We start from the raw sequence: 1071994 nt of genomic DNA, 5'->3' as shown, positions 1-1071994 counted from the left end.
TATCAAAGAATGACATTATCCACAGTCTAATTTTTGCTAGTGCATCAATCCCTGCTCTTTTCCTTGGACTGTAAATACAGCTTTTCATGCCAGAGACTCAGATTTATATGCAATAGGAACAACAGAGATGATCTCCCACTTTTTCTGAATAGACTTGTCTAGAAAAAGTGTATAATTTTTGTTTGTTTGTTCGTATGTTTTCAGTGCAAAATAACTAAAGCTTGGAGGGCATGGTGTGTGTGCATGCCCTCAGAAACAGACCATTTGTGTCTTTTCTCAAGCTCCTGTTTTTTATGGTTTGGTTTGGACCACCAAAATGATTTTATTGGCTTGGTTTGGTTTAGGCTGAAGCTATATGTATATTTTTTAAATCTTCTGTTCTCATTCTAAATTACTGGGTGTACAGTAAGAAGAACCATTATAATGTGAACCCAAAAAAAGATTTTAGAGTGGCCTGTGTGACCTCATTTCTTTGCAGAATCCAGAGAACTTGGCCTCTTGTACTGGGTGACTTTCCCTGGGAAGATGAAAGACCAAGACAGATGTTCAGATGCTGTAGACGCTGATGTCAGTCAGCAAGGTCAGCCAGCCGGCTTCATGGTTAGAGCTGCACTTGGGAGCTGACACTAATCAGAAGGTGAATTACTTCCAGCTGAACTCCAACCTTTTTCCACCACTGTAATTCCATCTCATAATCTGTTGTTTTTACTGGATGGCTTGTTCATTTGACAGTGATAACAATGTCACTGTTTTATTGTTCTAGTTTTTGCTGTGATCTCATTTTATGAAACCATGACATGCAAAGGGAACCAGTTTCTTTTGTAATGTTACTTTGGTCACAAACTCCAAGAGCACAGATAATGCCAGGTAACAAAAGTGCAATGCACAAAACCTTTCTCTCCCTTTCAAACTGCACAAGACTCTTTGGAAAGATTTTTGGCTTTGCAGTCGTGCTTAATGGAAGTTCCATGCTTTAATTAAGGAAGGTGTCATCATAATGCGTGCCTCTGGATGGTGACTTTTGGATGCTATGCATTTCTCCCTGTCTTTGACAGGGATTTTGTATTCCCTCATTGTTTTTGATAAATGCAACCACTTCATTTCCAAGGAGCAGCTGCTACAATTCATTACTACGTTGTGCTGGGGGCTGCTGGCAGGAGAGAGTTGTGGCTATTCTCTCCCCTTGGCTGTCAGTGAAGTGACCCGGCTGGGAGCCAGTGGAACAAAGCTTTCTGCTCCCATTGCTGCACCAGAAGAATTAATACTTTTGGCATGCTCATATAATCTGTGAATGCTAAACTCAGTTCCATATATGCTTTCACTCTGAAGTTTCACTCCATTTCTGTCTATTGCTTCTTCACCAGACATATGAGCATGTTTAGGGGTGGTAACCAGCACTACTGTCACTGCTAGGATTACCTTTATTCAAACTAAGAACATTGTGTTAAGATATGAGGCCCTTTAACATTTAATTCTCAGTCCAAAAAACTGATACCTTCTGCAGATATGTCATCGGTCACCCAAGTGCATTACTTATCTGGAGATTATTGCTATTTATAATTACAAACAACATGTTACAGCCCCTAAACATGAGAACTCAGTACATTTTGCTTCTCAATTGCCATTGTTCCTAGGCCATTTTCATTTCCATTATTAAATTGATCTGCATTAAATTTATCTGCATTTAGATAAATCTAAGATGCAGAAAATGACATTGCACCTCTCTACCTTTAACTCACACAAAATCCCACGGATGAGAAAATGAAGTCCATTTTTTTATTCATAAATTGTCAGAGCACAGGCAACTGCCCTGTAATCCTGAACACTCTACAAGTGTCTATCGTATCTTCCCTATCATTTCTCCAGGTAATTTATTTCATTTATGAAAAACTTTGCCTTCTAACCCTGATCTCTGAAGTACTCTAGCAGTCCCTCTCAGTATCTAAGTATCATGTCACCTGTGCTTTTAAGAACTATGTTATCTACTCCACAGTCCAGGATATTTCTAAATGTAGTGCATTCCAGATAAGAAACCACAAAACCCTGTTTGTTTTATTCCTCTGTTCTGTTAGAATATCACTCATATCACTGAAAAGTATTTTCTGGCTTCACATGCATGCTGCTGGGAGTTTATATTATGACTTTCTAGTCTGATAGAAAGAAAGAGCATCAAATTTTCCTAAAGTCAACATATGCTGCTTTTCACAAAATCTGCTACAGGGGTAGAAGGAAAAACAGTTTGGTTTAATACAACTTAGAAAATACCTTCTGGATATTAAGCACTTTTAAATAGATTTAAGAGTACTTGAGATTTAAGAGTGTATTTGCTTTAGTAGTATCTAGGGACTGAAGTTAAAGCAAAAGATCTAAATGTTAATATATCCTTATTTTTCTTGTTTAGCTTACACATTGTCATAAATTTACATATGGAACAGAATCTACTTTGCTACCAACTGCATACTTCTGAGTATAAGCATCCACATTCATACATACCCACATGTGCACTAAAAGCATTATCAAGCAAGGAAACATGCCTGTAAATATCTGAAAACCGATTGACAGATGAAGCTATGGATGGCCCCAGACATAATTTTTAAAAAATCTGGTACTTCTAAGGTCCTTCTGGCTTGCAGTATGCCCAAACGACAGTTCAGTCATGATCTAACTATATGTAACAAGTCTTAGGCTGCTAATTAAAGATAAATTCTTAGAGCCTGTAGTAGATTTCTTCTGTGTGGAGACAGCAACAAGGATAAAAGAGAGCTTGCTCCAGTGATAGACTTCACAGTGGTGAAAGACTGCAGGTAAAATAAGTCTGGGGTCTCATGATGCTGCACTTGAAATGCTTGCAAGCCTGTCCACCACATGTCTAGTGGCAAACGAAGTATGCAAAACACAGTGAACTGGTGAATTCCCTGCTGGGGCAATGCTTACATGACTAGCAAGAAGTTAGAAGAGAAGAGGGCAGGGCGCAGATGAGCACGTAGAGTATGATCGAAGTCTGCCTGCTTCAGCACTCTCTTAGAGCCATGAAACACAGCATCACTCGGGCTGGAAGCAACCCAGGAGGGCTCTACTCCAACCTCCTGCTCAGAGCAGGCCAGCTGTGAGACCAGGCCGGGTTGCTCAGGACTTTGTCTAGTCAGATCTCAAAAAAAACACAGGGATGGAGCCTGCTCAACCTCCCTGGCCAAACTATCCCAATGCTTGGTTACTCTCACCATGAAATTTTCTCCCCTTACATCTGCAGCCATGTAACCCATCAATTACGTTGTGGTTTCTTCTTGCATTGGGTCACAGGCTGTGTATTAATCTACCAGCACAGGCTTCAAAACCTGCTAATCTCTTGTTGGTTCAGAGACACCATATACCTGCTTACAAAGTTCAAAATGGCACAAACTTCCTAGGAAACTGCCCACTGCCAATTCCCATGTGATTGCTGGCATTAGAGATTTTCCAATATCCTTATGCCCGAGAGTATCCTTTTGGGATTAATTTTTCCTCATATTGTTGGTTTTAGGCCATTTTACTATACTTTTATGAATCTTCTTTAGTATTTCCTATTAACCACTGACATAAACCACAGAGGTATTGTTGGCCACATCTCTCGAGTTAGTGGAGATTTTAGATAAAGCTGAGCCTCAAAACAGTTTCCCTGATACACCACTGAATGTGCCCTGACCTATTTCTTTTCTGAGCTTATTGCTATGTGAGGTTAATCACGTCAAGTATTCTGACATCTACTTTAAGTTATGGGATGCCTGTCACAAAATCTGCCTTCCTTTTACAAGAACCCACTTAGTGCCAAGTGGAAAATCTTCCACGGGATGCTGCGGGGGCAACATATTACTGGAGTCCACGTGACAGCTTTTAGCCCCAGACGTGTCTGGCACTTGTTTTACTCAGCACTTGTAAATCAATAGATTATATGACATGAATGTTTAGAAGGAAGATGAAACACGGGACTTCGTCCACAGTGAGCATGTCGAAGATCCTGTAGCATCACACGACTTTTATTTATGAGGGACCAGTCATCCCAGTTTTAACCTCTGAACTTTTGGACATGCGGCCTTGCCTTGATCACCTGGTTACGTTAGCAAGCAAAGCCCAGTCGTTTACTTTGGAGATTGTGTCCAAGATCACAGGTTCCTCACATGTCTGTTGTGCAATTAATCCCAATTAATTCCCAAAAAAAGTTCACTGCACTTTAGCCTTCTGGGAAAATGCTAAGGATAGTAACATTACCCTTAGAAGTTAAGAGAACACATTGCCATGGGGAATTTGTAAGTCTTTGCCAATGGCAGCAAATCAGAGGATGTCTGAGCAGTGACATCAGGCACACTGTGCCTGGAGTCAAGAGGCAAGCCGGAGATAAAATCAGAAGGAGGCAGGCTTGGCAAACCGCGTCATGCAAAAGCCAGCTTGGTCCGGTGCACGCAGCAAGGTTTTGGCCTTGTGCTTGATAGGATGATGGACAGGAGCAGAACTAATGAAAGGGTGCTGAAAAGGGGACCTGGGGAAAGACCATCTGCAGGTTGGAATTTATGGTGCTATTTGTTTTGTGGTTTAATTGCTGCTTTCAGTCATTCCAATTTTATACACTCCAAAGGGGGATTTTTTTCCCCCTCACTTTCTGAAATAAATGACTGAAAGTTTTCTGGGCAGTGAGTTTACAATTTTGCTCCTGAAGAAATTAATCGCGTCCAGATTAAGGGAGATCTCTTAGTCCTCAGTTTGGATCAGGGTCAGAGTCAGTCCAGTTGTACCGTGGCAAAATCAGTTTTAGGATCCAGTCGTGGCAGACTGTGCTTGTAAACTTGTCATTCTCTTGAACGCTAGGTTTTCTTTGAGATCTTGGTCCCATCCAGATGCTGGGCTGAGATGACAGACCCCCACATAGTCTGTACCCTGTCTGAACCAGAAGATGAGTATGAATTTGTGTCAGCACAGAGGGAGGTCAGGTCAGTCAATTGGTGAGATTGGTCAGTTGAGTTGTCAGAGAAGAGCTGAAAAAAACTAGTGCTTTTGCATCAATTTTGCATCAATGCACCAATCTATTAATTTTTTAATATTTTTCTTTCAGTCTGTTTTAGTGGAATCCAACAGAAGAAGATGCAGAAAAAATACATCTCAGAAAGTGCTTTGACATCACAGCAGTTAAGCATGTTGTAGGTGGTAGGGCATTTTCCTAGATCCACAGAGTCAGAAGCCAGGTAGGTCATGTAGTCCTATCCCTGCAAGTGCAGCATTGGCCCATTTCAGCTCTGAATATTTCAAAACCTACTATTTCCAGCACTAAGTTTGTAAATTTTAATTGTTAATATCACTTCTACAGCACATTACCAGATCTTGTTTGTGATAATCAGGTTGACCTGCCTTGACCATCCCTCTCCTTCGCTGCGGTGTGCTGCTGACATCTGTGTTTTTCAAAGACGACCAAAATTGCACTTTCCACAGTGCAAGAGCTCTTGTCAGAGAGCTGTGACGTTATTAGCTGTGAATATCCTGCAGACTACACATATAAATCCTAAATACAAATGCTTGTTTTCACCCAGTGCTAAACATAACAGCGTATCAGATGTGGCACATTCCATGACTGCTTCCTTTGTACCATTCACTCTTTCCCATAGTCAGACTGGGCTCAGCACTTCTCTCTGGAAAGTATTTGCATGCCCCTTTTTGTGACTTTCCTGGGCAGCAAAGGCCCATCAGGATTTGCTGCACAGATACGTGTGGCACTGGGGAGAGGTGAGTGCAGAGAATCACCTCGGTACAGTGCAAACAAGAATGCAGAGAGGACCCCAGGAGAAAAGCAGTGGGACCGTGGCCTTTTATATCAGAGAATAGTGTCATGCATCAACCCTGCGTGCATTCTAGTTGCATTCATTGTGAATTTCCTGTGTTATGAAGACTGACAGGAGCTGTCTCCTTCTTCCTTGGGCAGAAGATCACAAATGCTGATCAACTCCTTACCAGGACAGAGTATAATCCTCTCTACCAGTAGCAGGATCGTTTGGTGTCAAAGCACACATCTTAAACTGAAGGAAAATTTGAAGCTCCACACTGACTTCAAACCATGCTGTACTATGGCATGCTTGTTCACTCCTGCACTGATCAAATCCACTTGCTATTTTTGCAGTGGATAATGAGAACATGTGCTGTAAGTACATTTAGCTGCAGAGTCATAAACATACCATTTCCCAAATAAAGTCACCACAGAATTGCTTCTCCTTTTAAATGAAACAGATGAATAATTAAGTGTTTTGACTCTGACCATAGCACATGGTGTCAATATAGCACAGAGAATTTTAATCACAGGAATCCATGCAATAGCTCTGTTAAAATACCTCCCTATATCCTGGGCTGTATCTTTATCAGTGAATAAGACAGTACCAGGGCATACCCTTAGGCTGATGATCATCCATACCATTTAACTGTTGGTGTGATCCCTGTTTCAGTTTTAGCTGATGCCAACTAACATTCTCCCAGCCATACCTTGGGATGTGGGATGAGGATGTAGTTACCTTGTTTTTTATAGAGAAAAAGGGATGAATGCCACGCTTGCTGTCCACACCATGACACTTGTCTTTTGAACCAAAGCACAAGTACAAACAAGCCTTTTGTTTACGAGAATGGACATAATTACCGATGAGATCATTTCTATTCTGTTCATGTATGGCATTCACACTAGTAGCTGTAGAGAACAAGACTACATGATGACAGCACTTATCGTGTTTGCAGAAGCACAGCCCCAGATAGGGGAAGGAAAAGGCCGTGCCAGTACAAACACACTAGGTAATCTGTTAAGTCCTTCCAGCCCTCTCCCACCAGTAAGCTTATACCTATATTAAAGAATATCATTAACATGATGTTTGTTCTCTCAGCCTGTGCCAAGAGGAAATGTGCAGCTTGCTATCTTCTTTGGAAACGGATTGCTCATTTTCTAGTTGCACACACAGTGCAAGTTAATACGTATTTATTTCCAGGTTTATATGATAAAGTATTTGTATCCGCCAAGTCCATTAACAGGGCTTGCCTGTGTAATACCAAATAATGTCTAATAATGTGCAATGCTGACCTGCGGTTACAGTTATGTACTGTGTTTATTCAGCTACTCCTAAGAACATTTTTACTTTCTTTTGGCAGGGCAGGCAAACTTTTTGCGGGCTGGTCCAGATGGTGGGCACACCAAGTGGCTTGGGCTGAGCAGATTGTGCTGAGTGGGTACCAAGCAGGGTTCTCAGATAAACTGATCAAGAAGAAGTTGAAGGACATCACGTGCCATGTTGGGGCCTTCTCTTTCCAGGGCTGACCTCTCTCTGCCCCTCTGTCTGTCCTCTTTCTGATTTGTTTCACTGGAGGACTGTAGAGAATAATTTGTTTTCTGTGACTATACCATTCTTTGACTCTTGCAGACCCACCTCCACGTCTTGGGGGGGCAGAGGAGGGCAGAAATGCTGCAACGTCATCCCTCAAAACTGTTTCAAGGAAACTGATGGCAGTTAAACAGTGAGCAACCAAGTCTCTCTTCTAACAGCCTGCTTTCCTGGATACACCAACAACTGTGTGGAACCTAGCGGTGACTTGTAGATCTTGCTGAGGTCTCACCAGCCCGTTGGCCAAACAACCTAAGACTCTGGGGAACCTGAAGATGGAGATTTCACAGTTTTGTGAAGATTTGCTCCTTTAAGCTCATGCACTTATTATTATTTGTTATTATTAAAGGCAGCTGTTCTGGGTACCTTTTATAAGTTTTCTACATTATTGTTTGAGTCTGGTAATACTTCAAATATATCTTTATCTCAAATACTGCTTTTTCACCTCTAGCAGCTACATCTCTTTCTCTACCTTTCCAAGGAAACTTCCCACATCTTCCCCTCTTTCTTTCTTCCTGTTCTTCTCAGGGAGCCATAAATCAGCCAATGCCAGTTAGGTTTTTTGTTATCTTGAGGGAGGTTTACTCATGTATTAATTAGGTTAGCAGTCTCTCATACAGAGTTTTCTCGTACAGAGACTGTCTCTCGAGGCAGAGAGTTTGGCAACTACTTGCACGTATCACTGGGTAATGGTTTAGCAATAGGAACACAGAAGCCACCAAAGTGGTAGCCATGCTTCTGTAACTAATAAATGTTACTATTTAGGTGTTCAACTGCTCATAAAAACAAAGGAAGAAAATCACAGAAATATTAATTTAAAAGGTCTTCTCTTTTCTGCTCATTTTTGCCAATTTAAAAGGAGCAGTAAAAATAAGATCACATAATTGGAAGAAATGTGTACATTTATTATACCTTTTATATGACAGCAGGTCTCTCAATAATCTGCAGAGAACTGCTGAAAGGATTTTCCAAGTAAAAGAAGTGGTTAGATCATCCCAAGCATCACAGGACTACAGAAATCATTGGTAATGTTTTCTACCCTGTGCAGTGTGGTACAGATGGAGACTTGCAATACATACCCATCAATGGGCACTATGTTTGCCGTCACAGAGCTTCCCATTCCTCATTTAGAGTGCTAATGTCCTGCTTATTGAAGACAACAAAATCTAGCAGGAAACAAACAAACAAACAAAAACAAACAGCCCTTCTCATGCTTATATTTATACTATTTAAATTTTGGCCAAAAACTTCATGGGGTGAATTTTCATCACATGGGGATACACACAGATATATGCACATACAGTTATGCACATATAAAACACGTTTTTTTTCTTATACAACACTTGCTTTCAAGTTCATACATGTTAAGCCTGTGGGATGAGATTAACTTCCCTTTGGAAAGTCTAGCACAAACTCAGCCTATAAGCCTTGTTAAAGCCCTCTTTTCAGAGCTTAAATAGTATTAAATGTTGCGGGAGCCTCATGCCACGTCTCTGCAAGGGGATCGGGCAGAGTTTGTTAACTGTGAAGTAATGTTTGTGTTAATAGTTACAGGTGGGGTGACTGGGAATCCATGCCTGGAAAGCCTGTGATCTTGCTGATTTCGGTGCCCTCTCTGGAATGCTGTGAAAAATCTCACATGACGGCTTTGAGGGTTGCTGGATCTCTCACCGGTCAGCTGCCCATTTTAGAAAATTATTCTTTGGATATTCCCTGGATGGCAGAAAAACCCATCCCAACAGCATTTAGAAGGGGAAGAGCAGAGGAACTGCAAAAGCAGACAAAGGTATGTATATAGTGCCTCCATTTCAGATAAACCCATCAAAAAACACTTTTAGGCTAGTAGATAAAAACAGTAAAACACTGGGGCATGGAGCTCTTCTTGAGCTGTTTCTTTATTTGTTTCTGGAATAGGTTTTGAAATCCAAATTGAACCCTTGCTGCAATGGGTAGTTAGCCAACAGTGCTTAGCATAATGAGCTTAAAGGTGTGTCTATAGGGCAGAAAAACCTCTCTCTCTCACATCCCGGTCCTTTGGGATCAATCAGTCACCAGTATATATATATATGTATATGTATATAAGTCTTTGTGCAAGAGACAAAACATTTACAAAAGGCATCGAAGTGTGAGGCTTAGGTAAAACGTGTGTAAACACAACCACAGAGCATCCTCTCATGCACTTCAAAGTTTGCAAGTAACCTCAGAAAATTCCTGCATCTTGGCAGGGCTGCATGTGTCCTAGCTTTCAGCATTCAGAAGATGCAATGTAATTCAGAAGACAAAGTAATGTCCCCAGGGAACGTGTTTTTTTAGAGGTACCCCTCAGACCACGCTGAATATAGAGTGTCAGTAGGCAGTCATGCGACAGCTTGAGCTTGGAGGAGCAAGGGATAGGCAGAGCAAGGAGCTTGCTGTCTTGATTTGAGACCATATCTGAGGCCGTATTTGAGGTAAGAGCAGTCTAGGTGTAGCACAAAGCTCTTCTGTGCCCTCAAGGCCCACTTCCCTAACCACTTGCACTGTTGAACTGCAGAGGAGCCTCCCACACTATTGTCCCTATGTCCCAAACTGTAATTTGAAGGTGCCTGGCCCAGTATAATGGTTGACTTCAAAATAATGCCAGAATATGATCAAGAAATTGCAGGAAGGGGAAGAAAAACAGAGCTGGGTGTGGCCTTGAAGGAGTGAGGTGACCTTGCTCAGAGCTGTCCCCAGGCCTCAGAGAGGGATCCACAGAATCCCGCCTGGATCATGTCCCGTAGACACAGTTCCCTGGCTGCACTCTCCTTCCCTGGGCAATTGAGCACCCGCCGTCATGTCCACATCAGCCCCAAGTGCTGTTACTGGTAGGCGTGGAGCCTGGACAGGCCTTTGTCACTTGTCAGGTAATTTTAATGATCAGTCCGGCACCTGCCCTTTCTTTCTTTTTTCCTTTCTAATGTATCTGGAAAAAGTTCTTTGCTGTGTGCTGAGTCTGAATAGGGTCAGAGGGCTTCCAGATGGCCCCTGCAATCGAGCTGTTTCTTAATCACAGTAAGGCATGTATAAAACTTTTTGCTTCTGTAGAGATCTGACAGAGCAGGGCTGGACTCCCACTGATGAAACCATCCTTCAAAAGTTCATTTTCCTTCTATTTTCTTCTGACTTCCAGAAGCAGAAAGCATGTGTTTCAGCTGAGACGAGATGTCCATGTCACACTGGAAGGTGGAAATGTGAGGTGATAATCCTTCAGCTTGCCTGCCTGTCTCAATGTCTGCCGGGGCCTCCTCCCACTTTCTTATGTATTTCTTAAATCACAGAATCACAGAATCATCTAGGTTGGAAGAGACCTCCAAGATCACCTAGTCCAACCTCTGATCTAACACTATCAGTCCTCCACTAAACCATATCACTAAGCTATATCACTGTTTTGCTTTAAGACATTCCTGTACAAAGTCTTGCTGAATTCAGGGAACTGAATGGACAAAAAGCTAGAGAAAAGTGTATATATATTTTTGTCTCTGTAGGTCAAGTTTTATGCCCCCTTTGTTTTCTGCATCAGCTTGCTGTGGGGTCACGGGAGCAGTGGGAGCAGTCTGACCTCTCACATGACAATAAATTCTGGTGCCAAAACTTAGTGATTCACAAATGTTGAACAAGACAGTTTTAGCTTTCGATAGTGCTAGGCACTTTAATTTCCCCATTCTCATCCATTAGCAAAATCTTTCTGTGCATAATGCCCCTTGTACTTTGGAAGAATATCTGCACATTAAAAGAACACCTAGTTTCCAGTTTAATGGAAACACATCTCACAGTAATTTCATTTATATCATAGTTGACAAAAAGAACCCCTCTCCCAGGAACAAAAGTCTGTCAGGATAACAGGAGGGTAGCATTTGCTTTTCCCTTGGTTGCAAAGCTCATTTTTTCCTGTAATTGGATGTTAGCACCTCTGACACTATGACAGATATCACAGACGATGTCCTGGCACCGTCCCAACTAATCCACAGTGCAGGCTACAGCAGTGCTGTAACTTGTGCTCCTAACTTCAGGTTTCAGTTTCCCAAGGAAGGACCATGCCAGAGTATTTCCTCTTTCCTCTGAGGTGTGGAGAGAAGAATCAGAGTGTTGGCCTGATGGTCTCAGGCTGAATCAGATGGCCTTTTGCATATTTCCCGGTGCCATGGGGATCCAGCTACAGACTTAGAGATCTACATCAGTTTGGGGCATCCTGAAGTGAGCTTGAATATTCAGCTGCATTCGAAAATCACTGCATGTTTTGGATGTATGACAATTGCTTTTCAAAGTTTGTGTTTGTTGGTTTGTTTTAAAGAAATGTGTGTCTGCATGTACATATGTATGTAGAGTCCATGTACACACTTATGAGTATACATATTTCAACCTAAACTTAACTTCTCTTAGACATATGTATAGAGAGAAAGTTTGACTGGGATATTGGGGCTATTCCAGGAGGGTGATACACCTTAAGTGCATTAGCACAATGAAGATTAACTCCAGTGTTTCAGGATCCTTCTGTACAGTAAAGTCAAAAGATTTTACAAAAAGCTGCTCAGGAAGGCAGTAATAATGGTAGATGTAAGCTTGTAAAGTGTTTCAACCTCTGACAGAAATAAACATTCCCATGTTCTTTTAAAATTAGAAGTAATCATATATGTGGAGTGCCCCCTAACAACACCTGTCCCCTAACAACACCTGCAGCTAGTAAACAGCTGCTTTCCAGGTTATACTGACCTGAATAAAGTATTTCTTACAACTAGATCACATCCACATCAGATCTCAAGGAGTTTGCTTCTGGAGATCAAGGTCAAACATAAGCTCTTAAGCACTTCCATCACTTCAGCATGCCATGTGTTATTTGATGCTTACAGCTACACATGCTCAAGTGATAAGCCACATCTATGACACCATGAACTTTACTAAATTAAAATTTGTGGTGCTGCACTAGTGAAATAAAACCATTGACTCAGTAGACCCAGTTTTTATAGTAACTTTTTTTTTTTTCTTTCTAGCAGGACTGTGTTTCCATTCTGACATGATTGGGTCCTATTACACTGGCCTGCTTTGAATCAGAAAGATTATGCCGCCTGTACAGTAAATTCTGGCATTCAATGGATTTATCACCTCTCTATTCTCCTTCCCTCTTTCTGAAGGGGGCGATGAAATTCCCATCCTGATGGGACATCTGCAACTGCATGGGACGAAAAGACACCCTGCCTGCCTTCCTGGCACAAAGAACCCTCTCATCACAGTGACACTTGTCCTAATGTTTTCTGGAGCAGGGGAAAAACACAGCAATAACTCAATGAATGTGCTCGGTACAGTTTCTATATGTTCATTTTTGGCTACCAGGTATCAGAAGTGAAACTGGAGCTTTTACCCTATCTAAGGGGGTGAGATGGCGTACCTGATTTTTACCTAAACAGCTGCCCAGAACTGGGGGTAGGTAGATACCCTGTGCTGCACCAGCACAAGCTCCTGTGCAGGTGGAGCCCAAGGGAGCCTGTAAAGCTTCCTTGAGGTAGCAGCTGCAGGTGTGAATTATTGTTGGGATTGCTATTATGGTATAATAGCATAATTGATATATATACATATATATATATATATATATATATTTTTTTTTACTGTCCAGTGCCTAAGAACAATAGCATATTGGTCTGTTATCTGCTTTTTGTTCAAAGATGATGCACTGTGAGTAGTTTGATCAAGTTTTGTTGGAGTGGTTTCAGCACCTAATATGTTGGTGGTCTCCAGTCCTTGTTTCACATCCAGACTGCTGTACACAGTGCCTTCTGAAAGTACTTGTGGGGACAGAAACGGAAAAAAAATAAAACCAGAGCCAAGTGGAGAGTATTCAGAGTACCACTTGTTACTGATAATACAAACCATGGAAAGATCACTATACTAAGTGCTTTACAGGCAAATGGATATGACTGAGTCAACAGTATACTAAAGTCAATAAGAGAAAGTAACTGAGTAGAAAGATAAAAATAAATAAAGCAATTGCTTAGGTATCAATTCATCAGGCTTGGAAGGGCCAGTCTCTCATCTGCTAAGGCCATGCTGCATTGTACAAGCAGCAAGTAGTGCACTCGGGCATCTCTTACATGTTTAAGTTAAATTTTGGCTGATTTTTGGTTGTGACTTTCCATACCAACTTCCTGCTCAGTGTAGGGAACTGATCACGGTGGCTGCACTCTCAAACTGCCCGACATAGGTGCTTGGGTTAGGTGTTGTGACTGCATCTCTCCATGGGTTGTATGAGAAGCCTTGGTCCAGCAGTCTGGCAGGAAAGGCAACTTGAATTATTTACTGCCCTGTTGAACTAAAAATGCAGTAATAACCATAATAACTAACAAGGCACTTGGTCTGAGGTCTAAATTCAGGTCTTTAAAGCAGGGAGAGGACAAGATTAGAAAATCTATTTATCTGAATGAAGTATTTTCTGGAGCAGAAATACACCAGTGGACTTTTGTAGCCAACAAGTGAGGGGGGATATTCTGGAAACACAGCAGGCTAATGGGGAGGATGAGGAAAATGGGTGAAGGAGAACACATCTCTATATCTCTATTGCTCCCTAATATGAATAACCTGGATCCAGGTACTCCTAAACCTGCTCGGAGAAGGGGTGCTTCAGCACTCCTGCAGAAGACAAATGAGGCCCTCAAAACCCAGGCTTCATTCCCAGTGCACGAATATCCCACTGATTTGATTTAAATGAGTCAGCTGCAGGACTCTTGGCAGGGCTGGAGCCTGCGTGCTGGCACAGGGCGGTAAATGGTTGTGGGAAATGGTAAGGGAGATGTGGTTGAAGCTGCACTGTTGGACATGGGAGGGTCTCAGGGTTCAGTTAGGACTAGGCCTGAGCTAATTAGGCCTTGAAAACTGCAGGCCAGAAAGATCTTGTCTGGCTTGGGTGATGGGCTCTGAGACCAGGGTCAGGAAAACTTGCTTATCCTGCTTCTGTGCTTTGGCAGCTGCTCAATGGCTGCTAAATTTGTGCTAGGCTACTCAAAACCCACCCAGGTATCTCCCTGTCCAACCCCAACTTGTCTGTGGAGGGATGTCAGAGAAAGGATTTTTGCTTTGCCGAAAGGCCTGGACTCCTGTCACTGTTTTTTCAGGGTAATAACCAGAGCAGGTTCTCCTGGCACATGCTGGGCACCCTTTGGTTTAACCCCATGTGATAAGCCAAGTTCAGCTCTGGAAGCAAGGCTGGGGCACGCGAGGGTCCTCATGTCATCCCTTCTGTCACCAGTGGGCACATAAACCTGGGCAGCTCCTGGCCCACTTCTGTGCTGCCTTTGATCAGTTCTGCTGAGCCCAAGTTGCAATGAAGTGACCTTTCTGGAGACAGGTGACACGAGACATTTAAATGCTTCCAATAAATTGGTAATAATTGGTACTCGTAATGAAAAAATTGAATACTGCATTGGTATTCAGAGACTGGAGAAATGGAACAAGCACAGAAACTTTCTTCTTAAATGGCCCGTCGGCCAAATGTTATAATCAGCATTACAGATAGCATAAAATACCTTATAATATATATAACAATATATCATATAAATAAGTATTATATATCACTATTATGTTTTATGATAAAAATATTGTTATTTCCCTCTTATATTTATCAGGTAGTTTCTGATTTTTCCCCTTCTGGCTGAGGCAGACTGTTGCTCTCATGCTATCTTTACGATTTCTAACTTGGCTTCTGCAAATGAAATCAAAAACCAGTCCTCACTTCACAAACATGTGGTCATGCTTCTTAAATGAAACAGTGTGATGCTCAGAGTATTAAGGCTGTAATTCAAGTTGCTGATCACAAAGTGCCCAAGTCATTTTTCTTTCAGGATATTGCCTTGCACTGAACTTGAAGATTGACTTACAATTTGTTGGGCCATCCAGGATATCTGTTACTGTTAGGAAGAGTGATTAGGAAACACTGGCAAGGCAACCTCCTAAGTAATATGTCACTACTGGTAATTTTAAATAAAAAGATATTACAAGCTACCAACTTAGCTGTATGCATGTTTTTTCTCTGCTGTTTATTAACTATTGCTTCATAGCAAATGAGAATTTTAATGTTCTGTTAGCTGTAATTTAAGACCAACAAATCAAAGAACCTGGTTCAAGGAGGTTTCTGAGCATTGAAGCAAATTTTCTCTATTCAGAGCAGTACAGGCAGATGTTAAATTAGAAGTGTGGAAGTAAACCTTTAAAACTCTGTGACTTAAGAAGTATGTTTGCAGAAACTGACCCCTTCAACAGAGGCTATTTTTATTTCATCAATCATTAAAGAAAAAATTGAAAGTGGTGTATTTCGAAAAGGGCTTTGTGCTGCTTTTGCTACTTCCAGTTGACTCTGGTAGCCTTACCAATTGCCATCCTGGTTGCAGGTAGCAGATGGCTGAAGAGAGCTGTGCTACAATGCTCAAAACAGTTGTGCCAGCATTGCTTTTCATTGCATTTTATCACCAAGAACTAAGGCAGTGACTATCTGGTCCCAAATTCTCCTGTCAGTAGAGCAGCAGGGAAACATTTTTCTGGGCAGATGACATAAACCAGAGATATGGAGAAGGGGTCTCAGTGGCCAGAGAATGCTCTTAGAGGAGCCATTTTTTTCTTTTACAAGTGTACTACAACAGATCCAACCTGTTACATGGTAGCCTTTAGAAAAGGGCACTTTGCAGTTTGGCGTTGAAGGGGAGGGCTTGAAATGATGGAATAACTTGAATGTGCCTAGGGGAATTGATGAGAGGGAGTAGAGGCAACCTAACCCTTATTAACTTCTATAACCTAACTAACTTCTTAAACCACGGAGAATGTCCTTTCTCATGTTCCCTGCACAGATGCTGGAGATAATTCTGAGTCTATAAAACTTTTCTGGATATAGTACTGTTTGCAGGGGCTCATTCCAAGTTGAGGAGTGAGCACATTCTTTTCCGGTCTTCAGAGTGCTGCAGTTTGGAAAAAAACACTACATGCCAAAGCAAAGTTTCCCTCCATGTTGTCCTTGGTCAGCATGAATGTCTGCAACAGTGGGTGACATAAACACTTCTTAGTTTAGAAATAGGTTACAGTTTTGAAACACAGAGGGAGATGAGACAAGAGTAGCATATCTGTTTACCAATATTATTTGTCCCATTTAAATGAACATTTTACATGTAATATTGCTAAGAAGCACAGTTTAGTGCAGAGGACACTCAACACTTACTGTCCACTGTGAAATTTGTTGGCTTATAAAGTGTTGGAATGACTTGCCCTGTAAGTTTGGGTCCGGCAAGGCACCCAGTGATGTGGTAAGGTGGTGAGTTATCCCAGCTCGTGATCAAACACATCTGCAGTTGCTGTCATTCAGCAGGGTGTTTGCATATATTTTCCAATTTAATCCTATTGCATTTAATGAGATTTGGAATACCCTTAATTATGGTGCTACACTTGAGTGATCTTCTGATGTAGAGCTTCATCCAGAGGGTGTATGACACCTTGCAAATCTGATCTGACCCTTGGACCCAGGTCCTACACCTGTAATCCATTTTTTATTGTGGACCCCAGTAAAATGAGGAATGAATCCCATTGGTGGTCCTGAAGGGCAGGTTAGACAAACCTCTGCCAGGAATGGTTTAGGTATGGTTGCTTCTGCCTTGGGCTGGAAGAGTGTCCTTCTACAGGCAGTTGCAGCCCAATTTTCTGTGGCTTCTAGGAAATTTTGCCATGTAATGGTTAGACTGTTACATGAATGATAAATACAGCTACTAGCTAGTAGTCATAATTAAAAACAATGACACTTATTATGCAGCTTTTTCTGTAGCTCTTCCAAAGTTTACCCAGGTATCTTCACAAAGAGAACACTGGAGGCAAGAGCATGCTTTCATGTTAGAAAGAAAATCCTTTTTAACTTAATGATTGAGAGAACATGCTTTCCACGCAATTTTACCTGTTATTTCCCCCAAGGGAGACAGAAGAAATGTCTAAATCACAAGTAGCCATTTAAGTCCCACTTGGGCAGCTAAATCCAAACCATACAACCTGTAAATTGTACTTCAAACCACCACTTGACTCCTGCAAAATCTACCCTGTAACTCACTTTCCATGTGTAAGCATGTCTCTGTCTCATCAGTTGCTGCCCATAGTTACAATTAATCAAATACAAATGCTTCTGTCCAAAAACATGGCCCAGCGGTTTTCCTAAAAAAAATGCTTTATTTCTTTTTTTCTTTTCTATTTCATGCTCGAAGACCTAAGTTTAAATCTAACCCTCTTCATGTCATTGCTGCTGCCACCTGGTTGAAGGCAGCTCACAGGGGATGCTCAAGCCTCTTCATACCAAGGGGGTTCAGTTACTACAGGACAGAGTGTGAAAAGCTGACTTAAAAATAACCAACATGAAAAATAAAAATAATCAATATGAAAGCTGGACCACTCTTTTGGGAGATACGGAAAGATGGTACAGAGGCAGCTGCACCCATAAATCTTCTAGCTGTGGGTAAAAAGGAATTTTCAGCGCCACAGCTCTCATGATCTTGTCTGTGACGTCTACTGCAGGTGGTTAGGCTACCTTCCCTAAAAATTACCTTAAATCTCTCTTAAATCATAGCTGTTTTTATGATTAGTGGACATTGGTTGACACAGTCAAGGGAGCCTGGAGGATGACTCAGATGCCCTACCAGCGCGGATGGTCGTCAGTTCTCCTAACATTGGCTCCTTGGTGCTATTTGATACTCCAGGGCTGATGAGACATCTGCACTGGGTGGCAGATATGATGCAAGGGCAAGGAAGCCCATGTTCTGTTTGGTGCAGCAACAGAATTCCAACCAGGGTAACTCCACGACACCTAAAAATAGCATCAGACATCTGCTTTTAGGCAACTGAATCATGGTTTTAGGAATGGTTCTTAGCTGAATTGGTTATGCAGAATGTATCTTCATGAGTCCATGAAGACTAGAGCGAAGCTAAACCCCCCCAGACTTAAGTGTTCTCAGCTGGAATTGAATCTTGTCCCTGGAAGAACTGAGTGGCCTAAACATGGTACCTGGTGTAAGGCTGCTGGGTGCCCCACCTGGGTGCCAGCCACTGCTGCAGGAGGCCGTGGGTCAGCATACTTTGTGTCAGGGCAGCCCAAATGTCTCCGGGATGGGAAGAGGGACTCTTGTCCTGTACTGAAGTACTGATTTTGTGCAGAAGTATTTTGTGATACCTGTCTCTCCATGATGATTTTGTGCTGTAAATACCACTTTCTGCCTTAAAAAGCATATTGATGCTGAAATTTCCATTTTCCATGGTATGGTTCCTTGTCCTAGTAATCCTGATAAGGTAGTGTTATCAACTGCAACAACAGGAACCCAGGATTTAACATTCATATTTAGCTGGAGAGAGATATCTCAGGTCTCCTTTTCAGTCAAACAGGTCAAACAGGAGAGATTTGTGTCTTTTACTTTGTGATATATTCAGTGTTTTGAGATTCTGTTTTGATATCAGCATAGACTTTACAGTCTTACATAGTCTTACATAGACTTTACAGACTTTACAGAGCAGCACCACATGCCCCGATAACTGAGTAACTCCAATACAATTTGTCATTCAAGAACTCGTCTCTTTCTGTTGGGCTTCTTGGGTGAGAGCAAACTTTGGCTCCTGTGCACAGCAGTAACAGGGCAGGGAGAGCAGGCAGTGAGAAGGATCCTGCCCTGTACTGGGGTGATACTAACCAACATAATGAAGATCCCCCTAGGAGAGGAGGGAGAGCATGAATGTCTTGCCATAGGTAATTTCTCCTTATGGCATCTTAGCCAACGTAATGATGAGATTTACTTGGCAAATACACAGTTATCTTTGCATGCAAGTGCTCTCATATACTCTTGCTTGTGAGTTTGTCTTTCCATTGTGAGAGACTAACTCACATAGCTCTGATCTCTTATTTTGTCTCACCGAGCAGGTGTGAGGATGACAAACTCACTTCCAGCAACCCCTTAATGCCGCGCTGCCATTTCATGTCAGGCAAGGAGTAGAGGGGATAAAAGCTGATCTCAGTGCTGAGATGATGAAAACTTTCCGTTGTCAGTTCCAAGCACAACCATGTGAGCAATACAGGGTTGTAAAGACAACAACTAAAGTCAGACTGGTTTGGGCAAACCTGTTATTTGAGACCCCTGAGCCCCATCCCAGCTGTTTCAAAAATGGAAGCTTTCAATTAACAGTTCACACCGTGACAGGCAGCAGACACGACAAGTATTTTCCTGCTTGCAGATAAAAGTGAACCTAGCTTTTGTATCATGAAAAATAATCATTTAAGTTAAAGGAATAAATTCCACCACCTTTCAATCGCAACACACCATATTTAAGCAAGGGGCTCTGTGACATCAAAATTCAGAAGCATCATTTAAAAAAAAAAAGAAAAAAAAAAAAAAAGCAGTTTTAGTGCAAACCAGGAGACTACAACCACAAAACCACCCTGCACATATACACGGTTTCTGTTTACAGCAGGTTGTTTTTCCCTTGTACTTGGTTCAGTTAAACCAAACCACAAGTTATCACTGGCACAGGGAATGAACAAGTAGCAACTCCTTTAGACAAAAATTCCTTAATTGGGTGTCTCAGAAATTTTTTGCAGCTATAGTGGGATTTTTTTAAAGGATCCCTCCCCCTTCAAGTCATAGAAAGAAGACTGACGGGTTTACACATGGCTCGCCTAGGGTGGGAGTGCTTCCCAAAGCTGGGCCATATTAATTACTGCTGTGAGCGCTTCCTTTACTCATAAAAAAAGCTGCTTATTCATTGTCGCTGCTCCTTTTTTTTCCATGTGGGCAACATCATGTTTTGGCCAGGCTTTGCTGAAGGTGGAGCTGCTGAAGGGCGACAACTGCCTGGAGTGGCTGAAATGTTCGATCCTGGGCGTGGGCTGAAGGAGACACATCATTATAGACAAGTCCAGCAATGCAAAGCTCAGTTCGTTTGTCTGCTTTTAAAGTCCTTGTAGTTGGCAATTGTTGCAGGGAAAAACTCAGCTGAGATGGTGCAACTGCTACTCAGTCTTCAGAAGAGATTAACTACAGAATAGGCGGCAATTAAAACCGACACAAAACTATCAGTCTTCCAATCAAACTTCATAACTTGTGTGTGGATTACTGCAGGGGAACTTTTTGGCTGTGCCAGGGCACAAAGGCAGGCAGTTCACATGCAGGGGCAAGCTCTGGGGCAGGGGCAGTGTGAGGATGGGACATAGGAGCACGTTGGTTTGCAGCACTGGGTGGCACCTCCTGGCATCGCTGTTGCTGTAGCCCTGGATAAGCCCATGCTCTATTCATAGAATCATTAAGGTTGGAAAAGACCTCCAAGACCATCTGGTCCAACCACCCCCCTACCACCAATGTCACCCACTAAACTATGTCCCTAAACACCACGTCCAACCTTTCCTTGAACACCCCCAGGGATGGTGACTCCACCACCTCCCTGGGCAACATGTTTCAATGCCTGACTGCTCTTTCTGAGAAGGAGTTTCTTCTAATTTCTAACCTAAACCTCCCCAGCACAACTTGAGGCCATTCCCTTGAGTCCTATTATCTGTGAGGAGAGGCTGGCCCCCAGCTCCCCACACCTTCCTTTCAGGTACCTACAGAGTAAGGTCTCCCCTGAGCCTCCTCTTCTCTGGACCAAACACCCCCAGCTCCCTCAGCTGCTCCTCACAGGACTTGTGCTCCAGGCCCTTTGCCAGCTTTGTAGCCCTTCTCTGGACACCTCTTGATGTCTTTCTTGTAGTGAGAGGCCCAAAACTGAACACAGTACTTGAGGTGAGGTCTCACCAAAGCTGAGTACAGGGGGACGATCACCTCACTGGCCCTGCTGGCTATGCTATTCCTGATACAAGCCAGGATGCTGCTGGCCTCCTTGGCCACCTGGGCACACTGCCAGCTCGTGTTCAGGCGAGCATCGACCAACACCCCTGGATCCTTTTCCTCTGCACAGATTTTGAGCAATGCTGTAGCCAGGTAACATCTGCTAACAACGTGTGTGGCACCTGGCAGCTCCTTACACAACATGACCATCCCTCCTCAGGCCTCTGCACTGAAACACTGCCATCATGCTCCACAAACAGCTTTTAAAAATGTCTGTTTTCCCCCCAGGTAGGCTCAAATACTAAGAGATCCTGATCTATTTTGGTTTTAAGTGGAATAGAGTCATTGAGTGGTTTGGGCTAGAAGGCTCTTTTTGGCGCTGCTGGTGAGGAGCAGTTTTAGACTTGCAGCAATAGTCATCCCAAAATATCTTTTCTGAATAACCTTGCAGAAGCTGCCAGGCAAATATTTCATAGCTTTAAGTATTACTGGTACTTTCCAGATAACGTAATTTGGCTTTCTCCACGCCATTCCTATCACGTTATGCACATGCAGCATTACTGCAGGAGCAGCAGACAACAAAAGGTTTGCCAAGCCCCAAAGCTGTGCTGCTGGGACGTCTCGCCTCGCACCTCCTCTGAACACACCAATGTGATGGGACAAGCTGAGGAAATGTGCCCAGATTCAAGGGTCCCTCTGATTAAAAAAATAATAAAAAAATCAACACGAAAAACCATGCCCAAACTCTCCCTTCCTTTCAAACAGCCAGACTTTGCTTTATGTCCACAAAAGGCAACAAAGCCCACATTGTGCTTCTGTAGAATGACACCTATTTTCTGAAGACTGTTTTGGAAGTCCTGAAGAAATCACAAGAGCCCTGGTGCCAGGAGCTCCCCCTTTAGCGAGGTAGGAAGGGCTTAGCTTTGAATTCTGATTGTTTTAGGAAGAAAGCTGATGGCTAAATATCCATGTTTTCATCCTTTTAGATTTTTATAGCGCAAAGTCAACACCTTATTTCTCCTTAGGAGACAATCAGCATGGGTTTTCCCATGAAGCAGGTGCACGTAGTAGGCCAGCCAGCACTGAATGCAGAGCCCATTTACATCTATGGACAGTGATTACAAAGATGCGATGACAGACGTGGGAGCTTAATGGGTTTGAAAAAAATAAATATTAACAGTCACTCAGGATTACATCCTGCAGTTCTTGGACAAGGCTGCTGAGCTTTAAAACATATTGCATACTGCAGTGCACAGATGTCGATCAAGTCCAAGTGAAGCTGAAGGCTTCAAGCTACCTCTTTTTTACCAAAATTCATTATATAAATGGAAAAAACAAACAAACAAACCACAAAACATCATACCAAATACACAAAAACCATCTTACAGCTATGCCCAAGGAAATCACAGAATCACAGAATCACAGAATTTTCTAGGTTGGAAGAGACCTCAAGGTCATCGAGTCCAACCTCCAACCTAACGCTAACAGCCCTCCACTAAAACATATCCCTAAGCTCTACATCTAAATGAAGTCTTCTAATTTGTCACGGTTCAAGGCAAAAATCCCACTGACTTCAATGACAGAAATTTATCTTATGGTCACATTCTGACGTTTTCTCTTCAGTTTCAGTATCATCACCAGGTTGGAGGACTAACTCAGGTATAGCCCTGCTTTGACTTGCATTTGATTTTTGATTTGCATGCACAATAGTTAGTGAATCAGACTTTCTATTGACCTTTAAATCTGTACAGTTGAGCCCATCGTAGCTAGGTTTATTAAAAAACATTGCATTCAGGTGGCTGCCAAGTCAACAGGAACTCTTCTGATTCTTTTTAATAAGGTCAAGTTACTCCCACTAATGGTCTGCGGAGAGCGTAATTTCTAAGTACTTAACTCCTGCTGCAAAACTAATTGCTTAATCGCAATTTTGCTTGAGCTACTCATTAGTTGTTTTCCTGAAACGACTTTAAATCCATTTTTGTCTTTCTTCTAAGGAAGCACAACACTTTTCACAAGTGGAAGGGAAGCAAGGAGACTCTTCAGCTGGGTCCTGTTACTCAGCCGTTCAATCATCTTTTACCACAACTAGACTCTCCCTGACTTCAGCAGCTTTACCTGAAGAACAAGGACTTGCCAAATTTAACCCCCAATTAATTTAATTTTAATGTTACAACATTAAGTCAGTTCCTCCTCTGCGTATATAGTAACCAGACCCAAAGAGATCGCATAAAGGCAGCCCTGCTGTAAAACTTCCCATTCGGTAAATTAAGACCATCACAATCCTTGCTCTATAAAAAGCTCCATGGAATTAGTTCAGGATCTCTTTCCTTGCCATAGGGAAAAAAATAGCAGATGGTACCGAATCCTCTTCTGAGCAACCAGCTGAGAAATAGCAGAGGGGGCTGGGGAGGTAAGAGAAAACCCCACAGCAGTGCTAAGAGCTCCTTGGTGAAGGGTTAAAATTCTTCCCAAGCTTTGAGGGAGTTCAGACCTGAACTGACAGTTCAGCTTCAACAACTCCATCCCCAGGGAGTGGGGATCTTCAGACAGGCGGGGCCAACAAGCAACGAGGAAGGGGGGCACCATGGCAGACCTGTGCTGAGAGCAGAGCACCTAGACAATGAGGGGCAGGGAAAGGACTGAGATCAACAAGGAGAAGCAAACTGAAATGATCACCTGCAGGCAAACAGCTCTGGGTTTTGAAAAGCTGAAAAGTGACTCTGCTGAGAGGAGCAGAAACAAGTGGCTGATTTTACACCAAACCTCACTAACCAACCCCCGAGCGCAACTGCACTGTACCTGCATGACCTGTAGCAGTTCACTTAATGGGCCTGTGCCACAACAGGAGAGACTTACAGAAGCTGGATGAAAACCTCCAGGATGAGGAAATTAGAGGAAAATCAAACTTTGGTACTTCTGGTACCACAGCACAATGATCCCCTGAGTGGGAGCGCAATTTTAAGTAATCGTCTGGCAAGGCTTGGCCTAGCTCGCTGCTTAAAGCCTCTCGTTGTATTTTATGTGGAAATAAGATTAACCCTGATGAAATTAGTGTGCAGCATTAAATCAGATACAGAAGAAGAAAAGACAACAACTTCCTGTCCTGTTGTTTTGGACAGCATTCCATATTTTATATCCACACAGACAATAGGAGGGATTTTTAAAACTATAAATATGAGCAGGTATTTTCTCTGGATCATAGATCCATCAGCCTGTGTTTGGTCATCCTATGAAGCAAACAAACAAACCACAAACACACCTCATATACAAACATTTTTTTTCCCCCCTGTGTATCCTGCTTTACATCTGCGACCAGTTCTGCCCTCCCAATAAAATCAGCACTTTTATTATGCAGTATGTAGACCGTATGATCATTTATGACCACTACCATGGGAAAAACTAGCCGGACCACAGAGGAACAAGTTCCCAAAGCAGTTTATTCTTGAGTGCTTTATTTAGATATACAGCACATCATGTGAGGCAAAAGGTGGCAGGGTTTGTAACAGTTTATACCCAGGTGAAGCATTCAGGCAAACATCTGAGATCACACTCTTCAGACCTCTGCTGTGCTCAAGAATCAAAACATGGAGAGCCTCTGGAGACCCCACATCCACCTCTCTCCATGGAGGAAGCCATCCACCTCAGATAGGTGAGTAAAAGGCAGCCTGTGCCAAGCTTAGAAGATGTCTTTCCTTTCAAAATAAAGGAAAGGCTGCATTTGGTTTGAGGACCCCTTCCTGCACTGCTCTGCTCTGCTGGCTGCTGTGGGTCGGGAAGGCCACTGCTACCTCTGGGTGCTGGTGACTTCGGGCCGGGGCTTTGTCCCTCGGCTTCAGGAGTGGGAGCAGCAGCCCACCAGAGATGCTAACCTGGAACCAACACCACCTTCCAGACGGCTGCCCTTCAGCAAACAGCACCGGCCCTGTCAGCACCACGCCGCAGACAGTTAGCTAGCTGCTGACAGCAGCTAAGAAGCCCCTGCCATTTGGAGAATGCAAACATGCCATCCACATCCAGAAAAGCTCAGCAGATGCCTACAGCAACAAAGGTGAGGAGAATCTGCCCTAGAGCTGGGGGCCCTTTGTTCCTTCAGTCATTCAGGTGGCCTCCAAGGCCCTCCAGCAAATCCTCAAAGTGAGGGAGACCCTGAATTCCTACAGGGGCATAAATATATATATATATATATATATATATATTTTTTTTTTTTTTTCCATCCTTATAAAATTCCAGCAGTCCCTTTACCTTTTTGATTACTGATATACTTTGGAAGGGTATTTTTATATAGCAGTCTCCAGTGCCACTAAGATCTCTTTTCTCAGTGACACCAAGTTTGAGCCTGTCCCTATGCATTATGTTGTACTTGTAGCACCACAGAAGGTGTATTGGTCACTCGGACAGCGATGTACCTGTGTTTTTCCTTCCAGTTCCTAGCTCAGGACTACTTGTTTCCATGGCTTGTCAAGTCAGGGGACTGCATGAGATGCTCGATGAACAGACACAGCAGTTAGATAGACTCAATACCTTACAGAGTTACAGTCTAATACAGTTAATGCTCAGTCTCAGGGATCAAAACAAAAATGTTTCAAATATTAGATTTCAGAGAAAAAGAACCAGAGAGCATTGGAGTGAGTATCGAAGTGTTTCACACACTTGGTGTGACTGCTGGAGACATCCAGTGGCTGAGGTGGGAAACGCACAGCCCCATGGAGGGAAAGGCTCATTCTGGGTCATTCCCGAGGAGAACTTTACCCAAATTTACCAGCTGTTCACACGAAGATGCAAATCCTTGCATACTGAGCTCAATTTGCTTTGCCACCCACCTCTCTTATTCCTGCTGCCCACCCTCAGTCGTTCATCCAGGGGCTGTCTTCCAGCCTTGCGAGTTCCACAGCTCCTCTCAAACTTTTTTACTCCAATTCCATTTCTTCCTAATAAATCTATTCCAAGAAGAGGGGAGGGCAGAAGTGCAGCGGAGTGGTAAATGCACATAACCCTCCCATTCTTGAAGCATATAAAGGAATACACATTTGGCTTACGCAGACCACACGGGAACACAGAGCCCTTGGCAGGAGCAGCCTTATGGCCCCGTGAACTTTTCTCTGCGCTTGGGCTACTGCCAAGCAGCCACTGCTACTACTGCGCTACTTTGCCCACGTTCAGCAGCTCACTTGGGTCAGGACTGCAGATCGTAACACCAACAAGAGCAGCAGGCTGAGGTTTCGTTCCTGAGGCTGGAAAGCTTCAGAGAGCAAAGTCCAGGAGCATTCACATTTCATGCTGCAACTGGAAAAGAGTTTAGCGTGAGGCAGTAGGTGTCTGGTAATGTTGCTGTAAATAGCCCACCATCTCCCCCCGCCTGCACAGGGCAATCCCTTCCAGGTGCGTGCCCCTATAAAAACCTCTGGAGCGGGCATCCTCCCACAGGAAACTTCGTCGCTCTCCATCGTAACAGGTAACCATGCCACTGGCCCACTAACCCTGTCTGCAGCATGTTTTTTTTTTTTTTTTTTTTTTTTTTTTTCTTTCTGCTGACTAACATGGGGAACAGGGCTCACCGTATTCCTCGACTGCAGAGAGCCAGGCCAGCCAATGCGCTTGGGCACACCCCGCTCCTGCAATTTCAGCAAGATGGATACTCAGTGCTGCTTTTCAGTATTTTGCATTTGCCTTGCGGGCTCACGTATGGTACAGGTTTATAGTGCTGATATTTATTTCCTAGCATTTATATATATATATACACACATACATAGCATTTTTATATATATATACAAACATATATATATACACACACTATATATGTTACATATACATGTATGTGTGAGATACCATATACATATGTTATATATATGTGTGTGACACTATATCTATATATGCTATATGTGTGTATATAGACATATATATTATTCAGTGCATGAGAACATGAGGATATTGCATGAAGGAAACCCAAAGAAACACTGATGTTTGTGCATAGCGTGCTAAGCCCTAACTCACAGAGAATGCAGTGCAACTGCATTTCCCATTTGAGCAGATGGAAGTGGCTTTTGCCAAATAATTCAGACTAAAACGGACAACGCTGTATAACTTCGTGAAAGAAATAAATGTTTCAGCCAAGCGGTGTTCACAGCTGAAGTGACACAGTATTACTCAGTAACCTATCTTTTCTTCCCTTTTTTTCCTCCATGTAGTCAGATTTAAAACTCTTTCCAAGCAATGAAGGTTAAGAGGCAGAAAGTTTGTGCTTATAGTGGGTAAACTATAACTGTAAGGTTTATATTCATTGTTCAATTCACCCTTAATTATTTTATTACCTTGTTAATTTCATGTAACATTGATAAATAGACATAATTTTTTCAATTGTTCTCTTCCTCACGTTCTGAAGAAACCAAATGTGATTTTGTAAGCCATTTTGTTCATGACAAAGTTCATTATGAAGTCAATACTAGTTTAAATACTTTGGAAACTACAAAGCTTAGATGATCTCCCTTCAGAATCACTTTACAAAGAAATTAGCTGTGAACAGAGAGCGCCAACAGTTTCTAAGGGAATAGATTTTGCTTGGCATATTATTATTATTATTTTTTTTTGTAAGATGCATCATTTTCAATGAAATATGGATCAGAATAGTAAGAATAGTAAGAAATGTCAGTTCTAGTCACACAGCAGCAACTTGACCATCTTACACAAAGGGTATGTAATAATGCAGACATCACCTATGTGCAATGAGCTTACTCAACACTGACTTTGTCTTCAGGTAGTTTGTCATTTAAAATAATAACACAAAGCTGTTCATCACTAAGCCCAAGACACTAATATACTTGAGTCCAGACTACACGTAGTTTGTAACTAAAAAGAAAACAACAAATTTTTCCTTCAGTTCATGAAATGTATCACTAATAGTTATGTCAGCGAGCTGTATAATAGAATAACTTTCTATTTGCAAAAGCTACACCTATGAAAAGATGTAAATGCTGTAACATCTAGAAGTTCAGCCAAAAACCAAAGCCCATTGTGATAAGTGATATATAAATGCAGAGTGAATAATCCTTTTCCTCCAGAACTGTTCTCTAGGAACTCAGGCTCCTTATGGACTTAAGGACCATTCCAGGCTCACCACAGTGTTAGCGTGAAATGTTCAGAAGACTGTCTTCAAGCTAGTTTTTCTCCCGGCCATGGCAGTCACCAGTTACTACAGATCCTTCTATTTTCATGTCATACTGTGCCAATTACATAAGCATTAATATATTTTCCCATAAATTTCCTATAACATTAATAACATGATCAGATTTTATTCTAGCTCCATATATATATATATGAAAAGGCATTACTGAGAACAGGCAGCATACTTTTGAAAAGTAAGGCTGCATAGAAACCACTGCTGTTTTCTAAGGAGACATGTTATCAAAAGTGAGAGGAAAAAAACCAAACACATTGATGCATGCACTCAAATGCCAGGGAATGCTGTAGCTGCAGCATTATCTTCAGTCTCCTATCTGCCTATCTCCAACATATCTTGAATTATATAAAAAAAGATGTGCAGCCAGAACTTGTTGCTAGCTAGATGGAAGCCCTCTGAGGGGAGAAAAAACAATAAACACACCAAAAAACATATCTGTAGAAGTCAAATTGCTTTAAAGCATTCTGTTTTTTAAACAGTACAGACTCACTGCCACGACTTTTGAGCAAATGCATTGCTACAGGACTCAGAACATAAATCCTGTCCTTGTGAATAAACAGAGTAGCAATAAGGAATATATCAGGTAACAGAAAAATTGCAATGGTGTCAAGTATCATGTGTGCAAATAAAGCACCCACACAAGTCAGCAGTCACTCTGCCCCTTAAAAAACTACCTGCAGGCACTGCTGAGCCTCCGAGACCTTGCCAAACCTCTCCCCCTTCTGGACAAGATATCCAGAGAAGCCTCCTGCGATGTGATGCAACCCAAATTACACAACCCTGTCTGCAGGACATGTGGTGGAGAAATCATGCAAGCATGCCTTCTCGAGAATGGGCAGAGGCCAGTCATGGATGAGAACTGAGCACGCTCCAACCATCACAATACATGGGAAGGGTGAATTTGTACAGCTTCTGGCCATAGGAAATCAAGATCCAGTTTCATTTATGTATGCGTGTGCATATCACTGATTAAAACTCACATTAAGCAAAAATTTTCTTTGGCAGTTTTGTTTCTCCCCAGGCAGATTTAGATCCACCCCCATTCCCACTCGCTAGCTGGTATCAAGCAGCTCCTTACGATGCTGGGTGCTGCCCACGTGCACTGGAGATGCAGAGCCACATCACACGTGCTGTTCTCCAAAGCAGCTCACTGTTCCGATCTTCTCACTGCAATTATTTCCTGACTGCAGTTCACTGCATCTCAATTAGCTGTTCACTGCAATTCAATTAGCTGTTCTGCAGGAGAAGGCAGAGGCGAAGGTAATGAGGAGGCAAAACCAAGAGCACTGGCTGCAGCAAATTAACCAGTTTTATCACAGGAATACTGAGTCCTGAGGCATAGGAAATGACACTGATAAAAAGTCGTAGACACTGAAAGGCAGTTCACCTTTTCCAGCTGTTGCTTCAGTTTGTCTGAACACCAAGGAGCTCAGTGTGCAAGGAGCTCACTATTCAGACTGATTAGCGGTATCAATTTAGCAATATTATGATAAATTGCTGTTGTTTGTATGATAAAATGAAAACTCTGACTTCGTTACCAGAAAGTGTTTACAGCATTCTCCTCCTGAATGGGGATGCTGCCTCTCATCATGGTTTCCTGCCCCCTCATCATGCCATAAAAACAAAACAGAACAACAAAAACAAAAAACAAAAAACAACAACCAAAAAAACCACAAACAAAAAAAAACCACCACACCTAAACTTCTCACTTTCTTCTCCTTCATATATTATATAGAGTGCCCTCAAGCTTTTCCCTCCCCTCTCTATTTCAGCTCTTATGCCATGATCTCTGCGCAGCAGCTACCGTTCCCAAACAAAATACAAAGAGTAATGGAGGAAGAAGCCTGTGAAGAGCAGTATGACTCTGAAAACTGCACTTGCAGCTCCACATGTGCATCATCAACAGAATCCAACTCAGGTTTAATCCACTTTAAATACTGCTACTGCATCTCACAGTTTCATTTTCCTTAGTCTTGAAATAGCAAATGTTACCGTCACTTTTCATTTTGAAGTCTATTTTTCCACTTCCCCCCATTATCACATTAAATCTAGAAAGAAGTACTCTTTCTCATAATTAAGAGAGATATTTTAAAAGGTCTCTGGATTTTATTTAGGTATCTGAGGATTATTTCTCAATTAACATCAGAGAGATGATTATAACGTGCATTAATTGGGTTGGCACTATTGAAGCTGTGGTATTGCAAAATTTCAACACTGGCTAAATTGCTTGAACATCTACCATGGATACCAGGCTGCCATTAATTAAAATCCATGCAAACCAAAGCAAACTTTTTCTCTGCAGTCGAAGTTATCATCTAAACACATCCTTGTATCATCTAAGCACATCCTGCTAATAGGCTTCCAACAGCAGCACAGTCATTGAGAATGGAGTGTCCTTGTTTTTGATGAGAGCAGGTGGAGTAGTTAAGCTGAGCTCTCCTAAAAATCCATTTTAAAAGCCTCCATGCTCTGATGAGACATGCTAGCACAACTGCAGTAGTGACATTTACTGAACAGCATCATATATTTCAATACATACTTAAAAAGTGTATCTCACAAGCCTCCTTTTGTTGACATGTGATTAAAAAACGATACCACTAAAAAATGCTGCAATTTCTTCAATGTACAGTGTAAAATCGAACTTGGAGATGTTTTATTTGTAAAAAGAAGCTTAGCATCCCAGATCTCTTGGTCATCCTCTTCCTATAGCAGGCCTATCTAGTTAACTGAGTATATTAGTATAAAAATACAGAAAGATGCAAAAATTTGGTGTTTGTATCTGCTGCATATAAACACATGCATATAAAATACAAATTTCATCTCTCTCTCACAGATTCACCAGTAATTCTTAAAATACTGCAGAACTGGGTTCCTAGAGTTTCCCACTACTTTGACAAAGAGCACTATACTTACGTAGGCCACCAGATCGTCATCCAGGAATCCATAGAGCACTTTGGAGCAGTGGTGTGGCCTGGGGTAAGTATTTGACACAGCATCCAGAAGGTTGATATGACAGAAAAGTCAGTCATGACAACGGCATACAAATCTTTAGAAGTTTCTTTAGATGACAGCAGAGGCTTCCTTGTGCAGAACCAAGCTGTTACATATACTGTATTATTATATATATAATTATATTATTATAATATATTATATTCATTAATGCAGAAAGCTCTGCATTATGGCTAATTTAATACAGTTTGGACCAAAACAACTGTGGCACATAAATGAACAAAACGGTAAATTGTTTAAAATGTGCACCTTTAAGTGGAAAGGAAAGAAAAAAAAAAAAAAAAAGAAAAACACCAACACACACACATCAATTTGTTAACTGGATGCAGATATTGAAAAAAAAATATTTGGAAAGAGATGGATAGAAGCATTCAAGCTTCTTCCATGTTTCCAGTCACTGCTGGGATGTAAACAATCATCATTACTGGAAGGAAAATAAAGAAGAAAATTGTGAGAGATTAAATAAAGGAGTTTAATGTGTTTCTTTTAAAGAACAGCCTGGAATAACTCCTTTGCAGTATAGAAAACCATACTTGCAAAGAGGTGTGCTCCGGTCTTTGCTCTCCCTGCTCGGAAAAAACAGAATTTTATGTAGACTCAGAAACGTGTCTTTAATTGGAACAGAGGGTCAACTGATGGAGACATGAAAATTAGGATTTCAGAATTTTCCAGATCAACATTTATTGAAAAAGCTCACAAAAAATGGTAGAGAATTTCAAAATAAAAAAGCAGCGTATGGTTAAGTGGAACAGTAGCTTATTTTGGTTATGTCAGAGCATCAATTCTCAAATTAATCAGGTGTCAGAATGCAGATGGTAAAACTTTCCAAGAAAACCAAGAGTGGCACAAAGTGGCCTGGTGATTCATTAGTTGTCAGCATTCCCAGAGCAGGTAGTCAGCGTTGTATTATGAAAAGCACAGTAGTTGAAACAGTAACATCACTCCAAAGAAGAGAAGCAAAAGGGCAAGTTAGTTTCTTTTGCATCTGTTTATATTATTTATGATTAGCAAATAAATTGGCAGTTTATTTTTTTTTGACACCTGTTCAGCAATACTTCTGTTCTCCTATGCAGCAGTAAATTGTCTTTGAAATTTACAGTATCATCAAGACAAGTGTTGAGTGGATAATTTTTTTAAAAAACAATTCCTTTGCAAAAAAAGTTCCAAAAATCTCTGGTGAAGCCCAAATCTATTTTATGATAATAAAGTGTAAGAGTATTATAAACCATAACATGACTTTGTGCATATTGTTAAACTTCTTTTGCTGTTCTGTGTACAGTTCACACCTGAACTCTACTTATCTTGAGCTGTGAGAAGAATCACAAAGTGTATAGATGTGTGCAGCAAATCACAAAACCTGCAACTGAAAAGGAACTGTTCAATTAGATTGATATAAAAGAACAGGACACAATGCTTCTTTCCATATTATCTTTATGTTACAGCCTTCAGTGTTTTCCACTGTATAAAAAACAGCATAAAAAAATCAAAGTAAATGTTGTGCAGCTTAACTGATATGTGATACTGATATTTTAGGCACTGGCTTTATCTCAATATCTGGAATCAAATCAAGAACGATTCAACCTCAAAGACAAGCAAGTTCTGGAAATTGGCGCTGGAACAGGCTTAGTTTCCATTGTGGCCTGCATCTTAGGTTAGTAAATTCCTATTTCCTTTGGATTTCTTATGAAATATAACCTAGATCTGCTCCTGTCGGTTTAATGCAATGAAGCAACACTTGAAATTAGGCCTGTTTGACACTTTTTTTTTTTTTTTTTTTTACAAATGAAAGTTATTGTCAAATACTGTTTTGTAAATAAAGTAACTACCCTAGTTAATGCTGAGGGAAGTAATACAGATAAAGTTATGTATCTGTATGTTCAACTATATACCTATGAATTAAAACAAATTAATATTTTCTTTAGGAGCTTATGTCACAGCAACTGATTTGCCTGAAGTTCTTGAAAATCTCTCATTTAATATTTCAAGTAATATACAAAATATGAATATCCACAAACCCGAAGTGCGAAAATTGGTATGGGGAGAAAGCCTCAGTGAAGACTTCCCTTCATCAACTTACCATTATGATTTCCTACTGGCAAGTGATGTTGTATACCACCATACAGCTCTGGATCCCCTGCTAGAAACAATGGTGTATTTTTGTCAGCCAGGGACAGTATTACTATGGGCAAATAAATTCAGATTCAGTACAGACTATGAATTTTTGGAAAAACTTAGCAGTATATTTGATACAACCATCCTAGCAGAATTTCCAGAATCAAATGTCAAGCTGATCAAAGCCACGGTAAGAGAGAACTGAAGAAAAAACAGTTACTGATTTTGATTTATTGTCAGCACCTTGCAGTTTGGAATGTGATACAGAATTATGGTGTACTCTGTGCATTTATGTCTGTAAAGCTCTAGTTGTATCTGAGTTTTGCATTATGAGTTACAAAAAAAACTTCCAAGAGAATGATACAGTCATTTGTTTTAGGTTCACACACAATTTTGTTCAAACAGACCAATTTCACTCCATTGAAAGAACAGCATTATTAGTAGTAAGTTAGTAGGAAGGCATTAGCAGAAAGCATTGATCTTCTCGGCTGCACTGAACTTCTGCAGTTTGTATGGTGAATTTCTATTTCAGCAAGTTTCATTTATCGGAGAAACCAATACAACGTTTAGCTTCATTATTTGTTTTTATTAATTATAAAATAATCTTTTAAAGTATCAGAGTGCACATGGTGTTTTTTGATCTTCAGTCTTGCACATTTATTCTGTTGTCTTACACTTTTAACATTATTAAACATATATGTATAGCTTTACAATACCTGATTAAGATTTAACTGTCTGGCACTTTTATACATGTATCAGCCTGTCCTGATACTCAGCTTCACATGGATTTTTGAGTTTGCCTGAAATCACTCCAAAATGAAAATTTACAAGAGCACCTATGAATCAGCAATTCTTAGTTACATGTCGTAACAGTTTGAGAGGTTGAATTTTTCTTAAAAAACAAACAAACAAAAAACCCACAAATGTAAACTCTTGCAAACAATACAGGTAATGATGTCCCATTACTTTAGTCTAATAAATAAGTTTTTAGCTACTCTTGAAGTAGCTTTAAGGCCTTCATACAATTGGAAATGAAATTAAGATCAAACGTTAAAATTCGTTTTACTGTAAAAAATACAGAGCTTTTACAGGTTTGCAGTTAAAATTAACAGTTAAGAACCTAACGTGCATGCAGTAAGCTTTTTCAGCCTAATTCCGAATTCCATATCCTTCGTGTTGGCAGTTCTGGCACATCCATTGCCAGCAATGGGATGCACAAAAAGGAAACTCCCTGATGACTGGAGTTAGGTTAACAGGTATTAAGCTGTACCCAGGTGCCTTTACTGATAAATACACACAATTTAATAATCAGCATTCAGCAATGAAAACATGCGTTCCAATAGAAAGTCAAACTTATCTTTTCATATCCTGCCCATATAGAATCGCTTTAGGTTTACATTTGTCACTTTTCTAGAATACACAATAATCAGGTGGATACATGACAGGAAGCCAGTTTTCAGTGAAAGTTGCACAATGAGTCCATCCAAGTAACTTCATTAGCTAAACAAAAACAAACATGAAGAAAAAGTGAGATGGATTTATTTAAACCCTTCCAACGAACACTCTCATTCACATCAACATCTTATTTATGAAGTCTACAATCAGAAAGGTAAGATTGGAGACCTGGATATCTTTGAATTACTTAATGCTGAAGGGGGAAAAGGAAAACCATTCCACATGATCTACAGTCTTTCAATTTAACGCACAAATATTTTGTAGGACAAAATTTTTAGGAGTTATTGTAATTCCTATTACTTCCTCACCTATATTCTACTAGCATTATTTGCAATTAATACTACTAACAATAGCAGTGGTTAAAAACCAACGTAATACGATTTAAATATACATACTTTTTTGCTGTTATCTCAATTTTTTTTTTTTTGTTTTTTATGTCCTACAGTAAGTTCCAGAAAGTAAGTCTGCTAAAAGTGGTAATTACTCACAAATGAGATATTCTAGAAGGAAAAAACAAAGGCCAAACCACAAAAACCCGAATGAAGCTAAAGTGTTAAAGTTTGGCGAGTTCTATAATTTAAAAGATAAAAGGGATTATACCTCTCTTATTAAGGGAGTATACCTCTCTTACTTTTAAACGTTTACTTATTATTAAGATGGCCCGTTATTTTACTAGATAGACCTTACCTGAATGCAGTTTTTCAAGTTGTCTTTCGTTGGCTTTTCTTCTGCAAGTTTTGTTGCAAACTTGAGACCTCTGCCATACATTTTGTTTACCAATGCATGCTTATAGGCAAAAGTTAAGACCTACAATGTGAAAACAAACACAATTTAGATATTTTAATATTTGAATCCTACATAGGCTTAGCAAAACATGGCAGATTTTGTTCAGGCAGCAGAAGTGACTTAAAGTAAAACATATGCACAAAATAGTTTGCATTTTTCTTTGCAGGAAAACAGATTATTCACAGTAGTAGTTATAAGCAAAAACTTCCTAGAGACTATTCTGACTTCCTGAACATGTCCAACTTTAGAATATAGTATACAATACAGACTTCAAATTTTTTATTCACCACATTTCTAGCTTCTTTGGACTTTCATTTGCTAGAGGCAACTGTACAGTATAAAATAGTTAAAAAAAATAAATTATCAAGAACCAGTCAGGTATATCTTTGACCCACAGAAACAAAGATCCAATTGAGAGTTTTGATTCCTAGGAAATGAACTTACTTCAGAAACAAGTATGAACATATATACTGAATGATATACGTATGTATATATGTATGAGTATATATGTGTGTATACATATATGTATACACATATATACATACACACACACACAGAGTTATAAACACATAGTTATAAACAAGCAATGAAGACAGGTAAGCATGAAAACAAGCCTCAGATTTTGGCCAACTCCTCAACATTGATACAGTATTAAGAACAGATTATAAGAAAGCTTCCTCTTGATAGCGCAAACTCCAAAGAGAGTTTACAATACCTGTCAATGGTATAACCAGCACATACAAATGAATGTGTCTACTTCAAAAGTTATGTAAAATCAGGTTCTGAACACTCAAACAGGGTGTTCAGGGTGTTGCCAGACAGTTCATAGTACTTCACCAGTTACAACACTAAGAATTAGTGCCAAATTAAGCAGAGTTTCATGTATTTCCTTTGGAACACTCATGGTAAGTAGGTTTTATTATTTTTTTTCCCCTCAAACAGTGACAGCACCGAAGCTGGAGAATATGGGATTATTAGTGTTGTTAGCGAAGTTCTTATGAAATCTGGTATTAAAGTTAACTATTATACTAAGAGAGGGGAAATGAATAGTATTCCCTTTCCTCTCTGACTCCTCCAATAAAGTCACATTTTTCCAACAATGTATAGTTAAAACATAGAATTGAGAAGCTAATAGAAACACTTAAAGGATGTTAAAAAATAAGTATTTTGTATTACAATACAAAAAAGTACATACTTTCCAGCAATAAGGACTCTGACATCCCTACCCTGTAAGGACTGAAGACCCTTCCTAATTTTAGCTACCACTTATACTGAATGTTAATTGCACACACAATCTTTGTGGAATCTACACTTAAAAGACTGAACTAGAAGAAATAACATGCTTAATTATCATGAAAGAAAAGGTGTGATTTTCAAGCTCTGAATTATATGCCAAGCACTTTTAACATAACACAAGTTGCTCGTTCTTCTATCTTCAAGTGTTTATTTTGTTCTGTTAAAGTATTCACTTAAGCTGCAACAGCTTTTGAATACAATACTTACTAGTTAAAGCACAGACATATATGCAACAATGAGCTTACAGCACCATTCACATACAGATTTTCCAAATATCACTATTGGAAAAGTATTTTGCATGCTGGATTCTCAATCCAATTATTTTGAATATTTTCCTAAAGCAAAACACAAACGCTTCTGAGTAACTGCTCAGTGGGTCCATTAGCAGACTCAATTGGTCTAAACAACAAAAAAACTCCCTTCTGGAAAGATGATAGAACCACAAAACAAAAACAGAAACAAATAAAGAAACCAAAATCAAGTGAAAGATGCATTGGAGCTCTCAGCAATTATAACATATTAGAGGCTAACCAAAAATAATGTCACTGCTCTATTAAGAAAGCTCTTACCTGACCCTGTAAGTTTTGAATGGCTACTGAACATCAGTGATAAAGGCAGGAGGAAAGCCACTTGACAGCATTTCTTTCGTAACAGGGCTTCCTAGAGTTTTTGTGGCAAGAAAACAAAGCATTTTACGAAACACCCTTGCTCTGGCCAAATAAAAGTTCGGGTATTTCTACATGAAAAACAAAAAAACTTCTGCTGGACCAAAAGTTTAAAACAATGCTCCAAGCCCTTTTGATAAAAGATGATAATTTCTGTCTTAGTGCTTGACAAAAAAAAAAAAAAAAAAAAAAAGTCAGCTGTAAGCAAGTTAAGCAAAACTATTAAAAGTTTGTTAGCACTTCAGAAGTTAAGAATAACGTAATAAATGCTTTAAAATCAGCATAGATTTACAAGCAAAAAAATATAGGTAAGAAATAATACTTTATAACTTGTGCATATATTGGTTAATGTAAACCTTATAATTAAAATATCACAAGCTTTATAGTATCACAGTAATGGAGGTTATGATTCCTTGATATGTGTAAGCAAAATGTAAACTGGAGTGCTATTAAGATATAACATACAGCTGCTATCAGAACATGTAACATCAGCAAATAAATTTATTATATACAAAAGCAGTTGCTATATGAACGAGTAGGAATGAACTCTCAGTATTTCATACTATTTCATAATTTCAATAAATATAAAGGCCAGCTTTCCTAGAACAAGTGACATGGACCAGAAATTGGCCAAGAACTATAGACAAAGGGTAATAAAAAAAAAAAAAAAAAACCCCACTGTGCACTTCTAGAATAATGGGTTTGGGGAAATCACTGTTAAATACTACGTTAGCCCCAAGCTAATGGCCTGTAATAAGCATACTAAATGCCTGACCTGCAAAAGTAGTTGGATACAGAGCTCCTCATTAATTGCCTAAATTGCTGATGGTTACATAGAGATAGATGTGTATTTTAGATTATAAAGTTCTGAAATGATCTCAAGACATCTGAAAGGCTGAAGCATTTTAAAGCCTGAAAATACTCTTTAGAAACCAGTATGTTTTAAATTCATCAATACTAAACTCCTTAATGAAACCATTTCCAATACATAGGAAAAGGAAAACAGACTTATATAATCAGTTACTTCATTATTTGAACTGTTCATTAAAACATACCTACACTTACAAATAATGACAATGCTAGGTTCCACAATATAACCTATAGATAATACACCCCAACCACTTGTAAGAATGCCGAAGTTGTCATGCTTATTACTAGCGACTGAGTTTTTTCAGGTTCATACACATCTATGGCAATAAACTAAAGTTTCTTGGCTACCTTTGCTGACTCTCTGCTCTATCAAATGGCTCATTACAAATAAAAACAATATTCATACAAAAATCTACTCATTTTCTAGAGAGGGAAGGGAGTTCATGGAATTGACTATACAGCAACGAGCTTTTGACAGTGACTGAATACGATCAGTTGGAAGAGACAGCTGCACCTGACAGTAATATGAAAAACACTCCAGGCTAAAGATGTTTAAAAGGCAGGATGGAAAGGTCTGGGTATTTTATTTGTTTACTTATTTTTAAACATGACTTTTTCCTTGTCCCCAAACAGCTAATTTAAAGGTTAACAGGCACTAAATTCTACAGATGAGTCAGTCCCAGTAACAAGCAGGCAAATCCTACTAGTCTTCTGTAACAGTTTTGTTTAAAACTGGGGATTTGGGCCAAAAATTTTTGAAATTATGTTCTGAGTAGAAGAAAAACTGCAGATTTTACATTCCAATGCTAAGAACACCTAAAGCACTATCACTAATGTGTTACCATAATCAAATACTGGCTGAATAGAACTGCTTCAAGTTGGGTGTGTTTGAAATGCTTTTGTGCACAGAATACTTAAGTATTTTCTTTCATGTGTCATTTAAAATTAAGCTTCAGAAACAAATCATCTAACTAGAATAGCTGAAAGTGTGAACAATATACTTACTATCAAGAGAGCACCAACTTCCCTGCATACTTGCTATAATGATGACAAGCATGACACTTCAATGGAAAAGAGGAAATTAAAGTAACTTAAGAATGCTCTGTGGTAACACATGCTTCAACAGCAGAAAAGAGGTGAAACCAGTAATAGCACTTGATTTACTAGATGGTGAGCAGAAACACACATCTGTGTGTGATGATATTCTCAGCTCACCTTTAGAAACAACACAGAAAAGATTTTCTTTCAGTTTTCAGAAATTCACTTAGCTTTGCAATTATTTTCATCTGGATGAACTTTGACTTAAGTGAAGCTTTGAAGTAGAAGCACCATGTTTCTCTCAATGCAATATTTCTATCTAAAGCCATACAAACACCCAAATCATTGCTGCAGTAACTCTAGTGCTTCTTTTCCATTTGTTCGCACCCAGTTGTTCTGTCTTCTGAGCATCAATGACCCAAAGCCATGTTCATGTACAGTAAAGAGCTTCATGTTTTCAGTTCCAACCTCATACATTAGAATAACTTGGCTGCCTTTTGAGGACTCCTTCATTTGAAGGACATTTATACGAGGCCTATACCTGATCCTAACTCATTACTTCAAACTTTATCTGTCCTTCTTCCAAACTTCTGTTCCTCAAAAGGCAAGGCAGTCATCCAAGGCTAGGCAATACAGCCAAGCCAAAAACACTTCATTTTATCACTCCTGCCTAAGTCTGCCCAGAGTATCGTTACAGAAAAACTATTAGTCATTTTCTTGGTTACTATTAAGATGAGTTTTGCCAAGCACGGGTCAGCTGGAGATCTTCATCAACAGAATGGATGCTTTTGCCCTTACTCGAGCAACAATACCTGGTTATGTATTCTAACAATCTTTGCATCTGTTTCGAGCTTTCAAAATTACTTTACAAAATTAAGTCCTCAACACTATTCTTAAACTCCCCTCCTCAAAGGATGCAAGCTACATGAACAGTAAGGTTCCTCTTGAATTTTCAAAACTTAAAATTTTCCTCTACCAATCTTCAAAATAAACTTATGCACTAAGCAGCTTAATTTGTTTTTAAAATAGCAAAATACTCCAGAAGTAAAGCAGAATATCGCATGCAACACTGAGCTGGAAGCTTACAGGACTGCTTCTTCTGTGTAGATAAAAAGTTACAAATGAGGAAGACCAAATGCCACTGAAGATATTTAAAGCATTCTATTGGCCTGTCTATAGGACAGAAGACACTTATATTTGTTCAAGCAGAAGGCTGAGAAAGTTTTAAGTACAACCCCACTTTTGAAACTTGTCAGTCATGATAAAAATAAATGAACACTGACAAGCCAGCTTGAACATCAGATGCAGTTTGGCAGAAGTGGGTAGAACGGAGGAACTATGAAGTGTTGAATTCGGTTTTTGAAGAAAAGCAACAACCCATGACACACGTATTGCTATTCTCAGAGTTTACAACGAAATATAAGAGGAATATAATTGCGTTTTTCCCCCTATGCTTTTTTGCATCAGGCCATACCATAATAAATTCTGTAGTCTTGGAGATTAATAGTGATCCTTAAAAAAGCATAATTGGATACTCATCATGTGTGGTCATTTCAAAAACATTAACATAAGTAACACTCCTTCACTGGCTGGAAACCACAGTGCTATCAGCTGAAACATCTGGTTTGAACTGTGTAACTGCTAACTACAGCTAGATCTCAAGAAAACTACCAGATGAACACGACACCTGTTAGAAATGGAAATGAAAGAATACGATCAGCAGCAAGCATAAAAATTCTTTAATAAAATAAAGAAAAAAAAAAAACAAACTTTTCTTTATAAAAATAACTCCCCTGACTCCAGCCTTGGTCCTTTTATCCCGATCTGTTAGTAGTGAAAATTATTACAGCGCACTACTATCTCCTTTTAAACCAAGGTTCTCAATCCCACTAAGACCGAAGTAATTTCACACTATTTTCACTACTCGTCCCTTTCAGTTTCCAGAAAGAGAAAATATAAAAGTAAAAACGTGAAGAATTAAGTCTCAGTTCCAATAATCGCATGAACAGTTTACTAAGTAGCAGCATATATTTCTTTCCCTTAAGACTTTTGCTTATTTTATTTGTAGCTACCACTCAGGTTAGAATTACGGAACATTATCATTGGAGAGATGAGAGGACATATCCATCATGAGGTCTTTTGAAAGACTGATAGCGAAACTATCACTGCATAATTACCGACCAACACACAGGCTTATAGATCACAGAAACGATGAAGAAAAGCACCGCAGAAACTAACAAGCTACGCAAACGTATTGGGTTTTCATAGCAAGGGCTTGGTAGCACGGGGCTGCAGGGCTGGTCAACCTAGAACAGGTTGCCCCAGATCATGTCCTATCAGGTTTTGAGTACTTCCAAGGACAGACTTCAACACCCACATGGGAAACTCATGCTAGCATTGGATCGCCTTCACAGTAGAAAGCTTTTTCTTATCCTTGAGTAGAAACTCACATGTCTTTGTTCCTGCCCACGGCCTCCCGTCCTGTCACTGAGATCACTGTGAAGAGCCTGGCTGCCCCAGCACCACGTGTCTATTCATGTTGAAAAGATCTACTTCAGGCTCCACTTCTCTAGGCTGAAGTCTCAACCTCTCCTCATACAACAGATGCTCCAGTCCCCTAATCATTTTGTGGCCCTCGTAATATTACTCACACTAGTAATCACAACTGATTACAGGGCAATTTGTTCAGCTGTGGGAGATCACAGAAGACAAACTGTATGTACATATGATAGAAGTAATTTATATATGAAATGCTACTACAAGGTTAAAAAAAAGTTGGCCATTTAGTTCTAATTTAACCATACAGAAGAATCCATTTTCAGAGCAAAACTTGAACATGCACTTAGACATGGATCCAAGAGAGGTTCAAATCCCTAATCTGTCCAATTCAAGCCAGAATTACTCACTCCAGACCAAAACACTTTTCTTGATCAGCTTCTGACAGGATGACTATACTGACAGTTTTCCACTGAAAATATTCCCATAATATTTACAACCAAAAGATGAAAGTAGGATAGGTTTCACTACACTGGAACACAATTCTGCATTTAAAGACAGGCAGCAGGAAAATCATGTCACACAAAACATGATTAAAGCATAAAATCTGCTACCATGGGATACTGTAATTGGTTAAAGATTAGAAGAAGATGAATGCTTAGAAGATGTATGTGTACGAGAATATATACACTGAGAGAAGTGAAGGTAGACACCATCAACCTTTATGTTCAGGCTGCCAGCTCAAGCACAAGTTCTTATCCAAGAAGAGTCTTTACTATCGAGGAAATTAATTTTTTTCTTTTGTGACTAGCTGAAGTGCTTTGGCAACTTAACTGAAGTATAAATAAATACATTGGTCACTTCATCTTCCACTAACACAGCCATATGTAGAGTTACACACAACAACTAATTAAATAATACAGAATAGCTCTACCATTAAACACACAAAATCAACTCAGTAAACTAAGAACTGTACAACTATAATGCCACTATAATGCCTCAAGGGATTTTTCTTCTGCAATAGCTGTCTTCAATGAAGCAGACAAACTTAAGTCTCAAGATTAGGAACCTTGAAATAACAGGGAATTTTGTGTTAATCAATTTAAGAGTAATCATTTCGAAGGGTTTCTTCTTTCACCTCCATAGACATTACTGACAGTAAAACACAAAACTTCTCTTGTCCATAGTGCGGAAGGCTACAGAATACAGGACTGAACAGAGTAGGGATGCTGCACACTTGCGTACAGCTAGAACAGCTCAGAGGTTAACCAAAAACACTGCCTGAAAGGTACAGAAAGAAGCAATTTGATAAAACAAGCACCTTTTTCACGGAAATCTGATACCGTTCTATGCCCCTCCTGTAACCTCTACATTAATATGCAGACAGCCATCTTTTACCACGGTTCTGATAGCCTTCACAAAACCCCTGTGGAAAAAGGTCATTAAAGAAGCACAACTTATGGGGACAGCATGAAAAAGTAAAAGAAGAATGTATGAGGCTCTGCTCACAAAGGTGGTGCATAATTCTGGGAGAGATCATCTAAATATAAAACATGCAAAAGAAAAAGTCTGCTCTGCTCTCTTACCTTGCTGTCAAAAAGATCAGTCCATTTTGTTGTTTCCCAGAACGTCTCTGTCAAGGCTTCTGAGCAGCTCTCGTGATCTTCGTCTTTGCCTTCAGCATCACTGGATGCAGCCCCATCTTGGGCCTGCAGATGAAGAAGCTGGTCAGCCAGTGCACTTCCTTTCCGACAAAGTGCGTCCACTAAAGTACTTTTCTGTTTTTCCATTTCACTAGAAAAAAACAGCAAGAAAAAAAATATTAAGGACTTTTCACAGATACATCATTACGAACGGAATCAGTACTGACTTTAGCTGTAATCAGCAGTTAGCATACACAAAATGAAAATAAGCACACAGACAATTTAAAAAATAAAGCTATTTACCAAAATAAAAATAATTTAAGAAAAGAGAGATACTCTGCATTACACAAGCTCAATTGTTCTCCCAACCCAACATCTTTGGTGTTTTAAGGCAAGGGTAACTTGGGATTTGAAAACTGAGTAAGGCAGAATCTAGAAATACAGCTTTACAGTTCTTGGCATTATAAACGGAGTCAAATCCAGCACTAACATAAGCAGATACAATTCTGCTGACTTCAAAGGAATTGCATGCATTTAAAGCACCACTGCATTTGGTGTTCAATTTCAGAAGTTAGATTCAACCACATGATCTAATGGGTCAACCTCCCAAGAAATGTTTAGAATGAAATGTATTATGGCATAACTTTGTTTTTATATCAGCAACTCCAGGATTATATGCAAATATTCAGGAAAGTTAGAACAGAGAGACTCATTTTACAACTGAAATCTGTATTTTATCTAAAATAACAAACAAATGTGCACCTCCTCTTTTAAGGGATTTATCTTCAAATCTGTTGCTTTTGTATTTGTGACTAAAACAACACCTCAACATGCACTACAAAATCCACCAGTTATTCTCCACACTACAGTGTCATGTTCCAATTACTGTCTTCCTAAGGATGTATACTGGTAATTCAGAGGAACATATCTAAAAACTAAACTAAAAATTCTCAAAAATATTCATAAGCACAAGTGTGGTCACCATGCCTTTCACAAATTAAATCTTTGGCAAGTGGTTATTTCTAAAACTGCTGTCAATTTTGCCCTCTAATACATAGCTGAAAGGTCGCCAGGTATTATGAAAAGGCAGGTAGCATTCCAAACACCCAGCTTCATAGCAAGGTCCTAGTGTTCCCTCTGATTTGAGATTTAGCTTTATACAAAATCAATACCCTGTTTTTTGGTCTTTACATCCTGAAAGCACCTTTGTTTATTTAACATTTCAAAGCAAAAATTTGCAGGCTTCAGTGTTCCTGCACTCCTGAAATATAATAAAGAATGAAAACTTCTTGCAAGCAAGCTTGAAACTACCTGTGCCTAAAAAAAACATCCCATAAGTCATTTAGTAATGTTACAGTCATTCCAATTCTTACTTAACAGCAGAGACAAGGTACACAGATTAGAAAAATAGGATGCAAGAAAATTATTTACTGGGTAGGTACTTTTTTATAGTAGTTGCATCAGGTCTGGGATCAGTCTTCATGGCAAAATAAACTGCTAATGCCGTCTGATCAATATGAGAGATGACAGTATTTGCAGCTTCAACAATTTCATCAAGTCTTTTCATACGTTCCTAAATGAAGAATAAAAAGGTATTTAGCAATATGAAATCACACCACTTGATTATTGATTTTACTACCACTAGGATAATTGCAAAGGCACACAGAATAACATGAAGTGATTCAATATGAACTTTTCTTCATTTTTTCCAACTTCTCATGCAGAAACACCCGATGAGAAGTCTGCATTATCAAGATTTCACACATATGTACTGCATTTGTTACTGAAAATAGATTGTAAAATACACAGTACATATATGCAAAATGCAGATTTTACAGGAAGAAAAACCCCTTCCAGTACAAATTAATCCTCTTAATAAATAATGGCAGCAGTTGTTCATTTCAGAAAGAAATGCAAAATCAGAATCAAATAAACAGAAATAAATCTGACTAAAAACTAGTGACATACAGATGAAGCCATTTATCTTCAAGATGAACAAAAAAACATATGTAGACTTCTGTTTAATAGTTCATGGTTCTCATTTTTGGCAACAATGGCATATGATGGACTTTAACGGTGTTATTTCAAAGGGTTACTGTCCCCAGTTGTCTGGGCAATTCTACAGGAAATTACCAATTCAGTGAAGGAGCACAATGGGAAGTGTGCTTGTCTCAGGTACCACTGTTCAGAACAATACTCTCGTAGCCTGAAGCAGTAAAGAAGCTGCTTTCTCATGTTTATATGTTTTTCATATGTTTAACTGAGTAAGGAGCAAATGATAAGCAAACATACTTTACGAAGGCTTTCATTCTACTGCAGGGTTAAGGAATTCACATTGGGGAGGTGGCTTACTATATTATTGCCAGTCTAATTAGAAATTTCTGCTTTATTATACTAAGTACAGCTACGGCAGTCACTTCAAGACCAAACGCGTGGGAATAAAGATTCAGTTGTTTAGGCACAACAGATGCAGTGAGACAAACAAAGTTTTGAAACGTTAAACAACCTTTTCAGAATCCAGCTGATGAAGTCTTGCAACATATAGTGGAAGATGATTAGGAAAGGCTTCTTTCAACTCATTGTACATGTCAGGGGTATCCAGCCTAGAAGAGAGAAGGACAGAGCATGAAAGTACAGATTCTGGAGTTTTTATCCTAGCATTAAGCGTGTAGTTTTTTTGTATAGCTGCTTCATGCTTGTGTAGTAATGACAGCAGACGTACTTGGTCATCCATTGTATTTTTAGATCTCGTAAAGCTTCAGCAAATTCTTCTTTTACATCTTTTTCTTTTTCCTGTTCTCTTTCTTTTTCTTTGCCACCATTTTTACTCTTTGATGGTGATGGTATCAGATGATAATGAACTGTAAGGACATCCTGGAGGTGGGAAAAGAGGCACATACTGAGAAGGATACAGTACACTTTCTGATGCGATAGAAAAGCTAAATCATAGCAAGCAACTACTCTGAGCTATACATATAGTGAGTAAGGATTCCGAGAGCAAGGGTATATGTCACTAAGAATTCAGAAACTTCTTTAACTTTAAAAAAAATATATATAAAGATGTAAGTATCAGAACAGCACACTTGGTATAAGACAAATAAAGCTTAAGACTGAACAAATCTGATATTTTTGTACTCAGATAATTTAACATATTATTAGTTAGGGAACTGGAAGTTTAATTTTTTGTTTTTAAAGAAAGCAAATAGTTTGGTTAAAAGGCAAAGGAGTCAAGAGATTCTACCGTACAAATGGGGTAATTAACAAACAAATGAAGGTGACTGAATTCTAAAAATACTGCAGTAACATGAACATGAATGACGCCATTGGATACATGAATTTATTCCTTTTGAGAGAGTATTTCTTCCCCGTTGTGCCTACTGAATAGCTGCTGCATCCACAGTTAACTTTCCCAGTTTGATGCTACAGACTTTCTTCCCAGTTTCACCTGTAGCTGTGCTCACATTAAGCAGACAACAGCAAGATTTTATTTTTGAAAACTGTATATGCTAGCAATGAAATATCACTATAGTTTGAGTTCATGCTACACTAGTCAGCAATTATCACATGATAATTGTGATATTATAGCTACAGCTATTAAAATGAAAATCCTAACAGACCTTAGCCACTGCTCTGAAGCTCACTTCCTGAGATAACTTATACATGTTTCCGAATAAGCCAGCATTAGACTTCAGTCATTGCTTAATTGCTTATAAGACATTACAGCTGGTGGGAGGATTTTTTTTTTCTTTTACAAACTCTGAGGGCACATGTCCAGATAGTCTATATACAGAATATTTCACAGAGAACCTTACTTAAGTTTAAATCCTCCAAATACCATTAGCCTGTTGATTATTATGCAAACTATTGTGTTGCCTGCTCAATTCTTGTGGCAATTTAGGTATTCAAACCAATTATTCCAAAACAGGCTTTATTGGAATACATTTCCCATAAATGAAGTCAGTGTTGCATAATGAAATAAAATCTTGTCACAATTTATTTTAATCACTTAATGAATATAAAGGTGACTATTACAAACTGTTATGCAGAACTTTGGAATAATGGACTTAAACACTACACTTCTGAAGCTATGAAAGAATACTGAGGCAGAGCAATTTTACCTGAATAACAGTCCAAACAGATCAGCAGCTTGCTAGGGTTTACTGAAAACTATACTGGTAAGACTAAGCGGCAGTACTCCCCCCAAGACAATCCTTCCAGTTACTTAAAATGTAATTACAGCACAACACTAACATTTACAGAATTTTTTAAACCTAGTTTAGATCACCAGTACACATTAAAGTGTAGTTTTCACAGGAACTACCCTGCACATGTGCACTTCAAGTATGATGTACATGACCAGGCATCTAACGAAGACCTCGACAGTACCTAGGCCAGAGCGTGATAAAACATATCACAAAGGCAAAAGAATGCAGCAGAGGGTACAGAAGTCAGGACCCAGTGGTACAGGGGCTAGCTAATCTCATTAGAAAGGTAAAAACTATGTACTCCATTAAAGCAAACCAAACATTTTAAAATGCCTACAAAGTTAGATCAGTCAGAAAATCTGAATCAGTAATTTACGTCTTTTTTAACATAGATCCTATGCTGAGACTAACATTTTCCTAAGAAAGAAACCTGCCTTCCTAGAAATCTCCTAGTATTTCAGGATTTCCTTCCTTTGACGGTACTTGGCAACGTGTTCAGGGTTATGTATCTAAACAGCCTGTCCATTCTCACACCTTGCCTATATGATAACTGTGCGGCCCCTGAGTTACCTGAACACCCCGGACACTGCCCTTGCCTTTACAGAAAGGCTTGTCAGAGCTTAAGGAGAAAGGCAACTCTTCACAAGAGCTACAGACAGAATGGCATTGAGCAACCATATTATACACTGGAAAGATTACTTGAAGGATTACTTGAAAGCAACTTTAAAACTAACAAGGAAGCTACCCTTTGTTTATCCTTAAAAAAAAAAAAAAAAAAAAAAAAAGCAACATTAAAAACTTTGGAAGCATGCATGATACTGCATACTTTGGGCAGAGTGCTCCGTGCACAAGTGCACAATTTGGTAAGCCTCAGAGGGTTTCCTTTTAACTAGAACTACAAACTGTATGCTTTGTATGTTTTATGTATCTACTTTAAGACACAAACAGTGTGCATAACACCACTTACTTTTAAGACAGTATTCTTGTTTAACTGAAAATTGATGAAGTTCCTTTAAGTCACCAGCCAGGTTGACACAAAATTTGATCAGAAACATTCACTTCATTGTATTTTTGAAGGCCTCCTGGTTAGACAGGAATAACCTCTAATGCTGAAATAAGTCATCCAACATATTTCTTCTTACGTTTGACTTCAGATACTTATTAGGCTTCTACTGCCATTTATCTATAACAGCATAGGAAAGGATGGCAAAGTGGGGAGAAATATGTACAAGCTGTCCTTTAACCAGCAGGGCAAGGGAGGACATTGTGCCTGCACTCCTGAGACCCCACCTGGAGTGCTGGGGGCCCCAGAGCTGGATGCAGGACAAGAAGGACCTGGAAGTATTAGAACAACTCCAGAGGAGGGCCATTAAGATGATCAAGAGGCTGGAGCACCTCTCCTATGAAGACAGACTAAGGGAGTTGGGGTTGTTCAAGTTGGAGATCACAGACTCCCTGGAGAAGTTGTGGATGCCCCAGGTGTTCAAGGCCAGGCTGGATAGGGCTTCAGGCAACCTGGTCTGGTGGGAGGCGTCCCTGCCCACAACAGGAGAGATGGAACTGGATGGGCTTCTGACCCAAATTATTTTGTGATCCTATGATATTGTTCAAAAGATGCATTATGTAAAGTAACAAAAAACTTGCTTCCTGCAGACCAGAAAAAGTCAATCATCTGTTTCCACTCTGACCACATTCAGGACAAAAACTGGAGAAAAGGAAGAGTCAGATTTTAACTGTATGGCAGAAGTTTGGTTGTGAAAGAAGTAAGGTACACAACCACTGCTTTTTCCCCCTATTGCTGTTTAGCATGTGCTGCTCCATTAGAAAACAAGTACTAATAGGGGTAAATCAGCTTCCCATGCCAAGACAGCGGGGTTCTCAGTGGGGACCAGTTCAAAGAAAAACATCTGTGAATCCTGAACTTTACACTTATCTAAAGTTCAGTTGTCAGAAAGGATTTTTTTTTTTTTAAATAAAAAAAGTTTTGCACTTTGTGAAGACAGAAAGATACTTTGCAAAAACCCATACCTCTATGATTCTACTGTTGTATTCAGACAAAATCGAGTCCTCAACGCAGAATATCAGGGACTAGGTGTACCATTCTGCAATTCGTGTCCAGTAAGACAAAAACTCTTGCTTATTACGTGAAAAGAACCCATTGATGTTTTTGTCTAGCATGAAAGAATAAATGCCTTTTTTGGAAAATCAGGGTAATATTTTCTGGCATAACCTCAGGCTGCTTTCATGCAAAACAGAAGCACTTTACAACTGCAAGAAATGCCCACCCTGGGTTTCTGGTAGTATCATGCACATAGGGGCAAGCTAACACCCCTCCACACCCCAAAAATCAAAACCATTTCTGCAGAATACTCATTGGTCATTGGAGCAGGACTATGCATAAAATAAAAATGAGATTTGTTAATAAACACTCCTAATCTTACAAAAGGGCCTGGACATATCTCTGCAAAATAAAATAAAAATCTAGATGTACCTTTTTGACTTGCCAGGCCACATAAGAAATATAGAAGCAAGTTTTTGAGCATGCAAAAAAAATCTGTGTTGCATGTACACTTAGACATGACAGGGTAAACATTCAAAACTTGTCAACTCGGAAGCCCAAAGACTTGTATTCTTGGATAAAAACCCTATTCATTAATGGAGCTCTCATGGATCAATGCACTGAAACACAGCGTGCTTTTATGTATTCACTGCCAGTATGCTGATGCCTCTTGCAAATAATAGGTGGAAGTATCCCGAAAAAGAACAGTTTTCATTTTGGTTTGGGTGGGTACACTACTCAGATCTGAACGTAAGTCTACTCTAGAAGCAAAAAATAAAACAGAACATGTAGCCTTCTGGATCTATTTAATACGTTTTGTTAAAGAAATTAAATTATGATTAGAGATTAACCACCTTTTTATGGATCCACTTAGTGAAGTTTTTATTTCCTATCCATTGGAAACCAGGCGTTCACATGGGTTTTTAAATCGCCTTTCCAAAATTCATCTTCATAATTTTTAGATGCATATTAAAATAAAATTGTAGCAGTGTACATCAATGTATGTTAAAATCCTTCTTGTAAAGCCTAATCACATTCCCTCACAGTTGTTACACTAATACCAGATTAGGTAAACAGGCTCAGTTTTCCAGCTCAGCATTAACACAAAAAAATACAACAACAAAAAATATGTTACTGCAATCAATTGTGGCATTTGTGGTTCTCACACCTTATTTTTAACAAGAATCCTGAACTCCACAAGATGGTACCACGAAAACAAAAGAATACAAATAGCTTCACAACTTCAGAACAAAACAAGAAAAAAAAAAAAAAACAACAAACAAATACTTAACCACTAGTTCTATAAAGGTGACTGTTAAAATAGATATTTATAGAAAAAAGACAAGCAGTCTTTTGTCTGCTGGGAATACATTGTACTATCTAATGTAAAAGTATGAGAAAGCACAAAACTAAACACTGCTGTGTTAATCACTTACTCCTCCCTCTACCTCCCTGAAATACATCTTACTCACATTTTCTTCCTGAATTCCACTACCTGCTACATCAGCGTACAAACTAACTTAAAACAAGTTACATTTCAATACATCTAAATCTTGAACTGAGAGACTTTTCAGTCAACTTCATCCCTCCTAAGAAAGATTGCTTATTGGAATATTTTTTTCTATGACTGTACCAAAGCCATTGTAAACAGCTGTTTTGGTATACAGTTAGGTATTCAGTTCTATGTGAAGTGTTACGTTTGTATTGAGTTCCCCACCTGCAGACACAATACAGCAGGCAGAAACACTTGCCAGTTGACTACAAATACTGAAGATTCCTGAGTATCTTACAAAAAGAATCATTTCAGACCACTAGTCATCACATGCATTTTTATGGCACTTATTGCAGAAGTATTCAGATGCTCACATGCCTCTCATTTAGCCTTGTATTACAGTAGTGTTTTGCCATTCTACCAGTAGATGTATTTAAGATGCTGAAGCAAATAACCCAGAACTAAGGAGGTAGATGAGGGAGAGAAATTAAAAAATCAATACTGGTAGACAAATTCTTTAAGTCATATGAAAAAAGACTTAAGTATATCTTTTTCAAAAACTAACATTCAGTACCTTTTTAAATTTTCCTTGTCGCTTTGCTGCAGACTGCCCCTGGGAGTTAGAATAACATACTGTAAGAAAACATGCACACACCACACAGGATGGAGACACCTTCTCTGTACAATTATAGTTACACTTTCAACCTACATATTTTTAAACTGTTAAGTCACATCTATGACCAAACATGCTCTTAAAGCATGCTTTCCTTTTAAAATTAACAATGCATTGTTTTGTATAGTCTGTTATTCCTGTAAAACAAGCAAGTGTTGTTAACCACTTAGCTTAAATTAATGAAGTTACAGAAATTCACTTCAAAAATACAAATTTCAGATTTTGACTGTTTAGTGGCATTGTTCTGTATTTCTTAATAAGTATACAGAAATTAGGTGTATTTTCCCTCAAATTGCACCCTACTTGCTAAAATAGAGAGAACATTGCTACCTATTCCTCTCTTTTTGTCTGCTGGCACACTACAGATTTATTAAAGGCAGTGGAAAGAATCTGATGTTACCTGGTATCATCCTTTTTCCAAAGAAATATGACCATAACAGTAAAGCCTCAGAGTATGATGCACAACAGGCCTCACCTAGAATTTCTCTCAATGTAAGCTCTTTCATACTCTTCATGAAGAAATTAAATTTGATAGGCAATACCTACTACCTCCTACTTCCCATCCCCAAAATCACCGTATAAAAACACTTTATCTAGTTTTAAAATATGATAGAAAAGAATTACAAACAACAGTTCAAGGAAGCACAGAATTCAAGTTAGGTAAACTATACTACACTCCTATAATGGATTTAACATGGTTTTTATTAGAAGTATACTTGCAGCTTTGCATGAATCACAAGAAATCTAAACCTAATTTCAAAGTACTTCACTGTATTTTTAACCCCTCATTCATTCATACTTAGCAGACATTATCTAACTTGCAGTTATACCTAAGATTAATACATGCAATTTTCCCCAAAAGTTCTACCTGCAACCAAATCAGACTGAATAACTAAACTTGTCTACTCAACAAAATCTAACAGCATGTGCCCACCTCCAAGTAGTGAAATATATGATGGATTACTTCTAAATACCAGCTCACCACCATTCAAGCTTATTTTCAGCTTTGCCAAGTATTTGAAAAATATTTTAAGAGCTAGGGGAATCTTCTAGATACCTTAGCACCAGATACACGCACGAGTGACCTGGTTATTATAATCATTGCTGCACTACAGATTCATTCAAGTTAGCAAACTGTTTTTTTGCAGGATGCTGCACTATAAGTCAAAAAAAAAAACCTATTGCTTTTTCCCACTGTGACATACAGAGATTTTATGTCATTATGTTGGAGCATAGTCATATTAGTGGTTGACAACATCGGTGTGCAGCAGTTAAGAAAATCTGCTTAAGCATTTGAGTCAGCAAAATGCCTCCTCCTTTGTAAAAGTAACATGTAGGTGTTAAGGAAGCACTTATATTTTCGCTGAAAACTGTATGCATGCAAGGAAGAGTATAGCTGTTTATTAGAGAACCAACATGCACAAAATACATGTACATTTTTCATTCAAAAATGATACTGATTAGGCAACTGAACAAAACCACTCTTAAAGACTGCCACACCAACAAAAAAGTTGCTTCTAGAAATATAGGGATTCAGAGTCAAGGAGTGAGAATTCAAAAATTAGAAGGTGCAATTAACTTGAATTGTAAGATGAAAACAAAACTAAGAAGTTATTCTGACCTCATAATGAAACAACTGCTTCTAAAATGTGTTATGTCACTAAAACTGTTGCTCTTTCAAGTACTAAAACCATAAAACAAAGTGCTTCCTTGGCATGCCATTTACCCACTTCAGAAGTTTCAGAAAGAGGCCATCATCCATTTAAAATACTCACAGCTTTCTTTCCAAGTTCTGTTTTAGACAATGTCAGAGCTCCTGCAAGATAACATCCTGGTCCTGCTCCTTTTGGTATTCTGTTCAAAGAAAGAAAACTCTGTGTTAAAAACTAGGTCCATTAACATGCCATTGAGGCTACAAATAAAGAATCCAATCAGTGAAAGAGCAAGACAAGAGGAATACCAAACCCAGACAGGCAGACACAGCATGATTTTAGTTAGGTGTAGAGGCAATCGGTTAGATGTAGACAAGAAAACAGGACCTCAGTTAACTTACTTGTCATCAGGCAGAGACGTAACAAAAAATGGCTGACTGTGTTTTGGTGGTAATGTCAAACTGTTGGATTTCTTCTTCCCTAAGAGAGCAAGGCTATGGTTTTCATAAATATCTAAGCTCAAGGTACTAGACAATCTGTGAGAAACAATAAATGGAAGGTCCTTGATGCGATCTAGTTCACTGTTCTGTTCATGACGAATTTGTAACCGAATAGTGTAGTCTCCTTTTTCCAGTTTCACAGAATACTGAAAGAAAGAAGTTACTGTAAATATCAAAATTAAATATTTCACTCACCATGCACACACAGAAACCCAGAAATAAAACTGTCATGTTTTTCTTGATCCAAATAGCTCGAACCATTTAAAACATGCTAAGTAGCTTAGTTTTGGAACCTCCTGAGAATAGAGCACTATCAAGACAAGAGCAGCTGAAGCATTTTGGATTAACTGAAAAAAAAAATTGTTTTCAGACCACAAAATAGGATTATATCATTCATTCCTACTATAATACTGTATTAACTGCTCAAATAGAAATCAGACAACTTGCTAAACTTTCAAGCTTTCAACTCAAAACCTCTTGCAGGTTTGCCTTGATACATTTTCAAGTTACTATGCAACTTCAGGTGTTGCGTGGTTGAGATCACAGTATATTTCCTACTATCTCTAATACTATGGGGCTTTGAGCAATCTGACACAGTAGGAGGTGTCCATGCTCATGGCAGGGGGGCTGGAACTAATTGATCTTTAAGTTCCCTATCGACCCAAACCATTCTATATGATTCTATACCACTTTCACACTGAGGGATCCAACATTCCTATGACGGTCTAAGGCTGCAGTTTAAAGAGCCAGCAGGCTCTCTGACCTGATTCTACAAAGCTTTTCATACATGCAGTTAAGAATAGGTGGATAACATCATCTCTATTTACATAACAAACAAAAACTCCACAGATTCTTAGTTATGGAAATGTTCTTTAATTTCTACTAATTTAAAAAGTCGCCTTATGGATTTTTTTAGTGCTAGCATGCTAAGCTTCCTTTAGGATGTTTCTGCTGATGATGCTATAATACAAAAGGCATCCCTGAGAAGGACAGTTGTTCAGGACTAGCCTGCTCCCAGAATCTCCTTCTTCAAGGTTAGTATCAACAGGAAGCTTGATTCTATTTCCTGGATTAGTAAATTTTTAATTACTTTAGAATTGTTCTGTTATGCAGAACACCAGAGAGGCACGGTGTGGTAGTCCACTAGGTACAGGTAACGGACTTTTTTTTTTTTTTTTTTTTAATTTTACAGCACTTTAAAAATACAGGGTAAGGGATATAAGCTCAAATAAAGCAATTCCTGAACTTCGTAAAATTCAGAAGTCATGCTTTAAAATCAATCTATTGTAGACTTCCAGTATGACTAATCCTTCCTTTGAAAATGTCTTTGAAAGACAGCAACAGAATCAACTGAGCTTCAGCACTTAGAAGGCTGTTTAGAAGACAAACTGAGGAATAAGGAAGAAAAATCATAATGTTCTATTTCATGGTAACAAATCTGTCAATTGTTTTGTTTTTTTTTTTTTCATACAAATATCACCATTGAAAGGTACAATGACTTGTCATAATGTCTTCTTGTGAAGAGAAATGAACTAAATATTAGAAACTGTTAGGAGCTAACAGCTTGAAAAGCAGAAAAAAATGAAGCTTTCACACTGTGCAGAAAACAAAAGGTAAAATAAATATATAACTCCGTACCTGGTGCGGATAGGCATCTCCTGAACCCATCTGTCTTTTGTTCTGGTCAAAAATAATCCACAATTGACTGTCAAATTCAGATTCATACAGCAATTCACAAAGAAGTGGACAGCTTGGAGTTACTTCTCCACTCTTTGGCTATGAAAAGAAAGTTCAAAATACTTCATCCACTATTGAATAACACAAGTATAATTATTACACATATTCAAGAACAGAGCTGACCTGAAGTCACTTCAAGACACGCTAGATTCTAAAGACAACTGAGTTAAAGTTACTAATGCAGGGACTCTAGAGCTTAAATCTCGACTTCATTTCTGACTGAAAGGTGAAGTTAAAACTTGCTTTTGGAAAGCAAAAATGCGTTCATTATGTGTTCATTAACAACTTGTTCATTATGTGTTCGTTAACAACTTGAAAAAAACAAGCATAAACTTTACCTGATGGAAGTTATAGGTCAAAATCATCTCGTACAGTTGGCGATTATTTGGTAAAATATCTCTGGATCCTAAAGGTTTTATTTTTGCACTCACTGGTCTGTAGTTAAAATAAAAAAACAGAGGACACTATTAAACAATGTGTATCTGTTGTCAAAATCTGTATTGCTTAAGCAGAAATAGATTCTGAAGCACATCTAATAGTACATAGCACAGCATATGTGATAACAGTATTTTAAGAAATGTTAACTACCTAAGCACTATAAATTTTCCAGTTAAAATGAATGTCAATTCAAAAAGATGACTTAGAAACATTATGGACACCGCCAAAAAAGAAATGAACAGAACTCAGCAAGCACATCTAAGTCCAAAATTAAAAGCCTTAAGAAACAATTAGGAAAAGAGAGACTTCAGGATTAAGACAAAAAAAAACAGGTTGCTATACAACTCCAGTATCTGCGTTGCAATCAGCACATTTATTCACAGATTGCAAGATCAGCGTCATCGTAATTAGAAGACACAGTAAGTGGTTGATACTTGTTTGCTACAGAAATTTTTGTCAAAAGAGAATTTATACAAGAAATCCTAGTAATACCACAAAGGAAAAACATTAATGCATATTGTCTACGTAGAAACTCAGAAACAGTTGGGACAAGCTACTGTTCAAAAAAGCACAAACACCTCAGATAATGAGCACTGAAGAACACCAGCTAAAAATAAGAAAACCACTGGTTTGGAAATAAAGGAACTGGAGAATTAAGGTGGCCTATACATCATATAAAACTACATTTCATATATACTATTCTGACAACCTTTAATGACATTAATGAAATTTCTCTTGGATACTGTCAGTTCTTTGTGTGCAACCCTGCTTCCAAGCACTTGAAATTCAGAAACCTCATAAGAAGCCATTCAGCATCCACTATCCCCTTACTTTAAGCCATACTCAAAAGTATGGCATTTCTTTCTCCTTCTGAAACTACCAACTTTGGTTAATGCTGTTGTTAGTAATTTTCCAACTGTTAGTAATTAAAAAAAAAAAACAAAACACCTTTTCCTCAAAATCAGCATGTGTCAAACTGCCACAACTGATAACAGAAGAAACACAAAATAAATACTGTTATCATTGCCTATAAAAAACACTTCCAATCAAACAAAAAAGAGAGAAGACAATCTTCCCAGGTCAAACTTAGGCAGGATCTGAAATACCTGCTTAAAAAAACACCAACAAAATGACACCAAATAACTCAGTAGAATTTGTTTCTTTAGATCTTAATATGCCTTTTACCTCTGTCTCTCCTTTAGAAGCACCGTAAAGTTTCTGTAATTTCTTTTAAATTTGGCTAAAGAAAAATAATTTATATGGAAGAAGTTACCATAGTTGTCCATTTTTTCACAGCTAAAAGGAACCGAAAAAAGAAAGTGCTGAAATATTTAATAAAATTTCCAAACTGATGGTTCCAAACTTTGTAAGAATATTCTTGTTATTCTAGCTGTCACTGTTAATTTGTGACTATTTTAGCCACATTCTAACAGCTTTCCCACTTTCCCCAGAAACCGTACCTGAGAGTTTGAACCCAGCTTTTCAGATTTATGCATGGAGCAATATCTTCATACTTCAACATGGACTGAACATCAAATCGTACGATGCCTTCTGAAGCATGCTAAAGAAAAAATACATAACAGTTATTCTTTTATGCATCTGTAGCATCAGATGTGGACCATTCAATATATCCTTTGAAAACATAATACAAGATCTATTTATCAACATTAGAAGTAATAGTGCGTGAGTTTGAAAGTGTCACAACCCTATCTCTATTTTACAAAAACAGATTCACTAGGACATAAAAAACAACACATCAGTAGGAAAAAAAAATATAACAGACTTTTGGTCCAAGACTATCTATTAGCCACTTTTCAGCTGGTCTGATACTGCTGGCATAGGAGGAGCTTGAACCTGCTTTAGTAAAAAGGCTGTCATGTACGACACCAACAGCACCTCTTCTTCCTCCTGCTCTAATTCAAGATCTGGTACCTTAGCATAATGCAACCTTTCCCCCCCACCCCCCAAGTTACTCAGCTCTTAGAGCATGAATACATTCAACCTCACCTGTGGTACAGGTCTAATTTGCTCTGACCCTTAGATAAAAAAAAAAGTAGCAAGGAGAAATATGCATGGTGCTGCTTCCTGCAGGTCGTACAGCTCAGCTCTCAGAGTGCCCCTCTCTTAAGGGAGAGAAAGTCAAGCCAAAACACACTGCACAAGACAGCAAACAACACAGCAGTGAGACAAAGTACTGTAAGTAACATGATACTGATGTTTCTCACAATTTTTTAGTTCTTTGGTATCACAGAACCATGGAGTCATGATACTGTCCATCCACTGTACCTTTAAGTGCCCTAAAAAACGAATCTCAAACCAACTGGCACATCTTGATACAACACCAAACAGAGTGGAAAACAACTTCTAATGACATTTTATTCTGAAAATATTATTCAGAGTATTGTGCTTTAGCAATGGTGGTCTAGACAATCAAATACAAGAACTGTGATCCCTGCAAAGTTTCTTCACACAACATTTGCAATAGTTGCAATAAGAACATTTTAGTACGTCCTTTCTACTGGTGTTTTTTTTCCCCCTCTCTAATCTTCTCTCCAGTGATTCATAACGAAAAAGCATAAAAGATTCATAACTAATGGTACTGGGCATTTGTGGGGGCCTAAGCTCCTATTTACCTAATTTTAAGAGAAAACATGCATCTCATGTATAACCATGCTTTTAGTCTACTTAAATAGAGGCAAGAATGAGGAAAAACTTTTTTTTTTTTTTTTTTAACATTCTGTCAGAGACTTCAGAATAATTTTAAATAAACAGTCTGGAAAACTTACCATGTTTAGCTGCGGAGTAGCACAAAGTACACCATGAAAAGAAATTGTGTAATTAATGCTGACTTCGCTAAGGCTTGCCCACCACCGAGCAACACAAAATTCAATGGTTTTTCCAGCCTGTGTAACAAAAATGCAAGGTTAGACACAAAGTCTCTTCTCCTTCTATTCACCCCAGCCTCCCTCTGCCCAAACCAAAAAAAAAATGGAATATGACTCAAAGATGACCCTATCACGCCCAATTTACACCAATTATATTGGTTTGTATGGTAGCAAACCAGACATTACACTTGATCCAGAAAATACAAGACAGTTCTAACAAAAGAGTATGTCCAATTACTCCCAATATGCTACAAAGGAAGGTATGCAGCTTTTATATGTAACATCTTCCTTTCCTACTCTTAAAATTAGGCAGACAAGTTAGTTTATAGATGATGTCAATGCATATCAGAAAAAGAGATAGTGCTCTCTATCTCGAGAAGACGTGAAGCTTGGAATGTTTTTTTGTTGGCGCTGTTTTTCTGGTTGTTTTAAACACAATAAATTAATTCACAATCAGTCAGTGGGATGAATGAAGCTTAGTGCCTTACTCTTGACTTTTTCACAGTACAGGACTGAACAGAAATTACAACCTCTCTTAGGGTTTAGAGCTACACCTCTCAATTAAGCAGTGAAAGGGGGGACAAGCTTGAGCACTGGACTTGATCATTCACATAACTGAACAGCCAGTTTTTGTTTTAGACTCTTGAACTAGCAAGGTAAGTCTACTGTATCTAAGCAATAAATGTTACCCAGTATTACTTGACCTCAACATCAAGGAGATTATCCCCATAATCACTAGAGTTCAGCATATGCTGAACTCTCTTTCTTCAAGAAGTTACAGCCCCTGTTTGAAAGGGAAAAACTAGTCTGTATAAACAAGCAGTAAAACTGAAGAGAGAATGAATGGCAACACAGGATAATTAAAAAACGTCAGGGAGCTGTTAGAGACCTTTTCAAAATGAAGAAACAGATACATTCACTACTATAAGAAATGTACGACTTGGTCTTTTTTCTTAATCATCAGCATCAAACAAACAACAACAAAAAAACCAAAACACTCTCTTCCTCCCACCCCACCAATGTAACTTACTAAGACAGGGAATGCTTCAGTCACTGATCCTTTTTCAGGTAAGGATGAAAATTTATAGAACTCATGACTTCTATATGCTTTTTGTTTCACTAGCTGAACAGCATGAAGCACAAACTTTGCAGTCACATCAGATGAACACGAACATACTGTCACTTCTAGATGAAAAAGAAAAGTTTTGCTTCAACATCCATGAATTTTAGATGGGAAATGGAGATTCAACATAAAATTCACAAGATATTCATGGTTTTAGAAGTTATGCAGTACCAAAGTATGTACTGCATAACATACAAAATATTCATACGTGAATTATGCTTATCTACCAGTTATTTACTAAGACCCCTTCAGATTAAGGAAAACTAAGTTCAGAGAGATCAGTTAAAAGAAACATTACTCAACTAGATGTTATGAACTAAGCAGATAGTACAAGTTATAAAACTGTATAGCACAGATGGCTGCTAAATTTCAAATTAAGTTTTATCAGTAAACTTCAGTCCAAATGAAAGATTCTTTTTTCTCCTTGCAGAATTACGAGCTCCTTGCCCATCACCTTACATTAAGCTATCTTTCAATACTATGGCCATAAACACTAAAAACCAGGCACACAGATTGCATTTGCTCGTTTCTAAAAGATGAAGACTGTATTCCACCATAACAGAAACCATGAGATAACCGTCCCCAAAAAACCACTCCTGTAAGAGCTTAGAATCAAATACAGATTTTACGTACTCATGGATCAAATGCTTAAGTTCTTTCTTAGGCAGAAATTGGAATGATTGGAGAACTCTGTCAACTGTGACAGATGTGATTTCTTATTTAATCAATATGCTCGTTTTCCTTACCAGCCCATGTAGCTCCCTGGGGAACATCAATGAAGTGCCTTCGGATTTGACCAGGTTTAAAATGAACGTCTGTATATACAAGGTCATAGCTTGATGATTCATCTACTCTGTACATCAAAAAGAAAACAGTAGTAATTAAACAAGCTGTGAAGCATTTTTTTCTAAAAAAGTAGTTTTAAATAAAAAACTCTCCAAACAGACTATAATTGAGGATATTCAGTCCCCAGCTCCCCCCCCAGAAAAAAAAAAAAAAAAAAAAAGCTGAATTTAAGCAAAACAGATTTAGAAAGGTGAAAAAATTGAGCCTGTGGTCAATGTTAGGTGACACTCCTTTTGAGGCTATCACTGATACTCATAGAAGCATAGAATATCCCGAATTGGAAGGGACCAAAAGGATCACCAAGTCCTGTTCCTGGCTCCACACAAGACCACCCAAAAATCACACCATGTCTCTGAGAGCATTGTCCAAATGCTTCTTCAACTCTGACTCACTCAGTGCTGTGACCACTGCCCTGGGGAGCCTGTCCCAGTGCCCGATCACCCTCTGGGTGCAGAACCTGACCCTCCCCTGTCCCAGCCCCATACTGTTCCCTCAGGTCCCTGTCGCTGTCTCCAGAGAGCAAAGCTCAGCGCCTGCCCCTCCACTCCCTTCGTGAGGGAGCTGCAGGCCACCATGAGGCCTCCCCTTAGCCTCCTCTTCTCTGGGCTGAACAAACCAAAGGACTTCAAACTGCTCCTCATACCTCTTTTCCCCTCTAGACCCTTCACCATCTTTACAGCCCTCCTTAGGATGTTAATGGTTTCATGTCTTTCTTATTTTGTGGCACCCAAAACTGCACACAGTACTTAGGGGCAAGGCCACAGCAGCACAGCGCTGGGTATATTACTACACTCCACAGAATAGTGAGTATCACTCATCTTAATAACTTAAGAAATGGAATACTGCCCACTCACAGCTTCACAGAGACATGTTAGCAAGTTAGCAAGGTCCCAAAGTGTTTTTAAATTTCTCCTCAGACATTATTTATGATATTTGTTTTTCTAGCTTCTATTTGTTCAGTGTCCAGAATGTAGTAATTGCCCCTATTCTTTCTGTTAAGCGTACAAGAACTGTACCAGTACAGGATCTAACAGCACAATGCACCTAAACAATTTAAAACACCTGTTCCACCACATTATGTAGATACTTTCTCCCCTGGTCTCCCCAACCAGAAACACAGCTGTACTTAAGCATAAAAACCAAAGGTTTTCAATGAAACTGAATTTCATGGTTGAGTGACTTTCCACTGAAGGGAGCAAAGGCATGTGAGTAGTAATATTTTTGTGAATGAGTTAGAGAAAAGTTTTTATTTCTTCCTCTGAGCAGATTGTTCACTGAGTAAATTCAATAATCTCTCCTTCATTATCACAATCTTTGATGTGTTTCAAACAGTTAAGGCCATAACACAATACTAACTCTAAATTTCCTGTATTAATGTTATGGTGGAAGTTCATCCCAATTTCCACCTGCCAAATAACGTCCACTGCCTTTACAGACTCTAGTCCGTCAGCTAGAAGTGAAAAAACAAGCTCCGACTGATGAACACCAAAGAATATTCTTTTGAAAAAGTCAGAAATTATTCTGATTGATCAGAAAACTCCTGCTATTGTGACCAAGAACATGCTGCCTTCTGGTTGCCAAGACCAGAACAAAACGCGAACACTACTGGTGTCCAAGCCTGTTGCAAGAAACTTTCCAGAGCTCTGCTCCCTTCCCTATCAGTGTCAGTAGTAAATTCAAGAACTCCTAGAGGAAGAAGGTGAAATAAATGACAAAAGTAAACTGGGTACACAAAACTAAACTTAAAAAAAAAAAAGTAAAGCTTAGATTTACTGACCTTGTTGGTATGACAACTGTTACTGGAACTCTGAACAGAGGACCTGCATTAGGCGTTGCTGTATCATATCCACATACCTGACAAAATAAGATACAGCCACTTAAAATCTTTGGTCAAAATGAAATTACAGGAGACAATATTGAACTACTTGACTTAGTTGCAGGGTGTTTTGAATTGTCAGAGATGAAACTATACATAGAGAACAAATTAATAATTTATTTCCATGTATACACTTTTATTTTTCAAACAGAGATACTTAAAATCTTCTTCACATCTGCCGTACGAAGTTGTATAAAGTAACTGCTGCTGAACCCTGAATTCAGCCTGTATAATATGGAGTGTGGCAGCATTTCTGTTCCATGAAGCATAAAGCTTTTATTTCCTTAAAATTACTTCTAAAAAAAAGTTGATAGAGGCAATGTGAAAATGGAAGAGCATACAGTCTTAAATAGAATACCAATATTTTAATACCTCCGTATAATGTACTCCTTCTCTCAGTCCACGTGGATCCACACGAATATTAATGTGTCGACACTGGTTCATAAGCTCTAAATGAGTAGGGCACTGGACCCATGGTGCATTTGAAGTTAAAGCTAAATGAAGCTGGAGAGATATTCTTTCAGTGTTTTCTGCCAAGAAACAAATTAAGAACAATTCATTAACAAGTTATGTACTCATACTCTACTGTAACAATATTTGCCATTAAAATGTACCCATCTCAAACAAATTCCTTAGCCCCCTGAAGTCAGATTCTCCAAAAAAGAACACTGATTATCATCTCTTAACAAAACAGTCAAACCTCAGTCAGTAAGCTAGTAAGCAATGCTTCAGTTGCCTATAACATAGCCTGGAAGCAGGTATAAGTATTCTTATGTAGATACAAAGTCTTGCCTAATGTACAGAAATAAAATAAAAACCAACTACACTCATTCTAAACGTTACACTAATTATCAAATTACATTACAGAGCAACCTAAGTGAGGGTTTATGCTTATTAAAAGAATTACTGCCATAATATAGACTGACTTTGCAAACAGTCAATTTAGCTGATTTTGTGAATCAGCTTCTGGGTCGAAAAAAACATGGGTTAAAGCATAGCTTCTATAAAAACACGTGGCCCTGGAGTTTAGGTGTTTTATTGAATAGAAGTCACCTTTATCCTGCTCTGAAGATTAATGATGTTTAAAAAAAAATTAAATGCTTTCTAGATTTAATTGACCTTAGCTTAACATTCAGATATTTAACTTCATATTTAACTTCATTGCATCTTTGTGAGGTACAGAAAAGAGTTCTCTATTATCAGATGTGCCTTCCACAGAGGTACCTCAGAAGCGGTAAGAGCTCAAAGAGAACTTCAACAGACAAACTGAGTACATGAGTCTTCCTTTATGTCCTTCCTTAAACCCTCTCAAACTTAGTCTCCTTGAAGACACCAGACAGCACGGAAATGGCCAAAAGGACAAGTACAAGGGAAACAATATCATGCTGCAAGCCAGTCACCCGTTACAAATATCTGTGTTTTCAGATTTGCTTCCTACAGAAGAGCATGATGTGTATATTTACACATTATAGTATATAACTAGTTTATTTCTCAGTGTCGTATTGTCAATTTAAAAAAAATATTGATTGCAATGCAACGGATCAAACAACTATGGTACTCGGAGTCAGTAACCTGTCTTATTCACATTATCTCTTCTCCTAAATAAATTCACCACACTGTCACATGCCAACCTTCTTCTGGATCACTGGTTTACAGGAAAAGAACTAACCTCAGTAACAAGCTCTCATATGGTTCATTTTTTGAATAAGATACAACTCCATTTCTCATGGAGGTGAGTCTCAGGTGTTATTTAGTAAAATATAGCGTGGTAAACCAGTTTATGGAAAAAAGATGTCAAACCTATTTTGACTGGCACAAGTTCCTTACCCTATCAATAAATAACTAAAACGTGTATCAATTCCTGTATTACCTTTAGGTATATGTATGCTGATCCACTAATAGCTAGTGAACGAAATGCAAAGCTAGAATTTGTGGTCTTTAAATATCCAGAGATTACTTAAGTTCTTTTGTAAATTCTTTGTCAAGAGTTATCTGCAAAAGTATCTCCCAAGTTCTACAATTTCAGGAAACATGATGATATTTGATGATTTTTCTGTATTTTTCCAGTGTCCCACAATTTCACTTCAAACTTTTTTTAGAGCAGAGACACTTTTTTTCAGTGACAGGAAGCTTGAAGCAACAGACTCACCAGAAACATAGATATTTAATTGTAACACTCCTAAGATTAAATGGGAAAGTTGTTTACTTGCTTGCCTTTATTTACCAACAAATTTAGAATTGCATTTTTTCCTTCTATAGTACGAGACTTCTACCGCTCCTCACTGTCATGGCTTTTTTCGTTTAAAGATTACATTCCATTTTTTCCTCATACAAAACAAGCTCTTTCTTACCTGTATTCTCAGGAAAGACAGGTTCTATGCCAACCCCATGATCAGAAGGTGCAGCTATCTGGGCAGGGTCTCTGAGGTAGATTCCACGATTGCTTCCAACAGTAACAGTAAAGCCTATGTTACTTGTGAATGATGAATTCTGAATGAGGTAGTCATAGGCTTTATCAACCTGTTAGAACACATTCTAAATTAACGCATTTCAACTTGATTGCATATTATCTGCTACATGCAGCGTTCATCAGATGTAGCAACAAGCAGTGAAATAACTAACACACTGTCTATTAGGCTCATACTAATTCTACATTACATGATATTCAATACTAAAATGAGACAAAACTTTCAGCATGCAGCTGCCATATGGAACACTGAAATAGTTGAGAACATTTAAAGGAACAATATGACAAATTCCCTTTGCAATAAATTCATCAGAAGATGCACAGCAAAGGTTTCCAGAGATGACTCTGAAGACATAGGTCCAGTTCTACAATACCACTTCAGCACTCCTTCTCATACATGGAGCAAAAACTAGTCAAGCATTTAAACCTTTTATACAGTACTGTAAGTTAAACACTTGAACATACAAACAAGATGGGACGCCCATGTAAGATTTATATAATGATGTGAAATAAGCATTTGACTGTTTATTCTCTTAAACTCAGATGACAAGGTCATCTTTCTGTTTTGAAAAGAGACCCTTCTATACCTCGCTTTCTATTCTACCGACTCCAAAAATCTTACACTCTTATACTTCAGCAAGCTACCTTCATCAGATTAGGGGACTCTCCTCTGAAACAAGCAGATGCAGTATAGCCTCAGTCTCCCAGGTCACAGTTTTAACCACATTTTAACACATGCTTTTACCACAGATTAGTAAATCATAAGATGCAACTGCTGCATTTCATTTTTCTTTGGCAATGTTTTTATTTGATATGGCCACCAATATGCTGCCTTCTGTACAAAACTCAGCATTACAGATATATTTAGAAGGCATCAGCTACTGGGTTCTAGCATCAGAAGAACATGAGTTTAGGGTTAAGCTCTTAATATCTGGCATCATTAAGCATGACAGAAAAATCTCAGTACCTCTGTCTGGCTAGGATAGAAGTGACTGCAGGCAAACATAGCAGCAGCTCTTTAAGAGCCTCAGCTTATGCACAGGGACAGTGTCATTCACAATGCCTTTATCATAAAAAGGTTTACACTGCAGATTTCCAAGCTACTTAAAAGACCACAGGATACAATGAATGCCCAGATTTTTCCACAGGCCCACTCACAGCAAGGTCATTGCAAAACTGCAGCTGTACCGCTTTGTGAACCAGCGTGGGTATCTATTTGCATTGCCCAGAACTTACAGTTCCAGCTTTTGCCTATAAAAAACAAGTTCAGCTCTCTGACAACAGCATAAAGACATTTTCAGACATTAAGACAGAATTTAGGCATCCACATCTGTATGTGGGTGACAAAAACCCACAACCTACTTTTATGTCCACACACCCTTTTGGTCAGTCTAGGAATGTGTCTAGTTAACACATATTCTAAAGAAACCAACTGCATGCAGAAGTGAGAGGAATATTTGATTCCTCCTCCCCTCCCACTACATTCCCTTCTTCACTCTGAATCAAATCTGCTAATCAAGTAGCATGGGAGCAAGCTGTCTGAGCTCATCTAGAAAACTTTGTTTTTTAGTCACTTTTCCACTGGCTGTTATGCTGGTCTTCATCTCCCCCCCTCCTTTTTTTTGGCTGGCAAGTACCTGAATAATACCATGTCCTTGTGCAAATACTTCTATGTTTTCAGCTTTCACTGCAGTATTTTCTAAGGCTCTTCTGACAGAATGAACAGTGTAATGAATATCATTAGCTTTGAGTCCTGAAATTAAAAATAAGGCTATTACTGGAAAAGAATTAAAAACTTGCAAGTAAGATTCTTTTTCTCTAAAAAAAAAAAAAAAAAAAAGCTATAATCTCTTTACATTATGCAGCTGTATTAAAGATTATAGCCTATTACCTGACAGTACTAATGCAATGCCTCCACATGCATTAGGAGAAGACATGGATGTGCCGTTCATGAGTTGTGTTCCTCGCAGAGTCCAGTTTGGAACAGAAGCAATAGCACCTCCAGGGGCACTGATACTTACTCCAAGGGCTCCATCAGTGCTGGGGTAAAAACAGAATTGTTGAAAAACATTTTTTCTGCATACTTTATTTTCAAGTTATACGTGCACTTAAGATAATTTTAGCTTTAGGTAACATTTAGTTTAGGTAACATCTAGTATATTAATTCACTAAAACATTAACCCATTAAAACCAAGACAAAGCATGACATAAACTGCAACTTAAAATGTCAACTTAATCATCAGCTATGCTTGTTCTCTCAGTCAAAATTTTCTGAAACTGCCCCCACAGGAGCAGGCCCCGGGCCAGAGCTGCAGCCCGTGGAGAGGAGCCCACACAGGAGCAGAGGTCTGGGGGGAGCTGCCGCCCACCTGTGGGGGACCCGTGCTGGAGCAGTTTGCTCCTGGGGGATGGATGGAACCCGTGGTACGGAGCCGTGTGGGAGCAGTGCTTGAAGAGCTGCTGCCTGTGGGCAGCCCCCACAGGATCAGTTTGTGAAAGCTGGCATCCCATGGGAGGGACCTCACGTGGAGCAGGGGCAGAGAGGGACCTGTGAAGGAGTGGCACAGATGAGCCATTAGGGACTGACTGCAGCCCCCTACATGTTAAGACTTTCCAAGAACAGCAGGTTACCTACGCTCTTCCTGTGGGAAAGACATATTGTCATTCTGGTATTAATGACCAATTTTTAGATTTTGAATAACTTAATATGAACCCCAAAGTAATTAATTTCTTCTTTTAGCATAACCTACCTAGGCCCTCTGGATGACCAAGTATATTGATTTGCTGGTAGTTTTTCTCTCAAAGAATATTCAGCAACCATCATATCAGGTGACACATAGGCACCAACACCTATTAAAAAAAACATTTTAGATGTATGCTGAAGCTGTAATAAAAAACCAAAATGTTTTAAGTTTATTACCAAACACTTTTTTAATGTTTAAAATGGACAAACACACATTTTTGCATCTTACTAAGTCCAAATATTTTTTTTTACAAAGCAAGTGTAAAGGCCACGCTGATAACCATGCTGTGCAATAAGAAAATCTTACATAATACAGATAATTTCAGTTTCATTTTTACTCAACTAAAACAGTATATATTCACCTTCTGCAGTTACTTCACAACAGATCACTAACACGCCCGCCCCCTTTTTGGGGTGGAGGGGAAGAATAATTTTGGCTGTTCATACTGTTACAAACTACAAGGCTGCCTCAAAGCAATCTGTATGAAATCATTCACACATGTTCACACAGCTCAGAGCCACTCCACCTCAAACAGATGGCCACATCCACACAGCTCAACTACCATGGCAATGAGACAGTAACTATATTCCTGTTTATCAGTCCAAAGAGCCTAACACATGTCAATGACTAAGTTGAAAGCCCGCTAAATTTTATTCTTAAAACAGTGTCAAGCAAACACATTACATCCTTTCAGGGTGACTGTTCCAAATCGTACACTCTGTTCTTGTTACGACTGAAGCGCTATCACCACTGTAGGAAACCACCACACCAGGCTAACTGAACCACATTTGACATGGTCCACATCCATGCTGCATGAATTAAGCCATCCAGCCAACTGTATTTTGTTTTTCCCCTCAAACAAACCCATCTTGTTCACTCCAGATGGAGGACAAGGAGCAAACTGTAGATCAAGAAATCCAGTCTCTGGAGTTATACAACGAAGAAGCTGGATTGACAGAGTTGATGTGCCGTAAGAGCAAAGCCAATGCAGTTCCCAGCTGTCCAAGCTCACTGGCAGAGCAATTGCAAATCAGATTTTAGGAAGCAATAAGTGTTAATTCTACTAGATGTCCTGAAATAGTCTCTCTCAAACCTTCAAGTCTACCTGCTGTACTGCCTGCACGAGAGATTTAACAAGTACCTTGAGTACTGCAGTAATGCTGCACCAGAGCATTTATACAAGATTACAACCAGGAAAAGTTACCCTTGAGAGTTACATGGTTTAGTTAAGTATCGTACCTCAATCTTCTACTGAAATACCAAGAACACATACTAGCCCATCTGAAAAGCCAAGTCTTTAAAAGCCAAGCCAGTAATAGCCTGTCACAGAAGTGGCACTGCAACTGAAAGGATTATTCTCCGGAAAGGATTTGTCTAGGTCATTTCACAGGGTTATCTGATAACCAAAATAAAAAGATACACTTCACTCCAAATAGAAGGAGAGCGTACCAGGATATCTGATGAAGGCAGACAGACCATCTAGAACTGCATTTCTGACAATTCAGGATGTATTACAGGACTTTTCAGGAGACAAATGACAATCAAACTTGCTAATATTTTTACTAGTTACATTTACAAACAACTAAAGGTGCAAGCGATGTGATTAGACCGTTACAGTTAAAAAGAAACATTCTGTGCTCTTCAGATAGATCAGACCACAAAGATTTATTTTCCAAATTTTACACAAAGACATATCAAATCTACATCATCTGCCTCCACCACCTGTTTTCTGCATAGCTAAGTTCTTGAAGTGTAAGAAGATAATCTAAAATTTCTATACCTAACCATACTGTAAATGCCTCCCTTAAGATTAATCTTGTAGGCCAGTAGTATTTGAGAATTTTTTTAGATTTAGTATAGCAATCAATTTGTGATCCCAAACATGTAACAGAAGTGCACAGATTGACCGGACAGAAGCTGAATCCCGTCTTTTCTTTTTTTTTTTTTTTTGGGGGGTGGGGGGGGCGTGTAGGAGGCGAGATGGGTTGGGGAGGAGGTGGTGGTGACGTACCTATTACACTAGATGTAGTGCCACCAGGACATCCGACTGTAGAAAGGCAAGGACCATTATTTCCTGCACTTGAAACATAGATTACGTTGTGTTTCCACACTGCTTCATTAATTACTTCACAAATTCTCCTAAAGTAAGAGAAAAGTCTTTAATCAACAATATGGGTTTTTTCCCCCCTACATAGGAAAACCACCACAATTCCTAAGCAGAATCTCTGCAGGACCAGTCAGAGGAATATTTTTCTCTGCTTCCCGTATCAGGCAAAGCTGTTTCCAGTACTGAAGTTATCCACAAAAAATATATTCTATTTTAAAAGGGAGTAACAATCATGTAGCAACATTAAGTTTAAAATATGAAAACCCAAAGTATGAAATACGAAACCCAAACAAACAAAAAGCACACCGAACAAAAAAACAACACAGATTGTGTGGTGTTTCCACCAAAAGAATTCTTTAGTATTCTAAAATACTCCTTGTATTACAAACCCATAGCACTTTCAGTATGTTTAGTTAATTTTTGAAGATATTTAGAAGAGTAAATCAATTGGGCCTGCACAATTCATTCTTAATGACAGAACATTTACACAAAACCAAACCTTTGAATTCCACTTCCATATTGTTAATGCTTTTTATACTAACCACTGCAGCACTTACCCAGAATTTGGCCAATGTGTTGCCTCTCCATAGCTATAGTTGACAAGATCACATTTGTATTTTATTGCTTCTATCATCTAATAAAGTAAAAAGAAAAATGAAAATACATATTAATCTAGAATAAGTCAGTTATGGAAAAGCAAAGAATGTTTCCTTAAACCGATCTACAGAAAAGGAATTATTTCTTTTGACTCTACAAAACATAGTGACTGAAGTAAATTACATTAAAAAGTCATTTTCCATATAACCAAAAAGAACAAAAACCCCAGTCCTTGAACAACCTTCTATACTCTAGTCTCAAGATATGTCTGAAAACTTATTTTTTTTTTAAAGCTGGTAATAAAATAGGACAATAAAAAACAACCTATAAACAACTGAAGCAGAAAGCGTTCCACAGTATTCTACAATTAAGTTAAACTGCTGAGATTAATAATTTATCCAGTTAAATACCCACAGCTCTTATTAGACCAGTGCCAGTTTCCATTGTACTTAGTCTTGTATCACCAATCTTGATTGCAAGAATCTGAGCCCCAGGAGCCACACCATTTCTTTCTGGTTCTTCTGGAAAGTATCCAGCTGCGATACTAGCCACGTGTGTTCCATGTGCTCCTGAGCAAATGAGAAGCCATAGCACTCTGTGTTTATTGAACTTTATTTATATTAATTTAATACACTGTTGCTCAATTCATTTTCATTTACTGAACTATAATACAAATTACATTTAAATAGAGTTGCATTATACTAAGAGACAAGAGGCCAGTAAAGAACAGCAATTTGCAAAACAAAAACAGCTTTTGAGGGAGACAGGATAAGAGAAGGAAATATTAACTAATTAACTCCACTAACAGAAGTTACCTGACAGGCCCAACTTTTCCTACTCAAAAGTTACAAAAATTTTATCTAAAATACCCAGGTAGTAGGGCTTAAAAAAAGAATTAGAATTAAAACTGCACGTAACTATAAAAAGGAATTTCACAACATTATTACTTATTTAGAAACCAGAACTGTTTCTGTAGTTCTACTAAGATAAGACAGTTTCATAAGAAATTAGAATGTTTTTAAAATCAAATACATCCATACTACCTTAACCACTCAGGATATTTCCAAAACAAAATAGGATTGTACACAGAACGTACAAACATGGGATGAGAGCAGTTGGAGCTACAGCTAGTGACATCTGCCATCACATAGAAGTTCAGATAAACTGAAATAAAAACTAAGGTGCACATCACAGATGTTTTAATTAAGATTCTTAAATTATAAAAGCACAAAGGACAGTAATGAAATTCAGTAACCACCCTATATTTAAGAACAAAACAAAAAAACTTATTTGAAATACAGTTCACTACTTTAATTGTACGCCAGTAAGATACATGAACACCTTAGTGTAACTAACTATAAATACACTATGTATACAAACATATGGATAAAAAGACTTTCAGAAACAAAAATGCAAGCAAGTTTAGTAACATGATGTCCTTATGGGTTTACCACAGGAAATCTGAATACCGATTTTTAATTCCTTAGTAGTGAGTGCTATATTAATAAACCGCCTTAAGTCATTGCAACAAAGTTTTCTTAACATTATTTTCAGTTACCTCCACTTGTCACAATGGAAAGAAGGTTTCCATCATCATATATATTCACGGAATAATTCAACATTTCAGATGTTCCAAAAGATCCATATTCCTGAGCCTCTTTGTAGGTTCTCAGTACCGTACAGCTGCTTAAATCACCACTCTCAGTTGTATCTATGCAGGCTCTGTTGACAACAACAACAAAAAAGGTAATTTTCCATCTGCTAAATACTTCCAGGTATTCTTCTTCATACAGGAGCAACACAAATGCTTGAACAGGCCTGGTCCTGTGTTTATGGTATCTTACCTAGAATCATAGAATGAGTTGGAAGGGACCCATAAGGATCACTGTAAACCCAGCCTTTCACTGATCCAGAAACAAAGTTCTCTAAACTGATTTTCAGATGCTACTAAATTCAAAATACATCTCTAAGTGAAGCCAGCATATGGATTTTTTTTTCTTTGAGGAAATTTTAGGAAAGCTAGCTGTTCAGTACCAGAGTACACAAATATTTTAAGTCTTAGCTACTGGTTTGTACGATACACTAATCGTCAAGAAAAATGACATAATACATTCTGAAGCTTGTGCAGGGAAATTTATGCCTTTTTAAATTATTTATTTCCTACTTCCAATGGATGCTCAAAGCAATTTTATTCTTTGCCTCAGAGGAAAATCCCACAAGTTTAAACACAGAACTGTATTGATTTTAGTAAGACTTAATTCTATCTTCATTTAAGATCAAAACTTTATCATGATATAGTAGGGTTACTTTAAAGCAAATTTTAAGCCCTCTACAAAGACGGATGTAAAAATCAACACACTCCTTAATGCAACCTGTTGATTTATATGTGAATCAAGACATTTTAGACAAGCTGAGATATTTACCTCCAGGTCTCACCATCATTCCATACTAAACAATCATATACTGGGCCAGGATCACTATATTTTTTCTCAAAAGAATTTAACAGTTCCACTTGATTTTGAAGTTCCTCCTTTATTAGCTTATTTACCTAACAAGACAATAAAAACACAGTTAAGAATATTTCTAAAATCTTTCTAAAATCACTACTGTGCAGGTATAAATCAGAAAGGAATATGGCTTATCACTCTAACACTATGCATTTGTTCCACTACTTCAACAAAAATGCAGGACTATCACAGAAGTCACAAATATCTAGAAGCTCAATGGTCTCCACCAATGCACTATTTATTCTTGGCATGGCATGTATAGTTATTTCCAACTTCTCTAACTATCATATTTAATGCCATTATTTTTTCTACAGATTGTTAAATGATATGGAACTGCCTGAAAGAACGTCTGATACTTCAACAAAAAAGTATTTAGCTTACAAAAGAAAGCATGTTTAGAAGATTCCAACTTTAAGAACAACTTTTTTTTTTTGAGGCTACCATCTAGAATTAAAAATAAAACTTAATAAAATATGGTACTTCGTATTTGAACTAACACTCTTTTCATATTTGACAACAAGTTTAGCAAGTCAACAACTTTAGGCAAATCAAACCACCCATCCATTTATTTTAAAATCAGTCAGAAGATGTACTTGTAAATTATCAGAAGTGTCTTTCTTTCACTCATGTAATAAAAATATTTGAATCCTCTCAACCGGGAACAAATCATAAACAACACGTTTACAAACTTATTTAGAAGCACACTAACCTGGGAGGGAGAACTATGAGCAGCATCAAATTCCTCTTGTTTCCTGCAGGCCTCTGCTAGAGCCAGCCTGTGAAGAGGATCCCAGAGCTTTTCCTTGCGTTCCTTCTGTAATATAAAACTCTGTTCCTCAATACATATGTCAAAGTATGAAGACTACAAAGCCATTTGCAAGTTCTGATTTGAGACACAATGTTTAAAAGGTTCAGTGTAATATTGGAAGTAAACAATTGCTACACAGGAAAAACAGGTATCAGTAATTTCTAGACTTTTTGCCTCAATGGACCTATTTAAGGAGGACCACTTGACCACCTGATGTGACGAACTTCACAGAAATCAGGTTAAGAACACCTCTCAACCTCTGGCACATGTTGTAGTTTTCTGAAAAATTTCCACATCAGAACAGTGAAGTATGACTATACACCAAAAGCAGAATGTGCTTTCTTACCTGAATCCTCTCTTTAAGAGCTTTAGGATAGATGTCATAACCGTTTTTTATGCCAATGTGATATTTGCCTGAAGGATTTACCCAGTTTGCTGGAATCTAAAAAAAAAAATTAATGCAGAAACAGGTTAACTAATGGCATTACAAACAAACAAAAAAACATAAGCAAACAACAACCAAACCACTACTGTGTAAGGGAGCTTAGCAGAACAGACTATACTTTATGTATATCATAAATCATTATCAATTAATGTGGCACTGCAGTCAGAACATCTTTATCTGCTGCCCACTGTACTTTCAAAACACAGCTCCCCATTTTAGGTAGAGATCTAGGGCACTAATAGTACTATCAACAAGGAGAAACACTGTCATCAAGAGTTACTAAGAGTTTGACAGGGACAAACATCTGAGTGTTTAACTTCTAATCTTGGTGTAGCTTAGGCCCTCAGCAGACCAGAACCATTATCCTTGATAACAACAGGAAAAGAGACCAACAGATTCACTCTTACAATCAATTCCACGTAAAATTCAGAGAAAAGCTGGTAGATGCCTCTCTGTACCACCACACAAATTCTCACCTTTAAGGATCTTCCGGAAAGACCAATAATTTCCCCATCTTTAGGTTCTACAATGGTACATGTAGTTACATCACCACTGCCTGTTGTATCAATTATATCAACTATCTTGGGCTTCCCATCAGTTGTAATCTGAAAATGAAAGCACAGAAAAATTGAAAGTTCAGTTAATTAGCCTCTAGCATACAAATCATTATTTTTGTTTTATTTTTTGTTAATAAGAATATCAAGTAACTTTATTAACCACCTAATCTTTAACAGAAGGACTTAAAAACAGCTTGAAAGCAGTGAAATCTCGAGCTAAGAGTAACACGCCTATCTTCCTGGCTTATAAATCTTCCCTTGATTTGCAAAACTGCTATTTGCAAAAACCACCATTTATGTTCCAGTGATTGGCAACATTGCTTTCATCCTACTGCTCCAGCCAAGTTTTACAGTAATGACAGCACAAACCTAGCAAGATGAAAGGTACTGAACTACATGCAGTTACAAGCTGGAGTCTTAACTGAGCATAAATCTAGCATGAACTCAGACTATAATCATCTTATTTTTCTGTAACAAGGACTCTGTCTCATATTTTATTAAATGTGAAGTGCTAAGAGCTAAAGCTATATATACCTAATACTTTATAAGGTATAGTTTTACCGGAGTGAGGAGAAAGGAGAACTGACTTGCTAGGCAGAATTTAGGAACACAGCTTCAAAGCCTTCTCCAGTTAAATGAAAACTAGCCCCAATGGACATTACGGCAGGTCCAGTTTTCCTACTGGGAAAGAGTCCAAGTCTACCCAACCACAGGGAGACACGATGATGTGTTTTTAAGGGGAAAGAATCAAACGGATCAGAGAGTAGCAATACAAGGAGCTTCAGAAGTGAAGGAAAATATCACATAGCATTGAAGAATGACACACCATTTGACTTCTAATGACTTCTGAGAAAGAATATAGTTAGCAGGGCAAACAGTTTTTTTACAAGATATACAGCAAAATAAAGAAACCACTGACACACCTATAGCCCTGTCCACCTAGAGGAACCTACTACACTGTTGTTACCAAGAGTATGACTAAGACCCTTACACATTTGGCAAAAATATTCAACGCTATCTTCTTGTAATAACATGCTTCGCCTATTAGATCAATTTACTGAGCAAATAAACTGTTCCATATGCAGAAGTAGCTGCTTGAAGGATAACTGGAATTGGCCATAAGCACCTAGTTTTACAGGTCTGCATTAAAGATTGATAAATAAAACAAACATCTCCTATATAATAACTGTACCAAAAGCAGGGGGAAAAAAAAGCTTCCTGTTCAGGACTGTGGCACCACTTGCTGTTTTCCACTGCTTAAATATTTGGTATTTTTACTTTCATGCTCTATGAATAGTCTTGATCCTATACATAACGCACACGGCAGGTAGTTTTGCACAAATCATGCTCTGGAATTGTGGATTCCAGCCACCAGAAATGAACAACACGATCAAAGAATTTCATAAGTCAACCCTGCTGTCAAAAAGACAATTATCAGGCTTTTATCACACCTCAACAAATACGGACAAGTACTCCAAAGTCTCAAACTCCTGTGGTTTAAATCAACACAAAGCAGCAAACAATGGTCCCTCACCCCCCCCCCCCCAGTAAAAAACAGGTTTAATAGTTGTTGAAAACAACTGCAACAAGTACAAACAGGGCATTGATTCCTATTTCCCAGAAGGTAACAAACAGCTCTCATTGCAGAAACCACCACTGCTAGTCTGTTCGTAGAAATTCATGTTGAGTTACAAAAACCACTAAAACCAAGTTAACCTTCTAAAACATCTGCTGAACAGGCATTACGCAGCAGGGAAAACACACTTGGGCAATTCAGTGCACAGGCTTTCACACAAAGTAAAATTTTCTTGTGTTTGTAATTAATGCCTTCAGATGCCTGCCTCCACTCACAGGGAAGTCAAGAGCTGCTTCACTAATAAAGCAACAGATTATTCGAATCAGACACTTCAGTTAGAGGCGTGTTGAAAAATAAGCTGTTCAGTGATCAAAGCACAAGAAAACAAGTACGAAAACATAATCCGAGGTGACGTGTGCGAAGCAGACAAGTTATACCGCAACAGGTGGCCCGAACACCAATTTATGCCGTAGTGAGCTTGGGTAGTTTTGAAGGTTGTTTCGCAGCCACTCCAGAAATGCTATGTGCAATTTCTACGCTATGCAGCTCTTTGTCTTCCCGCTGAATAGCAGATCCAAACACACACGTGTGCTTGCGCCATTACAATCAACAAATCGGAGTCTTTCAGTCAGCCACAGAGAAGTGAGCATTTCAGTTGCAAAGGTCCAAGGTTCAACTCCTAGTGGCAGCGATCCAGACAGTCAGTCATTCACCGCAAGCAACTGATACGGGTTCTTCTGCGGACATGAGCTGCTGCTTGGCATACTGCCCACCAATAGCAATGCTACAGTGAAACTCAGATTTCAACTGTTCTTTCAGGTCCTGTGTTTCCAAGGGTAAAAATTAAATCAATGTGAACTTGGTCAATTTCCTTGTCTGATCAGAGAATCCTGAAGTACTGAATGTATTATAGACAGGAGGTATATTTCAATACATCTTGCAATAAAATTCAAAAAACTGAAAATTTCTATGCAATGAAATTTAAAAAAAAAAAAATCCATAAAAAAACCACAATTGTACTTTTACTATCATGGTTTTGCCACAATCATTTGAAAAAAAAATCTACTTGTTAATTACAGAATGATTTTGTTGTTTATACATTTTTATTGAAGTTTCAAAAATGTGGTTTCATGTTAACTCTGACTCTAAAACACATGAAGAAGTAAGTTGAACACTTCAAAAATAAAGCATATGTATAATCCTGGCAGCTGATGCATATAAGAAAAGTTCAGGAATACCACTCCCTGTGATGATGCTGCATGAAAAAGGCAAAGCCAGATGCATTTGAGCATACTTTTATCCAACCATACAACTTATCTATCGTGAAATACGGCAAGAAGCAACAGCAGCAACAGGGAAATGACAGGCTGGGGATGAACAAAGACAACACATATACAACCACAACTCTCCATTAAACTTCCGCGCCCACACAAAATTTCATCAGGTACTGTGCCTTAATGAGGAATCAAGAGCCAGGATTTGGCAGATAAAGCTAGGAAACAGATTCTGCTGAGAGGGGAAGAAAACAGCATGTAAGAAGCTGACAAACTGAACTGTGAGTTGGTGACAACACGCAGAGTGCAAAGCAATGGAAGTCTAGGTGAGAAAGTTCACTTGAGGACACTGGCTACTAGACATTCAGAAAGGAAAGGAAAATAAGTACAAGCTGGATTAACATTTTACGTAGCAAAGCAAGAAAACCAACAGAAAAATACAGCTGATGCAAGTAGGTTTGTTAAGCCCAGTAACTAACATCTGTATAGCAGCAAATGTCCAGGGAAGAATGTAAACATAAAGGTGCTTCTCTGTCATACCCTAAATCATTCTGTCCCTCGGCAACTGACTGCATGCTTCGCATTTACATTACTGGTGTTGACAAACCAAAGCATGAAATAACAAGCAAAGGAAACCTACCTAAGAATGAGACACTGTGGAGCAGCAAAACATGACCTTTGTTTTTGTTTTGACTAAGAACCCCACTACACTCAAAACAGGACAGCTCATTTTGGCCTTTAATTATTATTGACAGTAACTTCCACTAAAAGATGCAATGCCTATTAACCGTGCTGCATATAGTGCCCTCTTTTTGCTTTAAACAATCGACTCAATTCTCCAAGTTCTAACACCATACCACACTGAGAACCAGCAGCAAGTCAGACAGCAAGAAAAAGCAGCAGCAGAGAAGAGGGCAGGAGGGAAAAGTCATCCCAAGGCTGGAAACCACATGCCACCACATGGCTGCTCCTACTGTGCAGCATGCTGTCTCGCCCCAGGATACCGCCTTATTCTTGGGAGGCAGAACGTAAATTGCCTGGTTCACTGAAGAGTGAGGACATCCTCCTAATGAAGCAACATTTATGAAGCTATGTTTCAGAGCATGCACTGCCTGCATCTCCCTTGTAATTCCCCACACCCCGTGCAATAAGCTGCCACATTGTGTAGATCAACAATGTGCATCCAGCTAACACCCCCTGAAATTCACTTTCATCCACTGGAAGTTGTATTTCTTTTTCCAAAGTTCTACAAATCTTTTGCTTCACTCCCTAATATTTTATCTTCCAGATAACGAAATGAGATAACCTCAGACTTTAAGGGATTATTATGAACCCTCATGATCTCAGCCTTGACCATACCTATTTTCTTTAACCCATGCCAAAGTAAAGCATCCCCTTATTGCCCACGAACTCATGCTTTTTTGGTTCACCACTCCTATTTACGACCTCTGAGGCATTTTGCTTTCACGTTTAACTTCACAACTATGCACATCCCATTTACATACACTTCTACAAACCTGCCTTTTATCAGTGACACAGACAGACTAGAGAGTAGCTCGTTTGCTTTTTGTTTAGCTTTTGGCTAGCTTCAGTCCAGCTTCACTGAACTAAGTCACAGCAGCTGCCCAGTCCCACCCCAGATGCCTTCCTCGCTAACCCTGTTACTCTTCAGAAGTGCATCAGTTAGGAATGCTGGACTAAACCCACGCCAGGGCCAGGTCCCTGCCCCAGGGCACTTGAGACAAAACCCGTGCCAAACAAAGGGCAGAGCCCAGCGCCGCTCGGCTCACACAAAGGCCCCGACACCCAGGCGGGTCGCGTGCGGGCCATTTCTCGAGGCTTCCCTCGCCACCTCTGCTCGGAAACACGCTGGCAAGAACCCACGAGCAGCGGTGACATAAAAACCCACGGAGAAGCTCCACGATAAAGAAGCGTTAATAAACAAACGATAAAGAAATACCCCCCCCCCCCCTCCTCCCCAGCAGCCCACCCCGGCCCGAGGGCGGCCCGGCCCTGCCCTGCCCGGCTGCCGGCGCTGACTCAGGGCGCTCCGCCGGCCGTTACCTGCATGCCCGGCGCCCCCGGGTCCACGCCGGTGTCGAGCACAGCCAGCAGCACCCCCCGGCCGTCGAAGTCCGGGAAGCGGGCGAGGAAGGCGGCGGCGCCGGTCTCCTTCTTGGGCAGGAGGCCGTGGAAGGGGAACGGCTCCTCGGCGGCGGCCGCCATCACGCGAGGGCAGGCCCAGGCCGGGCCGCGCTGGGGCGGGGAGGCGGAGCCGCGCCCTGCGCATGCGCCCCGCTGAGGGGACGCGGGGATAGAGCGGCCCGGGGCTGCGCCCGCCGCCGCCTGGTTGTTAATAAAGGGGATGTGGAGATGCTTTGTGTGTTTCGTTTATTTATTTATTTATTCATTCCTTCCCAATCTCTTCATACCCGCCCCCCTTGACTACCCGAAGCGCCAAAATAAAATTTTTGGTGGGGTTGCCAAGGGAAAACGCCCGCTTCCAAGAGGGTCTTTAAAGCTGCGCTCCAAGCCTTCCTGATTGTTAATAAACCTGCAAACAAACAAAATCAGCTGCAGAGGGACAGAAACCAAACCTATGACAAACCCACGGAAAATCCATTCCGCTCACAGAGCCTGGCCCCAGCCTGCTTACCTGCTTCAACAGGCCGCAAGGGCACAATCTTTTGGTGTCTGCCTTCCCCAGGCAGGTTTCTGCTCAGGGGAGAGGACAAAAAAGGATTTATCTGGGTGTCGTGCTCCCCATGAACAAAAGGGGACTGGTGCTTTTCTGAGTTCTGGTTTGGTTTGGTTTTCCCAGCAAACAGTGGTATACATTATGCTTTTTCCTTATTTTCTGGGCTGCCATTGGCAATGTCTTCCAGCTCATCAAGGTCTTCCAGCCTTAGAAATCTACAGAATTTTTATTCACATAAAATACCAAGATAAACCCGAAAAGCACTGCCTTTAAAAGTGCGTACTATATATATACATATGTTTATATATATATAAGAGTCAAAGCTGTACTGTATGTACTTACTGTGGAGCTCCATCTGCTTCCCTGTTTGGCTTTCAATCAAAAGTCAAAATTTTGAATTCTGATGTCTAGATATCATATGATTGACTGTTTCTTAGAATACTGCTGGTGTGTGATAGCCATATTCAGATTTTTTAGGATTATATAAAACACTGACTGATCTTACTTCGGGAGACAATTATTCTGACAATATCATTATTCACTTGGGTTACATCTAATTTATTGCCTGTTTGGGTTTAGTTTTCCTTCTATGCGTCATTGCTAATACAAATCAATGGGAGATACTTGCATTTCTGGCAGCACATTCAGATCATCAGAAGTCAAATATTTCCAATTCTAATACATTTTGAGACATCCAAGTACATCAAATTCTCAAAATATTTCATATCACATGCAATACACAAGCTGTATGTTGCAATTCAGAGACATTTATTACTAACTCTGAAAATTTCTGCACTGTTCTATTGCCTTCATCTCAGAGTTATATCACAAACAAATCATCTAATTATCGGGCACATTAACTGTACACATAGCTGTAACTCAGTGGTGTGCACTGCCAAGTAGCAAGGCAGGTTCTACAGGAAAAATCAGAATATGAGGAAGGTGTGCCAAACAGCTTTTAACAGATTGAAACAGTACCAAGAGAGAAGAAAGAAAAAACAGATTTAATTTACAGTCTTTAAAACTCATAACCATGTTTTAATACAAATGCTATGTGTTGTGATACTGGGTTAAGGTTAAGGCTGTGCATCCTACTGAGCCTTTGCAGATCTGAAAAAAAAGAGATTTTTTCTTGAATGGTACATTTAATTCTGAGCTTCTCATGTTTCTAATGTTTGGTTTGGTTCTATGGCTTTTTACAATAAGTCTGCAGCACATTTGTTTTATAAGAGTAATACTCTCAACATTGACTAATCTTACTGTATCTAATGTTCTGAATTAAATAAACAGAGCTTTGTTTTGCAATGAGTAATACTCTTGCTGTTCTGCAAAAGTAAAGGCAAAAGTAAAGCTGCCATATTGAAAACTCAAGAGTTTTTCTCAAAGCTTCTTGAAACAATATGGTTTGGTCATTAGAATAATGATTTAGCTTCTCTTGGGATCTAAGTTTATACAGCAGTTCATCTGGGTTCGCTGCATTAAATAGATTCATATCCCCATATTAGGAACCATTTCGGCTGTTTGTATGTGAATCTGGGGAGTGAGCCAAAGCAAAAGAGTAAGCAACAGCTGCCACGTCCCAGGACCCGGATTTTGAAAGTTGCACATGATTTGCAGATGTCTTTGAAAGCAGTGAAAGCCATGGCTGCTCATTTTCCCTAATTATTCTTCTACTGTGAAATGAGTTTTAGGCCTCCTCACAACATCTAAACAGCTACAGGTAGCTTGATTTCTGTAGGCAAGTGGTACTCCATCCAGCTTCATCTCTGAGGATGGCAAACCTCATGAGCATTTTCCATCCAGTGTGGCTTCCCGGTCACTGGATGAGAAGCATGTGTGACAGCATGCTCTCTGAACACTACTGGGTAAAGAGTCTATCATGTGCTTTAGCAAAAACGTGCTACCACTGCCAAAGATGTTGTTTACAGGTTTCCTGCTGTGATGGGACAGTCTGATTTGGACAGCAGCATTAAAGCCACTCCTACCAGAGTAGGTGGGCTTCTGTGTCTGCTTCTGAGAATCAGTAAAGCTGCTTCAGTCTTGACAGCACTGTGCAGTTCTCTACCTTGTTAGCGCTAGGCCTGCTAGGGCACAGAAATGAGACAATCCCCTTTGATTTCATGAGCAGCCCTAACATGCTTCAGACAAGGATGTTGAGGATACTTGCTGTGTCTTCTGCCTGAAGTTTCATCCAGAAGTTGGATGCTTGTGTTCTGATCTCTCTTCTGTCTGAGCTTGCAGACTAAAAGCTCTGGATGCTGCAGGGTTTTCTCTGAGTCAGCCTTTTCTGTTTTGCATAGAAACATCCCAAAGTGAACAAGAGGCAACATGACCCAGTATCTTGCTAGTGCAGGCATTGACATGGATGCAGGAATACTGGGGTTTTCATTCTTTCTCTAATTAACACTGAATTATTCTATGCAAAGTATCAATTGGAGCTGAGCACAAGAACTCTTAAAATTCACTTGCAAGCAACTACCTTGATCTCTGGGTTACAGATTTCACCCACTTATATCATCTTTCAACCTTGCCTCAGTTGCAACATGTTGGAAGGACGAATGAGCCTACTAGTTAGACCAGGGGCAAAGGCTGTTAATCAAAACACATTAGGCAAGGGAGGGACTTCAATATTCCAAGTGAGTTCATTAATTACTGAGGTGTTCAGTAAAGGTCCCTCCTCACTCCCACTTCATGTTGGAGAGTTAGCTTTGGTATTTAATTCTGAGGTTACAATAGGAATAGATGGTCCTTGTGAGAGGTGAAAATCAAGGTGTACCTAACTCCTATCATTTCCTTTTGGCCATCTTCCCTTTACGCTGGCTCTCGTGAGTCCTATGTAAGTGCAAATCAACATGGGTCTTTCAGAAGGAAGAGGTTCCCATCTGTTCTTGGCCTTTCTGTGGCCATTTGCTCTCATTCTGCTTCCTCAGTCTCTTGTGGTTGTGGGGCTTTGTGGTGGAGTATATCAGGGAATGAACCTGGCTGAAAACTATCCCACAGAAGCAGTCAGGAGCTGCAGGGACAGGTTCCTGTGACACTTCTGGCATGGTTGTGCTGGTGCAGAGCTTTCTGATAGCAAATCTTTCCTTCCTGGAAAATGTATCCTCAGCTTTGTCTTCATGAAGTTATTTACCTAATCGGGTCAGTTTGCCAAGTTTGTTCCTTGATAAGTATAAAATAATAATATCATTGTATACATCTTGAATGATGAGGTCATTAGTCACAACAGCTGGCTGTTTCTCTCCCACATAATCGTACTTCAGATATGCCTGCTAGAGTTATCAGAAGCTAAAATTAATGAATTCTTATTGTTCTTTGCCACAGACTCTTGAGGCCCAGCTAATGGTTTTAGGCTATGCTCTCATTCACAAAGTTGTTAAAAGTTGTCTATAATTATATTCATATGGAGAACTGTTCATATATTGCTTTAAACAATTTCTCAATAATGTGATTTAAAATAACTGATTAATGCTGAAAAACTAAGATAGGGTTCATTTACCAAGGCACTGGCCTCAGCAAAAATCTGCAACTGATGTTCCGTACTGATTCAACCTCAAACATCTGATGGTCTTCTAAGGTGCCTTTTGGTACAAAATTACAGGTATGGTTGTTTTTTGTTTGATTTTAAACATTTCTTTGAGAACACCTTTTATTTTCATTGTAACTAATGAGTTTTTCTTTGTTGTTTGTTTGTTTGTTTTCACAGAATCACAGAATTTCTAGGTTGGCAGAGACCTCTAGATCATCGAGTCCAACCTCTGACCTAACACTAACAGTCCTCCACTTATCCATATCCCTAAGCTCTACATCTAAATGTCTTTTAAAGACTTCCAGGGATGGTGACTCCACCACTTCCCTGGGCAGCCTGTTCCAATGTCTAACAACCCTTTCAGTAAAGAAGTTCTTCCTAACATCCAACCTAAAACTCCCCTGGCGCAACTTAAGCCCATTCCCCCTTGTCCTGTCACCAGGCACGTGGGAGAACAGACCAACCCCCACCTCGCTACAGCCTCCTTTAAGGTACCTGTAGAGAGCGATAAGGTCACCCCTGAGCCTCCTTTTCTCCAGGCTGAACAAGCTCAGCTCCCTCAGCCGCTCCTCGTAGGACTTGTTCTCCAGACCCCTCACCAGCTTCGTTGCCCTTCTCTGGACTCGCTCGAGCACCTCGATGTCCTTCTTGTAGCGAGGGGCCCAAAACTGAACACAGTACTAGAGGTGCGGCCTCACCAGAGCCAACCCCTTACCAACAAAATGAAATTTTTGTTTTCTTTTGTTTTAGAAAAAGAAGGAAAGAAGAGAATTGCACCTTGTGACAACAAACCCCTGCAACGGAAGAAGACTCAGAAGAGGTGTGCAAGGCTCAGGGACAAATTGAAGGGATGATCACCAATTATCATAAAGAAAGCTGAACTTACCTTAGTATGAAGGGTGTTGAGAGTGATTTTGTTTTAGATATCCAGCTGTACCAGTGGGTTTTTGGGTTGTGTAAACAGCCTTCCCTGAGATAATTAGTAGAGAAAAACAGCATGGGTGGAGAAGGGTGTAGGCAAGTCAGACAAACCTATAAAGTGTAAAAGCTGAATAACCAACAAAATGAATTTTGAAGACAGCAACTGGCTTGATCTGGTTTCAACCCACATATTAATCCTCTGTGATAGGGACGCCCAGTGTTGTAATAATGACCATATAGAGACCATATAATGGTAATTACATTTGTGTTGTGTTTCAACAATATATTGCGATTGCTATATTGTGCTCGTGATTTCAGTGCATTGCTGTGTCACTCTGAAATATTCCAAATCCAAAGTAACATCAAATATCTACAAATAAGGAAATTTGGTATTAAACATGAAGCTCTCCTAATGGGGAGAATCTCAAAGAATTTCTCAGAGCATATTAGGCTCTGGCACCCCTCCAGCCACAAGAGGCTTGAGGGGCCTCAGCCAAACACAGCTGGCGGTTGACACTTATAGCGAGCATTCCTTCCAAGTAATTATCCAAATCATTGGAGGTTGTGTTCCAATCTCAAAGTGACTTTCTTGAAATTTATCTTTCCTAAGAAAATTAGACATGCATTTTTTGTCTCACACATGAAGAAGACCTTCCAAGGAATTAGAGAGAATTATTTATGGCTGAGGTTTGAAATGGTGTAACACAGAATAATGAGGATCTGGCAAATGTGGCCTCCATGATCAGTTTTCTAGCTGGAGAGCATTCAAAGCCAAATTATTATGTTCTGTTTAAGAACATAAATGAAACTGAGAGAACCATGCCTTCATCAGTGTAGGAAAGATGCAAGAAGAACTGTGGGGTCTTTAACTTCTTTGCAGAACTGAGCAAAGAAACTGTTGGATATAAATATATACTTGCTTTTCCTAGAGGTGAGCATGCAGATTGATTTTTCAGGTATCTATGAACCTTGAAACAGAATTAAGCCTTTTTCCCACACTTGGTCTTGCATACTATGTAGAGATTTGTAACTGAAATATAAAGATTAATAGAGTGGATTGTGATGGAAATTTATATATGTAAAAGCACCAGAAGCAACAATACCAACCAAACATTGAAGAACATGTTATGCCGATAACTAAGGACATGACTAATATCAGTCAAAAGGGTAAACGCCAAGGAATGGGTTGTTTACATCAGGACCAGATGGCCTGAGCTCTGATGAGGCTACAGCATGATGACTTTTCGGCAGAAGACTTGAACTCATAACAGGAGGATGGCAGCAAGGTTACAGCAATGCCGTAGCCACAAGGGTACCCAAATGAGGAAACCAGACCATGGGTGGCGACCTTCCCTAAGGTTTCTGGTAAAGTAAGCAAGATTCTCAAGCGAAACTTGATGCCGCGGTAACTACCTCCTAAAGAGCATAAAATGATGTCCAACACTTTTTGTCAGCAAGAGGAATCCAAGAGGTGTAGTTAGGAGCTGATGTCCCTTGTCCCCTGTGTCATGTCTAAATGGAATTGGCCAGACCACTAAGACACACACATTTTGCTGCAGGTGGATGTGTGGGTGTAGGAGAGTAAAATCTCTGAGATAATGAACATAATGACCCAAATTGGTTTTGTGTGACATAAGTCATCTTCATCCCTGCAGTTTCACATTGATTTCTGCTATATTAAATTTCTGCAATCACAGGAATATTATATTAACAGGGTGATTGCCCAAGCAGCCAGCATTGCAGCAGCACATACTCTGTTAAATGAGAGTCATTTGTGTGTTTTTATGCTTTTAATTATTTGGATTTTGTAAGACACCAAAGCTTTGTTTCCTTTCAAATTTATGAAGGTAAATACTCTTGTGCAAGTTACAATTTTACAGAATTAAGTATAGCAATTCAAGCCTATTTATGCTGAAATGTAAAGCACACATCCTTACAAGCTGTTTTCAAAGCTTTCCCATAAATGCTTAAATTCTAAAGCCCCATCTTGGAAAGGCTGAAAAATATATCATGTGTCTGCATACGTATATGAAATATTTTCATATATCTTATGATGGAACTTAAGAGATTCTGATTTATAAATGCTTTATTTATTTAGACGTAAATACATGAGACATCTGAAACTATTTTCTTAGACAGAAACCGTGCAGTAAGCCAACAAAGAGTATATAGAAAATTTCTCATAACTACTTTTACAACATTATTGACAGTGCTTTTTATTATAGATGAACCTTAACTAAAGTGTAGATATTCTGAACTCTAAAGTTCTAGCTTTTGTCTCCATAAGGGACAAATTTGAGACAAATCTTATTTGGCTTACGTGAATAGCAAATGGGGAGCAGCTATTGGATTCCAGTAGTCAGGACTGAGGAATTTGCTTAAAGTAAAGCTGGTCTTGAAAGAAATAAAAAGAGAACTGCATCAAGGTAAGAAAAGTCACAGTGAATTTCCTTTAATACAAAGGTGTCTTGTGAGAAGTCTCCCAAATAGCAGCAGCTCTTACCGTGAGGATAGTGCTGTCCATTCCCCCATTTAAATCCTTCTTTTTTTTTTGTTTTGCCACATGCAGTGGCAAACTCAGTGGGAGTTTACCTCCATTTACAAATGGAGGCAACTACAAACCTCATACAAACTAGTCACAGCAGGTAGCAACTTTTAACATCTTGTAAGTAATTTCCCTTTTTTTTTTTTTTTTTTTTTTTTTTTTTTTTAATGAATGCCTGAACACAATTAGTAGCCCTCAGCAGGGATTTCACTGGCTCTCTTCAAGGACATGAAGAAAGTCATGGCATAAGAGAAAAGGAAGCATAGGAGAAAACTATAAGGTCCTGAACAAGGTAATTGATTCCCCCCCCCTTTTCCAGTGGGTGACAAAGAGCAGCATAATCTATGCTGTTCTTGACTTTTATGGTACTGTTCACTTAATCTCCATGTTTTACAGATGCACACGTCAGATACATTTTCTGCTGAGGTCCCCCATGAACTAAAACATGTAAGACTTGCCACTGCCTCCAGTAAATAAATGAATAGATGAGCTTAAATCTTCAAACTAATACTTTTTTGTTTGTTTGTTTTGTTTGTTTGACTGTTTTTCTTAAGTTTCTCTATGATTCCATTTTTTGTTTATTACTCTTCCATTTTCTTGGAAAGACAAAGATGTCACTAAATAGGAACCTAAAAGAAATTTAGAAATCCACTGGTAGAATATTGCTAAAAGAACAAAACGCCGAGAATCCCAGGAAAGATTTTGACTACTTCCAGGAAATATCTTTTTTGAAGAGCACAGAGCTCTTTCCAGAAGATAGTAAGAACATGGCTCCTCAGGGTCATTTCCTGGGTTATTTACCCTATGCCTGAAGAATATATTTCAGAACCTAGGGGTGGTTAACGCGTCCATCTGATCAGTATCCCAGACAAACATAAGTGATGTTTGTGAATATTCTCTGAACCCTTTACTATTTTCAGTTCAGGTTATTTCCTAAACATGATGAGGCTTGTCTATTAAGTAACCCTGCATGGATATGCCTTCCACATGCTTGTTTAGGCTCCACCTGAAAGTCTATGGTGGCGGTGATGGGTTTTCAGCTACATGGCATATGGATTTTTTTTAATCTGGCTTAAAAATAAGAATAACTCCAAAGCTACTTGTTTCAGGCTCTGAAAACTCAGAAAAGACATATTCTGCCAGTGATATTCTGCACTGGGATGCACTTTTGTTTTGCAAAATATAAAAACCACCCCTCAGTTATTAGTTCTAGCAGAGTAGTATCACAAATCATATATTTATTAAAGTTCTCCTCTTGAGGGCAGCAAACATTCAGAACTAAAACTTGTTCATGTTTCTTACTGGTGGGATAAAGAATATCCTGAATTTGAGATACATCAGGTTTAGTTTGGTCATTGGTCCCATGGCTGAGTAGATCTGCTGTGGTTTAAACTGGCAGGCAGTTCAGCCCCACACAGCCACTTGCTCACTCCCCCGCAGTGGGATGAGGGAGAGAATCAGAAAGGTAAATGTGTGACAATTTGTGGATTAACAGGTTAACAGGAAATAAAGGAAAAAAAAAAGACAAAAAAAAAAAAAAAAAGTGATACGGAACAGAATTGCTCGCCACCAATCAACAGATGGCCAGCCAGTCCATGAGCAATAGCAGCCCCCCTAGACAACTCCCCCAAGTTTTATGATGCCATCCATTTAGTATGGGACATCCCTCTGACCAGCCTGGGCCAGCTGTCCTGGCTGTGTCCCCTCCCAGCTCCTGGTGCACCCTCAGCCCCCTCTCTGGCATGGCAGCACAAGAAGCTGAAAAGTTCTTGGCTCTGTGTAAGCACTGCTCTGCAACAACATCAGTGTGTTATCAATACTATTTTCATTGTAAATACAAAACAGCACCTCATGAGCCTACATGAAGAAAATTAACTCTATGCAAGACAAAAACAGCACAAAGGCTCTGCCTGCAGCTTTACAGCTCTTATGTTAAAGGACAAAACCTGAAAGTTTAAGTGAAAAATACAGCTTATGAAAGGCTTGACCTTATAAACCAACTGCGAACAGAGTAACAGAGAAGAAGAAACACGCCCATTGTTAGTAAGGCCAGGAGAAAAAAAAAATCTACTTAAAATTAAGCAGTTTTCTTTTTCTACGTATTGTTGCCACTAATGCCAGTTGCATGTGGTAAAGCTTAAAATGAGCTTTTAAAATACGGCTTTGTAATCATAGAATTCAACCAAACATTGTGTGAGAAGCTCAGGGGCCAGCCTTTGGCAGCACTGGTGATTTATGAACATGTTCAAATGTTCAGACATTCAGAAATTACATCTCTGGCTGTATTCTGTCTAGTATGTCTTTATCATGAACATAGTGCATGATAGTGCATTAATAATTTAATTTGTCCTTTAAACAAGGCAATATAATACCTGTTCACATCAATGTTTATTTGCTCATAATTTTTTGCAGTATTTAGCAATATTTACCTCTGTATGCACTCTGGTGTATGAGAACTTACATTGTCTACTGTCCTAAGGGAGTCACTTCTTTATACACATTAGTCAGATTTTTAAAATACAGTGTTATTACATTTCTTTATCTCATAATCTTCTTGTATCTCAGTTTGCCTAGCCAGTGAAGAACTGTCAACACCAGAACCAGTTTTTCTCAGGAGAAATACCCATGTTTGTCTCCAGCTTTTGCGTAATGCTAAGCGGTTGTTTTTTGTTCCTGTTAAATATTACACTAATATTTAATACGAAATGGAGTGCAATCAAATGGCAAAGCCATTATTAGCATGCCGGAAATATGAATCATTATGGTAGTTTTGTCATAAATAAATATATAGAGAGATCAACTTGTTAATAGTTCTTCAGGTAAAGCTTGCCACAGCTTTAGCTACTGTTATACTGGTGTTCTTAGAAGACATCTAAAACTCAAACCCTGACTTTCATAGGGTTTAATAGCGTCCTTAATAGGCATTACATTGGAACAGCCATACCCAAAAGATGCAGGAGTCTCTTCTTTCCACATCATTTAGGCTCCGGTGTCCACTGCCATTCAGAAATGTGGGCAAAAAGAAAAGGTAGTGTTGTTTTCCCATTGATAACATCAATAATTCCTCTCTCCGTTTTATGGGTTCACTTACAACTGCTTTTTCAAGGGTCACACTGAGGATCTCCCAACCTTGTGCGCAGTGAGGTCTGCTCTGTCATCAGGTCAAGACTTTTTGCCTTTTCTGCCAGCAGGAAAATAAATATAATCCCAGCACTTCCTATAGCATTTCTCAGTCCTGCAGACCAGGCCCTTTGAAGCCCTACCAGAACTGAAGTGATTCACAACCCAGGGCAACTTTCCATCAGTGTTAACAGTGTTAAAAGGCTTGAATGAATTATTTAAGCACTGCTGGATGTTTAAAATATCCAGGGCTCATCACCTGGAGCAGTGAAACCTGGGCTGTCAGTTGGAGAGGCTCAGAAAGGATTGCAAGGCACCAGCCGGCCGTGTGACAGAGGCTGAGGACTGTCACCTTCTGGCAGAAACGCGCTCAGATCTCCGCCTGCTGCCTCATGGCTCGAAGCTGACGCACAGGCACGTGGCAGCCTTCCAGCTCGCACCATGCAGGCATGACACTCCTTCGTCAAGTGTAGTCCGCCAGCAACCTGTGTGGGCACACCGCTTGCCTGCTCTCTGAGAAAAGACGTAAAACGAATTAGCAGCTATACGAGCACATTTCTTAACCCTGAGACTTCATGTACAGTTCATTTTCATCCAGTCTTATATATATAAAATTCAATTTCTTGTCTTTTAATATTAAGCATGAAAATGTTAGCAGTGCTCACCACCTGCAGGAGCCTAGGTAACTTTACATACTGTTAAAATCAGTGGCAATCGTCTTGATGTTAACAGTATTCAGTCTTGCCCATCACCTTTCCCTTGTCTCATTGTTTACATAAAACAAAATTTTGTCTAATGACTTTAATGTGCTTCCAGGGATGTTTCTTTGCTTGTTCGATTAACCCTATTATCCCTTCTCCCTTGAATTTACCCCAAATTACTGACACCAATAGCAGAGTATAAAAAAGAACAGAAAATTACAACAGGCTATGCACAAAAGCATATTTCTACGTACTTATACTGGGTACCTAAAGTTAGGCACTTTATTTTCGTTAAGCATAAAAGGTCTTATTTTAAATATTGCTAGCTATTTCACGGATCATAAAATCTTTGTGCTCACAGGAAGGCACATTTACACAGGCAGGAGGTGAATAATCCATCTCGTGAGGATCTCCATGTTTCTCTGAAGAGTAAGGTAGTGTAAAATGGCTTACCTGTGCCTCCATGACTCCAAGAAACTACAGAAACCAACAGTTTTTCAAAATTAAATGTTGCAGGTCACCAGGCATTCAAGACCATACCAGGCTGGAGGGATTTCAAAGGAACCAAATCTATTCAAAAGAGTGAACTTCCCAAACATTTATGGAGAAGCAGACTGCTGTAACAAAGTGCTTTTTGCTGGGCCTCAAGTTCTGCTCCTTCCTTACATGTACTTAGAAGTCTTCTGGATTCTTTCCCTCAGTGAACTGCAGCCCACTGCTGAGTTTTGTAAGTCAGCAGGGTGATGGGGAGTTACAAACAAAACAAGACAAACAAACACAGAAAGTGTCATGGAGTTCTTGCCACTTCTAGTCCTGTGTTCTCAGGTGGGTGAGAGATGAGGTCCTCAGCACAGCTACGCAGGAGCCCCAGGAGAAGTGAAGTTCCCTTTGGATGGGACTATATGGGGTGCTCTGTATATACCATCAGAATTAACACAAAAATTGTTATTCAAAAAGAAGCCCAGCTTCTTTAACCACTATAGGAACAGGGACTGGAACAGAGCACCAAAGAGGGATGGCTGATCCTTCCCAGCTAGGAGCTGGTAGCTGCCAAAGAGCTGCAGAGGTTTCTGTTTAAGAATGTGTAGTAACGGAGAATTATACCTATGAGCTAATCCAGTGACTAATGATTGAACCTGTCTAGGATGGCCAGATCCTTATGTTGCTACACGTGTCTCAGGTAAGTTTGCAGAACACCTCTGAAGCCCTTTTCTTCCCCCCAGCACTTCTCTCCTCTAAGCCAGCCTAGCACCACTACCTGCTCAGTGCTACTGGATTCTTAAGTTCTTCCCTAATTCATTTGAATCATAGTTAATAATACCTTGGTACTTACACAGCACTTGAATATTCAAAGTGCTTTACAAATATTCTCTAATTAACTTTGAAGTGTTCCTTGGCAGCATCACAGAGAGTAGAGATGGAAAATGCTTAGAGATAGAAAAATGCTCTACCCATGCCTGTTTTCAAAATACTCAAAGATGGGGCCATCAGTTGCTTTCTTTGGAGTCTTTTGCCAATAAATAAATAATTAAATAAAAATCTATTAGCACCCTCCCTTATTCTACTTCCTACCCCCATCTTCCGAAATCTCTCAGGATTTCTCAAAATGTCAACTAATTAGATATTGGTATGCGTCTATACCAGACTGTGATTCGTCTTCTTCCTTCTGGCCGATGGAATGTCATCTGCACTGCAATTTGACTAACTGGTAGTATTCTGCCTGACTATACAGCATTGAAGAAAAGTATCAGGAGAAAGAGGACAGTGAGCAAAACAAAGATGAGGTATCTTTATAAAAACTGCTTAGGGGAGTTGTGGGAACAGCTCAAGTCCATTAAGTGAAATTATGTCTTCCAGGTGATAACCAGAATCAATAAAGATTTTTATTTCAAAGGCAAAAAGGGAAAGTTAAAAGCATCCTTTTCAGAGAAATGGGTTTTAGGGTGTGTTCCTCATACAGATAGGGTTAGGCACTGACAAAGCAATCCTAATGCACTGATGCACTTCGCCTTTAGCGATCTCAATAAATTTAGTATCTCTCTGCAATTAGCTTTTTAAATGAATGCACTGAATTTTTGGTTAAATTGCCCTGGATTGCAGTTCGGCGAGATCCATTTTAAAATTGCTAGGCTAGAAGACACTCATTTCTCTGCATTCAAAACTTAGTTTTCACAGGATGGGGTGAATGTTTTTAACATCCACCACTGTTAAGAGGCCTTGCTCCCTTTTCTGTCTGTCTTGCTTCCTTCTCTGTCGTGCATGGTCCTCCTGCTGAGCTTTTGGAAATAAATTCAGTGTCTTAATCCAGCACAAAGCCAACCATTTTTATTTTATCTATCTATTTATTTATTTATTTTCTGTTGGGAAGGGAGCAGGACAGGGAAGTGACTCCTCTCCTTTCTGGTGGCGACAAGTCATTAACTGAGAGCAACTGCCACAGCATAATATAACAGATGAACCCTTAAAGCCAAATGTGATACGGTTGTGTCTGAGAAGGTGTCCAGTGGCAGGTGCTGATCTAATTATTACTGGCCCCTGATGACAGCTCCTGACCCCTAATATGCAGGAGAAGGAGAGTTTCTCTCATACAGGTGGCAATTCCTATGGTTGTCTCAAAAGCTTCCATATAGGGGTGAGCTTCATGCTAGTGCTCATTAAAAAACTTGCTTAAAATTGTCAAATGAAGTATAACCCTGAGCTCCTATGAGATGACAATTAAGTCTATGCTGTGTTTAAGCATGGTTCCACATCCTTTTTGACGTGAGTGTGTCTTGTGTCTGTACCAACCCAGTGTTGCTTGAAAGCTCAGGGTTTTGAGGAGCTTCGGGGCATATGAAAGGAGAAAGCCTGGGCCTCTGCTGTGGACTGCAGGGACCAAACAAAGAGAAGAGAGCAAAGCAGCAGTCTGCTTTACCAGCATAGAGTATCTCCTTGCCAGACCTCTTTAAGTTTACAAGGAATCAAAAAGACCAGCTCTTTATTGCTTTAACCCTTTCCATGGATATCTACAGACCATTAGTTAAACATGCTTTTTTATACTTTTTTTTGGTCACATGGCTCCTGGAGAAAGATTTGAATGCACATATCATGAAATTTATCCCAGACCCCACTCTACAAGTAAATTTACTTAATAAAGTGTAAAAATGGAACAGCTTTAAGAGATTAAACTCATACATGCTATTAAGGGGTTAATCTAGGAGTTGTTATTAGTGCAAGGACAAATGAATAAAACAAACATATTAGCCGCAGTTTTCAATATCTGCTAAGAGAGGAATGGTCTTACCTACCCAAGCACAGCTGGACAGCCAGCTTACCGCTGCTCATATGCTGGTTAAAGGGCTGATAGACCACACAGCACAATGGTCTAGGTAGCTAACACCATGATTTAGTGGCTCAGGAGACATTCCCTGATCTTCTTTATCTCCAAAATGACTTCAAGTAATGCTGACATCTGCAAATGCTTTAGATTTTAATGGTGTTTCTCTCAAGACTTAAGCAGGATGAGTTTTTATTTTTATTTTTTCTTCTTATGAGAGGAAAAAGAGTATCAGTCTTTTGATGCAGCTTGCACTTTTCAAAATAAACCCAACATGGGTGCTGAACTCGTTTCAGATCCCTGCTCTTCAGCAGGTGTGGACCATTCATCCTGGACTACAGGGAACGTAGCATACACTGCCTCCGAGCTGCAATTAGGAGAATTCATTCTTTATACAGTGTGCTTCTGCTGAAGCCAGTAGCAAAATAAATGACTAAATGAATAAATCCTCTTTACATCAGTGGAGACCAAATTATCTAACAAATTAACAACAAATAACCCTGCTAAATTAAATCTTGTTTTCTTCAAATAGCCACAAGGAGTTAGAATATACAGCAGCAAGCTAATTGCATAGAAACAAAGACATCTTAGGCAAATACCAGCTACAACAAACAGAGTATTGTTTAACATTCTGATACTCAGATAAGAGTTTATGAGTATTATGCAGACTTTATGTAAGCATTCCCTTTTCCCTGTAAAGGAAATGTCAGGCAAGATTCAGGCAAAAACAATGCTTCTAGTCAAAATTACTGTACCATTAAAATAGAATTTTATAATGAAAGAGGATTATATCTTTATAAATACCTGCTTCCTTATAGAAAGTTACAACCTACCTCTCCTGACATTACAATGTCTGTATCTTTTTGCTCTCTTCCTTTGTGTACACATACATACATGTACATGTAGATGTGTGCATTCCTGCTCTGACATACGTACAGACACTCTCACACACCACTTCCACACATCCTCTTGGGCTTTTACAACTAATGGAGCACTCCAGCATCTGTAGGCTGAGATGAAATATTCAACACCTTCCAAAGGTTATGCAAGCCTTTTTTATATGTAATTAAACTACTGTGGTTTACATGGATTTAAAAATTCATAAACACTTCAGTCCTTTTTGCTAAAGCTTCTGCTAGTACAATGAGGTACTCCAAGTAAATCTTCTGTACAAAGTTTCTCATGGTGCCAGGGAGGGTGTTTTTTCTTTCCTCTGGAATAACTAACAAGAAGAGGCTGACATGAAAATTTTGAGTTTTTTGTATGGCTATTTTTTGTTGTTATTACTATGGAAGCAACAGTCTATTAAACAAATTGCCTGTAAGTTGTAATACAACTGATTTGCTGTATCCTTTGTCCCCTCCTTTGTTTTTCCCCAGGATGCTTGATGCTTATTTGCAAGAGGCACCACTACTGTAGCTGCATATGTGCTGACTGGCTCCCAGCTGTTGACAATCTGAGTGCATTACAACTGAGTTCTGCCAGCCTTTTTCTCAGCAGGAACATTAATTTAAGTCCCTTTCAAGAACCACCAATTTTCACATTTTTTATCACGTAGAAGTCTTTAGTAGACTTCTCTTTTTTTTTTTTCAGGTCTTGTGGGAAACAGCCAGTGGATTCAATGGCTGGTCAGCATAACAGACACCTGGACAGGTAGGCAGAGCAATCACATAAATTCCGTTTGTCCTCAGAAAGCCAACCTAGAAGAGAGAAGGGATATAAAACATCATGTCTCAGGACAAGCTACAGCTATTAACTGAGAGAGCATGGGAATAAGTGTCCCATTGTAGATGGACCATTGTGTACTCATACAAATGTTCTCTTTGTTCCAGTCACTGCTGCAAATAGGATATGGGTTAACTGATTTTATGGACTGATCAGAAAGGACAGGTACATTTCTGCATCTTATGCAGCATGAAGATTTAAAAGAAAAAAGAAAAGGAGAGAGAAAAAAAAAGCAAGGTTCAGGGCTGCCCTGTGCTGGCCAGCTGCTCTGCTAGCACTTGTCATTTTCGAGGTGATGGCTGCTCCTCTGGATTGATAGGAGGCTGAGAAATCACCACCTTTACTTTTAAGCCAGTACTCAACTGGGACCTATTTCTGCCCAGCCACTGCTTTTCCTGGAGCCTGCGATACTTAGGACCTCGACCAGTCTGTCAGATCTGATTGAAATTGGATGGCAGGTTCAAAAATTATTACACAGTGAACAAACGAAGAGATGAACACACAGGTGGATAGGCAAGGCAAGACAAAAATACCTCTCCTCTTGAATCTACACTAATCAAAGTTTAATTAAAGTTTCTCATGAAAGTCACCTGGATGAGAATCCTGATTTATGCTTCCATGATTTAATCATATCATCATCTGACTTTCTGCCTAAGAAATATAAGTATTATTCTAAGAGTACAGAAGCCCAACCAAATTTCTTACCTAGGAATTAGAAGTCCTCAGGTGCTGGATTTCCAAGCTTGGAATAATATTTTTGCAGTAAGTATACCATGAATTTTATCTCCTCTCCTCTTTTGCTTTGCCTACCATTACAAAGCTATATGAAAGAAAACACTCTGTGTTTTTATAGATAGTGTTATTCAATGACCGCAGAAAAAAATGAATAATTCAGAATGAGGTTCTGAATTCGGTTACTGGAAACTGCTTCACTCTCTTCTTTTTTTATCCTTTTAGTTTTCACTTTTAAAGATATCTTTTAAAAATCAGGTTAGCGCTCATTTAAAAACATTACTGGATTTCTTTGCAAGCAAGATAAGCACACAGTGTGGGAGCAGTCAGGGGGGTGACAAGGATGTTGTTCTGCACAGGGGGCTGGGGGCAAGGAGGGAGAGAGCTAGTGCTGGTGCAAGGCTTCTGCTGGAGCTCAAGGGGAAAAACCTGACTTTGTAACTTAATAAGATATATATTATGACAAATACATGTATTATGATTTCATAAGATGACTGCTTTAACAAGACAGAATAAGAAGAGGAATATTGATAGCAAGTAAATCTTATGCTCCTTCAGAGACATCCCACATGCAGCCTGGGTGCATTTTTCCATGTTGTGCTGTGCTGGGCAAAGCAGATCCTGTCCATTGAGAGAAGCTCTCCCTGGTTGGTAATTTGAGGTGTTGTACGATGTCCTTACAAGAAAATAACTCTGCTCCTTGGGGATGCTCACACCAGAACATTGTTGTAAGCAGGGAGTGGGAGCTGCCGGCAGGCTCCCCAGTTAACAGTGAGCTGGCTGAGGTTCTCCTGTGGTCAGGGGATGTGGGAAGCACAACACAGGTCTACAGATTATATTAACAACACATGGTCTTCTCAAGCCCTAAATACCAGCCCCAGCAGAGCAGATTAGGCCTGTCCCTGGTCACTGACTCCCCCAACACAATGTCTTCCGCAAGGCTCCCAGTACAGATGCATGTCTTTGAAAGTTTCCCTCTACATCTTCCATTTAAAAATAAGCTGGTACATATAAAATGTGTATGAATCATTTAAAAATGTCACCAGAGAGTTACATTAAAGGGTAATGTAGCACTCTATAGCAACTAGAAATAAATCCCTTAGCACGGAAAACTGCTGTAATGTAGAACAGCAATTACAAGCAAACAAAAGGAAACAACAAGATTCTTGAATCTTCTGGCTATATCTCAAAGCCTAATTAGTATGTTCTCCAGCTACGTCAAAGAAGTACATTAATGAACCTCTGAATCATCTGTACTCCTGTGTGACTGATACCATGACTCAGTATTACCAGCTACAAGGGTCAGGTGGTTTGGTGGTAGAGACACTAAATTGCCACCTATCTCCACCTTCTGCCATGAACTTGCATGGGCAGACTGTCAACTCTACACCTCAATTCTTCATTGAAAGGCAATGCTTGTCGAGACCCTGACATTTACGTTACAGAGTGGATCACCCATTGCAAAGAGCCTTGAGCCTAGCAGGGTCTTCTAGGTAGTTCTGAAGAGCTTGAGAAAGGACAGAAAGTGTTCACAGCTGGGAAACACAGAATGACCTAACTTTTCAAAAGTTTCCCAATGGAGAAATTGTGGAAATGGCCAAGTTGTAGCAGATGGGAAAGGAGGAGCATGGTTCTAGGGAAGCAGCGATTAAGGATTCATAGGGGAAAAGAGGATGAAAGAAAGGAAGAAATAGTGAGCAGAGCTAAGTTTAATTGAACAGAGAAAAGACTGAGGTGATTTGTGGAAATAAAATGGAGTTACTATCAGATTATGTGGAGAGAAATTAATGAGAAAAATGAACGCAGAAATCCTGGTAGGGAAACCAGAAATGCCAGATGAAAGAACAGAGGATGGACCTTCCTAAGATGGTTAATTAAAACAGAAATTCTCTCATAGGATACTTTACAAAACTGATATTCATAGAGACCATTGTACTCTGAATGGTCCTGAAGACAAAGATACATTTTTGCTACTTTTTTTTTTTTTTTTTTTCTTGCAGAAGAACATCAATAATGTACATCTTAATTACATTCAACTACAGGACCTGTGTGTTAGAATGGTGCTGCTGCTTTGGTGATGAATAGAGAGGTCTGCCCATTTGTCATCTTGCAAAGTACAGTACTGGGAAAAGCTTAGCTTGCCAGTGTAAAGCTGTAAGGGCCAGTCTGTAAGAGAAGACTGGAAAATACGTACTAAAAAAATAATACATTATACTGAATAGCAGTAGGTCCCCAATATGAATACTGTGCTGAATTCTGGCCCTATTGTTATAGCTCAGATATAGTGTTAGATGTAACTGAAGTACAAACAGTCCAGAAAGGAACAACAGAACTGAAGAAAGATGAGGCTTGCGCAACAAAAACATTGCGAAGTCAGAGTGATTAACCTGAAAATTAAATAGTAATAATAATATATATATATATTACATTTCAGGAAAAAAATTATTATATTTTAAAGAATTTAGAGACTTCAAAGACGTTTATCTGTTTTTCTAACGTTCTTTCCAATCCACCATACAACGAAAAACTGAAGCCATCTTCATAGCACGTGCTTTTAAGTAGCAACAGAATTTCTGAACAGGTTTTGTTGTACATTGGCACATATACCACTTACTGTGCTCTACTGCTAACATACTTTTTGCAGTACAGGGATGGTAAGATTGTCTCCCTCAGAAGCTGTCTGTCAAAATCCTGTTTACTCTACCTTGTCATAAAATTCAAGTATAACAAACTTTTCTGTCAGTCTTAGGTTTTTAGTACAGCTGGATCTGACACCAGTTCTCTATATAACAAATTTTGACTGTCAGTTTAGATATTATAAAATTTCCTTGTTTTGAAACAAAATTTGGGTAGAAATGTTGGCTTTTCATTTCTTTTAATTGTAAAATATAAGGTTGAAGCTTCTTCAACCACAAGTACTATAGCTGGAGAGCAGTAACTGATTGCTTGTTGACTTCTGAAACAACCTTGCATGGCAGGAATAAAAATTGCTGAGTGCCTTTCTTGTTCTTTTTCTTGCTTGGCTCTAGACAAAGACACGTTGTTCCTCAGAGAAAATAGACAGTACCTTCTCCAAGGAACTGATCTGTAAGCATGGAAAAAGCATTCAGATACATTAGCATAGCATCAAAATTTGAAATACTTAGAAGCTACTATATTTTTCTTCAGGGGAGAGTTACTTTTATTTAAAGGTGAAACACCGAGTGTAGACTGTTTGGGCTATGTCTATTGTGTCTTGTAGCTTACCATATACAAGCTTGATGTCATGGAGTTTACTATAGCCACAAGTTGTCCCTATGCCCTTTTGGAGTCTGGTGTTGTAGCTCGGGGCCCACGCACTTCTGCACAGAACTCCCTTCAGGAGCTCCAATATACATGGTGCACCTTTTGCATTTCTGGGTGCTAGTGATCCTAATCAGAGGGGCTATTGCTGGTGGGTGCTCCTTCCCTGCAGCACAGAAATTTTGATGCTAGACAGCTCACATCCCCATGGCACACAAAGACTGCCTCATGATGCCTGGAGAACATCAGGGGAGTGCACTGTATCCCTGTCCTCCACAAGGAGGACTTCACAGTCACTGACTAAATACAATGACAGGTGTTATCAGGCACGCCAAATCTGCCTGAGCCACCAAAGATCCAGGGGCTGGATTCAGTTGCTCCTACTTAATGCCACTTGTGATGCCCTGGGGCATCTGAAACTTCTCTACAATGGAGTCAGATGTGGTATAGGAACTGCTGAGGATCAGGGTGGTGGCTATAGAGCAAGCAGGACACTGCCAGGCATCAGAAATGGTGCTAGATGCAGGTGTGTGGGCAACTGAATTAAGTTCCAGATGGCAATGAGACTAGTTCTGACAAATGATGGAAGGTGTCAAATATGTCAGAAACACTGCTCAGAGCAGCCTGGAGGACACAGGATGACCCAACCATGGACAGTCATCACACAATATTCCCAGTCTTCCTCCTCCTGCTGTGTACTAACCCCTTGGCAGCCCCCATTACATCCAGATCTCTGCCAGAGGTAGAGATCCCTGTGACCCCACAACCCAGATTCCATATATGCCTCAGCCCCTGCGAGGTTCAGGCCCTAGGAGAGGCAACCAGGCTGGCACTCTCTTTAAGTAGAGAACACTCCATGAACCATGAGTTTTGGTGCTTCGTATGCAGTCAGAGGGACCCCATGGCAGAATGGCACTACAAGGCAGGGCACCTACTTGAGAGGTTGGACTCGATGATCTTGAAGTCTCTTCCAACCTAGAAATTCTGTGATTACTTACTGACTATCAAAGGTCTTCCTACTCCCCTTCCAGGATGTCTTCAGAACCCTCCCTCATCTTCTCCCTCACAGCTAAGTGAAACCTTTCCAGGTACAGTCATGTCAGAGCTATCTGTAAGTGTTTAGAGCCTGTGACAAATTCCAGTTCCTCTTAGGCACAAGCAGTGTACCTGCATCTAGGGAACTTTTGTGTGTAAAGAGATGGTTGGAGAGGGAACTGCTTATTACTGCTAGCTTTCAGACAGTGTTTTTGGGCACAGTTTCCTGATTCCTACACCATACTGTCTTCTCATCTTTTTTGCTGTGTTTCAGAAAGGAATCTCTAGGCTATCACATCACCCAAAGGCAGTATGGAAACACTGTAGAAAATGGAGCCAGTTTTACTAGCTGTGCCATTTCTACCCCTGAGATGTCCCACACAATTAGGAGGAGCAGAAGAAACAATATGAGACATGAATCCTAAGTTTCTTTTGTTTTCTGTCAGGCCAAGACCTTTGACACCAGTTTTGGATGAGCGTGCCATAAACCCAACTGAGTAAACAGTGGAAGTCTCTATCCAAAGCTATCTATGTAAAGGAAACTTCCAACGTTGAGGAGATCTTAGGGAATCTGTTTTATGTCAGTCCTGTTAGTCTCTTTGCCAGGGATCTGGCTACCTAGTATTTAATTTTATTTTATTTCATTCCTCGAATAAAACTGTCTTATAGTCGTGTTTCTTTTCCTTTCACTCCCAGACTGCAAGAATTGCCTATCAGACACAAATGAGGTGTTGTCCTCTATCAGAATGCTGTTACTCTTATTGTACACTTCTGTTCTTATTTTTCTGTGCTCATTCATATCTGTTTTCTGTTTTTTTTTTTTTTTGATTGTTGTTGTTGAAATTCCTCAAACTCGTCTTTCCACAAGTCAGAGCTCAGAGCACTTCAAGCATTTATCTTCATGTGAGATTTCACCAGAATGATGTGAGGTGTTATCTCTGAATAATTTTTCACTTTAAGTAATCCATCACATGAAGTCAGACAAGGCAAGCACTACGAGTTTTGTGTGGCAGGAAGAAAGTTCTGCAGTGGACATAGAACAAGCTACAAAGATCATATAGCAAGACTTCTTGTCCTTTTTTTCATTTATAACCTTGAAGGTTAACGTTAGATTGACCACTAACTCCATATTGAACCAGTAACACCTGTCAGTGAAGAGAGTGGTGATTTTTGTGAATGGAAAGGAAGACACAGATAAATAAAACCTTTCATATATTTATTTAATTCCTGTCAGTAGTATTCTGGGTACCAAAAGGCCAGAATTTTGGGTCAGTGAGACATGGTAGTATATATATGACAGTGCAAAGGATTTCCATGGGAAAATTACTGATGATCTCACACTATTTCACGTGGAGTGAAAGTCCACTGAACTGACACATGCTAGAATTAATGAGTCTCTTCTGTCCTGCATGACCCTTGTCTAGGAACTCAAAGTACAATTAGGACAAAAAGTGCAGTTCACAGACAGGTGGCATAATTATTCACTATTCAAGTGAGCAAGACAAAATTTTTTGTTGTTGTAAAGATTGTTACATTCTCTGCAGCTCTTGTGGTGCAGCAGCTCTCATTAATATTTGCTTTGTCATTCAAGTTTAAGACAAATATTTTAATTGAATTACTCTCAATAGAGTTTAAACATAAAGTAAGAAAGTTTAAAAAACATCTACTGGAACAAATGTTTTGATTTTAAAAATAAATCTTACTTGTAGAAATAAAAGCTATGTAAGAAATACAATTTGAAACAACACTCTCTGCACATGAGAACATCTTGTACAAGTACTGCAATTACCAATATCCTTCAGACTGAAAAGAATGAATTCCTCTGCTCTCCTTAGCAATCCAACCTGAAGATACTGGTGCCTCTATCCACTGGGCATCGTTGTTGGATTAGGAAGGCTGAAGATTTGAAGGATATGTTTTGGATAGGAAGGAGTTATAGGGGACAGTATAGGACAAGACACGGTGAATGACTTGCTTAATTGGAGGCTTTTCTTTGCATCCTTCCATAGTCAAGGAAGAGGGTCCTGCCAGGCCAGCTGAGAGCAGGAACCTCCCAGTGCATATTCTGCATTGCCCTCGCCTCTGCCACTTTAAGTTAAAGCTACCTGAAATCTTCCAAAAGAAAGAGAGAAAAAAAAAAAAAAAAAAAAAAAAAAAAAAAAAAAAAAAAAGAGCAAATGGCCAGAGAAGAACAGAGACAGAGTGTGAGAGTAGAAGGACACTCACATGAGAAGAAGAACCACAGTTATGCAGCAATTTAACATGGATTCTCTTGACAGGAGAGACCAGACTTAATCTTTTGTATTGCAGGGGGTAAGGATCCCACTGAGGATCTCAGAAATCACATCAGTTGTAATTTGGAGCAGAAATGAATGAATGTTGCAAACTGTACAAATGTAAAAAGGAAGTGTTTAGTGAGAGCAACTAGAGAAAGAGAAGGATGCTGTAATCCTGGAGAAAAAAGAAAAAAAAAAAAGACATAAGGTTTTCCTGGTGTAGATATAAAGAAAGGGATGGTTTTACAAGGATGTTAGAAAAGTAAATTTGCCCAAGAGAAGTATAAGAATGTCAGAGAAGTACACAGCTGGAAATCTGAATTACTGAAAGTACATCTGAAATGTCAATGACAATAACATAAAAGAAGGATAGGAAGAAAGAAAATTCAATTTTAGTAATCTAAAGCCAAGGAAGTACAGACCTAAACATTGATCCCATCTCTGCTTCCAGGGAGTCATGGAACAAGGCACACAGTGTGCATAATTTAGACTTTTAACTTGCACTTTAAATTTAGGCAGATAATACCTCTTTCTGAAGGCTTTCAAAAGCACAATCTTCACTCCATTAACTATACAGGAGACTCATCCAATTTACAGAGACCAATGATCTAGGAACAGAAAATTGAGGCACAAGTCTGTTTTCTAAGCTAGCTAGCATGGATCCAACCCAAAAAGATATTTAGGCAGAGCAGCAGACATAGGTTTAGGAAGCTAAAATTGTGGTTACACAAGCTAACAGTGTTTACAGAGAATATGGAGTAAAAGAGGCCACTCGGGAAGTGGGATTCCAGAAAAGTAGGAAAAACACAAATATACAATGGCAATATGTTGACGGAGGAATGGAAAGACAAGGGCAGGCAGACACAGGACATGGAAAGGAGTAGTGAGTCAGAGAGAAGCTGAAGGAAAGAGTCAGTGACAAGAGCAGAGGAGATGCTACTGTACTTCAGTGACTCCGAAAGGTGATGATTCCTTCAAGTCAGTATTTGATTTGGGCTTGGACTACAGTAAAGTTTAGGAGAGGATCTCAAATTTTGCCATGCCTCAGCTGTGTTAATAAAACAAGAAACAGTTTTAACTTGGTGTTTCAATAGTGTTAAAGACAGTTTCAAGTCATTAAAACTAAGATTTGGTTATAAATTTCATTTGTCCACTTTTTGGGTATTTGCATTTGGATTTGATTCCCTGTCTTTACTGCATTTGATGAAACAGATGCATCTTAGTATCTGGAGACATTTTGGCTTTTGTAGTGTTTGGCTTCAAATCTAATGCTTATTAAAGAAGGCAATGTATAGGATTTATGTGAATTGCTGCCTTTTTTTTTTTTTTTTTCCAATTTAAACTATTGCATCGAGAAATTAGATGAGATTGCATATACATTTATCAATACTATGAAGATAGATAGAAGCTGATCCCATAGCTCTGAGAATAAAACTTTTATGCATCTCCATAGACAAAGCTATCCCTTTAAAAGCATTAAAGGCAACTAAAAAATTGTAAAATTGTTTTCCAAACAACTGTAAAATATAGTGCTACAACAAGAACAACAAAAATCTGTTAGATGTCTATTGCACTAGAAATGATTACCATGAATGTGCAGTTTGGCTAAAATCTATTTAGAAACCCAGCTGAACATGTTTTCAAGGTGGAGTCATTCACTCTTCACCACTGTTATGGTGAACTGCAAAGTAGCAGTGCATAATCACCTCCTGGTCTGATATAAAAATGGGATTTTTTATTTTAAATAGCAGTTCTCACATTGCCTTCTCAACAGCAGAATATTTCAGGCAGTACTGCCTACCATGGTGTTCTACACTGTGATCTGAAATATTAAAATTCAAAGTGAAAGAAAGGAGATCGATTCACATATCTCAGCTATAAAGCGTATGTTTTGTTATTGATGATCTGACTCTAAAATCTTGACATCCGTAGGAATACTGGCATACAAAATTATATGTAGTAGCTTTGAAACTGTGCTTTACCAGTGGAAATATTTTAGTTTCAATCTGGAGAAAATGCATGAGATGAACAGGTATTTTGAAAATTTTCCTGCCTATTCTATTTGTGTTGGCTTTAAAATCAGTCGGATTTTATATGTCTATATGACACATCAATTTTTAATCAAAAATATTTTAGCAATATATATTTGTTTGGGAAGCTACAACAAAATAACAAGATGAATTATACTGTTCTTTCACTGTACAGCTTAAAAGAGAATACTTAATAACACCATGCAGCACAAATTGTGCTTACATAGTGATTTTCACAGAGTGTCTTAAGGAAAATTGCACATAAATAATGCAAAACCACAAATTTAGTTCATTTGGTGGAAACCAAGGAGAATAAATAAAATTTACATCTAGATTTATGTCAGAAATTGAATTAATAATGCAAACCACAGTGGGCAATATGCTCCAGATGTGAGAAATAGTACCCCAGCACAATTTCTAGCTTTTAATAAATGTCAGCATACTGTTAAAACAGCTAAAAAGAAGTAGCACAGTTATAACCACAGTGACATTCTCTTACATATGTGAACAAAAGGCAGTGGGTTGTGCTAGGTTAAAATAAAATAAAAATTAAAAGTAACATAGCGCTTTTTGTAACAGACCTACTGCCTGAAAAAATGTAGGGATGAAAGTCAATACACTAAACCAAGGTAATCTGTGTAGATTAATGTGTGTTAAGTCTCCTAACTGACTAAAAATTGACTAATGATAGTAATCCAGAAATGAGTAAAGCATCAGTTGGTGCTTGTATATCACACGATTATGCACAACTGAGTTTTATTCTCAGAAAACCTGTAAGAAAATGATTTCCCCAATTGACCAATATCCATGGTTTTCTAGTTAATTTATATTCTGGCATCATATATGTTTAATGTTATTGCTGACTGATAACGGAGCAGTCATAGAATCATAAAATCATGGAATCACAGAATCATGGAATGGCTTGGGATGGAAGGAAACTTAAAGATCACCTAGTTCCAATCCCCCTGTCATGGGAAGGGATTACCTTTTTCTAGAGCAGGTTGCCCAAAGCCCTATCCAACCTGGCCTGAACACCTTTGGGGATGGGGCATCCACAGCTTCTGAAGCAACCTGTTGCTATCCTTCTTCATGGTGGGCTCAGTTAAATCATATTGCCTTGCATTTGTCATGAGCCAGGGCACATCTGTAGACTGTCACTGTGGCTCAGCCATCACAAAGTTCCTGTGGGAATGTGATCAGGTAAGGCCGAGCCTGGAGACTGAAACTTCTGCATTCATTGCTGATCTGAGGTGACATCCATATCAGCTTCCCAATTAATGTCACAAAGCAGTCTGGATTTCAGCCGTTGCATCTGTAGCCTTCTCTTGCCTTGTCAGAGAAATCAGGGGTATTAAAGCTGAGGAAACTAATCATTAAACTAATCCATTGCTCTTTAAATCCCAAACATTGCTATTTAGAAGCAAAGCAAAACAAAACAAAACAAACTAACAAAAAACATCACAAACCACAAAACTGTAGAAACAGAATGAAAGAAAAGAGAATAAAACATTTTCATTTGAGGCTGAATGAAACTGGAAAGCTGAAGGGGCAGGGATTATGTAGTGTTTTATCATATGTTTGATGCGCAATGCTCTTGCCTCCTTATTGTCTGATAGGTGACATTAGGTTTTTCAGCTAGGGTAGGATGGATTCATATGGAAACTGGATAATTCTTTTTACCACACTTTAGCTCTGATATAATTGATATTTCTTGAGCAGAGTGGCTTGCAACAAAATAATGGACTACTGGTGTTTAAAGGAGAAATAATTGAAGTTCCACTGCATGTGAAATTATTGCTTGTCACAGTTAAACAGAATTTCAGAAATAAAATGGCAATTAGTTTACTAAAAGAGTAAAGGACTTATATGGTAACTCATTAAAAGTTACATTAAAATGTCAGTAAATCAGAGAAGGGAAGTGAAAGACCTTGTATCTTTATCAGAAGAAAAACAGAAATAATCAATTAATTTTGTGTGCAGTAATACTTACACCTGCATACATTAACAAATGTATGCGAAATGCTCCCATCTTGGGATATGCAACTTGTTTTAGATAAAACCAATGTGCTTTGTTGTGTCAATGGGTGGTAATCCACAGGTCCTGTGTGGTTCCTTAGGGAATACAGAATATGAATTCATCAATCTCCCCAGGACTGACACTTCAGCAGAGGATGAAATATACATTAATTAATTAACAGTAATGTTTGTGGTTTTTAAATGGGAAAACACTTGAAAGCACATGACTATGACCTCAAGCTGCAATGAATCAAACAAAAATAAGTCAATGGAATTGGCTACATTTTATTTTTCTTTCTTTCTTTCTTTCTTTCTTTCTTGGTGAAACTAGAAAGAACTGCAGGTTTTGCTCTTGACTTATTGTATTACTTTGGCAATTCACCTACAGCTATTTACATAAACATAGTGTTAAACAATATTTCTGACTAATAACAGCCAATTAACTGCACGGTTAACCATTCAAAGTCATTCTTTTACCATGGTAATGTATTAAATGATTAGGAAACTGGTCACAAAGAACAGACAGACTGTTTAAGCATAGCACTGATAATTAGCTTCTGGGGAGAAACCAGAATCTAAGATGCCTGCTTCTTGTACAGCATATTTCCTAATTTATTTATGGGGCTGTAAAGCACAGAGATGAGCCCACCTGGTACTGAGTTCAGCTCTGGACCCCCAGCATAAGAACCACATGGAAATATTAGAACAAGTCTAGAGGATGGCCACGAAGATGATCAAAGGGCTGGAGCACCTCTCCTAGACAGAAAGAGAGCCTTCTTGTTCAGCCTGGGGAAGAGAACACTCTGGGGAGACGTTATAGAGGCCTTCCAGTATCCAAAGGGGGACTGCAGGAAAGCTGAGAAGGGACGCTTTGTCAGGGACTGTAGTGATAAGAAAAGGGGGAATGGCTTTAAACTAAAAGAGGGGATATTTAGATTACATATAAGGAAGAAATTCTTCACTGTGAGGGTGGTGAGGCCCTGGAAGAGGCTGTCCAGAGAAGCTGTGGATGTCCCATCCCTGGAGATGTTCAAGGCCATGCTGGATTGGGCTTTGGGCAGCCTGGCCTAATGGAAAGTGTCCCTGCCAGGGGTTGGAACTGTGTCATCTTAAAGGTTCCTTCCAACCCAAACTATTCTGTGATTCCATGATTTCTATGACTCTTCAGAAATCTGTTTCATTCTCTCAGCAGAGGGTGAGGATTTAAGTTTAAGAGGTAAGTCCTGGGAGACAAAAGGCATGGGTATTTGGGGAAATTTCTTCAGATCTCTAACACTCAGTGCCTTTCAGTACCTTGGCAATCTTTGGAAACTGCCAACTATGTGAAATTAAATACTGGAAAAAATACCATTCTTAAAAAAAATGTATCCTTATATCTGATACTTATATGGTTGGTTCACCAGTAACTGGGGATTAAAAAACACTCTATAGCTTTCTGTTGCATGGAATTTCTTCCAGCCTTCCTCTTTTTCCTCACACATTTTACAAATGTTATGCTAGCAAGATTTATAAGTTCATTAACACTTGGATTAATTGTACCTTCATTATAAATAGCAAGTGAAGCTTCTGGAAAAGTCTGTCTAATAGTGCCTTAGTACAACTTTGCAGTTTCAGTTATGAAAGCATGGAAGTTCTATGAACTTAAACACTTAATTAAATGTTATCAATAATCTTAATGCTGAAACTGAAACCTGGGTCAATATCATCTACATTCCTCTCCAGATTGGTCCCTTAATCCTCAGTTCCAAAACCAAACCAAACCAAAACAAAAAAAAAAAAAAATAAATGATGGCAGGTTTAAATTAACTTACATCAGTGTTACAAGCCTCCATTATTTTGTAGAATGCTTTGAAAATCTATGAAATTTAATGGTAGATTAATAATAACAGCCCTTATTATAATAATTATTAACTGTTTACAGTTGCAATCAGGTTGCTGAATGCCCTACTCATTGCAAAGAGGCCGGAAAGAGTTCAATTTGTTGCATAATCAACTATCTGCTCTTCAGTACACAAGCTAAATATAGTAGAAGATGTCAGTTACTAAATATGTAAGACTTGACGATACAGCTCCTCTCTAACCTCAATACTTCCAAACAAGTGCTACCAAATTCTGTAGAATTATCTTTATTTACACACCAGTATGGAAAGAAATAGGCTGTAGACTGTGGGGTTTAGATGAAAACTCTGTGAATGCACAACAAGAATGGCCAGTACAATGAGGTTATGGGCACAGCTGCCAGTGCCTCTGCTGCTGCTTCCAGAATTCCCTGGCACTGGTTGGATGAGGCCCATGGCCCTCCTACCTGCCCTAGATGTCTATTTTGTAATAGGATGAATTAGTAACTCTGAGTTTCTTGTGGACATGGTGCTACTGGAATCTCTGGGGACGCCTGAGCAACTGACAAAACTTGGTCAAAGTCATCCTCCATAAGCTTGGAAAAGCTTTGAAGAAGAGTCATGGTGATAGCCTGGAACTATTTACAGCAGCAGGAGATACAAAATAGGATGAGAAGAGAAAGACAGGCTGTGACTTCTAGCTGCACAATAAATAGCTTAGTGTTTCCAAAATCAAAGGTGGGAGAAGCAGAAAGAGAACACTCCATCTGGCTTGAAGAAATTGGAAGAGATGACAGGAAAGAAGGACTTTCTGTTATTTATCAGACTGTTACTTCTTAAAGAATGCAAGTGAAGGGTTTTTCCAGCAAGGACAAAAGCCAATAGCCTCAAAAGAATCCATGTATGACATGTTGTTATGACAACTCTAGTGGTTGGCAACCCTGCCCAGAGCAGGGGGGGTGAAACTAGATTATCTTTAAGGTACTTTTCAACCCAGGCCATTCTATGATTCTATGAGTCTATGATTCTATGTTGAGATGGGGACATATGATATTCCTTCAGAGAAGTGAGGGTTTTCATTATGGATCAGTCTTCCAGAAAGATATAAGAATAAAATATTCTTGAACTGACTTAGAGGGAAATCATAACTTCAATTTTTAAATTTTAAAGAGGATTTTAAATTAAAAAATTGACAATGTTATGATTAAAGATGGCTTACAAATCCTTCTTCCTCTGAATTGTTATGACCTGGGATGAAAACATAACTTTCAGACTCAGTACAGAGAGTTGGGAGATGTGACTGGGCTATTAAACTTCTGTTTATCTGATTGTATAGGTTTGAATTTGCCTATTTTGAAGTTGGTTTCAAGACAGCATCCTCGGGGCCTTTGGAATGATTATAAAAAGAAGACATCTGCAAAAGAAAGTGAAGAAGATTTGGAGAATTGCTAATGTTCTTTCTACTTCATCTAATAGTGAGGAGGGTAACAGACAATAGCTCCAATTGGGTGGGATTTGTTTCACCTACCTTCAGACATTTAAAAGCTAGGTATGTGCAGAAGGATCGCTCAAGCAGTGATAAAAGGTCTCATACCACATTCCCTTGTGGATTTAGCTTAAGACATATATGTTATCTGCATGCCACAAAAGGCCTGAAACATGGACTAAGGTGCTTTTAGACCATCCGACACTAACACTAAAAAAGAGCTGTTACTGGAGTTAAAACTTATCTGCAAAGACAGCAATTAACTGCAGTAATGGTGATGTAACGGACAATTATCAGGCTCAAATAAGGAAAACTATTAGGAAGGGTGCAGTGTTCATGCTAATCATGTTTTAAGATTTTTATACAGTGATATCTCCAATAGGAGATGAGTATAAAAATCGTAGGCATAGCTGACAATCCCTCCTACAGCTCAATTTGCCTGACACATTCCATTAGAAGGCTCTGTTTTCAGTTATTTAAAATGTTGCCAAAGATTAACCAAAGTTCTGGGCTAGATTTTTCCCAGGCTCAGAATTTGTAATTTCTTTCAAGATTTCAGGTAAAAATGAGACTGGAGACAAGCTCTTTACCTTTCTGCTACGAAAAGTGTTTTTGTGAAGAGCACTAATGCTCCCACACTTTAAAGAAGAACCTTGAAGTTTACTGGCAGGGTGTGTTTTCTCTCTCATAAGGATCTCCATAAATTTAAACAACCTGGAAAATGACCAATCATGCCCAGCTGGCAGTAGAGGCAATAAAGTTTGATCATTACAGTGGCTGAAGATCTTATCTATATGAAGCACCAGTTATATGTAGATGGAAATGCAGGGTTGTCTGCACCCCCAAAATGAGCACGGTGGATTAACCTTCGATTGAGATGGCAAAACCTTTTGGACTCATGATAACCATTTGAATTGAGATGATAACCATTTGGATTGAGATGCCAAAACAAGCAATGTGATGCTTTTACAAAAAGTAATCCCTGGGTAGCACTCCAAACTCTTTCCAATAGCCTCTCACAATAACACTTGTAAAATAAACCCTGATGTCTGCATGCCATGGGCTGCAAAAGAGTAATGACTTTGAAATATCAGAACCTAGTTGTCTCAGGCTGGGCACTAAAATTGGTGGGCACTTATTTCACTTTTCTCTCTAAATTCTGTATCTAAACAGTAAAGAGCAGATTGCTTTCCAGCTCCTGGAGACAGGTCTCTATCCAGTCCATGCCTGGACTGGACATAGGCTCAATAACCTCTTTCAGTTTCTCTTCTCCCCTTCTGGGGGATGGCTGCCAATGGTCAAGGCCAGCTCCGATACAGCCCAGCTCTGTAGTCTGGGAAAAAATGTTTGGGAAGGAGCTGGGTCAGAGAATGTGGTCCTCCCCATACCGATTTCACTTGGGCTCTGCTTTGGAAACCAGGCTAAAGCTGAGCTTTAAGCTCAGTTTCTGGTAGTCATCTGAGCTACACAACAGGAAAGCTGGTACTCAGTCTTGTATTATGTTGAGCCTGACCTCGATGTGCTGGCTTGAGTTGTTCCTCCATCATTGCTATGAACTGCACTGCTGATCTGGACTCTCAGCTGACCCTGGCGACTGTCCCTGGACCTGCTCTGCAACTCTTGTGTGGGTCCTGTGGGTCTGTACTAGGTGGGTCAAGGTCCTGCCCTGGATGCTCCCAGGCATCTTATCCTTCTCTGGTGTAAATAAGAGCATGTATATTTTAGTGCATAAACTCTTCCACTCACATTGATGTGGTTGGTGGGAGCTGTAATGGAGTTTTAACATAGCCTTTTTTTTTTTTTTTTTTTTTTTTTTTTAATTACATTCAATATAAGAGAAGGTAGTAATGAACACTCAGAAACCACGATGTTCCAAATATCCAGGAATTATCAAAAAAAAACACATCACGGCTAGCTGGTCTTGCAGTTCTGTGCTGTTGCCCCCGGCAGTGTGCTGTTTGGGGGAGCAAAGAGATCTGAGGCTGTTTACGTTCAGAAGCTGAGTCATGAATGTGTGATGAAACTGAGTGCCTTGGGCAGTATCTTCAAGTCCAGAAAGCTACAGCAAGAGGTCACTTATGCCTTATGCACACAGCATGTAGGAGTTACAAACAAAGCTAGCCAAAAGAAAAATGAAGTATAGGAGCACAGAAGCAGTTTTGTGAACCAGCACACACCCCTTTAACTCAAACACAAAGTAGTAGTACTTACACCTTGTTTGCACCCTGTGGGATTGGCACATATCAGGCAATGGTAATCATCTTGCTAATGTGGTTATCCTAATGTGGATTTGAAAACCTGTTTCATCATACAGAAGCAAAGTCATAGTCTAAAAGTTTCAAGAATTCTGTGGGCTGAATGCACAGCTGTACTTGCTGTTCAGTGGAGCCACACCAGCCATTTGCCAGGACATACTTGTAGGAGGTTGTGTTGTTAGTACTGGCCCAAGATCATTGTATTCAGAGGTGCAAAGGGTAAAAAATAAAATCAAGAGAAACAATTTAAAAAAAAAAAAGAAGAGAGTTTAACTAAAAACTATAATATCCAAGTAAAATGGTCAAGACTATTTTTTTTTTTAGAAACATGTATAAAAAATAATGAAATTCTTATATTAAATTTGTTTTAATAGGCCTTATCTTTTCATTGTGAGACATTTTTCAGAAACTCCAAGTTTTAGTTTTTATGAATTTTTCACTGGGTGGACCATTCTTACACTGAAAGCAGGCTGTGCCACTCTGCAATAAATTCTTCTGCCACCTGTGTACTCCTGAGCAGTGAATTGCACTTGAGGGTGACTGAACTTTGGCAGTCTGATAACCTCTGTATAATGTAAAAAAAGAGACAAGTAGGAATTTTGTGGAGCTACTTATAAGCTTATCTCCCCTGGAAGGTTTCACATTCCAAGTCAGTCAGTAGAAGTCAACCCAAACCTGCCAGTGACACTATTCTTGTAGAAAAGTGTGTGCTAGTGTGTCTGGAAGCAAAGAGAAAGCAATGACAAAGTTCAATATGTGGTAGAAAAAGAAATCCAAACAACAGAGGGAGCCAATAGTGGTTGTGTTTTTACTTGTGTTTTTACTTTTGTTTATTTTTCTAAAGCATTCTAAACTAGACAATCATGGGTAGTCTCTCATTCTCTCTCCTCCACTGCTTTTGATTTTACTTTCGGTACCCACAGAATAGCCAATGATTGCAGCAGCCTGGGAGATTATGCTAAATATCAAATCAGATTCCTGTAGGCTTACAGGAAGACAAAGGGTAATCTTGAACATGCCTCAGAACCTGACAGTCTGAAAAAATATGTCAACCCACATTTCCCTGAGCACAGTATTTAGGAACCATGATAACTTGGTGTGATGTCCTGTTGCTTTGTCTCTTTCCTCCCATTAGCCCACAGCTGCCCCTTCTGCTCTCTAATGTTATTCTTGCTGTTGCACTTTGAACTGTGGTACTCCACACTTAGGGACAGAGTAGAGATGGATCTTCCATCTCTACCACGTCCTCTCTTTCTCTCTCATTGGCCTGCTCTAACAAGCTTGTTACATTTTTTTTTTCCATCTCTATGTTCCTTAGACATTGCCCTTCTCATCTGACCGCTGTTCCCATTTTTTTTTCCCAGTCCTTCAACTTCCCTCCCTTCACCCAGTACCCCTAGCTTTTATGCTGAGAATAAAAGTTTCCTCCCGTTTCTGTTACCTTCTCCCTCAGCCCCAGTTCAACTCCATTTCCACCTACCTATTGGTACCTCACCGCTATTTGCCCGCATGGTACATTTTCTCTAATCACAACCATATTTTCTTCTCTATCATTTTCTCTACCTAAAACTCTTCTTTTGCACTCAGACATTCCAAAGTTGGGGTAAAAATAATATCTCTAATGTTCTTTTTTCCCTTCCATATCTCTCACCTCATTTAATAGTTCAATATTTTGAGTACAGTTGATCCCTACAACAATTGCATGGAGGATGGGCAAAGAGTTGATCCATTTGCAGAAAGGAGAGTTTGCTTCTTCAGCATCCAAATGCCAGATGGAAAATCCTCTCAGATATGAGATCCATGGGCCATCTTTTAGGTGACATTAATTCCTGCTGCTGTATTTGAAATCTAAACAAGCCCGAGAATCTAAAAGAAAACTTCACTACAAGTTTACAATGAGCAAATGTAAAAGTCTGTAGCACCCGTCTATTTTCGTCATTGGACAGAAATGTAAGAAAGAAAGAAGATATAATATATATATAAGCTTTAAATATATGTAAATAAGTTATAGGTAAAAGTAGTTATATAATTACAGATACAAAAATGAAAATATTTCAGTTATAACAATGCAATAATTTCATGAGAAAAGACATATATATTTTTTCTTTTTCTCATGCCCAATTTACACTGAAGTAACTCAGCCCTCTTTATGCTCTGCACAATGCCTAGCCCAACAGAATTCTGCTCTGCATGGAAAATAAAATAAGCCATAAAAATGATTTTGCACCCGTAACACCACAAAACAAAACAAAACAAAACAAAAAAATACACAGCAGTAATTTATACTACTGCTGATTTCCTCCTGTTTTACATCACTGCTGAATGTAGAAAAGGTGATGATGAAACAGGAACTCTGATCCTGAAAAAAACAGCACTGCTACTCTTCATTCAAAATCTTAATGAGGGAGAGAAAGGGAACAGCCTCAATTGAGTAAGACAGTTTTCATCACGTGCAGCTTCACCAAACAGGTTTTTGACATAGTCATATTTTGTGTTCCCCAAAATAGCACTTCAGCATGCTTCAGTTTCTGATTTTTTTTTTTAACTCCTTTGAATTTAATTAGGCTATTCATCAGCATGGTAAATGCAAGGAACCTTTTAAAAAGGGAACAGTGATTGATTTTTAAAGTGCTATAATCACTCCATCTAACTAAAAAAAAAATAAAAAAAAAAATCCAAGGAAGTATTTCAGAAGATACTAATATTCACTTTATAAAATAATAATAATAAATAAATAAAATAAGTAAAAAATCCCAACCTCTGTCCTTCTTTTAATGTTTATCCAGGAAGCCACCATAATGTCTTTGAGGCTGAACTCCTACCCAGCAAAGTCCCAGTATAAAGCTCCTGCTAACATCTTTGTTGTCAGGATAACTCATATGAGTTGTCCTGACACAGGTCAGACCTTTTCCTGGAAGGAAATTTTGGAGTAAAAGAAAATTTGATTCTGCCCACAGAATCTAGGTCTGGGTCCGAATGGCCTCGCATGCAAAGCAGAGCTGTATGGCCATACCAGCACATCTCTCCACTAGGGTAAAATACAGTTTTGTGCATGCAAGTAGAGGTGTCTCAAGTACATGAGCATGTCATTGAAGTGAGTGACATTGAAAAAGCTTAGAAAATGGGAATCCTGGATCTGCTTTGTCTGCCAGTAACCCCAAAAGAGTCAGGTCAAATTCAATTCCTCTTTTCCATTTTCCTGGCTCTTGGACCAACTGATTTATACGAGAATAGTACTGTATAGACTGCAGCACTTGTAGTTTTGACTGACGGTTAGCCTGAGGGACGGAACTCACCCCCGAGAGATGTTTCTGGCAAATGTCTCCAGCCTTCAGTGGTGTCCCACATGTGCACCTGCTGCAGAACCTGAGGTTATTCCCTCAACAACATCAAAAAATGTTTCTTGTCAGGCAATTCAATTTACAACAGACACTCAGATTAGCGGCATGGGCTGTAAAACTTCTCCCTCAAACCCCAGCCCTGTGCCCCTTGCCCAGATAAGGCCCATGTGGTGAAGAAGGGGTCGCTGCCATTCTCTGACCGATTTTCTGCCTTCCTAGGGCATTTGTTAAATAGGTTTTCTGCCCAGTGTGTTTGTCCATGAAAAGACAACTTTTGGGTGACGTTTCAGTTTGAGCAATAGCCCACAGAATTTAATCCAGTACAAAAATATCCATTTTGTAGATTTTTTCATTGATAGCTTACTGAGTTTCTCCTGTGTATGCTGTAGTCTCTTGCTGGGCATTTTTCAAGCAAGGCATTTCTTGGGCAGTCCTTTAAATAGATAACAAATACACAATTCCTGTCCAAAGTAGTAATGTGACCTGTGACTGCTGCTTGCACTTGCTCTCTTCACTCCTCTTATCCTTTTTTTTTTCCTGAAGAGCTGACAAAGACTTGCATGTCCAAAAGCCAGACCTTCTACACTGTTCCTCATGCACAAACACTCTTGCTCTTTCCCCCATTTGCTTAACAGGTACACAGAGCAACAGCTTGATTATCAGCACTGCCTAATTCAGATGTCTGACTGACCACAAAGTGTGTTGCTGTCACCACAAATTTGGCTGCTGAGAGCTCTCACAAAGGGAATGAATATTTCTCTGCTGTGCGAAACACTGGAGGTCTGACCAATTCTAGAGTGAGGGCTGTTTGTGCCTTTTGTGAGGGTGCTCCTCTGCAACCAGCAGGTGCTGCCAAGTAATGAAAGAGAAGAAAAGTTCAGGCTGGATATCAGGAAGAGGTTCTTCACCCAGAGGTGGATTGCACACTGGAACAGGCTCCCCAGGGATGTAGTCACGGCACCAAACCTGTCGGAGTTTAAGAAGCATTTGGACTCTTAGTCATATGGTCTGAATTTTTGGGTAGAATTGTGGAGCCAGGAGTTGAACTTGATGATCCTTGTGGGTCCCTTCCAACTCAGGATATTCTATAAGAAAGCAGGACACCTTCAGACTCTCATTTCTCTATAGAATGTGCTCTGAAACACTTCCTCATGTCTTCTCTGTACCAGACCAAATAGTTTCCTTGACTTTCTCATTTTTTTTCTGTCTGTCCTCCTCACTTTTTCTTCAGCTCAGTGTACTGTGTTTATGTGAAAAGTTTTTGGTAGTAGGGGGCTGCAGGGGTGGCCTCTGTGAGCAGAGTCTAGCCGCTGCCCCATGTCACTTCAGAGCCAGCTCCAGAAGGGACCCGCTGCTGGCCACAGCCAAGCCAGTGAGTGATGCTGGTTGGGCCTCTGGGAAGACAGAATTAAGAAAGGAAAAAACAAACAAACAAACAAACAAAAACCTGCTGTGCAACAGCAGTGGGAGAGTGAAGAGAGAGAAAATGTGAAACAGCCCTGCAGACATCAAAGAAGAGACAAAGTGTTAGGGACTGACTGTAGGCCCCATTCCCCATTCCCCTGCACTACTCAGAGGGAGGAGGTAGAAGAGGGTGGATGGGTGAAAGGTGTTTTTAGTTTGCTCTCAGTTTTTCACTGCTCTACTCTATTATCAATAGGCAATAAATTGCATTACACTCCCTTATGCTGAGTCTGTTTTGCTTGTGACGGTAACTGGAGAGCAATTTCCCTGTCTTTATCTCAACTCATGAGCCTTTTATCATTGTATTTTCTCCTCTTGTGTTGAGGAGGGGCAGTGAGAGAGCAGTGTGGTGGAGCTGACCTGCTCATTGGCATTAAGCCATCACATCCTCTTCCATCTTGGCTCCAGCAATGCACAGGCAGACTTGATCATATTCCAGCCACAGGTGACAACCCTCTAAACACTGCTGTGTTGTGGTGCACACTTGTGAACTACTGTGCATCTAGAAAAAAATCACGTATTCTGCCCAGCTTGTGGAGAATCACAAAATTCATGTGAGAGTGTAATTGCCATTCTCATCATCTTACTGTTGGGTACAAAGCACATTAAATTGACCACAGGAAAAATATTTCAATTATCCCACTAATGGCACAGAGAAATCCAGTCATGAGTCACACCAGTAAATTTTAGGGAAGACAAACAGATTCATACTGTGCGCACACAGACCTCTTCTATTAATACAATGCTCTGTAATCCCAAAGTGCCTGACTTCACACTGCATACATGTATGTAGGGAAGGCTCAGCTCAGGAGTGAGGCAAGGCTTAGGGATGCTCTCCGCAGCTCCTTGAGCCACAGACTAGACCCCAGCAAGAAGCCTACACCACAGAGGAGAAGCAGAGCACAGGGCAAATCCTCTCCTCCTACACTAGGCAAGGGGATGGTGGTATCACAGCCAGCATGGTGTTTCGCAAGAGCACCACTGCACTCCCTGCTGACCTTGCAAGAGGCCGCAGGCTTCAGGCAGAGAAAATGTTGGTTTCAGGACAAAACAATGTGCAAATGGGCATGTAACTGTGGCATTTACTGAGCTTTGTGCTTGTCTGTTACACCTCTGCAGAAAGACTGCACTTGCATTTTAGGAGACAGTTTCAGTTCTTTTCAATGGAGAGCACCAAGGAGCAAGTGAACCCTCTGCACTCTCCTCCATTTTATCTAACTGATTTAAATAATTCATGTAATAGCTACAAAAATACAAGAAAGTAAAAGCATTTTAAAATTTGCTTCCATTTGTGTACTTCAGGCTTCAGTGAAATAGCTTAAAAAATATAGGTCCCCTCAAGCTGAAACTACTTGATTTTTATTTATTTATTTATTTTCCAAGGCTCTCACACTTGGTCTGCTCTAAGTGATTCTTTTCTTCCTGAGTTTTATTGTCACAAACAGCAAACCCATCTGCCCCCAAGCCTCATCAGCTTGAGCAAAGGAGTGCTACTTACAGGATTCAGAACACCACACATGTCATCAAAATATTACAATGCATCTCAAGTCTGGAGACGACACCATAGAAATATGTCCCAAGAATGGCAGAGGTGATGAAAGGTTGATGAATAGAACATGAGATGGAGTGCCCTGCTTTTATTTTTATATTTATTTACTTTCTGGGAAAGTTGATAGCTTGCCTTCTTCCCAAAGAATAAGTTATTTTCATTTATTACAGTTCAATCCCCCTGCTATGCATACCTTGCCCCTGATGGCTACAGGATGTGTAAGTGCTTAAAATGGATGCAAAATTAATTCCTGCTTTTATTCAGATTACAGGAAGTTCTAGCTAAAGCTTTTGTAAATGATTAATGCAGGTACCTTGATTAGTTTGCTGAAATCATTGGGTTCTATTCTTATGTAGTAAAAGTCATTTTTACAGGTTATATTTATTTTTCACATCTGTAAACTACTTCCATACTTGAAATAAATGAACCTTCATAAATAACCTTAGTATACTTCCAACACAAGAGATAAAAGGGATAATTGGATGTAAGTATACCCAATTTAATATTTTAATTGTCTGTGCATTTTAGGAGCCTAACAAAGCAAGCCTTCTGAAGCAAGGGCCATACTTTCCTATAAAGACAATTAAGATAATTACTTTGATGGTTTCCAGAGCGAGGGAGAGATCTTGTCTCTCAAAGTTGAATGCCCTGGATCCTGAGGGATGAGGAGCAGGAAGAGACTCATATCATCTAAGATTCTTTGATAATGAAACATTCCTGGTTCTAATTTTAACTAGGTAATTATTCCTATTTAAAAGATTTTTTAAAAGAGCAAGTTAGCCAGGTCTGGATTTCCTTATGCTTTTGCACATACTTTGAGATTGTTGACTTTAGACACTGGAGAATTGAGAGAAGGTGCTCTTTTATCATAATGCTACATATTGCAGAAAAGCACTGCATGTCAAAGACTCATCTGTGACATCCTACATTGCACTTCTTGACATCCACTTATACCAGCCTTGGTGTATTCCGTCCCATGACCTGGGATAATGAAGATTGTGACTTGTATGCCAGGAACTGACGTGTTGAGACATGGCATTATCTGCCTTGGGAAATGTGAAATGAAGGCATTGTCTGAAAAAATGTAATTAAGGAAAAGGTTTTTAAGCCCTTAACAGCAGAGCATGAACACTACCAACATTGCTGTTCTTTTCTAGAAGTAATTGGAATAACTAATGCCAAATTGAAGTGTTTTTATTCTTATTTCTTTGGTTGGGGGAAGCATTCTGGAGAATACACTCTTCCAAGAAAAATGGAGTGAACTGAAGCAATTAAATCAAGGCTATACAGTGCTCTTAAGGACATAGCTTTGTGTTCACATAATGTATTATTATATTTTCACATTACCTGTACCCCATTAAAATGAACTATTTCTTGAAAATCAGTATTCAGATAATTCATATCCTCACAAAGAAGTAATGTCACGGGAAACAAAAGCAAAAGTTTTGCTGGATGATCAGGACTCTGGGGTGAGTTTCCTCTTGTATTACCTGCAAATTAAATCAGCCTCCACTGGTGCTGAAATCACAGGTCTTTTTTCATAGAAAAAAGAAAAAGACAAAAAAAAACCACAAAACACAAAAACACTAAAAAAAAAACAAACAGTTTTGAAGCTCACAAATACAAACAAAAATGTAACACTAGTTATATATTCTTATGACTATTGCTAATACTGTTATTATCTGTAATGCAATGGCACATATGAGTAGCCCTAGTATGGATTTGGGATCCATTGCACTGGGCACCCTGCAGTCAGATGGTGTACACAACATCTGTTATATAGAAGCAAAAAAGATGGCCCTCTGTGCTTAGAAGAGCTTACATCCTAACATGACATAACAAATCAATGAACGTCATTTGTACCAAATTGGAGGGAACATGGAAAGAAAGGGTAAAATACAGAGAATAGCAGCATCCACTTATATAACTGAACAGGCATACTCATTACCTTTGCCTCCAAAGGACTTCTGAGATAGACCAAAGTAGTTGCATGTAAGACCTCAAGGTTCCTCGTGCGTGATGATGTGAGAACTGTGCTTACACTGAGCATGCTCAAAAATAAGCTTCTGGCACAGATACTGCACTTCACATGAGAGATCAACGTGTGGCAAAACTCTAAAAAGAAGCGTGTGTGGAGGATGAGGAATACAGGGTGACAAATGAAGTAAAACAAGAAAATGCTTGTGAGATCAGGGGCCTTAGTTTTTCATCCTCGACAGAATCTTTTAAATTGAGTTCAATGGAATTTCAAACCCATCCTTTCCCATTTACCTACGAGAAGAAGCTCTGTAGAGATGATGAGGTTAGTCATGCAAGCGAGGTGAACACTGTTTGGCCTCATCGGCCCATCAAGGCAAGGATGTGGAAATTCCATTTTCATGCTATGACAGAGAATAAATAATAATAAGTGCGGCTGTACCTTCGTCATGCTCTAAAGCCCCTGTATCGGCAGCTAGATCAGTGTGAGAAGGCCTTGTTGTAACTGAGAATTAGACTTTGAGTGTCTACATTCTTCTCCAGTACTGTCCTCAGAAAGATGAAGTGCACACACACCTCTACCAGGATGTCTTTAGGCCCTGCACTTCTAGGAGTCTATAGAAATAGCCTCCTGAAGTGGCAGAAATAAGCAGAGTTAAGCTGCTGTAATAATTCATTGTCCTGGTTTCGGCTGAGATAGAGTTAATTTTCTTCATAGTGTCTAGTATATTGCCATATTTTGGATTTAGGAAAAAAAATAATGCTGATAACACACCAGTGGTTTAGTTGCAAAGCAGTACTTACATGGAGCCAAGGACTCTTCTGCTTCTCATGCTGCCCTGCCAGCGAGGAGGCTGGGGGTGCACCAGGAACTGGGAGCAGACACAGCCAGGACAGCTGGCCCAGGTTATTATTGTGGTTATTATTTCCCTTCCTTTTCTGTCCTATCTTTATCACAACCCATGATTTTTTTTTTTTTTTTTTTTTTTTTTTTCCCCAATTTTCTCCCCCATCTCACTGAAGGGGAGTGAGCAAACAGCTGTGTGGTGCTGAGATGCCTGCCAGGTTAAGCCACAACAACCAATTAGCAGTGCATTGCTAAAATGCAGGTTCTTCATCTTGGTTCTGCATTTCATCACTCCTTTAGGTTTTAAATGCGTAGTTTTTATTTTATGAAGGCATTGAAATACAACAGGCAAGCAAACCATAACATCCCACTGCTTGCAGTGCTGAATACTGATGACAGTGCAACTGAAATAAGAACACTGTGCTCAGGAAGAACTGCAGCTTTAATTTTGGTCTGTCTTCATCCTGCATGTGTTGGACATCCTGTAATTGTCAAAGCAATCCAATAACAAATTCCAGTAACGTGGAGTTGCTTTTTCAGCTCTTGCAAAGTGACAGTCACCAGGATTTGGATAAAATTGCTGAAAATTATGGCATAAATATTTTGCACACAATCACAGGCTCCAAAACAGTCACTGATGTACAAAAATTGGTTACAAAAGGTGCTATACTTTGTTACCTGCTATCACATACAAAGGATGCCTGTTGTCCAATACAGTAAATGTTGAATAAATTGGCCTCACTGCAGGAAGTGGTTACCTACATTAACAACAGTCACAAAAGACATTCCAGACTCCTTCTGAAATATTTCCATCTGTTCAATTTGCATTTTGGGGGGTCATACAAAGAAATGTAACCAAGAATACTGAATTCATTCAGAATCTCTTCCTCTCACAGATGGGGTCTTTTACATGAAGAAGAATTGCAAATTTAGGGCTAAGTTTTGAATGCTTTCACGCTATACAGTTATATCACTGTGTAATTATATTGTTAGCAGAAATCAAGCAATAGCATTCAAAACCACATCTGGGCTAGGCTGGGGACCGGAGCCTGCATTTAAGCACTAGGCAAAGATTCAGTTCAGGTTTGGCTTTGCTAATGCAGAAATCCTCAGAGCTGACCTTGCAAGACCATGGCTTGCACCCAGACCAGAGCACCTCAGAGCTTAGGAGTCCGTGACTGCTCGCTGATGCTATCTTTAGAGCTCATATACCCATATGAGCTCCACTTATCCATTCCAGTGCTTCTTGTCTTCTCATACTGCTCAAATCCTGTAACTTAATGCCTTGAACTTTCTGGCATTTAGACAAGTGTCCAAGTGAAATGGTCACTTAATTACCTGACTGGCAGTTTCACTCATTAATTGTTGGTGTTGGTCTGTTAGAAAAGCCATGCTGGTTTTGGCAGTTCCAGATCTATATGTCACTTCATATAAGCCTGTAGAGATGAATAGCAGATCCTGTGGGCACTTCCATTACAATGTACTGGGTTTATCCAAAGGGGCCAGTGAGAACAAAGAGCCACATCTATCTTTCACCTTGGCATGTGCACATATATTTCATGCTAGATCCTGCAGCTGCATAAAAAGTTTCAGAGGACAAGCAGGAATGGATTGAAGGAGACTGACTGAAAATGTTCTCTCTGCAGTTCTCACAAAAAGTTACAGAATACGTATAAGATATTTTTAAAAGTCTTTTTACGACTTCCATTCTTTTCCTGGTGGTTCACTTTTCAGCTGACAGAATGATTTATTAACTGTCTTTAAAATGTTCCATTTCACTGAACAAAATGATAAATATCAAAACCTGAAGCCTGACCCAACATCCATATCTAACTAGCTCAAACATTTATGGGCTTCGTTTATTTTTCAAAGAATAAACAAAAGATAAGTGAATGAATACACAATGCAAGAATGCATTAGAAGTGAGTTACCATTAGCCACAGTGGCTAGCAGACCCAACTCACTACGTTAATTCCACTAGACATAGAAAATAATCACACTTGAGAGTTGCAAATCACTTGTCCCCCTCCTTCTCTGGAAAAAGTGCCTCTATGAAGTAGAAAACGTAGAAAGAATGTATAAGAAAACTAAAACAAAAAAATAAACTGCGTCTTTCTGGTTTGCTTTTTCCTCACAGACATCTACCTTCCTAAAGGCTTGTGACAATTTGTGTGATCAGTTCTGTTAAATTCATGGAGTAGAAAAATGGTGCTTCTGCAAGGAACAATAACAGAGAAGATGCTCTTATTCCCAAATGCATACACATGCACACACGGAGTGTACAGGCAAAAACTGTGAAGCAATCAAAAATACTTCATTCACTAGAAAATGTGATTTCCTACTGTTCATGAATGCTATTAGTTTCACATAAGTATGTTTTCACTTAAGCCATTTATAACTTGTTCATTGTATTTTGTTTAAGCTCCAGTTTTCTTAAGTGGATTTTTTTCCCAGTTCAAATACTGTTTAAATACAGAAAGATGTGTAACTATGAAGATATTCACGGCTTTGATGCAACTTGTTTTACATCGTGCTGATGCGTGTTGATCTGACTGTCAGAGAAGTTAAGAATGGAAGGACTCAAGCAGAGCCCAGATGCAGAGGTACTTGGCAATTCTCTACACATATCAGCGTTAGTCAGCTCAAGCTCCGTGTCCTGCAAGAGAAATCCCCATGATCATGTGAAGATTTCTGCAACCATCACCTCATTTTATCAACATCAGTTTTTATTCATTACATGGAAAGAGGTGAAAGGCTGAAGACATCCAAAACCTCCCCCAAATGACCCAAAAGTTCTGCAGCTTGTTGTTTCTTAAAATACATTCTGAACTAGTAGAAAAAGAACAAGTGGCTCATGAATTTCACTTTTAGGGACGCTTTTCCCCAAGTAAACACTAGACATTACCTAAAAGATGACCTCTCAGCATGAGGAAAGCCAGAATACCTTAAGTTCTTAAAAACATGGCTACTCTTCGTATTTCCTGGTGTTCATAAGGTGTCCAAAACAACACATACCAGAAACAAACTCAGTTTTCAGAAGGGATCTAGAAAACTTCTCCGGACAAAAGATTTTTGGGTAGAGACAGAGGGTTCAGGAGTGAGTCTCCAAAGAAAAAGCAAGGAGCTAGAAGCACTCAGGGTGGATTCCTCCACTGGCAAACACATTTCCTCAGAGAAAAGATAATCCTTGTAGGACACCAGAGAGAAGGCAGGTTTAAAATGAAGGAATTACTCACTTTTTGTATATATATCTGTGTTCAATGTATTTTAAAGGTGCTGTTGCACAGAAATATTCCTCTTCGATTTTTAATACGTAAAAGTTGATACTACAAAATCTTGTGATTTCTAGAAAAGAGAACAAGAGGAAATTTTTTTTTGCAGCTCAGAGAAGAGTGAAGATATTTATTTTCAGTTGCTCTTATAAAGGACCCCACTGCCTTAGAATCTGCTGAGGGATAGAGAAGCCCCTGCATAAAAGTGAGGAATGGACAAAGAGGAAGAGAATGGCATTCTCCTGCAAGACAAGAAGAGAGTGCAGGCAGAAAAAGTGGATTTCCTGACCTATCTTTCCCTTTGTAAAATACCAGATTAGTAAACTGTAAGTGTAGATTGTCTCCCTGGCACTAGCTGAAGGCCAAAGATAGCACACTGACTGTCTCTGGGATCTACTGGGAGATGGGTAACCTTTGGGGTCAGGCTTGTCAGATTTACTGATATCACAGCAGATTGTCTCCATGGCTAAAACGAAGACTGCTGTGGTATCTTTTCTCTGCTTATCCAAGTGACCATGAAGAAAAATGAATTTAAATTCTCTGAAGCAGAAAGGCACAAAACTCATGTGAGTGGAAAACTGTAGGGCTGAATACTGTTATGATTTGTCATAAGAATAAATTTATTTAATTATATGGCCCTAATCTCCATCAATATTTAGCTTTCTATAAAATAATAAGAAACTAAATTTATGAGTGTATTGGATTTACATAACAAGGTTTGGTAGTGGGGGGCTGCAGGGGTGGCCTCTGTGAGAATCCAGAAGCTGCCCCATGTTAGATAAGAGCCAGTTTCATCTGGCTCCAAATGGGACCCACCACTGGACAGAGCTGAGCCAATAAGTGATGTTTGCTCCTCTGTTAGAGCAGATTTACAAAAGAGAAAAGCAAAAACAAAAACCAGCACAACAGCAGGTGGGAGATACAGGAGTAAGAAAACATAAGAGAAGCAGCCCTGCAGCCCCCAAGGTCAGTGTGGGAGGGCAGGAGGTGCTCTCGGCACACAGCAGCAGTTCCCCTGAAGTCTGTGGAGAGGCCCCTGGTGGAGCAGGCTGCCCCCCTGCAGCCCATGTGTCCCACATGGAGCAGATCTCCAGGCTGCAGCCTGTGGAGGAGCCCCCGGTGGAGCAGGTGGATGTGGCCTGGAGGAGGCTGCGGCCCATGGAGAGCCCCTGCAGGAGCAGGCCCCGGGCTGGAGCTGCAGCTCATGGACAGGAACCCACGCAGGAGCAGGGGGTCTGGGGGGAGCTGTCACCCACCCGTGGGGGACCCATGCTGGAACAGTTTGCTCCTGGGGGATGGATGGACCCCGTGGTACGGAGCCATGTGGGAGCAGTGCTTGAAGAGCTGCTGCCTGTGGGCAGCCCCTGCAGGCTCAGTTTGGGAAGGACTGCATCCCATGGGAGGGACCCCACATGGAGCAGGGGTAGAGAGGGACCCTGAATGGCGGAGATGAGCCATTAGGGACTGACCACAGCCCCCATTCCCTGTTCCCCTGTGCAGCTCAGGGGAAGGACATAGAAAAGGGTGGATGGGGGAAGGTGTTTTTATTTATTTATTTTAATTTCTCACTGCTCTAGCTTGTTAGTAATAGGTAATAAATTTCATTAATCTCCTTGTGTTAAGTCTATTTTGCCCATGACAATAACTGTAGGGTGAGCTCCCTTGTCGTTATCTCACCCCTTGAGCCCTTTTCATCATATTTTCTCCCCCGTTCCTTTTGAGGAAGGGGAGTGAGAGAGAGGTTGTGGTGGAGCTCAGCTGTCAGGCTGAGTAAAACCACTGCAATGAGAATGGCTGTAGCATCAGGAGGTTCAGTGAAAACTGTGCATAGGTGCTTCTGTGAAGGGCAAAACAAAAAGAATAAAGAATAATATTGCTGTAGGGAGTGGAAACTTTCAAAGGGAAACCCTTTATTTTAAAGATGAAGCTCAACAAGCTCAGAACACTGAAGTCAAAGGAGCTGTGTTGCTGTGCAATCCCATGTGTCATCCAAGTCCAGTTTAGGCACAACCAACTCTAGTGTTTAAATCCTCAGCATCCACAGTGGAATGCCTTCTCCATGTTATTTATTACCTGGATTACTCTATTCCCTGGACTGCTTATACCTTCTCAAATAAAGACAGAATACATATATAACATCTTAGCTCCAAAGGTGGATAGTAGAGACAACTTGGTTTTAGAGATCAAATTCAATCGATGTTTTTTTTTGTTCCCATTCTGAGAGCTTCCTGGTTGGAATTTCAGTCCTTCAAGACTGAACATTATCATAAATAAAAAATCCCGGGGAGATATATGTTCTACTGAATCTTTGGTGAAAAAGATTTGGCTTTTCTAAATGGAAAAAACATATCTAATTGTGCTTTTTAGATCAAGTGATTGCAGGAAAGACTCTTAAATGTGTAAAAATCTGTTAGGGACCTAACTTCCATAGGAGATGGTGGAAATGGTGTCTTTAACTAGCATTTGTATCTTATGAAACTTTCCTCTTCAGTGAATATTCAATTACTCAATTTGCAAGCATAAATGCACAATTTTCATGATCTACTTAGGCCAACATATTGTACTGTACTCTGAAATGGTTGTAAACTATTTACATGGCTATCTTACTGCCGATGTAATACGCTTTCTAAATCTGGAAATACTCCACTTAGCTGTTGCTGCTGATTGAAAAAGAGAGCTGTGTTCTTTACGCTTTGTGGACATGTCCATTAAGTGATGATAAATTGGTATGATGTAAAATATATATCACAAATGGTTCTCTTTGACAATAAATATATATTTTCTTTTCTCTGTTAACAATGTTCAATTAATTCCTGTGTTTTTCCTAAAGATAAGAGATATTTATTTTTTTTTAGATAGCTCAACATATGTTCATTTTGGTCACTGCATATATTCAAAAATATTTTGCTCTTTTCTACTCTGATATAGTTTAATTATATCAGAACTATACCTTAATAAAACTATACTTTCAAAAATTCTTCTGAGAAGTATCTCTAGCAACATAAATATTTTTCTCTTAATGACCTCCAAACTGTGAAATGTGTTCATCTGATTTGTGTCAATATGGAACAATGCTAGGGCCACATGGTATGATGAATGTGACCTTCTGTCATACATACCCTTGTATAACCACAGGTCTAAGAAAAACAGAGTGGTTAATGTATATAGTTCTTGTACCTTGCAACGGAATGTTTTAGCAATTCGTGTCAATAGAGAGCTTGAAGGGAAATGTATTTGTAGGCTTTTCCTTGAAGTCTCTGATATCTGGGGGGGGGGGGGGGGGTTCAGAATAACTGCTAACTATTATGACTATTGCATGGGACACTATGCAAGTCTCTGATATCTGGCCAGGAGATTAAGGAGACAGGAGAGCTGAAGAATGACTAAAAGACAAAGCTTGCAGGGGATGCTGCACAAGTCTTTTCATACAGCCAAGTTGGACAAAGGAGAAGGACAAGAGGGAGGAAGACTATGAGCCTTCAGCATGAGAGACCCCCAGAGGGACCAGTGGAGACTGATACGCATGCTCCAGTAGGAAGGTTTGGATTCCGGAAACTAATTATAATAACCCTGGTTTTTTTAGAAGTAGTAATGAATATGTATTAGCCTAGGAGCATAAAAATCAGCTGCTTGATGTAACTGGTGTGCGTCTTGGTGGAGCAGAGACTCCCGGCGCACCCAGCGCTGTTTGCTTATCTCTATTCCTTTAATAAATTGTAAACTTTGATTATAGTCCTCTTTTGCAGACTGAGCCACTTATTACAAAACCATCTTGACAGAATATATTTGGAGCATATCAGAGGTTTTTTGACTCATACAAAATTTCAAATTACCTATCTATTACCTACTAAATCAGTGAATTATACACTTTCTTCTGCACATAGGTGCATCTGTTTAGCTTTAAAATGTGATAGAACTATCAGTGAGCATGTTTGCTATCAGATGTGGCATATACTCAGATTTTTTGTTCACTTTGTATTTGAGCCTCACTCTAACAGTGGTAAGGATACTTATTTTCTGTTTAATTTTCTCCTTGCCCTTTCCTTAAAATATTAAAATGTCATTTCTTTTTAGTAAAGTGGTAGTAGGTTCACTACCACAAGAAATGTATCAGTCAAGTAGTATGTTCCTGTTTCTTTTAACAATATAATACAGAAACATTCCGGTTCTCTCCTTTTGTAAAGACTAAAATGCTGCTTATTTCCCTTTTTCTTTTCTTTCTTCTTCTTCTTCTTCTTCTTCTTTATTTTTCATAAATGTTTTTCCAGAATTCAGAAACTATATGCATGTATATATTTTTTTGGCTTACTCAATGGCCATCTTTACCACCTTGCTGTCAGCTTTCAGTGTTAGAGAAGTGTTGTTCTTAGAGGCTCCAACATCACCCTTGATCAAGAAAAAAAAGGAAATATCAAACTGTAGGGGGGCTACAACATTGCCTTTGCACATGAGAACAATACAATGCTGTAACAGTTCTACCTTTGCAATAGCTGTGGTACTGTGCTACAGTAAAATTCTTTGCTGCTGTAATATGCTGGGCTACCATAGTTGTTCTGTTATCACTTCAAGAGGAAGAGACAAAAAATCAAATACCTAAATATAACTCCTAAAATGAGAAGCTGATCCCATTCAGCTTATGAAAGGGAGGCCAAGACAAGATCTTATGTAGCTACTCATACATGTAGAGTAAAAAAAAATATCTGAAAGTGTGTGGTTCTGTTTTTAAGGAAAGAAAGCAATGTTGAAAGTGTTTTCAGTCTTACATAACATAAGATAGCCAGATCCAAGGAGCAGCAGCCAAACATATTCACCTTGACATAAGATGCTGTTTTTGAGCAGGGAGGATGATAAATTAGCACTGATTTTGGAGGGTGGTGCAGTCTCTATAATTAGAAGGTGACGTCAGTTGCCATCCTAAAGATAGTATTTGATCCAGCTTCTGAGAGCTCAAAGGCTGCATAGGCAGGTGTATAAGTAAGCCTATGTGGTTGTGTTCCTTCGTGCTTCAGATCTTGTGACTCCAAATGCTACTCTGCTGCCTACTTTCATCCACCCATCCCTAGGGAACAGAAGGATCAATAGTCTTTCCTATATGGTCCTACAGAACTGGCTGCTGTGCAGTAAATCACTGTAATATATTCCCAAGACTCCCATCTCCTTCAAGGTTCACCAATTGATCATTTGAATTAGAAGAACAACTGGCCAAATATTGTTTTCCATGTTTCTACCTTAATCTAAAATATTAGATTCTGACTGGAACTGGATGCAGAACAACAGATAGACTGGTACTCTGAGGTACACCAGGTGGGTCCTGCCAGTTGGCTGAAGATTGACAATTACTCAAAATTCAACTGAACACAAGACACTTTTTTTTTTTTTTTTTTTTTCCCCAGATTAAGTAAAAGAGGAACAGATAATTTCTGTTGTAGTAGATCTCCTCCACTGTAGACTGACTCCTCAATCTTCTCTGTTCCCTCTGTGGTACAAAAGGGTTTAGTTGCCTAAGGATTTAAGTCTAATTAAAGTCATTGTGTTCAGTACAGGAATGTGTGGGTGACATTTACATGCCTTTAATACATGAGAAGTCAGTCTAAGTAATTTAACAGTCAGCTCTGGCCTCTTAAGATGACATGCTCCATGAGAAGATGAAATCACCACTTCTCATAATGATCTCCCTCATGAATATAGTATCAAATCCAGATGTCAGATTTCATTTGTTAGCCCAAAGCCGTTGGCTTACTGAGAGTCTTTTGGGCCCTTCTTTGCCTCAGCTCCATTCAGTCTCTGCCAGGATGTGTATGCTCTGCCAGTGATGATGGGCAGCCCACCTTTGCCTGCCCTGGTTCCTCTCTCCTTCCCCACAAGGAAGTCTGTGGGTCTCTTGGCCAGGAGCAGGGAGCTGGTACACCAAACTACATGCAACCTCTGTGACATCTGGAAGGCAACACTTGGGACATGACCCCAGGTCATCCTTTTCAACTGGGAGCAGCTGCTTCTAGACATAGGCAATGGGTAAGGCTCAAAGCTGTCACCAGCAGAAAGGTGTCACATTTTACTGGCCAAAAGCAAGAGGAGCTAATTGTGTCTGAGCTCATGGTGACAACATAAGGAGCTCACAGAAGGCAGAAGTACATTCAGGAGGCAAAGACAAATGGAGAAGGTGCAAGAAAATTGAGGGACAGTCTTTCTCACACAGGGAACAGAAGTCACAGCCTTTAGCACATTTGTACAGGAACATGAAGCAATCTGCAATGAGATCTGCTCTACCACTTCCCCCCACACCTAGCATAGCTGACCAGCACCTTGGATTCACCTCTCCCTGTACCTGCTGTACCTCAATGATACACAGCCTCTCCTTGGGCATTGCTTCTCATCCCTGTTCCCAGCAAGAACTCTTGCTATTGGTCACACCTTCAAAATCTGGTTCCAAGCTCTTATTAGAATCATCTTGGAATAGACCTTGTTGGCAGAGGAAAAAAAATAGATTTTGAGATGAAAAAAATCCATATACAATCACATTAGTCATAGCATCTCAAAACTCCACTCTCTGCCCAGGACTCCTTTGAGCCAGACAGGGTACAAACACAGAATTAAATATTGCCATGTCACAGAGACTTACAATTCTTTGAGCTTAAAAGGCTGGTAGATGCTGTTTTACATTCACTTTATGCTGTACAGACCAAAAGAAGTGTAAAGAATGGACAGTCAGGCTGGTTCCCTTATCCTTTGAAAGTCAGCTGATCATTTTCTTGTATCCTAAAGTACCAAACATATGTACCATGTGATCTGACATTACATTGTTTTACACAGGGAACTTAAAATTGCAAGATTGATTGCATAATAATCCTGTAGAAGGCGAGTCCTTGCAAGTAAACCCAGAGTGTCTAGATAATGTGCAAAAATCTGCTGAAATTGTAGGTATTTGGGCCTGGTGAGGAAAAGAAAGTGCCTACACTGCCTTTAAAGTTAATGGAGAGTGTTAGGTGTCTCTGAAGATACTGAAAGGGAAGTGCAGCCTCACTAAATCAGACATTTATCTTTCTTCATTAACTTCATAGAGACTTTATGAAATAATAGATGACTTCATCTCTTCAGAATACATTCTGCATAGTCCTCTTTGAAGATATGGACCTAATAAAGCATGACCACTCTTTTTATAAAAGAAAATGATAACCATGGTGTTCCACTTTCCCATTGTGTAGATATTAACACAGTGATGAGAATCCTTGCTCCAGATTGGGACAGACTCTGTTGTGGACCCTCATAAACCTGGGAAGTTTGTCTCTGTCTGTCCCAGGAAAATCTCTTAACAAACTGATTCTGGTGTACAAAGTAGGGGAAAAAAAAATCCACCCTCTCTTCTGAGGCAAAAAGGTTTAACTACCAGGTGAGAAAGAAGGACAGATGTGAGGTCTCTTACCTTGGATACCATCATTTTTTTTTTTTTTTAATGTGAATTCTATCATTTTGATATACTTTCCCTCCTCTTTCCCTGCAAATAACTCAGATTGAATTGAGACTGCTTCCTTTCTAAGTTGCAAGAAATAGCTGAACAGCTGCAATTCTCCAGTCAGCCATGTCAAGAAGTTGTCAATATATATGAATTGGTTATGACACCAGGGTGGAGGAGAGCGTAATACATGTAATACTGTGAAAGTTTTAACATAACTCCTGAGATTTAGCTACCAGCAGAGATAGCTAACTTACCCTCAGGGGACTGCTGAGCTCAACTTTGTAGTGATTTGATATCTTCAGGTTTATCAGTTAGCTTTCTCCAAGTCTTACTAACAATTTCAATGTTAGCACATATCTATCGTATTGATCTGAGGCTTTTATAAGCAACATTTTCCACAGTAGCTCCGTAATGAACAAGATTAAGCAGAGACTTAGAACAAAGTGTTATTTTTACAAGGGAGAAAAATACAGACATGCTTTTAAGATTTTAGACTAAAAGGCTCTTTCCTGCTGTCCTTCTCCTCCTGCCAAACAAACAAAACAACAACAACAACAACAAAAGCAAACAACAAATTCAATTGGTCATAAAAAGCCCTCTATGTAGATTTGTGTGAATTGGCTCTACAGGAACTTACAGACATGGACACGGATGAAGAAAGAGTTACTGGAAAAAGTCAGGGGCTGGAAGCAAGTGTGTGACCATGACTGTTGATGGATAATTACCTGCAACTAATTTTAACAGCTTCCCTCCATTAACCATAATAACTTTGGCAATAAAAGGTGTTCTAACAAATATTGGCTGTGGTTTGCATCTCCCCCAGTTAGACAGCCAATTAGGGGAAAGAAAATTTTCATGTTTTTCAAACTATTTTTCTGTAGAAACCATCTTTTCCTTTACAAAACAATAAAATTTCATTCTCAACCTTTTCTCTTTACTGGTAGTTTGGGATTTTAGTTATTCATAATTATTCTTATCTCTTTCTGTTTATCTTACTGGTAGTACTGTATACGTGGGGAAGAGAATGCATCTTGTCAAAGCATTGAATGTTCTTATTTTGATTTTCAGGGAAAAAGCAATAAAATATTAATTTAAATTCATCAGAGGATGTACCTGATGAAGAACCAACACTTTTCAATCAGACTGGTTAAGAAATAAATGAGATACCTCCTTGAGCAAACTATGATAGGAACAAATCAATATAACTGTGTAACTAGTGCATGTTCTGCATAGAGTAGGGTAGTAAATGGGTTGTAAAAGCAACAGTCTTCATTCCTCTATGTTCACAGGCACTTTCTGCCTAGAAATAAGCTCAGGTTTGTCTATTAGGAAGTGAGTAAATAGCGAGATCACTTTAGAGGCTTTTTGTAAAATTGAGTCTTACTTCAGCAGTCCTAAATATAAATCCACATCGCTTGGTACTGATCTTGTCTTGCTCTCTCTATGGTTGGAGTATGTCTGTATATGGGAATTTAACTACAAGATAAAATAGTCCTTTATATAAATATCTTATGAGTCAGTCCCAACTGTAACTCCGAAGTGGTGAAGTCGTTAAGTAAATGCTGTTAAGAGAAATGTAAAATGAGCTATGACTTCTTCACAAGAAAATGCTTTTATAGCACTTAATATAAGGAAAAAAGTGCTTTAAAAAGGCAGCACTGGACCCTGTGTCATGCTCTACAAATGACTATTTGAAAAGTAACAGGGTTAAAATAAGACAGAGATATGAATCAACATGTCTGATATAGTTACTGTGATGGGTTTACACCAGCCATGCTGGGGCATCCTATCCTATACTTCTGTAGATCAAATCTCACAATCTTTTCATAAGAAGAGAAATGTATCTTTTATGAATATAAAAATAATGTACCCTGTGCATAGTGTGTTTCTGCCAGTAGATAAATCTTTGTATTATTAGCTCATCAAACCCAGTCTGTTATTCTATTCTTCTTCACTGTGAGGGTGTCGAGGCACAAGAACAGGTTGCCCAGAGAAGTTATAGATGCCCCTTCCCTGGAGGTGTTCAAGGCCAGTATGGTGGCATCCCTGCCCATGACAGAGGAATTGGAACTAGATGATCCCTTCCAACCCAAGCTGTTCTATGATTCTATGAATATTAAATGAGATGCATTATTTATATAATTTTCAATTAGTTGAATTAACGCTTATAATGGAGACTTCTGTTATCTTTGATTTCTAGTTCTTCTTGCATTTTTTTTTTTTTAATGATAATTAAATGTCAACCCATATTTCTAAGTTTAATTTTTACTCTGTTTTATTTCCTGGAAATATAATTGATTTATTTTATTTTATTTTATTTTATTTTATTTTATTTTATTTTATTTTATTTTATTTATTTATTTATTTTTGTCACAAAACAGTTAATTTCTGTATAGCTTCTTCCAAACTGGATTTCCTGGGGACCAAGCCAATTTTATCAGCAATTAAAAGGTCATTCTTTTATCTTTTAAAACATACTGAGTAACATTTTTTATGGGCCATATGTTACAATACAGCCATGTTCTGATAAGTGATCATCATGTACAACTGGTTTAAGGGGATTCTAATTTTTATTGTTCTTCAACGGTTTAATTCCACATCTGTCACTTTACAACCACGTTGTGATTGCCAGCAATGCAAATGTAAGTGCTGGAGTATATGCTAAGCACCATCAGCAACAAATTTTGTTTCAGTTTCATTGACTTCTGTAGATGCTCCTGGACATTGCTGTTGAATTGTCTTGTGAACTGCTGGTAGCCTCAAACACGGAGCAAAATATTATTCCTGTGTGGTTACATCTGGCCTGCACAGTTAACACCAGCCGAAAGTATAAAATCATTCACATTTGATCTGATGGCTTTACACAACTGAATTAACATTGTAGCTCATGAAGGTCCTAGTGTTAATTGGGAAGCAGATGAAGTTCACATATAGAGCTTAGGGATATGGTTTAGTGGAGGACTGTTAGTGTTAGGTCAGAGGTTGGACTCGATGATCTTGAGGTCTCTTCCAACCTAGAAATTCTGTGATTCTGTGAAACTGCACCACAGTCAGCAAGACACAACGTGGTAAAGGTCTGTCTGCACAAACCACACTGACCAGAGCCTCAGCACCTTCCTAGGCCACCAGCACTGCTGTGGTCTTTCAGGTGGAAGCCATATACTTTATGGCAACAGTATGCAATTTCTTACATGGAAGCTCTTTCTTTAGTGAAGGATTTTTAAAGGCTCATTGGCTATCATTGATGTGGTTTAGCTCCAGAGACAAGTACTGATACTGCACATAGCCCTGGTCAGCTTTCTGCACAGTACCGCCTATATTCTCTGAAATAGCACATTCGGGAAATATGACCTGGGTTCCCAGAGCAGTCCAGTTTGTGGGAAATGATATGGATATGAGGAGGAACTTTGTTTTTCTACCTACCCAAAAGACTGACAGGAAAAAGACAGTAACTGCTGAGCTGCTATGGAAAAAGAAAAAAATAAACTATTCAGATGAGTCTCAAATGGGAATGCCATATACCCAAATACATAGAATTATAGAATTGGAAAAGACCTTCAGGATCATCTGGTCCAACCAACACCCTGCTATCAATGACACCCACTAAACCATGTCACTATGAACCATGTCCAACCTTTCCTTGAACACCCTCAAGGACGGTGGCGACTTGACCACTTCCCTGGGCAACCCGTTGCAATGCCTGACTGCTCCTTCTGAGAAGAAATATATCCTAATTGTTTTAATTGTTGAAGAGTAGGGACATGATATTTCCATTTTTCCACTCACCAGGGACATCACCCAAATGCCAGGACTTTTCAACTATGATGGAGGGACACTTGGCAACTACATCAACCAGTTCCCTCAGGACCCTGGTATTCTTGTCATCAGGTCCCACAGATTTGTACCTGTTTAGATTCATCAGGTGGTCTCAAACCTGCTCTTCACTTACAGTGGGTGGGACTGATTCCCCAGCCTCGATCTACAGGTTCAGGGAAATGAAAGACTTGGGAAGCCTGTCTGTCAGTGAAGACGGAGGCAAAGAAGTTGCTGAGTCTTCACTCAGCCTTCTCTGTGTCTGTCATTACCAATTACTCAGATATAGAAACTCACTCCTAATATAAGAAATTAGCCACCCATAATCGCTTAAACACTACTACTTTCATCCCTCAGTCTACTTTCACAAATGTTAAAGGTGCATGATGGCCCTCAGGGACTCCTCCTGTCACCCGAGTGCAGCAGCCTGAAGGAAGCTGGGTCCTCTCCTGTGCTCTTCCTCGAGGCTCTGTTCAGAAGGGGTGCCACCTCTCACATGAGGGCTGGCAGATGGGAAAGAAGCACTCACACAACCCCTGTGAATCAGCAACTGAGTTCTCTATTGCCAGGACATCCTGCAGGTAACATCCTCTGGACATCCTCTGTTGCTGTATGGCTGAGGGGGCAGCCCATTCCCTGTGTTGTTGCGGTGCCAGTGGTACTGCTGATATGTGTCTGTGGGCTGGGTGCCAGAGGTCCCTTGGGCACTGGTGTCTGTTGTGCCGCAGGTGCTTTCCCTCTGCCCAAGACACTTCTCATCAGGTGCATTCCTTCTCGGTGTTTCCTCAGACTGCATCGCTGTCCTCACACCGAGGAGGGCTGCCGCTCACCTTGCTTCTTCTAGCCTAATTCCTGCCATGTACACTGGCTCTCAGAGAACCTAGTAGCTGAGCAAGTGGTGGGCCAGCTGCAGGGGATCTATTTTATAGGGCCTGGAGAAAAGGTGGGGCAGTGGTGGCCACTGTGACCTCAGCAAGTCTCTGTGATGGAGAGGCCTACGCTTGGCCAAAGACAGCTGTGTTGGGAGTGGCCTGGAATATGCCCTCATGTGGAAGAAGGAGGAGTGTTGGGGGGTCTGAGGGCCCCTTTTCTGGGGCTGGGTCCTGCGGGGCCATTTGGCTTGCCAGAGCGAAAGGCTGTCCCTCAGCCACAGGGACTGCCCTCCACCTCCTATCCTGTGCCCTGGGTTTATTTTTAACACCGTTTTTTAGGTAATTAAAATTAATTTAAATAAAAGAACAGAAGCAAGGTGCATCTTCAGCCCTAATTCCCATGTGTGCTTTGTGCTCTGATAATTTCTTCCTCACTTTCTGGAAAATTTCTTCCTCACATCACATCTGAGCTAAATCTTCCTCCATTTGCTCAAAGCCATTATTCCTTGTTCCATCACTACACTCCCTGATGGAGTCCCTCTCCAGCTTTCTTTTAGGCCACTTTTATGGGTTAGGTTAGGTGGCAGAACTGCAGGAGCTTGCAAATTGCAGTCTTACCTACCTTGTTCCACATGTTCCACATGACGTTTTCCAGCTCAGGCTCTAGCCTCTCAACAGTGTAACACAGAATCACAGAATCATTCAGGTTGGAAAAGACCTCCAAGATGGTCCAACCATCCCCCTACCGCCAATATCACCCACACCCACTAAACCATGTCCCTAAGCACCACATCCAGCCTTTCCTTGAACACTCCCAGGGGCAGTATCTATCATGATCCCCAACACCTTTTCTGCAAACATCACTTCCAGCGATCTGACTTCCAGAATCTACTAGTACATGAGATTTCTCCTCTTCAGGTATATTTGCTTTTGTTGAACTGCAGGATGTTCCTATCAGCTCATTTCTCCAGCCTGCCATACTGAGATTATTCAATTTCCATAATGATTAAAATTTATTATTACTCAAGAGTCACTGCAAAACACATGAATTGCTTAACATGCTTTAAAGCTCTCTCTTAAGTACAAGAAGATGCCTTAAATGGGCTTCTAATATTTTAATGTTATTATATAAGATACATGAACATTAAGGCAGGTATCATCAGTCTTAAAGACTTATTTTGAAGAATTAATTTAAGAAGTCTGTAAGAACTTGATCTCCGGAAGTAAAAAATATTTTTGCCTCCAAAAATGCTAATAAGGATGGTTAATTCCTTGCTAGATAAGGCTAGGGCTAGCTTTGTGACTCAAGGTCACACAGGCTATGTACATTTGGAAGCACTGTGACATAATAGGAATGTATCTACAGAGCAAAAAAGTTCATACAGTTGATCCATTGTTCACACTACTTGTATTTTGGAGGACTTTCCTTCAGATGAGGTCAAGTCCCACAGAGGCCCACTAGTGGCTGGAGAAAAAATAATGTAATCTCAAAACACATTTATCAGTTTAGATTCATCCGTAAGGAACTGTGCTTGTGAACTGCAGCTGCAACTGCTCTGTGACGTGCACTGAAGTGGAGTCTGTGAGGTTGGAAGGGACCTTAAAGACCACCTAGTTCCAACCCTCCTGCCATGTGCAGGGGCACCTCCCACCAGACCAGGTTGCTCAAAGCCCCATCCAACCTGGCCTTGAGCACCTCCAGGGATGGGGCATCCACAGCCTCTCTGGGCAGTCTGTGATCTCCAGACTGAACAACCCCAACTCCATCAGCCTGTCTTCATAGGAGAGGTGCTCCAGCCTCTTGATCATCTTTGTGGCCCTCCTCTGGACTCATTCTAATACTTTCATGTCTTTCTTATGCTGGGGGCCCCGGAACTGAACACAGTGCTCCAGGTGGGGTCTCATGAGAACAGAGCAGAGGGGATGAATCACCTCCATCAACCTGCTGGCCATGCTGCTTTTGATGCAGCCCAGGATACAGTTGGGCTTCCGGGCTGCAAGCACACATTGATGGCTCATGTTGAGTTTTTCTTCAAGAAACGTCTTCAGTCTCAGTTTTGACATAGTCATGCCACCTCTTTTCCTTTTCTCCTCACATGATCATGCACTTAAAAAAGGTCATCTCTTTAAAACGCTGGGCTTGCTCCAACCTTTTAAAACATATTTGCTTCTGCTACCACCTTTCTGTATGATAGCCTAGTGGACAGAGCAGCTACTTGGGATGCAAATACTATAGTCTCCTCTCTTTCTCAGGGGTTTCAAACCCTCTTCATAAGTATTAGAGTACTGTAATATCATGCACCAACTAAGAAAGGGCAGTTAAGAATTGCAGCATTAGACTTAATAGTTTTTCCCAATTAGCCTTGTTCTGCATGAAACTAAGGAAGAGGAGAAGCAAAGAACAGACACAGGTGGATACATGTGGGTACCTAAAGCAGTGACATGGTCCCTGAGATCTCAGCTGTATTTCCAAGCATCCTCAGGGGAATATTTTGAAGTTGCTTGCATGTGTGTAAAGGGAAGAAATGGTCTCATACAGCAGCAGAGAATGGAAAAGTAATAAAAAAATTAAATTAGATAAAATTAGTTTAAATAATGAGAAAGAATATAGAGGAGATGATCTCAGAGGCAGGTGCCCTTTTGAGAAAGTAGCTTTATTAGATTTTGATTTAATTTATTAAAGCTAGGTTGACAGTGTCCTTTTTTTAATACTGTGTGGAACATTAGCTTCTACTCCTGTTGGTGGACAATGACAAAAAGCAGGGCATCTAGCTCTGAGTGTGGTGTGAGGGAGGACCTTCAAGTTTTGTTCTGTTTTTCATCTTCTCTCCACATTTCGGCCCCATTTGACAGCTGATGCCTGCTAAATGGTCTTACTGCAGAAAAGCCCTAAAGCCTTCAAATTTTACAGTACCTCATGGCAGCTAACTTGAAAATAACCTCAACAACACAATGAAGATGTAGATTTGGTGCCTAAATGGTCAAAAAAACAATTAAGAAATTACTTTTTTTTGGTAGGTATTTTAGTTAGAAGTTTACAAGTGCTTCCAGTTGGTTTATATGTCTTTTAGTTTCCTGTCTTTTTCAGTGGAAACTGAGAGACAACCTAAAGTTTATTCTATGCTAAAACCATGGATAATCTAAATGTTCTTTTTATCAAACCATATTTCTTGTTCTTTCTTAACTTAATTTATTTACAAGGTATGTTATAACGAGGAAGAAGTAGGGCCCCGTATTCCTAAACCTGAATGTTCAGAAGTGGGTATATTTAGAGATAGCAATACACCTGCACTAAATCCAAGCACTTCTTGCTGGCAAGATACACTGCATTAGGGGCTCTGCCCTGTTTCTCTCCTTTTTTTTTTTTTTTTTTTTTTTTTTTTTTTTTTTTTTTTACTTTCTCATCACTTCTAATACCATTTTATTCTTTGTAATGACTGGTGTATGAAGATGCATGTTAATGAAACTAGCAACTGTCAAAGTCAGATTTCCCTGTATGGATCTCTCTGCATTTCTCAGTGAGCCCACGTGAATTTGTGAATGGTGTAAAAAGAGGTTATCATAAACTAGCACTGGAAACTACTGAATCAGCCTATGTTGTCTGCTCATCTTTCTGTAGGTAAGTCCAAAATATTCCAGGGGCAGCCAAACCTTGGACCTCTAGATATCTACACAAGACTTCTACTTCCTATGGACTCATTCTCAGCACATCCTGTGCTCCCTTTAAATGCAGCAGACAGAGGATGGAAAATGCTCCCTCCTATCCAGATTCAGGTATTCCTGGGATGGCATTCAGAATATATTCAAAAAATAGTGGATCTTAAGTTTATTGAAGAGTGTAACTGTTTTTTTTTTTTTTTTTTTTTTTCTTTGTCTAATTTTCCACAGTTGTATTTTCTTCCCTGCCAGCTATCACCAGAGTTGGACTCTCATTAAAACTCCATTGAAACCTAATACATATTAGAAGCAGGATTAATTAATATCATCACTAATCTATTCACTCTTCAATGATTTCTGCAAACCTTCACTTCATATCATCCTGTGTGAAAATGAACCTCAACTGAAGAACTGCTAGCAGAATTTCTTCATCTTCTATAACGTTTGAACATATATTAATTTTGATGAAGCTGATTTATAGGACTCTTGATCTTGCTGCTCTACGTGATTTCAGATGCATAAATGGGGTTAAAAAAATAGCTTTAATCTTTTTTTTTTTTTTAATGCTTTGTTTTTTTTTTTTCTCTCTTTAAAGAAAACTAGCTAAACACTACCCTGGAGCAGTCTGTCACTCTATCTTTCATTTTTTTTTTTTATTTATTTAAAAAATAGCATCAGAACAGCTCAAATGTCTCCAAAGAAGATGATTATATTATTCTAAGCTATACACTGCTCTCATTTGAATTTCTAGTAATGGACAGCAACTTCAGTGATTTGACAGTTAACTTCAGATCATCAAGGGTGCAGATGGGAAGAAAAACTGGGCTTTGTTTTTGAAAGGCACTTTTATTTTAATACACCTCTTTGTACTTTGTTCTACAATTCCATGACACAAACCACAGATTAGTCATTTAGTGCAATATAAATGCAAGATCTAAGATGTGCAGTGGATACATTGTCAGTCTCTCTTGTAATTTATTATTTACAACATGTTCTCATCCATCTGCAGCTGAAAAGTAGATCACTTTGTATTTTAATTTATTAAATAGTAGATTGTTACCTGTAAGGCCCATGCTCCAAGTACAAAGTAAAGCCTTTAATTGAAATATGTTCAGTGATCTCTGTGCAGTTGAAGTGCCTTGTCATAATTTAAAATGTTATTCTAGCTGGAAAGCTGGTGAATTAGCCAAATCAGACCTGAAATTAACCGTTTGGGTTTTTGGAACTAATATGAAAAAAATCATGAAAAGCTTGGAGTGAATATTTTTCCTTTTGGGAAGGAAAAAAAAAAAAAAAAACAAAGAAAAAAGAAAAAAAAACAATTTAGAGAGGTATTCTACAGTAGCAGTTTGTTCAGCACAATCATCAGTTAGACATTGACATGAAAAGAAAGAAAAAAAAAAAAAAGAAAAAGAAAGAAGTTACATGTGTAATTTAGAACCTTTATCCTAAGGCAAGAATTTGTATATTTTGCCTTGGCTGTCTTGACTGGAATTGTTAACTCTTTATTGATATAACAAAAAGGAATCAATTTCAGATCTTAATTTTTCCAAATGCATTGGGAAAGGGAAGGGAAGGGAAGGGAAGGGAAGGGAAGGGAAGGGAAGGGAAGGGAAGGGAAGGGAAGGGAAGGGAAGGGAAGGGAAGGGAAGGGAAGGGAAGGGAAGGGAAGGGAAGGGAAGGGAAGGGAAGGGAAGGGAAGGGAAGGGAAGGGAAGGGAAGGGAAGGGAAGGGAAGGGAAGGGAAGGGAAGGGAAGAGAAGAGAAGAGAAGAGAAGAGAAGAGAAGAGAAGAGAAGAGAAGAGAAGAGAAGAGAAGAGAAGAGAAGAGAAGAGAAGAGAAGAGAAGAGAAGAGAAGAGAAGAGAAAAGAAAAGAAAAGAAAAGAAAAGAAAAGAAAAGAAAAGAAAAGAAAAGAAAAGAAAAAAGAAAAGAAAAGAAAAGAAAAGAAAAAAATATTTTTGTTTCTCTTGATCACTGCTACTGTGAAAATGATTAGTGATAGCGAAATCTGGCATGTAGAGAGTTCTCACTGAAAAAAAAGACACGACACACGAAACAGCACTGTTTCTGCTTACTAAGCTCTTTAATTCCTTTAACTGCATTTTGTCTTATTTACCTGCACTATTCACGAATTGTTCTTTTATCGCATCTGACATATGTATAGTATACAGCAGAGAAAAGCTTCTGTCAGTGATCTTATCATTATGATCATAGGTATTGCTTTCAATGGGAAATGTTTAAATATTTTTAATGCTTGGGCTGTAGCCCCGACCCATAGACATGAAAAAAGTGGAGAAAAGTAGTGTCAATAACTTCTTCCAGCAAGCAATTCAGAGGATGGCTCTTTTGCCTTTTGTCCTAACACTTCTGAAAATGTGCTCATAAAAATGCCTTATTGTTCATTATGCTGATGCCAGGAAGGACAGTGTTAGACACTGTGCTGGGAGAAGGAAAAAAAAAGAAAAAATATATATATTTTATATACATATAGTAAATAAATATATATATATAATATATATATATATTTTTTTCTTACAACGAAGAGTTTTACAGAGCATTCACAATTTGTATGTCTCTCTCTCCTGAAAGAGGGAGCTTCGCCAGCTTTCCAGTTCTGCATTTGTAGGTGTGCCATGTTGCTGAAAGGATCAGTCTTTTCTGTGACCAGAGAAACAAAAGGCAAGACTCCTTAGCCCCTTTAACAGTCATGCTTAGTACCATGCTTTCCTTTGCCCATTGAGTTTTTGGCCTTCTGGCTGTGCAGTTCTTCCATCACTCACATCTGGAGCAACAATGCTGTGGTGACCACGTCCCTTTTAAGTTCATATTGAGAAGTATAGCCACATTAGTGTGGTTCTTCACCAAGCTACTTAAACATGCTTCTCACTTGTACCTAACTTGGGAAAATCTACACGAATGTCTCTGCAGTGTTCGAGAAAAGCAAAAGAAGGACCAGAAATCTGCCACAGCTCTCTCTGGAGCTTGACATATTTGTGGACATGTCAGAAGGAGAAAACCTGAATCTAGTGCAGGGCCCTAAGACAGATCAAGTGCCTGCCCTACATATGTTTTGGTACACTGGACTTAATGGCAACAGCTAGTGGTTGAGTGATAGTCTGTCACTATGTAATCTAGTGATTATATAGTGAAAGATAATCACTCTCTTTAGATTGAAGAGTCTCTCCTCTGGAGCTACAACTGCAGCCACTGGCTAATTTTGCAGGTGGGCTGGATTCAGTCCTCTGAATAATCAGCGGAAAAATAAAGAAGGTACTCAGGTAGGACAAAATGGATTTTCCCTCTTGTCTGCTGTGGCAGAGTGATTCAGTGAGATCAGTTCCTATGTCAGGCAACTAAACAGATGAGCTGACTTGTATCTTCAGCTATTTCTTGGGTACTCATTTGAAGGGTACTCTTTATCTTATCATAGGTTGATGGCTGAGTTGAATGCACTCCCTATTGAGTCGGGACTCAAAAATAATATAAAAATTCAAAACCATTTGAATGGTTTGGATTCTCTTCCTTTAGAGGACTCTGATTTCCTCCTGTGGATGATGGATTCTTGTTTCAGGGAACATGTGTGCTAATATGAAAACTCTGCAGATAAAAACACTTCATGAAGAAAGTCCTCTGTGTCCAGCAGGTACATATCTGCAAATTCCCCTACTCTGCTTTGGTGGCAAACAGATTTCTTCTCTTCTTTGGTGATCTGTCCTAACGCTGACAGTGCTGCACATTTCACTGCTATCTGTTTAAACAGCTTGGCAGCCCACTGCACCACCTTTTTTTGCCCACCACTTTAATTGGTGCAGCTGCTGCCTTAGGGTGCTCTGCTAAATGGCACCAAGACAAATATAAACAGTCTGCAAACATGTGTTCAGTCTTGTCACCACTGTACTTCTCTTTATCTTGTCAGGAACCGAGTCTGCTTTCTGTATCAATTACACTCTCATTTAGATCAACATATATTTTATGCTTTCTTGTTGGATCATAGCACAAAGTATAAGGTATCATGTTTTATTTATGCTTTCATCAGCGTTTGCTTTTTTTTTTTTTTTTTTTTTTTTTTTTTTTTTTTTTTATTCCAGGGATCTTTCAGATACTTTGCTCCTCCTATTGCTCAGGCCATAAAACACTACAGTATCTTCTTTAGCTAATAGTTTGATATCTTCACATCTTTCAAATACAATAAATATAAAACTGAGACACAAATGTAAAAGCTTTTCAGAAGCTCCGCTGAAGCAGAATTATTTTATTCCACTTAAACCACTTGGAGCATTTTGCTGTCCTTCCCTGACACCATTTTTAATTTAGCCACAGAGCTGTAACACAAATATTTTGCCGTTTAAGAACTATAAAAGTTTCACTAGTTGGTCTTCATAGCAATTATGCATATCTGAAATTAAATCAGGCAACTACAGACACCAAACCATTGTATCACCTAAAAAACTTAGACTAAGCTATTTTTAAATGCTTCCTCTGTCCTAAAATCTGCAATATTTGCTTAGATTCACATTTAATTGCTCCTCTAACGCCACTGCCCTGAAGTCCTTGAGACCTTTCTTTCAGTGTATCTGTTTAACTGCAAGAGCCTTGCTTCTTCGATGTTTTTATATTTCTGAAATTACTACCCTTTACCCTGTAGTACATGGTCTTGCACTTTATGAAACTTCTATTATTGAAGGGAAAGAAAAGAGGCACAATCTGCATTTGAAATCAGTGCTGGGACCAGGTTTGTTTAAAAATGAATCCCTTCTGCTCTAGTACCCATGGCTGTATTTTGTTTGTAGTATAACAACAATCTCACATTTGCTACAGATCATGGTCTCTGCAGTGACTGACTTGCGCACCCACAGAGGACATCACTGCAGTTTTAGCCTCTCAATTCAGTAAGGGATGTTCCCAGTCCCCTGGCATAACCACAGTGCTTTACAGCTACATGTCCACCATGGATTAGCCAGGGCTCTGCTCCCCATAGTATAGTGAGTTGAGCCACACTTTGTGCTGAAGATGCCTGGAGCCAGCACTAGCGGCTGCTTCAGGCACAAAAGCTCAATCTGTAAATCTCTCACCTGTCACGCTATTCTCTAACCCCTGCCAAGTGCCTTAAAAGTGGTCACTGTCATCTGATTGCCCCAGGTTAGACAGAGATGAGTATGGCTGTAACAGCCTGCTCAGGTATGCTTGCCACAAGGGTGATTGAAGGAACTTTAATAGGCTTTCTGAAGACAAATCCCACATGGAAACCTACACAGGATCCTCCTGCATCATATGTCATCCCCTTTGCTGGACTCTGTGCTCTGCCAGATGATCTTCATTTAGCTTTTCCCCTGGAAAAGGCTGAGGAGGTACATACCCTGATGGACTGATATGTGTTTATGTTCATTGGACCTCACTTTTGTCAGGGGAGTTGTTCACAGCTAAGACATGCAGGAGCATTTCTGTGCTTCTGTGAACATCTCTCATGTTGAATAATGAATTAAATGTTGTCTAGCATGTGACAACATCCGAACCACCCCAATCTGGGTGTTTCCTCCAAGCTAAGTTTCTTATTGTTTCTTGAAAACACTGATTTAGGCCAGGCGCAGTCTTTGATTGAGTTTTACAGGGCCCAGTATGCCAAGGTCTTGATACATGACTAAAGCACTTTGGCATTACTAGAGTAATAATAACAAATTGTTGAGTAAAGCAATCTTGGCACCTCCCTGTAAAGCATTTCATTGTAATTCCAGTCCAAAACAGGGTAACAGATTAGAGTTTTTTTTGAGTGTCAGACTACGTTATGTAGCACTCAGTCCACATCATGCTCACATCCCACCCACAACCCCGTTACTCTCTCACAAAATCTTACTATGCTGTATGGAGACAGTAGGATTCCTCCCACAATTACTCCTCCCGAATATCAGGACCTGTTTAGGCCCCTGCTGAGCAGGCAGTGCAATGGCCCTTTTCCTCCCATTCAGTTAGCTCCTTTCCCACGTATGTAATGCCATCACGAGTACCAGGCTGGTCAGAGAAAAACAGATAATAAAGGGCACCACTCATGTATAAGAAAACATCCACTTATGTTAGCAACCTAAAACAATCCCAGTATCTCAAAGTATGTTCACCTTCACCCATGCAGCTCAGCGAGGCACCACCAGCACAGGGCACCATTGCAGCACCAGTTTAGAGCACCACTCACAAGAGTTCCCTCAGGAATTCTCTGCAGTTCTTCCATCATGTTGGAACAACAGGTAAATCCTGATGTTTGGTAACCTCTTTTTGTACATATGTAATGCTTGTAAGATACAGTCTATTCCCTGTTATTTCCCTTTCTTTCTCAGATAAGAGCTGTCACCCTTACTGTCCTAAAGAATGTGGCACTGGGCTGGAACTGGTGAATGAACATGTTCTAATTTGTAAGATCATCCAGTATTCAAGCTCACTCCTTTCATTCTGCCAATGTGTGTGCCCATATTGTAGGAGAATGACAACCCTTTCTTTTTCCCTTTACAACTAGGAGCAAAGCAGAAATTTCCAAAAAGACTGTATCCCTTTATCTCCACTGATCTTAATACTTGGGCAGTTCTTTCTGATTTTCAATCATTAAATAGTCCAAGAATCTACCTTGGACTACCTTGGAAGTATGGTGAAGAGTTCAGCCTTATACTCCCCTAGACTCTACTCCCAGCACAGAAGAAAAAGAGATGCAGAGCATTTGAGAGTCAGCTGTACCCAAAGGTGGTAATAGCCTAGAATTGTAAACTTTTAGTTAAGCTTGTGGATAAAACACCTCAGATGAGGTATCTGTATACATGGAAACCTGTGAGCTGAGTACCTAAGCTCCATTGTAATCGACAGAGATTTAGGAGCTCTGTACAGTTGGCTTATGCATGGATAACCATCACTGGTCCTTTGAGATGCTCTAGGATGTACTGTGTGGCCTCCACCTGCAGGTCCAGAAAGCCCTAAGTCACCCGTAGATACAGCATCATATCTGCCATGCCTGATATTGTAAGATATCTTAGGAAGAGTCGAACACCACTTGATGTCTAAGTTTCAGCAGAAAAATCAAGTTTCTAGATCTCCATGGACTATAATAGAGTAAAAGCATCTAACTCACAGACATCTAGATGCCTTGTTCTACAGGCTCAATTTCATTGAATGATAGCTATGGTCCTAGTATTTTCTAGACAATATGAAAATAACATAAGCTGTATAATTTTGAAGACCAAGGAGTTTGCAGCATTTTTTTTTTCCCTAACTTACTCTTGGAATCAATGTATACAGAAACTTTGAGTTGAGGGGGTTATTCTTCAGCCTTAACATATAAGCTGTGCATATGGTAGGTTTGCCTTGACATCCTGGGAAAACTGTCTCTCTTCTCAAAGAGAGTCTTCTTTTTTTCTCATCCAGAAGACAGGGAGTCTTGGTGGTATGCTGTAAAATCAAGGGGCCTTTCATTTTGTTATGTTTTTCTTCTCTCCTCAACCTGCAATAGTATATCAAACAGAGGTTTTCTCTGTACAGCCTGAGTGCTCAGAATATTTCACTACTGCTTTCTCCATTTCGCCCAGAAGGGAACCTGAAATCCACGGAAAAAGATCTGACCGAATACCTCATATTGATTTTCACTTCTCTTGACTTGTAGATGACATTTTCTTCCACGGGTCTGCACATCTTTTATGCATATATCTCTTTTCATGTAAAGTCCCGTATTCTGTGGTCCTCGAGGCAGATCAGAACCCTTGAGGGAATGTTTTTGTCCAGTTTCCTTTTTTTTTTTTTTTTGATTGCTTGCCCATTGTATGCAGTAAAGTATGAAATTTATTTTTGCACATGAATCTTCCTTCTGTGATAAAATGCTTACACCCAGTTCAGTGCCAGTTAATGATAGGCCATTTATAAATTAATTGAAGTGTTGAAAAGGATAATTTATACTTAGACTAAACAGGTTTGAGTAAATGTTTTAGACTTTTCAAGGTTCTTATACATATTTCAGCTAAGAATAAAAGGCTTCCTCTGTTTTCATCACATCAGGTCAACTCTTCTTTCAAAAGGCTAATCGTTCCATGGCTTAGACTTTGCATAAAAAGGAATTCTGAACAAATCACATTCTTGCTCAGGTATTTCCCCACAGACTTGCCCTGTTTTGGGGACCTCCTCAAAGGCATTAAGTTATTGGATTCACAAGGTGAATGAGGTACAGAGCTCCTGCTTCTACCCTAACTCCAGTAACCCTTAAATAACGTATCACCTCCAGAATGAGAACCCTTTGTCTCTGCCGTCACAGATCCTGATACCTGAATGACGGTGAGATGCTAAATAGAAGTTTTACTTTCATTTAGAAATAGAGAGTTACATGCTAGCCTGGAGGAGGTACATAAACCAATTACTGGGGTGGAAAGCTTGTCAATGACTTATTGTTTTTCACAGATCACAGACTGTTCCAGCTATATAATGTTGGCTCTGGTGGTCAACGAAAGATAGACAGGGATCTCTGATATTTTTGGGAAGACTCTAGATCAATTTTATGTTTGCAGGGAGCAGTGACATATGAGCTACCATGAATAGCACTAGGGCTGCTACGAACTCCCAGCCAGCTGGTGGCAAGGTGGCCGAGCCAGATCGTCTTCCCAGCAGCCTGTGTAACTCCGGCACGCTGCTGTCATTAATGTTGTTCATTAGTTCAACAGGCAGTGCGCCCATGGGGAAGGGGAAAGGGACTGAGACGCTTCTCAGCATAATCTTCTTCTTTGACCATTGCTTCACTTTCTTTTTACCTTTTCCTAAATTTTATCCATCGAATTTTGCTTATTTTATTTCTTGCAAACTTGGGTGCCTACAAGCAGATACCTCCCTGTACATATAATGCTCTGCAGTCTCCATGGGTCACTTCTCACAATATGACCCTTCATTTCTGTGCGCTATCCTTCATCTCCATATAACAGGGTAATGCCATTTAAATATTATGTAGATAGGGATCTCACAACCAAGCAATTCATCTACATGCATAAATCCATAATCTCACTGAAATGATAGCTATTGGAAATTTTCAGTACCAGTCACTTCTGTTGATGTTAACAGTCAGAGTTCACAAATATTGGTAGCCAGCGAGCCAGACGTCTTCATGGGGGAGGAAAAGCCCACAGAGAACCCCCTGAGTTTTTACACACTTTAATCTTACTCTTCCTGGAGCAATGGCAGCTTCCATGGCCTCAGGAGAAAACACCAAAGTCTGACCGAGTCTGAATGAATGTAAATACAAATAGAAATGTCAGAGGTGAAAAGAGCGTCCTGGGATTTCTGTTTTTGTCTGAGAAAAAGTAAATGGTCAATGAAAGGGCCTTTGTCCAAAGAGGTAGAAATGATCAAGAAGGAGGATACAGACGACTTTGGCAAGAGGAGAAGAGCAGGAGAGGAGAGAGAGCTGTTCTTTCTTCCGCTTCTATTACCCATTTTCTTCTTCCACCTTCATCCTTTCAACAGTTCCCTTCTACTGCTACCCCATTGTCTTTTCCCTCATTGCTTCATGCTCCCTGTCCCATACTTCCAATACCTTCCAGTATCCACGCAGTCCAGCAGAGCATCTGGAGGGGAGAGGGAGAACATGGGCATCAACCTCCAGCCCTCACAGTGCCACCACTGCCATGCATGGGTGCAACCACACTGCTGCAGGGCTGGATCAGTGCAGTGAGCCTCCCACAGAGGCTGGGGAGGGCTGGTGAAAGGGCAGGGGGCTCTCTGCATGGGACTGCAGTGAGTGGCACTGCTCAGGAGCTGGCCTCTCTCTCTTTGGGCCTGTCAACTCGTCTGAGCAATGGGTGCTTTGTGGGGTTATTTTTGCATTGCCTTTGTGGGGTGTTCACAGTGCTTGAGCCTGCCAGTAGCGTCCCAGGCCTCCACCATGCACCACCCTAACACAAAACAGCACCTTCCCCTTTGGGGGCACCCCCCAACCGCCCCATCACCACTCCCACATCCAACCCCCAGCGCCCCCCATTTCATGGTGCCGGCTGCGCCAACCACCTCTACCACCCCAACCCCAGCACCGCGACCGCACCTTGGGGGCAGGACACAAAGCCCAGCCACCCCCGGGGTGCCCGGCACCCCTGGCGGGGACCCCTCGCCCCCATCCCTGCCGCACGTGGGTACGTGCCGGCGCTGCGGGCCGGGGGGGCAGCGCGGCTCCTCCTCCCCGGGCGCCCGGCGGCGACTGGGCGCCGAGGCTGCGGCGGGCGGGCGGGGGGCGGCGGCGGCAGCGGCCTCCAGCGGGGCCGGGGGGCGGCGGGGAGGGGGCTGCGGGCGGGGTCGGCGCCCGGAGAAGGGCGGCAGGCGGTGTCTCCGCCCGAAGAAGAAGCCGGGCTTCGCCGGGGGCCGGCGGTGCGCTCTCCCGCCGCGGGGCCGCACAATGGCAGGCGCTCAGTAGGATGGATCCTGCCGTGGCTTTTGTTCTGCGGATCCACCCATCCTCCTAGCAGTCAAGTGCCAGGCTATGGTTTTCTCCTCGGGGATCTCTCCGCCGCGTTTTGCCGGCGTCTCCGGTGAGGGTTTGGCCTCGGCTGGGATTTCGCTACCTTACTTTTCGTTTGGCTTCGCGCTGAAAAAGGGGATTTTTCTTATTTTTATTATTTATTTTTCCCTCTCCCTCTCTCTCTTTCCACGCTTTTGGTTATAATCCAATGTTGATCTAGGGGGAATAACCATTCAGCCTGGCTGAAAAAAGCATCCATTGAAAAGTCTCAAAGAAATATACCACGTGAGGAAAAAAAAAAAAAACTGGGAGAAGATCGGAATATAATCATTTTTTCTATGATAAAACTGGTGCCCCTCTTCAGGAGAACTGGTCTCAATTTATTATTATGCAACCACAAGGATCTCTTCTTTCTCAGGGTGTATAAGCTGCTGGATTGCTTTTCGCCCAAATCAATGTGGTTTCTTTGGAACATTTTCAGCAAAGGATCGCATATGCTGCAGTGTCTTTGTGGCAAGAGTCTTAAGAAAAACAAGAACCAAACTGGTAAGCAATCCATTGCACTGCGTTGTTTTTCTTTTATGCTACCCTGTCTGTTGCTCGCCGAGGTAGATCTGCAATCCTGCTGAGGGGAGAAGGGGGAAATGTAACGAGGCCGGCACGGACATGCATGTGCATACGTGTATGAATAAGCAAGGAGCAGCACGGATTAGCTTCAGCCCCTGTCACCACGGAGGAAAAAGATAATCCAAGGCGACCCTATAGCCCGGTCCGCATCTCCTAGTTGCCGTGCGCTATTTCCGAGGAGGAAACTTTGTTCTCACTGCCCTTTCCGAGGGGCGGCCGGTAGCGCCCACCCTCCCGGCTCCCGGGGGCGAGCCCCCCGGGCACTGCTCCTGCGGGGCGCCCGCTGCGGGGCCGAGCAGCGCGGCCCCGCCGTGCCCGTGCGAGCCGGCCCCGCTGCGGTGGGCGAGCGGCTGCGGGGCTCCGGTCCTGCCCCGCACTTTGTGCTCAGCTCGCCATAAGTCGCCCCCTCCACACCCACCCGCCTCGTCCGGCTTTGCCCAAGCCGAGCCCGGCACCCCCCGCCCCCGGATGGCGAAAGGGGGGGGGGTCCCCTGCTTATTACTCCCCCTCCCTCTGCCGGGACTTCAAGCCAGGGATGTGGAGGGGGCGTGTGTGGGGGGCATGGACCGGGGGTGGCCGCTCGCCCGGGTTTTGTGCCCTAGACGGCAGCCGAGCACGGCAGCAGCACGGCCGGGGTGGCTGCGCCTCCTCCGGGATGCCCCCTCCGTGCACACCCGCCGGGGGCCGTGCCGTGCTTCTCCATTTCTGCCTCGCTGCCGGCATCATGCGCTTCCCTTCAGCCCGGCTCCGACAGGGAAACTTGCGGTGCATTACATAAGAAATGTAAATGCGGGTGCCCCGGGCCGCCCGGCCCCGAGGGGAGAGGGGGGGTCACGGCTGCCTCTGTTGCATCCCTCCGGCTCCGGGCGTCCGGCTCGGAGGGAGGGGAGGGCTGCTTTTCGGGGAAATACCGGCCCTCCTTGCCTAACCCCCCCAAGCCTCGGTCCCCCCCCCCTTCCTCCCTGCTCGCTCCCCCGGCCAGCGGGTTGTCTGCAAGCACTTCGTGCCGGGGGAGGCGACAGCTGCCGGAGCCCGGGCTGCGTGGGGAGGGATGCTCTGCGTGTGCGTGTGTGCCGGCTGCCCTGCAGTGGCAGCTCCCGAGCAGGAGGCTCCTGACGCTGGCACTGCAGTGTAGTAGATCATAGGCTCTCCTCGCCTCTCTGACACCCCAACACCGCCAAGCAGCAGCCCCGGCAGCCCGCACCCCTCTGCTCCCCGGCCAGCCGGGGGCCGGACCCCGCTTTGCCCGGCTCGCAAAGGTGCGGGGAGTCGCGGTGGGCACCTCGGCGGATTTTTTGTGCCCCCCCCGTTCTCCCCGCTCCTGCTTTGCCAGCTCGGCTCCCCCCTTCCCTCCCCGTCGCTGCAGCAAAGAGCAGCCACTTCTCAGCATACCAAAGAAGCCGAAATGCCCCGCTGGGGGCTGGGAAGCGGCCGCAGCCTCCCGCAGGCCGCCCCCGGCTTCCCTCGCCCCTTCCCTCTGCACCGAGACGCCCCCCCCCCGGGCCGGGGGCAACTCAAAGCTCCTTGCACCCCGCTCGGGGCAGGGGCAGCCTCGCAGCCCTCAGGGACGGCGCCTGCCCCTGCCCGGCCCCGGCCGTGCTTGAAGGGGCCGTGACCGCAATGGGGGGGGGGGGCTTCAGGGGGAGAAACGGAGCCCGCTGCCGCCCTCCGGGGGGGCCCGCACCAGCGCCGCCGTGCCCTGAGCGAGAGGCGATGCTGATGCTCCTGGGAAGGGTTTTGGGAGCGGAGGTGGTTTCTAGACCTTTCAGTTAGCAGCCCCGGGGGGTGTGGAGAGGCGTCACACCCCCCCTCTACACCCCCAGGCCCCCAAAAGGGTGGGCTGGTGGCAAACTGCACCTGAAGCCGAGAGGCGGCCCTGGGGGAGTCGGGGCTGGTGGCCCCCCGGCCGGGGTCGTGGTTCCCTCCGTCCAGCCGCTCTCCCATCTTCCCCCCGGAGGAGGAGACACCCTGGTCCCTAAATCCCGGCTCCGGGCAGCGCTGAACGGCGACTGCTCGCAAGAACCGGGCCGAGTAAGGGGGTCTTGGGGTACCGGGGGCAAATCACCTCCAGCTGCCGTGCGGTGCCCGCAGCAGAGCGGGGAGACGGGGCCGCGACGCCCCCCGGGGGGGCTCCCTTTCCTGCCACCACCCCGCTCCTTCGCCCGCAAAACTTTTTAGGATCGGTGGGGCTCTTCACTCTCCAAAAGGCTGCAACATGGGCGAGCAGCCGCTGCTGAGCCAGCCAAGGGGAAAAGCGGGCAGGTTGGGCAGCTGAGATTTCAGTTCGTTCAGTTATTTGCGGCCTGATGGCATTTATTTATTTATTTATTTCTGTATGGGTCCCTCACAACAGCTGGTCTCTTTCCAGAAACGGGTTTCCAAATGTTCTTTGCTTTGCATTTCCACCCCGTGGCTGGCTTCAGCCCTCTCCCCCCTGTGCTGACCTCCTCCGGGGCTTGCCTGCTGTCCCCGGGGGGGGGTTCCTGGCACAGGACAGGGTCCGGAACCAGGGCGAGAGGGGTAGGAGGGATGGGGAGCCCCGCGGGAGGTGTCAGAGCTCTGGCAGGGTTGCGGCAGGAAGCTTTGGTTTGTCTGTCGTAGAAATGCATCTGGCTGAATGCAGTGTTTCAGGTCTGAGATCCTGGAAAGAGGAGTAGCCTGTGAGCACTACAGTTGTTTACCTCTTTATGTTTCTTCATAAGGAGGAAAACTTTGAGGAACCGTAGGTGTGGCTTTGCTGGCACTGATTGACTTTTTTGTTTTCTTCCTGGAGTTTAATAATGCACACACAAAGCGATGAAGCCCTGTGTAGCTTCAGCGTCCTGCCCAGCATGAAAATATTTCCGTGTTAGGTTCCCTGGGCCTCACTTGCAGGTGTAATTACTCCCACCTAACTCAGCCACTATGGCTTGTCACACACACACACAGGACTTCACAAAGTGTGGGACTAAAGGAACACTTTCTCAGAAAGAGTTAAACATTGCTTGAGACCACAGGGCCTGTAACGGTGAGATGCCATCCTGGTGGCTTGCCCCTGTGGCTCTGCATAGTGCATGTTCTAGTGAATGGCTAAGTTTTCAGGAGAATTTGGGGCTTGGGAGGATATGGGGAAGGTGAGTACTCCTGGGTGTTTTTTTAAGGCAAATACATGAAGTGACTAACATTTTTTACCAGGTGACAGCTGCTAGGTTGCCCATGGGAGATGGGATATTTCGCTGGGGTACGAGATGCCCCCATCGCTATCACATTTCACTCCTGGTGGCAGCCCAGCAGGCAGAGGATGTATCGCATTTCCTCTCCGTTTGTAAACTCCAAGGAGAGGCATCTCTCCAACTTAGTCAGGGGTGTTGACAGGAGAGTAGATGGAAATTGGCATTACTATAAATATATTGCTGATAGAGGAATTTAGTTTCTGTTAGTATCAATCCTGGATCAATCTCAAGCACAAAACCTATTTAAAAAGAAGAACATCTGACATGCGAGTGGTGTCTAAACTGGGATCTCCGTATAATCCCCATAAAGCAGTCAGGCTGCTCCTTCATGGTCACTTATCATCTTGAAAAAGTTTCCGAGCATAGTCATGCGAGACTGAATCTGTTTAAAACAGCAACTTGGGTCCTGCTCATAAAATATATAGTGTGAGTCATTATCTGAATTTGAAACAAATTGGGGCCACCCGCTGCGTTTCTTACTCATGGAAAACAAACCTCCCACCGAAAGGCAAAGGACCCCAGTAAGAGCTGTGGGATTGGGTCCTTGGAGTTTCTTTCAAGTAGGTCTGAAAAGCATCTCTGACTGCCTAAATACCGTAATTCCTGTGCTGTTATTAGAGCCACGGTGTGTTTCTCTCACTCAGATGTAAAATTGCCTATTTACATGTATCTCACCTACTGAAGTTTTGTCCTCTATGGAATACATTTTGTGAATTTATACAAATTTGATTATTGTTGAGCAAATTAGATTGCATGTTCTACTTGTTAAGGGGTGAAATTTATGCCTGCTCATGAATCTCCCCACTGTGATAAAATGCTTATACCTCAATGTTCAATGTCTGCTAATGATAGGCCATTTATAAATGAATTCAAATATACGAAGGATGATTTAGACTTGGAGAAAATATGAAAAATACATTTACAGAAATAATTGGTTTAAATGTTTATGTGTATGCCATTTTCCTTTAAGAGTGATGTTTATTCTACTTATCTACTTAGATTATGTTAAGTATATTAATTTTGAGCTAAAATCCCCATTGACTTCAAATTCAGGTAAGGAGTGATTTAGACATTCAGAATTTGTCCCTTTCTTTGCAAAGATTTTCCGTCCTGTAAATGTCTATAAAAATGTAGTTTGGAGAGGAGAGAGCTGCTTGAAAAACTGTAAAGCAGTTTTTCAAGAGGACTTGATGAAAATTAAGGAAAGAAGCAGCTGGGCACTACAGCAACCGTGGGATGGTATTTTGTGGTTTATGGGGTCACTATTGAAATTTCTCTGTAATTGTAGAGTGAGATGCTGCAAGTGTAGAAGGTGGTTGGACAAATGAAGTGGTTGTGAGCAACCTAAACTGTGCTGAATATTCACAGAAATTAGCCAAATGAGATTGTGAGTGCTGAGTCCTAGTAGAGCAGGTTTCATGCAGCCAGGGCTGGTCTTGGGTTCGTTTTGGGTCCATTTCTATATCTAATTCTGTTTAAGATCTCCCTTGGGATTTTGAACACACTATTACTGCCCTATGTCTTGTTTGCTGGCTTGTTAAAAATTACAGACCTGACCAACATTGCAAAAGCATGCTGCTGATATATTTTTTTTCTCTGTGTTTCAGTGAATGATAGCTTTTTAAAGACAAATTAGTAGTTCACTAAACAATTTACTTATTAGCAAAACACCAAATGCTTTTAAATTTGGAAAATCTCTGTTGTGGGGAAAGAATAAACAAACAAACAAAAAAAACAAACCTGTTTTGGTGCAACACAAGACTTGAACAATTAAACCACCTGAGATCTACTTGCCACTGCATGGCAAGACTGTATTCAACAGACAGACAGTGTACCTGGAAATAAACTTTGCAGGACTGGGACCATGTTTAGTTGAGAAAGAGCCAGCATCTTGCACAGAGCATGTTTCAACTGTCAGAACAAACCAAGTGGGTGCGAGGAAAATACTTTTTCTTGGAGGCCACGTGATGAAATGCTCAAAGGAGTATATTCATCTTCAGACTGAATATTTCAAAAATTATTTATCATCTTCTTAAAGTGGATTCTGAGAGGTTCTGAACCACTCAAAAGTACTGAAAATTATAGTTGCAAGGGGAATTGATGGTGTTTGGCACCATGATGGACTGAACTCACAGTGAACAAAACATATTTAAGGGATGTGTCCTTTTGAATATACTCTGTGCCAAAGATAAATAACCAGCAAAACTGTTGTTCAGATAAGGAATCCATTGTCTTTGAAAGGGATCTTTTTGATGGCAAACCCTCCAAAATCATTAAGTGAAAGGCTTTTAATGGATAAATGTAATGCAGGCTTTGTGTGTCTGTAGCATACTCTGTTGTAAGCACTCCCATTAAGTAGTAGCAAGAGAAGTAAATAGTTGCTGATGAGACAGCACTAAGAAGTCAGAATAATAATATCTGTAGTAAATTCAATGCACAAGTCAGAATAATAACACCTGCAGTAAATGGACTAGTCTAGGTAACATATTGTGTAGAGCATAAAAAAATTAACAGTTTGGGAGTTAATATTGGATAGTTCTGTGTGGTAAATAACAATAAATGGAACTCAGCTGATAGCAGAAATCGGTGGTGTAATTTTGATGTCCTTATCCTGTGTTTTCGTTCTGACACCTGCTTATTTTACTTTTAGCTGGAAACAGCATGAGGATTTCCACTGAACAAGTTTAATGTTTGCATACAGAAGGTAGTATCTTGGAAATCATTTGGCTTGATTCGGTGGCACTAAAGTTAACCAGGTCTCAGAAGGCAGTATAATTATACCAGGGTTAAACATTTTAATTTATCTGAAATTATATTCATTTTTGCTGGCAAACAATGATCCGAAATAAGCTGTAATCCCATACAAAAGATTTGTTTTAAGGAGTTTCCAGAAAGGTCTCATACAGGAATAGACTTTGCTGTTCCCTGCAAATTCATCGCGTCATCATTTTTTTTCATGCAACTTTCTAATTTGGAAAGATAAGAAAAGGATGAGGACGCAGAAAGTGTGTGACTAGTGCCTCAGCTGTTGAACATATCGTATCCTGTCTCTAGCACTGGGCAGTAGGTGGAGTTAAAAAAAAAAAAGAAACAAGGCAAATCTATGTTTGATCCTTCTTCTAATCTATCCACTCAGTTTTCAGTTATTACCAGACTGTCAGAGATCTCTTTATTCAGGCGTCTGCATTTATTAGCCTCTGAAGGAGCTTGTCAAAGAGCATTTCTACTTTGGTCTTCAAAAACTTTTGTGGCAGTGAGCTCCAAGTAATGATGTATGGAAGGGGTGTGTGAAGGGATTTGTACTTTCTGTGGGTGCTCCTTTGCTTGACTTCTGTTGAAAATCAGAAGCTAACAACACTATTGCCACTTCATGTTCATGATTATTGAACTTTTCAGTAATTATTTTTCAGGGGTATCTCATCTGTAAGGTGAAGAGCATTTCCCTTATGGCTCCTTCTCCTTCCTTGAATGGTCAGAAAAATACTCAGCATTTCTATCATCTCAGTTCCCACGCAGTGTAACTTGCCTTTGCTGAGGGTATAAGATGTCTCTGGCTTTGAAGGACGAAGATGAAGCAGCAGCTGACACATGCCTTTGCATGAGGAAACTGCCTCTCTGGTCCTGCTGAAGCCAGTGGAGGCTTTTGCTTGTGTGTGGAGGTGTCTGCAGAGCATTGCCCATGGTTTCACCACAGCCCAGAAGCTCACAGAGCCACAGCACAGTGAGGAAGATGGAGTCCAGCACTGACAAGTGGCTTCTGCTTTCATCCAGCTAGAAGGAGTTCATTCCTATATATTTTCTAGGCTATGGGATTCAGAAGTGTCTCCTGCAAAGGTCATGTTTTCACAAAGTCCTTTCTCTGGAGGGGGATATTGCTGCCTTGAACAAGCTTTTAAAGAAGTAAGCTCTACTGTCACTGAAAACTAGAATTTATACCACTGTTAAATGGTTTGAGCAGGAGAGAGAGCTTGCACATAAGATCAGATACTTCTGTTTACATATAAATCTCATGGTTCTCAGCAATGCTAGCAAAGGAAATTAGAAGAATTTAATTGTCCTTTAGTGAGGTTTTGAGTTTAAAATGTTAATTTAAAGAAAACAAGTTTGCCAGACTTGTTACTCTTTCAGTAAATGCATTTCTAAGCATGTCTTGCTATATTTAAACAAAACTCCCAGATAACAGGTTCCTGTCAGAGAAGTGCATTATGGAGCACTGCAGTTGCCTGGTAGTTTTCTACACATATCATTTATTGCTAAGATAGGTAAATTTACAGACACTGAATGGCATGACCAGGATCTAACAGTGCAAAACATAGTGGAAAACACAGAAAAAGGTATGGAAAAAATATAGTGTAAGTAACTGCTTAAAAAAAGCAGTGAAATCATTAGTATAGAAGTAAACAATAAAATAGATTGTCCTATCAGGAATATCTTGATAAGAGTTAAATTAATGGTAGTACTTATTAAATCATAGGGCTAATGATATGAGAAACCACTTTACAGTTCAGATATTCTTGCAACTAGAAACTTCATGTAGATACCTGCACTACTAATAGTCTCCAAGAAACAACCTAAACATGATTTAGACAGATTATCCCACTAAGAGATCAGCACAAGATCTCAGATGTGAATTAACTTTAGGCTATCTAAAACCCAGGTGTTATTTTGTCGCTTGAACTCTTTAAGCTTTTACTAAAATCCATGTTTTTAAATGGCATTAACAGTTGCATTAAAATCTGTAAAGTCTTGTGTCCCCCAGGGATTTCATCCTGGAACCGATGCTTTGTCCCCATGTGAAGGTGACTTTCTGTCTCAAAAAGCAGGGTTATACAGACTTCCAGCACCCAAAACATTTTCTAATCTCCTGGCTTTACTGGGACCTGTTTTATAACCATGAATCTGATCTTGGGCCATCACAGACACCATGTCTTCCATAATAGCATCTTGCATCTCAGTTCTTCCACCTGCTCTCTGGGTTAGGATCTGTGAGGAAAATTAGCCCTTAATTATAATTCTTTCTGATGTTTTAAAGTTCTTTCCACTTTGAATAATTAGCTAGTGGCAGTGAGCAGAGCTATCTTACAGGTTATTACTGAAGTAATAGATATTTATGATGGATGAAGGGTAGGCTGATGAACTATCCTTGTTTATTGGACATGAGCAGTATGAATGATTGGTTTCCCTATTGCTGCTAATTTATGATAGCAGAACAGTAGCAGAAGTACATAAATGTAGAGGCAGCAAAGCAACTGTGATTGATTAGGAAAGGACAGTAAAATCAGCAGGAAGAGTCAGAAAACTCAAGAACAAATGCTACCCCTTTCTATTGTCTTGGGGACAGTTTGAGCATATTGTTTGAGGGTAAAATGCTTTATACGTGATTCTGCAGTTAAAGCAGGACAACTCAGTTTCCAGGAATATTTTCTGGATAATATTGCTGACCTCCTCTTACTTGACCTGGTACAGAGTAGTTTTTGGGGCCTGGCTGTGCTTGTTCACATGGGTGCCACGTGTCTCCTAGAAGATTGTGACTGTGGTACCCTACTAAAGCTGCTCCCAAGAGTTCCCAGAGAATTGCAAATCCTTTGTGGGTGCAAGACATGCCATGTATGTCTATATCTTCAGCAGGGTACAGACAGAATGAACTTGTAGTCTGGGTCCTGCTTACCTTTGATTCACCTTTGATTAACCTTGTTCACCTTTAATTGAGTTCACTTTTGATGGTCCAGTTCAGAGACATTATTGTATGAGAAAATTACAATATTCCACTTCAGTGCAACATACTTTAGGGTTCCTGCTGACTAGGGAGATTTGTGACAAAGCAGGTGACTATATGCATTATTTCTCCCCGTGTCTTGAAGTATTAAGCTCTGTCTACTTGCAAAAAAAATTTGAAACATATTGAAGATGAGTTCTCTCACCTTTGAAACTTGTATCATTAACTTTTTTTTTTTTTTTTTTTTTTTCCCATGGAACAGCACCTAAAAAAATATAGGATTGTTCTACAGCAAATATGTCATTATGTAGTATATGTGTTGAAGACTTTTTTTTTTTTTTTTGAAGAAGCCTGTATTTTGTTTTTGATCTAGACTTTAAAACCTGATAATATTTGTGGAGTTGTGGAAGTGTAAGGGAAAAAAGAAAAAAAAAAAAAAAAAGCTTTTGTAGCTTCCTAGACAATATCTATCTGGGTAAAATCAATGAGTTTAATCATGGTTGGAGGAATGTGTGCCAAAGAACTGGGAATGGAGTCACTGTGATTTTATGTTCTGCTGTCTTTCCTAATTTCAGTTTGTCTTTGCAGTTTATAAGAGATGATATATCTGGGGTCCTACTTACATGAAGTGGAGGTGAGTCCTGAGATTTGTGAGCCACAGAAGATATTCTCTCCTCATTGAAGGTTTTCAGAGAAAGATTATCTTTGAAGACTTTGGCTGTCTGAGCACTGTCAAAGCACGCACATCAATTTTGAACATTGCCATACACCACTGAGGAAAATACAATACAAAGAGTTCCTCAAGATGCCTAATTAGACATGGTGCTCCTAAAAGCAAAACAAAACAAAAACAAAAACTGTAAGCACAATGAGAAAAAATAATTGAACCTAAAGATGTACGAATAGAATAGTAGTTTATCTACTTAATTTTATGGCCTCTTAAATGCTGGATCAGAAATATTTTATCCCTGTTGTGCCAGCTGCCTCCAGAATGAAAGAGGAGGTAGCAGTCTGGGACCTTATAACCAGAGCAGAAGTAAATTATAAGTTGTGCAGATTAGGTTAAAACCTTTTAACAAAATATGGGGAAAAATGGCAAGATGAGAATTCATTATACTTGCTGAGGCCCATTTTATTGGCTTTCATTGACTAACTGGAATCATTATGGCTTAAGTTGGCTGCCAAAAAGAATATTGCTAAATAATATTAAGATGGAAGATGGGGAAAAGGTAATTACTAAGACCGAGTAGTCATATATATAAGTTAAGAATTTGGGGGTGGAATTTGATGAAGTTCAAACAAAAGTAAGTCAGAATGCGATGTTAGTACATTAGGTTAGATTTTTTTTAAAGTGTGGATGATACTTGAACAGTGTGGGATGATCTCTCTCCCACTTATTCTCAGAGGAAGATGAAAAACCAGAATGACAAAAGAAATTATAAAGTAAATAATAAAGGGATTAAAGGAATCTGTAATCATTTAGAGAGGTTAGTGACAGAGTCCTGCAGGCAAACAGAATTTAGAAATTCTTTAAGCTACTTATCAATTGAAGAGCAAATAGACCTGAAATTTAAGGACATATTCATGGAAAACATCTATTTCTAGAAGCATTCCTTTACCAAGGACATATAGGAGTTATATTTAATAGAGTCTGGCTTCTCTCAGTGTATTCCATTTATAGCTATCTCACTAAAGGTGAGATACCCTTGTAAATGCTACTTTGTTTTCATAAAACAAAGGCATTCTCACACTGGCATGAGTCTATCGTCTGTTGTTGCACAGCTCTGAAGGAGTGGCCTCCAGGGTGACCTTAGACCAAGTGTCCAGTACCTCCTGCCTGCTGGCATGTGGACAGTCTGCTGTCCGTCTGCATGTGCGCGCCTGGCAGCCATTACTTTTCTGAACCTGCATGGGCTTGTGGTATCCTACGTGTGCCCCAGCTGCCCAGGCTAACACCTGCGGGTTCACCGAAGATGGCACATGAGTCTGGTCATGAGGGTGACCAACAAGCTAACAGTAAATCAAGCTAACCCTAAACCATCAGAGTAGTTGCCTCAGCATCTGCTGGTGAGAGGAAATGTGTTATTTTTTCCACCCTAAAACTGATTTACAGCACAATTTTTAAAATGTGGTGTGTGTGCTTCTATGGATCTTCAGCTTTGTGAATCTTTGTGAATCAGACACCATGCAATGGGCAATATAAACTGTAGAGGTATCCAACACCAGAAGCATTTCACTATATTTTATCTTTAGCAAGAGGTTTCAAAGTCATTTTTGCATACTTGCAGGCATTAGTACAGGTTCAATATTAATTTGACTTTTTCTTCCAATAACTTGTTAAGTGCACAGCCAAGTAGGCCAAGAATCTTAGGTGCTATCCAGGCAAACCAGATCACCATAAATCTGCATAAAGAAGTTTATTCTGGAGATCTTAAAGGAACATTGAGGGGAGAGTAAATCTCATCTTATTATCAGGTGGCAAGTAAGTATTGTAAGAACTATACTCCTTCAGTTGGGTATTTTTATTCTTCTCCCACCTTAAGCTCTTCCTAACTGCCAAGGAGCCTAAGCTTGAGTTTATATTGCTTGATTAAAAAGTAAGATGGATTGATCCAAGCCCAAATGGCTATGTCTAGTGTCTGGCTTGTATACACATTACTAGTAGTTACTGCCCTCCCTAGCAGGTATGGGTGGAGAAAGCTAGCTTAAGTGGTCCAAAAACATCTGTGACATAAATAACAAGTATGAGTGACCAGGGGTCTAGCACTTTTATTTACAGTACAAGCACAGCCAAAGAGAATTAGAGAACCCCTTTTGATTCCACTAAGGAAAGTCAGAGCAAGCTGTGCCTGTAGGGTGATTTACTTTTACCCCCAGCCTTAGAGTGAGAACACACCTGGACTAATACCAACATATGTCACCATCCCAGGCATGCAAAAGGGATATTAGAGCTTAAGTGGAACGGATATACCTCTGCTCTGAGAAGAAGCATCCAGGAAAGTTCTTTCCATGTTTTCTTGGTTAACCCTGTGAAAGCTGGTGAAGAAAAGAGAGCAAAGCACCCAGCTTTGGAGTAAGTCTGGCAGCTGAATAGCAGAGACCCGAGTCAACAAGAAATAAATCATAATGGATTTCCGAGAAGAGTGAACCAGCCAGGAGGGAAGGCTCAGTCCTTCTGGAGAAAGCAACAGATTTCTCCTTTCTCTTTTCCCTGACGAACAGAAGATGTTGCTCCAGGGTAAGGAAGAGCTGAAGAATGAGAGTTTTCCTCTGTCTCTGCAAGAAACCTTTCTCATCTACTTCACTGACTTTTACTCACTTTCTTCCTCACTGACCTTACCCTTTCATCTGTGAGTGCATATGCAACGAAACTGGTCAACATTATTGGTCAAATGACTAAGCTGTTTTATTGCACTCTTATCTTCAATTTGCTGAGTTCTTTGACACCACCCCGAGTTACTGCAGCACATGCTTCTTAATCTTCCTTTTAATAAAAGGATATATATTTCTTCCTACATGGCTACTGGTCTTTCCCTTTCCTTATATAGTTGTGAGAAGTGTGAGCAAATAATTTTTTTTTTACTGATTGTTGATATTTTATATATTTTAACAGGCTAAAACCAGTTTGTGAGTTGAAAGGGTTTGTCTTACAGTCTGTCAGCATGCACTGGTATAATTGTGTGCATTTTGCCTGCATTAATGAGAATTAGAGATCATAAACCATGTTTTATTATTATTATTATTTAAATACCTTTAGTAAAATCAGTGTATAGCACTTGGAATCTCTTAATTCTTTCCTCTGAGGCACTGAAGGGTATGTTTATTCTTGCATTAAATGATAAATACTAAAAGGTTGAATTTAAGCAGTGGATTCTCCTTTCATGAATTCCCTGAGAACCTTAGTTTTTTTCTTAGTGTAACTCTTTCTTCACAAATTACGTATCTTAAGAAACCCAAGTGTCATTACTTAGTCTGTGACAAAGAAATGTGTTGCATTTAACATGAAAAGAGATTGTGTTTGCATTGCCTGCAATAAAACCGATTGTAGAATGCTCTTGATGATGGGACGTAGTTTTCTGTTGCCTTAAAACAGACCATGGTGGAGGACTGTGTTCAGCATGTGGGCTTGTTACATAGAGATGGGATTTCTGAAACCACCCTGTAAATTTGGAAATCAAGTCAAATCTTCTAATCTGTCAAAATCTTTTTAGTAGTAAAGCTAAAAATAGAGTAAAAGACTTTCAGTACAAATACTTATCAAATTCTTAGGTATCTTGAAAGCTTGTGTCTTGAGTTAGCATAACACTAATGTAACAAGTCTAGGACCTTTTACACAGCACTGCAATTAGGTTAACTAAATGCTTTGAGCTTCTTTCCAAGAGCCCAAATATTCCTTCGCCATTTCCCCTTCCAGGCTGGGCAGTTGTTTTCTGGTATCTCCTTATTTACAGTGCCTTTCTTTTTGGCAGGCTAGCTGAATGAGCCACCTTTAACCCTTATTCTGTAAGATCCTTGCTGTTTGCTGTATGCTGTAGTGCTCCGGTGTCATATCAGGTCAACAAAGATGTCCAGAGAAGGTTTTACAGGGCAAAAATGGGTACATGTTCTCCATGATCAGACTGAGACCATCTGGGTGACAGAAGTTATCTTTGCGCTCAAAGGAAGGAAAGGAAGTGTTTTTTTTTTTTTTTTTTTTTTTTTTTCCCCCCCTTTGGCTTTAGCACACTGTTCTGGATTTTTCAAATCTTGTTAACCTTAAATACTCAAATCCTTTCTTCCTAGTACACCACTCTTCTTTTTTTTTTCTTTTTTTTTTTTCCTTTTTTTTTTTCTTTCTATTTTTTTTTTTTTTTCTCCTATGGAAGTTATTAATTGTACAGATTAAGTGAATCTGTGCCTAATCTACTCTAATTCGAATTCTTACAACATCATTTCCAGTCTGCTCCATCTTCATGTCTATTTTAACTTACTGTGGCTAATTTGCAGAACAAGCATGTCTTCTCCAGTTTGCATCCAAGAGAATTAACACATAATGAAAGTAATCTAGATCTACAGAAACCCAGCAGAACATGCAGCAAATGAACAGCTGAGACAGAACAACAGTTCTTCACTCACATGTACACAGTTTTTTTTGGGTTTTCCCTCTAAAAAGAACTAAGCTTTCTCTCAGAATCCCAAAGTTATTTGCTTGTTTGTTTTTATTTGTTTGTTTGACTTTATTTATTTGTCTATTTATTTATTTTTCACTTTTAATGTGCAGACAACAGAGGAAACCAACACAGACTGGTGGTTATGCAAACAGATTTCAGAAGTCTCATTGCATCAGCCCTGATGAAGGCGAGAAAATTTGCTGTCTTTGGCTAGACAGAAGGACCTTGAAGTCTTTTCAAGGCCTCAATGTTTATTTTGTCTTGCATTCGCTGGCCACCAGGAACAGATATTGCCTTGGGGGTTTTTGTGCTGGTGATTTTCAATGAAGGACCTCAAAACAAACTTATAAAATGAAAGGCTTTCCCAAGTTAGCTGAAACTTCTAATGTTTTTGAAAAATCCTTCCAAAAAAAGGAATATCAGAAAATGAAAGTTCAAACTGCAAACATTGCAGCATGCAAATTAGTAAGCCTGGACTACACGTGGTAGTCCTTTCTGTGTGCCAAAACAATATCCTAAATACATAACAGAGTATGACCATTTATTTAATTATTTAATCCAGTACAGAAAGATCTGGCTAGTGCAGAAACATGTGGTATCTGTTGCTATAAACAGTACTTTTCAAAGAGTAGCACTAAGAATACTAGTCCTTTTAGGATTATATTTAATGGTAAGTTTATGATAAACTTCTGAGAGAGCACTGCTGGAATGGCTGCCCTGGCACGTACTGACACATATTATGGGCCAGTAATGATGCTGAGTTGACTCTTCAACTAATTATAAAATGAGGGTTCATCACATAAGCAAAACGTAAAAATTCCTGCTTGAAGTTCAATGCTGTTTGACTTAGAGAGCAGTTGAATCAGAAGGTTCGTGGTACTGAACACGCTATTCTTTGCATCCTCTGTCAGTGCCTAAACCTTTTGAACTGAGGATGCACTGAGGCACTCAGGCTGCCAGGGTGGTGAAATGGTATTTTCTCGAGTTTATAGGAACCAGTTGTATGCGATTTGTTTGAATTAACGGTGAGCAGTATTACATTAACAATTGTCTTAGTGCTAACAAGGAGGAGTGTCCATAGTGTGGTAGTTTGCATGCTCACATTGTACCTGTGCTTCAAGAGGAGGCAGGTCGTTTGTCACCCCCAATGCTTTCAAACAGAAAGGACGGCACTGAAGCTTTCTCACTCAGATATTTTTACAACCTCTTTTTACTTCAGTGTATTTTTTGTTTCATCTTTTTTTTTTTTCTCTCTCTTTTGTTCATAACTAGGCAAACTGCTACCACACTATTTTCAATGTCAAAAATTAGCCATAGCTCCAATGTTTTCTGTCATAGTCCTGTGAAAAGACAATATTTTTGTCATAATATTCCACAGTGATGGACTGTTGCTGTCCCTGGATATGTAGTAACCTGGTCAGAGATTAGGTAATACTTTAATTTTTGATAAAAGTTATCCAATTACAGAGTTCCTGTACTTTCCCTTCTTTGCCCACAAAAGACATACATGTAAGCATGGGGAAACTACTTTTATCAGTGTCATTGTTTCTACCACAGTCCATCTGCTTATTCCCCTCCTTCCTGCTTCATCTCTCACTTCACATCCTCCTTTCAGACAAATCTGTTAGATTGAAAATCCTGCTTTAGAGCAACCAGCTGGTACATTTTTCCACCTGGGAATGGGATTTAGAGCAAGGCTTTCTCGCTGCTCTCTCCACTTCTGTGGGTACCATACAAAGCTCCTGTCAGTTCACATCTTTCCCTGCAGTGCGGGGCCTTGGGAGCACTGAATGGTTCCATGTTCTTAAAATCCTGGTGGATTTTAAAAAGCCTGAGAGCTAGGACACCTCTGCTGTGCTCTATAACAGATCTTCCGCTCTTTCTCCTTCACTTCTTTCCAGTGATGAAAGGAAATATACAAAGCCTGCTTTTAATGTTAGAGTGACAATTACTGTCATCCTTAGAGTGCATCGCTTGGCCCTGCTACCAGATGAGGTTAAGCATGGTGAAACTGTTTTGTAACAGAGGAAGCCTTTGTTTTAGGAGTGAAGAGACTTTGAACTTTGAGTTGATTTTACTCTGGGGCAAATACTGCCCTTCTGAGAGTAAGCTCTTCTCAGAACAAATTAGGGTGGATTCAAATAACAGATGGGAGGGAAAAGGCTTTTGAAATTTCTCTAGAGAGAGTGCAAGCCCTGCTTGTTGTGGCAGCTAGCCTGTATGCAGTGGGATTTGTGTGTTGGGAGTTGGGTGACGAAAGAACAAAGTCCAATAAATCCACTGGTACCCAGATGTCCTACAAATGAGCTTTGGTTTTGTTCCTGAGATTTCTAATATTTAGCTATTATTACTAAAAGTTTTTGTTCTACAGAAGGTGTAAAAAGAAAGATAGCTTTAATTTTATTGTAGAGAGCCTTCCTGCACTTCCATGTACTATTCTCACAGTACTCACAGTGAGTACTCCTCCCTTCCTGCTCTTCCAGGCTCATGGATAGCACGAGGCTGTTAATGCTTATAAAATTACCTTTATTTTGATTCTTCTTCATCATGCAGCAGCCGTTTCAACTGTGTCCACTCAACTCCATTTGTGGGTATATTGTGATGAGGATTTAAGAAAGTGTCTAAACGGGAATCAGATAATCATATTTATGATGGATGTACAAGGATGTACAAGGATGTACTATTTATGACAGAGCACAAAACATAAAAAACAAACAAACATACAAAAGCACTTTTTGTTTGGAACATTCAAAACCCCTTCCAAGGCTCGTTTCAGTAAGAAGGAATACTACTGCAGTCCTGGCTGAGTTTTTAAGTGAAACTTGTCCTATGTTGATGTAATACATGGGACTTATTCAATTAGCAAAAACGTAAAATGGAAGGTGCAATTGGCCTGTTTGCATTTAAGGGATAATATTAACATTCAGTTTCTTAACCAGCCTTTCTCAATGCATAGTTTTACCAGTTCATTTTAACATTAGGTTGAAAGAAGAGCTCAGTCATTTCAAAGCTGTATCCATTCAGCAGCAGGAGGTTTGCAGCCCTGTCTGTATCTCAGTCTCTACTTGGGTGAAGCTGCTACTCTTTGATTGTGTTACAAAAAATAGTAGCAAAAGCAAGTGCAAATTCAATGTATTTAAGATATTTTTTTTTTTCCTGAAAATGGTCCGAATGCTGTATTTATGCTCCACACACTAATAAATTATTCTTTCTGAGTATCTTTCCTCTCACTGTTTTCATTTATTTATTTATTTATTCTCTCTCTCTCTCTTTTTTTTTTTTTTTTTTTTTTCCTCCTCCTGGAGACTGGAACAAAAATGTCACAGGTTTGGACTCTGCTTAGCTTGTATTGTACCACACAAGGCCTAGATAAAGACTGATTTTCCTGTATTAACTGGCTCTCAATGCAGCATGTACACACTGAGCTGCACGTTGTACTTACTGTACCACCAAATCAAATCTCAGTCTGTAGCTTTGAAGAACTGTGTGTGCAAAGATGACAATTTGTACATTCACAAGCTGGTGCCTGAGCTGATACTTATCATTCACATCCTGCATTACAAACACAAAAGGAAAATATTGCCTACATACAAGTCTGAGGAGATGCAAGAGCCACTGAGATTGCTGGGCCAAACTGTCATTCAGATAAACAGATAAACCATATCGACTTACTCAGCTGTCTCTTTATAAAGTAGCACTACATATGTATATAGTTCTACTAAAAAACTCAATTGGAGAGTGGTCCATAGGCCTAATATAATAAAGAAGTAACAAAATACAGTTATTTAAAAAACCTTATTAGTAGAGGTGGTAAACATGCAACAAAAAAGTTAAAAAATAAACTTAAAGATTGTACATTTTTTTTATTGCCTAGAATAAGAAAAATATTCACATCTAATAAGCAGAATGAAAATGGATGAAAAGTGTGTTTTATTTATTTATTTTTATTTATTTTTTTTTCTCTTTTACCCTAAGGTTATTTTAATTATATAAATAGGAACATATACTACCTGAATCATTAGAATGTCTTTTAAGAGTTAGTGATTACTCACTATTTACTCTAGGTAGCCTTGATCCTAAAGAACTTTCTTTCTGCGTCTTTGGTAGTCTTTGAAAATATTCCTGAGATACAAGGCAGGTTATTCATTTGTCTTATCAGTGGCTTGCTCTCTCTTACTAACTAAATTGGTCACAGTAGCTATAGAGTGGAGGCACTGAAGGCTTGGTCATCTATATCTTGGCTTTTAGAACCAAAATTGGAAACTGTATTTCTTGAAATGCATTTTCAGGGGAGAAAAAAAAAAAAAGGATTAGGAATAATAACATCTGGCTAAAATAGAATGGAGTGTCTCTGCTTTTCATCCCAAGACACCATGAAGCTCACTGCTTTCTATCCAGATTCAACATCTAACTGGACAGTGACAAAGGATAGGATTTTATTACTCACTGTCTCTGCTTTACCTGCGTAGTATTACCATTGTTATGACAGAAAAGCACTAAAATATGTTCTGATTCTGCCAGATGCATCTAAAAAAAATCCTTATACAATAACGTTCACTCATTTAAACAGTGCTATTCACATGGCCTGTCACTTGCCATACCAAAGATGAGGCAGTGCCTAACCCTTTCTCTTCACTATTTTCCAGCAGTGGCTGGCACATACTTATTTATTATATTCTGAGCATAGATGGATGTCCAGGAGGTTGTTGCTTGACAAAGTGGGAAAAAACATGTCTCTGATCTCTCTATGTCAGCCAGAAGAATATAGCTACACTGGTGGGGCTGAAGGATGTGGAATAATCACCCATTTCTCCCAGTCACAACAAATCTGACTCTGATATTACATGGAGTTGTGCAATCATCTTGATTAAAAAGGTTCCTGACTACTTGCTTCCCAGTGGTGTGTGGGACACAACCACAAAGTCACCACTCTGCTTCACCACAGCTAGCAATTAAAATTGACAACTCTGCAACAGCTGCTCATAGTATTTTTTCAGTGTTGTGTGGCAGAACATGCATTTCTCACTGCTCACTCATTTGTCCCTTCGCTGTAAAGAATAATTCTGCTTAAACTGCAGTTAAAGTCTCCAGTTTTCCACATTTTATCTGATCTGTTGATGGTGTACGCTACTGTCATATTTTGTGGAAATTAAGAATAACAAGTTACAGTATGTTATTTCAAATATTTGACAAATACTGACTTCTAAGCAGGGAGATGAATGGCTGGGGCTTTTAGCATCTTTCATCTCAGAATTCAAGCTGTGACTCACATACAATTTCTAACACGCAATATTTACAAGAGTGAAAGCAATACTACCTGTTCCACTGCTTTGTGAGCATCTGTTCAGAGCTGGATGTGCTTGATCTCTGGATGACTCTAACACAGCACGTGCAATGCAGGCAGCAAGAGCGGGGCATATTTTCAGTTGTTGATGCTTAAGTGAGAGTGACTTTGACAATCAACAAACTGAGGGAAGAGAGAACTCCTGTTTGTTGCAGGATTGAGATCACTCAATTTTCTGGTATTTTTGGTGTTTGCTTTTTATACCTGGTAATTAACTATGTCTGTGGCATGAAGGTTGTGCACAGAAATATGAGATAAATTAGCTTCTGTGCAGCAGAAAGAGTTTCTAGATCTCTGGTTCAATTTAGAAATGTCATTTAATGTTGACCCCAAGGGGCTCAGATGACAGTGGAGGAGCAAAGAAAAGAAGTATGCCCCAGTTCCTCTGGCCTTAACCTTCCCTCTATGAACACATGTAAGAAAATTGCCCAAGAGCCATAAACATTTCTCGATATGATGTGGAGGCAAAGTTGACAATTCTCCCATGTTTAAGCAACTGGATCTGCAGGAAGATGCCAATAGCCTCAGGAGAGGAATTAGCCAAACCCTCACCATGGAACAACATCTCAGCTGATGAACTGAACGGCTTTCTTTCACATCGGTGATGCTGTGGAGATTTGCTGCTGTCACAACAGCACTTATTTCCCAGAGGAACTGCTGTATGGTATAATATCTGAAACAAGTGCTTTACATTTTATTCTGTATGACTAAAAGTAATGAAAAATGCTCCAGCATATTTTGTAAGTGTAGTGGTTTTGAGAAGGTATAAAAGTTGTTGGCTGTTTTTATTGATAATGCCAAAGATATATATATATATTATTATTATTACTATTACCATTATTATTATTATTTTTTCTGAGAGAAAGTAGTGCAAAGAATAATTAGTGCTATGGAAACTTTCAGATGTGTCATAGTTGTACTTTTATTTTCTTCATGTAAAATCAGGTCCATTTAACTCCATTAATTCAGTAGTATTCTGAATGCTCTGAGAGAACAGAGCATAGCAAGGAGTTCTGCATTTTTCTGTGTTCTGTATGGTAGACAGAAATTAAGTGTGCAGCATGCAGTTCTTCCGAGATGCCCTATAGAAGAGAGAACCAACAAAAATGAATTGCTTTAAAGTAGATTCATCCATCCATGATCATAAATTATTTTGAAAATGTTAATTAGAACTTGAAAATTTCTATGGGCTCAGAAGGTTTACTAACCTCCATCTAGAGATAGGGAAATGAGGAATTGAATAGTATAACAGCTTAATGTTTTTCTGTAATACTCTTTCTAAGAACACAACCTTATTTTTCAATGCATTAACCAAAAAACTATTATTTGCTCACTAGTCTTTGTATCCTGGCATCCAGATATCTGAAAGAAAGTAAATAGCTATCAGGCAGTTAAACCTGCTGCATGCAATCACAGTGCTTGTTTTTGTCTTGTTTTTGTTGCTGCTTGACAATATTTGTCAATACATTATTAAAAACAAGTGACTAAATTAAAGCACATTAGAAGGAGCTGCAAAATCTAAGCATTCATGTTAGGTGTAAATGACTTTAGAAAACTATATTGTTTTAACTACAGCAGTAAGATTAAATCCCTTGGTTTCCAGGCAGTTGTACCAGGAAGAAATAAGGTTCCTTGGAATAAGGCAATTTCCTGTTGTTATAACAGTTAACTTTCTACTTAACTAATCTTCATTATGCATATTAATTAGGATAGATTTGGGCTTTAATTACATGATTGCCTGTTCCTTTTTATTTTTCATCTTCACTGCTGAGCATCACAAGAGCACAGGAGGTAGTATATCCCAGGTGGCAGGAGCAACTGGAGACAAAATCATCCCTGCCCACTGATGAAAACCCTGGGCTGAAGCATGCACAGCACAACCAGAATTTCAGAGACGTAAGCTGCTAAATTCTCCTAAGTCTGTTATAAATACACAGTCTGAGGTTTTCTGTGGTGCTTTTTCAGCCGTCTGCTCTACTTCACTGATGCAGTAGACCTTTTCAGAGCAATGACTGAAAGGCTTTTTAAAATATGGGCAAGGCATATTTCCAGACAGCTCAAGCTGACGCTAATAAGTCTCAGGAGGGCTTATTAGTTCAGGTGTGATTAGAAACCAAGCTGTCTGTGTGTACTTGTGTTATACCATGCCTAAATGAATAAGGTTTCAAATAACCTGCTGTGCTGAAGAGTGCAAGGTGGGGATGGCCAAGTGGCTCCAAGCAAAGCTCTCTTGATCCGTCTGAAACTGCTGCTCATGTAGGGCTAAAATACCCTGATGATTACAAACTAATGCCAGGTACCTCGTGCATCTTGTTTCTGGTGTGAGCCTAGCTGGGGAGAGAAGGTGTCTCCTCCATGTAGAGAAGGTAGTTATGTAAGTGCCAGCTTCTTACTGGGAGTTCATTGTCCAAACACCTTCCAGAGTTGAGGACCATCACTTTCTTAACTGAATAGAATTTCTCTGTGGACTTTGACAAGAGAAATGGTTGCAATTGCTGTTCAAGTTGACAGATACTGTATGTGGATTGATGAAAGTATGCAGAATTCATAGTTTATTTTTGCCATTAGATTTTCTTTTTTGCTATTACGTTTTGCTTCCTCCCTTATGCATCAACATGACTAGATGTTGACTAAGTATTTTTGTTGTGGTAAAACTTTACAGTCTACTTTTCGGAAATTGCAGAACCATGTTATTTAAAGCTGTAAGAGTTAATTAAAAATAAAGGGTTTTTTTTGTTGGTTTTTTTTTTTTTTGTTTTTTTTTTTTTTTTTTGTTTTTTCACCACAGAAGTGGATGAATTTTATTTAAGACTTTGGGAATGATTCATTACTTTGGGCTTTTCTAGGAAGTCTTTATGGAAGGCTTATTTTTCTCAAGTGTGTGTAAACACCTACGTCTCAATGTACTGAAGCAAAACCAGTGTAGCCACTGCAACATTTTACTTTCTGAATAGAAACTTGGGTTTTGTAGAGCTGTTTTTAAAAGAAAGTATTATATAACCAGACCTGGCATGTTGTATGGAAATCTTTAAATGAGGTTTAAAAAATTGTTCAATACTGCTTTTAGAAAGTAGCTTCAGTGCTCACATAGTCACACTGAGCAAAATACAACATTCAAAATGCTGCTTGAAATATTGTAAAGAAAAATTAAATCAACTGGGACTATAGTAAAGCAATTTGATACAGCTTTTCTTACAATATGTCTTTGGCAGTTTGCATAATGAATGTTTATGAAATAAAAAATGTATACCTTTGGAAAAACAAGAGAAAGAGAAGGTTTCAGTTTTAGCTCATGCACAGAGACATACATATTTAGTTTCGTGTTTGTTGCAGATTTTCAGTTTTTGTATAAGTGACATAATATCAATGTTCATGACAATTTGTGTATTTGATTGTTATTTGCACATAACCTTAAACATGACAGACATTAAGTAGGTGGTGGAGAATCTGCTTATAGGGCCATGGATGCTAGGAAAGCTTCTAAGGAAGGCAGGGTGATGGCAGGATAAAGACAGGAGATTGTATCCTGCTGGAAGTTTTTTTTTTTTTTTTTTTTTTGTGAGGAACCAGTGAGCAGGAAGATGACTCCAGTGGGCTTACTTCTTGCCTGGGAAGAAAATTTTGAGGCAGCTTTGAGGTGTGAGGCAGGTTTAGAAGGGATTGTCATATGCAGTAGCCTGATGGATAATGAGTCAGGAATAAAATTGGCCCCTTCCTCTTGGGATGAAAGTGGTTGTTCTTGCTTACTCTGACTTCCTCAGTATGAGACAGAATGGGTTGGGGTATGCATGGATCCCTTATGTCATGATAACCAATGACAAGGGTGTCAGCTGCCTGCCCAGGCAGCTCCACTGGATGCAGGAGAGCAAGCTGAGAGCTGAGACTGTGTGACAGCAATGCCAGAAGAAACAGATGCTTGATAGCCCTCACCACAACATGAAATGCAGCATTCATCATCTGAGCCTTCACAAACAAAGGTGAAATTAGCAGCATATCAGGACCAAACTCTTCTGTAGGGTCAGAAAATGTGACCCTAGCCCTTCTCTCCAAACCTGCTGCAATGTTATGGTTTTCTGGCTTGGAAAATATGTCCTAGTAAGTCTGGCAAACTGATGGGAATCTTGTCTGCTGGTAGTGCTCTACAAGTTTTACAGTCCAGCCTGGATGGCACCCGTTTTTGGCCTTCAGATGGCCTTCTGGCTGTCAAGGCAAGCCAGAGTAAGTTTCCCATCAGTGCCTAGATCTGTAAGACCTTGGTTCCTTTCCTGTACTCTGACATCAACAGCTTGAACTCTTAGACTAAAGCCCTGTAGGAGGTACGCAAAACTGCCCTTGAGACTCGCTTTTATAAGTCTTTAATAACTAGTTTGGAGCCTTCTCTTCTGGGTACATTCTGGGAAAATGGGTGGAAGAAAAAGAATGAACAGAAGCAAAGTGTCCTATTTCATTCTCTGGCTGCTTAAATAAGGATGAAGCTAGCAAATCCCTTTTTTCATTCCTATTACTGTTACTCTCTTTTTGTTAATAACTCCCAAGCAATCCAAAATAAAATGCCACAGTTTCAAAGGAAAATTGGATTATACTCACTTGGAGGGAGGGAATAAAGGGGAAAACAGGGTTTATACTTTGACTGAATTCAATCCAGACTTTTGAAAAATTAAACTGAATAATTTTGCAATATTTTCTAAGCCTGTGTATTCTAAAGATTCAGCTAATCAGATATGCATGCAGATTTAACACGGGTTGCCAACTCTCATGATTTTTTTTTTTTTTTTTGCTACAATTATGCGGCGTAAAAATTGGCCTCTTGTGAGAAGTTGCTGACAGCTCAGCAGTTCTGCTTCAGTGCTGGCTGCAGAGGGTGGGATGGCTGCCAGAGTGGGAGGCTAGAGGATAGCTTTGGACAGGGTGCAGGATGCTCCCAGCTGAGGCAACTGTTGCACAGCCTGCATTTGCTCCTGCCGCCCTAGGAGCTGCAACCTGTGGGGCAAAACAAGAAGTCTGCTCCATCCCCTTGCACACCTTCTCCCTTCACTTGGGGTGAAGCGGAAGAGAGTGAAGCAAAGGAGAATGTGTAGCAGGTGCCTTGTATCTCTGCTTTTCCCAGTCTTAGCCCAGCTTGCATGTACTCAGATCCCAACAGGGAAAAGGTGAGCAGAGAGAGGGTAAAAACTTTTAGGAAATAACATCCAGGGAACAGGAGATAGGAGAGCTGGTTTTCTGGTCTTTTAGTTAGCCACAACGTGTGGAGAAAAAGGAAAGCAGCAGTTTTACAAGAGATGTGAAACTGGACAGAAACAGTGCTTGGAGATAGAATTCATGAAGATGCAAGGCTGGGGGCTGGAGGGCTACAGGGAGTTGCACATGGAACAAGGAGTTAGGGGAAGCACACCACCATAAGCAGAAAAGTGGAGGTCCCTATGGAAGGCTTCCCCAGAATACTCCACAGCAAAAAGATATAGTCCCTTCCAAATAATGGCCAAAGCCAGGACAGAACTGCTCTACTTAACATTGTAACTGTGTTAGGCTTTGCTTGTGTATTGTTCTTGTGAGGTTGGATATTGTATATGCATACCTATAAAATCTGAGAAAATTTGCAGTGAGCAAAACGGGGAAGCAAAAACATTTAAGAGTATTTCTCTGTTACTGTTCTATTTAAGTTCTGAAAGGTTAGCTATTCCTGTATTAATTTAATGTCTTTATTTGACTTTTTGACAAAATACCTAATTACTGCCATCAGGTATTAGTCAATTGATGATAAAATTCCAATGCAGAAGCTTATATCATTTAGACAACAGATATGGTATAGTTCATTGTCTTTTGTATTCTTCCATGTGTTGTTGTTTATCAGAAGACAATTGAAAATCTTTGTTAGCCAATATTATTACCTGAAGTGAGTCCTGGTGAATGAATATCGGAGCCAACCCAGAAAAATAAGTTGCTTTGGACAACTGGACAGGTGCTTTGGTTTGTACCAAGTGCTGACTGGGAAACAGACCTCTAGCAGCTTCTTTGTCTCATTATTGGCTCCCACTTTATTCTGTGGTCAGATTGGAAATTTCAAACCGTAGTAGGCAGCCAGTAGGAGCAAGCTGAAATGTAGAAAAGTTGTCATTTTTAGCAGTCTGCAAATATGTGGGAGTGAGAGCTAGCTGGTAAACAACTTGGAGAAACGTTAGGCTGACTTCTTTACTGCTGTGCTCATTGTGAGGCCTCCTATATTTGTGCAAAGCATAGGGACAGTACTAAATTCAGTCTGTCTGCTTATTGCACTCTCATTTTGCATGCTTGTGAACTGCACAACTTACAGAATGAAGAATGGTGACATTATCGATGCTGGCATTGCATACATTCTATGATATGTCGTTCAAAAATCAGCTCCATTTGAATCAAAGTTGCATCACCATAACTGTATCTGTTGGTAAAGTGCATGCTGAATGCTAGTTCAGCAGGGGACTAATGAAAATAAAGGTCAAGGATCAGATTCTGCCACCTCCTTGAGCTCGTACTGAAAGAGTGTATGGGCTGGAGATGTGCTTCATGGACTCAAAGCAGATTGACTTCACTGCCTCCTGGCACTGTCACCATCATCCTTACACTGTTCTCCTAAGTCCTGTTTGGAGGCTGTGGCACTGTGTTCTGAGTTCTGGCTCAGAGCCCCCTTCACTCCCAGCTGAGAGATGTGGCACCTCCTGAATTTCTACCTAAGAACATCCCGTTAAGCTAGCATTTTGTGCGCTGCAGAAGAATGTTGTCACATGTTGCAACTGAAATGGTGAGATTTGTTGCTGGAGCTATAATTCCCTAAGTGTGAATGTTTTCGAGTGCTAATTTTAACTTAAAGACCAAAGACTGAAGGACTATTTTTAACTTAAATTCTTGATTCTCTGTGCTGGGAAAGTAAAAGTGGGATACATTCAAAGGGTGTTATAAATACAGTGTACCTATTCTAATTCCCTGCTCTCTATTTTGATCAAGTAATGAGTATTCAACCTGAATGATTCCTATTGTAAGGGGATGTTGACTTTTTTTACAAGTTATAATTGAAATTAAAAAGAGAGAGATGACAAACTGTAATTTTGTAGTTACACTGTGGTTATACTATGGGTTGAGAAGGAAAATGGTCCAGAAATGCATGTCTGGTACTGCGGACGTTGTGCATATTTAAAAAAGGTCTTTGAGGGCAGGCAGCACATCAAAGCTGATGAATACCAAATGGCTCACTTACGTGTTTGCTATGAAATTATTAACGATTGATGCTAAGTGTTTGACACTTACAGAAAGAGAATAGCTCATATTTTTTCTTTTACACAAACAACAGAGAAGCAGAATGATCTTAATTTCATGGCAATGGAAACGGAGTCCTCTTTAGGACTTTCTTGACATATTTGAGGTATACAACTCTGATTTGTGCTGAAGAGTAGGAACAGAGCTGGGCAAAGCTGTTTCACTGAATTTCTCCCTACATATAATTTGACTCTGCCCAGGACAACAACTCATAGAAGCAGTTACAAAAACAGTGTTTTTATTAATTATAGCAGAATATTCATGAAAAGTAAATATTGCATTCAGGCTCATGAACTGACATACTGCAAATCAAATGAATTATGCTTGTGTAAACAGAAAAAGAGACCTTTGCCTTGAGACCTGTCAATTTTGATGGAATGTTGAATTGTGATCTTATGATGCATTGTTGTAATGGACAGGTTATTAAAGTCTATAGGGCAGGAGGTGCATGCATTTAAACATGTTCAAAAGGTTTTTGATTGATAAATACATTTATGGGAAACGTTTTGTTTCTAGGCAATTCTTGCTGAGTGCTAAATTTAACTTAATTGTTGATAATTATTATTTCTCACCGTTCCATGTGGTAAACCCATTGAAAATGACCCTATTTTGTGAATTGGAGATTATGTAAAAACAAAGTGAAGGATTCTATTGTTTATTGAGAAATACATTCTGATGGACTTTATAAAAATAAGGTGAGTCCAATGTATCTTGGTAAATCTTTGAACTGCAGAGAGACTCTAATTTAATGTAATGGCATGAGGTCAGATGGAGCAGTACAGTCAGTATGTGAAACCAGTGGTGAGAGTTTGAGACTTACTCTGAGTTTGTGCCAAACACATCTGATTTGATCCAGTTTTGCCTGGGCAGTGGATCATGAGTGCTTATGGAACAAAAAGAGTCAGATGCTATAACTATAGGCACTGTATTGCTCTCCTCAGTTGCTTACTTGGGCACAGAAACCTGTATGTGTTAACTAGACTAATCAGCTTAGGCAGGTATCGTAAAAAAATTAGACTACATTAAGATGGTGAATATCTTTGACTAGGCTTTTGGACTGTGGATGTGGGCACATGTGGATGGCCATGTATAGGATACTAAAAAATCTGTAATGTTGCACACAGTATTTTAGTTAATTTACTGTGTTCTTGTTATAGGATAATAATATTTAACAGTTACTGTGCTTGAGCAAAGCAGAACATTTGTAGAATAAGGAAAGGGGGCTGACCACAACTTTGTTTTGCACTTAAGAATTCTTAAGTCAGGAAGTGTTTTCCTTCTTCACTGTTGCTCCTTTCAGAAATGCATTAAATTTTATTAATGTCTAATATAACGTATTAATATATTCAAACAACAGCATGTTAATTATTTCTTCATTTTCTTTAAATGGGTAGTGCATGTTGTGAAACTGAGTGCTTTGGATTATTAGAAAGATGCACATGATTGTTCTGTGGTTCTGTTAGAGAAGACTCAAAGAAATGCACCTTGCATTTGAAGAGAATTTTCTGGTGGCCATTCATTTTACTGAGAAAATCTTTACTGTAGAAAGTTCTACTGTGCCGGAAAGGTGAACTTATTTACCAGAGCCTCAATGCTTATGAGCTATTAGATATCCTCATGCTCAGACATTGAGAGATCTGAAAATAGGGATTAGGGCCTTGAAATTGACATTCCATGGAAAATGCACACAATCTAAAACAAAGTCTGATATGGTCAAAATGGATATGGAGATACGCTCTGTTAGACTGCATCACTTGGCATTTACTGTTCTGTATAGATTCTGTATAGATGCTGTTCTGTATAGATGGTTGATAGGCAGCTAAGTGGTGCTGAAAATATAAACACCCTAGGGAAGTGCAGGATGCACAGGCTAAAAAGTAAGCAAACTGTAGTTTCCTTTCAGTAAGGAAAATCAAGCAAACTCATCATTTATCTAGATAAATAAGTATACACCAGTCTTTTGTGCTGCTGTTCTGTGTGTATATATGTGCATACACACACACGTATACCTTTACATATGCATCATCTTTTCAAATCCAGTCTGGAAGGCAAGAGAAAGTATTTCTTACAATTATATGTGCCATCACGTATGCACATGTAGAGTTATATGCCAGAAGGTAGACTTCTATGGTTATACACAGCCTGATTATGCACTGCTGCCTTTGAACACAATACCTGTGCGCTGTTCAGCATGTCAAGAGGTACAATTAAAAGATGAATTTTCAGACTAGCTATTTGTACCTGGTAAGAACTGGAGCAGGTAAGCCTTATGGAATTTACATTTGTAAGTGCGTACTGGCAGTTTTGATAGAAATGAATGTAGTTATAATTAAAATGATCTTTCTATAGTGGTTTTTGTTCAGAAGAAGGGTAACCTTTATATAATGCTTTCTTGAAAAGTGTTTTCCTTAGAGGAAAAATGAAATCCCTATTTTTACTCCCAGGCATAATTACTGTTGCATGTAGGATACACGGCAAACCTCTCCTTCCCAGTCCCCTCTCCTCCCCCCACACCTTTTTTTCTTCCAAGTAATTGTTGAGAAAGATATCTTCTTTTTATAGGTAGGTACAAAGTCATAAAAGAGCAACACCCTCCCATATGAGCAACACCCTCCCATATGTGAGACAATACTGCAAAAATAAAGAATAGGATTACAAGTAGTCATCAAAAAACCTGAAGCTCTAATTTTGAGTTTCGAAAGCCTGTATTTTTCTAAAAGTGCAAGGATCTCATTAGTGTAGCAAGGATTTGGGTTTGATTTATCATAATCTGGAATAACTGTTCTAAACTAGAGGGGAGTCACTGGTGCTACAGCAATATACAGCTGACATAAGCAAGAGACCTTTCAGACTGTGTGTTGGAGTCCTTAGCCACAGGAAAAATAATTTCTCTGTTAAGACCTTAACCTGTTGCTTATGTGATTGTCTTATGAAACCTGAGAGCATACTAACATTTTAGCTGCTTTATGAAAATATAATTGTTTATTTTGTTTGCCTTACTCATTAGAAAATACTCTTAAACAGCAATATTAAGTTCCCAAAAGGTCTTTTTATTATTTATTCATTTATTATTATTATTATGGGAGCTACAGCCTTTATGGCTTAGTTTGTGAATAAGGACCCAGTTCTTTTTTTCCATTGTCTCTTGATTTAATTCCCTAAGAGACAGTGAAAATAATTAGTTCCTGAGAGTGATACCAAGAGTGATACCACTCCTGCACACCAGGAATCATCCTCAGAAGCTGCTTTTTAAAGCACTCTGTAGTGGGCAGGTGCAAATACATGATTAACATCGTGTTTTTTTTTTTTTTTTTTTTTTTTTTTTTAGTGTATTAACATATAACTCAGGTAAGTTCAAGATTTTCCTTTCTCCTGAAGTTACAGTTAAAATGCTTTTGTCAAAAGGCAGTTTTGATGCTGCAGCAGAGCTCCACGTACTCCATCTGAGGGGGAGGTGGGATTCATACACTGTGATTCATCTGCACAAAGTGTTTGCTTTTCCACTACTGACTGGTGCAGCACAGAGCGGGGAGGACAAGGGCAATCCATTTTGTTTTAAGGGCTTAAAGGACACATGATGTGTACACTGGCAATGACGTTCAGGCCAGCTGACAACTGTAGACACCCATTGTGGTGTACTCACAGGCTGCCCAGAGAGGTTGTGCAGGCTGCATTTGCAAAGGTTTTCCAGGGCAAATTGGTCAAACACCCGTGTAACCTGGTCTCTGGTGTCAAGTCTGGCTTGAGCAAAAGGCTGGACTAGAAATCTCCTGAGCTCCCTTCCAACTCAAATTACTTTGTGGTACTGATAGGTGATCAGAATAAGATTTCTCTTCAGCTCCCCAAGATTGTCTGGGGTTGCTGGCAGCCAATAGGCAGCAGCAGCTACTGGAGGACCTTGTGTCCACTCGGCAAGAGGGGTGCCCAAAGGCACCTTGGCAGCAAGGCACCTTCAGCCATTGAACCAATGGGAGGGTGGAGCATACCTGCAGTGTGATGCAAATGTCAGCCTAAAAAGAGCCTCTCCTTTATATGAAGTGGCTGGTACAAGTGCACACTGTGTTGGTACTATGCTGCTAGGGGTGAAGCGTATCTTTGCATGACTTGAAAAAATCTCCAGGTTGTTTAAAATTCTGTCACACTGTCACAGACCTGATAAGTCTGTTTTGGCAACAGACACTGCTGGAATAGTATTTTCCTTCCTCCCTTCCTCCCTTCCTCCCTTCCTCCCTTCCTCCCTTCCTCCCTTCCTCCCTTCCTCCCTTCCTCCCTTCCTCCCTTCCTCCCTTCCTCCCTTCCTCCCTTCCTTCCCTCCTTCTTTCCCCCTTTCTTTCTTTCCCCCCTTTCTTTCTTTCCCCCTTTCTTTCTTAAATTTTCCCCTAAATCTTATTCTCCATAACTGGAAGCATAACTGAAGCATAACTTATTCTCCATAACTGGAATCATTGGAACACATTTATTCTATATTTCAGTTGGAAAACTCTCACATATTGGCAATTAGTCTGAAACTACTACATTAAGTTAGAAAAAGCTAACTGGTTGTACTGAGACATTTAGATTTATTTATTTATTTTTAGTCTAGCAGGCACCTCTCTCTCTCTCTCTCTCTCTCTATTTTTTTTTAATTGTATTTTATTTGAAATAAGTCGTTAGGAGTGTTTTCCCCCCATGTCTTTCAGATGAATATAAATATGAGCTTATTTCAAAGAATTATTTTTTTTTCAGAACCTGGATTTATAGTGTTATAGTTGCAATGTCAATGCAAATCATGTAATGGTTAATCATGATAGCTTTGTCCATCAGGCATTAAGCAAAAAAATAAAATAATAATAATAAGAAAAAATAATATATATATTTTCCCAAATAATTATTAAATTCAGTTAAGTTATGCAAGAAATGTTTTGTCTTGACTTGTTTAAAAGCATCATAAACATATCAGGGTCTCTGAAATAGCTGCATTTCCATTACAGCTGATTTATATATTTTTTCTGGGTAATATACAATAATGTAATTGATTGAAACTTTAAATTGCATGTATGTGAATGCCAAAAGTTTATATGAAATCATTTCTTATTGCATAATAGTATCCTTCAGAGTTTAAGCCTTTGTAAATGTTATTTTCCTTTTTATTTCTAAGCTAAATTGCTTATCTTGAATAAGTGGGATAACTAGATTCTATAGACTAGGTTCAATGCATAGATGTTAAGTGGAATTATTCCACATTTATTTATTGTTGTTGATGACAACAGTTTAAGTGACTCTTGGCATTGATCATATACTTATTGGAGACTCGGTTATATTTGAAAATAACATGCTAATTTTTTTCAATATCTAGACTGAATAAAAAGAGGACAGCTGGTTACAAATCTTCAGTTTTGTTGGATACTCCATCTGAATGTTTAGAGGGAATGGTACTAGTACTGTGCAGTACCTCTATTGTTTTAGGGTTAAAAACGATGAAGTATTGGGATGAATAGATAATGATAAGGTAGCATCTACATGTACGTCAGCTTCAGTATAGGTTAAGAATAAGGGCAGGGATCATCAAGGATGAAGATCAACTGCAAACATGCCGACCTCTAATTAAAGTGTTCTAAGAGTGAACATCAGAAAGGGCTGATCTTCTAAGGTTTACTCTGTGCAGAACCTCATAAAAAGTCTGCTAAAGTTTGCATCAGATTCTTAAAATTTCAGTGGATTTCATTTTATTTTGTGGACCATAAGAAAGGTATGAGCTCTGGGGATTTGCATGCTGAATTGCAGATAACTGGTGGATGTACCCTACAAATAACTATTGCTTCATTGTTGACAAAACTATTTTCAGAACTTGCCAACATCTTCAAGAAGACTTTGAGAGAAGGTATTTTCTCATGAAAATATACTGAATGCAGCAGGTTAGTTCCCCCCCTCCGTCCCCCCGGACTGTTTATTCACAGAAGATTAGGAATATCACCCCAGTTTTCTGAGAAATAGAATTGACATTCATAGGAGTAAAAGCCACTTAGTATTTTACACTCAGTATCTTGCAGTATCACATTTTATGTTGCTGGAAAAAAATATCACAGGATAAATTGAAGGGGATTTAAAAAGTGTGCGTCATTACCAGTTCTCGTGTTGGAAAAATATTTGTGCAAGGAAGCCAGAAAGTATTTTCAAGAATAGCTCTTTGTAGTTCTGATGACAGAACTGTCCAAAGCATGGTAATTCTCACCAGAAAGTATTTGACCATTTATCAAAGACTTACTGCTAGGGTAGATTATCTAGCAATCTTCATAATCAGGCTGAGAAGTTTTAAAGCGTTGATTTCAGGATCATTGCTGCATAAGTCAGTCTGTTTCCCTTTCAGAATCAGCAATTAGAGTTTAAAGTACTGGTATGATTTTGTCACAGAGGTTGATCATGAAGAGAAAGTCAGAGTTAGAAATTCAAAATGCAGGAGAAGTATATCATTTTTAGTTATGTTTAATTGCAGTGTGACGTATTGCATACTGCAACTGGTATATGACATACTCTGTATGTAGACAATATTTATAGTACCATCATGAGATGCTTGCATACTGGCTTCTTGAAGCTTGTGGGTATTTCCCAACATAACTATACTGCAGTGATGCCATCCAGAATATTTCTTCAACATGCCAACTAATAGAACTTACTTTAAAAACAAACAAACAAAACAAAACCAGGGATTTCTTGCATATGTTATTCCATGATTTTTAAACACTTATGTCCCAAAATTCAGATATACTGTATTTTTCTCCCTGCTTAAATGACAGAGTATTTCACATTGCAGAGTGCACTATTTTGGTGCTTAGACTGTGCAAAGTTCTGTTATCACGTTGAATCACATGATTGAAACAAAATAACTTTCCAATAAATGTGAACCACAGCCTCCCCCCAGCAAACAAATTTCTGATAATTCTGAGATTTAACCTGCAGGCACAGAGGAAAAGAAATTCAGACATTCAGAATGCACAGCATCTTCTGTGCCTGAATAGCATAGTATATGCAGCTGTTCAGAAATTCCTTTAAAAAGCAGACAGAAAAACTGAATTAATAGCATCAATGCAATGCTGCTAGTGTGGCTTGCTATGTACTTTGTACTGAAAGTTCAATTTCAAAAGTCAGAAATGATGCTGGTTATAATAGGAAGAGTACTAGCTGGCACTAGAGACCAGTTTATTCCTTTTCTTCTGTGTATTTTCTTGAAGATTGGGAAAAACAAATCCCTTCTCTTAGATCTCCAGGTAAAAAGTGGTGTGGATACTTCTTTACCACCCAGTGGTATTGAAAGGATGTGCAGGATGAAAGATAATGTGCTCAGAAAGGGTGCAGACTTTGTATTTCTAACATGGCATTGGCAAATCCTGTTGCTTTTGTTTTGGGTAAAAGAGTGTCGTTCTAATACGGACTAATACTTTATTAATGTACATGGTTGTAGGTACAATGTTTTGAGGACTTTAACTTCTTGCCTTCACACTACAGTGAGCATATATACATGTATATATATCTATTTAAATAGCTGTGAAATAACTTGTGTCTGGGAGCCACATTAATTGCTTGAGAAGGAGGAACAATGCCTTTAGGACCTCTATGCATCACTCCTGTGTTTAGTGAAATCTATTTCTGGAAATAATGCTATGCTGCAAATCTATGACTGAAGAAATGTCAAAGGAATAACGTGACAGAAGTCACCAGTGATATTGGAAGCCCATTACAGTAAAAAGGATTAGTGCATTGTATGAATATACCTATGTGCATGGATAATACATGAATATACCATCTACCAACATCAATTCATGAGTTATGTTTCTCATTTTGGAGTAAAATATGTCTATGTGGGTTGTTTAGCAATCTTAATCTCATTTTATAAGAAAGTAATTTATAAATGTCGTGATCTCTGAAGAAATGAAATTGTTTTACATATACTTTGCTTATTCAGGGTAAACTCAGCCATAGCATTGCAAGTATTGTAATTTATTAGTGTTATGTCTATCATTGTCTAATTTAAAACATATAATAAAAGTGAATATTGCCAACAGTCCTTATAAGAATAAGAATAAAAGTGTTAAAACTGGAGCTTATATTTTGTGTATATGCTTTTTTTTGCTGTAATCCAGTTGTTTCAGACTCCAGATATCTCTGTTTCTTTTCAAAGCTTAGACAATCTTACGATTTATTGACATGTACAACAGCTTTCGGGTGCATTGCAGGTACTTTGCCTGCATTGCTTTAAGGTCATGCAATGCTGTAAACGTCAGAATTAATTTAATTGCATATATACTGCATATGATTTAAATATTCATACCAGTAATCTGTTTATTATAATGGCAGCAACCATATGATTATAATTCTAAAGGTGCAATTCTTTTATAGCATTTTATGACACATTCAAAATGGATAGAGGACATAAAATACCCACTGTTTTATGAGACTGGCATAATGTTTACTGTGATCTATTCTTTTTCAACATTTTCAGTTATTTAAGAGTTATCATCAACAAATGCATTTCCTATTATTGGTGCTTATCAATGTTACATATTCAGTAACAAGCACTTTGCAATAAATACAATCTTTTTGTTTCTTATCAGTCTATGTTCTTCTGATCACTCTTACTATTTTGAATACTTTCTTTCTTTCCTTTAAGTTGCATTGTTAGCACTTGAAATACTGTTAAATATTGTGTTCTCACACACAGATAAACAATGTCAAAGCAACTCTTTAAGTTAACAATTACGTGTCTCTAAAGCACTTGCTTACACAGCAGGCTGCTAACCAAAGTATGTGTATTATCCTGTTTCTTATTTACTTCCAGTCACAATTTCCTTTTTGGAAAACGAGGCTTTTCTAATCTTCATCTTTTCTACCACTGTAGCTGCTTATTTATTTATTTATTTTTAAATATATATTTTAATTTTTTTTAGTACTTCCTGGTTAAAGCCAGGCTTTGTCACTAGCAATTCAGATTTTTGTTTGCAGCTGTATGCTATAGATAGAATTCCACAGTTATTCATAATTTGATTATTCATGAAAAACTGTTACCTCTTTCCTTTATCTATTGTGTCTATCATTCATTCATCACCTTTTGAAAAATTTGAAAACTAGTTCACTTCACGTGTTTTCATTTTCCCCAGTGAGTGGAGAGGAAGATCAAACACATAGCTGCCACTGAGTCAATAATACCCACTGTGGAGAAAATGACCTGCAATTAGCCAGGTGCGCAAGCATTGGTTTCAGTGAGGCCATGCAGATGCAACTTAGAGTTGAAGTTGATCAGCTTGGGCTGTGCTGTGTATACCCTTACCTGGGAAATCCCTCAGATATAGGGAGGCTCTGCCTGGCGGTAACATTCACACCGAAACTTCTGCTGCTGGTTGTGATGTTGCAAAATGTTGTGGCAGTATCAAGGAGGTTGTGAAAAGATGCAGGTAGCATAATACATAGTTTAGACCAAAGCCTCTAAATAACCTTCTCCTTTGACATGTAGTCTTCTACTCTCAGGCCTTCCTTTAATATATATACACACATACACTTCTCTCAGATAGGAGGTGAATATGTCGAGAAAACCAAAATGTATTTGTGTGCATGTGGGTGTATGTATAATCTTTAATCTATCATTGGTTTCCAAAGAAGACTTTTTTTTTTTTTTTTTTTCCATAGAAACCTTGATAATAACAAGACCAAAGATTGTGATTTCTTCATATAGAACTGTGGAGCCATAAATCTATGTTCAAGATTAAAAAGAGCACTGTGAAGTCTGTAACTGCAATAACAGCGATTGCTTTAGTTTAAAACCATGTTAAATTAAAAAGCCTTTTTGTTGTTTTTGAGAAAATACTGTTTTCATGGAGTATAACAGCTTCATTCCTATATCTGCAGCTTATGAAAGAGGGAAAAATCCTATCTATTTTCCAAGTTCAGTCTCTGACAAGAAGAGTCATGATAGATGTGATTTGTACCTTTCACAGGAGGGAAAAGTCAAAAAATCACAAGAGTGACTTGAGCTAAATAACTGACTTTGTCTTGGCTATGGCCATTACTGAGGATCAACAAAGCCAAAAAGATTTTCTTCTGGCATTGGTTTCTGCCCATGTCTAAGTATGTATCCACCATTTCATGCACTTCCCTCTTAACCTGTAGGTAGTCAGTTCAAGCAACTTGCCTTTATGCTTTGATCTGTAGAGAAAAGGTACAAGGAAGAACAAAATTGGACTTTTGCTTGTTCCATAATGTAAATGGAAGTCCTTTTGCTGTAGTGTGATATAGTTGTTCTGGAGGATCACATGAAGATTGTTGCATGACAATAAACATTTAAGGAGAAGGTCTTGATATTATTGAATTTGATTTATCTAGCAGGGTAGACTGGTAGTGATGCACTTAATCACATGATATTGATTTCTCTGTTCTGACTGAATTAGGTCCTTTAGAGATAGAAGTGCCAGAAAGAGAGAGGTGAATTGTAGAGACTGCTAAGAGTTGTAGTTATGTAAATAATGAGGCTTTACATATGAGGGCACGATAGTCCAGCCATCACTTGACAAGAAGACGTTCAATCTTCTTTAAGACTTGGAAAGAAGTTGTTTTTGTAGCAGTGGTTACAAATACACAGAAGGAGTCATAAAACAAGGTGAACAGCCTGGTTACAGAAGGTCTTGGTGATCTCAGGGCACACATTCATCATGAGGAGTGCTATTACAGAAGAATTTGTGTATTTCCATCTGTTTTTCTCCTTGCCAGCATTACTTTAGTCCTAGCTTTCAGTTCTTCAGCCAATTGCTTACCTTAATTGTTGAGTATCTATTGTGCCACACATAACTAACAGAATGGGTGTCACTGCCACAGGCATGTGTCTGCCTTTTCCTTGTGACTCCATGGGCACCCTGGAGAACAGGGCAGAAACACTGTTGGACTTCCCAGGGGACTGGACTAGCAATGCAAAGTATATTCACCAGGCAATAGTTAATCTGAGATTACTGTGACAGTCATGGTTTTAATACTGGTTGGATTATGCTATACTTCAGGCATGTGTTCTTGTTGGAATTACAGTGCTTTGTACCCTCAAGAAAGTTGGTGTTCTCAGTCCTGTAAATGCAATAGATTTTTAGTAGGAATGGAAACATCACAATCCTGGACAATTCTGCAGTATAGCATCCTCTTTATCGGGCTTAATGTGAGTCAGATGAAAGGATGAAAGGGAAGAAAAATACTTTATTAGGAGCCTAATGTTTATGGTATTGTTTTGTTCTTGACAGCAGAATGCATTTTGGTTTAGTGAGGGAGCTGAGCTTTTTTTTTTTTTTTTTTTTTTTTCTCTCCCAGTGAGTTAATGATAGCTTCTGAACTGTAATACAGCATACAGCATGTATTGTAAATCTTTTACTCTGGTAGACTTCTGCTGTGCCTTTTCTACACTGAAGTCTCCAAGACAGAGTAGAGCAGAAGCTGGTTGTACCAACTTTATGGCTACTGTCTGACTGTCCTGTTAAAGGTTGCTTGTTCTCTTCTGTGTAGTGGCAAAGAAAGAGAAAGTCTTGAACGTGGACTGAGGAATTTAAGCAATGCTGTGGAACAGCAAGACAACAAAGAGCTAGTGAAATGGTCACAATTATGACAAGGCTGGCAGAATTATGAATTCTGAATTGGTTCATCATCTCTCTGATTCCTCTTACTGCCCTGAAATGCCTGCTTTGCTAAATGAAAATAACCCTAGCTGCCACAGCTTTACCATTACATTTTCAATCCACTGTGTCTAGTCACCAAAAAGAAAAAAAAAAATCCATCAAACTCTAGTTCTTTCTTCATTTGTCTACACGATTGACTCACAGAGTTTGTTGCAACCAGGAATTCAGCTGAGTCACAGCAACATGCTATGGTTAATTCACAAAGATGTGATGCAACATTTTGTAAATGGCACAGATGGTACAGTATCTTGTTATTTTGAAATAGAAGTCTTCATTGTTTGCTAAGGATCCATCCTTAACATTTAGTTTATTGCAGTCCAGTTACTTATTGGAATACAAACAAAATGCAACAGAATACGGCAATTGCCTCAGCAGCCACCATACACAGCAGGAGAAGAATCAAGGGCTGAACTTGAGAAGCAATGAGTTAAACTTAAGGAGCTAGTCAAAAACATATCCATATTGCTTATGCCTCAGAATATGTCCTTATTCTACACCATATTTTGTTTTGTAAAAATACAGGTTTTATATCTTGTGTTTGCTTCTTAAAAAAAAAAAAAAAAAAAAAAAAGGGGTAAAGATATGCTAGGATGTGACTGACTGTGAATCTACTAATACATGATTTTGCACTTCTCATGTTGCCCAATTCCACTTCCCTGCTCCTCTGCTCCCTAAACCCCTGTTGGCATTCATATGTTGGAGATATGGATGGTTTGAGCAAATGTCAGAAATCCTGGCATTTTCTCTGGGACACACAAGGCTACATGATTTTACTGCTATTAGGACACCCTCTGGACATGATTGTGCTTCTAGAAAAACTGCCTATTATCTGCTCATTTGTTCAGGAACTATACACATGCTTTAGCAAAAAAATCACTGCTTGCCAAGTCCCACTCATGTAGTGGGGGATTCAAACAGCAGTCATAATGGGTTTAATGAAATTAACTGTTTTTCTGAGAACAGGTGAATGTATTCTCTATTCTGGGATCCTGAACTGCTGTTACTGTTAAGAATGTGTCAGCATTTTCACTGAAGATATGCTTCATACTTTGATGGAAAATCATTTTCATCAGTCTGAAATTTGGTGTGCTAGCTCAGCCCTTATTTAGACATCTAAATAAATGGATTGGTTTTATCGAAGTATTTATCATACTAAAGTCAACATGCCACAGAAGTAGAAATCACTGCGGTAGGACTTGCTGGCATTCAGCTCTTTTGGAAATATGGCACTTAGGTTTGATTTAGGAAGCTGACATTAGACAATCATGTTTTAAAGATTTGAGCCTGAGTGCATAGTAATATGTACTGCAGAATTTCTGTATTAGGAAGACTCTATCTTAAAATAATCTACCAACCAGCATTTCAAAGTCTATGGGTTGTTTGCTGCCATCATGGCCTGGATCTTCTTGATGAAACTTTTAAAAACTGATTGTTCATTTATTTTAAATATATTTTTTCTTTCCCTTTTTGATCTGCATCCAACCTACATTACAGCCTTCCTTGTCAAAACATCATCAGTGTCTTGACACAGTTTTAAAGTCAGAAATATTAACAGCTGAATGCAGATCAAAAATGTGAATAATGTTATCTGGGGACAAACAAGTTAGGGAGAGTCTGACTCTTAAATCTATAATTCTGAATTGGGATCAAGAAAAAACATAAGGAAGATTACTCACTGACTTTCTAGGTGCTAATTAGAATGTTCTGGTTGGTTTAGATCTAGTAGTTTCCTAATCATAGAATCATATGGTTCGGGTTGGAAGGGACCTTAAAGATCATCTAACTCCAAACCCCCTGCCATGGACAGGGATGCCACCCACTAGATCAGGTTGGCCAAGATCCCATACAGCCTGGCCTTTAACACCTTCAGGGATGGGGCATCCATGACTTCTCATGGCAACTTATTCCAGTGCCTCATTACCCTTACAGCAAAGAATTTCCTTCTAACGTCTAGTCTAAATCTCCTCCCTTTTACTTTAAATCACTTTCCCTTGTCCTATCATTATCTACTTGAATAAGGAGTCCTTCTCCATTTTTTCCAAAAGACCCCTTTAAGTATTGAAAGGTTGCAATGAGGTCTCCTCAGAGCTTTCTCTTCTCCAGCCTGAGCATCCCCAGCTCTCTCAGCTTTTCTTTACAGGAGAGGTGCTCCAGTTCTCTGATCATCTAATTTTTGACAACAAATCACTGGAAGTCTTTAAGGCCATGCTAAATGGTACAAAGCTGTCCCATGGAAACAAACAGCTGATGATATTTGCCGGTACGTCCGTCAGCTCTAATATAGCACGGCAGAGAGTTTACGTCTTAGAGAGTACCTCAGAACCTCAAAATCACGCAACAATGGCTGAAAAAAACATTGAGGAAGACATAAAGGTAAATTAAGATATAAAGTTCCTAATATGCTAGAAAGGGTGCAGCAGTGCCTTTTGAAGATGTTTACAGAATGCACTGTAAAAACTATTGTTTTTTGAGTTTCTCCTAGATCAGAAGGAGATGTCAGGGGAAGAAAGGCAAAATGAAATATTCACAGGTAAGAAATAGTAGAAGGAATAAGATTTTTGTCTGCACAATTATAACAGGCTACCAAATAAGGTCATGATTTAGGTAACCATAAGCTATACAAATCAGGTTTAAGTTTAGATGGAATCTGCCTGGAAACAAGGTGATACTATAATTACAGCAACTCATCCTATTTATAATAAAGCAGCTTAATTTTAGCGATCAGGTAGTAAAAGATTGGATCTGCCCTGGAGCAAAGTTCTTCTGGCAAAGATTCATATTCATGTTCAGTTCTCAGTTGCAGTCACAATGGGACAACTTTTTCACCCCAGAAGTGACATTTTTAAGGAAGTTTAGGGAAAATTTATCACAAAGCTTATTTACATTTTTCAACCTACATAGTTGTAAGAATTCCTTTTGATAAATTATTAAACTTATAGTTCTTGTGCCTTTTTTTCCTGTAATGTTTGTATTACTTTGTGTTGTAATGTTCTACAATTAATATTATAAGTAACAGTCTTCTGAAGTCCTGTGGAATACTTCATCTCAATCTGGAACTCATTTAGTATATACTTTTTTTTCTTTTCTGCCTGTAACTAAACGTGTCTCTTACTTCGCATTAGGCACATTGCTTAGTGGCACAGTACTCAACAGTTAATGAGAAATGTCAAGGTATTACAGCAATCTGTTGGTCCAGACTACTTGGGAACCACTAATTTGACTAAAACATGTTTTTCTTAGCCTTTCTGAGCTCGTTCTCACCAAGTGTTAGATATGTAGTTTCCTGGTGGTGTAGCAGGTCAAAGGGCTGTGCCAAGTATATGTAGGAAGGTGTGGGAACAGTACTTTTGAAATACTGAGTCAGACTGAGTAGTGAGAGCTGCCAGAGCATGCTCAAGGTAAAGAAAAGGTAGTCTTCAACAAAAATATAGCTGTTTAACATGATTTCTGACTAATGACCTTGGTTTGCTGTAGCTGAGGAAATTAATCTATCCAGCACATCAACGGTTATGTCAGTGTGCTTAAGAGAAGGACATGATAAAATTAATTTGTGATAGGAATAGTCTGTATTTTCAAAGTTTTTGATTTATTACATTTCTGCTTCAAGAAGGTAGAAATTAGAAAATCATTGTTACAAGCATTTTGAAGAAGTAAACAAAAGAAGAACATCATGCTTCTGTACTATTTCTCTTGTTTAGGTTTGCTCAAGTATGAAAATGGGGAACTAGCCCATATGTAAGGAATTTTATGCATTAGGCCTTGACCTGCAACATAAGATGCCATGTAGAGACCTACTTCAATTGGGCTTCTTGGCAATAGCAGCTAGAAGGCAGGGAGCTGGTGTTCCAGCTTGTGTCTGTCTCCTGAGCTCTTTCCTCTAATGGTTTTCAGCTGATCAGTCCTCATGTGACAAAACTCATCTCCTAAACCCCAAGACAGATTTCTCATTAATTATCAAGACCATTGCACCAGGCATGAGGCAGGGGGCAAAACGTATGAATGTGTAACAGTTGCTAGCATTCCACTCCTTGGCCTATGGTGCAGCCAGGAGTGAAACTGTAATGGCCTGTGCTTTTCACAAGAGAAACACTGCTTTCCATCAAAATTGTATCTAGCATATTGCTGCCCGATGCACAGCCATAGCTGTGCTACATGTGCTGTGCTGGAACTGGGAGTGTATACTCTGGAAGCTGCAGTGTGGGCACTCTTGAAAACATTTGTAAATGAGGCCAGATTCTCTACGTGCTTTCTACTTGGGGAAAAAAAGAGAAGACTGAGAGGCTTGAAACCTGCTGGGGGAAGATGTGCTATTGCTCCTCTACCATGTGTCTCAATGGTGAGAGAACTCCTCCAGGGCTCAAGGCAGGCAGCTCTTGGAGAAAAATTCAGTTGCTATAGTTGCTATTAATGTAGCATTTTGTTTTTCATATCGATGAGCAAAACGAAGTGCCACTCAATTGGAACAATTATGTCAAATTATGTTGTTCCCCCCCCTCCTTTTTGATGAGTTAAAAAATCAGAAATCCTTGGATGTTTTCCTCACTTTATCAGTTTAGCAGCTGGTATTGCTTAATCACAAAGCCATACTTTATCAAGTCTGCATATGGCACATGAATGCAGGCAAAGCAAACTATAGATTGTATCTTTTCTCCTCTGCAGTTTAAGGAGTAGGGTACATCATCACTTTGTCCAAAAACATTTTCTTCTTTATAGATATTAGGAGGACGTGCTGGCAGTGAACTGAAGGTGGGTCTGTCTGCTGAGTACACAGGAGGGCAGTGCCAGCTGATTGCATGTTTCAGAGATACCTGCACTGGGAATCTCTTCTTGTAAGCCTCTGTCTGGCACTCTTACAGTACCAGAGCAGCTGTGAAGTTACAGATCCCCTGGACAATCTGTCCACTCCTCTGATATATATGTGCTAGGAAGTGTATGTGTCTTTATATCTGTCAGGCTTAATAATGCTGTGCTCAGTGCACAAAGCAACAAAATGATCAGCGCAGCATGTTCAGGGTCACAGGTACCTGCTGCCAGCTGAGTGCAGAGTGAGCAGATATGGGCTGGGGGAAGGGAATGATCCAGGGCTTCCCATGCCCTTAGCTAAATCAGATGGGTTTGATCAAGTGTGCTGGTTGCACTTTATCTGATGAAAATGAGACTGTGGGTTTGCTAAGACCATTGATGGAAATATTGTTGACCTGAAAAACTTACAGTGAACATCGGTGGTCCTCAAATCAGTGGCTTAGGATGAATAAAAATATAGTGGTAAAATCACTTGATTCATTTAACCTCATCATGTCAAACACCAGTGTTTTTCTTTGATATATTTATGTAAATGCTCTTATGAGGTCAGTGATGTTCCTTGGCGCAGATCACCAGTACTATGCATGTTAGGAACTGAGCAGGATGGGTGAATTCAAAGAAGTCACGATTCCCTTCATAATATGGTATGGCTTTCTGTGGCCACTTCTGCTCACATTCTACTGAACATTATATAGAATTGCTGGGAAAAATCACAGTAAATCTATGTGTGTGATGTAGAGATAAGATCAATCTAATGATTCAAAAAGGCAAAGGGACAAACTCAAGATTTCTGCAACTCATGGAAGAAAGAAAGTATTGAAAAGGATTGAAGACATCCACTTTTTGTTATGGCAATATGTCTTATCCTTATCAAAATATATTTTTGTACCTGTGCACGCTATACTAATTCTTATGAGGAGGAGGATAATGAGGATGTCCATTGCAGTATGCTAGAAAGAAAGCAGATTTGAAGTGGGGCTCTATGCTTTGATTCTTCTTCTTTTTTTTTTTTTTTTTTCTTCCACATACCTTGAATTTTTCAGTTTCTTTTCATCCCCTCTCTGTGATTTCTCTTTGCCTCCTTGTTTTTTTACATAGCTACACTTACTTTTACACTGTAGCTGTTGATCTAATGGTGTTACTGGAAGGTGAGAAGCTGAAGCAATGAGCAGTGCATTACTATTAGGGTTGACCTCATTTCTTATTGATTCTTTTCTTATAGTATGAGGAAAAAAAGAGCTTAGTTTGAAGATAGTACAGTGATGCACTTTCAGGATGCATTTGCACAAGTTAAGCTAACGATGTAATCTCAGGTTTTGCCTGCTTATCCCAACCTTCCCACCTCAGCTCTCAAGCTCTGTGGTTGCACTGGTACAAGTGGTCTGCAGATCTGTTCTACACACTAAGACTGGGAGACAATCTGGGTTAAAAATACCTTTTCAGAAAAAATGCACAACTGATGCATCTGAGAACTGTGGCAGATGCACAGGAACATGAAGCCAGAGTGGGAATCTCTTAAATGGGCTTTGCCTTCAAGAAAATCTATTTGTGGAGCTCATGTTATGACACAGAGCTAAGTCATGACACAGAGAAGCATACACACCTCTCCCTAATGTGATCCTTCAGGTAGCATTCAGTTCCCTTTCTGCTACACTCCACAAACCAGTTTCCTAGGTAGGACCAGCCTCTCAGCTGTGCACACCCATGTTGTGGTCATCTGAGCATCACGCTCTCGCACTGGGGAAAGGCAGCAGGAAGGAAGGGCTGTGGCAGGGAACCATCCGGTTTGCAAACGCTGCTCATGTGGAGCTTGGGATGAGGGGAGCCTGGGGGGCTGCTTGCAAGGGTTAAAAATACTCTTTTTAAAATATTTTAACTAAATATATATATATATATATATTTGTAAGGTGAAATTAGTAAAACATCTCAAAAATTAATAGTGAGCAAATTAATAAGTTGTACTTGTGACAGAGCTAATAATAACAGGGAAGCAGTGTCTGTATTCCACCTTCAGACTGTAGAAAAAGAGAAGCAAATACACCCAGCCTGCAGACAATGCTTTCTTTCGGTAGATTCCATATATTCTCAGATGAGATTGCAAGTTCTTAGCAGATTTTTGTGCAGGTTGATGGCAGGTGATCACTGGGCACAAGTAATGTAACACCTTCAAAATTTAGTTTGGTCACCTAAAGCATGTGTGGATAGGGACAACTGGAAAATGGCTTCCCCTTTGTGGCTTTTCTTTCTTTCCATTTTCTTTTCATCAGCTTTGTTGATAGAAAATCATGTCTAGTTTCAAATCCTCTTGGATTCTTAAATTTGTGCCTTGAAAAGTGCTTGATGATTGTGTTAATATAAAAGAAATTTCTATCTTGGCTGTTGATAAAGTGGATTTTTTAAAGCATTTTTTACTGTTATATCTAGATGCTGAACCCTGATTGGAAAAATAATCAAGACTTCTTGGCTCCTGAAAAGTGACAATAGTGGTTTTGAATACTGAGAGATAGCACAATTTGTGACTGACAGAGAATCATAAATGTTAGTCACTTGAGAAACAGTTTAGGAAAGAGTTATTTCTGAACACTCGATATCAAAAAAGCATTGGCTTAAGTTATTCATATTTACTGGAGCAAATTTTACTTCAATCCACAAGTTATGAAATACTGAAGAATGGAATTGTATTTATTTATTTATTTATTAGGTTATAACCTGAACAAGGAAGGTTTAAAGAAAAAACAAAACAAAACACCACAGCCTGACGATTTGAGATTTGAGTCTGACTTTGAGATTTTAATGGGTAACTGCTTTCCCCACTCCATATCAATTCTGTGTGATTAAAGGTTTGAAACCAGAGATCTTGGCCAAGTGCTTCAGAACAGCAGGACCTTCCTTTCATATTAAAGAACTCCCTCAGTTACTCTGCAGAAACAAAGCCTGAAATTCTTCTGGAGATACAGCTAGTCAATAAATGGAGAATGATCACACATGGGAGATGTCCATATCCTACTGAAGTCACCATCTGAAAAATACCAGTACTTGTCAAGTGGGACAAAAACTCACAGAAACAACTGGCAGTAGGTCTGAGCTACAATGCTGGCTACAATGCAAATTGTTATTAATCTTGATCATTAATAAGTTTTCAGAAAGACTAAAATGTGGTAACTGACTAGGTAACAGCAAGCTGTCTCTCAATTACCAAGAAAAAATATTATATGCAAGATTTAATATTATGGTCATTTGATTAGCATTGCAAATATAAGTAATTTATTTGTAGCAACTAATTAAGTTTAAATGCTCTTTGGGTTTTGAGGGAATATACTTTCTGTTCTCTATCTAACAATTTTCAGGCCTGATGAATATTTGCAAGATTAAGTTATGATGTCAGATAGGCACAAAGCAGGACTTATGGAGGTTCATTAAAAGTCTCTCCAGAGAGTAGGCTTCGCAACTGTTTGTTATTTGCAAAATTAAAGCTACCTTTGAGAGTAGTTTCCAGTATGTGACAGCAGTGAGTGACTGCATATAGTGCACAAACGTGCATATATATTTAAACACATCTAGAAGTAGCTTAAGACAAGAAGAAATCTCCTGTTATTCCCAAGCAGACTGTTATCTATGGCTCTGGCTTACTTCAGTGAGAGTTATTCTTATCTTGTCAGAGATGAGTAAGTCTAGTAGGAATGGTTAATTCCAGACAAGATTCTTTAAAGAAGTGTTTTGGTAGATTTACTGTGCTGTGTAAGGTATGGTTTTGAAGCTCATAGGCTTCAAAAGGAAGATGCATTATGTTAAATGCAATGACTGCCTTTGGGAATGGGATAATTTTGGGGTCAGAGCAAGGCATGCATGATAGAAAAGACAGCATGTCAATAGGAAAAGATTTTCCATGGAGGAAAGAAAATCATCTTTGCTGGTTCTGAAGTGATTCATTGTCTGTCAGTACAAAAATTCATGAGGTTCTTTCCAATAAAACTGTACTTTGAATACATTTTTTGGTTTAATATTAGTGGTGAATTTGTTTTTCAAAAACAAACAAACAAACAAAAAACACAAACCAAACCAAAAGAAAGAAACAAACCACTACCAAACCAAACCAAAAAAAAGCAACCCTATGAAGGGTTTTACCAAGTAAAATACTTTGCAGTCAAGAAAGAAATTGACTCAATGCATTAAGATGGCACTGCTTGTTTCATATAAACACACTTTTTTATAATTTCAGCACTTTTTGGAAAAAGTACAAAAAATATTCTTTCAGCCCATTTATGGATAGTTTCCCCATGTTTTGTCATGTTCAAAGGAATGAAGATTCATACCAAGATCCAATAAAAAACATTTTTATTTTATCTGACTATAAAATCTTTTTTTTTTTTTTTTTTTTTTCTTCTTCCTCAACTTAAGTTTTTATTTTTGTTGATTTAACTGGAAATACCTGGAAATGGGACTTAGTTCAACTTTATTATCCACTGTTCAGTTCACCAACAATTTTCATCTTGTCTATCATCTTGCTTTCCTATTTTTTTCTTTTCAGAGGTGTAGGCAATGAAATTAAAATTGCAGTTACAGATATTTTCTAACTCTTACAATGAGATATAGAAACTGATATAATATTACATAACATTAATGGTTTCAGTACTTGAAGGATATAATTTATAAAGCTTACCAGAAGCTATTAAAAGTTTGGTTCTGTACACAATATAAAACGTTGCCCTAAAGTTGTAGTGAAGACTAAATTTAACTCGTAAGAAAATAACCCGTTACATTCGTACTGATACTCCAATACACTTATCTGTTAAGGAAGGGGAGACAGAGACTAAAAAAATAAATAAATCAAATATAAGTTTTGTGATGAATTGATATTCCTACACAACTGTCACAGATATTCGATAACAGAATTTCAGTTCCTTAGAAGAGGAAAGTAACAGGACATTAAAGCCTACCGTGGTTATTACTCCAGGCATTTTTCTCAAGGTCTCTAATGCCTATAATTCTTTCTCTATGGGGATTGACTCCCACATTCCACTTTTGATCCAGGTGGGATGAAATCTCTACCTTCATTACAAGAAGATTATTGGTTGTCAGCATTATCATTACCTATAGATACTGAGGATTGTTAAAAGCAAACAATGCTTATTAATGGCAGCTTCTCCTTTGGTTCATTACATGTTTCTTTCTTAGATCTCAAAACTCATGCAGAAAACATATAATGTGTTGATGACATAAGGTAGAAAGGGATGTTACAAGGTGTATTATTTTTAATAACTGACTTTTCCAATGGAGGTGATAGTGTGGAAAGTCTTTTAAAGTACATTTTAGCAATAAAAGTGAACTATGCATGAGCAAAATGTTAAAGGATTTCATTTATCATGTGTGAACAGAATAGCCTTTGTAGGAAAAAAAATATCAGTTCTGACTAATCTAAACCAGTATTTAGGTACAGTTACCTCATGGAGGGAACTTGAGAATGATTTTGTCAGAAGTTGGAACATATATCTGAATCTTCCATTCAAACTGGGCTATTTTTCTTTATCAAAACTAGTGATGTTTTCCATTAAGGATAATACAATCTAAGCTAGGTCAACCTTGAGTTTTGGTCAGGTGAAAGAAATGACAACTTAAAGAAGGGTATTATTTAAAGAAACTATTGAAATCACAAGAGGAAGAAGAGTAATTCTTTGACAACATTTTGGCTGACTTATCAGACAGGACACCAGAACATGGGTTACTGTGTTTTGTTTGACGATCAGTGCATATTGCTCCAACATATTGACTCCTGTCTTGTGGTTTCTACTGTATTGCTTGGCTTGCCCCATCTCTGAAGACCTTTTCTTTTCTCCAATTACAACTATTTTTTCTCAGTTGCCTGTTCAAAAAACAAAACTTAGAAAATATTGGAAATTGTTTTCTCTCCCTTTGAGCATGACTCTAATGTCTTTGCTGAAAGGACAATAGTTGTGTGTTCATTTTGTTTACAAGTGTGCAGGTAAAAAAAAATCACTAGAAAAATCAGCTATTACTTATTTTTAACATTAGGTTAATTTAAAAACTAATAAAAAACACATTAATAACAAAATTCCCTGCATTGCTACTGAACTCCAAACAAATTGATAGAATAGCTTGTATCTTTGGTTTCTGGAGACAAGCAACCTCCTTTCTTTGCTACTTGTAGAAACGACCGGTAAATCTTTTTCCCCAAAAAGGCAAGGAGACATTCCATTCTCCTACTCTTTTAATTCTTCCCTATGAAATACAAGAGATTTTTGTAAGCTCCCAAGGAGGAATATGTTATTTATCAAGACTACCAAGTTTGATTCAGATAAATTATTCCCTTTCATTCTTCACATAAAGATTCTTTTATAAGGCATTACAGAAATATCCTGGTTCAAAAATAGTTAAAAATGACAATGTAAAGCATTCATTAAATTATAAGGAAATCATGTACTGGTAAATGTTTTGTAGAAACCCTTAATGTGCTTCTCAAGTAAGTGTCTGAGATGTTTTGAAGAACGAACTTTTTGGAGTTGCACATAACGTACATACAAAATCACCCAGTATCAGAAAAGGAGTTTTATGTAAAAAAGGTTGTGAGTTTGAGCCATTTAGGTTATTGAGTACAATATGTTTGCAAATGTAGCTTTTTCTTCCGCCCTCCAACATTTTAACTATGGTCAGCTGTTGACTGCCTGATGATGGCTGGTCTGTAGGACTGGAGAAAGATTTGAAGAAAATCTGCCCTTTCAGTATCTTGGCTGCATGGGTCTGTGTGAGGCTGGTACAGAAAAATGGAAGACTTAACCATAGCCTCTGTCCCCAGTCTGTCAAAAACTACACTGGCTCCCAATAGTTATCAGGATATTTGTCACTGAAGCACTGTGAATTGCATGCAAAGCTTATTCAGATTTTCTTCCCTTCTTCTCTTATTCAACAGAAGTGTATTGTTTCAGGAGGTACATAACAAACATGAAGAAGAGCAAAAGATATTCCATGTAGTATGGTGGATTTACCTGGTTAGAGCTGTAAGATAATGAGGGAACAGTACAGGAGATGCTAGCCAGGAGGTGTTGATGAACTGTCAACATAACATTGTGCTTTGCTTCCACTGCAATTTTTTTTTTTTTTTTTTTTTTTTTGTGTGTGTGTGAAGTTTGGTAAGGGAGAGAATAAGATGGGGTATATGAGTTCTGACTTGATTTCTGGTAAACTAATTCTGCAGGTATTTCTAAAAATAATCTGAGTAGATGACTTAGAAGTGGAAATGTAATTCATATTGGCAAAGTGAAGTGACATTTTGCTAACTGAATGGTAATGCTAGGCTTTGGTGGAAAATGGGCTGGTACACCAGTGGCACAGGTTGTTCTGAGGTGGATCTGTTGCTTAGAGTTATATCTTATTCTGCAGCTCTTATGAAAATGCAGTGGAACTCATGTCTTGACTAGAGAGACCATATTCTGTGGGCTCCACACACTGTCATCTTAAGACATACACTGCTCAAATGACAAGTGAAGCAAGGCAAATGAGTTGTGTTTCACAAAACTGTAGAACATTATAAAAGATTTTGTAGAAGGTGTCCTAAAAGTAACCAAAATGAAACCTCTTTTTACGTCATCAGATTGCTAAGAAATGCATAAATAAATGCAGTATGTATTTTCTTAGGAAAAATATGCATCAGGATGTGGGCACAAATATGTAGGATCTGCAGCTCTTGATGTTTGTTTTAGGAAATTTCAAAGATTTTGGAGCCAAGAATTTTGCTCAGTCAGGCAATTCTACAGAGATCACCGAGGGATAAGCAGATGGATTTTCAATGTTTTCCCTTCCCAGTCCCTTGTTTAGCTTGGACCAATTTTATGACAGTTTGTGTGTCATAAAGAATGACAAGCCTTGAAAAGGTGAAGAGAATGAAGAATGTTAAATGTATATTCTAGTATTCTGGGCAGACATATAAAGATAGAATCATAAAATTGTTTAGGTTGGAAAAGACCTCTAAAATAACCAAGCCTAACCTTTAACCTAGCACTGCCAAGTTTGCCACTCTGGACCATGTCCCTAAGCACCACATTTATGCGTCTTTTAAATACCTCCAGGAACGGTGACTCAACTACTTCCCTGGGCAGCTTGTTGCAATGATTCACAACCATTTCAATGACAAATTTTTTCCTAATATCCAAATTAAACCTTCTATGGTTCATCCTGAGACCACTTCCTTCACTACAATCCTCCTTTAAGGTAGTTGTATAGTGTTATAAGATTCCCCCAAGGCTCCTTTTCTCAAAACTAGACAACTCCAGCTCCCTCAGCTGCCCCTCATAGGACTTGTGTTTCAGACCCTTCACCAACTTTGTTGCCCCTCTCTGGACACACTCCAGCACCTTGATGTCCTTCTTGTAGTGAGGGGCCAACAACTGAACACAGTGTTCAAGGTGTGGCTTCACCAGAGCTGAGTACAGGGGGAGACAAGGAGGTTTTGCTTGCATCTTGCTGGAGATATCTGAGAATTAAATCTCTAAATCTGGTCTGATAATCCTTGGACAATTGCAGAAAGTGTTTTGTTTGATCTTTTCAGACAGCCTGTTTAGGCTGAGCTCTATTACTCTCTGGAACCACAAGTTTCTCTCTTGAGTGCAGACTGCTCAGGTTGATTAAGTCAGATGTGGTTGTCTAGCAGATTTCTATGGTGAGTTTCTCCTGAACTGTAGGACACAGGAAACTTTGATTCAGACTTGATCAAGAAGTGTGTTTTTCCCTGACAGTCTGGTTCTAGTACATCTTCAGTGACCATAAGACTCAGTAAGAGAAGCAGTCAATATTTACTTCATTTTTAAATACAGACTGTTTCTTCACAAAAAGTACAGTTCTGAGAGACAGAAGAAAGGTCACTAATAAAAAAAAAAAAAAAAAAAAGCAAAAATAATAATAAAAAAGCATAGTGTTTCTGTCCAATCCATCAGAAAACATTTAAACATTTAGAGAAAAATGTTCTGTAATGATTAATCAGGCCATCCATCCTTTACCGGATGCAGGGGGGAATGTGATTATTAAGCTACTAAGTATAAGGAAAAAGCTGAAGTTCTCAATGCCTTCTTTACATCTGTCTTTACTAGCCAAACCACTTATTCTTGGGGTACTCATCCTCCTGACCTGGGAGTCTGGGACAGGGAGCAGAAGAACCCCCCCCTACAGTTCAGGTGGAAACAATTAGACTGTCACAAGTCCATGGGGCCCAATGGGATCCACCATAGGGTGCTGAGGGAATTGGTGGATGTGATTGCTAGACCACTTTCCATCTATCAGCAGTCATGATCATCTGCGGAGGTCCCAGATTACCGGAGACTTGCTAATGTGATGCCCATCTGTAAGAAGGGTCATAAGGAGGAGCCGGGGAACCACAGGCCAATCAGCCTGACCTCAGTGCCAGGAAAGGTAATGGAATTCATCTTGAATGCAATCATGCAATGTATGTGAGACAACCAGGGGATCAGGCCCTATGGTGAGGGTGCACCTCAAGCACTTTGTTCAGTTTTGGGGCCCTCAATACAAGAAGAACATAGAGGCCCCAGAGCATGTCCAGAGAAGCTACACCCTGACATTATTTTGTATCTATGTGTGGATGTTGCAGGAGATTCCTATGTCAACTATATATAATGTGGTTCTCAAAACTCCAGCAGTTATCCGAAATATTAGTTTTTCTTTCTTCTAAGATTTAAACATGTTGAATACATTGTATATATAATGTGAAGATATATTTTCCAATCACATTAGTTTATGGATGTTTCCTGACTGTATACTGCAAATATTGGGGCACAGTATAATCTTGTTTGCCAGAGTTTCTCTTCAAGCTACCTCCTTCTCATTCACCTACATTTGTAACACCTTTTGGGAAATGTGGGAATAGAGGAGGCAGACCTTGCCAAGTACAGTCTTTCCATGCACATATTTACCCTCTGAAAAGTTATTTTTCTAAGCTCTTACTTTATTTTTCTAAGCTCTTACCATATTCCTGGGCTCTCCATCTACCTCTCTGGCACACCTTATCTTCCTTCTCAAGGCCTGACACTGCCTGTTGCTAATGATTCTATCTGACAGTTGCTGTTAAGATCCATTTGGCTCAGGATATTCTTATGCATCTTCCATTTGTCATTTATCAAACAAATATTTTTGGCTTTGTTCCTTAAGCTAGGAAGGTCTTCTACACGAACTTCTCCAAAGCACTGCCTAAAACTTTATGCATACCGTGGCAGTGTTACCTGTAAAAAACACTTTGTCTGTGAACTAATTGTAAGAGTTTCTGCCCAACAAAAGAAGAGCAAACTCTATGGATTAGTTCTATATTGCATTCAACATTTTTTTTTCTAATTTTGCGATTATTCAGTCTGTCCAAATCTTATCCAAATATTTATGAAACTGAGTAGAAGATTATTTACCTTCTTATCTACCCTCTTTCCTTCTTTCTCTCTCTCTCTTTATTTATTTATTTTTTTTTTGGGGGGGTGGGGGGAGGTGGAGGATGACACAGAGTAGAGGGGCTGGTTTTCTTTTCTTTTTTTTTGGTCTTCTTCACCGGAGTCTTTCCTTTTTAACCTTTAATATCTTCATTTTTCATACCCTCTGGTCTTTCTGTGACACTAGAAGAAGATGGGGGTTTTCTGCACTTTTGGAGAACTAAAGACATTGTTCCATTTAAGGCTATATCATTTCAGTAGAAGCCTTGCAATCATGCCAATATTATTTTCTGTTCAGTATCATACTTTCTAGTATTGTTTGTTTTATTGATTTGCAGGGTGCATAGAGGTTTTCACTGAATTCTTATGCAGAGTATAGTGCCCATGGTCTTTTCCCATGACACATTTTGCTTTCTATCATTTCTTCTTGTTGATTGCCTAAAATTAATTTCCTATACTATAGAAGTATTTAGCATTTTCCCATTCATTTGCTTTTTTTCTTCCTTCTGTTCTATTTAGAGATATACTTATCGGTATTTTACCACCTACACTTTTTAAAAAATCCTGAATTTTCTTTATGCTGTTGTTTGAAAAGTTTACTGTATTAATTCTCTACTTTTGTATCTTTTTGATTATCCTGTTCACTCGTCTCCCCTCCCCTCTTCTCATATATATATATATATATTTTGTCTTATAATTTCTCCATGGAGGAAGTTGAACTTTACTGTATTGTGTCACTGTTAATTAACAGCTCAGCTGCAGTTACTTGATGTACTAGTTCCAGTGTGTTTTAAAGCAGAAATATGAGAATAATTTCCAGCCCTGCATACTGTAAAATAAGCTCTTCTGAGAAGCCATAGTTTTAGGGGTTAAACATGTTCTATGTGTTGCATATAAGCTGAAATATCTATAATCACTTGACATTTGGAGCTGTTTCCATTATATCCCTTAAATTTGTGCAAGTGATTTTCTTTTCTTGCTCAATTGATTTTTGAAATAAATGCACTATGTATTTATGACTCAAGATTTGTATTCACTTATATTCTGTTGCAGGTATCTCTTCACTTTTTACTTCTCATGTTTTTCATTTATAATGTTCCTTCCACCCACTACAAAAACTCTGTCTTTCCTGTATGTTTTAGGGTCCAGATTTACATTTACCTGTATATATATTCATTTTCTGTGTTTCTGTGATATCTTATATTATTACCAGACTAAATCACCTAATTTTGTTTCTCAGATACTTCCATTGCATACTAATATTTACCTTTTTTATTATGCATGCTGCAACTATTTGAATAAAAACGCTGCTGTCTCACAGTGTGTTACTTTTCAGAATTTATCTCAGGTGCTCTGCTGTCATGCTTTCAGTTCACAGTATGAATTCTTACCTGTCCCTATTCAAATACAACTCATTGTGTGTAGCGTGAGGAAGGAGAAACTGAGTTTGGATGGTACATGCTCAGTTTTCCCCAACAGATAGCAAAATATAGTTTTGAAAAAATGTAGGATGTCATGTTTGAGCTGGAGAATACTGTCTTTAAAACAAAGTAAATTGTCATTGGTGTGATAAATAAAGATGAATTAGACATAGTACTCAAAGATGATGGCTATCTGGGGACCAGGGACTAGTGATTGTAATGTAATTATGTTCATTATAAGAAAAAAGTGAAAATCTCAGTAGGAATTTGTTTTCTGTCTCAAAAGAGCAAAATCCTGAAAGTGAAGAATGTGTGAGAACAAGTAACTATATTTTTAAAAGCATAAACAGGAATAAGTTACAACCATAGGCAGAGTTCTGGCTAGCATCCTTTCTTGAGCTAGTGATGGCTGCTTCCATCACTATACCTTTCTCAAGAAAGGTGTAGTGATGGAAGCAGGAGCCATAATCAATTAAAAAATAAAATGATGAGTAAAAGAAAAAATTAAAGTGGCTATTAGAGGTTATGAACTATTGCATCTATGTTAGGAAGGTCAAAGTTGTCAGGGAAAAAACCTAAACCTGATAAATGTAACAGCACTAGAAAGTTTTTTTCTCTTTTCTTTTTCTTTTCTTTTTCTTTTTTATTTTTACAAGATTAAGAAAAAGAAAAAAAAAAAAAAAAAGAAAGAAATGTTGGCAGAGGTGCCAGTCCAATATGGAATGAAAATGGTCACATTGTTAACATGATTCAAGGGAAACAAAACTGTTCAAGAATTTTTATTTTATTTTATTTTATTTTATTTTATTTTATTTTATTTTATTTTATTTTATTTTATTTTAATTGGAAAGGAATAGGGATATGTGTTCTTGTTGCATGAAAATAATTTAGTCATTCTGGTCTTCGTTCATAGACAATTAGTATGTTAAATGGTGTCTGCTAAGGGTAAACAGATTTAAATCAGCAGAACTTGTAAGAAGCTGACTGGGAAGTTGTCTACCTCCTTTATGTTAATTAGGAAAAAACATTAGGAAATGTTTGCAATTTAAGCAACAAACATTAGGAAAATATTGCAATTTAAGAGAACTATCGCAAAGCAACATTAGAGAAATATGACATGGGTAAACTGACATCAGTCCTGGGCAAAATAATGGAAAAGTTGATACTGGATGTAATTATTAAAGTCTTAAAGGATAAGCAGTTCATTAAGGCTAGTCAACATGTTTTTATGGAGAATATGTCTTATCAAAAAAGCCTTATTTCATTTTGGAAGAATTATACTTGATTGAAATGCTGAAAGAAAACCGTGTAGGTAAGATCCAGCTTCACAAAGCTGTTCATTTAGTTCTACGTGTCATTCTAGCTTTGGGGTTTTTAAGACCTGAGAAACTGTTTTTTTTTTTTTTTTTTTTTTTTTTTTTTTTTTTTTTTAATCATAAAGTTTCAAAATGAAATATGGAAGTCACTGCTGATTTAAAACAAACAAACAAACAAAATAAAACTATAGAAACTGGAGAAATGTGTATTTGAGGAAGAGTGCAGCTTGGCTTTCTGGGAAGGTCTGTCTGCTAAAACAAATATACATGAGGACAAGGGAAGGAGACCGTATATATAAAATGGAAGACTGTGTACAGGAAAGTAGCAACTTGCAAAAAGGCTTGGGAATTTTGGTGGGTGAACACCTCAACATAGGCACCAGAGTAATACTTTTACCGAAAGACTATGATCAGTCTTTGAGCAAGTTAGTATAAAACTGTGTAAACCTGATAAAAGCAGGTGGATACAGCATTTTTCTTATTGCTAATAAATTGTACAGTGTGTGCAGTTCTGATGTCACTTTTCTGAAGAAACCTGAGCAAAAGAAAATGATGCAGGAGAAAAATATGAGAAAGAGTTTTGAAGCCATAGAAAATACCTTTTAGAATTGTACTTGCAAAACTCAGGCTCTTATAATGTGTCTCGATTACAGTCTACAAGCTCAAGATAAAATGTCAGAAACAAAGTTCTTTTTAGTTTAGCTGGAAAAGACTGCAGAAAATAATGGCTGATAGCTAAAACCAGACAAAATCTTACTAGAAACTATTTTTTTTCCTTTTTTTTTTATTTACTTTTTTTTAATGGTGAAAGTGGCTGATGGTTAGAACAAATTATTGAGGACTGTATTTCTTATGTCATCATATCTAGAAAGCGCACCTTTCTGAAAAACATGCTTACCATTAAACCAAGTTATTTGTTTTGGTGTCTTCTAAATTGGAATTCTCCTTGAGTCATCAGACATTGCTTAGGGCACAGGCAAGGGATTGTTTTATCTTTGTCCATACTAGGCAAAATGTCTTTGTGCTATCTTTATGGCTAATCCTGTGAATAACCCCTCCCCAGGTTATTTGTTTTTTTATTTATGGCTAGGACATTTAACAAAGTTTCCATAGTTTTAAAGCTATTTAAAGTAATGAGCTGATGCTAATACCATAAGTATTTCTCTCTTATATACTCTGCCTGTAGTGTTCCTCCTTTTCTTCTAGTACCTTATTCTTCTTGGACATCTTTAACATCAGTGCTTACCCGATACTCTGCTTTGGGAATGCAAAATTCCCTTATGACATTCCACACAAAGCCTATAAAAGTAAACCAATTTGTTTTATTTATGGAAGTTTTTGCCTCAAATTGCGTTTTGAATTAAGAATTTAAGAAGGAATTTTGGAAGTCATTCTAAGTGATTTAGAATCATACCATAGAATCATCCAATGACAGGACAAGGGGCAATGATTGCAAGCTGGAACATAGGAGGTTCTGCTTAAATATGAGACAAAACCTTTTTATGGTGAGGGTGACAGAACACTGAAACAGGCTGTCCAGGGGGGTTGTGGAGTCTCCTTCTCTGGAGACTTTCAAAACCTGCATGGACATGTCAGGTCACATGTGTGACCTGATCTAGGTGCTCTGGCAGGGGGATTGGACTAGATGATCTTTCAAGGTCCCTTCCAATCCTTAACATTCTGTGATTCTGTGCAATCATAGAATGGCCTGGATTGGAAGGGACCTCATGAATCATCTAACTCCAATCCCCCTGCCATAGGCAGGGACACCATCCACTAGATCAGGTTGCTCAGGGCCTCATCTAACCTGATCTTGAACACCTCCAGGGATGGGGCATCCACAACCTCTCTGGGCAACTTGTTCCAGTGCCTCACCACACTCTGAGTGAAAAATTTCCTTCTAATGTCTAATCTAAATCTCCACTGGTTTAAAACCATTCCCCCTTGTCTTATCATTATCTACCCAAGTAAAGAGTCCTTCTCCATCATTTTTTAAGACCCCTTTAAGTATTGAAAGGCTGTGATGAGGTCACCCCGGAGCCTTCTCTTCTGTAGTCTGAACAGTCTCAGTTCTCCTAGCCTGTCTTCATAGGAGAGGTCCTCCAGCCCCTTGATTATCTTTGTGGCCTTCCTCTGAACCTGTTCTAACAGATCCACATTCTTCTTCTCCTGGACGCAGTACTCCAAGTGTGGCTTCACAAGGGCAGAACAGAGGGGGAAAATTACCTCCCTTGCCCTGCTGGCCACTCCTCTTTTAATGCAGACCAGGATGCAGTTGGCTTTCTGGGCTGCAAGCACACACTGCTGATTCCTGTCAAGCTTTTCATCCATCAGAACCCCCAAGTCCTTCTCTGCAGGGCTTCTCTCAATGAGTTCTTCACCCAGTCTGTACTCATGTCCAGGATTGTCTTGCCCCAGGTGCAGCACCCTGCATTTAGACTTGTTGAACCTCATTAGGTTCACATGTGCCCACTTCTGAAGCCTGTCCAGGTCCCTTTGGATGGCATCCCTTCCTTCTATTGTATCAACTGCACCACTCACACATTTAATGGCTTCTCATGCATTTTCATATTTTACCCCAAACATTGATGAAATTCTGTATTTTGGGCTGATATCTCTCCCCACACTCATAATTGAGAAGCCAGCCTAGAAGTCAAAGTAGTGGTTTCTTTGGTCTGAGAGAAACATACTTTAATAAATTAGGCACATTTGTTGCCTTTCATCTTCTTTGATATATTTTACAAGCTACAGGGTTTTTAAAACAGCGTTTTCCTATCACACTTCTTCTGACCTCACCCCTTAAAACATGTCTCTATTTAATAAGGGATCTTTGAGATTTCATATCATATCAAGCAGAAAATGGGCTTGTTGGATAACCATTTTTCTGTGGCCATTTCTAGGGAAAATAAATATATCTAGGCTCCTGGAATGTTTAACAGTTCAGAAAGTGAACCCATTTGTCACTTTAGACTACAACACCTTTTGTCAGAAAGTTTTTATCTTAATCATTAAGATTAGTTTTGACTATCTTATCACTTCGAATTAAAAACACAACATCAAGCTCTTGGTAAAAAAGAATGCACAAATGCATGTTTTGTTGTCTGTTTTCTTTTGCTTTTAAGGTCTTTGACTAATTAGAGTATTAGATAAATAACATATCTGTATTTTTTTTTTGTTGGATTCTCTGTTATATAATTTTTCCTCTACTTTTACCCAAATGCTAGAATGAAACAAACGCCTTAGTAGGCAACTTCTATTTTTTTCTCCCCTAAATGACTTCATTTTGGCAGGGAGGAAGCATCTGCACAGTACTGTAATTTCTTCCCACTAATGTTCGCTCTGATGAGAAACACTGAGAAGAAAATCAGTCCTTGTTATGGACAGATTTACAGGGTGGTATTTGCTTCACTAAAAGCCTCCGAATTCCAATTTGTTGAAGCTTCATACTGATAGTGTTTGGCATAAATGTAGCCTGTGTCTATGTGATCTTGCCACTTGCATGAAAAGTGATTAACCATAATTCATACTATCTGCATTTTGTTACACATACAGATTCATGTTGCAACAGCTTTTATAAATATTGCCTGACTCTCACGAATGAATATTTAGACAGGCATGGTCAAATTTAAATCTAATCACTTATTGGGTGCCTTTATTTCTTGAATTTTGAATCTCCAAATCGTAATTTCGATTTGAAGTTCACAATTCAGAATTAGCATTACTTAGTCTTACATTTTAAAACATAGATCAGTTTCTTTTGCTTTGCCCTTTATAAATGAAGAACGGAATTTCTTTCTTTTAAGTAGTCATTGCTTTCAGCCCTTCAGAGATTCCATACATCGCTCTCTCTTTTATTTTTTTCTTTTTTTTTTTTCCTATCTCCATACTTAGAACATGTCCCAGTTTATCAAAGACTTCTGTGGGTTCAAGCCATATTAAGCTGGTATAAGATAAAAGATGATCAGATTGTTAGATACTTAAAACAGAAAATACAAAAGAAGCTGTTCTCATATAGTCAAGTAGATGTTATTTTGAAATGTAAGAAAGGTTAAGATTGTCAAAATCTGAAAACAAGAGTCTTCTTTTTAAGATCATGTCTTTATGGCTTCTAGAAAACTGATGTCTTTTATTTTCCCATAAGTAAGAGATAGGTTCAAAGAACAAAAAACTTACATTTGAATATTTTATTCTCACAGTAGCCTTAGATAGTATATAGAGATCATGTGCCTTTGACTTGAGGCCTTCTACTCAATAAATGCTATCTTTAGATCAATGATACCTGCTTCCTTACAGGAAAAAAAGAAAAAAAAATCTTTTTTTTGTTTTGTTTTTAAATTCAAAAATCATAACTTTCAATACCATCAGAATCAAATGTCTAAGATAGAAATCTATTACAGCATCATGGAGTAATTTAGGTTCTAATAGATGTCTGAAGTCCCTCTGGTCCAACTCCTGCTCAGAGTGGGTTCAACCAAATGAGGTCACTCAGGGTTGAGTGTTGAATATTTCCAAGTATGCCCACAATCTCTCTGGGAAACCTGGTCCAGGATTTGACTTCCTTCTATGTATTAGCAGAAAAATGCAAATACGTGATGGAAAAAAATATATGTTTTTTTCTTTTACACAATTTGACATAAGAGAGCATCTTTCTAAAGGACTAATCTGCAACCTCCATGAATGGCAAGAAATCAAGAAGGTTTCCATCTTGTTTTTCCATTATCATAGCAGTGTATTCCTATTAGCTCATGCATAAAACATACAATAGTGTAGCTGATGTCCAGACAGTGCCTCACTTTACCTTCCTCTTGCTACTTGAGTCATCCATACACAGGTAGACCAGACCCATTATAGTTTTATCTGTCATTTTATAAGGCATGATTTTATATATTGTCTGTGATCATTTAGAAGGATTTTCAGCTGTCTTATTTTTAGCTTGGGTAATGTCTGATCAAAGCAGACATGGTGAAGGTTGAAGCAGCAGAAACACTAAGTTAATCCCATGATTCTCAGGAGAGCATCACTTAAGAAAAATGTTAAAGTAAAAGGAAAAAGTAGGTGTGCTTGGCAAACCAAAGATCTTTACAATTTTTGCAAAGACCACACAACTAAAACATTTTTGATCATGCCCAGGAATAAACTAGAAAACTGTCAAAGAAAAGAGTTAAGATTAACTGAATGGGTGAAGGTTTACATGGACTTTAAAGCGTTCAGACATAGAATGGGGAAAAGAAAAGAAAAAATGGTAACTAGGCTGGTGCCTCAGCTACAGTTGCCGCTTTGTCTTCAGTGTTGTGACACTAGCCTACATGCCAAGGATCCACCTCTGGGATTCTGGAAAATTCAGCATCTCAACACTCCGAGGCATAACACTAACTTTACTTATTACTGTGGGATTAGGAAGATTTCTTCCCTCCCAAGATGTACTTTCATTCTGCCTATTTCAGAATTTCTTGTGTTTTCCTCTGAAGAAATCCTAGGAAGATGCTGTAGACATTACTGGACCAGCAAGGCCAGGTCACCAGCCAGGCCCAGTTTATGGTTTCTGTGCTATGCTGGAGCAGAAGCTCTGTGTGTTTGAAATGGAACATGAGCCTATTTAGTAGTGCAGTGTGATAATTACAGTGTCACCACGATGTTCCTGAAATAGGATTTAACATTCTGCAAGCTCTCACAGCAGCTTTCATAGGACCAGATGCTTTAGCTCAATCTGTGTTGACTCAGCTCAAGTGAAAACTGCTTGAAGTTTCTGCAGTTGAGGGAGAAGTTGCTGTCTTCAGAAAAAAAAAAAAAAAAAAAAAAAAAAAGTTTATTTTTAACCTTCCTTTACTGATTTAAGAAGTTGTAATTTTATTATATGATTTTTTTTTTTTTAAAGACTTATGGTCTACTGTGAAACCTCAGTGGCTTTATAGTCACTAAAATGGACAGAAGAATACCTAAACACCTGTTTATAGGCTTTTAGCTTTTTATATAAATTTATTTATTTATTTATTATGGTTATGAAAATATTTATCAAACTCATTTTGGCCAAATTCCATATGCAGAGTCACAAAAAATAGGATTAGTTTCCAGCTCTATCAGTAAGCTCTGTATGCATTTCCCTCATCTGTGGGGCTTTCTGAGCAGGACAGTCTTTTGCCTGAATCAAGCAAAAAAATCAAAGTCGAAAACCAGGCATAACTCTAACAATTTGCGCTTTGCATCATTTTATGGTGCTTTATCTGAGTGAAAAAACAGAAAGTACTCTTTATTGTTAATTTAACTGTGTTAAAATTGATAAATTCAAAATTTTATACAGTACTGCTTTGAGGGAAGATTTGTTTGAAAGAAGGGATTATGACTGTCCTGTCAATTGTCATTAAAACGTAAATCACTGATTCCTTAGAAAGAACAAAAATGATTTCTTCAATGGTGATTCACTCTGAGCTAGGTATGACCAATATTCTTGAAAGACTTATCTTTTTTCTTCTTTGCTACTGTTTTGAGTTTCTAAAAATTGGAATAATTTTTATACAATAAGTCATTCCAGCTTTCTGACAGTTCAGATAATTTTTGTGGTGTAGTGTCATCCAAATGACTTGATGCATTTAAAGATGGGAACATTTTGTAAGTTATAACCATAAGATAATTTATTCATACAGAGAAGGCATTGTATTTGATAACTGATAAATTTCATTCTGTTTTCATGATAAAAGCAAAAAGGGTGTGTGGATTGCAGCTGCTAGCTTAATAATGCTACCGATGACTAAGTATGGAATGGATCTTTCTGTGAGTTATATAATCAGTTTAAAAGCTCTCCACATTCTGTCTATGACAGTTTATATATACATATGTATATAAAGTAAAACACAAACCTATGAGATAGAGATTTATAAAACACAAAACAAAAAACAAAACCAGAAAACAACAGCAAAACACTTAGCTGTTCTAGATGAATGTAACAGCCAGTAAAGATCAGGTGTGAATTACTTAAACAGTAGTTCTAGGAATATCTGTAAAAGTAAGTACTAAATCTTTTCTGTATTTAAATTAAAATAAATATTATATTTATTTAGGCTCAGAGATTCTCATTTAGGAAGCTATGAAGGAAAAGTTAAAGCATTTAGCTCTGACTAATTGGGAACTTGCTCAGAATTGTAATTATTGACAACTAAGGGAAATAGCAGAGAGCTCTTTTCTCAATACACCAGGGCTTAATGCTTCCTAAAATGGAGCATTGGCTTCAATTATGATAGCCTAAATAAACACATAGTCTACAGAGCATTCTGGTTGCTTTTTAGCCTGGGACTGGTTATTAGCTCTGAAAATAGTAAGTAAATGCCTACCCTCTGCCTCACTGAAGGACTTTTATGTATATAGCATTTATGTCTGCCCAGATTCTCTTCAAACTGTTTTTTAGAAGCCATGATACAAAAATCACAATGGCCACGAAATGGATCACAGGAAGTTCTGCACCAACATGCGAAAGAACTTCTTCACAGTGAGGGTGATGGAGCACTGGAACAAGCTGCCCAGGGAGGTTGTGGAATCTCTCTCTGGAGATATTTAAAACCCATCTGGATGCCTACCTGCTCTAGGCAACCTATTTGTTTGTTTTTGTTCTTGTTTTGAACAAACATAGATTTGAAGAAAAGCCTTTTTTGTCTAAGTCCAGAGGTTTCATGTCATCTCCAGGCAGACTGAAGGTGTGTTTGCCTCACCTGCTTTTCTTCTGTGGATCCAGGAGAAAGTAAATACTTTAAATAAATAGAGATCATAGAATTACAGAATAGTTGAACAGAGTATTTCACAAGCTGACCAGAAAAGAGAAAGCAGAAAAGAAAAACAACAAAGGAAACAAAACAGTTGAGAGGGATAGGGAGTAGTTTTGAAAGATGTAGTCAGAAGAATCTCACCACAACCAAAGTAGTCTCTGAACATCCTCTGATGCTGTGACCATACATTTGGCACCACAGACAGGCTGTGTTTGTTCTGCTATCTACACTGTAATTCACTCTTCCTTTGTTTAATATTAAGCAAGCCATGCCATATTTTGAGACCTTGGCTACCTCAAGTGTAGAAAGAAGAATTATTCCCAATGTCTGGTAAAACAATTTAGATATTCCAATGAAAGGTGTTAGCTCTGTAAAAAGTGTCAGCATTGTATTGTTGAACACTTCTGTCAGATTATTTTCTATCAGGCATTCTATTTTCCTGTGCATTTTTTCCAAATTAAATTTCACTTTTATTTCTTCACAGGATGTTTTAGCCTCTTAACTACCTTTTGTATTTTCCATAATACCTCAGTGACTTTACATTTTTACAAAAATTGTATTCTTTTGTGTCAAAAGACATATGTCAAAGAAAACAAACGTTAAATACAGCAGGATCTATTAGCTTTATAAAGATCAGCCTTGGAAAGTAACCAATGGAGTCTGGTGTAGCTATCCAGTTCTACATGGGTGTTGTCTGGTTTCTAAACCATTTTTACTCATTCCTACTACTCCTATGTTGCACAAGATGCATCCGCTTATTTATTGCTAATCTGGACATGTATGTGAGGTTTGGCTGTAGTTCTAAGCAGTTAGGAAATAAATTGCTTATAGGAAAACATCTATCTGTACATTTGTATAGTATTTCTTGACTTATTCTTTCACATAATTTTCAAGATTTCAGAAGACAGTCTGAAAGATTCAAGATCTAGTAAAGAAATAATGCCTTTAACAGTATTGACAGCAAACAAAAAAAAATGATTCTGTGGCAATGGATGGTCTTAGAGACAACTTAGAAAAAAATATTGTTAGAATCCAAAACAAAAACTGGAAATTTAACAAGCAAGATATTGCAGCTAAGGGCTCTATCACAGAAACACAGAATTGAAGGGGTTGGAAGGGACCTTGAAAGATCATCAGGTCCAACCCCCCTGCCAAAGCAGGTTCCTTAGAGCAGGCTGCCCAGGTAGGTCTCCAGATAGGCCTTAAATATCTCCAGAGAAATCAGTCTTATATTGCCGGGCTGGTGACTTTAGTGGTTGGCACACCTGTTGTGCCTGACCAATGTGATGAGTCCAACAACCAAGTTCTCACTTTGATTGTGTAGGGAAACGGTGCACACATTTGTTCATGTGCTCAAAAGCACCATGAGAAAACCAATGTAGTCCTTTTCAGCTATCCACGTTATAAATAAATAAATGTAATAGGTTAGTGTGTTTGCAAGATTACCTGATATAAACTGATGGTTTTTATTTTGTAATAATGGGAAAAATAAATTGGACTGCACTTTCTTTATACCAAAACAGAGCAAAACAAGAAACTGAATAGATAACATTTTACCAGCCTCAGCTGTTTCTGAGATCTTTAGATAACACTGAGATTATGGTCTTAAAGAAAGTAGCTTTACAGAAATTCTAAAATTTGTGACATTAATCTCAACTGATGAAACTGTTTAAAACTTGATGTCTTTGTCAGGTAGACTGTTGAATGGCTACCGCAGCATTTATTATATTCTGAAATAACTGCGACATACATAAGAAGTTTGAAGGGCTTATTGATTAATTTATTGATATTTTTGGCTGGCTGATGAGATTAAAAGACAAAGAACAGTTTTGGTCACTCATCTGACCACCTATCATATGGTTATGGAAGACTGTATCTAGGCCATCTGTGCAATACTAAATAATTGAATTGTTTGATAAAATGATTGTAAAATGGCATGTTTGGCTCCCAATGTGAATGTAAGGTAAAGCATTACTACTGTGATGTGCACATTGTGTTCTACCTTGTGCTGTACCAACATGCAAGCCACAGCAAGGCTTAATAATAATTTTATCTCTTTTTTATTTTTTAGTATTTATCTATTATTTTATTTTATTTTATTTTATTTTATTTTATTTTATTTTATTTTATTTTATTTTATTTTATTTTATTTTATTTTATTTTATTTTATTTTATTTTATTTTTATATTTTAAAGTGGTATGTTAAGACATGCCCACTTGGGTTTGGCATAGAGGAAAACAGTAACAGTAAACATTGTCATTTTAGGCATCAGTATCACTGTGAGGAGTGTAAGGGTGAGAAAAATCTAACTACACAAATCTCTGGTATTTCCTTTTTACTTAAATGGCATGCTGAAGAGGATGGCCCCATCACATACAGCACTGTTACTCTGGCTGCAAGGATAAGAGGATCTATCATGCTTGTCTCCTGGAAACATAAGATCATACCCTACATTTCAGTAGAGAACTACTGCATTATTACTGTATTATTGAAATGATACTGACTTCTGTTTTAAAAGTCCCAGAAAATTAGATTTGTACTACTTCTCTTGTCAGATGATTCTGTGGCTGAATTGAGAGTGCATTTTCTGTAAATAGGTAAAAAATGTGCTTCTTTCTAATTTAATCTTAACATTAAAAAAAAAAGAAATTTTTCAAATATGAGTAGGACACTGTCCTACACCTGCACATAACCAGTTATTTTGTAATGAATGCATCTAATCTTTTTTTCACACTAAAGCAGTTTGTGCTCCCTCTTATCCCCCTTATCAGATTTAGCATTGCTGTTTAGATAACATGGTGCCTCTAATTGAATTTGATGATTCAAAGGTAGTCACATTCAAGTGTTAAGGATGGCATGCACCAATTGCTAAAGATGGTGTTTGAAAAGGGCAGGAAATGATTTAGTCATCACAAAATCTGCAAGACATCATCTTTGACTTTACTTGCTTGAAGTTCAGCATCAACAAACACCTTTCAGGCATAAAATCAACTGAAGCAAATACTGTCTTTTGGTCTATATTCTTAATATTAGCTTTCAGTAATAATACTTTTCAGTTTTATTTTTGGAGCAGCAGTATCTTCCACTGTCAAGTATGCTTTAAGAGTCTAGGACTTGCATACTTAATTTTGAAACATGGGACATTTAGTGCTGGTAGACTTTAAATACCACAGATACAAGTGACATAATCACTGATATTAATCAATTTACTCTAGGTGTATTTTTGGATTTCTTCCAAAATTCAAGACCATCTGAGTAGAAAGTAGGGGTACCTTATTTTTCAGCAAGAGTAAAGATTGATGGCATCTCTCTTCTCATAAAATCTTTACTAAAAATTCAAGCAATATATTTACAGAATGATTTTTTCCTATAGGTATTCTGTAGATGTTATTTATTTTAATAAGTCTCTCACAGATGAAGGGAAATGGCCCTGAAGATATGACGTATTCCTAATTATTTATTATTATTTATTATTTTTTATTTTCTTAACAAAGACTTTCTCCCTGGGAATAAACAACGTATTGCTTCTTCCTATTAATACACAAGCTCCCTTACACTGTATGTCATGGAAATTTACAATGTTGCCATTTGTTTTTTATATCTGATATTTTGTGCAGATGAATGTAGTTGAAACTACAAAATGCATATTTTGGCACTGAATCTTTATGAGATTCTGCCTTGCACCTTCACCAGCTCTGCAGCAGATAAAAACACCAGTAACAGCTTGCAAAGGGTAGTGTATGGGTACAGTACTTTTTTTTTTTTTTCTGGAAGGCCGAGTTCATGGTCTTTTCTTTTCCTTCCTGGAGGGAAAGGATCCTGGGAAAAGAGATCCTGGGAAAAGTTATAACCAGCATAAGAAGATCTGCTGTAACTTTAAACAGCCTGTATTCTATTGAGGTCTATTTTAGCACATCAGAGAACTGAAAATTTACAGGTGTCATAAATATAAGAGCATATGCTAGTCCTTTGCAGAATGAGTCTGTTTTATCTAGGATAGCAGTAACTGTGTATGTGCCGTTTAGTTGATCTGGGCATGGGCAGAGTGCACATCAAAAATACATCCGTATGCATACAGTCTGCTCAGTGCATAGGCAGGCATCCTGGAAAGGGAAGGCTTTGTGCATATGCATTTGGAGCTGATCTATATTTTTGAAGAGAACATTTACCTATATTTACCTGTAGTTTCTGAACATGTGACAATGTGGACAGGGCTCCTGTTACTGTAGCCTGGCCAACCTGGTAAACACTGGGACTCCTCTCATAATCCTCCTCGGGTATTGCATTAGTGTAATTTCTAGGCAGAAAGAAAGACGTGTGCAAAGGAGATGTACCTTTGATGATACTTGGCATGTTGAGCTAGACAGGAAACTGTCTTGCATGGGATGTGGCAAGGCAGCAACATCACTGAAATGATCATCCATATAGTGGGTCAAGATTTGTACAGTTTACTGCAAATAAGTAGGAGAATTTAGACTTGGCTGCAGCTCATTTTTGATAATATGATGATTTATAAGAATCATCTTACACACGGAAAATCTAATGTTTTAAAGGACTCTGTTGCAGCAGAATTGTTTTATCCCATTTCCATCAGTTAGTCATTCCATAAATTTAAAACTCAGATCATAATTTGTATGCTTTGGTTATATATGTATAAAACTATGCTTTTACTGTGATGTGTTCAGGCCAAGGATAATGTTGATATGGTAAATGTGTTAATCTCTGTTCTCTGAAGTATTCTGTATGAGGCATTGATTTTACAGATTATCAGTGCTTCTAGGAAGTTTTTTTTCATGCCCGTCTGTAATGTTTGGATTGATGCTCCTTTTTTTCTAGCTGAATACTCCCATTTTTTTTCTTCAGACAAGAAATGGATTAATGTTAAGACTTTTTTTTTCTTTTTTTTCTTTTTCTAAAACAGTAAATAGACATCATTCCTGTCTAACCCTCTAACCCTAAGGAAAAGTTTTTCAGCTGAAGATCTGTTAGTTATCCATACCTATGCTCAACAGCAAAAATGTATTCTGGAGACAGTTCCCATGTTCCTTTTGTGTCCCATCTCAGTTAGGTGCTTCAGTTTCATTAGAATGCTAATTAAATACTTATGATTAAACATGCATATAACTATTTTGCTCTCATGGGATATAAAGTATCTCTCATTTTGTTTTGAATGATTTCAAACTCTGAGAGATTAGTGATGATATCAGAATGTTTTCAGGAAAAGATGAAAAAAGTTTATGTGGGTTGTAAAAAGAAATAAATCAAGTGCTGCAAAAGAGATTACAGAGATCTTAAAAAAACATTATGCAGACCCTGATGTAGCAATTTATTATCAATTTCTCTCATGTAGATAAAGAAACTTCTTCTATAGTGTCTTATTTATGTTTGTTCCCTAAGATACTTTTTAAAAAATGTTTAGAGTTTGGGCATTGGTCTCCTATTTTTTTACAAAACTAATTTGAAGTAAATAATGAAATAATTTTAACTCAATCCACAAATTCTATATTAATCTTATTCATAGGAAGCACGAGAGAAAAAAAAAAAAAAAAAAAAAAAGTTAACAAATAGAGATAAACCCATCTAGATATAATTTTTGGCTTTCCAGGCTGCACAGTCCTTAAAAAGGTCCAGGCACACAGGGTAGCTCTTCCCTGGTGCAGGTCTGACCTGCTTTGCAGAGCCAGAGAGAAAGCAATGTATACCTACAAAAAGAAGTAGTGGTATAACAAAAGGAAATGAAAGCTCATCTAAATTAGCCCTTTATTAGCCTGCTATATAGCTCAGTATTTCATCTGAAGGTCTTTGTTCACCACTAGTGCTCCTGTGTGTAGGAAGTCCAGAGCAGGCAGTCCTTTGCCATCAGCTCTGCTGCCTCTGTGCCATGCATCAGGACTGGGAAGAGCAGTGACTTTGCTGATATGGGGGTGACCGGAGCTTGGACCAAACTGGTCCTATGCAGAATAATATAGTGCCAAAGGAGGGAGAAGAAAAATATGAATCCCTGGATGATAACAACAGGAGGAGAAAACATCATCATCAGCAGCACCTTCCACATGCAGCTCTGTAGGTGTGGGGTAGCTGCATGTGTACTCAGAAGAGTTTGCTGCCTCGTTTCTGTCCTGTTGGATCAGCATAGAAGTGGGGCTACTGGGGGGGCTCTGTCCATGACAGACCCTGAAGTGTTCTGCCTGCCAGAGCCCAGGGAACCATGGCTTGGAGCACTTTTTGGATCAGATAAGACAGTAAACAGAAGTAGCTGGGAAATAGCTCTGTAGTTTAAGAAATTCAAAGTGTAATCACAAGACAAACAACATGAATGATCTGGCTATTAAAATGAGATTACTGAAGTACAACATCAGTCTACTTGATTTTCTTGTATTAATATACTTGCTTATTTGCATGTTTCAAGAGAGAACTTTTTATGAGAGAATCTGACTGCATACCAGGTTGTTTCTCACTTTTAAAATATATTTTTTAGAAAAGCTTTATTTAAAATAAGTAATACAGTGAGTATTCCACTAGCTTGATTATCAGGGTTTCAGGAGAGAGTCTGTAGATACTAAATTTTATTCATAGTAATGGAAGTGTTCATAGTCGGCATCTAGAATCAATTGAATGAAGGGGCTCCAAAGGAAACCAAGAGGAGTCAAATATGCTTTCAGTCACTCTCTAGGATAAGTCAACCTCTTCGCTTAGAGTCATAATGATTCAGCTATCTACTCATTGTATTTGCTGCTGTGTAGTTTTAAGTTTTACCAAGGCTTAGTTTGCTTAAGTGCATGCTGCACTATGCTGGACATTTTATGTGATTCCTTAATACTGGGGGCTTCGATCCTGCAGGCAGGATTTAAAGAGGATTTTAAATAGAGTTGTATGCAGCGATTTCTTCAAGAGATTTTTTTTTTTTCCTTCTAGTAACCAAACTGTATTGAGGAACATGCAGTTACTTACTGAAAATGTTTTTGTGCCAGTTTTTATGCAAAAATGCTAGTGCTATTTTATAAGATGCATTTGGAACTTTGAGGTGGTTTGGACTGGGCTGCTATAATGGTTAAAATGGCACTGTATTTCTTCAGATTCCATAGGAATCTGATACTATTCTATATCACTGTAGAGATCTCTATAAGTTATTGTAATATCAATTCTTAACGGCTGAAGTTGTCTTATGAGTGAATGACTTCTCAGATTCAAACTGATAACTTATTGTATAGCTTTTTCAGTGTTCGAGATGCTTGATATTATAATTACAAAGCTTTTAGCTGTTTCCACTTCCTTATCTCATGATCAGAATTAAAATAATAATAATAATGATAATGTTGCCCTGGCATTCAAATGAATTTTACGCTGAGGTAAGGGACTAAGGTGAAGAACCTATGCTGTTAGGATATACACATACATGATAGATGAATTCAAGTAAATAATGTGATAGCTGAGATAATCAAACAACTATTCTTTCTTCAACATCTGAATTTAATTTATGATTATCTGATTTTCCTTGTTCTTAAAAAAAGTTCTAGGCAAGGAGCAAGCTACTGCTGATGGATAAGTTATCCTTGAGGTGATATCATTCAGCTCTGAGCTAGTATCAGATCCTCATAACTTCTCAGAATAAAAAAAAATAACATTTCAAACATTTATCCCTGTCCCATACTTCTGTTCTTCATGTGTTGAATTTCTTTTACCTTTTTCTTTTTCTTATCCCCTGCTCCTCCCCCCCCCCCCGCCATTGTAGATGTAGTAGCTAACTATCCAAGACCTAAAGACCTAAGTTGCCAACAAAGAGCAGTCATGAGCAGTGTTCATATATAAATTAGGTGAGGCATGTGAGAATCCAGCAGATGCGGAGTTGATAATCATGAGAAAGCTTTTAGAAGATGAATGGTGTTTAAACACCATTGACCATTCACTTGCCCACTAATTTGTCTCTGCCACAGACGCTAATATTCTAAACCTCTCAGCTGCTTCAGGTGGCTGACTTTTAAAAAATACATACCTGCTACAAATAATTTTCTTTCTTCTGGCAATATATGGTACTCTGTCCCCTTCTGTACAAAATACGGAACCACCTACTGCATTTTCAAATGATAATGATATTCAAATTAGATGAGTAAGAGTTTAGTTTCCCATGTTCCTGAAAGGTTTTCACTGTGGTAGAAGTTTTACTTATAGTTTGAAAAGGTCTTAGATATATGGATGTCGAACATTATCTAATTAGTTCTTTAATATCAGAAAGATATTAGACTTAAAAACTGTCATTTTTATGTGTAAATGAATATTTATGGATGACCATATAAGGCACAAAAAAAAAAAAAAAAAAAGTGGCTACCTCTAAATGGTGTGTATTTGAACTTATTTTTACTGAAATATCTTTGAAAAACTGGTCCTAAACCTAGTTTGCATTTTTAGAAATGCTTACATAAAATACTAAAATTATTTAGTTTTCAGAGATTAATGAAAAAAACTTGATAAAAATAGTTGCCTACAAGTGAACATGCTTATTGTATTAGAAAGATAGAAATCGCTTATGAACTAAGGCAAGACAAACGTAAATAAAAGTGCTAAAAGAATTGTGTCCTAATTATATAAAATTTATTATTTCTATTTTATGCATTACTTAAAGTCCTGTCTAGTTAATCAAAAAGTTTAAAAGAAATAAATGAACCAAATGAAAGCACAGGATCAGAGAGGGTGGCAAAAATAAAAAGTGATAAATGGTTATATAGAAAAGTGGTGTAACTGTGATTTGGAGGTGAAATTTTTGATTTACAGGCTATTTGAGAAGTCTCATAAACTGCCCCTTAACTAAGGGATAATATAACAATACTTATCTAGATTTTCACTTATTTAGGGGGTCAAGTTTCCTATCAAAAGGGCAAGAAGGAACTCCTTTTTGTTTAAAACTCATGTTCTTTCCAGTTTCATGAGAATATTTTATTGAAGAGTTTAAATTCCCATGCTGTGTGTTCAACAGAATATAAATTATTTTAGTAGCAACCTCACTCATGAAAGAGAAGAGAATACTAAGATTACAACATGCAGAGAAACTTTTGTTTTAGGGGTGATGGTTTAATACCATAAAGGATGCTTAGTTCACAGGGAAAGGTGTTTTACTTTTACTGGATCAGAATTTGATCTCTATGCATGTGTGAGGCTCACAGTTATAAACAGCATTCTGTGAATCTGCTTGCTTTTGCTGACTAAAATGAGAAATGAACAGATAAGGAACTTTAAGAAACAGACCTTCTCTAATGTAATATAGTCTGTGTATAATTTGATTTTATTCTGACTCATAGGAAAAGTATGTGTTTGTTTGTTTGTTTGTTTAAATCTCGATAGAAGCCAGACCAGCCACTTTTCCATCTTGAAGATTAGGTATTTGAACAACTTCATAGCCAGAATACTGCAAATGTCTCTAGATGAGAGACGGGAAAGCAGGGAAAGGAGTTGTCACGAAGAATGTCCATGGAAGATATCTAGCCTACAGGACCATGGTCACCAACTTCTGAAAAACTCTGGCCACTGAGAATTCTCTAGCTTTCTAAAGACTCATCTTACTAAGACTCAACAAGACTATTGTGGCATATTTATGTCCTCAAGTAGCTGTTTCAGCAGAACCCCTAAATAACTTCTATCCAGGTCTACCCACCTTGGTTACAAAGTCCATTACATAAGCAAAATCAGAACCAATCAAAAAGAAAAAAACTTTTCAAGAAAATACCATTTTCTCCTCAGACAAATCTGTTTGCCTACAAGTTTCTCAACCCTCCTACATAGTTTGGCAGCAGAAATAAGAGTTTGGACTCATTTCTTGCAGTGCAGAGCTGATATTTATCTTCTTGCCAAGGTGTCCCTTTGTTATAGGGCAATACCCTACTTTCCTTCCCTGTTCATTCTGTAGTGAGGGTCTGCATCCTCAAAATATTGGCTACATGACTTTTTGTAGACACTAAGGGTACAGTCTAAATAAAAGAAAGACAGGGATCTAGTTCATTGATATAATGATATAGTTCATTAGCCATTTTCTTTAGAATTAGCTCCTCTACAGCAGACAGTCTGTCTGGAAACTATGTGGTTCCTAGCTTTGATTCTCCTCTGTGCCCTTGCACGGGGAATGTGTTGCAGCCCATCAGAGCAGAATTTCCATGTATGAAACCCAGGCTGATGCAATCTTTGAGGAAGGAACTGAGTGGCTGGGCTAACACTGTGGGCTTCTGAGATATTTAATTTTTCTGCAAACAAGATATTGCTGCAAGCAAGGTAGGAGTTAAACACTAACATGACTGTATTGCTTCTCATATCAGAGTAGTGCCACATAAGCATGGCTGTCTGTTTCCTCTTGCTGAACTCCATGCCTTATAGTTCTCAAAACAGATTAGTCAACTTACCAAGACTCCATCTTGCTGTCTTAAGCACCACTGTATCCATCCTACAGGTCATGTTCTGGAGCATTCACAAAGACAGCATCCCTGTCTTTTTATTGTTGGCACAACCCTTTTAATTTTGTTGTGATAAAGAAAATGATGAATCAGAAAGTTCACACTACCTGAAAGAGGTTCACTTTAGTTTTCACTTTCTCTAGATTATGAGTCCTTTGCAAACTACATCTTAGTAAGGATAAGTAGAAAATGCATTGCAGCCAAGGACTTTCCAGTCATGTATAGTGATATTTTTTTATTTTTATTTTTAATTCTTACAGTGAGGTTTGAGCCTTGCAGCACTGTGGTCTTTGTGACAGAACAAAGTGACATTGAAGAGAAACTTGCAAAACAGTCATCATAATTTTTCTGCCAGGACAAATTTTCTTTTGCTTTTTGCTATAGTATATAGAAAGTGAAATGTATAAACAAGTTTTATTTCTTGAAAAATTGATATCCCTCAACAAGTATTTGGCATCTCATCTTCTTAGTGAGGCAAATGTTGAAGGTGCATTATCCGGCTTCTGTCCTCACCTGTACCTCAATTTTCCTGCCAAGTCTGGTAAGGGTTATAACTGGCCTTGGTATGGCAAAATCTCCAAGCAGATGGATCTCTGTGCTTGTACAGTGTCCTGGGAGAACACTGAGGTTAGTACCTGAATGTGTGTTAAATTACACTGTTGGTAACAGTTACAGACTTGTCCAGAAATGTGCAATATGAAACGCTTATGCTTTAAGATATATCATGTTTTCAACTGACAGTTTGCCCTCTTTTCTTCCAAAGAGGGGAGATGATTCCTCAATGTTCTTGATGCCTTTCTCTTTTCCACCATTCCCAGCTACCAGAACTGATAATGGCTGAAAAGTAGACCTTCATTTTATGTGCAAATTGAAAACCACCAAGACAATAACCTTTTCAAATGAACCTGGGTAACCAGTTTTTGACAGAAGGCAAAGTGGCACTCTTGGGCCAAGACACCAAGGCACCTGGAAGAAAAGACTCCAAACTACACTACAAACCTGATGCTTATTTGCTTCCTGAGGTGTGTTAAGTATTATAGTATAGTATATTAAATGACAGTTCAACAACTTCCTATTTTGTCTGAAAGGAATGGCTCAGTATAAGAATAAAGATTAGATGTTTTTCAAACAAGTGTAGTGGGTTTACGTGGCAAGGTTTTGGTAGCAGGGAGCCATAGGGGTGGTTTCTGTGAGAAAGATCTAGAAGCTGCCCCATGTTTGGGAAGGGCCCCATTGTTTTCCAGATCCGAGCCAATAAGCGATGTTGTTTTTCGCCTCTGTGAGAGCATATTTAAGACAGGGAAAAAACGCTGCGCCACACAGCAGCCGGGAGAGTGAGAGGAGTGAGGAACAGCCTTGCGCCAAGGTCAGTGTAGAAGGAGGGGGAGAGGTGCTCCAGGCGCCGGAGCAGAAGTCCCCTGCGGCCTGTGGTGAGGACCATGGTGAAGCAGGATGTCCCCCTGCAGCCCATGGAGTACCACGGTGGAGCAGGGTTCCACGCTGCAGCCCGTGGAGGAGACCACGGTGGAGCAGGTGGCCCTGCACCGATGGAGGCTGCCGCCTGTGGAAGACCCCTGCCGGAGCAGATTCTGGGCCGGACCTGTAGCCCGTGGAGAGGAGCCCACGCAGGAGCAGGTGATCTGGCAGGAGCTGCTGCCCGTAGGGGAGCCAGGTTGGAGCAGTTTTCTCCTGAGGGATGGACCCCGTGGTACGGACCCATATCTGGAGCAGTTCTGGAAGAGCTGCTGCCTGTGGGAAGCCCACGCCGGATCAGTTCATCAAGGACTGCATCCCGTGGGTGGGACCCCACAGCACAGGGGACGAGAGTGACCGAGAAGGAGCGGCAGAGAAGAAGTGCTGTAGACTGACCATAACCCCCATTCCCCGTTCCCCTGCGCCGCTCGGGGGGGAGGAGGTGGAAGAGGGTGGATGGGGGGAAGGTGCTTTTGTTTTTTTTTTTCCTTTGTTTTCTCACTTCTCTCGCTTGTTAGTTGTAGGCAATAAATCTTACTATCTCCTTATGCCGAGTCTGTTTTGCCCGTTACAATAATTATTGCGTGATTTTCTCGTCCTTATCTCAATCCTTGAGCCCTTTTCGCATATTTTCTCCCCATTCCTCTTTGAGGAGGGGGAGTGAGAGAGCGGCTGTGGTGGAGCTCGGTTGCCCACTCGAGCGGAACCACGACAACAAGCCATGATATAAAATGTAAAGCTTGAAATTTCATTTTAACATTACTTTTAATGTTGTCAGTTAAGAGAACTGTCAAAAGATGTGTTGCTGGGAGTAAGGGGTGTCTACTCATTGCTCTCATCTTGAACTGTAGTTCTTTCTCTGAACACCTAAGGATTTAGCAAAGTCCTCATCTTTCGATAAATAACATACAAAAATAAAGCACAAAGATGGTTGTCCAGCTAGACTGAAGAGTGGGATTAGAGAATATGTTTTAAAGTTAATGTAAAAATTTATCATTCTCCCCTAAAACAAGAGTTTCTTAATCACTCTGGAACTTCAGAGGAATTAATTTGTTTTATATGTGTGGCTTTATTTGTCTCTTTTGACAGTCTGCAAGCCCAGAGCCCCCCTTTTGGCCCCAGTAGGAGAATTCCTTATCCTCTGATAACCTCATAACCTCAAACTGTCTGACAGTTTATGGCTAAACTGCTTTGCTCTCTAGTGTGCTCTGAGAAGACAAGATTTCCTAGGCAACTTTCTCTCCAAAGGCATTTTTTTCTCAAGTAATTTTGCTCATTTCTGCCTGACTTTCTTGCCTGAAAAACAGCAAATAAATTTCACTATCCAGCCAGCAAGCCTGAAATCTCTGCAGCTGGTGCTGCAGCTGAATAGACCCTCCCTGCTCTTCTCTCCAGCAGCTCAACAGTCCCCAGTGAGTCCTTACTGATGCTTCTGCTCTTTAATATGACTTTTCTCCTTCTTCCAGGTTACAAATAGGGACACTAGTTTCAAAATGTTGCTCAGAGGCATGATTTTAAGGGGTAAAATATTTTTGCAGAGTTGTCATGCTTTGCTTTCAAATTGAATGGTCCAGCTAGTGTCAGAGAGCCATTCACCATCTCCAGGAAAGTACCTCTGCAGTAACTGATTTAAAACACTGCTTTAAATACATACTGCAATTCTTCACCCAATTCTGTAGATAAAGAGGAAAATAGAGCTCCTAGCAGAGAATTCACTTGGAAACATACTCAGGTTTTCTGTGCTCCTAATGAAAGTTCCAGGACAGGTTCATATTATATCATCCTTTATTTTATTTTATTTTATTTTATTTTATTTTATTTTATTTTATTTTATTTTATTTTATTTTATTTTATTTTATTTTATTTTATTTTATTTTATTTTATTTTATTTTATATTTTTTCTTTGGCATAAATTATTCTACCCACGTAGGAGAACTTGACAAGCTCAGCCAGGGTCAGGAAGAGGAGATGTCCAGAGTTCAGATGTGAATGCTCAATTTATATACATTTAGTAACTAATTTACCAGACCCCAGGCCTTTCAGATATGTTGGCTCCCACTTACATACATTTAATATTGTGTTGTCAGTTGCCTATCCAAATGAGAGCTGTGCATTCAATCAACAGAGCTAGGCATACAGATTTTCAAAAAGTCAATTGTAACAAGAAGGTAAATAAATAGAGCTGAGATTGTGGAGCTCGCTGCCATATCTTGGTGATCTATACAGTTGTGTGTTCAGTCTTGCTGAAATTTTATCAAGTGTCTCCCCTAAATGTCTAGAAGTATCAGGAGAAAATTTTTCTTAAGTGGAATATTAGAATTTATTTCTGTCATTGAAAGAACAGTGACTTTGAGTTGGTCTTTGCAGGCACAATTTATTGAGGTGAATTTATTCATTGTTTAGTCTTCTTTTTTTAGAGTTTGATTCAGTAAAAAGACAAATTGTTTCTCTGATACATGTTTCATACCCCTAATGATTCAGGATGCTCAGAGACATGGAAAATATATACTCTGAGATGCTGGGAATATTGGCGTCTATACACATGATTTAAAATAGGTACTTATGGCTGGAAGTTATAGAGCTAAGAGAGAAGATGAGGATGACAAATATGCTGAATAATAAAATGTTTTTCATTTTAAAAGAATATAGTGACAATTACTCATGCATCTTATATCCTTGTTTGCAAGGAAAGTGGCAATCTCTCAAAGAAGAGTGAGATAAAAATAATTAAATAAAGGGGAAATATTCTGGGATCTCTTTTGAAGCATACTCTTCCAAACCAAGGGCCATAAATAACAAAAAAGGTAAATGTCAAATTGCACACCATCACAGAACAAGCAACCTTAGTTAATTTAGCAACAAGAAAGGATGTTCTGAATGGACACTTTACTGCCATATGGTGTACCGCATATGAAACCATGTTTTCCCTTAAGTTTCCTTTAGTTTGTGTATACTCCAGTACCCAGTCTCTCTCTTCTTTTCTTCAAGATTTAAAAAAAACAAACAGAAGGGCCTGAAGTGAGGGGGTCAACTGCTAATGCTTCAAAATGAGGCTGAGGTTTTGGCTGCATTATGAGCAGCATAAACTGGATGTGCTCAGGTCTTGTGAGCAGACTGTCAGCCCAGACCAGTACCACACAGGGGCTCAGGTTTGCCTGTCACTTCATGAGACACCTGAAACACCCATCTCCTATTCTGCAAACATTCCAAGTTTTCATTTAGTACAAGGAAAATATAGAGGCAGGATCTGGTTTACTACTCTCCTTTCTTTTATCTAGCTTGACTTTTTCCTTCCAGCATCATTTTCCTTGAACTGGAGGAGAGTCAGTCTTTAAAAAATGCAGCCTCCTTTTCTGGTTTGGTCCAGATATCTTTGTCTTGTAATAGTTATTATTTTTTTCATTTTCTTTTTAATCTGCCTGGCTTCACTTTTTTTTTTTTTTTTTTTTTTTTTTTTTCATTATATATATATATCTTCTTTCATGGCATTTTTGTTTAAACAAGAGATTTTGAAGATTCAAGCATCTCCATTAGTTGGTGATGTCACCACTGCCTTAGACTTCATATAAAAATGGAAGTAAAAATATAGTAGATATATCAAGTTATTCTTAAAATGAAAACATAAGCTGTAGTTTTACAAAGATATAAAGAGAGTTCATAAAATCAGGCTAGGATTCACAGCTTCATAATACAGTGTTCATATAGCCACACAGTAATTATATTTTATGAACTCCACCACATCAAACTGTGAACATCTTACCTTTCTGCAGGTTCTATTACCACCTGCAGTTTTTCAAACAGAGAAACCTAATAAATTTTCAGCACAGGGATTCAGGCAATACTAGAAAGAGACTGGCTATGGAATCCATGTCTTTCATTACATTACAACAATCTAGTAAAATATCTTCATCAGTAACTGCAGATAACCCATAACAGAGTTTCACCATTGTTCAAGAAGTGGTTACTGAGGATGTTGGCTAGTCTAATGACAGATATGAACTAGTTGAAATCAATGGGATTTCTGTCCTTGGATATGCTTGAAACTCATCTAGGTCTGTCTACTACCTCAGGCACAATAGTGTACATCAGTCTATTGCACTGTCTTTTAAAATGCTGCTTGAGAATGAGATGTAAGCCTCAAAATTGCCTAGACTGTCACTGAAAGTATTATTTATTTTTTTTTTCAGTGACTTTGTTCAGCACTAAATAATTATCTCTGTTATTTATTTGTTTGTTTTTTCCAGTCTGAAACCTCAGATTGCCTGTACTAGAGTAACCTTTAGGACAAACAGACGCAGCAACTATGTGCTTTGAGTTTCTTTTCAACTGTAATCAACCCCACTAATTCCAATAATGCATTTCCTTGCCAACACAAGAAGGTGTCTTACTGAAATCATAATAACAGCAGATTTTAGTTAGTCAGACTGAGGCAAAATCCAGTGCTAGGCAGGCTAGACTAACATCTGAATTAGATATTTTAATCTTTTTTCATTGTACATATGTGTATGCACTCTGACTTTAGGATTTGAGGATATCGGTATTATGGATGTTGAAATAATCACAAATTATGTGGTAGGAAAATGAGACTGCATTATGTGCAGTTAATACAAATACCTTGATTTCCATGAATATTTGCATCCTATTTTAATTGCTTGCTCATCAGCTTATACAAATGCATATTGAAAATGCAAGATTTGGCAAGATTAAGGTATCCAATAAAGGGCCCAAACTGGCCTCTGTCAGGGTTTTTTAAAGGTTCTTATCCATTGACTGCATCAACGTCTTTGGTACTTCTATTGTGATGCTTAAACAGTGCTCTAAAGCATAAATGGAAGTTGAACAGCCTGGGTTCTTGCTGCCTGTTTTCTTTTCATAGCATTCATCCAGTTTGGGTTATTTTATGTTGGAAGAGAAGCCACAATCACAGCAGGTACAAATATCCCCAAACTAGCTTTGACCTGTATTTGACAAGAGACTGACAGGAGCAGAGATTTCAGTGTTGACTACACAAGTCTAACCACAATCTATTACTGTACTTTAGCACTATTACCACCTGAGCAAGGTACTGCATTCAGCTATGCTTCTGCTTGTGTCATACAGATGTGCCCAGGAACAGTACAGTATAGGAATACTTAAACTCTCCTTGATAACATACATTATTAGCTGAATGAATTGCTAGCTGCTTATTTGTGCAGTTGGTTCTCATTAGCCATCATATGAACATGAAGATCTCTCTATTTTGTCTTGATAATCTCTCTGGCTCCTGTGTGGGAATTTCCGTGTTGTTTTCAGAAAACGTCAGTGCATTAATTTCCCAGTCTTTTCAAATGAAACTGGAGAACTTCAACATATACATGACAAAAGACAAGATGATAGGACTGTAAAACTGTCAGATTTTAAAAATTCATTCCCTTCCTTCCTTCCCTCCTTCCTTCCTTCCTTCTTTCCTTCCTTCCTTCCTTCCTTCCTTCCTTCCTTCCTTCCTTCCTTCCTTCCTTCCTTGTGACTTCTTGGCATGGAAAGAATCAAGACCATTTCTCTGGATTAAGATCTTGGTTGTTATTAGCCCGTCTTTCATTTTCAATCTGGATAGTATGCAATTACAGCACCAATGTGAGTTCTGATGTAGTTGCTGTTCCATATCCTGCAAGACTAAATTAGTTGCTTATTACCTAGAAGATATGATCAGAATATGATCTCCATCATTTGGCCTGTGGTGGCACCTTGAGATCTTCAGAGTTTCAGCTTCAACCAGCAAGTCAAGGGAGGTGATTCTGCCCCTCTGCTCTGCTCTCATGACACCCCACATGGAGTATTGTGTTCAGCTCTGCGGCCCTCAGCACAAGAAGGATGTGGGCCTGCTGGAGTGGGTCCAGAGAAGGGTTACAAGGAGGATCAGAAGGCAAAGACCGAGAGAGCTGAGGTTTAGTCTGGGGAAGAGAAGGCTTTGGTGAGACTTCATTGCAGCCTTCCATTACTTTAAGGGGGTCACACATAAAAGATGGAACGAGACTTTTTACTTGGGCAGATAGCAATAGGAAAAGGGGGAATGGTTTTAAACTAAAAGAAGGGAGATTTAGATTAGATATTAGGAGGAAGTTCTTTATTCAGAGGGTGGTGAGGCACTGGAACAGGTTGCCCAGAGAATCTGTGGGTGTCCCATCCCTGGAAGTGTTCAAGAACAGCTTTGAGGAACCTGACCTAGTGAAATATGTCCCTGCCCATGGCAGAGGGTTGGACTAGATGATCTTTAAAGTCCCTTCCAATCCAAGCCATTTAGTGATTCTGTGAAAATTTCAGTGTAATAAACAGATGTTTATTAAAATGTTTTTATTTCTACTGCACTCTCAAGACATTGATTTTTAGTCAAGAATAATGCCATTTCTTGATTATTTTTGATGAAGTAGCATTAGGGGTCTGAACTATGTATAGAGGGCATGTACTGAAACTTTGTGATATACATGGTTTTTTATTCCTTTATACATCTATCTCAAACGTGGATGATTACAGAGGAATCTGGGGGCTGTGTTGCTCTATGCCATTTCATGTAACACAAATTCCAGTCCTCAACCCTGAAGGTAAAAGGAAATTTAACCCTTGTGTTTGATTTGCCTTGGCACCTTAGAAAAATATGTCACTAATGTTGATGGAACATTTTGTGATGTCAGTTCACATTCACACTGGTGTATTTTTGACTCCTTGACTGAGCATCTGGGCTGGGAGATGAACAGTCTTTTGTGGCAGGACACATTTGGGCAGATTTTAAGCTGCATAATCAAGAGTGAGCATCCAATTAGTGTTCATTGTTTTCTGAGAAGATTGATAGAGTTCACTGACCTGAATGCCCGTTTTATAATTAGGAAGATGTTAAAGTGACTGGCCTCTAGAATAAGTTCTGACAAGTTCTTGGTAACCTATCAGGACTGCTTTGCTTTGGAAAAGAATTGAACATGAACTTTTTTATCTCTAAGTGTATTTGCAGTATGCCTCTGTTAAGGACAGCTGTGAATAATGACTGCAACATAATTTTAGCATTTCAGAGTCTTTTGAAAGCAGAAGATATATAAGGTTTGGCAAGAATTTCTTTTTAAACTTTATTTCCAAACAGAAAAACCTTTCTTTCATGGTCTCTGAATACTGAATATTCCTTTTATCTTTTCTGATGGCACTATGCGTCACTGTATCACAATAGGTAGCAGCCTCCTATTATTTGCCTTAGCCTCTGTAACCTGACTGTCTGCTGTATGTCTCTCCCATGTTATTGCAAATCAGAAAGCCAGACTTGTTTTGGCATCTGTGTTAAAGTGAGGAGTGTATAACAGCATTACATCTGGCAAGTCATATGGATGCCTTATTTGATCACATCAATCACTGTTTTTGTGGCTGAGACTTTTTAATGATAGTACTGAGGGCATTAGATCCGACTGAAACAGAAAGAGCTGGACCCAAAAGAAAGATGTCAATATCTAAATATGTCTCAGGAAGAAGTCAGAAGCCAGTACACAAAATTGTGATGCGGAAACTACTGTTTATCTGCTCCCTAACCCTGGAAAAGCAGCATGAATGCTGCTCTCTGTAAAATTCCTTAGACACTTGATATCTGACTTCTGTCAACTGCAGGCTGTTTTGTTCCTGATGTGGCCAAATAAGCTTGTGATAAGCCCCATTTGGATGTAAAAATGTGAACTTCCTCTCCTTAACCCCTGGAGCACTCCTAGCATAGAGTAAACACACTCAACACAAAATGTTAGTGCCCACTGCTGTTCAAAACAGAGCTGAAATTCTGAGGCAGAAACTGCTTTCCTGATACCTCTGGAGCCAGAGTCCAAACCTCTAATGTCTGTAGAAGACCAGAATTAGATATTTGTGTTTATGTGATGGTTCAAATATGAGCTCAGACTGTCAAGCTCTGCTCGTACTATTAGCTTAGAGTCTGAAAGTGGTGATGGGAAAGAGAAGGAGAAGGAAACAGAAGCAATCTGATATAGGACAGACAACATGGGACTGTGTGGGGAAAGTGAAGGACCATGCCAAGAAGTCTTGGAAGAAAAAGGCAGTTAGTGGGAGTGTATAAGGAGATTGGAAGAAAACACTGCAAAGAGGGTCATCAGGTGAAGTGCTCAGGCTGGAAGTAGCAAAGGTCAGTTCAGTTTCTTAGTTAGCCAAATCTACCACCTGCTAGGAAAGGGCTCAGAACTGCTCAGTAGGCATGGCTCAGTAGAGAGTAGAGAAGTTTCTTCACTTTCCCCTTTTATACCTTCTTGTAAATAGCTCACTATCGTATGAAAAGAAACTGCTGTGCTCCCTGTCTCAGTCGAGAAATATTCATCTAATACTATTGAAATGAGTATTTAGAGCAGAAAATAGCATTTGTGTACTTCTGAGTGTGTATTGTAGTTACAAATACACTGTCTCCCTCTGTGTCCAGTGAATCTTGAGTTCTTTGAAATATTGTGGTGATTGTCATCGGCTTTGTCATAGCCTGTATTTGACTTTGTCAGATTTGTCTAGCCCTCTTAATATGATCCCTGGAAAGCCTGACAGTATTTTGTGTTTGAATCTTTGACCTCGAGTACTGTGTTCAGCATTGGGCCCCTCAGTACAAGAAGGACTTCAAGGCCCTGGAACATTTCCAGAGCAGGGCTACGAAGCTGGTGAAGGGCCTGAAACACAAGTCTTGTGAGGAGTGGCTGAGGAAACTGGATTTGTTTAGTCTGGAGAAGAGGAGGCTCAGGGGAGACCTTATTGCTCTCTCCAACTACCTGAAAGAAATCTGTGGCGAGCTGGGGGTTGGTCTCTCCTCACAGGTAACTTGTGATAGGACTAGAAGGAATGGCCTCAAGTTACGCCAGGAGAGGCTTATGTTGGAAATGTGTAGACATTTCTCAGAAAGAGCAGTCAGGCATTGGAATGGGTTGCCCAGGGAGTTGGTGGAGTCACCGTCCCTGGGGGTGTTTAAGGAAAGGTTGGACATGGTGCTTTGGGACATGGCTTAGTGGGTGACATTAGTGGTAGAGGGATGGTTGGACCAGATAATCTTGGAGGTCTTTTCTAACCTTAATGATTCTATTCTATAAATCTAAATATTTTAAGCAAAGAACTCTTTCCAATATGTTTGTGCAGTGTCTGTTTCTTAACTACATTTGCCTTTGTCCCTGCCCTGTATCTCTGGATGTGAGACTTTGCATCACTGATTTTTTCCATATAACATCTAAATGACTATTTATTTATTTATTACTACCTTGTTCATCTGAAGGCACAGGCAGGACAAGAAGCTATCTTTGGGTGTGTGGGTGTATGCTGCAGGACATTTTGATCCTTTAATCATCCCATTTAGTGATGAATTAAAATAATTGTATCTTACGTGCAGAGGAAAGTCCCAGAGGAAAGGCAGAGCGTCCAGGCTTCATCTTGTGTCACGATATGTCACCTAATTTGACCAGAGAGTATGGAAGTTCATGGGTTCCTCATCTGGGTGTAGTCATACAGCATATGTATTTTTTTTTTTCTCTGTTTCTAGGTTTTTAGATGATATTGCCTGATATGAGATAGGGTAACTCTTGAAGGTGAAAAAAATGAATTGTGAATGCCATGAGGAATATAGTAGGATGCATACATGTGTGAGGGTGGACATTCGAAGCTGAACTTTTGAATTGTTAAGCAGAAGCCTGCTACTCACTACCTGCAACCAGTACAAATTGCTTGTAAGATTTGGTAACACTAAACAAGTGCCACCACCTCAGTCCTCCTGTTAAGAGAGACATGAGCCAGAAACAGAAATGAGGAGGCTGATTCCATGCTGTGCTTCTGCATGTAGACAATTTAGTTTGGGACAACTGGGAGCTTGAGATGTTGGAAAGGACAGATGATGCCAATAAGAGTTTCTGAAAATACGAAGCAATCTCAAAAGAAAGAAGGGAGTTTGGAAGGAAGGTGAACACCTTGGCTAGAAGAAAGATCCTCGAAGTCATCCTGGAGACCAAAGATCTCACCAAAGAGCTGTGTGGAGATGGATGACAGGGAACACCTGGAGACATTGGCCCATAAAACCTATGACTGTTCACAGTGTACAGCAACACAGCTGGAATTATCTGACTTGATGCCTGATAGTCATGGGCCAGCAGTGACATCCCTGCTGGGAAGGGATAGCAAGAAATCATGGCAAGAGCAGTGGGGCAAAGAAGGAGTGGATGCCTGGGATAACCAAATAGGGTAAAATTCTCACCTCACTGGTTCTTAAATAAGTCCCAGTATGTAGACATAGTGTGGGTTATCATTCACCTCTGACTCACTGACTCACTTCTGACACCCTGACTCATGGATGCCAGGGCTACTGGGGCCCCAGTGAATTGGGCAGCCTTGCAGCTGTGCAAATCTACCTTTCCTTAGGGAGCAGAAGTTACTGAAGGATTTTTGACACCATCCATTTTCCCACCACCAAGTCTTAGCAGAACCTATAGATATTTCAGGGCAGGAACTCATATCAAGTTAGCATTTTCTCCTAAAACTGGGTCTTTGGAAGGGCTTGTAATTATCTAACTGAATGATGCGACCTGAACTTTTGTAAGACAGATGGTTTTAAATATAAAAATACCCTGCCTGTAGATACATAATATATTTTTGACTTATTTCTCCTCTTCTCTCCTCTCCTCTGCATAGTGACAAGTATTTAAGGCCTGCAGATTCCTCTGTTCAACTACAGCATGGTATTCTAATTTCCTTCACCTGTTTTTCCTTCCCTCCTACTGCATTACTCGAACTTTCTACTTCTTGTCATCTACTCTATTCTTTTTCACTGTTGTACTGTGTGTTCAAATCTTCAGTTTTCCCAATTACTTAAAGAGCATTCACGAGTGCAAGTTCATTGCTGTGGAAGCATCTGTGGAATATTTCCAGTGTTCACATACACTTTATCACAACGAGTTATAAGCATCAAACTTCAGTGTACCATTAAAGGAAGACCTTTATTTTCTTTATTTAAGGAAAACCACTAGCAACAAGCTTGGCTAATATAATAATCACATTAGTACCTTGTAGCTCATTCCATTTTATTTGTGGTTTACGTTTCCTGACAGGGATGAGTTTGGTCACAAAACCAGTTAAACCACTGGATGTGACTCATAAGAAGGGTATTGGTACTGAGTGTTTTTTTTGTATCAAAATGAGAGCAGAAATAGGCCATATGGGACACAGCTAGTAATATCACTGGAGGTACTTCTGGCACAGGAAGTGTACATGTGCTAGAATTAGGTCATGCTCCTCATCCAGTTTCTCGCACAAAATTGTCTGACCCTGGCACTTGCCCCAGTGCACCTGAGGGAAAGCTATCTGGCCCAGCATCTGTCATCAGTTTTAAATCTTAAAATGGAGATTTATGGTAGTCTGTGGAAAAATCATTGTTTCAAGCAGATCTGCCATGTGCTGCTCTACCCTCCCTGAGGGTGTCTGTGATTCTTGGTGGAGTCTAGGTTGCTAGTAAAGGAAACAGAACATTGGAAGGGTTTTGTTTTAAAAAAATAAAAAATCTTCTTACAGGGTTACCCAAAACAGAACAGTATGAGAAGATATGACCCTATAAAGATTCAAGGTGATCAGGCTAGAAACCCCTGCCCATATTTTGGGGATTTTTGCACTTTTTTCTTCAGCATGGACCACAGAACACCAGCTGAAATCATTTGCCTATTTCTATCTGACTGGTTCCTTGCCATTGCAAGAATCTTAGATATTGTCTACATGTCAAACTCTTCTGTTCCTCATATATAACTAGTGATTACTCAGTTTCTTTGTGGGTTGATTTTGTTTCTTTTTACCAGTAAACAAAATGAGACAGGAGCCATCCTTTGGCCCTGAAACTGCCTTGTGCAACATTCCTTGCACCCCTATGGTGATGCTCTTCCTTCCTAAAACAGAGGTACACAGACCTAGATAAAACCTTGTCATAAACAAACAAACAAACAAACAATAAAACAATAAAACACACACACACAGAAACCAACACACACACACACTCAAAAAACAAAACAAAACAACAACAACAAAACAAACAAACAAACAAACAAAAAACAGTAAAAATTTAATTATCTGATTGAAAGTTTGCCAATGCTTGGACATGTATATTCATGCCCAACAGATAGACAGTAATCCAACCAAGGTCTCTGGGCCTTTTCTAGGTGTCAATTAGCCAGTTTATGTGTAATATCTACTTGATGAAGTACGTATGTCCCACATTAAAGTTATGTAGTACGCCAGTGCAGTCTTAGTAAACGGGCAGAACCCAAGCTGTACTGATCCAAAGGTGCAATGTAGGGCATGTGACTAGATCTGCTTGGTGTCCTGCATCCTCTGCCAGTATATTGGATTGGGATTTGAAAATTAGACTCTGAGACTTTCATGACTGATAAAATTTAGACTGGTGGGAGAGACAAATGTTGCAAGTTTCTGTTGTATCCCTGTACAGAGGTTTCTCCCTGTGTCCTGTTAATAATTCTCTACTTAGAATTAATCAGATTTCAATGTTTTAACTGTATAAATGTTGATATATGTTCCATAACTATTTCAACTTTTTTATTGTTGTTCCTGCGGTGTACTGTGACAGTTACTCTATTTATTGCCTGAATGATCTTGTGCCTTGTCCTAAAACTTCTCTGTAACAGAAAGTCCTTCTGGGACTAAGGTAGATGATGCAGGTGAAGAATCAGTCCTTTTTTTTTTTTTCTTTTTTTTTTTTTTCTTTTTTTTCTTTTCTCTCTCTCACAAAAGGAAACTTCTGTGTAGGAAAAAAGCACAATGATTTAAGATTTACATACCATTGTAATGTTAGATACATATCAATGAACAGATAACAAAGCACTATATTACACACTTCGAAGGTGATTAAATGAATACTTTCTCTATCTGAAGAACAGCTTAATGCTAGAAATAACTTAGGAGGCTCTTTTATGTCAGCCTGCTGTAGAGAGAGTGTGGCAGTGTTTTAAGTAGTGCAGTATGTTCTGCGAGTTTGGTGCAGTGCAGCAAGCTTGTATAATATTAGCATCATCTTGATGTTACATTTGGATCTTAACTTTGAGAAATGGAAAGCATCCAGTGCTTTGCCTTTCCTTTCTGTCTCTCTTCCCCTTGTCTTCTTCATTATTTTTAAAAATCAAATTATAGCTTGACAAATGAGGTCCAGTACAATGTCGCTACCAGCAAGTCCACCATTTGCTGGAGTTTGATTTTTGTCTAAGACTCTTGAGGAAACTTTCTGCTAACTCTGGCAAGCTTAACTCTAAGTTTTTCTTTCTTTCTTTCTTTCTTTCTTTCTTTCTTTCTTTCTTTCTTTCTTTCTTTCTTTCTTTCTTTCTTTTTCTTTTTCTTTTTCTTTTTCTTTTTCTTTTTCTTTTTCTTTTTCTTTTTCTTTTTCTTTTTCTTTTTCTTTTTCTTTTTCTTTTTCTTTTTCTTTTTCTTTTTCTTCTTTCTCTCATGTAGGCAGGAAATAAATGATAGAAGTCCTGTTGTATTTTTCTTGGTTTGTCTTTGGTCTTAAAAGTTAGTTTTAAAGTCAGGCCTATTCATTGTTAAATGTTAACAAAGGCTCCAGAGCTGGTGTTTGTTGCAAGACTAATATTTTATACTTCTCTTTCTTTGAAATCATAGAATCATAGAAATAAACATGAAATCATCATGGAAATATACACAGAAATCATCAGAAACATGCATGCAACACATCTTCCTTTTGCTACTGGGTTTGCTATTTTCTCATTCATATTTGTTTCCACGTACTATGACTTCACAACCAGCTCTTTGGGTTCCAAAACTGTAAGGCACGAGTCATGAACTGTTGTCTTTAAGACTCTTCCTGCAGTGAAGGTGTGTTTTTCCAGGCCTTTTTCTGCAGATCTGCTTAGTCTTATGGTAATCTTTTCTGCTTACTCATAAATGGACAATCTAATTTAGAAGCCTACTTCTCCTGAGAGGTAATTTTTTTTTTACCTGCCAATTTTAGCCTCATTTTTTGGAATGAAGTCATCTTTTTCACAACTGAGGACTAAAAATGATGAATGATTTCATTTATTTATCCAGGAAAAATAATTCACTTTTTGTTGTTGTTGTTGTTGTTGTTGTTTTGTTTTGTTTTTAAAATGTCAGGTTTATTTCAAAATTAATGCACCCAAAACACAGCCAGCAGTCACCTTTTCTCATTTTGTTCAGCTTGTTGTCATGATCATTAATTAAACTGCATCTTTCAAATGTAAATATCCTTCAAGAAACTAAAATTGTTTTATAGAAATAACACTCATGGGTGTTGTTGCTAGGCTGTTCATGCACACTTTGAGTATCCTGCAGCCCTCAGGAAGGATAAAAGTAATGCAGTAATTAATAATATCATAAAAATATTGATTAGTAATCATAAGTTTCAGATATTTTCAAAAAGAACATTTTAGTGATTTTTTTTTTTTTTGTTCTCTCCCATAATATTTACTGGTGGTAAAAACATGACAGGAAAAATAATGGCCCAGGAAGGTTCTTTCTGGTACATTAAATATATTGTTGTATATTACCTTTATACATGTTGCATATTTTCAATTATCCCATCTGCCTCCTCTCTCATTTTTCTTCCATCTTCTCAGTTTTCTGGGAGGATTTCAAATCCTGATCTTCTTTCAGCTTCCTGAACCTAACTACTACCAACATAAGGAGCAGTTTCTGATTCAGTTCTATGCTATACTGTTTCTGCTAAGAAAAAAAAAAAAGTAAAGTGGGGTTTATAATTTATAATTTAATCTTTCTAACAGAAAATGAGTATTGGTGCTGGATGCTGAACTGAAATCTGATGCAAAGACATCTGGGCTAAGGCACAAAAGAAATTTAAAGCTAACTACTTTCTTCTTCAGAACTTGTTCTACTCTCTAACACACATAAATGCACAATTTCTCTTCTGCCTCCTGTTACATTTGCCATCACCCTTGTTCCTGAATCTTTTTTTTTCTCTTTCAGTAAATGTCAGAAAACTGGAACTAGAAGCCAGTTACATTCATGTTGCGTTCATTGTAAAAGGAAAGTCTGAGTGTCCTATGCAGGGAGAGTAGGTTAGAGTTTTATGAAGGGCATGGCATACAGTGGTAAGTGGTGAAAAAATGCATTGACATTTTGTTCAAACCTCTACTCCCTATTTTTGATAGTTTCTTGTTCTTGAAGTTTTACTTTGAACAAATTTTCCTATAAATATGTATACTATATATATATGTATATATATATTTATATAATATTTATATTTTTAATCTCTCTCTCTCTATATATATTTTAAGAAAGGAGACCTTATTCTCCTAGTATTTTTAACACTGAGTGTAAAGAATTATGAATTTAAGGACAGCCACTGCCCAGATGGTCTCTCAGTTCTGTTAACAAAGACATTTTTTTTTCTCAACACTGCATATTCTCCATAGGATGAAAGCTGCTATCTTTCTTTAGCTAGGATGATGCAAAATCCAAGTGAACATTTTTTTATACCTCTCAAATACAATAACATCTCAAAGGATAGATTAGGGTGGAGCCTAGAAGTCCTAATTTGGTTTTAAAAATACCAGAACCTCAACTTCACCAGGACTTCATCTCAGAGATAGTTACCACAAAAATGCAGAACAAATATATTTTGAAAAAAGGGATGCAGGAAAGAAACAACATGTTTCATATTCAGAAAACTGCAATATTAACAACAAAAGATACAAAGTCATGGAAATAGCTGATGACCATTAACTTGGCTTAAACCATTATCTTGGCTTATTCCTCAGAATGCCCCTTTTGAGGGTATTTCACTTGTTTAAAGAGGAAGATCTAGCTGATGTAGTTACAAATCCAAAAAGTGTGATCTGAGTGCAAGTTACGTCATGCTGTGGTTCAGAAATATGAAATGTAGAGGTTGGATTAAAAACCTGTAAAAATTCTATCAGGTCTCTTGATAATTAATTGTAATTTCCAGAGGCTGAATTATTTTCTTTATGAAGTTCTGAACTTAGTAGTATCATTAATTTATCCTTTTCTCCTAAAGCTCTCTCAAGAAATTTTAAAGTTCTTTGAAGGGAGAGTATTTTATTGATGTTACATAAATGAATTAACTCTAGGAAGGCTTATGCACTATCTGCTGTGTACCTATAACCTTTGGGAGCTTTTAAGGTTTAAATATCTTTTCACCTGCTGCCCTTTTTTTGTGGCTCTCTCTTATTTTGTGGTGCACAGAAAACACTCAACAATCCATGACAGCTAGATTATGGCAGAGTGAAATGTTTTTATTTATTGTTAAGAATAAAATCTTTGATATGATCGATTTCATCAAGACATAATAGAAAAGCTGGATGTCTGCATGGCCTTATTATCATTACTCTTCTCCATGTCCTCCTCTTCATCAAACTTCTAGTAGCATTTTGTTGAAAATAAGGTCTCTGAAAAACAGTTTGTCTTTGCTTTTGCTCAATGTTAAGAAAAATATGCTTAGAGGTTTGGGGACTTTGGTTGACCATTTCTCCCACAGTTTATGACGTTTATTCTTTAATTTCTTTGTGAGAGGAAAAAAACTCTAATTATACGGGACACAGGTTTTCTCGTTCATTTGTCCTATGAGTGATTGGAAGGCACAATCTATCAAACCTTTGCAGAACAACCCAGAGCAATGTAAGTGTTAATTAAACCTCCTTTCCAGAGTAAAATGAAGCCTGAAAATAATGTTTTTGAAAAAATCAGCTACCAATATTTAAGACAAACTTTAAGTTACCAGGCTTTTAAGGCAGATTAAAGTCTGCCTTCCTGTGTTTCACAAGGCTGAATTATATACCTGCAATAATGATCACAGATGTGGCTTTACACAAGAAAATTCCACTTATCATACTGGTAGGTTGACGGAAATTGAACTCCTAGAGAGGGTCACTAGTGACTGTGTGACTAGTGAATGTGTCTTTGCCACATTATCCATGTTTTATTGTGTTTTATTGAAAAGGTGCAGTCAGTTCTTTGCTCTGAAATGTGATTGGGCCGTGAACAGCAGGAGGAGACTACTCCTTCCAGTAAAATCTGAATGTTTCTTCCTTCACCAGCAGTGCTCAGGAAATTTTCATCCCATCTCAGCTGGCCATGCACAGGAATAGAAGGTGATAATTTACACTTTATTTTTTTTTTTTCTGAGACACTAAGGAGATGCTAGTTAAAAAAGTGCAAAAGTCGTAAGCGAAATGAGCCCCTTGAAAAGTGGACTGAATGTGAATTTTGAAGAGAATGGAGGTGAAAGACTGCTTCTAAACAATTCTCTCACTTCCAAAACTGGGACTACAGTTTGGAGGCTAAATGACCTAACAAAAAAGAGATTGTAAACTGTGACTTTTTTTTTTTTTTTTTTCTGTTGGCTAAATCTTTTTTCTCTTCTCCAGATCACCCTGCTATTTGAGGTTGAGCTAAGAGCAAACAAACAAACAAACAAACACCAAACCAAAATAAACCCAAACCAACTAACCAACTACACCCTACCCCCCATCATCTTACTGTCTTTTTTTTTTTTTTAATTTAATGGTAAATTACATAAATATGAAATGTTTTAAACATTAAAAAATTCCAGAGTGACTATAGGCAGTTTATGTAGCTCAATACCACCCCTGTAGGGTACAGAGTCTCAGGTTTATTATCCATAAGGGATGGAAGAAAAAACATCTGCAATGATTTGCCTACATTTTGATATTATAAACATATTTTAAGTCCATCTATTCATATTTGTATTCAGTGCTACCATGGTGGTATCATCCCATTGGTGAGTCAAAGTACAGACAGAGAGGCTTTACATTCCCAAAGATGAGTAGGAGAGCAGTTTTCATGCATTTGCAGAGACAGCAGTAATTGTCATAAGGCTTACTGGAGCTTCTGCAGAAGAAAATTCTCAGTCGTTTAGAAATGACTGTCAGATGTAGGACAGCATGCAAATCAAGCAGATCACAAACACAACTGTGGCATAGCTCAAGAACAGAATTCTTGAATTTTTTGCAGTGCTAAAATTGTGGACTAAGAAAATAAAGCAAGTGATAAGGGGAATTATGGAGAAAATATGTTGTCTTACTATATATTATGCATAATCATTCACACAGACCACTTAATTGTGGTGGAAAAATAAGTGTTGCAGTTTTCCACACAGTGGGATAGAAACTTTATGCATAGTCATTCGTGTACCAGCTCTTCTCAAAAGTAATGACTTCTCTGAAAGGATATATTTTTCTCTATGGCCACTGCTGTCTCAAACCAGGGAATAACAAAATGATTCCAAATTAATTATTTGTTATCATAGAACCTCAGTGAAAATAATCGATTGTTTCTGTGGTTATTGTTTAAGAGCTGAAAAGACAATGTATTAGGAATAATTAAAGATATAAGAACACATCCTGAATCAACTGATGCATACAAATCAACTGATTTCAGGTTTGACAGGATATATTAATCTGCAGCTAAGTAGTGCTACTGGTTGTAGCCCCTGAATGTTATCTTGCCTAAAGATAAATTCAGTTTAGGATGAATATCTGTTTCCTTGTTTTTCCTTGTGCTTCAGTGTTCAACAAAGCACAAAAAGCCACATAGAATTTTTACTTCCTTCTTTTTCAGTCCCAAAAGGGTCAGAATTGCTAACATACCATGAAATTTTCCCTCACCTCTGACATTGTATCTACAACCTGCAGCTGAAAGTATATGCAAATATTTTCTTAGTGGTCTAAGTTGCTTTCTACTTTGTATGAAAATAACAATTATAAAATCTTCTTAGGCATGACAAAGATGAAGAGATGCTGTCAGTAATATAATACTAATTTCTGTTTCTGTCACAGTGTATTTAAAGTTTTTATGAAGCAGTTTGAAAACTAGAAAAAAATATTTTATACCTAATAAAGTTTATGACATAATTTAGGCACATGAACAATGAATTATAGCAAGCCATTCCTGAAAACTAAATATTTTTTTTTCTGTAGAAACATATCATTATAAAGCAGAAAGACATGGAGAAACTTTATTTCTACAGTATATTAACACTTCAATAACTACCTTTACACTTTATTTTAACAAGAAAATTCATCTTAACCAGGTTTGCTCTCAAGTTCTTATCCACTCTTGAATTGTGATGCTCAGTCTTACCTTAAACAGAACAGTGGAAAGACAACATAATTCAGAGATGTAGACAGTTTACAGATCCTGCTAAGTATTGATTCTGCTAGGCTTTAGATTCCTATAAAAGTTCAAAAAGTTCCTATATAAAGTTCATTTTTTTGTATACTGAGATTTGTGAATGAAGCAAGATGTATTCAAATGTATTAAAACTGATAAGTGCTACTTTAAATTTATCTTGGATTTTTAATAATTGAACAATACATTTGGAGATTTGTAGATGGTAGAAATGTACATTTCAGGAAAAGTACATGCTATATGGTACTTCTTGAAAAGATCCTTTTTCATCTCATTGTCTTTTTTTTTTTTCCATCCAAGAAATATTGTTCCTCCAGTTTTACCCTATTATAAAAATAAGAATTAACAGTAAATTGTTATGCTAGGTAAAATGCAATAATCAATGGGTAAATCTCCCTCAGTCTTGACTAACTGCAAGAAACATATACTAGTAATAACAAAAATGGATATATAAAAGAAAAATACATTAAGTATTTTCTTGCTTCAGTAGGAATAAAACCAGACTCTGAACTAATGGAACCCATCAGATATACAGCATATTATTGATGGCAAAAAGGAAATAAAAAAAATCTCTTTTAAAATGATAAGTCCTCATTTGCTTCATAACATTTTAAAATCGGTCCTCTTTAATATCTTCATCGATGATCTGGACGAGGGCATCGAGTGCACCCTCAGTAAGTTCGCAGATGACACCAAGTTAGGTGCGTGTGTTGATCTGCTTGAGGGTAGGAAAGCTCTGCAGGAGGATCTGGATAGGCTGCACCGATGGGCTGAGGTCAACTGCATGAAGTTCAACAAGGCCAAGTGCCGGGTCCTGCAGCTGGGGCGCAATAACCCCAAGCAGAGCTACAGACTGGGAGAGGAATGGTTGGAGAGCTGCCAGGCAGAGAAGGACCTGGGAGTGATGGTGGATAGTCGGCTGAATATGAGACAGCAGTGTGCTCAGGTGGCCAAGAAGGCCAACGGCATCCTGGCTTGTATCAGGAACAGTGTGACCAGCAGGGCTAGGGAGGTGATCGTCCCCCTGTACTCAGCTCTGGTGAGGCCGCGCCTCGAGTACTGTGTTCAGTTTTGGGCCCCTCGCTACAAGAAGGACATTGAGGTGCTTGAGCGGGTGCAGAGAAGGGCGACGAAGCTGGTGAGGGGCCTGGAGAACAAGTCCTACGAGGAGCGGCTGAGGGAGCTGGGCTTGTTCAGCCTGGAGAAGAGGAGGCTCAGGGGTGACCTTATCGCTCTTTTTAGGTACCTCAAGGGAGGCTGTAGCGAGGTGGGGGTTGGCCTGTTCTCCCACGTGCCTGGTGACAGGACGAGGGGGAATGGGCTTAAGTTGAGCCAGGGGAGTTTTAGGTTAGATGTTAGGAAAAACTTCTTCACTGAAAGGGTTGTGAGGCACTGGAACAGGCTGCCCAGGGAAGTGGTGGAGTCACCATCCCTGGAAGTCTTCAAAAGGCGTTTAGATGTAGAGCTTAGGGAAATGGTTTAGTGGGGACTGCTAGCGTTAGGTCAGAGGTTGGACTCGATGACCTTGAGGTCTCTTCCAACCTAGAAAATTCTGTGTGATTTTAAAACCAAACAATGTAAAAGCTGGCTGAACAAATATAAGCCTGCTTTGAAGTAGTGTTTCTTTGAGAGGACATCATGTTGAAATGCATCTCTTTTTGTAAGCGGCTTTATTTGACTTCTACTAATTTGTTAACAGATTATTTATTGCTTTATGCAATTTTCTTTTAAAGAGGGTTGGTGCTAATTTGCTTCTTTTAGCAGTACTATTAAATTAGGCAATCACCTTTGTGTCTACATGCTGGTAGAAAAAAAAGAGGTGACAGCATTACACAATGGGTTCATTCAAAAGAATGCAAAATATAAACATGATCTAACAAAACAAAATGGGGTTAAAATACAGCTAAGACTGATTAACAGATAGATTCTTCATGTTAGCATATCTCTGTTGCTGGGGCCTAATCCGTATGTTTTCCTACATAGAGTATAACAGAAGTTTTTCAAATGCGATATTATTTAACCAGGTAATCCTTTTAAGACTTTTAAGACTCCTTGAAAGCCTCACATTTAAGTTTGACTGGATTTTTATTCCTTTACTCAAGTTAAGTAATATCTTTTATACTTTAAAATTCTTATTATAATCCCTGAGATCACCTGAAGGATGAAGTAATGCTTATTCTCCCAAGAATGCAAGAATTCTCAATAGATTTTAACATCAAGAAAAACAGGTGAATCAGTCTACAGCTACACAGGCACATAATGTCATTTGGAAAGCATGACACATAAAATCAGCAATTTTCTTCAAAAGAGATGAGCTTTGGAACATATCCACAGCATATTTCAACAATTCAGGGCTTTCTGGGGCAACAGTTAATATCAACAATTCAATAAAAATTGACTATTGCCCCAGAAAGCCCTGAATCATTGAAGTGTGCTGTGGATATACATTTTATATTGGGAGTAAATTTGAAAGTTATGAGCCTTTTCTGAAACAAAAATATAAATCCTTGGTAGCACTTTTTTTTTTTTTTTTTTTTTCCTATATTGAGAAATCTCCAAATCTTCAATGAGAGCAATAATATTTAAAATGACAGTCTGTAGTAGGTCATTTTTAATTACATAATATAGAAGGGTTCAAAAAGTTAGCAAACATTTCTGAACCCGTGGTTCAGAAGTAATGGAAGTCATAACTGTACATTTCTTAAATGCTTGAAGATTTATAAACAATGAAATATACCAAAAAACACTTTTTCATATTCTTTGTTTAAAAATATGAAGTAAATTTCAAACATACAACATAATATTTTGTAGTGAAAATAGTACTTTTACAATTCTTTTGTTGTTGTTTGTTTTTCAACTTCCCTTTCCCTCTGTTTTTCATGTGGTGTTTTAAAGTTTTTCATCAAAATCACAAATTTTTCATTTTTACTATATGTATATATTTTAATAAGACTTGTAATTGTAATGAGCTTTCATGATTACAGAACTTAAAGAAAAAAAAATGCTCTAAAGTATTGAATGACTTTATAAAGTAATGAGTGACCATCACTATACTGTATACTGATGGCTTGGTATGGCACTGCTGGCCTGAAGAATTTTCACTGTTTGTGGCAGTGGAGCAGCAAAAATATTTCTGTGATCTTAATTAATTATTTTTTTTTTTCAGTTAAGGATAAAAAAACATTTATGATCATTTAAAAATAATTTGTTCATAAAATTAATCATTTCATTGCAACATATTCTTCTGTTCTTCTGTTTGATACTTCAGTAATCTTTGTCAGCTTTGTAAAGCTTAAATCTCCCTGCAATATGTTTCAGTTGTTGGCCTACTTAATATATTGCTCAACATATTAACATAGTGCTCTACATAATTGAGTGATCAGTGCAAATTCAATATTGACAAAGACCATTGACCTAATGTGCAGACAATCCCAAAAGCTGGATTCCCAAAATTTTGCAAGGAATTCAGAGTGTGGAGTTAGCACCACATTCACTGCATGGCTGTAGTCAAGTATTAAAAATAATTCTTTTGCATTGCAGAATTGTATAGAGCACTCCAGTGTGCCCAGAGCACTTCATGACATCTTACTCCTTTAAAAACAGGAAGAGGCAAAAGGAAAGTGCAAACTGACCTCAGTGAGAGTTGGTATGTCATTAAAAATAAATAAATTAATTAAAATGATATTTTGAAGTGAACTATGTCCTTCTCTGGCAAAGTTTAGTCTTCTTATGGCACTCAGTTTACTGTAAAGGTGAAAAGGCAGGTAACACTGAGTTTGTGTATCTGTTACAAACAAAAATTTATATTATATATATTCCTGATGGGGAAAAAATAATCTTTTGTTGTTGTTGTTGTTGTTGTTGCTGTAATTATATTAACTTAAATTGGTGGCAAATTAACTTAGAAGTATTTGTAAATGTTGATTGCTAGTATAAATCAGAGGGCAGAGCCAATGGCATTTTAAAAGACAAAGACAAGTGTATCTCTTGGCTCTACTTAACTCCTCTCTACAATTTCTAATCAGAAGTACAAGTCCTCATTCCCTTGGATTAATCTCAGGAGCATGTCTGTTGCTAAAATTTAGAAATGAGGGATACAATATGAGGAAAATAGTTCTGTGGAGAAGAACCTGGTAGTCCTGGTAGACAGCAGGTTAACCATGAGCCAGCATTGTGCCCTTGTGGCCAAAAAGGCCAATGGTGTCCTGGGGTGCACTAGGAAGGCAATACACCCTGGGCCAGAAATTTTGAGTTTGCATCTAAAAGCATAAATTATACTAGCAGAACTCTCTCAGATTGGTTTCACAATAAATGTCTGATACTATATAACAGGTAAAATCAAGTCCTGTTTGTTGAAGGGTTTGTTGAAGGTTTTCGTGGCATCTGAAGCTGAAAGATTCTTTGTAACACTTGAGAGTGAACAAGCGAGCACTTCAAAGCTCAGACACAGGGTTGCTAGCATCATCTTTCTGCCCCTTGTGTACAGCATCACAATGTAGAATAGGGAGGGATGTTTTGGAAGAAGTGTTAGATGGTTCCTTTTTACTTATTTATTCATTTCTGTATTTTTCAAGACTGCTCTTCATTTCATTTGTGCAAAGCAGATAAAATTAATTACTGCACTGCAGATAATAGTGCATAAAGGTCATCCTTTGAATTGTATTTTGCTTTGGTATCTTTTTCATGCTTTGAAGATAATGGTGTGATGTTGTTTGTACACTGTGGAGTGCACTTCTTTCCCCTGGGAAGCACATTGAGAAAACAAATAACTGTAACAGGATGGTGCAGCATAGCTGTTCTGCAGTGTTTATCCCTGCTTTAAATGTCTCTGCTGCTTAAAAAAGTGCCTGATGACAGTGCAGAGGTTCCTCAGTCTGTAAATGCAAAGGCATCGATCTGAGGACACTGATAGTGATGTATCTGTGAGAAAAAGGATGTGCTGGGTTGGAGGTCATTAAATTATTCCAAATGGTTTGCTGCTGTTATGCCTTTCTACAACATCCTTCTTGTGCACCCTCCTTCCTTTGCAACTTGTGAAGGATGTCAGTTCAAAATGGGTTTGTGCTTGTAGAAAAGTGTTTTATATATCAGCTGCCTCTCCCCATACACAGTGCAAGGGTGTAAATGAGGTTACTTGGGAGAGAAGTGTTAGATCTCATCAGTATACATGCATTTTTTTTTTTTTCCCTTTGGACAAGTGCTTTGGGTTTACAAATGGTCACAGAGCATATGGTTCAGCTTCTCCTCCTTGAACTGTGCAACAAACGTGTCGCCCCATCAATGAAGACGCAGATATCAATCAGAGTTGTTCACGGCCTAGTTTGAAAGAGATTTCCTATTTTTTAATCTCTGTAATTGTCATGTGATGGAATCATCTGGGCTCTACCATCACGTTTGGTCACATGATGGGCCTGTGTGGGTCTTGTTCTGGAGGAAGCATGCTGTGCCAAAGCATCAGGAGCAGGGGAGGTGTGCACAAGTGCCTGTGCACATGCCTGGTGGTTGTATGTCTATGCAGCTTCTCTCTGCTGCCTGAAAAGCAACTGGGAAGGGGTGAATTGCCAGGACTGTGGTGCTGAAGGGAGGAGCAGGTAATGAACAAGAAACAAAGTGAGGAACTCAAGGGATAACTGCTGAATTAATGTGGCTTGTAAACAGGCTTCTTATAAAGAACTTTAAAGAAAAACAAATACTATTTACTGCTTTAGCTTCAGCTGTTGGTGATTGGATACATTCTCTCTTGGAATATATAAGCTGTACAGAAGTCAGAGATATATTATTTTGCATTATGAACAAGCCTTGCATAGGTCAGAGATGTTAAATTTGGAACTGTTTAGAACACATCTGGGTCATCTACACCCAGGAAAGTATGGAGTATATAAGAAGCGCCTATAATAAGTGACAAAATAGTTTGAACTGCCTCAGATGCTGTTGATAATTACCATGTGATTCCTGGCTATTGATAGAAGTGTTTCAAAGGAGATATAGTGCTGAGTCTTGAGGACATTGTTAGTGCTGATGAGATTGCTCATAATCAGTAAGTGGTTCATCATGCTGTTGAAAGCCAGTAGAGGGAAATGTTTTGGGAAAGCCAATAATAGAGAAAAAACCTCAAAGGAATGGTTCACTGTCTTGCATTACTCATGCCATTAGATGGATTCTCACAGTTCCTCACTGGAAATAATTATTCATGACAAGCAATATTTATGTCATTAAATGTTTCTGCCCTGTGATAGGACCCAGTTCTGAAGAGCTTATGCAAAGTATTTGTGGAATCTGAGATATTTGGAAGCTCAGAAAGACTTGTGCTCCTACTGTTTACACTGAAAGGATGATAAATATAGGATAATAAATTGCAATAGGAAAAAAACAATTCAAATAAAACAGTGAACTACTTTGTTTTTCATCATAAATCTACCAGTCCTTTACAGAAGAATCAGTATGCTTTGACAATTATTGCTCTGCTGACAGATTAAGCTGTAAGGGAAAAGCATGTGTGCTGTGAGTGCCCCTTTAATTTTTGGAAGTATCTGGCTCTTTTCATGCTGGTTGCTAAACCTAAAGGCAATAAAAGAGCCACTATATAATTCTGAGATCTTGTCAAGGACTTTTAAGAGGATCAGGAAACTAGCCATGGATGTCCAAGGCAACTATTCTGAAGCAATAAATTTAGTCCAAGTTTATTTATTTATTTATTTTATTTATTTATTTATTTAGTTTATTTATTTATTTATCTTGTGTGTTGTACACAAGACAGTTGTACGGCATGGCTCATGCAGTGCAAATTGACTTTACTCTGGCTAGCTACTCTATGACTAACTCTGTGATCTTTAGGGTACTTTCTTCTTCTTCAGCTGATCCCAGTTTCTTAAAGGAAATTTGTCTAATCAAGGGTGATGCTAAAAACAGATTCTTTGTCAATTCAGAACTTAAAAAACAATCAATGATCTGCTAGCTGTTCTGTCCAGTGCTGAAACATATGGGGTTGCTCTACCATTGATTTCAATGGCAGCTGGGCACAAACCTTAGAGGATGGGGGCCTTGTTGCAGAGGCAGATCAAAGGGTAAAACCCACCACAGGTTCCAAATGTCTTTTCTCAGCAGTGACTTTTGGTATTGCTGTGCATTCTTTGAAAGTGCACTGGAGTCTGTTAACTCATTTGACTGGAGTGTTTGATCTACTTTTTCTGATGAAAGCTGACAGTGGACAAAGGCACACTTATTTCTGTAATTCTGTGCAGCAGAGCACATTTGGGCAGAATTTCATTGTTTTATACCCAATAATTCTCGAGTCTAAAGAGAGACAGTAGGAACACAGTAGGTTCAGACCTATTCAACAACACAGAAAGCTGAACTGCTTCCAAAGTGCCTGCTTTGTCTGTTGGCAGTCTCTCTGAGACAGGATATTATGGGAAGATACCTCTCTCCCTCCTCCAGCTCTCATCTCCAACCCTTTATGTAACAGATTCTGTACTCTTTTGTTTTCTTAACAAAGACATTGCTCCTCAGAGCTGCTGGGATGCAAGGCGGTGGGTCTGCATTCAAGAATTGCTTCCCCAGGAGGACATGCAGGAAGTGTGAATATTAAAAACAAGATGACTCATATTATTGCTCTGGAGCAGGGGGCTGTGTGGGTCTTTCACAGATGACCCATGCCTCTTCATCTGGCAGAGAATAAAGTACCTGTGCAGGGTAACACCACAGGACTCAGGTAGCCTCACATAGGTGGTCCCTGGAGGGAGGATTGGCAGCAGCTTGTACATTCCTGGAGGTCTTGTGTCTGGAAGTAGTCTCCTTGTGGCAAAACACAGCATCAAATACTGGGCTACCCTCTCTAGAGCAAGCACAGACTCTTGATTCTGTGAGTGTGTGTTTCTTGCTGAGTCGGGGAGATTCAGCTCATCACCTTTCTTGAGCAACATAGTGCAAAAGAATGCTGGGATTAATCAGCTGGGTCAAGGCTGAGAATATATTCTTTGCATCAGCACAAGATGGGCAGTTCTGGTAGTGAGGGGAAATGTGCTGTGAAATCTACCTTATCTCTACCAGTCATGCATATCTTGAAAGGCATCTAGATCTTAGATAGCCAATCATTTCATGCAGCACCCTGGACAATATATTTCTTACTGCTGTGAGCTCTGCTTTTCTGCCAGAGCTCAAAAAGTGCTGAAATACAGGTGCTGAAGCAGCCAGCACTTTCCTGAGATGACTACAAAAAGAAACGAGCATCTTTATGTTATTTTTGGCCCCTCATAATTGCAGTCTGAACACCTTTCCAGTCTGTCCTGTGATAACTGTACCATGTTGTATCCTCAGAATTGTCTCTTTTCCTTGTTTCTGAAAGTGACAGTCATTCCTGCTCCTCATATAGCAGCAAAGAGTACGTTTGCACCCAGATATGCTATGGTGAGAGCAGAGGACTCAAAAATTCCTAATTTCCTATAGCGTTTATAGGGGTGATGTAGCCTAATCTATCACAACAGCCTTTGTCACTACCATAACACCAACTAAATTTAACCCTCATCCTTAATTTCAACCTTGGAAGATTTAAATTTCAGTGAAGCCTTGGATGTGGCAGTTTTCTTCCTAAAAGCTTCTGTCTCAGCTAGATGAGGCAATGATGAGTATTTTAGGTTCTGGAAGGTTTTGTGGCTTCTTAGCTAGATTTGTCAAAAAAAAAAAGATGATGACTTTTTGCTGATTGTTGGCTTTTAAAATTTATTATGCTTACTCTTGTGAAATCACTATAACTGTGCTATTACAGATCAGTTGTTACAAGTATATGAGATGTTGCCTAGAAGAATGCTCTAAAGTTGCTTCTGCTTCTGTACCAGGAAGATTTTTGAATAGATTCAGGCCACTTCTGATTGTTGAGATTTGCAGAGCTAGTATTTAGAGAAGAGAGCAGTGTTCATCATTGTGAATTTGGTGGTATTACTCAGATTTGGAAGCCAGTTAGAAATTTCATTTTAACTGCCCCTCTTTCGCTTAAAACCTTGAGAAGCATAAATAGTTATTTGGTAAGCATTCTAGAAAAGGAGCAGAAGAACTGTAAAGAAAAAAATGAAAATTACTTGACAGCAAATGTAATTCAGCAGAAACACCTGTTCTATCTTCATCCGTACCTGTATTCCAATTTTCTTATGTTATTTTGCAAATAACAATATAATAAAATACTGAAATTATTTCCTAATTAGTACAGGCTCTTGACTTATGAATGGATAATTGATACAGTGAGTTTTTAGAGGTTTCCATTAATACAGTTCTTTTGTTATACTGCAGATGTTCATTAGAAGGGATGTCATTTGCCCTCCTGTTACTGTTATTTGTGATTGCAGCAAGTTGCTGGATTCCTGGAGATGCCATACTCTTTCTGCCTCTTTACCCTGTGGAACAGACACTGATTGTCAGAATTCCTTCCAAATACTGCTACACCCAGTCCTCCCCTCTTTAACCTTGATAAGTCACAATCACACAGAGCAATTCCATAATCCACACACAAATTAAAGAAATGAAGTAGCGCTTTCTTTTACTGCAATACTTCATAAGAAGACTTGACTTCTCATAAGCCTTCCTGTGAGTTCAACAGCAAAGTTCTGTCAAGACGGATGTGCATTTGGGAGAAATTTGAAAGGAATTCTATTTAAATTTGATGCTGGAAGAGATCTACCCTCAATAAACACGTGTAACGGACTTTACATCTTCTGTAGTTGAGGTGCTTGGTGACTATTACACAGCTAATAGTTAGAGAATTAAGGCATAATGTAGATTTCAATATGTTTAATATCATAGAAGTTATTCAGTTTTTTTTGTTATGCTCTAACATTTATGAGCTGATGCAAGTGCTTCATACACAAGCACTGTCAAAGTTTCCTGGTTACATTTATGCATTATAATAATACAGTTGCATGTAAATGATAGTGCTTGTGTAGTCACTTTACCGGAAGGATTTGTTCTTTAATCAGAAGAGCAGGGAGGTGGAAAAGTGGTGGACTCAGGGAAAGGAAGTTAATATGTGTCCTTGCAGAACACTGCTCTCCCATGGAGTAACATTCAGCTCATCACTCTTCTTCTGTGCTTCAGTTGTGCTGCTGTCTAATTGAACAGCAGAACTAGCTCTACTTCACCTGGGGGGACAGGTCTGAACTTTGAATAATTAGTTTTCGTTATTCTCATGGGGGATGTACATAAGCATTAAACAATTTTCTCTGTTTGCCTCATTTTTTTCAAATTCAACTGATACTTACCATGACTGGTAAGAAGCTCTGTATTGCACAGGGTGACAGCCATACCTAGCTTTAAACATATTAGTTTCCAGTTAAACTATATAGACCATAGTGGCTTTATTCTCATGCTGAAAGTCTGTTGTGTGGCCCTAGGTATTAAGAAATATGTCCCTGACCCACAGTTCCTTCCAGGTCTTATGTCTAACCTCTGCAAAAGATACCAAGTTAGTTTTTTTTCCCGTGGAATATGAGATCGCTCACTACCATAAAGCATACATCGCAGAGAGTGTGTTTGCTGAAGTTTCTTCAAGAATACAAGAATACGCGTTCTTTGAGAATGCGTGTGAGTTTCTTTAATGATAACCTCTAACACTTGTTATAGGCTTCATTGTGAAAATGTGCTTTAACTACTGAGTAAGGGGACCTTATTTGGTGGTCAAAAAATTCATCCAATCCTTCAAGTTCTTCCTAGAAAGAATGACAAAATTCTATTTGAGCAGCATACACTGTCCATATAAGTAGGCACAGAGTTGCACACAGCTAGGCTGCATCCACTGCTGCTGAGGTGAGGAAGGGATACGAAATTGTAGAGAAATGGGCTAAGAAATTAGAGCATGAAAGGCAAAGAAGGATAATATGGAAATAAGAACCCAAACCCCAGATCTGGTTCCTGTGGCTGCCACAGTTGTACTAACTGGGTAATTCTACTAACTTTTCCTTCTCTTCAAAGTCTGTAGTCTTTCTATAATCTTCTCAGTTAAGGCTGTCATGTGGCACACTGTGAAACCTCTCAGTATCACTCAATAGCAGCCTTCCTACGTGACAAAATACAGTTTGTTGATGCCTCATATGTAAACGTATCCTATCTGGACTTCCTTTTCTCATTTCTATTGACGCTCTACTTCAGTAAAATTAGACTAGAAACACATTACTTTATGAACTAGCACCTCTTCTTTGAGTAACTGACTGAGCACTGGATGAAGCTGTAGGGGTGTTGAATCATTTCCTTCCAAACAAGCTGCTTAGGCTTCCAAAATGATTTGAAAAAAAAAAAATAAAAATAAAAAATGTTGCACCTGCAGTACTTAATAAGCTAAAACATGTCATTTTTCACCTGGTAAAAACTTAGCTCCTATACTTATTTTCTATTGCATTTCACAGAAAATAAAACAAAGTTCTATCTTTCATGATTAACTCTTGGCTAGTTTATACTGTTCCTTGAGACTTTATGTACCTTAGCAGATGGTGCTAAGTTTTCTGTGAATAGCTTAATTTAATTCCCACTTTCTTAAAATCACCCTTTGCTTTTAATTGTTTTGCTTGCAAGTTAGCTAATGCAAACCAGATGAACATGCCATAACAATGGACTGCAGTTGCAATATAAACTTTAGGAGGTCAAAATGTGAAGCAATTTACTGATTTTTAAAGGAAAATTGTCCAGGAATATATCAACATCTTTCTTGCAGGTTATTACAGAAAGACAGAAATAAATACATTTTAGTGCAGTGGTAGGTATTCATGAATTTTGGCTATATATCATTTTGGGCAAATTTGATCATAATTTGGGCAAATCTAGTTGCAATCACACTGAAAAGGAGAAACACCAGAATAAACCCCAACTCTGTAAAAATGACTTTTTATGTGGGATCCATGCAGATTCAGGGCCTTTGCCAACAAAAATACTAGGATGACAGTTTTTACTTGGAACAGTGGCATAACCTCTTCAGCAGACTAAATATGTAATATTTTCTTAGGTGTAGAATATATCCCATTAGTACAGATAAGAAATATCTGTAGGCAAATTTCAATCTTATGTTCTGAAATTTAAATACTTCAGGCAGTGTTCAGTTGCCAAAACAGAGGTGTGAAGTGCCACTTAAAATATTGCTGGCTAACATAACACAAGTAATTTAGGAAATTCTTTGCCTTATGGAGTGACAGCTAAGGTTAGACAGGATACCTCACAATGCTCAAAATGATGCCACATGTATTAGATGAGATAATTGAATCCAGAAGCTAGCACTGACATAGTGGGAGTTTTTGCATATCCACCACCTCCGAAAGTCATGCACATATTTAAGCATATGTCTTGCATCAGAATATCTGCAGGAGTTTAATTTTTGTAGAACAAAATAAAAGATTGTTCTACCTACTAAAGTACTGGAAAAAAAAGAATCCACAATAGTGAAAATTTTCATGGTGTGTTCAAAAAATTGTAATTATTACTGTCTTATCTGTTATTAATGGCGATCTCTGTATCTTGGAATCTTGTATGTTTTGCATCATTTATTGTAATATTTTGAATGACACACCATTAAGAAACTACATCTGATAATATATGTAGTAGTTTTACTCTTCTGCTGGTGACATCCTTTATTTTTTTTAAATTCTTATTAAAGGTATTAAATTCTTATTCTCTGTCCATCATTTATCAACAGTCCTGGCTATCGGGGGAGGTCCCAATCGACTGGCGGCTAGCAAACGTGACGCCCATCTACAAGAAGGGCCGGAGGGCAGACCCGGGAAACTACAGGCCTGTCAGTTTGACCTCAGTGCCAGGAAAGCTCATGGAGCAGATCCTCCTGAGAGTCATCATGCAGCACTTGCAGGGGAAGCAGGCGATCAGGCCCAGTCAGCATGGCTTTATGAAAGGCAGGTCATGCCTGACGAACCTGATCTCCTTCTATGACAGAGTGACACGCTGGGTGGATGAGGGAAAGGCTGTGGATGTGGTCTACCTTGACTTCAGCAAGGCTTTTGACACCATCTCCCACAGCATTCTACTCAAGAAACTGGCTGCTCTTGGCTTGGACTGGCGCACGCTTCGTTGGGTTAGAAACTGGCTGGATAGCCGGGCCCAAAGAGTCGTGGTGAATGGAGCCAAGTCCAGTTGGAGGCCAGTCACTAGTGGCGTCCCCCAGGGCTCGGTGCTGGGGCCGGTCCTCTTTAATATCTTCATCGATGATCTGGACGAGGGCATCGAGTGCACCCTCAGTAAGTTCGCAGATGACACCAAATTAGGTGCGTGTGTCGATCTGCTTGAGGGTAGGAAAGCTCTGCAGGAGGATCTGGATAGGCTGCACCGATGGGCTGAGGTCAACTGCATGAAGTTCAACAAGGCCAAGTGCCGGGTCCTGCACCTGGGGCGCAATAACCCCAAGCAGAGCTACAGGCTGGGAGAGGAATGGTTGGAGAGCTGCCAGGCAGAGAAGGACCTGGGAGTGATGGTGGATAGTCGGCTGAATATGAGACAGCAGTGTGCTCAGGTGGCCAAGAAGGCCAACGGCATCCTGGCTTGTATCAGGAACAGTGTGACCAGCAGGGCTAGGGAGGTGATCGTCCCCCTGTACTCAGCTCTGGTGAGGCCGCACCTCGAGTACTGTGTTCAGTTTTGGGCCCCTCGCTACAAGAAGGACATCGAGGTGCTTGAGCGGGTCCAGAGAAGGGCGACGAAGCTGGTGAGGGGCCTGGAGAACAAGTCCTACGAGGAGCGGCTGAGGGAGCTGGGCTTGTTCAGCCTGGAGAAGAGGAGGCTCAGGGGTGACCTTATCGCTCTTTTTAGGTACCTCAAGGGAGGCTGTAGCGAGGTGGGGGTTGGCCTGTTCTCCCACGTGCCTGGTAACAGGACAAGGGGGAATGGGCTTAAGTTGAGTCAGGGGAGTTTTAGGTTAGATGTTAGGAAAAACTTCTTCACTGAAAGGGTTGTGAGGCACTGGAACAGGCTGCCCAGGGAAGTGGTGGAGTCACCATCCCTGGAAGTCTTCAAAAGGCGTTTAGATGTAGAGCTTAGGGATATGGTTTAGTGGAGGGCTGTTAGCGTTAGGTCAGAGGTTGGACTCGATGACCTTGAGGTCTCTTCCAACCTAGAAAATTCTGTGATTCTGTGATTCTGTGATTATTTATTTATTTATTTTTAAAGCTTAAGAAACATTAAGTTTCAGGTGATTTTTTTCTTAGACTGAAATCATGATCTAAATTTAATTCAGGTTTTTTATTATACCTATTACAGGAAGAAAATTCTGTTTAACACCCTCCCTCCCTCCATCCCCCTGCCCCCCCCCCCCCCCATTTGAAATGTCTAAAATGTACTTCATTTTAGAAATTTGACAGTAATTCATGTAGTATAGTTTCATATCTAAGAATTTTAGTTAACTTCCCTGTAGTCCAAAGCTTAACCCAAGTGAATTTTAATCAAAAAATGAAATATACAGAAAAAGGAAATGCATGTTGTTAATACATATAGTTAATTTTCGTCAATAAAATCAGTTATCCCATTTTAGATTATTAAGACCAGGTATCCAGTTACTGACATATAAAACAAGGACTAAGCATAATCCAGACATAAGACTCAGCCTTCGTGCCATTGTCAATGTAACTTTGTAATTGAATATAAAGATAACTAATGGTAGAAATAGTAATACACTGCACATTGAGCATGCGTGAACATCTGTTATTAGGTATATGTAATAAAATAGTTATTAAAATTACATTTACACATAAAACCATTAAATATTGGCCAAAATCTCAAACATGGCTCAAGCAGTTCAGTAAGATTGGTCTAGTTTTTCAAAGCAGTAGAGGAAAAGTGCATTTTCAGATATACAGTAAGTGTCTTATAAAAGTGTGCAGGCTATTTGGGGTCAAGTAAGTAACTTTCAGAAGACAATGTTGAAAAAACTGATTTAACTTAGTATGAATTCATGGTGTCTTGGTCTTTTGAGATGAATTTAAAAGATGACTGATGGTATTTTTTTTTCCTCATTTCCCTACAACCTGGTTATGGTTTCTCTCATGACAGTAAAATCTCCTATTTTTTATCCACTTTTAGAGCTGTCTAGGCTTTTTAACAACTACCCTTTATGCTGTTGGAACCCATCTCCTTTTCTGCAACATGCCGCTCTATCTCTACTCCATTAAAAATATATATATATATATTTTTTTTTTTGCTCTACAGCGAAGCATTAATTTCTTTTACCTGAATACCAGTATAATTTGCCACCAAATAAAAATAAATTAATAAATAATTTGGTCTAACTACTTTGGTAGAGTTGCACACCTTTCAGGTTTGTTTTTATAAAGAAGGAAAAGCTATATTTAGCTAGAGTTACATTTACTGAACTACAGCCTGAAGCTGAAACTAGTTTTCATTTTGAAGTTCTGTTTTTTTTTTTTTTTTTTTTTTTTTTTCCTGGCCATAGAACTGCCTTCTAATATGGGCTCTGCAGAAAAAAAGATCAAATTCATGTTGGAAGTGGAAACTAGTGTTTTCTGAACCTTTTTGAAAATGAAAACAAAGTCATCTTCGCATTATCCCCTTGACTAAAACTTTGCCTTTAGTCAGAATTTGATTAAAATAGCCTCTTGCTGGCAAGGTAAAATGTCTGTGAACTCCTGTTATGTTAACTAAATTAGAACACAAACTGTATTGAAGTAAAGCTCTCTAAAATGTGTGATTTAGTTCTAACCTCTATAGTAGGAGTTTCTTTTTCTGATACAGAATCATGAGGACTCTATTCTATGTGTCTGGGAAATTGGTAGGGAAAGATATAAACATGGACACATTAGTTGAATATTCATTTGCCCTGACATGGCTGTTAGTAATGTCCAAAGCTTATATGGCTGTGAATGACAGGCTCTAGTGTTAATTTTACCTTTTATTTTGCAAGTGATGTTGCTCATGTCATTTGAGCAACATCCATTTGTCCTTACCATTGTTATTATAGGTAAATGAAAGCTTTTTTTTTTTTTTTTTTTTTTTTTTTTTTTAATTGGTCAAGATTTTTGTGTTGGTACTTTGGCTTGCCCCTGGTATTCTTTTTCCAACAAATTTTGCTGGAGAAAACACAGGGCTTTTCTTAAGCTACCAGAAATATGCATTTTTAGTAGAGTAATTGTTTTTGTATTTAGAAAGCTTCAAAAATCTTTTCTGTGAAAAAGGAATAGATAAAATTTTCTCCAAATAGGAAGAAAAATAACACATGACAAAGCTTAAATATGTAATAATACCCTCTAAATTAACTAAATATTTGTAGTAGAAGCATTCATTTGCAAAATCTCTTGTTCTTTGGAATGCTTTAAATTTTAACAAAATCTTTATGGGATATTACCTGCATTTTTATACCTACACTTACATTTTACTGGGACTGCTGTGCCTGTACTTGAAAAATGTTGTCCTTGTAAGCCATTAAGGTGTTGTTCCAGTTTTCCAGCATTTACTTGCCCATGGTTTTTCCAAGACAGCTGCAAAGTGTGATAGGCTTCATTCAAAGTAGCATGACTTTTTTTCATGTTCATTTTCTTAGTAGTTTATTTTACAGTGTCTACAGTACATTCAATTTATTCATACTTCTTTTGTCATCTTTTTAAAGACAGATTTCAAAAGAGATTTCAGTATCGCAACCATTACTGAAACATCATTAATTTAATCTCTCTTCTAATTTATTAACATGCCTTCTTTTTCTTGAAGTTTTGTTTTTGATGTTTATAAAATATTCTATTCTTCTTAACCTCTGTGGAATATGAAAAAAGCTTTTAAAATATGCACTATTAACCACATATTTATTCTCGTCTTTCCCTTCACATCTGCTGATTTTCACCCAAATTTACTGACGCATTTGCATGAGACTCCTGTTACCAAGTTTCTCATGAATACCAGAATACTTCTCTCTAAATTTTCTGCTCAACTATGCATCAATAATTGAATGCATTAACAACACAGAAGTAAATAAATATTTAATCAATAGCAATATCTGAGGTTGAGTGTCAGAATCTGTTGCAGGTAAATGTTGTTGCCAAATGCAGCTGACTGGTGAGGACCTTTACATAAAATAGGCTAATGTGTATAAATTTAGTCTCCTAAAATATTTCGGTAGAAGTACAAGTGCAAAGAGTTAGATAACTTAGAGGTATTCAAAGAGAGCCATTCTGCCTGAATCTGTGTATTTGTCAGACGAACATGCTATTCCTCCGGAGGCATTTCACCTTCTCCATTTATAATATGGTGAACTTGATTGCTTCCTTAGTTAATGGCTTTACTGCCTCAAATTTGAGTGCAAATTAGGTGCTGGAGTTTGGCAGATTGAATCTTACTGACAAGGCTCAGCCCAGGCATAAAATCTTGCTTAAAAGGATTGTAATTTGCTTTGCAAAATAATTGTGTGGTTGTGCTGTAGATTGTTCAAGATTGCTGATCAGTTCCAGGTCAGGTTTTTGTATACCAGTTGTTACATGATTTAAGAATTATACATGGCTCCAGAACCTTTGTTAAAAGTGTTAAGTAGACTGCCAAATCTAGGAAGTGATGGGGAAGAGGAAAAAATTAAATCTCCTAGTCACAGAGCAGTTTCAAATCTGTTTATTTTCACCTGAATTTTAGAGTCTTTTCTTTATAGCTTGGCTAAGCCAAGTGTTTATTTAAAGAATGGTACAGGCAGTAACATTTTAGTTTGGAAAATTGTGCAAACAACTTAAACAAGTATTTCAGTGAAGCCTAAAATTTTGCTCTGGCTTGTATCCAGAAAAGAAAAGCAGACAGAAATGCCTATCATTTTATATCCAATACATTATTTGTGAAATAACATGGGAAGAATGAACATAACTGTAAATATACATATGTTTTCACATGTGTTCACAGTAACTAACATTATTTTTTAATCTTCTGCAAAAGTCTACCTCCAACTGTTTTTCAAGTATGTATTGGTATGCTGGAGGAATTTTTGATAAAATGACATGAGAATTATTGTTGCAAATAGTAACTGTCAGAAAATAACCCTCTTGATTCCATGTTGCTGTTATACAATCAACTAAGATTTGCTCTGCAGAGCTTTATTTCAACACAGATTAAGCTTAAGAAAATTTGTGTTTAATTATTTTTTGGAGTAAATAATGAGTACAAAATTAGCTGAGACATGGCAATTTAACATTCAGCAGAAAATATTATCCATATATAGACTGAAAAGAACTGTATTGCCCATAGGTCTTAAATTCATCATTGATTAGGAAATGCTCTCAAGATCCTGGTTTATATTAGAGCCATATAAATATCAGAAAACCAGCTACAGTTTTTAATATGTTCTTTGCTGTAGGGCTTGCAACAAAAAAAAAAGCCAGGAAACATGATTCAAAAATGTTAATACTGAAAAACAAGAAAGTAGAATAAAGTGTTGTGGTTTAACCTGGCCGGCAGCTAAACACCACACAGCCATTTGCTTACCCTCCCCTGTTCCTTTTGGAATGAGGGAGAGAATCAGGAAAAAAAAAAAGTCAGCAGGTTGAGATAAAGACAGTTTATTAGGACATAAAATAAAGGAAAATAATAATGATAATAGTACTTATAGTAATAGCGTGTACAAAATTAGTGAGACATAATGCAATTTCTTACCACAGATGCCCAGCTTATCCCCGAGCCGATCCCTCCACCTCGGCCAGACCCCATATTAACTGTTTAGCATGACGTCAGATGGTATGGCCCCTCTGTCCAGTTTGAGTCAGCTGTCCTGGTTCTGTCCCCTCGCAGCTCCTGTTGCACCCCCAGCCTGCCTACTGGCAGGACAGAACGAGAAGCTGAAAAATCCTTGTAAGCACTGCTCTGCAACAATTAAAACATCAGTGTGATATCAACATTATTCTCATCCTAAATCCCAAACACAGCACGCTACCAGCTACTAAGAGGAAAAGTAATTCTATGCTAGCTGAAACCAGGACATAAAGGCACCTGAAATGTATACTTTTCCCACCGTAATTAATGCCTTGTGTTATGTGGTGTCCTGACACAGGACTTGTGAACATCTGACATCAGCAATAAAGTGAAGGCTCTGGGAAGTGCTTCTACTTTTATTATTATTTATTATTATTACTAATTCCTAATACATTGATAACATTTTCTGCTTAGAAACAAAGATTGTATCTCAGGGTTGGGGGAGTTGCTGGTAGTCAGTAGGCATCTGAGACTGTAATGCCATGGTGGGAATGAGAAAACTGTACTACTTGCTCAGGAGAATTAAATAATTGAGGGAGAAAAAGAAATAATTAGTACTGGAAGAAATAACCCTGGTCCTGGGACTTTCTGCACAGATTCATACTGCTACCAAAAGAGTATGTGTTGGCTAGAAATCTTGAACAACCTCCCCTCCATGATTCCCAATGCCATCAATATCGTGAATTTAAAGTAATTTTTATTTATTGAATGTTGAATGCTCTGGCTGGTTGTAACTTTAGGTATTGAATGTTGCATGGCCTTCGTATTGTTTCAGAATGGCAAATGTATGGGAAGAAGTAGCGCAAAAAGTTATTTGTTTAAATTATTCTATTATGTTGGTGCTAGCACATGTGTACAAATAGATATGAGGAACTGATGGAGAAAACTGAATTGGATGCTAATTCACAGCACTATACATTATAATAATAATATCTATTGTATGTTTTTATTCCTGACATTTAAGAGCAAAAAGTGTTAACCAAAATCACTGGCTAAAAAGTCTGAAGAGATACCTTGATACCTTGACTTCCTTGGCAAGGTGCTGGTAGTAACAAGACAGTACTTAACAAGACAATCAAAACAAACTCAGAACATTGTTACTGATATTCCCTTTGGACAGATAACTGTAACAGACAGCTAGCTACTTAGAGGCAGGATAACAGTATTGGCACCTGTCCATTGGAAGGCACTTAACAGTATCATTTTGCTAAAAGACTTGTCAGTTGGTATGTTGATACTGAAATATTCTGTCTCATTTCCTGAGAATGCATTTGGCCAACTTACATCAGCTGCAATCTGATCTACTTTTTCTGGTGGCTGCACAAATCATAAATAAATTTTACTGTTGTAAATGTCAATCTCCTTAATAAATCTGATTTAAGCAATCTCTTTCAAAGTAATATCCCTCCAGTTCATTCTGCTTTGTTCAATTTCCCACTTAAGGCTCTATTGTTAACTCAGAAATTTGGCAGAAATTAACTAATTATCCGCTTAAAACTTTTGGACAATTTGAACCTTTCCTTTCTTCATGGTTTATTGAACTGATCTGCAAACTGGTCCTATTCCACTCTATTGTAAAAGAAGATGATAGCTGTGACACGGATTTACGGTAATTTGGCGTTAATTATATCAGGTACTTCTGATGGATAAAATTAATTTTGACAAGATGTTTGTTGGAACCTTTTTCCCCCACTCCTATATTGTATTTGTTTGGGCTCTGAGTCTACTCACAGACCCTGATGGCCCTGCCCAGGTGCAGCTGGGGCCTCTGCCCTTACCCTGGCCAGCAGGTTAGTCCCTGCTTCAGTGACACTGTAGGTAGGTCAGCTCCCAGCCTCTTTCCCTGCTGCATCCTGGCATGACCTGGAACCTGACATCTCTCCTTGCGTTTTCCTGCTGGCTGTGGTGGGAACCATTCCCACCCCATCCTGCCTGGTGATGCTGTGGGACTGCACCCTGCTGTGCTCACTGTGCTACCTGCATGAGGGTTGGCTTGTGCAATACAAAAAAAATTAAAGTTAATTGGAAGTCCAAAATAATAGTCTGGTATAAAGGAGATCAAGCTGTAAGACAGCACTGCAGAAGGTGACATGTAAAAGCATAGGGACGTAACAACTGCAGAGGGCTGCTTCCATGGATATCACGACAGGGTTAAGACACATATTTATGGCGTACATCTGTGAACATCTTTTAGTAATTTGTTAAATTTCAATAAGGTTAGTCTTTAAGCATGCATCATTGAGTAACTCACACAAGAGAGTACCATCTTGCACTTTCATCCATGTTAATATGAATCTTTAGCAAATGTAATTAATGTTAGAATTACAAATATACTGTCATGGAAACCATAGGTGATCAACATGGTTTAATTCAATCAAATCGACCTGTTTAATGAGTATGCCTGATTTTAAAGGGAATGAAACTAAGCTGTTTCACACAAGCCATGTTAAAAGCTCAGAAGTCTTTCAAGTCAGAAATTGATGTCTGTCAGTGCAGATTTGTTCTGCTAGATTTAAATAATAGTAAAGCAGCATTTAACATAGGAATTGGGAAGAACAAGAATAAAAAGATTAAAGAAATACTATCATGGTCAATATGTGATTTGGGTTTGAAAATTCTTTAGAAAATGTAATATATAACTTTAGAATTTATTTATTATATTTTTTCCTAGCTCAAGCTTTTCTTTTGAAGAACACTAAAATGTCACTGATAACACTGAAAATATGTTTTTCAAGTTTATAATATCCCTTTAAATTTCTGTCCCATGCAGTAGATATCAGCGGTGTCATAAGTGAGTTTATTTTATATGTGTACTAAAGGGATGATTTGTACACTCTTTAAGAAAAAAATGTGTCAATAACATTTAAAAAAAAATAAGAAATTATTTTGGAAGTTGGAGGAAGGAACAGCATCTAATTAAAACAACAAAATGATTTTTCTATCTTCCAAGCCACATCTACTCTTAAACTTAGAACAAATGTTTCTGTATCTGTTTTTGTTTTTTTTTTTTTTTTTGTTTTTTTTTTTTTTTAAAGCCATAGTGTAAATGCATTGCAATAAAGTCTGGATAAAATATGGAGCTTCAGTTCTTGCATCTGGGTTGCTGGGACAGACTGTTGTTCTGGGAGTGAAAGCTATCTCCCATAGAAGAACTTGAGGTGGGCATGTCAGTTCCCTCACATCAACTGGTGTACAGTTTCCCAGGCCTCAGTGTGCCAGTTATAGATTGTAATAAAGTCATGCTTTTGGCATGAATTTTTATTAATCATGCAAATGACTGGTAGTACTCATGTTCTTGGTGATGAGCACTAAAGCTCATCAAAAGAGACAGTCAAGTTATAAAAGCAGTTTCACCATAAAGCCACCCTCAAGCATTCTTGCTCTATTAAAATTATCCTTCTATTCAAATATCTGATACTTCTCTCTTGAAAAGAAGAGAAAAAAATGCTGATTTCAATTCTGGTCGTTTTTCTCCCTTAAACTTACACTTGCATATCTTCTTTGAATCATACAAAAAAAAAAAAAAAAAAAAAAAAAAAAAAAAAAGAAGAGAAAATGTTAGATATGAAAAAAACATTGGAGTTGAAGGTTTTGAAATATACTTTGTCATTAAACAGGTTGTATTCCTACAAGCATACACCTATCTGAATGTGAATGTAGTAGTTCCCTTTCATTCCGTAATACTTTTCATATACATAGAATTAAAACAATATTTTTTTTAAAGCTAAGTTTACACTATGCTTTTGTGAGTGTGTTGATGTTTTTGGAATTAGAAAAAATATTGCTTAAAACCTCAGAAAAATTCATGTGTTATAGAGACAATTTAATGTAATAGCTACCATTTAGAAACTGGAAAAACTTCATAGTTTTGTTTTTGTTGTTGTTTGATTGTTTTTGTTCTTAATTTTTAATAAAGACTTTAACATCTATAGATTTATTTTTACCTTCACTCCTTGGCCTTCTTTAATTTTCATGTAGCGATGCATTAAAAGGCTATTTCAGATCAAACAGAAAATGATCAGATACTTCCCTTTTCCACAATGTGCCATGTCTTATTCTTCAGAACAGATTTATTACTTCACAAATTGTAGCGGTATAGTTATTCCTTACTGAACTAAGAATTCATGAGACATTCTGTCTCCCTTTTTGCAGAGCTGTCTGTGCTGCTGCTGCTATTTGTGTTGGTGCATGGCAATGTAACCTCTAACTTGTGTGAAACACAGTTAGCATTTTTTTTCCCCTGAAGTGTACAGACTGTGGCTCCACTTGGAAGGAAAAAAAGATGCAGGTTTTTCATTCATGAAATGTGTTTCTGTATACTAGCATGTTTTATTTTAATTGTAGTTGAGCTATAGTATCACCTGCTGTAATATTTTCATTATTACAGTGCAGGGTGTTCTTGAATGCTAGAGAATATTTTTAAAGGAAAAACATGAATTTCTTATTTCCAGACAGCCAAAAAAATTTTTTATATTGTTTTATCACATTTCCAGATAAAATATATATCTCAGTATGCATAGGTTGGATAAAGGATTATAAAAGTATTTGAAGTTTCAGCATGAGGTAGGGTTTTTAGACTCTTTCAGGCAGGTAAATGGTTAACAGGCACTGACAAGACAGATGGGATGATGAAATGCAGCTGGAAGGGATAAATGCACTTAGGAGAAGGAGGGTGTGTGCTTAAGGAAGTAGGGGAGAGCACTTAGAAGAGTGCTGCTGGAAGGGCATGCTATAAAGCTCAAGGTGATATGAGCCTCTGAAAGAAGGGAATAGGAAAACAGTTGCTATGTGAAGAGGAAAAGATAAAGATGTACTTTTGGGAATGAGTTAGAGAATGAGTAAGAAGGAGCCTTCTATTCCAGCAAGACCAAACCTGGCAAGGTGGAGCTCTGGCACCTTGACTTGTTTGTAGTGCCTGGGTGGGGTTCAGCTCTCCCTAACTCCAAAAGTTTTCTATGTGGTAGCAGTTTGTGTTTGAGCTCGTTGGTGTTGGCCCCTTTGCTGTCAATGGAAAGAAACAGATGCTTTTAGGGCATGATTCATCTGACCTATTTTGGATGCCTGCCTTAGGAGGAAATGAATCATGCCCTGGAACTGCTTCTTTCTTTACATTGACTGTAAAGAGAGCCGAAGGCAAGTAACTCAGATTTAAATACCTGTATAACAGATATCTTGGCTTGGCCAGATATAAGCAGCCTCAAAGAATACCACTTAAGTGGTAAAGTAATGCTTGAATGGCATCATTGTGACAGCTGTAGGTCATCAACACTACAGCAGTTTCTTTGTATTTACATTTTACTCTGCATCTTTGCTTCTTTATATGACACAGTCTGTGGGAGATAGTGGCCTAAGCACCCTACGCAGTTCCCCAGGCTATGTGCTGAGGTCTGGTGGGTACTGAAGATATGTATGGCTCTCCCAACCATCCTGCAGTTCTTCTGGTTCTCAAGTATAAACCTTTTAATTCTCAGTCTTTGCTTTCCTCTGAGCTTCTGGGGAAGAAAACAAACAAAACAAAAAACCAAACAAATAACAACAACAAAAAAAATCAGTAAGGAGAGAGGGGGTGGGATGGGAAGTGAACAGATTTACCAAGTTTTCCTATGTGCTAGAGTACCTTGCACCCCACTTATAAAGGAGGTCTGCAGCACTTCAGTGATTAGGAGGAAGATCATGAAATTTTGCTGCAGGAGGGATAAGGTTATCTTCATATCATTTTTTTTGTCAGTCCTATGGAAATATTCTGAGTTCTGCCTGAAGTGTATTTTAGTTCACAGAGACCCAGAAGGAATCTGTCAGTTTTCATTCAGTATTTGTGGAGACTTCTAACATTGCCTCATTGTGTCAGTTTCCTGGTTGTGAAATCAGGGTTTCTCTGATGGCCTTCACCTGCAAAAGAGATGAATTTTCCTGAGGACTTTGATTAGCATAGATGATGGCAGCCTTCAAAAAGACCATGAGGAAATGTTATTTGTTGTTCAGACCAGGATTTAAATCATCTATAATAAATAAATTATTTGACTTAGCCTTAAATAACAAGGAAAATAAATGAAATGCTGAATAGCTGTTGATCAGATGAGTGCTGTCAAGATGATATACTTAATAAGACCTAAGCATTGTGAAGAAACATTTTAAAGAAATGGGCACTCTTAGTTCTAGCATTCCTAAAGGCTAAATGTGAGCTAACAACTTCTGCAACCATAATTTCTTTAAGTTAACAATTTATGTGCGACATCATAACATTTTTAAAATAGGGTGTTTGAAGTTCACTGTAATCATAGCTACAGTCTAAACATAAATACAGTCTTTACAAATAACAGTCTGACACTGTTATTATTCTGTTTATAATATTTTGTTCTAAGAACTGAAATGTCTTCTGATTCCTGAGCACAAACTTAAAATTATTGTAAATTTTCCTCTAAGTTCAGTACAAGCCAAGTTTGGCATATCTCCTTTTTCTACAGCTGGAGCTTGGATATGTGTCAAGAAAACAGTTCGGTAGAGGAAGTGAACTAATTTAGGTCAGAATACAGATATATCATTTATGGTTATTCTTTACACTTACAGTAAGCAGATATCATTAGAGACTTTTCAAAGATTGCAGTAATTTTGTAATTTTAAATTGTTAATGGAACTATAACTCTTTGATAATTTAGAACATTTTCTGCGCGCTTTTTAAATAGAAACATAGAATCATTAAGGTTGGAAAAAACCTTCAAATCATCTGGTCCAACCGTCACCCTACTACTCCTATCATCTACTAAACCATGTCCCTAAGCACCACGTCCAACCTTTCCTTGAACACTCCCAGGAAAGGTGACTCCATCTCTTCCCTGGAAAACCCATTCCAATGCCTGTTTGCTCTTTCCAAGAAAAAATGTCTCCTAATTCATTCTTTTACATTAAACAAGACAAAACACAAAAAGGCAAGTGCCTTCAGCATTAGGATATATATATATATATATTTTTTTTTTCCAGTCAATGCTTTGTATTTTTAGTTATTCTACTTTTCTTTCACAGGTGGTTAAAATGACTCAAAGAAAATTAAATATATGTTTAATGACTACTACACAGACATGTTTGCAGAACTGATACTAAGAACTGAATTCAAATGCACTGCTATTTCGTTCAACTACAAGAAAACTGACCTTAATGGCATACTTAGATTGTTATCTTATCTCTATTTATTTGGCTATATCTTATCCTGTTTCAGTGCTGGATGTTACACTAGATGATCTTTAATGATCATTCTAGTTCTGTCTTTATCATACTCCCAGATGAGGGGATAAGAGCACTGATGTGACACAAAGCAGGTCTTCTCCCTTACTATACTCGTATGGACACCAAAGCCCTCTTAGGAAGAACAGAGTGCTCCAAACTCCTATTCCAGTAAAAGGGTTAAATGAGTTTAGGAGAAAAAAAAGTTAGGATGCTTCAAAGGAAGACGGGTAAAGCAGATGAGATTATTTGATCTCATTAATTAGAGGTCATTAATTAGTGAAGAGGAGAATCCTCACAGCCAGACAAAACTAAACAGTATAACAAGACTGTAGAGCTTCAGTTTAAGGTGTTCTAGATTAGTTTGTTTTCCTTATGTATGGGTAAAAGACAAAGCCAAGAATGTTGCTAATAAAGCCAACACTGACTTTTAAAAATATCTACTATTTTATCTAATCTGAGCTGTTAATCACATTTCATACTCTGCTTAATCATATGTCATTTGAGGCAGAGGTTTGAAAGGAAGGCATCAAAGATATGTGTGGTGAGCCCCTGTGAAGTAGAGAATATCAACTTATTTTTCTTGTTAGATGTTTCTGTTTCATTCTAGCTGCACAAATTATATGCGTGCTCTTTCACAATTATTGAATACAAGTAATCAATAAAACCCAATATCGTTTCTGAACTCTAAAATAAGGAACCTTCTGAGGCAGACTAATTTATCATTTTCACATTAAGATGTGTTTTGAATATGTGAAAAAAAAAAAAAAAAAAACACATGGAAAATGCCTATTTTCCTTGTTTCTGAATGAGAACAATAAATGTTTGTAATTGAGTATCATCCTGATTTCTGAGAACTATTTGTGCTTTAAGTTAATAAACGTGGATACTGAATAACCCTTATATCTGAGATCTTGGATGATCATATGTTCATATATACATATGTATACACTACATATGTGTGTGTGTTTTTTGTTTGTTTCCAAACTGAACTTCTGTTCCCTGCTAAGACTTCTTTCATTTCTAGTATTAAGGTTTTATTTCCCTTTGCTGGGATTTTTCATTACTATATCAGAAATGTGTCTTCATTGTTGGTATCTAGTGAGCTTAGTCCACACCGATCAACTTTGTGTGAATTGATAATTAACTTTTAACTGGAATTAAGTAGTAGCTGCAATTTATCCTGCATTTCATAAACAGTTCTGACACAGACTAGCAAGAAGCAGTATAAGGTTCACTGAACTTAGGGAGTAGAAAAATTTATAACTGAAACTGCTGAAGATTTGGAGCTATTTCCTAATGAATTGCAATCTAGAAAGTACATAGCCTTTCTGCCAAAGCCTTTTCGTCTGTGAAAATGTGTTTAAGATGACAGTTGTTATAACTAAGGATAAAGCACAACAGGTTAAATCAGTTACTGTCCATCTGGGTGTTCACCTGAAGAAGTCCAAGCACAAATGATTTTTCAGTGGTTTCATTGAATATACAATATCAAGGCATTTTAATGTTTATAATGTACTAAAAAGCACATGAACAAGTCCCCCAGAAACACATTCCAGCCAGAGAAGCTTATATTCTTAGGTATTTAAGAGGAATTTTGAGGTGCTTAAGAACAACTTTGCTTATGCTGCTTGCTCTGCAGTGTGGTAATTTTAGTGAGTATGTAGGCAGTTTAGGGTTTAACTCTCTCTGGAAGTTAATAACTGTATCCATCTCTCTGTTCTTTGCATTGGAAAACCTTTGTCCTTGTTGTCCAGGAACACAGAAGGAAAATCTGTCAAAATATATCCAAGCAATTACACAGATTTTTGTCACTGATCTAAGTTGGCACTGATATGTGAGCTGTCCTCTTTTCCCATGTTGAAGTGAGTGTGCAAACTGAGAGCTCATTTAAAAAATATCAATAACTTCAACAAAAAGAAACATAAGTTTTAATTGCCTTTTTGTGGTGCATTGGGACATGTCCATTTTTTCTGTTTTTTTTTTTTTTTTTTTTTTTTCCTTTTTATTTTTTTTTTCCAGTTGGTCTGGAGTGTTTCCCTGTTTGATTATGTGAGAAATCACTATAATCACTGTATTGGAATGGGTGCATAATAATAGCTTTATAGGTATAAATGTCAAAATGCTATTAGTGCTGAGAAAAATTGTTTTGGCAATAGGATCTTGTGTGGAACAACCTAATTTCTAGTAATATAATTTGCTTAATGTTACATATTCATAAAATTAACAGTCATTGAAATTTCCCATGCATTTTCTTTTTTGAATTGAAATAGTTTTGCCTGTCAGATGCCGTGTTATTAAAGAACATTAGCTAAATTAAAATTGCACCTAAGCTGAGAGTGTTCATGACACTTAATGTACTTTTTACAGTTTACTTCCAAGTACTTGCCTACTAACAAAATTAAAGGCATATTAAGAAAAGTGTATTTGTGGGGGAAAATTTCATGCTCTAAAGAATAAAAACACTTTCAGGTGCACATCTTCTAAACCATTATCTCTCACACAGAAAAGCAAGCCTTCCTTCTACCATCCTTGCTGTAGCATGTGAAGACATGGAGTTGTAGGAAGGGGCAAGTAAAAAAGATTCAGGCACTGTGAAAGAAGCAGCTTGAAGAACAGGAAGAGAGGTCTGAGCTCTACTGACACATGCTGCGCTGCAAGAGCTTCGCTCTCTACCAACCTGTCTTTTTTTGCTACAATATTCTCTTACAGTTCTTTTGCAATAACCTACATTCACTGAGAGTTTTGTGATGGATCTATGGTCTTGTGCAATTTGGTAACTCCTCCAGATAAGCAGAGTAACTTTCCACAATACAAGCATATTATTTCCCAAAGCTGTCAAGGTCTCAGGAGACTTCATCAGTGTTTATAAAATGTCTCTAGATGTTCCTGTGAGAGGTGCTTTATACTGCAATATCTGTTGTGGAACAGGCCCTCCACCCACCCTCCCTCCCTCTATCCTATACCCAAAACAAACATCTCCACAGTGGTAATGAGAAATTTCCGTAGTAGTGAAATAATTTTTTTTCTTAAAGAAGCATGCCATACCCATCATGAGATTCTCTACATGAGTTAAAGCTAAAGACTTATTATGGTAGTGTGGAAAAGCTACCCAGACAAATACAATGCCCTGAATTAGGCCTGAAAACAATGCAACAACTTATTTTTGATTAACTGTAAGTCACATAGCTTTTTTTCTTTTCTTTTTTTTTTTTTTTCTCTCTTTAGTTTCATCCTTAATTGAACTTCTCTTACCATTGTTTTTCACACTCTGTACCAGGAGAGGAAAGACAAAAGGCAGAGGTATGAATTGCTGCTTGACCCGTAAGACTGTCCCAGCATTTGTCAACCACAAGTTATTGAGCTGAACATCTGGCTGTTTTGGATGATTTCTCTTTTAATCTCTGTGCCTTTGCCTTGCCACCTATTCCTTGTTTCATACAAGCAACAACCAGATTTACTATCTTCTCTTTGGTCTAGCTATGTTGTCTCTGGACTAAGGACTGAATCATTTTCTAAACTAGATCTCGTGTTACCTTCTTTTAATGGAATCAAAGCGTGGGGCTATGGAGTAGTGGCAACTGACACCTGTAGCTGCGCTTTAAGTTTTGCAGCATTCTAAGTGAAAGATTTGAAATTGTTCTGTTCAGCTTCAACATGGAGCTCAACAACCACTTTCTGAAAGTGTAATTTTAGGTAAAAATTAATGAGAGCAACACCAAGGCAGGTTACAAGAGTACCAATGCTCCCAACCCAAATCAGAAACTCCACTTCGAGCTTTCAGAAGCCAAAAGCAAGAAAGTCAGATTTTAATTCTGCATCTTGGATCACAGACTCGTGTAAAAATGTTATTGCCAAAAATAGATACCTCTTTTTCACTCACTGCCAAAACATTCTGTACTGGGGAGACTTCTCTAGTATGTACTTGGCTCACCAAAAACTGTGTCATTTTTATGTTTTTTTTTTTTTTTTTAAATTATTATTATTATTTATTTATTTATTTATTTATTTTTATTTTTTTCTTGCAAATATGAAGATTTATATATGCTACTAGTCAGAATCTAAAAATCTAAAGATTTTTCTAAAGAATCTAAATCTTCTTAAACATGCCAGAAGTTTTGATTAACTATGGAACCAGAAAGAAGTCTTGCTTTTGTTTAGGAACAGAAGTAGAAGTTATGTTCGCATCTTTAATAATCAGAGGCCTAACACTTATCTTGATAAAGTCTCAGGGGTATGAATACCACATAAAGTAGTTAATTCATGTATTTTGAAAGTGCTCACCTTTGGTTTTTATTTTTTTTTAAAGAAATATGTGTATGCTTATGTCCCTAATTTTTCAGCTTTCAGCCAACCATGACCATCTATAAATTTAGATCTACATAGATGTAAATCTAAAGTAGATCAGATATTACTTAGCTGTGAGAAATTTGAAAATTCTCCTGTTTGGGCCAGATTAATCTTTACATTGGTCCAAATGGGACACAAATGATAGAAGAGATTAACTCTGGAAAAGCATAGTTAAAATATGCATGTGCAGCATCATCACCTTGGGCAGTGTAGGTTTCCCCTGAACAGCTATATCAGTTCCAGGAAACAGAAGCAGCACCATTATGAGCAGGTAGTGGAAACCAGTGCCTAAGTGAAAATCTTGAACACTTAGAAAATAATAATGCTGCCCAGTTAAACAATCAAACAAACAAAAAATCATTAAGACTCATCAATACTTGAGTAGGAGAGTCATAAGTCTTCCAATAAAATTAAAATACTCATAAACTTTCATTTCTGTGAGAGTGAGAATGAGCCATAAACTCCAGGGGAAGTTTATTTTCTAGCCAGAGAGAAATTATTTGTGTGTGTGTGTATAAAAGACTGAATTATAAAAGCTGGTCTCACAAAACTATTTATAAACTTGGTGGTTGTATTTGTATTTTATGACCTCAGCTTCAGCTTGTTTTGACTAATTACTTTTTTTTTTTTTTTTTTTTTTTTTTTCTACAGTATTCCAAATATTCTTTCTGTGTTAACAAAAGTGATTTCTCATCTTTTATGATGAATCATATCTATGGCTTGCAGCATTCATTTATTATGAGTGAAATTCAAATCTAAGTTTTCATGCCTTTATTTTCAGAAGAGAAAGGTATTCTTAGAGAAAGATAACTGGGTAATTTAAGAAATCCATATCTGTCATCTAGCACAGTATAATGGTAATAGTCATCTGGAGAAGTTGCTGGAGACAGAACAAGCATGCTACGAATCTTCTTTCCACTAACTATCCCATTTTCCAGTAGTCAGAATTTTGTAGGCTTTCTTTTTATGCTTCTTAGCTGACAAAAAAATTGCTAATGGTCAGAGAGGGAATCTGTTCTGAAACCTTGAAATGAAATAGATAAGAATGTTTTCCTCTAGGAATGTCAGCTGTTTCTTAACATTCAACACCTAGGAAAAAAACAGTCCTAAAGACTCATGTTTTTATGAGCATCCTTTTTTAAGCATCCTTAATGTTTTCTTAAAATACTTAGTGCCTTCAAAAAAACTTACTCTTTCTGTAATTCTTTTAATAAGAAAATAAATAATTTTCTTATGGCTGAGAAGAATTTAGGGGACATATTATGTTCAATTTCACTGCTGTATTCTCAGAGCTATAGGTTTGTCTGGATATGCTGCTATGATTTGCTAAATTATGTTCATTATGTCTCTTTATATAAAGATGTACATGTTGACTTTTACCCCATAAAAATTCTTCCCCATAAAAATTTCCCCAATTAAATTCTACCATACAAACGTAAAATGTTAAGATATTTTCCAAAATCAGGAATAACTAGCAAGCATTAACTAGTAAGCTAATGCACAATGGCAGTGTTTTTTTTTTTTTCTTTTCCCTGTTCCCCCCTCTACCCCAGCTAGCATTAAATGTGGTTCTCAAAGCACAAAACAATGGACCAATAAAAATAACTACTGATGAACAAGAAGATTATTAGTGGTATACAAAGTTAGACTTGTCTATTTTGAAGGGGGGTGTTTTATATAAAGGCACAATAGAGCCTCCATCTTGCTTTCAGAACCGGTTTTTACTAGATAGCAGATAAGTACTCTTGAAAGAGCTACATTTCACAGAGCTGTTTCACCTTTCTTCAGCAGTGTCACCAGTGCAAGTGGACAGGTTTCCGATGGATCTGAAATAGCTAAGTGGCTATTTGCTTCTGCTTACTCTCTGCACACCTTGACCTCTGTGTGCTTGTGAGGGAGAGCTGTCCTGATTGACCATTGTTCCTTGAAGCAGTTGTTGCAGTCACGCTTGTCCTACTCCTAACTAATTCTGGGGGCTCTTAGGCCATTTTTAGATAAAGAGACTTAAAATAAGGGAAAAGGGAAGAAGGGGGGCTACATGTGCTGTGCTCAGCAATCCAGCCCATCCACCACAAAGCTTTACTTTGCCTTGTAGTTACTTGTGCTTTCTACCCATTTAAGTCAAGTCATTTTAGTTAGGGACTGATGTATAAAATTCAGCTGGAGGAATGGCCTGAAACCCTCAAACACTCTCAAAGTCCAGTCCATTATTTTTGAGAGCAAAACCAATGTTTTTTGCTTGTCCCTGCAGGAGGCATTTACTGCAGTTTGTGCAAACCATGTTAATCTTAATCTTAATCTTAACCTTAATATAGTCTCACATGGCTGAAACTACACAGCATTTTGTAACCCAGTACAGTATTAACTTCACAATCTCCAGACAAGATTGCTTATAGGGATGGGAATATAATAATCGAAAGGCAACATATAAGTTGAGAGGCATTTTTCCATGTTTTTGTATGCCTTTTCTCTAGTTTGTGTCATCAGCTTTTAGGCCTATACATACATACCAAAAAAAAAAAAAAAGTTATAGAGGAACATACCTAGGTAATACTAATTTAATATAACTGCTGCAGTTTAAAATGTTCCCTTTGCAGTGATCAGTGTAAAGCTGATTTGATATTCAGAGGGGAATGGTGAAAATATGCATTTCCAGAGATTCAATCACCACAGTGTATTGAATGCTAGTTAGAATATCACACATGAAATAAATAGACAAATCTTAGTTGTAAATGCTTTGCCATATTTTCCTCTTGAAGTAAAAATCTTATACCTCAGGCTTTCACATGTATTAATAATGTATAAAAATTTAGTAACTGTCTTCTGTAAAGCATATACATATTTTTTTCTAAGATAAATTTCACTCTTGGATTTATCTCAGACAAGTATTTTTGTGGAAGCAAGATTGTACTCTACAGAAGAGCAACAGTATTTGCAATATGGTGTCCAAAACCAAGGGCTCCTAAATCTATATTGAAATAGCAAAACAAAACAAAACAAAACAACAACAACAACAAAAAAAAACACAATCAAACAACAAAACAAACAACAACAACAAAAAAACATGATTAAGACATTTCTTTCTTTTAAGTAGATGAGGATTGTTAGATGGTGCATTTGTCCTCCTGGGTTACTTACGATTATGCATTGCTGAAGTATTCATCAACCGTGGCACACTCATTGTCTTGCAAACATTTGACAGAGGCATCCATACAAGAGGTAGAAGCTGCCAATGTGACAAAGTATGGTATCTATATACCTACATATTGACACCAGCAGCACCCATCCTGAATCTGGATAAGTTTGTCGGCTATGGGTCCTATTTGTTGGTCATGGGTCCTATTCCTTGTGTTGTGTTGAATACAGTCAGCAGTGGTTGCTCTTTAGGCATCTTCTCCTCACCACCTGTGCAGACATGTTGGGCACTTGTCTGGCGATGATTTCAGTTCCTGAAGTTGGGTTGCTGCAAAACAGATCCAGAATAGAGTGCCTAATCTGCCACCAGGTACAGTCAAGGTGTCCAATATCTTGCAGATATGGTCATGATTTACAATATCCTGTAGAAACTACTCTAGCTATTGCACAGCTAACTCACTGTATCTGTATCTGATGTGTAACTCAATGTGTCTCTATCTTCTTTATTCATAATTTTGTTGCGCACCACTGACATGTATAGTCATATAGTTATTATTTGTATTTTGCCAATGGGGTTGAAAGACACAGGGAAATTACAGAGGTTTTTCATCTTGTTATAAGTGGTTCTAGTGCAGGCTTATAGTCTTTGCCTGAAGATCACCTCTTTCCTTCAAATTTCCTGTGCAGAGAAGTGTAGAGAGTCTAATTTGAAGGCTAAGGTTTCTAATATATGTGCATATGATTTTATAAATGAGAAATTTCATAATTTTCATATGGCAAGTAAAAATATAAATCCTAATTGATAAATCAGATTCTTTATAAATATAATCTAAAATGATTTTCCATTTCTGAATGCCAAAAATAATCATAGTCATTGTGGAAAGTGTGTTCAAGGCAGAAGTGTAGTAAATAACACTGTGTAGAGGCTAAGAAATAACTGCATGATGTAAGATGAAAAAAAAAAAAATAGAGTTACCATAAAAAGGTATAAAATTAGAAGAAAAATGTTTCTGTGAACTGAGTTTTTGACAGCTTGTCCTTTGCAAATGGCATGTTTCCCTGAATCTTCCAAATACTTAGAGAATAATTGTTGTGGAAGCTGGTGTATAGTTTTCATACAAATGTATGCTGATTCTGACTAACTGAGTGTTATAAGCATAACATTCTTTTTTCTTTTCTTCCCCCCCCCCTTTTTTTTTTCTTCAAATGCTGAAAGCAGCTTAGAACAAGATTTCACTAAAAGCTGAACTAGCAGAAAAATAACACATTTTAGTTATTAGATAAATATCACTTTTATAATCTAATTACATATTTAATCACTTTTTAATATGTTGGAGTAGAAAGAAGGGAATGGAAATGCAAGGGTTAATTTTTGATTGAGTAGACCTTACTAAGAGCAGATTCAGAGGGTGAATGACAGACTTGCAGTTTTGAAGTTAGAGGAAAAGTTGGCCAGAAATGACAGGATCAGCTGGCAATTCACCAAGTGATGTGAACCCAGATGGAATGGCTGTTTGCTGTGCTGTTAAGGACTGCGCTGCAGCGTAGACAGGAAGAAAAAGAATGCCTAACCCCAAATCAGTAACTGAGTTTTTCCTGTGAATAGTTACATACCAAAGTAGTTTCTGGATCGCTATCACTTTGTTCACAAGATGTGATACAAGAGCATAATTACAAACCTGAGTGTAAGAGTTTTTGAAGACTGAAAGACATTAAATTTCTAGGTAATGGTTAATTTTCAAATAATGAAAATTCTCTGCTCTGAGTTGAATTATGCCTTAAGTTGTTCTCATATCTTTCTCCTCTCCTAGTAGGTCAGCCTCTTTTGGTAGATAAGTGACAGGATTATGAGGATGATCATATGTAGTCAGATAACATTGAGTTTGTAAGGAAGCACCAGGCTGAAGTGCAGATCCTTACCATTTTAATAAAGCTTTTTCTCCCTTGACACACCCTTCAGAACACTAAGGCATATAACAGCAGTCATGAATAGAGATTTTAGTTTCCTCATACTCTTTGGAAAGATTACAACACCTCCTGGGTTGTAATCCACACTTACATGCACAGAACTCTAAGCTCCGTGCAGGTAATGTACTTTATACTAGCCACAGGTTACTTGGGGTTTAACTCTGTTATAAATTGACATGGGGGAGATACAAGCCATTTGTATTTGTGCTGAAATGAAGCTTCTTGCAAGCAATCTGCAGCTGCAATATTAGTGGTGGAATAAAGCAGTGTCAGCTGGAGTTGTAGAAGGCACTGCTTTCTGCAAGCGATTTTTATTTATTTATTTATTTATTTATTTTTTGGGGGGGTGAAGTTGGTTTTGGGGCTAAAGGAAGTGAGGAACTGTGGCAGCCCCACTATAAATTAGCTGGAGCTATCAACAAATCACATCCTGAATTAATCCCAGGAAAGTCTCTCTCTTTCTGGCTGGGCTTTGCTGTCTTATGCTTCTCTTGCAAATGTACCTGTGTAGATATGTTCTTGGGTTTGAGCAAGTCAGATAGAGATTGTAACACAAAGACATCACGATGAAGAATGTTAAAATAGGGTAAGGTATAATTCCACTAGTGACTTAAATGGATCTACAGTGAGGCTTCTGCCAAAGCAGTTGTGTTGACATGGCCACCCAGCATGTTGACATCACTCCACCAGGGCACACAACCTGGATCTTCAACAAAATCCTGCAATGACCCAGGGAAGTCATCGCACTGTTCCAGCTGAGTGGAACAGGGATAGGCATCAGTTGTTCATTGTCATATTGCCCTGTAGAGGCATGCACAGGAGATATTTGGCAACTGTTCTTGGTTAGTTCTGCTACAAGGTGGTTGTGTCTACTGCATGCTCATGATGTGGATGTATTGAGTTGCCTTGAAGTAGATGGAAAGTTGTAAATTCCCATCAGCCTCATCAGTTTAATTTTGTTGGCAAGCCTGCAAGCTTATTAGAGCAACATTTTGAAGGGCAGGGAGAACAATGTGTGCTTGACTGATATGTTGTATGTGTACATCTGAAAAGGCTCTTGAATGCTGGATGAAAAGTAAATTTTAAATCCACAAGATAATGTTATTGATTATAAAACAGGATTTGGGAATAAATGTTAGAATTGGCAACTATAGTCATTGGAGTTATTACAACCTACTGATGTTTAATGGATAAGAAGTAAAATCCTTGTTATTTTATTTTGTAAAGGGTAATGCCATAATTCTCCTGGGTAGCTGACTTCCTTAAGTATATGTGATCTTTAAATTGCTGAGTAGGTGAGGTGAATACAAACTGTAGCTATAAATTGCTGGCTTGGTGGCCTCACCTTAGTGCTCTTTCTTTCAAATGTGAGGCTTTGTCAGTGTTTCTTCCAGGGTATTTAATATTTTAAAAAATGACAGTTGCAACAGTATATAAAAGAAACTAACAATAATAATCCAAAAAATGCTGTCCTTTTCTTCTTATGAGCTCATGGGTGTTTGCAGTATGTGGAGAAGCACAATTCTCTTTATTAAGATGAGGCATAAAGCAGTATTGAATAATACCACCTAGGAGTATCTCTTTTCTTTAGGATTGCTGCAAGCCAACATTTTTAACCTTCTGTGCACCTGTAATTGCATTAAACAGTTGTATTCCTTTTCTTCTCCTTTAACCACTGTTTTCTTCTTTCCCAAAAATGCATCTTCAATATGTTGCTTACTAATATTTTGTGTCACTTTTTTTTTTCTTTTGTCAGAGTTGAACATGATAAAAGGTAATAAATTTTGTGTGATGAATTTCATCTAACATATTTGACATATATATTTTTTTTTCCATTCGGATAGCCGTTCAGTGAATTTTTGGCATAAGTAATCTTCTTTCCCTGACAAAATCCCAAAAAGTAACTTTTCCTGCACCATAAGTAGAATGAGAGCTGATGAATGAATGTGAAAACAAAATAAATTTGAAAAATATTACATGGAAAAAAATAGGTGAGAAAAGATTAGACTATTCACATAAGCACACTTCCTAAGATTTTTTTTTCCCTTTTCAGTCTTTTTTATAATATTAAATTGGGTATAATTCTTGATTTAGTATTCACTGGGATTGTCAAAATACAAAACTAACTTGAGGAAATCTGTTCAATGATTTGTTTTGTTTTGTCTGAAGGAAAGAAAAACAGATTAAAATCCTAATTTTTGTTTTTAGATTATTTCAATTTATAGAAATTCAAGGAAGGGAATCAGTCTGTTTATTTTTTTTGTTGTTGTTGTTGGTGGTGGTGGTGTTTTTTTTTTTTTTTTTTTTTTTTTGACAGAATAGGCATGCTTTCAATGTGCTGTTGCATGACTCTTCATGATAGATTTTCAAAGTCAAAAATAGTAGAGAAGTGCAATAGAGAAGATAGCAATATCATGGTATGTATTTGGATGGTGATGATACAGCTCCTAATCAGATTTTAAGACCAATGAAAAAAACATCTATTGGAAAGTTGTGACAAATGCCTGGCTGGGGCTGAGCATGAGCTTGTTTGTCCATGTGACAGGTAGGGTGGGCACGTTGATGAGGTGTAGGTGCAAAGCTAAACCCTGGATACACTGTACTTGCCTGCCAGATCTACCTGGTGGGTAGGCTGTCACCCGAGTGTCCCTTAGTGAGGAAGGTTAGATCCAGAGGTTAGATCTGGAAGAGACAGGGGTGGCTGCTATGACCATGAAAGAGTGATATGGATTAACCTTGGAGGTTTGAAAATATTAGATGCAGGTCTAGGGGAGTGGAGTGGCCATGAAACAGTGTCAGGACTGGGAGTAATGTGTTTTTATCACATTTCCAATAACCAGGCTGTCACCAGTGAAATCTTGTATATGCCCAGTGGTGTTTTTTCCTTAAAAAGCTTGAATAGATTTTGGTAAATTGCTAAGGCATGAATGATGAGCATCCAGGGAATCTATGAGTCCTAAATAATGGAGGTTTGTGTAGTGCACACATCTGATTTCCAACAGAAGGTCCAACTGCAAAAGAGCCTTAGAGAGATGCAGTATCATCTCTCAGTTTCTTTGGTAAGACAATTTACTCCCTAAGAAAGGAATGAATGTAGGTTGCCAAGTAATATTTTCAGGGTAGAGCAAGTTGAGTAAAGTATGTTTTTGTGTTTTGTATGGATTTATTAAATAATCATGCTTAAAAACTTATTTTTGAGTAAAACATGAAATAAAGTTTTTATAATAGAGATTCCCTATAGAGGATAAAAGAACATAGTTTTTATCCTGATATAAACTTTTATGACAGACTGAGAGGATATTAATATTTTATTGATTTGATACTTAGGATGATGCTATACTTACCAAATTCATTGCAAATTTCTCAGAAGGTATTGTCTTGTAACACATACATTTCCTATTTTTGCTAGAAATGTGCTCATTGGATGTGTATTAGTTAAATTATTTCTGTAATGAACAAGAAGGAAAGAAAAGAAATAGGAATGCAAATCTGCCCCTTCTCAGTGATCCTTCAATAGCTGAGAATTTGGATAAACATCTTATGATTTATCACTTTCTATAATCCTAAAGATTTGTTTTAAATGTTATGAAGTGGGAAAAGCAAAGATTTTTATTTTACTGAAACATGGTAGCTGAGTTAGAATGGTTAAAAAGTTATTTCTCTTGAGTACTAACTACAAAATTAATCAAATTTATCTGTTTTTCTTTTCCTTTTTTTAAAGTTTTTTTTTTTTTTTGTATCAGTTTTTTTTTTTTTTTTGGAAAAAGAGCAACAGTTATATATTTTAATTCTGATGAAATAAGTCTCAATTTCAGACAGAAAGGAAATACTGCAGTAGCTAATAACTTCTAACCAAAGTAGGTTCTTTTGTGATTACAGTTTGAATTACTGGACACTTGTAAAAGTATATAAATTATTTCTTTTATTATTATTATTTTTAACTGTGGTGTTGAGGAGATATTTCAGTCGCTTAATGCACTCTGAGAGTTTAAATTTGCTGTCTTAAAATTTTTCAGGAAGAGGATGTTGAGACATAATCTTTCATTAATGAACTGTGCTTCTAGCTAAAATTAGTGAAACTACATATGAATATATTAGTAAAGGGAAAATGCATATTTTGAATTGGTTTAACTTTTCTGTGGAAATTAAATCAACCACTAGGCTAAACACTTTCTTCTACTCTATTGCGAACTTATTCTGTGCTCAAAGAGTTTCAAGCACTTCTGACTTTGAGGCTTGGACTAATTTTGTTCTTCAGGTTTTAAGAACCTAAGAAGCATTTGGGTATTTGTATACAGAATCACAGAATTGTCTAGGTTGGAAGAGACCTCAAGATCATCGAGTCCAACCTCTGACCTAACTCTAACAAGTCCTCCACTAAACCATATCACTAAGTTCAACATCTAAACATCTTTTAAAGACCTCCAGGGATGGTGACTCCACCACTGCCCTGGGCAGCCCATTCCAATGCCTAACACCCCTCTCAGTAAAGAAGTTCTTCCTAATATCCAACGTAAAACACTCCTGGCGCAACTTTAGCCCATTCCCCCTCGTCCTGTCACTGGGCACGTGGGAGAACAGACCAACTCCCACCTCACTACAGCCTCCTTTAATGTACTTATAGAGAGCTATAAGGTCGCCCCCGAGCCTTCTTTTCTCCAGGCTGAACAAACCCAGCTCCCTCAGCTGCTCCTCATAGGACTTGTTCTCCAGACCCTTCATCAGCTTCATCATCCTTCTTTGGACTCTTTTGAGCACCTCAATGTCCTTCTTGTAGCGAGGGGCCCAGAACTGAACACAGTACTCAAGGTGCAGCCTCACCAGAGCCGAGTACAGGGGGACAATCACTTCCCTAGCCCTGCTGGCCACACTGCTTCTTATGCAAGCCAGGATGCCGTTGGCCTTCTTGGCCACCTGAGCACACTGCTGGCTCATATTCAGCCTGTCCAAACTACCTCAAAACAATGAAACCCTATGTTTGAAAATAATTTGGTATTAAACATGCAGTTGGTTTGTTTTGAAAATGCTTTGTTTTGTTTTTAAAACAAGGTTATTATGATTGTTTCTTTTTTCAAGTAGGAGGGGAAGACTCCACTTGTTTTTGTATTTATCACATTGAGGGTTGGTGGCCATCAGGTTTCACTCAGGTTTATAAGGTATACTATGCTAATGCAATGCTGGGAGTCCTATTGTTTGAGCTCTCAGCTGGGAAATGAGAACAAACCTATAATGGGAAAATCATATGGATGAATGGAAATTTATGAGATGCAAGTAAGATGAAATTTTGAAATTTGTATGCTTTGTATCTCTTTCACCAAGTAACTTAGGGGTTTTGACTGTTTTGAATAGGTCTTGGTCTAGGCGGTTCCATATCACTGTAAGTCAACAAAGTGTTAAATTAATTAGCTCAACATTTCAACCTATCTAAACCTATAATTATTACAGCACTTAATGTATGGATTGAGTTCAAAACACAAAAAAATAATAAAAATAAAAGCTTAACAGACAAGAATTGCTTAATGTAGTGGTGCCCAGGAATGCACAAATGCAGATACTCTGCTGTTTGTGTATATGTGAAGTCCTTGGATTTCTTCTCATACCCATTTAAATAAGAGAAGTAAGCCATTCTTCAGTGCCTTACCTGACACTAGGACATGATCAGGGTGACTCTGATCAAGAAGATTTCTCTGAGTGCTTTCCTAAGGTCTTCATGCCTCAGCAAAGCTGAATCAGGACTTGCCTTTACATTAATGTGGTTGTACACTGTCCAGGTAGGTTTATACTGACTGCTGTGACAGTACTTGACTCAAATGGACTTAGTGAATTGCATTTGTGGGGTGAAGCACTGTGCTTATTTCTTACTAAGCTACAAATTGTTCTGGAATGACTAAAAAGTCCACATCATAAAAACTCAACTACAAACACCTACATGAGTCACCTCTGAGAAGGTTTCTTATTGTGTAGAAGAAAAAAAGTGTGTTTTTTTTTTTTTTTTGGAAGAGGGAGAAACTCAGATGTGACTGATTCATCTGACCTGACATTCATGCAGCTGTTTAAAAAGCACAAGGTACAAATTTTTTTGATCAGAGCATTACTCAGGTGTAGGGATAAAAAAAAAAAATAATAATACTTGCCCCTTTACCTTGTAAAATTCTATGTCAAAAGTGATTTATTTTTGAAGTAATGTGTGTCTTATTTGTTTGGAATTAACACTTTCTCTGATCACCCTCTTCTGCAAACTGTTGTGGTCAAATAAAAATTTGCCACATTTATCTTCCAAGGTGCTTGAGTGCTCCACTGACATCCTCAAATCTTGAAATTGTTTCTGATATTCACGTGTGTTCACTATTGAGGAATTATTTTTGCAGCAATAAACTCTGATTATCCTTTTCTTTGGTTTCTAAGGCTGGAACCTGTTGTTTGAGGAATCTGTCACTTTTTAATATTAGTCTTTTCAGTCTGTTTAGTGAAAATTTGAAACAAACAGGTAAAGGATTATCCTATGTTCCTTGCATTGTGTCCCTTTAACAGCCAGAGTTGCCTACGCTGTTCTTCTGCATGTGATTGCTTTGCCTGAGCAACAACTGAGAAGCAAATCTTCCCATGCTCCTTTTTCTATACAGTTGCTTATTGATTGTACTGAAGATTGACATATTCAAAATAACAAGCAACATTTGTTCTAACAGAGCAGTCAGATTTAACTTACACTACTTAAAATGATTTTTGCATTCAGAGTACAGGCATATAAGGAAAGAAAATATTAACCAGAAACATAATTACTTGAGCTGATTTACACAGTTACCTAGTCCTTTGCTTACTGTATAGAAAAAAAAATAGAATAAATTATTCTACCTATAGAAAAAAACTAAGTGTATTAGAGAACTAATAAAGATACATGGAGTCTCACAAGCCAACAGTAATCCTAACACAAAACCATGAATCCTTTAGGATTTAAAAAAAATCATCGGCTGTCAATCCTCTCTGAATTTGAGCCTTGTTTTATGTGAAGGATTTTATTACCTCATTTGTAAATGGGTGGGGGGGGGGGAGGGGGGGGAAAGGAAGCTGTTTGAGACATTGGGATCTTTGTTAGCAAATTGGCTTGGTGGAAGGTAGAACCACTTTTTTTGCAAAATATTTTAGTCTTGAAATGGTTATGTTATCCTGCTCTTCTGTGCTTTTATGGTCTTAGAGGCAGGATCTGGCTGTTAAGTTGAACTCTCATTCTGGGAGATGGGAAATGAAGAAGTTTAACTACTATACTGCATATACCAAAAGTAAAATATGGACAATTGAAAAGATTTAAATAAAACAGAGCATGGAAGAGCTCTCTTCGAAGAAATAAAGATGCTCCTAGTGGATTCAAGTATTGATCTGTGTAAAATTTTCATTTTGGTTTGAAAAAGATCTAATAACATAGCTTATCCATAAAGTTATGTGTAGGATAAAAAACAGAGTGGGGAGTTTGAGATATACTCAAAAGACACTGAACTAAGATGCTGGAATCAAAACAAAACAACAGCAACAAAAAACAACAACAAGATCAAAACACCAGTTAAATATAAATGAATGTAAAGTAAGACTTATTTGCTTAAAAATCCTCTTGGGGAAAAATGTTCCCATCATAAGACAGACTGCTAGAAGGGCAACAAGATGGTATGCAAGCAATCCAAAAGACTTTGAACAGATGTCAGATAGCACTTTGTAACACAGGTGCAAGATTGGCTAGCCAATGGTGATAGTCTCCTGGATCTGCTATGCAAAAAAAGGAAGAATTGATTAGGGACGTGATAATTAATCTGTGGTAACCTTAACTGTAGGGACCATGAAATACTGAAGTTCAAAAACAGAAGGGGAGTAAAGAAGGCTTTTAGCCAAGCACAGATCCTGGGCTTCGGGAGACTAAACTTTGGTTTCTGCAGAGAACTGGTAGGAAGAATCCAGGGGAGGTAGTTCTGAAGGGCAAAATAGCTCAGCATTGCTGGCAGGTATTTAAGGACAACATGTAAAGTTCCATAAGGCAGCATCCTCCAAGCACAAGAATTCTCCATCATGATACTCAGGAAAGCTAGCAAGGAGACCCATTTGCTTAAATAGAGAACTCATGAATGAGCTCTAGCACATAAAGAATGTACACAGACCATGGAAACAAGGATAGTTTTAAAAGAGGAATAGAGAAACACTGTCTAGGCTTGTATGGAAGGTGTTGGGAATGCCAAAGCTGAAAAAGGGATACTCAAGGAAGGAAGAGTAGCTACTGCTACGTTAATGGTACTGCTACATTAATGGTACAAGGCAAAATGAGGAAAACGTAAGTCTATTAGTGAGCAGAGTGGGCGATTTAGTAACACATCTGCAAACACAGATAAGACTCAGTGCTTTCTTTGGATTGGTCTTCACCAGGAAGATGTCACAGGCCTCTGTGCTTCATGAAAATCTTCAGGCAGGAGAAGAATGTCCAGAAGCAGGTGAGGATTGAGCCAGGGATTACCTGCAAAAGCACAACACATACAAGTCCGTAGGATCAGACAGGCTGCATCTGAGGCTGCTGAGAGAGCTGACTTATGAACTTAAATGGAAAGTCTCTTTGAAATCATCTTTGAAAGTCACTGAGCTAGGGTACAAACCCAATGAGTGGAGAAAGGCAAATGTTGCATCTGTCTTCATAAAGGCTGAAAAGGACAAGCTGAGGGACTAGGCTTCACTGTGGCCCCTGGGGATATCATACAACATACTTCAGCTTCACTGTGGCCCCTGGGGATATCATACAACAGGTCCTCTTGGATCACATTTCTGGGCAAATAAAGAAGGTTATTGGGAGAAGTCATCAGTAATTCACCAAGGATAAATCATATTTGAAAGACCCAACTGTCTTTTATGATAATATCTGTATTTGTGGATGAGGGGAGGGCAGTGAATGTCATTTACCTTAATTCTAGCAAAGCTTTCAACACCATCTGCCACAGTATTCTTCTATACAGGTTAGATCAATGGACTACTGAATGGGTGAAAAAACATTTGGGTGGTCAGGCTAAAGGTCAGTGATTGTTCTCTACCTGGAGGTAAGTTACAAGTGCTGTACTGCAAGGGTCTATCCTGGGTCCTATCCTGTTTAATATCTTTAGCAATGACTTGGAGGAGGAGATAAAGGCACCATCAACAAACAAGGGAGTTAATGCACTTGAGGGTAGGGCTGTAATCCAAAGGGATTTAGACAACCAAGAAGGGTGAGACAATAAGACAGTCGTGAAATCCATCACAAGGAAATATGAAGTTCCACAGCCAAGATGAACTCTCTGCAATGAAAGAGGCTGGGGAGCAGCTCTTCAGAGAGAAGCTGGAGGTCTTGGCAGACAGTGATCTGGACAGAGCCAACAGTGAGTTCTGGCAGTGGAGATGGCCAACAGCATCCAGGTATGCATCAGTGGGAGCACAGCCAGGAGGTCAGGGCAGTGGTCTTTCCTCTTGGCTTCAAATAGCACCTGGAATCTTGCCCATGTTCTTTATCTCATCTAGGACAAGGAAGATGTTGAATTCAATTCCAGCAGAGGGCCACCAAGTCATTTGGTGGTAGGGCAAACTGAGGGAGAGAGGCTTGTACAGCTTGGAGTAGAGGTGGTTTCAGAGGAAATACCAGCAGCTACATGATGCCTACAGGGAGGGGAGTGGGAAGTTCGAACCAGACTCTGAGGTGTACAAGTGGCAGTGGCTACAGACTGAACAGTGGGAGGTTCTAACCATTTATAAAGCAAAACTTCATCACCAGGAAGAGAGTCAGACTGTGGGAGATGTTGTCAGGGATGTTGTTCAGGCTCCATCCTTGGAATTTTTCAAGATGCAACAGGATAAAAACCTGAGCAACCTGGTCATGTCTCACAGCTGACCACTTGAAACTGGGATGAACACATGAAATCGGAAGGTTAAGGATTTGGTTATCTTAATCTGATAAGTGTGTTCTTTCCAGAATCTGAACATCGATATTAACAAGTACTGGGTAAGCAGAAGTAGAATAGAAGAGAAGGATATTCATCTCCTAAATTGGTGGTGTCTTCACTTGGCTTCAGTCAAAATAAAGTATTTTACATAAGAGATGGAGCCCATACCCTTCAATTTCTTTGAGATAATCTGATTCCAGTATGATTATTTACTGCATGTATTCCATATAACACAGTGTTTAATGTTTCTTTGACTGATTGTTCTGACAGAAATTTCTTATGTAGTCATATAAAAATAAAAGTGGGGGGCAGGGAAAGCTTGAATTAGCAGCCTTCTGAACAACAATATCATAAATCCACAACTGGGTTGCTTTGTCTTCCCTTGAGCTCGACATTATTTTCTTCTGACAAAATGTGTATCTTCTGAAGAGTGAAGGAAAAAAAAATTGCCACCATGTTTTGCAAATATAAGAATCTGTGAAATGGAATAAATTACCAACTATTGGCTTGATTTTAAAGCTTTAATTAAAGCACATAGTTGTTTAGTCACACAAATATTCCCTAAGTAAGCCAGCAGCCTATTTTCAGGTGTCAGATTTTTATAAATGACTATGATGTGATGAACAATTTAAGATATTTTGGGTTGATCTGAATATTAGAATGATAATTATACCTCTCTGGCTGTGTAGTTCCTTTCTGGTTAGTGTTTCCAATCTAAATATATGTAAGTGCTTTGAAAGCACAGACTGTTCTTTGTGTAAAAAAAGGTACATGCTACCACAATACAGGGCAATTTTGTAGAGAAGTTAAGGTATCATGTTGAATATTCTTCTACTTTCTACTTTCCATTAAAATAAAAACAATCTAAAAAGACCAAGGGCCTAATCTGGTATATTTGTTGTTGCCTTAGATCTGCCCACATCTCTCCCTTGAGGCATGCAGAAAGATTTGATAAGCAAACCTTGCCAGATGGCTAGTGCTTGAAGGGAACGTTTTGCTACAAACATTGCAAAGTACAGAAATTTTAAAGTGCAACAACATTCTACAGGCATAGGACTGTGCTCTGCTTAACATGTGCTCAAGTATCTTGTCTTCTGGAGAGGGGACAGAGGGCTGAATTGGTTTTTTAATACCCTTGGCACAGCTGGCATTAGCATACACATTTGTGTTATTGTCTGAACAGAAAAAGGTATACCTCCAGTCTGCAGATTCCTCACCATATTATGGATATATGAGGTTCTGGACAGGGAGTAAGAAAGCATGGAAAAGGAAGGGAAAATTGGCAAAGCTGTTATTGTTGAATTGCCTCCATGCTGTGTGTATTTTGAAGGAGGACAGGAGCTTGCTCATGATAAATACCAGCTGTTCACAGTTGAGAAAGCAGTCTGCTGTACCTCCTCTGTCCCTGTCCCTGCCCTTGCATACACCTGGTAAGCGAAAAGGTATCAGATTCATGAAGGCAGCTGCTCCAGCCAAGCAGGAGAACTTCAAATAAAAGGGCTCTTTGGTGCATTGATTGTTATGGATATGTCATCAAAATAATTTTTGTGGGGTTACAAGTTTGCCTACAGTGAGGAGAATGGTATCCTGTGAAATAGCCATGTTCAGACAAGCACTTAAAGAAAGCTTTTCATATACGAATGAAGGGACAGAAAATAAATTCAAGTCTGTATTCTATATTTGCAATTTGTCCTTTTAGATATTGTGTTTCAGGATGAGTAAACTGAAAATGATATGGTTAGTTTTCTACATCCTATTGCATCAGTTCTCTTAGATTTTGAATTTTTGTGAAGAATGAGGCTGATTTTAAAATGAAAGGATCAAGTCCTTAGTTGCAAGAATAGTTGTAGAATATGATCCATCACATCTAGAAGCATACACAACTAGTACATACATTTGTGCTATGCACTTTCAAAGCCCAGCACCATACCCAGGCTGTATTTTCACAGGGTAGAGGCATTATAAGACTTCCTACAAATACCCTGCTTCTTTGCTCCTGGGTGAACTCTACCCAATCTGTAGTATAGCATCATGGTCTGAAGTGATGTTGGCATCCCTCCTAAGTCTACAACATTCTACGTGCCATTGCTACTTTCCCCTCTTCTTTCCAACTGCCTTCAGTCATAGTTACTAAGCATTGAATTCTTAAGTGCAGAACTACAATATACATCCTCTTACAAGTCCTTAGACAGCTAAACAGTTTGACTAACCTTGAGCTGTTGGAAATGAAGTATACCACCAAAGCAACAAAATAATTCTGGATGCTTTTCATAAAGTATCCAATGATGGCTTCCTAAGGCACTTAATCTGGAGATAGCTTCTCAGATTCCCACCCTTTCTGTAAGCAGCAGATCATAGGTCTGCTGGAAAAAGAAACTTTAGCAAACTGCAGAAGAGTTTTACCATCATAACATATGCAGCATCTCTTCCTGGTGTTCATCATGACAGGCTGACTGAAAAGTTCAAAATTTGCTTCCTTCATTCAATAAACATGGTTAGCTTAGCCACTACATGTGATGACACAAGCGCTGTCCATCAACTTTGCATTTGAATCTCTAAATGCATATTGTCAGAAGATATATCACAAAAGAGTTTTAATTTTGGGTCAGAATAACAGTTCAGATGAGTAACTGTTCATTGGTAATTTAACAGTCAAGGTCCATTAAGTTACAGAATAATGTGCCTAAACTTACTGTGATATTAAATTGATGTTAAAATCAGATTCAAAATATATTCACTTAAATGCTAAATAAAGATTTCTGGTTATATTTAGAAAAGCTGTGAATGTCTTTGTTAATACAAAAAAAAAAAAAAAAAAAAAAGAATAAAATCCAAACTTAGTAGTCACTGAGGACCACAAATACCATTTCAAATTTTAACTGTTATTGCTGTAGCTTTCCCTTAAGGAATAATAATAATAATAATAAGTGAGGATAAAATTATCAGCTTAAGAACATTATTCTTCAGTCTTTGACTTTTGAAGGCAGGGGAAAATGTATGATTACCTACAGTGCTGCCAATTAGTGCCTGGTAAAATGCTGCACAGGGAAAATTATTTACAAGAAAAGGGGGCCAAATACTTGCACAGATCATATTGATAAATAATGTACCTCTGCAGCTTCCTGTGGTGCTTAATCTTACCTGTTTCAAAATGTTTTCCATAATTGTATGAATAAACCACTCATTATACACAGTAAAGTGTTTTTATTATATTATTTTCTTCGCTTCCTCTGTTATGATTGATCATGTAGCACACCTCAACTCTAGCAGAGAAGCTAGTAATGCATGCCAGTCGCTCTTCCTTCAGAGGTGAAGAGATACATTTAAGCTGCACATTAAACAACCCTGTAATTCTCTTCTGGAGTCAGACCTGGACTGGACTGGGGAGGTTTCTGTACTTCTGTACAGAGTGTGCTTCTGCTTGTCAGTGGAGCCTCCACTGAGGCTACCAAGAGGCATCCAGAGTCCCACAGCATTCATTAAGATTTTGAAGAATACTCACTAGGCACATGAAAAGTTTCAGGTAGAATATTTCTTCATAATGTGAAAGAAAGAAAGGTGCTTGCAGATTATTTAAATGAAAATAGAGCATGGCAAAGCACATCTGACTTTTATTATTATTATTATTATTATTTTTAAAGCAGTTAAGATGGCTTATAACATGCAAATGATACCTTTTTAAATAATGAAACCGTGTCGTGTGTGGGGCTTGTTTTTTTGGATGGCTTTTCAGGGCGTGTTTTTTGTTGTTGTGTGACTGTTTGTTTATTTTAATTAGAAGATTGTGCTTTGAGAGGTTTTGCAACTTTGCCAAATGTGAATCATAGAATCATAGAATATCCTGAGTTGGAAGGGACCCTTAAGGATCATCAAGTCCAACTCTTGACACCGCACAGGTCTACCCAAAAGTTCAGACCATGTTGGACTGAAACTATCAGTGCTGTCTGTCTGTCTCAGAATGTCTTTGACTGATTAGTGTTTTTTTGTTTTGTTTTGTTTTGTTTTTAAAGAAATATATTGAGTGGAAACAAAAGTTATGTGATTCCGAAGAATTTAAATTTATATGTATTCTACAAATCTTTGATGATCGTTAGCTGAATGTGACTCATCTTAGATCTGAAATGGCTAAGCACAACTTTTTCTGTCACAATTCTGCTAATAGTGAGAAGGGATTGTCATGCATGGAAATGAAAGTATAATTAATGACTGATGTATTTTGCCTATACAGAGAACACTGAATTAATATTTCATAGATATTAATATCTATCTTTTTAAATATTCTAACTTTTGACCACTTTTTAACTGTAACTATAGCATATTCTTGTTTAATATTTGGAAAGTTAGTTTTATGTAAGTGTTCTGTGTTGATCATATGTTTATCCTTGTAGGTTGCCACAAATCCAAGATAAGCAGTGTATGACAAGGGCATGCTGGCCACAGTAGCTGTTTTTTTTTCCTTTTACCAAATGTCAGTCAGCACAGGAACCTTAATTAGAATTCTTCTTCAACTATTTTCTGTTTATATTAATGGATGTGATTTTCTGTGTTAATGGGCGTGATTTCTTGAAATGTGTGAATATTTTTAAAGTATTTAAGCAGAATTTAATAAAAGGTATTTATCCAGCAAATTTGGAAGTAAACTATCTCAAAGAAGTTACAGTGATATTCCAACTCAGTCTCCACCACAACAAAACAATGAATGCACGAACTTTTAATAAGTTAAACTACCTTTATAAAAGAGAAGTATTAGAAGAGTGGTTTCTGTCTTTACTGTAGTGAAAGGAAACATAGCACGTCGCAAATGCTACTACCCCTGTACTTCACCTGCTGCAATGGGTAATTCTGAAATTTGTATAATGTTTGACGTAACTATAATACTACCAATACCGTATTTCCTTCCTTCCTTCCTTCCTTCCTTCCTTCCTTCCTTCCTTCCTTCCTTCCTTCCTTCCTTCCTTCCTTCCTTCCTTCCTTCCTTCCTTCCTTCCTTCCTTCCTTCCTTCTCTCTTTCTTTCTTTCTCTCTTTCTTTCTCTTTCTTTCTCTTTCTTTTTTCTTTCTTTCTTTCTTTCTTTCTTTCTTTCTTTCTTTCTTTCTTTCTTTCTTTCTTTCTTTCTTTCTTTCTTTCTTTCTTTCCTTCTTTCTTTCTTTCTCTTTCCTTCTTTTCTTCTTTCTTTCTTTCTCTCTCTCTCTCTCTCTCTTCTCTCTTTCTCTCTCTCTCTCTCTCTCTTTCTTTCTTTCTTTCTTTTTTTTCTTTCTTTCTTTCTTTCTTTCTTTCTTTTCTTCCTTCCAGCCTTCCTGCCCTCTTCCTTTGTCTCTTTCTCTCCTTTTTTTTTTTTTTTTTGTGTGTGTGTGTGTTTGTAGAAGAAAAAGCAGAGTTACATTATGTTTCTATTAATAAACCTAGTGAATCAAAGAAGTTTAATGTGTCTCCCTCACTGTGGGTGACAAATTCAGAGATCATTTGTAGTTTTAAGTAACTAGGTGTGCACGTATGTCAGCATTTTAGTGGATGCCAGGCCTCTAACAAAAGTTGCTTTGCTGCAGATATTGCAGCAGGCTACATGCTAATGTAGACACCAAAGGCTGCTTTTGTTAGCAGCCTTTATCAAAGACTGGGCAGGATGGATGAGAGATGAGAACAGGTAATGCCAAGCAATGGCAAGCAATTAAACACAAATTGAGGCTTTGAATTTTGCAGTATGTCTTCATTTTGTCTTTCTTTTAAACTTTTTTTTTTTTTTTTTTTCCCTAGGAAGTGCATGAGTTTGTTTTGTTTTTGTTTTTAACAGAGAAAAATCATGCTTGACTGCCTTTTACTGTATTTAGAACTGTTTAATGACTATTCTCTTAGGTATTAGGGAAGGGGTGGAAGAGAAAAAGTTAGTTGATATGGACTGCTGCTTTAAGTTTTTTTTCTTAAGACATAATGTACTAGAAAAAAAAAAAAAGTAGTAAAAATAGAAAAAGCCATTCTTGTCTCAGGTGCTGGAAAAATGTAGGCAGAACACATGGCCTCATCAGCTGTTCTGTGATGTGGCAAACCTGTATCAGGATTGGGCTGCTGGGAATTTTATTGAGTTACCTTGTTTCTCACAAGTTCACAAAAGATGTTGTCTTGTCAAAAAGATGTCTAGGTGTATTGTCAAATTCTCATGTCCATTCCTCTGGAATTGTGTTTTTAAGTTCAAGGATGTAGCTATCTCATTTGGGATATCCATACTACTGAGTTATACACCTGACACAGAAATCTAGTCTGTCCTTCTGGTCAGATAAGATATACTTTGAATCTAGAAGAGTTCTGTATTGTCTTTGATTCTGTAAGTGTTGCGTTAAGGGATGTAGCCGATTAACCATTACAGGTCCAGTCACAATCACAATCACAGATTCCCCAATAACGGATTAACTGTTAGGGGTCTGGTTCTGATTCATAAGTAACGCATTAACCATTAGGGGTCTGGTTGGATTCAGAGTACTGAACTACCACGGTCACGGATTCACCAATAACATATAGCCACCCTTTCTCTAGTCATGTTTAATGAGAACTCTTACGGCTAGGAACAATGCAATCAAGTGCAATTTATTACAGCAACAGTTATACAGGTTCTTTGGATTGCCAGTGATAGTTTCTGTCTGCAAAAGCAAGCTAGCATGCATGAAATACACAGATTACACAGGTGCACAGCCTGGAAATTAACGCGTTAAAAGGCACAAAGACTCTATAGAGATTTCTAAGTTTCCGCAGAGACACAGAGTATAACTAAGTGTTCAAATCTCACCCAAAGCATCCCAATGGGGGGGGGGGGGGGAAGAGAAGCTCAGCCCATCGACTGATCTCAGGGGTCAGGAGGTCCTTGGGATGGTGTATTCCCTCGGGATGCTATCTCCCCTGACGGTGGTATCTTCCCTAATGATGGTATCTTCCCTGACATCCCCTCTCTCTTAGGCCAATTTATATTATTTTCTATATTTTAGGTGGAGCTTGAGTGACTCTAGTCAAGCATATCTTAGTTATGATTGGTGAAAAGTTTTCTTGTCTCCGTTTAAAGTAATAGGCTCAGAGAAATTCAGAGTGCATGCTCAGTGAGGGGTGGTTGCACCTTAGGGGCAGGTAGCTTTTGGGATGGAGGTGTGTTTTGGTATTATAATGATATTATAATGAGCGAAAGTACACTAGGGTACAGCATTTGTCAAAACATGACAGGCCGTTGGCTCAGGGTAGTAAAAAGTGCAGCTTATCAGTCTCGGTGTGCACAAGAACAGTTGAGTCCCCACCTGATCACAGAGCCTAGCTGTGGTGTCTCCACTCCACTTTATGCTCCTTACTTTTCCTTAGAGCTAGCACACCAGGTTCCCCCAGCGCAACAGCATCTAAGGTTGGAAGCTTAGGGAACACTCAGGTAATGCACCTACACCCTACCCTGAAAGCCTCTTCAATGCTGTACATTTTCTTTAAAATGTGAATGTTAGTTTTATTTTCCTAGTTACTTCAGGCAATTGTATCACAATAAGAAGCCTAAGAAAATGATCTTTCCAAAACACATGTTCATAATGAGGCACCTAAAACTTTAAAGCTAGTTGGAACAAATGACACTCTAAGCTCTGATCTGTGAACAGCTCTTGTGCCTGCCTCTCTCCTCAGTATTGACATCAGTTGAACATGAATACTTCAAGGAGCTCATGAGCTTCTTTTTTTTATTATTATTATTACTATTATTATTATTATTTCCTCTTTTTCCCATTTTTTTTTTCTGCTTCCCTGTCCCCTATCCATGTGTTTTATCTATTACTTTATTTGACACTATATTATAGAAAAGAATAGGTTCTGGAAACAAAGTTCTGGACAATAAAGCCTCCTTATTTTTAAAGATACGCATAAAGTAAAAACAGCAAAAAAAGTCAAAAAAAGTTGCTAGTGCAAATGTATATATTTTATCATCAGTAGAAAAGTTTGATTCTGGTCCATGACTTCAAGACTACGCCATTCAGTAATTTCTATATGAGTAGAACATCTGTTTCTTTTTTAAAATATGGGACAAGTTTGTAAGCTACTTCCACAAGTTAAAAAAAAAAAAAGGGCCAACTACTTCGTGAAACATTTATCAGCTGGGAATCTAAGTCATCCTAAATTCCTAAATGAGTGAATAGTGTGGAGAGAGAATTGAATGCATATGGGTGGTGCTACTGTGTTCAGAGTTAGAAACTTTGACTTAGAGTCATCTTCCTGGATGAAAGTGTAGTAGCGGGGGTATTTCACAGGTGAGGAAAGGGATTGTGGAAGGAAATGCTCCAATGTTGCAGTGCAGCCTTGCTGCTCTGTGGTACCCAGCTAGCATCTGAACTGCATAAACCGCATGGGTGGTTGCCCACATCTATCAGGGTGGGAGAATTGCTTGCATGACTGAAATCTGGAGCTGTCTTGTGGGCTGCTGATTCTGTTTGGAGACTCTGGCTGGGGGTAGAGCAGAAGCTACGGGTATATGATTCATTCCTGATAATGCGTGGGTGAAGCTCAGGCAGGCAAAAAAGCTGTGATTCAATGAACCTCCTGAACAAAGAGAGGATGGGAGGTGAGCAACCAGCAAGGGTGTTTGGGGAATGAGTTAGTGTGTACCATTTTAAAAAATACCTACCTATGGTGTCCATATGCAACAACGTTTTTAGAGGTAGTTATTGTTCTTTGTAACCAAAACACCTGAATGTAATAAAGACACGTAAAGACATGTTCCTTGGTGCATTAGGACATATCTTTCTGTGATTTCCTTTATTCACTAGATAACAGATTGAACCAAACATCATAAGAAAAATTACAAATACCAAGAAAAGGAATCCCCTTATGAAAAAAAAAAAAAAAGACATTGAACTATTTTACAAATTTTTATCTGAATATTTTCTTGTGTACAGCCAATTCACCATTTGGAAGCCTGTTAGACTAGGGGAAGAAAAGAGCAAAGAGAGAAATTATATAGGGTTCAGCCAGCTTCATGGATTCTGGGTGGGATAAATAAGGTAGAGTAACAAAACCCAGAGCTGATGGTCTTTTCAGTATTTCATCATGCCCTTTCTTTCATCACATAATAGGGAACATCTTCCGAGAGAGAAAAAAAAAAAAAAAAAAAAAAAAAAAAAGGAGCAAGAGAAAGAAGAATAATTATAATTCAAGCACTTGCATTTGTGCTTATCTGTGCTACCTCTTATCTGTAGCTTTTCTTTTAAAACCCTGACTTTTTTCAATTTCATGAGCAGAAGATACAGACTATGTAGAGTTTTATGGCTATTTCAGTGGTTTGGCATGGTCTGAAGAGCCTTGCTTATGAATTTCAATGCTACATAAACTGTCAGAGGGCATGCTCTCTATGGCAGAGATTATTAGCCATTCAATTGTGCTCTGCTGAGCCTGTTCTAGATATTACCCCTGGACAGACAAGAGCTTTGCTTTCCAGTGGCAAGGCCCCTGTGACAGCATGCTGACACTGCAGCACTGCTGTGCGATTACCCTCACGGCTCTGGCAGAGTCCAAGGAGCACTGATAAGAGTTGAGCCTGGGCTTTATTTCCTGACTCAGGAGTATGATGTGGGTCAAAAAATATTTGCCTGTCATTTTCACCGGCCCTCACCTAATAGTACTGTGTGTATTCTGTTTCAGTAATAAGAATTAATTTGTTTCCATTTCACTAATAAGAATTCATTTGTTTCTAGCCAGTGTTTTGTTTCAAGTTGGCCAATATGTTGAGGTGAGTAATTTAGGAGGTAGTTATATAGAACTCATATGAAAGAATCAAGAGTAACAATAGCATGGCCATGCAAAATATCACTTCATATTTAGACAAACTTATTAAGTGTTTCTTAAAGAACTAGACATGTAAATATTATTTATTCTTTCTGTAGTTCTAGACAAATGTGTCCTGAGCTTTACCCTGAATACTCTGAATCTGAAAACTGTCATAACAGCAGGCCCTCATCATGAAGGGAAACTGAGAGGTCAGATGAAACATTAAAATGTTACCTTATAGTCAGTAAACAACTATTCATAGGTATAGTTGATGAATTAAGGAAAAAAAATATATCTCACAAATACTGCAATATGTAAAGAAACTGCCCTATTAATGAAGGCAAGCAGATGATGCAGGTGGTATATTTTAATATATCAAATTATATGATCTGATATCTCACATTTATGGCAACAGGTTACTCTCAGCTAACACTATTGACAGTGAAGCTACTGTTTTCGTGGCGGGCTTTAAAAGTTTATTCCTTTTTGTAGAATTCTGTTTTTTAAATCTCTTTTTAATTGATATTGCACATTATATCTTAACTGAAAAATCTATAGGGAGAATTCATACAAAGTGCTATAGAAATGACAGGTGTACCACTTACACAGTGCAAAAGTGTAAAAAAAGTGTAAAAAAAAAAAGTAGGGGAAAGTTCATAGGTGCTCCAAGTTGAGAAAATCCTGAGTTAAGAGCTTAGTGTTTGTATTCATGAAATGATTCCTAATTAAAATGTTTACTGTTTATCTGAAAATATATTTAAGCTGTAGCTGTAAGGACAACATCAAAATCTACTATGTCAGTGCTTTGCCTCTTTAAAAAGCCTTTCATTGAGGTTTCTGAAAGTATTAGTCCACACTGAAAGTCTCAGTCCATACTGAGAATCCATCTTCATATGAACACTTTGGAATAAAAGATTTTAAAAATGTTGAGAAACACTGTTATTGGCACTGGAGCATTGGTTTTAACATCTGTACTGCAAATTTAACCTTGCTGACCCATTTTGCAGAGACTTTATGAGCTTATCAAGGTGTACTTCATGGCCTTTTTGTTTGGTCTGAGCTCAATAATGCTTTCTATTTTAATCACAACATTTTTGGTGGCAGACTCCACACTTGGGCTTGAGATGTGGAGCTGTTCTGTTGAGGCGTCCTGTTCTCACATTTGAAGTACAGTCTCAGTGCAAGCATTGCTAAAAACACATTAGGAACCTTATTTGGGTATTCTCTATTCAGGGCATGAAAGTGTAAGTGTTTCAAAGACTTTTTTTTTTTTTTTTTTTTTTTCCTCAGCAAACAGAAATGCAGTCTGTGACAAAGGTTCAAAGAGAAAAATAAGAGGACCTGCCTGACCTGAAGGCTACAAGGTCAAAGTCCTGAGTACTTAGACAAGGGCGCTATCCCAGGAGCAGCCTGGGAAGCTTGCCATTCATATGGGACTACAGTATTAGAGTCATCTGCTGGGACAAAGTCCAGGTAGGCTAGCTGTGGGCAGTCACCATTCTTGGTGAACATGAAGTCAGTGAAGAACCTGCTGTGCCAAAAATGGCTTGGGTGTCATTCCACTAGAGCTGGTAGCTATAGGTTGAGTTGAATTCTAGTAGAGTCCTCCATCAGTGCAGTAAGAGTAATTACTGAGCAGTGTTCAGTGGTGTATATTTGAAGAGCCATGTGTAAACAGTGGTGGGCAACAATGGAATTTCTCAACTGAAAGTATAGCTGTTTGAAGGAAAGCTGGAGGATGAGATGCTACATGTTCACTAACAACTTCTTCACCAGCTGCATTCCAGCCTTTGAATGTGCCTCTAAATTCATCCACAGAGCTATTAATGTTTTTGAGAGTTTTGTATTTGAGCACTGCACAGTTATTTTTTATTTATTTTTTTATTTTTTATGGATTAGGTTCGAATAGTTAGACTTCAAATTTATAAAATTATGGGACAAAAAAAGCTGTGTGTGAGGGGAAGATTTTGCCTATTTATTTTTTTATTTTTTACATTTCTGTGTGGTCTGTCTTGTTGCCATACATTCTGTTGGTCTCCTTTCTTTTCTGTAATTCTATAATTCTATGATTCTATGATTATGTTGCCATTTATTGATCTTCACAGAGGTTTCCTAAATCTGGACTCCATCTCGCTGGCTTTGGTGAGGACTGGAACAATTTGCATATTTGCAGGGTCTGGATCCAAACTCAGCTTTCCTAGTCACTGCACTCCCTCAGGCTCCACCATGCAACTTCTTACTTTGAGAAGAAATATCTATCAGTTTCTTCCTCCTGTCAGTACTGGTTTTTGCAGGGAACAAATGCTGACAGCATGCCCAGGTACAGGTATTACGGCTTTAGCAAAACTCTGGCTGCTACACAAAGAGTAGAACTGGTTCTGCTAATAGGTTCTGCTTAATACCCTGTCTTTTTTAGCCCATTTTAGTACTTCCCAAAATATACAATTCTGCTGTAGTTTATAGAAACAAGTCTACTCATGTTTTTATGTTTTCTCTATGGAACCTCATCTCCATTTTTAGAGGGAGAGAAGGTCTTGGAGAGAAATCCAATTCCTAACCAAAAAGAAAAACAACTACTATTGCTGACATATCTTTATTGCTATATAAGGCAACTAGAGTACAGTGTTTGAGGAAGTGCAGTGAAGGCACCTATTTCATCATTTGGAAAGCACAGAAACTAATAACTCACTTCTCTCAAATAGAGGTTTTCCCCAAAGGAAACTACTAGGACAACTAGCTAGGGTTTGTCATTGTATACCTCATTGAAACTAAAAATCTTTATCTTGCTTTTGAAAATGCCAGGAGAAAGAGGAGAAAATTATGTTGGTTGAAAGTGAAGTTTTGTTCTTGACTTTTTTTTGTTTGTTTCTCTTGTTTTGCCCATAGCGATATTTACATTTCATAGGAAGTAATTTCCTTTCTGGAAAAGATACAAAACATCTTCAAATCTATCAATAATGCCAGCAGAGAGGTTCAGTAAAAGAAAATTCTGAGAATGAGGGCAAATTATTGAACTTATTGATGGAGGGAATCATAACCTCTTGCCAATGAAGATTCAGAGGTGAAGGTAAGTTTGAGAAACTCCAAACCTCCTGAGAAAAATTACTGTAACGACATCTTCAGACATCACATTTGCATAGTCAGTTCTAAATTATTAACTATATAAAAGAGACACTTTAATAAGTATCTTGTATTATTTCTAAAATAATGGTTTGATAACATCACATGGAAAGTGTAGAAGTCATATTAGAGAGGATAGGAGTTAACTGGAAAAAATCAAATAACAAAATGAATAAGAGGGATATAAGGACAGGTTGGGACTGAGTGGAACACTCTGAATAGTTGCCAAACTCCACAAATACATGCAAGTAGAAAAGTCAGTTTAGATTAAAATAAATGTATTCTTTATTTATTGCAATAGTTGTTGCAAATTAGAGGGAACCTAGAATAGAAATTTCAGAAAGGCACTGAGATTTGCTGTTTTAATTTTTCAGCATAAAATCTTTGTAATTCTCATAAAAGCCTTGCCCTTCATAATATTTATTAATTTGTAATTTAATTTTATATAAGAAAAATGGGTTCTAAAAATCAAGAAACTCTGGTTCTTAATCTGTATCTGGAGAGCAACAGAAGAGATCATTGCCTCTTCTTGTTAGCCAGTTGACTTGTTTTATTTTTTTGCGTCTTACGGTTAAAATGCAGACTTCAACTTCTTTCTCTTGTTTTCATCACAATTTAATTTTTGCTTTCCAGTACTTGATTTTTGATTGAGAATTATTTCAGATTTAACCATATTTGTATTATTTATCCCTTTCTAACATAAAGCCAGAAATAAAGGAACAAATTGATTAGCAATTCTATGTCTTAAAATAGAAAAAGGAACATTAAAAAAAAAGTCATTAACATTTCCTTTTACATCTTCTAGGGCTATTATATTTTTCCACATTGGATATCAGAATGAATGTACAGTGGAGTACATGTGTATTCCTGCAACTTAATGAGCACTGTATTTTCAGTATGTGGTTTGAATTTAACTCCAAAATTCATTCTTTTTTCTTGATGGAGATCTGTACTGCTTTTTTTTTTTCATCAGTTCAGAGAAGAGGAGGAAAATATTAACTTTTTCAAAGAGATTCAAGAGGGTATCATTAACAAGATGAGCATCATGCCTTTTGGAGAGACAGTGATTTGCTCAAGGTTTTGTCTTATTTCTTTTATATATATATCATATATATCTCTTATATATATCTGATGCTTACATCCAAGTCATTTTAAACCCTTTTCCAGTCTTTACAACATTGAAGGATTCTTATTCTAGTTGAAGTAACTTGGTAAAGTCATGATTTCCTTTTGGAAAAAAAAAAAATTCTAAAAGTCCTTTAAGAGAAGATTTTCTTAGATCTTTAATTGTCCCTTAGCTGAAGTCTGAAAGAAAAAATGAATTAAAGGTGATGGAAGGCTGATACTAAATTTAAAACACAAGTATCTTTATAGGGGAGATAAAAAAAAAAAAAAAAAAAAAAAAAACAAATTGTGAAATCAGTGTTTTCAGAAGAATGTGGTTTGGCTTACTTTTACTATATATATATATATATATATATATATTTTTTTTTTTTTTCTTCTTAACAAAGTGACTGGCAGTCTTACTTGATAGAATTCATTCCTTAATCTATGATATTATTCATAAAGTTTAAGGATTACACACCAATCCAAAACACAATAGAATCAATGAATTTAAGAATGATCTCTTCAATATCATGACTCTTGCTGAAAAGATTCCAAGGTATTTTTAGATGAGAAACTGTAGGTTTGTTTAAAGTAGGCATTACACTAGTGTGGAGTGATTATCTGATGTTAATATTTCTGAACTTGGCAGGGTTCTGAACAAACTCTTAGTACATCTTATCTAAGGCTGAATTAGAGCCATCTCCAGGCAAACAGGTAATATTTATGTGGCTTCTGGAGAAGCCCAAAGGAAAATTAACTATATGGTCCAAAGCCCTGTTCTAAGTTTCTGCCTGTTATTTTGTAACAGTAGAGGAATGCTCTGTCCAGTCACCCCTCTATTCCAGTTCTTGAAATGTTCCTCATAAGTGATTGAAAGCCACTTGTGAAAGATAATCCTGTAACCTGTATAACTCATTACAAAAGGTTGCCTGCCCAAGGCTGTGTAAGTTCATGTTTTTGGATAGTTCTCCCCCCTGTCAAAACCTTCCAAATATTCTTTTTATAGATGTTTTCTTATCTTTTTTTTTTTTTCCTGTTGTCTGGTGGATCAACAGCACCACTAATGGTATTATTCACCTGTATTATTTAATGAAATCAAAAAGTGTTTAAATCTTTCTATTAGGTTGTTTTCAAACTAGATGCAGAGAACACGTGTTATTGTGGAATGTTAACTTTTGTCTTCTTAATAGTTTAGTTTTCACAGCTCGTCTAAAATTAAAATTCAGAAGCAAAAGATACTTTGTGACTGATTAATTTCTTGATCATGATGCACAGATTACTCATCAATTTTCAGGGTAATGTATCATACCACTTATAAATATCTCATTACCTTCTCTATGAAAACACCACGTGTATCAGAAATACAACAGCTGAATGCACTCAGGATTTATATTTCCCCAGGGAAAAATAAAACTTAGACTCATTACAGCATCCCTAGGCCTGTAAAGGTTGTCATACCAAGTTTTACCTGGCTTGCTGAAAGCCTCTTCTTAGCTCAGGACAGCAGTAAAATATTTCCTAGTCAGAGTGCTAGGCAAGTGTTCAGCTTGTTCATGGACAAACCAATATTTTGTCACTCTTCAGGAGATGTTCTCCCCTTTCTCCTTAACTAATTATATGAGTTAGAAGTTAATACAGGAGAAAAAAGTAATGCTTTATTTGTAGAGCTCATTTCCACATGCACAAACCGTGCAAATCACTAATATTTTTGTTATTTTCAACTTTTTTTCCAATAATTTTAATTCTACAAGTTCAGAAAACGAAATGTGGTTTTAATCAAAACCAAAGAAACAGTGAGTTAGAGAATAGGAGATTTTGGCAAAGGATCCTGTTTTTTTGTTTTGTTTTGTTTTGTTGGGGGAGAGGGAGAAGCAAGGCTTTGGGTCATACAATATCTAAATAAATAGATAAGAAAAAATCAAAATCATAAAGTTTGGTTCAAGGACCCTAATATTTTAAGCAACATAGAAATTGTTTTATCTTCATCAGTAAGAAGAAAGCTAATATATTAATCAGAACTTGAAATGGTAGCTTAGGTTGTGGTTTAAGAATTGATCTCAAAGAACACTCCTTTATATTCTAGTTTTGCATGTTATATATATATATATTTATTTAAAGGATGCTTTTTGTTTTGGATAAAATATTTTTCCAAGTCAAAATATAATATCTCTTGTATGTTTACTTGTATGAAAAAAGATGATGTAACCACTGATGCATTTACCAGGGGAAACACATACCTTTTTCCTCTCTGAAATAACAATGCTGGAGTTTTTTCCTTAGAAATCTGTGTGAGTTCCATCTCATCTAACTCCAGCTATCTAAAAGTTACATTCTTGAATTTCCTCATTAGAAACATCAATACTGTGGGAGCCCAAGGGTTCTGGTATTCTGTTTCCATCAATGGCATATAGCCATATAAGCTTGGGGAGAACACAAACAGGGACAACCATATACAGTACTTCCACGGAGTACTTTCCTAGGTTCCAGATGTCTTCCACTCAGCTGATTTACAAAGTCTGATGTTTCTGTGAGCTTACTAACCCCTGACAGATGCTTCTTCTAAGTACTTGTCCATTCCTTCCTTGCGCTCTTGTAAACTTTTATCATTCAAAACATTTCTTATATGCAAGTTCCTTTTGTCTGCTTTGAATTGCACAAAGAACCACCTTTGTTGTTTCTTTGAGAATGAACTTCTACTATATTCATTTGATGCCTCTAGTTTTTGTATTGGAAGATGCAGCAAGTACTCACTGTCTATCCCTTTTGCCATGGCATTCGTGATTCTTTCTATGGAAGCTGTTCTTTCCTGTTCTTTCCTTTGACTACCTTCACTATTTCTTCTGGAATCTTCCAGTTATCTGATATGTCCTTTTTGACATGACAGAATAAGAACCGTGCAGTGTTCAAGATGTGGGTGACCCCCAGACTTGCAAACTTTGAACTTGCTCTTTGTGTAGTTTTCTATTCTTTTTCCATCAATTCATAATACTTGATTAATTTTCTGATTACTACTGAGATAATAATAGTTCTATGAAAGTAACTGTCACAATGGTCTTAGAAATATGCGCTATGATAGTGCTCCAAAATACAGGTCCTTCAATAATTCTGTAAGGATTAAACTGTCTGTAAGTTTTTAACTATCTTAGTTGCTCTTTTTTAAACAAGTTTCTTCATGCTTGTGCATTTATATCTCTTGAAATAGAGGAAAATTGCAGTGTATCTTCCTGGTGTTTGTTTTGCCTGTAGAGATATTGACTCAGCTTATGTCTGCAGCTACAAGGTTTATTTAGATTCCCATGTGCTGTTTTGAGCAAAGCCACGTGTTAGAGTCAGGGCAAAGCTAAAGGGGTGTTCCCACTTTTTGGACTGCCTTCACAGCTGCTTCAAGGAGTACTCATCGATGGCCTCATAAACATATGACCTCTGTGTTATGTTCCAGTATGACATTTTCCAATCTTCTTAAAAGTATTTGAAGGCTCCTACAGTTCTTGTGTTTCCTGTCCTTCCTGCCTGTAATCTCTCATGGCATAGCAACCAGTGCTGTTATTCTATCTGGGTGATTAGTAATGTCTTACACTCTTACTTTTCAGGCCTTGAATTTTAGTCACTAAGGATAGTGAGGTGCTTGATCAGGTAGTTTGTAAATTTTGGTTATTATCAAACTGGGCTTCTCTAGCCTGGTGACTGCTGAGAGTGTATGAGTGTAGACATGAGGTCATGAGGCAGAAAGGGAGCAGCAACAGAGTTCAGGGTTCACGCTCCCTGTATTCACCCTGACTTTCTCTGTCATTGAAGGAAAGAGAAAGGACCTGTCTAAAGAAAAATTAATGCCACTTTCTTAGGAATAAGGTGAACCAATTTATGTTTAGATGTATAATGTTATATTGGCTGCTTCTAAGTTAGTTTTCCAATAGAAAAATACATGTTTGAGGTCTAAGTGATGAAGGATTTAAGTCTGTGAAGTGCATAATCAGGGAAATATAAACTTGTAGTGTACACTGATTGGATTACCCTTTTCCTTCCACTGAAACTGGTCCAATTGCTTTCTTTTAGGTGTTGATGACAGAACTCTTTGGCTGTTAGGGCGTACAAGGGTAGGGGAGTAGAAATAGGATACAATGGTTCTGGTGCTTGGTCCAAGGACCTATTTTTATATTAAATATTTATTGGGTAAGAGAGAAATCCTTGGAATGGAGACTGTCTGCCAATAAAGCAACCTTACTCCTCAATTCTCTCAGTTCTTCTTAAACATAGAAGCACAGTTCCAGGCACCTGAAGGATTTTGAAAATCGGATTTTGAGGGCTTAAAGCTTTACTCTTTTCAGGTAAAATGTATCTCATTATATAAAGAAATATTATATAGATTATATAGAAAGATTATACACAAGGATGGGGAAAAAAGGATAAAAGATGTATTTTTATAGCCAAAGCAGATTATTTACATGCAAAGCTCAGAAAAAGAAAAAAAAAAAAAAGAAAAAAAAAAAGAAAAAAAAAAAAGAAAAAAAAAAAGGCAACTCCCCTTAAGTAATTCTGAAGTCATACATCATTAATTTAAGAGATATAGTCCACTTGTATTATTTCACTAGAAATAACTTTTTTTAATAACATGTAAAGTTTAATATTTCATAAAAATTAAGTGATGCATCTGAGATTATATCTATGAGACAGAAAACTTAATGTGCCATTCCAGTTGTATAGGAGTAGAAACTAAATAATCTTCAGTTTGAAGGTGAGGTAAGATATCGCAGCCTGTGTCTGCTGGTCAATGACCTGCAAGTATGTAGAACATAGTTTCAACAGCTGCTTTGACTTGCCAAACTTAGTCTATTTTTTTTATGCAGTAGAAGACAAAAATAGAAATTCTTGTTGAATACCCCAGTAATGAATGTCTTCATTTGTTTTGGTCAATTTAAAATTTAGTAGACATTTGTTGGAGTTGCACTATTACTGCCTGAATTATCTAATACTAGGCTAGAAGAAGATCCTTGTGGACTTCTTAAGCACAGAGTGTGCTGTTTTGTTCTGGATATTTTTTATGATCATACTCAGAGGAAATATTTAATGGGTGATAATTCACAGATTTGAAGTCACTTTTCAGTGTATGTGACCCAGTGGACTATATTTCATAAAGTACATCAGAGGGATTTTAATTAACTTTTTTTTTTTTTTTTTTTTAATAATATAGAAACTTTTATAATACTTTTACTTAGAAAAATACTAACTTTCATTTACATGAAAGTAAATATATTTACATTCCTGTTTAACAACCCATTGAAGCTACATAAGCTCATAATTCTCTCTACAAACAGAAATATTCTTTAAGTGCACTGTCATATATTTAATTATTTATATTCTTTTGTTCCATTTTATATTATGTAGATTTTCTTACTGTAATGTCTGAGCAGTCTTCTGAAGAGCAGAAAGTAATGTGACTTGCATCGATCATATTTGTTCTTGCATTCTTCCCCTATGGGAAAAATGAGAGAAGTGGAGATGCTTTGAGTTAATAAAAGGAGTCAAAGCTGAAAATAACTCTGGCACATAGATGTCCTTTGGTTATTCAGGAAATACACTTCAAACACTTAGCCCTGGAGAAAATGATGTCTCTAGTGCAGACGAGCTTCACCCTCACTGTAGAAAATTTCACTATGTCAGAGAAACAGTGCTGTTGGCAGCGTTGCTAATGTTGGCCTTTCAGTTAACCTTGGTTGAAACAATGACGTACCTTGAAGATAATATCACCGACCTTGGGCAAGGAGAAATACTATACAGAGGACCAGATCAGGAAGCAGAGAACAGATTTGCTACCCAAACAGTAAACAGTATTGTTTGAATGATGTACTATGATATTCTGAGGCTTTTAGTGTTTTCTAATTGCTGAAGGCTACAAAACCAAATATGTTGCATTGACTTGCTCAGCTCTGAATATTTAATGAGAATATATGATCACTGCCCATGGGCATGAAATAGAGGACTTCAGGTCAGTGCAGAAAAACAATCCAACTGACAGGGTGATATCACTAGTTTTAGGAGCCTCTAGCAAAAATATTATTTCAGGTTGAGTTTTAAGTCTATCCTGATAAAATACCAGCTTAATGCCATGCTCTGGCTGAACAGAAATATTAGCCAGCTCAGAAATGAGATCTAGCTTTTTCTACCTAGAGGGATTTTTTTTTTTTTCCTGATGTGTGCATTTTACAGCAGTCCTAGACATTAAAACTAAGAGTTAGTTTGACACTTTCCCACATCCCTCAAATGATCTAAATAAGTAAATCCCACCCCTAGAATCAAGCAGTAACCTTTCTATGCCAAATTTTGCTCCTAAGCCATATGCTTATTGTTTTTACCTCCATGGGAGCTGTTTGTTTATAACCATGGCTGAAATTTGGCCCTTAACACTGAATGTATCATCACTCTTTCTAATGTAGGTCAAGAGAAGAAAATAAATGATGACATTGTGCTGCTTGCTGTGGCATCCCCCAGGAGTTTGTGTGGTCCCTAGTGAATGCTTTGAATCATTAATCAAAGGGTAACTGCACTGCACAGCCTACAATATATTCTCAGCAGGCACATGCATTGATGATGCTGCACCAAGAAAAAAGACTTAATTGCAGTGACAGTACAGTTTTTTCACAGTTTAGAGTGTTTATCAAAATTGTGCTTGTAGCATCTAAAAATACTGTAATTAATGCAGCTTTTGGCCTCTTCACACACTGTTTTCTTTTTAGTTTCTTCTGTTAAAGAAGACAGCTGTTTGCTAGGAAAACAAATTCATCTCTTTTCCTTCTCTATCTCGCCTCCTGTTTTGTGTTTGAGTGCATCAGTAGGAGGCTCACAGTTTGTTGTAAATGTTCATTCACAGTTACTGCAAATCCCTACATTCATATTCACAAAGGCAGAATATTTCAAGATGTCCTTCACATCAAGTTGCTCTTACTTCACATTAGATGTGTGGAATACAGAATGCAGACTTCAGGAACTTTGCTTCCCTAGGCAAAACAATGATCCTCAAGGGAACAAAACACATTTTCCTTGGGGAGAGTGTGAAAATTTGGGTCAGTTATTTCTTCATTCTTAAATTATCTCCTTTCATTTCTGATTTAAGCATGGCTTGCAGGTATTAACATGTAGAGTATGTTCCAGAATAAAGAAAATAGACCTTTGATTAGATAAAACATCTGTAAGAGAAGGTGAGCTGCCTAGTGAAGCCACTAGGCAGCTGGGCCTTGGCTCCTGGGCAGGCCAAGGTGAGGATTTTCTTTTTCCTGTTAAATATTCATGGCTCCAAGAAAAGGAACAGGCACAAAAGCATGGCATACAGTCTGTGCCACCAGCCGAGGCTGCTGTTTCTGTTCTGGGCAGTCTGCACATATGTGGGGACCTACAAGCACATGAGAAACCCCATGCATTTAGCTGCCAGCAGGGTGGGAGTAAGGGAGCTGTGGTTGCTGTCTTTTGTGGGGAGAGACAGGAACAATGGAAATTTATAATGGAAATACATCAAATTCTGTTAAAGAAGATACTGAAAAGAATATCTATTTGAGCACAAGAAAAAGGAGAAAACATCTGTTTTTCTCTCACTTTTAGAGAAAAATAGTACTATCATGACTCACTTTTGTCATTCATCCACTACTGTTAACTACTCTAAAGTGCTTTACTCCTTCAAATATTCACATCAGGTTTTAAAATATTTGAGGTACTACCTATTGCCTTGTAAATCTTGTGTTACAGTGAGGAAGGCTGTGTATGTAGCAGAGCTCTGCAAAGCTGCAATTTCACTGAAATGACTGTTATTACTTCATAGACTGCAAGGGTAAAGCTCAAGTGGTTGCAGTATATGAAATCCAAAGGTTAAATAATGGACTTTACCATAATGTTATGCTGGACTTTATACTTCTAGCACTGATGTAGGACTTGCAGCTCTATTAAGACAGGAGTATATTGAAAATCTTTATCATCATCTGGCAGAAAAGCCTGCACTGTGTACACACACAGCGTGAGGGCTCAAGATTGCAGAGGAGGTGGGAGTATCTCAAGTTCATCAAATGCTTTCTGAAGGAAGATATTCAGAGCCAAGCTACCAGTACATTGCTAGTTTACAGTGCATGTGAGAATTGAGGTTATTTATTCATCCAGACAGCAACCCCAGAGACCATTCATTTAAATGATCTTATGACAGTTTGAATGGCCAAGCATGAAGACCCACAGCCACTCCAATGGAGACTGCTGAGCAGCACCAGAGCTGGAAGCAGCTTGCAACATACTGGTCCTGTGGTGGTGCCTGCGCTCACCTAAATCTACAGACACATTTTTATCTTTGTCAGTGAGGTGACCATGGATTCAAAGGCTATGCACATTAAGAAACAAACAAAAACCAAACCAAAACAAAACAAACAAAAAAACAGCCACACGCACATGCACACACGGAAATTATTAGTATAAATACTTGTTGTTTTGGGAAAGAATGGGTGTGGGAAAATCTGCAACCAGAATGCATTTGAATGGGTATTTTAAGTCTGGAAGATAACTGTGTGTGTGATGTAACCTCCATAATGAGGGTAAATGTTTCCCTTCTTTCCTTCAGACCTGTGGCCTCCAGGCATACAAAGATTTACAGAGCAAGTAGAGAGATATTCCAAGGTGTTTCTTAAAGATATAACTTCTGTTATGCTTATCACAGTTAAAATAGTTTTATTTTATTTAATTTTATATCACAAGATAAACAATTATATCAGAAAAAGGAATCTACATTAAAAATTCATCATTTAAATCTGACAGAATTTTCAGTTTCTCCCTCCCTCTGTAGATGAATGGATAATTCCTACACCTGCAATAAAATCTATATGGATTAATTAGTAACACATGCATAGCACTAAAATATGAAAATAAGCAAAAGAAAAAGTAAACCCTACAAAGTGTTAAAAGAAAAGATTAATCAAAATCAAACTTGTTTTAAATAATTATGTTTTTAATGAAGGTGATCTTAAGGAGACATTTTCAATAGACATGTCTCTATACCTTTTTCATTGCCCTTAAACCCATCTGTCTCCTTTGATATGCTGAAGTGGTATTTTGTGTGGGATAGAACACCTTGAAGAATTCTATTAGGTAGTATTCAAGAAAATATATTAGACATAGACTATTTAAGCTATCAGCTGCTATAACCTTCCACAATAATTAGAATTTATAGTTTTGAAAAAAAAAAAATAAATGCCAATTTCTCTCACAGTACAAACTCTGTTCTTGGAAGTGCTGCCTTGTAGAGTAGAAGAAACTTAATGCACATAGATCGTGAGTCTTAAAACCACTTAAGAAGCAAGGTGTTCCTAGACCTGATGTGCCAGCTTGTGCTGGCATTTCTTTCTATTCATTAACAAGACAACATGTAGCTGTAGTGATTATACAACTGCTGTTAAATTGCATCGGGACTTTCTTTTAAAGGGGATGAAAAACCATGCAGCAAACATTCTGTACCTGATACTAGCCTGCCTATTAAAATCAATAGTGGTCTTTGCATTGACAGATATTTTTTATTTGTATAATGCTGTGGAGAATGATGGGTGCACCTTAGGAATTCTCCTTTATGTCTGTTATAGAAAACTATAGATGGAAAATTATCTTGTAATTGAGGATTATTTTCTGCCTTCAAAAACTACAGCACTCTGAGATGGTAGATGAATGTAGATGAATCCCTCGCTTTGTATCTGGCTGTTGTTTTGATTTATGACTGTATGCTGAGGCTGAGGTTTTTGCAGCCTTTCAAAGAGGCTGTTATTATGGATGAGCATAAGAACATTTGAAAACCCTTTTACTTGCTGATGCTCTTCCCATGTCACTCCCAGCTTCATTTATTTCTTAGCAATAGGAATGTCATAATGTCATATCACTATGGTGCTATTTCAAATGTCTTCAGACAAAACAAACAAACAAAAAAAAAACAACAGCGCAACATACCAAATACCTCCCTGGTACTACCATTGCTCCCTTAAAGAAAAAAGTGTGAAAGACATTAGAAAACAAATCATAAATGCCAGGCTGGGATCTATGGAAACTAAGAGACTGCAGTTTACAGGTTAATGGTTACAGTTCATTAAATGTACGGTCATCCCCATACAGGTAGTCTACAGTTTTTACTCCTATCCTTGCCTTTTTGCAATTCTGCAGTTTACAGAGCTTTTGAAAAGAATTATCGAGTTAATAAAAATACAGAAGTAAAACATCATTTTAAGTTCAACCTTCTTTCTAATACTCTAATATTATCGCTAACCTGTTTCATTTATTTTGGCTTTTGTCCTGTGCTATTTTTAAAATGCTTAGTAACATCAAATACTAAAATACAGGTGCTATTAATAATTTTCAAACTCTACAGTTACACTAATAATACAATTCTGAAAATATTCCTGTCTAATTTTACCACTTAGATAGCATTTGGGTTGAGACTCCACAGGAAACATTTCTGAGGAAGCAGAAACCAAGGTAGTTTGCAAGCAGTTCCTGTCAAGCAACCATTCAGATAACTGCAGCTTCAATTGCTTTATAAAAAGCCAAATTGTTGTTTTCAATAACTGACTGCAGCACAATACATCTTCTGATATCAATGTCTAGTGATAAAAATTGATCTAAGGCTGCTGCCTCTTACACTGAAAAAAGGTCTGGAAAATGGATCTTTTTCATGATGTATACTTTGGAAAAAGGAGTTTTAAACAATTCACTATATAAAACCTTACTCTGCTCCTGCTCTTGAATACAAAAGAGAAATTTTGTGTAATATTTCAGCTGTTAGTAGATTTCGAATATTGTAAAGGTTTTTGTTCCTCATTTAAATTGTACCCTAAGCCCCTTTAGCAGTCACAGGAGTTATGAATGCTCTATCTTTTGTTCCTTATTAGTCTAACACGTAATATTGTGCATTTATAAATGAATGACATATAAACTTTCTTAGTTATCAAAAATGTACAGATTTTGAACAAAACCAAGTAGTATTTACAACAACAACTGTGGTATTTTATTACTACCTGATATTACACTTTCCTTCACTCATCAATTGATTTATCATACATTCAGGTGATACGTGCTTGGCAAACTGCAGGACTTGTGAAACTTGAATAATTCTTGTGAAACTTGAGTAATTCATGTGACTTCATCTTTTCCTTAAAAATATAAAAGCAAAATTATACAAGCCCTCCTTTCTAGGGGAATAACAAAAAAAGTGTCAAGGCCCATAACTGAACACAGCTTTTGTCCTTGTAATTCTGTGGCCATGCATTTTGCCATTTTAACAAGAGCTGTTTGTGGAGTTACAGTGTTTACTACCCTGGAATTCAGACTTTGCATCTTTCCATCAGTCTGGTACACACTGGTAAAAGATATAAACTGGGTCATTGAACTAGAACTTCATAATCCACCATAATAGTGGGTCACAATCTTTCCTCAACCTCACATACAGTTTCTGTGGTTTTGGATCAGATCCTGATATTAATAAAAATGTATTAATATTTCCACACTCCAACTTAGGCAACCTCTCTTGCCACTTCCCCTGTGTTTTAAGTGTTTCTGGAGCTTCACTGTTGTTTGCCATTGTGTAACCAAGGTTTCTATGGGCTTTCTATTTCTGCATTTCTCCCCTATAAACAATTGTTAGAAGGATATGGAATGAAACTATTTCCTAACTGGAGACCATTGCCTAAAATGCCTTTTTTTTTTTTTTTTTTTTTTTTTCCCGTGTTCCTGAAAAACATACCACCACTCTGCTCTGCAAACTTGTCATTATGCTGGGCACCCAGTGTGCCTTGAGACATTAGCAATAGTGCCAGACTCATTATTAACAGGATAGGGCCACACATTACATTTACAGATACACCAGCAGGGTTGGTACTATTAGCATCCTCTGGCTGATGATACATTAATTTAACAATGTGTTCCAGAGGGAGTGGCCATGGCCAGTGTTAAAATCCAATTGTTTCTCATGCAATGAGGATGAAGAAGGTGTTGCTTTCTTTTCTCCAGAGATCACCTGCATTGGTTTCACCACCTGACTTTTGGGATCCTCTCTTTCACTTCTAGCATACAGTTCTGCCAACCTATGCATAAAGGCAGTAGGTGTTTTCTTATTCTGCTCATTGTATCTGCACCCAGACTCTCAGATTTTTTTCTTCCAAACCCTATTATTGTTCCACTTCAAATGCCACCCTAATGACTCATCCAGCACTCTTGGAAAAATAAAATAAAAAGAAAAAACCTCTGTGTCTTCCTGCAGGCAAGCCCTGTAACTAGAAATATGAGGGTCTGATTTGTCCTTGTTTTCCAGGGACCTGGATTGCTTGCCCTCAAAGCCTGTATTAGCAAGCATAATAACTGCTTGTATTTATTTTAATATTGTATTTATTTGCCTTATACGTTTTGGTTGGGTTTCTTAAGCGCTTCTCCTTCCTGGAGAATCTTCCTGTCCCTCTCAGCCTGCCTTTCCCACTCTACAGGGTTCAAAGGTCCCATAATCACTTGCAATGGATGAGTGAATCCTCCAATGCCACATTTTTGAATGGCTTTTCATAACTACAAACCCCAGTTTAACAACTACAGCAACAGTTTAACTACAGACAGTAGCAGCTTTTTAACAATGTGTGACTCTGGACCCATTTGGTCTTTTTATTTTTTTTTTCTTCCAAATGAAGCTCTGCAGACATGAATACAGCTGCCTTAACAGATCTCAACACTGGCTGCAACCATTCTAATTCCCTGTGGCTGGCATTTTGGCAAGTTCATTACACATGACCCAATCAGTGACTGCACAGGCTGTTTTAGTCATGTGATTTTGATTTGCATCAGTGAAACTAAACTGTGATTCTTCTGTGATTCAAAACCACCTGTCCCCCACATAGGTATTACTCTTCAAAAGCCCCAATTATTTAGATAAAGCTCAAATATGAGTAGTAGCCAGGTGTATTTCAATGGTTAAAGACTTGGTAGCTTTTTTCACTTGTGCTTTTCCCTCCCCTGCTATTTTTACCACTACAGGTTGCCTTTGTTTTCATGTCTGTCCCTCTTTATGCAAAGGGGCACATGCAATCTAGTGTCAGTGCTTGACTAGGGACAATTTACTTTCACAAGGAGTATGCTCAGATGGACTGAGATCATCCCAAGGTCTCTTTGACAGTTCTCAGGAACCCATTTTGCTAGCTGTTTTCTGGTTTGTACTGCAGCCATGCTACCTGTTTTACCAGGTTATCAGCTACCTTTTTGTAAGTGTCATACTTATCACCATCCAGTCTCCCCTCCTGTATTTTATCCAATAATAGCAGTTTTAGCCTGATCAAACTCACTGTTTGCTCTTTTTCCCTCACTGTGCTTTCCATCCAAAACTTCTTTCCTTAGTCTCTTCTCCCATGCTCACCATCCCCTCATAGCAGCAGCTGTTTTAGCGCCTCTGCAGCGAAGGTACATTCCTTTCTGAGATCCCCTATTTACTGTTCTCCCCTAATGCCCTGCTCTTATCTGCACGTGCTCTCACAAGCTGCTGTCTGTTGCCCAACATTCCTCCAGCCCAGGCTGCCCTCCACATTAACTCCTCCTTTTCCATAAGCAATCCTCTCTTTCTAAGGCCCCCCAAAACTCATACAACTCTACTTACTAGACTTTTAAAAGCCTCACATGTCCAGGGGTCAGGACCCTGGTGTTCTGCCTATGCTCCTTCCGTAGAAGACGTTGTAGCCTCCTTCAATGGCTGCAATATTCCCAAGTGGGTTTAAAGCCCCTTCCCTGTCCTGCCTTGGCTTACATGGGTTATGACCTTTTTTACCATCCTGGTATTCAAGTGTTCTTGTACGCTGTATGTGACAATGATACAATTTCTATTTCTGCTCCACTCAGGCTCTCACATTCTTGCTCTCATAGCCTTGGCTGTTGAGCTGCCCGCATTCTCCATCAGTCTGTTACATGAAAAACGACGCCTTTTGCTGTTTGCAGGACCCACCTGTTGTAGGGTGGACTAAAGAGAACAGGACTGACTTTGTTGCTACTTTTGCAAAACAAAATTGAAAAAAAAAACCAACAACAAGCAAAACAAAACACAACAACTGATAATTACTAGTATTTCTATTGTGCTAGACAATTCTTGGGAACATCTAAATGTGTATTAATGTGCACAAAGTTGCACGGAGGAGCCAACCAAAGGGGAATCAGTCCTCACCTGGATACTCACATGGTAGGTGGACTTTTCTGTCTGGTACTCATTGTGTACTGTTTTACATCCATTTTGTTCTTTACATATTCTGGTATCATGGGAAAGTATGCTTTATCTAGCCTGAACTATCCTGTGTATTTTATTTTTTTTTGTACAATCTACTTTGCATATACAACTATATCAACATATCAGTGAACTTTTGTTTTGTGAGGATTCTTTAGTTTTGCAACAGCTTTGCAACCTACTCATATTGCAAAGCATTTAGTTCCACTAATCTGCTAAACTCTTGAAAGTCCATGGCAGCTGCTGTTTTCTGCAGTGGAAATAGTCATGGTCAGCAGCAGTGTCCAGGATTTTCTGTACTGGGTACTGTCCACTTCTGGCAAAAGTTCAGTGAAAATGAAGTGGTTTTTGGATTATCTTCCAGTTGTATCATGTGAATCACAATCACATTTCTCATTTGAATCTTTAGGAGATGAACAAGTCTGTCAAGACACTAAAATTGTTAGGAAATTACATTCTGATGCTTTCTTTAGGAGGGAGAATGTTGGTAATGGAACCTGCAATGAGTAAAGATACTTAAAAAGTAAAAAGAAAACAAAAAGAAACAAACTTTGGTTCATTTTAAGTTTTGCGGTGTGAAGGTTTTCTTTAGTGAATCTGGAGGGGGGTTGTCTATTGATTAGTTGTCCTATAGCAAGCCTGATGGAGCACCTGGTTGTGAGTGTTGACCATAAAAACTTAATTTTTATTTTTATTTTGTCTATGTTCAGTTTCCCCATTCAGTTTCATCAAAGTTGAGTCATCCTATAGATTTAATGAATTTCATAATTTCCCTTGTATGGAAGCCATGTCAGCTTTTTGTTACTTGCCATTACTTGTCAAACATCTTCGGCTTACTCTTAGCATATATCTTTTGCAGTGTACTGTTTTTCAGATGTTCATACTAGAACAGAAAATTTAAGGCATTGTTTCCTGTTCTCTTGTCAGAACTGTCAGTTTCAACAAAGTATATATGCTGGATTTACTGCAGTTGTCTTGTATTTATCCTTGCTTTGTTCAGCTAAATTGGTTTACTTCTGTCTCTCCCTTTTTTATTTTATTTTATTTTTTCTTATCAATGACAAGTGTGTAATTCTGAAGTCTCAGGTTATTCTGCACCCATCTCCCACTTGCAGCTGGAATATTGGTTATAAATCACTAGGGATTATACTGTGAAGGTTTGGCTTATAGGATCCCCAGGAATCCTACTGGCTTTTGTGGGAGGAGGAAACTGCAATCCAAAACCAATGCTTTTTGTTTTATGGTGGCCAAGATCTGCCAGTTAACCCTATTTGTTTTAGAATTTCCAAAGGAATACGGAAGTTGGTACAAAGCAAATGGCTCAGACATCTTTATTACACCAATTACAAATTTTTTAAAAACTGATAAAATAGAAACATTTCAGTAATGCAGATGGGTGTCAAACAACAGTATGTATTAAATTAATATAGTTCATTAAGTTTAGCACTGGCTAATCTGTGAGACTGACAATTTAAAACTTATCAGGAATAATGTAGTGCTGTTGTTGCAGAAGATTATTAACAAAATGGTCAACAGACTTTCTCTGACCACCCTTACACTTCTGGCAGGTTCATCTGGATCTCCCTTTTCCTTTTGTGAGAAAAGAGAAAGACTACAGAGGTACAGAAGGCTGACACAGCTCATTTTTTGTACAGCGTGTGCTCCTTTCTGGCCCTACTCGAGAAAGAATGCCTCTTTCTCCCAAACCTTCCTTTTAAAGGCTAAGGCTATAAGGCGCCCTGTCACAAGGCACAGAGGGATCACAGGAAATATGAGAGATTACACTATTATCTTAATTCTTCCTCTATGAGGGTTGATTTGTTTAGTTTTGCTTTGTTTTCGTTTGAATCCTCAGGTGGCTTTTATTCAATAATGTATTTGTATTAAGGGATTTACACTGGAAATGGCTTTGAAAATTTTTAGGATTATCATATGCATAATCACATGTATCTAGCAACATGACTGAAATGTTTCCCCTTCTAATCAACCTGTACACTTTAAAAATGATACTTACACACAAATGAATATTGAAATTGAGAAGGTAGACACCTCATACTCATGTTGGATTTTGGGTAAAATCCTAAGAACAAAAGCTGCCTTCCTTCTATATCCATCAGAAAATAACTCAGAAGACTTCTAGGAGTCAGAATTGAGTGTGTGTTGTACTAAAATTTGAAATTTTATATTAAAGGTGGCTGGATCATTCCTTTCTTTAAAACATGCAAAAAACCTCACCCCCCTCCCCTCCCGCAAAAAAACCAACCAACCAACCAAACAAACAAACAAAACTTAAAAAAAAAAAAAAAGCAGACAGTCATTAGCAGAAATACGTGAATTTCAGGTATTATTTAAATCATGGAACGACTTAAAAAACAAATCAAACAAATAACAACAACAAAAAAACAGTCCACCATCAGCAAATTGTTTTAGAAACTAAAGTATATGTGTTTCTTGGTTTTAATAGAGAGCAACCTGTAAATTTTCTTATTTCAAGCATGGAATAATTTTAATACTTCATATTTTGTTTTACTGGAAAGTGCCATTTTCAAAGAACAAGAAGTTCATGTTTGGTTATGATGTCACCTATTTATTCTCGCACTGATTTTTTTAAGAAACAACATCCATCCACTCAGATTTGTAAATAAGCAATACTCAAAAAAGTATGTAAAAGCCTCTGGCCCTGACTGATCCATTTTCTAGTGCAGACTTGCCAGTAGATGAAGGACTTTAGTGCAAGGGCAAAGGCTGTGTTGAAAGTGGATGAGAAACACGAGCTTAGTTTTCAGTTCTTTTTCTTCTGTGACCTAGACATTGAATGGCTTACAACATTTCTTGGACTGGACTCGAAGGCAAAAACGTGTACTTCAGAAGGACTAAATAAAGGGTTCCAATTGTCTGAAAGACGGGAAGATACAAAATGTTCCTTCTTAACAGTCTGTTCTTTCATTTGGTTATGTTTGTGCCCTTGGTATAAAGAAAACAGCATTTAGGTTTATGACAATACCGTTGTGTATGCCAAGTCAGCTTTAGGTTTGCAAATATTGTTCTTCATTCTTGCTGAAAACAGCTATTGCTGTACTTGATAAATTATGTCTATGCTAGAATGATAATAAATTGAGAGTTTATAGGTTTTGTGTTTAAGAATAATTGATATCTTTGCTTCATATGTCCTTTCACATTGCATTATAGCAAATTCAGTGCTTCTTGGAGGATGATTAAACATTAGCAACAATCAAAGATGGCTGACATAGAGCAGTACAAAAATTCTTTGTAGTCTAGATTTTGTTCTTACTTTGAACATATTCCAGTTAAGCAAACAGTTAAATGTAAACCAAATCAAATATAGAAAATATTTCTCATGAAAACAAATTGTAATTTGATTTTGACATGACCATTTTTTTTTGTTTTATCTTTTCAGTGAGAATGTTTTTAGACCAGCAACATACATTATCACTTTAAAAAATATATATGCAGCTGTACATGTAATAAATACACTGCAAGCAAGCCTCTGATCATATGCTGCCTTCACTGGTTTAGATCATTAGGAGTATTATAATTCAGACACCTTTAATAGTTTATTTTCATTTTCTTTTTAATTACATTTAATCCCACACTTCATCAGTTTTGTTTGTTTGTTTTGTTTTTGTTTTTAATAGTTATTTTTCCTCTTTGTATCAACAAAAAGCCTCAGCTTCTCCTTGCATTGTGTGCAAAGTTTTACTACAGTTTGTTCAAGGTATATGGTATTTCAACCTCACAGTGGATAGCCTTAAAATGAACATCGGAGAAAATAAGGTGCATAATGAGTAAGGAAAGATTTTAATAAATGAGGAAAATCTAAAGTAAAAATTGTAAAGAGTTATTCTTACTGTTATAGAAATATAATAAATTTAAAGCTGTAGCTTTAGTTGTAGCTGTAGTTTCATTTAATATTTGTTTTGCCCTGGAAAAAAAAAAAAAAAAAAGAAAGAATTTTACCATGAAGAAAATTTCATACTGAAGAATCACTGGGAAAAGGAGCATGAACCAAGGATAAGTTCAATAAATTGTAATGTATCCATAATGTATAATGGAGGTGTCCTGATATACAGGATAGTCCTGATTACAGATAGAAACTCTACCAGGGTGTCTGTGTTCTGTCCAAACCTTTGATATTATCTCATAGAATCATATCCTGATTTGGAAGGGACCTACAAAGATTGTGCAGTCCAACTCCTGGTTGGACAAGACCACCCAAAACTCAGACCATAAGTCTGAGAACTTTATCCTTCTTGAACTCCGTCAGGCTTGGTGCCATGAACAATTCTCTGGGGAGCCTGTTCCAATGCCTGACCACCCTCTCATGTCATCCATTCTGCTCCCCAGCTGCAAAAATTTAGTTTAGTTTACTTTAGTTTGCTTTAGATTATTTTATTTTATTTTATTTTATTTTATTTTATTTTATTTTATTTTATTTATAGTTATCTAGATATTACCTACTTTCTACACTTATCATCTGCATATTATCTAGATATTGAGATATCTAATATGTCTCTGTGAAAACAGAAGCCCAAAACAAGAAACTGAAGAAAGGGCAGATTATTATGACTTTGGACAAGTAATATTTGACTTCTTACTGCTTAACACAACATCCAAAAAAAAAAAAAAAAAGATCACATCAAAACAAAGCACTCCTTTGTAACTTTGAACTTTTAAGTTACTTCGAATCCATTGCAAATTCAATGTTTTCAATGTTCAGAATGTGTATGGCTACAACTGAGTCTTTAGATGTGATTTTTTTAAGCTTTGGCAGGTGTAGACCAACTCTGAAGTTCAGCCTGCCTCATTTACCCAGATTCTGGAATATATTCCTAAGGTTGACCCTATTTAATCTACCAAGCTCTCTCATACATTCGTCCTACTCTCTAAGGTCTCCCCTTCATATACCTTTACCATTTTCTTACCCCAATAAACCAAGATGTAAAGGTAATATTAAAGACCTCTTTTTTTGAATCTAATTTCCCTTCTCTGTGGTCAGAAGTACACAACCTTTTATTCAGAGGTCATCCCAGCTCCAAAGCCACCAAAAGCCCCTGACCAAAAGTGATGATGATGTATTGTATGCTTGCCCGTACACCTGGTTTTATTTAAACTGGTATGGATGAACCAGAAAAACAACATTTTACCATTAGAACACATATACACTAGGTTAAAATACTGCAGGAAAAAAACAAACAAACAAACAAACAAACAAAAGACCAACACTGTGTGATATTTTTATTTTCAGAATAAGTTAAAAAAAAATTAATTTGTACCAGCCTACTGTGCTGGGGACTAAAGCATAATAAAAGGCAAGGATTAAACAGAAAAACAAATACTTTTTATCTTGTAATCTTATAATATATTACACACAAGTGAATGTTCTTTTTTTTTTTTTTTTTTTTTTTTTTGTAAGCATTGAAAAGTTTTATAACCTTCATTTCTGTTTTCTAAATCTGATTTATATGTTAAAAGACTTGTTGATATTTGCTAGCTGTCATCAGAAGTAGTTCAGAGTGTTGAACAGAAAAGTCCTACACTTTGTTTTGGTCAGCTTTTTTTTTTCAGTCGCAGTTACTGAAAGAAATTTGTGTTTAACTGGGGGAGATTTTCATGAACTGACTGTATTATTTATTTTCTTATCTATTTTACTTTATCTGATTCTGTTTTGTTCCCGGAATCTTCTGAGTATAAGTTTACAACATTGGCTTTAATTTCAAGCCAGAAATTTCCCTACATGAATCTTTGTAGGGAAATATGATATTCTCTCAATTTAACTCTCAAAATTACCTTTACTAAGTTTCAGCAAAAACTTGTGCTCATCTTCATGTTTTAGAAATCAGAATTTTTACTTGCAGTGGAGCTGAAATGAACTATCATATGTTCTTCATTAGTGTCTAGACATATACTGATCATAGTAAGTCAAACAAACAAACAAAAAAGCAAAAAGAATAAGAAAGTTATGGGGGACCAGTGACCCCATGGAAACAAGATAAAGATATTTTAGTCTTTGTGAAGATACTAGGGAGGGTGCAAGATGTCTTCTGAGTTGCTGTTGGCAATGAGGCTGGCAGCCTACTGGATGGATTACAGACTGAGCCTGTCTCTACTTCAGCTTCCCTAGCAAGCCTGATCCTTCCTGAATGGCATATCATTTATATATATATATATATATATTATTTTTGTTGTTGTTGTTGTTATTGTATATAATTAAACACTCCCCCAGAGTGGCTGTGGCAGTGTCCACCATCAGCTCTCAGACTCTTGGAGATATATTTGAATATAGTTGCTTTGCAAGGTAGTGTTTTATCTCCCCAAATTTATACTCTGCATCACAACTTTGGTACTTAAAGTAACATTTTCCACTTTCTTTTGACCTTGGGAAACATCTTTGTGTTCTTTCTTAATATATCACGATTATTAAGAAGATATGATTTTGCAGTTATCCTCAAAAATATCTCGTTTCCTCCTAGTTTTAGAGAGGGAGAAATCTATAATAGCAATAGGTAGAGAATCTGATTCATTTCTATGTAACTCTGCCTAAAGCCACTCTAACTCTGTCCACCAGAACTCGGTTGGACTGATTCGTGGGAAAACTGCTGAAATTAGAGTCATATGAAACTTGGGTAGTGATAAATCAGATCTATTCCGTTTTTAGCTGTTCATATTTGTACTGCTTCTAGAGGTGTGCTTAGTAACTATGCCCATTATGAATGCTATCTTTGTGGGCTTTCTGGATGCCTACACGAGTCTTTGAACAGCCATCTGGTGAAATGTGCTATGGATTGTTATTTACATGGCATTTAGTTATGCCTGCGTAAGCTTCAGCAATATAATGGAGACCAACAATTTCTACTGAGCAGCTCATTGAAACCAAGTTGTAAAGCAAGCTGTATCCAACTGTTAAATAAAAGGAATCAATATTAAACTGTAGGGGAATTCCACTAGAATATAGGGAAGTTAATTTTTGCTTTCTGTGATTCTTGTTTTATTTATTTATTTTTTCTTTTAGGAAGCACAGACAATCTCAGCAGTTGCCATGAGCAGTATCTTCAACCTTGGACTTTTTATCTTAATCATCACACCCTTTCTATTTCAGATGATTTGTCTTTGAGGACATTTTATTTTGTTTTCTTTATATCAAGCTACAGGAATAGAAATGCTTGGAACAGTCATATCGACAAGTTCCCCAGCATAACATACAAAGGATTAAGGCAAAGCTGTTAATTTTCTCTGCTTTCATTGATGTAATTTGGAATCATTATGACGCTGGCAAATGAGACTATTTAGCCACATTATTCTGTTGCTATTTATAAATGGGATCTCATTTAAATTTAGAACACAAAACCTTCCTGGGTGGAAAACTGCCATCTTGTGTATCTGCATGCAGTGCAGTGCAAGAGATCCAACGTGATCACTGTTAATATCGCTGCTGCAATATGGCCAGCCATAATGAGAAGAAAACTGAGCAGCCCACAGGTCTCAATTCTGTAACCTTGTTGTATGCCAACCTACGCCCTCATTGGTATGTGACGTTTTACAGGGACTGCATGTTTAAATGCATGTATTTATCAGGGATCATGGGGCTGGTGATATTCTGAGTGGGTGTCCATCTGAGCTATGGGAGCTCTGAGCTTCCAGGGGTGCCTCCCAACTACACTCCAGCAGCACAATGGGGTGCAAAAAAAAACCACCTAGCCTCATCTTTTCTCTTCCCATCTCCTGTCCTCCATTTCTTTCCTTCCCTAGAAAAGCAGGCTGGGCTTTTGGACAAGGAAAGGGCAATGGAGTTACAGTGAGCACTGGGTGCTCCCTGAGCCTGCCCTGCAGCTTGAGTGTAGCTAAGGACAACTCGTTCTTGACATCTTGTGTTTACACTGTTACCAGCTCTAGAAATGTAGGACAAAAAGAGTAAGAACTGCTGTTTTGCTGCAAATGTACAGAGAGGAAACAATATCACTAAGTAAGACAGTTTCTGGTTCAAATTAGGTATTTGGGATATTGATCTAATTGATACCTTTCAATCTGTCCAAAGTCTTGTTAGGATATGTAAAGCCTAGAATCTCAGATCCAGCTCTGCTTTTGCAACTTCAGATTCTCAGAATTTGTTACAGGTAGTGATCTTCATCCATGTAGAGCAAATAAACTTGTTGCATTGGCAGTGATTTATAAGGATGCAGCACAAAGCAAATATCTTTATTATTATTTTATTCACACAGACATATATGTATACATATACAAAATGTAGCTGGGACTTTTTATGCCTCTGAGTAGATGTCACTTTTCTCTAAACTGAGATAAGGAGGAGTGCATTTATGAAGATTTATGGAAGTTTTTTCTTACCTGTAAATTCAGTGTCCTGTCAGCATTTGGCACTGTCAGTTTCAGCTCGCATTTGCAAACACTTCTTAATATAAATTGCATGAAATGTGATTATTCCCAATCAGAAAAACAATGAAGTGATCCAGGCATTTTGAGCCACAATTATTTCATATAGGAGAGGCTGTTTCTCCCATCTTAAGTTAAATATCATGTATGAAGTAATTGTTACTCAACAGTGGTTTCATGAAAAGCCACATGATTCATAATAGTTTGACCACTTCGGATTAACAAATTACTGCCTGTCAACTCACCAGCACTAGCTTACCAGGTAACAGTTACAAAGATGATTGTTATTACAATTAATGTAAGTTTTATTAAAATTCTTCTTGGGACTTTCTATAAAATAACTGCATTCCTATGCAACTTTGCTTTATGTTGCATATCCTTGAGTTATTACATCCCCACAGGTCACCTGTGTGTGCGCCTGCAATATTTTATGTGTGAGATTTCAAACTGGCAGTCTCCTGTTTTTGTTATTGAAATACAACTTTTCTACTTTTTTATTGTGACAGTTGTAAATAGCATTTTTCAAAAAATAACAAGAACAAAAAAAAACCATCATTTATGGTCTTGGAAGGAGATTTCATGAAACAATTCTGTGTTCTAATCCTATCAGAAGTATCCATTTTATTATTTGTTCAAGTTTGATATAAATCCCAAGATTGCTAGAAATTACAGACTTGCACTGCTATAACTTGCACTGTTGTGGATGCCTACAATGTCAAAAAGAACATATATTTTGTATGTTCTTGCTGCTTGATTTTTTTCTTTTTTTGTGCATTTGGAGCACACTTGAGCCAGTATAGAAGCATAAGTTCGAAGTCGGGAATTCAATACCTGTATGAACAAACAGAATAGCTGGTGAAATCTATCACTGCAGGGATCAGTTATAAAATTCCTATGAGTTCAGTGGAGCCAAGACTCTGCCTTTATCTTAAAGTGTCAGAAATGATGTACAAAGGGCAGGGTAGATGTATCTTCATCTTTACTAAATATACTCCAAATTACCTACTTCACTGGCTGATCATTTATAAAACTGCTAGTTTATTAATCAGTGAGTGATAATAAACTGTGAAAACTTTGAAAGACTTGAAAAATTCTTTTTAACTTTGGAACATCAAAAACATTTCATTTGTTTCAGTTCTCCCTTATATCATCACACCATGAATTCATAGCTTTGCCAGCAGTGCAGGGTTTCAGGTGGTAGGAATATGCTTCTGGCACCAATGGCTGCAGAAGCTCTGCAGATGCTGCTTCCTTTGAAATACTTTCAAAAAATCTTTCCAAAAGAGTTTCAGCGTGGTTTAAGTGGCATACCATAGTGGTCTAAGATGGCTCAACTGAAGGACCTGTCCAGGCCCATCCCATTCAGTTTTATGCGTAGACTTTTTTTTTTTTTTTTTTTTTTTTTTTTTGTGTGTGTGTGTGTGTGTATATAGTTCATTAGGAAGGCTTACTTTTCAAGCACAGATGCAGTGATGAGAATATATGATGAGACGTTCAGCCCAGCCTGATTCCCTGTGCAACTGTGTCTCCTTGAACTGCAATCTGCTCAGATTTCAAAAATGAAAACAGGACTTTGTCATACCAAAATGTGATGAACCTCCTTCACAAAAAAATGCATTGTCAGGGTCCTCAGGGCACCAGTACATCTTCTGGCCATGCCAAGCCACTAAGCTCTATACTAAGCCATACTAAGGTCCCCCCTACACTGCCCATCACCCAGAAACCCGTTTAAGTCCTACCAGGACCATCAGTCTCTTTCAAGTGATGCCATAGCAGTCTTAACAGGCTCCTCGTAAGAGTAAGAGCTCTAACTTCAGGGTGAAATTCTTGTCAAGTTCTTTAGCTTGAGCAACAGTACACTGCACAGCTGCTTTAACCCACTACAGAAGTACCTATCAAAATGTCACCTTTCCCTATGTTGATAGGAATTTGGTATTAAGCTGCTTGTAGCTTCACTGCTCTGTTTTGGAGGTGGCCGCATTTCCATAGCAGGCAAGCAATCGATGCATGCGAGTGTAAATTTGAAAAGGCACTTTTCCACTTTGTAGGGCCCCAGACAATCTAACAGTGTGACCCTCCGAGAGAGGCCACATCCGTGCCATTGGAGGGAAACAGCAGGTCCAGGAAAGAGGCCAGAGACTAAAAATATAACACACGCGTGCTGAGACAGAGTTGTGACATTTGAAAAACAGCACTCTTAGCCTGGTCATATTGGATAAAACCTATATTTCCTGATAGCTAGAATATACAGTTGCCATTGCTTTAGCACCTCCAAGTGGTCATTTATATTATAAAATTACTAAAGGGCTTCATATCCACTGGGATTTATTCTGACCTTCCGAGTAAATACATTTGATGACAAAGTTAACTTGTAGGCAGAGAAGACAGATCTCTTCCCTATGTCTTCAGCATGCCTCCTCATCTAAGCAGCAAAACGAGTTTTAGTGGTTGTCTTCTACCAGTTTTCTATTTTTACATTTGAGGCATTCGTTTTATCCTCAGAGTGCTTTAATTTTATGACTTGGATAATGCAGCCTGTATTCAGCTCTAGTTCCTAAGAACATAACACGAATAGTGTTGTGGTATTTGAAACTGAAAATTACATACCTGTGAAAATCCAACGAACAGATTGAATTTGTGGTCAACAGTAACAACTTCTGTTTCTGAAGTGAAACCGTGGTAAATATTGACAATAACAAGGGTGAAAGAAAAAGTTTCAGATAACAGAAAGGAAACTCATCCCCTTAACAGCAAACATACCAAAACTTTGTGTTTGGAGATGGGGCGTGAACTTTTAATGCTGTGTTTTCCTAAGAACAAATTAGCTTCATGTGGGCACCAAAGTGAGATAAGCTTGCACATACACTGCATTTTGCTGTTCAGTCAGGCAGCATTGGACCTCAGAAGAAAAAGTGGTGTGGAATAGCATCTCAAAAGGACCATCCATTCCAGACAATCCTTGTAGTGGGATTTATCTAGCTGTTCTGGAGCTTCAATGATAGCACTGTAGGTTTCTGCTTTGTGATAAGTCTCATTTGGTATATCTGTTCCAAAGTAAGTCAGAAAACCTTGCCTTGCTACGCTTGAAGCAGGACAGGCACCTCCATGGGACAGTTCACCCTATTTACTCTATATATGATTTGGAAGGGATGAACCTTCCTTGAGAAGTGTTTATTTTTCTCCTTGGGTTTAGAATAAAACCCTGAAATTCCAACACAGATGAGGGATGTGACTCAGATCCAAACTGAGACATCCAAGAAAATACCCGTGTGTCTAGAGCTGTTTCTGGGGACATCTTATAGTCAATGGAGGTACATGGTGGACCACTCAAAACGTGGTGGACGAGAGACAGCTTCTGAGCTGACCAACATGGGTGGTTGCTTATGGTGAAATGATAATTCATGTCTCTGTTGAAGATACTGACTAGATCTCCAGTGATCGTAAAGGGACTATGGGCAGTTGAAGTTAGGTCTTTGAATCAAGAACTGCACCCCAGCACTTGATGCCTAAGTTCTAAATTACCAAAGTCAAGAGAAATAATTTTAGGCCTAAAAGAACATTTTTTTTTCTCCCTCCTTAATCCTAGCTCAAGATTTTGTTACTCAGAGGATTATATCCCCTCATTTTTCTGCTTTCACTACAACATTTGCCTTTAATGGTTCCTCTGCACTTCCATTCAATTAAAAATGTGTCTATACCTACAAAAGGAAAAAGAATAGTAACAGAATGAGATCTGTGTTTTCAGATGTTGGGGTAACAATATGAATTGCCTTAAACAGCCTGACTTTCTCTTACGTATTCATTTCTATTTTTTTTCAAAGAGTCACAGCTTCTCAATCTTTACCTAGGATATATCATCTCTTGAATGGTTTGCCTAGATACTTTGTTAAAGGTATGTTTGTTAAAGGGTGTGCAACCCCCTTTTGTTCATATATTATAAAATCTGAATGAACGATATAGGCAATTGGCAGCCTTTTTCCCTCTGCTGAAATATTGACTTATTACTTGAATTTTGAGCTTAGTCTGAGAATTGGGCCCTAGTCCTGCAAAAGATGTATGTGTATGCTCTACATTTAATGACATGAATAGTTCTGCTGAGATCTGGGAGTGTTTTACAGTGTAAAAATTAAAGAGCAATAAATCTTTCCAAGATGAGTCTGTTTGAAAGCAAAAATTTAACTAAATGCTCGTAGTAGATCAAAAGTAGATGGAAGTTGGCATGCTACATTTGTAAGATCTGTCTGATATATCGATGCTTTTGCATTAAAGAATTTAATTTATTTGAATTAATGAAGCAATGAATTCATAAATTTGACTAATATAGATAAGTTGGATTTTTTCCTTCTTTCCTTTATGAAATCTATTTGTCAGTAATTGAGTCTTTAAGAAATGAAAATGAGTCAATATACCGTTTTTTAAAAACGTTATAATTTGTTATGCATTCTTTGCTGAAAATTCTGATACTTACAGATGAAATGCATTTGTATATACACAAAATTATTTTTTAAAAAGCTTGAGAAATCCCCTTGCTTACCCATGCATCAGTGCTTCTATTCCCAGTTCGATGTTATTTCTGTTTGGGTCTAGGTAGAAAACTGAAATTACAAAACTTTTTACAAGATTGCTGTCAGATTAAATTTACATTTGAAAAGTTTGTTGGAAGTTTTTTTGGATTTTCTTTCTTTTTATGCTCATTAGGAGAAGTAGCTCTAATGGATGTCAAGAGTGTTATCTGTAAAAGCTGTACATGCCCAGCCATGTGCAATATTTGAAGCACTTGAACCTATAGTTTCGCTTCTGAAAATGTACTACAACAAAAACTGAAAAGCTTACTTATTTCATGGTGGTATATCACCTTTGGAGTTTTTCCTTATATTGTATACAATTAATTACAAGTATTTTAATCCATCGTTTTCTAACTTAATAGTTTGGGGCTTTTAATATATATTTCTTTTTTTCCCATTGAAAATATTAATGGACAAGTAACAACCAAGAAGGTTGTTTTTTTTGTTTTGTTTTGTTTTGTTTTGTTTTTTCCTTTTAACAGTTTTGTCTATAAAAATCCATCAAAATCTAATGCTAGAGAGAGAGTTGATAGATTTTGGGTACCTGAATGAAGGAAAGAAAACTCTTTTTGAAGGGCTTTACTATCTGTGTATTCCTCTCCAGGATGTACCATAGGGATGAACCACTGACTGCTTCTGCTTGCACTGCTGCTCCCATCATTCAGTGACATCACAACTGCTTGTGCATACATTTGCCATATTTTCATATTGCCTCTAAATAAGCAGAACGGCTTCTGGTTTCAGTGTGCATTTAAACATAATTTTACCGACTGATGTGTTTACATCAGTTTTCTACAGAATTTTTTGGTCTTCAATTCTTATTCCATTTTCTACCACTTTGCTTACACAAGGTTTTTATATTCTTGATTTGGTATGGAGAAAAATCAACTATCAAGCTCTTCAGAGGTGGGGCACTCACAAAAATCTGGTTCTTCATTTGTACTGCTATCATTCACCACAAAAAAAAAAAAAAAAAAAAAGGTAGATGGTTGTTGAATCTTTACTGTGGAATATTTTTGATTTCTAAGTTCTTGTCAACAGAAATTAGATAGGAAATATGTAGCTGCATAAACAATAAAATACTTGCTTTTTATTTGCACTTCTAGTTCAATGTTTTGCTGTAACGAAAGGTTTAATAGGAGAACCTAAATTCTACCTCTCTTTTGATTATAGAAGCATACTCAAATGTCTCGTATTGAAAGCTCATCTCTCTGTTTTTACATAGTCTTAACATACAAAGTTATGTATGTTCCAAAGACTGGATTTGTGGGAATATACTTAGAAGTATGTTTTAACAGGAGGGGGAATATGTGTTGATAGTAATAGGACAATGGGGAGTGGTTTTAAACTAAGACAGGGGAGATTAGGTTAGAAATTAGGAGAAAGTTTTTCACTCAGAGGATGGTGAGGCACTGGAACAGGTTGCCCAGAGAAGTTGTGGATGCCCCATCCCTGGAGTCATTCAAAGCCAGGCTGCATGTGGCTCTGGGCAGCCTGCTCCAGTGGTTGGCAACCCTGCCCAGAGCAGGGGGATTGAAACTAGATGACCTTTAAGGTCCTTTTCAATCCAGGCCATTCTATGATTCTATGACTTTAAGACTCCAGGTTTTATGTGGCCTTTTAGTTAGCATTAGGACTTAAAGCCTTCCTTTATTTTTTTTTTTCATGAGGAGATCCCACTCCCAGGTCTAACCACCTTCCATTCCAACTTTCCAGTGTCTCTTTTGAGTTTTAGCTTCCACGATGAAATTAGTCATCAACTCCTTGGATAATACATTGAAAACTGAAGTAAAATGGTAAATGTCCCTCAGCAGTTTTCTTCAGTTTCATCATCTCACTTGTGAAGCCATGAGCCCTAGAGAAAGATAAAAACCTGTTAAGACTGGCGGTCTACTGCATTTTTTAATTTGTAAACCAGTAAGGATGCCTGTGTTCCCCTTTCCAGTTAGTCATCCTTGGAGATGTGTATTTTTTAGTAAGAAGGAGGGGATGAGCAGGTACAGGGAGCCTATAAATATTCCTGGCTAGACACAGCACTGAAGAATTGGAGTTCTTCAGTAATTTGTCAAAACACACTGAATGAAGCAAGTGGTGAGATCATACTTTTCACCATAGCAGTGACTTATTAGCTCTGGGAATGAAGCTGAGTGGCTGGAGGCTGAACCGAGTCTCTTCTGCCTCCAATGTAATTATATATATATATTAAATAAAGAAAAACTGATTTTGACTAATTGTATCTTGGTTGTGGAGGGTAATTTAGTTTTATTGTATTCATGTTGAACGTAATAACTATCGTCACACAAAACCTGTGCAGTTAACTATGTTTATTTGTTTTCTTGTTATAAATTCTTCTACTGTTTTTGACAAATATTTGGTAATTAATTCTGAGAGAAAAAAAAATCTTGAAAATTGTTTTTAAAGTATATCTTTATAGATTAACTGTTTTTAATGTTTGACCATCAGACAGTAATGAGATTATATATGCAGTGAAGGAAATAATAGTTATACTATTATTATTATATTATTATTATTATACTATTATAGTAATGAATTTGCAGAATTTGCAGAACACTGTTCTTCTTGATGGAAATTTCACCAGATTCGGTATTTAACTGTTTTCTCTGTTGCTGTTTTATAGACTTTGTTTTCAGGTTGTTTGGTTAGAGAAGAGAAGTAGGGTCTCATGTTAATTAATCTCATGATAAGTCTTGCTGCTGCTAATTTAGTAGTTATGCAGCATGTCATGATTCTAGACTGTTTATATCAACTGTTATTGGCTGTAATTCAGTCTTTGAAGAGAATCATTAGGACAGTGTTTGGATTTGGAATGAAAGGTATCCTGGCCCTGGAAATGAAGGGCATGCAGTTGTGAAGTTTTCAGCCTTTCTCAGTGTTTCACCAAAGCCTGCTGAATGGTCGTTGCTCCTTCATGAAGTCTTAAAAAATAGCTGATGTAGAACTTTTATAGATCTCTGTTTTCATATAAAGTCTGTACTCTAGTCTATGTTAAAATTATAAAAAAAAAGGGGGGGGGGGGAAGAAAAAAAAAAAGAGAGAGAGAATTAAAGTCGTGCTTTATTTTATCTCCTTGTGAGAAATGAGCATATTTATGTTTTAACAGATAACGTGCTATCACAATAATCTAATGCTCTAGCAGAATCATCAGGGGGAGTTTTGTAAGGGTGAGAGCTTGTGATTGCAAGTGTTATTGCTGACACGTACAGCTTTATACCAGAATTGCACTGTTCATTTCTTTGTGTGTGTATGTGTATATAATTTCAAATAACATGACACATAAAATCTGTAGTGTGTGTCTGCTGGCAGCTGCTGTAAAAAATCAGACCAGAGGCACTGCCCTCATCTCTCAGCCAGCCTGTCAGCAGAGTTCAGCAATATCACAGGACTAGCACCAGCAACCCGTTTCCAGGGACTCTCATCGTTTGTTACAGCTCAATAAATCTCTGTGTGAGAAGGAAAATCCATGCTCAAAATCCATCTGCGTGATCAGATAAATCTTACAGTCAGAGCAAAGAAAGGTACAGGTCTCTTTGTGTGGATGTGTACAGGGATGGTTGGGTCTTTTCACTCTATTTCTTGGTGGGTAGATTTTGGGTTCTGCCCCACAGCCTCCACATCATCCACCTGGGTGCACATAAGGACAGCAAACTGTAAGCAAACCTTTCTATTAAGGGAATTAGTTCTGTCTAAGATTTTCATATGTATTAATAATAAAGTTGCCAAGGAATCTGAGTAGGAAAAAAATTGCAATGTATAAAGTGAAACCGTGTTTAGGTGATGGCCAAGGTGAAAACGATACTAGCGCTTTCTACATCAATGTACTAGGAATACTTTAGTCCACTATCCCCTATAGTGTTATTGACAGTATTTCAAGAAAATTAACTATTGCAAAACATAATACTGCTTGTACTTAACTATTTTTAAAGAATTAATACTTCATGCTGCGTGAACTGTGCCTGCTCTGAACAATCCTTGAAATAGTATATGTAAAAGACTGAACTCTAAGCATTAACACTTACAGAATTTACTGTTCTGGCGGTAAATAATAAACATGCCTAAAGGTAGCCTAGAAAAATTGGTAATACCATGTTACCTTCAGACACAGAAACCCATATACTAACAATACCCAGTGGAAGAGTAATCTTCTTCCTATTAAGATCTCACTGTCATTGTGCCTGGAATGTTCCTTTCTCTAGAGAGTATTGTAGGCATAAAGTTTTCATACTGCCAGGGGATGTTATCTCCCCCTGAAAAACATAACTTTCCATTTCAAATGGATGTTGTTAATGTTTGAATACCTAACTTTGCATCTCAATAAAATAAAATAAAATAGAATAATAAAAAAGGCAATGAGAGACTAGTCTAGGGTTAGAAAATGCATTTCCTTTTATTTTGTTCTGGGTACAGCAGCGTGAGAAAACTAGTTAACTTAAAGTGAAAAGCAAGTAAAGGAAACTGTACCAAAATCAACCAAACAACAAACCAAACTCCCCGCATATTTTAGAACTAAACTTTTCTCTATAAGATAGGTGAATTATTATTAAAAATAAATAAATAAATAAAGTCATAGCAGAGTAATGCAAAATGCAAAGACAGAGGAAATTAATTGAATAAAGTGCTTTCCTAAGATCTCTAGTTAGAAGAAAGACCTACTTTATTATCAAGGAGGAAAGGAGTAACCTACTTGTGTCATTTGTGCTCAGAAGTGCTCTATGGCAAGATCAGTGTGGATTCATTACCTAATATTGTGATAGAAAAATTAGAAAAATAGAAAAATTTTGCCACCAAAATACTTCTGAGTCCTGTGTGAAGGAAACTGGGCCTTGGAATTGGCCCACAACATAGTACCCTAGCAAGTACAGACACATGTATGATCAGCATTGTGGATCTTTTCCAAAATTAGTGAGGGCCCCTACTTAAAGCTAGTATTGAAGTGTAAGTGAGTGCCAACCTGGTTATTGTTTGTTTATTTATTTATTTATTTTTTGCTGCAAAACAGTATTGGAGATTTAAGTGAGTGAGTGTGTTTCATACATATTAGTTATAGATAGAGGTTTATTACAGTAGACTGTTGCAGTACAAAGAGAAAATAGCATATATACTTTGTCACATTTGTTCAAAAATGTTACAGCTTGACATTTAGTTACAGTATAGAATAACAGTTAAAAATATAAGGGTCCTCAGTGTTTCTCACTGCATTAAGCGTAGGCTCCTGTTCTAAGAATGCAAGCTCTTCTGTTTGGGGACACATAGGTGAAAATTAGTTTAATTCTGAATCGACATTTCTGGAATCTCTAGGTATTTGTGAAAAATAAATAAGTGATGATTGTAATATGACATTTCTGTGTTGGCATTAATTACTGAAACAGAGGACACTCAAGTAATTTTGCTTCTAGGACCATTCTTGTAACACAGATGGTTGGTGCAAAATCTGTGAAAAGCTTTAGATTGTACTGGATTTTGTCTATTTGTGTAGCATATCTCCAAACAATGTCAGAACATTTTTCATATGGATTCAATCTTTAGTAGTACTTATTGCCAAAACTCCTCCTCAGTTTTTTTATGTACTAAGCTCGGCGTTCTGATCTAGCTCCTTCACAAACCACCCTGGGTTTAGCAATTGGTGCAATTTTTTTTTTCTGAGTGTATACTTAGGAAGGCAATAATGTTGCTTAGTTTCATGGGAAAAAAATAAGTGCTAATGAGAGAGCTGAACTAAAATGTGAGAGGCAACTAATGCCAGAAATGTTTTTTCTTTATTGGTCTTTGAATTCATACTAAAGCTCAAAAGCAGATTGAATTATTTGAAATTATTCAGTATATGAAATTTCTGTGTGCATATAAACATATGTGTCTGAATTCTTTCAGAAGAGTGCGTATTGTCAACCAGTTTTGCAGTGGAGAAATTAAAAAGAAAAAAAAAAGAAATGGGTGAGGTTGCATTTTCCTGACTTTTTGAGTGAGTGAACCACATGCTTAGAGAAAAACATCTCAACAACTGTCACTGGGCAATGAGTCAATGGGAAAACCCAGTTTGATCTGGTAACTGATTATTTTTCTATGCTAAGATACACTTTGACAATAAATAAATAAATAAATAAATATCCAAACATTATCACAAAAAATGTTAAGATGGCGGGGAGGTTCCCCACCTCCATTCCCCTTTGAGGTATCTATCTATCTTATGGTTAGTAAAAAGTTTTAGAATGTCTGCTGTTTAAATCATGAGATATATGTGAATACACAACCTGCTGAAATAAGAGCAGTGAGGTGTGTTAAGGAGAATATGTGGGTCTCATACACAACATATACGACAACACTGTATTATGTGTTTGTTTTTTCTTTTCTTTTTGAAACAAATAAGGGGTTTTATCCACCACTCCCTCCTCCCCCCCCCCACTTTTTAAAAATATTATTATTATTTTTCCTATTTAGCTGTTAATTGTTTAAAAAGGAGGGATGGGAAGAAATAACCATCCTTTGTAAAACCTGTGCCTGATACATGAGATGACCAAGTAGAGAACAGGAAAAAAAGAAGAAATAATTTTAACTTTTAATCTAATGGTGAAAGACTGCAACACGTAAAACTCCTTCAGAAACTGCTGAAGCTATCCTTACAGAGACTTCTCACAGGCTTCTGCTTGGATATCTGAACCCCTAGCTGGTGCTGGCTGTAAGACAGGCAGTTTGGCAGGAGGCTGGAAAGGTGGCTAAGTTTTTTGCTTTCATGGCCTGGAACACCCATTGAGCTCTGTGATATGAGAAAATCCACCCTTTAGGTTTTGATTTTTCATTTTCCTAAGTATTTTTCTTGCAGTTATGCTTGTTCTTTTTGTACTATAACTCTACAGTCCAGTGCCAATAAAGCAAAACAAAAAAATTGCTCACTTTATCTAATGACAGTTTCTTGTAAACTGTAGTGGTAGTCTTAGAGAACAGTACTCAGAATACAGTCTTTGGGGTATGACCAGCCATTAGGCAGTCAGACTGGAGGTCTTGCTCTGGCAGTGCAGCTGGGCTTCAGAAGAGACAGGCTGCAAAGTGCAGCCAAATGTCAGCCAATGACTCTCGTCCCATGGGCCATGGAGGAGAAGAGCTTGAATTCTGGAGTTTACCTAGAGATCAGTCACTGGCACTGTTTAATAACGTGCCCTCCACCACTCTCTACTTATTCCTTGGAAAGACGGTTTGTGGTCACTGCTGGGTGCACTGAAATCAGGGCGATGGATACCAAACAGACTAGGAGTTGCTTCAAGGAAAATGAGCACACATCTCTTGTTTTTATATTCCCTGCTGCTAGACATTTGTTGAGCTCCCACTCAGAGCACAAGTCCCTTGCCTTATCTACAGTTCTTCTTGTGCATTGTACGCTTGTTCTGTGTCTAGCTCTGAATTTTCTTTTCTGCTCTTTGATTGAGCTTTAACAAATTAGACGTTATTTAGACATTGCCATTTAGACATGCCTAATTTAAGATGGCTAATTCTTTTACTGGATTATTTTTAAGTCTTTTATGAATTCAGGCCCAGACGTTTTACGTTCTGGGCTTCTGATGTTTGTTGTTACACTAATCTCAGTCATCCTGTAGATTTAGTAACAGTAAATTATCCTGAGACTATAGGAAAGCAAGAAATGGAGTCTGCATCCAAGACTAGGGATCTAATCAAGAACACTTTCCTGTGGCATATGTTTTTCTAAGTTGCTTTGTTTGTTTTATTGATGGATATAATGGAATTGAATATCTATACAACCAAATTGGTTCCATAAGCAGCAGCTCAGTGTAATTCTTGTCGAATTATCAATAAAGGCTTGAAATTTCTCTGAGGAATGAAAGACATCTCTTACAAAAGTCCTTGATCTCTTGACTGGTGGGAAAAACCTTTCCTCTGGGAGAAAGTCTGGTGGAGATTAGTTTCTATTTATCAGGTTGGCCCACGAGGTCAGCCCAAAATTCCTCCTGGGTTCTGAGGAGGTGAAGAAATACATGTAAATGAAAAAGTAGTTCCCACATCATTAATTTATAAATACTATTTTTATTTTATTTTGTATAGTTGTACTGTTTTCTGTCACTCTTGATATACGCTCTCCTTGGATTTCCATCAGTAGTCTGATTAGCAGGATAAACTAAAAATCAATAAAGTTTGGTGACTGCATTTGTGAACAAGACCATCTAGTTCATTTTCATGCTTATTATGATCAGCCAGAGCTCTACCAAAGCTGTTTTCAGCTCTGTTTGAATGCAGTTTCATTTTGCAGCTGGTGAAATTTAACTGAGGGTCTAACCCCCACACGAAACCCCAAGGATATGCAGTTTCAGTCTCCTTTGCACTTTTGCAACATGAAGATGACTCAGAGTGATTTGTCTTGTGGAGAATTAACTAACGAAAACACAGGGTGCAGGGCTTCACTAGATCATCAAGCTCATCCCACTTGCCCTGCAGCCCCATTTTTGTAGGCCTGATGCACAATAAACATTGCAGGAGATAAAATGTAAATGTGCATTTGGCAGCAATGTAAAATTAGAATGTGGTAGGTATAAGATGTTATACCTACTGCTGGAGCATGTAGTGATTTTACATTAGATATTAAGTCTCCTATGAAGACTGGCTGAGAAAGCTGGGTTTTTCAGCCTGGAGAAGAGAAGGCTCTGGGGACACCTTATAGTGGCCTTCCAGTATCTAAAGAGGGCCTACAGAAAAGCTGGGGAGGGACTCCTTGTCAGGGAGTGTAGTGATAGGACAAGGGGGAATAGTTTTAAACTAAAATAAGGTAGATTTAGATTATACATTAGGAAGAAAGTCTTTACTATGAGGGTGGTGAGGCAGTGGAACAGGTTGCTCAGAGAAGCTGTGGATGCCCCATCCCTAGAAGTCTTCAAGGCTAGGTTGGATGGGGCTCTGAAACAACCTGGTGTAGTGGGAGGTGCCCATGGCAGAGGGGTTGGAATTTGATGGTCTTTAAGGTCCCTTCCAACCCAAACCATTCTGTGATTCAATGATTTTATAATGTGATGTCTGTGTTAGGGTAATACTGAGTAATAGAGTTATTGTCTGGGTAATAACAGGTAAAGTTGGGTAGTAGTGTTAGTATAACATTTAGAGATCCACACAGACAGAGATACACAGAGACTGGTACCCCACCAGGCTAAGCATGGTACAAATAGGTGAGGAAAGGGCAATCCTTGTACCACACCAATGTTAGGATCCTAAGTATAGGACAACGTGTACTTGAGAAGTTTGGTAGGAAATAAGCATGAAGATTCACCAGCAGTGAATATAAATGTCCTTCATTCCCTATCCATAACTGCATGAGCCCTTTTTAAGGTTAGACTACTGAAAGAAAATAGAATAACACCTGAGCAAGTAGCTTTTTTTATTAAAAAAATATATATATAAATAAATAAATAAATAAATAAATTGATATATATATATAGCCTGATATATATAGCCTGATATATATAGCTTTCATAAACCTTAGATGATTTCTGAAATTATTTTGGACTGCCTTTGTTTTTTGTGGCATTATTTTTTCACATATTCCTGGCATTTTGTCATTTGAGTATTATTTGTGACCACTGGTGTCTGGTAGACTCCTGACTAACCCTGTTCCTTGAAGATTTGGCTATTTTAATATACTGCATTGTTTTAGGTAGAGTAACTATTAAGTCATTACAGAAAGATTCTAAATCATTTTGAACTCATACACATAATTTATTTTTATGGCACTTATGGAAGAATGGTCATTTATTTCTACCTAAATAAGAAAACAAAAAGTATTGGTTTAGAAACCAGGGCAACTTTTATAGACTACTGGCATTTAATTTGTAAATGATTGGCTTTGAGAGATACAGGTAAGAGTGAACATTATGAAGACTTTCTTATTGCTAAACTTAGCTTTAATTGTAGCATGGTCAACTACTTTATGTATAGGGGAGCATATACAATGCTGAATTTTCTGAAACCTTGACAGTTATGACTGTGAAAACATGTTAAAGTGGATTTTAGAACATGGTAATTTTCAACAGATGCAAAATTTCTAATAGAAGAATTCAAGTGTTGTGAAGTAAAATTATAAACAAATACAAGTCAGAACAACATAACAAATACTGAAAAAAAATTACAGACTCACAGAATGGAGAATGTTGGATGGGACATCAGAAGATCATAGAGCCCAATACCCCTGTCCAATGCAGGGTGACTTAATGACAGTATCCAGAAAGTTTTTGAATATTTCCAAGGATGTAGACTCTACACCCTTCCTGGATGACCTGTTCCAGTGCTTGTCCACCCTCACAGTAAAAAAAGTTTTATTGTGTTTAAACAGAATTCTCTGTGTTTCAGTGTGTGCCCATTGCCTCTTGTCCTATCACTGGACACCACTGAGAAGAATTCTGCTCCATCTTCTTTACTCCACCATCAGGTATTTATACATGTGGATAAAATGAACCTGTGAACCTTCTCTTCTCCATGCTAAACAGTCCCAGGTCCTCAGCCTCTCCCCATAGGAGAGATGCTCCAGTCCCTTTATCATCTTCATGAGCACTTGCTGGATTGGCTGTGCTACCGATGTCTCTCTTGTACTGTGGACCCCAGACCTAGGTCTAGCTGTCTAGGTATACCAGCAATGTGTAGTAGAGAAAGATCACCTCGCTTGACCTGCTGGTAATGCTCCTCCTAATGCAAACCAGGAGCCTGTTGGCTTTCCATGCTGTAAGAGCACATTGCTGGCTCATGTCCAACTTGGTATGCACTAGGACCCCCAGCTCTACCTCTGCCAAGTTTCTTTCCAGCCAGGCAGTACTGGAACATGGTCCAGGTAATACAGCCTGCAAAAATAAACATGTAGCCAAAGATTAAACATAGCTAAATATGCTATTCATATTTTCTTCTAATAATAGCTTATGTAATAAAAAAAAATAGTCAGCAAAATTTCTGTAGGAAAAAAGATAAATATGGAAAGAAGTCTTGAACTGAAATGTGTGGTTTCTGCAGATAAGAATATATAGGGCACAGGAGGGTTTTTTATTATTATTTATTTATTTATTTTTTGTATAGTAAGAAGTACATTTTTATTATTATTATTTATTTATTTTTTCTGCCAACAGGAGCACAGTTCCTTATATACAGCTTCTAGCTACATGAATCTAAAATAAATCATCTTTTCCTTTCCTCTCAGTTTTGTCCTTCACAGAATAGGATTATTTTCTGTTCATATAAAAATATATATACACATGATTAAGGTTCTAATTTTATTCTTGAAATTTTTTTTTTTGCTTCAGAACTTGTGCAAATATGCATGTTTTATAAACTAAAGTCATGTAACCTGCAGTATAGGGAATGAGTAAAAATCTTTTTAATCCTTTTATTTTTCATGATGTGTATGTGTTAGTACCTTTCTCTCATTCCTCTGTGCCTCTTCCTGGCAGGAAAGGTCTGTAAGGTTGAAGAGACAGGTCAGGCTAAGTTATTGGAGGATACTCTAAGGAATCCTTTTTTTTTTTCCCTTCTTGCCAAGCATAGGATTCTATGCAGCTGGGCCTCCATCTTTTCAGAGCAAGCTTTTGCCAGTGTCTAAATTACAGGTTTGCCAACTCTTCCATTCAAATTTCTTTTCCTTCATGTTCAAAAGTCTCAAATCCAGCTCCTCAGCTATCTTTTCCTTGTAGTGTTGAGTGAATTTTAAGACCTGAAATTTGGCATTCTGCATATTGCCATGTAGAGAGAAGTATCAAAAACAATGGGAGCAATATTTTTTGTTCAGATAAAAATCATGGGTACAGTTGACTATTGCTATTCTTTCCCAAATTTACAATTTAGACTGCTTGTAAACAGTAATCCCTCTCCAAACATGGGATGGTATCTGCACATAAGACTATACTAAAAATAAAAGTACTGCAGTTTTTTTTCTGTATTCTGCAACCTAGAAGTTGTAGGCTATAATTTTTATTGAACTCATGTGTACTGCTGTTTTTTCTTTTTTTTTTGTTTTTGCTTTTTTTTCATATGTTTTTGGCTTGTTCAAGAAAATGAACAAATGAGTAGATGAGGGAAGAGATTGTTAGTATTAGAATATAGTCTGCTTTATGATGGGTTTACAGCTCATTTGTTAGGTTGGATGGAGATTTGTGATTCTTTATCAGAATTTAAACTCAGTTTCTTAAAAAATAAGGCAAAGTAAAATACTTGTGAAAATAAATAACCACTGGGGTCCATTTCTACTTCTTTATTTTGCATCCCGCTACATATAAATATACTCAGCTTAAATATTAATGGAAGCGGGGACTTGAGTATTTTCTAGATACCATGTTCACTAGATACTTCTCACATGTCTCCTCCTCAAATGTTATAGAAGAGCTTCAACAAGAAAAAAGAACTGCAGAGCACAGGAATATCTTCCCTGTGTTCCAGTATGTGATCTTTTTGTCTGCTAGTTGAGATGACAGAAGGAGTAGTTTTAACTTTCACCTACCACTTGTATTTCCATCTACTTCACTTAGACTTTCACTGTGACTAGACCTAGGTATTTCTTCTTGGTCAACTTGTAAGACCAAAGTAATAGGGCTATAATATATACTTATGTCTTCAAGTCATAAAATATAATATTTTATTTATTTATCTTTAATTGTAAAATAGTATTGTGTTTTTCAAGTTTGCTTGAAAAATTTTTGAAAAAATTAGATTATTTCACTGAAAGACTATAGTATTTTTTAAGGCAATTTTCAATAATGGGAGAGGAAATTAATTACTAAAGTTTGCAATTGAATCAACATTAACCTAGTTCCTGGTTATGATTTCTTGCAGCTAGAAGCTGGTTACTTTTCTAACTTTACTTTGATGTAAAAGTGCTTGAAGTGTCATTGGAAAGGCCAACAAATACTTACCAGTATTAACCTAAGATGCTGTGAAATTCTGTAATAGAAATCTGTGTAGGTATTATGTTCTTGTTCTAATTAATTTTCCTAGGTACCAGATTATGTGTTAAATAAATCTGTGATTTTACTTTTTTGAGATGTGCTTGTAGAGAAAAAAATGCATATGGAATATACAGATATACACTACAGAGATAAGTTCATATCATTAGAAAATTTGTGTCTAGGAAAGCTTGAAAGTAAAACATCCTGAATATGTGAAACATGGTGGTGAGCATTCTCCTGAAACCGGAGCAATTTTGTTCCTCATGGGTGGTGAATATCCCCCCTTCTAGTAACTGCAAATGTAGTTTCCTTTGTCTGAATTGTCAGATTAAGTAGAAAAACTATGGGCTACTGTGGGCTACTGGTAAGGCTTCTCAAATTTTATCCACTGTTTTGCCTATTTGATTTGGTGGGAAGACAAAGGTCTGAAACAAGCATGCATTGAGTTTTATTTAATCTCAACACAGAGGTTGATGTCTTCTAGCTACCTTCTAGCTTACTTGGGAATGGTTAAAAAAATATATATATATCTTTTTCTATTAAAGTAAAGATTTACATTCAAACAGTTAGATGTATTATGGCTCTAAAAATACAATGTTTTAGTTAAAAAAAAAATCTAAAAAAAAAAATCTATTGAAATACATTATTAAGTTCGAGTGTGACAACTTCTACTTGGGTTATTCTGTTGCTGACTACAGCAGTCAAGAAAATCATCTGTATGGTCCATTTGCTGAAGGTTATAGAGTCATGCTTCCAGAAGCTACAATATGCTCTTTAGACTTTCTTTAATTTAATTCTTCTTTATAAATTTTTGACCACAGAGCATAATGTTACTAGATAGAACAGTGGAAACATTATGCAAATATATATGTATATGTACTTTTGCTTTGCTGGCTGATTGTTCAGGTGTCTGTCAGACTTCTCAGGCAGGGTTTCGCAGCTGGATCTGGACAGCTGCACATCTGAACAGCTTACAGAACTAGCAAAGGTTTGTTTTTTGAATTTCAGAACTACGTCTTAAGTCAGTTGCAAAGTGCACAATGTTTAGTGGCAATGTTCAGACCATAAGCCTAAGTTAAAGTGCATGTAGAACTCTCATACATAGTCATGCCTGAGCTTTCCAAGAAGATTTGAAAAAACAGCATAATTATACATTACATGTAAGTTAAGCTAATTATTTGACCCAGCAGTTATCTCATGATTCTGTAGATATGAATGTGTCCTATCACAAATTAATCTTCAATACTAACACTTTGAAGCTGGTGAAAAACTGTTTGTGTAACAAATGTACCCTTGTAATCAATAGCTTTTTTTATTATTTTTTTATTATTATTTTTTATTTTTTTTTCCACCCTCACTCTCACTGCCAGAATCTCTAAAATTTTGGGAAGCACATTTATTAAATGGGTTGCAGTTTCCTCCTTTGAAAATGTATTTGAATCTGATAAAGGTGAGCTAAGGCCAATTAAATGATCAAGGGAAAAACTCTAGATGAATAATTAGGCATATTTTTCTGTATCACTAATAATCAAGTTTCTACACTGCAGCAAGAAGAAAGTTGTTTCTTGTTAGAAGGATTGGAGATAAACTTAATTCAGGATGCAAACCAAAAACTTTTGCTGTCCAAATGCAGGCATCCAGACATCTTAACTGTTTGGGTACTGAAACAGTTCTCTCTGAGCTGTAAAAACCATGTGTTCTTCTGTTAGCATGCATTCTTTGTAAGAAAGTTAAAAAGAAACATGCCTATTCATGTCTTTTAGAAAATAGGTCTAGAACCTAGAAAATAGGTTCAGAACAGGTCTACAGAAAAATAATTCTGATAAATCTTAAAGTTATTAAAGCTTAAAGAACATGTTATGTGTTTGAGGCTATCAATATAGAGTCATGGTATCTTGCTTTTCTGCCCTTTTTCTACCCTTTGACTTTGTTGAGGTTAGAGAGGCCTTGCAGAGAGCTCTTGACAAATTACAGGACTGGGCAATTGCCAACTGCATGAAGTTTAACAAGAGCAAGTAGCAGATTTGGTGCCTGGGAAGGGGCAATCCTGGCTATATGTGCAGAATGGGGGATGAGAAGCTAGAGAGCAGCCCTGCAGAAAGGGAACTGGGCATTTTGGTCAACGGAAAGTGTGCCCTGGCAGCCAGGAGAGTCACCTGTGCCCTGGAGTGCATTAAGCATGGCATTGCTAATTGGTCAAGGGAAGTGATTGTTCCACTCTACTCTGTGCTGGTGTGGCCTCACTTTGAGTACTGTGTGCAGTTTTGGGCACCACAGTATAAAAAGGACATAAAACTATTAAGGAGTATCCAAAGGAGGGCTACAAAGATGGTGAAGGGTCTAGAGGGGAAGAGGTATGAGGAGCAGCTGAAGTCCCTTGGTTTGTTCAGCCCCAAGCAGAACAGGCTGAAGGGAGGCCTCACGGCGGCCTGCAGCTCACAAGGGGAGTGGAGGGGCAGGCGCTGAGCTCTGCTCTCTGGGGACAGTGACAGGACCTGAGGGAATGACATGGAGCTGGGACAGGGGAAGGGTCAGGCAGGGTGTTAGGAAAAAGTTCTGCACTGAGAGGGTGGTTGGGCACTGGAACAGGCTCCCCAAGGGAGTGCTCATGGCACTGAGCCTGCCAGAGTCCAAGAGAGATGTAGAGAGATGATTATGCAAGTATTTAATCAATTATGGAATAAACATTAATAATGTCCTTAATCTCTACTTAAGCTACAGCGTTTCAGCGCTGCTCTTTACCCTAGTCACCATTTCAGAGCAATTTCAAAACCAGAATAGTAAGGGAAAACCATGGCTTGTCATTATTGTTCCTTCTACTTATATGTCTTATGGTTGCAGAAAGCTGAATTTTCTTCAAGTTTGTTGATCTTCCATAAGATCTCTCTGGGAGTACACGTTTATTCTGACCGAGGCATCTTGTTCTGACTTCCCAGAGGATGTGTGAAAATAGTCCGTGAGTTACATGGATGGATCACTTTAATGGATCAGGCTCAGTGGCTAAGTTCTTCATTATTCCAGGACACACTGAGCTAGTTTTATGAACTTTAATTGTTTCCATTACTGATGACATGGAAAGGTAAAATAAACAGAGCCCTTAGCAGCAGTTGTTACTTAATGTGAATCTTAAAAATACTTGCTTTTTAAACAGTGTTTGCTTTTTGCTCTCTTTTTACTTAATCCCAGAAAGGAACAGACCCTGACTTTGCTTCCACGTATGCTAAGCAAATGTTTTAATCAACCAAATCTGTCTCTAGCAATCAAAGAGTTATTTAGCACTTGTATGCATTTGACAAATTAAACATATGTAGTAAAATATGTATTGTATGTAGAATACAGAATCACAGAATCACAGAATTTCTAGGTTGGAAGAGACCTCTAGATCATCGAGTCCAACCTCTGACCGAACACTAACAAGTCCTCCACTAAACCATATCACTAAGCTCCACATCTAAACGTCTTTTAAAGACCTCCAGGGATGGTGACTCAACCACTTCCCTGGGCAGCCTATTCCAATGCCTAACAACCCTTTCGGTAAAGAAGTTCTTCCTAACATCCAACCTCAAACTCCTCTGGTGCAACTTTAGCCCATTCCCCCTCGTTCTGTCACCAGGCACATGGGAGAACAGACCAACTCCCACCTCGCTACAGCCTCCTTTAAGGTACCTGTAGAGAGCGATAAGGTTGCCCCTGAGCCTCCTCTTCTCCAGGCTGAATACAAGTAAGCTGTAGTTATTTATATGGTAGGTGCACTACTGTTTTGAGGACAAAAATTGAATATGTTTTGTCACTGTGATTCTTTTTCCTTCTTTGCTGTAGAGAAGGGAATATTGGTTAGCATTATCATTCTCTCCTGCTTTATGATGGATTTGCTTTTAAAATATTATGAATATGTAGAAACATTATAAAGGGACAATGGCTAGACTGTAGCACATTGTGAAATCAAAGAAATTAATAACATGGTTAAAAGTTCATTCTCTTCTACAACCTCTGGACAATTTTTTCCCTGACTCAGACTCAGCTGACAGTGAATAATGTTTTTCTAAATGATTTCTCACATTTCTGATAGAACAAATTATGCCTTGATTGCATGACTGTTGGGAAGTGGCATAATCATGGATAAGTAAGTGCATCCTTTAGTACCAAAATAAAGGAGAAAAAATGGGTGAGAGGGAAGAGCGGACAGTTGAAAGGGAAGGGCATGGCCATCTGTCAGACTCCAGTCCTGCATGATTCTTTGAAGAATAACTGAGCAGTGGTAACTATTTGTTAATAAGACTTCAAAAAATACCCCCTGGTAACCTGCATATTTTTGTAACTTGAAAACTTGTGAGATATTGCAAACATATAAGAAATAACATTTTCATATGTTGAACCAGTATATATTTAAAATGACGGGCAAAAGTATTGAAAAACAGTTTTAAGCTCCCCTCATACTCAAATTTTGTCATGCTTTTTGTTCCTATGCCTGTGCCAACCAGGTCCTTGGGCTTGCACAAACCATTAAGCAGTAACATTGCTGGACAGTTTCTCCATGTTAAAGCTAACCTGTCATGAACATTTCTTTCAATGGCAGGTCCAGCTTAAGCTGGTTTAAAGTCTTCTCTGCTACCACTGCTTTACTAATCTACAAATGCAATTTAAAATAGTCAAGAAAATAATATGGAAGAATGATTTTAAAGCACAAGTCTTGATTTGATCTGTTGAAGCCGCTTCACAAAGATACTGCCTAGAATCTGCCTTTACTGATTTACATGATTAATGTGAAAATGAAGTCTTTCCCCAGACCTGTAAAAATCTTGCAGGTAAGTTGGCAGATAATGTAAATAGCTCATGTATTCTACCTTTCTTTCTCTCAGCAGGCTTCCAGCTTTGAGGGCTGTAGGGGAGGAATTTTCTGTAGGTAGTAATAAATACAATAATAAAACCTCTGATGCCTGACTTCTCTGACACAGAAATGTTGCTCTTTGCTCTGTTTTGATGACAGAGAAATAGAAGGGGAGAAAGTGAAAGGTCTGAATAATCCATTTCCTGAAAAATTCAAGCTGATAAATGCCCATGTCATGTGTACTTCCTTTCTCCTCCTAATTCTCTGCAAGAATGAAGTCTGTGATGCCTCTTTTTTCCTTCTCTCTCTCTCTCTTTTTTTTTTTTTTTTGGTCTTTTACTAAAGAAAAGCAGGTCTGCTCTGTAGTAACAGTTTTTATTAGTAAACTCTACATCAATTCTTTGAATTTATCTGACTATCCATTTTGGATTTCTTGGGGACCGTGACTGCATAAATGATGTTGCAGTGCGAGGCAAAGAAACATTTTAAGGATAGGATTTATCTATTATGAGATACCTAACTTTGCTCATGTAGGAGGGAAGCAGGGGTAATTGTCCATCTATTTTCTTCTTGCTTCACAAACTTTGAAGAAATAGGGAAATTGGACAATAAACATATCTTTCATTTTGACAAGGCACCAGTTCTGTCCTTGTTTATGTATTCATCTTTGTGCATACCATTATGCTTAACCTTAACCAGATGCCAACAAGGGGAGCTGGGTTCAGGCCTGCTATTTCTAAACATATAATTCTAGGCAGTACAAGAGTTTTCCCAAGACTACATGAGCTTATTGCTGGTATTGGAAAACTAAAACATCACCTCATTGGCAGCAATCTTCTTTGTCTTGCTTTTATTTTAATGTAATTGTGTGTTCATGCTTGGAAATATGGAACTTTTTTGAAATTTTATTTTGGGAGGAGAAAGAAAGAGAAAGTGGAATATGAGGAAACATGTCAACAGTCTATCCAATAAAACAAGCAAAATTTCACGTGCATTCAGGAATGTAGTTTGCCTCATACTTACAGCAACTAAACTCTGTGGTGTCATTGAATCATAGAAAAAAACTCCTTGGCAGGTTTTGGCTTGTCTGTCAGTTAAAGTCAGAATTTCATGCTTTCCTTTATAATCTCTGTGCTCTTGCACTACCACCCACCACTGAAAGATACTACAGGTATTTTTAAATCTTTGCAGCAATCTTAATCTGTCTCTCAGAGGTGTATTCCACAAATGGTATTAAAATAACTAGATAGAAACAAGGATTTTTGATTTGTCCTCTGGACACAATCTATGTTCAGTGGCCTTTGATGTCAAGAGCAGATCCCTTAGCTATAGCTTGAATGGTAAGCTGTTTTGTCAGTTTGATTTGTCCTGCAGGATCCCTCCCACCCACCAGTTATTATTTTTTTTTGTTGTTAAAGCTACTATATGATGCTATTCAGTTTGTCCTTGGTTAGGGATGGAGTCAGAATAAAAGTGACCCACTTGCCCATTCCTGAGTCTTGTTACAGCAGCATTCCAAAACTGCACATGTGGTCAGAGCTTCAGTTGCTTCTAGAGGACAAGTGGCATCCTGTCCCCCTAAACTTTTTATCACTGGACATCACAGATATCAGAAATAATCTCTATTCTGATTTTTAAAGAAGATCACAAAGCAAGCCTTTTCTCTGATTCTGTTTGATTTTTGTAGTTTCCTGAGAAATGCACCAGAGATTAAAGGGAAAAGATTTTGCAATTAATGTTTCACTTCCTGTTTCAAGGAGGTATGGTGAGCATGCTGTGATATAAAATGATTTGTACTGAGCATGTTGTGAAATAAAATTATGCAGAAAATATTTTGTAAACCACAGTTCATTTTCAGTTTATAAATAAGACTTTCCAAGTCTTATTGGGAGAAAGGGAAAAGGAGAAACCAAGGCAAAATAAGCTTGGGGTCTTCTGTTGCTCAATAAAAACAAAAATTTGGTGTAAGAAGCCTTCCCTGAATGACCTAGGGGTCAGATCTTTGACTGGATGTGGAGAACTGCATCCTGACCTGCTGCTGCTTCTGTGATTTCATATAATTAACTGCAATATAAATAGCTTCTCCTCCTGGATGAAGTCTCATTTCTTGCACAGTTTCTTTTTTCTTAACAGTTTAATCAAACTAATTGTGACAAGCAGTGTATTTGTATAAATATTTAAATGCGGAGCATGAGAATTGAATTATTTATTCTGCAAATGTAAGCTTAATGTAACTATCTTTGGAAACCATTTCATTCTCATATGGTTGTGCAATTCAGTCATGCATGCTGTCTGCTGAATTCCATGTTTAATGTTGCAAATGGCTCAAATAAATTATATTATTTGCATAAGTACTAAACAAGATGCCAGAAGAAACAAAACACAGGAGATTATCTTGCTTTAGCACACGGAAAAACTGGTTATCTTTCTAATGTCATGGGACCTCGGTTCCCTGAAAATGGGTTTACAAAGATACAGATGATGTCATTTTTTTTCACCCAATCTTCTCTCATGCACAAAGAGGCATATGTTCTGAGCTGGAAAAAAAAATATCGTATTGATGGCAGATGCCAAGCAGCATGGGGAGATTCTGAGACTGAATGTCAGAACCGGATTTTTCCTTCATGCGATATGGTGGCTTGCAGTTTTTTTGCACTGTCCCTCTTCAGGGAGAATGAAGGACTGTATGTAACACGTCCAGCTGTGCAGATGAGTTATGTCTCTCTAGGGAAAAAAGTATCACTAAATACGACAAAGATACCATGCCAAAAAAACATCCTGCATCCCAGTGAGTGGGGGACTAGTGGAGTCTCATGCTTGACTGCATGCATTGAAAAGGATGGCTTAATGATGCATAAAGCCTTCTTCCTTACACTTTCCATACTGAGCTTTGCTGGTCACTGCTGCTCCCATGGGCATTGGCCACTGAACTGGGAGCTGTTCTGGCAGCTCTGATTCACAGGCACAGCAAAGAGGAGCTTGACAGGGGAATCAGCACTGATAGGAATCAATGCTTTGCATGCTGACTTTCATGTTAATTAGGCACCGTGTTTCCAACCATTGTGTGCCATTGTGCCACCTTGTGCTACCTTTCCTCTTCACTTCTATTATTGTGGGGTTGTGGCAGAAAACTTTAAGGATATTAGTCAGCAAACTGAAAATGGTTAGCAACAGTAAACTCCAAACTCAGCAAATGTGATTTTTTTTTTTTACCCCCATATTTCTAAAAAAGTGCAAAAGCATTTTCTGAGTATAGGATTCAGTTGTTCACCTCCCACTGATGGCCCCCAGTGTTGATATCACTGACAGCACGCTCAGAGAAGGCTTTTATTTTCCGTCTTCTGAGACATGCAGCAGAGCTGTAGCAAAATAATTCTCTTTGGCTTTTGAAAACACCTTCTTATGAAGATTTGCTTGTTTAGTGTGTCAGCTCTACTTTAGACAAGTTTACTGGTTGATGTTAACACTGGGAGTCTTTGGTGGGAGGTGAATTGTAATCCCAAGTAGTATTGCTGCAAAAAAGGGGGTAGGCACCAATGCTCCTTTTTTTTTTTTTTTTTTTTTTTTTTTTTTTGTCTCTCAGTAAAATTTACAGATTCCCAGATATCCTGCTTGGAGACAGGAAGAAGCTAGTTTGCCTAAGCCCAGCTGATCATGTGATTTCAGTTTTATTCACAAGGAGACAAGTTTTGCTACATCCTTACTGTGTAAAGCTTAGAAATTTAAATTTGTCTCAGCACTAGTGGTTAGATCAAGTATTCAGGACAGGAATTTTTTCTAATTGGCTCTTGCTATTCAATATTTCACTTTCCTCTGGCAAGAAAACATCAAATTTTATCAAAATCAAGCATGTCTCCCAATGCAATTTTCAACAGTTCTTTCTAGGACTTAATTTCTGTTTTGAAATGTGACAGATCTGTCTTGGAATAAGTAGTGTATCAGAGTTTAGCTCATTTCCTTGAAATGTGAGAGACCAAGGTGTATGCATCTGTGGTTGGATTGTTCTGGTAAAGCAGCCTTTAGATGGAGAAGTTGCTGTTGTTTCTCTTTTACAAATGTCAAAACTAAAATATTAAGGAAGGAAAAAAATTTCAGCACTTTGGGGGGAATTTTATTTTTCTATCCATCTCTGCCTGTGTCCGTCAGAAGATTTCATTCTCTGAAAAGAAGCTGTGTATTTCTAGAGACAGCTTATGTGCTCGATGACATCAGTTTTACTAAGTTTAGCAGAACTGCAAAAATCTAAATTAACCAACTATTTAAATTTGCCCTGGTGCTATAGCTAGATCAGCAAATAATGTTTTCAGAGAAAGATTAATAATTTTTTTCCCCAAGGTTTCTTGCAGGGTCTCAGCAAGGAAAGAAAATATATTCGGTGAACAGATCAGACTAAAACTACACTTTTATCATGTCACAGTTCTAGAGGGGCTTTTATTTCTCTCTGTCATGGTGTCTGATCAAGTCAGTAAATACAGTGTTATTGATTTTTTTTTTTATGATTTTTTTTTTTTCTTGAAGAACTGAAAAATCTCTGTTACCTAACCCTTATCAATCTGAAAAATATTTTCATTGGAAATGTTTGGAAATTAGAGACTTGTCTCATATGATGTGACAGGGAAACTACTCATAAATTCCTCTACTGAAAGTTACATAGAGAAGTGGAAATTGTTGTGCTGAATTTTGTGCTGTTTCAAAATTATAGTAGGATATTTTCTACAGTATTTATCTTTGACAAGAATATTTATGGGGTCTTACTGAGAAACTGGATTTAAATATTTGTTGTGCCCTACTATGGAGATAAAAATACTTTTTTTTTCAAACTTTTTATTATTATTATTATTTTAATGGAAGGAAATAATCTGTGCATTAAAATAGTAATATAAATGTTTTAAGTGCTAGAGTTTTCCCAATGTAAACCATATGTTTCAGCATATTTTTTGTCAAAAATCCTTCCAAGGTACTTGACCAGGCACTGAATTTTCAGGTTCATTTTGAGTTAAAGTGGAAAGGGATTATGGCTATCCAGAGAAGCATTACGTGGGCTGTCTCACATTATTATTATTGTTATTATTGTTATTATTGTTATTATTGTTATTATTGTTATTACATCACTGTGAAATTCGGGAACTGCTAAATTCAGCTAGGTTTGGCTATGCATGAGTGATGACTGGCACACATTTTTCAGTGGGAAAGAAAAGGTTAGGAAAGTGTGACGCAAGTTTTGTACAGTGAGGTGCTACCCTCATGTCTGTTTTTAGATCAATTCAGTAATAGACCCTTGAAGGGAAGATGATTCTTACTTTAATAAAAATTAGAATGTTTTCACTTTGTTTTTCCCCTTTCATTTTGTTTATTCTAGTATTTTAATGCCTTTCTTTCATGCTGTGTATATATCTTTCAACAAAAATCTTTCAACAAAAATCTTTCAATAAAAACCTAGGCATTCTTGCCTATTAAGAGCCCATCTGACAAAACTACATTAACTAGACTTTTTCAATAAATTAAAAAATAAAATATAAAAATAGAGTTTTCTTTAAAACAAATAGGATTTTCAAGCTTTCTGTAAAGTAGGGAAACAATTCCATAACACAGCAGCATGCTTTACAATAACAAAAAGGAATCTATGACTTACCATTTTACCAGAAATTAAACCCAATGTGAAGGTGATAAGGAGACTATTGTTGCTTTTGCAATGAATGCAGCTTATATGTCATTATATGCCATAACAGTGTGTGAATGGTGAAGAAAAAGGAAATGATAATGATGGAGGAATATTGAAAGAAGCCCTGAAAACAGGCAGAGCTTTTGGAGGCAGATGAAGGAAATAGGACAATGAACTAAGCCTGTGTTTGGGGATTGTTGGTAAACAACAGTTTTCTTAAATGAAGGTTAATGTTTTATTATTAATTCATACCAAAAGTACATCACCTTCATTTGAAACAGTGTTGGAACTCTTAGCTGTCACAACACTGCAAAACTGCAAGCTTGAGTTATCTATGCTATGTTGATACACTATGTGACTGTTTCTCAAACTATAAAATTGGGAGTCAGAAATTAGTGTCTGCTTCAGACTATTTATTTCTCTTGCAGGTGTAATGCCAACATATACCTGTCAAAATTTATAGCATATTTCAGGTTTAGATTTTTAAAATATAACTGCACCAAAGTGCTGAAAGGCTGTTCTGTTTTCCTTCAAGTACATGGAAAATGCCAAAGTTCTGAAATCTTAAGTGCTTGTTTATATGCACTGTTTTTAGTATACATTCCATTAATTTAATGGAATATATTCTATGTACAAGTGATAGCTGAGGTGAGTGACATTACCCAGACTCTTAGAGAATGTTAAATCATGAGAATAAATTAATTTAGAGAGGAAGGAGTGAGTGACTGAAGGAGTTAGACACTCCAGAAAAGATTATGTGCATAGCAAATAGTTCAGTCAACATTTAAACTCTTCCATATCAGAATTTCTGCACTGGTATCAATTTAAATTATGAAGTTATCAAGCATGGTGGAGAAAAGACAGAAATAGCGAATTGTTTTATTTCTTTAAGGAAAGTTGTGAGGGTGTCAGAGAAGTAGTGCCACGTTGCCTATTTCAGAAGAAGCTAAAGAAGTTGTACATCACCTGCGAAACAAGCATTTTTCTATCTGCAGGTTTGATAACTTATAGTAAAGTTGTTCAGATGAATTGACCATAAAGCTTTGAGTCAGTGACAAATTTTAGTAAATATGATACTAATGATGTATTTAAAAGAGCTGTAAAATGTAATGTCTCAGTATTCTTTGATTATTTTAAATGTAAATACAGGCTGATTTAGAACACTGTAACCCAGTTAACTCATTGTTAGTCCTTGAGGACACCACAGGAGATTCAGTTCATTAGATATTAGAGGATGAATGTTGACTTGAGTCAGTCAGTATAATTTTATGAAAAATAGGACTTGTCACAAAAAAAAAATATATTGTTGCTGTGTCATGAAAAGATGACAACTCTGCCTGGTGACTGTATTCCTGAATTTCTGTAAGGCACATGAGTCAGGATCACCCATGTTTTGTCTGGTATTTGGATTTTAAGCAGTCCCATGCTGCATAGGTTTGGTGAATTGAAAGTTTTTAATTTAATAGGCATTCTTACAACTATTACAGGTATTTTTCAGATTTCTTAAAATCATTATTATAATTTCATCTACTTTTCCCTTAATAACAAAGTTAAATATTGAGAGCCCTGGGGCAGAGAAACTTGAGTTTTGAAAACTTTTAGTGATTTTTGTTTAATCAACATTTTTGAAAGCCTGGAGCCACTGGATTATATTTGATATCAATTTGTAATTAAAAATTTAAAGGAAAAAAAAAAAAAAAAGAGTGAATATTTTTACTTAAAGGAAAAACATTTCAAAACTATGTTAGATAATAATGATGTTATCTAACTGATAACTGCTATTAGACTTTTTATGTAAATCAGTGCTTAATTTCAGTTTAAAATATGTGCATTTCGGTCATGATTTCCTATCAGATATTAAGTAAAACAGATATCTGAAGTAAAGATTTACTCAAGGCTTTCTTTTCTTGGCCAAAATATCATTTACATAGATTTACCTTTCATGACAAACTGCAAGAACTGCAGTTTGGATGTACTTGGTCAAATGAACACTCCTAATATCCTTGGCGTATTGGCACAAATGGCTTTGTGTATGAAGGACAAGAAGCAAATGAATGTCCTTCATTTATGTGGAAGCAAACATGAGGCCAGGAAGTGACATTGAGTGTTTGAATGCTGGTGTTCTTCCATACCTACTGAAACACTGCTTGTGAACTAGATAAAAAAATCTTCACAGATTTCCTGGTAAGAGATTGAAGATGATGTAATTAAAAGGAAATACAGTATATATGACTTAGTAGCAGGCTGAAATCTGCTCAATTAGTAGTATGCTGCTCTGTAATTTATTCTAAAAATCAATAAAACATACTTCAGTGTAGAAAAACAATTTTATTTTGCATTTTCTGCTGAATGTTAGCACGATACATTCCATTTTTCCCATGCATCAAACATCTTCGAATATTTTTATTAAAGAGATATACTATATATCGTATACATAATAAATACGTAATAAATTGTTAGTATAGATTCTTGTTCATAGTACCCCAGCTGTCAGTATTTGCAAAGGTCTTCCTGATCTGTGCCGATTGATAAGACAGTGACTTTACTCTGTCATGATGCTTAGTCTTCAAGCTGTTACTATAGCATGAGAAAGGAAAAAATAGATTTCAGAATATATTTTTTCAGAATAGATTTTCAGAATATAACTGAATTTTCTTCAGTTATATGTCTGCTATTAAAATGTTCAGTATTCTAAATGGTGTTTATACAGAAAATCTTTTAGAGTTAATTCAGAAACTCATTACGGACCAATATAGCTTCTTGATCTTGATCATGATCCTGAAGATGAGCACTAGCAAAACACTGGATAAGATGCCAACTCTTTAAAACTGAGTAAGATTATCCACTAACTGTTATAAAAAAAACTTTTGTATTTATTCTTTGCAAATTTTGTTTTCATCTAATATGCCTGAGAGATTCCTTAAATCTGAAATGTCATTTCTGACAGTCAAACTTAAGAGAGGAAAGAAGCTTTATTAAAAACATTTAGGTGAATCACTAAGTAAGATCCTCGAATATGCCCACAGAAAAGCAAGAACGATAATTTACATCCTCATGCAATAGACTATGTTTCTTTTGTTATTTCTTTCTAGTTATTTCTTTCTTTTTAGAAAGCTTATCTGATATTGTTCTGAACAAGTAGCAGATGAATTAGGAAAGGTTATTTTGGTTACCCTGAAACTTAGACCTCAGGACTTGGAGCTGCTAGAGTGAGATTGTGCACTTGAAAAAGGCAGGAAATTCCCCTAAGCCAATCTGACCTGTGTGCTGCATAGACTAAGGGTGACTTTTCCAGCTGGCTGATCACCTCTGTGTCACTTTTTTAAAATGCTTTAGTTAGAGAGTGAGAGAAAGAAGTGACTCATTAACCTTACAGTGAGCACAGCCACTCTGAGAGATTTGAGCATCTTGGTGGCGTCCACAGCTCCTGCAGCTGTGACTAGCAGCTTTTGGCTTTTTTTCCCCAAATGTTTATATTCTTAGCCTGGTGAAGATTTTTCAAGAAATGATACTAGAAGCGAAACAGACAGTAGGTTTAGGTGTTGTATGAACATACACATATTTATCTATTTTAAAAATATTATCTAATAATGATTTAATTCCAGCATACATTTTTATTTTGGAACATAAAATATTGAACATAAAATACAGAATTTCTTTGAAATATGTATATTGTTTAGAATGTATCAATTGTAAAACTCCTAGTTTGTAAGTTTCTTTAGACTGGAATTAACAGGCAAATGATCAATATAAGTATAAATGAAAAAGAAATGAAAATGAAAAGCTGTTATGAGTGCCATGAAAATAATTCTAAAGAGAGTTAGCAACAAGTGTTCTGTAACTTGATACTAGCCACTAAGTTAGGAAAAATTAGGTATCTACAACATACATCTACATATAACTTGTAACTTACTTGTACTACTGGTTTAGTAGGAAAAGCTAGCACAGTAGAGTTTTCATGAAGAATAGTAGATATTTCCAAGGCTTTTTTTTTTTTTTTTCCCTTTGCAAAACGGCCCTGGGAAGTATGCTGTGTGTCATGTTAACAGGTCTACCACTAAATTGTATTCAGAACCTTAGCTGCTCACTTGACCGAAACCAATCTGTATATTGCCTGTCATTCCTACATTTGAAAGACCAAAATTAATTCTATCTCACCTTAACCATCAACAGAACTACTCTCTGAATCATGTCTTATATTTCTGGGCAAAGAACAGCAAGACTATGTACTTATAGCTTGTGTTCCATCCAGTGCAAGTTTTACTAACATCACAAGCTCTTCTGCTGCTTTCTTTGGGTTGCTGATTTGCTACAGCTTTACCATAATATATATATATAAAATTTTCTTTCTTCCAAATGCAGTCATTTTTGGCAGAGAAAATTCACCTGTTCCAAAACTGTGAATTCATCCTTTGCACCTGCATTTAAGGGATTTAATGTCTGCAAGCTGGAAAGCCAATATTAGCTTGGTTACTGTGGTAACAGACTCATTTTCAGAAGACTGTAATGAATGCTGCTAGAAGCAGGGCTGCTATTCTTGAATTTTATTTATGTAAATGTGTTTTAAACACCTTTCTCCCGTACCACACCTCCTTCTACCAAATCTCCAAGTATGAAGGCACTGGTATTTGAGGCTTTCTCATACAGTTCAGACCTAAGTAGGACTGTTTGTTTGGGTGAAGTTAAAATAAATTCGGATGCATCTAGAGGACTCTGACCTATAACCCCAATTAACTCCTTACTACCTATGTTCAGAGACGACTGTTTTATTGAATCTCCAGTCTGCTTCTGAGTTTTATAAAAGCTTGTAGAATAAAAGACCTTATAGCCTCTTGGATTTAAACCAGGTTTTTGAGAGAGGGAGACTGCTCTATGATGCCTCAGAAACTGGGTATGTATTTCGGTTTAATAATTATGTTCTTAGAGACAGGAACATTGTTCCCTGGATTTCTTGTAAAGTAATAAGAACTCTTTAAATCACATCACAAAAAAATATTAAAAGGATTGTTCATCACTTATAAAGCTGCCAATACTTTTATGAGATACTTTTGTTTTTCATCTCAGTGCTTGGATCTCTTTGGAATAACATTTTCACAAATTTATTTGTGCACATTTATTCATTCTTAAAGTAGTATACCAAGGCTTGCTGGCCTTCTATTCTTTGTCCTGCCCCTTGCCCTGGCTTCTTCTCTTGCATAAAAGGGAAACCATCTGCTACTTCCCTATCCCCACTATATGAGATCAGCAGATTTTTTATTTTATTTTATTTCTGGGGAGTGGGAGGGGGCGGGTTATTCATGGCAAAACTTAGAAACAAAATTCTGTAGGTATAATCACTTTGAAACACAAAACAAGTATTTTAGTAATTAGAAAGAATAGTTCAAAACTTTAAAAAACAGTGAAATAAATATATCTGTCCTCCAGGGAGAGGAGGATGCAGTTCACCACAGTTCACCATGTTTACTCAATCTTTAGATAACAAACCTACCAACAGCTCTAGAAGCATCACCTTTTTCCATCTGTTTTGAAGGGTTCTTACTGTAACTTAGAATTACCTCTTTTTCATGTCTCTGGTAGTAGGATGCTGTCTCCCATGGCTGAACCTGAAAATGAGCTATGAGAACATATATAAAAAGGACCACCTTGGTGATGTAGACAGAATTGAGCATGGTGCTCTGCAGAGTGATTCACCCTCCTCCTGCAGAGTTCACCCTCCTCCACGGTGCTGCATTTCTTCCAGAGCTTCTATGCATTCATAGGTGGAATGGACTGAAAAAGCCATGCCATCAGAGCATCTAAGCCATGTTTATTGTCACAGTATGATACTAAACAAATTCAGGTTTTCTATTAAAAGCGGGGATGTTTTTGTTTCAGTCTTTTGCTTCTCTCCTGGAAATGTCTCAATACATCTTTTTAGCTTTTTTTTTTTTTTTTTCCTCCTCTTTCTACTCCAATCAAGAGTTAATAATGTACCAAATGCATGCAAATAATTTAAAGAAATTTAAGTACTTTTTTTTTCTTTTTCTTTTTTTTTTTTTTCTGCATTTGTTGTCTATTTTTTGAAGTGCTGCTAAATTATAATTGGAAATGAGGATTGGACATCTTTTGCTGTAATAGCTTGACTTGTCTGTCTTCCAGCAGCAAGTTTCCAAAAATTCCTCACCTACTTTACGCTGCACTGTAACATGTGTGGATTAAGGATGCTAAACAGTTGCTATGTTTAGCTTTCTCCCAGAAGGTGATGGCTGTTGGGGATGAGCAAACAAGTTCAGTGATTTGGCATGGTTGGCACTGCAGCACACGGAGCTCGATGGGCTGGAGAGAGAATGACTTGTGGTAGCTCATTGTCCCAACCCTACAGTAACGGATAGTGTCCTCTCCTGTCCCCACTTTGCTTGTATCCATGCACTGCAAAAGAATATTACCTCTTATATCCAACATTTTTTTAAATACATAGGATATAATGGTAATTTAAGATAAAGGATTGATGGGTCTTAGAGGGTTGATAAGCTCTTAGGGATCTGATAAAGCTTTTTAATATATTACTGGTGAGGGTGAAGGGCTAATAGGTGTTTTGAGTATGCCTGGACAACAACAGAAGAAAATGCATTGGCAGAACATAATCTTGGAGGACTCAGTAAAAAGACATATGGTATGTAGATTTCTCTGGCTTCTGCGGATATTTGCCAATTTCTCTGATGAGACTATTCAGGACCAAACCTGCTAACAGACCACAACACAAAGCAACCTTAACAAGAATGAGCTTCTGCAAGACTGAGCTTCTTCACAGGGCAGAGTCCTGCCTGGCAGGATGAGGCAGAAGCTTGAGCTGTTTTTTTCTCTTCCTGTTTCATTTTTGTCTTGATGATGGTGTTGTACTGTACTGCCATCAGGGACTGTGGAAAACTGTGACACTGTATCACAGGAGTTTGTTTCCCATGCAGTTCCTCAAAGGTCCACAGAATGAAGAGGCCGAAGCAGGACAAGCTCCAGAGCTATACACAGCATTTTTATTGAGGCTAGTTCGGGTTTTCATTCAACATTTTAAATTGTATTCAGAGACAGTGCATAGTCTAATCTTGTTCTATTGCTTCCATGATCTTGCTGAGCTAAAAAGCAAAAAAGATGCATTTAATATTAGATTCCCCAGAGAAGCAAACTGTTTAAAAGAAGAGTATCACTGGCACCAAAGCTGAGTAGATGTTGAGGTTAATGTTTTTAAACTATAATGTTCTGCTCATTCTGTTCAGAACAGAGATTTGGAGCAAGACATGAGGAAGTTTTAATATCCTGAAATATTCAAAATTTGTAACAATCAGTAGAATATACTTCAGGGAGTATAATTATCTCAGGGAGGATGTTAAAAGTTATGGTGGCAAATGTTTTCAAAAATTATGAATTTAAATACAATTTGTTTGCAATTATTGGGGTTTGCCATATGATCAATATGGTCTTGATGGGGAATGGGAATAGGGGAATGAAAATAAAGACACTTTTTCTCAGTAGTTTTCATTAAAAAAAGAAAAAATCTGGTAGAACCTGCATAAATTAATAAAATATTTATGCATTGTCTTAGGTGGCTATTTCTATTTCTCTCCTGCTGCCCATAGGAGAACACTTTAGAGAACAATTAGCAGCATTTGATTTCTCTTTATGTGTTTTTTTACATACGTTTTGCAATAAATTAACTAATTTTTCCAACACCTGTAGCAGTTGGCTATTTTGATTCCAAAGCTGAAGCACAATTAAACAGCTTTTATTCTTTGAGAGGAGAATGAGGGGAGAGTTTGTTTCCTTGTTAATAAATTAAAAACAGATTGGGCTTGTGTTCTCATTTCAAATCCCTGAGTCATTAATGGGAATGTAATGGTGTGATAATACTGGTAATGCTATGGCTTATATTGAACAAGGGAAAAACTGATATTTTTGCAGTGGCTTTCTCATTTTGTTCTTTGGGTCTTTGATAGCAACAGGGCTTTTTGTCATTGTTGTTGTCTTTTTTTTTTTTTTTTTTTAAATAAAAAAAGAAAAACTGTTATTGGTAGAATCTGCTCACCACCAAAATCCATTTCTTCCACATCACTACAATAGGTGTCAGAATGACCCTGATTAGAAATGGCCTGAATAAATCTGTACCTCTTACAGTCTTTCTCCAATTGCACTGTTGGTATCCAGTCACAAGACATACATGTAGACCTCTTACTTTTTAAGTATTTCCTATTGTCATGAGCTGACATTAAGCACTCTTACTTTAAGGAAATGGTCTTATTCACTGCTGGTCACCACTCATCCCAAAGAGAAAAAGTAACAGCACTAAATCTTGCTGGATCACCCAGTTAGGTACATTTCATATGTGGGGCACCGCAGCATGAGAGTCATTTCCAGAGTTTCAGCTGAAGGTTCATTTCCAGGGTTTCACTTGAAGGTTAAGAGGCTCAGGTCATGCTCAGAAATGCTAGAATAGGTCTTAGAGTAGGGGTAGCCATAGACATACTAATGACGTATTGGAAAAACAGTGCAGTATGAAAGCTATGATTACTTCTGTACATCAGTAAAGAACTTCGCATGAGTATCTGCTCCATGTGACATTCAGGGCCTTTGCCTCCAGTGATATATTAGCATGCTCTGTCATCCTGGTTGTCAAGCTTCATGTGAAACTTCCTTTAAGGAACACTGAAATGTCCCTGCGGAATGACTTGTGCAAGCTGCAGAGATTTCTCATGAAACCTTACCATGTTACAACAGCCTGTGGTTATAACTAATGGCAGCTTCTAACAAGTTTACAGGAACAGCTGCAATATAAAATTTAAATAATGCCCGATGACAAATTCCTGGGGGGTGGGGGGTGGGGGTATATTGCTTGTTTCAATATGGCTTTTTTCTTGTGTTTCTCTCTTTTCCTGATGAAAGAACTCCATACGGTTATACAGACTGGCCATACTGTTTATTTAAAAAGCTGAGAGCACATATTTGTATGTCGTGAGGATAAACATCTAAATGTAAGCAGTAAGGTCTCCACTGCAAACTGACTTTTGATGAGAGAAGAAGTATTTGTTTATGATGTGTTTGTTTGTTTGTTTGTTTGTTTGTTTTTTCCCTTCCAGTTGTAAGTTTTCTGGTAATAATGCAATATACATTTTTAAGGAAGTAATAGCTCTGTACTTAATGTCAGGATAGACTTGAAAATAAACGAGATTTTGGTATTCATGTATTTTCTAATGAGCTTGATCATAGCATCATAGAATCACAGAATGATTTAGACTGGAAAAGACCTCTAAAATCAAGTCCATTCGGAAACTGAGCCCAGAAATGCAAATGACTGATAAGATCATTATATTTCCTCTACCAAATGACATACGTGAAATACATATGTAAAAGAATCAAAAATTGAACTATTTTAAAAATAAGTTGCTTTTACTAGAAGGCATTTGTTTCGCACCTCTGCTGTTTATTTTATTTTAGGATGTGTTCCACAGTCTACACCCCTACCTTCTGGAACTTGTACATCTCTTTAAAACAAATTGTTGTGCAGCATATTTAGTGCTTTGGGTATTAATATCAAGCTATGTCTAAATTTCTACCAAGATGCAGTAAAAGATTTAAGGGTATACCAACTCGAATCAAACCCGCTCATTTAGAAGTAGCATATTCAAACATGGCTTTATACAGTATTTTGATCAATTTTTGTCAACCTTTTTTTGTTTGTTTGTTTCCTTTACTGTGCTGTCTTCTGAGAGGAGGAGAACATCTGTAGCTGACTGTCTGGGGAGCCCTTCAGAGCTCTCCATATGCAGACCTGCCTTCCAAGCTCATTTAAGGCTGTTTAGATCCTTCCATTGTTTGCAATGGTTGAACTTTTGGTTGAATGTGCTGGAAAATAGGATAGGTGCATGGCACATCTCATGTTTTAGTAGTTGAGTTTGTGAGCTTTATCACAAGCTTATTTCTATTTATTTATTTCTTTTGAGCTGCCTTTGTCCGTATAGCTAACAGAAGTACTGACTTTATCCTAAAGCAAATACCTCTTGTCAATAAGTTTGTTATGGACTTTGAAAATATATTGGCATATAATCTGCCCAAAGGTCTACCTAGCTCTGTACACCATCACTCAGGTGGAATACAGCAAAGAGTTGTTTGGGGAAGAATAAGAAAATGGTGGGAGGAGAGAATTTTTTTTCCAGAAACTCAGTTTCCAGTGTCAGGCAGTTTAGTGGCTTCCAGAGCCAAAGACAAAATTTCTATTTAATATAACTCAGAGAATTTTTGACTAAGAAATATTCTAAGTAATTTTTCAACTTACCTAAACTTTGATTCATCTACAGTATCCAGTGACTGGTTGACCACTGATTTTGTTTCTTTCATACCCGTCCTCTCCCAAACTCATTTGATATAACAGTTGTATTCTTGCTCCCTTTTTACCTTCTCTATGTCACTTCTGAATTTATAGAAAGCTCTTATACACCTCATGTTCAGCAGTGTTTTTGCCTGGACTGAAGAATCCTAGTTTATGTAGCAGGCCTTACATTTCAATGTAAAACTTCATTAAAAAGCTGACCATTTTCCAGTATTTTCTTCAAAAGATTTTAATCTGAACTTTCCCCACAAATCCAAAATGTACTATAGGAATGGTAGGAGTCAATGTCTAAGTTTAGGGATTTTTTTTTTTCCTTTCCTATATCAATTTTTTACTGATTCGCAGTAATGCTTTTCTTACTTATTTATTTTTAAAGTAAAACTAGCTACACATTCTAAGTAGATCTTTTTAAATTTAATTTTCCCTGTAGATGACCTATTTTTTAGCTGATTCATTAGGAAACAATAAAGAATTATCTTTCCTTTTATGAGTGTGCATGTGTGTATGAGTGTGCATGAGAAATATTTTTTTTCAGCAGTTGCTATGGAAAAGTGTTATGTGTTGAATCATACTTTGACTTTTGTTGAGTAATGGCATTCTGATTATTTTATAATAATTTTAATTGCAAATATTAATTGCAATCTGAAATGCTAAGGATTGAGACCTATGTTTAAGTAGAGTCTGAAAACACTTTAAAAGCAATGCTTTTTTTGTAGTGTATTAATATGATGTGTGATATTTTAATGTAACACTATAAAAGAATATATATAAAATTCTTTGTAGCAAAAGCCTATGTAGGAAGAGTTGGGAGGGCTAGTTCCCTTGTTCATAGGACACGTCTCAATTTAAATGTGTTCTGTTCTGCAGTGGGACTGAGTGTTTGGAGATGAGCTCATGAGCATTTGCATCTATCACAGAATGGCTGTATATTATAGAATATAATAGACATAATTGTAATTTTCTCTTTGTTCTACTATGTTTAGTCATTGAACAGAAAAGAGCCTGATAATCAGCATTCGCTGGAATATGGACAGCAGAGTTATATTACCTGATGTAGATTTTACAGCAAGTGGATTTTAACCAGCCTCCATCTCCTTAGTGTTATCTTTGTTGGGAATGTTATTTAAAGATTACTTCTCTCAGCCTTCTTTTCCTATTTTATTCTTTCCCCTTCCCACCTCAATCAATCAATAAATTCATTCTTGTAAAAAGTGACAAATATGTTCCAGCCAAATGTTTGGATTTCGCAATTTTTTTTATTTTTTTTTTTTTTTTTTGACATCTTTTCACATCTGTTCCCTCTTGTTTAAAAAGAAAATTACAGGAAAAAAATAGAGTCGGTATCACCTTGCACTGCATGGATTTTTGCTGAGATGAGCTGCATTTAGATCATTAGGTGCAATATGCAAGAAGTGAGAAAAAGCTTCTAGTTTCAATTAACATTTTTGATAGCAGCCAAAATAGGTTAAATAATAATGATAATGAGGGAGGAATTTTCATTATGAGTTTTCATAGCAGACTAGTACTTGCAAGTCAGTTTACAGTAAATAAACATTTAAGGCTTCATCAGTTATCTTTTTTTTTTTTTTTCACTTGCCATCAACTCCCTCTAATGATCTTAAGTTCAATTGTGATCTTTGTAAGAATTATAAAATAGAAAAAATCCCCAGACCAGAAGTTGGCATAGCCATTTTCAGGCCTGTTCCTTCTCCTTTATATAGCTCTTCTTTCTTGAAGTCATTTCATGAAAACCTTGAAATTTATAGTTGGAATCAGAACTGTTCAAAAAGGGTCATACTCATTTAGGCCTGATATATTTTTTTCCTCATACATGAAATAAAGAATATAGTGAGTAATTGTTGGCTATCCAAACAGAGAATTCGGATTGCCCTAATACCTGTGACAGAGAAGCTGTAGTAATGAAAGATGAACATGTGAATAAGGCAATGAATCCCTGGCAGTATTAAATGTGATTCAGCATCTAAACTGCAGAAAGCCTGTAACTTAATTTCATCTAGACGATAAAATAAATCTGTCTTGAAAGACGTTAGTCTTTGTCTCACCCCTCACTTATGTTTACAGCTGTTCTTCATCACTGGAAAAACAAAACAAGAAAATGTCATGTTAGTTTTCATTCTAATTTCTTTTTTTTTCTTTGCATTTTATTCTTTTTGCATTTTCTTCTTTCTTTTCCTTCTCCATTTTTCCACATGAAACAAACAACAACAAAACTGTTGCCTCCATTATTTACCATCTGTCTTTGAGAACTGAAACTACTTGCCATCCCATGGAATTTGCATATATGGAATTTGAATATATATGTAGATATATATACAGATTTCCCCTATGGAACCTGTCAAGTCTTTAGATTATGAGTCCTAAAAATGACATGCAATATATAACGAACTGCAAATATACAAACACTGGAACTCTGAGAGTTATGCCTTCTAATTTTATGTCCTTCATATGTTCTTCACATTACTCTTGTTTAAGATAGCTCTCCTGTATCTGATTAATTTTCCATTGTTAGCAGGAGGAAACACTTTTGTGATAATTAGTGAAGCTTGATTTCAAGTCAATATGGGTTGTCTCAGTGATCTAATAGCAACTGAATTTCTTGTATTAGTATTTTGCATTATTATTCTGATTACTTGTTTCAGCACCATGAGAAGTAAAAATTAATTTAGAATAATAAAAATAGAATGAAGAGCTATGAAAATAGATAATTGTGATGCACCAAAAATACCCCAAAAAGTTAAACAGATGTGATTACTTTCATCTGTTAATCCTTTTTTTTTTAGTTAGATTAAAAGAACCTGTTTTAATTAATCTGTATATGGAAAGAAAACACAAGATTATGCAATATAGACAACATCTTATTTTCTTGCCTTTGTATGTTTAAGATCTTTCTGTTTTCTTACACATTTTTAAAGGCCTTTGTTTTACGTGGACTCTCTTGTCAATACTTGCTTTGTTTTATGTTCCTAAATGATTCTGTAGTAAACTTTATATATTACATAAACTGAAAACAGCAAATCTTACAATTTACTGGTTTTTATGTATATGTGGAAGGGTCCAAGTTTTTATGGTCAAATTAAATATCTTCAACTGTAAGTAAATAAAAGGAATTTTGGTGACGTTTGCTTGTTTTGGTTTGTTTTTTGTTTGTTAGACAGTCCTGATATGTATTGATCAGTATTGTTTCAGACTTTATGTTAGAATCAGTAATAGGTGTTGGGTTCCAGTTTTCTGAGTCGTTCTTAGAGCGGTCTCATGTGTCAAAATGGTTTGTAAATATAACTGGAAAAGTGTAACCAATAAAATGTTCTGGAGTTTTGTTGTTCTAGTCATGCATTTAAAACAAAGAAACTAACAAACAGAATAGCTTGTTGAAGAATTCCTTTAATTTTGCTTCTTATTCAACATTATCTAGAAGAATTTCAATTTTTGTTTTTAGTGATAAAACTAAATATCACTTGGAGCAAATTCAGATGAGTGGGCAAAGTGTGGAAAATAACAAAAAGATGGTGAAGCAACAGAGAGGAGGCAAAGTGTGGGTGCTTTGTTTCATTGTTTTGTTGAGTAGCTTTCCCCAACACACACTTCAACTGTATCATAGCAGTTTTGTGGAGACAATGATCTGAAGAAAGCTGTAAGCATATTTAATGAAATATGATCTTATTTCTAACACTCGCATTATTCAGGAATTCTTTATTGGAAAAAAAGTGTTGAACCATCTGGTATAGCAAACAACTGTTGTAAAGAGGACAGTTGATTAAAAAAAAAAAAAAAAAAGAATACTTTTCTATAATCAGTTGAAAATGCAATTTTATTTGGGTTGAAAAGTGAAACTTCTGAATATTTTTATGTTATTGTCGTGGTTCCGCTCGAGTGGGCAGACGAGCTCCACCACAGCTGCTCTCTCACTCCCCCTCCTCAAAGAGGAATGGGGAGAAAATATGTGAAAAGGGCTCAAGGATTGAGATAAGGACGAGAAAATCACGCAGTAATTATTGTAACGGGCAAAACAGACTCGGCATAAGGAGATAGTAAGATTTATTGCCTATTACTAACAAGTGAGAGAAGTGAGAAAACAAAGGAAAAAGCAAACCAAAAGCACCTTCCCCCCCCCCATTCACCCTCTTCCACCTCCTCCCCCCGAGCGGCGCAGGGGAATGGGGGAATGGGGGTTATGGTCAGTCTACAGCACTTCTTCTCTGCCGCTCCTTCTCGGTCACTCTCGTCCCCTGTGCTGTGGGGTCCCACCCACGGGATGCAGTCCTTGATGAACTGATCCGGCGTGGGCTTCCCACAGGCAGCAGCTCTTCCAGAACTGCTCCAGATATGGGTCCGTACCACGGGGTCCATCCCTCAGGAGAAAACTGCTCCAACCTGGATCCCCTACGGGCAGCAGCTCCTGCCGGGTCACCTGCTCCTGCGTGGGCTCCTCTCCACGGGCTATAGGTCCGGCCCGGAATCTGCTCTGGCAGGGGTCTTCCACAGGCGGCAGCCTCCGTCGGTGCAGGGCCACCTGCTCCACCGTGGTCTCCTCCACGGGCTGCAGCGTGGAACCCTGCTCCACTGTGGCACTCCATGGGCTGCAGGGGGACATCCTGCTTCACCATGGTCCTCACCACAGGCCGCAGGGGACTTCTGCTCTGGTGCCTGGAGCACCTCTCCCCCTCCTTCTGTACTGACCTTGGTGCTGTTCCTCACTCCCTTGACTCTCCCAGCTGCTGTCTGGCACAGCGTTTTTTTCCCTGTCTTAAATATGCTCTCACAGAGGCGCAAACAACATCGCTTATTGGCTCAGACCTGGAAAACAATGGGGCCCTTCCCAAACATGGGGCAGCTTCTAGATCTTTCTCACAGAAACCACCCCTATAGCCCCTTGCTACCAAAACCTTGCCACGTAAACCCACTACAGTTATGTAGATGTTGTTTAACAATTAAAACTAAGAAATAGGTTAGATTTGCAAATTTCCCATGTTTTTGCTCTAAAAGAGCATCTGAAAGTTGTTTGGTTGATTGGTTTCCTTGATAAAGGAAAGATAAATGTTTATCTTCAGTCAATAGCATTCATTTTGTCCATTACACCTCAGAGTATTATTCTTTTTTCCAGAAATTTGATTCTTTTATTGGTGAGAACATGTGTGTTCACCTATAAATATATATATAAATAAAAATCATTACAGTCTAACCTTCTGAAATATTTTAAGTTTCTAATAGCACTGCAAATAATTGATAGTTTCCAAAGTAGCCATGATTTTTTTTTCAGGATCCATGCAGAAATTATAGGTATATTCTTCTAAACCTTGATGAGTCAGATGCTCTATCTCTAGAAATCCAAAGACAAGGAGTTCAACCAGTGATGTTTCTCATTAATAGTATATTTTATTGTTAAAGCTGCAAATCTTGAACTTGCTGTGCCTAGTCCACTTTGTGAAAAGATTTTAGAGGCTAGAAACACATGACATATGAAACTAATTTTTAACTCTTGATTTTCTTTTTCCTGTTACTTTGCTGAAAAAATACTTGGAGAACAATGTAAAAAAAATTAGGAGTGCAAATAGACATTTATGTCTTAAATATGTAAGGAACAATGCTTTTTTTTTTTTTTTTTTTTCCTAACAGACACACAGACCAGCAGTAAAATACATAAATTTAGTTTTATTTTTTAATTGCAAAATATTCATATGTAAGTATAAGCTCTAAGGTTATATTCAAAAAGACAAAAACATAAGAATCTTTCAAAAGCACATGAAGAATTTGGTTTTGAGGAGTGGACCCATGATGGTAATGGCAGATATTTATAGCACATATGCAAATAATATGATTTCACTACTACTAAATAAATACATAAATAAATGTGTTTTATTGTTATGTGCTTTCTGCTCTTCTGTTTGCTTTATAGTGCCATTCTGTCATACCATTGTGTCCTTTCTTTTTCCCATTTTCCTCCAGGTCTCATAGGACCACATAGTTCAGTATTTACTTTCACCAAAGTAAGCTAGCTTTATTCCATAGATTTCTGTGGCTTATCATAGTAGCTTCATGACTGTTTTACCTGCTGAAGGTTGGCTTCTCTCTCTGCCTGATTATTTTTCTGTTCCTTTTTTTTTCCTTTTTTTTTTTTTTTTTCATATATTGTGGTACGTGGCTGAGTAAATCATAGAATCATAAAGGTTGGAAGAAACCTCCAAGATCATCTGTTCAGTCTCTGAGCCACCAATACTACCCAATGAATCATGTCCCTAAGTACCACGTCCAACCTTTTGTTAAACTACCCCAGAGATGGTGACTCCACAATTTCTGAGAAGAAATTTCTCCTAATTTCCAACCTGAAATGGAACCTTGAATTACTGTAGGTTTTATTCATTCAGTTCTGTATACATGTAGATGATCTGTTTAACTGTATAATACTTTAATCACTCAAAAGAGAACAAGATCACATGCATTTTTAACAAAATTTTTGGTTTGTTAATTTGTTTGTTCTTTTCAACAGTTCAAGCATTTCTATTTAATAACTTGCTTTTAGTTGTTGTTTTTTTTTTTTTTTTTTTTTTTCCCCCAAGTTTTATTAACTGAAGTTAATTCTGTCTAACATATACATCGATCTCTCAATTTTTGCTCCAGTGATAAAGTAGGCGAATCAAAACTATCCCATGTAATCTTATATACACCAAGGCAAAAGTTGGAGGCAATAAATTCCATAGATTGGTGGATTCAGTATGGGTAACTGAATCAAAGAATCTTGCGTTTAACCATGCATGTCACTGATAGCTGCTCTATCTCCAGAAAACTGGTATCTTCCAGTAATCTAGTAAAAATTAAAATCTGTCCGATGCTGACTTATGTTGGTTAAAAAAGAAAACAAAAATGTCTATTTTACTCTTGTGACATGGCATTTGATGTCTTTCCTCTTCATCATAATGTGCAAGTCTGTTAGTTGTGTATGGTCTTCTTTTCCCTGTTTTGTGAGCAACAACACTGGACAAGTGGGCATGTGGAGTTGGTTAGCAAGGCAGAGACTGAAAGGTTCATAGAACAACATTTGCAGTTGTGCAGTCCATCATCAATTCTATTCTCTTCAACTTATCACTGGCACTTTCCTGTACAGATAAGAGTGAGCTATTCTAAATTGTGTTATCAACAGTACTTTTATTTTGGCATTTTCAAGTCTATCTGATATCAGTAAATGTAACTTTACTTCTCAGAGACGGAAAAATCAGATAGGTGAAATTGTAAGCATCATACTGGCAGTTCTGAAGCTATAATATTGCTTATATTGCTCTTCTACATACTTTTAGAAAAAGTCACATAAATGGTGTATGAATGGCATGGTTATAGCTGGGTGTAATGGGGGTTTCTGAAAAGCTGTCATATATTTGAAATGTTTCAGACTGTGTTGGTAAGAGGAATAATAAGACTGAGTCACAAAACTGAAGGTGAAGAAACTTAAAAATACAGGTAAAATTACACATAGGAATTATTCATATTTTCTAGGAATTGAAACTTCTGTTTAAAATATGATTTATATCACTTGCTCCCTTTTGCAGGTAATACACATTTCTGGACAGATATTTTCAATAAGTAACGGTTGCAGCTCCAATGAACCTGTTACACTTAGCAAAGTTGTTCTCTGGAAAACATTATTTACAGAAGGTAATTAACCTCCTGCCTTTTCATGTTCCTACTGCATATGAGCAACTGGAACAAATAGCTCTTTTATAATTATTTTCATGCACTTTCATTCCTGTCACTTGTCTTGAAAAAAAAAATCACAACTTCCACTTTTTGTGTGTGTGTGTTTTTTATATTATTAGCTAAATTTTAATTGTATGCTGACTTTACCAGAGTCATGGAGAAGCATTTTGTTTGGACATAGCTGTCAGTAATTTTAGAATACAGTGACTGAGAGGGATTTATGCAGTTTTTCCTTATTATTTCAGGCAGCATTTTATAAATTATTCTACATCAGAAACTGATTTTTTTTTTTTCTTTCCCACTATTCTTCTGGGTAGATGGAGTACAATATCACTAGTATGATGTTTGATTTTTTTTTCCTTTCACTGCTTGTTTTCTCTGTAATGTGCATTCATATTTTGTTCACCCAATTCTGTTTTAATTTTACCTGACAGTAAATTTTAAAAGACCAACTACCTTTGAAATAGAATTTATTTTCACAAGATCAAATTCTTTTTTTTTCTGTAAAAGTAACTAAGCTTTTTGTTGTCTTTGATTTAAATACAAAACCTCGAGCTATTTTTTACTTCATTGTTAATAAAAGTGCTCAAGCTTTCCAGAATGCATCACAGGATACAATTCTTGGTGCAAGCAGAAAATGTAGTTGTGGCACAAAACAAAGAGCATTTGAAGAACATTTGTGCTGCCTCTGCAACAGTACAATGGTATCTTAAATATTTTGCGTCTTCTTTTTTTTTTTTCCTTTGGCAAGGGTGATGAAAAATTAATACTGCTGTTTTTACAGAGATAGCTGGTTCTAGGATGGATTTAAAGGTTTAAAAAAACTACATCTGGGGGAGGGGAAAGAGGGGAAATAAGAAATAAATTGTAGAGCTGAATAATGATGGAAAGCTGAAAAGCAAGGGGGATAAGAAGACAGCAAGACACAGCAGTCATATCCTCTCCCCACCAAAAAAACAAAAACAAAAACAAAACAACAACAACAAACAACAACAACAAAAACAGCAAAATTGAATAAAGTTTTTAAAACATCATTTTTCTAGTATCATTCACTTACAACCTAAAAATGCTTATTTAACAAAGATACTGTTCTTGCATCTCTGGTCATTGGAGATGGCAAATCCAATCAGTGATATCCAGAATTGTGGCTGGGCCCTCAGATGTGATGCTGGAGTGTCTCTACAGTATATAAAGAATAAATGAAATTAAAAAATATTTTTAGAAGAAAAGTTTCAATTTTTTCTTTTTTAATTCTGATTGCTATTTTCCATGACAGTGGGATAGCATAATTGTACACATGTAATTTGTATCATATGTTTTGACCATACTGAATAACTAAATATTTTTGCTCCCTTTATTGTGAGACTAGTAAATTTTTATCATCTGGGTGAGTTTTACTCTATAGTGAAAAGATATATTTTTGAAGCTTCATTAAAACCCATGTTTGCTTTTCTTAGGAAAAAAAAAAAAAAAAGTAACTTGCACTCTTTGAACCTAAATCAACAAGAACTTTTTAACAGATAAGAAAGTAATTTACTCTCTTGGGCTTTGTTTAGTTGGGATTTTGAGGGCTGGGGCTGGGGATGGGAAAGTGAATATAAGCATGTATCAGTTTCAGTCTTTGTTTCAATATATTTTCTTAAAGGTAATATAATGGTAGGATGAATTTGAACCCAACAACTGAAGGGGAGATCAATTCTAAAAGCTCAAGCTGTATGTACAGAAGGAGACATCTTGTGAATATTCCTTGGCATTGGTCTAGAATGCATGCATGCTTAGCACTTTGAGAAACATGGGAAATAGTAAAATTCTTCAAATAGAGCAAATTCTTGTGATTATTAATGAAAAAATCTGACAAGCTGTTGTAATCCTACTCACTTCAGAAATTCTGTATAAGAGTCTTTATAAGGCTGAAAGAGTCATATTCACATGCTTCAAGTGGCTTAACATGGTAATTCTGCAGTGGGCTAAGTTAGCTCTATGTGGATACAGTGTCCATAAAATTTAACATTTTTGTACAGGCAGCATCTTTAAAATGCAGGAGTCCCTTATCCTCTATGTGATTTCTGAAGTAGTCCTCTATGTTAATAGCAGGTGATTTCTGCTTGTCTTGATTCAGGAACTGGTGATTTGTCGCTTTTTCTGCTTAGAGATGTTTTTTTCTTCAGAAGAGGAAGATTTTTTTTTTTTTTTTTTTGAGACCCTTTAGCATTAATGTTTAACATAGAATTTCCCAGCAGTATGAAAAAGTGTCAAAAAAAAAAAAAAAAAAAAAAAAAAAAGGAAAAGAAAGTTTACTTTCATGTAGAACTTAGTGAAAAATGACTAACAAGATAGAATTTGGAAACTTTCTGTTTTCCAGAGCCAAAGACAGTAAATTATAACAGAATATTTTAACTACGTTTTACACTGCATTATTAAAATTGCTTGAATCAAGAGAATGTGCTGAAGCTGTAGCCTGTTATGGAAACTATTAATTAAACTGAAATGATGGTTGGAAAAAACTAGTTAATTTATCATCTTAAAATGGCACTTGAATATAATAATTAAATCTATAAAGTCTAGGTACATTTTTTTCATAACTGTGTAGTCTGTTGCCTTTCAATTTTTCTTAATAGTTATGTATTAACTGTGATGACACACTGAATATTCATCCATGTGATGATTTATAATGTAAACCTACCTGTATCCTAATATAATTACTTCAAAGATTCCCTTGAAATTGGTGGGAAGTAAAGGGGGAAGAACACTGAGATTTCATTAACAGGAATATGAATATCCTGCATTTGGATAGTGTTGATGAAGTGAGTTTATTATGTGTGTGATTCCCTGATATGAAATCAAATTTTGTTGTGTTTGCCTGACTTGTTAAGGAATTTTGAGACTCTTTGAGGTGGAAATCCGGTTGAACTTTTTTCTCTTAATGCTAGACAACTATAAGTGAAACTTTGATAATGGGATCTGAATTCAGATTAAATTATACTGTTTTGAAGGACAGTTGAATTTAGGAAATGGAAAATTTTCATCAGTCTATGGTAATAATATATTTAAACCAATTTAGTCTTTTGTTGTATATATTAGGAACTATTAGATTTTACTTGTGAATACAGTGAATGCTTTATTTATTTATTCTAACCGTATTTGAGTGATTCTTGCTTTATATCTTAATTTTAGTATGCCTTATAGTGTCCTTCTGTATTATTTTAAAAAGTTAGAATACTGTGTAGCAGGCTTTGTCTTTTTCCACTTATAATGTTTGCAGAGATGGATAACATACTGAAAAATATATTTAAGGTCCAAACTAACTGTATTGTACTGTTAAGTTATTTTTCACTTGGTGTCACTGAAAGAAGATTGGGTTTCCTGAACTAGATTTTACTTTTTCTAAAACACCAGCAAGATGTTCTAATCTTATCTAGCTATAAAAATAAGGCATTTGGCTTTTAAAAATATTCTAAACAAGTCAGTTGCTAAGCATTTTTGATTTTTTTTTTTTCGTGGAAGCTGTGGAATTAGGAAAAAAAATATCTACACAGCATTTCTTAATGTCCCTTTCTGATGCTGACATGTAAAGGATAACTGTAGCAAGACCATGGGAAGGTGTGCAAACCTAGACAATATAGTCTTAAGACTATATCAAGACTATATAAGACCATTAAGGCTATATAGTCAATAGTCTTAAGTAGCAAGTTACAAAGACTTACAAACAAGGAGTCGTACTTACAGTAAAAAGGAGTTTTAAAAGGTACAAATGACTGGTAGGCAATTCACTTTCCATGCAGTGTGCAGTTTTTTTTGTTTTGTTTTGTTTTGTTTTTTTCTTTCATTCTGGAGATTGGAGATTTGTCAGTAAAAGTTTTTTTTTTTTTTTTATTATTATTATTATTATTATTTTAGGAAAAGGAGATAAGCAAGACATTTGTCCTTCTGTACTATGTGCCTCACCCATAATAACTGCTGATACAAGTTAGGTACCACTCAACAGCTGTCTGATATGCAGACTGGTCAAAATGCCAACTCTGAAGTCAAGCTGTTGCAGCCTAATCTCATGTGTTCTTATTGCTTTAGCACACAATATTCTCTGAAGAAAAAGTTAATAGAGCAATGCATGGAGGAGAAATAATCAACACAACACCTCTACAACTGATGTTCACCTGTGTTCCTATGCTAGTGAGGGGAGGGATACAAGTTTTAAAAACAAGCCTGCCATTATATGTTAGATTGAATTATTGTAGCATACAAAAAGACCTCAATATTCAAATATAATAGTGCAACGTCAGGTATTTAAATGCTATGTCTAAATACATGGATATATTGCACAATTTTTATAGGTTGTGAACACTATTTTAGGCATTCAGAACAGTGTGTAGTTTAGAAATACACTGAATACTGGAGTTTCTTGAAAGATACTGAAGTGCTATTAATTTACCTGCACTCCACTTACTTTGTAGATGTTTCATTCACATTATTCTTTATAGATGAATTATATTCTCTGAATATATATATATATATATTATCTTTTTACTATCTCTATCCTCTGTTAATTATTTTCTATTTTCATTTCTTTTGACGCCAGTCTCCCCCGGCACACATACCAATATACACACACATTCTGTCTTATTCTGTTGTCCAGGCTGACTCCAGCTCTTGTTCATCTCTTCATGATGTTCTTTCTCTCTTCTCAAAGTGTATGCTTCTTCACTCTGTTCATATGAGAATCAGCTTTCTTAGCTGGGAATCATGCTTTCTCTTCTAGGTTAGAAGATCTTGTAATCTTCCTTCTTGATTTTCATGTAAAATTATACGTAGCACTTTATTTTCTTATTACATGTTCCAGTTCATCTCTCTTATAAAAGCTTTTGAAGGTGTGTTTTAAAGAGGATTTTCTCTTTTCTTTCCTGATCCCTCTTATAATGCTGTTCAATGAACTCTTTTTAGTGTTATCATATTGGTTATCATAACACTTAGTTTTTTGTTGTTATTGTTGTTGTTAGAAAGAATATCATTCATTATGTATTTTCAAAGAGAAAAGTACATTTATACATGTATGGCTAGCAACTCAAAATATTACAAGCAAGTATCTTTATCTTGAAGCATATTTAAAGAAAAGAGAGGTCTTTTCAAAGAAGTAATGGTGTGATGAAGAAACTGTCATAACTGACTAGCTTTACATGGCTATTGTATAGTTAGACGTGTTACTTATACTGCAGTAGTACCTCAGAGACCTAGTTATGGTCCAGAAACTCACTGTGTGCTGTAAAAACAAAGTCAATTTCTGTGCTATAGCTGTTATACGACTGAGGAATTACATCCTTCCTTCAGGCAGCATCTCTCTTAAATGTGTCAGTGAAGCAGAATTTTAAATGGATGACTATAATACGAGTCAGTGGTAATATGCTACTATTCTTGTATTTCGTGTATAAGCCCAGTAGAATAATATCTATAACATTTTCTTCAGAGTTTCTGGAGTTCCTTGCAATCCCCATAATCATATCCCATCAGACCTGAACTTTACAGTGTTTATAGCCTAGGGAATTCATGGTACATTCTTTCCTTCTGCAAGGCAACTTGAAAACAATTGTCTTCATGTTCAATGGGTTAAGATACTAAACATGGTATTGTCAAACTGTAATTGTTTATGAAGCAAACATAAGATAGCAAAAGGAGTTGATTTATAAACAAAATAAACTCATTTAATTATATGCCTGCATTTTTACAGCTGGTATTTGCTTGACACATTGCTTGTTTACAGTACAGTGAGTGATTAACTCTTGTGACTAGAGAATAATTATTAATTATATTGTAATTTGGGAACTGTTATGTGTGTATCTGATAACTTAGGTTGTGCTACAAAGTCTGTTGGGCCAGAGGAGATTAGTTACATTTCTAAGAAATTAGGAAATGCCTGCATTGCACCTTATGCTTTGACATGTGTATTTTTAGTGAGCTGTGTAGTGAGCTGTGTAGCTGGCCTAATTGACCCAGACAATAGATCCATGGTCAATAATCTAACTGGAATATTCTTTCCTCCATTTCTGACTTGAAAATTCCTTGCAAGAACAAGTTCATTATGAAAAAGTACTTGTATTTGTGCAAGCAAGCATTTTTGTTTCTTTAATACAATCAGTTCAGAAGAACTTCATTCAAAAACATTGGCTATAAAGAGTAAGATGTTCAAGAAGTTGATAACAGAATACAGATTATTTTCACTTTGAGGATAATGGTTAAAAGCAAATAAACCTAGACAATGGAAAAAATAAATAAATAGTTGTGTGATCTCACGGAGGTTGCTTTAATGTTCATCTGCAACCTGTGAAAAATGTCTGGTCTCCTGCATTTAATAAATGTTACTGCTGTTGCAGATCTATTTTTTTCACTTTTTTGAGCAATACCTGTAAATGGCTGTAAGCAGAGCTCAATCTAGTAGATAGTTTATCCCATATGTTCTTTCTTCTACTTCCCTAACATCCAAGACACTGTTTTGTGATGATTACAATACTGCTATTTTTTACAATACTTACTTACAATACTGCTATATTTGTGGAAAAAAGAATTTTTCCACACTATTTCTCAGATTTCATCATAGTTTTATATTCCCCTCTTCCCAGCCTACAAAATAACTTTACATACAACAAGTAATATAACTCCACCCACTTGAAATGAGGAGAAATAAGGGAAATTTCATAATGGAAAGTATGAACAATCCAGGTGTATGTTATCTTAGCTCACAGGTTTTCCTAACACTTGTTCTTCTGAGATCAGGCCTTTTGCTTCCAAAGGAAAATGGTGTGCTGGCATGAGGTATATCTCATAAATCATATTCAAACTTTTGTTGAAGTTATTGACCCCCATGTCACGGGTTTCCTCCATCTCTTGGAGGAACAGGAGATTATGTATTCTACACATTGAGCTCTGTGTGTTGTCCAAGAAATGTCCTGAATCACTGAGATTCTAGCAGAGCACAGTCAGTTGTAGTTATCTCATTTCCTCAGTTTATGGTTCTCTCTCTCTCTCTTTTTTTTTTTTTTTTTCCCTCCCCCTTTCTATTAATCATTTTCCCTTTTTTACCAAACAGAATTTCAAGGAAAATGGAAAATCCAATATTTGAATGTTATTTTCAGGTGTGTGTCTTCTACTTGAGTTCATGATAAAACGTTGCAGATATAGTTGGATCTCTTCCTATAATTTTAGGAGAAATTTCCTTTTCTGCTTTTTTTTTTTCCTGTTAAATAACTAAGCTCTTGCTTGTCTTTTTATTTTATTTTATTTATTTTATTTTATTTATTTTATTTTATTTTATTTTATTTTATTTATTTTATTTTATTTTATTATTTTATTTTTCCCCTGTATTCTGGCATCTGATGCATTCTTTACAGTAGGTAAAGATGTCCTTCATCTCCATACAAAAGTGGGTAGACTTTTGTAACTGTTAGTATTTAGTCTTTCATTTTTTATAAGTCATTCTGTACTCTTAATTCTGTGTACATTCACCATTTGCTAAACAGAGCTCATCTCAGCTAGAAAAGGCTTCCTTCATAGAAATGTTTGCTTTTCTTTTTGTTTCTGCACTGCCTGCTTCTGCTCCTGCATTACAACTGTCTTTTACTCAGCCCAGTGGGACTCATTGTTTACATGATGACATGTTTACATGATGACATTGGTTACATGATGACATGTAAGATACAAAACTTTATCAAACAAAAATTATTATGAAGATCTGTAGGAGAACTCCCAAGTCAGATAGTGTTCTGAGAAATAAAAAATATTTCTATTAATTTTTAGATTAATTCGCAAGAACCTCTTGAATATATTTCCAATATGTTACATATATATACAGAATGTATATATGATATGTGTACTTTTGTATACAGAAACCACCTGACTGAGGATACACTCCATAAAGCTTCAGCAACTTCAGTGGAGCTGTTAGGACACAACATTTTTTCTGAAAGATGAAGAATGACAATTTCATTTCAGTAAAAATATATGTATTTAAAACCAATGTTTCTGTTTCTGTTTTTTGTTTGTTTGTTTTGTTTTGTTTTTCTTTGGTCAAAGAGCAAATTTTACACAAATCTTTGCTCTTTGAGGGTTTCATTACCATTAACATGGTTTTGGTGAAAAAATCTTACGTATTATTTGAAGATAGGATGACTGAGTGTAGAATTTATAGACCTAGCTCATGTTACCTGAACTGTTCAATAAGATTTTGGCCTCCTTTAGTACTCTGTACTCTGTTTACTGTGCAGGCTTGTAGTGGGTTTACGTGGCAAGGTTTTGGTAGTAGGGGGCCATAGGGGTGGTTTCTGTGAGAAGGATCTAGAAGCTGCCCCATGTTTGGGAAGGGCCCCATTGTCTTCCAGAGCTGAGCCAATAAGCGATGTTGTTTTGTGCCTCTGTGAGAGCATATTTAAGACAGGGAAAAAAACGCTGTGCCACACAGCAGCTGGGAGAGTGAAAGGAGTGAGGAACGGCCTTGCAGGCGCCAAGGTCAGTACAGAAGGAGGGGGAGAGGTGCTCCAGGCACCGGAGCAGAAGTCCCCTGCGGCCTGTGGTGAGGACCATGGTGAAGCAGGATGTCCCCCTGCAGCCCATGGAGTGCCACAGTGGAGCAGGGTTCCACGCTGCAGCCCGTGGAGGAGACCACGGTGGAGCAGGTGGCCCTGCACCGACGGAGGCTGCCACCTGTGGAAGACCCCTGCCGGAGCAGATTCTGGGCTGGACCTATAGCCCGTGGAGAGGAGCCCACGCAGGAGCAGGTGACCTGGCAGGAGCTGCTGCCCATGGGGGATCCAGGTTGGAGCAGTTTTCTCCTGAGGGATGGACCCCGTGGTACGGACCCATATCTGGAGCAGTTCTGGAAGAGCTGCTGCCTGTGGGAAGCCCACGCCGGATCAGTTCATCAAGGACTGCATCCCGTGGGTGGGACCCCACAGCACAGGGGACGAGAGTGACCGAGAAGGAGCGGCAGAGAAGAAGTGCTGTAGACTGACCATAACCCCCATTCCCCCATTCCCCTGCGCCGCTCGGGGGGAGGAGGTGGAAGAGGGTGAATGGGGGGGGGGAAGGTGCTTTTGGTTTCTTTCCTTTGTTTCTCACTTCTCTAGCTTGTTGGTAATGAGCAATAAATCTTACTATCTCCTTATGCTGAGTCTGTTTTGCCCATTACAATAATTACTGCGTGATTTTCTCATCCTTATCTCAACCTTTGAGCCCTTTTCACATATTTCCTCCCCATTCCTCTTTGAGGAGGGGGAGTGAGAGAGCGGCTGTGGTGGAGCTTGGCTGCCTGCTCAAGCAGAACCACGACAAGGCTTTATTTTTATTAATCTGGGCAGGACCATATATCTGGCAGCAAACTGCTTTTAACAGTGATATAATCTGACTGCCAGGTCTGTTAGGACATTCCTGCTTAATCAAATGTGTATGACTGTGGGGAGTTTGAATATGCATGAGAAATCCAAGTGTGCTATCCTACATCTTCAGTCACTGATATGTGTAAGAAAGACTTGACCGGAGTTTAAGGTGGCTGTAGGGTCAAACAAATTTCACAGTAAAAAAGCCAGCACATGTGGCCCCATGCTCTAGTTCCTGGTTCTTCTCCTAGAATTTCTTCTCCTAGATAGAATTTCTATCTTAGATCCTTTCTCCACTGGAAAACATTTCTGTAGCTACAACAGTAGAGGTGGTGTGTTCTCTGGATCTGTAGCAAGATTTTGACTTTAAGCCAGCTTGAAAACTCTGCATCAGGTAACTCAGACAGAAATGGTATATTTAGGAAGCCTGAGGCTGGTGGATACCATGTGTCTGTATCACTTGCCTGTATGTGGTAGCTACCGGATTGCTTTTTCTTTGTCCTCCATAAACGCAGTGGGTCATTTGGAGGTGCTACATAGTTCTATTCACTTGTGATTTGTGCATTTTCAGTTTTCTTGACTCTCTTAACATGTCAATGTTAGTGAATAGCTGTTCTTCGCTACCTAAATAAAAGAAGTCTATAACTTTTTATTTTGTAGCTATAACAAGGCAAATAGATCATTTATTTTGCTTTCAATGTATTTTAATTGCTCTGTTCCCTTGCACTGGTGGAACATTTCTATTTTCTCATAGCTTCTTTAGCTCATAGTTTAGTCTTTTATATATTGGATTATTTGGTCTTCAGACTGCCTTCTAAGTTTACCTGTGTTGATTTTACTCTTGGAAAAAAATGTCCTATAGATGTTGAATATTTATTTCCATTTATTGGATTTTGCTTCTTCTGTCATACTGCTGTTTCCTCTTGCTCTGACTACTCATTGTGACTTAATTATACTATTCTAAAGGAGACTTCAAAAGGTGTTGAAGAATTTTAACCTACATATGTTTGCATCTTTGCATTTGGTGTAGATATTTATTTTTTTTATTAACATCTTTTTTTCTTTTTAATATCACTGTAAAGTTCGTAATGCTCATAGTACTGTAATAATTATCCTAAAATGTGAACTTTAATTGCATTCCTGTTACCATAGCTTAGTAACTGAACATGGCTGCTGTGTGAAATTAAGGATTCACTTATGGTTTTCTCAAGAACGTCTCTTTTATATTGTAGAACATTTAGTTAAAATAAATATATGTAAATTGTCAAGGACTGTTTATGTACATCGTGTCCTCTTGTAACATTTGACCTGTTACTGCATGAATATCTAACCCAACCTACCCCACCCAGACATCCTACTTTTGGCTTAGTTGCCCACTTATACTTTGATATTTAGTGTGTAGAAACAGTGAAATAACCTCCTGCAACAAGGTATGCGTTTCACTATTCTTTCAATCTTCTTGTACTTATCTACAACCAATTTTGACCCACCTGCCTCACTCTGTTTAGTAGTCATTCTATCATATTTGTCTTCTAACATCAATTTCTCTTTATATTGTTACACATTATAGCTGTTTAACAGCTGTTGAATCCTCTTAGTTTAGGGTAGCTTTGTAGGCATGTGATCTCTGAAGTTACTGGGTTCTAATTCCCCTTTTCAGTACAAAAATCAAAAAAACACTTCTTTGTGCTTAAGAAATTTCCATACTTAGTGTACTCAAGATACAACTTGACAAACACTAAGAAAAGGATAATCTGTATTTCAAAACCTGGAAATTCCAAAATTTTCTGTATGAGTCTTGTTGAGAACACTAATTTGTTTCTATACAAAAGGAGGCAGACCTTGTTATTTTTCTGAGCCAGCTACTTACAGCTGGAGTTTGTTGTGTAGTTTATCTCTCTTTCCTTCAGTTTTCTGCATTATATAGATTGCTGTAACTCTTGGTTTTCTTAAGAGCTGTCAGATGGCACTGGTCACCATATGCTTCTATCTTCCTTAACCTAGACCACACTCTAGATGACACTATATCCTCACTCAAAAGTCATCTGATTTATTCTATGGGAACGGAATTTTAAAGTAATACTTGAAATAAGCATTACTTAGTTCTGTGAAGATATTCCATTGGGTACAGAAAAAGTGTAGTTGTTTGCCTGTTCATGAGCAGTGTATTGAAAGCATTTTAATCTTCTACACCAAAGGGCTGAGGCAACAACATCTGCTACATGCAAAGCTGAGATTTGATCCTTGATGCAGTTCTTGCCACTATTGTTATCAACAAGATTTATTACTTAGTCTGGATGATTTTATATGAAGAATTCCTCAGGCTGGCAATAAAAGGGAGTCTATCATCTCCTGATTGCATTTCTTACCACTTCTGCTTGTTGTATGGAATCTTATTTTGTAGGATGGGAGGAGACAGGATATGCAAAAGTGTAAAATTACGTACAAGTAATTGTGTTTGTCATAGTCTTGTTTTCTCCCATCCTACCTTCCTCCCTCTTTCTCCTTTTTGCATTATAGTGACTTCCTCCATATTAGTATATTTCCTAAATCTGAAAAAAAAAATCTCTTTTTGTTCCCTTCCTCCCCCCCCCCTTTTTTTTTCTCCAATGACTACAAGGGGGAGAAAGGGTGGAAGTTTACTGTATGTAATACCCCTGTGATTGACAGTCTTTTTACCTCCTAGTTCCTAGTAGGTAGATAACGCTTGCTGTATGGGATCTTGTTTTGTAGGGTGAAAGAAGAGGGAGGACTACAACAAACACAAATAGTGGTATGTAATTTTCCCTTTCTCCTTTGTCTCTCCCTACTTACCAATCTTAACACAGAATGTTCTTGATCATATGATGATGTTTTGTACTGCTATTTTCTGCTTTTTAAAAAACACATCTTCCTGGCTTTTGTTATTTAATCGGCTGAAGTGTTTTGAGGAAGAGCGCAAATTTAAATACAATGTATTTAAATGAGTATTGGGTCATTCTATACTCATTCTTGGTCGCAATGAGACTGAAGTTAAACAAAACAGATTCTATATCCCATTATTATACCTTAGTCCTTATACTTAGATATAGTATATATACTTAGATATAGTATATGTCCTATATATATATGTATCCTCTAGTCATACACTATTTTTTAAAACACCTTTAAAAGGCTACAGTATATCAGATATTGGAGAAAACAGCTGCAATGGCAATTATCTGGCTATTAATTAAATCTACTATATTCATACAGTGTGCTATTTTTCCAAAAAGCTAATACTGTAGAGCTGATAGATAACTGTCCGATTTTCTGGGTCAAATTTCATTAAAATATTGTAAACTTAAATTCTAGTTGCAGAGTCTTAATTAATTCAAATGGCATGAGGCAAATCCATCCAGTATGCACAACAAGAACTGTCTGGAGGTTAGAGGGATATTTCTCATAAAATGAAAGGGAAGATCGCTGTAAGCACAGGACCTGTATTATTTTTAAGGGTAGGCTAGCACTTTAAAAAATACTGTGCTCCTTAGTGTTTGATCATTTTGCTCAAAACCACAGAAGTTAGTCGTATTGTTGTTTTTTTTTCTTCTTCTTCTTTTTTATTTTCCTGTATTAAAGTGCCCTTAACTTCTGTCCTCATGTTAAAATGGTACAAATTGACAGTGTTTATAATGCATATATATATAAAACATCATAGTTTTAGCACAAAGATTACAGAAAAAATACTGAATTCAGTTATCAAAGGAATAGAAAAAACAAATGAAGTGTCAAAAACTTGTTTCAAGAAAGATACCATCTTCATTAAAGAAACTTTTCTTAGAATTAATAGGCTATTTGTTCATTATTGCCTGAGAAACAACATGCCTGCCCAGTGAATCATTACTAGTTTCTATGACACCCTTAAGATCCGGAGAAGTACACCTACAGCAAAACAAAACAATAAAAAAAAATAAAAAATTGTATGGTTGTATGTTCAATTCCTAAATATCTGTGAAATGAAAGCTGCATTTGTGTTTACCACAGTGATCAGAAGGTTCTTCCATTTCAACTGAAAACAAGAATGAAACCCAACAAAAACTCAGAAGATTAGTGAATCAGTACTCCTTTTGATAAGGGCACATTAGGGATCAGATTCTGTATGTTAACCGACCCACACAGATTGTGTGTCAAGAAAGTAAATGGAAAGGCAGAATAAATTTTATCTGTTTGATACTCAGTAAAATAATCTTAATATCTGCTAGGAGAAAAATCTATTATAATGGATTACGTTAATTCTCAGCATGCCACTGTGGACTAACCTATGATGATGCCTCTGGTCAGAATATTTCCTTCTATTGTGAAACTAGAAATTACTTTTTTTTTTTTTTTTTTTTCCTGGTCCACTTAAAAGGAAATTCAGCCTTTTGGTGGAATGATATTTCCCGGTCTAAGGTAAAATCTAAATTCATGTTGTCTACATTGAGCAAAACTACTTCATCATGCTGGGAAATTAGTCCCCAAAGTGTACTTTATGCGGATAATAACTTGATGTTTTGGAAAAATATGAAATAAGATAATAGAGAACTAATTAAGATGTAGAGGTTTTGCATGTCTTTTCCTTCTGGCATTTTGAAAAAAGTTAATTGCTTTTATTCTGAGGTTCATAATATTACCATTAATTTTCATGATAACTTTGTTGCATAGACATGACACATACTGAATAGAGCTGTCTGTTTGATAGAGAGTGCATGGGCTACTAAGATGTCAAGAAAAATTGCACCTTTAGAGTTGCAAATTATTGTGGATTAAGTTCTAATTGAGGTGGATGTGGAAGGAATTACTTTTCCTTTTTTTTTTTAATTTAATCTCATTTTATTTTATTATTTTATTTTATTTTATTTTATTTATTGTATTATTTTATTTTATTTTATTTTATTTTATTTTATTTTATTTTATTTTATTTATTTTATTTTATTTTATTTTATTTTATTTTATTTTATTTTATTTTATTTTATATGAGCATGATTTGTCTGCATAACCTTCACAAATCCTATGGAAATGATAGCTTCCTTCTCTCCATGCTGCATAGAAGGTTGTCCATTTTAATTTCAAGAGGTTTTCTTGGACTATAGCAGAGTGGCAGCCACCTCTGGGTTATATTCTCTTTTTCTGAATACTGAATATGTGGAAAAACATATTCAAAAAATGTGTGGATGAAATTTGTGGATGAAAATATGTGGATGAAACATATTTTAGTGGAAATAGGTGTGTAGTGAGTATTTTACCAGCCGGAATGGAAAGGAATAGCAGAACTTGGATACTCTAAGATCCCATGGCATCACTGTGGCACCTAAAAGTCCTGGTTAGCAACAAAGATCCCATTATCTGTGTTGGCTGAATTGTGAGTGCAAAATATATGTTGCATCACATGAGTCTTGCATTTTCTGTATTTCCTGCAAATAGTGTTTACAACAACCCTCTTAATGTAATAAAATAGATATGACAATTTACTAAGACTACTACAAACCTTTTCAAGCAAAGCTTTCCTGTGGACATAAGTGGATACTTAGAAACAGATATGTGGTTGTTCTTTCTGCAATTTGCTAGATTTTTATTATATTTCTATTATAAATAATGAAAGACAACATTTAGGAATACTGAATGGTTGATTTTGAGAATGGATAGCTAGAGTATGAAGTTTGCTATATTTAAAAAATAATAATATTTCTAGTTCTTCAGTTCTCACATTGTTAACGAGAGATGGCATGGCTGAAATTCTCTCAGAACATGAAAACTGTGTAACAAATGTTAGGTGTAACAATTCAGATTAATAGTAGCTTCATGTCCAAGCCTGTTTATTTTGCAGCTGGGATTTTCTTTTGGCAATCTTTTCTTTTTCTTGTTTTATGCCAAATATATAATATTTTTCTTACTGTGAGTATAATGACTTTTGCCTTTAAAATCATTTCTGGAGTCCTTTGTTTTTGCTCTTTAAGCCTATAATTATTATAACATGTTTGTAAATATGCCTATCCATTTTGTTTTGCCTGTTTCATTATTAATAATTCTCATAAGAGAAGCAATTTCTTGTGCGTACTGAAATGGGATTCTGATGGTACTATAAAAAGTGTTAGTTGTGGGATTGATGTCGAAACAAAAGAGATGTCAGCCAACGAGAAGCAGCAACTTTCTGCATCTACTTCCTAGGGTAGGAGAATTACCAATACACTATCTTTCCTGAGGGTGTGGCAAGAGAAACCTATACCACATCCGCAATGAAATGAACTCCAGACTAACAATGCTCGAGAAACGTCTTCATGTTATCACTTCCTTTATGTTATGGCACCACTGAAGTTATGTCTGACCACTACAGGATCTTTTTTACAGGATCGTTCAGCACATCTCCCTTTAGCTTTATTAGGAGGTAGGCAATGAATAGGTTACTTATTCAGGCTCAGTAGAGACACTGGCCCCATCAAAACCTGTTCCTTCCCAACCTTTTGTCCTAGCACCATGCCCAGAACCTGGGGAGGAGGGAAGGTAAATTGTTATTTTCACATTTCTTATCAAGCCATTTGTAGCTCTGAGAGGTCTACTATTTCTGTTCATGTGAGTTTTTGATAATTCATACACTGAAGTGCTTCTGCATTTTAAAAATATTAAATTACTCTATAAGAGATTGAAAGAAGAAAAATTTCTCTTTTTCAACAGATGATTTTTTTTTCCAGTGAAATGAACTGTGTATGTAATAAGTTTATAACACAAAGAAAGATTAGTGGTCTCAATAAAAGTTAGGTTTCTTTACCTTATAAAGAATGAAATATAAACATTAGGTTCTATTCTTTTGCCTAAGAAACCACATGCTTTTTTTTTTTTTTTTTTATTTTCTGATCAGAACACTGGTAGTGGTCTTCCTCAGAGACCTTTCCAAAGTTCTGTGTTACATGTTAACTTCCTTTAAAGAGATAAACTGGATAATTAATAGATAATTTTCTTTTCAGTCCTTTCATAAAATAATTTAGTTCATATTTAATTAATTTATTGTATATTTATTCACTAAGCATAAGAAAAAAAGTGTATTAAAGACCCTTGTGAAGGAGGGAGAACTTGCAGTAGTATTGAAAAAAATAAAAATAAAAATAAAAATAAAAATAAATAAAAATAAAAATAAAAATAAAAATAAAAATAAAAATAAAAATAAAAGCAGGTTTTGTAACACTACTGTTTGGGAGGCATATTGAGATGCCAAGCCTAAAAGATGTTGAATCATCAAAGATAACTAGATATTTAGTCATTTCTCTGAGGTAACTTCAGGAGTTCTTACTGAGAAATCTGGCTTTTTTTTTATCTATCTATCTATCTATCTATCTATCTATCTATCTACCTATATCCTTTCTGTTCATGTTTGATGTGCTCAGTTTAAAGCACATCTGTTTGACAAAGTATTCAAACACTACAGAATTATCCAAGAATTTGAAAGTCATGTGGTCTCTCAGCTCTCCCACGGTGACCATCAGTATAGCTCTTCCTTCAATATGCTTCTTACTAAGCTACATATTGTGCTGTGCATTGTTTCCAAATGCCAGCCTAAGCTGCTACTGTCCCCCCTCTCCCCACTTATTTTTTCCTTTTTTTTTTTTTTTTTTTTTCTGAATATATCTTACTTTCAGAAAAACAAAACAATACAAAAACACACCTGAGGCAGAGGGTAGCTGTATATGAACATACAGGAAAAAAAAAAAAAAAAAAAAAAAAAAAAAAAAAAGACAAGGTTTTGCATAAAAAGGAGCCTGTCTTAGATGTTCACTGCACAGAGCAAACCAGCACTCCGTGATCTTATGGTATGGACCTGTGACGGGAGAAATCAACAGAGACGCATGTTTGGATGAGTGATCTAGAAAAAAATGGTCCCATGCCTGTCTTCTCTGTTCTCTGCATGTACACCGAAGATATAAATATGTGTAAAATGTATCTTAAGCTCTACCATCAGTTTAGTGCTTACCTACACTCCCCTTAAACGTGGGAGGATTATTTGGCTGTTTTCTATGCAACTTCAAAGAATACTTCTAACACAGAAATAAATTATTTATCAATCAACTTCATTTTGATAAACAGATATGCAAAAAAAAGAACAACGACCAATGGAGTTTAATTTAATTAATACTTAGTAGCACTTATCTTATTTCTAAACTGAAATATAATACTTATTTTATACCTGTGAAGCAAATATAATGTTTTCTGATTTAGAGCAGAGTTCAGAAAAGTTACTGTAATGTTAATACGTAGATAGTAGGGAGGTCCGTGGCTGAAAGAACTCTTGCTTTTCTATCTGTCCAACCTGGTATTTTGCTGTTCTGAGTTCTTATGTTATTTATTTGACCTAATTTGATTATGTTATTTCCATTTGACCCACTGAATTTGGAATGTTAGCCATGTTTATTAAGTGTATTAGAGTCAAATGATTTACCATGGAAACCAAAGATTTCCCAGTCTTCATGCAATATTCTTGGAACCTGTCTTATTAATAATGGAATTTATTTTGCCATCTGCTTGATACAACCGATTTCGTTCAAGTAAGCTGAAGCAAAGGAGATGATGTGAACTACACAATTTTTAAAACCTCTCTTATTGAAAAAAAAAATTGAAAAAATATACTTTATCTATGAAAGGCAACAGATTGTGCTTTTTACCACAATCATTTTTCTTATATACTGGTGACTGTCCCTTTCATGTAAGACGTCAAAATCACATGAGTGAATTTACAGAGGTTCTGACTGGGACTCTGCAAGTCAATAGGAGATACGGCAGTCCTCCCTCTAAAAATAAATGGCCTCATTTTTAGACTGAAGAAATTTTTGCTAAAGCAAGAAAAGTGTCACTGCCAGATGGTGATGGAAGCATTACTACAGAAAGGGGACATTAACAAAGATACACTCAGCAAAGCAATTGTTACCATAGTTACATGATGCTAAGCATTTTCAAATAAATAAATAAATAAAATTATCCTGTATTATTTAGATATCTCAATGGGGAAGAATAATTTTGGATGATTTTTTCCTTTATGAAATGGAAGAGTTTTATGTACTATTGCTTAAAACTTTTTTACAGCACTCTCTTTGCTTACTAGGTGTGTTCCTTTCTAGTTAAGTACCTTTATCAGCTGTATTTATTTTTTCTTCTAGAACAAATACTTTTAATTAGTGTGATGGTTTTACCCTGCTGGGCAGCTGAGCTCCATCCCAACTGCTCTCTCACTCCCCCTCTTCAAAAGGAGAAGGCGGAGAAAACACAACACAAAGGGCTCACGGGGGCTCATAAGAACAGGGAGATCACTCAACAGTTATCGTCATAGACAAAACAAACTCAGCATAAGAAGATTAATATAACTTATTGCCTATCACTAGCAGACTAGAGCAGTGTGTAACTAAAAGAAAACTAAAAACACCTTCCCCCCCAGCACATCCTCTCCCACTTCCTCCTGTTGAGTGACATAGGGAATAGGAAATGGGGATTGAAGTCAGTCCATAACACTTCATCTGTAACTCCTTCCATGGTCAGTATCTTCCCTTGCTCCAATGTGGGGTCCCTGCCATGGGATGCCGTCCTTCCTGAACTGATTCTGCGGGGGCTTCCCACAGGCAGCAGCTCTTCAAGAACTGCTCCCATATGGCTCCATATGGGGTCCATCCATCAGGAGCAAACTGCTCCAGCATGGGTCCCCCAGGGGTGGCAGATCCCCCCAGGCCCCCTGTTCTTGTGTGGGCTCCTCTCCATGGGCTGCAGCTCCAGCCCAGGGCCTGCTCCTGTGGGGGCTCTCCATGGACTGCAGCCTCCTCCAGGCCACATCCACCTGCCCTTCCACAGGCTGCAGCATGGAGATCTGCTCCACTGTGGGGCCTGTCTGGAGCTGGCTCTGATCTGACATGGGGTAGCTTCTGTACTCTGCTCACAAAGGCCACCCCTGAAGATCCCTCTACCAAAACTTTGTTTCATAAACCCAATACACTTAGTCCCTTTCTATATTATACCACCATATCTGTACAACTGAACAGAGTGTAATCATCTATATCATTTGGGAGAATAATTAGACTGATAGAATAATATGGCAAAAGGTGAAATTAATGTTAACATTATAAGAGCTCCTGACTGTCTTTAGTTTGTGACTGACAGCTTGCTGTGTTAATTACCAAATAAAAAGGTAGTTTCATGAAAATGCAGACACATTAAAGAGTCTAGAATTTGGTCTGAGTCACCATAAAGTGGACTAAATAAAGCCTTAGAGGAGGGAAGAGTCTGAGGTAGAAAACAATGTTAAAGCAAGTGTATTTTAATATAGGAAGCAGTAGTATGCATTTATTACCACATGGGCAAGGATAACATCTTTACCATGATAACATCTTTATTGTTACATCTGTGTGCTGTGCAGATTGTGGGGTTTTTGTCTTATAAAAACTGTTTGAGCCATAACAAAAGTTGAAGAACTAATAAATCAAAAGAAAACCAGGCTCTTCTCTCAAAGGGCCTCAAACAATGCTGTTTGGGTATTTCTATCCTCCTCTTTTGCTAGAGATACTAATCAGATATCACTTATTTAAATAAAAATTGTGACTTTCTAATTCCAAACAGGTTAAGGCCAATCTGACAGGAGTTTATATGTGAGAGATTTCTCATCTTTACAGGAAGCACCGATGAGATCTTGGATATTTTGTTCTGGAGATCTTCTCTGTGTTTGAAAAAGCATTCTGACTAAAGGCCTGAAAAGGTTGAGATGTGGCATGGGATTGTCCTTGAGCTAATTTGACAATTTATTATTTTATATGGAAATTGTGGCAATTGTGTTGTTGGTAGCAAATCATTTTCTCTTTAAAGTGTTCACCACCGACCTGAGCATATGGAAAATTGGTGTTGCTCCTATAGCTGAGCTCTCCATTCTGCAGGATCACACTGTGTGTTGCATTTGCACCATCTGTCACTATTTTAAATATTTAGATTAATGGTCTAACAGTAACCTAATGTCTCAAGCTATTAATTGCTCTCTATCTGTGGAAAGGGAGACAAAGAGAAACTGATTTCCTCCAGGAAAAGTTATTATAATGTATTTTTTCCACTTAAAATATTTTGTAGATCTGGGCCAAATACGCTAATACAGTTTAAGCAAGCAAAATATTCAGATGTGAATAATCCATGAATATACATAACAAATCATATTTAATTACATTTTGATGTCTGGATAGAAGCCAGTATGTTTTCTCAAGTCTCATAGGGAAACTGCACAGACTATTTATGCATTGTTTCATAAATTGTTTTACCACCATGCTTAGTTCTGTTCTTGAAGCGTATTTTAAAGCTGACTTCACTGGCTAAGACCAGGATCATATTAAAAACAAAACACAAATTTCAGCGTAAAAGCACCAAAGAATGCTCTGGTGAAAATTTTTCACTAATCCCATCTGAAAAAGTTTTTTGATCTGTTTTTTCTGTTTCTTTCAATGCAATAAATTTCCCCCATTAAGAGATTTTTGATATTTAATTTGTTGTATTAGGCAGTCTTATAAGCTACCTCTAGCCTTCTTTCAATATTTGGATGTCTTGAATTTACTAATCATTTTACATCTGTGGAATATCAACATCATATCTTGAGAGAATGTGGTAGGTAACTGTTATATTTGTTGTAACATTTAATAATAATAATGTACATTTGTCCTGAAGAAGTGATTTGTGGTCTGAAATGTACACCCACATAAACATCTTTTAAAATGTGTCATCAAGTTTCTTAATGATAAACAAATGCATTCTAGCTTTTGTTTTGTTTTGTTTTGTTTTGTTTGTTTGTTTGTTTGTTTTCCATTTATTCCTCTCACTTTTTGGGATGCACACTTTTAAAAAATGACTTTGTTGTCGTTGTTGTTATTAACCCTTTTATTTATCTTCTCTGTAGTAGTTAGTACCTCATTTTCTGAGGTTCCATGAATAGATAAAGATTTCAAATACATTTCCAGCCAGAGTGAAAGCAAAATCCAGAGGAACCAAGAAAAAATTATATTTTTAAAATATACTAGAATCATCATAAATAAGCTGCACTGTTACTTTAGCCATTTAGTACATGTGTTAGAGAAATAGTACATGTGATAGAGAAATGTGCGAGTATACGTTTATTTGTCTTGGTCTTAAAATTAGTCATTTTTTCCAGACATTTATTTCCATAAATATTTAGTTGGTTATGGTATGCATACTTAGTCTTGCTAAGGTAATGCAAGATAAATTTATTACAAAAGCTGTTATTTTCTTACACATGTGTAGGTTACTTCACTGCAAGATACAACAAATTAATTCATCTATATTTGTTGTGCAGGCCTGCAAACCCAAACAAATTAAATAAAGTAAACCTGACTGAACCAAACAAAATACCAGGAGAAGTTTGGAAATGGATGCTAGAACACGACAATGATACTTTTGGTCTTGATCAATGATAATGAATCTAAGCCAGGGCTAAGTAAATATTGCTGCTGACTCAAACCTGCATGAAGCTTTGAAGTAAAGGTATCTCCCATGGATTATATAGACATCCATGTGCCATCTCTTATGCCATATAGGCATCCAGCAGTGCCATCTCTTATGCAAATTACTTCCTTCTGTGTGCTCATAATTGCCACACATTTATGATTTCTTGGCTCAGGCAGAGTTACCCTTCTGCCTTGAGGTTCTCCTCCTGTTGCAGTTGGCATTGGAAGAGCATTGCTGGCAAGCCTCAACTTATTTATGCCACTTGCCCACTGTGAGTGTTTTTGTGTCCTTCATGAAGTAAATTACTTGTCACAGAGCTTGTCATCAAATGTCTGAGACTTCTAATTTGTGAATTTAGTTAGGAAGAGTTTGATTAGTTTTCCTTTGATGGAAACTGACCTTCTATATGGTGTTACACACAAGATTTAAGTGATATTCTGTTTGGTGTTGTATACACGATCAAAATGATTTTCAATGAAAATGAAGTTTCATCCATAACAAATTTTTGCAGTTGAATTGTGTTATCTAAAATTATTAATTTTTTAAAAATCTACTATTTTTGGGTAAAGAAAAGATTAAATGGATGGTCTGTAATATATAGATATATCTGAGTCTGTTATAGAGGATACTTGCACTAGTAATAGCTTTGGGGTTCATTGCTCTTTTAGTGGCACAAGAGGGGGGCAGAGGAAAAGGAAAGATGGGAAAGTAGTTTTAAACTTTATTTTTCTTTTCTGGGAATTCAAACTGTTAAATAATACTTGTAGTTGCCCCAAAAAATATTACTGTATTTTAAAGTTAGGTGATTGATTTTAATTCGTATTTTACCAGATAGTGTTCTTATGGTTTGTTTGATAAATTCCGTTTAATTTTCTTTTGCAAGAAAGATTCAGTAAAAATTGTATTTATCAAAGAAAAAAAAAAAAAAGTGGAAGGAATATGTCTATATTCACATCGAGCCATTTCTACTGCAAAATAAATATAAAAGGAAACATATTTTGAAATTTAATTAACAACTTGTAAATTTTTAAAATTCTTTATATATATATATATATTTTTTTTTTCTTCCTTCAAATTTTTGGGGGGTCTTTATGTTTGTTTTTAAGAAGTTTACTCAGAGGAAGTAAAATGAAAGATTGAAGGAGCTTCAACGTATAGTGACGTCAGGAAAAAAACTGTTCAAAACTTTTAAACAAAATTACTATCCATTTGTTGTTGAAATTTTGGATTATGTAATGAGGAAAATAAATAACAGAAGAGCTTCAGTTACTATCAGAACAGTTTGGTGTTGAGTATTCACGGAATCACAGAATTGTCTAGGTTGGAAGAGACCTCAAGATCATTGAGTCCAAACTCTGACCTAACACTAACACTAACAAGTCGTCCACTAAACCGTATCGCTATTTTTTAAAAGTATCTGATTTTTGACGCATTGACTAAGCGTGACTCTTTTTTTTTCTACTTCATTTAAATAAGTATTCTGAGCTGAAATGATGCATAGGATGGGAAAATCAATGTAACAATCTTTGGAAATGCCTTTCAAATTGGTAAAATAAAAGTTAGACAAAATACAAACAAAATGTTTTGTTTTTTTTTTTTTAATCAATATATTACAATGAAAAAAAAAAAAAGTATTTAAATTTCAAATAATTCTGAGCATGCAAGCCTATTTTAAAACAAGTACCAAAATGCTCTACAGCTGCATCTACTTAGAAAAAAAAAATGCTTTAGAATATCAAGTTTCTTGCAACACTATCAAATGAGGCTTCACAATCATAGAGGAAAAAGTCTTAGCTAGTATTTTCTTTCCTCTTGCTTTATAGTCATCTCTCAAATTGTACCCTGATTCAAGTGCATGGGGCAGCAGATTTAACTTTCGACATGTAATCTTGTTTGGTTATATGAATTTTATTTTTAGGAAATTTTCTTCAAATTCGTATATGTGTGTGTACACAATGTAAATTTCCCAGGGAAATGTTTCAATTATTCTTCCAATCACAGTGCTTATATACCAAGTAGAAAATATTTTTAATCTTGGGGGTAACTGTTCTATGATTTGATACGTCAGTGAGCATGCTTATGTTGTGCCTTTTAAAAACTTTTCATTTTATGTGTATCTGTATTTAGCTTGTCCTAAGGTTTTATTTTGCTTATAGTGCCCTCACCTGTAACTTGGGGCCAACTGCAGAACTTTAGCATTTAAATTTTGCCTGAATCTTAACCTGAGAAATAAAGCTAAATGTATTATTTTGACAGCTGGAAACAGTTAATGTGTTCCAGCTGACTTTCATTAGTTTGAAAGATTATACTTGACATATTAATGTGGTTTTAGTATACCCTAAACACAGTTTACTTTTATGTCAAACCTCAGTTGTGCACTTCTGCTCTGTAATGGAGCCTGCAAACACTAATGAAGCAATTCATTGGCACTTTAGTTATAGGTATGATCCTTAATTTTACTATTTATCAAGATGTGGGGCACAACAGATCAAAACAGAAAACAATTTGTGTGGGAGACACAAAACCAATTTAATTGCTCTTTTGGTTAACACTGTGTTTCTTTATTTCTCCTTTCTTCAGTTTACTTCTGTCATTTTGGGGTAAAATCTCTGTTAGAAGCTCATAAGAACAGAAGTTCATAAGCATATCTTTCAGTAACAGACTTCATAGATTTTTTTTTCAGAAACACAAATGAAACTGAAAAAGGTTATGCATTTAATTTGGATTTTTTTTTAAATTTAATTTAATTTTATTTTTTTAGGAGGACTCAAAACCGTCTCCCAAATAGGGACAAATACCATATAGGTTACTTTAATTTACACCATTACTCACATTTTAGTACACAGATGCAGGGCAACAGCTGGTAGAGTACAGGTATTTTTCTAATGACAGAGCAAACGAGTGGGGTGCAATAGCTTCTTTTTGACAGGGAAGTTTATATCTGGCAGGATTTAATCACTGGCAGTATTAGATCTCTGAGATTCCCTTTTGTTGGGAACCTTTCTCTCTCCCATGGTCTTCCAGACTATGGTTCCTTTGATCTTGTGTTGCCAGTCAGGGTACAGAAGCTAGTGGAGACATAGTTGTGGAAACTTTTAAAATAGTGGAAACTTTTAGATTCTATAAGTTCAGAGTTCTGTACAATTTTCAGGACTTAGGCAGCTTTCCTTATGTGTGTTTTCCTGGCAGGAGTTTATGGATGCTTCTGACAAATTCTTTTTTACAGGGCAGAAGGGCAGAATCCTACATACTGTAAATCGAAGCTTGTTCACATGCATGCCAGTGCATTCTCTTTCCCTCTCTCATTTCCCTACAAGCACATATTTCCATTTATTTCATTCATACTAGCCTTAGTATTTCTCTTACAAATTTCTGCCCTGTTAACAGCAGATTGTTTAAGTTTTCCTTGTTCCTAATTAGAATCTAGTAGGCTGTATTAAAGACAAGTATCTGGTCTTCACGTTGTTACATTTTATGAATGTAGATGAGAGACAGAGAATGTATATGTTGAATTTTGCATGAATTACTGCATTGTTTCATGTCTGCTTTATACATATGTGTGTATGTGTGTGTGTGTGCATTTACACATGGTTACTGTTCTCCTGTAATGCCTCAGAGTCTTAGGCCAGGATACCACTGTGCTGAGGCTGTTCCAGACAGCCTTTCCGGATTTGAAGCCAAAATTAATGGGATTTTTTGGACCACCGCCAATCTAAATTTAGTTTTCACCATATGTATTCCACGGTCATAAAAATAATTTAATTTTTACATTGTTTTTTATTTTGGCTTCTGTTTTTAGTTTTATTTGCTTCTCAGTTTTCAAGCATTAGCACTATGGTACAATAGATGGACAACAAAGACTAAGGAGGTATTTCTTGAAAGAAATATGCTTTCAATAAATAGTTACCTCATTATACATTTTTACTAAACTTAGGTTTTCAAAAAATATTTTTTATCTTCCTTTTGAGCCAATTTACATAGGGAACTGTTTCATTCAATAGTATTACAGCTGCAATCCTCAAAAATTGTTCCACTATACATGTTCTAACATTCTTTTTTCTCATTTCAAAATATGAGGTTATTTTAGAAAATATATGTCTATCTATGTATATTTTGATCATAATAAGCTTTGGGAATTTGTATGGGTACAACAGATGGAAAAGGGCACAGGAATTTTTGCTGTCTTGTAGTGTTCCTGACATTATAACCTTGGGCAAGGAGTTTGGTTTGACCTTCCAGAAATGAAGATTAACATCCTTTGCAAATATTTGAGATGGGTAGGTTGAAATCCTAGAAGCACTGTCTCGGGAGTTAAAAGCCGGCTTGATTTTGACGGCTTTGGCCTAGGCTGATAGCTTGAATGTTAGGGTGATAAATACAAGAGCATCTGCTAGTGGAGCAAGCTTCTTGTTTATGTGGTATTTTGTTTTTGTGGAGTGGAAGGTTTTCTTTGGAATTTTCCCTTAGAAACTACAGACCAGAGCAAGCTGTGCATGATTTATGTCCAACAAATTATTTTTAAAGGGAAACTCAACTGCAAGCCTTTAGTTTAAGAACAAGACGTTCTTATAGCTGAACGGGGAAAAATATCATATTCCTTTCATTTCAAATATAAAACAACAGTTCGTTCTGTGTGGATGTGTAAGCCTGCCATTATAACTACAGCTTTAAAGATACAAGAGTTATGGATCTGCCAGTTCTGATGGTATTTGAGCCATAGCAACATCTTATTTTTCTTTTCTGATTATGGGAGTTGTTAAAACTATCAAAATGATAACATCTTTTAGAATATTCTTTTAGGTGCATAACTCCTCCCATGACTAGTCACAGACAAATACTGACTTTATTTTAGAATGTGTCAAAAGAAGTGTAAAATTCTGACTCTGGAAACACCCTAGAAACTTCACATTTTTCTTTTTTCTTCTTTTTTTTTTCTTTTGGGTTAAACAAAACACTTTTCTCACATTAATTATTAAAAATGAATTTGTTTTTAAGTTTCAAACTTGCCATGAACTTAATCCTTAACTAAAACATTTCTTCATGGCTGAAGCAAATCAGTTCATACATCTTTATTTCATCCCCGATGTGTAATAAAAACATATCCTATGTTTTTAAACCCATATCTACTGTGATATAAAATCTTGATGAAACTGTTGAATGAAACTCTCTGAGGTTACTTTCACTTCATGGTATTGAAAATGAGAATGAGCTCAAAGACAGGTATTGTCACACAGTCACTATTGTGTGTGAAGCTATCAATGTAATGCAAATTATCTTAATTCAGAAGAATGAATAGATCAGAGGTGTTTTTCTGAATCTCTAGTGGAATAAGAGAGTAGTTCTAGGAGCTATTTTTTGTTTGCTTTTAATTCTTGTGAGGAAATATCCCTTAAAAGGAAAATGCATTTGGTTCTAACACTGCCAAAATCATATGCAAGGAGAGCCCCTCTTGTCGTGCCTCTGCTCATTCCCATGTAAAGTAGACTTCAACTGAAATTAGAAAGTTCAAACACTTAAGCTTTACTTCAGCCTGAGCAGTCATTTCTTTAACCATTAATTAATTCAGACTATTAAAACAAAACAAAACAAAACAAAACTATTAAATATGGAAAAAAAAAAAAGATGCCTTTATAAGTAAAGGTCATAGCAAATTAGGAAGTTAGGAATAATAGAATTAGCAACCTTCTTCTTGAGGCTGAGACTTCAAAAACAGTTATGGTAACTTAACAAACCTCCTTTCTGAGTTTTTCTATATAATCCTGGTCCTTCACTGGGAAACTGTTTTCTTCATGCTTCCTATTTTTGAGTAACAATTAGGTCTCTTCTGCCTTTCTCGGGTATTTCCCCCTACATTTCCTTTTTCTTCACTTTTTATCCAAACTATTTATACACATCCAGCTTTTTACTTAATAGTAGACTGGAGTTCAGGGTCTGAGTTTAAACACACATCTGGTTCTGGAGGAAGGTGGCACAGATCTCATTGTTGAGGAAAGCAATGTCCTGCATTCAATATGTAATAAAGTTATTTCAGCATAGGCAGTTTAGGGCTATAAATTTCTGATGGTTTTCATTAAACTTATTACACAATGTGTTCTGACCATCACAACAGAAAAGATACAAACTATGTGTAATAAAGTATTTCACTATGCTTTTTCATATTTCTTGTTTTATGAATAAATACGTGAGCAGAAATAACAAGCAGCTCTCTCCACACCACCCCAACAGATATGAACATTTTAAAATGCATCTGAAATAAATTTGGAGTACTGCATTTGGCAGCTATTTTGGGTCTTATCTATAAAAATCATTAAAATTTTGCCACTGATTTCCATGAGAAGTCACTTCATCAGTGCTATCACTATAATAAAAAAAAGTGCTTGTTATGAAGTGGGCTGGCATGAAAGAGGTTTTCAAATTCATAATGAATATAAATGTGCAATTTCTATGTTGCCTCACAATGTAATCAATTGAATCTGTATGTTTGAAATAATTGGGAAAACAAGTCAGTGAACAACTCAAAACAGAATTCATGTGCAAACATTCTTTCTAGTTGATAAATAAGGTTTTCTTCTATAGGTTGTTTAGATGGATTAACTGAAACAGTCATTCATACCTACTTATCCATTAACATCTTCTTTAAAAACCACAGTGGAAAGATGATTTGATTTGATTATTGATTCTATTCCCAAGACTAATTAACTCTCCAGTACATGTAGTTTTCTTCTATTACTTTTTTGGGGGATGTGAAGGGAATTGCATTTTAATCAGAACTACAGGTCACCAGCCCATGCTGTTCTCCATGGTTTTAATTCACTGTTCATAGTCTTTTCCCCTTTCAGAGACTGTCATAAGTCTTCATAGGTACTTACTAAACAGGACAGCCAAGCCCACAGTACCACAGGTCTTCATAGGGCTTGTCTCATGGTGATAGTTCCTGTGTGAAGTATTAATGAACTCTAGTACAGAGGTCATACTATTACAAGCCTCTTATATCAGAACCTGTAACTGAGACTTGAGTCAGGCTAGTCTGCATCTTCTCAGTAGTGTAAGAACATGTACTGGAAGAATCAAGACCATTTGCTTTGACATATATTTTTTGGCTTCAAATTCTGAAGAGAGCATATTAACAGATCCAGAAATGTATGCAATGTTGAACAACAATAGAGCAATAGACCATTTGTGAACTTGTTACAATAGTCTCTGAAAATTCCTTGAGTCTATAGCATCTTCTTTCTCTCATATCAGAAGTCTTGGAATCATCCTATGTTCATGGCATTGTTTATGAAATAGACTCACTCTTTCCATGTTATGCTCTCTCTTTTAAGAGTCCCTGTAACATTTGTTATAGGAGGTTTCCAAAAAAAAAAAAAAAAAAGTCATGTAAAAGTCATGTAAATTAATTCTATAAAATATTAGTGTCATCTTTGTGATAGAATATTACCATCATAGAATTCTAGTAGCATTAACTACCTCTGTGCTAACAGATCCTAAACTGATATGCAAACTTCAGAAGTTCAAATATGCATGGCAATAATCTCTTACCAAGCACTAGATGTTTTAATGAATTATGTCAAGCTTTTGAAAGCCATTTTTATGAGAGGACTAGTGTTCTTCGTGGCCTCACATTCTTCTTCTGTCTCCTGCATCATGGTGGCTACAGGGCAAGTAGAATCAGTATCATGAAATAGCAGATACAAAGTGCTAAAACTAACAGTTTTTACTAACAGATCAGTGAGCTGCTCTGACCCCCTGGAAGAGGGAAGCAGAGATCAACAGAGGGAACTGGAGGCTAATGGTTAGATCAACTTAAAATGAAACTGCAGCTCAGTTAGAACCTGTCTAAACAGAAAAAGAGCAAATGCAAAAAGAAATACGCTTTATTTTCAAAATAAATAAAAAAATAATAAAAAAGTGGATTCACATATTCAGTGACCAGCAAGTTGTATTTCTATACCTCTTAAGATTTTTTAAACAGGAAATGGATTACTCTTCTTGGCTTTTCATTGGCCATGCTTAACAGCCCTCTCCAGACTTGAAAGTTGACAAAAAGGTACATAGGAGGAAAGAAACTGTCTGCACATATTGAATATCTTTGTGGGAGCATTCAATCACTAATCCTTAACATTTCTTATGTGCATTGTACTGACACCTACATGGCAATTTATTTTGCTTCTGCCACAACATTGTATACAAGAAGTGGGGAATGGCTAAATGTTTCCGAATTGCTTGTCAACCTTTTAATTTGTAACTGATATTTTTGTTAATGGCTATGCAACCTACTGTGAACTTTTCTCATTAAAATGCCTTGTAAAACAGGCAGCTGACAGTATTACTTGAATTTACATCTTGTATTTAAATTCTATGTCAGGAAAAAAGACTTTCTTGTTTCCTTCTAACTGTAATACAAGCCTTTTGTATACTAGCATATTTTTCTGCATCCTGTTAAAAAAAATAAAAGGGGGGGGGGGGGGACTTTAGAAATATAATCTTTCAGCAATAACAGGAGAATAATGCTGAAAGTCAGTTTCTTCTCTGGCCAAAAATCTTTTTAATAGTTATTCCATGATATGCAGAATAATGGCTGGTATTCCTAACATTTTATAAGCAGCATGAAGTGTTGAGACTTTCAGAAATGACCACTGCATTTGTTACCATGATTTTTGCATAACTACTTTAAGATGATCTTTAAAGCAGTACCAACCCCAGATCTAAAATATATGCATGTTCAAGTGTTGTCACCCACGAACACTGCACCTTTCAGATCTTTTTTTTTTTTTTCTTTTTTCTCTTGCTTAAAGTTTCTATTTGTTTCTTCGCTAAAGTGAAAATACCTGTGTTTTTCACAGGTGACTTTGAAATGTGAAAAATTGCTGTTATTAGGCTACTGCAGTACTTTCCTGGTCAATCAAAATCATGTGTTTTGTGAATGAAATATTTCATCTGTAGTTCCTTGTCCTTACTAACAAAAAAGGAATTTTACTTCTACTCTGCAGTTGTGCTATAAAGTACTCTAGAAATGTTTGTATTTGTCAGGCTGGTATTTACAACCAAAACCCTCTCCAGAGGGTTTTGAATCCTCTTCATTACTTTAAATATTAGAGCTTAGTTAATTTCTCCTGCGTTCACGTGCAGCTGGTGCTGTAGAAAATGATGTTTATTTTTTATATAGTCTCTGTATTTATTCACTTACTTGTTTGAGACTATAGAAATCATAAGACATACAAACTAGAAGTCCTTTGCAGACAGGAGGACTTTGGGAGTTACTGTTTGCAAACCAGGCAGTGAGAGAGAGGACACTGTTCTTCCTGTTCAAGATGTAGCCCTATGCCACAGTCAATGGGAGAGGGGAGGTATGGGCATGACAGTAGCCCTGTAAGAAAAAATTCCATATGAAAGAAGGGTTTTCTGGCTTTGAGTTCCTATTCCTGGGGCAGTTCTTCACCCCACTTAGTGATTGTTTAGTGTAAAATCCATTACAAGATTGGTGAATATAGCAGGATTTAGAATGCGGAAGGGAAAGGTAAGAACTGTGGATAGAGGAAAAGTAATAGCAAAAACTTGGAGGCAGAAATTTTATAATGTACCTTCTGTCTCATTACCTTTTGTCATTGCTAACTACTGGAAGCATGTCTATTAGATATGATTTGCAAAGATTAATGGCTCAGGAGATTAGTAAAATATTATCTAATCAAACAAGTGCAAAATAATCCTCAAAAAAATTGTATGTTCTTAACTCTCAGAGTAATACGCGTGTGTGTATGTGTGTATTTAGTCATTGTCTCATAATCCCCAAGAGTTTATTGTCCTGTCACGAATCTAACATCTCAAATCTTCTACTGAGAAGTGCCTTCTGAAAGATTTGAAAGTAGCAGTTTGCACAAAGGTTTATTTAGACAAAATACATGTAGCTAATAAATTTTGAGTGCTCTCTTTACTTGTCATTTGAAGGACTTTCTATCAAGCATGCCTGTGGAATGTTATGAAATTTATGACCATCTAAACACTAAGACAGTGCTAAAAAAGTGCTAAAAAAAAATACTGTATTCCCTCTCCTGTTTCACCACAATCCAAAAAGGATGTCATGCTGATTGCAGTTTGTCACAGTGTGGGCACTCAGAGGCAAAGTCCTTTCACCCTGCCTTGTGATTCCTCTGATTCTGGGCAGAACTTCTACAAGACCTTCTGCATTACCTGTCTTGTACTCAGAGGAACAGAAAGAGATCCAGAAAAGTAAAGAAGAAATAGTTAACATATATAGATAGACAGGATGAAGGTAAGCTAATGTCAGGTTTCACAAAATGAATTTATAAAATCTTGATCTATATTATGAAGAGGACACAACCACTGAACCTGAACTGGATGAATAAAGGGAGGGTATGGCTGCATACCGTCATGTACATAGCTGGGTGCAAAAATGTGTCTCTTATACTGCAGCTGTTGCATGCTTCCCTTGGGTCTCACCTAATTCTTAGGATAATTCTTATGATCTTTTTTATGGTCAGTAGAGGGTTATAAGGATTTTCCAAAGGTTCAGTGTTTGTCTTGTTTGGACAGGTTGGTTCACAACAGAGAGAGTCAAAATTCTGTACTTCCAGTGACTAAATTTATGTGAGCCTAATCTAGCTCTTTGTGTATTTTGTCTTTATAAATCCTTATTAATGGCAAAACTGAGCCTTTAAACATCACTTATTGCTTGTATTTATTATATATACATTCCTGTATTCAGATTCACACTGTGTTTTTTTTAGCAGTTTCACTAGCAGAAGATTTCTTAAGGACACATGGGAAAATTCTCTCTCTCTCTCTCTTTCTCTCTCTCTTTCTCTCATCTTTCTCATCTTTCTTTTTCATTTTTTTCCTTTTCTTTCTTTCCTTTCTTTTCCTTCTTTTCATGGCATTGCTAGTCAGTCAAGAAAAGTGATTGTCCCACTCTACTCTGCGCTGATACAGCCTCACCTCAGGTACTGTGTGCAGTTCTGGGCACCACAGTACAAAAAGAATGTAAAACTGTTGGAGAGTGTCCAGAGAAGGGCTACAAAGATGGTGAAGGGCCTAGAGGGGAAGACGTATGAGGAGCAGCTGAGGTCCCTTGACCTGTTCAGCCTGGAAAAGAGGAGTCTGAGAGAAGACCTCATTGTGGTCTACAGCTTCCTCATGAGAGGGAGTGGAGGAGAAGACACTGATCTATTCGCTTTAGTCACCAGTGATAGGACCCACAGGAATGGTGTCAAGCTGAGGCAGGGAAGGTTTAGGCTAGACATCAGGAAAAGGGTCTTCACTGAGAGTGGTTGCACACTGGAACAGGCTTCCCAGTGATGAAGTCATGGCACCAAGCTGGTTGGAGTTTAAGAAGTGTTTGGACTGTGCACTTAGTCACATGGTCTGAATTTTTGGGTAGACCTGTGTGGTGCCAGCAGTTGGACTCGATGATCCTTGTGGGTCCCTTCCAACTTGGGATATTCTATGATTCTATGTTTCTTTCTTCTCTTTTCTTTCATTTCTTTCTCTCTTTCAAAGTTTGTATAATGTTAATGTTGATTAGACCTTGAGTAGTTGGATCAGTTGTACACAGTACAAAAAGAATGATCTTTGATCTTGTTATAAAGAAACTGCGGTACATAATAATGTGTTTTGGGTGAGTTTAAGCATTATTGTTGCACTTTGTGCTATCAGATATTTAGAGTATGTATAGCGGGGGCTAGCAAGATAACGTTTCACACATCCTAATGGTCAAATTCTGAATGAGATGGCATTACCCTCTTTTAAATATATATATTATATATATATGTCATAAACTGGCAACTATTTTCAATTGCAAATTAATCACTTATGGCAGGATTACAAGTGAGATGGGTTGTTTTGACTCTTTATGCTCTAGGCTGGGAAAGAATGTATCCTGATTACACTCATAAAATTTTAATAACTTTTTTATGTCTTTTTATTAGTATTATTATTATTTTGTTCTTTTATTTGACATGCCATGTGGGGAGAGGGTAAGCAAGGAAATTACCTATAATTGACAATAATAATGAGCATTTCAGAGAATAAACTGTATTTTGTCTGTTAAAGTCTACCTACTGTTCTTCAGATTTCTGGTGGTTTTTATTTTTTTGTTTTCTTGTTTTTCCTATACTAGGAATACTAATTACCAATCTACCAAAGATCGTTATCTACTAAAGATCGGTAATTAGTATTAGTATTAGAAACTTTATTAGTATATAAAGGTTCCTCTAAGGAACCTGCTTTGGCAGGGGGGTTGGACCCGATGATCTTTTGAGGTCTTTTTCCAACCCCTACAATTCTGTGATTCTGTGATTAAAATAGCATATAGACATTGGTGAGATTACAGCCTTCTTTATACTAAAGTGAAAACAACTCTGTACTATGCCTCAGAACTTTCTGTATTCTCCAATACTGGCAACAGCACTTATTTCATCCCACTGTTATGTATTATGGGAGGAAGCTATTGCTAGTATAGATGATGTAATCAGAAATTCTGAAAACATGGGGATCATTGGTGGCCTGGAAGCTTTATCTTGGCCTAGCTGACACAGAAATTCAGTCCCCACACTTGATACCTGGAATACAGAGAAGACCCTCCTCCAAAGAGCTCAGAAGGCAACCATCATGTTGTATCACTGTGGTTGGACTTCAGTGGCATACAAATGAAAGCCCCACCACAAAAGAGAGCATAAGATTTCATTATAATGGATCCAAACCAAATTAATTAATAATTCAAAAACTGAATCTTGATAGTGTGTAGGAACTGGATTTCTGGTAGCAAGGCAAAGTATATGATGCCAAAGGGATGGCACAGTGTAACAGAGGAGTCAAAGTTACTGTCCACCAAGCAGAGAAAAGAGATACAGAAAGGTGTCTTAGGAAAAGTAAGTTTGTTGACATTAATTTCCATTTGCAATCTGAGTATCCACAAGAAGGTCTCAGAAAAAGAGGGGGGATATTTTGTCTGCACTTCTGTGTTCATCTGGAACTGAGCAACCCAGAGCAGGGCAGCTTTATCTTGCCTTTATATTCAAATGATATTAACTTTTATAAATGATATATTTTTCCAAGAGATACCAAAAGGTGCTGTTGGTTAGAAGGAATGAACTTGTGTCGTCTTTCTCAATAAAATATGTTTCATAGCAGAACTGCATTTTTTTTTATTTGGAATTAATATTTAACTTAATTCAGTGAACATAATTAGCAGTAGTCACATACAAAAACAAACAAACAAAAACCAATGAATTACATAGTATTTTAACACAAACATTTACCTCAACTAGGACATATTTTAAATTGAAATATTCATTTAGATTCAGAGTTTGTGTGTGTGTGAAGAGGGTTGATACTTGTCTTCCTTCTCAAAAAATGTCCTGCAACCCAGGAGTGCTTTACAACAAAAAGCAGCTCAAATTTTCATCTATGATTCTCAATCCCCTTCCTCTCTCCTACCCCTGGAAAACACTATTAAGTACAGGCAGACTTGGTTACGTGGTATGTCAGGTTAGTGATGTAAGTGCAGTGAGAAGAGAGAGGAAATCTTGTCTAGAGATGTGTTCAGGCATCACTGAATAACCAGGAAAATGATAACAGCTACGACGCAAAATTACTTAAGTTTCTGCAGATATACATGTAACTGAATGTGTCAAAGTCAGTAATTCTTGATAATTTTTAATGTTTCAATGTCTACATACTAAAACTGCTTTACATAATCTTTTAATTAGCATTCTTGTTGGTTTTTGTGAGAAAATTTAAATGGCCTAAAGATTTCTGGTGAGTGTAAGCTTTTTAAACAAGAAAAAAAGAAAATCCAGGATATTTCAGCTGATGCTAGAATACAGAGAGCCCAGTTCAAACAATGGTTTATTAAGTACTGAAAATTAATAACTTTTTTTAATACCTTTGAAAATTTCCTTTTTTTGAAAGCTTATCTGAAGCTTTCTTATTAGTTTAAACTCCCAGAGCATCTTAAATGCTTCAGTCTATTTTAAGAATTAGAGGTGCATTTCAGAAAAACAGAATTAGACTTCTGAATCTAAATCTAATTACTCACTTTAGAAACAGAAAAACAAACAAACAAAACAGTAGGTGTTTCACACAACTCAAAATCCATGTTGGCCAAATGACTTCACATAAAGAGTGTTGAATAACACTGTGAAGGTCCCTGATAACACAAATTGTGTGATAGTTAACGATGGGGATTGTTATAAAAGGGATTTGCCCATCAAGTCCAGTGATTCTAGTCCTAATGTTTGTTTGCAGCACATGAAAAAGGCACAAACAGAGCAAGGCTTTTCCTAGAACAGTCTCTATGTCTTTCATTGAAATGTTACCATTCCTTAAAGATACTATTCCTCCAACTTTGCTATGTGGGTTATGATCTGGATTTCCATTATACTAATATCAGATTTGCTGATTGGTGACAATCTAGCTTCACCTAGAAAATAGATAATTATGATTTTGCTGTCACGTTTTGCACATATGCTATATTTCTATGGTGGTTGGAGGGAGGAAGGGGGGGGGGGGAAGCCCAGTTTATTTTCAGTCTGCAAAAGAAATTTTATCTTTTCCAAATTTTTTTTTAATAGTTTAATTATTTTATTGAATACTTTGAATGAAGAAAGCAAACCTCCTTCATTTCTGACTAGATTTGAAATTTGCTTGGATCACTAAATTTGTCAGTAGTTTATATGAAGAACATTTTCATTTATTTTATTGTCCAGTCTATTAAATGTTTGTGTGTTCTCAATTTGAATACGCAAACAACATACCTGTAATTTCTTTATCCTTGTAGTAAAAAAAAAAAATAAAAATAAAAATCTGAGTTAGCTTTTTAAAGATATGTTAATTTTTTTAAGGTAGGTATGGGCCAAATCTTGAAATAATGACGTTGATGGGCAAGGTGCTGATATTTTCAAAGGAAATTATATACAAGATTGATCTTAACTTCCACAACATACTGGGAGACAAATGAATTCATTTGTTGTTGCTGTTGTTTTTAATTAGGATATTTAAAATAATATAAATTGATTTCTATGAAAGTTGACCTACCTGTATAAAAGACTTTTAACAGTCAGTTTAAAAAATGTGGGTTATTATTATTAATTATTATTATTATTATTATATAGTGAACTATTAGAACTATTATTTTGTGAAACATAAATTAAACATAAATTAAAAAAAAAATAAATAAAAAAAAAATCATTGAAAATTTCTTTATATGAGTAATAATTACAGCAATGTGCTACCCTATTCCACATTTGTAAAACTGCAGCAATAAGTATCTCTTTTCACAATAAGTGATGTGTAGGTTGTTTATATTTGAGTCTTTTAAGGTCCAGAAAGTATTACTTTGTCTCTGGAGAGAGAATATTAGTCAAGCAGCTATGGTTCACAGCAATTTGGCTGCCAGTATGTTCCATTTCTAATGAGTTCTGTTCTTCCTTATCAGTGTAGCATAGCCAGAACCACTCAGTTATTATTTACAGAGCACAGCTTTGAATTGCATCAAAGAGAGCTTCCACTCATCAAGCTGTTTCCTGGTATTAATTTAGATCTTCTTCCTTACATCTGTAGCTAAAGCAAGTTTCCGTAGTGCATAAACTAGGGCTGGAATTAAATCAAAAAGCTTTGAGACTTCGTCAAAATTCTTATATATATATTTATTTATTATTTCTTAAACACAAAAACTACATTTGCTTATCTGAACACTGAAGAGCAAAACAAGATACACTTGGAGACTTTTGGTAACAAATGAGACTCAAAGACATGTGTATGAGGAACCCTGTACACCAGTAACAAGTTCGGTTTCAAGATGAATGGATTGGGAAAATGGAGCTTTGGGGCAGCACAGTGTTCTGCCTACCTGTGCTCAAGGGTGAGCATGTTTTAGAGCTGATGGGACTAGACTGCAGGTTCAGCAGGTCTCTCAGTCTAGGCCTATATATAGTAGGTCGGTTCTGCTTTGATTGTATTCATCCACTGACTGATGACTTCTAAGTCACTTCTGTCTAGTTAATAAGAGGCTATGAACAAGAGTCATTGACCCAGACAATGCTCAACGTTCTTAAGTATTGAAATGCTGCCAGCTGTAAGCTAGACTTCACACCAACATTTCAGACCTCCTCAGTTTTCTGGGAGCTGATTTCAAAATAGTCTTAGATTGATGTGAGACTATCCTACTGCTGAAAATATGCATGCTCCTCTCTTTGCTTCATACCAATTTCCAAATCAAATGCAACAGTTAAAAGGGTTATTATTTTTTTTATTTTATATATATATAAAAAATTTGGATCTGCAACTGACTTCACGTGACAAAAAGCATAGATCTAGGAGACTTACTCGGTGCCTTCTGTATACATACTGTCAGCAGATTATTAGGTCCTATTTGAAAATTTTCAGCTGCATTAGCCAGACAATGAACATTATGCTATTAAGATACCACATATTGTGGTGGTTTTACCGTACGGGGCAGCTAAACCCCACAACCACTCTTTCACTCCCCCTCTTTTTAGATGAGGAGGGGGAGAAGTAAAGCAAAGAACAACTCACGGGTTGAGAAAAGGATAATTTAATTAAAGGGAAATAATAATAATAATTAAATAAAGATTATTATGAACTAAACAATTTAACTAAAGGGAAATAAAAAGGGAAAGGGGAAAAGAGAGGGGGGAAAGGTAAAACAAAAAGGGAGGAAAACAAACAAATAAAATAAATGAAGGCTATGTGGAAATGCAGAGGAAAGAAATTACTCTCTACTTCCCACAAATGAGCGATGATTGACCACGTCCTTGAAGCAGAGCCTCAACACACGTAGCTGGTGTTTGGGAGGAGGACCGACGTTTTCACAATGAGAGCCCACCCCTCCCCTCTTCTTCCTGTTTCCACCTTTTATTGCTAAGTGTGACATCATATGGTATGGAATATCCCTTTGGTTGGTTGAAGTCAGCTGCCCTAGTGATGTTTCTCTTCTCATTTTTTTGCCCACCCCCTAGGAGGGTTAAAGAGAGTCCCAATGCTGTGCCAGCACTGCTCAGCAGTAGACACTGGTGTGATAACACTGCTGTTCCAGCTACAAGTACAGAGTACAGCACTGTATGGGCTGCTGCCGGGAAAGTTAACATTCCAGCCAGACCCAGTACACATATATTTACATGAGAAGTGCATTTACATTATACAAGACTGGTAGGAATTTTAGGGGGAGCTTAATGAGGTATTTGAACATGGGGATTAAAAATGTGATTTGCTGTAAATGTTGTAACTCTAGGAAGATAATATTTATTATCTGTGATTATTCTTGTGTATTGCTTTTCTTAAATGCTTAGATTTTCTTTCTGTCTTTACGATGAATAGAAACTCTCTTCCAAACAGTTAGGTTGATTCCTAGCTAATTCTTCTGCAACATTCTGGGTTGGTTTTACAGTTATCTGTTTTCTGTCCTTATCCAATATCTACACTTCAACTTAAGTTTAAAGTACCTGTAAAAGTGTCAGTGAGTTGTACTTTGCAGATTTTGAACAATTATATTCAAAATATAAAAAAGGATTGGTACAGGCTTCTGAAGTAAATGTTTAGTTGTTTGTTTTTTTGTTTTGTTTTGTTTTGTTTTGTTTTGTTTTAGCCTGCTGATTTAATTAAATGAAAAAATTGTATAAAAGCAATGTGAAACATTAAAGCATTTAGAAGGATTTACAGCTTCATTGTGAGAACCGTGGTTTTGTGAAAGAGAGGAAAGAAGGAATTTTATTTTTCAGTATCAGAACATCTTCTAGGACCTAAAATGATTATGATGGGGGAAAAAATCCCATGTAAGTAAGTCAGGATATTTTTTTTAATTACTTTAAAATAATAATATATATATACATATATATTATATATATGTATATATATATGTAAAGAAATGAACAATCTATCTGCTGCCACAAAAATATTGAAAAATATACCTATCATACAGTATTTATTCAGTTTTTGCCTGTTGTAAATAACTCTAGGTTCTTACAGCAAGGAAAGCAATAAAAGAAAAAAATATCAGTATGTGTTGCAAGTTATTCTCCAGCCAATATATCTGTAGATAACTAGAGTAACAGTGTCCACTGCTGGCAAATCAGATAATTGCACAGCACATTAGATTTTAACCGTTGAACAGTTTTGATGAGTTAACAACCTTGATTGTGAAATACTTCATAATTCAGGTTTATTGGACTTTTTCAGGTCATTATAGGAGTACTAGGTCACTATGTTAGCAGTATTCATGCCATTGCTGCCAATAATAAATGCTATGGCATTTGAACTAATAGTCAGGAATGCCAGCATAGTAATATAAACAGGCATTGTAATATTTTTTTTCAAGACTTGAAAATAGGTGTATTTTTTATATTTATGAGTAGTATTCATGATATGCTAACTGTTGTGTCTTCAAAATCGAGGACGAGATAGCTTAAGAGCTCTATTTTGATATGATAATTTATAGGAGTAACAAAGCAAAAGAAGATTGATTATCATTGAGAGGATGAGAAAAGTCTTGTACCTAAAACTTATTTTAATCAATTTCCTTCTAGTATTTTTGTGGAAGATAATATTTTTCTGCTTTTTTGCTGAAAAGCATGTCAGTGCAAAGAAAAAATTTCCATTAATGAAAATAGTGCAGAATGAAAGAAACATTAAGAATCACAAACAATAGTATATTCCTATGCTAGTATAAATTACATTATCATTCATATATATCATACATATCCTATAGATACTTCTGAATATATAAAATAATTAAAATATATATATTTATATCTGTCATTAATTTACTCCAGGAGAAATAGCAGACAATACACTAAACTTTCTGTTTAGAAACAAGAAAGCAGCTGTGGCTTTTATAGAAAACATTACTTGTGTCTGAACCCCAAAGGAAGGGATGTTCTTATCCCTTGGAACATAACTATTCCAAGAAAAGTGAGACACCCTTATTTAAAATACGTATTAGGGAAGAGTTTCAAAAAAACCTGTCAGTAAGCTTGATATATGTATACACATATATTGCTTGGATGGCATTTAGAGTTTCCTAATAATTTAAAGCAGAAGATATAATCTCAGTGTATAATTAGGGGTTTAAATATTGCATAAAGAGCAGACAGGTTATGCACTTTTAAATGTCACTCAGACAAGGCATCTGAATAAAAATATCCCCATACTAACCATCCCAAATTCTTATAAAAATCTTTTCATATACAAGTGTCAAATATTCTTTGTAAGATTTCACATATTCATATATTTTGTAATTGTATATATTGTGTGTTTTCTGTATACACTGATGTTATTTATTTCATGAGCAAAAAGACTAAGGGACTTGACTCCTCTATGAAGATATCAGCTGGAATATAATCATCTAATTAACTGGTAAATATCATTATATAATAAATTTCAAATTATATGAAAGGAGCAATTGCATATGTGTATGCTGGTAAATATTTCCCATGTTACAGTTATAAAGGGAGCTAAGATATTTTCTTCTTTGCAGTTGGAAAATTGCATATTGATAGCTACTTTTCTGTATATATATATATTTATATTTATTTTTCCAAGAACTCGTGTAGCAAAAATCAATGTGTGTCAAGAATTACATTTGTAGTGATTCCATTCTTTCATTCAGGATACTGTGATTAAGTTCATTTTTTTCTTTTTTTTTTTTTTTTTTCCTTTTCTTTTCTTTTACTGTTTTAAGAGTAGAAAGCCCCCTTAGAAGTATTAAGTCAAACAGGTATAATAGCTTACATATTGGCATGTTCTGTCAACTGTATTGACTTCAGAGGAAGTTCACTGCAGGCTTGAGACTGTATTTCGCAGGAATGGTGTTTCTTTTGTTTCTGTAGAATAAATTTTGGCAGACTCATATTGCAGTGACTTTCAGTTACTTCTGAAATATCTGTTGCTTATTTCAGAATTAATGCAAAATAGAAGACAGTCCTGTTGTGGCTACATAAGCAAATACAACAGATGTTTATTTAAGCTGTGCATACTACAAATTAATAAAGAAGCTCATCACTGTTTTTAGGTCTCTAATACTTAAACTGCTCTATGCATCTGTGTGCACTAGAGATGTGTGCTAGCTTTTTTTTTTTTCTTTAACAAAAGTTGTTATGGCTTGTGTCACTGAAGCCTTTTCTAAAGGACTCTGGTAGCAGTTTTTTGTTGTTGTTTTTATTATTTATCTTCAGTGTGAACAAAATAAAAGACAATGCAATTCTGTTATTAGTACTTAAGAATCCCTCTTCAAGGGGACTATTTAGTATGGAGAGTTAAAATCATACATATAGATATCATGGAAGAAAATGCAGTGTATTTCATTTTTAATTACTTTTATAGATTTGTCCCTGAAAGTGGTCTTGTTTTGTGTGTGTGTGTGTGTGTGTTTGGGTTGTTGTTGTTGCTTCTTCATTATTTTTGTTAACTGTTGCTTAAAAGAGATTTTTTTTTGGGGGGGGATAGGTTTTGGACCCAGGTGAGTTATCCTGGACAGCTTCATATGATCTTCTTGCTGTTCAGATTTTCCTGAAACAGGAATCCAGGTGGTATCTTTTGTTCACCTAATCTCAGAAGAAGCGATATCAGAAGTAGAGGATAAATAAGCTGAAAACTGGGGATATTCGTGAAAGATATCTGAGAAGTATTAAAAATTAGGAGCTATAATCATGTGTCTTGGTAATAGTGTGAGAATCTCTATTCACTTTTATTTTCACTGTAGAAGAATGGAGAGTTAGTCAACAGAAATGAAAATGAAAATTCAAGCAATTAAAACAGGTATATTCCTTGAGTTGTCACTATTCGTAAGACTCATTACTACAATATAATCAACGCTATTGAGAGGAAGGAAGGCAAAGTCAAAAAAAAAAAAAAAAAAAAAAAAAGCAAAGCTAAGCAATTTCAAAATATGTAATTTCTAAAAAACAACCCAATAATACTGTTCAGTGTTGCCCTATTTGTCATCTACCAGACAATTTTATTCAGTTCCCTAAATGAAACTGAATCCTTACCATCATATATGTACTTCTTCCTTTGAGTTGCAGACATATCCCAGGTCATGTTTGGAAGAAATCAGTTGATGTAGAAGATTTACTGCATTAGCTAAGGAATTGGCAGTGAGCTGATATGGCTCTGACTTTCTTATATGTTATGCATATTAATATTTAGTTTTTGATAGTTCTCTGCATAACCAGTAACCTAATATAGGACTTTCTTACATGGCAGTTTTTTTTTTAATATACATTAATTACTAATTAGCAGATTGTCTAATTATTTGGATACATAAAGTTAAGTCTGTGGAGAAGATGGATAAAACATGTGCAGTCCTCTAAACTACATATTGGAAACTTCCTTTCATCTTATTTAAAGGGAAAAACTTTTTTTCAATATGAGTATTTTTTTCAACATGTATATATATATATTAGATAGGACTTCATATGCAATCAGTACAGTTTAGCAGGTATAGGTTTGGATCCTTGAGTGCATCTTGAGATGAAAGCTGACTGCCTTTAATACAGAACAGTGTAAAAGCAGAGCTATCCAAATTCTGAAGTATATTAGCATGTTTAATAAACTTCATTCTTAATACTTTTCAAAGTCTAATCAACCAGCATCAAGTGTTTGGGGCATTAAGGATTTTAAATTGAAGCACTTCACAGTGGATTGTCTTTGGATAGCTTGACAATAATGCATGAACACATAAAACTGAACTAATTTAAACTGTTTAAACCTCATTGCATAACAACATTCATCTTATTATAAGCATAGAAAGCACTTCAGCTTTCTAGAAAAAACAAACACAAACATTTATTATCTATCATTTCATATGTTCATACTGGTATGTTCTCAACAAATATGACCTTTTATGTCAATGAATATTTTTCTATGTTGTTAATGTTTAAAAACTAAACACACAGCTGCCTATAGAGTAAACCCTCGGATATATTTCTTCTTATTCAAGTCATTCAGTTATATCTCTTGTTCTAGCTTTGCCATCCAAGAAAAATAAATAAAGAATTAGAAGTTGCTGTTTCTTTCCAACACCCACTCTCCCCTCTGTATAAACACATTGCATACCTCAGGCAGATACAAGTTTGTAGTTACATGAATAATCCTTTCCGTAGAACTGTATCAATTTTCCTTGCCATTTCATTATGCAGAATTTGATAAGTATGATAAGTATTTGATTTGATATGTAAATTGAATTTAGACACTTGAATTACATTCCACCAAAATTATCAGCAACCTTTAATAATTTTGATCAGTACTGACAAATGTTCAGAATCAGAAGCCTAGCACTGTGGTAATCAGTCTGCTGTCTCACTGAACATACTGGAATGTTGATTCAATTCATCCTTCAGAATTTATAAACAAGTATTTTTCACTGCTGAGACATCTTTTCTTGGAATAACATTAAAATTTCTCAATTGCCCAGATGTGCTCTTACGCATACCTTGCTACTGTTATGACTAGACAGGTACTTTTATTCCCAGAGAAGCCTACCCAGTTTGAAAGAAAGCATAAGGGGTAAGGAATTAATCTTCTTTGCAGCTATAACACAGGCTGTCTTAAAAAAATATAGTAATAATTGCTTTTTCAGGGATACAAAATGATCTTCAACTCTTCAGAGTCCAAAAGAACTTCTAGATTCACAATGCTCAACTAATTGCTTCTAGAATATAAAATAAGATGGATTTAGAGCATCATGTTCTAAGTTATTTAACCAGATAAGCAGGCTGCGTTTGTCTACTCTTGTTCAGAAAATGTAATAAAAATTTGTTCTCATGAAACTAAATCATCTTTAGCAGCAATCAAATAATCTGGCATTTAATTTCTAGAAAATCTATGCTTGTTAGGACTTTGGGGTATTTTTCTTAGCGTGAAATTTTACTGATAGTAGTAGTAGTAGTAGTAGTAGTAGTAGTAGTAGTAGTGGTGGAATGGTTTCAGGGTATCTGGGAGGAGGATACATGGTCTGAGTTTGTGTAGGTGAAAACATACCTATGGTAATACATTTTTGTTTATATTGAAATGAATTATGAAAGGAAGAACAGTCTTCATACCTGTACTGGCCAGAAATGAGTCTGTAGCTTGTAACCCTATCCAAAATTGAGAACATACACAAAGTAGAGAAAGAGAGAGAGAGGGGAACACAGCTTTTAAACCATAATGATGACAGTTTGACAGTTTTGCAGCCTATAGATCTATGTTAGGATAGGATTTAAAGTATAGAATCTTATTTTTTTTAAAACGGAAGCTCCTATAAAAACATACTATGTACCACTAGTACATGAATATACACAAATATTAATGGTGTATATTCTCACTTATTAAACTTTGATGCCTGAAAATGACACATTATAATTTACATTTAAAAATAGATAAAATGGGAAAAGTTTTGTCCCCAGAAATATTGCCAAAATAAAATTAAGAAAAAAATATGGTTTCATATCTTAATATGTGGTAAAACAAGTATTTCAGATACACCTTATATGGTGAATGCTTTTCTCAAAAATTCATTAAAACAAGTAATTTAAAAAAAAAAAAAAAAAAAAAAACAACTTTTATTTATTTATGTTTATTTTAGTAGACTCCTGAATTCTATGGTAAATTAGTAGTTAGAAATGAACAGATCGAAAAATGAAGAGTATTGAAAATTCCCTCTTTTGCTTTAAATCATTTGTTTGCACATTGAGAATTTTGTTAATCAGAAATAAAACTCTATTTTAATGTAGCAAATGTTATAACTGAGATATTTCCATTTGTCCTAAATGCATAATCTTATGCATTTACTAGTCATTAAGACAGCAGATATGTTCCTACTTCTACAATCCATCTGTTAGGAAAAGCTTCACTTTGACTAGAATTGCACACATTTTATCACAGGTTAAGACAGCAGATGGCTCTCTTGAGTTTTCTTTGCAAAACCTCAAACAGTAAACAACTGCTCTGCATTTTTGAGATGCAAGTGGAAAGCTATTGTTTTTGATCTCTGCATTAAGAAACACATCTTCTCTTGTCTGTAGGCATACTGCCCATCTTCATCTTCGTTCTTTGGCCATGACCCTGAGCATCCTAACACTGATAAATGTTAGGGTATTTTAGCAAAAGTCCAGTATTTGAAGGAAACTATGGAAATAGAATGAGAGGAACATAGAGGGGATAGTATCATGGATAGTACAGGGCAAAAGAACGTGGAACTTACTTTACAGATGGAGTCTCACACATAAAAATTAGGGCTGTTTGTATACCATTCCTAAATTCCTCTGAAAATTCAAGATAACAGTGGGATGGGCTTTATTTCACTCCCTCACATTCCTTCCTTTGTTTGGAGCCAGGAGCCAGGTCTGTGGGCTGTGTCCTGTAACCTCCTCCCTTGTAGGCAGGGGACGACGTCCTAGGGCCGCCCGCCGTCGGGCTTTCTGCGGCTGTCCATGGTGCTGAAGACAGGGGCCGAGCCGGGCCGGTAGGAGCCCCCGGGAGCACCTACACCTGGAGAAAGACCTACAGGAGGCAACGCTGTGTCTTGCCCGCTTTCTGGGAAATATGGAGAGAGAAAGGAAAAAAAAAAAAAAAAAAGCCTAATGCAAAACTAGAACAGTCAAATGTAAATATATAAAAAAAATAGTCCTCATTTTAATTACATTAGTTAAGGTAATTGTAGCAGTTGTAAGGAAATTGCTGTTCTGTAAAAACTACCAGACGGAAAATCCAGTGTGAGTGTTTTAGCTGAATCTCTTTAGAGACACTTTTAAATAGAATTAAAATGTATTATCCAGATCCGATTGTGCGTGTTCTGCTCCTAGTTGGTCTAGAATTAATACAAAATCCCTGTATAAAGGAGCTCCTTTCATAAACTTTTGCCCTTTGTATAAAAATAGTCCTTCATAGATTAAAAGATGTAGGGAAAAATGGTCAATATAGGAGATGCTGAAGCCTCCACTGAAACAAGAACCTGCTTGTTTACAATACACCTATAGGTTCTATATCGAAAAACAGTGAAATATTCTAGATGTGAATTATTCTGGATGCATATTTACACTTCAGTCTTTTTAGTTGTTTTTGTTTGATTTATTGTTTTTGAAAAAGGCATCTAATTAGAAAGTAGAGCACTCTGACGAGAGTATAAAGGCTATATGTTTGTTTCGTTGTATCTGCCTGTGCAAGCCTTTCCCTGTAGGATAACTCTACATTATTTCTGTATTTAGTTACAACTTCAGGAAGTTTCGCTATTAGACTAGCAGAAAGTAAACCTGAAAAACATTGAACCCTTATTTGAAATGGAAGATGACACAATATGGAAAAAAAAAAAAAAAAAAAAGAAAAAAAGAAAAAAGACGAGTAGTGATATTTTACATAGTAGTTACTACCTGTGTTGTTTGTGAACTCATTGGGGCAGAGACTCGGTATCTAATAAGCTTGACTAGTGACTGCTCAAGGGCTTCAAGATGTAGATTATGAAAAATGCTAAGAAAGAATTTTACATTAAGATGGTGATCTATAAATCTACCTGCTGTGTCTGTTTGTGGGTGCCCTAGGGAAATCCTTCAGCATTTCTGAAACCACCAAAAACGGATTAGGTTCCGAGTTAAAAGTCTGCTCTTGATATAGTCTTGGTATAGACCACGAGCGCATGCTGGTTTTGGTGGAGGGTCCCGTCTGCTGCGTAGGAGTGTTTCTTTCTCACTGCTCTGAATCCTTCCCATGTGGCAGAACCTCCTTGCCCGTGGGACCGCCACCGTGCGAGGCGCACCCGTGTGCCCTGCCCGGCTCCGGGCGGGCTGGCCTGGAGAGGGAATGCTCCCAGAGCATCTCCGGCTTGAGCACAGAGGAGATACCTGTGTAAAGCAGCGTCTGGTGGGGGATTGTTTTGGCTGGTCGGTTCTGTCGGCGGGTCATCGCCGCTCACCCCCGTCCCCAGGTTTCGTGCTCCGTTTGGCGAGCAGAAGGGGTTGCTCAGTCGGCATCCCCGCCAGAGACCCCACCCCACCCTCCGCCGTGCCCTGTCTGAGGGCAGCAGAGCCGGGCGGCGCCCAGGGAGGCTCGGGAGGGCGAGGGAAGGTGTTGGGGGATGCAGGGCGGCAGGGAGCCGCTGCAAAGGTGTCGGAAGGAGTGCGAGGGAACTGGCGTGAAGGTGTGCGTGTTTGCGAGGGTGTCTGGGGAAGCACCCCGGAGAGCTAAGGGGGAGCAGCGGCTGCCGGTGGGGGATCCGTTGGGAACTCGCCGTCGCCCACAAGAAAAAGGCGTCAACGACACCCCCCGCCCCTCGGCCTTTTTTTCTTTATTCTCCTGCCTTTCTCCCGTCCCTCCTCCACCCCCTTTACCCTCGCCGCCCCTCGGCTCGGGAGGACAAAAAAGCTCCAGCGGTGCGTGTGTGTGCGGTGTGTGTGTGCGTGTGCGTGTGTAGGGAGGCTGGAGCGGGGTGGGACTGAAGAGCTGTGATTACAGCTCTCCCAGGAGAAGGAGATTGCTCTCTCCAGATGCTGATTTCCGAAGCACTTGGCAATCATCAGGCGGGAGCCTGCAAGAGGCGGCGGCGATAGCCGCCCGGAGCCGCTCCGATGGCAGCGGCGGGCGAGCGGGCGGCGGCAGCGCGGGGCTGAGAGGGGGCAACCGGGGCGGGGGGCGAAGAAGCCCCCGGCCCGAGCGGGGCTCCTCGGAGCGCTGCTCTGCCCCGAGCCCGCCTCGCTCCGCGCCCCTCCGCCCGCAGCCGCCGGGGCAGGGCGGCGGGGCGCCCATGCGGTGACCCCCAGCGGCAGCGCAGCTCTCGGGGGGTCGCGGGGCGGGCGTGCTACCCCCCTGCAGCAGCCCCTCGTCCCGGAGGGAAGGAGGGAGGCTCTCGCTCGCCCGCTGCCCCCGGGGATGGGTCCCCGTCGGGGCTGAGCGCCCCGCCGCCTGCGCCCCTGCCCGTCGCGGGCGAGCCGGCGAGCAGCCATGGCAGCGGCCATAGCCAGCGGCTTGATCCGCCAGAAGCGTCAGGCGAGGGAGCAGCACTGGGACCGGCCCTCAGCCAGCAGGAGGCGGAACAGCCCCAGCAAGAACCGCGGGCTCTGCAACGGCAACCTGGTGGACATTTTCTCCAAGGTCCGCATCTTCGGGCTCAAGAAACGGAGGTTGCGGCGCCAAGGTGCGTCCATGGGGCCGGGAGCAGCCGGGGGGCGGGCGGGAGAGGGCGACCTGTGGCCACAAACTTCCCGGGCGAGGAGAGCCCCTCCCCGGCTCCCGCTGTCCCCTCCCGGGGTTTCCTTTCAGCCGTGGGTTTGGGCTCCGGCCGCGGGAGCCGGGGCTCCGGGGGTCTCTTTGGGCGAGGTGGAGGCGTGTGGCGAGTCGTCTTACCCCACCCGCACCACTGCATCTCCCTTTCTCCATTTTTTTTTTTTTTTTTTTTGGTGTGGTTGTAAGGACGAATAGTAAACGGCGCGTAAAGCCTTTCAAGTGTCCGGTGTCTGGGAAGGCAATTCGAGGGAGCCGTCGCTAATGAGTCCCTTTGTTAAGCTGCTTGAGTGGTTTTGCCATGCAGCCTGTAGCGTTGCCCCCTCCAGCTGCCCTGAGCAGCAGGAAATGGTAACTTCCGAATTACGAAAGTAATAAATATGTCACGGTTGGCAGCCTTGGGAGCTCATGTTTGCATCCCCCTCTGTGTGTCTGCCTTCCCACTGCTCTTCCGAGTAGTGCCCCTGAGTAGTGATGAGGAAGTTTGGCAGACAGTCCTGGGTAGATCGCAAGTAGTCAACAAGCCCAACATGTCTAAAACCGGTACTACAGGGACTGCCTTTCATCACTACTTCGTGTTTGGACACTAGGCATAAAAGGAGTTAAGCGATAACGCGACTTCCCTAGTTGTTCTTATTTTGTGATACTCAATATTCAACAGTGTTCAGAACTTATGATGACCTATTTTGTACTCATTCTCAGGAAACAAGTAGTTTTAAAACAAAATAATTGTATCATGAAGAGTGACAATCTTAAGTATAACTCAAAACGTGGATAATACCAATCAATGATGAAATGCAAGATATACGTTAGAGAATGCCACCATATGTTGTAGTTCAATATGTATCGATATGTAGTCGATACTACATCTCCTTTTTAAGCTGATGTGGAAGGTAATTTTAAGAAGCACCATTAATGATCTGCCCTAATCAATTTCTCTCTCTCTTTTTTTTTTTCCCCCATGCATTTGAAATATCATACATTGTCAAAGTAAATCCAATTTTATTTTTACATGGCTCTATTACAATAAGAATTATTTCTTATAACTTCTAATGTAAGCTAAATCTTGCCATTTTTAGATAATGATACTGGGAAGATGAGTTATTGCTCACCCTGCATGTCAGTGGTAAATTCGATGCAGGCTTATTTTTAGGCAGTCTGCATGTGAGAGAAGACTAGACTTCATAAGAAGACTAGAGTACGTGGTTTATAATGGTGGATTAATGTATGTAATGTTTGTGCATGAGAACAAGTTTAGGAGGGTTTCCTAACTTAACAATTGTTTTGAACCACCTGTTCACTCTTAGTTGGGGGACAACTCTGCGTTTGACTATATTACAGTTTGAAGAGGCGATGACTGCCTCTCGGCACTGAAATGCAAACATTTTCTTAGGAAGGATGAAGCTTAAAAGGAACTTCCAAAATCATCTTTCTTCATTCTTTCCTTTTTCATAAGGCACTTTGTGTCATGCTTGAGTAAGGGCATTTGATTAGTATATATCTTACCTGTAACCCATACCACTCATACAGATGATATCTAAAAGAATGATTGGAATAAGGGCTGTTCACTTGTAAAGTCTGTAGCATCAAACCTTATTTCCTCTAAGAATCATTCAAATGAAGATATGATGAAGTTCATTTATTCATGTTAAGGTCTTGGAATTACTGTTCATCCAATAATTCCTTCTGAAAAAAATACTATTATACCTTTTACTGTGTATGAACTTTACTTTTCATGATTCATAGAGTGATATTTGGAGTACCTGTGGATTCAAAGTTGTATGCTATTAGGAGGAAAGCTGATGAAACAAGTTGATTGCTTTAAATGTACAATTCATATAGAAATTAATATTTATGTGAGTCACTTTTTAGTTTATCTAACCAGAGTTAGTTTACCTAACCAGAGTTAAATGATTGCTGAATTCTTCGCTGAAATTTACTGTCAAACCCATCAAATAAGTCTTTGCCAAGCAAAACAGGATGCATGTCAAAATATCTGTTGTCAGAAAGGCACTATGGAATTCTGACAAATAAATCTTATGTAGATGATATACAGAGTGTCATGAGAACATTGTGAAAATGAGATAACCGAGATGTGACAAACAAAATGTAGCTTCTTCATTCAGTTCAATGGAAGTGTAGAAGTATATATAAAATATCTTTAACATATATCAGTAAAAGCTAGACACATGGAATTAAAAGTGTTTTGCTTTGTAAAGTTCTTCCATATGAAAAATAAATGTCTACCCATCTTTAAAATAGACGGCAAAACCTAAATATGCTGCTTTTTTAATTCAAAATATACATTTTCTCTTGTATATGCATATGTACGTGATAGACAAATACTTATACACAATGTATGCACACTTACCAAGATGTTAGCAAACTTTTGAAAGTATTCTTTATTTCTAAACTCTTCTTTAAAAATGTCTGATAATACTCTTGCTGAGTGGGATTTATTTGTGCACAAATCAAGTTATTATAAATATATAACACAATAATATCATATGCATATCTAATTGAATGTGATTTTTTTTTTTCTGTTGTGACTAATTTTCTGTGCATAGTTCTTCTTTTAGAAATATGTTTTGGAAGACTAACACTTATGAAGGGTAGCATAAAAGAAAGATCCAGGAGATCAATCAGGGTAGTATTTTTATTTGCTTATATACTTATATACTCCAGTGATACATGCAGTGGTAATTTTAAACAGCTTTTCTAAAATTTGGCTAATGAATTAGACTGGTAATCAAAGTGATTTCGGTGAAAAACTTGTCTGGTAAGCTACTGAATAGATGAAACCACTTTCATTCACCAGACAGCTTGGGTTCATATTGTTTCGTATTATGATATTTCAAATTTGTCTCATCTTCATTTTATTCTACTTGTCATCTGCAGAAGAAATCACTGTCATTAATTTTCAGGTAGCCATGAAGCCAAGATCTTGCTTGACACTGATGCCAGACATCAATTAATTATAAATTGTCCTCTTCTTCTGTATTAGATATTGTTCAATTCCAATTGTTTCCCAATTTATGTTAACATAATTGCAAGTGGAATGCTTCACAGACAAGATTTAAGGTTGTTTTGGGAAATAACCTAATATAACCTGGGACTATCCAATAACAGGAAGAAAACAAAAGCCAGTACTTTACCTCATACATCTACAGTGTACAGAGATTAAAAACATATGATTACCACTAAGTGCAAATTCTAACTTCTTAGTGTATATTTTCATCTTCAAATGTAGCTTCTTTGCTAATCTGAACAGTCATCATTTGTTTAATTAAGTCTCTTGAGATTATTTTACTGGAAAATATGCAACATTTAAATGTATTAAAAACCAAGTGTAATGTTTAGTGTTTCTCTGTGTTAATACCACATTTAGAGGTCTAAATTTATACATACAGTGTATAAATTCTGGAATGACTTGGCCTCTGATTTTGTGTATTAATATTTATGAGAAAGAGAAACCCAGGGAACATGTTCAGAAAATGCACTGATTAGATTTTATTGCATCTACAAAGGTAATTTAATTCTCCAAAGAAAGCATTTTTGGAAAAATCCTCAGAATATCAACTAATGTTTTGAGGTATATGTGGGAGTGGCCCAGAATTTCAGATGTAGATAATTCCCCATAATGCCTGAAGTAGTTTTCAGTTCTCCTTACCTGTAGACTGATAGAAATGGACATGCCTCCTTTCCGGAAACTTAAGAACCTGCATAGAATTCCAATCCATTAACTCCAATCTTTGGATGATCTGTCTTGTTTGAAGTTTCCTTGGACCACAACCTGTAGCTGCACTTCCCTGTGTAACTGTCTCTAGAGTTAATTAATCTTAACAGCTCAGTAAAGCCCACGGTTTCTGCATTGTCTAAGTATAAAACTTAGAAAATGAAGGTGTTTTTGCTGGGTCTTTTGCTAGTGTTGCTAATTCTTATTTTTTTTTTTTTCTTTTAATGAAATTGGCTAACCCACAACCCTTTTGGAACTAATGACCTAGTCTTAACAGTGTATATAAAAGAATCATTTCTTTTAAAATCAATTTTTTTATTTCTTTACTGCTAATCTATTCGAGGGATTGAATGCTCATCACTAATTGAAAATGTATAAATATTCTATTTCTTATGTAAAATATTATAAGCATATTTAAAATTCATTTTTAAAATGTATGGTCTGCTAGACAGAGTGTCAAGTTTTCTTTTCCATACATTCAGTATTTCATGTCGACTCTGTTCTTGCTAACAGAGGCTTTAAAAATAAATATAATAATGGCTGGACTGTAATTCTCTTATACTGAATTGGTCTTAGTGGCTCTAAAAGTGATGAATGAGAGGATTTTGAGAGGAAATTGGGAAAGAGAACTTTTAAATGGTAACATAATTTTAGGGACCATTGATTTTTAAGAATATCTCAAACATTAGTGAAATAATTTTGTGGGCCTTTAACCTACGTATAGTGCTGTACCAAAGTTATTTCAAAATATTTCTTATCTTAATGTCAAGCGAATAGAAAAACTTAACTATAAACGTAGTATATCTTAAAATATTATGCTGAAAGTAGAAATCAGATAATTTCAGAGAGCAGTAAGTATTTAAATGTATGTTTTCTAAACATTCTGTTTGGTAGTAGTTGCATGCTAAGATTTCTTTGAAATCATAGGTGTTTTGGCTTGAATTCCTTGCTTGTTTCATCTGTAAAGGACTGTGTATTTTTTATCATTTTTTCTTCCTGATAAACATTGTTCTACATTTATTTGCCTCAGGAATTTTGCTTATCTGGAGTACATGTAAAATTGGAAGAAAACAAATTTCACTTTTCCTATAAACAATCATCGCTTTTCATACTCTACACTTTGTAATTGCTGACTTAACTTTTCATTTGCAAATTAGCTCTTTATTCTTGAGTGATCTTGCTGGATCTCCAAAGTTCAGGCAGTTTCATTCCACACATAGTGTTCTCTCTTTTTTTCCTTTTTTTTTTTTTTTTTGGGGGGGGGGAGTTGTTTGTTTCATTTTTAGAAGGTGTATCACATATTGAACCTATTAAACTTATTATAGAAATAATTTATCTGGTTAAGTATTACATTAAGGGAGATTTCAGTACACACAGTTTCTGTTTCATGGTATTGATAGAAATACCGATAGAAATACTGATAGAAACATTGTAGGTGAGGTCAGTTTTTTGTGCTGTATTTAAAGACTTTTAAAAATATAAGTTCTATTAATGCCACTGATATATTAGTGGCAGTAATAAATTTAAATACAGAGCTAACAGTCAAAATGTTTACTGCAGAAAACTTTGCTGTTAAAGTCTTTTGATTTAGAGTTTAAACATAACTGGTAAACTTAAGAATGCACAGAACTGTGACATGAGATAGATGGGATACCTTTTTTTTGAACAAGTGAATAGAGGCCTGTCTTAGTTGGTTATATGTAAGCTCATTTTTACCTTTGGCAAATATTAGAGAGTTAGTAATATACCCCAATTGCATATATTCTTACTGTGACATCATTTTTTTCTGAGACTCTTTAAAACTGGCACATTTTTGTTCTTTAGAGTAATTAGTGCTAATTCAGATCTTATGCTCTGCCATACTCTGAGTGGTGTGAAAACACAAGGAATAGATGATACTATATTTTATGCTAGAAAAGGATGAAAAAATTAGTAAAGCCCTGAATTTCTCTATTGTGACCTAAAATCTGCAACTGTTTTCGTTGTGTTGTAGACCATGAAGTTTGTTTATATTTAGTTTTGTATTTCAATTATATAAACCAGAGAGTAACCTTAATGTGACGAAGTTTTGATCTTCCAATATATTTTTTATGGAAATGAGAATTAAGAAATTCCCTTTCCTGGTGTTAGAATATAGCTGCTTTTGGTGCTTGGATTTAGCAATACATAACTGGAAAAAGTTAGAGGTAGATAGAAGTCAAACTCAGAACTCAAATTCTGATTCAGTTCCAAACTATAAATGATTTTAGCATATCCTGAAATATGTGACATTACATAATTTATATTTCTGCAGATAAATAAATATGTAAACAAAAATGTGGATAATTCTGGCACTTCAAAGAAAAGCTAACATAAAAATGAAATAAATAAGTGATAAAAGGTCAATATAAAATTTGGATGGATGTACTATGTTGAAAAACATACAGAAACAATTTTCCCCCAAGGTTTTTGGGATGCAAGGTTGTTTCTGTTGCCATTTCATAAAATGGTGAACATAAGTATTGTCTGTCTTAGTAAGGTTTTCATAGATGAAGCCAGATAAAGTTGACTGAAATGGGAATGTGAAGTGTGTCCTTGCTCTAAGATAAAGGATAATCTCTAGGATGTAACTAAATTAAACAGTTTAATTAAATCCATAGTCTTGCTTCTAATCCCTTGGCCAGGTGTAGACTTTTTGAAAGGCACCAGAGTTAGAGTGCTATGAATTTCCTGTAAATTAAAACAGGTTTAGAACAGTGATGGGTAGTAATCAGCATAACTAAATGATGGAATTCAGCAATTGTTTAAAATATTGTCAAAAGTTTTATTTCATGTAAGAATAATTCCATACTATGAAACACAAGAGCACAGTCTTTCTCTCTGTAGAAATTAAAAAAAAAAAAAATCCTTCTAAAGTATTTAATTATCATTTACATTTCAAAGCTTTCTACATTAGTTTGTAATCTCTAGGATGTAGCTAATGTGTAGCTGCTGCTGCTTTGTTACTTTAAAGCCTGGCTCCACAAAACATATATTTTTGGTTGCTAGACTATTTTAAGAGCCTTATTTTATTATATTTTTTTATGCAAATGTGAAAAAGAAGGTAATGATCTTTTTAAAACCTCTCTCTCTCTCTCTCTCTCTTTTTTTTTTTTTTTTTTTTTTTTTAATGGTTCGTTGTGCATGTAAATCTGAATGAAATTTCATGTCCCAGTGAAAAAGGACTTTTCAAGCCTCAGGGTGTTTTTGTTACTGATTTTGAAGTCACTTTGCAAACAACAGATACATTAGACTTAGAAGGTTAGCAGATTTCTTCACAGTAAATGGAACTATGAACTTAGAGGTAGGAGTTGCTATGAAGGTCTCCCTTAATGGAATAACACATTTTAGGTATTTCTACATGTGTTCTTGTGAGAATGTGTACTTCTAGAACATTATAGGTATTCATGTTCTTAATTACCAGTATAAAACTGGAGCAATAGATTTTCCATTAAATATGCTAAGCTTTTATTGTAGTGTTTTCCACAGCATGAATGAAAGATATCTTTGAAATATAAGTATTTGCTTCAGACTTCTGTGATCATGAGTAGTATATTTTTGGTTTATTATGTCTATATATATGTGTATGTAAAAAGTATACATCTATAATACCTACACTAAGTTAGTGCTCTTTAAAAAGCACACTGTAGTGAAATAGTGAGTGCTTTACCAACAATAAGTCTATTTCAGTATAATACTTACATTTTCTTTCCAGAATTTCCAACAGTGTTCTTCACATAAGAACAAACAATTTTTGTGTATGAAGTTTATTGGTAATTCATAAAGGATATTCTGTTTTCTAGAGGATATATAAATTAAGTATTTGGGTGGGGGGAGTTATATTTGTTTTATTTTTTTTTTTTTTGTATTTAAGAACAGATTTCTAATAAATTGATATATTCATAATTGTAATGAAATAATGAAAAAAAAAAAAAGATTTTTTCTCCAGTTACTCCTTCTTGTAACCTAAACTGTGTAGTTCACAGATTATAGTTCATGACTTGTCCAAAATCTTGCAACATTTACTGAGCATTTAATAATTCACACTCTTAACTACCTTATGTATTGTCAATGTCTCAGATTAAACAGATGTTTCTCTAATTTTCATCCGTGTAGTTTATGCATAACTGAGACTTGAATTCCTCTACCTTAATGAGTGGTTTGTATCTCTTCATATGAAATTCTGATGAGTTGAAACATTTACCACTGTAATCTGTATTCCAGTTACTATGAAATAAATGAACTCTTAAACTTCATTGCTCTATTTCCTTCTTTCACTTGTCTTGATATGTAATCAGAACAAATACACATGAAATGTGTATATTTTTTCTCAAGAGCATTTTAAACTGTGGAATTTAAGCCAACAAAAATTAAATTGCATCATCTATAGGATCTCATTCTGTGATACGAGAAAAAGGTTTGCATGGCAAAATGGCTTTCCTTGATTTTAGCAAGGCTCCCCCTTTGTCCACTGCAAGCCTTGTTCTAGAGCTCTGGGCAGTCTTGTATCTGGAGATGTACTTATGTCATCCATCTATTATCCGTGCTTGCCCTTAGACATGTACATGCATGATTACAGGTTGAAGACTTATATAGGGTTGTCTTTCCCTTCTCTTGTTTGGAGATGCACAAAAACTAATAATGTATTTCTCCTGCTATTAATTCCTTTACATGATCTTTTCAGTTATCTTGGATGGTGACCGTGTCAAGGAACAGGATTAACTATAAAATAACATAGGATACGTTAGTGATTTTTATAGGATATGTTAGTGATTTTTGTATAGAATACTGTCCCTGGGATAGAAAAATAGAGGGAGAAGTATCCCTGCTGATGCTGGTAGTCTGAAGAAATGAAAGCCTTTGTCACTTCTAATACATATATTTTAATTTAGCTTGTGTATATTTTGAAAATAATAATTTGAAAATATATATGTTCCTCCTAAGGAACCAGTTGGAAAATTATTAATAGTGATATACAGGTAGTTTTCGCTACCAAGCAAGTTATTCTTTTATCTGCATATTTTTGATATGCATACTCTTTATTTGAGTATCCAGTTTTTATGTTCATCTCAAACTCCAAACCAAGTCTGGTACACAGATTTATAACTGTGTAATTTATGATTTATAATTTCATATATATATATATTTTAATATTAAAAAATGGAGAGCATAGTCTTGTTTTCATCACTAGTATAATTTTGGCTCACTTAAATTAACAGTTCGGATTCTGAGAACCCTTTTTTTCTTGCCTTTTTTTTTTTTTTTTTTCCCTTTGAGAATGGATTTGTGCAGAGGTTACTTTACAGCTGAACTCTTATAGGCATTAGGTTGGTAAATCCTACTTTGTTATTGCTTCCAGTTATATTTTGTTTTTCTGACAAAGAAAAATGAACCATCATTCTATTTCTTATGTCCATAGACTTGTGGTAGGGCAAGTGAGAGACCTGTTTCCACAGAACCTCACTAGTGGTTGCAATATTTAAGAAAAAGGGAGATACAAATATTTGAATTCCAGCTCTAAAAGACAGATGCTCCCTAATTTGCAATTTGTGTACAAGTAGGAAAATTAACATTTTAGTCCTTTGTTGATGTAAATTTATTTAGCGAATTCTGTTGTCTAAAGCAACTGTGAGGTTGTGATGTTACTACTCTAAAACAGATTTTTGATGTAGTGCACATGATTCTGGAAATCTTTAAAATTGAAATGTAGTGCTCTATAAAAAGTATTCTTCTATGTAAGATATATCAGGTTTTCCATACAGTTAAACTGCTAACATCTAAACCTGAATAATCTGGTTGTAGTTAAACTAAGGTTTAATAGCTGTATCAGTGTTGTGATGACAGAGTCGCAGAATCAAGCCAATAGCCATCTCAGGGCTGCTTATCATATTCAGTACAGTTCAGTCAGCCAGTCATCACTCTGACATTACCAAGGTTTCATGTTGGCAGACATAATGATTGAAATGAACCTGTGGCATAACACGCTTCTGTTGGATTATTAGGGCAGATTACTAGCTTGTTGGATATCACTGGGCAGATCTTACTCTATGTTGTGAATAACCACTCAGTAGTTTGGGATCTGACTTACTAAAACTCTCCATTTCCTTGCAGAATTCCAATAATAACAACTAACAAAAACAGGGTTTGAGCAGCCCCAGTGGCACATGCATGAGAAACATAGTGAATCTGATCTTAAAAAAGAAAATGTTTATGCTTAAAGATTCTTAACTCTGTTTTTTTTTAGCTCATTACCAGCTTCACACAGTATCAGTATTTTCTTTTTTCTTTTTTTTTTTTTTTTTTCAGTTGACATTTGTTTTAAATATAGCAAGGGATATATTGGCATAAGAAACATAAGCCTGTTTTCTACTCTTTTCTACTTCTACTGAGGTAGAATAAGGATAGAGTATTTGAGAGTAGTTGAGAGGGGGATGCATTACTAGTAAATTACTGATTTTCTTATTCCAAAAGCATACACTGCAGCTTTGGCTAAACTTTAAGAAAATTCAACCCTATTAAGGTGTGGAAAGGGTAAGTTAATGCATCTAATCAAACTGACCAAAGATTGTAGTGTTTGTAGATTAAGTAAAGAGAATGTCATTTCATTTTTTTTTTTTTTTTTAATTATTTCTTTACTGATACTACTTTACTCATACTACTATCCATCTAGGACATAACTGGGGTTGTTTGGAGCAGTTGTCTTTGAATACAGGCTTCTTACTCATGTAAGTAGCGTGATTCTAGTGTTCCTCACTATAGGAGGGAAACCAGAAAAGTTTGGAGCCTGAAGCAGCATAAGGGTTTTGCTTCTTTTTGGGTATTTTTGTTGCCATTAATCATACAAAGGATGACAAATACTACTATAACAAAGACCTGACATAGAGACAGTCTTTTTTTTTTTTATTTATTAATGTATTTAGTTAAACAAAATGCATCTAGTTTTTGACAGCGTAACTGTTTATATATGTACTAGTGTTAGTTTTAGCTGATTTCCTGATAGGTTTGTGCTATCACATGCAAACAGTTTGGGTGTATGCTGTTTATTTTCTAAAGCAGTGCAGATGTGACACCAGAGCACTAATGGCACAACTCTTATCATGAGTCCAATAGATTGTGGCATACAGAGTTCTTTTTTAGGGATATGTCATAGCTGTGTAGGAAGTGAAAAAATGTTTCTTCACTTCTGCCATAGTATCAGCAGTGTCTCACACAGTGGCTGTAATATGTTGACAGCTCAGTGAGTCCTGAATGCCTCCGTTTGGTTATGGGGTTGAATTTTCATCCCTACGAAGGCTTTTTTTTTTTTTTTTTTCTTTATTTCTTTCTTTAAGTAATATGAAAATTGCACAGTTTTGGACTCTACTGTCTACTGCCATGGAAACAGAGAAGTGTCTTTAGGGGACAACTATTGAAATAATAGTCTTTTTTGGTCTTATATCTCTTGCTGAGCTTTGAGAGAACATTTTCATGATGAATTGGCCTTTGGTCATTCTTCTGGATGCAATTGGACTTTCTGCATTTTGAGTGCATGGCTTGTTATGTTTATTCTTCTCTCTTTACTGGATCAGTGTTTTTTAAACAATTGTAAGGCAGTTGATTGGTGAGCTCATTTTGAATATTGTCAGTTTGTCTATTTATTTACTGGCATCTAAGCAGCCATTTCAATAGAAGGTGAGAAGATTAGATTAATTTTCTATATTGGGGTCATTCAGACTATGTGTGGAGCAAGAGAGAAATTTTCCTATTTGCATTCCCACAAAAGAAGGAGAAATATGAATTTATATAGCTCTGAAAGCTCTTTGCCACAAATTTTGCATGCAAACTTCAGCAGAGATGCTTTTAAAAGGAAACAGAATTGTTCTCCAAACATCCCAATATGCAGCTGCTCATTCTTGCCATTTGGATTCATGGGGATTTATTTTTTCATCCAGTGTTGTGAATGTAAGACTGAAGAAAGGCTAGCCATGATGTGCTGGGCTGTTGTTTACTCCTTACAGTAACATCAGACAGTGCTCAGTCTCACTTCTTGCTCCAGTGGGAACAGTGAAACAGATACCATGGTGCTGCTTATGCTTGGGTAGCTATTTGTCTGCAAATTAAATTTGAAAAGCAGTAGGAAGGAGAGAAGTTGGTCTGACTCTCCTAGCAGCAGGACGCAACTATAATGTGTAACACATGTAGATCAGTTATGGTATTAGATGTTAATATTGCTCCATACGTTTGTGGCAAGTGTGTACAGTGTGGGGAATGTTGCTTCAACAAGCACCTGGACTCTGGAAGAGAACGATGACTCTTTCTGTGATGAAGTTGAGACCTAAGTGCCCTTGGCTCAGCTGTGACAAGAATTAAACCATGGGAAAGCATGCTATCTTATTCCTATACCTTGAGAGTACTCAAAAAAAAAGGAAAAAAACAGAGAAGTGTTTTGTGGTCTGCTTAATAGTCACCTCCTAAGCGCAGAACATTACAGTGGACTGGAAACTGCACTGTCTGCCTAAAAGCAGTGGAAATGGCTTGGAAATCGTAGTAGTAATACCAACAACTTATTAAACAAAGCTGTTCAGAAAATGCCTTTACTGTCATCTGGGAAAACAAACTAACATTTAGTTTTGTAAGGTTTCACACTGGTAAGTATGCTGTATTTTCTGTTTTGTCAGGACAGCATTTCCAGTCAAAACCTGTTTTGATACACACAACCTCCCTGGGCAGGACTGTATAGCCACATTGGATAGGTACCTGATTACCCAGTGGAAAAGAATAAAATGAGTGTATCTATTTTGTTCCATCTAAGAAAACCTATGGTGGGTATACAGGACTTACTGAAAAAGTACTGTAACATGAAGTAGTCAAGCTTTACCTTTTAATTTACAGGTTCTTTAATGCCTCTTACCTGCCATGTTCCTGCAATTTCATGTATTAAAACAAAACCAAGGGGAGTAATAGTTTGTTTGTGACATACTACTTAATGGCAATTATGTAATTTTGGTCAGTGGAGTGGAGCTGGCAGTCAAGTCAGGTTCTGCTGGAAGTGGAGAGGCATTTAATGATGAGTAGTAAAGAAGGGCTAGAATTCACTGAAACAGCTCTGAACTGCAGTTTTATTCTTGTATCCTCAGTGTATTTCACTGAGTTTATTTTTCTTACAGTTTTCTGCTATTAAAACAGGTAATTGGAATTGGTTTCATTTCTGTAAAGGGAAAGTAAATATAGTCGGTTGATTCTGGGACTGTAAAGACAAAACCTGCTTACGGCCACAACCCACTTCTGTAAAGATTTCGGTAAACTAAATCAGACGCTTTGAATCCATTTTACTTGTTTCTGTAGATCAAGAAACAAGTAAAGTTACATGTACATATATCTTTCAAAACTGAAATTCTTCATTTTGGCATGTAAAGTGGCAGAACTTACTCCTCATTCCGTCACTAGACCTAGCAAGCAACGCTTTGAGAGTAATTACTGCACATTAGAAGTAACCTTGGCAGAAATATATGCATGAACAGAGTTTTAATAACAACAACAAAAAAAATGCATTTAGCACTTTAGAAAAAGAGCTCATTTATGTGCATTAATTACTGATAATTCTGATGTCCTTCTGGCTTTGTTTACATTTGTAAGTTTTAACACTGTAGCTTTAACATTGGAAACTTCAGTGTTGCTAACACTCAGGAAGGTTATTACCCTGTCTGTTATGACTCCTGCACCTGACTCTTTTCTACACTGAATGTATCAGTGAAATGTATCAGTGACCAATTAACTGGCAAAAATTTCTAACACAACCTCAGTGTGGTCCACACTGCTGATTTTGTTTAATTTGCTAAGCTATGTAGAGAGAGCTTAGTGATACCTTACAAAAGGTGAGATATATGGCACTGCCTAACATCTTTTAATCATCTGGAATAGGTTGCCTTAATTTTTCATCAATCTTTCCATTTCCAGACTTCTTCCCTGTTTTCTTATTTCCAAACATATCTAACCGATAAAGAAAGCATACAATACTTCATTACTGATGATCCTTAGTAGATGCATGCTGTCTGTGTTAGAATGTGATATGCCTAGTGAGGGGAACTGGCAGAGTGTGGATAGATGGTGGTACAAGTTAATGATGTGAAATACATTGGAAAAATGGCTCTAGGGTGGCAGCCTTTCTGTCTGGTCCTGGGCTTGGAAGTCATGCAAGCTACACAAGATGTTGTAAATGACAGTAAAAGCTGTATGCTGCATTAAGTATTTTCTGTAATTCATATATTATAGAAGGAAGGTTATATTCTTTGTACTTTGGGGAGTCGGAGGGGAAAAATAACATTTTGGGGAATGCTTGTATTCTTTTTGAGAAGCCAGGATGACCTAATTCTATGAACCAACAGATTTAGAGGAATGATTATAAGAAACACATCTTTTCCAGTAACCTTGCAGATACAAGGTCACTCATTTCACAGTTTCAAAAGAATAAAAATATTTTCTGAAGCAATAAAAGACAGAGATAATTTTGTTTTTCTAAAGGATAAAACCAACTGAGCAAATACTTGTCTTTCTACACATTACAGTTGAATTAAAAGTATGTCTTCCTTTAAGTTCACTTTCATTTTGAATATACCGAAATATATCTATGAATTCATTAAGCCACTGTGGCCTATTGCAAGTAAATTTGAAGGTTCTCATTTGAATTGTGGGGGTTTTGTGTGTTTGTTTGTTTGTTAGTTTCAAAGTGTCAGTGATCAAGCTATTCATATGTTTCATAAAGAATTTGTTTTGATTTAAAATACAACTAAAATTATTCTCTTGGTAGAAGTTTTATTGGATGCATACTAAAATGTGCCATGCTTAGTATTCAGATAGATTTCAATACATTCCATTGGTTATCTAGCATCAATTTTTAGAGAATTTGTACTATCAGAAATAAACAAGCTTGCTAACCTTTGAATGTTGAAGTACAGCAAGGCTTAACATCAAGAGCTGTGTAGATTCAAATGTCCAATCATCATTCCAGTCATCTTAAGGAAGCAGAGATTTATTTTCAGCAACTCTACTGAACATAAATTTTGTAAGGGTTTTGTGCCACTTCGTGTTTTTACATAATTATAATGGAGTGAGATCAGTGGGCTTCACCTTTGCTGGAGAGGGTTGAACAGTGCACCTGTGTCTGTGTAAAATCTGAGATTTTCTATTTCTGTTGAAGCAGGGGTGAAGCTTTGCCCTAACGTATAAGAGACTCTTTAGAAACTCTGAGTCATTAATTTTGCAACTTGTTCAATTACCTTCTGTTATGCTATATTCAGTTGAATTTGGTTTTATTCTTTATGCTTGCAACTATAATTGCTTTTTTAAGGACTGTATATCATCAGGGAAGGAGAAGAGAATTAACCAAATATTTTAGGGTAAGCAAGTAAAGCAAAATTTTCAAGTGTCTACAGAAGTCCTTCTGAGACACATAAGTTACAGTCTTTTGTGTCCTTCTGATAGCATTTGTTGCATTGATGTTTTGTTTTTAGCTGAAACTATTTTACTCTACCATCGGGCTTGGACAAATTTCAAACTTCCATCAGAAAAGTTTTTGTTAAAAACTTTTTGTTGGAGAAGTATCTTGAGGCTTGAGAGTTTTTTGTTGAATCACAAGATGTAACAAACAGCTCTGTGTTTAGAGCACTTTCCTCATATACAGAACTTTCAAATTTGAGTTCCTTTTCTCATTGGTTCACCTGTTGGACAGAAATAATTCAAACTGTATCTCTACTGAAAATACAAATTGCCAGACTTCTAGTTATTCTTGTACGAGTAACTCTGGTATTGTTTTTCCCTTCCTTTTAATTAGTCTTTAAGAAAGTTTTGTTTTCTGTTTTGTTTTGTTTGTTTGTTTGCTTTGGTTTTCCTGAAAAAAAAAAAATCAAGATAGCTGTAAAGATTTTTTCAAAATACTTTGCAGTAGTCAAATAATAGGTTACTGATATTTTTCACCAATGCCTGGACATTATCAGAGAGTGCATGGTGGTATGGAGGGATGGTTGCTGTAGGACACTACTTTTTCTGGGATATTTGGATTCCATTGACATTCCACTATGCTTTCGAACCCATCAGTTGAGTTTCTTTGACTTTTGGAAGGAGATTCATCTGATCGAATGCAAATGCTGACTGTGTAGACATCAAGACTTGATGAACTTGACAAACTTGACCAAGACTTGAAAGTTCATATTTTGGCTGTCATGCAGTTAATGAAAGAGACTTTTATTTTTAGGATGACATCCTGAAGCAGATGGCTCCACTAGCTGTGGAGGAAGAGAGGCTGTGAGAGCTTGGGAGATGCATACTCTAGAAGTCATAATGCATTCTGTTCCAGAATCCTACTTTGGAGTAGGTTGCTTCTGGTTCCTGAGAAACTGCATGGCAGGCCTGAGGAGAGCTGAGACCTTTGAAAGAACTACAGGTTCCAAAATCAAGCTGTCTACATCTTCAAAACATTCTCCTGTTCCTGGACTGACAGCAGGCTCCCTGGCGGAGTGTGAGCCTGAACTGTTGGGGAGCTTTTCTTTGCATTGCAGTGGCAGCTCAGCTTCCTAGTCCCCAGGTCTGTGAAGCCGAGGAGAAAAAAAAAAAAATAATAATAATAATAATAATAAAAGATTCTTATCTAAAAGAGAAGCTTGATTTCTAAAGAAAAATTATTCTTTTATGATGGAATAAGTAAATTGTCTTAATTTTAGCTCATATCACTAACATTTAGCTTTTACATATCTGGAGTTCAGATACTTCTGTGGAAGAAACTTGAAGCATTTACTGATATTTAATTATTTAAGAGATTTTGAAATTTCAACATTTTAGACTTTTACTGGTATCCCAAAACTATAAAAGGTAATCTTCATACTTATTTCCAATTTAGTTCAGCTTTAAATGTAAGGATTTTTAGAGAAGTCTTAGATCTATTAACAGTACTCAAACACTGCCATTAAAATACTTCTTGAGGTTTCAAAGGGGATAATTTCATTTATACATTATTTATTCCAAAATACTGCATCCAGTAGCTAGCATGAATTGTACAAAATATAATTTTAAATTAGTTTATTTTATTTGGAATTGTCTGGAAACTGTTGACAAGGGTGTCTTTTGTTGTCTTTTCAGTTGCAATCATCACTAGATATTAAGGCACTGGGAAAATTTTATAATCTGTCATTCTGCTACACAGATAGAAGGCTTCTGATAAGTAATGTTTATTTTTGCTGACATCCATTTATTTTATTAACGGTGGCAAGTCTTTTCCCCTTGCTTTCCCTCCCTCGCTTTAAATTGCTCTATTAAAAACCTTCCACCTGCCTTTACAGTGGGATTAATACTGTTATATTATACAAATAAACACATTCAATTTAATGGGAAATCAGGGTAGTAACTGTCCTCTGACACGCTTATAAATAGTGGTTTCTGTATATCCAGTTGTTAAATGTGTCTTTTCCAGTCATTGCACATCCATTTTTATAAGCTGATGGGGGCTTCTACATCCTTGACTAAAATGCAGAAAACCTCATTTTCATTGCTGCTTTGGAAAACATATCCATCCTCTTCGTGCTTTATTGTCTATCAAGTGAGGGTGATGCTGATCTCCTGTGTTTAGGATCTGCCTGGGAATCTGCTGGCAGCTGGGCATTTTTACTGTAACTGCAATATCAGGCCAGTGCTCATTCTCCTCCACAACATGCTTTGTTAGTCATGTTAGAACATGATTAGACCAATCCCCTGCAAAGTGGATCCACATCCATTCCTCTCCTGATCAAGACATCTGGGCTTGGTGAACAGGAATATCTGTCACATCTTGACATCTGGGCTTGGTGAACAGGGCTTACCTCACTTTCTTCAAGCTGAAAGTCCCAGCATAAAGAAATAATAATTTCAATGCATAATTGTATGGTCTTTAAAATAATTATTAAAAAAAAAAAAATCAAAACTAATCATGTTCTAAGAATAAAAGAAATACAAACTAGAAATGCAAAGGCAACTTGTGCTGCAATCTTGACAAGAAATCAAAAACTAACTTTGTTCTTTCTTTTTATTAGAGCTGGACTTCCAGAGATTTCAGGAAGCAGCTGAGGAGTTTCAATAGAGGGCATTTACTGTGCAGTAGTACATGAGTACATGACACTTTCTGAATGGGAAGGATGTTGATTCTGCTTTTAAGAGAATTTGAGTATTGCAGTAGTTTCCATAATGTATCTATATTTTAGAATAGGGCATACCATTATGACAAGTTCTCTAGGTTTTAGATACTTTCACATATATTAGAACCACTCTGGTAGATGAAACCATAAGCCAAAGAACTGATCTCATTAGCTCCGGTGGTAAGGATTTTTATGTTTCATGTTCATGTTAGATGGGATAGATGGGACTAGGCTATTTTTAAAGATACATTACTTTCCAAGCTTCCTGATTCTAAAATGCAGAACTTATAGCAACAAAAGACTTCAAAGACCATGTTGCTCATTGTAGGACAAAGAAGAGAACCTAGAAGCATTCTGGAGTAAGGCTTTTATTTTCAGGTAGACATTTCCAATTTTTATGATTTTTTTTTTCAATGTTGAAGTAACTATTTACTTCAGGTTGCCAGACAATTCAAATTAAAAAAAAATATATTACACTTAACTTTAAAATTAAATATTTAGTATGCTGTGAAATTAAATAATTTAAATTCTTTGACTTACTGATTTTTTGTTTGTGTCTTTTGGTGTGACCTGTTCTTTTTTTGTTTGTTTGTTTGTTTTTGTGATGGTGGTTTATTTTTGTGTGTGTGTATGTGTGTGTTTGTTTGTTTGTTTGGTTTTGTTGTTGTTATTTTGTTTTGTTTTGTACCGGAGAAGTTATACAGCATTTTTCATTTTGGTCTAATAGAGATGAATGGAAAAGCTTTTACTTTTTTCTTTATTGCTTTTTATATTGTTGTTTTTTTTTTTTTTTTCTTCTTCTTCTTTAATTTCAGAAAAAAACAAGTGGCTCTTTGTTTTAATAACAACGGTTAGTTGCCCTACTTCAGTCAGTTTCTGGTGATTTGAAGTCTCAGATAAGTCTTTTTCCTGTTGCAAATACAGAGGGTAACACCAGTGTTCCCTTACTCATGCCATCTAACTTTAGACTTCTGTCTTTAGCATTGGGTTCTCTGAATAGTTTATGACTTTTCAGAGAGTGAGTCAGCACTCATCATAGAAACCTAAATTCATGTGGTGTAAAAAGTTTCTAGTCATATGGTGTAAATAGTTTCTGAGTTGTGTGTCAGTCCTCTGCAACATGAGTAGCTACTAATTCTCTACTTCATTGTTATCAGGAGGAAGTAACTTTATAAAGGAAAAGGGAAGGGGAGGGGGGAGGGATAGGGAAGGCAAGGCAAGGCAAGGGACAATAAAAATAATAATAATAAAAAACTCTGTTGTTTTGGTAATACAGTGGGCAGAATCTATATGCTTATTTTAGATAGGGAATGGCCCCAATCTTCAGGCTTTATTTTGAAATGAAAGTCATTGCTCAGCTGCTTTCCAGTGTTCTGCGCTTCCTTTGCTGTGTTGCTATGTTCTGTAGAAACAGCTGAAGTGATACTTTGATTACAAAGTGGCAGAATTCTGGTTTGTCCACAGAAAAATGCACTAAAAAAACCTTCTGTAAGTTCTGTAGCACTCCACAGCTGTGGTGTGAAAGCAGATGGGAAGTGGAGAAAGAAGGGAGGGTGCTTGCTGCCTGCACCAGGGACTGGGTGCTGCCATCGTGTCACCAGAAGCATGACAGCATATTAGTCAGGGTGATGAGAGCTTTTGACTTCTCTTTCCGCCTTCCTGCTCTTCCTTCTCTGGTAAATCCATGCTCTGCACACAGCTAAAAATAAGTTCTTAGAAAAATCAAGTATAGCCTGCTTGATAAAGACACTTACATGGATTTTAAGGAATAACTTAATAAAGCATAATCAAGGCTCATATATGCCCTTCCTGTCTGTGTGTAGAAAAGGGAATTTGTCTTGTGTGTTAAATTTGAACAAGATTTAGAACACAGATTTCTTCTATTATTTGTGTATAGAAATAGAGAACTACCTTGAAGGCCTCAAAAAAAACCAAACAAACAAAAAACAAACAAACAAACAAACAAACAAACAAAAAAACAAAAAACAAAAAACATATACCATGTAAGCTTTGTTGGAGAGAAAGCAGACATTTTTAGACAGTTTCCTGAATTAGATATATCCTTTTTTTTTTTTTTTTTTTTTTTCCTGACTACACTGAGGAGGAGGAGAAGTTTTAATTGAAGTTTTAATTTACATTACAATATAAAGTAGAAGTGTTGGGTATTTCATGCTATGTTATATTGTTGATGTCTGTGTATTTACACCAGATGTCTGATGTCAGTACGTCTGTGTATTTACACAGATGAAATGTAGTGTGATACTAAACTTTATTGGGTTTCACCTGCAGTATGAAGCACCATCAGCATCTGTAGTTAAGGTACAATGGAATAACCTCCAGGCACCTCATCAAACTGTCCAAGGGAGTTTGAATGTTAGAAAATGGAAATAGGGCAGGCAGGGATTTTTTACACCACACTGTGTCAGCATGGGGTTTTGAAGTTAGTGTGCCAGTGCATTAGTGTGCTGATGAGACTGCAGCTGAGAGGGTGTCAGCCATGCTCAGTGCTGCTGGTGGGGCTTGGGGCTGCCTGCCCTGCACTGGGCTCCCAGTGAGGAACAGCAAGCCTTGCTCTCACGTTGGAAAGCTTAGGTGCCAGATGTGAAAGTAAAGAAAGATGAGGGGAACATTCAGTTGAAGGCATCCTTACAGTGTCAAATTAAGACATCCTTACAGTGTCAAATTTGCATGAGTTGTTACAGCTGCTCAGTGATATCCTTCAATACTAGTGCTATCACTGGAGTGTCACCAGGCATGGACAAAAATTGCTGTGGAAATTCTGGGGTTGGGTTTCCTGCTTTTCAATCTCTAATCTTTCAGCTTCAAATAACATTTAAGTTGTCAGTATAACAAATGTTCAGGACGCATAAGAGATTTAAAGAGAGTTTAATATTAATATTCAGAAAAGGGTCTAATTTGTTCTTTCTAAGCATACCTGTTCACCCTTCTGAGTACTGCCTGGCACAGTAGCATCTCAGTCTTTGCTGGAATTAACAGGACATTGCTGCAGTACTAATGAATCGAGAGAATAAGACTGTTCTTGATTTCTGTTTAAAACATGCTAGTTGAATATGTGTGTTTTGTAAGGGAGTTTACAGGACAAGTTTCTAAGTAAGGAGTGGAATGGAAACCCTGTAGTGAGAAACATCAACAGCTGCCAGATTAGGGTGCTAAGCAAACTAAATTTAATTGTGCCCATATGGTAGCATTTTTGTAGTGTAGGTGGGACTCCTGACACAAAATAAGAACCTGAGAGGGTCTATTTGGGTTATACCATAAGTCCAGTTCAAAGCAAATAGTCTGGGACTGGAGTTGTCCTAGGGAGGGAAGGCTCATCCAAAGACTTGAGAACTTCAGTGTCTCTAGGGGATGAACAGGGCTAAATACTGCATTATACCTATTTTTGGGTAGACAAGTAGGCTCTCCTGCATTTAATTCATTTGATGCATTGTTGACCTTTCCTTTAGAAATGAGGGAAAACATGCCTTGAGCTGCCCATTTCTCCCTATCACTATGATGGAGTTGAGGATGAATAGTTCAGACACCCATACCTGAGCAGAGGATTCTCACTTGTTTTGTGTTTGGAAGGCACCGACTACAAGTCATGGAATTTGCTTTGTTTAGTACCTTCCTTAGGTCATCCATAATTAAGAGACTCGATGTCAACCTTGACAGTTAATGGTGCTGGTGTAACTAGTTTTGACCAAGAAGATAGTGAAGGGGGAACCATCTTCATAGAAGTGTTGTGGCTCTTGAGGACAGAGACTTGAGGAATATGTTTTAGTTTTGTTTTTGTTTTTGCCAGTTGTATATTACAAATCTTAGAATAATATATACATTTGGAACTGCCATGCGTCTTCATTCTGAGTCACTGCTCTACAAAATGCATTGGTAAGTTGCTGGTTGCTTTGTTTCTGTGTATACAGAAAAAAAATCCAGAAATTACAGACTGTGTATCACTTCCCTGGTAGCTACAAGGTGAAGTTTGTATCTCTGGTTAAAAGTATTGTTAGCCTAAAGATAATCTTATTGTTTCTATACATTTCTGAAGGAAGATGTATGTGAATGATGGCATATTTGTTTATTGCTTGAGTTTACAATCATGTTTTGTTATTAAGGTTAAGATTTGGTTGGGCAACAGGAAGGAGGGTAGTCTTTTGTCCTTCTGACTGCTTAGAACATCTGAAGATACACAGGTGGAAGAAGATGCTGGATTGCTGAATACAGCAGGTAGGAAGTGAAAGACATGATGTAAGAAAAAGGGCAAGTACAGATACTTGATAGACTTAAGAAAGGTACAAGTAGTCAATGACATACTGGAAGCAAAGAAAAATTAAAAAGCAGGTTATGAGGTCACAGCAAGAATGCACTACACAGGATGGGAGATTTGTTTTGGAGACCTTAGTGTTGTGTTGGTTTTTATTTATTTATTTATTTTACTCTCAGATTATTTTTTCAAAAACTACTTTTTTTTCTGGTTCATGTTCTAACCAACTTTAGTTTTAGAGATTGAAAACCCTTTCAATGCTTTCTGAGGTGTTTTGGAGCATCCACCAAAATGTTAACCAGCTCTGAGTTCTTCCAAAACCCAACAGACCTTTTCAGTCTTTTGAGAATCATCAAAAGACTTAGAATCAGAGGATTTATTCCTTCTTAGTGAACAATCTATTTGACCTGAACTGTATCTGCTCATTTTCCAGTAGATGTTCCAAGTATAGTTCTGCTTATTTTCTGGATAGTACTTAAATCTTATGGATTAAATAGCCAGAGAACCAGAGTAATCATGGTAGGACAAATGCTTGATTGTTTTTCTCTAGAAGCCTCAACTTCAAAGCATCAAAGGAGTTTGCTGCTTGTATTGATGTTGTTCTTGCTAAAGTGAGGCTTGGAGCAAAAGTAGTTCAGAAGAAGCAAGGTGACAATGTTTGCGCCAAGATCCCTCAAAAAAAGGGCTTGATGAGTGATTGCCTACAGCGGTTTTCTAGATCTGTCCCATATCAGTGTCAAAATTTAGTGATTTCCTTAAAGCCAAGCTCCTGGAGTCTTTTCTTTCTGTATGTTCCTAACTTTCATAGTAGCACAGATGGGGGAAGACAAAACAAACAAACAAACAACAAAAATCCTTGAAGTCATGGCCCAAGTTAATCTTGCACTCAAAAAAAAAAAAAAAAAGGAATTACCTCCAGTAAAGAGGCACTGATTCATAATGATGATTATAGAAGAAGTAAATCTGTAATGCTAAAGTAGCTGAAGATCAGTTTTCCAAGATGCTTCTCTTAAGACTACCAATTGTGTTTAACGCCATAGAGGTCTTTCAGTCTATAGGCTAACCAGGATTCTTGTGTTTCTCACAGGGAGGCTCTGGGGAAAACTTAATCTCAGAAAACCAAAACAGCAATGTATTTCTTTCCTTTTTGTCTTTCTATCTCACTGCAATCTCGCAACTGTACAAGCGCTTGTACTATAAAGCATAGGAAAATGTCTACTATTTCTTCAGCAGATCCCTTGTTAATTAGAAGTCCAAGACAACTCTTAGTTACACTGCAAAAAGAATTCCAGAGTATTCATGCTTTCCTACACACATTTTTTTTCCTAAATATTTAATGTATTTTATTAATATTAACAGTGCAAACTTCAGCTTGCCTTGTAGGACCTTTGTAATCTTACTTTATACAACATTTTAAACAATAAAGAAAGTTTCTAGCCAGTAACAAGTATAGAAATGCATTTGTTCTCCTTTCACAATGGTATTATCCATTCCACATTGGATAATTAATTATCCTTTAACCCTGACCTCATATCTTTAGAGTCCTATTTATACCTCCAGTAATATTACTTGTTCATGAAGAGGACTAAAATGTAGTTTGCATTTAATAGATCACATTTTGTTGGTATTTTATTACAAATATCTTCAGATAATGTTGGTGAGTTATGTGGTTTGGCACCGAGGATTTATGTTAAAGGATAACAATTAAATAACAACAACAACAACAACAACAAACATATTCAATGAAGGAAAATTTTAACTTTTTTTGAAATTTCATAGTTTACTGATCAATATTTTTATAGTAAATTCTGTCAGACATAAGCAACTAATCACTGTAGTTTATACATTGTTAAACATAAAATTAAAACTTAATTAATTAATCAAATTCCTTGGTAATTATTCATCTCCTTTTGAGTGATTTTCCTTTCAAGTATTAAATAGGTTTGTTTGCATTTGGTCACAAATTAATGCTTTTATTGTTTTATTAACCAGGAGTTTACATTTGTGTACTGAAATGTCAACTTCGATGAAAAAGAACGCAGAGTTGTGTTGATGTTGGCTGTCTGATGGGTGTCTTTAAATTTGCACTAACGTAAGCTCAGTCCACTCAAGCCAACTAAAATGGAAATAAAAACTTGTGATTTTTTTTGTAATTTTATAAAGTGTTGCAATGCATCTGTTTGTGGTGGTGGCAGTAGAAACTGAGAATGCTGCACTAAAGGATATTGGGAAACTGCTACATCTGAAACCTGGAAAGCCTTGTATGTTGTTCTGTTACCAAAGAAAAATGAGGCTCTTTGCTCTGCAATGAGTCGGTGACATACATTGCAAATCCTAGCTATTGCTTGTAACCAGATAAAATCTCTTTTGTGCCAGTTATTGGCAGTGTAATTTATCTGTTTGCCTGCACTTTTTAGGCTAGTCAGTAGAAAAAAAAATGTAAAATTTCTCAGAAGTGATGTGCCTTCTTTCGATGTTTTGTGCTATTGGCAAGAAACTAAAAGTAAATAGAATACAGTCTGTTCTTGAGGTGCACAATGCAGAAGTGATATTGCATATCTAAGCAGAGGGAATATACTGCTTCATTTTATGTGCTTTTGTGTATTCTAGCAAGAATTAAATGAAGTTAATAACAAGTTAAGGACCCCTGCCACTTGGTATTATTGAAGGAGTTTCCTCCATGTAACAATAGAAAATGGAATGTTGTTCAGAATGCAAATTATAAAGCTATCCTCTTTTCATTGAGCATAACCATGATAATTTGGAATACTTTTTCAATAGACTATTTATTTCCAAATTTAACTCTAAGTCAGTTTGTCAAAGAGATACGGACTGATTTCAAATATTTCATTGCTTTGTGATGCAGCATGCAAGGAGACCAATAATCAAGATGTAAAAATAAATGTGATGTTTAAACAGTTCATTCTAAAACTATGAAATATTTAGGAAAGGGAGAATCATACTCATTCTTTGGCAAGTTAGGTGCTGCCTGACATATATCTAAAGATGAAAAGATCATTTATGTCCATCCTATTGTGCTTACAGTGTGTACTGACATCTTCAGAAAAATCTCATTCTTAAAATCCACTTAGGCACTGATTTAAAGTGCAACACATTAGTCAACTTTTATACATAAATTAAATGGGAATAGAATCTGTCACATTGTGGTGCCTTGATATTTTCTGATTGTGACTAAAATAAGGTTTGTTTTTTTTTCATCATGGGGCGTTTTTATGGGAGGTTTACCAAAGTGGAGCCCATTGCAAAAATGAGGACACAAAAATTACTTAAACCCAGTATCCATTGTTTAATGTTTTTGTTTTCAAGAGGAATGCTGAGCAATATTTTGTATGATGTTTTATTGTCAGAAGTTAGAAAGAAGAAAACACTAGGTAGAACTAAGATGTTCAACTATAAAAATGCATCCTAAACAAAATAGTAGAAAATGTTTTTCCAGACAAGATGATTCATAAAACTTGATATTTTTTGTCTTATATAAAATTAAAAGGTTAAATAAAAAATACAATAGCAAAGCTGGTGTAAAATAGAACTTAGACAATAGAATTTTCTTATTACCATTTCAAAGTAAACTTTGAGAGCATGAGTATAGCTGTGCTATACTCACAAAGATAATTTTTAGAGTCAGTGGAAGGTGATGCCTGTTAGGTAACTGTTAATTCCATTTAAATGTTATTAGTGTTAACTGAGTAACATATCATCAGGTATTTTAGATAATGAGAAATGAGAGGTTTTTGAAATTTAGTGTAATAGAAGAAACATGGATCAACAGTAGAAGACAGTATTTAGGCAGAAAATAAAGTCATATGTTGCAAGATCAAAAATATTGGAAATGTACAATATAGTCCAGTAGGAAGATAAATGCAAATTATTAAATAAAGTTACTAAAATTAAACATGATCTGTCTAGAATATTTATTTGGAAACCGTGTGTTCTCTTAACAACCTAAACCTCTTCCCTTCCCATCCTGAAAAAAAAAAAAAAAAAAAAAAAAAAAAAAAAAAAGGCTGGTAAATGAGACTGTTAATAATTATGCGATAGATGAGTGTATTAAATCCGATCACCTTGTGAATTTGAACAGATAAAAATTATCCCAGCAAGAAGTCAAGTTGCTGTAGTTCTATTGACAATCATATTTGCTCACATAAAACCACATGGCAAAGAATTTCAGGATAAGTACTATTATTACTTATGGGAACAGGGAATAATGGAAACTATTGCTTTTCTGAGTTCACATTATATCCTTTTCCTTTTCGTTCTGAACAGAGCCAAAATTTTCTTTAAAAGACATTTTTCTTTAAATATTTTAATTAAGCTTTAGTTGGCTGTTGTGTATTATGAGATATTGAAATCATTAACACTAGAATCAGAGATGGAAAGTAAAACAAAACTAACAAGCAAACAAAAGATCAAAACATTGGAAACACTTAGTGACTGACAGGACAGTTGCAGTTATAAAGAAGTTGGGAGTGTGTAAGGCTTTTGAATGCAAGAGCTGTATCACAAACAGTTGAGTTTAATATTCAGAATGAACATGGGGGGCGGGCGGACACGGGGGGTTTTAGATGAGCATTTAAGTTTTTATCATTGTTAAACGAAGAACAAAATTTTGCATTTTGAACTCTTCATTGGTTGGATACTTGTTTGAAGAAGCCTTCTTTTGTGATTGTGTAAGGATCAAAAGATCCTTAAAGAGCACATTCTTTTCTGTGTGCTGGGAAACAGCAGGTTTTGCACCAAAAACAAAAAGAAAGGAGTATGATGTAGTTCTCTGTATTGACTGTACCTTTGCTTCTCAGTGCTGCTGGAATTAAAATATCAACAATATGCTTGCAAAGACAACTTTTTGATACTGGGAAAAGTGTTTCAACAGGAACAGGGATACTTCAAATGAGAATCAAAAAGTAATGAAACATTATTTTACATTAGATTTGGTCCCTCCTTCTGTAGCTGAATTACCTGTTGGAAAATGTTTCTAAATTACTGAGTAGTACTGACACATTTTAAAATTTTATATGATCTTCATACATTAATATGAAACATTAAGGAGTTCATGCACAGATGTCAATGAAGGGCTAGAGGCTGCCTTCAGCTATGATCTAGCACATAGACTCTAATGCCTCCTGTGGTGGGCAGTTAATTTACGATATAGAATGGCTTCAGCAGGAGAAACTGCAAGAAATCCCAGTCCAAAACTCCACACAACAGTACTGTCGGAATTCTTTTGTAAGAAGGTGACAAGCAGTGGCCTTTTACACATCCTGGGCCTCGAGTACTAGTTGGTAGGTCGGTGTAGAGGGGGTGAGACATGCCTGTGTTTCAGGTGGGCACTGTGCTTCACAACTTCCCAAGAAATCTGTGTGTTGCTCTTTGTTTCATTAGTTGTTGTTGTTGCTTTGTTTTATTGGTTGTTGTTGTTGTTTGGTTGTTTTTTGTTGTTGTTGTTGTTTTAATCCTAAAACAGGTTAGATACGGTTGTGGTTTTGTTTGTTTTTAATCCTAAAAAAGCTTAGAAGTGTTTTTAATATTTCAAATCAAGTATAACAGGAGAGAGAAGATTCTTAACAAATGCAGACTGTGTCAGAGAGAAAAAAAAAAAAATGATAGGCAAGTGACTATTGGATCATCAGAGAGCCAAAAAAGGTGGCTGGTTTATTCTGGACCAGCGTGAGTGGTATTTTTAGTACTTAACTATCCAAAAGTAAAAACTGCAAGAGGGAAATACAAATTATAAAGTGCAAGTAAAATGTGACAGACATGGAGCTACCAGTTAACATGAGTTTTATGCTATGCAATATGAGCACAATTTACCTATAAACACTGCTAAATACTCTAAATACATTTTCATGTGACTCATTGACGAACTTGTGACAGACTGGTAATTAACTGGTTAGTGTAGGTTATTCTCCATAAGAATGAGATTAAGCAACCATTAAGCATTTGTCTGCCACCTCAAATATACTGAGGTTATTTACTCAAGAGAGGGAGTAGGTAAATTATGCCAGGCTGAAACAAACAAACAAACAACAAACAAAACCAACAAAAAGCCCTCTGGTAAAAAATAAAAATAATTTTTAAAATATAACTGTAGTTTTAAGACTTAAACTTTTGCACCAAAAGCAAGACAAGGAGTTTCATGTAAAATTAAAACTTCAGTGTATTCTAAGGGATTCATTTTTCATGGTGTTAAAACACTATGGGCATACCTGCCATTGTTTGTAGCATTGTAAGTTTATCTACGTCTGAAATGAAAGGTAAATGCTATAACATGTTTCTAATGAGTTTGTAACCTTGTTTATTTTAAATCTATAAAATTTCTGAAGATATCTGTCCTGGCAGCATTAGGAGGAGAGGTGAGGGAAGAGGAGATGTTAAAAATATTCTGTTTATGTACAGAAAATATTTTTAATTTAAAACATCAAATGTCGTAATTGTTTTAAAGCAAAAGCTGTACTCAACTTGTCAAGACTTGATGACAAAACAGTTTTTGTAGCCACTATTAGAGAGAGAAGAGAAGACTACTTAATTAAACTCTATCTTTGTTGAGGACATCAGGCTACTGACAGAGTGTGCATGCTAACTGCAATCATACCTCCTGCTGCTGCCGCTGACAAGAGAAAGCAGCAATAAAAAGGGGCTGCAAGTGACTGCTCTTATGCAGGTTGCTGTGTAAGAGAGGTTTGGAAATGTGTTGATTTGTCCATTCAAGAGAACATTTCCAAAATTTTATAGGATTTCTCTAAACATTACAAGTGAGAATGGTTCTCTCCATGGTGGGGCATTGCATTATTGTCACACTGAACTGTTCAAAATCAGAAGTGCAGACCTAAAATAAGATCAATAAAAACCATTAGGAGATGTTGCATTGACTTTAAATTTTGACTCATGGTGAAGTGGGCTTTTTTTGTTGTTTTTTGTTTGTTTGTTCTTTTTGGCTGAAGTCAAAGTGCTTAGAATTTAATGTAAATTTTTTTTTTTTCATGTATTTGTCTGGATGACACAAGTAAGACTACCATAGAACCATTAACATAAAATCTATAATAAAAAATATGATAAATGGGAGCTATTTGATTAGATCATCCATTCTCATCCTGATAATTTGTGTTTTATGGTTGCGTTCTCTTACCATTTCCTTTCTCTTTCATGTGAGAAGAAAAAGGCATGTGTGGGGAGTAAAGGGTGAGGATAATTGCTTTTCTGTCTACCTGCATCAGCGTGGTGGGAGTTACAAGCACCAGGTATCGGGCACCTGAGGACAGGCAGCAGTAGGCTTTTGTTGGTATTACTGGGTGTTGCTATTAGCTCCTGCTTTCTAATGCACAATAAAGATAAATAAATAAGTGTGGTCAAGAAGGATTTGAGAAACTCATTTGCAAACTGTCTGAAGCTGAGACTGTTTCTGTAGTATTATCAACTGACAATAGATAGATAAAATGCTGTAACAATACAGAGACCAGAGGATTTCTCTGTACTGCTTGCTGCCCAAGTATCTCAAAATTGACCTGAAAGAATCATTTATCTTTCTGCAAGGTGAAGAGATGAATTCCTTGCCTGACGAAATTGTCTGTTTCTTCTTTTAAGATATTTAATCCATTTTCAGACTATATAGAGTAGGCATTTTGACTATTGCTTATTATGACTTGCATTGAGATTAATGAGTCATTTCATACAACCCCCTCACTAAATTTGGGTTAATTTTTCCTAAAATAAAAATAATAAAAAACAAAATAAAAACATATTGTCTTGTCAAATTCTCTCAGTATTTTGAGCACTGTTCAGCTTAAATATTTAGCTCGTCTCTTACTCTGATTTGTAGACCTGAAGTGTAATTTTAACTGAATATGACAATCAAGAACTTGTAAAAATTCTATGATTCTTTTTTTTTTTTATTAGTTTTAACCTTGAAGTAGAAAAGACCTTCTTAGGAGAATGGGTAAACAAGGTTCTAATAATCTGTAGGAAAAAAAAAAAAAAAAAGTAAGAAGAAAGTTGCAATTGCTATGTTTTGTGGGAAAAAGGACCTTTTTGTCCTTGTTTTGGTCTATAGAGACCTATATGGCATAATCAAAATATTAATTAATATCATGTTATTAGTAATAAATTCCAGCTTTGAATGAAATATTTGAGTGAAAGAGCTGTTTTGTGACTATTCTCTGACAACTAGAACTATTAAAACTGTATACAAATGAGATAAAACACAGCTGAGGTCCTCTTGTCTCATGTTATAATAGTTATTGTTTTGCTGTATTTGAACTTGAGTGAACAAATAAATGGGGGACTTATGCCCTTCCCCACCATATGAAGTCTGAAATGCTAGCTGAAATGCATAACTATTCACCAAATTATTTTCATTCAAATACAGTTTTGGATAGTTGGTAAATTTTGGTTTAATTTTAAGTAATGCTTCTGGAGAAAATATAGACATGATTGTGTGATTTCTTGTAACAAAGTAGAATTTATTTGAGAATTTAAAAAATAAATAGAATCACTATAAAGAATAACTTTGAAAATCACTTCTAAATTTTGCATTTTTCCTTTGTAGTGGTAGGTGTAAACAACTGGTGATAGTGAATTGACTAATTGCCCTCCTGTGGGATACTTTAAGCTAAGATCAGATTTAATTCTTGTTTGTTAGGTATAGAAACAGCTTTTCAAAATATTGATATTTTTTCCCTGTAAATACTTTTTAAAGCTCTGGTTATAATAATTTTGCCTTAGTTATTTTCTTTAGTCTTTTAAGATACAATGTCAGTATGTATAAAGCAAGTATGTTTAAAATTGTCAATTTGGAAGTGTGTACTGAAAGAATGTGATGAAAAGAATAGCACCTGTGTAGGAGGAACTCACTTTTAATTTTTAAATAATGAAAATATTTTTGGTTTGCCTGATATTGTTGATTAAGGCAGTACTTTCAAAGAAAATAAAATTTATTATATTTATATTTATATATATTAAATTGATTATTCTCGTATAAAGACAGCAATTTTTGCTAAAGTATAAATAAATCAAAATTTTCATTTAAAAGCAAAAGAAAAGTTTTAATGTTCTTGTTTTTCACAAAATACTTTATTTCTTTGCCTCAACAGTTTGTGTTAATATTTCTATGATATTTACAATTTAAACTTATATTTTTAATTTAGATGTGTTTATTGTTTCATATGACTTTGTATTTTCAAGAAAAATGTATCATTTTCATGCACATTTCATGGAACTCAGCTTCTGTAGAAAACTTTAGATCATTCCACTTAGAGACAATTTCATTTATTAGTGTTTATTTTCATTTTCCCTTAGGATACTGTAAGTAACACAGCATGATTGACTGTGAGAGCAATTATATACAAATTCAAGGAGGATTTTATATTCTAGCTACAGGTTGCATGAAAATCATTTCTGCCTTACTTAAAATTTCATCTCTTCATTTTACGTATCTGCCTCAAAGTCTTTGTGTTCATTACTGCAGAGCTAAGCATAATGTGATGTAGAAGCCTTTAATGCCAATGTCCCCAAAAGTTTATACCATATTGTACTGAATGGCTATAGTTGGGCCTAATAGTTTATGTTATCAATATTAGGAGCAGTATCACACGTGTAGCGCTGTTATTTTTTTTTAAGATGTGATGTCATTTTCTTCATCACTAAACCAAATCTTCAGCAGCTTAGTAAGTGGTTTGGTAAGGCACCATCCTTGAGATGAATCACAAAGTTGTTGCTTGGTAACACCTACTCAATTCTTGGCAAGTTTTACAATTGTAGGTAGCTTAGCTGTTCAGCTACCTGAATTCCCATTTAATTTTAGCTTACTCAGGTATTTTTATTGTTTGGTTTGGTTTTTCTTTTTTTTTTTTTTTTTTTTAATCTCATAAAGAGTTATGGCAATCACCTTGCCGTGATCGTGGCTGTTATTTCCTGGGGGATGGGAGCAGGTGAATCATATCTGCCTCTAGAGTGGTATCTTGGGATTTTCACAAAATATTGTACCAGATAAGTTTATGACTTCTGGTAGAGAGTGAAATGAGACAGATGCTTTCATGCACATAATCTTAGAACTTATGTGATAGTACAGTAAGTTACTAACAAGTATTAAATAAAAGTAGTTAATAAATTAATTAATTAATTCATTTTAATTTTGTAGGCTTCTGTAAGGTTTGCTGCTTGTTGCTGAAAGCTACGATTTTTGTAGGGCTTAATCTAGTTTAAGTCTTTTGACTATGGGTGTTTGGTGTATTCTATTTTTATGTTTGTTTTACCTCTGTTAATTGTAATTAAGGATGTTTAAGACAGAGAACAGGACATGAAACTGGCATGATTATACTCTGCAGAAAGATGTTTCTCCATCTCCATCAGGAACCATCTTGTTCTAGTACAACTTTAAGACAGCAATGGTGCTTCACAAAACTTCCTTCTACAGTGAGAGAAGTAGGGATAAGTCTTGGAAAAAGTTTTGAGGCTAGTGACAAAATATGTTTGTCTTTCAGATCCCCAGCTCAAGGGTATAGTGACCAGGTTATATTGCAGGCAAGGCTACTACTTGCAAATGCACCCCGATGGAAGTCTCGATGGAACCAAGGATGACAGCAGTAATTCTAGTAAGTGAATGTCATAGGGGAATGTCTTAATCGCACACGCAGATTGAATCATTCAAGTGTATACATGCAGACACACTTTTAATGTATTTGGAGGGTTTCTGATGTGTTTTGTCAAAAGGAAGAGGGTTCTGTCAATTGGAAGCCTAATAACCTCTGGCACATCTTGTGCAGGATGCTGGCCTAAATGTATTCCCTCTGAAGGTGTAAGTGCCAATGGATCTTGGGGGTGAGATATTTAGGCCAGTGTTGTCTTCTGATATTTTTATAAAAATGGTAAAATCATGTAATATTAAAAAAAAAAAATAAAACTATACATTTAACAGAAATTTATTGTTTTTGATTAAGTAACAACAACAACAACAACAAAAAAAGATAAAGGAATAAAAAAACATATTTGAAAATCTGATCATACAGGCACTGATTCAACAAAACAAATAAATGTGTGCCAAGCTATCAAAGTCCTGTCTAAAGCAGAGGCTGAAGTGCCTTGCTGAATTGGAGCTAAAGATCCTACAGTCTGTCCCTACACTAGCAAGAGTTCCAGTGATTTAAACAGGATTTCTGCCAGTGTGGGGACTGCTACAATTTTCAAAAATACTCTAAACAAGAGTGGTCTTGATGGGCAGTGTGGATCATTGCTTTGGCATTCTTTTCCTATGATACTGCCACATATTTTCATTCAACGGACATATATACATTTGATAACTTCAGCTGCAAATGTTAAACAAACGTATTCTTACTCTAGAAAAACTTGACTTTTAATTTTCCATTTTGAAAAGAGCATTTGTATTTTGTTTAGTTCAATTATAATGGAACATTTAAGCAATATTTCTATGTGGTCTTGGGGTCTATTTTAAGCACTTTAATACAAAGGATTTATCTATTTATTATGCATATATAAATAAGTCTTTAGTTCCCTCAAGAATGTTGGAATTAGGCTGCAGAAATTAAGGGATTTGAAGCTTCTGCTTTCTTTGGCAATGCTCCTTATTTTACTTGTTAATGCATGGCTGTCATTTTAACATATTTCATCAGCAGATAGCATGATCTTCCCTTATTGTTATATTATTTTTAGAATTGAGAAAAATAATTGACTAATCTATTTTGATGAATATTTCTCTCTCTGTGTTTGTTTTCCAAGTGTGTTTTTGTTTGTTTGTTTCCCCCTGTCCCTTGTTTTTTTTTCTTCCCATTTCCTTAGTGTGTTCATCTCTCATGCCCACTTCTGTACTGGACCAAATACTAAGATGTTGTACAGACAAGATTATTCCTTTTTAGAGAAGCTTTACTTATATGAGATCTAAGTAATGTGTCTTAGAGTGCAAGCTCCTATTTCTCTCCTTTTCCACTCTCTTCCTGTCTTTCTCTAATTTTCCACTTCAGTGAAAAGGTGTGTATGATGGCAAAAATTTTGGATTTTTTTTTTTTTTTAATCTTAGACATCTATGGATTTTGAATCTTTGCAAAGCTAGCCGATCATGCCTTCCTTTCCTCTTTTCTCTGTTGTCAGCTTTACAAATCTTCCCTTTTTTGTTTATTATTTGTCTTTTCTCTCCTCTCTTCCATCTCTTTCTGGATTTCCATTTGTCTGCCAGTCTCTTATTCTTCTCAGTTGTTCCAAAATGCAGAATTAATATTTTATAGAATAAATATTTTGAAACATAGAACTTGTCCAAAACCAACCAAATACCAGATATATTTTGGATGTAATCCATATAATCCATATTTTGGATAAATACTGTTAGGTAATATAATGTTTTAATTCAACATGGCTTTTAGGCTAAAGTGATTCTACAAAAGGATTTTTACTCTCTATCTGGTGTGCTTCACTGTTTATTTCTGCAGTAGTCCAATTTTATAGTATAGTTAGGTTACACCATAAAGATGTATAAAATCCATGTTGTTTGCCAGGAAAACATACAATCTTCACATTGAATTTTGCCAGTATATCGACTAGTATCAACAATGTATCAGCAGTTGAAAAGATTGATCCATCTGGTATAGTCATGAATATATGATTATGTGTACTTCCTTTGCACTGTCAATCTTTCTCCTTAGCTCTTTTCCATTCCCAGTCCATGACCTGTTGAACTTTTTATTTTCTATCATTTTTCTCTATTGCAGCATATTTTGTTTTTCCTTTTTCTTTTTTACTTTATAAAATAATTTTGTTGTGGATATAATTTCTCATCTTCTGATCTGTTATTTGGTGAGCTCTTTATCATGATAATTCATGTCTGAGAAAATAAGTAAACCGGTAAATAAGGTTTGGCAGCAGTAAAGGAAGAATCCTCCTGTGTGAGGGGAAAATTCTTCTGACCAGTGTGCTTGTAGTCTGCCTATTTAATGTACCCAGTGGGCAAAGGGATGGACATATATTAGCTGTTAATAGGACAGTACACTTACCTTGGTGGTGAGGAGGACTTCTGTTTGAAGTGTGTTTCATAAAAAGAGAGGTAATTGAGATTGCTGAAGGGCATGCATCTCTGCCAGGCCTTCCAGGCATGTGCTGCGCTATTCGTTGTCACTGCAGCCTGTGAAGCAGTCCTCATCACCTGCACAGCCTTTGAGTAGTTCACTGTCTTGAAGAAACCAAAGTGAGTGAATGGCAAGGGACAGAGAAGAGGATTTTGTTTTCAGCGAGGAAACTGTTTGAAGCTTAGTTATGGTTCTACATTTTGTGCTGTTGAAATTTCTTTTATCAAGCAGTAAAAGCATTGCTTAAAGTTAAAATTCCCTCAAGCGCAGGTCTTTTTGTACTCATTTTGTATGTATACCAGTAAACATGTTACATACTATTGGAGTCATGGTTATGGAGAGACAGTGCAGAGAAAGATCAAAATGTAGTCTGTTTAGACTGAGTGGTTACGTTAACACTCATTTTTGTCTTTAAAGCTAGTCCTCCTTAGTGGGGTCTTTTGCTGCTATCTGAAATCAAAATGAGTTGTGGTTTCAGTCAGCTGTTGAAGAGTAACCCATTATAAGGTGTCAATCATTGTGAATGGATTGATGAGTTTCAGTTTATTGTTGATATCTCTTTTTATGTATTTTTTAGGTAGTTATGTTTTGTGATAGAGTATGAACTAATACAGCTATTGGTTAATGTTGCTTAGTTTCCTTTTATTCTCAAAATAAGACTATTAATTTAAACTATCTTGTATGTACAGTCTGCATTTTTGCCAAACTCACAGAAATATGTGGAAAGAGGCTTCATTGCATTGATTCTTTTCTTTTAGCTGTTTTTTTCCTTCATTCAATGCCTTACAGTTTCTGGTATATGGTTTTTGTTTGTTTGTTTGTTTTAATGAAAGCAGGAGTGTCTGTGGTTAAAGTAGTAGACTTGGTTACTGTGATCTTACTCAGCAGGAGTAGTAGGAGTCATAATTTTTTATCGTTTACAGCAATTCTCAGCATTACTTGCTGAAAATTAAACATACTGGGGGCAGGTGCTCACAATGATCTCCAGGGACTTCACCATTATTGCTTTGGAAAACCAACCTATCGCAGAGAAACTATAAAGAAATAGATATCCATGTGCTCTTGGTAACAAGCATTACATTCCCCTCATGACTTCCCCATCCAGAAAGTCTCATTTTCAGGCTTTAGTTTATATTCAGCATTTTGTCTCACAAATGAAAGGTAGGTTTACTAGGAAGAATAATCAAATTTGAGAAACAAGCAATTCTAATTCTTTAATTTCTGAGTTTGAAATGCAGTGGCTTATTTTGATTCATGTGAAGACAATATGTGAACTCAGACAACCACTGAAAAAATTCAGCATTATGATATTTCCCATGATAATCTTCATTTTAACATTCAAATGTTGCTATTCATGCCTTGTATGAAATTACAGTAATATTTAAAATATATTAAAAAGGCATCACTCATTTTTAGCCCTATTTCATAAACAATAGGTGCCAAATTTAAGATTACCCAAGAAACTTTGATTTGGCTATGCTGTGCCCATCTTTTGGTTAATTATGCAACACCACACTTTATTTCTTTCATGACAACTGGTACCTAGAAGAGCTTACATTCAAGAAATCACGCACCCATTTAACATTCCTTTATTTTAATCTTTTAATGCATGCTCCTAATTCTCTGTTTATATCTTCCAAATGGAATGTAAAACTTTTAACTTTTTAATGTTTATCTAAGGTACGTACCACTAGAACATTTTGGTTTGAAGATATTAATAAATAATCTTTACAGCATCCTTGTAAGATAAAATAGATAATTAGAAATAAAGTATATAAGAATTAAAAAACAACACTTTTAATGCTTTTAAATTTGTGTTACTAAATTGAAATATTTTCAGTCTGAATTTTGCAGTACTGTAGTCTTCAAAGAATTACACAGGCATTTAGTCATCTGTTCAACACAACCTCTGGAATTTAGGAAAGCCCATTTCTCCTATCAGTATAGTCTTAGTATGACAGGATCAATGGAGGCCATGTTCAGCCACAATAAAAAGTGCATTTTAATTACATCTTGTGTTACATCTGTCAGGTAGAATGGGTTTGCTCCAAGAGAAATGGATGTACAGATCGCTAAATATCAACCTCCCTGCACTCATCATTAGTCTAAAAGATGTTCAGATGGAGTTGTTGTTTTTGCCTGTGGGCCCATAGATGGAAATATATTAAAGAAATACTTGCCTTGATCTGATTGCAAATTGCTGTGGAAAGTTTTGTTAATTGACACCAGGGCAGCGCACATGCAGAACGGACAGGAAGTTAATAAGCCTCATGCAATTGGTTTCTAGCAAGTTTCTTGAGAAAAGAAATGATCTGTAATGGCAATTTTCTTGTAGCTATGTCAGTCATACCTACACAGACTTTCACAGGGATATTTAAATATCTAAATTCAGACATTTCAGATTTAAAGTTAATATACTATGATGGCAACACAATAGGGGGAAATAGGGAAAATGAAGCGTTTACATTTTGCTCAAGTAAAGGAAGGATTTATTACTTATCAAAAAGAGGGCTTTTACTATAGCTTTGGCTAAAACTTTTGAATGATCAGAATCCAACTCAAATTAATGCCAGCAAATCTCCCCCCTGATACCTAAAAGAGTAACAATGAAAAGTTTTCTCTTTTCTGGCCAGTTGTTGCGGTTGACTGCCCTCTGCCTCCATGTTCTGATCTTGTATGTGATGAAAGTAGGCTCGCAGGCATAAGAAAAGGAAGTAAATTCATCTGCTTTACAATCATGGATTAGATGGAATACAAAAGAGACACACAAAAAAAGAGCACAGGCTCAGAGCTTTGGAGGAGAAAGTGTTTTACTTTCACCATTTCTGTCTATTGGTTCTCTTGATTTCCCTGATGTTCCCGCCTCTTATTTGCAGGTGGATTTACCAGGGTTTATACTTAAGCATAAGAGAATTGAGTACTGTGCAGATTTGTATTTTCTTGACTGATTAAGAGTGCTGTCTCTCTCAGCATATCAGTGTACTCATTGGGCTAGGTTCAGAAAAATCAAGATGTTCAGGGACCTAACTCCCCATTTATTTTTGGTTTTGGATGATTGTCTAAAAGACGGACAGAAGCTAGGGGCATAATTATTTTTTACCACCACTTAGGTAAGAGTAGAGCTTTGGCTGTGCAGATCTGATAAGCCAGCAAACTGTGGAAAGCTTTCTGCTTTTATAAGGCAGGTTCTTATTAGAGTGGGGAATAACACAAGAAAATCCTAGAAAGGTTTGAAATTTGCAGTTGGACACCGAAGTCTTGCTCGTGTGGAGTATGGCACAGCCTGGCTGTGGAGGAAGGTGATTTTCCTTTGGCCAGCTTCAGAGCATGTAAAAATCACATGCCCTACATTACTGGTGCATGCTTTGCTGATCTCAGTGTGAAGCACATTGCTGAGCATTTATCAATCAATAGTAGACTAGCCTCCCTACTTTCTCCAAAGTCTGAAAGCTTTTGTGGTAAATACTGAATATTTGGTATGTGCAGAATTACAGCAATTCATATCACACTCTAAAATTTTATGGTCTTACACTAATTACAGCAGCTCATACTATCTCTGATTAATAGTTGGTGGCAGTAGAAGATACATTATGTCCCCTCCTCACTGCTTTCTAAATTCACCAGCATCTATAAGCCACTCCAGTAATTTTATAGGTAGCATAAAACACTACTATATTACAGGCTACTAATTTTTCTTCAATGTGCTTTTTTTTTTCTTTTTTCCTGTTTTTTTTTTTTTTTTTCCTATTTCTGCTTTTTTATTTTATTTTATTTTATTTTATTTTATTTTATTTTATTTTATTTTATTTTATTTTATTTTATTTTTTATTTTTTTTTTTTTAATGGGTAGTATAGTAAATGAAGTGTACATTCCACAAGTTTTGACAGAAACTCTGTAATTTAAGTTTATTTTTCACTAGCTTTTCATTTTGTGTGTGTGTGTGTTTTCACCTTTTTCATAATAAAAATATTTGTTTTTTCTTCCTGACATCCCCTAAATATTTGCTGCCCAGCCTCTATAGGGTGCTCATGTCCAGGTATATCCTGGAATTTCTTTTCTTCTAGAAAGAAAACAAAATTAGCTGCCTCTCTGTCCATTTCTGTTTCATTTATTTCTTGGTCCTTTCAGCCTGAGTAAAAAGGCCTGATGGTAAATTCGCTCCAAAACCTAGTTTTACTGTGACAGACTCACCCTACACCACCCTGTGTAGTGGTTTTTCTGTTTTTCACATCGTTTCATTTGAAGGTAATAGCTATTTTTTAAAACTTCCAAATTATATTGAACATTTGAAAGCCTTCAAGTCAGGTAGCGCTTAACCTATATACTCGTAGGATATCTTGTCTGTTACTACCATATTTCACTGGTTTACATTTATCTTTTATAAATTAGAGAGGGAATCTTGTTTGTATGCAGTATTTTTACAGAGACCAGCCCAGTAAAAACCTAACATGACTGAGACTTTCAGAAATTACTGAAATTCAAATACTACATATTTGTGCTAATTCTTATGTGATTTCATCTCTTCTATTTTTCTTTGTAAATCCATAACTTTTCTGTTTGTATGAAACTTCTGTTCCATAACTTTTCTGTTGTTCCAGAGTTTTTTTTAATACAATTTTCTTTCTACAGGTGCCATGACAATTTCTGGCTCACTTTTTGACTTCCTAAAAAGAAAAAAAAAATCTTATGGAACTATGTCTTTTTATACATGAGAATATTCCAGAGAATGTTGCTGTTGCTGAGGAAAGGGTGTTAGGGTGTTTTTTTCTTTTTTTTTTCTTCCTTTTTTTTTTTTTCCCATCCACTTCTATCTTTAAATTATAATAGTCTATCCATATGTTTTCTCAGTTGTAAAGATTTGATCAGCTTTATCAGCTTTTGCTTTGATCAGCTTTATCTGTGACTTTATGTCCTTAGATGACCCAGGAGTTTTCACATTTTATGAAAATACACTTAACCACTGCAAACATATTGCCCTTTTTCTCTTGATTTGGGCTTTACCACTGCCATTCTAATTACAAGTAGCCTCATAGTGCACACTTTCTGCTTGCACTTATGGATGCTATTCCTGCAGTTTGAGGAACTTAATGTAGGTATTACTGTGTTCCTGAGACTTGGCTTGGTACAACTATTATCTTTGCCTACATTTAACACAGTGGTTGCACTTCTGGTTTTCATCCAAGTAATTGTGAATCCATGACTCATCCACAGTGAAAAACTGCTCAGCACATCCAGGTTTTTCTTCAGAGACTGTTTGATGTGTGCTTTGCGTTTGGTTTCCTGATATGAGTTAGTAAAATTAGTATAGGTGTGTTTGCTGGAATAATTCTTAGAACAAGAATTGGTCTGTGTCTTGTTTTTCTAACACAGGTAACTTCAGTGAATGCAGTGCGCAGTCTAAAAGATTTGTTGAAGAATATTCTAATCTTCTGGCTGTGATTCTAGATCTGAATTGTAAATACCATTTAGCTGCTTGTTCTTACAATGCACAACTGTATTGTGCTTGCAATGCAGAAATCCAACCATATCCTGTGTGAGAAGAAGTAGGTTGAAGTGAGGTAGAAGTAGGCTAGTAGGTTGAAAGAGGTGATTCTCCCCCTTGACTCTACTCTCATGAAAACCCACTGTGTTGAGCTCTGGGGCTCCCTGCGCAAGAACACGTATCTGTTAGAGTGGGTCCAGAGGATGGTCAGAGCTCTGGAGAGGTCTCCTATGAAGAAAGGCTGAGAGAGCTGGAGTTGTTCAGCCTAGAGATGAGGAGGCTCCAGGGAGACCTCAGTGTCCTTCCAGTACTTACAGGGGACCTACAGGAAAGATGGGGAGGGACTCTAAGTGAGGGAGTGGAGTGACAGGACTGGTGGTTTTAAACTAAAAGAGGGGAAATTGAGATTTGCAGGAAATTCTTCACTCTGAGGGTGGCAAGGCACTGGAAGAGATTGTCCAGAGAAGTTTTGGATGCCCCATCCCTAGAGGTGCTCAAGACCAGGTTGGACGGGGCTTTGGCAAACCTGGTGTAATGGAAAGTATCCCTGCTCATAACAGGGGAGTTGAAAATGGATGATCTTTAAGGTCCCTGCCAACCCAAACCATTCTATGATTCTGTGATTTTTGTTTTGTTTTGTTTTGTTTGTTTGTTTGTTTTTGTTGTTGTTTGGTTGGTTGCTTTTTGTTTGTTTGTTTGTTTGTTTTTCAGGAGAAAGTAGATTTTTCAAATCTCCTTGCTCATTCTTCTGTAATTAAAAAGATGGTTTGATATAGAATTTATATATTGAAAGTAAAATTTACTTATACCAGTTTTTCTTCTGTTGTAGTGAACTTTCCATCACTAGTATTTTTCAGATGAATCAAAGCTGTGTCTGCTCTTGTTGTTACAGAGGTGTACATCATTGCTAGGGTATCTGCTGTTATCTATTTTTTAATTCAAAGCATGATTTTCCAGAACTTATGCCTTTGAATACATTTTATATTCAGCTCAATAATATTTATACACTTTCAGAGTCAAGCACATATTTCAGTACTTTCCTGAAGTAGGACAAGCAGCTACCTGAGGCTTGTACCAAATATACCATTCACAAAACCAAGTAATTTTTTTAGATTTCAAATCACGATCCCTTAAAAGCAGTCTTGATAAGAGTACATCTTAAACTGGTAACATAAAGTTGCCTAAGAAAATAAAAAATATATATATTTGCCTGAATCAGGAAGGTATGTATTCTTCAGGGTATCTCACAAGCATTACCCGTCTGATCCATTTATATTGGTGTAGGAAATGTTTGTCTCTGACTCTTTTCAGATCATTTGAGATACTTGTGGCTGCAGTGCTTGTATTTGTATTTGCTATTTGGCACTTGTACCTAATACTGAAATATTGCAGGACTTACTGCTAAATAGATATTTAGGCTTTAATTTTAAGGATTAACTTTACTAAAAACAATATATTCTGAATAGTTTTAATTTTAAAGTCAGGAAAAAAAAATGAAGGAAAGACCTGTCTTTCTTTTTATCAATGTTATTCATTAAAATATTTTAATAACCATAGTATATTCATATACTATGAATCATATCTGATCATATCTGGTCATGTTTTTTTCTTCACAGCATTATTCAACCTTATACCAGTGGGACTTCGAGTTGTTGCTATCCAGGGCGTAAAAACCGGGTTGTATATAGCCCTAAATGGTGAAGGTTTCCTCTACACATCAGTAAGTACCTTTCTGAACTCTGTGTAAAAGGCACAGCTGAAGCTGAAATCTACACTGTAATATCGATGTGTAGTCACTTGTAAGAAGTTCTGTAGTGTTCTATATTTATCTATGCACATAGTACACACACCCGTGTACTCATGTACTTATGTAAATTGTATGTACATCTGTAAATTGTATGTAGTAGAAATTACTGTGTAGTAGAAATTACTGTCTCAAGTATGCGAGTGTCTGTTAGCAGTACTGATTAAGACTTCTGCAGAGTTCTTTTTCTGGTAGGCTATACTGGCTGCATGCAACACAACACAAATTATTATTTTCAGTTAATTTCTCCAGAATCTGGAAATAAAGATCTGCAATTATTTTCTTAGGGGTTTGTTGTTCAGAATCCAAAAGCTGCTACAACAGTTATATTTATTTTAAGATAAGACTTATAAATTCCATATAAAAAGTCATTTACAGCCGTACTGTTTATCTTAATCTTATAACTGTATTCTTAGCATAATGGATTATTTTCTGTCATGTGTCAGAAAAAATATGAGTTCTGTGAAAGACAGTATCTTTGTAGAACAAACTTTAAGAAAAAATATTTAGAGTCATAAGCAATACTGCTATATAAACTGATTGGATCTGATCCTTTAGATTATTCTGAACGATTTAATGCTATTCAGTCAGTGTGTTGTTATGAATACAAAAATCCTCAATTTTGTGTAAATTTAGTGTCTTAACCTCCCTTAGAAGAGAGAAAAAGTTTAATAGGAACAGGCAGTTCTGTCAAGTCTTAAAAAGGTGTCTTAAAGGATTTTTCATGACTATATTTTCATTGCGCTCTATGTTGAATTTATTTTCATAGTATCTTTTCTTTTTCTTACGTCACATAGTACTGAATTCCCTACTGAGTTACAATGCACTGCTTTGTTTTCAATATCCATTGAAAGGAAATTGGACAGATTAAGTTTCTGATGCCCTCAGGGAAAGTATTCTGTTTGTTTCAAAAATACAATTGTCTTGGAAAACTTAATTAGGGAGAAAAAATGGAACTAATCTTGAATGTCAATGTCAAGACAAAGAGAAAATTGTTGCTCGTAAAATATCTGTTGGAAACTCGAGCAGCATGATCTGAAACATTTTTTATCTTCTGTTCAAAACAATAATAAAAAAATCTATCAGAGGAAGACAGCATATGACACGCAATATTTTATGACAGAAGAAAGCTAGAAGAAAAAAGAAAAAACAAAAACTAGAGCTGGTAGCATTAATGCTCTTCTGAATTCTCAGTTCCAACACTTCATGTGGGGAGTTCACTTCAGTATGATAAACAGTACTTTGTTGTGTGTTGGAGTATATTCTTGCCCAAAACTTTCTGAAGTTAATTCTTCTTCCTTCAGAAAAAACTATAAATTTCAGAAAATGTATCAGTTTCTTGGCAGGTTACTGTGCAAGGAGGGCCCTATATGAAAAAAACCTGGGGTCCCCTGTGCTTGTGTATGATTTTGGAGACAGGCCAAGTTAAATGAATGGTGTCATCTGGGGAAAGGAAAGGAATGGAAAGTACAAAGCAAGAGGTGGCTGGATCCAAACTTCGAATAGACATGAACGTGACCCTTAAAGCATCTAACAAGATACTTCCATGACACCAGTGGGAATCTGAATTGCTTTATTCCTATATCATCTTCTTGAGAAATACTTAGGTGGTGAACAGTCTCATGGATATGAATATAAGATGATATAAATGGAAAATGTAATCCATGTATAACGTATTGCAAGATTGTGTAATTTTAATTGCCACTGGTGGCAAGACTTTTGGACTTAATGACTTCTTATGTTCCTGTGGTTACTGGAAACTCATTAAGCACCTCTGAATGTTATTCTGTGGATGTTTTTATTTATTTTTTTTTAAACATATTTTATTTAAAGATTTCTTGGGAGAGTGTCTCGATCTGTCATTTTACTTTGTATGAGGTAAGGAAATGTATGTGTTTAGAATGTACTGATTACTATTCCTTGTACAGAGAATAAAAGATGAGCGGCCCATAAGGTGACAAAGAGAAGAGACATCAAAAAACTGAGTGGAAGGCTTGGTTTTGGTATTTCTACAAAAGATTTTCAACTTATACTTTTGTCAAAGTTGAAATCTATTAATATTCTGGAATTTAATGCAAATTTATAGGTAGTAATTTCAAAATATCAGTGTTGTAACACAGGTTTGATAGTTTCATGTTAATGCATTGAAAAAAATTACTATATGTTTTGATCTTAGTAATTGCCTATGTTCAGCTTAGAGACTAATGCATTAGAAAATGCGTAGAAGACAAAGCATCAGAAAGAATAAAACCTTCTCCCTGAGGATCAAGATGAAAAAATACTGCATGCAGAATATTCTAAATAGTGTCCTTTGCAGAAAAATATTTTTAATCACTTTCTTTTATTATTATTTTATTTTACTATTTTTTTATTCTTGGTCACTATTGTGTATCTGTTGCAATGCAGAAGCTATGTATTAAGTGTTTTTCCCGTGGTTATTTAGGGGAGGCTGGGAGAAAAAATGTTTTCTCAAAGTAAGTTTGGTATGACAACTGACATCATTGAAAAATGTGTGAAATAATAGAAGCACTTGTTAATACTTTCGTGTATTTAGGTATCTTACCAACTAATTATAAATATGTCCAAAAATGGAAGCTGTAGACTACGCAGTATCTGTACTCTCTAAATTGAGACTGAAGTCCTGTATAGCCCTTCTCTGGAGAATGTCTCAGTGTCTTTTTCCATTCACAGTCTATGAAAACTGTAGTTTGTGAGAATATCCTACATATTAATGCTTCTCTTTAGAGGCTGGAATTGTCAGCTCAATTATTTTTATCATAAGCTTCACATAATATTGACTAATTAAGCAACAACACTGACAGGAAGGGTATTATGTGTGATCCAACTTTGTCTGATGTAAGGTATTCAGTAAGAGGAAAATGAAGGTGCAGTAACAGAGACCAGTTTTGCATGTAGATTGTCATAGGTAGATTTGCATTTTTTTCTTGCCTTTATGTATATAAAGGAACCTTATTATATATATTATGGTTCCTTTTGCCAGTTTCGGAATCCCTTGTTTTTATCGTATTTTTTTTTCTGCCATATTTGTGTAAGACTTTTCTCAATTAATTCACATAATTAGAACTAGGTGAAAAAAAAAAAGCTAAAGAACTATCAAAGACAAGTGTTATCACGATATTTCTTTTTTAGAGTAGGAATGGAGGGACAACAAATTGTGTGGGAAAATCAGTTTCAAGAGTGCTTCATACCTGTTTTGCTTGCTGCAGCAGCTGAGATTTGTATTCTGTCCTTTGGGGACTGATCAAGTCAGGGTCCCTGTAAAAAATATCAAAGCCTTGTCAAATAAAGGAGAAGCAAGATCTTTGGAGTTTGACAGGACTTTGCAGAATTCTTAAGAGAAAATACATAACCAAAATTAAAAGCTTATTTTTTCCGTGATTTTAAAGGAATTACTATAATGCCATAATTCATTATTTTAAATGGTATAGAATATGAGAAAAAGAGCCTTTTCATTTATTTTTTTTTTCTTACACTTTTAAGGGTTATCACTCAGAGACTGTTCATTACGCTCAGCTTTTTTGAAGCTTGGGTTTATTGAATCCAACATTTTTGTGTGTCTATACTAAATCCATGTATATATCCATGTATAATTTGAATACATTTATTTAGTGACAGCTTTCTAATTCTGGCTAAATTAGTGAACAATGAGTATTATAAAACAAAGTAGAGATTTATTTCAGATGAATTAGTGAATTATGAATATGTCAGTGTTTATGAGTGACTTTATCGCTACAAAAACTAGTTGGAGAAACTGGAGACTGTTCAACAAAGAACTGTGCCAATTACTAGCAAGATTTTGGCTTAGAATTTTCATGCTAAACTCCAAAAATATGCCTCACTTTGATCTCACTTTTGGGAACGGTGAACAAGATAAGATTTTATTTCAGGGATTGAGCCTGTCAAAATCAAAAGGAGTGGAACAGGATCCATACACTGAAAAAAATGAGCGCAGACACTTCTGATTGCTCATTAGAAAAAGGTACTGTGTACAGCAGAAGATGGCCCTACAATGGCAGATGCTTTTGTTGATTTTTATGTTAATTTTGATCAAATGACTGCAAAAAGTTAATTCAATTTTCAGGGCAGGGGCTGCAGCTTCTTGTTTTGCTTCTAACATTTTATGCTGCTGGAACGGGATGAACTGAGGTAAAACATATGTTAGTCAATTTTATAATTCCTATTTTACTAAAATGAAGATATGAGAGTCTTCTTGGACTGTATCACCTCCTCTAATTTGTTGTCAGGCTGGAGTTCTGACCTGCACCTCCACGGCTCCCATTATGGGTACAGGACAGTGGGAAGACTGTCAGGAAAATGCAGAGAAAAATGGAAAGGCGTGGCTATATTTCTTGTTACAAAATGTTTATGAAGTATTTTAGAAGTAGAGACAGCACAATATTTGTTTTACAAAGTAATCTTCTTGTAAGATGAAGGTTTGTGTTTGAGCAGTCGTGTTACATGGTTTTGAGGGTGTTGGTTAGGTAGTGTTTCTGTGGTAGTAAGATGTCAGTCTGCCTTCATGAAAGAGAAAATGTCAATACCTGATACTGTAAAGCATATTTGCTATATCACAACTCTCACCTGAAAGAAAAGTCTTTGAGGGTTTCTCCTGACATTTCAGTAGCTTCTCATTTCTGATATTTCCACTATTTCTTTAAGCCCAAATAATTGACCTGTCTGATGAGAACATGTTTCAACCTTAAGGATGAAGATGGGAGCACAGACAGCATGCAAAAGAAAGCGAATTGAAGTGATACATATTTCTAGTATCTAAATCAAGGTCAAATGAAAAAGAAGTTTCTGTAGCTTTTCATAGCGCTTTTATTTGTGCTTTGGAATGCTAATGCTTAGCACGTGCAGTAATTTGAACATTCAGAGATACCCACAACATAATAATAAAGAGAACAAAAGGAAGTTTAAACTAGGCATAATTAAAGAAGAAATGCGATGTTCTAAAGTCCATATATTTTTTCAAAATAACAATTAAAAAGAGCTTAATGTGGCATCAAGACTGCATTTTTCTGTTGTTTTTGTTTTGTCACATTGTAACAGTGCTGAAACCTATGTTTTGGCAGAGATTGTACCACCCCCACATCGTGCAAGGTATGGCAGAAATAGTTAAGAATACATCTATATAGAGAGATGTGGGCAAATATGAGCTTGCTGTACGGTTTTAGAGACAGGTGTTTGTGTTAAGAGTCAGAAAAAATACTGAATAAGGTAAATCTTGCTGCTTTTGAGGTATTTGTGGTTTTGTGAATGTAAGCACATCAGAATGGAATGACTCCTGTAATAATGCTGTGATCAATAAGAAACATAAGATTTTATTTCTTGTGTCTTCTGCATTGGGTTCTCAACCTTCTCCCGCAATCTTACATCCCAATGTTGACTTTAGTAAGACAGGAATTGGACCTCAGTTCACTTGTCATTATTTGTGTCTTGGAACTACTGTGGCATGCTTTGGAGGGGAAATTAGGTGAAATTAATTATTGGAAAATCACTGCTTGTGGTAAAGGGTTTTGAAAACTCGTTATGTTAACAGTGCTGTTTTTAACTGTGTATGCACACAGATCTTATGCAAGAACCATCAGCTACTTTTAAGCATTTACCACTGAAGTGCTCTATTATGTATAAGTAACTTATTTACATAGCCTGTTATCTTTGATATCAATGGGAAGGTGATCTATACTTGCTTTATATAACAAAAGTTTCTTTGAGAGGATGTTAAACAGCACATTTCAGGGATGTGTTCTTCTGTAAGTTGGGATGTGTTTTCTGGGAGGTTAAAATAAATAAATAAATAAATAAATAAATAGATAAATAGATAAATAAATAAATAAAAAGTTCAACATGTTTCAGAAGGAATTGAGATTCAGTGACAGGAAGGAGGAAAACATCTGCATGGTTTATACTTATTTATATCTGTGTTTGGAGGTAGATAATTTGTCTCTCAAGTTCTCTGCCAAAAATAAATATAGCAAATTGCTAATGTATTTATTTATACTACAGTGCCACTTAAGGAACAACTGTTAACAGAGTCCTGTTGTAATGTACAAGGTAGTGTCAGATGTCCCTGCTACACAGTAGAGAAGGGGTGCAAAATGCATACTAAGTCCATTTTGTTTGTTTGTTGTTTTTTTCAGTGTGCTAGGTTTTCACTACATTTTTGGTTTGAATGTGCTTAAGACAATGTTTTGTCACACAAGATAAGGGAAAAGGAGGCATGCACAGATGCATGAGAGTTGATGGGGCAGGAGAGAAATGAGAAGCAAAGAGGTGAATGGAATGAGTCTGTTATAAGAAGATCGTGTTAAGCAGAGATTTAAGAAAGTGGAGAAATAGCACGATTAAATGGAACAGAACTGTACAAAAATGTTCATAACATTTATGTAGTAGAAGTATGCTACTTTAAATATACAACAAAGATCATTAGAACTAGAAAAGAACACAATATTTTATATTGGCTTCATCTGTGGAAGCTCTTTCACCCTGCTGCCATTTAAATGCTGTAGTGGGGATAAAACAATTTGACTCAAAACTTGCAGTGATGTTTCTCAGTACTTAAGCCAAATATATATGTCCTGTTCACTGAGGTCCTCAATATCCTTTACAAGATTTATTAACAGTATTTGTCTATAATAAATAAATAAATACATAATCCATATTTGGTTAAAATATTTATTTTCCTTTCCCACATTTAACACTCATGCACATGCAAAGATCTCTTGATATATATATATTCTTTTTTTTTTTTTTTTCCCTAAGATTACAAAAATGTGCAATACAAGTAAATGCATCAAGGTTAAAAAGCTTTTCATCTAAACTTCTTGTCAAAGCATGGAAGTTTACAGAGTTAGAAGCTACAGCTGAATATTTTTCAACTAATACTATGACAATGAATAGTACCTGTAGGTAGGTGTGCTAAAATGAGGGTGATCTAATCTCATGCTTCAGGAAATAAGGTGATTGATACAGAAAGCAAAAGGAATGCTCTCCTCAATATATGGCATCTCTTAATTGTAGATGCACTGAGGGAGGTTTGCCTCTAAATTATTGCACAAGGTTCACAGCCAAAGGCTGGGCACAGGCTTGATGGACCAGCAGCTTAATCTAGTCTGTCAAATTTGTGCTTCTAGCATTTCTTGTGTCTTGTGGTAACCTCGCTGTACTTTGGCCAATGCTTGTTTTGTTACATAAATACAATTACATTTTTCTGGATGTTTCTTTACCTTCAATTTAGGCATTCAGGCTTGTCTGTAATCCAAAATGCTGAATGCTGTTTTACTGTGCATCATATAGTATTTCAATGCCCCTCTTCCCTTTTTTTTCTTTTATTTCTCTGGCAATTGTCACTGCACAAGTATATCAAAAGGATTGTGTTCAAATTTTCTAATTTTCTATTCATTATTATTCAATCTTATTTAAATGTTGCATTCGAGTATGAAAAGTGGCTACCAAAGATTTTAAAAACTTTTACGGTTTTAGAAAGCTATCAACAGCATGTTTCTCATCAAAACCTACTACTTCTTCCCATTATTGTTTAATTAATGTTTTAAATATTGAAGAGAATTGTAGATGGATTTATGGTTAGTTGAAATGTTTTCCATAATAAATTTGATGTAATGAAGGCCTCTCAATTCATCTTGAAGATTTCTAGGTAAGAAATAAAAATGAATTCTGTGTGGACTGAAATAACAACAATTAGGCACATATGGTGCTGTTTATTACTGCCATAGCTGAATAGCTAATGAATTTTCTGTTATTCAGGTCTATTTCTAAAAGGTATATAGCTTGACATCAAGATGGTTGAACAGAAATGAATGGTGAGATTTTAAATATGACATTTATTTTCAAAAAAGTTTAGTATAGGCTGAAGAATGGCTTTAGGCAAGTAAAATTCTGTTTTCTTTACCCAAGAAAGAAATATGTATTATCTTTCTGAAATTATTAAAAAAAAAGAAAAAATGTATAAAACTGTCAACTACCTGGATCAGAATATTCAATTTATATCCCATAATATTATAGTATAATGCATCCCATAAATATATGCATAAAAGAGGAAAATGTTGTATTTACCTATGTAATTAAGGAAAGCTATGTAAGTATTCTTTAACTTCAGGGAGCTTGGTAAGGTACTAATCATGTCCTATAACAAGAAATTGTTGGCACAAGTATGTGATTATTAATGTATCATTGTATCTTTGCAACACAATGCTATAAAATGTGTGCAAAACAATACAGTAGGGTTTTGTATAAGATGTATGCTTCTATAAATACCAAATGATGAAAAAGCTATGGTAGTCTTCCCCACTGTTTTAAAAGGAAAGTATTATTTTCAATATGATAGCCATAGACATTTTCTGCATTGGTTTTTACAGTCCCTCACTTGTTGACAGAGTATTAACTTGGGATCTGTCCTAGGGTGTTTATAGTCTTACGTGTGCATGCTGGCAAAGACAGAGGCTGCTTCCATGGCTTTTCCTCCATTTCTGTGCCTGGCATGTGCCAACATGTCATTACAGCATGTGACTCTGTGATAGACTGTGGATAATATGTCCACAGAATCAACTGGGATTGTCTCTGAAGCATTCTCATTCCTATGGAAGTAAAGCTCTCAGAAGGGATAACACCACTTTTCTTTCCTCCCTTTAGCTAAATTTGGAGTTGGTTATTGGCTGATTAAAGTTTCTTTGCAGTTTAATGAGATGTGTTAGGACTGATTGTCAGGTATCTATTCATACAAAACTGGCTATGAAGGCAAGTATCCAGTAACAACTTCTACACAGTTATAGGAAAAGTCAGGTCTCTTAGAATCTCATGTCAAATTTCTCAATCCTCCACTCTCTCTGCTGGCAGCTTTCCCTAATGGATAGTCCATTATCACATGTACTCGTTTAGACAAGTGTCGTAGACCTTACAATCTATTTTTGACATTTTTCTTTGTCAAGTGTTACTCTTTCCTCCCCCCTCATTGTTCCCTCATTCGGGGAAACTATTCAGTACCCAGAGAGGGAGTTTTGGGTAGAGATAGACACATGCAGAGTTCTGGGAGAAACATATATAAACCATCTTTTTTGTTACTTAACCATGCAATATCTGTGATGTGACATCAGAAAAACATCTAGCAGTATTGGGATGCTTTTCACCCACAGCTAAGTGTAACTAAATGCATCTTAAATCAAATAAAAGTCCCAGTGTCAAAGTTCTGGAATATTGTCTGGATATTGGAGAATTCAGAAATTTTCAGACGTAGCAAGTGTTGGCCTAAGTCTTGCTAGTTATTATTGTTGACTGTGGTGGTAGTGGGGTTGGCATAACTATTGGATTTACTTGTGAGAATCCCTCTTGCAAGGGTTAAACTGGTGAGGTTTACTGTGGAATATTTATTCAACATATTCTACTCACTGTCAGATGAGAAGCTCTCTTGACTGATTCCTGTTGACTTGACAAGGATTCTTGCTTTTTAGCAGAATACAAACACAGCCTTGGGGAAGTACTGTCTCCCCTTGAGGGCATCTCAAGAGAAATCATAAATCTTTAGAAAAAAAGCAGTAAAACCTGAGTCCTGCACAAAAAGCTTTGGAGAAGGGTTGAGAAGGTGATTCACCCCATCACATTTGAATTCAGTTGTGAATGTTCTCTACATTCTGTTCTCCTGATACATTTGTCACTAAATATTTTATAATAAAAAGTGACATGATACTACTACTTACCAAAACACAAACCTCTGGACTTAATATGCAGGGTCTACAGGAAAATCCTGTACTTTGAGTAAATGAAACACGGTGAGGGTTTCTTCACGTTGAGGGTGACGGAGCATTGGAACAGACTGCCTAGGGAGGTTGTGGAGTCTCCTTCTCTGGAGATATTCAAGGCCTGACTGGACACCTACCTGGGCAGCCTGCTCTGAGGAACTTGCTTTGGCAGGGGGGCTGGACCCAATGATCTTCCGAGGTCCCTTCCAACCCCTACAGTTCTGTGATTCTGTGAAAAAGCTGAAGACTGAATTCCTGCAGTGCACCTGTGGATTTCTTTTTCCGATAGTGCATTACATTGCAAATGGCTTTGGCTTATTCATGGGTTGGTAAAGCTTCTTCAGCTTTGCCAAACTTTTACATCATATTACTTAACCTTTAGCGTAGCTGTGGCTGCAAAGCTGAAAACAGTGTTTCAACATAAAAACAGAACATTGGTTCTTTGCAGCTCTGCAGATGTACTCAGCTTCAGACCTAGAGTTTTCCACAAAAGAGATGTGATTGCCTAATTCACCATGGAATTGTTTACTTATTGCAGAATTGCCTAACAGCTGATGAATTTTACAAAGATAAAGATTGTTTTATACCTCAGGCACAAAGTAAAATTTAGCCAACATTTGAAAAACATAATATGTTCTCTTTTTCATGTCCCTTTTGGCCATCATCTGACCTCCGTGTTGTGACTGATGTCCCCTAAGTAGTTATACCATGTCACTTTGCCAGTCAGGCTACAGGCCAAAATCAAACACAGTTCAGACCAACAAGAAAGAGAATAATATTAAGAAAAGATCTACTCCTAAATGTAGCTTAGAAGATGTTATGAGTAGCTAAAAGTATACAAGGGTATTCTTTATTCATTTGCTAAGTATTGTTACTGTTTCTCCCCCCAGTATTTTACATTAATGATTGAGCATATATTTATTTCAAAAAAAATAAGCTTTTATTTTTTATAAAATTTTAATTAAAAATTAAACCTGCTTGTGGTTAAGCAATCATACTTAATATTTTTTTCTTTATACTAGAACGTGTTTGAATGTTCCCTGCTGAGAGAAGAACAAGGCACATTTTAATGCAGTAGTGTGAAGATAGACTGGTCACACACAAAAAAAGTATAATTCATCAAGAATAATCTGGAAGTGCTATCTCCATAAATCAGGGAGATACAAATTGGAAAAAATGTATTGTCTATGAACTTGGCAGCAGTTTTAATTTCGTACTTTCATAAGAATTACCTTCCTTTATATAACGGCATAAAGTAATTTATTACATTTAGTAGGAACTTCTCCATTAGTTCCAGTGGGATCTACTCCACCTGGATCCCTACAAGTCCATGGGTCCGGATGGGATTCATCCCCGGGTGCTGAAAGAGCTGGCGGATGTCATCGCGGAACCTCTTTCAATTATTTTTCAACGATCCTGGGAATTTGGAGAGGTCCCGGTAGACTGGAAGCTGGCAAATGTTGTGCCAATTTTCAAGAAGGGTCAGAAAGAAGACCCTAGCAATTACAGGCCTGTCAGTCTCACGTCAGTGCCTGGTAAAATCATGGAGAAGTTGGTTCTCGGACTTATTGAGGCGCACCTGGGGGACAGAGCAGTCATTGGTCCCAGCCAGCATGGGTTTGTGAAGGGTAGGTCCTGCCTAACTAACCTGATTTCCTTTTATGATAAGATCACCCGTATGGTGGACCAAGGGAAACCAGCTGATGTGATTTTTTTGGACTTCAGCAAGGCTTTTGACACGGTTTCCCATAGGATCCTACTGGACAAAATGTCCACCATACAGCTAAATAAAAACATCATACGATGGGTGAGCAATTGGCTAACGGGCAGGGCCCAAAGGGTTATGGTAAATGGGGCTGCGTCAGGCTGGCGGGCGGTCACCAGTGGGGTCCCTCAAGGCTCCATTTTAGGGCCGGTACTTTTCAATATTTTTATAAACGATCTGGATGTAGGAATAGAGGGTATTTTGAGCAAGTTTGCTGATGACACCAAACTTGGAGGAGTTGTGGACTCAAATGAGGGCGTAAAGGCCTTACAGAGGGATCTGGACAGGTTGGAGAGCTGGGCGATCACCAACCGCATGAAGTTCAATAAGAGCAAGTGCCGGGTCCTGCACCTGGGACGGGGAAACCCTGGCTGCATGTACAGACTGGGCGATGAGACGCTGGAGAGCAGCCTGGAAGAGAGGGATCTGGGGGTCGTGGTAGACAGCAAGTTGAATATGAGCCAGCAGTGTGCCCTGGCAGCCAGGAGGGCCAACCGTGTCCTGGGGTGCATCAAGCACGGCATCGCTAGTAGGTCAAGGGAGGTGATTGTCCCGCTCTACTCTGCGCTGGTGCGGCCTCACCTCGAGTACTGTGTGCAGTTCTGGGCACCACAGTATAAAAAGGACATGAAACTGTTGGAAAGTGTCCAGAGGAGGGCTACGAAGATGGTGAAAGGCCTGGAGGGGAAGACGTACGAGGAACGGCTGAGGTCACTGGGCCTGTTCAGCCTGGAGAAGAGGAGACTGAGGGGAGACCTCATCACAGTCTACAACTTCCTCGTAAGGGGGTGTCGAGAGGCAGGAGACCTTTTCTCCATTAACACTAGTGACAGGACCCGCGGGAACGGGGTTAAGCTGAGGCAGGGGAAATTTAGGCTGGACGTCAGGAGGGGGTTCTTCACAGAGAGGGTGGTTGCACACTGGAACAGGCTCCCCAGGGAAGTGGTCACTGCACCGAGCCTGGCTGAATTTAAGAAGAGATTGGACTGTGCACTTAGTCACATGGTCTGAACTTTTGGGTAGACCTGTGCGGTGTCAAGAGTTGGACTTGATGATCCTTAAGGGTCCCTTCCAACTCAGGATATTCTATGATTCTATGATTCTATGATTCTACTTCTCTAGGTACCAGAAGGATTTAAGTATAGGTATCTTTTTAAATTCATCTTCTTCTTGAACAAAGTATAGGATGGAGAATCTCTCTGTCCAATATAGAATAGAATACTTGGAAGGGACCTACAAAGATCAAGTCCAACTGTCTGACCATGTCAGGGCTAATCAAAAGTCAAAACATATTAATAAGGGCCAAATGCCTCTTGAGCACTGACATACATGCATGGAGCATCAACCACCTCACTAGAAAGTCTGTTCCAGTGTTTGACCACCCTCATGGTAAAGAAATTTTTTCTAGTATCCAATCTGAACCTCCCCTGGTGCAGCTTTGTGCTGATCCCTCACATTCTCATTGGTTATGAGAGAGGTCAGCAGCTCCCTCTCCATTTCCCTTCCTCATGATGGGAATCCAAATGCTGCTAGTAGAAAGTATATTTAATTTCAGTGTACATCCCACGTATTATTATTTTTTCTTTCTCTCTTCTCTCTTCTCTTTTCTCTTTTCTCTTTTTTTTTTTTTTTTCTTTTCTCGAGAATTTATTTTAAGGCTTAGGGTATGATAGCAAGATGAAGCATATAATGTCTTTATATTGGTCATGAGGGGAACTGAGTTGACTATTTTCTTCTTGACATTTGAAGATCAGGAGTGTGCCCTTGTCTCTTCATTTTCAAGTATCTATTGGCACCAGCAGCAAAGGAGATGAAGGAATCAGCCTTTCAGGCATTAGAAGTGACAACTTTAGAAGAATCAACTGAGGCAATTCTATCACCCATTTAGCATTTGTTTGAGTGATGAGGGTGGCTGTAGAATAGCTTTTGAAAACAGAATAAGAGATAAAATTGATATTTCCTGTGAACACTTGTAGAATTTTCACTGTATCTTTGAAAGCTGACAACATCCTATCTAGAGCTATCCTACTAAGAATTGTGAAAGCTGCTTTCCTTCAATTGGCATGATTTGAGTAGTAGATAGATCAGTTGATCTTTGATTTTCAGTGATTATTGTATGGAGGTGTCTGGTCTGTAGATGAAGTGAGAAATAGTGAGATGGTGTCTAAAATACTGTGTTTGACTCATAGCTTCGAATGTTTAAGTATGGCATTGAGAAAAAGGAGACAGAATAATGGATTAGGATGAGATGATTGACAAGTAAATCATAGGATGTTTACTTCATACTCTGCCAATCATATAAAAACAATTTTATTGATATATTTTGCCTGAAGTTATTTAAAGTGAAAATAGCCACACCAAAACATGCTGAAATTAACCCTGGTAGGAAATGTGGGGGTGGGGTGGTCAGTTGTCAGATTCAGACAAGACACAAGCTCCACATAAAGTGTCCTTGAATTCTGGCAGATCACAGATTTTGTTAGTTGTTCCATTTCATTAGTCTATAGATAGGCCAAATTCAGAAAAATAGCATGGAGTTCTGCTGTCCTGGTCTTAAGAATAAATGTACTATAGCCTTGTCCTCATGACTTCAGTGCAATTATTCCTATATGAGCCTAGAATAGCCAAAATTTCTTGGGCAGGTTTGTGGAATGAAAATATTAAGTCATGTTAATTTGATGAAAATGTTGATGTGTTAGTTAATTGAAAATTCACAAACGAAGTCCTTAAGCATAACTGTTAACATTTTACTGAATGAGGAAATGGTGAACAGTGGTTGTGAAACTGCAGCTGTTGACAGCACTAATTTCTGAATATTAATGGGAGCGGAGAAAAGTTGATTGTGCTCAGACATTGTGTACATCGTGTGAGTAAACAAAAAACTGTTTTTATTTATTTATTTTATTTTCTATATATCTAATTGGACTCAATGAGAAGTAAAATGAAAGACTATTAGCCAAATAAATATTGTCTGTTTCCTGCATTCTTGGAATTTTTTTAGAATATTTCCAAATGGTAGTAAATACTGGAAAATCTTGATGCTTGCTTAAGGTTTTTACAGGGTAAAAAGGAAAAATGACAGCTTGTAAAAAACAAAATTTTGTGATTTAAGATGTTAACTATAAATTAAAATATTTTGAAAAAGGTACTTTGTAATTATTGAGATAAACAATTTCCTTTATTACAGGAATTACTCATCAAAATTGTCAGCAACTTGAAATGTATTCTGATTTATTGTTGGGGAGAATACTGAAATCTTCTTAGAAATTTTAGTCAGAATTCTAGAAAAATCACAAGAAAATATCAACATGAATATGAACTTATTTAATCATCCTTCTACTGCTTATATATGAAAGAGGTTTGTAAGTGTATACTGTCCCTGTCCCCCAAATAAAAGCAGTATGAATTATACATAAATATATTCATTGTATTTCTGCCAAGCTTTCAATTAAAAGGAAAGTGTTGATAATCAAAGCAGGAACTATTGCATTCAAAGGTATGTAACAGCACCTTATAAAAATACAAAGAACATTAGACAAGTTTTTTGCCTTCTTTGGTATTACCATCTCTTGGTAATTTCTAATCAGACTGGACGGTGTTTTTTTGTTGTTGTTGTTGTTTTGTTTGTTTGTTTTTTGGTAAAAGAAAGGGTCTTAAAAAGTAAATATGTTTGTGCATGTGCAATGTTTTTTTTTCCTCAAAAAAAAAAAAACACAAACATTTTCTTCACATTCTATTCAGTAAAGCAATAACTGTTGAAAAAAAAAAAAACATTCACATCTATTTTCTCTCTTTTTTGTCAACTCCTATTTGTTAAAGAAGTACAGTACTCTTTTCCTTTATCTCTGTATGGTAAAAGGAATTTTATTTGGCATTTCATGGCCTGCTGCTTTTTATAAAGGTTTCTGACTCAATTCCCCTCACCAGTAGGCAGCAGGGGGTTCTCTAGCTCACGCTTAAGACTGTTAGTACTATCTCTCTGCTAATGTCAAATTGATATTGTTCTGTGATTGGAATGACCTGGAAAGCAAGCTCTGATAGATAAGCCCTTATTAAGGTAGCATATTGTGAAGTATGTCTCTAGGTCCAAATGTAAAGAAACCACAAATACATAATAAAAGGACTAATTTGTTTATTTTACCGTATGAATAGATAATAAAAGGGTTTTCTTATATTTATGTTTGGTTTAACACATTTTTCTTTACTATATGCATTCTAAACATCAGAACTGAAACACTGAGAGGAAGGCAGGTTTAAAACAATAATCTTATATTCTACTAGTAAAAGTATACACTGAGGAATTCTCATATGCATCAGCAGTTTCATATTTGCAGGTAGCCTTAGTGGGGGAAAACTACAGCTTCTGTGAAAATATCACTGTGAAACCAGAGCCTGGGCAGCACCAGAAAATACCCATAGTACCATGGCAGATGTTTCTTGTTTTTATTAATGGCTTACACCCTGTGGACCCCAAAGAACCTGACATACGGGAATGAATCCAGCTTTGTAATTACCATGTGTGCTGGGCAGGAATCCTCATAAACACTTTTATCTTCCTTTTTCATTAAATAAATAAAGGAAGATGTTGAATTTAGAAGTGTTTAAGTGCCATGGTAACAGAAGTATATATCAAATACATAGCAAATAATTGAGAAAAGTGAGCATGTAGCAGTAAAAAGCTACTCTGCACAGAGTCCCTATTTCTTTCTGTAGACTCTTTTTAAGCTGGGATCTGAGAGGGTTAGAAGATAGGTACCCAAAATTGACATTGTTTTCTGAAATTTAGAAGTCATAACAAATTCAATACTGTGCCATGGGAAGTTGTTCAAATGCAGTCACAGCATCTTCTCAAGGAGAAAACCTGCACTTCTAAACTGATTGACCTAAATTCAGATGATTTGAGATAATTTTATGAGTTAATTATTTTTTGAGTTAATTTAACAAAACTTTTAAATATTTTTTTCTGGATGCCTGTATATGGATAGTAGTGTTGAATATCCTAATTTCTGCGACTAAACCATAGAATAATTAATTTTTTCATCCATACACAGTTTCCAAAAATGTTTTTTAAGCAGATCATCTAAAAGTCCTGTCTCTTTATCATTTCAGTCACAGTGAGACACAGTGAGAAAATAAATATTCCTTCTAAATAAAGTTTGGTATGGGCTAAAACCTCATGTTCAAAGCTGACGTCTAAACTGAGTATCTTGCCTTCTCTCTTTTCCGTTTCTGGTGACTGTTCCTTTCCTCAAGCTTGGTTTGTTAGCTAACAGCATTACTGAATACCTGAATTACTAATATGTAATTTCTCCCAAGGGAATTTCATATAGAGCCACTGTATCACTACATAGATACATCTCTAAATGCACAACAAGATTTGTCTCATTTGATCCTGACAATGGAAATCTAGTTGTGCTAGAGTAAGACTAAACAGCAGTACCAGAAGCCAACTAAAACTAATATGACAACAAAGCATTACCTTAGCCTTAAACTGGTATGTTGTTTTTTTTTTTAAGATGCTGCCCAATAAAATAAAGTAACATCTAAAACTAACCATTAGTATGATATCTCAAGAGACCAGTCTTATTTGTCAGAGCTTCTGGCCCTGAGGAGCTCCATACAGTTCCTTGAATGTTTTACCTAAGTGTAGCTCACCATGTATAGAGCAGATTATATGATTGCATTGATTTGAGGCTTAAAGAATGCTCTTGACACTTTTTACCTGATGCCACGTATAATCTGTTGAGGCTATTTTTCCTGCTTTTTATATTTTCAAATATTTCATGTATGTATATAAGCCAGAAAGTGTAATAAATGAAAATGTATTTTGCATCTGTCACTCTTTCCCTCTCACTTTAAAGATCAGCTTTTTGTTGAAAATTAGTGGTCTATGAGGCAGGATGAACATTTGTCCCAGAAAAAAAGCCTGTATCACACTAATATTAGGAAATTCAAAGACAGTTGTGCCATTTGGGGAAAAAAAAAAAAAAAAAAAAAAAAAAGTCAAACCTTCAAAGGGGAGTATAGGACCTGGCTTACACATTTTCTTTCTTCATCCGTACCTTGCCTAAATAAATAAATAAATAAAGCTAAAACTATATAATGAAAACAGAAAAACCACCTACATTTCTGAGAAAAAGTCTGCAGTAGAACCTAATTAAATAATATCCTTTAGTGTGATGTAAGCATGAGGATAAAGCCATCCTGCTATATTACTGCAGTTAAAATTGCATGCGCTGGAGTATTAGGTTGCAAGCAACATGCCTGAGGGGGTCAAAATCAGTGAGTATTATGCAAGTAGCTTATGCAAAAGTGATTATTTCCTGGAAAAGTGCATATGTAACATTTTCTAGCATCCAATTTTCTATTTTTGTTTATTAAGACTGTTGTTTCCCATGTGAAGCGTGGCTATATATTTTCATTCTGCATAAGCCTAGGTAAGAATGGCAGAGACAAAGATAAATTCTTCTGTAGTAGAATTTGTTAAATGTGTATACATGAAGTTAGCAAGCAAAAGTATTTTGATAAGTTTTTCCATTTTCCACTATTTATAATCATATGAATTGCTGTTCAACAAAACAAAACAAACAAACAAAAAAACCTTTTGTATCAGTTGTAAATAAAAAGAAAAACTTTTATTTTTAAAGGGGATGCATCAGGATATACTGTACCACCTAGACAGTAGCTAACAGTATGATGCTGGTTAGATTAAAAAATTTACAGTAATACAAAATTCCAGTTTACTTGGAAACATAACATACTAAAGTGAATACAGTTTTCTAATGCACAACTCTGAGTGTCTCAAGTCAATTATCAGGAGGTAGGAAGCAGACAATTGCAACTGAAGCCATGAAACTGAAGCCATGAAGCAACTGAAGATATGAAAGAGAAATTGCTGCAGAAATTGTTCTGAAATTAGAGAGCAACATATGAGTAAAAGGATACTGAATCAAATCTGCTACTGGAGGTAAATGATGTGAAAATCTGTGAATAAATGTATCATACTGATGATATCTGAAAGGTAAAATGTGATTGTAAACTATAGAAGAGAGTTTTATTATGCAAATTTGAATGCTTTCTATAGCACAAATAGAAGGCTTCTTAATAAACAATGAAGCTTTTCCTTTATTTCTCCCTTCCTCTTTAAATACCATTACTATAACTTATTACATTTGGGAATCTATATTACTTTTCCATTAGCAAAAAGACAAAAGACTTTGAGAGAATCATTTGTTGATGAGAGTTTGGGGGATTTATTGGATTTGGTTTATTGGTATTTGGGGCGGTGGGGGGAGCTTGTTTGGTGTTTGTTTGTTTATAACATGGGAATATGCATTATTTGGTGTTCCTTTGGTCCTTAGCAAAGAATTAAGCAATGTACAGCAACAATATTTGACATTTATGTGATTCTAATTTGGTTCCTGTCTTCTGTCAATTCTTCTAACTTTGTTAGAATGTGCATTTTATCTCATTAAATATGCATATAACATACTCATATCCTTAAACCTTAATTCTTTTACATTAATTAAAAAGTGACTAACTAAAACACAAGTAATTCTTAAACATTAATATAGCTATAAATAAAATAGTTTTGAAGACTTGAAATCATGAGTATAGAATTCCTTTTTTTTTTTTTTCCTCCATTTTATTTTTTCCTTAAGTGTGATAAGTGATACCTAGTGGTAAGTAAATTTTATTTTTTATGAATTATGCCATGAAATGAGATAGAAAAATTAAAAAGACTTTTTTCTTTAAGTCTTTTATTCACAAACACGTCTAACAAAGGTGAAAATACTATCTATAATGCATGTTTCTCATCTGAAGTTGTGGTTATTTACAAGATAGAAACTATGTTAAATAGAAAAAAACAAGTGTTTTAAACAGTATAGAAGAATTACTTAGGATGAAGTAATATTCACAATGCAAATTAACCTGCCACATATTTTGTTAATTCAGTATCTATATTGCTCCTCTGATAGAGGTGCTGGAATGTCTTTATTTTCCTCCAGAGGAAATAGCTGCAAATGCTGATTTTGCCAGTGCTTGTCATTGTTACTGCAGTCCTTCCACTTTCCTTCCCTTCCCCTTTCCTCCTTTGTCCAAGCCAATTGTTGGCCTTTTGAGCCATTTTTTAGACAGAGCTATAAATGGATTGATGTAGGTGTCAACCACAACCTCAAGCAGAACCCTCCTTAATTTCAATGCAGCTCTGTCTGGAACTACATATAAACACAAATCTGCAAAGGGGTAAAAACGTCCCCCAAAAAATCAGTATTCCAGATACCCTAAACAGTTTCAGTACCCTCATTCAGTGCATAAATTTTAATACAGCAGTATTTTCAATAGATGGACTTAGGGAAAACCTAGATTTGGAGGCTACTTACAGGTAAAGGTGATCACAAATGATGGAGTGAGAAAACAATGAGTTTTTGCATTCAGGAGAGCTGTTGGTTATCAAGAGAGACATCATATAAGAGAAAAAAAAAAAAAGTAAGAGACAGCTTTGACTATTAGTCATACTAATTGTAGAACAAGTTGTAGAACAAGTGGAAACAAGTATGGGATTAAGTATAGGTATGAAGCATATAATTTGAAGCATATAATTTTGAAAAGATAAAGCTGAAAGTTACAGTGGGAAACACAGAAGGTGATAAGAGCCTGAATAAATACACCAAAAGTAAGAGAAGAAATAATGAGCCTATTGGTCTATCCTTAGCAGGATGAGGAGCAGTGTATGTCATTAAGACAGCCAAAGTGGTCCAAGCTTCTAGTCTTCACAGAGATATTTATCACCAGAACTAATTGGACCCAACAGAAAAAGAGTCAAAACAGGAGTCACTCAAAGCTAGAGTATTTTTAGACTAGTTTTGATTAGAACTGCCTGATGTTGACTGTCCTGTAACACAAAGGGATAGTATGTAAATCCCACAAACCCCAAAGCAGGCCAAGCACTGTATATAGTTTTGAGGGATGAGGGTGGGGTGAAAGGAGGAGGTAGAATCTAGCAAACAGTATTTTTCCAGATATCATAGATACATTATTAAAAAAAATCATTTTATAAGCATGGAAATATGAATACAGTTAGAAACAACCCACGTGAATCTATCAGGAAGCAATTGTGTGAAATCAGTCTCGTATCTTGTTGTTCTTGAATTTAGTAGGGCTTAATGTTGGGGAACTGGATTACATTAGTCTGTACTGTAGAGGCACAAAGAAAGTAAACAACTATTTTTATGTTCGTCTCGGATAGGACAAGAAGTAATTAGTTTAATTATCAATGAAGTCAAGAAAAAAATCTTTAACTAAATAAGGTGCTGGGACAGGGTGAAAGCCTATCAATCATCTCACTGGAGGCTTCTAACTATAAATCAGACAAGCTTGTCAGTGTGAGGTAGACAGACTTGTTTCTGATTCAGAGCTGGAAACTTCAGCAGAGCCTATAACCTCTCTACCAAAATGCCTTTTCAAGTCCAACATTTACATGATTACACTCATTTAGACAGTCTATGACCCTTGGCCCTTGAGAGATAATGCAACCAAATGATTACTAACTGCATCTTTTTTTTTTTTTTTTACCTTGGATGTATTGTCATTTGGACTGTAACACTTAATCAAGCTGTCAGAATTGATAAAGAAGTAGCTAGGGGACTGCCCATTGCAGGATTTCAGTGAGTACAGTAATAATGAAAAGATTTGAGGTTGAGTTTTTCCTTCTAGTAACCTTAGTTAATTGGAAATATGAGCAATGTACTGTCATTTGGGAAAGGTAATGGCTTGGATTTGAAAAGGTAGTAAATGTCTGCCATTATTTCTACTAAGACCTGCACAATTCTGACTGTGAGGTCTAATTTCACTGGACTGATTTGTCTGAGTCAGTATTTAGTATACATGTATTTTCCAGAGAAAGTTTTCCTCAGTGTCATGCATAATCAGAATAGTTCCATATAGTTGATATGGTTTCTGAATCATTATTTTGGAGTCCCTCAGCTACTTCCCACTTAGAAATATAAAATAGGAATCTAAAAGTATGCTTTGGTTGCCTACTTTACAATAAATTTAGCCTTTTAACTGAAGACTGTGAGAGCCCTGTGGAATTTAGACTTACAGGACTGAAATCTAGAGTCGCCTGTTTTTTAGTGAGCACTTTTCCAGGGTCAGTAACATTTTGTGGTGCCATGTGAATTTGTTTTTGAGAATTTCCCACAGATGTCACACTTGCTCTAGGAGGCTTGAAAGATACCAGTGAATTTAACAACAGGGGATGCTTCAGAGGCTGAGACGATTTCTGAGGCTGCTCACTTCCATGTGAGTGACTCACTAGGCAAAGCTTTCAGAAGAATAAAAAAAAAAAAAAAAGTGTCTATAAAGAAGTAACACTGCAATTACATAGCACCAGCTTGTACAGGGTAATACTAGGTCATTGCCAATTTTGTATATAATACAGATTTCCTCTTTTTTCTTACTTGAGCACATGAGCTGGTGGTGGATTGATCTGTCAGATAGTTAAATTACACTTTAAAATAAACCCACCACCACCACCAACAACAACAAAACAGTACAACTCCCCATTGTATTAACAGAGCTTTCTTTGCTTATAAACCTCAGACCTGCCCAGTAGCAAATATGCCCAGCATGGAGCTGTTCACAGGGCTTTGCAGCAGTCACCACCCACTCCTGCCTCCTTGCAGGTACCTCTTTATGCAATCTGTTTGCAAAGTCCTTCCTTCCCACAGGGTATCTCATTTTGGCCTCCTCATCTAAGACACTCATCTCTCTCCCTCCCCTTTTCTCTCCCTGAGTTTTAGTGTCCTAAAATATTATCATCACAAAACAGTTGCAATTTTATTTTCTCTTCCGTTCTTAAGTTTTTATAGCCATACCCTACATATAAGCATCTTACTTTATTCAGTTGGGAAATTTTTGTTCTATACTAACAGAATCACAACTAATTGTTACAGCAAGGACTGCACTGCATCTTTTCTCCCTTAAGAGGATATTTATGTCCACACAGCAAAAAGCCATAAAAGAAGTTACATGGATGTGTTGTTATTGTTCACTGTACAAATAAGTCTGCCATGTGTTTTTCATATTTAACATGTAACAAAATTTTATATCAATCAGCATAATGTAAGTAATAGCAGTGTTTTCCCTGCATTCTGAAATCTGTGAATTAATATCTTCTCTACTTCATTTGGATTTTTAGCTAACTTAAGGAATACTGTGCAAATATGAATATATGGAAACCTAAATGTACTAAGGTAGTAAGGTGAAGCTTGTCGGCTGAATATGAGCCAGCAGTGTGCTCAGGTAGCCAAGAAGGCCAACGGCATCCTGGCTTGTATCAGGAACAGCGTGACCAGCAGGGCTAGAGAGGTGATCGTCCCCCTGTACTCAGCTCTGGTGAGGCCGCACCTCGAGTACTGTGTTCAGTTTTGGGCCCCTCGCTACAAGAAGGACATGGAGGTGCTTGAGCGGGTGCAGAGAAGGGCGACGAAGCTGGTGAGGGGCCTGGAGAACAAGTCCTACGAGGAGCGGCTGAGGGAGCTGGGCTTGTTCAGCCTGGAGAAGAGGAGGCTCAGGGGCGACCTTATCGCTCTTTATAGGTACCTCAAGGGAGGCTGTAGCGAGGTGGGGGTTGGCCTGTTCTCCCACGTGCCTGGTGACAGGATGAGGGGGAATGGGCTTAAGTTGAGCCAGGGGAGTTTTAGGTTAGATGTTAGGAAGAACTTCCTCACTGAAAGGGTTGTTAGACATTGGAACAGGCTGCCCAGGGAAGTGGTGGAGTCACCATCCCTGGAAGTCTTCAAAAGACGTTTAGATGTAGAGCTTAGGGATATGGTTTAGTGGAGGGCTGTTAGCATTAGGTTGGAGGTTGGACTCGATGACCTTGAGGTCTCTTCCAACCTAGAAATTCTGTGATTCTGTGATTCTGTGCTTGATTTGTATAATGTTATTTAAAAAATTAAAAATCAATCACTGTAACTGGTAGCTGTCATCATATGGTATGATAAGGTGTATTAATGTTTATATTTCAAAGGCTATATGTATACACTCCTTTTGAAAAAGGACACATTTGTTAAATAACAGGGAAGCTATTGAATTCCGTGGCAGGCAATAAACAAAACCTGGGGTGTTGTAGATCTGCAGTGAGATAGTTACATCACTAATAGCAATCCCCAATTTTTTATCTTTATCCTTTCTTGCAAAATACAGCTAGAGGTTTATTTTGAATGGTAACACAGAAAAACAACAACAACAACAAAGAGTACAGAAAGGAGACTGGGAAAGAGTCGAAATAAAAATGAAATCCAGTTAGTACCACAGAGAATAGAAAATCCTTCCATTAATGTTTTTTCCATATTATTTCTCTTTTGGGTTGTTTTTTCTTTCTTTTTTTTTTTTTTTTTTTTTTTTCAGTGGTCTCTGTTGGTTATTTTTCTAATTTCCTTCCCAATGTTAGTGTTATAGTAGAGATTTGAGCTTTTATTTTAATGTGCAAAAATAAAAAATAGTGTGGAGGAATCTTTACTGTAGATTGTTTCACATTTGTGCTTGAACACACTGGTCTCCAGTGTTGCCTCTATTTATGTGAAACTCTATACTTTCATTTTTGTCTTGGGGTGGGGAGGGGGGGGAATTAAACAAAAGGATATAACGTTAATTATCTATGAGAAGACAATGCATGCAATGATCTTCATTTGCTCTCCAGCAGAGCTTAAAGAAGAATTAATGTGTGGCAGCTGTCCCTAGCTGAAATCTGATGGAAGAACAGCACAATTTCACAGCTATAATATAGATAACATCTAACCTTCTTCAGCAGCTCCAATGGCCCAAGCATAAAAACGTGCATTTTAGCATAAGACTAAACTCAGTTGGAGCAAAACCCAGATAAGGGTGAATACTTTTGGAAACTCTACTCCCCTTATCATTAAACAGAATGTTGAAACATTTGTCTATTTTCTGATGTAATTATGTTATCACAGAAAATGAGATACCATGTACTGAGAAGTAGCTGAACTACTAACACTTAAAAAGCATAAAATTCTGTGATTTACATTTCATTTTTCCTAGCATTAGTTTCATTGTGAATTATGGTCTGAAAAGTTTTGGATATATTCTGGAAATGTAATGTTTTTGTGAAGTACAAAAAAGATATTAGGGATAATTTTTAATTACTTCATCAAATTGCTTATGAGAATGCTATATTTTAATTAACCCTTCCGTGTTTAGGTATTGTTCAAATTTTCTTCAAAATTTTCAGTATCTTAGCTCTACTGTGTACTGTGAGCATTTTCGTCTGAGTTGCTTTTCATTGCAAAAGGAGCAAATAATATTCAAGGAGGGAATGGCATGATGACCAGATGACAGTTCAGAAATGGGGTGATAGTCCTATAACTAATACCATATTTCATGCTTCTGAGAGTGGAGAAAAGTTAGGAAACCACAGGAAAACAATTTTGATAAGGTATTTTAAGAGTAGAGAAATATTTCATTTAAAGTCATGGATGAAATTCAATTGCTGCTTACCGTTTCATTACTCCACCTCTTCAAGAACAGAACAGAAGTAACCATTAATAGTCAATATGTGAAATTTTGTCACAACTAATAAGTAAGCTAAGTTTGAGGTGGTCCTATTAGCATGCTAACTAACATTAATAACTGAGGTTTATGTTCTCTGAGAAACTAATTCCGTAAACTTTAATGTGGCTTTTTTATTACGTTCCAAAGCATACCTCCAAAAGAAGCTTCAGTGTAAACTTGCAGGGTGCACTTGTGTTGCATTCTGCAGCTTTCAACACTTCCTCATTCCTCTGTTACTTACTTCCCAGCAAAATCTGGAAATAAGTTTAATGCCTAGAAATTTGTCTTGAAAGCAGTTATATAGGACATGGATGTTCAGTGGGGCACAACCTTTAGAGCTTGCTGTGAAGGTAAAGCATACTTCAGAAATACTGCAGAGATTAGGAAACAATCTGACAGATGGTTATGACTTCAAGACATAAAAAGCCACCACAACACACAAAAATTAAAAAGGGAGCATTGAGCCTTTTTTTTAAGTTGGTGAAAATGTTTCAGAACAAAATTGTATTGTATAGAATAGCTACCTAAATTTTCCAAGAGAGTTTGCGTATGTGCAGTAAAAGATAAAAGAGTAAAATTTCATGTTCAGTCAAAAATGTTGGGGCCACATAAAACTAGTGCACCAATCTCTTCATCTTTAGTTTTTGCAAGTGGATCAGGAAGTATTTGAGGTAATCCATCATACTGCTATGATCTCTCTACATTTTTTTTAGATTGCTTTAGTAGTACATAGGCATAAAAGACTCAAAAAATAAATATGTAGGCATTGTCAAGGAATATAATCACCACCATTATGAAGAGGAGTCTGCAGCTTCCTTTGGTTTAATTAGCTAAAAGATACTGGTGATGAAGATTACCCAGCTAATCTTTCTACAAAACACAAGGTTATTGATCTATAATTTTCATGGATCAGGTCCAAAAATGTATGACTGAAAGAGTATGTAAATGAACGCCGTGGCTTCCTCACAACTAATTTATAGAGCACAAGTTTACCTTGATTTCATTTGCTTAAGGAAGAGATCTAAAACTCTGCACTTTCTGGGGTGTAAAGTGACTACTGACCTGATTGTTCTCTGATACAGGCATAGATTGGGAGTTATGTTACTGAAAATAAATGAAACAATCTGAGTTAGTGCTGTTAAACAGAGGCTATTACACAGATAATCAATCTGTCTTTGAAATATGCTAAATTTAAATGAAGTCCAAGGGCAGGTAGTTTATCCTACACTATAATTTAGTCTTTCAGAGAGAGATGCCTGTGCTGTCATTTTTCTGTTCATTTAGAATACAGATTCTCCTTACGTGATAGCTTTTGTTTCTTGGCACACAAAATTACATGCAGGGTCATGGTGGCATTGCTTTCTTGATTGGCTCATGAAGTCAGTTCATGCAGACTGTGTGTTCAGTATAATAAGTGATAAACATAAGGCTGTAATTAAGCCATATAATACAGCAATAGCTAAATGTTTTGAAGATGGGAGGGAGAGGGGGGCAGAATACTATATTGTAATTGGAGTCATCACTGAAGATAAAATTATATAGATTATAACTGTGCATGTGTAGTTCAGCACACCAAATTCCCAAACTTCCTTCTGCACTGGTGGATAGCAAATTGATTTAAGTGTTTAATTGAAAACGTGGAAATTCCACAATTACAAGTCCAAAACAAAATTATAATAGCATTGTGTCCTTTATTCAGAACTAATCTTCCAGTTTACACATAAACATTGTGTCCAGTATCTTCAAAGACATCAGGAAAGAAAGGTGTTATTCATTTGAAAGAGTTCTGCCTTTGTCCTCTTCTATCTCCCTTGTAGTATATGCATGTGTTGTTGCTGTACCTGCTGTAAGATAGGATATACAGTGTTCATAAGTAGCTTCCATTTTATATAGATCATTAGTATTCTAGGAACATACCTCCTGAATATGTTGTATGAGTTTGGGCTTCTTTTCATCCCCATGTTTATAGAGGGTAGTCCTTCTGGCCCTCTGTGTACCCAATGTTCACTGCGGGATTTGTTGTTTTTGTTTTAATCTTTCTTTAGGGACCTGGTTTTGCCCACTGATGGAGATGGGTTGCAGGGATAGACAGACTTTGTTACAATGTGCTTTTTCTCTGTGGAGCCCTATATTCACTCAGATTTCAACTGGGTTTATAATGCTGCAAGCCTTCTGTGTCCCATGCTACTACCTACAAAGCATGAGGCAGGTGGAGTAATGGCAATATTTAAAGATTTTTCAAGGCCATTTATATAATTCTGCTGTGCCACTATACATTCCCTTCATCTTTTGTTACTAATTCAAGAGCATATTTATTTTCTATTTTTATGTTCCTCCAAATGATATCCTTGTTGTCTCAGCAACAGCAGTATTCCACTGCACTTGTGGTCATAGATCTACAGTACTAGCCAGCAACTGACATCAAGATCACATGTGCTGCAAATTATTCCTTAATGATGCAAAGATATCCATCATATTTGATAGGTACAGAACTCAATATGAATTTTATAAATTCTAGCTTCAAGAGGATGTTTGAAAAAAATTCTCAGCTAACAGCCATTCATGAATTTTACTTTCAAAATGAAATGTTGCCACTGTTATCTATTTATTTTAAAGTAATTAGCTGAGAGCTGTGTCAGCGTGTAATTTGTGAGTGATTGTGTCAAGGTCTATCTTGACTTCAGTAAGGCTTTTGACACTGTTTCCCACAGCATTCTCCTCAAGAAACTGGCTGCTTGTGGCTTGAACTGGGGTATGCTTCGTTGGGTTAGAAACTGTCTGGATAGCTGGGCCCAAAGAGTTGTGGTGAATGGAGTCAAATCCAGTTGGAGGCTGGTCACTAGTGGCGTTCCCCAGGGGTCGGTACTGGGGCCAGTCCTCTTTAATACCTTTATCGATGATCTGGATGAGGGGATCTAGTGCACCCTCAGTAAGTTTGCAGATGACACCAAGTTAGGTGCGTGTGTCGATCTGCTCAAGGGTAGGAAGTCTTTGCAGGAGGATCTGGATAGGCTGCACTGATGGGCTGAAGCCAACTGTATGAAGTTCAACAAGGCCAAGTGCTGGGTCCTGCACCTGGGGCGCAATAACCCCAAGCAGAGCTACAGACTGGGAGAGGAGTGGTTGGAAAGCTGCCTGGTGGAGAAGGACCTGGGAGTATTGGTGGATAGTCGGCTGAATATGAGCCAGCAGTGTGCTCAGGTGGCCAAGAAGGCCAACAGCATCCTGGCTTGCATGAGAAACAGTGTGGCCAGCAGGGCTAGGGAAGTGATTGTCCCCCTGTACTCGGCTCTGGTGAGGCCGCACCTTAAGTACTGTGTTCAGTTCTGGGCCCCTCGCTACAAGAAGGACATCGAGGTGCTTGAGTGAGTCCAGAGAAGCGCAACGAAGCTGGTGAGGGGTCTGGAGAACAAGTCTTATGAAGAGCTGCTGAGGGAGCAGGGTTTGTTCAGACTGGAGAAAAGGAGGCTCAGGGATGACCTTATCGCTCACTGTCAGTACATTAAAGGAGGCTGTAGCGAGGTGGGCGGTGGTCTATTCTCCCATGTGCCTGGTGACCGGATGAGGGGGAATGAGGGGTGTTTTAGGTTGGATATTAGGAAGAACTTCTTTTACCGAGAAGGTTGTTAGGCAATGGAATAGGCTGCCCAGGGAAGTGGTGGAGTCACCATCCCTGGGGATCTTTAAAAGACATTTAGATGTTCAACTTAGCAATATGGTTTAGTGGAAGACTTGTTAGTGTTAGGTCAGAGGTTGGACCTGATGATCTTGAGGTCTCTTCCAACCTAGACAATTCTGTGAAGGTGACGCCATCTCATCTGTTTCCTGAGCTTTCTGAATCTGGTGTCATGCCTGGTCAGAGCGATCTCAGGAAACAGGGCTGGACACCGGGGAGATTTCTGCCTCTTATTAGAGGCAGAAATTCTTGGAAATTATTCTTGGAAAATGTAGCAAGTGTGTGGGGGCCTGGCTGTGGGCACAGAGGGTGGCTCCATCTATAATAAATCTTTAAGAAGCTGTTCTGACTTCTGTGGAGCATCTGTTTTACTGAGACTGCTCCTGGAAGGCAGTATAAGATCGAAGAACCAGAGTGGTGTGTGGCCTGGTTACTCTTGCCATTGCCCTGTCTGAAGACATTGGTGGGGCACTTTGGTTCAAAATCTGTTTCTTGGAGGACAGGTATGCAAGGTATTGCTGTCTAACCAGGCACAGATAGCAGTAAAGAGTGCATTTTGGTTTTATTCCTCTTTCTGAGGAACTATGATACTGGTGTCAGGCCTGACTGTGCCGCATTAAGAAAGATGAAGCATGTCAGATCTCTGCACTAGCTCCAGGAAATTCCACCAGCATTATGAAAATTTTGTGTGGGAGTTTTAATTAGGAAGATCTTAAGAATGACATACCTACTTTGTGCGTGCATTGTTGCAGCAGAAACAGTAATTTCTAAGCATGCTGTAGCTGCAGATCAAAAACTGACTGAAGCATGCTACTGAGGAGAAGGAAGGCTGTGAATTCATTTTAATTTAATATATTTTATACTTTTTAAACTAGAGTTACTTTTTAAAACTCAGGCCATAAAGGAGACTAGACACATGTTGGCTCTATGCATGCCAACAAGAAGGACGCTAAGGCCCTGGAATATGTCCAGAGAAGGGCTACGAAGCTGGTGAAGAGCCTGGAACACAAGTCCTGTGAGGAGTGGCTGAGGGAACTGGGATTGTTTAATCTGGAGAAGAGGAGGCTCAGAGGAGTGGGAGACATTGCTCTCTACAACGACCAGAAAGGAAGGTGTGGGGAGCTGGATGTTGACCTCTTCTAACAGGTAATTAGTGATAGGACTAGATGAATGGCCTCAAGTTGCACCAGAGAAAATTAAGGTTGGAAATTAGTAGAAATTTCTTCTCAGAAAGAGAAGTCAGGCATTGGAACGAGTTGCCCAGGGAGGTGGTAGCATCACTGTCCCTGGGGGTGTTCAAGGAAAGGTTGAACGTGTTGCTTAGGGACATGGTTTTGTGGGTGATATGGTTGGACCAGATGATCTTGGAGGTCTTTTCCAACCCTAATGATTCTATGTGAAATATGCAATCCTAAACTTGGTTCAGTTCATAATCATTGGTTCATATAATTCTTTATGAAATAAATCTTTGGCTGAAAATATAAAAGAGGGATAAAAGAATTGAGGTAGAACTTTGGTTATCATTTACTATTTTTTCTCCACATACAGAAATAGAAAGAAGTGCTATACAGTAAAATATATTATCTTAAAATATATTATTTTCCATTAGTGTGAAATACTCTATCTTAAACTGGCAAACACAATTGGAATAACAGTAGGTGTATATAGGGTATATAACATGTGAGGACGTGACTTAACCCCAAAAAAGAAAGTCATTAGCTCACATAACAAGCAACAGCACAGAACTAATAAAAATCAATGTTTTATTTTTGTACATGCAAAACTCAATTATTTTTTTTTTTGTATGTACAGAAAAAAAATGTACTATAGGTAGTCCCTTTGAAGAGTCCTTCCAAGTCTCAGTTTGAGATTTTCATGGTAATATTAATTACTAAGTTAAGGCGGCAAACTTTGGTTGGACTCAGAAATACTTTATTTCCAATAAAAGGACAGATTTATTTTAAAGAATCTGGAATGATTTTCTGAATTGCTTCTTTTTTTAATAAGGGTGCTGTGTTGGCAAAAGAAATCATTATTACTACTAGTGATCTTGCTCATTTCAAATGTCTGAAGGCAGAATTCAGCATGAAATTCAGTGAGCTAAATTTGCAAATCAATGCTATAAAAATGGTTTGTTGTGCTTCAGTAGAACAGCTGATGTGTCTGTTGCCTGTAGAACTGAGATATAGCACATGGTGCAGTGACATATATGCAGATATGTAATAAGCACAGATAGTTGTTTTATTCTTTTCTGTTCAGTATTTATCAAGAATGAATCTGTTTTATTTCCTTTTAAGGATATGCTTTTATGAATGACTTAATGTTTTAGACAAAACAGATTTACCTCAAACTAAAGCAACAGATTAATGGGACATTTTAATAACAAGTACCATCAGACAGTAGAGACAACTGATTTTATATGTTTCAGAAGTGAATGTAGCTCTAAACTTGGTGCCCTGAATTATTTCATGTAACTAAAGACAGTTCACTCAATTGTTTCATATTATGTCCATATTTGGCCTTGACTTTACATTTAAGTCTGCAGTTTTCACATATGGTAAGGTACCCTTTTTCTTTTCCTTTTTTTCTCTTGAGTTTTCACTTGAAATGAACTGGCCTTTTCATAAGGAAGATTACCAATTTTGATATAATTTTAGCTTTTGATTTTGCAGACTATGGGATGGTTTAACTAGACTGCCAGGTAGAATCTTTTTCAATGTTGTCTATAGGGAAGAAAGCTTCAGTATTTTCTTTTGTTTTTGAAAAACATCTGTCTCTCTCATGACTGACATTTAAATCAAATTCAATTTTAATGTTTTTATTATTATTATTATTTATTTTATGCAATGCTGAAGATAGGAAGAAGTGAGAAAAATTTATTTAAAAAAAAAGCACAAAACAAGTTGTTCAAAGCAGTCTGTACTTTTCTTTCTACTTAATTTGTTATTCAGTATACTATAAAATATGGAGCTCTGATTTTTAAAAAGCCTGTTCTTGTCATCAGCTGCGACTTTCAGTGACCTGAATATCCTAGGAATAGATATCCTTCCAAATTCAAACTTTCCCCTTGCAGTACATTTGCAAACGTGAATTTGTCAGGTTTAACACTGGTTAATACCTTCATTGTGTAGTAAGTAATATTATCCCTGCATTTTGAGACTCCACAGGCTTTGAGAGAGTTTGAGTTTGAGACTTGGTGAGGCTCCAGAATACAGAGCCATCTGTACTGCTGGAGAAAGAGGAGTGCTGCATGCACTCCTCTTCATCTCCATGCAGCCCCAGATGCAGCACTTGTGGTGCACTCTGCGCTTCTATATTGTGCAGGTTGTGCAAGCTTCTACCAATAATTCAGTTTGACTAAAATACTGCATCACTCACCTCCATATGAACAGACTGTAGAAGAAGTTCTTTTGGGAGGTGGCTTTTAGCTTGAAGAGGAAGGCAGCTGGTTCTCATGTGGTCAAATCTGATCAGACTTTAAGTAGTAATTAAGTTGTAATACTGCTGACACAGGGACATTTAACCTCTACGTACCTCAGCTTGCCTGGTTTTCAGTTATCATTGCTGGTTTCCTCTTTGACCTCTTTTCATTCCATTCCTTGAAAATTAAAGCGGATATGAATTCTATTATCTTTTTTTCTTATTATTTTTTATGTATTCCACTTAAAATGTAATTCTATAACAGTCTTACTTCCCAGGCTTAATACACCATTAAAAAGGTTTGCATATTAGCTGTGCAATTTTGATATGAAGATTGCTGAAGTTAGAAATGTAAATCATCTTAATTACATTTTTTTTCCAGTTGGCTTTCTGGAAAGAAAACAAAACAGAAACAAAAAGCATCTTAAATGTACACAGTAAAAGTAACACAATATCCTGCTTTAAGAACAAAGTGGTGTTTAGTTACAATAAATAGCTTTGGAACTTTTGTCAGCTTGACAAAACAGATAACTAGGAACCCTAAGAGCATTTAGAGGTTCTTTCCTTTATGTGGAAAGCTCTCCATTAGCTCTGTATTTTCTGTAACTTGTAGCATTTCTTCATACAGTAATTTATTTTGTGAAATTTTATAACTAGAAATTCAGAGATGATGTGACCTCATTACAGCTGTGCTGAAAAAAAATAAGTGTTAATAACTCATTCATATCTCTGGCTGCAGGCTACTACCTCTTTTGTTCAATCTGCCATGGTATATATACATATATATATATATTTATCTATTTTTTCTGGTGTTCTGCTGTAAATTATTTGATATATTCAAAATGTTCATAATTTATATCCTGCTTCACACAGACCTTTGGTACATTCTTTAAGTATTTGTAATCATATACCCCAGTACTGATAATAATGTAATATTTTTATTGCTAAACATCTTAAGTTCAAAACTCAGAATTGATAGAAACATGTTGTTTCAGCTGTTACATATAAATAGTGAATTAATTAAGTTGGAGAGAAATGAAAGTTTGAGGTGTAGTTTCAAAAATATGATGTTTTGATTAAGAATTTGGGAAAAAATAATAATCTTCATGGACTTTTGGTCATAGCTATAGTGAAGTTTCCTGTATGTCCTTCAGTGTAGAAATTTTCAACACAATAAGAGTAATATGTTTGAAGTAGCTCTGATTCCCCATACACCTTCCATGTGTATACAAAGCAGAACTTTAGTGACTTAAGGGTATACATTTATAAGCACTTTTTTAGGAATTATGTGCACAAATGTTGGAATAAACTAAAAAAATCACACAATCACATTTATTTATTGTGTAAAATTTAACATTCCAGTTTATAAACGACTTGCAAAAAGGTTTTCTTAAACATTTTATAAACTTTTTATCAATAAAAATATTTTAGAGAACTCCTCTTTTTGGTAATGATCTGATATGCTTAGATTTCGTAGTACAGCTGCATTCTGGTGACATCTGTAGAAGAACCATACACTGAATTTTACAAGTGCTCTTTTATGCATGATAAGTATTCAAAATCTAATTTAAACATTCTTCTTCATAATTCCTTGGGAGACTTGTTGCCCCAGTTATGAAGGTTGTTGGATTCAGCACAAGTATATTTTTAGACACAAGTTCTGCAGTCATCTTTAGGACTTTAGCTCTACCTAAATCTAGTATAATGATAAGCTACGGTTTGTCTCCTTGTTCATGGAATTAGCCCCATGTGTAGTTACCAAATGGATTGTGTGTGAATGAAGAAAATATGTTTCCCAGTGATTAGTTAAACTACCATTTTGTGACTTTTGGTTGATTTTGCAGTCAAATAATACAATTTCCTTCAGGCTGAAAAGTTTCTCCTAGCAGAGTGAATTTAGTAATATGCAGTTAGCAGTGTTACAGCTTCAACAAACCAATTAAACTAAAGACTATACCAGTTGGCCTCTCCTAGTCATTGCTATAGTTGCATCACAACAAAATTTATGAAACCTTAACTAACAGCAGTTCCATACCCAGTTGGGAAACATCCTTCCTCAGTGCACACATAATCATATCATTCCCTCTCTCACAGCATCCTTTGCTTATGTTTCATTTTCAGTTCACCTTAGATTTCTAGTGTGTTCAAACCTGGTCCTTAAGCTGTATCTTTTAAGTTCCAAATAAACCATTAATTTTAAAACTGCCACAATTTCAAACAACGGAAATGAAGAGACACCAATACATTTTCTGTCAGAAACTTGGTGCATTTTTGTGTTTTTGTCATATGTCATCTCCCATCCCATACAATATGTGTTGCAACATAGCTTACTTCAGTAAAATGTAGTCAATTGCTAAAAAAATAAAAAAATAAATCAATAAACCTCTTTTATAATTTGCCACTAGGGAACATTATACTGTGTTTGATAGCTGATGCTTTTACCCTTCAGATGTAAGAAATAACAGATTTGTTGAATTGCCATCCCAAGGGACCTGAACAGACTTGAGAGGTGGGTCTGTGCGAGACTCATGAAGTTCAACAAGGCCAAATGCAAGGTCCTACGTCTAGGTTGGGGCAATCCCAAGCACACAAACACAGGTTGGATGGAGAATGATAAGCCCTGATAAGAAGGACTTAGGGGTGTTGATTGATGAGAAGCTCAACATGAGCTGGCAATGTGTGCTTGCAGCCCAGAAAACCAACCATGTTCTGGGCTTTATCAAAAGAAGCATGGCCAACAGGTCAAATTAGGTGATTCTCCCCCTCAACTCTGCTCTCATGAGACCCCAACTAGACTGAACTGTGTTCAGCTCTGGGCCCCCCAGCACAAGAAGGACATGGAAGTATTACAACAACACCAGAGGAGGGCCACAAGGATGGTCAAAGGGGCTGGAGCATCTCTCCTATGAAAACAGGCTGAGGGAGTTTGGGTAGTTCAACCTGGAGAAGAGAAGGCTCTGGTAAAATCTTTCTGAAGCCTTCCAATACGTAAAGGGGGGCTATAGAAAAGCTGGAGAGGGACTCTTTATCAGGAGTGGCGTGATAGGACAAGGAGTAATGGCTTTAAACTAAAAAGGTAGGTTTAAATTAGATATAAGGAAGAAATTCTTTACTATGAGGGTGGTGAGGCACTGAACTAGTTGCCCAGAGAAGCTGTGGATGCCCCATCCCTGGAGGTGTTCAAGGCCGGGTTAGATGGGGCTTTGAGCAACCTGGCCTAGTGGGATATGTCCCTGCCCATGGCAGGGAAGTTGGAATTAGATGATGCTTATAGTCGCTTCCAACACAAATCATTCAATGATTCTATGAATCTTAGTGTATCAGACTGCTCCTCTGCTGGTTGATTGTGCTATATTTCTGTAAAATGTTGGCATAACTATCTTTAAACTAGGTCAGCTCAGATAGCAGCAGTAGTCCTGCCTCAGTGGTATGCCGCTGGAGGCTCAGGTGGTGACTCTTTTCAAAAAAACATTTTTTGAGCTCTTTTTAAAATCTTGTTTTCATGCTTCCTGCTTCCTCAGCTGAACCTTCGAATGATTCCCTGACTAGATAATATAAAACCACTTGTTGTAAAGGAACAGGCATACTGGCATTTAGAGCTGGAGTTCTACCACCAAGCAGGTTTATTCCTCTCCCTTGTAACTGGGACTGTGAAGAGCACCCCAGCCAACCAGTCCTAACGTTGGTATTTTTCATCCGTCCCCTCCCTACCAAGGAGATCCCAAACACATTCAGATCTGGTGATCAATGCACACTGTTTTCATACCACCAGACAGGTTAATGAGAAACCATCAGCATAAAAAATTCAGAGATCGGAAAGCATTAAGTGTTTTTCTCATACACTCTTGATTTTCTTTTTTTCATACTTCCCTAAGTTTTTTTTTGTGTGTGTTTGTTTTACTTTATTTTTAAAAGCTGCAGTTTTGCAGACCATCAGTCAGTGATGTAGATTAGAGAAATCACCTTTGGATCTTTTAGGAACAATGAAATCAGACAATTTCTTCATTCAGAATAGCAGTCACTGGAAAATGTTTTGCTGAACAATTCATATAAAAGATTTAAAGGTGAAGCAGATAACAGTTAATTCTGGTTGTCAAAATAAGAGGTAATTTTAGAGTTTTCTTGTTCTTTAGTCCTTGAGCCTGGGGAAATCCAACCCACAGTTTGTTCTAACAACATGTAACACAAAGCAAAATTGGTTACACGTATGTTTGTTTTAATGACAGTTTAAATTTTCTTTTATATATATAATAATATAAAGTACTGCTCTTTTTATAGTTTGGGGAAGTGGTGGGCAGAAAGCTGTTCTCAAAACCCAGTAATGAAGACTAGAGGCAAAAATATGATGTAAAGTAGGCAAGTGAGCAAAATTAAAGCAGAAGTTAAAAATGGTCTTCATTTCAGCTCTTCCCTGTGCACTGAAGAAGCTTCAAATAGATTTCTCTGTTGAGATGTAGGCCAAAATAGAGAATCTGAATTTGAGGTTGTCCCCACTAACCTACCCTTCTCCTGTTTAGCACAGGTGATATGTACAGTCTTAAAGTTGTTTAAGCATATTTATCTTCTGCACAGATTTTTAAACTTGCAACAGAAATCAGTACAAAAGGCAAAGCTTCAATAGCAGTACATTATCCACAAATATAACGGTGCTTTCACATAAAATTCACTTCAAAGCAACGTGCTTTTGTGTTTGCTTTGTGATTGCACTAAAACTCAACATCTTTCATTCCTGTAATGTGTTGTGTCAGGCTTTGGAAATATTAGGTTGCCTGATATATTGTTGTTACTTCCTCCTTGACATATTATCCCATGAGGCAAATGAGCAATCTGCACTGACATATTCCCCAGTGGCTTCATATCAGTGTAATTAATTCCAACTTGAATCCTCTCACATGCTGTTGAGTGTAGAAAATAGTTAGACAAAGCAGGTATGCCAAGGGCTGAACAAAATCTAGAAGGCAAAATGATGAGCATAATTGTTAAGGTACAAGAAATGGCTTTATTTCTGATTGTAGTTAAGTGTAAGCATTGCTGTCGGTAACAGGATATGCCCTTAAATTAAGGGTGGTCAAGAAGACCCAGGAAGATCCTGAAATCTGTGGTAACAAACCTCCATAACAAAGTGCAAAAATCCTGATGGCTCTTCCCCAGAGGTCACTTGCAAGATGACTGGAGTCTGTAAGACAGGATCCCACAGGTGAGAAGGGAGATTCGCTAGGAACATGTACATGTATCTTAGTCCATATTAGAAACATCTTTTTAACATCTCCAATGCACCAAAGCCCACTCTGTTTTCTTTACTGCTTTACAGATGTAAAATAGTACAAAATCTACTCTGTTCATGTGCCCTCTGATAAAACAGGAAAAAATAAATAAGGGTTAATGGTTCAACATATATATTACTGGAAATATTCCAAACTGACTTCTGCTTTGGTTTTTATTTCCCAATTTGCCTGCACATGCTGTTTTTTTGTTTTGTTTTGTTTTGTTTCTCTTATGTACCTGTAGCATTATTGCAGCACTGCCTATTGGTGATATTGGAGGCCAGGCTGTGAATTTCCTTGCCTCCTTGTTCTGTTCACCCTGTGGAGCTGCATCTGTTTGGTGGCAGGTTATACCATCTGCAGCAATGTTTTCTGCAAATGCACATCCAAACTCTCAGCTTTTGATTTTTATCTGAATGGTCCTTTAACCATACAGAAACATTTCTTTTTAGGAACCAGTCTGAGCTGATAAAATAGTTAAAAATTTGGGGTCAGGTTTGGGAAGAATTATTTTTACATGCATAGACATACCTAGGTTCAATCTCATCCCTTCCCATCACAACCAATAAATAAATAAATAAATAAATAAATATCTGATTGGGTGTGGTTGCATAGTCTTCAGAATTTTTGCTATGTAACTTTTCTCATACACATATGTCCAGCATGAAAGTCCTCTGAAATGAGCTCTGTAAGAAGGCATCATAGGTACTAAAGCTATACAGGTAATGATGACTAATAGAGTCTCCACCTCTCTTTCCTCCTTCTGTCCATCTGAAACAAAACTGTGGCAGACTAGAGAGATACATATTGCTTATTTTCTGTCATTGCAATCTTGGAAGATTTATTCAGGACCCCTGAGAGGCTTCAGAACAAGCACATTTTGATTTTTCTCTTTGATTCTGTCAGAGAAACATTGTTTTTGTCCTATCCCAAAATATGGGTTTAGATTTGCCTGAGCCCTAGGGCAAACAGCAATCACTTTAGGGTCAATAGCAGCTTTTCTGTAACTTAAAATGTCATCACTTCTAAACATCACATCTTACTGCTTTCCAGGAGTGGGATCTGAGGATTTCCAGACTCTCACTGGATCACAGCACTGAATTTAGCCCTTAAAGGCATGCAGTGTCATGATGCTTTTAAAAGGAAAGAGTATTGGCATTCCTGTTAAGAGACTTTTGGCCACTGATAGTTTCGATATCTTGCAGAAAAGTGAGGAGCACTGTTCCAATACTTCCAATTTTAAAATGTTAGTAGACTTTTGCATAGTTTTCCTCAATACAAGAGTTGTGTATGCCATCTTGCACAACTGAACAGTATAAATATTTTGATTAATACTAGCATAAAGTGATGTGCATAACTTTGGCATTTGCTTGTCAGTTCTGAGTTTAATGTACATCTGTGTCTAAATTGTTATGATAACTGAATTTCATTTTTTTACTTCACTGTTTTATATTCATTCAGTTTTAGAGCAATGCAGTTGACTTATGCCCAAGGCAGTGAGAAGGTTAATGAAACACAAAAGGAGCATATTTTCCATCATTAAACTGTCCATGAACCATGAAGCAATGAGCCAAATATTTGTACTACAGCTTATTAGAGTGCTATTTATTCTGTATATATTTATATCAGAAATCTTGTAACCCCAGCGAGTTCCGTGTATATGAAGTAACTGGATAAAAGCTTTGATTCAGCATTATTCCTGTGTGCCTTTAAATGTGGAGATTGTGCGGTCTCTTGAGTGACGATTACAACAATATTTTTAAAAACCGCTATCACAACTCTCAGCTTTACTTTCATATGTTACTGATACTGTGCTATCTTAGTACACTCATTAAAATATATCATAGTACTCCCTGACAATTATGTTATATTAAAGTCAGATTCATATTCCTAGCAGTCAATAAGTCAATAATCAATTGACTTTAATCTCAGTAGGAGTCAAGCATGCTAATGTGCATTCTAAAAATATTTTATTTTGTGATACACATTTTTTGCTCTAGCTCAGGTTATATATTGCATCATGCTACATCTCGGTACATTACATTTGTTCTTCCAGGATTTCTAAAGATACAGCCTGCATTATTTATTTTTTCTCCAGTGTGGATATGAAGTGCCCTGCAAGTGCCACTGCAAGTACCCCATAGTCCGCTGTAATACTGCACTATCAAAGTTTTTGCACAGCTTCTACCTTTGTTATGAAGATGGATTTCAAAGAGATTTTTGAATCTTTTTCCATGGCAACCCTTTCTCACAGCAACATTTTATAGTAATAACTAATTGTAGCAGTATGCAGGCACCCTGGTGTCCTAATACTACCTTCAGGCTTACAACTTGCTAGGATATTTTTGCATTGTGCTGTGCTGCTCTCAGAGTATTAATAGGTGTTCAGGATCGAACAGCTCTTCTGTGCCCAGACTGTTCTCTGTCTCAGAAAACTGAAAAACAGATGAGAAAGAATAAGTCCAAATCTGAGCAGGCACAAGATGGTTTAGAGACACTGAATACGATTATATAGGCAGCAGAAATTTCACAAAACTAAGCCAGATGTTAACTCAACAAATATTGCTGCTGTTGTTGGAAGCTACGTCAGAAATACCTTCCTTTGCCATGTCAGAAATATTCTCATGAGCCACTTGCTTCTTCATGGAGGTAATCTACTGGAGCACAGTAGCAAAGAACGGCAGGCATGTACTGACTGAAATGCCTTTCCTCAGTGGAGCATGAGCACATTGTGTGGTAACAAACTTTTGAGTTTGTGCCAGCACCTACTCTGCCAACATCTAAACAAGAAGATGCCCTATGCTTTGCTTCCTCCCTGGGTTAAGATAAAACTTATTTTCTTAAAAAAAAAAAAAAAAAAAAAAAAAAGCGATAGAACAACTCTGTCATTACACAATGGAAAAATTAAATAAATATCTGCTAGCATACAAGAGGTAAAATGAACCTCAGTCCCTACAAAGAACAGGGTTGCTTCTGTTCTATTCTTACAGCATTCAATATTTTCTACATGATTACTGAACTGAGGTGCAGCATGCAAGCTTGTTTTGTACTTGAACTTTTGATCTAGCATAGAAAAAAAAAAAATATTTTTTATAAAATCACTTTTGTTGAGTCCTTCTTAGTATGTTTGTAAATTGATGAAGTTCAGGTATTCAGCTGCCAAATTGTTTCTAGATATGCCTTGAAATTTTCAACACACAAAAAATAACTTGAATTGGTACTGTTCTGTATTTTTTCTTTATTTCCTTTGTGAGTGTTTTTATATTTGACTACATTAGAAGTCTCTATTAAGGTGGTTTCTTTGGGGAATACAGACTTTTTGGGTGACTTTATGACCTCTTTTTAAAAACAAAACAAATCAAAAACTAGATTGGCTGGGAAAACAATGTTTTTGGCATGCTCCTTATCATAAGTTGTTAATGATTAACAATTTGTCGTCCTCTGTGCCTTCTTTTACCACATGCATAGCCCAGGAACAGACTGGCTACCTTGAAGTACAGTGTCATTATTCCCTGGCATTTATAGGGGGAAGAGAACTGTTTGAAAATTGTGATGAGACATTGGGAACAAACTGGTGAGACAATAAAGAGTAGAGGGTGTTGTTTGTTTATTTTGTTTTGTTGTTTATTCTCTTAATGGCTGTAGTATGGAGAGTTGTGAAGCATTTCCTTCTCCATTTTTCTCTGTGGTCTTGTTGAGTCTTTCAGACTCAACAAGTCTCAGACTCAGACTCAACAAGAGTCTGAAATTGCTATTGTTTTATGTACATTGTGATCCTCAAAGACAGTAGTGTTAACATCCTCAATTTCGGATAATTTCAGATTTCCCACTAGAATAATTACCTGAAGATAAATATTTCTGATCTAGAAGTAAAATAAGGAAAATACTGAATTTCCTCCACTGCATTTCCTTTCAGCCAGGCATTGGCAGGACAGTGGTGTACAAATTATGGGCTACAAACTTACAATCTTTATAAAATTCAGTGCAACAAGCAGGTGAAACAAGTCATGTTAGAAGTCCTGAAGTGGTGCGCTCTTGTCTTTTGCTGTGGATCCAGGCTGTAGGGCTGTATTATTGTTGATATTAATAACCTTTGTTGCAGCTATGAAAAGAAACTTGTGAACCAGGGCTCTATATGCTACCAGAATAAGAGTTAAGGACAAACACAGCACTAGTCACAACAGAAGAAAAACTGGGTTGCTCAGGTCACATATGGTATGGTACAGTCCAGCTGCTAAAACTCATTAGCTATGTTCCAGTTTGAATTTGAAGTCACACTGTGGGATTCACTTCAGCTAATTTTTGTTACCTAAAACATATGGTTCCAGTCTAAGGCAGGAACCATCTCTGTGGGCTCTGCATCTTCTGTGCTGCCTTTCCCAGTGAACTATTCCTTGCTAAGCAGTACTGGGGAACATTTCTCTGTGCGTTGTAGGAGTGTCCTGCATTCATTAACTGCTACTGAGTCCCTGCACAAAATGGTGTTACACTCATACACAATACCAGCATGTGGCAGCACAGTCTTTCATTTATTTCCATTGTTTTCTTGCTTCAGAGCTGTGCTTTCACCATGTTGTAAAGTTCGTCTTCCATTAAATTTTGTCTGTTTTGAAATGTCTAAAGCAATATTTGTAGTCCCTCATGACTTCCTGCACTTGTGTTGATAACCTAGGTGAAGGAGGGACTCTTCCAAGACACAGTGAGGTCTTAAAGCTCCTGAATTTATAGTCATGTAATCCTTGGGCAGCAGAGCTGGAAAATCTGATTCACAGTGTTGCAGACAATGGCACTGTCAGTCTGATGGCAGAGAGCTGTTTGTGCTGACAGTCACCTACACAGATTGCCACAGTGGAGACGTGCCAATAAAAGGCTCACATAGCTCCAACAATTACTATTACTTTACTTGTAGAAGGTTGGGATTCAGCTGCTGGGACTGAAACTTGATTAGAATACATGTATGCTCTGGACTGTACTAGAAGAAAATGTTTTATAGCGTAAGCAGTGTCTGCTATATTTTCAGGAAGAAACCTCTCTCAGGATAATTCCTTAAATAGTTCTCAGCCTAGATTTCTCTCTTCAGATGTCCTTGGTTGCTTCATAATCTTTCTTTTGGGGGACTGTTTGATACCAACCCCCGGGCTGCTTGTGTTCCTATCCCACTGATGGCAGCTCTTTTTCAAAGGACATTTGTAGCAGCTATTTAATTCTGTGCGGGGAGCAGAAGCCTTTGAAATGGATGCAGTTCTGGTGAACTGTCAGAGAGGAGCACTAAAGACAGAGTTTTCCTGTATTTAGAATATTGTTAGCATTTTACATAATTTAAACAGTTGGGAAGTCATGCTTTCTTACTTGAATGCTTCTTACTGTGATGGGTCTAGCAACAGAAATGTGAAGGGAGAGGAAATATTTCAAAGTAACCCAGCTTACTGTGGCAATACTCAATTGTATGAAAAGGAGGCGATCTGAGGGGATTATGCTGTGCTTATACATCTATAAAGTATTAGAGAACAGTGGCAAGCAAAAATATTACTTTAAGAAAGGCCTCTGTTTTTTTCTCCCCTTTTTTTCTTCACCATTTCTGTTAGACAGGTCTGACCTCACAACACTGCAGGGGAAGTGAAGGTTGTCATGGTTCTGAGGATTTTCAGTATTTTTGAAAGCTGCAGGTGAAATTAGGAGGAAGAAAGGAGTCCTAGGAATTTGAGCTGAAAATGATTTTGCTAGAATTAAGAGTAAACACAACTGATCTTAAAAGGACTGGACAGTTTCTTAAATGTAGCTGCATATTCTGAAAAGCCTGTTTGGGAGTATTCAGAATCTGACATCTCAGAGACCTCAGCTATTCTTTGTGACATAGCATGCTGCAGGTATTTGTCTATGGATGAATAGGCAAACTCCCAGGCCATTTTAATGTTTAAAATAAATTTCCAATAATTAAAAAAAATGTCAAAAATATATCTTTTTTTTTTTTTTTTTATTGCTATCAACCCTGCAGACAAAAATAGGAAACCTTTTCTTTGGATTCTTGTCATCTCTTTTTGTGCTTCTTGGAGAAAATCTGCTCCTGAAGGAGATTGGTCACTGCTTTTACTGTGTTTTTAGGGAGAGCTTTTGAACAAGCTTTCTAATCATAGTTTTATGAAAGTGCATTTCAGTTTACTTGAACCTAGAGTAATGCATAAACAATGGACTTATGAGAAAACATGAATTATTCTTACAAACTTGTGAATTGAAAAAGGACCAATAGTTGCATTTATCAACACAGTCATATATTTAGTAAGATGTTAGGTTGCCACTTACTGTACAAGAGGAACACGTGTGGGAACTGGAGAGAAGGACAAGGAGGATTTACTAGTATAATAATATCCTGGAGAACATCATCTGAACTCCAATCTATTGTCCCATGTTGTATGGTTACCATCATGTCTGATTTCAGATAAATGCCAGTGGTGAGCAAAGTGTGTTATTCTTTTCTATGATTATAAAAAGCATAGTTGGCATGTACTTGAACACTGAGGAACAGCTGGGATAATGCCCAGGTTCACCCAGATGACTTCAGGTAATTGTCATGCTTAACTTAGGAGTTCAGTCATTCTATCTGCCTCTGGGGTACAGGAGCCACCAGAAAGTAACTTAATTGGGCTGAATTTGGTTTTGGGGGGCCCTTTCCTCTATTGACTAGCCTTCAAACTACACCTTGAACTTGGACATCGTTGAATGAATTCTGGAATAATCAAGCTTTCCATGAGGGCTGAGATGCCCTCATCATTGCTGAGATGTTAATGTACACAAACAACTTGACTTCTTCACTTCTCTTTTTGGATAATGGCACTCTTTAAATGTTTATTAAGTCTTTTGTTAACTTTTAACTAAAAATGTGTTTTATTTAAACAGAGTTAAAATTCTGTTTTTGTCAGACTTTCTATAAAAAAGCACTATATATTTTTCTTCAGTCATCAATTTCAGTAAGTTATACATACAAAACAGGTATACTCTTGGATTCTAGTGCTTCATCTTTGACACTATTCCTTTTTTTGTAGGGGAATAAATTGCAGTCAGTCTGCTGTGTGCCATTTGGTTTGACAGGGTAAAAAGCTTCAGAATGGATGAAGCTGTAGGTTACCATCTCCCCGTTACATTCCTTTGCAGTAGCACCCACCTGTTGACAGTGCAGCCCCTCAGGAATGCTACTGAATTACTCATGCATTGATTCTCATTCTTTCTCCACTTGTTTGCAGTCTTAATATGAAGACTTACAAATTAATAAAAATGTAGTTATCACAAAGTGATTCGTCTTTGTAAAATAGCACATCTCTTGCTACGGAGAGCTGAATTAACTGGCAAGGATGTTTGCTTACTCACTGCACTTGCTGTTTTTAGCATGGGCCAGGTTACATCAAGGCACATAGTTTAGCATAGGAAGGAAATTGAACTCAAGATATCTTCTGCAGAGAGCTTGGTCTAGCTATGTTTGTATGTGACCAGTGCTGGGTATAACTGAGCCTGTTTTTTCCCCCTCTTGCCTCAGCTGATGCCTCCCAAGTGATAGTAGCAACAAATGCTATGCATTTATAAGTGATTTTTTTGGAGTTGACATATTTAGTCTAGAGGTGCTTTATATTGTTTTCTCATGGTCAGTAGCTGCCCTGTCGAGAAATAAAGAAACAGACTATTACACCATTTTTCATTTTATTTCATTTTATTATTATTATTATTATTATTATTATTATTTTGAATACAACTTAGCATCATCACTGAAGTTTGTGTGAGTGTGAAGTTATACAAGATATGTCTATGGCAAAACTATCTTTCTGCAAATCATCAGGCAGATTACATACTTGAAATAATTTTGAAAATATGAAAAAAAAAAAGTTAACAATAAAAATTCATACTTCTGAGAAACTAATGCAAACTTCACAAGAAAATTTATGTTAACATAGCAAGAACTACATTGTCTTCTAGCTGGCTGTCAGAGTCCCATCTCAAAATACCTCCTTATAATAACAACTCAGTCTTGCCATCCTTGCAAAAACATTTTTCTTGATAGAAATATTTAAGTGTCTAGTGAGATGTTGAGCACATTTTAAACGTTATCCTTTAAAATCCTTAAAAGGATAAATCCTTTAAAAATGGATTTAGTATACTCTCAGTTTGATTGATATTTATGATATAAAAGATCTATCCCACCTGGTCTTCTCCTTTGTCAAAGCAGGATTATTCTTTGTTATTCAATAATACTTTATAAAATGGATTGTGTTTATTTAGATATATAACCTCAGTTTTTCTTGCCATAGATCTTTCCTTTTGTTAGTACTTGGCAGCAGTAGCGGATTAAATATATTTAGTATACAAAATCTAAATAAAATTGGAATGGCAGCTGTCCAATACAGCAATGTAGCTTAGCATAATGAGCACTAATAAAGCAGATAACAAGTCTATTAGCGAATATTAATTCTTAGACAATGGATGCAATTAAATCTAGCATAATATGGGTGAATTTAATGGTTGGAAACACATTAGTCTGGCTAGTTTGGTAATATCTATATTTAGCTTTGGGAAAGTGAATCCTGTTATTGTTAATTATATCTGCTTCTATCTCCTTGATCATCCTCTTCTCTAAATGCACACTTGGATGTGGAATTTTGTATTTTATCCTCCCATCATCATGTTCTACCTTTCAAATATATATATATATATATATGCAGATATATATATATACATGTATATATGTATATATATATATATTTTTTTTTTTTTTTGCCTGAGTGAATGAACCTTTTCAACCACTTTTGCTCATTTCCTCCAAAAATCTTCAAGTTTAGCAGCAGAGAGGAGCCTCAAACTGCATATAGTGTTCCAAGTGTAGTACCAGCAAAGTCATGTGATTAAAGAAATCAGTTATGTGAATATATCAGCATATAGACAAAATCTTAGAGCCTTAATAAAGAGTAGTACCACACATACCTCTCCGAGATGTCACTTGTACTATCCTGTTCTCCTTGGGACTCATTTAGTTTGGGAAAAATGTAGTCAAAATCTTCCTGCGTGTGTTCCAACATGTTTTCTCCAGAGGCTTTTGTTTCATGTTTACTGTATGTGAGACATGCTTTCTTTCAGTGTCATTGTATTATCATCATTATTGCTTTTGACATCTGAGTAAGCACATTTTAATAAAATGATAAAATATAGTAGGAAATGACCAGAACTTAATATCTTAGCTTTGCATTAGCTTTTGATAGAGCTTACTGGTATAAGAACATCTTCAGGTTTGAGGAGTAATTCCTCTTAGTAAGTTATCATTCCTTTTTATTATATCCCCAATCCCATTACAGTTTACAGCAACTTTCAATTTAATATTATCTGTGAATTTAATTAATGTTGTTATCCCATCAGATTAGTTTTGATGTTGTTAATTAAAACTGGAGTTGGCACTGTTGTGTATACTTCCCTACTGAAAATCTAATGCTAACTAGGAATGTGTTAAAATCATTAATCACTAAAAACACATATATTTTTATATTTTTTTTTCTTGAATGACCTATATGAATGACCTGGACTACTGCTTTTTCTTTTTAAACTTTTTGAGTAATGACATGGAGACAATTTTTTGACGTTTTTTCACTGGTGATTTTTTCTATCCTTCTCTGTAATGATACAGTGGAAATCTTGGACAGATTAACGGAGATGAATCCAAACAATAAGGATGTTGTAAGATTTGGTAAGGTTGATGACTGCTTTAGATCAAAACAGATTGAGGAATGAGAATTTTTCATGATATGAAGTTTAGGTTGGTTTTGTCCCTTGAATTCAATAGAAATTATCTGCTCTTTGTTTCTTCTTGTCATTCCGCAGAGTTCTGTAATCTTGGGAGCACGAAATCTCATATCTTGAAAAGCTTCTTAGAAAAGTCTTTCTGTTAGACAGAATGCAGTGGTTCTATCACAGTGGTGATTTTCTCTTTCTTCTCATAAGGTAGTCAACAATAATAGCCAATTTTCCATGTCTTGAAACCCTTTCTGTAAATAGGAAAAGTAGTTAAAACATTTTGTTGAATTTTTGCAAAGTTATATTTTTATAGAATACTCCGTCATATCAGGTTATTACTTGCAAAGCTATGAACCATACTGTTTTGATACTGTTTTCCTGCTTGAGTAGATACTGCATGCCTGCTTGAACAGAGTTATTTAGAAGGTATTTGACAGTGGGTATGCAGTTAATTGTAGAAACATTTCCCAATTTCATGGGATAATGTGTGATGATAAGTCATGTTACTGTAAGTTGCAAAATATTTTTTTCTTATATCTAAATGCCCTGCGGTCATGCACTAGAAGCCACAGGTTAGCATTCATGGCTCCATAACAGTACAATAGAGACTTAGCAATAATGAAATTAAAATATATATATAAATATGTTGACACTATACAAAATAGTATAAATTAAAACATATATTTTTAACTTAATCTTGTTCAGTGTTTTTGCTAGGAATATCTCTTCTGTATCCATATGCAGCAAGTAGGTTTTTATATAGCTTTCTTTGAAAACATGTGCTTTTTTTCCAGTATATGTTCAACAAAAGATACAATAAATTAATCTAAACTCTTCTGTACAATAAGTTTTATCTTGGTATGGAATGCAAAATAGCCTGTGTTCCTGGCATTACCACTGATATTCTGGTGTTCACCTGTATGGTGGATGGTCAGTGGTTAAACTTGACCTGTATATCAACAAATTAGATTATGAGCTTTATCTAATTCAAAATCATGTTAGTGTTGTGAAATGCCCAGCTGATATATTTGTTTCTCAAAAAAAATTTTTAGCTTGAGCTCAAAAATGTGTTGTTGGCACAGGGCTTTTGGACTGGAGCTGTCTTGTGCCTTGTGCTCTAGAGCACAAGGCAAAACTTTCCTGAAATTATTCAATCTATGCTGTAGGCATCACCTTAATGTTCATCAGTTCTCTCATTTAACTTTATATTAGTTCCTCATTTTTATAATATAATAATAACAATCATGTAATAACCATGGATACTAGGGAGACAGGTGAAGGAAAAATCAGTAGCATTTCCTTTAAATGCAGGACACACCCTGTAACACATAACAGAAAAATGTTCAGATGCACAAGCTAGATGCAGAGGAGCTGGCTCTAGCACAACTGCCAGCAGCACCATAGCCTCATCATTCTAGCACTATAGAACATTCTAAATTCTCATGAGAGTAATTAGTATAGGTACAAAAATATGCTCATGTACCCTTTTTCCTTTCCAAACCTAACTATCTCTGCATGGCTATTCTGTGCTGTAGAGATACACTGGGCAGTAGGAGTTATCTTGGTTATGTCTGGTTATCTCTTGGTTATACCTTGACATGGTGTTGCAGTATAGGATGATCCCAAGTCCCCCAAAGCAAGGATTTTTTTTGTACAGCTATCTTCTGTAGATATTGTGGTGATATATTATTCATACATGGACCTAAACTTGCATTCAAGTTTCACTTGGAAGCCTTCCTATGAATTTAAATGATAGACAGTATACATCGGGAGTTATTTCAGAAGGATTTTTTTTTTTTAATTGCAGAGACAGTCCAGCACACACTGAGATACAAAAGTAGCCAGTTCAGGCTGACTAGTTTGTTTACCTGCTCACAAGATTTATACATTTTAGGACTCAACATCTCATCATTTTCAACAGTTGCTCTTGCATCAGTCTCCAAAATATGTAATATACATCTTCCAGAATGAACCGTGATGAAAGGACAGGTAAATGAAACACTGGATAGCTTTACAGTTGTTTACTCCTACGTCTCCAAATATAAAAGCTTGAATACCAGAAACATAGATGTTATTCCATCATTGGCCCAATAATGCTGTATTTATAGCCTAAAGCCACATTCTCTGAATTTTGGATGGTCTTTGGCTTATCAAGTCTAGGCCACTATTAGACCCATTTGCCATGACATTCTGCACTGAGAATTCAAGTTAAGTAGCTTGTCTACACTGAACTTCTTTCCTTTTAAATTTAGCATTTTCCATAATTCTTCCTCCGTGTTTTAGAAGTATTGCTTGCATTTTGTCCGTAGATGCCTGAATCTCCATTTGGCTATGTTAGCATGTGTTTTGTCTGAATTTGCCCCTTACCTAACAGTCCACCTAGTACCTGTTTTTCTCATCAGCCAACAGGTCATGGAGTCACTGGTGAATACAGCAGAATACCCATCTAGGACAAGTCCATAAGGGATCATGGTTGAGATGTCTTAATTTTATCAGTCAATATGCTGTAAAATATCAAGTCAGATGCTTTACCAAACTGAATATGGTGTAAAGAAACACCTTTGTCAGATGACAAATTTAAAGTCGTTTTGGAGAATGAAGCAGGATTTCTCTGACAAGATATATTTTCCATAACATGATAATATAATATCATGTTATATCACCTAATTAGATTTCTAACTTTTAATTATCTACTAATTAAAACAATTTGAATCTGTTCTGTTTTGCTGTTTTGCTATTCTTCTGCCTGGGACTGATGTTTTGTTAGCTGACATGCATGAGTTCATTTGCTCTCTTCAAGTATTGGCATACTTTAGAACTGTATTTTACTCACTAGTTCATGTATGTATTAAAAATAAACAGAGTGGTTAGAGATTCTACTTAGGTAGCTCTCATTTTGGAGAAAGAATACATGTTCACTTCTTTTCTCTATTATCAAAAAATTGTCAGCTGTTTGTAAAAATTTTGTAGATAGTTATTGTTACATATGGAACTTTGATACTATAAAAGACTGCGAAATAGAAAATGTAGTTGCTGCCTGAAGGATTTTAAATATACATTTCTTATCAGTGATGCATATTCACACATGGCATGTACATCATACAAATACAAATTTTCTCATCCATGGACAGAAATTGTGAAGTTATGCTAGCCCTCACAAAAACTAAAAAGGACATTGCCAATAGAGATTTCCTGCACCCAAAGCAAATGGTATTGTGAGCACTACTTCAACAAAGTTAGGATGATCCTTTTGTCTTTAGTGGCTTGAGATAGATGTCCATTTTTCACATCTTCTTGGTAAATTTGTAGATTTGTTAGCTTTTTTTCTGTGTTATTGGAGTTGGGACTCAGATGGGCCCACACTTTCTCCCTAGCCGTAAGTCAACAGAGACTAAGAAGCCCATTGGGATCATGTACATGTATATTTCACGTCTAGATGAAAGCAGACTTCTTATGCATTTATTATGTGTTTAACTTAGTGTGACAGGTAGTATTCATTTTTCAGTTTTGATTTTTGAAAGAATGAGTTATTTCAATAATTGCCAGCAAGTTTTACATTTACATCATACCATTTGGAGCTTGGTACAGGTAGTCCATATAAGGATTGGTGTGACATACTTTGCAGAAACCACTAGAATATTTGGATCAAAAGTGAATCCAATATCAGCTTTAAAATGTGGTCTTTACTCTTTGTATCTTTGGTCTATGTAATGTGGAAGTTCTGAGGAAAAAAAAACCTTTGGTTGGAGTGAACATCAACAACTTTAAAAGAATGTGCATATTCCAAATGAAAATGAGAAAAACCTCTACAAAATATAGTATAATTTACAAATTGGAGTTGTGTGTTCCATAAACATATAGAAGTGAAGTTTTTTTTACAGTCACCAAAAGAAGAGAAAAAATCTGGAAGATGAGGGTATTCATATTTCCATCAAACAGTCCTACATTGTATCTTTATATTATTTCCTCCTTGTTTGAACACGAAGAAAACAATTTCATCTTCAAGTTCAAAGAAATTTTCTGGTACGTCATTCCATAAACTGCATCTCTAATTTTTATTTATTTATTTATTTATTTATTTTATAAAAGAGCTGTGTGGGCAGATAATTTCACCTAAACAGAAAGTTTTTGGGGAAGTCAGGGGATTCCACATAGGTGTAATGATCTATGTTTATGCACCTGTGGACCTCAAGACTCAGGCAATTTCAGTCATTAAAAGCTTTATTTGCTTGAGTACTTCTAATAATTTAAGTAAGGATATACATTCTAATAAGCACAGGGCTCAGCAGTGTTTGCAAGTTCAGCCCCTACAGTACTTAAATGATTATGCAGTTCTGGCACCTTTTCCATTTGATTTCCATCTCTTTTTCTTGTGTAAACAAAAGATGCAATTGGAAATGTATGCCTAAAAACAGTGGCATCTCTACGGTATTGACATATGTTGATAGATACTTGTCCAATGATATTGTACATGATTCTGTAATTGTCCAGTTTTCTTCTCTGCTTAGGGAAAAGCCCAACAACAGTTGCAGAAATATCTTTTGGTAAAGAGATGATCTCCAAATGCTGACAGTTGTACCGTAAGAGTAAAATCCTAATTAGAGATAACCTTGCTGTGTTATTTGACTTTGTAAGTAATGTCTGTCCTTTTGTAAATTGAATGATTGGATGGAAATTGTCATTCTTAATATGTTTACCTTCCATTTAATGAGCAATCCCATTATGAAGGCTGAAGACAACGCAGTCTCACACTCAGGTTTTGTTACAGTTCATCAAAGAAAATACCCTTTCAATGTCAGAATTCCTCTGTGGCAAGTGACACGAGAAACTGCTTAACAACCACCCATAAAAGAGGGAATCTTCTAAAGTCAGCGTGAAAAGATTAAAGGCAAAAAATTTCAAACTAGGGCTTAGATAAGGCCAGGAAATGCCTCGAGGTATCATCTGCAGAATTTCAGTAGTTTGCACTGTCTGGTAATATATTGTATGAGGTCTTCTAGTACTCAGGAGTTCTTCTCGCCCAGCACATTTGTGTCCCCCCTCCACCCCCCCATTCCTATCACCTAGGATTCATTCTTGTAACAGTCTAAAGACAACAAAAAGACAATTTCAGAAATCTTTTGCTTTCATGAAGATTCTTTAACCAATTTCTGCTATTCTATTGAAGTTTACAATGTTGTTGATGGCAGAATCTTTGTTGCTGACTGCAGTCACTGACTGACCCACATTTTGTTTGGTTACTTAATTAATGTAAGAGAAGTCAAATGAAAGTAATGTATAGACAAAAGCTAACATAAAATAGCCAGGGTACATGTGACATGCCATACTGTTGCCTGTCTTTTACAACCTGTTATTCCAGTGGATGATACGTATTGATACAGACGCTTCTACCAAATTAAATTTCATTAACAAAATGTGAACAACATCTTGGTTTCAAAAACAGGCTGGCAGATTTGGTGTCCAGTTTGTAAGGTTTCATGTATGCTTCATGAAATGCTGGGTCTCTGTGTCCTGCTGGTTTCAAGGGCAAGATAGGTTTGATGAGCCATTCAGTAAAGGTCAACTCTGTGATAATTTTTCATCTCCCCTCATCTGAAGCTAGCAGGATTGTTTAAATGCTGTTATGTTGCTGAAGTGTTTTCACTGTGGCTATTTATTTCTTGTGTCTCTTGCTTCCAAAGCAAGAATCTGGAAATCCCTCAGTTTGTATAATTAGAATATTATTTTCCACTTCATTCTAATAAATGAACAGATAATTTTTTAAGACATTCTGTATGTTTTTTCTGTCTTTGATTCGCAGGGATTCCCCTCTTCCTGATTTTACAGATTATATGTTTCTAACCTTTTCTAAAGCTTTAAGTTTAATTAGAAGCATAGTACCTGAGCAGCAAGACAATAAAATCATATAATATCTAACCATAATAGCAGATTCACATGTTGACTGGAAATAGACAAGCACTATGCTAAATTTGAATCTGTTTCTTGGTAGAATTACAGTTTCCCTGTAGTTAATTTTGATAATATAGAGATCCTATTTTAATATGGGTAAACAAAGTCAGTACTATTGTATTTATTCAGCTACAAAAAAACAACTGGAAAATGTGTAGATGACTTTTAAAAGGTTCCTTTTCTGCTGTTATCACATACACAAAGTAAAATTAACCAGTAAAATTAAGGAAATTTAGAGACATTATTTTTTACTTATGCATGTATGTTTTAGGCAGCTTTCAAACTCCTATTATTAACTTCAGATTTTATTTTCATTCCTAATGCTTACTTTTAGTTAGCAAGAAGAGTTTCAAAAATTATCAGTTTGAAATGGAAGTTGAAATGATAACAATGAGGTAATATGAATATGTTGAGAATAAATCATAGCCATTTAAAAATAAGGACTACTTTTGCTGTTCAAATACAGAATTAATATTTACTAGGAGCTTACCTTTTGATTAAGCACAACTATATATACATTTAATTAAAATGTCTTTTTTCAGATTCTGCAGAAATCCTCATACTGCTTCTTGGAGCTGATGTTACCAACAGCAAGCTCAGTTATTTCTGTATTTTCAGGGGCTACTGGAAATAATGGAGACATCCAAGTGAGGAGGTTAAAATAAGGGTAAAACAACAGCTTGGTAAAGCATGATTGAAAAGGGAAAAAGAAATGGGTTTGTGCCTTACCCAGTGGATCAAAGCAGTTTCATGTTCAGTGTTAGTGCAGAGAAAATCACTTGAGGTCAAGAGGGGTTTTTGTTTGTTTGCTTGCTTATTTTTGCATTATAGTGAGAAGATGAATATCACCCTGTACTATTCTCTGGTGAAGCCTCACCTTGATTACTATATTCAGTTTTGGGTCCCTCACTACAAGAAGGACATTGAGGCCCTGGAACGTGTCCAGAGGAGCTTGTGAAGGGCCTGGAACACAAGTCCCATGAGGAGCAGCTGAGGGAACTGGGTTTGTTTAGTCTGGAGAAGAGGAGGCTCAGGGGACACCTTATTGCTCTCTACAACTACCTGAAAGGAAGCTGTGGGGAGCTGGGGGTCGGCCTCTTCTCACAGGTAACTAGTGATAGGACTAGAGGGAATGGCCTCAAGTTGTGCCAGGGGAAGTTAAAGTTGGAAATTAGTAGAAATTTATTCTCAGAAGGAGTAATCAGGCATTGGAAAGAGTTGCTCAGGGTGGTGGTGGAGTCACCATCCCTGGGGGTGTTTAAGGAAAATGTGGATGTAGTGCTTAGGGACATGGTTTAGTGAGTGATATTGGTAGTAGAGGATGGTTGGGCCAGATGATCTTGGAGGTCTTTTCTGACCTTTATGATTCTGTGATTTCACCCACCCCCTGGCTGTTTTCTTTTTGTTTGTTTGTTTGGGCAGGTGTGGGAGACAAATAAGAGTGTTGAAATTTCCATTTACAATGCAATTGGAAACAGCTTAAAACTGATACATCCCTTTACACCAGAAAACCAATTTACTCATGAAAAAGTTAATGGAACTGAAAGCCATTCACCAATAGGATACCCAGCTGAGGACTTAAGGAAATTTTTGATTGTGTGCCTGTGTGTCTTTGTGGTGCTATTTAATAATCTTCCAACTGGAAATGTACCTTCAAAGACATGCCTACATGTAATGGTTATTAACTGAAAACAAGTTGCAGCCTGAGTTCAAAAATGCAAGGGTTTTCAGACCTCTTTTCCCATTCTTTGGGCAACTTTTCCTTCAGTTTCTTTCAAAGTCAAAATTTTGCATGGTAACATAGGCAAGCATTGTCTACCCAGTGCATTGCAGACTCCCTAAGAATTTGTTGTCCAAGGTCCAAGTGTAGTTTTCCCTTACAGTTTCCTTGACTTTTAAATTAAATGTACTTTCCAAAGTTTATTTATTTATTTATTTATTTTTCCTTGAAGGAGTTAGCAGTAGACATCTACTGTATGATGGTGGTGGTCTCAAGGCTGTATTTGCTTATTTTATATGGAGTAACAGTGACATCCAGTGGTTGGATATTCCAGCCAGATGTATAAGTCACTGTACCAAGCAGTATTTCAGTGAATGTATTCCTGCTGGTATTTCAGCCAAAGCCCTTTCCAAGGTTCCCTTGGGTGGGAGAAGGGGGGGGTATACAAATAAATTTTATAGCAAAAGAGATTTGCACTGGGACTTTGAGATGTGTTGAAGTGGAAGAAAATTCTTTATAGTTTTTTGAATTTAAAATTCAAAAAGCATTTTTGTGTTTGCTTCTGTGGTATAAAATCTGTTCGTGTAGCAGTTGAAGGTTATCACTTATTCCGTCATGACTTACTGAGTTTTACTTTGTGTCTGAAGTTCGACATATACTTAGGCACCTGTGCACATAAAAAAAGACATTTTCCTTTGCTATCTGCAATTAATATTCTTGTATTTGAAATGGAAAGAGGGAGAAGATAATGAGAAGCATTCCTCTTTCCTTTGTGGTCTGAACTGTGTCACTCATTAAACTAAAAGGTCTGTTATTATTTAAAAAATAATAATTGTTTTGTTTTGTTTTGTTTTGTTTTGAAAAAAATAAAAGACAGTAACTGCATTCATTCTGTACTGTGCAACCTGTTGGGCAATTTTTTTGGTTGTCAAAGCTTGAATGAAGCTTTTAACTATTAAAGAAACTTTTATTGTTCATCTGAACTCATCATGTTGGATAAGGAAGGCATCTCAGATAAACCCTTCCCAGTGTTGTTGTGTTATTTTTCTTGTATTGACTTCCATTATCAAGAGATGATCTGTCAGCTAGCAATATAGACCTAAATGTCTTCTGCTACATAAAAGATTTCAGTTATTTTCAGTCTCAGTGTTATCTCGTAAGTTCTGTAATAGCTTCTTTGTAAGCTTTCAATGTTAATGGTTTTCCTGGATAGTAAGGCAAAAGAACCATTGAGGTACCTTTCTACACCTTCCTTACGAATGCTAGAGATTTTTTGATCTGCTTGGTAGGGAATCTTTGTTCTGAAATGTGAAAGCATTTGAGATAGAGTTTGAGCTTTGAAAGGTTTGAAGTGCTGGTGCATTGCTTCTGAATTATGGAAGTGGTCATTCCTGAAACAGGCGTCAAACCAATTAAGATAAGGTAGCTGGCAATGCCTAAAGAGTAATAAAGAAGTGTTGCTTTATGGTCCTCCTTGGTGATGTAATTGAAGAAGTCAACACACTGCAAATCAAAATAGGCAGTGTCCCCATAATTTCAAGCCACATACAGGGAAAGCTTATCAATTTTATTACTGGTTAAGGAAGTAAGGAACTTTGGTTTAATTCTGAGAAAGCAGCCGTATGTTTCTGTTCTCTCATTTTAATATATTTTCCTTTTTCCCTGTGTACTCTGGTGCTAGCAGCTCTAGATGAGATTTCTCATTATATGTTAGAGAGAAAAATTTTGGACATGGGTAGCTGTTGTTGACCTTTTAAAATTCAGTAATTTGTCACCTGTCTGATCCAGGGTTACTGTGAATTATATCTTTCAGTTAAAGGTTGAGAACTGTAAGATTTACTTTGAAGTTCCCCTAGGCTGAAAATTGTGGTTTCATCTGTGTGTGCAGTGAAGCGTTTATTGTGTAAGTGTCTGAGAAGACATGTCAAATGCAGTTTTGGGGCAAATCTTGTTCTCTCCAAGTTTTTGTAAGTTTGCAAGATGATTTAAAAAATACAATTGAAAAAAAAAAAAAAAAAAAAAAGTTTATTTTAGCCCTCAGATTTATAAAATGCGATGTTTGGTTCATATTTATATTTACCTTTCAATTCAAAATTTAAGTAAAACACTGGTGTTTGCTGTTCATAGTTTCAGTTGTCATGAGGATGTAAATCATTCGGTGCATTCAGGTAGGCAAACTTCTGGGGAGACACACTTCAGGGCTAATTTCTGATGTGTAATGAAGAGAGGTGGATGGCTTGCTCCAGTACTTTAGCTGTAGATGGAGACATCTGTCTAATGAAATTCTTTTAACATGAAGTCTGACAGTTTCTTTAAAAAATACTTCACAACGTATAGTACATAGAAAATATATTCTGCAAGAAAACTTCTCAATTAATGTAATAGTAGTAATAAAAGTAGTTTTCCTTTTTCTAGTGAAGTATGTATCACTAGTTAATATTATATTCTACCCAAAATACTATCATCACTTTTCCTCTGGTTTGGAAATATGTTGCAATAGTCCAATACAGCTATTTCCTTCAAAGATTTAATTTAGGTAATGTGGAAAGAAATCCCCTCTTGATACTCGGGCAACAAATTATGCCTTGCATTTAAAAGCAAAATAAAACTGATGTATAAGATAAAAACTGACTAAAGATAATCTGGTCTGTGATAATTTTACTGTAACAGCTATGTTGATATATTTCCTCCAAATGTGTAAAATAAATTATTTTATGTTAAAGCATAAATACCTTATATAAAGTTTTTCTATGTAAAACTTTTCAGCTGCAAAGGTTAGAATGATCTCCTTTACCTCTCTTCACATAGGGAACAGTACTGCAGATTGCTGTGTAGGCAAATCATTTCACCCTTGTTCTTGGATGATGAGGAGACCATTTTAAGACTGCTGTATGAAATGGCTTATTATAATCATAGAATCATAGAATGGGTTGGATTGGAAGGACCCTAAAAATAATGTAGTTCCAATCCCCCTGATATGAGTAGAGATGCTACCCACTAGAGCAGGTTGCCCAAAGCCCCATCCAGCCTGACCTTGAACACTTCCAGGGATGGGGTACCACAACTTCTCTGGGCAACCTATTCCTGTGCCTCACCACTCTCTAAGTGTTCCTTCCTACATCTAATCTAAAGCTCTCCTCTCTTTTAGTTTAAAACCATTCCCCCTTGTCCTGTAACTCTCTGCCCATGTAAAAGGACAGTCTTCTCCATCTTCTTGATAAAAGCCCTTTAGGTACTGAAAGGCCGCAGTAAGGCCTCCCCAGAGATAATTCTTCACCAGGCTGAACAACTCCATCTCTCTCAGTCTGTCTTCACAGGAGAGGTTCTCCAGCCTGGAACACCTCTCCAGATCATCTTCCTGGCCCTCCCCTGGCACCACTCTAACAGATCCACTTCCTTCTTGTGCTGGTGGTCCCAGAGCTGAATGCAGGACTCCAGGTGGGGCCTCACAAGGGCAGAGCAGAGGGTAACAATCTCCTCCCTCAGCTGACTGGCCATGCCTCTGCTGATGCAGCCCAGGATGCAGTTGGCCTTCTGGGCTGCAAGCACACACTGCTGGCTCATGTCAAGCTCTTCATCCACCAAAACCACCAAGTTCTTCTCTGCAGGGCTGCTCTCAATGAGTTCTTCTCCCAGTCTGTACTCATGCCTGGGGTTGCCCCAGTCCAGGTGCAGCACCTGGCACTTAGACTTGTTGAACCTCTTGAGGTTCATGTGGGCCCACTTCTTAAGCTTGCCTAGGTCTCTTTGGATGTCATCCTTTCCTTCTGCTGTATTGACTGTACCACTCAGCTTGGTGTCATCTGCAAACTTGCTGAGGGTGCACTTGATCGCACTATGTTACTGACACGCACTGCTCCCAGGACAGACCCCTGAAGGACACCATTCATCACTGGCCTCCACCTGGACATAGAGCCATTTACCATAACATTAATGTATCTGGCTTGCTTGCTTTTGAAGCACTGCCAGTACACTGAGCAGTCCAATCTCACTTGTAATATTTCTGAATTGTATGACCTTAGCATGCCTCAATTCATAGAATTGTAGAATGGCTCAGGTTGGAAGAGACCTTGAAGATTATCTAGTTCCAACCCCCCTACTATGGGCAGGGATGCCACCCACTGGATTTCCGTATATCTATGCAATTCTGATTTGGCAAGCAAGAGCTCTTGGTAAGCTTTTTCATATCAAAACTCTCTTCTCCAAATCTCCATCAGATTCAACCAGCATTCCTAGCACAAATCTTAATTTAATAAACATGTTTGGTGGTAATGGCATTTTTCAGTCTAAATGGGTTTTCCTCATGTCTTTGCCTCTCTATAGCACACAGCCTATCATTAGTCCACTCTGTTTCAAAGTTGGCATAATGAAAACACAGTTCTGCTTGAACCTTTGCTGTTGTTATGGGAAAAAAAAAAAAAAAGTAATTTCTTTCTTTCTTATTTTTAACCTTGCAGTTTGATCTTTAGTGACAGTTTAGATTTAAAATCACTTCCTACTTTATCACAAAAGTAGAGTGATTGAAGGGAGCTGGAATCCAAGCTGTTTACTCACTTAGCTGTCAGAAAGTTTCGCTTCAAGCGAATCATTTCAATTAATGCTATACAAACCACAATGGCAGCAGAGACCGGCCTGAAGCCATATGTATGGGTGTCAGTTAAATTCAGATATCAAACATGTCTTTTAATTACAGTCTTAGAACTGCTGATCAGTGGTGTTTAAAATATGCTGTAGGTTTCAACTTCATTTTAATAACCCATTATATTTGAAGTGAAGTAAGACTACAAGTAAAGGTAGATGCATGCTCCATGTGCTTGGAATTCTGAATACAAAAAGATGCATAGGAAATATGTGTTTATTTTTTCATAAGAAGGGAAATCTCATAAGTAGACATATTTCTGTTTCCTTAATCATGTCTTCAGATGATAGATGTGGCATCCTGGAGAGGGAAAACACGGGCTATGGATTCCTGAGAGATCTTTCAGCTCCTCCATCTATAACCTCTATATATCTTGTCTGAGACTGAGAGCTCTCCCTTTGGGCAATCATTTTGGAAAGCATGTTAATGTTTGAAGGTATCTTTTACTTTTTTTAATTCATCTCTTGGCTATTCACACATTTTTGTATCATCAGAGGACACCTCAATTCATCATGACAAATCCTCAGATTTGTTAGAAAACTTTTTGGCTCAATTTTAACTCACTGTTGAAAGAATGGAGTAACATTGTGATTTCCAAATAATGAAAAAATTGGCAAGTTGATATTAATATGGTGGTACAGACTCTTCCAAAATTCATTATTTGAAAACTTTGACTAAAATTAAAGAATGTAAGCTCACCGTTCAATTCAGTTGGAGATAGCAGTATTCCAGGTAGAAAAAAGTATCTTTCCTTTCTTTCTTATTCAGTGTTTTGCTCACTGCCTGATAACACATTATTGTCACACTGCTCTGCTACCTTAGTGATATACTTTTTCTTTGACAGTATTCTTAGTACTTGGGAGTTTTTCTTTTAGTCTGGAAAGCAGAAGAAATCTTTTGGTTCAAAAGTATAAACTTACAGATGGAAATCTGTAATTTCCAGTTACAGGTAATTTTCAATTTTTGTATTCACAGCCAAGAATCAATTAGACATTTCATATTTTCCAGATTTTTTCTCTTCACTTGTTCAAGAAAAAAATAATTTTCCAAGTGAATTCTTGCTGCAGTTCTAGCATTACAACAGCAAAGCATCTTAAATATTTAAATTTTACCATTATTGAAACAGAATTATGGCTGAAGCACAGAATAAAATCAGTCTGACATGTTACCTGAAAGCATGCCTTTGGAAACAATGGTACCTGTGAGACATTATTGAAAATATACATAAAGTCAGTTAGCAAAGAAGACTATAAATCTAAGGTTGTTCGGTAACATAACATCTCTGCATAAATAAATATTCAAACATAATTAGTTTTTTGTTTGTTTGTTTTGTTTTCTTAACTTATGCAAAGATATTGACATTTTCCCAAGCCCTTCCTCTGCTGTAACAAACATGTTTACTAACAGCCCCTTTTGTCAACATAAGCCAAGGCCCTGTACAGCTCATTCAGCGGGCAGCAGGCTGCTGCCCCAGGCAGCTTGTGAACAGTCCTTGCTGAGAAATCAAGTCAAACTGCTTCTGGTGAGCCTTCTGGACAGTGAAATAAGTTCAAGTAATCACAGGTCCTCTAAAAGATACAGTGTAATTCTCACCAAATGATGAAACACAGCCAGGCATGGCAGTCCAAACTCAAGTCATGTGAAAAAGTGCCTAGAAATTTTCACTGAAGTAGAAAAAGGAAAAGATTCTCCCTTGAAAAATGAATAAATAAATAAATAAATATGGAAGGTTTAGAGATAATTTTTGTGAAGTGGAACAGAACTTAAAAGTGATCACTGTTAAGGGATTTTGGCTTAAAAGGTGAGATATACCATGCTGGTCTGAAGTGTGGATGTGCTTAAGTTCTTGATAACAAACCCTGGGACAGCAAAGAGAGAATTCACATCTAAGGTAGATTCTTTGAATTCAGCAGAGAAAGCAAAGTTAAAAAAAAGTAGTAGCTGTGTCCTCTTGAGATCTGGTCTGAAATTGTGGAGGACAGGAACCCGGAAGAGTAAGGCTCGTTAATTACAAATGTACTGGCAGGGTCATCAGCATCCCATGTCTTTTGCATGTAGGCAGGTGACTACAATGCTTGTCTGCCAGTAGGTTTTTTGGTCCCTTGGGGTTTGGCTTTGTCCTTTGGCTCTTTTTCATGTAGCAGAATGTGTTCAGAAGAGACGGGCACCTTAGTATCCACAGAACAGCTGGTTCTGAATATTTGTGGATGTGTGATTTTTTTTCAATGAGGCAGTTAGTGATGATTCTTAGTATGCACAAGGAAGACAGTACTCAGAAGTAGTTACAATGGATTTCATTTCTAGTAATAAAGAGATTTTTAGGCTCAAAAGTTAGTTTCATTAAAATTGTGGTAATAGTGTTCCCCTGTAGTTCATACTACCTTCATTTCTTAGAACAGCTTGAAATTTGAATAGTAGTTTTCAGATTTTATCCCAGAAGGACCTATTTCTGGGTAGCATGCATTTGATAATTCTAATACAGAAGTAGTTTTATTTGTTTATTTGTTTTTCTGGGCACATTTTTGGTAGCACCTACAAATTAAAGGAAGTGCCTTATGATTATGTTTAAAAACATAACATGTTCTTTAATGCAGAGTAGGCCACAAAAAACATTTTTTCTATTTGTATATACAAGGACATATATAAGTTTACACAAATGATTCTCATCAGTCAATGCACCTACATCTATCTGGAGAGACACATTTTGTTTCAAAACCATCAGTTATTTCCCATTCATTATAGAAAAATACTCTACGCTATTTAACTTCCTCATTATACATAACTGAATAAGTTTTCTCATTTCCTTTTCAGAAGTCATTTGAAGAAGGTGCTGATAAGGGTTAGATAAAGTGTTAATTGGGATACATTGTATTTGACAGAGCTATGAAAAAAAGAAGGCAAAGTCCTTGCTGTGATGAAAGGCGTGGAAGTGACCTCATGTCCCAGACTTCTCACTGCTATGTTAATGTCATTTATTCCAATAAGTTGCAGGTCGTTTCGCTTAAGGGAGAGTATAATTGGCATGTATTCATGCTCTTATTTATTTATTTTTTTTCCCTGCTCTAATAACAAACAATGTCTGCAAATGAAGTTTATTTATTTGTATTTAACTGGCTATTTCTCCATGTAGGCAATACATACTAGCATCAAGTTGGAATTGAGCTGCCTGCTACACATTTTTGTCACTCAGCTATAGTGTCTCTGGGACGCTATAGCTTGTGATGCACAGTGATCCCAAGAGTTACTGGACAGTGGCTAGGTGTCTTCAGTTACTTTAAGCTATCCTGTTATTTGGAAAGTCTCCAAACTCAAGAACTGAAAGTCCTCATTCTGTTCTTTTGTCAAATGTGGGTTCTGTAATGGCACAGAGTCTAAGATTTTACCACCTATATTCTGAATTGCCAGTGAGATATGGAGATTTTTTTTTTATTTTTTTTTCAGTGGAGATGTTACATCAAAACATTTTACTTATTGAAAATAAGTATCTTCCTTTGGTAGTACTGTACTGAAATGAAAATTACTGCAAAGATACCATAACAGGCTGGTTTTTGTTTGTTTGTTTGTTTTTCAGTTTATAAGTGTATCTAACAGGAACATTTCTGAAAAATTTATATTCCATATAATATTTAGTAGATATGCAAACTGGAAAGGCTCATAATACATAAAAAATATTTTATTCTTGATGTTTCTATTTACTGACAGCATTTTCCATTTGCTGATTATACTGTAAAGCCCCTTCCTGCTTCCCACAGACTGCTCTTGGATCTAAGTAAATAAGTCATCTTCAACTCTGACTTCTATTAAGTGCAGAGACCTGTGGCTGGAAATCTGAATTAGAGAGAGGGAAGAGAGCTCTGTCCATGAATCTTCTGAAATGTGTGCCCATGTTTCTACACTGCAGTCTGTCATGGTGTTTTGAGCTCTGACAGGTGAAACGATGCCCCACAGAAATCAAAAATAACAGTCTCCTCCTGATGTAATCTCTAGTAGCAAAAATTATATGCCCTTAGCAGCACATGCTTACAGAAAGCATAATTATTCCTTACTGACCATGTTTTTAGATTAGCATACAGAATTTTCCCACCCAACACACTCCCATTACTGTAGATTGAAGGTAAATAACAAACCCATTGGTTTATGTACCCAATGATCACTATAGACAGGGGCCAGGGCTCAGATCGTTATAGGGATGACCCACTAGAGACCAAAGCACATTCAGAACCTACACTGTGTCTAAATTTAAGGAGAACGATGAACCATGAAGGGTATTTATTATTCCAGGCCACCACATCCAGTATTGTGCTATAGCAAAAGGAGAACAGAATGGGCAGTATTCTGGCTGCCAATTACAGATGATTCATATAAGCATCACAGCTCAGCCTGGACATTTATATTTCTAGACACCATTAAGAATCTTGGCCATATATTTTTATCTGCACCCTCGTTGCCAGTATTGTAAGTAACTATGTACTTTTGCACTATAACAATCTCCTAAAATGATATTGCTCCCAATTTTTTCTGTTTGCTTTGGTATTGAAAATATGAGCTATTTTTACACAATTAAAGATATGATATATTATAATGTGCAATGCAGAAAAAAAAAAAAAAAAAAAAAAAACATAATTGGAAAATAATAATGAAATAGTTGAAATCCTGCATAGCTTGTCTGTTCTTAAAACACTTAACTATTATGACACCAAATAAGTAATTTTGTTACCATCTTTCATAATAATCCTTACTATAACTCATGTCCTGAAGAAATACTTGCCTAATCTGTTTTAAACAGGGTTCTTTAGCTCCATCACATGAACATCTTTTGCTGACCTGTCCGATTATCAGAAAGAAGCTTCTCCATTTGCTAAAGGACTTTTTGGCACTACAGTCTAGCAATCCACTAGTTTACTTCTCCAAGGGAAGGTAAAAGCATTTTGTTAGGCATGGATTAATCTTTGTTATGCAGTTAAACCATGTGTTGTCTAAGAGTCTCTTAATAGAGAGAATAATGTAAACTATCTGCTGAAAATAGATTAAATTAACACAGCCTTTCTCCTCCTGTGTTACTCATATAACTATGAGCATCCAGTTGGTCTTACAAACTAAGAGATTCCTTCATACATTTAATTTGTTTCATTTTAAAGTAATAATTAAGAAAAGATTGGTGACTGTGGTAAAGTAGTAAGTATGTGGTAATAACTGACTACCTGAAGAGATTAAAAGGATAAATGAAAATCAACTAGGGGACTAGTACTAGCAAAGCACTGTGATCAATTTAGGACAAGATTCCCAGGGTTTGTGAAGAGGAAACAGTGGTAATCAGAAGTTCCTCAAGTAATTGGCTCCGAAAACTGTAAGACAGAAAGGAAAAGGGAGTTGCTAATAATGAAATTAATAAAATAAGGTGATTGGCTTTTTCATCATACGATGATGAAATGCCAAGTGAAATAATTCTTGCAGAAAAAAGAGCAGTTGGATTAACATAGATGAAGGGATGTTTGAGGAAAGATCACCAGTTGCTACTGTTGAAGCAAGCTCCAATGTTACCAGGATTGGTCAATGCCATGGCATTTGAAGCTACTGTTCTTTTAGAATATTGCATGATCTGAATTTATGGGTGTTACCATTTCTCTCATACTTTGTCAAAAGAAACATACACTTAAAAAGTACAATGTTCTGCCTGAAGTTTTTCTGGTAGCTCTGTTTTCTGAGTTGGACAGCTGTGAGCCAAGATAGGCTATCATGAATTGGGAGCAAGGTAGAGATGAAGAACATATATTTTTTAACAAACTACATAAGAAAATATGTGGTATGGAGAACAACATTAGAGGAAGGGTGATAACAAGGAGGAATTTTGTTGCCACTTGAATTTTTGTGAGATATTTGGATTTGCCTTTAAGTCTCTCTCTAGATGACCACATATACTTTAAAATATACTTAGTAAGACTAATTAGTCATAATTGTGTTATTTACTCTGCTAGCCAGAAGATACACTATCTGTCTTGAAAGAAAATCTCTTCTGATGAAATCATAGCATCTTTAACAGTTATTTATGTGTGTTGATTTCTGAAATACCGTACACAGTGGGGTGATGACTAATAGGATGTTTTGTTCCTATAGTAAGATTTTTTGCAGGGAGGTTCCTGGCTGTTGTAATTAAAGCTGGTGACACTTCAGAGAGGTCTTCAATTCTCAGAGCAGAAATACTAATATCAGGCCCTGTATGGTTGCTGCTTGTATACAAAAGCATTTGTGATGTTATATAGTTGTGAATGAAGTTTTTGGTTGTAGAATCATAGAATCATTTAGGTTGGAAAAAACTTCTAAGATCATCAGGTCTAACCATTAACCTACCACTTCCAAGTCTACCTCTAGACCATGTCCCTGAGCACCACATCTACGTATCTTTCGAACACTTCTGGAGATGGTGACTAAACTACTTCCCAGGACATCCTGTTTCATTTCCTCACAACCCTTTCAGTGAACAAATTTTTCCTAATATCTAACCTAAAGCTCCCCTGGCACAGCTTAAGGCCATTTCCTCTTGCCCTATCACTTGTTGCCTGGGAGAAGAGACTGACCCCTATCCTGCTGCAACTTCCTTTCAGGTAGTTGTAGAGAGCAATAAGGTCTCCCCTGAACATCCTCTTCTCCAGACTAAACAACCCCAGTTCCCTCAGCCGCTCCTCATGGGACTTGTGTTCTAGGCCCTTCTCCAGCTTTGTTGCCCTTCTCTGGACATGCTCGAGGGCCTTGATGTCCTTCTTGTAGTGAGGGGCCCATAACTGAACACAGTACTCTAGGTACGGCCTCACCAGAGCTGAGTAAAGGGGGACAATCACTTACCTAGTCCTGAACACTATTTCTGATACAAGCCAGGACACTGTTGGCCTTCTTGGCCACCTGAGCACACTGCTGGCTCATATTCAGATGGCTATTGAACAATAGCTCCAGTTCTCTTTACACCAGGCAGCTTTCCATCTGCTCTTCCTGCAGCCTGTAACATTGTGTGGGGTTGTTGAGCTCCAAGTGCAGGACCTGGCACTTAGCCTTGTTGAACCTCATACAGTTGGCCTCACCCATCAATCTAGCCTATCCAGATCCCTCTTTATAGCCTTTCTACTCTCAAACAAACCAACACTCCCACCCAACTTCATTATGTGGACTAATGGTTTCTTTAGATGGTTGCATGCTGTAGGTTGGGAGCATGTGAAAAGACCTGTTATCTTGGGTCACTTGACCTGTGTGCCACCAAGTTTCCTGCCAGGTGGTGATGCCTTCTGCTTTCCCCGCTATCCACAGCAGTACCCAGGCTGTTGCTCAGCCCTCTTTTTTTGCCTTGGGTCTGCTCACAGGTTTCCTTTCCATCTAACTAATTTACCTGAGGGGAGAAAAGAAAAAAAAATATACGGCTTTATGTCTCCTGGAAAGTTAATTGCTCTTAGTGTCTTGGAAACACCTTTCAGGCTGCAGTTACTATGGTGATAGAAGTGGTATAAGAATATAGATTGCCTTAGCAGCATGAAACTTCACTTTTTACAAACCAAACCACTGCCATTTTTTGGTGTTCATTTTTTATTTTTTTATTTTATTTTATTTTTCCTTCTCTTTGACAAACTGGGTATTAGCCCTGATCTGATAACTGAGGCAGCTAAGTCTGTATCTGTGAGGTCTGAGGTCCTGTTCATGGACCCTACAGTTCCTCTGTATAAACACAATTTGCAGCAGGAGTCAATAATGTTTAGTTAAATTTTTAAAGTTTGAAGTTTAGTTTAGTTTTTTGATCATTAATTTATTCCAGTATATAGGAAATGTTCTCAGATGCATGCCATTTTGGTAAGACATGCTACCCTGAAAAATGCCTTTGATAGTCATGATAGAAGAATCATATTTTAGTATTAAAGTACATATTGCTGAAGATTCCTCAAAACTAAGTAATTCTCTCTTAAAAATACATTCTTCCAGAGATACTTTCCTCAGTCTGCTCAAGCAAGTAGGAACAATGTGTAGGGTTTTCCATTTGCAGTTTTTTAGTTAATTTTTATTCCTAAATAAAAATGTATTTTAAATGCATTTTATTTTATTAAGTGAAGAGCACTCTGAAGACCTTTATATCACCCTTCCTATTCTCCCAGTCTGTGTAATTAAACTGAAGAGCAGGTTGCAAATCCTGGCACAGCTTCTGAGACATCAGGGCAGAACTAGTTTCTAATCACCTCTGTGGGGTTTTGTTTGTTTGTTTTTGTTAATTTTTTCATTAAAAAACAGGCATTAAATACATTTATTGTTGTTCTTGTTCTTGTTTTTTTTTACCATTGCAAAAAGCATTTGGTGAAGCTGGATATTAAACATCAGGAAATCTTCAAACCCTGAGGTTCCCTGATGCTGATTATGTTCAGGTGTTCATCCAGCATTTATTTTATAGAAAGGCTATTTCTGTTAGGTACTGATGGGGTGCTGACATCATTATGACATGCTGATCTCTATAACACCAAACACAAAGGAACAGAAGTGAAACACTGCTTTGAATTAATCAAGGACACAATTGCAGTCATATACTTACTATTCAATACTCATTCTTCACTCTATGGGTGTGGATTTTCTTTTCCTGACTTCAACAATTCATATGGAATCAGTCTTCTAGGCATCCTCCATGACCAGTGCAAGAGAACCAACCCCCCAAGGGAACAATTAAACCTACTTATTTTCAACATTACAAGATGCAGTGGGTCACTTTGTGAAGGTATTATCTTTCAACAGGCTATTTAAGAAGACTTGATAGCTAAAGACATGCTAAAGATATCCAGTTCTACTGGATCCTATGCACCCAATGCTGGGGTTGAATATATGTCCTATGTTCCACAAGTGTGGAAACATAATGGTTGTTAAACTCTGAAGAGGCATGTGCTTATATGCATTAGTGTATGCATCCTTGATTGCTTTTTGTCTGTCTGGCATGAGGGGAGCATTTTTCAAAGGTAACTAGTATAACATAATTAATTTCTTGATAATTTCTCAGAATATTTTTGAAAGTCTCAGATTATTTCATGCAAGACTGGAGGGGGTGTGAGAGACTTCCCATGAGAAGCAGCAGTCAGAGTTGGAGCACTGCAGGAGGGAGGTAGCCGCAGCTCGAAAAGGTGCTCCCCGCAGCTGCGACAGCCAGCCTGCCCTAATGTAGGTCATGAGCTGCAATGAGACTGTTCCTCCAGGCATATGTGGAAAAAAATGACAAGAAGGAAATGTAGCTGAAGCAGTAGTCGGAGGAAATGTGACATTTCCAGCTACTGCTGTTGAATAGCACCATTTGAGGCCACCCAACAGCTGTCTAATACTGTAATATTAGCAGAATACTAAGCGAATAAATATCCTACAAAGATTGTAGTTAGTAGTACATCGAGGCAGGAAAAAAAAAAAAAAAAAAAAAAAGACATTTGGGGCAAGGTCTAAAGCTGTGCAGTTGTAATATGTTTTTGATGTCCTTTCTGCCAACAGCTTCAGACAGCTGGATAATGACTCATCAGAAAGCATCTTGGAGCAATTCCACAGTCCTTTGAACCTCCAGATTTGTTGTGTTGTTGGTTTGTTTGTGTGTTTTGTTTGTGTTTTGTTTTTTTGTTGTTTTTCACAAAAAGAAAAAATGCCATCAGCTATTCAGTTTCACACTAGTTAGCCAAACACCATAGACTAGCACAGGAAAAAGTCAAAACAATGACATGTTTTTATTTTGTCACTGCTCTTGAGAATATAGGGCACCTCATAAAATGTGTCAGTGTGCAATGTTTTGCTCCAGGAGTTCCACAAAAGTGTTGTTCAGCACACATCATTTGGCGAACTGTTTCATATGAAGGCCAGAGTCATTTGCAGCATGATGAAGGTTTTAGACAGAGGATGCTGATCCCTTCCAAAGTGCACTTTTTGGATTTGGGAAATTGTTTGATTAAAACTAACAGAAAACCTGCTGGGTAGTGCAGCAGTTCATTTGCAACTCTTAAGGTCTGTGCAATAATCTTCACTTCAGTTATTTACCCTCATCTGTTGAGAGTGAGATCTGGATGATCTTTAGAGCTGTGAACAAGACATGGGATTGTTATTCTTGAAGAACATACTTTGAAACTGTCCAAAAGCCCCATAGAGAAAACAATTTTATGTCTTCATGGAGTTAGCAGTGTGTTATCCACTTACATTCATTATAGGTTAGGGCAGGATTGCTCAGAAATTTGCAGGACAAAAACCTCAATGTGCTGCTGATGTACTTTAGCTAATAGTGGCTCAGTTTTTACAATAGCCTGCTGTTCTTTTATTTCCTTAACTGTAAATTGTATACATCTGCACTCCAGTTTGCTTCTGACCTGAGAATTTTCTCCTTATGTGCTCCACAAAAAGATGCTCATTTGCTTCCTCCCACACTTTCAGAAAAAAAAAAAAAAAAAAAAAAAAAAAAAAAAAAAAAAACTTTACCACTTTGTCCCTGGTTTTGGTCTTTTTTTCTTTTTTTTTTTTTCTTTTTCTTTTTTTCTTTCTCTTTTCTCTGTCTCTTTTTTTTTTTTTTTTTTTTTTTTTTTTTGGGGGGGGGGGGGCATAGCTAAATCTGTTCTCAATTGTTGTGTCTTTTTTTCTGCTCTGAACAATTATAACAAAGATTGGCAACAGTCCTGGTCTCTGACTGTAAGTTATTACAGGGCTTATTTCTCTATATACTGGAAACGTTGCACATATGCTGCAAAATCCTTGACAGGTTTTATATCCCAGGCTCAAAAATTATCACAGTAAACACTTAGTTTTTCGGTTGTGGAAGAGATGTCAGAAAGGCTCCCGCACCTTTCAGTCATATTGTTTCCATTTATTTGTTGCTGTCTAAACAAAGTGATGGATAGGCAAGAAGTCTGCATTTTCCCATCCATTTTGTTCTTGAATATTGGTATGGATGAAGAATTGCTATTTAATAATAAGGATCTATTTATTTATTGGGAACAGTGAAATACATAGCAAAACAGCTAGTGCTGACTAGAAGAAGGTGGGCAAAAGCTAATTCTCAACCCCAAGAAAAAAATGCCATGCAGGATACGCATGGGGCTGGTGAAACCAGGACCTCCCGTAGACCTGGAGGAAGCAACATGTGGGACTTCACAACACTAAAGTGACACTAAAGAATTTGATGAACACAAATTGGGAAGTGGTGCAGGCAATTAAAAGAAGCAAGGGTGGTACTGATAAAAGAGTAAATCAAGGAAGGTAAACACAGTGTTAGGCAGACAGAGAGACTTTCTTAGTGGATATTTTGGAAAATGCAAATATGCCTTTGTTCTTACTTGTCACCAGATTGTTAATCTTGGGATCTGCCTGTGCTTGTGTTTCAGCAGAAAAAAAAAAAAAAAGGGAGAATAGCAATGTTTGCTCACTTCTGTGAGGCAGCTAATAAAGCACAACACTAAACTTTGCCTTGCTGTTACCTATTTCTTTTTGAAATGCATCAGAATACTACTAATATATTTAAGTGTAATCTTGATAAAATTTAAAAGAAAGATTAATTTAAGCTGTTATTAAATTTTGCTAAACAGACAGAATCCTCAAATGTATTCAGCCTCAGCCATATGTTGTTTTAAGTGTGGTAAGGGATTAGAAGTGGAACAGCAGATTAATTTTGTCTCTATTTCTTATGGTACTATAAAGGGTATTAACAATATGGTGAGTAGGAGTCTTAAGGCTGATATACTGCAAAAGTTTATTGCAAATCCAAACTAAGTGCAATGTACAGGGAAAATGAATTATTTACTATTCTTTCCACTAATAAAATATTTTTCAAACAGCAATTTATATCTGATGCTATAAAATGAATCCAGGAAACAACATGAGTATAAGGTGGTAACGTGTTGGCTGAGAATTAGTCTTCTGATTTACTTCAGAAGTATACTGAAGACATGACTACAAACATGTAGAGCATATGGACTGCCACAAAAATAAATAATTTGCAATTTCTTGATTAACTTCAGTATCATTTGGGCTGGTTTCACTGAGCATTGTTATATATATATATATATATATATATATATATAAAAAATACTGGATCTTAACCATTGTTAGATCCCGCATGAATGTCTTTCTAGCTTTTCTTTGGTTCTTGGTAAATCAACTAAAAGAGGATATTTATTACTTAATTTGGGGGACATTTCACATGTTTTAAAATGAACATTTAGAATTCAAAGAGTTTGGGTTGGTGGTACGCTAATTATCATCTATCAGCTAAAAGCTGGTTTAAATATGAGTTGGAAATGACTCAGAATGGATAACCAGTTAGTCACAGGTACGCTTGTGCACTGTTTCTCTCAAGTCATCAGAAATCATTGATTCAAAAATGACAAGATATGAAAACAAATAGTAAACATAGAGTTTAATTTAATTTTCTGTTGTCTTCTGAGCAAGAATGTCCACTTGTTCAGAGTCTTTTAGGAGCTGTGAAGACTAAAATTTTTCTTTCAATTATAAGAGAGTTGACATTCTCTAGTAATTGCTCTCCCCCAGTGTAGAAAGTAAACAGAATACAGCCCTCAGCAGCCTCCTCTCGTAGCTGACTCTGCCTGGAGCAGGGCAGTTGGACTTTCTGAGGTCTCACAGAGTCACAGAATTGTATGTGTTGGAAGAGACCTCGAGAGATCATCGGGTTCAAACCCCCAGCCAAGGCAGGTTCCCTAGAGCAGGTCGCCCAGGTAGGCGTCCAGATGGGCCTTGAATATCTCCAGATAAGGAGACTCCACAACCTCCCTGGGCAGCCTGTTCCAGTGCTCTGTCACCCTTACCGTGGAGAAGTTCTTTCGCATGTTGGTGTGGAACATCCTGTGATCCATTTTGTGGTCATTACCCCTTGTCCCATTCCCACAAACCACTGAAAAGAGGTTGGCCAAATTCCTCCATCTCCCACACTTAAGATATTTGTAAACATTCATAAGATCCTCTCTCAGTCTTCTTTTCTCAAGGCTGAACAGACCCAGATCTCTCAGTCTTTCCTCATAGGGGAGATGCTCCAGGCCCCACATCATCTTTGTGGCCCTCTGATGGACTCTTTCCAGGAGATCCCTGTCTTTTTTGTACCAGAGAGCCCAGAACTGGACACAGAACTTCAGGTGAGGCCTGACCAGGGCAGAATAGAAGCGGAGGATCACCTCCCCTGACCTGCTGGCCACACTCCTTTTAATGCACACCAGGATCCCATTGGCCTTCTTGGCCACCAGGGCACACTGCTGGCTCATGGTCAACCTGCCGTCCACCAGGACCCCCGGGTGCTTCTCCACAGAAGAGGTCTCTTTGAACTTGAGTTATTCTTTGAGTCTATGATAACTGCCGCTGCAGCTGAACAAGCTCTGACAAAGCTCCAGGCAGGCCAGAGCCATGCAAGTCCCACGTCCCATGCCACTGGCCCAATGCACAATCAGTGGCCTGTTATAAACAGTGAGGCCATCCTGCTCTACCTTCACATCTAGAAATCATAGCTGGGTTTTCCTCCCCTCAAGACAAAAAGAGGAGAACTTGTTATTTCACTCATTCTCATAGCTGTTGTAATCTGGAAGGGCTGATCGGGAGATGATGTACCTTCATTGTTCTTCCTGCTCCATGCAGCCCCTTCTGCTGATAAACAGTTCCAACCACGCAGCCCTTAGAAATATATGGCAATAAAATAATTCAACTCGTCTCTCCCAAGGCTTTTCTCATAACTCCTCTGAAAAAAACTGAAAGGTGGAAGGTAAGGGATTGTTTACAACTTTTCTTCGCAAGTATACTGAGCAGGAAATTTACCTCCATAGGGTTTAAATCTTGATCTCACACCAATTTCTCCTCTAGGGATATTAGGATTATTATTAGGAGTATTAGGATTTATCATGCTCAGTTGTGTTCATTCTTGGTGCCGATTGTACTAATCTTTTTCTGTTAAAAAAGATTTGCAATGACAGAAGTTCACTTCTTGTTGGGTCCCTGATATTTATCTGCACTAAGTAGCTGTATTTCAGGCTGGTTCATAAAATTCTGCTTTGCCAAGAGATTGACACCAGTTCTTCTCTTGTGAAGAATGGTGTGAGATTGTTCAATTGTCTACTCAACCTGCTTTAGGAATGAAACTATACATGTGGGTTTGGGGCAAATAAAAGATCTGTGAATCTGCAAGTGAATGCATGCTTACAAAATTTTTGTTTCAGACCCAAGTGTCCTAACCTCATGATTGCAAAAAAAGATGAGATTTTTTTTCTCCGTATAATTTTAGAGAGACAAATGAATAAGGAGGTCAATAAACAAATGGCAAATATAAAAATGTCAATTATTTATCATTGGAATTTTAATATTATTCCATGATCATCTAGAGGCAGAGGTCATCGCATTTTTGGGTTTGGATGCTCACATTTGAATGCAGTTTATTCAGTGAAATTTAAATTTACATTTTACAGTTGAGTGCCATGTTTTGAGCTAGAAGTAGCAGGAAGTCTCTGGTTAATATGTTATCTCCGTCTGCCTTTTAATACCACTCACTGGTATTCAAAATACAATGAAGTGTAGCTCAAGGGATCTGAAATACTTAATGCTACAATAGAATAGAGTTTTATGGGTTAATTGGTTTAGTTACTACCTGTTCCACTTTAAGAGTTTGATATATCTTTTAACAAGTGCTTGAAAATCAGTTTCATGAAGTGGAACTTAGAATTAATGACTCCTTTTAGTTACTGCCTGGTGTCCTCTAGTTCTGGATTTGCGTCATAGTAAACTGTGTCCCAATCCAAAACATCTCTCAGTGGGCTTTTAAGGAAGATGCACAAGAAGCAAAGCAAATCCAGTATCCACTGGAGAAAGAACCTTATCTGAGTCAGATTTCAGATGAGCTCAGAAAGGCAGGGCAATGATGCTGAACTTGTGTATCAGCAATATTTAGAGAAGTGAAAGGCAAAAAGGAATTTCTAGCAAGGGATTGTATTTGAAGAGATTCATAACTAATAGCAAGAAAGAAGTGGTCTGTACTTTGTAAGAGCAGACATTGGAACATATTGACGTACTGCATCAGATGATAATGTGTATCTATAACAAATCAAATTTATTATTGAAGATTTTTAGCTGTTGAAAAGATGGGTATCTGACTTTTGCCAAGAAAAAAAAAAAAAAAAAAAAAAAAAAAGGATCAACTTGTAATATAAGGAAAATATAAACAGAGTAAAATGCAAAATTAATGGACTGATGTTCAAACTGCTGATATTCAACAATTCAAGGTGCTTTTCTAAATTTTATCTGGTTTTAGTGTAGCTGTAATCTCTTTATTTTTTTTTAACACTACAGCTGACCTCATTCCATTCACTGTCACTAGCATCATATACAGCTAACTTACTCATAAAGAGTATGAATGCATTTGCCACTTTGGAATAAGCATCTCAGCTATGAAAGCATAGGAGTTTCCTTTTGACTATGCAAGGGAAAGAAATGTATCCCAATCTAGCCATTTTGTTTTATATTACATTTCAAATATGTGGTTTATACATCTATGTGTTTTGACAGTTTTCAGTTGTGATTTTGGTAGAAACAGTTGAGGTCACCTCCATATCTGCTTACAGGAACCTGCACTGATAAATACCTGGAATGCTTTATCTATCTTCAAATAATTAAGTTATTAATTATAGCTATGTATATGTTTTAGTTTCAATATATGAGTGTCCCCCTAGTGTCAGGTACACTAATTAAGGTTATTGATATTTGTAAGTGTTTACAGGTTGCAGCTTTGTTAAAGGCCATGGAGAGTTTTTAAGAATGCTGTTTTATTCCATGTAAAATAAATATAACAAGCATTCTCCTGGTTCTGTGAGGGCTCTCTATTCTTCACAAGGAAGAGTTATTCTGTAAGTAATGTGTCTGCAGCTTCTTTGCCTTAGAGAAAATTAGAGAGTGCCCAGCAATAGCAATTCAATTCAGATGAGATTATCCATACTAGTAATTGAATGTTCCTGATTTTCATTTTAATAAAATAAATTATAGCTCATAACATTTTATGTTTCATTAAGTAATTTCATAAATGAGAATCATAAATATTATATTTAGACAAATAAAACATTGATGATTATAAATTATGCAAGGATACTTTTACTCAGCTTTGAAATATGCTCTATTTTACTATTCTGCTCATTGGCCCTGAGGATTGACTCCTTGTAGAGGCTTAAGCAAGTCAGAAAAATGTTCATGACATTAGAATAGAGAAGATTATGCTAATATTGTAATTTTTGCATGTTATTTATTGCTTCATTTAAAAGCATGTATAACAGAATATAATTAAAGAAGAATTCCTCCTGCTTTGCAATTTACTAGTTCTGTTGTCCTTTTGAAGCAGTGAATTATCAGTAAATAAAATTATGTTTCATCAAATATAATTAACAATTTATTTACTTTTAGCTGTTTTATTTACTTTTAACTGTGTTGATACCTACAGAAGGCCTTTACCTTGAGCTATAAACAAGGAGTGACATATGAGCAAAAAATTGGTATTAGAAAGATGTAAAACCACAATTGCTCGAGGACATGATTTTAGAAAAGAAATCTAATAAAAGCATAATAAAGAAATGGCTTAGATAATGAAAGCCTGTGTACCCACTGAGCTTCAGTGAAGGGAGAGAAATTTTATCATCATGTTCATAAACCAAGCTGTGACCCAGCCAAGAACAGTGTCCTTCACCCACTGACCCGGTTTGTGGACTCCTTTAGAAGAATACAAAAATAAATCATAGAATCATAGAATTTCCTGAGTTGGAAGGGACCCACAAGTGCCATTGAGTCCAACCCCTGGCTCCACACAGGACCACATAAAAATCAGACCATGTGTCTGAGAGAGTTGTGCAAATGCTTCTTAAACTCAATCTGGATCAGTGCTGTGACCACTTCCCTGGGGAGCTTGTTCCAGTTGGGCTTGGGCCCAACCACCCTCTCAATGAAGAATCTTTTCCTACAACCCAGCCTGAACCTCCCCTCTTGCATCTTCATGTTGTTCCTTTGAGACCTATAGCTGGTCACAACAGAGAAGAAATGCATAATATTTAGCTTCCATCAGACCTTGCCTACTTATCTGGGAAGCTTAAGTCAAGTTTTACTGCTGTTATGCACTATGGCAACTTCCAAGAAGACCCCAAAATCTGGGGTCTGGACAGGCACCCACAGAGGGTACCAGGGAAAGAAGCTGCATCCTCCCTGTCATCGTGGCCAGCCATAGACCATGTGCTTCCTGAACTGGGCTCCTTGTCCCTCACAGGAGCCAGGCTGGTCCTAGAGAAATGATCTACTGGCAGTCTGATAACAACCCCACACTGTGTTCTGCTTGTGGTTACGTGCAGGGCATTATCTGACTTAGGGGTCTTCAAAGCCAAAAAAGTTTGAATTCAAGAAAGTCCAGGGAAATTAGTGTAAACAAATCAGGCAAGATATATACTTTCACTGTGTCACTTGGCCCTTCCCTTCCCTTCCCTTCCCTTCCCTTCCCTTCCCTTCCCTTCCCTTCCCTTCCCTTCCCTTCCCTTCCCTTCCCTTCCCTTCCCTTCCCTTCCCTTCCCTTCCCTTCCCTTCCCTTCCCTTCCCTTCCCTTCCCTTTCCTTCCCCTCCCCTTGGTGGAGTCTCTGGCCAGAGGTAGCTGTGTAGTTGTTTCCTGAATCAATGAAAAAAATTAGAGCTTAACTAAAGAGAACAACTCATCTTCAGTTTAAGAAGCAAATATACTTTTATTAGGCATGCAGAGATGTGTAATTAAAATGTTAATTTTTATCCCACAGTGAGGACCCAAAGTGTTTTATATCAGTTTTCCAATCAGTGTAGTAATTCAAAACTTCATCTCTGCCTTGTAATCCAATGTAAATTAGGTTCGAGTCTGGCTTGTTTAGCAGATATATGTGCTGAGACACCGGAGGACTCTTCGGAAAAAAGGTATGCCGACTGTGGGTGGTGCACAAGTCATGAGCCTCAGAAGTGTCAGGCAGGAGACAGACACTGTGTGGGTAGAGAAGGGATCTTTTTTTATATTATTTTTTTTCTCAAATATTGCACCTCTCTGTTATTATTGATAGGAGCAAATAACAGAATACCAGTAATAACATTCTGGGTATAGTGATAGGTTAAGAAAATAAAGTAGAAGGCTTTACCCCGATTTTCTTTGTAAGTAAGAATTCATTTACTTAATTTCAGTTTCTAAAATAGCTTCATTGACAATGAAAAAACATCTATGGTGGCTTAACTGCCCTCTAAACACATTCTTTCTCTTCCCAGATCTTGCTATGTCCCCTTCTTGGGCCTGGAGGTCCACAACTTTGGGAGAAAACATTTGTTTTTTTTTACCTTTCTGGGCAAAAGCAGGGAAATTTACATTACCTACTGTCCAGCTGGTCTCAGATACTGTTTTTGGTAAGAAAAATGCCAGTCTGTCACTAAATTTACAAGCTCTAGAAACAAACCTGAATGGGTTGCAGGATATATAGGTAGAGAGGTCTCTATGAACAATATTTCAAAAAGTAGCAGAGCTGCCCCACATGTACACATAGGTGCAGCCAGCATGCAGCACAGCACCCCATCAGTATAAAACTTGGTGTGCAGGGTGGGGAGGGGCAGGGGCTGCTTCTTTAATTCTAAAAGTTAAAGACATACAGTTCTAAAATGCCAAATAGATGCTACATTACCATCTCATTTATAATGCCTGAAATACAGCAGCTTCAACCCTCTATGAGTAAACTCAGTCTCCTTACTGTTATTTTCCCACACCTCTATATTCAATCCATTTTAGAAATCAGATATTTGAGCAGAATAATAGGTAACAGTATCTGAGCATAGTGTTCTTTTTCAGTAGCTATAAAAACTCCTTGCAAAAGAATGGAAGTGGCATGGACAAAATCCTGAGGAAATACCACTGATGATAGGCTCAGAGCCAAAGAGATAATCAAAGAGTTAAATTTCTCAAAAAAAAAAAATCTAAAAAAAAAAAATCATAGAATGGCTTGGGTTGGAAGGGACCTTAAATATCACCTGGTTCCAACCCTCCTGCAACCGTCAGGGACACCTCCCACTATATCAGATTGCCCGGGGCCCCATCCAACCTGGCCTTGAACACCTCCAGAGATGGGGTATCCACAGCTTCTCTTTTCCAGAAAAAGAAAGAAAACAAGGCAGCATAACACCAAAAATAATTTGCAAAATCTTCCATTTATTCCAGTCAATGTTCCCTTTCTCTTATTTCTTCCTCCAAAAATCATTGGTTTTGCACATTTTAAAATGCAGCTGTGTTCTGTCCTTGCCTTAGCACTTGGAGATTATAGGCACAGCAAGCTTGTTGCATGTTCAGCCTTTATTCCACTATGGAAATAGCCACTTCTGCAGGCTTACACTTTGTCACAAGGGACATGTCAGTACAGCAGAGGGCATGGATAGAGATGTGGTGGTCCAGCCATCCCTCTGGGGCTGCTGCAAAGTAGCACAGATGAGATCAGCTGTGACACTCATTCACTCCCACCAGCCACTCAAGTCCCAGTGGAAAAGCAGACATGAGTGGAGCTTATGTATCTAAACCTCTGAGTTAAAGGCTACTGTAATATTCAATGTATTACAGCTACATACAGAAGAAACCTTTTAAAATATAAGTGATTGTATTTTAAATTTTTTTTTACAAATGTATACAAGTGATTTTTTTCATTCCCAATATCTTGTACAGGTAAAGAATTGCATTTCCAATGGACTTGGAAATCAACATACCTGATATTTTCATGTACATGCTTTATATACTAGCATGCTGTTTGCAAGACCTAAAACCAGTCTTTTCTTTGCATTCAGGAGTTTGCTCCTGCTTCTTACAGATGATGTAGTAAGGAACACCTTAGTCTACTGATTACATTTCTTCTGCCGATTGAAGGTGGGTTACAGATAGACATATTCTATTGAGTAGGCCGTTGTTTTGACCCTGATCCTATGCCTCCAGTTCTTTTTATACACATGATTTAGTAGTGATACACGTTTTCTAGCTCAGTTTGTCTTTGCAATTAACCATTAAAGTAAATAGATAATGCATTTTTTATGTCATGTTGGCAAAGAGAATGATCTTCCACTTCTCAGGAACACGGGTGACATAAATGCATTTTCAAGCAGAAGTAAAGGCAACTATAGTCTTGTATAAAACCGCATTGTTTTATTTGAAACATATTCACCACAGCTGAGCTTCTTTGCAAAAGTTGTAGCATGTGTGGCATGTTATAATGAATTCTGTTGGAAAGCAATAGGATATAGAGGAGGGATACAAAATAGTATATAGGGAAGATTCAAAATTCCCATTAGTTCTGCAGATGCCAAAAAAAGTGTTTTGTCTTGTTCCTCCCATTTGCAGTCTACATTCCTCATATATAGATTAGAAGGGTTAAAAGTTAGATTTATACATATCTTATTATTCACCACAATTATTCATCAATAGATTAAAACTGCTCTAGGATCAGTATGTTGTCATCCATGCAATATTAAGCTTTGACTTTCCACAGGACAATTATAGGAATATGCTATAAAATACAATGAGGTAGGTGGAGGCCTGAAAGCAAGGGGCTAAATGATTTTATTGGAAATTGTCAAATTTCTAACACCTTGAGCAAATAGTGACATTGATTATCACTCAGTTGCCAGCAGCTATTTATAAAAATCTTGTTTTGTTTATTGTTGCTATGAATGCTATTTACTAATAGTATTTCCAAACTTTTTTTTTTTTGAATCTGCAGTACATATTGCAACACTGAAGCAAATAAAAAGTCCTAATCCTTTGCTACCACTCTGAACTTTATCCTTTTATAATTTTTGCCAGACATCTATATATTCACAATTGTTCATAATCAACCTTCATAATCTTGTTGCTAAAAGAGGAATTTTATCAGAGCATCAGGATGTATCTATAATCATCCTGCTGTTACCCATCCATAACAAAAACAAGCATCAGTGCTGAGTGTATGTTACAAGTTGCACATAATCATCTCCTATTTAATGAGATACAGTAAATTTCTTCTTTTTTAACATGTAATGATATACACAAAACTGTCTGACTTGTTTCTTTTCACCACTTCTGACTGGTTAACAGTGTGATGCCATTCCAAAAATATCTTTTAGTGGCTGACATTTTATTTCCCATTAATAGTTTAGTTAAAACAGGACACAGAGTGGATTTTATATTGTCTTTGGTATTGATTCACCGTGCATCTTTTGAAAGTTTGGGTCTGAATGGTACCTTGGGTACTTTAAGGTTCTCCTAAAAATGGATCCTTGAAGTAACAGTTGTGTAGATGCTATGAGAATTAAATAATAGCAGGAAAATATTTTTAGATTTCTGAATGAAGTATATGAAGTGAAAACAGGTACTTTTTTTTTTTTTTTTTTGAAATTACTATTTACACGAGAGTTATATATATGAATATTTTTAGCAAATTGGATTGAAACATATTAGCAAGAAAATTAGGGATTTTATATGTAAAATAATTTAAAGATGGACAACTTTTCTCCTATGTTACTTTTTCTTGTCAGACATGGCACAGTGAAGGAAGCAAATAACAGTTCTTTTTCTCCTAAAATACATATTTTCTACATAACAAGAGTTAAGTAACAAACACCTGACAAAATTTTTTCTTTTTTCCCTTTGCCTCTCCACCTTCAGTGGTCAGCTGTAGCTGGTTTGAGTCATGAAACTGAAAGAAGACTTAGCTAATGTATGGTGGATAGTCGGCTGAATATGGTGGATAGTCGGCTGAATATGAGCCAGCAGTGTGCTCAGGTGGCCAAGAAGGCCAACGGCATCCTGGCTTGTATCAGGAACAGTGTGACCAGCAGGGCTAGGGAGGTGATCGTCCCCCTGTACTCAGCTCTGGTGAGGCCGCACCTCGAGTACTGTGTTCAGTTTTGGGCTCCTTGCTACAAGAAGGACATGGAGGTGCTTGAGCGGGTGCAGAGAAGGGCAACGAAACTGGTGAGGGGCCTGGAGAACAAGTCCTACGAGGAGCGGCTGAGGGAGCTGGGCTTGTTCCTCCTGGAGAAGAGGAGGCTCAGGGGCGACCTTATCGCTCTCTATAGGTACATCAAGGGAGGCTGTAGCGAGGTGGGGGTTGGTTTGTTCTCCCACGTGCCTGGTGACAGGACGAGGGGGAATGGGCTTAAGTTGAGCCAGGGGACTTTTAGGTTAGATGTTAGGAAGAACTTCTTTACTGAAAGGGTTGTGAGGCATTGGAACAGGCTGCCCAGGGAAGTGGTGGAGTCACCATCCCTGGAAGTCTTCAAAAGACATTTAGATGTAGAGCTTAGGGATATGGTTTAGTGGGGACTGCTAGCGTTAGGTCAGAGGTTGGACTCGATGATCTTGAGGTCTCTTCCAACCTAGAAATTCTGTGATTCTGTGATTCTGTAATGCATTTTCTCGGAGAATTGAATACATTTCTTACAGAATGGTTTTGCAACTCAAACTGAGATTTCACTGGTCTTGTTTCTCACATTATCCTTATGGACATCCAGCATAAAAGAGCAAAAGGCTGACAAAGAGATATCAACATAGATTGACCTAAGTTAATAGACTTGTATTCATTCCAGTCCCTATCTTTTATAATAGTTGATTCTTTAAGTGGTTTAATTCATGCACTGAAAGATCACAGAAAGAAGACTGCATGCAGAAAAACAAGCTCACAACTGTAAAGAAGAAAAAAAAGAAAAAAAAAAAAAAGAAATTGAAAAGAGTACACTAAAGTAGGACACTTCTTATAACTGGAGTGTTCTTGTGACTTTTTCTAGCTCCTCAGCTTGTAAATGACACCCATTTAAAAATTTCATAAATTCACACATCTTTTGGAAGGAACATGTAGAACTGAAAGAGTCTAAAGTATACCTTACAGAATACCTCAGAATTTTCCCATCTATTCGTATTTACTTTTGCACTTGCAGATAGTTATGGAGATATACTATTATACTCAATGAGGTCTGCAAATACTATATAACAGTGTGTATATGAAAACATACTGCCTTGTTTGACATTGCATAATAGTAGCTAATTAATGCTAATATAGCAGTCACACAGTGACAAAAGCTGGAATCATTTTTCTTTATCCAACATAAAGTATTGCAGGGGAGCAGAATTTCATTTATGATAACTGGTAAGAAACAATTATCCTCTGGGTGATTATTTTTTTTTTTTGGTACTTGGTCATTTCAATAACTATTTTGCATGTTTTCACAATGATTTATATTATTTGAGGTTTTTTGAATACAGAAGATTATCTACAGTGATGACTAAAAATGTCTGGATAAAATTGTGTCAAAAAATTCCACTGTCACTTGGAAAGGTTCAGTCTAAATCTGAGAGCAGTCTGTGCTACTCCTACGTTATTTACCTGTGGATTGAACAGTGGATTGATTGGCAATGGATGAGAGTTTCTTCCCTCACCCACTGTGGCTAGTTTCTACAGCTCTTTTACTAAGTCCTTCCTTTCAGTGTCTTAATTTAGTGCTTTCCCGTTTTTCCCTTGGCACTGGCCTTTTCCGGCTGAGAACCTGATGCTGTCTACATGCTGATGAATCGTGGCTGTTCTGAGTGGAAGTGACTTGGAAAGATTGGCTGGTTTACTCATTTTCTTCTATGGAACATCCCATAACAGTAGCAGAAGAAAATATTCCCTACAATGCACACAATTTCTTCTAGTCATGCCTTGGGGTGTGTACCTGTCTTACTGATACTGGATTTCGTTAATCACAGGTGTGTACAGGAGATAAAAGATGTCTTTCTGTGTTGATACAGAGAAGAGTTATAGCTGGTGTTTAAGCTGAAACCTTAAAGCAGATTTTTGCTGCAAATTTAAATTTTAAGGGAAACTAGGTGCTGAGGATTAGGTAGGGAAGAGATTATGCTCTGGGGGAAAGAAAGAATATATCATATCACTGCTACAAGGATTCTGGCTGCATTTCCTTTAAAGCCAAGGTTGCACTCAAGCCAGAAACCATAAATTTCTGTGGAATTTCGGAGTGGGACTGAAGCAGAAAAATAACATCACCCCCGTTTATATGTCTGTGGAGATTAAGGAGGATGTTACACTTGACCACATGCTACAATGTGTGATGGTTGTGGGTGGACTGCAGCCCATTCTATATCCATATTTACAAATCTGGTTTATCACTAATATTTGTAAATTTAATTTTTAATTCAGGTGAGGCAACATTTTTTTATCAGTTCTCTCAATGTATTCTAGTTTTGGCATGTAAATGTTAAAAACACAGTTGTAAACATTATGTACCTTTCCAGGCTTTTTCCCCCAAACCTCCTTTTGCATATGTTTGAATTTAAACAACCTGGATTCACTTACTCTAATATGAGAGTCATGATTCAGATCTGCATTATGGGCTTCATTTCAAAAACATTAGTTCTCTTTTGCAGTCAAACTGTACGACATTAAATAACATATCAGAAATAGTTGCATCAAGGGAATTTTGTTCTATTCCATCCATGTCCTGCTGAGTTGATGACTCTGAAGTGTAGGTATCAATCAAAAGCACACAAATATCTCAGCACTGGTTGTGATATAATATTGTGTGTGGATGGGGAGAGAGAGAGAAGAGTTGTACAAGCCCCTATAAGTATTTGGGATCATTCTTCAAGTTATTATTTAAAATACACTTTTATCTGACATTTAGCCTTGCAAATAGTAAGTTTATGGAAGTGATGAGTATGCGTACTGCCTTCCATACAAGACATTATTGCCTGTGATCAATTATATTCTAATACAACCATCACTGCTGGTTGCAATCAAAGCAACTTCTTTTTTTATGAAACAATGAAGTTTTTGTAATTCAAACTGTTTTATGTTCTCTTTCAATCTGGACAGAAAATGAAGCTAAATTCAGGTTGTGATCTTAAACACACCATCTTAAACAGACAGAAACCTGTCCAAGATATTTTTTGCTAGTTTGTGCATGCTATGTGCCTTTTATTCTTGACCTTACTGTGAATCTCATGAATGTACATGAATAATGGAATTGCTATTTTATTAATATTACCAGTCATATCACTGCTAATTAGAATGCCAGTTAAGTGCTAATATTTGCAAGAGCACTGATTCACATTTCCTTTTGCCTAAATTTAGTCAGAAGTTGGTTTTTATTGTTATTGTTTTATCAGTTCTTAACCTGAAAATATTTTATAAGAAGTGGGAGCTGTTTTTCCTTAATTTTTATGCACAATCCCTTCTTTCCTTCACATGAATATCTTTTTTGTTTGTTTTTTTGTTTGTTTTGTTTTTGTACAAGCAGTAATATTCACATCATCGTGTCTTTGAGAAGGTCAAAGATGAGAGACAAGAATTATAGCTAAAAGTTTTGCTTTTACATGTTGGCATCCTGACTGCACTCTCAATGATTCTTTAACCAGCAGGATCATTCCTGTTTCTTTTCTGCACGATATCAAGTCCTGTGTTTGTTTACTTATGTATTTAGGAATTGTATTAGGAATCTTCCAAAGAAAATAAATAACACTAACTCTGAAAAGACAATATTGGTGTTCTCCAACTGTTAAGAGTATATTGAGAAAAATTTCTGTCTTAAGAGCATGAAATATGTGTACACAGAATTCTGAGCATTTGCTGCTTTCATGGGGTGCCTGTAGGATTGGCAGGTTCAGCTATTACTGCTTTCTATTTTGAAGCTTTGTTAGTAATGTTGCTGCAAAGTTCATAGTATGGCAGCTAGTCTCCTGCAGTCTTCCTCTTCCATGGTATCTTACTCAGCCAGTTTGCATATAGAAAATTCTGCCAACTTTTCTTGTTCTTGTTACTATGTTTAAAAATTAAATCTCTATTAGGGGATTTTAGGTACAGATCAGCAACGTCTCCTCAATATACAGGGAAAGCTTTATGAATTTCTCTTTTATCAAGACAGTATCTAACCGTATGTTGTTGAGTTTTCTGCCAGTTGAAGAGGAACTCTTGGACAAGATGATTTTGAACGGTAACATTTTGGCCAGCTTAAGAATTGGAAAAAAATAGTGCTATGGATAGGAAGTCTTGAGTAGATCTTTTATTCTTTTATATAAACATTTGTCAAATAGCCATTCTGCAAGACAACAGCCTAACTAATCTAATTCAGTGTGCAACAAGTCAGGTAAACGTTGATTTAGGTATTTTCCAGTACTCCTAAGCAGGTGAAGCCTCCATATCTCCTGATTTTTGTTGCATGACAGTGCCTTTTACCCTTCTACAATGCAGCAACTGCTGTCTAGGATCTCATCATTCCACACCTCAATTACTCCAGTGTCCTCCCCTCCTGCACTGACAAATGCAGTACCACCCCCGCTGTTTCAGTTCAGAAGCCTGCCACAAAGTTCATTTTCCAGCTTCATTATTTTAACTGTATTTCTCTTCTCTGTTGAGTGCCTTCTCCTCATTAAACACAGACTGCTTCTCTTTAATTTTAAGGCCCTTCATGAGTCATTTCCAACCTTATTATCCACTATCAAAATGTCGCTTCCTCCTTTTGGTTCCTGTGTCACTAGCCTCTAACACCCCCAAAATATCTTTGTGCTTACTCTGTGCTGCTTTTCTCACCTTGCAGAAGTTTCCCATAAGCATCTGCAGAACTAGTGTTGTCTTTTCTCCAGCCTCTCTTTAGAACTCATTTGTCATCATTCTTAGCAAAAATGTTTGATAACCAGCTACTAGTATGCTGAGATCATTGTTGGAGTGTTTTGTTTCTTTATACCTTCTGTCATTCTGTATTTGAATGGTAACATGTTTGCATCAGGCAGACTCTGCTTGGTCTGTACTTCTAAAGCATCGATGCCCAGTTTCATCACCTGAACTTCTAAATGCAAATAATAAGTATGATTAAAACAGGATTAAAACTGGTATTGAGTTCTGAAATGGATTGGTAATCAGGTCTTTCTACTGTACATGATTAGACTGGCTGTTCCTCACCTGGCAGTTTCTTTGAGTTCGTCTTACTGTTGTGTTTTCTGCTTAGCATCATAGAGTAGCTCGTTCAGCCTGCAGCAGCGCATTTGCTGCCTGGTGGGATGAGCAGGTCCCATTGTGCCCATCTCCAGGGGAATCCACTGCCTCCTTATGTGCTGCTGCCTACAATTCAAGAGGCTGACTGCTAGGTATATCATTTCTGTGAGCTGTAACTAGAATGATACCGTCACTTCCTATATTTCAATAAATAGAACAAATCTAAAGAGGTTTGAAGGTTCAGGAGCAGACAGCAGGCAACTTTTCTAGCAGGCCCTGTCCATGGGGATTCTTTCATGCCTTTCAACAACTGAGGTAGAGCCATGGCCTTATGTTATCCCTCATGGTGTGCAGTGAAAGGCTACATTTTGGACAGTCCTGCCAGTTCATTACTGGTTGACTTACTGAATACAGATATAGTTTAAAATTGCAGGAGGAGTTCATATAATTGTTAAACAATATCTAGAAGTTATATGGCTAGCTCATGCTTTTACTTTGCAATGTTATGGTTCACAACACAGGTGTCTTGTTCAGAGCTGTATAATTATTCTTTCTGAGTGTTGTAACAGAAAACTATATGTTGTGGTTTTTTTTGTTTGTTTTGTTTTGTTTTTAATGAAAAACAGTCACTACAAATGACTATTGCAGTATTAAAGCTAGCTAAATTGAACAGATGAAATAGTGAAAGACTGGCAAGTGGAAGTTACAATGCATTAGCATTACTTGGCAAGGAATTCATCTCACTGGTCATATGAATAGCCTCACATCAATCCCTGTTTTTTATCCACAGCATGGGTAACCTGAGCTCCTTTTTTTCCAGCATTCCTAAGTTTAAGAGGTGGTTAAAGTGGCTTTACAAAAATAAAAAAGTGTTTTGTTCTTAAATGAAAACAGATTCTGACGTCAGCACATATCTCCGTGAGCTAAGGCTCTGCTATCATGATGTAATGCTACAATGAGGAGTTTTGGCAACACTGGTGGTAGCCCCAAAACTAAGGTCTCCTCAGTGGCAGAACTTTTTGATCCCAAAAGGGGAACTCACAACCTATGTGTTATGATACTTATTAACTCTACAGCTACTAGGAGAATTATAATCTCCAAATAAGACTCACACCAAGCAAAAGCTTAATGGGAATCTAGCAAAAATATTCAAGTGACAATTCTTCCCAGCAAGGTGCAATTTAATACATCTTTCACTTCCATAGGACCCAGGAAGCTGTAACTGATTGCAGTTTACAGCCAAAGCCCTCTCCTGGGGTTTTGGAAATTGGCAGCTGGCATGTACTTTATTTTTCAAATGTTGCTTTGACAGAAGAAAACCACATTTTATGTAAGACTACAGGTTAAATCTGAGTACTGACCTTGGAAAATAAATCCTGAGCATAAGTTCGTGTTTGCAAGTCATATCCAGTTTTGCAATTCATTGATTTTGTAATACAAAATGTAAAGATTGTCCTGTGATCAAAACCCAAAAAGTCATTTTTGCAGGGAAGATCTACATGATTCATGTCACTCGGATGCAGATTTAGATTCCTTCTGTCTGAATACAGATAGCCAGGTAGCCTAGGGGAGTTCTCTCATTGAGTTTTTCTTATAAAATGCCATCATACTGTTTTCCCTCTAACAGTGACTTCAGATAAAGTGGGCTTAGTTGATTTTTTTTTTTTTTTTTTTTTTTTTTAAGGGAGTGCAGTTAGCCCGTGATAGTCATTTTCTGAGAGTTCCTACTGGGTTGAGGCTTAGCTCTACAGAGCTAGACTTAGCCTAGGTACATGCAAAAAGCATCATTTTAGGTGCCAGGGCTGCTTTACTGGAGAAAATACATGTGTAAGCAGTTTTTTCAGCCACCTGAGATGGTGTCTATGGCAAGGCTTTAGAAGTCAGAAATATTCAAACCAAAGGAAAAGCCCATTTCAGAAGTCGCTTCTGAAAGTCTCAGAGGAATTGGTGGCTGTATTTCAGTATAGTCATCATCAGGTGCTTAATTTTCACTCATGAATACCCTCTTTCCACTTCACTGAAGCTATTAGCATCATGCTTTAATCTAGCATATATTTAAGTGAATTTTTGATTGAGAGTTTATCCCAAGCATAACTGCATCCTAATAGACTAGATGAATGCAAACCGTGACCAAAACTGATGTACTACCAGTTCATCTGGAGTACTAGCTGCAATAATTTGGGGCAGAACACTGTCACACTGACATTCAGCTTTGGTTCTTCCTTCAAATAATAATAATAAAGAAGTATCATCAGGCTATTACTTTGATTTTTATAACTATGAAATAGTAATGATGCCAGTTTGTCCAGTCTATCAGCCTAAATCCAGGAGTATATAAGTAACTGTATTGATACAATCCTTTTTTATTATTATTATTTGGTAAAATAAAATACCCAAAGTCTCCTATGCTGTGCAGTGCTAGAGACACTACAGAACATGCTAAATAATGGAGTTGAGCAAAGAACTGGGCTTAATTCAAACATGGAATATGGTTTTCACAGAATTTTGTTTAAGTGTCCTAATGGATATTGTTTGGGGAATAAATAAATAAATAAATAAATACTAATCATAGACAGTCAACCAGTAAGGAGGAATAGAGAAGGACAAATAGCTTTTGTTTATAGCAAAAAGTGACTGTTGGCTAAGAAGTAGTGTTTATGGTAATTGAGCTTTTACAAGGAAATAAAATGTAGTGGGGAGCACAGGGGGTAGCTTTTGCAGCGAAGCAGGTAATGAGGAGATCTGTGTAGTCAATTCCTGATTAGCATCTGCTGTTTCAACAGCTGAGGAACATGACTTGCATGTAAATGCCTGTGCTAGGGTGTAGCAGGTATTCCCTCTAGCATGTCACCCAATCTGCTGGTTTTGAGTCTCCTTGAGCCCTATCGTGATTTGAAATCAGCAGAGGGGAAAGAAGAGTAACACAACCATCAGCTGCCTTGGAACAGGGGGAGAAAAAAAAACAACAAACGTGGCAAAGGAGAAACTGCTGTTACGAAATTTCCTCTTGTGGGTTTTGGGTGCCTCTAGTACAGATTGTATTTGCATTTCTGCATATGTACATAAATACATCTGTACACATAGGTGGTAAAGAAGTGGTGGTGCAAAATTAATTTATATAATTTATATTAATAGTGTTAAATGAGTATTGCAAGGAGCCAGTAGCAGAAAGAGAGAAGTAGAGAAAGAAAGAAAAGATACTGTGATGGAGAAGAGAATATATATTATATTTCCAGAATTTTATTTCTTAGGAAAGATAACTGAAAGTAATATAAATAAATAAAACTAAGAATTAAAAAAAAATAATTTAAAAAAGGAGGATTTACGGCTAAGAACTTTTCCACCTTCTCCTTTTATGATGGGATTATCATCCAGTCCACAGCCTTCAACATACATGACCAAAGATTGAAAATCTTTGTTCTGTGTTCACAGAGAATCCCATTTTCTCATGATAAAAAGTGTAAATGAAGTTTAATGGTACATTAAAATATGTAATTTTATTTGTTTATTAACTTGCTTTTTTTTTCTTTTTTTTTTTTTTCCCCTAAGGATGTTGGTAAACTGTCCCAATATATGTGTACATTATTTTACTATTTTTTTACTACTTGTTTTATTTAAAGTTAAAAGAATACAGCTACTGGGCTCCAGAAGTTAGTGCTTAGGTTAACTTTAATAAAGAGTTCAGAACAACTGCTCTGTTACTGAACGTGACTTGTGGAAACACTAGCAATATTGAGATGAATGCTGAGGATGTCAATAGGAATTACATTTTTTGGTACAGAAATCTGTACATGAACACAGTGTTGTCCTGCAGTGTTACAGGCCCCAAGGCCTACTCTAGGAAATGATGCATTTTATAATATGTTGGTAACAGTGATTTTTAAGCATTAAATATTAGTTGTTGTAAACCATAGAGGGAGTTTATAGCATTTATTATACCTGCCAAGTAAGCTAAAACTGAACAATTGTTTTCTTATCAATGTTATTTTAGCACAGACTTTCTCAATCAAGATAAACAAGGATATCCTTGCAGAAAAGCAAGAAATAACTATGCCTATATTTTAAATAGTGTTTTTATGTTTGTGCTGCTTCCTCTGTATTTGAAGATATACTGTCCCTGTTGCACAAACAGGGAAAGAGAGGCATCCACGAGAGGAGAAATAACTTCACCTTGAGGTCATCCAGAGGAAAACAGATCTTCTGGTCTCAAAACAGAACCTTATTATAAGTCTTATATTGAACTAATCAAGAGGTGTTCATGAGTTAACAAAACAGAAACAGCACTTCAGAGATATCATTTAACATTCTTTTCCTCCCACAGGAACTTTTTACACCGGAGTGCAAATTCAAGGAGTCTGTTTTTGAAAATTATTATGTAATCTACTCGTCCATGCTCTACAGACAACAGGAGTCCGGAAGGGCCTGGTTCTTGGGGCTGAACAAGGAGGGGCAGGTCATGAAAGGAAACAGAGTAAAGAAAACAAAACCAGCAGCTCATTTTCTACCCAAGCCATTGGAAGGTGAGGTTCAGTCCATCACTGGCAGATCTTCCTATAAATCCCAGGAAAAGAAGAGGGAATGGTTTCTAAAATACCTTTTGCAAATGTATGTGCCACATATAGGGGCCACTCCAAGTGACAGTCGCCAGGATTCATGGAGCAGATTTGTGCTTCGGCATACTGATGCTAGAAAGGACAGGTCTAAAACCATTCTTTCAAGGGATTAAGAGGTGATTTTGCAAGAAAAGAAATCTTTTGTGGAAGTGCTTTGTGCTGCCTTTAAAATATTCTCTTGCTAGCAGCAAAAATTCTTGTGAGTCTTGCAGTGAGATAATACTCTTTTCATTAATCAGAATGAATTAATGGATATTGTAGGATAGTTGGGAGTTATAACTGGAATGGATGAAATGTCAGTATTTCAAGGTAAAAACCTTCTAATACAAAACACATAGGTCTGTTTATAAAATAAATTATACTATATTAATTAACCAGTTGATGTAATGCACATAACTTGTGTAAGCTGGTTATTAAACAAAGGTAGAAGCAAATAAGTCTTACTTACTTTACACACTAAAATGGTGTCACATGTTCCTTGGAAAACTCATTCACTTATATCTTGGAAACAGAATTTATGATCATTTCTATTTATTCCGCAGGCCTTTTCTTACCCCTTTTGCTTTTTGTATCCTGTCCTGGCAGCACTTCAAATTTCACTAAGACCATTGCTACACACAGCCTCAGTCATTCTGAAAATTATTTCATTACTTAACATCATAAAACACACACAAGTGATGCTTTAGTTAGCAGTCTCATTTCTTTCTTTTAACATTTTAACTGAAAGTTTTGATTAATGGATCAGTTTGTTAAATGTTTTAGATTCTTTATGATGAAACTCTGAATAATCCTATGTTTTAAATTTGTCTTTGAACTCAGGCTGATGCCTTTGTGCTTCCCTTGTTTTGCAAGTTTTATGAATTTCCATAAGCTTTCTATTCTACTGACATTTTATAAGTCAACCTGTGTAAATTATAAGAACTGTAGGGGGAGATCCCAGTGCATTTTTAAAAGTAACATCCATGCATAGAGATTAAGAAAAAAAAAAAAAACAACTTTTTTTTTGTAAATGTTTGGACGGTTAGATGCTCCCAAAATACCCCAAGCAAGGCATAGAAAAAATAGAAAAAAAATATATATATAATATACATATATATATATATTATTTTTTTTTTTTACATTGCCCATGACGGTTATTAAATATTGCGGCTCTTCTATGTTATTCCTTACTTTACAGTTTCATTTCATGTTATTTGACTTAATAATTTTTGTAGGTCACAATGTTACTTCATCAAGATCTTTAGTTAACCAGAAAAGTGTCCTAAACACAGCTGTGGGGGCTCACCCTGAAGACGATCATATCCAGACTTATGTACTCTAGAGAAAACATTTAATTTCAGACTTTCAGAAGTCATAGAGGGATTTAGATTATGGTACTGGAAATGTTAGAACAAGTATTTGATTAGTTACCAAATTTCATATTTATTATGAAACCCCACACCACCGAAGATTAAGGCCTGTACTTTGATGCTCCTGCCTCCTACTCTAATTAGCCAAGGAATGAATTGTGCTCTCTATAGCAGCACACCCAAATCATAGTGTGATGATTAATTCTTTTGACTGCTTTGATATGTCTTTTAACACTGCTCTGGTATATTATAAATAAATACTACTGAACTTAGGCATAAGTGGAAATATTACCTGATTCACTGACATGGAAAAATAAATTGAATGATCCAAGAGCATTAATCATTAAGGCAGCTTAATGCCGAAACTGTGTAATTGAACACATGTATTTTTCTCAAAGGATTTGAAGTGGTTAGATAGGTACTGAAGCCCTGAGGCAAAGTTTTAATTCATCTAAGAATTCTGTTAATAGTTAATTTGGAGTTTTCTACACTTTGTTCAGTGAAGATAAATGGATCCTGCATATGGTTTTGGTAAGGAAGAAAACCCCCAAACTTCATGTGGACTCTGCAGAATACACCTGGACACTTCTTCAGTGCAGACCTCAAGAGATTATGGCCAAGGTCCTCAGACTTGGGAGCCAGATGTACAAATAATTTAGTACAACTGTACCCAAGCCTAGTCTTGCTATGTAGGTCTGAAAAAGGACATTTAAGTCTAGACAACTCATAACATTTTACTTCTAAAAACTCACAGAATATTTATTTAAGGGTTGTAGATATGTGTGTATATAAAAATATATGCCTGCCTCATGCAAAGACATAATGGTAGTTTTTAATTTCTGAGGTTTCTATAGTTTACTTTTAATGGGCAAGCATACAATTTCCTACCATTTTTAACACAGACATGGCAGAAGTGAGAAATGTGGAGGGTCAAGCAAAGATAACACTAATGCAAAACAAGCCTCTGTCAAAGTAAATAATTTCCCTTGCACGCAAAAGAAATGTGGTGTATATTAAAATACTAGTTATTGTAGATAATTAATCTTATTTGAGTTATGTTCTTAAATGAGATACATCCTTAAGAATGTCTCTCTTTTTTTTTTTTCCTTTCCTCCCCTCAGTTGCCATGTATCGAGAACCATCTTTGCATGATATTGGAGAAACAGTGCCAAAGGCTGGGGTAACTCCAAGTAAAAGCACAAGTGCATCTGCAATAATGAATGGCGGCAAACCAGTTAACAAGAGTAAGACGACATAGCCAGATCCTCACAGGTGTTGTGACTGACTGAGTCCCGAGTGCAGTTGAGCAATTTATCCTTGCCGGACTTCCCCTCTGCAGTGTCTGTGGATCAGCTCGCAGCAAGTACTTGCGCGTTGCTGTTTCTGAACTGAGTTGTCGCAAGCGGATAAATCTCAACATGTAGCTCCCCCCACAACAAGAAGACACCTGGATGAACCAGCTAAACTCAGACCATGGAATGCCCTACAAGATATTGGAATGCCTTTTTAATATCTTTTCTGTGACTGTGACACTTCATGTGAATGACATACTTCACAAGTACACTTGATACCTTGCCTGCTGACAATTACCCATAATCCCTTTTTGAGTCCAGTTTCAGCAAAATCCATGTGTTTAAGTTCTATTTTGTAGCACACAAATAATCAAGTAATTTCTAGGTAGATGCTGTAAACCTGTGCTATTATGGATTTCTCTTCTTCCCTTTTTTATAAGGCTGCTCGCTCCACTGTCTGTGACCTTTTGCAGGGATTGTGTTTCTCTATAACTTAAGTGTTGCCGGTGGCTTAGTTTTGAAAGCAATCAGGGAATCAGGAAGCCTTCAAAAATCTATTATTACAAATTATATCTATAAAGAATAGGATCGTTGTCTCTGGCTTACAATGTTGATAAATGTGAATACTCTTTAGTAACAGATACTGTGCTTCTGAGGTGGCATTATAGTGGAGGGAAGAGTGTCAAACACAACCAACAAGAAGTTTTCTGAAACGCGTGTTTGGCATCCCCCTATAGTTTCTTTGTGTGTGTGTGTTTTATACATATCACAGGCTTACTGGTAATGGTAACATTTGCCTTGCCCAGCGAGCAAGACCCACTCATTTTTGGGAAAGTGGGTCCAAAGAATTTTGTAGGCCTTGTAGGCCTGAATTAAGGCTCATTTTTCATCTACTAAATCTTCATTGTTTGAAAAACAACCACCACCAGTAAACAAAAGAAGTTAAGATTAACCAGAATTGCGCTACCTAAATCCATTTCAAATATAATCCTTTCCTGTTTTTAAGGAACAGAACTTAATGCCATTGTTATTTTTGGCTGATTTCCACACTTAGCAAAGCATGGGCAAGGATGTTGTGTGTTCTTTTTGCAGCACCAATGCAAAGGGTAGTTAAAAATTATAGTTTAATATTTCTGGTGTTTTAAAATAAAAAGTTTTAAAACTGGACATATTACAAAACTTTATTTTTATTTTTAGCTAAGCATGCAAAGTCCAGTCCTATGTATCTCACTGATATTCCAGTACGTACCTCTACCCAGCTTCCTAGGATAATATGCCCACCAAATTGCTAGATTGAAGGTGCCTTGCCTTGATCTCTGTCTACTGTACTTTCTCCTACATGAACCTAGAAGAAATCAAAAACATTACAAAATTGAAGCCTTGGATCATATTATGAGAAACACTATCACCACTTTGAGTTTGTCACTTCTGAACAATGAAAATGATGTTAGGGGGAAAAAAGAATTAGACAATACCACAGAGATGCCACTGAAGTGTTACATACTTAAGTCACATGCTTTCAGAAACTAAGAATGTGGATAATCTCTGTATGCTTACTAAGGTATTTGTTTCTCTGAAAGGGCAACAAGGACCAAACTGTACCTCAGTCTGGAAAACTGTGTGACAACACTCTCTTGGCCTCTTGCTGTTATCTTGATATTTAAAGAAAAAGAAAGAAAAAAAAAGAAAAAAGAAAAAAAAAAGAAAAAAAAAAAAAGGAAATCATCCATTCCTTTTTTACTATTGTATTTCTTGCAGTTTATTTTATCATGTCTTTGTGCTGAAGTGTCCCTAACAGAGACCACTGGTTATTTCAAACTTCCTATCTGCTCAGCTGAATAACTGATTCAGTCTAAATGAACTTTTCATGCTAATTTTCAAATGTGTTCTGTTTTTATATGCAACATTTAGTGCACTGTTCAAGGAAGCTACTATAAAGCTGCTAAATTATGATTTCCTTTTTGGTAGGCCAGACTTCCTTGTTTATATATGTAATATGAGAACAGCAAGCAAACACTTGATGTTGGGTCTTTCCAGGGAGGGAATGAGTCAAGCATGAAGCCATGCTTGACCATGTACAAAGAAAACAAAATAATACAAAGCTAATTTAATACTGTGATAAAAATGCAACAAAACTTTTAGACTGTGCCCTTGCCTGCTAGCACTAAATGTGTGTGTGTGGGGGGGAAACAACATTTTGATAAAAACCTCGGTGCACCCTTCTCATCCCACCCAGTCCAGTGGGATTTGTGCACCATCCCTGAGGAAACAGAACAAAACCAAAGCAACTCACACGATGAGTTGGTGGCTTGCTTTGCATCAGGAGGACCCATGGGAGGCAGCAGTCTTGATGCTTTCCTACCTGCTGGGTCTCCAAGGAGAAGCAATTCACAATTATTTCAAGTAACCTAATACAACTGAAGGCTATATTCTCTTTCTCTCTCTCGTCTAATTTTTTTTGAGAGCTCATGAGAAGGGAATACATGTGTTCATGTCCCAATCCAGCTGTCTTTTGATTCTTGCAAGTGTAAGAGTCTGGGCACAGACAGGACTGGAGAACTGGCTAAGTTGTGCAAGGAGCTTCTGGTTCATAGCCTGATGCTACATAAGTATGTTTTTTAACATTAAACTTTCAATCCCAGGTAATTATAATCTGAGAACCAGTTTGGGGGGGCTACAATTAAGGACAGGTTTAATTTTTGTAAGCATTTAATACATTCTGGAAATGCACCATAGTATTTTTAATTTCTATTTTTGTTTGTACAGTCTAAATTCTTGTGTGTTTAATCCAATGAATAGATATCCTATTTTTATTTCTTTTTTTTTTTTTTTTTTTTCTAGTCTGTTTAAACATTAGCAAAGGTGTCTTTGTGCTTTGGTTCCTCCATTTAATTTTGTCTCGTCTCATCCATTGCATGGGAGAAGGATGGCAAGGATTAACCGCATGTAGTAGGTTGTGTGTATCACAGAGTTGTTGGTCTGTATTAGTGAATTTACAAACATACATGCAAAGAGTTTGTCTGCATTGTACAGTTTGTGTTTAATATTATTTGTTGTATCCACAGATTCAACATGATGAATAAAACATTTATATGAAGGCATACCGAAAAACATCCAGAAAGTTTATGTAAGAAGTAGACTGTGCAAAACATAGTTGTGCTGGCCACAGTTTGGTGAAACTTCATATAAATAGGCTGGCAAACTCAATTCTCCCCTTTCACCATGCCAAAGAAAATTTTAGCTCCTTAATATAATACCTCTCTTGCTGTTCTCTAGGATGAGACTTCACCATTTTGTTCCCTCCAAAATTAATTTTGCTGTTAAGTGAAAGTTGTTTCCAACTGTCTGTTACTACTAACATACTGTATAGTAAACCTGATGGAATCAATTTGTATTTACAGATTGAGTGTTTTGTACTTACATGTCCACCTGTCTGTGAATTTGCAGCTTTTGCATGCTTGCTTTGTATTTTTTTCTTTTGGGTTTTATCTAACTTCACAGAGACTGTTTGCACAGCAATCTAACTTCATCATACCATTTCATAATGCACATAAATGTTAATGCTGCACATAGGCATCTCTTTATATATATTTTTTTTAATCTGCATTTCAACTACGGTTTTATTTGCCAAAATCAGTCACACCTGCACAGTTTTACAAATCCAGTTTTAAGTAGATATGAACCACTTCAACAAAGCACTGTTCTGTTATACTTCAAATATTTTATAAATACACAAGCATCCTTAAAAGATATTATAGAGCCTATAGAAAAGTGTCTATAGCTTTTAAATTCTTTGCAGTTGACATAACACAGCTTTTGCTTCATATGATAGGTTTTTTAGCCACATTCAAATCATATTTTTAATGTAATGATATTTTCATAAACTTTAATGTGTGTGGAGTTAGGTTGGTCCTTAATAAACCACCCCCAGATACAAATATAAAGCAATTCACTTTGACTGTGGTATATGCCTGAAATAACGCTTAAGAACTCTGGCCTTTTCTGAACTTTTTCTCTTGGTTTAGAAACACTGTAAGTGATGAGGTGTGAAAGGAGGAAGTTTGGTCCACACATTAAAAGTGTGTCTTGCTGATCCATCTCTTTATTGGTATAAATAAGAAATTATTCAGCTCCATTCAGATGGGAATGCGAGTGAAATTAGACAAAGTAAGGAGGTTATCTTTCTTTTAAATGCCCCTTTTGATAAACTCATATACTGTGCAATGCATTTTAAAATGCATAATAACAATTTTTGTGTGTGATTTCTTTTGTGACTAATGCAAATGCTATGATTTATTTTTAAAGCTGTAATAAAATCTTTGTTCTATTACCTAGTGACAAAAATACTCAATTTAGATATTTTTTTTTTTCATCACAGTATCATTTAGCTACAAAGATGTCTTTCTGTCAAGAAACAAGGACAGTGCATAAGAAATGTCAAAGCAGGTACAGGATTAAACGTTCTTGTATGTGTTTCTGTAAGAGTATGGCAAGTGAAAAAAAGGATCATGAGGAGGTTAATAATTTCCACAAGCAAATCAATCCACAGCTGTTTTACAGATGATTTTACAGATGCTATATACAAAAGGCATACTCCCGAAAGTCTTCTGTAGAACCGTTCTGCACACTTCTGGATTGTGTTCTTTCTACCAGAACAAAGCAAGGGTACAGTATCATTGTTTATAAGCTTTATCAAACTATCCATAATGAACTCCCCATTTACCCAATTTGTTTTCACCACCTACAGACACCTTTTGCCACTGGCCTTGGAAGCAAGTTTTTACATCCACCACATAGAAAGAATCAGCCAGTATGTTTCAGTCCCTTGCGCCTTTTCCCTCTTTTACTGTTTATGTATCTGGAACTCCTGTCACAGGGAATGAGGTGTTAAAAATCACAATTTATTAATACAGCTATTATTTTCACATATGCAGAATAATAATCTTATTTCTTCCGTTCTCATTTTTCCAGTGAGGAAATGAGCCACAAAACAGAACTGCTGGGAGTCCTATCACCAGTTACCTCAGCATGAAGGGGGTGGGAGGAATGTTCAAACAACATAATAAGAAACAGAATAAAAATTTGAAAGGAAAATATGTATTCATTATATTTTAGCAGTCTTAGAAAATATTTTAAGGTTTATAGTGATAGCACCATTTGATTTGATAATTTACATTTTAATTAGCCACTGACAATAGTTGTCTTAGAATGTTCTAATGTTTTCCCATATATACCTTAACAAAAAATGTGGATAACACTTTTGAAATTCTATGGCCATGTAATCCACTCAACAGCCAAAATGTTGACTTTGATTTAAAACAACAACCAACAAACAAACAAAACAAAACAGAATAATCTTACACTAAGTATATAAATTTTAAATGAAAGCAAACTACAAAGTAAAATACATCAAATGGGACATTGTAACCCTCTATAGAAGCTTTTTTTTTTTTTTTTTTTTTTTTTTTATGGACATGAGTACCTGGAATTCCAAGGCTGATCTATGGTACGTATAAATAAATCTGTTTGTCATACCAGTAAACAAGACAAAAGCATGCAATGAATCTAGAAAGCGTTTTTATTATCACAGAATCACAGAATATTTCTGTTATTACAATACTAAATACAAACAGAAGGAAATCAAATACAACATTATATTTTTCATTGTTTGCTCTCTGACTCAGCAGAAAAATATATACGTGAAAAAACACCAATTATAAGAGGATTGTCAGCAGTATTCATAAATACAAACAAACTCAATAACCTGTGCTATCCAGATACCAGGGCTGACGAAATGAATATATGTTAGAATTTAAGAAAATATTTCTATTAATCTGTACACAGTTTAAGGGTTATAAGTATAAAATATAAATAATTATTTCAAGATGAATTTTACTTTGAAGTTTCTTAATCCTGTATCAATACATTTTAGAACTCTGCCTGATATTTTGGTTATCTAAAAAGAGAGCAGTTAGCAGCTTTGGGATACATGTCTTGTGCATAACTCCTATATAAGTTATGCATGGTTATTTGGTGATTTGGTTACTATGCCTCCCTGAGAACATAGGTTTCACAAGCTTCACTTTTAGAAAAAAAGAATTCAGGTTAAGGAAAAAAAATGGGAAAGATAAAGTTACATGTGAAGGGGGAATAATGAAAGTGACTAAATACATTCATTCAATTTTTTTGCATTTTATTATACGTTCTGTACCATTGTATTTTCCTATTTCAAAATTGTCCTTTCTAAAAGAAAACAGATTTCTAGATGAATAATGGAAATACCTTTTTCAAATGATATTATAGTTCCCTTATTTCTGAGTCATGTACCTCTTCAAAAATCAGAACCTTGGCACCTAAACCACAATGCTAGTTTGATATTAAAAAGAAGTATTTTCAAAACATTTAAGCAATTTCTTGCTCAATCATGACTTCACAAAATATAAACACTTTTGAAACTAAAATGTATGTATTTTTTTGCTCTAAGGAATTAAAGGGCTGCCAAATCTACATGTATTAAAACAAAAAAAAAAAAAAAAAAAAAAGAGACTCATATGTAAATAAGTTAGGGAAGTCCCAATAGTTGTGCATCGTTCATAACTCAATGTGAATTTCACACTGAGCATATCATCATTGAAAATAAAAATAAAATTTTTGTTCATACCACTGCTTTGTTTGTATTTACTGTATTAAAACTTCAATTACTTGTTTGAGCATCGTTGGCAGAGACCAGACTACTGCACACCACATCTGATTTTGCAGGTCAGTTGACCTTCAGGCTCCCAACTTCTTTGAAAACAGTGAAATTCAATGAATACCATGTGTGACAGTGCAATCTGTTCCAAGCAGTGATTTCTAATAGCATACAGAATTGTCATCCTAAAAGTTATTAGTATAACAAATTTTCATTTGCTTTACTTTCAAAAGGACTAGACAGCTATACATACATAAAACAGTATGAGGAAAGTACATGTGAGATGCAGGTTATATATTTGGAATAGCTAATCATACATTTATTTCTTTATTAGTTTAATTCCTTATACTTCTATAGGTTATGCATTTGAAAGTATTGTAGTATGTAGAATGGATAACCAACTTATGACACTCTAACAGAAACTAAGAAGTTCTTTTGCAGACAAGGGTTTCTTCAAACATTTTGGGTTTTCAGTCTGTGGTTGTCATGTAACTGAACATCAGTTATACAAATACAATTCTTTGACTAAAAAAATAATGTTTTGATAAGCTTCTTTACTGCTTCTTCTGGATCTAGGGAATAATCAGGATGGTTAGAAAGAAAACAGGTTCAAACAAAGTATTTGATAAACAGTGTAAAGTTAATCAAATTAAGTATTTGACAAATACTTAACTAGTGCTACTCTTATACTGCAATACTGTTGCATACTGATAGGGAGAGCCAACAACCAAATAGATAACGTAAAAATAAAAGGGTTTCTCACACTTTTCCCCAAAGATTGCTTTAGAAATAGGCATTAGGGGTGTAATCTCAGCCCCACCGAAGTTACTGAAGCACTGTAGATGACCATTTTTTTTTTATAATTTCAGCATATAGAGCTTGGACTATCCTGCTCCGAAATTATTATTATTACTATTAGTTTTCTCATTCATTTCTTTAAGGAGCAGACTCTCACATTACTGTTCTAGAGTATTTACACCCATGTATATGTGCTTCCAAATTAAATGCTCTAGCAGCCTAAAGAATAGTCAGACCAAAAAAAAAAAAAAAAAACAACAACAAAAACAACAAAAAAAAAACAACAACCTCTAAGTCTCTGGTGTCCTTTGTTAAGGGTACTCTGTCCCCAGCCAGATTTCACAAGCATTTCCATTCCATCCTTCCCAGCATTCGCAGTTTCCACAGTTACAAACACCATTGCCTAGAACAGAATGAATAAAGAATGAATAAAGGGCAATTACCATTATTGAAATGTGCTACATCAGAATGTGTTTTATGAGGAGGAAAAAGCCATGTTAAAGGAGGTGCATTGTTCCTTTATTATTCCCCCAACTTTTTTTTTTACTTTTTTTTTTTTCTTTCTTTTTTTTTTTTTTTGTGGAAGGAAGCAATTATTCCACCATTGCATTAAGAAGCCACCTCAAACCCTCAAACCCACATTTACATGTAATTAATAGGCATTCTCTCAATAATGCCATCAGCAGAATTGCAAATATTGTAATTATGCCACTGCTATTTGCACCCAGCTGTTGAGGCTCACTGTTTCACACTGTATGTTGAGGTACAAGAAGAAACAAAAAAATTTTTTAATGATGACGCAGAGATAAAATGTTACAAACAGAATATTAACAAAAATATCCCTTTGAACCTGAAAAACTTTAGACCTAAATTCTCAGAAGTGTTATACAAATATTATCAAGCTCTCTATTAGATGAAAAATGCATTGGTACTGTTTTGCAAAGGGGAAACATTAAGTACTGAGACCCATATTTTGATGTTATTTCAATAATTTTCATGACTCCTGGATGTTCAGCTGGAGAGCTCTACAGACTGGGTTTCTGATGTGAGATGCTCTTCCTACCGACTCTATGAAGATCTGTGAATGCCCACTGCCACTACGAATCAGGCTTTTGTTGCTTCTGTACTGGCTACATGGCCCAGAAAAGGACCCTTGCTAATTGGGCTAGCTGGGACACCACATTTGTGAACACAGTTTACTACTGTCAGCCTGACTCTAACCATCTCACAGATTTCCTCCACAGCTAATAATTGCTCAGCAAAGATTTTCTAAAATTAAGATCTGTAACAGGAAACAGCGAGCAAGTTAATTTAACAATTCCCTTGTTACTGCCTGTCACCAGATTTGTCATGAGTGTTTGCTGGCAGCCTGCCCAATTTTATTTGCATCTGCCACCTGAATACTTGGACAATGTTAGGATGACACCACTTTAATCACTGGCCATCACGTCATAAGAAAACTGTCAGGTATTTCACCCTCTCACTGAGAACTGTCTGATTGAAGGAAGATCCCCTAACCAATGCCTCTATGCCTCTCACCTACCAAAGATCATCAGCCGAGCGAATGTTTTCTGTGACATACATGTATTACACACATAGAAAATCCAGCACAAGAGCAAAAGTTAAAGAAATCTTATGATGACAATGCTGCCACTAAAAGTTCTTTGTCAAAGAAGAGTCAATTGTAGTCTACTACAATGGAAACTGTGGATAGATTTCATAGCTGTTGTACTTATTTTAATTCATACTCAGACTTTCAAATGTTGATTTGAAATCTTAAGTTGATTATCACACTGCATGAAGAAACAATTACAGTGTGTTTGAATAACCCACAAATGCACTTCCTCCATCAGTGGAGAAAGAAGATGGGCTTTGTCTAACAATTTCCATCAGCGCTGTTTGTTTCTTAGAGCAATTAAGTGTTAGCCCATACTGCACCTGTGCAAATGAGACCATCATGTTTGTCACAGTCTCTGTCATCACATTCACAGAAATCGCCCGAAATGTACCATTCCTGTGGTGAACAGATGCACTTTCCACAGTGGCAGGAACCTGAAATCACAAAGATTATTACTCACAGTCAAAGAGCACTGTCATTTTCAGGCTAGAAAATAACATCCCCAGACATGCGTGCACACACGCACACACACATGCACAAAATTGCTACCTAAGAAGCTATTGTATAAAAGAAAATAATCAAGCTAAAAGCTTTTTGAATAAAAGGATTCTTTCAAAGTCACCATGAGTATGGCAGGACGTTCCTCCTAATGCTTTCATTCTGCTTTTTCACTTAATCAGGACTCACACTTTGAAGCTTTCCTTTGGTTTCCGAGACCTACAATCAGGGCCAGTCTTCCCAGAAACTTTTTTTTTTATGTGTTTTTTTTTTTTTCTTTCTTTCTTTTTTGACTAGAAAAAGCTCAAATTGTCCTTGACCCACTGTTACTGAAGGCAATAAAATCATACCAAGAAGAAAATGGCCCTCCACATCTAATGCCCTTAGGGATGTGCCTACAAAAGACCCAAAGTCTACCATTTAGACCCAAAAAATCTTCATCATCACAAATTACGCTGCTCCACCTCCTATGGAATAACTAAATATTTTCTCTAGGTCAGGAAGTGTTTGTGCACATAGTTATGGTTCAGCTGTTTGCTTATTCCTGCAGAGTACCCCAATGCCTGTTGTTGGGATAAACTGTTCTCCTCCTCTCCAGGGATGTCAGGTTGCATCTCCCCAAGCAAAGCAGGGACTCTGTGGTGACATTTGGGTAACACCACCCATAACCCACCAAGAAGTGGGGTAGAACCAGAAACCTCCCTTTAAGGAAAAACTCAAGAGACATCCCTATCTTCAGGAGAAGGTTCATGGCTCTGAATCCTGAAAAAGGGCAGTTGCCCCTGGACAATCATAAGTTGAGAAGTCTATAGTTTCAGAAGGGTCTGAGAGAGGCTTTTCTGCAACTATAAATGCCACTGGTTATTTCCTCCTGGCTGACTGCAACATTTGCCTGAAGAAAGCTAGCTTTTATGAAGCCCATCCTCAGCTGCCGGAACCTCCTTCTCTATACAGAGTTCAGATACTTAAATGCCAAGGTGAGGAGCTTAGAAAAAAATCCTTTGAGCAAAAATTCTTTTGTGGACCTAGCTCTAAAAGGATGTTACAGCACACAGCAAAACAAAACTATACAAAAAGCTCTAAAAAAAGAAACCCACCCCAAATAAATGATAACAAAGAATACATTTGCAGCTTTCAGTTACGGGAAGTGGAGTTTAAAGTGACCAAAGAAGCTGTTGACCTTTAACAGGATATACTTATAAATGAGTTAGATGCTGTTGAAAATCACACCTTTTTGCAATATTTCCAGAATGATTACAGCACAAAGCCACCTATTTCTTTAATGCATGATTAAAAAAATTATAGAGAGATGTTGATTCTGTCAGAATGTAACTTAAACAGAATGCATGGGTTACTTAAGAGGGGCTAAGACACCTTTCCATTCCTTTCACTGACCTCTGAATAAAATCCAAACCCAAATGTGGATTTGTCGACGTCAAACAATTTTCCCAGTTTTTTCCATAAGCGCTAAAGTCTCTCTGATCAATGAAACTTAATTCTTTAAAACTTCGGAGCAGTCTCAGCAGAGTATCTATTTTTTTCATTAAAATTTAACTCATTTATTCAGTTTATTGTAAGTTGACAAAAATTAACTCAATGCCTACTTTTAGAGAACTGTTTTAACCTGGAACATGTAAACTTACAGTGGAAGAACTAATGATTGGAACATTTGGGAATGGGCATATTTGGTTAAGTATTTTTTCTGTGGGTTCAGTGTGTATTGCTTACTGTGCCATCAGCATAGAAAATATTGACATTCCTTATAATAATAAAAAATGACATTACACAAATAGGCAATGGAGAATTGCATATATATTGCATGGCCACTCTATAGAAGCTACACTAAGACATACTTGAGAGTCATCAAAGCAGATATCCCTGTTTATAAAAGCTAAAAGGTACTGACAGCCGAAAATAGTGATGAATAGTATGAGAGTTTTAGTGAAATTAAAATAGTTAGTAAAATCATGGCATTGTAAGAAACCTGAAGTGATTCTGCATAAGCAAACACTGATGGATGTTCACAATGTTTTAAAACTATTTTGCAGAAGATACAGGAAATTTAATGCCAAATCAAGCAAGAAAGATCAGGCTTCACAACGTAAAATCTGTTAGGGAGAATGAATGTATCAAGTCTTTTCCCTGAACAGGGCATGCTGCTCTGGGAGCCTCCTCAGTTTAATTAAAATGAGTCTAATGAGTTGCGGGGTGTTCCCTGGGATGCCGGCCAGATCCTCTTGGATGAGATTTGGCTCATTACTTAGCCTGCGTGTCCTGCACCATTACAGTAGCCATCTGCAGCCCTACATTTACTGCCAGGGAGGCAGCAGTATAGTGGGTGTTGCTGTTTTCCTTGGGAAGAGCTTTTACTACAGGTGGCACAATCAGTAAGCCAAGATTCTGAAAACAGCCTAGGAATGTGGATGTCCAACTTTGCTTATATTTACAGAGTGTAATTTTCTACAAGTGTGCAGCAGTTACCTGCTGAAAACCATGACTCCTTAGACAATTAAAACCAACACAGAAACTCAAGCTCCCTCAATCCATTATAGCACTTGCATACCTTGGCTAGGTTTCCAGCAAAGATGGAAATAACAAACACTGCATTCTCATTAGTGCACAGGTTCTGAATTCTCTGTTATTGGACCAGTAATTATTGCTTAATGCACTGAAACAGGAAGAGCCATTTTTTATTTTTGGCCTCTAGACATTGCCAGTCACACTAGCTATGAACAACATTTTAAAGTATGGGCACCCAGTAAGACATATGTTCCAGGCATATTTAAGCATCAAGAATAGATATACCTAAATAATAAATAATAAATAAATAATAATAATAATAATAATAATAATGATAGAGAGAAAAAAAGTTTTGAGAAACTTGTCTGTCTTTGCCTGTAATCCCCTTCCTGCTCAGAGAAGATGCATGAGGTAGCAGTCTCCTCCTCACAACTGAATCCTTATGGCTATGAAAGTGCCGCCCGCTTTAGCCTACCACAGCTGGAAAGTTGAAGTAGGTTTGGGATCCCACCCAAAGGTGGAAAAGTGCCCAGTAATCCTTATTTAGGTGGACTAGATCAACCCTTCCATTCACTAAATGCCTCTCCTGTCCTCCACAGGAAACACAGGCACCATCAATAAAGGAAACAGATTGCTCCCCAAGTCTGAAGTACTGAAGGAAAAAAAAATCAGTGCCTAACATTAGAACTTGTCTAAGCACTGCAATTTGCCTCTTGCATGTTCATTGGCTACATACCACTGCAAATTATCTTCCATAGATACTTCTCTGCTGGAGCAGGCACTTGCATATGCCCAGCTGTTTCCACAATAAAGTTGTTCTAGCATTTCATTTGGCAGAACAATGTTACATTGACTGTCCTGAGGGACACTTTCCATCACACTGGAAGCTTTGCTGTGCTTAGAGGCCAAAGAAACTTAAGAAAAAAAATCCCACCAGTGTTCATGAATATGGATTTAGGGCCAGGTTTGCAATTCCCATGATTCAACAGTGCACTAAAACAGTAGAGAACCTGGGCCTTTGGAGCCTCCATTCTTGCAGCCAAGTTTAAAAGCACTGTTTGCATGTAGCTGGGCATAACTTAGAGCAATTTTCAGACTGCTCCAGCCTACATCAGTGACCAGATCCCAAACCACTCCCCAGGCAGCCTAGCAAACAGGGGGAAAAAAATCCTTGATGTCTCTGCAAATTCCTACCAGATGATCTGCTACCACAGCCTCAAGTTTATTTTGTAGCCCTGATATATGTGCTCAAAGTTACTTGCTGACAGAGCAAAACCCACGGGCTGGAAAAAATAGCTCCAAGCCATCCTTACAGAAAGATGGCAGATAGATAATACAAATATTTTAAATTTCAAGATCATTTTTCATGTTTACATTTATTTAGAATCCAATATGGTGTATTTTATTGATTTTAAGCATGTTTGCTCACCTTCATGGTTTATACAAAGATTTGAAAGGAGACCAAGGCTATGAAGAGAAAAGTTAGCTTCTGCAGTAAAATGGAGTAACTCCCATTCTCTGGTAAGTCAGTATTCTATTTCATATACACTTATTTAAAGATAGCCATATCTTCTGGTAGCAACAGAGCAACAGTGCAACTTCCTCAGTTTCTATGGTTTTGCACCAGCTGTAGGAAAACCAAATGAAATGGTGCATTGGGGGGAATTCTGACAAGTAATAAAACAGATGGAAGAAGGTCAGGCTGAAAACCCCATATACATTTCCTTTGCATGGAAATAAAAGTTACCAGAAGGGACAACTGGAAATCTGCCTGATGTTCCTACTTGTTTTTTTCCAGCTTGCAGGTAAGATAATATCTTCCCCATGCAATGGATATATGGGCAGAGGAAATGTCACATCCATGTCCAGGTGCATTCTATCCTCCAAATACTCCCACCACCTATTTTCTGTCTCTTCACTTTTAGACCTTTTATATAAAAAACAGATAGCTTGCACTATGGGGGAGCGAAAAAACCCTCTTTCCAGTAATGCAATGTCCAAGCTTGAAAGACTGCAAGGTAAAAATCTCAGAGAACAATTTCAGTTAATTATGAATATTTTCTAAATTTTATTTATCCCTCTGGCATTTTCTTTTATAACTGAACCGAAGCTGATGCAACCATCTGAATAAAAAGCAGAAAATGAGAGAGTCTGTGGGGCTCTGTCATGGAGGCTGACAATGTCTACCCCTCTTTTGCTGCTGTGCTGCGGGAGGGAGGTTAACCATATCAAATGTTGCTGCTAAACACACTCCCCCACTTACTGTTGTCTGAGATATTAGATTTGCCATCTTGTCCACCACAGTGTTATCCTGTCCCTCTGATTGAATGGAGCACCAACATTTAGATTATAATGTACAGCTGCTCGACACAGAGCGTCAGATAAACACATACAGGAAATTATCTGCTATTAACAAATTGCATAGGAGACCAACACTGTTAAGCATGCACGGCTGTGGTGGGTGTTGACAAAATGGATGTAAGTGCATTACAGAGCTGAATGTAACATCCTTTTAATAAAACGTGCCTTTTAAAGAAAGGGTTACTAAACAACAACCCACTGCCACACACATTAGTCTGCCAGAATGTGATCATTTTCTTCTGCCAGGGCACTGCCATAGGGTAGCTCAGCTGCAAGTTCTTACCTTTCCCCGAGCATAATACACCATCCTCTGACTCGCAAAGACTTCTGCTCTCCTCTTCTGTCATGTTGCATTTCCTTGAATGCTGGCAAAGCTTTCCAAACCACCCATTCTGGCAAATGCATCGGCCGCAGGAGCAGATGCCATGGCCTGTAATGACACCAAGGTAGGTTATGAGCAAAACAAGCAGAAAACAGTGACATACTGAATAGCATAGGTATGGCTCACCGCCTCCAGATCTTTTTCCATTTCTTTCCTACATGCTGAAAATCTTCCCTCATCCTGAAAGCTAAGCGTCAACTCAGCATTATAGGATACTCCATAATCCACAACCTACTGAAGACAGACACAACCCCTTCCCTCCCATGTCTTTTATTCTGCAGCCCCATATTAAAATTTCAATTGCATATACCATGCTATCACCTGAAGAAGCAGACCCCAGCTCAGGGCTGACTGAAGTGCAGCACACAGCAGAGCAGACAAGGGCTGTAAAAGCTGCAGTCTCCTCCAGCAGCCCATTACTGCTGGTTATCTGCTGTAGTGAGTGGAGCGGCTGATGTGCAAAGTCTGGACTCAGCATACTCTGCAATTACTATAGATTAACTCATGCAGAAATCTGATGGAGGATGAAGATCATTACACCAGGCTCTTGTGCACTTTCTAAAACTGGCTGTACCTAAAACCAGGGACCCTACAAATAGTTGCTCTCATCACCCTAACGAAATCCTTTTTCTCTTCTGCATCTCTTCTACACATACCCCTATCTCAGCTCAGAAGTTTAAAAAAAAGTTTGCCACTTTCAATCCTGATACTGTAATGAAATACTGAGGAAGAAGCAAGGAGGAGGAAGAGACCAGAGCATCCTCCAGAGCATATAACCATATGGCACCAAGGAAGGCCTTTGAAGAAGAAGGCAGATACAACTACTATGTGGGCACAGATAGACTTCAATTCCCAAATTGAGACAAGAAGCCTGAGTGAGAGGGAAAGTGGACAAGCAGAAGAAAAATATAGTAATGAGGACAGCTCTCAAAAGGTGTTTAATAACAAGGGGGGAATGAGGGTGAAATGAAAGGACAGAAAGAAAAGAGGGACTAGAAAACAAAACATAGAATGGAGGGTAAGTGGACAGAAAGATTGTGAAATCATAGTGGAAGAAGAAGTGATAACGACAAGTGAGGGAAAAGCCAAAGAAACCCTAGAACGTCATTCAAATACAGAGCCTAGATGGTATAATTGATTTTAGGAAAAAATATAGATAGATAGATAGATAGATAGATAGATAGATAGATAGATAGATAGATTTTTTGAGACTTATTTGTTTGAAGGGAAAAAAAATGTCAAACTAAGGTGAAAAGCTAGAAGAAGGAAAAAATATCAGCAAATGCAGACAGTACAGAAAAGTAAAATGGGAAAAAGAAGAAATGTCTCCCAACCAGCATTTCACTTTTCAACACAGATTTGTATTTCTCTGGAAAAATAAAATAAAATAAATCCTTAGCTGTTCAGTTTGCTGGGCTTAAAAGAAGCAAATTATATATACCACTGACTTTTGTCCTATCCCACCAGTTATGTAGGGCAATGGGAGTGGAAATGAAGGAACTGAGATAATCTGGGAGCTGGGAAGAAAGGAAAAAGCAAAAAGCAATAGGAGTATCTGGCAAAGCACTGAGCTGTAGGATGCAAAGAAGCAAACCAGCAATTTACTTTTCTGATTTGTGTTCTTCTGGTGAGGCAACACTGCAACTAGACTTTGTAAACCAGGAGGCGGTACTGATAGCAGTGCAAAAGAGAGACAAATCTTGTAGTTGCAGCAAGTAAAATTCCTTAAGGTTTTACTGATAGCCAAATACTTCACTAATTTAAAATAGAAAATACTGGAACCTTCAAAATCTTGGAGCTGTTCATATTTACAGCCATGTAAATGTCATTTTCATAGCCCAGATTGTGTATTGATTGCTCCTTATTTCTTTGGTCTGCTTACCTACAGAAATGTAAATGCTCAGTAACAATGACACAGCTTTATTATGAGAGTATTCTAGCCCACTTTTGCAACTGACATTCAGGAATTAAAAATTTACATATATGCATTTAACATATATCAAATACTATACATTGATAGCTATTAATAATAGACACTTGATGCTACTTTAGCTTCTGTGTTGGACTGGGAAACAACATCTATACCACAAACCAAAACACAAGACGAAGAAAACAAGCAGACATACTTTCCCATATGTTGCTTCCAGGTAGATGGCATACAATGGTCTACAAAAACTTACTATGGATAAGCTACTGTCAGAGCATTTTTATCTGCCTTGTTAATTCTTTTCCTAGCAACATACAGATTAGATTTAAGAATACATCAATTACTGAAGAGCAAAATGCTCAACTTGATTTAGGTGTTGGAAAATTATTTATGGAGATAGAAATACTTGTACTCATTTTAGCAAAGAATAGTAAGAAATCCATGCTTATTTAACCAAGGAAATAATTTTGCTTCATTCTTCTTCTACAGTCATTATGATTTAAAGCATGCACAGAATGGTCATGTCTGTAAAGCCTTCATGCAAGTCAAATAAAAAGGTAACAAATAATCCATTAATTTTCAGCAAATAAAACTTAAAATAATTTCCCACAATTTCCCACATAACATTGACGTGCTTTTTTTTTTTTTTTTTTTTTTGGGGGGTTTGACCCTCCCTTCTAGAGCCAGCTGGAACTGGCTGTGCACAACGCGGGGCAGTTTCTCATCTCACAGAGACCACTGTGCAATCACTACACCCAGTACAACCATATAAATCCCCAAAGCACAAAGAACTCTTTTGTCTTGAGGAGTCTAATTTACTCAAATAATATTTATTATATTATGAGGTGAGATGAGATGTGAGGTGAGGTGAGATGAGACAATGCTGGAATTACTGGAACAAGAATCATCAAAGACTTATCTACATCTCTCTCAATTAGATTTTCTCTCTACAATACATTCAGATGTCTCCTCCGACTTATTTGCAAATCTTTCAAGATGTTGGGCTTCCATTTCTGGTGGAAGAAGAAACCAAAGGGCAATAGTTTTCACTATTATGATGCTCTCTCTGTAGCCCCTGCTGCAAGCTTCCACCCTGCCCTGCTAGGTCCATTGCTACCCATGTCCAAAGGCACTAAGGCCAACTTTAGTCTGTCCTGGCTGCATGACCTACATCCTCATACTGAAGTTTTGTGAGACCTAATGGGCAGAGCCTGGGGGTGCTGGTGAGTGGTATATTTGCAGCCAGGAGACCCAGGCTGAATCATCAGTGCTACAGTGGAGGGGAGGCTGAGGCTTGTGGCAGCTCCTCAGGACTGTGGGGTCTCTGTGGAAGCCGTGGCAGCTGGCCTGTCCCCTCCTGGATGATGCCAGCTCGGGCAGCTGCAGCTCTTTGGGGGCCTGATCCACCTGGGTGGTGAGCATGCAAGTGCTTAGCCCAATGCTTGTTAATTCCTCACTGTCTTCCGCATATGCTAGCCTGTAAATAACTGCTTTATTTGGTCCAGTTATGTATATCCTACTTGCAGACAGTCTTTGCATTTGTCTAAAGATGGCTGAACAAGCCAATGAAAAAAAAAGGGCCAAAACATCATAACCATTGCTTTCAGTGAAATTCAATATTCAAATTATTTTGAAAGTGTCCCAGTTTCATTCCAATGAATCTCAGACTCTCAAAATAATGAACAACAGCAACAAAAAGCATGTAAGGTCCTTTTAGATCTGAAGATAATTCTCTTCATGGAGGAGTTTCAAATTCAAGAATAGAGCAATCACAGAAAAAGCAAAGGACAAAAGGAAAATCTCTAATTGGATGTGTAAAGTTCAGCCCAACTGAACTGGCTAACATGATGAAATACTGATTTAACTGTTCAGATCAAACAGATTTACTGGAAAGTGTTGGTCTATCATCAATTCAGACTTAACATAAAACACAAATTAAAATCACAAACAAGTTGCATGCTGCAATGGCTCTGAGACTATAAATCTTCATTCATAAAAATCAGTGTTAATGAACATTTAAATATGTAATAAGAATGTTTTAAACATTAATCTTCAGTAGAAAAAATAAGACTGATAGTGAGGCAAAGGAGAGGAAAAGATCATATTAAAAAAGCTGTCACTTTTTTTAGAATTATCAATAAATCCAATAACCACAAGATTTAAATGTGAAAGATGAATGCAGCGACAAAAAAAAAAAAAAAAAAGCTTAGACAGATTACTAGCAGAGGTAATTGGTAACCCCGATTGACCCAAATCAACTTAGACATTGAAATGAGTTATTTCTTACCATGCTTAGAAAGAAAATTGTATGGCTGAGGGGAACTTCAGTTCCAGAGAACACATGCAGTCAACTCCAAATGTTGTCAGACTCCACTAACTCTACTAGTTAGGAATGAGAAGTCTGTACAGCCAAAGCAAGAATGATGAAATAGATATTAACGAATATAAATAAAAATTTGGTTCTTTGGTTCTGAATAAAACTGACATAATAAAAACCAAAGAGATGCCAAAAAAATAATAACTGGATGAATAACAGATTTTAAAAGTGTTTTAGGAATATGAAAAATCTCAGCAGAATGCAAAATCCTCGATTTAGAATGAAACAGTAAATGAAACAAATATTTCTCAATATATTTAAATATAAACAGGATCTATTTTTTTATTACCCAAGAATAGTAAAGTATTTTCCATTATATTATTAACATAAAAGAATATTAAAAATCTTCTGTTGGGAGAAGTATTTCTAACCTGCCTGCATATACTAAAAGAGTTGATTTAAAAAAAAAGTACTTGATCATTTTTATTTTTATTGAATCTTGGAATGCCAGGAGAATGCCAGGAGACTGGAACAGCTGTGACAACTACAGTCAGAGAAACCTAACAAAAATCTGAAACAAAATACTGATTGTCTATTATTTTCATAATAGTTTGCTTAGTGTTGTCCAAGTCTAGTAAAGGTGGACTGTAGCTCCAGCTTGAGGAACGCAACAGACAGGTAACTCAACAGAAACATCCAGTGGAATGCTGCAGTGAAAAGATCTAATGCAATCCCCATATGCATGTAAGAGGAGAGAACTGAGTTGGAACAGAAGTGAGTAGAAACATTTAGAGCACTGATGAGATGGAAACTCACTGTGATAATCCATATTTCAAGAGATTTTGAAAAACTTGGAAAAGACCCAAAAAAGTTCCAAAGAAAGAATTCAAAAGACAGGCTTGTTGAAAGACCTTCAAAGATTTGTATCTGTAGCCTGGGAAGAAGAAAAAAAAAAAAAAAAAAAAAAAAAAACTACCACAGAAAGACAAAGCAAGAACTAGAGAGAAAAGCTGATACTGGCCAATTCATCTCAGAAATGAAACAGCAGTTATACCAGGATGATCATTATTGGAACAAACTTATTTGTGATGTTGACATAGGCTGCCCATCTCTTAGTCTTCAGAGCACAGATGGATGCCCTTCTCAGAGACAGGCTTTAGCTGCACAAAGTACACAGACTTCAACATAAGCGAAACCTGTGTATAGTGTAATGGCTGTAGTCTAATGACTCTGTATAGTCTAACATATAAAGTTCAACGTATAAGCCCCTTTTGGCCTTTGTGAATTAGTATCTATTAGTCAACTTAAATACTGATGCATTAGCAATTTATTTATTGCTCATTTCAACAGTAAGATTCAATTAGAAAGCTTATTCCAATCCTAAATCATGTTTTATGCTGTCTTAAAAGCTGAACAAGCTAAATTCTCTATGCATCTATGTGAAGTCTCACCTACACGAATGTCTGTGTGACCAGGACAGAAATCTGTAGTACATTTAAAAGAAAAAATATGAAATACTGAGCCAAGTAAAACCAACTGAATTTAATACAGAATACACCATGCACATTAGTACATGCACTGGCTACCTTTTGAATATATTTGTTGTTGCCCCTGGATGTGCCTCAGAGCTAGGATGATGCAGTTAAGAGCAAGGACATAGGCTTTGAATCGCTGACTCTCTACTTAGTGTTACCATATGGTCATTTGTACTTCCTTTTTTCAGCACCAGTTTTACCCTCTAAGCATGTGTTTGATTTTTTTTTTTCCCCAAGAGAATCATCTGCATTCATTTTTCAGTAACAAACGTCATCAAAATCTCTACTAAATAGCATAAAAATTCTAGTGAATTTTGTAACAAAGACTGGTACTTCAGATTTCTCAATCAAGAGAACTTAGTCCCCTGCTCTGAAGAGTTTACTATTGAAAAGATGGGGAAGAAAAAAAATAATGTTATTTGCACACAACAGGAACCAAAGAGAAATTATGAGTTCAGTTCAGATGCCTAGCACCATTTGACATAGCCTAAAATATCAAGGATTTCCTCATGGCAACTACACAGGTCTCCCTGTGTCCTTGTAGAGCCACACTGGAGTCAAGTAGGATAACTCTGGGCATTGGAAATCATACATAGTACCTGTGTTTGGAAAATTGAAGGCTTTCAACTGCCCCATATAGTAGGGAGTTGAATTCTTATTTCTGAACTTTCAGACCCGCCAGTTTCAAAAGCTGTCTGTGGTTGGAAGATAGGCTGGTATCATTTTTTCTTTCCTATTTGGTGTTCCTAAGCATTTTAGCTGTACTATGTCCTATATACTTCTGTTACCGTGAAGCAGTATTACTGCAAGAAATGAGGAAATTGTCTAACAGCAACTGCACTATAGTATTAAAAGTTAGCTTTGCTTAACGAAGCATATCATTAATCATAGCTTTCTCATTTTTATGGTTATGGCCTTACTGGTCTCCTAAGAACATGCCATCTGAAAATGTCATGTTTCTGCCTCACTGCACAGATGAGAGAATAAATGTCATTCATGATTTCTGCAGTATGGACCTAGAAACCTTCATTAAAAATAATTAACCATTTTTGTAGTATATCTTTACCATATAATAATGCATAGTTATCTTCCAAAAAAGGAAGTCAGCATGTACTCTGAATCAAATTACTTAGCCTGGCTCAATAGTAATGAAAAACTTATATTCAAAGAAGCATGGCAATCAGGGGCAATACCAGCCTTTTGAGAGGCAGTTCCTCCATTGCATGTCCTGGTAATGATTATGTGATCCTACAATCCTTCACTAATTTTAAGAACATGGTGTGAAAGTTTGTGTCTGTTGCAAGACTTTAAAACAGAAAGCTGGCAATTGTGGCTTTAAGTATATGTAGATTTTGTAAATCACAGGTGTTCCCTTGTTCTCTATCAATACATAGACTACTCTTAGAAATTTAAGATTGTTGTAAATGAATGAAAACGTTTAGGTAACCACCAGAAGAAACACCAGAATGAGGTTAAAAGCATGACCCCCACTGACAGCCAATAGCACATTCATAGCAGAAAAACCGATGAATGTATTATTTTGTCAAGACCACAAGGCCTTTACTCTAGTAAGAGCATGTCGTGATGACTCGATGTGAACAGAAGACTGTGCTCAACAAAAAAAGATGTCAAAGCAGCACATAGTATATGTCATTCCTTTCCTTTTGAGCCCAACAGGAGCAATATTGTCCTAGGAATGTGAAGACAACAAGCACCAGACTTGCCTAAAACTTAAGGAAGTAAAAGTAAGCAAAAACCTCAGTCAAGAGAATGGGTTCTAAAGCATATAAAAGACATGTCTAAAGACCATCAGCTTGTTGACAGTCAAGAAGAAAAGACCTAGCAAGGACTTGATGGCAAGTGGCTCTTGTTCATTTTCTGCATCACACTCAAGTGATCCTGGACAAACATTTAAATCCAGACATTTTGGTGCATGCAAATATGTGAGCATGAGGGTGTGAGATAATTAAATCAATGAGAGAATGTGTCTGAGTGGTGAAAATTAATTTACTTGGGGATTTTTTAAATACATGTATATATATATAACTTCTTCAATAAAGACTCATGTAGAGTTTTGCTTCACTGATTTCCTAATCTTAGAGGAGAAAGAGATGGGAAAGCAGACCTGAGTGAAGTGCTATTTATTACCTCAGCATTTTCTCCAAAGCACAGAGCAGCTCCTCCACTTTTACAAGGCTCCAAACTACAACCAGAATCCACAGAATTCACAGAATTCACAGAATTTTCTAGGTTGGAAGAGACCTCAAGATCATCGAGTCCAACCTCTGACCTAACGCTAACAGTCCCCACTAAACCATTTCCCTAAGCTCTACATCTAAACGTCTTTTGAAGACTTCCAGGGATGGTGACTCCACCACTTCCCTGGGCAGCCTGTTCCAGTGCCTCACAACCCTTTCAGTGAAGAAGTTCTTCCTAACATCTAACCTAAAACTCCCCTGGCTCAACTTAAGCCCATTCCCCCTCGTCCTGTCACCAGGCACGTGGGAGAACAGGCCAACCCCCACCTCGCTACAGCCTCCCTTGAGGTACCCATAGAGAGCGATAAGGTCGCCCCTGAGCCTCCTCTTCTCCAGGCTGAACAAGCCCAGCTCCCTCAGCCGCTCCTCGTAGGACTTGTTCTCCAGGCCCCTCACCAGCTTCGTCGCCCTTCTCTGCACCCGCTCAAGCACCTCGATGTCCTTCTTGTAGCGAGGGGCCCAAAACTGAACACAGTACTCGAGGTGCGGTCTCACCAGAGCTGAGTACAGGGGGACGATCACCTCCCTAGCCCTGCTGGTCACACTGTTCCTGATACAAGCCAGGATGCCGTTGGCCTTCTTGGCCACCTGAGCGCACTGCTGGCTCATATTCAGCCGACTATCCACCATCACTCCCAGGTCCTTCTCTGCCTGGCAGCTCTCCAACCATTCCTCTCCCACCCTGTAGCTCTGCTTGGGGTTATTGCGCCCCAGGTGCAGGACCCGGCACTTGGCCTTGTTGAACTTCATGCAGTTGACCTCAGCCCATCGGTGCAGCCTAACTAATCCCTAACTAATAAGCCTAAATGCATTGGTAAAAACAAACAAAGAAGATAGCTGCATTTACTCTTTGATGTGACAGGATGTGACACGCCAGTTATTCCATTACCCAATGTTATCACTATATTTTGATGTGCAGTGGCCAAAACAAAGAGTTAAGAAATCATCAAAGTCAATTTGCTTACTTGAAAACATATATATTAGGCTTCCCAAGGTATTCTATTGCCACCAGGCAAATATTTAACCTACCAGAGTGACCAGGGGTTTAGTTGTTTCTTAGTATGAATGACAGTACAAACTTCGATGACTGAATATGAAAAGGTCTCATCAAAGATGATTACCTAATTGGTGGCCCAGTATATAAAACCCAGACTGAAATACTGACACCAAACAGTATGGCAGCAACCCTAGAGCTATGTAAAGGTTTTGCTATGAGTTATAAGCTTCAATCTTTGCTAAACACCCCAGTAAAGCTTGTGTGGAGCTTCAACCAATATTTTTTTTTCTCATTTTCATCATAGGATTATTAAGCAGCACAATCTTGCACCTACTGGTGCACCTACATGGAGGACCCTGAAAGGCTTCTGTTTGTTTCCTTCAGTAGACGATGCTTTATTATGACAAGAATTCACAGCAAGGCCAATAACGATCCAAAGAACAAATCAAAATAAATGGAGTTCAGGGCTTTATCAGATCAATTTCAAATTGATCTTTACTGTTGTCCTGAATTCTTATTGCCTGCCTACCCTCAGTCCTGAAAGTGAGCAGAACATGTAGAACAGTCAGCTCAATGAGGTGGAGCAGCCAGCAGTGATATCACTGAAAAACATTACTGGACACAGTAGGGGAACAAATGACTCTTGTAAGCTCAGGACACATCTTCAGCTTGTAGCACAGCCATAACCTCAGAGGAGCGAAAGAAGTATCTCTCACCAGGACACAGGATATGCAAAGATTAAGCATTGTGTATATCAGTGACACAGCTGTGCCAAGAAAAAACTCATGCTGGCATACCTGTGATTCTCCAGTCATTTACATGTATGTGCTGCTGTTGGCACCAAAAGAATTTAATTTGCACATGAAAATATCAGAAACTGCGTAAAGTCAAAGAAAATACGGTGTAAAATATTTCTGAGAATCAGCAGTGCAATACATCAGGGCAAATCTTACATCATGGAAAGAAACTGAACTCCAGGGAACAGGTCCTTAGGTAGGTAGAACACACCAATCTCAAAAAAAAAAAAAAAAAGATGCATGAGAGACCTGCTCCAGACATAGAATATTAAGTCTCTGCAGAGGCATGGACAAAGGAAGGGGAATCTGTATGTTTTATCAGAAGGCTGTGGAATCTGTGCTGAGTCCTCGTGAAACTTCTGTCTTTGTGGAGAAGCAATGTCTCTATTCCTGGTACTGCAGTGATGGGCAGCTGAATTTTTAAGTGAATGACTCACTACAATCATGCAGAAACATGGTAATAAGGTCTCACTCGGTTGTACCCTAATTTATCATATCCTTCGCCTCATGTCTTTCTACCGTCGCATGGACAGCTGGTCTGGAAAGCAAGCTATTAATCAATCTCTGCTGGTCAGAGGAGGCCAGTAACAATTCTTATCCAAACGATTTAGGTTGTCATTCACATTTCTCATTTCAGCATGCATTTTATTTTGAAACACTGGTCCTCTTTCTGTGTACTTACAGGCACTCAATGCTCACTGTCAGACTCTGCACAGTCAGAGTCCAGCTTCTAATTCTCTGCAGCCAGAGTTACTACCAAGGGCTTATGGCCTGACAGTAATTGCCTAGGTAGTGACAGTGGTAGAAAAATAATAATGTAAAGAGAAGAAGGAAAGAGGAAGGAATAAGCAGTTCAGCCAGAGATTTAAGATGCTCAGGCTGAGATGAAGATTGGTAAACACAAAAGGGAGAGAGAGAGGTTTGTGCCATTAACACAAAATTAGTGGGAGTTCTTTAAATAGATAAATTGTGAAATGGGCATGAACACAAGGCTAGAATTTCCTAAAAGCGAGGAGATGAGAAATACCATATATCTAAAGAAACATTCAAAATGTTTTCAGAAATGATAGTTAAGCAAAATATCTGATAATTCGGATAAAAGGGCAGTGCTGAAACTCTTGGTCACATCAGATACTGTGAGGAGCTGAAGAGGGTAACAATGAAAGACATTCCTACATTTCGTCAGAAACCGAGTGAAGAGAAATTTCAGTGAAAAGACAGAATGGAAGCTGAAATCACAGAAAATGAATAAGGAGTAAAAAATTTATCTTATGAGTCTGAAGGTGAGGGATTTCAATTCTTAAATGGTGAGTTGAAGAGAAAGCTGCAATCAGTGGGGACTCTCTGAAGATAATGCACATGTAGACATTCCTGTACTTACACCTAAATAGGTGTTCCCTCAAGTGCTAGAAATTTAAGGAAGTGGTAAGAAAATAAATTACTGGAGTAGAGGGGTGGCCTTTTGGGCAGATGGATCAGAAGCACAGATGGACACTGGATGATGAAAGAAAATAAGGGCTTTGGATCTGCCAGTAGTTTAAAAAAAAAAAATGAGAGAGAAAGAGAGAGAAAAGAAGAGAAAAGGGAAATTAAATGAAGAACACACACTACTGAACTCCAGCAGCCATGAGAATGAAAATTGCTATATGGAAAGGAACTGTGTGATTAGTAAGACATATATGTTTGTTAATTTGAATCTTGGCACTCTTCACATGGAAAAGCCAGACAAGCACAAATAAATACTTGTGTGGCCTGAAACAGAAACAGGGGAAGAGGGGAAAACATTCTCTGCTGAAAAAAAATGAAAGCAGATATAATCATATATAACCATGATATAGGAACATGCTTCAAAGAGTAAACTACAATCAAATGTAGAATAATCTAAAAACAATTTGATATTTTAAAATACAATAGATAGAGCAGAAAGTAAAATGCCAGGAATATGAAAAAAATGATCTGCCAATTATTTACCACTGTAATCCCAACAGATCTACCACAAAAGTCCAACAATATTTAGAGGGCAGCATTAGCAGCAGTGTGGCTTCTAATTGGGAAGACTAAAACTCTAGAGACCAGCTGCACCTCATTTTGTTCAGTTAGCTGCAGGTAAGAAAAAATTCTCTGGTCTCTCTTGAGGCATTTCAGGGGTTACCTCCAATCTTGGTGGATTTAATCATCATCTTGTGTTGTGCTTACTTCTCTCCCTTTACTTACAAAAGAGCCTGGGACAATAGGATTCCTGATACGATGCGTATTCTATGTTTTTTTTTTGGGGGGGAAAGAATAAGGAATAAACTCAGCTCCGTAGAAAAGGAAAGTCACAGGCTTGGCCTTCTGAAGTCCTGTCAATGCAGGCTGTGCACTGCAATTTCAAGCAGGACACAATCTCTTGAGTTGTGTTTTCCCATATAACTTTTCAACCACAGATTATCATTATTAATTAAACTATCAGCTTGAATAAAAGTGGAGGAGTTGATCTTAAGACTACATTTGATTTGTAATTTCATGAGCTAGTTTTCCTTTCTATTCGTTATTTCAAAATTAGGAAAATAAATTTTAAGTGTATTATTTTGTAAATTAATTAATTAGTTTCTGTCATTGCCACTGGACAATGCTGTTTAGACTAAAGCAGAGACTTTATTCAGGTAATAGTGTGAATTAGGGTATCTCCTACACAGTAAAAAATGGACACTAGCTCAAGTGTTGAGCTGATTATCATTTCAATGTGAGGTCCTGTATCCAACAATAAAAGTTAAAATTATCACTGTGCCCTTCCTAATAAGGAACAATGGAATTTTTGTCTGTAATTTCCAAAATGTGCTATTTAATTAGATTAAGCATTGTTATTGAATAGTGTAAAATATGAATGACATAAATGGAACGGATATTTTTAATTATGGAAGATGATGAATTTTGGTTTCTAGCTACTTAACTTATAACCAATATGACCTAGCTTTTCAGTGCTTTTATCTGCTTTTATGTCCTTTGAACAAAATTAAATTTCAAATTATTCTTCTTCTACACACTCATATTATTGAATTACGTTGAATGTTATAAACTATTATTACTGTTGGTTAGAGACTTTAACAAGAGTTTTTCCATTCTGCTTGGCAGAGCCCTTGAAGAAATATTCCCTGTAGTCAGAATTTATATGTACACAAGGATTATGAAGCAATATGACTTTTTCTTACATAGAAATAAGAAATATAATAAAATGTGTCAGGTTTCATACTGACTACTTTGTTAATATTATGAATATTTCAAAAATAAAGCCAATAAAATATAGAAAGATATTTTATCTTTCTATTTAGAATTTTATCTTTCTATTTAGAATTTAGGACAAATACAACTCATTTGTTTTTAAATACTATATGATAGGTATGCATTTACATGTCTAAAAATAACTTGAAATATTTTTTAATACCAACATTCATTACTGAAAAATCAACAAGTGATGTTTTTACTGTCAACACTAAAATAAACCATCTGCATATACATGTACAGTGGCAATATATCTCAAGCATTAAATTCTTCTGTAATATATTCTACTTTTTAAGAAAATAGAAATATCACTGTTACTGAATATGAAATATTCAAATGTATTGCTGGTCATTATTAATACAACATAATAAATCAACTATACTAAGTGCAAAAGAAAAATTACCTAATTTTTCAAGTTTCCGTTTAAGCATCTTTATTTTTTAAAGAACACTGATGGAAGCTGACATATACTACAACACTTACATATATGTTATTAGCAGGATCTAGACTACTTCCCTCTGAGTGCTTCTGAAGTTTTTAAAATAAATATTCACTAACATTCAATATACACAGGGCTTGTTTCTTACAAAAATCTATAATCCATTATAACTGATCAATGATGTCAATGTCTTATAGTGCCATTATGTTATGAAATCAAGGGAAATATAAAGTTATAAACTGCCAAGATTTATATTAATTATATTATATTGAGTGAATGCATACCCCCACAGACTTCGCCATCTGCACTTTCACACTGCCGATCATCACATTCGCAGTTTTTACCATGAACTCTGTTGTCTCCTGGAGGGAAACAAGTGCATTGGCCACATTCACATTTCCCTGTAATAACAAACAAATGTCTATGAGTCACAACTGCAGTGAAACAACTGAAATAAGACAACAAACTTATTCCATAGTCTACCTCCCAAAGACAAAGTATAACACTGTATTAATTAAAGTATCCATATAAGCCCTAAAACAAAACAAACAACAACAACAAAACACCACTATCCCTCTTCCATGGCAACCAGAAGCAAAATATATCATTGTCACATCCTGATGAAAACAGCAACAATAAGCAGTCATTGACATTGTATCTGTTTCATATCTTAACTTTGCATAACAGAGCAATGCCACATGTTTAACTGCATAATTAACCTCTGTAATTGATCTAAAATATTTAGCACAAACCTCAGAAACTCCTAATGAATTTGATTAGAATTAAATCATTCATGCACAGGACAAAGATGCAGTCTACTTTATTCATGTAGAATCATAGCTCTTTAAATACTCTCTCAGGCATTTGGGAAAAAAAAAAAAAATCTATGATTTTTCTTTTCCAGACTTGATGAAATAGAAGTAGAAAGCACAACCTCTGTCATAGTCCCCCCTCCCATCAATCTGTTCACAGGAGAAATCTACAGAGCTTAAAAGGGGAACAGATTCAGCAAGACCCACAGATTTTCTTCACCGAAGCTCTCAGAGCAGTCAGAGCTAAATGGTTAGATATCAAAATATATACATATATATATATAAAATTAAGGACAATCTTAAATTACACAAATACAAGGAAGACTTAAGGTAATGTTGGTTTTGTTCCTTCCTAACTTCTAAGTTTGACTGCATATTTGTAAATTCTTTTAACATGATGCTACTACATGTATAAGAATACACAAAATATGACACAAGGCAGGGACCAAAATAGCAAATTTGATAGGCTTGATAAGAGATAACATATGCAAAAATAGGACCACCTATAGGAGACATGCATTGGGTACAGAAACAGCTTTTTCTCTGGATCTATTCTATCCATAGCATCAGTGTGACTCAGCACAGGTCTGGGACACAGGTCTGCAGAACCCAAACTTACAGTAGCAGCAAGTATTGATCCAAAACAAAAAGCCCTCTAAGCACAGCCTTTCATTATGTATCCAAACAGTTCATCATGGGCATTACTTTTTTTTCAGGATTTGCTGAAATATTTTGCCCAATGAAAAAGTACTGTTAAGGAGAACCTTAATGGAGCTTTTCTAACTGTAGGCTTTGTGACAATAAAACCTTCTAGGTCAACATACAACCAGATCATTGTTACTCCATATTTTGTCAGCTTATAAATTAAATTTGTTACAATTCTTTTTCAACAAAGTCAGTCTAATTAAATCAGATTGTATCATTTCTGGACAAAATTTCCAGCTTATTTTATAGCTGCCTTGCTCTTCATCTTTCCAAGCATTAATGTTCATTGCATTTTCAAGCTGAAATTGTATGTGCCAGGATGCAGTCTAGAAGAATGCTTTATGATTATCTAAAGTGTTGTAATCTTAAAAAAAAAAAAAAAAAAAATGCTGATTGAATTAATAGCAAATGCTTCATGAAACCTTTATAATATACATTACTCTAAAATGATGTTGCATTGGCAATTGTTTGAAGATATTAGTTCCAGAAAGAAACATTATAGGAAGTTCATAAGTTCACCTTCTATATCATGAAATACACTTGTATTTGGTAATCGTCGACATTTAAAATAGAATTGTATAAAGAATGATTGATATTATTTGCATGCATTGCCTAAGCTATAATTATTTGCTAAGGAAACCTACATTAGTAACTGCTACAAAATAGCTCCTTAACACTTATACATATACAGAAACTTTTAATGTGTCCAACTTGTCACTGTTTGGGGATCTCAGTCTCTTTATATCCATCCATCTTAGACATCCTGGCTTCTTCTACAACAATGTCACATCACCAAGTGTCCCAAAGCACAGTCAGCTGCCCCTAGGCAGATAGGTACCTGGTGAACAGGACCCATCTGTTGTGAAGACTATAAAAATAAACAAAAGAACTGTCTTGAACTGGTGACAAGGAGGATGCCTGAAGGACAATAAAATCAGTTTAAGCAAGTTTTTTTGAAGAGAGGAGTCAGCAGAGATGGAAAATCCTCCAGAGGGATGAGCAAAGGAAGGTTCTGTAATGAGGCTCCTGCATGTTCTGTAATTAAGCATTACCTTCTGTAATATGTAATTTAGTAAGTGAGAATGACTTGAGAGACCAGTGTTTGGGCACTTGCACTGGCATGGGATCAGATTCCTCTCAGTCCCTGCTGCAATTAATATTTATTTGTTTTTGTTCATGTACAACAGTTCCACTGGGGAAAACCTGAGGAATATCCCACCTACAGGCAGATAGGGCACATTTTTGTCATGTATGAGATACAAGCTCAGTTTGCCTTTTCAAAATTGAAGGGGATTTACTTTCTCACTTCTCTTATCTTAGCTAATGAATAAAACACCAACATTCAAACAGGCCAAGTTCCTTGTTGGTACTTGTGCCTCACATTTTCTTTTGGCTAGCTTTCCACAGAGTTTAGGGTATGATTTAGATCATCTGGCTGTGGATCTCAGCAGAGCTGGTTGTTTCTTGAAAATGGACAGAAACCTCAGTTAGCTAGTGCTCTGGAAAAGAATTTCCCTGAGCTATTTCTCTTCTCTGAAATACTCACAGATACAGTCATAATAGCTGAGTACACTGCTCAAAGTGGTACTCAAATTATTTCTTCACAGTTCCTTTTCCAAATATGACAAAGACAGCACAAGGAACATGAGAAGGGAATTTAGTGGTGGCAGTAAATAACTGCAACTTTGTACTGACTTAAAAAGTATGTTTTCCTCCAAAAGTACTGAGATTTTGGTTAGATCATCTAAGGTGGGCACATTCTGGAGGTAATTCAGCAGAGGATTTAAATCCATTTTGCTTCTGAACGCCTAACTGAATGAGATGCAGCAAATGTAAAATTCAAAGGCTGAGTTTATCGCCATATAGATAAACACAAAAAATTAATATCATTCTGTAACAATAAATTTCAGGTTTCTTCCCTGGGAAATGCAGAAGATGTCTGAAGGGTGAGTTTGTTTCAGCCATACCTTGCTACCTTGTCAAATGTGTCTGCTACTGAAATAATAGAAGCCACACCTTATTCTGCAACCTTATTCTCTTGGTTATTGTGTTAAAATACCATACAAATTCAGTCGTTCAAAAGTAATTTGAAGCTCACATTATACTGAAGAGGGATCAGCACTTCACTAAACACACCCTTTCTTTGTCTGGAATAATAGGTTTACCATAGCAACCTGATTATAGAGGGAAAGCTACTGCCAAACACATCCTAAATTCTCTTTAAATTCCAGGGCATACAGAAACAATTAAACACATGAGGGCTATAATATTCATCACCTTTTCAACTGTCTGAGCGAGAGCTACACTTTATGAGTAAAGAGAAACAAGTTCACCTCAGACATTTAATAGCAACTGGCTTCCTCTCCTCACTAAACAGGGACAGTAAATTTCCTCGTCTGATGACTTCAGATGAAGGTAGCTTTACGATGGATGTTGTATTAGCTATTAGTATTGAAAAGCTTTACCTACTTATTGCAATGCAAGATTCTAAAAATAGAATAATTATACAAGACATTTATTTGTCTACAGTCTTAACATTTCCTCTCACTCTGTTCTGCCATTGATGTCAATAGGAGTCTTAATTTATTACTGCTAATTGTTATTACTTGAAGATTGAAAAAAGACCAGCTTAGGGCTTTTTGTTGTTGTTGTTTATAAAGGGAATTAAAATGCCACATCTCATTAAAACACATGCGTGTTAGGTAGCTGGCTCCAGAATTTTAAAAATCTGGGCCCTAAGCATTTAGCTTTTGATTTTATTCATCATTTACTATAGTAGTTTTTCATTTCTTTGTCCAACACTTATGAAAGCATAGCTAAAGTAAACAGTGCCTTAGACTTACATTAAATCTGCTGCCATGCAAATTGCTGTGACACTAGCTGCTTGCATTAAAACCAATTCCGAGCTTCCTACATGGACTGACTGAAAGTCTCTTTTATACAGATAATTTTTATTTTAAAGCACTGCACTAGAAGTATATAACTTGTGTAATAAAACATTTTTACTCTGTTATTGCCAGGAAAAGCATCAGGAAGAAGCAGCAATAGCTTTCAATGTAAAAATAAATACAAAATATAATAAAATGTACTTCATTGTCTTTTCCTATCTATAACTCTAAAGCATAAATGATCTTTCTATGCATGGTGCTGATTTTTTATCTTCTAAATGAAAACAAATAAAGTTTTGTTTGTTTGTTTTTCTCTTATGTGTAAGGAATACAGTACCAAACTGCAGCACTAGCCTTCAGCACAAGCTGAGATTGTGCTGAAAGCAAACCAGGTTCATCAGCACCTAGGAAGGATGGTGTTTCACACTAGTGATGAACAGAAGGCAGTGTTCCTTCAGGAAGGACTTTTCTGCCCCATGGCTGTCCCAGGTTTAACATCTGAAAACACTAACTAACAGAAAACACAATTTATTTGTTATCAAGCAATCTCGGGCAATGAGCAGCTTTATTGCTGCTGTGTCTTTGTTGTCATCAGAATCCATTTCATGCTGGACAGGAGCAGTTGATCCAAAATAATGTTGATAAATGGCAAATTAGAGAAAGGGGGGTGGCAAGATTTGCACAGATGATCGCAAAGTTTCAGGGGACATGCTGGGTGGGGAGAAGCAGATATGACAAGGAAGTATATAGATAGAATATAGCAGCTTAAGTTAAGTAAAAGGAAAACTCACTGACTGGCAGAGTCAAAAGACTGCCAAAGAGAATAAATGGTACAGCAAATGAGTACAAAAAATGCAACACTTGCCAAAAATAGTGTGGACAATCTCATCATACCCTGCTCAGTCTGAAGCGTTAAGAGCAAGTGTAATCCAGTTGAGTTTAATTGATGTGGAGAAATGCATAAACTCAAACAGAAAACAGTGGACACACAGTTTATTTAGCATCTCCCATTCCCAAAGTAGTCTGCAATGGCTTCCCATACCTATAATGGCTTTTCATTAAAATAAATAAATAAATAAATAATTGTTCATATAAAAAAATGTAATGCCTAAAAAAAAAAAATAGCAATGCTTTATAGTTTTCTTCACATTGCTGGGGTATACTAATGCTTTCTCTTATGCTAAACAATAGAGATGACTTGAGGAACTGTTCGTTTACTACAAATTTAGCTCAGTTCTGACATAGATGGTTGCCATATAGTCAATTGACACAGAATATGTAGAGATTAGAGGAGGGCTTAATATTTCATTATAAAGAGTAATTAGGACAATACATGGAAGGATTTCCAGCTTTTAAAATGTTGGTAATTCTTGGACCTAGAGGATAGTTTCTGCTGTGCCAGATAAAGGAAACATTTGGAAGCATTTTTAATAGGTGCAAAACTATCCTTACAACCTCTTTAAACCTGTGAATATTGGCCTGATCTCACACAAAGAATGAAAACCTTGAGATTAGTTTCTTGCAAGGATTTTGGGCAAGGAGGAGCAATATTCTGCTAGGAATATCTGAACCTGAAATTCTCTAGTTATATTGGAAAAAAATAAAAGTTTTCCTCTTCTAAAAAAAGCTTTATGAACTTATATCGGTACAGTTCTGTCTCAAATGCTCCAACATGCCTGATGATTTCTGATAGAATAGCTAAATGGGCTGGTGCTACCTCTTTCGCAAAATTCTACATCTACATTAAAAATGCAGTCCTCCTGCTGGACTTGAAAACTCTTTGTCTGCACTGAAAGGCTATTTTACCTTCTCAGAGAAATGAAGAACATCAGAGTCCTAAATGTGGCTTGTTCTCAGTAGAGTGCTGAGCTGTAGCTGTGGAGTGAGGGAGGTGCCCTGTGTTGCTCACCATGACATACCAACCACTATCACAGGTATCAATGTTGGTGCATTCTTGGTGAACACCACAGAGAGGAAGCAGACGTGTGTAGGAGCTGCATTAGTAGTGTGGCGTCTTAGCTCTGCCAAGTCCTGCACCTCATGAGTCTTCGCACAAAAGATAGAAAGCCCAGGAGGTGAAATCCTGCACAACAACCTCCTTGCATTTGAAACATCAGATGATAATAATGATTCTTTAGTACTGGAACAGAAGCTACAAGAATCAGGAAGGATTGCTTTTAGTAGTGTACATAGAATTGCTGTGTTAGGGTGCTAGAGACCATGGGAGGGGAGGGTGCTTTTTTTTTTTTTTATTGTGGAAATCTGGTGAGAATTGATCTTTCCTCACAATGTTCAAGCAGCAAGCACTTTGTTCTGCAATATATTGTGAATTATAAAAATGTACATTTAATTTCTCATATATAAGAAAAAGTGTGCTGCAACTATTACAAGAACCACTTGTTCAGATTTGGTTAGGGAACTAACTCTTTCTAAATCAATACACAGAAAAACAAACATATGCCTTAAGTCTACTCATAAAAAGAGATTATTTGCAGCATGACTGACCCAAGACCCGAACTAAAGATATAAAAGCTCCAGAGAAGAGCTTAGCTGAGTCATGCAGACATAAAATGAAATGAAAATTGCTTTAATAAATCTCAAGTCAAGTTTCCAGACTTCGGATCTGTGAACTACTTTTTGTGTCAAGAATTCTCTACACTGAAGTGAACTTGTAGCAGCATGCTCAGAGATTTTTATTAAATAGCATCAACAGTTGCTAAAACATTTAAGTGGGTTAAATATCTGTAAATATCTGTATGTGTTTTCCTTAGTCTAAACAGCCAGCTGTCAACTGCAAAAACTGCATTAGGTGTTACATTCAGCACTATTCACGGGTCCATAGTAACAACAGTCTACCTCCTACATCACATAGCTATAACACACACCTAGAAGATTTGTATCTACAGTCAATGAGTTCTTGTTCTAGGTTGTATTATATTACCTTAGGCCTGTATGTGACTTCCAAGGCAAAGACACTTTCACTTAATGCTGACACTGATATCTGTGTTTTTCTTTTAGTGTCCGTATCATGCTTGGAAAACCCACCCCAAGCTTGAGTTCAGTGCTCAGTGACACTGGGCCATCCAATTCTATATGAAACACCATAGTCCCATTGCGTAAGGGCTGGGAACAGGTTGTAGGGCATCACAAGGCATATGCTATGCTGGGAGTGTCATGGTGGCTCTAGGGACTTTGCTGTGTACAGTTTACTGTGTATAAGTTACCAAAAATCCCTTGTCTGCTTCTCACCTACATTCATTTTCCTGCAATGGCTATTGGTATCAGGACTTGACCAAAGAAAAACCTCAAAAATTCACAAATTAAGAAACAGTATTGTTAAAGCTGTCTCAGACTCATCACTATTGCGTGTATGTGTTAAGAATTTTTTCAATAGTACAAAGTACCAAATTGTCCCTCTTATATTACAATGTATTGTGTTGTTTGTTTTTTATAAGACAGAAAATGTTTTCTTCCTTTAATCTGCTTTAAATTGAGTTACTTTATTATGTGAAACTGTTTTTAAAATTATCTGACAATTTAGTTTTTCCCTAAGGAAGAAAAAAAAAAAAAAAAAAAACACAGAAAATAAATATCCCTAAGATAAATACCCTGAGGAAATAAAAGATAACAAGTATTTTATCCCAAACAAAAAAAAAATCTCAGGGCAGTTTCTGAAACTGAATATCCAGGGCTGTAAAAGCAAGTGTTACGCAACAACAATTGCAAATGGCTGAGGCTTGCCCCCTGCTTTAGTACAGGCAGCATGTATGACTGGAAGCCTAATTGCACAGTTGGCATATGGCATCTGAAGTAAATGCACTTCCTTTGTGGCAGCCTAATAGTGAAATACTTCTTTAGACAAATCCAGTCAGCAGCAGCACTTTACAGATTTAGCATCAGATAGTCTTTTACAGCTCTAGCTGATCATCTCTACTGATTTGTTTCTTCTCTTCCATGTTGCTTTCCTTTTTTTTTTTTTTTTCCTTCCTCCTCCCTCTCTTTAAACATTTGGGTAAGAAGCACTGCTGTGCTTCTAGTTTCCTTTTTTTGTTAACTTGTTGACATCTGCTATCATCATTAAGCCGGCATGTCTCCTCCATCTGCCTCCTGTCAGTAGCAGTGCTTTGAGGACACCCTTCTTGAAGGTTGCTATTGTGTTTCTGCACAGCCAACAGGGGATTTCTAGAGGAGTTCCAGGAGAGGAGTCATCCACAACACTCCTGCCCACTTTGCAAGAGCAGGATCTTAGCCGAAGGAACGCCTCGCTGCTCCCAGTGCCACCTTCCTCGGGTCTCCCGCTGGGGGCATGCCCTTGACAATTTGCTCACTATATTAAGGGGACAAGTAGGACTACGATGGCAATTACTTCTGTGTTTGAAAGAAACATGATAGTCAATGTCACCACACAGTGGAGAGATGTGTGAAGAAGACAAGAAAGAAGGTGGCAAAGCACTTTCTAAAGAAATATGTTGTTAAGGCAAAGAACAGTGGAAATGGAAGAGGAGGAGGAATAAGTTGGAGGGGAAAAAAAAAAAAAAAAAAAAACTGACAGCATGGCAAATGGCACTCTGAAGATGTAAAAAACTTAGAATTCAGCAAACTGAAGCCTTATTTTTTCTACCCTTCCTTCCCCCCATTCTTCCCTCACCTCAATAAAACCAGTTTCTTTCTTCCATCAGCCTTTTTTTTCTGCTTTTCACTCTATTTCTCTTTCTACTTTTTCCAGTTGACCATTCCCACCTTTAAAATGCTTCACTGATGGGTACCATGCGTATTCTGGTTCTACAAATCACCTTGGCTTTCAGATCACCCTGTGTTACCTTCTCTAGCTTTCACTGAGTTGTCTTTTCATCTCTTCATTCCTTCCCTCCAAAATGCTTTCAATAACTCAAACTAACAGGAAAAACTACTGTAAAGAGATGCCAATAAATCAAGTAAAGGATACACGGCATCCTACTACAACTAACATCTTCTCCATAGAATATGAAATATTGTATTTGATTTAAAGGACCTGACTCGAATATACTTTTCCTTCACCTTGACAACTATCAGGAAAAAATAGGGCTCATTTGCTTCTCAGCCTGTCTGATACTTTGCATAAGCTGCTATGAAATATTTGCTAGCAAACCCCAAACTTAATGAAGAGCCACAATGCAAAACATATATGAAACATAAGGACATTGTTCAAGAAGCTGTGATGACTTTTGAGCCATTTGCAGCTGTAGACATTTGACTGCCTTATCATCCAGGGGATTGACTGCTTACCGCTCTTTTACATGATCTGCCATGTAATGAGTCATAGCACTAATTCCACAGAGATATTTAATTTGCAGATTAATTTACTAGAAAATGTCAACTGCTTTATGGAAGTTTAATCACCAAAATGTTAACCTTGTTCACTTCCTGCTGATGCCTGTTGTTTATTAGGTAGTAAATTTCAAGATATTTTAGGGTTGTAATACAAGCCTATCTATTATAATGTTTAAACTCCTAGACACGCTGTTCTTTGAAGCTTTAGCCAAGATTAAAGAGCTGTATAATTGCAAAACAACAATATGAAAAGATTCAACTGCATAGCAACCATCAATATTATTTGCAGATAACAGACTGCTAAATTCAGAAACCATGGCAACAAATGACATCACACTGTATCTACCTTATTGATTAGCTTTCACCTCAAGACTTTTTCTAGAAATGAAAGACATTACCTAGCAACTGCATCATCTTCCAAGTTGTTCCAAGTTAAAATGCTCTTACCAATCACTCACAAGCAAATTTCCCCCTTTTGTTGCCAACTGGCCAGATTGTGCACTAGCCTCTTGCTACAAGGCTTTCTATTTAATCTGCTGTAAAGACAGTGCCTTATGGCTCCTAAAATCTTTGCCCCAAGTGTAATTGTGAAAACTGTGAAAAAACACTTCTTCCTGGGACCCAGAAAGGAAAAATAAACAATGTATAATGAAGGAATTAAAGGCACCATTTTAATAGCTTTTTATATGAAATCTTTGTCTTTAGAAAACCACACAATCTTTCATTTTCACTCTCTCTGATTTCAAGCATTAGTAGTAAATTCTTCATTGCAGGTTTCTCTGAATCCTTGTATTTCAGGAAGAGTGCAAACGAATAACACGAGTGAACCAAGAGTTATCAAAGGACACCAGGTAGGCATATTACCTATCACCCTACAAGAGTACTTTTTTGAATTTCTTGAACACAATACCCTCTGAGCTCATCTGCCTTGATATGACCCTGCGAGTAGACAAGAAAAAGGCACTGTATGTTAAAACGGCATTAGACAGAACAGGTGTAATTATGAGCTTCACATATGTATACTCAGCCTCCTGTTCAGAGGACCTGACTAAAGCACAGCAATTAAAGAGAGTTGGCAATTTACAAGACAGTTGAAACACATGAAACAAGTAATTAAAGCCTGTCTGTGAGGTCACACTCTTCCTGCAATGTCTGCCACAGAGAAGATTGATTTGTGATCAGTCTCCAAACCTCCCTGACAAATACAACAGTAATCAGGAACACGAAAATTAAGGCATTTTATTTTAATTAGCAAACACAAGCAACTGCTGGAAAGAGCCTAAGCCTGAAACAATTGCCTGTATGTAAACATTGATGCAAGGTCTCAGAGCAAGAAATCAGGTTAACAGCTTGCAGTAGGCCCAAAATTTCTCAAAGGGTTACCACTAAATAAGACGTATGTACCTGCCAAGACTTCTTCTGTGACTAGAATTGACACTTGTTTCGCCAGTCAGCCACAAGCAATCAATTTACCCATGTGCTTGGGTTGTGGCTAAAGAGCACTGCAGTACCACCAAGCTGCCACCCATCCCTCCTTCAGCCCTGAGCTGCCTCTGCAGCAATTGCTCTGTGTTTACTCACGGCAGGACAGGCAGACAGCCAGAAACACGTGGAGGAGTCCCATACCTTGATCCATGTCACCCACTGGACAGGAGAGGAGGAAATACCACTGATGAACAAGATGTGCTTGAGGCTGAACAGGAACAAAGCACCAAGAAAGCAGAGACTCGCTCAAGGAGAGAGACTCTTCATCAGGGAGCATAGTGATAGAACAGGGGAGGAGTCAATAGCTTTAAACTAAAAGAGGCCAGATTTAGATTAGACATTAGGAGGAAATTCCTTACTATGAGGATGGTGAAGCACTGGAACAGGTTGCCCAGAGAAGTTGTGGATGCCCCATCCATACTTCCAACCTGGAAATATTTAAGGCCAGGTTGGATGGGCAATCTGGTCTGGTGGGAGATGTCCCTGCCCATGGCAGGGGGTTGCAACTAGGTGATTTTTAAGGTTCCTTCCAACCCAAGCCATTCTGTGATCCTATGAAGAAAGCATTTTTCAAATAAGTCACAGTACTGCTATGCAACTGTTCAGAATGAACTTTTGGTAGTGCTAAGGGAGGTTTATACAAGTCTCAATTCCTCCTATAATTCATTTATCTTTAGAGAGAAGAAGAGAGAAGAAGGAGTCCAGCATTCCCCGGAAAATGTGAAAAGCTCTCCAGCAGATGGAGGATTCAAAACACATGGCCAGTTATGAGTCCGTTGAAAAATTCAGTCAAGATACTTCTGAGAAGAAATGGTCAAATAAGATGTAATATACTTGATATTACATATTGTTTCTCTTGTTTTAAGAATATGATTAATCTTTTTCTTCTTTAAAAAGTTAGCTTAAAAAGTGATACTCTTATTTACATTTATATATAGAAAAAATGGAATATGAAAAAATGTCTATTTTTTATGGCATAGGAAACGTTTTGAAGTCAAATGAAGCAAAAATAGAAAAGCTGAGGTCTATTATATAAATCAGAGAATAAGAGGATCTCTTACAACTGATTAAAAATGTTAAGACGGTAAAGCCTGATAAGTACTGTAGGGAATTCTATACTAAATTGAAAACATCTATCCTCTTCTGTTTTAGAAATTAGTATAGATATTACACAAAGTACTACTTTGTCAATCTCCTCAGTCACCATGAAAGAACACAAAGACAATGCAAATGGTGCTTTCCACAGACCAATTGCTTTATTAAATATTTAAAACTTTATCAGAAAGGAGACTGCTGACTAAAAAAAGCCATCTTTTCAAGGGAAAAAAAAAGTAGCAATGTTCACGGCAACAGTTTAGAGCAAAAATAATAAAAATTGAAATCAGCCAAGCAAAAGAACAACTAAGAGCAGAAATCTGAACCTAGCCATCTAGCCAGTGGACTGAGTGTTTTTGTCTCCCTGGGTAGAGAAAAAGAAAGAAAACATCAGAGCCATCCACAGTAGGCATTGTTGTGCCTTTTCTCCCCCCAAATACTTGAACTCCAAAACCCATATTAAACATGTTACATCTCACATTCTTTTCTATATCCAGTAACAGCAGTAAATAATCAATACTCAACCTACTGAATCATCTTTAAGTTACGTTATGAGCTATGAGAATGTTGCTACCTTTGTAATATGCATAAAATATTAGTAAGTATGGACAGTGGTGGATTGAGACACTAAAGAAAGATGTGGACGCAAGGGATGGGATTCTGCATCACTGATTCCTGTACCTAGAAACATTCAAGCATTCTTTATCTTATACTTACAGAAATAAATTTTACAGCAGAATTCTTCTCATTCTGAAATAGATGTCTAAACAGGTCCAATGAATTGCAAGCTAAAACTGCCTTTTCCCCTCCACTAAATATATGGAGAACATAGTATTCTCAGTTATATTAGTTACTTTTACAAAAATCTGAAGGTAGATGAGACCTTCTAGCCATTCCCACTATCTAGGGGCAGTTCTTTGTAACTTAGGAGCACTCTTACTCCAGTGGAAAGGAAAAGGAAGAACTCAGCCTTTCAGATAACTCAAGCTTGTGAAATAAACCCTATAAAAGCCTGTTTTACTACTTCGAAGCAATAAAGAAAGCTCACTAGTAAGATAGTCACTGACAAAGTCTACAAAGCGAAAACAGTGGAAAAAAAAAAAAAAAAAAAAGTTTCTTTTTTTTTGTTTGTTTTTTTTTGTCTTGTTTTGTTTTTGTTTTTTGTTTTTTGTATTTAAGGGGAGGAGTAGGAAAAGTTAAATAAATGGTTTCCAAGGCAGAGGAAGATGGGACCTAGAGAGAAAAGAAGACCATTACAATGACTAGTCACACTTTGGTAAACCCACATGTAACCTAACAGGTTACACAGAATACAAGATCCTGGGACTAAAGCCACAGCTGAAGATGAAGGCAAAATTTGGATAGGAAATGAAAAGGTATGGGAGAAGAAGGAAAGTAGGAAGCACTGAAGGCTTACACATCTGCAAAGATTTTGACATTACATCCCTAGATAAGGAGAATCACAGAATCACAGAATCACAGAATTTTCTAGGTTGGAAGAGACCTCAAGGTCATCGAGTCCAACCTCCAACCTAACACTAACAGCCCTCCACTAAACCATTTCCCTAAGCTCTACATCTAAACGTCTTTTGAAGACTTCCAGGGATGGTGACTCCACCACTTCCCTGGGCAGCCTGTTCCAGTGCCTCACAACCCTTTCAGTGAAGAAGTTCTTCCTAACATCTAACCTAAAACTCCCCTGGCTCAACTTAAGCCCATTCCCCCTCGTCCTGTCACCAGGCACGTGGGAGAACAGGCCAACCCCCACCTCGCTACAGCCTCCCTTGAGGTACCCATAGAGAGCGATAAGGTCGCCCCTGAGCCTCCTCTTCTCCAGGCTGAACAAGCCCAGCTCCCTCAGCCGCTCCTCGTAGGACTTGTTCTCCAGGCCCCTCACCAGCTTCGTCGCCCTTCTCTGCACCCGCTCAAGCACCTCGATGTCCTTCTTGTAGCGAGGGGCCCAAAACTGAACACAGTACTCGAGGTGCAGCCTCACCAGAGCTGAGTACAGGGGGACGATCACCTCCCTACCCCTGCTGGTCACGCTGTTCCTGATACAAGCCAGGATGCCGTTGGCCTTCTTGGCCACCTGAGCACACTGCTGGCTCATATTCAGCCGACTATCCACCATCACTCCCAGGTCCTTCTCTGCCTGGCAGCTCTCCAACCATTCCTCTCCCAGCCTGTAGCTCTGCTTGGGGTTATTGTGCCCCAGGTGCAGGACCCGGCACTTGGCCTTGTTGAACTTCATGCAGTTGACCTCAGCCCATCGGTGCAGCCTATCCAGATCCTCCTGCAGAGCTTTCCTACCCTCAAGCAGATCGACACATGCACCTAACTTGGTGTCATCTGCGAACTTAAATGGGACGCATATGGCAATTATGCCAGAATAAAAAAGGAAACAGGTAAAAACTGTCTTGATGACTACATTTGGGGTGCTCCAAACAGCTTGAAAATGAAGACAAGATGTGAAATGGAAGGAAAGAAGAGCAAAGAGGTCTGCAGATGAGGAACAGACAATGGAGGAAGGTCAATATCATAGATCATGGAAGAATAAGTGGGAGATGATGTGAAAACAGAAATGAGATGATCCACCAAGAATAAAAACAAAGGGAGAGTGAAAATCTCTGACTGCCACTCAGAAAAAATAAAACAGATTAATCTCAAAAATACATGGGTATGCAAAAGTAGGAAAAGGATGAGAGTGAGTAGTTCTGACGAATATGCTTCAGAAAGTGGAAATCCAGGTGTTCTAAGGAAAATTTTTCCGATCTGTAGAATAGAAGTGGTATTAAAAGAGAGTTAAGGACTAACTATCAACTAGTGGTGTAAAAGATAAAAGCTATGTTATTCCCTAGAAGCAAATGAGCTCCTGTACAAATCAAAATTACTTTATCTGTGGAAAGAGCCAACACATTTTCCATAATAATAAATAATCAGACTCCATTTCCAGTGGAAGACAGCTCTGATTAATCAAGATATTCACCTTGTTGAACTCAGAAGCAATGTATCATTTTGCAGACCACTGAGTCTACAAAAATAAATAATATTTCTTGCACCACCACGCTTAAAAACATTGCCAGTTGATTTTTATCGTTTAAGAACAATTGTGCTGTTACTGCAATGGCCACCTTTCCTCTCATGCAGCAGCACCAAATCATGTCTGAACAGGAACAGCTCATAAGGACTGAATGGTGGCCATAACAGCTGGGAGGCGTGGTGGCACAGCTAGGGAGCATATGCCAATCAGGAGAAAAACAGCATTTGACTGGGGTATTAAATCCAGCTAGATATTTCTTTCAGTAAAAGCAACTGTTTCTGTATGTTTGCTTTTTATAATTAGAAAAGGTATCAGGGATTGAAGTACATGGTTGCACCTTATGAGTTTCACCGTGGATTCTACATCTCAATTCAGATGAATCATAAGCAACCTGCCTTCTTGTCTACACACAGGAAGCAGGATTACAGCACCCAAGAGCACAGCACCAGCACCCCGAGAACTAAAGTAGTCAGTGTGCAAAGTGGTGTTAAGAAAAGAAAATAATAAAATAACAACCTACACCTTGCAAGAAGGGGAAACTTACAAAGGGAATCTCCAGATGGAGAAAGAGACCGTGGTGGAAACTGCCCCTTACAGCTGCAAGGTACAACTTAGCAGCTGGCAGGAGCTCTTGTACTGTTGTGAAAGTCAGACACTCCCAATCCTCAGGGCCCGCTATGCTCAAAGAAGCCACAAGAGCCTGCAGCTCTTGTTTTCCATTACAAGTAGTGGCTTGGAGGAGCTTGCATTTACCAGCCACCAGCCTTGCTGCTAGCTGTGGCCTGGCAGGCCTCAGGGCAGACGGCACTCATGACTCTTACCAAGACCTGAGCTCCAGAGCATCTTTCAGCAGCAGCAGGATGTCTGAAAGGCAGCTGCCCCCAGGGCCTAATTCAGCTGTTGACCTGTATTTCCACAAGAAGCACTGGAGATGAACCAGGCAGCTTTGAGCAAGTGGAAAGGAGCATTTGTTGTTCGTGGTTTTCACTGAGAGGGATTAAAATGGTGCAAGCGAGGAAACAGGAGGTAAATCCCAGTGGTGGGAAACATTGTTCCAGCACTAGGGTACCATCTCTGATCTTTTGAATGGGTTAACATTAACACCATGTTTTCTCATGTGGATTTTTTCAGCCTATTAAAAATTCACACCAGCCCTTTTCCAGGAAGTGTCAGAGCTCTGTTTAGCAAATAAGAAAAAAGCCCCCAAACAATTTCTGCTAACCAAATTGAAGACAATGAGTTTGGCAAGATCCGACATACCTGATTTCAGCTGGAAATCAGGATTAGATGGAGCATTCCACACTTCTCATAAGTGTCTTATTAGAGAAACAAAATAGGCTTGGTATTAACAGTTTAAATTTGTCAAAATTGCTTTAAACACAGCATGAATGTAGGATTTATTTTTATTAGTGTTTTAGAGTAAAGTACTCAAAATTACTCAGACAAATAAAAACAAGTTTAATGCTATGCTTAATACAAAAAGCAATTAATTCTGCAGAACTGTTTTACTGTTTTCAAGCCAATAAAGGCTTTTTTTTCTTTCTTTCTTTTTTTTTTTTTTTTTTTAGCAACTTGTAATAATGGATTAAGCAGCTTTTATTTCATTAAAAATCGTATAGGCTCTTCTTTGTCAATACAACACATAAGAAAATTGTATTTAGACCTCTGAGTTCTCTGCAGTTGAAAAGCTGCATTGTTACATTCCCGTGCAGGATGATATAAGGTCCCAGCAACTGCCTGGGCTTTTCTCCCCAGGAACCTGAGTTAGGGCAGAGCACTGACAGCAGCAAATAAGAAGCTGCTGCAGAAGAATTAGTAGTTTTGTTGCTATTTTCATTTGCCCCTCTTGGCGTGGGGAGGCTGGTGAGGCTTGGTCCTGAGAGAGTGGGAAGAAATAAGGAAAATAATCAGTAGAAGTCATTATTTTTCCATGAGAAAAAGTAGGAGGCATAAGTTACAGGGGGTGGTAATTGTAGATCAGACAAGGGCGGGAACTGAATATAAGTTGTGAGAGAAAAAAGAGCAGTGGAGACATCAGCTGAAAATCAGCAGCATCCACATGCACTGTAAAATCAGTAGCATGCAAAACATGTCGAAACTCTTGCAGCACACACATGTACACTCACAGAAAAGGGGCATTTATTTTAAAATTCATTCTCTCTTTGCTTCCTTCCCAAGAGAAGCAGTCCTGCATCCTCCTCAGCATCTCAAAGTCACTGCCTGGGAAGCGGGATCTGTCTGCCTTGCAGCAGCAACTTGGATTTCAGATTACAAAGGGGAATGGGGTGAGCAGGCACAGCAGCAGCAGGCGACTGCCAGAGCAAGCTGCATCAGCACAGACCATGGCAGCCTGAGGTTGTCACCCTCAGGGCCAGGAGACTGAGCAAAGCACAGAGACAGTAGTTCATATTTGCCTTGAAACCTCCACGATCATCTCAGCTTCTTGAATGAATGACTCATTCATCTCTCCTGTCTCAAAGATCACAACAGGAAACATTATGCTCATCTCTAGCTGCATCTCCACTGCTGTATTTATAGCTGCAATTAATGAAAATGAAATGTATTTTCCCAGGAAGTTCCACTACAAAAGTGAAAACTGTCAGGTTGTACAGTATATGAAATATGTATAAAATGATACATGCAAAAGCAACAATTATAGTATCTGAAAGACAATCTAGGTTTACCCCTAAAAATGTCACCACAGCTAAGCAGAGGTGCAATATCCAGAAAACCAATAAAATCAGCATGTAAAAAAACCACACCCCAAATGTCAAGAGACATGCCAAGTGCATAATTTCGATACTGCAAATACAGTTATTTTCATGGGCATTTTTTCCCAAAAAAAACTTTTATCTGAAAAAGTGTACTACACATTAATACAGTTATCTTCTACACACAGAAACTATACAAGACTACATACATGCATGCAAGTGTTTCTTAAAGGCAAGAAGTGACAAATGCTGAAATTTCACAGCAAGCTGCACCAAAAATCACTTAATCACAGGGCTTATCATGACACTGAAGGTCAATAAGGAAAATACCCCCCAGCACCACCCAAAAATGTCAGATTAAAACAGCTTCCAGATGGAGGAAAATTTGAAATGGCAGGTACGATGCAGTTTGCAGCATGCACACAGATCTCTAACAGTGTGAAAGGCACTCACAAGTCAAATAGTGAAATTCTCTCATTCATGTCATTTTCAACAAGTACACCCAAAAAAATGAACACAGTGCAAGCCTCTGCTTGCTCCTTTATTAAAGGACAGAAGGTTGCATGTCAGCTTCCTCCCAAATAACCTGCTTCTGCTAGGAAGAAGATAAAACATTTAAGGATTGGTCTGAACAGTCTTTCCAAACAGACCGTATCCAAAACTCATTTATCAGCATGAACACAGATTTTTAGCAGAGTTTAGCAACTCAAGCATGCTGCTGTGCTAATGAGGTTTCATGTCTGGAGCTCATTCTTGTTGGGTTAATATACTATGAAACAAACCGGGGACTTTCTGTAGAAGACCCTATGGACAAACTCTACGCAATGCCAAAAAGCTTCAAGCTGATCTGTGGACTGTGTTCCTTCTGAAATGATGTATTTGTCTGAAGAATCTTATTAAGTCCTAGACAGCTGTATATGCCACACAAAGCCCTTGATTAGGTATGATCCATGGTAGCTAGGGAGATGCGTCTGGAACTCAGGCTGGGGGAAGCTTGTATATTAGTCTGCTGCAGACAGATTTTTTAATGAAAATACTTGTTTTTAAGACTGCCTGTGACTCCAAATACCTCAGTAAAGGAGAGCCCCACTAGATAGCACAAAGGCTGAAGTGAACAGTAAATCGGCCTAAAAAGGATGCACTATTTCAGCACCTGAAACTCCGAAGGAGCTGCTCTCTGAAGTGCCCCCTGTGGCTCTTCTCTTCCATCATTGCTCTCCTCCCAGAGGAGCCCAGTCAGTTGCAGGGATTACCCACTGCAAGGGAGCGAGTTACCGAGTAGTTAAACAATGAGTGCCCTTCCAATTCTGACGCATCCTGTTACACAAGGTAAAAAGGGAACATCGCACAACATAAATTAACAGCAATATCCACACAGATATCTAAACCAGAGATATACACATGGAAGTGTGTCTTGGCATTTCCTTTGTCTTAAAATATAGGAACGGCTCCACTCTCAAGCATCAGCCTTAAAATCACACCATCTCAAACTGGAAAAGTGGGGGACTAAGTTTCTACTCCTGTTGCGTCTGACACATATAGGATTGTAATGCCTTGCCTTTAATTGAAATTAATTCATTCATATGGTCGGCAAAAATGAAACTGCTACCATGAAAAGATGTCACAAACTCAAACAGATTTAAGTGTCCTTGTGAGAAAGTGTTCAGCTGATGTGAGCAACAGTGTAATCAACAGGAATCACAGAACAGCTGAGGTGGGAGGGCACCTCTGGAGATTATCTAGTCACTGCTCAGAGCAAAGTCACATAGAGCCAGCTGCCCAGGACTGTGTCCAGCTGGGATCAGAATGATTCCAAAGATGGGGACTACACAACATGTCCAGGCAACCTCTGTCATTGTGTGGCCACCCATACGGTAAAAATGTCTTCTCTTCATCTTAGTCCTTTTCCTTCTCTGATCTACTATGTCCCCAGTATGTTTGTTGGTTTCCATTACCCAGAAAAAAATCACAGAATTTTAACATAAATGATTGCAATACCTCCTTATCCTAGGAGGAAAACACACACACACACACACACACACACACACACACACAAAAAAAAAAAAAAAAGAAGTTGGTCAATTAATTAGAAATTGAGATTTTTCGGGAAAAACAAATATAAGTTTCCTAAAAGCTTCTCACGGAAATGCACAATATGCATTTGCACTCAACACTTTCTGATTAATAAAAAAAATATGAAACAATTTGGGAAATGGAATATTTTATAAAACCCAACGTCTCTACCCTGCATTCCTTTGAAAATGCACTTATGTATCTGTTTTGCAAAGGCTGTATAATATTTCTAATAGATTATGTTGTGTTTTGTTGGTTTTTTTTTTGTTTGTTTGTTTGTTTGTTTTCCAAATCCATATACTAGGACGCAAATCAGAGCAGCAAAATATTTTATTGACTTCTAAGTAACACAATGATTAATTCTTAACAGTGTGCTTTGGACAGCTACCTTTAAAACAGCGATAAATTTCAAATTTCTATAAAGGATGTACTACAAGTAAATCACTTTTCTCACCTGACTGAGTGGGAAGCCTCAGAAAGTACCTTACTAGAAGCAATGTGACATTCATTAAAGCAGAAAGAAGTACTCTGTTTTTCAGTCTTAGACTATAAGAACCAGGCTCCACATTGAATGTATTTCCCAAGGAAGTTAAGTATTTGTAAGAAGTATCATCAGAAAAGAGTGAACTTTTTAAACGAAACTATGACAGGATTAAAATTCCCAAATATTCTATCAAGAAATTTCAACTTAGTTTTCTATTATCTTTCATTAAAGAATCAAATAGCTTGTAAAAAATATCGGGGTTCTTATCTTTGAGTTACTCAGGAGCACTGACTATAATACCTAATAGTTTGTCTTAAAGTCTAGTACAAGATCATAGAATCATAGAATGGCTTGGGTTGGAAGCAACCTTAAAGATCATCTGCCATGGGCAGGGATGCCACCCACCAGATAAGGTTGGCCAAGGCCCATCCAGCCTGGCTTTGAACACCTCCAGGGATGGGGCATCCACAGCTTCTCTGGGCAAATTGCTCCAGTGCCTCACTACCCTTACAAATAAGAATTTCCTCTTAATGCCTAATCTAAATCTATCCTCTATTAGTTTAAAACCATTGCCCCTTGTCCTATCATTATCTACCCGAGTAAAGATCTACAGTAAGGTCTCATATTCAGATTAGACACAATGCACTTTTGTATCCGAAACAAAGCAAAAAGCTATACTACAGTGAGAGATTCTCAGAAGCAGGTCTGTAATCTGAAAGCAAATATTTACAGAACATGAAGACTGCCACAAGAATTACCATTCTCTGCTTTGAGGTTCTTTTTCAGCATCTCCTAACATAAAGCAGCAATTCACCTCCTCAAAACCAAATACTTCCTTCTGGAAAGGATGAGAGAAAGAGCAGATCTCAAATGGTAGTACTCTTCCTTCACAGGCAGAAGAAATGCACTTGGATATGGTGGAGATGTTGTGTAAGAGCATACATGGATTGCAGTGAAGTCCAAACACCACACAAAGCAATTCAGAAAAAAAAAAAAATCAAGATGACAAACAGCCTTATGGTGTTTTACAAAGCAAGGCAACGAGCCTCAAAAGCAGATCAACAACTTGAATGCAAAGCTCAATGAAGACTTTAATACGAGAATTGTAATAGAATATGATCTTGAACAACATGATCTGCAAGGAGAATAAGTTTAACTAAAGTAAATGACACCCATTGAAGACAATTATAAAACAACTTCAAGTTGCTGAGATTTTTGGAGAATACACTTTTCTGCACCTTGTTGAGAGGAGCTCTGATGTATAACAAAGTTCTCAAAATGCCATCATTTCAAGTCTATGATTATGAAGAAAAATAAAAAGTCACTACAAGTCTGTGAGGAATATCTGTATTCTGTCAAGACAGGTTCAAAGCATATCAATGATACCAATGGACTCCTTCTCAAGAAAAAAAAAAAAAAAAAGGAAAAGAAAAAAAAAAGGAAAAAAAAAAGATTGAAGTGTACTGGTTTACTGTAAGGGGAGCATTTCATTTCTGACAAAAGAAAAACAAACAAACAAACAAAAAACAAACAAACAAACAAACTGTGATAGTAGCCTAAAGTTTCAAAAATACAAAAGCATGGAAAGCATGGGAATTCCAAGTTACATATCCCAGATCCCTTTACCTGCGACCCTTTTTTATAGCAGAATATACTATGGCTGAACACAAAAAATTATGCAACAGTACCAAGTGTCATTGCTACTGTGTTCATTCACTTACATACATACATTTGAAAAGTCACACTAATCAAGTGAAGTTTCCAGTGACTGGAAAAAGGAAAACATCACTCTGATTTTTAAAAATGGTAGAAAGGAGGATGCAGGGAACTACAGACCAGTGAGCCTCACCTCTGTGCCTGAGAAGATCATGGAACAGATATTCCTGGAAGCAGTGTCAAGGCACAAGCAGAACAAGGAGATGACTTGGGACAGCAAGCACACCGTCACCAAGGGCAAATCATGCCTGACCAATCTAGTGGCCTTCTGTGATGGAGTGACTGCACCTGTTGATATAGGAAAACCAACCGATGGCATCTCCCTGGACTTCTGCAAGGCCCACATGACATCTTCATCTCCAAGTTGGAGAGATATGGACTTGGTGTGAGGACCATTCAGTACATAATGAATTGGCTGAATGGCCATACAGAGAGAGATGTGGTCAATGTGGCCACCTATGTCCAGGTGGAGGCCAGTGACAAGTGTTGTCCCTCAGGGGTCTGTCCCAGGACCAGTGCTCTTTAATATCTTTATCAATGACATACACAGTGGGATCGAGTGCACCCTCAGCAAGTCTGCAGATGACAGCAAGTCTGCAGATGACAGCAAGTTGAGTCAATACAGCAGAAGGAATGAATGCCATCCAAAGGGACCTGGGCAAGCTTGAGAATTGGACCCACATGAACTTCGGGAGGTTCAATAAGTCCAAGTGCAAGGTGCTACACCTGGGTCAGGGCTACCCCAGGCATGAGTACAGACTCATTGAGAGCAGCCTTGCTTGAAGGACTTGGGGGATTTTGGTGGACGAAAAGCTTGACAAAAACCAACAATGTGTGCTTGCAGCCCAGAAAGCAAAATGCATCTTGGGCTGCTTCAACAGAGGGGTGGCAGCAGGGCGAGGGAGGTGATTGTCCCCCTCTGCTCTGCCCTGCCCTTGTGAGGCCCCACCTGGAGTCCCGCATTCAGCTCTGGGACCATCAGCACAAGAAGAAAGTGGATCTCTCAGAGCAGCACCATAAGAGGGCCAGAAATATGATCAGAGGGCTGGAGCACCTCTTCTGTGAAGGCAGGCTAAGTGAGATGGAGTTGTTCGGCCTGGAGAAGAGATGTCTCTGGGGAGGCCTTACTGCAGCCTTTCAGTACATAAGGGGTCTTAAAGGAGAGGGACCTTTTACAGAACAAGGGAGAATGGTTTTAAACTAAAAGAGAGCACAGCGTTATATTGGATATTGGAAGGAAATTCTTCACTGTGAGTGTGGTGAAGCACTGGAAGAGGTTGCGCAGAAAAACTGTGGATGCCCCATCCCTGGAGGTGTTCAAGGCCAGGTTGCATGGGGCTTTGAGCAATCTGGTCTGGTGGGAGGTGTCCCTGCCCATGGCAGGGAGTTGGAATTAGATGATCTTTAAAGTCCTTTCCAACCCAAACCATACTGTGATTCTATGATTCTATGTATGCATGTAACTAACTGCTTTCTTCATCATATGTAAAATACAGGAAAAGCTAAATTGACTAGAAATAGATTGTTTATGATTTTAAACTAGAGGATCTCTACTCTGCAGAGTTGATCATGAGACTCCAGGTTAAAGACAAGAGTCATCTCTCATCCTGCACTAAATTCATTTCACATCCAGTCCATGTTATCTGATAAACGGCTGTGGGAAGCTTCATATCCAAATGTCATTTGAATGAAAAGAATTGCTCAGTATGCCTCCATTTTTTAATCTCTGAAAGATTATTCAAGATCATGGGTTAACTCCTGCCAAGCGTTGTTTCTATGTTACAGTTTGTAGATGAAAGGGCAATAGAAGTGCTTTTCTCTCTTTCAAATTATTTCAGTGAATTATTCCTGTATAACACTAGGATGAAATTTAAGTGCTAGCATCAAAAAAGAACTAATAGTCTAAGAATGAATGTATGGGCCTCCAAAATACAGTCAATTGAATTACTTGTCAGAGTTAGTACTGTGAGTCACCAACAGCCATGAACAAATAAAAGGGGCCACCTCAGCACCATTTGATGTACTGAGATAGGAGCAATGATTAATTAAGTCAAATAAGCAGGTGATAAAGAGGGGAGACAGATGTACTCAAATCCCACCGTTAGCACTGCACGGTCTGGGCAAGGCAGCTTACTGGTTTCATGTTCTTTCTGGGAAAAAAAGTAATATGCCAAAGTGTAGAAAGTCACAGGTTCATGGCCCTGCTGACCCATTTCATCATAAGAAACACAACTGATTCTCTGAGACATGAATCAGATTACACTGCCTATAATAGGTATTAACCAGGCCTGAACCCATTCATGAACCCCATGAACATCTGTATCTCCTGCAACTCACTTCTGTTATCCCTTGGGTGATTTTCATAATAAAGATATTCTAGTCTGCAATGCAGATAAGGGATAGAGGAAGAAGGACAGGAAATTATCTGTTGTTACTAAAGCCCCACAATTTTTGCCCTTGAGCTTTATCTTTGCTTCAAATTGAAGTATTTCTGTGCATTGTCTCTCATGAAGTTATGGTCTTCCTGATATCTGACTCAATAATTAATGTGTAAAGTTATTGCTTGCATGCATAATCTTCCTCTCTCATGAATATGTGAAGGAGGAAAGATTATAAGTTGTCAAATGCTTCCAGAGCCTCTCTCCGTGACAGAATGATAGATCCCAATGCTGTATTTAAAACACAGCTGAATAGATAAAAATAGTGTTTAACTTTTATAGTCATTATGAACCACAGTAATTTATTGAACCCTTCAATCAGCTGAAGAAACAAAAGATTGGAAATGGATGAATGACTCACTTCTTTTCATGCCGTGCACACTGATGCTCCAATAACTTGATGATCTGAAGGCTAAATAAGACTGCACAAATGTATCACAAAAATGAAGCACACAAAACACATCATAAACAAAAACAAATCAGTGGAAAGCACTGAGGGAAACTCCAACCAGTGGTTGGCTCCTAATCAGCTGTATCTGCAGGGTGTGTCTGAAACAGTTGGGAAGACAAATGTGGATTTCACAGTGATTCAGAACAAAACAAAAACAAAAAAGAAGTAATTGCAATAGGAACAAGAAGTCTGAGTAAACAGGCTCAGAACTCGACTGTTGACTACATGAACATGTTTTGCTCCCTCTTCTCTTTTCCCAGGAGTTAGGACCAGTTTGACTATAACCTCATTGGGTATAATAATGGAAGGTATCCTCTATTTATATTTACAGATGACAATGAAAATAGCTTGTGCTACCCTGTTCTTGAACTGGAAGCTAAGAGGCACCACCTGTTATGGAGTATCCGTTAAGGTGATAGCCTAAATAAATCCACCAAAACATACAAAGAGATCCACATTCAGCATAGACAGAACAATGAAGTGCAGCAATCACTGTACTGAAGCAAATAAACAGTATTTCTCATTCTGTATCCCTTCACTCACCATTAAAAGCTTTGAAGATTCAGATTTGATATGCCAAACTCCATGTTACAAGACTGAGCACCCTTTCGTGCATACCTCACAGAAGAATGAGGATCCCTTCAGGATTGCCTACGGATCCACAAGTAGACGTAATATCAATATAAAGTCAAATGGGAAAAGGCTTCTAAAATTCAGGAATTACAACCATTCTTAGCTTCCTCAGAGTAAAGGGGAAAAAAATCACTCTTTGCCTTGTTCCAATCTCAAAATAATTTTTTTCCAAAGGATGTCAAACAATAATCAAAAAGATCATTCTCAGCACCTTAAATGAAGGTCAAAAAGTTGAAAGAGGTGTAGGTAGTTCTCACTGATTCTTAAGAATGAAAATGCAACCATTAATATGGGGACTTCTATGAACTCAGCCACAAATATGCAGTTTTCTTTAAGATTTTCAGTACACTGATGCCATGGGTTGAACCGTAAATGCCATCACCATTGACACATTGAAACTTTTTACTTGCAAAATGAAGATAAACCTTCTTTCAGATGCACTTTAAACAGTATTGTAAGAAAAATAATAATTCTGCATTTTCTTTTCATTTTTTTTCCTATTCCTTACAATATCCTAATACTCTTTGAAGTAGCTGACAGAAGCTTTCAAGGTGTGGAAAAAAAAAAAAAATCAGATAGATTACCATGTTGAAATTTCACATCTAAGTACCAAACCTGGCCTAATTACTAGAACTGCCCAGTATTTCTTTTCATCTCTTTGTCAAAAGTTTTTATAACATCAAATGCAATCCAAAATCATACTAAATAGAAAGTGGTACAAATAATTTCTGACAGAATAAATATGAAGGTAACAACAAATATCTGTTGCAATCCAATTCATCCGTGTTGTTCTGAAATATTCTGTAACACTTGTAATTACTCTTCGTTGTTCCACTAAGGTGGTAGTCAATTATGAAGGTTATTCAGCCCCATTACGAGCAGTGAGAGCAGGTGTTACTCAGTAATTCAGGCTAAAAGTTTGGAATATTCTTTCCTGCTGTTTTTAAGTACCCTGTTATATATTTCTTACTGGGCTTCACAATAAAAAAAAAAAAAAAAAAAAAAAAAAAAAAAAAAAACATAGTTTGTTCAACCCTGGAGCAGAGAAATAGACAATGCAACTGATAATATGTAAAACAAAAGAACATTTTAAATCTCAGCTACCACTAAGCCTAAGAAGGCAATGTTCATTTTGTCTTCCATATTCTGTTATTCATTGTCAACAAAACAGAACGGTCCTTCCTTAAACAAGAAACCTGTGAGACAAGAGCTATCACATGTTGCCTAGAGTGGGCATAGAGTGCTTACTGCTGCTTAATGCTGCTGCCAACTCACAAGTGGAGATCAGAGGCACTAAGAGAATACAAATCATCACGGAGTAACTGAAACTAGGCCTGTGAGAGCCTGTGACTAAATTCAGTGCCTAAATATAAACTTTGATTTAGTTTATTAAACATATAGACACAATAGAATCATTAGTTTGTCATTATGCAAGCTAATCTCACACAAATAGTGTGATTTAAAAGACTCACCATGGAGTCATCATGTATTTTATGCTTCCATAACCATGTATTTTATTCTTCCTTAGAGCAAATGTCGTATTTCTGAAGGCAAACACTAAGAAGGATGTGAGCTACCACTCAGGAGACTGAAACAAGAGGTTACCTTGGAGCTATGAGCAAAACTACAAAACTATCCTGTGATGTATTGCTTGGTAAATTCATAGCACTTTAAACAGCTTCAGGAAGTGTACAAATGTGTCTAATACACTTGGCTACATGCCTAATTGAAAGAACTATTCTTGGGGGCTTTTTGGAAAAGAGGACAGGTCCTATTCCTTGCATTATTATCATCCACAATATTATCTCAACATCTGGGTGTTTTAATAACAAAGTTGACAGTGGAAAAAAAATCCCACACAAACAAATGAAAAAAAGTTTTTGAAAGTCTCAATCATTTCTGTTTCTCTGTTAATAAGTCTTTGCTCATTCATAAGACATCTGTTTTTACCTGTGAAAGCACTTTAGCCTATCCTTTGTTGTTTTTTTTCCAGGATACATAGTTTTGCTAAATTCCAATGCTATAGGTTAAAATAGACATGCTGAAAAAAGGTAGTACATACCAGTAAGTACTGTTGTTGTTTTTTTAAATCACATGAAGCAGAAAAAAGAAGAGGAGAAAAAAATTGAAAAGAACCTTCGTTCCAACTGTTTTTAATCTCTGTGTAAATACATAGAAAAATTCGTATATGTGCTTAGTATGAAATAATCATTTACAAACGTGGAATAAGAAGAGACAATATCAATGTCTCGTTGGGCATTTATATTGCAAATGCTTATAGTAATGGATCTGCTTAATCACCAGAACACTAACAGAGAAAGTAATATATTTACCTTCCATTCAGGGTCATAGGCCTTTCTTGAAAATACAGTTTTGTTCATAAGTCAAACAGAAACTCATGACCACAGTACCTAAATATCTGTATGGAATCTAAACATATGATGTCAAATGTCTTTTCAGCTTTAAATTCACTAAAACAAGAACATTTGGATTTACACTTGTCAATTACAAATCTTTACCAAACACTTTCCTAAAATTCTGAATGAGAACAGAAAAGGAAAAACATTTGTCTTCTTGAAGTAGTGCAAATCAGGAAATAATGGAATTGCACCAAATTAAAAATAGTACAATCCATTGTACTATTAAGAAAAATTAAGTTCCTACCCTTCCTTTTTTTTTATGTGCTGAGACATGAAACTCCATATCGATAACTTAACCAACTTTTGCATAGCCTTAGCCACATGTTCTTATTCTTTAATTCTTCAACAAGGTGTTAGCAGTTGACTGTACTGTATACACCTTAAGAAAAAAAAAATGTGAAAATTATTTAAAGTGCACTATTGATAGTCCCCTCACAATAAACAGAAATTGTATAGAAATGCCTTGTGGAATAACTTGGCTAAGCCTTGAATGGGTTTAAGTAAAATGCACCAAAAAAAAGAACATTTACACTAATAGCTGATGACTGTTCTCATTCAGTTGTATGCATGATGCTTATCTTCAGTGCAGCTACTGCATCAGAACACAATACTATATCAGGTGATCCAACATCAGGCATAATTTGGTCCGCCTCTATTAGCTTTCAGTAACACTTCTCAGAGGCCAGAAAGAGACTATAGCATGCATTCTCCCCACAAAACAATCACCACCACAGTGCTCTGTCTCCTAATCTATGGAAAAACAGAGATTTGGGTTTAGCTCTCACAACTAACAATCTTCACCAAACATTCTCTTAACATTTGTGAGGAGAGAAAAAAGGAGTCTGAGTTCCACGTGTTTTAAAATCACAGAATAGATAAAGTGGGAAAGGACTTGGCCCACCTGGCCCAAACTGACACCCTGCCCTATACAAATGTATACAAATGATGAAAATGGGATGGGAGAGAAAATAGGGAAGAAAAAAAAAAAAAAAAAAAAAAAAAGAGTTCAAAAGCTCATGGACTGAGATAAAGACAGGAAGATTGCTGACCTATTGCCAGTGTGGGCAAAGCAGACTCAGCTTAGGGAAAATTAATTAACTTCCAATTAGAATAGGTATTTAGTTAGTAATTCAGGTACTGACAAGCAAAAAGAATGGGGAATGGGGCTGTGGTTATCCCGTAACAGCTCCTCTCTGCTTTTCCTTCCTCCTCACACTTTTACCCTGCCTCACCATGGGTTCTTCCCACAGTCCTTGAGGATAAACCTTCCCCAGTGTGGGCTTGCCATGGGCCCAGATCCATTGTTTTCTGCTTTTTCTTACATGTATTTTCCATGAGGTGCCACCATCTTGGCTGCTGGACCTGGCCATCCCCTGTGTTGGGGCCATTGGAACTGGCTGAAAGTGGCACCTGTACCCAGTACAGTATGAAAATAAGATGGATATTTTCCATCTTTTTTTTTTTTTTACATTTTATTTTCTTGCACTAGGTGCAATTTTACATTATTTAGAGTTTATCCTCGTGTTTTAGTGCTTCACTACTGAGCTGTATATAAATATTCAGATACAGCAGGAACATTTACCTTGCCATAAAGGTTTCTGAACTCAGCCCCCACTGTCCCCAATGGAATTTTAAAAAGCTGAGTGAAGATCTACATGATACATTTATTATATGACTTATTTGTTATTTATGATAGTGCCTTATACTGACATTTCTGCCATTATTAGGCAGATCATACTATAGAAATTTATCATTGCTATGGCAATTATTCTGCAAAAACTTGTTGAAGAGATGTAGATATAATTTTCTCCCCAAAGAATGAATGAAGAACTCCCTGAAGGCCTCTTACATGTAAAACTATATGGAAAATGCTCATCAGAATGCAAGGGTATTACCCATTCTGAAATTTCAGTTCTGCAGAATTTTCTGCACTAGGCACAAGGTATTTGTGATACTGACAAAGAGTTTTAGAAACCATAACAAATTCTCTATAAAATATACAGAGCCTTTAGCAATGCAGTCCTTACTGATTCAATGTAATGTAGTAATTCAATGTAAAGATTGTAATCAGGTCATTCACTGGCATATTTACTGCCTCTAGAGGGAGACTGAAAAATTTTGCCAGTCTGATGAATCAAGCTACGACACTGTTTAATAGCAATTAGAGTGTGAATCTTCAAGCTTTTGAACATGAGATTCACTTTCTAAAAGTGCCTCACATGTGCAAGTAAATCTCATCTATTCACAGATACAAGTTTTTAAATGGGGGCACAAGCAAGACAACAGGAAATTGTTTTTAATTTGAATATTCAAAACCTCAAAAAATTGTATTGCCTATAACAATCCACATTATGGTTAGACATCTTGCTACTGGAAATCTGGGCATGTGAAAGCCCAAAGAAAACTTGCTGTTATGAAAGGTGGAATAGCCTTTTTAGAGCTTATAAGAACGAGTTGTGAAATAGTCACCCCTCTGTTTCCTTTTTACAAGTTTTTAAGTAGACCAAATCATTATCACACTCTATTATCTAAAGGAACTACTGCTCCACAATCCTTTTAAACGAATCTAGACAAGATTACACTACCTTGCTGTCTGAATTCAGTCAACGTATAACACTGAAGAGTATACAATAATCCACGTGGATAAGACACAATATACTTGAAAATGTCACAATCTTTAGTTTGTGATTAAATGAGTCACTCCCGTTGAAAAAGAACGTATACCACCTCAGAAAAAGCTCTTCAGAAATGCAGCTGTACTTGCCATATCACAAAATGACAGTCAATATGCCATAGCAGTAAGCACGATCTATAAGGTCAGTCACTGTGAATTATCATTCACATCAAAAAGAGCCTCAGATTTAATACAGATGTTATTTACCATTAGCTAAGGTTTGAGGTTCTGTTTGCATTTCAGCATCGTTTCTAACTCTACCGTACCGAAACCCATCATGCGAAGTTTTATAACTGTTTGCTATAAAGAAAATAAACTTTAATCTTAAGAATTTACAACTTAAACAAAACAAACTGCTGAACAGGAGAACAAACACTTGTAGATTACTTGTTCCCACCTATAGAATATCTGCTTACTAGGTCATCCTTGACAGTTCTTTGTGCAATCTTCCTACCTAAAAGGCTGACGGTCTCTGAGATAACCTAAGAAAGGAACTGTATTAATGCTCTAAGTTTGACATGTTAGATAATTCTACAAGTTATAGATTCTTACAGGTTTTGATTTGATTTTAATACAACTGCTCATCATTATACACTTCATTTTAGGCCTCAGAAAAAAACTATACTAATGAATGTATTCATTTTTATATTTATGATGCCCTTCCATGTGTATCTTTAGAGCTATTATTTATGTTCTTTTGCTTGGTTGCCGTTGCCTCCAAAGAACTATTAATGATAAGGAAATAAGAAAGATATATTTATACTTTTTATGATTTACCTTCTACTTGTCATTACCTTTTTTTTCTTTTTTCCTGTGTTAATTACATGAAATGTTTATAAAATAATCATTGGCTCTTTATTATTCAATTACTACTCATCTACACCCTCACAAAAACTAGACAAATACATTCTTGACCATAACATTACTGTGATATCTCCAGTCAAAAATCAGTCACCTACGAGTAATGAGTGTCAGACGCCAATAAAGAAATTCAGTATATCACATATATGAGATCAAGATGCCTCTGAGTTGATTATTTATTGCAAATATCTATATCAGATAGTAATCAATGGTGCATCACATTCAAATTGAAAACGGATCGGTAATAAGGTCACAGAGAGGTATCAATAAATATCACTGAATCTGTGATATGAAATAAAATCTACCTAACACAAAATAAAGTGCAGGCTGTTCAGACTAACCACCTAATTCTTCGTACATCCAGAAGAGTGAAAAAAGATCAGCATATTTCTTGCTTATGCAACAGCTTTTAAGTATTAAAACATTCTGAAATTAATAAAACAGAACTATTACTCATTTGGGTACAAGCCCCAAAAAAATGTAAGTAGAGGTAAAAGCTTGAATGAAAAGATCCAGAATTTATAACATTTGCATGCCAGCTCAAATTAATTATCATTTCAATAATGATAAAACACAGATTTGTAGCCTGTGCTTTTTGATAAAGGCAAGGATTAAAGATAACCAAATCAAGTTTGCTAATCACAACAAACATTGAAGTCCATGTAGTTTAATCTGATATATCTGCAGCAAACAGAACTCAAGTATGCCACTACATACATAAAATCATAAGTCTGCATGTTTGTGATATTTCTGTTTATATTAATTCCTTTCACTGTTAACTTAAATCTTATATGAAGCTTCAAAAGGTGAGAGACACTTCTAACTGCTCTTCAAATGTGTTCCAGTGCATAATCTGCATCAAAATCTGAACCTCTGTGCAGTGAAGGATACATTTCTGACTTCTTAAGCTCCAAAAAATTAACGCAGTTCTTCATGTAGTAGGGTAATATTTGGGACAAGTTCATGTGCCAGCATCTTCAGTAACTAATTAGCCTTTGTGAAGGACATTTCCAACATAGATTAGGTAAATGGAATAATCGCTGAGTAGCAGAGCATTACGTGTGACCTGAACAACCCTTCTACAGATATTTTGCCCATAATCATAAACATAATTAAAAGACTTGTGTTTTTCCTTGACTCTCAACTTGATGCTCAACTACAGCATCATGACAAGAATCACCACCGTATCTAATTCCTTTCTATCCAGTGACACTGTGACCAGCTTACTGCATGCAGGACTTTTGATGACCTCAGGGGTAATATAAGATTTTGTCCAGTTAGAAAAATGTGCAGCAAAGTAAAATTTTAATTATTTTGTTTCTTCAGTATTACACAGTCTAAGCCTATGCAGTAAGTCTAAGCCCAGTTGACTTACTGGGACAGAGGATCTTTCCACCTAGTTCTTCAGTTTGACACTACTCCACACTATTAGGGACTGAAAAATCACTGCCATTCAAACTTCAGAAATGAAGATAATCCCAATATGAATCACTTACTTTGTAGACATATATTCAGCATCACTGTTTGATAGTATCTCCTCCAACTAGAGCGGATACTACAGGATTTTGAATCAGAAGAGAACCAGAGGAGGCTCATTTGCCTAGAATCTGATCTGCTGCTGCCCACACTCACTTCAAGTTCACATCTGGGTAAACAATGGTGTAAAAGCACTAAGTAATGGACTACGTTTGCATATGATTCCAAATTTAACCAAGTGTACATTACTCCAGTATCCTAGACATTAGACTTGTAGTGCACGAGCCTTTAGGTGTGTCCACTTCCTACCTACTGGCTGTGCCTATGATATAAACATTCAGCACACACAACAGCCACAAGGATCAATATCTGGATTATGCAGTCAAATATGTGATATATTTTGTAACGCAACATTTCTTGAAATATCTTTTACACTTCAGTATCTCATTTATCATTGCAAAGGTCATGGATTCCAATATTACTATTGCTCTAAAAATCTTCAGGTTAGCTTCCATCAAAGTATCTTACTTTGTGAGCAGCCCTCTCATTTTATTATCCACTGAAAGAGCTCAAAAACATTCTGTTGTCAACAAACATCTCCTTGGGATTTGGGTTAAGTTTTCAAAAGGAAAAAAAAAAATAAAAAGGAAGGAAGGAAGGAAGGAAGGAAGGAAGGAAGGAAGGAAGGAAGGAAGGAAGGAAGGAAGGAAGGAAGGAAGGAAGGAAGGAAGGAAGGAAGGAAGGAAGGAAGGAGAGAAAGAAAGAAAGAAAGAAAGAAAGAAAGAAAGAAAGAAAGAAAGAAAGAAAGAAAGAAAGAAAGAAAGAAAGAAAGAAAGAAAGAAAGAAAGAAAGAAAGAAAGAAAGAAAGAAAGAAAGAAAGAAAGAGAGAAAGAAAGAAAGAAAAGAAAGATTAGTGATCTATAAGTTACACCTGGACTCAGGTTACTAGGTTATTCCCCAGGCATATGACAAATCTGCTACAGCCTGTAGGTTCTGTGGACAGTAAGTAATAGCCCCTCCTTCCCCCCCCCCAAAAAAAATAAATACCTCTTACAGTAATTTTATTGAATGAAAGCAGCAAAATTAAACTTTCAGTTCCTTGTTACATATTGTTTTTATTATTCTAAAAATAAAAAATCCTTCTTTCTCACACAAACAAAAAGAAAAATTACCACATCATATGAATTCCATATTTACATGAATCTGAAATGACTGTTTCATTTTGGACAATAAATAAATAAATAAATAAATAGTTGAACGGAAATAATGAAATTTGATGAACCATTTCAAAATAGATAGGCAGGATTTCTGTGAAAATTCCAATACTTTAAAGAGGGAATGTCTGTCAACCTTACTCCCACACCCATCCCCCCCAAAACACCAACAAACAGGTTTCAAACTATTGGTTATTTAGTTAATATAAAGAATGCCATCTACTGGCAGCACTAATAAGTAGCACTGTTTGTAAGTTGGTCCCTGTGGTAAGGTTTCCACTTTCATGTACTATATTCTAGAGTCCAATGGTAATTTAAGAAACCAGGTATGTTCCAGGTTTCCCTTTAACATCCAGTAGACATTGTGTCTAATGTGTTTGGGCACAAGTCCCTTCTAGGAACAAGGCAGTTTCATGACCTGATTAGAAAGAAGGTTTTTTTTTTTTTTTTTGTATGTATGTTCCACAGTCTGATACACATACACTGCACTGGCAAAATGATCACCTTTCACAACGAGGAGAAAAGCATGTGTGTTTATATATTTCCAAAGTTGGCCTGCCCAAAAGAGGCAGAAGATGCATTCAAAAAATTCATGAGTAAACTGGCAGAGAAAAGGAATGTATTAGACTTACAGAGGTTGATGTTCAGTTCTGTGCACATTTCCTAAAACATTCATTGAGTAAAATGTTGTCCTTCTGAAGCAGATATTTGAGCAAGGACTGATTTATAATGAGCATTATTTTTATAATTAAACTATATGCTTATTTTATTATATTACAAATATGATAAATAAAGGGCATTCATGTAGTGTTATCAGAAAATAGTAAATTAGGATCAGATACTTGGGTTTTAAATCCATGTCCATTACCCAGTTAATAAATAAGTAAAATAAAATAAAATGAAACAAAATAAAACCATTAATGTTTAGCAACTCATTTGGCTGCCCTTCTCTGGCTCCATGTCACAGAGTTAGCAGATTCAGGTATTATTAATATTTTTATGGCAGCAATTTCCTGGATTTAATATATATCTTTCTGAAAGCCGCTATAATAGTCAGATAGCTGTTTCATTTTGTTTTACCCAACACAAAGCTTTCAATTTTAGAACTGGAAAGCTGAAATTCCAGTAAATTTCACAGAATTTATGATTTAATTTATTTTATTTTATTTTTATTTTTTGGGTCATGTCTTGCTTTATTGGTTCTCTGAAGTGTGATCTGTATGACAAACTAAAAAGAACACAGACAAAGCCAAATATCAGACTTCAAGTGTGCCATAAAGTAATGCTCCTAACAGAACTGACAAAGCTGTCTGCTTAAAGTATTTTGAACACCGGACAAATTAAGATGGCAATGAAAGGGCAGAACATTTGAACCAATGGACCTATTACTTAGAAAAACTGCAGCAGTTCCTGTAAAAGAAATTCAATAATGACATTCAGGAAACAAAAATGAGATAATATATTACAGCAATTTCTAGTTCGCCTGTGAGAAACAGTATCACAGAAAGAGATTCACACCTTCTGGGACAAAGATTTTGACTTGGAAGAAAATTTTGTTAAGATTTTCTTAGCATGAAGACTGGCTTTCAGCCTGACGTTTCTTGATGTTGAACCAGCACTGAACTTTGCACCAATTCCTCCAACCATAAACTGCAGAAAACATTTTTACCACAGTTATTTCCCAAGGTTTCATATAGATACTTAAACTTATATCCAACAAAGACTTCAGAAAGTATTTAGGTTCCTAGTTGCTAATTATACTTCCTACTTTCCTCTGATAACTGCAAAAACTCTCAGTGAGACATCAGAATACTTCCTTCAATCTCACTTCTTCTCAGGCTCCTTGCTTCCAGTTAAAATATTTAGTCCAGTCTGTACTGTTATGTTAAAATGTTTAGTCCAGTCTGTTCTCATAATACACAGATCTCTTAAAAGTAAGGAAGCACTTTCTCATCTCCCACTCTCTTTGTGCAGCTTATGCTGTTGTTTCAGTTTTCTACTGAAAGCAAGGTTACAACTGTTTGTACAGTCACGGGGTACAAAATACTTCAAAAGCACTGTCCGTATAGAAAATGTTGCCAAGTTTCACCAACCGGTGTTTGACAGACATTTGAAACACTAGAGAACTGCTTTTCTAAAGAAAATATTTTAAAAGACAGTTCTTACTAGACAGCAACTCATAAACATTTTCTTTTTAATTTCTTTAGTAAAAATAATAAATTAATCAAATATTACATGCTCTTGCAACTTAGTCCATTCTTTTTTTTTTTTTTTTTTAATTAATTTATTTTTTTCCTTGTAAATAATATAATTGATCACTGTGTTCCTTTGTACTATAACAGCAGCCTCAAAAAGTAGCAAAAGAAAAAGTCAATTAAAATATCAAGATCACACTGACTTAAATTTGTCACTTACTAAATATCTTAATTTCTTAAAAGTACTTTACTAAACAAGTTGGATTTTTCTTCCTAATAGGAAAGTCTACATACTTTGAAAATTATATTCACTAACTTCATAAATTTCCCTTGTAGTTTTTTGACTCTTACAAATACCTACATCTCTATTATATCCGTCAGTGCTTCATTCAAAGCTAGTAAATAGCACTTTACTAGAATTTAGCTAAACCAGAATATAACTATTGATAAAACATGTTAGATTATTTTTGTCTATCACAAAAAATAGATTGCTTAGCTTTTTAATGTCTTTATCCCTTACAGAATTGAAAGAATTTTTCAATCTTTGTATCTATATACTTTAAATGTGCTTTACTGATACACATTTACTGTGGGAGTGGAATAACTCATTCTGCAACCATAAACATTACATAGCAGAATACTTGAAGAGAAATTGCAAACACCTCAAACAGGAAACTATGAGACAGACAAGTAAGTAAGCATTATTCAGGCTGGAATCTGGTCTAGTCTAAACCCAGCTAAGAAAAGTGTATAGATGAAGGGAGGTTTCATTTTTCTATCATGGAAATTTGTGCAATGCACACCATGCATTGCAGGCTTCTTTTCCAAAACATAGCTTCTGGAAAGCAAAGTGTCTTACAGTATTCACCAAAACCCCAAACCCTTTTGATTCTTAACCATTTTCAGCTAAAAAGACTGCTTCCATTTGATTTTTCAGGGCCTTTAAGGTATTTTTAAGTGATTTTTTTATATAAGCACAAAAGAAGGAAGAAATCTAACTACTCAGTCAACCTGGGAATCTATTTATTTTCTGTTTCACTATACAAAATCAATTTGGGGACAGCACCGATCCATTTATTTTACATAATCTGCTGTCTTGGAAAAGTCTGAGAGTAGGTAGCGGCTTCACAATAGGCAGCAGGCCTTTGGCAAAGTGCACTGGAGACTCCTCTTTCTTTCATTTTTTCCTGTGGGCTACACATGTACCAACCACAGTGCAGAACGAAGGTCAGTCTTCACTGTTATAACAGCACAGTGTTTGATAGATGTCTCTTTACTAGTCAGTTAAATGGTATTGGGACTGTTCCCTGGCACTGGGGCCATCTGGCACACAAGAACTGGCATCCATACTACAGAGCTGTCTTCCTTGAAGGTGGCCTCATCCAGGCTGCCTGCTGGGACCAGTCACTAGCCCACGCTAATTCCTGTACTATAAGCAGGAATTGTTTGGAAAGAATACTAGCTGGCACAGGGCAGAAGTAGACCAGTGATTGTTCTAACAATTTGACATTACAGGCAAACAAGCTGCAGTGCCTGGGGAGGATCCATAGCACTGTTTAATTTTCTAGTCTGGATGTCACTGCTAAGGCAGCTTGAAACAATCCATAAACTACAATTCAGAACAAGGACTCATATCCGGATATCAGCAGCAGAGGTTCTTCTCTCCAGCCCACACAGACATCTATTAATATTATTTGCAGTGTAATACAACATTACAGTTGGGGTAAACAATTTCATAAACTGGTGAAATTCATAGAACCCAGATGAAGGCATCTGAAGATTAGCCTGAGAGCCACTCTCATTAAGGACAGTAGAGAAAAGTAGGAATTATGAACATTCATCTTTTAGCGACACAGAAATATAAAATTAATGGAAAGATTGCCTCGCACCTGAAGGTACTGTCATTCCACTGAAAACAAAGGCTGAAATATTTCAAAGTGGATAACTAGCTAAATTCGAAATATGAACGTCACACAGAATATTCTACTGTGTTTACATTAACTAACATATATTTAACATGATGTCTTGATTTTTTTCCCCTTACAGTATGCAGCTCTACAGGTTAAAAAAAAAATAAATGCTTTGTTGTGCATACACCAGTCAGCTCTGCATTTGCAAATGCAAGCTGACTCATTCAGTAATGTTTCAATATACATACATTTATTATGAGGATGTTAGCAAAATTTTTCAACAATACTGGCTTTCATTTCAATTTTTGTGGCAATAAACAACTTCATGACTTCCTATCAGATATTTTTCTGGTCAACAAGCTGTGAAATTTAATCAGCTCTCACATATAAACATGTACACATACTTCAGCTGCTTCTTGTTTTTCCAGCAGGGATTCATTTGGAAGGTCTCCTGTTACTGTGATCAAACTACAAATACTTGATATATCAAAGTAATCAGAGAGATGATACTTACAGGTACTTTTGTTTTGCACACCTGCTATATTTCCAAAGATGCAAGATGAACCTGCATTTCTCTCTTGCCTCGTATGCATTGCATAAATATTCCATCAGACAACTGCCCTTGCACGTTCTAATGAATAACTTTGTCTGCAGTGTGAATCATTCCCATATTTCTGCAAGTACTCAGGACATTGATAAATCCTGACTTCAGGTTAAAGATAATTTTTGAAGTGAATCAAAATAGGATGACACCTTGGAGCAGCAAAAAATCTAATCTACTTTTAAAATTATTATTAATTTTAATTGGTTCTTGTCTTCTGTGAATAGAAAAAAAAAAATCTTATGTTCTACCTCTTTACGAATGATATTGGTATATCAAAACAAGCATATTTGATGTTTGTTAGGCATCCTTCAACAGAAACTAAAGAAATGTTATTGCAAACTTCTGACTATCAGGACTTTCTACTTAAGTGTATGCGATTCTTCCATCTAGCATTCACAACAATACATTGCTTTTCTAGACTCTGCAAACACACACTATCCATCAAAGGTGTTGATGTGTTGCGGGTCTGTATTCAGCCCACCATACAATCAAATGAAAGAGACAGACTAGACAAAAGATTCAAAGGAAGTCTAGCACGAATGAGTGTCAGTCCATTCTTTGATTAGGTAATGGCAATTATGGTAATTACAGCAATCCACTACAGGGAAATGTTCCAACATTGCCAGCCTGCTGCCAAGTGTAGCACTTGCCGTATCCACTTATGCAAAGCTTTGCATGAACTTTTTGAATACTAACCCCAATCTTTCAATTGTAAACAGCATAAGTTGGCCTGATAACTTAAGTCTGTGACCTATTACATCTTATTAATATACGGGAAATTCTTCTAGGGTACATGCATCATCTACTGATACACATCACTGTGAAAGTTTAACCTAAACTTACACACCATAACATGTCAAAAATATTATTTCTCACATACTCTTTTTCTGAATAATAATTCCCAAGCTAAGATTTTTATATTGAATGGCCATAAGGTAAACACATTATGCCTTTTTTTTTTTTTTTCCTTTTTTTAAAATTATGCTTCCTGCTTGGCTTAACAAGAAGTTCAAAAATTTTAAGAAACAGGGGTGCCTGAACAAATAATGCCATCTATGTCAGAAGACACTCTAACAATCGCTGAGTGTTTTGGAAACAGCAGGAGAATCCCACCAATCCAAAATGGGAAAATACAGGCCGAGAACACTTAGGCAAGATTGGGATACTGAGAGTATGTGCAGAATATGGATGTCAGAAAGAAGAAAGACCTGGCCTTCAAGTTCTTTCACAGATGTCTTTCACAGATGAAAGAGGTCATCTTTGTCTGCTGGAGCAAGAATTAAAATGAAGAGAACAAGAAGAAGGAAGAACATTTCACATGCAAGAGGAAAATTTTGATGTGTTCAGAGAAGGTAGCATTTCAGAGGCACTGACTGAGAGAATAAGGGAGAACTATCATGTGGTTAACTTGTGCAGCCATCAGAAAAATAAATTCCTCTCAAGAAGTGAAAGGAATGAAGTCCAACTTTTTACAGATTTGTGTCTTTTGTGCCCTATCCATTCTTAGCCACTGTATTAACTCTTATGACGGAAATCCTCCCAGGTATAGGATTTTCCATTTGCATTGCTGAAATTTTTGTCAGCCCATCTTTCCAAGCCTGTCCAGGTCCTTCCCAATAGTAGTCTCACCTTCCAGTGTATCGCCTTCTACTCCCCATTTCCTATTATCCACAAACTTGTCAGTAGTGCACTTTGTCTCATTATCTAAGTTAACAATGATGTTGAACAATTACTGTCTCTCATATCAACTCCTGTGAGGGTTGGTTACCGTTACTAATCATCTACCAGAGGGACTTTGTTCTGCAGATCACCATTCCTTGTGACCAACAGACCAGTCACTTTTCCATCCATCCATCTAGCCAGTCCACATCTTGTCAATTTGACTATACGGATAATCCAGGGGACTGTGTTAAAGGTTTTGCTACAGACAAGGTATACAACATTCTCTCCTCTCCTCTTATATATACAGAAGGAAATCGGGATAGTCAAGCATTAACTGCCCTTGGTAAATCTCCATGTTCTGTGTTTATAGACAACATTTTATCCTTCATGTAGCTGGAAATATCTTCCAGGAGGATTTGCTCTCACTTTCCCAGAGATAGAGATTAAGCTGACTGACCTGTAATTGCCTTTGGTTTTACCTTTCTTCAATCATCATGAACCCTCCCCCAGTCACCAGTCTTTCAAAGGTGACAGAAAACAGCCTGATGACGACATGACCCCCATGCTGGCCCACTTTTGTCATGAAATTTTCTTCCAATTATGCCAGAGATTTGGATTACTTGCATTGAGTTCTCCTGATCATCCAGCAGGTATCAAGGTGACTGAATTTGCCTCTGTGTAGCAAGGACAACAATCTTGAGGTTTCCTTCAGCTATCTGCAAAAGGCTTCATTTACATCCTCTCTTGATTAGATGGTCTGAAGCAGACCAAAGCATAACCTTTGATAGTCTGCTCTCTGATCCTAACTCAGTAATAATAATGTACTTGTATATAAATAACTATATAAACATATCATATCTAAATAATTCTGCCTGCATCTTACAGATCCATTTAAACATCAGAATTTGTTTTGTCTTGCACTCTTTCTTACTGGCAAGAATAAAAAGAAAGGTATTTGAATCTAGAAGTACTATACTGAAAAAGAGCAAGTCATTTTCATTGTAAAGAGGAATCCATGGTAGGTACTCTGCGAGCCATGAATGTTATGCTGCTGATTTTATCCCACAACCCTCTTTCCTAAGTATCATCATAAAATAGACATGTTACTTTTCCTCTGTTCTTTACCTCTTTGCAAATTTCCCACTTTGAAAATCAGCGGGAAACTTCAGAACATTCACACATTCTATTACAAAATATTTTGAGGACCTATCTAGCAAATATCATCCACATCTCAGAAACAGACAACTTCCAACACACCCTACGTCTACCAGAACAGATTAAAAAATAAGAACACTTAATTGGAAAACAAAAAGTACTTCCCAAACCAAGTATTTATTACTGAGAAAGAGAGAGAGAGAGAAAGAGAGAGAGAGAGAGAGAGAGAGAGAGAGAGAGAGAGAGAGAGAGAGAGAGAGAGAGAGAGGAAGGAAGGAAGGAAGGAAGGAAGGAAGGAAGGAAGGAAGGAAGGAAGGAAGGAAGGAAGGAAGGAAGGAAGGAAGGAAGGAAGGAAGGAAGGAAGGAAGGAAGAAAAATAAAAGAGAGAGGGTGGTACAATTATTATTATTATTATTATTTTTTTTCTTAGACTTCAGCAGATAACAAGTGGATTTAGGAATGCTAGTCCAGCCTATAAGGGTATACCAAATTGTATAACACTGCTCATCTGGCATTAAAGTACTAGCACAGTAAGAGTGCATCTCTGCTTGAAGTGAAGAGTAGATGAATAATGGAGCTCAATCTTAAAGCTAGAGATGCTCACTTGGACGCATGACTTGCATTTATGTTCTGTTCTTGTTACACCAGCTAATAACATTATTTGCTGCCAGACTATCTACTATAGTGCTTTAATTAAGACCTCCTTCAGAATGCAGGGGTCATGCAAAATGAATGAAAACAGCAGGCCAAATTCAGAGATGATGTATATTAGAGTAATTTACACTTCAATTAAACAGTGCAATTTGCATAGTAAGAGGCTGCAATAAGGAGCTGGTATCAGGGATAGTAACCTAGATTTTACCTTAGGTTTGTTTACACTTTTCTTCTGTAATCCCATCCTGTCATATATAAAGTATACTGAATTACTCAAATTGCAACTTCTACTACAACCTTGCTATTCTGAGTCAATAAGCTTTAAAAGTCTTTAAAAAATATGTTTTTCTATAGGTACTTAATAAATATACAAGATTTTTTCACTTGGTCATTTTTGACAATATCATTCTAGACAGGAACCCCAAAGTTCTTAATTAATATCTGCACTTAGAAAAAAAGAACCAGAACTGTGAGGACATAAAATAATGGTAAAGACGGCTCCAGTGATGAAAGCACAGAACTGGTTCCCACCAGCAGCCCTTTGGTCCTTGTAAGGCATCATACCTCTGTAGGGATTTATCTGACAGAGAGATCATAGAATCACAGAATGGTTTGGGTTGGAAGGTATGGTAAAGATCACCCACTTCCAACCCCCCTGCTATGGGCAGGGACACTTCCCACCAGACCAGGTTGCTCAAAGCCCCATCCAGCCTGGCCTTGAACACTTCCAGGGATTGGGCAGATGAACTGGTTTGCATCCAGGTTTAAAAATGTAAGATCATGAAGATCTACTGAACAACATCCACCATAGGTTTATATGAAACTATAGTAGTTGAAGATGTAATCCCAGAAATTATTTACAAACTGATTTATTTTTTTATGTCATATTCATGACCAGTTGGGTAAGTCATCACAAAGCTCAGAAGAAAACAACGTAGTTCCCTCTTTTTCCTTTTTTTTTTTTTTTTTTTTTTTTTTTTTAGCATGCATCTTTATATCTCATTTCTACTCCTGTTGATACACAGATATGATTAATTGCATGTAGATTTCTCTTTCCTTCTGCATGACATGGTATGTTGTATCAATTTGCAATATCTCCTGTGTCAACCAAGGATTTGAGGATCTATGTTCCAGAGCAACATAAACAATATAGGAGGCTGTAGCAAGGTGGGGGTTGGTCTATTCTCCCACGTGCCTGGGGACAGTATGAGGGAGAATGGGCTAAAGTTGTGCCACAGGAGGTTTAGGTTGGATATTAGGAAAAACTTCTTTACTGAAAGGGTTGTTAGGCATTGGAATGGGCTACCCAGGGAAGTGGTTGAGTCACCATCCCTGGAGGTCTTTAAAAGATGTTTAGACTTAGAGCTTAGTGACATAGTTTAGTGAAGGACTTGTTAGTGTTAGGTCAGAGGTTGGACTAGGTGGTCTTGGAGGTCTCCTCCAACCTAGATGATTCTGTGATTCTGTGATATAATACTACAATAGTACAGCCAAGATATCCCCAAATGTATTAGGACTTTGCAGCAGCCACTGGACAGTGGCACTGCTCTTCAGGGTTGTCACTGATCCTTGTCCCTAAGTTCTGTTTCTAGACTCCAGGAGATGGTATCTTGCAAAATAGAAATATACATTACAGAACCCAGCACTGAACACATGGGATTGATTCACTGTCAGTTCACCACAGAGAATCTGTAATAATGCACTGAGCACTGTTGCTCTTACACTAACTCCAATGCTTTCTGATAGTTCTACAGAGAAGAAACAGCAAAGTTACTGTAACGTAACTATGGGGAGAAAACTGTCAAAATGTTATATAACAAATTTAATATTTTGATAAGTGGGACTTAGGAGAGTTTGAAAAAAAAATCAATACAGAATCCAAAAAAATTGTACTTTAGATATTCATTGCTAGAGTAAAAGCATAAAGGGAATTTCATGGATAAAGAAATAGTCTCTTTCTCTCCATATGAAAAATAAATAAAAGCAATTATAGAAATGAGATTAAAATGGCATAAGACACTACCAATAAGAAGATTTGTCATTTATTTTTCTTTGAATCACTGCCATGGGATGGCTGTCTTCACTTAGGATAAGTGAAGAGAACAAGATTATTAAAAAGAAAAAGAAAGCTATCATCTAGTATTCTCAAAATCTACTCTTTCTATTTTCACTTCTCTTCCTCACGGCTTATTTGCAATAATTATTTTGACATCTGCTTTTTGCCCTAAGGGGAAACTCAAGTGAGTGATGTGCATTATAAAGATAGAAAAGTGGTTTGTCTTGTCCCTTAATCCTGATAACAATAAATTATCTCTTTATTCCTACCATAAGAACTTTTTGCTATGTCTTCTCCTTTATCTTTGACACTGGTCTTGTTGTACAGTGTGTTCTTAAAAGGGACAGACTTTTATTATTAAAATATTGCATCTATAATGAAAATCATGTAGCAAGTGAAAAAAAAAACACTCTCAGGAATAAAAGTGTAGAAGGTATTACACATTTTATATGAATGAAGCCAGCTAGAAACTCTCCTCCTCCTCAACATGCTTTTTATGGAAAGTCATTTTTGGAAAGTACCTAGTGATAGTGTGTTTGAATTCCCAAAATTGTCATCTGATCCCTCCCTTTATATATAACTGGAACTACTGAAAGTAAAGACAGCCTGATTGATGTAACTGAGAGGATATATATTTCTTCTGTCTTTATAACATCATTTAAGAGTACAGAAATTCCCACTTACTGCTCAGCATGCCAATATAAAGCCTTCTATCTCCACCTACTTGAAGCAGCTAAGAAATAGAAGACCATGCTGAAAGATATTTTTGGCAGCTTTTCTGCTGTCTCCACATGTTGATCAGCATCCATGAAGTTTGTTATTCCTGTGAGTAACTGGGGAAAATCAGGAAGGGAATTAAAACCTGGAATAGAAGTACCTTGGTTCATCTGCTCTCTGGAGAGCAAAAGACAGATTGAGAGATTGTATTCCAGCATTTTATGGATGGTGCTGATCAAATCAGGTCATGTTCTTAACAGCTTCCTTTTAACTCTCTAAATGTTTTAGTACAACTTTCATGTACCCTTGATATATTAAACACTTAACTTTAAATTTGGGTATCACAGGCAACAAATAATTTTCTTACTTTGCATTACTGATGTCTTCTCTTTTCCTGCTTATGGAGGAACATAATTTGCATCATAAGTGAATAATAAAAATTTGGGAACACTTAGTTAAAAATCTGGAACTTTATAGGAAAAGTTAATATTACAAAAATATTGGATGACTGAATCATAAAAAAACTTATATTGAATCATAAAAAAGAGTAATATTGGTTTAACATTCTCTGTCCTTTTCTAAACATTCTAATCATTACTACATTTAAAAGCAGAACATAAAGTATAAAATAAGCATCTTCTCAAAATAAAGTTCAAAGATGGAAGATTTTCGTCCCTCAGATTGATTAACAGTTTTTGAAGTGTATAATTTTGCCATTATTTTTGTGCTAATGTTATAAAATGTTATAAGGTAAAACAAATGACAAAATTTTTATGTAACCCTCACCACCTCGAATCTCTGACATAAAAATATATAAATTCCATACCTCTTTTTATGAATTATTTAGAGGATTTGTGGGTTTTGTTTGTTTGTTTGTTTCACCTTCTGTAATTATTACTGAAGATTTCAAGGACTAAATCATTGGGAGTTTTGTAGTCTTCCATATAAGAAAGTCTTGAAAAATGCACAAAAAATAAAATAAAATAAAAATAAAAATAAAAACATGGCCAGATGGGTTTTGAAATAATATTTTTTCAATACTTATTGAGGCAGCAAGGAATTTTATTTGTGCACTGTTTAAGTGAATAATTATCACATTTTGAAATCATACTTAACTTTGAAATCATACTTAACATTTCAACAAGAAAGTGCCATCAACAAAAATATAAATTGTGTTAATCTTGGGAAAAGGGCATCACAGTTTCAACCTCCTCTACTTGAAAATCTGAGCATATCTCAGCATTTAGGCAGAGACTATAGAAAAAGAAGAATTAAAAAAAAAAAAAAAAAAAAACACATTATGAATTATAATAATTCTATCTTTCTTTCCTATTTCCCGCAATACATTATGGCTAACTGTAATGCCATTAAAAATCATAAGAATGCTTTTTCTTTCAATGTATTTATCCAAGAACATAAAAGTGGTTACAAAAGAGTCTGTCAGCTATCAGAATTGCTGTTGACTAACCTAGAAACAAAAGGTAGGAAAGGAAGGTAGAAAAGGTAGAAAAGAAACAAAAGGAAACAAAAAAGTGAGCAGAAAGCAGTCTTCAAGGACACACAATACAGGACAAAATCATAAACTGCAGCAGCATTTCAGGGCTCTTCATTATGTGTTCTACTCCATATATGAACTACCTTACTAAAATATCCTATTAAGTAAGGCCATTATACTCATATATACTCAACTTCACCAGCAGTGCCATGGATGTACACTTACTGTCCTTGTAGCCAACAGAAAAATATTACAAGGAAGTCATCAAAAGAATAATGTTTACATGGAAAAGAAACACTTCAATTTTCTTTGGAACCTTCCCTTCCGTGCATTCCGTGCTTCACTTCCGGAACATTGCTTGCTCCTGACTTCAGAAAAACTTGTATTACATGGCCTTTCCCACTCCCATAAGTTTTGATTGGAAATCCTTAATTTATGTAAATTCTGCTCATGATGAGCTATAATGACAATTAGTAGAATTTTCAAATGGGACCAAAGAATTTAACTGTGCAAGTTAAATTTTTTTAAATTTAATTTTTAAGTTTAATTAAATTTAATTTTTTTTTTGACTTTTTTTTTTCATAGCAACTAAACACCTATATCCTTTCAGCAGTACAGGAAACTTCCTACAATTTTAATTATATCCACAATATAGTGGAAAGAGGAAATCCAGGGAGTCCAGGCTCGAAAAAAAGCAAAACAAAACAAAACAAACCAGAGCAAATTACAAATTATTAGTCTAAAATTAGTCCTTTCTCCTTTTCTCTCCCACTTTCATAAACAAAATTATTCATAGAATTAAAATGAGATACCACATTCCATTGTCAAAAATGAGAGTTTTTAAGGATATTTTTTTTCAGGTGTAGAATGCAAAACTCTTCGTTTCTTCATTACAGCAGCTGCCTATCATACTATGCCCTAGATACACTTCTGTGCCTTTTGCACTCCTCCTAACACTTAGTATTCTCAAAAAATAATCAAAGAAAATTGACAAAGTTCAGTGAAAACTGCTATCAATTAAACCTTTTGTTCCAGCATTTTGTATTTTATTATAAAATTTTGACCACCAGAACAGTTAAATGAATTCACTTGAAAGGGACTTATTTCCCTCCTACTGTATCAGTATAACACTGTTGGATTTGTTTTGTTCTGTTTTGTTTTGTTTTCAGAAAGCCAAGAGGATAGAATTATTGACATTAAAATCAGTTAAACATTAAAAGTGAGCTTTAAACTCACATTTCCCATTATACTTTGTAAGACTTTTCAAAATTTAAAATCTAAACGGAACAATGTTTTATAATTTAAGACTGTGTTTTTATTCACATCAAACTTATTCTTATCACTATCGTTCTTTTTTTTCTTTGTCATCTGACTCAAAATGTATGATACTTTTTCTTTTTTAGCAGTGAATGCAGAGTTCAGGCTTTGTTATGCAAATAATATAACTGACTCTAATTGCACAACATACACAACTCCTAGAGATGCAGATGAGAAAAGAAAAAAAAAAAAAAAAAAAAGACAAGTCTAGTTTGTTTTAGTTATAATTATTGCAAGCATGATAAACGAAATGCACTGAATTCCCTAAAGATCATAGAATCATAGAACGGCTCAGCAGAAGGGACCTTAAAGATCACCCAGATCCATGGAAGGTCCTCATTCTATCTAGACATTGCCCAGGTTCTCGTTTTATCTGGCCTTGGGTGGGGCATCCACAACTTCTCTGGGCAACCTATTCCAGTGCCTCAGCACCCTCTGAGTGAAGAATTTCCTCCTAATATATAATCGAAAGTTCTCCTCTATTTTAGTTTAAAACCATTCCCCCTTGTTCTGTAACTCTCTGCCCATGTAAAAGGTCAGTCTTCTCCATCTTCTTTGTAAGACCCCTTTAGGTAGTGAAAGGCCGCAGTAAGGCCTCCCCAGACTGGGGATGGCTCTCTCAGCCATGAACAACTCTCAGCCATGAACAACTCCAGCTCACTCAGCCTGTCTTCAAAGAAGAGATGCTCCAGCCCTCAAATCATCTTCCTAGCCCTCCCCTGGGACCAGTAACAACCCCACATCTTTCTTGTGCTGGGAACCTCAGACCTGGATGCAAGACTCCAGGTGGGGCCTCACAAGGGAAGAGCAGAGGGGGACAATCTCCTTCCTCAGCTGGCTGGCCACCCGTCTGTTGATGCAGCCCAGGATACAGTTGGACTTCTGGACTGCAAGCACTCACTGCTGGCTCATATTGACTTTTCATCTGCCAGAATCCCCAAACCTGTCTCTCCGCAGGGCTGCACTCAGTGAGTTCTTCTCCCAGCCTGTCCTCCTGTCTGGGATTGCACCAACCTTGCACTTGGACTTGTTGAACCTCCTGAGGTTCACGTGAGCCCACTTCTCAAGCTTGCCCAGGTCTCTTTGGATAGCATCCCTTCCTTCTGCTGCATTGACTGTACAACTCAGCTTGGTGTCATCTGCAAACTTGCTGAGGGTTCACTCGATCCCACTGTCTATGTCATTGATAAAGATACTAAACAGTACTGGTGCCAAGACAGACCCTTGAGGGACACACTCATCATGACTTCCACCTGGACTTAGAGCCATTGACCACATCTCTCTGGGTGTGTCCATCCAGCCAATTCCTTATCCAGCAAATAGTCCACCCTTCAAATCCTTCTCTCTCCTTATTTGGATATAAGGATATTGCACAATAAGGACAATAAGGAGCCCAGCTAGATGACATTGGTCAGTCTTCCCTTATTAACTGATTGAGATGATCATGTTCCATCTAACTTGTGCCCATAAATTCCATTGAGAATTTTTAGCAATAATAGCAAGATGTAATCCAGTGGAAAACTGTAATTTAAAAAAAAAAAAAAAAAAAAAAAAAGGGCAACAGTCTGCTAACACATATTTCTTTTAAGATACAATTAATCCTGCATTTACTAAGTTATGAGTTATACACGTTTACAGGAGGAGAAAAATATAATTATGACAGTGCTAACTTGGGTGGACAGCCAACAATTTCTGAATATGTTAGACAGTATGATTGGAAGAAGCAGTTGCAAATGAAATGACATTTAGGGTCAAATGTAATAATTCAATACCAGTGTTAGACCTTTCCCAGCAAACATTAAGTGAGCAGAATTCATAACAACTTCAATTGCCAGCTCTAGCAAAAGTCTGTGTCATATTTACTGTTCTCTCTGTTCTCTACAAGAAACACATTTCACACAGTGAGAATGAAAATTAGCAGGTCCTTGTCCTTCTGAACAATGCTTCATTTTGTTTGCAATGTGCATTTCAATTGTACCTATGAGTTTGTATATTTTTTCAGTCAGAGATTTTAAAAGGCTACAGTGTCACAAAGAAATGATTTCAAATGAAAAGCCAGTGGCTAACTAGGAAACTGCACTAAAGAATAACTGTATTTTAGAAATCAGTACTGCATTCATTAGGGCAAGTTCTTTGGCAGTGTGAATCTGAACAGTTCTATCACAATGGTGCCACAGCATTTTACACAGACTAAAAATCATTGTTGTTTCTGTCAAAGAATGCAAAGAATAATTTCATTTTTTCAATATATCCATAGCAAGACTTAATTGCAACGAAACTTCAAAGCTTCCTTGCAAACTCCCCCCCAAAATACTGAGGCAAGTAACAAGTAACATAAAATAGAGTGCAATAGATGACAGTAAAAATAGGTGCCCTTTTTATTCTTGTCCTCCCTTACAAATAGCTCATAAATTATGCAGGTCTGACTTATCCACAGTAAGCCAAGAGATTCCACATATTTCAGTTCTAGTAATGCTGGAAACCTGTAAAAATTCTTTTGGTGGAGGTATGTTTCTAGAGCATGAAAATGCTTACCTCTTCCAGAGCAAGGTAGATTAGAATTTCCTTGGCATTTCTTAGCACTTTCCTCAGCTGACAATGGACAAGACCGTGGATGTTCACACTTCTTCCCAGTCCATCCTTCTTTACAGTCACACCTTCCACAATTACACTGTCCGTGACCTTTCCAATGAATACAGTTAAAGATTAACTTCCATGCTGGTGAGAGGTATTGATACTGATTAGATTGATATTGATTAGATTAACTGTAACAATTTTTTTTTTCATTAAGGAGTCAGTTAGCAAAAAGTACAGTCAACTCACTGCATCTACTTTTTTTTTTTTTTTTTTTTTTTTTTTTTTGTGACAATAGCACTGCATGTTATTCCATTTGAGACATATTTCCTTTATTTTTATTTTTTTTCATTAAGGGGTGTTTTGTCACTTGACACACACTCCTCATGTGAAAGAGTGGAAAGGAGGACACAAATACACTTCTCACTGTCTGGAGAAGTGAGGTCATCATAAGGCAGTATTTCATTTATCTCTATGTTCCTTTTTTTCTACCACAGTTGCAGCATATTCTCTAAGTAATGTACCAATACCATCTTTTATGTACTTGCAATCAATGTGATCCTCTAGAGACCAGCAATTCCACGGCAATTCCAAGTCTCAGACCAGTGCCTTCTACTAAATAATGATGTGCAAATAACAAAATGCTGGCCTTAATCAATCCTCATCCCCATAGGGCAGTCAGATGTGGTTGTGGTATCTCATTAGCTAACTTGACTCTTCCTGACCATGTCTGAACATGGAAACATAAATGTAACTTTCACTGTGCATGCTGGGATGAAGAAAAGCTGCTGGGCTAAACAGAAGCTTTTATGGGAAGTTTCTTTAAAAAAAATGTAACAGCCATTACAGTAGTCAGAGATGGATCCCTCCTGAGAATTTAAGCTATAAAGTTAAGAAACCAGACCATTTCCTCTATCTGAATGCTAACATACCCAGACAAAGCAAGCCCAAGCTAGTTGCCCAGCTTCCTTCATCATGAGCCTTTGAATCATGATCTCTTTGCATCAAGCAGTGGGATTCTGACCATACAAAAGGTTCCTTTAGCACTAGTAAAGACATCCCTTACCATAAAAGTAAATATTTATTTTCATGACTTGTGACAGCAGATTAAATCTGTGAGATCTATGAGGAACAAGCGAGGGAACAGGGATTGTTTGTTCTGGAGAAAAGGAAGCTGAGAGAACATCCATTGTTCTCTAAAGCTACTTGAAAGGAGTTGCAGGGAGGACATTGTTGGTCTCTTTTCTCTGGTAACAAGTGACAAGGTGCAAGGAAAAGGCCTCAAGTTGTGCCAGTGGAGGTTTAGATTGGATATTAGGAAGAATTTCTGCACAGAGAATGGTGGGCTCTGGTGATTGGAACAGGCTGCCCAGGGAAGTGGTGGAGTCTCCATTCTGGGAGGTATTTAAGAAATGTGGATGTGGCACTAAGGGACATGGTGTAGTGATGGTACTCGGTAGGCCAGGTTGATGGTTGGACTTGGCGATCATGAAGGTCTGTTCCAACCTAGATGATTCTATGATGCTGTGATTTTCTCTCACATTGTCCATATAGTCAGTACAATGGATACATGTCCCCAAAGCATTTATCTGATGATGCCCACTTCTCTATCCAGTTTCTTCTTGAAAATCAGAAATACATGTACACATTTTATATCTCCCTCTAACTACATTTGCATTTTAATATTGGCTTATATTATATTTATGAAACATATGCACTTCACGAGGTGAAAATGGAAACAAGCATTCTATGCATTGAGTAGTTCCCAGATTACATGTGTTATTAAGCTCACAAGAACAACTTTTTTTGCTTCAGTTATTTGTTTTCCTTGGAAAGTGTTAAAAGCCTCCTCTTCTGTCCCTTGCTGCATGTGTACCTGCTGACAGGTTGCGAATTGGACATATGTTCTCTGATCTAGATAGATACTTATAAGAGGATGATGTTCTTTTATATAATATTTTTGTTGCTAGAGCCATGGAAAATAAGGCAAATGAGATGTGTTAACGTAAGAATTTTTGTATGGAAGTCTTTTTCCTTTCTATGTCAAGTCAGGAAGGCGATTCTCTTTAAAGAATGAAAATCACTTTAATGTTGTGAACACTGCTGAAAGAAAATCATTAAGTAACATCCTGAGCATCATTTCAGAAGTTCAAAGAAGGCATCCAGTCACCAATATGAGGTGCTGCAAATTGACAGTCACCCCAAGCCATATGAAGCTTCTGGAGGGAGCTGCTGTTGTGTGATGTTAAATCCTCACAGCAGGGCTGCCAATTCCTATCACTTGTAGTTTATGAAATCAACATAGCATTTCATTTAATTACAGTGAAACTCTCTATTTGTAAACACGGTTTCCCATCATTTCAACCTACTACTCAGGACAAGTGAATTTCCTATCTCTACCTATTAGGTAAGCAGAACAAGACAGGAAAAGTTTTATATCAGTTCAGTTTGATGTTGGACTAAACAGAGACAGTCTCTTTTCCCTAATCTGAATAATCTCTCCTGGATTCATCCTGAAATCAATTTACAAATAATTGTTAAAACCTGAGAAAAATGTGCTTTGGGCACTAAGTATATTTATTTCATATAAACAAACAAAAAGACTATCCAATTACAGCTCTGCTAATAAATCCTAGATTTAATTGCAGATGCTGTCTGTCTACCACAATAAACCAAAATAACACTTAAGCATCTTGTCCATTTTTGAAATGGGACTAAGCAGCAGGACAACAAAACACTGTTCACACTGCTTCATGTGAAGATGTGGAGAATTTCACACAACCTATTTGAGGAATGCATATTTGGGTGGCTAACTAAGGTTAAAATAGGCTTCTCTTCTGAATCATAACAGAGAGGGGAAGGGATAAGAATAAGAAGAGGTACTGATTTTTTTTTTTTTTCTCATTTCACAGAAAAACTAAGCTATACTTAAAAACAAGTTTGATATATAAAGCAAGTAGTATGAGTACATCATTTGATACCTCTCAAGACTTTCTCATTTGCAGTTATGTCTGTGTTATAAAGAACACTGTTCTGGTCCCCAGTACAACGTCAAATGGCAGTACCTTTTCCCACTTCTTTATAACTGACCATACTTTGTTGTGCTTTCTTTCAACCATTACCACTTAGGGCAGCAGCAGTAGCAATGGCAATAACATCTAAGAAAGAGCGAGTTCAAGTCCTGTTTAAGGGATGTTGCATTAGCTGTAGGTGCCACAGGTTTGCTTGAACCTATATTTAAACTCCTGTGTTCCCCCTTTAACTACAGAACACATTTACCATGCTTTTTAATTTTGTATTCCTTAGCTGATGTTGACATTTTGAACAATCCCTGAGTATTGAAACATACTCAGGAACACAGTAATATGTTCAAAAATTGTTATCCCAAACTCTTGCTGATATCATGACTGCAGTTTTACATCCTTCCAGCATATTAGGTAGGTAAACCTATATAGCATTTGAAGGTGGCCAAAACCATAGAAAACAATGAGTTCACTAAAGGTTTTTTAGAAATGCTTCTGTATCTCTTTTTCCATTTTGTTAGTTAGTGATTCATGAATATTTAATAAATAAATAAATAAATAAATCAGACGAGAAACCTTGCATCTTTATAACAGGACAAGAGAGTAAGAATTTCATGTATTGTGTTTATTTCAGCCTCTTATCCCTATTACAAACACCTCCTATAAGTTTTCTATGAGGTATTACTCATGCTGTTAGGAGGAGGGGAATATACCACTTTATTATTTTCCTTGATGTGACTGCATTCTTCCTATTATTAATTAGGCCAGATCAGATTTCTACAGGACAAGTTATAATTGACAAACTATCATCTGCCAAGTCCATTTGAAACCATCATTACTTGTTTTAGCAAAGTTTTTCTGTGTATAAATTGCATGTTGTGTACTGCTCAAAGTCCTCCTCTCTTGCCCAGTATTTACATCTTTAACAACAGCTTAACAAAATTGTATGTAATTTTGTATGAGATCGCTCTCATACTAAACAGGAGGAATTCCATTAGAAGGAATGCATTGGTGTTAGTTAATATAAGAAGCATCGATCCAAAAAAGGAAGAAGAAAGTGTCTGAGATGTATAGACAACACATTCATATTTTCCACATCTTGACCTTTCCATTTCTTGTTCTTAGATAAACTGGCATTCTAAGGGTACTATTTTTCATTAAATCATTAATTCAGTTTTTCTTGAATTTCTTCCTTTCCCTTCCACATAATACACAATAACAAATAAAGCACAATCTAATTTAAATTTCCCTAAGATAGGATATAAAGTTTCATCCATTCATGAATTTATGTTAGACTACACTGAAGATGATAGTACTGAAAGGGAATTGACCACCTAGAAATAGTTCATATTTACACAGAATAAAATATATTTAAAGAAAACTTTAGGGTTTTTTTTGTTGTTTGTTTTGGTTTTTGTTTGTTTGTTTGTTTGTTTGTTTTTGGTTTTTTTTTTTTTTTGCTTTTACTTTAAAAAGTCCATTCCTCAAAAAAGAGTTGTTTTTTCTTTTTTAAATCAAACCAACCAACCAGCTAAAGCCTGATATATTTTAAGCCAGGTAAAATGAGAATTGAAGCAAATTTAGACCAATTTGAGACTTTTGTTAAAAACTACACATAAGGTAAGATACATTTTTCTTACCTGAGCAGAAGTCATCAGAATATCTATCATACACTGCTTTGCAGTTTCTTTCATCACACTCACACGTATCTCCATGTATATCTCCCCAGTCACCAGTTGGGTCCACATCATGGCATGTACATTCCCCACATACACATGTGCCTAGGAAGGAAGAAAAAAAAAAAAGACAGAAGATTAACCGAGTAATTTAGAGTAATAATAGTTTGATTACATGAATTTTACACTCGTGAATTTTCTGCTCTCACAGGAGTGCAGTGTCAAAGCTGCAAGTGTTAATCATGAGTGTATGCTCATCTTGCATGATTTAAAACTTTTTATGATTAATTTAGTAGTAATACTTTGTACAAACAAGTTGGCTTCCTGCTCAAGTTTCTTTTTGCTGTTGAGCCTTATTAGGAGTCAACAAAAATGTAGCACACAAAACATTAGTAAATCTTTGACATCAACAGTAATTTGCGCTGACACTAATGACGATAAAAATCAATGATGTTTAAATGATTTTGGCTTGGACACAGTGGATAATTAATGAATGTTAAAGCATAAACATTTAAACTAAAAGGAAATACAAATTCTAATCCAGCTGAAAATGGCTGGGAGGTAATAATTTACATAACAAGAACATTAGCACAGGTCTACATGAAAACGATACTTTTTTCATTTTTCACAAATCAGTATGCATGGCCACAGCTTTTTATTTACAATAGGAAGGAAAATGTGATATGTGACAGAGGTATTTATTTGGCATAATGTTACTGATATACAGAGAACATACAAGATACTTGTTTAGGAAAAGTCAGAACACACACACACAGAAATACAGTTTCCTTCTTCAGAAATCCAAATGTGCTTGCCAAATAGACACAACATCTCTGAAAGAACAAAAGGCCTTTATAGCTTGTTTTGCAGGGCCATACATTTACAGCTTTTGCTGAGATGTTAATAGGTACAAAGCAGTAACCTAAGGTTACAGGTGCAAGCAGTTGCATGCAGTCAATTTCCTGGACAGCAGCTTCACTTTTCTGCTACTCTGCTGAAGATTGTCTTCTTATTCAGATTACTCTGAACAACATAATGTATTTGAGGAGAACAGGGCAGGCTGACTAAATGGTACACATGCACTGTCTCTAAAAAGACAAGGTCCACACTATTGCGCATGTCTGACTGTCACATGAAGCCGGAAGAGATGCTGCCCTGTCCAGTGTTTAAGCCACCAAGACAGCCCTTAGGAAATGTACATGTGATTATTGATTCTTTCACAATTCAGTGACCTTACTGAAGGAGGGGAAAAAAAAAAAAAAAAAAGACAGCAAAATCAGAAAATGAGGAAATACTTCTGGGGAGTAATTAAATCTCACCAAAAGAACTTCAAAGTGACTTTGGATCAGATGTCCTGGATATGAGGATATGAAGCATCATCCCACCAAAGTTTAAAAAATGTAAAGGTTCACATCTGGTCTCAGATGGTTTACTAGACAGTTGGTGGAGAGATACAAATAATTTAACAATCTTAGCACTGATATAAGCTTCATAGTGAGGTTAGCCTCATTAATATAATTTTTAGAACACTCATGACTGACACGATGAACTGTACCTATGTCACAAAATGTGTAAACAGAAATCTGGATAAATAGGACTAAAGAGAGTAGAAACACCATGTTGGAAGACAACTTTATGTAGTCAACAGTCTAAAAAATTGTTATGTGGATAAAATTACAAATAGCTGAAAGGGTAAAAACATATAGAAATATCCCATGAATGCATCTTTGTATGGCAGTTTGTAGCTATTCAGAATATCAGCTATACTACCTTCATTTCCCTCACTTGCAATGTATATTTAAAGAAATACTTCCACATACAAATTTAAAATTTCCTCTAACAAGAAATTACTTTCTTGGTGCAAAAAAAAAAAAAACCTTCTGATCTGAAACACTTCCATATTTATTACTTCCAGAAATACAGATTATTTTTTTTTACTGTTGAAATCCCAAAACGAAATGAGCCTACATGATCTCTGTATTTGAGCCAATACTTCAATTTCCTCATAATTAAGAGAAAAGAGTTTTCTAAATGCTCTCAAGATAATTAGATGTTCACACTATAGCAGGTTTTGTCAGCAGAGATGTTTTTAAGAAAAGTATCTCTGAGACTTGAACTTACATTCTACTGTAATTATTCTGTACTATTGCCAAAAAAATAACATGCTGTTTTAACTCTTTGTTCAACCAAGCCAAACATTGCAGTTGGTGAATACCAACCTCATTTTGTGCTTTTTTTTTTTTTTTTTTTTTCCAAAAATGGAAATATTAAACAGAAGTATAAGGTAAAATTTAAATTCTGGAACTTTATGCAAAGAAAGCCTCATGTATTTAGAACTATTGTATAAAATCTGCCTTTCCAACATCATATACATTCATTGCATTGTTACTGCACAACTCTTGGCTGCTCTCTCAGGTTGCAGTGGGAAAAAAAAAAAAAAAAAAAAAGAGCCTTGTGTTTTTATTTCTCTATTCAGTTGTGGGTCCTTGGTCTTATTTAAGAGTAAATCAGCACACAGTCCTGTTGGCCTTAAAGCACTGATCCATCAGTCATCAATCTGTTAATATTTAATTTAACAGGACATGTCTCTCACCAGAGCAGATGTCCTGATAAATTCTCCTGCTCAGTCTTACTACAGAAATGAAGGTCAAGAAGAACTTGCTATTCTTGGGTCAGTTTCAACGAAAAATGGGTGTGTATATATGTAAGTTTGTATGGAAACACAGGTATCCATCCACGCATTTAGAAATATTTATCCAGATTTGAAATTAGTGAGAAAAAACTAGAAATCATCAACAAACACAATGCATGTTCTGTTGCAGAAAATGCATATTTTAAAACAAAAGCAAGATACATAAATACGTGTAGAACGAATGTGCAAATGACACACCTCTGTTGCTGCAGATTTTGCCATCTGGAGATGTGCATCTTTTCTTGATCTCCCAAGGGGTGATGTCACACTGGAATTCACATTTATCTCCATGCCAACCAGCCTCACAGTAACAGTTTCCACAGTAACACTTTCCATGGCCTTAACCCAAAACAAATTTTATACAGTGAGAAAGAGGCAAGTTTTTTAGATGCATTAGCAATTTAACCATTTTGATTATTTTTCTTTTAAAAACTTTTACTGCTAGACTCAGAATAGAAACAATTTGTAGACTGCATTTGTCTACATCAAATAAGACAAAGGATATCTGCATTCTTTTTCTCCCCCTATCTATATCAGAACATGTTTTCATTTAATCACAGATCTCTCATTAATAAACACTAAGAAAATGACATTAACCTTTTTTTATAGTTGTAAGCTTTTTTTGAACCTTTAAAGGTAAATTTGAAAGCGAGTAAATGTAATAGTTAAAAGTTGAGCACAGCTGTAAATATTGAGAAGAGACACTTTCCCACCATTCTGGGTACATCTAACAAAGCACTGTGTGTTCTCAGCTACTCAGATAATTCCACCAGAGGGATCCTGATTTACTACAAACTGTCCACATTGTATACGGCTTCTGTTCTTACCTAGCAAGAACATTTTTAAACACAGATGCACCAGCTCATGAATGATAAGAATTAGGAAAATGAGTGTTTTAAATGTTCAATTAACAAACCTCCCATCTCTTGAAAAGATACATGGGTCATCTGGGACTTCAAGAAACAAGCTCCTGAACATTCTGTTCCAGGAAGATACTTATGCCATGTGCTTCAATGACACAAAGCATTTAAATTAAGTAGCTGCAACTCTTACTAAAAAGTCATAAATTAATTTCTTTATTGCAAGGATCAAGTCAGCATCTTGTCCTTTTTTTTTCTATAGGTATGCTAAGCTTAGTAGACCTGGTTGTCTCTATCAGAATCTACTCAGCTGATATCCTTAACTGTAAGAGAGCAAATTGAGACCTGTGGGATACATTTTTGTTGTTGTTGTTGTTCTGCTTTTACAATTACACATAGAATTTTCATTACAATTGTTTGCTGGCATGTGAAACAATAACAGAAGAGAATAATATCCTCTTGCGTATATAACTAAACAACAAATACAGCTTATAACATTGCATATTACAAATAGGCTGTTCATGAACAATAGACAGGAAAATTGGAAAAACTATGAAGGAGCAAATTAATTTAAGCTATTAGCAGTTTTTGCAGATTAAAATATCTCTGCTTCATCTTTCACTCACACTCATATCATCCCCAACCAGGAACCAGATAATCATAAAATCGTAGAATGGCCTGGGTTGGAAGGGACCTCAAGTATCACCCAATTCCAACCCCCCTGCCACAGGCAGGGATGCCACCCACTAGATCTGGTTGCTCAGGGCCTCATCTAACCTGGTTTTGAACACCTCCAGAGATGGGGCAAATAATACAAATAATACAAATAATACAATTTGCTGCTATCTCTTGCCCTTGACTGAAGATAAATTCGCTCCATTAAAATGCACAGCCTTAGATTAAAAAAAGATCAGGATCAGAATTTAATTTGCTAGAATCCACAATACTTCATGAAAAATAAGCTGCAACTTGATTCCAAAGTTTGTGTAACCTCAAATATTAAGTGAAACAAACACAAATTGTTTAAAACAAACAAGCAAACAAACAAAAAAAAACACTGAAGCTTAAAAAAACTTGATCCACTGTTGTAACTGCTCTAACGAATATCTCAGCTTTGCATTCTAAGCTTTTCCAGGATAAAATCCCAGCTCACAGTTGCAGACCTTGAAAACAAGTGTATAAATAGAAGGTTTGGGTTTTTTGTTAGCTTGATCCTCCTGAGTTGGCTTTCTTTGAAGACAATTACAGTCTTTGAGACTTGCCTATAGCCAGAGACCTTCAAGGGAAACAAAGAGTATGTAGCAAGTAAGTAGGTGCTACACACACTATGATAGCAGAACTGGCACTGATTAGGTTCGCCCTCTCTGTGGAGAACATCCAGGGGACATTGCTAGATAATTACAGCTTTCTTGGGTTGGAACAGCATTTCTTTTTACTTCATAAACAAACCTGAATGATTACTGTGGTGGAAATTCTGCAGAAGGAAAGACAGGATAGAAGATATCAGGGTGGGAGAAAGAAGCCATAAACAGATATAAGGGTAGGGTCTGCTTTTTCTGCTATGAAATTATGTACCTTTGATCATTAAGTCACATTTTCTTTCTGATTTAACACATTGTTATGCACTGCAGAGGTTCATGTTAGAAAGCAAAGCAAAATCTAACACTCATGCTAAATGTGTACTTTTCAGCTTACAACTATTTAACAAAGTCAAGCACACAAACAATTTATATTTACTTTGTATGGCTCCAAACCTTACATAAGGTATCAAAGCTTTGTGTACTGATGAATTACAAACATTACAGACTTGAATCTACCAACATTTTTGTCCTTATGTATCAGCATACTTTTATTTCCTCATACACATTAAACTAGTGTGTTTACAGAGATGCATCTGGCCTGTTTTAGGACACGGCACCACTGGATGAAACGAGGGGAAATAAAAGAAATAAAATTTAAGAGAAAACTAACAACATAAATCAACAGCAACACAGACAGGAAAAAAAAAAAATGACAAAAACTGAAAAAGGAGAATTTACTGGAACTAAATAAGTGGTGAATTTTTATCATAGTTGGTATCATATCTAATGCTTACAATCAAATAAATACAAAGAGAATCATTGGCACATAATACTATTGCCTTCCACTCATTTTGTTTTAGGTAATTACCAGAAATGCTGTCCTCTGGTCCTAGATTTAGATTTCCAAGGGCCATTCTGTTTGCCTTTATTTAAAATCCCTACCTAATCCTGTGGGGAAAAAATAGTTCTTCTTGCCTTAGAAGGCACTTAAATAAATAGAATTTATTTTGTTCTCTGTGTTTGGATAGAGATAGATAAAGCTACTTGGTACAATTACTCTTATCTTTTTACACACACACATGCACACACACATGCAGATCATGCAGTATAATCAGAGTATGAACGTTCTAAAAGCAGCTTTGAATCCTCCGGTATGCATATAGACACTTTATGCATATGTGTAAAATATTTCTAGATTGTAAAATATTTCTAGTACCTTTCATTTCGAGGACAAGCCTCCCTAGTAATATATGCAACAGCATTTACAATATTATAAATGGTGTGTATTACACAGTATTTAATTGCTAGGTTCTTAATTCATAATGAAATTAAAGTACCGCTTGGATTTTATTTGCATTTCTATCAGCAGAGTTCACTCTATCTTATTCTCTTGCCTTTTCTATCACAGGTGGAGTTTTTCTTCATTTGTTCCTTTCCCTTTTTGCTGCCTGAATTGCTTTTGAGTTCTCATCCTACATTTACTCTTGTTCTTCTTTTTTTTTTTTTGTTTTGTTTTTCTTCTTTGCCCAAAATTCTTAATAATTTCTTTTCCTTTTTTCTTTTGTTTTCTCTATGTCTCTTCCTCTCACAATCACAGTGCCACAAAGCATTCATATTACTTATTTTATTCCAAAGGCAGACACAGTAAGGTATGAAGTACCCTAGTGAATTATCTTGTGAAATCCTCTATCCAATTTTTCCAAAAAGAGGAGGATGTCACAGGATTTCTTCATTCTCTAACCTGCTGCTTAGCTCATTTTTGTATCTGAAACTCCCAAATACAATTTGCAAGCCGTACTCTTTGCTTTGTTTTGTTTGTCTGTTTGGTTGTTTTTAATTCATGCATTCAGTAAAGACATTTTGTAGGTCCACATAATAAAATTATTTTATAAGACTGCATTCATCTTCCCCATTCTTATTGCACCCACCAAAACACATACCTGTACAAATCTCTTCCGTCTCATCATCTATGCATTCTCTGTCATCACATTCACAAAATTTACCATAGACCAGTCCATTTCCTTCTGAGTTTGCACATTTACACCTGCCACACTGACATGTGCCTGAAAACATTTAAGATATAACTCAATGACTACAATTTATGGAAAGAGTTTCATCAGTCCATCAGAGACAGCATGTATTTTATTTCTGAGCAGGCTGAAATCTAAGGCTGAACTAACCAAATAGGAAAGAAATTGAAACAATCCATACCAACAAAAGGTCTAATCATAGCTGTAAATATATACAAATATACACAATATATACATAGCTGTAAATATATACAGTGGTTCATCCCTAAAAAGAAGTATTATATTTTCCTAAGTAAAATTCACTCCCAGGGATGTCTGTCTCACTTCATACACTTAAGACATGAAGTCATCTTTGGAAATTATATCTCCTGCCCACTAAAAGGAGAAAATTGAACTTAGTCATCCTCCCAAGAATGAAGCCTGATTTCGTCCAGCTCCACAGCCATCTTACATGAGAACAAGTGCTTAGCTACTCAGAACCTGAAAATATGTTTGCATAAATTCACAAAGTTCCTTTGCACTTTAGTCTCCAGTCACTTTTCTATAGCTATTCTCTGAGGAATAAGATTTAAAAATCTTAAGACTCAATCTAGAAAGTGATTACCATACCAGTATATTAGACAACATACAAGCTAATTGAAATGAAATACATTCATAGCATTATTAAACAAACTCTAAGTATTATTACACCATATCAATGATTTTACTGCAAAGTGCATATTAAAAGCCAGGATTAAACAGCCAATTCTATGATAGTTACTGAAACTCTTGACAGTGTTCTCTATTCACATTTTAATACAGTTTCCACCAACCACTTGCAGTTTGCATGCCAATAGCTTCTTTTTTTCCCAGAGGTATTGGTATCCAGAGTTCAAGTTATTTCATTCACTTGAATGATTGTAGGCACCTCCATAATACTATTTTGTTATTTCAGACATTTGACCCAATCCAACTTTAAATTTTTAATGTTCATTTTTCTTCAATTTGTAGATGATGTCTCAGCAGAGAGTAGATCTTGCAAGAAATTTAAGAGATGTGAAAAAAATGTTGATTTGCCACTACAGCAGCACAGAAAAAAACCTTACAAATTGAAAAGTTTTAGGCAGAAGTATGAGAGTTTGACTCTCAAACCAGCAGGTGGTTTGACACTGGTCTATCTGAGGTTCTCCCTTGATGTAAGTACACATAGGTCTCCCAAATGCTTCGGAATGAGAAAGTTGGATCTTCTCAGAACATAAACCACAACAGAAAACATTTGGATGTGATGAAATCACAGAGTGCTCAGGTATTGCAAAGCATGGAAATGCATTTGTAAACAGATCTCACTTCTGTCGCTTCTAGCCTGGTGACACCTGTACATGTTCTTGGTCTTTTTTGTCTGGAGATATTCAAAACCCACCTGGATGCCATCCTGCGCAACATGCTCTAGGTGATCCTGCTCAGCAGGGAGGTTGGACTAGATGATCTTCAGAGGTCCCTTCCAACCTCGTCCATTCTGTGATTCTGTGATTCTGTCTGGTTGCCCACTGCACCTCAGTGGCTGTCTCTCCATTACTCACCATCACAAACAAAAGAATTTTGTTGCTACCAGGAAAGGAACCATCACCTCCTTTTCCCTCAGAGAGCCAGGACAAAGCCAAAAACTGCCTTCTTGTCCACCTTCTCAGTATTTTCTGCTTTGGAACACGATGCATGATAATATATATATATACATATATAATGACTGTTCTATATATGTATATTAAAGAGTTAAACAGTGAAAAACCCAAAAGACTATCAAATAGCATCAGAAACAAAGGTATTACCATCATGACTGTATGAGAAACCCCTTTTCTCCAACTAACACCTGTATTAAATTGCAAGGACAAAACACTGTGCAATAGCATGTTTAAATGGGGTCCTGTAGTCAATGGGCCTGTAGAAGCTGTTTCAGCAGTTGCTGGCATCACTATGCCAGTGACATTTAGAAACTTATTTCACAAGTCATATACCTCCTATTAGGTACAAACATAATCTGGCAAACATGGTTATTAACACAAAATAAGTCCTCCAAAAGAGAAGTTTTATGCTGACATTATACAACTAGTTTGCAGAAATCATTTTACTTCTTGGAACAACAAATAATTACAGTACAGGTTTTACTAACATAGTATCTATCCAAAGAGAAGAATAATCAGGCTCCATGATGTACATGCCTAATCTAAAAAAGCCAAAAACATTTGTAAGAGCTAAAATAATAAAATAATAACATAACTGATAATATAAGAAAGCTCCAGAACTAGTATTATTTATTATAGTTACTTGGAAAAAAAAAAAACAAATAACAACTTGATAAAACTGTCTTCTTAAGAGATAATTCACAAACATGAAAGGAGATAAAGATCAAATGATTCATAAGTTGGGCACCAGAGGAGGTCAGACAGTCTTAAAGTATCCATTTCTCCACATTGACTAGAAAGGGAATCGATCTACATTTAGGTAGGATGCCCCACTCAGTCTGACAAATGATTAGGAATAGTTGGATCAGAAAAGTTAAATTTAAGATTGATATTGACTGGTTCATGCCAGGAATTGCAATAAATGGTGAGCTGTGTGATAGTGAAGGATTGTTCTTGCAACAACTCATGTCATCCCTTGCCATCCTTCAACAGCAATTAAAAAACAGAGCTCAGACACCAAAGGCAAAGTTAGCAGGAGATTGAAAGGCAATCCCATGAAGACAAAAAAGAAATAGGTATGGTTACAGCCCCTCTAGGTCACCCCAAGCTCCCTAGCCAGTCTCATTGGTAGTCTTGTCCTGTTTAATACCAGCAGAACCAAAAGCTCTTATTTTTCTCTTGAACTCACAGACGCTCCCCTTTTAGCCACTTTTAGTCATTACTCATCTGCATTGTTTTTCTTGTGAAGACTGAGCGATAAACAGACTGAGGCTACTTCTAGCCAAGAAAAGAAAGAGAAAAAAAGTCTTAGCATTCTTGCTTAACTGCTTTGATCGCAACTTACCGTGCGTATTTCTGAGTTAGTTTCTCATTTATTTTTTTCTTATATCTTAGCCAAACAATCATGATTTTCATATAACCTACATCACTGTCATAAATAACAAGCATCATTTACTCAGTATGCCTAGAATTTTAAGTTAAATTGCTCTCACTTCTTATTGTGAGAGACTAGCTTCTCTGTACCGAGTCCCATAAATTATTGATTTTTTTCTCATGCCAGGCACATCAGCAACCATCCTGTGAGAAATTTAGTTGTATGCAAATGTATGGACCTAGTCAGAAATTAAAGGTCAACAATAGTTAGCAGAAGTCGGGTTCTTAAAAAATTCTCTCACTGGGAGATTGTTGCAATAGTCTGGAAAAAAAATGGAAGGCAGTTTCTGGCCTCAAACCTTGATTATTAGGCAGCCAATGCCTTTCAAAAATTTACTACGATGCAGTGGAGTCTTCTAAAAGGCCATCTCTTTACCCTCTGATTTTTACAAGGAAAGGACTTTGTATTTAAGTTAGCATCAGTTGTAAAATTAAAGAATGACAGCAAAGAGAGCCACAAGATCAGAAAAGTGAAGATGAAGTACCCTGTCAAAATGGTTCAGCAGATCTTCTACAGTATTTTTTCAATAATCATCATCACAGCTCTGTGGTGGGTCTACCCTGGCTAGCCCATCCAGCTACTCTTTCTCCCTTTTTCCCCCATCCTCAGTGTGATGGGGGGAAAAATGCTATGAAAAAGCTTATGGGTTGAGATAAGGACAGAAAGATCACTCACCAATTAGAGTTAAAGGCAAAACAAACTTGGATTGTGGAAGATTAATTTAATTTACTGCCAATTAATAACAGAGTACAGTAGTGAGAAATAAATAAAAACACATTCTCCCCATCCCCCACTTCTTCCCAGGCTTCGCTTCACTCCTGATTCTTCAACTTCCTCCTACCAAGCACTGTAGAGTGATAGGAAATGGGGGCTGCCATGCTTCATCTCTGCCACTCCTTCATGGTCACTCTCTGCCCCTGCTCCACGTGGGGTCCCTCCTACAGGCTGCAGCTCTTCAAGAACTGCTCCCACATGGCTCGGTACCATGGGGTCCATCCCCCAGGAGCAAACTGCTCCAGCATGGGTCCCCCACGGGTGGGTGGCAGCTCCCCCCAGACCCCCTGCTCCTGCGTGGGCTCCTCTCCACGGGCTGCAGCTCCGGCCCAGGGCCTGCTCCTGTGGGGGCTCTCCATGGGCCGCAGCTTCCTCCACCTGCAGCCACATCCACCTGCTCCACCGGGGTCTCCTCCACCCATGGGGGGGCTGCAGCGTGGAGATCTGCTCCGTGTGGGACCCATGGGCTGCAAGGAGACAGCCTGCTTCACCAGGGGCCTCTCCACAGGCCACAGGGGAACTTGTGCTGCATGCCTGGAGCACCTCCTGCCCTCCTGCTGCACTCCCCTTGGAGGCAGGACGGCTGCTTCTCACTCTTCTCTCCCAGTCACAATTGCACAGCAGTTTTTTCCCTTTCTTAAATCTGCTCTCCTAGAGGCCCAGCCAGCATCACTCAGCTCAGATCTAGCCCTCAGCAGGTCCCTTTGGGGCCATCCAGAGCTGGCTTTTATCTGACATGGGGCAGCTGCCAGGCTTTTCTCACAGAGGCTATCCCTGCAGCCCCCACTATGAAAACCCTGCCATGTAAACCCATTATAAGCTCAAAAGTGTCTCAAAAAATTGTATAGTGTATAAACATCCTGAAAAAGTATTTGCAAATATTATCTCTGCATGCTACTGATATATACACACAAGTCACATTCTATTTTAATGCCATTATAACAACCTTTTGATAGGCAGAATTCATGACATAACTGCAGTTTCATCAACCTGAATCAGCTATGGATAAACTAGACTACTAAAGTAAGCATTCTGAATCATAGCACATCATGTGCACAGGAATGGGCCTAAAGGAAAATCAAGCATTTTAGTATTTATACAGTTATTTCTCAGTCTCTTGAAACACACTCTATAAAATTCTTAGTGAGAAAATAAAATACAATGATACACAAGATAACACAGAGAGAACTTCTTAAGCCATCAAAACCAACAAAAGACGTCTTACCTGCACCAGAACAGATGATATCTTGAGAATTCTTACACATTTCATTGCTTTTCTTCCGTGTAAGATTGCAAGAAGTTGGATACTGACAAGCTTCACCATACCAGCCTTCATCACATTTGCACTTCCCACAGTCACACTTCCCATGGCCTAGCAGTGTAAGTAAAGAGTGTGTCAAGTCCTTTTTTCTCATTCAGAAAGTTATATTTTTCTGATCCATTTTTTTAAAATAGATTCCATCAATTATAGATTTAAATGAATATCATTAACAGATTCACTTATCATCATTCATGTGCATTTATAAATAGCAATGAATAAATATGTTCTTAAATATATAGAGACATCTGAAATCACCGTGACTTTGAACTCTAATATATGTCATTTTGATAGATCTACAAAAAAAAACATTTATGATGGAACATAGAACTAAAACATCTTGTGGGAACAACTGGTTTTCTTATTACTTCCACCTCTTCTCATTCCCATATTTCTCGACTGTTAACTAATTAACACAATATAACTGGAAGTGCAGAGATTCTATTCACCTCTTTGGCCAGCTGTATGCAAAGAACAGCCAGAAACTGCAGCCTGAAGACAGGGAAATTAGCTATAATGGCATAAATCCTGAAAAAGTGAATGGAGAGCCAGCTACAGTAACTCCCTCATGCAGCAGCAGTTCCAGCTTCCCCTTGCACTGAAAGGTGCAAATCTGTCTTCTGAAGCCTCCTCTGGCTACTGATTCCTCCAGCCCTCTCCCACCCACTTAGACTCTACTTGGCTGGTGCTACAAAACTGAGTTTTACCTTTAAGTATTTCCATAATATTGGGAAATTAGCATGTTTTACTACTTACAGGACTATATTTACTTACAATTATTTGTTAAGTGTGAAGTGTCTTAAAGAACCAATGCAGCTGCTCAGTGGTATCATGTCCTTCAAACAACTGAATAATACATTGCTTAAAATGTGTAATATATGTAATAACATGAAGAATTAAGAGTAAAGAAAGATTAAATTTTCTAAAACTAAATTGTTTAGTTTTCTTTAAAAATACCCCAATACATAGACAGTGCAACAATTTACACTACATATGTCACATATTACATATTACATTTCACATGAAATTCTAGGTGCAATTTTCTCTCAGTTAATCCTTTAGCATTCCTTTACAATTGTGTGTTGTAAATGTAAATACATCTGCAAAATCCTTTAAAATAGAATATTCCGTTTTAAAATAAACACCATTTGAAAGCATATCTACTTAACAGAAGATTCTCTTCCAATAACTACATCTCAAAACCAGAACCTTATCAGAGTCTATTTTAAATGCATCTGTTGCCAGCAGTTAAGAGTCAGCTACATGAAAATACAAGCCCAGCCTGCTGCCAATAAGAAGAAATGTAAATAGCTATTGTAAATAGAATATTTTAAAGTGAAAGAGAAGTATCTTTTGTTGCTCAGTAAAATTTTGTTTGCATTCCAAGGTGGTCCTAAGACAAATACAAATCAATAGCTGGAAAAAAAAAAAAAAAAAAAAAACAACTGGTTCAAAAAAATGGTTCAAAAACAACTGAGAGAATCATGTTAGTTCTTGTTTTAAAACAGAAACTGCCACCTTGTTAAAAAATGCTGAATAACTCCCTGGTGGTAAAGGAGAAGAAAAAGGAGTAGGATATAAAATATATAATAAAAACGTACTCTGCTTCACTGACAGGCAGTAGCATAAGCCATTCTGGAAAACGGAGATTAATCCTCAGGTAGCTGAAAAAAACTAGACATAACTATCTCCCTATATTTTACTTCTTTTCAAGGATTACTTATCACAGTGACTTTGGATTTTCCATTTTAGACACTCTTGTGATTCAACAGTTTGATGTCTGCTGATGAAAGGAAAAAAAAAAAAAAACAAAACAAAAAGAAAAAAGCTCTAATTATAGGAGGACTGATTTTCCTGTTCCCATGCCTAAAAGATAGGGCAAGGCAGAAGCCACATCTGGTTAGTACTGTTGGTTCAGCAGCAATAACATCTCTGTTAGATATTTGGTAATAATACATGATGCATAAAGGAAAAAAAAATCACATTTATACAGCCCACTTAAAGAAAATAAAGATAAGACTTCCATAAGAATAGTTATACAGAGTGGAGTTTGGCTTTATTTGATAAAAATATATTAAAAAAATAATCATGAAATTAAACTGAGTGAAATAATGGAAGATAAACTCTTGCATGTTACTGAAAACAATAAGGAATTTAACTAATATGAATTTGTGAGATTGTATTAATGATTGTCACCTTGATTGCCCCCTTAAAACATCCAAATTTTGCCCATTGGATAAGTTTTTTTGAATTGTCAAGCAATGACAATATTTTACTCAAAAAAATTGGGTGAGAGGACTATACTGAAGTGTAGAAGGCAATAAACCTACTTATTATTCCTTACACCTTTCCTGTCATGTGGATAATGCAGTACACATGCAAGTGAGTGGCCACAGTAATCCTCTTCTTGCCTATTTCCTACATCAGCATGCACCAACCACAGGGTTCTTTCTCATGACAAAAAAAAGTGATGTGATGTGATGTGATGTGATGAACTGTCAGCCAAGTATTCCATAGGCTGTAAGAAAATTAGAAAGGGTACAAAAGGTTTCTAATAGTTTCAGATTCACTTCAGAGAGGTTTGTGTTGAATACATTCTGTCTCATTTCTGTTTTAATTAGAAAGCAAATAATGCTATGAAATAGTAAAAAAAAAAAAAAAAAAAAAAGGAGTAAAGCATCCTGTGAAAGCTGTGAGGTGAAAAAAAGGGTATAGAGTGCAAGCCCTAGGTATCAGAGGATATGTCACACAACACAGGAAAAGTGAGCTATAAGACCTTATGAAATAGTTGATCAAGAGAGGCATGTTTCAAGGCAACTGACATGAACTCCGTTTTTAAAAAATCAATGTAACATAAATAAAAGTTTAGCATAAATAAATCAGAAATTCACATTAAAAAAAAAAAAAAAAAAAAAAAAAAAGAGAGAGAGAGAAATAGCGAAGACTACAGGAAGTTCTAGAATTACTTTAAGAAAACATCTGTGACTGTGGGCTGTAAAAATTTCAGCTTCAAACATGTGGAAAAACCTTTCATAATAAAGGACTCAATTTCTAACTAGATGAGCAATCACCTCAGAGAGTCTATCTGGAGCATACAGAGAGCTCATAGGGTGGAAAATGAAACTAATATGCAAGGAAAACTGTCTGATGTCAGAAAATATATGGAGAAAGTGAGAACGGAAAATGTTAGGCAGGGTCAGATCTTGCAAAATTGCAAGTACTAAAGTGTACTTTCATCATTCAAATAAAAAGAAAACAGAAAAAAAAAAAAAAAAAAAAAAAAAAAGAGTGACTTCACCAAGCAGCAAAGAGCAGTTAAGATTACAGATAATTTACAGACAGTCCAAAACAAAATTAATATGGGGATGTTGACTACATTAGCAAATGCAGTGTGGCTAATGATACAGACTGTGGAAATGAAAATTACTCATCGAAGACGAGAACAAAACAAAGACATAAAATTGTTTTTAAGGAAGTGTCTAGACCAGGAGGGCAAGACCCCATATCTCTCTGCTCCAGAGTACTTGCAATACTTGCACATGAAAGGCCAGCCTAAGAACAAAGACTTTTAATGAATCTATCAGGCTGGCAATCAAATGTCTGAAAAATAAAATAATAATAATAAAAATCTTTTAAGAAAAAGGAATGTACATGATCTAGGCCACTAAAAAACAAGTGGCTCTGACCTCATGATGTCCTTTTCAAGGATTTGAAACAAACAGTGAAGATCATTGAGGTAATGAAAAATGGAATATAATGAATAACAGCTTTATCCCCAAATAGGCTATCATTATGTCAAATTAACCTGGCATCTCTCTTTATAAGATTACTGATATTTCAAGAAAATGAACACAGGAAATATAGATGATCTGAATATATGCATTGAATTCAATACCACTTAGGAAAAAAAAAATATTCTGAGTAACGTACAACAGAAACGCAAAAGAATCACAGCTTGGTTTAAGGGACAGAAGAAGTTAGGATGCAAAGGGTATTATTAGAATAGGAGAAGATTATCAGTTATGTTTTAAAGGATGTTTTGGAACTAAAAATATGTTTTTATGATATTCATAAAAAAAATCAGAATAGGCTAGCAACATCTGCCAATGACACAAAACTCTTAAGCACTTAGTAAAAAAGTAAGATGTAAAGGTGAAATCTCTGTCACAGCTCTGAACCCAGAACTGAACTCTGTCTCTTCAAGGCACCAGTTTGGAAGCCTGATTTCACTGGGATCCTTCTGTAATCCATCATGAGAGACAGGCACTTCTGCAGGGTGACTCAGATCTTGTCTGGGCTGGACAGCCCTTGGAGGGTGGATGTCTTTCTTCACTAAACTACTGGTAAGCATACAATGATTGAATAGGATACACAAAGACTGGTGGGACTTTGGAGTTTGGTGCAACACAAGACATGTATGAGTGCAAATAAACATTGGTGTTTTGGGGGTTTCATTTGTTTTGGTTTTGGTTTTGCTTCACTTATCTATACGATAATCTGTGTCAGGTTTTAAATGTTCTTAGATACTTTAGATAAGAGAGAAGGAGATAGCTATCAGCTTACTTAAAGGTTGATCTCAATCAGCTGATGAAAACAATTATCTTATGTGATCACTGGGTAAACCAGAAACTGAATTGGAACATTACTTCCATTTCTGTGTTCCTACAGAAATTATTGCATTCTGCAGTACTACTGCTATTTCTGTGCCTCCCTCTGGAAAAGATTCTCTCCACCTTTGTGCCATTTTAGTTTAGATATTTTGATTTCCTACTAATGTTGACTGTGACTAAAAGATCTGCTACATCCTGTTGGTTAAAATTTCTAATGGGAATAAATACATTCAAAACAAATAACTTTTTTTTTTTTTTTTTTTTTTTTTTATCTACCATGCTTTTGCACCTACAATCACCCTTTTCTTTGTAAGATGAAAAGAGCACACCCTATCTAGGGGTAACTGTAAAACTATAATCATGTACTTGTTAAACTGCAAGGACCAAGTTATTAAATAAGTCCCTTTGGCAGAATACTTATTTATGTGGTTGTGCAGTATTAGTTATAGATTAGTAACTCTTGTTTCAAGAGAAGTCTCTTATTGGAGTACAAAGAACCAGGCTGTCTAACCAGACATTAAAATGCTCTCAGATGTCTTCATTTTCACTTATTTTTAATAACTAAAGCCCAATTACTCTGTGTAAGAACACAGTTCTGGGCAGCTCTCAGTTTTACATTGTAATGGAATCAATTTCCTACAGGTAGGTAAGATTTAGCATAAGGATTTCTTTCTACGGCATAAAGTCAGCCATCAGAAGGAAATCAGCAGCTGGCATGAAAATTGAATTGGACTCATTATTATTCATTTTCAGCAACCACTGAGTGAATCATGAAATGCTTTTCAAATCTAAAAAACACTTCATTAAAGTAGGAGAAGAAATATGAAGAACTTGTTATGGATTCCCTCTTTAAATTTGGATGATAGATAGGAAGGATGATTGAGTTGTAAGACTTGAAAACTTTGGGAAAGTAAAAAAATAAAATATTGTTCTCTGATTTCAACTTAGACCAGTACAACGAAGATGGTTTTAATACTTTCTTCATTGCATTACTTTCTTTTCTGTACTTAGTGAAGCAGATTCTGCTGTTTTACACCAGTGTAAACTTGGTGAAATTATTTCTGATTATGCTAGGATAAGAATACTGATATGGCCTATTCTGTTGAGCTGCATTTGGGGATCTCCATAACTATGCATTCAGCAGATACATCTCTCTCCCCTTTTCCGAATTTTTACAATTTAAAATAAAATTTAAAAAATAAGGTATCATAACTTTTTTTCTCCTATGCCAATACACTCCAAATGAATCTCTCTTTTTGCCTAGGATGTTGGTTCTTTCTGTTGTGCTACTTCCAATAAACCCCAGCTGCCTTCCAGACTTTTGCACCCTAGGGATTCTGGCCATACTGAAATTAGTTTCAGCCATGCAGAGGTTTTCACAAAAATACTGGCTCCTCCTTCCCCTCTCAGTGACTTGTTTCTCTCCCTGTGCTGACGCAATTGCTTATGAGGCTAAACTATAGATTGGTTGAGGGGATTGATTTACATTTAGAAAAAAAAAAAAAAAATAGACGATGATAGTGCCTGATGATAGTGGAACTTTTCAAGCCAGTTTTGCCACTGAAGCCCTTTTATCATCAAACCACAGTCGTGATAAGAACTGCATCAAAGATTTTCAAATGCACACAGTAAGCCCAGAGGGCTTTAGGTAGGAAAAGAAACCAAACCTTCAGTTAAATATTCCCAAAAAGCTGTTAAAAATGCCAGAAACTTTGAACATAGAAGTTCTTATGTTAAGCCATTTTCTCTGTTTATTTAGAGTGTCCAAAACCTGAAGTAGCCTAGAATAACAGATATGAACAGCAGCTTGTGAGAGTGACTGAGTCACAGTGACAAGAGCACGCTGGATCTGTAACACAGTGTGCCTCTCAGCTCTGCTTAGAGATTGCATTCTGCTCCTCCCCTTTGAAGTCCATCAGAAATGGATTTTCAGAGGTAAAAGAAAAAGTGGTGACAAACAATTTCAATTTAATTACTACTAGATGTGCTTTAACAATAAAAATGTCATAAATTGTGTTACATCTAGTAGAAGTAAACTTTTAATAGTGTACTAAAAAGAGAAAATCAATCAGAGCACATATAAAAAATATGCCAGAAGTGGATGTGAGGGCATGACAACTAACATTGTTTAGTTTTCAAGTTATAAATCAAATAGTTATAAAAATATATTTCTATTATATGTAGTCTGCAATATCACTAATACCAATAATTTATTTGTTCAAAAAGGAGTTAATATTTTGGTGTGGTCTCTATCATTCAAGCCAATGTGAATGCATCAGTTTTTAAAACTTCCAATCAAATCCCAGTACAAATAAGTTGTTTTAAAAGTAGTATTGATAAACTAGGAGATGAAAAGTGTTAGTCTTATTCGCAGAAGAATATTTTAAGTGCCTAAGGTTCACATCCACATCGTACTTGATCCTTAAGTACTGAGTTCTCATTAGATAAAAAGTGTTATTTATTACAGTACTAGCAAAAAATCAGCATCCTTAGAAATGGAATTAAACTAGGAAATTAAACTGGGATTTAAAAAAAAAAAAAAAAATCAAAAAGTTGCCCTCTGGAGGATATCTTAGACATCAAAATGAGTTATATAGTGCTGGTAGATAACTCTGGTAGAAGGTAAAGGTATTAGACTTTGTTTACAGAATTAGAACTTTTACTTAATTTCTCTAAATTATGGCCAAAAAAGGGGAAAGAAAAAAAAAAGAGAGAGAGAGAGAATACTCTTCACTGCTGAGACCAAAGTTATTTTTCTTTGTCAAAAGAGCTCATCATTCTCGAATTAATTTAGTCTTGAAATTGTAAACCCATTTTACTATCTATTGCAATTCAGTTGCCAGGGTTAGAATTAATAGTAAAGCCTATGGAAACCTTTATTTAAACATGCAGGTCATGAGTTGTTTTTACTTCATACTGCCCTAATCCTATATTTCAGAAGCTTGGAACAATAATTTCTGAAAGACATCAAGGAAGGATTTTCACTTGGTGCATTACTTTATATATATTTTTTTTTATTTTTATTTTTTTTTTCTGTCTCACTGCTCCATTAAGTACTGAAAATCAGTCACAGCAAGAGACAGCTATCAGTGAGATTGTCTCCTGTACTCTTAAAATTTCTCTCCATACAGAATCACAGAAACACAGAATTTCTAGGTTGGAAGAGACCTCAAGATCATCGAGTCCAACCTCTGACCTAACGCTAGCAGTCCCCACTAAACCATATCCCTAAGCTCTACATCTAAACGTCTTTTGAAGACTTCCAGGGATGGTGACTCCACCACTTCCCTGGGCAGCCTGTTCCAATGCCTCACAACCCTTTCAGTAAAGAAGTTCTTCCTAACATCTAACTTAAAACTCCCCTGGCTCAACTTAAGCCCGTTCCCCCTCGTCCTGTCACCAGGCACGCAGGAGAACAGACCAACCCCCACCTCGCTACAGCCTCCTTTAATGTACTTATAAAGAGCAATAAGGTCGCCCCTGAGCCTCCTCTTCTCCAGGCTGAACAAGCCCAGCTCCCTCAGCCGCTCCTCGTAGGACTTGTTCTCCAGGCCCCTCACCAGCTTCGTCGCCCTTCTCTGTACCCGCTCAAGCACCTCGATGTCCTTCTTGTAGCGAGGGACCCAAAACTGAACACAGTACTCGAGGTGCGGCCTCACCAGAGCTGAGTACAGGAGGACGATCACCTCCCTAGCCCTGCTTGTCACACTGTTCCTGATACAAGCCAGGATGCCGTTGGCCTTCTTGGCCACCTGAGCACACTGCTGGTATGTCAGGTAATGCGGTTGCGCAGCCCTTTTTACACTTCTATCTACCTGCTTCTACTTAAAACTAACACATGACATCAGAAGCCAAGTGTTCAGCAAATATATATTAAAATAGAACAATATGAAGGATTTGAGCCTACAGTCCTTAATGGGGATGTTTAGTTCATCACACTTGTAAATCAGGAGAGGCTATTGTGGGTGTCCAGATCTGTCTGCTTTCCTCCATTGTAGCTAGAAAAGTTATTTTAGATTTTATGACCTAAATTTCTATTTAGTCAACACTAAATTATCCATCTGATAAAACACAAACATGCTTTAGTTAATAGTCTCAGGCTCCATGATCATATAACATTTGAAGAGTTTAGTTATTGGGAAGGCAAGTGATTTTCATTTTATAGCCATTTCACTGGATATAGTCACCTAGATATAATTGGAATCCTGGCACTTTGCATTTTACAGTTGTTTTTAATACCCATTGATATAAGGTGTAAATGATATTGGTGTATGTCATGACTGGAGAATCACAAAATCACAGAATGGTTGACATTGAAAGAGACCTCTGGAGGTCATGTGGTCCAATTCGTCTGCTCAGGAAGGGCTACCTATAGCTACTTGCCCAGAGTATCTCCAAAGAGGGAGACTCTCCCTGGGACAATCTCCCTGGGCAACCTGTGCCAGTGCTCAGTTACACTTACAGCCAAATGTTTCCTGGTGTTCAGACAAGCCCTTCTGTGTTCCAGTTTGTGCCCATCACCAAGAGTCTGACTTTATTCTCTTTGCACTCCCCATTCAGGTATTTATAGACATGGATAAGATGCCCCTGAGCCTCATGTTCTCCATGCTAAGCAATCCCAGTTCTCTCAGCCTTTCCTCAAACAAGAGATGTCCCAGTCTTAATCACTTTAGTAACCATTCACTGGACTCTCTTGTAGCACTCTCTCTCTTACAGCCAGAGGCCAGAACTGGACAGAGTAAATCAGAACACTTTCAACAAGTTATATACTACAAGTAAAATGTTTAAATTGCAATAAAAATCAATAATATATATACATATATATATTTAAAAGTAAAGCACAAGGTTTTGAAAATATTATAGCCAATGGGGGAAAGGGAAGATAACATGAATAAGAAACAAAACTGAAGTGAATAAAAAATTTTCATCCCAGCTCTTGATTTAAACATAGTCTTTTATGCAGTTCTGCTAGATTGTTTGCAAAATTACAAAATGGAATTCATGGTTTTTTTTTTTTTTTTTTTTTTTTTTTTTTTTTTTTGGAAGTTCACTTCATGGCAAATTTTGAAATCTTTCTTAGCCTTCATTTAAGAAAACCAATGTGCAAGACATTTCCACATTTCCTAAAAGTTACTATTCCAATTCTATTTTGTTTCCTTTTGCAACACATTGCAAGTTTGATGCATTGTTTTAGCACTTCTATATGCTGGACAGTGTTCTGAGTCCAAATTATCTTTCACAGTCTTTTACTTGAAGAGTATGTAAACTGCACGTTTATATATGTAAAGCACTATGTATTTTATTACTTTGCAAATGTAATTAGTATAAGTAAAGCTGTGTCTACGTATACATACACATTCTTCAAGAATCAAAGACAAATGTATTTTTCCTCTACATGCACCTTTTTGTACAGGTACAAAATATAATCAAAATTATGATATTGCTGGTTACTGCCATTACTCTCTTGACTATCAATCCAAATTCCCTGTAAAGTGAGCAGACTCAACTGTAATAAAAATCAATTAGATATTGGGAATGAATGAAATGAAGGAAAGCAACACTCAGTTGAATCAGCTTCAGTTTGTTACCCCGGAGGTGGCACAAGTTGATATAATTTTAAATGTGATTCATGCTGTTTAGACAGATGATATAAATATCTCAGGAAGACAGAGATAAATTAGTTTTATCAATCAAAACAGTCTAGAGTCAAGGTTTCTGTTAATAATTCAATGGTTCCATGAAAGATTCCTTACTTATTTTTAACCAAATGGTTTCTCATTTTTTGAAGAACAAAAATAATCAACTATTAAGTAGGAAGATCTTTTAATAGGCAGAGTGAGTATTCTTTGGCTTCTCCAGAAGAATGCTTTTCAGTAGCTTACTTTCCCAGCATAGAATTTTGTGCAGATATTCCACATAAACAAAATTATACCTGAGATATGAACAATTCCTTTCCATGAAATAACTTGCACAGAAGGAAACGAAGAAAAAAAGAAAAAAGAAAAAAAAAAGCACACACACAAAAAAGCTTAATATATTCAGCTATGTAGACACAAAAACTTGTAGACACTAAAAACTACATTCCTGTGGGAAAAAAAGATTACAAACCCAGCAGGTTCACATTTGCGTTACTATAATCAAGAGCTGAAATAACCAAGTTAAATAAACCCCGTTTCCTGCGTCTGAGCTGATTTGGTGTGTGCTCTGGGTTCCCTGAAGAATGGCAGCTCGGCCAGTGCCAGCTGGCCCAGATACCCTTCACTGGCTCCTTCCACTGTCTGTGGCTACACATGACCTTTTGTCTTCATGAGCCCAAAGAAGGCTAATACAAATTGGACTGAAGTAGAATTCCTGAGATTAAAGATTGAGATAAAATGAAGCAGTTGATCCATGAGATTAAACAGTTGATATTTGGCTTCAAACCCTCAAAAAAAAAAAAAAAAAAAGATATATAACACATATTTATCTATTTTTTATATATATAGATGCTATTGTGTTTCTTTTTTAAAAAAAAAAAAAACAAAACCCACACACAAAATTATTGACAATTGTGCCTCCAAAGGCCTGCCCAGCAGCTACTTGACTTAAACCAAACCATCAAAGGACTTCTAGACTCCCACATGCATGAAAAAGGAACCTGTGAGCGTTTCCACAGTTCCACCTGTTCATATGCCTGCCAGCAAGCTTGGAAAGTTTAGAGTCCATGTTTCCACCAGAGGTCTCAAGCTTTCCAGCTGTAGATCTTTCTCCCAAAAGAGAGAGAAAGGACCACTGATGTTCCAGCCTCGGAGATCTGCTTCCCACCCCAAAATCACTTGAAGCATTAAGCATATTCTCTGATCAAACATCAGTGACCATGCATAACTCTCCCAGCAATGTTTTTATCACCTTCAGCAGTTCTACTGGGCTCAGTAAAGCTGCTCAGGGAGCCCCTCAGGTCCCTGGGGACACCACAAGTCCTTTCTGTTCTTGCCCAAAACACAAGGTGCTTCCTACATACACCCTGTTTCTGCCACAGGAGCCCATTTCAGTCCCCGGGGCTGTCAGCCCCTGCCCCAGTGATGCCACAGCAGAGCCAGTCACCAGCTTCTCACAGCCCTGCACTGCCCAGCCATGGGTCCAGCTGAGCTGTACCCACCAACAGGCCCACATCTTGGCTGGGCTTTAGCCTGTCCCTGTCCCCAGGGAGGCAGTGATGCCCAGAGCTGCCCTTCTCCTGGTGGTGGGACAGGCCTGGCCAGCACAGCACCACAACAGGACTTCGCCTCACACAGGGCTAGCTGTTGGGTTAGCAAAGGAGAGGCATTGACTGAAATTAGTACTTTTCTCTGAAATTAGTAGGCTTTCTCTGATATCAAGCATAGTTGTTTACAGCTAATACTTGGGGGAAAGCAGCAATTTTGGTAATAAACTTCATGGCAAATTGAAATGGCCAAGGTTCCCCTTCTGTTCCCATAACTTGTGTTGGGAAATTGAAGGTGGTGAAGCCTTAGCGGGTGGCTGCCATCAGCCTTTCAGTCTTCTTGTATCCCGCCCCATATATTTGGGTCAGCGGAGGAGAACCACTGGCTGACCAGGTAAGTCATTCTTCAAGGGTTGCTCTTTATTTGCAGAATGATATTTATTCCCTCAGACAATTTATAATTGAATGATAGGAGCACTGCAAAACATTCAAATCCTGCTGGCCTTTCTCAGCTATCTGAAGCAGAGGAGTTGTTTACAGAATGAGTTTAGTGATTTTATTACAATTTAATGCTACACATAACAATAAAAACATATCAAGCGGAAGGCTTTCCTGGTTCTCCAGTCTGTACAAGAGAGAAGGAAGGACTCCTGCAGTGTGCTGAGTTGCTCTTGACAACAGAGATGCAGAAACCGAGAACAGCCTGTTGAAAAAATCAGCTATGTAGCATCAGTGGCCACTTACTGCAGTAAAGTCAAGGTTTCTAAACCGGAGGTACTAGAAGACATTTTCTCAAAAGGGATGCTTTTAGTTCATCAGTGGGTACCTGAAGGAAAAGTAGCATTAATGTGAAGTTTGTAGCTCACCTTTAAGAGTTTAATTACTAAACTGAGGAGTTAATAAAGGACTATATGGCTAAAATATGTACAGTTAAGTACAAACTGATTTTAAAAGTAAGCAGCCTATCTAATCACTCAATTTATCTTTTTTTTTTTTTCAAACATTTTTTTAGGGGTAAAGTTATGGTATTCATATTGCATATTTAAGATGAATTCAGGTAGTACTGAAGACTAGCACAGGTCAACACCACAAACTTTGCTTAAGGAATGGGTGAGTTGCCTGTAGTACTGTCTGTTTTGCTAGTAAGAAGTGTGGCCAGGCTACCATTCAATGTCTGGAGAGGGTGCCACCTGCATGTCCTTGCTTTTATCTTAAAAAATATATCATATTGTCATATCAATGTCCTTTTGCTTGACAGCAAAAATGACCCATGATGTTTACCTTTAAAATAATCCTGTAAGAGGTCTAAAGGCCATAATGTTGGTGAACCTCAACACAGACAGAATCCATGCTGCCTACTGTGCCCTGATTAGAGGTCTAGTTGATGCTGCACAGCTTGGGGCTTCTAGCATCTGAAGGAGCTTAAGATTATTTGTGCTATACCCTTTTCCCTCTTGTGTTATCTCTAATAAAAGGTATTTTAACAAATATCTTACAGAGTGCCTTTCTTACTGTGATCCATAACAAACACTAGCACAGGTGTTAAAATTCTCCCTAGAATTCCCCTAAAAAATAATTAAAACAAAAACCAAACCAAACCAAAAACAAATAAACAAACAAAAAAACAGATCTACAGTTTGCTGGCTAGCAGCTTGTTAAACAAGCTGGCAATAAACACACCAGTTACATAAATATTCCATGGAACATGTCAGCTGGATAAGACAATTCCACAGAGTACAAGAATGAACCTTAGATATTAGTCAGTGTGGTAAACCTAATGCTGAAAAGGTCAAAATGACAAACCTGGCATGATCTGTATATGAGCTGCATACAGGAGAACCTACGCTTAATTCAAGCCAACTCACTGCACAAAGCATATTCAATGATTGTATAGTCACCATCGAGTCAGGAACTAACAAATTTATGCTACATCTCCTTTGCATGGTGAACTGGTGGGGAGAATAGAGGACACATAGTCATACAACAAACACAGGCTTCCGACAATGACTATGTGTAAGTGAAATTTAGCAGTGTCATGAAGAGTTATCATTACTCAGTAACTGTTTTTGAGGAATGACTGACTGGACATTCAAGGACTTTTTTCAAACCAATGATCTCCTGGAAGATATACTTTCATTTTTGAAGCAAATATATTTAATGTTTTCTAACAATAATAGAATAAATGTTAATATTTGCTATTGAAGTTGTGTATGTGCCTTGCAAAACATCATTTTTCCAAAACTCTTCATGATAAGCATATTAGTGAATTGGAATGGATATTAATTTTATTTAATGATGTTTTTACATATGTAGCAAATTACAGGATATACTTGTACATTCTTCCTACAGCTTTTGTTGAAAAGCTTAGTTTAAAATAAATTCTTTGTGGACATGCTTCACACAGCAGCATCTCAACAAGAAAGCATAAACGAAGTTAATGAGTTCCTCAGATTTAAATCAAAACATATTTTTCAGTCTTTTGGTTAAGCCGGAAAGTTCTCTAGTAATTTATGAATCCCTAAGCTGAAATCATAAAGATCATTAACTGACTCCTTTAGACTTGTGTCTGGCTTCTCCCTCTACAAAACAATGCAGATTCACACTTGACATAGAAAATACAAATAGGAAACAACAGTTCAATATCCTGTCACAGCATAGATTTAAATTGTGAAATACCAGCTATTAATCCTTGGAACTGAGTCACTAACCTCTCTAAAACTTTTGTTAGCACATGGGGAGAATTCATGATGGAAGGAAGAGGTGTACAAAACTGCATTATTCATGCATGTACTAGCTTGCAGTAATATTGGAAACAAACAAACAAAAAAAAACACCTGAGCATTGCACATAATTTCAATAGTCCATTATTGGGGTGAAACAACAACAACAACAACACACATAGGTACATTAAAATCTCATTTTAGAAAGTTTTGGAAATATCAGAGCACCTAACAGGGGCACACACCAGTATTCCAGTGAAGGGCATGGGTCAAACGTGAAATATAATTCTGAGCACATTAAGAAATGCCCACCTTTATCCACTCTTTTCAGTACTGCCAAATGTTAAACTTGCTTCTCATTATTTATTTTGGATATACTCTTCTTTCACTCTACTGCTAGGTATTAGGTTTTGCTTCCCTTGCATTTTGAACATTAATCATTTTTTAATAGTGTCTATTTTTTCCCTATGTTTTTAAAAAGGATAAATATCCGAGAACTTTTAACCTGCTCAGAGACCATGGGGTTCTTTTACATTTTTTAGAAAATTCTGAAGTTCAGCAAAATAAGACTGATCCCATTTCCTAGAACATGCCTTCAGTTGAAAGTTTGTTCCTACAGTCTAGCCAAACCACCTGCAGCACCTCCTGTTGTTATCACAGTCTCCAAAGTACAGACTTGCCAATTTGCCAAGTTGGTCACTGGCTCCTAGATGAAACTAAAATAGACATGACTTTCAAAAAATGCTGTATAGTATTTGGGAAATTTTATCCCTAACCTAACAGAGACGGAAGATTAAAATATTTTGCAGTTGTAGTCAATTTTTTAAAAAGGCCAAGTCTGGATCGGTAGCATCCTGACTTCTAAGAATGTTCTAAATCCAATAACTTGATTTGACCAGGAGGGCGCAGCGAATGGAGTAATGGGAGGATCAGTGAAGAGAAGGTAGCAGAAATAAGGTTTTCAAAACAAGATTCTTTAACAAATCCTTGCACCTTCTTTGCAAATAGGAAGAATAGCAGAGAGAAGGAGGGGAGGTGATTAAAAAATAAAATTTGACCTTTTTTCCAGTTGTTTATTGGGAGGGGACTACGAAAACACTTTAGATTAGTCTGGGATCTGGGTATTGTTAATTCTTACATGGCCCTTCAATTCCTCCCATGGAAAAGAATTCACAAGAGCTCCTTAGCAAAGTTGAACCTGCATCACCCTAAGCTTGTCTAAATTCAAAGGGAGAGATAGAGGTGGCTCCACTAAGGGGTTAGATTTGATTCACATCTTAAGTAGGCCTACTTATTTTCTGTGGAAGTCTGTCTCTGTTAACCATAACAGGATGTCCGTTATTTTTGCTTTCAGATCCCTAGACATCTTGTAGCAAACATGACACTTTTCAAGAAAATTCATCTATTTTGTCAAATATATGTTTGAACCTGATTTTTTCAGTTGCCTTTTGTGAAAACTTTACATACAGTACGAGTCCCCTTGCACACTTGCACAGCACAATCTGCAAACCTATGTAAGTGTTTCAGCAAGGTTATTGGGTTCCTAACATAAGTGCCTCAGGTTTGGCACTAAAATTGTATAGGAACTTTCAAATGTTTCAACTTTGCTCAGAACTTTCTTTAAAAGGCAACGTCAGAGAAGATAGGGAGAGGAAAACTAATACACTTCTTTTGCAGAGTGGGCACTACTGTATTATTTAGTCTTTACATCAGGTAACTTAACGAAGAGAATAATGAAAAACTACTTGTCCAGAGACACAGGGAGAAAATAACTGGAAGGTGGGAATGGGGCTCCAACAGCTATAGTATGTACAGATTACCATCCTTTTAAACAAAGAGTAATCAGCACAGTATTATACATTTTTAAAATACCAGAGACTGCAATTCATGGCAAACTGACATTAATTCTATTTTTATTCCTTGGTTTGAAATAAATCAGAGAAATCTCTTAAACTAGATTCATAATGGAGAAAAGGTGAACAGATTGCTTTATTTCTTCCTAAAACATTATGTTTCAGATTCCTAGTGTAAAAAACTATTCCTAGGTGTGGGTGGTGTAATTGAACTAATCAGCCCCTTTATGTTGTTATTCTCCTTGATGCACATTTAAGTTTAGAGCTAATAAGTAGTGAATTTAGCAAAAAATCCAAACAATTGAATGACATTTTCCATTCCTGAGAAAGTATGAACCATTGGGAAAAGTATATTTCAAAGTTCTAAAGTAATTTTAGGTGAGTCCTGAATTCTTTCCATTTCAGATGCTTACATAGTTCAATTATCATATCATCTTAGCATATCATTATGTTCTACCAGGTGTTTGTGTGGCCACTTACATTCACAGTACCCAAAAATTGTGGGGGGAGAAAATTACCCATGCTTTACAAATTGGGAATTAAATGTGGTGGAAAACATACAACTGTGTTTAGCTAATGTGCTGAAGGTATCCATACAGCAGAATGAGACAAGCTTCGTCTCCACACTCAGTTCATGTCAATCAGTGGTCTTCTCCCTACACCTTGCACTGTGCATTTTCTTTCTTCTTAGAGATCATACAGAATGCATCCTGAGAGGAGAGAAGTAAATAGAAGAGTATGTCCTTCTGAAGTCAAAGACAACGTTCACATTGATTTAAATTTGTCAGGTTTCATTCTCAAGTCTAATCACAGAATCACAAAACTGTAGGGATTGTAAGGGACCTCGAAAGATCATTCTGCTCAAGACATGCAAGTCCTCTCATCAAAAGAAATGATCAAGGGATCTTCAAAACCTCAATGGTTTTCCTTGAGAACGGAAGGCTATTCTCACAAAGGATGTAACTGTTATTAAGAAATATTTTGCATACACAGACAAAAAGACAGATTCTCTGTCAACTTTGGGAAGAGAAGATTACAAATAACTTTGGAGGAAATAGATGGGAAAGGAAGAGCAAAAATCTCTCTCTCAAATTAGAGATTCAGTAAACAAGACTCCTATTGTTCCTCTAAATCTGAGATGAAGATGATGAATATTTTAAAGACAATAGAAAAAAGGAGTCAAACCATTAGTTACAGCACAAACTGTAACCACAAGTTACAGAAAGACCCTGGCCAGTCAGGGAATTAAATGGTTATTAATAGAGTTTTAAAGAGAAGACAAAAAGAAAGAAACTAACTTGAAACAAGAACATAATGGAGTCACAGAAAATAAAATTGCTAAAATAGTACTTTGAAAGATAAAACCAGTTCTAAGTTCCCTTGTTCCACTTTTTGGTAGCATAGCTTTAATTCACAAAGTTTTTCAAATGTTTAACCCTGGCATTTTTCATACTCTGTGGAAAATCACTTATCACAGAAATTAATAATGTCTGCTTATTAGGGATATATTACTTCTTCTAGGAAGTAGATCAATTTGAAAGATAGATTAGACAAGGTCAACAAATTCATGTCAACATTCTGAAACTTATGAATATAGATAAGTGTAAGACCAACAAGGATGGCACAGACCAACAAAAGTGAATGACAGATCAACACAACTATTTTGCAGAGGGTACTTGAAATACTAAAAGCTGAGAAGATCATATTTTTCCTTAAGAATTTAATAACATCATAAAAAATTAATAACAACCAATATCCACCATAGAGAATAATAATAACAACAACAATGTATTAAGAAAAGAAAAGGCTGAAAAAGCTGGGGAAATAAAGTCAGAGCTGTTTTAAGTGCATAAGGATTATGGCTGCAGAAGTAGGCAGTGAGCAGAATAAAATACAGTGTGCATAGTGAACCTGGGAGCAAAGGAAGAAAAAATGATGGAAAATACATAAATAAAATTAAAAAAAAAAAAAAAAAAAGCAGTGATGGATGAGTAGAAAGGACTGGGATACAACGTGGAATACAGTGAACAAAGCAGCAAAATGATAGAGAGGATTCAGAACAAACACAGGACATAAAATAAAAAGGGAAGGTGGGGAAAGAGAGAGAACTGTTAAAAGAATAAATTGTTAAAAGAAACTGGAAGAAAGCAGTGGCACAGGGAGGAAAATGCAAACAAAACAAACAAACAAATCAAAAAGCATAATAAAATAGGTTGCCAAAAAAAGTCAACCTTGTCAGTCAAAAGGGTGAGATGTAATCACATCAAGAGGCAGTTCTGGCCTTCTAGAAGATATTCTCAAACAGAATATAATTACCCTAAAGGAAATGTCTTTATAATAGTAAGAATTAACAAATCAATAGAGGAACTGTTCAATTTTCTTGCCATTAGTTCAAATTTATGTTTCCTGCAAAGAATGTCTGAATGACAATCACTGAGCAAAGCAGAATCTCATTTCTATTACAGTTGCCAATCAAAGTTACAAAGCTACAAAATGTATATGACTGGGATCTTTGGTAGATACCTACAATATAACAGTCCACAAGAGAAAACAGTGTTATTTCATAATGGAAGAAAGAATGTTTTATTCTTTGACTGGATATAAATTTGTCAAACATTCTCGGTTACAAATATTTTTAAAAGTATGCGTAACAAAGTGTGTGACATGTTCATGAAATAGGTGCATCTAAATGAACTTGGGGAAAACACTGCTAGGTTTAATTCCACTTAAACAGTTGATATTTTTCAGATCTTGGAAAAGCTCATACAAACAGAACACAAAAATCATTTTCTTGACAATTTTCTTTCATATAAAACAACTGATTACTTGCTAGTTTATTGGTATTTTTAATGAACACCCTAAAGAATGCGTTCCTATGAGCTCTCCAGTCCTCAAAACACATAATATTTGTCCTTGCACTGCCGTGTCCACAGCATGCAATGGAGTAGAAGCAAATGTTGAACTCATTCAAAATGCCAGCTAAATTATTTTGCTACATCCACACCCCTACCCATAGCATTTGAATAAGGCTTCTGATTTTCAAAAGCCAAACTGTGTATATTCCAGAGCAATTGTGAGTTTTGAAATCAATGGGCATTAAGGGTGCTCAGTACACTCCAGTAAAAAAAAGCTGAAGAAATATTTATTTTTTCCCACATGAATCTGACAGCCTACAGAAGCAGCAGGGTTTACATTTTGCAGGCATGACTTACTGGTTGGGAAAATAAGTTTACATTCATTTTAGAAATACATCCCAAGGAAACTGTATTGGAAGCATTTTAGCATGCATACTAGTTAAATTGACAGATCTTTGCAGATTACTTTTAAGTGCTATGTTGGTAGGCAGAATTTGCCTAGCAACAAGTGCCAGATTTCGTTCCATTTCCTGTGCATACAATAGAGGTCCATAAATTGCTTCAGGCTGTAGGCATTCAGGAAAGATAACTGCTGCTCAGAATGCATCTAGTCATAAAATTTCTTGCACACAAATACTGTACGTAAACTCTTTACATAGGCGAACATGTCTAAAGATAAGTTTGAGGGGCTGGCTGTTTGTTTACATGTTTTGTTTTGTTTTTCCCCCAAGGCATGTGGTTTGGAATGAATTCATCCTCTAAAGGGAAAGTTACATTGAATATAAGCAAAAATATTTTTACAAACATTTTTAGAAAGAAATGACAATATATGAATATCCCTAGATGCCAAGGAGACCAAATGTAGAAATATTTAAAATGTCAGACCGTAAAGCAGAAAATCAGTAGTACCCAAATACTAATAGGGAACTAGCCAAATACAACTGTTTACTGAATGCCTGATGGTTAGAAATTAAATCTATGTGAAAAATAATGCCTTCTAACACAAACTGAACAACCTGACTATGGAAAACACCAGCAGAAGGAATGTCCTTTAACAAAAAGAGAGTCTACTGATAATGAAAAGAGAATGTTAAAAAATTTTAGGATGGATATTCTACATGAAAGTAGGTATTTTGAAAAAAAAAAATATATTAAAAAAATAAATCTCTGCAGTCTTCAGTAAATCATGTACATGTCTCCTTACTTCTTTCAGTTTCCAGCTGTCCTTCTGGAACATAGCCTGCTCTCCCCATCATTTGTCAAATTTACTGCTTTTGAATGTAGTACACAGGTGACTTGAGGGACAACTCAACATTACTTTTCCAAGTAATCAAATTACATAAAATTCTTTAAAATCTATCCTACCTTCACAAGTCCTACGAGGAGCGGCTGAGGGAGCTGGGCTTGTTCAGCCTGGAGAAGAGGAGGCTCAGGGGTGACCTTATCGCTCTTTATAGGTACCTCAAGGGAGGCTGTAGCGAGGTGGGGGTTGGCCTGTTCTCCCACGTGCCTGGTGACAGGACGAGGGGGAATGGGCTTAAGTTGAGCCAGGGGAGTTTTAGGTTAGATGTTAGGAAGAATTTCTTCACTGAAAGGGTTGTTAGACATTGGAACAGGCTGCCCAGGGAAGTGGTGGAGTCACCATCCCTGGAAGTCTTCAAAAGACGTTTAGATGTAGAGCTTAGGGATATGGTTTAGTGGAGGGCTGTTAGCGTTAGGTTGGAGGTTGGACTCGATGACCTTGAGGTCTCTTCCAACCTAGAAATTCTGTGATTCTGTGATTCATTTGCTGTCTGAACCACACTGGGACAATTGCCAAAAAGAAAGTAAATGGAGCATATGTCAATGAAAATGACATCTCCCTAGTGCTCAATTTATAAGCATAATACAAATTATAATATGAATTTCATCCTTGCATGGCTGGTGTTTTAATATTGAGATTACAAAATATGTGAATAGGACAATTATTTCATTTTCAGTATCTACCAATATCTTTCTTGTACTTCAGTGGGATTTGGACCAAGACCTGAACAGCTGTTAAATTGTTGGGGTCTTTCCCTTTTTGGAACTGTTTTTTCTCTGCATTAATATGAACAGTCTCAAGAAATACCTCCAGACCTCCCAGCATTATCGTATAACAGATCAGGATGATTTAGGCTGGATTACCCAGGAGAATACGTGTAGGGACGAGAAATACAAAACTCCATTTTTCTTTCCTTGGGAGTGTCTCCTGGGAATTGGCTGGTCACTTTTCAAGAACCACCTCTAAAAAGCCCAGGTGCAGGTAATCCCTTTGTGTATCAAACCAATTAGGCAGGGCAGAAGTTTGACTAAACAGGGAACTCCTCCTGGAACTTGGGCAGAAAAAGAAAATATAGGACCCCTAGAAACAAGGCAGCTTCACAGCTGATTAGAGAGCTGCAGTTCACATCTGCAGGGAGAAAACAAGAAGAGTCAAGGTTCAACTTGAGATGACATTGGCCACTTGTAGTGGTTTTACTTTGCTAGGCAGTTGAACTCCATCACAACTGCTCTCTCACTCCTGCTGCTTAGAAGAGGAGGGAAAGAAGAAACAAACAAACAAACAACAACAACAACAACAAAATAATAATAAAAAACAACCCATAGGTTGAGATAAGGATAACTTAATTAAAGAAAAATAATTATTAAGGGGAAAAAATCTATTAAATTATTTAACTGAAGGGAAAGGGAGGGGGGGGAGAAGAAAAAAAGTAAGCAAAGGCAATATGGAAACACAAAGAAATTACTCTCTGCTTCCCACCAACGAACAATACTTAACCACGTCCTTGAAGCAGGGCCGCAAAATGCATAGCCGTTGTTTGGGAGGACAGATGTCTTCATAATGAGAGCAAACCCCCTTCCCCTTTCCCACCTTTTATTGCTGAGTGTGATGGCATGGAATATCCCTTTGGTTGGTTTAGGTCAGCTGCCCCAGTGATGTTTCCTCCCTGCCTCCAACCTGCTGGCTCTTGGGGGGTTGGAGGGAGCTCTGATGCTGTGCCAGCATTGCTCAGCAGCAGACACAACACTGGTGGGATACCACTGCTGTTCTAGCTACAAGTGCAGAGCACAGCACCGTATATGCTGCTGCAGGGAAAGGTAAGTCCATTGCAGCCAAACCCAGTATAACACTGTGGAGTCAGACAATAAAAGGGGCTTTTTTAAGTACATCAAGAGCAGGAGGAGGTTTAAGGAAAACACTGGACTAATACTTCATGAAGATGGTCACCTAACAAGTAAGGATCAGGAAAATTCAGAGGCATTCAATGCCTTTTTTTCCTTAGCTTTTATACTAATAATAGATCTTGGCTGCCTCTGAGTTGGAGTACCATGACAGAGGAAGCAGTGACTTTCCATTTGTGGTTACTGAAATTGTAGGGGACCAGTAATATCAGCTGAATGTTCACAAGTCCATGGGGCTTGATAGGGTTTAGCCCAGAGTACTGAAGAAGTTAGTGATATTATAGCTCTCAACAGTTAAACAGTTAAAGGTCTTTGGAGTCTGGGGAGGCCCCTGCTACCTGGAAGCAAGACAGTGTTATACCCCTCTACAAGAAGGGCATGAGAGAAGACCCAGGAAGCTACAAACCTGTTAGTCTAACTTTAGTCCCTGGAAAAGTTATGGAGAAGATTATCCTGGGTACTACTGAAAGATATTTAAAAAAAAAAAAAAAAAAAAAAAAAAAGAAGAAGAAGAAGAAAAAATGCTTTTATCAGGCATGTTCAACATGGGTTTGTGAAGGGAAAATCCTGCCTTGGTAATTTGATCTCTACAATAAGGTCACATGATTAGTGGATGAAGTAGATGTAGTCTTTCCGGATTTTAGTAAGGTCTTTGATACCATCCCTCTCAGTACCATTCCAGACAAACTGCTGAACTGTGAGATAAGCGGCTATGCTGGGTGATGAACTGGCTGGCAGTAGGGTTCAAAGGATTGCAGTGAATGCGGCTACATCTGGCTGGTGGCCAGTCACTAGCAGTGTTCCCCAGGGCTCAACTCTAGACCTGTTTTTGCTCAACATTTTTATCAATGGTCTGGATGTAGAGTTTGAAAGCATTCTTAGCATGCGCACTAACGATTCTAAACTGGGAGGTGCTGTTGACTTTCTGAAGAGGCAAGAGACCTTGCAGAGGGATCTGGATAGACTGGCACACCGTACAATCATCAGTGGAATGAAATTCAACAAAGGTAAATGCCGGGTGCTGCATATGGGATAGAGTAATGCTGGACACAGGCACAGTCTGGGAGGTTAGTAGCTGGAGAGAAGCTCAGCAGAAAGCGATCTGGGGGTGCCAGCAGAAAGCAGGCTCAATGTGAGCCAGCAGTGTGTCCTGGCAGCCAAGAGGGCAAACTGCATTTTGGGGTGCATTAAACACAGCATAGCCAGCTGGTCAACAGAAATGATTCTCCCATTACATTTAGCATTGGTGCAGCCTCAACTTCAATATTGTGTACAGTTCTGAGTTCCACTGTACCAAAAGGATATTAAGGTAGTGGCATGTATCCAGAGGAGGCCACATGGGTGGCCTCATGTAGAATAGAGAAAGCTGAGAGGTGACCCCATTGCTCTCTGCAACTTCCAGAGCAGGGGAAGTAGAGAGGAAGATGCTGGTCTCTGCTCCCTGGTAAGCAATGTGTGGTGGTTTTATGTGGCTGGGCAGCTGAGCTCCACGACAATCGCTCTCTCACTCCCCCTCCTCAAAGGGAAAGGGGGAGAAAATATGATGAAAAGGGCTTAAAGGGGTGAGACAAGGACAGGGAAATCACTCAACAATTATTGTCAGAGGCAAAATGGGCTCAGCATAGGGAAATTACTATAATTTATTACTTATTACTAACAGACTAGAGCAGTGAGAAACTAAAAAACAAAGAACACCTTCCTGCCATCCACCCTCTCCCAACTCCTCCCCTTGACTAGTGCAGAGGAACAGTGGTGGCTGTGGTCAGTCCCTGATGCTTCATCTCCGCCACTCCTCCATGGTCACTCTCTGCCCCTGCTCCCTGTGGGGTCCCTCCCAAGGGATGCCATCTTTCCCAAACTGACCCTGCGGGGGCTGCCCAGAGGCAGCAGCTCTTCAAAAACTGCTCCCACACGGCCCCGTACCACAGCGTTCATCATCTACCAGGAGCAAACTGCTCCAGCACGGGTCCCCCACGGGTGGGTGGCAGCTCCCCCCAGACTCCCTGCTCCTGCGTGGGCTCCTCTCCACGGGCTGCAGCTCCAGCCCAGGGCCTGCTCCTGCGGGGGCTCTCCATGGGCCACAGCCTCCTCCAGGCCACATCCACCTGCTCCACCGGGGTCTCCTCCACCCATGGGGGGGCTGCAGCGTGGAGATCTGCTCCATGTGGGACCCATGGGCTGCAGGGGGACAGCCTGCTCCACCAGGGGCCTCTCCCTGCACAGGCCGCAGGGGAACTGCTGCTCAACGCCTGGAGCACCTCCTGCCCTCCTGCTGCACTCACCTGGGGACTGCAGGGCTGCTTCTCACTCCTCTCTCCCAGCTGCTGTTGCCCAGCAGGTTTTGTTTTTTTTGGTTTGGTTTTCCCCTTTCTTAAATCTGTGCTCACAGAGGCACAAACAACATTGCTTATTGGTTCAGCTCTGGCTGGTGGCAGGCTGCTTTGGAGCCAGCTGAAACTTGCCCTTATTTAACATGTGGCAGGTTCTGGATTTTTGTAACAAGAGGCCACCCCTGCAGCCCCCAGCTACCAAAATCTTGCCATGTAAACCTAATATAAAATGACAGGACACACAAATGGCACAAAACTGCACCAGAAGAGGTTCAGACTGAAAACATTTCTTTACTGCAATGGTGCTCAAAAACTGGAACAGGCTTCTTAGCAAGGTTGTTGGTGCTCAAAAACTGGAACAGGCTTCTTAGCAAGGTTGTTGATGCCCCATGCCTGTCAGTGTGCAAGAGGCGTTTGGATAATGCCCTCAGTAATATGCTTAGACTTTTGGTTAGTCCTACAGTGGTCAAGCAGTTGTGCATGATGATTTTTGTACATCTCTTCCAACTGAACTACTCTACTCTACTCTACTCTACTCTACTCTACTCTACTCTACTCTACTCTACTCTACTCTACTCTACTCTACTCTACTCTATTCCTTATTGGTTTGTTTCTTTTGTTGTTGTTTTTAATAACAGTAATACCACTGTGATATTTTTCAGACTGTGATTTGCACAATGGTGGAAGTACAGATATCTAGATGCTTTGTTTCAAATTCAACTCAAGTTGAGATTGAGGTGCAGCCATGCACTGTATTTGGGCAGCTGCTTGAGACTTATCTTTTAGTTAAGTACAATATCTTTTTCTGTGTGGTATAAGTTATTTCAGTACGTATTTTCCCCCCTCTTACTTCACAGCCAGAAACTCTCCCTTTCACTATTTCTGGCAAAAATAGATCAGTGAGAAAATTATTCTAAACATATTAACCCACTTTGTAGGAAGGGAACACCAGGACTTAAAGTAAAGCTGAAAAGCTAAACATCTGCATGATCTTGAGCTGACCTGAACACAGAAGGCTTCCCAAGTGCTATTAAGCTACAAAGCCCAGGGCAGTCATACTTCCAATACCATGGCTTTAATTTGCAGTGAAAACTAGCAAAATGAAAAATAGTCTTGGTAAAATCAGATTTCATCTTCAAGATCTTGTGTCACCCACAGTACCAGCACATTCTGTCCTGCTACTAACTCTGTCCTACTGCAGAGAGAAAGGAAAAAGCACCAAGGAACAAAATTCATGCTATTTTCAGTAGCACTTTCCACCCTAATTTCACCAGTGCAAGATAGAAACATCTCACACAATGCTATCTTCCCACCTCTGTTTCAAGAGATGACTTATCTGATGGTCTGAAAGAGCCATGAGTGTTAATTAATGCACAGTAACTTTATAGGTTCCTATGAGAACGAGAGAACAGGACATTCTGCAGAGCCTTCTCCCCTGCAGAACTCAGAAAATTTTTGTCTTGTATGAAAACATGAGAGGTCACCGTAATTTAACACCAGTAAGAAAATCCAGAGGGGTTGTGTACACTGATTTGATGTATCATGAATTTGGGACTTTCTATTAATAACTTGTTTTTACTATACATATTTATTGTATGGATCAGTCATAGATTCTTGTATTTATACAAAAAGCTGTATCTGTATCTACAAGTCATTTCTTGCCCTTGCAGATATTTGCAAATGCACATGGGGATCTAAGGCTTGCTATGGCACTTCATTGGTTTTCTCAGCTTTTTAGTGACAATCCAGTTTCTAAGAATATTTAATTTTCTAAGTGATGAACGAGCAAAATAATTCCTTTACAACATGCTGTGGAAAATAGCTAAATACAACATTATGTATATTTGTTTTGTGTGTTTTAGACAGGGAAATTGCCCCAGTAAAGTGAGATTGAATTTCTGACTAGTCACTTTTTATTTTATTTTGTTAAGCTTTAAGTTGAATTTTCATTGGTTTTTATCCTATTTTTTTCCTAATAAACTTTTAATATTAATATTTATTACAGAATGAATATGTATAGATAGCTTACTTCAAATATTTATTTATTTATTTATTTATTTTACAGAACCAGCTGAATGGCCCTATTGGGAACCTGACATCATTTGGAATTGGCTTTGTGGAAAACACCCATGTAGCTGTGATGAAATATTCACTGCCAGCCCATGCTCACACTCCCATTAACTCCAGCTGGACTATGGTGTCACACAAGGGTCAATAATATTTCCTATGTGGGAAGTAGAAAACCAAAGATTTTGCAGTTCTTAAAAATTATAGCTGGTTGTAAGTGAAAGTACTGGGATTGAACAAAGATAGCCCTATTAGACAGAAATCATTATGTAAACAAATGTTCACTATTGGAGGCAAATGAGCACTGCCAGTGAGCTCCGAGAAGTGACCTGCTGGAAACAGCAAAACGGATGTGTGTGCAATAGCAAACTCATTTAGATGGACATTTGCCAGCAGTTTGCTACACAGGTGCATCTTTCTGAGTGTATAAGCAGTCAACTTGATCAGACATAACTGAATTTCCTTACTGTATTTATTTTATTACTAGTAAATTTGCTGCTCAAGCAGGAGATTGAAAAGAATGACTTTGAACTCTATTAGCCGTCTAGGAGAGAGTTGGGGGACAATAGAGCCCACACCATTCAGCCAATCCATCAAACCATCAAATTTTTATGAGACTAGTTGTTTTACAGATGTTAGCAAAATGGAAATGAGAAGTTGCTTAGGGCAAAATGTATGTCCTAACCAACAGCACCTGGCTTTCGATGGATCTAGCAATTTTGTTTCTGTAGTTAATAAAACATGAATCTGCCAATTATCATAACTAGTAGTGTAACGAAAAGGGAAAACAAAGTCTCTCTTGCACTTCCATGTCTAAACAGCTAGAACCAGGATTTTCTAAAACCGAATGAATTAGCATTTAAAGGGAAGGGAGGAGATAAGGACAACATGCTACATACATTTTCATAACTTTTATAACTTTCTCTTGGTTGTCATTGTCAAATAAGCAATTCAATAATAATAATAAATTTAATTATTTATTCATCAAAATTATTATTATTATTACTATTATTTACAATAATCAGTAATTATGCCTAGCTCTTACGCAATGCTCCAAGTGTTTTGAGAAGAAAGGCAGTACCTTTGCCCTTTTTTTTCTGGAAGGAGAAACCCTGACAGAACATCACAGAGCAAGTCACTGGCAAAGCCAGGACTCAAAAACAGGTCTCAAGCCTTGCTGCAGTTATCTGTCCCCTAAGCATTATATTTTGAGTGAGTCTCTGTCTCTCTCTAAAACCACCCTTCATACATAAGTTTCCTATGTCCTGTAAAATCTTAACCAGAATCTCCTCTGCTGACTAGAATGAAAAATTATATGGTGAGTAAACTGGAAGCAGGGCCCTTTTTATGTTCCATCAGTGGGTACGTCTGCCTGAGTATTATTTTGTGCTTTTGAGTACCAGAGCCTTCCAGATGTCACTGTTTTAATAAGATCTCAGCTGGATCACCACAAGAAAGGCTAAAGAGTGAAAATTTCCTAATGGTAAACGTTCACAAATGAGCTAATCCAAATGTTCTACTTAAAAACAATACAACTCTGACATTCAAAAAAAAAAAAAAAAAAAAAAAAAAAAAGCTTTCTTGTTTGTTTCACTTCCAATTTCTCTCTGGTAAGCTTCTGTATATTCCTCAGCTTTGGTATTTTTTTATCCAGATGTTAAAGTAAATCATGCAGGTTTCCATGGAACTGTACTACTTTACTTCTTGATGACACTGGACTGAAACATGTAGTATTCTTCCCTACAGTCTTCATACTGTAATAATATACCATGGCGTGCTCCCATCTCAGCAGTCTAATATCAACGGATATTCCCCTAATAGTCTAAAAATTAGCATTTAAAATGTTAATTGCTTCCTGACTAATGATGAAAATGATGAGTTAAATGTGCAAGAATTATTTATAAAGTGCAACGGCACAGTAATTTTCTCTTCATATTTTAAAAATACAGCAGTCAGTGAGGAATTTCAGAGCAATTAGTAAGGTAGACCAAACGAGTATGTGCACGTCAACTTTCTGCAGTTTGTACTCCGTGCGGTTTTGGTCCCTAAGGGTAAAAAGTGTCACATTTCTTCACCTAAGATCTATTCTTGTGTTTGCCTCACTTCACTTACATAAACTGTAAAAGATTCCCAGGTAGAAACACACTATACCTTTCAGTTAAATTCTGTCCTATTGTAGTCAACATGTTAGCTCTATATTAAATTGCCATGACAGCTTAAAATATAGTTATTCATGGTAGGACAAAAATCTTCCAGCACATAGTGCTAATCTCTTGAAACAGAGATTAAATGTGGCCACCTGACCAGAAAACCTACTAGATAAATTCACATTTGGTGTTTTTTAAACTTCCATCGCTTTTGTAAGGATTCAGTGAGAAAAAGGTGATAGTTATAGAGGCATCAAGTTTTACATATACACATTCCCACAAACAATTATTTTTTTTTTTGCATTGGCTCTTCCAACACTTAGAATTTCCTTAGATTCATACATTTTAAGAGGATGAATGTAGCCCCTAAGTTTCAGTAAGACAAATTATGCAAGACAGCTTCCTAAAAGTTAAAGTATACAAGAACCTGTAGAAATTCACGGTGCAGTACAGAAAAGAAAAAGGAAAAAAAAAAAAAAAAAGGTATGTATACATTTTCTGCACAACAAAGACAGAAACTGGGTTTACAAGAAGGAGTCACTTTGAGTGGCTTCTGTGGATTCCCAAAACAATTCTACTGTAAGCTCTACGGTTGTGGTTCTGGCTCACTGTTCATTGCTTTTAAAAGAATGAAAAGCTGTTCCTTTTCTCCATGAGTTTCAGAGACTCCATGCAAGCACTACCTGCAAAACTGACCTAACAGCAACAAGTCCTAGGCGTTTACAGTGTAATGTCTTTCAACATTTAGTGTTATTCTTTTTGCTTTATCTATTTGGAAAGTGACAGAAGAAATGTCATTGTCTGACTGACATGTTTTCATTACTTTATTTTGTGGCCTATTGAAGAAAATAGATTTGTCCTACACAGTAACAATTCTTTCCCAAAAGTACAGAAAACTACCTAAGCGTGATAATCTTCTTTTACATGCCTGTTAGTCTGTTTTGTTTGTTTGTTTGTTTGTTTTGTTGTTGTTTTGTTTTTGTTCTTTTTTTTTTGGTGGTAGTGGTGGGTTTTTGTTTGTTTGGGGGCAACAACAAACAAAACCAAACAGAAAAATAAAAATAAAAACAAAAAAAAACCACCTACCTAACAAAAAATATAATAATAATAATAATAATAATAATAATAATAATAATAACAGTCTTCCATCAAGAGCACAAGAGACTACCAATGCAGTTTTGGTAGGACACAGGAGAAAATCACTGCTGCCCCAAAATGAGGTATAGGTATAAAACATGATTTATTTCACAAATAAGAACATGAAATCAAAATCAATACCTGTAAGGAGTAATATTAAGGTTACAGAATAATATAATTACTGAAAGTGTGTAAACAAGATAGCAATACACAATTAGGAGGAAAAACTAGAATGCTACAATGGCATTTTATAGCCAGTTTTTGAAGGCAGGCTTCATTTTTAGTGTTATACTGCTCATTTGAGAAAATAACAAGATGAGTGAAATAATTCATTCTTATGTACCTTTGCTGGCCTCAAACTATCACTTCGGCAAGAAAACAGAACTTTTTACCCTAACCTACTTTTAGCCTATGCAGATTTAGTGTAGACCGAATTAATTCATCATCAGTATTCATTTATACTGAAGTGCCTATGCCTCGAGGTGGAAAAGAGATTGGAAAAAAAAAAAAAAAAAAAAAAAAAAAAAAAAAAAGAGAGGTTAAAAAGAAGAAATATAGCATAAAGTATAGCATAAAAGTATTTGCCCATTGTTTTTTCTTTTTTTCTTAAGAAAATAAATAAATTAATTAATTAATTAAAGCAGAACTTGCTTGTTTGGCCATCACTTTTTGCAGCAGTTATGCTAAGGTCACAGTTATTTTGATAGCACCATAGGGAACATATTTTCACAAGGGTAAAATGTTCTGGAATAATTGTTCCAGTGTATTAGAAATAAAAAGATTCAAAAGTGGCTACATAGGGTTACTTTCATCTTTCCCAAATCCAAAAACGTCAGACCCTGCTCCAGCATAGCTTTTCTTTTTATTGATAGCTCACTAAAAAAGCAGCATAGCACATGTTTATGTGCATAAAGAAATGGGAGTGCTGCCAAGTATGATACCATTCAGACAAGTCATGTTTAAACTATTAATCTGGATTCACTTTCAAAGTCAATCGGTTTCAGAGGCTGGAAGAAAGAAATCTTAGGTCATCACAAAGTCTTTTCCAACTTTCCTGCTTTTTCACCAGGTAGCGTTAAGATGAATCTTTAGTTATCTCGGTTTAGAAATTCTTTCTCTAATTCAACAGTTTTATCCACAAACAAGCAATAATTTGGGGATCTCACATGGCAGATCAGTCAGCAGTTAGCCACCACACAGCCCTGATGCACCTAGGATCTCTGCATGCACTATATATCAAAATTAGAGAGAAGTAATGGGGAATCATGACTGGCTTTCAGCAGACATAACCAGATGAATGGTCCAGCTGTAATAAAACAGACTAAAGAATGACATGCTGAAGAAACTGCCTCAAACTCTTAAGATGCCATTAATACCTAGCCTCACCACCTGGTCTTGGCATGTGAAGCAGAATTTGCATCAGAAGAGATTAACATTGCCCCTGGGGGTTAGTCAAATTTATTCTAGCAAACTAATGTGAAGCAAATAAGCCTCCTTAATAGCATTTATATGAATGAGACAAAAGAGATCAACATTTAAATATCCAGCAGGATTATGTTACTCATCTATTGTCTAGGGAAAGAAAAACTCACTATAGAAATCACGATAATAAAAAAGTATGAAAGTAAGCACAGCTTAAAAAGCCGTAATAATCTCTCTGTACAAACAGGCCTGATTTGTGGAAGCAAATGAGGATATAAGGCACCCAATTCCCAGTGTTTTTCCAAGCCTTGTAACAGAATACAATTGCTCAGAATGCAACTATTTAGAGCACTTAGAACTCCGGATGCTTGAAAACATATTTGTTCACTCTTTTATAAAATAGCTCAAAAAAATAAAAAGGGAGAAAAGAACTGAACAAGGTGAATGTGGAAAGATAACCTGTACACAGCAAAGTAGACACTTATGTTATAAAGCAATTACATCAATTTTTAGTGGTCCCAGCATTTTATCACTAGTCAAAGGATGTAGACACAAACTGACATAATTTGAAGGTAGGCCCAGGTTAGTAATTTGCTTTTCCTGAAACCCTGAGTGGATTGAAAAATAATAATAGTAATTAAAAAGTGAATTAACAAAAGAAAATTTCTACTTGGTATGTAAAAATATTTTCTAATTACTTGGAAGACAAGTCCATGAATCTACAATGTATTGTGCAAATAAAAGACTGCAAAGAAGAGAATATTCAGTAAGAATTTTATTGTAACTAACATTTCTGATCCAATGTTAAAAGCAGCTGCCTGGACACATTGTTTTCTATAACACCAAAAAATAAGTACTCCTTCCCCCCCTGATGATCCCACCTCCCAAAACACTCTGTCTATCAGTTGAAGACCAAAGTGACCTGATGTTAACCTGATGTGCATGCATTTTCATGTAGCAACAGAAGAGGTTCATATAAGTACTTTTAAAAAATCATTTGTAGGAGATTGTTTCTATTTTGGTAAAGCTTGTCCATTTAGAGTAGCTTAACAGGGTAAATATTTAGATGTCTGCATGTTCAGAATCTTAACATGCAATCATATTTTTACCTATAGCATATGAAAGCACTCTGTCAGTAGGCAAAGGAACTATTGATATGGCTGTTGTTTAGACAACATTGGAAAATCATAATGGTCTGCAACGTTGAAAACGTACAAACATATCCATTGTTCCTTTCCAGTGTGCACAGAGTGGATGATGCTATTGATAGAGCTTGGTATATTTTACAGGGATTGTTTATTATCTTGATGTGTATCCTTGATCGGCCTTATACAAAGTGCTGTTATCAGGATTTCCCCACATCCAGTCATTTATTTTTCCTGGAAAGCTATTTTACTTTCTCAGCATACAGAATGCCCTGAGAAATGCTGCCAGATATCCCAAGGCTTTCTCTTGTGCCTTGGTAACTGCAATTGCAAAAATTTACATACACTATGCCAAGATACATTTTGTGCAAATACTGCCAGAGCATAATGATCTCCAGGGCAGTATTATTGTTATCAGTTTTTTTTGGACAGTTCCCATCATCATCCTGACTAGCACTTTCAGCTATTTTATGTACCAAGTGCTGCATGAAAACACAAAGAGGGTATTTTTATTTTTAATTTAAGTGAATAACCTACTCTCCTGTCACCTGTGCTCTTTCAGTGCTCTTCCAAGCATAAGCCTGAGCATATAAGCACTCACATAAAACCTTTTAATTATTGCCTTTATCCTAAAAAGAAAATCACCCAGAAAATGCCGTCAAGGAAGACAAGTCAATTTGCTAAGAAAAGCCAAATCATGAGGCAAATGAGGAGACAGCCCTGAAGCTGGCAAAATACTTGTCTGCAGAATCTGCCAAATAACCAGATGTTTCTGCTACACAAGCACACCCAGAGCTCAGCACAGGAATCCTACCAGAGATAACTACAGTACAAAATTAATGACTAAAACTTACTTTGGGAAAAAAAAAAAATGTTAATTTCAGACGATGCCTTCACTAGTTGTTGTCAAGGAAATTTAGAATAATTGCAGGAGAAAGAAATTTACCAAACATCTAATTGATAAATGTATCTCTAATTTGTTATAACTACCACCACCATCTACCACGTAATTGAAACATAAATCCATTTCCATAATATTTCTATCAAGATTTCTGAGATGAGTCATGGAAACAACTAAACAAAGTTCACCAATGTTTTTGTAGAGAGTAACAGGATGTTTGAATGAACTCCAGATCATAACATTTGCATATTTAAAGTAGAAAAGTAGTGAAGAGACTGATGACAGAGAATGACTTTACAGCTCTTACAAAACCACAGCATTTAGCGATGTCAATGGGAATTGTTTCTTTGACAAAATGTGATACCCTCCTACAGTTATCCCAACTGAGGCAAAATTATAGGGACTGTACTTAATTTTTATTCTTCTTTTTGTCTGTGCTGAAATAGCAGAGGGATGAGTTAGGAAAATCAAAACTTCTGGTGGTTGTAGATGTGATCCATTCACTGCTCTTTGCAGCAAGAAGTGCTGAATATAATTTGCTGCAAAATATAACTAATAATGCTAACACAGCCTAGACCCTATCTTGAGTTCCTATGTCTCTACATTCCAAATATTTCTTTATTTAATGTTCAAACTTGTAATGCTTTCTATGGCAGAAGAGAAAAAAAATCAATTTTTATTTATTTTTTTTAACCATTTAAGTATAACAGAAATGAGTTAAAGTAAATATACGCATTCACTGTGGATCCACAATGTCGATATGAAAATTTAAAACCTAATCTTTGGCAGATGCTCTGAAAACCTAAGTGAATAAAATCTCTGCTGGAACTGAAAGGAAAAGAGGAATGGGGTTTTGAAGTCCAAAGAATGGGACTTTGCTCTTATGCAGTATTTTTGCTTATGAGATACACACATTAAACTTCAGTTTAAAAGATGTTTAAAACTTACTGAAGTTCATCTCATTTACAAGTGTTCTACTAGTTTAAGAAATATTCCTCAACACTGAATGTTGTGATTCAAGTTAAAACAAATAAAAGGATTATTGACAGTTACTTCTGCACATTCTGGAGACCTAAAGAACATTACTAAGGCTAATACTATTTAAAATTTGAATTATTTTAAGGGAGTGTATTTTTTTTTTCAAAAGCACTTTTAGACACTCTACTTACTCCATCTCCAAAGAGGTTCATGAAAGTTAGAGCAGTAGCTGGATATGTGTGAATCAAAATTTTGTTCAAAATAAAAATGTTTATTCTTCCACCAGCAGGATAAAGGAGAAAGCCACCTTGGCCCCCAAGGCCTTGTCCCTCACCTTATCAAGTGAGCCATGTAGTCACACTTGATATGCTCCTGGCTGTGTTTCATGGAAAAGCAGCAGGGAGAATAGTCTGGACCAACCTCACCAGTTTCTCCATGTCTCAAATCCATGCCCCTGGCCAGCAACAAACCACGCTAGATGGTAGGTCAGGGTAGCTCCATGACCTACCCACATCATACCTCCATCCCCTACCACAGCAAGTCCTGTGCTGTGGTCCCTTGCTGCTTCTCCCTGGTGCTGCGGCATGGCTCAGGCTCACCCAGCTCTGGGCCTTCATCAGATGCAGCTCCCAGCCCCTCTTCTGCTACCAGGGCACAGACTCTTCTGCTCAGACAGGAGCATCATCTGAGTTGAGGCTTCTGATGTTCCAGAAATAGTTGCTTCAGTTGGTGCTGCGGATGATCATGCCCTGGGGTGCATCACCACCACTGCTGAACACGTGTATGCTGCTCTCAGCAGAAGTTCTGCCTATACTTCTTCCTACTGCTTGATTTCCTTTGCACTTTGCTGATAGCTCATTATCATGAAAATGTGTGCTTACCATTCTCTGCAAGCTTGCTGCAAAAGCAGTCCTATTACCATCATTCACCAGTGGGTTGATAACTGAATCAATAAATTCATGAGTTGCATTGAAAACAGAGTGTATACTGGGTATTCTTCAGTAGAAATGCCTGTGAGTGCCTTAAAGAAAGTCACGATTCTTCGCCTGTTCTTTTTAATGGTGTCCCTAATTCATTCACAGTCTCGCTGCCATCATCCTGCCATGACGGCATCCTCTACTGCAGTTTGTCTTCCAGGCTTACTTGAAAAGTTTATTTGCATATCCATTTTCACAGAAGCCATAACTCAAAATAGCACAAAGACCTACTGGAAGCCCGGTGGTGCAAAATGTATACTTGTAAACATAAAAATATGTATGACCTTCACATGCATAAGCTTTTTTGTGAAAACCTTGTTCCTGTTTCACTTGACTTCCATAGGTTTGCATTTACTGATGTCATCAGCTTATTCAACCAGGGGAAATTCTGAATTGTGCATTTAGAAACAGCACAAACGACACACCTTCTTTCCTTTAGTAACTTAAAATCTTTTTCATGTTGCATCAGCTATACAAAGACGCTCACTGATAACAGTACTCCAGCAGTGCCTGTTGTGAGAAATTTTGTACAAATCTAGGAAGTCTGCAGAGCAGTGAATGGTGCAATCACCTCCGGAGGACCCAGGGGTCCTTCCTCCCCTCTTCCTCCAGGACACATCCGTTCTTCTGCCTACATCAGACAGGGGACTATTGCCAAGTTCAAGCTTAAATAAAAAAGAAAAGTCTCAGAACTCCTGACTTGCCTTTAAGCAAAATTAATTCCTTATCCAACCGCACTGGAAATACAATTCCTTGCAAGAAAAATAAATAAAAAAGCCCAGTAAGTCCAGTTAAGTAGAAGCTGGATTTCTCTAGCTGTCTGTATGCACATTCTGTATAATAATCACCCCTTCAATCCCATGGATCAGAGTTTGTTCAGATCTGAAGTCCAACAGCCCAGTAACCATCTGGCTAAGTCGTTATCTGGCCAGCTATTCACATGTATTCTTTAAACAGTTATTCTTTTGTATCAGCAGCTTTTAGCTTTCCTTCTGTGGCTTCTCTCTTCACATCAGCATCAAAGGTCTTCTGGCTTGAACTCCCTCAGAAAGCAGCCTCAAGCTATTTCCCAGCTGGAACAACACAGGAACAATCCTACACAAAGCCTCCTGTAACATCTACCTTGTCTCTCAGCTTTTCCCTGCAGCAGTTGAGAGGTGTTGGTTTCCTCTCTGTGCTTGGAAGCATTTGCCCAACAGTACCCTGTGCTACACCCCACAGTCATCACTAGAGAAATGCCAATAAAGGGCCTCAGCCCTAAGCAATGCCACAGAAACACTTTACCAGATATTGTACTTTCTTGTAAATCTTCTTGTCAAGGGAGACATGGGTCTGCTGAGAACTAAGAAATACTCATCTCCTAAATAACCAGCACATATTTTCTGCAGACAAAATAGTTTTGCCATTATTTTAAAGCCAAAGGCACCAGCTTCTTTTGTATATTATTTATCTGAGAAATTGTAAGTGCAGCTTGGACCCAATTTTCACAAAGGGGATTTAATCTCCTACTCGTCTCCTCAATGAGAAACACTACATTCGTGCAGAGGCCAGCCTCTGGCACCACCTATTGGTGGAAATCCCGTCTCTTGTGACCTTTACAATATACGTGGCTTTCCTTGCTGCAGAGGACAAATCTCTAGGAACACTTCACAGCCAAGCCAAAACCTGTGCTAAAGAGAGCTGATGATACAATGAATCTTCCTTGAGCAAGTGACAGCCTGTGTTTCCCCTGCTTGGGAACTATCCTTCCATTTGTCTGTAAGGGAAGCAATTTCAGCAGCAAATATCTCCCCAGACAGTGTTTCCTCCTGTCTATTCTTTCTCCCAGCCCCATTAACTGCATTTATGAATTAGCGATTTGTTTCTGTAATACGTCATGTGAATTCTCCTGCCTGGGCTGTATGCTGAAACAAGCTTCCTATTAGCAGATACCACAGTATTTTATTCTGCGTTCTGACATATTCTTTCACATTTAAGTGGATTGAATAGCATTAGCCATCTATTAAGCCATCCATTCCATTTATCTAAATCCTTATATAATCTGTAAGAATGGCCATTTGTTGGTACTGAATCTAATTGAAGAGTATCTAAAAAATTAGAAAGGTTATTCATTAGCCCTGCCAAACTAGTCATAAGTGTATGACAAAAACATTAAGTAATAAATAATAATCTTGTTCATAAGTAAGAAAATCTATTACCTCAGTATTACTTTTATCATTTCAAACATTTAATTTAAGGCTAATTTTTGTTCATATTTATTCAGCATTATATTCACTTCCAATTTTCATATTCAACAGTTCATTGTCTTCATAATTGATTTCCAATCTAAAAACCTTTCTAGTTGCACACAGACTGTTTACTACTAATGGTCAGTGCCAATTTCAATCAGTATTTTCTTCTCCACTCATAAAGACAGCAACTTTCTCAAAAGATCCTTAAACAGCAGCACATCAGTAAGATGCAATCATCTCTTCTTGTTACAACATTGTTGTCAAATACTATCTTGTCAGGGATCCTTTTTTGAGTTAATTGAAATAACTTCCATGTATTGTCCACCTTCTATGAGAATCTCTGAGATGTATTATCTTTATTTTGTGTATTTCATTCTAAAAGCAGGTCTGGGTGGTAAAGACTGGACATTCCCACTTCCTTACTGCAAATCAGTATTACAAATTTAGTGAGAAAATGAAAATGCTGGTGCTTTTTCCACTTCTTTTAATATTCTTGAGCATTCCTGGCTCCCAGGACCTATTTCACCTTATCACCAAAAGCCAGATCCATTACCAGCATTCAGTGGAAATCTTTTCAGAGAAGATGGATCATGCAAGCATCACTGATGTCAGTTAGACATATTACCGATCTAGTGCTATATGCCCTAAAGACCATCCTAATATTGACTCACAAAACTTCAGCATCCCATGGTAGCAAATAAACAACTCTGGCTGTCTCCAGACTGATGCTGTAAAGCTGGTTTCCCCTTGTAAAAGGAGTGTGTTCAGTAGGTTCATAAATTTACAGTAGAAACCAATAAGCCTGGAGTGCAGAGGCCAGATGTTGTTGCCCATACACTGAGCTCAGGGACTTACTCGTGACTAAAGAGCCAGTTCTCCTGCCCCAGGATAACTTAGCACACCAGCATGTGAAAGGCACACCTGCACTGATGGTTTGAACTCGTCTTTTATCCAGATTGGTAAAATTCTACTGCCGTGCCCTGAAATATACCTTACCTAAGACATTGAAACATAAAAATATCCATTATTTCTGCACACAGTTTATTTCAGTTGGTACTCCTTGTGATGTGGACCTTTGAGCCTGACTCTGCAGATGGAAGGACAGCCTCATTTAACATAGGTGAAGAAGCAAGAACTCATGTCAGGCGTTCCAGCTACAAGACTGAAAAGGCAAGGATAACAACTGCAAATAATAAATCTAGCTAAGGGTAGACAGGGCAATACAGGCATGATCTGGAATTGTGAACTCTTGGCCCAGATAGCTCCCTGCCCATTCTGAGGTGATGCCTGCGCTGCTATCTCAGTCCTGGAGTCTATGCCTGGAGCCAATTTAAACCACAAGAGTGGAAGGAAAGAAACAAAGAAAAGCCTCTCAATTCTTCAAAAGGCAGGGAATTTTTGAGCTGTGGGATACCTTCTCCAACAAAAAACGTACGCAATTTTTTACAGTGTTAATGGTGGTCAACTCTTAATCTAGATGGGAAAGGGTTTGTCTGTTTGTTTGTTTGTTTTGTGTGTATGTGTTTTAATGCATGAATATACTACAGCATAGACACAATATCTTGATTATTAAACAAATCTGAGTTCCTTCACTGAATCGGTCTTCATCCTCTACCGTTTACCTAATTCTTGGTCCTTTTATTCAGCCTTTCCATTACTGAACATTCATTTTGAATTGTGAATTCCACCAGTTCCATTTATATTGTTTCTGTTGTCTTTCACATGTTTTCCTGATGTGGGGGTAGCAGTGGTAGTGTTTTCTTTATTTGTACATTAGACTGCATTAATGTGACAGATGCACTACATATACTGGATAAAAAACACTACAGGAGTAGATCTTGCTTGACTTTGCTTTTGGACTTTTCCTGGTATCAAGGAATTTATTTATTTATTTATTTATTTATTTTTACATAGAAGGCTTTACAAATCAAAAATGTCCTAATTTGTAGGAATGTCTAGTATTTGTCTGCTTAATTTTTTACTTCAGGTATTTTAATTTAGTTTTAATAGATAATTTAACACAGAAAGCTGTTTAAGCTTGTAGGTCTTTCAGTATTTATCATCTTTTCCTCTCCTGACTACATTCTATAAGAACTAATATCTTGTAATTAAAGGGAAAGAAGTGGATGAGGGAAAAGAGTGAAAAAGTGAACAATAGATAGCAGTGAAAAGCCCTAAAATTTATCTCACTCCCAAGGCACTGTTTGACCCCAAGCTCATTTTTCTGGAACTTACCATCCATTTTGTATTTGAGATTTTGTATTATTAACAATGTACTTGACATTTGTTTTAATTAGACTGTCAATCAAGTTTACTTTTTCCATTAATTTATATTGATATCTAGTATTGATGGAAAAGTAATCAGTACAGAATATTATTTTAGAGCAACTTCTCTAAACAGAATTACATTTCACTTTAGATTACAGAGCTATCCAAGGAAATAAAAGGAAGGAACCTGCTATTAAAAACTATTAATCTTTAATCAATAATATAACAAGCATTATAAATATAGGTTTTTAAAAAAAGCAACTTGCACAAGTGAAAGTCTAAGCTAGAAAGTCTTTATTTGAGTAATCAAATGAAAAGAGACATAATATATGATTCTTTGCATTACCTTAGCCATAATAATGCTAAGTATGTTCACAGTAAGAAGAGTAATATTCAAACAAGTGAGGAAACAGGTGCCAGGTAAGGTGGAAAATATCCTTTTCTAAGAAAACAAGGTGAGTGATAACAGGCAGAGTTAGAATTTTTACTTAAGCATGCTTCAGGAGAATAGACCAAAAGCACTGGGACAATAAAATAATCTTCAAATGTCAGTGTTTATTAAAATAAAGCAGAAAATCTAGAAAAACACATAACATATATTGAAAGTCGACTTTTTCCAAACAATTTTAAATGCTGATGTAGTCCTTTAAAAATGTTAATGTTTATTCATACTTATCCGTCTGACACATTTTCTAAAAGTGCTATAAGCAGCTCACACCTGCATGTATTTTCATTACTGTTCATTCAAAAGCCTGTAGTGATAATTCTGTAAAGCAAATTGTTGACTTCCCTAAAAGGAATAGTTTCTTCTGAAACTATTATCAGTATTTTTTTTTCTCTTTTTTTTGTTTGTTTGTTTTGTTGTTAAAAGCAATTAGGATTTTTGAGTATTGGAGCACTACAGAATTTTTATTTTCCTGATCAAAGTTAGGGAAAACGTACTGTGGTGTTACTCAACTGATGTATATCTATATTCTATATTTTATTTTTTTTGTAATCTTTATATGGAAGAACATTAAGGTACCCTTAATGGTACCTTAAAAGATGGTCCTAAAAGTAATGACTTTGTTTGGCAAGGGTCTTGCTATATTTTTTCCCTATAACCTTTCACTACTCTATTTTTAAATCAAAACCCCATACACAGAAATCCCTGGAAGCAACCTGTCAGCTCCAGTAGTAAATTACAGAATACATTCAGTAATGCTAAAGCAAGGTTAGCAGTACTATATACCAAAAATATTAGAGAAAGGATAAGAAGAATACGAAGGTAAAGGCAAGTGGGGGGTGGGGGGGGGAGGAGGAAGGAAAGCCATTAAGCTGTTAAATTCCCAATGGAAATACATGGCTCAGAATTAAAAAATGAACACAAAATCTCACACTGAGATCTTATTCTGCTTTGATATATAAAGGATCATATATATATATATGTATATATATATATATATAATATGTATTCCTTGTTTCTTAGCAGGGCAAAAAGAATGGATTACCCCAAAACTTGCTGGCTTTTTATATGCTTACCAAGATAGCATAATAGGCCAAAAACCTGGACCTGGTATTCTCCTTTTTCCTCAGTCAAAGCCTAGACACTGTCTCTCTGGCATGGAGACATCCAGAAAGCCTGTGGGGCTCCACATTTATCACCTTCTTTCTGAGGATGAGGAGTGAAACTTTTTGATCAGATAAACACATCAAATGTACACACAGGAAAACACAGGCATACACAAGCACTACATCTTTCTAGAAAACTAGTCATTTTTTCCACAGCCCAAGGTGGGCTGCGTTCCTGTGCTTGCTCACCACCTCCAATGCAGCCAAGCAATCAGCCATCCTCTTGGGTCACCCCTGTGGACATCCTAGCTGGTCTTAGCATCATGGTTTTAGCATCTGGCCCACATGAGGCAGAGAGCTAACTCTCCCTCTTGTGCAAGGCACCCAAAGGCAAAGTGAAAAATGTTCAAAAATTTAGAAATGCAAAATTTAGAAAGTTAAAAAGTTACCAAGAAAAAAAAAAAAAGTTAAAAATCAAGCTGGATCTCATATTGAAGATGCAATGTCAGAAGAGGCAAGAATATCCCATTGAAGCAAGACTGCCTTGACTTAGTTACTTAGTTCCAGGGAAGAGGCAACCCTGTGCCTCCTGCTGTTGCTGCCTGCATCTCTTGGTTTTCAGTTTATTCAGTTTTTACTTTACTTTTTTTCTAATTTATCATTTAGTTTATTTAGTTAGTTAGCTTATTTTTCAGTTTGTTCAGTTTTAGTTGCTGCCAAATTAGAATCACACAGCAGTAAGTTCACAGGGCTAGCCAGAACTTTATAATAAGGCAAATCTCAAGCATCTCTTCATATTTACTGAACAATGAAATATCAAGCCAGAATTAAAGGGTGTTTCTGAAAATAGTTTGAATGTGAATCACAGGATATTTTAGCAGATCAAATGGAGTAATTACAGGGTAGGAAGAACAAATAGACTGTAATAGAAAAGTGAGACAGGCAATCATAGACAAACTGTTTACTTCCCCACTGATGGATGAATAGAGCAAAGGTGGGTTTGTTATTTAACTTTTTCTGGTAGTTTTATTCCTGATGTCAGACTTAACAGACAAGCCCAGGCTGACTATTTGGAATCAATGTAGCAGATATTTTTAACACCAAACAGCCCCATGGATGTCTTCCTTTACCATCTAAAATATTTTTTTTTACAGAAGGATGATAAACATTATATCCCATTTATAGAAGGGAGGATGAGACACATTAAGTTAACCTGTCCCATAGTCAAATTGAGCCAGGGCAACAAGACCTTCCAATTCTTAACCCAGTTTTTAAGTAGTGTCAAAGCAGCAGGCTTTACAAGACTGTAATCAAGTGCTAGAAAAAAATCTTCAGCCAAAGTCCTCAGAAATTGTGAATCTTGGAGTCATTAAGTCATCAGTGATGAGTGACAACACAACTTGATACAGTTGTGATGAACCATGTCACTGCTTTTGATTACTAATGGCCTCTTACTAGACACAAACTCTGAGATAAACAGTAATTTTATGATTGGGTCCTAAGCTAATAGAGAGAAGAGTTTTCTTTTCTTTTATTTGAATGATGAAATTTTCATGTTTGTTCCTTCACGGTTTTTTGTTTTTGTTTTTGCTTGATGAACCCTTAAGGTCCTACAGCTTCAAAAAATGATCAATTGCAGGACTAAGTGAGTCTCTATTCCTCCGCTTTCTGAGGACCATGTATCATGTATGACCTTCCTGCATTTTCCCAACAGAAAATGCCCAACAGTTCATCACGTAGTTCACGGAGAAACCCAGGAATAATCAACCCAAACATTTAGTTTATATTCAGTAGAAAATGCCAAGTCTGATAGAGGCTTAAGAGGTCAGAGAAACAAGACAAACAGAAAGTTATCTAGGGCAGATGGACTGACTCCGTGCTAATGAGATAGGATAGACTACCTAATTATCAGCCCTTCCTTAAAAGACAATTGAAGACAAAAATATTATTTTCTGCATCTTTATCTCAAGGGTTGCTTTTCTCTGATTTGAAGTACAGAGCTTTAAAAAACAGTTCTCAGGATAAAAGTATTACACTTTTAATATAGAAAATGGCAAAATAAATTGGTTTGGTTTCATAACCCGTCTCTCCTCATGTCAAAAATTATTTTTAACTGTTGCTAATTTTTATTAAATGAGTCAGATGAATTAAGCACCATTTCAGCAGCAGTTCACCCGTACTTCTTTTGAGTCTTTTTAGCTTGACACATAGATATATTTTGACTTTATGTCTTTGATGACACTGAGTAACTGATCCTACTTTGAAGCTGGCCCTGCATTTAACAGGAGGCTGGGCCAGATGAGGTCCACAAGTCCCTTCCAATCTAAGTCATTCTGTTCTGAAAGACTGGCTGTGAACCAGCCCAATCTTTCTGTTTTCACAATTTAACCAATGCTGTTAGAAAATGATGGTAAAAAGGAAGAGCACTGAGACTGGGCAAGCCTTTCTTTGTGATGGTGTATACACAGGCAAAAAAAATGTATTACCATCTGTTTATATCAGGACTGTATTCATTTATTTTCTGTCAAAACTTCTGCTTGAGATAACTAGCACTTTTCACAAAAGTCAGAGAAAAAAAACTGACTAATTGTGACATGTGATGGATTTTTGGTTGGGAGTACAGCTGAATTTCAGAAACAATAACTGAAACTCCCCTTTTGACGATGAAGGTGAGTCTGTCTCTAGCAGAAGCATGCAACAGAATCAGAATTGTGACACAAGGATAGCTACAGTTGATAGCAATGGTAAGAAGAGCTTGAAAATTCTAAGTACAGCTGATCTTAATATTCCTGACGTTCGATTTTCCTAACCCTATCATTTCTGCTGCCAGAAAAACATATGCCTATGCAACCTCTGCTACTTGCACCTGAATCCCTTCTGTATGTTCTAACTTCACCACAACCTCTACAAGCACCACATGTTTTGCTGGCAGGCAAGTAATGAGGAGAAATGAATGTTGTTTCTAATAGTTAATAGTAACCCTATGCCTATTCATTTCTTCCTTGTTTCATCTTCTATGATGAAATCCTCCTGCTCATCCTCTAGGATGAAGAGTTGCCTCTAGGCATTCTCTGTACTATTTGTTCCAATACCAATGTTTCTGTCAGTTTACTGACTCTGTAATTTTTTATAGGATTATGAGGACCACATTTCATTACTCAGGAATCAAAATATATCTCTTGAAAGTTCATGACAATACTGGTTTAAAACACTTACAGAGAGAAGCCCACAAACCTCAGAAGACTGCGCAGCTGTGTATCACTTTTTATGGATTTACTAACCCCATGTTTGCAAATCATCTTGTTAGGCTCTTAGTGCAAAACAACAAAACTTACCAAATGTCTCAACCATGTTAAACTACAGATGGAAACATGTTTAAGAGAAAACAGAATTTGAGAGTTGGGCTGATATAAATGGTATGTAGTACTCTGTCTTCAGAGAGCATTGTGTAGCATATCTTATCATTAGGTGTTTGGAAAGTAGCTGAAAAAAATTGACTGAAATCTGAATACATCACTAGGACAACACCTTGCAAATAGAAACGGAAAAAAAGTTGTTTCAAGACACATTTATAGACCAAGTAACTCTCAGCAGAGCTAATCTTGTTATATTACCTTTAGAAATGTTTGAAAGCCAGGTAAATCAAAGAGCACCTTTGGCCAAAATACATACTCTACCAACAGAGAAACTACACAGGAACAGCAGAACAGATGGTACTAAAGGCTTTATGGATGCTGATAGTCCATTTACAATACAAAGAGCCTTTGTTTTTAATGTTTACCTATCAAAACCAATTCAATCTGACTTTACACTGATATTTCTCTATAGCACCTAGAAGCATGATTCTAGGAGTTTAGATGGTGATGCACTATTCATCATGTAGCATCACTGCATTTGAACCAGAACCAATGTTCTGATTTTCAAACCTAGAAGTTTCAAAAGCTGTGATGCAGGCATTGTTTTTAAGCGCTTATTTTACATATTTCAGTACTTTGGGTGGGGACAAAACTAACTTTTTTTTTTTGTTTAAATTGCACTTCTAAGTGCATTTATTGTCACAAAGCATGCTAAAGTGCTTTTAGCATTGAAACGCCACTCTGGAAGAAGCAATTATCCTGGAAAAAAAAAATGAAGACATTGAACTATGTTCATTTCCCTGCTCATTTCATTTTAATGCCAAAACATATCTTATAATGCCAATACAATATGTTTCAACACAGCATTCAAACAAATCATCTTTTTTTGGATCTCTCCCACATATTTTCCAGAGTTCTGTCTTGTCTATCCAAGTGTCTAAAACAGGATTTTCCTGCCTAGCCGTTTGCCTGGAAAGCTGATAGTATTTACCTATCGATTTTTGGCATCTGCCAGTGTAGTCTCCCCTTCCACATGCACAAGGTCTTTTGTCTCCTTCACTTACAGGCTGAATAAAACCATTGGGTTAGGAATTTGGTCAATGTTATCATCACAAAATTAGTTCAGTATTTAAAAACTGTGGCTGCTATGGCAGACCTACATTTTCCTGCTCTGAGGAACACTTTGTACTGCATGTATTCTCATACATTCCAGCTGCTGCTTGTATATGAATTCTTAACATTTGTTTCCAACCTTCAAACCTTTTCTTCCTCTCACTTCACCACATTAAATTTCCTGCATGCATTTAGATTCTTTCTCAGCCAAGAAATAAGCCACAACAGAGTGGAATTCTTGGCTGCTGATGCTTGCCAGAAGGTGTGAGGAGGTATGCAGCCAGCGTAATGCTCAGTCTGATCCATTTTTGAAAAAGGATTTAAAAATTCAAACTGACAGTTCAGAATATAAACAAAAGATTGAGTTTTTGACATTGCTATGAAAAAAAAAAAAAAAAAAAGAAAAAAAAAAAAGAAAGAAAAAGAAAAAAAAAAAAGGAAAGCTTAAGAAAAGCAAGTGCATATTATAAAGGCATCAAGTAGACGACCAAATGAAATGGTAGCTTTTAGGTAGCAAAGAGCCTCTGTACATAGTGACATTAAAGGAGGGACAGAATTAGAAAAAAAATTGTCAGAAATAATATATGACTCACTGAAAGGCATTTAAAGCCATTTATGTGACTCACACAGGGAGGAAAGACAGGGCAAAAGGGGAAAGAACAGAGCGTATGGTGGGATTGTCCATAATGCCAAGGCACAACGTGACTCTTTAACTCTGGCCTTCATCACTACACCTGTGAGGTGACGATGCTGTTGTGCAGCACAGATGGAGCAACACCACCCTCTAAACTACTGTCTTTTCTTTGGAGGCTACCCTAAAACAAAATACTTTTAAGTACCACAAAGTTATTTGCTTTTATAGAATATACAGTCTAGAATTGCAGGTATTTCTGTTATAGCAACTTCTGAAACCACTGATTCTCAGCAGCAACAAACAGAAAATGCCATTATATCAGCAAGGACATACAGCTCCATGGAGGGCTCGCCTAAAGGGGTGTAGGGGTGTCTTCAGCCCAGACACTGGGCTGAAGGAAAAGTTAAGCAGCAAAGTTTTCAGTTTTTTGGAAGCAAGAGAAAAGGAGAAGTCTGAAGCGGGGGTGTGGAACTGCCCACTTCCTTCCTACAAATGTGAACAAGAAGCATGATGAAGACCACACGCTTGGGCGATGCAGGAGGACCAACAGTGGGAAAGAAGGAAGAAACCTTTATACAGATCTGCGCTCAGATTACCCTGTGTATAACTGGGTGCTTTTAAGGTGAAAAAGGGCATGGTAGGCACAATTCCCAAATTCCCACTGTTATGACAGAAATCAGGTTGATACAGGTGTTGTACCCCCATAATGCAATATCTTTTGCTGGGCCATCCATCTGGATAATGTTTTCAGCTATCATCACTGGGTGCAGTTCATTGCTGTCCAAATATAATGAGCATTTTGGGGGGTATAATTTTGTGTAGAGACAATATAAGGAATGCATATCCCTATACCAGCACTTAAAAAAAAATGGTCTATGTCTATAATTTTATTAGCAATGTAATCCTACTTGCTACCCTTTTTTCATTATCTGACAAAACATTTTTACATATTTACTTCCAGTGAAAAATACAGAACAGATGTGGTTCCTGTTTAAGTAGGAATTAAGTTATTTGCTTTTTAATGGGTCCAAAAAGGGTAAGGAGCTTCTAGAATATCATTTTGGTCATGGTATGCATTATCCTACAGTAGACTGCATGGCAACAATTCACTTTCCCTAACTGTTCTGTACATTTTGCCAATTATCCACAAAGTCAGTGGTTAACTAAGAATGTATCTAGCTAAACAAGACATATATATATATATAAAAAAAAAAAAATGCTTCTGTTTAATGCTTCCAGTGCTTCATTACCATCAAATTACAAAAGTTGGATAAAAAGTTTTTCCATGGCTCCCAACTCATTACAGAAGTCAATCCACCACCTATCTCATAAATTACTTCTCATTAATTTCTGCCTCTCTGTTAAAATAATGTTTACACTTTAAACAAACAATCTTGTCCTCAGGATTGTTCTTGCTTAGAGACTTGGTAGTTGTCATTTAAAAGTGTGGTCACACAAACTGGAAACAGACATCTGTGTTTTGTAAAGTACTATAAATACTGCAAAAGATGAAAGTTCATAGGCTTAAGGGATTAAAAACAATGGTTATGCATCCCTTTCAATAAATTATTGCAATTTAGAAACATAATAGCATGACTAAAACTCTCATTATACTACCGCGGATCCTCCTCACTAAAGCAGAGCACCAGGCCAGAGAACTGACTTCACAGCAGCATCAAAGAAAATCAGCCTCAAAGAGACCTCTGGAAGCGATCATCTGGTCCACTTCTGTGCCTGGAGGCACAAACGAGTGTGTGCTTATCACTCCTGACAGATATTTGTGCAGCCTGCTCTTGAACCACCCCTCTTGACAGGGATCCCACAGTCTCCCTCAGACAAGCTTTTTTACTGTGGGCAGGAAATGCCCTCACTGGGGGATTAGAAAAGTAATACATAAGTAATTTAGAGTAACTAGACTAAATTCTAAAATTTCAGGCCACCAGGTCCAGGCAGGGAAAAGGGGGAAAGCTGGGAGAAATTACGACACAGTGGTGTACACATGATTTAAACCTATTTTAAGAATTCAGTGGTTTAGCATCATTTCCTACCAGGAGTTTCTACAACTGAACAGCACTTACATGAATAAAGCATGAGCTAACATAGAGTATTTAATTTCATACAACTGTGGTTAACTTCTACAAGTCTGTGAATACACAAGGCAATTCAGCTCACCTTTGAGGCACACCTTCTCCAGGAAAGCACAGTCCCAAGACACAGGCATGACAGTAGAGGTCACTGAGCTGAGAAAGAGCCACAAGGAATTGTAAAGAGAGCCGAAGTGGCTCAAATGTCCACCCAGGTCTTCACAGAAACTGTTCTTTGATGAGCCAGAGGAATAGATTAGGAAACCTAATTTAGAGCACTGCCAAGGAATTGGGCCAGATAGAGACCACCCAAAACGCATAAAAGACTTGGAGAGCTGGGAGTGGTGGCAGGAAGAAACAATTTGGCAATCAAAGATAGGCAAAATGTTCAGACTGCAGTTAGCAATCACTGTTTGTACAGAAAGTAGAGGAAAAATCAAGACACCACCCGAAACCCTTAAAGTCAGCGGACAATAGCCCATCAGAAGGGCTAGAGAAAGTACACGCTTGTTTGGAAAGAGACTGGTAAATGAAGACCCACGTTGAGTAAGTTCATTTTAAAAACTTCTAACTATGAGTACATTTATTAGGGACCCGTGAAATAAAATTAAAACTCTGCCTACTGTATTATTTAGATATAGCTTCCAAGATACTATCCCACAAGAACTTAATTCAAAAAATTCCCATGTGATATCCCTCTTTGAAACCGCCTATGGAGAAATCGTACTATCTTCTCTGGGTACTATCTGTAAATAAAAATTCTTCTAACCTTCATGTAAGGGTCACAGATACACATTTAAGCAATTAACAGTTGAAATTAAAATGGAATTTGCTTATTTGCAAAACAAAACCCTACAGAACTCGTATACAAAAGCATTAAGATTGTGAGGAGAAAGGGGATTGACATTTAGCCTGTTCATCTAATTACAAAATCTTAATCTTATTGTGACTTTCCAAATCAGCAGACCACTTAATAAAACTTGGGATAGTTCTGTCACTGTAACTGATTCCTTAATTAATACAGCAGAGTTTAACTCTGAAAGAATTATGTTTTCATTTATTAGAATGCTTTCATACAGAAGTCTCATTTCTGCTAAATCCAAGTCTGGAGACAAAATATTTCAGTAAACGTCCTGTCAAACTACCGCTGAGTAACACGTAACTCCTTACAGCAGTACAATACACAGAAGAAGACTTAAAAAAAAAAAAAATCACATAAAAATGTTGGTGAGATTAAAAGCATTCTTAACTTTGGAGATTTCATCATTATTATTATTTTACTATTACCATTTGCAAGTAAATGACATGGTCTGTACGGTACTGCTGTGATATTTGTCCGCTATTAACTGGAGATTCTGGTCAAACAAAGGAAGGAAATGTTTAGAGACCAATTCTCTGTTGACATAACTGTATTGATTTCATTAGACTTATGGCAGAAGAAAACATAGGCTTCTGTTTAGATAGGAAAAAAAAAAGAAAAAGAAAAAGAAAAAAAGCTATATTTGCTTTTATTAAAACATATTTTAACCCAAATAGTAGAGAGGAGTGACAGGATCCACTTCTAAATCAAATAAAGTGTATGTCTCAGGTTTGGTAATTTTGCCAATCCCATCTCCAATAATTTGTGTGTGTGTGTGTTTGTGCATCACATACACAAAGCTAGAAGGAAATTAAGCATTATAAATCTTGAAAAGAGCTTGTACACTTATTTTTTACTGTGAAACACAAATTTATGCTGCAGTTAAGTCTCTTTGTTCAACAGAGACCACACAAAAAAAAAAAAGGAAAGCAGTTTAAAACCAATGCCAATGATATACTGATATACTCCTACATTTCTCTTCTATGCTTCAATTCATTAAGCAGTCTTCATGAAAAAAGGCAGTGGGAAATTCTCCAGCCCCTCTATGTAATATGATGCACTAAAGCCCAAACTGGGCCTGGGAACGAGCAAAAGATTTTGGGGAAAGGGAAGAAATGTCCACTGTATCATGAGTTGGTGAAGGAACAAGTTTCTCAGAGTGCCTCGTTTGGGGTAGTTCTCAGATGGGTTTTCATTAACAGATGCAGGAAATACAGAGCTCAAATAGTTCTCCAGGGCATGCCAGGCTTATGAAGTTAAGTAAGATCTGGGCCAGCTAAGACTAATATATATATATATCAGAAAGGACAATTGTAAAAATGAAACTTGGACACTCTGCTTTAAATAAAAAGGATTTCCACAAATGCAAACTGTATGTGAACCCACATAAATGGAGAGCAGCTGTATTCAGTTGCAATTGCTCCTATATTCTCAATTCACATCCAGAGAAAGTACCCTTTCTGGAGCTGATGGGCAATTTTCTTGCAGTGATAGCTGTCAGCTGGATCTGTTCCTAAACTCAAACTGGGAGTTGTGCTTTATTACACTTGCTGTGTTTGTGATGAGGACTATCTGTGGGTGAAACTGGAAAAAGAACAAAACAAAATTATTTCAAAAGATGGTCACTGGAAGTATCAGTCTTACAGAAGTACTCCAATGAAGTGCTTCAAGACCACTTTATGATTTTAAATACATTTGTTACCGGTTATCCACTTTCCACAGAATTTACCTGACTACAAAAGCAACAGACAAAAAGCAAAGTACATTTGCAATACTGACTTCTATGACTCTGTAACAGAAGGTCTCAGACTTATCGCTGAAAGTCAGACTGCAGTTGTACAACTCGTTCATTGCTGCTACTCTTTCCAGTTTAAAAACTGCTGGAATAACTTTTCCCCCAGGAACACAATGCTGTGACCAGGTGCTCCAGATGCAACATCTGCTGCCACATGCAGCTGCCAAGGCAATAGTGCTTGGCTGCAACATTTTCCACCTCATAAAGTTATTACTCAGTTCACTGAGTTCCAGACCAATGTCAGAGTTGGCATTCCTGGTCACTTTCCCCATAAAAAGCCCCAGGTACGTCTCTGAAGACTCCGGCTGCCACTCGTCAAGCCATCAATGAGAAAATACCTTGGATTATATCACTACTGCTTCTCCATTGGACAGACAGGTGAAGCAGGTCTTAGGAGATTTAGGAACTGCTTTTTCATGAAAGAGGACAAGTGCAACTGCAATTAACTCTTCTGAAGCTTTACTCTTCATCATATGAGAATGTGATCATATAACTGCTTGAGTTGGTGTTTCAGCCCACTCCCTATGTACCACTTCCCAAACCTCTGCGTATAAGGACCCCTCCCCCCCCCCCCCCCCCCCCTTACTAGGAAAGGAAGTTTTGAAACAGCCTTTTAAAATACTGTTTAAAGAACATTATTTTCAGTATGTAGTCATGCTTGGAACAGGAGTGAAGGAAAGTACACCTCTGGGTCTGGATATGTGTCTTTCAATCTAGTGTTATTACTATGAGAAGAAATTGCAAATGGTTTGGGCCAAAAAAAAAAAAAAAAAATCCCCTAGAAGAAATCTTTCAGTAGAAAAATCTTTGTAGAGAAAGTAAAAGCCAAAAAAAAAAAAAATCAAATTCCAGCTCCTTCACTTTTGCCCTGTTCTTTACAGCCCTTCCAGCTCTGAAGGGAATTTGCAGTAATACAGCTGTGATATACCACACAGGTCTCCCTCCATCATACACTTGATTTAAAACATTGATAAATTCTGATACCGAATATATACTTTGGGCTCTTTCATGGCATGGAAGCCAAGCAAGCACCAGGCCTTTTTAGGCCTAAATTGCTTTTATTCTTGGGATGTAGCTAGCATAGTGTTCCTTCCTCCCAAAAGGCTTACGGAAACTTTTAAAATCAGAAATCTGTTCCCTGACAGGACAAACTGACTGGGAACACCTACACTAAAACGTCTGCTGCCCAGTAGCAGAAGCAATGGAGGGTTTGAAGCCCCTTGCCGTACCAGCGATCAACACTAAAACTTAAAATAAACAGAGAAAATCTTACCAATCCAGTCAGTTCATCTGACAAAGGCTGTCATAAGAACAATTCCTGAAACCATCCAAGGCTGAAGCAGGTAAGATCACTTCTGTCACATTAAGTGCACCATTTATTATTTATCATCCACCTTTTCTGTTAGTGAAAATGAAACGCAAGTGTTCATAAAAGAGCTCAGTCTGTGAAAGCAGTTTTGTCATAAAAAGCATGCTTTCCAATTAAAATAAAGAAAGGACTGAAGTTCTTTATCAGCCCATGAATAGCATAAAAATTCAAACCCACTTCAGAACACTTATTTACATTGTCAAAACTTGCACAAAGGTTTGCTTTTTCTCTGCAACAGACAAGCTTGCCAACCTAGCCTGAAGAAGGGTGAAAGGTGCAGGAGGTGCTGCTCTCATCCCCACTTTGCTGTTGGCGATAGCCTGAGCGGCTGCATTCCAGTCCTGCTACAGTCTGTGAAAAGCCTCTCCTTCCTCCTACCCATTGTACTCACTTTTATTTTTTAAATTAGCACACATTTTCCGTGAGTAATATCTGCATATAAGTGCTTTAGTTTGAAAGGCACTGAAGGTGCTTGAAATGATGGCTAGGCATTCAACAACAAAGCCTTTATTAAGACACTTTCAGAATGCCTCCCTTCTTGAAATCTCACTCGCAGTGTCTCTGTCTGAGCTTCCTCCTCATGCCTCACTTGTCACTGCCATTAATGCTCACGCTGCATTTCGAACTACAGCAGCTGTAGGTGTATCCAAGGCTGTTTGACTTTACCTACATCAGGTACCAACAGGATAACGCAGTGTGCTTTGTAAGCCTGCCTAGGACAACACGCACTTAGCAAGGCGACGAGCCCACACTGCAGTCTGTGCTATCACAATTTCACTCCTACTAGAATCTGGAGGGCCTGCTTTGAATTGAATGCATATGCTATTATCACACCTACAAACCCCTGCTCCAGAGAAATGTCACTTGAAGCCAATTTCTGAAATCCAGGCTGTGGCAAATCAACTCAGAGAAGGATTGTAACCTCTGTTTTTGACGGTAGCCTCCTGTCCTGATGTTACTTTAGCCATTTTAGGAGGTTGTGTCCCAAGTGATCATATGTGCCACAGCTGAATCTTGACAGAGAAAAGGCTTAGACCTGTTCTCAAAATTTCACTCTTAAATCAATCAGCAATCAATGCAGGTCACAGATGGCTTTTCTTCCCATTTTAAGCAAGAATGAAAAACCAGCATCTCACACCTCACTTCAATAGGAATACAAAGGTACAGTTGCTTGAAAACTTCCGACTCAACTGAGACAGCTCTGCCTAAAAACATCATTCAGCTTTCCCGCAAAGAGCATCAGCTCAAAATGTTCTTTAAATTCCATTCTCAATTTTCTACTTATCTCCGAGAGATGTATCCAATAAACTTACATAGATGCATAACTACATATTACAGCAATACTTTAATTCAGATTCATCTTGTATTTCTACATCTGTTCCTTGTCCATTTAATTTTTCACTTGTGTTCTCTGCATAATTTAGCTTGTATCCTGAAGCCTTACAGAGTGGAAAATAATTGCACTGTTATCTTTCTGTCCTTCACATAACTATGATAGCACTTCTGGCTGTGAAAAGCTACGACTGACACTGCCATTACATTGCTGAACTAGTCCTCAAATAGGTACAGCATTTACAGCAACTAGAGCTTCAGAGAAAGAGTCAGAAAAATCTTCCACTGGCCTGAGCAGAGACAATGAAATTCCCACAGCAACTGCTTATGGCAGTAAATCATGCGGTGCTACTATTACTCAGTAGTTGTGTAAAGTACTTCAGTTTGGAAGGGGGAAAATGTTGTTTATCAAATCTTAAGAACTATGGAAAAACAGAGGTGCTCAATTAGTTATGAGCAAAGAGGATCCTTTCCTTTACATTGCACTCTTTCTTTCTGCTGTCACAGTCGTGCCTACCCCTTGATCTCACTAGCTATGAGCAGTGAAATCATACTCTGTCATGTTCCAGCTGGCAATTTCCACAGTCTGTTCTCTAGGAACACCTAGAGTGCTCCCACTCCAGTTGGCTACAGGCATCTATGCTTAGTTTACTTTTTCTATCTTCATTAATCACAGGCACATTAGAAAGGATTAACTAAAAAAAAATCTATTAAAATTGATTTTCCTCTATTCTGAATACCAAAGAAAAATAGGTGTCAAGCAGCTGTTTGATGGGAATTCATGCCGCATTCCATTTTCCTTTGCACACAACACAGGCTCTGCTTATGTTAAGAAAGCCTGAGGCAATATGAAACTGTCTAAGGTTAAAACTACTATTTGAAAATAAACAGCATCAAATACACTGTCTGCCCTGAATGAAGCATAAATGCTTTGGGATTATGATTCATTGTCTTGCAGTCTTCCTACTCTTGTCTTCTCCTTGAAAACCAACAGCAAATGACAAAATAAAGATGTCACCAACATTGCAAAGAAAATTACAGTATTGGGACTTTTCTCTCCTCTGCATTCCATGAGCAGGCAGACAAAAAGGCAGACAGAAAGTCCACTGAGGAGGATAGAGTACCCAGTGACTCAAGACTCCAGCACTTTGTTTCTCCCTTCTTCTTTTCTAACTCCTTGAAAAATCACCTACTGCTTTATCAATCTTAGTGGGATAAAAGAAAAAACTGATCACTATCCCCTCCAAAGCACCTGGAAACATCTTGGAAGGGAAATACAGCAGGAAAGTGTCAAGCAAGGGAGAGTGAAAGGACAGAGAGAGACATTTGTATCTGCTTTTCTTCATTACTCATGGCATAATTTATTTTCCATTGTGATAAGAAAAAGCAACAGATAAACAGATGGGCATCTCATCTATCTTCAGGCTTTCCCTCCTTAGAATATGGGTTTCCAACAAGTGGTCCAGAAAGCAGATCTGACCCAGAAAGTGCGTTGAAGATAATGAGCTGCATACTGAGCAACTGAGTATTTTGTTTAGCTTGGGACAGGAGATGGAAATTAAAGTATGTCTGAACTGATTGGCAGGGAAACACCAAGATAACTGTCCTTGGCTCTAGTGACACAGACAACTCTGTCTGTCCAACTCAGAATATGAATATCACCAGTGATTAGACATCAGTCACTTGAAAAAGCCATCATTCTGTCAGGGTGAAAAGTGGCTCATTTGAAACAACATTCATCTCAAATATCGTGGCTCTCTAGAGGAATATTCAATTAGTGTCCAGAAGTTCTGCATGTGGTACCACTCGGCAGCTATTGTTATTGCAATCATCAGGAGAGACTAGCAATGAAATAGCACAGTAGATATCAAATTAAAAATAGAGAAAAGAGAAGCAAAAAATAAAACAGGAACAGAACTTCGGTAAGATACTTTGGCTATTCACCTAAAAGGAATATAATTTCATAACTGAGTCCTTGCCTCTAAAAGGCAAAAAAACAAAGGTATGTCATACATAGGAAACCACCTTGATGACCTAATATTAAGAAACATCAGAAGATACTGTTCAGTGAATGGTCAGTCACCGTCAACACAATTTTTCTTTCTGCTGAAACATATTGAATTTGTTTAAGAGTGGTGAAATACAGTAACAGAAAAGATTTCTCGGGATGCTTGAGTTGTAGATTCACACAGTGAATTAATGTAATAGTGGTACCAGTGCAAAGTTTGCTCTCAGAATACGAAGACAAGAATGTGAAATTCCCCATACTTGGCATACACACAAGGATTGGTACATTAAAACTGAAATATTGACAACATTTCTCTGATGTGCCATGCAACAAAATTACAGGATAGTTAGGAAGATAAATGCAGTCATGCTGGTCTTTGAGGATCAGTGTCTATTGATGCCAACCACATGACAAGGCACTACTCCTGAAACTTTGCCTTTGGGGTTTTTTCTGGGGGGAATGAAAGGTTGTTAGTCATCAACATAAGGACCAGCCTCCTGCAAGTTCCAGTAGATGTGACCATCTTTTCTATTATCCTCTTCTCGCATATGGACCCATCCTAAAGCTAACTATCTGGAAATGTGTAAGAGGATAGTGAGCACAGCCTGGAAGCAGGATTTCCACTGGCTGGATCCAGACTCTGCTTCTCAGCCCTGAAGAAGTTACCTGTGATCTGCTCTCCTGCAGTGCAGGTTAACCCTGGACTCCAACAAAGTCATATGGACTTTCAGCACCAGTAACAAAAATAATAATAATAATAATAATATAAGCTGAACTAGCAAAAAATTAAGTCCTTAGCAGTCATTTCCCTCCCCATAACTTTATACTGATCTTTTTTACTGCTTTCTCTGCAGAGAAGTGAATTTTAATTATTTGACATCTCAGTGGTAATGCTGTTTCCATACTCCAACTAGAAAAGGTGACAACTACAAAAACTGCTTTTTAAAAACACATTTAATCACTTAACATTTGCATCTTTAAATTGATGTATAAAGTGCTACACAAAAGCTAAATATTGTTAGAAATTTCTTGATTTTGTTTATCCTGTCAGCACTCCTTCCCATCAAAGCACTGACAAAAGTTTCAGCCACTGCTCATGACATTAACAGGAACAGAACAGTTGAGATTGCAGTACAGCATTAAAATTGGAGGAGCTTTCAGTTTCACTTCATACAATTCCCCCAGCAACAATGCCAAGCATATTGAAATCACAGCACTGATCAGAAAATTCACCTTTGGGACAGCAAAGCACTGACATGAGCAGTGGTCCTATGATATTTGTTATGTAACTGGGCTTACATTGCTGACTGGAGAGTCTACAAATCAGTTTCTCCATAAAACTCTGAAGTCATAGGTGCCAAATACAAACATTTTTCTTATAATCCCATTCTTGATCTTCTCATGTTATTATTGGACTTATTCTTAGCTACATTGTTGCTAAAATAAGTTGCTCTTTTTTTCCTACAAAATTTGCCAAACCCACTGCTGGAATGCATTTGTATTATCCTCTTGCTAGCAGAATTCCAGTAACATTCCCATTGACCTAACTGCAGTTTTTGGCTTGAAAAATGACACGTTTATGTGAATCTGGTAAAGCTGTTTAAGCAGGGACACTAGAAATGAAGTGTCCATGTGACCCCTTTCATCAAGTTCCAGACTGAATCCCCTGAGGAATGTGATGGCATTTCTTCTCCCTGTTCTTTTCTAAAATCCTATTCTAAGCTGCTTTAAAAATATATATATATCAAAAATCTGACAGAAATAGACCAGAAACTTAAGTAAAGACAGCTGGAAAGATGAAAGAGTGATAATGTTTAGATGCAAACCAAGCGATGCGTCCCAGCAACTGGCAGCGACTAAAATCTGTCCCAGAAATGTACGTTATTTCATCTGCCATTAAAGAATACAGTGTCAGCGGGGAAATCTCAGAAACCGCAACACAATTACATTGTTTTAAGTCTCTGTTTGAAAACATTATCTCTACTGGAGAAAAAGCATTTTATATATATACCCATAGTGTGATACTGTTACAGCAAGCCTTCAGGTAAAAAATTACAGGACAAAAACGATTGCTCAGCAATAGTTTAAAGCCTTGGTAGATACTGCACACTTTTATTAGGTGAGCGGTTCAAATGTGGTAATATTACATGGAAAAAAAAAAACAAACAAAAAAAAAACCAAAAAAAAAAACCACAAACAAGCAGTATTACATCCCACACTAGATTCTAAACACTGTCTGCAGAGTCTCCATACCAATGATACTTCTACTTCTGCCCTTGCTGCTAAAAAAATGCGTAAAGTCACATTTCATGGCAGAGACAGTGCCTTTGACTTAGATCTTTTAATCTTCTTGGATGTGCCGACAACCCCCCATTCAGAGTTTCCCCACTTTCCTCTGTTATGAAGCTCTGTCCAAAAGATCTGAATTAGTGGTTAAAAAGATCCTAAATTATGGTTGTACTTGATGATCCTGAAGGTCTTTTCCAGCTTATATGATACTGAGATTCTATGATCCTATGGTCCAGGGATGCATTCATAGCTATGTCTCTACTGTATCTTCATTCTGTGTTCCCAACATATTTCTGGTTATGACACGTATTCATAATTTTCTAAAGCGTCAGTCACCCCAGTGGCTTCCTTACCTGCACAGATCTTCCCGTCATAGGTCTCGCACACCCAATCATGGCACTCACACAGCGGACCGTAGTATTTGCCGGCCTCCGTCACTTGGCAGATGCAGACTCCACAGTCGCACCTGCCCCTGCCGCTGCACAGCTGCCCCCCGGGGACGCGGCACCTGAGCTCTGCCTCGGCCCGGGACAGGCGGCATGCAGCAGGACTGCCCAAAGCGCTCCTGAGGAGGACAGCAAAGAGGAGAAACTGTAGTCAAAGCCAAGGGCTGTGGGGGAAACCACCCCGCTGTCAGGACTTCACCTGTTCTCCAAAGCCCTGTTTTTAACACCACAGCTTTGTTTATGGTTGTAAACTACTACTTGCCTCAAATCACCCAATTTTCTTCCCTTTCATCAGAAATCTCGTTGTTATGTGCAGGAATGCTTATGCTGTATTGTAATTGCCATGTTAAACTGCAATAGGCTCATCATTTTCATTACGCCTATCTGGTATATATGCATATACACATAGAGTTTGATTATCTACCATGAAACATTTTGATTTGAATTATCCCAAAAGCTTTAAAAATGACATATACATGCAAACATTTAGGCATTGTAACTGGAATACAGAATACCAAAAAGCAAGCCTATGATTGATTCTACTAGAATATATTTGAAAAAGTAATCCTTTTGCAGTCTTCTGTCTGTCAGATAGAGAGGATCTATGCTTTCATCCAAACAGAAACAGAAGTAATCACTGACTTCCATGTAAAAGTATAGTTAGTGGCTATGTTTTTAATAAATTCAGGAGAATCCAGATGTGAGACCTGGATTGTACCATGCAATGGAGATCAGGACTTGCAGGACATACACAAGGAAAATCAACATTGCCTCATTAGGATCAGGATTACAGGAAAACAAAACAAAGGACTGGCCAACTTCAGGTGCCAAAGACAGGTGTTCACAGCGCTAGGGAATGCTGAGGATCCAGGTTAGTACTTCTCAGACACTAGATGTTACATGCTTGAGAGCAAAATTGATGCTGGCTGTAAGCACAGACAGGTGCTGGCCCTGGTGGAGGCAAAGAGCAAAGGGAAAAACACCCCGCTGTGCTGACACATGAAGATGCAGGAACACACATGGATTTGTGGTTAGGCTCTCGCTCTACTCAGGCAGCAGGATTTGGCAGCTTGGGTACAAGCAGCCATCAACATCCAACTTTTCCCCACTTTACTGCACAAAAGATCTCCATCTCAGACAGGAAACACCTCATGGCAACAAAAAGCCCTGACACCCTTACGACACCCGTCCATGCCCTCCTCAATCCCAAGCACTTTCCCTGGGTGCCACAGGGCACCAGGCGGGGGCAGAGCTCACAGATCGCCTCTAACATGCCCTCCGCACCCTGACCCCAATTTGTCAGGAGGGTGCCAGCCCCCCTCATGGTCACTTCATAGCCACACTTACCTCAGGGACGGAGGGGCGGCGGGGCGCAGGCCAGGCAGGGAGGTGACCGCCACCACCAGCAGTGCCAGCCCCGGCAGCCCCCGTGTACACATGGTGCCGGGCTGCGTTCCCACTGCCTCCTGCGGACAGATGGAAGGACGGACAGACAGACAGAGCCGGCGGGTGTGCAGAGAGCTGTTAGCTGGGCAAGCCCGGCTCCAGGGCTGCTCCCCCCGCGCCGCAGTGGCGCTGATTAGCTGCCTGGGAGCTGGATTTGGGCAGCGCTCTGGGAGGGAGGCCGGTGCCAAACCCCGAAGTTTACAGTCTAAGCAGGGAAGTAATTAGAAACAGTTGCGCAGCCAGATGGTTTATTTTGATGTTTTAAAAGTGGCCTGTGCGCAGATGTGAACGAACTGTCTCGGTCTCAAAGCTCAGGCACCGTAAATATTTGAGGTATGCGTATCCCCGCGTCCTTTGATAGATGGCTGTTTGGGATAAGTGCTGCGAGGCTGTCAGGGAAACATGCACGGCTGAGGTGTTGTCTGTAGGGACTACAGAGAGGACAGGATGGGTGATCCCTAGAGGCCCGGGGCTGAGTGGCAGCAAGCCCGGGCCTGGGTGCCAGGGCTACCTGCTGGAAGCCTCACCCTGTGCCATGCCATGGGCTGGCACCTGGCTGGGTGACCCTGAATAAAACATCCTGAGCGAGCTGAAGCACCACACCTCATTAAAACACAGCACAGTGCTGCATCACACCAGTGGGTGGTTTGGGAAGTGGCTTAAAACTAAGCTATAAGGAGGGAGGCGCACTCAAAACGAGTGAAATTTGGCAGGAATGGCCACACACATTTCTTTGGAAAAGTCATGCAGAGAGGAATAAAAAAGTCTCTTCTATGAGGAGAAGCTGAGAGATCAGCTCAGCCTGGAGAAGAGGAAGCTCAGGGGGGATCTCGTCAATGTCTATAAATACCTGAAGGGAGGGGGCAAAGAAGATGGGGCCAGGCTCTTTTTAGTGGTGCCTGTTCACAAGACAAGGCAACGGGCACAAACTGGCACACAGGAGGCTCCCTCTGAGCACCAGACAGCACTTCTGTGCTGTGCAGGTGACAGAGCACTGGCACAGGTTGCCCTGAGAGGCTGTGAGGTCTTTTGCTTGGAGATCTTCAAAAGCCACCTGGCCATGGTCGTAGGCAAACTGCTCTGGGTGGCCCTGCTGGAGCAGGGATTGGACCAGATGGCCCCCAGAGGTGCCTTCCAACTTCAGCTGTCCTGTGGTTATCCGGCTGATTGCCTGATACTTCTCTGATATGGAAAGCTCTTAAGGAAACAAACTTCCACCATGTAAGATGGTATGGCATAGGTGTCCTGATCTACGCATCCATATCTGCATTTTTGAAGTAGGCAGGTTCACAGAAGCTTTCACTGGTTCCAGGGCCTGAGGCAAAAGCTGTCCGTAGCTTTCACAAAATGAATAACTTTTGGTTTATTCTTATATTAAATATCTGGTATACCACAGATTATACTGTTCTGGAAACATTTTAAGATTTGGTTAAAAATCCTTCTAGTTAGATGCTGCCTTTCCCAAAAGTGTAATTAGGCCTAACATAGTGAACTCAAGTGTGCAATTCCCAGGATTACTGCTACCAGACATAGTTCTGCTAGTGCTTTTCCTGTGAACAGTAAGTCAAACAATTGACTTTGCTCTGCTGGTCTTATACATGCCAAAAGAACTGTTTTTAAGTTCAATTTGGGGCCTGTAAAGTCCAATTTTTAGACAAGAATGCATTCAATAGAAACATATTTTCACTGAAACATGAAATAAGAGGTTGGGAAAAAAATGTTCGAGACTAATAGCAAATATACATTCTTACTTCCTGAAGATATAAAACCAAACATGATTCCAACAGACTATTTAAACATAAAACTTCTGCCTTATTTTAATAGATTACCTTGAAGCTATGGCCTGTAAAACTTGCTGTCTACTTGTAGTGTGCTATCCTCTATATGACACATAATTTTGCCCTGTAACATGAACAAGAATATTTAGGAGGAAAAAAAAAAAATCTTATAGTCCTGTATATAGCTGCTTATTGTATACTAATTTTGTAATAATCTTGCTGCAATAAATGTATATTTCCCATTGCAAATATGTTACAGAATTTTCTCATACAATGCTGATGGTAAAAATCTTGTATTAAGTCCAATCTACTGGTTTCAGTCTTGCAAATTGCTTACCATTGTGCTAAGTTCTTGCATCTGACTTTGATGGATCTAGTGAAAAGGTAAGTAAATTGGCAGGCTTTTATTTTTGACAATCCTTGAATTTTGAAGTCCATGCTTAATGCAGTACTATGTGCTCTGTGTAATAGTTTTTTCAAATTTATCTGTAATGTTACAATAAGAAAAAAATCAAATGGCAGCACTTTTAAGAACAATGTAGTTGTCAGAAATCATACTGCTAGAAGTCTGGAGTTACAGAGGAATAAATAGAAAGCTTTGCATTTTAAACAATAGTAATTCCCTTTTGGCACTAAATTTATCTTTAATCCACACACTAAAATGTTGCCATCTGTTCGTCTTCCTTATTTTTTCCTGTGTAGACTGGTGGTGATAGGTGTGTGCAAGACCTTCGAGCAGCCTGCAAACTGTAACTTCAAAAGTACAAGGAGAAAACATCTGTCATGATATGTTGACCTTATCACTTTCTTATTTTTTATTTATTTACATCTGTCAGGGTTTTAAGCAATACACGCATTTTGGCTGTGGATCTTTTGATTTTGGAGAAGGCAGTTAAGGAGCCCAAGGGTGGAGTATTTAAAATGTGCACCCAGAGCTTAAGTTTAGTAATTGCTTTCATATGTGCTTGCCTCTATTACTGTATCTTAGTGCTTCCTTACTGGATTTTAACCTTTGCTTGTGTCTATTATTTAATCTTTTAAGCTTAGAATGTTTGTGTGCATGCACATATATATATACATATATGCATATACATACACTATGTGCATATATGTACAATGCATGCATATATGTGTACTATGTGATCTAAGAGGCTCCCAAACAGAATGTAAAATCAATTCAAAAGGAATCAGTTTCTTTCTAAATGAGAACCTGACATGCTGTCATGAGGACAGCTCACTTCCTTTCAGCCACTCCTGTATGTAATCTTAAAGAGCTTTGTTCTTTTCTGGATAACATACACCTACACTAAGTACAGTATTCATAAAATGCTAGCTTTCCTACACATTGGAGTTTCAAACGAAGGCTTTAGACCTGTAGGTGCTTGGTACATGTACACTTAACTCTTTGTAATATCACCACCTGCAGAGAAAAAAAGTAGAGAAGAGAAAATCAACACAATGCTGAGGAGGAGGAGGAGGAGCTGGAACATACTGCTAATATTGAACAGCCTTCTGAAAAGTAGGCAATAGGTTTAAGTAACACTTGTCAGACAAGAAATGTCTTCAAATAAAGACATGGAACCAAGAAAATAGGTGCTGCTAAACACACCTACACCTGAACCTCAGTTTAAGTCTATCACTATTAGTGTTCTTATTAAAAACATACAGAATCTGGTATGGATTTTTCTTTTTTTGGAGGCAAGCACCATATAACTGTCACTGTGCCAGAATTTTTCCAGTGTTCATTCTAACACTGGAAGAGATTGTGCAGAGAGGTTGAGGAGTCTCCCTCCTTGGAGATATTCAAAAGCCATCTGGACATGGACAACTGGCTGTAGGTGACCCTGCTTTGAGCAGGGAATGGACACGATGACCTCCAAAGGTCCCTTCCAACCTCAACTACTGAGTTGATTCTGACACTGATTACATACTCTGCTGCTAAATGAGATTTGATTTGCTGCACGGAAGCAGATGGACTCTTCCTACTCTTCTATTACAGCCTCTTAGTGGCCAGCATAATTTTGCTGTCACTTTAATGAAGGCATTAGGCAAACCAAAATTTCATGCTATTTTTAAGTGTTTGTTTGTTTGTTTTTAATAAAACAAAACAAAACAAAATGTGCATCCAGTGAAGAGTTTAAGCTTAAAATATAACTGGAGACCACCAAAATTTGCAAATACTGTTCCTGTGTTTCCATGGATCCCAGTATAGTAACACCACCAGTTTTTCTATGAGGAGACTTTGCGGAGGCATTAACTTCCACAGCATTTTTCTAAAATTAACAAGAAGTTGAAAATCCCACATATCACACAAGTTATTACTTCTCTATAAAACCTGTAATGAGGAGATTTGGAAGCTCTCAGTGATTTTGCATCACTTCTGTCACTGAAACACCATCACTAAACTAGACAGCTCTAAAGACCTAACCTATGACAAGCCACTTTAGCATCTGCAGACTAAAATACTTGATGAAGATAACTGAAATCTGTCTAAATTAAACAGTTCGGAAATGCACTCAGCTCTTGAGATTCATTGCTGTAGTAGCCGATGGCAGCCTTGGAGCTGAGCAAGAGACAGAGGATGCCAGAGCTGTGCAGAGCAGAAAACCTTGTCTTCATTTTGCTGACATGAGATGGAATCTGGGACAGCTGATGGTACCACACAGGGAATAGAAATAGCTTTTAGAGTTATAGGATCAAGGTTAGAACAAGATTAAAGCTGCGCTGGCCTGAATGTTGCTGCCCTGAATAGTAGTGAATATAAGCTATCCAAACAGTTCATAGGTCAACATTAATCAAGATGTTATTGTTTTATACTCTAGTGTAAAACCTTAGCTTACTCTTTCAGCTCCTAGTCAAAACTTTAAATAGTAGATAGGTCTTGTGTTTGTTTAATGTTTACAAGCTAATTCCCCAAAACAGCAGCAGTACTCTGCTTTTACAGAGGCCTTACAGCAGCATGAGATTTTTAAGCATGAGCTTGCAAGACAGCTCAGAATGCCAGAAAAAAACAGCATGTTTAAAAAAAAAAAAACATACTATTACGTTCTTAACCTTTTTGCACCTATTTTAGAAAGCAAGTCAAGGTCTGATGCAATCCAAGCTAATAATATGAAGCATTCTTGAAGAGGCCAAGAAAAGATATAAATGGACATTTTTTGGACATTTTTTGACATGAACCCTCACTCTGTGGTCACACCACATCTTATTTTTCAAAGGGACTATGATACTTGCTGCTGGAAATCTTGAAAAATCTAAAACAGTGTCAAATACAATAAAAATAACAAAACTATGCATTTTGTATTTTTTTTACTAATTACCAGAATTAATTATATAATGAATAGTTCTTGTCTCTGTGACTGAAGAGTTGTTCCTAGGGAAAGTAAATTAAAAAATGAATATTGCTGACTTCTTAGGGGAAAACAGCAGCATCTCAGGTTTACATTTGAGGTGAACACACTTAAGAATGGAAGTTTTGCAATCCTTCCCAATCAAAATCTCTCATGAATACTAGCTGACCTTCTCTACCAGTCATTAGCCTGATGTTGCTCTGTGCTGATTTTTGTTACAGTCATATGGTTCCATCAAATTCTCCAGGCAACAGCAACCCCTCTTGTATGGTTTCAGTGCTCAGTCACTGGGTTCTGCAGCTTGTTATTAAACCAAAAAAGAAGGAGAGACCAAAATGAAGAGAAAGTGGGGTGTGACTAGTATTGCCCCTCTTCCACGTACTAAGCATTTTTGAAAAGCAAGCCATATATATACACAGTTGTAGATTTAAGGACCCTACTTAAGGTCTGAAAATGTGAAAAGCATACTTTGTATAATCTATTTTGGTTCTTCAATGTTGACACTGGTCACAGACACTTAAGAATGGAAGTTTTGCAATCCTTCCCAATCAAAATCTCTCATGAATACTAGCTGACCTTCTCTACCAGTCATTAGCCTGATGTTGCTCTGTGCTGATTTTTGTTACAGTCATATGGTTCCAAGTGAGAGCACCTCTCAGCCTGAGCCATACTGAGCAGACAGATGGAGGAAAGCCAGACAGCTGTACCACTTTTAATCAGGCGGAGCCCTGCCATGATGCTGTGGTGCTGCTTTGCATGTGCAGAGCAGACTTAAGATTTCTGGAGAACTTTGTGGTAACAGCCATTAAGATGACTAAGCACTTCGGGTGCTTTGGGGTGAGACAGCAACAAAGCAGGAATCTAGCACTTTTTGACTGTTATCCCATGCCTAAATGATTAAATCTTCCTTTGGGTCTGAAGTTTAATTCTGAATTTCTAAATGACATTTTATGACCTTTTTAAAAGCTTAACCATCATTTCAAAATGAATATTTCATGAATTCTTTTACTCATTATGGAATATCTGAAATCTGATCAAGCAGTGAGTTCTTTTCTAAGTGGTAAATCAAATTCCAACAATAGCATTTCCACTAAGCTCAGCTCCTTGGGATAGTTTCTTTTTTTTCTTTCCCTAAAAAAAAAAAATAAAAATCCACTACTCTTCATCTCCTTAAGATATGTATGAAAAGTGAGAACAAGAGATGTACAAATAAAGCTCAAATACATTCAGAAATAAGACCGTAATTTCACTATTTCTAACGTGGCTTTTCCCATTTTCAACTACATAAAATACACAAATTGCTGTGGAAATGTGTATTTATATAGATATCAGCAAATGAGAGAGTAGCAATTGGATTTTATAAAACGGAAGAGTTGGTGCCTAGCATTAGTGCTTTCCCTTCATAACAGTTGCTCTTTCTCACTGAAAATGGGGAATATGAGATGTCCATTACTTGCCTGCTTTGGCGCACCCTATTAAAACCATGACACTATTTTTTATCTTTATAGATAAAAAAATTTATCTTAATTTTTTTTTTTATCTTTATAGATAAAAACTCTTTAGCTTGAGTCAGCTGTATTCCATAAAATAAATAAATATATAAAAATAAACCATGGGGCTTGTGGGCTAAACAAATTCTGCAATGAAATACATAAAACAAAGCTTTTATTTTCTCCTTGAGACCTGCCAAGAGAGCAGGCCTAGAAAACTTTGGTTTCACCATCACCTTTTATCCAGGAAGACCTTACTGTGTTTGCAGATCATGTTACAGAATTTAATAAAGTGATAGGTAAGGCTGAGAACTGTCACCTTGAATTCTCAATATCAGTCTTCTGGAATCTTCTACAATTCCATTTTAAATGGAAGTTTCCTCATGGCCAGATTCAACTGTGTTGAAGTTTGAGGAAGGAATAAGAAAATTCCTTTTTCTATTCTAGATTTAGAGAGAATAAAAGTAAATACTTACTAAGATATATCTTTCCTTTTGATGTATTTCACATTACAGTAAAGTTATATCTTCCACTTAACCCTCAAATTCAGTCCTTATATGTACATTTTTAGCTTGCCCTTTAAGTCAATGAGAACTTTCTAAATCAAAATAAAACCACGCTGTAGCCCCAAATATTAAATGTTAGCATGGATTTTAAATGGCAAAATTCGATCAGCAACTTTATAAATATTTACATTTTCCACTTTATACTCATACAGTAATATGTGTAACTTAATTTTTAAATGTTCATAATTGCTTTTTCTGTGGCAGTCATGAAGGTAAATTTGTGGTGAATTACCAAATCAAAAAAGGGCTTTTTCAAGCTAACAGTAGACCTTCATTTCCTCCACAAGTCTTCAAATTAAAGATACTACTATTTTTTCCTCATGCATAGCAAGCATGTCAAGGTATCAAGAACTAAATCCTTTTTCCAGCAGCAGCACCACCTGATGCAAGTCATGCTTATAGACAGATGACCCAGAGAAACCAAACTTCTGCTGAAAGCATTGGTCTCTGTTAACAGCCTGCAGTTCACAGAAGCTTCGTATGGATAAGGAGGGCAAACTTTAATGCTGTGTTACCAAATCTGATCCCAGGTTAAAGTGTAAAATAAGTTTGGAAATTTGTATTCTGTAGTACAAACTATATGTCAGGAAACATCCCCTTTTAGTTGGCACTCATTAAACTGCATGTAAAATACTGCATCCAATTCTGAGTCCAGATGTTAATACACTGGAGTAATGTGAGTTACATGCCACCAAGAGGGCTTGGACTGGAGCACTTGCCCCATGGCTGAAGGAGCAGTGTTTGTTCAGCCTGGAGAAAGGACGGCCTTGGGGATACCTCAGAGCAGCCTGCCAGGGCCTACGAGGATGGTATCTTGAGGATGGAGCTGGGTTCTTTGAGATGTATGAGGGGAGGAGGAAAGACAGCAGACAAGAGGGTCCAACTGGATGTTAAGAAAATTAATTCTTCTCAATGAGGACAGTCGAGCACTGGAACAGGTTGCCCATAAAGGTTGTGCAGTCTCGGTCTTGGGAGGTTTTCAAGGCCCAACTGGATAAAACCCTGGTGTGATCTCATAGCTGAGTTGTTTTCAGCAGATTGGCCAGACAAGGTGGCTTCCCAGGGTCCCTTCCAACCTGAATTGTTCTATCACGTATTATTTTTCCTAGGCCAGTATGTCCATAGAAAAGCTCCGGCACAAAATCACATCTGCTAGCAAATGCTGATTTCTTTTCCTTAGATATATCTGCTATGCTTCACTTTTTGAAAATGTCACTTTTCATTCACGAGATGCTTTCACCACCAGCATAATGCTGCCTAGCAACTTATTCCAACTAATAAACTATAATAGAGGAAGAGACAAAATATGAAGAGTATTATTTGTAAACACATTTATTCCTAAATTGATCTTCTTTTTTTTATTTATTTTATTTTATTAGTTATCAGCTGGCTGCTTGCTATTAAAGACACTAGTTCTGTGAACACTAAAATTAGGTGCTTAAATTTACTGGAATTGCTAATGTTGTTAATGCAGGACGTAAGCACCAGCAGGGCTGCATCCATAATCCTGAGGCCAGCTCCCTAACTGGCTTATTAGTTTTTTGTTGTAAACATCAAATAGATATAATCTAACGGGACTTAATGCAATTTATGCCATATGTTTTCCTTCTGTTTTCTGTGTTATTTTGCTAGGGGTTTTGTTTTTAAAATCCTATTCCATGCCTTTAATGCTATCTTCGCAACAACTGTATTTGCAGGATTACCTCTTTGCTTTCACTAATTTTACAGGCCCCAGGAAGCTATGAGTTTGTCTAATATCACACCAACTACAATCATGTAAAAACGAAACAATAATATACTGAAATTTAGGCTTTTTTTTTTTGGCCCAAGAAGATAAAAATACAGATTGGAACATGGTGACTTCACACACAGAGGCAGTTTCCCAAGTACTTATGAACTTATTTAAGGTATCCCTTTGCTACTTTATGGATGATGCTACTTTGTGAATTTATTTTACCGTGGAGCTCAAAACCCAGCTTTTATTTGGATCTTCAGTAACCTGACAAGGAAGAAGACCACCTAGTTGATGTGACCATTGCTGTAAACTGTGTGGTCAAAAAGAAGTGCGCACCTACTAGGAGAGCTCTGAGATGGACACATAAGTTTCCTTACCAAAATAAACAACTGCCATAGTACTTGATGACCATGCCAAGCAAACAAACAGAAGCAAAAGAAACACAAAGCCAACATCCCAAGCCCTACAGAGCTGCTGCACAGACACACTTCGATGGCATAGTGCTGCTTTCTCCTGCTGCTTCTTGCCCAGCTACTGCTCAGTTTGAGCCCGTAGGAAGCATCCTGGCCTCCTTCGTACTTCCTTCACCCGTTATTCGTCTCGGGGCTCGGTGAACAAAGCCAGCCCCCCACGCCAGAACAGCTGCGAGGGGCCGAGAGGCAGCGGGCTGCATCCCTCTTCCAGGCTGCGCCTTCGCTCTGCGTGAGGACACCGCCGGCCGCCTCGGCCGCCTCTCCCCTCGGCACCTGCCGATGTGAGGCACCCGCCTGGATCTCGGCGGCGATTCTCCCCCACCTTCCCTTCCCATCCCTTTTTTTGCCGCCCCACCCGCCGCCGCTGTTGCCGAGAGACCGAGGGCGGCCGCCGCCGGGGCCCCTCCGCTCCCCGCGACACCCCGGGGCCGGGGCCGGCCCCTCCCGACCGCGCCATGAAGGCGGATGCTGGCGGTAGGTGGGAGGCGGCGGGCGCGGCCGGCTCGGTACGGGGGTCCCCGGCTCCTCCCCGCTCCCTCCCCGGCCCCCCTCCCCCGAGCACCCCGGGAAGACCGCGGCGACAGGGCCCCGGCACCGAGCCCCGGGGGCCGCGGCGGGCCCGGGGCCGGGGGAGCGGCCCTCGGCCTGGGCAAAACGAGCCCGGGATCGGTGCCCGGAGCGGCTCCATCCGGGGGCAGCTGGGGGGGACGCCGGGAGGATGGCCGGGACCCCCCGCGGGTGGTTTTCGGGGGGAGATGCTGACCCCAAGGGAATCTCCCCGGGGTTAACGCGCAGTTTCAAGGGCCTCGGGTCGTTATGTGAATGGAGACCTGCTTATTATTATTATTATTTTAATTATTTTTGTCCACGTCTTTTTGTTCGAGTGCTCCTGACGTCAAAGGCGCGTTTGTAGGAAGAGCTGAGCTTTCTGGTGGCCTTTACCTACGAGCGTGGCTTTTAAGTTAGCTGAGGTTTCTTCAGTTACCCATCCTTGCGTTCAGAGTCACTGATATATAGGAAATATTCACAGTGAGAAAATACAAAGTGTATGCTGTTTGAGTCTTTTGTCTTTCACATCTTCAATTTCCTGGTTCATTGCATTGTCCCTCTTTTCATTTCCTTCTACAGCAGCCTCATCCCACCTGCCCCCTATGTGACCAAAAAAAAAAAAAAGAATACCTATTAAAAATGGACTAATTTTTACTGTATAAATCACAAGAAACTTCAATGGAGGGAGAAAACAAATACCACTTTGAGCTGATCTCTCAGGCTGCTAGAAGACTCTGGCTTTCCGCAACTTCATGAGTATACCTCTGGGAACATTTAGGAACAGCTAGGGGAATCATTTCCTTAACTGTTTTAGCTGGGTGCTGTGTTCTGAAATGAAATATTAAAGCCATAACAATTACCATGTCATTTGTTATGTAGTAATGTAGATCCATAGTCTTTTTGTTTGGCGCGTCTTTTTTTGTTAATCTGAAATGTGGTCCACAACAGATTGTTCCCATTTGATATACATTTCCTGGATATACAACCTTCTAACATACAAACTCTGCTTTGACTTCCACCTTTTGGGCATTGCTGTTACCGTAGACACCATGTGGCATTCATCCAGACCCAGATCATGAGCCACGTAGATCTCGAGCCTGAAACTTTCTCCACGAGAAAGTAGTATCAAGCTGTGTTACAGGCAGTAATAATGGGCTACTGGACCAAATTCTGGAAGAGGTGCAAAGTCACTGATTTTCCAGGATAAGAATCTCTTCTTAAGAAGTGTCATGATGAGCTAGAACTATTATTGGATTCCGGGCTTTGGGGTTTTCCTCCCCTCATGGTATTCAGGCTGTTGAAAACAAAATTTTATCCATGTTTATGAGAAAAAGAGAAGTGTTCACATTCATGAAATAAACTTATTTTTACTGTGTTACTAATTCAGTACTTCCATGGCTGGAGAATTACTTGGTTTTCCTGTAGATTTTGAGCATGAAATCTTTTTTTGAAGTAAAAAGCAAAATCAGCCAAATATGCCAGTTATATGTCAAATCACATTTTAATTCCTTTTCAGTCTTTTTCTGTTCTTCGTTTTATTTGAACCTCCATTTGAAGTTCCATGTATCAGGTTAAGTACTAGTAAATGTCTTATTTTTGATGATACTACCTCTAGACGATGCTTGCAAATTGCATTGTTACTACTTGTTTCTTTTTGTTTTCCTTTATTTTCTATGATCTTTTCGTCTTTCATCCCTGATATTTTTCCCTACTGTGAGAATACTCAGGCAGTGGAACAAGATGCCCAGAGAAATTGTACAATCTCCGTTCTTGGTGGTTTTCAGGACCAGACTGGAGTAACCTGAGTAAACTGTAGGCTTGTCTGACATCTGACTCGAGCACCCTTGGGCAGGAGATTGAACTAAAGACCTTCTGAGTCAGCCTGTGATTCTATGTTCTCAGTTTTCCAGTATAATTTTTCCCAAAAAACTTTCCCAAAGTTTGGCCTTTTGTTCTTGGCCATTACATTCAGTGTTGTGTTTATGGAGATAGCAGTACAATACCAAAGGTTGTGGCTGCAACTTGTGGGAACTGTCCTGCAACAATGAGAGTCTGTATCACAGGCCAACTTTTTTTCTTTTTTTCTTTTTTTTTTTTTTTTAAGAAAAGAAGATGAGAAGGAAGAGTCCTGATTGTGTTTTAAGGATTTCCAGCTTAAAATACATGGGTATTAACAGTTTCTCTGGAAATTCTTAAAGTAGTATATATAAACAGAAGAATTTGGAAAAGGAAAATCATCTAGAATATTCAATTTTTTTAAACAATTACTTTAGTAAAATTGTAACAAGGCTAAAAGTAAATAATCACTGTTTATTTTATTTTTTAATGTATCAATTTAAACTCTGAGAAAAATGTGTATACAAGGTTCTAGGCACTGTAGTGTGTAATTAGTAGTACAACAAAATCCCAGCAACATTAAAATAATCACTTAAGCAGGCATGCTGCCAGCCATCTGCCTACAGAGAAGCTCCTTTCCACCCTTTCGTCTTTCTGGGAAGGGTGCCCTCAACCCTTGCTTTAAAATCCTGCAAACTGTATCTCCTGAAGCATTCATGGGAGGTTAAAGAATGTGGGATCTTTTAAAAAGGGTGGGTTGCTCACTGAATCCTCTTGAAGATTGGTCTTCTCTTGCTTTCACTGGGGGCTACAGTTGCCACTTCGCGATGAGTAGACCACAAAAGCTAATCCCAGAATATTGCTCTTGTAGTTTTTCTAGCATGGTTCTTACTAAGCTCATTGATGCATTTCTTCGTCAGCTTTTAAGGATTTTCATATAGACAACATTGCAGTAGATTAGTCATAATGTAGCAAGTGATAGGTAGGTGGCCTGCCTATTTGTTTGTTTTTAATGCAATTTCTTAATTGAAAAATGTTAAAACACCAAACTTTGTATAAAGATATGAAGTTCATTATCTGTCTTTATCACAATACTGTGAGCATGCATAGGTTCTTCAAACTCGTGTCTTGTGGTTGTGGAAAGGCTTAAACGGATTTGTCCCATGACATTGTGTGGTAGTAGTGGTAGTCTGTATATCTTGTTCATGAGAGCTCTGCCTTTACATGCAATTTGATACTTGATTCTGCCTGCTGATTAGGCCTGAATCATTTTCACTAGGTCTGAGAGGAAGAACTTCATAAGAAGTAAATATGGTGTGACACTGTCCTTAGCTGCAAATAATACGAGACATGTTGGGAGCAAAGAACTAAAGCCTGGACACCTGTCTGTTTTCACACTAGATGCTCTGAACACTGGTGGCCATCAGCAAACATTAAGCTTTCCCTGGCTGTTGGACCCCAGTATGATCTTTTTGGCCAGGGGTCCTGTTAGTATAAACAAGCTGTCACCAGCTGTTCTTTCCTACTTGTATCCAGATGATTTGAAATTGTGAATGCAACTACTTACTAGGGTATTTCTTTCAGTAGACCTTCTTTGTGAAAAATGCTGTTTGTTTTTAATAAGTACTGAAGTTTGATCAGCTATTAGGTGTAAGTTGTATTTAAATTAGTAAGGGAGATCTTTTAGGGCATTTTATCAGATGAAATAACAATACAACATGAAGAGAAAAATTATTGACATAAGCTTTTCTTTGAAACTAGTTATGAGTTAATAACATCCATAGTGGTATGTGCCATGTGATTGTATCAATTGGAATCCTGTCTTTACCCTTATAAACTTAAATATATCTGTACTATAATGTCTATAATTTGCTCACTTCAAATGTTCTGGTACATGAAAGCAAATCCTGAAATACCTTGCACATACACCAAAAAGGAGGGATGGAAGTAAAAGTTGGTACAGCAACAGGGACAGTTTGCTAAGAGGGAAAGGAAAAAGGCTATTGAGATAAAAGAAGGAGAATTTATATTTTTCCTATAACTGTAGTACAGTGAAGAGCAATTTCTTCCTTAACATCATCATGCTATTTGAATGTGTGTCAATGCCCTCCCTCTGCCACTCATTATATATTTGGCAGGCTTTAGATTTTATAGACAGTAAAAAGTTCAAAGCTAATAATTTTCTAACAATTTTAGGAGTCGCTTCGTGTGTCCCAGCTCTGGGAATAGTTGGAATTGGAGCTGACATTTTCAGACAAGAGAGAATTTGCATTGAAGGGAGTTCTTGTAGGTGGCCAGCCATGGGAGGACCTTCAGTCAGTGCTCACACAATCTCAGGTGACAAAGTCAACAGACTGAGACAGAAATATGTTGGAAACCAGACATAGCTGATGCAAAGGATTTGTCTAATTTTTGAACTCTCTCCATAAAACTTAGATGGGTATATCTACTTTATTTTTCTCTTTATTTATTTTTTTTTTTTGGTAAAGTCATTTTTCTACTGCTTTCTTAATCTACCAGAATTTATAAGCACATTTTCTTGAGTTTGTAATAGAGAATGCTTGAGCAGAATATGCTGTATGCAGTGAATTTCTTTTTTCTTTTTTTCTTTTTTTTTTTACAGACAACACACAGATTTCTCAGGTTTTGATGTTGTGTAGGATCAGCTACTTTTTTTTTTTTTTTTTTTTAATTTGTCTTTTGATTTTTGTAGGAAGTGCAAACTTCCATTAGCAGAAGTGTCGTAATGGCTAGTGTGTCTATTCTAGATCTCACAAACTGGGATTAGACTTTCTTCAGACTTTTTCTTTCCCTTAAGTGCACAGTGGGACTTTCTAAATATAATAATATTATAATAATTAATAAATAATTATTATTAATAATAATAACTGGTAAACTCAAGTTTACCAGTTACTGTGCTTGAACAATACTCACATTTAACCATAAGCTGAAAATGTATTGTGATGCTGATATTGTAGTGATCTAGTTTATTGTCTAAAAGTTTAGTTCTGAGATAGTGTAGTAATTGTTGAACATGTTGAAGTTCAGAGGAAGAGAGGGAGAGCAGGCTGACCAAAAAATGGATCAGAAGGGGCACAGTGCATGATTCATATTCTGTTTTCTTCCTGTATTTTTTTATTTTTTTTTTTTTACATCTTAAAATAGGGGAGAGTTTTAAAAGCAAAGAGGCTACTTTCCTGCTTGAGTAGGTTGACACCTGTGCTATAGATTTTCATTGCTATTGTAAAGAAAATGCTCCAAAGAAAAGTGATGTGGGTGTAGCCCTTAAAACTCCATGGTATTTTCTTGTCTCAAAACCTGTCTTTGTCCCGCACCCAGTATTTCTTAAAAACTCCGGAGCTCGAAATATATCCTAGGGAATGCATTAAGCCTTTCATGTTAATAACAGGTTGTGATCAAAGAAAGACCTAACGATGTATGTCGGAATCAATGTGGGAACTGCAGGGGTGGATTTATAGTCAGGGTTAGGGAGGACTGCAGCCTCCCCATTAGCACAGCTTGGTGTGGTGCTCGCTGCACGTCACATGCTGCAAGGAGTGCCTGCACAGCTCCCTTCCTCCCGTTCGTCTTTCAGCTAGTTCCCTCTTAAAAAAAAGGTGCAAAAGGGGTTGTAGGCCACACGTTAAACTTCTTCAAGTATATGGACCAGAGTGCAAAGCACCAGGCCTTGTGTTCTGCTGTAACAGACACATGTAAAGCTGTGGGTTCCCTGGAAAAATGTAAGCAGTGTGAACAACAACAACAACAACAACAACAACAAAATGCATAAAAGCTTCAGAGCAACCTTATTATACTTTTGAATAATAATCTTGCTAAAGACCATTTTCAGAAGATTCTTGACTTGTGGTCTTTATTGTGGTGTGTTTGTCTGTTTGTTTCATGGGCATTTCTGTGCATTTCAAGTAGAGAAATAAACAAGGTGGTTCTTGTATTCCATAAATGTTTATTCTCTTCTGTTAGATTTATATGTATGGCAATTCATTCAAGGCTACTGCATAAAAGGAAGAATTCTGATCTCTTTAGTTGCAACACTTAGGAATGTGAACTGAATCCATTATTAACAGCTAAAGTTCATGTGTCCATATCAATTCCAAAAGTAAAAAAGTTGGTGTCACTGGATAGAAGGGTAGATGTGAATTTCATTGGAAGGATATGGCTCGCCTTCCCACCTATCAGATGTATAAATAAGCAATTATTTGGTAATTGTCTACTCTCTACCCCAAAAGCTTGTTAAAGTGTCATCTTAAACCAAAAACAAAGAAAGAAACAAACAAAAAACAACAACAACAAACAGTAGTGGCTTGTCTATGTTTCATATCCTGAGACTTCTGAGACTTTTTTCATAATTCTCTTATTGTTTGTACTTACCTTATTCAACCTCTATTTATTTTTGTGTATTTTCTTAAGAGTTTATTAGGAAATGCAGAAAATGGAAGCATAAAATTAATATTTTATTGATTGAATAGCTTTTGAGTAACAGTTTACAAACGAACATATGTGCAGGAAACATTTTAGATTTTGTTTTCCAAGGTCTCAAAAAATGCAGCTCCCAAGAAATTGCAGTAAACTTACCACTTTACTAAATGTAGCCATTTTAAATCTTTGTGACCTCAAAAAAATACCAACAGCTCCAAGGATTTGAGAGTTTCTAGTTATGATTTGGTCCAAATAGAGAAAATGGGTCGGTACATTAGGCTTGGAAATAAATAGGAGAAAGCAGTAAAAACTGATCAAGAGAACTGAGTGATGAAATCATTTATGGGAAGGAAGTGGGAGCATGGAGCTCAAGCATGAGTTGAAGGGGCATATGGCTTGTATGGGTATGTTTGCAACCCCTCATTTGTTAGAATATTAATCTATAATGTTCATTTTACAATATTTGCATATATTTAGTGTTACCTTATCAGTTCCACTTCCACTTCGTGCTGTGATTCACTGTCCAACACAAATAAAGGTGTCAGAAGTTGCCCCTTATTTTGTGCCTTTATATCATTTGTGTTTCTTTAAAAAAAAATAAAAATACTGCATAACTTCAGCTCCTTCAGCTGGGATTGCCAGTCTAGGACCTCAACCCTATTGCTTTTGGGTCTGTCCAGACTCAGACCAATGGTCCAGACTTGGCTTTTAAATATTAGGCAGCAGATAGGAGAAAGGTGCGTGCATTCAAGTCATGATGATGACACAAACATCATGCTCAGGAGTTTTAATTTACTGACAGATATGAAAGAGGAAAATCCAAAAACGTCACAGAAGCTTGAAAGGAGGCCTTTACGTATGGAGAGACACCATGGGAGAAAGCACTCTTCTGAAAATAGAGCAAGGGAATTACTGAGATAGGAGCTGACCTCTTGAATCTGAAAGAGGGAAAATAGAGTGGCAGTAGACTCTGAGGGAGTTGGAATAGCATGAATAGGTTGTTTGTCATGATAGCTTAAAGAAAAGACAGCCAGGGATGAATAGGTGCAGAGTGGACTTGAAGCAGTGGCTGGTGTGGTGGAAAGGCCAGTTGAGACAAAGCACCTGGGCACTTCCATACTCTTGAACCTCCTGCTTCTTCCAAAACAGTCTTTCTGTCACTCATGCTGCAGTCATCACCATGCCTTGAGATACCTGATGGTCAACTTGTAGCTTTCAAGTATTTTGTACTAGTTTTGACAAACTTTTTGGAAATATAGTATCACCTATGAACCAGACTTGGTCCAGGGTAAAGGTTCATGACAAGGCCCAAGATCCTGCTTTCTCCTTCCCCCTCACCTTCCTGAAAAAAAAAACATCCCTAAGAGACTGCATTTCATGAAAGACAGTTCTTGTGCAAGTCCAGTGCTCCCTGCTGTGCTGTTACTCCCTGGGAGAGCGCATATTTATCTCTTTGCATTTATTTTGATTCTGAGACTCTTGCCCTGTGTTTGGGGGAAAGTTGATGCTAATATTTAGCTCACCTTGGCTCTCGTAGTGTATCTGGTGGTTGCTGCTTTGAGTACTGAGGTGTGCAGAAGGCTCAGCCTCTGTGCCAGCAATGTTGAAACTCAACCTAATCTTGGGGAAACAGCACATTTTCCTTTGTGCTCCCATGTGCCAACAAAAGCCCCAGAGAAAACCAACTGTCCCACCGTTGGATAGATAATTACTGACATTAAAGAAAGGTATTAGAAAAAATGAATGTTAATAGTAGAAGTAAGTAGCAAAAAGACTTCCAATTTCAGTAAAGAACAATAAAATCTGTTGGCTACTTGGCATTGCCTGTTTGCCTTTGGCTTATTGGGCTTTATATTAGCCTAATATAATAAATTGAAATGTCACCATTAAATTAAATGGCTTCAGGAAATCCATCCAATGATTTCTTTCAGTTTAAGTTCACAGCAATAGCTGCCTTCGCATATTGGTCAAAATTTTCTGCCAGTGCTGCTAAATTGTAGTAATTGGGTTGTATACCTTTATGTAAATTGTTGTAAACTGAGAGTCATGTCAGTGATTTATATAGGCAAGGCTTTTTAATAAAATGAAGATCCTGTTAATAAATACCAAGTCCCTTTGTCATAAACCCTGAATGCTTTAGGTTATTTATAAAGCTGTTCAAAAGGGCATTATAAAATGGTTTCAGTGAATTAATGTCTTTTCTCTCTTTTTTTTTTTTTTTTCTCCCAAGGTGGTTTCATGATCACAGATAACAAAAGTTAACTTCAGGATGCTAAAGAGAAAACAGAGTTCAAGGGTGGAAGCCCAACCAGTTACAGATTTTGGTCCTGATGAATCTTTGTCAGACAATGCAGATATTCTGTGGATTAACAAACCAGTACGTATCTCTTCCTGTAGTCGCTAATTGTAAGTTAAATGTAATTTCTGATGTTGAAATATGACTTCTAAGAATGGTTATGAAATAGGTGTTTGTCAGAGACAAATACCAAGCTGTAGTTGCTGATCTACCAGTTCATTTCTAACAAAAAGTCCAAAACTAAATACGAAGGTGGTTTTTGGTTGTTACAAAGTGATGGGGATGATCAAGCAGTGTTTTTCAACATTCATCTACTGACTGCTTTTTTATTAAGTAGCTATCCTTTCAATGTATCTGTTTCCTAACGTTTATTGAAATTAGAAGTTTGTAAAGTGAACTTTTGAAGAGAATGTCAAAAAGAGCATTTCATTGCTAAAGCACTGGCCAGCAGTTTCATTTTGACTTGAAAGTTTTTACTTTCAAATCTCCCTTTTTACATCCCTTATGAACATAAAAGTGTATTTTGGTTGTTTAGTTTCAAGTTCAGCTCATATTTTTCTAGTATCATTTCACCTACAATGTGCCCTAAAGCAATAGATAGGTGAAGAAGTGTCTGTCAACTTGAAACTGGAGATTGTTTCATTGGGAACAGAGTTATTAACAGAATGTGCTGTATTAAGAAGATACCTTTACCACGTAAAGATGGTTGTTATGATTAAATCACATATTCAGCTGTCAGTGAGCATCCGGGATTCCTGTGTTTTGAATGATTCATGGTTTTGTAGAGAAGGCATTTTTGTTCTTCTCTTAAAGGAGAGCAGAATTCTTTACTTTGTGAAAGCAAAAAGTCAAATATTCTGAAATAAATTAATACATGTTATTGGCATGGCATTCATTTAATTCAACTATCATCTCATTTGCAGTATGAATCCCAGATCTCTAAGATTCACTTCTGAGTTTTAACACCTAAATCATTTACAAGACAACACCCATGAATTAATTATTCATGCTAAATAATTTAAAATAGAATGTTCCTATTGAATGTTGTAATTAGCTCAAAATGTCATTGCAGAAAGATATGCTGAGTTATTTACATATGTTTCTCAGTGCACAGCATTCAGCTTTTGGATGGAATCATTTTTTTTCTTGTCATGCTGGTATAATAGTTGCATATTGCTTAGCAAGTATAATATTAACATTTTACTATGGCAGACAACACATTTATCTATAAGCCACACTTTACTGTTGATGTTATTTCTTTTCAGTTTAAACAAGGTTTGAAACAAGGCGGGTATAAAAGGGACATAAGAAACAATACATCACATGCCTTCCACTTCCAAATTATTAATTTGGGCTGAGAAACAGTAGAGCTATTCAGTTTAGGTCAAATTTCATTACATTTAGGTGAGCATATGGTGAGTGTTAAAACAGGTGGGTTTTCTTACAGCTTCTTCATATTGAAATGTTCGAGTTGGTGTAAATGAGTGTATAATTTTTTTTTGTTTGATGAATTTTATTTTTTTTTGCTTGATGAAATTCTTTTTTTTTTTTTTTTTTCAATAGACATGACCTTATCAGCTCTGATTCATTACACTTGTCTGGCTTTAAAGATGTTTCAGTGGTGTTTTGATATAAAAGAGAAAAAAATCCAATGCTAAACCCAGGTACATTCTACCTTCTCATTAGACCTCCCACTGTGCCTGGCACTGAATATAGCCTTATTAATAAAGACTGTTTTGAGACTGAGACCTAAATAGTCATAGAAATGAACTGTTCTCTTACAGCAACAAAACTTGTTTGGAACAAAAGGGAATCCTGATATTAAGAAGTAGCTTTCTTTGACATAGTCTTTTTATATTTATTCATTTCATAAATGGAAGGATGATTTTAATCCCCGTGCCTCTCTTCATTTTTTGAATTGTGAACTAAAAAAAAAAGTTAAATATAAAATAAGTAAATGAAAAATCAGTTCATCTAAATGTGATTTTTTTTTTCCACAGATATTTTCATTTAATATATTCCCCCAATTTATAACATCAACTAACTCTATTGTCTGCATAAAATAAAAAATACAACAAGTTGTCATTTGAAAATAAATTGGACTGCAAAAACTGCAAAGTAGGAAGGATAGTATCCTGACTCTCAGTTTCCTGGCTCTTGAAACTTGGTTTATGAATTATGCAACCTCCCAAATTAATGAATAATTTATTTTTTGTTTCGTAAAATCAAGAGAGCTTATTTTTGAGATGAAGACCTTAAATACATGGATTATTATGTAAAAGAAAACTGCAAAAGAGTGTTTACAAAAAGTGCCCGTGCAAGTTACGAAGGCTAAATATTTGAGCTGTTTTTGAATATTAAAACAATCTTGCAATGTCTTGGTTTTCTTGTGTTGTTGTTGTGTGTTTTTTTTTCAGTGGGTACACTCATTACTACGAATCTGTGCCATAATCAGTGTTATTTCTGTTTGTATGAACACTCCAAAGACCTTCGAGCATTATCCTCCTCTCCAGTATGTGACATTTGCTCTTGATACTCTATTGATGTTCCTTTATACTGCAGAGATGATAGCAAAAATGCATATCCGTGGCATAGTTAAGGTAAGCATTTTAAAAATATCCTACATGTGCTCAAGAAAATGGATCTGAATATGTTCTAGTGACAATTGATCTTTGTTAACTTCTTACTTTTCTTTTTATGATTGTTTTTAATGGCAAGCAATGCCATGGCATATAAACAGAAAAGACAGGATGAGAAAGATGCAGCTTTGCTACCTATTTAATCCCCCCTAAATTTATTACCAACATTCATAATAATGTTTTCCTTCTAAGGAATGTTTCACATTCAGTTCAGAATGTGTGTTCATGTATGTTCATGTATGTTCAGAAACATACATTTTCACTGTATTATTATAAAAAACAAAAAGCAAAATGAACTGCATATACATTAATAAGAATCTTTTGTAAATGTCTGGAGATGCACATTTGGATATATGACTGATTTTAGTTTCACAAGCCTGAATGTTTTGTTGTGTGGTTATTTTATTTAAATAAGAAAATATATTTTAACAGTGAGCTGAATGAAAAAGCTATCTTGTTTTTCCACATTTTTTTCCTTAATATAAAGAATGCTGGTAAACAAATATTTCTCTTGTCATATGTTTACTGTTGATACTGGACTAACTTTTATTAGTAAATATGATACAACAGAATATCAACCTGCAGAGTTTTTCAGTGGTCATCATTATGTAGTTTTACTTTGCTGATTGTTTCCAGTCTTTAGTGAAAATATATGAATTTGGCTTACATATAGAAAAAAACATCTGTGGTGCTTATCAACAATATAATTTTGTAACTACTGCACAGAGTAGATAATCAGTGTTATCTTTCCCTTTCACTACTGAAAGGTCTTGATGACTCTAGAGACATCTTGGGTTCCACTTCATTCTTAGTTAGTGGGTGGCATTTTTTAATAACTATATTAAAACTTATAACTATATATAATATAACTGCCAAACTAGGCTGTTATATCATCACATATAATGAATATTAATAGCCAAAATTAAAGCAACATTGATGTTAGTATTTAGGAAATTACTGAAATAAGATGATTCTAAGAGAATATTCTCAAGTTGTTTAAAAGCCAAAGCAATCTTTTGTGAAGTGGTATTTCTGGCGTCTGAACTAGTACTTCTGGCCACAGCCTGTACTCTCTTATTCAGAGATGTCCATTAAGCAGGTGAGTACGAGGACACACAAGCTCACAAATAGGGAGGTAGTGACCAGTGTGAGCATTTGAACAGTGCAAGAATAATGAGTTATTATTACAGCTGGTACAGGCTTTGCAAAGAAATGGGCATGTGAATACTAGAGAGAGGAAGTGTAAATTTTGTACAGAGCTTGATTTCTTAGTCTTTGTGTATGGAAATACCAGCTTCATTCACAGTAAGCACCTATGGGCAATGAATAATACTTTGCTGCATATTCTAATGTCTTTCACTGTGTTGTTAATATTTGTATTTTTGTACACATGATGAACTTAGCTTTGAAGCATGTCTGATGAGTCTGTTCTCACAGAATGAATAACTGTCTGGAGTTTGTTCCACTGCCTTGCTCATGTTATACGGGTACAGATGAGAATGCAGTTTATTTGATTTGCACTTTGACATTTTACTCTTTCTTTATTAGATGAAAAATATGGTAAAATAGGTAAGGCACAACCACTGTTATGAAAAGATAGGTTAAATATAAAGCAGCTGTATTTATTGTTATTTTAGCAATTGAGGATTTGCTTACAGTTTAATGTCTTTTAGCATTCATCAGTGGATATATTTACACTGGAATGAAGTGCCTTCACTGGTACTATTCACGGAGTTGCAGAATAATTTAGGTTGGAAAGGACTTCCAGAAGTCATCTAGACCAGCCTGCTGCCCAGAGCAGGTCCAGTTAGATGACATTGCCCATGGCTGTGTCCACATGAATCTCAAACTCCTCCAAGGATGGAGCTTCCACAAGCTCTTTAGGCAGTTTGCTCCAGATTTCTTGCATCCTCATGCAAGAAATATTTTTTCCTGATAACTAACCAGAATTTTCTGAGTTTCAACTTGGTATATTGCTTCTTGTGTTACCATTTTGTACCTCCAAGAAGAGTTTGGGTCCATCTTTGTATTTTGATGATGCAGCTGTGGACAGCAGCAAGGTCTCCCACTCACCTTCTCTTTTGAAGTCTGAACAGTGTCTCTCACCCTCTACTCCTGCATCATGTGCTCCAGCTCCCCAACCTCTTTGGTGGTCCTCTGCTGGACTAGCACAATTTCCTTTCTGTGTTTCTTGCACTGGGGAGCCCAAACCTGGACTTAGCTCAAAACTGGAGTTGTGGATGTGGTCTTAGAAGTGCTGATTAAAGGGAAAGGATGACTTCACCAGACCTGCTGCCTATGCTATTAATGTGAGTAGAGCCTAACTGTAGGAGAACAATTTGGGCTTGTATTATGTACAGTAAACTTCATAAAACGGTAATAGAATAGGATTAGCCTTAACTTGTTTCAACTGTCAAATTAGAACTTTTTGAACATGCTATCCGAGTGTTTCTTTGAATGCTAATCAATGAATAATCCATTTTTAGTGAATTATTTGACTCGCTCTTGGGGTTATTGATTCTAAGGAAAATATTGGTTCTATTGTTAGTATTGTAATTCTACCAAGAAAGTAATGATCCATGGACTTACAAAGATAGTAGCAATCAAAGTAAAATACGGCACTGTTTAAAAGCCTATTAACATTTGTTAAAGATATTTGTATATGAAACGTCTTTATAGAAGGGAATTTGTTTATGAACTGTGGTTCTAATTTAAGTGCACTCAATACTTTTCATAGAATCACAGAATGGTTTGGTTTGGAAGGGACCTTAAAGATCATCTAGTTCCAACTCCTCTGCCATGGGCAGGGACACCTCCTACCAGACTTGAACACCTCCCACTTGGTCTTGAACACTTCTAGTAATTTTAGGTTAAAGAATCATACACTGCTATGTGATTCTACTGAATTTTACCATCAATCAGGATTTCTGTAAAGGCCCTTGGGTTTGAAATGCTAACAAACTTTTGAACCTTGACTAATGCAAAATTTTAGTCCAGAGAGAAATCTAATTTATGGAGAAGGTACTACCCACTTAAGTCTCAATTAATAACAATGTGAGTATAGCTGAGCTAAGAAGATTTTTGAAAATATTAAGTCATGTCTAATTAACACCTTCTGAGGAGAAGTTTTAAATTTCCTTCCTCTGATTCCCAGGGGGTTTTAGAAAAAGAAAGTAGTTTCTGAGAAATCTAGCCTTTCCTCTGTAAAAAGTTTCTCTTTACCTATGTGAACTAAGTGGCAAAATAAAGTGATACATCCATCAAAGTGCTTTATTACCCCGAAAGGAAAGTTAAACTGAAATGTTGCTGTGACATTGTGCCTTTTATTACTCTTGTTTCCTCCTGAATAATTCTTAGTGTGCTAGCAAAGTCTATTTAAATTTAGGGCTGCCTATACCTTGTGAGTAATGGTTGTTGCTTGTTCCGTTTGACAAGACAATTGATTCAGTCAGGGGACTTTCTGAATTACAAAGGCACTGCTCATATTCATATCCACCACTTACAAAGAAAATATACACTGACATGCATTTAGGCAAGGGGCATGAAATACAGACATTAAAGAAACCAGAAGATGATAGTATAGGAAATATATGCTATAGGATCTGAGGTGCTTTTTTTTTTTTTTCAAAAGAGCATATAGATATTTATTACCACTATTATACAGTATTTGCTTCTAATTGGTGTTACACTAGATTGACTCTTTTAGAAGAATTAAAATGGGCATAAAGGTGCAGTCTAATGGATTGTATTCTGTATATAGGCAATACTTGGGAAGAAATGACTGAAGGGCTTGAGATGATATTCATATTATAGTTTTGGGGATAATAGGCTATTTCTACTTGTCATAATTTTAAACAGATGCTAATAACATGTCTGTCTTTACCGTAGAAATTCACCTCTGAAAAATGAAATACAGGACATAATTTCTTACTAACTGAGGTCTTCTAAAACACAAAATTCTAGGATAGTCTTCTATAATGTGGCCAGCCAACATTAATAAAATATATGCACAAACATCAAACCAGCTTGTAATGGTTTGTAAGAATTAGACCAAAACAGTTTTTTTTTGTTTGTTTGGTTTTTTTGTGTGTTTTGTTTTGTTTGTTGTTGTTTTTTTGTTTGTTTGTTTTTTTGTTTTTTTTTTACAATATACTTTGATACTTGTATTCTAAATTATGTTCTAAACTGAAGGATGAAGGTCTATGTTAGAAATCTCTGTCAAATAATATGAAACTTCAGGAGAATACCGTGTACACACTATTAAATCTATTTCAGATAGATTTGAAATAGAGACTAGAGAATAACTTTCAGGAATAATGCCTGGCCTCCAGCTAAATATTTTGATGACATTAGAAGATAGGTGTTGATTACTTAGTCAAGTAAGTTATTCAAATAGTTTAAAAAGAAAGTATGGTCACTCACTGTTTTGATTTATGCATAACCTATTAAGGTTTTATGAGCAAATAATTTTTAAGATGGATTTCAGTCATGAAAATTTGTTGTAATAAATACAACAATATTTGAATATTGTTTTTAAAAAAGTATTGTCTTTCTAGATATGCATGTTTTCATATTTAAAGATTCTTTTTTGTGCAAACTTTATGTGTAAATCTCACATTTTAAAGATTTTAAAGTAATGTAAATTCTGTGAATTAATAGATGTGACTTACCCACATGAATATTTTTGTAGAAATAACAAAGGAAATATGTTAGCAGATGCCCACCAAATTGTAACATGTTTTAAAAAGACCTAATATTTTAGAATTTAAAAATTCTGATTTCTTTGAAAGTCATTGAAGAGATGAAAAATATTAATGGTAAATATCACAGACATTCTACACATTAAAAAAGCTACGGATTGTGTGAACCAAAAGGGACATTTTTATAAAACTGTGAATACGGTTCTTTTACAGTTAGTACATACATATTACTTCTTTATCTCAAATCTAGAAACATTAATATAAAGGACAGCTCTGCTTCAGGGGTGACTGAAAGTAAAAATTAGGGCCAGGATATCTCTTTGACTTGTTAAAACATCAAAATGTGATATGCAAGCAAAGACAGGGTGTTAAAGCATAGAATCCATGGAATTTAACAAAATCAGATGAATGTGAATTTTAGGAATAGGAATGTTTTAATTGAATGAAATCAAACTTCTCTTTGTAATCATTGCTGTCAATAGAGTCAAAACAGTAGCTATCACTGTCATGGACAGAAGGTTTCCCAGTCTCATGGTGTCCAACCTCATCGTTCGGTCAGCTCAGTGAAGAATTCAGACGTGTTTCAAGAGATTGCTTAATTAAATTTTGGTTCTGATCCTCTCATTTAAGATCGTCTTCATGGTGAAATGTTTTCCACAGCTACGCTTAGGTACATCTGCTCAGAAAAAATACAGGCTAAATCATAGTCTCCTGAAACACAAAGTTCCATTAGTACTCAGGTGGCCAAGTAACACTCTGTCTTATCAGAGATTTAGCAGAAGTCAGGGATGTCTTTTATGATGGTACAGTGAACAGTGATAGGTTTTGTTATCATTCAGACTCTCACAGAATTTATTTACTTCTTTGGCAATCAGCTTTTTATGTTCTAAGTAGCATTTTATTTGATCAGAAATGTTACTCGATGTTAATTGGAGTTTATCAGGACACATAAAATAAGGTGATTGCCAGAATATCCAGATTATGCAGATTTGCAGACCTAGGTAAATTGAGGTAAGTGACTAACCTCTGATCTGTTGGAATCAAGAAACTGGGACTGTTACAATGAGCTGAAAATTATCTTATTTTCTGCAACCACTGATTTAGATTTGTATAAAAAATCCAGAAATTAAACATTGTGCGCTACCATAATATATATATATATATTTTTTCTGTGAGTGAAATTAGTTTTCTAACGAATGAAGGCATTTTTTTGCCACCATATTCCCACACTATGTATTAATGTATAAAATGTAATAAATTTAGTGCAATAGTAAAAGTTACTGAATTCAATTTCACATCTCTTAAATTCAGAATTACACTTCCTTCAATTGATCATAGATTTTGAGTTTTATTTCTCAGACTGTAAGTATTGTTCAGTGGTTCTTTGGTTCTGATTTATTTTGTGTCTCAGGCTCCTTGGTCAGAAAGAGCCCTGCTATAAATCAGCTGTGTCAAGGAATATTAAAACTGTTTAAAAGAAAGCAGATCAGTCTCCCCCACTGTATCTTGAATAAGTTTTGAATTGTGCTCCCCATTATACGTAGTTTGTGTCATCTTTGTAACTTACTGATTGATTGGCAGGATTCTGAGAGCACCATGAATTCACTAATGTTTGTAGCTGCTGAAAATAGTTTGTGAATGAACTTGTAAACTCACTGACAAGACTTGCAGTCCTGTCGAAATGAAGCTCACATTTTATATGCTGCTCAAATGTCACTTATGAATATGGCTGTATGTGTATTACATAGGTCTGTTCACTGGTTCAGGGAAAGTTTCCAAAATGATCTGCACATTGGAAAAGGAGGTGGGGTGGAATTGTAGATAGAGAATTGAAAGATAAGTCTGAAACATTAAACAGACGTGGTACTGGCTCAGCATTACTCTTAGAAAAGAAAGCAGGAACCCTAACCTCAGATGGAAGGACTTGGTATTTCTTTTAATGTGTGATACAAAAATTATCTTTTGCTTTCTAATAAACTGTCTTCCAAAAGTCATATCACATGGGAATGAGCAAGGTAGGGATACCTTACTTTAAAGGTATATTTTCTTTATTAGAAGTTTTTACTTTCAGACTTTGTATGAAGAGAGAGAAAAATACTTCAGGTAGACTGCTTGCATTAGACATAATTACCCTGTTGGCATTTTAAATTACCAAAGAGGAAAATGTGCCAAAGTCTGAGAAGGTTCGAGGAAACTGTCTAGGTTGCAGAAGAATTCATGTCCATGGCAAGAAAAAGAAACCAAGGAACAGATGTCTCTGCTGACAGTTCTGCCTTTAGGGAACAAGAGACGAATGGAGATGGTTTCACTCCATGGACACTGTAAGGGTATGTGGAATTATCTTCACTATATCCCATACTCACTGCAATTTCTAATTGCAATCACAATGGTATTACAAAATCTACGCTGAAATCTTGTTGTGACAAGCAGGCATGGTTTACTCTGTCCCTCTGCTAAAAGAGTAACACTTCGAAATAGAAGGTGTGAGAGTTCTCTCTCTTCTGTCTGTTAAAAAAGTGTAGTTGTCACCTAATTTAGTACCATCATGCTGAAAATAAGAAATCTTATACAGAATTTAATAGAAATGTCTTTCTTTTTGCTGTGTACTTGTGACACATGCCAGCTAACAAAGGAGATTATAGAAAGTCGGAAGTAATGGTCCATGACATTTTCCCTATTGTTAAATCAATTACATTCACAGCAAAACTTTTGTACTGACTAAAGAAGTTGCGAATTGGATTTGTCAGACTTTGTTTCAGTAGCAATGGATGCCATTCACCGACTTCAGTATTCTTGCAAGAGTCTGAAGGAAATAGTTGCATCATTAGCTTTCAGCACTGCAAATTCATACAGGAGCTTAAACAAAGCCTGATCTTCTCCCAGCTCCATCACAGATAGGCTGGAGCTGTTTCCCTCGTTAAGTAGTACAGCCAGGATCCCTCCTTAACTGAAATCAATGGCTTTCAGCATGTCACATGTTCCCAGGCAGCATTAGCTCTGTGAGGACAGCACGTTTTCGTCATCATTTTTCTGACGGGTGCTTTGGTTGCTGTAGTTGCTATCTGTCAGCTCCAGGTGAGAAAAGCATGGACAGAGCCGGCTGGAGCCTTATCTGAGCCGTGTGGACTCGCTGTTATATTTGGTTCTCTGCAAACACACAGCTTTCCTCCTCCAGTACAGGCAGCGTGAGGTGGAGCAGGCACTTCCACAAGGTAATGAAATACTCTGGTTGCCATGATCAAAGCTGGGATCTGCCATGGTTTCCAGGGGCAGCTGATGGCCACTTGCCCACTCTTTCCTTTTTTCCATCATCTTTGCTTGTATGAAACAGTTTTCACTTCTTAGTTTTAGGGCTTAAAATAGAAACACATTTAGTAGGACTCGTCAAAGCTAATTTGAGGGTCTGCAGTAATTAGCTGTTTGTGTCCAAAATAGACTCTTCTGAAAGGTAATTCATCTGACCTGTTTTTCTCCATTGACTATAAAGGAAGCTTAAGGGTAACAAGTCTGGATGGTAGCACCTAGCCTTTAGGTATCTCACAGTGAGGGGTTAATGTAACTCATTATTTAGAAATTTGTTGTTAATGGACAAAGGGCACTACAGAAAATATCCAGACAGCTGGGTGCCAGCTTCTTCTTTAACTCCATGCCATTAACTCATTTATGCTTAAATGAGTTTCTTCCATAATCATCCTCATTCAGAAGTTTTTGAGTTATGGATTACTTATGTGTACTATACCTTATTGCAAGGACCTTTTTTAACCTTCTTTTCAGTATTTCTAATATTAAGCAATCCACCTTCAGCTAACAAGAATGGAGAGATTACAAAATGAATGTAATCCTTCTGATAAATGATGGAAATGCTGATTGAATTATAGTGAAACACTGTCAGCTTGCTCACCAGCTTTTAATAACTTGGTCAGGTCAGTCTGTGCTGTGTTACAGACTGAAAACAGAAGATGGAAATTCCAAAATTAATGTTCTCTGTGTCTTTAGATAAGCTGTATACTCCATGGCATACAAATGAGTTGAGGATCGGGAAGTTGTGTCATTTTCAAAGGTCAGGTAATAAAACAGAAGATAAGGTTCCTGTCATCCCGTGTCAGCACACTCTGATGGCTTGTGATGCCTGGTGGTGAGAGCTCAGTCGCAGGACGTGCACATCACAAATGGGAGCAAAAGCTCAACCTGGAAGGCAGGGATACAACCAGCGGAATCACTGGTGGGGATGAGAAAATGCTGAGATGCTTTGATTAAAGTGTAATTCGGCAGAGGGGAAAAAATAGAGAGAACTGCTTGCCCTTCACAGTAAAAAATCTCACAAAGCAAACATGAAAGAAAGATCCAGTTAACCTGAGATTTGAGTTTCCCCTTTGACTCTATGACTTGGGACTATAAGTTGAATATTATTTGTCCTTAAGAATAAATTATTTTACAGATGTATATTAAAAATCAGAATTCAGTACTATGTATAATGCTGTTGGAAACCTAGATGTGTAGTACAGGCCCTATGTTAGTCTGTTCTGGCAAACTGTATATTATTGCAAATTGTCTTGGCATTAAAAATACTGGAATATCCAGTTAAACATCTGTGGCAGCTGTGATCAATAGTCCTCAAATGTTATTTCATGACACTTTTGATATCCATTACTAGAATAAGACTTTCAGTCCTGTGTTCATCTGTTGCTGTCTTGCTAAGCACGTCTGTCCATTGCAAGGACATCAGTTCCCAGTCTATTGGGATCCTGTTGCTAGCAAAATGCCCTGATGCTGTTTCCAGTCACAGGAAATTAAAAAAATTAAAACTGATTATCATGGGGAAAACAAATAAGAAGTTGCCTGCAGCATGCTGCCAGGTCAGTGTCACTGCTTGTGGGCCAGGGAAGGGTAGAGACCACTGCTCTAGAATATACGCACCTGTTTCTATGGTTACTTGTGCCTGTTTTTGTCGGAGTGTTTATTACAGGAACGTAATGACTCATTACACAGTGGGGCTTTTTGCACAATTTTTACGTTTGAGTATTAGAAAATCAAAGGCATTTAAATTACTTGCTGAACTTACAAGGGCAGTATTTCTAAAATAAAAATGGCAAATTCTCGAACCAGTCAATGGGTGACAGAAATTTTTAGTGAGAAATTATTTGGGAGTATGGATTAACATACATGTCCAGTGTATTTAGTGACTTGCCACAATGATCATAATTTAACTTCGAAGTTGCTAAAAAAAAACAAAAAAGAAAAAAACTAACTTTCATAATATATTTTAAAATGCTCTTTCAATATACAGACCAATTAGATGGACAAAACTACAAAACTTTACTTTTCAGTGATGTTATTTTTTCCCTTTTTTATAGCAATCTCGAGGATTATTTTACTCTTTTTATTCATGAAAGCAGCTATCATCAAGGCACGCTGCTAGTCTATCAGTTCATATCAGGATAGAATGATACAAATACGGGGATAGCAGTGAAATCAGCATACTGACTAACATTTTATGTATTCAGGTCAGATGAAAGTGAACTTTATCCCTAATGTGCCATTCTGTGTTGCAACTTGCATTTTCAGAGAAATGTGCTATAATTAAACAATATCTTTTTTATTATTATTTTATGCACATTTCTGTCTTTAATTCGAGGGAATAAAAGAAGCCATCAAGAAAAATCATAATGACATCCAAATCCCTATGGAAGTGAATAAGACCATTTCTGTGAAGCTGTACTTCCATTAAAAAAAAAAAAAAATAAAAAAAAAATGGGAGGGTTTTAAGGTAGTAAGCTGAATGAAAAAAAAAAAATCATTTCAGAGTATAGTGTTCACTGCCACTAATGAGAATTTTGAAAATACTGTTTTCTTATGGTTATACTAAGATTATCATTTCCATAAACTTTTTCTGGTCTTTTAGCATAAAATGGCTTCATCAGCTTTTAATAATGTTAATTACCAAATAATAAAATCCTCTGTCTGAAAATTGCCTCCTCCTTATCTACCCCAGCTTTCATCATTGTGGTTCTTTTTTGTTGAGGGAGATCTGCGAATGATGGCTATAAATGTGGGGTTTGTGATGTGAGATCAGACCATTTGCATATCAAGTCTCTTGGCACAATGTCCCAGCAATATCTGATGATTCAAAGTGTGAGCTTTCACCTTGAAACGTCGCATCCAAACCGGCACATTGCATCCACTGTGAACTGGGAGCTGTGGGAGGGCAGGATCCTGCTGGCTAAAGCAGCTGTCTTGTTACCAAACACTTCAGCACAAGAGCATTTAACACTCATCACCCTCTCAAGGCTTCAGAGTGCTTCCAAACACGCACGTGGAGCTGGATGTAGAACTGGAGTCTGCCCCAAAGAACTGGCATCTTGAGGAGGTTGTCCTAGAGGCACAGAGTCAGAGCCAAGTCTGAACTGGAAAGGACCTATGGAGATTGCAGCAACCTCCAACTGAAAGCAGGGCCTTCAGTTGTGTTTTCCAGGGGCCTGTGAAACTGTCTTGAATATTTCCAGGAAGGGGAGTGCTAGCACACATCTGGGCAGCCTGTTCCAACGTTTAATCATTCTCACAGTGTAGATTTTTTTTCCTATGTACTTCCTGGAAACAGTGATTGCAGTTCCATTGAAGGGGAATTGTATTAATACTGCTCCTGATTACCCACTTTCAGAGTTGGTGAACCATTAAGACATCCAAGTGAGCCGAATCAGCTCGTAAGGCCATACTTACGGCACTGGATACAGTTCGCTAATGAGCAGATGGAGAGGGAAATGAAATTCAGGCTTTCTGTGTAGTAACCCATGAAATCTCTCTGCAGGGCATGTTTGCACTCAACAGCTGTGGTGGAGTGGTGTCCTGAGAAAGCAGCCGTGTAATACACCTGTGGAGCTCCTACATGTTCTGTAGCCATACCTGCTGTTGGGCATTGATAGGAACATGTTAGTCCTCTGTGACTATATGGTATGACAGTGCCTGGCAGTTCTGGATGTTGGACTCTCTGAATTACTTATCCTTCAGCTGAATTGAGGTGCCATCTGCTGATTTTGTTTATGAGGGAGGTGTGTTGGGCTATTTCTTTCCAAAAGGAACTGGGGGTGCTGATCAATGCCTACCTAAACATGAGCCGGCAGTGTGCTGAGGTGGCCAAGAAGGCCAACGGCATCCTGGCTTGTATCAGGAATAGTGTAGCCAGCAGGACCAAGGAGGTGATTGTCCCCCTGTACTCTGCTCTGGTGAGGCAGCACCTCAAGTACTGTGTTCAGCTTTGGGTTCCTCAGTAAAAGGACATCAAGGCCCTGGAGCATGTCCAGAGAAGGGCCATGAAGCTGGTGAAGGACCTGGAACACAAGTCTTGTGAGGAGTAGCTGAGGGAACTGGAGTGGTTTGGTCTGGAGAAGAGGAGGCTCAGGGGAGACCTCATTGCTCTCTACAGCTACCTGAGAGGAAGCTAGGCGGAGCTGGAGGTCAGCCTCTTCTCACAGCTAGCTAGCTATAGGACTAGAAGGATTAGTCTCAAGTTGCACTGGGGGAGGTTTAGCTTGGAAATGAGGAGACATTTCTTCTCAGAAAGAGCAGTCAGGCATTGGGATGGGTTGCCCAGGGAGTCCCTGGGGGTGTTCAAGGAAAGGTTGGACATGGTGCTTAAGGACATGGTTCAGTGGGTGACGTTGGTGGTAGGGGAATGGTTGGACCAGATGGTCTTGGAGGTCTTTTCCAACCTTAATGATTCTGTGATTCTATGATTGTTCTGTGGAAATGGTCAGTCGCTTTGAAGCTTTTTGTACTTGAGGAAAAGAGCATTGTGTAATGTTTTCATGTCTGTTTCTGTGTTGTGTTTTTAAATTTTCATCATCAGTTTTGTTTTAAAACAGCATTTGTTAACTCCTCTCAGGTTTTTGTATGTTTTACAGCAAATATGGTTACAGGATTTTTAGCAAGTAAAATAGTCCTTGTGTGTGTATTTCAAAGTCTTGTTTCTTAGTTCACTATACATACATGTATTGTTTCTTCCTTTTGCAAATTCCCTATTGCCATTTGTTCATGACATAGGTCACTGAGTCAAATGAAACTGAACTGCATTTTTTATTGTCTTTCTCTGAACAGCCCAATAAAAATTCTATTTCCAATTATTTTTTTTCTTTTGTTTTGTTTTATTGTTTTTATTTTTATTTTGGCTGTCAGTAGCAGCAAGTGAGATGATGAATGGTAGAGCTCAAAAACCTCCCATTACAATATAAAAAGTGAAGTACTAAGTTTGGTGAAATTAATTACATAAATTAACAAAATTCAAACCTTAAAAATGCATCTGAGACTTTTTTAATGAATGAATTGGTCTTACATTTTCATGGGTAATATCTGAAATAATCAGAAAATCTCAACTAATCCCCTTTATATCTTTTTAAAAATTATTTATTTTATTTTATGGCAAATGATGAAGTAGTCTTTCTGTAGTGATTATAGCTTTTTTTTTTTTTTTTTTTTTGTAATGGTAGATTGGAACTGTGTGCGTTCTATGTCTGTAACATATATAGAGTCACCTTGTAATTCAAAGGACAGCAAGAGCTGTGCTTCCATTTTTTATAAATAGAGTAGCTTTGTTTTGTTTGTTGTAACATCAACACATTTTTTCCAAGATTTTTCTAGTATAGAATACAAGATTACTGTACATAGTACATTACGTGTTATCACAGAGGTAAATCATGCACTAAGTGATGTGTTGGAAGCATTTGATGATGGAGCAATTCAGTGCAATACACACGTAGGTACAAATTGAACTTGTGTAACTCCATGATGATAAAGTAATACTACACCCACTATAAACATTTAGAGTTACATTTCACAATTCTAATTTTATTGGCTGGTCCAGATGAACAGCTGTTATGTGAATGTATTTTAGAATATATTTTAAAGAGGTTCCTGCCTTGGGTAATGAAGACTTTTTTTTTTTAGAAAAAGACATACAGAAATAAGAAGTGGTGGCCTCATCTTTTATTGTTTCTTCTTTACTCAAATACAGACTTTTTAAAAATAGATTTTGATTTGTTCGGAAGTGATACTATCACTATTGCAGAGGGATAAATTGGAAGTGACCACCCATTTAAAAATAAGCCAGGCTTTCATTGATTGTCAACACAGATAAGCAATCATTCTCAATTTCTTTCCTTTCCTGCATGGACCATCATTTTACAGTTCCAGAAGTACTTTGTGTTAAAGGATGACTTGTACATAATTTGCTAGTTTTTACATAGTAATTTTTTTTTTTTTTTTCCAAAACACAGAGTAAAAACAGAGTAGAGGCTGGGCTTTGAGTGGGTAGTGGATCTGGGAGTCATATGCTTGTCTGCATTACCGCCTAAGCCAGGGCAGTTTAGGAACTGCAAAGCTCTGAAGAAGAGAGAAGGGGGCTGATGTCTGACACATGAGCTGACTGGAGAAGTCATTTTATTTGGGGGACAGGAGAGGAGAATTGAGAACAGAACTCAGAGACAGCTTTCCTTCTTCACTAGGCTTTATCTCTTCATTTTCTCATCTGTGTAAGGGCAACATTGGAAGTATGCGTAAGACTAGGGGCTGGGCTGGGTTTGTCCACATCATTCTGCTACTAAACAAACCTGTGAGCAGCAGGTTTTAACAAAAGGGGAGAAGTTTGGATTTGAGCCAGAGACATAAGGGGTGTATGTGTGCACATGGTGGAGTAGGAATTGGAGTTCGATACCCTGCATGTGTGTATTTTTATTTGCCTCTGCAGAGGGGAGAGAGGTTATGCAAGATGATCCCTTGAGATCTGTTTTCTTTCTCTGTCCCATTCCCTCTTCCTTGTCCTACAAGTGCTTGTGTACAGTGAGGAAACAGGGAGGGAAGATGATTCTTCTGTCCCTGACTCAGCTCTGCCCTCTGTTCTGGCTTGCTCTTTTTGTGTTATAATGAGCACAGTGGAGGGGGGAAAAACGATGCTCCCATTTTCTCATTACCTCTATACCTTCTATTTCCTCCTGTGTATTTATGCTGCTCCTAAAATGCCAGTAAATGTCAGCTTCCATCCCTTAATGCTTATTTGTAGTGCTACACAAAGTAGCCCGCAGGGTGATCTGAAAAATTTGCTAGTGTTCTTGATGTGTTTTATTTATTGCCAAAACATGCAGGATCCAGCAACCATGATAGAATAGCAAGCTAGCTGGTTTTTACTGAGCTTGCTGGTCTTGTTGCATTTGTGCTATCTTTCAGCTGTCCTGTGTCAGAGACTGTGAGGAAAAGTGGGAGAATAAAGTTCCGCTAATGACAGAGCCAAGACTACAGAACTGCTTTCCAGAGCAGATGATGATAAATCTGATTACTATCAGAGCAAATGTCAAGTCACTTCTTTTTTGTTTCGCTTTCCCACAGAGGCAGCTGGAAGAGGCAGGAGGAGAGGATTCAGAGAACAGGTTGTAGCAGTGATGAGAGAGAAAAAGAAATTCCCAAAGGCAAGCAGAGAGGCAGAGGAGGCATTTCACTTGCAGTGATTTGTCCTCCAGCCTTCCTGAGATGTTAAAAGAGAAGCAGGGCAAAAGTGACCTAGGCGATAGACTGCTCTATAATCTAGCTAAGCTGTCTCCTTTGCCACTCAGGTCCTGAAATTGCTTAACAAAATCAGCAGGCCTAATCAATCTTCTGGGAGGCTGTTTTGAGCAATTCAGATGTTGATTTCATAGAGCAATTTGTCTTCTGCAAGGTTGACAACACAATAAACTTTTATTAACAAAACAGCAGTCTGGCCAATCTTCCCTACTGGTGGACACTAAAATGCAACGGCTCTCATGGTATGATTTTCTCAAGTGTGATATTGATCCTGGCCATGGTTCTATCAGTATTTTATATTGGCTTACATTTCTGATGAGCTGGATCTAATAAAGTGTGGGGTTTTCTTCGGTGAATGTGTTTAACTGCTGTTTAGGGCACATAATAATGTCAGTTGCTACTTTATCTGCAATGTGGTGGTTACAACTGAGAAAGTGTGTCTTTCTGTATCTCCATGCTGTCATTAGTTTATCAGTATACCGAGTGAAAATCAAAAATGAAGAAATGAGCTAACATGTTGTACTCCCTTGATGTAAAGATGCTAAAATTGGTCAAAAACTGGTGAAAAAAAGGAGAGTGTAGGGAGGGGATCTGTTTCTTTATTCTATTTTCAAATACTTAAAGGAACCCTAAGACCTTATGCTGAATTTGAGGTATTCTTGTTTAGTTAAGGCAGCATTGACATGGTAGGACTCATTTACATTCTTACAGGGCAGAGAATATTGCAATTACAGACTGTTATGTCAAGCTTGCCTGTTCTTTTGGGATGTCAAATTTCAGATTAATTCAGATGAGCATCTCTGAGAGAGAAGCAAACCTCTGATTCATTCCACATGGAGTGTTTACCAAGAATACCATTTACATGGTTGTGTACTAGCCTCACAGCGGCACTGGCGTAAATAAATGCTGAGGGAGAAGCTGGTAGTGTTATTAGGAGAAACTGTTTGGAGAGACCAGGAAGGGTGCTTGCAAAGTAATGAATAGGCCTTTAATTAATGAAGAAAAGATTGATCCATCTAGCTAAGCTTTATTGCTACTTTGGACTTGAGATTTTTTGAGGATCTTAAAATGCTTTGTGTTTAATAGGTGTTAGCTATTAAGCTAGCTGTTAGCTAGTCCACTGAGTTCAAGTGGCACCCCTTAGTTTGCCTGGCAGAGACATTAAGTGAGGGCATGGCTTACTGCACAAAAGCCTTCTAAAGGCCGTCCCAAGCCTGTGGTCATGGACTGTGTAAGTGAACTTGCATCCACTGCTCTGTCAGGAGGGATTTTTTTGTCTGTAAGTGTGCTGGAGAAGCTTTCATTACTTGCTGTGTACATTAAAGAATCCAATGTCCACTGCAAGCAATAGGGAGCCAGCAACTTTAATGGCTTTAAGAGGTTTGAAATAGTCTCAGCATGAGGTTTTAGCCTACAGTACTAATTCTTCATCTTTTGCAAATATTTGTACCACATTTCAAAGGCTTACAAACCGTGATGTAAATAGTATACAATAGCGCATTCACAGAAAAAACTACCTTACAAATAATTTTCAGACTGCAGCAGTGCAGCAGGCATGATGAAAAAAGGGTGAGGAATTAACACAATCTTAGGTGAGAGGTAACCACATGTATTTAAATTTCCTATATATGTATTCCTTTCCTGGAACAGAATGCTATTGTCTTCATGAGTGTAGTATTTGTTCCCAATAACAAAGGTGGAACAGAGTGAATGAATCTCACTGTTCAATGCTATTAATACATGAGTATTAGCCTGTGTTTAATCTGAATTAGATTTTCATGGAACTAAGTAGCACCAGAAGTTAGTATCCAGATTCATAGTAAAAAGTATATTCTGATTTTCATATTAAGCATGTTATGATCCTGTTTTAAAAATAACTTCAACAGCAAATAACAAACAAACCATAGACCTATACACAGAATAATCTAATTAAATATTCCCCAACATGTCCACTGTCAGCCAGATGACAAACGTGAAAAGGGTTTAGTCAAGGCATGTAAAGCAAATAGGACCTGAACCTCTCCAAAAATGAGTAGTCTCTGTAAATGTAATTCAGATGCCATAAGTTTCTGTGGGTGATCCAGTGAAAGCCCAGCTCAATGGGAGGATGTGTTGGGGGGGAAGCTGGCCTGAACTGGCACTGAGAAGCAAGGTGGAGAAGCAGTGTGAGTAGTGAGAAGACTGAAAAGGGTCATGACATCCTCCTTTGTAAGGAAAAGGATCAGAGCCGATTCAATCATGCCACATGTATTGTGGAGAGAAAAAGCAATTTCTAAAAAAAGATTTGGCTTTTAGTGAGTGCTTGAGGGATTATTCAGAGGAGGGTGAATACAGGAACTAAGTTCCTGCTAAGATCTGTATAGCATAACTCAGGTAAAACTTCTTGCTTTACACAAATGGTGCTGAAGAGAAGACAAGCAAGTTTCAAAGAGTTCTTCAGCTAGAGAAAGACCAATCAGCATCTTTGTTCATAGGTGCAACCGAAGGACTCAGGCTGCATGCTGAAACACCACCGGGGATTTGTGTAGTAAGTGGGAACAGGGATAGCTTGTGTCCGCTTCGTTGTTACTGAACATAGCAGCTGAAACAGCTACGTTTGTTCAGCCCCAAGTGAAGAGTTTCTTTGTTCAGAATTTACCAGGGAACTAAGTCTACTCTCTTCAGGAAGGACAGGTTAAAATTATGATGCACAAATTCTGTTATTTCCTGATTTGGAGTCTTTCTTCTCATAATTCTTAGGTGGAGGAGAACTTTAAGGTCCTTATTTGCTAGAAAACCTATCTGAAAAGCATTAAGGTTCTCTGTCCTTTATTTCTGATTTGAAAATAATGTACTGTATTATCCTCATACCTTTCCTTTTGTTCACTTCTGTCTTAAATAATTTTTGCAACTGAGATAAAACAAACAAAGAAAACATATTTTATCTCTATTTACACAATACATCTTGCTGTCACCTACTGCAAGGAATGATAAATCCTTTTTAGGAGAGTGTATGACATTGAAAATATTACATTAAAACAAAACTTCTTGTCCGCGCTTTTAGAATTGATGAAAATGCTGAGACATTTAAAAACAAGCACATGTTTACTGAAATAGCTATCTCTCAGATAGGAAACAATGCATATCAAGCCAGGAATCACAGAACAGGCAAAAGTCCAGTAATGTCTTCAAGATTTTTGAGACCTGACAGATCATTTTCTTTCAGTTATATCTGTGACAAGTGGATGCAAAACATTGTACCTGGAAGAACACAAAATATAGAAAGAAACCAGAGAGTGTATAAGGCAGAGGAGGGCATGTTCAATCCGTTGTGAGAAACCTGATTTGGAAAGTGGAACAGGAACATGGTGTTCATGTGCCCTGAGGTATACTACCAATGTCTCTGCATACATTTTTACTGCTATATAACATAAAACTGGATTATTCACATTCCTTAGGTCTAGTCTCATCTTACCTCTTTTTTAGCAAGCTGCATCTGAATGCATTTGCTCTACAATTTCTTCTATGCTCTGGGTGGTACACAGAGCTCTATAACCTTCAGACAAAATCTACCTAAAAGTGTAGTTTTTTGTTTGTTTGTTTGTTTCAGTTCAGTGTTTGAAATAAAGTGTGAGCCATTAACAGTGTTTTTATATTATGTGGTGGAGAGAGTGTGCTGTATGTCTTTGGGAGTGAAGTGAGATGTCGGGATACCTAAGCAAATAGGTATCCCCATACCTGTTCAAACTGGAGCAGTGCAGTATGGAAGAAACTGAGCTTTGCTGCAGTATTATCCGTGCTGCCTTTTAGGAGTGGTCTCTGGATCGAACTATCTCCAAAACCAGGCTATGGTCTTATTTTAGAGAGCTGACTGAAGAAGTATAAAACAGAGACAGAGAATGGATAGGAAGGCATATGGGTGATTGAGGATGCAGTGCTCAGTTTTCTGTCCTGAGTCTCTTCTATTCAGTGGTGCAAAGGTATATATACTCTGAATACCTTGTGCTAGACAATAATTGGAGTGCTGATAATATCAATGATAAAAAGTTCAACGTGCAGCTTCTTACTGAAGTTAAAAGAATGATTTATCATTTAGAGATAATATGGAGCTTCTCAAGAGTCTGAAAAAAAATTGAAAGCCTACATTGTGATGAGATAGTGATTACTTTCTAGTGTTTTGTAAATGGTGGGACTAGAAAAGTCTAGAGCATGAAAAATATTTTAAAACTTATGAGAAATGAATGTAAAATTATACTGAATTGATTGAAGCTTTCGAAAAATACTGAAGTAACTGAATGGCATAATACTAGATTGTATTGTACAGATTGTACTAGATTGTACATTTTACCTTCCTGTGCAAGCATCACTTATTAGGCAAGACGGTGGAAAAGCGAGTCCTGTGTTCATTTTTGTGTGTGTTTTTTGATGTATGTTGAAGTACAAATAAAAGGTTTCTTAATAAGTTCTTTTTGACACAAGCTGAAGAGAAGTGCTGCACAAGACTGAAGCTACCATTTATTTTTACTCACTAGGTGTGTTTATATGTTTTTACTAACACTGGGCTTTTGGAGTCTGTCAAAAGTGGCATTTTAAAAATGGTACAGAGAAGACTTTTCTTTCTTCCAAGAACTTTAATTTGTGGTATTAGTAAATCCTGACAGTCAAACAACAACAATAAACCTCTCAGCTTTTTTCTCTCTCGTAGGGTGATAGCTCCTATGTAAAGGATCGTTGGTGTGTGTTTGATGGATTCATGGTCTTTTGTCTTTGGGTGTCCCTGGTTTTACAGGTACTTATTTCAGTTACCTTTTTCAATGAATAGGTATTTGATTATGGAAAATATGTGGCACAGACAAATAATTATGAGCTGTGGAAGAATGGGTGTATAGGGGTCAAATTATTTTTGATGTTGAATGTTGAATTCAATAGCACCGTAATTGCACATTGCAGCATATCTACAGTAACAGTAGAATTTATCTTTTAGTATTTATCTTGATTAATTTTTATCACTGAGAAGTCATTAACAATCTGAAGCTTGCTACCATAAACTCTGCATAATCAAAAAGGAGAGAGAAGTATCTTCAGAGAGCCATTTGTCCCTTACACGTTATGACAGTTGTGCTCATCTCCTTCCATTGAGTTGGGTTGGATGTAATGATGAGTAACATAGGTAACTAAAGGGAGACTGATTCGTATGGCAGATATTTGCAATTTTGTAGGCATATTGACTGGGTAAGTGGAGGTTGGGTCACACCCAACAAAACCTTTTCCATAATAGAAGATAAATATAAAAATATAACAAAAAATATAAAAAATACATTTGGAAACAATGTGATAAGTTTCCATAAAGTAATGAACTCAAAGTTGTTGCAAAAAATGTATGGCCTGTTAAGGTACAGGTCAAATTGTGTCCCATAAAAAAATTGGTCCTTAAGCCAATTTTTTGAATGAGAATAGATCAAGGACGGTGAGATTTGGCCTTTAATAATATAAGGACTGTAAAAGGCCCATTGAGATTGCCATTAGACAAAGCTTAGCCATTTCTGAAAAAAATTAAGATACGTTGTCATTTTCTTCTTTATACATAGTGAAGACTTTGGTACGTCGTGTATATGTGTACAGTCAAGATAGGCTGTTACAGATAAGCACCACAGGTTACCCAACCTCTGCATTGTCAGGTTCCCCCTCCATTTTCTTAGTATTTTGAACAAATACTAAATTAAGCAGTAATTCTCAGAATGGAGACAAGGGTAAAGAAAAGACATTTTTACCCAATCATTAAGATAAATAGTCCTTCTGGAGTGCCTGCCCTGTCAAAGTGTTAAGGAAATGTTTCCCTAATCTGTGGCTTGGCTGAGAAATTTGTGTCCTAAGTAGAGCCATAGGAGAACATGTGCAGTTTTCTCATGCTCTTGGAATTAAATGGAGAATTAATAAGTGTATTGCAATGTGTAAGGCAATCAGAATGTATCTACTTTTATGTAATATGAAAAGCCTTGGTGGTGTGCCTCATTATCAGATACTGATTTCCATAATGGAAAATGTAAATTATTCACTTTTAATAAAGTTGTGGGAAATCTGTGAGGTAGCACTAGCACACATGCATGCAGTTTACACGAAGTTGCATGCTGTTCTTGAGTTATTTGAGATAGAAGCATTATGAACGTAGGCAGAGTATATTTTTAGAATTTCATTAGGATAACTTAGAAATGGATTAAAGGATTTATTAATACTTTTCTTTTAAAAAACATGTTTAAAATGAATCATAAAGTGTACCAAGAGATGATTGAAAATTAAAATGAAAATAAAAATCATATATAGTGTTCGTAGTTTTAAAAATTGTGTAAGTACCAAGAGGAACAGGACAGAGTTGTCAAAAAAAAAATATGCTTCTTTTCTTTGGTAGGTGTTTGAAATTGCTGAAATAGTTGATCAGATGTCACCTTGGGGCATGTTGCGGATTCCAAGACCACTCATTATGATTCGAGCATTCCGGATATATTTTCGTTTTGAGCTGCCAAGAACCAGGATAACAAATATTTTAAAGTAAGTAAGGCTGTTATCTAAAGAACCACAGACTTAGAACACTGAATAAGAAGCTCAGAGAACGACTCTTAATGCTTAATGTGCACCCGAGTTGTAGTTCTGGCAAAAAAAATCTTGCTCTTTTCTATATTTAAGGAATGATCAGGTTTCTATAAAGTGATCAAAAATGACAGGTATTTAAATAAATCTTAAATCAATTTGCTAATAATTGTAGCCAGCAATTTTCAACCAGTTGGAGTAAATTCTCTTCAATTAGTGTGAGCATATAATAATCAAGGTGAACAGCTATGTAGTTGTATTGGTGTATGTATACAGACACATACAAGCATACACTCATAAGTATATTCTGTCCAGCATATAATGGTAAAAAACACTTAATGGTAATGTGAAAGGGTTTCTTCTATTTATTTGACGTCAACTTCGTCATCTCGTCTTGCCTGTGCAATTCATTAGATACTATTTTACGAAACCTAGACTTTCTACATTTGATTTACTTACTTATTTTTATTCTGTTCTTTGTAGTTTACAGCTGTTTTAATTACTCTAACTTAGTTTAGAAAAAAATGTGGCTTTTTTTTTTTTTTTTTTTGACACAGCTCTGGCACAGAGCAAGAGATCAGTTTTGAGGACAAATTTTCTGTGGGCTGAAATACTCCTCTGTGTGTGATCATACTTTCTATTCCGCAGTTTTTCAGAGGTGTCTTTACATTGCCTGGGCACTCAGTGTGCTGTTTCTCTTTTTGCCAGGCGTTCTGGAGAGCAAATCTGGAGCGTTTCAATTTTCCTTCTCTTTTTTCTCCTCCTGTATGGAATCCTGGGGGTGCAGATGTTTGGAACTTTTACGTACCACTGCGTGACTGATGACACACAGCGAGGGTAAGTTGGCCTGGGTAGGCATAATGTGAGGCCGTTCTTTCAGTGCATATGTGTATTTTTAGTTAGCATCATTGTGTGTAAAATGGAATTAACAGGCTAAAAATGGTCCACCAAAATCAATTCCCCAGGATTTTTTTTGAAAAAAAAAAAAAAAAAAACAAAAAGAAAAAACACAAACAAACAAACAAACAACATGAATTTAAAATGGAACAAAGATGACAAATGGTTTTGAACACCAGTCTGATTTAGGGGATGAGTGCGTGGGGATGTGTGTGGTTAGAGTATAAGTGAGAGAGATCAAGACAGTAGGAGGACCTTTAGGAGGAGCATTGCTGTTTGTGGCTGAGTCAAGTCAATGATGTTTCATCAGCTTTTGCTGTATTCTCCTATCTTTTCCCAGAATGTCTGGGAATGGGGCAAGACTTAAGGTAAAGGGCAGAACTTTCCACAGAATCTCACACCCTTGTTGGGATGAGAGGTTACTGGGACCTGATACTCAGATGTAAAGCTAAAGATCCTTTCTACCCAGCCTTTTGAAAGTGCAATTAGTATTTTACACTGGTTATCAAATGTACATCATGTTTTTGATTCAGCACATACTTAAACAAAAGGGCAACTTAAAGCACAGTATATGTAGCCTCTTGTCATTGGGATGCCTCATAGGATTACAGTTAAGTATACGCTTCTTCGTCCTGTTGAGTTGACGGCTTGGATGTATGCTTGACCACCGTTGTTCTATTGCATCTATTTCTTTGTTGCTTCTCCTTCTTTGGATAGGGAAATGTTAGCTCTGGAGTTGAAGCCTTTGCATTAGTCAAAAGTGTATCCTCTTATTTCTGTATTGAATTTGTCAGAAAGTAAAATAAATAGAATAGACATTATAAGAAACTCAAAACACTGCTTAATCTGCTACTGTGCTGAATAAAAAATCAGACTGTTACAAAATAGCATGTTAAAGATTTTTCTGAACTAGGATCTATAAACTATCAAATTCAAAATGAGATTATTAAAAGTGGCAAATATAAAAAAGGTTACAAAATTACTTGTGAACATGTTAGACGTTACATGATGCTTTGTTAAAGAGGTGATTGTATTTTGGATATTTTCTTATGCATTGAGTGTTACATTGTGTGGTTGTTTTTCACTTAGAAAATGAGATATTTTATTCTTTTTCTCATTTTTAAAAGAAAATCTTTATAGTACTTTTTTTTTTTTTTTTTTTTTTTTTTTAGTTTCCCATAGACATGGGAAAAAATCTTTGTGAAAAATGTATTTGTAATATCTGTGATTCTGTGATTTACCTATGTAGTTTGGGAAAACAGGAAATAGGGTTGATAATACAGGAAATATCATACATCTTGAGATACAGGCTTGACATCAGGAGGGGGTTCTTCACAGAGAGGGTGGTTGCACACTGGAACAGGCTCCCCAGGGAAGTGGTCACTGCACCAAGCCTGTCTGAATTTAAGAAGAGATTGGACTGTGCACTTAGTCACATGGTCTGAACTTTTGGGTAGACCTGTGCGGTGTCAAGAGTTGGACTTGATGATCCTTAAGGGTCCCTTCCAACTCAGGATATTCTATGATTCTATGATCTTATTGCTTCTATCAGAGAATGTAGCCTTTCATTGAATTCAATTGAAAAAGATAAAATGGGACATTATAAGGTGTGGTTTTGATACAAAATAATGAGTCTGTAATTTTAAGGTTGCCCATAATTTTAGTTTCTTCTGTATGTACTGGGTTGCTCTCTGAATACTGCATTATTGAAAAATAATGGGAAAGTGGTTATGGTTCAATTTTAGGTTGTTGAAAAGATGAATTACAGGAAAAGGTTAAAATGGTCAAATATCCAGTACAGAAAATAAATAATAATAATAGGAGCCAGTCTAAAATGTGTTAAAGATGTAAAAGTGAAGTATGCAGAAATAAAGAAATGTGAGACCTGAAGTTGAACATCAAGTCTAGACTTAACTCCTTGTTCTTTCAGTATCATCGTGTATTTATTTTTAGCTCTTTATAAGTTAGGCATCTAAAATAAGTTCTATTTTAGATACCTAGGATAGGCATCTTCAGAAAGTAATTAATCCCTTTTGCCTTTTCCAAAACTGACTTCTAACTTTAAATGGCTCCTATGTTTGTATATGAGGAGTACAGTTACATTGAAAACCACTTTTTCCCTTGATTTACTCTGACAGATGAAGGATGCTCACACAATGAACAATATCTTTTTTTCTTTTCTCCCTGACATGTGGATTCACACCTTACTTGTGACACACTGCTCATTCCTACTCTGAAAACACTTATTTCTTCTTCTTTCTGTAAAATTCATCATTATGCTTTGTGAACGCTTAAACATATGTGATTGTTTTTCATTCTAAGGAATGCCAGGCAGGAACTCTGGGTGGAGTTAGTCTGTCCCCTCTTCACATAAGTCAGGACTGGCCCTAGCAGAACTGCCTGCATAACTTTTCCATGGACTGGAAAAATAAAAAGAAGTAACAGTTGTACTGCCAAAAGAGGACAAGTTGGAGGCTGGCACTGGTGTCCAGAATGTTCTTAGAAAGGAGGCATCACTCCACCTCTCAACAGAGGAGAGTTTATTAGCTTTGATGTAGTAGAGCACAAAAGCATGAAAATTACCTAGAAAAATCTGACTTCTGTCTTTGAGGTTCAGTTTCTCAACTTCATAGTAAGGCTTCCCTCAAAATTTGAGTCTGGCTGTCTGTGTCTCTCTACCTCAGGTGGTTCTGTTCCACGCCATGGAGAATGGCCAGTGCTGACTGTACTTGGCGTTGAATAACTTCAGAGACTAAAGCATAGCCCCTAATGAGCCACAGCTGTAAACACTCAGTATTTCTGCAAGCCAGATCTGAGGCTCCCAAGTCAAGCTTTGAAAATGAAAAGCACACAATTAGTGGCCACCTTTGAGAACTTACATTTCGTGTAATTTATCTCGTACTAAGCAGAATTGTATGGCAAGAAAAGCAAGGGTAAAATCTAATTACTGAGGTCAAGACTCATCCATTTTAGAAAGCAGTCTTAGTAAGCCTTCTGATTTATACAGGAGACAAGCATCTCCTGCAAATGGCATCTTAAAATCTTGCTATTCCTTCCTATTTGAAAGGACGTGGCAGCCTCATCAGACACTCATTGCCTCTTTGACTGCTGCAACTTCTTTTATCTTTCCATCCCTCTTGACGCCCACACTCCCTGACCTCCTGTCTCTCCACCTCCTCAGTCAGTTTCTAATGTTAACTCTGACAAACAGAAATACTGGAGTGAGCTAACTGCAGTCTTAAGTTTTTCATTCCATCTGTGAAATCAGCAAAATCCGACTTCCTTCCAAAGGCTGAAAAGTTTTTTTGTTTGTTCATTTTATAAGTCCTTTTTTTCCCTCATTTGTGTGATCTTCTTTATTTTTCCTGACTTACTTTTCTATATGGGGAACACTGTCACCTTCCTAGGCAACTCTCTAACTCAGTGTTCCCATTGTGATTATTACTTATCTTTTTTAAAGCTCTTCTGTTACAGCTTTTTCCTGATGATTTCTCTGACTGGTGTATCTGTTTTCTGCCAAGGAGTGCTATACTGCGTAGACTTCCTTATCACACATCTTCTTTGGGGGCAGTCCCAGACCTGAGCACAGCCTGGGAGAAGAACTCACTGAGAGAAGCTCTGCAGAGAAAGAATTTGGGATTCTGGAGGATGAAAGGCTCAACACAAGCCAGTAGTGCATAGCCCAGCAGTTCAGCCCAGCAGGCCAACTGCGTCCTGGGCTGCACCACCAGAGGGGTAGCCAGCAGGGGAGAGAGGGGGTTGTGCCCCTCTGCTCTGCCCTGGTGAGGCCCCACCTGGAGTGCTGCATCCAGGGCTGGGGGCCCAGCACAAGAAGGATGTGGGGCTGTTAGAGCAGCTCCAGAAGAGGGCCATGAAACTGATCAGAAGGCTGGAGCACCTCTCCTGTGAAGGAAGGCTGAGAGAGCTGGGGATGTTCAGCCTGGAAATAAGAAAGCTCAAGAGCGGCTTCATTGAGCCTTTCAGTACTTAAAAGGAGCTTATAAAAAAGATGGAGGGGGACTTTTTACATCAGCAAATAGTGATAGGAAAATGGGGAATAGCTTTAAACTAAAAGAGGGGAGATTTAGATTAGATGTTGGGAGGAAATTCTTTACTGTGAGGGCAGTGAGACACTGGCACAGGTTGCCCAGAGAAGCTGTGGATGCCCCATCCCTGGAGGTGTTCAAGGTCAGGCTGGATGGGGCTTTGGGCAACCTGGTCTGGTGGGAGGTCAGTCTTCAATCAGCTGATCTCCTACTCTAGTGGCAGGTGTCTCTGCCCATGTCAGGGGGGTTGGAACTGGGTGGTCTTTAAGGTCCTTTCCAACTCAAGCCATTCTATGATTCTATGATTGTTTCTTGAAAGACATACAGTATGGTTGTAATGTAATATATAGACAATTATCTATATAATTTGATACATTATAAGCAGTTTGACAGGTCTTTTTGTTATATCTGCAACTAGTTTCAAAGAAGTGAACAAATGTGGGGAAAGTAGGTTGTTTTCCCAAATCTACCCTATTTTATTCTTGGGCGCCTTCAGTGTACAAAAGGTACTTCCACAAGAACATGTTAGAGAAATTATTTCAAAACCTTTTCTTTGGCTCTTTTAGAGAGGTTTATAAATCTTCACAGACATACTACTAAGTGTTTTCTTTATTTTTATTACCAAGATATGTTTGACTACACAAAAATACTTTTGTAATGTATGATTAGATTATATTTATTCCACAACAGCGTATTTTCCTTTTTATAGGGGAAAGAAAGCTTTCCCTCAGTGAAAGGAAGGAGGTTAGCATGGCTAAAAAACATAAAACATACCTAAATTACCTAATTCTCCAAACTCACTCTTTAAGGTCCTTTATTTATACTACCAGTAGGATATGGGATGAGTATTGCTGTAGACCTGTCTGCCTTGTCACCATGGCAGTCAATTTAAAATCCTTCATGCAAGGTTCAAAGTAAGAACTGACCAGGAAAACAGATAAGAAAAATAATTACCAAGTAATAAAAAGATCTAAGAGGTTCTTGGTCATCTTTCCCTCTATCTATCGATAGCCACCAACCCCCCCAAAATGTCAGAAAACAGCTTCAAAGACACTGGAGCTTAAAGCTTACCACAATATCTAATAGAAGAAATAAATATGTTTAAAAAGAACAAAAGGGATTTGGGATAATGTCTTACATCAGCAGTGGGAAAATAAGTATGAGCAATCGAGTTTTGGAGAAAGGGGAAAAAGCAAAAGCCAAACTTGAAAAAATAACATAACAAGACTTCTTTAACAGGGCATATTAATTTGTTGGTGCAAATTAAACAACCAGCACTACTTTATTATTGTGTTTGGGGTTTATTGAGAATCTTTGTAATGGTAATATGTCTGGCATTTCCTCAGGGAAAAGAAAACTGGAAGAAATCTTGTTTTTTCCAGGCCAGATGTTATTTAGACCCTAACCAAAATCAAGACAAATACAGCATCAGACTAAAACAGAACTAATCCTATTCAGATGGGATCCTATCAAAAGGTGGAAGACAATGTTAAGGTGACGGCCAGTATAGAAACCCAAGAAAAGTTGTCTTCATCCTCATTTTCAAAGGGCGCATGATTTCTGAGCACAAGTCCTGATTTTGACCAGAACAGTTGAATAGATAGTTATCCAAAGCAATTGAACTTTGATTTCTTTCATATAGGCTTCCCAGAGCTTCTGTTTGTCCAGCTCCACCTGAGCCTACCAGAGGGTAGACCCCGCTAGACCTGCTGTTCATGAACAGAGAAGGACTGGTGGGAGATGTGGTAGTAGGGAGCTGTCTTATGCAGAGTGACCATGACATGGTAGAGTTCTCCATTCTTCGTGAAGTCAGGAGGGTTGTCAGTAAAACTGCTACCTTGGACTTCCAGAGGGCAGACTTCAAACTGTTCAGGATGCTGTTAGGGAGGGTCCCTTGGGAGTCAGTCCTGAAGGGCAGAGGGGTCCAGGAAGGCTGGACGCTCCTCAAGAAGGAAGTCTTAAAGGCTCAGGAGCAGGCTGTCCCTGCATGCCATAAGATGAGACAGCAGGGAAGAAGACCAATGTGGCTGAACAGGGAACTTTTGCTCTGTATTTGGGAGAAAAAGAGAGTTTATGTTCAGTGGAAGAAGGGACGGGCAACTCAGGGAGAGTACAAGGAGGTTGCCAGGATATGAAGAGGAAAAATCAGGAAGGCCAAAGCCCAGCACAAGCTCAACCTGACCACAGTGGTCAAGGATAACAAAAAATGTTTTTATAAATATATTAATGGAAAGAGGAGGGCCAAAGAGAATCTCCATTCTTTACTGGATGCAGTGGGGTTCATGACGACAGAGGATAAAAAAATGGCTGAGGATCTTAACACCTTCTTTACATCTTTCTTTACTAGCCAGACTGCATATCTTCAGGGTACTCATCCTCCTGACCTGGAAGTCTGGGACAAGGAGCAGATGAAACCCCTCATAGTTCAGGTAGAAACAGTTAAGAGACCTGCTGCTCCACCTGGACTGTCAGAAGTCTATGGGGCCAGATGGGATCCACCCAAGGGTGCTGGCAGAGGTGATTGCCAAGCCACTTTCCATCATAAGTCAGCGGTCATGGTCATCTGGAGAGGTCCCAGATGACTGGAGACTTGCTAATGTTACGCCCATCTACAAGAAGGGTCGTAAGGAGGAGCCAGGGAACTACAGGCCAATCAGCCTGACCTCGGTGCCAGAAAAGGTGCCAGGAACAAGGTGCCAGGAACAGGTCATCTTGAATGCAATGTACGCGGGACCACCAGGGGATCAGGTCCAGTCAGTGTGGGTTCATGAAAGGCAAATCCTGCCTGACTAACCTCATTTCCTTCTATGACTGGGTGACCTGCCTGGCGGATGAGGGAAAGGCTGTTGACGTAGTCTACCTAGACTACAGCAAGGCCTTTGACACAGTCTCCCACAGTGTTCTGCAGAAGCTGGCAGCCCATGGCTTGGACAGGTACACTCTTTGCTGGTTTAAAAACTGGCTGGACGGCCGGGCCCAGAGACCAGTCACCAGTGGTGTTCCCAGGGGTCAATGTTGGGGCTCCATTCTCTTTAATATCTTTATTGATGACTTGGATGAGGGAATTGAGTGCACCTTCAATAAGTTTGCAGACAACACTAAGTTGTGGGGAAGTGCTCCTTCTTCTTCCACCTGAGGGCATCACTTAAACATTAAAGGAGGAGATCACTTAAACATTAAACATGTAAATAAGTCTAATTTGATACCCTTTGTTGAAGTGCAGATTCATGCAAGCTAGATAGATTTGTTGTTAACTCTTCATTTCTATTAGCACTAATATTGATAGCCTTCTTTGTTGTGTGAATTCCATTTATTCATGTTGTTTTAATTCCTATGAAATGTCTTGCATTAGCATATGTACCTTGCAATTGCTATTTGAATTCAGTTCCCTCTTGAATGATTGTAGCAGCCACAAAGATGTGCCATCACAGAGTTGTTATGCCATATGGCATTTGGTAAAATTTCAGTATAAGTACTGATCCATGCATACTACACATGAAAAAATCCACACTGGAACGTTTGCATTGTCGTTTTTGAGCTCTGCTTTCTCAAGACTGAGTGTACAGCAGTGTCCATAGGAAAGAGTTCTTCTTTTAATGACTTTTCTGTGGCTAACTTTGGTGGCCTTGTTAGTCTGAAGGGTAAGGATGAAGTGAATTGAATGAGATTTTCTCTAATTTTGGTAACAAGTGATCAAACCAATGGACTGGCAAAGCTTTTAAGTAGCTGCAATCATTCTGTTCTCATTCACATGATGACAGTGTTGGCTTTGGATAATGTAAGAGATCTGTCATAAGTACAGAGTCATCTGGTTTTGATGTCAGCACCAGTGTTAGGAACCTAAATGCCTTGAATTCCCTTTCTGGCTTGTGGAGAGAGAGAGGTACTTCTGGAATATTATGGAACCCACCAGCCTCCAAACCCTTGGAGGTGTGTTTCAGTCTCTTCAAAACTCATGTGAAGTGAATAGTAATAGATAACATCAACGACACAGTTTGTACACCCTTACTTAGGTCATGTATGAAATGAAAAAAGCAACAAGCCCAATCAAATCAGTGTTTAACTAGTAGTATTGCTTTATGTAGTAGGCAGTTTGATTTAATCGTACCTTATGACTGATTATGGGTGGAAGAGAAAGGGAATAAAATCAGTATTTAAGTTAATTTATGAAATAAACATAAACCATTTATTTTTTCTTGAAAAGTTGACCAAAGAAGCAAAATAAACTACCAGTTTTGTCTATAAAGATTCAAGCTTTGACACTAGCAGACTATGTGAAAACTACCAAAAGATAACGAAACCTGAAACTGAACATGGAAAAAAATCAATAAAAGATCAGAACTGAATGACAAGATATAAAAATCTATGTATTGTGGGGTAAATATACTGAAAGACAATGTATTAGCAGTGGTGAAATATTACAGTATCTATACTTCAAATTTATAGTCAAAAGAAATTATTGGATCATCTAGTCTGATTTCATTATGTTTCTCCTGAAGGGAGCTTTATAGCTTGCATCTGATTCTAGTGTGTGGCTTGTAGGTAGGCATCTATTCTTGGTTAGAGTAGGAGCAGAAGAATGCTTTATAAGCAAGGGAATTTTTTAGTTTATATCAGAAACTGTTCCACCGTTAAAAACTATGTTCCTAATTCATCATCTTAATTTGCCTGGTTTCAGCTGTTAGCTTTCTATTCATGTTACACCTCTTTATGCTAGATTACACAGAACTGTAATTCCCAGTACTTTCCCTGTGTGAATCCACTTACACAAAATAATTTAGGCACCCTTCAGTATGCTTTTTAATGAAAAAGCATTATGTAGCTCTTTAACTCTGTTGCTGCTAAGCATGTTCTTTTCTCTCATTTTCATATTTCTATACTCTTCCCTTTAATTTAAAAAAAAAAAAGAATATAAACAAAAAAACTGAGCACAATATTGATCATAATTGGTGTGAGTGCAATGCAGAGAGATATATTAATTCATTATTGTTCTGATTGTACAGCCTGGGAAACACTGGCTCTTTCTTGCCATGATCGTAGAATTGTGGAACAGTTTGGGTTGGAAGGCACTTTAAAGATCACACAGTTCCAATGCCCCTGCCATGGAACTAGAGTTCCATGCCACTAGAGTAGGAGATCAACTGATTGAGGTTTGACCTCCCACCAGACCAGGCTGCCCAAAGCCCCATCCAGCCTGGCCTTGAACACCTCCAGGGATGGAGTATCTGCAGCTTCTCTGGGCAACCTGTGCCAGTGCCTCACCACCCTCACAGTGAAGAATTTCTTCCAAATATCTAATATAAATCTGCCCTCTTTCAGTGTAAAGCCATTCCCCCTTGTCTTATCACTACACTCCCTGACAAAGAGTCCCTCTCCAGCTTTTCTGGAGGCCCCTGTTAGGTACTGCAAGGCCACCATGAGGTCTCCCCAGGGCCTTCTCTTCTCCAGGCTGAACAACCCCGACTCCCTCAGCCTGTCTTCCTGGGAGAGGTGCTCCAGCCCTTCAGATTATCTTTGTGGCCCTCTGGACTCATTATTAATACTTCCATGTACTGGGGTTCCCAGATCTGAATGCAGTGCTCCATGTGAGGTCTCTGGAGAGCAGAGTAGAGGGGAAGAATCACCTCCCTTGACCTGCTGGCTACAATTCTTTTGATGCAGCCCAGGATGTGGTTGGCTTTCTGGGCTGGAAGCACATACTGATGGCTCTCATCAACTAGCACCCCCAGGTCTTTCTCCTCAGGGCTGCTCTCAATCCATTCTCCACCCAGCCTGTATTTGTGCTTGGGATTGCTTCAGCCCAGATGCAGGGCCTTGCACTTGTCCTTGTTGAACTTCACAAGGTCCACACAGGCCTCCCTCTCAAGCCTGTCCAGGTCCCTCTGGATGGCATCCTTTCCCTCCAGCTTGTTGATCACACAGTACAGCTTGGTGTCATTAGCACAGTTGCTGAGGGTGCACTCTATCCCACTGTCACCAACAAAGATGTTAAATAGTGCCAGTCCCAACACCGACCCCGAGGAACACCACTTATTACTATCTCCACCTGGTCACTGAGCCATTGACTGCGACTCTTTGAGTTTGACCAGCCAGCCAATTCCTTACCCGCTGAGTGGTCCATCCATCAAATCCATATCTCTCCAATTTAGAGACAAGGATACCATGGGGGACAGTGTCAAATGTCCAAGTCCAGGTAGGTGATGTCAGTTGATCTTCCTCTATCCACCAGTGCAGTGGATAAAAAAAATATTGATAAAATAATATCAGAAGTGATGTATTATTAAAAATTATGAGAGGATGCCCTATTATATCCCCTTGTTTTAAACTCTCACATAGCATCTATATTCTATAACATAGCGTTCCTATCCTCTTTTATCCTCTTTATTCTGTAGGTTATAAGACCTAACATTTGCTGTCTGTGATCCTTCCTGTGCAGCTTTGTATTTGTCTGTACTAAATCACATTTTGTTTTATTGGATTCAGGTAACCAAGTGATCCCAATAACAGTATTGCCTTGTCCTTATCGTAATTTATGTTTTCTATGCCTCTTCTTGATTTTATACCTATTTCTCCCTCATTGATTATGGTAGATCATGGTGATCATTTCAATAGCAAGTATTTCTTAAGATGTTGGTTAATCAGTTTTCAGCCCCTTTATCCTGTGTTTTATCAATACTATATAATACCAACTTTTTAACCAGTTGTGTTATTGAATTAATCACTTTACAAAGTCTAAGCTAGACAATTTCATTGGGCAAATTTGCAGTCTTATCAAAATCATGCTAGTATGATGATAATTATTTTCTGTATTTGATGGTGCTTGCCTTTAATTACATTCAAGTTCTTTACTCTTTATCAATTAGACTGTGTAACAGCTCATTCTTTCTTTTGTCTCAGTTGATGTCAGGCTAGCCAGTCATGCTGCTTGTCCTTTAATGGCATATTAGCATTCTTCAGGGATTCCCCTGCTATTTCAAGTTTTATTAAAAATTAATAGGGAGATGAGAGATGCCCTCAGTTATTTGGGCCTGTTGATTTGAATATAATTATCCCTAGCAGATGCTATCTAATATTCTCCTCAGTTACTAAATCTTGAGAAGTGAAATCTGTGTTTGCCAAGTTAAAATGTAAAATATGGCATGTTGCCAAAGCTGAAACGTTGTGCTTATACTGTCCCTAAAGTCATGAGTCCTTGAAGCATGCACTATTTTATTTTTTAATGTAATAAAAATAATAAATAAATATCAGAGACAATCTGTTACCAGACAGCTTAGAGAGCTTTATGGTTATAATTACAGATATAATTATGAGAAACATTAAATATGGATGATGTTTTCACACTTACAGTTTAAAATATAAAACAGATTTTGTTCTCTGATTAAAAACGGGAAACTGGTTCTGTAAATATGGTTCATGATGACTTTAGACCTGAGTTTGCCTGAAAGTAAAATGTAACATTAAAAAATTACCCTTGGGAAGGTCATAAAATATCAGAGGGATAGTGCCTAGACATATGTGTAATCCTTAAAGCCAGCAGGGTACTCTCTAAAATTTCTTTATCTCTCACCAGTGATTTTGGATGATACTGTAAGTGGATTATCTAGAACCTGAAATGACTCCAGCAGCAGCGTTGTTCTAAGCTGCAATCTTTTTCTGCAGAAACAGGAAGATCTAGTGAATAAGATTTTCAGTAGAAATTGATTACAGCATGACTCCCTGCTTTTGAAGTTAATGGTTATATATGTCTCTGACTTTGGTGACAGATGGGTTAGCTGACAGTGAGTGTACTTTGAAAAGATATGCTCAATAATAATCGTAAACTACAACTGTGAATGTTAGAAATATCAATATTACTGATCTATATATTAATATCTACCTTGTTAAGCAGAGGCCATAGTGTGATAAAAACTATGAAAGCGGTCAAGAGAAAACTTCATGATAGAAACAAAATTCTTATAAAATAATAAATAATTTATAAATATTGTTACAAAATATTATTACTCTAACTACTGTGCAGGAGTGCTGATGTTATTGTTTGGTCCTTCCATAAAAAGAGCAGTGGTATAAGGAAGTAGTCTAGGAACCATCTGTTAATAGCAGTTGTGTGTTCAGAGCTCCCACTGGAGGAAATGGAATTGATTGGGTTAGCACAGTAAGAATTCAGGTATGGATTTGGGAAACAAGTTACATTTAAAAGGGCAAACTGAAGGGATGAAAGGGGGCTTTTGGCTTTTGTAGTAGGTGCTTAGATTCTTTTCATGGTCACCAAGAAAAACAAAACAAACAAACAAAAAACTTAACCCTTTTCTCCTTTATTTTTTTTTCACAAGGAGTCAGCTAAAAAGCAAGCACTTATCCTTTTAGGTTTCCTATCTTTCAAATTCCCAGAGTCTCTGAAAACAAAAATAACTTAGAATATCAAAGAAATATTTTAACTGCCTAGAGATAACAGCAACTGTACATTGGCTTGAGCTGTCTGACCTTTTAATGGGACATATTCTAAGTAGAAAAGTTCATATAAGTGTTCTTTCTATGAAGTGTTACTGGTATAAATTGGTCATAGGAACCTTAATCTCAAATTTCCTGATTTTTATAAGATTACAGCCATTAATTATAGGTATACCAGGAGTATTTTTTTTCTATAATTTACCTTCTTTAAGGAAAGTCTCTTGAGTAGAAAACTAGGCTCTGTGATCTAAAACTGGAGGATGATATAAGGGTAAAACAAACCAAGACAGATGAGTTGGTTTATTGACCATAGGAACCATCATTTTTTGACTTTGAAGGGTTTGAAGCAGTTATCCATCTGTAGTCATTCAGGACTGGACCCAGTATTGACCCCTGGGGTACTCCATGTTGAAACCTGGGATACCCTTTAGCCTGCAGCCTTGAAATGCCTGTTTTTAGTGTGGAGAGAATTGTTCTTGTCTAACACAGAAGATTGTTCAGCTGCAGGTAATTCATATTTAATTATTGAACTCTTTACCTAATTCACTGTTTGGAGCAATATTTTTATACCTTATCAATATTTTTTTTTTTTCTGTAATTTTCTGGGTCTGGAAACTGCATGAGTAAGTTGGTAATTTCAATTAGCTTTCTGGTGATATCTTTAAAAAATAATAAAATACCAGAATAAACAAAATACTTTTTTTTTCTTTTTTTTTTTTTTCTTTTTTTTTTTTTTCTTCTCAATTTCTGTTGAATAGATGCCATAGAAAAGGGGCACATGTACTGCCTCGAGTTCTTCTTGAGATATGTACACCATATGCAGTGCATATGTAGTCAGGAAGCTCTTCAGGCAGTCAAAAGCATATCAGAGAAGTGCTCTCATGTCTTTGGCAACAATCTTGGTATTGATGGATTCTGATCAAGCAATGTGGAGTCAATTATCTCCTGGTGTGTACTTTGCATTCCTGTGCTGAACTACTTTCTCAGCTCACCTATTGGATTGATGCTGTACTCCACACACGTTGAATACCATGCAGAGAAGTACTCAGTATATTAGGACGAATTGTTTCTTCACATTGCAAGTATATATAATTTTATCTAGGCACCCTATTCAGCAAGGTATTTAAGTACATTGCCTAGCAGAACTTCTCAGATGCTTGAAGCTAGTTATGTGCTGAATCAGCACGTCAGTCTTTAGTTAATGTCAAGTATGGTCTATGAAGGTATAAAATATTTTAAATCATGTTGTATTGGAAATGACTGGTGATATTATAGCCAGTTCTAGATTAGCAGTCTAATGCTGTCTACTCCATGTAGACTAATCTATTCTTATTGCTATCCTGAACCACAACATAAACTGCCTAGTGACACTGGTTCTAACAAGCCTATACCTGTATAGGTACAGGTACTATAATCAGAGATTCCTCCTTTTTAGTATAAGTCATACCTGGTGCATGGAAACCATTTTTTTTCTGGAGATTTGAAAACAAAATACAAAAAGTGACTTGAAAACCATACAAAAGTGACTTTCAGGGTAGTCAGGCACTGGCATAGGTTGCCCAGAGAAGCTGTCGATAACACCATCCCTGGAGGTGTTCAAGGCCAGGCTGGATGGGGCTTTGGGCAACCTGGTCTGCTGGGAGGTGTCCCTGCCCATGGCAGGGGGTTGGAACTGGGTGATCTTTAAGGTCCCTTCCAACCCAAACCATTCTGTTATTCTATGAACTTGGTTTAAATGAACCCCTTAAAACGAGTGCTTTGCATTGTAATGATGGAGCCAGCAATCCAGCAATACTTTTAATAATAAGCCCTCACACAGCTAGCCTTTTGAATCTGAGGGATTTTCTAATGCAAACCATAATATAAAATTCATTAGGTACCAGTAGCCTGGGCTCTGCATCTGCCTGAGCCAATGAATTAATTTACATTTCTGATAATATTCATAAAATGTTGTCTTATGATAATCCTATATTATAATGGCTTTTGTATCACAAACCTGAAGTATTTAAAGCATACAAATGGGTATGAATTAACACATTCTAGTATAAAAAACTTAAGGTGCCCAGAAGAAGTTCTGAATCCTTGAGTGATGTATGCTAAACATGTTTACAAAAATGGAAATGGGTACACATGTGCCTGTATATCTATCTGTCTTTCTAGTTAAGCAGATAGCAAAATTTTTGGGGAGTCCTTTATAGTGCTGGCTGGAGGCGTTTATGTGTCTGTGTGTTCATCTATGCAGATATGTATGGCTCTCAGGCATCATGAAGAAATAGCTACAGAATGGGTGCAGCCACTGTTCTCTGTATTTGTAATTGCCTAGGAAAAATTGTGTAGGAAGCTTTAGTTTCACACTGACAGGTTTATAGTAATCTATTGCTATCGCATGCAGTGCATAAAGGCAAGAAAAATAAAGTAATTATGACTCCTGTTCACCCAATTTAGCTGTCAAAATGCATCTGTGAGTTAGATTAAAGGAAGAGGACTTTCAGAAGAACAATAAAATGCTAATTATACTAAAAGGCAGGCTATAAATTTCACCTGTTCTGTGGACAAATAAGATTAATTAAAGTGATGAATTTTAAGGCATTGGTCTGGAGCCTCAGGATAACGGGGTGAATACTACAAGATTTTCTCTGTAACTTTCAGTAATTCATTTTAAGTGTTTTTATATCAAAAGTCTGTGCTGTGACTAGAAAGTCAAAATCAGCCTGAACATGAATGGAGAAATGCTACAGACTGTTTTTTTCCTCAGACCGGAACTCTCCCTGATTAGCTTTCCAAGTCTGATTCGAAATTGCTCTGGGACTGAGCCAAAAATCAGGATTTCCATTTGTTGGAAGAGAAAGTACAAGCAGGGAGAAAAATGATGTTGCTCGCTTGTGTGCCTGTTCAATGCAGTTGGAGCTGTCATATTGCAACCTTACTTCTCTTTGGTTTACCCAGTTGGCTCGTAGCACAAGTAATGTGAATCTTTACTTATGTGCTGTGCTGCTTTGTGGGCCCTAGCAGAAACCTGCTCAGAATGAATTTTCATTGCTAAGGTGTACCTTTTAACTAAACCGCTTCTTGGGAAATGGGATGAGCAGGTTTTAATTCTCTCTCTTCCATATTTACTGCCATTATCAATGGTGTGCTGTGAATGCCTATGAGGAGCCTGAGCTTCTCCTTACAGAAGTTTGGGAGTACTTGTGTATATACTTGTGTATATGCCACAGATACAGACCAGGGAGCCACAAATTTGTCCTCCCTCACCTTTTAACTTCAAAGTCTGCTTGCACTGGAACTACCTAAAATCCCATTGTAGTGCAGCTTGACAGAGCCTCTTCAATAGCTCACACAATGTGCCAGAGGAGCAGGGAAGACAAGTGATGCTCAGCATCTGGCAACAGTGAAAAATGGGAGGCCTCTCACTGGCTAGCACACTGTGTTGCAGTGCTCTCTTTTTTTTTTTTTTTTTTCCATGTCTTTCCATTTTTCAGTGTTATATTTACCAGCAAAAATCAGTTTGAACCAGTTTGAATATTTTTTTATTTTTCCACCTGTTTTACCAAACCATTATTGGTGTTGTGAATCACATCTGTTTCAGTCGCATCAGTACTTACACTAGATGTGTAATGATTTGACTTTTTCTGTGATCATGGCTATATGTGTGCAATATGAAGGATTTAACTATCTGTGGTAGAACCCTGGCCCAACCAAGGTACAAGAAGCTAACACATTCTTACATGGAAGACAAGTCATTCACAATGATCCTGTTAAAAGATGTCAAAGCTAGCTCAGCTAGTGTCTGTGGAACTCAAAATCACATTTTTCCCTAGATTTGAACACATTCTCAGGATTTGCAAAGGTGTCTGAAGCAGTTAAGTGTCCAAATTACATGAAAACACAGTTGGAACAGCTCTTATGTTAACTTTTGTATGTCTTGAAGACTCTCTATTTTTGTTGAGGTCTCTAAGTATTAGTATGAAACTTCTGTTTATATTTGTACTGTCATTTTATAGGTCTGAAGTCACTTTAGCCCTCTTGCTTTCAAGCATTTAGTATTGCTCTGAGCTGAATTTATGTAACACCGTAATTTTGTATTTTTCACAGAAACGTAACCTGGAATAATTTAGCTATCCCCGACACCCACTGTTCCAGAGAGCTAGAAGAAGGTTACCAGTGCCCACCTGGATTTAAATGCATGGACCTTGAAGATCTGGGACTAAGCAGGCAAGAGCTGGGCTACAGTGGCTTTAATGAGATAGGTCTGTCCTACTGGTAAAATCCATTTCAGTATCCATTTAAAAATGTTTATGAAATGAGTAGAACAGATAGCTCATGTCTGTGCTGAAAAGATATCAAATGCAATCAGTATTCTGCTCAAGTAGAGCACATGCCAGAAAGAGAAGCTGTGCTATTTGATTTGGAATGATGAAGTTATCTATTTTTACATTGCTTGGGTTCCCAGGATTTAAATAACTTTAAAACAATGTCTTTATTTAAAAAGAGTCAGCTGTTGATTATCACCAATATGCAAATGCGATGACTAATTACTGTGATTTATTTATGATCCATTTTAGAGTATATATTTCACCTTATTTGTCTAATTTTAGTAGTAATTCCTATGCAAAAAAAAGAAGAAAAGAAGGAAAAAAAAAAAAGGAAAAAGGAAAAACACACAGAATTACTTGGTACTAAAGTTATCCTCTCAGTCCTAAGGAGGAGGGGGAGAAAGTGAGATCATATTTGTCTGTGACAACCTGGATCCAAACTGTGTTAAGTCAGAATAGCATTCAGTAAAATGACTGAGAGTCAGACAGATAGATATTGTACTACCAGTGCAATTTTTCTCCTGTGAGAAATACCTCAGAATGACCAGCACAATGCACTCTGCTAGTTGGCACGCGTCGTGCCATCCCCACAGGGAACACAGAGCAGTAATTCAAGAAAGGTGGCAACAGTACAGGCATCTGTGGCAGGATTCATATCCGAATGGAAAATGTGCAGGTTACCCTATCAGAAAATTGTGGTTATCTCACATTTATTTAACAGACAAAGGTCCAACAGGAGCCTGCAGCTGAACATTTTCATGAGTACAGGTAGGGAGTTCCTTTCAAATGAAAAAGCATGCCTACAGGCCATATTCTTTCTGATGCCTCTCTCTTACTGATAAGCTTATACTTCATTTTTCCTGGCTTGAGCTCTAGACAGTAGACTGTTATTGTGGCCTCAGATGAACTTGAAGGTTATAAAAAGGTTTACTGATGGAATGACTACAATCCAAAAGGATTTTTTTGAGAACTGAAAGCCCTTGCAGCTGAAATTACTTCAGTTGTTTCCCAGGCCACTTAATGTACACAATGAGCCAGAGACTTAAAAGAAGTAGTCTCCTATTATGACAGGTACTCTGTGATACCAAAGAATTTCTGAAGAGAAACTGCCATTTCTGTCCTCTTTTTTTTTTTTTATCCCTTTCTGAGGAGAAAAAAAAAAAAAAAAGATTTCAACAAAGTTGTATTTTGTTTATTCCAGAAGCTATGAGTGTAACAGTTGTACCAGTACTGCTAGCTGGATAGCAGTACCTGTAGTACCTACCTTTTGTATGAAATTTTTCTTCAGTGGCTCGCAAAGGACAACCTTGTCTGATCTGTCAGTCAACCGTCAGATTCTTAAGTCATAGTGCCATGCCTGGGTAAATATGAGCTGAGTTTACACTAGAAGCTAAAAACATCCATGTGCAAGTTCTCTAGTTCTAGTATATCACCAGAAGAATTATGCCTTAGATAGATTGAAATCACCCTTCTTATCTTGATGTACAAAATCGGTTGTGGCATTGAAGGCTGTTATTCTAGCTGCCTACCTGGTCACTAGGGAAAATAGTTGCAACACCTTAGATAAGCTTAGTTATATGGATGATTTGAACAAGGCTGAGTGCTTAATAAACATTTTTTAATGATGGCAAGGCATCCAAAGGAAACCAAAGGTTGGCAAAGACAGCTGAAATAATTTGTCCAACAGTGCCTTGATTGATAAAACAGGTTTAAAAAGTGGCTGAAACTCCATTCTCCTGAGGCATAGTCCTGTGCTTTATTGATAGTCATTCTGACTGCTGTGTTTGAAAGCCCAAAGGTTGCTAATAGATGTAGGAAAATTGTCATTAATACACTGTTTTTGTCTAGATGTTGCTAATCAGGAGATAAACGCCTCTAAGTACAGTAGTCAGAAATTGACAATTGAAAGCTGATTGCTAAACTTTAAAATACTGGGTAATTTACAGCAGCTTTGCCACAAAAATAAGCCTCCTTAAATTAGGAATGTTAAAAACATGTTAATAACCAGCAAGTTTATCAATATTTTATAAATCTCCATTTTGTGATGTACCTTTATATGTAGTTAACAGGTAAGTAATGAAGTAGATCTTTCCTGTGTAATTACAGTATTTTATTGTGTACATTCATTGATGTTTTATTTCTGCATATTATTATATGCAGCCTGTCCTGTTGGTTCCTGAAATATATCATTACAAAAATCACAAGAGCATAGCAGTTTGGCAGCTACTGTATAATTAGTGCCACTTAATTTGCAGTATATAAGTACAAGTTATGAATATTTGAAAATTTCTCTTCTTTAAACAGAAAGGGAAAGCTTTTTTACAATTTTATTATGGGGTGAAAACCACACTGTCCTAATTAGATATAAGTTAATTTAAGAGTTTTTTATACTGTAAGGATATGCCAAGTAAGTAATACATTTGGAAAATCCCTGAATTTTCGCCATACTCTGTTCCCACTTTTACAAATACCTCAGCTTTAAAGAGATGAAAGTTGGAAAGATAGCATAAGTTTTGGTACTTCAGAGTTTCCAGGTTTTCTATATTTGATTTTGACATGTTATATTTATCTGTTTTATGTATACTTGTTTGCATACATGTATTTTTTAAGGAAGAGCATAGTTATAGATTATTAATAAATAGTACTTGAAGTCATCTTGTCAAGATAATCTAGTCTATCTGCTTTCTTTCTGAAGCAGACAATCTTTCCAGGCAATCTATTGCACTGTTTCATTGTCTATACTCATAGGAAGAGTTTCCTAAAGTCTAACCTGAATCTTTCTTTCTGTGACTTAAGATTGTAATTTTTCATTTTATTCAGTATGGACATAGATAAAACGTCAAAAAATATTTTCTGCATGTCCGAAGACTATCATTATGCCTCTTCTACCCTCTACGGAAACATAGGCAATGTAGTTTTACATGTTTTGGACTTTTGCTATATGACTTAAATATTAAGCATTAAATTATTCTTGTTGGCCTTCTACAAGACTTTCTCCAGCTGATTCACCTCTTTGCTGAAGTGCAGTACTGGCAGAATATTCCAGTAAAGCCTTTACTTCATGTATTTTTAAGCTTTATTACAGATTCTACATCCCAGTGAGATGTTTTCCATGTTCACAACAGCATGATGTGGGTGATTCATGTGTTTTTCTGGTTTGTTACAGCCCTTGTGTCCTTTCGTAAAAGCTGCCATCACTGTTTCCCATCCTGTATATTTACTTTTTTTTTTTTAATGTAGAACCTTGCACTTGTCTCTGTTGAATACTATAGTTTCTTTTTTTCATACTATTTCTTCAGTTTGCTAAGATCTTTTTGAGTTTTAACTCTTTCCTCCTGAATACTTTCAGTACCTCTTAAGTCTATTTTTATCTGAACACTGATGCTTATAATTTATTTATTTTTCTATAATTTATCAACTTGGTCAAAAGTAAAAAAAGTAAATAACCCAGATCAAGAACAGACTGATGGAACCTCATTTGATAGTCTTCCATTCTGACAATGTGTCATTAGTAGCTGCTTATAAGGTTACTTAGCAAAGGGTTTTGCACCCATCACAGAACAGTTAGTTTCACCTAGCCATGTTTCTGTATGTTGTCATAGTGAGACAATCATAGAATCATGGAATGGCCCGGTTTGGAAGGGACCTCAAAGATCACCCAGTTCCAACCCCCCTGTCATAGTCAGGGATGGCACCCACTAGATCAGGTTGCCCAGGGCCCCATCTAACATGGTCTTGAACACCTCCAGGGATGGAGCATCCACAGCTTCTCTGGGCAACCTGTTCCAGTGCCTCACCACCCTCTGCAGAATTTCCTCCTAACATCTAATCTAAATCTCCCCTCTTCTAGTTTAAAACCATTCCCCTTGTCCAGTCATTATCTGATTGAGCGAAGAGTTGCTCTCCTTTTTTTTTTTTTTGTAAGTTCCCTTTAAGTATGGAAAAGCCACAATGAGGTCACCCCGGAGCCTTCTCTTCTTTAAGAGATGTTTTAAAAAACCTTTTAAAATGAAGATGCAGAGGACTGAATGCTTCTCCTCTGTTTATAAAAACTGCTTCCGTTTTGTGTTTGTATAGCAATAATACAGTAAGATTTGTGCCATAAGTTCTCCAGTGCCTACAAAACGTCAACGTGTATTAATAATATAATGCTTAGGCCTGATGTTTGTGATAATTTTTCAAACATGGGCCACATCAGCATGTATCTACAGCTAATGCCTCTGTTTTTCTTCAAAATACGTATTTCTAGTTAGGATGTAGAAGGAGATTAAAAGCACTGATCGGTTTTGATGAATTTACAAGTGTAACCTCTAATGAGAGTGAAGTTATTAAAAATCGGGGCAGTTCTGTTTGTCTACACCTCTAGAAAAGTTACAGGCAACAGTCATGGAGGTATGTTTTAGACCTGTTTATGAAACCAGCAATGAATGAAACATGGAGCAGAAAATCGATTAGTTAAGGCCTCAGTACCCAAAGTCCCTTACTCTGAAGTTCTGAGACAGGAGGAAGTAACAGCAGAGAAAGAGTAATCTGCCCCCTAGGTAAGATGGTTTGAGATACATAAGGTTCCAGCTGATGGGAGGCTACAAGGAGTTACTGCTTTCTTATAGGAAGTTGTTCAGGAACTCAGTAGAAAACCGAATACTCTTTCCAACAATTTGACACACAACTTGACTTTTTAAGTAGGTGTTGCTCCTATGCAATGGGAACCTTCATGTTAAATTAAGTCTTTTATCCGTCAGGATGCCTGAAATGTTTTTTGAATACTACCTGTGGGGCTGAGTGGGAGTAAAAGAAAGGGTATGAATGAAAGGCTTGGCTGACTGTGTGGATGTGGGAGGCAAAACTCCTTACTACTGGCTATACCTGTATAGTACTGTCAAGCTCTTCTCTTTCTCAGACTTCTTAGCTGCTTTTGATTCAGGCTGCTATAAAAAGGTTGACGTTTGCTTCACATTAGTGCAGCATTCAGCCTTGACTCCCACTGAGAGCATCAGGTGCATTCACAGTTGGCCTGTTTCTTCTTTCTGATTTTACTCTCTTCTTGTCTGTGTTTTTCTTAGCAATGTTTAATCCCATAGGGTGTAGCTGACAGCATGACAGTACCATGAAGTGTTCAAAAATCTTGGGGTAAATATTCAGAAAAATGACCATACCATGACAGTACCATGAAGTGTTCAAAAGTCTTGGGGTAAATATTCAGAAAAATGACCTTTGTTCTATGAATAAATCCCAGTTACTGTACAATTAATTGGGCACGTGATCGTATTTGTGCAAGTATTTTCACCTGATATATCTCAAAAGCATAAATATAATTGTTGAGTTAGATAAGAGCATGGAAGACTTGGCAGTTGGGGAACTATGACAAGTAATTCTGCCTTCCATGTCACTGTCTGAGTGTGTGTCTACATTCAGTCAATTACAGCAGGAATTGCTGTCAGGGCCATGCTAAGAAAATTGGTATGGTTGTCTGCTTGGATGCTGCTGGAAAAGGTGCTGTATAAGCAGAAAAGTACCAGGCCCTACCCTGTTGCTGGATCTTGGGCAGTCTTTATCCTTAGCTATGCTTTCCATACAATGCAGATCCTTTTGCATTCAGATTTTTGTAAAATCTGGCTAGTAATCATTTCACATGTCTCATGGGTGCAATCATCTGTAATCATCTACAGATGTACACTTGCAGCTACATTACCAATTTTACTCTTCACATAATCCTAGAGACTTACTTTCTCATGATTTACAGTGCTTAACATATTCTCAAAAGGAAAAGAAATTTCAGAGATGCCTAGAAGTTAAAAAAATACTCTGCGAAGGAAGGGAAAGAAGTTTTATGCTATGAAAGATCATTCTGAGGAGAGAATCAGATCTTATTCTATACTCTAGCACCAACAGCCTATTTGTTATTTGCTAGGGCCAATACCCTACCAAATGATAATAATTACCTCCATTACCTGTGGAGAGTGTTTGCCAAGACTACCATATTAATGTCCATTTTACGGATAGGAGATAAACACATACATGTTGCATCTCGGAGACAAATAATAAAATTTCAAGGGTAAGGAGTGCTTCAAAGCACACATAAGAAAGTTAAACCTGAATTAAACATTACTCACAGTAACAATGAACACTGTTTGATGGTACAATGAGCCAGCAAAATCGTCTCATTTCATGGGCTATAAAACAGCAACAGAGCTTTAGGTCTCAGATATTTCACATTCATATTATAAGGAGTTTTCCCTTATAATATGTGACCCAGAATTTACATATTCTTGTCTTGCCAACAGTAGAGAGTCTTTTTTTTAAATTGGTAATTAGGAGAAATATATGTCATTGTGAAAAATGTCTGCCATGAATAGCTTAAAAGTGAACCTAATTTAATATTTGTTAATGGAAATATCATTGTGGGGCTGAAATCAACTTCCTCCATTCACTTACAGCTATTGTTTTAATAAAAGACTTGTAAAAGGATCAAAATAGCTTTCTGTTTAGCCATTAATTGGAATTTTATTCACCAAATGATGGAGTTACACTAGTTTGAGGTGTGACCAGCAGGTCGAGGGAGGTGATTGTCCCCCTCTGCTCTGCCCTCATGAAGCCCAACCTGGAGTGCTGTGTCCAGGTCTGGGGCCCCCAGCACAAGAAAAATGTGGACCTCTTAGAGTGAGTTAGAGAGTGTGTAACAGGCTTAAATTAAAAAGGCACAGCACTTAAAATGGAAGAAGAGTAGGGTGCCATTAGTTCTACCATTCAGAAGGAAGGAATTAGGGTTAAGATAATATGCCATGAATCTGGCTTTTGCACCTCACTCTGCCACAATCAATTAAATATATTTTCCATGAGATATTTCATGTTTCTGAAAGGTTGTGTGTCTGTCTGTAGGGTTGGAATTCCTAGAGGCTGAGTTGTGTCTTGGGTGGTGAGGTGTGATGTTCACATGAAAGCCAAACTGGAAAGGGAGGAAAGGCTCAAACCAGCCTGGAAGAAAAGCTGAAGTCAGCCCCAAATCCCCACTTAGGTACGCCTGGAAACAACAAGCATTAAAAGCTACAAGTCCATTTGCTTGTGTGGACACCTATATCATAAATTTGGGTGCAGAAAACTGAGGAAAGTGAGGAACAAAGACACAGTGACTAGAGGGATTACTATAAAGACCTGCTTTTTGTCATTCTTTCCTGGAGTTACGTCCAGTTTTTCTCCACTGAAAGTGGTTTAAAAGCACCTTTAACATTTAGGAGGCTGAATGCTAACAAGATTCAGCAACATAAAAGAAAATATTGAAAAATCCAACTTGCTATTCCTGCTGACACTGGATGAGGAACAGAGCCTGTTACTGGTGACAGAGGCTGATGTTTTCTTTTCTCCATCACTCACCCACCTGACGAAGCCATCTTGTCTGTTGGGGGAGGTATTAGCCACTGCTTGGTCACAGAATCACAGAATCACAGAATTTCTAGGTTGGAAGAGACCTCAAGATCATCGAGTCCAACCTCTGACCTAACGCTAGCAGTCCCCACTAAACCATATCCCTAAGCTCTACATCTTTCCTGACATAGATGAAGGAGGCAGCTGATTATGAGTGTAGTCTTGGGCAACTACTTATTTTGCCCACTTTGAGCTTTTCAGGTCTGTGAGGAATGGTTAACCTCAAGTTAATGAACAGAGTAAAAATATTTGTGGGTATTTGTTCAAAGTAGGAAATTTCGATAGTCAAAAGGATTACAAGGGTGTTTTCAGCCGCCTAAGCCGCTTTCCTCCCACACTGTGCTTTCACGCCAGCAACCCAGCTTGAATGAGGGCAGCGTTGTTTTAGACAGGCATAGAGGGCCAGAAATGCAGAGCAGTATCACCACCGCAGCCTGAATCCCTTGGCTCTGAGTCTGTTGGTATCTGGGATAATAAAAAGCAATGAGTGGATGTAATTAAGTCAGAGTCTCCACTTAATTGTACCAGTCAAAGGCAGAGCTTTTAGGAAAACCACTGGCTCAGTAATGATTTCATCAAAACCTGTGGTCAGACTTTTATTCTATAGATAATGTGTACATTTGATAGTATGTATTGATTCTTAGTGCTCCATTTTATCCAAGCAAGTGCATCACACTATTAAATACTTTGATAAACAAGTCTAATGCCATTCCATTTATATGGCTCTTTGATTCAAGTGCTTGCATGTGAAGAGCCTAATAATGAGGCCTTCATCCAGGACTGTGACCTGTGTGATTATTGTGTGGTAACATGACAAGTGGTAATGATGCTAATGTATAAAGGTGCCAGAATGTAGTTAGGGAAGCTATAGAGGGCTTAGAGATAAAAGTCGTATTTTCTAAAGGTGAACCCAAATGACTTAAAGCATGCCCCAATAGTCCACTGACTGAGAAACCTGTGAAAACCATTATTTTAAATATGGTGGTAGGTTTTTGTTTTTCTTACTGGATTTCCTACCTAGACCTACCTTGCAGAGAGCAATAGGGCCCTGATCCCAGGTGAGGCACTGTTGTGCACAAAACAGCCTTTGCTCAAGGAATTTCATTTAATTTCTTATTCCCATTTCATTGCCGTAAACTTCTTATCACTGATTTAGGTATTGAGAAGCGAAAAAGACACTTAGAGAAGGGAAAATACCTTCCCTCCTTCTCCTGTCTCAGCTTCAGTCAGCACACCTCTCGGGCCAACATCCTTGTCCCCAGCCCCTGCTTTCGCCGCATGTGAGGTGAGGGGGGGCACTGATTCAGATTATGGATTCAGAGTAGCTTCTTTCTTGCCTCTCTTTGTTTTGTACTGTTCTTCTGTTGTTCCTTCTTTATGCATGTCCTCTGCTTCAGAATGAGCTTTCAGGGGTGGCCATGCTCTTGCGTGCCGCCTGCTGCCACAAGCCCTGCAGACACTGCTACCTAGCTAAACCCTGGCATGTAAATAAACCTATTTTAGACTTAGACTGCCTTTGAATAGGCAGCTTTAGCAGATGATACAGCTTTTTGGTGACCACGAAGGACTAAGGAAAGTGGTTTGATTGCCCTGTGTACACAAGATCAGAACAGTTTAGATTCCTTGTTGTGCTTTTCCTCTTGGGAAATGATTTTAGTTACAAGGATGTGAGCACTGTGGGCAAGGAGCCATGGCTGTGTAAATGAGGTAAACAAGTTCAGGTTGTTCCTTAGGTAAAACAAACAAGGTGAAAGGGAGTAAACTAATAAATCCCTCTGTAGGCCTAAGGCACAACAGTGTTTTCACTGCGTACAGCTTCTTAAGGACTTGCATACTAAGGCCATCTTTAGTTTCCCATCAGAAAGAGTTTAATGATAGAAGGCCTTAGGGGTTTCATTTTTGTTCTGGGTTTTTTTTTTATTTAGCAGGAAAAGTATTTATGCAATACAGTGGCTATAAGTTGAACATAAACAAATGTAATTTAAGAAAACGAAGTTTTTTTATCACTAATTTTCACTACCTATAGAAATGACCACCAGGAAGTCCTGAAGTGAAAACACTTGGTATCTTTCCTAAACACATGCCAAAGGCCAAGCAGAATGTACTTGTTTTGGCACAGGAATTACTTGATAATCTCAGCTTTTTTTTTTTTTTTTTTTTTTTCCTATGCAAATTAATATTAAATTCTTCTAGTTTAGTTCTGAATTAAATCATCTCAGAAGTATCTTTGGGTCTATATATTATTTAGCTGGACAGTTTTGTCTAAGTCCTGTGTGTTGCTGAGAAATTAATAACCTCCAGTCATAGTATAGGAGGAACGGTCGTTGTCCTTTGCTTTATTTTCCCCTAGTTATTCTGACACTTTTATTCTCTAAACAAAAGATAACAGAGGATAAATAATACCAAGCAACCATGGTCATCGGTAGTGTTTTATTTCATTATAAATATCTGTGCTGTATTTTAGCACTTATATTCGAGAGTGTTGTTTGACTTTACTCTTAAGTATACATTTTTTTCTGTTCTCCAAATATTTCTTAATGATTCTAAGCCTGTTCTTCCTTCTTGCATTTTAAAGAAAATGTATATGTACATTATATTCAGTTTTAACAAAATATGAAATAACACTTTTTGACACAACGCTCCTCTCTCTTCATGGTCACCTTTAATGCCATTCACTGTTTAGACACTCTTCCCCTTACTGAGGGTCCAAACTGAGTTTCCATAGAGTCTTGGCTTCAGAAAGTGCAATAATGACCTTCTTTCTACAAGGATTTTGCCCACTAACATGCATTATGTTCTTCAGCAGAATGTGTAATTTTAGCCATCGTGTGAGTCTGAAAGTGTCAGAATCTCTGTTAATCGTATTTTGTGCTGTTTTGTGTTCTTTGTTAATATTATATCTTTTATAGACTACAAGATACAAGATAGTATCTTCTAGATCAAGTTTTCCTCTCCCAGAAATCTTCTTGCTATTTCAAGTCCAGATAACATTTTAGGGAATCTTGTCATGATCCAAAGTTATTGAGGTATATTTTCCTTGATGCTTTTTCTCAGAACTTCAGGTCTTTTTATTCTGTTTGCCAAGTCATGACAGTTTTGATGCCTTGTTCATGTACTGCTTCTCATACTTTTATGTCACATTGCACAGTAAAACACAGTGTAACAAACAGCACCCTGTACATGACAGCAATAAGCTTTTTCCCTCCATCCATCTCCACATTCTGCAAAGTGAACGTTATATATTAATCCCATTTCTTCCCATTTTGAATGAGAAATATTAGCAAGAATATTAAAATTAGCCACAAAAATCTCCAAGCAGGTCACCAATCCTATACTTTTCATGGCTGTGTTGTTGAGTAGTGCTGTGCTGGTCTTCCAGTGGAAGGATATCCTGCCTTATACTAGTCACTTGTCCCCCTTAAATGAATGCTTATGGTTTATTGCTACCTGTACTTTAGCCCAGCTCCACCAGGAGGTCTCTGTTTTGTTCAGATATAATGTTTGTAGCCCTTATAATCAAAATACCAAATTTTAAGTCATTTATCAGTTTCAAGACGACTGGCTAGCAGCAGACTACTTTTAGAAATACAGATAGCCTCCATATGGAGCTTTCTCCTGAGCAGACACAGAGTGATTGGCCCATATTGGTTGACTTCCTTTGGTCATAATTAGGTTGGTTGTCCTTTGTAAATGACTTGCTCCTGCAGTCTGACAGGACAGGGTTAAATACCTTCTCTAAGCTATCTACATAAATGAATATCTCTGGACATTATGCTTTGAAAATATATGTACTGAGGCTTATGAAAAGTAGACAAGTACATGTAATTCACTATTTCTTCTTGACAGAGATGAGATATATCAGTTACAAATATATGGGGGCTAATAGTGGGTCTAAGGTGAGGGATCATTAGCTGTGTTTAGCAAAAATTCTGAGACACATAGCAAAATTGTTATTGCTATAGAAGGACTGAAAATGCCTTTCAAACCCGAGGGCTTGATGAGCCTTCCACAGAAGAGGTATACTTTGTGACAAATCTTCAGTTTATTTCAATTTTGTTCTTTAGTATGGCAATTCCACTTTAAACAGACAGTGTCCTTTTAAAATAGAGGTTCTCTAATGTAGGTCAGTTAAATTGCATGGATTATAGATGCATGTGGAAAGGAGAAAGCCAGTCATTTTTCACTTGAAGGGAACACAATGCCAAAGATCAGACTCTTATCTGGGAGTGTGTTTCTTGAAAATTTTCAGTCTCTTCCAGGCTCTGAAATGTTTTGTGTGTGATGTAGATTAAGTTTTATCAAGGAATATGCTAGTAAAGAGCCTTTCATGAGGAAGTTTCAGCTGATTAGAAAGGACTGTATCTTAAATACCCTACAAGTAAATAAGTGGCCTGAATTTGGAGTAAAAAAAAATATATAGTGGGATGCTCCAGCTAACTCTATTAGCCATTCAGTGTTTCTGTGTACTTGCCACTTTCCTCAGTGATGCCATTTTAGTTGTCTCATTAATTAAGACCTTTTCTACTTTTTTTTTTTTTTTTTTTTAATTAATGGCTCATAGACACACAACAAATAGCACAAATAATAGTTCTGTTACACTAACAAATGGTTTGTGGGAAGTCGTAAGAGTTTTGGGAACTTAAAAGTAATTTGATCAATCCTCCAGAATTTTAATTTATTGCTGTGTTAATCCCACAGTAATTGAGTCCTGCATTAAACCAGGCAGTCAGGTGAAACTAATGTGAATAGATTAGTACAGTTGTCTTGTACTGACAGTCGAAGAAAACTTTACTGCTGCTAAGAGAATTTGCTGGAACACACTTCCCCTGGCATTCCAGGGTATTAGGTGTTAGTTTCAACAGCCAAGTAGTTGGCTTTGTAAGGGGATAAAACAACTTTCCAGAAAGACTTTCCAGAAAAATGTACTTTTTTTTTTTTTATTATTCTGATCTCAATTTTGTTTGTAACCATGGATCTTTGCTGGTGTCCATCCTATTCTGCTATGTATAGTTTGATATATCACTCATGTCAATATAATAGTACCGTACATGGCACACCTGTGCTCTGTGCCTTGTTCTTTCTTTTATTCTCTTTTGTACCTGGGAAGGATGAGAGAATGGTTTGCACAGTGAACCAAAATGTTTTGGTTAGTTTTCATTTTGAAAGTAGTTGTTTTTAAGTTTTCTTTCTAATATGCCTTCTGATAAATATTTGTGTGATAGGGACGGTGGTGTTAAAAAAACATACTTGCTGATGTTAAGTTGAAGGCCATAAACCGTCACTGGTCATAAGGTGAAGGGATGGAAGAGAGAAGTCTTATGAGAAGGTTTTAAGAAAATGAAGGTAACTCTTTCCACTGTAACTTATATCAATCACCTCTTATCAATCCCTTATTGACATGGAACTTCATGCACTGTTTCTTAATGTATCTCAAACAGTATAAGCTTAAATTCTGTGTAAGTAACTTTTTCCCTGTGATTACAAGGAGACCACAAGTATAATAATGAGAACACATACAATTCAGTAGAGATCACTTGTACCAGCAGTAGTGCTGGCTTCTTACTAAGCTAGCTATCCCTTCCCCTGCTGCCCTATGGCTTTGTGTCTCAAGAGGGCTTATTTGCTCCAGCATATGGTTTTAAGGAGTCCTGGAATGGAGACTGCTGGGGAATGTGGTGCTGGTGACATTGTAACTGGCTGGACCCAGGCTCCCAAAGGGAGCCTCTAGGAAGCCTTCACATTGTGCTGCCTGAGAGTCTTCTGTGTGTTAGTACCCACTAGTGCCAGTTAGGAGTTAAATGTAGTGCAAATACTGTTTCCACAGATGCCCACCTCATGTTTACTTTCTGCTGCTCCTGCTCCAGCACAGCAAAGCCTCCCAGTGTGATTCTGAGATGATATGTACTCTGTGAAGGCAGAGGAGGATATTTGCTTTTGTACTGCTGCTATGGTTTACTTATAATTCCTATGGGAACCATAAGTTAAACACTCAAGTCTATTATCTACAGTGACATTTCTTGTTCCTGTAATGCAGAATGCTAACCAAAGGGTCAGGTAACTTTGAGAAGCTAAATAAAGCAATCTGGGAGCATGCATGATAGGCATGTTGTGGTCAAAGGGAAATAAATACACATCTTCTTAATGAGGATTTACTAAGAAAATTAATAGAAATAGCTTTTTCAAAGCAAAACAGACCTTCTGTCCCATCAGTGCATGAGTTCTCACTCATACACTATGCATGGGAATTTAAGAAAGACTTGTGTTAACCAGTAGCTGTTTGTGCATGGATAGCTGCTCAACAGCTCACAGTCTGGCAAGGAAAGAGAACAACAGGAGAAAATAAAGGAGTTACAGGTGTAACAGCAGTGTGCACTGCCCTGAAACCCAAGGCATGACTGATTTCAGCCGCAGTATGGAGCAGAAAACTCTTAGCCAATGGGCAAAGCGTGGAGTTAGGCAATTAGAAACCTGTCATTCCATACCAAGAAAATTAGATCCTATCAGTGTAATTATCAGTCCATGCCATTAAGACAATATAGCTCTGCATAATGAAAGCTGCAGTTACTGGGTAATAGAGGTAATTGTTTTCTCAGTGGAAGATTTTCACTTTCAGACAAGAGCTTCAGTATGTGACCACTTTACAAGCTTTGACCTTCAACACTTGCATAAAGCATGGGACATGTTGTTTTACTTTGCCTTCTGAGATTTGATTATTTTATCCTAAACAGCATTTTTGTGAAGCTGATTGAAATAAGCAAAAACTCACTGTGAATACAATCTGTGATAGTCATGCAACATTCCCCTCTGCTATTGTAATTAGAGTGATTTACCAAATCATCTTTGATTTAAGATTTGATAACACAGGGCCAGATCGCACTTGGCTTTCTCACTTCTGCTAGGGAATAAGGGGGAATAATGCAATTCCAGAAAATCTGGATCACAGATGGTCACTCTAGAGGGGGTAGCACAGAGATAGCAGAAGTTTAGGTGTGAATCTTCAGCACATCTGTGATGACTGGCTTCACGTGCTGCCACTCTGTATTGCCCTGTGGCAAATGTGTCTATTTACTGAAAAATACCTTTTTTCAGTAAATAGTTCACAATCTCAATTTGTTACTCTGTAACTCAATATATAAAGATCATATGTTTCTTTTCCTAAGTGTCTTTTCCCTACTGTTCTTGGGTACCTTCAGTAGCTCCTGTATCGTACTGTACAAACTGTCATTAAGATGTCCTGTGAATAAATTCTTGCACAATATCTATTATGCACTGTATTCAGAGAAGACCTTGGTTGCAAGCTAAAAGATTAGTATAATACTTTGTATCCATTGTGAACTTCTGAAATACTACTTCAAATAACTGTAAGACTGCAATTCCAGTTCCTGTCCTCATAGGAATTGAAATAGAATAGAAATCACTTGAAAGAATAAAAGCATGTGAACTAAGAACATTACATACTGTATGTATTCTTTACATTGATCATAAATTCTGGTTGTGATCAAACTGGGAGATAGATCTTGCAAAATCTAGTAGGTGATCTGAATAAATACGTAACACATCTAATGAAAAATTTAATCTAATGAAAAATTGCCACTTCTCTATTTTTCTGTATTTGGGGCACAGTGCTGGGAAATAGATCTTGATTTCTTTGCCACAGGGACATTTTTGTGCCGTGAATTGTTTGGATATGCAAATAGTTGTTATTCTTCCTAAAATCTCTGTAGTCATTTTCAATGGTCAGGGTTTCAGTGGCACAGGCAGCTTTGGATGTTCTCCCTAGTACTTAGCAGTATTGAAGACTTTTTGAAGACATGCTGTTCCACCTCCACCAAAGGTGGGACAGGTCACCTTGGAAAGTGTCAAGATGCTTCTACTCCCATACTGTAATCAGCATTTTCCACTCTCATCTAAACACTCCTTTAAAAGGTTGTCTTCTACTTTTCCATCAGTACTGCACTACTGCCACATAGAGGGTTACCATAATGAGCAGCACTTTGCCTCATTTTAGACCACAGTTTATGCCTACTAAAAATACATAATTATTGTGAACCCTTCACTTAGGAATCTTATTTCACATCTGAAAAGGAGTAAACCACACAATATTATCACCTTTTTATTTCCTTTGTGAAAATTGCAGTAACTAAGCTCAGAATTTTGGCACTTAATTTAAACAGCTGCAATACGTGGCACAGGTTTCCAGCTAAGTTATATACTTTTATAATTAATGAGACTGGAAGAATTAAAATAACTTATTGCAGATATTTCAAAAGAAGTGAAAACAGCAAATTTCCTGTCAGAAGACCCTGTCGGTCACCAGTGGGGCATGGTCATACATACAGCACAGATGCTATGTCAATGTGTACAGGAGAAAAACCTTCAGTAAACTATTCTATTTCTAGAGGAGCTGACTATACAGCACTGATTCATCTTGGCAGAAGTTACCCAGGGGCTTACAAATTTAAGTAAAATAGATTAGTCACAACAGGACTTCTATATGTCTCTTCTGATAAACTGTGGTATTATTTTCTTTTAATTACCTGCCTGTGGCAGGTTTTTTTTTTTTTTTTTTTCTTTTTTTTTTTTTTTATATAGCGGTATGTGTACTACTTACATATCTTTCTGTATTAGTCAACTTTGCTACACCCTAGACATAATATTTTTCTTACATTTGCTTTTCATCTGACATTTCTGTATTTTTAGGCATTGCACTTACAATTCCGAGGCTAATTTACAATTAATTAAATATGTTTATTATCGTCTCTCAAACAACAAAAAATTCAGTTGTATTTAATCCTCTTCTCTGGAACAACCTCTATTTTTGTTTTATTTTTCATATTTTATTTTATTTTTTTGCAGTTCATATATAATCACAGTTCTGCCATTGCCTGTATTTTTTTTCTTTCTCTCCTCAGTATCTTATATAGAACAATGGACCAATAATGGTGATTCATAGAGGAGTAGCAGCAGTGAATGGAAATTGCATATTATGGAAGCCATTTAATAAGTCAGCTTTCTATGATTATTATAGCATAGACATGGATATGTATCCCACTGACATTCACATATCAAGATGATAAATGGTCTGGAAATAGCTAAGGTTGGTGACTGAGGTAATTGGGGTGCTAAATTCTCTCAGAGAAATTCTGAAGAAAGTTTGGAGTACTGAGGGAGAGTACTGTTTTTAAATAGTTGCTCTTGAAATCTTGTAGGATTCATTTATTTCACAATCAGATTAGTCTTTGCAGTCTTTTACCTGGTCAATCTTTTATCCAGTGAAGAATGCTGTTTCTGCTGTGCAAAGCTGGTTAACCTGCTCTACAGTAATTTCACAAGCATCTTAATCCTAATCAAAATAGACTATGTTAGCTGCTTCACACCTATCTGCTTTCTGTCTTTTCTCTTCTCAAATATTTTGCCAGATTTGTCAAATATGATGCTTTATGTTATCATACTACACTAGTTAGTCTGCATCAGCTTGTCTTTCTCCAGATGCTTTCTGATTTCATTCATTCCTTTGAAATGCTATGAAATCCGTAACACATATGCTTTTAGGGATATGGAAACTCTTGGTATCTCCAAGAGCTATGACTTTTTTTTTTTTTTTTTTCTAAATTTATGTTTAGTTCCTTCTGGTCCTTAAGCAGTCCTTCATTTCAGTTAAATATTATAATCAGCAATAGATTTTACCCACTATGCTGACCGCAGTTTTGCGACTAATAAGTGTTCAAATGGTTAGGGCTGCTGTAGTGAACATTCTTGACTAAAACATGGGGGATAGTATTACTTTTTAAAGTAATTCGTGTACTGTGAAAGATGCAGGGTTGCAGCTGTGTCCACAGGGTCCTCAGGCACAATGGGGAATGTGTGATTTAGGAAAAAATTACTCTGGAGAATTTCAGTGCAGTTCAGAGTAAACGGGTATTTTTTAACAACATCATTTCCAGTACCAAAGAGTGACCTTCTCTAGCTGTTGTGTAGTACCAGCCCCATTGCTGAGAACCTCCACAACAGAGCATAGTGTTAATCCTTCCTGCAGAATCTAATTAGATGCATTCTTAGAAATTTCCCCTGTCATGAAGCCAATGAAAGTGAAATAATTAACATTTTTGTATTATTTGCTAATTAAGGGTTAGGCCTGCATTAATTTGGAAAATATAAAATAAAACAAAACAAATAAACAAAACATGGCTGTTGAACTCAGAGGGTTTTTCTTTGGGATTTATATCATCACACTTACTGATATGAAAAACATCGCTTTTCATGACAATGCAACACAACTGGAAGGACCCTTGGTGGGTAATGCTATTGTCCACTCCTTCTCAAGACTACAGGGAACTGTGCCAAATAAGCATTGTTCATAAAAATGTCAAGTCTCAGCTGGAAAACTTAGGAATGGAAGAGGCAAAACAAATGAAAAACACTTTCAGGACTTCATTTCCTTAGTGATTAGAAAACACCTGCAATACACTTATCTCATATTCATGGCCAATTGTTCTAATGCCAATATTGCCTTTTACACTTCTTACTATGGCTGGAGACAAGTGTGTAGTGATACTTTCCCTCTGTATCTTCTGTATTATGGCAACCTGAAATTGGGAACTTCCTACTATTTACTAGAGGTTGTATTTGCCTTTAGGTACTTAGCCATATGTCATTCGGATGTGTAGCACAGGTGAGCCATACAATGTGACAATGTGTGAACTGTAGAATTCAGACAGAGACAGGATTTACACTAACAAAAATAATCTATTTGGTGTTGATTTTTGGTCCACAAATAACACAATATAGTCACAGAGTCACAGTCACAGAGGGGTTGAGGTTGAAGGGACCTCTAGATACCATCTGGTCCAAGCCCCCTGCTCAAGCAGGGTCACCTAGAGCACATTGCACAGGATCACGTCCAAGTGGGTTTTGAGCATCTCCAGGGAAGGACACACCACAACCTCTCTGGGCAACCTGTTCCAGTGCTCTGTCACCCTCAAAGTAAAGAAGTTTTTTCTCACATTCATGTGAAACTTCCTGTGTTTCTGTTTGTGCCTGTTGCCTTTTCTGTTGGTGGGTACTAATGAAAAGTGTCTGGCCCCATCTTCTTGACATCCCCCTTAAGGTATTTGTGCACATTGATAAGTTCCCGTCTCAGCATTCTCTTCTCCGGGCTAAACAGGCCCAGCTCTTAGCCCTCCACTGCACTCTCTACAGGCTCCATGTCCTTCGTGTACTGCGGAGCCCAGAACTGGACACAGTACTCCAGATGTAGCCTTACCAGGGCTGAGTAGAGGGGAAAGATCACCTTCATCAACCTGATGGCAACACTCTTCCTGTAGACTCTTCCCATATTGACTGACTCATGTTCAAACTGCTCAGGCCTAGTGCCTCCTAGAGCAGAATGGTTGTGTATCCACTTGTACAGTGGTTGGTTTTGATCCCCACTGGGCCATCTTTATGAGTCATCTTTATGGCCCCAAGACATAACTAAAACATTTTATGGAATTGTTCAGTGACAAGTTCCTGTGAACATTTTGTCGCTTTCATGTTGCCATAGCCCACCACGGTTGTGGTTTCATAATCCAGTATTGAAGGTATATATTGCATGAGGAAATGCCAGCCTATGGAGGATGTTGAAGATGTGAGCTTATTTGGAATTGTGCTAAGGGTATGTATAGGCTGGAGGGAGCTACACAGGGTACAGGCACATCCATGGGAACACATCAGGGAACAGGAGCCACATTATTTGACAACATAAGTGCTGTCAGAAGTGCTGGTTTGCAACACACTGAGGCTGTGGTTTGACTTCTGTTATGACTCATAGTACAGATTGTTTAAGATGAGGCAGAGTACGTGAATGTCTTACTGTCAGAGTCACAGGGGTACATGGTACTGAATTTACACCAGCTTAATACCTTTATGTGGGAGGTAAGAGACCAGACAATACCTACTCTGGCTGAAATTGAGGTACCAACAGACAATACATGTTGCAGTGTGCAAGCTTTCATTTCAAAATGAAACCATCAAAAATTAGTATTTTTTTAACTGGCAGTACCTCACATCATGGTGCTTTTACCATAGTATTCAGAGCCTTACAGACAGATTAAATCACCAAATCATGGCCTGAGTGGCATTTTATTTATTCACAGTGTTACTTTACATTCCTGCGCCCTAACCTGTGTAAGAAAAATAAGGTTCCTTTGTAAGCTTAACGCTTCGCTTCTGCCAGATGATTCACTGTTAGAAATGGGATTCACATGAGTGTTTTCAGCAGAAGTCAGATCTACAACCCATGACTCATGAATGCTTCCCATAGGAAAGAAAAAAAAGAAGGGGATACTTACTGAAGAATATGATTTAGCCAGTTTAGAAGTAGTGGAACTTGGCTCTATGCCATCACTCCTACAACTGTTTTCCAGATGAAATGTAAATACAAGCTGCTTTTTGCACTTTGTACTCTGCTTTAATTTGTAGGCTTTATGTGCAGCATTTGGAGAAATCCAAGTATATGAAGGGCTATGTCAACACCTGATGATTAGGGTCAAACAATTCATTTTAAAGTCAAGAGAGGCTTGATTTTTGTTGTTGTTCATTTTATTTTATTTTATTTTATTTTATTTTATTTTATTTTATTACCCGTCAGAAAGCAGATTAAGTTTCATTCTGTTAGCTTCCCAACAAAAATATTTTGAAAATTACTTTTTTTTTTGTCTTGTAAAGAATACGACATGCTTATGGTCATGGTCAACATGCAGATTTTGATGAAAAGGCAACGAGCAAGATAGTTTTGTGTTATGCAACTGCATAGATTTATATGTGGCAATTTTTATTTCTTTGTAGGAATCTTAGTTGTTTACAACTACAATTTAGAGAATAATGTAACAATACTAATATTTGCCACTTCTATTTTTTAATTTTATTTTTCTTTACTTACTATTGCTACGTATTATTTTTCTTATACTATGCTCCCACTCAAAGAAAAAGACCTCATTGGACCAGTCCTGAACAAACTCAATTTTCTTTATGCACATTAATATCACTTTTTTATAATTACTGAAGATGAGGCTTTGTTCTGGGTTTACGTGGCTATGAAAAGCTTGAGAGGATTACCTTTCTTTTCCTTTTCCAGCCTTAGTTTCCATAGTGTTTTTTTTTGTTTGTTTGTTTATGATAGATCAGTAGAAAATGGCCTTGCAAAGCTTCCTTTGCTCTTATGGCAAATCATGGTATGTTAGACAAGGAAGCCATATGCTTGCTAGGCCAAATAATTTGAATTGTCAGCACTATAGAGAGAAGCTGGATAGCTGTTTGAAGCCATTAACTATAACAGTTAAGAAAAATAATAATAATTTTTGAAAATTTTTAGTCAGCAAAGTTCTTTATCATTTGAATTCCCCACAGATGCAGGCTCCATTACATGCCTTTTCCATCTTTCGTTCATTGTACAGATAATAATTTACTATATTATCAGGTGACTGGAAGTAAATACTTTTCTTTTTGTTTTGAATGTTGCTGTCAGGATTGAGTATGAGACCTGGCTAGGAACAAATTTGATTTTAACTAGCTTTATCACAGAATCACAGAATCACAGAATTTCTAGGTTGGAAGAGACCTCAAGATCATCGAGTCCAACCTCTGATCGAGGAAGACAATAGTTGTAGGTAAAGGGGCCTCAGTCCCAGATGTTCTTTGTGAAACAGAAATCTTTAATGCTGAAGAAAAATAAATAAATAAATAAATAAATAAATGAAGAAAGCTACTTTGAGCCTCAAATCTATTTGAGGGTCCAGCTCGTTACGTGGCCTCTCCAAGATTAAGTCACCTCTACTTACCATCACTCTTTACAGATGCTTATCTCATCTGCTTTTAAACAGCTCTTGCCAGACGAATTCTACAGTTGTCTCAGTTATTTCAGTGTTTGCTATTAACTACTAGCAGTTTTTCCTCTCTATTTCTGACCCAGGCACGTTAATCCTGCTAAAAGCATTTAATTGGTACTTCTGCAAGTTCCTAGGGAAAGTTGAAGAAAAAGGTTTTAATGCCAGAACAAGACAGATCTGCCTAATGGTCAGTTTTGAAAGCACACTTTTTTTGAGATTTTGTGTTGCATTCATCTTCATTTAGGAAGCCCATCTCCCAGATGCTGTAAAATAAATGGGTCTGGAAACAGTCGTGCTTTCTTCTCTGATTACATCTTACAGAATCAATCTCTAGCTTTATTTTTAATGTGGCAGGCAATTTAATAAGTTATTTGAAAACAACATATTGATCAATCTACTATTTCCCCAACATCTTTTGTGTTTTTCAGGGACTTCAGTTGTTGAATTGCAGAACCAGAGATCTAATCCTGTCTTTACAAAAGGAATGCTAAAATTCCACCTGGCTTCAAGCACTGGCATTCGGGCCAGGACTAAAAATTTAGAACTTGTCTCCATCAGCATCTCAAAGAATCAGACTAGTTTTAGTTATCGGAACATCAGCTCACATGCCTGACTTTGGGCAGTGCAATTCTAAAGTTGTGAACATAGGTTTCTCTTTAAAAAAAAAAAAACACACAGGTTTGTTGGCAGAGCTTCCAAGTTAGGATCAGGATTTGTTTCCTGTTCTGAAAAACATGGGAACATAACAACATAAAACCCTATCCAAGCCATGGTAGGACCTGCAGACAAATTACTGAGGATAACAAGCTGTGTTGATTATGAATGCCAGCAGTAGCTGTTCTCATGTATGCTTTTACTCCAAAGTAAATGATAGATAGTTAGAGGTGCCTTAGAGTTCAGTGAAGGGAGTGGGTAGACTTCTAGACATCTTTTTCAGGTCAAAGTGGGGAAAAAAAGTAGTCACAGAAAAGAAAATGACATTTAGAACATCATCCCCGGATTTACACGTCACTTGTTTGTGCCTTCATGTCCAAAAGCCCTAATTTCATTGCACCAACTGAAAATTGCTTTCACATGGAGAATGAGGTCTGTTTAGCTCATCTATTGATAAAACGTTGTTGGGGGTAGGTCTGATCTGTATTTCTTGGAAAACTCTTTCACTGAGCAATGCCAAAACTCATTTTTTTTCCACACACAGTCCCTTTTTTTCAAACCACGTGTTCATGTGGCTCAGTACAAAATGCCATGTTTTCCTCTTTAGCAAAAAGCGTTGAAGAAAAATATGTTAAATATCATAGGTCTACAAGATATTAAAGCATCTTTGAGTCAAAGCACAGAGCTGACACGCATATACACAGAGAATAAACATCTTTCCAGCAAAACTTTATGCTGAGAAAAAAGAGAAGGCATATCTGAGAAAAAAAAAAAAAAAAAAAAAAAATCATTGATTTGACAGTGAAAAGTTCAGGAAATTTCTCTTATGGGTGTGTTGAACTATCTCCAGTAGTGCATAAACATCAAAAAGGGTTTCTGCAGAAGGAGATAATATTGAAAACAAGGTTTAAACAGAGTGTATTAAAATTTTGAATGTTCTCTCTCTTCCCAAATACCTGGCAGTTTATAGAGCTATTCTTGCCAAAAGGTTTTGATTTTCATCTCCAAATAAAACTGGCAGCTGCTTAGTCTATTAGTGCTAGTCTTGCAAGAATTCTTTTGATAACCAGTAGATCTCTGGTCATGCAAACACTCTATTTAAGACAGTCAAGAATAAAAGGAGTGAAATGTTACATGAATTATTCTTCTTTTCAAGTTAACTTTTCATTTTCTGAAGGAGATCTAAAAAATAGTTGTCTATTCTTGCTGGCATCTGTGTATATTTTTTATTAAATAAATTTGGGCTCATTCTCTTTGAACATCCAGCTAAAGAACAAAAATTTTGAAAATCTAATCCCTCTTTTAAAATCAGAAACCTTTAAGTTACAATCCCATTTTAAACATTCCTCCGGTTTTCTGAGGAAGATCTTAGAGTCTCTAAATTATTATATCCATCTCTGAAATGGGATTAATACTACACTTAGCTCACAGAGGTGCTGTGGGGTTCAGTGAGCTAGCAGCATACTAAAACACTTCTCCCTGTCTGCTCCTCCTCCTTAACACGTTAGACTAGTGGACAAGCTTCTTTCTCTCACATCAGCAGAGTAAATTCTTTTACCTCCAGTGACATATAGCAGATACCAGGGAATACTCTTCAATGGCTAAATGGGTCATTGAATGACTCTTTTGTTGTGTGTTTTTTTTTTGTTTGTTTGTTTGTTTGTTTGTTTGTTTTTTGTAACAGTCACAGAGCTCCTTTCTGCCGTTTGAATATTTTGTCTCCTCAGATAACACTAGTCTTTTAAGATGCATTTAGCACTGTATATTTGTTCCTGTTACTCGGATGTGTGGAGGCTAATGAGATTTCTAACATGTATCTGTTTTATAATGCCTCCTTGGCTTTCAAGCCTCTTTACAAGCTTTACTGTTGTTTTTTTGTTTGTTTTGTTTTGTTTTTCCTTACAGAAATGCACTGAGCTAAGTATTACTACTGTCTTATTTCTAGCCACCAGTACTGTGTGTGTATATATATATATATATATATATATACACTCAATAGTGAGTATTCAGCAGATCTTGCTAGTTGGGCTCTTCTACTGTTGTCATTATTCTCAGGTGAAACTTATGAAAATAAAAAAAAAAAAAGAAAGAAAGAAAGACTTGTTCGGACATACACTATACCTACAGCAAGGGGGAGATGCAATTAAATTAGGATGCTATGGGGAAGCATCTTCAAATACATTCAGCATTGGCCTGATTCATATCTGATTTAAGATGATGGCTGTTCTATCACTGATTGGAGGATGGACTAAATTTCATGCAACTGCTTTTGAAAATGTTATCTTTGAAAGAGGAAGGGGCTGATCTTTTCATTATATCTCTGATTATATCATCAGAGAAATGCATACATGTACAATTCATAAGCAATGCCCAGAGGAATCACTGAATGACACTGAAAGAGAGCTTTAGGGCAGAGTCATAGATTTGTTTGTCTAGATTCCTTTAAATTGTTGAGTCTCCTGCTCTATGGTAAAATAAATAATATAGCCTTCAAAGCTATTGAAATGATACACTGTGGAATTTTGTCCTTGAATACCGTCCTGTGTACTTAACCTGCTGTTACTTATTATCAGACTGAGCAACCACTTCCCACACACAATCAAAAGTATGGGTTCTTGTATAGTAAATTAAAAGCTCTCTTTGGTTCACCTTTGTCTCTTTCAGCCTCTGCTGGGTGTGTGGAGGTTGTTTCCTTTGTTAAATATTTGTACTGTTGTGGGTGGTTTTTTTTTTTTTTCTTTTTAAATTGATGATTGGTTGGACAGTTTGAAACTTCAGGATAAAGGAGTTGCACTGCCACTGGAAATAATGAAACATGTTGTCATGGAGGTCAAATAAAATACACTGCAGTAAGTTTCAAAATCACTTGCAAGAGCTTTTATAGCACCTCATAGACATGATCTTCTTTTCTTCTCTTCCATACCAGCCTACTTCTTCTATAAGGCCTTTTGTCTTGAGCTTCTCTGATTCTTCAGTTATTGTTAATGTAAATACTACATTGTTAATGCTCCACTTAGGTCAAGTAACTTCTTGTAAGCCTTATTTCCCAAACATGCACACAATTTTATGCACTCTGTGCGTCACAAGCACCCCCAGTTATTATTCTGTTCAGCTGAATCACTTAAGCATGTTTTCAGTAGCTCCTACATTTTTTCTTTTAGTGAACTTTTTCTGCTTTCATCCATTTTCATGCTTTCAAGACAGTTGCTATCAGTTGGCCAGCCTGAAGACACGATGAAATAATTACTCATATGTAAAATGTACAGTCATGGTTCTTATTTAACTCTGCTTTTGAGTAAAACATAATCGTGGTCACGCTAGATATGGAAATATTTCTATAATCTGTGTTCTGCGGTCTCATTCTTCCACACTTCAATACGTGACTTCTTTCTGCTTACAAAGCAGGTGCATTTTTTATTAGTTAAGCAAATTAGTTGACGCTATGATACATGCTATCTTTGCTGTTTCATGACTGCTCTTAAAATGAGTTGGATTACTCTGACTATTGGAAAAAAAAAATAATGCAGAAAGTGAATGGTTTTGATTGACAGTATGAAAGTAAATGCTGAATTTACATGCCTTATGTCAAGAAAGATTTGCATACTTAGTTTTCTCTCTAACAAAGGAATCCATCACTATCTTGATTTTAATAGACATTCCTAATATTTAATATATGACTGAATGACAATCCAAATACATAATGTCTGTAGCATGAGCATTCTTTGAATTTTCAGGTTTAATATGATAACCCTTTATGTGTTTCTTAAATTTTAAATGTAACAATGTGTGATTTTCTGAATGCTTGGGTTTTGGACTGTCACTTTTACTGTACAGTTTTAGAGGCATCTACATACATAATGTATTTTAAAAGAAGAAAAAACAGTCCTATAAAAAGATGGCACATTTTCAAAGGAATAAGTTAATATAAATTATAGAGCTTCTTCTGTTTAACATGTTTTATGTTACACTATTTTGTCATAACATTTACTGTAGCAGTCATTTTCTCTTCTGTGACTGTACTTTAAATCAGAGGCATTTCATTAGAAAGACTGAGGTGGTGGCAGGCCCATCTTCACAGAATTTGTCAGTTTTAAAAGCAAGGCCTAGGGTTTTCTGTATTCTTGCTTTCTAGGTCTGAAAGTGATTTTTATTAGTGTTTGATAGGGAAAAAACATATTCAGTTTTAGTACTCCCTGAAGCCAGCTGCATGAATCCAGTCCAAGCTGCTTGTCCAAGCATGTGGCTTGGAGTGCCTGGTCTTTGCTGGTGACCCTGACTCCTCTGTGATATTCCATGGGGTTTATCAGGATAGCACACCCAGTTATATGTCCACCTTGAAACTGTTCCATCTTAATACTGCACAACAGATGTTTCTCCTGAGAGGAGGATGGGTTTTGCATTTGGCATAATTTCACTGTGCTTAGCTCTAGACTACTCTCCTGGATTTCAAAAACCCTAAAGGACCAGAGCCTGGAGGCCAGGTGGACTCTGCCTTGGGTTTCAGGTAGCACTGGATGCCTGTCAGGGACAGGTGAGTCGAGCCCTCAGTCAAAGCACAGCTACGGCAGTGTCCTACTTCTAGGCTTCAGCCTCAAGTTCTGCCAGTGCTGCTGAGGATGGGAGCGTAGGGATCTGGGAGAAGCTGCCTCCTTAAAAAGACTCTCTAGGGAGAAGGAGAGGTGGGAGTTGTTGACTGTACTGCAAAGCTTCCAGGTAGTGGTGTGCGAGGTGTGAGCAATTCACAGTTCAGCATTTCCTTGATCCTCATCAACTGCCAGTACATTTTTGAAAGTTGCCACACACAAAAAAGCTGTGATTCTATGAGAGTGTATATTAGCACTACAGCTGTGTGACTGCAAAAAGGGGAAAACAGACTGTACTTATGCACATAAAACCAGCTTTTGAGCTTTGCTGACATTCTGGATATCTATTTGCCAGTTTCTTCATGACCATTTAGATGAGGAGCATTTTAATTAAAAAAGTGTTAAAGAAAAGCAAATATGAATGCTAGTCTGGTTAAATATCCATAAATATTCACACCTAAAGTCATTTTGAAAAATGATTGTCTGATTTACACCATGGACTTGTTTACAAATGTAAAGTAGATTTTAAAACATAAAATATTAAAGCAGGGAGCACAGACACTATCACATGTAAGATATTAATGGTACAAGTAAGTATGAACTGCAAAGCTCCTATTTACCCTGTGCTGCCAATATATATGCAAACATTACTACATTAATATTAGCAAGCTAACACTTTGCAATAGTGAACAAAGTTGTATTTGCATGTGCTATGTAATTGTCTAAGTCCATCCATCAAAACTTTTGCTGAAAATTGTCTGACTTTCTATCTTTCCATCACCAGGTCTGTAGAACAAATCACGCTGATTCTAGCACTTACATTTGCAGTGTTTCATCTCCTTATTTGAAGAATCAATAACATCAAGAATAAACACCAGTGATTCAAAGTTACTGCACTTCCATGGGTTAAATACTGTGTTCAGACTGGGAATGGTGTAGGTTTTGTTGTTGTTGTTGTTGTTTGTTTGTTTGTTTGTTTGTTTTTTCCTTCTATTGCAAATCAGTGCTCTGTACAGGTTCTGTTTTGCCATCTTTGCCACAGCTCAGTCACACATAAATCACAGTGGGCTTGAGGTTTCAAAGGAGGAGCTGGGTGTTGGTATAGTTTGTTTTTCTTCCATTCCTCCTCATCTCTACTGGCTGGCAAACTACCTGATACAAGTTGGTTTGGGAGAGTAAAAAGGTCCGGATGGCTCACTCAGAGACAAGCAAGAAACCCCATTAAGCCGTACAGGATTTGATCTTTTTCACAGTGTCAGTCATATCTACTGTCTGCTTCCCAGAAGTGCAAAAAATTTTGTCATTGCATTTCTGGGCGATTTTTACTCCTAATTTCACCAAAGCAATAGGGTAAGATAGCTGGAAAATCCTGACTGCATGCAATGCTTTACAAATATGTTAATGCTGAAGGATGACACATAAACTAAAAGCTGGCTGGTCAGTGGGAATATCCACGTGTTCATTTTAGGACCATTCAGCTTCATGATTTCATCAGTGAAAGTGAGCAGGGACAGAAACCACGTTGGTAACATTTCTGTAGCTAGGAGAGAGGTTGTTCTTTATGGGCACAAAACCATCCTAAGGAAGGATACCTTTCAGGATTCAGCACAGCAGAGATAAATTAGCACCAGAAGGTTGCTTCGTTTTGCCGGGAAATAGAAAAATCAATCCTTTTGCTAGCTCAATGGGAGGTTATCAGCCTACACGGTCTGGGGTGGCAGCTTAGCTGCTGCCTGATGTTCCAGATGTGCTCGAGGTGCATGATCGCCATCTAGTGGATATTATAACACGACGAAAACGAGCGTGTTCCTATCTGGACACGGGCGTTTCACGGGTGAAAACATGTAGTATTGTAAGCTTTTAATAAAAAGTATGCATTTTTACTTGCCTACAGATTCCTCATTAAAAAGAAAAAAATACAAAATAAAACCTTTACCATTTTTTTTTTCAAAACTGAACTGTTCTTGCATCTGTCTTAAAGGAATGGTGAATGTTTTATATCCTTTTGTTTTTCCTAACCATGCAATATAGGAGTCTCCTGCTAGAGGCTACCCAGACCACTAGAGGTTTGTCTCACGGAAGTTCACCCAGTTGGTGCGGGTGGCCTCCCCTGTACACTTTCTTTCTCAGCAGCTTCACAGCAAGGCACAGCAGAACTGAGAAAACCCTGATGTAGTGATCCAACACAGCCAGTAAACATAGAATACATACGCAGAAAATGCTGGAGCTAGTGGTGTTCCATATATTAGGCTTTGTTTTTGTTTTCCACCTGGAGTGGCTACAAATGCCATAGGGCATAGGTATTAATAAAGGACTACATCTTGACACAGTTTATCTCTTCCCTTATAACATGAAGTTTTGAATCTTGAAACAAGAACATAGCATAGAGTTAGGAGGAAAGTGTTGTGTTTCAGATCTGTTAAATTTTGCATATGACGTTTTAGTTCGGCTCCTTTAATTCTGTAGTCTCGAAGTGACAGCCTTAGTGCACTCCCTTTTTGCTGATATCCATGCACAGGATGAGCTGATTATAGCAAGATCTGATGTCACAGATTGTGGTGGTGTCACAGAGGCTCAAAAGGGAGTAGGAAAACCTGTATTTTTGTAAAATATATATAAGTGTAAAATATACTGTATAGAATAGAATCCCTGCGTAATGATGCTATTGTTCTCTTCTGTCAAGTTTTGTTTTTTTTTTTTCCATAAATAACTTTTCCTTAGGTATTTGAAAATCATCAACCATGTGCACTTGTAATTTTAATTCTTTTTTTTTTTTTTTTTTTTTTTTCTCCCCAGTACACTATTCATCTGCGTAGCATGGAAGAGCCAGGCAACTTTGCACTCTGTTAGGCATGAAAACCAGTAGAATTTTCTTCAATTATAATAATTTGTAGTCATTATAATCATTTGTCCTTTGGGTGGTAAAGCAACAATTCTTTCTCCATGCCCCTTCAGGCTAATGCTCCCAGCTGGTAGATTTGAAAGAAACATATGTATGAAGAAGGCATAAGCTCCCTACATTTCAGTGCTGAATGCTTATATACCTAAATGAGCATAACTAGTAGTGATACAGTTTTTCCTCCTGATTACTGTCTTTCTTCTTTAAGTTATGAAACAAATGAAAACTTTGCACAAGTTGAGCAAGATTCTTTTTTTTTTTTTTTTCCCCATACTTCATTAAATCTTTCATTTTCTGGACCTTTTCTTTTCTTTTTGATAATAACCATGTGCAGTTGTAGAACATTTCCCAAGGTAGACATATGTATTGGTTGTATAAAAGCAGTCTTTTGAGTCTGACACAGATTGTGATATTGATGTATTTATTTGGATCCGTGTATTGAGAAATGTTTTCCTTCCTTGTTTTGATGAACCATCCAACTTGGTTAAAGGAAGTATTTTATTGTAACGTAAAAATGTGGAATGTATTGGATGAGTTCAAACAAAATCACTAAACCAGAAATTTCCAAGCATATTCCTTTATTTCACCTCTGTTCTCATCAGAAAGTTCCTCATAAATGACTTTAATCTTTCTTGCCACCAAGTTTTAGCCATCTACTGAGACACACAATAGGAAAATTATCCTAAATATTTTGTCAATATTTTTGTTTACTAATATTTAACAATATTGTAGATGCAGCTGTTGAATTCCTAGTCCCAAATTTGGTGTTACCCATGCCTGCATGCCTTAACTGTGCCATTACAGTCTTGTGTTTAACCATCTTTAGAGGGTGATATTGGTGGTAGAGGGATGGTTGGACCAGATGATCTTGGAGGTCTTTTCCAACCTTAACGTTTCTCTGATTTTGTGATCTTTATGGCGCAAAGCATTTTAATGACTGAAATGTCTCACTGACACCTATAGTTAGATTAGATTAATCTTGATTAAATGTCTAGAACGTTGACAAGGGATGGCCATATTTTACAGTAAATGGGGCCTGTTGTGTATTCAAATGGCTAGGCTCTGCAGGTTTTCCAAGCCCTGATGCCCATATTCCTTCTTGACTTGCACAACTACACGAAGTCCTCCATTCTCATGTGCCTTAACCATGGGACTTCTAGCACTATGTGGTCAGGGCTTAAGCCCTCTGAACTAGTAGAGGAAGACATTGTGTCACTGATGGACAGAATACTGACAAATACTGACAAATACTGACAAATACTGACACCTACGGAAACGGAGAATTTTGCTGTTTGATCTGAGGCATAAGTTAAGTTTCACAAATGGCTGCATTGCCACCTCAGGTTGTTTTGTGATGTATCCTACTGTCACTTAAAACTCATAGTGAGAAGAACAGAGCTGCCACGAAAGGAGAATCTTTTCAATAGCTTATGCATTTGCTTTGGGAGAAGAAGTCTAGAGACTCACAAAGAACAGAGTTTGTTGCTGACTGTCTTTAAATGGATGTAACTTTTAGAAGAGCAAAGAACATGCAGTAATGAAGTTGTTAACCAAGGGAAAAAAACAAACAAACAAACAAAAAAACACTTTTGAAAGCAAAATATTTCATTGTTTTGGATCCCTTACTGTCATGCCTTTATTCTACATCCAGATGAAACAGCATTTTTAGAGGTAATTAGCAGCATGATTCTTGGCATTGATTGTGAAAGCAATGTTTCTTTCTAGTCACACACATTAAGTAAGAATGTGTCTTCTTAGGGGCAATTGCATTATAATGGTTAAAGGAAGTGTTTTATTCCACATACAAATATGTGGAAGGATTGCCTTAAGAACACCTGTACCAGGTACATACAAGGTATGCTATTACTCTAATGTCATATATAAACACATCATTTCAAATGGGTTAATTTTGCATTTTTGTCCATTCACTGTGTTGCCTTACTGTGGCAGATGGCCCAGTGTGTGTGTTATAAATACTTTGCATGACATCCCCGCTATTTTACTAATCTTCACTGTGACTTTCCCATTGGTAATGACTAATTACAGTTTCCTAGCCAGCAACTTTTAATAGATTTCTTTTTTTTTTCTTAATCTCTGCCTGTCCTTAACAGCACTGTTTTGTTCAATAATTTAATCAGTTCAGCAACAGTATAATATTAGATAATTGAACCATTACTTTCTGAATTTTTGAAATGCAAAATACCCATGAAGTGATCACTGATGAATATTTCAGTATTGATAGAGACCATACTCTTTTCTGAAGAATCTGGAATAGTTTTGCTATATATGCTTGATTGCTTTTTCTTTCCTCTTCATTTTTTTTTTATTTTTTTTTATTATTATTTATTTCTGTCCATTGGTCCTGAGAAGCACATGCAATAAATAGGAAGGAATTCAATAACCAAAGGAATTAATAGATTGGATTAACATTTTTGCCTACCCACTGTGACTATATCAACCACTCTACACCTATAGATCAAACTAGCAAGTGTTTACAAAGAGATTCCATTCAGCCTTGTCTCCTCTTTTCGGTTAAGATCCATCCATAAAGGAGAATCCCTAAGGGAAAAATACTTCCAGGTTCGTCCCACCTGTGTGTGGGATCCACATCAATATGTGGATGGTACAAATGTAGAGGGATCGAGAAGTCAGCTGGTTCCTGCTCAATATCTCCATGTCGCTAGCAGCTGCTGTGTTTTGCTAAGGGCAGCACTCCTCAAGCTGTTCTTCTCTCTTTTATGAAGGATTGTTCATGAAATGAAGCATGGAGCAGAGTTAAAAGGTGACTGTAGGACAATTCTGCAATTTCACAGCAGTTTGTGAGATTTCACAGTTTAATTTCACAGTTTAATTTTGTTCCTTCTCAGGGTAAAACCAAGAGATTTAAAATGTACGTAAATGGAATAGAGCTAAAAATCCAGTTTTGGATTAAGACCTGATTGTTTCCGACCTGATTGTTTCCATGTGGGACACTGGATTACTGCCGTTCACATCGCGTGTCTACCTAAAATTGAAGGAGATTTCATGCCAGAACTCTGCAGTTGGAGAGAAATTGTGCCTTTAACTCCATTCTGTGCCAGTCATATTGAATAAAAACTCTTGTTCCTGGAAGAGTCTCCTGCTTTTAAAAGACCTCCACAGAATCAGATACAGCTCTGACAAGCATTGTGGCTTTGGAAAACACTAATTTTGATGACATTTCATTCAAATGGTGAATGCTTTGGCCTGCCCCACTCCTGTCTCATTCTCTCCTTTCACCTCTGCTCCACCATATACATGCTGTTCTCAGGATGTGCACAAGACAAGACCTGCCTGAAATGTTGAGGAGTAGGAGTACAAGATGAGCATGAGTGCTGTGATGAGGACAGGTATGAGAGGAGGAAATGCTCAGATGGGTCAGATAGTGTGCGAAGCATAATCAAATTGGTACTCAACATGGAAACGATGCAACTCTTTAGGAATAGATATATCATATGAGAAACCAGGGTGAAGGAAATTTGGTCTAGCTGTAAAGGAAGGAAAGGATGCTTGTCTGCTCGAGGCACTAGATGTTAGCATCAAGTTAGAAAGTCACTGCTGTATTGTTTCTGTGCCAGTAGGGTAAATCAAGACTAGAAATTTTCATTCCTAATCTTTTCCCTTCAAAATAATTACCGTATCACATAGACTTTTTCTTTTAAGCAGTCTCCTCTTTCTTTTGCCTTAGCTTGCTTGTTTCCTTTACCTGTCAAAGAATACTTCTCATTTCTGCAGAGGTCCATGCTGGAGCTCTCCAGTAATTCCACAAAGAGCTCTGAAAACAAAGAAGGTGCATTCTCCCCTATCTTGCCTGGCACAGGAAGAATCAGTGTTGTATAGACAGACATCCATTGGCAAGATCTATTTAAATGCAGGTCATGTATTTGGTCCAATTTAGGTCTAACCATGATTCTCTGTAACACTAGCTACATTATTTATTTACTTGTCTTTATTTATTATTACGCATTTATTTCCAGGACTACATAGTGAGAGGAAGGAAATCAATTATATATAACAGTTGTGCAAACAGTCCAATTTTCTGTACTTAAAGAGGACCAAACTCTTTCTCATTGTAACTCATGACAAATTTATCATTGAATTTTGGAGACACTCACTTTAGAGTGTATTAGCAGATTTAGCACTTTCCAATTACTGAGACTTTTTAAGTATCTCTGTTTTCAGTAAAGCGAAGCTGATCTATCATCTCTTACTGGCTTCACATAGGGAAAAATTAATAGGTAAGAAAAGTGATCTCCAACAAGTGTTTTCAATCATATCAGAATATTATTTCTTATAAAAAAAAAGCTATGAAAATCTCTACTCTCCATTTATTTCTGCATATTTCCCTAATTTCTATCTTTTATAGACTAATATAGACTAATGTAATAGACTTATTATTCTGTTCCTTTTAGGTGGCAGAAACAGAGAGGAGGATGAGCAGTATGTGGCTTTTCTTTATTTTATTTTATTTTTATGTATTTGAGATTTTGAGACCTACCCCTTCTCAAACCTTTTGTGTCTTATAGACTTGCCAATAGCTAACTGATGGAAGGGATGAAATCAAAATCAGAAGTGCTTAAATTTAGCTGTTGTGTAAAAAATGTTGTCAACTTAGATGGGAGTTGCGTTGTGGCTGCCAACAAATTGCAGCCTCTAGTCTCTGCAACCCCAAAGCATAAAAAATAAACAGATACTTCATTTTCATCAATCCAGCATCCATTTCTATAGAATAAAGGGCTGAAGGTCTGATGTTGTCTACGTAGTCTTTGGAATAATAAAACAAGGAGACCAGATGCATTATCCCCTGGTGGCAAGCGTAGCTGTGTGTGAGTGCTGCCAGCTGAGTGCATGTCCAAGCGTGCTGCAGTTAAGACTCACCATTCGGTTTGCACACCCTGGTGCCCATACCAAAAGGCCATCTAAGTCTGAGCAGCCCAGCTCCCTTTGAGTGGAGAAAATTTCTCTTTGCGTTGTTACTGTGAATCGGGGCACAGGCACAAGCATTTTAGCATCCCATCCAATACAGGTAACTAGCTCTTATTTTGCTAAGCATAATGTTTGTTGAGCCAAATTACAGCTAGTGGTGGAACTGAGAGAGACGTGCATCACTCAGCATACTTAAACCTGCTCTATAGTCTGCCCTGCACTTTGCAGAGTATCTGTACAGACCTTACAGTGGTTTCCACACACATAAACCCCTCATAACTTTTCTTCCCCCTTTCCAGAATGTTATAGTAAGATCAACTTAAAAATACTTTAACAGCTTTTAACACAGAACATCTATGTTAATGCAACTGTCATGGCTACCTGCCCAAGCTTCAACATCATTCAGTAGCTTCTTGCAGACACTTAATGGCACTGACTAGTATCAAGCACCATTTTGGTGTATTGCTGCTTGTTCAATCTTGCTTGTATTAATAGTGATTCCTTTCACCTACTGAATGTTGATCCTGATAGTTTTAATTAAATCTGCCTTTTCTCACAGGTGCTGCTGAAATCACAAGAGGGGAGAAATTCTACCTTTGGAGACATTTGCATAGTCCCAATGAACCCATCTAAGGGATTATGTATGTGTGTCCAGGGAGAGAATGGAGTCTGGTCTGATATAAAATCAATTCATATTCAATTGCAGAAAGAAGAAACATAGAAATGCACCTGAAATCTTCTCTTTGAAGCGGGGAGAGGAGGGCTGATATCCTTCCGAGAAAAGAAAAATAGATAAAAGATGATTGTTTTTTAATATTGAAAAAGTTCAAGGGGCTTAATGGCAAACATTTTCATTTTTCCTTAGGCACAAGCATATTTACTGTTTATGAAGCTGCTTCTCAGGAAGGCTGGGTGTTCCTTATGTATCGAGCAATCGACAGCTTTCCCCGATGGCGTTCATATTTCTATTTCATCACCTTAATTTTTTTTCTGGCCTGGCTTGTGAAGGTACTGAAAAATTTCTTCTTTTAAAACTATCTGAAAAGCAGATCTGAATGAATTTCTTCTCTTTTCTGCTTGCCAAGCTTTAAGTCAGCCATTCTTTCTTTTCCTTTTTATAGAATGTTTTCATCGCAGTTATCATTGAAACATTTGCAGAAATTAGAGTGCAGTTTCAGCAGATGTGGGGATCCAGAAGCAGTACCACTTCAACTGCCACCACCCAGGTGAAGTACCCAAATACTGAGCTTCTTTGGGAGCTTGATTGGTTTTAGTTTAGGAATTAATAATAAGCCAAAAATTCCTGTGAATTATTGTTTCATCCCACTAGGTTCAATTTTACTTCACTTTACCTGTTAACACTTATATTTTAAAGTTGATATATGTATTTTCATATAAAATTCTGTTCTGGGGGATTTTATCCTACTAGACTTAAAAAAAAACAAACAAACAAAAAAAAAGAAAACAAGAATGGTAAAGACTTTAAAGTGGTTCTCTGGGTGTCTGGGTATGAGATGGAAGAGTTTCTATTTTCTTTTAATTAAGATAAAGTTTTTTGTTGTTGTTGTTTTTCTTTTTCTTTTTTTTTTTTCCCTCATGTCATTGGAGGGTTTGGAATTAGGGTTGTTAGTGAATATCACTTTCTGTGCTAAAGAAAAAGAGCTGAAATCACAAACTGTATCTAGAAGAAGAGAGGTCAGAGTGTAGCTGAAGTGTCTGGGGAAGTGAGTCCTGGAACTGAGAAGATCATGTTGAGAGCAAAGAGGAATGAGGTGTTAAGGCAATGAAAGAGCAGTGCTGAGATTTGAGGTTGCCAACCTCAACCTGCATTTGAGAACCTGGTTATAAGATAATGGGTGGGAAGAAGCTATGACAGGAAGCTTGGATTGTGTACTGTGAAAGACCCACTACAAAAAAAAAAAAAAGGTGGGCTAACTTGTTGAGATGTTAACTCTCTCACTTATTATTCTGAAAATCATATTAGGTATCCTGAGTGTACAGGTGGTCAGGCTTTTCCAGGCAGGTGCAGTTTGCCATCTGTGAGGGACCAGTACAAACTACCTGCAAAAAGCCCTTAGGAAGCTAGATAGGTGATATACGAATGAGGAAAACTGTTATAACCACTGTAGCTAGAGATTATTTGTTTTCTTAAGCCAGGGGATTTAAGCACCTTCAAAAATATTTATTAAATATTTTCTGATATACCTTTGGATATTCTTGTAAACCTTGTGTAAATCTATTCCCTTTCTACTTGCTGCTACATTTTTGGCCTCAAATAGACTTTGTGGCAATCATTTCTACTCTACCTACTGCTTTTTCAAAGCAGGCTTGGTGATACCAACTTAATGCCACATAAAAAAAGGACTTTTCCACATCGTACATACTTTGCCCCAGGGATGTTATGTTTATGTCATGGGACAAATACCTCAATCATATAGGCTTAACCTACATACTCTGAATGAGGAGCTGGTCTATATATGGAAATTCAAGAAGCAGCCAATGCTAAAGAATTCCAAGAATAAGAGAAATTCCCATAATAATGTCATTATGCTGAACAATATGAACATGTTGAATATAAATAGAATCATGCAAAATAAAAATGGTATGTATGCTGGAGACAAGTAAATGGTTACTTTGCTTCTTGAGTCACTGGCTTAAAGAGACATAAAAGAGTCCAGCCTACTGAACTACAAAAAAAAAATAAAAAAAAAAATATCTTTTTCTGTATTAAGAAGGGCAGAAAATTTCTCACAGAATTTCTTGTTCAAAGCACCAGATGCAAGTTAAAAACCTTGATTATTTTGTGCATGAAATAACCTTTAGAAAGAGCAACAGGATCTTGTTTTCCCACTTCATAAATCATTGATCTAGTCCCAAAACTTAGTCCTATGGAAAAGGTCTGAGAGTCAAAGAAGGGGGCTCTAGAGAAGGATAGAAAAAAGGTTCTTGGAAAGCCCTCCAGCACTGCACACTAAAGCATGGTACAAAGAAGAATAACTCAGTGCTGATCTGAGTTAGCAACTCTTCCTAGTGCTATGTAAGGACTTAGCAGCATCACAACTATAGTTGTGTGACATTGCCCTCAGTTTAATGAGCACTTCTCTCTGAAGGGTTTTTAAGATTTAGCCTTGCTGTGGTGGCTGTGTTACTGTGTAGAAGTAACTTTTTTGGTGTTGGGTATCAGGAAAAAGGTGGGAGTAAGACGGGAACTTCTCCACACTTCATTACATAGTACATGCAGACTCTCAGGTGACATTTAAAAATGGTAGAGCTGTTCATTTTCTTTCAAGGACACCTTCAAGGACAGTGTTAATTACTTCCAGATATGATTTCTCACCCTTCCTTAAGCCCAGCAGTCTACATGTTTTATGTCCTAATTTCTGGAAGGAAAAACAAACAAACAAACAAACAACAGAATTAGTAAAATTTGAGTACCGCTGTGTTTATGAGATTTTTTTTCCATTTACATCATTTAGAGCTGGCATATCATTCAAATATTTACAGCAATTAAGAGCTTTGGATAACAGTACAGAAGAACTGAACAGCTACTGTTGATATGCATCAGTGCAAGAAAAGCAAAGTCTGATCCTTGGAGTAAAATAATTTTGGCAGTAAAAAAGATGAGGGTTGTCTCTTGTTTGCAAATGCACCATGAAACATACCTGTAGGTCACAATGTGTTTGTGTTTCCTTAGGATAAGTTTACTGAGCAAGAAATTTATTCTGAACAAGTACCACCATCTAATGATACTGATCAGAGTTGAATTGAATTAGTTTCTATGTTAGGACTAACAGAGACATTGTGTTTGATGTTATCTGTGTAAAATTCAGAATCTATTTATGTTGGGAAAAAGAGCACGTGTCTTTTCTTCTGCAGAAAAAAAAAAAATCTTTTCCCCTTTTATTTTAAATTAACTATGATCAAAATGTATGGAGGCCCATAAGGGGAATATATTAGACTTCAACAGTATTTATCAGTACAACATTTCTGACAACTATTTTCCTTTTCAAGATGTTTCATGAAGATGCTGCTGGAGGTTGGCAGCTTGTGGCTGTTGATGTGAATAAACCCCAGGGCAGAGCTCCTGCATGTCTACAGGTATGACATTGCTTTTTAATAAATCACTGTGTGTAACCAGCACCACTCAAATTTTGGCATAAGGAGACTGTGGTGAGAAATAGCAGCTACAATATTTATAGTCATAAATTGTTTTAAATCTATTGCTTTCAGCAGTGTAGGCTTGTTCTTCAAAATCACAGATTGGCAAAAAAAAGATGTACCACACCCAAAGTGAGAAGATTAGAAAAATGTGTTCCTTATAAATGGTCTGTACTCAGAGCGTTGTGTCCTCATAAGAGAAAAATTATATATATATATATATTTAATTTAAAGTAACATAAGTAATCCTCCTTTACCTATCAAAATTTAGGTACAAACCAAGTTCAATCCCAGGTTATTCTCAACAGAAATGCTTGTTTAGTAATTACGAAATACAATAACATAGAACAAGAAGCCTGACTGATCACATTAAAAACAGAATTCCTTCATTCCTCTTGAAAATAGACTTACTGAAGTAGGGGAAGATGCATGTAGGTAGTACGCCATACAATGTTTCAGACTTTGAGATCTAATATTATCACTTGGATATGGATGAATTTATAAAAATGTGTCCTCATTTTTTAAATAATTCTAGACTAATATAGGTAATGTTTTTATATATCCCTTTTTATTAGAACACATTGTACAGTAGCTCAAATTTTTATTTGCATGTTAAATAATGACACTTTTGAATGAAACAAACTTGCTTCAGAGTAGAAAACCAAACCTACTCTAGCAACATGATAGCTTGATGTTTGATGGCAGTTTTGGTTATGTTTGGTTTAACATGTAAACTAAAATACATGTACATGTTGGCAGCATGTACTCTGCTGAACGGTAAGCTTTCACGTATGTTTCATTCACTCCACAAGCTGTTCATTCTCAAATTTCTCTGTTTTGTCAAACTACTGGCATATATTTAATTATAGCATATGTTTCAACTGATGACTCCTTTTCGCAAGTTTAATTCTTGTTTTTGAAAGCAACAGAAATATCATTCTCAAGTAACAGTCTCAGGTATGTAGATAAAACGTAGCTCACAATGAAAACTCCTCCAGTTAGAATCACAGAAACATAGAATGGTTTGGGTTAGAAGGGACCTTAAAGACCTCCCATTTCCAACCCCCTGCCATGGGCAGGAATACCTCCTACCAGACCAGGCTGCCCAAAGCCCCATCCAACCTGGCCTTGAGCACCTCCAGGGATGGGTTATCCACACCTTCTCTGGGCAAACAAATGTTTGATGATGAATGTTAGGATAGCATTCTGACTTACCTGGTCTTCCTTTGCCCATTGTATTGCATTTGCACCCCTTTGGGGTATCATGTGAATGCATGGTAAAGTGTGTTCCAGGAAATGTAAACCTCCTGCATTAGTGGGTGCTGTAACAGTATTCTTGCAACTCAGCTCACAGTTCTCATCCTTCTTACCTTTGTCAACATCTGAAGGCTTTCCAGTAATCTAGGACCTTGCTGGATGTGAGTGACAGTCAAAGGAAAATGATGCCTTAAAATACTATTTTATTAGGATAGTACCCCCCAAATGCTTTATTTTAATGAAAAAAAGACAAAAATACAGAGCAAAGAAAGCAAAATCTCAAAGTCTAGATAAACATACACGCCTTTATGCATCTCACCATGTGTTATTCTTTTAGTTCTATCAGTCCAAAAGTAAAAAGAAAATAGGCTTTCTAAAAAATCCACGTATTTAAAGTCTTTGCAGTATTTTGGAGGTGTTCTGAAGTCCTTACTGGGTGCATGAAGTCCTTTCTGAGAGATGTGGTTGTTATTTTTTATGGGTTTGGGTGGCTTTTGCTCCTTAAGGGGAACATGATATATAAATTTGAATCTGGGAAAGAGTTAATCAGATTGGAGAATATAAGTCCTGCCTTTGGCTTACATTCAATTCATATGCATTCTTCTGATCTTTATTAGTTAAGTATGTTGTCATCCAATATCCTGTGAAGGATGGAATTCCCAGAAAAAGGTACTCGGGATTCTATAGTTTTATATCATTTTAATTAAATTTCTTAGTAAGCTTGATTTTATTAATTCCTCTCTGGGCTCTTTAAGTATTACTGCCCAAAATGTATAAGGGTATGCTATTAAAAGTTCTCTTTTAATATGGGTGTTGGTCTGTGCTTTGGAGAAACTCTACTTATTCGATGTATTCAGTAATTTAGAATTTACTGCTTCAACAAACTATATTGTGCATTGGGAGAGGAAGTACCCTAGCAGCTCAGGAAAAGGAGCAGGACTCTGGAGATCTGGGTTCAGTTTATTGGCCAAGCACAAATTTCCTGTAGACCTTGAGAAAGTTATTCAGTAGGTGTCATTGCTTTGCTTCACGTTTGTTAAAGTGGTAAAGTGTATCCATCCCAGGTTTGGCTACTGTGGTGTTTAAACATACTGACTATTTGAGAGGCACTTCAATAAGAGGGGATGTGCCATCTAGGTAGGTAAATGGATAGAGCCAGCTCTCTAAAGCTGTGAGTGATGGGAGAAAGAATGATGTGATGTGCGTGCTTTAAGTATCATAAAACCTTTCTAATACAGCTTTTACAAGTCACTTTACGTGCACTAGTTGGATCTGTCAGGTTTTAGTAGTTTTACTTTTGTACAGCCATGCTTACTCTCAAAGACCAGTTCAGGTGTTTCAGCCTGGCAGGCCTTGCTATCTTAGGTATAACATTACAATGGCATGTAGACCAACACAGGTCTGGTGCTATTCTTGATCTAATAATAATTCAGACAGAAAGACCATGCAGAGCTATTGTAACTTGCTTCATCTCACTCAAACGTGTCATTATTGAACCAAATTGCCCAATTAGGTAAAATGAAATCATCAGTCTTTATACTTCTATCACCACTGATCTGCAAAAAGAGGATTTCAGGCAACTTTTGAGAGAGGCCATCTTCCTCTCTGGTGGTTGAATGGCATACAGGCAGAACAGAAACAGCATGTATGTATAGATCTGGAATGTGCACTTGGATACAGGAGCATAGCAGTTAAAAGTGGTAAGACTAAACCATGAGAGATGGGCAGAAAAGATGGGTATTAATCTTGTATTTTAGAAGAACCTTTAACTCAGACACATATCTGCTAAGTTTTCTGTAGTTTTTTAGAACTGCCTGGAAGTAGAAACATGAGAAGTCAGTAACAGTAATGTTCCTGATTTTGATTTGCAAATCTAACCTAATGTGGGGCAAAAAGGCATTTATTTCAGTATAATGTGTTGTGTTTTTTTTTTTTTTTAATTTATTTATTGCATTTTTCTTTCAAGTGTTCCCAAAGGTGCTTTGTGGTCTTTTGTTGCTTGTTCTCACTGCTCCCCAACACTGTCATTGATTTTAAATATTGATTTTCTTTTGTCACTGAAAAAAAATCTTTGTGTTTTCCATTTCAACATGTACCATTTGGCATGAATGCATGCTGAGGCTCCCACATTGCCACATTATTTTGCCGTTGTTGATATTACTTTAACACATTGCAGTGTGTTAGAACTTCCTGCCTACCATGATTTACTCCTACGAGCACGGTAGGAAGCTCTCAGTTCACAAACAAAGAAAAACTGAGTACCAGGTTCCAAAAAAAAGCACTAAAAATCTTTGGAGATGTATTTACCCTTTAATATCATGTTAAAGGCACATGTTGTTTTTTTATTATTATGATTTTATTATTTTTTTCCTGCTTGTTTTAGAGGTTCTTGAAGTTTTTATTACTCCTTCGCTCTCTTCTAAGTCCCCAGAGACTTGTATATGTATACTGATTTAAAGAACTGGGAAATTTCAACTCACATGTTGTTCCATGAAACTGGTTGGTATTGTAGTACCAATAAATGACGTCTTCTGTCTTCTCAGTACATGGATTTGTAATAAACAGAGAAAGTCTGGAAATGTGGTTCCTGTGGAAAACAATGAGAAAGACAATAGTTCCATGTTTGTGCTAATATTTGGGGGTATTCTGTTCAACAGAAATGAAAGACAGCTGGAAATTGAATGCCATTTAGAAAACGCCAGGGAGCACTGTGTGTAATGTGTAAGCATGAATGGAAATGGTCACCTACTCACAAGCTGTGTGTGCACTTATATTGTGATAGTAAAATCTTTCACAAATTAAAGATAGCTTATTCACTTTTAATCATAGGCACTGTCTAGGGAAGTAGAAGGTCACAAAGCTATGATCTGAACAAGCAAGAGGCATTATTATGATTACAGTGCTCTTGAACGTATGATTAATGTCAGAAATTTAATCATGTCTTTTTCCCTCAAAAAAGTTATTCCTTTATGCTGTGTGTTTTTATCAGGATGGTTGTATATATTACAGAAGTTTGGAGAACCTTGAAGGGGTGGACAAAGAAATCAAAAGTAATATAGGAAGACAGAAAACATATGGAGGGTGGAGAAGACATGATTAGAAAAGCAGGAACTGAGTCTTTTAGCAGTTTCATAATGGATAAATGTGAGAGAAAAATGAGACAAAACAGTATTTAGGGATTTTCACTGCTGGAGTAAGAAGAAGAGCACAAATGGGTTTTCTCCTCTTCTCTTTTATGGGACGTAATTCTTGGTGAACCAGAAAAGCATGTTAGTCTATTTATGTACTAATCTGCCCTTTACTGTAACTTTGGGATCCAGTAAAAGGTATGCCTACTCACTCCTATTCTCTTCTTATTCACAAAATGCATATATAAATGACTTTCCTTCAATTAACTGAAGTCCTGTCTTAGAGTGGAAGAAAAATGTTCTCCTTCAGTTGGATAAAATGAACTTTTGATTTGAATGAGTTCATTAACTTATTCAGGCGCTGATTTAATTGATTCCAAATCCTAAACTGCTGAAACTCTTCATTAAAAAAGAAATAATCTACCTTTTTCTATGCCTTATTCTTGCTTAGAAAATCTAGAGAATGCATCAATTAACAGAAGCTTCAATAGTTTGGTGATGTGCTTGGCACTGAAACAGCAGTGAAAAATAGCCATATTAGTTTTACAGGGGAGACTCAGGAGCAGAACATGCAAAGTGCAACGTAAAAGTAAGCCATTAACATTCTGGTGAGGTAAAACAGGGAAAAAATGAGATGGAATGTAAGACTGTGGGGAAACTAAAGATTTTGGCAACAGAACATGCACAAATAAAGTCCAGTCCCACAGTACCATCCTACCTTCAGCTGCATGTAGGAAGATAGTAAATCCTGGGCTTTATGTAAAAAAGAGACTCCAAGTATTCCCCATTTGTTCATAGAGTGTGGGAAGAAGATATGAAACTGTGGAGCAGAGGGATAGAAATTCTATCATCTGGCTAACTCTCAGACTCTGGTTGAGAATTCACAAAACAGGATAGTGTTCAATGTGTGCTCAGTTTCAACTTTATGACATGACACATGAGAAGCTCAAGCTGTGGCCATCCTCTGCTGCCTGCTCCCTCTTTTTCCAGGGTAATCACAGTAGCAATGGCTACTAAAGAGGCAGTGAGTTTTATCCAGGTTTATACCACAGTTCACTGTCTCATCTAGGAATGTAAACTGGCATTATCCAGTTTCCGTTATTGAAAGAAGTTATGAATTCAGACAGCTGAAATTCAGACAGTCCATTTAACCGGAGGAAGGAAGGACTGGACAGGCCAACTATAATGTAAATTAACTGCTATGCTGTTGAGAACCACTATTATTTTCTAATATGAATTCATGGAATCATAATGTCTTTCAGATTGGAAAGGACCTTCAAGATCATCAAATCCAACTGTCTGCCTGACCTACTGAGTCCCCTCACTAAACCTTGTCCTTCAGTGCTACAAAACGGGGACCTTTCACATATTCAGAAAGATTGAGGATCCCATTTTTAAGCAACATCTTTAAAGAAAATCCAATAGCACTGGAGGATCAAACGGTTTTGCCCAAATACAGTTTTTGCATGGTTAAGTTTGCCATTTTTGACTAAAAGGAATCTGAAAAATAATAAGCCTCATAATGTAGGTATTCAAGTGCTCATAAAACTAACAGACAAACAATGCATTCATCTTATCTTCAACAATCGCCATTACTAGAAATAGGCATATACAGATCATCCTTCTCTGAGCTTCTGGATACCCATTTATGCCCTCATTCTCTGTCTTGGACTTCAGCAATCATTCATTTAGGGACTTCCTGGAGTGGATGTTAAATTTAGGCCATTATATTTAGTATCCATTGATGGATTTGTCGGTTATAAATTTGCCCAGCCTTTTTTTGAACCCATTTATCGTTTTGGCCTCCAGAACAACTTGCAGGAATAAGCTACATAAAGTAACTATATAGCATTTCAGTTGATTACAATTGAGGAATTTGATTTTCCTGAGATTACTCAGAAATAGAAAAATTTTAGTACAAACATTATTGTTTGTAATTTTGAGACTGATGCTATTTATTTTTTTCTATGAAATTAAGTATTTGAAATTCCCTCCTTCCTTCCTTCCTTCCTTCCTTCCTTCCTTCCTTCCTTCCTTCCTTCCTTCCTTCCTTCCTTCCTTCCTTCCTTCCTTCCTTCCTTCCTTCCTTCCTCCTTCCTTCCTTCCTTCCTTCCCTGCCTGTCTTCTCTCTCTCTTTTCTATTTTTCTTTTTTCTTCCCTGCCTGCTTGCCTTCTTTTCCTTTGTAACCATTATAACTAAGCACATTAACAATGACTTAGAGACATAGTTCTTCTTTGTTCTTAGTTTCTTCTCCTTAGTTTTCCATTTACTTCACCTGTCTGTTCTTGTTCATTGCAACTGAAGTAAATCACCAGCCACAGTTCGTAGCAATCTAACTGCAGAAAATAAACATAAAGAAGGAAAACACATTACTGATTTCCCTGTTCTACATTTGAACAGATAGATTTCATGAACATGAATTCCTCAGCTTGGACGTGTAATTTTCCTGCAGACTTAGAGTATCAGAATCCCATCACAAATACAAAACAGATAGGAGTTAAACTATGATTTAGGCTTATGAAAGGATAATGGTTTTCCTTGGCAGGATTCTTTATTAGAGGAGGGCCTGCTGCAGCAGAAGACATGGTCACATGAGGCCCTTGGCATCTGCTTGGGAGATTTAAAATGGAGTATTTGGAATTTCTCTGAGGCAGTATGTTTTAAAAATCTTGGTATCACAGACTTAAGAAAGCTTTGGCTGACACTTACAATCAGTCAAGATCTCTGAACTTCTCCTTATTTTTGGAAAATCTGAGAGTAGAACCTTTTGCGTAACCCTGATTTCAAATGGGGCCCCAGAAAAACTGTATGCTGCAGTGAAAAGATCATTTTATATATATATATATATATATATATATATATATATATATATATATATATATGTAAAATTTTGACTCTCTTTTGCATAGGCATTGACAGTTCACCCATAAAGTGGCATTAGGTAGTGACATTCAGCCCTTCCAATGCTGTGGTCAAATTAACTAGCAAGAAATCTCACATGCTAAAGATATGCAAGTTGTTATAATATTTTTTAAAAGACTGCTCTGGGTGTATGCTTCTTTTTTTTAACACGAGTATTTTTGCTGTTATTTGAGCAGGCAGAGGGGGACCAATTTTTTTCGCGTTCTTTTCAGTGATGGACTTCAATACAGCCTGTAGTCATAATTTGCACTTACAATTTGAGGGGCACATCAGTGTCAGTAGATTATAGAAGCTATTCAGTAATGCCACTAAAATTAAAGTTCAGCTGAGTTTCCTTTAGAAAAAAATATTTCTGGGGTTAAATATGTCCAGTGTTTCAAATCCCATCAAATTGAAAACAGGTATTTAAATTGTCATGTAGCTTTTTTGTGTTTAGCACAATTACAGCAATCAAATTGTTGGAAGCAGCAGCAGCAGCAGCATGACTTCCTTTAGAGCTGTAACTCAGATGACAAATCTGAGCAAAGTGGAAGACTGCAGAGTCTTAGAATAAAATTAGCAGGGATATTTTTTTTTTTTTCATAAGAGTTGTTTTTGCCCCATTATTTTCCGTATTTCTCAAAGAAAGGTCTGTTTTCACTAGGACTGCATAGAACATTGGGTACTACGGCTCTATAAATTGGTAGATTTAAAATCTGGGTTCTTTATAGAATTTTGAAACTTTAAAAAATATCTCTGCAGTGTCTTTTTATTATTGTTGGGTTACTCAGTAGTCAGTGAAGAGAGTGATTCGTATCATGAATCCGAAAGTGAATTTTCTATACACATGCTGGGGGTGCTGAATTGCCTCTTGTATTGTCTTCTTCTTGCCTCTTCATTTCTACAGAGAGGTTACATGAACTGAGTGGCCTTCTTAGCTCCTATGAGTAATTCGGGTGAATCTGAGCTAAGCAAACAGCTCTTGGTAAATCCTGAAATATCTAAGTGTCTATTTCATATTCATATGACAAAAATTATCTTCAAGGTTTCCTAAACATATCTAACCTCATAACCACACTTCTCATAAGTATTTTTATGAGAAAAAGTTTTTGCCTTATCATATTCTTAGTATTCTGAACACTGACTGTAAATTCTCTGAGAGCCAGCAGGGTCCTGATTCATCCCCCATGTCCTTAAACCCTTAGCAGGTGCCTTTGTTACGATCATAGAGGTACAGGGTCCTCATACAGCCAGTGGAGGAAAATGGGCATTGCCAGAGGGCACCTGAGGATCTGACTCTGGTGGTGTCCATTGCTCTACAGACTGCATCCAAGTGGAAGGGCTTTACTTTCCTATTCTGGGTGTGCCAGTGGTTTTAGGATAAATCTGTAAAGCCAAAGTCTGTACCTCCATTTTCTCCAGTACTTCATAATAATCTGTTTTTAGAGTTTGTGTGTCCTTGGAAGCTTAGTAAAATTTATATAGTGCAAAAGCAGAAAAGCTTTTTCTTAGAAAAAAAAAAAAAAAAAAAAAAAGTTACTATTTCAAGCTCTATCTCACAAATAAGCTTTTATAATATACAGTCCTGTCTTTTTTTTCTTTTTTTTTTTTTTTTTTTTTTTAGAGGGGACAGCTTAATTACCACTGAGTAGTGCGAATGCATTGGTTCTTTAAAGATGTTGCTTCAAACACATCAAGATCATCATAAGGGGTGTGGTTTAGTGGTGTAAATTGGTAGGTCAGGTTGATGATTGGACTTGATGATATTGAAGGTCCTTTCCAACCTAAATGCATCTATGGTTTTACATATTTATTTTATTTTCTATGCAGATTTAAAGCAAAATCGAGTCTTGTTTCTGGAAGCATGCCTACTGAATTTTCATATGTATTTTGCACCTATTAAATCCTACTGAAAACAGTAAAAGGTACCTAGAGCTTTGAGAATCGTTTTTATATGTGTGATTTCATTGACATGAATGCAGTTATTATATAGAGAAGTATTTGCACAGTCATATCATGGTAAAGTCTATATCCTTTATGCTTTGTTAATCTTGAAGTTCACCAGCTGGAGAGAAGCATCTTCAGCTGACCTATGCATTTTTACAAGCTAGAAAGCTGCAGTTCAGTGTAGTAAATTCAGATCTTCGAGCTGATTCCCTCACAGATTTGTTTTCCCTTCCTAGGATTCCCCTTCCCTCCTACACTTACCTCAGATCTTTGAAAAGAGGGGCTTTGAGGTCCAGGAGGCAATGGAAATGTGGCATATGGAGGAAGGCTGACTTGCTTGGTGTTTACTGTATGTAAACTGAGAGCAAGTGTTTGCAGCCATGCTTTGGTATAGATGTACTTTTACTTCTAGCCTGAGATTTAGTTTGATGTTCAGGGTATTCTGCAGTCTGAGGTCTTTTTTGTTGTCTGTTAATTTAATTCTTTCATATTAAAAAAATATATAGTTTATGTTCTCATCTCAGAGGTTTTGAAAAATTTATAAAACTCAACTGTCACAATAGGAGTGCAATAAGGATGTCACAGTACGGATGGATACCTAGCACAGAGGCTATCTGGACTGTGCCTTTCACACTTGCTTCTCTAGAACAGTGTAGTCATGTCCACTGTACACTGTACTTGGCCCTTGTTCTTTTCTGAACCCTGTGGCATCCTTCTGTCCTTCTGGTGCAAGTGTTTCTCCATGCGTTTTTCATTTCTGAGTGTCTAAGATGTTAGGAAGGTTATGTTGCAGCTCACCAGAATGGTAATTCTGTGGTCTGATGCTGAGATCAGGCACCACGTACCAGTAGGTTTGGTATTGGGGTGAGGGAGGTGGGTCAAAACTGAAGATTTCTGTGACAACAGAAGATTGAACAGAATGGAGGGAACCATGGTTGCTCTCAAAGAGAGCTAACTGAAGAGGCCTGAACCAGAGCCATGCAGCCAGCTAACAATTAAGCATGCTGGTCATGGTGGTCAGTTTTTGAAGTTGTGTCTTGGCTTTCTTCCATTTCATACAGCAAAAGCACCAGCTGGTACTAGAGAATTAATTTTCCTCAGATGAAAGCTTTTTAACAAACTCTTTCATAACATGGGTAGGATAAAGCATAACACTTAGGCATGGAAAACAAGAATGCCTGGTTGTTAATGCTGAGTATTTAAAAGGAGTGAGTAGAGAGGACATAAAGCTATTCTAGGGTAGAGCAGAGTGTACAATATATGATACGAAGGATGTATGACTAAGAGTAATTAGGAAACAGAAAATGTATGGTAAACAATTAATGTTGTAGGCTGTCTGAAAGAGTTTGTGTGGTAATAGGGAAATGCCCTCCTATGATTCTTGTCAGGCCAGGCTGGAAAAAAGGCTAGAAAATAATTCTTCATTGGTAGGGATAAAGGTTTGATACAATGGAAAATTCTTTTACTTTCTTATAAGATAAGAAAGATAGAAATGAATCACAAAAAAAGTGGCACTCAATTATGTTGGATTTTTTTCCCCAGGTTTGCCTGGTAGCCATGATAAGTTTCCTAAGGAAATTCCACTTTGAATAATTGAATAAAGCCTGAGACTTCGTACTTTAAGTGCAATACATTATTTTGCTATTAATGCCACCTGTTATTTATAATGTATGTGTTGACATTTTATTAATTGCACTGTGCTCAAAGTATGTTCAAATCATACCATTTGCTCTAGCACAGACTTTTCAGAAAAGTTAGACTCGGGAAAGCAGATACATACACTAGCAGGCTTGATTTCAGAATCTGTCTCTGCTAATCTCTGCTAATATAGCAGAGTTGGCAGTATGTGTGCTGTGCTCCTTTATTTCTGGCCTCCACTTTCCTCTGTACGATCCTACATATTCAGAGGAGGAACTGGAACACTAATTAGTGAAAGCTGACTGTACACTCAATTCTCTCCTTCATGCTATCTTTATCTGCATACACTTTTGCCATCCAGTCTGTTATTCTGTTGGCTCAGAGCTATCGTCTTGGATATCTTCTCAGTTTTCTAAGATATCTTCTAAGCCTTTTCTCTTCTGCTGAGAAACTGCCTCTCACTAACTACTCATAGTTGTTTGTAAGAGAAGCCTTACTATTTTTACCCTAAGTCAGTCAATGTCATCCCATGCCCAAAGTAAGATTTTCTGGTTCTACAGAGCTTAGAAGCCACCACCAGTAAATCCATCCACCAATCCTTAATCTCTTTTTTTTCCCATAGCCTTCAGTCTATACTGGCTGTCCTTAACCAAGTCTGATAAGCCTTCACTGTTCAGACCTACTTTCCCTCATCCATTTAGTTGCTGCCACTCAAGCTGAAGTCTTAAAGTTGTACATGCTTCACTCTTTTACTGAAAACAGTTACTGAAACAGGGCAGAAATAAAGCAACTTTAACAGAGCAACTGAGCAACTCCATTATGGATGAGCAGTTCCATGCTCCACCTCTGGAGGATAATCTGAATCATTTGTTCTGGGCGTCTTTATTTTTCACTGTGTGCAGGCTAGTTGTATGCTTCATGGAGCCAGAATAGCTTCTGTACTACTACTATACTGTACTCTTTTTTGTATTGATTAACCCTTTCCTATTAAATCAAACAGTATTTTGTTTGCTGCTAGATATTGAGTAGACTTTAGCCCTACCTACCTGTAGTATAAGGTCAGAATACAGCTGTTATCTCAGCACCGTTTGCTTGTTGTTGTACCATTACACTCTAATAGCAATCATTCTACTAAGCACACTCAAAGATAAGCTTATTTGAAAGGGAAAATTTAGCAACGATAAATTCTGCAAACCAAACTGTTTTTCCTATATTTGTACATTAACTCCTTTAAGTAAACTTCCCACTTTTCTGAGCATTGCTCAGTTTCTTTCTGAGTGTCTCTCAGTTCAATAAAATGACTTTGTTGAACAAAAGATTGAAATTCACCAAAGCAATTTAACTAAATGCCCCACTCAACTATTTGCATGGCATGGCTAGTCTGTTGCAAGGCTGCCTTCTGTAAAAGACAAAAAAAAATAAAATAAAAAAATACAAGCCACCTCCTCTACAGGGACTTGTTTAAGAAACAGCAGTAACGCCTAAGGAGCAGCAGCAATTTCTGCCATGACCCGACCATGACAGCAGAATATTTCCAGTAGCACTGAATTAAAGAGAGGGCAAGAGAAAAAGAAAGGTGCTATGGCACTAGTAAGGCATAACCATAATGCACAGCCACCTGTAACCCACTACTCAGCTCTACCTTGGAAAAGTGTGGCAGGACATGGCAGGCAACACACTAGCAATTCATATTTTCACCCTATTGAGTCAGATACTTATAAAATGTGGAACACAGTAGTAATGACAGGCTAGAAAAAGTTTCTGGCAGCTTGGTTAGCATCACAGAGTTTCAGCAGATGCAGACATTGAATACAGTTCTCTAAGAAAGTATTGGCTGCCTTAGTTTGAAGCCATCCTTCTGGTTATGCCATTCTCTGCCTCACTCCACCACGTTTTACAGGGGTTTTCATTTACTGAGGTGGATCATACAGCTCCTTCAAGTTCACTGAAAAGTTTGGAAACTTTGTTCAGCGCTTTAGTGACCATGTCATTAAAGACTGAGTTATAGCATGCACACACCAGACGTACACGATCTTAATTCCACCATTTTATAACTTTATATCTTTGGAGATTTAATACTGTTCTGTTGTTCCCAGATTTAATTTTAACAGGAAGAAAATTTCAATGAAACCTATTGAGCATATAGGTCTGTCATGGTTTAACCTGGCCAGCAGCTAAACACCACACAGCCGTTCGCTCACCCTCCCCGCTCCCTCTCTGGGACGGGGGAGAGAAATGGAAAGTGAAACCCGTGAGTTGAGATAAAAACAGTTTAATAAGACAGGAAAATAATAATAACAATAATAATTAATAATAATAATAATAATAGTAATACAATGATGATAATAGTACTACTACTAATAATGTGTACAAACAAGTGATGCACAATGCAATTGCTCACCACCCGCTGACCGATGCCCAGCCTAACCCTGAGCAGTCCGGCCACCCTCCCCCGGCTAGCCACCCCTATATATTGTTTAGCATGATGTCAGATGGTATGGAATACCCCTTTGGCTAGTTTGGGTCACCTGTCCTGGGCCTGTCCCCTCCCAGCTCTTGCTGCACCCCCAGCCTGCCCGTTGGCAGGACAGAGCAAGAAGCTGAGATGTCCTTGGCTTAGTATAAGCACTGCTCTGCAACAATTAAAACATTGGGGTGTTATCAGCAGTCTTCTCATCCTAAGCCAAAACATAGCATTCTACCAGCTACTAGGAAGAAAATTAACTCTGTTCTAACTGAAACCAGGACAAGGTCCTTATTTTGTCTCCTGAATATGTGTAGTTTATTCAGCAAGAATTCAGTTTAGCAAACATAGGCATATGTTTGAATCTCATTAAAGCCTTTGAAACGTGTAAAGATTTTGTACCCTAGTCCTCTTATTGATGCCATTGGGATTGTTTGTGGAAAGGTAAGCATGCAGGAATGGATGGGAGACTGGCTTACACTATGTCTTACACTATGTCTTATTTTGTATTTTTTTTTTTTTTTTGTGGTATATTTGTTTTATTTGTGTGCTTCGAGTGAGAAGGATTCCCCTGAGAGGAGAGCACTGACCTGTTTTCAAGGATGCCACAGAGCACGCTTCAAATGGAAATGGTTGCAAAGGATGTGGATAATGTCAGGCAAGGCATCATTCCATTAAAGCATTAGGATCTTGCAACTTATGCCATGAGACTTGGAGGTGGCAGTGAGCAAGAATCCTCAGAGAGGTGATAAGAAATTTCCTGGGGAATAGAGCAGGCTGAGCAGAGTTTATTGCAATTGAGAATGTCATTGAGTTCACTAAAACAAAGCCTGGAACAATGATCTGTCTACAAGGACACTTGGACAAGGAGAGAGCCATCTAAGAGCCTTTTGAATTCCTATGATTTCTAATCAAGTTGTTTTGTGTTTTGTTTTGTTTCATTTTTCCTTTTTTAAAGAGTTAACTTTCTACTTTTCTTTCAAGTAAAATACAGACTTTTTTTTTTTTTTTTTGTCATTGATGGTAGTATTGCTTAAAAGCTTTTTGGTCTTTTTAGGGCAGATTTCTCTAAGGAAAAGGTCTGAGTAGATCCATCACAAAAGGAGTACTGACTTGGAGTCAGTCAACAAACCCTTTAAAGAGAAAACTGATACAGAATACAAAGAGCTCTAGGATTACCTCAAGTGAACATTATTTTAAAGAATGAAGTAAAGCAGTTTAGCTTCAAACTAATCTTTGTAAGAATAATATACAATATTTTTTATTAGAAACAGCTTTCATTCTCTGTTCAAAATTCTATCCCCAAATCAGCTTCATCTGTAAACTATTCTACAGTAAGAAAAATTAAAAAACAGGTACAAAGACATCAACTTTGGCTTGCAGGTCTTTCATTTGAGTGTTCTGAAGCAGGTTGTTATTCACTGAACAAGCTGCAAAAGAGGATGATTCACTGCTTTTGGTCTGGGTTTCTGAAAGGAAATTGGTGGGGAATTCTCAGTGTTTTGCCATGCTAAATAGAGCCAAGTGACAGTGTTTAGAGACCTTGTTCTACCTATTCCTACCCTATCCCTCAGAGAAGAACATCCACTGAGGAGGACAGGGTGTGTGGCCAGTGCAGTTTTTTCCACCCTCTGTTCCTCCAAATTTTCTCTCTTTCCATTTGGGAGAAGCGCAGAAGATAAATAGTAGAACCCTGGCATTATCAGACACAGCAAGAGCTGTGCCACCAGTTGCAGTGGAGAAGGATTTCATCTCTAATGTTCTGAATATACAGTATTGTTTTGGCAGTCATTAAAAATTGGTTGAAATAGATTGGAATAAATCAGATATCAGACAGTCATGAAAAAAATAAAAATGCCATAAACCCGTGAGGCAAAAGGGACGTGCTCTAGGGAGGTATGGGAGAAACTAGCTATTTATTTCTCCCAGCTATAAATATGATGAAAAAAGGAAGTTCCTTAAATTTACTGTAGCTATAAAAAATTCATTTTCCTGCATATCCTTAATCTTGAACGCATTTCTACAGTACTGTCTAGTTCTTGGAATTAATGATGTTCTGTACTTTAGCGATTCCAAGAATTGTTTTGTACTTACTTAATTTCTTCAGAGGAACTTACATGCTTAAATCCTCTGGCTGTTTGAAAATCTTGATCTCTAAGACTATTCCAGATGTGAGTCTGCTGTGTTTTCATAAACCAGTAAGAAGCTTATGATGAGACATTTTAGTGGACATACAGAAGACATAGTAAATGCTACAAACTCTTTTCGGTGGATTGTGATTATGCAAATGTCTTAAGCTAAAAACATTAGGAACTTGCATCATCATTTAAATTAAAGGCCAGTAATACCAGTGGGTATATATAAAACAGTGTAGTTAGTCTCACAAATCATTTGGAAAATTGTCTGTAATAATATGAACACTTAGGTTCCTTAGGCACAGAATGGAAAACAAAATAAATTGTAAATGTATATTTTGTTTCTATTCATTATTAATCATGACTATATAGCGAGTAAGATTAACCCTACTGGCTGTTTAAGAGAAGAATAAGCTTTGTTATGCAAAGAGTGAACAATAGAATTTAACTGCGGTTTACAAAAGGTTGTGGGTGGGATAACATTATTTGAAATTGTAAATTAGCAACATTAACTGAAAATTAATTTTAAAATTACTTAAAAGTCATATGGGTGGGAATGGGGGCAAGGATAGATATTTATGGATAGGTGTTGATACAAAGGTTGTACAACAAAGGTTGACATAGAAGGGAATGGAGGGGTTTTTTTGCCAATTTTCTGACAATTAAATGTACTGATCGGACTTGATCACCTTAGGCACTCTTATCATTAGCAGAAAGAAATCTATGGAAGGTGATTCATATAATTTGAAGATAGTAATTGATAACAGCTCAAATTCCAGGTGATTTAAAGGTGATTTGAAGTTCCAGCCATATTCACTCTTCAAATACTGAACCACGTACTGAGCCGACACATTTTCACTGGGCCTTACTCTTCATATATTAACAACAAGTTTTTGAGCATATTCTAATTTGCAGGCACACAAAATTTCATCTGTTAGAAATAAAGCTATAGTTTGCCAAAGCTGAAAATTGGACACATATGTCTGTATAGTCTGTAATTCATAGGTATTTAGAATGGCATATTAGCTCAGCATGCTACAATATGACAGTGACAGCAATTCCCTCTAAATAATTTGTAGAGGCTAAAAGTACACTGGGAGTGTGTATTTCATGATGTCTTACAAACAGTTCTTCAATTTTGCATGTATTTCAGTGGCCTTCGGTTTTGGTAAAGACAAAATGGCTTTCTTAATACCTGATATAATCAAAATCATATAAAATACATGCTTATGAAATAGCTTGAATTTCTATATTTTCCTGTTTTTCAGAGATGACTGTATACATGGAAATACTATTGTATTGTATATATCAGTGTGACCTTTTATAAAAGAGCTGTAGATCTTCTTCCTTGGAAAAATAAAACCAACTGAATGATTTTCAAATGAGAAAACATAAATTTGCAGAACTTGCAGCAATATTGTCAGATTTATGTTATTAGCTTGTTTTATCATTTAATTACAGCATACTTCCTCTTTCCTCAAGTCTTATGAGATACCTTATAATTCCATTGAGAATTATCAAATAAGAATTATATGCTACAAATATAGGACAACAGAATTTTCCTATCAAAGGATATTCCTTTGTTGCTCCAAAAATGTTTGATGCTAACATTTTTAAAGAAACCCTTTGAAGTTAACTTCAATGGAAACTCTTACCATTCAAACTAGAAGAGATTTAGTTTACTAATTAGCTCCTTCATTTTGATTTAGTATATATCAAAATCAATTCACAATTATAGATTATTTTTTAATTAAACTTTTTAAAACAGCTGTGTATGTGCTGATGCCAAACTTTCAACCTGCCTTTCTCTTTTATTTAATTTCTTTTCTTTTCAATTCCCACCTTGATTTAACATTCTGCATGTTTAAGCGAACAGTACACTCACCAGCTGAAAAGCAAGAAGTCTCATGTAAATTCTTATCCTGGAATGAGTTACACTGTCCACAAATGGCCGTTCCTCTATCATTGCCATCAAGGTTACATCAGTACTCTTAACAAGCTCACTATGGTTCTGAAAGCTTTGTTCTCCTTTGCTTCAGTTCTGCTTTCCTGTCCTTCACATGAAGTGAGGATGAGATTTTTTACGTTCCACCCCATGTACTCTCACACCAGGTAAATATTTGTGCAATGACAATTCATGAAGGACATATGGGAATAATTTTTTAAAGGATGGGTTTTAGGGAGAAGAGCATCATAAGAGCTATTTTGTATTTTTTATGTATTTTCTTTTTACTTAAACAGCTTTTTCCTATCCATGTTGTTTTTGTGTATTGAGGGTACACCCACAAAATTTATTATTTTCATACAAAATCACACATTACCTTGGGTGTCTTTACTGCTTTCTCAATCCCACTTATTTTACTGTAATCTCATCCATTTCTAGCAGCATTCTGCAAAGCGGCTCTTAACTAGGTAAAACTGACATTGTTGCAAATAGGGTCTATCTGCAGCTAAGCAGACATGCAGAACCTGTGCTCAGCAAACTAGAAGAGGCAAATACAGTTCCAACAGGTTGCGATGGTGAAAAGAGTCCAAGAAATGGAATTGTACACCCCTAAAAATGGTCTCCCAGCCTTTGAAACAAGACTTACCTCCATTTGATCCATCTGTTGATTTGCCTTTTGAAGGACCTACTGGGTTTTCTGCAATAAGTATGACCATAGTTATGACACTGTGTGGTATGTTTATCTCTTTTCATATGTCATCTACATTTTTAACTCTTCTTAATCCTATTTGGAAAAACAGTAAGAAACATGGGAATAATATGCAGGTTTGGGAAATACTATTTTTCTTTTTTTTTTTTTGGGGGGGGGGAGGTAGCAGAATGAGTTTCAAAGAGGACTGAAATTTGGATTAATGATGGTTTAGATTATTAGGCTTGAGACAATCTTAACGTCTTTTCTCTCTTTTCTTTAAATAAAATTATTAAAATAAACACTATAGAAGACAGCAACATTGAAAATGACCATTATAAGTCACTTTTGTGTATCGTTACAAAAATGAAGAGCTATTGTGCAACTCATTCAATTACCAAACTATTTTTGTGTGGATATTGAACTAAATTTGTAATGATGAACTTCAAAATAACCAGAAAGCTGCAGTCTCCCATGTCTTATGATTCTCGCCTCATCAAGATTCCTGTGTGGCCCAGTCCAAATCCAACCTTAATTCCATTAGCGTAGAGTTAACATATTTTTATTCTGAAATGCTGTTGTATTTCATCAAGGCCACATTAGTTTGAGTTGCCTTTCCATGCCTACACCTCCAGTTCTACATTAGTGAAGGGAAGACAGATTTCACAGCTGTAGCTCAGTAGTGGGTGTAGCAGGTGGACGTGGAGAATGGATCCCTTTTAAGAAAAAGGAAAGGGCATAGGCAGTCACTGCCTCTTGCCCTACAAATTAATGGCAGTCAAAATCTCTGATTAGCTCTGCTGTCCCCTGACTAAAGGTGACAGAGCCTATAAGTAGTCAGCAGTTTCCCACACTACTCCAGTTCGGTGAAAATACTCCAGTGACTCTTCTGTGAGTTATATTTTGTTTGAATGCAAGCTGCTTTATTAGAAAGTAGGTTTTGAGTCTGAGTGCAAATTCTTCTTTCATTCTAATTATTCATCTGATCACTTCTTTAATGGAGCATTTGATTTATTTCAAAGTAATCTCTGCTTTTATATGTAAATCACAAGTTTTTGAGAAGAGTGTGGTAATTAAATTATGCAAGGAAAATGCAAAGAAAAACTGTTCTAATCAAAAGGTGGAAATTCCATCAAAATGTTTTATATTTATTTATACAGCCAAGTAACTCATTTTAGAAAAACATTATTTTCTAAAAATGAGATTTTCAGTAGCATGCTGCTATGGATATGTTCTCTGTTTTTCCCCTCCCATACCTGAGTAACTACTTCTGAATGTTCTAAACCTTTTTGTATGAAGCAGATGCATGTGTGTTTTGAAACATATCCACTGTGTGCTGAATTTAATTCAATTACCAATTTCCCGACACAAAAACTTCTCCCACAGTGTGAAGTTTTATTGCTTCATTTGGGCACATAAACACTATTATATAAAGGTGATAGAGACCAGAACCTGTAGTGTTTTAAGAGAGGTAACTATTGCCTGTCCAAACTATATAGTACTCTGTGTTCCTAAGACAAGTAAATATAGCAACCCAGAAGATTAATTAACTGTTAGGCAGGGCATTGAAATCTGAAATCAGTAATCAGTACAAATGAGCAGCACAACCCAGGAAAAGATTTTCATTAATTCTGGGTAGAATTGCGCAAATTTGGTAGTTTTTGGTTAGGAAGGGAAGTTCTCAAAGAACTGAAGTATTCTTGTACTGCTAGTGATGTCCAAGTACTTCTGTAAGTTTTAAACAGCTTGACCATCTAAGAGCTATGAAAAAGCACTGAAATTTAGCTCATTAAAGAATTTCAAAACACTCATGCTATAAGTGTTGTAGTAAGATAAAAAACTGTAATAAGACCTATGAGAAGATAAGTAACTCTACTTCAGTTTGGCACTTTTCCATGAAGGATAGGATTCCCAGTCTTTGTCTGGGAAATTCAAATAGCATAATTCAATAGTAGTAAAAAGAAAACCCACTTAAAAAAAGTTCCTTGAGGATCTGCTTTCTAAGAAGCTCATTTTTATACTGTTTGGAAATTATGGCAGCAAGATCTCTGAAGGGGGAACTAAATGCATAAACACACATATTTTGATACTGGAAAAGAAGTTATTCAGAGGGACATATTTATTGCTGTTCCTATATTAGACAGCCTTTGAAACATTTGGGTATTATTTCTGCTTTTTCATCATCACTTCACCACAGAACAGGTGGGTTCCAAATTCCTTACCTACTCACTCATCACCCCTGCAATTTGGAGGAAAGTTGAAGCACATGTGATAATCAATTACTAGTCAAAGTGAGAGTTGATATGTTGCCATAGGAGTGATCAACATTTTATGTACTACTGCTTGCCTATGGTACAGCTTTTGAATAATGGCAAATAGATTTAGTCTTAGAGATGGAGCTGTCCTGCATAGTAAACAAGACATTTTTATGTTGTTGTTGTTTTCCTCTTTGTGGTTAAAATATTTTCAAAATAAAAGTATACAAAAATAGGAATTGTCAACATTATTGATGTGCGTGAAATAGTACCTAAAGAGTGCTCTTAAAGTAACTAAAGAGGACCTAAAAGAAAGGAGGAGAGGAAAGCTTTGTCAGGGAGTGTAGTGATAGGAAAAGGAGTACTGGTTTTAAACTAAAAAAGGGTAAGAAATTTAGATTAGATATTAGGAAGATTATTTTTTTTCCTATGAGAAAAAAATGGTGGTGAGGCACTGGCACAGGTTGTCCAGAGAAGCTGTGGATGCCCCATCCCTGAAGGTGTTCAAGGCCAGGCTGGATGGTGCTTTGGACAACCTGATGTAGTGGGAGGTGTCCCTGTCTATGGCAGGGTGTTGGAACTGGGTGGTCTTTAAAGTGCTTTCCAATCCAAACTATTCTATGATTCATGATATGTAGAGGATTCAGAAACAATATGTAAATACAATGTTGTATAGCAGATTCTGAAGCAACTTGAGGTTTCAGAGAAAATTAGAAAATGTAGATTAAGAATGTGAAATGCATCCATCATAACACGGCCAACAGAGCACAGCATCAAAAATTAGCTAGAAATTTGGCCTACTCTCTAAGTGTGTATATATATACAGACACACATATAGAGATGTGTGTACACACTTTTCAAAACACATTTATGTGGACATATGGTGTATTAATCCATAATGTAACGTGGTGGGAGTGTTAGGTTGGGTCTTTACCTCTTCCTGAATCTGACATTAAGTGCATTTACCACTGTGCTTTTAAACTAATTCAGATATCTAAGCTACTGTTAAGAGAGCAGTGATAATTTGAAAATGTAGATTTTTTTTTTTATTATTTTGAAAGGAAAAGAAGCTGAAGGCTTTATTTCTGAAAGTACTATGGTGCTAGGAATCATATGAATTCACATAGGACAGATGGGCGATTAATTATATCTTGGTAAAGTACAGGGTCCTCTTCATTCCTACAGCTTAGATGAAGAGACTGGTAATAAACCAAAAATTATTTTGGCCTGTTTTGTTTTATTTTTTATAAAATAATTCTTTTGACTCATTGTGTTTGCTGAATTGAACAGTGTTGCAATGTTTAGAAAAAAAAAAAGAGTTAAATTTCTATTCATCTTCTGTCAGTTCTGTTTTGAATTTCAGAGCTTTAAGAAAATTACTGGTGAGGTGATGATAGACTTACTAAGAGTTTTAAAATCTGAGAGGAAGGTAACAATCCTTATGCATTGTTGTTGTCATGAACAATTTAAGTAGTATTTTTAGGTTTCTTTTATGTTGCAGCTGCAGCTCTCCATTTCTCTAAGTCAGATTGCAGGCACTGAAAGGCTGCTTACTTCCTCTGTATCTTTTGCAAAGAAAATGACATATCTGCGCTAGCTGATTTATAAACTGGTGAGGAGGAGGAGGTTCATTTAGTTTCAAAGAAGCCATTATTTCATGGATTTTTAGGGCAGAAGAGTCACCATTTCTCTTATTGACTGTTCTCTTGGAAGTTTGTGGAAGGAGAAAAGTGGCTACTGTTAGTGGTAGAATATCTATACTACTGCTTTACTCTGTTATTACAGGAATTAACAGAATGCAGCTTGTCTGAAAAAGGCATATGCAACACTCTTTTGCCCTGTAGCAAAAATAAGGCTTTGGCTATCGAATCTAGAATGTGGAGGAAAAGAGTATATAATTTCTGACAGAAACTTTTCCCTTTAAAGTTTGGTTAATTGTAAGTCATATCTTACAGGTTTCCATTTCTCTTCAATAAGCTTTCCGCCATTACTTCCATTCGTTTACTTCCTAAGTGCATATTCTCTTTCTTCTTGTTTTACTGACTTTACTTTGTTTCTTTGACTAGAATTCTGTTCTCTTCTTTTTAAGTACATTTTTATTTTCATCAAAATTTGCTGAGCAAAAGAAGACAGGAAGGTCTGGTACAATATGACAGATTCATGAACTGCTTGTATTTTCAAACAATTCAGTGAATTGCTTATATTAAAAATCCATTTTGATTATTGGAAGATAGACCTTGACAACTGCTGATTTTTGTGTAATTTTAGCTACAAATAATCTGAAAGTGATATGTGTTGCCTTAAAAAATGTATTATGATAGCATGAAAAGCAGGACTGCGCTTGCATATTGGAGCACATATTTGCATCTTCTGGTATGTCATATTGTCCTGTTCTGATATGATGCCATTATTCAATAATACTCCCATTTGCAGCTTATTTTGAGGCCCCAGAAGTAGTACACCATGTAAAAACACATAGATCCTCAACCTTTACATGCTGATCAGATAAGGTAGAAGGTGGAAAAGAGAAGCACGGTAAAGTGAAATGCGTATAATATTTTTCAAGCCAGGGCAGTTTTCTGTCTACACTGTTCTTTCTGCCAGACTAGAGTCACCTCTGCAGCAGCCAGATATATAGTGTTTATGGAAAGGTTTCTGACGGCATATTCTAAAGTTATTACTTGTTCTGTGGGATTTTGTGCTTCCTTGAATATCTCCATATCTTCTGCATTATCTCCTGCGACTGGGAACAAAGGTTCTCCATGATGTACAAGATCATCTTTACGTTACTAGAGTTTTCAAGGAGATTTGACATTAGACTATTGTACCTGAAAGGGTCTTTATATCCATCTCACTGCCCTGAAAAGTCCTCTGCCTTCATGAAGAATGCTAAAGCAACCGTTTCCGTTGCCTAAACCGGTGAGGAATTGTTCAATTCTCACTTCACTGGGACAGGCAGCTTGTATTTGAAAGGAGGGACTACCTCCCTGCTTTCACCGAAGTTGTGAATGTCTGAGCTGAGATTTTCTTTGCACTGTCTATAAGCCATCCCTCTCAGTGTCTTTCAAATTCACCCTTCACCTTGTTTCATCAATGAAGTTAGATTACTTGAATTTCTCTAGCACTTTGAAGTTCCTCTGCAATACAGATGATATTTCAGATCTACAGTGGTTTATAACGCCCTACATTGATATATAACTGCATCCGTGTAAGATATTAAGAAGTCTGTTCCCTTAAAATTTGTGGTTAATGCTTAATAATTCCCATAAATGTACAGATTGCAGAGCATGAGAATAATTTGCTAAATTCTCCTTACAAGCATATCTTTGTCAGGCAGTCATAAAGTAGGTTGAAAGCAAAATGGTTTATAGAAAATTAGTTACACAGCTTGTAAAATGCTCTACAATATTCTGCAAACAAAAGGGAAAATTTCCTGCAATTTCACAATTTTGTACTTGCTCAGATGGCCATTAACCAACAAGATGAAAATCAAATTTATCCTATTCATGCTATGAATTATCTATGATTAGCAGTGTATAGAATGTGATTTTCTAAAGCTCCTTTCATAGACAAGGTATCTTCCAGCACTTCATTAAAAAAAAAAAAAAAAAAAAAAAAAAAAAAAGAGAGAGAGAGAAAAGAAAGAAAAAAAAAAAAAAAAAGAAAAAGATTAAATAAACACCACAAGTATAATAAACCTGTACAGGATCAAACCTTGTTTTTTTCTTTAGGCCAAGATGGAGTCTTTACTCAGCTACTCTTAGAAATCATATTGCATAGAATCCTAAAAGTCAAGCTTTCTTTTTGTTATGTCTAGACTTCTTGCAGGACCTGTACCTTATAATAGACTCTGAGGCATATTATGTCTCCTGCTGCCAATATCAAACCAAAATTTGCTAGCATCTTGAATGACCATTTCTCATGTTCCTTTCTTAATTTTGCACATACATCTTAACCTGTCCCTATTGTACAAAACACATGATCCCTCTATATGTATTTTGGTGTTGTGGGTCAAGCTCTGAGGAGAATGCCAAAAAGTATGAGAATTCACTGATAATGCTTTTTTTTTTTTTTTTTTTTTTATTTGACTTACTGTTTTCTGTGCTGCCATAACGAGCTTGAGTAATGTTCTGTTAGCTTTTCTGAACAAGGCTTTTGTATTCTGTGATACTCACGTAACTCCAGATAGTGGTACTCTAAGAAAAGTACCAGGTACCATAAGACTTAAAGAGCAGTTACAAATTCTAATGGCACCACAAGTTCCCAGTGGTGCTGCACATGGAAATGAGCTAGAAGTCATACTGCCTTCATGTCACTGCATTAGCGCAATCTAGGCTGCAACAGGCCTGTGAGCAAAAAAGATTGGAGTAGCATAAATGTAACCTTTTCAATCACAATAACTATTTTAAAATATAAAAATAGAAACTCTTTTGTCCACATGTAAATAACAACTTTCATAAGCCAAAAGTTATTCCAGCTACCTGAACGGGTTGTGTTCCAGTAGGCGTGTGTAGACATTAGTACAAATAATCCACAATGCCACTGTAGTGATAGGTGCAAAATTAATCACAATAATCATGTAGCTAATGTACAGTCTTTTGATAGCCATATCTGCAAGCTTTGCTGGAGTATTTTAGCAGGACCTAGCTTCCTTAAGTAAATGGCAAAAGCTAATGAAGACGAAAAGGGAGTAAACAGCTTGCCCAAGCCATCCTATTAAAACATGGGAGGAGGAGATGCTGATGTTTTAGGAAATGTTAAAGTATATCTAAAATACAAAGGTAGAACTGTATTTTTCCTGTTGATGGATACAACCTTTGAGAGTACTAAGTTAGGAAAAAGACTGCATATCCATACAGAAAGTTATCAAAGTATTTTAGTTAAATGATGTTTACACTGCTCATTAATTTATCTGTTACTTTTAAGAGCTGCCAGTCTGACAATTACGTCCTCTGAGCTTTTAACACATTAAATGGCCAAAACAAGCAGAACTTTTTCTGTGTATGAAATTGTCACCATGTCTTGCTTAGTAGTAATAAATGTAAGGATTTTGTACGTATTTTGTTTATTCTTCAAGCCAATTTGTCATCAGCGTTTTTTCCTTAGGTCATCACCAAGAGTTAATTATAGTCAAATGCAGTATGAATTTCCATAAATCTGAACTAAAACCATTGCCCCCTCTGAAGACACCTCTTTCAAGGTTTCACATGATAATATTGAGCATTACCGGCTTGGCCAGTTTTGAGCTAGTAACATCAGGGTAAAATAGCCCACATGTTACTAGTAGGTCAGTCAGACCCTAGAAGTTTGCAATGCATACCTCTTCACTTGGTAAGTAAGGTCTGTTATAGACTTGAAATAAAAATGAGATGTAAAGGATGGTGGTATAAGGAATGACCTGATACAAGTAGAGCCCCCAAAAGGTGTTTAGCATCAGGAAAATATACTTCCATTTCATTTAGTTATTGTAGTTTGGATTGTGACTGCATTTTGCATGGAGTGCTGCTTTCCTAACTCAGGGCGTATACGGCTCTAGCTGTGTAAGGTGGCAGTTGCTGTGGATATCCTCCACGAGAGAGCTGGCAAAGGCCAATTTGTGTCACTCATCCTCCCTCTGCCATGTAGGAAGCTGGAAGGAGTATTAGAGCAGTGTACTATGTTCTGACACTGCTGGAGTGACAAAAGCCTGCTTTAGGCCCACGTGTGGTAAAGCTCTGTCAGACTAAGTGACTCAGGTATTATTCTCTAGTCAGCAATTCATTTCATTGCTTACTTGATCTTTTGGGTGAATCTGCAATGTTAAATATCTGGGGGAGGGGGGAGGGTTGTTTTGTTTGTTTTCATTTAGAGTGCCTCAGCTGTAATAAACACATTCTTAATGCAAAGAAAAAGAAAAATGTAGAATTTTAGAAGGCTTTTCTGCTCTCATGAAATTCCAGTCTACTCACAAAGCAAATGTTCAACTCCCTTGTGTGTTTCCAAACACTGAAAGAGTTTGGATTGCCAAAGGGTTGTCCTACACTGGTTTTGAGGGCCCTGGAAGTATTAATGCCCTGTGCCATCCACGTTTATCACACTGTTGTCCTGGACACTGAGAACCGTCATCCTGCATGAAGCCAGATGCTGGCATTAGAAGTGACTCACAGTAGATGTAAGAAATTCTTCACTGCTGTAGCTGATTGATGGCAGCAACAGGACATTTCACTTGAGACTGCTTCAGCACAGCTAATCGTACGTCCAATTTAATATTAGACTCAATTTTCCCGTCATGCAACGGGCTGACAGCAACATCAGAACATTTCTCTCATCTTATTCCTGCACAGTTTAAGAAACGTACATCCAAGGGCTGAAAAAGGTCAGTAAATTAAACAAGAACAAAACCTGGCATTATGTCTCTTTCAAGTTTGCAAAGAGAATTTTCCATGGCTGTGTGCTCTGAAAAGGGCTGTACTCCAAATGACACACTGCTAATCTGGTGATCCAAAATAATTTTTAAGGCTTGGGTAAGTGCTGTGGGCTAAATTCAGCTTTTTCTTACACTTCATTCCAAATGTCCTACAGAAATTTGTAAAGAGACAGTGAAGACTTGTGGTCAAACATTACAATAGAGGTGCAGCGGAGCCACTTCAAGGGTACAAATCCAAATTAAATTCTGTGATGCAAAAAGAACAAAATAAGACAGATGAAAGTAGGGGGGAAGCTGGGCACAGTAGGTGTGTGGGCTACATTGATCTCCTAAGGATATTGCAGTCTGTTGCTGAGAGGCCAGCAGGAAGGAAGCTTATCATGTATGGTGTTCATGACAGGTGAGCAGCTAGATTTTGCAGTGCTAAAGAAAAAAATAAGAAAGTAGCCCATTCAATGTTTCAAGGCACAGTAATAAATATGTCATAAAGGGTCACACAGCTAATGTAAATCCAGTTATTTGTTCCTCCAGGAAGAATATTTTGTGCTTGTATATAATGAGCTTATATTCACCTTTGATACCAAAAAGTTATAATAGAATATGAAGCCACAGGATGCATATATGGTGCCCATGAGCAGCCCAGTCCTGGGATTTAAAAGTAATGAGTTTCTGGTTTGGGTCTCCTCAGCACAGTGTTTTTGCTGTGCGTGTGCTCACATACTTGCGTCTTGCAGGCCCTTTGGGCTTTCTGTCTTTCTGCTAGCAACAGGCTGCTTCTGACACTGCCTGCCACAGCCATCTCCTAATCTCCTGCCTCATCCAGGTGTTGCTGCCTTTATATAGCCAGTGCATAGCTTGTATCCTGTCTGGACCTCTTTCATTATTATCTTGGTGCTAAATTGTGATATGCAAACATAATACTGTTAGCTAAATTGTCTACTTTCAGTTTAGCTGAGAGGGGAAGGCAGCATTTAGTAACTGACAAGAAGCTTTATTGAATGTTACTGAGCTTATTATACTACTGTTAGCATATTATTTACATTTTTGCATTTTTTTTTCCAGAATTAAATATAGCACTGGAAAACCTTTTTATGAGTATCCCAAGATACAGACTGCAGACTGTAATGAGAAAATATACATGATTATACATGTATACCAATACCAAAGTGGTTTATGTATGTTTATTCTTCTTCTAGTACCATTTTTCTTTCCTGATTTTGTTTTTGCTTTTACAAAGGGAGAGAAAAGTGCATTTTACAGCCTGATCTACTATTTTTTTTAGCAAGTCCTGTCACAATTGAGACAGCATACTTTTTGTTACTATGAAGGAAATTTTGACACTTATTAAAAATACAGTGTAAAATATGCAGAGAGACTAGCTGTTTAGAACTTGTGTGAAATAGAAATGTAACAGATAAGATGCTACCTGTTTTGAATCATACACTTAAAAAAATGCATGCTTGAAACCAGTAGTCATGTCTTTTATTATCTTATCCTGATAGCATGCCTTGTGCTTTAAAAATAAAAGCAAGATCTCATTAGCCACTCGAGTTTTAGAGACTTCACTGCACTTCAGGCATTGTTATTAGCCAAGGCTTGTTATGTACATTTCTGCCTGTCAGGCTTTATCTCCTAAGCCTCCCTTTCTTGGTGGGAATATATAAGCATTTTTTGTGCCACTAGGGTCTAAAGAAAGCCAGTTGGAATTAGTGTTGAACTGTCCTCCGTCTCCAATGTTAACAGTGAATCACAGATTAAATCCAGATGTTAAGATGGCAAGAGGCACTCCTGTTAGCTGAATGCATGCAACTGTGCAAATTCTCCACTCCACTGCAATTTAAGTTGGATCCAAAGAGAATGAATTTTAGCAAGTCTGCTAAAACTCTGAACAACTGCTGGTCCTTGCAGTCTTCCATATATACTGTACTGTGTTCTAATTTGACCACCAAAAACAAACAAACAAACAAAACAGTAGGTAAAACACAGTAGGACTGTAGTTAAGTCAAGACCTTAAGCTCCTGGCAGGGTTAAACATAAAATGTAAATATGTCTTTGTCAACATAGCCTCAGCTCACTGAAGACCGAGTTAGTATTTTACAAATATGTGTAGAAGTCTTCTAACAGTTAATATATCCTTACAAATGTAAATGCATATGTTACTTACTTCTACTATAACATTTTCACATTCACAGACCCCCATATTTTTTTCTGGGGCATTTTAAGCTCCCTGATATTTAGGGATTATTGTAGGAGGTGCAACACAGCAGGGAGCAAACAATGCAGTAGATTTCTGGAGTGCTGTGGTGGTAACTTGCTAACACACAGGCTAAGGAGATGATGATGGCAGGTGTTCTGGCTGGACCTCTTACAAACAAAGAGGAACTGGTTGGGTTGTGAGGGTCAGAGCAGCCTTGGCTACAGTGACCACGAGATATTGGAGTTCAGGGTTCTGCAAGGAGAGAATAAAGCTAAAAGCAGGGCCACAACCCTGGAGTTCAGGAGAAACTTACTCTGTTTGGGTATCTGCTTGGAAGAATTCTGTGAGATACAGTCCTGAAGAGAAGAGAGTCTAGAACAGCTGGCTGATTTTCAGGGATCTTCTGCAAGTTTCAAAACGTTTCATCCCCAGATGTGGGAAATCAAGCAAATGTGGCAGAAGTCCCACATGGATGAACAAGTAGCAGCTGTCAAAACTCATACATAAAAGGAAGCACACTTGAGGTGGAAGCTGGACTAGGTATCCCATGAGGAATACAGAGCTGCTGTCTGAGCAGAGATGGGGTACTGCTACAAGGGAGGTGATTGTCCCGCTCTACTCTGCGCTCGTGCAGCCTCACCTCGAGTACTGTGTGCAGTTCTGGGCACCACAGTGTAAAAAGGACATGAAACTGTTGGAGAGTGTCCAGAGGAGGGCTACGAAGATGGTGAAAGGCCTGGAGGGGAAGACGTACAAAGAACGGCTGAGGTCACTGGGCCTGTTCAGCCTGGAGAAGAGGAGGCTGAGGGGAGACCTCATCACAGTCTACAACTTCCTCGTAAGGGGGTGTCGAGAGGCAGGAGACCTTTTCTCCATTAACACCAGTGACAGGACCCGCGGGAACAGGGTTAAGCTGAGGCAGGGGAAATTTAGGCTTGACGTCAGGAGAGGGTTCTTCACAGAGAGGGTGGTTGCACACTGGAACAGGCTCCCCAGGGAAGTGGTCACTGCACCGAGCCTGTCTGAATTTAAGAAGAGATTGGACTGTGCACTTAGTCACATGGTCTGAACTTTTGGGTAGACCTGTGCGGTGTCAAGAGTTGGACTTGATGATCCTTAAGGGTCCCTTCCAACTCAGGATATTCTATGATTCTATGATTCTACTATTGGGCAGAGATGGGAGTCAAAGCCCACATGGAGTTGAATCTGGAACATGAAGGACTTCCATGGGTACAACAGCAGCTAAAGAAGGACTAGGGAAAATGTGGGCCTGCTGCTGAATGGGTTAGGGAAGCTGGTGACATGGAAACAGATGAGATACTTTGTGCCTTCTTCACCTCAGTCTTGATGGGTAAGACTGACCTTCAGGAAAACCAAGTCCTGAAACCCATGAGAAAGTTTGAAACCATTAGTGGAAGGGGATCGGGTTAAGAAACATCTAAACAAAATGGACATACAGAAGTCCATGCAATCTGATGGGATACACCCATGATTACTGAGGGATCTGGACAATGTTCTTGCAAGGCCACGCTTCGTTCATTAACATCCTCTTTAATGACTTGGATGATGGCACAGAGTGCACTTTCAGCAACTCTGCAAATAATAGAAAACTGGGATGAGTGGCTGATCAACAGATGGTTGTGTTGCCATTTTGCCATTCAAAAGGTCCTTGTTAGGTTGGAGAACTGACCCAACAGAAACCTCGAGATATTCAACAAGGGGAAGTGCAAAGCCCTGCACTGAAGAAGGAATAAACCAGTATAGGCTTAAGACCAATCAGCTGGAGAGCAGCTTAGCAGAAAAGTCCTTGCAAGTTTGAAGGGACAGGTTGAACGAGTCAGCGATGTGCCACAAAGAAAGCGAACAGCTCTCTGGGCAACATTAGGAAAAGTGTTGCCAGCAGATTGAAAGAGGTGATCCTTCCCTTCTACTCAGCACTGGTGAGGCCACACTTGGAGTGCTGGGTCCAGTTCTGGGCACCTCAGTACAAGAGAGATGTGGACATACTGGAGAGAGTCCAGCAGAGGGCCACAAAAATGATTAAGTGACTGGAACACCTCTCCTGTGAGGAAAGGCTGAGAGAGCTGAGACTCAGCTTGGAAAAGAGAAGATTTGTGGAATCTCTTGAATGTCTATACATACCAGAAGGGAGAATGCAAAGAAGATAGAGCCAGCTGGCTTTCACTCTATTCACCACCACTCTCTGGGCCCAGACGTCCAGACAGTTTTTAACCCAGCAGAGAGTGTACCTGTACAGGCCGTGGGCTGCCAGCTTCTCCAGGAGAATACTGTGGCAAAATCCCATGTCACTTGTCTTTCTTGGAGTAAAGGCGGTGATGAAGATAGAATTTATGTTACTTGATCCTGAACAACAAGTCAGTAAGATCTGCATGAAGAAATCAAAATGGAGTAGTAACCAAGGGGAACTGAGTAGTTAGAAATATGGTTTAGGCTTTAAACTTACTGAAGTAATATATATCACATTACATCATAAACCTCCAGTAAGAAGTCAGTTGGCAAATAACAAACTGAAAAGTAAAAATATATATATAATCTTGCATACATAAACCAGCTGAAGCAATATATTGGAATATTTTTAAAGATTAATAATTTAGAATTGTGTAAAAAAGCTATATAAAACATATTATTATAGCTGATTGTATTTTGACAGTATAATAAAGCTTTATATTGCATGTGGTTGAGTCACTTTGATGATAAAATTTTCTTTTTCTTTTGCAGAAAATGATGAGGTCATCAGTGTTTCATATGTTCATACTAAGCATGGTGGCTGTAGATGTGATTGTTGCTGCTAGTAACTACTACAAAGGAGAAAATTTCAAGAGACAGTATGATGAATTTTACCTAGCTGAGGTGAGTATGCTGAAACGACTATCTAGATGTTTTTCAAGATAAGCTAAAGTAGAAAATGTGAATGTCAAGCACATTTAAGTACGTAATTTTTTTATTCCCTTAAGCATTCCAAGAATTCTTTGCTAACTTGTTCAAGTTCCTCTGTCTGACAATGTCTGACAGCCCTATTTTACAACCTTTTGAAACGTAATTTCCTCAAACAAAATGTCAGTGGTAATGAGCTGAGGTTTAAGTATAACATTTGCAGGCAATGCATGGCTGCTGAGTTGCTATCTTTTTGCACCAGGACTGTAACATCCATAAGAATTTAACTTTAAAAAATGGCAAAACTCTGTCTTTAAATATTGTATTTCTTTCTAAATCATCTTTATTTGACATATATGTGTCTTCAAGATGGTCCTTGAGCATAACCAGAATAGTGTTGCGAGTAGCCTAGCTTCAGTAACCTCAAGTGCACAATGCAAAGGAACATTTATTCAGTCTTAAATTCAGTGAAGGAGAAGGATGTGCTCCTGAACCAGTGTAGCAGAGGAAAACAGTTTCTTTTTATGTGGCGTTTTGGCTGAGAGCCTGCTTGACTGTTTAGTTTGTCAAAGATATTGCTGTAGAGCATGTGCTAAAGTGCCTAGAACATTGCTTACATGACTTTTTAGTTTTTTAGTTTAGTTCAGTTACCAAAATAAATAAATAAACAAATAAAAGTTTTGAAGTATGTGGTAGTAATATATAGGTATAGTTTCAAATACATTTTTTTCCCAAATCAAGAGTGAAATCAGTACTGTAGCATTCCTTATCAACAATACTTAATTCCATGAGCACTATGAATTGTCACTTTATCTGAAGATAAAGCTACCACTGCTGAAATTCACTGAGATGGGTTCTCTGAAGATGCTGATCACTGTTGCCTGGATTGTACATGTCTAGCTGTGTGGTTACTGCAGTTCCCCTGACTTCAATAATTATTACACTGTCCTTTGGAGCCAGAGGGTCCAGTTGAAAAGAAGACGCCCTGAGAGTAATTTATGGCCTCACTTCCTGGGGCTGACATTCTTAGGCTAGTGCACTTGACAGCATGTTTTGACTTGTGATTCTGCTGCCTCTGGTATTGCCTTCAAGGCTGACAATGACAATGGCAGAAGAATTGCAAGTCGAGAAGTTTGATGGCTTGTACTCCTGGGGTTTTAAATGTCTAAATAGACTTGTGAGTCACGCTCAAGTGCTCAACTTTAAACCTTGTAGTGCTTAACATTATGGTGCTTAATGCATCTCATTGTTTTAAGGGAGGTTGAGTTGGTACTCATTTTTAAATTTCTGTTAGTTTTAGAATTTGTGTGTGATCTCTTAAGGTCCTACAAAGCAGAGACCACCAATTCTGAGACAAAAACATGAAAACAGGGAAAAATTAAAGGTAGCACCAGAGTCCAAAGCCTCAAAAGAGTGCAGGTTGCATCAGTACTGCACCATTTCAGCAGCATATCCCATACTGCTGATCAGCAAACGGTAGGACTCATCAGATCTCAGATATGGAATTCACCCTACATCTCAGAAAAACAAGTTCTGGCTTAGTTTCACTGTTTAGAACCAGAATTCCAGTCAGAAGGTAGCTAAGTGGTGGCTTCATATTTTCAAATTATAATCAAGACTAAACAACCTTCTCCCAAAGAGTTATGAAACTACTTTGTTCCAGACATTAAACAAGTTCTTAAGAAAAGCCCACACATTTAACATACTGAAATTATCTCAACTTTTAGACAGTTGTCATAGAAAGAATAATTGTGAAATGTGTTAATGTATTATCTTTATTTTATCTTGAGTTCTGAGCATATTCTAAAAACAACATGAATGTGAAAGAATATGATCCTGGGAATAAGATGTTGGAATAAAACCAACAAAGTCTGGATTCTCTTATGATAACCCCTGCGGGGTTGACAATATTTTCACTTCATAGAAGTGAAACACTTGAAGACAGTGAAACTCATTTTAATCTCCAGGCCAAAATGAGTAATTAAATCAGCATTAAAGCCTGAGACCATGAACTTGTCATGGAAGGCATTTTTTCTTTATGCCCAGGATACAGCAAGTGGAGTCTGGATTCTTAACAAAATAACTTTAATTCTATTTATATTCAAAATAGGAAACGCTGCATGTGCTATTTCTATTTTGGCACTGAATATATAGTATAATTATGCTTTTATTAATCAGTGCTAGAAATACTCTCTTCCACATCTATTTGAAGTCTAGGGTTTGGGCTTTTTTTTTGATAGAAATACTTGCCAGGGTTTTATACTTCAAAATGAGTGTATTGTGTAGATTAGTGTACTAAATTTCTGACCTGTGAACAATGTCTCATTTTCTTTAAGGATATATTTTTCCATCTCTGCATAGCTTAAATTGATCAGAATACCAATTTGAGAAAGCTGTCAGAAAAATAATTTGCTTATATTCTACGTGTTTACTTTTCTATAAGCTAAAGTAGTCTGGAATAGGGAAAGGTATTCTGCTTATCTGTAAGGCATACTTGTTTGTTGTCCATTTGGCTTTTGTTTCTTTTGTTGTTTGTTTTTTAACCTGTGATTCTTTCACTATAGAACCTATGAAAATCAAATAACAACCCCCTAGTATTTTATGGCAGGTGGTATAAAATGCAGCATCAGAAGAGCCTAAAAAATCCTAAGAAACAGGAGAAACTGATAAGCTGGTTTCATTTCCTACTCAGTTATTGTGAATCTTATTATTCACAGCACAGTGTGTACAAATAAATTGTTTTTAAGAGCCTTAAAAAGGCTGCATACTCAAAGAATACAGACTATTCCACAGTGGCTGTGTTGTTTCCTTGGTGAGGGAGACTGGTTCGTGCAGGATGCGCTGCTGTTGCTTTATATTTTTCATTAAACTGGTCTGGAGAACACTTTCCCTTCAGAGACAGCTTACCAGAGCAGCCAACAGCAGTGAGGATTCCCTTTGCTTAAGGAAATAGCCAGACAAGTTAAAGCAAATGCATCTAGGAGATGCCTTTTCCAGAAGTCATCCTGGAAGCTGCTGGCTTAAGGAGCAGATGCGGTCTAAAAAAGTAGATTCATTTTCATGGTCACAAGTTGTAGTGGCCTATAAATGCACTACTGTGTCCATTTAAACTAAACAGACAAGCCTAAGTTAAGTTATCGAGATATTCAGTACCAAGAAAAAAATCCTGCTTTTTTGTTGTTGTTGGAAAAAGAAGACAATCTCAAAAGAAAAGAAGGCAAAGGTGAGGCAAAAAGAGGGTAGAAATGAATTCTAAACCCAGGTCCCATTGGTTGCATGATTTAGTATACTCAGTAATAAATAAGAATTGGGGAAGCATTTCAACTTAGATACATCAGCCCTGCAAGGAAAACAAAGAGAGACTTTTAACTGGATGAGTCAAGAAAACAACATAGTATCTGAGAACTTGGAAAGAATAGAACTCCAAACTCATTTTAGTAGTTGGGGCTGAGGATGTTGACTTTACCTGCTCAGCACCTAGACAGAATAGTGCTGAACGTTTGTCTTTATGCCACTGCACATTATGTTCCATCAACGGAGGCTACACATTAGAAGTCTTACCAGGCACAGGTGGGATTCCTACAAGTACTGTTTTAAAGGGCCTGAAAATTGATGCATTAACACCATAAAGCTTCCAGGTGGCTGGGTGGGAGGCAGCCCTCAGAGAGCAGCCAGGTCCTTCCTCTGTTGCCTCACTTGCCTTCCACCCTTATTTCATCATTCAGAGCAAGGACAACCAGGCGTTTTGGCAAAGTTTGTAAACTGGTGGAGGGTGGCCACTCATGTGTTACACCTGTTTTTCCTGTGCAGGTCTGTTCTGGTGTCTAAGGTGAATCTGCTTTTCCCTTGTCTCTACAGCAATGGAAGGAGTGATTTCAGTTTTTAAAAATGTCTGTAAAATTGCATTGCATTTCACACCTAAGAAAAAGTTCTACTCAGATATTCTCAATCTTCTCCTGTAATTAATTACAAGGAAGGAAAAAAAATACAAGCTCTGTCAGCAGGAAGACAGGTGTATAAATGTAATCAGATGTTATGCAAACCATTTGATACATTTTTAAGTGCTAGTGGTTTGAATTCGTTTGACAAGCATGTAAAATGCAAATGCTCCCGCCCACACATTTTTAGAATAAATTAAAATACACTTAACATCATATTTGTTAGTCTTGTCCCTAATGGGAAGGCTATGTACTCTGAAGTATATATGGTGTATTTAAATAGTATTGTTATTCCACCTGCTCTGAAAGTGAATTCCAGCAGCTTTCTACCCCCCATTCCTAATTTGCCCCCCTTACTCTTTTAAGACTTAATTAGATCTGTTTTACTTTAGAAATGAGCTTTCATTTTAAAATTTTTGATATAGCATTTTCCTTGTGTTTTAGATTGGGATTTTCATGTGGAGGAGTAGTTTCTTCAGATTTGGCATATTATTCTCCTGGAGCTCTTTGAACTATAAGGGCTGAAAAAATAGGTAGATACATTCAAGAATATGAGCATCTTGTGTACACTGATGTGTGTATATATGAAATCACACAAATATTTATTTGCAACAGTTGTTTCCTAATTTAATGAAAGGTTTGGAGGGCTATGAAGCATTTTGCCTTGATTTAATCATTCAGAGGATATTTGAAGACTGGTAATTGTTTTGAATGCCTTGAGAAAGCCATGTAAGTATAGATGGTAGCACCACCCATAAACAGCTATATGGTCTAGAGGAATTAGCATAGGACATACACTTCAGTGTTTGATTTCCATCATTATTCCTTCTTGTGATACTCCTGTACACATAAAATATGTACATTTTTAATTATCTGTCTCAAAAACAATGTCTTTCATGTTGATAAATGTATTTTTGATGGACTGATTTTAAATAATGTAAGTACATAAGGCAGAATCCCAGAGACTATGACTGTCAGATTCAGAATTCAAATATTAGTCTCTAATTTTGTTACCACCTACCAAATCCAATAAACCTCAATGCGATCAGTTAATCTCTCCACCTTTTACCATAACATTCTGTAATAAAAGACTAATAATACTTTAGCTCAAAGAAGGCTTGAGCTGTACTTTGTTAATGTTTGCACAGCACTTGTAAATTATTAGTTGTATATAGATACCACCTAATGTTATTTTAATGTCTCCTTTATGCCCCGAAGCATGTTAAGGGTCAGAGAGCAAAACTGCTGAGAGAAGGAAAAACATCTTTTCCGTCTTGGGTTTCTTGGCTGCTGGGAAATGAGGGAGAGAATATCTCAGAGTATGTAGAGAAGTAAATGAAGAAAACAAATGAGAAAGAAATGTGTCTAGCCAGGATGGTTTTTGTTAATGAGAGAAGAAAGAGAGTAAGTTTTGAAGATATAAATCTATACAGAATTGTCTCCCTTTTTTGAATATCATGCATTTCACTGTGTAACTATTTCAGGAAAGGCCTCTGTAAGAACCCCACGGGTTATCCTTTTTTTTTTTCCCTCTGTAACTTCTCTCCTTATTCCCTCTGCTCAGCTTCTTTTATATCATCTCTTTTTTAAAATTGTGAAAAAAAAATTTCCAATTCTGGATTGAGCTTGAATTTCCTCTTTTTTGTTTTTGTTTTTATGATTAAGTCCCATCATCCTTTCTTTTTTTTTTATCCTGTTTCAGTTGTTTTATTACTATGGAAGTTTTTGAAAATTTGAAGTAGCAATTTTGATCTTACCAATGTATATACATATCTTAAGGGAGGTTGTTAACACGATGGGGGCAGACTCTTTTCACTGGTGCCCCATCATAGGACAAGAAGCATCGGGCACAAACAGAAATACAGGAAGTTCCATCTGAATATGAAGAAAAAACGTTCTGTACTGTGAGGGTGACAGCACTGGAACAGGTTTCCCAGAGAGATTCTGGTGTCTCATTCTCTTGAGATACTCAAAACCCACCTGGACGTGATCTTCTAGGTGACCCTGCTTGAGCAGTGGGGATTGGACTATATGATCTCCAGAGGTCCCTTCCAACCTCAGCCATTCTAGGATTCTGTAGTTTTCAAACAAGACACCTTCTAACTTTGGTTTCTTAGATCTCCTAATTTTTTTCAGACAGCTTATATATGTTGCTTCACATTTTGAAAAAAAATCTCTTCAGGTTTTCCTTCTTGTACATGTACACAAAGTGAAAAGTTAATTGGATCTGTCTATTATTTCATACCCTCCAAATTGTGACATCTATGTGTCTGGGTGTTAGGACATCAGAAATTTTCACAAAGTGTACATTTTAAGGAATGATATGGGCAAAACAAACATGAAAAGACAACATAATATATAAAAGAAGTCTGATCTAAATTTAACATTGTTGTATTAATCAACAAATTTACAATTTGAGCATAGAACTCTTGAAAACTTAGGTGTCAGATTGTACAACTGTTTCTATGAGTAAGTCAAATTTTGAACTATTTATAAGGGAAGCTGAATAAAGAATTTGACTAGTTTTTTGGCACCACGGATGTAATTATTTAAAGGAATAGTATATACATGATTTGTCAAAAGTTTATTTTCATTATATTATCAATTAAAAAATCATTTTAATGATTATTTATCAATATGTGTATTCACAGAAAGCTTCCAAAATATAACAATTTCTGTAAATTTTTCTGAAAATGTAAAAATTCATTTCAGTTCTATATTATTCATAGTTGACCAATGAACAAATAAGTGCCATGCAATCACAGAAATTTAAAAAAAATCTATTATTCATTGTTTATTATGTTTAGAGAATGATTGTTTTTCCTAATACAATGAAGATCTTTATTTTTACCAAACAAAACCTTTATGTATGTTATGATATAGAAAGTTTTAATTGAACTCAGTGGTTTGAACATATCTCTCTCCTTTTATGTATTCGTCTAGGTTGCTTTTACAGTTTTGTTTGATTTAGAAGCTCTCCTGAAGATCTGGTGTTTGGGTTTTACGGGATACATCAGCTCATCTCTTCACAAGTTTGAGTTACTACTTGTAATTGGAACCACTCTTCACATTTATCCAGACCTCTATCACTCTCAGTTTACATATTTCCAGGTACGATCATCTGTGTTCACATTTTACCCTAAATACCAATTAAAAACATTATCCATCAAAAGGAGTATATATTTCACTGTCATTTACTTATATTCTCAGATTACTGATGTTCTCACAATATTGACTCTTGTTGAAAATGTCTTTAAAATACCAACTAAGTCTGTTTTTAACTATATTTCTTGTGTGGATTTACAGAAAGAGGATTAATTCTAACTTTGTCTAGCAGTCCTGCACCTTTCTGTTTTCAGTAACTCACATTTCTTATCTAGGCTGCACTGTTCTGTAGGTTCTGGATTAGTTTATTCCTCATCCTTCATTCAGCTTTGACCTTGCATACAGCTGCTTATTTATCACCTTCCTATAGAGTCCACCACTGCTTTCCTGGTTTCCATCTCTGACACCTCGACAAACATGCTGTTGCTCCTCCAAATCTTAATGTCTACAGCAGCCACATCTCTAACCAAGACAAGTCTTCACTCCAGTCATTGTGGGTTTTTTCCAGAACCATTTTAGAGTTTGATTTATAGCTCTCTGACCATTCCTAATTGAGAGGGAGAGTGTGTTGAGGCTCTTCACACATTTTTACTTTGGGGAAGAGTAGGGAATAGAGACAGGGAAAGACTGATTAATTAGACTTCTGAGTTTTTCTTCTGCAAACCAATACAACCAATTCCCTGATCAGCCTCATCAGAGTGCTTAGGGTTGTGCCAGTTGTCGAAGAAGGTGTTAAGATTCATTATAATGTGCTATATTCTACACTGCTGAAGAAAGTGATTTTCTTTAATAAAAATAAAAAAAATAAAGGATACGCGTCATGTTTGTCCGTTATTTAGCAGTGGATTGTCATGATGAAATATTAATAATAAGTAAAGGCAAAGAATGAATGGCCTGACAGAATCCTGTTGATATATGTGATTAGCTCCAGCAACACCCAGTAATCAAGTGAGTACACTATGAGGGTGGCACTCTCCCCAGGTGTGAGTTGAAACATAATGGCCTTTTCAGACTTCTGCAAATCCCATCTTGTATTCTTTCTAAACGGTTCTACAAACCTGCTCAAGAAGGATTTCAGAATTTCAAATTCTATTTTTCTTTCACCTAGAACCATTTGAAGGCTTTTACATGGCTATACTTTTTTTTGCTGTCCAAATATGTGATTTTTTTTTATTTTTTTTTTTTATTATTCAAACTTGGCATGATATTCCTAACATATAAGAAAGGATGCATGTGCAGGAGAATGCCTTTGTACTCCTGTGCAAAAGCACCCAGGAAACCTAACTGGGAGCTTTCAGTTATATTAGTTAGCCACTTAGTTAACACATTGGTACATAGTTACTAGGGCAGGGCCCGCTCACATTTGTTGATTTCTTTCTAGAATTTTAAAGTATAAATTATGGACACTTTGGACTAATTACATAATATTATCACTAAATCATAGGACTGAAAGTATAATTAAAATGTAGCCAGATGTTGGTAATAAAATCATAAAAGAAGTTATTTATTTCTAATGATTTTAAGTAATTTCCCTTTCTTTCTTTCTTTTTTTTTTTTTTTTTGGTTGTTTTTTCTTCTCTAAGTGCTTACTTTTCTGACAGAAAATTTCAGGATATGATTTTTATCAAAATACATGTGTATAAGAGACATACATTTTACAAGCAGAAACAGTTGCTATGATGAACGATTTAGGTTGTCTTTTGCAATCCAAATCCCCAAAGAGGCGGATGACAGTAAGGTTGGAAAATACTTTACCTTTGATGTCAGTGTGTAAAGGAAGTACACACCATATTCTCCAGCAACTAAGCTTCTTGGCAAACTAGATAACACATTTTCACATCATCCAAGGTCAAAAAGTATTTTTCACTTGGATAAATCTTGATGGTAGGCAGATTTCCAGGCCTTTAGATATTAATAATGACAGGTTAAATGTGTTCCTTGTCAGCCAACAAAACAGGTTACTGAAAACACAAGTCTTATTTGACACATTTCAAGATAGTAAGCAGACATATTATTTTCCTTGTCTAGTCTTCCTTAGCATATATTTCAGTCTGCATTATTCATTGGCTTTCATCATTCATTACCTTTTGCCAGCACATCATTTGCTCTTCACCACATTGGCTACTGCCCAGCTTCCCACCTGTCTTTCTTACAACATACAACATACTCGCTGTATGTTCATTCAAAGCACTTTGCAAAGCTGTCTGTGAAAGAAAATGTCTATGAGTTACGGCAAAGCACCATTCTGTGGCCATTATCTGTAGAACATCTCATCAGTGGACAAATGGCAGAATTTGCATATTATTGCAGATATCTGTAATAAACTGGCATTCTTATGCCAGTTTATTAGAGATTTAAACAGAATTTGACCTACACTGTATTGAAGAGAGTATTTGTGTCTGGGAAAATATTGCTGAGTCATTTTCTGAATAAATATCACTTTTAGGAAATGCAGCTATTATTTGGGACAGAGCAGTGGTTTCTCTTGTAGTATTCTTCTTGATTCAGTTTTTACATATTTTTACATTTAATCCAGATAAGGTGCCTTCTGCATCTTTCATATTTAATAGTTTGCCACCCAACTACGTGGAATGAATAAAATGTTCATTACAATGTACTTTTGCTCGATTTAATTTGTTGCCTAATGAAAATAAATGAAAAATACAGTATCAATAAGATTAGTGTGTTGCTTAAAGGTCAATTAAAGTTCCCCAAAGGAAGGGAAAAAAATAAGGCAGTTAGTAAAGTTTATCTAAAACAGTTCAGAATACAGACTAGCATGAAATCTTCACTCCACTGGGGTAAGTGTTAACACTAGTACTGAAGAACATTTACACACAAAGTAGATATGCTAGCATTTACACTGCAGGTAGATCTTATAAGTAAAGACACCATGTTTAAATGTTCATAGTAGTTAGAAATCTCACTAATGTCTTTGGCTGTCACTGTCTTAGTAACCAGTTTTATGTACTTAGATTATTTGTAATGTGAATACATTACCAACGTGTTTAAGTATCTCACCTTATTCTAACAATGTGAAATTTAAGCTGTCTTAAATATTGAAGGCAGTGAAGGCTCCCCCATCTCACATTAGGGGTTTGGTATGTTTGGAATAAGTTGCTCTCTGATGTTAACTTTCCATCTCCACTTTGACAGTAAAGCCTATTTAGAGTCCTGCCAGACATTAGAGCATATTCTGGGTACCTGACGGATAGGTAGGGAGATAAATTGCATGTAAAATACAAAGGGGTGTACAATATTAGCAACCTACAAGGTACAGTGAAGTCTTTCTGTGAACAACTGCCATATCCTTCTGTCAACCTTATTTTCTATCCAAAAGAGCCCAGTAATTGTATTTGACTTGCACATAGGGTCAGTCTCTAATTGCACTGTAATTCCTACCTTTCAGTTTCAATGTGATTCGTGTGGAGTTATGGGCTATAACTTGGGCTGGAGAATCATTTTTTTTAGGAACTGCCAAATGTCATTTGCCCCACAAAGAATCAGAGTCATAGAATCCTGTCAGTTGTCTCCAGCAACTGCTGTGGTTTGCCACTGCCTCCTGTTGATATTAACATTCACGTCACTGTTTCTGCCACAGTTTTTTGATCTACATGGAAGGATCAGAGCTTTCACCAGCTTTCCCAAGGTAGATTCAACAGTGAATGGGTCAGGCGTCCCACACACACAGCAGTTCTGCTGCCACTAATAACACTGGGAGGTGTAAAATACGTCAAATACATCAGTGGCCCCCAGTGCTGTTTCCTCTGATATTGAGAAATACCACCCCAAATTCCCTTGTTGTTTAGAGTATGAAATAGCAGCACGTGTTTATTACCAAACTTGGTAGTTTATACTGTACGCAATGCCAAGCAATTTCACTTTGGGTCACTGAAATGGAAAGATGACCTGTGGAAGAAGATTTGGCAGTTTTCATGCAGATATGTAACCTGCAGTAACAAATAACAGAATCACAGAAAAGTTTAGGTTCAAAGTAGCCTTTTAATATCATCTTGTTCAGCCTGCTGCTCAAAGCAGAGCATTCTTCAAAGACTGTTCAGGACCTTGTCCATTTAAAATAAGTGTGATTTTTTAACTGTGATGATAAATAAGCTTTGGAGCAATTTACCTAGCATTTCAATCAATTCTCAGTTGCTATATCAAGACATATTATTTTGTCCTCTGCTGGAGACCATTCTTATTATTCTGGAATTCCTCATTACATCCAGATTTACTATCTATAATATGTTTTGCATATGTTTTTGTTCCCTTTTTTACCCCTAAAAAAGCCCCAGCTGCATTTCTGTGATGACCATGAGTCACTGGTGAGTTGATTTTAGCATTGGGGCCTTCATTATACTCCTGTGCCTATACTTTCAAGACCTCTGCTGTCATACCATGCCTGTACACCTTGATGCTGCATTTTATGAAAGGACCATACATAACTTATTCTATGCAAAATTTCAGCTTTTTATTACAATATATTAGATGCAAAGATATATGGAACAATAAGCATTACAGCACACAATTTTAAAAGGCTATGCAAAAGACAAAATAGACAAAATAATGACCAGTCACCTGATCATTAGGTAACTGCTGTTACTAGCTAAAACAAAGCTGAAGGCATGTCTAGATGAGTACAAAGCCTGACAGGTTCCTCTTGCCTTGAAGTCTCCTGAAAAGTTGTTGGTTAACATAGTAATCAAATAATTAATGCAGTTGTATTTTCTCTTTCTTTACAGGTTCTTAGGGTAGTTCGGCTTATAAAGATTTCTCCTGCTTTGGAGGATTTTGTGTATAAGATATTTGGACCAGGAAAAAAACTTGGAAGTTTGGTTGTATTCACTGCCAGCCTTCTGATTGTAATGTCAGCGATCAGTTTACAGATGTTTTGCTTTGTGGAAGAACTGGATAGATTTACAACCTTTCCACGGGCAAGTATAAGACGCATTGATACTTTGTATTATTATTTTTTTATATTAATTATTACATGACCAGTTTGCCTTTTCTTCTAAGAACCATGGAGCAGGATCAACTTAAGTAGAGAGAAAATAATTCGCCATGTGTAATAGTCTTCCACTACTCCTTCAGTAGTGAAGTCTGCATTTTGGTTGAGTTTTGTGTTCTATTTCTGTTGTTCAGGGAATATGGATAATTTTTTATGTGTGGACATGGATGATGATAAAACAAAGCATATGGCTTAACAGTAGTCTAGCATGCCAAAAAAAAAATCGATCTCATAATCATAGGTATTATCCACAAAATTTATGTAAAATGTCTTCATGTGATTTACATGTATATCTACATATTGTGAAATGGTTGATCTTGATTCGTATTGGAATGCTTGTTTTACACTGGGTTATAAAACCTGTCTGCATTGAGAAAATATGTGTTTGCCTTTTGGGTATAAATAGTGGATATTTATGAGCATTACGTTAATTCAGAACAGAACACTGAAAATCAGTGGAAATTGGAGCTAATGTATTTATTGAAGAACACTGTTCTGAATGAAAATACTGCCATTTCTTTAATAATGTATTAGACTGAATGTACATGGATTGGTTCCAGTCACAATTTATTTGTTTCTGTCATTACCGCTTGGTTATTCAATGTATCTATTTTGGTGAAAGTGCATTGGTGGGAACAATTAAACAACAATTAACAAGACAGCCTCAAGGATCATGCATTTAGCAAACAAAATGGCTAGGCAACAATTTGTAATTATCAACCTGGATTTGATTTACGGGATGCTAGCTATCGAATGTAAGACAAAAAATACCTACCCACAGGGAATAAAGTAACGCCATGCTTTCTAGTTTAGAAAATGTGCTTAGAAAAACAGCCAGTAGGATCATAAAGAATTCAGTATAATTCATTTTTGAAATGCTGAAGAAAGCAAAAATAAGATAATATAACTTAAACTTTACTTATGAAATCAGGCCTCTGTCTCTAAAGTGAGTGATATTACTATCGTATTCTATGTCCAAGTCCAATGCATAACTTCTGATTAAAAAATTCCAGCTGCAGAAGGTTGAAAGTGCCATAGAATTTAGTTTTAGTATTGCTTTGTTTTTTAGGCAAAATGGTGATGACAGTCCTGAAGGAGTTATTGTAGTATAGTTAAAATAGGAGACATTCACAATGTGTGTATTTTAACTAGATTAACTGGTATAAATATCTGAGAAAGATTGATTTGCAGTAAAATGTTGCCAAGGTATATCAGGATGTTAGGAAAGTTTTAAATGATTTGGGGTGTTCAATCTGAGGCCAGTTAGGACTTAATATGAACTTTCAGTGTATTGAATTTTGACACATATATGTATATACCAAAATACATTTGAAGAGTGAGAAAATATTTTCTCCAGTAAATTATACATTTAAAAACAAACAAACAACAACAAAAAAAAAAAAATCCAAGGTTGTTTTCTATCTTCTGATAGAATTTTCTGGGAAAAAAAAATGCAAGGCCAGTTACTGATAATAAAGGAGTGTTCCACTAGTAATGAATTGAAAAATTTTCAATAGTTTTTGTATGATAGCCTACAGTAAGAGTGGCTGCTTGTTTTTTACATATTGTTTATTTGTATACACATTCAGCTAGTCATAAATGATACAGAAGTCTAATCTACAGTATGTTTTCTTTCTGTAATTTTCTAGTGAAGCAGTTTTTAATAGTTCAATAGAGTCAGCGGAAATTTTGTACTAAAGAAATTTTGACTGACAATGCCCCTCTAAAGTGTGTCTTCCTACTAAAGGCTGGGGGATTACCTCTAATGTTGTCTGCTCTGAATAAAGAGCACAGAATAAGACAAATAATGCAAGACAAGTAAGACGAGTTTGCAATAAGGCAGTAATAAAACATGCAGCTCTGGGTTTGCCTGGAACATATTCTTTTCATAATGTACTGAAGAAATGCTTGCATTACTATATAGCGGAGGAGACAATATGAGGTCTGCATCAGCAGAATTTGTGACAATGAATTTTTAGGGGCTTACCCCCAAATAAGAGCAAACCCCAAATGGCCAGCACTGTTGCTGTGGGCTTCTTTCACATCTGAATATGCAGAGGACAAGTACGCTAACAAAGTGGTGGCACCAGAGGTTAAATTTGGAGTTTTTACTTTGAAGTGCCTTCCACAGTGAGACAGACAAAACGTAAAATCATTTTTGAAGCTGTTAAGTGCTTTATAAGAAGGCACAGTATGGGTTTTGGAACAAGGAGACCTCCTCCTTTCACTAATGCCTATAAATTGCATGTTTTCACATGGTTTCCTGACAACAGTCAATAGGCACAGGCTCGGTGTTGCCATGGTTACAAATTTCACTCTTCTTTTGCCCATTGCAACTTTCCAAATGGACTGGCTTTCTCTCTAATACTGAAGTATAAAAATATAGATGTTTGCTCTCCTGTTTCTAACTGACCCGCCATCTCTATTTTTGCGTGTCTTCTTTGGCTGCACATACCAAGCCATGAAGGGAAATAAAAAAGAGGGCGACTGAGTGTTGGGCCCTAAATGAAGAAGAAATGAGAGGGGGAGTTCTGTTCAAAGACAGCAGCGTAAGATGGCTGCTAAGAAATTTAAGCATTCACTGTGTAGACAACAAAATATATTGTTAGTGCCTCTGACTTCCATGCCCCACTTTCTCTTGAAGTTTGGGGCCATGTATTCGACTACCCAGTGTCTCAGATAAATGGCAAAGCCAGGAACACTGTTCTTCTGTTAAATGGGTCAATACAAAATGAAATCCAGGCCCACCATATCCCAACAGCAACAATCCCACCATCTTCAGTAAAACCAGGACCTAGTCTTGAGCTTGGAGGAAACTCCGTTTGTGACTTATTAGTTCAATATAATTTTAAGTTCCTTTAAAAAAGCTAAACCACATAGTCTTAATTCTCTGATACTGTTACAATCTTAGTGCTGTGGACATGTTTTTGGAGGGTAGCTGCTCTTCTCACAGAGTGTCATGGAGCACTCATTAACGTGTCAGGAGAAAAAGGTTAGTTCAATGTGGGTAGATGCAGTACAAGCATTGCACAGCATTGGTGTACATCCTGTTATTTTCATTTGCAGAAGTAATCCCACTGATTGCAGGACAGCTTCCATGAATTAAGGAATTTGGGAACTGATTACCAAATTCCTCAGGGATTTGGTCCATAATTTTCTAGACAAAGCAGAAGTTACAAATCAAGTACATTATAGCTGAAAGTAGTTCTTTGCGTGGCACCACCCCAAAATAGATGGACAGGCTATCAGACCTGGCACTTTTGCTTGTACATACCACCAAACATTCGCAGTCTTTCACTAAAAATAAAAAGGTAGTTTGACTTCCATCATCAAAACAGCTAATTAAGTAATAGGGCATAAATACTCAAAGAAATTGACAGCCTTTTCTATAACATAAATTAATTCAGAAAGTCACCATTTGCATAAATCTCTAAGTCTCATCTTCACAGATGTTGATTCTGTCAGCTAGATAGTTGCATTTCAAATTCATTTTAAAATAAACAGTGGGAAGAGCACCTTTCAGCTAAAAATAGCTTGCTCTGAAGGAGATTGCTGGGTGCAAAACAAACTCATTGTGCACTGCCGTGTTTTCTTAAAACTAACATTTTGTGGTATACCGGACTTTAACATGATAATTAAATATTTAAATTAGATTGAAAGGCCACTTTAAATAGCTACATGCTTTATGGACAGCTGATTTAGATGGAAGATTAATCTTTATTAAAAGATTAAAAAATTTGTTAAAAGTGGGCTTTTTCCAAATTAATATAGTGCCTGTACTAATATGGGGTCCACAACAGAGAATTGGAGGTATTTTTATACCTAAAGAATAAATTAAAATACATGTTTTTAAAAAGCAATGAGATGTAATATTTTAATATGATTCAGAATGAAGAATACAGCACTGGTTCAATTACCAAGTAACCCAGGTGTTTTTAAAGCCAGCAGTGGGGATGTATTACTTAATGTAGTATCCCCCTATCTTATATTTCACATAAGAGAATCACACCCATCAGGTATGGCCACCACTGTCTCCAGAGATGCTCTGAGCACAGTGAAACAGCAATTGTTTCTTTTAGCTTTATCTGCACTTCATAACAGGAGGCTGAGAACCGGTGCTGTGCACTGATGGGGTCATTGTCTTCTTGTCTGTAAGGACCACTGGCTGATATAAAGGAGGCTGAATGTCCTGTTTGTTTCAGATATGCACCCCTGTCTACAGCCTGTCCACAGCCACAGGTCCCAGATGTCTCCTTCTCTATGTTTTGCGCAGGGAGGGACTTCAGGGATTTCACAAAGCTAGATAACACTGGTTGGTATTTTGGCAGGGTCAGGGGTTAGTTTTGTGTCTGTTTTTTTGCAGGATTCTCAGCATGATTTTTTTTTGTGAGGAAAAGAATCACTAATAGGATTCTGTCTTGGCACCATGCAAGGAGTCTGCAGTTGTGGCTGGGAGGGGACATGAGTTCAAAGGCGTTGTGCCTGTGGAAGGACCTGGGCACAGGCCTGCAGCATGCTGGTTAACACCTAGCCTACGGGCAGGAACGTGCAAGTAGAGGGCACTGTGCAAATTCCAGTCTGTATTAGGGCTCTTCTAACACATGACATAGAAAAGATTTTAGCTGACATAACGGATGTATAGAAAGGTAATTGTGAACAGTTTTCTAGTTTATACTAGCCTTTGTTCTATGTGTTGAAAGGAAAAGCTGGGACATGACATTTGGTCAAGATGTTGCTGACACAGAAATTGCAGTCATAAGTTAAACGTCATCCCCCAGTATGTGCAATTGCTCACTTGGATGCTTTGATTTATTCCTTGTGCACCTTAGCTTCCCTTCTTATGAGTGATTTGGACATGTAGGCCTAATCATTTCTGAAAATTTGGTTAGTGTGATTTAATTCTGAAAAACAATTGTCAAAATAGCTGCCTCACTCAAACTCCATGGTCTTAGCCTGACTGCTTATGCTTCTGTTTGCTTCAGAGAATCCATTTCATTGTTTTTCAAGTGAAAAAGTTTGCATCTACATATTTTCATCTTTTTCCACATGCATTTGGGCTTAGGATAAGTTGATATGAAAGGCTCTCCAGATAAAGTTTTTTCATGGGTGTAACATCTTCAATTTCTAGCACTTTTTTGGTATGTATTATACTTTAGTAAGATCTCAGCTTTGATCTTTGCTGTCTGGAAAGACAGTACCTCTGATGCCAGGCAAAAGCAAAGGAAACTTGTGTGATGGTTTGTCATTGTTGAAAGATCCATAAGGATCCACACATCATTCCTACTCTGTAGTCAAACTTCTGTGACTGAGGCAGAGCAGTCGTCAGTGCCTGTGTATGATGTACATTTCATGCTCATGGGTTTGCCATACTGAGTTAGATTCTGGTCTGTGCCATGGTCTACGGATGCCATTAGCTCACCTACCTTCAGCCAGTGACTATGTAAACCTCTGGATCTATGGGTTCCGCCGTACCTTTACAGTCAATGATGAGATGGAGACAGAGGGTGATGAATCTGCTTTAGCTATTTATGTTAAGCAAGCATTTAGTGAATGCATGTAAAAGTCTGTAATGATTGTGGCTGAATCTGATCAAATAAATCCTACCCCTGACTCAGGCTCTGTTTTTTTCCTGGTGATCCCCAGTTCCATGAGCAATCAGTCCTTCGGTAAAACGGAGGTGTCTCAGCTTGTCCCAGAGGGCTCATTTTGAGAGTGTGTGTGTCAGGTACCACCTTTGGCATCATTCATTTTTATCTCTCTGAGCCTGTTTCCATATTCTGACCTGGAAGGCTTTTAACACACCTCCAGCAGTTAGGCTGCATTAATGGATAGTGACCACTGATCTGTGCCATAAAAGGATAATAGTTTTGGCATCTCATTGGCATCTTACTGTCATCCTATCCTTCATGGATTGGGATGTAACTTGTCTTGTGCTTTACACTGCTTAGTGCTTGCATTTTGATCTGTGTGCATATGGGGTTTCAAAGTTTTGAGATATCTGGGTTCTAGGGCTCATCTGGATTCGTATCCTGTTACCAAAGATAGGAAAACATTTCATTTATTCCTTCTGTTTTTGACATGCACCCCTGGTCTGAAGGAATTTGAAAATGTTACAGAAACAAGTGTACAAAGAATGCTACTGCCAAAACTTTGTTATGCATTGGAACGGGTTGCCCAGGGAGGTGGTGGAGTCACTGTCCCTGAGGGTGTTCAAGGAAAGGTTGGTCATGGTGCTTGGGGACATGGTTTAGTGGGTGACATTGGTGGTAGGGGGGTAGTTGGACCAGATGATCTTGGAGGGCTTTTCCAACCCTAATGATTCTGTGATTCTATAAAAAGTGTAGGGAAAGGGTATGACTGACTGAAACAGATGGAAGAACTGGGACCTTGTTTTATATTGCTTAGTTTCATCAAGTAGGATGCCTAAAGTGCTTCTGCTGTTAAAATAACATAAATGTATGATCTCATTTAACTTTTACATTTTATTGTAGGCATATTTATAGAGAGGCAACCCTGAAGAATGTGTATAAACAAAGAATTACAATAGTGTTGTATTGTAAACAATGAGCTGTGATGCTGAGGTTATCCTTCCAATTTTGTTACCCCACAAGGCAACCAAAAAAGTTTTTATATGGGCTAATGGAGACAAGACTATACTTACAAGTTGCAGATTACAATGCAGTCAGAGGTTAAGCTATTTCTTTCTGCTTGTGCTCTGAAATAGCATTTCACCTGACCTTACATATTGAAATACACTAATTTTTTAAAAGAAAAAAAATGTTTTGCTCTGTTAAATCAACTTGAGGAATATGTCTATAAAAACATATTTATATAGTTCATGAATTGTTAATATTTATGTGTGTTTTTTTTTTTCTTGCAGGCGTTCATGTCAATGTTTCAGATTCTCACACAGGAAGGATGGGTAGATGTCATGGATCAGACACTGAATGCTGTAGGACATATGTGGGCACCAGTAGTTGCCATTTATTTTATACTATATCATCTTTTTGCTACACTGGTAAGTTTTGACTTGCAAATGCACTGTGCTTTTCTTTGTTTTAAATTACTCCCATACCTATTCAATGCTTTCCTCATCTAGTTAAAACTAATTGTGATGCTAATTTTCAGCATAGGGGGCTTTTGCTTTAGTTCTTTGATGTAGTAGAATTTACCCTACAGCCATGTGGCATAAGTGGGGAGCCTTTGTTCTGGTGTGAGTTGTTCTTCCTAAGATCCAAGTCACGCTGGTAGACTAATAATATAATTGTTAACTGTCTTGTGCCTTCACAGTTCTGATGATTGCAGAGTGAAGCAAGCGCTTTTATTTATCATGTTGAAATGGTCCTCTCAATTTCCATTGCAGTCTCTTTGCAGCTGTAATTAAAGTCAGAAGTGTTAAGCCTTAGGATGCAAACTCCTAACTATAAAGCAGTGCTTTCCTGTTGTCTGATGCAAAATCAATGCATAGAAAATATGTGATATAGTATATCAGGCAATAAAAGGATGAGAATTAATGAAGCGGTTCCTGCATGTGTATGAAAACGGGTATTATATATAAAAAGATGTTTTTTGTGTATGCATTTCAAGTGAGATGATTACATTTTTCAGTAGAGACAATGGTATGGAAAACATGGTTTTGGAAATCCTATATCAATACGGGCTTGGCACCATATTTTGAATACCAACCCAGAGAAAATACCACACTCAGGGGAATAACCATTTTATCCACTTTTATTTCACTTCTACATTTTGTATTTTGCATTCACTGCAGTTTTTGATATACTTATTCATAGTTTCGTTTTCTTCATTTCCTTTTTTTTCTCAGTTGCCTACTTAGTTGAGGTGCTAATTGTATTTATACTATCTCCATCAGTTTCCTGTTACATTTTTACTTTATTATGTGTTCTGCTTCACACATAATGACTGACTGATCAGACTGTAATTGTGGGTGCAGATTTCTTCACATGGGTTGAAATCCTTAATAAGTGGCAGTAAAGGGAATTCAGTTCTCTTGGAGCCCCTTAACCAAATCAGAATATAATCAGAGCAAAGGTACATTGTCAGCAGTTACATGGAACTTATACTTGTAAGGCATATTGGGTCTAGAAAAGTAACTTCTTATGCCAAAGAAAACTTTAAAACTCCATGGGAAATGGGGAAAAAAAGCAAGAAGGAAGAGGAATTTGGTCATGAATTTTCAAGAAGTTACTAGTTAAAGAATCTTACTGCTTTTTTTTCCAGTATGATCTGGAATCTGTTTTGTTTTTTTCCTCTTAGATAAGCATTAAACAAGTAATAAAGTAGTGTCAGATGGCCTCTGTGCTAAAAATTCATATCTTAATTGTAAAATAACTTAGCTGTAAGAAATTTTTAGTATTCTGCTTTATGTGTTATGTTTTGAAAGAATTATCTGGGACTCTTACATTTGTTTACTCAAACTACTTATTTTGCTAGGAGCTAAGTCACCTGTCTCTATACCGTCCTTCAGTCCTTTTCCAAGGCATTCAAATTTTAAGTCAACAGTCCTTGCTTTGTTCCATAAGTATATACTTTTAATTCACCTGTGCAAATTTTATATGGATGAAGATTGGAAATATGGATTTTTTAAGAGCACTTTGCAAAACTATCTGGCCTTATGAAATTGTTAGCTTCACTTCTAATATTTTACTCAGACCTTGGAAGAGAAAAGCTATGTAGGACAAAGTTGTCTAGAGGCAAAAGACAGGCTTAAAGAAAGAAAATATCATGGAATTGGTAAAGTAGCATAAAAACAGTTGGGCTGCTCCTGAAACCAAAAAGAAGAGATCTAAGAATAAACAGCCCTAAGTGAAAAACAAAAATGAAGTCAAATGGAGAAATAACTTTCACCAGCCAGAAGAAGGGGGAGGATTAGAATTGAGAAGTGATAATTGCCGGCATTTGGCAAAACAGACTATAGAGCTTTGGAAAGAAATGAATAGGTTTCACATGAGGAAGCAACGAAAAGTTGAAGCTCAAAAAACAAAACCTCTCTTGGAAGTGAAGACTGTTATTAGATGAGATGGCAGTGGAGGAAGTTAAACAAATAATAAGTTTGCATTTAACTTTTCTTTTGTGGTACGAGGTCTTCGGTTCTTGTTGAAGAAAGTGAAAATGGAGTTAATGAATGTCTTGATGCCTTGATACAAATCTGTGCATGAAGCAGCTGTAAGCAGTGATATATTTAACGAGTACTGCATTTTTTTTTTGTCATGTGGAACGTAAAATAAATTTCCTTAACTTTCCTTAATTCACTGAGCTCAGGTACTAGACTATCATAGGCTGTATAAAGTATCTGAAGAAGAAAAAGACCATACTGTAAAATCCTGACAGAATGATAGCAAAACCTTTCATTAGCAATTAGGGATCAAAGTGCTTTGTACCACGGATTAAGTATTTTATCAGAACTCTGTCCTGTTTTTGCATTATGAAGGCCATCTTAACTTTCACAGTTCATAGTAATCAGATCATCAAAAACAGTTTGAAGTCCTGTTTAAGTATGTGGCATATTTAATATGTGTTTTCTAACAACTGCAGGAAATTCTAAATATTGCCAAAGACCGTTCCCTATTTAAAAAAAAAAAACAAGAAAAAAAAAAAAAACACTTTTCTGAAGACTGGTATTTTATAAGTTTATGAGTGAAAGTCCTTTCTTTGTCTTCTTCCCAGTATGCTTGAATGACAGCAAACATCAACAGTGGTGAACAGATACAATTGTCTGCTCTGGTTGTCAGTCAGTGGTTCAAAACCAAAGAAATATTTTAGACCTGTAACACCTGTAAAAGAGATGAAATTCTTACTGATATCCCTAGGAAATTGGTGCTTGCCTGTAGAAGCTTGATATGTTTGTAAACATTTCCCTTGATCCTCAGAGACTAAAACCTTGGCAGTAGCTGTAAAGCTACATCTGTATGCATTTGCTGCTTTAAGACTTAAGTAATCTGAAGAGAGATGCTGAATGGAGGTATCCTCCCCCACCTATATCCATTCTCTGCCTGTTCTGTCTCCTTCACAGCTATATCTGTGAAATTTTCCCCTTCTTTGGCCTCTAGTCACTACCTTTAAAGGAAAATATAATCTGATATACACATACTTTCTTTTTCTGTGATTCTTCCTCCTAAAGGCATATCTACACAATATTTAATGGACAATAAATGAAAATGCATGTGTTTCCAACATTGTGGCTCCTGATGCAAACAATGACACAAATTTACTTCTCTTTCCAAGTGGAGTTAGCTACTTTGCACAGAGACATCGTGAGCGTTAAGCAAGTCAAATAAGCCAGAAACAATTTACTACTTACAAAATGACTAGCAGGCATATATAGGCAAGCAATATTAGTTCAACAAATGTCGAAGGCAGTACCCCCTTTTACATGAATAGCACCCTCATTTTTCCACTGTATTTAATAGTATTTCTTGAGAAATATAAGGCAAGCTTTAAAAAATAATTTGTAATTGTTTTGTAGATTCTACTCAGTTTGTTTGTTGCTGTTATTCTGGACAATTTGGAACTTGATGAAGATCTGAAGAAACTTAAACAAGTAAGAACATGTTTTTTCTGTGCTTGAAAGTATTTTCAGTAAAACATTTCTCTACCGTTGTTCTTATGGCAAAATATGTGAGACATTTCATGAGTATGAAGAAAACAGATGTTGAAAAAAATAGCCATACTTTGATGCATAGTTGGTCATCACACAATATAAGGTAGAAATTAAGAGATTATTAGAAGAAAAAAAAAAAAAGATTTAGAAAATAGCTTACATCATAGAATCATAGAATGGTTCAGGTTGGAGGGGAACTTAAAGATCATCTAACTCCAACCCCCCAGATTGTCATATATTTGAAATGATGTAAAAATCATAGCTAGGTAATCTTTTTGCTTATAATCTACTTATTGATAAAATGTTGTTTAGCTTATTTTTGTGTTCACAAAGGTTCTACCATGTGACTGCTGTACTTCAGCCTAAGTGGTTATAGGTCTGTATTTGCACTCCACTATGAAGAAAAGTGAAAATACAGTGTTTCCCCTATACCACATCAGACATGAGTAGGATATGAAGCATTAGCAAACCATGGACCCATTTCTGCAGAGGGTAAACTTTTCTATGATGTAGTTCCCATAGCCTTTTGTAAGTAAAATTAAGTAAAAATACTTGATTCACAGCAAGGCAGACAATCTCCCCGACTTTAGGCCTCAAATGTTAAAATGCTATGAGCCATATGGCAATATATGAGCACACTGTGGAACCACTGCAAGTGAGAGTACTGGCAAGAGCTGACAGACAGGAAGTGATAGAGGGGCCTTCGTTGAATGTGTTGGGTGAGTCCTAAAGACACTTGTCAAAGTTACCATGCTTGCTTGATTCTCCAGATTTGAGAATCAAGATTACCTAGAAGCCACTGTCACCAGCTTGAAACCCAGAATGAAAATCACATAAAATGAATATAACTAGTGGGTTCATGTTGGCCATTCTGACCTTGTGAGCAAATCACCACAGAGGAAGGTGTCTCTATGTTTTACGTAAATACACAGGTGTGATTTTATTTGTGCAGAGATGCAAACTAATAAGCATTTGCTTATTTCATGTGTGAGATAGCATACTGAGAGCTTAATGTGTCGAAAGTGCTTTTGAAATATTTGGGTTGTAGCCTTCTTTCACCCATCATTTGTTGGTGTTGTTTTTCTTAAATGTGCATCAGCAATTGGTGTAGAATTTTATTCTTTTAATCCTTGAAAAATAATCTCCCATACAATTTACTTATTTTGCACTGAAGCCAATGTGCCAAATTAACTTTCCCTTATTTTTCCATCCAATTTATTTCTCTTCTAGTTTTAAAACTAAAGTTATGCATTTCTTCATTTATTATGTTTGTATTGGTTGTGCTTATTTTCTACAAATTTCCCATTTCTCTAAAAATGTTAAATGTGGATTTAAGGATGGTATGTTTCATGTATGCTCACTGAATAATAGCAATGTGTCAAACTACTATTCCTTCCCAAAATTCTAATATTCAGGGCACTACAAAATAAAAATATAGGCACTTTAAGATCTTCATTGTATAATTCAATCTAAAAATCATTACGGCATTTGCTGCTGCAGTATTGAATATCAGTGTATACTGCAAATGCAGTGAGTTAGAAGAGTAGGCATTTTCTGGCACAAAGAAATATAAATACTGGGTATCATTTAATCAGCTCACATATGTGAAATGAGAGATCTTATAGTAGATTCTGGGATGGCCAGACAATCTTGAGTTTGCAAATTGAATAGACCAAATCAAGTTTAGTCATTTTGCTCCTTACCAGTCTCAAGAGGTAAAATGATCTGAAATGAAAATGACTCAGATATATGATAAGCAATGTGATATCATACTGATAATCTTACAGGAAAATTTTCATAATGTCTGCATGAATTAGGAGCACGAATCAACTTTCTCAAGTGAACAGCTTGAGACGTAAAATCCTGTGGCTTTCCCGTGACACTTAACTTCTTTGATTCATAAACCACTTATAAATCTACACCTTTGCTTATGAGATGACAGCAACATGACTTTGTGTTTTAGGTGCACCCCTTTGAAACTGGTGAACAAAAAGCAATGATGAGAGGCTATGGTGGTTTTACCCAGCTGGGCAGCTAAACTCCACAACTGCTCTCTCACTTCCCTTCCTCAAAAGATGAGGGAGAGAAGAAAGTATGATGGAAATCAAAAAAAAAAAAAAAAAAAAAAAGCTCATGGGTTGAGATAAGGATAGTTTAAGTTTAATCAAAGGAAGGGAAAAGGGAGGAAAAATGAGCAAAGGACACACAGAAGCAAAGAGGGGGAAAAAATATTTTCTACTTCCCATCAATGAGCAATGTTTGGCCATGTCCATGGAAGCAGCACCACTTGCAGTGCTTGCCGCTGTGTTAGCCCAAAATCTTCTTAGCGAGGTAGGAATCCTGTCTCCATAATAACTATAAATAGACCACACTCTATTAAAAGACATAAATATAATTATTGGAAAAAGTCCCTAAATTTCATAACTTTGAGAGTGGCAGCAGCACAACTACACAGGTTGGATGCTGGGCCATAGTAAAACAGATGCCCAAATGAGCAGACCTAGCTGCCAAACTTTCTAGCTGCATTGCAGTGTGGCACCATCACTTCACGCACAGTACATTTTATTTCTGTGACCAAGCCAGTATTTAAGGAAAAAGTCTGCACTTTGCCATTGGACATGCCAGTTTGGTTTACTCTGGCATAATGGTGCGTTCATTATACACCATTTTGACGTATGAACATGTCCAGGTTGGCTGACAGCGATTCCCTTTTATTCATGCTTTGAAATATTGCTTTACACAGTAGCCTCTTCTTGACTATTGCTCAATACCACTGAATATATTCTCTTCTGGTGTTTCATCCAAACAAATTCATATGAAATGAGTGTTATGGTTTAAAAATGCTTAAGATGAAAGAAAGTAAGAGATTGGTTCTCAGAGCTGAATCACAGGGAATTATTGGAATGATTGCACACCTGACTAAGTGACTAGAATAGAAAAGGTTTCCTGTGGGGTAAATGTGATGGTATCACAGGCTCAATGCTGATAGTGGCTGTGCACTATTATACTGAAATATTGGTTGTCTTATCTCAGAAGATAAAGCAGGAAGAGTTTTTAATTCAATAATATTTTGAATTCTCCACTAAAAATAAACTATAAGAAGAAGGAAGATTGTGAGGTAATTGTTATGTTTTAATCAAGACCATTTCTATAAGGAAACAGATCTGTATCACTGCAAAGGAAGTTTTTTGACATCTATAATTCAAAGCTCAATGGTGCCAAGGGATAAATCAATCATTCAAACTGTTAATGTAAAAGACATGGATTTGTTAAAAATGGTCAAACTATAATGCTTTCAGAAATATTTCTGTCCTCGTGTTTGCATTTTTTTTTCTCTACACTTAATGGCTGTTAACTTGGGGGCATTTTCAAATTATGAAGTACTGGATGATTTTCAAGGAAGGAGGGAGAATATGACACCTAGCTAATAATCCATTTGGGATGTATACTTCTTAATTATAACTTATTTTCTTGATCTTGATAACAGAAATATTATTACTTATCTTTCAGATTATTGAGAAGGGACTAATTAGCTAATATTTGCAATGTACTCTAAAATGTAAAGTGATATATAAACACTTGGTATTCGTGTTGGTTCAGTAAATGTGTTTACATATGAATAAATCCAAGCAAAGAATACATTACACAAGTAGGAGATTATAAGTAAGATTGTAAAATAATGTAATTAAAAGCTAGTAAACTTTTAGAATTAAATGTACCTGTGTGAATTTATATCCTCAATTTATTTAAGGATATACATCATGATTCAGTTTTCAATTAGATCACTATATAATATTCTTTCCAAAAGTCTAACCTCGTATAGGGCAAAGAACACATACAACTCACTTTAACAAGCAACTAGCTGATATTTTTTCTCTTTATTGTACAATGTGTGATGTGTGTATTATTTATGGCACAGTATTCAAGCTTTGCTGTGAAGACAAAACTATTAATCGCCTTCCTGACTTTCTATGGTGCCCTTCATAAGTATCTAGACCAAAAATAACACTTGTAAAAGATTGATTTAAGTGATTTACTTAGCTTCACAGGTGTACATAGGAATAGAATCTATTTTTCTAAGACGCCATTCAGTTGGTTTAGGAACAGAATCATTCTTTGTATTCTTACAGCTCTGTGTTTCATTCACAATATGTCTCCCAGCCCCTGCCACATGTCTCATCTTGGCTTTGTTTGCCTTGATAGGTCATGTCAAGTGAAAAGGGGTTGTACAATAGCTCATGTTCACTAGCTGTCTGTACAATAAACTTGATCCTTTGCTGCAATACAGACTGACCCTAACACGTTAGCTCATCTTCAGATACGAGGTTGATCCTGCTCATCCTCCAGTGATGCCCTCTTCTGTGGTGTTCAGTGTTCAGTTATGCAGATGACAAGGATCTAAGGAACAAGAAATCTATCAGCTACAGTCTCTCTGTCCTCCCCTTTTATTCTTTTCTTCTGCCCCCGTCCATAAACTGTTGCTTAAAATTTAAGAAGCTGAAAGGATTTCTTTGAAAGCCAATTTTTGGACTTTTCTTTTTGGATATTCAGTTGCATTGTGTGAGTTATAATCCAGGTGTTGTTTGACTACTTCAAAGAACTCTTAACAGATTGTGAAGCATAACTTTCCTTCACAACAGCTCTGTTAACTTTTCCCATTATATTTTCCACATATTTACTGCTTACAGGTTTCAGCCCCAGAGGTTGTCAAAGCTGAGAGAGTATGCAGTAAACATAATTGCTTTGTACTTGATCTGTTCTTATACTCATTTCCTAGACATCTTCTGCTGGTCATATCAGAGACTGGACACTGGTGAGATGGACCTTTGATCCAACCCAGTGAAATCATTTTTAAACCTCTAATTTTCCATAATCTGAATGGGATTTCAGAAGCAATTTGCAGGTAGCACAATGAAGAACTAAAGTCATAGAGCTCATTGATGATTAAAACAATGTACCATTTAAGTGTGTTGTGTTTCCACAAGGGAAAGAGCAAGCTTCTCAAGCATCTCTAAATGTAAGCAGTTGCCTAACTTCTTTGGCCATGTTATCCTACTTCTGTAATCCTATTTTCTGGAACTCCATAGTTAAAATAGATGTAATTTCAACAGTAGTAGAAGATAAAATATTCTTGATACGCTTTATACTTATGATAACAACCCCTGCTTACCTTACTAACTTTGAAGGGTTCATTTTAAGGCTTGTATCAGATGAGATTGTTGTGTCCCTATTTTAGAACTAGAGAATCAAAGCTGAAGTGTCATCTTTGGGTTCATATATAATTTCACAACATCTGGATTTTCATACATGGAGAGGAGGAGAACAAAGTCCCTCCAGTGCCTAGGCCCCTCAAGTCAGACAGGAATATCCATCTACTTTCAATTACTGAAGTCACACATAAGTGTAGTCCTGCTGCTTCAAAGGAATATTCCCTTAGGGAAGGTCAGATTTCTGTCATACCATCACACAGATGCTGTCTTTGCTCTCTTGTGTGCATTTAAACATGAGTACAGATTGCATTCATTACTAAAAATATTTTCTCAATACATGCATTACTACCTAGCAACAGAAATTCTTGGAGGAGTGATTAGGAATATGCAGTAAGGACATTTTTCTTCCAACTTAATGAAATTTTTATTCTCACCAGATATACAGATATACCAGATATACATTCTCCTTTCCCTCCCCTTCTGCTCCATACCATAAAGTTGATACAAGTTTTTTTCCCCTGAATCCATATCTAAGCAGTATATGCAGGAGGATGCAAAGATGTGTATAAATATATATATATAGTGTATATTTTTAACAAATCCTGCCTTTACAAATACATTATTTTTGCCTCTGTGCTTTTAAAAACAGCAGATGTTTTCTATGTTTAGTTTCTCTTTTTTAAAATCTCAATGTTAACTCTTTGATGTTGAAAACAGAAACTTTCATAAACAGAGAAGCCTGGAGATAAAGATAGCTTCTTTGTTTGTTTTGTCTTTTGTGATAGATTCTTTGTTTTGGCAACAGTTAATGTCTGAACAGCTCAATTTGACGTCAGTGACTTAGGGTCAGGTTTTAAAATGCTTAGAAGCTTTCCAGAATGAAACAGTTCAAGAAACATCAGTATTCTTGACAGGACTTTCATAGTGAAAGACAAGAAAGAAACCATTAGGTACTCTGTTTGATAAGAAGGAGCAATTGTAGCAGAATAAAGTTAATCAAGACTTGGGTACCATCCATTTGATGATGGCATCTGGTTCTGTAGTACTCCTTGCTGTCGTTTTTGGTGGTGGTAGTGATGGGGGCATAAGGAGTAGGGAGGTACTGCTACTAGAATCCACTACCACCTGATCATCCAGAACTACAGTACATTACCAGAAGGGTACAGATGTCTTTAAAAATAAACAAAAGAAGAAAAAAAAAAAAAAAGTTTTAAGTGTTAATCCATTTAGTCTTAAAATCTGCCTTGGTTTTTCTTTGATTTTTTTCTAATTTTGTTGTTAGGGAAACAGAGCAATTAACACTTATTTTTTTCTCACTAAGCAGTTACTTCTGTTCCTTCACTATTCTGCTTGGTACTAAGGTTAGAAAATCCCCAATTTATAATGACAATTTTGGCCTCCTACTATGTAAAAGAAGAGTACCTGGTGTTTACTGAACATTATACAAGATATTTCTGGGGACAATATTCTAAAAATGATTTTGTTACTGATCCCTTTTCATGCAAGAATGCATACATAAAATTTTGGTTAATGTCAGTGAAGACAGGGTAAGCTAGTCTTTAAAAAATTGCGCTTAGTCCTTCCACATTATTCTCTAAAGTAGAACTAATTCAAATAAAAGACTCAAATCAAAGATTTATACTAAGTAGGATAAAGTAGTTCTTCAATATTGTAGGATTCTGATCACCATAGCATTTCTTTGATTTTAAGAGGGTTACTGGAACTTAGTTGCTTGTAGAGTTGTAATTTTTATTCAACTAATAGCAGCACTCACATGCCAGAGAATTCCAACTTACATCCCAAGAACAAATATAAAATTTCCTTACTGTGATTGCCATAGTTTTCAGGTTTGTTTGTCTGTAAGCTGGAGAAAAAAAAGCAAAATGTATACCTTTGATCTTAAGTTCACATGCAATCAGTTCAAAGAATCATAGACTATGCTGAGTTGGAAGGAACCCACATGGATCATCAAGTCCAGCTCCTGCCTCTGCACAGGACCACCCAAAAATCAGATGGTGTGTCCCAGAGCATTGTCCAAATTCTTCTTGAACTCTGGCAGGCTTGGTGCCATGACCTCTTCCTTGGGGAGCCTGCCTCAGTGCCCAACCACCCTCTGGATGCAGAACCTTTTTCTTATAGCCAGCCTGAACTTCCCCTGTCCCAGCTCCATACCATTCCCCCGGGTCCTGTTGCTGTCCCAAGAGAGCAGAGCTCAGCACCTGCCCCTCCGCTCCCCTCATGAAGGAGCTGCAGGCCGCCATGAGGCCTCCCCTTAGCCTGCTCTGCACTGAACAAACTAAGTGAGCTCAGCCTCTCCTTATACATCTTCCCCTCTAGGCCCTTCACCATCTTTTCTGGCCCTCCTTTGGACACTCTCTAACAGCTTTATGTCTTTCTTATACTGTGGCACCCAAAACTGCACATGGTTCTCGAGGGGAGACTACACCAGTGCAGAGAAGAGCAGAACAATACAGTCCCTCGACCAGCTAGCAATGGAGAACCTGATGCTCCCCAGGATGTGGTTGGCCCTCCTAGCTGCTGGCTACTGGTGGCTCATATTCAACTTGCCATCTGCCAAAACACCACAATCCCTTTCTGCAGTGCTGCTCTCCAGCCTCTCGTCCCCCAGTCTTGTACTCATTCAGGATTACCCCTTATCTACTTGCTTTTGTTAAACTTTTTATTATTGGTGATTGTCCAGCCCTTCAATTTGTCAAGATCTCTCTGCAAGGCCTCTTGACAGAGTCAACCATTCCTCCCAATTTAGAGTCATATGCAAAATTGCATAGTATACCTTCAGGTCCTGTGTCCAAGTCAGCATGAATACATTAAACAGAGCTGGCCTTAAAATTGAGCTCTGCAGAATCCCACTAGTTGTTGATTTTACAGTTATTATTTTTATGCAGATAAAAATATTTCCATGGGCTTTTCATATCTAACTTAGATCGATTAAATACATGTTTTGAACTCCTGTAAAAGAGATCTCCAAAGAGTAAAAAGAAACTTCGTGCACTTAAAAAGATAGATTTATTTTTGAGACAAAAGTAACAGCATATTTTCTATTCAGGAGAAGCAGAGGACACTAGGTTTGTCTAGTTTAAAGGAAAGGAGGTTGAGAGGCAACCTCATTGCTCTCTACAACTTCCTGAGGAAGGGAAGTGGAGAGGGAGGTGCTCGTCTTTTTTCCCTGGCATCTAGTGTCAGGACACTTTGGAATGGATCAAAGCTGCATCAGAGGAGTTTCAGACTAGGCATGGATAAACTTCTTTACCAAGAGAACATGGATAAACTTCTTTACCAAGAGTAAAGAAGTTGGGACAGGCTTGCTAAAGAGGTGGTTGATGTGCCTGCCTGTGTTAGAGAGGCATTTGGATAATGCTCTTGATGATGTGTTTTAACTTCAGATCAGCCCCAGAGTACTCTGATATTTGATTTTTGTAGGTCTCTTCCAACTGAAACCTATTCTATTCTATTCTATTCTGTTCTGTTCTGGTCTGTTCTATTCTGTTCTACTCTACTCTACTCTAAATACACACTGAATAAGTAAATAAATAAATCCTTAGAATTCTCTGTGCTTATGCAGTAAGCAGCATAACAAAACACTTTCATGCCTTTGTAGTTTATCTAACACTCAGAATTTTAGAAGCTACTATCCTCAAGTTTTAGAACAATTATGTACCAAGAGAACAAATTCTTACTCTTTTAGATAAAGGTTACAATTTTCTAAAATGTCAAAGGACAAAATTCATGTTATCTTGTTAGCCATGCAAAAAGTTAGACATTAGTCTAAACTAGTCATCTCTGCTTCCCCTGTAGTCATAGTCACCCTCTGAGTAATGATTCATACCTTCCAAAATGGGTGCTCACTTTTTCTATTTATTACAGAGGGAGTCTAGACAACTAATTAGGCAGTGTCTGACTTCCAATGGATAAAGTTTAATGACATGAACCTCCAACATTGGGAACCATGTTTCACTGACATTTAATAGTATGGGTGCTTCTACATTTCTGAGGCCCAAAATCACCACCTGTAATGTTAAGTATCTTACAGAAGTTTCTTGGTTGGGATCCTAATTTAGGTTAGGCACTCACTTGTTAATAGAAAGAAAGAAGCACAAAAGTCAACATTTAAAGCTGCTTATCTCTCTCCATTTACAGCAAAGAAAGAGTTAGTAGTTTGCAAACTTAGCTTCATAAAGGTTCCTGGCTTTGGCACTTCAGTTAGTTTTCTAAAGGTGTTGCAAGAATCCGATAGGATTTTTGCAGTTTCCCAACTTCCATCTTGATGGGCACAGAAGGAAATACAGACCTTATTCAATTGAAGAGCAAAAGCTATCCACAGAAAAAAAAGATGGGATGGTCTGTGTGAAACCAGATATTCATTGTTTGCCATGGGAATATGTCAGAAATGTGGCTGTCATGGGTCTTAATGTATCCCACTAAGTTTTTTTAGTTATATTTGGTCTTGAAAGGCAAAGGCACAAATAATTGCTTCCCCAGAGAATAAAGCTCTAACTGTACCACCAATGATGTTGAGGATATCCATCTTATATTCCCTGCACTGACACATTAGCTTGTGTTGCTACATCAATGCCAGGATTCTGCAGGATTCTGGGATTTTTTATAGATATATTTTTATTTTTTTTTATTTCCTATAGTACTTCATTCTTCTTCTTGTCAATATGCTCAGCACCATCATTATGGTTCTCATTTTTCCACCTGTCGTTTCTTTTTCTTTCATATCTAGATGCAATAAGGATAGTCTTTTGTTTACATTAGTTCATATGTTCACATCTGACTGTATTCACTTCTCCCCACTCATTGTTGAAGGAATTTGTCCATCCTTCCATCACTGAAAATTTGCAAAACAGACATCTCTTTATTAAGAGAGCCTCCAAAAATTCAAAAATGCAGCACTGGTTTCCTTGCAGTCTTTCATGGTTTCTCTCCTTTCTGAACTTGGCTGTTGCTCTGGGAATGATCACTGCTGTCTTGAACAAAAAATTCCTACTGACGTTTGATGCTCAGTGTTTCTGTGTCCAAAGCGTGTAGTTATTGCTGAAGTTTGTGATGTGAGAAAAAGCTTTCACTCAAACCAGGTTTCCAATATGGGAGTTACACTGGCAAAGAGATAAAAATGAGCAGTACACTGATCTTTCCCAGAGCTAAACACAAAAGTCCATTCTGCAACTTAGTCTTCCATTAGCATGCTTTTTCTCTGTCTCACATACAGCATGTTTCTACTGTCAGTGCTGGGGAAGGTTACAAATTTTAACTCATTTTCAGGCTTGGGTTATTTTTTGTTGTTGTTGTTGTGTTTTCTGTTGAAGTCAAATGAACAGAAAGAAAAAGCCAGGGTACTGCCACTGACCTGAATCACATGATAACTTTTGTTTTGATGAAGCACACGATGTTTGCTGAGACTATTTATCAGTGTATTTAAACCTTTCTAGGTTTTGTTTGCTTTGTAACTGTTCCTAGATACTAAGATACGGAATTTGGTTTCCATATGCTTTTGCCCTCCAGATACTCATCATCTCTATGTAAAGCAGTTCTAACAACTGAAACAGCACATTGGTTTTCTCGCTAGTGAAAATACATGCTATTTTTATAGCTTCTGCTAGACACTCCTGCTGCTGTCTTTCTGTATGATTGTCTATAGAACAAATGAAGAAACTAACCTGAACTTAGTCCCCTGCTTATTTTCCTTTAACTTTTCATTGTGAACTTCTAAGATTAAATATTTTACATTGATCTTTGCTATGTTTTTGTCAATAAATCTTCATAATTAAACCCCTCTGATAACTTTACAGAGGTAAGGGCTAACAAAGTAATTTATTCAGCAGAATTGGTTATAAAGAGAAGATAAGTCACAATCTGACCGTCAGCCAAACTGAAGCCTGAGTGGTGTAGTACAGTGAGTAAGGCTGAGAAGTTCTTCTTCCTAAACTTGGTTCCAAAAGGAGAAGGAAATCTAGATTGTCTGGCATCAGGGATAATTGAAATGGGATTCTTGAAACAATACAAAAATTAAAAGGTTTCCTTAATGTGGATTTGGGAATTGAGAAACTCGAGTTACATACTGTAAAAAAGCTCTAGAAAACAATGATTTTCATCTCTGTTAAAAAGAAAACACATAAACCAACTAAGGCTCTACAGGGCTTGTTTTCTCTATGTAGAACCTTGCTTTCCTACCGAAGACGTTCACATGCCAGCTAGCCAGTATTCTGTGAACTGCTTGCCACACTAGCATGCATGGTTTGTTAAAAGCAAAGTACTTTCCTTTTTTTGGAGGGAAATAACTCTTTGGAACACAAGCCGTTTTTAAAAGCACTCTAAGGAAAAGAAAATAATGATTTGGAAGAGTCCTTCATCCTCCCTTTCACCTTATTATGAAAACCAAAGCATAAACAATTCAGGTTTCAGAACACTGCACAGGTACACGGCTATCTGCAGCCCAAACTATCTGTGAATGTGTATTTAGAGTGCAAGCATCTGCATTATTCTGAAACCAGAACATTTGCAACTGTGAAGCTTTAAGCAATTGGCAGTTTTAACAGCATTAACAACAACAAAGGTTGTATCAAACAACATAGCTATATTCAACAGCCTGTCATTTTAGAATGCTCCCTGTGCCTTATATGCCTTAGCCTTTTGGATCTGTATACTCATATGGATAACAGATGAGAAAAATACAATGCATTCATTTGTTCAATCTGTATCTTAGGTAAGTTTCTGATGTGTATCAAGTAATTTTGAAATCATGAAAAGATGTAGATGAGCTTGGAGAAAACAAGCTGCTAGCAGTAGCTGCAAGTAATTTTAAAGACTTGCCAAAGCTACTGTAGGAACTAAAGCTGTTAATGCTAGCTGTCATTTTTAATCTTTGAATTGTGATATCAACAGATATGCATAAAGCTTCTCTAAAAAGACTTTCAGTGTCAGCTTTTATCCATATACCACATTATGTCAAGATATCATAGGCTTACATTAAAGTCTTTCAAAAAGCAATGGACAATAAATTTTGATGGGATACATAGGATACAGGATGAAATCCCACATGGTGTAAAACAGTACTTTATCTCTATGGTTCTGGACTATCCCTCATCCTCTTCCTCTTTTTGTTCTTCTCCTTTAAAAACTCAGTGAATCTCTCTCAAAATTCTTACAGTATTTTTCTATTTTATATGATGTGTAAAAATTATTTTCTGGTTCAGTTCTAGGAAAGAAGACTTCTCCTATTTCATTTACTGAATCCGTATCTTATATTGGAGTTTATAGTTATATAGGAGTGGTAACAAATTGTTACTAGACTTTCTCCATGAGTGCCTTAATGCGATCTTCATTTACATTTGACACCACTTTTATTTTCCTTTCTTTCAAAATGTGTCTGTCTAGAAAATCTGATGTGACAGTCTTTAATGCATTTAAGATTTCATATTAAAAAAAAAAAAAAAGTAGAATATTACCCATGGAAACCTGTTGAAAATTTTAATTACTTAGAGATGGTAAAACTTTCAGCAGATACCTTTTATCCACACTTGATGTGATACAGAGAATGCATGTTCTGTGCATTTGTGTGAGGACTTCACTGGCTCCCCGTAAGCTCACAGGAACATGGCAATTTGGGTTCAGCATGAGCAGGGGTGTGCAGGAGAAGGTTATAAAGGCCTTTACAATGAGGTGGCCATTGCTTTCTATTTTCCAATGTATAACAACTAAATGTTCCTTGTCTTGTTAGAGTTACTTTGAAAAAGAATAGCATATACTCTTGCTTTGTATGATATTGTTCTCTCAAACCTCCTCTGTGTTAAACATGCATATGTGCACAGACACACAAACATGTCTGCTATATTTTTTTCTGTTAAGAACCCTACTACCAAAAAAACAGTTATATCTGCCACTGCAAAATAGTAAAGCTGACTTACTGGTGCAAGTGGCAGGGGCTTCAACATTGACTTCAACAGAATCAAGATACATAAAGCCAAGGTGAACTGCAGTACAACCTAGATAATGACCATCATCTCCACTCAGAATCACTTCATGTGGAAATCAAATCTGCTAGTTCAAGGTCTCCTGTTGGCAGCTGAAATGAATGTACTTGAAAATGGAGTTTCCTATCCACCAGAGAAAACAAAATCTAGAAAAATGAGACATAGCCATGGTAACACTTACTGTCTATTGGTCATCACAGTGCAATGATGATGAATTCCTATTGGTGAAATGTGTCAATAAAACTTCCACAAAATGGTCAAGCAGCAGCTGAGATTTCTGAATTGCATTACCAGCTATCTGGTTGCTGATTTTTTATGTCATGTATAAACTTAGGTCAATGTTGCATCATCATTATCACTGCCATTTTTCAGGACTGTCCTCACGATGTCATGCCCAACTGAGCAGAAGTGATCTCTTGCATGATTTCAAATAGCACAAGTGACCTTAGGCCTGATTTAATCTTTTTGGACATTCATTTCTTTCATTCCCCACCCACTACTTTTTTCATTCCTGAGCTCCATAAGTCTTTCAGTGTCCTTGTGAAAACGTGCACGGGGGAGAAAGGCTTTATTTAGTTGAAACCTAGCTTCCTTTGCTAATTTGGACAGGTCACTAAGGACCATTCTCTATTTCTATGGAGGCTTCTTATTATCACTTTAAAGAATAAAACAAGTTCAATATGAGTGAAATGCTAGCCTTTTGCCAAACGGATAACAGAAATTCTTACAGTCCAATCTTCCTGTGTCTTGGTGAATTCAAATTCTAACATCATGAAGACAGACAAGGCATGTTTAAAGTGTGTTGATACAGATAAAGTCTGGCACAGTGTGGCCCCAGGCTCTGCTGAAATCTCTAAACAATGTTGGAATATCTGTAATAATTAATAGATGCTGGTGAGGGCTTTTGCTAGGAGATAGCAGAGAAAAGGGATCCACATACTTTCTCCTTCTTTGCATAAGTGTTTAGATTGTGATGACTGTGTGCTGAAGAAAAAGGTGCATGATACATGCAGATTGAATTTTACCCTCACATAACCAGGTAATATAATTTACATTTTTATGAATAGAATCATAGAATATCCTGAGTTAGAAGGGACCCACAAAGATCATCAAGTCCAGCTCCTGACTCTGCACAAGACCACCCAAAAATCAGACCATGTGTCTGATATTCAGGGTTGCCTTTTCCAAGGTGCAGAATCTGTCACCTGCTCTCATTAAACTTTATATTGTTGGTGGTTGCCCAGCTCCTTTGAAAGCAGTAGGCAAAAAAGTAGATCTCAGTTAATGGGTTTATACTGCCATAGTGGGAACAGTGCCACTAACTCAGCATAGTGAAATGATACTAGTTGTTTGGCTCTGCAAGCTATTCTAGAAACCTTTCAAGGTGTTTCTTTTTCCTGATAGAAAAGAAACAAACAAAAAAACAAACAAACAAATTTCTATTTTACACTACTAGAGGTAGTGTAATCCTTACCTATCTTACCTTAAAACCAGTGACATATCTACTAGATTGAGCCGGTCATGTAAATACTTAAACTAAATAAAAGCCATCGTAAAATGGTATACAGAATTTTAAGTTATAAATGCTCACAGCTAATCATTTAAATGTTAAAGCCCAAATCTTGATAAAACTCACTGACACTAGTCCTATAGGAGCTGACTTTTAAGGCTTGGGTTCACATTCTCTAACTTCTGGCCTTGTCAATATAGCTTTTGCCTCCATTCTGTGAGCAACAGAGAGGAATAGACTTCCCCAGAGACAGCGTGAGATCTTAGGTATCCTAAATTGTCCTTTTCAGATTTCTCTTTTTCTCCATCTCATTGTTTCCCTCAGCTAGAGTTCACGTACCTAAGGTAGGTTACTTAATTAATTGCTTACAGTTGACAGAAATTAATTTAGTGTCACAGAGCAACTTTTACTGGAGAAATAATTCAAAATTCAGTCACTTTAGGTTCATATAATGTCCCTATATATTGAAGCAATATGTTTGTAGAAGTACAGCTATTAAACATACAAGCCAATAGCAATTGATTTCACTAACTTACAGACCAGAGGGTTCCAGGCATCAGGCTAAAAACTAGGATGGGAGAGCAGACTAACACAAGGAATTAGTAGAAAAGGTACAATGCGGTCACAACGAAGAATGGAGAGGCAAACTGTCACTTGCATTGACCATATCCTTCTGAAAAGAAACGTACTTCAGTCTTGTTTAAAATATCACACACAGTTTTAAAAAAAAAAAAATGGAAAAAAAAATGTCAAAAAAGGTAAAGAATCTTAATATTTGTCTTTAAAACCATTCAAAAAAGACTCTGAACAGATATTTTTTGGTTATACCAGCAGTGCCTTGGGGCAGGTAGAATGCTTATAGTGTGCTACATTCCATTCTGAACTAAAAATAACATGCGAGTTCTGGGAAGATGAGGTACCCTCTGGGCAGTGGTGGAAGCAGTTATGTTCGGGGCAAAAAAGCACTGATCAAAATGTCAGGACAAGCTCTTGTTTTTGCAGTTGTTTTTATGCTATTTGAAAAGAGTAAAGAATACGAAGACCTCCTAAGTGTTTTTGCAGATGCATGTTTTTCTGTTCTAGGCATCTGATTATCGTATCCTAAATGTATATTTTGTGTCTGCTTTCCTGTGGAACCATAAAAATGTAATATATATTTTTTCTTTCAAACGTATAAACATACTAGCAGCTTATATGATTTTGAATTTACTGGCACATATGCACAGATTGTTGCAGAATCATTAAAGTTTTCCTTCATTTCTGCTCCTACAAATACCTTCCTTATGTATGCATATGTGAATGCAGGTGTGCACACCCACCCACACACAGTAAACTTGTCAAATATACAGAATTTTTCAAAGTGCCCCGATTTTTGCAGGTTGCAGAATGACAACAGATCCCTTTCAAAATCAGGTCAATTTTATGTAAGTGCTGAACGTATTCCCAAAGCTTGAAAGTTTGTATGCATGCCTTATAAGAATGCTGCTTCTTAAAATAACAAAACAAAACAACAACAAAAAAAATTCTCGAGTTTTAACAGCTCCTATGGTGCCATATATAACACAGCACCTCTAATGAACTTTCTTGTGTTTAGTACTTTTTTTTTTCTTTTTTTTTTTTTCACCAGGCATGTTGTAATTCCACAAGATTATTTTATCTATTGTCGGTAACAGAATGGTGTGTGGTACTTACATGCATCTCTTGTTTATAATGGCAGTGGACTGTCCTTAGAGAAAAAGTTATCATTAAAATAATTTATTTTGGTCACCCAACTATACCAAGTTCAAATATAAGTCATGCTGTGCCTCTACCCTAAAACTACTGCTCTTGAGTACGATTTTGCTTGATGTTATTCCTGCAAGATGATGGTCACTGACATCAGAGGGAAGCCTTCTGCAGCCCTTTCCCTTAGGAACCCCTATTTCTGAGGCAAGGATAGTTCCTGGTAACCCATGTCTCCCTGTTAGCTCTAGTTAGATTGGTACCAACATTGCAGTCATCTGAAAGGAAAACCAGGAAAGGAAAGTCACTGACAGTCACTTGAAGGTTTCTTCTGACCAATGACTGATACAATTTCACTAGCAATATTTCTGGTAAAAAAGTAATGCCACTATTGTGCTTAAATGTCTATTATGAGAAGGTTCATGATGAGAAAAAGGTTATTATGAAGGTTCTTCCAAGGAAGAACCTGTAGGTTCAGAATGTAACAACAGCTGTAATGGGGGAAAAAAAATATCGTTCTGGTTCAATATCCAGTCTCTGGCAGTGGCCAATAAAGATGTGTGGGGAATAGTAGAAGAACAGCGAAGGCACACAGTGAGTAATATTTCATTCTCCAGTGATATTTCATACTTCAGTGATACTCACTTTCTCCAGGCATATGTGGCTTGGGAACTTCTGTGCCTAACATGGTGTATTTTTGTTTAGTAGTTCTCGCACATACATGTATTTGTTAAATCTATCTTCAAATCTATGTATATTTCACCATTTACAGTGTGCAGTAGCAACGATAAATTTTACTATGCATTATGTGAAGAGATATTTATGAATCTGCCACTTGACTACAATGCCCCTTACAAAGTGTAGTCATTCCAGTCAAACAATTCCTCAGTGCTCTCTCCTTCCTGAGGTGCCTGTTATTACTTCCACTGTATTCTCTTTTTGTATAACTATATATACAGCTTTACAATCGAACCAAACTTTCAGTTCACTGGGTAAGCCTATTTAAAGTGTTCTGCATTTGCAAGAACATTTGTCAGTTTAACTAACACATCTTGGAATAAGTCATATTTAATATCCATTGCAAAACCTCTAAGATTTTTCTAAGCATAGGATAGAATTTCTATAACACCACTTCCTGGAAAATGCATTTTTTCAACAAGAAATACAAACATCTTGTCAATAACAGAAAAAAATATATATTAGCAAGACAGTCTGAAATAATCAAAGTCCTGCCTCCCTGCTTTCAGCTTGCTGTTTTCTAGGGAGTCCATCTTTTTGCCTCCTCTATGTCTCCATTTCCACTCCTCAGATGTATTTCTGGCGAAGCAGCTTAGTATTTGAAAGCATGCTGTTTCTAGGGGAAGTCCAGGCCATCCAGACACAGTCATTATTCATTCAGTTTTGACCTTACTCCTATTAATACTAAGGAGTGTCACTATCCTGGCAATGCAAGCATCATTTTGGCAGAACTATTAACAACTCCTTTATTCAGTGAGGAGCAAAACCATATTCACACTTGGTGACCCAAGTGTGAATATGGTTAACACTTTAAGTGTTAAGGGGGTTTTCTTTTTTGTTTTCTTTTTTTTTGTTGTTGTTGTTGTTGTTGTTTGTGTTTTGTTTTTTTCTTTTTCCTTTTCCTTTTTTCTTTTTTTTTTTCTTTTTCCTTTTTATCTTTCTTGTTTCTTTTTTCTCCTTTTTCCTTTTTTCCTTTTTTCTTTTTAGTTTATCTCCTCTCCTCTCCTCTCCTCTCCTCTCCTCTCCTCTCCTCTCCTCTCCTCTCCTCTCCTCTCCTCTCCTCTCCTCTCCTCTCCTCTCCTCTCCTCTCCTCTCCTCTCCTCTCCTCTCCTCTCCTCTCCTCTCCTCTCCTCTCCTCTCCTTCCTTAGGATCCAGTGAAGAGCTAAAAGGCAAAAAATCGAGGTACTCCTAATCCAGCCCTGATAGGGCTGGGCTGGTCAGAGCACAGAGCCTGATCCTAATGCCTTTCCCCAAGCACCACCAGGCACTCAGCAGATCTAGGAAGATGCCAATGACAGTTTCAACAGTAGCATCGAACTTGCCACTTCCAAATTTTGGGTGCTGAGGTTTCATCACTGAAGTAGGAGTTTCAGCATACGGATATTTTTTTTTTGTGAACATATTGTGTGAACAAGGTGTTATAATTGGTATATCTAATTTAAACACACTCTTGGCAAGACATTATATATATATAATGGAGTGTGTGTGTGAAAATCAAGGAGCTTTTTAAAGCCTAGTTACTCTTGCCTCCAGAGTATTATTATTCTGAGGATAGTGCTTAAGGTAATTCCAAATGGGAAATAACTACAAAATAGAATAAAAATGAAAAATTACCTTTCCATTATATCTGATGCCATGTAAATGGATTTTTAACAATTGGTAGGAAAGATAAGTGTTGAGCACATTTTATTAACAAATGGAAAGTGCAATAATGGTTCCAAACTGAATTTTAAGTACTACATAATATGGATGAAATCCATCTTTTCATCATAGAGGGAAGATACTAGGAAGTTCAAAAACACATGTTGGTCCTCCATTCACAGGCCATATACAGAGTATTTAAAGCAGTGCTATTTTAAAACTTAACAGAGGATGTTTCCATTTTTAGAAAACAAGCTGTCCTTCCAAAACTGAAAAATGTGGTCAGCTGGAAAACTACTTGTGCCAGAGTCTTTACTTTTGAGTAACTAAAAAAATTTTGAAAGTCTCCCTGAAGGTTGTAGCTTCCACCTTTGTTTATTCCACCTCTTACCTTATCTACCATCCTTTTTAAAAAAAAAACAGTATAACTGGATCGTAAATTCTGGCTTATATATTTATGCCCAGTGGTAAAATAAACATCTGAGTGTTAATTCAGAAGTTGCCACTCCCTGGTGTTTGCAGTACTGTATTATTTATCAAGAACACACATTTGATTCAAGAGGGTTTCTCTTGGAGGAAGGTTTTATTGTATCAAATGAGGACGTTTGAAAATTCTAGTCAATGATCATAGTCAAAGCACACACTTTTCAAGGAGGAGAGATGGGAATTCGATTAGCTATGAATGTGTGAATAGCAGTAACAAAAATATAAATGTAAGTTGCTGCTGCTTCATTTTATATCAGTAGGGAAGGAAATATTTACCTGGCTTTTATATCACCATCTAATCTTTATTTTTTGTTTTATTTCATTGATACCTAAGAAAAAAATGCAAGTGCACATAGTGATTCTAGATGCTTCTTCCTCTGAAGCAAGGAACAATCATGTTGGTCTTTGGAAGGAAGGAGAGGGCTTATATAGCATTACTCATTATTTTGATGGCAATTGCAAATCCATGCTGTATTTTCTTTGGCGTTCATTTGTGTCATGCAAGTTTGCATTGCCTTTTCTGAACTGTGTCTTAGGCCCATAGGAGCTTGTGGATCTGTGTACTTCTGTAAACACTGTACACAACAGCCTTTGTATCCTTTGTGCACTTGCAGCCCAGAACGCCAACCATGTCCAGGGCTGCATCAAAAGCAGAGTGGCCAGCTGGTCAAGGGAGATGATTTACCCCCTCTGCTCTCGTGAGACCCCACCTGGGGTGCTGCCTTCAGCTCTGAGGCCCCCAGCGCAAGAAAGATATGGACATCTCAGAATGAGTTTAGAGGAGGGTCACAAATATGATCAGAGGGCTGGAGCACCTCTCTTTTGAAAACAGGCTGAAGGAGTTGGGGTTGTTCTGCCTGAAGAAGAGAAGGCTCTGGGGAGACCTTATAACAATTTTCCACTACCTAAAAGGGAGGCTACAGGAAAGCTGGGGAGGGACTCTGTCAGGGAGTGTAGTGGTAGGACAAGGAGTAGTGGTTTTAAACTAAAAAAGGGTAGATTTAAATAAGCTGTAAGGAAGAAATTCTTTACTCTGAGGGTGGTGAGGCAATGGCACAGGTTGCCCAGAGAAGCTGTGGCTGCCCAGTCCCTAGAGGTGTTCAAGGCCAGGCTGGATGGGGCTTTGGGCAACCTGGTCTGGTGGGAGGTGTCCCTGCCTACAGCAGGAGGAGTGGAATTAGATGATCTTTAATGTCCTTTCCAATCTAAAACCTTATATGATTCTGTGATTCTGCGATTCTATAATCCTTACAAAACTGGAGGCTTTGCATGAGAATTAATTCTTTGCTCACTAACTAAAAAAGCTAGCTGCTTAGAAGGGTGAATTCATTATTTTTTTTTGTTGAGATTTTTAGGTTCCTGAGTGTAAGTCACTTATTTTCCACTTAGAATTCAGAGGACTTCTCTTTACAGCTCCTCAAGAATGAATCAGGCAATCTTTTAAAAACATGACAGAAGATGAGGAAGCACACACAGTTTTTGCTGCATAATATCCAACAAATGGGAGCACTATTTCAGAATTAAGGGAGAATTCATGCCATATCTTCCTCTCCAAAGATGCAATCCATCATCACATGAACACAAATAGAACCATCCCCACTGCCAGTGAAAGGGAAAAGCAGGATACATAATTCCAGCCCCAGCTAAAATTTCATCAGCAAACTTGTATGGTAGAAAGGCCAGCTAGTAACACCAAACTATCTTTTCACCTAGTCCAGCCAAGGTTTCTGAAGTAGCTTGCATCAGCCTCTGTGGCCTTCCCATCATTACTCATATAGGTTTGCTTCTTCATGTCCTTTGTTTAAATTGATTTTCTGTGTAAATTTCTGTACTGGAGAAATACTGTAAAACTGCAATGAATCTAAAACTCAGGGCAGCTGTGTCAAGTAAAATGTACTGCCTCTGATTAAAAACAAAGAAACCACTGAAAAAGCAAGGGGCAGCTCATTTGTGCAAAGACGAAGTCGTTCTTGTTTAAAGAAATATACTGTATTCTGGCCTCAAGCTTCAGCGATGACTTTTTTTCTCAACTTCAGTTATTTTTGCTCGGTGTTATGGATGTCCAATTGCAGAACTTGGTTCACCATGTTGATTGCAAATACTAGCTTAAATCTAAGTTATATAAATTGCCCTCTCAAAGAATCTAGCAGAGCCCAGTAATGGTTTGAATGAAAGTACAAGTTATCAGGAGATGGCAGATGCAGGCATAAAACAGTGAAGTTGAAGGCAATTGAAAAATTGTTTTGGGTCAGATAACTATCACCAAAAATAGAATCATAGAGAAGCCCAGGGCTTCTGGAATATATCAAGTTGGATATGCTGTATTTCCACACCAGTTTACTCATGATCCATTCTGTGTAATTCCCAGGACAATGAATTAATCAGCCTATATGAATTACAAGGAATACAATTTTTGCATCAAATTCCAGTCTTCCTCTAATTTGGTATCGAAAGTTACTTTTTTTTTTTTTTTTTTTTTTTTTTTTTGTCAGGCTGTGAGCAGAGACACACAGATTCCCTGCAGACTGAGTCTTTTATCCATGTGACCTCAGTACCATTCTGCATTTTTTATGCTTCTCACTGTCTGTACCTTGATAGGAGGTCAAGATGATGACTTCCTTGGTCAATCACAGCCCAGTTCTCTTCAGCTCCTTTTTAACTAAATGGGAGCTGCCTGTGGTGAGAACCTTTGAAAGTCTGTCTGTAATTATCATTTCCCAGATTGGCCCTATTTTTCTGTGAACCCAGCAGGGCAGATGAATTTGTATGTCTTGACATGTTGGTAAGCACCATTTACAGAGCTACCTCCATGAATCTTCCTTTGTGCAGGGTCTGGAATAGGTAAGCAAACATTAAGAGTCTCTGAATTTCCCTGCAATGCTACCTCCTTTGCTTCCTAGACAGAAGCACCCGTTCAGATTGTAATTAATCTTGCCATATGTCTTGGAAGATTAATACATTGTACCTAGTCAATATTGAATGATTCTGTTTGTACAAGAGCAGAAATCATACATCTTGTGCATTTGTTCACTTGAGAATGTATTAGTTGCTTATTTATCAGGACATATAGTTCATAACAAATAATGTTGCCTAGTTTTGGTGGACTCAAGCAGTTTCTTCTGATGAAACGGACCATGTAATGCATGTTTTTATTATAATGGATATTCTTCTGTGACTCAGTAACCTTTGTATGGAAACAGATATTTCTGCTACTTATCACAAAAGAAATTGCCCTATTAATATGTAAGTGGCAAAGATGCAATTTATATGTGAAAAAGCTATTAAAAGAACAGTTAGCATGTTAGCATTAAATGTATGTTTCATTTCCATTGTCTATTTCACTGGGCATCACACATGTGACTTAAAGAACATACCGGATTTAAGTTCCCTGTTTAGTTGATGAAAAAAGATAAGCATGGCTGAAAGACATAGCAAACCCAATATCTGAACTGACCTCTAAGAAGTGTGTCCTTGTGTCTTTTGGCTGTAAAGAGAGACTAAAACAACCAGAATGCAATTAACTGAGGTAGGTACTTCAGTCTGAAGGCATGGAGGTTGAATCTGCTCTGGTAAGCACATTCGTAGGCCTTGAATCTGGTCACTGACTATGCAGAATCACAGATTTCATTTCTTTGATTAAATACAATTCTTGTCACCAAAAGATAGGGTAAAAAAATGGAAGAGCAGCTGAATTTTAATCAACATAGCAATGTTTGTCCAAGCTTGTAGAGAATATGAAGTAATAGCTCTGGAAAAATCATTTATCTCAATCAAAGGGAAACTTTCTGACACACTGGATTCCTGTCCTCTATTAAATAAATGGACTAAATCTTAGCCGAGTTTTGCCAGAGGAGTTTTATGCCATTTGAATTGCAATCACATCTTTTCAGCAGCATTTGTTCGTGAAGAACCGATAGGAGTTACAATTACTGAAAGGAAGTTATTAAGAAAACACATTTGTGATACTTTCCTCAATATCTTATTAATTTGGGAGACTTCATGCAAAATTGAGGAAAAAGTTACTTAAATGAACAATTGGGAAATAGCAATCACAGCATCCAATCATGCTACACACAGCATATAAACCCTGTGACACATAAAAGTTGTTTATTAAAAAAAAAATAATCTTGTGCATATGAGAAATACATGTGCAATCTTGTTCCTCCATAAGCTAGGAACTTTTTCAGTTTATTTTACCCTTTGATTATCAACAGTGCAGTCTCTGCTGTGAATGCTAGCACCACTGTAATCATATTTTTTGGTACATTTCAGTGAAAATTCCCCAAGGCACCACAGAATGTGGTTAAAATCAATTTAGGTTCTGTTTTATAGTTGCTACATGGGAGAATTTTTTATTGCCTGCAATGTCCCCATTTGTTTAGGTGAGCCCAAAGGGCAAAATGCAGAGTTGGTACATCTAGATTGTTAACTAAAAGAGGACAAGACAGCTACAGCAAGCTGAAACACAGAGCCCTTGTCTATGCATTCTGCTTAACTGTTTGCTCATGGCTGGCTCTGTCTTGGGCCTCCATCTGGATTTCCTGGACTTTCTCCCAGACAATGCGTTGGGAGTAGTTTAGGGAATAGTTCACTTGAGGGACTGCTTTCAAAGGAAGCATGGACAAGCTTTCACCAGGTTTATCACCTCTAAGCCACTCAGTCCTTGTCATGCTCTCCCAGCAAGCCTCATGCTTTCAGGCAAACTTGCAAGTTCTTGTCTCTCTTAGAGTAGGCAGTTCACAACCCAAATTTCATAACACAGAAATGTGACTCAGCTGAATTGCACATAAAAACTATCACTTTATTTCAGGTGCCTTGAAGAACTGGAAAATGCATAGAAATGTAACTACTACAATTATGTCTCAAGGTCATCCCAAGGGTCCCAGAGAAACCAAGAGCCAAATATTATGAAGTATGTTTGAAGTCAGCTGGCAGGACTCTAGGGAAAGGTTAGGCCCTTGGTAGCCTTTTATTTAGCACTATAGATAAACCTAGTAGGATCTACATGTCATAAGTGCTGTGTTTTTGTTGTTGTTTTTTTTTTTTTTTTTGTGTGTGTGTTGAAAGTGTTACTTTTACCCAAATTCAAACTACTGCATTTTGTCAGTATTTTTTACCTTAATTTTCAGATCGTTTTTTGCCTTTCTATTTTCATGTTGCAGTTTGCTCAAACAAAATTGAGCTGCTTCTTCATTTTTATTGGAATTACAGGTGTAAATACTAGTATTTTTTACATTACATTACAACTTTTGATTTCTCTTGAATCTGAATCCAATATAGGTACAATGTGTTGGCACAAATTTGTGCCAGAGCTGAGTCTGGGCTGTGAAAGCTTACCCACATACATGTTTTCTTGTCTCAGCTCTCATTCATGTCCAGAAATTTATCAGATCTATGTGGCTTCAGAGTAATAACAGAAGGGGAAAAGGCAGCTCATTTAACCCACCGTTCTGATTTTTAATTGTTTAATTTAATGTGTCATTTAATGCTATAATTAGCATTACTAATTACTTGGATTTCATTCAAAGTTGCTGTTGACAAATCAGGTGTTGATAAATACGAAAATTTGGATGAGAAAAAAAATATGGAAAACTGTTGGATAGGAGCTGGTATCAGTCTTTAATGTTGTTCATCCCCTCCTGTATTTGTATCATGCTCAAATTTTGTGGTACAGAAGCACAGAGCATATCCTACTAAGAGGGTAGCACAGATAGTGTATAGCAACTGTATGCTTCAAATATAGCCCCTAGAGGATATTTCCAGTGAAAAAATTATATATAGCAGTGCACTTTAATGTACCAAGCAATATTAATTTAAAGCTATCCTGTAGAGAGACCCCCTGAACTTTCTCCAACAGCTTGAACTTTCCACACTCACCATGAAAGTACTCTGGGCAGCTGGCCAGTTCCTAAATAAACTGTGTGTACATCAGTTGCACAGCTTTTAATTTTGAACATGATTGATCTCAGCCTGTTATGAAAACTGTCAACTGAAATGACAAGAGTTTGAGCAACGCAGTACATTTCTCATAATTATTTAATTTCATTGAGATATTTATGCAATATTTAAGTGAATTTCACAGACTACATGAAAAGCACATCTTTCATTCTTTACGTTTTGCATGTTACTAGCTCTTCTTCCACAATCAGAATTAACTGAATAGAGAAACAAATAAAAGTTAGGAAGGGTAGATCTTATCCCTTTGGATATGATTAACTCTGTTCTTCCTCTGGCATGTTCCCACCAATGTGTCAATGTCCTAGAAACTCAATGACTGTATTAAATTTGAGCTTTCAGTTTGCCTTGCCAAGAACATTACTTTTAAGGATATTTCTGTCTCTAAATGCAAATTGGTGATATGAACAGATACTCACCTTAGCTCTTTGAACTGTTAAAGTCATCACATTTATATTACCTGACCCCAGAGCACTTCAATGTCCCAGGCTGTTAGCTCCTGCCTATCAAAGAAGCCGCAGTACACACTTGAAAAGAACTTGCTACTTTTGCCCCAAGCACAATTTTGGTGATTGAGATCTGTGAGATTATAGTACTACAGTCCTTTAAGACAGAAAAAAAAATGTAGATGCACCATTTGTTGCTTTACTGGTCTATTCAGGTTCAATATAACAGTGTATAGTGTGTGACTTGATTACTTTAATACAGCATATTATACAAAAGTTTAAATGTCATCACTTAAGTTTCTAAGACATGGATGAGAGAGTCTTTGTAGCTGGCAGGTAGGAGGGATGGTCTTGTGCTGTGGCTCTGTTGGCCTGGCTGGACTAGCATGATTATGTGGGAGATGCCAGCATCCTGCTGGGAAGGCTGTTATCTCCAGCTGGGCAATTGCTTTGCTGACCATCCCAGCTCACATGTTTGACCATAACCGGTGTGGGTATGTGCTAAAGAGCTGACCCTGCCCCTATTTCTCACTAGTCACTACCTGATGTCTCTTTTATTCCCCCTGCCTCTACCTTCTTCTTCCATTTTCACCACCATACTTTATGTGTTTAGAACAACTTCTTACAGGTTCTCTTTGGTTTTAAGGGCCCAGGTCTTGGTGATTTTAACAGTCGCCCTTTTATAAAGAAGCCTTGAAGACACAAATAAATATTTTGTAGTATTATGTAGTATTATGAATGAAGTCATCTCCCATTAATGCCCTGAACTGTGTCATGGGAGAGAATACCAACAATGCAGCAGCTGATGCACCACAGTTACAGGAGATGCAGTTCAGGGTGTTTGTATGTGTGTTTGCTAAATAATTGATTTGGTGTAACACTGCACTAAATGCCCCATTACACAAAGGGTTTGAAGCTACCCTAACAAGCAGCCATTTGTTCTGATCCTTCCATCAGTCTTAGTGATTGGGATTGCATTTGTATTCAACAAGGGTGGAGTGGAGCTTGCAGTTCTGTTTCCTCCAAAAATAATCTGTTTTGCTTACCAACACGACTCACAAAATCACCAAATAGCAAGTAAAGATAGTTGGGGATTCACTTCAAACTGCTCTGAACCAAATGGAAGTGTGGCCATCATGTCTTTCTGGAAAAAATAAAAATAAATCTAAACACCATCAATAATTTCTATCAGCTGCCTTTTGTACTCATCTGAGATAGTTACGTGAACCAGATATAGATATCTTGGTGCCTTGGGCCTGTATCTGAATGTGTTATTCAACTGCTATTATCCAGTGGAATCCCAGTTTAAGATTTCCTCTCCATCACTCCCTACCATTTAGGTGATGTTTTAATAACTTCTGATCTAGGTTCAGAACAGACAGTAGTACTGTATGCATTGTGCCATTAAATCTGCCCTTATAAACTTAAGCACCATGGAAATAGTGAAAATAGACATAAATTCCTTCTGTGGCTTTACAGGAATTGTTCTAGCAGGCACACGAGAATTTTGCCAACCCAGGCTGACAAAATGTCATTGAACTGCTTCCAATAGGCTCTTAGGAGCTGGAGACAAGAGCCAAGCAGTACCAATCAAGACCATGCACATTTCCTTGCTAATTATAATAATAATAATAACTAAAAAAAAAAAAAAATCATAGAAACAAAGTCCTGGTATTTTATTTTGGGTTTAGCTGTTGCTAGAAACATTCTGCACCACCATCACCATATTTCAACATAATCCTGTACCTTTAAAACCCTGTACCTTTAAAAATATATGTGTTTGTTATGTGTTAAAGAAAGTTGAAATGTAAAGGATTTAAGCAGCAATACAAAATGGGATGTGTGTCATGCAGAGCAACAATTACACCCTAAATGTGTAGAGAAGAATTCAGTGAAGCTAAATGCTTCACGCTCCCCAACATGTAATATTATCACAGCATGAGTAATTGGAGAGAGATTCGGTAGAACTGCTCTGACTTTAGGTTATTTTAAAGTCTATCTTGGATCATTCTCCTTGTTAGGAGGGGGATATTTCTGTTCCCTTGCTTATCACTTCAGCTATACAGTTCCCTGTTTCCAAGCTCTCCCCGATCTGTTCTGCACTGAGACTTCAGGCAACATTGCAATCTGTGGTGTGTGCTCTATTCTGCGTACGCTGACTTCTGTGAATGGGAGTCCATAGCTGCAAGGGACATTATTTGTCCGTGCCAGAATCTGCCTATTTATACAGTGATTTCTCACTAAAGCAAACTAGCAGAAACTCAAAACTCTTTATTCTTCTAAAAATTACTCCCTCCCAAAGCTTTTCAACAGCACAATGTAGCAGAAAAGCCCTGGTAGATAATTTGATTCATTTCTGTGACAGTGAAGGATTTCTTTCTGTGGTACGCTGGCATTTCAAGGGTTCTGTCTCACCTGAATCTGGAATGATGAGGCACTTCCCTCCAGAGACCTTTCTGAACACTCCTAGATTTCTTTGTAACTATATTAATCTTTATTCTCAGCCTAAAAAATCCCTATTTTCATCCTTTAATTCCTATACTTGGGTCACGCTATCATATTCTTGAAATAATATGTTTTCAAATATTTCTTCCACAATTTTACATCTCCTCCCCTTCTTTTACTATCAGGTGTGGTTGCTGAAATATAAATATCTGTCCCCTTTAGTCTTTCACTCCTTTTTTCTCTCCCACTCCAGTTGGTTTCTGTAGCTCTCTCCTTTTTTTCATGTCTCTCTTCTGCACGGTTTTGGCTTGTCCGTGTGAGACTGCTGAAATGGGCTTCAGAATAGAATGCTTACCCTGGTACAGGCTCCTCAAAGCAGCAGAGAGAGGAGCTGTGAACTTCTGTACAATTTTCTAAGACTGTATAATGCATAACCAATCTTTGGCTGGTAACATAATTGGTGCCCGAATTGCCCTTTTGATGCTGTATTGAAGTACAAGTTCTGGTTTAGTTTCTGCTCTTATTCTTGCTATAGAATTATTTTCAGTCTTTGTTATTTCCTGCCCCTACTTCTATATCTGTCCTCTTTTTTCTCCACCGTGGTATTTTACTCCACATTTTAATATCAACTGAATTTCATTAATGTCATAATTTCTTCCTTTTAAGGATCATTAATGAAGCAATTAAGTAGGACCGAACATAATACAGATTTATACAATATTCCATTCCCCTTCTCTTCTGACCCTGTGCTTTACCATTAATCATTAATCTTTGTTTGTAGCACTTCATACAGTTTTCTGTCCACATGACAACTTGTATCCAGCCGAATATGAATCGATTTTCAGTTTAAGCTGTCCTGTGGCTGGAAGTGGTGATGTTGCTGATAGCATGACAGTGCAGCAGAGCAGTTCTTCTTCTATAGCATGCGGTGGAAGCATGGATTACACAAGGCAGTGCAAATGGGAGTTAAAACTTCATTCAACTTCCTGGGCAGTTCACCATGGTAAAAATCTATAGCTGATACCTATCAGCAGTATTCCCTGCAGGTGCTGATTGGGCATCTCTGTTTTAAAGTATAAGCTCCTAAGCTTGTGCTCACAAGCTGGCATGGAAAGAAGAATTAAACTTCGTATCTAAATAATCTCAATTAGATGTGTGCTAACTGAAATGGTACATGATATTTGAATATATAGAACTAGATAGAAATTTAACGTTTAAATTCCCATTTAATGTAAACATAAAAACAACCGTGTTTTACTGAATCCTTCTGACTTGGTATTTTGTTGTTATGACACAGTTGAGTTGCAAATGCAGTAATCACAATTCAGGAATCACAATTTACAATTCATATCTCCATATCAAATCTATTTTATCTTATATCATTAGATGTATCCATTATCTGTCCACATCAGTGTATCTGCCTTATCTGTATTTAAATGTGTGGTATTCCTTGGCATAACTGTTTGTGGATATTTACAAGTGCAATGTTCATTATTAGATTTGCTGCAGCTCAGTATCAGAATTGCTGACATAGATGGATTCTTTTGAGTCTTTTGATATTATTTTTAATACTCATCTAAATGCAATTTTCCTGTTACTTCCATGTTCCGAAAGCTGGATTTCTTTAAAATTACTCCCTTTATAAATGCTGTTTTCTATTGGAATATTTTAGGGCTGTCAAGAAATACAGAAAGATGTGACTAATAAGAAAAGAGCATGGATGTTTATTTCCTTGATAAAGTGTTAGGGAACTGTGAAGGAAACATAGAAACAACCATATTGAATAGGGCATTAATATGTTTCATATTTTAAAATTAAAATTATTAGCAATCCTCCCATTTTATGACTTTCAGTCAAAGGCATGATATTGTTTGGAATTTGTCAGCTTCTAGCACAAGCAGACCAATAAACCCGAGTACCAAATTTATCCTCTGTAGTTCTTTGCTGCCATCTTCTGTTTCTTTATATAATTGCTGTTATTATTTGAATTATGAAAAACAAGGCTGCAATATTACAGAGCAATTTTTTTTCTTTTCTTTTCTTTTTTTTTTTTTTTTCATTTCCGTGTTTTTAGCTGAAGCAAAGTGAAGCAAATGCAGATACAAAAGAGAAGCTTCCACTGCGTCTACGCATCTTTGAAAAATTTCCAAACAGGCCACAAATGGTGAAAATCTCCAAGCTTCCTTCAGATTTCACAGTTCCAAAAATAAGGTATTGAAATATTCCCATTGCTAATATACCATAAGCTGGTCTGGTGCCACAGAGTTCCAAAAATATTTAACTGTTTTGCTTATGGATGAAGCAGATACTTCAGAAAATCAGAACTGAAACAGCATTAACAGAGTTGAAAGGAGCTGACATTCTATTTTTATCTTACTTTTACTTAAAAAAAATAAAATCCTAGCACTCATTATAACATTCATGAAAGGAACTAGATTGACTGAAACCAACACAAATAAAATATGATTGAAAACTACATTGTTGCGCCTCCCCTCCCATTTGGGTTTTAGGTTCTTGGCTGAAATGGACAGCTAGAAGTCTAATCAATTCTCATGTGGCTTTTTAAAGATGAGATCAACTGGCAGCAAATCATTAAGAGTGGATAATGCAGGCCATCGAACAGCAGTTTCATTGTGATGACCTTGTCCCCTGTTTGGATGTGCACTTGTTACTACTTTCCTGTAAAACTCAGCTTAACAAAGGATCTTTCCCCCAGTTGGCTACCGGATCATCAATTAGTAATACTGTTTTAATTGGTGTGGTACCAAGAAAAGAGAAGTATTACAGAAGTCTAAGGGCTGTTGCTGCAGATACAGGCTGATGAGACTGCTGAAACAGCACAGGCTGGCCGAGTAGGTATCCCAGTCTCCCCAGTGAGCACATGCTTGGAGACAGGATGCTGTGAAAGATGGCTGTCATTCTTATTTGTCTTCTGAAATTACATTACATTCTGATTAAATTCACAAGGATACTAGTACAACTGATTTGATCTGTTTGTACCATCTTATATGAATGCAAAGAATAATGTTGGTGAACAGGGTCAGGAAAAAGAGTTCCAAACCTCAAGGAAACAGTCACAGATAACTTTGTTCTTAGTACCAAAATACTGCTTAGTTATATATTGAGTGTGCTGTCCCAGTCTCCCTCTTTTTTCTTTTTTTAATTTCTTTTTAGCTATGTTTTTTTCCCAGTACCCTCTAAATGTGACCATGCTAAATCTTTAAATATGAAGCTATTGTACTATATGAAACTACCTCTCCAGATAAAAATTAGTTACAACATAGTCAATTTACGCTTAAAACAGGGCAGTGATATTAAATTTAAAAGACAGCAAGATAAATGTATGTTTCTTGTAAACAGAAATACTTTTTAAACGTGGCATATGTGAGGCACAGAATTGCTGAAGTGCCTTAATACTGGCATTCAAAGCAGTTGTACGAACAGATGTTGTTTGAAATCTTGAAGAAACAATTTCTTGCAGGAAGTATGTTTCCTTTGGATTATACCAGCATTTGATTTATATTGAAATAACAACTCACTGTGTAATGAGCTCAAAAGAGCCAAAAACTGCAAAAGGCACTTCAAATATTTAGCACTTTATTTGGTAAATAAATAAATAAAATGGTTATTATAAAATGGAGTGAAACTATTTTCTTCAAAGCTACATGCAAGCCACACAGGTCTCAATTCAGCTGTAGATTCTTTTAATAAACTGAATGTAAGTTTTATCAGTTGTTTTTTCTTCATTCTGTCCATTTATACATCTATAGGTCAGTACATCTGTTTCTCACAGTTTATCTTAGCACTAATGGGTTGTGACACATTGTAAAGGAAAGCAAATAACTGTTCCTGGGTTTTTAATCTATCAATATCCTTTGTTTGTTCACAAGGGAAAGTTTTATGAAGCAGTTTATTGATCGCCAGCAACAAGATACCAGCTGTCTGCTGCGAAGGCTTCCTTCAGCATCTTCTTCCTCATGTGACCACTCTAAAAGATCAGCAATTGAAGAAAACAAATATATCGACCAAAAGGTAAATCAAGAATTCACAGCAGTATATGTCTATCCTTGAGTATTGTGAGGAGAGACCTCAGATTATTCAGTTTGTCAAATTACATAAAAGCAAACACAAGCTAGGGCAACTGAACACAGAATAAAATGCTATACTTAATTTAGGTATCCTAAAACTGACATCATAGTAGAGCCTTATTTTGTTTGAATTCTCTCTCCTTTGACTTCAAAATTTAGGATGTGATACATAGTTTTGTTCAAAGCATCCATCTTATGAACCTATTTTTTCTTTTAAATGGTCTTGCTGTTAATCACTGCGAAGCTAGTAGAAAATTAAAATTTATGAATATCACAGTGGATTTCTGAGTGTCTTGCTACTTTTACAGTGCTTTATACACTCACTGAAGCAAGGTAAAGTGTAATCAGTGGAGATATGTAAAAATCTAAGAATTATTCTAGTTACTTAGAGGGCATTAACCTCTGCATAGGCCTGGGAATTCCTAGGAAACAGGTGATAAACATACAGTTTTGAAACTCGTTATGTTACATGGTGATAGTCTCCCAGCTGGACTGGCATAAATGTTGGGTTTGAAAAATATCAGGACTGCTTGGAATGATGATGACAACAGTGCAGCAGCATGAGTAAATGTGTGTGGCTTCTGGCACCTTGCAAAACTGCAGGGTCAGAAAAAAACTCAGTGTGTACCGTGGAAGTACATGGTTTGCAACTAAAACTCAGGATAGCATTCATACAGGCAGGAAGCAGAGTTAGGGAAAGCAATACTCATCTGATAGTGTATGTAAAGAGCCTATTTACAAACTGTTAATTTTCACTCCTAATGCAGTGCAAGAACTCACCCCTGTGGCCAATGTAGTCTATGCCATCAGTAAGCCAAAGCTGAACAGCACAGCCTGAGAGGGAGGTCTCTGATGCAATATTATTCAGAAAACAAGTCCATGGGAAGGAATCAATCTGTTCACATTAATATATAGCTGAAGTATATTAAATTGGAGTTTTAATTTCTTCTGCCTGCTGTTCACAAAAGTGAATCATTGTTGATTGTCTTTTAAGATACGTGAATAAATGGCTTGCTTTATTCAATGATATTTTGAAATACGAAAATGGAAAGTTACATTTTTTTCAATTTTTCACTTCCCTTTAAGAGCAAATATGCATGATCTGACTTCACTTTTTTAATTGAAATAAGTTTTTACAAATTGTTTTTGCACTATTCAACCTGCTTTTAGTATGTACTTTTGTATTTCCATGGCTCAAAGGTAGGATTAATGATGAGTAATATTTCTGATAAATGTAGCTTAAAATGAGGTATTTACACTTTCCTATTAAGAGGGAGAAAGCACTAGGTAGGATTTTGTGAAAGTAATTACTATGGCTTCCTATAGTTACAGTTGCCAAAGCAACCTTACTTTTGTATGGACAAATCTTCTTAAAAATATCTTATCCTTAAAACAAGATTGGAATGACTGGTTGCATTTAAATGTAAACCTTACATGTATGTAAAAAAAGAAACCTGAAAAAATATTTTACTGATACCATTTCATACTAGGATGCTCTCCCACTGCTCATGATGACAGTGGCTTCAGAAATTTTTTCATGTCTCATTTATATTGTAGTTGCTGAAAAAAAAAAAAAAAAAAAAAAAAAAAAAAAAAAAAAAAGGTAGAATCAAAAAGTGGGATTCTGCTGGCAGATTTGACTCTTTGCTTCCTTTGAGGTGCCTGAAATATGGCTGGCTCCTCCAATGTCTTCTGGATGTAGATAGCATTTCTGCATTGCATATCTGCTGAAGTGATTGGAAGTGTATATGATGCATATGTTCCCTTACTTCCACTTCATGAATGTTCTTTTTTTCTCTCTCCAAAAATGTGCAACTATATTTATGGTATTTTTTTTTTCATTCAAAATCAATCTGACCTATAATTTGTCATTATCAGTAAAGCAAATCGTTCTATGTTCTATTATATAACAGCTTTAGTAAGTCTTTTCAGAATTGTAATTACCTACTTCCTTGAAAAGCAGCTTTAAGTTGTAAGTGGGGAGTGGATTTTCATTTATCTTCTCAAAATAATAGTATTTATTTGTTACCCATAACCAAAATGAAAACCAGTTTGAAATTATTTTCATCTATGCCAAATCAAAAGAACAGTTTTGAAAAACAGGCATCTGTAGTGCCTTTTTCTAGTCAAGTCTGTGAGTTCCAGAAGTTTTTCTAACTCCTCCAAATTTATAAACCAATATCAAAGAAATAAACTAACAAAAAATAATAGAAAAAATGGCTTCTGGGTACCTTAATGCCCTTAAAGTTGTATACCTCCCCTAAGATTTCTCTCTCACTGTGTGTGGTTAGGTTAAGTTAAATGCATGAGTGGATGTGTGAGGACAGACCATACCACATTCATTCTTACACATCACATGCCAGCTACATTTGGGCTGTCTCAGTTACAGACACTTGGTAGGCAGCTTCTCCATGATGCTTTTGTTGAGCTGTTTATGACTATATGTAACATTATGTGCAAGACTGGGGTTCTCTGAAATTAACACTGCTGGAAATAGAGGATGGTCATCCTTTGCTCCTTCCTTGAGCTGTGCTGAGCAAACTTTCTTAAACTCATTGATCCTGCCACAGATCTCCTCTAGACTTCTCTGATGTGGCCTGCAGGCCACAAGTTGAAGGAAGGGGTTAAAAAATAAAAATAGGGAATTATGGCATCACATGAATATTGTAGATGTTGGAGAAGGGGAGTTTTTCAAAGGCAGAGGGAAATGTTCTTTTATACTTCCACAGCCGTATGAAAATTATTCACAATATGATGGGAAATTCCTTAGCTAACCAATATTTCAGTGAATTCTTAGAACAGGATGAAATATGTGTACACGGATAATTTTTGTGTGAGTGGGTGGATGAGAAGAAAGGAAGTTGTCAGAAAATGAAGACATCTCACTGTGATGGCTCTCACAAGAGCCTCAGGGACAGTCACAGCCAGTTGTAAGGGACAAAAGCGAATAAACTGTAAGATTTACAACATATCAGGTGTCTAGTAAAATACAGTTGAGTTGGCTGTTGAGCATTGGACTTGGGTTCGTAACTTCAAGACTAGAATCAGAGGAAGGCACAAACACCTCAGAGCACTTTCATAAGAGACATAAAATGTTTAGTAAGCCATGCTAAAAAATGTTGCAAGGAGGACGCTCCTGAACAGGTTACTTATCTTTGACCACACAACACAGCACATCACTGTTAAATTATATTTCAAATCTGACAGGCTTATGAGATGAACTTTAAAAATGCCTGTGGCTCATTATGTAGATATGCCCATGTGCATGTCTACAGCTGTGGCACAGCAGGACTGAATTACAAAACAAAACAAAAGAGTTTTCAATATATCCACATTGTTTATAGCTCAGATTTTTAGCATCTTCCATTTAGTTGAAATATTATAAACAAGCTAGTGCCTTTATTTCTGCATTTTTAAGATTAACTGGATAGTAGCAAATGTATTTTCTCTTTTCCATCCCCTTTATCATCCTGTTTCCTTTTACTTGTATGAGTTTTGTTTTTAGTTCTGCAAGCATTGAAGTTCATAGCTATTCCTTTTTCCTGTGGGACCAACATCCATAATTGAGGTCTAGCTCTCATGGAAGCTCATCCTCCCACACCATATGCCTCTCCCACTGATTTCCTAGTTACAGCAGCGGCCGTATGACAGGAGATGATGGTCAAAAAGGGAATGCTGATCTCAAAGGTAGCCACAGCCATTACCATGGAGGACAATGAATATTAAGCATCAGACCTCGTTCTGGATTCTGCATTCTTTGGGGAGTCAATGCACAGAACAGAGCACTAAGGTGATGTGTTCATGATGACCTGTGTTACCTAGCAGGTGGGCTGCTGAGCTTTGCATCTGCTTTTTTATAGGATATTTGGCTTCATCCCCAGATGTGATCCTTCTGGTATCTGTTAAAGCTAGATGGAATGGGACAAAAACATCAACCCAATTACAAGCCTCATCCTGGAAGGGTCTGAGTACTCCCTTGGAGATTAAGTCCCCTTGGTTTATGTAGAAATTAGTGGTTTTCAACACCTCAGGGAAAGGTTTTATTTTTATCTGTTCACTATTTCAAACACACATTGAACACACAAGATTGACCACAACTGTTAATGCATGTTTGGTTAGCATCATAGATGCTTCATTTGTGAGCTGCTGAGACATGCCACCTATTCTTGATAAGATGTTGTTGTTTAATGTGGAAATTTGTTCCAGCATGTCTTTTAGTGGCCTGTCCTTTCATTAACTATTTTGTGTTTTGTTGTGGTTTGTTTTTTTTTTTGGCAGAAAGAACCATATGTATTCTGAGAGTATTCTGAAAGGAGTTCTTGCACAAGGTGTTTGTAATTGTTAGAACTGAAATTACTTTTAGAATCAAAAACAGGGTGTCCTAAGATATTTTTCAGAAAATCATCAGGCGTGAAGACATGCTTATAAACTTTATTCCTATTTTTTCTTAGAAAAGAAACAAGGGTAGAATATTTATTCATAAATCCTCATTTCCAGAGGTGAATTTGTACTTCTTATGCTAATGAACTCATGTCCCAAGTTAATCAGCCTCTTCTGAACTTTTCTTTGGCTATTGTATTGTGCAAAGCAGAACATGGGCACAAAAAGTACAATAACATTCTGTTGTGTTCCTGGTTCTTCTTTTCCCTATGTAATTTGAAAGAATGACTATACCACACTACTTTTGAATACAACAGAAGCTAATAAAGTGTAATTGCACATGAATTCCAAGCACAAAAGGGTACTTATTTCTAAACACTAAGAGTACATTTTTTTCTAAAGTATTTTTTTGCAGAACTCTGTGATTAAGTATCAACAAAAATCACTCAGACTTTTTCTACCCTTACTGAGTATCTGAGTAGATCCCCACTCACAATTTCAGTTTCCTGGTACCTCTTGTTAATTAAACACAGCCAAGTGCTTCAGTCTTACCTATTTATGTCATTCACAGGATATTGCCAAAATCTGTCTAGTTATAACATTCAGAAAAGCCATTAAAACAATCTACCTGATAGAATAAGAGTGGCTTATGAACTTGTCATTTTCTTGGTCATTACAGCCTTGATTTTCAAAGGAGATGATTTTTGTCCCATGTCTACTCTTATCGAGATCTTTCTAATGAAGTTAATATATGGAAATACATCGATGCATTTCAGGTTTTTTGAAAATTAATCAGGAGGCCTCTTTGTCTATTTTGCATTTTTCAGATATTTTGTTTATTTTCAGATAAAACAGAAATGTAACAATGTCCCTATGTTGAAATAATAAATTTACAGGAAAAGAAAAACTTATGAAGTACATTCTCATAAAGCGTTTTACCACATACACATTTCATTTGTTAATATTTTACTTTTGTGACCGTGTTTCAGAGCAGAGAAGATAAAACTGCAATAATAGGAAGGCACTGTTCTTGTTATGGTCTGTCTCTAGCTACTGATGATTTTGAATTGGCATTCTTGCCTCTACATAGTGTGCTCAAAATTCTGCCTGGAAAAGAACAATTTTCAATTACATTCTGAAACAAAGGAAAATGGGGATTGGGTACTCTGCCATTTTCAAAGTGCCAAAATTCAGCACTTCTTTCTGGTATTAGCTTTCTATTTTCATCACTTTTTTTTTTTTTGTTTGTTTGTTTGTTTTGTTTTGTTTTTTGTTTCCACTTTACAGATTGCAAGGTTTTGATGCAAAGTCTGGGAAAACGCAGGGGGCTGATCCTACCCCTCTTGTTTCTTCAATCAACAAAAATTCATACATGGCAAAATTTTTAGGGCTGATGGGTTCTAACAGATAAGAGCATACATAAATATGGAATGAAGGAAGAGCTGATGAAGGACTAGGTTACAGACAAGCCTTTCCAGTAGAGCCTTTACTCTCCCTTTCCGTGATCCTACTGAATATCCAGATCTCCTTCTCTAAGCCCTTTGATCTCTGTTACCCACTTATAATACTCATTCACAAAAACTGATTAAATATAGTCATTATCACTTTTTTCTAGTGAAGGGAATTATATGCTTGTACAACCAGAAGCAATGTTCTTTCTTATTCCCCCAACCCAGGTTACCCCAAACTTGAAACTCTCACTCTATCTCAGTCTTCTTCTGTTCCCAGTCCAGCCCACACTAGCAGTATCTTCTTACCTAGAAGTGAAGGTGTGGAGTGGGGCCTCCAGCCTCATTGCTGTACACCAGCAGAGCATATCACAACCCCATATCGGGTTGGCCAGAAGTCCTCACTTTTCACCCTTCTTTTGGCAGCCATCAGTAATCTACCCAGCCCTCCTTACTGGCTTTTCCCCTGCCTTCCCTGTCTTCTGTCTGGTGTAAAGATGGAAAACAGAAGAAAACAAAAGAAAGCAGTGAAAGTAAAAAGCTCAGATATGTCGAAGACAGAAACCCAACTATATTATGACAAAATGTTGAAGAAAGGGATTCTTCTCACTTCCTGGAGCTGCTCCCCTGTGTGCCTGAGATGGACTATTAGCATCCTCTTTAAGTCTCTGAGGGTTTTATGACTATGTCGATATTAGCCCTCTCCACATTCTCAGACTTAACTGAAAAGTGTTCCTGGTTATGAAAGACCATGTAGATTTTCCAGACCGGTAATCAGCTGATTAGAAGAGCATGTCTTTCCTTAAGAAATAGGCAGCAATTAAGGTCTACAAAAGGAATTAAGACTATTTCAGGTCAATGGCTCAAGAGAGTTAAGGAGATAATGCCCAATTCTCACTGAAGCCTTCTGATCAAAAGGGACAGCCCTTGACTCCTTGTGGCACTTAGATAATGGTAGGCCACTTTCTTGACTGTTCTGTGAGCCTGTTTCTTATGTAGGACAATCTTGCCAAGGGCCAGATTTTCAAAGTCAAAATGAAAATAATTAGTTCTACTTTGAGACAGGGATATGGATCTCTAGAGATCCATAATTACATCCTTTATGATTCTGTAAGTATTAGGCAAAGTTTTCAAAAGAGCTGTAGAAATTTCCCACTGATTTCCATATGATTTAAACATTAACCTGCATCAATTATTTGAAAATGTTGTTAGGTGCCTACCAAGAACTTGCAGTCTTGCAGTTTGGCCTTCCATCACTCTTCAGGTTTCTGTCACATTCATTTTGATACAGTCTGATCTCTTCAAGCTGAAGATGCATAGACAGGATGTTGTCGAACAAATGATTATGTATGTATTTGAGAGGCTACATATCAAATTCATTTGGGCCCAAAATATCTTGTATTTAATGGAATGCTCAAAACTTTAATAGATTCAGCCCAAATAAACATCTCCTCACTGTTTCTAATAAGTACTTCTAAAATATCATTTACTGTAGTGACTCTTCATATTTTCCGTAGAAGCTGTACATGTTTAAATAATGATATCATACCTAACAATCTGTTCATTCAGCAGCTCTACATAAACCATCAATTGATGTCCAACAAATTCCAAATTGAAACAGGAGCTTGGGATGATTTTTTTCACTTTGCTTGGAATTTCTGTCATGGTACAGAAGACTATTCCCGTATGGTCCTGCAATTACCTATAAAAGCTTGTTATTAGCAGCACTAAGCTAAAATTCTAATGTTCTTATAACACTTGAGGAATTGACTTAGAAAAGTATGTTGTGTTCACTTTTTTTTTTTTTTTTCTGTTGTCACCTAAACATTTCAGATATTTATATTTCATTATTTTCCTTGGGACTTTGTCTCCCCTTGTGTTGCAGAACACCTAGCACTCGTCTCTTCTGTCAGCTCTGCACCTGATATAAAAATAATACACTACCTCACCACAGTTTAACCTCTTGATAACATGCTATTTTATGTCAAATTCAAGTTGAAATTAATTGATTTATGCAGTGCTGGCTGCTGTTGTGCACCACAAACATGTCACTTGCAAAATATATCAAAACCTTGACAATGAATAGCATTTCTCAAAACTTAAAACTAATGAGACATATCTTAACTGTTATGACTTATCGCAGATCTCCCTGAAGTCAGCAGTGCTGTGCCAGTACACCTAGGTTGTGGGACCGATCCGCAATCATTAGCAGTCATCTAGCAATGGTACTGTGTTGTGCTGCTTTCCTTTAAAACTTCGACAAAGAATTTTCTTTTTTCCAGGATAGAAAGCCTAGGAATTTTACACAGACTACTCAATAAAGATTTTCATTTAAAATGTCTGCAGTACCTTTTAGAAGCAGCGGGTGGCACTTGCAGAGCAACAATGTTCTGAGCTTTAGCTGCCTTTGCAATGGTTATAGTGGTTTATTGCTTTGTCCTTGTCATTTTGGACAAATTGCATAGGAATGCAGAACTCAGATCAAGTTCATACTAACAGGAATGAGTCATTTTCTCTGCCTGAAGTCTGTCCTACCAACAGCAGCAATGAAAGATACCAGTGCTTGTGGAAGAAGCACTACAAACAGACTTCCTAATTCTGTGTCCACAGGCATACTTGTATAAATAAACTGAAAGGAATATGGGAACCATGCTGTTTTATTCATGTTTTGATAGGAGTACACACATCCTATCTAAAATATTTTCATCCAGGAAGTATTATTGGTAGCTTGCTGACCTGTCACAGCTGTTCCTTACAGATCCAGGTAACCTGCAGGAGTTCCTTAAACGTGTTGTTGAAAACATATTTAACAGTAACAAATAATGTTAGGCGATTTGAGGACAGTGTCTTGTGCTAAGAAAAAATGCTTTATAACAGAACATTAGATGGCATTGTTATTTATGCACTAAGTGTACTTATAGCCTGCATAAATAAGTGAATAAATAAATAATGGTTAATGATGATACACTGAGGGTATCCTCAGTACATCACAATCTATAATAAAAAAAAATCATCAGGCTACATGGATATACAATAAAATAACCTTGGTATTGTATACTTATTTAATTTTGTATCATCTGATCAAGTAATGTGTTTTCCACATTAGCACTGCCAGTAATTTCCTCTGCAACATTCAAGAACTCGGCAGGTACCACAAGTTTTTAATTGCCAGCCTCCTACACCAGCATGCTGTATCCAGGCATTATTAAACAAAACAGTGATCATCAACCCCATTTGCTGTTTTTACAGTTCTATTGCATTTGCCTGGTGTGCAATGCAAATTTTGGAAATTAAATGGGAAGCAGATTTTTTTCTTTATCTTAGAACTAAGGGCACTAAAATCTATATTGATGTTTGATTTTCTTAAACATGTTGCTATTTGATTTACTGCTGAATCCTTTAAATATGATAAATGGATCATTTGTACACATTTAAAAATACTGTCTCATATTGCTTTGTCTGGCTTAAGCAAGGACTCCTAAGTCTTAAAAGCAATGAGGACCGTCATCTTCTAAAGGTGCAATCCTTGGAAGTGCCTGAGTTGTAGGTATTATCAGTTCCATTTTGGAATCAGTCCATCAGTATGCTTAGACCAGTTAATGCCCAAGTACATACTGCTTCAGGGGTGAGTTTCACATCTATTCTTTTGTTAACCGCACTGTCTAGAGAAAGGATACAGAAGTCCCTAGAAGCCTAGCGTGCCAGATGTATGTAGTCCTCAGTCTAGACCTGTTAGCAGCTTTTCTTGAGATGTTATTACTTGCTGGCACTTGATGGCTTGGAAGGCACTAAATGTATCTGCACATGTGCCCAGCCTCCCTATGAACTCCCACTTTTCCAGGGCACCTTCCCTTGTTGACAGGCTGGGTGAATTTTCCTTCTTGGGCCACATGATTAATGCCAAGGTGTTCTGGCATCTGTTTTAAACACCTAAAATAAGTCATCTATGGCAGATAGCAAGCTGTAGAAATTTTCAGGAAAAATTATTTGACTCAGCTTTTTTTCTGAAATTGGATGAATAAAAACTGGATTTGGAAGGAAATTAATGTTTTCAGTATTTGAAATATTTTACATTTCTAAGACACGTCAACAAGCAAGTAATTGACATTAAAAATAAAAGCTAAGGATTGGCATAGGAAGGCCAAAAGCTGCAAGATAAGACTAGGATTTTACATATTCCTCAAGAAATTTGCTCTGTATGACCATTTTGATCTTTTTCCACTAACATTTTCCTGTAAAAAAATACCAGTGCCACAAACTGTGAAAAATATCTGTATGACAGACAACATTATGTGTTTAATTTTATATACACTCAACACAATGTTTCATTGGTCTGTCAGTGTGCATGCTGTTTTATGGCAATTAAAAAATACACTTTTTTCTTAATTTTATAGCTCCGTAAATCTGTTTTCAGCATCAGAGCAAGAAATCTTCTTGAAAAAGAGACAGCAATCAATAAAATTTTAAGGTAGGAATCAGCAGTGATTTGGTGTTGTCTTGAATGTCAACTGATTTCTCCTAACTTTGCTTCTCATTAATATTACTGCATGTACAATATTTATGATAACCTGTCCCTTTGTAGTACATCTGTTGTCTTCATTATCAATGATAAATTGCTCTTTGGGTATATAATGTGTTTGAACAGCAAGGAGAGAGAGATTTCTTCAACTCTGTGCTGTGTAGAAGGATTGTGTTTCAGTTCCTTTCACTTCTTCCTTCAAAATTAACCCAAACATATCTCTTCAGAGGCAATGCTACTTTGCCTAAAGAATTCCAACCTAGTTCTTGTGTAGACATGCAAATAAATATTCATAGGGATTGTGCACTTGAAAGCATAGACTTCAGATAATCATATTCCAAGTAGGAGACATACAATGAAAAAGACTTTAAAACTGTGACTTCTGTAGAAGATATCCATGAATGTTTTAATAATAATCACTCATTTTGGTACTCCATAAAAAGTAAATACTCAGTACTGTAAGGAAATAACACACTCCCAAGTCTCTAAGACCCAAGTTTAAAGCTATTGTCTGTGTAATGCCATGCTGCAGTTTTTCATGCCACTGTCTGTTTCACTTTAGAATGATTATCATTGATACAATATGTATTAGCAATGTCAACAAATTATAGATCATTTGTATTTTATATTCACATTGTCACCAAAGCAGGTTCCTTTCTAGAATGCTGTGACTGGGAAATGACTTGTCCCAGGGAAATAATCAGTATAAGCACGAATAACTGATTTGAGAAGTACAGCTGTGGGATTAGATGAAGTATGGCAGTGTTTTATGGGAAGCAGTGCACTAAGAATTCAGTGTGAGTTCTGAATTGTGTTGTTTGAAAAATGCCTTCTACTTACATGCTATTTGAGAAATATTACAGCTCTTCAGTTCTTTTAGTATTCTGTAAGAATACAGCACAGAGAGAACTGTAGAAATCAATGTGCAACTTTATCTGTCTTGAAACCCATTGTAATGAAAACACAAACAATTACAAATTCAAGTGAATGCTCTTTGTCAAAATATTAACAAGAAATATAACTGAAAGGCCATAAGTATTAATTTTTAAGAAAACTTAGGGCTCTCTTTATGAGCATTTCAAGTCTGTGAATATACTTTGATTTTATGGGCATCGCTGTTATGGATGAATGAATACCTGTTTCTTTGTCTTAATCAAAAAGCTTTAAAAATATGGTTTTACTGAAACACTTCATGGCAGTGTTTCAGTAAAGAATTCATAATAAAATTCTTTGCTATATTCTTTGATATTAAGTTATATATATTTATACATATGTTCTTTGCTATTATGTTATATATTATTACATTATCAAAATTTTATTGATGCTTCTAGGGTTACACAAATTTCAGTTTCTTTGGCATTTTCCTTACACTATACCACAGAGAAAACATGGACAGAGAGAATACCTCACTTTATATATACATATATATTGTTTATTTAAACTGTCACATCTGTAGGGGCTCAATTTCTGGTGAGTTCTTCCATCAGCCCTGAACTTCCTCCTTTTCAGGAGAAGTCTGAAGCAGAGTGGGAGGAGAATCCAAATGAACCTTTGTTTGAACTTCACAAGGTTTTCAGAGGTACCAGGACAGAATCAGAAATCAGTCCCTCCAATTTCAGTCCCACTGACTTCCTCTTGGTCCTTTAGAGCCTGGCTTCTGCCAAATCTATTTATCAAGGAGGACTTCTCATCAATTCATCTCTGAATTCTTCTGAAGAAAAGATTCAGAGGCAGAAGAAGAAAGTTTTAATCTAATAATTTGTTAAACTATTATTTTAATTATTCTATTTAAATTGATAATTTAATCTACATTTAATGTACTTTCCCATCTACTTCCTGTGTCATGATTGGTGAATTTTCGAGGAACATGGAGAAAAGGAGAGAACTTCTGTCAACTAAGCAAAATGTGGGATCGTATGTCCTCCAGTGCTTTATAGGGCTGCACGTAAATCACTTACAAAGAAACAGTCTTTAATCTCCTCTTAATCTCCTCAGAATCGTTTAATCGCCTCAGAATTGTAAAGTAGGCTCTGAACTGTGACATATCCACTGCATGTTCCAGCATAAAAAGGTTGTGTTCATGGTATATCTATTTGGTGGGCGTGCTAGTAGAGAGCATTGCCAATGATGGGCATGCTGGTGCTGAGCACTGCCAGTTTTTCCATGATAATAGTGCAGGGGAGCTTTATAAACAGAAAAAGAAGTGATAAAAAAGGATAATCTTTACACCTGAAAATTTGGATTCAGCTCAAGGAACACAGGAAAACCCAAATGTGCAAGAGATGGGAGATTCTTTTTCTCATTTTTACTTTCATCATAAAAGCTATATACTCTGAACCTCAGCCATTCTGAATATCTGACAAAAGAAGAAATGACATTTATGCCAAGAACAATAAGAGAAAATTCAAGTCATCCCTTCTGAAAAGATTCCTTCTAAAAGTCTTTTTAGTTTTTGTCTACCTGAATTAAGTATCATTTATCTAAAGCAATGCCTCTTCAAGGTAAAGCTGCCTACAGGCAACTTCAACTTGATCAGATTGCTGTAATAAAAAGAGCATTTTAAGTCTGTTCTGGCTTAAGCCCACCTCTTACCTTTTTCCCCTTAGTTTTTAAACCTGGAAAAATTACATTTTAATTGAATTCTAAAGGTTTCAACATAACCAAGTAGGAGGAAAAGAGGTATGGTTACTCTTCTCTTGTGCATCTTCCTCTATCCAAAGTTTGTTTTTCTCCTTGTGTGAAACACTGAACTGCTGCTTGACATCTTCCCCCAAGAGGAAGAAGAAGGGCATAAACTGTCCTAACTATGCAGAGTTACGGTTCATACATTCAATTCTAAGTGTCTCACCTGCTCATCTATTCTTACATTATGCAACAAAAGGGACTGCAAGTCCCTCAAAGTAGAGGCTACCTCAGGTCTTTCCATTATCCTGTAAGTTTCTTACTCTATTTCAGGTGAACCACCTATTTTCTGAAGAGCCTTGCTTGCAAACAAGCCTTCACTTTTTCCTCTTGAGGTCTTGGTGCAGTCAGCCCTGGAAGCAGAGTCACCTCTGACAGTATCAGAGCACAGAGCAGCCTGATTCTTCACATAAATCAAGAGCTTAACCCTTCTGAGGAAAATGAAGGAATATAAAAGTGAGTTATAGCCAGTTAGCATAACTTTTTCAAAACAAGATCACATTTAGTATGAATTACAACCAGCTCCATTTTTTCCCAAAAATGAAGATGCATTTTCCTCAGCAGCAATAGCCACTTCTAGCAAATTTCATTCCTCCTGTGTATCTTCAGTGTTTCCCACATTTTATCAGTCTCTCTTGATATGTTCACTGTTCTAACTGAAACCAGGACATTATCTTAAAAGCAAATTCTGTGCATACAGTTCTTTTGACCTTCATTCCTTGTGGGATTATCATCTAAAAATGAGTGTCTAGTTCTTGATTGTTCCCACTGGCTTTTTGAAGTGGTGGATGTGGAGAAGATCCAGTTGAAATCTTATCTATAAAGTAATCTATTATTTACAGTGCTAAGGATAAATTGTGAATGAAGTAGAACAGTGGGGAAACTGAGCAAATTAACAGTAGTCTCACATAGGTCAAAATATAATCAAAGTATCCATAGTGGTGCAGAACATGATTCTGGTGTTGTCTATTAAACCATACTTCATAGAATCATAGAATAGTTGAGGTTGGAAGGGACCTCTGAAGGACATCCTATCAAGCCCCCTAGGCTCTGTGCTCAAACAAGGCCAACCAAAAGCTGTTTTCCCTGGACCATGTCCATCTGGCTTTTGAAGATCTCTGAGGAGGGAAACTCGACAACCTCTCTGGGCAACCTGTGCCAGTGATCAGTCACTCTCATGTACGGGCTTATGCCCATGTTTTCTAAAACACAAGGAATAACTTGAAAGTTTTATGGTCTGTTGATAAGGAAATCAAACTCACTAAAATCACCAAAATTCAGTGTATTATAAAATATATCGTGACAGGTTTGGAAACTAGCATTTTTTAGACAAGTAGCTTTTTATTTGCTTTCCGTTATAGCTGATACTATATATAGTGAAACTGTAAACTGGTCCTAGGCATCTGCAACAGGATTTTCACTGTTCTGGTCAAAGTTTGTCTGATGCTTTTACTGGGCCTGAGGGAATAACACAACTTATGCCTAAGTGCTTAAGTTTCACAAACAGCTAATTCAGTGAAGTGAATTTATCATATGTCTGAAACTGAAACTGCCATGAGTGCTTCTAGGGGAAAGAAAAACAAAGAATTGCTTGAATTAAATATCCAGTTCTGCTAATTTGATAATATGGTACAAGATATTTAATCCAGGCTGTGTTCATACAAATATATCATTAAAATACAGTGATTTTTTCTGAACAATGAAGCAAGCAAAAAATGACTTTCAGTGTGCTTCTAGGAAAGTTATAAAATTAATCTATGAATAAATTCTCTCTGGACAGTAATAGAGTGATATAATACACCTCCTCCCATAAGGGTCTGAGCAAACATTTATCATTAGTTTGTTTATCACAAAAACACAGACGTATTGGTTGGAAGGGAACTTTAAAGCTATGTTGTCTAACCACCCACTTGAAGTAGGTCTACTGCTAACCTTGATTCAGTTTTACATTTTCCATTTTTACATTTTTACAGTACTTCATTACCCTACTCTTGAGAAAGGTTTTCCCTATGTCCGGTCTGAACCCTGCAACCCACAGTTTCTGGCCATTGTTGACTTTTCTGTCATCTTTGATTAACAAGAGCTTAGCTCCATGCTTTAACATCCTCTTTACCAATATAAAGAAGCCCAACTCCCTCGATGTTCTTTGGTAGTCTCCCTGTATTGGCCACCTGCCAATTGGGTAACCCCAGTGTACATGCTCCAGTGTTTCAGCATCCCTCTTGGAGTATCCCAAACTGTCCCCCAGGTGCAGCATCTCCAGCTCAAACTAAAGGAGAAATAATAACTTCCCTCCATCTGCTGACTACACTCCTCCTTAATATAGTAGGCAGTTCGCCTTATTCATGGTAGGAACATATTCAATGTACATCCAGTTAGCTCCATCCCAGCCAGACACAGTGCACAGTGTAACTCCCAGATCCTTTTCCTTAGCCAGTCATTCCACAGCCCACATGGATGCATGGAGGTATTCTGCACAAGGTGTGAAATGTTTCACGTTTCCTTGTCAAACCTACTGAAGCTTTTGATGTCTATTCCTCGTGTTTATCAGTTCTAAATCACTTACAAGAAGTTCCTCTGCATATAATTTACATTTTGTCTTAAGTGTGTGATTTCATTCTTCCTAACTGCCAGGCTTTAATACTATGCATTTCTCAGGACAAATAATCTAGTTAAGCTCAGATGATGATGATTGTCATGAGGTACAACATCCAGATTTAGTCACTACCTTCTTAAATCTCCATGAGCATATGACATCACAGGATTTCTTCTGTAAACACAAGCAGAAAGAAATACCGGGATGCATATATCCATTGGAAAGAAGTTACCCTGATTTATGTTTTTAGTGCCAAGTGATAGACCCACCATATTATAGATCACTGTGATAAATAGCATTGTGGTGACATTGGGTTAGTGGGCTGTGAAGGCTGCAGGTATTGCAAAGCAAGTTAGCTAAACATCTGCCCCAAATAGTGTAGATACCATCCATTCTGCTTTGAGAGAGATGATAAATTAGTTGACCCCTTGAGATTCCTTCTGCTCAGTTGATTCTATCAATTCTTCTATAATTCTCTTCTGTAACCCAAGGGAAATAATAATTATTCTAACAACTGGTAGAAGAAATGCTGAAACAGCAAGGCAGGGAAGACAATGAGAATACAAAACTCTCTAACACATGTAGCACAAAGTATTTTTCTAGCATGACAGTATGATTGAAGGTGATGGCACTGAAAAGCATTCTAAGCTTCTCATTTTTGTTCCAGATCTCACTTTTGATCTATACTCCTATTATTTAGGTGTCTTAATTAAAAAGAAGGAAAAATACCAGAGAAGAGTGAAAAACAGAGTCATAGTGGGGAAAGTAGACAGCCTTTTGCAAGATGATGCCATGCTGTCAAGAATAGCATTTATCCAACCATAGGTAGAGCAGAATGGTGAATAGAGTGGTCCCTCCAATAGCATATAGGTTTTTTGTGTTAAAAAAAAAAAAAAAAAAAAAAAAAAAAAAAAAAAAAGGAGATTAAATTCATTAGAAAATATGAAATATCACCAGCTGGGTCTTGTGTGAGCTTCTCCGAGTAATCATTTGCATAGCAGAGAATGAGCAATAAGTCACGCACTGTGTCAACTTAGAATTGCAATACCCTTGGAAAGTGAAAATATTTTTCCAAGGTTGAAATTCCATTTCTCAGTCATCAGAGGAGTTCTGTCAACTATCTTAATGGAAATCTTCTAGCCAGTGAAAGAAAGATATGGTTGCTGTGTTTAGCTATAGCACACTTACTAACCAAATCTCTGAATTAAATTAAGTACTAATTTCTGGCAAAATAATGTACCATATGTGGTTGCCAAAATTCAGTAAAAGCAAACTGAAACAAATGAGCAAACAAGTAAAAAAAAAAAAACAAAACAAAACACCAAAATGCTGCAAGTTCAGTGCCTTCCTGGAAAGCAGATGTTGCATATTACAGGATGTCAGCAGTGTGCAGTGTTTCATTTCAAACCGTATTTGGTCCCTGTTACATGGAAGACCACTCAAAGACATGCTGTAAGTCTGGAGCATATACATAAATATTTTGCTTAGTACAGCCCTGGAAGGAAAGTACCCAAAAGTGACAGCTGCACTTGTACTTTCCCCATCCCTGTTGCAGAGAAGCTGGTATTACTTACTGTTGATTGGTGCATTGCTTGATCTTTGCACACTTAGAGAATTAAGTCTTGTGGGAACATAAATTCTACAGAAAACTGAAAAAATACTTCAAAGATAAGTCTTGCTAAAACATGGAAAAGGCTCACCAAATAACTGGTTATGGTGCAGAGTGGGAGTCATTACCTTGGAAATAACATATTTTAATGGAAAATCTGTTGCTGTTTTATCGTTTTTGTCTCTTAAATCATGCTCTTTTTTCCCAGAAAGCCAATCTGACTTGTCTGAACGCACTACCTCAGAAATTATCATATATGCTGAAAATTCTATGCCATCACCAACATATTTCTTCATAGGGCCTGCACTAGGCAACGCATGCTGAGCGGATCCTTTGAGGGGCAGCCTGCAAAGGAAAGGTCCATTCTTAGTGTCCAGCATCATATACGACAAGAACGCAGGTAAAAACAGACAGAAAGAATGGTTTAAAAATGTTCTTAACATGAGGGTGATGAACAGAGTTAAATTTGAGCAATACCTGGCATGTGTAAAAATGAAATGAATTACATGTACAGAGAGCTGAATTCTACATTCTTCACTGTAAATGTAATGAAATTCATTGTAGTGTATAAATGGAAAAAAAGCCTTTTTATTTCAAATGTCATTTCCTTTGCTGACAACAAAGCTATCAATTTAAAGATCAGAAGGAAAGAAATTGGCTTATGTTAGACCAGATTGAAAACAATTGAAGTACATATAAGCTTCTGATGTTAGCAAGAAAAAAAAATGATAAGAATATGAGATATTGTATGGCTGGAGAACAGTGCTTTATAATGGCCATCCTATAAAGGTCAAAGTTTCATCTTGAGATATATCGTTAAATTGATTATGATTGTTTCAGGTCACTAAGACATGGTTCCAACAGCCAGCGAATCAGTAGAGGAAAGTCTCTTGAAACATTGACTCAAGATGTAAGTCCTCAAAAAAAGATGGTTTCAACTTGGGAATACAAGAAATATGAATATGTACTAGATAGTAAATGCTTGTATAAGGCTAATATTTTATCTGTGATCTTGCTTACAGTTTGTCTTTTGAGATCTTGAAATCACAAAACAAATACTGTAATTGCATTTATATTATCCTCAGAGAAATTGCCATGGTTTTATCACTGATAGGCTTATTGGTTTTGGGGTACTTGCTGAGATAGATTTGCTGAAGCTGTAGACACTACATTAGGAACACAAAAATTGCTATGCGGGACACCTTAAAAGGCCTTAATCTAGAATTACACAAATAATTCAGCATGGCAAAAAACACTTCAAAATTCACAGTGAAAGCTTAACAATATTTTCTAAACACATGAACTGTCAGACAAAAGGACAAAGACTAAAAGGGAGAACTGTAATCAAGGTTTTCACTGTGCTATAGTTTCACACAGTTAAGTGCATTTTCACTCATGCTAATTCATAATGATATTATGTGGATCTCTGTGATTATCATAGAATCATAGAATCATAGAATATCCTGAGTTGGAAGGGACCCTTAAGGATCATCAAGTCCAACTCTTGACACTGCACAGGTCTACCCAAAAGTTCAGACCATGTGACTAAGTGCACAGTCCAATCTCTTTTTGAATTCAGACAGGCTCGGTGCAGTGACCACTTCCCTGGGGAGCCTGTTCCAGTGTGCAACCACCCTCTCTGTGAAGAACCCCCTCCTGATGTCCAGCCTAAATTTCCCCTGCCTCAGCTTAACCCCGTTCCCGCGGGTCCTGTCACTGGTGTTAATGGAGAAAAGGTCTCCTGCCTCTCGACACCCCCTTACGAGGAAGTTGTAGACTGTGATGAGGTCTCCCCTCAGCCTCCTCTTCTCCAGGCTGAACAGGCCCAGTGACCTCAGCTGTTCTTTGTACGTCTTCCCCTCCAGGCCTTTCACCATCTTCGTAGCCCTCCTCTGGACACTCTCCAACAGTTTCATGTCCTTTTTACACTGTGGTGCCCAGAACTGCACACAGCACTCGAGGTGAGGCCGCACCAGCGCAGAGTAGAGCGGGACAATCACCTCCCTTGACCTACTAGCGATGCCGTGCTTGATGCACCCCAGGACACAGTTGGCCCTCCTGGCTGCCAGGGCACACTGCTGGCTCATATTCAACTTGCTGTCTACCACGACCCCCAGATCCCTCTCTTCTAGGCTGCTCTCCAGCGTCTCATCGCCCAGTCTGTACGTGCAGCCAGGGTTTCCCCGTCCCAGGTGCAGGACCCGGCACTTGCTCTTATGGAACTTTATGCGGTTGGTGATCGCCCAGCTCTCCAACCTATCCAGATCCCTCTGCAAGGCCTTTCCACCCTCATTCGAGTCCACAACTCCTCCAAGTTTGGTGTCATCAGCAAACTTGCTCAAAATACCTTCTATTCCTACATCCAGATCGTTTATAAAAATATTGAAAAGTACCAGCCCTAAAATGGAGCCTTGAGGGACCCCACTGGTGACCGCCCGCCAGCCTGACGCAGCCCCATTTACCATAACCCTTTGGGCCCTGCCCGTTAGCCAGTTGCTCACCCATCGTATGATGTTTTTATTTAGCTGTATGGTGGACATTTTGTCCAGTAGGATCCTATGGGAAACCGTGTCAAAAGCCTTGCTGAAGTCCAAAAAAATCACATCAGCTGGTTTCCCTTGGTCCACCATACGGGTGATCTTATCATAAAAGGAAATCAGGTTAGTTAGGCAGGACCTACCCTTCACAAACCCATGCTGGCTGGGACCAATGACTGCTTTGTCCCCCAGGAGCGCCTCAATAAGTTTGAGAACCATCTTCTCCATGATTTTACCAGGCACTGACGTGAGACTGACAGGCCTGTAATTGCTAGGGTCTTCTTTCTGACCCTTCTTGAAAATTGGCACAACATTTGCCAACTTCCAGTCTACCGGGACCTCTCCAAATTCCCAGGATCGTTGAAAAATAATTGAGAGAGGTTCCGCGATGGTGTCTGCCAGCTCTTTCAGCACCCGGGGATGAATCCCATCCGGACCCATGGACTTGTAGGGATCCAGGTGGAGTAGCAAATCCCTCACACGTTCAGGGTCGGTTGGGAGTTTGTCATCCCCACCGTCCCAGTCCTCCAGCTCAGGGCACCCTGGGTCCCGAAGCCCATCATCGGCATTGAAGACAGAGGCAAAGAAGGCATTAAGCGTCTCTGCTTTGCCTATGTCATTGTCTGTGAGGAGACCTTCCCTATCAAGGAGCGGCCCTATGTATTCTTTAGTTCTCCTTTTTCCATTCACATATCTAAAAAAAACCTTTTTATTTTCTCTCACAGACACAGCCAGCTTCAACTCTAGGTGTGCTTTGGCCACTCGAACTTTCTCCCTACAAACACGAACAGCATCCCTGTATTCTTTCCATGACACCTGGCCCTCCTTCCAGTAGTGAAACACTCTCTGTTTCCGCCTAATCTCCATTAGAATGTTCCTGGTCAGCCACGCCGGCCTCCTGCCCCGCCTGCCTGACTTGCGATATTTAGGAATTGCCTGATCTTGTGCTTCTAGGAGGCATCGCTTAAAGAATGACCAGCACTGGTGGACATCGAGGCCTTCAAGAGCAGTTTCCCAGGGGACCTTACGTCAAGGGGAGATTTTTGTCTCTCCATTTGCAAACTATGACAGCCATTTTCATACTTAAAAACAACTGCCTAAAAAGTAATTGTTGACTTACTCCCCATAGTGGTAGAAAGGTGTAGGTATCTAATATTTTAAACCAGGGTGTGGCTTTGACTGTGCCTGAAAGGACACCCAACATTACCACTCCAGAAGTGGTCCAAAGAATCATTTAACTCTGAGCAGTAATATTGTACCCTCCATTTGATGAGCTTAGGCTACCATCTTCACTCAGCTTCCCCCTTCTGTGTGTCTGTGCGGTCGCTCCCTGGGTGTTGTGCACAACTTGCTGTCTTCCTTTGTTTTGTCCAGCAGTTAATCAGAGAATGATAGAATCATTAATGTTGGAAAAGGTCTCCCAAGACTATCTGGTCCAACCATCCTCCTACCACCAATATCACCCACTAAACCATGTCCCTTAGCACTATGTCCAACCTTTCCTTTAACAGCTCCAGGAATGGTGACTCCACCACCTCTCTGGGCAACCCATTCCAATGCCTACAAACTCCTTCTGAGAAGAAATGATTTCCTAATTCTAACCTGAACTTCCCCTGGTGCAACTTGAGGCCATTCCCTCTAGTCTTATGGCTAGTTATCTGCAAGAAGAGGCTGACCCCCAGCTCCTCATTGATGTAGCAGGCTCTAGAAAGCAAAAGTGTGGTTAAAGCCTTATCCTTCCCAACTGCTGTCCTTGGTAGCTTTGATGGTATTCATTCTAGTTTGGACACATCAACTGTGTTTCCAGAACCTTTGGTTTTAATGTTAATAGTTGCAGGACTTCTCACATGAAATTAAAACTGAAATGAACCTTGCTGAAAATAAAAACAACCTTGTTCTGTAGATAGAAAATACTGCACGAGATGATTGGCTGAGTTGATGTGCCGTGTATCTGGAAAGAAAGATTTTTCATTTGAATATTCCTATGTAAAATACCATATCTTACTTTAATCTGAAACATTAAAAAACAATAATCCATGAACCTCATTGAAAAGGGATCATTTTCTTTCTAGCACTCCAACACAGTGAGATACAGAAATGCACAGAGAGAAGACAGTGAGATAAAGATGATCCAAGAAAAAAAAGAACAGGCTGAAATGAAAAGGTATTTAAAAATCAACAGTCTAAGTGCACACTTTTCTGCATTAAGTATTTTCTATATGAAGGAAAAAGTATTGATGAAAAAAAAAAAAAAGAATATTTTTTGCCAGGTATAATGCATATCACTTAGTAATTACTCTGTATTTTAAAAGGAAAGTCCAAGAAGAGGAGCTTCGAGAGAATCATCCATATTTCGACAAACCACTTTTCATAGTTGGTCGTGAGCACAGATTCAGGAATTTCTGCCGGGTTGTTGTACGAGCTCGCTTTAATGCGTAAGTTTATTTCATACCAACAGTTGGGTCAGACGAGTGTTTGCGTTCTTTCATGTTCTCTGAAATCTAGGCATAACTTTTCTTTTGAAAGGGAAACTGCCTACCATGTGGTCACAACAACAGCTGGCAGCCAGTTGCCTTTGGGGGTAGCCTTGCTCTGGAGGACAGGAACCAGTAAAATGCTGTGTAAGGATAAACACACTTGAGTAGTCTGCAATGCAGAGATGGAAGAAGACTGTGGGGAAACTGCAGGGTAGTGTTTTATACTGCCATTTTTAGGCCTTGGTGAACCAATTTGCTGTTCTGTTCCTGTCCTCATTATAAGGCAAGAAGTAACACCAACAGTTACTCACAGAGTAGAAAAAAGTGAAGATAAATGAATCCCACCTGTGCTCACCTGAGGACTCCTTAGCCTAGAGACTGAGAATGGGATGGGGGAGGTGTTCAGCTGTGGGAGATAGAAGCAGAAAAGCAGAAACCAGCTGAAAACCAGGAATATTCGGTACCTAAACTGTAGGTGTATGTGAGTCCACACTCAGTCCGCAAGGAACAGGTGTACAAGTAGCATGATATAAAGTTATCTTACAACTCTTCTTTTGAACTTCTCTCTGAGGCTAGCACCCCTGTTGAGGGTGCACATAATCCTAAAGGGGTTAACGCACATCATCTTACCAATAAAGTGTGAGACAGAAGATAGCTCAAGGACATGAGCTTGGCACTTGAAAGATCTGGTTTGAGATTTTTCTCTGTGCCCTTCAACAAATTACTTTTAGCTAGAACAGGAATGTTAGATACTCAGCTTTACAATACCTATATTTAAGTGTTCTGCCATTTATGCAGGACATCCTTGAGTTAGGTGCCTAGCTTTTCCATGCAGCCACTAACTTCATTGTGGTCCACTGGCCCATGAATTTGAAAAAGCAAAACCAAATACACAAACACACATCTGAAATACGTGTCGGTGCCTGCTAGAATTCTGGACTGCCTAAAGGTAACAGGATATTTATATTAACAACAGTTTAATTAAAATGGTTGTAATTATGTGAGAAAATATGATTTAGTTAAACAATTTTTGTTTGTTTCAATCATGCCTACTTTATAAATTGCCACCCCCGGCTTGCCAAGCAAGATACTCTTAGAGATCTTTTCAAACTGTTAAGGTACATACTTTTTTTCTAGTAAAAAAGGCTGAGGAATGCCATTGTATATGAAGTGGGAAAGAGGTATGAGTTTAAGAAATCACAAAAATCAGTGGGTTCATTGACAAGGCACCAAAACAAGTATATTCTGTATACTGAAGTGTGCAAGTGGCTGAGCCTGTCTGTGGAAGATACGACTTGTTCTCCTTGTATGCATCTTGCATTCTTGCAATCCATAACCATGAAATCTCTTCTAGTGGTAATGCCTCAAGTCAGGTCAGTCCTTTTTTCACTTTAAGCTCAGTGAGGAAGTGATGGCAATTTCACATCCCAATGGCTCCTATATCCCTCACATGGGATATAGGATTCCTCAGTGCAGATCCTCTCTCTGCATGATTTGCTACAAGGATTTGAAAGATATGTAAAAAGTGCCCTTAACAACTGGGACAGAGGAGAATTCTTGGATAGGATTCTTACAGCTTCTCCTGCTGAAGCCATTCTGTGTTATATAAAAAGCCTAAATAATTGCTGGAACAAGATCTTAACTCATGTCACCTAGATACGTTATTACATACAGAGCAGTTCTTACCCTCTGAGGCTGCCTAATGGGTGTTTGGATATTGTAGGTGAAGCAAGACAATTTTGGAGGAAAAAATCAGATGTGGAAAGTCTAGAAATATTAATCAGGAAATGACTGAATGAGTAATAAAAGAAATGAGGCTTGTGGAAGAAATTTTATGTCAAGTCCAATAGGTTTTGAGGTAAAAGGAAAGAACTCCTGAGGAAGCACTTTGGAACATAAAATTCAGTAGCAGGTCACCCCCAAGGAAAAGTGAAAATTAAGTCCTTGGTTACAAAAACAAGACCTAAAAAATTAGCCAGCTAAACAGTCATTACAGAAATTACATGTAGACCATGAATCGGTACTAGCTATGTTGACAATATGACTAAAATTGTGTAGAATTAAACAAAACTTATACAGACATTTGAAATTAAGCCAATATAAAATGTGTCCTTGATTTTGGTTATGAATTATGTTGAGGTGATGGATTCATGGTATAATGGCAATGCTGACGAGAATAAAATGTAAATGACTGTATCTTTTCTTCTTTTTATAGTTCTAAAACAGATCCTGTTACTGGAGCTGTGAAAAATACCAAATACCATCAGCTTTAGTAAGCACTGCAAAAGTAACTTTGCTTGGTCACATAAGCCTGCAATATAAGTGAGCACACACATGCATGTGTGTGTGTATGTGTGCATGCACATATGTATATCTCTTCTTTCCCCAGAAAGGTTTTTCTCTCCATGGATTTGTATGGGGAGGAAGATGAATAGGATTATTTTTTATCAGTCTTCTTTCTTTAGTTGTTTGTAATTTCCCTAGTTTTACTACATATTTGTGAAATAGTGAAACCTTTGACATTTCTCAGTTTAATTTACTTTTCATAGGGAATTGTTTAACTGTGGTATAGACAAAACACAAATGACATAGTATTCAGCCTTTCTGTACTGCTTATCCTTATGTATTTTTAACAGTGACTTGCTGGGTTTGGTTACTTACCTGGACTGGGTCATGATCATTGTTACTATATGCTCCTGCATTTCCATGATGTTTGAATCCCCGTTTAGAAGAGTTATGCATGCTCCAACACTCCAGGTACTGACAATGAATCATATTACCTCTAATGAAGCACAGCCACCCTGTGTTTCTTCACTGCTTTTGCTAAATTATAATTTCTCTGCTTTGATTTTCAGATTGCTGAATATGTTTTTGTAATATTCATGAGCATTGAGCTTAATCTGAAGATTATGGCAGATGGCCTGTTTTTTACACCAACAGCTGTCATAAGAGACTTTGGAGGAGTTATGGACATATTCATATATCTCGTAAGTTTTTATATTTATGGGAGTTTTATGTAGCATTCTTAATTTTGATCTCTTTGCATATATAAATGTTGACGAGTGTTAAAAGGTTTGGCTCAGCACCCTGGTGCAAATGCAGTAGTGTACTTTGTGTACAAACACAACTGTATTCATCTGCAATACTGTCAGTTATGCGTACAAATATGTGTTCAGACATTTAAGAATACACAGACGTTTGGTAAGTGTCTGGCAACTCAATGTAGGTTTTACATTTTATGGTCCCTTTTAAGTGTTTATTTGTTGATCTGTTTTAAGTATTAGATCTCATTTCATTCCAATGTAAGCTCAAGATCTCTGACCTTGCTTTAGCATTTTTATGCAGGAGAATCTGCGTATCTATTTCTTTGTCATTCATTGCTTCCTCCCCTCTTGACAGTTCTTCTGCTTTATAGAAGATATTTCAAAAGCCTCCGCTATTTGACAGAAGGACACATCCTTGTTGTTGGTGTTGCTGTAGCAGAAGGAAAACAAAGCAGTCGTTCTGTTATTGCATACCTATCAGAAACTGTTCTTAAGAAATTGTTCTCCAGAAATTTCTTGCATTCCTCTTAAATTTAAGAGAAGAGCTTCCATTTCCTCTTCATATATGACAATAAATACCAGAGAATGTGTCAAAACCAGTGCTCGGTATAATACAGTATGAAATATTTTATAACTGAAGAAATTACTAAGTAAAATTGCTTTGATGGATTTAGATTAAATCTTTTAGAGATTAATCCACCAGACAGATGTGCTGCATAAAATTTGTCACGATCAATTTGTATCAAAGATTCCATTGTTACCATAAATAAAAATATGCATACTTACACAAAGCTTCTACTGTAGTATGCATAATCAGTAAGTGCCTTAGTCTCTTGAAATCCCTCTGAATCCCTTTGTTTGTTTGAAGAAAAAATTAAGCAGTGTACCTTGGTTATTCTAGACGTGCCTGTGATTTTAAAACAATATGAAAGAAAGTCGAAAGCACTGGCAAACGTTTTTGTTTTGTTAAGAGTGTCTGTCTCTTACCACTGTTTTTTTTTAACAAATCCTGTTAAGTTTTAAATCATACTGGTGGTATCAGGTTGATCCGTCATTTTTTCATGCACGTACCTCTGTGTAACACTCTCACCTCTGTCCCCCTGTAATAACACCGGCTTTATAAATGCTTATTAAAAAAAAAAAAAAAAAAAAAAAAAACAGAAGTAATTAACAAATTTTCTAATAAATATCTACCTATCAGAGATTGTTCAGGCTACAAAACATAGCTACACTTTGGAATGCATATTATTCATATGATAAAACCACAGAATGACAATGCTACCTATACTTGTAACAAAGTGGTGGGAAAAACTGGTGAGGAAACTGTTAACACTTTCAAGGTGAGGATATTTCGATTTCAGGACAGAGTCTCTGAAATGAGAAGAGGAGGGAGAGATGATACTCCCTGGTCCAGGAAAAGAGTTCATGTCCCTCCTCTGAATCAACCAATTTGATTTCTTCTTTTGGAACTGTTCCATCTGCTGAAAAGAATAAAATAGATTTTGAGTCAAAGGGGAAGACAGAGGCTGAGGCTGGTGCCCATTAGTTAGGACAATCAGCCAGGCTACAGATCCGAGTCCTCTTTCTAAATTAGTCTTTTTTTTCCCTTAATCTTCCCTTTAAGGAAGGGAAGCATTTATTGATCTTCTATACTGTTTTATGTCAGGTAAAACATTGTAATCCTGGTCCTTCTTTGCCTTTTCTGCTCTGTCTTTTCAAGGTGAGCTTGATATTCCTGTGCTGGATGCCTCAAAATGTCCCTGCCAAATCTGGAGCTCAGCTCTTAATGGTACTCCGCTGCCTCCGACCCCTTCGAATATTCAAACTGGTCCCTCAGATGAGGAAAGTTGTACGAGAGCTGTTTAGTGGATTTAAGGAAATCTTTTTGGTATGTCCTGGTTATTTTTTTTTTCTTGTTTTAAAAAACAGATGTAGAGGAGTAATAAGATAACCATTTCTCTATATTGTTCATGTTATTTAATATCCATTGCTGTCTGTTTAAATCTCATTGTAGCTACCACTACAGATGAGCACAGAACAGGTTAAAAATTAGGAATATAAATAACTCGTTTTCATTTATACTGAATAAAGCTACTGTAATAATTATTTTCAAATGATATTTTTTAGCATATATTTGGCCATAATTACATAGAAAGACTACTAAAAGGAAATCTACCCCCTTTTCACTGGTCTGTCTGGGGAAGGAAGATGAAAAGTAGGGTATGACAGCTCTTCAAGAAAAAAATTAACCTGGTCTCTGAGCTGAAGGTCTATAACTCTAATTTTTCTCAGAAGGCAACCAGAGACAATACAGTTGCTTATCATAGATCTGGATCTCATTATGATGTCGTTGTTACTATAAATGTTCATGAATACACAGTTATAGTAAAAGTAATGATTATAATGGAGTCTTTGACTGCTTTTTTAAAACCTAATCTGTTGTCTTGGGACCCAGCTTTTCCTAGGTGGTGTGTATCAGCCTAAATAACAGGCAGTTTGTGCTGGAACAGTATTAGGTCAGGTTGTTACAAAAAGCTAAGCTACAAGATATTTGTAGTCAGTTAGTAAGAGAGCAGCGACAAAAAGTACAAAGCTAGTTAGCATTTCATAGATGCTGTAACTTGTTAAAGATATTTACATCATAATTTGCTCATGCATATCTTTATTGTAGATATACTAGAATTAAGTATCCAACGATGGCTTACTTAGATTAATTGGTAAAGCCTGATTCAGCAAAGCAGAAGATGCACATATTTAAGTACTTGTAGAATTCTCTATAAAGAGAATGGAAATTCTTATGTGTGCAGAATTTAGCAAGGTTGTACATTGAGTGCAAGAAAGCTTTGATCCTTATCTACAATTCTTAGATGCTATATTAATAATATTAATAATAACACAGCACCTGGTTACTGGATAAGAACCTGAAGATACATGTTATGAAAGCCTTATCTCCAGCTTTATGTAACAAAATGATTCTTCCTGCATTTCACTGAAAGATTTGACCCCCTTTCTCAACTCTGCAGCAGGAGAGCTTGACAAGTCTAACTTCATCTTTACAGGTTTCTATTCTTTTGCTGACATTAATGCTTGTTTTTGCAAGCTTTGGAGTACAGCTATTTGCTGGAAAACTGGCTAAATGCAATGATCCTCACATCATCTCTAGGGTAAGAACTGCTTTCCTGTTTCAAAATAATAGTATGCTGTGCCATTTCTGCCTGCTGGGGAAAGCAAGTGGGGCAATCAGAGAAATCATATGAGAGATGGAGATCTTGGGCACTTTCTGTTTCAGAAGCAGGATGACAGAGGGAAACATGATAAAGGAAGAAATGAATGAGGGTAAGGCTGTGTTTTCATGTCAAAAAGGAAAGTAAGTCCAGATACTGGGGACTGGCTGAAAAAGCTGTGGAATTCATTCCATGTTATTTGGAAAAGACTGTATGTCACATGGAATTAACCATGGAATATGGCACCTTTGCATTCCTAAATCAGTGGCTGAAAAATAGGTTAGGCTGCTGGATATCAAAAGTACCGGGAATGTTCTAGAGGTTCCATGAAGAAAGTTAACTGTGTTTCTTACTTAATTTGGAGAAATATCATAATCACTTAAAGAAAACAATGGTCTGTAGGAAAGAGGTGAAAGGCTAGATGGGCTTGCAAAATGAAGAGCGCTCTCAACCCTGGAAGGAAGAGAGTCTTTTGAATCCTTTCTAAGCTGCATTTTTCCTTTGGGTAAAGGTCCATGACTATTAATCCCAGGACGGTAAAAAAAACTGTCATTTCCATTTACACTGGTTCCCTGTGGTGGCAAATGTGCTGTTTATATTGGCATTATAGCCTCTCACACAGGCCATTATTTAATCTCTGTGGTTTATTTTACTATAGGAAGATTGTCATGGCATCTTCAGAATAAATGTAAGTGTTTCCAAAAATCTCAATTTAAAGCTAAGACCTGGAGAGAAAAAGCCTGGATTTTGGGTGCCACGAGTCTGGTGAGTTGCTACATCTTGGCCTGTCTTTCTTCAAAATCTCAGCTATTGATGTAGAGTATGACTCAAGTCTCATGGCATTATACTGCTAATGGAGGGTGTTTATTATAAGTAAAATGTCTAAGAATAATCTTACCATTATAGGTAATAAGGGTAAGAATTCTGGTATATTTAGTAATAAACCAGGCATGTGAAAGTTTTCCAGTCTTAGCCAGCTGTTCTATTCATAAAGCAGAAAGAAAAGAAAAAAAAAAAAAAAAAAAAAAAAAGCATAGTTTGTGAATTCAGGAATTAGACATATTATTATTATTACAGTGGGAGTAATTGGCTTGAACCAGGATTGTCACTTCATTGTGCTTAGTGATGTTATGAAGACATTCTAGGAGCTATTCTTCATCACCAGAACATCAGAATAAATGGGAAAAGCTAGGAAGAAAAAGAAGTGGAAATCAATGTGCCACTAGAACCAGTGAACAAGTCATGCCTGAAACCAACCTTTCCCTTCTATGGCCCTCAGTTATGCCAGCTGCCAGCTGCTTCCTGTGTCCCATGTAGGGAATGTTTGGGGTCTATCTGGCATAACAGAGCAGTGATAATTCTTTAAGACCTAATATTATACTTGTGATTAATATTTTGATACAGTGCGCTTAATATTTCCTAAGACCTGAACAGGCAAAAAACCTCTCTTTAATTGTTTATATTTTTAAGTTGATTGGCATTTTGCAAATTCAGCTTAACAACCACAATTATTTTAATTGGCTATATATGTGGGTAAAGAAAGCACCAGCAATGGTATATTCAGAGCCATCCTACAGTAATGAAATAATATGCTGTGATTCAAACAGTCAGTGAAACTCTGACATCTGCAGAAGTCTTTGTTTCTGTATGCTTCAGACAAAATTCTTCCTCGAGTAAGCAAATTCAATCCACTTCAGCTTGATCCAGAAATAAGCAAAAACTGTCTTCATCAGCATAACTGTAAACTTTGAGGAATGTTTTGTTATTGTAGAAAAAGATTTTACCTCAAGGACATTCATGCCACCTGTTGGCCATGTCTGGCTAGATTTTCAAGAGCTGGATGACACGTGAGGGCTACAAAAAGGGCAATAGTAAAGGCCACATAAAAACAAATATATATCAACATCTGGGAGCTCTCTTTTTCACTGACTGATTAGATTTTCAGAAGCACCAAGTACTCAAAGATTCTTCTGGAATCCAACTATTTGCATTTATAAGTTTTTGAAAATTAATTCAGCTCCTTGGAGTATTCATCTGAGATTGCAGAGGCAGAGCAATGTGTTAACCTAGCCCATAGAGGGGACTTTTAATGTTCAGCTGGAAAAATCCTCTTGAATCACAAATGATAGACAAAGCCAGAGCATATGGTATGGGAATGCCAAGAAGATGTGATTTCCTTTTAGCATGTTTTGCTTTAGACCATCAGTTTGTGGTGATAATGAAATTATGAATAACATTTGCAAAACTATCTCTTTGACTTAGAAGTCTGAATCATTTATGTGGCTTTGAGATTGATTTCCTTAAGGTAAATTTAGGAGAATCTGGCCAGTGGCATTAAATCCATTTTTCACAAATACTGTGTTTTGCTTTATTGACAAAAACACTAAGATGCAGCAACATGTTATAGATTAATTACTGTGAATCAGATTATATATAACAATATAAAACATACATAGGGATCAAGAAAAACAAAGCTATTCATATTTATTACTACTGCTATTGTTTTATTATTTCTTGAGACAACTTTTCTTATATTTTTTGGTCTTTCACACCAACTTTGCAAGGTATTTAAATGTTAGACTATAAAGTATAAAGATAGCAAATAGAAAGAACAGCCTCATTTCAGGAGTTTACACCTATTTGTATACTCATTTCAGGGCAAATCCTCGGAATTTTAATTTTGATAATGTTGGGAATGCAATGCTGGCACTATTCGAAGTTCTTTCATTAAAAGGCTGGGTGGAAGTCAGAGATGTTATTATTCATCGCGTTGGGCCGGTAAGAAAAAGCATCAGAGTCTTTGAATTCTACAGCGAGTACTTTGATTTGTTTGGACAATTAATCATGTTTTTCTTCTATTCAGATCCATGGAATCTATATACATGTTTTTGTATTCCTTGGCTGCATGATTGGATTGACCCTTTTTGTTGGAGTTGTCATCGCTAATTTCAATGAAAACAAGGTACTGATTGAGATGATTTATTTTGTATAGAACTAGCACTGCAATAAATATTGAATGTGATTTTACACATTCTACACTAGCTGGTGGTGTAAGACTGCCTTTAAGATGAACTTACTAGTCTTACATTCTACAAGCATGGCCTCAGACACACCTGATCTATATCAGCTACAAAACTCAAGCCTGGGATGATAGCAGTCCGTCACATTCTCTTTCAAAGCTCTTTTAGTTTATTTATGATGCAGTCATATTGGCAGATGGAGACTGAACCTAAAGCACACTATATTTACAAATGCTCCAGAGTCTGCTCTTTTAGTTTGATGCAGACATACATGCAGTAGCAGGTAAAAAGTCATGCTATGTTGTATGTTTTACAACTAGAGGGTCTCATTATAGCCCTGCAATTGTAGTATTTCAGATCCAGAGAAAGCTACATGGCTTTTTCCTGGCAGAGAGCAAAGCACACTGTAAAATTAATTGTCCATCACTCAACAAAAAGACAGAAAGTATTCTAGGAAAAAAAAATGTGATTTAAATGGCCTTTGTGGATTACCCTGAAAAGTAGAAAAAACAGTCCCTTTTTCTCTGAGTCTCTAGTGGTGCTCCTGTGACACCAAGACATACTTAGTAATTTTTATTATCTTTCGGTTCACAATGCCCCAAAATAATGAGATGACTGTGCTACAGCTACGTAGAGTGATATTTTTATCACTCATGGTACTGGAGAGAAAGGATCATTGTGTCCTCTGGGGCTTGGGGATGCAAGACATCCTGGTGAGCTATAGCTGGAGACAGACTGGGTGCTGGCATTGCCCCTGCTATGGCCCTGGCCTGAACTCTGCAGCAAACACAACTGTCAGGTGTGCCCTTTGAGGAAACCACTTGACTCCTTCTGCAAGGGAGCTGAGCAACACGCTACCTTCTCTTCAGTGTGGGCAAGTACAGCATCATGAGCTGCAGTTAAGGAGTAGTAATGTACTAATTCTGTAGAATTTACTATGAGGAAAAACAAAAATTAAAATTTGAATTGAAAAGATTAATATGTTGATTATGCAGAAAGAAAAAAAAAAAAAAAAAAAAGCAGAATCAAGTAGAGTGAAAAAAATACAGGAACTGAAAAAAAAAAAAAAAAGTGCAATAACACATAGAGAAGGATAGAAATTAGTCCAAAAAGAATAGAGCAAAGCAGTCCAGTGGGGACTGTTTGAGGTTAGTGAAAGGGAGTAACAGTGTGAAGTTAATTTTCATCTTCTTAAAACTAATTACTTGGCCAACTATTGTTTTTTTAAGTAGGTGCTGGCTTTAGAAAGTTCATAGCTGATACATGGTTAAAATAGTACCAGGAATTGTTGAGGAGGGTCAGAGCTGGACAATTGCTGAATAAACTATTTTATATGAGAAGCAACAATTTTCTGAAAGAAATAATACATTTTCAGATATGCCATAGTATTTCACAGCATGTCTAGGAGCTTCAGGCCTAGAGATGTTGGACTGGAAACTACCACAGGTGACTCAGGGCTGGGTCTCCAGCAATCCCAGCATTGCAGCCCAAAGCACCCCAAGCCCCCTCTGTTGCACAGCCCCCACACATCGCTTGCCATGCCATGTGTCCAGTTGGCAGCAAAGATGCGTCTGACTCAAACACTGTCTAGCAGCTTTGAACTGAGGTCTGAATGCAAACATACCTATGTCAGCAGTAGAGCCACTCACAGACCCAGCTGTGCTTTGTGACCCTTTGTAACAATCCAGCTGGTGGAGTGACAGTTTTTGAGAAACAGATTGACTTGTCAACTCTGTTTATAAATTTTATAGAGTTTCACTTTTTTGCCACCTTTTGTCTTCTTTGTGGTGAAAGCTCGCCAAGAACATAAAACGGACACACACACTTGTATGAAAGAGTTGCCTTTAAGCTTTTCTAAGCAGTACAGTTTGGGACCTGACACAAATAACAGGTATCCTTGTATCTGTTGCTTTGTCTGCATCATGTTTGAAGGCACCTGCTCCCAGGGTGCCATTTGGGGATGCAGCTTCATAAAGAGATTATGTCTGCTACAGAGGGAGCTCTCCTGACCTTATTAGCAGCACAGCCGGCTGCGGTTCCAGCGCCTACACAGGCCAATGCCGAGGGAAGCCCAGACTTAGCACGGCCTTGTACTACCTGGGCAGGCCGCCTCATGTCAGGGCGACGGGGCTCTGACATTTACCTTGAAAAGGTCTCGCTTGTGCCTGCAACTCCAGACTCTTTCCCTGAGATTTTACAGTTCTCTGAAGTGATGAGGACCCTATTTTGCTTTGAAGGTCATTCTGTATAATGTTGAATTCTGTTTAGGGTTTGCATATTTTTTCCTATGTTGCGAAAACACATTACCATCTACCACAACCTGTCCTGAAGGTGTGTGTATCTCCACCTCTTCTTGCTCTTCCTTTGTGGAGAGCTCTTGTAGATTCACAGTATACTGTGAATTTACTTTATTTCAATTATACCCCAGCAGAAGAGCTGTGGAGAGCTGCAGCAGACTCTTAGAAGGCTTACTACCTGAGAAACTATAGCAGCACTGACAAGCCACAGGATTTTTTGCAGCAAAGTCCAGACAAAATCGACCACTCTAAAACAGCTCTTCCTGGCAAGTGATGTTCAGTCAAATGGAAGACATCCCACAGTGCTTCACTGGCCACACTGGGCTGCTGCTACAAAGAGCAACAACTGTGCCTGCTGAGTTGAGTCCCAGAAACTCACGGCTAATGCATCCCGAAATCCTCTTGAGTACAGGCAGATACTTTGACTCCTTTACCCAAGCTGCGTGTTATTTAAGGAGAGTTGTGTATGTAACTTTATTTCAGACATCAAAGAGAATGTTGTTTTCATGTTTACAGCATTAAACGTTCTTGCTTTTATATGACAAAAGCTTTATACGCTTCTCTTTGTTTATTAAGGGGACAGCTTTACTGACTGTAGATCAGAGACGATGGGAAGATCTGAAAAGCAGACTGAAGATAGCACAACCTCTTCATCTCCCACCTCGTCCGGGTATCAAAGATATTTTGATTTTATTCATGTTGAGCCCTAGTGTTCGTAATTCCCCAGGAGTCCGAGATTCAAATTAAAATTGTAATCGTGAGGCCACTAGGAGGTTGTGCATAAGTTAATGTGGAAACAGGCTGCAACCACAGATCTCTGTGTAAGGCTATTAAAATCAACCCAAAAAAGGTTGCGCTTCGATGGTTTTAGGATAAGCCTTAATGAAAAAATGAATTTTTAAATGAAATATATTTGCAGTTGGCTGTTAATGATATGAATGGAATGTATTAACCTGACAGCAGTTGAATGATGCACTTGCCCTACAAGTACCAAAGCCTTCATGCAACACTGGTGTTCAGTATTTGAAATTATATGTTCAGAAGGCCTATTTGATATGGGAAATTGTAGCAGAAAATTAGAAATGTATTTCAAAACTGGTCAAGGATTATGTTGCCACTAATGAACATGGAAAATATGTCAAGAAGTGGAGAGGGAAGAATACCACTGTGTATTTTAACTCTCCTCCTGTAACTCTTTCAGATAACGATGGCTTTAGAGCTAAGATGTATGATATAACTCAGCATCCATTTTTTAAGAGAACTATTGCTGTGCTTGTTCTGGCCCAGTCAGTGCTGTTATCAGTTAAGGTAATTGTGTTTCTTTTTAAGTGTTTTATTATAGTCATGTAGAATGTATTGCACATTTCCTAACACCAATTAACGATCAATTGAGCCATTACTATGATGAATGTAGTGAACCATATGATTTCTAGATACAGAAATCTCAGTTGGCACAAATCGCTGTAGATTAATTGTAACTTGTGGTGCTGAATCAATTTCTGTTTTTTTGTAGTCTGGTCAACTATTTTTACTTTCCAGCTCAGCTGTAAATCCATGAGAGAAGAATACACCCAATGCTGTTCCTATCTGAATATGTTTTAAAGTGAAATCTATTCGTTAATAAATTCTTCTAAGAAAAGTTAAGGCAAGAATAGACATTTATTTCTGTTTAACATCAACTCTTCTATGAACAGATTTTGTTTGCATTTCAGTGGGATGCTGCAGATCCAGTGACCGTGCCTTTAGCAACAATGTCTGTTGTTTTCACCTTCATTTTTGTCCTTGAGGTAAAGTAATATACTTTATGTCTTCTCAAGATTAAGAATAGTATGTGTATATTTTGTTTTGGTTTTAGGAATGCTGTCTCATTCTTCCCTAGTTTTATTTCATAATATGTACATTTGGGATTCTCCATGTTGTTTGTCCTGAAACATGTATTATATAATAACTTTTCATTTATTATAGTCATAATGTTCTGGCACCTTGAGCTTGGGGGTTTTTATATATGTTCAGCTCTCATCACTTCAAGTTGTGTTTTTGGTGAACCCAGTGAACTCTTTTTTTTTTTACAGAACGTCTCAAATTAAATTCACTCTACAACACAATGCCTGTCTGTCACAGGAGTTCTGCTTGATCCATTTATATTTTGCCTAAACCTTCAAGACAGAGGACATTAATCCCCACTGTTGTGTAGCTGTAACATCCTCAAACCTCTCACAGTTGTTATTGTTTTTCCTTTTAAATTATTAATAATATTATTTTATTTTAATACCTTTCAATAAGCTATGTCAAATTCCAGTGTTGGCTATCTTTTGTTGTATAGATCTGGATCCTAATATGGTAACTGTTCTGTATCTATGACAAAATTGTCATCAGAATCAACTGAGCAAGTTGCAGTTAGCCTGCTTTCATAAGACTGGAATCTAAGGACCTAAATATATTTTAAAATGCAATTATAAACTGTAAAATGTATTTTTTAATTATTTTTATATATAAGGATATCCATAGCATAGCAAAGCACACATTTATGAGGTTAAAGAAGGTGCTTCCTCTGTTAATACAGAATTATTTTATAAGTTTGTTGTTGAGTATCTTTCTTTTCAGTCCCTTCTGAATATCTGATACTGACCACTATCATAAACAGGACAGTAGACTAGATTTCCCACCACTCTAATCCAATATGACAGTTCCTATGTTCCAGTGATAGGTTTTGCCAGCAGTGATGAATAAACAATGAAGTAAATACCTTGTAGCAGCTGTAGATAGAGTATGTCCATGTTGTTGCTTCTTTTTTCTCTGCCCAGGAGAAATCAATATCTCCTGAGAGACTGAGCAAACACAGAAAAGTTTGATTTTTATCATATATAGACAGGTTTTAACTTACCTAGTAACTATGTCTTCATAAATACTTTTCCTCTCACAGTGCCAGGGGAAACAAATGCACTTCTAGAATTTCAAAGGAACTTTTTCAGAGCCAGGAAAAAAATGTTGGCTGTCTCAACAGGCAAGCTATCACATTACAAGTGCACTCAATTTATGAAGATAGGAAGCAGCTTCCTGCCCAGGATCTTCCCTAATGCATCAGGATGATGTTTCAGACTCTGCTATGTATGTTGTCTGCTACCACTAGCAGATATGGTGCTTGAGGAAGGCCAAGCCTTTCTATCTTGTTAATGGCCCTGCGTCCAGTTTAATGAGTCCTGGTTCTGTCCTAAACCTCTAATGCTCACATCCTTATATGCAGTGTAGAAGAACAGGAAGAACTCAGAGATCTCACTTTTGTTGCAACACTGATGATCACAGAATAAAGCAAGATGTGATTTTTTATTTGCAGGGAGTAATATTCAGTTCAAGACTATAGACACCCCAACTTAGCTATTTAAATTATATAAATGAGGTAGGTGTTCAATTTGTTGCTGTAATCAGGAGAGATGTAATATGGGATTCAGTTGCCTAAATAACTGAAGGCATCAAGAGCTATTATGGATAGCCTAGCTGATCTCCCCTTGCCTCCAGAAGCTGCTACAGGAGGGCAAGGTTGTTTGCAGGTCATGTGTTATCCCTGACAGCCCCATGCAGCTCTCTCTGATATTCTAGGGCATCTGAACTGACTGGATAGAGGTGAGGCAAGACACCCTTGGGTACCTCAAATGCTAATTAGAGAGTCAGAGGCTATATTCTTTATTTGGGCTTCAGAAAATATACATTAGAAAACTAACCAAAGAAACAGATTTTTGCTACAAACTAGTGTCCCTTTATATGTAGTTTAGTTTTCAGAAATTTCAAGAATACTGCTAAAAGGCAATGTTGCAAGCTGGGATGGAAAAAAAAAATCACGTAATGAATGCCTGGCAATTATTCCCTTTATATAGTAACACTTCAATTGCTTTGAGATTTGATGTGAATTGTGTATGACAAACTCTCTGGTGTCCCTTCTGCATGCATCACCCTACTTCAATATCTGTTACTTGTTGTGAGTTTCCTACCAGTATCTCTTCTTAAGCTTCCTGTCTGCACTTCTGTTACCTATATTGGAAATGTCAAGCACTTTCGCTGCAGTTTTTACCAGGAACATTTTGAAACGTACTGCCTTTACTGTTGTTAGCTTTCTTCTCTTATACACTGCTGAGTACAGATGGTGCTGAGTACAGACAATTCTTCAAAGAAATGAATATTTGCAATATGGGAATGGTTTTTAATTAATTTGAAATACAGGATCTACAGAACACAACTGTGTTCTTGAATTCAAATATGATTATGTGATTTTAGCCTACTTGTTTAGACAGCTATATAGCATATTACTACCTCCTGTAGCTACATATTATCAGCATAATCATTTTTAACTTCATAACTTAACTATATGAAATCTTAAAACCACATTTAATTCAGTAATCTATACATTAATTATTCAGTCTGACATGGTCACCTGCACTCCTTTGGTACTCCATCAACCATTTTAGAGAATGAAAGAGGTTTCTATAGTAAGAAATAGTAATTTCTTCAGTACAACTGAAAACTTGCTTTTTATGTATAGGTCACAATGAAGATTATTGCCATGTCACCTTCTGGCTTCTGGCAAAGCAGAAGAAATCGGTATGATCTCTTGGTGACATCTCTTGGAGTTATATGGGTGATACTTCACTTTGCCTTGCTGGTAAGATTTACAAAATGCAGTTCCAGTGCTTAAGCTTAATTTTATCTGTTAAGCACCAGCAGTAGGATCACTACTGTGCTACATCCAGATAAGCCCTTGGTAGTTTAACAAGTAAAAGGCTGAAATATGGATGAAACAAATTAAGCTTGTTGCTAAGAAGGAATCCTTCTCTTGGGCAATGATGAAGTAAGACAATTGTCTGACTGGTATGAGGTAGTGTCTGTAAATATGGTAGAAAATTGAAGTCTTTAGGAGGAATGTAAATGAGGAGGGGAAGGAACCTGAAAAGGAGGAAGGAACCTGGAAAGACTGAGAGCTCTTGTCAGCAGGAGTCTCATGAGGAGCGAGGAAGTAGACCATGCACAGAATCCAGATAGGAGTAAAGAAGGCATAGGTTCAAAACTGCTGAACGGTACAATCTGTCCCAAACCCAGCAGTGTTTCTGGCCCACTGATGTTGGTTAAGAGGCTGTGTTTAATCCAAGAAAGTAGAATAAATCATTCATGGAAGAGAGAGGAAGAAAACAGCTTTCCCTCTATCTCATCTTTTTTTCTTTTTCTTTTTTTTTTTAAGTTGGCTACAGCCCTAGTTCCCTTATATATGAGGGAAGGAGGAGGGATTGTTGATGCTTGTCATTAATCACCAGCTGTGGAAGTCACCACCATATAACGGCTGGGGCTTCACTTGTTTGCCCTAAGCTCTGTTTTGAGGAAAACCTGTTTAGTGTGGCTAGTCCTTTTGCTCTGACATCCTCAGTTTGCTCCCTGCTGCAGAGTAGTTTGAAAGGCCTGAGCAGTTTCTTTAAACAAGCAGCCGCCTAGACAAGTAGACCAGGGGAGCTGGACATAATTACTGCCCAGCTAATAGGAGGACTGAAAGCATTTTTGTTTTATGAGTGGGGAGGCTGGGTTAGTGTTTTTGAAGAGGTAGAGCATCTTCTGTTATTTTCTTACTGTTCCATCATTCTTATTGAAATATTGGTGCTCCTAGTTCATGGTTTCTCTTATTTTATATGGTGACTTCATTATTAAAAGACAGATTACCCTTATCTTTCTGTGAGATCACTGGGGGAACGTGCTGTATTCAGTCTTTCATCTTTCTGTTCCAGAATGCATACACATACATGATGGGGGCATGCGTAATTGTCTTCAGGTTTTTCTCAATTTGTGGGAAGCATGTAAGTATAAATTAGCTACTACAGCCATTGCAGTGCTCATGTGTAGACTAAAGGAGTAGTTGCTATGTGTCTCTAGTGCACATTCTATAGGGATCAATATTATATGCCAACAAAGGAGACTTCCAGCAGCAGTCTCCAATTTTACATGCCGTCTTATAAAAGTCAGAGTTTTAGGTATTGCATAATAACAATATATTATAATTACTGGAAAAGCTGCACTTTCTTAAAACAAAAATAAAAGTTCTACATTTTAAAATGTTCTTTAAAGCTCTGAACATATACTGTGCTACTCTCAGTCTTTTTCATTTCAGTATGGTGTGATGTGCATGCCAGGTATTTTATTTAACTAGTGGAGTGGTGGAAGACCCACTCATCTTGTTATGATTGTGTTCTGCCGTAGAAATTTCTTCCTCTAGAATGTAGGTCTGTGTCTGTGTCTTTAGCACTGTATGTCTTACCACAGTAAAGGATTTATATTCAATTTGAAAAAAAAAAAAAAAAAATGTGCCAAGATATTCTTCTGGAGGCACTGGGATGGCTACAAAGCAAGTCATTTCTAAAGTTTACATTTCTTTCGTGCTTGGATTTACTCTGATGTAATTGACAGTAGACTAGCAGAATAAGCATAGACAGAGAACAAACACATTTGTTTAACAAGTGGTGACACTGCATTCTCTTGCTGTAGAACTTAGATTATCCAAACATTTTCTGTGAAGTCTGATATATTAAAGTAAATGCATTAAAAAGTAAAGATTGCTGCAGTGGGTCACCAGGGTTAAGAACAGTGAGCCAGAAAGTTTGTTGAGTAAAGATAAAAACTTTTCCTTCAATCAAACTACACAGAGCCTGTAGAGCCTTGGAAGTCAAATGAAATATCCTTCCTTCTTCTAATGCAGCCAGACCATGTAATTGCCTTCAAAGCTTTCTGACTGATTCTGAAGTTTTTTCAAAGCTTTAACATAATCATTTGTGCTTTTGTGTTAGGAGCTGCATCAGTCTCATTAATTTATCTGCTGTGATACAATGCAATACCTAACAGTCAGTATGATTTACCAGTTTGGCATGATTCTATAGAAAACCACTATCTCAGTCCCATTAAAGACAATTTTATATAGCATCCAAAGTGTTTAAGGGTGTTAGGGCAATCTAGAGTAATAAATGTACAATATGGCTGCATGGGAAAATAATGTCTATTATCTAGACCCATTGCATATGTAATTTCCAGAATTATGGTCTCTTCTTTAGCTCTTTGGCCGACTTGCATGAGAAATTAACTAGTTAATCAATCTGTGCTGATCTTAAGGAAATCCCCTTCTCTGTACATTAGCCCATTTCTTCAGATAAGCCCAAAGTAGTTTACTGTACCACCATTTGTACAATGCTAATTTTGGTACTCCTGGCTGATCCTAGAATATTACAGTAAAGCATATGCGGTAGTGTTGCTATATCATCCTATATGGTATTACCTTATACATACTGCTTGAGGACCAACATTTTGACATTGTTAGGTGGATGTGGTGATATCTTCAACGAGTAAAAGGCATACTGAATTTCAAAGGAAGACACAAAACGTTCAGTTCCAATCAGATTCATAATGTACCATTTCACTGGGTTCTTCCATTAACTTATGTGTGTAAAGAATTTGTTGTCAAAATGGCAACTGCAATAGCTCTCACTTTTATCTCTGCTTTCCTGAATGGCATGATGGATTGCTTTTTCTGTCCTTCCAGGTGACACTGAAAATGCTACTCCTGACTGTAGTTGTCAGCATGTACAAGAGTTTCTTCATCATAGTGGGAATGTTCTTACTGCTCCTTTGTTACGCTTTTGCTGGAGTGGTTTTATTTGGTACAGTGAAATACGGAGAGAACATTAATAGGTACAGTATGTACTATCTCATGGGGATGTTCCTTAAAAAGCACCCCCAAAAAATCACATTCTGTTAGAAGCTTATCCCTGGTAAAAAACAGACATGTCCCCCGGTCTAGCTGAAGCACACCGAACAGGATTTCTGATAGGAAGCACTGAGCCATCTTTCCGATCCTTGTGCGTTGGACCAAATGACACCCAGTCCAGCCCAGAGCAGACTGAGATCTGCTCTTCATTATGCCAGCTGGAATGCACTTCAGAGCAGCAAAGCACTAGCCACAAGCTGCAGAAACACAGTGTGCTTACTACATACTCTTGGCGTTATGCAGCAACAGGATCTATATACCAGATTGATACAGAGGGAACAATTCTGTCAACTTAGCATTAGCAGATTTCCCAATCAATATCGTCATCAGACTTCAAGAAGAGAACAGAGACAGGAGAAAGGAACTGGCCTTGAATCTACTTTTGCTCTTTAAAAGAATGAGCCTGAATATACAAACCTGTGCCTGAGCTAAATTTTAGTTGTTGTATCTTAAGTCACAGAATAAATAATTTAATGAACTCACTCAGATAATACTGTAACTAATTTCAGTTCAAAATAGTAGAACAGTAGAAAATGGAAATGGTTTTCCTTTTTTTTTCTTGCCATAATTTAGTTCTGGGACATAAAATGATCTCTCTCTCTCTTTTTGTTTAAAACAGACATGCAAATTTTTCATCAGCTGGCAAGGCTATTACTGTACTCTTCAGAATAGTTACTGGAGAAGACTGGAACAAAATTATGCATGACTGCATGGTAAATACACTAACAGAGATAAAGTAGGCAAGGAATGGGAAACATTCTTGCATCTCACTGTGTTTCCAGTACCTTAGGTGGTACAAAGAGTGATGTGCTTGCTTTTAGCTCTTTAAGAGACCTAGTTTGGTAAACCTCAGAATATGACATAAAAATTGCAGTTTCAATCACAGACTCATAATGTAATATTTCATGGGGCCAACCTATTAAATGGTTTTAAAATAAAAATGTATTTTCAGATTTGGAAGCGTGGTAAAACACTTTTCCACTGTTATTTCTCCTTTGATTGTGGCAAGGGGACTTTCAAATAAACTTTGTCTTTAATGCCTGTGCTGTGGTTCGTTCCAAGTGAATGCTGGTCTTAACGACCTCAGAATTTGTTCTTGAATCATTTTACATGGCGTAAATAAATTTCTGCCCGTGGTTTCTGTTGCAATGAAAATCAAATTTTTCACTTCCTTCTTAAAATTAATGCACAAGGAAGCTTTTTGAAAGCCATGTTTCAGAACACCAATTTGTTCCTTTCCAATGGTATAACTGCAGAGTGCCTTGCATGTGTTAGTGAGATCCATGCCTATTTTTTTTTTAATCATGCCTCTTTCTTTTTCTGATCTCTGACCACTAAAGAAACCAGAAAAAAATGCCCACAAGAGTCAATGAAAAAGATCTTTCCTCCTTTTCTATAAAGGGAAATGTCCCCCACATCTTATGTTCAGCATTATTCCTTAATTATGAAGCTTTAAAAAAATGATAGTCATAAGCCATAATATGGATTACAGATAAATTAATGATTGTCTTTTTAAGAATAACTGACTTTGTTTTCTATTGTTTTAAAGGTTCAGCCTCCATTTTGTACACCAGATAATAGCACCTACTGGAAAACAGACTGTGGAAATTATGCTGGTGCTCTTATGTATTTCTGTTCATTTTATGTCATCATTGCATACATCATGCTAAATTTGCTTGTTGGTAAGTGAAATTATGAAATAACAAAACAGTCCATCTTGGCATGTAGTGTATTAATTAGACTTTATTCTGTTGTGCTGTTCCGGTATGAAGTTACTTTGTACCTTCATTTTTACCTTATATACATGTCATGCTTTTGATACTTCTCTAGTGTGGTGTATGCTAAAACTTAGGAAGTTTGGGAACACACGTTTTTTGAACAGAGGTGGGTTGTATTCATAGTGTGTAATTATATATGTATTATGTTCTGACCTTCCCTATCCTCCAGTTAACATTTTCCAATACTATGGGAATTCTCCTAATTGATTTTAGAAAATGTTTGATTAGGCATCTCTCTAGCATTTAAGCACAGCTTTTTAAAAGAAAGCACAATGAATATTTATGCAGCAGCCCATAGGCTGTGAAGCTTGCACAGCAGAATTCACATTCTGTTGAAATTCATTGTTGCTTATATTTCATCAGTTAGAATGTTACTACAGGCTTTCTTTACAGTGTATTTTGGTTTTGTGTTTTTTAGCTATCATTGTGGAGAATTTCTCATTGTTTTATTCAACTGAAGAAGACCAACTTTTAAGTTATAATGATCTTAGGCATTTTCAAATTATTTGGAACATGGTTGATGACAAAAGAGAGGTAAGAAACTTGAACATGAGCACTGAAATCCAGTAAGCCCACATTTTTCATTGAAAAATCATATGGGAAAAAAGTGTGCTGACAAAGCTCACTGAATAATTACTTTCCAGGTTTTGAAAGCTCAGTAAACATGATCTAACATTGTTCATGATCCATCAAATACTAACCTGTAGTCTTTACCACTGTGAAGTACTTACAACAGCAGTTTTAAAAACAGACGTAAATATTCATAGTATCAACACAGTCGCATTCGTACTCCCAGCTCCACAACAGCTGTGTTTTTTTTTTTCAGTCTGCAGACCCACAACCATTTATGTGTCTGATATTCAGAAGAGCTTTGCTGAGATTTTGGCACTGTCTCCAATAAGATCTTCATAGTGAAGCAAATGAAGTATGGGCTGGATGAGCAAACATCAAGATGGATTGAAAAGTAGCTGAATAGCCAGGCCCAGAGGGTGCTGATCAGGGGCACAAAGCTCAGTGGGAGGCCAGTAACAGTCTGGGTAATGGGCAGAGTGCACTCTCAGCAAGTTTGTAGATGACACAAAACTCAGCACCAGAGGGTCATGCTGCCATCCAGAGGAACATGGGCAGCCTGGAGAAATGGGCTGAGATGAACCTCATGAAATTCAACAAAGGGAGGTAAAGAGTTGTGCACCTGGGGAGGAACAACCCCAGGCACCAGAACATGCTGGGGTGACCCAGCTGGAAAGCAGCTTTGCAGGAAAGAATGTGGGATTGCTGTTGGACACCAAGGTGGACATGAGTCAGCAGTGTGCTCTAGCAGCTTACAAGGCTAATGGTATCCTAGGCTACCTTGAGAGTGTTGCCAGCAGGTCAAAGGAGGTGATCCTTCCCTTGTTTTCAACATTGGAGAGGCCATACCTGGAGTACTGATGTGGTGGTTTTACCCAGCTGGGTTGTTCCTCCCCAGTGTCATCACTAAGTTATGAATATACGGTGACAGAAGTTGGTTGTCTGCAGGTGGCAGGTGGCTGTGATGGTGTTGGAAGCTGCAGTCCATTCTGATGGAGGTGGAGAGTTGTGCATCTGTCATGCCCAGAACTGACAGTATCTCTCTGTGATGTGGAACAGCAATACAACAACAGCAAAAATACTTCCAGTTAGGCTAGGTTGAATCTTAGAGCAGAAAACCTATGAAAAGACAGTGAACTACAAACGTTATCCTGTCCAAAAATTCACACAGAAAGGGAGAGTTTTACAGCTAGATATAGGCCAGGCTGTGAATGTTTAAACTGTAATTTAATTTCAGTTTTTCAAAGGCAGCTTTTTGGGTGTTATAACTCATTTCAGATTAATGCAAATGGGGAAACTAAATCCCCAAAGCAATTTCTGAAAATTTCTGACAAAATGAACAGCACAGAATCTCATTATGTATCAGTCAAATAACAGCAAAGTTCCATGAACTACAAGTGATGTGCATGTGCTGAAGAGCTGGCTGCAAGGTTTGACATGGAATCTTTGGAGAAATAGTATTTCTCTCACTGATCAAGTTGAATGCCTGAGTTGGTTGTTAGATCACTGTAATAATATACCGGCTATTATGCAATTTTACCCAGGGAGTAATTCCTACCTTCCGAGTTAAATTTCTGCTGAGGCTTCTGCGTGGCAGGCTGGAGGTGGATCTTGACAAGGACAAGCTGTTGTTCAAGCACATGTGCTACGAAATGGAACGGCTGCATAATGGTGGTGATGTCACTTTCCATGATGTGCTGAGGTACTATGAGATTTTCTCTAAATTTGTAGAAATCATATAATGTCCTGTGTTTCTTGCTAGGCTAAAAGGTATTCATTAATCTTGGGAAAAGGGAAGATCAATAGCCACAGAGGCACTGCCATTTAAAATGTAATACAAAAATTGGATTTCCCTTTTTTCCTGAAAAAAAATATTTATGATGGAAAACATGGGTCTTAGGGAATCAGCTGTAAGTGATTTTAACATTTTTGTCTGAGACAAATTGTCTTAACCCACAGTCCTATATTGACCTTGAATCCCAAGAAATGCAAAGTTGTTCTAACACATGAAGTACTCAGACAGTGTATCTGACTAGAAATAAAATAGAAATGAGAACATTACAGAATCACAGAATTATCTAAATGTAAAAAATTATCAAAAAAAAAAAAAAAAAAGAAAAAAAGAAAAAACCACCAAAACTACAAATGTTCTAGTTGCTTACAGTTCAGTGAAACACCTTTGTTGGATTGTTAATACAGCTGCTAGGCTCTTCATTTGTTTCAAGCACCAAAAGTCTCTTCTAGAATCATCTTAGCATTTTTTAGCTTCAGATATGAATTCAGTGCATGTGCCAAAATTGCATTTGTGTTTTTTTTTTCATTAATTATGAGTTTTGATTTTCTAAATTCAATTAGCTGTACATCAGCATTTAAAAAAGACAATATGTATGTTTCTTCCAGCATGCTTTCATATAGGTCTGTGGATATCAGAAAAAGTCTTCAACTGGAAGAGCTGCTTGCTAGGGAGCAACTGGAATATACCATAGAAGAGGAGGTAGCCAAACAGACCATACGCATGTGGCTGAAGAAGTGCTTAAAGCGAATTAGAGCAGTAAGTCAAGCTAAAACAGATTCTAAATGGCTGCAGTAAATTGCAACAAAGCTGGAATTTGCTGTCACAATGCTTAATTTATTCTGGAGACACAATAATATTTATATGAAAAAGAATGTAGCAGTTGCTAACTCAGCAAAAAAAAAATGTCAACAGATCAATTCAAAGCATTATAAAAATAATCATCTTTTGAAAGCAAAAAGCTGTTTTCCTGACAAAAATATATCTGTCTTTTCAATACATCAGGAAGATGTATGTGCAAAGACCAAAGTCAAAGGAATAAAGGAAAAACAATGTAATTTGATGAAAACTCTTCAGCCTAGTCCTGCCTCTAAATACAATTGTGTTATTTCCTTGCCTCTGTTGACACAAGATACCACTAACAGCTACCAGCATATGACTCTTCAAATGGAATATGTATCAAGATTCATAATTGGAATGAGTCATGAGATTAATTGTGTGCAAATGAGCAATGTGTACATGCAAACCAGGTCTACAAACCATGGCCCACAGTAGCCATGTCTATGCCAGTAGATAACTAGGGCCAGGTCACTGGCCCAGGACTGGCAAGGGATCACCCATACTCATGTTCCTTGGCCCGGTTTTGGTCCATGCAAGTTCCTGCTCTCACAGACTGCTGCCTTCCAGATCACTGCTACAGGAGGCACAGTTCAGGGCAAGTAGAGTGGGGACTGTTCCCAGTCAGCAGTGAATTTGAAGCTTTCTTGTAGAGGAGGTCAGCCAGATCATGCAAGGCCTGCCGCTTGGCTTCAGCACTGCAGGAAATCTCAGTCTGTTTAATTCACTAGCACAGATACAGCCAGTGCTTCTGTATTCTCTTTACACAGTGCTGCTGATTGTCAGAAACATTTTTGCCTTTGCTCAGCATAACTTCAGTATTTGCTGATCAAACTTTGTCTTGGAAGAAATTTGTATTAAATATTTTCAGGAAATTTGAATTGGCCTTTGCAATTATTCTCCTCTTTTCTTCAAAAAACAAATCATCCTTTATATAAAAAGTTTTATCCTGGCTATCTTAATGAGTGATTTTTCAGTGGCTGTAAGGCTGAGTCCAGGTTTTGTTATTTTTTATTTTTAAAAAGTTTTATTTCTTGTGTGGAGGTTTTCTATAAACATCTGTGATCATGGGATCTCGCCTTTCCTGTTTGCAAATTTATAAAAAGTATAACTGGGCGATATGAACGTAATGCAGATTCAAGCTGAAACATGAGCGTTCAAGGCATATTCAGATAAATAGTTTCATTTTGGTTCCATCTCCGTAATAGCAATGACAGTAAATTTAATCTCAGCTCTCAGTTCTGGGTTTGTTCAACTCAGATGTTCATTTCATTATGATATTGAATTACACTATGTTAAATATGCTGTTCATTTCATTCTCTTAATACAGTTCAGATCATTTCACATTATATGAACCCTTTATAAACTGAATATAATTATGGAAGTTAAGATGTATTTTCAAATTCTCTTGTTAGTCTTTAAAGAGGGAGCTTGTGAAAACTACCCAGGCAAGTGAAACCCTTCCTAAGGGCTGTTTATTTTAATTTAAAAGCAAATTAGATTGTATGATTATAATAGTAGTGGTTTTGTTTTTCTATTTGTACTGTAATTCTATACTCAGTCCCAAGGTTTCCTCTACTGTTTTATTCATTGTTTTTGGAAGTCTGTTCCAAAGTCCATGAAAACAATCATATTTTTTTCATCGCATTCATGTAAATCTTATGGTATCTCTAGCAATTTCCTTGTTTCTTCTTTTGCAGAGAAGTTAGCATATGAATTAAAAACTTTGTGTATTTTTAACCTCTAGGTTTTTATGAGCAATTTGTCTTCCACTTAATGTAGTTTATAAGTCCTAGCCTTCAGTTTATACATAAAGGCTAGATGTGCTGGTAGTCACTTTATTTAAGTAATGGCCATCTGATACATGTGGCTTTATTGATGCACCTGGAATCCACATTTGGCACTCACTATTTGGTTAAATATTTAAAAGTTCATGGGTTTATTTTTGTTTTGTTTTGTTTTTAAATAATCAAACACTGAGATACACCAATGAGATACACACTATTTTCATCACATATTGTACCTTGATAGAAACAACAGCAGTCGTGCAGCATTATCCATAGTCTACGAGAGAGTCAACAGCAGGAGTTGAGCCGATTTCTGAATCCTCCCAGCATTGAGACAACACAGCCAAGCGAAGATATGAATGCTATTAATCAAGATAACAGCGCGCAGCCAGAGGTATGTTAACTGGGAGACTATCAGCACTCAGAGCAAATTAAAAAATAAAATAAAATTCAGTGTTTCATATTTGTTCTTTTAAATATCATTTTCCCTGGAAAAGTTGAAAGCAATATTTTATTTTGCTTTTCTCTTTGCCTTTAGATGTAAAGACAAGATGACCTATGGCAGGAATACCCCAGTTTATTTAGCTGCCTTGCTAACACTATGTAGGGTGAACTCAGCTGTATGACACTCAGCACCGACTTCCAGCACTAGCATGAGCTGTGTACAGGCTCAGGGACATGAAGTTTACCTTTCCAGAATTCTCAAGTTGTTTTCACACTGGGAGTGATAGCACTGGGCATGCTGGGTCCTGTGAGTAGGATTCCTGGGCTTTTCCAGAGTAGGAAATGAAGAAGGTACTCTAGTGTAGAAGGCTGAGAACAATTTTGTACCCTTCAATGCAACTGCATAATGGAATTGAGCCCAAACGGTCTTTATTTTCATATCAGTTGTGGAGTTTTGGGGCAGTAAAGAATAGAAACTATATTGCCTTAACAAATGGCAATATATTTTGTTTGGATTTGTGTACAAACTTGGAAGTAGACTAGAAAGGTTAGATAGCCTTTCTTGGGATTATCCCCATGTGATGCAGAACTTTAACTGAGGTTCTTGTTTCTCTGTTCAGACAAGTAGCCAGCAGCAGCTCCTTAGCCCAACGCTTTCTGACAGAGGTGGCTATCGACAAGACTCTGCAGATGCTGGGAAACCTCAGCGGAAATTTGGACAATGGCGTTTGCCATCAGGTAAGTGAAAAAAGTGTTTCAGTAGAGTTTCCATGTGCCTGCTGTACAGTAATAAGACCATAAAAAAGTATAAAGCATTACACTAACATAGAGCAAACACCAGGGAGAGGCTTCATAATTCACAGTTCTACCTCCTGTCTGTAGCTTGCATTCACATCAGACTTTTTCAACCCTCATCTGTGCTGAAATACAGCAATCTCTCCCCTTTCTGCCAATTCTGAAAGTTTGGAAGATGGTACATTAAAGGAGGCTGTAGTGAGATGGGGATTAGTCTATTCTCCCGCATGCCTGGTGATAGGACGTGGGGGAACAGGCTAAAGTTGCACCAGGGGAGGTTTAGGTTGGATATTAGGAAAAACTTCTTTACCGAAAGGGTTGTTAGGCATTGGAATAGGCTGCCCAGGGAAGTGGTTGAATCACCATCCCTGGAGGTCTTTAAAAGACGTTTTGATGTAGAGCTTAGTGATATGGTTTAGTGGAGGACTGTTAGTGTTAGGTCAGAGGTTGGACTAGGTGGTCTTGGAGGTCTCTTCCAACCTAGATGATTCTGTCCACTTCAGAGGTAACTATGTTGTGTATGTAGTGTATAAGGTGCCACGTATAAAGTCAGAGAGGTGATCATGCACTGAATACCATTAACCCTACTTTAGTGACCAGAGTACTTGTCCAAGAAATGGAATAGCTTACTAGAGAGCTTTCAGTCCACATTTTCCGTTTAAGTGTCACTGAGAAAAACAGAGAGGAACAGTAAAATAGGGAACATGCTAAGGAGGGATCATTGGGCTATAGCCAGCTGGATACATTTTCCAAATAAGAATGAGGAGTTCAGGGTTCCCTTTCTTAGCACTGCTCTTGACCACATGAATCCTGACAGTTCGATGCTGGACAGCAAATGAGGGACACCCCCATGCACAGTAAAGTCTGGCATGTGGTAAGTACTCTGTTCCCAGTCCAACAAAGATTGTGAATAACATCATTAATATCAATTGTGGTTTTCATATACTTACATTTGTTTTACTGCTTTCCAAAAGCCATGCCAGCACCTTGCACTGGTTTCTACTCCAAGGCTGTTGTCAAGTATCGCTTTCTAGGCATAGAAATGCTCTTTTCCTCCATTTTTCTGGTTGAAGTGGTAACACTTTCACCATTTTTCCAGTACATCAGCTCAAGTAAGTACTACCTAAATCATTTAGTTTACAATCAGCCAGGTAAGAAGAGACCTATTGCTTCAGCTATCCCAGCAAAAGGAAATCAGGCATTGCTTAGTTAAACTGCTCTACCAGCAGATGAGTGGGAGTAGGGGGAGCAGCTGGAGCTGAAAAAATCATTGGGATAGAGTCTTTCTGTTTCTGCACTAAACCACTTCAAAGCTACCCCAGTCCAGCTAGTTCTGTACACCTGAATTCTAAGCAGAAATGTTCAAGAAGCAAATGTACTCTAATACAGAGCCTTCTGCTTACTTTCATAGCCCCCAAACCAATAAGCCATTCCGTGTCTTCAGTAAACCTTCGCTTTGGTGGACGTTCAACTATGAAATCTGTTGTATGCAAAATGAATCCCATGTCTGATGCAGCATCTTGTGGATCAGAAGTCAAGAAGTGGTGGACAAGACAATTAACTGTGGAGAGCGATGAAAGTGGAGAGGACCTACTTGATATCTGAGAAAGACTTATGTAAGATTGCAACAACAACCACTTCAAACACAATCTAATTTTCTATGTTTAGAATTGAACACACTGTAAGTGATGTATGATTTATTTAAAATCAGTGTCATAAAATCTTTCAATTGCTTATCCTTCTGCCATATGAAACATAGCACATACTTACATGTTAGAGTTCACTTCTATAGGTATTAACTGTACTTTAAGAAACCTGTATACAATAGCACTACTAATAAAGCCAGAGAGACTGTATTGCCTTTACAGAGCTTTGAAAAATTTCATGTTCTGCAAGTACATAATGGAAATGCATTTTGATATACGCATCTGTGTTTTTCTTCAACCTATACTGTACTTTAAAATTGCAACACTTTACAATACAAAGGTAATATATTTCTTCTTCTTGTGTTTTCCTTCAGCTTATTTATTAAGATTTCTTTAGAAAGATTTTATTATTCACAAATGACCTGAAGAGGTCAGCACTGACTTCATGTTAAAGGGAAGTATTTTTACAAAGTGCAGATTCTGAATTACAAATCTAAGCTTTTTCTGGACCTTTTTTTAAAATATGCAAGATACAAGATAACTCATTTTAAAATCAGATGGTGAAGGATTGGCTTTTAAAATGTAAATATATTTGGGTTTTGTTTAATTATGTGAAGAGCTTGATTTTCATACAGAAAAAAAGAAGAAAAAAAAAAAAAAGACATGAAAACTGTGCATTTAATCATCCATCAAAAGACTTCCATGTGAAAAAACATGATTTATGCTACATTTTCAGATTATGCTGGTTACATATATGTATTACGCTGGTCATGTATGTCATTATTCTCCTGTTAGTTGGGTCCCATTTCCTTGTGTAGCCATAAGATAACTTTGTTCTTGTCTGTGCAATAGAAATTAGCATGTTGGGGGTTCTCTTTAAAGAGCAGTGTTGTATGGCTTTTAAAAATATGGTTCAGTTTATCCTGTATAGGTAGAAGTGAATTTTACTTACCCATGATACTACTCATGCTATTAGCTGTGCACTGCTGAAGCATGACATAGTACTGTGGTTAGGTATCTTTGTCCCTTTTACCCTGATATTTAATATTATTACATGTTAGCATTCTTTTATTTTATGAAGCACCAATAGTGCTAAATTATCACTGGTGAAAAAGCAGCTGTCCCTTTCATAAGTTTTTCCAGTGAAAGGCCAATGCTGTACAGACATGGAGGTGGAGAAGAAAAGCAACACAATACAGGTGAGCAGTATTGCACACATTAGTCTCAGAATTTAGGGTGTCTAGAAATGTGGGCTAAAATTTGCCCTTCCTTCGAGGAAGAACTGCGAGATTGTACATTTTATAGCTTGGCCACTGACTGGGTTTTTTAGCGTAGATGGGACTTTTCATTACCATTGTTTCCTATGGAAATGATAGGTTGCTCTAACATGGCCTGATGTGAGATCTTGAAAGAGGCTCACAGCTAATGTATATCGCCACTTAAAATATATATCCTTTAAAAAGCTGACAAAAGACAGTGCTTTGTGATGTTTTCTGGCCAAAATATTAACATAGGGTGGTCAGAATACAGAATTGTTTTCACAGATGCCTTCACTGTAAATGCAAAATTAGCTTTGGCCATAAAATACAGTTTTCTTGGCATCTATCAGTGTTTTGTTCTCGGTATCCAGTTGAACATTGTTTAGATTTTTTTTTTTCCAAAAAATGTCACATTGCACACATCTGTATTTTGTGGTTACTTTATTTGCTTTGGGATATATTTAAGTTTAAATCTAGTCGATTCTATATATGTAACAGAATCTGTGCATTCTCTTGTTTACTGGCTAGATTATGAACCATCAACAAAACCTCATATGGAAATCCATGATTTTGTGTTCTATTCTGTGCTTCTTTAAGTTCAGCTTTTGTATATATGACAATAAGATAAATATTGGATTTATAAAAGACGGTATCTTTGAAATTTCAATAATATATTGAACTGCAGATCTTTCTGAACCATTCTTGCTGCAAATCTTCTTTTTAAAAAATCTGGCAGACATTTTTTCCTTGCCTTACAGTACTCTGTCAATAAAAGTGAGTTGCTTTAAGCAATATTCCTCCCCCTGGCTTTCATTCTAACTGCATTTGCTATATCTAGCTCATCTGTGATAATGCTGCATAGTGGCTAGGTGTGTGGTTTGTAGAGGATCACTTAAAGCGATGCTTTCAAATTCCTCTAATTGGAAGGCCTTTGTTTTTTTTTTAGAGGGACTTTCAGTGACTGACCTCAGCAGTACTGCCACAGGGTTTCTCATTCAGAAAATGGGACTATATAGGATTGTTTATTTTTTATTTCTGTTTAACTCTTTTTCTTTGTTTAGCTCCAAGATGTGAACATGCTTGTGTGTGTGCGTATGATGAGTAAGTTTGTGGTGGAAAGGGTGTGATGGTTTTATAGGCTGCCTTCAAACATTTTACAAAACACTTGAGGTCCCTGGACCATTCATTTAACCTGCAATCTGGTTCTAAGAAAGCAGTGCTCACCTGCTGCCTCCCTCACTTTGCTTTTGTAAAAATATAGGAAGTGAAATGCAATTACATAGACATGAAAATAATATACACCAGAGCACCCAGGGGACTAGATTAGGGTGAAAATCTTCTTAGGATGACACCCCTGGCATAACTAGAGGAACTAATAACCTCCTACTTTACCACAGAGCAACCACCGCAGATTTGCACATGAAGGTGAAGAAGCAAAGTTCAAAACAACATGCACAAACAATGGAAGAGAGACAAGGAGGGAATAATACTGCATTAGGAAATTAGAGTCAGTCCAGACAGCCCTGGAGAAATGTTCAAACAAGAACAGATCCTAGACAAAGGTAAACAAAAAATTGCCAGGGGAATATCACTACCTGCAGCGCTCTTGGCTCATAGCATTAAATGCAGTATTATCCCATAAAAATAAAAAGAATAAAGTGCTTAGACCTCTTTTCATCCCAAGGAGAGCTCTCTTCCATAGGAAGCAAGTTGTAAAAGTCTTCGTGGCTTGGTTGGGGCAAAATGAGTGGTCCATGTTGTCACTGCTCAAAGAAAAATGTTCCTGTGGGAAGTCTGAGAACACGCAGCAGACTTGTATCTTAATAGCGTTCCAAAGTCAGGTCCTTTTTCAGACAATCACATTTAGAACGAAGAAATTAATAACTTGAAACCATTTGCTACTGGATGATATCCAACTGAATTAAGAGCTAAAAACATAAAGTGCACTTTATCTGGCAAGCTAAAATACCATCATTGTTTTAACTAATCAGGACCAATCAGATTTAAATATCTTCCAAATAACATTACGTTCAGTGTTGTCTACATTCAAAGACCAGTATCACAGCTTCTGAGAAGCCAGAGCTTTGGATGCCAAAAGCAAGTGACTGACTTTGTAAGAATAATCTTTTTTGTTCTCTTCTGTTATTCACAACATGCCCACTGCTCTTGTTATTGTGCAGATAAGGATGTCCATGAATAACCAAAGCAGGAAAAGAGCTCGCACTGTTGTAACAGTACATTTGGAGCCCCAGCAAGCAAGATCTGTGCTAAGCCTCCCATCCAGAATGTCCGCTCTTCTCCTCCCACAGCATTTCCACACAAGAAAATAAACTCTGGCCTGAGTTGTCAGTCAATGTTTCCAATATGATTATCTCAGTCTCACTGACTTTAGTTTTAGAAGGCTTAATCCATCCCTTCTACTGCAGTCATTTTAATCACACCAAGGATGAACTTGCTGATGATGCTGGGAAGTTGGCTGCCCTGCTTTCTTCAATTGCTCTGCAATACAAAGGAAGCCTCACTAGAATTCAATTAACCTTCCTCTTCTTCCCAAGGGTGCTAGTGTCGGACCCCATTAGCAGCTGTTGCCCATTGTTCTCAATGACGAACCTCTAAGCACCGAGTTATTAACCCATCAGCGAGCTAAGTGTACAGGCAATGGCATTTTAGCCCCCTTCCACAGGTTCCTTTCTCAGGTAAGTGTCTCAGCACCATTACTGGCTTCGTGCATTTATCTGCCTTGCATACCTGCACTAGGGAATTTGGGCAAACTATTTGGGCACCTACAAAATTGCATTTCATAAAATGATAGCTTAGTGGATGTCATATGGAAAACTGACAGTAGAAAAAGAGGACCACTGCCTTTGTTATCAGTATGTCGCAGAAAGAAATAAAGAAAGAGAGAGAGAGAGAAAGAGAAAGAGAGAGAAAGAGAAAGAGAGAAAGAGAGAGAGAAAGAGAGAAAGAGAGAAAGAGAGAAAGAGAGAAAGAAAGAAGAACATTTTGTTTTATTTGCTGGAAGTGATTTTGCCAAATGCTGGCCACAGAAGGTGAGCAGATGCAGGGTCCAGCTGACTGCTCCACCATGGAAGGGAAACCTCCAGCACTGTGGTGCTTGGGTACTGTGGGTGCTTGGGTGCTGTGGAGCAGGCAATGGGTGCAGTGAGGCTCACCTGAGCTTTTCTGCCAAAACTTTTAGATCTGTGATGTTAAGTGTGCGTGTAATCCACTCTTGTGCTGTGGATGCTCCTAGGGGCATGATCCCATGAACTGTTTTAGCTGCTGTGAGTAAGAAGTTCTTACACATGGCCGCTTGTAACCAGGTCCAGCTCTTCTCCCACTGGGAAGTACAATGCCCTGAACTTTGCCAGTTTAATCCTTCACCCAGTTGCGTCGACTCCTAAGGCCTGCCAAGTACTCCTGGTTTTAAAAGCCAAATAGTAAAACCTTCATCTTAATTGGATCAGCAACAGCAAGAATGCATCTCTGACCTTGGCCTATAAATGTATTTCAGCTTCATATGCATACTTCAATTCAAAGTATATCTATAAGGGCTTATCTACATGAGGAAGTTGCACCAGTTTAAATTTAACCTGTTGTAGCAAATTGATTTCACTAAATCAGTTTGCATACCCGTGGAAATGCTTATTTCACTTTAAAGATTTTTTTTCTATTGATCTTTGTTAAAACCCAAATAACCTTGGTTTTATTCTAACAGCAAGAGGGCTCCCACAGGTCTATGTATCAGCTATCTTAACTGGTTTTAAAAGCCTCACCTTTAATTATATGGCTGTAAATTCTTTGTACAGAGGAAATCTTTCTCTGGGTCTCTGGCTAAGCTCAGCTCCAGCTCTGTGTCAGGCCACCCTAGCCTCTTTGCTCCAAGGCATTGCTGGGAGTTTGGGTAATTCCCTCTGGGAACACCCCACCCCACCCCCAGGAGACATTCTGGATGAGATTATGCTGTGTGTTTCTCCCTCTGCCTTGCACAGCCCTCAGATAGGACATGAGCAGCTTTGTGCTCCCAGGCATCCCTAGAAGCTCCTTTCCATGGCACACTCTATGTGGCATTATCCTCTCAACTTCACGCTGTGGTCAGTGTGACATGTCCCTTGCCTTATTCCAGACAACTGTAATGAACAAAGCACACAAAGAATATGTGATAGGGGCCATATAAACACCAAACATGGCTCAGGGATATTCATTTTATGGATGTGACAGGGCTCTTCCCCATGCAGTGTGGCCGTGCAGCTCTTGCCACATGCCATTGGAGCCAGGGACACCAGGCTCCTTCTTACTTTGCTGTTCAGAAACAGTTTGTACAAATGCTACTAGCTTGGGCTTGGGTTGCTTTTATAAGGTCTTTCTTCTTTGAAGTGGTTTTCAGTGCTTTTCAGTAGAAAAATCTCTTAGTACAATCTGTACAACTGGTTTTCTGAGCCAATCCAGCTGCAGAGATATATTTTAATAGATGTTCTGTCAGACACAGTTCTAAACAAACATTATAATGCTCCTGAGCTGGACAGTCAGAAATGCCAAAGATAGGCTATTTCAACAATTTTCAATAGCTGAGCCATCTTTTAAGATATCTCAGAACTACAACAAATTTGAAGGTTTTTTTTTTCCTAACACTAGAGGGCTAGCGCTGCTTTACATGGCCTGTCTGCATGTGCGTACACACACACATTCAAGATCAGTAGGTTGATCATCTCTGTGGCAAAATTTTATTTTTCTGTTTTGCACAGCATTTAGATATCACAATGCCAAGGAATTTTCAGCATGATTATAGAACAAGGGATCTTTCACTAACCTTGTGTTACATACTGAAAAAAATGCTTTTATTTTTGTTTTTTGTGGAAGCATGACTTTTTGGGAAACTTAATGACGTTTGCATTCCCACCTGTATATGATATGCAAGGAATTTGTAATAGAAGATTGCATTAGCAATAGCATTTAATTTTTTCTGTCTCCGGTGATTGCAATATTTGCATGTCGGTTGAAGTGGAGCTTATCTTCGTATTTCGACTCCAAGGAAAATTCAGGAGTGACATAATTTTCAAAATCTAGCACTTCAAGTTGAAGAAACAAGTAGCTGTCAGAAATCTTATGCCATTAATTAAATACACTTTTTTTTTTTTCTTTTTTCTTTTTTTTCTTTTTGAGACAAATTATGCTCAATAATTTGAACTGTGACACCTGCTTTTTATGATGTCTGATTTCCATGTCTGAAAGTCCTTTTTTTTTTTTTTTTCCTTGACTCTAAGCATATGTTCATTTACAAGCTATGGTTATGTGGTGGTTTTACCCATCTGGGCAGCTGAACTCCACCACAACCTCTCTCTCACTCCCCCTCCTCAAAGGGAAAGTGGGAGAAAATACGATGGAAAGGGCTCAAGAGGTGAGATAAGGGCAGGGAGATCACTCAACAATTATCGTAATGGGCAAAACAGACTCAGCATAGGGAGATTAATATAATTTATTGCCTATCACTAGCAGACTAGAGCAGTGAGAAACTAAAAGAGAATTAAAAATACCTTCCCCCCATCCACCCACTCCTACCTCCTCCCCCTGATTGCCGGGGAACGGGTAATGGGGGCTGTGGTCACTCCCTGACGCTTCATCTCCACCTCTCCTTCATGACCACTCTCAGCCCCTGGCCTGCCCACAAGCAGCAGCTCTTCAAGAACTGCTCCCACACAGCTCTGTACCATGGGGTCCATCCATCCCCCAGGAGCAAACTGCTCCAGCACGGGTCCCCCACAGGTGAGCGGCAGATCCTCCCAGACCCCCTGCTCCTGCGTGGGCTCCTCTCCATGGGCTGCAGCTCCAGCCCAGGGCCTGCTCCTGCGGGGGCTCTCCATGGGCCGCAGCGTTGAGATCTGCTCCATGTGGGATCCATGGGCTGCAGGGGGACAGCCTGCTCCACCAGGGGCCTCTCCACAGGCCGCAGGGGAACTGCTGCTGCATACCTGGAGCACCTCCTGCCCTCCTACTGCACTGGCCTGGGGGGCTGCAGGGCTGCTTCTCACTCCCCTCTCCCAGCTGCTATAACACAACAGGATTTTGTTGTTGTTGTTTTCCCTTTCTTCAGTCTGCTCTCCCAGAGGTGCAAACAATATCCCATATTGTCTCTGCTCTGGCCAGCAGTGGGTCCCCTTTTGGAGCCAGCTGGAGCTGGCTCTGATCTGATATGGGGCAGCTGCTGGGCTCTGCTCACAGAGGCCACCCCTGCAGCCCCTCTGCTACCAAAACCTTACCACATAAACCCAATACAGGTTGGATGAGAAATACCATTACAGATGACATTTGTTGACTAATAGTTAATCATTTGGAGAAACATTTTGAAGCACTGCTTTCTTTCTGTGCTTTAACGTGAAAAACAGAGAATGGTGTTATTTTTTCATAACAGTTTTTACATCAAGAGGGAAAGGGAATGAAAAAGCACAGGGTTATATGCAATGTCCATTGAAGCCAGCATGAAGTTTCCCTATGGCTGCAATGATCCTGTGGTGCCTCTCCTTAATGGGCCCTTGAAGCTAATGTGATTTATTTCACAGTTTCAGGCTGGCTACACACATGCCCACATGCATACTCAGCTGCGTGCACTGATTTGATCAGCTGTGGTTCACCCACATTTGGTTATGTGCCCACATCTTTGCTTAACATTACTAATTATGCTATTTAGGGCTTCTACCTCAAGGATTCATCTAACACAAACCACAGGATTTTATGCCATGTTGAAATATTTGCCAGGTAAGCTGTCTTACCAAGGGATTAACTAACTCGAACTGCACATAAATTAGTTAAAAAAATTCACCACTGCACAATGCACAACATCTGAAATTCACTGCATGTGCACTGCAAAGTGATGTTCGGGAACTGACACAGCCTGTGAGCACACAGCGTACTGCTGCTGTCTTGCAGTGAGGGCATGGTTGCCATTCACTATGGTGACTGCATATGGCATTTAGCTTCATGGTTAAATGTCTCTTGCACTGCTCAGCTTCTGTGTGCTAAGACAGGGGATGCAAGAGAGAGAGATTTTCCTTCCTGTGTGCTGTGGGATACTGCTATCAGGGTACAAATCAAAGTAAAATCCTTCCATTGCTCTTTTCCATCTTACCCCAACATTTAATTGGGTGGGAAGGAATTAAGGGAGTAAATTCTGGCAATTTCTGTCATCAACCTGCTAATAACTACAAATAGGCTGCTGCAGACTTGGAATCATGCAGTCAGTAGAGCCTCGGGGCAGCAAGGACACTCTCAGTATGAAGAGCAGGTTCACCACATCAGCTTAGCAAGGCTGAGAAATCAGGGACAGTAGTAGTCTCAGATGTGTCGCCAGCAGATTCCGTACAAAATCATGCTGAGCAGCCCAGGAAGGCAGGTTGTGCCACTGTTTAGTACAGAACTGTCCCCAAAGCTGAGGTGTAGAAATAAGAAGGAAACAAATTCTCCAAGCAGGAGAAAAGCAGCTTGCAAAGCTGTATGATCTCTGTGCCAAATCAGACCTTTAATTGGCACAAAAATTATCTCTACTAACACCTGCAAGTGCGTGTATAGTACACTGTAAAATTAATAGTCAAAGGGAGAAGGAATTCCTCAGAGCTCACAGAGAAAAAAAAAATATCTTGCAAATGATGGTGTAGCATGGTATCTCAGGCTGCTTCAAAGCCAAGGACATTAATAAAAACAAGAGTTGGAACAATGACACCCTGCTTTATTTCAGCCTCTTTGGTAAAAGTGCTCTCCTGGCTGAAGCTCTGCAAGCTTGCTGTCAAGAAAGGTCAGGCAGATGAGGAGCGGTTCACAAGCACTGCAGAAGAGAAGTCCAGGACATTTTGTGGTAGTGTAAAAAGAAGGAGGCTGGTTTCTGGTAAAGTGCTCTCTGTTGAGCAGTGGGTAGAAGGAGTTGTTAAAAACATAAGCAGCAGGAAAAAAAAAAATCATTAAAAAAAAATCATTAATATGACAGCTTCCTAACCTAAAGTACTTACAGCTTCCCTGTGTAGCTGTCATGTATGCTTCCTGCTGTGGCTTTCCCTGCTTAGCCCTGAAAGTAGGGCCAAGAAGGATCTTCCAAATCCTTCCATTTTCCATGGTCTGCCTTTGTGCAAATTTTCACAGGTGATTGTGACCAAAGGAGGTTATTCTCTATGCTACTCTCATGAGACCCCACCTGGAGCACTGCATTCATTTCTGGGGCTCCCATCACAAGATGGACATGGAACTGTTAGGTCGGGTCCAGATGAGGGTCAGGAAGATGATCAGAGGGCTGGAGCACCTCTCCTTTGAAGATAGGCTGAGAAAGTTGGGATTGTTCAGCCTGGAGAAGAGGAGGGTCCAGGAAGACTTTACAGCAGCCTTCTAGTACCTAAAGGGGGCTACAGGAAAGCTGGGGAGGGACTCTGTCTTGGAGTGTAGTGACAAGTCAAGGGTGAGTGGCTTTAAACTAAAAGAAGAAAGGTTTAGATTAGATATAAGGAAGAAATTCTTCACTCTGAGGGTGGTGAGGCACTGGAGCAGGTTGCCCAGAGAAGCTGTGAATGCCCCATCTCTGGAGGTGTTCAAGGCCAGGCTGGATGGGGCTTTGGGTGACCTGCTCTGGTGGGAGGTGTCCCTGCCCATGGCAGGGGGCTTGGAACTAGTTTAAGGTTTCTTCCAACCCAAACTTTTTCATGATTCTATGACACTGAGCACTTGTCTATATGTAAATTACATTTCCAAATGCTCTGCCCTTCATGTGCTTCTAACCCCCAAGGCTGCATTTGTGACCAACCAGCATCCAGCACAGTAACTCATCTGGGGTGTCTGAGACACCTCATCAGTCACACAGCCAGCCCTTCACCAAAGTGACCCCCATTGCAGTTGGGCTTCTTTCTTAGGCCGAACCAGCCTGTTGTTTGAGACCTGGGATAGGAGGGACCAGTAAGGTCTCACCAGCTGTGTCTGCTTTGTTTGGCTCTTGCACTTGAAACAATTAGACATTCCCCAAAATGCAGTTTGTAAGCACTGGGCCCATCAGCATCTATATGGATACATTTTTTGCTGTAATGCAGGACTCTAAGGCTTCTAGCTAATAACTGAGTGAGAGTTTGCAAATTTACTGCAACAACGGCCACCAGATGTGATCAAGTTCACAAATTCTGGATCACACAAAGTAGGAGTGGAGAGGTGTGTTGTCCCAGAGTTGCATGGTGTGTCCAAGCTAGTGGAAAAACTGAATTTAAAAAGGCATATCTCAGTAACAGGCTGCCATGGGGGCTGACCAGAGGCTGTTTAGGTGAAATACAGCTTGTCCGTGGCTCCAAAATACAAATATTTTTGTAAATTGTTTGGGACATTGTGTTTTTTTCTGTTTTTTTTTTTGATCTCTTTTTTTTTTTTTTTTTCTGGTGACAGGGGCATAATCCAAGTGCACCCAGCAATGCCGTGTTCAGATCAAAGCTAATCAACACCCCTAGTGGATTTCTGGGACGTGAGTGGTTAAATGGACCCATAACACCCTTAGTGGGTAGCGAGGACTTTCACAAGCAAATATAGCGAGGCTGTTAGCAGGTCTGAGCACAGAGAGAAAAATAATGGGAGGGGAGAAGAACACTTGGATTTATTGAAATTGGATTTATTGAATTTCTTCTAGAAAGTAGTGTCCTAGACCTAAGGGAGGACTCAGTCATTTAGTCATTTGAAACATTCATAAAGAAGGATGCTCAGTTACTGGGAAACTACTTCAGTAAACCATGGGGAAGTGTGTACAGGCTTTACTTCTTTTTTCCTGAAACATACACAAAATTACAGCTTTTCAGCAGCAAAAGTTACCGTGAGGGCTTCTGAAAGTGCTCATGTTTCTTTCTTTTTTCTTTTAATTGTCATTTCACCCCCAGGAACACCACCGCTGACCAGGGCACCTGCATAGGGGTGAATCCAAGCGATGCTGTGCCGGTGGCTGTGAGGCCGCACGCAGAGGAGTGGCAGGCCCCCTGTTTGCGGGAGGAAGGGTGCCAGGTGGGAAGTTTGCCCCTGGGACTGTCCCTCAGAGCCCTTTTTGGGAGCTGTCTGGATGCTGCCCAGCTCCAGCTGGCACAGAATTACCTGGTACCTAATTACAACAACCTGGTGACAGCCCAGCAAGAAGACTCCTTCATTAAACGTGATGGTTTGGATGCCACAGCCGGCTTGGGAAACTCTTAAATGGTTATTGCTGGAAATGGCGAGTGCATACCAGGGGAAAGATCACTCCATAAATGCACTATTTCTTACATTTTTTCTCTAAGCATCTGTTATTGCTCTCTGCCAAAGACAGGATATTGGATCCCTAGCTTGGCTCAGCATAGTCAATCTTCTGTTTTTATGGTCAAATCTGCAGCAGCAGCTACAAGGAAAACTTTAAAATACTTGAGTGAAAAAATCCTTTAATAGTGTTTGTGTCTTTTTGTTAGGCTCTTGGAGTATTAAGCAATACAAGCAAGATCTGTCAGTGTTGATCAATATATTCCTATTAGAAGTATTTGTTTTCTACTTCCATTATTGTTATTTCTATTCCATGTAATGACAATATTTAACATAAGTATATTTTTTATATATTTAATACTTTACAAAGTAGAAGAAAACCCTTTTCTGATACTGTTAGTTGTGCTGTGGTGAATAAAAGCTCTCACATTGCGTGGCATGAAGGGGAAAAGCTTTTTGCCTTTTAACTTTGATCAGGTAGAATAAAGAATGGGTCAAACCGGTAGAAACCTGTCTGATCTAAAAATAAAGCAAATGGCCTAAAAGTACTACACTGCACCCAGGGACCTTTGACAAGGTCTATTCAGGAACTGAATGCATGGCCTCTGGATTTCAGAAACATTTTTTCCCTTCCCTTTTCACAATTTGCTTTGCAATTTTTTAGAAGCCAGTTTGGTGATTTGGAGTGTGAATAGCTCGTCATCGGCCAGAGGAGCAGTGAGAAGTCTCTCCTTGCCTTTGGTTGGGCTCAGAAGGTCTTACATCTCCCTTGTACATTATGTACAGTGACTCTCTCCAGGCCACCATCAACAGATATGGACCCTTGTTCATCCTTCCCCACCATCTTCAAATCTGGTGTGTCCTAGAGATCATTACCATGCAATTCCCTCCAAGTCCATTTCTGCCTCCTGCTTTGCCCAAGCTTCCTCTCCTTTCATACGTGCAATTGTCCGAGTCACCCCTTCATTGATCGTGTCCCCTTGGGTGTTAAGTTTCCCAGAAGCAACAAAGTGTGCCATTTCTGTGATCTGTGATAACATCGCTGGAAGTCTGCTAGCAGGAGTTTCTGCAGGGATGGTAAGCCTTAGCTGCACTGACTTGGAACTATCATTTCATTGCTAGTGTCACAAATAATTAAAAATGACCCGAAGTCACTCCAACGGTTTTTAATTGCTACTCTTCTCCTGTGAATCTCTGCTAGCAACAATAGTCAAAACAACAATGCAACATAAAAGCAGGCTTACGTTTCTTCTTTTTTTTGTTGTTATTTTACCGTGCTGTTTCCTTCTGAAGTGGGGCACTGCAGGGCACGTAAGCATAAATGCAATATGAACTACCAAACATGAAAGCCCTGACCACCTGTTCTTTTGCTGAGATGAATGATTAAAAAAAAAAAAAAAAAAAAAAAAAAAAAAAGGAAAGAAAGAAAAAAAAAAACAGTTAAAACAAACTTTAAAGTAAGTTTACTTTAAAATGACCCCCAACTTTGCAAATCCAAGTTTCCTGGGCTCCAAATAATAATTATTTTAGTATCTTCTTGTTTTCAGATGAAGTCTTCCTCTCCAAGAGTCTTCCTTTGTTCTTTATTTGTGAGCCATACCAAAGCTTTCCATTTGATGGCTTCCACTACGCTCAGGTCTCCTTGGTGTTATAAAAATATGCACAAAAAGGCAGTTATTGCCTGAAGGACTTTCGAGTCTAGAATCTTTAAGGTCTTGCGGAGAAAAGCCTGAGGCCACACTGTTGTGGGCATGGAGAGCCTCATCTCCAGCAGGAAGTGAGTGTTTTTGAAAATCCTGGTGTACATGGACATTTGGAAATGTGCTTGCCAAAGCCTCCCCCACAGAGCAGTGCTGGAGATGCCCATAACCCAGTGATACCTGTTGGCTCCTGTGTTATGAAAAGTGACAAGGCTGGGAAAAGATTTAATTTAGGGGAGGCTGGAGGCATATGGCTCTGTCTGTATAATGGCTGTGTGTTGCTCCTTTGTAGAATGGGGTTTATGGGACTGCACATGATGCAGCATGGTGTCTTGGGGTCACCTCGTACCAGGCTTGCCAGGTGCCACTGCCAAGTGGGAGGGTTGACTAGGTGCTTCCTACTTCATGTGACTACGCCACAAGGGCTCTGCCTCCTGCTGTGTTCCAGGCTTCCTCGCTATGTCATTCCATACACAGAAGTGTCTGGGGTCTTTGGCACAGCCCTGTGTTCAAAACAAGTTCATCTCAGACCCTAGCTCTCAATAACAGCCTAATGTGATGTTGCCTTCCCCTTAAAGCAACAGCACACAGTCAGACCCTTATCATACGACCCCACATGGATGTATGACTCCCAGTACAAGTCCAGCCACGGGCTCCATCTGGCACACAGAATATACGCCAGCAGCATGGGTCATCTTGTAGTATGTCCACCAGTGACATGCAGCAACCTGAAACATAACAGATTAGTCAGCTCCTGAACTTTGGAAAGAGACATGCCTTCAGATGTGCATAAAATCTCTGTTCTTAAAACTGGCCTTCCAGCTCAAGTGGTCCATTCCTCTAAGACAAAGTCCTGGCACCACAAGTCCTGCCATATGAATCTGAAATGGTAGGAGTCAGCCTTCAACAGGAACATCTCTTAACTTTGCTGTATGCACTTAAGTAAAACTATTTATTATCCAGCTCACTTGCTTTGCCCAAGCTGGTAAATGACCCATACAAATAAATATTTTTCCAAGAGTTCTGCTCAGTCTTTTTGATCTGGTTTCATATCCACAAACAACCATTTCATCTCCTCTACATTTTAAAAGCAGAACTTAAAGTGTAAAGGTTATTAATTTCCTAAACCTCCTGTCCCTGGGCAGTCTTCTAATGTCCATGACTACCAGCAGCAGCTTGCTGCTCGTCCTTGTTTTGCTGATGTATAAGTTTATTCAAAGTCCCCTGAAGAACTGGAGGCTTGTTGCACTCGTAAATTTCCCAGGAAGTCTGCCAGAGGCATAACATGCTCCCAAGTATCTGAAAATCATCAGTAAACTCTGAGAAGACGATTCTTAAAAACAAAACTAGATGTGAGTGTTTGCACTTTATACAAACTTAGTAAAACAATCTTCAAAATAGTTTATTGATGTGCTTTGGAAAGCTGAAAAACTATGGAAACAATTTTACCCTCCAGGTCAGAGAGAGAGAGATGACTTACTAGCCTGAGTATAGGTAGAAAAACTGTTGAAGAATACCCACTTGTTAAGTAGTTAAATACAGGCAAAATTAGATGCTATGAGCAGAAATATAGGACACAAAAACTGTGAGTCCAAGATGGGGAGGGGAGGGCGTATCTGTGAAGGCACATCCAGGTTTATGTTGTTTGGAAGGAGCAGCAACAGCTCTGGGAGTGATAATAAGAAATGGTGTCTTAATTTTGAATTCTTACGCTAAATTTTGGAGATACCTGAACAAGATGGTATCCTTAGGTTGGGGCAATTAAATCAGAGATTGTTGTTACCATTAGTTTCAATACTGTTTGTGCCAGGGAAGCCTCTGAAGACTTAGTTTAGCCACACGTCATGAAAAGGAAGAAAATATCTCTCCAGAAGCCCAACAACTGTATTCTGGCCATGCATGGAAATCAGATTTTTCCATCAGCTAAGAACTGATGAATATATTAAGACAAGTGAGAAGGCAATGTGCTTGTGGGGGAATTTAGCTTCTAATTTGCTGAGTTAAGAATTCTTGCACGCAAGATGAAGTGATAAGCTTTCTCCCTTTCCTTCCTTCCTTCCTTCCTTCCTTCCTTCCTTCCTTCCTTCCTTCCTTCCTTCCTTCCTTCCTTCCTTCCTTCCTTCCTTCCTTCCTTCCTTTCTCTCTCTCTTTCTCTCTCTCTTTCTGTCTTCCTTTTTCTTCCTTTCTTCCTTTCTTCCTTTCTCCCTCTTTTTTTTTTTTTAATGCTAAGTTACTGTTATTTAAATCTGCAGATGAAGAATCCACTTTTTCCTGGAGATTTTCTTTCTTCCCTTGGAAACCATCTTACATCAGGTGTGGGAGACATGATAATGGCCAAGGAAAATCAGTCTTTCACTCCCAAGTGAAGCTAACTGGGTCCCACTGCATGTAAAATCCTGTATAATAATGCATTTATTGGTTTTCATCCAGAAATCTTTCCTACTGTTGCTAGTTTTCTCCACCAGCTGAGAGCCTGGCTTCCATGCAGCTCTCTCACCCAGCCATTCCCCCATCCTTGAAGAGTTCCTTGAAAAATGGATTTGGGATGCCCACAAGTCTGTCTTGTTTTGGGGGCTCCCTACCAGGCCTCCTGTGCTGCCGCCTGCAAAATAGCAGTTATTCAGAGTAATGAATGTCGCTGGTCCAAGAGCCAGTGGGTAGAAAGTGGCTGCGAACATGTTTAGGATGTTAATTAGACAAATATTTCCGAGTCTCAGAAGAGAACAGTTCTGGAAAAGCCTTTTGTTGTAGCTGCAGTAGCTAAATCCTGAACAAATTCAATTAAAAATAGAAGTTCGAGCAGTTTACATTCTTCCTGAAAAATGAGAGGCCAAGCCAGCCTTTTCAACTGCTGTGCTTCCAAGCCTGGATATGAACTTGGGCACATCAGATGTCCCCGCACTGCACGGGGGTTATGTCAGGCCGAGCCTGTCCAACAGGAGGGGGCGAATGGCTCTTCAGATGTGATATCCCCTGGGTTGAAATGCCATTTCCAAAATGCTGCTCAGGGAAGTTTGGGCTCCCTCTGTAGCTGGGCAAGCTGTGGGGGGCAGCAGGGCTACCCTCAGGTCTGGGATCACAGAATCACAGAATTGAAGGGGTTGGAAGGGATTTCAAAGGGTCATCGGCTCCAACACCCCTGCCAAAGCAGGTTCCTTACAGCAGGCTGCCCCAGTAGGCATACAGACAGGCCTTGAATATCTCCAGAGAAGGAGACTCCACAACCTCCCTGGGCAGCCTGTCCCAGTGCTCCGTCACCTTCACCATGAAGAAGTTCTTTCGCATGTTGGTGCGGAACTTCCTGTGCTCTATCTTGTGACCATTACCCCTTTGTCCTGTCCCTGCAAACCACTGAAAAGAGGTTGGCCAAATCCCTCTGTCTCCCACACCTCAGGTGCTTATGCACATTGAGGAGATCCCCTCTCAGTCTTCTTTTCTTCAGGCTGAACAGATTCAGCTCTCTCAGCCTTTCCTCATAAGGAAGATGCTCCAGGCCCTGTATCATCTTTGTAGCCATCTGCTGGACTCTTTCCAGGACATCCCTGTCTTTCGTGTACCAGGGAGCCCAGAACTGGACATAGTACTCCAGGTGAGGCCTGACCAGGGCAGAGTAGAGGGGGAGGATCACCTCCCTTGACCTGCTGGCCACGCTCCTTTTAATGCACACCAGGATCCCATTAGCCCTCTTGGCCACAAGGGCACAGTGCTGGCTCATGGTCAACCTGTCGTCCACCAGGACCCCCAGGTCCTTCTCCTCAGAGCTCCTCTCCAGCAGGTCATCCCCCAGCCTGTACTGATACATGTGGTTGTTCCTTCCCAGGTGCAGGACTCTACACTTGGTCTTATTAAACCTCACCTGGTTTCTTCCTGCCCATCTCTCCAGCATGTCCAGGTCTCGCTGAATGGCAGCACAGCCTTTTGGCGTGTCAGCCACTCCTCCCAGCTTTGTGTCATCAGTGTACTTGCTGAGGGCAGACACTATTCCCTCATCAAGGTCATCGATGAAGATGTTGAACAAGACTGGACCCAGCACTGACCCCTGGGGAACACCGCTAGTCACAGGTCTCCAGACTGACTCTGCACCGCCGATCACCACCCTCTGAGCTCGGCCAATCAGCCAGTTCTCAACCCACCTTACTGTCCACTTCTCTATCCCACGCTTTCTTAGCTTTGCTATCAGGATGTCATGGGAGACAGTATTGAAAGCCTTGCTAAAGACAAGCACTACTCTCCCCTTATCTACCCAGCTTGTGATGCCATCACAGAAGGCAATAAGGTTGGTCAAGCACGACTTCCCCTTGGAGAATCCATGCTGACTACTCTTCATAACCTTCGTCTCTTCCAATTGCTTGGAGATGGCATCCAGAACAAGCTATTCCAACACCTTTCCAGGGATAGAGGTGAGACTGACTGGCCTGTCATTTCCTGGATCCTCTTTCTTGCCCTTCTTGAAGACAGGAGTGACATTGGCTATCCTCCAATCTTCAGGCACCTCTCCTATTCTCCAGGACCTTTCAAAGATGATAGAGAGTGGTTCGGCAATCACCTCTGCCAACTCCCTTAGTACACGTGGATGCATCCAATCAGGACCCATGGATTTGTGTGCGTTGAGCCCACTCAGACGCTCCCAAACCACTCCCTTGTCAACAAGGGGAGAGACCTCCCCTTCCCAGACTCTTTCTCCTCCCTCCAGGGTTGAGGAGTCCTGGGAGGGAGTTCTTGAAGCAAAGACTGAAATAAAGAAAGCATTCTATGCACCTAATGCACCTAGGGGACCACCAAGGAGACTGTGTGATGGTGAGGGACTGAAATGTCCTGGGATTTGTGATGGAAGGGTTTTCAGGAATGTGTAGCTGCTCATCTACATTGTTTCAGTGCTGAGGTTTGCCAGTTGTATTGCTGATACTGGTCCTAGACATGTGCTTCAGTGGTTGCTCATCACTTACTTGTCAATAATAAATAAATAAACCACTTTGATCCTGATCAGGTGTAAACAACATGACCATTTCCCTGTGACACAGCAGTTGAAAAGATGGTCCCCACCTAAAACTTTACAAGGGATGGATAAATCGAATGGAGATGCACAAGAGACCAGTGAACCAAAGGGATGCTGCCAGCCATAGTGCTGGGCAGAGGTCTCTGCTCAGCCGCAGCTCGACCACTGCAAAGTTTTGCTGCTGGCATCACAGAAGAGCAGTGTTTTAAGGAGGGATCAACCACCAGAGCAACTTCCTTCTGCTTCCTTTTGTGCTTTTGTGCTTCAGCTCCAGAGCAGCAGGTAAATAGCGCACATTATTGTCTGAGTTTTTCATGCTGTTATTGATGATCTGCAGCAGCACAATGAGAGCAAGCGGAGCCTTGGAGAGTAAACCTCCAAAGAAACAAAACTAAGAAAATCAATGTTTGCTAACAGAGAAAAGAAAATCAGGTGCACCAAAGAGGACTGACTGATGGAATGGGGTTTGTGAATCCCTGCTTCAGCTCCCATAGGCAATCACCCCTGTTTAAAGAGAGAAAGCAGCAAGGAGAGGGAGAGGAGAAAGGTAAAATGCTGCTCTTTGAATTAGGGCAAATTCTTCCTCCCATTCTTGGATGTTTCAGCATTGCTTGTAGAGTCTGCTGAAGTCCCTCTCAGGTGTGTAGTGAGCATGAACTAAGCTGTATTTAAAGCAGCACCAAGAAGTAAGCTACTGGCCCTAATTTATGGTGATGGAGAAAAAAGACATCCCCCCCTCCCCCCCCTTTTTGATTATTATTAATATTTTTATTATTATTAATACATAGAGTTCATGTGAATGGGCCCAGAATGGGGTGGTTAGTTCTTATTCAGAAGTGTGCACTACATGGGATTATTGATTTCTTCTCTGCTTGGAGATAAAAAACGGAATAAGCAGGAAACTGTTTTCACACTTGACCTCATGTGTGTTCGGTGCTGAATTGTTTCCTAGCAGGTTCATATGCATCCATTTTTAACCTTTAGATGCTGCTGTCCTTACAAACTCAGCAAGGGCACTCCACACACTGTTATCTCCTCCTAGCCATCAGCTAATTGGTCTTTCCAAAATACACCTCATTCATCCCCAAATTATTAAATCAATGGAGTTTTTTGAACAAATCATTAATCATTTTACCACCGCTTGTCTGCTTGGTTTTGTCTGCTTTTCTCCACCCATTCACAGGCTATACTTAGCTATTGTTTTGAATTATGCCTATTTTTCATCTTCTGTTATTAGAATAGGTGGTGGTCACACAAATCTGGAGGAAAAATGATTAATTAGAGCATACATCAATAATCCCTTGGCTTTTACTTACTGTGATGTAGCTGTAAGGGATTTAGCAATCCTAGAAATAATAGCCTATGAAATAAATATAAGTCCCTTTTTATTGAGAAGTATAGTTAACTTGCAAATTTCTTTTAAACTATACAATGCATTTACCTGCTCTGTAATTTCAAAATTGGTTGTTTTAGAAAAAGAATAAAAAAAAAAAAAAAAAAAAAAAAAGCAATTTTCCTTTCTTGAACTGTTGATACAAAACTGTATGTTATATAGTGCAGAAAATGATGTGGAATTATTCTTGTTAGCTGGAGAGTTTGATTCAAATATCTCTTCCACATCTGTATGTGTTTTCTCATGTATGTGCATGGTGCTCATATTTTGTTACCTACAAGTGCTCTCCATTATGTTGTTCCAGCAGCCCCGGATGAGAAGCAGCAGTAACCAGCCTTATGCTGCCAGCAAGAGATGTTTAGTTCAAGGTCAATATACCCGAAGCATTTCTGCAGTGTTTCTCCATCATCCTTCTCACTTGCAGGAAACGTGTTTTAAATGCTAAGATGGAAATGCAAAATCCTCAATGGTCACAAAAGAGCAAAATTCATCACTGATATACTTTAAAAACATAAGGGCACAAGCTGCCAGGATTAGTGTATGTCCTTTAGTGTCAAATCTCAGTTTGTACTCAAAGATACAACAAAAAGCTAAGGAAAATAAAAATATTTTTGTGTGGCATCCTTTTGACTTTGTACTGCTTGTAACAAAGTCTTTTTCCTGTACTCATACTTTAACTCCTCAATTATTTTAATCCAGCTGATCCCATCTCTAGCAAATATTTACAAAGGAAAGATGAATTTGCTGCAGCTAAAAATCTGGTGTTTAAGGCAAATAAATAATTCCAGATAGTTCCTATTGGTTTTCTAGTGGTGTCATATTTCCATGAACAACAGGACATTTTAAAAATATAAAACAACAATTGAATTGTCACAGTATGGGTGGCATTTCAGTTCTACACCACTTTCTCACTGGACCAGAAGATAAAAGGTTGAAATATTAAGGGACATGGAAACAGACGTGCTTCATCTGTTAGCATCCCAGCATGGCACTAGAAATGCATCTGCGGAAAAAAAAAATAAAAAAAAAAAATTAAAATGACATCCAAGCAATGTTAACCCTTGTGTCACCATTCTTCATCTTTAGTCTATGTATTTTTTCCTCTTCTCGGAAAATGGGGATAAAGCCACTGTGGTGGCAAGTGCCAAAGGACGTTGATGCTGAGGACCTGCACCTCTCACCAAGGGCATCCTCTGGGTTCAAAGCACGTGCACAGGTCTCCAAGGCGTCCTGTGGCATCATGCCCTTGCAGATCCACCACCCTTTCTGCAGAGCAGCTGACTGCACCAGAGTGCCTGGACTCATGATTTGACACTTCTAATTTTCCCAGTGGGGAGGCAGCCTGGATTTATTATTTAGTCACTGACTGCCTGTATCTTCATCTGTATAGGGTTATGATGTTGTTTCAGAAAAGCCCAGTTTGCTTGCCATTAAGAAATAGTCTCTTCGTCAAAGATAGAGAAAAACTTGTCTGGTTTCTAATTGTTTCTAGGGGGAAGAGGAGTGAGAAAATTAAATGGGACAGAAATGTAGCATAAATAATAGGTTTTCGATTGCTTTGGAATCTTAAGTTAGATGTAAAACGCTTTTTGAAAAGGTCACGTAGTAGAAACCATCAATTTTAATAAGACTTACTTCTATGCTGTTGAGGCAAAAGTGTCAACATGCCACCACCTCCTAGCAAAAGTGCATGAAGAAAAAGCCCATGGTGTATTTAAATACTCTTGGAAATGATGAGAAAATATACTCTTACGAAGTATGCAATTTATAGCTTAAATAAAATCACATATAGAGAAGGTCACACTTGGTCTTAGTAAGGCTGAATGAAAAAGGAGCTGACTAGTGTGGAGTGAATTTTCAAAGCAGTGCCTGAGCAACTCTTTTGTGGGACTTCATGTCTTGCATGCAAACAGAAAATATTCCTCAGTAGCATATAGTGAAGCAACTGCAATCTGAATTTCTGAGCTTCTCTTTATGGTAATCGGGTACATGCACAAAATTTACCATCAGTTGAAGGGCCCTGGAGAGTCACATTAATTAGAATAGCCTGGTCTCGGTCAGAAACAGAAGAGGTCAGAGCTCCCATGCAGACTGCTTCAGACCCTCCAAAGTTTAATTGATGTTTACACAGACTTCACTGATTTTTGTCCATACCTTAACTTGATTTTCCTTCTCCAAGTCAGTCTACCTATTAACAGGTCATTGTGTAGTAAATATAGTCACCCACCTTACTTGAAGCTTGTCCCTCCTTACTATACACATTTGCAATGAAGCCTTTAACTGCTGCATGTGTGGATTAAAGATATAATTCATTTTTTGCTACTAGCTGCTGTTGATTTGTGCAAAGGTAGTTTATGTGTGAGAAAATGTTGCCTCAACAACTTACATGAAAGATTAATTTGATCAATGTGCTTCTATAATCTATTGACCAATCTAAAAAATAAAAAATAATAATAATTTAAAAAAAAAGTCTCAAATATAAATAGAGGAGTGTTCAGATTGGTCTAGTCATTTGTCTATGCTTGTGAAAGCAGTTGTTTAGCTGATCATATTCTGGTGTATACATAAGCCTTCAGTACACAACTGCTGGTACTACCAAGAATAGAGCTAATAATATCTGTTACTGAAGTTATTGTGTTCCTTGAGTGTCTGCTTGCACCTACTGTCATTGCCACTGGTGAAGAAGATGGAAAAATTAGAAGGCAGCAAGACAGCACGAGAGAAGGAAGGGTTATGGGAAAGAAGTCATCGTGGATATGTAAGAAAGCCCGGATTTTTATTGGGGCTGCTAAGATGAACCACTTTCCAACAGAGAAGTAAAGAAAAGTCTTCTGCAGATTTCAATGTGTCCAGTTCCACTTCAGAAATGAAAACATGATAAAAGGGGAAAAGGGCAGCTCATGAGAGGATTTTGAAACAAGGGTGGCATAAAGAATGAAGCTGATAACAGCAGACACCAAAATGCAGCTGCTCCTGTGTATGATTTAAAGAGTGATACAACTTCTCTTATTCTCATAGTTCTGCTCCAGAACTTCCTGATGACAATCATTTTTTAAAAGAGCTCGAATCTTTGGGTCCTGCTCACACACAGACCCAAGTCACATTGCAGAGCCATGGTTCATGTTTTTAAGTGATTACTTTGTCACTTACAAAAGGAGGTATTATAGCCATTTTAGTCTTTATGTGCAATTTTTTAAGGACCTTGTTTTACAGAGGCTGAATGTAGGATCCCTGCAGGCTTAATGAACAAAATTCATTCTCAAGATTACATATTATTGCCATCATCCAGCTGTCATCTTGCTGTCTATTTTGTGTGTTCAGTCACTATTTTCTTTCTCTAATTCCTTGGATGGGGCGTTTTTCAATGTACCAGAAAAGGAAAAATATCAGATTTCCCTCTGGCTAATGGGTAGCAAAACTAGCAAAGCACAGCAAGCTTCTGATTTTAAGGAACAGAAAATATCCTATCTCTTGTTGATTGTGCTTTTATAGTACTCTGGTTAAAAGTGAACAGAAAAGTAGCAACAAGGCTGAGTAAGGGCTGAATAATGCTTACATCAACTGTCTTCTTCCAAATACTTTAGAAATAATAAAGAGAGGAATAAAGACAGTGATGGCTCCTTTGATTAGTGTTTAACAGTTCTCAAGCCCAGCTTTTGGAGTGTTTGTGTCAGCTGCGCTGCAAGAGCTTTCTGCAGCCATTGCACCAGCCTCCAGACACCAAAACGCTCACTTTGGAAAGATGCATAGCTTGGCCAGGGATCATACTTACACAGGGTTGCCCAAGACATTGGTTTTCTAGAATAGTTAATTTCTGAGAGTAAAACAAACCCTGCACAGGAAACCTAGCACTGCTCGCTGTTGAAATGGCTATTTAGAAAATAATCCTTGCCTGTTATGAGATTTCTGTTACCCTGTGACTATTCCTGAGATTGTATGCCACTCTTATGCAACAAATCAAATTAACCAACCTTTTTCACACTAGCCTTATCACAGGATTATGCATTTGTGGGTGGACAGCTGTTATCACAGTCTGCTGAGGGGTACAGTCTCAGAATTACAGCAGAAAGAGGGAATGGCATTTATGCGTTGTTTGCTTCTCACCTGGGGCACCATAAATGTGATTTCTTGTGAGAGCTGATTGTCTGTCTTAACCAGAAGAAAAGAACATGTAAAAATGTTGCAATTCTGTTGTTCAGCAAAAATCAGGTGGAAATTTTTGCTGGTATCCAGAGAAAAACCTGGCATTCTGTTTTTCTCTCAGTTAACGAGAATCTATACAACTGAATCCTTGACATTATTTTTTTCCTACCCTTTGCAATATTTTTTTTATGGCTGACTGGCTTCAGAGAGTATCCCTTCACTCTTCTGCCTTTTTCAGAGGTATACTTAACTTATGGGATTCCAGTTTAGTCAGGGGAGATCTCTGTTTTATCCTTACAAGGTGGAATGAAATCTCTCCTATGTACACAGAAATGACTAGAACATTTCTACGAGAAATATAGTGACCTTCACAGCCACACCCGGGATCCTGTAAAGTAACTGCTTTCATTGGTACAAGAAAGACTTAAACTTGTCTAAATGTAGTATCTCAGGATTGCCTTTCTGTAGCAGAAGGGGACAGCCAGATGTTTCAGGTTGTTTCCTTTTTAGTCTGTGATATTTGAGTTTAGTGGCGTATCTACCTCTTGCCTACCTGTGACTGATGTACTGGTTCTTATATTGGAGACTAGTATCACTATCTGAAAATGACATTAGCACTTATTAGCATGCATTAGCCTTAATAAAAAGCAGCAATGTATTGGCTGTTTTGCTCCTTCATACACGAGCCACTGGTTCAAAACAATTTTTGAAACTCTCACAGCAAAACCTTAATATAAAAGTCACACAGTAGTGAGTAAAGTAGATGCATCTTCATGTTTTACATAAAATGCATATGCTAAGAGATGGATATGCATCTTGCCATTGAAAACCCATAATTTGGTGTGCTTCTCTAATGATACATTTGGGAATTCTGGAAGTGTGCTATACAAATTTCAAAATTCATCACTGAAGTTAAAAAAATAACAACACAGGCATACCAAGGCAAAAACTAATAATCTGGAAACCAAGCCAAAACTCTCTGTAGATGCAAGCATTATCTTTGACTTTTTTTTTTACATGAAGAAGAATGTCTCACCTTTGTGCAGCTGGGTAACAAAAAACACTCTGCAGGTGTGCAGTGCAAATGCCACCGGTTGAAATATCGATGTGAGTTTTAAATTGCATATTTGTACCTTACTGTATGACAACCAAAGAAGGATTCTGTTCACAGATTAAGACAGTTTGAGCCATCTTTTTGTGAGTGGGGAGTCTTAGTTCCCTATATACTCAATGGAAACCCAGACAATATATAAAGATTTGTTCATTTCCCACACAGTGATATGTAGGCCCATGAGAGATGCTCTATAGGTATCCACCCTGTCTCCAGCCACTACTCCACGCTATGTCCTCAAGGCATGATCCTCACAACAGCCCTGTCAGCCCAGTGCAGCTATCTCAGATTGCTTCTTGGGGTGCCAGAGATGTGCCAGACGCCTCTATTAAAAAAAAAAAAAAAAAAAAAAAAAAAAAAAAAAAAGTATAGACTGATCTTTATGCTGTGTGTTGAGAGGGATTCATCTGCCCCAAGAGCAGACACCCACACACCAGCAGAGCAGTTCTCTTGGCCCCACTGACTGTGCTGGCCAGACAGGGACACTCCTAGGAGTCGTACCAATGGAGATGCTCAGGAGCACCCCAGATACCCAAGCAAGGTAGGCAGGCACAACACAAGCTTACTGCTTTTTTTTTATTATTATTATTTTTTGAAATAGACTCAGGACACTGAGTGGCATAAAATGACTCTGTACTCCAATGTTTAGTTAGGGCAATTCCTTCAGAAATCTCCAACACTTGTAACAGAGATTTGACACCCTGTTCATATGTAGACACATAAGTGAGCACACTTCAAGTTAATGAGTACACATTAGACTCCACAGTGTAAAACAAAGTAAAATATTTTTTTACAGGTCATGTTAAATAGCTAGGGATTCCTTTTGTGATCATTTATACATGTATATGCATACCTATAGCAGATTTAATCATATTGTCAACCCATGGCCTACAGGGAACCATAAACTGATCTCACAGACTTAACATACTTTATGAACAAAGTTATCATCCCTCATTAAAAAAATAAACGAAGACAGGCACAAGAATAACTCATACTCTTTCCCTTCACTGTACATAATGTCAAAACATAAAATTTGGCAGGAATCATTCTTACCCTGGGTTTCGCTTAACTATAAATACAGAAAGGAAGCATCATTCCTCTAACACGATGTTCAGAAGGGCAACTACACAGCAGCCTGGGGACCCTGTCCAAAAGGGTAAATCCCAGTATTGCTAATGCTCTGGCTTTTATTAACAGTTTTGTGACATGTATTTTTTCTTAGAGACAAGGATCATATTATTTTTGAGAGTCTCAGCTTCAATTACAAATTAAAAAAAAAAAAATGGACAGGAGAAAATGGGAAAGAGAAAGAGGAAGGGGAAGAGAAAAGGGATATGAAAGGGGAAGGGAAAGGGAGGAGAAAGGCAAGAGAAGGAGAAATACCTAGAGCTAACTTTTATGGACAAATCCTTATGATAGTAAGTCATATGTACCCTTACAGCTCATAAAACAGAAAGAAATAAAAAAGCTCTTTCTTATTTACATTTTTCCCTAAAATCTCCTGGGTTCTAACTCAATATCACTTAAGGGAGCGTGATTTGTGAATTCTGATCATTTGGGGTCAGCAATATTAAAACACATATGGATCAAGAGTAATGGAGGATAATCAGAATGGTATAATGTCTCTTCAGATTTTACATCTGATGAATTCCACTCAAAGAGAAAAACATTAGAGGGAACATCGCTGGTAGTAAAAAGCTGAGCACTTGGATGCCTGCCATGCCCAATTCCCCATTGACACTGAAGTGCCTGAGATAATGCAGAACAGTACCTAGCAAGACTTGCTTTAGTTCTCCTTCGCTGCATGTAAATGTTTCTCTTTCTTCCTACGGCAACCACTTAAAAAGCTGAGTGGTTATGTTACCCAAATGTTTCAAATATAAAAACTTACCGTAAGGTTGAGAACTTACTATAAATATCGCCTGACTGTTTGGTCTACTTAACGCTGAAAATGGATGTGCACTTTCAATCTATTAATATGCAAAGTGCCACCTTCCTCTCTTAAAGATGAATAAATGGCAATATAATCTGAACAAATACCTCCCTTGTGTCCAAAGAGGTGGGGAGGTGGAAGGTGATTTTCCAGGTGCTGGGTGAAACAGTAGAGAAGGAGACTCCACCACCCTGGACTTACGCCTTCCAAGGCTTAACATCAGAGATCTGTAGAACAAGGAGCGGTCACACTCATCCATTTTGTCCCTCTTTTGTAAGAGAGGAATTCTCAGTCAGGACCAGACTGATTATCTGAGATGCTGCATACAGATCTTTCCAAAGTCCCAAGATCTTCACATCACACTTGGCAATGATGTACTTTCATGGAGGATAAGTGCATGCCTGCTCCTCCTATCTGTTGAAGCCGCCAGTCCAGGCATGACAAACTGTTCCTGAAACCATGGATCTCCCCTAGGGTGTATATAGATCATATGAGTCGATTTCCACACGAAACAAGCAATTCTGAACTGATAATGTCTTCCTGCTCTGGAGCAATGATCATCTGCTTCTGAAGTTATGACCCATTCTTGGATGAGTAACTTGTTCAGGTAATTGAATAGTCCATGCCATCAAATTTCAAGCACCATTGCTTAAAGGCATCCCACATTTTGAAATAACTTTACAGCAGTCATTCAAAAAAGACATCTAGGAATTTGACAGTAAATAGCTGCTGTTTAGAACAGAAAGTGTTGTCTGTTTGTTTTTCTTTGTTTTTCTAGAAAACAATAAACCCCTGCTTCCAGGGGATGCAGTATTCCAAAAGCCAATCACCAGTACAAGATGACCAAAAAATTATCTGTTGCCTAGGTAGCAATGATCATGATCTGATTACATTTGTGTTGTACAAACAGGCATGGCACCAACAGATGATGTATAAATTTAAGTGTTTAAAAACACCAATTTTCTAAAAATTACAGCAACTGTTGGCATAGCTGACTAGTTTTAAATGTGGTTCAAGAATGCTTTAAAAACAGTGTGCATAAATGCCATGGGCAAACAGCCCATCACTTAAAAAAAAAAAAAAAAAAAAAAAAAAAAAAAAAGCATTAATAATTAATAAAAAATTTGAAGCAAATCAATGCATAAAGAGTGGATAAAAGGGAATGCTGAAAAATACAAATAAGGAAAGCAAACAACTAATACTGATAAAGACACTGAGTACTCAAGATGTACTCAGAAGAAAATGAGCCTTCCTTCAGACACTAGATGCAGATGGCAAAATGGAAAGCAAAGGTATAAAAATATTCAGTATATATATCTATTCTGCATTTTAAATCAGAATGATGTATCTACCCTATTTGATGCTGATGGAGAAAGTTACTACTGACATCAAAAAGGGTCATGGGGAAGTAGGTGGTGAGGTTCGTGTTTTCTTTCACACACATGGACAATCGAAATCTGAAAAAGTAGGTGAGGAGCTTTCTGAAACCATCAGCTTAATCTGGAACATATAGTGGAAAATTGTGACATCTTCCAGTTGCAGTGCAGAATATCAAAAGGCATGTCAAAAAGTGTACTGTTATCCTGGATAATACTGATAGCACTTCAAGGATCTCATATAAAATAGTGAAAGCCCTAAACACAACCAGTGTAATTCCGAATATTAAATGAGCTCAAGGGGTTTACAAGCCAGTTTGCCTGATATGAAAAATGAAGAAAACAAACTAAAGACCCAAGCTAAATGATGGTTAACTGTGGATTCTGGCAGTAAGGAGTTAAAGGCTAAGGGTGAGATGCAAACAATATTCAGGACACGAGGAAAATTTGAGAAAAACTTTAGGCACCTACCTTAGACCCCTTAACACTCCCTTAGATCACTTAGATCCCATAACACTCCTCTGACCATACATACACAGAGCATGATGTTTTTGCTTAATCAGTGCTTTCCAAATTGCAGAGATAGGCTGCGGTCTTGGAATCTGTTGTTTAATTATCTATGAAACTTGTTCCATCCATGGAGATAGTACAGATGTAGAAAATGACAATACAGGCATCCTCAGACCTAAGTCAGAAAGCAGAGACCCTTGCCAGGTATTCCAGAATCTGTCTTTACATACTCAGGCAACAGAGATCTCAGCTCAAACCTGGCAGTTCAGTTGCCTTTGCCTCTTACGAGATGGCCAAATGGTTAGGACACTTCAGTGGGAAAGCAGGATGCAGGATACCTAGTTCCTCCTGACCAGGTGCAGGATTGCCCATCCAGGACCCCCCTGGTTTCCAGGCTATCAAGAATAGCAGGTCCTGAAGGGCTGAGCTGTTTCTGCATTTTATCAGATGACAAACACTGAATAAGAAACTTCCAAGTGGAAGTGCACATGCTTGGGCACAGCACTTGGGTGAGGTCGCTCTGCTGACTCTAGGTCAAACCTGGTTCATGCTCCTCTCACCAGTTTTTCCTAAAAACTTCAGGACCCTGATTACTGAGCCAGGTGAAGAGATATAATGAGATCTAAGACAGGAATTTGTAGGACATTGAATGATTCAGTGGGGTGAAAGTATGCAGAACTTTGGTGAGAAAATGCTGAAGTGCTGAATTGGGGCACCAATTTTTTGTCTGAGGTCTTACTTTAAATTGCACTGTAATGGGTCTTGACTGTAATGCACTACTTCTGACTGACTTCTCACTCAAGCATTCCAAAACATGTGGTTTGCCTCAACTCAGCTCTGAATGAGAATGAAATCACTTTCTGAAACCCACCACTCCTACGACCACAAATTGCAGACTCCATCAGGAGATCGACAATTTATCTGTCTCAGAAAACTGGCACCTTATTGCTAAAGGCAGGCTTGTCACATCAGTGCTGAAAAACTTGTCCTACTGCCTCCCATGCTGCACCTGGTCTGCAGATAATGAGAAGACTTCAGGCTCCAGGACTGTCAGACTGACACCTTTGACAAGCTGTAAATCTTTGGAGGGGAGGGTGGATTTTTTATTTTTTCATTTTGTAAGCAAACACTTATAGCTACAGCTGACCACCTGGCCCCAGCTATAGTACATTGTCATTGTTTACAGCCTGGCTTTTCACTTTTTGGAGTTCATGCAGACTGCCCAAGAACTACCAGTAAATACCCAGGTTGTTTTGCTGGCATGCTCCCAGCATTACAATCCCATACCTCCAATGTGCAACAGCTTTTGCTCCAGCTGTGACAAATGCCGCCTTGTGTTTCTGGGCTGCAGCCAGGACACCACTGCAAGGATTTTTTCCCTAAACCTATGACTTTGTCAGCTCACCCCATCTGCATATCCTTTCACAGCTTTGCTGTGTCAGACAAAGGCCATGCCTTCCTCCCCTGTGGCACTCTTCTTCCTCTCTCCCCCTTCTTCTCTTCTCTCCCTCCCTCAGCATGGACAGGTCAGTTCCCACCTTCCCTCTCCTGGGGAGATGCTCAGCCTGCAACCTCTCACCCTTCTCAGCATTTTTGTTGTTTCATTAAGGTCCCAAGCTGTGGGGAGAGGGGCTGTCTCTTTGTTCTGCATGTGTGTAACACACACTGACAGACAAATACCTCCTGTTTCCAGCTGCTTTGGTAATACAAATTAAATGAGAGTAGTGGCATGGCTGCCTAATTACCCTGTTTTCTTCCCTGTGTCAGCAGCCGCTTCAATCAGTTGCATTTTGTAATGATGGATTTAAGTGTAGGCACCATACCAAGTCTCTTCTTCTGCCTTCTGATGGCTGAGAGCTTCTGGGCATGGGTCTTTAACGACCTAACAGCACCAAGGAAAGTTACAGACCACTGTTGCATACCCCTTCGAATGACCTGGAGATGTTTTTCTTCTCCTTTTTTTGACTTATTTCCCCTGCCCAGCCCTTTGATAGGAGGCTCTAGGGATCTCCCCCTTTGCTCTCCCGCTGGGGGAGACAGCTTCTGCCAGTGCCACCAGCCATGTCCCAGGCTCAGGCCACTCATGTGTTGTCCTCCTAGCACCGGCTGCACTGACGCACTACAGCTATTAGATGTTCTGCCATGTTGCGTTTTTAAAAATGTGCAACTTCTGCTTTGATCTTGGCAGCCCAAGACACTGATTTAAATGCCTCCTACTTCCTTTCCTTAGCGAACACTTGAGCATCACTGCTAAGAAGCGCGGCTGGCTGACAGCTCCTCAGGAATTGGCCTCTTGAAACAAGTCCCTGGGAGAGGGGGATATGGCATGGTGCCCTGCTTGATTTGCAGATCTGAAAGACACAGGGGCTCAGATGACTAATTCTTTAAAGATTTTTTCATTTTTTAAATGAGCAGCTTTCTAAACACAGCAGGAGCCCTCAGTGCTGCTTCTCACCCAAACAGCTTTTAGGTACATTCCACCCAGGACCACCTCTCCTGTGGCTTTATTTTTATGATGCTGGATGTCCAGGCAAAGCCCCAGCACACACACACACACCCTTATGACACTGCTTGTGCAGGATGCCTGCATGGTCTCCAGGGGCAGCTCTCCTTAACAGGCTTTGAGAACTCCCCGCAATAAACTCAACAGCTCCCCAGATGAGAAGCTTGCACCAGTACTGAACAAAACAGCTAATCATCAGTTATCATCAATAGCCATCTATAATTCAGATCTAAGCTTTCTTGTAACCCAGACTGCCTTTTGGAAGGCACATCCAACCTTATTTTTATTGCTCCTAGCACAAACCTAAGAAAAAGCCTCCATGAATCTGCAAACTAATTGACTTTTGTATTAGCTTAGGATGTTTAGTATGACTGCATAACTAAGTAAATATTGAGTTTAGTGCTCTCAAGGGTATGAACTTTCTGCAGAAATTTTGGTTAGAGCTTTGGAACGTGATATGATGGCAAACAAGGGATGATGACAAGAAAGCATATGTAATACAAAGTAGACTGCACATAAGAAGCTATTTAAAATAAAAAACAAGAACGAGAGCAGCTGAGTGGTTACAAAAATAATTAATGCAAAATTCTTTTTTTTTTTTTTTCCAGGTTAAAATTGTAGGAATTTATGATATTAAGATGTAATTGCAGTTTGAAATAACTTCTGAAGTACTTTTGTAGACAAGACCCCTGGCCCTACAAACAGTGGCTACAGAGTTTTGTTTCCTTCATCTGACATAGACTGTTGTTCTTTGTAAACAGAAGGTGATCATACTTAATGAGTATAGCCCAGTCAGTTGTTTCTGATGACATTTGCAGAATAATGCCAAAATCCCCACAAAATTGATGTGAAAGCTTATGCACACTGGTAGGCAGCAGCAATGCTGACTAGCTATATGGGCATCTTCTTCTTCCACAGACTAAGAACATAGAGGCACAAAAGGGCATCCTTGAACCTTCAGCTGGGAATTTGGCCTAGAAACCAAAATACCCCTTTCTGCTCACAGATATGGTCCAACACTAATTTTGACCCTCTGTTTTCCTTGTGACATGGGGCAATGCTTACAGCTTAATCTAGTGAAACCAGACACATTAAACATGGTTTGTGTTTTCTAACACAATGAACTTTGCTTAGGAGATCTCAAGTTCATAGCCTGCCTTTTCTATTTCAGATACAATTTAGGTTCTTACTACTATAGGAATTGCCATGCTGAACTGGACCAAAATCCTGTCTTGTCCATTTCCTTGTCCTTGACAATAGCCAGTGAGCAATACAACCCTGGGAGATGTAAGTGCAGGATAATGTCTTTTACTAAGACAGCAGGAACCCTTTTTTGCACATGCAGTCATTTAGCACCTGACGAGTCTTGCAAGACACCATTTTCAAGATGACTTCTCTGAATTGCAGCAATTTACCTTACTAGGTTTTCATTACATAGCTAACTTTACCATGCATATGTGAGCAGTATACATTTTAAAAGCTGCATATTTTACAGCTACTGCTCATCATTTTACAAGGCTTATGGCTTGGTCAAATGAAACCAATTCCCCACACAACAAGCATAGATAGTTCTTTTCAGCAAAAGCTGTTTGCCTGCCAAATTCCACTTACAACCCAAAGCCTTTTCACTCATCTCAGATCATTTTATACAGCTGCTTAAAACAAGAGCTTGTTCTAAATCTCCCGAAACTCAAAAAATTCCTCATCTATTTTTCCTGTCTCTTTTATTCCACCCCCTTAAGGCGGAAAAGAAATATTTGACTCATTTTTACTTTTTACTCATCTGATTCTGTAGAACAACACTTGCATAAGCCTGGAGTAATGCTCTAGTGGGTCCTCAAAGGGGGTTTCTAGAAATAGAAGTGCTTGAAAATTTTCAGTAACTAAAACACAAAGATGAAATGAAAAGTCTTCAGCAAGTTTAACAAAAGGGGTTAACACCTCTCTTTTAATTAATGAAAGGACCCAGCAATGTAAATTGGAAGCTAGGCAAGTAAATGCTTGAGTGTGATCCATTGTGGTAAGTTTCCGCCCCTTAATGAAGATAAACCGATGCATATTTTGTGAAACACAACTACTTACCCTGGAAGAATCAGCCATTATCATGCACTACTAGTCTATGACTCTAATTCTTGTTATTACAAGCCTGATTTGCTCAAAATAAAGGTGTGTTGAAAGCCAAGAAGATTAGACCTACTTTTGTTATGATGCTGAAATAAATTGACTGACGAGACTATGAAAGCTTTGAAATGAAGGCTGTAGGGAAGGATTATCCTAATGTGTATAAATCTTATTGTAACTCTTCATTGCATTAGAGACTATTTTTTGAAGATCAGAAAAATAAATGAAGAGTGGCCCATTACATACCAAATTGATTTTGTCTTTCTCTTTGTTGAAGAGCAGTATTATAAACAGATCAAGACAGTGCTCCCTGTGTTATAGCCTTCTAAACATTATCTGAGCCATAATTAAGCACTGTGGCTCCTCAGTATTTTCAAGGCAGGACAGAAAGTCAGGGATTGCAATCTCTAAGTGAAACTTCCAGTCACTTCAACATGAGATGCTTAAATGAAATTCACCAAACATAGCACTTGGCCAAATCAATCTATGAACCATGGGAAAGCTAGAGAGCAAAAGAACTTGAATCATATGACTTAAAAAGTCGTTTTCTTAGCTCCTTAATAGCTATTTACCATCAAACAGACATTTTGCTGTACAACCAACCTGGGAGGAAGACTGGAATTACTTTCTGATCATGCTAAATAAAATGCACAATACTTGTAGTAAGGCTGATTTCTACTGAAAAAAATATTTCTCAGTAATGCTAAGTCTTACAGCTATGTGTGTGGACCCTTGTTAGTTTATCAGAAAATTCAGGAACTGAATTTTCTCTGAGTTGAAAGTTTCTGAACTGAAGTTTCTCTGAGTTACTGGATGCAGGCCTTTTTGGTTGTGGTTAAAATTACCAGCAAAACACAGAAAAGAAATTTGTGGATTAGTGTCCTGTTTCAGTTTCATGCGACTGTAGACCCAGACATCTAATTTGCTTATTAACAAAAACAGTTTAAAATTTCACTTTTGTTTTAAAATAGAATTGAGATGCAAATCAGCATTCTCAGATTGGCTGGGAGCTGAACTATGAAGGAGGTTAGGAATTTCATATACTTTCTAATGATCACTGACAAAGTTTGTCTCTAAAATGTTATCAAAAGAAGGTAAGAAACATACATTTGCTATATTATAACCAACTATAGATGATCTGGTAAGTCCTGTCATTCTCCTGAGGGTGTATATCAGTTTTGGAAGGCTGTGGATCACACAGCACACACACACACACCAAACAAACAAACATACTGAAAGAAAACCCCACACTTCCCTTTTTACAAGGAGCCACATGGGAAAGACAAGGGGCAACAGGTGCAAGTTATACTGAGATAGTTTCTGATTGGATGTAAGAGGATTTTTTTAATTATTATTATTTGTTTATTTTTTTATTTGTGAACAATCAATCACTGTAATAACCTCCCCAAGGATTTGGTGGATCCTCCAGCACTGGATAATTTTACAGCTTGGCTAGATAAGGTGTTAGAAAACCTTATGTAGGCCCTGTTTTTACCATGAAAGGTCAGACCAGGTGATCTCTGAGACCCGGGCTTTTCAATTATTTCCATCATTTCTAACTTCCCAGTCCAAAGATAAAACTTGACAGGCACCTCCTCCAAAGGAAGAGGACCCCAGTTAAGTGAAGTCATCTGGTGCCATCTCCTGCATGAAGGCTCTAAGCCATCATGATTTACAATGGCTAAGGATCTGAACTATTGGTTCTATATCTTTCTTATCTTTCTTGATGCACAGTTGAAATGAATTTAACACTTAGTAAAAATATTATTTCATATTGTTTACTTTAAAAAACTGAGCATCATAATTTTTATTCACTTCAGAAAAAAGCAGGACACCACTTCCCTAAAAGAAGAAGAGGTTCTTCCCCTTACACAAACTCTCTCTAAACAAACACTCCATCTAGAAGAAAGACGTGCTGACATTTGTTGTGCTGACATTTGTTTGTAGGGGAAGCATCTGCCTCAAAAGCTGTCTCAAGAATAGAAAAGATAGGGCTGTCCACCTGGTAGATAAAGCAAATTCCATTTGTGCAGGCAAGCTTTTGTATGTGCCCTGTTTCCAGTCTCAGTTCAAAGGACTGCTCCAACCACAACAACATCCTTGTTAAGAGAGATGTTGAATGAAAAGCAAGCAAAAGTTTGCTTTTACTCAGGTTGCCTTGAAAATACTGATGTACCTTGAATTAGGCAGTGTGAGGTACAAAGTGTGTTCTTTATAGCAGACTTTATGGTTGATGGTCAATATAGCTGTCTAGTGTGAGAATGAAGCCACTGGGGACCTTCGATCACAGAAGATGGAAGCGCATTGAGAAAAGCCTTGCAATCAAACGTCAGAAAGTTGTATATGACCCTCACTCTGTGTTTCATAACCAGCAGCACAAATAAAACTAACTGTTCCCTGAAGACCATGCACTTTTGTTCTATTTTTTATTAACTAATAAAAGTACCTCACCTCCACTGTCAAAAGATTCTCTGAATCTCAGCATCAAACAGGAAGATACAGAGGCATTGAAGAGATGTAACTCACCGTTTGTCTTCCACAAATATCGTGACTAAATGGTAGAAATGGCAGCTTTTTCTTCTGGGAAAAATCATTGATGCTCTCTTTGAAAACTGAATGAAACCCATAGGTTGCCTAGCTAATACAAAGCAATAATATATTAAGCTTCTATGGCTTGGCCTTTTATCATTGTCTTTTTCCTTCATTGAACATGTGATTTTCAATTGCTCGGTGTCAATCTGAACATACACATTCCTTATTTGACTATAAACATGAAATTAGTGAAGGTTTAATAAAAAAAATTTTTGGACAATTTGTCTGAACCTGGACCACATTCTTGATCCAATTTAGAACACAAACATACATATATCTGAGCAACATTAAGAAGGGGAAAATGGTTTGCCTTCAGGGGATAGGCATGTGTAGCTTGGTTTGAGAGGAGGCAAGAACTTCTTTAGTGAGCTTTATCACCAGGAAAATCAGAGCATCCAACCACTCCTTGGTGTTAAAGCTTATAGTTAATGCAATTAGGCTGGCTTAACCTCCAAGTGAACCTGTCACCAGCACAGAATAAAGACAAAGCAATGCAATGCAGAAATATAATGGAGCTACTTTTGTTTAAACTGCTGTTTTATTCCCAGGAAGGAATTGAGAAGTAGATGGATATTAATAATTATGCTGGAAGAACTGAATAAAAGAGAATCAGCCTTTTTAATTATAATGTGTTTTTACTAACCGTGGTTTCTTGTTAGTCATGGGTAAATTTGGTTGTGCCTTGTCAGGAGCATGACAAAGGCACCCTGTTCCATTTCTGTTCAAAGAGGTGACTTGACATTCTCGATCATTTGACATCGCTAAGATTGGTGAAATGGGAACTAGGGAACTAGGTTTAATTTTGATACTGAGTTTGAAAAAAAAAAGTGTCACAAAGGTATTTGAACCTCCATTTCAATGTTATTTTGGAGAAATAGAATAGTTCATTTTAGACACTAATGTGCACTGTAAATGTACTGCTAACACATCTTACAACTACAATAATGCTGCAGGTAATTAGGTCTAAGAATCACTTATTGTACGTGCTAATTTATAACATCCCCTTCACTATCAGCTTAATCCTGGGCCTGCTGAAGTTAAGAAGAAAGCCCATTTGCAATATTAGGGCTTAAATTCACACTGTACCCTTGTCACCTCTCAATGAATTGTAGCATTAAAATTCTAAAATGTGTATTCCCTCACACAGTAAATGCACTTCTTGTTGCTGTAGTTAACTACAACATTGTTTTAAATGCCCATTTGCACTAATGCAGGGAGAAGCAATTATTTTAAATTCCTGACCCATTTCAGCCTATTTTTCCATAGAAGCAGTCTTGCATGACCACTGTGGATGGGATTCAATCTACTTAAATTCAGCTATCTACAATGCAGATATTTATCTCTAGGTATTCTTGGATACACATCTGTCTTATAATTGGTTTTAATTTCTGTGAAATTGGGCAGCTAGCCAAGGAAGATAGATCCTGTAAGTATCCAAACAAAGGGAAAAGATACAGTTATAGTTCCTTCATTGACAGATATCAGAAGAGCCACAGAGATGTAATCTGGCAGAAATCCCAGGCAGACAGGGGCAACTATTCCCCCAAAATAGGCACCTGTCACAGATGTAAATATTAGATATCTATAGTGAGAGAAAACTCAACCTTGGAAATCTCCTAGCTTTGCAATATGTATATTTGCACTTGAAGTAATCACCTGAAATTCCTTTTTTCATGGAGAAAAATAAAGATATTCAGGGTCCTGTTCATATGATCCATTTTAGATGTCTACGTGAAGCTGAGAATTGTACCCTCGGTATATCCCTGTCCAGGGATAATAAATGATTTTAGGATGGCTAGCTCAGATATCCATTTTTGTAATGACTTTCTTCCTAGTGTCTTAAAGATGATGCCTACCTTTCCTTTATTAATAACAGGGAGTGGAAGACGCTATCAAAGGATTAGAGAGGAAATGTGATCTACCTAAATAAGTTGCCACTGATTATACGGGAGCCTGGGGCATTTACTTCAGGTGTACTGCCTCACTCCCTCTCTAAATTTTAAGAACCTGTTTGATCTCTGAATTAGGTAGACTAGATCTCACCATTAGCTTTCTTGATTCTCCTTCTTAAAAAATAAGTTGTTAATTTTCCTCTTCCTCCTGCATTTGCTGTAACATTATGGAATAATTAGGAAACCACTTACTCATATTTCTTAATGTGAGCTGCAGAAGATCTTAATACTTGTTTTGTCAGGGTAGTAACGCACAGTGAAATGACCCTCTTGTTTGGTCTGCTGAAGACTAGAGACTCGAACTAGTGGACAGGCTCCCAATAGGAAAAGTATAAGTAAAGCAAGGTTCAGCTGGTAGGATCTCCAGCCTCCTGGAGAGTCTTACCTAAAGACAACTCAGTTACTCAAATTCTTTCAAAGTATTTGCTAGAGATTTTGCTAATAAAGAAAGAGAAGTGGATGAAACAAAGTCCAGAAAAGAGACACAATTTCCATGTAAAAGAATAAATATTTAGTGTAATTGACATCCAGAAAAGCCTATTTATATTTGGAAACAAATACCGGATTAACTCCCAACAAATGCATAACATCTAGTCATAGCTTTCCCAAGAAACTGTATCACTATTAACTGTTTCTGACAGCAACTATGACTGTAGTTTAGATGTTACTCTATACAAAAAAATAGCCAAATATTACAGTATTTCTGTAGTAAGTTATTTTTAGTTTCCCAATTAAAAGGTTAGATTCATCTCACCCAGCTTCATCTCTCTACGCCCTAGCTGTCTACGTTTCCTATAATTACAGGAAAGAAATAGGAAAATCTAAACTGATATTTATCCTGGGAGGTTGAAGTTTCACAATAATCTTTCACCAGCCCACGGCCATGGTGCTCTTGTGTTTCTGCCTAAACCATGCTCATCCTCCAGCCAAATCCCTAGTGTTGGTGATGCTAGTTGTGATATGAGTCAAATCAGATTGATGGACACTGGGTGTTTTTCTTTTTCTGGACAAAAAGAAAAGCACAGAGATCGTTCTCGCTGAGCTGTGGTCTGATTGCTAGAGACACCACAGGGAGGGCAGTGCAGCTACTCAGTGGGAGGGAGATTGAGGGCAGCCATTTCAGCAGCATCACATCTCATACAGGCTTAGACTGATCGTGACACTGCACCCTCAGACTACTGTCAAAGCGGGGATGAATTGCCTTCTTGAGGGCCTCTTTTCCTCTTCTGGCTGCAGATGGAGCTTAGGTTTATGCATTTAATCCACAGATGTCTAAGCTGAGTTGATGAAATTGCATCAGGACCTAGAATGAAGATACCATGAGAGAGAAAAACAGTACTGTTCTCAGCACGTTCTACCAGTGGAAGGAAGTTATTCCTTCCACAGGGACAGACCAAATGAATGCTCCAGGGAAGCTTCACTTACCTGCCATAAAGAATTTTTTTTTTCTTTTTCCTTTACAGGAACCTGCAGTATCTTGCTCAGCAGCAGCACTCATAGAGGGGATGTGGTGACATTCAGCTCTTCAGGTGACAAGGAAACTCCCAGTCAACCATCTAACCTTGTACTCATGGATTGCATAAACAAAAACGTTGCCAGCAAAATCTACCTTTTCGCTACCTTTTTTTTTTTTTTCCTCCTGATTGTGGCTTCTAAATCCAAAATATCCTTCAGACACTACTTGTTGTAACTATAGAAGGTATCTTGCAGCATTAGACTTGTGCACACAGACTGCAGAAATAATGCATTGCATTTCTATAAGCTTTTACTAGTCTGTTGTAATGGAAGTAAATCAGACATGAGTTAGGTCCTGCATAAGAAATCTAATTACTAATGAAGTAGTAATATAGGAAATTCAAAATTTTCTGGAGCACCGTGCTCAAGCCTTTCAGATAGATTCTCATCTCACTTATCCACATTTTTCAAATCCATCAACTTAAATTGTTTATTTCTTGTTCATACTATGGTAAGTAAAATTAGAAAAAGAGAAAGAAGAAAAAACAGAAAGAAGAAAAAACAGAAAGAGAAAAGAGAAAAGAGAAAAGAGAAAAGAGAAAAGAGAAAAGAGAAAAGAGAAAAGAGAAAAGAGAAAAGAGAAAAGAGAAAAGAGAAAAGAGAAAAGAGAAAAGAGAAAAGAGAAAAGAGAAAAGAGAAAAGAGAAAGAGAAAGAGAAAATGAAAACTAGTTCATTTGTGGGAAAAAAAAAAAAAAAGAAAAAAAAAAAAAAAAAGATTAAAGAACCTGCTCATCTACAATTATCATTCATAGGTGTTGCAGTTTAACCTGGCAGGCAGCTAAGCACTACAAGATCCCTGTTCACTCCCCGCAGTGGGGTGAGGGAGAGAGATGAAGGAAGGTTAACATGTGAGAACTTGTGGGTTGAGATAAGGACAGTTTAATAAGGAAAAGAAGAAAACAAAAATATAAATAAATAAATAGAATTAAAAAACAAGTGATGCACAATGCAATTGCTCACCACCAGCCAGCTGATACCCAGCCAGCCCCTGAGCAGCAGCACCCCACCAGCCAAGTCCCCCCTTTTATTTGTTGATCATGATGCTATACAGTATGGAACATCCTTTTGGCCAGCCTTGGCCAGCTGTCCTGGCTGTGTCCCCTCCCAGTTCCTTGTGCACCCCCAGTCTCCTCACTGGCAGGGCAGCATGAGAAGCTGAAAATCGTTTAAATTAGTGTAAACACTGCTCAGCAACAGCTAAACCATTGGTGTGTTATCAACGTCATTTTTCTCCTAAATCCAAAACACTGCAACATACCAGCCACTATGAAGAAGATTATCTCTATCCCAGCCAAAACCAGGACAGTAGGTTAAGTTGCAATCTCACAGACAACTTATTGATTGACTGATAAATGTGATCATCTTGTACCGAGGAAAAAGAATCCAAGGAAGTGAGAAAATAAAATTACAAAAAATGAAGCAGTTTGATTAAATTAGAGGCAAAAATGTTTAGAAAAACATTTAAACCTTAGCTAAAGTATCTAAATCTCTTTACTAGACTCAGTCCCACATGATCTCACATGGTGCTCATGGATCAAGCTTTGCGTTTGTGCATCTGCTGAACTTTTGCCAAATCAGTTTTGCAGCATCTGCTGCCAGTTGCACCCAGAACATGGGGTGAAAGAGAAAGCAAAATAGGGGAGAAAATTTTACTGAATTTTTAAAATTTTCATTGAAAAACTTCCATTCATGTTTGGTTTCAGTTTTCTGCAAAATATGTTTATTTTTATAGATAAATCTGAGTACTAGTTGCATAGATGCCGGCACCAGATCAATTAGTAAAGCCTTGGAAAAATAGAGACTGAAATATAGAACCTGCTTTCAATTTTCCCCTTGCAGATAAAAGAAAAGCAGAAACAGATCTAAAGCAGAAGAGGAAAAAGTGAACACTTTCCTGCTACATATTAGCCTTGTGAAATGCCTTTCATAATGATTACTGGCCCTCTCCCACTGTTTCTGAAGGTTGGGACATTAGTCATCAAATGAACAATTGTCACTATGAATTCATGTGGCTGTAGTCCAAATAGAGTTCTGGGATAGTTGCGGAGTATTATATACAAGAAGACACAGGAGCATTTGCCTGGTTACTGACCATTTCAGAAAATCCCTGAAGACACCTTAAATACACACACACAAAACACTGCCACAGAATATATACACGGGAAATTTGCTGAAGAAAGGTCTTTTCCTCACACAGATCAATACCACTGTTTGCAATAAAGTATGAACAGGTTTCAAAGAGATATTAAATAAGAAATCCTCCAAAGTATGTGGTATCCCAGGCCATAACTTTCAAATTGGAATAACTATGATCAGACTTCTGAAATCAGTGCCAGTCACTCAGTCCTGAAATTTTCTCGTTTAGTCTACATATAGATTCAGAGATTAACGTCTGGACTGCAATCAAGAAAAGAAACAAAAAACAGAGGACAAAATGAAATACTTTTAATTTATGGCATACTGGAATGCAACATAAACCATTTCATATGAAGACATAATAAAATACAATCTGGCTCTACTCTGTTTTTACTGTAAGGCCCTTCCTAACATAAAAAACACAGTTCAGAAATATATAGGAAAAAAAATGCTAAAAGTGTCTAAGAACTCAAAAACTATTCTCCTAAGACCTGATCCAAAGCATTCTCATGTTAATGGGAAAGCTGATTGTCAAAGCACAAGATGTTATATGGTCTCAGTGAAGCTATTTCTAACTCTTGTGAGAAATGCATACCTATGGAGTTTTTTCTTGTTGCCTAGGCTTTGGCAGCTAAAAGCATAAAGTTTAAAAAATAAAAGATGGTAAAATTAACTTGCATTAAGACAAGTAATGGCTCTACCAAAAAATTCAAGTAGCAAGCCAACTTATCTTATAAATTGATTTAAAGCTTATATGCTAACTTTGGCCAATCTAATGAGCCATTGAGCTCATTCAGTTTAGGGTGATTTTGACAGTTAATTTATAAGTGACTGCTCAAAACAAGCAACTACGACTTTTGGTCTCTCTGTGCCAAAAAGTAATTAGCTTGAACCTACATGAGTTCACTAGCACTTGAAGACAAGCTGAGCTGTTTTATATACTCTGTAGAACATAGTCCTTTCAACATTGTGCAAATTAGCTTTCTTTGCCGACTTACACAAGTCTATTGTAAGCTAGGACCAGATTCTGTCTCAGAGGAATTCTGTGAAATCTGGGGACAAAATTTGACCTATACTTTCTAATCACCTGCAAAATTAAAAAATGTCATCTCTTCCAGGCACAGATTTGTCATCTCTTTTCAAATTGAGCATCTACAATAAGCCGTAATGACACAGTAAATTATAGTGAATATCATTGTAACCTAGCATTAATTAAACACATGTGTGAATTTTCTCATAGCAGAAATACAGAGGCACTCTGATCTGTGTAGCCAACGAATGTAGAAATTAATGCAAGTTCTACAATCCCCAACAGTCTTTTAACAATGCGTGGGTAGTTTGATAAAATGACAGGATGATAAACTATTACATTTTACTTCACAGCTGAATCGGTGCTTTAGGAAGTCTCATAGACTGTAACGTTCCTAGCACGTAATAATAATAATAATAAGTCATTGTGAGATGATGATACAGGTTTCAGTGCAGCCTTTGGCCTTTAAGGATGTGTACTTTTGTTTGTCATAATCACTGTCATTGAAACTCTGTGTCAGGTCATTCTTGCCAATTAAAACACTGTGAACCCTAAAGGGCTTCACTGAGAAACGAAGGGAAATTTATTTCCTTCTGAAGATGCATAAAGAGCATGATTGACTTGAAAAAAGTTTTCTAGTGTTGCAAAGTCTGCAAAGTTTGCAAAGTTTGAGTTGCAAAGATTGGACTAGGAAATAGTTTTCTTCTAAATTTTCATTCTTTCTGTTTCCCCTGGATCTCTCTACTTTTGTATAATAAGAAACCCATGGGACAAACTTCTGAGCTGCAAGTCACAACACAAAACAACGTTTTTTTATTGAAAATAACACTTCCTAATTGAAGTGAAAGAGTGTGTGCACACTACAGCAACATAGTTAGCAACAATAATCTTCCATCAGTATGAAACATCAGTCACCTGAAGATATGCTGGTACAATAAAGAAATAATTAGGTCATTGCACTTTTCAATTTCTGGCACAAAAACATTGAACAAAGGAAGAACATTCTTTTCCATCAAGTACAGAATGAAATTAGCAGCAGTGAAGACATTCGCAAGTGTTTCAGCCTTGGCGTCATTCACTCTGCTCTCCTAGTCCCATTGATGTGACAAATCGCCACTCCTGCTTAAATGTAGCCCCATTTCAGTTTCTCATTTTCTCCAGTGCATCTCAGTGGAATAAAACCCACGTAAAGATTTGCTCTGCAATATTTCCTGAAAAATTTCATTCGTATATTATGAAAATTAAAGATTGTGGTTGGTGTTAAAGAAAACAAAAACAAAAAAAAAAACCAGTTTCTGTAACTCTCTGACTTCATAAGAGATGAAGGTCCATTTGTTTAAAAGCCACAAACTTCAAACCTATGTGTATAGAACTTACCTTTGAAAAGAAGATACAAACAATACTGCCTACACTCAGATGCAGGCCTAGCTTGCAGCCTGCAAGCTTCAAAAACTTGGTGGAAATGCAAAGAGATAAAGTACATTTTTCATCTTTTAACAGAGATTTCTTCTCTTCATGGTATTATCTGTTCTTATAGTTCAAAGCATAATGGACTTTTAAGCACAGCCAGGTAAAGTGGGATCCAGGTGATTTCCCATCAAATCTAGTATCTATCAAAGAAACAAAACACATTTTCTGTCATAGCCATGTTTTTCCTCTCTTTATCTCATAAAGAATAAACAGTTCTGCAGTTACAGAAAGAGGCATTTGGTAATCTATGACCAGCTGATATTCCACAATTGACAAACAGATAAAATTATTATAAAAAATTCTCTGAGGAAAAAAAAAAAATATATATATATATAAAAATATATATACATATACACATAAAGGCACTTGTTAGTTTCCATTTTATACAGAATTTATGGAAAGAGACCTGGTTGAAATTTCTGTACTCTTAGATAAACACAGTGGCAGATACAAGAGATGAATGGAGTAAAATACAGGTTTTCCTACTACACTTTCCAATCACTCTTACTGTTAATGGAATTACATACACTTACTGAAATGCAAATACACATCTCTTCAGTGATGTCAAAAGAAGGAAATAAAAAGTGTGTTTATTGCAGAAAAAGATCTGCATGCAAACTATGGGACTGATATTTCTAAGGTTGTTCCTATGACAGCTGTTTGGTATTACCTTGATGAACAATTAGGGTTGTCAAGACCTTGAAGGAGGAACTGCCCACCATTATTTGTGGACGCATTCCTTATTCACACTAAAGGTCTAAAGGATGGTGTAAATGACAACTGGGTAAGAATTTTATTTTATAAATAGCAGGGGATATTTGAACATAGCTATTGTGTCAGCTCCTACAAAGGCATCACAAATCTGAATATATTTAGTATTACTCTGAAGTGTTCAGCTTCAATTATGTGTACAGGAATTGGAAATCTATGAGAATATCATCTCTCACTTAAAAAAAAAAAAAAAAAAAAACACAACATATTTTAACTTCTCACAGTGAAAAATCTGCTGTTTTGAGGTGTTTGCTTGCTTGTTTTGGAATCTTCATCTTGGCTTAAGATTTATACTTTGGCACTGTTATACTGCTACAGAGTTTGAGAGTGGTATGCAACCAACAGATTAAATGTAAGTTATGCTTTGGTTTTGTTTTTTTGGTTAGGCATTGGAACGAGTTGCCCAGGGAGGTGGTGGAGTCACCATCCCCAGGGGTGTTTAAGGAAAGGTTGGACGCGGTGCTTTTGGACATGGCTTAGTGGATGACATTGGTGGTAGGGGAACAGTTAGACCAGATGACCTTGGAGGTCTTTTCCAGCCTTAATGATTCTATGATTCTTGGTGCCTCTGTATAGAAGTTCAAATGGATGTATCTGAACTCCTGTTCTAGTTAATACAAACCTTACTGACAGTATCGGTATTGTCAAAGGAACAAAGAGATACACTCAGCTGGTGGAGAGCAAACTGAACCACTCTCTAGACCTCAGTGACAGCACTGATTAGAGAGTCAGTTTTATGGAACCAAAGGCACCCAGTGATATTTGAGATGTCATATGGCATCCTGTCTGGCCTTCCAGCATTTGGATCACCTTAATGTCCTGTGTTGTGTCTGCTAACCCCATACAGACATCTTGCAGCCGAGGCATCTCTGAAACTGCTTTCTGACAGCAACTTCCTGCCTGCGATTGAGCTTCAGAAAGGCAGTATCGAAAAGTAGATGTCTAAATATCAGTGACCAAATGGGAGGTGGTTGTCTCAGAACTATTGGTGACTGGAGAGCTCCATTGACAAACATGAATGCTAGAGACATAGCTTATTTCTATGAGTACCTGACAGTGAAAACCTAAACTTAGGTGCCATAAACTACAAGGAAATCTAGACCCTTATATGACACACTTTCCCCCAAACATTCTGCTCGTTTCATGTTCAGCAGTACCTGCAGTCCTCCCCAGGAGCGAAGCAGATACTGTTTCAGCAGCTCTTTCCCACTTCAGTAGGAAGACGTGAACAAGAGATGCAACACAAGATACCAAAGGGAACTGCCAAAAGAAAGGGCAATGAAAAGTACACATGAAAGTACAAAACTCATACCAAGGAGGGCAGAGAAGGTGAGATGGCAAGGAATAAGTACAGGCAGCAGACTGCACACACTGTTGCTTTGGAAAATGCCCTTCAGCTGGTGTTGGCAGATCTGGCTACCTAATTACAAATGATATGAAACATTGCAAGTTTCAAACTCAGCACCAGAAGGTTGCTCTCTCAGGGCCAGGGAGCAGGGCACTGCCAGGACCCCATGGCTGAGTGCAGCAGAAAGAGCCAGGACCAAAAACAGGGCCACCAACAGCCCCCAACACTTTTGGGGAGTGCTGAACTGGGACCCTGTCAGTACTGAGATGGGGCCAGGCACAGGCAGCCCTGTGGTGTAGCTGGGGATGGACTGCAACGTGGCTGAGCCAAAATGGGACCTGAGATTCTGAGTGGGAGGCCCACTGAGGACTATAAGGCCTAGTGGTACCCTCAGGGCCCTGGCACAAACTCTCAGAGGAAATCTATAATAATGTGAAACATTTCTTTTCTGAATGCCTTTAGTGTCCCAGATCTACTAGGGAGATGAGTACTGATAAGCCAAGATACATGCCAAAAAATGACCCCATGAAATCTGCATATTGCTATGTTCATTTTCCCACTGGCATGTCTGTTGGAAACTGCCCTCTCTTGTTACACTTCGGACTCTGAAACAAAGGAAGTTCAGCTGGTCCAACTGGAAATGAAAGCGCCTCTTAAAGGCTGAATAATGCAAGTGGTTTTAGGCCACAGAGAGACTTGCTTTTCCCCATCCAGCTCTAGAAGTGCTGACTGCCCCTTGTCAGAAACCATTGCCCAGTCTGACAGTAGAACGACTTAATTCTTTTCAGGCAAACTCAGGCTGATTGTCTTAGACAGTTTAAATCTTTGGTCAAAGCTTACCTGACTGATTTTGCCTATAGCAAATTATTAAGCACATGCATGTGTCACTTTGCAGGTCTATGGGCCCAAACCTTGCTCTTATTGACATAAATGCCTGCCTTAGCTGATTAATTTCTGAGAATGAGAAGGCCTGCCAAATAGTAATGTAGAGAGATATAATGGAAGTGGCTACTTTTGCCTGTTAGATTGTGAGGGAAGGTATCGAATAATAAGGATTTTCTGTGTTATTTCAGTTTCACATTTAGATTGCCACTTTAAAATTGACAGATGGTATTTATTTTATTTCTGTATTCTCAGTTATTTGCTATGCTCCTCAGCAAGGTTGTAAAGGAAATTACATGGGGAGAAGGTTCTTGAAGCTGCAGGGGATGGCAGAGAATAGGGGGACAGACAGCAGAGAGCTGGGAGCTTGTACCTCCTCCAGAAAGCCAGAGAGTCTTCGGTCGTACCCAGAAAGCCAACGTCAAGGCTTGAGAAGGAACAGAAGGAATTTCCCAGGGCACAGAAGGGACTGGGAAACTCGTATTAAGGCTCAGAAAGTCACAGAGTTAGTTGCAACTAAGCCTGAAATTAGAATCTGCCTGCAAAGACACAGGGGCAGGAAGGACCTGTGCGTAAACCAGTATTTTTTTTTTTCTGTCTGACCTAGTTGTTTGTAGTTTTATCTATTTCAAAAGCTAAGTTTCTAGTTTTTATTCCAGTAAAGATTGAATTTTTCTAAGTCCAAAACATTCTTAGGTTTCTTGGAGAAAGAAGTTTGTTATAGAAGAAAGTCTGCACTGATCTGCTCGAGGCTGTAGCTCATTCAGGGTTCCACAAATACACGTAACAACCTCCACAGAGGACCAGTGCATTCATCCAGCTATGCATCAGGGTGTATAACTGAAGACATATAAGCTAAAATCTTAGATTCTGTTCATACCCAACCAGGAAGACACCTACCAACAAAACAAAACAAAACAAACAAAAAATAAACAAACAAACAAACAAAAAAAGAATCCCTGATTACCAGAGAGAGGCCAAGGGAACTGCTTGCAGATAGTAGGGTGTTTATTTGTATGGTTCTGGTATTGATTGCTCAGATCTCATGTATTTTCATTAAATGAATCTCAGCTTTGATAGACATTCAGTTTGGGCTCTGCTGAAGCCAAATTGGTAAATCTGAACTTATAATTAGGAAAACAGGTCTAGCAAGTCAGTAACCTCCAGCAAGACAGGATAATGTGCATCTGAGGGCTGTATCATCTTCCATTGGCTGAGCTATATGGAAATTGGCATTTACCTGTGCACCAGACTCAGCCAAAAAACAGCACCTCTACCAAAATAAGAAGATCCATGAAGTTTTTAGGGTGTTATAGTTATATCACATCATGTTCACCAGCCTAAGCAATGTAAATATGAGGGCTTATGGGGATCATCTGCAGCATTCTTTATTCTACAGAAAGGATAACTGTGACAGTAGTCCACAAATTTTGGATGGTTGGACTAGATGATCTTGTAGGTCCTTTCCAACCTTGTGTTTCTATGATTCTATGATTCTCAGGGCACAAATCTCTCTATCTTCACTTTCTTTGTGTATTTTTTTTCAACTTTTTCAACTTTCATCTACTTTTGATGAATGTGAGCCTTCGTAGATGTTCAATTTTAAACAAAGAAGAAAAACATAGCCTACTTACTGCCAGATACTGCTCAGAGTACAAGTCAGAACTACAAATGAGAAATCCTTCTGTGTATTGCCAGTGTTACACCATACTACTGTGTCTGCCTCAGTATTTTGCAGCAGGAGACACTGCAGCTATCCTCTCAGTTTTCACAGCATTTCAATCCATTCATGAAACTAATGAAAAAAGTGTCACACAGTGTCTTTTTTTTTTTTTTTTTAAACTAAAAGATCTTGGCAAAGACTCAACTTTTTTAAAAAGTTATGTTTCATTCATTTCTATAGCATTTATTTTTTGGCTCTGCATTTTTCCTCTTGATGTGTAACTGCATGATGTCTTTGTGTCTCAGAGTTATCTCAAACAAAACATCCTGCAACACTTAGCTAAGTAGCTCCAGTACTAAGTTGGGTCCTCCAATATCAGTTCTTACTATGTAGTTCATATCAGATGAAATCTTGACCACTGCCAGGTGTTTCCTGTATTTTTGGCCTCCCAGGTAGGATTTTCAAATAATCTTCAAGTTGCGCCTAAAGAGACAACATGTTGCCTGGTGCTAGGTGACTCTGAGCCTGCTTGATGACTGTTAGGACTAATTGAGTGCTAATGATGCACAATGTTTTCACAGGAAATAGGGCCATAGGGACTATTAGACCATGTCCTCTCAATTTACATATATGTCACAGGCTTTTGAGTTTTGTAAGGTTATCCTTGCATTCAAGCTAGCCAATATTTCCAGATTGAGCAAGGCTATATTCCTGGCCTCATTCAGGACAAGCAATTCCATCCCTGGCCTGAGAGAAACAGCTTACATGGTTTTGGACCCCAAGAGAGTGAGCAATGGCCCTTGGGTGCTCACCAGACTGCATGTGTGTCAGTCAAATATCTCACTGTGCATCAATCTTTAATATGACTATCTTTAATATCATGGAGGCCATCCATCTTTGGGGCTACTGGTCACACATACATCATTGTGGAATTTAGAAGGGGAGACATTGCACTGAGCTCATCAACAAAACTGATGTCCTCACTGAATCTTCTCCAAGGCAATTTTTGGATGATATAACCAAGCTGATGTCATTTAATCATCCTCAAGGGACCAGCCAACTTCATGACTGCTTAATGCATGCTCATCACAGAGGAAGTATACATAATCTTCACATGTTTTGTAAAACCATCCTCAGCCTCGTGGGTCAGGCCAGCTACTCCCTCTGTCTGGTCACATCAAATGTCATGGAAGTACATGCAATGTCAGCAATAGCACCTTGTTACTCCAGTGTACTGTGTATTGTATCTAGGCAGCAGAACACAAGTAAATAGCACACCTCTTTCCTTCTCTCCTGCTGAGTTTTTTTTGTTCAGCACCACCAGTGGACACAGAGGCAATTTTATACAGAGGGATTCAAGAAGAACAGAGTGCTTTTTGCAGGTTCTCCCTGTTCTAACACTACCTTTTCGCAGTCTAAAAGGCTATGAGTCAGTGAAATAAATGGTTGGGTGTGACACCAGGTCCACTGGTGTTGCCAGATTCACCATCCTCAAAGACTAATCATGACCAATGCATATATCTTCACCTGGACTCAAGATTCTAGACTACCGTTCTCTTTCCTGGGTACCTTCCCCTTCAAGGGGATTTCTCTATCATCCATATCCTCCATGTAAGTAAGAGCTCAAAGAGGTGGTTGAAGAGATTTGTCTGCTCAGGTTGCTCTCTCTGTCCTTTTCCCAGTGGAAAAGAAACCATTTTTCCCAAAACTTCATGCAAGAGATGACTATCAGACCTGTCTATTCCTCATGTATACTTAAGTTAATGAGGTTTCTTCTTATATATTGATGTCTTGGATTATTTCTGGAAATTCTTACATGTCTCTCACTGTGCTCCCACCAGAGTTCTTTGTCCAATGGGATAAATACACAGGCCAGCAGCCAAAAAATCTCAGTTTTTAACCTTTGTGCTGCCCCCTCAGACACTGCTGGGACCTGTTCCGTGTATTCAACATAGCCTCAAGAAAAGCAATGCCCTGGAGTTATGGTGGTCTTCAATATTTGTTTAGAGATTCTTGGATCCCACTACATATACTACTCTTTTATTCTCCATATATCCCTAAGGTGTCAACAAAAGTCTGTCAACTGCCCTCTTTCCTGAATGATGCCGAAACCCCAAGGCCAAATAGTCAAAATGTGTAATGGCTGGAGGAAGGATAAACAGAAGGGAATTTCCACCCTGCACTCCAAGGAAGCGGAGGCACTGAAGGGAGGAGAGAGACCTAAGGGCCATCTCAGAGACTACTGAAGTGCTAAGGTTTGAAAGAGAAGGACCCCTCTGTACAAAAAGGAGTTTTTGGCATGAAGTGAGCCCTAAAAGTCAGACTAGAAATAACAGATACTTCTTTTCTTCCTTGGAGATCAAGAAGCCATGCAGAGTATTCACACATAGATGTCTCCTTTTTGGGACATCTAAAATTACTTGGATTTCATTTGCATAAAAGACCGTTCCTATGTACAGCCCTAGGCAGGATATTCAAAGAAAGATGGGAAACATAAAAACAGGCTACCTCCTGGCTTGGCTTATTAGAAAATCAATCATTGTGGTGTGAATGGGTTCTGTTAGATTCAGTTGATGCTAATAGAAGGGAATACAAGCTCTCCTCCTGCCTTCACAGCCATTTTCTTCATTTATCTCTTAATTAACTTTTCAGAGCACATCAAGAACAGAAAACTACTGATCTTCCCTTCCCACTTGATAAACTATTCTTTATTATTATCCTTCAGAGACCCAAGATTTTTCTAGTGCTCTACAGTTAAATGAGGAAGAGCAAGGCAGTTATCAGGGTGTATCAAAGAGATTTGAATTCTATTATAATCCTAGAAAGAATGCAACTTGCAATATTTTTCATGTAAGGGAGAAAGTGAGGGAAACTTTTGGACTTCATAAAATTGCTGATGTACCATGTGCATTGTTGAGGGCTTTCCAGCAGGCAGTGTGCAGCCTGCTTTTCACTGCCAGCTCTGTACCCTCTCACTCAGGCTTCCATAGCAACATTTTCCAGAACCTCCAGGGCAAGGGCAGTATTTTTCCTTGTTGCTCTCATGCTGTTGCTTTCGTGTTGCTTTTCTCATGGCCTTGCACCTACAAATCCTTTTAGTGTTGTTATGGCAGATCCTCATTCATGCTGCTGACATGAGAATTGACCCTTCTATGTCCTTTTCATATCCTTGGTTGTAGCTTTTGGCTTATGTTATGGAATCCAACAATATGCACACACAGAGCTTAACAACCAGTACCTACCTTCATCAAAGCATGTTCTCATCAATGCTAATAGCAGCATGAGTGAGAATAGCAGTGAGTGAGAAGAGGCAGACCAGAGGAGACAGCTTCAGATCACAATTCAAGGCTAGGAAGTAAAATCAAGACAATACCGAAGTTCACTGAACTATGAGATCATAAACCATTAACATGATATAGAGTTAGGACAAAGCTTCCAGTCAAAAGCCTAAAAAATGCAGTCAGAGTGAGTGTAAGAAACAGCATGAAAATTGTTCAAAGGCTAGAAGCATAGACATTATGTTCAGTCTTCAGACAGCTTTTGTATTTTTAAGAAGCAAAATCATTTTATGGAAGTCTAGAGACATGGACTGACAGTACTGTAAAAGAAACAAAGTGAAAGTGCTGTAGTAACCTATATTTTCATTAGAAGGTTTCATCAACAGGGAGACATTTTTAAGCAGGGAATCAAGAGGATCTGTTTTGCCAACTGTTTAAGATACAGCTACATGCAGGAAGTACAATAACAAATAATAAAATGTTAACGTCTAATTATTAATGTTATTAAGTTATTATTATCCATATATATATTAATATATATTAATATAATGCTAAAGGTTTTGTAGGATTATTTGTGTATTTCTGTTGAAAATTAACAGTTATGATCAGGGCTTTGATATTCTTTATTAAATGCACTGTACCAGATAACACACTACAACTGTTAAGAGGATGAATGTTCTGAAAAACTAAGAGTTCAAACACATTTTTTCAAATTCTATATAGCAATAATCTCCTCTGCCTGTTGAACTGGTGTAAAAAATGTTTCAAGGTTATTTTAAGAGGCAAAGGAATCAAATATAAACCCCTTTGAATTTGGCACCACACAGTAATAGTCTAGTCCCTGCTTGCAGGGGCTGCCTCATGATAAAACATTTATTTTATACTAAAGCATGGAATTTAATCTGGCTACTAGCTACTGGATTTAAAAGCAGAGAAAACATGAATTCGTATTACCACCATGAAAAAGCAGGTAGAGTGGATTAAGTTCCAGGAACACGTCGCTTATAACCTCTGCAGCTCCAGTGGGTTGGTCAGGAAGACCTGGAGACCAGGTGCTACGCAGGAGGCAATGGAGCTCTGAGTCAATTTGGGTCTTTGACAAGGTGGCTCGTTTCTAATTGAAACAGGAGCTTTTTAGAGTGAGTTGCCATTATCAGGCCACCATGACAGGAAGCACCTCTCATATGTTGTTTAGCACATACAGATTAGTTGACAGACACCTGGCTACTCTCACAATATGGCTAAACAAATGTCAGACAGCACCAAGTCAATGTGAAGGACCACAGCACTGACCAGTTGTCCATCCAGGCTCTGACAACAGCCTTGAACTGTGCCTCATTTTAAAAGGTCATCAGACAATGGCCATCCAATAAAGTATCAACACCCAACTCTTTCTCCTCTTCCTGCTTCCTGCTGTTTTCAGCCAGCTTGTGAACCCACTGCAGTAATTGTTATTCTTCCTTAAATGACTGAAGTTTCAATCTGTGCTATTAAGTTTCATCACAGCTCTAACCCTCTAACCTGCAGGCTCATCTAGTTTGAATGTAATGGTCTGTTTCTCTTTGATATCAATAATGCCAACCAGCTTTATGGCATCAGCACTAGCAAATTCATTTGTGAGATGCCAAACTTTTGGTTGAAAAAGAAGAGAGAGAGAGATTCCCAAGATTAATTCTAGAGGGAAAAAATATCAAAACTAAAGCTGGGTACCTGAAATGTTGACTTCTTGCTCAGAGCTGTTGGCCATTTCAGAACTTGTTCTATGCATATCGTATGCAATTAGTCCTTGCAGTGGTATAAAATGAAAATTTTAATACATGAACAATTACCCTCAGATTAAGGAGATTTTGTATAGACTGAGAACAAATTTGAAAGGTATTAGTTGGCCAAGTCATATTTGCAAAACCAACTGTATTCAGCATTATAAGCTGCACATTTATGTAAGTCTTTCACTTGTAAGGTCTTTAATTTTTTATATATATATATTTTTTTAATAAAGATATCGGATTTTCAGACCAAATGACATCAAATAGACCAAAAAGAAATAAATAAGAAATACTAGAAGATTGGCAGTTGGTTTACAAATAGTTTTTACTACCGCAATTAGTCTTCTCATATTTTTCATATTTTCCCATGCCTTTTCCTATTTTCTAGTAGGAATTAAGATTATTATCATTATTTGAATTTATTGTCAGTAATCAGTCTAATTGAGATGCTAAAAATGCAAATCCAGAACATTTTAACATTCTGTGTCTCCTTAACATATTATGAATAGATGACAGAACATAAAAATGGTTTTGTGTATTTATTTTTTGCTTGCAAGTCAACATACAAGCAACCTATACAATACATGCTTTGTTCTGTACCAGATATAATAGGACATACACACTTCCTTGCCCTGTTTTCCCTTCCACCAATATCACAGCACAAAAGGCATACAGAGCAATGAAGAGAAAAAGTGCCAGGCCTGTGCTGCCAGTCCTTGAACAGCGCAAGCCTGGGAACTGCCTTTGCTACTGATGTAAATCCTATGCTACATCCCATTTCTCCCAAGTGCTAACTGTAGTAGCTTACATCTCCCACGTATGTTAGATAATTAGCAAGCAGTGCTCCTCACTGAAACTCGTAATTCCCTTTTGCTTTTCTCTTTTAATTAAAACAACTCCCTATCATATTTTCTTGATTTGTCTGAGGTGATAGTCACACTTTTGCCTGTCAGCAAACAGCAGTAATTCCACAGCTATCTCCAGGAACCAAATGACTCAAGTTAGGGAATAAATCCCTGATGTCAGGGGCTGTTGTTGATTCATTCTGCAGAGACTGACAGTCAATCTGATACCATTTCTGAGGTCAGAGTACATAAATAGCAGCTTGTGCTGTTTTTCCCATCTAAACCCATATCTTGTATGGATTCATTTCCTGCAAATGGGTTCATAAAATGCCTTCAGAGAATGTTTAGAGATGAACATCATAATGGGGATTAGTGCTTTTCTGTTTCTATGTTGTTTTTCTTTCACCATAGCATCTGGTCTCTTTGGCAGCATGGGAACATGCCATTAGTAAATAATATTACTACCCTTAAAAGACTCACATTTCTGGCTGGCTGTACTTTATGGTCCCCAGTCTAAAATAACTGACAAAAACAATATGGGCAAAAAAGTTTCCAAAAGGCTGAGGCTGTTTTGGGAAGTGTTGGTGGGGGAATGGATTTTGAAAGTATTTTTTAAGCATTGAAACTTATTTTTCACAACTCCTTTGCTCACACTTCATCAACATCTCCACTGTAAAATGAACAGGAGGTCATAGCTATAGTCACATATCTTTCCATATATCCCAGGGTATTTGAGAGTAAGTCTTGGTTGTCAATGAACTATCAGATGGGTTCTCTGTCTCTGTTCAACGTATCTCTGAAGAGCAGAAAAGACTTTGCTTTACTGTTATTTTTTTCAAAGTTGTCCAAAAACATGGGTAAGCATGGCATGAGACTTCAGATTTTGATTCCTCTGAGGAAGACTAGATTTCAGTTTACAAGCCTATTTGGAAAGTCTGATCAATACGAAGTATAAAATTACTCCATTAATTTTTCAACAGAGAACTTACTTAGCTGGAAGATACTGGATGTTATTTTTCTTTCCAGATCAAAAATGTATGAGAAATGTAACCAAGACATACTGCAGGAGAAAAGAGTAATGCAGAATCAAGGACAAATTAATATTTTTTGTTTTGTTTTGTTAAAATATATCCAAGGAAAACATAGGTACCTTAAAAACATAGCTCATCTTAAGGCTAAAGCAGTACCTATGGAGTTAGGAGATAAAGGTTCATTTCCTGTTTATGATACATTATAGCTGGGTGACCTTGAGTCATTCATATATGGCTCAGTACTGCTCCCATGGAAGCCAGTGAAAAATCTCTCCTAACCTTCAGTGGTAAAATGGCTAATGTGGTAAAATAGCTAATGAGGTAAAATGAGAGCCCTGAGGCACTGTGGATTGCTGATTTGATGTAGATGTGTGGAGGGACATCACATAGCCAGTTGTGGTACTTGATGCCACCTTGGCCCTAACTGAACATTGTCTATCTGGGAATTAACTGTCTCTACTGCTTTTCTTATAGCTATCTAGGTTATAAAACCCTCAAATATGCAATGTAATGTAGTACAATACAGTACAATACCATATAATATAAAACCTACTTATATAAATTCTAAAAGATAGAAAACTTTAAAGACATTTAAGCTACTGAAAATGTGATGGGCAGCAGTAATGAGGAGCAGGTACAAAAGACTAGTCTTAACTCAGCTGTGGGACTCATTGCCCCAGGATGGACCACTTACTAGAAGTTCAGGAGAAGACTGTTTAGGCTCACAGAAGGGAATTCCACTATTATTAAATTCATTGTAACCATACTTCACTTAGAAAATACCTGGCAATGCTAAAAGTCAGAGGCTGGTGGAGTTTTTAGGAGAAGCATCACATACCTTGTCCTGTTCCCATACTTTTCCAAGAAACCACTTAGAAATAATGTTTTAGCCATAGTCAGAGATGAGACAGATAGCTGCAAAGAAGCACGTGCAGCTAGTGAACTGACCAGGGTGGACTTTATTTATTGGAGAGGGAGTCTGTAACTCTAGACTGATGTACAAAATGACTCTGGGGTGTTGATGCTGTAGACACTTTAGCACATGATAACTTTAATCGTGTGAATGATCCCACTGAAATTAGGTCTTAAATTAGTACCATGTTTCCTACATTACTGAAAGCTCTGAAGCTGTAAGAATCAACCTGGAAAGGAGAAACATCTCTTGAGCTGCAAACAAGCCCAAACAAATGGCTGCATAACACAGATGGGTTGTGAGGGCACATGGAAGGGTGCACTAAGGATTTTGTGTCTGTAGTCAGTACAGATAAAGCACATAATGACTGAGAATTCATGGTTACCATTCTGAATAAGAAACTATTGATTAAAAACTGGATGATGAAGCATTTGTAGCCTGGAAAGAGAAAGACCTAGGATGGATGGCCATCTCTGCATATGCACAAAGATTATATTCATGCATGTATAGCTGGGGTGAAATCTGCCACTAGGGATTTGGTACTCCAATTTATACAGAGCAAAAACATTTTAAAGGTGATAGAACTTACTGAAATTGGCATAGATAATCAAACAGAAAGCACCAACTGTTAATTGAGGATAGTTAAATTGATGGACAGGGAGGTTATTTATTTATTTATTTATTGCTTTTGCCCCAAAAGTTTCTATCTTAATCATATTTTCTTTAGACAGTGATCACAGAACACTAAAGAAAGCTAAGCTGTGAGATCAGTTGTTTCTATAATGCAAGGACTTGTTTATTGGATACCCTATTTTTTAAAAGTATGATCAGAATACTGAAGCTTCATAAAAATTTTTTTCAGGGGCCAAGGTCCAGAAGTCTGATAGCACTGTATTGCATTCCTTAAAAGACTGAGGAAATGCTGTTCCCATTTTCCCTGAAAGTAGTAACGTATGGTGGAATTATACAGCTGGTGTGCTAGCTGATTTCAGCTGTAAAAAAATAATCTGCTCAGTCTGCCCTCAGGTCTGTTCCTGCCATTTGGTGTCAATTGGCCATAAATGAGAACTATCACTGTGAATCATCAGATGACATTAGGGGGCTTAATCATCTAAGATATTATTTTAGAAGAAAACCCCCTACTATGATTTTTCTCCTCAGTTAAAATAATTTGTAATAAGGTAAAGGCCATAATTAAAATGTAAAATATGAATATCTCTCTTGTGTAGCTTCTGGGACAATTAAAGATTTGCACTTGATAGATCCATAATGATAACTGAATCTCTGTATAGATACAAGTTACTGCAGGATGAAGTATGAACAGCACTTTGGACTCACAGAAAATTTTTCTGTTTATTTCTGTAAGGCTCATTACTGCATTTCAAAAGGCTAAAGTATTTCAAGGAGAATGTTCTTTATTTATAAAACCTGTAACAGAAAATTGGGCGTGTTATGTGCAAAGATAACACACCTAATTTTGAACAACTCACAGGAGAAGGTATGGCAATTAGATACCTGCAGAAAGTCCCACATGCTTAACTTCAGTGTGCAGGATCAAGACCTAAAAATATTTTTGACTGACATGTAAGTTATGAGAGATGCTGATACTGGGTTACCTAAGAGGGTGGAAAAAAATCGTCACCTCTCTGTGGTGAAAAAAAAAAAAAAAAAAAAAAAAAAAAACACATCTAGATTTTAAAATCTCCTTTTCTGCACAGCTCTTCACTTTTCCCAGACTTTTCCTTAAGCATTAGTTCTTCTCTATGCAAAGGATGTGTACTTCAGAATTTCACTTCAGAACAGTTTGATGTTAGCTGAATTTTTGTTTCAGACTTACTGTTCAAGCTAGTGGAGTAAGCAATGTATTTGTTCATGACTGTGGACATTGCTTGAAAATATCCTACACAAATTTCCTGCAATTATGTTTATAAAGCATTCAATTCAATCACAGAACATGTTCTGCTTCCAAATATGAAAGTAAATATTCAAGATGTGAGAACACATGACTGGTACTCTCTGCATTTCAGAAGATATTTCAGTGAAGGCATGGTTAACCCGTGAGGCATCTGTAGCAACTATCAAGTACAGAAAGTGATTATTTCATGTTCAGTCTGTTTCAGAGGATTGTAGTGAAGGCTGAACTCGGAGTTCCTTTAAAACCAACTATCCTCTGTAAAGCACAAAGAATATTAACAGGAAGAAAGATATATTTTATTGATAGTATTTTGACATTTTTACTGCACAATCTCTTTCCAAACTCTTCTAAATCTCCGTGAAATCGTCTGCCTCCATACAAGTGCCTTAAACAAGAACTAAAACCTTTATAAAAACTGATTAAAGCTGATGTCATGATTAATAGGCTAGTGCCTATTATGAAAGATAAAGTTGAAGACTGCATTGATTTCAGTGAAACAAACGTGGCTTCTTGGTGCCCGAGAGTACAAAATAAGCACCTGGGAATAAAACCATGTTTGCAACAGTCAAAAAAATTTAGAGTTAGTGACATCAGTCTGTATAACAGTCTGTGGGGTAGCCACAGATGTCTTCTGGTTTCACAAAAAAATGATGGGCATGCCTCAGAGCACTGCTAACTATTTTGGTCCGTGTTTCCCAAAACAAAATAATCTTCTTTCTTTACTGCTCAAAAAAAAAGCAATTTTTGCACCTATAGTCTCTTCATCTGTCTTCTCACTTGAAGAAAACCTCAGACTGACTGATAAAAATATACAAATGTTTGCAGTGTTTGTCAGCCTTCCCCCCTCCCCCTTCCCCCCCCCCCCCCTTTTTTTTCCCCACTGGTTCTGCAGCTGGCTCTTAACAGAAGATTTAAGAAAGCATTTGAAGAGGTTTTCTTTTCATCTTCAGTTAAGCTGGTACTTTTTCCATTGTTGAGCTAGTCTGATGGCAAAAAACAAAAAAGACCCTTTTCCAGAGAAATTTCCTATAGTCTTTGTTTTCTGTAAAGATTCATCTAGGATAGTACAAGTGCCTTTGCACAAACCCAACAGGCAATGGACAGAAAGAGGTTCCTCTCCAAGGCAACTCTAATTGACGTTTATCTGAGAATGAGAAAAGTCTCCTCCTGGAAGTGTCTTTTTCCTTTTATATGCCCAATGGCTTCCCAGAAGACTAATTTTAATGGGGTACCTGTTTTTCACAAAGGAGATGAAGGGATGCAACAAAAAGTTCTTCTAGAATTCCTCAGTCTAGCTTCTCACCCAAACCTAAGGTTTAAAAAAAAATAATAATAATAAAAAAAAAAACTTAGAGACTTAGAGTTTTGTGTCCATAAGCTGTAGAACTATTGTGTCTGAGATTGCCAAGTTTAGAAGTTCAATTGTAGAGGCTGATAATTGCATTAATTCAATCAAGAAACACTAAGGGAAAGCATTAGAGACAACATCATTGGCAAAGTGTTGATTTATGCTGTGCTGCACCAAAAGCAGCACGGCCAGCAGGTCGAGGGAGGTGATTCTTCCCCTCTGCTCTGCTCTCATGAGACCCCATCTGGTGTGCTGCATTCAGGTCTGGGGCCCCCAGCACAAGAAGGACATGAGACCAGGTCCAGGCGAGGGCTACGAGGATGATCAGAGGGCTGGAGCACCTGAGACAACCCTCCTTAAGACAGGCTGAGGGAGTTGGGATTGTTCAGCCTGGAGAAGAGGAGGCTCCAGACTTTACAGTGGCCTTCCAGTAAAAAAGGGGGCTACAGGAAAGCTGGGGAGGGACTCTTTGTCAGGGAGTGTGACAGGTGATAGGACACTGAGAAAATTCTTTACTCAGAGGGTGGTGAGGCCCTGGCACAGGTTGCCCAGAGAAACTGTGGTTGCCCCATCCCCATAGATGTTCAAGCCCAGGCTGGATGGGATCTTCCTTCAGCAACCTGGTCTGGTGGGAGGTGTCCCTGCCCATGGCAGGGGGGTTGGAACTGGATGGTCCCTTCCAACCCAAACCATGTTTATATGATATCCTGTGCTTTCAACATGGCTAGAGGGTGTTTCCTTCTGGAATAGTCTGTTTAAAGGTATTCAGAGGAGACTATTATAAACATTCCTTCTGGAATGCAGAATGAAGCTCTAAAACACCCAAAAAAATGAACTTCAAAGAAGAGACCATGGTGTTTGTCTCTTTGTTTTCTGTATATCAAACATTCACATGTTAAAGCTTTCTTTTCATGTCTGTTGTTTCCTTCTTCCTTTTTTAAAGGAGAAAATGTAAAAAAAGAAAAAGAAGTTCAAATGTTCTCTGCATTTTCATTACAGGTTTGGTAGTGTTGAGACAATAAAATAAAAAAGTAAAATAAAATAAAATAAAATAAAATAAAATAAAATAAAATAAAATAAAATAAAATAAAATAAAATAAAATAAAATAAAATAATAAAGTCCTTGATATAACTCTGTTAACTTTCATTGGAGGGACAGTCTCCATGCCGGTTCAACTGAATAGGAAAAATATTCTCTCTAAGATATCTTCATGATGTAATGATGCTATATTATTACTACTATCATTATTATTATTATTATTATTATATCAAGTTGTATTTTGATTTTATTTGTTTTTAAACAGCAACTTCTAGAATAGAAATGGGCATGATTTGTGTTTTAACAACAGGTAATTTTCTCAACACTATGAACATAGTAGTCCCTTTATTAAGGGAAAATAATAAGTAGGAAGCCATCTCTTATTTTAAATCACTGTCACTTCACCATGGAAGAAACTCTCTTCACTCACTGTTCATATGAAAATCCTCCACGAATATTACATAAAAGACAAATTAAATAAAACTTAACAAATCCAGAAGATAGAAGAGTCTGTAAGTGCAGATAATGTAAAGCAATAATCAAATAAGATACAGGAAAGTGAGTCTGAGCTTCAATACTGGGAAATGGGACAAGAAACTAAAATCTCATTTTAGAAACCTAATAAGTTCAGGTTAATCAGGTTAATGATTTCAAGCTCTTTGAAATCAGTATTTATAAATCTCTAACATCTGGATCTGATGGTTGTAACTTTCTCAGTATTAGCAACATTCAACTACAGCAGATGGCTACTGCCAAAACACAGAAAACTTTGTTAAGAAAATATTTGGGTTTTCTCCTCCTGTTACTTAAGTTTCACAGCTTTGAACATAGAATTTGATGGAGGCAGAGGCAGCAAGTTATTTCCTTACAAAAATAAGGCAAATTTCTCATAATTCTACTACATAAAAACTTTTTTTCAGCATAGTAACACTGCAAATATTCAAGTTGTACTGTTGATCTAGTTTTAATTACAATATTCATGAGAATTATGCCAATCTGATTTTCCCTGCTTGTTTTAACAGCTTTAGAACACATTCCGTGTCTTTACTGTGAGTTTAGGATTTTTTTAGTTTGAGCATTGCAAATTTTACATAGCATATAAAACAAATATTCTTTATTCTTCTACGTTGTTAGGAAAAAAAAAAAAAAAGAAAAAAGAAAAAAAAGCAGCAATCACAATTCGTTTATTTCTCTCACAATTAGTGCAGTTTTACAGTTGATAAATATCAGTTCAAATCCACAAATACTTTGTCAGCCTTAATATCCACAAATAATCTTATTGGAATTGACAAGTAGGATTTATAGGATGCTCAGTGGCATTCAAACAATCTTCCTATTGACTTAAAAGAAATTCAGGTCAGTCTTCATAAGAAAACTGGGGACAAGAAGTTTCTCGGTCATTCCTGAATCATTTGTGAATTTCTTAGAAATCTTGTGTCAAATATAGTTTCACAGAAAGGAGAAGCATACCTGTAAATGAAACTTTCTTTGAAAGGTAGGCTGGGTCCACTAATTACTCATTTGAAATTCTGTTTTTTTGGTCTGGGATAGCACTACATATGTTTATTACTAGTTGGAAAACAGTTTGAAAAGCCTTTGCTGTTGTTCTAATTGAGCCTAGTGTGACAGTCCATTAGCACTTCTAAGTACCACCTTTTTTACTCAGTGGTGGTCACACAACGGCCCTGATTCAACCATAGTAAATCCCTACATAGGACTGTCATGTGAGGAAACAATTTAGCACTTATTGCCTTTTTATAAAGGAAAAGAAACAGCAAGCATCATGCAGCTCTAAATTTTTCCCCATGTCACTTTTCCTAAGGATCCAGCTCATGCAGCACCTCAGCTAACAGCTTGCCTTCATTGCCAGTATTCAGTACATTCTCTCATGAAACAACCTGGGCTGAGAAAAAACCTTCACTGAACACCTCTGAAGCATCTCTCGGCTGCTGGAAAAGAGCCATGACTGGTCTGCACTGTTTCAGACCAAAATGCTCATTCTGGAGAGGAACCTCATCTTTTTCTTTGACACATCCAATTGTGTGCTGAGCCTTGAAGAAGTTTGTATTGATTTGACCTGGTGTCAGCCCAACATCCAGCATCTCAGTCTGAGGCGAGCAGAAACAGAAACTCGGCAAAGGCTAACTACTCACTCAGTGTAAGCTATAACCTGAAAACAGCCAGTTGTGTGTGCAGGCTACATGGTGCAGTGGGAACAGCTATTGCACTGCCTATGATTGATCAGCTGCTGTCAATGGATACCATTCCCATCTGCAGGGATCTCTCTGCAACATTTGGCTGTCTCAAGTATGAGCTGTAGTGGTGCCAGATGAAGTATTGGCTCAAAAAGTTCACTAGTACAGTTTAAATCTGCCCTGAAGAATAGTGAAAGGAAATTCCATCTCTCTTTGTGTTGCCTCCCAATGTTTTTCTGTCACTTATTTCATATTCAACATCTACTTACAACTGCAAACTCAATGAGTAAGTGGATAAAAAAGCAAAGGGCAGCATTCTGAAAAGTTTGCAGAGAAGAAGATTCACATCCACAGAAGTACATTCAAGTCCCCATTCCATTTTCTTTACTGTTGTTTAGCTCTTTTATATATTCTTAAGTAATCAAGTAGTTCTTTGTGGTTAGGAGGGGGAATCCTATCCTCTGCCTATTGATTTTTCCTTTCTTTTATATGCCTTCATCACTTCCATAGGGACAAAAGCAGTGAAATAACCCAGGCTTCAACCAGTACTGAACATTCAATATGAAGCTTCAGCAAAGCAGAATCCTAGGAGCATATAAAAAACAAATCTGATTTCTCCACTGGCTTTCCAGGAAATATCAAAAGTGTTTCAATTCCTCTTTAAGACTGTCTGTGCCTTAAGCCTGGAATAATTAAAAATGCTGTAATGCTGCAGGCTGACTATGTAGTTGACAATTCTGTTCTGCAGGCACAAGGTGATTTTCTATTATAAACGTATGGTTTTTCTGTTTCAGACAGGCAGCTTTCTCAAGGGACTGTATGCTGCAGGACTGTAGCAGAAACTAAGGACCATCACAAAAATCAGCACCTTCTTCCACTTGAACTTTTCTTTCTGAGTGTAAATAGAGGCTGACTTGCACAGCAGATGCAATTCTCTAAAAGTCTTCTAAGAATAAAAATTTGAGAATTAACATTAAATTACACATTCACCACACAACCTTCAAACTTCACTTAGTTCAACAAAAAGTTCCTACACTAAAATCAACAAAACCTCACAGCACTGACAAAGATGGGCAATTTACAAACACTCCAGCCCTTGGCCTTTCACCACATAACAATGCAAATCTCCTCAGTTATTACCATCTTCTCCACACCTGTACTCACCAGAAAAATCCTAATTCTGTACTGTCTTGAATCATGAATACAAAGTGTGAATATCATGGTGGTGCTGCTTGTTTTTTTGTTGTTGTTGATGTTTTTTAACAGTCTTGGAATTCTCTTTGCAAAAGTGCAACTGATTTTACAAAGGGAAAGACAATGAAGATCCAGTAGTACTGGGAAAAAAAAGGTTTTGTCCTCTTGGTAACTTAGAGAAGTGTAAGTTTGCCTTTGCCTGTCAGTTCAGCTATATTTAATGACTCGGTTGTTTCACCAGGATAGCAAAAAGAATGGGGGATGATATTTAAGCATCTGTACTGGTGAAGAAAATTAAAAAAAAAAAAAAAAAAAAAAAAAAGTATAAACAAATGGTTCTTGTATCACGGTACTTTCTTACCTGCATGGAAAATGATGAACCAAGTGCTGATTTTAATCTGTATGCCTGTATGCATGCCTGTAACTCTTACAAGGAAATGGTTTCCTTGGAGGTGTAAATCCTACAGGACTAATCTGTGACAGCTTAGGGTTTTCTAGATTTTATTTATTTACTTATTTACATTTCTGTTTAATAAATAGACTTAGTTCGTATTCACTAAATACGTATTCACTAAATAGGTATATTAACGTATTCACTAAATACATTAAAAGATGAACTGTATGCCTTTTGTCTTTTTAAAAATTATTTAGGAAACTAGATTTTGTACCTTTCATATAAACCAAATTTCAACAGAAGTGGTAAAAGAGTAGCAAATGTTGGAGTTGAGAATTGTTTAAAAAAAGCAACAGTGTGTTCTTAATTCAGACAGTTGCTTTTGTTTATCTCATTAGCTAATTATGACTTACCTGAAACAGAGAAGGTCAGTACACAGTTAGACAGGCTGTGCTACATTATCAACATTAATAGCAGGCATCCTAATTTAGAAATATTGCACGTAATTACATGGTGAGTTAAGGTACTTCTCCATTATAAATGTGTAAGAAACAAGCCTGTAGCTGTCACAGTGAGCATCACAGGACTCAACTAGAGCGGGATATGGGAGCAATTCCAAGAGCAATGAATCCCCAGTTGAGTCCCAGCCATGTGAGAAGATGAAACTTGGGTCCATAACATCTGTGCCCACACCACAGTCTATTTTCAATGGGATGGCAATTTCAGCAGTCAAGCAGTTTCGGAGATGTTTTATACCCTGATGGACCTCCCAGTGTGACAACTGAGGCTCCAGGGCATCAGGGAACACTGTACAGTGCATCAGTCTGCATCTCACACCGCCGTAATGACAGATGAGTATTACAGACAGCTCTGTTCACCTTTGAGGGCCATTACTGTTAACACTCCACAGCCATTGACATTTTAAAGCAAGACAAGGAAGCTCAGCTGCACTGCCTTTTGAGAACCCATCCCTACTCTCTTGCAGAGCCAAATTGTCTACACACGCTGTAAAGCCCCATGTTGCATAACTTCTGAGTACTATGCATGCATTACGCTAGATAAACTTTAACTAGCTAATGTAAAATTTGTCATAAGAGAAAATGTGTAACACAGTTTTGAGATATGAAAGCTCTTCTAAGTGAGCAATTTTGGAGGGCGATTTTGCCTCTTAACAAAGCATGTTGAAATAGTAATCAGCATAGCACAATTAGAAACTGGCATTGTTGTTAGGATGTGGAGAGCTATAAAAAGCAGTTAAACTCTGTCTTGTTTATTGGGCTACTTTATCCTTCGGCAGGCATTGATATGTGCTAAAAAGCATGAGTTTATTAAATAGAATTGCAATTACATGTATGTTGTGTAGCCTAGCAGAATTTTACTAGTTTATATTTCATGTCATGCATTAAAGGAATATCAGAGGAACTATTGCAAGGAAAATATCAGTCACATTTTGTTCTCGGGTGCACTGGTTCCCCATTGAGCACAGGACTTACTGGACATCATCATTTTACAGTTGCAACATTCACACTATGAAATGTTTCCAAACTCAGCCTTAGCCCTAGATGAATGTTCATTTTTTATCATCTCCTTTTTATTTATGATTCACCATATTTATTAAGATAAAAGCTTGCGCTGCAGAAACAGACTAAAGTATACCCCCTACATACAAACTGATCTCCAGATTACCAGCAAAATTGCTGCCTTTGTATACTTATAGGCTGACGTGATAACTGAAAATAACTTCCATTAGCACTATAAAACCTCCAGCTGATACCAAATGAATTTCATTTGATACCAGCAGAGAAAAATATTGGCTACTGAGATATTCTTTGTTCATGGTTATTTACAGTTAGCTAGAATCCATGTACTGTTCAGGATTCAGAAGTCTCCAGATGTTTTTCTTTACATCAGGTTCTTAAACATAAGTATTTCTCTCTAAGACTACCCAGCATTCATATATTTGTATGAAATTCCTCTTTCTTAACGTATATAGCTTCTTCCATGTCTTTGACAAAAAAAAAAAAAAAAATCATTGTAAACACCATATGTGATTTTGACTATTTTCTAGTTTGATTTTATCTTATTTCTGCAGAGTTTGCTGAAAAGATTGCTCCATAGATTCATAGAAGGCAAGGGCAGCCAGTGTTGCAAACTATGCAAAATGATTTTTTTTTCCTAGTATCTTGCCAAACCGTCATGCACATGCACAACCAGGACAATTTCTCATTAAGGTAAGACCAGGATTCCATACAAATATTTAATATTACTACATCCCAAAGTGAGAAATCTTGTACACCATATGCTGAAAGGCAAGTCACACAGATTATTATGTTAGAGCATTTCAGGTGATCAGCAAAAGAGAGGTCTTGATGGTTAGTTTGAATGCTCTGATATTGTTGGATAGTTCCATTTCTTCCAAAACACAGGGAGAGCTTCATTTGTCACAAAAATAACACAGTGAAACAATGCTGCTTAGATCCAGCTGCAGATTGTTTTGAGTTTATCTTTGCTAAGCAATTACTGACTCAGGGGCTACCAAAAAGAAAAAAGGGGAAAAAAAAGGGGGGGGGGGGGAGGAGGGGGGGGGGGAGGGGGAAGAAAAAGAAAGAAAAGAAAAAAGAAAAAGAAAAAGAAAAAGAAAAAGAAAAAGAAGCACAAAACGGAATCTAAAGCCATAGTTAAAATTTATTAGCTGTGTATTTCTTTATGCAAAAATAAGGTCATGAAAGGTGTGGTCATTGGATTGCTTAAATGTAGGGTTTGTGTTTGCTGAATGGAGTATTTAAAAACATTTTTTTTTAATATTTTTTAGTAATTCAATCCATGCTTTTTGCTTTCCTTCTTAATTTTGAATATAACTAGAAACTGGATTCCTACAAAAACCCATTACAAATTTTTTGTCTGTTTTGTTTCTGCTTTTTTTATTTTCTATGTGTTCTTGTGTTTTCCAAGTTTTTATTTTATGTTAATGTTTTATGTTTTCTATCCCTAATTGGTAAAAAATAGGATTCAAATCTAATCAGTTATTTTAAGTCTTCCCTATAGTTAGAGAAGAAATTACCATTTTCAGATAGAAGCTTAACCCATGTAACGATAGGTGTCTAAGACATGGCAGGATAAGCAGCTCTCTTGGTTTGACTTTGTTGACTATAGCATGAGTCTAAATGATTAGCTCTTGGTAGACATCTGATTTTTTTGTGGCTCCTGGTAGATAAGATAAATCTCCCATGTGGCACAGTATGTTTCATACTTTTTTCCAATGGCCCAAATGATACTAAAATTTATATCCTTTAAGCTTAGCTGCCCAAATGTAAACATGTCATGAATGGGTATCGATAGTGGTCTGTGCTAGTTCCTCATGAATTAGCTTTTCTATTTATAGATCCAGCAGATCCTAAATTGTGGCTTTCTTGTTGCTTCTTGTCTTTTTTATTAGACTTACTTTAAGAGAATGCTAGACACAAAGGGTTATTTATGTTACATTTAATCCCAGCTATGTGAAGTCCAGCTTCTCAAGCGTGTTCTCAAATGTTACTTCCTCTGAAATTAGTGGTTTGAACGTATTCTGATTTTCTAAAAATCAAGACAGAAAATATGTCTGAAGACTTTATTCACAGGTCTCCAGGTCTGAATCATCTTGTCCCTTCTTCTGGAGGCTCACTGAGGACACAGCAGACATTTTGTAACATGGCTCTGATCACCACAGGTGCTTTTCTATTGTGGAGCGCAAACGTATGTATTGGCAGCTGGCACCGTGCCTCTTGGCTGTCTGATTAGCCACCCAGATAATACTGCAATGCTGGAGTATGGAGCTAGCTTAGTTGCTGAAAAATTTCTTCACCATGCGACAGTGAGCTGTGCACTTAGATGACTAAAAGCGTTTGTGGTTCTAAGCCAATTTCTTCTATTTCTAACTTAGGTGTGCTGGGTGCTACTTGGTACTAAACAGCACAAGTAAGGACAAGTAGGACTATGTCCCCTGGTAGGGTTCTGTAACAAGCATGGAAGGAAGAACATTTAGTTTCTATTTTACTGGAAAAAAGTACTGAAACTAATTTTGTGTGTGTTTGTTTAGCAGTCTTTATTATTTTAGGAAAATATGTTTGAGGTAAAACTGTAAACTCACACAACTGTAATCAACATTTTAAACTCAGTATTTACAAGTGTTACATGTAGAGAGCAGACAACTTCCCATTGTCTCTGTCCAAATGCTTTCTGAAGGAATTTTGAAAACTTTTTCATACGTCTCCTTCATTGGGTGATTTTTCCACTAGAAATTGTGGATCTTACTATAAAATATGCATAGTTGTTTAAATATCTGTGGTTTGGCTTTGCTTGGGGGTTATAGGATAAGCTTTCCAGTATAAACTTCTTGACCACCCAGAAATACAAATGAATTGCTTATGCCAAAGTCAGAAAATAAACAAATTTTACTTTTTTCTTTACTTTTAGGAATATTGTTAAGATTATTTCACCAGTCTCTGTGTTTCCCACTTAGACATACCAGGGAAAATACTTGCTCTGGGCCTGCATGCAGTTTTAATCTTCATGAGTTGGATTTTTTTTCATTCTTTCCTGAAAAACAAAATAGTAAAACAATGGAACAAATGAAAGATAGCAGCTTGAATATATACATTTTTTTGGATTGGTTCACTTGGTATGATTTAAGAAATGAGTTGGTCAGTAGGCAAATCAGGAAAATCAGATACCCAGTAGAGCTCTACATACCAGAGATAGTCTATAATGTGCTCCCTAATAATGACAACTTGAGACTTTACAACTTATATGCTGTTAATTTTACTTCCATGGTGTTCAAAAAACTGGAGCCAGTGATATTTTCTTCTTAGAGACTTAACATATGAAACTGATATAAAAAGAGACTGAATTGAGCATCAATGTAGTTAGCTACAAGGAATAAAGAAATGGCTTTGAGATCAATGTGATAAAGTCCAAAAAGTAGAATAGGACAGAGCTCTCTTAGCCTACAAAATAAAACAAGGAAGTTTATGTATATTGATCTACTCAGCATCACAAAGTGAGCTTGTAAAGGTGAAATAAGTCATAAATTATAATTAAGGTTGTATAATCTTTGGTTTACACATAAACATAAATGTGGGAGGACTGCCGTGATCGGAAAGATGGAATGAGATTCCTCCCTGTCAGTTATTTACTTCAGAGTCTGTCAATGTTTGTGCTGTCAAATCCTCTGCTTCAAGCCACATAATGACCTTCAAAGTACCTGGTATCAAGGTCCATTCAAGCTGACAACTGGCCAATTTTCAAAAGTAATAAGAACAGAGAAGTAGGGATGCATATTGTCTATAAGGTAGCTTAAGCTATACTTACTGTCAAAAAAGTGTTTTGTTTCTATGGAAAAAACAGAATGTGAGACCTTTAAGCTCAGATCAGATTGACAGATTGGAAACATAATGTTGAAAGATTGTTTACCCTGCAGCTAAGCCTGTATTTTTAACAATAATGTTATACTCTGAAAAGTGACTGAATAAATGGTCCAATTTTTATTTTATTATTTATTTGGATTTATGAGTGTATCAAAAGTGGGTAAAGTGTGTTTTGACATTTTAAACCCCCCACAAATCAAACTACAAAGAGAAAACCAGCAGCAAATACCATTATGTACCAGACAGTGGTAAGGAAGCAATCCTTATAAAAGATTATGGGGCATCTTACTTTCTGACTTTTCCAGGCTCAATCACTCTTTAAACTCAAAGTAATATTTGTGTCACGCTTGTTTCTTATGGACCAGAATACAAGCACAGTTGGTCCCCTTTCCTGCGTTCACTACTGTCTTTGCTAGTACCAGCTGTATCATTACTTTCCACATTTTGCTGTCAAGAGTGCTAATACTGGTTTTGCTCACTATTAAAATTCCATTCAGATCTTGCCAGACAAGCTGGCATCTTTCTAACTTGTGCAGCCACAGCAAGACAAACATTAGCAGGCCCAGCAGGTGATGCCAGAAATTAGTTAATGATTCTGTTGAGGAATGGACATGCCTCGGGGAGCATGAGCTCCAGCTCATGTGCTTTCTTCGCTTCTGCAGTGCAGAATATCAAAACATATCACAGAATATCAACATATCACAGAATATCAACACATTCTTGGCTAACATATAAAGGAAGTAGGTATGGGCAGCCTGAATAAGCCACGTTTCTGACCACCACTGCTCTCCAGAGGAGAACTATTTTCTCAGTTACAAAACCCCACCAACATTCAAAAACAAATTCACAGCTGCCTGAGAAGAATAAAATTAAAATTGATCAAAATCTGACAGATAAACAACTTCCATTCTGGGTATTCTTCATCTACCAGGAAAACGGAGATCTCTTAACCTTGTGCAGAGCAACATCTCCTTTCTAGTTTGTTCTTCAATCCAGATTTCTCCAGAAACACAGAGTATCAGTGTGGTGAGGAGATAGATCACAGAAACAACCATCTGGCACCTGAAACTATTGTTTTATGTTTGTTATAGATGCTCAAATTAATCATCCTGGAAACTGTGATATCTAAACTCAAGAAGCTAATGAGTGATTCAGACAGAAAAACAGCCAGGGATACCAAGGCTGTATCTCTAGGTGGCCACTGAAGTCAACTAGTTTTGATGCCTGTTGGACATATGAAGTTGGCATGGTTGGTGCACCTGAGATGGTTGGTGCACCGTGTTACCTGAGATGAATACAATTCTGGAATTGCCCATCTCCGGGAACTTTAAAGAGAGACAACTTGTTTACTCCACACCTTTTCCTCAGACAATAATGTAATTTTAGCATGACCCCAGCCCTGCTAAATTAACAACAGTTCTAGCAAACCATTCAATTTACTCAGACAGTTAGTAGGCATATTTGTTCTCATGCCAGGATTAAATTGCTATAACATCAATCCATGGAACAAGCATCTGTAGTACTTGCTTCTAGAAGCCTCTTGTTTTAATCTATTCATTTATTGATTGGTGGATGTTTGCAAGGGGCCTCTGAAGTCAATGAAAATTCAAATCAGCAGGCTTGCATCAAGTCTTGCATAGCTGTGCCTTAAACTGTCCACATACAATAAAACTTCAGTTGTACATATCATTTCATTTCTACCACATCATTATTCCAGTTCTATTGAAATGCAAAAGATATTATTTAGCTGCTCAAAAAGCTGCTTATATCTATTATTTTTTCTAGGAGCCTCCCATGTAAGGTGAGCTCTATAACACACATATTGTTTAATCTCATGTTGTTTGCAATGGAACAGAGAAGAAAGATGCCAATAATAAGTAATATCACAGGTCTATAGGATACACGTGTTTATTTAATATATTTGTTCATGGATACTCCAGAACTATTTACTGAACTCTACTAAAAAATATTTCAAAAATAATTTTACTATTTATTCAATTTTTCTTTCCTGCTTAGGAAAATTTCCTTAACTTTTGCTTGTGCCATGAAATCTGGACTGACACAGGATTCAACAGCATTTCCTCAGGATGGTGGTCTCCTGGGGATTCACAAAGCCCAATGTGTTTCCTGGACTTTGTAAGACAATTTGCAGGGTATAGGAATTTCCTAAAACTTTGATTGCCATTGTTTAAAATTTCATATAACGTGGGTATCCATTTTACCTCTGTGTCTTGCTGCTTTCACTTTGCTGGTTGTGTAGAGTGCTTTTGAGAAAATCTATCCACTTCTCTCCTTTGCGCATCTACCACTTACCATCATTAGCGTTTTACTGTCATTGGGGATCTGCTTTTCTGTCTTCCTTGAAGTATAGCCTTCCTCTGCCATATTCCATATTCTATTTGCTCATAGCTTTCCCATCCCCTATTTTTGCCCTTTCCAAGCCACCAATTCTTTGCTTACAGCACAGTGTCTTCCTGAAACAGGAAATTTGTCCCGTAATGTAACTGTAAAATTTGAAATTGTCTAGTTTAAAACATAGTCAGCTCACCACCTCTCTCCATCACTTTCTCCATATGTAGTCTAATTTCCCCTGAACACAAATAACCTGGATCCTTATGGAACAATATGGTCTCTATATTACTTGGGAAGTCCCTGACTGCAGTCACACAACAGTTGCTGCACTCAGATAGACAGGCAACATAATGCTCATGTCCTTTGTTGATGCAACAGAGAAAAAGAACATGAGTTTCCACAGTCTGCTTACTTTTGGTGCCTGACTTAGGTGTGTTGCAGCACGAGCTGAGGGGGATACTCTCATAATGCTATATATATATAAATACATATCTCATAATATGTAGATATTATACATTATATCTATATTATATGTTATATATATTATATGTATTATATGTATTATAGATATATTATATATAGATAGATATTAAAGAGTGCCCCTTTGCAGCCATCACTGCAAAGGGGCACTCCCTCATCTGGACTTGCCTTGGGCCTTTTGATATTTTTTTTAAGTTTCTCTCACTCTGGTTGACTGCTCCAGCACCTAAACCCCTGCACAAGATGTAGGAGCTATTCTGACATAGGTTAAGCTAGATCTGAATGCATTCAGCTTTTCACGGTTCTGCAAGAATTTAAGCAAGTGCATGCCCAAAAGCAGAAGACACTTAGCTTTAGAAAATGGGAGGTGTTACCCATCTCCCAGAAACAGCCATTTCAGGACTACTGTACACAGGCAGTTAATAATAAGCACCAGAGGGAATTTCAGGTTAACTAGGAAGGTATCTAGAGAGATGAGGTACTTAAAAGAGTCAAGCAGTCCTGCAAAATGAAGGAACCAGGTTGCTGTGTCACCCTAGGGTAGGTTTTAATCACTACTAGTGAGTGCTGTTTCCTCCGAGGCTGAAAATGCCTGGATAGGGTTCTATTCATGCCTGCCTCTCACTTCAGACAGGAATGTATCTGTCTATCATTTTCAAACACGGGGCAGGTCCTGGCCCCTTGACTTTTTGCTGATTGCTGCAACTCTTCTGTGATACAAGGTAGAGTCTGGTACTGAAAGGGAAAATAGTTTTTTTTGTTGTTGTTGTGGTTGGGGGAGTTGTTTGCTTTGTTTGTTTGATTTGCTTGTTTGTTTTTATTGTGTTTCCTTTTGTTTGCTTTTTTGGAGGAAGAGGGGCTATGTTGCTAGCAGACAGAAAACATTGTTTTCCATAAAACTCTGTCCCAGACCCAACCATGGTCACTGGACACATTTGCAACGCATCATAAATGTTTCTTTAATCCTGGCATACTGATGTGAAAATAATGTCTTGACTAGCTGGGAAAGAAAATGTGTTTACTTTGCAATATCAGGATATTAACCTATGGAATTGCCCGACTTATTTAAATCTGCCTACAATCCCAGAAATTGTACATGACCCTAAATGTTGCAGAAATAGGATCTGCAAACTAGTAACAGAATAATTAGAGGCTAGATATCATAGCAAACCAATTTTTTTTCTCTCCATGCAGTTCCTTTTTTCTTTGTTCATTAGTTGCTTTTGTTTCTAAGTTGGGAAAAGGCTAATTTTCTCTAATAAAAGCACATTAGTACCGTGAGATATACAACAGTGCAGCACCCTGGCACTGCTACAGCGCGACGCCAAATGAAGCCACTATGGAATTAACTTTTTCCATATAGAAAGAAGCATACATGCTCTGCTCACTGTCCTACACCCAAAATTCACATAGGGAGAGTAGGCACTTCTCACCATGTGGAAACTGTTAAGAGGATTTGAAAACAAATGTTTTTAATTGAAATTGTCATTGCTGAGCCAGACTGCTGTCTGGGGTATCTTGCTGAAAAGTGACAGCAGCAGCAGGGAAACAATGTAAGAGATTGTAAAACCAGTTTCCATTCTGCACTAATTCAGGGACCGCATATGGGATGCTTTCATGTTGTTTATTTTAAGAACTATCACCAAGGGTGGAAAGCCCCTTGATAGTACAAGTTGAGAACTGGGGAGGAGGCACAGCCTAGGTCAAACACTGGAGGTCTGCGCCCCTCTGTCACAGACCTGCTGTGCAGCCTTGTGCCATTCGCATCATCCTCTGTGCTTGTATGTCCTCTCTAATTCTGTGATTCTTCTGCCTCTTCACATTGGTATTTCACTAGGGACAGGGATGATCTTTTTGTAATACATCTTTAAGTATCACCACAATAACACTGCAATCAGCACTGTAAACAGTAATGAATAATAGTTTACACTGGTACATAGGCTGTGGAAGGTCTTGTTTCCCTCCATTTCAGCTCTCCAAAGCTGTGGCAAATGGCCTCAGGTTGCACCAAGAAAGGTTCAAGTTGGAAATGAGGAGACATTTCTTCTCAGAAAGAGCAGTCAGGTGTTTGAATGGGTTGCTCATGGAGATGGTGAAGTCACCATCCCTGGGGGTGTTCAAAGAAAGGATGGATGTGGTGCTTAGGGACATGGTTTAGTGGGTGACATTGGTGGTAGGGGGATGGTCGGACCAGATGATCTTGGAGGTCTTTTCCAACCTTAATGATTCTATGAAAGAACCCAACAGAGACTCATCAATCCTGAAACAATTCTATGTAAAGATTAATACTTCTTTATTTTTTATCCAGAAAATTATTCTATCTGTTCTTTTTCAATCTGTTAAGACTTCGAAGTCTGAGTACGTAAGTTTTGTTTGCATAGGTCTGCACATTGTGAATGTGTATGATTGCCCAGCACACACGTTAGCAAAGTGCCTCTCCAGTGGGTCGGTACCAAGGCACAGTACCAAGCTGCCCCATTCATCTTGCTCAGCAAAGATCTCAGCTGTGACACGTCTGCACCTCTGATTCTCACAGGAATATTTATTGCCGGGTTGTGTTCTGTAAGAACAGGTATCTAAAGCTGATCCTGGCATCTAGATGAGAGGTGATTCATGCATACCTGCTCTCCAGCGCTTCCCTCTCAGCTCCTGCTTCAGCCTTGAAAGCACCCATGACAAGCAATGTCATCTGGTTTCCTTCTGCTTTCACAGAAATTTACACAGCAAAAGGGTGAAGGGTGTGAATCCCAGGACTAGGATCATTTTGATTTTGTCAGCTTTTATGAATGAGACAGGAGGCAGGGAAAACAACTTTTGCTAAGGCAAAATGATCTCTCTGAACTCAGAAGACAGAGCATTGCCAATTCTGTCTAAATGGTCTCAGTTACATGAATAAACCCGATAATGTATTCAGACAGGCCAAAACTATCTGCAAAAAGCTTCTACATCAGTTCACAGCATGAACGAACTACAAGCAAGCCTTTTCGGTTTCAGACAAAGTGGAACTGAAACCAAAGAATTAGTGCAATTTTACATTCCAGTTCAAAGAATTATGTAACACTCGCACTACCACCGAATCCATAAATAGCCTTACTCCTTCTGTGCGCTCTCGCCTCCCTAGTTCTTGAAATATTAAATCCTTTTTGATAGCATCCTTTGGATTCCTAGTTTAAACACTGCATGAGCAAATTAAGTTCGCATGTGTAAATTAATGTCCACGTGAGGTGCCTCTTCATTTTGTGCATTTGCATCTTTGATACCGAAATGGAAACGCTTTAGGTGCATAACAGCATTCTGTAGACCATTCTGGACTCATGCACCTTCAGCAAGGAGCCAACTGCTACATTTTTCTCCTGGGATCTGGAAATGCATTTCCATGCATTCCCCTTAAAATAAAAAGGGTCACATACAGCTTTCTCAGTGCGAATGTCTGGGGAGGGAAAGACATGGTGCAGCTTACGCTTGCTCTGCTGTTTAAATGTACCCAGGGCTGTTCAGTACTGCCCCCCGTAATAGGGGACAAGACTTGATTCCCCAGTCAACTTCTTCTGTCCTTGTCCCTTGAGTCACATTTTAAGCACATACCCTGCTGCCTTCTGAGGTTGCTTCCAATTCTAATTCCAAAGTCATCTCCCTTTGGCACAGATTTGTGTCTCCACACTTTTGTGATGGAAAATTATGAGCTGAAATAAATAATCATGAGCCTGTGGTAGCAGAAAGAATGATGTACCCTAAAGGAAGGAATCCTCAGCAATTTCAGTTGTCTGCATAATTAATTTTTTTGTATCCCTCATTTGGAGTCTCTGTCACACTTTGCAAATCCACACCAGGGCATTGCAGCTATTGCTTTAGGGCACAAGACATTTATATTCTCTGAGTCCCATTTTGGAAGCCTCATTCCCACTGAGTAGATATTATACATTCAGAGAATCTCACTGATACCAAAATGACTAACCCCGTGAGTGCAACTCACATCATCAATAAGCTACGTGACCTACTAGATAAATTAGTATTGCTTTGCAAATACATTGCAAAGTAATGCAAAAGATGTGTATTATCTTGCAGAAGGAATGGGTCAAATCCCCTGATAGCCTTGCCTTCCTGACGGCTGGGAAAGAGGGGGTTGTTAAATCTTAAATATTTTTTTTTCTCTTTTTCTTTTTTTTTTTTCTTTTTTTCTGAAACCTGTGTATGGCTCAAACTGAAAGCATGGACTTGTTGGGGAGTGGTAAGCAAGGGCCTGAGTACAAGAAGCTGGACTGAGTAATCATAGGACAAGTAAATGCCAAGTAGATACCAACTTCACATACTACATCTCATTCTGCCAGCTCGTATACATATTAATATTAATATGTTAATATGTTAATATTAATCATAGAATCACAGAGTGATTTGGGTTGGAAGGAATCTTAAATACCATCCAGTTCCAACCCCTGCCATGGGCAGGGACACCTCCCACTAGACCAGGTTGCCCCAAACCTCATCCAACCTGGCTTTGAACACCTCCAGGGATGGAGCATCCACAGCTTCTCTGGGCAACACTTAAAGTGAAGAATTTCCTCCCAACATTTAATCTGAATCTCCCCACTTTTAGTTTAAAAACATTCCCCTTTTTTCTATCACTATCTGCCCATGTAAAAAATCCCTCTCCATCTTTTTTATAAGCCCCCTTTAATTACCGAAAGGCTGCAAAGTTACCAGCCATGAAATGCTAAGCATGCCATGAAAATGGTTGTTTTTAATGTATGTCATTAAAAAGTCAGTCAAATTCAGACTCACATCTAAAGACATATTTCGGCTCTTCCCCCTGCTTCCACAAGTGTCTGTAGTATCTTAATTATTCAGGCATTATGCTACCCCTTACTCTCTAACTAGAAATGCAGGGATCATAGGCTGACATTTTTTCATTACTTATATTCATTTCAGAAATAGCTCAAATTACTTTGAACTTTATTTTCTATGACCTAAATGACTTTGTTTGTGAGCTCATATTTATAAAATCTGTCATTTTTGCTATGACTGTCACATGAAATCTTTCATCTTTTTCCATAGTGTCTGTTCTATACAGAGCATGAAGAAATTCCTTTTGTTTTAACTTGTTTTGTATTGTTGCTTTTGTTTTTTAAGAGTCGAGACATACAATGTGCATTTGAGCCAGGCAATTCAGTGCTCTTGCTGCCCTTCCTTGGAAACAAACATTATTAACATGGAGTTTCCTCTGGATTTAATTTTAGTTCCCCTAAAGCAGCTTCTGTATCTTGCCTCCTTTTAGACTGACCTCGCTGAACACAGCTACCATTTCGTATGCATTATCCTCTACTAGAGCTCAGACTTATTTAAACAACACAAAGAAATCACTGCCTCTACCTCTCTTCCCCTGAGATGACATTCTCTTCCATAATTATGAATAATCCCCCTAAGATGGCTGATGTGATTGGGTTAGCAACTCAACTATCTGAGGAAAGATAGCTTGGATCAATTTAAAAAAATAATAGCTTAATAGATTTCAAGGCCACAGGGGCTGCTGTGATTGTATGGGTTAAATTCCTACAAAACAGTAGGGTAATTCCTGGCTGAGTTAAATAATATATTTTTGAAAGGGATTCAGTTCTGAATTAAAGATACGTCCCTTGGTAAATTGCTCCAATGATTAATTACCTTAGCTATACAAAACTGTCTACCCCCCCTTAAAATGCCATGCTCCACTGTCAGGTACTTCCATCCTCAGGGTGTGTTCAAACACTGCTCTCAGCTCAGCTCAAAATCTTTCTTTCTTTTTTTTTTTTTTTTTTCTGTTTCTTTTTTTTTTTTTTTTTGGTAGGGTTGTTGTTTTGTTTTGTTTTGTTTTGACAGGCTAAAGGGGTTGCTTCCATATGAGCCTTATAGCATAGAATATTTTCCATACACATTCTCAATCCTTTCTAAAATCTCTTTAGATTTCTAAAACAATCCTTTCTAATTTTTCTCCAGCTTTTGTCATATATCTCTCTTTTATTTTTTATTTTTTTCTTTAATTCCGAAGCCTGGAAGTAGCATGGGGCACAAAATTCTGCAAATGATCCCATTAGTGCTATATGGGGAGGCAATACAACCTCCCACTCCTGCCTGACATCCTGCTGTTTATACCTCCTTGCATCTCATCTGCATTCTCAGCCAGCGCATCTCAGTGGGAGCTCGTGTTCAGTTTGTTAACCAATGGGACTGCCCCAAAAACTTAAAATGTAACTTCTTTCCAGTAGAAAATTTTAACGCTGCTTTCCCTGCTTTCTGTCATGCTCCAACGCACACATACACACATATATGAGACCCAGCAGATAAAATGCTTCAATTAAGACTTGCTGCTACAATGCCCCTTGGGTACAACAGCTTGCTTTCTCTGTTGTCTCCTCAGTGGGTCAGGCTTCCCAGCCAGGCTGAGAGCTGAGGAGCAGAGATAAAAGCAGTGACAGGAACTGGAGCAGTGAGGAACAGAACCTCCTCCCCAGCATGGCACCAGTGCTGTGCTTCTCCTGCCAAACAGCATGTCTTGGTACCACGAGGAACGGCAGTGACACAGCACAGTGCATTCGGACCTGGCTTACAGAGTGGCATGGCAGCATAAGTCATCTGAAACCTAAACACCATGGTACTCTACAAATAGGGCTGAAAACTGGTGTTTTCCATTTAAAATAGCTGCAGATGTCATTGTCCAGAGACAGACATCCCACCAAAACCTGCTGCTCTTCATGAGCAGGTCTACCACCAAGCCTTTGGTCCTCTTCAAAGTCCCCATTACCCAGATGAGAATCTCCTGCTTCTCCATCCAACAGGAACTCATGATCCTTCTGAGGCAAGGCAACACACTGGGAAATCAGTGTTTGAACAGGGTGCAGGCACCGTCAGACTGGCCCAGCGTGGTCTCTGCACCTGACCTTCCCAGGCGCCTCTGCACATGGAAGGGGCATGGAGGGTCACTGACCCTCCCTCCTTGGCTGCCCCTTTGGACTATGCCTCACGCTGTTCATATAGGGGATTGTTTTTATCTTTGAAAACCTCAAGACCTACACAGGCAGCTAATACTCCCTCCTGTCAAGGTTTCAGGTCCATATTTCAAATACTTGCCTTTGCTCTCCTATAGAAGTCTCTCCTCTGACAGAAATGCCTCTACAGGGGTATCTGAAGGCTCTCAGTCTTAACTCTCTACTCCTTGATCACTTTCTCTCATTCCCATTTGCTTTATTTGAGCTGAGCTAACTTTTTTATCCCAATGTGGTCAGTTCAAAATTAAATGGCTGTTTATTCTTTGTTTCTCTTGCTTTTATCTTTATCCTTTCTTCACAGCAATTTTTGTCTTTGAAAGTAAATACATGTGTTTTCATTTCCAGTACAAGTTATGAAAATAGACATTGGTTCATGTTGAGTCAGCCATGCCGCACTGATTCGGTGTATGTGTTGTTTAAACTTAAAATTATCTTAAAATAATATTGTATTTATTATAAGACATCATCTTTTTGATTGCCTTATTCTGAAGTTTATGATGTGGGAAGTTATCTTTCAGGAACACATGGCAGTTCAGTAGTTTCAGATAAAACTCCCCTGATTATGTTCCTCTCTTGGTATAACTTGTCAGGATTTGATCTCTCTCTTTGTTTTGTGTTTTTGTTTATAGTATACTTTTACATATTACCAATAAAAGAGATGTATTAAAAGAAAAAGAAAGAAAAAAAAAAAAAAAAAAGAAAAGAAAAAAGAAATGGAGAAGTCAGAACTAGGCAATTATTTCTGTCTTAAACAACTGAATTGAACTGAAAGTTCACACTGTTATGACTTGGTTTTACAAAAGCTGCAAAATCAAGACTGTAGTGAGGACAGTCTGGCTGCTGCAGCATGTCATAGAATGAATAAGGGTGGTAGAAATAAGCTTGGACTCTGCAACTTAGGTGCTTTTGATCCCCATCCCCTGCCATTAGCTTTCACTCATAGCCTGTCTCTAGTCACCCCACACTTCTCATGATTATGTCTCCAAAGGATTGATTCCAGTAGAAGACTTAAGGCATTTACTTATTCCTTCTTTATTCACCCCTTCAATGAAACAGGAAGGGGGCTCTTCAGCCAGAACTTCATACAGCTACTCTTCCTGGAGGGAAAACAGAAGAGGATGTGTGGACACCAGGTGTGTAAAAAGACAGTAGAATGGTGATTTTCACTGAACACAAGCTATCTTTTAAAACGATAGCTGAATTTCCTCATTATGTAGCTCTGGTCCCTAATGCATTGCAAGGATAATGAGGGTCTAAAATAATAAAGCAAGAACTGTGAAATCAGAGCACCAAATTTTGTACTGCTGTAGAACCCTCTTAATCTGACCCACTGTAAGGCGTTATTAACTGGTTGGGAAGCCAGCTCAGAAGATGAAGATCAGGAAGAATTTCATCATTTAAAGCTGTAACAGGAGGCTGCCTAACTGCAGTATTTTGAACAACCTCTAATTTCATAATTAAAGTTTAAGGGCAGCCAAAATAAAGAGAATTACATCAATCAACAACCACTAATGGACACCAGCAAGTCCTCCACTTTAGTGAAGCTATGACTTCATAAAGATTAATTGTGTTGCATGGCAGAGGGTTACACTGTGTAATTATTGGAAATATTGCCTGATGATAGTGAATGCAAAAAGACCAGGAGGTTGTTTTTTACACAGGACTTGGAAGGCAATTGGAGCAGAAAGGTCAAGAGAGGTGCTCTTTCCTTTCTACTCAGTATTTGTGAGGCCACACCTCACAGATTTGTCATGAACAAATCTGGGCCTCTCAGTACAAGACAGGCATGGACATGCTGGAAAGAGTCCAATGGAGAGCCACCAAGATGACCAAGGGACTACAGCAGCTCTCCTATGAGGAGAGGCTGAGAGAGCTGGGACTGCTCAGCCTGGAGAAGAGGAGGCAGCAGAGGGTAGGTCTCATCAATGTGTATAAATATCTAAAGGAAGTGGATGAAGGAGATGGAGCCAGACTCTTTTGAGGGGTACCCAGTGCCAGGAAAAAAAGGCAATGGACACAAACTAGAACACAGGAGGTTTCCTCTGAACTTCAGGAAGCACTTTTGAACCATGCACGGGTTGCCCAGAGAAGTTACGGAGACTCCATCTTTGGAGATCTTTAAAAACAACGTGGACATGGTCCCGGACAACCTGCTCTGGGTGTTCCTGCTTGAGCAGAAGGTTGGGCCAGATGGCCTCCAGAGGTCCTCTCCAACATTAACCATCCTGTGATTCTGTGAAGAGTCATAAGAGTCTCCTGAGCAGCACCAGAGATCTCAGGAGAGATCCCACAGGTACTGGATGTCGAAGTTCATGCAGTGATTGAGTCCACCCTTGACTGGGCCAGACAGCCATTTGGTGTCATTTGCAAGGCCTAGCCCACTTGTGCTTTGGGTCATTCAGACTGTGTTGACTAGACACATGATTTAGTTACTTATACTTAGGCTTCTGGTTTTATTTTTAGGTACTGTGGGGTATCCTGTTTGTCATTGAGCAGACTCTCAGGATGGAATAAGTCATGGGATACACCAGGCATCTGCAGAGGAATATCTTGGATGTCTTGGAAACTATGTGGCCTCTCAGAAAGCACACATAGGTAACTGATCTCCTAGACCTCCATCAACTACAGCAGGAGCTTGTACTCACAGCTCACATGTGAAGTGTGACGTATAAACACACAAATTTAGGTGGCTTTATCTGTGAGCTGAATCTCATCCCTGCTGACCCAATAATCTTCATTTATCATAACCAAAATACACTCCATGTAAAAGATTGGTGCTCACTGGCTTTTTCTTATTTGTTAGGGATCTTTAGACTCAGCATACTCATGAAATTTCTTGTAGCTCCTTTCATGTTTTGTCCTCTGTCCTTTGGTTCCCATGCTCCATGAGTTACTTCAGTGTCTTCCCTTCTTCATCCTCCACAACTTTTATGCACCCCTCTTTATACATAGAATGGCGTTCTTCAGTCTCAGCATCCTGAATCCTGTCACAATCTTTAGAAATTATCAAAGCCACTTATCTTTGCGAGGTAGCAACACACCCTACCAAGGAGCACCAGAGAGAAAATCAACTGCTGTCTGAGATCTGTGTTTTGCCAGCTGAGTGATACAGTTCTGAGGAACTCTTTCAGCCTTAGTCCAGGCTAAGCCAGGTCAAATGCTCTCTCACTAAACAAGGTGCCATACAAGAGAAAAAGTAACAGCCTTGATTTTGAAGAATGATATCCCAGCATTATCCCAACTCAAGGGGAAGTACCCTTCCCTGATGCACCTCAGTTTCCACAGAAAGGAAAAAAATGTCCGTGCATGAAAGAGCAAATACACTGTTCTCCAAGACAGCAGTAGGCCAGGATGCTGGGTGCACAGCTGCACCCCCAGTTGGTAATCCAGATTCAGAGGGTGTCTCCTAAACCTTTGGAATGTGTCTGATTTTTAATCCCTGAGATCAAAAGCTCTTGCAGGCAGAGAACACTTTGTGTGCTGCACAGCACAGAGCAAGCTGTCAGTACTGAGTAAATAATACATAACAAGTTTTATAACCAGGGCTTAAAGTGTGTAACTGTTCTCTCATGGCAGCTGCATATTTGCTTACTGGGGGAGCTGAATGACATTTGAATGTATGCATCTAAGCAGGCAGCTAGTCATGCTAGGGAATTATGTCATTCTTCTGATTCCAGCATCTGATCTGCAACTCATGAGTAATGTTAGGTTCCAGCTCCAAGCAAATCAGAACAGAGACTTAGATTTGCTTCTTTGGGGTGTACTTCAAAGGGTGTAAGAGAAGCTGCTTTTCTGGGCCTTTACCAGCTCTGAATACCTGAATGTACATTTGCAGCATTGTCCTTGGGGCACCAGCATCCCTTTACCAGGTACATCTGGTATGAGGAGGTGAGAGGGACTTGGCTGTCCCTGAATCCACCTCTCAGAAAATGAAAAATAAATGTAAGTTAATGTCTTCAAGGAAGGGCAATATGTGCATGTTGAACCAGTTTTCATTTTTCATTTGCAGTTCTCAGTGATATTATCCATGATGTTTTCATTCCAACTGGAAAAACTAGACAGAGTCAAATAGTTTTTCTGGATTTGTTTGTTTTTAAAGCAAAAGTTTTTGGTTTTTTGTTTTGTTTTGTTTTGTTTTGTTTTGTTTTGTTTGTTTGTTTGTTTGTTTGTTTTTCCAGAAGAATACAGACTTGGAAGCAACCCACACTATCAGATCCTGTTCCCTGCTACCTCTTTCGATCATGTCACTTTATCTCTTTCATCAGCTGATCATGCTCTATCTTGAATCTACTTATGTCTCCTGCAGTCCCAGTTCCTACTGGGAGGCCATTCCAGAGCCTCATTCTTGCTCTGGTTAGAAGTCTGTTAATTTGCAGATTATGTGCAAAGCTAGCCTGTTTATACCACTTAGTTCTGCTGTCTGCCTTGTCTTCTTCCTTACAGAGTCCTGCTTCCCTGAGGTGTTTTGAGGGAGCAATCAGTCTCTGTTTCACTTGGCTAAACAAGCTAAGCCCATGTTTCTTTTTTATCTCATATTCAGCAAAATAACTTCCAACCAAAAAGAAAGTCCAAGCAACTCTGTTCCATACCCTTTGGGAATTTGTACTTGGGAAGGAAAGCCATCTTTATAGAAAAAGACCATGCCATAAGGTGACTTTTTCACTTGCCTCTCCATGGGAAGGATATAGATTGCCCGAAAATGTCATGAAAATGGGTGTTTGCAAGAGTGTAGAACAGCCTGGGTGCAGGTCTGTGCCATGCATTTGTCACTGGTCTCTCTATCCCTTTCCTCTGTGGGGCTATTCTCATTTTGACTCTTTGAGATCCTTACCTATCTAGAAGTGCCCCCTGCATTTGGGGTAGCTGTGAGGATGGCTCCATGCATTAGTCAGTATTCCCATAGATAATCTCAACACTTACACCAAAACAGGTCTCTCTGTTCTCACAGAGAGAACGGTCCCTCTGCTCCTCTCAGCAAAAAGGCTTATATGCCATCTTGCCTTTGCAAGAGGCTGTGAAATGAGCAGGCTTTTGCTTGTACCCTTTCCTTCTGCACGCAAACCAGTGGGAGCATTTGTGGGTCTTAGCACATGATTGTACTTGCACAGAGTGCAGGCACGGCAAGATGAACTCTTCTGCCACAGATTTTAACCTTGCATTCTTCAACATGAAATAACACCTCTGGATTTCATGTTTGTCATAAGGACATGACAGCCAAAGCTTCCCCCTCCAAGAAAAATACAATAATGATTTCTTTTAGAATGTTCTTTTTAAAAGGTTGTCACAGATATGATCAAACCATAGGAGGCTGTTAAAAATATGACACTCCACACACTTCAACCTACACAATGTTTTCAACAATTCATGTTTGAATTGGGAAGTTATTTTCGCAATGCTCATCATTATCTGTCCATATCTGAACAGGTTTATTTTACATACTTACCTTGCAGTCTTTAGGTTTGTGTTTTCACTTCACTTGCAATTAAATCTTTCTCTTTTTGTTGTTGTTGTTGTTTTTGTTTGGGATTTGGTTGATTTGTTTGTTTGTTTACCAAGCAGGTACACTGCGACTGCTAGTAAAGAAAAAAAAAAAATCACTTACTCCTAGGTGATAAAAATTCACAGTAAAGCCACAGATGTAGCAGAGTGAGAATTACTGTAGCAGCAGGAGCTGAAGATAAAAGAGGATTACATACGATGAAATGTAGTAATTGACTAGAAGTCACTGAAAAATACCAGATGGATGTCACTATTCAACACAGCTCTAATATGCCTGTAGACTTTATTGAGCTTCACTTGAGCTTTGCTTTTAGTATTTTCCTGAGTGTAATTGAGGTTTATTGATACGCTATTATGGGCCAGTTTATATGTGACCATAAAAAAATACAGTTTGGGGCCCGTGTATATCCAGGAATACTGCACTACCCTGTGTAGCTGAAGACAGTCACGTTAATGACTGCAATAAGATAAATTCCTGTTTCTTCCATTAGCCCTCTGCGTAGAGTATGAACAGTAAATGCTTCATGCAGCATTTAAATTGCATGCAGCATTTTCAGTGAGGGATTGTGGCATAAAAGATCAGGCACGCTATTTCAGATACTGCCAAAAGAAGCTTATACAGGATTTTGATTCTGGTTTTGTGTAAAAAGAAAACAAATCTGCATACTGTAATGACTTGCCAGAGCCAGTTCAGAGCTCTGTTTAGTTATCAAGAATTTATTTTTCTATTTATTTTAGCACTGAGGGCACGGGAGGAAGGAAATATTTGAATTTTGGCCTGCTTTATCTCTTTCTACCTAGCAGGAGTTGAAATAAATGGAAGTGAGGGAGAGCCACTCTCCTGTTTAAAGCTGTCAGGTTTCAGCTCTTCTGACTGACTTAGGGGGTGCTGCTACTCTTCCTGCCCAGTTGGCAAGAGGGTGCCTCAGTGGCCAGGAATTTGCTATAAACAGGATTAGTTGGTACATAATCCCAAAGTTTTTGTATTCCTGGCAAAGGACTAGATCATCACACCTGGGATGACAAGGCGTCCCATCTGAGAAATCCACTGTAGCAGGATTTTCATGATGGACTGAAACATAGTTCTTCTGGGCAGGTGAAAGCAGCTCTGAAAACCCCACCTGCCTTTCTGCAATCCTCCACCACAGGGTGTGCCTACTCTCTTTAAAAAAAAAAAAAAAAAAAAAAAAAAAAAAAAAAAAAAACTACTTAGGAGAGTGTAGGAGAGTGGAGTACCTCCTCAAAAAAGGGGCTATGGAGGCAGCCAGAAATTGGAACAGACCATGACATGGCACCTCCAAAATATCAAAACATGGAAATGTCCCAGATTTTGGTCACTGGCTGAGCCAGGAGCTCAGTCCAAGCTCTGGTCAGAGGAAAGGCAGCTCCTGCAAATACCTGGGTGTACTGCTTTGAGAACAGGTATGAAGTCAAAGAGAGGAAAGGAGCTCAGAAACCTGAGTGTAGGGATGCCAGACCAGGTAAGTATGGCTGACCAGCCAGGGGTGATCCCCTTCCTCTGCTCTGGTGGATTAGCTGTGAGCCCTGCCCAGAGAATCAGCTCCTCCAATGGGTCACCTTCCCTGGGAATGCACTCTCCTCATCTTCGTCTTCTTCTTCTTCTTCATCTTGATCTTCATCTTGACCTTCATCTTCATCTATCTTCCATTTGTCTGTCATCTGTTGCTTTTCCAACTTCTCCACCTGTGGCCTTTTGCATCAGCATTACAATGCCAGATCAGAGGCATACAAGTTTAAAGAGTGAAATCTGGGGGTGCCAGCACTCCACCCTGCAGCCAAGCAGCTGTCCCTGAGCCAGCTGATGGCACCAGCAGGCCTGCAGAGGGGCCAGGGATCCAGGGCAGTCAGCTTCAGCCATCTGCTGCCCACCATCTGGGGAGCAGCACTGCAGCATCAGCACTGCTGGACATGTCAGCAGACCCTGCCAGAGTTGCAAATGCTCATCCGCTTCTTCCCATAATTGATTCCTCTAAACCACCAAATCAGCATCACTCTCCAGCTCTCCCTTCCTGACAAAGAGGTTTGCACATGTGCCCTGCCTCCACCCAGCTTTCATCCAAAATGAAAGGAAGGCACTTTGCACCCCTTGCAATCTGCTTCAAATGTTTCTTCATAATGCGTTCATACAAACAAACTGTGCTTCAACTTCATGACATCGTGTTGACCATTTTACTTGCACAGGAAAGAAAGCACAGTTGCTTCAGTTTAATTTACACACTGATTTTCTTTTATCCTCAGTAAAGGCTCTTCCTCTGTTTTAACCCTGGCCAGGTTACAGCTGGAGAGCCAAGCAAAGTAGCGCCACTCTGCCATATATGCCACATGTACAAAATTGCATGCGCCCTTGTTTTCCTTTACACCTGCCCAGGCACCTCCATTTCTTATAATTTCTGCTCAGTTTACAGAATCACAGAATCACAGAATTGTCTAGGTTGGAAGGGACCTCAAGATCATCGAGTCCAACCTCTGACCTAACACTAACAAGTCCTCCACTAAACCATATCACTAAGTTCAACATCTAAACGTCTTTTAAAGACTTCCAGGGATGGTGACTCCACCACTTCCCTGGGCAGCCTGTTCCAATGCCTAACAACCCTTTCGGTAAAGAAGTTCTTCCTAACATCCAACCTAAAACACCCCTGGTGCAACTTTAGCCTGTTCCCCCTCATCCTGTCACCAGGCACGTGGGAGAACAGACCAACTTCCACCTCGCTACAGCCTCCTTTAAGGTACTTATAGAGAGCTATAAGGTCTCCCCTGAGCCTCCTCTTCTCCAGGCTGAACAAACCCAGCTCCCTCAGCCACTCCTCGTAGGACTTGTTCTCCAGGCCCCTCACCAGCTTCATCGCCCTTCTCTGGACTAACTCAAGCACCTCGATGTCCTTCTTTAGCAAGGGGCCCAAAACTGAGCACAGTACTCAAGGTGCAGCCTCACCAGATCCAAGTACAGGGGGACAATCACTTCCATAAATCTGCTGGCCACACTGTTTCTGATACAGGCCAGGATGCCGTTGGCCTTCTTGGCCACCTGAGCACACTGCTGGTTCATATTCAGCCGACTATCAACCATCACTCCCAGGTCCTTCTCTGCCTGGCAGCTTTCCAACCATTCCTCTCCCAGCCTGTAGCTCTGCTTGGGGTTGTTGCGCCCTGGGTGCAGGACCCAGCACTTGGCCTTGCTGAACTTTATACAGTTGGCCTCAGCCCATTGGTCCAGCCTATCCAGATCCTCCTTTAGTTTCTCTTTCTCCTCTACATCTGGACAGAAAGATCACTTTGTAAATATCAAAAACTATTAAAATAGTTGACTTGACTACTCTGATGAGCTCCTAACCCAGACCATGTCACTGAGCAAACCAGGGTGCACTGTGACATCTACTACAGATACTTCTGCACACAAAATAATCAGAAATGCCCTTACACAAAATGGCAAAGAAGGAGCTTAGAAGTAAGTAATTTCAAATACCATTTTCTAACAATTTTTAGCAGACCAAAAATGAATTTTGGTTACAAGAAATGTATAGAAAAGCTTAGTTGAGTGAAATTAAAAGTACTGTTTCTGTTTGAAAAAACAAACTTGTAGAAAATTAAATAAAGGCAATTTCTAAAGTAGTAACATTTAATACACATAAAATCAAATAGTCACCTAAATAAATTAGGAAAAAAAGTATTTACATTATTCGGATCTTATTTTATGAGGTTGTTTTTTTTGTTGTTTTGTTTTTAAGAATATTGCTCAATGATAGCAAGACAACCTCACGAAGTTGCTTGATGGTATAGAACATACACCATATCTGTACAGAGGACAATCTTACTTACAGAAAAACTGTGATGCAGTTCACCTTTGCTTTATACAATTTTCCCATTCAACAAAATGCTACAAAATGTCTACAGTATATTTTTCCCCTGAACAAAAGTTGGCTGTGTCTTTTGGTCTCTAGCATCTGCATCTTACAGACACAGAATTTTCTTATTGTTCCTATAACTTCAGTTTTCTATTTGACAGAACACCTGTTGCCTACATATTTAGGAAAGCACCACTTATATTACCAGTAATAAAGAAAAAGTGGTTGCAGGAACAGATAATACAAAGATTGAATGCATAGTTCAGCATTTGAAGATGGAGCTATTAACGCCAGCAAGCTGTCACTTTGATATTTGCTGACATTCATCTAGAACCTGATTTAAATATGTTTGGCTGTTTGCTTCAGTATAATGCCACTGCCTTCCTCCAGAAGGATGCATTAAAAAAAAAAAAAAAAAAAAAAAAAAAAAAAAGTTATAGAAATAGAACATAACAGAAAATGGTTGGATCTAATATGCAACTCCATTGCAAATGTCAAATTATATTCAGTAGAAAGCCATGTAAGAAGAAGTTATATGGATCCTAGCACAGGAACAGCTCTTTGAAAGGGAAAAAGAGCAGAACTAGAGCAGTTTGAATATGTCAGATATTTACTGTCCTGTTATGGAGCATGGGAAATAAAAGTATCTTTATTCACTTTTCTTAATCTGCACATATATATGAATTCCCATGTAACCACACACAATCACACACCGTCTGATAAACTGCAGAGTGGGCATTTGGTACCAGCTTTAATTATTCCCCAGTGACGGCCTCCGTTGCACCAAGTATTTGCTCATTATCATGCCGCCCTACTGCCAAAGGATGGATGAGATAAAAACAGAAACAGGAGAAGAGATGAAAGGAGATGAGTGGTGGGGGGGGAAGCCTTTTAACTGCCTGTCTCTCTTCTCTCTCAGGATCTCCCCCCCAAACTACCTTAAGTCAAGTAGCTTACAGATGGTTGTAGTGCTGGTGGAGACACGTCTGGCTCAAATGCAGTTATTTGGTACATTCCACAATGGTGATGAGAGGACAGATTATTTCAAGTATCCCCACAACTATGGCAGAGAGAATGTGCTTGGTTGCTAATAATAGAAATAATAATTTTTCTGAGTTCTGTATTTTATTCAGAGCCATTTCTCTCAACTCTGATAACTTCATATTTTCAGAAATTCATATAATTATCTTTCTCATGGCTGAAGTAAAATAAGCAAAACTGTTCTCTCATCGATCAAAAAGAAGTCAGAGAAAGGAAGGCTGATTACAGTGCACACGTGGCAACATCTAATCTAATATTCTGCTTTATGAGGGAGAAAAGAATCAGACATGAAGTTTAAATCATAATCATATCAAATAAATACTTGCCTGCTGTCTCATCTGCAGTTCTGCAGCTGAACTGGCATGACAGACCCAGTATTTATGAAGTCTGACAGAGGAACGCAGCTCAAGGGGTTCTGATATATGCTGGCACAAATATGTCCTTTTTATTTTATTTTGTTGCTTGGATCAGACAGAAATTTATCACTCTGATTAGTAAGTATTTATGCCAGAGAATTCATAATGCTATAAAGCATTCCTCTTCCAACTTTCCTGGTTTCACAGCTTTGGAGATTTGCACGGAAACAGGGCAAAGCTGGAAAGATATGTGCATTTCATAGCAGATGCAATTTCCAGCGAGAACTGTAGGCAAAAAACAACTTGCAAGCTAGTAACCACCATTTAAATGGGTTTGGAGCTCCTTCAGGGAAGCTAAGGGACCTTTCTTTTGAATTGTAATCATAAATATTGCAATACATAGTAACCCGATTTTGCCTATATGCCTCACTGTGGGGATAATAGAGGGGCTGCTTCTTTATGGAGCAATTTTGGGTCTCTGTGTAGAAAAAGATAGCTTTAGAGTACTCATTGCTCACAGAAATGCCTGGCCCCCATCCTGAGCATAATCAAATCTACTAATAAATACCAGCAGAATGCTGGTGCTGGGGAGATATTTATGGGGCTATCCTAAGTGTTTCATTCTCCTGATATATGTTGTCATAAACAACCCATCTGTAAAATACATCATTAGAGCATCAGTCCTTATAATTATGTACAGCAGACTTCAGAGCAATGGAACAGCGACATTTCCCAATTTAGTACACACCAATTGTTCCCCCTTGTTTTTAAACCTACTGTTAGCAATGCAGAGGCCCCTTATTTTACACCTCACTCTAATGTTGGCACCAGTCAGAAGCCTGCCTAGCACTTCTGCACTGATCAGATCATGTTTCTGGTATGGTTCTTCCACTAATAAACCTTTCCCTTGGCCTACACTTTGACAAACAGCTTCACAAAACAGAGATGAACTAATGAATAGATATGAATTTCATAGTGTTGGCTGCAGAAGCATTCTTTCAATCATGCAGAACAAGTTAATTCAGTGAGCATCAAATGCGACAAAGCCTCCACTTCTTGCCATTTGTGTCCTCTGATACTATTTTTGCTTGCCAAATCACACAAAACCTTTCCATTATCACCACTAATACATGCAATGTCTTCCCACAGAATAAGCTGGCATTGATCCTTGGTCTGGCACTTTCAGTCATGCCAATAAGCCAGAGGGATCAGACGTGAGCCAGGGGTGAATTTGCAAGTGTTCATGGTCCCATCCCTCATCTACCCAACAGCCTGTTTTTATAAAACTGGTAAAAACGTAATTACTTTTGAGACCTCAGTCTCTCTGTCAAAACTGGCTGGAAGCAACTACTGAGTTCAAGAGTTATTAAGAGTGAGGAGAGAGACGCACAGGCTGAAGAAAGGATCATCCCAGGCTTGTTTCCATGGGAAATCAAGATGCAAACGTTCAGAAAAAGTGGTCTTTAGTACAGTCCACAGCCTGCAAGAGGAGAGCTGGGAGTAAGCCAGACTCACTCCAACGGGGAAAGCTGTCAAGGCTACTCAGGAAGGGAATGGCTAGGGGAGAGGCATCAGGTCAGCCAAGAGAAGGAAAACTGCTGGATTTCCAAAACAGGGTCAGCTATTTGCAGCTGAACTCTGTTACACTGCCTACACTAATGGAACCCTTCACAGCAGCTGCTGACAAGGCAGAGAGGGACTCCTACACCTTCTGGCTCGGCTTGGCAGCAGCTACAGAAGCCCTGGAAACAGCCTCTCTTGGTGATGCCCTCTGAATCCCAAGAGGGAAATGGGATGAGGAAGCAGCTCCCATGCCAGCCTCATCTTGTTCAGCAATCCCAAGCACCCAATAGCCTTACCATTAATCTTCAAAAGGACTTTTCCCCATGGAGCTTCACAGACATCCTCCGCATTGCTCAGACTGATCTCTACTCATAGGCAGGGTTTTCCTCCACATTCACATTGTAGTGTCCAAGAAAATGAAAGCTAAAATTGAAGCCTTTCCCTCTCTTACGGGCCTTAGCAGACATCTCTCCTGGATCACGTTTTCAGTATACAATAAAACATAATTTTTTTTGTTGGTTTTTATTTGTTTCTTTTAAAATAAAGCTGAAAATGCAGGAACTTCCTGTGATTTAAATGGTTTTATAGTGACTCTCCTGACACTTCCTAATAAAAGCCTTACAAATTATCCATCTGATTTCAGGCTAAGCCTGGACAACTCAGAATGCATAAACTGATTGTGTTTTTGTTTATAATGGCTTGGTTTTTAATTTAAGATTTTAGGGAAACATTTAACAAGGAAAAAAAATTCCATGCTTGACTTCTTTTCAAAATTAATACTACCTGCATTAGTAGAGCATGGGATATCTTTGTAGAGAGATTCAACTGTTTAAATCTGCTATTTTTTTTTTCTAATGAAAACCATTAATTGAAAAAGTTTACTATAGACAGTAAATCTTTTCTGCATAAATATATTTGTTTGATAATGAATTGACTGTAACCTGAAAATCTATCATATGTTGTTCTGGCTTTTGTTTTGTTTTGTTTTTCCATTTAGTTCAACATCGTGAATAATGCATTCACTTTCTCTAATTAATTGTCTGTACAGAATGCATTTCCACCTGGTCTTTTAGAAATGCCTCCGTCAACTTTGGCCCTTCTGTCTGGATCAAGCCTTTGACGAGATTGTGCATTGCCCTCCAAGTGTGTTCATTACACGGCAAGGGGAACTGCAGACAAGAGAAGCCCTGATTGAAAATAAGATATTTTTGAATCACATATGTCACAGTACCAGTTAGAATTAAAACGTGGAAAACGTAGTGCTGCCTGCAGATTGTCGGTATTTATGCATTCACTCTACTGATGGCACAACTTCTTGTTGTCTGCTGTTGAATATCCTTTCATCTTTGTCTCTCCTGTCTAGTGACGTGTGCTAAGAGACTTAATCAGTTCTGTCCAGATGGATGCTAATGAAGGAGACATTATACAAAACACTATTATAAATTCTCATTGACATCTCATTTTCTTTTGTCTCATTCTATTTTTAGAGCCGATTTCTAGAGGTGCAATTACAATCCCAATATTTATCAAGTAGGCACCATCTTAAGGTGTTATTTCACATCCACCCACTCAGATTTTTATCTGTCAACAGCTAATGAACAAATCCTACAATTCTTATTCATCTGTCCCATAATAATATTGACATTGTGTGACATTTATGTAACAAACGATACCAAAAACACATTAGGCTTTTAGATACAGGATAAAGATGTCTTTTTATCTACATATTAGGGCAGCCATTTTTTACAGAGATTATTTGAACTCACACATAGGCAGCAGTAGCACATAAATATTCAGGACAGCAACAGGAAAATATTTCAGGTTCCAATTTCAGGATATGTTAGGAAGGAATAAGTGTTGCTGTGAGATGTTAATAAAGTCTGATTACTGTCAGGCTTGAATATTGTAGCTGGCTGACTTTGGTCCCTAAGAAGCTTCAAGCACCAGTGAAACTATTGTCAGAATTGGGACATTCATAGATCAACTCTCCTGTTGAATTTTTATCGTGTCAGTAAAGGAGAATGTCACACTGCCAGAGCCTCAACAGGATTTCTCTCATCAGTACCCACCCTCCTGAAGTTCACAGAAATGGATGCATATCCTCTTGCAAAGTGACTGAAGCTGTCAAATGTGTCCAGAAATAATTAACAGGAAAAAACGGGCAACTGGATGGGCACATACACCAAGATTTGACAGACTTGCAAAAAAAAAAAAAAAAAGTGAAATCAGACCACACCAAGCATAATTCCAAATGGTGTACTTGTGCTTCTTTACCAAACACAAGTGTTTAAACTTCAGCTTTACTTTAGATTCAGAAAACAAAATCTTATGCAAAAGAACATTTGCTCTTCTTTGCTGGGATATATTTTCACAGCTGAATTAGTGGTAGATACACCTCTTGAGAAAGGCAAAAATTCGTATTTTGTGATGCTCTAACTGCTAGGACTAGAGATAAAGGGAGGAAAAGTGCTGGATCTGATGACTGCTGTGAAGAGAAGAGAAGAGAAGAGAAGAGAGAAGAGAAGAGAAGAGAAGAGAAGAGAAGAGAAGAGAAGAGAAGAGAAGAGAAGAGAAGAGAAGAGAAGAGAAGAGAAGAGAAGAGAAGAGAAGAGAAGAGAAGAGAAGAGAAGAGAAGAGAAGAGAAGAGAAGAGAGAGAAGAGAAGAGAAGAGAAGAGAAGAGAAGAGAAGAGAAGAGAAGAGAAGAGAAGGAGAAGAGAAGAGAAAAGAGAAGAGAAGAGAAGAGAAGAGAAGAGAAGAGAAGAGAAGAGAAGAGAAGAGAAGAGAAGAGAAGAGAAGAGAAGAGAAGAGAAGAGAAGAGAAGAGAAGAGAAGAGAAGAGAAGAGAAGAGAAGAGAAGAGAAGAGAAGAGAAGAGCATGTTTGTTTTGAGAGAAATGGCTTCTGATAGGATTCCTGTTTCCACTGTGGCAGCAAAATGTCACACCCCAGTGCCAATGACACCTATCTGTCTCAACAGCTGTGTGGACAGAAAGGATGACACCATCATGAGTTGGGTTGTCCATCTTCTGCTTTAAGGCATCCATGTGGTTGTAGCTCTGAGGATGTGTTACTGAGCTGTGCCTTTGGAAGACAGTTTGAAATTATCAGGGAAATCCATCCTGTTGGAAGGGATGTGGCATTGTGCTTTCCAAAAACTGCCCCATATCTGTCTGTGTAATGAGTGGAGAAATCTTGTCTTGCCTCAACAGTTTCCTCCACACAGGTGTACACTCCTCAGAAGCAGCAAGAAGCCCCCCTCTTTCTATTTTGAGGTTGCTATTTGCTGGCTGCTAGCACCACTGACTTATTATTATTATTTCCTCTCAACATTTGTGCTCCACTGGGTGCTGAACAAGCACAAAGAACAGCCAACCCCCCCCTCCCTGGAAGAGCTGCCAGCCTGACAAGTACAAGACGGCAACCAGACTAACTGATTTCAGACTGGGGAATGGCTCTCTTGCAACCTTTAAATTATTCACAAGTTCTCTTTGTAAATTATTAAGTTCTCCCTTCTTAGATTTAGCTCTTTGAGTTTACAGGATATGTTTCAGATGCTCACATCTGTAGCTGGCTGCTGTTCATCACACTCAAAGGATGGCAGCTTAGCCCTTCAGAGTTAACCATCCTAGTTTTGTTTTCTTGTTATTATTTTATTGTGGCTTCTCTGCTCTTAAAGGCATGAGTACCAAAGGCAGGCAAGGGAAAGGGAGGGCAAAATACTGACACTGAGACTTAACCATTCCTCAGACCACTCAAAGTCTTCCCTTCATTCTAAAGACCCCGCACATATTCCACTGTGAAATAACCATGTTTTCAGTAGCCCCAGAGTAAATAAAAAGAACGTCAGTTTTGGCTCTTACACAGGTCTCAGCCCTATGCTGGGATATTCTGAGCATGGTGTCTGCATTCCTAGGGCCAGTAACACCAACATATATTCCCGAAGCTACCTAGGGAAGAAAGATACCTGTGATAGTTCCTTATCCTCATTTCTCCGGTCACCTCACCCCACCTGTCCTCACCCCCCCACTGGTTGTTGTCCCGTAGCCAGGGCCACTTAGAGCAGGTTGTCCAAGACCATGTTCAGGCAACTTTTGAAGATCTCCAAGGAGGAGACCCCGCAACCTCTCAGGGCAACCTGTGCCAGTGCTCCGACACCTGCACTGCACAGAAGTGCTGCCTGGTGCTCAGAGGGAGCCTCCTGTGTGCCAGTTTGTCCCCCCTGCCTCTTGTCTTATGAACAGGGAACCAATGAAAAGAGCCTGGCTCCATCTTCTTCATCCCCTCCCTTTAGGTATTTGTACATATTTATGAGATCTCCCCTGAGCCTTCACTTCTCCAGGCTGAAAAGAGCTCCCAGCTCTCTTAACTTCTCCTTATAGGAGAGGTGCTGTAGTCCCTTCGCCATCTTGTCTTGTACTTAAGCAGCCCAGAACTGTCCACAGAACTCCAGGTGTGGCCTCACTAATGCTGAGTAGAGGGTAAGGATCATATCTTCACCTGCAAGTGATACTTTCCCTAATGCAGCCAAGGATACTGATAGCTTTTTGTTATTGCTGCAAGAGCACACTGCTGTCTCACGTCTTATTGCATCAACACTTAAGTCATTTTTCAGCAGTGAAAAACTTTCCTGGAGGCCAAAATAAACCTTCTAAAACCTCCTGGAGATAGATCACAAATACTATACTCAGTAAATAGAAAAATTTTGATGCAGCATTTATCTTCATTGCTTACTCCATATTATAATTCACTTAAAGGTCACTAAGGATTATTGAGTCCTCCGTCTGTTGGAGACACCAATAGATTCAGGCCAGCATCTAAAATTTGGACATCCCAAATGCAAAGTGAAATTGAAATGTCTGAGAAACATAATGATATTCTTGAATCTTTTATTCTTCCTAAGGGAAGACAACAGTGTTTTCCTTCACAAAAACATTGTGAAGGGGACGTTATTCTGTCTGTCATCTTCCTGAGTCTCAAGACTCCTTTTGAAACATTCATTGCTGACAATAGAGAAAGGTACCTCAGTGAGTTAGGTGGACTGGAGGTCTGACCTGGCTTGGTGTTTACCAGGCTCCTGTTTTTTCAGAGGTGTTGGGTATCCTCAGTTTTCATACAGGTATACAGAATTTTGTAATGCAGGCTGCAGAGGTACATGTAATGCAACATACCATTAAGCAGAGGAAAACCTTCATCTGGAAGTATCACGAAGGAGATCCTGGAACTCAGCAAACTGTTGCCTCTATTTTCAGAATAAGCTAGATCTTCTTTGTCACATTTGCGTGATGGACTCTCCTCCGACTTTGCAAATCACAACTTTCTCTTGTTTTAGTTCTCTGACACTGGCTATCCTCAACGTGTGTATGTTCTTGTCCTTCACTCTGTATGCTGTCAAGTAAATCCTAGTGCACCAACAGCTTGTTCCCTGACATAAGCTTACCTCTCCCTGCATCTACATGTACAGACTTCCCTTGGTGGTCTGGCTTTGCCTTCTTGCAACTACTATTGCAGATGTTTGCTACTCTTCGCCAGGTCTTGTACATTTATTCTCGCCACTCAAACTCATCCTACATATCTTTTGTATTCCTTGTGCACATGTCATATGGTTCAACTTCCTTTATAAACCGTGATAAGAAAGATTTGGAAACCTGCTGTGAAAAGTTATTAACCCAGCCCCCGAGCTTCCAATTTGAAACTTTAGCTACACTGCTGTGTTACTTTCCTTATCTTTCCAGTACATTAATGTCACTAAAAATTTTGTGGGTTTTTTTTTTTTTTTTCTATTTGTTTGAGAACTCTAAAAAATCTGCCCCAAAATACACAGCTATAAGCTGGATCTCTGTAGCTGTAGCTGACCTAAGAGAGACTGCCAGGGTTCATTCTCCAGCAGCTTCAGCACTGCTGATTTCAATCCTGAAGGAGCTCAGATGCAATATGAAGGTAAACTTTTGGGACAGGCAAAATTCCTTAGCTCTGGGACTTCCTTCTCCACTGTCTCCAAATAATTCTGAGTTGTTTTTCCCCCAAGATTGGAAGCTTTATTATGGAACATTGGAAATGTTTTCCCTGTACCATGAGAGGAGCCTTCATTTGCCTATGAACACGTATCCTCAGCAGGTCCCAGCTGTGCCAGGCAAAGAACTCACCCTCCCTTGTTCACATGCAGTTGCTTGTCATTACTCTTTCATGGAAGATGACTTGCTGATCAGGTAGCCAGCTGAGCAGCTCAGATGAATGCTCCCAATCTGTTTCCTTGGAAAATATGAGATGGGATAACGAAGACCTAGCAGTTAATTTCCTTAAGCAGTTAATTTCCTTTCCTGTCTGGCTAATCAAACCTAGGACGAACTAGTGAGCAATTAGATGAGGAGTGCAGCCTGCAGATGAGAGGACGATCTCTCCACCTGGCAGGAGAGTGCTGGCAAGGAGCTCTCCACCTTCTGGGCATGAGAATCTCTTCCAGAAATGTCACTGAAACATGTGTACAACATGAAAGATGTTGTCATGGTTTTGGCAGGGATGGAGTTAGTTTTCTTCATAGAGGCTTGTACCAGTTTAAAATCACAACAGTCCTTTTTTTGGAGCTCAATGTGGGGCTCGAAGGGTGAAGATAATGGCAGATTAGATTGGAGTGTGCTAGACCAAATTTAAGTTAATAGCTGTTTAGCTGCTGATTTGCAGGCTCCTGTGCTTGCAAGCATGTATTGTATATTAGTATGGTGCTTGTTAGTGGCTGTTTTTTCTTCTGCTGTTTTCTGTACTCCTTATCATCTTGTCTTGCTGTGCCTAGGAACATTTGATAACAGCTATGGCTATGACCATGGCATGGCAGATGGTGAGGGCATTGCTGCTGTTCCTGTGCTGCTGCACTGGGCAGGCTGAGACTCCAGAGTGAACTTCAGTCAGAGGGACTGTGACCTGTGGATGAGTCCACATGTGAGGACATTCACCTCAAACCAACTGTGGTCATGGATAACTGTGCTGAGCAGGTGCATGGACACCTTGCAGTGTCCATGGCTGTGCATAAGGCCATGACAGAATACCTCAAATCATCTGTGGCTCATGGATAAGACCACGTCGGAGCAGGTACACTTCCAGGGGGTGGTGGCCAATGGACAGGAAGAGAGGTGAGGGGAAAAGTTCATTGCAATGTTACACCCTATGGCCTGATCCAAAAGGACAAGTGGTGGAGATTGTAATGGATGTGCCTTTAAATTGTCATAACCCATGATCTGAGTTGCATATAATAATGAATATAAGGAATTCTAGAGCAGGAGTCCCTTTCCTCTAGCCAGGCATGGATATACCTTTCAATTGCTTTAAACCATGATCCACGTTACATGTTATAGGAGGTCCTATAGCAGGAACCACTCAAACTGATAGAGGAGGAGGCTCACAAAAAGCAGAGCAAGTGCAGTCTAAGCTGGCTTTGGTGGCCAGTAAATCCATGCAACACCCCATCTCTCCTCACCTGTCCCAAGCAACCAACATAGCAGACAGAACCAAGGTTGTGGACTTAAAGAACTCTGTAGACATTTTATGGACATTTCACAGGGGTGGCTCATAGAGTAAGGGAATTAAAACTGTGTATTAATTAAAGAGTAGTGGTTAATAAAGATGTATTGGATAGTATGGGACTTGGACACAGGTAGATATTGTCGTGGTTTTGGAAGGGATAGAGTTAACTCCTTTGTAGAGGTCTTATGATGCTGTGATTTGGATTTATGATGAAAGTAGTGTTGATAATACACAATGTTCTATGCTGTGCCATACATATCACTATTTATGCTGCTTTAGTTGTTGCTTAGCAGTTCTTGCAGAGCCAAGGACTTTTCAACTTCTCATGCTACCCTGCCAGTGAGGAGGCTGAGGGTGCACCAGGAGCTGGGAGGGGACACAGACAGGACATCTGGCCCAAGCTGGCCGGGGGGATGTCCCATGCCTTGTGGTGCCATGCTCAGCAGTAAATCTGGGGTGAAGAAGGAGGAAGGGGGGCATGTTTGGAGCAACAGCATTTGTTTTCCCAAGTAAACATTATACATGATGATCCCTGCTTTCCTGGAAGCCTGTTAATGGGAAACAGCAAATGAATTCCTCATTTTGTTTTGCTTGCATGTGCAGCTTTTTCTTTATTAGTAAACTGCCTTTATCTCAACCCATGATTTTTCACACTTTTACCGTTCTGATTCTCTAACCCATTCCCATTCCACCTGGGGAGAGTGAGTGGCTGTTTTATGCTGAGCTGCCTGCTGGGTTAAACCATGATAGATGTGTTTGCCCAGCCCTAATAGTGCCACATCAGGCAGTGCCAAAGCTTTGGAGCAAATACACTGTTTCTCCTCAACTTCAGTCTTCTTAAAAAGCTGAAGCTTGCTAAAGAGAGATGGGCACTGGCACACATTTGCAAGGAAGCTACAGGCCCCTCCCCCCCCCCCCCTTCCCCAGTGAATGGGGTCAATTAACATTTCCTCCCCAGGGCTGTTAGGAGGATTTCTGATCTGTTTATACAACAGTAAACAGTCTGAAATCCAGAAAACAACACTGTTGTGTCAGGCACAAGCTGGCATCAACAAACTGGTTCTCCAAATCTAAACAAAGCCTTTTTAGGGCCCAATGAAATGTTGTTTCTCTTTCACTGGTTTTCATTTATTTTCCACAGCTTTCCATTTATTTTAGACATTACTAGGCAAAGAGGTAGAAGTACACACACACACACACACACACAAAAAAAAAAAAAAAAAAAAAAAAAGGAAGGAAGGAAGGAAGGAAGAAAAGAAAAAAGAAAGAAAAAGAAAGAAAGAAAGAAAGAAAGAAAGAAAGAAAGAAAGAAAGAAAGAAAGAAAGAAAGAAAGAAAGAAAGAAAGAAAGAAAGAAAGAAAGAAAGAAAGAAAGAAAGAAAGAAAGAAAGAAAGAAAGAAAGAAAGAAAGAAAGGAAGGAAGGAAGGAAGGAAGAAAACATATTCATAACATTTTCAGTCTTAGAAGTAGCAGAAAACAGGGAGGGGTTGCTTCTGAAAATGCCTAATTTTAGGTTTTTGCATACAGGCATTTCAAATATGAATGGGTGTCCCTGTTTGACAATAATCTGATTTAAACGACTCTTATTATTTATGTACATTGTCAGAAGAGATCAGGAATAATCAGAAGCCCAGTGATTACAGCAGGAAAATACCAGGATAACTGAACTGTTTCATGTCCAGCCATTCGTGCTCGTGTCATTATCTCATTTTGCAAAATCCATAGCTTCCTCAGCTTCTATTGAGATTGTTGAGCAATGCAGTGGATTTTGCAAAGCAAAATCTTTAGCTTTTCTCACTTACAAGGTGCTTTGTTTGTTGTTTGGCACGGGAACCTTTTACAGAGCCATGAATCGATCCCACTCAGATGCTGACCTTCACTTTGTTCAGACATAAACCAGGAAGAGGAATGGATCTACAGGAGAAACACAAACCACATTAGTTTTCTTTTCTTCTGGGTGACAGGGTTCATAGATACCATTCATTTCCACCTTCGGGCTACACAGAAGGGCATTGCTAGGCAGGCAGATACAGAAGCTGAGTGCCTTCTAGCTGAAAAGCACCTGGGGAGATGCTTTCAGCCCTCCTGAGACATTCCCTCCCCAGTGACATGTAAGTGGTTGCATTCCCAAAATAAGTGTAAAAATCTCAAGCCAGATATTGTATCTCTAGTATAACTAGGCAGGCAAACCATGGTTTGTCATGCAATGAAGTCTATGCCAGGAATAGTTTATGTACTAGCCAGTATGCTAAGGTAAAAAACAAACAAGAGAGAGCAAAGGTGCACAGGACATCAAAGTAGTCCTGTGAAATTTGCAGTGATTCTGGCTCAATGCTCATTTTGTGGGGGGAAAAATGGTAAGTAAACAGGTGAAAATCCAGGCCCTGCACACATACACACAACTCTGATCTTGGCCCTGGAGTTCTTGTAGAGCTCCTTGAAGTGACAAAAATAAAACCTTGCTTCAATGAGAGTGAAAGCTGTGAATGAAGTCAGAGCTTTGAGGTTTGTGCCTCTCTTCTACTTGTTGCTGTAACATGAAGGCGGGCATATGACTCAGTGCTTCAATAACTAAAGGCTTTTGGTATGCTCATGAGGGGTTATGTGCAGATTATGAATATGTGTATAGCCACTGCAAATCCAACCAGAAGGGAATCTCAGAGCTAACGGAAAAGGTAGAGAGCTTGTAAGGGCTTGTGAGAGGTCAGCCAAAAAGGGTTTGGGGTGGGGAGTTCCAATGTTACCACAAGAAGCTGGGAATGTAAAATCTCTGCAAGAATAAAATATTCTTTTTTATCTTTTTTTTATGTTTGTTTCTGGAAACAGAAAAAAAAGTATGATAAAGTGACTCTTAAACATGGAACTTTTAAAAGAATATCTGCTTAGATTTATGGACCCAAGTAACAGGTTGGGCAAAATCCCTTCATCCTTTGTCTCCTAGCAAATGAAAAACAAAAGACTTCTTTAGGAACACTGACAGAAGACCTTAATCCAGACTGTGGCTGTAGCTGTAGACTGTGTGCAAACTGTTACGTGGTTGGACTATTTTTATTTTTTTATTTTTAATTACTGAATTTAGACAACAAGGCTTTAAAGGGAAAAAAAAAAAAAAAAAAAAAAAAAGCAGGAATGATCAGGTTTTTTGACCATTTATTTCAAAGTCTGGTGGTTTTTCTGTTTCAGGCTTCTATTTACCTGAAATGATAGGGACATTTAGGGACATTTAGGATGCTTAGCTAAAAAAATCAGCATGCCAAGAAATCTGGGGAAGTGCTCACACTTCACACTGCTGTGGCAAACACAGCACTATTTGCCTAAGCTTGAAGAAATATATGGATCATGGTAGACCATTGTTTTCTTTCCAGGTCTACCACAGCTTCTTCGTCTTTTGCTGTTTAGCATCAATGTTTATTTAGGCTACTAATTTTAGAGTGGGAAAAACAAACAAACAACCAACAACAACAACAACAACAAAAAGTTTCCTTTTTGGCATTGTCTTCTTCAGGCAAAAAGAACAAATAATCATTCTAATGGGTGCATTACTTCTTTTCTATAGAATACAAACAAACAAAAAATGTGTCATCATAGTTATCTTAAAGCTGAAATAATTACAATCCACAGTTATAATAATGCAGGGCTGTACCATTGTTACCTGGACAGTAGCAATTGTGATTATTGGTGATAGCTTCCTTCTGCTAACCATCAGCTTGAGTGACAATAGTGGATCATTTGCTGTAGTTTGGGAGAATAACATGCATAACAAAATATATTTATTGCAAAGACAAAGATATTACAGATCATTTTTAATTTAAATGTATGTGTTTTTTTTTGTTTTGAGTTTTGTTTGTTTTTCAGGCATGTAAAAGTCCTGTTTATATTATTCCATAAGAGGGAGTGCAAAATGCCTATGGATGCTTTTTATATTCCTGTATTAATCTTCCTGGTCATTCAAATGCATTAAGTAGTGAACCTCCCAGATGTTGTGTACGGCCCAAAGGACAGATTCAAAGACTCCAGTTTTGTGAGGTAATTAAATGTTAATGCGATGGGTAATCCTATCTTTACAAGCCACAATGAAAGACTGTTCATAGTTTGAGATTGACTCCAAAAATAAGTTGAATGAGGAAGTTCATGAGGGAGGTTTTTAAGACAGCTGATTTAGAAATTTTTCAGACAGCAGAATCCTCTGGAAGTATTTTTGTGAACGCGAGTGGAGTCATCTGCAATAATAATTCCCTCGGTTAGGTGAAAATATATGTTCTAAATAACATTGATGAGTGCAAGAGAAGCCTATCAGCACAAGATTGTTTGACAAATTGACAAAAAAAAAAAAAAAAAAAGATCGTTTGACAAAAAAATGGTTAGGATTTCTTCTCTAAATGCAAACAAAATCCCACATACCTGTATACTTGAAAACAACATCTCTCCTGTTACCTGTCTCCCACCAATTCTCATTTCAGATTTTTTTCTGCTGTCTTACCTGTTTTTTTCTTGCAGAAAAGTCTATGTTTACTAAGATTCAATAATTTATAAACAAAAGTATGTAAAAGGCATAAGATGCTGCTATAAAGGCAATGAAACGAGAAGACAAATGTTATTAGCACGGTAGATCAGGCTTGGGTTAATCCAAGCAGATGGGCTTGTTTCACTGTGACCTGTAGTGAATGTTGTTCTCAATTGTGCTTACCAGATGAGACGAACAAAAACCCCAGAGATACTCAGCTGGCACCTGGGTTTCTTGCTTGTTTGGTTACTTGCTTTTTATTTTTGAGGAGGAAGAGACTTTTGAAGTGAAGAAAAACACAAGGAGAGTAACTCCTAAAGTGACACTCATCCTTTCCCTTGGCGTAAATAAGGGACAACTACTCATCAACACCTGCTATGAAGCAGAAAAGAAATAGGATATAGACATAGCATGGTAGTTCAAAGGAGTTCAGATCTGAAGTGAACAGAAATTTCAGTGATGCCACAAAAGGACTCCAATCACATTACATACTGGCATATTGCAAGGTGCTTTATTTAATACAATTAGATAAATAGGACTGATAATCCAATTGTACATGTCAGGTATCAACAGAAAAAATAATGAACGTGCTAACATGGGAATAGTAACAATTGCTATGCTGATTCGATTAGTCATGTGTAAGCAGGTTAGGGTGACAGGACTCAAAGCTCCAAAAGCACCTACCCCTCTTGTCTGAATAGCCAAGGAAATTTGGGTGTATATACATCTTTATTTCCAAGTTAACCAGCCCCTTGTCAATAAGCACAAAGGTAATCTTTTGGATAGATCTAATTAACACAATCCACACTATTCCATTCTGCTTAGTAGGTTACCAAATATTGATGGAAAAGTTAGCATTCAATGCTAATTAAATTTGCTAGGGCAGAGTGCCCAATTTGAAATAACAGAGGAACTTTTATTATTTTACTGCATGTCTTGGACTGTCTGTGCAGGCCTGACAGCTGATTGCTCATTAGTCTACCTTTTGTCCTGAATCTAGCTGTGCAATTGATGGTCTGAAAACTCCCATTAAAAAGGACAAATCCTCCTTGATGAAATTTATCAATCAGGGTGAAACATTTAGCAATGTCAGAGGATTACCTGAAATGTGTTCTTCTTCTAGGTAGGTAGGGGGGAAGTATTCTGAATTCATTGGGTTGGACCAAGCAACATATGAGCTGCATAATGAATCCTACCTTGATTTATTCCTTCCTCTCTAACAGTAAGAGCAAACTTACTTTTCTCAGAGATCATGTTCAAGCACTACCAAGGACTCAATTTTTCCATTTTTTCCAGAGTGTTTCCTCTCTTGCACCAGGTGGTGCTGAAGTTGGCTGTGATGAGCTCAGTGGTTGCTAAGCCTCTTTCGCCTTTTGAAAAATTAGGGATCTTTAAGGTTTCATGCTGCCAGACTTTCCCAACAAAACAGTAGCTCACATCAGTAGCTAAATCATCCCAAATCATCTTGAATCCCTCCTTTGTATGTATTTAGTGTGGTGTCACACAGAGGATGTTGAGATAGTGTTACACGCACAAAATGTTATTTGTGGGGTTTGTGGTTGGCCATACATTGACTTCAAAGTTACCACCAAGAACAAAAAAAAAAAATGCTTACGATGATTTTTTGGCAGGTTCTTCTGATAATCCTAGGTACTTTTCATCAGGACCCACTCAATCTCCCTCATAGCCGTTCCCACTATTAACACTGACTGGAGCACATTTTGATCAGCTGTAGGTGCTGTCCAATCATCTGTCACCAATCTTTGTGCATGCACATCATTGAGCAACATTTATTGGCTATTTAAATGACTACCAGTTAAATGGTACTTTGCTATTTTCTGAGGCCTGCTTTTCCTCTGATGTGAACTAAAAGCTTTGAAACAAGGATTAAGAAAAAGTGGGTAATGAGCTGATTCCCATGCAGTTGGCAACTGCTTCACATGAGGAACCCAACGCAACAGTGACATTGGGGTTTGCTGGTGGAAGATGGTGAGAATAACAGCAGAACAGAAATGAGAACTAAATACTGCCACAGCTTAGGTAAAAGGTTGTAGACTGCATGTAAAAGGGAGACTACAGGAATGCAAATAAAAGATGTCTAGCATTTCAAAGGCTAAGGCACTGTGCAAGGATGGTGTTCATAACCAGAGCAAAGTAAATATTTAAAGTTCTGATTTTCTTAGTTATAAGGCAACTGAGAAGTTCCCAAATGGCAAACCTTAGCAAAAATCTCCCATTGGTTTGCCAGCCACTTCATTGCATCTTAGCTATTCTGCACTGAATCCACTTACACAGTATTAAAATCTGAGTACACCCTGGGCCACTTGAAGAAATGACAAGTTCACCCAAAACTTGCTATTATTTCAGCTTGTCTTCTCAGAGTTAGAAATGTTACTCTGCACCTGCAGAAGATACACAGGGAGTTGCTCATTCATGGTTCTGGTCACACACGAAATACACTTCACTCAGAAAAAGCACAACAAGAAAACCTACAGCAGGACTATAACATTGTGCACTGGCACTCTGGCAGTTCAGGAATGTTGAAGAAAGTGGAAAATAACCTTCCTTTCCTCCCTCCAAAGCTTGCTGTCCCTGTAGCAGATGGCCGAGTGCATGCACCATTGGACTGGCACTTTCAAATCATTTTCCTCCCCATCCAGCTTATAGCAAATGGTAGTTATTTCATCCCTTTTAACATGTCTGTTTTTGCAGAAGAAAAAGCTCCAAGCTATATCTACAGATATTCTTGACAGTTTTAATAATCCCAATGAAAAAAAAAAAATCAGGGAGAGGGGGAGGGTGATAGCTTTTGGAGACAATGCCAGAATTGTCACCAGCCACAAGGGCAAGGACGAACCTAGTGTGGAATTTGTGAAGATTGCCAATTTCAGCCATTCTCATCTGATGTAAAGCACAAAGCAGAGTGATGGTACTAGTGAGTGTGATTAAAGCTTTAAGGGACTTGTCAGAGTGTGTGTACATCTGTGCAAGTGAATAAAAATAGAAGCAAAATCTGATTCTAAAGCATGCTTTCAGTTTTCCAAAGAAGAGCTACTAATTCAGTCATTTCATCCTTCCAGAGCCTGTTTTTTCCATTTGCATTTCTGCCAGATACCCCAGCAACAAGCACTAATAATAGCAATTGCCATCCACCACAATAAGAGTAACAACCACACTCATGTACTCATTCTAACCTTGAATAGAATAAATGAAAATGGAAAAGACTTGCTCCTATACAGACAAAACTGAAACACGTCAGGCTCAATGTAAGCCATATACACACTTTGTATAGCCCCTGCCCTTTTTGTTATAAATGAGGCATCCCTGAAATTAATGAAATTATGGTAGCATGAAATCAGCACAAAATTATTATCAAGCCTTATGTGTGTTATCATTAATACACTAGGAAGGCATTGCTATACTGGATCACAGGCTATATGTAACTATATGGCACCATATGCAAATCTGGTACCATTCACACATGTGGCTGATGCAACATGACATTGATGTCTCAGTCAAAACTAGAACGTCTTTCACCACACTGTACATGCCAGAGATATCACCCATGCCTTAATTTGGTAACATTCAGCAATTACAGGGTAAAGATTTTACAGCATTTCCAAAATGTTCTGGAAATGTTATCTAATTAAGCCTTACAGAACCCTGTTCAGTAAGTAAATGTTATCATCAACGCTTGTAGTGATTGGAAAACTGAGACACAGACGTTTAATGAGTTTCCCAGCTAAGGTCACCCTGGGAGCTGCAAATACCCTATAGTAAAAGCAGCCAAACCTCAGGAGAATAAAAGTGAAAAATCCTTTGGACAAGAGGTTAATAATAGTTTTGTTTGACCGTATTTGAATTTGAAATTGCTGTTTGTATTCTACACATGTGCGCGACTGAAATAGACACTAGTTCCTCACTCTGGCTGCAGGGCTCACAAGACCATGCCTTTTCAAAGCTTCTTTATCAGTGGAAGTACTTATAAAGTCTACATTCTGGCAAATTGAAAACTGTTCTCCTTCTGTCAGTGATTTGCCTGTGCTGTGTCCATTCTGTAAAACTGATGAAGCCCTTCACAACAGTGTATTTCACAGGAGGAGCATGAAAAAAATGTTGCACTGCATTTAAAAAAAAAAAATAGAGATTGGCACAGAGTTGTGAATGTGAAAACTAAATCCCTAATGAAAGAGGAAGCCCTCACTAGGATGGTCCCCCTAAAGTTGAATCTGCAGGAGCAGAGTCCTGACATAATCAAGGTAAGTGACATGGCCATTCATGCCATGCCACTGAACAGTAAATATACTTGTTAGCTGCTTTAGGACTGCAAAGTCTCACACTTTCAGGCTGTCATACTTTCTATATGAGTGGATAAAGAAATGAAGATGTCACTCTGGGCATTCACTTCTGATTTCCTAGGTGTCAGCTCATTAAGAGTAACTCCCTTAAAAAGAGCCAGATGCAAGTCACCTAGCAGACTATCTGGAGCTACCAGGCTGCTTCCCTAGCACTGGCATGAAAGAGGAATTATAAAGAGGAGGAGGAACACAAGGACCACTGAGGTCTCCCTATATATCCCTATAACATTCATTCTCCTAGATTTATGTTTTCAGCAGACAGCAAACTATATTGTAATTTTCCATCAATGCTCATCCTAGAATACTTGCTTGTGTCCTAAATTTGTAAGACTGCACAAAGATCTTACTAGACTGTAAAGTCTTTTTGGGATAGACTTCAAATAACAGAGAGGAGTCCTGGAAAAACAGCTGTAAGCAAATTGTAAAGAAACCTTGTGTTAGTATCTTGGTTTTAATCATTTGTAAATAAGGACAACATATTTTACCCTGCTCACCTCAGGGCTCTGTTCCTTGGGTTCCAGCAGCACTGGGACCATGCTGAGAAATGTAGAGGAGCCTTCTTCACTTTTCCAGAAAGTGTTCTGAGATTTCCCAGATAGCTCTACTGCATCACATCTCAGGAAGATGCTCAGAGGAAGGTCTCAAAATCTGAAGGGAGAAAAACACAGCAAACATAAGCTTCATTTGAAAACTGTGAAGGACTTGAGTGACTTCCAGTATTCCACATGACCATTGTTTCCAGCCAAAGGCAAAAGTACTACAATGTCAAGCCTCTTTAAAAAGAGTTGCCAGCAAATCCAGAAGGAAAGCAAAAAAGAATTTTCTCTTCTTTTAAAAAGTACCTTTACCACACTGAGAAACTGATCCCATTCTCCGGCAGAAATAATAAAGTTCAGTTCAAAGACTTGATTTCCTTCATCTCTGGAGCTTAACACAGAGAATGTAAACAGAAAATGGGGAAACCAATTGTAAATCTACCTCTCTTTTCTCCCATAGCTATTCTCCTAAAGAGTTCTCATGTTCCCTGCAAAAACATCTTAAATATTACCACTTGAGAAATCTCTTCTCTAAACATCCATGTCTTTAATCTGAAAACTGATGATAGAATGAAATATTAGACCATATCAGTGGAGAACATAAAAAACAACCTGAAATTATAGTTGTTCTTATTGCAAATTTAGACTGCACATTCCAGCATTTGAAAATCAGAAATCAAGAAGAGTGAAAGAAAGAGAACAAGAATAAAAAGGTAGAAGGGAACCCCCTCCTCCAGTTTCCATATCAGCACTTCTAGCAAGTGATTAGTTACACCACTTTCTTAGTATCACACTGTTTCTGCCTTGATATTTTTTATCCCATACCTTCATCTTCTTCATTTCCATTGTGCTTTTTTTTTTTTTTTTTAGAGATGCCCCAAATAATCACAAAATACAAATCTGTTGAGCAGCTAAACCAGAAAAATGGTGGAAGGCTGACACGGACGGTTGCCCCTACCTCTTCTGCCCTTTCTATATTCAGTTTTAATTAATATAGCTTACCATTTTTTTAAGTCTTTAACACACATTTCTTTCTTCCTATGTTCATCCTCAGGGACAGGAAAGAAGCTAAATTCATCAGTTCCATAGATTGCATCTTGACCCTCATCTTATAAAACATTTCAGTCTTAATTTAGTGAGTCTAACAGTCATGATGCCCCATTTCAGGTGAGTATATAACTTTAATTTCATGCAGGTATGTAAATTCTTCCCTTTGTCACAGATTAATCATATAAAGTTAATGAATAGCTCAAATATAAACAGTCTATGAAACCTGCAGAGTGAAAGTAATACCCTGCAAAAATGAAGGAAGACTAGACCTCAGCAGAGCAGAAGTGGTAGGGCATGCATAAAGGCTGCTGAAATATATCAGTGATAATGTAAAAAACTGGCAACACGAAAAGAGTGGTGTTATTTTAGTGACAAAGGTCTGGTCTTCAAGCAATGTTTTTGACCTGCCATTCCTTCTTTGGGTCAGTTTTCGGCTTTAAACACTTAAACACAGAGGTTCTCCAGCTGCATTGCTCATAGTGTCACCACTAAGGAGAAAGCAAAACAATGCAGCTGTTTTATTTTGGGTTCAGGAAAAAAAAAATATATATATCTTCAGTTGCAGTCTTTTAGATTTCTAATTTTACACATCCACAATTACAAAAATCTTCATGTTCACAGACTGATCCATAACCAGGTCTGGCTTTGTAATTCCAATCCCACACTACTAGAATATCAGTATTCTGGAATTATGATAATCACCATACTTAAATATGTAGCTAGAAAATTCAGAGATGAAATGTCTACACCCTAATCCTGCTCTAGTGGGATCCCAGCCTGGTTACATAAATTTGAGAAGATAATTTAGAAAATATCTGAAAAAAAAAAAAAAAATAGCTTTAAATGCACATGACAAAAAGGTTTCCATAAAACATTAAAATCACACAAATTTGGATTAGTCAGAATAATTATAAAGAAAATTGCAAAGTCTACAGAGGTAGAAATCAGATGGACTGAACTCATGGATCTTAATATTTTGAAGTACTATATCTCCTGAGCAAAGCAGTTGAAGTATGAACCTCAGGAAACTTTACAAAGATGTCAAAGTCCATCACATCTTTTCTGAAATCAAGACAAAGCCATCAGCCCTTTTCTTCAAATCCTGTATCCTAATCTAAAATCTTTCTGAGGAACTCCCAGAAGAACTAAGAAGGAGTCATTCACACATTTGGAGTGGATGGTGGGAAGTTACTGCAAAATTGAAATCAAGTACAGAGTTGATTTAACAGGGCATAGTGACTTAATAATAATAACAACAACAACAAACTTTGTGGGAGGCTTTTGAAGACAGTTTTTATAGCCTTCCCATTTGGTTATATATTCTTCCTTTGACAGCTCTTGGAACTCCTGTCTCTAATGTAATCTTTGTCACTTATGAAGTGGAGCAGACACAAATTAGAATTCATGATTCTCAGTAAAAAATGATCTTCTCATGATTAATAGCATCTTTTATATTAGAAGCATCTAATAATTATTAACAGAACCCACTGTTCCTAGCTCTTCAAGTTTTACCACCACACAGCTGCCTTATTTGTCAACTTATTTGACTGGACAGAAGTAATTGGTGCACTCATTTTTAAAAAGGGCAAAAAGAATTATCTAGGCAATTAGAGGTTGAACTAGAAAGCTTTGCAGGGCACTACCAACTTGAATTATCCTATGATCTTATGACTATTAAGTTTTTCCTCAGTCTTAAATGAAAAGTGGAAATATGTCACAAGGATCCTCAGAACAATTAACTTTGTTTCCATTGAAATACAAGGAAAAAGATATATGATTTCTCTTATGTATTTCACAAAGAACTGAGTGGATGTTTTCTGAGTAAGAAGCACAAACCTGAAGAGGATTTAACCTTTCCCTTCATGGAAGGCCACCTTAGTATGGCTATGACTATAGGGGAACTGCTTCACCATGCACACCTAGGCTTCACAAGTGTTTAAACAGGTTGAATCTACACGTAAAGGTGTCTCACTTGAAGCTTAGTGGGACAACAACCTATGCCAAATTCGGTGTAGGACACAGCACATGAGGTTGTAAAAAGTATCCAAGACTTAACACTAAGCAGGATACTTGCTGCTATTCTGTTGACTGATGTGCAGTCAGATACCTTCCTTCTTACTCCCCGTTCAGTCTTTTTGTCTCCTGACCTCCATTCTTTGCTCCCTGAATTCAGCATCTGTGGTCAACACAGGCTTGCATTTAGCCCTCTCTAATCAGCTTCTTCACATCTAGTCAGGGTCCTGCACTGGTATAAGCAAAAAAACCTTCCAGATAGTGCTCTGCCTCCATTTTGTCATTTCGAGGTCAGGCACGTACATTTGGCACATGCAAGGAGTGAGGACATGATTATCTCCATTTTTCACCAACTGGAAGTATGTCTTGAAACTGATACCATTCTTTCCTAAGGATTTATTGTTTGTTGTTCATATATCTAAGACTGCTGTGAAGACCTTTCTGCATGTTTCTGATGTATAAGGGGAAGAAGAAATGAATTGGTAGTGATAAAATACCACCTACCCTCTGGATGAAACTGACAAGTAATAAATTGCAGGGTATGGTTGCAAACAGGTTGTGCTTGAGTTCACACCAAAACAAATCTTGAGTTTTCTTTCTTAAGGGCAAGTTCAGATATTCATGGGTAAGGACTCTTCAAACCTCCAAATCATTAGCTGCTTGATGTTTTCAGTCCTTTTTTGATTGGAGGAAGACTGAGTGATGTTATGTATAATGACCAGACTTTGGAAATGGAACATGTATCTCTACTTTTCTTATTATTATTATCTAGAATGTCCTTTGGGCCAGGACTGCCAGCCATCACTTCAGGCCACACAACAGAATCATTTCTCCTTTCTATTGCTCTCTAGCTTACAAATTCATACACAGGTTTCGCCTCATTTACAAAATTGTAAATATGAGGGTTGCATGCTGTATAACATAGTCTTACTTTTAATTACAGAGTTTATACTAAACTCCCTTTTTTATGACAACAATTATATCTTCCCAATGGATGGTTTCCAGCTGAACTACCAGCCAGTCCCTTTCAGCCAGGTCCTTAATCTGAGCCTACTCACTTAATAAACTCAGGCCTTGGGGCTAAACAACAACTAATATTACAAATTGTACTTCTGCAAGCAGTAGCCTGAACTGGGTATGACATGCTTCTGTATATCAAGAAGTAGGCACATATCTCCTTCCAGTCCATGAAGCAGTTTGGCATGACTGTAGCACAGTAAATACACTTTAAAAGGGCTGCGTCTTTAGTGTACAAGATAATCTTAGAAGTAATTAACAGTTTATCACATAGTCACAGGGGTTACTGGAGAGTGCCAGCTCTATCATAAGCATTTGTACAGACTTCCTGAAATCTTAGTTCATAGCACACAAAAAAGAAAGAGACCTTGAGGTCAGAAGTAAATTGCTATTATACATCACCACAGACAGCATGTCAAGTACCATATTTATGTGTGAAGTGGAAAAGAATTAATGAACAGAAGTAGAATTCAGAGAGTGTATGTTCTCTGGAGCAATATAAATGAATGATGTGTTGCAACAATTATTAAACCAAATTTATACAGATAGGAATTACTAACATAATACCATGTTAACTGATTTGTTAACCATCATGGCTATAAAGAGCATAGAAAAAAGTTTACATTATTTTTCTGAGTTTTTTAACAAGCTAAAAACATTCAACTGTCAATAAGTTTTTCAGCTATCACAGGCATTATACATGGTGTTTAAACTTTGGACTATAATATCTAATTTTATACAACATGTACCTGAGTATTGTCTGTGAAGCTGAGATAAATAATTCATCCCTGAATGCTCAATTCTCAGTGCTCATGGCAACTAGTCATTAGTGTCTGGTTAATTTAACCACACATTACTTTTTTCCTTCTGAATATCCTTTTCTTTACTGAGGGACTGATTTTGTCACTTTTTCCCATAGTGGTAGATTATTTTACACAGATAAGGCTATTCAGTGTTAGTGGTGAACCAGGGATGGTCTGCAGAAGACAAGAAAAAGAAGAGACAACCTTAACAGCAATAAACACTGTAAAACTGTGGTCCTGGCAAACTCTGATACTAAACTACCTTAGAATTTGGAAAAGAACCATTTACAGATTTAAGAACCTACTTTCAAGACACATAATAGAGGATGTTCTCTCTAGTGTTATCTCACAGAGGAGTCAAGAAATTTTATCAACAGAGATAAACAGAGAGGCCTGTGGAAGTGTAGACAAAGTACAAAACTGTTTTGTTGTTGTTATTGTTGTTTGTTTTGTTTTGTTTTGTTTTGTTTTAACTGGGAAATGAAGAGGGCTTTTAGCTAAAGTTAAATTGCCAGTCACAGAGCAACTATTTGGCAGAGGAGAAAGCTATCTGTCAAAAGTGGTGTGGTGGGTATAATGCTGTGTCAAACTATTCATGCTAATGTTATTACAGTGTCCTTCTGTTTCTGTATTTCCTCAACAGGAACTACTCATTTGAGTAAGATAAACATATAGTATTGACATTTATGCTTAGACAATTAAAAATCTATGGCATACTTTTGTGAAATAATGTGTGAAAAATCAAAAGACTAGTTTTGTAAAGTATTTTCATATGAAGTAAATGTGAGATTATTGTATGATAACACCAGAAAGCTGGGTATTAAACAAACAAACAAAAAAAATGTAATAGAATGAATTTCCTCAAGGACAATGAAGCAGTAGATATTTTGGAAGTAAAGAATATAATCTTTTTGAGATTCCAGTGAACAAATGTTGAAGTTAAAGCCATCCACACATCAAGAAATGTAATCATATTATATGTCCAAACCACCCAATTCTCAAGATAATGACTGAGTTGAACTGCTCCAGATGATCTGAGCCTTTTTTCCTGTTCTGGGAAATGTTTGTGCATTGTGTGAGAAGTTTATGAGAAAGAGAGAGATGCTGGACTAAACTTGTGCCTCCCTTACCTTCCAGAGATTTGACTTCATGTGTCTCTGAGGTAATGAAGCATGAGTTCAAAAGGTCAGATTTCATACAAGTAATCATGGCAGCAAAGAGGGAAACTTCATGTCTGAAGCTGTATCTTTTTATAGCTGTTTCTATGCAAATGGTTTACATTCCAGAAATAACAACAACAAAAACTTTATGTTGTCATGAAGATTATCAACAATTGCTGCAACTGAAGATGTATCAAATGCAGTTTACCTGCATACATTGTCAGGTATAAACAGTGCTTATGTTTATTTCCCGGTATTTCATCCTTTGGATACATACAAATAAGACTTTTTGGTGAAACATTCTTCCTGAGACAGAGAAAAGTGAGAATCAATCCTTCAACAGACTGTAAAAAAATCAATATTTCCCAACAAATCTGACACTTATTTATGGAGCCGTAGAAGGATTAAATAAACTGTAATGTTTTTCTTGACTTATTCATGACTTCTATAAGCCCTAAAGTATAGGGCTGCTATGTGCATGTTTCCACATATTCTGCCAACAAAAACTCCTCTAATAATGAAGAACCTTTCCAAAGTTTCAAATGCCTTTTCCTCTCAGGAATTATTTTATTTGCTAGCAATATTTTCTCCCAGCCTTCATGAAGTGTTCACTCTTTGTTTAATATTAATAGGATCCTTCTGTGTCTTCTTTGCAAAAATTGGAAAGAAAGAACAATTCTACCCTAACCTTTTGGCACCTAAGCATCTAATTAAAACACTTTCATATCTCCCAAATAAACATTAACTCTGGCAATTATCCCAGCATAGTCAGGAAGTCATAAAGAAAATATCCTACTGCAGACCTGCTTACTAAATAACCAGGGCATACCTTGCAACCTTGGTTATTTTTGTTTTTCAGTAGTTTTCGCTCATCACTGATGCAAAATAAGGATCTGAGCTGTTGTACATGTATATGACTAGGTTCTACATATCCCCAGCTGCCATAAACACATAGCACAAATAGATGGTAATTTGTTGGAAGTGGAATTATCCTCTAATCTACTCTCCTCAGTCATCAATATCATCAATGAACCAGAATAAAGCCCTGAAGTCTAAGCACTTATTAGATTCTGTGACTGCTGATGCATTGGTGAATTGTCTTGGGAGATGGGATGTGTTGTCAGTTTTAACTTCATGATTACTCTTGCTTCATGCTGTTTAAGACCTGTTCCAGCTACCATGGAAGTCAGTGGACAGATTAGGACTAACTTTATTTCTGCAAAAGCCTCTTTGTTCATGTCAGGATCTCAGAAGAAATTGGTCCTCCTAAACTAACTGCAAATTTATTTCCATTTCAGTTACAAAATCTGAAAAAAGAATAAGTGAACCCATGAAAGAACCTTTTCATATTATCTATCTGTGCAACCTGGTCTGTCAGCCTGCTTGAGTTTGTGCACTGCTGTAAATCATCATTGTCAGCTACACTGCTGCAAATCATTTGCAAACCTACCAGGATCAGTAGCTTCAGCAACCAACTTGTATCCATGAGGGTCATAACCTAACCCATTGTAATAACTAACATGTTGAAACTCAGTAGAGAAACTACTTTGAAGAGATCTGACTTCCCTCTGTGAATTTCCATTGACACCAAAAGGGAATGAATATCATTCTCCTATAATTCTCTATAAGAATGGTTTTCCATGTCTCGTCTTGATATAGAGGA

At 37.6% G+C, this 1071994-nt stretch overlaps 5 protein-coding genes across 9 annotated transcripts; 3 read left to right on the top strand and 2 right to left on the bottom strand.

Moving 5' to 3' along the window:
• The first annotated feature begins 26195 nt into the window (after positions 1–26195).
• Positions 26196–34115, top strand: METTL21C (methyltransferase 21C, AARS1 lysine). The gene is made up of 5 exons (XM_084299324.1): positions 26196–26657; positions 30152–30297; positions 31213–31355; positions 32922–33039; positions 33311–34115. The coding sequence occupies exons 2-5, from the start codon at positions 30162–30164 to the stop codon at positions 33703–33705; spliced, it is 792 nt and encodes a 263-aa protein (XP_084155450.1). The 5' UTR covers positions 26196–26657; positions 30152–30161; the 3' UTR covers positions 33706–34115.
• Positions 34116–34362: 247 nt separating this feature from the next.
• On the bottom strand, positions 34363–80570 carry TPP2 (tripeptidyl peptidase 2). 2 transcript variants are annotated; one of them, XM_084299303.1, is made up of 30 exons: positions 80382–80570; positions 75387–75515; positions 74812–74907; positions 74367–74471; positions 73574–73698; positions 72709–72872; positions 71565–71719; positions 71111–71187; positions 70458–70585; positions 68453–68552; positions 67594–67742; positions 67340–67455; positions 65587–65755; positions 63608–63765; positions 63137–63213; positions 61260–61366; positions 60421–60575; positions 59292–59408; positions 57966–58066; positions 56406–56502; positions 55969–56106; positions 54232–54476; positions 53954–54032; positions 52080–52118; positions 46472–46623; positions 46256–46352; positions 45192–45322; positions 43693–43900; positions 35643–35762; positions 34363–35000 (listed from the first exon to the last, which is right to left on the bottom strand). In XM_084299303.1, exons 1-30 carry the CDS (start codon positions 80541–80543, stop codon positions 34911–34913), a joined length of 3786 nt encoding a protein of 1261 aa, XP_084155429.1. In that variant the 5' UTR covers positions 80544–80570; the 3' UTR covers positions 34363–34910. The 2 variants fall into 2 exon arrangements, with proteins under 2 accessions (XP_084155429.1, XP_084155430.1); XM_084299304.1 differs by lacking the exon at positions 52080–52118.
• A 72291-nt stretch (positions 80571–152861) lies between these two features.
• Positions 152862–561687, top strand: FGF14 (fibroblast growth factor 14; the record flags this gene model as incomplete). 3 transcript variants are annotated; one of them, XM_084306183.1, is made up of 5 exons in its annotated part: positions 152862–153069; positions 458059–458169; positions 467747–467850; positions 558789–558987; positions 561551–561687. In XM_084306183.1, 5 exons carry the CDS (start codon positions 152862–152864, stop codon positions 561685–561687), a joined length of 759 nt encoding a protein of 252 aa, XP_084162309.1. The 3 variants fall into 3 exon arrangements, with proteins under 3 accessions (XP_084162309.1, XP_084162311.1, XP_084162310.1); XM_084306184.1 differs by lacking the exon at positions 152862–153069 and adding an exon at positions 425128–425320; XM_084306185.1 differs by lacking the exon at positions 458059–458169.
• Positions 561688–569453: 7766 nt separating this feature from the next.
• Positions 569454–718015, bottom strand: ITGBL1 (integrin subunit beta like 1; the record flags this gene model as incomplete). The annotated part of the gene is made up of 11 exons (XM_084290278.1): positions 569454–569613; positions 571149–571262; positions 576491–576637; positions 590405–590521; positions 640907–641053; positions 645609–645749; positions 648535–648675; positions 652438–652560; positions 657620–657766; positions 716484–716695; positions 717924–718015. 11 exons carry the CDS (start codon positions 718013–718015, stop codon positions 569522–569524), a joined length of 1473 nt encoding a protein of 490 aa, XP_084146404.1. The 3' UTR covers positions 569454–569521.
• An 18490-nt stretch (positions 718016–736505) lies between these two features.
• On the top strand, positions 736506–955204 carry NALCN (sodium leak channel, non-selective; the record flags this gene model as incomplete). Of its 2 annotated transcripts, XM_084305463.1 has the most annotated exons (43): positions 736506–736613; positions 738950–739132; positions 759101–759184; positions 760802–760941; positions 761689–761817; positions 778467–778621; positions 813920–814062; positions 814176–814280; positions 817066–817152; positions 848914–849045; positions 855951–856118; positions 860855–861046; positions 868001–868138; positions 871607–871681; positions 901964–902100; positions 903780–903921; positions 914200–914273; positions 921510–921611; positions 922052–922121; positions 925821–925912; positions 926061–926183; positions 928441–928497; positions 928862–928982; positions 929081–929212; positions 930990–931157; positions 932329–932433; positions 933152–933258; positions 935151–935271; positions 935357–935455; positions 938387–938480; positions 939012–939118; positions 939523–939597; positions 942345–942464; positions 943573–943641; positions 945372–945520; positions 946216–946309; positions 947146–947278; positions 947793–947908; positions 949489–949646; positions 950345–950495; positions 952605–952754; positions 953425–953542; positions 955011–955204. In XM_084305463.1, 43 exons carry the CDS (start codon positions 736506–736508, stop codon positions 955202–955204), a joined length of 5217 nt encoding a protein of 1738 aa, XP_084161589.1. The 2 variants fall into 2 exon arrangements, with proteins under 2 accessions (XP_084161589.1, XP_084161590.1); XM_084305464.1 differs by lacking the exon at positions 817066–817152.
• Between the last annotated feature and the right edge of the window lie 116790 nt (positions 955205–1071994).

Source organism: Netta rufina (genome assembly GCF_964035555.1).
Source record: "Netta rufina genome assembly, chromosome: 1".
In the NCBI taxonomy this organism is placed as follows: domain Eukaryota; kingdom Metazoa; phylum Chordata; class Aves; order Anseriformes; family Anatidae; genus Netta; species Netta rufina.
The sequence above is the reverse complement of the archived record's forward strand: the minus strand, read 5'-3'. Positions and strand labels throughout refer to the sequence as shown.

Excerpts from the sequence above, each read along its gene's own strand:
- METTL21C (XM_084299324.1), top strand. The coding sequence starts at position 30,162 with ATGATCTCTGCGCAGCAGCTACCGTTCCCAAACAAAATACAAAGAGTA. Across the intron at positions 30,298-31,212 it reads ATCAACAGAATCCAACTCAG|ATTCACCAGTAATTCTTAAA; the intron begins GTTTAATCCACT and ends TCTCTCTCACAG. Across the intron at positions 31,356-32,921 it reads GAGCAGTGGTGTGGCCTGGG|GCACTGGCTTTATCTCAATA; the intron begins GTAAGTATTTGA and ends CTGATATTTTAG.
- TPP2 (XM_084299303.1), bottom strand. The coding sequence starts at position 80,543 with ATGGCGGCCGCCGCCGAGGAGCCGTTCCCCTTCCACGGCCTCCTGCCC. Across the intron at positions 68,553-70,457 it reads CACTACATCTAGTGTAATAG|GTGTTGGTGCCTATGTGTCA; the intron begins GTACGTCACCAC and ends TTTTTTTAATAG. Across the intron at positions 52,119-53,953 it reads CAGAACTTGGAAAGAAAGCT|GGGCAGTCTGCAGCAAAGCG; the intron begins GTGAGTATTTTA and ends TCTAACTCCCAG.